General features: G+C 36.4%; 7 protein-coding genes, 1 long non-coding RNA gene and 2 other non-coding genes across 32 annotated transcripts; 6 read left to right on the forward strand and 4 right to left on the reverse strand.

Moving 5' to 3' along the window:
• Positions 1–47,694: 47,694 nt before the first annotated feature.
• On the reverse strand, positions 47,695–247,610 carry LOC123529306 (DNA repair protein RAD52 homolog). 9 transcript variants are annotated; one of them, XM_045309585.2, is made up of 11 exons: positions 247,487–247,610; positions 232,604–232,705; positions 183,424–183,517; positions 174,390–174,457; positions 141,931–142,049; positions 129,758–129,833; positions 110,970–111,409; positions 96,812–96,924; positions 63,123–63,272; positions 55,087–55,188; positions 47,695–54,334 (listed from the first exon to the last, which is right to left on the reverse strand). In XM_045309585.2, exons 1-11 carry the CDS (start codon positions 247,523–247,525, stop codon positions 54,291–54,293), a joined length of 1,347 nt encoding a protein of 448 aa, XP_045165520.1. In that variant the 5' UTR covers positions 247,526–247,610; the 3' UTR covers positions 47,695–54,290. The 9 variants fall into 9 exon arrangements, 7 of the variants coding, with proteins under 7 accessions (XP_045165520.1, XP_045165518.1, XP_053377336.1 ...); XM_045309583.2 differs by having other exon boundaries at positions 55,015–55,188; XM_053521361.1 differs by lacking the exon at positions 174,390–174,457 and adding an exon at positions 174,525–174,592 and having other exon boundaries at positions 55,015–55,188.
• On the forward strand, positions 79,177–82,414 carry LOC128547853 (uncharacterized). The gene is made up of 3 exons (XR_008366700.1): positions 79,177–79,526; positions 79,747–79,826; positions 80,096–82,414. It is a non-coding gene; the product is annotated as an uncharacterized LOC128547853 (long non-coding RNA).
• LOC123529307 (uncharacterized) lies at positions 92,131–93,527 on the reverse strand. The gene is made up of 3 exons (XM_045309592.2): positions 93,231–93,527; positions 92,771–93,022; positions 92,131–92,538 (listed from the first exon to the last, which is right to left on the reverse strand). The coding sequence occupies exons 1-3, from the start codon at positions 93,393–93,395 to the stop codon at positions 92,437–92,439; spliced, it is 519 nt and encodes a 172-aa protein (XP_045165527.2). The 5' UTR covers positions 93,396–93,527; the 3' UTR covers positions 92,131–92,436.
• LOC123529310 (ELKS/Rab6-interacting/CAST family member 1-like) lies at positions 247,607–670,984 on the forward strand. Of its 9 annotated transcripts, XM_053521350.1 has the most exons (17): positions 247,737–247,864; positions 258,120–258,265; positions 258,745–259,835; positions 275,093–275,473; positions 301,331–301,429; positions 311,547–311,690; positions 331,087–331,254; positions 368,962–369,129; positions 393,550–393,695; positions 442,107–442,230; positions 477,742–477,882; positions 521,337–521,527; positions 533,471–533,606; positions 565,041–565,172; positions 608,808–608,968; positions 641,497–641,644; positions 670,343–670,984. In XM_053521350.1, the coding sequence occupies exons 3-17, from the start codon at positions 258,849–258,851 to the stop codon at positions 670,529–670,531; spliced, it is 3,315 nt and encodes a 1,104-aa protein (XP_053377325.1). In that variant the 5' UTR covers positions 247,737–247,864; positions 258,120–258,265; positions 258,745–258,848; the 3' UTR covers positions 670,532–670,984. The 9 variants fall into 9 exon arrangements, with proteins under 9 accessions (XP_053377327.1, XP_053377328.1, XP_053377329.1 ...); XM_053521352.1 differs by lacking the exon at positions 258,120–258,265 and having other exon boundaries at positions 247,607–247,742; XM_053521353.1 differs by lacking the exon at positions 258,120–258,265 and having other exon boundaries at positions 247,618–247,749.
• A 184,663-nt stretch (positions 670,985–855,647) lies between these two features.
• LOC123529269 (RNA-binding protein spenito-like) lies at positions 855,648–882,268 on the forward strand. 3 transcript variants are annotated; one of them, XM_053521365.1, is made up of 3 exons: positions 855,648–875,192; positions 875,492–878,900; positions 881,198–882,268. In XM_053521365.1, the coding sequence occupies exon 1, from the start codon at positions 855,751–855,753 to the stop codon at positions 857,935–857,937; it is 2,187 nt and encodes a 728-aa protein (XP_053377340.1). In that variant the 5' UTR covers positions 855,648–855,750; the 3' UTR covers positions 857,938–875,192; positions 875,492–878,900; positions 881,198–882,268. The 3 variants fall into 3 exon arrangements, with proteins under 3 accessions (XP_053377340.1, XP_053377339.1, XP_053377338.1); XM_053521364.1 differs by having other exon boundaries at positions 855,648–869,941; positions 872,330–878,900; XM_053521363.1 differs by having other exon boundaries at positions 855,648–878,900.
• Positions 882,269–907,209: 24,941 nt separating this feature from the next.
• On the forward strand, positions 907,210–909,580 carry LOC123529264 (uncharacterized). Its single transcript, XM_045309519.2, has one exon. It carries the CDS (start codon positions 907,210–907,212, stop codon positions 909,499–909,501), a length of 2,292 nt encoding a protein of 763 aa, XP_045165454.2. The 3' UTR covers positions 909,502–909,580.
• Positions 909,581–953,238: 43,658 nt separating this feature from the next.
• On the reverse strand, positions 953,239–953,311 carry Trnaa-ugc (transfer RNA alanine (anticodon UGC)). The gene has a single exon. It is a non-coding gene; the product is annotated as a tRNA-Ala (tRNA).
• A 180-nt stretch (positions 953,312–953,491) lies between these two features.
• On the reverse strand, positions 953,492–953,564 carry Trnaa-ugc (transfer RNA alanine (anticodon UGC)). Its single transcript has one exon. It is a non-coding gene; the product is annotated as a tRNA-Ala (tRNA).
• Positions 953,565–957,241: 3,677 nt separating this feature from the next.
• On the forward strand, positions 957,242–961,046 carry LOC128547701 (zinc finger SWIM domain-containing protein 3-like). The gene is made up of 2 exons (XM_053520792.1): positions 957,242–957,492; positions 959,195–961,046. The coding sequence occupies exons 1-2, from the start codon at positions 957,242–957,244 to the stop codon at positions 961,044–961,046; spliced, it is 2,103 nt and encodes a 700-aa protein (XP_053376767.1).
• Positions 961,047–962,182: 1,136 nt separating this feature from the next.
• LOC123529257 (RPII140-upstream gene protein-like) lies at positions 962,183–1,120,042 on the forward strand. Of its 5 annotated transcripts, XM_045309506.2 has the most exons (9): positions 963,300–963,356; positions 983,654–983,830; positions 1,029,324–1,029,737; positions 1,041,817–1,041,985; positions 1,044,737–1,044,825; positions 1,053,549–1,053,616; positions 1,068,485–1,068,563; positions 1,107,486–1,107,587; positions 1,119,906–1,120,042. In XM_045309506.2, the coding sequence occupies exons 3-9, from the start codon at positions 1,029,463–1,029,465 to the stop codon at positions 1,119,970–1,119,972; spliced, it is 849 nt and encodes a 282-aa protein (XP_045165441.2). In that variant the 5' UTR covers positions 963,300–963,356; positions 983,654–983,830; positions 1,029,324–1,029,462; the 3' UTR covers positions 1,119,973–1,120,042. The 5 variants fall into 5 exon arrangements, with proteins under 5 accessions (XP_053377342.1, XP_045165442.2, XP_045165445.1 ...); XM_053521367.1 differs by lacking the exons at positions 963,300–963,356; positions 983,654–983,830 and adding an exon at positions 962,183–962,911; XM_045309507.2 differs by lacking the exon at positions 983,654–983,830 and having other exon boundaries at positions 963,235–963,356.
• The last annotated feature ends 33,391 nt before the right edge of the window (positions 1,120,043–1,153,433 follow it).

The raw sequence follows: 1,153,433 nt of genomic DNA on the forward strand, positions 1-1,153,433 counted from the left end.
GAACCATGCTCAGTGAAGTTGAAGATTAATCAAAAGTCCACACTTTTAACTTCCATATTCATAATATCATTAACAGTTGTGCGGCTAAAAAGTATTTTGTAAATTAATAAAAAGCAAGTTCTTCATTCATGACAATTATTTCTTTTTCCCTAATTCTTGATATTTCTTCTCTGATTCCCCTGATGTGTTTGGAAATAAGATTAAACCTTTTGTATTATCCCTGTAGCCATGTTACAATTTTTATGTAGAATATGCTCACAAAATTGAAAAAGAAATGTTGCACTGGACACATATTTTCCAGAAGAGTACACCTTTCTTAACTTCCATATGCATTATGCAATTATCAATTGTTAGATTTCAATGTACTTTGCAAATTATTCTTAGGCAGTTCTTCATACATGATGCATACTTTTCTTTCTCTCTAATACTTGATATTTCTATTTCTCTGATTCTGGAAATATGGTAGTACATTCTGCACATGTATGATCCATCAAATAGTTCAGTTTTTGTTGACCAGTGCTTTAAACAATTGTGGCCCTTCAGATGATCATCTGAAATGGAAAAAATTAGTCATTTTTACACTAGTATAAACTTTACATGTTTTATATGTTCATAAAAACACAAAATTTTAGAATGTAAAATCTTACAATTATAATATTATCAGTCTGACAGACATTATCAAGAAAATGTCATTAAGAAGTGGAAAAAAGTAATAAAGACTAAGAAATACAGCTTTGAATTCAAACAGATGATATATATTTGTCTGTATGTCTTCATGCATTCCATTTTCAACTAACACTATATATAGGCACATGATCACTTCATGTCCATAATGTATACTAAATTTCTTACGAATAGTTTGAAACTGTGAGTAGGCATACACAATGTACAAGTGTATTTGTGATATTTTAAAGGACATCACTCAATAAAAAGTAACCTGAAATGAAGTCTTGCAATATGTGCATGCCTACTTCCTCTTGATAATTTCATATCAACTTACTTTTGCACTGTGACACAGTATGAAAACTGTAGGAGGAGATGAAATATAATTCTTATAATATAAAAAGGGGCATAACACTCAAAATTTAGATTTTAGGCTAAAATAGATAAAGACCTTTACATTTAAGGTAAAAGTGTATTACAAGTTTCAAGGGCATTGGATAGAAAGTGGAGGAGGAGCTGAGTACATAAAGAACAAAAAACTGTAACTGTTTCATTTAATTCAAGATTCTAAAAGGACCATAACTTTAGAAAACTGTCATCAGATGTAAAATCCACTATAGTATGTGTATAATTCTGCTGCTTAGCCATGACGTATACCATGATCCATTTGAATATGATGGAATCTGCAGAAAGAGAGTTTTAATGCAAAAGGTATGAAGGAAGCTATGATATGACAATTTGAAAAAGAAAATGACATAATAACTGAAGAAACAAATAATCAAATTTGATTGTTCTGACAATATGTGCCTGTCCACTTCATGCTGATGTGCCAAGTTTCATCTGAACTGATAAATAGTAATTACATAACAAGATTTAATAAATGCAGCTCTAAAGTATCCTGTACCTTTTGATGTGTACTGTTCATAGCCTAGCCAAAGCTCCAGAACTGGCTGCATTGAGAGCTTTTTGTTCACCATATCATTCTGTAACTAAAAAAAAAGCCCAACATGTACATTTATATATACATAATTTTTTCTTTCACAATTAACTGTGATTTCTCTATAAATTTCCATTGCTGACACTTCACATTAAAAACAATTTAAAAGTACAATGAACATAATTCTAGAATCAGTTATTATAGTTTGTAAGATAAGTGCTGAATGCCATATCTATTTTCAAAACACTTTTAAACACCTACCTGTATAAAATGGTGTGTAAATTGGCAGTCTTCTTCTTGGCAATTTTAGCATTCATTGTCCCATTATTTCTTTGAATAAATTTATATCTTCATCTGAAATAAGTACATGTATAGTATAGTATAAAAAAACTATGAGGAAACATATTGGTGGTTTTCAAAATAATGAAGCAAGAGTGTGACATAGGGGTTGGAAATTCAAACCTATTTCTTTTGGTGGTCACCTATTTTTTATGATAGCAAATAATTCAAGTTTCAAGGAAATATACAACTTTTGGAAAGTGTTGAGAAATACCAATCAGATAATATTTTGATAATATTTATTTCAGTTCATAAGTTCAGAGAATTTCCAGTATTAAAGATGGGTGATAAATATTGCAGTGTTTTATGACAAGGAAATATGTATAACAGTAAATGTTTTTCAACATATATGAATAGGTGTTTGTGTATAGTTTGAAACTTATTTAATAAATGTTTCTGGACTTTGGTTTTTAAAATCACCCTTTCTGCACAAATCTGACATAAAAATAAAATTTTACCTAGAAAAGTTGTTGCTGAATGAAAAATAATTAACATATTATTATAAAACCTATTTTTTTCTCACATTTTGCAGGTTTATAAACCACATTCCAAATTTCAAAAATGTCTGGAGATTTTAATTTCTAAAATTGTCAACTTAAAATTGAGTTATTTAAGAGATGCCCAGGGGACACATACTAAAAATCAGTGTAATATTCATTAAGTATTAGTTTTTCTGTTCAAAACAAGATTAATGGTGATCATCTTAAAAACAAAAGTCTATTGAACAATTAGTTTAGGCCACAAAATAACTACAAAACTAAACTGAAAATATTCACAACACAAACATGAAAATTCAGCAGCATGTAATGCTTTAAATGAAAAATAACTGACTTTAGCCACAATTAACACATTGAAATCATTTAGTTTACATGCACAGCTTAATCAGAGTAGAAAAATGACAAAATGCCATGCATGGTAAAATGGAATGGTAAAATTCATACATACTTTATAATGATACTAATTTTAAGAAGATGCACAGGGGACAAATGGCAGCAAAATAAATATTCATGGAATATGTTCATAGTAAGTAAAATTCTTTCAACTACACAATACTCCCTACTGAATATTTACATACGTAGGTAAACTTTAATTAAAATTGATGTTTCCCCTTTTAAACCTGAAAATTGCCAACTTGAGAAAAATGCAAAAAATAAAATTTAAATTGTCCTGGGATTCTTATATAATGCTTAATTATCAAGTAATGCCTGCATTTAACTTACACACTGCTAAAAATATAGAATTGCCACAACATATTACAGTATAAATGCTATGATAACTGATGAATGTCAAAAAATGGTGCACAGGGGACATCACTTTGGCTTAATATGTGAAGCTGAAAGCTGCTTTTGTAACTTCCATTTAGAGGGAAATAAAGTAAAAACCCATATTATTTAAAGAATACTTACAAGCGACATTTTTGGGTGTATAGACATATATATGAAGATTCTGAGAAAGTTGATTTGTAAAACAATAAAATCATAAGGTGTCTTCAAAGCTGTGAGGATAATGATCTTAGAAAATCATTACGACTTAAGAAAAGTAATGGGGTTATTAAATTTGTAGCGCTCAACTTTTAAATTTATCACTATTTTTTATGAAGGGGCTTCCATCACAAGACATGAACTATTGGTAAGAATAAAATGTAGTTAATGAAAAGAAGTATTTTGTTTTAAATGTGCAGAGATTACATAAGAAAAGCCAAAGCTGTGACAATTAAGTTTGGTTTGAAAAAGTAAAACACAGTTGAAAACTATCCTTCATGCAAAATGTCACACCTTTGGTGCAGAGGGGACAAAATTAGCTATATAATTTAACATAACTTTAAAAATGCTTGAGCCATTCATCTGAAATTGCACACATGTCTTGAATACATTGATTTGGATATGATATGAAAGTTTTGAGGTATGGTTCAAAATATTTAATTCATATAAAGCAAGTAGACAGACATACAAATAAACAAAAATCGCCAGCAGAACATTTAAAATAATGTTTCAATATAAAACATATGTATTATGAAAGGGTTTACTGGGGAACAAGCAACCCTTTCACTTGTGTCCGTGTGGGATGCAAGAAGTAGACAGATTTGTGTTGATCTTCTTTTATTTATCACTATGTCCACAGGAAATCCTGATTCTTTATAAACATAACATACAGTTCTAAACACTATAAGGAGGAAGTCCTCAATAAATCACTTGTAATCCACAATTCTTAGATCACTTTCTGGATGTCCAGAATATATACGATTTTTAAGGTATAGCTTGAGACTTTGGAAATCCAAAATTATCTTAATTTGTACTTAAATTGTATGTGTTGATTCGTTGGAGGTCCAACATTAACTATTTTTAGATGTAAACTCTCTGGAGGTCCAGAATAAAACTCTTTAATAATAGAGTTCCACAACTAAAACTTAAAAAAAAACCTAAATAACCAATCAAAATGTTACTTATCATTTTCAAAGATGATTGGTTCATTAAAACAAAGAGTTAAATATTATTGGTCTGATTTAATCCCATAGTACCGTACAGAGTGGGAGGTGCCACAGAATTTGAGAACTTCTTGGTTTGAAAGTATTTACACCAATTTAACTTAATACCTAACAAGGCGAAAACTTATCAACTTATAAAAACTGAAAGCCTATTCTAAATAAACACCTTTAAACAGAACAAAAGGTCAAAGGGAACCATAAATATAAAAACTTTCCGGATTAAAAAGCTCCTTTACAACCGACAATTTTTAAAAAAAATAAAAAGAATTTTTTTGATTTTAAGATCTTTGGAACAAATTTTCAAAATTGAAATTAAAATTAGAAAACAAATCCTGATTTCAAACTCCTTGTACATTTGGCAAAATAAAATTTTTTAACATATTTTTTTTATTGACTACTTTTTTTTTTATTTTTATTATGACACAACATAATTTATTAGAAAAAAAAAGCACATAATATATGCAACAAAACTCCCTTAATTAGGGTTTTTTTTTAGAAAACATTGCTTTAAAGAAAAAACTTTACTAGACATCACTTCAGGGGAAGCAAAACGATGCTTTTCCTAACCTAATTGGATTTTAATTTTGTTTAAAATTCAAATCTTACAACCCTTTTAGATTTTATTGCAGTTTTCACATCACTCCCCCTTGTGATAATAACGAAAAAAATGAAGCCTTCCTAAAATTCAAACTATTTTAAAGGGGAAAAAAATGGAAAGGGTCGGTACTCTTCAAAAGTTTTCGCCTTAACGAAAGGTCCCGGGTTTTCAATCCGGTCCCGCTTTACATTTTTCCCCCCAGTGACATATCCCCCGGGGGCCCCAAAAGCCTTTAAAACAGGCAAAAAACAGGGTATATAAATTTTTTTTTTGGGGCAACATACATAAAAATGGCTGCTTAATATTTGACATATAATGAAGATAGGCTCAAAATTTCCCTTTCTAAACATGCCCCTTTTAAAAATTTTAGGGCAAAATAAAGGTATACCAAAATTTAAATTTGGCAGAATTTGATCATTTTTGCACATTTTTTTCTACAAACTTATTTTACTTTTTTAAAATTACTTAAGCCATGCACCCACGTTGTCGGGTCAAGCAAGATTTTTATCAAAAATACAAAAAAAAGGGCCCCAAACTGATTCAGGTCCGGTAAAAACAACAGCAAAGGGTTTCTCAATACTATGATAACCAGCCCCCAACTTTTTTCATGTTTGTGTAACAACATTAAGCATGGGTGTATAAGTACTATAGAACAAGGCCCAACTTTTTGTCAGGTTGTTAAAAAGGCAAAGCGGGTCTGAATTAGTACTAAATCCCAACCCCAAAACTTTTCTTATGGTTTTTACAACACTAAGCCGTCTTTTCGGGACAAAAATAAACATCGGGGCGTTTTTCATTGACCGGTAACAACACTAAGCTGGTCTGTTCGTACATAGATGACCGGGCCCCCAACTTTTTTCATGGTTGTGTTACAACGCGGAGATAGTAAAATCATACAATAGATAAAATGCCCACGTTGCATGTTTCGGTTACAACAATAGAGCAGGGTTTGTATCATACATAAAACAAGCCCCCAACTTTTTCAGGGTTTTGGTAACAACACAGAGCATGATCTGATCTGTCAAAATATCCCCGGGTCCCAAACTGTTTTTCATGTTGTTTTACAACAGCCAACTTGCTTACAAAATTTTTAGATAACCAGCCCAAATTTTTGTCATTTTTGTTTTCAGCACTACTCATGGTCTTTACATACTTTAGATACCCAGACCCCAATTTGTCATATTTATTACAACGGGTCAGAATGGCTCATCTTACTTTAGATAACCGCCCCCAACTTTTGTCATGGTTGTTTACAACAAACCAGGGCCCTTATCAGTACTTAGAACCCGCCCCAATTTTTTTGTCATGGTTGAGTTACAACATACAGCATGTCTCATCTTTACTTTAATAACCAGACCCCAACTGTTGTCAGGGTTGTTTTAAAAAAGCACAGCAGGGTCGTATCATATATAGATAATAAACCCCAACGTGTCATGATGTGTAAAACATTGGGGTATGGTCTGTACATACACATTAAACAGTCTACTGTGGCCAGGGCCGTAACAATACCGGGAAATAACTTATTAGAAACAAACGAAACCGGGCCCCCCAACTGTTGTCAGGTTGTGTTACACACTAGAGCATGCTTATATCAAATATAACCCTGCTCCGCTTTTTCCCTTTGCCTAGAAACAGCAGACAATCTTCAATTAAAATAATCACATGTTGCACGTTTCATTGACCGGTAAAACCAGAGCAGGTCTTTTACATACTATGATAATCGACCCCAACGTTTCATTGTTTTTTAAAACCGGATATGGTAAAATATACAAAAATACACATGCCCACTGTTTTCAGGGTCCGACAAAAAACAAGACATGGTCTGTATCAGTGCAAAGATAAAACCCGGCGTTGCATGGACTGGAAACAACAATAGAAAATATCTTAATAGTACTAAAATAACGGGCCCCCAACTTTTTTCATGGTTGTGAAAACAACAACTGAGCATTGTCTGATTATACATGATGAACATGCCCGGCTGTTCCAGGGCCGGGTTACAACAGCACCATACGTATCAGTAATGTAAAAGGGCCCAAATTCTCTGGTTGTAACAACGCTAAGAAAAGTCTCATTGTACAAAATCCCAATCCCCAACTTTCTCAGGGTTTGGGTTTACAACAGCTAGAGCAGGTCGAAAATGGGAAAATAGAAAACCTTTCGGGCTTTTTTCATTGCCCCGTAGCAATAGCTAAACATATCTTACATTCCAATAGTTTTAATACTGCGGCTGTTGTCATTGACCTAAAAACACTAAGTAGTCTGTATTATTACAATAAATCGGGCTACACTGGTCTCTCTTTTTTAAAAACCCAAACCCAAATTTTGTCAGGTTTTTTCAACCTGCAGCATGTCGCTCATACTATAGAAAACAAACCCCAACTGTTGTCAGGGTTTGGGTAACAACGTTAGAGCATGTTCTTAAAATACAATAAAACCCTACTGGGGTCGGTCTGGACCAACGCGGAGCAAAGTGTTCAGACAATGATAACCTCCCCAACATTCAGGGTTTTTAACAACCTAACATGTCAAATTAGATATAGATAAAAACGGGCCCCAAAAATTGGTAAAGGATGCTTACAACACGGACTAATAATATCATATATACCTAAACATGCTCCGCGTTGTTATATCCGAACAACACTGGAGCAGGCTGTACATAATAAAACCTCCGACGTTGTCATATCTGAAACAACAGCTAAGAGGGGCTAACGTGCAAAAAAAAAAATGCTCCGTTTTTTTTGTTATGGATCGTAAAAACAGATACAGGGTCGTATTATACTATGAAAAACACCCCCAAAACTGTTGTCCGGGTGTAAAACACGGAGCATGGTCTGTAACAGTACTATAGATGAACATGCTCTGTCTGTTTCGGGGGCCGGGGCAACATTACAGCAGGGTCTGTATCAGTAATGTAATAAAAAGGGGCCCAAACATTCCAGGGTTGTGTTACACAGCTGGACATTGTCTGATATATTTTAGAAAACCATCCCCCAAAATTTGCCGTTTTGTTCAACCTACATCAGGGTCTGTACATATTTTAATACCCCCCCCAAATTTATTGTCATTTTTTGGGTTAAAACGGTTTAAATGGTCTGCTCATTACTTTAGATAACCAACCCCAACTGTTTCTGGTTGTTTTAAAAAAGCACGCATGGTTTTACATAATATTAAACAGGCCTAACTGGGGGCCAGGGTCCTTAAAATACCGGGAGAATAATCTGTATTAGTACTAATGATACCGGCCCCAAACTTTGTCAGGGTTGTGTAAAAACACTAACATGGATCAGTACTATAGTAATCAGACTGTTTCAGTTGGAAAAAACAGTTGGGGCATGCCTTACATACACTGTAACAGCTCAACGGCCGGGTCCGTTGAAAATAGCCGGAAAAAAACCTGAAATAGTACAAATGAAACCGGCCCCCAACTGTTGTCATGGTTGTTTTACAACAGCTAAGCATGGCTTATCATCAGAAAAAAACCCTGCCCGGGCTGTTGATTGCCCGGGTAGAAACAGCTAGAGCAATCTTATATTACAATAGATCACTTTTGCACTGTTGTCATTCCCTGTTACAATGTCTTTTCAGTATTTTTAAAAACCAGACCCCAAATTTTTCATGTTGTGTTAAAACACTGGATATGTATAAATCATACAATAATACACATCTCCACTGTTTCATGGTCCGGAAGCAACCTAACATGGCTGACAGTGAAAAAGATACAATCCCGGTTTGTCAGGGACTATTTACAACGCTACAGCAGGGTCTGTATCAAAGAATAACAAGCCCAACTTTTCTCAGGTTGTGAACAACACAAGCATGATTTTACGTACAAATAAAACCCGGGCCCCAAATTTTTAAAGGGGGTTTACAACAGCGGAGCATTGTCTGTATCAAAATTTTAAAAACCCATGCCCAAACTTTGTCAGGGTTTGTGTTAAAACAGGTACGCGGGTTTGCATCATTACTTTAAAAACCAGCCAAATTTTTTTTGTCATGTTGTGTTAAAAAACACAGCTGTCTGTATCATACAAGATAATAAACCCCAACTGTTGCATGATTAACAACATTAGGCATCGTACAGTACAAAATTAAACAGGCTCTACTGTGGCCAGGCCCGGGTAACAATAGGGAGAATAATCTTTTTAGTACTTACGATAACCGGGCCCCCACTGTTGTCTGTTTTTTACAACACTAGAGCAGGGTCTGTTTAACTAAAAAAACAGCTAGGGCTTTGCAAGTCGCCAACAACACTACATGGTTCTGCATCATTTCTTAGAAAACCGGGCCCAAAATTCCATTTGTAACAACAAAAGCATGGCTGTATTAGTACTACAATCCAGGACCCAACATGTCATGGTTTTTTACCAGCAACATGGCCTGTATTATTACAAATATAAACTTTCCGCGTTGTCAGGGTCCGGTAGCAACAGCAGAACATGTTAATCTGAAAAAGATACAATGTTGGGCTGTTGTCATGGACCGGTAAAAACAGAGGGGAGCATGGTCGTAATACTATAAATACACAGGCCCAACGGTTGTCGGGTTTGTAACAACAAGGGACATGGTCTTATTATACTATAATAACAGCCCCGGGCTGTTGTCATGGTCCTTACAACCTAAAGCGGGTCTGTTCAGTACTATAGAAAATCAAATTGTTGCCCTGTTGGTAAAAACATTGGGGCAGGCTGTACAGTACTTATGTAAACGCTCGACTGGGGCCCATGGTCCGGTAACAATAGCCGAAAATAATCGATATATAACAATAACCGGGCCCCCCAAATGTTGCATGGTTTGACAAACCTAGAGCATGGTCTGTATCAGTCTATAATAAAAGGCCCCAACTTTTTTTCATGTTGTGTAAAACAGCAAGACATTGTCTATACTTTAAAATGAAAATAGCTGGGGCGTTGCTTTGACCGTAACAACACTAAGCATGCTAATCATACTAATAAACCGGCCCCAACGTTTTCATGGTTTTTTTTACACCAGCGGGATTTTATAAATCATACTATTTTTTAAAAATTCCAGCTTTTTCATGATTGGGTAAAACAGAAGAGCATTTTTTGTATCATATATAATAAACCTCACTTTAAAGGAACTCGATAAAAGGAAACACTCGGTTATAAACTTTTCAATCCCCACAATCTAATTCCTTCTTTTCAATAAAAAATCCCTTTAAAGGGGAACCCGGGTATAAGGAACCTCTTATAAGGGAACACATTTTTCTATCCCAAAGTCCAAATTAAATAAAAAACCCCTCTTTTATCAACGACAAAAATAAAAAAAATTTAAAAAAAAAGAAATTACAGGGGAATCGCTGAGACCCCCACATCACGCACATAACACAAAATTTTTTCATTTTTTATGACTTTATTTTTTAACCAGAAAACGATAAAAAATTATAATACACATTAACCTTTTCCAAAAACAATGATTTTTACTGCTTTTTCTTTGAAGCACACTTTGTGTTTTTTATTTTATATCCCTACTGTGAAGAAACCCCAAAAAGGATTATAACCCAAAATAACAAAAAATCAACCTAACTGCGTATTTGGGCACATACTTTTGAAAAAAGGGCGCTAAAAATCCCAAACGGTTCCTCGGGACGTTTTTTTTTTTTGGCCATATGCGTGCTTCTCAAATAATTACTAAATGAAAACAGTTGCCCGTCAAAAAGGCGAGTTTACGATGACCCTTTAGATCTTGGGCCAAACAGAGTCCAATTTTTCCAAACATGTCGTTAAATCTATTTTGTTTTACGTAATCTAACAACACGACAAAATATTTTGATTTATTTTCTAATTTTTCCCCGATAATTTTTAATTCACCCCCTAATCACGATAAATTGGGTTAAAATGAGAAATGACTCACGACTTAATTTGTTCTTTCATACCTTCCCCAAACAATTAAACACAATTGGCTCACATTGTTTTCAAAAAGGTCGATATAATATATTCCCTTGGTTGGGTTTGTTATCAAATTTTTAAAAAATTTTTTTCCTTGCAAGATAAATATAAAAAAAGACAGAACTCGTCTTTCTTACTAAAATTCATGTCGGCCCGGGGTGGAACCATACCCTTTTTAAACGCAGTTAAAAAGTTTTGCTATATACAAATTGTGTACGTTATACAAACCTCGGGTTTCAAGGGAAATTTTCCTATAGGAAAGGAACCTCGGTTATAAGGGAAAAATTTTTAGGTCCCAACGTTTCCCTTTTAAGCAGTTTTTAAATGTAGAAAACAAGGGCTCAACTGTTGTCAGGTTTTGAACAACAGCTAAAGCTGATTTGTATCTTACAAATAAAACCAGGGCCCCAAAGTCGTCTTATCAGTACTTTTTGATAAACATGCCCAAACTTTTGTTTTGGGGTTTTTTTACAACAGCACATATGGCTGTACATACTTTAAACCCTGGCCCACGTTGTCTGGTTTTTTACAACAGCTGGGGCAGTTCTGTACAATACTTTGAAACAAAGGGCCCCCAAATATCCATTTGTGTTTTGTTTTTTTTGGTTTAAAAGCCGTTTTTCAACTATTCATCATTAAAGGGGGGATTAAACCCAAACCCGATTCCCGGGTTTTGAACCAGTACAAACCTTTTTCCCCCAAGTAACTGCCAACTTCCCCCCCAATTAAACAAGGGGGAGGATAATGATTTCAGACACAATGTCTTTACAAATAGTCACGAAACAACCCCCCCCGAGGGTCGAACTCGCACCCCGAATCCTAACCAACGCTCTTACCTACTGGCTAAGGGCGGGCGCCATGGGTTTGTGACAACTGTTTTGTTGGCTGTATCAGTACTCTAGATACGGGCCCCAAAGTTGTCAGGCTGTTTCAACAGCTACATTATATCTGCTCATTTCTTTGATAACCGACCCCAAAAAGTCAGGTTGTTTACAACACTGAAGCATTGTCTATAATTCTATAGATACAAGACCCCAAAAGTTTTTCATTGGGGTAACAACGTTGAGATGTTTTTTATAAGTATATAGTAAAAATGCTCTGCTGTGGGCATGGGCTGGACCCAAAGTCGGGCATAATCTGTTACCTAAGATAACCGGGGCCCCAACTATTTATGGGGTGTAAAACAGCTCAGCATGGTCGTATTATACAAGATAAAAGGGCCCCACCAATTGTCAAGGTTTCGTTACAAAAGCGGAGATATATTATCATATTAAAGATAAACATCCCACTTTGTCATGATCCGGGAAAAAACCCTCGGAGCATGGGGCTTTCAGTACTATTATGAAAAGCTCCCTGTTGTCTGTCCGTTTCAACAGCTAAGCATGGTCTTATTATATGTGATACCAGACCGCCTTAAAACCCCAGGCTGTTTACAACAGCCAAATGGGCCGTATCATACTATAACCCTACGCGTTTTCAAGGTTTCGTTTCAACACTGGGGCAGATATTTCAACTATAGATAAAAATCTCTGGCTTTGTCCCTTCCGAAACAACACTGGAGCATGGGCTGTTTAGTACTATAATGAAAATGCCCCAAATTTGCATGGTTATGTTACAACAGCTAAGCGGTCTGTATTTGAACGTAATACTAGGCCCCAACTTCCCCCATGTTGTGTTTCAACAGCCAGAGGGTGGGCCTATCCCAAAAAAACCGGGTACGGCTGTTGTCAGGGCCGGAGCAACAGCTTTAGCAAGGTCTATATCTACAATAGATAAAGATGCTCCGACTGTTGTCATGGACTGGGAAAAACAGACAGAGATTTTTGACAACATGATAACCAGCCCTAAATTTTTCATGGGTGGTAAAAACAGCTAGCGCATGTTTGTATCGCATAAAGAACCAGGCCCAACTGTTTTCATTTTCTTTACAACAGCTGGAGCATCTTCTATACCAGCCTATAATAAAAGGCCCCCAAATGGTGTCATGGTTTGCTACACAGGTGGAGCATTTTTGCATCAACCTTTAGATAAAAAGGGCCCCAACGGGGTCATGGTTTGTACAAAAGTAAGAGCATGTTCGAGTGGGTTTTTAGCCAACTGGGGGGTTTAATTCTTCATTGAGGAAACCACAAGCTGCTTACGGGAAGGGCGTGGTTCTACCCCCGGTCCCCGCTCTGTGAAATAAGCGCGGAGGTCACCTTGGGGCTTCCCCACCTCAAATGGAAAGTCGCCAAGGGCCTAAATTGTGTCATGCGACGTTAAACCAAACAAAATAAGTAAAATAAAGTAGGGGCATCACTTATCCGTCATAGGGGTTACTGCTCCACTGTTTCATGGGCCGGGAACCCAAAAACAGCATGGTCTGTATCTTTTCTTAAGTAACCTGCCCCCAAATGTTCCATGGGTTTTGTAAAACAGTAAGCTGGCGTATTAGTACATAGATAAAAACCCAAACAATTTTTAAGGGGGGCTTACAAAACGGGGCTGGTATTATCAACTATATTAAACATTCTCTGGGTTTTTCATGGGTTCGGTAACAACGCTACAGCATGATCTTACACATTGTAATAACCGGCCCCCTATTGTCGTGGTTGTGTAACACACTAAGCTGTTTGTATCAGACAATAAACCTGCTATGGCTGTTGTCAGGGGCCCGGGAGCAAAAACAGAGCATTTCGTATCAGTACAATGAAAACCTCCGCCCGTTGTCATTTACCGTAACAACAGATAGAGCATGGTTTCCTTCAGTACTAAAAAAACCAGGCCCCAAAATTTTTGTCGTGGTTTTTGTAAAAACACAGACATGGTTTTTTACCAGGATATAGACAACCCAGGCCCAAATGTTATCATGGTTTTTTTACAACACTGAATCGCTAATTAGTACTCAATAAACAGGGGCCCCAACTGTTATCATTTTGTGTAACAACACTAATACGTCTGATCAGTACAAGATCCGGGCCCAACTATTCTCATGGTGTTAACAAAATTAATCATTTTTTGACAGTACTATAAAAACACTCGGGGGTTTTTCATGGTCCTACCAACAGCCCGAGCACTGTTTCAGTACTAAAAAAAAATTAGCACCAACGTTGTCATGGTTGTGTTACAAACAGTGAGCATTGTCTGTAAAATCATAACACTGCAGATGCTATTACCGGGCTATTTTCAAAGACGGAGCAGGTTATTTTTGTACTCATTATCCATGGTAGATTTTTCCGAACCATTGTAAAAGTGGGGCTGGTTTTCGTATATCCAAAACCATGCCCACGTTTTACCGAACCCCAAAAACACCAAACTGTTTTTTCTGTAAACTGATATCGGGGGTTTTAAAACCAGAAGATTAGTCCATTTTTTAAATAATGGAGAGAAAAAACAAAAAGTTTTTTAGACACATAAAACTTTTTTTTGAATGGAAATTTAGGTATTTTAGTTATATTATATCAACAATGTTGTTTTTAAAAAAGGGAAACATAAAAAACTTTTCCCCAAATTAAATAGTTTTTTTAGTTAAAATTTTTACTTAACTCAATCGGCAACAACAAAATCAAAAAATTTCAAAAGGGTTTAAAATTAAATTTTTAAATGCCTTAGTACTCAAAAAAATTCAAAAAGTTTTTTTTAATGGTCCATACTGTCACAGGTGCACTTAAACAAAAATATCAAACCCATGACATGATTTTTCAAAAACAAGGAAAAATGTCACTTTTTACAAATGAAATGTTTTATAAAAGGTGTATCAGTAAACCTCGCTTATAAGGAAAAGCTTGGGGCCTTTTTAAAAATTTTTCCTTAAACCGAGGGCCTTATTCCGTATACGAACTAGTTTCCCTTTTAACCGAGGTTTTGGGATAACAACACAATTTGTAACGAAAGCTATTGAATGAGGTTTAAAAAGGGAAAGTTTTAACTCTCTCATGAATCTTTAGGAAATTTCGGGGCCTTCCATTTTCAAGGAAATTCTATACTTAAAATGACCAAACAATTCAGCCAAGGGAATATATTTCGTATCGTATCCATTTTGAAAAAAATGTGAGCCAATTATTGTTTACTTGATTCGGGAATGGCTACGAAAAACAACACAATCAAGTCCTGTGACTGTCCTGTAAACGTTCTAAATTTAATCATCATTTAATCCAATTATCGCGATTAACGGTAAATTCAAAACTCAAGTACGCCACGTGTTAAAAACCAAATTATTTGTTACATAATCAGAGTGGTTTGTCGCGTGTTGATTAGATTACGTAAACACACAATACTACATGTACCTTAACTGGCCATTCACCTATTAGAAAACATTGATCTCTGATTGGCCAGGAGCAAAAAAGAGTCGCCGTAAACTCCGCCTTTTGACTAACAGGCGCATCTGTTTTATTATTGTCTTTATTGTGTATTGAGCAAGCATGCGCATGGCAAAAATATGCGCTCCGGGGAATCGCGTTTGGGATTTTCTAGCGTCCTTTTTCAAAAAGTATGCGTCCAAATTTTTGTGAGTCTCTACAAATGTAGATATATAAATTAAACAGCACAAGTGTGTTATCTACGAGTATATAGACTGAAGCATAATACATAATCGTCTAGTATTTGGTAAATGTTAAAGATGATATTATATTTTTTCATTTTATCGTATCCGTGAATTAACAAACTATAGATCATAGTAATGAAATAATTTGTGTTTATTTGAGTGAAAGTGCCGACGTTACTCTGACGTTTTTCCTGTTTATTTCCGGTTTTTAATAATTTTTATTCGTTCCCTATAACCGAGGATTTTTACATTGAATAAAGAAGGAATAAAATCGGGGAATTGAAAACTGTTCCTTATAACCGAGTGTTCCTTATATCCGAGTTCCTTATAAGTGAGGTTTACTGTAAAACTACAGATTATGTTTAAACTTGTATAACAATTACACCACACAAAGTTTCAACAATCCATTCTAGATATTAGTAAACGAATGTTTTCCCATCTGTTTCTAGTATACAGTACCTCTTAAAACAAAACAACTCTTTTGTACTTTTAACAACTATTCAATATCAGAGTTATCACTTACTTCCAACATGTCTGGTTCTGATAGGCAGTCTCTGGCTGCTTTTTCAGAATGAATATTCTTGAAGTACTGATGGAATTCTGAAGATATTGTTCCATCAGAACAAAGCTAGAGAAGGTCCTTCCTTTTTCATATATTAAATGGAAAGTTTTGCATTGTAGATCGGCAGTAAATCAGATTTTATAGAAGCTCCTTTCCTTGATGATTTCAGTTTTATACAGTGGAAATGTAGGTCAGAGAAACATATTCATTTCAAGGTTTACCTTCTGTAAATTTTAACCTTTTAGTTTTTTCCACTTTTCTGTCCCTTTTAATCTTAGCATTTTTGGAATTCATACGTTGTAATGCTCTTTATTGAAAGAAAAACTCTTACAGATAAATGTGCTACAACAACAGCCAGAACAAGGTTATTTGTAATACCGATTTATACCGTGCTCTTCCTAGTCATTTAAAACCATGACAACAGTTGGGGCATGGTTATCTATAGTACTCATATTTACCTTGATCCAGCAGATGTTATCAAACCACAACAACAGCCAGAACATGGTCATTTGTAATACTGATATAAACCATGCTCTTCCTGTTGTTACCAAACCATGACAACAGTTAGAGCATGGTTATCTATATAACTCATATATACCGTACTCAATCTTTTGCTACCGAACCACCGCTACAGTTTGGTCATGTTTAACTATAGTACTGATAAATACTAATCTCTTCCTATAGTACTCATATATCATGTTACAGTTGCAGCTACCGGACCATAACTACAGCACGGCTGTTGTTATCAAACCACGAAAAGAGTCAGTGCATGGTTATTTATATTACTCTTGTGTACCATGTTCCAGCTGTTGCGACTGGTGGTCATGGTAAACTATAGTACCGATATATACAATGCTCCAGCTGTTGTCATCAAACTTTGACAATAGTTAGAGCATTGTTTTCAATAGAACTCATACATATCGAACCACAACAACAGCCAAAACATATTCATCTGTAATACTGATATAAACCATGCTCTTCCTGTTGTTACCAAACCATGACAACAGTTAGGGCATGCTTATCTATAGTACTCATATTGACCGTGATCCAGCAGTTGTTACAGAACCACAACAGCCAGAACATGGTCATCTGTAATACTGATATAAACCATGCTCTTCCTGTTGTTACCAAACCATGACAATAGTTGGGGCAAGGTTATCTATACTTCTCATATTCACCATGCTCCCACTGTTGTTATTGAATCACAAAAACAGCAAGAACATGGTTATCTGTAATACTGATATATACCATGCTCTTCCTGTTGTTACCAAACCATGACAACAGTTAGGGCATGCTTATCTATAGTACTCATATTGACCGTGATCCAGCAGTTGTTATAGAACCACAACAACAGCCAGAACATGGTCATCTGTAATACTGATATATACCATGCTCTTCCTGTTGTTACCAAACCATGACAACAGTTGGGGCATGGTTATCTATTAGTATTTACCATGCCCCACTGTTGTTACTGGCACAACAAAGCCAGATATGGTCATCGTAATACGATATACATGCTTCTGTTGTTACCAATCATGACAACAGTTAGGCATCTTATCTATAGTACTCAATTGCTGTGATCCAGCAGTTGTTATGACCAACAACGCCAGAACATGGTCATCTGTAAAACTGATATATACCATGATCTTCCTGTTGTTACCAAACCATGACAACAGTTGGGGCATTGGTAATCTATAGTAATCATATTTACCATGCTCCTACTGTTGTTACTGAACCATAACAATAGCCAGAACATGGTCATCTATAATACTGATATATACCTTGCTCTTCCTGTTGTTACCAAACCATGACAACAGTTGGGGCCTGGTTATCTATATTACTCATATTCACCATGCTCCCACTGTTGTTACTGGACCACAAAAACAGCAGAACATGGTTATCTGTAAAACTGATATATACCATGTCTTCCTGTTGTTACCAAACCATGACAACAGTTGGGCATTGGCTAATCTATATAACTCATATTTACCGTGATCCAGCAGTTGTTACTAGAACACAACAACATGCCAGAACATGGTCATCTGTAATACTGATATCTAACTTGCTCTTCCTGTTGTACCAAACCATGACAACAGTTGGGGCCATGGTTATCTATATTACTCATATTTACCTGATCCACGTTGTTATAGAACCACAAAACAGCCAGAACATGGTTAATTGTAATACTGATATATACCATGCTCTTCCTGTTGTTACCAAACCATGACAATAGTTGGGGCATGGTTATCTATACTTCTCATATTCACCATGTTCCCACTGTTGTTATAGAACCACAAAACAGCAAGAACATGGTTATCTGTAATACTGATATATACATGCTCTTCTGTTGTTACCAAACCATGACAACAGTTGGGCATGCTTATCTATAGTACTCATATTGACCGTGATCCAGCAGTTGTTATAGAACCACAACACGCAGAACATGGTCATCTGTAATACTGATATATACCATGCTCTTCCTGTTGTTACCAAACCATGACAACAGTTAGGGCATGCTTATTTATAGTACTCATATTACCTGTTCCCACTGTTGTTATATGAACCACAAAAACAGCCAGAACATGGTCATCTGTAATACGATATATACCATGCTCTTCCTGTTGTTACCAAACCATGACAACAGCTGGGGCATGGTTATCTATTGTACTCATATTTGACCTGATCCCACGTTGTTATGAACCACAACAACAGCCAGAACATGGTCATCTGTAATACTGATATATACCATGCTCTTCCTGTTGTTACCAAACCATGACAACAGTTGGGCATGGTCATTCTATATACTCATATTTACCTGCTCCACATGTTATTACGAACCATAACAACAGCCAGAACATTGTCATCTGTAATACTGATATTTGCCATGCTCTTCCTGTTGATACCAAACCATGACATCAGCTGGGGCATGGATATCTATAGTACTTATATTTACCATGCTTCCACTGTTGTTACTGAACAATAACAACAGCCAGAACATGGTCATCTGTAATACTGATATATACCATGCTCTTCCTGTTGTTACCAAACCATGACAACAGTAAGGGCATGGTTATCTATAGTACTCATATTTACCATGCTCCTACTGTTGTTACTGAACCATAACAAAGCCAGAACATTGGTCATCTTAATACTGATATTACCATTGCTCTTCCTGTTGTTACCAAACCATGACACAGTGGGGCCTGGTACTTATATATTACTATTTACCATGCTCCACTGTTGTTACTGAACACAAAAACAGCCAGAACATGGTTATCTGTAATACTGATATATACCATGCTCTTCCTGTTGTTACCAAACCATACTTATATTTACCATGCTTCCACTGTTGTTACTGAACAAAACCAACAGCCAGAACATGGTCATCTGTAATACTGATATATACCATGCTCTTCCTGTTGTTACCAAACCATGACAACAGTTAGGGCATGCTTATCTATAGTACTCATATTTACCGTGATCCAGCAGTTGTTATAGAACCACAACAACAGCCAGAACATGGTCATCTGTAATACTAATCTATACCATGCTCTTCCTGTTGTTACCAAACCATGACAACAGTTGAGGCATGGTTATCTAAAGCACTCATATTTACCATGCTCCCACTGTTGTTACTGAACCATAACAACAGCCAGAACATGGTCATCTGTAATACTGATATTTACCATGCTCTTCCTGTTGTTACCAAACCATGACAACAGATGAGTCATGGTTATCTATAGTACGCATATATACTGTGCTCCTGCTGTTCCTACCAAACCACGACAAAGGTCAAATTATGGTTAACTAGAGTACTGATATATATCATGCTCCAGCTGTTGTTACCATACCGTGACAATAGTTGGGGCATGGTTATTTTTAGTACGCATATATACCCTGACTTAAGCTGTTGCAAATTACAGTTGGGTCATAGTAAACTATAGTACTGATATATACAATGCTTCGTTTTTACAAAACCAAGAGAAAAGTTAGGGTTTAGTACTCATATATACCGTACTTAATCTGTTGCTACCGAACCATAACTACAGTTGGGTCATACTTAACTATATTGCTGATAAATACTATGTTCTACCTGCTGTTACTAAACCATGATAACAGTATTGGCATGGTTATTTATAGAACTTACATGGACCGTGCACAAGCTGTTGCTACAGAACCATCACTACAGTTTTGGCATGGATAACTATAGTTCTGATATTTTACAAGCCCCAGCTGATGCAACAGAAACACGACAATGGTTGGAGCATGGTGAACTATAGTAATGACATCTGGAAGTAGCTAGGGGCCCGGTTACCTGACAGCTAGAACCAGAGTCAGGACATGCTAGAGGTCTGGTAATCAATATGAATACTGAGAATTACAAAGAGCAACATATATTTTATCTATATAAATGGTTGACGATTTTAAAAGTGTGTTCTCGTATTTTTCTCATTGCTTTGATGTTTAGATGTATGGTAACTCACAGGAAACAGAAGCATTTATAATTCTTTAATCCCGGAGAAAAATACGATTGCAGATTCGGCAAATAATTAGTAGTAACTTGTACGCCGAGATCGGAAGCTTTTGTTATTGTTCTCTTGTTGTTTTTTTCTTCTCGGGACTGATGAATAAAAATGATAAACTGCATACCTTTTCTTCAGTATTTAAAACATTTTGCTCGATAGTTGTTGAATTCGTTTTACTGTTTGAGTAAATGAATAACAGTGACTACCGAAAATCAATGTTAAAATTTCATATCCATCATATGCGTCGAACCTGAGTGAGCTGATTATATACTCAGCGTCACTGAAAAGTTACCACGTAATATATACCTCTTTACTATTTTATACAATATCGACTACAATTATGTTCGGGACATCTCCACTTTTTTATCAACATTTATACTCGGTCTATCAGTATTCGGATTGATTTACAGCAGGGATTTCTAGCTGCCTCTAACGGGTTATCTAGAAGGATGCGGTTTACTGGATCCTTAGTCACACTTCACAATGATTTTAATTTACCATGTCCCCAGCTGTTGTTATCTAACCATGCGACATCAGTCCAGATGCATGAGTTATCGATCTGACAATACTTACACTGTGATACCAGCTGTCAAGCTAGTCTGTTATATCTTTTAAGCACAAGTATGCGAGAATATACTATGGTACTTTCAACTGATACCATAATCTCCATGCATATGCTATCAAACTTACGAGAACACTTAAGTGTTCATGTTTACAGTACTGATACACAAACATCTTGTCGTGCATATAATTAAGGCCTCGGTAGATTTCTAGTTGTACAACCATATTATCTCAAATGTATGTTCAATTTTAATAAAATTGTTACATTTTATTATTATCAGACAGTATTCCACTTCCAGTATTCAATGAACACTGAGTGTTACGGTTATAATAGTGAACATATGATATGTCCTTTCAAGTCTATATGCCAATTTGATTAAAGACAACGTTAGTGAATCAACATACTCAGAACTGCACGATGCTGTTTGGAAACATCTGTGTTTGTTTTCTCACGTCCATGCCGCCGTGCACAAATCATTTAAGCTTTTTACGTGATCAACCTTTTTCCTTATGCATTGAAGGCCTTTTAGTTCTAGATTGGGAAATTATTTCTGGAAATTTAATCAATTGCCTACTTATTCAATAACTAATTATAAAAGTTTACCATTAATAGTGAATGTTCTTTCAAGTCAATAGGTTGTGTGGTACGTAAGACTCTCAACATTTACGACTAATAGTAACATGGGATTATTTTATTAATTCAAGTCTACTTATTATTACAAGTGTCGTACTATACTTATAACTATTAATAGACTATAAAGGATTAGTATGAAATCAAGGAATAGCATTGTACATTTGGCTGTACATGTTAAATTTTATTGTTAAAATTTAAAGGATTTAATTTAAATGTTAAATTAACAAAAACCTACCGTCTGTTGAGGGCTTTACTGTTTCTGAATAGTTCTGAAAACAGTCGGTGAAAGTTTACTCTACTAATTGTTATATAAAATGTTATATAGCAGTTTCATTTCAATTCACTATTGCAGTTAAAACCACTTATCAACATACTTCATTACTTGTGCGGCTTCGGGTCTGAAACTATACTAGTGAACATTGCACTCTAACAATAATTTCTTTACCTTCTAGACAAAACTGTCCGAACTGTTTACTGGATCTTGTTTCTGAAAATGATGTGCACGTTGAATATTCAAAGTCATCAATGACATTTTTTGCTTGCTCTATTGATAAAACTGAACCATAATATGAATCTCTCTTCCAAAAGAATTCCTCATCCCATTCCATGATGATCGAAATGGGAAACGGACAAGTTATCTAAAAATATTTCTAATGGGATCCTACATGTACGGACTAATTTTAGATGGGCTATTTTTACACGACAATTGCACATGCGCACTTTGCAACCATGCGCGGCCTGTTGTCGTTATCCCTCTCCCGCATTTATCTTATCTTATGCTGTCGTCCAATCGAAGCGTATGCCGTATAGTAGGTTATTCTGCTATTACTCAAACACTTACGCCTTACAGTTTAACTCGTCCTTTCAGTGAAAATCTGGGAAAGCATGTTGAAAACAAAAGTTCTGCCAAGTTCTGCCATGAAATTATTGCCTGCATCTGTTTTTAAATGGAAAATATCTACATTTATGTTACTTTTCGCCCTGTGAAAATGGCTAAATCTAGACTTGTCTTACCCAGAGAGAAAGATGTCGTTTTTTACATGATATTTGCCTTGTTGATTCAGAGTATTTAGAACAAAAAAATTAGGACATATTTTAATGAAAATAGCAAGTCAAAACTGTAAACTGTTGCCTAAAAATATTTGTTTATGATATTGCTCTGTTCTTCATCCTTTAAATGCATGTTAAACCTAGATGATTTTCTGCAGTTTTATCTAAAAGTTCGGAATACTAAATGTAACTTCATTGTCGACCTTTTTTAAAAAAAATATTGTTATCTTAATTCAAATACATTGTATTTTTCACACATCAGTTTTAAGATTAAATTTATTAAACTAATTTTTGGAGTTTAAACAACAATTTCGTTTGAAACATTCCCTACGTTCAAGAAGAATGTTTGTTTCTGTATGTAGAAATCTGACATTATAAACAATAATTATAATTATGGCTCTACAAGATTCAAGAAAAGTGTCAGCTTTCTGTTATTTTCCATTTTTTTATTCAAATCCAACAAAAATCGGCCCTTTGATAAAGGTTTTGAAGTTACGTGGTAAAATATTTCTTCAGGGAAGTGAGCTCGAGTTAATTCATAATAATTTAGCATATCACCACATGCAGTTGCATGCTGTTTTTGCTTCAGAATCCCGTTAGATCAATCTCTGATCATCTAATTATCGCCACTTAACATGTGACTGGTAAACCCTTTGAACAATAAGTGTTATGGCTCCATGATTAACATGAGGTAATATGCTAATTACACGCTAATCGATAGTGGCGAAAAACAAAATATCGATCGCTAACGACAGCTTAATACAGATAAATGTATTGATTTATACGGAGTTTCTACTCCCCGTATTAGACCTTCCTGCTAAGGCCAAGTGAAAAATTTGTCAAGTAAAACAACAACAACAAACTTCATTAAAAAAACAACACTGATGAGAAGTACTATATTGTTCACTGATAAAGGTTATGAAAAATATTGTCTATTATAATACCTAACCCATCAGAGAACAAGTGAATGAAGTATTGCCATGCAATACAAAGTCCCCTACTGGAAGGCACCTTATTTTCTCTTCTGCAGTATAACATAATGAACTGATATCTGTCAATGATGTATAAACAATATTGTACTATATATACAATGTTATAACAACACACTTGGATTAAAATGTGCATATATAAATACCCACAGTTGTTTTCATATTGAATTGTTTTGGCTGATTATAAAAATGTTATCATATAAGTTATTTATACTAACAACAAAGGGAAATTAATCTTAAAAAAAAAAAAAAAATCTATATAATATAAGTCCACAAGAAACTCTTTACCAGGTAGAGATAGGTCAAAATACACCTAAATATTGGATGTAACATGCATGTTGTACTACAGAAAAGTGGTCTCGATTTTTCTCTACCGCCAGTAATAAAGAAGTTACAATAAAATCTATTTATAGTAAAAACAAAGGGACATAATTCTAAAAACAAGGGTGCCTCATGGTGGTGAACATTTGGTCCAAGTTACATCAAAGTCCCTCCATGCATGAAGAAGAAATGCTCCATACAAAGTCATTCTTGAATTTGACCTTTAACCTCTAAATATGACCTTGACCTTAGACCTAGGGACCTGGTTCTTGCGCATGACAATCCGTCTTATGTTGGTGAACATTTGTGCCAAGTTACATCACAATCCCTCCATGCATGAAGAAGAAATGCTCCAGACAAAGTCATTCTTGTATCTGTCCTTTGGTCTCTAAGTGTGACCTTGACATTAGACCTTGGGCAAGGGTTTTGCACTAGACAGGTTGTCTCATCCAGGGGAATATTTGTGCCAACTGATATCTAAATCCTGTTTAGTATGACAAAGTTATAGACCCGACAGGAAAAAAATCCTCTTGACCTTTGATCTCAAAGTGTGACCTTGACCTTTAAGCTAGGGTACTGGGTGTTGCACATGACAAGTTGTCTCATCATGGGGAACATTTATGCCGAGTAATATTGTAATCTCTTCATGGATGGCAGAGTTATGGACGGGACAGGAAAAAAACTCTGTTGACCTTTGACCTCCAATTGTGATCTTGACCTTTGAGCTAAGGGTCTGGGGGCTTTGCGCATGACACGTTGTCTCATTGGGTGGACGGATAGCTCAGTGGTTTGCACGCTGGCCTTCCAATCCTGAGGTCGGGGTTCGATCCCCGGCAGCTACTCGGGAATTTTCAGAAACGCTTTTCAGTGTTTCCCACCCAACTAGAGGTGTACTGGTCAGGAACCCAGGCAATCCTTGCGTGTATCAGTGCTATACACTGGGCACGTTAAAGAACCAGGCTGTCTATTCGAAACGAGCTAGGCTAAGTTAGCCGGATAAGCCTGTATCTGATTTCTGAATTCTCTGTCGTGGGGGCTTTGTCTCACTCTGTCCCTCTGGTCAGATCGCTCTGTGTCTGTACTAGTAGAGGATGAATTATGCGCCCTGTGTGGCTGCATTTGAACTATGTAAAGCGCCTTTGGCGCTATATAAATCTGGTATAATTTAATGTACAACGCCGGTGAATATACTATGTGTAAAATTAGGCGTTTAATCAAATAAAGCAGTTTCAGTTTCAGTTTCTCATCATGGGGAACATTTGTGCCAGGTGATATTAAAATCCCTTAATGAATGTCAGAGTTATGGACCGGACACGAAACAGACCCTGTTCATGCTATGTTAACATATGACTGCTAAGTGTGACCTTGACCTTTGAGATAGGGGTCTGAAAGTTGTGCAAGACACATCGTCTTATTATGAGGTACATTTGTGCCAAGTAATATTAAAATCCCTTCATGGATGGGAGAGTTATGGACCAGACAGAAAAAAAGCCTTGTTGACCTTTGACCTCGAATTGTGACCATGACCTATAAGCTAGGCATCCAGGTTTTACGTATGACATGTCGTCTCATCATGGGGAACATTTTTGCCAAGTTATATCAAAATCCCTTCATGGATGGGAGAGTTATGGACCGGACAGGAAAAAAGCCCTGTTGCCCTTTGACCTCCAATTGTGACCTTGACCTTTGAGCTAGGGGTCCGGGATTTGCGCATGACACGTCACCTCATCATGGGGAACATTTCTGCCAAGTAATACCAAAATCCCTTCAAGGATTGGAGAGTTATGGACCGGACAGGAAAAAAGCCTTGTTGATCTTTGACCTCCAATTGTGACCTTGACCTTTGAGCAAGGGGTCCGGGTTTTGCGCAGGACACATTGTCTCATCATGGGGAACATTTGTGCCAAGTAATATTAAAATCCTTTCATGGATAACAGAGTTATGGACCGGACACGTAATTGCGGACGGATGGACTGACGGAATGATGGAAAAGCGCATTCCTATAGTCCCCGAAACTAATAAATGAAGTAGTAATTAGAACATGCTTCTACATAACTGAAGAAGCTTTCGTGTGTATGGGCCCTCTGTAAGGATTTTAATTTACCCAACATACAAAACTTTTTCACCTAAATAAAAATACAGTTCGGCAACAAATGGAGGTTTTAAATGAGGTCGTAGAAATTGAGCAGTGTGCCGTAACCATGGAAACGGCTTCTGAATCTGGTAATCGCGGAAACTAAAAATCTTTCTTCTGTCATATTTCAAAATGTAATTGTATTAGAAACTTGATTTTTTCATATTTTCATTAAGTTCTGAATACCTATTGTTTGCAGTGATTATATTCTAAATACCTTACTAAATTTCTTAATTGTCGTCAGCAAGTGCAATTTTAGTAATTAGTATGTGCATTCAGCTGTGAACCAACGAGGTGCCCTTTTTAATCAGAAAATGTTTTTTTAGACTTAGTTACAACTATAGCTGAATTTTGGCTTGAAAGTATTATATAATACGCATGCAATTTTAAATTCTAAAAATTTTGATACGTCAGTTTAACACCATTTCATATATTAATGCAGCGGATTGCATGCCATATACGTTATTCATTCACTTCCTTTTTCAATACACATAGGCAATGAAGTTAAGGAATAACTCATTGAATCTCGGCTTGGAATATTTAACATAATTATATAATATGAAAAAAATTGTTTATTAAATTAATTGTTGAAAAAAATGTGAATATTTTTTTTTTTATGACATTGTTACATGTCAGTATTGTATAGATACGCTTGACATATAATGCATGCATAAAATTGTTCTCAATTTCGTTGATATTTTTACTATTACTGTTACAGATTCAAGTATTTTAAATTTCATACTTCTATCACTTGAATAATTAATCATATTACTGGACTTCTCTCCATAATTCAGCGGTACAATAATGAAACTATCCCTAGAGTAAAGACTTCCAACTTGTGTGTAGAGCGGTTCTACCAAAGTGATGCTACTTTTATGTTTATATGAAAACCTGGTGCGCCATGCTATTTGTCAATTGCGAAATATCAGATATCAATGCTTAATGCCAAACACCTTATGCAAAATGTTTTGAAAACGAAATGACATTTATTAAATGCTATGGAAGGTTATAAAAAGCCGGTGTGCCATGCTAATTGTCAAATGCTGAATGACAAACAGCTATTGCAAAATGCTATTTGCTATATGCTTAATGTCAAATATTGCCTGTGAAATGGTTATTGTCAAACAATAAATGATAATTGTTAATTGCAAATACGAAACAATAAATGCCAAATGCGTATTGCTAAGTACTTATTCAGAATATATCAGTGTATAAATGCATCCTGTAAATAGTCATTGGCCTTTATAACATAACTTTGATTCTATAAAAAAATATTTCTTTAAAAACATTTTAGAGTGAAATGTTTCGATCATGTCATCTCATAACCTTTAGAACATGTTATTGCTTCAAATCAGACTGATAGAACTTCATATGTTTTCAAGTGATTAAAAGTAACAGTCATTAGTGTAAGTAAGGGATACAGATCATTAACTCACAAATTTAAAGCATTTGACGAGTAGCATTTGCCATTTGGCAATAATTATAGGCATTTAGCACAAAGGATATGGCATATGGCATTTGATATGTATTGAAAGCTGGTGCGCCATGAATATAGCCAAATGTTAAATGACAAATATTTAATGCTAAATGCCAATAACTTAATGCTAAACGCCAAATACTTAATGCTAAATGCCAATTACTTAATGCAAAATGCCAAACACTTTACATAAAATGCAACATACCAAATGCTATATGCCTAAGGAAGGCCATTGCGCAATGGTAACTGCAAAAATGTTAATGCAAAATGAAAAATGCTATTTACGAACTGCTTAATTTCAAATTGGCTTTCGAACTGTAATTCTCAATGATAAGTGTTTTTTTTTTTTCTAGTTTTTTTTTGTTAAAAAAAAATAAATGTCAAAATGTTCATTGCTAAGTTTTCATTGAAATAAAGAGGTGAACTTATCAATTATATAATCATTGCCCTTCATCACATAACTTTTTCTCTGTTACATATCTTAGTCTATTATATGATAAACACTTTACAGCAAAATGTTTCGGTTCCATATCCCCGTAACATCTGCAACGTTATTGCTTTAAATTAGGAAGGCAGAATATTTTTTTTTTTCAAATGAGTAAAAGCTACATTCATTAGTTGAAGAGATAAGATCATAAATATTGATAATTTGAGAATTACCATTTATTATTTGACAAAAAGAATTTGTTTTTATCTTCTTCTCGTTCGCAACTACACTGTCAGACCAGTAGCCTCGATGAAACTTGTGGTTTGCCGCAGATCCTCAAAGCCTCCATATAGTTCTTGGTGCATTGAGGTATCTATCGGCCAAGTCGCAGCTACTCATGGTCATGCCTTTTACATCTCTGAAGTATATGCTATGCAGCCTGATCTTCTTCACCACATGAACAAGTTGGCGATGGTGCCAGTCTGTATTTCGTTTCGTGTCAGCATTGAGCTTGTTGTGCCCTGAGCGGAGCCTGACCATCATCACTTGTTCAGACCGATCAAGGAGATGAAAAGCATCTTCCTCTATCCTTGGTCTCGTTAGTGCCTTGACGATGGTGACTTTCTCCTTGTAACTCACAGGTTTTGTTGGTTGTTCTGACTGAGCTTCTAGCTAAGCCAGTTTGTCTACCTCTTCAATGCCTGCAAGTGCTACTTTGCAGGTTATACCCAGGCTCTACATTCTCCTGGCTAGCTGCGGAGCTTTATTGTTGATCAGAACTTCCATAACAGACAGTGCATCTGTGAGAAAGAAGACTGAGGAGCTTTCTTCTGCCGAGTCTTCAACCATTGAGACGGCCTTCGTGAGTGCTTCAGTCTCTGCCGTAATTGCTGCAGTGTTTTCCTGTGGCTGCATGTAGAGTTGTAATGACATTTAACATTTTGTATACGGCATATAGTATTTTGTATGTAGCATTTAGCATTAAGTATGTGACATTAACACTAAGCTATTGACATTTAGCATTAACAACTTCTTATTTAGCATTTGGCAGTTAGTATAGCGCATCGGTCCCCACTAACTGCGCAGGGACAATGTTACGAAAAGAGAAGTTCGCCAAGCATTTAAGATGATGTTAGATGATATGTTTTTGCAATTGGAAATGTAGTTCCATCTTTTATATGATAAGGATGTGACAGTTATAGCTTTGGCTTAGCTGTATTGCTTATTGTATTGAGAAAAGATCTAGATTTTTTCACTGTGAATTTCCATGACTACATATATACGGGTTATCGCTAATTGTATTTTCTTTTGATTTTTCCATCCGGGCTATATACAAAATATTAAGTGTACTTGATAACATACCAATGGTGATGATATCTCTGGAAAGTTTATTGCATAACACGAGATTTCAACAGAGTAACAATAAGTGACCCACCCCCAAAATAAAAAAAAAATTGTCGTACATTCTTTCCATATGAACATTAGCATCACTTTGGTAGAACCGCTCTAAAAATATGGGAAGCCTTTACTCTATGCCTAGTTTACTCCCATTATGGTTCCGCTGAATTAAGGAGAGAAGTCCGGTAATATGATTAATTATTCAAGTGATAGAAGTATCAAATCTAAAATATTTGATTTCGTAACAGTAATAGTAAAAATATCAACAGAAAAGGGAACAATTCTATGCATGCATTATAATATGTTAAGCATATCTATACAATACTGACAGCTAACAAAAGGCAATGTCACAAAAACAATTTATCCATATCTTTTCCAACAATTAATTAAATCAACTTTGTTGTTTTTCATATAATATAATTAAATTTTAATAGACATTAAATGTTCCAAACCGATATTTAACGCGTTATCAATTAACTTCATTATCTATATGTATTGAAAAAGGAAGCAAATTAATAGCCTATATGGCATGCAATCCGCTGCATTAATATATAAGATGATGTTAAACTGACTTAACAAAATTTTTAAAATTTTAATTGCATGTGTATTATACAATATTTTCAAGCCCAAAATCAGCCGTAGTTGTAATTAAGTCCAAAAATCATTTTCTGATTAAAAGAGGCACCTTCTTGGTCCGCAACTGAATGCACATGCTAATTACTAAAATTGCACATGCTGACAACAATTAAGAAATTTAGTAAGATATTTAGAATATAATCATTGCAAACAATAGGTATTCATAACTTAATAAAAATATGAAACAAGAGGGCCATGAAGGCCCTGTATCGCTCACCTGACCTATTGACCTAAAGATCATCAAGATAGTTTCATTAAGATATGGTCATAAATGTGGCCTCTAAAGTGTTAACTAACTTTTCCTTTGATTTGACCTGGTGACCTAGTTTTTGACTCCATATGACCCAGATTCGAAATTAAACTAAAGATCATCAAGATTAACATTCTGACTAAGTTTCATGAAGATACCGTCATAAATGTGGCCTCTAGAGTGTTAACAAGCTTTTCCTTTGATTTGACCCGGTGACCTAGTTTTTGACCCCACATGCCCCAGATTTGAACATGACTTATAGATCATCAAGATTAACATTCTGACCAAGTTTCATTAAGATATGGTCATAAATGTGGCCTATAGAGTGTTAACTAGCTTTTCCTTTTATTTTACCTGGTGACCTAGTTTTTTTACCCCACCTGATCCAGATTTCAATAGGACTTAAAGATCATCAAGATTAACATTCTGACCAAGTTTCATTAAGTTATGGTCATAAATGTGGCCTACAGAGTGTTAAATAGCTTTTCCTTTGATTTGACCTGGTGACCTAGTTTTTGACCCTACATGACCCAGATTCAAACTGGACTTTAAGATCATCATGAGTAACATTCTGAACAAGTTTCATGAAGATACAGTCATAAATGTGGCCTCTACAGTGTTGACAAGCTTTTCCTCTGATTTGACCTGGTAACCTAGTTTTTGATCCCAGATGACCCAATATCGAACTCATCCAAGATTTTATTAAGGGTAACATTCTGACCAAGTTTCATTAAGATTGGGCCAAAATTGTGACCTCTAGAGTGTTAACAAGTTTTTCCTTTGATTTGACCTGGTGACCTAGTTTTTGACCCCAGATGACCCAATATTGAACTTATCCAAGATTTTATTGAGGGTAACATTCTGACCAAGTTTCATTAAGATTGGGCCAAAAATGTGACCTCTAGAGTGTTAACAAGCCTTTCCTTTGATTTGACTTGGTGACCTAGTTTTTGAACCAAGATGACCCAATATTGAATTCATCCAAGATTTTATTGAGGGTAACATTCTGACCAAGTTTCATTAAGATTGGGCCAAAATTGTGACCTCTAGAGGGTTAACAAGCTTTTCCTTTGATTTGACCTGGTGACCTAGTTTTTGACCCCAGATGACCCAATATCGAACTCGTCCAAGATTTTTATGAGGGTAACATTCTGACCAAGTTTCATTAAGATTAGGCCAAAATTGCGACCTCTAGAGTGTTAACAGTCAAATTGTTGACGGCGGACGATTGACGACAAACACAGGGCGATCACAAAAGCTCACCTTGAGCACTTTGTGCTCAGGTGAGCTAAAAATCAAGTTTCTAATACTATTATCTTTTGAAATATGACACAAGTTTTCTGAGTTTCCGCGACTGCCAGCTTCAGAAGCTGTTTCCATGGTTACGACACACCGCTATATTTCTACGACCGATCTTAAAAGTCAGTTCTTATTTTACTTAATTGTTTTATCATAGTAAAAAAGTTTTGTATGATGGGTAAATTAAGTGTGGCAGATATTTTGAAAGATTCCTCGTATAACAGGTGTTCAGTTGGAACTAAGTTTTGGAAACTTGGTTATTACTTTTTACCATTATTTTATACTGTAGTCTATTTGAATATGTTTCCATGGGTTGACCACCTTTTGATTTGTTTACAACTGTTCTCAAATAAATAAAATTGTATTTCATATCTATGTGATGCTTTAAAATCTTTTCATAAACAAAGAGAAAATATACTGATAATTAACAATTTGACCAAGACCACTGTTCTGTGTACCTACATTCAATGTAAACCAAAAGCATTATTATGTTGAATATAATTGATAAAACAAATTTGACTCCTCTCCACGACACCACTCCAAATTTGACTCCACTCCAATTTTGACTCCACTTCACTCCAAATTTGACTCCACTCCATGACTCCACTCCACTTCAAATTTGACTCCACTCCATGACTCCACTCCAATTTAGACTCCATTCCACGACTCCACTCCATCACTCCACTCCATGTTTTGTAGTATGCCTTCATAAACATGCCCAATTCTCCAGTTTAAAGAATATGTTTGACATATTGTGATGGTGCAAAGATGTTTAACAGCATTTGACAGTATCTGATATTAAAGTTTACCATGACATTACCAAGATTATTAAAATCAATTAAGAGAAAAGTTCATGAAAAACTGGCATTTAGACACCAGGAGCAGACATTCCGACATCCTACTTTCGATTTCAAAAACTTTAAGAAAAAGGTAAAGCCAACGTATTTTCTATCTTTAGTGATTTTTATTGATTAGAAATAAATATCTGTTGTCTGGATTTCAATATTTCAATTGTGTTTAACACGGACATTTGCCTCCGTCGGGAAACTCAACAAGCCATTTTCACATGCAAAGAAGGCGACAACACTGCGTTATTTGTATCATAGATTTGAAAATAGGACTTAAATAATTATGTTATGTTTGCAAGTGCATTTAATTAATATACATCAGAATTTTTTTTCAAGTGTCAAACTACTTGATTCTATGCATTTTGTATGTTTAAGGTCGAAGACTGATGTCATCATTATCGGTTCCACGGGCACAGCTCTTAGCACGTGCTCAGTAGCAAGAATGACAGATTGATTGTTTTCTTTAAAGACGCCGGTTGTACTTTGACAGAGCTAAATATTTGGATTTACGCCAATAAGCTGAACTGAGATAAATATGTCTTCTCTTTACTTATAAATAAAACTTAACAAACTCTATTTCGCCCTTGTAGCTGTGCACTCTGGCTATAAACTGTAACTCAAAGACAAAACTTTCCTGCTATACTCCGAAACGCGGGAAAGTAAAAATTATTTGTGTGTAGATTTTTTTCTTACAGGGTACAATCAGCCATCAGAAAAAATGACTTACTATCACATTATAAGTAAGATTAAAATTTATGACATGAAGTTAATTTTTTTCATATATAAATCAAAAAGAGTTTAATATATAGATCTACAAGCAATTCAAAGACACAGCAACAAACACTAGAATTAGCAATACAATAGTCTGACTAAGGTCCTTTCACTGCCACTGGAGTTCTTTAGAAAGTGGAATTGTCATAATTATGTTAAACAAGAATTTGTAACAGAGTTACCAACATCCCCCACCTAGGGAAATTTTTCACAAAATATATTGTGTGCCAATACACCTAGTCTGTTTTCAGACCTAATGTTTTGTTCATAGGAGAGAACTCTTGAGGCTATTCAAATTCTGTATAATTATGTCCCTTTTCTTCTCAAAACATTATGTTATGTTAGATAATCAGAGCCAGGACTGATGAAGTCATAATTATTTACAGATTTTTTTTCTAAAAAAAAAAAAAAAGATTATCTAGTCGGTAGCCAGACTACAATACACCATATTCTAAGTAATAGGGCAACATACTAACAATGTACATAAGTCAAAACTATGTATCATATAATTCATGAAGACATTATGCATACACGAGATAAGTTCAGAATCTGGAGGTTTGCTATTTTTCAGCTGGAGTTGGGGTCTCAAAACTGGAGGTTTTTTATCAACATAAATCAAGGGCCTGAACACACAACTTTGAGATAAAATCCAAAATTTTATGTTATTTTCTATTCCAGCTTCTTTTAAATATATACACTTCAAAAACCTATGAGGATACAATATTTTATTTTAGCAGCAAATTAATTTTCAAGTTTTACTGGTAGACAGTCAAATAAATTACAAATTTAAAGTATCCACTAATAAAATTGAGAGAACCTTTTTTTCATATTTTTCTAAGTGGCTGATTCCCGACAGTCCTTGCAAAAATAGATTAACTTTTAATTTGTCATAACTTTTATTTAAACTTTTGTTTACACTTACTTAGAATGTTTTCACCAAAATTACAACTCTATTGTCCAAAAAATAGAGAGTGTGTGTGTGTGTATGTGTTCCAGTGAAAAAATCGGGTTGTGAAAATATGTGACAGTTGATTTTAATGGTGTAAGACCTATCTGTCAACAAGGTTTTGGTACTTTATTCAACAAATGTCAATGTATTTATGTGTTTTGAGAGGTTTTTACATACAAAAATTCATTTCAGATGGAGATTCTTTCATACAAGTGATAAGTTCAGAATCCCAAAACTGGAGGTTTGCTATTTTTCACCTGATTTGGGGTCTCAAAACTGGAGGTTTTTTATCGACATAAATTAAGCACGCGACAAACAACTTGGAGACAATATCCAGAGCGATACAATATTGTATTTTATCACCTTTTAACAAGTAGCACATTAACTTTTCAAGTTTTATTGGTAGACATTGAAATGAATGATAAATTTAAAATATCCCCTAAAATTTAGAGAATTTAATTTTCAGGATTTTTTCTAAGTTGCTGATTGTTGACAGTCCTTGCAAAAATAGAATAACTCTTAATTTGTCATATTTAAACTTTTGTTTACACTTCTCTACAGTTACAAAATATATTGTCCAACAAGCAAATTCGATGAATTAATATCCCCTGCCGAGTGGGTTTGTGGTGAGGAATGGCAAAGAAATAGGGAGTGGCTGTTCTTACAGTCCCGTAGGAATAGCCTCGCAGGCTATTCTTAAGGCTCTCCCGTAAGAATAGTGAAAAGTCCGCAGGTGTCTATTCCTACGGCTCTCCGGAACGATTACTGAAAAGCCCGCAGGTGGTTATTCCTACGGCAGATTTGTGCTTTTCGTATTAAAATATCTTTTTAAAATGAATAACCGTTTTAAATGACATATAATTTTTTAATAGCGGCATAGTGATGTTCAAAACTTTTTAGAAAAACAGTGTAAGTTAAGCATTCATAATTAATCCATTTTATTTCGAAATAATAATTAAAAACAATTAATAAATTGCTTGTTTTATAACCTTTCCATTGATCAAAAAAATATTGATATAATTTGTGTTTTAAGAAAGTTAGGGACATTAGAAAAACATCACTGTTTACTAAAAACATGTACGTTAAATGGTTTCTGCCCATCCGATCAGTGGACTTTTCACTATTCTTACGGGAGAGCCGTAAGAATAGCCTGCGAGGCTATTCCTACGGGACCGTAAGAATAGCCACTTCCAAAGAAATATGTCCGGCAAAAAGTTAAGAATGTTACTAAGAAGCAAATAATTTCGTAAGAACAAATGTTTTAAGTGTACATAATAATATATGTTACGTTTTGATCCTGACTAATGAAATTATTTTGAATGGAATATATGTTTACTGTAATAAGCTTAGCTTTTAGAATTAAATGGAGTTATTTGAAATGTGAGCTTGAAGTGTAACTAGAACATAATATTGTATTCGAGTAGTTTGGCACCAAGTGTGGCTATTTAACATGTACATTTGTACATAAAAGAACAGATGTCTTTTAAAGAGAGCACAATCAAGTAAGAAATCTGGAACGTGGGTGGTGGCAGGGCTGAGGGGAGGGTGAGTGGGGGGTATGTAAATTTAAACAAAAAGGAATGAAAAAAAAATTTTTTTTGTGGGGGCGGGGATGGGGGTGAGGGGTACAGAACTTCACATGTTGATAATAAATATTGATGGAAAACAAACAAGAGATCACAGAGTGATCTTGGCGCCCACCAATGTGCCATTTTTGAGTGTTCCAAATTTCAAGACTTATTGACTAGCTCAAGGTCAAATTTCATTTCCGTACACAACACTGTGCATGTGGTCCAAATTCGCAAGCTGTAGCTTGAGAAATGTGAAAGTAGGTCACTAGATCAATTTCAATGACAAAGTTCTTTGTACACAAAACTATGCATGTGCATCAAGTTTGAAGGCTGTAGCTTAAGAAATTTGAAAGTAGGTCACTAGGTCAAAATCAAGGTCAAATTTTACTTCAGAACACAAATCTATGCATGTGGTCCAAATTTGAAGCCTGCACTTCAAAAATGTCAAGTTTATTTGGTACCAAAACTATGCAAGTGGTCCATTTTGAAGGGTGTAGTTTGAGAAATGTGAAAGTAGGTCACTAGGTCAAAATCAAGGTCAAATTTTACTTCAGAACACAAATCTATGCATGTGGTCCAAATTTGAAGCCTGCACCTTCAAAAATGTGAAAGTAGGTCACTAGGTCAATATCAAGGTCAAAGTTTGTTTCTGAACACAATCCTATGCATGTGGTCTAAATTTGAAGCCTGTAGCTACAGAACTGTGAAAGTAGGTCACTAGGTCAATTTTAAGGTCAAAGTTCATTTCAGTACACAAAACTATGCAAGTGGTCCAAATTTGAAGGCTGTAGCTTGAGAAATGTGAAAGTAGGTCACTAGGTCAATGTCAAGGTCCAAGTTTTTTTCAGTGCACAAAACTAAGCATGTGGTCCAAATTTGAAGGTTGTAGCTACAGAAATGTGAAAGTAGGTCACTAGGTCAAAATCAAGGTAAACTCATCTCAAGGTTCATCTTACCACTCAAAACCATACATGTGGTCCAAATTTGAATGTTGTAGGTTATTGACAAGAATTTTAAAAGCTTTCCCTGTATAATCTATATGAACCATGTGACCCCCAGGCGGGCATACTGACCCTAGGGGATAATTTAATAAACTTGGTAGAGAACCACTAGAAAGATCTCACATACAAATATCAAAGCCCTAGGCCCTGTGTTTTGGACAAAGGTTTTCAAGTTTTTCCCTATATAAGTCTATATAAACCATGTGACCCCCCAGGGCTGGGCCATATTAGACCCCAGGGAAATAATTTGAATCATCTTGGTAGAGGACCACTAGATGATGCTACATTAGAAATATCAAAGCCATAGGCTTTGTGGTTTGGACAAGCAGATTTTCAAAGTTTTTCCCTACATAAGTCTATGTAAACCATGTGACCCCCGGGGCGAGGCCATATTTGACCCTAGGGGGATAATTTGAACAATCTTAGTAGAAGACCACTTGATGATGTCACATACAAAATATCAAAGCCCTAGTATGTAGGGTTATGGACTGGAGGTTTTTCAAAGTTTTTCCCTATATAAGTCTATATAAACCATGTGACCCCCAGGGCGGGGCCATATTTGACCCCAGGGAAATAATTTGAATCATCTTCATAGAGGACCACTAGATGATGCTTCATACCAAATATCAAAGCCATAGGCTCTGTGGTTTTGGACAAGAAGATTTTCAAAGTTTTTCCCTATATAAATCTATGTAAATTATAGAAATAAACAAAGGGCCATAACTCACTAAAAAATTGTTGAACCAGTCTGATTTTCAGGGGGACACAACTAGGGTACCAATACATCATTCTGACAAAGTTTGGTCAAAATCCCCCCAGTAGTTTCTGAGGAGATGCAATAACGAGAAATTGTTAATGGACAGACGGTGGTCCAAATTTGAAAACTGTAGCTTGGGAAATGTGAAAGTAGGTCACTAGATCAATTTCAAGGACAAAGTTCTTTGTACACAAAATTATGCATGTGCATCAAACCTGAAGGCTGTTGTTTGAGAAATTTGAAAGTAGGTCACTAGGTCAATCTTAAGGTCAAAGTTTATTTTGGTACACAAAACTATGCAAGTGGTCCAAATTTGAAGGCTGTAGCTTGAGAAATGTGAAAGTAGGTCACCAGGTCAAAATCAAGGTAAAATTTCATTTTAGAACACAAATCTATGCATGTGGTCCAAATTTGAAGCCTGTACCTTCAACAGGAGATCACAGAGTGATCTTGGCGCCCACCAATGTGCCATTTTTGAGTGTTCCAAATTTCAAGAATTATTGACTAGCTCAAGGTCAAATTTCATTTCCGTACACAACACTGTGCATGTGGTCCAAATTCGAAAACTGTAGCTTGAGAAATTTGAAAGTAGGTCACTAGATCAATTTCAAGGACAAAGTTCTTTGTACACAAAACTATGCATTTGCATCAAGTTTGAAGGCTGTAGTTTGAGAAATATGAAAGTAGGTCACTAGGTCAATCTAAGGTCAAAGTTTATTTCGGTACACAAAACTATGCAAGTGGTCCAAATTTGAAGGCTGTAGCTTGAGAAATGTGAAAGTAGGTCCCTAGGTCAAAATCAAGATTAAATTACACTTTAGAACACAAATCTATGCATGTGGTCCAAATTTGAAGCCTGTAGCCACAGAAATGTGAAAGTAGGTCACTAGGTCAATCTTAAGGTCAAAGTTCATTTTGGTACACAAAACTACCGGTTGGCAAGTGTCCGAATTTGAAGGCTGTAGCTTGAGAAATGTGAAAGTAGGTCACTAGGTCAAAATCGAGGTCAAATTTTATTTCGGAATACAGAACTATGCATCTGGTCCAAATTTGAAGCCTGTACCTTAAAAAATGTGAAAGTAGGTCAATAGGTCAATGTCAAAGTCAAAGTTTGTTTTGGTACACAAAACTATGCTTGTGGTCCAAATTTGAAGGCTGTAGCTTGAGAAATGTGAAAGTAGGTCACTAGGTCAAAATCAAGGTCAAATTTCATTTCGGAACACAAAACTATGCATGTGGTCCCAATTTGAAGCATGTACCTTCAAAAATGTGAAAGTAGGTCACTAGGTCAATGTCAAGGTCAAAGTTTTTTTCGGTGCACAAAACTATGTATGTGGTCCAAACCTGAATGCTGTAGCTACAGAAATGTGAAAGTAGGTCACTAGGTCAAAATCAAGGTCAACTCATGTCAAAGTTCATCTTGCCACTCAAAACCATACATATGGTCCAAATTTGAATGTTGTAGGTTATTGACAAGAATATTTTTTAAAGCTTTTCCCTATACAAGTCTATATGAACCATGTGACCCCCAGGGCGGGGCCATATTTGACTCTAGAGGGATAATTTGAACAAACTTGGTAGAGAACCACTAGATAATGCTACATTACAAATATCAAAGCCCTAGGCTTTGTGGTTTGGACAAGAAGATTTTCAAAGTTTTTCCCTATATATATATAAGTCTGCGTAAACCATGTGACCCCCGGGGCGGGGCCATATTTGACCCTAGGGTGATAATTTGAACAATCTTAGTAGAAGACCACTAGATGATGTCAAATACAAAATATCAAAGCCCTAGGCCCTGTGGGTTTGGACAAGAGGTTTTTCAAAGTTTTTCCCTATATAAGTCTATATAAACCATGTGACCCCTTGGGCAGGGCCATATTAGACCCCAGGGAAATAATTTGAATCATCTTGGTAGAGGACCACTAGATGATGCTTCATACCAAATATCAAAGCCCTAGGCTTTGTGGTTTTGGACAAGAAGATTTTCAAAGTTTTTCCCTAAATAAATCTATGTAAATTATAGAAATAAACAAAGGGCCATAACTCACTAAACAATTGTTGAACCAGTCTGATTTTCAGGGGGACACAACTAGGGTACCAATACATCATTCTGACAAAGTTTGGTCAAAATCCCACCAGTAGTTTCTGAGGAGATGCAATAACGAGAAATTGTTAACGGACGGACGGACCCCCCATTGTTCTCTCTATTGTTCTAACAGTCACATAAACAGAACGGAATGAATGACATCAAAGAGAAAGTACCGTTATTCAGTCACTTAACCATCATTTTGCGTGCACGGATGGACTGATGGACGGACAGATGGACCACAGACGCAGAGTGATTTGAATAGCCTACCATCATGATGATGGTGAAAAAATTGGTCCAAATTTGAAGGCTGTAGCTTGAGAAATGTGAAAGTAGGTCCCTAGGTCAAAATCAAGGTTAAATTACACTTTAGAACACAAATCTATGCATGTGGTCCAAATTTGAAGCCTGTAGCTACAGAAATGTGAAAGTAGGTCACTAGGTCAATCTTAAGGTCAAAGTTCATTTTGGTACACAAAACTACCGGTTGGCAAGTGTCCAAATTTGAAGGCTGTAGCTTGAGAAATGTGAAAGTAGGTCACTAGGTCAAAATCGAGGTCAAATTTTATTTCGGAATACAGAACTATGCATCTGGTCCAAATTTGAAGCCTGTACCTTAAAAAATGTGAAAGTAGGTCAATAGGTCAATGTCAAAGTTTGTTTTGGTACACAAAACTATGCTTGTGGTCCAAATTTGAAGGCTGTAGCTTGAGAAATGTGAAAGTAGGTCACTAGGTCAAAATCAAGGTCAAATTTCATTTCGGAACACAAAACTATGCATGTGGTCCAAATTTGAAGCCTGTACCTTCAAAAATGTGAAAGTAGGTCACTAGGTCAATGTCAAGGTCAAAGTTTTTTTCAGTGCACAAAACTATGTATGTGGTCCAAATCTGAATGCTGTAGCTACAGAAATGTGAAAGTAGGTCACTAGGTCAAAATCAAGGTCAACTCATGTCAAAGTTCATCTTGCCACTCAAAACCATACATATGGTCCAAATTTGAATGTTGTAGGTTATTGACAAGAATATTTTTTAAAGCTTTTCCCTATACAAGTCTATATGAACCATGTGACCCCCAGGGCGGGGCCATATTTGACTCTAGAGGGATAATTTGAACAAACTTGGTAGAGAACCACTAGATAATGCTACATTACAAATATCAAAGCCCTAGGCTTTGTGGTTTGGACAAGAAGATTTTCAAAGTTTTTCCCTATATATATATAAGTCTGCGTAAACCATGTGACCCCCGGGGCGGGGCCATATTTGACCCTAGGGTGATATTTGAACAATCTTAGTAGAAGACCACTAGATGATGTCAAATACAAAATATCAAAGCCCTAGGCCCTGTGGGTTTGGACAAGAGGTTTTTCAAAGTTTTTCCCTATATAAGTCTATATAAACCATGTGACCCCTGGGGCGGGGCCATATTAGACCCCAGGGAAATAATTTGAATCATCTTGGTAGAGGACCACTAGATGATGCTTCATACCAAATATCAAAGCCCTAGGCTCTGTGGTTTTGGACAAGAAGATTTTCAAAGTTTTTCCCTATATAATTCTATGTAAATTATAGAAATAAACAAAGGGCCATAACTCACTCAAAAATTGTTGAACCAGTCTGATTTTCAGGGGGACACAACTAGGGTACCAATACATCATTCTGACAAAGTTTGGTCAAAATCCCCCCAGTAGTTTCTGAGGAGATGCAATAACGAGAAATTGTTAACGGACGGACGGTGGTCCAAATTTGAAAACTGTAGCTTGGGAAATGTGAAAGTAGGTCACTAGATCAATTTCAAGGACAAAGTTCTTTGTACACAAAATTATGCTTGTGCATCAAACCTGAAGGCTGTTGTTTGAGAAACTTGAAAGTAGGTCACTATGTCAATCTTAAAGGCAAAGAAAATCTCCTATATAAGTGACCCCCCCCCCAAATACCAGACTTTTTAATCCCCAATATACAAGATCCTGTCTGGTCCAGTCTGATAAGGGTCCATAAAACCCCTGCAGACTTGACATGTAGCCTAATTATTGTCAGAGATTCATAAATTTTATTGCCTACAGGTAAATTGGTTATTTCCTGTGTTTTGCATTTTATTAATTGAAATGATTTTGTTTTTTTAGTCTTTTTTCAGCATGTACACAAAATTATTTTAATTGATAAGATACTAATTTTGATTGCTCAGTCATGTTGAGTAATATCCTGGCCAATTAAATTATAACTCTTATAGCAAAGCGTTTCTCACTATAAAATAATTATTCAAAACTTAATAAGAGAAATTACAAGTTTGTTTATTCAATGATTATGATCTTTTTATCAAAAGTAACAAAATAAAAACAAAAAATAAAGATAATTGCTGGATTTTATTAGAAATTAAAGAAGCGTTCAGTTGCATTTTTAATAGATAAAGAAGGTATATAGACAGAAGGATGTTATATATTAAAAATGCTTAATTCCTCTTGTGTTGTCTAAATAATGTTAACTTTCTTTTATGTATAATAAAATCCAGCAATAAAGATATATCATTGTTCAAAATACACAATAATTTATTACTTTTAAAAGCTATGTGCCTGAATGCATTTTTTATATTTTTGATAATAAAAAAACAGCAATAATGAGATGTAATTGTTAAAAAACTTACTTTATTAAAAATATGATAAAACACTGTTGTATCTTATCGCTTTGTTTATTTAGCCCTAATTCAATCAAGCTTTCTAAACTCGTTATAAAGGTGAGAACTGATTTGCTATAAAGGTGAGAAATATCACCTGCAATTTATTTACTGCACAGTAGCTATACAGTAGCTTATTATGATAAACAGAAGCAAGTCTACCAATGGTCCTGACTTGTGTATTGGTCCTTATCGCCAATACGCAGACCTTATCATCTCCATAGGCCACATACCAGGCATACCAGAATCAGTGTCTTTAAGGTCAAAGTTTATTTTGGTACACAAAACTATGCAAGTGGTCCAAATTTGAAGGCTGTAGCTTGAGAAATGTGAAAGTAGGTCACCAGGTCAAAATCAAGGTAAAATTATATTTTAGAACACAAATCTATGCATGTGGTCCAAATTTGAAGCCTTTACCTTCAACAAGAGATAACAGAGTGATCTTGGCACCCACCAATGTGCCATTTTTGAGTGTTCCAAATTTCAAAAATTATTGACTAGCTCAACGTCAAATTTCATTTCCGTACACAACACTGTGCATGTGGTCCAAATTCGAAAGCTGTAGCTTGAGAAATGTGAAAGTAGGTCACTAGATCAATTTCAAGGACAAAGTTCTTTGTACACAAAACTATGCATTTGCATCAAGTTTGAAGGCTGTAGTTTGCGAAATCTGAAAGTAGGTCACTAGGTCAATCTTAAGGTCAAAGTTTATTTCGGTACACAAAACTATGCAAGTGGTCCAAATTTGAAGGCTGTAGCTTGAGAAATGAGAAAGTAGGTCCCTAGATCAAAATCAAGGTTAAATTACACTTTAGAACACAAATCTATGCATGTGGTCCAAATTTAAAGCCTGTACCTTCAAAAATGTGAAAGTAGGTCACTAGGTCAATGTCAAGGTCAAAGTTTGTTTCGGTACACAATCCTATGCATGTGGTCTAAATTTGAAGCCTGTAGCTACAGAAATGTGAAAGTAGGTCACTAGGTCAATCTTCAGGTCAATGTTCATTTCGGTACTCAAAACTATGCAAGTGGTCCAAATTTGAAGGCTGTAGCTTGAGAAATGTGAAAGTAGGTCACTAGGTCAAAATCAATGTCAAATTTTATTTCGGAATACAGAACTATGCATGTGGTCCAAATTTGAAGCCTGTACCTTCAAAAATGTGAAAGTAGGTCACTAGGTCAATGTAAAGGTCAAAGTTTGTTTCGGTACACAAAACTATGCATGTGGTCCAAATTTGAAGGCTGTAGCTTGAGAAATGTGAAAGTAGGTCACTAGGTCAAAATCAAGGTCAAATTTCATTTCGGAACACGAAACTATGCATGTGGTCCAAATTTGAAGCCTGTACCTTCAAAAATGTGAAAGTAGGTCACTAGGTCAATGTCAAGGTCAAAGTTTTTTTCAGTGCACAAAACTATGCATGTGGTCCAAATTTGAAGGCTGTAGCTACAGAAACGTGAAAGTAGGTCACTAGGTCAAAATCAAGGTCAACTCATGTCAAGGTTCATCTTGACACTCAAAACCATACATGTGGGCCAAATTTGAATGTTGTAGGTTATTGACAAGAAGATTTTAAAAGCTTTTCCCTATATAAGTCTATATGAACCATGTGACCCCCAGGGCGGGCCATATTTGACCCTAGGGAGATAATTTGAACAAACTTGGTAGAGAACCACTAGATGATGCTACATTACAAATGCCAAAGCCCTAGGCTTTGTGATTTGGACAAGAAGATTTTCAAAGTTTTTCCCTATATAAGTCTATGTAAACCATGTGACCCCCGGGGCGGGGCCATATTTGACCCTAGGGGGATAATTTGAACAACCTTAGTAGAAGCCCACTTGATGATGTCACATACAAAATATCAAAGCCCTAGGCCCTGTGGTTTTGAATAAGAGGTTTTTCAAAGTTTTTCCCTATATGTCTATATAAACCATGTGACCCCCGGGGCGGGGCCATATTAGACCCCAGGGAAAGAATTTGAATCATCTTGGTAGAGGACCACTAGATGATGCTTCATATCAAATATCAAAGCCATAGGCTCTGTGGTTTTGGACAAGAAGATTTTCAAAGTTTTTCCCTAAATAAATCTATGTAAATTATAGAAATAAACAAAGGGCCATAACTCACTCAAAAATTGTTAAACCAGTCTGATTTTCAGAGGGACACAACTAGGGTACCAATACATCATTCTGACAAAGTTTGGTCAAGATCCCCCTGGTAGTTTCTGAGGAGATGCGATAACGAGAAATTGTTAACGGACGGAAGGACGACGGACCACGGACGCAGAGTGATTTGAATAGCCCACCATCTTATGATAAGGGTGGGCTAAAAATGTGCCCCTAGGGTGTAAACAAGCTTATTCTTTGATTTGACCTGGTGACTTAGTTTTGACCCCACCTGACTTAGATAAAAATCATCCGAAATTTCATCATACATGCCATATCACCCACCGGGAGACTTTTTCTCCTGTATTTTCAGTATATCTCCTGGTCTCCCGCCGAGACATGAAAACCTCCCGTAAAAAAAATAAATTCAGAAAAAAAGTCCTCTGTCAAATTGTATCTCAGACCCAATGTAGACCTTTAGAAAGTACTTGAAATTCAATATCGAGTAGCCCGGAAATACTCTTCAAACATTTCATAGTTGTCTATAATCCCTAGCCTGTTTATCGAGAGATACACGCCTGAGGCATTAATTATCTTACCACCTACTGTCACCATCTGCAAACAATTAACCATTTAATCTTACCAGTAGGCAATTGTAAACATGTGCATGTGAGATTTTCGACTGATTCAATAACATCAAAGTCACTGATCCGTAGTTTTCAAAACAATATGCAAACCAGTCTTAAAATTACATCATTGTACCGCCACCTGCCAAAGTGTACTTCCGTTTTCACTGACCTCAATATTTATTGAGCCATCAGAGGATGAGACAGGTTAGTGCTAACACCAAGTTTATGCTTCTCAATTTAAATACTTGCACACATGCAAAAATCAACAACGACTTAACAAAATTGTTGTGTTAATATCAGGCTACACAAAATTTCGGACAAGTGAATTTTATGAAATAAATTGCAATTCATACTGCCCAAAGAATTGACTGCCATTCCTTTGTGATATTGTCATGTTGCAATAATTAACGGGAGAAGAATTCCAAGTTTAAATACATGTAGTTTTAATCTAAATATGGACAATCCAGCAATAGAAAGACTTTTTGTTTTAACAACTTCATTTCTGAAAAAAATGACTGCCCTTAAAAGACTGTTTGGACATGATATGTCTGCAGTCTTTTGAGTATTGTATGCTTAAACATGTCAAAAAGATCACTCTCTCCAGATGCAGAAGCATCAACACATAAAGCAAAAACAAAGTTCCTGGTTCAATCTTTCATGGAATTCTGAATTTCCTTGGATCAATTAAAGTTTTGTAAGTAATAATCATGCATTCTTTACACAACTGTTGGCTCCACTCATCAATTCAATGGTCCAAATTTGAAGCCTGTACCTTCAAAAATGTGAAAGTAGCTCAATAGGTCAATGTCAAGGTCAAAGTTTGTTTTGGTACACAAAACTATGCTTGTGGTCCAAATTTGAAGGCTGTAGCTTGAGAAATGTGAAAGTAGGTCACTAGGTCAAAATCAAGGTCAAATTTCATTTCGGAACACAAAACTATGCATGTGGTCCAAATTTGAAGCCTGTACCTTCAAAAATGTGAAAGTAGGTCACTAGGTCAATGTCAAGGTCAAAGTTTTTTTCAGTGCACAAAACTATGTATGTGGTCCAAATCTGAATGCTGTAGCTACAGAAATGTGAAAGTAGGTCACTAGGTCAAAATCAAGGTCAACTCATGTCAAAGTTCATCTTGCCACTCAAAACCATACATGTGGTCCAAATTTGAATGTTGTAGGTTATTGACAAGAATATTTTTTAAAGCTTTTCCCTATACAAGTCTATATGAACCATGTGACCCCCAGGGCGGGGCCATATTTGACTCTAGAGGGATAATTTGAACAAACTTGGTAGAGAACCACTAGATAATGCTACATTACAAATATCAAAGCCCTAGGCTTTGTGGTTTGGACAAGAAGATTTTCAAAGTTTTTCCCTATATATCTGTCTACGTAAACCATGTGACCCCCGGGGCGGGGCCATATTTGACCCTAGGGGGATAATTTGAACAATCTTAGTAGAAGACCACTAGATGATGTCACATACAAAATATCAAAGCCCTAGGACCTGTGGGTTTGGACAAGAGGTTTTTCAAATCTTTTCCCTATATAAGTCTATATAAACCATGTGACCCCTGGGGCGGGGCCATATTAGACCCCAGGGAAATAATTTGAATCATCTTGGTAGAGGACCACTAGATGATGCTTCATACCAAATATCAAAGCCCTAGGCTCTGTGGTTTTGGACAAGAAGATTTTCAAAGTTTTTCCCTATATAATTTTATGTAAATTATAGAAATAAACAAAGGGCCATAACTCACTCAAAAATTGTTGAACCAGTCTGATTTTCAGGGGGACACAACTAGGGTACCAATACATCATTCTGACAAAGTTTGGTCAAAATCCCCCTGGTAGTTTCTGAGGAGATGCGATAACGAGAAATTGTTAACGGACGGAAGGACGACGGACCACGGACGCAGAGTGATTTGAATAGCCCACAATCTGATGATGGTGGGCTAAAAATGTGCCCCTAGGGTGTAAACAAGCTTATTCTTTGATTTGACCTGGTGACTTAGTTTTGACCCCACCTGACCTAGATAAAAATCATCCGAAATTTCATCATACATGCCATATCACCCACCGGGAGACTTTTTCTCCTGTATTTTCAGTATATCTCCTGGTCTCCCGCTAAACATTGAAAACCTCCCGTAAAAAAAAATAAATTCAGAAAAAAAGTCCTCTGTCAAATCGTATCTCAGACCCAATGTAGACCTTTAAAAAGTACTTGAAATTCAATATCGAGTAGCCCGGAAATTCTCTTCAAACATTTCATAGTTGTCTATAATCCCTAGCTTGTTTATCGAGAGATACACGCCTGAGGCATTAATTATCTTACCACCTACTGTCACCATCTGCAAACAATTAACCATTTAATCCTACCAGTAGGCAATTGTAAACATGTGCATGTGAGATTTTCGACTGATTCAATCAGGGCTTAAGCTAGGCTTAAATTTTAGGGAGAAGTCACTTCTCCCTCAGGTAAGATTAGGGAGAAGTGGAGAGATTTTAGGGAGAAGTGGCGAGATTTTAGGGAAAGCGTGGAAAGATTTTAGCACCATGACATGGACATGCAAGCTGAAAAAGGAACTAAATATGCCTTTTATAACGTTACTATTTTTATTATTCCCTGTTTTTGTTTACAAAGTCTATTGATTTAAAGTAAATAACAAATTCACTGAAAATGTCAGTGATTCTGTTTTCTTATCATTTTTAACCTTGTGAATCTAATGTGATTAAACTGCAAATTCAAGTTTTTTTTTACTCTTGCAATGATTGTTCAAACCAAGAAAACCCTTTAAATATGAATACAATTAAAAAAGGTTAATTCCATACAATTAAAAAAGGTTTATTCCATATCAGCAAAAAAATAAAATAAATCAAGCTCCCAGTGCTAATGCACTCAGAGTCAGTTACTTTAAATAACAAGTATGTAAATTAAATACATGTCAATATAGCAGTGACATCACTATGACATCACACGGAATACACATTTTCTTTGATCTGCTGGTGTATCTTTGATACGCTGGTGTCGGCACACATTAAAAGAAACAGTTGTCAAACAGGTTTTACCCAGTTTCTGATGGCAGGTGTCAAAAATGTGCGTAAATTTCAGTTACGTTATTTCAGTCACAGAAAGTGTCAGTGATAATATTATGTTTTTAAAGTTTGGGTTTTGAAAAATACGAGTAAAATTAAGTGGATTTAAGGAAATTACTGGAGCCAAACACGGTAAGATACTTTCTAATGGTCAAAAAAGAATGTGTAAGCTTATGTAATATAAATCCCTACTGCTTTGTTTATCATCGATCAGTTTACAAAACAAGTGTCACCTTTGCACTTCTCCATAATCTGAAGTAGGCGGAGCTTAAATTATGCCATCGTGTATTCCAGTCAAGTGTCAACAGGCCGATAGTGTGGATAAAAAAATCGGGCGACTTGAATTTCGCTTTGATGTTAGATTAGAGCGAAGTGGGGAGCTACAAAGCAACTATTTCGCTCAAGTCGCTCCCTAGCTTAAGCCCTGATTCAATAACATCAAAGTCACTGATCCGTAGTTTTCAAAACAATATGCAAACCAGTCTTAAAATTAGTCATTTTACCGCCACCTGCCAAAGTGTACTTCCGTTTTCACTGACCTCAATATTTATTGAGCCATCAGAGGATGAGACAGGTTAGTGCTAACACCAAGTTTATGCTTCTCAATTTAAATACTTGCACACATGCAACAAATCAACAACGACTTAACAAAATTGGCGTGTTAATGTCAGGCTACACAGAATTTCGGACAAGTGAATTTTATGAAATAAATTGCAATTCATACTGCCCAAAGAATTGACTGCCATTCCTTTGTGATATTGTCATGTTGCAATAATTAAAGGGAGAAGAATTCCCAGTTTAAATACATGTAGTTTTAATCTAAATATGGACAATCCAGCAAAAGAACAACTTTCATTTTTGTTTTAACAACTTCATTTATGAAAAGAAACGACTGCCTTTAAAAGACTGTTTTGACATGATATCTCCACAATCTTTAGTATTGTATGCTTAAACATGTCAAAACGATCACTCTCTTTAGATGCAGAAGCATCAACACATAAAGCAAAAACAAAGTTCCTGGTTCAATCTTTCATGGAATTCTGAATTTCCTTGGATTAAGTAAAGTTCTATAAGTAATAATCATGCATTCTGTACACAACTGTTGGCTCCACTCATCAATTCAATGTAAACAAGAAGGTCATGATGACCCTGAATCGCTCACCTGAGTAATATGAGCTACATGTTTTAAATGTCAAACTGATGATAAAATATTAAGAAAGTCAGTAGGTCACATTCATGGTCAACATACATGCCATATCTCCCGAAGCCTTTTTCTCCCGTATTTTCATTATATCTCCCGGTCTCCTGCCGGGACAGGAAAACCTCCCGTAAAAAAATAAATTCAGAAAAAAAGTTCTCTGTCGAAAAATTGTATCTCGGACCCAATGTAGACCTTTAGAAAGTACTTGAAATTCAATATCGAGTAGCCCGGAAATACTCTTCAAACATAATTTTGACAGTTGTCTATAATCCCTAGCTTGTTTATGGAGAGATACACGCCTGAGGCATTCATTATCTTTCCACCTACTGTCACCATCTGCAAACAATTAACCATTTAATCTTACCCGTAGGCAATTGTAAACATGTGCATTCGAGATTTTAGACTGATTCAATAACATCAAACTCGCTGATCCGTAGTTTTCAAAACAATATGCAAACCAGTCTTAAAATTACGTCATTTTACCGCCACCTGCCAAAGTGTACTTTCGTTTTCGCTGACCTCAGTATTTATCGAGCAATCAGAAGATTAGACAGGTTAGTGCTAACACCCAGTTCATGCTTCTCAATTTAAATACTTGCACAACATGCAAAAAATCAACCACGATTTAACAAAAATTGGCGAGATAATGTCTGACTACACAGAATTTCAGACAAACATGAATTCGGATAAGTGAATTTTATGAAATAAATTGCAATTCATACTGCCCAAAGAATTGAATGCCATTCCTTTGTGATATTGTCATGTTGCAATAATTAACGGGAGAAGAATTCCCAGTTTAAATACATGTAGTTTTAATCTAAATATGGACAATCCAGCAATAGAACGACTTTCATTTTTGTTTTAACAACTTCATTTCTGAAAAAAAAAATGACTGCCCTTAAAAGACTGTTTGGACATGATATGTCTGCAGTCTTTTGAGTATTGTATGCTTAAACATGACAAAAAGATCACTCTCCAGATGCAGAAGCATCAACACATAAAGCAAAAACAAAGTTCCTGGTTCAATCTTTCATGGAATTCTGAATTTCCTTGGATCAATTAAAGTGCTGTAAGTAATAATCATGCATTCTTTACACAACTGTTGGCTCCACTCATCAATTCAATATAAAAACTTGATGATTTTTTCATGAAAACGGCTATTTAGTGCGTAAAAATTGAGCGAATAAAAGTCTCCCTTATTTTTACCCAAATCTCCCTTAAAAAAAGCCCTGTTGAGGCAAATCTCTCTTACTGACTGTCTGAAAATATGGCATGTATGGGTCAATGAAATTCAGTTTTACGATTTGTGAGCAAAACTGTGTATGTCATCAAAATTTCAAGGCTGTATCTTAAAAAACAAGAAAGTAGGTCAGTAGATCAAGGTCACAGTCAAGTGACATCATATTACTTGGGGTCATCAGGTAATTATAATTAAATAGTCTTGGAAATAGGATCAGATGATTTTTTAAGTATTTTTCCTAAATAACTCACATAATAACTAAGTGACCCCAGGGTGGGGCCTCTTTTAACCCCAGAGGCATAATTTGAACAATTTTGGTAGAGGACCATAAGACAATGCTACAAACCAAATATCAAAAGTGTTGTGGTTTCAGACAAGAAAATTTTTAAACTTTTTTTCCTATATAAGTCTATGTAAACTTGGGACCCCCGGGGTGGGGCCATATTTGACCCTAGGGGTATATTTGAACAATCTTGTTAGAGGACCACTAGATGATGCTACATACCAAATATCAAAGCCATAGGCCATGTGGTTTTTTTACAAGAAGATTTTCAAAGTTTTCCCTATAAAAGTCTATATAAACCATGTGACCCCCGGGGCGGGGCCATATTTGACCCTAGGGGGATAATTTGAACAATCTTGGTAGAAGACCACTAGATGATGCTACATACCAAATATCAAAGCCCTAGGCCATGTGGTTTTGTACAAGAAGATTTTCAAAATTTTCCCTATATAAGTCTATATAAACAGGGGCAGGGCCATATTTAGGCCTAGGGAGATAATTTGAACAATTTTGGTAGAGGACCACTAGATGATGCTACACACCAGATATCAAAGCCCTAGGCCCTGTGGTTTTGGACAAGAAGATTTTTAAAGTTTTTCCTTTCTGTATGGAATTCAATTTTTGAACAATTTTGAAAGGGGGCCACCCAAGGATCATTCCTGTGAAGTTTGGTGTAATTCTGCCCAGTGGTTTTCAAGAAGAAGATTTTTTTAGGAAATGTTGACGGACGGATGCCGGACGACGGACATTCAGCGGTCACAAAAGCTCACCGTGAGCTAAAAAAACTTAACGATTTCCTCATGAAAACGGCTATATAGTGCGTAAAAAATGAGCGAATAAAAGTCTCCCTTATTTTTACCCAAATCTCCCTTAAAAAAGGCCCTGCTGAGGCAAATCTCCCTTATTGACCGTCTGAAAATGTGGCATGTATGTTTCATGCAGATAAACATTCTGACCAAGTTTCATGCATATCAAAAGAAAAATGCAGCCCCTATTGCATGCACAAGGTTTTTAGTTGATTTTAACAGGTGACCTAGTTTTTGACCCCAGATGATCCAGATTCGATTTTGGGCTAAAGATCACCAAGATCATCATTTTGATCAAGTTTCATGAAGACTGGGTCATAAACATGGCCTCTTCAGTGTTAAGCTTTTCCTTTGATTTGACTGGATGACCTAATTTTTGACCCTACATGAACAAGATTCGAACCTGACCTAGAGGTCATCAAGACAAACATTCTGACCAATTCTTGTGAGTTTCAAACTTAAACTGTGGACTCAAGAGTGTTAACAAGATTTTCTTTGATCTGGCCTAGTGACCTAGATTTTGACCCCACATGACCCAGTTTCCAATCTGACCTGAAGATCATTAAGACAAATATTCTGACCAAGTTTCATAAAGATTGAGTCACAACTGCGGCCTCTAGAGTGTTCACAAGCTTTTCCTTAGATTTGACCGAGTGACTTAGTTTTTCTCCCTACATGACCCAATTTGAACTTGACCTAGAGGTAATCAAGACAAACATTCAGACCGATTCTCATGAGTCTGAAACTTAAATTGTGGTCTCTAGAATGTAAACAAGATTTTCCTTTGATCTGGCCTACTGACCTAGTTTTTGATCTTACATGACCCAGTTTCGAACTTGACCTAGTGATCATCAAGACAAACATTCTTACCAAGTTTCATAAAGACTGAGTCACAACTGTGGCCTCCAGAGTGTTCACAAGCTTCTCCTTTGATTTGACCATTTGAACCAATTTTTGAACCCACATGACCCATACTCAAACTACCTAGAGATCATCAAGACAAACATTCTGACCAAGTTTCATAAAGATTGAGTCACAACTGTGGCCTCTAGTGTTCAAAAGCTTTTCATATGATCTGGCCTACTGACCTAGTTTGTCACCCCACATGACCCAGTTTCGAACTTGACCTAGAGATAATCAAAACAAACATTCTGACCAAGTTTCATAACCAATGGTTCACAACTGTGGCCTCTATAGTGTCACAAGGCGAATGTTAACGGACGACGCACGCAGGACAATGGCCAGTCACAATACCTTACCTTGAGCACTTTGTGCTCAGGTGAGCTAAAAATCAATTGATCATATTACCTTGACTTTTTTAATTATAATTAACTGATGACCTTTAGTAATTAGGGGTAACTTGACTGTGACATTGGCCTACTGACCTACTTTCTTGTTATTTAAGGTACAGCCATGAAACTTGGACCACATATACAGTTTTGCACATGGATCTCAAAGCTGACTTTCATTGACCTTAAATGTGACTTACTGACCTACTTTCTTAATATTTCAGCATCAGCTTTGACATTTGAAATTGGGAACAGATTTCAATACTTACTTATATTTGACTGTTTGACCTAATTGATGCCATGTTAATAACTGGGTCATGTGTTGTCAAAACTAGGGAACCAAGTCAGATTTAAGGAAAGCTTGTGAACACTAGAGGCCACAGTTTGCATTTGAATTCATCACCTTTGGGGTACTCAGGTGAGCGATTAAGGGTCATCATGGCCCTCTTGTTTAAAAGACTTAAGAGAGGTTCCAGGTAAGATGGAACATGTCTCAACTTGTAGGATTTGTGATACATGAAAATACTTTCATGTAAATTTTGGTCCTTTCTGTAGAGTATTATGATATGGAACTGAAAATCTTTGCCCTACATAACTTTTGTGTGACTAATCTGACTAAGTGCATTGCCAATTTTTGTGTTCATACAAATTTTGTTAAGATTGCTCAAAGAACAAAATCTTTATCATGATTATGGGGAAACTCTTAATGGGACAAAGGGTGATCACAGTAGCTCACCTTGAGCCTACAGCTCTGGTGAGCTAAAACTTTAACAATGACTACTTTACGACATTTTTTAGTACCTTATAGAAATTCATCTTTTTTCATTGAGTTCTTGGTTTTATACTCTGCCTCTTCTGCATATTAGCTTGATGTTTAGAGTTTCATCTCTAATGAGGCTCAAACTTACAGTGAAAAATAGTAGCTGAGTCAAAGCCAACTAGCTTAACCATTATGTTACTGCAGTTATCCACTTTCTGTACTGATGGGGTGACAAATTATTTTGTCCATTAAATGCAACATATTTAGTGGTAAACATATAATTTGCACCAGCGAAGGGTTGTTTGGACTTTTGAGAATCTGAAAGTATACCACAACCATTTAATTGCAGACAATACTGGAATACCTGACTCCAACTCATTGTGTAAAAATATGTCATTCTGTAAATAGTAACATTATACTAAACACACTTTAATTCTATAGCATGTCAAAGTAAAGTTTTCTATTTCACTAAGGATTCTCTTTGATATCTTTGACATTTATGCAATGGCATATTTCACTGGTTATCAGTTCTCCTTCTTTTTCCAGCAAATACAACATCTGAAAAATAAAAATGTTTTAATTTAACAAGCGGCCAAATAGTCATGGAAAAGTCATCTAAAAATGCAAAGCTTTGTTGTTTGCAAACATTTGTTGGTTGACAGTATAGCTATAGACAAGGTTTGACAAAGATTCATTAAGTGGTTCATGAGAAATAGTCATTTAAATGTATTTCTTTTTACCCATGCAGCCCCTAAAAGGGACCAAACTTCCTTATTTTATCAAAACTGAAAGAAGAATTTGTACTGATACTAAGGATCATGTTTGATGAAGATCCATTAAGCAGTTAATGGAAGTATTCTACTTTTACCTCTTGTGGCTCAAAAAATGGGCAAAGTGTCCCAATTTGAACAAATTTGGGAGACAACCTTATAATGATGCTACAGAACAGATTTGAAGAAGATCCATCATGTGGTTTAGGAGAAGAAGTTGTTTAAACATGTTTTTCTATTTTTAGCTCTAGTGGCCCCTAAAAGGGGCCAAACACAACCATCTAAACACATCTGAGAGAGGACCTTTCTAGGATACTTTAGACCAAATTGTTTATGTAAACTGTGGCTCACACTGAAACTTTGTTTCATATAAACTTAAAATGTTGATGCAGGACAACAGTTACTGACAATGGATGCTGGGCCTTCAAACCTATACTCATAGCTTACAATTAGCTTAAACTACAATACCTTCTGGAACATTGAAGTAACCTTGATGTTCTAGTCTTTTCTCTGCCCGAATATTGGCAGGCTTTGCTTTACCTTGTTGGTGAACTGTGTAGGCTGTTGAACCATTCTGGACTGTGCCACAATGATTAAAATCTGGCTCCATGTCAATGGACTGGTTCCAAACTGACAGTTCATCTAAAATTATGAGGTACAAGCAAATTCGATGAATTGGTATCCCCCACTGAAAGGGTTTGTGATGAGGAATGGCAAAAAATATATCCGGCAAAAAGTTATGGATGTTTTTAAGAAGCAAATAATTTCATTAGTCAAAATCAATTTAACGGAAAATGAATGTTTTAAGTGTACAAAATAAATGTATGTTATGTTGATCCTGACTAATGAAATTATTATGAATGGAATATGTTTACCGTAATAAGCTTAGCTTTTAGAATTAAATAGAGTTATTTGAAATGTGAGCTTGAAGTGTAACTAGAACGAAATATTGTCTTCGAGTAGTTTGGCACCAAGTGTTGCTATTTAACATGTACATTTGAAAAAAAACAGAATGGAAATTTTTTATTTTTTTGGTGGGGGAGGGGGGAGGAGTCGGGGTACAAAACTTCACATGTTGATTATAAATATTGATGGAAAATTAAAAATGAAAAAAAAAATGTTGGGTTGGGGTGTGTGGAATGCATGATCGGGGTGATGGGCATGACTTAGTAGAGTAGCAAAGTGGGGGAACGGTACAACTTTGCATGTGTGGGGGAGGGGGCGTGACCAAGGCAAGGGGGTGACCAGGTATGGAAACACAACTTCACATGTTTATAATAAATGTTCATGGAAAAGAATGAAAGAAGTTTAATGAAATTCTACCAATTGGTTGGTTTGTTATGTACAAATCTGTGGATTTTTAGACAATTAAAGGGCAATAACTCTGAAGTTAGTAAAAGGATCTGGACGAAATTGCGTGTGCTCAACCACATTATGGTGATCTAAATTCAGTTTAAGTTTCATAGTTCTAGGTCAAATATATCACAAGTTATGAAGCAGAAATTGCCATATTTATAGTACCCTATATAGTTAATGCAAGAAACTTCTAAGGGCCATAACTCTGGTGTTACTTGGGCAATCTGACTGAAACTTGACGGGCGGCATAACTTTATAGTGGTGAACATGTATATGAAGTTTTATTTAAATATTCCCAACCACTTCCTAGATATGGCTCCGGATGGACGGACAATGCCAAAACTATATAAATAGTAGGCTGCTATATTACTTCATCTTTCATCTAAGCAGGACTATTGCAATCTGGTCATTTACAACAGCGTTATGATAGACATCACAATAAAAGTCCCCAGGCCTTCCAGCCAGTCATTACAAAAAAGCAGGAAAAAAATAGGAATAAATGTGGGAGAAAAGTAGGAAAAAATTAGGATATTTGATGAAACTAAAATGTGTCTGTAGGACACAGAGTGTGCCCCCCACTGGTACATTTGTCACAAATAAGGGGAAATAATTCAAATGTTTGCAGTCTTAATGGGGCATAGCCTCAACAAACATTTTATGAAAAGGATTCATTATTCTAGGCCATATACTTTTTGAGCTATGAGCATCACAAACAAAAAATCCACTAGTTTGGCTATTTCAAGGGCCATAACTTGGTAATAAATGCCAAGATTCTCAGGAAGAATGCCGAGTGTGCAAGGACACATAATGATAAAGACGGAAGCAAGGTTTCATTAATTTACATCAAATACTTTTTGAGCTAGGCACACAATTAGGTGAAAATGTGCATTTTTTTTACTATATCAGGGGCCATAACTTTAAAAATAGGGGGTGGAGCCAGCCAAAAAATAGAGGCGTGCAAGTTTATATCATGATAAAGACTTATGCAAGTTTTCAATCATTTATATTAAATACTTTTTGAAATAGGTGCATCACAAGGTGAAAATGTGCATTTTTGACTATTTCAGGGGCCATAACTCTGAAAAAAGGGGGCGGACCAAAATGAAAAATGGAGGTGTGCAAGTTCACATCATGATTAAGGCTCATGCAAGGTTTCATGAATCTAAATCAAACACTTTTTTAGCTAGGCGCGTCACAAAATGAAAATGTGCATTTTTTACTATATCAGGGGCCGTAACTCTGAAAATAGGGGGCGGAGCCAGACGAAAAATAGGAGGTGCTCAAGTTCATATCATGATAAAGTTTCATGCAAGGTTTCATCAATTTATATCAAATACTTTTTGAGCTAGGCACGACACAAGGTTTTTGACTATTTCAGGAGCCATAACTCAGAAAATAGGGGGTGGAGCCAGATGAAAAATAGGAGGTGCGCAAGTTCATATCATGATAAAGACTCATGCACGGTTTCATCAATTTATATCAAATACTTTTGGAGCTAGGTGCGTCACAAACTTTAGAAGGACGCACGCACGCACGGACGTACTCACGGTATGATATTTAAGTGACCTTACAATGTTAAATTTTAGCCACATAAACCCAAAAATAAGTCACATAAACCTAAACCCACTTTTGGACACTTTTTAAAGTGACTGTCATATAAACAAAGAGTCCAAACCCTAACCTGCTAGACACTCAAGTATCAATTCGTTAGCCCGGATGGACTGACAGACAGACAAGACCAAATCTATATGCACCCACCACTCAGTGGGGGTGGGGGGGGGAGGGGGCACAAAAAGTAGGAGTTTATGTAAGCTACAAACTTTGACAAAAAGAGCTTTTTGGACAAAAAAGGGCTTTTGCACTGGAATCAACAACATTTCACTGTTCACTATTGAATGCCCTATAGACGCATGCCTACTGAATCCAAAGTACTTTCATATACCACAGTATATACTTTTTTGAACATTGACAACAACACTCCAAGGTGTTGATTTACATTCATTTGGAGTAGGTGCGGGACAGGTGTCCGCCTTGCGGAGAAAATTTTGCCTCTGGGGGTCAAAAAAGGCATTTTTACTACTTTTGATATGAAAAAGTAGGAGTAATAGAATGTTTTATAGAAAAGTAGGAAAAAAATAGGAGCACTTTCAAAAAAGTAGGAAAAAGTCTGAAAAGTAGGAAAAAGAAGGAACACTGGAAAGCCTGAGTCCACTATCAAAAGAGGTGTAAATATGTACAAGTGTAGTAAAATATGTTTACCATAGCAAAGTAAAAATTGGTCATAGCAATGTTACAATTTACAAGAGGCCCAAATGGGCCAAAGTCGCTCACCTTAAGAAAACCTTAACCATCTGACTTTGCTTCTAACTAGGTTTGGTGAAAATCCTTTTAACTGTTCATTAAAACAAAAGTTATTTGAAGGTTTTTTCTATATTTTGCTGGATTACACCAAAATGGCATAGCCATCAGAAGAAAACATTTAAAGGTATTTCTATTTTAACTCTAGCCCATATGCTCACATTTGAACAAGTTTGGCATAAGACCCAATAAAGATGTTACAGACCATGTTTGATGAAAATCCATCAAGCAGTTCATAAGAAGTAATTCAATGTGTATTTTAAGCTCCAGTGACCCCTAGAAAGGGTCAAGTGCCCTGAAATTGAACAAACAAGGACCTTATAAAGATGCTCCGAACAAGGTTTGATGTTGACCAATCTGTTCATGAGAAGGAGTCATTTAAAAGCATTTCTATTGTTAACTTTATCAGCCACTACAAGAGGCTAAGTACCCTCCCCCTACCCCCATTGAAAAAATTTTGAAGAGGACTTAATAATGATGCTACAGACAAAGTTTGATGAAGATCTATTGAGCAGTTTATGAGAAGTAGCGATTACAAGTTTTTTTCATTTTTAGCAATAGAGGCCCCTAAAAGGGGCCCCCATTTGAATAAATTTTTGTGAGAACTTCATAATGATCCTACAGATAAAGTTTGATGAAGATCCATCTAGCTGTTCAGGAGAAGAAGTCATTTTAAAGGTATTTTTAATTTCAGCTGAAGGACTTATAATGATGTCACAAAGCAAGTTTGATGAAGATCCATCAAGTGGTTTATAAGAAGGAGGCATTTCTAATTTAAGCTATTGTAGCCCATAAAAGGGGCCAATCATCCACATTTCAACGAAATTGGGAGAGGACCTTAATGATGCTACAGACAAAGTTTGATGAAGATCCATATTGAGCGGTTCAGAAGAAATAATAAAAAGCTGTTTTATTTTTAGACCTAGCAGTCCCTACAATGGAGACCAACTGCCCCCATTTGAACAAATTGGGAAAGTACATTATAATGATGCTACAAACCATGTTTGATGAAGATCCATCTTGCAGTTAAAGAGATGTAATTTAAAGGTATTTCTATTTTAGTTCTAGCAGCCCCTAAAAGTAGCCTATAGTCACATTTGAACAAATTGGGTAGAGGACATTATAATGAAGCTACAAACCATGTTTGATGAAGATCCATCCAGCAGTTCATGAAAAGAAGCCATTTAAAGGTATTTCTAATTTTAGCTCTAGCAGCCCCTTAAAGGGGCAAAGTACCCCATTTGTACAAAATTGGGAGAGGATCTTATAATAATGCTACAGACCAAGTTTGATGAAGATTCATTGTGCAGTTTGATGAAGATTCATTGAGCGGTTCATGAGAAGTCTTTTAAAAGGTATTTCTATTTTTGGCTCTTAGTGTCCCCTGAAAGGGTTAAAGTACCCCATTTGTAAACAAGAGGGGTACTGACTGTAAAGTGCTCACCTGTGTACAAGGCTTCAAGTGTGTTTATGTAACATACTGGTACAAGTACAAAGTTAGATTTCTTCTATGTTAGCCTAACAAAAGTATATTATATACATGTCACACACATTTTTGAACTTAGGGCAATAATTTGAACAATTATGGTAGACAGTACAACTCTGATATCACACACCAAATATCAAGACTCTACCTATTATTGATTCAGAGAAGAAGATTTTCAAAGTTTCTTATATATAAGCCTACAGTAAGTACATGTCACGCACAGGGGCATGGACATTTTTTACCTTAGGGCAATAATTTGGACAATTATGGTAGAGAGTCACACCCTTATATCACATGCCAAATATCAAAGCTCTAGAGAGAAAGATTTTTAAAGTCTGATAGCTGAAAACCTATTTCTAACCAAAAAGACCCATAATGTTCAATGAACCAGAACCATTTGAACAACTTTAAAAGAGAGCTACCCAGAAATAATTTGTGTAAAGTTTCACTGAAATCCATTCAGTGGTTTTGGAGGAGATGTGTTGATGAAAAGTGACCACGCCCTCTGGCGGCCATGTTTTTTTAATAATCAAAAAATTTTGAACACTATTTGTAGAAGGTCACACAAGGACCATTTTGTGTAGAATTACTTTAAAATTGGGCTAACAGTTTTATACAAGAAGTTTTCACTATATACATATAGGAAAAATTGCCCCCTGGCAGCCATGTTTTTTGACGAATCAGAATAATTTCAATAATCTTGGGAAAGGGTCACACAAGGACCATTTGTATAAAACTATTTTAAAATCGGGCCAGCAGTTTCACACAAGAAGATTTTTAATGTTTCTACTATATACATATACAGGGAAAAGTAACCACAACCTCTGACACCTAAGTTATTTGACGAATCAAAATAATTTGAATAATCTTGGTAGAAGGTCACACAAGGACCATTTGTGTAAAATTATTTTAAAATTGGGCCAGCAGTTTCATACAAGAAGATATTTAAAATTACTACTATATACATATAGGGAAAAGTGACCACGCCCCCTTGGCAGCCATGTTTTTTGACGAATCGGTATAATTTCAACAATCTTGGAAAAAGTGTCACACTTGGACCATTTGTGCAAAATTATTTTAAAATCAGGCCAGCAGTTTCACACAAGAAGATTTTTCCACTATATATATATAGGGAAAAATGACCACGCCCGCTGGCTGCCATGTTTTTTGATGAATCCGAATAATTTGAATAATCTTAGTAGAGGGTCACACAAAGACCATTTTTGTTAAATTATTTTAAAATCGGGCCAGCAGTTTCACAACAGATATTTAATTTTAATCAATAAAAATCACTAAAGATAGAAAACATGACATTACCTCTTGTTAAAATGAATTAAGAGTAAAGTTCATGGAAAATTGGCATTTAGACATCGCGAGCAGACATTCTGACAACCTACTTTCGATTTCAAAAACTGAAAAAAAAAAGGTAAAGCCAACGTATTTTCTATCTTTATTTGATTGTTAGTGATTTTTATTGAATAGAATTAAATATCTGTTGTCTGTATTTCAATATTTCAATTGTGTTTAACGCAGACATTTGCCTCCGTTGGGAACAAGGACCATTTTTGAAATTATTTTCAAATCAGGCCAGCAGTTTCACACAAGGAAATATTTAGTTACTACTATATTGATATAGACAAAAGTGTCCATACCCACTGGCGCCCACATATTTTGACAATTGGGAATAATTTGAACAATCTAAGTAGAGGGTCACACAAGGCCCATTTGTGTGAAATTAAGATAAAATCAGGCCAGCAGTTGCATACAAGATTTTTTTTTTTTTTTAAGTTTAAGCTATATACATACAGGAAAAAATGACTATGGCCCCTGGTGGCCATGTTTTTTGACCAATAAGAATAATTTGAATAATCTTTGTATAGACCAAGTTTGACGAATCAAGTGGTTTGTGAGAAGTGTGTAAGATTTATTTCTATTAACTGAATCAGCCCCTAATAGGGTATTGTATGCACCAATTTGAACAAAATTGAGAGACAGCCTTATGATGATGCCAGAGACTAAGTTGGATGAAGATCCATTGAATGAGAACAAGATGTTTATAGGTTTTTCTATTTTTAACCCTGGCACCCATAAAAGGTACCAACTACATGGTAGAAAATGAGAAACATGAAGCAAAGACACAATATCAATATTACACTTATGCATCTTTTTTACATTTCTTATCATCGTATCGTTGCATTATTGCCCCTTGATCTAAGGGTAAAATTATGACACTGCAATGCAAAAATAGGATGTGAAAAAGCAAAACTATGATGAAGAAGTGTGATATTAACATGAAACTACTATACTTTCATAATTTTGCCAATAAGTAGAGTCATAAAACTATGTGAAAACACAAAGCTAAAATACTATGTTAGTATTGCATCTATACATTGTAATTTCACTTTTTGGTATTGAATTATCACTCCTTAACATTGTACTTTTTCATCATTGCATTGTATCATAGCATACCTTTTCAGTCTACAGGGAACAATGGTCCTAATGTAACACTGTATTTACTTGTTACAAGGGAGATAATCTAATCAGGAAAACATAATATTATTCACAAACATTGTCTCCTGTTAAAAACAAGACAGTCTGAAAGACAGCTAAATCCCCCGCCACTGCTATGGATAGTGACAGGGTAAACCTTTGATTTTAGCTGTGACCTTGACCTTGAACTGACATGGCTGACTCATAATTTCTGCACATCGTTCTTATGAGGTAATCATTTGACCCAAGTTTTGTAAAATTCCTTCAAGGGGTTTAGGAGATATAGAGCAGACACGAAATGGAAGGCTCAAACCTTTGACCCCAAGTTGTGACCTTGACCTTGAGCTGGCATGGCTGACTCATGGGTTCTGCACATCGTCTTGATGAGGTGATCATTTGACCCAAGTTTTATAAAATTCCTTCAAGGGGTTTAGGAGATATAGAGCGGACACAAAATGGCAGGCTCAAACCTTTGACCTTGAGTTGTGACCTTGACCTTGAACCGACAAGGATGACTCATGGGTTCTGCACATCGTCTTGATGAGGTGATCATTTGACCCAAGTTTCATGAAAATCCTTTAAGGGGTTTAGGAGATATGGACCGGACACGATTTTGTTACGGACGGAAGGACGGACGTTCTAACGAAACGGTATTCATGTGACACCCCCATTGTTCTCTCTATTGTTCTATCAGTCACATAAAAAGAAAAAGGTCACATAAACAGAACGGAATGAATGACATCAAAGAGAAAGTACCGTTATGAAGTCACTTAACCATCATTTGGCGGGCACGGACGGACGGAAGGACGGACACAGACCATTCCTATAACCCCTCAGCCACGGCGGGGGATTAATAAAGAAGACTTATGAAAAATTGTCTTCTCACCAAAATTGTCCTCTGCAACAAGTCCTTCATCCTGATATTTGTTAATGGATTGAACTCCAGAAAAACCAGCACTAAACCTTTGATCATTTGAGGCTGAACTAGACATCTGAGGAGGATTGAATGCTGGAGTAGATGTTGCTACAGGCATACCTGACATAAAGATATTTCATGATAGAAACCTCTTTTCAACTGCAGCATGATAAAAATACCTCAAACTAAAAAGAAAGATAGTATTTCCTTTTTAATTAACAAGATGAAACAAGAGACCCATGGGGAAAGTACTGCTCATTTCTTCTATTTTGTAAAATTAACTGGATTTTCAGGCCCTTAGGTATCTGCACAAAGTTTATATGCTATGTGCCAGGCAAATCTTTTTGAATTCCATTTGTAATTCTGGAAAAATTGTCTGAAGCCAGTTGATATACTGCCATCATGTGTAATGCCGAAAAATAAGATGGATGTTATAAGCAATATTGCACTACTTATTATGTCCAAAGAAGTATAAAATACACAGAATGGCAACAGGAGATAATCTCGCCACGTTATCCTATTGAAGTGTTTGCTGACTTGATCATTTGTGATCAAATCAACAGACGCTTATTAATGTATTATACTGGCGCATACATGTCAAGTTCCCAGGACAATTTTCCAGGAGATATCAGTTGAAAATCCAGGAGATTTGATGAAAATCCAGGAGTTTTATCGACCAGCATTTTTTAGGAAATTTAAGGTCGAACATATAACTGTAAAACAAATTAGATCTAAACCATATCCTTTCTGACTTGATTAATTGATTTGGGCAATGGTTTCAGAGGTTGTAATTTGCATTTTATCCTTATCATGCTGGACACTATTAATTCTGCCTTTGCGAACAGAGCAGATCATAATCAGCCTGCACATACCTGAAGTCTGATCATGATCTGCACTGTATGCCATTCAGTCAGTCACCTCTTTTAACAGTTAATGGTACTGTCCAAATTGAAAGATGGGCAAGTTCATTATAGAAATTTAGCAGGGTAAGGGTTTAAACATTTTTTTTCAAAAAAGTATTGATTTAAATTTATTCAATTATTATCTTTTAATAAGCAGAGGATAATAGTATACCCAGTGAATAATCTGCAGGTCTTTTTGACATTCCTAGAATTTTAACCCATGAGCAGTAGCTAAAATAGATTGAAAATGAATCTGTTTCACCATTTTGACTTCATATAGTTTTAAAAAATTAGAGTTAGTGTTTTTACTCAATAAAAATGAAAATAAAAATACAGAATCATAGCTGTTAAAAAATGTTTAAACCTATTTCAAGTTGTTGACACTTCTGCCATTGGTGGTAATGATTCCCATCACTCCAATTTATCTACTCAATTTCAAATATATTCAAATATTTTCCCATCTAAAATTTCCATTATCATGACATTATGTAAACTCGCCAATTAACACAATCTAAAAATAGCCCATACATACACCTGTCTACTGATGTCATCAGAGCCTGATCTTGTTAAACTTTTATGGATAGAGTGATAAATTAGTCAGCCACAGTGTGTAATTAGCGATTTAATATTTGATGCTTGGAATTTTGGCCACTGGAATGTAAAAAGTGTCTGGTTAAGGCTGGCATCTGTCCAAAATTACACTAAAGGTATGTTTATTATGGCAAAATGATTTTCAGGGAGATATCTAAGTTTTCCGTATGTCCGGGAAATTGGGTCTGAATCCGGGAAACTCCCGGACTATCCGGGAAACTTGACATGTATGCTGGCAATACGGCCGGAACGTAATTAATAAACTGAATCAGGTCCAATTTGCGAACGACAACTGTTGATTTCTCAGACTTCCAATCATAAATTTATTCCTTGATCTTGGTGCCCACCATTGAACCATTTTTGAATGTTCCAAATTTCAAGACTAGAGTAGGTAACTATGTCAGAAGGTGAAAATGTACATTTCTGACTATTTCAGGGGCAATAACTCTGAAAATAGGGGGCGGAGCCAGATTAAAAATAGAAGGTGCACAAGTTCGTGTCATGATCAAGACTCATGCAAGGTTTCATCAAGTTATATTAAATACTTTTTGAGGTAGGTGCGTCACAAGGTGAAAATGTGCATTTTTGACCATTTCAGGGGCAAAAACTCTGAAAATAGGGGGCAGAACCAGTCTAAAACTAGAAAATGCTTTTGTAAAAAAGCGCATGTCTCCCCCAATGCAAAGTCCTAATGGCAAGAAGTCAATAGGGGTCAGGAGCGAAAGTCAAAGAGACACTGATGGTTGGCTGCAATAGGGATCATCTACTTGGCATGTCCAGTCATCCCGCTAAATTTCAACACTCGTGGCCTAGTGGTTCTCAAGTCACTGTTCAGGCTCCTGTGACCTTGACCACTGATCAAGTCACCTCAAAATAAATAGGGGTCATCTACTCTGCATGTCCAATCATCCTATTAAGTTTCAACATTGTAGGTCAAGTGGTTCTCAAGTTATTTCCAAAAAATGATTTTAAATGAACAGGCCACTGTGACCTTGACCTTTAATAGACTGACCCCATAATCAATAGGGGTCATCTACTCTGCATGTTCAATCATCCTATGAAGTTTCAACGTTCTGGGTCAAGTGGTTCTCAAGTTATTGATCGGAACTGGTTATCAATGTTCAGGCCACTGTGACCTTGACCTTTAACGGAGTGACCCCAAAAACAATAGGGGTCATTTACTCTGCATGAACAATCATCCTATGAAGTTTAAACATTCTGGGTCGAGAGGTTCTCAAGTTATTGATCGGAAATGGTTTTCCATGTTCAGGCCCCTGTGGCCTTGACCTTTAACAGAGTGACCCTAAAATCGTTAGGGGTCATCTACTCTGCATGACCAATCATCCTATGAAGTTTCAACATTCTGAGTCAAGTGGTTCTCAAGTTACTGACCGGAAATGGTTTTCAATGTTCAGGCCCCTGTGACCTTGACCTTTCACAGAGTGACCCAAAAATCGTTAGGGGTCATCTACTCTGCATGATCAATCATCCTATTAAGTTTCAACATTCTGGGTCAAGTGGTTCTCAAGTTACTGACTGGAAATGGTTTTCAATGTTCAGGCCCCTGTGACCTTGACCTTTAATGGAGTGACCCCAAAATCGATAGGGGTCATACTTTGCATGCACAATCATCCTATGAAGTTTAAACATTCTGGGTCAAGTGGTTCTCTAGTTATTGATTGGAAATGGTTTTCCATGTTCAGGCCCCTGTGACCTTGACCTTTGATGGAGTGACCCCAAAATCAATAGGGGTCATCTACTCTTCATGATCAATCATCCTATGAAGTTTCAACATTCTGGGTCAAGTGGTTCTCTAGTTATTGATCGGAAATGGTTTTCAATGTTCAGGCCCCTGTGACCTTGACCTTTGACGGAGTGACCCCAAAATCAATAGGGGTCATCTACTCTTCATGATCAATCATCCTATGAAGTTTCAACATTCTGGGTCAAGTGGTTCTCTAGTTATTGATCGGAAATGGTTTTCAATGTTCAGGCCCCTGTGACCTTGACCTTTGACAGAGTGACCCCAAAAACAATAGGGGTCGTCTACTCCAGCAGCCCTACAACCCTATGAAGTTTAAAGGTTCTAGGTCAAATGGTTCTCTAGTTATTGCTCGGAAATGAAGTGTGACGGACGGACAGACGGACGGACAGGGCAAAAACAATTTGTCTCCTGGGGGAGACATAAATAGGAGGTGCCCAAGTTCATGTTATGATAAAGACTTATGCAAGGTTTCATCAAGATATATTAAATAATACTTGAGCTAGGCGCGTCCATTTCGGCACACAAAACTGTGCATGCAGTAGAATGCATGTGGTCTGAATTAGAAAGCTGTAGCTTGAGAAATGTGAAAGTAGGTCACTAGATAAATTTCAAGGTCAAAGTTCATTTCTGTACACAAAACTATGCATGTGCTTCAAATTTGAAGGCTGTAGCTTGAGAAATGTGAAAGTAGGTACCAAGTAAAAATCAAGGTCAAATTTCAATTCAGAACACAAAACTACGCATGAGGTCCAAATTTGAAGCCTGTAGCTTGAGAAATGTGAAAGTAGGTCACTAGGTCAAACTCAAGATCAAAGTTCATTTCAGTACACAAAACTATGCATGTGGTCTAAATTTGAAGGCTGTAGCTTGAGAAATGTGAAAGTAGATCGCTAGGTCAAGATCAAGCTCAGTTCATTTCGGTATACAAAACTATGCACGTGGTCCTAATTTGGAGGCTGTAACTTGAGAAATGTGAAAGTAGGTCACTAGGTCAAAATCCAGGACAAATTGCATTTCGGAACATAAAACCATGCATGTTGTCCAAATTTGAAGCCTGTACCTTCAAAAATGTGGAAGTAGGTCACTAGGTCAATGTCAAAGATGATCCTTATTGCAGCCAACCATCAGTGTTTGTTTGACTTTTGTTCCTGTCCCCTATTGACTTTTTGCCTATACGACTATGCATTGGGGGAGACATGCGCTTTTCTACAAAAGCATCTTCTAAGTATATTATGTTGAGAGCAAATATATTTTCAAGACAGCAGGTTTCTAAGGGAATAGATTTGAATTCCCAAGAAGAAATATGTGGTTTTCCTCTAAAACACTAGAAAATTTTAATACTTTTTTTTCTAATTTCTATTTTTTCTAATTGTTATATTGTATAGATATTCATGTGAAAACTGTTGGTTGTTCTACTTTAAAGTGTATGGTTTTCGACTGAAGATTTTGGACATAACAAACATACATGCCATATTTTCAGACGGTCAATAAGGCCACACCAAATTGATAAGTTGTTCATCGGATTTTTTTCTGAAAAATTTGAGACGGCGAGCGAAAAAATAATTTAAATATTTTTTTTTTGGTTTTTGAGAAAATCAGGAGCGAGCGAAGAGCGAAGAAATATATTTGTCTTCATTTGGCTCTTGACTGACTAATAAAAACCTTAAAATAGAATGTATAGCCCTTTTAAATTAAAAAGTAAGTCCCCAGGGATTGAGAAAATCTAACCTGCAGATGCACAACAAAGCGAACTCCTGAAAAAAGGTAATAACATTGTCATACAGTACAAGATGTAATCAAATATCGAATCGAGTATTTACTGCTATGAAAATGTAGCATTCTTAGCTGACTTTAAAAAGTTTTTGATACATCAAATATCTATGTGAGTGTTGCTAGATCTATTAAAGCTTCTGATTTGAAACTTAGAACAGTTATTTACTGTCAAAGTCTACACCAGGAGAAACAATACTCTTAAGTCTGAATCTAGACAGAGTTATGCCCCTTTTTAACATAGAATATTTTTAACCCTTAGCCTGCTGCAGGCGAATTAAACAGCCTTTGCAAACAGCTTGGAACCAGATCAGACGCCGATTAAATCGGCGTCTGATCAGGTTCCAAGCTGTTTGCTACTCTGACAATATTTCTTCCAATTTTGGAGCAAATTGAATGAACTTTACAATTTTAGCAGACGACATTTCCAGCAGACCACAATTTATCTAGCATGCTAAAGGTTAATTAAGTTTTATATAATGACCAATAGCTCTGTACTTTGATAGCTTCTGACTATTATGCCCCTTTACTGGCAAAGCTCTGATTTAGAAAAGTCGAGCATGATGTCTTATGTACAGCTCTTTTTTCTAACTTTAAACTTTCATAACATATTAAATTTGTTGAAACAAAGTCTCAATTAAAGTCTGAAATGGAGATTAACGTGCATTAACATTAGTCTACTAAATGATTGGAAAATTTGAAAATCAAAACTGTCCTGAAAACAACTCGTAATGTAAATTCCTTACCCCACCAACTTTCGTATACAAATGCTGATCATTTGGAAAGGAAAAAAACAGAAAACAGATAAGTGACATGCATCAATAAGTATTTATCCTTACCAAAATAATGTAGATTGATGTTATCAAACAAATTAGTATGTTTTTCTTCATCCAGTTTTCAATAAATCGATTTTTGTAGTATGATTTGAAGAAAATGGTGTAACTGCATAAAGGGGAAATAACTTTAATGCAACTAAATATAAGTATTATGATTTATTATAGACGATGTGTGCGTAGTATGTATTTATTTTGATTAAAATCCATTTGAGAACAATCTGGGACTAGAAGTATAAGCATTTATACACTTTTACGTCCGTAAAAAGTAGCGCCACAAAAAATTTTGGATTGATTTTTTTCAATGGGGCGAGCGCAAGCCAAAAACAAAAAAAAATATTTTTTTGGTTATTAATAAAACCCGGACCGGCCCGGCCCGGCCCAAACCACGGAAATAGCCGATTCCGATTGTACGGAAACCACCGAAAATTTACGGACGGAAGGCTAATATAATTACGAATGGTAATACCGTCATCTTAATAAAGGCAAATTTATGTATATTTTATTTTATTATTATAAAAGTAGAAGCAAAGTATTTTATATTGATGATACGTATGTTTGATGAAGTATTGCACTTGACATAAGCAAAGACCTAAAATAACAAGATATTTGAATCACATTCAATCAAAGAAGTAATACGTTCGGCAGTCGGTACCGTACAGACACGAGATAGCAGTTTGCAGGATACTTTCACTCAACAGAACTGGACAGGCTAGTTAATGGTGCGTCGTTATTTCACACCTAACGATGTGACACTAGGTTGTGTAGTACAGCGAAAGGGTCTATACCGTGCACTGGAAGTATTTATGAAATTTGGTTGCCCGACCAAGATAGCGTTTTAGCATATTAAGTATTAATTTAATAAAAATATATTGCCTTAGGGAACATATGAATATAAACACTCTCATTTTAAGGTTGTCAAAGATTTGCATTGATAAGTACACATTTTGCGAAAATTAATTAGAAATGTAAGTTTATGAAATTATTATTATACTCCTTTTGCCTATCTCGGACCAAGACAGATCGAAAATAGATGAACTTCGAAGCTATGCGCTGTTTTCATACTTGCCATTTGTTTCAGGTTGTTGAAGTATTCAAATTTGAATATAAAACTATAAATTATATCAAAGCTAAAAAAATAGTCCACTTTTTACATTTTTTCATATTAAAGGGAGACATTTACAAAATTTCATAAAAGTATCAAGTAAACATTTCCGAAGAGTATAACTCTATGAAAAGTCTTGTTCCTGATTACAGAAACTGAAAAAAAATCATAAAATTTCTCAAATGATAATCTATGATTTACTTTAAAAAACCGGTATATGTAGGAGATGATACCGGAGTTACAGTAATTGTAGAATGAATGAACTTGAGTATAAAATATAAAATCGTCGCAAATTTTCAACCCGACCCCCCCATCATGCCTCAGTCTGTTTAAAACAAACAATAAAAAAAGTAAATATGTATATGGAAATGGAGCGTATGATAGAATAACTTCGTGTTTAACAATTTACTGCTAACGTTTTTCTTTGTTTTAGATTATTTAACTTTTGATTTCTTTCTTTTATATTTGAAATAATACTAGCATATCTTTTTAACACAGAATTAAAAAGAAAACCCGGTCTGGTCGGACTACGAACTATTTCAGCCTATGCTTATACAACTATTCACATATTGTTAACTTTTTGTTTTTTAAAATAAACATTTCAATGCATGGATTACAAATGTGTGCAATTCAGATGTTAAAGTATTATACCCCACACAATGTCCAATGCAATTTTCCCATTAGTTTAACTTGAATAATATATCTTATTTACAAGCGTTTTTATATCTCGTGCGCAAAACAATTTCTGCGCATGTGATATTATACAATAATTGCCTTTTGGTGAGGTCGATATGAGCCGCGCCATGAGAAAACCAACATCCGCGCAGTCTGGTCAGGATCCATGCTGTTTGCTAACGGTTTCTCTAATCGCAATAGACAATGTTGGTTTTCTCATGGCGTGGCTCATATGTGGATTTATCGGCCTGATAAAAGCAACATCAACCTCGGGCGAATTTATCGACTTGATATCGCTTTAACAGGCCGATAAATTCACATCATTTTCTTTCTTTTTTTGACATAAAAATAATTTCTGTAAAGTCTCATTGAACAAAAAAGTATCATAAAAAAAAACCTGCCTATTTACTAACTATTTTTAGGCATGTTACCGGACACAAAGAATTATTTAGGCTTTGGGAATGCACAGGGGAAACAAAAACTCTTTGAGGCCCGAGAGGATATCCTTTCTTCGAAATATAACAATTTTTTGGACAAAACGTAATTATAAAATAGTATATAATGATAACGATACAAAATATCGGGAACTAATTAGAAGGCTCGTCAAAACAACGCTATGTATAACGACTTCCTGTGTACAAGTTTACAAATTATATTAAGACGTTTTTGCAACCAGAAAGAACACAGTCTTAACCCATTCATCAAAGAAGTTCCTCGCGGGCATCATAAAGTTCAGTGTTTTTTTTTTTAACTAAATTCTAAATATGTAAGTCGATATGGACACGATATCATTCGTAATTATATTAGCCTTCCGTCCGTAAGTTTCCGGTGGTTTCCGTACAATCGGAATCGGCTATTTCCGTGGTTTGGGCCGGGCCGGGCCGGGTTTTATTAATAACCTATTTTTTTTGTGTTTCTGAAAATATACGAGCGGCAAATCCGATGAACAACTTTTTAATTTGTTGAGGCCTAAGGGAGATTTGCCTAAACAGGGCTTTTTTTAAGGGAGATTTGGGTAAAAATAAGGGAGACTTTTATTCCCTCATTTTTAAGTGCTAAATAGCCATTTTCTTGAAAAAATCATCAAGTTTTCTATATTGAATTGATGAGTGGAACCAACAGTTGTGTACAGAATGCATGATTATTACTTACAGCACTTTAATTAATCCAAGGAAATTCAGAATTCCATGAAAGATTGAACCAGGAACTTCGTTTTTGCTTTATGTGTTGATGCTTCTGCATCTGGAGAGAGTGATCTTTTTGACATGTTTAAGCATACAATACTCAAAAGATTGCGGAGATATCATGTCAAAACAGTCTTTTAAGGGCAGTTCAGAAATGAAGTTGTTAAAACAAAAATAAAAGTCGTTCTATTGCTGGATTGTCCATATTTAGATTAAAACTACATTGCAACATGACAATATCACAAAGGAATGGCAGCCAATTCTTTGGGCAGTATGAATTGCAATTTATTTCATAAAATTCACTTATCCGAATTCATGTTTGACCGAAATTCTGTGTAGTCTGACATTAACTCGCCAATTTTTGTTAAATCGTGGTTGATTTTTTGCATGTTGTGCAAGTATTTAAATTGAGAAGCATGAACTCGGTGTTAGCACTAACCTGTTTCATCTTCTGATGGCTTGATAAATATTGAGGTCAGCGAAAACGAAAATACACTTTGGCAGGTGGCGGTAAAATGACGTAATTTTAAGACTGGTTTACATATTGTTTTGAAAACTACGGATCAGCGACTTTGATGTTATTGAATCAGTCTAAAATTTTGAATGCACATGTTTACAAGTGCCTATGGGCAAGATTAAATGGTTAATTGTTTGCAGATGGTGACAGTAGGCATGTATCTCTCAGTAAACAAGCTAGGGATTATAGACAACTATCAAAATTATGTTTGAAGAGTATTTCCAGGCTACTCGATATTGAATTTCAAGTATTTTCTAAAGGTCTACATTGGGTCCGAGATACGATTTTTCGACAGAGGACTTTTTTTCTGAATTTATTTTTTTACGGGAGGTTTTCATGCCCCGGTGGGAGACCGGGAGATATACTGAAAATACGGGAGAAAAAGTCTCCCGGCGGGAGATATGGCATCTGAAAATACGGGAGAAAAAGTCTCACGGCATGAGATATGGCATGTATGAACAAAGAGCTAAAAAAATAGTGAGTGAGTGAGTTGGGTTTTACGGCGAATCAACACAAAATGGTCTTATATCGCTATAAAAATAAATAGATCGGCAACTTGAAAGGCATATAGAGCAAATATCACCAGCATCACGTGGGAACTGATGTATGAAACAGACAGCAGAAGGATAAAAATTTGTGTCATGAAAAACTTTTTTTTCAGATCGTTTGTTTATAATGATAATGGTGTTTTTAGCCTATTAGGCTATTCAAATCACTCTGTGTCAGTAGTCTGTCGTCCTTCCGTCTGTACACAATTTCTCATCACATCACCTTTTTAAATCAATATTCTAAGTAAATGTAAGATACAGCTGCAAATTTCATAAAAATATACCAGAAATTAAATAATAGAATAATCTGTTTAATTCTATTTAACTGAAGGAATAATTAAATAAGTAACTAATGAGTTGATCTAATTGTCAAGCAAGTATACCCAAATATAGACTGAAAATGTTTCACTTTGTGACCAAGTTTCTTACTGTAATTATCAAAGAGAAAGCGTTTTATAAACAGATACTCTTTCATTTATTTTGATGACCTTATCATCTTCTTGGAGACTTATGAAGAACATCTAGAAAGAATTGACCTGATACTTACTCGATTGAAGGAAAATAACCTGAAAGGTGAAGGACTTACTTGAGAAACTGAATGCCAGAATCGACAAGATAGAGAAAGAGAAGAATGAATTACAGGAGCAACTTAATCAACAACAATATCAAAGATCACCAAGGCACTACAGTTTCAACAGAGGAGCCAAAGCATATAGAGCCTGGACAAGTATTTAGAGGTAGAGGGAACAGACCATATAGAGGTCAAGGACGTGGAACTGAACAGTATGAACCTCAACGTCCAGTAGCCACCAACATTTTATCACCTCGTCGTTGTTTTAATTGTAATCAGACTGGACATCTTATGAGAAACTGCCTAAAAGAGTAGGTGCTTTTGTTGCAGGATCAAACAAAAGCACCATTAATATGGACAATAAAGTTTTGTTTGTTTGTTTTGGGTTTAACGCCGTTTTTCAACAGTATTTCAGTCATGTAACGGCGGGCAGTTAACTTAACCAGTGTTCCTGGATTCTGTACCAGTACAAACCTGTTCTCTGCAAGTAACTGCCAACTTCCCCACATGAATCAGAGGTGGAGGACTAATGATTTCAGACACAATGTCGTTTATCAAATAGTCACGGAGAACATACGCCCAGCCCGAGGATCGAACTCACGACCCCGCGATCCGTAGACCAATGCTCTTACCTACTGAGCTAAGCGGGCAGGCAATAAAGTTAAGAGATCCTAAATTAGTAGGAGACACAAACGAAGTTCAAATTGATTTAGCAGGTGTCATCACTTCAGCACTCATAGATACTGGAAGTTGCATCAGCGCCATATCAAAATCTTTCTATGAGGAACAGTTTAGCAACATAGAAATAAAACCGCTTTCAGATATTTTACATGTAGAATGTGCTGATGGAAACAAACTACCTTATGAAGGATATATAGAGATTGACATGACAGTGACTCAGGGTTTACCCAATGCATCTACACATACTTGTTTATTTCTAGTTACACTGTATAGCAAGTATTCATTTAAAACTCCAGTAATTATTGGGACAAATATTTTGACAGAATTACTTGAAGAATGTAAGCAGAGTTTTGGAGAACAGTATTTACAGAAGGCCAAATTACACACACCATGGTACCTTTCATTTAGATGCATATCAATGAGAGAGAAAGAACTTAAGAACACAAGAACAGGATAGCACTCATAAGATGTGCGGAAATCAACAAGATAATACTAGGCCCAAATGAGTCCAAGGACATATTGACAGAAACAGACAAAGAGTTGGAATATGGTAGAGCAACAGCCATCATACATGAATCTGAAGATAGCACATTACCAGAGTACATAGACATAACACCAGGAATAGTCAACTACAATGGCGGAAAGAACAGACAACACTACGTTACCCTATCCAATTTAACAACAAATAGTGTAGTTATCTCTCCAAGAGCAACTATTTGCAAGTTACAGCCCATTAAAATAGAGCAAGACTTGACGGATGAGATAGAGAAACAGAATGCTGAAAAGAATATCTTAGATAAGATCACAATAGATGACAAAAACAACTTGACTGAACAACAAAATAAACAAATAAGAGATCTGCTTCAGAAACACATCGATTCATTTTCAAACTAGAAATGTGTCCATGGGACACAGATGCCCCCACTGCATGACATTAAAATGACAATTTTTTCCCAGGTCAGGGGCCATAACTCCTACAATACTGAATGAATCCGGATGCAAAACCCCAGGTGCACAACTACACATGCTGACCAACATTCCTGTAAACTTTGGTGACTCCAGGTCAAATACATTTGGAGCTACGCGCAACACAACATTAAAATGACCAATTTTTCACTAAGTCAGGGGCCATAACTCCTACACAACTGAATGAATCCGGAAGCAAAACCGCAAGTGCACAACTGCACATGCTGACCAACATTCCTGTAAACTTTGGTGACTCTAGGTCAAATACTTTTGGAGCTATGCACGACACAACATTAAAATGACCAATTTTTAACTAAGTCAGGGGCTATAACTCCTACAATACTGAATGAATCCGGATGCGAAACCCCAGGTACACAACTGCACATGCTGACCAACATTCCTGTAAACTTTGGTGACTCTAGGTCAAATACTTTTGGAGCTATGCATGACACAACATTAAAATGACCAATTTTTTACTAAATCAGGGGCAATAACTCCTACAAGACTGGATGAATCCGGACGCAAAACCCCAGGTGCACAACTACACATGCTGACCAACATTCCTGTAAAGTTTTGTGACTCTATGTCATACACTTTTGGAGCTAGGCGCGACACAACATTAAAATGACCAATTTTTACAAAGTCAGGGGCCATAACTTCTAGAAGTCTGAATGAATCCGGACGTGAAACCCCAGGTGCACAACTACACATGCTGACCAACATTCCTGTAAAGTTTTTTGACTCTATGTCTCCAGTCGTTCTTTGACAAAGTCGGAAAAGAATTACTCCGCATTCAAGTTGGAATTTCTCGCCTTGAAGTGGGCTGTGACTGAGAAATTTAAAGTCTACCTAGCTGTTCAACACTTTACAGTGCTAACGGATAACAATCCATTAACATATATACTTACGTCAGCAAGGCTAGACGCAACAGGACACAGATGGGCCTCTGCATTAGGTGAATATAACTTTGACATTAAGTACAGAGCAGGCCACAAAAACACAGATGCTGATGTAATGAGCAGACTACCAAGCATAGATACAAAAGATGGTGACATTTGCTTTATGGACAATTCTACAGTAAAAGCCATCTGCAACTCCATGACTTGCAATCTATACATAGACATCATACCAGTTTGCAACATACAGTAGAAGTGACTGAAGAACCAAGAGTACCCTTAGTCCAGATTGAATATAGAGAAATAAGAAGACTACAGAGAGCAGATCTTTTGATAGAGAGATGGCGCAGGGCAGTAATAGATACATTTTTACCAGATAGGTGTCAGTGCCACACAAAGGAAGATTTTTATATGAGGAAACATTTTGACTCATTCATTATGAAGAGCGGAGTTCTGTACAGAGAATTGAAGATGGAGAAGGAAACCTCATACTACAGAACAGATGTTCTTACTGGTCTACACAATCATATTGGGCATCCAGGATGCAATCGGACATTGTCGCTATTAAGGGAGCCTTACTTTTGGCCAGGTATGGCAAAAGATGTAGAAAAGTGGGTCTCATAATGTGAGAGATGTCAAAGAAGAAAATCAAGTACCAACAGCAAATCAGAACTTGTCAACATTGTATCAACATACCCTTTAGAACTTGTCTCCATGGATTATCTAACTTATGAACCATCAAAAGGATACGGAAACATCTTAGTGATAACAGATCATTTTACAAAGTAAGCCCTTGCGATACCAACAAAAAATCAGACGGCTAAAACAACTGCCAATGCTCTATATAAAAATTTCATCGTCCACTATGGAATCCCAACAAAGCTACACAGTGACCAAGGAGCCAATTTCGAGTCAGAGCTTATAAAAGAACTTTGTCAAATCATGGGCGTAAAGAAAACTAGAACTACTCTGTACCATGCTATGGGTAATGGTTGCACAGAGAGATGGAACAAAACTTTACTTAACATGCTAGGGACATTGGAACCAAATCAGAAACCAAACTGGAAAGATTACATACCATCCCTGACATATGCATACAATTGTACTAAACACGAAAGTACAAAGATGTTACCGTTCGAATTGATGTTTGGTAGGGCTCCGAAACTTCCAATAGATTCAACATTTGAATCGATACTAGATGAATCGGATATAACCAACAAGACCGCAAGAGAATATTTGGAAGACTTAAAGAAACAGATGAAAGAAACCCAAGAAATAGCACAGAAATATACAGAGAAAACAAGAAGCAAGCAGAAAACCCAATATGACAAGAAGGCAAAAGCTTCAAAGATATCAGAGGGCGACACAGTACTAGTCAGGATTTTTAAGCATGATGGGAAGCACAAGATAGCTGACAAGTATGAAGACCAACCATATGTTGTATTGCAGCAGATAAGATCAGATATTCCAGTTTTCAGAATCAAATCCAAAGATGGAATAGAAAAGGTAATACATAGGAACCACCTATTACTGATCAACACTAAAGAAGTTGATGGAAGTACCATAGATTGGACACCAGTACCAAAACCACGAAAACACATACCAAAGAAGGAAATTGATGGGACAACAAAACCAGTGCAGGAGAAGAAGATTGTGGATGAAGGGAAAGATGATAAAGATTCATCAGACAATGAAGATTCAGAAGATGACTATGTTGTACATACATATCATCGTGGGGACACCCCCATGAAGAGTGGAAACAAAGATTTGCAAGTAAAGAAAGATGCACATCTGATGGAAACAGGAAGAAGTAAGGCGATGGCAGAAAAAGTCATTAGACCAGGTGATCAGATTGATAACCAGAAGGTCAAAGACAACAAGGTAGAAGTACATAAGGAAGCATGTACTGATGGCACAGAAGCGGATGTGGTACTAGGTGTATCTGAAACAGAGGAAATATCTGAAGATCATATGGAAGAAGTGGGTGGTGCAGAAACTGACATAGTAGAAGATGAAGAAACGCCTACCATCATAGAGGATGAACCTGACATCATAGATTCAAATGATACAGAGGTCAATGTTACTGAGAAAAAGAAGTCCGAGGACAAAGCTGAAAAACCTAAAGGAAAAGCGGTAAGACCTGAAGAAACAGTGGCAGTAGATGTCGAAATACACAGAGAGAAAGAGTCAAAGACAAAAGGACCTACCAGAAACAAACTTCCAGGGAAATATAAAGATTTTCATATGTATCAAATGACATTGGAAACACGACCGAGGGACAAGAAATTAGAAACCCTTAACGTCTTGATGAACTCTGGAATATTTACAAGTTTAGACACAGAAGTTGTCCATAAGATTATACAATCTATTATGGAATAGCATATTTTATGTTGTTTTAAAATATCCATGAATTGTGTAAATATCTTAGTGCAATGTGTTGAAAATATGTGATGTGAAATGTACCAGTAAATGACAGTATTTTATATAATATAAAAAAAAACAACAACAACATTTCACATAACATACATGCCAATACTATCTCAACATGCGGTTACGTCAATATATGTTATGTCACCAAATAATGATATTGTGATCAAAATTGTAAATATTTTGTTGAGATTCATTGTGAATATGAATTGTGTAGTATATAATATTGTCAAGCTTAGATGGTTTAGATGTCCTATATTGCATTAGGTACTAGTGCGATTCATATTTTTGTTGCGTCTTAATGCAATTTAATTCAACATATTTTGCTTACTTCACAATTTGATAGATAATATTGTGTTGACTTGATGTAATTATGTTCTTTTGTGATTTTTATTATTAGTAGTAGTATCATATATGTGTTTTTATTGTGAGGTCACAATTTTTTTGGAGGGAGGTAGGAAAGAGAATAAAATTTTATCTCAAAATTAATCACAATCACCTTTAAGTATACAGTACTCATTGCAGGGATGAAATTATAACTTTTGAGTTGTAGAAATGTATGTACTTAATACATACTATGTAGTTATTGAAAATAGGAGTAGTTAATGCTAGTCATATGAGTAGAAGTACTAGTGTATGTTTAATCTAAGACAACGGACGAATGACGAGACATCATTTCCCACAGAGGGGGAGTGTGTGACAGGGTGATAATTTAGGGTTCTGATACCATCAGTTGTGTGAGACCTCTCAGTTGCTGTTATGTGAGACCTCCATTCCATTTTTTACCTTTGACATTGTTGACCTTATTTGAACTCTATTTTTACTGGTCCTCGTGATCAGCTGTCTCGGGGAAGAGCGCCGTTTTCAGTTTGATAAAGCAGACATGTTGGTTACTCTGTCGAGTTCTTAAAAAAGTAACTTAAATAATGGAATTATTTAATAGGTATTGTATTTATTTCAAATGTTTCTGTTTGCGGGTCACTTCATTCTAGACGAAGAGTTGTTTATTATCTAAGTAAAAGATTTATATTTGGCATAACTTCCGTATACATGAGTAATGTACATGTTCAAAATGGCAGTAGAAATTCTAACCTCGTAACTTGTTTTTAACCATATCACTACCATGAAAAACCTTTGCACATGTTGTTCTTTTAAATTTGCAGTTTAATACAGTAAAGCACTCACGGGAGACAGGCGAATATGTGTTGTGTAAGGTAGCTAGTGTGATCAAGTCCATAATTTGGTGAGTTTATGTAAACTGTTTTGTGTAGTGCTTTATTGAGTAAATATATTTTTTTATGCAGTGTGTGAGACGAGGATTTCATGTGTATTACATATGATACAGGATTTTATTTAAGTATTTACCGACCACTGAACACACAGATTTATGTATTTTTACTAATTGTAAATGTACATGTATAACGTTACATAAGAACTTTAGATACATGTATGTTTTTAGGTATAAGCTTCTACTGTTACATCCTATTTACTATTACTAATTGTGTATTTCAGGTCACCGTGTTTCGATCACAGTTTTGACTAGGAAAATGTCATTTACAATATAACAGACTGTTTAGTGTCTAAGACAATATAAAGATGTGATACAAAATGTGATACAATTTATAAATAACAAGAAACGCGGCAATGCCACGAAACCAGGTTTTCAACAATTTTCATAAGAATAAACAAGAGTGCCAGAATGTCACAATATACGCCCGTCACAGCAAATTTTTTTGCTCTAGCACCTGTATTTGCAGATGTAATTTTAATTTTGTGGTTGTTTAGTAATCATTGTAATTCTTTTGTTTTTCTAAGTCCACAAAAAAACTCCTTACCAGGTAGAGATACCTTAAAATACACCTAAAATTAGAAAGTAACAACTATGTTGTACCACAGAAAAGTGGTCTTGGTTTTTCCCTACGGTCAGTTATAAAAAAGTTACAATATAAGTAATTTATAGTAACAACTAAGGGAAGTTAATCTTAAAAAAAAAAAAAAAATACAAAAAAAAAAATTGTAAGTCCACACAGAAATCCTTACCAGGTAGAGATTGGTCAAAATACACCTCAAAATTGGATGTAACATGCATGTTGTACTACAGAAAAGTGGTCTCGATTTTTCCCTACGTCTAGTAATGAAAAAGTTACAATATAAGCTATTTATAGTAACAACAAAGGGAAGTAATTCTAAAGAAGGGAACTGCGCAAGACACTTCGTCTCATGATGGTGTATAATTGTGCCAAGTTACATCAAAATCCCTCTATGCATGAAGAAGATATGCTCCGGACAAAGTTTTCATTCTTGTATCCTTTGACCTCTAAGTGTGACCTTGACCTAAGACCTAGGGACCTGGTTCTTGGGCATGACACTCCGTCTCATGATGATGAACAATTGTGCCAACTTTCATCAAAATCCCTCCATGCATGTAGAAGATATGCTAACCCTAACCCTAACCTAACCATAACCCTATTTTTAGTAACAATGACCTTGACCTTGATCCCAGAAACCCCAAAATCAATCCATAGCTACAACTTTATATAAGTTTTCTATACACCAAGTTTCATCACGATAGCTCATTCCTAAGTTAAGTTATTGACCGGAAACCCTTTTTCTATTTTAAGTAACAGTGACCTTGACCCCAGAAACCCCAAAATCAGTCCCAGCCTTTGTCTTGATATAAGCTACATACATACCAAGTTTTATTCAAATATCTTTACCGAAACAAAAGTTATTGACTGGAAACCCTTTTTCTATTTTAAGTAACAGTGACCTTGACCTTGACCCCAGAAACCCCAAAATCAATCCCAGCCTTTGTCTTGATATAAGCTACATACGTACCAAGTTTTATTCAAATATCTTTACCGAAACAAAAGTTATTGACCGGAAACCCTTTTTCTATTTTAAGTAACAGTGACCTTGACCTTGACCCCAGAAACCCCAAAATCAATCCCAGCCTTTGTCTTGATATAAGCTACATACATACCAAGTTTATTCAAATATCTTTACCGAAACAAAAGTTATTGACCGGAAACACCAGTTTGACGCCTCCACCGCCGCCCGCCCGCCCGCCCGACATCTTGAAAACCTGGTTAATAAAAAGGACATTTCAAACCATGCAAACAACATTGGTTATTCTTTTATAAAGTAGTTAACTCGAACTACCATATAGAAAATAAGCCATAGTTACAATAGTATTGAAAGTACAAAGCCTGTATGAGGTAAAAATCTACATGGGGGCACTATGCTAGTTTAAAATACATTTTAAAGTGTATTTATTTAATGGTACTGAAAATTACAAAACCAGATACGTTACTATCAAGATCTTTTTAATATAGGACATTGTTCTGAGTATTATTATTATTATTATACCAGATTTATAGTATCATCTATAAATGAAATAAAACATTTTATTTGTCATATTCAGATTTCTTAATTAAACTAAACTGTGTATGCATATCTTACTTTTTTCATTTCCAGCTAAGCTTATGTTTACTAAGCTCTCAGGTTAAAGGAAGAAATAAAATTGAAGCCTACAGCAGGTCAAATAAGTTTGACAGCCTGACATTTAATATAGTATCCTAAACACAAGTAGCAGCATAAACATCATTATATAGTATTATCAATATCACAGTTCAAATTCAGTTATACCTGATGTGATATTTGTGCACTATGAGTGCATGCATCGTCGTAGTGCATGCATTGATACATGAGGTATTTAGTAACGTATCTGACACTATTTAAAACAGATAAACTTACTGCATAAAAATGTTCAGAATTAACAAGAGGGCCAAGATGGCCGTAGGTCATTCACCTGTGTAACACACCATAACAGTGTAAACATGTTTTACCTAGTGATTTCATGGAGACAAATATTCTGACCAATTTTCATTAAGATTGGAAAAAAAAAACGTGGCCTCTTAAGTGTAAACAAACATTTTCTTTGATTTGACCTAGTGACCTATTTCTTAACCCCACATGACCCAGATTCGAACTTTACCAAAATTTCATGAAACATATTGACAATGTTTCGGGAAGATTGGAGCAAAAAAGTGGACTCTAGAGTGTATAAAGCTTTTCCTATAATTTGATCTAGTGACCTAGTTTTTGACCCCATGTGACCCACACTTGAAATCGTCAAAGACTTCATGATAACAAACAGTTTGACGAAAATTTATGAAGAGAGAATAAAAAATGCGTCCCCTAGGGTGTAAACAAGCTTATTCTTTGATTTGACCTTGTGAACTAGTTTTTGACCCTACATGACTCAGATAAAATTCATAAGATATTTCATGCAGACAAACATTCTGACCAAGTTTCATGCATGCACATCAAAATGAACAAGAGTGTTAACAAGCTTTTCCTTTGATTTGACTGGGTGACCTAGATTTTGACCCCATATGACCCAGTTTCAAACTTGGCCTAAGAATCATCAAGATAAACATTCTGACCAAGTTTCATGAAGATAGGGTCATAAATGTGGCCTGAAGAGTGTTAACAAGCATTCCCTTTGATTTGACCTGATGACCTAGTTTCTGACCCCTTATGACCCAGTTTCAAATCTGGCCTAGAATTCATCAAGATAAACATTCTGACCAAGATTCATGAAGATAGAGCCATAAATGTGGCCTCTAGGTTTTTAACAAGCTTTTCCTTCGATTTGACCAGTCTGACCTCGTTTTTGACCCGACATGACCCAGTTTCGATCCAGGCCTAAAGATCATCAAAATAACCATTCTGTGCAATTTGTATCAAATCAAAGTATAAATGAAACCTCTATATGGCTGAAAGGGAAAAATTGAAAATTTCACAAGCCAAAATCAGCAAATTTTGGCTCTTTGAGGGACCATAATTCTGGAACCCATGATGAGATCTGGCCAGTTTTCGAAAGGAACTGTGATATTATGCCAATACAACTTGTGTGCAAGTTTGATTAAAGTTGATTGCAAAATGTTGTCTCTATCGTGTTCACAAGCCAAAAATAGTAAATTTTGGCCCTTTACTGGGCCATAACTCTGGAACCCATGAAGGGATCTGGCCAGTTTTTGAAAGGAACCGAGATATTATGCCAATACAAATTGTGTGCAAGATTGATTAAAATTGATTGTAAACTGTGGTCTGTATCGTGTTCACAAGAAATTGTTAACGGATGACAGATGATGGACGACGGACGAAGGGCGATCACAAAAGGTCACCTTGTCACTACGTGACAGGTGAGTTAAAAATGAAACCATCCATGATCTCTAAATATAAAAATTAAATGCCTCAACGATTAATTTATACAAAGTTTTGGTTACAGATTTCGATATAAGATCCAAAGTTAACGTATCTGATTATTTTTAAGAACATTATAAGTGGTGTCAATTTGTGCATTTACAACCATACATGATGTCTAAGATCTCTCAGTTGGTATAGGCTGATCAGCAGCTGTGATTACACTATGTTTTACAGAGGTCTCACAAAGGTCAAACTCAGATAGTGACAATTTGTTTGAGTTGTACTCCCCATTTCTAAAACGCAGAATTATTTGACATTCTGAATTTAAAATATCTGTAACATATCTGTTCATCATGTATCTGGTTAAACCACCTAAATTCTTTGTCCTTTTCAATTCCATATACATACAGATACAGTATTTCATGTTAGTGAAATGCGTATCAGCAATTCTTCTGTTCCATGAGGGAAAATATAATAATCAATTGCCGATTGTGAAATCATGCATCAATCATTCAATAATGTATGTGGTTTTTGTTATAGTAACAAACTGTTTATCAAAATTTAATCATATAAATTGTGTCTGTAATGGGTGCACATTACTAATAAAGATAAGATTTTCACATTTGTTTCACTTCATAGTAAACTAGAAAATGCTTTTGTAAAAAAGCGCATGTCTCCCCCAATGCAAAGTCCTATAGGCAAGAAGTCAATAGGGGTCAGGAGCGAAAGTCAAAGAGACACTGATGGTTGGCTGCAATAGGGATCATCTACTTGGCATGTCCAGTCATCCCGCTAAATTTCAACACTCTTGGCCTAGTGGTTCTCAAGTCAGTGTTCAGGCTCCTGTGACCTTGACCTTTGATCAAGTGACCCCAAAATAAATAGGGGTCATCTACTCTGCATGTCCAATCATCCTATTAAGTTTCAACATTGTAGGTCAAGTGGTTCTCAAGTTATTTCCAAAAAATGATTTTACATGAACAGGCCACTGTGACCTTGACCTTTAATAGACTGACCCCAAAATCAATATGGGGTCATCTACTCTGCATGTTCAATCATCCTATGAAGTTTCAACATTCTGGGTGAAGTGGTTCTCAAGTTATTGATCGGAAATGGTTATCAATGTTCAGGCCTCTGTGACCTTGACCTTTAACAGAGTGACCCCAAAAACAATAGGGGTAATTTACTCTGCATGAACAATCATCCTATGAAGTTTCAACATTCTGGGTCGAGAGGTTCTCAAGTTATTGATTGGAAATGGTTTTCCATGTTCAGGCCCCTGTGGCCTTGACCTTTAACAGAGTGACCCTAAAATCGTTAGGGGTCATCTACTCTGCATGACCAATCATCCTATGAAGTTTCATCACTCTGGGTCAAGTGGTTCTCAAGTTACTGACCGGAAAAGGTTTTCAATGTTCAGGCTCCTGTGACCTTGACCTTTCACAGAGTGACCCCAAAACCGTTAGGGGTCATCTACTCCGCATGACCAATCATCCTATTAAGTTTCAACATTCTGGGTCAAGTGGTTCTCAAGTTACTGACCGTAAATGGTTTTCAATGTTCAGACCCCTGTGACCTTGACCTTTAATGGAGTGACCCCAAAATCGATAGGGGTCATCTACTTTGCATGTACAATCATCCTATGAAGTTTCAACATTCTGGGTCAAGTGGTTCTCTAGTTATTGATCGGAAATGGTTTTCCATGTTCAGGCCCCTGTGACCTTGACCTTTGATGGAGTGACCCCAAAATCAAAAGGGGTCATTTACTCTGCATGACCAATCATCCTATGAAGTTTCAACATTCTGGGTCAAGTGGTTCTCTAGTTATTGATCGGAAATGGTTTTCAATGTTCAGGCCCCTGTGACCTTGACCTTTGACGGAGTGACCCAAAAATCAATAGGGGTCATCTACTCTTCATGACCAATCATCCTATGAAGTTTCAACATTCTGGGTCAAGTGGTTCTCTAGTTATTGATCGGAAATGGTTTTCAATGTTCAGGCCCCTGTGACCTTGACCTTTAATGGAGTGACCCCAAAATCGATAGGGGTCATCTACTTTGCATGTACAATCATCCTATGAAGTTTCAACATTCTGGGTCAAGTGGTTCTCTAGTTATTGATCGGAAGTGGTTTTCCATGTTCAGGCCCCTGTGACCTTGACCTTTAATGGAGTGACCCCAAAATCTATAGGGGTCATCTACTCTTCATGACCAATCATCCTATGAAGTTTCAACATTCTGGGTCAAGTGGTTCTCTAGTTATTGATCGGAAATGGTTTTCAATGTTCAGGCCCCTCTGACCTTGACCTCTGACGGAGTGACCCCAAAAACAATAGGGGTCGTCTACTCCAGCAGCCCTACAACCCTATGAAGTTTGAAGGTTCTAGGTCAAATGGTTCTCCAGTTATTGCTCGGAAATGAAGTGTGACGTACGGACGGACGGACAGGGCAAAAACAATATGTCTCCTGGGGGAGACATAATTAACAGATGAAGGTAACATATCTGATTAATGCTTTTGCAACAATATATATATGAATGCACAGTCAATGAAAATTATGGGCCAATGATGATGACATTTGGTAGGTCATGCATGAACACAGTTTCAAAATGATACCAAAAGATTCCAAATACAATGTACAATAGGTTTAGTCAAGATTGTTGAGCGACACAAAATTAGGCAATTTAACACTCTTATGTGGTTCATTTACTTTTCTATAAATGCAGAAGGTCTCCTTGAAAATGGTACAAAATGTCAAGTATAGGTCCACAATGATGTAAAAACAGGAACTAGCTTACAGAAAAAAAATGAAAATGACACTTTATCTTATCTTTAGCCATTATGTGACACGCCCGAAAGTCAGGGTGGCGACTACCCGCCCGGGAAAACCCGGGTTGGGCAATACTCCTAAAAATGAATGAAGTGGGCAATACTGGGCAATAAGAAGTTTTTCTATTTCTTTTTTAACAAAACAATTGATTTTCTATGTTATAAAATCAGGGTGGCCAACCCACGTGACTTTTGGATATCGAACACGCGAGAAAACGTCTCGATTCAGGTAATATTTTTGCCTATATTTTCCTTATTACTTGACGGATTTTTATAAAATAAAGAGCGTCGAAGACAGCAAAATGAGTGCTTTCTTCCGCACAAAGCCTCTGCCGTCAGTTCTCTGTACTTTTCTCAAACACTTCGCCCAACTGCTTTTTCGTAGAAAAACTGTGTAGATAACGTACACACTTTCTTCCAAAACGATCAGTTTTTTCAAGATCAACAAACTTCAGTAGAAATCTATAGCAGAAATATTATAGCGCATGATTTAATTTAACCGTATATAATAAAACCTACAAGATTGGATGAAACACTAGTTGTTTAATGAGAAATCTTGCGAATTGGATATCGTACACACATATTTAATGTATGATATCGTTCACACTGATTTCATGAATTAACTAGGATAATGTTAGAATTACATTGATTTTTCTAAGTTTTATGTTCAAGTAAAGAACTTTAATATAACTGTTTCAGTGAATTCTATTTTATGTAATAATCCCTCACATATCTTTTCTATTCATAAAAAAGGTACACCAAAAGTAATAAAATTGAAGATGCAATTATTATAAATAGTGTTTATTCTCTTTTGAACAAGAATGTGGGTCTTATTTTACATGTACTTTGACTGTCCGTTGTCATATTTGTATAAAATATAAAACTTCTTATTCGAAATTATGTATTTTTATGGGTTCAGGCTACTTGTGTGACTAACATATTTATTTTACGTACTCCAAGTAGTGAACATCAATATTGAAATATGGCCGTGTTTTCGTAATGTTGGCAGTTCTATTTTCCCTTTCATTTTGCAATTTGTTTGTAAAGAGCATATTTTGTAACATGTTCAACACCCTTACTTCCTAACTGAATATATCTACATACATGGTAATCATAATCATAATGACCATTTAAGTGTGAGAAATATATTCTGTACGAAACTGACCAAGTAAGCAGAAATGTACTTCCAAACAAGATTCATTGAACATTTCAAAAAGTATTTCCTACTCAACATGATTGTGTATAGTGATAAAATGGTCTTTAAGGTATAAATTTCCAAAATTAAAAATCACACAAGGCGGATATCTAAACACTTTTTCTGAACTTTGTGTGTTTTCCTAAAAAAACAAACAACATTATGGCGAACAGTAATATACAATTTATAAATCTGCATCTTTTTCAGAAATGAGTGAAATCCCTAAAGAATGCTGAAGCACTACAACAGCACGAAAAGAGACACAACAATAGTGCGCCTTACATATGCTGTGGGTAAAAGCGTCTTTTGAAAGCCAACTTGAAGAGACATGAATACGATGTTCACGGAGAGGTTAAGTCAAATCTGTGTATAGATTGTAGAAAAGCTTTTGTGACAAGATGTAACATAAAAATTATGTGGTTTTACCTAGGAGGATAACAGTAAACTTAAAGCCCATATATCAAAGCACAACGAGTTGAGGGTACATAGATGTAGTAGGTGCAACCTGACTTGTAGGTACTGTAAGCAGCAGTCTCAGTCGACACATAAAGAAAAAACACAAGTGATATTTTAACATTTACATTTGATTACTGTATTTCGTAAAACAAGTTTCCGTGAATCGGTTAGGACTCAGAAGGCAGATAACGTTTTAGCTGCCATCATTATAATATATTAAAAACTTGACATTGACTGATTATTGTTGATATCAGTTTGCAAAATAGCAAAGTAATATATTTTTCAAATGTTACTAGATTTCCAAACTATATCTATCCCGAGAATTTTAGTCCCCTACTTGTCGAAAACCATTTTCGGAGACTGTAGGATTGCGCTTTTCCGTCTGTATGTCATTCTGTCATTCCGTCCGTCCTCAATATATTGCCCGGTCCGGTCTGTCATTTAATACAACTTGGCAAAATATTTTTCATGAGACAATGTGCCGCGCGCAAACCTCGGATCCCTAGCTTAAAGGTCAAGGTCACACTTGGAGGTCAAACGGTAACATTACATGAACAGGTTTTGTTTCGTATCCGATAATGAGACAATTTGTCAAGCATGACATTCATACCACTAGCTTATAGGTCAACGTCACAATTGGTAGTCAAAAGTTAACATTGCCTGAACAGGGTCTGTTTCGTATCCGGTCCAGACCTCTGTCATTCATTTAGGGAATTACAGTATTACTTCGATAATCAGACAGTTTGCCATGCGCAAAGCCAGGTCTCTAGCTCAAATGTCAAACTTTGAGATCAAAGGTCAATAGAGTTTTTCCCTGTCGAGTCCATTTCTCTGTCATCCATTCAGGGACTTTAATATTACGTAGCACTCATGTTTCCAATAATGGGACAACTTGTCACGAAGAACACCCAAACCCTAGCTCAAAGGTCAGAGTCACACTTGAAGGTCAAATTCAAAACTGATCTTTTCCTATCCAGTCTTGAAAATATTTTAACAGAAGCGCATGTGTCATATGGGCCGAATTCAAATATTGTTGGTGCAAGTTTTTTGGTTTTTTTTTTCAGAGGTACTTCCGTTAAATACGAGTATGTTGCTTTTCTAAGTTTCTTTTTCTCATATTTTCATGGAATTTGATTAAAGTTGAAATTAAAAGCTTTTTTTAATTTGTAGATGTTATAAGCAATAAACAACTGTATCTTTTTTATATATGCAAATTTTAATCCAAACGATGTCTGCTTTAACATATTATGTATACAGTACAATATTGCATGTTCTAGTATATCATTGACAGAGGTTATGCTGTAGTTGAGATAATTAGTCACCTTCCAGTAGGGGATTTCGTATTGCTGTTTCGTATTGCTGGGCAATTTACACTTCTTTGAATTATCTTCCTTTTTGTGAATTATTTCCAATTAAATAATATATTTGATGACTACACTGAAGGTTGTTTTACTGTATTTAAGCAAGTTTTAAACAGTCAAACTTTTGTCCGAAAAGGGGTACAAATCATATTTTGGGATAGCTTTAGTTTGATGAACTGTGATTTTTACTTAACTGTACTGTGATTTAAAGCTGTGATTGTATTTCGTCACTTTGATAATACCAATAAAACATATTAATGGAATAAACAAATCAAAATATTGAATACACTGTCTTGTTGTTTTAATGGGAATCAGTGCATAAACATATACATGTATGTACATTGTCTGATATGAAGGTTTTGCATTGTAATGTATGAATTGTTCTTATTGTATCTACAGAATATACATTTTCACACTCCTGTACCAATCTGAGCTCACATAACTAATTACATACACTTGGTTATCTAATTTCGTTAATCCTTGATGCAGCTTTTGGCCATCGAATGTTAAACAGCAAGATTTTCCTTCCATTGCTTCAGACAAAGATTAATTGCGTTCTCGCTTACAATTTGTTCAGAGCTTTTGTACTCAGACATAAAATGAATGAATCTGCCTCCAAATGTTCTATATCCGAATTTCCAGAACTTTTTTTATCCTCCGAGTAACGCATAATACTGGTACTTTCACAGCTATGAAATCCAGAGCAAAAACGCTAGATTTGATAATGGAAATCTTTCGAAAGAATTCTAAAAGCATCTCGTCTAATCCTTCCTCAGCAAGATTGTCCAGCACTTTTGGAAGAAGTTGACCCATTTCTTTCTCTGGACCTTTTTTCTCTTTCTTAGACGGCTTAAATTCAGAAGAGGCTTCTTTCGTGTCATCGTGCTGGAAGAAGAAAGTTATCAAAGAGATAGGAAATTGGAATTTTAACAAATTTCTAGCATTTTTTTTTTACATTAAATCAATATTCAGCTTTACCATGGGAAATGACACTGAACTAAAACAGTAAGGATAATGTTTTTCACATTGTTTTATGTAATTGTATTTTAGTACGCTTGCATGTTGTTAAACACAAATGATCACATGTCAACGCACAGATGTTATTATAGATACTGTACAGTGTGAACGATATCCAAACACAAAATATGTGTACGATATCCAATTCGCAAGATTTCTCATTAAACAACTAGTGTTTCATCCAATCTTGTAGGTTTTATTATATACGGTTAAATTAAATCATGCGCTATAATATTTCTGCTATAGATTTCTACTGAAGTTTGTTGATCTTGAAAAAACTGATCGTTTTGGAAGAAAGTGTGTACGTTATCTACACAGTTTTTCTACGAAAAAGCAGTTGGGCGAAGTGTTTGAGAAAAGTACAGAGAACTGACGGCAGAGGCTTTGTGCGGAAGAAAACACTCATTTTGCTGTCTTCGACGCTCTTTATTTTATAAAAATCCGTCAAGTAATAAGGAAAATATAGGCAAAAATATTACCTGAATCGAGACGTTTTCTCGCGTGTTCGATATCCAAAAGTCACGTGGGTTGGCCACCCTGAAAATGTGAGCTAATTCTTACAGTCAATTTTACTTACTTTGAAACCATTGGTGAAGTGATAGTTAGCTGACAGAACAGTTTCATTAACAAAATTCTGGTTTTTTACACAACAAAATATTTTTTATGTGGAAGTAAACACCTTTCAACATTTCTAGTTAGATCTTGCAAGGTCACAACTAGATTTTGCTTATTAATAACATATATGATAGTCTACCAGTCTAGTTCTTTATCATAAAGCATTCTGTAACTGAGTACAAGTTTTGCAGTTTTTTTGATCCCAAGTTTGTTTCTGAGTTTTGTTGGAATAATACCAAAATTTGAAAACACCCTTTCAATTTAATAACACAGTATAACATTTCAGTCTATGACCTTTCACACTCTGCAATCTTCTTCTATTTATTTATTTATTTTGTTGGGTTTAACGTCGCACCGACACAATTTTATGTCATACAGCGACTTTCCAGCTTTAATGGTGGAGGAAGACCCCAGGTGCACCTCCGTGCACTATTTCATCACGAGCGGGCACCTGGGTAGAACCACCGACCTTTCGTAAGCCAGCTGGATGGCTTCCTCACATGAAGAATTCTACCAATCTTTTTTTAGTCATCTACAGTAACATTAGAACAATACCACACAGGGTACTTGGGTTTTATGGTTATATGATAGAAATGACTATGTGGTAACTGATTTTCATGAGTATAATGACTGGATATAAGTTGTTCACACTTCTAACTTTAATCCCCTAATTTTGCTCAATAATTGCACAATCATCATCATAATATTGTTCATTCAATAAATTTTTACAGATATTATAGGACTAGGCATGCAGGAGTCACTGCTATCACTATATGGGCTGTTAGTCAACTAATGTTGAAATATATATTGGCAGGGGGTATCATAATCCCTTCTGTGATTTTTACAGGGCTATCATAATCCCCTTGATGAAAATGTTAGGGCTATCATAATCCCCTACATGAAAATTACAGGGCTATCAAAATCGCTTCCATGACGTTTGGTTAGAAGACACTTCGTCTAAATTAAAATTAGGTCTAAATGACAATTACGTCAACTGTGACATTAGGCCAACGATGTTAATTAGTCTAAATTATTTTTTCGTCGAAACATGGTCAAAAATGGACACAACAATGTATCATACTACTTTCACTTTATTGAGATGATGCTGCATTCGATTTATGATTACGAACAGTTATGAAATCGATCATTGTATGAACAGTCTATGACTCAATATTTAATATTATATGAAAGTCCTTTCAGAAAATCAATAGGGGGCATCTTGTCAAATTCCTGGACGATCAAATGCACTTTCTCATTGGTTTTCTTCACCTGAAATAATAAAAAATATGAGTGTTAGATATGAATCAAAATTGAAAACGTGTATACGTCGCACTGTTCTGAAATAAAAAAAGATGTGTGAACAAAATTGAAAATTTGAGTGTACTTCGCAGTGATCGCCTGAAATCAAATATATATATATATATATATATATATATATATATATATATATATATATATATATATATATATATATATATATATATATGAAACAAAAACTTGCCTTTTGTCTAGATTCTCCTGGCTTCTGTCCTGCAATTAATGACTCAATCAATGTCTCTGTGCGAGCTTGTTCGCCTTTCAGTTTCTCACGAAAGAGGTAGATGTTTGGGTGATTTTCCTCTACAACTGTCTTGAAGCAACGGTGCCATCCCTCCAACTGGTTGTTGGTCCTGGGTTCACCTTCAAGGGTGCGCTTGTACACATTCCATAAGTGCGGTGGATACATTGGATCTCTCCACTGACGCTTAAACACCTGCAAACAAATTTAAAGACTAGGTAAAGATTAATTAAAGTTAAAGATCAAGTAATTAATGAGTAATGGATAATAAGCAATAATTATGCAGTACAGACCGTGGATATAAAAATTGTGATATTTCTATGTTTTGGACTCCTATGTTTTTATTACGGAACATATTTATTACATATAATATATGCATGTATATGATGTAATGTGTTTTTACCATGTGACCATCAGGTTTTGTTTTACTCTGGAATCGCCATGATCCTATGTAGGTGTCCTCCATGTATGGAATGAACTCCTGGACTACCTGTGGCACGTACTCACATAGCTGCACAAAGACGTCGTAAACTCTGTCCATGGGTACAAATGCCAATGCTGTGAACATCCTTAATGATAAGGCAAGATTCTCGTCCTCTATATAGCTACCACGAAGACCAAGATCAGCGATCTTTCGCCAGTGGGCTTGAGACAGATGAAAAAAGCAGCACTCCACAGTAGAACCAGTGAAAACCTCAACAAAGGCCTGAAAATTATAAAGTATTTCCATCACTGCTCATGAACAGGCACACTCCAATCAAGTCTTGCTTGTTCTCAGTGCTTGGAATTATAATAACGTTTTAAGTCTGCAGTTTGCTTGTTCTCAGTACTTTAGAAGGAACTCTTTATTTATAAAAAGTATTGCAAAAATATAAGATAACAACTCAGCTTTATGCATGTGTCTTCAAAGTCACAACGAAACTCTTTCACCATAAGCTGGATATGCCTCTGCTCTGCATTTGATTTTATCGCATTGAACATTACTCCGTAATGTGGTTTACTCTTTCGAGTCAACAAGCAGAAAGCCAGGGGCAGTAACTGGCCCATGACAACTCCATGTAGAGTATACAATTGATAGAAAAAGTGGGGAGCCACACTAATTGTCCCGTCCCCATACCAAACATGGCTGTAGCACAGGTATTGTAAATTTCATTCTGTGCAAAAAATCAGAATTTGTTCATCACTTTCAATCTCTATGTCACATAAGAGAAACTGTTCCCCATTACTGTTTCGCTGCCACTGCTCCGTAATAAATAGTTCCTTAAGCGACAACAGGATTGCTGGCAATACTTTCCGCCTTTGTCTTTGAATTTTCCTCTTAACAGTGGCCTCTTTTGGCCAGTAAGCACGAAATTCCGAAGGGCAATCAGATGCCAACTCTTTGTTAACAATTTTGGCGGGCTCATCCTGTGATGACTCTCGCCATAGACATCTGTACGGCAATCTGAGGAAAATCAGGTCCGTGGAGATCATGGTCAGACTCTTTTGTCACAGTGTCATCGGCTGAGGTAATCAGTCGTCCCTTACATTTTCTATTTTTGCATCTCAAGTATGTTTTGCCTGTTTTTGTATCCAAACGATCTTTAGAGTAAGAAAATCCATTGAAACTTGCTTTTTTCCCACCCCTTGAACTAAGAAAAAATTCCGGCTTTGTTGTCATGATGGGTATCGAAACTAATGAAAACAACCCGAAGAAACGGCTCAAATTCACTCAAAAACATAATATACTCACCTAAGGCAAATCTAAAAAACGAGCAAAAATGGGTGAACATCGCTAAATGAAATAAGTATAACTGGTAACATAATTGGTCAAAATGGGATGAATATCGTTCGCCGATACAAGCTTATAATCAATCGCACCTCCTTATAGGGTAAACAAAAGGCCTAACTAAACTAAAGGCACCAGCGTGGGAGCCATCTGGTCTAGTCGCGTAATGGCTGCCAGGTATTTGAAGCACTGATATCTATATATCTATAAGGTTGGTTATAATACCTTTATGATAGCCCTAACATTTTCATGAAGGGGATTATGATAGCCCTGTAAAATCATAGAGGGGATTATGATACCCCCTGCATATATGTGAAAGGGATTTTGTAAAAGCCTTAAAATGACATAATATGACCATTCAGACATGAATCCCTGGAACATTGTAGAAAACACACATAAACATTTACAAGTCGCATGTGAAGCAAAGTACATAATTGTGGTGCATCTTCAGTCGATTTCTACCAACAACAAACCTGTTTAAATGCATAAAATGTGTTTTTTTTTTATTTTGGACTCAATGTGACCACACAATTTCAAGAGAAAAATCAACGCTTCGAAAATCTCTGCAGGGTAAATGGAAGAACGGCAACACTCACATAGCAAAATAATACATTGTTGGAACCGGAAAGTTGTTGGCTGGAACATGGTCTGTCAAATATATTCAAATATGATGAAATATTGCAGAAAAATACAAAAAACCTTCCAGTACATGGGGGCAGCCGTTAAGGTGGACACAATGTGATCATAAACAAAAATCACGTGATCACCCACCCTGTAGGTTCTAACATGTGGTTTAGTAAAATCAATGCCAGTGATACCTCGTGTTCTGATCCAAAAAATGTTCTCCAACACTAGTAAGGGCTACCTTGCATGAAGAAGAGACAAGGAACAGATCAATGTGTGAGTTGATATTTCAGTGAAATGTGTGGGTTCTTGTATTGTTTCAGTCATGTTATACTGTGAGGTTATATTTGATACCTTTGCTGAAGTGAGAGGTTTAAGCATGTCAAGATTAAAGTCACCGACCACAACTATGTCTGAGATGTTGGTACCAAATGCGAGTCCAATAGTTTTCTATCTGAGTAAAAACCTAGGGAGCAGCATTAGGAGGACGATAGAAAGTTCCATAGAGAAGCTTTTTCGTTTTAAGTTGAAGTTCAATCCATATACTTCCAGATCTGGTCTTCTTATGGCTGGTATTTGATTGTTCACATAGACGAGGAAACCACCATGATTATCAATACCCGTCTTTACGAAAGGGTGGTGAGTAGTTTTGAAACAGTAGAGCATCAGAGTCCATAGTAGCAGCTAGCCAGGTTTCCATGAGAGATATGAGATCAAAGAGATCCAGTTCACCTTCTAGGATGTCCTTTTTTCTCAGAAAGCTTTGGACATTATAAGTGGACAAAGGACAAAGTTTTTGAAAAGTCATTTATCATTGTGGCAGAGGAGTCAGAAGAAGAAGTAGAGCTTTCGAAATTAGGGCCAGGATTTTTATGTATATCACCTCCAAGGAGAAGAATCATAGCCATCCAGGATACGAGTTCAAAGCTATTGAACCGTTTGATTCCTTTCATTTTATGCTGGACTGGACACAACAATCCCACTGTCACCCTGTATAAGTGTATGTCAATTGACATTATGTTATAGCAGTCTGAAAACAGTGTAAGGGTGAGGTAACCCGTGACCCTAAGCAACCAAAAAGACAAAGATATAGTTCAAGATGAGAGTGAAAGTAGAAAGAAAAGACAAAGTGAGAGATTTCTTTTAGCCCCATATGGAGATTAACAAAATTTTCTCCATACGAGATAGTGCCATGTTGTTGTTAAACTGTTTATATAACATATTTTTTAAACTAGAGAATAAAGCAATTCCATTTACAAGTTACAATATCTGGAAATAAGATTTTGGATTCTATAAATTTTTATCAATAAAAATGTTTGAGTAGAAAGCCCCGGCGGGTATGAGAATCTAACAGTTAATTTTCTATTGCTTTAAACAGTGCTTCAAGACATTTTCAAACACTCTTGTTTTAAAAAAAATCTTCTTAAACACAAACAACCCTTTCCCCCCCCCCTCCCACCCCATACACACACATGTATACCTGTGTTTGCACACAGGTAAGGGTGTGTGGGTGTTGGGTAAGGTGGTGTTGGGGTTTGGCGCGCAGTGCTTTATTTGCAAACAAAGTTCTATAATATCAGAAATAATATTACCTAAGTCTTCTTGACCTGAATCTTGTTTTTGTTTCTCTACAAGTCTTTGAAATTCCATCTGTTTCATCTTTTGTTTCATAATCCTTTCCTGCTTTGACATATTTTCTGATTCCCTGCACAATAAAAAGCATTTCAACTGGTACTAGTATTTTAACAAAAACTGTCTAATGACAGCATGCTCAATTATTTGAAACTCTTCCACCTAATACTAACTGACTTAAAAAAGCATTAGCAAGATTTTCTCATTTGGAAGATGGAGATAATTTTGCTAAAAAGCCAAAGTTATGAAACTTGTGGTAAGAGGTCATCCCATAATGCAAAGATGGGTGACATTTGGTCAGGCAATTCCTGAGGAACATGCTTACATGCAAAAACTTTCACAAAATTTCCATGTTAAATCCCCTCAGTCAAAACCCCCTCGGCTGAAAAATGACATGGTGGTCAAAAACCCCTCAGCAGAAATAAGAAGGTGTTCATAATCCCCTCAATGGATAGTCAAAACCCCCTTGGCAAAAATGATGGGGTGATCAAAACCCCCGCCACTGCTACGGATAGTGAAAGGGTAAACCTTTGACCTTTAGCTGTGACCTTGATCTTGATCTGACATGGCTGACTCATGAATTCTGCACAATGTCTTGATGAGGTGATCAATTGACCCAAGTTTCATGAAAATCCTTAAAGGGGTTTAGGAGATACAGAGCTCAAACCTTTGACCTTGAGTTGTGACCTTGACCTTGAATTGACATGACTGACTCATGAGTTCTTGATGAGGTGATCATTTGATCTAAGTTTGATGAAAATCCTTCAAGGCGTTTACGAGATACAGAGTGGACACAAAATGGAAGGCTCAAACCTTTGACCCTAAGTTGTGACCTTGACCTTGAGCTGGCATGGCTGACTTATAATTTCTGCACATCATTTAGATGAGGTGATCATTTGACCTAAGTTTTATAAAATTCCTTCAAAGGATTTAGGAGATATTGAGCAGACACAAAATGGAAGGCTAAAACATTTGACCCTAAGCTGTGACCTTGAACTTGAGCCAGCATGACAGACTTATAATTTCTACACATCATTTAGATGAGGTGATCATTTGACCTAAGTTTTATAAAATTCCTTCAAAGGGTTTAGGAGATATAGAGCAGACACAAAATGGAAGGCTAAAACGTTTGACCTTGAGTTGTGACCTTGAACTTGAGCAAGCATGGCTGACTCATGAGTTCTGCACATCGCCTTGATGAGGTGATCATTTGACCCAAGTTTCATATAAATCCTTCAAGGGAATTAGGACATACTGAGCAGACACAAAATGGAAGGCTCAAACCTTTGACCCTCAGTTGTGACCTTGACCTTGAGCCGGCATGGCTGACTCGTAAGTTCTGCACATTGCCTTGATGAGGTGATCATTTGACCCAAGTTTTATAAAATTCCTTCAAAGGGTTTAGGAGAAATAGAGCGGACAAAATATGGAAGGCTCGAACCTTTGACCTTAATTGTGACCTTGACCTTGAGCCGACAAGGCTGACTCATGGGTTCTGCACATCGTCTTGATGAGGTGATCATTTGATCAAAGTTTCATGAAAATCCTTCAAGAGGCTTAGGACATATGGAGCGGACACGAAAGTGTTATGGACAGACGGAAGGATGGATGGACGGAAGGATGGAGACCATTCCTATAACCCCCCACCATTTGTGGTGGGGGATTAAAAAGCAGTTAGTTTGAGTAGGAGAAAAGAGTAGCTTTTCACAATAAAGCAGACCTTTTTTTCAACAAGAGGGTCATGATGACCCTGGATCGCTCACCTGAGTAATATCAGCCACATGTTTTAAATGGCAAGCTGATGCTAAAATATTAAGAAGGTAGGTCAGTAGGTCACATTCATGCTAACTGAAAGTCAGTTTTAAGATTGGTGTGTAAAACTGTACATGTCATCCAAATTTCAAGGCTGTATCTTAAGAAACAAGAAAGTAGGTCAGTAGGTCAAGGTCACAGTCAAGTGACATCATATTACTTGGGGTCATCAGGTAATTATAATTAAACAGTCTTGGAAATAGGATCAGATGATTTTTAAAGTATTTTTCCTATATAACTCACATAATAACTAAGTGACCCCAGGGCGGGGCCTCTTTTAATCCCAGGGGCACAATTTGAAAAATTTTGGTAGAGGACTACTAGACAATGCATCATACCAAATATCAAAAGCCTAGGTCGTATGGTTTCAGACAAGAAAATTTTTAAAGCTTTTTCCTATTTAAGTCTATATAAAACTTGGGACCCCCAGGGCAGGGCCTCTTTTCACCCAAGGGGTACAATTTGAACAATTTTGGTTGAGGATCATAAGACAATGCTACAAACCAAATATCAGAGGTCTAAGTGTTGTGGTTTCAGACAAGAAGATTTTCAAACTTTTTTCCTATATAAGTCTATGTAAAACTTGGGACCCTCGGGGCAGGGCCACATTTGACCCTAGGGGGATAATTTGAACAATCTTGGTAGAGGACCACTAGATGATGCTACATAGTAAATATCAAAGCCCTAGGCCATGTGGTTTTGTACAAGAAGATTTTCAGTTTTCCCTATGTAAGTCTATATAAACCATGTGACCCCAAGGGCGGGGCCATATTTGACCCTATTGGGATAATTTGAACAATTTTGGTAGAGGACCACTAGATCATGCTACACACCAGATATCAAAGCCCTAGGCCCTGTGGTTTTGGACAAGTAGAATTTTAAAGTTTTTCCTTTCTTGCCATTGCAACCAGAGTTCTGCATGGAATTCAATTCTTTGAACAATTTTGAAAGATGGCCACCCAAGGATCATTCCTGTCAAGTTTGGTGTAATTCTGCCCAGTGGTTTTCAAGAAGATTTTTTTAGAAATTGTTGACGCACGACGGACATCAAGCGGTCACAATAGCTCACCTTGTCACTTCGTGACAGGTGAGCTAAAACATTTATTGACCCAGGTGAGAGGTGTCAGAAGCATAACTTTTATAAAGAAAAAATTAAAAGACAAACAAATGTACATGTCTATATAATTTAATTCAAGCCATCCTTCTGTTATTCTTTTTGGAGTTTGGCATTAGCTTTTTCATGATAATATTACCATAGATACACATCATGTATAATGCGCAGTTTTTTTACCCCTGGGACCACCCCCGAATCATGAGTGCGCATAATACACAGGTATAGACAATTTTCCAACTTCAAAACAAGTTTGTTACCGATGTTCGTCATTTTGTTAAAGGGAAACTACTCCCCGCGCTTACTGTCACCGCTAAAATCTAAGATTGCCTTTACGTTCTGTAAAAGATCGAATGATTTATTTTTCTTTCAAACAAAATTAATTTCATATAAATTTAAAAGTATTTTGATGAAAGAAATGTATATAAATCACAAAAATTATGATACTTATTAAAGATTGAGAATTATCTTTAACCGAGATCAAACTGTGAACAACATAACTGACACGAGGAGACACGTTAATTGCCAGTAATTACTGGCTATTTGATTGTGACAAAAAGACATTTCTTAACACTGAACACGATGTGTGTCGTCAAGAGCCACAGTTGTTTTGACATTGTACAGTTACCTTGAGAAATTTCGTCCTGGTTTAAGGAATGACAGAGGGACCGACGGAAGGACAAAATGATTCCTATATAAACCCCCAAGCACTATTTGTTAGGGGTATAATACATGTTATAGTAGCTGGTAGATATACACTTCGGGTGGCTGACAATTTATCGGTGTTTAATAAATCTTGATAACTTTTACAACCTAGATGACCCAATATCGAACTTGTCCAAGATTTTATTGAGGGTAACATTCTGATTAAGACTGGGCCAAAAATGTGACCTCTAGTGTGTTAACAAGCTTTTCCTTTGATTTGACCTGGTGACCTAGTTTTTAACCCCAGATGAGCCAATATTGAATTCGTCCAAGATTTTATTGAGGGTAACATTCTGACCAAGTTTCATTAAGACTGGGCAAAAATTGTGACCTCTAGAGTGTTAACAAGCTTTTCCTTTGATTTGACCTGGTGACCTAGTTTTTGACCCCAGATGACCCAATATCTAACTCATCCAAGATATTATTGAGGGTAACATTCTGACCAAGTTTCATCAAGTTTGGGCCAAAATTGTGACATCTAGAGTGTTAACAGTCCAATTGTTGACAAAGGACGACTGACGGACGACAAAGGACAACGGACGCAGGGCGATCACAAAAGCTCACCTTTGAGCATTTCGCTAAAAATGTGAATCCAATTGCAAGTTTGAAAATATGGTCAACAAGAGTGCCAGAATGTCACAATATACGCCCGTCACAGCAAATTTCTTTACTCTAGCACCTGTATTTGCAAATGGAATTTTAATTTTGTGGTTGTTTAGTAATCATTGTAAGTCATTTGTTTTTCTAAGTCCACAAAAAAAACTCCTTACCAGGTAGAGATACCTTAAAATACACCTAAAATTTGAAAGTAACATCTATGTTGTACCACAGAAAAGTGGTCTTGTTTTTTCCCTAAGGTCAATTATAAAAAAGTTACAATATAAGATATTTATAGTAACAACTAAGGGAAGATAATCTTAAAAAAAAAAAAAAAAAAAAAAAAAATCCAAATATTTTTTTTTAAGTCCACACAAAAATCTTTACCAGGTAGAGATTGGTCAAAATACACCTCATAATTGGATGTAGCATGCATGTTGTACTACAGAAAAGTGGTCTCGATTTTTCCCTACGACTAGTAATGAAAAAGTTACAATATAAGCTATTTATAGTAACAACAAAGGGAAGTAATTCTAAAGAAGGGAACTGTGCATGACACTTCGTCTCATGATGGTGTATAATTGTGCCAAGTTACATCAAAATCCCTCCATGCATGAAGAAGAAATGCTTCGGACAAAGTCATTCTTGTATCTGACCTTTGGCCTCTAAGTGTGACCTTGACCTTTGACCTAGGGACCTGGTTCTTGCGCATGACACTCCGCCTTGTGGTGGTGAACATTTGTGCAAAGTTATATCAAAATCCCTCTATGCATGAAAAAGAAATGCTCCGGACAAGGTTTTCATTCTTGTATCCTTTGACCTCTAAGTGTGACCTTGACCTTAGACCTAGGGACCTGGTTCTTGCGCATGACACTCCGCCTCGTGGTGGTGAACATTTGTGCCAAGTAATATCAAAATCCCTCCATGCATGAAGAAGATATGCTCCGGACAAATTCATTCTTGAATTTGACCTTTGACCTCTTAAGTGTGACCTTGACCTTAGACCTAGGGATCTGGTTTTTGCGCATGACACTCCGTCTCATGATGGTGAATAACTGTGCCAAGTTTCATCAAAATCTTGAACTAAACTGTCCAGTAACGTTCACAGTGATGGCATTAAGCAATGCGTTGAGACATTCTAGAATAATTTTGAATAAATGCCAAGTAGAGTTATGGGACCTACATAGTGCATGTCAGATCATGACAGTGAACAAGTGTGTGAAGTTTCAATCCATTCCAATTAGTGGATACTGAGATACCAGCTTACATACAAAAACTTAACCAGAAACTGCTTAGTCGAAAAAGGGGCATAATTTTGAAAAATGCAAAGTAGAGTTATGGGACCTGCAAAGAGCATGTCAGATCATGACAGTGAACAAGTGTGTGAAGTTTCAATCCATTCCCATTAGTGGGTACTGAGATACCAGCTTACATATAAAAACTTAACCAAATCGGGACGCCGACGCAGATGCCGATGCACAGGTGAGTCCAATAGCTCTACTATTCTTTGAATAGTCCAGCTAAAAAGGGATCTGCCAAATAAAAACAAGAGCACTGCAATGCAGAGCAATATACACAAAGCAAAGTCATATATGACCTTTGAGCCCAAAAGTGTGACCTTGACCTTGAAGTGAGTCATCCGAAACATGTGCTTTGCACGTCGTCTCAGTGTAGTGAACATTTGTGCCAAGTTTCTTTGAAATCCTTCAAGCAGTTCAAGAGTTACAGAGCGGACACAAAACAAACTGATATGACCTTTAACCCCTAAGTGTGACCTTGTGTGTGTGTGTTTGGGTTTAACATCTTTTTCAACAATTTTTCAGTCATATAAACGACGGTGACTACTTGTAGCAGTGAGCACAATGCCAAACTTTATAGTGCTGCCTCACTGGAATATCACGCCATAGACAAAGGTATGATACCTCACCCAGTCACATTATACTGACACCGGGCTGACCAGTCCTAGCACTATCCCCTTAATGCTGAGCACCAAGCAAGGAAGCTGCTAGTACCAATTTTTTACGTCTTTGGTATGAAGTATGACCTTGACCTTGAAGCTAGACATCCAAAACATGTGCTCTGCACGTCGTCTCGGTGTGGTGAACATTTGTGTCAAGTTTCTTTGAAAACCTTCAAGGGGTTCAAGAGTTACAGAGCGGACACCAAATTGCTAACGGATGGACACTGGGGGTATAACATAATATGTCCCTTTGGGCGTATAAAAACTGTTCCTTGATTGGTCCAAGTGTCTTTTTACTCTTAAATAGTCCTAACTTATGGACATACTGCAAAATACAGACAAAACATTGACAACAAGAGCTGTCCGTAAGACAGTTAAATGAATATATGTCTGAATAAGAGACCTCTACTATAAAAGGAAGATACACCAAGGAGCATAATTCCATCAAATACACAAATCAGAGTTATTAGGATTGGTACAACAAATGCAGATGATGATGGTAAAGATATATTTTGAGTTTCCTGTCATCATCTTATATAGTACAAAAGTTATGTCCAGAAAACAAAGTTTGTTAAAAAAATTTAAGTATAAAAGGGGCATAATTTGGTCAAAAATACAAATCAGAGTTATGGTGACTGTTACCACACAAGCAGATAACCTTAAAAATAACCTAAGTATAAGACCTTGGTGACCTTGACCTTAGATAAAATGGGCCCAGTCCCTGTACATACTTTGATTGCACACTGATATAAACAATATTAACAAAGGTATGGCAGAAAAACAAAGGCTGCCAAAAAACTTTAACCTTAAAAATACCTAAGTATAACAGCTTGGTGACCTTGACCTTGGGTATAATGTGCTCAGCCCCTACACATACATTGTTTGTATACTGGACAATGTTTATGTGAAGTGACAGTAAGATATAAGCAATAGTAACAAAGATATGACAGAAAAACAAAGGTTGCCGAAAAAATTAACCAGGAAGGGTCACACCGACGCCGACTTCGGGGCGAGTAGTATAGCCCCCCTATTCTCCGAATAGTGGAGCTAAAAAACATGGACATAGAGCAAAGTACATATGCTCAAATTCTATTTCTATGACGTCAATACATAAAAGCAAAGGCTTGAAAGATAGCGCAAAGTAAGGCTAACTGAATGGTGCATTTACCTCGTTTTTTGTAACACTTTAGGACACTTTTAGGGTAAGGCGATGAACTGTCTTACATCCCTCTGCAATACTGGACATCATGCCTGAATTTTATTTTGTATTATATATATATTATAAAATGTGACCTCTAGTGTGTTAACAAGCTTTTCCTTTGATTTGACCTGGTGACCTAGTTTTTGACCCCAGGTTACCCAATATTGAACTCATCCAAGATTTTATTGAGGGTAACATTCTGACCAAGTTTCATTAAGATTGGGCCAAAATTGTGACCTGTAGTGTTAACAAGCTTTTCCTTTGATTTGACATGGTGACCTAGTTTTTGACCCTAGATGATCCAATATCGAACTCATCCAAGATTTTATTGAGGGTAACATTCTGACCAAGTTTCATTAAGATTCGGCTAGAATTGTGACCTCTAGAGTGTAAACAGTCAAATTGTTGACAACAGACGATGACAGACACAGGGCGATCACAAAAGCTCACCTTGAGCACTTTGTGCTCAGGTGAGCTAAAAAAGAGAAAAAATAAAATTAGTAATATAATTATGTTAGTTATGCTCGCCCATATGGGGTTACCTGGTGGCGAGGGTAAATAAACGCAAACACACACACTAATGTTTTCTCTTGTTTTTTAAAGCCACAAAATGAAAATCAATGTCATGTAGAAGCTATTATTAATTTGATCAATTTAGATGTTTATCATTCAATTTGATAGATTAATTAATTGGCTCTGACAAACAATTCCCATTATTTGTTTGTATACTGAGCAAAACTTCCAACTAGACACTTGAAGAATGTAGATATATTTTTTTATCTTAAAAGGTAAGCTAATGAATTCTAAACCTCGTTTTATTGAACTTAATGCCTACACAAATATCGGTAAATTAATTTTTACTTTTGCAAAAATCCCTAGCTTGGCTGTGCACATGCAAATCGTGATTTTGTCATTTGTATTCTTAAAATTTGGTTGAATTTTATTTTTGTTGCTTGTCTCAAAAAGCCTGGCGTTTTGTGTAAGCAAAAAAAAAACAGAAACATCTGACACTAGAGTTGTCACAGGAGTGACGCACTATACCCCAACAATATGGCCTTGTCACAAAACTAAGCCAATGACAAAGCCGAACCTGCTTGACCTTTGACCTACTGGCCTCAAAATCAATAGAGGTCATGCATCGAGGGGGTTTTGACTACAAATCGAGGGTTTTTTGACTACCCCATCATTATGAACACCATGACCACCATGCCATTTTTTAGCTGAGTGGGTTTTGACTCAGGGGATTTTGATATAAAAGTGCATCATAAATTTTGATAAAACAAGAGGACACTGAAGGCCAGGTATTGCTCACTTGACCTAGATCTTAATAGTTCTGGCATATGATGAACAAGAGCTGTCACAGGAGACAGGGCGCTCGACTATTTCGATGCTGGATAGTGAAACTGGGCACATCTGAGGAAACTGGAGCTGTCACTGGAGAGTTTAACTAGAAAATGCTTTTGTAAAAAAAGCGCATGTCTCCCCCAATGCAAAGTCCTATAGGCAAGAAGTCAATAGGGGTCAGGAGGGAAAGTCAAAGAGACACTGATGGTTGGCTGCAATAGGGATCATCTACTTGGCATGTCCAGTCATCCCGCTAAATTTCAACACTCGTGGCCTAGTGGTTCTCAAGTCACTGTTCAGGCTCCTGTGACCCTGACCTTTGATCAAGTGACCTCAAAATAAATAGGGGTCATGTACTCTGCATGTCCAATCATCCTATTAAGTTTCAACATTGTAGGTCAAGTGGTTCTCAAGTTATTTCCAAAAAATGATTTTACATGAACAGGCCACTGTGACCTTGACCTTTAATAGACTGACCCCAAAGTCAATCTACTGTGCATGTTCAATCATCCTATGAAGTTTCAACATTCTGGGTCAAGTGGTTCTCAAGTTATTGATCGGAACTGGTTATCAATGTTCAGGCCCCTGTGACCTTGACCTTTCACAGAGTGACCCCAAAATCGTTAGGGGTCATCTACTCTTTATGACCAATCATCCTATTAAGTTTCAACATTCTGGGTCAAGTGGTTCTCAAGTTACTGACCGGAAATGGTTTTCAATGTTCAGGCCCCTGTGACCTTGACCTTTAATGGAGTGACCCAAAAATCGATAGGGGTCATCTACTGTGCATGTACAATCATCCTATGAAGTTTCAACATTCTGGGTCAGGTGGTTCTCTAGTTATTGATTGGAAATGGTTTTCAATGTTCAGGCCCCTGTGACCTTGACCTTTGACAGAGTGACCCCAAAATCAATAGGGGTCATCTACTCTTCATGATCAATCATCCTATGAAGTTTCAACATTCTGGGTCAAGTGGTTCTCTAGTTATTGATCTGAAATGGTTTTCAATGTTCAGGCCCCTGTGACCTTGACCTTTGACGGAGTGACCCCAAAATCAATAGGAGTCATCTACTCTTCATGACCAATCATCCTATGAAGTTTCAACATTCTGGGTCAGGTGGTTCTCTAGTTATTGATCGGAAATGGTTTTCAATGTTCAGGCCCCTGTGACCTTGACCTTTGACGGAGTGACCCCAAAATCAATAGGGGTCATCTACTTTTCATGACCAATCACCCTATGAAGTTTCAACATTCTGGGTCAAGTGGTTCTCTAGTTATTGATCGGAAATGGTTTTCAATGTTCAGGCCCCTGTGAAATTGACCTTTGATGGAGTGACCCCAAAAACAATAGGGGTCGTCTACTCCAGCAGCCCTACAACCCTATGAAGTTTGAAGGTTCTAGGTCAAATGGTTCTCCAGTTATTGCTCGGAAATGAAGTGTGACGTACGGACGGACGGACAGGGCAAAAACAATATGTCTCCTGGGGGAGACATAATTACTCCAATGATGGATGAAGATAATGCACAATAGCTAGAGTCTGTGTCAAAAATATCAAGTAATAAGACAGGTAAATATAAAGTGTATCAAAACATTATATAACTATAATTCTAAACAAAAAGGGAGCATAATTCATAAAATATTGGTGCAGGAGTTATGCACCTTGTGTCATATGATGAGGATGATGATGTGAAACAAGTTCTTCAAGTATGAATCAAATCCATTCAGTAATAACTGAGATATAGTGAAAATAAATTAAAATTAACCTTAAATTCTAAGTAAAAAGGGGGAATAATTTATGAAACATTGGTGCTAGAGTTATGAACCTTGTGTCATATTATGTGGGTGATCATGTTGAACAACTAATTCAAGTATGAATCAAATCCATTCAGTAATAACAGAAATAGAGTAAAAGTGCATCAAAACTTTAACCTGATATTCTAAGTAAAAAGGGGGAATAATTCATGAAACATTGGTGCTAGAGTTATGCACCATGTGTCATAGGATGTGGCTGATCATGTTGAACAACTAATTCAAGTATGAATCAAATACATTCAGTAATAACAGAGATAGAGTGAAAGTGCATCAAAACTTTAACCTTAAATTCAAAGTAAAAAAGGGAAATAATTCATTAAAAATTTGTGCCAGAATTATGCACCTTGTGTCATATGATGTGGGTGATGATGTTGAACTATTATTTTAAGTTAGAATCAAATCCATTCAGTAATTACAGAGATAGGGTGAAAGTGCATCAAAACTTTAACCTGAAAATCTAAGTGAAAAGGAGGAATAAATCATGAAATATTGGTGCAAGAGTTATGACCCTCATGTCAGATGATGTGGGTGATGATGAGGAATAACTATTTTAAGTCTGAATCAAATCCATCAAGTAATTACTGAGATATGATGAAAAAAGAGAAAGTGAAAAAAAACTTTAACCAAGGTGAGGACGCAGAAAGACGCCGACGCCAGGTCGAGTAGGATAGCTCTCCTTATACTTTGTATAGTCGAGCTAAAAAACTGTGCTACCATATTTACTCGCTTCAGACAGGGTCCCCGAGTTTGCGCCAAAATCAGCAGTATTTAACTAAGACCCTCTTATAAGACAGGTTCATTTTTTTTTTAATTTGTGGGAACTTCCATCAGAAAACTCAGCCAAAATTAAAGGTGCTCGCTACAGTTTTTCAGGATGGGTCGATGTTTACCCCAAAACCGTGCCAATTTGGTTTCGTTTCTAATCGATGTAGCTCATTGCAGAGTTGGAGTGGTCTTCTGCGCATGCCCGGAAGTGATTATCTAATGTCGCAGACGGTAAAAATTTGCAAATTATTGTATGTTCGCATACTTTTAATGTATAATATACTGACTAGAGGTTAGGGTAAGTATCACCATGGTTACAAAATATATGCATTTAAAGCACTTTCAGTTCAAATTGCTTCAATCCGACATATACTGGAGTCTGTAATTTATACCTGCGCTCCAACTCTAAATTGAGTCACAGCTGTTTCTAATTCCGTACCGTACCCATACCGGACATCCGTATTCGTAAACTTTAGGTTTTGTTTGGAGAAAGGCAGAAACTTTCATCGTTCTATGACATCAAAATGCCTCAGAAACACCTTAAAATCCGCTTATTAAGAAATCTGCCGATAAAGCGCTAATCTCCCTGTCACCAATTAACTTTCAAATCGTGATAACTATTACAGAACTACTGTGTAGCAGTTGACAATCGTAAAATAATTTACACATAATATATTTTCTATTTTTCATGAATGGGTTTTCGTATTTTTAAATGTCCGTTTTCAAATCCTGATTATTATTACAGAACTTTTTTTTTTTTGATTTAACGTCGCACCGACACATGATAGGTCATATGGCGACTTTCCAGCTTTAATGGTGGAGGAAGACCCCTGGTGCCCCTCCGTGCATTATTTCACCACGAGCGGGCACCTGGGTAGAACCACCGACCTTCCGTAAGCCAGCTGGATGGCTTCCTCACATGAAGAATTCAACGCCCCGAGTGAGGCTCGAACCCACATCGATGAGGGGCAAGTGATTTGAAGTCTGCGACATTAACCACTCTGCCACGGAGGCCCCTATTACAGAACTATTGTGTAGCAGATGACAATCGTAAAATAATTTACAAAATGAATAACAACATTTTTTTAGACGAGTAGGCGACTTTGGACACAAAAAAGTTCTATTAAGCGATTTTTGTATTAAAAGACCGGTCAAAATCCCTCCTAAACATTTTCAGTACATAAATTCATTCCATTAAATGGCTTTTTTATTAAAGGACTAGCGACCACATTAATGTAGTCGCAACAGGTAAAATATTCGACAAAAGTGTGTATGTGTTTGGGTTTAACATCTTTTTCAACAATTTTTCAGTCATGTAAACGACGGTCGACAAAAGTATCTATTAAGCAACCGGTTACCAAATTCAAGCCGGGCATTTCTTCACCTGTGTAATTAGCGAGTACGTTTTGCATCTGCCTGAATGCAATTAACCTTTGTAACAGTCAAACTGACGAACAATCCAGCTACAATCTTCACAGTTTGTGAAATATATATACATATATGTATGTTCATAATAAATACAGTTACAATTAACAGTTAAAAATAACTTTTCTCTTCACCTGACTGAAATTCATTAAGAGACCATTCCATTAAGAGACTACTTTTTAGCAGTCCCTTGCGCGGTCTCTTAATACAATGTTGACTTTATTAAACTGAAAATGTAGCCTCTACAGTGTTAAAAGGTTTTTCTATGATTTGATCTAGTGACCTAGATTTTGACTTCAGGTAAACAAGGTTCTGTACTTGACCTTGCTTAAAAAAGAAAAAGACAAAAATTCTGACAAATCATCATGAAGATCAGACAGAAAATGTGGTCTCTAGAAGATAAATAATGTCTGTCTATGATTTAACCTAGTGACCTAGTTTTAGACCTCTTGTAACCTAACTGACAAACATTCTTACAAAGTATTAAGATCAAACAATAAATGTGTGGTCAAGAGTGTTAACAAGGTTTATCTTTGATCTGATGTAGTGAACTAGTTATTGACTTTAGGTAACTCAGTTTTTAACCTGTCCTAGACTTCATAGAGACAAACATTCTGACAAAGTTTCATAAAGATAAGATAGAAAATGTGGCCTCTACAGCGTTTATGACGTTTCCCTATTAATTGACCTAGTGACCTTGTGCTCAGGGGAGCTAACAACAAAAGCCTGGAATCTATTCAGACAAGTATGTTAAATCAATATTTGCACAAAAAACGGTTTACAAGTAAAAATATTTATGAAGGTGATTGATAATCACTTTAATTCATTTTTTTCATAAATGGCAGCCATATTATCATTTTAAGGAAAATAACTTAACAAATAATTAAAGAAAGCTAGATAAGGACACTGGAATTATCAACTCAGTTTTTTGCAACCATTATAAAAACATTGAATTAAAATAAATTATTTGGCACTTTTTTCATGATAACAAAAGTATATATACATGTAAAAAAGATTTAAAAAAAATAAAATTAAAATAACAGAAGTTGGTTTTATTATCAATTCAATTTGTTCAAAATTATACTATAACATTCTTTAGTATAATCTCCATACCATATTTTTGCATTGTTATGGAACCATAACATAGCCAAAATGTCCAGGCCAAATAGTCCGTGGCCAAAACGTCTGTCCACCGTGATAGACAAAGTGATAACTATAGGAAAGGGTGAACAGCCTGATGTGACAAACAAATTGACAATTTTATCAAAGCTTGTACTGACTGATGTACAGACAGACATAGTGACAATTATATGAAAGAATAGACAAACTGATGAAAAGATCAACCTTTCCCTAGCAATTTCTATAATTATAAAGCAAAGCATACCCAAGTTTATCCAATCCTGAACTTCCTTGATTCGATGTTTTGTTAATTTTCATATTTCCAGCCACAGATGTCAATTTTTTTGGATGATTACTGCCACCAGTTTGTACAAAGCCTTCTTCATCTTGCTCATTTAAGTTTCCAGTTCTTTCAATATCATATGTCATACTTTTTGAATTTTGCTGCAAATGTCTAACTGAGGTTCCAGAGAATTTTATATTTCCACAATTCCCTGAAGCAGTTTCTGCTGTGTCATTATAAGTTTCAACCTGTACATGTGCACACTGTTGTTTCGAAACATCTTCTAACTTTGAATTTGAATCACAAACTTTAACAATGTTCCGTACTTTATCTGCAGATTCAAGTCCAGCTCTCCTGGCCTTTTCAATTGCTGGGTCTAATACAGAATGCTTCATTTCATCTAGGTTATACTGCTCAGGTGGCTGAAAAGCAAGAAAAGATTTTTCCAAAATCATGTTTTTATTGATGTACTAAATCTAACTAAAGCTGTTGCTATGCTGGGTTTAAATGAATATCTTTTTTGGTTAAATTTCTAACCAGGAGGATTTGCTTTTAAATCATTATAAAGAGATCTGTTCAGACTTCTTTGCAAAACGTTTTCTTCTCAAAAGCCGATACAATGACTGCAGTGAAAATGTGCAGTAGAACAAACTTACTGACATACCGATTTTGCAAGGTATTCTAATGAATTACCGACATATTGTGCATAAGGAAGTAAACCAATGTAATCCTTCTGAAACAATGGAGAAAATAAACATTCTTCTCGCTTAATACCAGTATCTAACACTTATTTTCACTCACATAATCATTTCTACAGTGTAATATAATATGCATTAAGCCAAACTTGGTGGAAATGAACATGTTGAAAAGTTTCATCCCAACTGCAAGCAAGTAGTTTTAAACAGAACAAGGCAAAATGTGTGGACAAAGGATTTACTGTGGTCTAACCAGAAGGATTTGATCATTGGACAGCTACTAATGTGACCCTGGTGATGGTTGGGGAAAAGCTAATGTTGTGGGCTGCCAGTTACAGTTTTAGTCGTGGGTTGGACGGGACAATAGAAGAGGAACACCTAATCTTTGTTGTGATATGTACAGTCCGTGTATGATAACTTCGGAGTGACGTCACGTTTGTTTGTTTTCTGGACTTATAAAACTAACAAAATAGGTAAAGCAGCTTACATAAACAATAATATTGGGTATATTTTATTGCAACACGTCTGTCAGTCCCAATAGCTCAGTGGTTAAGCATTGGTGTTTGAAATGTCGAATATTGCGGGCCGTAGGTTCGAATCAAGGAAAGTGATTTTTGTTTGTTTGTTTGTTTGTTTCTCTTTCAGGGTAACCACCATAATCATTCCTGGAATAAAGTTAAATAGAAATATTATTGAATTAATTTCTGTTTAAAGGGGACCAGGCATCAGCTCTGTGTAAACACATCGTATTATGAATGCATAGTCACGAAAACACTCGGAAATTTCGTGCAGGTTAAATTCCTCTTTGGTATATTGCCAGTATTAGTGTAGTCAACATGTCCGAGGTGTCCACGTCTTTTTTGCAAATAGAAACACTGTTCAGTATAAGAATGATGCTTAATGCATACTACAAACTATTCTGAAGGTTATTTCAAGCATCATCATTTTTCCATATTTCAGTTCGTTACTGTATACCATAGTGCTGTTTTACTGCATTTTGAATATTTTCAATTGTCTTTGAAAAAAAATGTAATTAAAACATAGATAAAAAGCAAAGATTTAAAAAAAAGTATAAATCACGGTGGGATTCGAACCAACGCGACAATGGAAATATAAAAGAATCGCACATATAAGGCTAACGCTCTACGACCGGTACTAATTTCCTACTTTAAAGTAAGCGTTCCAGTTAGTAGTATAATATAAAAGTGTGTACTTAGATAGTGATAATTATCGATTACCCTACTGATTTGGACTCGTCCAAAACGTCACTCTCAAGTTATCATACACGGACTGTATTGTTTCAAACCAATATATAAACAAACTGAAATTCATGAAAAACAATACCATACTTAATAAACAGCTAATGATACATACAAGTGCTGTATTGGGCAATACATGAAACATATTGACAAGAAATAACAGAATCGCGATGAATGCCTTTTACAGGGACAACTGGAATAATGTCAACAATTTATCGGATCATTGCTACAATTACCAATACATCAATCAGCAAATAATTACATGTTGTAATAGATAACAAGAGTGCCAGAATGTCACAATATATGCCCGTCACAGCAACTTTCTTTACTCTAGCACCTGTATTTGCAAATGGAATTTTAATTTTGTGATTGTTTAGTAATCATTGTAAGTCTTTTGTTTTTCTAAGTCCATAAAAAAACTCCTTACCAGGTAGAGATACCTTAAAATACAACTAAAATTGGAAAGTAACATCTATGTTGTACCACAGAAAAGTGGTCTTGTTTTTTCCCTACGGTCAATTATAAAAATGTTACAATATAAGTTATTTATAGTAACAACTAAGGGAAGTTAATCTTAAAAAAAAAAAATAAAAAAAAATAAATTGTAAGTCCACATAAAAATCTTTACCAGGTAGAGATTGGTCAAAATACACCTCAAAATTGGATGTAGCATGCATGTTGTACTACAGAAAAGTGGTCTCGATTTTTCCCTACGACTAGTAATGAAAAAATTACAATAAAAGCTTTTTAAAGTAACAACAAAGGGAAGTAATTCTAAAGAATGGAACTGCACATGACACTTCGTCTCATGATGGTGTATAATTGTGCCAAGTTACATCAAAATCCCTCCATGCATGAAGAAGAAATACTTCGGACAAAGTCATTCTTGTATCTGACCTTTGGCCTCTAAGTGTGACCTTGACCTTAGACCTAGGGACCTGGATCTTGTGCAAGACACTCCGTCTCGTGGTGGTGAACATTTGTGCCAAGTTCTATCAAAATCCCTCTAGGCATGAAGAAGAAATGGTCCAGACAAGGTTTTCATTCTTGTATCCTTTGACCTCTAAGTGTGACCTTGACCTTAGACCTAGGGACCTGGATCTTGCGCATAACACTCCGTCTCGTGGTGGTGAACATTTGTGCCAAGTTATATCAAAATCCCTCTATGCATGAAGAAGAAATGCTCCAGACAAAATTTTTTAAGAAAATATGATAAAGGGAAATAACTCAAAAAATAGGCAAGGTAGAGTTATTGTTCTTGCACATTGCACTTCCTCCCAATGTGTTCTACCATCATAAACATGTCTGATTTGTTAGAGTTAGAGGTTGCTCCGTATTTGGGATGGTACCATCAGTCATCGGTTATCCTCATAAATATTAGGGGTAATCTTTGTCTTTCATTACTATGATACACTCCAAATATGGAAGGGTACCTGCTTTTGTATATAAACCTAGGTCAGAACTAGGGAGAGGAATTCTTTACTTTTGGCTCGGACTTTGAAAATCACAGATCATAGAAACAAGAAATGAAATATTTTACAGTTATAACTAGAACTGTCACAGGAGTGACTCATACCCCCACCATACGGTCTTGTCACAGAAGAATGGCAACCATAAGGAATCTTAAAAATACTTTGAAGTACTTCATCCTGGGCTTCCACATATAAGTAATACTAGTATAATACTAGTATAGTAATACTAGTAAATATATTAAATCTCTAATATTAGAGATACACTAAAAGTGAATACAAAAAAGTGTCTTACCGACCCATGTTACCACAGAAAAATGTTTTTACTTTTTACATAGGACTTATAATACAAGAGGACCAAGATGGTCCTGAATCGCTCACCTCTTCCCACATGACCCAGTTTTGAGTATGACGTTGTTTTTTTCTATTATTTGACATAGTGACCTAGTTTTTGAGCTCATGTGACCCAGTTTTGAACCTGACCTAGGTATTATCAAGATAAAAATTCTGACCAATTTTCATGAAGATCCATTGAAAAATATGGTCTCTACAGAGGTCACAAGGTTTTTCTATTATTTGACCTATTGACCTAGTTTTCGAAGGTACGTGACCCTGTTTTGAACTTTACCTAGATATCATCAATGTGAACATTCTCACTAATTTTCATGAAGATCTCATGAAAAATATGGCCTCTAGACAGGTCACAAGGTTTTTCTATTTTAATACCTACTGGCCTAGTTTTTGACCGCATGTGACCCAGTTTCGAAACTGACCTAGATATCATCAAAGTGAACATTCAGATCAATTTTCATGAAGATCCATTGAAAAATATGGCCTCTAGAGAGGTCAAAAGATTTTAATAATTTTAGACCTACTGACCTAGTTTTTGACCGCAGTTGACCCAGTTTCAAACTTGACCTAGATATCATCAAGATGAACATTCAGACCAACTTTCATACAGATCCCATGAAAAGTATGGCCTCTAGAGAGGTCACAAAGTTTTTTTATTATTTGACCTACTGACCTAGTTTTTAAGGCACGTGACCCAGTTTCAAACTTGACCTAGATATCACCAAGGTGAACATTCTGACCAATTTTTATGGAGATCCATTCACAAGTATGGCCTCTAGAGAGGTCACAAGGTTTTTCTATTTTTAGACCTACTGACCTAGTTTTTGTCTGCACATGACCCTGTTTCGAAATTGACCTAGATATCATCAAGATGAACATTCAGACCAATATTCATACAGATCCCATGAAAAATATGGCCTCTAGAGAGGTCACAAGGTTTTTTTATTATTTGACCTACTGACCTAGTTTTTGATGGCACGTCACCCACTTTCGAACTTGACCTAGATATCATCAAGATAAACATTCAGACCAACTTTCATTCAGATCCCATGAAAAATATGGCCTCTAGAGAGGTCACAAGGTTTTTCTATTATTTGACCTACTGACCTAGTTTTTGAAGGCACGTGACCCACTTTCGAACTTGACCTAGATATCATCAAGGTGAACATTCTGACCAATTTTCATGAAGATCTCATGAAATATATGGCCTCTAGAGAGGTCACAAGGTTTTTCTATTTTTAGACCTACTGACCTAGTTTTTGACCACACGTGACCCAGTTTCGAACTTGACCTAGATATCATCAAGATAAACATTCTGACCAATTTTCATACAGATCCCATGAAAAATATGGCCTTTAGAGAGGTCACAAGGTTTTTCTATTATTTGCCCTACTGACCTAGTTTTTGACCACACGTGACCCAGTTTCGAACCCGACCTAGATATCATCAAGGTAAACGTTCTGACCAATTTTCATGAAGATCTTGTGAAATATATGGCCTCTAGAGAGGTCACAAGGTTTTTCTATTTTTAGACCTACAGACCTTGTTGTTGATGGCACGTGACCCAGTTTCAAACTTGACCTAGATATCATCAAGGTGAACATTCTGACCAATTTTCATGAAGATCTTGTGAAATATATGACCTCTAGAGAGGTCACAAGGTTTTTCTATTTTTAGACCTACTGACCTAGTTTTTGATGGCACGTGACCCAGTTTCAAACTTGACCTAGATATCATCCAGATGAACATTCTGACCAACTTTCATACAGATCCCATGAAAAATATGGCCTTTAGAGAGGTCACAAGGTTTTTCTATTATTTGACCTACTGACCTAGTTTTTGATGGCACGTGACCCAGTTTCGAACTCGACCTAGATATCATCAAGGTGAACGTTCTGACCAATTTTCATGAAGATCTTGTGAAATATATGGCCTCTAGAGAGGTCACAAGGTTTTTCTATTTTTAGACCTACTGACCTAGTTTTTGATGGCAAGTGACCCAGTTTCGAACTTGACCTAGATATCATCAAGGTGAACATTCTGATCAATTTTCCTGAAGATCTTGTGAAATATATGACCTCTAGAGAGGTCACAAGGTTTTTCTATTTTTAGACCTACTGACCTAGTTTTTGATGGCATGTGACCCAGTTTCGAACTTGACATAGATATCATCAAGATAAACATTCTGACCAACTTTCATAAAGATCCCATGAAAAATGTGACCTCTAGAGTGGTCACAAGCAAAAGTTTACGGACGGACGCACGCACGCACGCACGGACTGACGGACAGACGACGGACACCGCGCGATCACAAAAGCTCACCTTGTCACTTTGTGACAGGTGAGCTAAAAAAAGTTAGAAAAATACCTAAAATATTGAAAATCTAAAAATAGGATTTCTAAAAATAGACTAATTCCTGGAATTTAAGGGGAAAAACTCAGTACAAAGGTTAAAAAAAGGTTACTTCCCTTTGGCACTAAGCCAATCAGAATGAGATATAGTGAAAGTACATCAAAATTAACCTTAAATTCTAGGTAAAAGGGGACACAATTCAAGAAAAATAGTGTCAGAGTTATGCACCTTGTGTCACATGATGTGGGTGATGAGGTGGAACATCTATTTTAAGTCTGAATGAAATCCATTCAGTAGTAATTGAGATATAGTGAAAATACAACAAAATTAACCATAAATTCTAAGTAAAAAGGGGCATAATTCATGAAAAATTGGTGTCAGAGTTATGCACCTTGTGTCACATGATGTGGGTGATGAGGTGGAACATCTATTTTAAGATTGAATCAAATCCATTTTGTAATAATTGAGATATAGTGAAAATACATCAAAATCAACCTTAAATTTAAAGTAAAAGGGGACATAATCCATAAAAAATTTATGTCAGAGTTAAGCACCTTATGTCACATCATCTGGGTGATGAGGTGGAACAACTATTTTAAGTTTGAATCAAATCCATTTAGTAATAACTGAGATATAGTGAAAATACAACAAAATTAACCTTAAATTCTAAGTAAACGGGGACATAATTCATGAAAACTTGGTGTCAGAGTTATGCACCTTGTGTCACATGATGTGGGCACATGATGTGGGTGATGAGGTGGAACATCTATTTTAAGTTTGAATCAAATCCATTCAGTAGTAACTGAGATAAAGTGAAAATACATCAAAATCAACCTTACATTCTATGTAAAAAGGAGCATAATTCATAAAAAAAATGGTGTCAGAGTTATGCACCTTATGTCACATGATGTGGGTGATGAGGTGGAACATCTATTTTAAGTTTGAATCGAATCCATTTAGTAATAATTGAGATATAGTGAAAATACAACAAAATTAACCTTAAATTCTAAGTAAAAGGGGACATAATTCATGAAAACTTGGTGTCAAGAGTTATGCACCTTGTGTCACATGATGTGGGTGATAAGGTGGAACATGTATTTTAAGTTTGAATCAAATCCATTTGGTAATAACTGAGATAATAGATTTCGGGACGCGACGGGACGCGACAACAAAACTGACTCCTATATACCCCCCTCAAACATGTTTGGTGGGGGTATAATTATAAGTGACTTTAGACCAGAGGAATGAGAGAATTATAATTATGACGACTTTATTTCCATCTTAGACAAAATCTCATAATAAACTAACATTGAAAACTGGATTTGAAGTGTATTTTATCAATGGAGTATAAACTCCCACACCCGAAGCTACGTTTTTCAACAATATCAAGGCAATCATTTTGACTTAATTTCAGGAAAATCAATTGAAAAATAAAGCCTCTATCGCATACACAATGTTTTTCTTTGATTTGACAAAGTGACCTAATTTTTGACCCCAGATGACCCATATTCGAATGACCTAGATTTCATCAATGTAATCATTCTGACCAAATTCTGTGAAGATCAATTGAAAACTAGAGATGCTTTTGAGAAAAGCGCATGTCTCCCACAACTGCCTAATCATCTAAATAATAAGTCAGTCTTTATATACTGTTTAATGAATCCACATGTGCATGCGTTTCTTGACACCAAAAGGACCCCTATACTACTAGTAGTATAGGGGTCGGTTTGGAGGTAAAACTAAGCAAGAAATCTGAGTGGTTTTGGTAATTCAAGGGCCATAATTCCGAAGTGCCTAGGCCGATTTGGCTAGTTATCGAACTTGGCAGAGCACTTATTGGCAGACACATTTTGTTGAAAATTGGTGAAGATCGGATGAGAAATGTCCGACTTAGAGTGCGGACAAGCTTTGTGACAGACAGACACACAGACTGGAGTAAATCAATATGTCTCCCACACCACTGTGTGGTGGGAGACATAAATACAGCCTCTATGGCATATACAAGCTTTTCTCTTGATTTGACCTAGTGACTTACTTTTTGACCCCAGATGATCCATATTCAAACTTGACCTAGATTTCACCAAGGCAATCATTCTGACTAAAATTCATGAAGATTAATTGAACAACAGCTGTCTGTAAGACAGCCAAGCTCGATTATTCGAAATATTGTCCCAGAAGCAGGAAAATATTACCCAAAAAGGTTAAATATCAAAAGAGTTTTAAGTTCAAAAGGGGACATAATTTGACCAAAATGCATATCAGAGTTATGGGACTTGCTGCTATCAACTAGTTTTATAACCCCGAAGGCACATGTAAAGTTTCAATTCAATATCTGCATTAGTTTTGGAGATAGTAACTTGCTTGTAAAACTTTAACCAGAATTTTCTAAGTCCAAAAGGGGCATAATTTGCCCAAACTACATGTCAGAGTTATGGGACTTGACCCAATGAGGTTAGTAATTGACCTAGAAAAGGAAAAATTAAGTTTCAAATCTATATGCCTTTTAGTATTAGCTGTATGTACTTGCATGCAAAACTTTGACCAGAATTTTCTAAGTCCAAAAGGGGGCATAATTTTGCCAAAATGAAGGTCAGAGTTATGGGACTTGCTGCTATCAACTAGTTTTATAACCCCAAAGACACATGTGAAGTTTCAATTCAATATCTGCATTAGTTTTGGAGATAGTAACTTGCATGTATAACTTTATAACCAGAATTTTGTAAGTCCAAAAGGGGGCATAATTTGCTCAAAATACATGTCAGAGTTATGGGACTTGACCCAGTGAGATTGGTAATTGACCTAGAAAAAGAAAAAATAAGTTGCAATGCTATATGCCTTTAAATGATAGCTGTATGCACTTGCATGCAAAAACTTAACCAAGGTGTGACGCCGACGCCAGGGTGAGTAGAGTAAAAACACAGCTTTTTCTTTGATTTGACCTAGTGACCTAGTTTTTGATCCCAGATAACCCTTTTTCGAACTCGGCCTAGATTTCATCAAGGTAATCATTCTGACCAAAATTCATGAAGATTAATTGAAAAACACAGCTTCTATCGCATACACAAGGTTTTTCTTTGATTTGACCTAGTGACCTAGTTTTTGAACCCAGATGATCCATTTTCAAATTTGGCCTAGATTTCATCAAGGTAATCATTCTGACCAAAATTCATGAAGATTAATTGAAAAAATACAGCCTCTATCGCATACACAAGGTTTTTCTTTGATTTGACCTAGTGACCTAGTTTTTGACCCCAGATGATCCATTATCAAATTCGGCCTAGATTTCATCAAGGTAATCATTCTGACCAAATTTCATGAAGATCAGTTGAAAAATACAGCCTCTATCGCATACACAAATTAAATGTTGACAGACAGACAGACAGACAGACAGACAGACAAACAGACAGACAGTCAACAGATGCCGGACATCGGGCGATCAGAAAAACTCAGCTAAAAACAAGAAAGTAGGTCAGTAGGTCAAGGTCACAGTCAGGTGACATCATATTACTTGGGGTCATCAGGTAATTACAAGAGCCATGTTAGACATGGCTAATCCCCCCGCCGGGCATATTATAATTGAAGGCTAAAGTTCCTGGCAAGTTAGTGTCTGAAAGTATTAATTTTGGGGAAAGCTTTGAAGAACCATTCAGTTGTGGTCCGCATCAGGGGTTTTAAAGATGTGGAAGAAAGAATAAGTCAGTGGTGAGGTGGTTTACTGCTAAATTTTATTAATTTTCATAAACAGTATAGCTATGATGTTTTTCTATATGGCTACTGTAACAAGAGATCACAGAGTGATCTTGGCGCACACCAATGTGCCATTTTTGAGTGTTCCAAATTTCAAGACTTACTGACTAGCTCAAGGTCAAATTTCATTTTTGTACACAACACTGTGCATGTGGTTCAAATTCGAAAGCTGTAGCTTGAGAAATGTGAAAGTAGGTCACTAGATCAATTTCAAGGACAAAGTTCTTTGTACACAAAACTATGCATGTGCATCAAGTTTAAAGGCTGTAGCTTGAGAAATTTGAAAGTAGGTCACTAGGTCAATCTTAAGGTCAAAGTTTAATTCGGTACACAAAACTATGCAAGTGGTCCAAATTTGAAGGCTGTAGCTTGAGAAATGTGTAAGTAGGTCACTAGGTCAAAATCAAGGTCAAATTTCGCTTCAGAAGACAAATATATGCAGTTGTCCAAATTTGAAGCCTGTAGCTACAGAAATGTGAAGTAGGTCACTAGGTCAACTTAGGTCAAAGTTAATTTCGTACACAAATAAAATATGCATGTTGTCCAAATTTGAAGCCCTGTAGCTTGAGAAATGTAAAGTAGGTCACTAGGTCAATTAAAGGTCAAATTTTATTTTGGATGAACAAATATGCATGTGGTCCAAATTTGAAGCTGTACCTTCAAAAATGTGAAAGTAGGTCACTATCAATGTAAAGGTCAAAGTTTGTTTCGGTACAAAAAATTATGCATGTGGTCCAAATTTGAAGGCTGTAGCTTGAGAAATGTGAAAGTAGGTCACTAGGTCAAAATCAATGACAAATTTCATTTCAAAACACAGAACTATGCATACGGGCCAAATTTGACGCCTGTACCTTCAAAAATGTGAAAGTAGGTCACTAGGTCAAAATCAAGGTCAAAGTTTTTTCTGGTGCACAGAACTATGCATGTGGTCCAAATTTGAAGGCTGTAGCTACAGAAATGTGGAAGTAGGTCACTAGGCCAAAATCAAGGTCAACTCCTGTCAAGGTTCATCTTGCCACTCAAAAATATACATATGGTCCAAATTTGAATGTTGTAGTTATTGACAAGAAGATTTTAAAGCTTTTCTCTACATAAGTCAATATGAACATGTGACCCGGGGCGGGGCCATATTTGACCCTAGGGGAAAAATAATTTGAAAAAATTGGTAGAGAACCACTAGATGATGGCTACATTACAAATATCAAAGCCCTAGGCTTTGTGGTTTGGACAAGAAGATTTTCAAAGCTTTTCCCTATATAAGTCTATGTAAACCATATGACCCCCAGGGCAGGGCCATATTTGACCCTAGGGGGATAATTTGAACAATCTTAGTAGAAGACCACTAGATGATATCACATACAAAATATCAAAGCCCTAGGCCCTGTGGTTTTGAACAAGAGGTTTTCCCTATATAAGTCTATATAAACCATGTGACCCCTGGGGCGGGGCCATATTTGACCCCAGGGAAATAATTTGAATCATACTGAGGACAACTAGATGATGCTTCATATCAAATATCAAAGCCCTAGGCTCTGTGGTTTTGGACAAGAAGGTTTTCAAAGTTTTTCCCTATATAAATCTATGTAAATTATAGAAATAAACAAAGGGCCATAACTCACTCTTAAATTGTTGAACCAGTCTGATTTTCAGGGGGGGCACAACTAGGGTACCAATACATCATTCTGACAAAGTTTGGTCAAAATCCCCTCAGTAGTTTCTGAGGAGATGCGATAACGAGAAATTGTTAACAGACGGATGGACGGAATGACGGATGGACGGACCACAGACGCATAGTGATTTCATCAGAAAGTGGGCTAAAAAGAAGAAATGGAAAGCTAACAGGGAACAAGAGTGCCAAAATGTCACAATATACGCCCGTCACAGCAAATTTCTTTACTCTAGCACCTGTATTTGCAAATGGAATTTTAATTTTGTGGTTGTTTAGTAATCATTGTAAGTCTTTTGTTTTTCTAAGTCCACAAAAAAACTCCTTACCAGGTAGAGATACCTTAAATTTATTTATTTATTTTGTTGGGTTTAACGTCGCACCGACACAATTTTAGGTCATATGGCGACTTTCCAGCTTTAATGGTGGAGGAAGACCCCAGGTGCCCCTCCTTGCACTATTTCATCACGAGCGGGCACCTGGGTAGAACCACCGACCTTCCGTAAGCCAGCTGGATGGCTTGAGATACCTTAAAATACACCTAAAATTGGAAAGTAACATCTATGTTGTACCACAGAAAAGTGGTCTTGTTTTTTCCCTACGGTCAATTATAAAAATGTTACAATATAAGTTATTTATAGTAACAACTAAGGGAAGTTAATCTTAAAAAAAAACAAGAGGGCCAAAATGGCCCTATATCGCTCACCTGTTATCATTGCGCTATAGGACAAGAAGGTAAAAAAATCATAATCAAGATCAATCAAAAGAATTATGAGAAAATATAGATATGTATAGGTATAGATATGTCAAAATACACCTAAACATTGGAGGTACCATCCATGTTGTACCACAGAAAAGTGGTCTCGGTTTTTCCCTACGGGCAATAATAAAAAAGTTACTAAAAATAAGCTATTTATAGTAACATAAAAGGGAAGTAATTAAAAAACAAGAGCTGTCTCCATAGGATGACACATGCCCCCAATGGCACTTTGAATGAATAGTTATGGCCGATGTTAGAGTTTAGGACCTTTGACCTATGGACCTGGATCTTGCGCGCGACACGTCGTCTTACTGTGGTACACATTCATGCCAAGTTATTTGTAAATCCATCCATGGATGACAAAGATATGGACCGGACACGCCCATCATTGCACTATCCTTTAACGTCTAAGTGTGACCTTGACCTTTGAGCTACAGACCTGGGTCTTGCGCGCGACAAGTCGTCTTACTGTGGTACACATTCATGCCAAGTTATTTGAAAATCCATCCATCGATGACAAAGATATGGACCGGACACGCCCATCAATGCAATATCTTTTAACGCTTAAGTGTGACCTTGACCTTTGAGCTACGGACCTGGGTCTTGCGCGCGACACGCCGTCTTACTGTGGTACACATTCATGCCAAGTTATTTGAAAATCCATCCATCGATGACAAAGATATGGACCGGACACGCCCATCAATGCACTATCCTTTAATGTCTAAGTGTGACCTTGACCTTTGAGCTACGGACCTGGGTCTTGCGCGCAACACGTCGTCTTACTGTGGTACACATTCATGCCAAGTTATTTGAAAATCCATCCATCGATGACAAAGATATGGACCGGACACGAAAATTGTGGACAGACTGACAGACTGACAGACTGACGGACAGACAGACGGTTCAAAAACTATATGCCTCCCTTCGGGGGCATAAAAATATTGTAAGTGAACAAAAGAAGGATCTGGCAAATAAATTTGTTGACATAAATGAAATTTCAGATCAGTATCTTCATTAGTTATGGAGATATACCAATTTTAATTTGAAATAAAGGGAGGTAATTTGACATACAATCAGTCCATAGTTATCTGCCCTGATTGTCTCAGTCCAACTAATAACAATAATGAAATTTCAAATAAGTCCTATAAGTACTTACTGATATAAATCCATTTTGATTACAATCAGGGGAGGTAATCAGATATAAACTAGAAAATGCTTTTGTAAAAAAGCGCATGTCTCCCCCAATGCAAAGTCCTATAGGCACGAAGTCAATAGGGGTCAGGAGCGAAAGTCAAAGAGACACTGATGGTTGGCTGCAATAGGGATCATCTACTTGGCATGTCCAGTCATCCCGCTAAATTTCAACACTAGTGGCCTAGTGGTTCTCAAGTCACTGTTCAGGCTCCTGTGACCTTGACCTTCGATCAAGTGACCTCAAAATAAATAGGGGTCATCTACTCTGCATGTCCAATCATCCTATTAAGTTTCAACATTGTAGGTCAAGTGGTTCTCAAGTTATTTCCAAAAAATGATTTTACATGAACAGGCCACTGTGACCTTGACCTTTATTAGACTGACCCCAAAATCAATAGGGGTCATCTACTCTGCATGTTCAATCATCCTATGAAGTTTCAACATTCTGGATCAAGTGGTTCTCAAGTTATTGATCGAAACTGGTTATCAATGTTCAGGCCCCTGTGACCTTGACCTTTAATGGAGTGATCCCAAAAACAATAAGGGTCATTAACTCTGCATGAACAATCATCTTATGAAGTTTCAACATTCTGGGTCGAGAGGTTCTCAAGTTATTGATTGGAAATGGTTTTCAATGTTCAGGACCCTGTGGCCTTGACCTTTAACAGAGTGACCCTAAAATCGTTAGGGTTCATCTACTCTGCATGACCAATTATCCTATGAAGTTTCATCATTCTGGGTCAAATGGTTCTCAAGTTACTGACCGGAAATGGTTTTCAATGTTTGGGCCCCTGTGACCTTGACCTTTCACAGAGTGACCCTAAAATCGTTAGGGTTCATCTACTCTGCATGACCAATCATCCTATGAAGTTTCATCATTCTGGGTCAAGTGGTTCTCAAGTTACTGACCGGAAATGGTTTTCAATGTTCGGGCCCCTGTGCCCTTGACCTTTCACAGAGTGACCCCAAAATCGTTAGGGGTCATCTACTCTTTATGACCAATTACCCTATTAAGTTTCAACATTCTGGGTCAAGTGGTTCTCAAGTTACTGACTGGAAATGGTTTTCAATGTTCAGGCCCCTGTGACCTTGACCTTTAATGGAGTGACCCCAAAATCGATACGGTCATCTACTTTGCATGTACAATCATCCTATGAAGATTCAACATTCTGGGTCAAGTGGTTCTCTAGTTATTGATCAGAAATGGTTTTCAACGTTCAGGCCCCTGTGACCTTGACCTTTGACGGAGTGACCCCAAAAACAATAGGGGTTGTCTACTCTTTATGACCAATCATCCTATCAAGTTTCAACATTCTGGGTCAGGTGGTTCTCTAGTTATTGATTGGAAATGGTTTTTTAATGTTCAGGCCCCTGTGACCTTGACCTTTGACGGCGTGACCCCAAAAACAATAGGGGTCGTCTATTCTTTATGACCAATCATCCTATAAAGTTTCAACATTCTGGGTCAGGTGGTTCTCTAGTTATTGATTGGAAATGGTTTTCAATGTTCAGGCCCCTGTGACCTTGACCTTTGACAAAGTGACCCCAAAATCAATAGGGGTCATCTACTCTTCATGACCAATCATCCTATGAAGTTTCAACATTCTGGGTCAAGTGGTTCTCTAGTTATTGATCGGAAATGGTTTTCAATGTTCAGGCCCTTGTGACCTTGACCTTTGACGGAGTGACCCCAAAATCAATAGGGGTCATCTACTCTTCATGACCAATCATCCTATGAAGTTTCAACATTCTGGGTCAAGTGGTTCTCTAGTTATTGATCGGAAATGGTTTTCAATTTTCAGGCCCCTGTGACCTTGACCTTTGATGAAGTGACCCCAAAAACAATAGGGGTCATCTACTCCAGCAGCCCTACAACCCTATGAAGTTTGAAGGTTCTAGGTCAAATGGTTCTCCAGCTATTGCTCGGAAATGAAGTGTGACGTACGGACGGACAGAGCAAAAACCATATGTCTCCTGGGGGAGACATAAATAACTCTGGAACCTACGATTGGATCTGATTTGTCATGGAATCCAAGATTTATTGTTGTTGAAGATATTTTGGAAGTTTGTATCAAATTAAAACCATAAATGAAGTCTCTATATGGCTGCAAAAGCCAAAATAGCCAATTTTGGACCTTTAAGGGGCCATACCTCTGGAACCCATGAAGGAATCTCGCCAGTTCAAGAAAGGAAGCAAGATCTTGTGGTGATACAAGTTGTGTGCAAGTTTGGTTAAAATCAAATCATAAATGAAGTTGCTATTGTGCAGACAAGGTCAAAATAGCTAATTTTGGCCCTTTCAGATACCATAACTCTGGAACCCATTATGGGATCTGGCCGGTTCAAGTAAGGAAGCGAGATCTTATGGTGACACAAGTTTTGTGCAAGTTTGATTAAATTCAAATCATAAATGAAGTTGCTATTGTGCAGACAAGGTCAAAATAACTAATTTTGGCCGTATCAGGGGCCATAACTCTGGAACCCATAAAGGAATATCGCCAGTTCAAGAAAGGAACCAAGATCTTACGGTGATACAAGTTGTGTGCAAGTTTGGTTAAAATAAAATCATAAATGAAGTTGCTATAGTGCAGACAAGGTCCAAATAGCTAATTCTGTCCCTTTCAGGAGCCATAACTCTGGAACCCATAATGGAATCTGGCCAGTTCAAAAAAGGAACCAAGATCTTATGGTGATACAAGTTGTGTGCAAGTTTGGTTAAAATCAAATCATAAATAAAGCTGCTATTGTGCAGACAAGGTCAAAATAGCTAATTTTGGCCCTTTCAGGGGCCATAACTCTGGAACCCATAAAGGGATCTGGCCAGTTCAAGAAAGGAACCGAGATCTTATGGTGATACAAGTTGTGTGCAAGTTTGGTTGAAATAAAATCATAAATGAAACCACTATCGCGCAGACAAGAAATTGTTGACGGACGCACGGACGGACTGACGACGGACGAAGGGTGATCACAAAAGCTCACCTTGTCATTATGTGACAGGTGAGCTAAAAAAAAAAAAAAAAAAAAAAAAAAAAAAAAAAAAAATTGTAAGTCCACACAAAAATCTTTACCAGGTAGAGATTGGTCAAAATACACCTCAAAATTGGATGTAGCATGCATGTTGTACTATAGAAAAGTGGTCTCGAATGAAAAAGTTACAATAAAAGCTTTTTAAAGTAACAACAAAGGGAAGTAATTCTAAAGAAGGGAACTGCCCATGACACTTCGTCTCATGATGGTGTATAATTGTGCCAAGTTACATCAAAATCCCTCCATGCATGAAGAAGAAATGCTTCGGACAAAGTCATTCTTGTATCTGACCTTTGGCCTCTAAGTGTGACCTTGACCTTAGACCTAGGGACCTGGATCTTGCGCATGACACTCCGTCTCGTGGTGGTGAACATTTGTGCCAAGTTATATCAAAATCCCTCTATGCATGAAGAAGAAATGCTCCGGACAAATTTTTTAAGAAAATATGATAAAGGGAAATAACTCAAAAAATAGGCAAGGTAGAGTTATTGTTCTTGCACACTGCACTTCCTCCCAATGTGTTCTATCAGTGTATGAAGTTTGAAAAAAATCCCTCAGGTACTTTTAGAGTTATGCTCTGGACAAATTTTTTAAAGAAAATATGATAAAGGGGAATAACTAAAAAAAAAGGCAAGGTAGAGTTATTGTTTTTGCACACTGCACTTCCTCCAAATGTGTTCTATCAGTGTATGAAGTTTGAAGAAAATCCCTCCAGTACTTTTGGAGTTATGCTCCGGACAAAGATCGTTGCAGACACACGGACAGACGGAGAGCATTTCTAATATCCCCCTAAAGGGGAATAACTCAAAAAATAGGCAAGGTAGAGTTATTGTTCTTGCACACTGCACTTCCTCCCAATGTGTTCTATCAGTGTATGAAGTTTGAAGAAAATCCCTCCAGTACTTTTGGAGTTATGCTCCGGACAAAGATCGTTGCAGACACACGGACGGACGGAGAGCATTTCTTTTATCCCCCTTCGCCTTTGGCGGGGGGATAAATAATTAAACAGTCTTGGAAATAGGATCAGATGATTTTTAAGTATTTTTCCTATATAACTCACATTATAACTAAGTGACCCTAGGGTGCTCTCTTTTAACCCCAGGGGCATAATTTGAATAATTTTGGTAGAGGACTACTAGACAATGCATCATACCAAATATCAAAAGCCTATGTCATATGGTTTCAGACAAGAAGATTTTTAAAGCTTTTTCCTATATAAGTCTATATAAAACTTGGGACCCCAGGGCAGGGCCTCTTTTCACCCAAGGGGTACAATTTGAACAATTTTGGCTGAGGACCATAAGACAATGCTTCAAACCAAATACCAAAGGTCTAAGTGTTGTGGTTTCAGACAAGAAGATTTTTAATCTTTCTTTCCTATATAAGTCTATGTAAACCTTGGGACCCCCGGGGCGGGACCATATTTGACCCTAGGGGGATAATTGAACATTCTTCGTAGAGGACCACTAGATGATGCTACATACCAAATATCAAAGCCCTAGGCCATGTGGTTTTGTACAAGAAGATTTTCAAAACTTTCCCTATGTAAGTCTATATAAACCATGTGACCCCTGGGTGGGGCCATATTTGAACCTAGGGGAATAATTTGAATAATTTTGGTAGAGGACCACTAGATGATGCTACATACCAAATATCAAAGCCCTAGGCCATGTGGTTTTGTACAAGAAGATTTTCAAAGTTTTCCCTATATAAGTCTATATAAACCATGTGACCCCTGGGGCGGGGCCATATTTGACCCCTGGGGGATAATTTGAACAATTTTGTTAGAGGACCATTAGATGATGCTACACACCAGATACCAAAGCCCTAGGCCCTGTGGTTTTGGACAAGAAGATTTTTTAAGTTTTTCCTTTTGGTTGCCATGGCAACCAGAGTTCTGCATGCAATTCAATTCTTTGAACAATTTTGAAAGGGGGCCACCCAAGGATCATTCCTGTGAAGTTTGGTGTAATTCTGCCCAGTGGTTTTCAAGAAGAAGATTTTTTTAGAAATTGTTGACGGACGACACACTATGCACGACGGACATCAAGAGGTCAAAATAGCTCACCTTGTCACTTCATGACAGGTGAGCTAAAAAGACAGTAAAAGAAATAGACAGTTGACAAAAATGTTGACGCAGGACCCAGGATGATGAATGCCTGACCGTCTACCTATAATAAAAGCTCACCCTGAACAAACAGCAGCTACAAAAATATAGTTTATTTAACTGTAACATTTCATTAAACCTACTTTTTTTGAAGCTCTGTTGATACTTTTCAGGTAGTCTTTATCTCCAAGACAGTTCCCCATAGCATTTCCAAAACTTCTGGAACAGAAGATGAATTTCAATATAATTTCACAACATCATTTGAAATTTTAGGAAACAAAGCATGACAAGGACCAAATATTTTCGACAAAGACAAAGGCCATAACTCTGGTCTTGCTGTGTGAAATCAAAACAAGAAGGTCATTGACCCTAAAGTGCTCACCTGTGTACAAGGCTTCAAGTATGTTTGTATAAGTACAGAGTTAAGTTTCTTCTATGTTAGCCTATATCATATACATGTCACACACATTTTTGAACCTAGGGCAATAATTTGAACAATTACAGTAGACATTACAAATCTGATATTGCACCCAAATATCAAGGCTCTAGCTATTATTGATTCAGAGAAATTTTTTTTCTTATCTATAAGCCTACAGTAAGTATGTGTCAGACACAAGGGTATGGCCATTTTCTTTACCTTTGGGCAAAAATTTGGACAAGTATGGTGGAGATTCAAACCCTTATACTATCACATGCCAAATATCAAAGCTCTAGAGAAAAGGACTTTTAAAGTCTGATAGTTGAAAACATAGTTTTAACCAAAAAGACTTGATGTTCGATGGAACTGGAACCTTTGAATAACTTTGAAAGAGAGCTACCCAGAGATTATTTGTATAAAATTTCATCAAAATCCATTCAATGGTTTTATTTGTTTGTTTGTTTTGGGTTTTACGCCGTTTTCAACAGTACTTCAGTTATGTAATGGCGGGCATTTAACCTAACCAGTCTTCCTGGATTCTGTATCAGTACAAACCTGTTCTCTGCAAGTAACTGCCAACTTTCCCACATAAATTATCAGAGGTGGGGGATGAATGATTTCAGACACAATGTCTTTTATCGTATCATCACGGAGAACATACGCCCCGCATGGGGATCGAACTTGCGACCCCGTGATCTGTAGACCAACGCTCTCCCTACTGAGCTAAGCGGGCAAGATGTTGTTTAAAGAAATTGTTGATGAAAAGGACCACGCCCTCTGGCGGCCATGTTTTTTGACAAATCAGAAAAATTTGAACAGTATTTGTAGGTCACACAAGGACAATTTGGGAGAAATTATTTTAAAATCGGACCAGCAGTTTCACACAAGATTTTTTTAATTTCCACTATATACATATTGGGAAAAGTCACCACACCCTCTGGCAGCCAAGTTTTTTTTGAAGAATCAAAATAATTTGAATAATCTTGGTAGAGGGTCACATAAGGACCATCTGTGTAAAAAAATTTAAAATCAGGCCAGCCGTTTCACACAAGAAGATTTTTTTAATTTCCACTATATACATACAGCGAAAAGTGACCATGCGGCCATGTTTTTTATGAATCGATATGATCTGAACAATCTTGGTAGAGGTGACATAAGGACCATTTTTGTGAAATTATTTCAAAATTGGACCATCGGTTTAGGAGGAGATGTCGGTTGAAGATTTTCCTATTTTTTAGCTCTGGCAGCCACTATATGTAACCAAGCGGCACCGTTTGAAAAATTTTGTTAGAGGACCATCCAAGGTATACCCATGCCAAGTTTCATCAAAATCCATTCAGTGGTTTTGGAAGAGATGTCTTTTAAACACAATTGTTGAAGGCAGACAAACGGACGCATGCATGACGGACACAGCCTGATCACAATAGCTCGCCATGAGCATTGCCCAGTTGAGCTTAAACAAGCAGCTAATGCCTGACGACATTTAGGCCGGGTTTTCCGAATTAGGTGAAAATGAGTTAAAGTTCTAATAATGGCATACAACAAATAACCCCTAAATTAATAAGCAATATAGAAGGAAAAAGAGAAACAAGAGGGCCATGATGGCCCTATATCGCTCACCTGTTATCATTGCACTTGAGGACAAGAAGGTCCTCAGAAAAAATATCTAAATCCAAAGAACAGGAACAACAAAGGGAAGAATTTAAACAAAAAGAAAGAAAAAATTCTTACAAGGTATAATTGTGTCAAAATACACGTAAAAGTTGGAGGTACCATCCATGTTGTACCACAGAAAAGTGGTCTCGGTTTTTCCCTATGGTCAATAATTAAAAAGTTACTAAAAATAAGCTATTTATAGTAACAAAAAAAGGGAAGTAATTAAAAAAAAAATATTGTAAGTGAACAAAAGAAAGATCTGCCAAATAAATCTGTTGACATAAATGAAATTTCAGATCAGTATCTTTATTAGTTACGGAGATATACCCATTTTAATTTGAAATAAAGGGAGGTAATCTGACATAAAATCAGTCCATAGTTATCTACCCTGATTGTCTCACTCAAACTAATAGCAATAATGAAATTTCAAATACGTCCTATAAGTACTTATTGATATTAATCCATTTTGATTACAATCAGGAGAGGTAATCAGATATAAAATAACTCTGGAACCTACGATTGGATCTGATTTGTCATGGAATCCATGATTTATTGTTGTTGAAGACATTTTGGAAGTTTGTATCAAATAAAACCATAAATGAAGTCTCTATATGGCTGCAAAGGCCAAAACAGCCAATTTTGGACCTTTAAGGGGCCATAACTCTTGAACCCATGAGGGAATCTGGCCAGTTCAAGAAAAGAAGCAAGATCTTGTGGTGATACAAGTTGTGTGCAAGTTTGGTTAAAATCAAATTATAAATGAAGCTGCTATTGTGCAGACGAGGTCAAAATAGCTAATTTTGGCCCTTTCAGGGGCCATAACTCTGGAACCCATTATGGGATCTGGCCGGTTCAAGAAAGGAACCGAGATCTTATGGTGACACAAGTTTTGTGCAAGTTCATGGTTCATACAGACCTTCCCAAAAAAAATTCAAGTAGTTTTCAAGGAGTTTTCAAGTAGTTTTCCTCCATTTTCAAGGACTATAATGGACGCAATGTCACTGTTGCTGAGACATGAAATAACCAATTTAAATCCAATTTAGGACAAAATTAAACGATTTTGGCACAGTTTTCACAGTAGGTGGGGGCGGGGGCGGTATTGTCAAGTCGTTATTATTTATATCCTGTGTTGACTCTCTTACATGCTTAGGAGCGAAGGCATCAATTGTTTCAGTCAACTTCTCATGGCAGAGCTGTTTTTATGTTTTTCGCTTTTGGAATGTGATTTTAAAATTTAATGCACTTTCTCCCATAGCAGCGATGTCGATTATCTTGTCACAAAAAACACAAAGGCATTTTCGTTTTTCGCCTTTGAATTCCCGTAGCCAATGTTTATAATTGTCATCAGTAAGCCACTTTTGCGAAAAGACACAATTGTACTTTTAAGAACTCATGTTTTTCTTCCTGGAAAAATGACCTCGCATCGCGGATAAATTACATAGTGTGAAAATTACTTGAAAGAGCATAAAACCCGTAAAGTACAGTACCGTACTGTACTATCGCCGACTCCGTGGCAGGCCCTAATGGCGGTAACGGTTGTTTTTTTTCGTTGTTTTTTTTTTAGTTTATTTGGTCCGTTTATAATGTTTGTCCGTTTTCACTTCGCACCCGACGAATTTAAGGACTATTTGCCATCTTTTGTACGTTTTTTCCTAAATTCAAGTAGTTTTCAAGTAGTTTCTGACTGTTACAAAATTCAAGTAGTTTTCAAGGAGTAGGCGTCAAATTCAAGGACTTTTCATGGCCTGTGCGAACCATGAAGTTTGATTAAATTCAAATCATAAATGAAGCTGCTATTGTGCAGACAAGGTCAAAATAGCTAATTCTGGCCCTTTCAGGGGCCATAACTCTGGAACCCATGATGGAATCTCAACAGTTCAAGAAAGGAACCAAGATCTTATGGTGATACAAGTTGTGTGCAAGTTTGGTTAAAATAAAATCATAAATGAAGTTGCTATTGTGCAGACAAGGTCAAAATAGCTAATTCTGGCCCTTTCAGGGGCCATAACTCTGGAACCCATGATGGAATCTCGCCAGTTCAAGAAAGGAACCAAGATCTTATGGTGATACAAGTTGTGTGCCAGTTTGATAAAAATCAAATCATAAATAAAGCTGCTATTGTGCAGACAAGGTCAAAATAGCTAATTTTGGCCCTTTCAGGGGCCATAACTCTGGAACCCATAAAGGGATCTGGCCAGTTCAAGAAAGGAACCGTGATCTTATGGTGATACAAGTTGTGTTCAAGTCTGGTTAAAATAAAATCATAAATGAAACCACTATCGTGCAGACAAGAAATTGTTGACGGACGCATGCACAGACGGACTGACGACGGACGAAGGGTGATCACAAAAGCTCACCTTGTCACTATGTGACAGGTGAGCTAAAAAGGTATGGACAGGTAGAAAATGAAATTAAAGAAATAAATTGGCGTAAAAAAAAAAAAAAAAAAAAGTAAAAAAACAACATTTTCAATGTTTATATCCCTGTGACCTTGACCTTTGACCCTGAAATCAATGGGGGTCAAGTACACATCAAGACCAACAAACCTATGAATTTTCAAGGTCCTAGGTGAAATACTTGTCCAGGTATTGAGCGGAAACCATTTTCAATGTTCAGGTCCCTGTGACCTTGACCTTTGATCCAGTGACTCCAAAATCAATAGGGGTCATGTACACATCAAGACCAACATACCTATAAAGTTTCAAGGTCCTAGGTGAAATACTTGTCCAGATATTGAGTGAACAAAAAGGTTAACATGTTCAGGTCCCTGTGACCTTGACCTTTGACCCAGTGACTCTGAAATCAATTGGGGTCATATACACATCAAGACCAACATACCTATGAAGATTCAAGGTCCTAGGTGAAATACTTGTCTAGATATTAAGCGGAAACCATTTTCAATGTTCAGGTCCCTGTGACATTGACCTTTGACCCAATGACCCTGAAATCAATAGGGGTCATGTACACACCACCAACATATGTATGAAGTTTCAAGGTCTTAGGTGAAATACTTGTCCAGATATTGAGTGAACAAAAAGGATAACATGTTCAGGTCCCTGTGACCTTGACCTTTGACCCAGTGACCCTGAGATCGATAGGATTCATGTACACATCAAGACCAACATACCTATGAAGTTTCAAGGTATTAGGTGAAATACTTGTCCAAATATCGTGCAGAAACCATTTTCAAATGTTCAGGTCAATATGACCTTGTCTTTGACCCAGTGACCCTGAAACCAATAGGGGTCATGTACACATCAAAACCAACATACCTGTGAAGTTTCAAGGTCCTAGGGGAAATACTTATCCAGATATTGAATGAACAACAAGAGGCCCATGAAGGCCCTGTATCGCTCACCTGACCTATTGACCTAAAGATCATCAAGATAGTTTCATTAAGATATGGTCGTAAATGTGGCTCCTAAAGTGTTAACTAACTTTTCCTTTGATTTGACCTGGTGACCTAGTTTTTGACCCCATATGACCCAGATTCAAACTTGACCTAAAGATCATCAAGATTAACATTCTGACTAAGTTTCATGAAGATACAGACATAAATGTGGCCTCTAGTGTAAACAAGTGAATGAAGTATTGCCATGCAATACAAAGTCCCCTACTGGAAGGCACCTAATTTTTTCTACTGCAGTATAACATAATGAACTGATATCTGTCAATGATGTATAAACAATATTGTACTACATATACAATATGTTATAACATTATAACAACACACTTGGATTAAAATGTGCATATATAAAAACCCACAGTTGTTTTCATATTGAATTTTTTTGGCTGATTATAAAAATGGTATCATGTAAGTTATTTATAGTAACAACAAAGGGAAATTAATCTTTAAAAAAAAAAAAAAAAAAAAAATAATAATAATATAAGTCCACAAGAAACTCTTTACCAGGTAGAGATAGGTCAAAATACACCTAAAAATTGGATGTAACATGCATGCTGTACCACAGAAAAGTGGTCTCGATTTTTCTCTACTGCCAGTAATAAAAAAGTTACAATAAAATCTATTCATAGTAACAACAAAGGGATATAATTCTAAAAACAAGGGTGCCTCATGGTGGTGAACATTTGGTCCAAGTTACATCAAAATCCCTCCATGCATGAAGAAGAAATGTTCCATACAAAGTCATTCTTGAATTTGACCTTTGACTTCTAAATATGACCTTGACCTTAGACCTAGGGACCTGGTTCTTGCGCATGACATGTTGTCTCATCCAGGGGAATATTTGTGCCAAATGATATCTAAATCCTGCTTTGTAAGACAAAGTTATAGACCGGACATGAAAAAAATCCTCTTGACCTTTGATCTCAAAGTGTGACCTTGACCTTTAAGCTAGGGTACTGGGTGTTGCGCATGACATGTCGTCTCATCATGGGAAACATTTGTGCCAAGTAATATTAAAATCCCTTCATGGATGGCAGAGTTATGGACGGGACAGGAAAAAAACTCTGTTGACCTTTGACCCCCAATTGTGACCTTGACCTTTGAGCTAGGGGTCCGGGATTTGCGCATGACACGTCGTCTCATCATGGGGAACACTTGTGCTAAGTAATATTAAAATCCCTTAATGAATGTTAGAGTTATGGACCGGACACGAAACAGACCCTGTTCATGCTATGTTAACATTTGACTGCTAAGTGTGACCTTGACCTTTGAGCTAGGGGTCTGAAAGTTGTGCATGACATATCGTCTTATTATGAGGTACATTTGTGCCAAGTAATATTAAAATCCCTTCATAGATGGGAGAGTTATGGACCAGACAGGATAAAAACCTTGTTGACCTTTGACCTCCAATTGTGACCTTGACCTTTAAGCTAGGGGTCCAGGTTTTGCGCATGACACGTCGTCTCCTCATGGGGAACATTTGTGCCAAGTAATATTAAAATCTCTTCATGGATGGGAGAGTTATGGACCGGACAGGAAAAAAGCCCTGTTGACCTTTGACCTCCAATTGTGACCTTGACCTTTGAGCTAGGGGTCCGGGATTTGCGCACGACACATCATCTCATCATGGGGAACATTTGTGCCTAGTAATACTAAAATCCCTTCAAGGATGGGAGAGTTGTGGACCGGACAGGAAAAAAGCCCTGTTGACCTTTGACCTCCTATTGTGGCCTTGACCTTTGAGCTAGGGGTCTGGGTTTTGCGCATGACACGTCGTCTCATCATGGGGAACATTTGTGCCAAGTAATATTAAAATCCCTTCATGGATGACAGAGTTATGGACCAGACACGAAATTGCGGACGGACGGAATGACGGAATGACAGAATGACGGAATGACGGAATGACGGAAAGACGGAATGACGGAAAAGAGCATTCCTATAGTCCCCAAAACTGGTTTTCAACCAGTAGGGGACTAACAAGCTTTTCCTTTGATTTGACCTGGTGACCTAGTTTTTGACCCCACATGACCCAGATTCGAAAAAGACCTGAAGATCATCAAGATTAACATTCTGACTAAGTTTCATGAAGATGCAGTCATAAATGTGGCCTCTAGAGTGTTAACAAGCTTTTCCTTTGATCTGACCCAGTAACCTAGTTTTTGACCCCACCTGACCCAGATTTAAACACGACCTATAGATCATCAAGATTAACATTCTATCTAAGTTTCATTAAGGTATGGTTAAAAATGTGGCCTCTAGAGTGTTAACTAACTTTTCCTTTGATTTGACCTGGTGAGCTAGTTTTTACTCTGATTCGAACTTGACCTAAAGATCATCAAGATTAACATTCTGACTAAGTTTCATGAAGATACAGTCATAAATGTGGCCTCTAGAGTGTTAACAAGCTTTTCCTTTGATTTGACCTGGTGTCCTAGTTTTTGACCCCACCTGACCCAGATTTGAACATGACCTATAGATCATCAAGATTAACATTCTGACCAAATTTCATTAAGACATGGTCATAAATGTGGCCTCTAGAGTGTTAACTAGCTTTTCCTTTGATTTGACCCGGTGACCTAGTTTTTGACCCTACATGACCCAGATTCAAACTGGACTTTGAGATTATCATTAGTAACATTCTGACCAAGTTTCATGAAGATACAGTCATAAATGTGGCCTCTACAGTGTTAACAAGCTTTTCCTTTGATTTGACCCGGTGACCTAGTTTCTGAAGATACAGTCATAAATGTGGCCTCTACAGTGTTAACAAGCTTTTCCTTTGATTTGACCCGGTGACCTAGTTTCTGACCCCAGATGACCTAATATCGAACTCATCCAAGATTTTATTAAGGGTAACATTCTGACCAAGTTTCATTAAGATTAGGCCAAAATTGTGACCTCTGTTGACGACGGACGGATGACTGACAACGGACATAGGGCGATCACAAAGTTCACCTTGCTCAGGTGAGCTAAAAAAGGGTCAGCGCTCCCATAAACCAGAAAATAAAACAAGAGGGTCATGATGACCCTGAATCGCTCACCTGAGTATACTGAACCACATGTTTCAAATGGCAAACTGATGCTAAAATATTTGAAAGTAGATCAGTAGGTCATATTTATGGTCACTGAAAGACAGTTTAAAGATTGGTGTGACCCAGTTTCGAACTTGACCTAGATATCATCAAGATGAATGTTCAGACCAACTTTCATACAGATCCCATGAAAAATATCGCCTCTAGAGAGGTCACAAGGTTTTTCTTTTATTTGACCTACTGACCTAGTTTTTGAAGGCACGTCAACCAGTTTCGAACTTGAACTAGATATCATCAAAGTGAACATTCTAACCAATTTTCATGAAGATCCATTGAAAAGTATGGACTCTAGAGAGGTCACAAGGTTTTTCTATTGTTAGACCTACTGACCTTGTTTTTGACAACACATGACCCAGTTTCGAACTTGACCTAAATATCATCAATGTGAACATTATGACCAATTTTCATGAAGGTCCATTGAAAAATATGACCTCTAGGGAGGTCACAAGGTTTTTCTATTTTTAGACCTACTGATCTAGTTTTTCACCGCAGTTGATCCAGTTTCGAACTTGACCTAGATATCATCAAGATAAAGATTCAGACTAACTTTCATAAAGATTCCATGAAAAATGTGACCTCTAGAGTGGTCACAAGCAAAAGTTTACAGACACACGGACGGAAGCACAGACGACGGACGCCACGTAATCAAAAAAGCTCACCTTGTAACTTTGTGACAGGTGAGCTAAAAATGCTGGCCCTATGTGCCTTTAAGTAATAGCCATATTATGTACTTGCACGCAAAATTTTAACCAGGATTTTCTAAGTCCAAAAGGGGGCATAATTTGGCTAAAATGCAAGTCAGTTATGGGACTTGGTGCTATCACCTAGTGTTATAACCCTGAAGACACATGTGAAGTTTCAATTTAATATCTGCATTAGTTTTTGAGATAGTAACTTCATGTAGAACTTTAACCAAGATTTTCTAAGTCCAGAAGGGGGCATAATTTGCCCAAAATACATGTCAGAGTTATGGGACTTGACCCAGTGAGGTTGGTAATTGACCTAGAAACAGACAAAAATAAGTTTCAAAGCTATATGCCTTTAAATGATAGCCTTTTGGACTTGCATGCAAAACTTTAATCAAGGTGCGACGCTGACGCCAGGGTGAGTAGAATAGCTAGAGTCAAGCTAAAAATTCTGTGTGGTTAACCTTTGAAAGATGAATTATGTTCAACAAACAGAGCAAAAACGCAGAGAGACAACAAAACTTTTCATAAGTTCTCTTCAACCATTCAAACTGTGAGTATCTAGTTGTATTGCAGTAAAATGGATAAAATCTGTTAAGTAAAGCTGGAATCAACATGTCAGTATTCACTGCTCACACAGGGCATCTACAAGTGCGCTTACTAACAGAGTGCCAATTGATACTATCCTAAGAACTGCTGGTTGGAAAAGAGATTGCATTTTCAGAAAGTTTTATAAATAGGACATAACAAACAATAGTGACTTTCAGTAATGGGATCCTAAAGCTAAATCAGGAAAAGGGTTGATGAATTATTGTGCGATAAAACAGTTGTGTGAGGACATGATAACTAAATTCATGATGTACATAATAATTGCATAATAGTTCCACTAGTCAGATATTTATAACAATTTGCTAGTCAAAATTTTTGATAAATTCTAGTCGTATAATTTTCATAATAGTTCACGAGTTGTTATAGTTTATAGTTGTGAACCTTATTTTCTTACATGTATACAACTGTTACACATGCTTCGATTTTTACAAACACACATATATATTCTGTTTACAACACTTGCATAATGTGTGATATGTTTATGTTTGTCAATAGTGTAAATAACGTTTTATTTCATATAAAAATTGGTCATTCCTTCACCCAGTTACAATTTCAAGACAAGAGGGACACGATGGCCCTATATTGCTCACCTGAGTTAAGTTGCTTCTTGAACAAATTTCTTTGCTAAAGCTTATAAAACAAGAAATTAGGTCAGTAGGTCAAATTCATGGTCAATGAAAGTCAGTTTTAAGATTGGTGTGCAAAACTGTACATGTCATCCAAATTTCAAGACTGTACCTTAAAAAACAAGAAAGTAGGTCAGTAGGTCAAGGTCACAGTCGTGTGACCCCTCATCACTTGGGGTCATCTGGTAAATATAATTAAACAGTCTAGGGAATATGATCTAATAAATTTTGAAGTATTTTTCCTACATAACACATATATCAAGTGACCCCTGGGGCGGGGCCTCTTGTTAGAGATCAACTAGGCAATGATACATAAAAAATATCAAAGGCAATGCCGTAGGCCTTGAACTTTCTGACAAGAAGATTTTTAAAGTTTTTCCTATATAAGTCTATGTAAAACTTGGGACCCCCAGGGCAGGGCCTCTTGCACCCCAGGGGCATAATTTGAACAATTTTTGTAGTAGACCACAAGGCAATGCAACATACCAAATATCAAAAGCACAGGCCTTGCAGTTTCAGGCAAGAGTATTTTTAAGGTTTTTTCCGATATAAGTCTATGTAAAACTTGGGAACCCGTGGGTGGGGCCTCTTTTCAAATCGGGGGTATAATTTGAATAATCTTGGTAGAGTACCACTAGGCAATGCAACATACCAAATATCAAAAGCCTATGCCTTGCAATTTCAGACAAGAAGATTTTTAATGTTTTTTCCTATATATGTCTATGTAAAACTAGGGACCCCCATGGAAGGGCCTCTTTTCACCACAGGGCAATGCTACATACAAAATATCAAAAGCCTAGAGCTTGTGGTTTCAGACAAGAAGATTTTTAAAGTTTTGTTCCCATACAAGTCTATATAAACCATGTGACCCCCCCCCTGGGCGGGGCCATATTTCATCCTAGGGGGATCATTTGAACAATCTTGGTAGAGGCCCACTATATATATGCTACATACCAAATATCAAAGCCCTAGGCCCTTTTGTTTTTGACAAGAAGATTTTCAGTTTGTCCCTATGTAAGTCTATAGAAACAATGTGACCCCCCAGGGCGGGGCCATATTATATCCTAGGGGGATAATTTGAAAATCTTGGTAGAGGCCTACTAGATGATGCTACATACTAAATATCAATGCCCTATGGTTTGGGACAAGAAGATTTTCAAAGTTTTTCCCTATATTAGTCTATATAAACCATGTGACCCCCGGGATGGGGCCATATTTGACTCCAGGGGGATAATTGGAACAATCTTGGTAGAGGCCTACTAGATGATGCTACATACCAAATATCAAGGCCCTAGGCCTTGTGGTTTTGGACAAAAAGACTTTTAAAGTTTTTCTTTGAACAAATTTTAAAGAAGACCATCCAAGGATCATCCCTGTGAAGTTTCATCAAAATTGGTTTGGTGGTTTAGGAGATGTTGTTTAAAGGAAACTGTGGACGGACAGACGCCTGACGGACGCCGGACGGTGAGCGATCACAATAGCTCACTCTGAGCCTTTGGCTCAGGTGAGCTAATAAAGACAGAATCACCATGAGCATGGACTCTAAAAACTCCAGTGATTCTGATAGGTAGATTAGGATAACAAATTGACAAATTAAAGGAAACTTACCGCAAGTATCAGAGACCCACCCTATTCACCCACCCTATTATGACCTGGGATTCTTCCATGCTTCATGGTGATACCTCTCTCAAGTCTGAATTTGCGTGTCACGTGACCACGTTCACTCCTGTGATTCTTTGTAGATTAAGACTAACAAAATTAACGTCAAACATCAACTTATGGTAAGTTTCGTTTAATTTGTCAATTAAACAGTATATTCATACTTCAGTGCCCTCTTCAATCCATCTGTCACAGCCTCTTTTCTTGCCTTCTCTAGGGACAATGCTTTTGATTTCATTCCTTCACTAACACCATAGCCAATATCCTCATGGTATATTCCATCCTTAAAAAATCCAAAAACATTTGTTATCGCAATTTGTTTGTATTGTTTAAAGTCACACCAAATAAACACTACTGCTTTGATGGAGGAAGACCCCAGATGAAAAGTTGCTGGAGCACATAGAGAAATGCATTTTTGAGAATGTTCAAGAGATAAAAAAAATCTTGTATTTTTTTTTTTAGTTTTTAGTCATATATCTTACATATATTACAAATGATAATATATAATTATACTCAGCTAGCTAGCAACTAGCAGATTAATTAATTCCCAGCCACAATATCAGTATGGTTAAAGTATTATAAGAACTCTTCTGGAGTACCAAGTGAGCATTACTGAAGTGCAGGCTTCAAATGTATTTCAGCTCTATGGCAATAACTAGTGTTAGCAAATTTATAGGAAGAAGTACCATTTAAGTTTCGTCTAAACAAGAGCTCGTACTTGATACATTAAGTAATTGCACAAGAAATAGAAATTATTTGCTCACTGTAAACAAAAGTTCTACTGTTCTGGTTCAATGTGACCTTGACTTTTGACCTATTAACCTCCAATTCAACAGGGGCCATCTGCTGGTCATAATCAACCTCCCTATTAAGTTTTGTGATCAAGACCCAAGCGTTCTCAAGTTATCGTCCGGAAAGTGTTTAACTGTTCCAGGTCAATGTGACCTTGACCTTTGGCCTACTGACCTGAAAATCTATAGGGGTCATCTACTGGTCATGACAAACCTCTCTATCAAGTTTCATGATCCTAGGCCCAAGCGTTTTCAAGTTATCGTCCAGAAATTGTTTAACTGTTCCGGGTCACTGTAACCTTGACCTTTTACCTACTAACCTCAAAATCAATAGGGGTCATTTGCTGGTCATGATTAACCTGTCCATGAACTTTCATGATCTTAGGCCCAATAATTCTTCAGTTAACGTCCGGAAACCGTTTAACTGTTCCTGGCCAATGTGACCTTGAACTTTGACTTAATGACCTCAAATTCAATAAGGGTCATCTGCTGGTCATGACCAACCTCCCTATCACAAATAAACAACATAAAGGCAAACTAAATTAACCTACTTGAAACCTGGAAGACTGGATGTGGTAATCAGACTCAGATGGAGGTATAATTACAGTGGCCACATCACTTTGTATTTTTTACCGATAATCGGATTACATCGCATTGTAGGAAAGGAAATGTGTATTAGTTTTTTTTTTTAAATGGCTGCATGTTTTTCTGCATCATTTAGTAATTTTTGAAGCAAAAATGAAAATAAACAAGAGCTGATAGTGGACAGCGCGCTCGACTATTCTCAGTGCTTGATAGTATAATATAAGCAATGAGTAAAACTTTAACATTACAATAAGCATATTCTAAGTCAAAAAGGGGCCATAATTCAGTCAAAATGCTTGATAGAGTTGCCTCCTCCTTTTTGCAGACTGGGGTCATGATGGTAAACAAGTATGCCAAATATGAAAGCAATATCTCAATGGACTTTGCAAATATTTGGGGTGGTACGCAACTTTAACATTTATTCTAAGTCGAAAAGGGGCCATAGTTCAGTCAAAATGCTTGATAGAGTTGCCTCCTCCTTTTTGCAGTCTGGGGTCATGATGGTAAACAAGTATACAAAATATGAAAGCAATATATCAGTTGACTACCTGCGTTTGATGCAAGCTTTTCTGAAATTGGCAGTAAACTATGCCTCAAAAGTACTGCGTTCAGGGCAGTAGCTTTGAATCTTCACACGTAGCACAACTGAAGTCCCACAATCAGAATCTATACCCGAAAGTACAAAAAGGGCCATAATTCTGACAAAATGCAGGTTAGAGTTATGGTTCTTGACCTAAATTGTCCCCTAATGATGATAAATAAGTGTGCAAAGTTTAAAAGCTGTATCTTTTATAGTTTTTGAAAAAAGGTGGACCTAAACAAAAATTTTAACCAATGTCAGCAATGGCGATCTAGTGACGACAATACCTCGTAGATTTTTTTCAAAAATCAGACGAGCTAAAAATGTAAACAAATTAGCCTGGAGTGAAAATAATAGAAGAGAAGTTCCCAACATAGTCGTATACTGTGAAATCATTATTATTCGTGGGAGATTAATTTTCATGGATTTTGTGGTTCAGCTCAACAAAGGTTGCCGAAAAACTTTAACCAAGAAAACTCACGGTGACGCCGGGGCGAGTAGAATAGCACCCCTATTCTCCAAATAGTGGAGCTAAAAACAAAGGTTACTGCAAAACTTTAACCAAGAAAGCTCATGCCGAAGCCAGGGCCAGCCGAATAGCACTCCTATTCTCCGAACAGTGGCGCTAAACAAGAGCTGTCACAAGTTTGAATCAAATCCATTCAGTAATAACAGAGATAGAGTTGGAAGTGCATCAAAACTTTAACCTGAAATTCTAAGTAAAAAGGGGGAATAATTCATGAAAAAATTGTGCCAGAGTTATGCACTTTGTGTAATATGATGTGGGTGATGATGTTGAAAAAACAGTTTGAATCAAATCCATTCAGTAATAACAGAGATAGAGTGAAAGTGCATCAAAACTTTAACCTGAAATTGTAAGTCAAAAGGGTGAGTAATTCATGAAAAAGGACCATGTATGATAAGGGGTGTTTTGGGCCCCCAATTCAATTTTGTTTTTAAATGCATCATTAGACTATAAAATATGTCTATTTTCTTTATTTAGTTGCCAAATATCTAAATAAAGTCAGTATTTTTTGAAAAATACTGATTTATATATACATGCGTCCAAGTGTGTGAATATTTGCTTTATAAGGGGGTATGCTTTAAAAAAGTGTCATATTGAAGTTATTACTTAACTTAAATTAGAAATTTACTTGATCATTCATTGCTAATATAGTGTGAAATTTATTCTGACATTTAATATCCATTATAATACTTGGATAAGAAAGGAAATATAAAGGGAGATAACTCTTCTTCACTCAAAACAACTGGAAATTAAGGTAAAAATTAACTAAAATGCACATTTTTCAAATTTCCACCATAAAGACACATCATGAAATGTTAATTGTTTTATACCTATTTAATCTTATTTTGTAAGTTTAGAAATTGTCATGGTTACAAATCTAATGACTTGTTACCATCGTTACAGATTGATTTCATACGCATTTTTTAACAAGGCATCCATTATTTCTCCTCAATTACTCAAGTTTGGTTTGAGATGTTAAAAAAAAGAAAGTCTATAGGTTAACTATAGTAAAACAAATGTGTTGGTGTCATATGGAGTCTGTGGTGTTAAAATAAAAACAAGAGGACTATAAAGATCCCAGATTGCTCACCTGAATTACACTGCTTGCTTGAACAATATTGGTAGATGGCCATGCAAGGAAAATATTTGTCAAATTATTTTGAAATAGGGCATGTCTGTTCTGAGAAGATGGTTATAAAAGTTTCCACTAAATAAATATGGACAGGTATGGTGTAGAGGATAACATATGATAGAGACAATATAAATTTTTTAAAAAACTTGACGGGGTGGTTTTTAGCTCTACTTTTCGAAGAAAAAATAGAGCTATTGCACTCTCCCCGGCGTCGGCGTCACCGTTGGTTAATTTTTTTGATTAAGACAAATATCTCTGTTACTATCAAAGCTTTTGAGTTGAAACTTTAAATACTTATTTACAATTAAAGTCTAAACCAGGAGAAACAATCCCAATTACTCTGATCTGATTTGAATTTTGACAGAATTATGCCCCTTCTTTACTTACAAGTTTTGGTTCAAGTTTTTGATAAAGTCAACTATCTCTATTACTATTAAAGCTTTTGACTTGAAACTTGAAACTGTTGACAGACGGACCACTGAAAACGGATGACAGACAATGAGCGATCACAAAAGTTCACCAAAAGCCTTTGGCTAAGGTGAGCTAAGAAAGAGCCAAAATTCATGAAATACTGGTGCAAAAGTGATGTACCTTGTGTCATATGATGTGGGTGATGATGTGAAACAACTACTTTAAGTTTGAATCAAATCTATTTGATAATAAGTGCAATAGAGTGAAATGCACCAAACATTAACCCGAGTGTCTAAGTAAAAAAGGCAGATAATCCATGAAATCCTGGTGCAAGAGTTATGGTTCTAGTATCTTAGAAGTGAGTGATGTTATGGAACAACTATTTTAAGTTTGAATCAAAACCTCTTTGTAATAACAGAGATATAGTGAAAATGCATCGAAATGAACCTTAAATTCTAAGTAAAAGGGAAACATAATTCATGAAGTATTGCTGCTAGAATTATGAACCTTGAGCCATATCATGTGGGTGATGATGTGGAACAAGTTTGAATCAAATCCATTTAGAAACAAGGCAGTCTGAAAGACAGCTAAATCCCCTACCACTGCTATGGATAGTGAAAGGGTAAACCTTTGACCTTAAGCAGTGACCTTGACCTTGAACTGACATGCCTGACTCATGAATTCTGCACAACGTCTTGATGAGGTGATCATTTGACCCAAGTTTGATGAAAATCCTTCAAGGGGTTTAGGAGATACAGAGTGGACAGGCTCAAACCTTTGACCCTCAGTTGTGACCTTGACCTTGAGTCGGCATGGCTGACTCAAAGTTCTGCACATCGTCTTGATGAGGTGATCATTTGACCCAAGTTTTATAGAATTCCTTCAAGGGTTTTAGGAGATATAGAGCGGACACAAAATGGAAGGCTCAAACCTTTGACCTTGAGTTGACAAGGCAGACTCGTGAGTTCTGCACATCGTCTTGATGAGATGATCATTTGACCCGAGTTTCATGAAAATCCTTCAAGGGGTTTAGGAGATATGGAGCGAACATAAAGGTGTTAAGGAAGGACAGATGGAGACCATTCCTATAACACCCCCACCACTTGTGGCCGGGGATTAATAAGTGAGACAGAATGAAAGTGCATCAAAACTTCAAACTGAAATTCTAAGTAAAAGGGGAGATAATTCATGAAATATTGGTGATGGAGTTACGATCCTTGTGTCATATGATGTGGGTAAAGATGACGAATAACTATTTTAAGTTTGAAACAAAGTCTTCGAGTAATTACTGAGATAAAGAGAAAGTTCATCAAAACTTTAACCAAGGTGACGCAGAAAGACGCCGAGGCCAAGTAGGACAGCACTCCATACTTCGTATATCTGAGCTAACAAACTTAAATGTTTCTGTGTAACATTGACCTTTGAATCACTGCATCAAATCTTGCATGCAACAAGTTGGCTGAATAATACTGATAATAGAGTATCAATCCAGAAAGAAAAGAATTATGTACAGTCCTCAATGAATTGCACTCTTTGGACCTTCAAATGTCACCATGTTTTTGGAAAAGAGTAGTTGAAATCGTGCAAGCAGTCCATCACCTTGTTAAAAGTTTTCTTTGCAAGAATAACTGAAAATGATGCTATATTTTATTTCAAATATAATTTCTGGACAAGGATCTGACAGACTGGACCAGCCGACAGATGGAATAGCAGAATCCTGTATGTATACAGAAAACTCACTTTCAAACGTAAGGGGTCTAATAACAACACATTTAACTAATACCAGTAAAATATCAGTCCTGTAATTATTTCAAAATAGCTTATAATGATGAGTACTTGACACACTGTAAAGAGTTATTAGATAATATATTCTATCAATGATAAGTAATGTAACAAAACTGACAAAGTTTGATAAAACAACTAATATATTATACAACAGATGCTAGTTTGTTTATTCTGTTGAGTTCAACATTATTTTAGTTAGGTATGAAAGTCTGTATTTACACATCCTATTTATATTTTAGAGCATTGTCAATAACTTGTGTGATGAATTAAAAACAAATCACTCCTTGACATACTAAATCAAATCCTTGAAATTAAAATCCTATTTTCCGCAGTTTTCACACACTGTTGACACAAAAACATTCAATTCTAAATCCTGAATCAACTTTGTTTGCTTTCTTTCCTGATGTAGTTTACTTGGGTATGTCTTTGAGGACTAGTTATAAGAAATAAGATAAAGCAAGTTCTTTCTTTGTGGTATGAGTTCCATCATGGAAATAAGCCATTCTCATAGTCTCAAACAATGTGTAGTTTCAGTAGTCTGAAAGTGTTTGTCTCCATGTGTTATCCATTTCTGTAACACCAATTCATTCCTGAAATAAAGAGTGAAAAGATAAACTGAAGTGTACATTATCATTTAAATAGTTGTTTAATTAAAACAGTTAATTGCAGAAGAAAAAAATATCCAAGAAAAAGTTGTATTTTTTTACTCTGCACCACTTTACACTGGTTCCATTGAAGTGTATAATTATATATATCATTCAGTAGTAGCAAAAATAATATCCAGAAAAGTGTCATTGACCCTAAAGTGCTCACCTGTGTTCAAAGCTTCAAGTGTGTTTGTGTAATGGTACCAGTACAGATTTGGGCTTCTTCTATGTTAGCCTATATTGTACAATTTATTTGACCTGTCAAAACATGTTCCGGGCTTTCATTATATTCTGTTCATGCCTTAACATGGGTATGGCCTTTTTGGCCTTAAGGCAATAATCTGGAGAATTATGGTAGACAGTCAAACCCTTATATCACATGCCGAATATCAAAGCTGTAGAGATAAAGAATTCAAAATCAGACTGGCAGTTTTTGTGATGAAAATTTTTGAAGTATTTTTTTTTTCTTTTTGGCTGCAATGGAAACCAGAACTCTGCATGGATAACTTAGATTTGAAGTACAATAAGCCCCCTTAACTAGAGGCCCACAGGAAACATGTCGGGCCCACCCTTTGACCTCTGTGACCTTGACCTTTGAGATAGGAACCTTGGGTTTGCAAAATTTTAATGCGCTCTGTCTTATTGAGATCAACATTCATGCCAAATATAAACATGATTACTTCATGCATGTCAAATTTATGGCTGAAAGATTCAAATCTAGACAGACGGACGGACACACATACACAGCACAGCCATTTGTGCTTGACAAAAATATATGTAAAGTAATATAAAATATTGTCATAAAAATCTTACTGTTTAATGAAGGTTGTAATGCTGACTGCAGTATCTTTATTTGCTCAACGTCATTATACAATGTAGCATACAGGTTGCTGAAAACAAAAAGTTAATATGCATGTTTTTTTCTGAGAAATGAATATACAGCTCAGTAAACTGCTTTTAAATTTCAAGGTATTTAAGTAACTTTTCAATTTTTACCTTTTTTATGTAACAGGTTATTAAATAAATTTGCTCCCTTCAGCTGAAATCTGTTAGAATAACTACAAGGTGCTTTTGTCACAAAAACATATGTCTCCCCCCTATGTATACCTTAAGCTCTGTCAGCCATTTTATGCAGCGGGGCGGAACGTGTTCGCCATATGCAAAACTAGGCTTGGTTTTGATCACTGATTCACTCCTGTGAAGTTTCTTCGAAATCCAGCCAGCAGTTTGACCTAAGAAAGCCGACCAAGCTTAATCAGGATAGACGGACGGAAAGACAGATGGCAAAGGCAGAAACAGTATATCTCCGCCATGTGACACAATCATTTTTAATGTAAGCTTCATTAACTTGTAAATGAAAAAAGAGCTATATGATCAAATGACTATAATGTTAATTAAAGGAATGTTCAATATTTAAGTTTTCAACCGGTTCTTGCGGATTAATCAGAAAGAGAATTTATGATACCCTTTGAAACAAAATTCATAACTCACACAATTCAATGTGAAGATCAATTAAGCAGATCATGAGAAAAAGTTGTTTAGTTTCTTTTCTAGCTTTAGCTCTGGCAGCTCTTGAATGCAATCAAACTTTCTCACAATGTCTGGTCCTCTGAAAAAGAAATATTTATATCATGAATAAATTTAGAAACATAATACTATGCATTCTTTCTGTAACATCCGAGAAGATATTACACTGAACTCTCTCTAGGAAATATGTACCTACACACTGATTTGTGGGAAGCTACATCCCCAACTGCTGGAATGTATTCTACAAGAAATGTGATGGTTTTCATGTATCCGACAATTTTTCATATCGAAACTGAGAGTAGGCATTAAATTTTAAGGTAGCAGACCACTACTGACCAGCATTTCAAATAGGAACTATTCAACTCCCTGTTTTCTTTCTACATTATTTATTTATTGTTGTCAATTAATGACTGTGGAACTTTCTTGAAAAGCATGTGTACCAGGAAGAAGAGACGTTACCTAAAGATACATATAAAATGTCTTAAATGTTTATAGATTATATGTCATGAAGCAATGAAAGATTTTAAGTCGTGATCTTTAACCTGTATAGTATTCTGAAACTGGGTTTTATGGAATATCCAGACAACAAATTCATAAAAATATTTCTAGCAAATGTATACACTCACACAATTTGGTAAGCTGAAGTTTCTGTGGTTCATGAAAAAGTTGTTGAAATACTTTTTTCAGGATTTCATACACAATCTGGCAGCTCCAAAGTAATCAGACTATCTCACAATAACCTGTTCACTAAAAAAGAAATGTATACTTATCTATTAAAGTATTGTGAAAGTGTAACGAAATAATAATATGAGCCACGCCACGAGAAAACCAACATAGAGCATTTGCAACCAGCATGGATCCAGACCGGCCTGCGCATCTGTGCAGTCTGGTCAGGATCCATACTGTTCACTTTCAAAGCCTATTGCAATTAGAGAAACCGTTAGCGAACAGCATGGATCCTGACCAGACTGCACATAAGCTGGTCGCAAAGCCACTATGTGGGTTTTCTCATGGCATGGCTCATATTTTGCCACAGATCATATCTAATGACATTTTATATAAAAAAAAACAAAAACAAATTTGTACTTTTGTGCTCACGTCATAAGCATGCTTAAAGCGGATCTTATCAAAATTCTAATTATTTTCTGTGAATCAAATCTTCAAACACAATTAACTCTTAATCGTTACATTAAAAATGTATCATTCAATCTTATATTGGACAAAATTAGTAAAACAACAACAAAAACATAACTGGGACCCTTTTAAACAATGACAATTACAATTTCATAAGAAGCTCTTTTCCTAACATAAAATATCAATCACATGTAACCAGATGATGAAAAAAAACACTTAAGGATGTGCTAGATACATCTGGTTACCTCACAGCTAGATCTCTGGCTTAGGCATTGGTTACAAGACAGCTAGACATTTCCATATTCTAACATGACATGGTTTACTTAATAATGTCCTGTCGAAAAACTGTACAAGCAATTATGACACAGTCACGTTTGTGTGCTATAAAATGTATACTGTTACAAACATTAAAGTAAGTGTCTAGCCGTCTGGTAATTGGACTTCTAGCCGGGTACCGGACGACTAGAAAATCCTGACCTCAGGGTATTTTCTAGCCTGAATAAGTAATGATTTTATATATATAGTTTCAACTGTTATTTCCTTAAGATATCAATACTTATCAGTGTAAACAAAATACATGTATTGTGTGAAATTCTAACACGATCCGATTTATTTTCCTATTAAACACAGAAGGCAGAAAACAGTGAATTATTATACAACAAATCACTGTTCTGACATCACAATTATTACGTCATGGCATCAAACGGCATAGCAGCGCGCTGGAAAAGAAACCGATTGAAAATGGGCAAATACTTAATGACTGTCGTCAAGGATGTAGGTAAAAATCCTTGGTATCGTGTTAGAATCGAAATAATATATATCTCATTTAGTGATTTGCTCTTGAATAAATCATTGTTTGTCATTATTATATAATAAGATGGGTATTATTATATCACTCGTGATATAATTCCTTCACAACTTTACTCCAAACAATGATTTATTCAACAACAAATCACTGGATGAGATATATTATTTCTTAAACAAACCAAAGTATTTTCATCGACTAGAAGTCGATATTAACGAATGAGAGCGTGTTTGTATACAAATCCGTTGATATTCTAATTTTGTAAATGATAAATCAGCCAAATTCTTTCATAAAATTTTATGAAAGAATTTGGCTGATCTAATAGCCTGGTAACACATCACTGATCGCCAAACGTCCATGTTATTTTGTAAAAAGTGATGTTATTCTAACGGCCTAAACTTTAATTCTTAAAACACAAATTTATAAAATAAATTGATGAATGGAAACCAGTTCATTAATTTTGACTTTTATTTCAAAATAAAATGGGTTAATTATGAATGCTTAACTACTGTTTTTCTAAAAGTTTTGATATACTAAAATATGAAACCTGTAAGTATTTTAAAACTGTTCTATTTTTGAAAATCCAGTGAAAAAGTTGTTAAAATTTAAAAATTCCGATCCCACAAAGCATTATTTTTCCCACCACCAGATGAACAGATTTTAATAATGAGTGATGACACTGCCATCATTGATTTCGGCATTACATGAATAATGCATTGATTTATTCGAGACAATTAAAACTAAATCTTTAGTATGTATGCACACATTATTTTTGTTTAAAGATAAGTATTGATATCTTTAGTAAATGACAGGTATCATTACTTATTCATTAGGAAATCTATTACCGGACTGCTAGAAAATCCCCCGAGTATTTTATAGCTGACCAGACTGCTAGAATGCAGGCTAGGTATCCAGTTACTGGACGGCTAGACACTTCCAACATTAAAACAAGGTCTGAGAAGAATGTGCAACCAATCTTGGCTGGGACTCGAAGATAAACCTTGAATAAACGGACCATTTCAGAAATTCAAATACCCCACCCCACCCCCGGAAGTAGTTCTTTAGAAAAAAGAACCCATCTTCTCGAAAACATATTTTTTTACCCTTCTACAACCCGCTTAACTCAAAATACCCCCACCCACTTCCCCGACAATACCCCTACTGGGTAATTCCAATTTCCAAAGACCCCCAATTTTGATTTATTTGTAAAATGCCCCCTCCCTCTTCTTTAGAACTGCTTCCACATTACACAAACAAAATGCACCCCCCTCTTTCCCTCTAGAAACCTCCCTGTAAATGCTGTAAATTACCCCCCACCCCCACCCCCCTCTTCCACAACACAAAGGGGAATGTTCTGGAATAGCCAATTCTGATTAAATAGCATGCCTTACACAAGTTCCTCTATTGTGTGACCAAGTTAGTACCGTGATATTTAGATCTGGTTCTTATTACGCGTATTTAGTATAATATTTTACAGAATCTAAAAATCTTTGACGAGTTTGACCAAAGTCAAGATTTTCGCCGACTGATCAAGTAATAATAACGTAATTTTTGTATGACACGCTAACCGCATTGAAATAAATCGAGGATTATATGTTAATGATAATGAGAACTTCATAAAATGCTATGCAAATACTATCAAAAGGTCTAATTTACATGTAATTTGACAAAAATCCATTTTTCAAGCAACCGATATCACTTCCGCATTACGTCACAACATGTTTTTATTTACCTTCACGCCAAGCTCTTCAAGGAGATCAAGAGTTTCGTCCCTTTACATGGCTATTTTTAGAGTAGAATTTTCCGACGAAAATACCGTATTTGTTCAAAATTTACTACGAGCGCACTTTAGAACAATTTTCTCTCATGTATCATTCTTCGTGTTTTTGCAATTCTCAAAACATATCCAAAAATTAAAATTGTTCTCCCCTGCGCTCGTATCGTATTTTGGTGATAAAGTGCACGAAAATGTCTAAAAATGTACAAAATCTGTGTTGATGGCATGAAACTAGACCATGTATCATGACTTTTTATGCAAAACTGTTGCATTTTTTCTTTATAAAATGCAAGATTAATCCTTTATCTTTCAAATAATTCATATCGTTGAGATGTAGTTTTAATTTCATTTTCTTCAAAATTTGGGGGCTAAAACAGTGCCTTATCATACATGGTCCTTTGTGCCAGAGTTATGCACCTTGTGTCATATGATGTGGGTGATGATGTTGAACAATTACATACATGAGAACCCTCACCGATTTAGGCAGGAGTCTCCCGATTTGGACTGTAAAACCCAACTATCACGATCATGAAATACAATCTCCCTATTTTTAACATTTTTCATCTACAGGATTTTTTTAACGTGAGATAATCAACTGTAACACCAGTTCAGATCACGCGTGACTGACTGGTTTACATAATTTGCCGATTGTTTCAGACTGGAAATTGGGATATCGGGAAAAATGAACCAGTTTGTGTTCAATCGACCATGGCAAAACATCAACTGTGACATAGCGTGTATTGTAACTTGTGTTTTTAACACATACATGTATTAAGTTGGTCATTAGCAATTATCATGAATGACACGGGTGCTCTTGAAGATCAAAGAATCAATTGATTTGAAAAGTCACCAAGATGGTAAGCAATTATGAGACTGTCAAATTGAGATAACTCAGTTAGTAAATTTATGAAAACTTTCATCTAGGAAATCACAACTTTTTAAAACATCAAGATGAGACAAACAAACCATAATTATCATTAATTTTTTAACATAAAACTTCAGCAATATTTCCATTTCTGTCTCTGTCAGGTGTTTTTTCAAGTATATGACATGTGACTGATGGCAAAATAAACAAGAGGGCCATGATGGCCCTATATCGCTCACCAGAATTGATCTGGTCTACAGCACAGCTACTAAACGCTAGCGCCACCACCAAATTGTGGTGATAAGGAAAAGAGCTATTGACATTTCCGTGGTGCAGCTATCGCCCGTTTCTGCTTGTAAACACATGTATATTTTATTTTATATTTTTATTGATATAACTTTTTTCGAAAATTGGAGAATGTAGTTCTGTGTAACAACACTTTTACTACAGGTTGGCTGTAATTTCATTAAAATATTATGCAAATTGTGGTGCCAGGAGCTTTTCTCCCGGATCTGACAGTGGCATATTTTCATATCGGCCAGTATTCGAACACCATTCCGATGAATAGACACACTGTAAGAACATACCTGCGCATGCAAATGGTGTAGAAATGAATTACACGTATTCACATACACCAAAGAATTACGAAAAACACAGTAAAAAGTTAAAACACGACTATTTTTGGAAGTGGTGGCACTATAACTCTAGTGGTGGTGCTATACAGAAGTGGTGGCGCTATTGTATATGATTAGTGGCTAATATATTCAAATTTAATATATGAAAATGTCTGTCTGCAAGCCACGGAAATTTCTACAATAATCCATGTTATCAACCTATCCCACACTATACCCTAGTCCTCATATCACTTTATAAGTTCATTTTAATTGATATTTTACATTTTTTATTTTCCATGTTATGTCAGGTCTTAACGTTGAACTGAAATAACGTATAGCACAAAATCGCTTCAGATTTGAATTTTGATCTGAAGGTTTTTTAACGACTTTCTGGCAAAAATGACTGAAACTTTCACATTGAGTATGAAGAATAATCATAAATGTGCTTTATGGCAGCAATTAAAAGTTATATTTTACCTTATTTGTTATTAAATAACCGATTAATTAATCCAGTATCCAATCCATTAAAGTTTTAAATAGCGGCACGGTAATAACCGAGGGTGTTCCGGATGTAAACATGATTTGCATATTAGGATCATTTCTTGAACAAAAGTTACCTTTTCTCTTATTCATACAGAGAAACTATAAATGTCAACTACAAGATGCTTTTGCAAAAAAGCGCATGTCTCCCCCAATGCAAAGTGTTATAGGCAAGAAGTCAATAGGGGTCAGGAGCGAAAGTCAAAGAGACACTGATGGTTGGCTGCAGTAGGGATCATCTACTTGGCATGTCCAGTCATCCCGCTAAGTTTCAACACTCTTGGCCTAGTGGTTCTCAAATCACTGTTCAGGCTCCTGTGACCTTGACCTTTGATCAAGTGACCCCAAAATAAATAGGGGTCATCTACTCTGCACGTCCAATCATCCTATTAAGTTTCAACATTATAGGTCAAGTGGTTCTCAAGTTATTTTCCGGAAATGATTTCACATGACTAGGCCCCTGTGACCTTGACCTTTAATAGACTGACCCAAAAATCAATAGGGGTCATATACTCTGCATGTTCAATTATCCTATGAAGTTTCAACATTCTGGATCAAGAGGTTCTCAAGTTACTGATCGGAAATGGTTATCAATGTTCAGGCCCCTGTGACCTTGACCTTTAACCGAGTGACCCCAAAATCGATAGAGGTCATCTACTCTGCACGAGCAATCATCCTATGAAGTTTCAACATTCTGGATAGAGTGGTTCTCAAGTAACTGACTGGAAATTGTTTTCCATGTTCAGGCCGCTGTGACCTTGACCTTTAATAGTGACCAAAAAATTAACTGGGGTCATTTACTCTGCATGTCCAATTATCCTATAAAGTTTTAACATTCTGGGTCAAGAGGTTCTCAAGTTATTGAACCTTTAACCTTTAACAGAGTGATCCCAAAATCGATAGGGGTCTTCCACTCTGCATGACCAATCATCCTATTAAGTTTCAACATTCTGGGTCAAGTTGTTCTCAAGTTACTGACCGGAAATGTTTTTCAATGTTCAGGCCCCTGTGACCTTGACCTTTAACAGAATGACCCAAAATCGATAGGGGTCATCTACTCTGCATGTACAATCATCCTATGAAGTTTCAACATTCTGGGTCAAGTGGTTCTCTAGTTACTGATCAGAAATGGTTTTCAATGTTCAGGCCCCTGTGACCTTGACCTTTGATGGAGTGACCCCAAAATCAATAGGGGTCATCTACTCTTCATGACCAATCATCCTATTAAGTTTCAACATTCTGGGTCAAGTGGTTCTCTAGTGATTGATTGGAAATCGTTTTCAATGTTCAGACCCTGTGACCTTGACCTTGACCTTTGATGGAGTGACCCCAAAATAAATAGGGGTCATCTACTCTTCATGACCAATCATCCTATTAAGTTTCAACATTCTGGGTCGAGTGGTTCTCTAGTTATTGATCGGAAATTGTTTTCAATGTTCAGGCCCCTGTGACCTTGACCTTTGACAGAGTGACCCCAAAAACAATAGGGGTCGTCTACTCCAGCAGCCCTACAACCCTATGAAGTTTGAAAGTTCTAGGTCAAATGGTTCTCCAGTTATTGCTCGGAAATGAAGTGTGACGTACGGACGGACGGGCGGGCGGACGGACAGACGGAAGGTTTCTATTTCCAGAAGAGACATTTAAAATTTATAAGGATAAAAATAGAAAATATACATTTATGATGAAAAAAAATCAAAATTACAATGAATATATTTGGCAGGAAATATTTTTTCGTCTACCGCCAATCAAATTTAATTGGTACTTTCAATTTCGAAACAAGATGGTGGCATGTCAAATATAAACATTCAATATCAAAAAGATGAAGCGTCATTTCGTGGATAATAATGGATTGTAAATCATTTTAACCTTGCAGAATTGAAGCAAAGGTATTTTTGTTCCTATTAGGTACAAAGTTTACCGACTTTATAATGTTTTAGAAATTGAATTTATGCTACACTTCTTTCATACTTAGCGTTTAGACGTCAAAAAAGGCTTGATAGTAAAAATGTAAAATGTCAGAATATTGACTGTTGAACGTCAAATGACAACTTTTTTGCGTCTAATTATTTGGACTACACTATACCCAAATTACGTTACTCAACAAAATACATGTAGTAACCTCTACATGATCGCAAAGTAATCTACATGTATATGGATTCAGATTGTATATCTAAGCTCTATTGATAAATCATATTTAATCGATTGGAATTGAAAATGTACTGTACTCACTTTCAGAAAAACAAGAGCTGTCCGTAAGACAGCCAAGCTCGACTATTCGAAATATTGTCACAGAAGCAGGAAATTATTACCCAAAATGTTAAATATCAAAAGAGTTTTAAGTTCGAAAGGGGACATAATTTGACCAAAATACATATCAGAGTTATGGGACTTGATGTTATCAACTAGTTTTATAACCCCGAAGAAACATGTTAAGTTTCAATTCAATATCTGCATTAGTTTTGGGGATAGTAACTTGCATGTTAAACTTTAACCACAATTTTCTAAGTCCAAAAGGGGGCATAATTTGCTCAAAATACATGTTAAGAGTTATGGAACTTGACCCAGCGAGGTTGGTTATTGACCTTGAAAAAGAATAAATAAGTTTCAAAGCTATATGCCTTTTGGTAATAGCTGTATGTACTTGCACGCAAAACTTTAACCAGGATTTTCTAAGTCCAAAAGGGGGCATAATTTGGCCAAAATACATGTCAGAGTTATGGGACTTGGTGCTATCAACTAGTTTAATAACCCCGAAGACACATGTGAAGTTTCAATTTAATATCTGTAGTAGTTTTGGAGATAGTTACTTGCATGTAAAACTTTAACCAGAATTTTCTAAGTCCAAAAGGGGGTATAATTTGCCCAAAATACGTGTCAGAGTTATGGGACTTGACCCAGTGAGGTAGGTAATTGATCTAGAAAAAGAAAAAATAAGTTTCAAATCTATATGCCTTTTAGTAATAGCTGTATGTACTTGCACGCAAAACTTTAACCAGAATTTTCTAAGTCCAAAAGGGGGCATAATTTGGCCAAAATGAAGGTCAGAGTTATGGGACTTGGTGCTATCAACTAGTTTTATAACCCCGAAGACACATGTGAAGTTTCAATTCAATATCTGCATTAGTTTGGAGATAGTAACTTGCATGTAAAACTTTAACCAGAATTTTCTAAGTCCAAAAGGGGGCATAATTTGCTCAAAATACATGTCAGAGTTATGGGACTTGACCCAGTGAGGTAGGTAATTGATCTAGAAAAAGAAAAAATAAGTTTCAAATCTATATGCCTTTTAGTAATAGCTGTATGTACTTGCACGCAAAACTTTAACCAGAATTTCCTAAGTCCAAAAGGGGGCATAATTTGGCCAAAATGAAGGTCAGAGTTATGGGACTTGGTGCTATCAACTAGTTTTATAACCCCGAAGACACATGTGAAGTTTCAATTCAATATCTGCATTAGTTTTGGAGATAGTAACTTGCATGTAAAACTTTAACCAAAATTTTCTAAGTCCAAAAGGGGGCATAATTTGCTCAAAATACATGTCAGAGTTATGGGACTTGACCCAGAGAGGTTGGTAATTGACCTAGAAAAAGAATAAATAAGTTTCAAAGCTATATGCCTTTAAATGATAGCTGTATGTACTTGCATGCAAAAACTTAACCAAGGTGTGACGCCGACGCCCACGCCGACGCCAGGGTGAGTAGAATAGCTAGACTATTCTTCGAATAGTCGAGCTAAAAAATTGAAAGTAAGGTCTTTTGTTTACAATGACATGCAAACGACGTATAAAAACAACGGGAAGTAACTTTCCGAATCTTAGTTTAAAAAAATAAATTCTACACTATCTTCAAATTATTTCCTGGACACAAATCTTTGTTTGAAATAAATGTATTACTACTATTTTTCTTGACCTGAATTTAAAGTACACTTACTTATGTATTTAAGTAGAATATTTAAAGGTAAGAAATAATTCTACATTAACATTTTAAACAAAGGAAAATATTTTATTTGACTACAAGAGTCCCAGGGGTCTGTGAGTATTTTGTCCTTTTTTTTCTTGGATAGAGAATATTTCATAAAGGTAAATAAACTATGATCGTCTTTTTCTTTCTTTAATAAAATAATTCCTTGCAGGAAAATTATCAATTAGAGAATATTGGTGTTTGTTTTGTTCTGGATGCGTCAGCAGTGCCGTAACAGCGCCACCACTACTGTATAGCGCCATCACTAGAGTTATAGCGCCACCACTTTTAAAAATCCTTGTATATTTCTTCTAACCCGAGATTCTATTATTCATGGTGTGTGCGTATATAATCATTTATCATTTCTACACCATTTGCATGCGCAGGTATGTTTTTACAGTGTGTCTATTCATCGGAATGGTGTTCGAATACTGGCTGATATGAAAATGTGCCACTGTCAGATCCGGGAGAAAAGCTCCTGACACCACAATTTGCATATTATTTTAATGAAATTACAGCAAACCTGTAGTAAAAGTGTTGTTACACAGAACTACATTCTCCGATTTTCGAAAAAAGTTCTATCATAAAAAATATAAGATAAAATATAAATTTTACTCACATGTTTACAAGTAGAAACGGGCGATTGCTGCACCACGGAAATGTCGATAGCTCTTTTCCTTATCACCACAATTTGGTGGTGGCGCTAGTGTTTAGTAGCCGTGTACTGACCTAGTTTTTGAGCCCACATAAGCCAATTTCAAATTTAACCTAGAGATCATCAAGAAAAACATTCTGACCAAGTTTCATAAAGATTGAGTCACAACTGTAGCCTTTAAAGTGTTCACAAACTTTCCTTTAATTTGACCATGTGACCTAGTTTTTGACCCCAAATGACCCAGATTCAAACTTGACCTAGAAAACATCAAGACAAACATTCTGACCCAATTTCATAAAGATTGCATCACAGCTGTGGCCTTTAGAGTGTTCAAACGCTTTTCCTTTGATTTGACTGAGTGACCTAGTTTTTGACCCCACATGACCCAGATTATATCTTGACCTAGAGATCATCAAGACAAACATTCTGATCAAATTTCATAAAGACTGAGTCAAAACTTTGGCCTCTAGTGTTCACAAGCTAATCCTTTGATCTAGCCTAGTAACCTAGTTTTGGCCTCACATGACCCAGTTTCAATCTTTATCTAGAAATCATCAAGACTAACATTCTGACCCAGTGTCATAAAGTTTGGGTCAAAAATGTGGCCTCTAAAGTGTTAACAAGCTTTTCTTTTGATTTGGCCGGGTGACCTAGTTTCTGACCCCACATGACCCAGATTCGAACTTGACCTAGAAATCATCATGACAAACATTCTGACCAAATTTCATAAAGATTGGGTCACAACTGAGGCCTCTAGTGTGTTCACAAGCTTTTGGTGACCTAGTTTTTGAACCAACATGACCCAGATTCGAACTTGACCTAGAGATCATCAAGACGAACATTCTGACCAAAATTCATAAAGATTGGGTCAAAAATGTGGCCTCTAGAGTGTTCACAAGCTTTTCCTTTGATTTGCTGGGTGACCTAGCTTTTGACCCCACATGACCCAGTTTTGAACTTGACCTAGAGATCATCAAGACAAACGTTCTGATCAAAGTTCAAAAAGAATGAATCACAACTGTGGCCTCTAGGGTGTTCACAAGCTTTTCCTTTGATCTAGCCTACGGACGACGCACGCCGGACGCCAGACAATGACTGGTCACAATAGTTCACATTGAGCACTTTGTGATCTGGTGAGCTAAAAATCAATGAGTTTTGCTACACCAAAAATATTTTCACAAAAATAAAACAATTAACAATAGGGCCATGATGGCCCTATATTGCTCACCTGAGTACCATTGCTCTTAATGATCAGATCAGTTTTGACATAGATCACATAGGCATACACATTAAATATCATCGGGATAAATATTTTCTTGTAACGTCCCTTTTGACCTATGGGTCACATACTAGTCGGGGCCCAAATTTGGGCCATCCCAAGTTTGAGGGTCCTAGGCTCAAATGCTGCATTTTGTACTAGCATGATATTCCTTCCCTTGAAGCTTAAATAACATTTAAAACCCCAATTCATTAAAGATGCTGCTGAAGGTATATTCATTTACACAAGAGGGCCCATGATGGCCTATATGGCTCACCTGAGTACCATTAGCTCTTAATGCAAGATCAAGTTTTGAATAGATCACATAGGCATACATATTAAATATCATCATATAAATATTTTCTTGTACTAGTCCCTTTTGAGCTATGGGTCACATACTAATCAGGACCAGTCTCCATACCAAGTTTGAGGGCCTTAGGCTCAAATGCTGCATTTTTGTACTACTATTTCTTACCCTAAAAGACTTAAATAACATTTAAAACCAATCTGATTAGATGCTGCTGAGGTATATTCATTTACATAAAATAAATAGAGGTAATTTGTCATAAATTCAGTCAAAAGTTATCTACCCTTATTGTCCGAGTCCATCTGATGGCATAAAATGATGGCAAAAATTTCAAATCAGTATCTTCATTGGTTACTGAGATACACCCATTTTAATTTGAACCAAAGGCAGGTAATTTGACATAAAATCAGTCAATAGTTCTCTACCCAGTCCTGATTGTCTCAGTCTAACTAATGAAATTTCAAATGAGTCCTATAAATACTTACTGAGATAAATCCATTTTTACTGAAATCAGGGTAGGTAATCATACATTGGTATTTGCATGTAGAAGATACAGAGTACAAGCCTTTACAACAATATATTAGAAAAGTATTCATATCGATAAACGTTCAATCAAGAATTATCTAACACGATTATTTCTTACCATGGAAGACATAAATAACGTTTCAAACCAATCTCATTAAATGCTGTATATTCATTTACATGTAAAAATAAAGGGAGGTAATTTGTCATAAATTCAGTCAATATGTATCTTCACTGATTGTCCAAGTCATTCTGATGGCATAAATGAAATTTCAGATCAGTATCTTCATTAGTTATGGAGATATACTCACTTTAATTTTAAATAAAGGGGGGTAATTTGACATAAAATCAGTCCATAGTTATCTATCCTGATTGTCTCAGTCCAACTACCAGTAATGACAATAATGAAATTTCAAATGAGTTCTATATGTACTTACTGATATAAATCAATTTTGATTAAAATCAGGGGAGGTAATCAGATATAAAATAACTCCGGAACCTAAGACTGGTTCTGACAGATTCATCATGTTGAAGCTATTTTGCAAGTTTGTATCAAATCAAACCATAAATGAAGTTTCTATATGGCTGCAAAAGCCAAATTAGCAAATTTTGGACCTTTAAGGGGCCATAACTCTGGAACCCATGAAGGGATCTGGCCAGTTTTCGAAAGGAACCAAGATATTATGCCAATACAAGTTGTGTGCAAGTTTGATTAAAGTTGATTGCAAAATGTGGTCTCTATCATGTTCACAAGCCAAAATTAGTAAATTTTGGCCCTTTAAGGGGACATAACTCTGGAACTCATGACGGGATCTGGCCAGTTTTTAAAAGGAATCGAGATATTATGCCAATACAAGTTGTGTGCAAGTATGATTAAAGCTGATTGCAAAATGTGGTCTCTATCCTGTTCACAAGCTAAAAATAGCAAATTTTGGCACTTTAAGGGGCCATAACTCTGGAACCCATGATTGGATCTGGCCAGTTTTTGAAAGGAAATGAGATATTATACCAATACAAGTTGTGTGCAAGTTTGATTAAAATTGATTGCAAACTGTGGTCTCTATCGTGTTCACAAGAAATTGTGAACAGACGACGGATGGACGAAGGGATATCACAAAAGCTCCCCTTGTCACTACGTGACAGGTGAGCTAAAAAAAATGTATATGGTATACAATGTATTGTTTAGTTTCATAGAATGTTAAATGTAATTAAAAAATTATGTTTCTTTCATTCAAAATTGTATTTTCCAGCGACAGAGATATCGAGCGGAGCCAGTGCATTTGCACTGGCTATGGATCAGATAATGCCAGTGTGATGTTGGGTCGTAACAAGTCGGTGCTATCTAGGGTCAGACAGAAAAAGTAAAGTGATACTGCTACATGATGATTGATTCAATACCAGTGAACTATGTGTGTCAGTGAAACTGATGATGGACAATATGTTTTGTTGTTTAACTGTATTTAAAACAAATATTACGAAATAATATATTTATTATAGTAATATAAATAATTAGATAAAGTGCAAAATTAACTTAAATTGTATATTGTTCACTGAAATTGAAGTGTTTTTATGTACTCCGTTTGCTCCGTTCAAAATCTCCCCTTTTCCACCTAAAATCTCCCACTTTTGAAATGCCAAACTCCCACTTTGCTGTCTAAAAAGGTTCCCATGTATGCAATTATTTTAAGTTTGAATCAAATCCATTCAGTAATAACAGAGATAGAGCGAAAGTGCATCAAAACTTTAACCTGAAAATCTAAGTGAAATGAAATATTGGTGCCAGAGTTATGGCCCTTATGTCAGGTGATATGGGTGATGATGAGGAATAACTATTTCAAGTTTGAATCAAATCCATCAAGTAATTACAGAGATAAGTAGAAAAAAGAGAAAGTGTAAAAAAAACTTTAACCAAGGTGGGGACGCGGAAAGACGTCGACGCCGGCTCGAGTAGGATAGCTCTCCTCATATTTCGTATAGTCGAGCTAAAAAACCTATTGACCCTTGACCTCTAAGTGTGACTCTGACCTTTGAGATAGGGGTCTTGGTGTTGGGCATGACACATCATCTCATTACGGGGAATATTTCTGCCAAGCAATATTCAAATCCCTTTATGAACTGTTGAGTTTTAGACCAAACAGGAAAAAAGTCCTCTTGCCTACAAGTGTGACCTTGACCTTTGAGCAAGAGTCTGGGTTTTGTCCATGACATGTCTTCTGATCCAAGGAAATATTCTGTCCTAAATAATTTTTAAATCCTGTTTTGCATGACAAAGTTATGGACCAAACAGGAAAAAAACCCTATTGACATTTGACCTCCAAACGTGAACTTGACCTTAGAGCTAGGGATCTGAGTTTTGCACACTACATGTGGTCTCATCATGGGGAACATTTATGCCAAGTAATATAACAAGAGCTGTCCATAAGACAGCATGCTCCACTATTCAGGGATTTGACAGTAAAATGAATATATGTCTCAATAATAATAATAATAATAATAATAAAGACTTTATTTATAGAGGCAACACAGTTAGGTCTAGCCCAATCTTCACTGTGAGCCTCATACAAAACTACGGTACAAAATTAAACAAAACAGAGCTTGATAATGACAATCACATGGTATTTACATGTAAACAATCTTATTAAAGAGAGACCAAAAACAAGCTTTATAATAGATGAAGAGATGCTTCATGACAAATTTTTAAACAAAGGAAATAGATATAAACATAACATCTCACAATTTCGATGACTGTACAAAACAACAACATAATAAAGTCATCAATGACAAAATTTGGAATAATTACTTTACAAAAATTTGAATATGACACTTTAATATTATTGCTTATGAACTTTGACCTATAGAAGACATTCTCCAATGACTTATGTATTTACTTTAAAGCTTGCAAGACTTTCTGCCTGACGGACATCATTTGGCAGTGTATTCCAGATTTTTGCTCCAGAGTATTCAAAGCTTTTTCGAAAAAATTCTAATCTTGGTTTAGGGGGATACAAGTTAAGTTCTGAGTCAGTTGATCTTAGACTACGTTTTTGAATAGTATGGGTGTGAGTAAATTTATCTTGTAGGTATTGAGGGCATAAATTGTTGACAGACTTATAAACCATAATTGACTGTTTGTATTTGACTCGCTCTGGGTATTTCATCCAGTTTAGTTTCATAAACAGTTCCTCAGAGGGTGCATCAAATTTTGTGTCCAGGATAATCCTAGCCGCTCTCTTCTGAAATTTGAGAATGGAATCAGCCTGTTCTGAGTTACAGTTTCCCCAGACAGAACAGCAATAATCTAAATGAGGTAATATATACGCATTGAAAAACAGTTTTCTAATAGGAATGTCTAAGAAGTATTTTATTCTTTTGAGGAGATAAAGTTTTGAATTACATTTTTTTAGAACATTATCAATATGATCTTTCCAATTTAAATTTCTGTCAGCTTGCACACCTAGTAGTCTTTCAGAACTAGAGAAGTCAATGGGTGCACTGCCAAGGTGCAGGGTGTTACAGTCACTTGAATTGTGCCTGTTTGTCGGACAAACAGTCATAGCCTTTGATTTTTTGGCATTTAATGACATGGAGTTATTTTGACACCACAGATGAACACTGTCAAGCGCATTCTGCAGTGCTGTTTGTACTTCATGATATGTGTTTCCAGTGGCAGTTAGAGTAGTATCATCAGCAAATAGATCAGTAAAGATTTCTTTTATTGCCTGTGGGAGGTCATTAATATAAAGAATGAATAGTAGAGGCCCTAACACAGATCCTTGCGGAACACCTGATTTAATATGACCAGCCTCTGACAGTTTTCCGGAGACACATACCTTTTGGTATCTGTCAGACAAATAAGATTTAAACCATTGCAGAGAGTTCTGACTAATGTTAAATGATTTTAATTTTTCTAGTAGAACTGAGTGATTCACTAAATCAAATGCCTTTGAAAGGTCTAAGAATACAGTTCCTATACATTTACCTTCATTTATAGCATTTATCCATCTGCCTACTATTGAAATTAAAGCTGTTTCACCTGAGTGATTTTCCCTGAAGCCCTGAAGCCAGATTGGTAATTGTATACAGAGTTATTTGCCTCAAGATGCTTTTTCAAATGAACTGAGACATGATTTTAGACAAAATTGGGAGTAGAGAAATGGGTCTATAATTATTTATGTCACACTTTGAACCTTTTTTGTGGATGGGTGTGATTTTTGCAATTTTAAACTGATCTGGAAAGATATGTTTAGAAATGCTTAGATTAATGATATATGTGACAGGTTTTGATATAATATCTGTTGTCATTTTCAGAAATTTGGCCCCAAGACCATCCAACCCTGTGGCTTTATTAACATCAAGATTAAGTAGTTGTGCTCTTACATATTCTTTGGCTATAGGAGGAATTTCAAACTCAGAAGCATTGGTTTGGTGATTTTGTTGAGCTGGTACAGTTTCTGAAAAATTCTCCTGTACTGCCTGAAACACATTTACAAACAAGAGGGCCAAGATGGCCCTAGGTCGCTCACCTAAGAAACACTCCGTAACAGTGTAAAACATGTTTGACCTAGTGATTTCATGGAAACAAATATTCTGACCAATTTTCATTAAGATTGGACCAAAAAATTGGTCTCTTGCGATAAAACAAGCATTTTCTTAGATATGACCTAGTTTTTGACCCTAGATGACCCATGTTCAAATCAGACCTAGATTTTATCAAGGCAATCATTCTGACCAAAATTCATGAAGATCAACTGAAAAATACAGCCTCTATCACATACCTAAGTTTTTTCTTTGATTTGACCAAGTGACCTAGTTTTTTGACCTCAGATGACCCATATTCAAATTCGACCTAGATTTCATTAAGGCATCAACCTTACTGAATTTCATAAAAATCAATTGAAAAAAACAGTCTCTACCGCATACACAAATTTTTTCTTTAATTTGACCTAGTGACCTAGTTTTTGACCTCAGATAACCCATATTCAAAATCGACCTAGATTTCATCAACGCAATCACTCTGACCAAATTTCATGAAGATCAATTGAAAAATACTTCCTCTATTGCATACACAATGTTTTTCTTCGATTTGACCTAGTGACCTAGTTTTTGACCCCAGATGACCCATTTTCGAACTCTGACTAGATTTTATCAAGGTAATCATTCTGGCTAAATTTAATGAAGATCAGTTGAAAAATACGCCCTTATTGCATACACAAGGTTTTTCTTTGATTTGACCTAGTGACCTAGTTTTTGACCCCAGATGACCTATTTTCGAACTTGGTCTAAATTTCATCAGGGTATCATTCGACCAAAATTCATGAAGATCAATTGAAAAATACAGCCTCTATCGCATACACAAGGTTTTTACGTGATATGACCTAGTGACCTAGTTTTTGACCCCAGATGACCCATTTTCGAACTCGGCCTAGATTTCATCAAGGTAATCATTCTGACCAAAATTCTTGAAGATAAATTGAAAAATACCGCCTCTATCGCATACACAAGGTTTTTCTTTGATTTGACCTAGTGACCTAGTTTTTGACCCCAGATGACCCATTTTTGAACTCGGCCTAGATTTCATCAAGGCAATCATTCTGACCAAAATTCATGAAGATGAATTGAAAAATACAGCCTCTATCGCATACACAAGGTTTTTCTTTGATTTGACCTAGTGACCTAGTTTTTGACCCGAGATGACCCATTTTCGAACTCGGCCTAGATTTCATCAAGGTTATCATTCTGACCAATATTCATGAAGAAGAATTGAAAAATACAGCCTCTATCACATACACAAGGTTTTTCTTTGATTTGACCTAGTGACCTAGTTTTTGACCCGAGATGACCCATTTTCGAACTCGGCTTAGATTTCATCAAGGTTATCATTCTGACCAACATTCATGAAGATTCATTGAAAAATACCGCCTCTATGGCATACACAAGGTTTTTCTTTGATTTGACCTAGTGACCTAGTTTTTGACCCGAGATGACCCATTTTCGAACTCTGCCTAGAATTCATCAAAGTTATCATTCTGACCAATACTCATGAAGATTAAATGAACAAGAGGGCCAAGATGGCCCTAGGTCGCTCACCTAAGAAACACACCATAACAGTGTAAAACATGTTTGACCTAGTGATTTCATGGAAACAAATATTCTGACCAATTTTCATTAAGACTGGACCAAAAAATTGGTCTCTTGCGATAAAACAAGCATTTTCTTAGATATGACCTAGTTTTTGACCCTAGATGACCCATGTTCAAACTCGACCTAGACTTCATCAAGGCAATCATTCTGACCAAACTTTATGAAGATCAATTGAAAAATACAGCCTCTATCACATACACAAGTTTTTTCTTTGATTTGACCAAGTGACCTAGTTTTTGACCTCAGATGACCCATATTCAAATTCGACCTAGATTTCATCAAGGCAATCATCCTGACCAAATTTCATAAAAATCAATTGAAAAAAACAGTCTCTATCGCATACACAAGATTTTTCTTTAATTTGACCTAGTGACCTAGTTTTTGACCTCAGATAACCCATATTCAAACTCGACCTAGATTTCATCAAGGCAATCACTCTGACAAAATTTCATGAAGATCAATTGAAAAATACATCCTCTATTGCATACACAATGTTTTTCTTCGATTTGACCTAGTGACCTAGTTTTTGACCCCAGATGACCCATTTTCGAACTCGTCCTATATTTTATCAAGGTAATCATTCTGGCTAAATTTCATGAAGATCAGTTGAAAAATACAGCCTCTATTGCATACACAAGGTTTTTCTTTGATTTGACCTAGTGACCTAGTTTTTCACCCGAGATGACCCGTTTTCGAACTTGGTCTAAATTTCATCAAGGTAATCATTCTGACTAAAATTCATGAAGATCAATTGAAAAATACAGCCTCTATCGCATACACAAGGTTTTTCCTTGATCTGACCTAGTGACCTAGTTTTTGACCCCAGATGACCCATTTTCGAACTCGGCCTAGATTTTATCAAGGTAATCATTCTGACCAAAATTCATGAAGATCAATTGAAAAATACCACCTCTATCGCATACACAAGGTTTTTCTTTGATTTGGCCTAGTGACCTAGTTTTTGACCCGAGATGACCCATTTTCGAACTCGGCCTAGATTTCATCAAGGCAATCATTCTGACCAATACTCATGAAAATCAATTGAAAAGTACAGCCTCTAGCGCATACACAAGGTTTTTCTTTGATTTGACCTAGTGACCTAGTTTTTGACCCGAGATGACCCATTTTCGAACTCGGCCTAGATTTCATCAAGGTTATCATTCTGACCAATATTCATGAAGATCAATTGAAAAATACAGCCTCTAGCGCATACACAAGGTTTTTCTTTGATTTGACCTAGTGACCTAGTTTTTCACCCGAGATGACCCATTTTCGGATTCAGCCTAGATTTCATCAAGGTTATCATTCTGACCAATATTCATGAAGATTAATTGAAAAATACAGCCTCTATCGCATACACAAGGTTTTTCTTTGATTTGACCTAGTGACCTAGTTTTTGACCCAAGATGACCCATTTTCGAACTCGGCCTAGATTTCATCAAGGCAATCATTCTGACCAATATTCATGAAGATCAATTGAAAAATACAGCCTCTATCGCATACACAAGGTTTTTCTTTGATTTGACCTAGTGACCTAGTTTTTCACCCGAGATGACCCATTTTCGAACTCAGCCTAGATTTCATCAAGGTTATCATTCTGACCAATATTCATGAAGATGAATTGAAAAATTCAGCCTCTATCGCATACACAAGGTTTTTCTTTGATTTGACCTAGTGACCTAGTTTTTCACCCGAGATGACCCATTTTCGAACTCAGCCTAGATTTCATCAAGGTTATCATTCTGACCAATATTCATGAAGATGAATTGAAAAATTCAGCCTCTATCGCATACACAAGGTTTTTCTTTGATTTGACCTAGTGACCTAGTTTTTGACCCGAGATGACCCATTTTCGAACTCGGCCTAGATTTCATCAAGGTTATCATTCTGACCAATATTCATGAAGATTAATTGAAAAATACAGCCTCTATCGCATACACAAGCTAAATGTTGACAGACAGACGACAGACAGACGACAGACGGACGACAGACGACGGACGCCGGACATTGAGCGATCAGAAAAACTCACCTGAGCATTGCTCAGGTGAGCTAAAAATACAGCCTCTATTGCATACACAAGGTTTTTCTTTGATTTGACCTAGTGACCTAGTTTTTGACCCGAGATGACCCATTTTCGAACTCAGCCTAGATTTCATCAAGGTTATCATTCTGACCAATATTCATGAAGATTAATTGAAAAATACAGCCTCTATCGCATACACAAGCTAAATGTTGACAGACGACGGACGACAGACACCAGACGACAGACGACGGACGCCGGACATCGAGCGATCAGAAAAAATCACCTGAGCACTACTTTAAAAGGAAGATACACCAAGGGGCATAATTCTGTTAAGAACACAAATTAGAGTTATTGGGATTGTTACCACACATGCAGATGATGATGGTAAAGATATATTTTGAGTTTCAAGTCAATATCTTATGTAGTACCAAAGTTATGTCCAGAAAATTAAGTTTGTTATAAAATTTAAGTATGAAAGGGGCATAATTTGGTCAAAAATACAAATCAGAGTTATGGGGAATGTTACCACACATGCAGATGATGATGTAAAGATACATTTTAAGTTTCAAGTCTTTATCTTATATTGCATTAAAGTTATATCCAGAAAGCGAAGATTGCAAAAAAAAAAACAACACTTTAAGTACAAATGCGGCATAATTCTGTCAAAAATACAATTAGAGTTATGGGGTTTGTAACCACACATGCAGATGATGATTATAAAGAAATATTTTTAATTTCAAGTCATTATCTTTTAAAGTACCAAAGATATGTCTATAAACGAAGCTTGCGGAAAAATTTAACAAGAAAATAATTCCAAGTATAACAACTTTGTGACTTGACCTTGGGTATAATGGGCCCAGTCCCTGCATATACTGTGAAATCATTTTTATTCGCGTACGACGAATTTTCGTGTATTTCGCGCTAGGACCGATGCGTGAATTTAAGACCGCGCTATTATTATTATTTTTTTTTTTCCTTTCTAAAATTGAAAATACGCGAATTGAAGCCCGCGCGAAACAGTCCTTTTTCACGTTTTCGTGAAACTTCATGCCAGCGAATTTAAATGATTTCACAGTACTTTGTTTGTACGCTGGACAATGTTTATGCAAAGTTACAGTAAGATATAAGCAATAGTAACAAAGATATGACAGAAAAACAAACGTTGCCGAAAAACTTTAACCTTAACTAGAATGTGTCTGTAGGACACAGGGTGTGCCCCCCACTGGTACATTTGTCACAAATAAGGGGAAATCATTCAAATGTTTGCAGTCTTAACAGGGTATAGCCTCAAAAAAAAATTTATGAAATGGATTCATTATTCTATACCATATATTTTTTGAGCTATGAGCATCACAAACAAAAAATCCACTACTTTGGCTATTTCAAGGGCCATAACTCTGTAATAAATGCTAAAATTCTCAAGAAGAATGCCAAGTGTGCAAGGTCACATTATGATAAAGACTCAAGCAAAGTTTCATGAATTTACATTAAATACTTCTCGAGTGAGGCACATAGTTAAGTGAAAATGTGCATTTTTTGACTATTTCAGGGGCCATAACTCTGGAAATAGAGGGTGGACCCAGATGAAAAATAGGAGGTGCACAAGTTCATATCATGATAAAGATTCATGCAAGGTTTCATCAATTTATATCAAAAACTTTTTGAGCTAGGCGTGTCACAAGATGAAAATGTGCATTTTTGACTATTTCAGGGGCCATAACTCTAGAAATAGGGGGCGGACCCAGATGAAAAATAGGAGATGCGCAAGTTCATATCATGATTAAGACTCGTGCAAGGTTTCATGAATCTATATCAAATACTTTTTGAGCTAGACGTGTCACAAGGTGAAAATGTGCATTTTTGACTATTTCAGGGGCCATAACTCTAAAATTGGCAGAGCCAGACGAAAAATAGAAGGTGCGCAAGTTTATATCATGATAAAGACTCATGCAAGGTTTCATTAATTTATATCAAACACTTTTTGAGCTAGGCATGTCACGAACTTCGGACGGACGGACAAGAGCAAATCTATATGCCCCCACCACTCATGGGGGGGCATAAAAATAACCTAGTATAACACCTTGGTGACCTTGATCTTGGGTATAAAGGGCTCAGCCCCTACACACACTTTGTTTGTATACTGGACAATGTTTATGTGAAGTTACAGTAAGATATAAGCAATAGTAACAAAGATATGACAGAACAAGAAGCTGCGTTCAATAAACACTTGATGCCCCCAGTGGCATCATTGTCGATACGAAGCAACCTAAGTCCAGAACGAGGTCAAGTTCAAGGTCAAACTGAGGTCAGGTGATGTCTGAAGATGAGGAATGGTCACAGGTTACATCTGCATTAGTATCAAGTCAGTCTAGAAAGGGGTATTGATGCTAGACGAAACGGTCCCATTTGGTTACCTCATACGGACAGACGAATGAACGGATGGACAGGACAATCACTATATGACTCCCGCATCAGTAGATGCCGGGACATAATAAAACATGAATTATGAAAATTCTAAACATCAGCAAACAGTCACCTGACTACTTCTGATTGTTTGGGATCATGCAGTCAATTCCATGCTACTGTACAATAGAGTTTTGCTTATAAGCAGGTGCTAATGGTTGCTAGGTGTTGCACATTTTCATTACCACTCATGAACAGTCTTGATCAAATCTACTCTTTTAATGACACAGAAAGTTAATCTTTTATAACCAATGAAACATCAGATTTTTGAGATCTAACATAAATGTTTTCAGCTAAATGGACACAGTTCATGGTTTTAAATACACAGAATAAAACAAGAAATACAAGTAGAAACAAGGAACAACAAACGCTTGATGCCACCGGTGGCATCCTTGTTGATACAAAGCAACCTAAGACCAAAACGAGGTCAAGTTCAAGGTCAAGGTCAAACTGAGGTCAGGTGATGTCTGAAGATGAGGAATGGTCACAGGTTACATCTGCATTACTATCAAGTCATTCTAGTTAGGGGTATTGATGCCAGACGAAATGGTCCCATTTGGTTAACCTCGTACGGATGGATAGATGAACAGGCAGGACAATCAATATATGCCTCCCGCAACAGTAGATGCCGGGGGCATAAAAACAAAGGTTGCCAAAAAACTTTAACCTTAAAAATAACCTAAGTATAACACCTTGGTGACCTTGACCTTGGGTAAAATGGGCTCAGACCCTACAAATACTTTGTTGATACTGGACAATGTTTATGTGAAGTTACAGTAAGATATAAGCAATAGTAACAGAGATAAGACAGAAAAACAAAGGCTGACGAAAAACTTTAACCAAGAAAGCGTCACGCTGACACCGACGCCAGGGCGAGTAGAATAGCCCCCCTATTCTCTGAATAGTGGAGCTAAAAATCCCTTGATGAATGACAGAGTTATGGACCGTACAGGAAATTGCAGACAGATGGACGGATGGATGGATGGAATGACGGAAAAGCGTAATCCAATAGTCCCCGAAACTTGTTTTCAACCAGTAGTGGACTAATAATATGAATAAACTAGGTAGAAGGACCACTTGTGTGAAATTATTTTGAAATATGACAAGTGGATTAGCAGAAGATGCCGTCTGAAGGCTTTTCTTTTTATAGCTCTGGCGGCCCCTATGTGCAAACAAGCGAAACTGTTTGAACAGATTTGGAAGAAGACAACCAAAGGAACATCCAGGCCAAGTTTCATAAACTTCCACCTGACACTCTACAAAGTGTTGATGGACAGATGAATGTTTGATGGACAGAATGTGAGTGACCACAAAATGCTCAGGGTGAGCTAATAAAAGAAACATAGATCAAACATAAACCATATCCAGCATTAATATTTTTTTTTTATAAAACAGACTTTTAAAAAAAAAACAACAACACATGTCCAAAGTTTACAGACTGTAAACAAAGTTGGGAAGGATGAACAAACTAAAGGCAGATGGATGGACACTGTGATAACTATAATTATGCCATCCCCAAAATATACAGAAGAAATACAGGTTATATATTTGAAAGTGGAGTACAGAAATTACTAACCTTCAATACAACTTTGACAAAAGCACTAACCCCAACATAATATTTGCCATTGTGATGGTCCACAAAATCTGCAAAATAATAGGACTCTTGAAATACAGGTTATATATTCGAAACTGGAGGACAGAAATTACTAACCTTCAATACAACTTTGACAAAAGCACTTATCCCAACATAATATTTGCCATTGTGATGGTCCACAAAATCTGCAAAATAATAGGACTCTTTTTTTTTTTTATCATACGTTTTTCTCAAAATTTATTTCTTACCATTTTTGGTTCTTTATCTTCAATTACCTCCTTTAATACAAAATACATATACATGTATATAAAATATGTATATCGGCTACTGGCAAGCAACCCTACCTGACACAGCACTCCTTTCAGACTGTTCCTAGTTTTCCAGCTAGGAAATGCTTAAATCAATCATGTCATGAAAAAGGAGGGTGGTGTGGGGGGAGAGGGTTCAATATGTGTGTGGGAGGGGGTGGTAAGAATGTAGGTTGTTGAACTCCTTCAAACATCTCATAACCAACCATTTATATCTAGCATTTAAAGCAGCATGCCTCCAGATTTGGCTAAAAAATAATCTTTCTTTCAAACTGAAGTTTGGTCATATTATGAACATTAGAATATGAATTTTTGTTTCTAAAATATTTTAAAAGTTCCAAATCAAGCAAAAAAGATGGCCACGTTGGGAATCGTACCCCAAACCGCCGCAGCAATAAAGACATTTTCCCATCATCGTAACCAATATTGCTACAGCTGAAGTAGTGAATAATGACTTCAAAATAGTAAAAGCGTGACACTTTTCGATTTTCATCGTAAAAAGTAATAAAACATAAAGTTTGTCAGTAATTAAGTTTTAAAGCCTTCTTAAGAAATATAGCATTTATTTTAAGATATCTAAAAAGAAATTTTTATTTTTTTTGTCAAGCGATCTGGAGGCATGAACAGGTTTGAAGTTGTGTTCTGGGCACAAAATACAGATTTGACATTTGAATTAATTTGGGACCTTGATCTTTGCCCTAAAACCAAGTTCATGTGATCTACATATCTTCTCATAGCAACCTTCCTATATTCTAAGTTTAAATGTCAATAGCTTGAACAGTTAAGTCATGCTCCAGAGAAAAAAAACAATAGACCTTACCTAACCCTGACTTTTGACCTACTGACCTGGTTCATGTGCTTAAATACTAAGGCAAAAGGCAAAAAAAATATGGTAATATAGAAGTAATGGGGATTGTTGCACTCCTCTAATTACCTCATCACAAACCACCTATATTCAAAGTTGGATAATTTTGAATTAATCCTCTGGACATAAAATTTCACTTTGCTATGACCTTCACCTTTAGCCTACATACCTTGTTCATGCACTCTGCACATCAACTCATCACCACGTACAATTATTCCAAGACCACAGCAGGGTTCCAACCAGATTTTTTTGTGTGTTTTTTTTTTCATACCCCCTGTCATCAAACTGGGGGTGTAACTTCAAAAGTAGGGGGTTTTAACATTTCAAACTTTAATTTTTACTTAGTATATATACTAATTTACTTTAGCTTGACTGTGATGAAAGCTTCAAGCTTATTTGAACCACTCTCAAGTCTGCTTCCTGGAAAAACCAGTACTGGTGTCATAAGAGAAAGCGTGGTCATGACCCCAGTGGGGCTCGAAAGTTCCAGGGTTGTTAATAATTACTTGCAAAAGTAATGCATTAAATTAGCATTACTTAGAAAAAATCAGCATTAAATTAGCATTAGCATTACTCATTTTTGTCAAAATAATGCATTAAATTAGTATTACATAGGGTGCATTAGCATTAGCATTACCTTTTGTGAACCATTACATGTTATAATCACTTACACTATTTGTTTGTTTTTCATTTAATCATTTTAGTTGTTTATTTCATAGCAGCAACACATGAATTTATTACATTTATCATTTGTAATGAATCAAATCTACCAACTAGGGATTATATATAATTTGTATGAAATACTTGGAATGATCCAACATCACCATAAGAAACACAGCATTTAAATTCTTCAGTATTTTTGTATCTGTCTATGTCTCCAGTGCTTGATATTGTTAATGTATTATAGTTTATCACTGTTGTAATTATGAACATGAACTGCTCAAAGATTTGAGCATTTAGTCAGCATTAAAGTATTTACCTAGATAATCTTTAGTTAAATACATGTATGACTTCCTTGTATTATATCTGAATTTTTCTTTTACCATTACCATTACTTTATAAAAAACACATATGTTGAAACTCAAGTACCTGTTTAATGGCTCCCTAACAGCCTATTTGACATGACATGTAAAAGCTAGCTGCCTTAAGGTCTTTAACATCACTATCAGTGACATACTGTTAATTGATAAAAAGGTGTCAAAAGATAACAATGATTCTGTTTGATATTTTGGTTAACAAAACTAATTATGTCACATTTTAATGGTTATTATAAATTTGCACTTTTGAGCTAGCCCAGGTTTTAAATGTATGGTTTAATGCATTAATTTGCATTAGATACACTGTGAATGTTTTTGAATATTTCACTGGTTACAGACAAATAGTGCTAGTGTTTTAAGTAAAACTGTGTTCAAAAATGTTTCATAACCAGATGACCCATAATCATATGATTTAAATTTTATCAGTATTCAGGCATAATATTGTGCATACCTGAACATTTGGATTGTGTTTTATGTCCTTCTGTTTGAGATTTGTGGTATATCTCTGGATGTGATCTGGTTCACACCAAGTTAACTTGAACCAGGGATTTCCAGTGATACAGAAAATAATGCCGACACCTTAATCTTTACACCACTGCTCCCCATTTTACTCGTTTTGATAATACCTAAGTCCTTGCCAGTGAAGTGTATCAATGTACAACTCAGAGTGTCCTTTATCTAAGATTTCATCCAACACATAACTCCCTAATGGGGCCTCACAGAGAGATGACGCAGCCAGCAGCAGGAACTCATCAGAACGAGGCTTCAGCTAGGGCCTATCAGTTGTATAGAAAAATTTTGAACAAAAATTGTGTTAATTTAAATTTCATTGGAATCACAACATTCAAAATCGGACAGGAATATATTTATTCATTTTTTGGATATCCACCGACACTTAAGGTAAGACTATTTTTCCGATTTTCACAGGATTTATGCATTTGCATCGTCTTGCAAATTATTATTCTTGTTTGGTTTCGTCATGAAGTTCCTCTCGAATTGTAAAATACTGCGACATTATGCTATCATTCTTGCAGTAGATCGGCGAGCTATCTTGCGCAGTTATGGATCAAATTGCTATCAATTAAAGTAGAATTATCAACCTTATTGGAGCATTTGCTATCAAATGTTCGTTGCCAAACTGTCGAGCCACGTGACCGAGCATCAAGTCTGCTTCGATGTTCCGGGACGGAATTTGGCCGATACGTAATGAGACTAATCGAGGTCAAGGCAGCATAAGAAACTTTCTGTAATTATAAATAATACAGTTAACGGGTTTGGCAACGTTTCGCAGAGATTTGCCATCAAACTCCGGAGACAGTTTCCACGATAAATCTAAAAATAGATTTTCGTGTGGAAAGGGGAAATTATTGTACCGATGGCCAAATCATGACGCTACCGTCGTCGGCTCAAAAACGTATGAGAAAATTTATTTATTTGCTTTTAAGACGTACGATTGTTTGAGATGATCTTTTTGAGAAAGTTGGTAAACACGTGGATATTAATTTTCAGACGTCACGTGATGGAGTTGGCCGATGGCCAGGGCGGAGGCGAGAGTTCCAGTGCGCATGCGCCTAATAAAGTGGACAAAGTTGTTGAGGCCCTCGAAAGGCAATTAAGCACTTTTTCGCAAGCTAGTAGCAGCATAAAAACGTTTGCGGAGGCCGTAGCAGGCATACGTAAGGATGTAGATAGCCTGAAAAGAAAAAATGAGGAAGAAAACGATGACGAACCGGCCACAAAACGGGGAAAATCTTCCGGCAATAAATCGGCCGTGAAAAAGACGAAATCTACCGGTGACGAATCGGCCGCAAAAGGGGCGAAATCTACCGGAAATGAATCGGCCGCGGTTGGCGAATCGGCCGCAAAAGGGACTAAATCTACTGGAAATGAATCGGCGGCGGTTGAGGAAAAAATCTACAGGAGATGAATCGACATCGAAACAATCAAAATCTACCGCCGATGTTCATTTAATTTCGGCGTCTGGCGAGTCTGCCGACGACGACGAGACCGATACGGACGATGAGTTGTAGAAATTTATGGCCGACTCGGGAGCACCTGGCACTTCAGATATGTTAGTCAAACTTGCCGAATTTTTTAAGGAACAAGAACAGACCGGGGACGCCGTAGGCGAGCACAAAGCTTCAATAACAAACAAAGCTTTACGGGGACTCAAAGACAAACGGGATGAGGAGAAACTCCAACAACTGAAAGAAAAATACAAACGCCCTAGAAATGTGGACAATCTACAGGTGCCTAAAATCAACAAAGTTTTCTGGCGTGATTTGGATAGAGATAGCAGAATAAAGGACTTTACACTCCAACAGTCTCTGTCAAATTATGCCTTGGCTTTGGTTCCCGTCATGAAGGCACTTGGGATTCTAAAATCAGATAGAAATGCTGCTGCAACTGAATGCATCATGGACGCTTTCAAAATTCTCTGTTTAAATGTTAAAATTACAAATGCTACCAGAGCAGACAGGGAAAGACAGGAGGTACTCCCCAAATACAGGGCAGCATGTGACAATGCCCCATCTGCAACACTTCTCTTCGGAGACGACGTGTCGGACATCATCAAAAAACTTGAAGGACCAAAGACTCAAACCACCACTTCACGCCAAAAGCCTTTTTTATTCCGAAAGGGGAGCAGGCCCTACCAACATCAGCGCCAATCAACACATCGTTTTGTCAATCAGAAACCTGCTCCCCCTCATCTTCAACGACAACAACATCAACAGAGGAGGAAGAAGATGCAAGGGCAAGCCAAAAGACGTCCATACCAACACACGAGGATGTGATTACAGTAGGTACCTTCGGGTTCAAATTAATTAATACACCGGAAAACTTTGTGGCTGGCAAAACAGAACTTTACAAAGCAAATTGGCATAGGCTGACACGCGATAACTGGATTTTACAAACAATTAAAGGCTATAATGTAGAACTAGACAGTGAGCCTAGACAGAGACACATTCCAAGACCACTGAATTTCTCATTCGAAGAGCAGCAAAAAATTAACACAGAACTGGAACGATTTTTACGATGCAAGATAATTGAAAAAGTCTTTGACACTGACCCGGGAGAGTTCATTTCAAACATATTTATACGACCAAAAAAGGACAATGGAGTACGGGTCATCTTGAATCTAAAACATTTCAATGAGTATCACATGCAACATACACATTTCAAAATGGAAACCCTTCAGTCAGCTATTAATGCCATAAGACCTGCATGTTATTTTGGTTCGGTTGACCTCTCAGAAGCATTCTACTCAATTCCTATCGAACAAGCAGATAGAAAATATTTTAGATTTTTTCACGGGGACCAGAAATACCAATTCACTGCTTTGGTTATAGGCTTAACGACATCACCTCGGGTTTTCACTAAAATATTAAAACCTGTATTTGCTTCTTTGCGAGAATCTGGTCATATCAGCTCATCTTATATTGATGACAGCTGCCTGCAAGGTGCAACATATGATACTTGTCTGCAAAACATAACAGATACCGTTTTGCTTATGGACTCATTGGGGCTTACAGTCCACCCTATCAAATCTGTGCTAAGACCTTGTCAGCAAATAGTGTTTCTGGGGTTTCTATTATGTTCAATCACTATGACAATTAGGCTTACTCCTGAGAAATGTCAGGAGGTAATAGAGTTATGCAAAAGTCTGCTCTCTCAGAGAAGAATCACCATTCGAAAATTCTCCAAGTTAATAGGGAAACTGGTAGCTACCGAACCAGGAGTACAGTATGCCCCGTTGTATTACAAATCCCTTGAAAAGGTGAAAGAAATCCAGTTAGGAAAACACAAAGGGAATTATGACAGCTTCTTTACTATTCCACATTCTCTTCATAGCTCTTTAGAATGGTGGATTTCCAACCTCCCCCTCTGCTATAAGAAAGTGTCACAAGGTCCACCCAAACTTGTCCTTTATTCTGATGCTTCGAAACTTGGATGGGGGGCATATAACAAAAATGACAATGTCCGTACTGGCGGAGAGTGGTCTATTGTGGAACAGTCCTTACACATAAACATTTTAGAGCTGAAAGCTTTTCAATTTACAATCCTGACCTTCTGTAAAGATATTTCAGACAAACATGTCAGAGTATTTACAGACAATACCACTACTTGCTCCTACGTGAACTGCCTAGGGGGGAAAAAGCATGAACTGAATGCTTTAGCTAGAGACATTTGGTTTTAGTGCATAGCACGAAATATTCACATTTCTGCGGCACACGTGCCAGGCGAACAAAATTCTGAGGCAGATGAACAATCGCGAACAGTTAATGATGACCTGGAATGGGCGCTGAAACCTGAAATTTTTCAATCAATTGAAATTAGGTTTCCGGGCATTTCGATAGATTTGTTTGCTTCTAGGTTAAATCACAAAACACCGCAATATGTTTCACGAAAGCCTGACCCAAACGCACTAGCCATTGATGCTTTTGCATTAACCTGGACAGATCACTTGTACTATATTTTTCCTCCTTTCAGTCTCATCCCACGAATTCTGCAAAAAATAGAGGAGGACGAGGCGGAAGCAGTTCTTGTGGCGCCAATATGGCCAACGCCATGTTGGTGGCCCAATCTGTTGCGCATCATCATGGATCAACCTATTCGGCTCCCAAATCCACAGAGGATTCTGTTCCTTCCACACATGCCAGACAGAATACACCCTCTGAAAAAACTCAAATTAGGAGTTTTTCATGTATCAGGACGATCCTTCGCAGAAGGGGTGTCCGAAAATGGCGCGCAAACTCATACTCCAATCCTGGAGGGACAGTACCAAAAGGCAGTATGACACATATCTCAAAAAATGGATTAAATTTTGTGGATCTAACATAAACCCACTGCAACCCCATGTTAACCATATTTTAGAGTTTTTATCAGGTTTATATGCTGATGGGCTGCAGTACAGGTCACTTGGTCTAGCCAGATCAGCAATAAGTAGTTTCCTCAAGATTTGTAGCAACATAGATATCAATAGCTTTGAGGAGATCACAAGGTTCATGAAGGGAGGCTTTGTAAACCGTCCAGCCTTGCCAAAATATACCGCTACATGGGATGTCAGCAATGTTTTACAATATCTAAAGTCAATGGATGTTTCAACTCTACTGCATTTAACATGTAAATTATGTATGCTTTTTCTTTTATTGTTGGCACAGAGATGCCAAACTCTACATTTAATTGAAGTAAATGATATCAAGATATCACATGATAAGATTACCATCCTGCCAAATCATCTGCTTAAACAGTCTAAACCGGGCACACACCTCGCTCCAATGCAATTCAAGGCATATACGCAGGACACTAACTTATGTATTGTCAGTACATTGGGTGAATATCTACAGAGAACTGAAACTCTAAGGTCTGATAAAAAACTGTTGATTGCAACAATAAAGTCCTTTGGACCTGTGTCCAAAAGCACGGTTTCTCGTTGGGTGAAACAGGTAATGCTTAAAGCTGGAATAGACAATTCGTTCGGGCCTCATAGCACCCGATCAGCATCAACATCTTGTGCAAAGTTGCGAGGCGTACCACTGCAGACTATTATCAATACGGCAGGTTGGTCTAATGCAAAGGTGTTTGGACGGTATTATAACAAGCCAATTGAGCAGACAGAGTTTTCTGTCCAAGATGCAATTCTAGGACAATAGACTTATTTCCTACAGGTGTACTACATGTAGTTATATATCAGAGAGACATAAGTTCTGTGCATTAACATACCATCAGGTTGAATTATAAATGATTACAAATTTCATTGTGTAGTTATTATTGATTCGAAATTTATTATTATGAAGAACATCTCTAAAGTCTCTGTGAGGCCCATTAGGAGTATGTTTGGATGAAATGAAAATTTAAACGAGACTTACCTAGTACGGTGAAGTTTAGTTGTATTTCATCCAACACAAACTCCCTAAGGGGTCACACACCCTCCCAACCATCCCACATCTATGATCTTCATAAAAATACCAAAGGTGAAGATGTGTCGTTTACACGTTAACATCTTCACTGCTACTCTAAAGACTGATGAGTCCGCGCTGCTGCGTCACTCTCTGTGTGACCTTAGGAGTTTGTGTTGATGAAATTACAACTAAACTTCACCTTACTAGGTAAGTCTCGTTTAATTTTTCACTATATTCTAAGACTCAAGGGTTTGGTGCAAAACTAGTTTATATCATACTTTATTAGTTTTACTAATAAGTTTTGCACAAAGCTCTCAAATTTAATTGTGACTTGTATTATTAAAATACAATAAAACTATCAGAAAATTAAAATACAATAAAACTATCAGAAATATTTTCTTACTTTTATTTCGGCTTTGATGCCGACTAATTTTCAGGCTATGATTAGGATTCAGACGTAACCCTTACACCTTTCAGCCCATCGGATAGTCCAAAATAATAGGACGTTTGGGGACAGCGTGATAACTTCTGACTGTTGCTGTCCTGTTAGCGGGATGACAATATCAGATCGCAAAATAAGTCATCCCAATAAGACAAATGAGTAAGGCTAACCATCGGCATGATTGGAGGCTGTTGACACCGCCTGCCCCCGCTGTTTATTGAACAAGTCCATCAGTGTTTTCTCATGAAGACTGCAATACAGCAATTATTGATAACGTCAACCCCCACCCCCCAAAAAAAAGCACGTGTTAGACTACGTCTAACAACGTCTAACAGTCATCTTGCATGAGGGTGCCACTTGGCTTTTGCCGGCATGGGTAAATTCACTGGAAAACCCAGTCCAGTGTGCAAGAATACATGTATTTAGCATAGGACACAAAGTTATAGAAAATTGATACATACCAATAGTCTGATGGGTAACAGAGTGAGACCAACCATTGAATCCAAACATTTCATTAGCTAAATTCACAAGGCGCCAACCTTCTATGTAAGCCAGCTGAAAGTTCATTTCAAAATCATCATATTAAAGACGTAAATATGGTGGATGGCCAGTAGATAAGCAAAAACAAAAGGGCCACAATGGCCCTCTATCACTCACCTAAGTACCATAATGCTCTTATAGACAAGGTCAAAAAGGCCCGACTCAAGTGCACCACAATCAAACATCCAGATATGAACTAAATACTTTGTAACAAAAGTTTGTAGAACCCCTTGATGCATTCAGTAATTGCACTTGGAACAGAAATTATTTGCTTACTGTAAACAAAAGTTCTACTGTTCTAGTTCAATGTGACCTTGAACTTTGACCTATTGACCTCAAAATCAACAGGGGTCATCTGCTGGTCATGATCAACCTTCCTATTAAGTTTTGTGATCCTAGGCCCAAGCGTTCTCAAGGTATCATCTGGAAAAGTTTAACTGTTTTGGGTCAATGTGACCTTGACCTTTGGCCTACTGACCTCAAAATCTATAGGGGTCATCTACTGGCCATGACCAATCTCCCTATCAAGTTTTGTGATACTAGGCCCAAGCGTTCTCAATTAATCGTCTGGAAACTGTTCAACTGTTCCGGGTCACTGTTACCTAGACCTTTGACCTACTGACCTCAAAATCAATAGGGGTCATCTGCTGGTCATGATTAACCTCTCTATCAATTTTCATGATCCTTGGACCAAGTGTTCCTGAGTTATCGCCCAGAAACCGCTTCACTGTTCCTGGCCAATGTGACCTTGAACTTTGAACTAATGACCTTAAAATTAATAGGGGCCATCCTGCTGGTCATGACCAACCTCCCTATCAACTTTCCTGATCCTAGACCCAAGCATTCTTGAGTTATCACCCGGAAACCATTTAACTGTTCCGGGTCACTGTGACCTTGACCTTTGACCTACTGACCTCAAAATCAATAGGGGTCATCTGCTGGTCATGATCAACCTCCCTATCAACTTTCATGATCCTAGGCCAAAGCATTCTTGAGTTATCATCCGGAAACCATTTAACTGTTCAGGATCACTGTGACCTTGACCTTTGACATACTGATCTCAAAATCAACAGGGGTCATCTCCTGGTCATGATCAACTTCCCTATCAACTTTCATAACCTTTGGCTCAAGCTTTCTTGAGCTATCATCCGGAAACGGATTGGTCTACATACCGACAGACCGATAGACGGATCGACCGACTGACTGACACCTGCAAAACAAAATACCCCTCCTTCTTCGAAGGGGGGGCATAACAACAAGGTCATATTGGTTCCATTTGACACTGAATATATGTATAACAAATGGAATCATTAACGGTAACAACTGCTGCCATATGAACAAATCTGAGAGGTCTTTACATGATTGTTACAAAGTTTGGTGGAAACTCATCCAGCAGTGCCTGAGAAAATGTCATTTAAAGTTATTCCTATTTCACACTCCAAAAAAGGGACATGGTGTCCCCATTTAAACAAAATAACGGACCTCATAGTGCCCTTGCTACTAAACTAGAGTTGGAAATATTAAAAATTCAATGCAGTTTTCTAAGAAATCATTCAAATAAATTCCACAAAACTCACACAATTTCTTTGGAATAGTTTGGAATTTTAGTATGGGAAATGTTTGGAAAACTTTGCTGGTATCGGTCAAAATTTTCAAAGAAATCCAAACTTTTCTAACTCCTGTGTATAGTCTGAACAAGAGTGCCAGAATGTCACAATATACGCCCGTCACAGCAAATTTCTTTACACTAGCACAAGTCCACAAAAAAACTCCTTACCAGGTAGAGATACCTTAAAATACACCTAAAATTTGAAAGTAACATCTATGTTGTACCACAGAAAAGTGGTCTTGGTTTTTCCCTACGGTCAATTATAAAAAAAGTTACAAAGTTACAATATCATTTATTTATAGTAACAACTAAGGGAAGTTAATCTTAAAAAAAAAAAAAAAAAAAAAAATCCAAAAACAAAAAAGGGTAAGTCCACACAAAAATCCTTACCAGGTAGAGATAGGTCAAAATAAATCTCAAAGCATGTTGTACTACAGAAAAGTGGTCGCGATTTTTCCCCATGACTTGTAATGAAAAGTTACAATATAAGCTATTTATAGTAATAACACAAAGAGAAGTAATTCTAAAGAAGGGACCTACGCATGACACTCCATCTCATGATGGTGTGCAATTGTACCAAGTTACATCAAAATCCTCCATGCATGAAGAAGCTCCGGACAAAGTCATTCTTGTATCTGACCTTTGGTCTCTAGGTGTGACCTTGACCTTAGACCTAGGGACCTGGTTCTTGCACAGGACACTCAGTCTCCTGGTGGTGAACATTTGTGCCAAGTTATATCAAAATCCCTCCATGCATGAAGAAGAAATGCTCCGGACAAAGTCATTCTTGAATTTGACCTTTGACCTCTAAGTGTGACCTTGACCTTAGACCTAGGGATGTGGTTCTTGTGCACCACACTCCGTCTCATGATGGTGAACAATTGTGCCAAGTTTCATCAAAATCCCTCCATGCATGAAGAAGATATGCTCCGGACAAAGTCTGTGGATGCCGCCCGCCTGGCTGCCATCCCGCCCGCCTGGGGCGTTCCCATAATACGGGCGTATAAAAATGGAACATGAAACAGTTTGAAATACCTTGGACTATACCAGTATACCAAACTGGGAAAATAATAAGAGTACTTCGGACTAACCGGAATACCAAAGAACTCCAAAGAATTCAAAGCATTATGAAAATGTGGAAGTTCTTGTTAATTCCAAAGAATGCCAAAGAATTCCAAACAAAAGTATTAAGCAATGTCCGAAGTATTCCAAACAAATCCAAACAATAATAATTATAAACTTTTTTTAAACAAGAGGGCCATGATGGCCCTATATATCGCTCATCAGAGTTGATCTGGCCTACTGACCTAATTTTTGACCCCACATGACCAAGAGTTGAACTTGACCTAAAGATCATCAAGACAAACATTCTGATTAAATTTCATAAGATTTGGTTACAACTGTGGCCTCTAGAGATTTCACATGCTTTTCCTTTGATTTGACCAGGTTACCTAGTTTTTGACCCCACATGACCCAGATTCGCACTAGACCTACAGATTATCAAAACAAACATTCTGACTAATTCTCATGAGTTTTAAACTTAAATTGTGGTCTTTAGAGTGTTCACAAGCTTTTCCTTTGATTTGACAAGGTGACCTAGTTTTTGATCCAACATGACCCGGTTTCGAACTTGACCTAGAGATCATCAAGACTAACACTCTGATCAAGTTTCATAAAGATTGGGTCACAAATGTGGTCCCTAGAGTGTCACAAGGTTTTCCATTGATCTGACCTACTGACCTAGTTTTTGACCCCACATGACCCAGTTTTTAACTTGATCTAGAAATCATCAAGACTAACATTTTTACAAAGTTTCATAAAGATTGGGTCACAAATGTGGTCCCTAGAGTGTTCACAAGCTTTTCCTTTGATCTGACCTACTGACCAAGTTTTTTACTCCATATGACCCAGTTTCAACCTTGACCTAGAGATCATCAAGACTAACCATCTTACCAAGTTTCATAAGATTTGGTCAAAAATGTGGTCTCTAGTGTTCACAAGGTTTTCCTTTGATCTGACCTATTGACCTGTTTTTTTACCCCTCATGAGACAGTTTCAAACTTGACCTAGATATCATCAAGACTAACATTCTGATCAAGTTTCATAAAGATTGGGTCACAAACATGGTCTCTTAGAGTGTTCACAAATCTTTCCTTTGATCTGACCTACTGACCTAGTTTTTGACCCCACATGACCCAGTTTCAAATCTGAACTAGAGATCATCAAGACTAATATTCTGACCAAGTTTCATAAAGATTGGGTCACAAATGTGGTCTCTAGAGTGTTCACAAGCTTTTCCTTTGATCTGACCTACTGACCTAGTTTTTGATCCAACATGACCAAGTTTCGATCTTGACCTAGAGATCATTAAGACTAACATTCTGACCAAGTTTCATAAAGATCGGGTCACAAATGTGGTCTCTTGAGTGTTCACAAGCTTCTCCTTTGATCTGACCTACTGACCTAGTTTTTGACCCCACATGACCTAGTTTCGAATCTGACCTAGAGATTATCAAGACTAACATTCTGACCAAGTTTCATAAAGATTGGGTCACAAATGTGGCCTCTAGAGTGTTCACAAGGCATATGTTGACGGACGACGAACAACGCATGCCGACAGAGGCCAGACAATGATCAGACAAAATAGATCACCTTGAGCACTTTGTGCTCTGGTGAGCTGAAAAAAAACCCAACTTTTTAATATTATCCATTTTAATATTCTTTTAAAGGTGGATAATCAGATTTTGGCCATGTAAAGGATTTGTTCCTAACTTTAGCATCTGATCATTTACACTCATTTATGTTCACTTAACACTTAATACAAATTAGATTTTCACTGGAGGTATTTTTAAAATTTCATTTTCCTATCCTGGTTGCCCAACCAAGATAGAATTATTTTATCATAAGTATGAATTTGATAAACATACTTTGCCTAAGGAAATGTATAAATATTAGACATATTGTAATATATTTGTAAAATATTTGCATTAAAAATTATGTATTTAGATGGAATTCATTAGAAACGCAAGTTTGAAAAATTATTACCTCCCTTTGCCTATCTTTGTTGCGCAACCAAGATAGATTGGAAATAAATGAATTCAGAAGCTACACACAGCTTTAAAACTTGCATTTTGGTTCAGATTGTTCAATAGTTGATATGTCTATCAAATGCAAATGTAAAACTAGACATTGTATCGAAATAAAAAGAAATACCTAGCTTTTTATATACTTTCATATTAAAGGGGAGTAATTACAAAATTTTATAAAAATAATAAAATATACATTTCAAATAGGAATCTAACTCTATGTAATCGGTCTTTTTGTTCCTTAAATAATTCTCTTACAGAATATACAAAAAGTAAAAAATGTCATTAAATGTTGATTAAATGTGATTGACCACCTTTAAATGACATTCTGAACTGAAAGTTTCTTTACATCTTTACAGAGCTCGTAGAACACGAAATACCCCCATAATGCATTCAGTAATTGCACAAGGAACAGAAATTCTTTGGTCACTGTGCACTGGACTTTTGACGTACTGACCTCAAATCAACAAGAGCTCATAGAACACGAAATGCACCCCTTGATGCATTCAGTAACTGCACAAGGAACAGAATTTGTTTTGTCCCAGTGCACTGGACATTTGACATACTGACCTCAAATCAATAATTATGGGCCATTTACCAGTCATAAGTGACCTCTGTATCAAATGTGATCTTAAACCAAAGCATTATCTAGTTATTTGGCAAAAAAAGTTCTACTATTCTGGGTCAATGTGACCTTGACCTACTGACTTCAAAATCAATAGGTGTCATCTGCTTGTCATGATCAACCTCCATATTAAATTTCATGATCCTAGGCCCAAGCATTCTCAAGTTATTCTCCAGAAACTGTTAAACTGTCCCAGGTCAATGTGAGCTTGACCTTTGATATACTGACCTAAAAATCAATAGGGGTCATCTGCTGGTCATGATCAACCTCCCTATCAAGTTTCGTGATCCTAGACCAAAGAGTTCTCAAGTTATCGTCCTGAAACCATTTAACTGTTCCAGGTCACTGTGACCTTGACCTGACATACTGACCTGAAAAGCAATACGGATCATCTGTTGGTCATGATCAACAACCATATCAACTTTCATGATCCTAGACCCAAGCGTTCTTGAGTTATCATCCAGAAACCTTAAACCTACTCATCTCAAAATCAATAGGATTCCTCTGCTGGTCTTGACCAACCTCCCTATCAATTTTCATGTTCCTTGGCCCAAGCGTTCTAAAGTTATCCTCCTGAAATGGGTTAACTGTTATGGGTCATGGTGACCTTGACCTTTGACCTACTGAACTCAAAATCAATAGGGGTCATCTGCTTGTCATGACTAACCTCCCTATCAATTTCCATGATCCTAGACCCAAGCGTTCTTGAGTTATCACCCAGAAACCGATTGGTCTACATACCAACCAACATACAGACCGACATACCCCTCCTTCTTTGAAGAGGGGCATAATACTTACCAGTCATAAGTGACCTCTGTATCAAATGTGATCTTAGACCAAAGCATTCTCTATTTTTTTTTGGCAAAAAAAGTTCTACCGTCATGGTTCATTAAGAACATCTGAGACAAAAATTCAAGTACTTTTCAAGGACTTTTTACAATTTTTCAAGGACAATTTTTTCCAAAACCACAACCTAATCTAATCAGAATAACTTTCATTGTGTTCATCATGTAATGCAAAAGTAAAACAACATTCAAAATGGTATCAGCAAATACTCATCACTTGTAAGACCAAATGTATGGCTTTATACTTGAGGCTACTACATAAAAACATGTGTAAATAAAAGTAAGAGCACAAAAAAACAAGAGCTGTCACAGGAGACAGCGCGCTCAACTATTTCAATATTGAATAGTGAAACTGGGCACATCTGAGGAAGCTGGAGCTGTCACTAGTGTTTAATGACTCCAATAAGAATGAAGGTATTGGATAATAGCTCGAGTCTGTGTCAAAAGTATTAAGTAATAAGAGAGATAAAGAACAATAAATAAGTATAATTCTAAGCAAAAAGGGGGATAATTCATGAAATATTGGTGCAAGAGTGATTTTTGCACCTTGTGTCATATGATGTGGGTGATGATGTGGAATAACAACTTCAAGTTTGAATCAAATCCATTTAGTAATAACTGAGATATAGTGAAAATGCATCAAAATTAACCTGAAAGTCTAAGTAAAAGGGGGGCATAATTCATGTAATACTGGTACCAGAGATATGGATCTTGGGTCATATGATGTGGTTGATAAGGTGGAACAACTATTTAAATTTGAATCAAATCAATTTAGTAACAAGAGCTCGTCGAACACGAAATGCCCCCCTTGATGCATTCAGTAATTGCACAAGGAACAGAAATTATTTGCTCACTGTAAACAAAAGTTCTACCATTCTGGTTTAATCTGACCTTGACCTTTAACCTAACAAGAGATTACAGAGTGATCTTGGCGCCATCCACTGAGCCATTTTTGAATGTTCCAAATTTCAAGACTAGTTCAAGGTCAAAATCAATGTAAAATTTCATTTCGGTACAAAACAATGTGTATGTGGTCCAGATTTCAAAGCTGTGGCTTGAGAAATGTGAAAGCAGGTCACTAGATCCATTTCAAGGTCAAAGTTCATTTCGGTAGACAGAACTATGCATATGCTTCAAATTTGAAGGCTGTACGTAGCTTGAGAAATGTGAAAGTAGGTAATAGGTGAAAATCGATGTCAAATTTCAATTCAGAACACAAAACTATGCATGCGGTCCAAATTTGAAGCCTGTAGCTTCGGAAATGTGAAAGTAGGTCACTATGTCAATCTCAAGATCAAAGTTCATTTCGGTACACAAAACTATGCATTATTTCGGAACACAAAAGTATGCAAGTGGTCCAAATTTGAAGCCTGTACCTTCAGAAATGTGAAAGTAGGTCACTAGGTCAATCTCAAGATCAAAGTTATTACAGTACACAAAACTATGCTTGTGGTTCAAACTTGAAGGCTGTAGCTTGAGAAATGTGTAAATAGGTCACTAGGTCAAAATCAAGGTCAAATTTTATTTTGGAACAAAAAACTATGCATGTGGTCCAAATTTGAAGCCTGTACCTTCAAACATGTGAAAGTAGGTCACTAGGTCAATAACAAGGTCAAAGTTTTTTTCGGTACACAAACCTATGCATGTGGTCCAAATTTGAAGGCTGTAGCTACAGAAATGTGAAAGTAGGTCACTAGGTCAAGATCAAGGTCACCTCATGTCAAGGTTCATCTTGCCACTCAAAACTATACATGTGGTCCAAATTTGAATGATGTAAGTTATGGACATGAAGGTTCTAAGTTTTTCCCTATATAAGTCTATATGAACCATATGACCCCTGGGGTGGGGCCATATTTGACCCTAGAGGGATAATTTGAACAAACATGGTAAAGAACCACTAAATGATGCTACATACAAAATATCAAAGCCATAATCTTTGTGGTTTGGACAAGAAGATTTTCCAAGTTTTTCCCTATATAAGTCTATGTAAACCATGTGAACCCCAGGGCGGAGCCATATTTGACCCTATGAGAATAATTTGAACAATCTTAGTAGAGGACCACTAGATGATGTCATATACAAAATATCAAAGCCCTAGGCACTGTGGTTTTGGGCAAGAGGTTTTTCAAAGTTTTTTCCTATATAAGTCTATATAAACCATGTGACCCCGGGATGGGGCCATATTTGACCCCAGGGAAATAATCTGAACAATCTTGGTAGAGGACCATTAGATTTTGCTACATACCAAATATCAAAGCCCTAGGCTCTATGGTTTTGGACAAGAAGATCAGAAACCGTTTTAACTGTTCCTGGCCAATGTGACCTTGACCTTTGACCTAATGACCTCAAAATCAATAGGGGTCATCTGCTGGTCATGGCCAACCTAACTAATAATTTTCCTGAAACTAGGCCCAAGAGTTCTAGAGTTATTGCCTGGAAACCATTTTACTGTTCCTGGTCACTGTGACCTTGACCTTTGACATACTGACCTCAAAATCAATAGGGGTCATCTGCTGGTCATGACCAACCTCCCTATCAACTTTCGTGACCCTAGGCCTAAGCGTTCTTGAGTTATCATCCGGAAACTGTTTTACTGTTCAGGGTCACTGTGACCTTGACCTTTAACATACTGATCTCAAAATCAATAGTGGTCATCTGCTGGTCATTACCAACCTCCCTATCAACTTTCATGATCCTAGGCCCAAGTGTTCTTGAGTTATCATCCGGAAACCGTTTTACTATTCAGGGTCACTGTGACCTTGACCTTTGACATACAGACTTCAAAATCAATAGGGGTCATCTGCTGGTGATGACCAACCTCCCTATCAACTTTCATGATCCTAGGCCCAAGCGTTCTTGAGTTATCATCCGGAAACGGATTGGTCTACATTCCGACCGACCGACCGACTGACCGACAGACCTACCGACCGACATCTGCAAAACAATATACCCCTCCTTCTTCGAAGGGGGGCATAATAACTGAGAAAAGAGTGAAAGTGCATCAAAACTTTAACCTGAAATTCTAAGTAAAAGGGGGGCATAATTCATGAAATATTGGTACCAAAGTTATGGACTTTGTGTCATATGATGTGGGTGATAAGGTGGAACAATTATTTTAAGTTTGAATCAAATCCATTTAGAAATAACTGAGACAGAGTGGAAGTGCATAAAAACTTAAACTTCTAAGTAAAAGAGGATATAATTCATAAAATGTTGGTGTGAGAGTTATGGCCCTTGTGCCATATGATGTGGGTGATGATGAGGAATAACTAGTTTAAGTTTAAAGCAAATCCATCAAGTAATTACAGAGATAAAGTGAAAGAGCATCAAAACTTTAACCAATGTGCGGACGTGGAAGGACGCCGACGCTGGGTCGAGTAGGACAGCTCTCCATACTACGTATAGTTGAGCTAACAAAAGCACTGTTTTCATAACTATTTTGCTGGTGTTTAACACTTTTCATGAGGCTTTTAAGCCATTCTTTCCCGATTGATGATACCCTGAAATCCCGAAAATAAGCCGATTTTGAAATAAGCCATTCTCGAAAATAAGCCACCATTTTCACTACAGGCAAAACGGGCTCATAAATTAGCCGCACTCAAAAGTAAGCGATGCATTGTTTTGTATCTGTTATAGTATCACAATGACTTTGTTAGATAGCAAAAGTTGCCAACGTGTACATAGCAGATTTATTTCCACATGTTACGATGTATTAGCAATAATGCATACTTCGCAATAAAAAAAAAAAACTCACTTAAAACAATGCAAGTTGTGCTGATTTTTAAAACCCTGGACAAATTAACACTTTAAAAGCAATAAAATTCCTGTCTCAAACACTTCTTGTCACGTCAGTTCTGCTAATTAACATAACCTATCTTTATAACACAATGCAGTGTTTAACACCTATTGTGTACCGTAATTGGCCGAATATAGGTCGCACTCGTGTATAAGACACAGTGAAAAAATATCAACAGAATTCTGGAAAAATGCTTATACCCACTTATCACTTATCCGAATTCATGTTTGTCCGAAATTCGCTATAGTTTCTACGAACTCGCCGGTTTTTGCTTAATCATTGTCGATGATTCTGGATGTTGTGGCAAGTATTTAAATTGAAAAGCATAAAATGTGTAAGCACTAAACTGCTGCATCCTCTAACCACTCCATGAATATTGACGCCAGTGAAAACAAAAGTACACTTTGGCACGTGGTGGTAAAATGACGTAATTTTAAGACTCACACTGGTTATTCGGGTACTTACTCGAGTGAGCGATACCGCCCTTGTGTGATTTATATACATGTAGGTTGTATAGGGTATATAAAAACTAGAACTGTCACAGGAGTGACTCATACCCCCACCATACGGTCTTGTCACAGAAGAATGGCAACCATAAGAAATCTTAAAAATACTTAGTCTCTGGAGTACTTCATCCTGGGCTTCCACATATAAGTAATACTACTATAATACTAGTATAGTAATACTAGTAAATATATTAAATCTCTAATATTAGAGATACACTAAAAGTGAATACAAAAAAGTGTCTTACCGACCCATGTTACCACAGAAAAATGTATTTACTTTTTACATAGGACTTATAATAAAAAAGTTATAAAATACCTAAAATATTGAAAATCTAAAAATAGGATTTCTAAAAATAGACTAATTCCTGGAATTTAAGGGGAAGAAACTCAGTACAAAAGATAAAAAAAGGTTACTTCCCTTTGGCTCTAAGCCAATCAGAATGAGATATAGTGAAAATACATCAAAATTAACCTTAAATTCTAGGTAAAAGGGGACACAATTCAAGAAAAAATAGTGTCAGAGTTATGCACCTTGTGTCACATGATGTGGGTGATGAGGTGGAACATCTATTTTAAGTCTGAATCAAATCCATTCAGTAGTAACTGAGATATAGTGAAAATACATCAAAATTAACCTTAAATTCTAAGTAAAAAGGGGCATAATTCATGAAAAATTGGTGTCAGAGTTATGCACCTTGTGTCACATGATGTGGGTGATGAGGTGGAACATCTTTTTTAAGTTTGCATCAAATTCATTTTGTAATAACTGAGATAGAGTGAAAATACATCAAAATCAACCTAAATTTAATGTAAAAGGGGACATAATTCATAAAAAAATTATGTCAGAGTTAAGCACCTTATGTCACATGATCTGGGTGATGAGGTGGAACAACTATTTTAAGTTTGAATCAAATCCATTTAGTAATAACTGAGATATAGTGAAAATACAACAAAATTAACCTTAAATTCTAAGTAAAAGGGGACATAATTCATGAAAACTTGGTGTCAGAGTTATGCAACTTGTGTCACATGATGTGGGCACATGATGTGGGTGATGAAGTGGAACATCTATTTTAAGTTTGAATCAAATCCATTCAGTAGTAACTGAGATATAGTGAAAATACATCAAAATCAACCTTAAATTCTAAGTAAAAAGGGGCATAATTCATAAAAAAATTGGTGTCAAAGTTATGTACCTTGTGTCACATGATGTGGGTGATGAGGTGGAACATCTATTTTAAGTTTGAATCAAATCCACTTAGTAATAACTGAGATATAGTGAAAATACAACAAAATTAACCTTAAATTCTAAGTAAAAGGGGACATAATTCATGAAAACTTGGTGTCAAGAGTTATGCACCTTGTGTCAAATGATGTGGATGATTAGGTGGAACATGTATTTTAAGTTTGAATCAAATCCATTTGGTAATAAATGAGATAATAGATTTCGGGATGCGACGGGACGGGACGGGACGGGACGCGACGGGACGCGACAAAACTGACTCCTATATACCCCCCTCAAACATGTTTGGTGGGGGTATAACAATACCAACGTATGACACATATTTAAGCATGTTGAACATTTTAAAGACAGAATCGTCCGAGAAAATGCATTAATTCGCACTGGTGAAAATATCAGTCCTCAATAATATTGATATGACTACAAAATTTGAAGAAATGTAATGAAATTCATGTAATTTGACGTTTGCAGACGCATTTTTCTTTGTTCAAAGATGAGATAACTGAATTTGGCACTCTCCCTGGTAAAACTATGCATACTAAACTACAAAACGAATGGATCGTGTACCTGGAAGTTATTTTTGTTGATAAAATTTCAATTATATGCATCCTGTTGCTGTTTCTGATGGTACCTCTGACGATGGATGAAAATAAATAATGATACCTACCCGTTTGCACATGGGTACAGTCCTCGTTATGTCAATGAACATTTATAGTAAATGAACGCAATTAAAGGTAATCGCTTTGAGGATCTGGAAATAAGAACTGGAAATGTGAAACCCGACCTTTAGTAATCTATTTGATTAGAATGTTAACTTTAAAAATGTAAAGAAGTGAGTTAGCAGTATTTCACCAATATCAAATCTTCCCTCACACCCACCCTCTATTCTACACATTCTATCATCTTGCCTACTTGGAGTTTTTCTTTTTCTCCTTCAGTCTCATTATGAAAGCGACCAAACGTGTCGTCGCACTGTGCAAAAGTGCTTATGTTAAGACTGACCTTCTTCTTCCTGAAAGGGAAATCGGACCCTCACTGGGCATGTATTCGTATAGGGAGAGGCTGCGGCTTCATAAATCTGCCTTTTATCGTATCTTGTAATTATAGGTGCACCCTCCATTAAGTTCGTGCTAATTATGCGACTTATTTACAAGTGCATACAATATACACAACTGTATAAGTGTTTTACAGGTGACTAACTGAAGAAAAAGAAGCAGATATGGAAGTCTGGTTATCAGATCCAATCTCTTTTTAATGTTTGTTCACACACTCCTCACAGCGGTTGTAAACGTTAAATGTACGTCAAGGGAGGAAATCTGTGAGATTCAAGATTTCAAGATTTTATTTATAACTGAACCCATACGGGCATCCGTATTATAATAACAACAAATTTAATTAAACAAACACTTAAAGGGCCTACATAAAATAAAACAGTAGTTTTACGGTCATAATAGATCTGATACAAATATTTTGTAAGCTAAAAGATAAAAGACAGTGTACATTTAGAATTAACCAGGTTTGAAAACAGTGTTTTAACTGGCCAGCAAATAACTGCCAGTGACAAAAGCCTATTCCTCCCAAAAAATTTGAAGTATTTTCTGTACAAACAATGCTAACTTAAAAAGAAGAGTACTATCATTACTATGAAATAAACATTGAAATGACATTACATTTGACTGTTGAAAGTCATTTGGTATATATTTTACTCTGTCTAAATTTAAGTACGGACATTCTATAATGTAATGAAATTCATCTCCTACAGATGTATTATCACACAGATAACAAGTCCTGTTATTGAGCTCAGTATTCAAAATATTCCTCTTTCAACTTGTAACAGATTGTTCCTACATCGGAAATGACAAATGGATATTGCAAGATTTGTTGGTAAAACTTTAAAATAATTTTCAAGCTCAAAGGTTGTTATAAATATTCTGTAACACAAAACATTTTCTGGAAATTTGCAAAGTTTTTTTCATTCCAAAATTGAATAAACTGGCCTTCAACCTCTGTTGTACAATATTGTGGAAATACACTGGTGAAAATACTGATTGATTCAACCAGTATTCAGCAAATCCAAGTTGCTCTAAAAGTTCTTTTACATATGAAATCCAAGAACAATAATTTACATTTTCTGATGGAGTCTCTACATGAACCTGTAAAGTATACAGTTTATCTTTTTTTTTTGTTTACCATTAATAATTGTACACCAGTAGTTCAATATTCTATTTCTAATTATAACATCTATTGGTAATACACCAAGCTCGCCAAAAAAAAACATGACATTAGGTGTTGACTTTTTAACCTTCAGTACCATTTTAAAAAATATTTAAGCTGAAAACTTTTAACAATGCTAATATCACCACAACCCCATACCTCTGATCCATATTGGATGAACCACAGACTCAAATAAACGTAATTGTAAATCAATATTAAGCTGCAACTTCCTACATTTTTTTCAACAGAGCATACGTATTTTTTCTAGCTTGGTCAACCAAATACATTTTAGTTTTATTGAAGTAACCATTGTTGTTAAATTAAATTCCTAGATAACTGAAATCATCTACTACTTCAAGTGCCACATTATTATAATAAAGGTAGGCTTATTTCGCATTTTTACACGTGAAAAAATAACAACCTTAGTTTTATTGGAATAAACTGTAAGTTTCCAAATATAACAATATATATCAAATCGGTTTTATGCTATTTTGGTCCTCGTGCAAAATACTTTGTGAAATATGTTAATTTACTACAGTTAATACATCTATCTCGTCCTCGTGCAAAATACTTTGTGAAATATGTTAATTTACTACAGGTAATACATCTATCTCGTCCTCGTGCAAAATACTTTGTGAAATATGTTAATTTACTACAGGTAATACATCTATCTCATCCTCGTGCAAAATACTTTGCGAAATATGTTAATTTACTACAGGTAATACATCTATCTCGTAAACAGATATGTTCTGCATAAAACCCACTATTGCAAAATATGCATGAATATAGGCCATAAGGTCGTGCTTTATTTATTCACAAAACTCTACATATATCAAATCAGTTTTTATGCTAACTTGGTCCTCGTGCAAAATACTTTGCTTGTATGTGAACTTGCAAAACCTCGTGATGCTGGATAATGTTTATGTGAACTTGCAAAAGTAACAAAGATATGACAGAAAAACAAAGGTTGCTGGACATGTGGAAAGTAACAAAGATATGACACAATGAATTCCTATTGCTGTCTATTTAAAAGTTAACATACAGTAAAATATTTGCGAGAAATTTATGCTTATTGACTGTATTGGTGAAAAAACAAGAATACTCACGAAAGTGCTGTTACTGTTGTAAATTGGCATGACCTTGAAATGGGCTCAGCCTCACTTTATGTTTACAGTAAGATTGAACATAATCGGTTTTATGCTATTTTGATCCTCGTGCAAAATGCTTTGCTTGTATGCTGGTTAATGTTTATGTGAACTTGCAAAAGTAACAAAGATATGACAGAAAAACAAAGGTTGCATATTAGTAACTCGTGCAAAATGCTTTGCTCGTATGCTGGTTAATGTTTATGTGAACTTGCAAAAATAACAAAGATAAACGCAGGTTGCACATTAGTAACCTTGACCTTGGGCTCAGCCTCACTTTGTTTGCGTACCGGACAATGTTTACAGTATACGAAAAAAAACTTGAACCTACTCACACACATCTTGGAAAAAAAAAATACTCAGCAAGCGGTACAAGATCCTCTGCGGATCAAGGCCTTGGTATAGCGTACCGGACAATGTTAAGTTACAAAGATACGAAAGAAGGTTTTTTAAATAACCTGCTCTCTCACACACCCACACACAAGCAAAATCACTATGTTTCTGGCATTATTTATGTCTTGTTTTTTTTATATTCTGATATGCATTTTAGGAAAGATGAAGTTTACATTTATGACTTGGAAATGTTACATTGCCACACTAATATGCCCTATAGGGAATTATTTTTCAATTTTTGTTGTCATTTCATTTCGCTCAACGATAAACAGTATGCTGGATAATGTAAAGTTACAAAGATATGACAGAAGGTTTTTTTTTAATAACCTGCTCACACACGGATATTGTTTAGCAACATTTTACAGCAGGCACTTTAGAGAATAATAATTCTCAAACTAGGCATTTCGCGCTAATCTCAGATTAAAAAATAAAAAACAATAACACCATTTGTTTTTTTTTAGTTTCTTAGATTTATCTAGTAATAAATGTCTGCAAAAATCGATTGTGATTCCGACACATTTTTTGTTCTCAAAATCAGTTTAGGCTACCATTGTCGATTTGCGTAGTGGTTTTATGCTATTTTGGTCCAGCCTGGTGACCTTGACCTTGGGTATAAATGAGCTCAGACCCTCCCTGCACTTACTTTGTTTTGGACAATAAAGTGATAGTAACAAAGATACGACAGAAAAACAAAGGTTGTTTAACCTTAAACTGCTCACACACATCAGATAATACTCAGCATCCGCCGCAGGTTTACAAGAAAGCAAACAGTCAGTATTTTCAACAAGTTGCCCTTGTTTTGTAGGTATGCATGTGCCATATATATATAAGAAAAACAGTGTTAAATTTTTTACACTAAATAAGTCATCACAGTTTTGTTGTATTCAATTGTAGTAATATTTCCTTATATAACACCCGTCATAAAATGCGCAGCTGACACTAATGTAAGGCATTTCGCTCTTTACAAGAAAAAAGTACAAAGATTGGAAAAGTAAAACAAAAAAAAAACATTTGTTCAAAGTTTTTCAGTTTCTTAGATTCTGCAAAATAACACGAAGTCTGCCGACTCTAGTCACGAAAATTGTCGATTTGCGTGGTGATCACATAACATAGTCAGAATGTTGATCGGTTCGACTTCATCATCATCATCATCCTTCATTTTGGGTTCCGTACTGATGTCACACTCGCAAAACGAACTGGGTCGCAAAGCGTGTTCACACCACTCGAGTTCGATGTCGGGATGATATTTACTCATGTATTTTTAGAGCATGTATATCCATGTAGTGAAACTTACACCCAATTTCGTCCTTACTTTTGTTAGGTCCTCGTACTTGACGCAGAGACACTTCTCCGCTTGCAGAAAATCGAACAATGCAACTTTCATATCTACCAAAAAATTCACCGGCAAATTATTCCACATGTCAACGTACGAATTACCGGTGTGCATGATGGAGAAGTCAACTTTTAAATCCGGCCTCTCTTTTCTTACATAGGCTTTGAGTAAGCTTTCAAAAGTGTCTGACGAAAAGCCGAGCCATACTTTACTGTGATCCGCTTTATATACTTTATGATGTAGCGACACGGAGCTATTTTCCATGCCGAATGGAAACACTCCTTTACCGATTGATGCGTGAATACCCTCTATCATTTCAATATTTTCCCAGACACCCATAACAAACTTTTGTCGTGAGTTGCCTTATATCACCGTAAAAAAAAAAAAATATTCTGCAACACTGCTTTGTAATAAAAAAAAATCATATCAGCGGAGATGATCTTCAGTTTCAAAAAAAAAGAATAAACGAGATGAAGACTATACTCGCCGTTGTCTTAACCCTGGTGGCTTTAGGATTAACTATTGCCGCAGTGGCTATCCCGACCTGGTGGAACTTTTCGTCGAGGATCACGATTGGACTGTTTCGATCTTGTATTCTAAACATATGCACCTATAATACAGATCCGACGATACAACTTTCTGACAGATTAGAGGCGGCTAAATGGCTAGTCGTTGCAGCCTCCTCGCTTCTAGGAATCGCTTTCCTGATCGGATTTTCGCTTCTCTGTCTTAAAAATGTGTGTCTAGCAATCTGCGCATGCGTACTCTATGTAGTAGCTGGTAAGTACTTGACATTCAAATGATCAGAATGCTCTTGAGGCTGCTGAACGTTTTTTTACGATTTTTTTTTTTTATTTCTTTCCAGGGGCATGTATCCTAGCTACTGTCACTATCTCTGTAGAAGAAACGCGGAAAGCGGCAGAAGTTATGACTTTAGAATACGGTATTGCCTTCCATTTAGCTTGTGTGGCTCTTGCTCTGGCCATTATTGCCGGAGTGATCTTCGCAATTTCCACGCTGAAAAAGAGAAGCGATGCAGAGCTCACCTAAAAAGGGTGTTGTTTCAACCTGACAAAAGTGATATCACTGCCTTTAATTTGTGAAGCAATTGTATTACATTTTAATGAACAGATGACAAAAATGATATCAGTATTTTACTGCCTTTAATTTGCGAATCAGTAAGCAATTGTATTACATTTTAATGAAATGAACAGAATAAAGACATGCAAATATGTACAATATACGAGGTTACACTTTCGGGGTCTCATAATAATCTACTAGTATAACTTAAACGAATATGAAATACAAAAACAGTAACGTTTTGATTTTTCAGCCCATTAATAATCGTCGATATCAAAATCGATCATTTTATTCTTTTCGAGCATCTTCAGAGTCTCGGTCAGTATTTTATCTTCAAAATCGTATACTAAGTCGTCGTCTAGGCAGTGATCCCAAAATCTGTACAATTCTTTATCACCCTTAGCGTTCAGTAATAAATTAGTGCTAAGGGGAGGACACTCTGTGTAAACGCACTCGTCAGAACAGCAAAACTCTACGCCATTCGCTCCCAGATAGTACGCTTCGCGCAAAGCCTCTTCATCGCATTGTATTTTATCTAACGCCTCTTTCACATAGTCGTAATTCATCGTCCATCTTAACAAATTCGACTTATATCCTCCCACCAGTCTTCAAATTCTTTTTCGGTGTAGAAGTTCTGCTGTTCGCGCAGCATTTCTACCGCCCTATTAGCGTAATCTATTACGTCTTGATCCATGGTGATTTGAAATAATTTATGTCTGCCTTGCACAATGTTTCGGAATGTCATACAGCTAATAATAAAATTATAAAGTTTTTTGTCATTTATGTACTTATAGAATTACGTTAACACATCAAATTACGAAAAGTGCCTATTTTAATGATACGGCATAATGTTGCCACCAACCATTCCAGCTTTTCTTTCATCGTTTGACATATAAATATACGTTTATAGTAATCAAATTGGAATTCGGAAATATCCCGAACGTTTTTGGTATTGGAAGTTCCGAATCAAACACTAGAGTAATGGCTTCTACTTCAGCCCTGATATAGAATCTGTATTCATCTCTGTCCATTACTATCGATAGTATACATTGTATTTTCAACCAAGACTCTTCGTCTCGCAAACTCTTAGCCGAAATGTGCACTATGAGTTCGTCTTCCGGTTCACGACCTAAAAGCTCTTTGATTTCTTTTTCCGTACTTAGATGTGTCCATGTATAGACTGAATTTCGTTTGGAAAATGCATCCGAATATATGTAAGTAGACATGATTTTTGTTTGTTTTTTTTTTTTTTTAATGTCCGTCTCTTATACGTTTATATTAGATAATTTTTAAACAGAATTCAAAAACTCAACTACAAAAATTACTACCGCTATAACCCTATCAAGAGCCTTGTGTTTAGTCCACAAAATTTGACCCTGAATCAGGCAATCCTGAATACCGCACAGACAATTCAGATGATTGCTTGTTGCACGTAAGTGAAAAGTTTAAATGATAGTTGCGCGATAATGCCTTCATATATAAAGTTTTAAAATAATGGAGGAAAGTATTTGCTACCTTTATATCTATTGTGGCCGGCAGGGGTTCCTCATCGTGCGGGACGTGTGTCCTTACACGGATGAACGTACATAATAATGCAATTATGTGTTCCTCATTCCCTAATTTCATGACATGATATTTCCTTATTTTTGTACAAACTATTATTTTAAGTTACACATCAATCTTCTGTCATTCTGGTATAAATGTTCTTAATTATGTGTGTTTCTTTATTGTCTTGTGAAATATATATTTAAAAGCGAAATATGCATTTCTTTCTGAACATGTTGCCTACAAGTAAGATATAAGTAAGATACAAAGTAAGTCTTCTCAGAATAAAATTGATGAAATTATCAGTATTCAGCTAAATTTTATCAAAAATAAAACAAAATGTATATTTTTTTTGCTCTGTAGTATGTATTCATCGTATTTTTAATAGAGTTTGAAAACTCCATTGCGGACTACTGCTTTATATCCTTCAATTGTGGCCAGTAGGGGTTCCTCATCGTGCGGGACGTGATAATATCTGTCCGTGCACGGATGAACGTACATTACGATGCACGGAACATCGACTTTTCCACTCATTATAGCACTCAAGTACTTATAGTTATTCATATACCGCTCCGCTATTTTATTAACTACGTTCTTTAAATCCGTCGCCTCTTCTAGCGAAAGATTTCCGCTTTCGTACTGCTCCTTTTTGTCATCATAAGGAAATACGATCTCGTGATCGCGTAAATCGAAATCTTTTTGACACACCGTATTGATAATTTCACTTTGTAGCTGTTGTTCCTCAGTCCATATGACAAAATGCAGCTTCTCTTTATTTGCCGGCCTATATGCGGCAAAAACGTGCACAAACTTTGGAGTGGCGGATGCGATCTTCTCACAAATAGTTTTACATAACTCTCCGACTACATCAGATTTTCTACCTAAACGTCCAACAATATCCGAGAGTTCGCGCTCGTTAGGAATTACTTCTTCACCGATTAATGCGCGAGCATCCTCTATCGTTTAAACATTTTAACAAAATTATAAAGTTTTTTGTATGTCTTGTCATTTATATACCATTCCAATTTAAGTCAACTTTGGTTACAAGTCAGTTCTGATAAAGTGACTTTATTGGCCCTCGAAAAAATTACTACAGCTGACGTCATTCTGGTAAAAAATTATTTTAATAAACATTTAAAGCAACACCGTACTACAACGGTACCAATGGATGATCTATTTACCGATGAATGTCCTATCAGGATGAGTCCTGTTGATGACATTGTTAAGCGAAGGAACTTTGAAAGGGAAGTGCGTTATTTTAATAAACGTTTAATTAGTAAACGATACTACAACGGCGCCACTAAGACGACAATGGATGAGTTATTTACAGATGATGATACTTTGCGAGAATGTCCTCTGCAACATGCAAGTATGATTGAAAAACAGCACTGTAGTTTTTGCTCAGGATCTTGCTGTTCATCCATGAGTCCTGTAAAGGGTGATATCTATGACATTGTTAAGCAAAGGAACTTTGAAAAGGAAGTGCGAGATGAACAGCAAAAAATATTTCAAATGGATGTACCCCAAACGCTGGAATCAATGGACATACTTAATTTAAACACAAATGAGGATTCTATGTTTCTTCATACGAATGATCAATTGTGTAACACAACAAAAGAGTATCGGACTTGTGAAGATGATACTTTTACGAAAATGGAGGAAGAAAACGGACAAACTAAAAGAAAAATTGAGGAAGAACATTATTTTAGCAGAAAAGGTACCATTTTACGAGATTAGACGTGAAAAGAAAGCATGCGGTTTCGCAATAAAAAAAAAGCCGTAAATATCTTCGCAAATGTTAGTAATATCAGCTGTTTTTGCGACTCATATAAGACTGTATATTAATCACATTGAATGCAAATTAATTGATTTTGTCTATTAAAGAATTTATCAAATAAATGTATTACACTAGTCACCCGTTTATAGTATACCAACCTCCTTTTTTTTTTCAAAGTCATAGGACTGTGTAAATTCCCGGCTGGACAAAGTGTATAAACAGACAGATCATCCAGGCGGATCATTCCAATTTTGCTTATAATATTTCCAGCATTTATTGAAATACAAGTTAATTTGTTTCTGACTGTTTTATACAGAAGTTGTTACAATGTGACTTAAGGAATATTCAAAACAATCCAAGATTTGCGGCTCAAGGTCATTTTAGAGGTCATAAAGTACTGATTTTGTTTTAACCGAGTCCTTTGCATCAGCAGTACAGTGCAGGTAGTGAAATAATGTTGTCAAGCCACTACTAATATTCAAATTCCCTCCTCGAGATTTTTACACACCTTCCTCGAAATATCTGTAATCGAAATACGCTCCTTTCTCTATTAACTCCTTCACGATCCCCAGATTATTTCTCCAGAATGCCATATACAGCGCAGATTCGCCTTTGTACATCTCGCGATCTACTTTGATATCCGAATGCGTCAGCAAGAAACGAACCATTTCTATATCGTTCTTCTCGACGGCGTAATGTAACGCCATTCTTCCGCTTTTACCATCGCCAATGTTGACGTCAGCGCCTCTGCAAAACAAAAGACCTAAAATGAAGAATTCTCTTCGCATGGACGCCACGTGAACGCACGTTAACCCTTCGCAATTTCGAATTTGCGAAATGTCACTGATAGATCGAACAAGAGCGTCTACGGAATACCTGTCGCCTTTCTCACACGCGATATGTAAAGGCGTATTTCCCTTGTGGTCGCGAAGAGTCGCAATAGCTCCTTTGCTCAGCAAAGCTCGAACTATATCGATCTGACCAGTTAATACAGCGAGATGCAACGGAGTCTGAAGAAGATAGTTCTGAATATTCAACCAGCTTTTATCGATGAGTGTCAGAGCATTGTCGTTCATATAGCATATTATTGCCACATGAAGAATGGTATCTCTGTCCTTATCCGCATCATTTCCGATATGTAAACTATCGAACATATTAACTAGTTCCATTTTTAACATGCAACACACATACCCCCCCCCCCCTTTATATGGGGGGGGGTCTTTTCTATAATGTTTTACCTTTATTTTCTAATTAAAAATCGATTTTCAAACACATACCCTCTACCAGAAGTCTTCGTTCAAAATCATCGAGAAAAAAAATTCGTTTTAGTAATATTCTGACATAACATTTAATGCCGTTTGTAAATCATTTTCAGATTCTGCAAATAACACTGCATCGTCTGCATAAAGTAACAAAAATAACATTTCTGAAATATCATCATTTAGCAGGTCCTTTACATTGTTTGATAATTCCACTAGTCCTAAAAAAAAATAGGCATACGTGAGACTAAATCATTCAAGAAAACAGAAAATAAGATTGGTGATAAATTTTCACCTTGTCGTACACCAGTTGAGCTATAATGAAGAAATTTGATAGACCTTGGCTACTCTTTACACAAGATTTGGCTTTATCATATATTGCATATTTAGCCTCAAAGACTTTGTCATCAATGTTATGCTGCAGCACTCATTCCATAAACACATACGATCGACAGAATCAAACGCTTTCTTGTAATCTACAAAGGTACAATACAAAGGCACAATATAAGAGCAGATTGGTTTGTTTATACTTTAACTTACTCCCCTTAGATTCATAATCACCATTTGCAATACAGAATTAGCAACAGACGATAAGACAGATAAGATGATATTTTGTTAAAGTTAAAGTATCAGAGGAGCTGTAATAACTTTGAAATGATGTACAAAAAGTTACCCAGAGCAAGCATAGGGTGGACCCAGTCCACCAAAATTTCTCGTCGTTTTTTTTTTTTTTTTTCATTTCCCATCCTTTTAGCTCCGATTTTCAACATTTTGATGATAAGCAAATTTCTCGATGCTTGAATTGTTCGACAAGCCTGCAAACCTACTAAACTTTATGTCCTCTTTACCTATCTTAATCAAGCGCGTATCTATCTTTACGCAAATACGCAGCTGCGTAGTGAAAATCTGGCAACCATACACAATTAATTGGCTAGTGTCATGCAACGGAGATGGCTTCATACACTATCATTGCTTACTTCATATTATGTTCGAAGTACAGTAAACTCCGGTTTTAGCGAACTCATCAGGACAAGCAAGTGCGTTTTTGTTATAATCTGAGTTTGTAATAAAAATAAAGCGAACCTGTTTCTTATAGACATTATTTGTATAGCAAATTGATTTATATGATTAGTTGATTTAACGTGCTTTGAAATTCACCAATTGTCTTTGTAGTTTTATAACAATTTAGGTACAGTTTTGCAATTTATCTCATAATCCTACTATCTGATTGCTTATTTTGTAATAATCCTGACCATGTGAAATATTACAATCACACGCTGTCTACATGGTCTAGGAGGAAATTTCTATAACAAAATTATAATACAGTGTTAACAATTAATAAAATGTTGGTTGAGAAATCGGAAAAAATTACATTTTTAAGGCTAAAAGCTTTTGAATATGACTTTTGTATACCACTGCAGACGTAATTTGTCTCCCATAATATTTACTTTATCTTGAGCTGAGCACGAAACTATTGTAACAGTATATAAATAAAAAAATAAGATATAATAGCTTCACGCTCAGCCTTTTGGCGTGGTCACACTACACGTAGTTAATCGTAGTAAGGAATGATCGTAGTTGATCGTAGTTGATCGTACTAAGCGTAGTTACACGTAGATAATCGTAGTCAAACGTAGTGATGATCGTAGTTCGAACTTATGATTTGTCCGTAGTAAGCAAATAATTTTTCGACATGTTCAAAATCTGACTACGATTAACTACGATGTTTTGACCCTACTGTGACCGTAGTTTGAACGTAGTTGATCTTAGTTAAACGTACTTGATCGTACTTAACAGTAGTGTGTATCGTTTTTGATCGTAGTACAAGAAAAACACATCGACAGTACGGTTCAACTACGATCAACTAGGGCTCCACTACGGCTAAACTAAACTAGGACTCCACTACGGCTAAACGCTTTTCCGTAGCTCAATGTAGTTGATCGCAATTTGTCGTAGTTGTTCGTACTTCGATCGTAATATACACGTAGTGTAACGTAGTAACTCGTGGTAAGACGTAGTGATACCCTAGTTAACCCTACCCGATTTACTCGTAGTTGAACGTAGTTGTTCGTACTTACACGTACTTCAACGTACGACAAACAACGTTTAAAATGAATTACGACCAACTACGTGCGTGAACGTAAATGTGACCATTGCTTTTGATATCATAGATATATGTTATAATTGTACTTAAGTGTATGAAATTATCAACTATTATTCCATAGAAAACAAGTGAATGAAGTATTGCCATGCAATACAAAGTCCCCTACTGGAAGGCACCTAATTTTCTCTACTGCAGTATAACATAATGAACTGATATCTGTCAATGATGTATAAACAATATTGTACTATATATACAATATGTTATAACAAAACACTTGGATTAAAATTTATATATATAAAAACCTACAGTTGTTTTCATATTGAATTTTTTTGGCTGATTATAAAAATGTTTTCATGTAAGTTATTTATAGTAAAAACAAAGGGAAATTAATCTTTAAAAAAAAAAAAAAAAAAAAAAAAAATCTATATAATATAAGTCCACAAGAAACTCTTTACCAGGTAGAGATAGGTCAAAATACACCTAAAAATTGGATGTAACATGCATGCTGTACCACAGAAAAGTGGTCTCGATTTTTCTCTACCGCCAGTAATAAAAAAGTTACAATAAAATCTATTTATAGTAACAACAAAGGGACGTAATTCTTAAAACAAGGGTGCCTCATGGTGGTGAACATTTGGTCCAAGTTACATCAAAATCCCTCCATGCATGAAGAAGAAATGTTCCATACAAAGTCATTCTTGAATTTGACCTTTGACCTCTAAATATGACCTTGACCTTAGACCTAGGGACCTGGTTCTTGCGCATGACATGTTGTCTCATCCAGGGGAATATTTGTGCCAACTGATATCTAAATCCTGCTTTGCATGACAAAGTTATAGACCGGACAGGAAAAAAATCCTCTTGACCTTTGATCTCAAAGTGTGACCTTGACCTTTAAGCTAGGGTACTGGGTGTTGCGCATGACACGTCGTCTCATCATGGGAAACATTTATGCCAAGTAATATTGTAATCCCTAGATGGATGACAGAGTTCTGGATCGGACAGGGAAAAAACCTTATTGACCTTTGACCTCCAATTGTGACCTTGACCTTTGAGCTAAGGGTCTGGGCTTTGCGCATGACATGTTGTCTCATCATGGGGAACATTTGTGCCAAGTAATATTAAAATCCCTTCATGGATGGCAGAGTTATAGATGGGACAGGAAAACAACTCTGTTGACCTTTGACCCCCAATTGTGACCTTGACCTTTGAGCTAGGGGTCTGGGATTTGTGCATGACACGTCGTCTCATCATGGGGAACACTTGTGCTAAGTGATATTAAAATTCCTTAATGAATGTCAGAATTATGGACCGGACACGAAACAGACCCTGTTCATGCTATGTTAACATTTGACTGCTAAGTGTGACCTTGACCTTTGAGCTAGGGGTTTGAAAGTTGTGCATGACATCGTCTTATTATGAGGTACATTTGTGCCAAGTAATATTAAAATCCCTTCATAGATGGGAGAGTTATGGACCAGACAGGAAAAAAGCCTTGTTGACCTCTGACCTCCAATTGTGACCTTGACCTTTAAGCTAGGGGTCCAGGTTTTGCGCATGACACGTCGTCTCCTCATGGGGAACATTTGTGCCAAGTAATATTAAAATCTCTTCATGGATGGGAGAGTTATGGACCGGACAGGAAAAAAGCCCTGTTGACCTTTAACCTCCAATTGTGACCTTGACCTTTGAGCTAGGGGTCCGGGATTTGCGCATGACACATCATCTCATCATGGGGAACATTTGTGCCAAGTAATACTAAAATCCCTTCAAGGATGGGAGAGTTGTGGACCGGACAGGAAAAAAGCCTTGTTGTCCTTTGACCTCCAACTGTGACCTTGACCTTTGAGCTAGGGGTCCGGGTTTTGCGCATGACACGTCGTCTCATCATGGGGAACATTTGTGCCAAGTAATATTAAAATCCCTTCATGGATGACAGAGTTATGGACCGGACACGAAATTGCAGACGGACGGACGGAATGACGGAAAAGTGCATTCCTATAGTCCCCGAAACTGGTTTTCAACCAGTAGGGGACTAATAAAATGCAATAGAAATCCATTCATAATACACCTAGTTAAATCTTAAGCTACTGACACCAGTACAAGTCATACGATATTACATTATTTGACAACCAATTCACAGTGAGATAAATATGCTCTTTCTATATAATTGGTGATTTAATATTTTCAATGCGTATTACGTAACTAAATCATATGTATAATATTTCGAAAGACCTTAAACAACATTTTTAAAAATCATCAAAACAAGATTTCAGTGTAATACTTGGTTTTAGATGTCGTGTAGATAATATTATATCAACAATCCCGCTACATTTAAATACTTGTTTTATGATTCAATGTTATTGGTATGAAATCTGCCCAATACTAATGTTAAAGCCTGAAATTTTCATAGTTTCACACTTCGCCATTGTGATCTTGTGCTTTGTCTTTCACGCTTCTCTGTCATGGGAAGGCGATACCCGAAGCGCAAGATCAAAATGACAAAGCACGAAATGGATATTGTTTTCTCGAAATTTTTCGCTTCACCATCGTGATTTTGCACTTCACGCTTCACAATACGCGAAGTGTTCACAGCGCGAAATCACGATGGCTTCACTATGGCTATCTCGCGCTTTACAGCACGCCAGAGAAAGAGATGCATGAAGACCTAAGCGCAAGATCACGATGGCAAACTGCAAAATAATTTAAAAGGAGTAAGAAACATTTTGCAGAATACTGTTTTAGTTGAAGAAAAGATAATAATACATTTTAACAAAGTTGACATAATGCAGACGTCGATGACATTCGCCGAAATATTTTCCCTATGCAAGGCATCAGTTTCTTATTTGGTACATTTGTAACAATATCATGAAACTTAGCATGTCTTTGTTGACTAGTATTCAGTTTGGAGTTATGGCAAAATTCCTTTTAACAACTCTCGAATATATACTTATACAAACATCTCTTGTTATCCAATCATAATGTTGTTTTGAAAGTGTGTTACCACCAACCATCTGTTTTGAATACTGCACACATATAACATGGATCAATGAACCACAAATTGCACGTGCAATATTACACGCATACCTAGTAAAATAATACATTTTATATAAAAGATTAAGAATGAATAAGGTTTTCGAGCAATGTTTAGCTTCAAATACACGCCAAAATGCACCATTTGCGGTTCTAAGATGAAAAAACAAGAGCTGTCGGAGGACAGCAACGCTCGACTATTCAACAGCCTTGTCAATTGAATGAATACAAAAGTTGAAAAAGGGGCATAACTTTGTAAAATGCAAAGTAGAGGTATTGAACCTCTGTACTGCATGTCATATCATGACAGTGAACAAGTGTGTGAAGTTTCAATCCTTTCCAATTTGTGGATACTGAGATACCAGCTTACATACAAAAACTTAACAAAAAACTGCTAAGTCAAAGGGGCATAATTTTGTAAAAATGCCAAGTAGAGTTATGGGACCTTCACAGTGCATGTTAGATCATGACAGTGAACAAGTGTGTGAAGTTTCAATCCATTCCAATTAGTGGATACTGAGATTTCAGATTACATACAAAAATTTAACCAAAAACTGCTAAGTCGAAAAAGGGGCATAATTTTGAAAAAAAAGAGAGTAGAGTTATGGGACTTGCTTAGTGCATGTCAGATCATGATAGTGAACAAGTATGTGAAGTTTCAATCCATTCCCATTAGTAAGTACTGAGATACCAGCTTACATACAAGACGTTAACCAAAAATGTCTAAGTCGAAAAAGGGGCATAATTTTGTAAAAAAGCAAAATAGAGTTATGGAACCTGTGCAATGTAGATCAGTTCATCACAGTGAATAAGTGTGTGAAGTTTCAATCCATTCCCACAAGTGGTTACTGAGTTACCAGCTTACATACAAAACCTTAACCAAAAATTTCTAAGTCGAAAAAGGGGCATAATTTTGTAAACAAGAGGGCCATGAAGGCCCTGTATCGCTCATCTGACCTACAAACCTAAAGATCATTAAGATTAACATTCTGACCAAGTTTCATTAAGATATGGTCATAAATGTGGCCTCTAAAGTGTTAACTAGCCATTCCTTTGAAATGACCCCGTGACCTAGTTTTTGACCCGATATGACCCAGATTCGAACTTGACCTAAAGATCATCAAGTTTAACATTCTGACTAAGTTTCATGAATATACAGTCATAAATGTGGCCTCTAGAGTGTTAACAAGGTTTTCCTTTGATATGACCTAGTGACCTAGTTTTTGACCCCAACTGACCCAGATTTAAACTTGATCTAAAGATCATCAAGATTAATATTCTGACAAAGTTTCATTAAGATATGGTCATAACTGTGGCCTCTAAAGTGTTAACTAGCTTTTCCTTTGATTTGACCTGGTGACCTAGTTTTTGATCCGACATGACCCAGATTCAAACCTGCCCTAAAGATCATCAAGTTTAACATTCTGACTAAGTTTCATGAAGATATAGTCATAAATATGGCCTCTACAGTGTTAACAAGCTTTTCCTTTGATCTGACCTAGTGACCTAGTTTTTGACCCCACCTGACCCAGATTTACAACTGACCTTAAGATCATCAAGATTTACATTCTGACCAAGTTTCATTATGATATGGTCATAAATGTGGTCTCTACAGTGTAAACTAGCTTTTCCTTTGATTTGACCTGGTGACCTAGTTTTTGATCCTACATGACCCAGATTCAAACTGGACCTTAAGATCATCAAGATTAACATTCTGGTCAAGTTTCATTAAGATTGGGCCAAAATTGTGACCTCTAGAGTGTTAACAAGCTTTTCCTTTGATTTGACCTGGTGACCTAGTTTTTGAACCCAGATGACCCAATATCGAACTCGTCCAAGATTTTATTGAGGGTAACATTCTGACCAAGTTTCATTAAGATTGGGCCAAAAATGTGACCTCTAGAGTGTTAACAAGCTTTTCCTTTGATTTGACCTGATGACCTAGTTTTTGATCCCAGATGACCCAATATCGAACTCGTCCAAGATTTTATTGAGGGTAACATTCTGACCAAGTTTCATTAAGATTGGGCCAAAAATGTGACCTCTAGAGTGTTAACAAGCTTTTCCTTTGATTTGACCTGATGACCTAGTTTTTGATCCCAGATGACCCAATATCGAACTCGTCCAAGATTTTATTGAGGGTAACATTCTGACCAAGTTTCATTAAGATTGGGCCAAAAATGTGACCTCTAGAGTGTTAACAGTCAAATTGTTGACGACGGACGGACGGACGGACGGACGGACGACGGACGACGACGGACGACGGACACAGGGCGATCACTAAAGCTCACCTTTGAGCACTTCGTGCTCAGGTGAGCTAAAAAGCAAAATTGAGTTATGGAACCTGTGCAATGTAAGTCAGTTTGTCACAGTGAATAAGTGTGTGAAGTTTCAATCCATTCCCACAAGTGGTTACTGAGATACCAGCTTACATACAAAACCTTAACCAAAATCGGGATGCGGACGCGGACGCCGACGCCGACGCATGGGCGAGTGCAATAGCTCACTATTCTATGAATAGTCGAGCTAAAAAATCATGGGGAGGATACCAAGACCCCTACGCATTACCTCTGCCTACTATGAAGAATGCCCTAGCTTCGTGCCTGTGCCTGTTAATAGAACATCACTTTTTCCAACACCTATTTTTCATGAAAGTTCTATCATAACTGAAAGTAACGATGAAAATAAAGAGGGAGTAGAATGCCAGTCAGTTGTGGTCTGCTACCCTAAAATATGCTCATGTCCGCACAATAAACCCCTACGTTTCGATCCGCAAAACTTGCAGTGTGGAGTGTAAGCCTATAAACATAATCTCATTTCCTGCATCAGGCCCGGATCCAGGGCCAGGCCGAGGGGGCCCGTGCCTCCCCAGTTGGCCGAGAAGTGACATACTCATCAAAGATGCACCCTACTATTTTGGCAAAGGAATAATTATTTCTCAAAATTTAGACCCAGAAACATACCAGAGGCTACCATTTCATACCTGTATTTCAACATTTTCCAGGGGAGAGCCCCTTGACCCCACTATCAAGAGGGAAGTATTGTACCCCTCCAATACTTCAAAATTTAGACCTAAAATACACCAGAGGACACCATTTTCTGCCAGTATTTCAAAAATTTCTAGGAATCCCCCTGACCCCGGAACCCCTGCCTAACGTCTAACATGGGCAAAGGCACCCCCTCCAATACCTTACAGTGTTGCACCTCGGCAGTGATGTCTTCGTTCAAGACTGGTGCCCCCCCACCCCAGTTAAAAAATTTCTGGATCCGGCCCTGTGCATGATGTATTCTTGCAGTAAAATGTGTGATTAAAGCACTTGTTCCATACGAATTTTTCGAAAAACAAAACATGGAGAAATAAGGATCTGTTTACTTACTGGCTTCTTTCGACTACTCTTGACGAAGCACATTTTCGACCGAATTACTGGCTTTATTCCTCAAAACGAAGCTTAGAAACATGGGTCGATCGCAATAAAATATTTGACAAAAATCATAAAATTTCTGAACAAATTTAATTTTGTTTTTGCTATGAACATTTTATACCCCGCAACAACTTAAATAACAAGACCAAATGTACGGAAGCAATATTCAATTGAAAATACACATAAGAATGTGTCTCTGTAGATGGATTTTGATACCAAGTTGATAGCGAATTTGAAGTGATGTGAGAAGTTTTTCTCCGGATAGGCTGCTTCCAGTAGCTGGAGGGCATAAAAGACCAAAGTTTTATCTTTATCTTGGCTGGCCATTGCATGTTATCGCTAAATTAGAAAATGGGTCTGCCTCAATGTAATGCTCATTTCAATAACGAGGACGGTATCTGCTCGATTGACAGAAACAACGAGGATGGTACCATGGTACATCGTCAGAGGTATCTTTTTTATCTACACACTGTCTTCGAAAAAACCGATCTAATTTTACTGTGATTCCAGTTTTTGTGAAATGAAACTAACGGCTAACACATAGAATGACTGCTTTTCATTTTCCTAACAAAAATTTCCTCATATAATCCGAAATAATACCATCAATCGTGAAAATATATACCATCGCCTTAAAACATCTTCATTTTCGCAGCAAAAAAAAACGTATTTTTTTCACAGTTATTCAGATTATATTAGATATATATTTAACATGAATATAGTTAAGGTATGATATCAAAGAAGTACAAAATACATTTATTTTTATAACTCTTTGCTGATATGGAGTTTCAAGTATTTTAACGCAAAATGTGTGAAAACAATACCATCAATCGTGAAAATATATACCATCGCCTTAAAACATCTTCATTTTCGTAGCAAAAAAAAACCATATTTTTTTCACAGTTATTCAGATTATATTAGATATATATTTAACATGGATATCGTTAAGGTATGATCTTACACATTCAATATTAAAACTTTTCAAATCTTCAGTTAAATACGGTATAATAACCTGTTAAAGGTGTGAATTTCCTGTTCACCAACATGTACATAAATCACACGAGGGCGGTATCGCTCACACGAGTAGGTACCCCAATAACCAGTGTGAGACTGGTTTTGCAAATTGTTTTGAACATTACGGATCAGCGACTATGATCATATTGTTTCAGTCTAAAATCTCGCATGCACATGTTTACAATTGCCTCCGGGTATGATTAAAGGATGAATTGTTTGCAGATTGTGACAGTAGGTGTAAGATAAGTAATACCTCGGGCGTGAATTTCTCGATGAACAAGAGGATTATAGACAACAGAACTATCAAAATTATGTTTGAAGATTAGATAATTGATTTCCGGTCTACCTGATATCAAAGAAGTACAAAATACATTTATTTTTATAACTCTTTGCTGATATGGAGTTTCAAGTATTTTAATGCAAAATGTGTGAAAACACGCCGGGGAAGTTTTACGTGTATAGGTCTTGTTAAAAACTTAATGATCATTTACAGAAATGCGTTGTAAAATATAATTTAATGTAAAACAGCATTTATTTATCTTTTTCACGCGAGCTCTAAATTTTACACTTTATACAAAAGTAATTTAAGACGCCGGGTCCTGATACCGGCTTTTAGCTATGCCCGACTCATTGGTATTTACTCCCCTTGAATTCTCTTCAATATAAAGGTACGCGGGATAAACAAAGATCGATTTTCTTAATTTTTGAGTTGGAGGAAATGTTTGGTCTTTTTCTATCCCCATATATAGGACGCATTGGTCCTTCGAGACCAGAATTTCGTAAAAAAATGTGCGTCTTATATTCGTAGGAAGATGGTAAGTTCCTCATAACCGTTGGTCAATTAAACCATAGGTGTATTTGCTTGTTAGACCAAACTAAACTGTTTAATGGGTAATTATCTATTAGCTTCAGATTATTCTCATACAGAAATTGTAACAAAATAGGTATTTCAGATGTATAAGTTTTTACCGACGTCGATCTTTTTACTAACAAGAGCTGTCTCCATAGGATGACACATGCCCCCGATGGCACTTTGAATGAATAGTTATGGCCGATGTTAGAGTTTAGGACCTTTGACCTATGGACCTGGGTCTTGCGCGCGACACGTCGTCTTACTGTGCCACACATTCATGCGTAGTTATTTTAAAATCCATGCATGAATGACAAAGATATGGACCGGACATGCCCATCATTGCACTATCATGAAATATGACCTTTAACGTCTAAGTGCGACCTTGACTTTTGAGCTACGGACCTGGGTCTTGCTCGCGACACATCGTCTTACTGTGGTACACATTGATGCCCAATGATTTTAAAATCCATGCATGAATGACAAAGATATGGACCGGACACGCCCATCAATGCACTATCATGAAATATGACCTTTAATGTCTAAATGTGACCTTGACCTTTAAGCTACAGACCGGGGTCTTGCGCGCGACACGTCGTCTTACAGTGCCACACATTTAGGCTGTAGCTTGAGAAATGTGAAAGTAGGTACTAGGTAAAAATCAATGTCAAATTTCAGTTCAGAACACAAAAATATGCATGCGGTCCAAATTTGAAGCCTGTAGCTTCAGAAATGTGAAAGTAGGTCACTAGGTCAATGTTAAGGTCAAAGTTTTTTTCGGTAAACAAAACTATGCATGTGGTCCAAATTTGAAGGCTGTACCTTCAGAAATGTGAAAGTAGGTCACTAGGTCAATCTCAAGGTCAAAGTTTTTTCCGGGTCACAAAACTATGCATGAGGTCCAAATTTGAAGGCTGTAGCTTGAAAAAATGTAAAAGTAGGTCACTAGGTCAAAATCAAGGTCAAATTTCATTACTGAACATAAAACTATGCACGTGGTCCAAATTTGAAGCCTGTACCTTCAAAAATGTAAAAGTAGGTCACTATGTCAATGTCAAGGTCAAAGTTTTTTTCCAGTGCACAAAACTATGCATGTGGTCCAAATTTGAAGGCTGTAGCTTGAGAAATGTGAAGGTAGGTCACTAGGTCAAAATCAAGGTCAAATTTTATTTCGGAACACAAAACTATGCATGTGGTCCAAATTTGACAAGAGATCAGAGTGATCTTGGTGCCCACTATTGAGCCATTTTTGATTGTTCCAAATTTCAAGACTAGCTCAAGGTCCAAATCAAGGTCAAATTTCATTTCAGTACACATCACTGTGCATGTGGTCTAAATCTGAAAGCTGTAGCTTGAGAAATGTGAAAGTAGGTCACAAGATCAATTTCAAGGTCAAAATTCATTTCGATATACAAAACTATGCATGTGCTTCAAATTTGGAGGCTGCAGCTTGAGAAATGTGAAAGTAGGTACTAGATAAAAATCAATGTCAAATTTCAATTCAGAACACAAAAATATGCATGTGGTCCAAATCTGAAGCATGTAGCTTGAAAAATGTGAAAGTAGGTCACTAGGTCAATCTCAAGATCAAAGTTCATTTCGGTACACAAAACTATGCATGTGGTCCAAATTTGAAGGCTGTAGATTGAGAAATGTGAAAGTAGGTCACTAGGTCAAAATCAATGTCAAATTTCATTTCTGAACACAAAACTATGCCTGTGGTCCAAATTTGAAGCCTGTACCTTCAAAAATGTGAAAGTAGGTCACTATGTCAGTGTCAAGGTCAAAGTTTTTTTTCCGGAGCACAAAACTATTCATGTGGTCCAAATTTGAAGGCTGTAGCTACAGAAATGTGAAAGTAGGTCACTAGGTCAAAATCAAGGTGAATTCATGTCAATGTTCATCTTGCCACTCAAAACTATACATGTGGTCCAAATTTGAATGTTGTAGGTTATTGACAAGAAGATTTTAAAAGCTTTTCCCTATACAAGTCTTTACGAACTATGTGACACCCCGGGCCGGGCCATATTTGACCCTAGGGGGATAATCTGAACAAACTTGGTAGAGAACCACGAGATGATGCTACATAACAAATATCAAAGCCCTAGGCTTTGTAGTTTGGACAAGAAGATTTTCAAAGTTTTTCCCTATATAAGTCTATGTAAACCATGTGACCCCCAGGACGGGGCCATATTTGACCCTAGGGGGTATAATTTGAACAAACTTAGTAGAAGACTACTAGATGATGTCACATGCAAAATATCAAAGCCCTAGGTCCTGTGGTTTTGGACAAGAGGTTTTTCAAAGTTTTTCACTATATAAGTCTACATAAACCATGTGACCCCAAAGGCGGGCCATATTTGACCCTCAGTTGATAATTTTAAAAATCTTAGTAGAAGACCACTAGATGATGTCACATGCAAAATATCAACGCCCTAGACCCTGTGGTTTTGGACAAGAGGTTTTTCAAAGTTTTTCCCTATATAAGTCTATATAAACCATGTGACCCCAGGGATATAATTTGAATCATCTTGGTAGAGGACCACTAGATGATATTACATACTAAATATCAAAGTCCTAGGCCCTGTGGTTTCGGACATGAAGATTTTCAAAAAATTTCCCTATATAAATCTATGTAAATTATAAAAAAAAAAACAAAGGGCCATAACTCACTCAAAAATTCTTGAACCAGTCTGATTTTCAGGGGGACACAACTAGGGTAAAATACATCATTCTGACAAAGTTTGGTCAAATTCCCCCCAGTAGTTTCTGAGGAGATGCGATAACGATAAATTGTTAACTGACGGACGAATGCACAGACGGAATGACAGATGGACGGACCACGGACGCAGAGTAATTTGAATACCCCACCATGATGATGGTGGGCTAAAAATGTGAAAGTAGGTCACTAGGTCAATGTCAAGGTCAAATTTTTTTTCGGTACACAAAACTATGCATGAGGTCCAAATTTCAAGGCTGTAGCTTGAAAAATGTAAAAGTAGGTCACTAGGTCAAAATCAAGGTCAAATTTCATTACTGAACATAAAACTATGCACATGGTCCAAATTTGAAGCCTGTACCTTCAAAAATGTGAAAGTAGGTCACTATGTCAATGTCAAGGTCAAAGTTTTTTTCCAGTGCACAAAACTATGCATGTGGTCCAAATTTGAAGGCTGTAGCTTGAGAAATGTGAAGGTAGGTCACTAGGTCAAAATCAAGGTCAAATTTTATTTCGGAACACAAAACTATGCATGTGGTCCAAATTTGACAAGAGATCAGAGTGATCTTGGTGCCCACTATTGAGCCATTTTTGATTGTTCCAAATTTCAAGACTAGCTCAAGGTCCAAATCAAGGTCAAATTTCATTTCAGTACACATCACTGTGCATGTGGTCTAAATCTGAAAGCTGTAGCTTGAGAAATGTGAAAGTAGGTCACAAGATCAATTTCAAGGTCAAAGTTCATTTCGGTATACAAAACTATGCATGTGCTTCAAATTTGGAGGCTGCAGCTTGAGAAATGTGAAAGTAGGTACTAGATAAAAATCAATGTCAAATTTCAATTCAGAACACAAAAATATGCATGTGGTCCAAATCTGAAGCATGTAGCTTGAAAAATGTGAAAGTAGGTCACTAGGTCAATCTCAAGATCAAAGTTCATTTCGGTACACAAAACTATGCATGTGGTCCAAATTTGAAGGCTGTAGATTGAGAAATGTGAAAGTAGGTCACTAGGTCAAAATCAAGGTCAAATTTCATTTCTGAACACAAAACTATGCCTGTGGTCCAAATTTGAAGCCTGTACCTTCAAAAATGTGAAAGTAGGTCACTATGTCAGTGTCAAGGTCAAAGTTTTTTTTCCGGAGCACAAAACTATGCATGTGGTCCAAATTTGAAGGCTGTAGCTACAGAAATGTGAAAGTAGGTCACTAGGTCAAAATCAAGGTGAATTCATGTCAATGTTCATCTTGCCACTCAAAACTATACATGTGGTCCAAATTTGAATGTTGTAGGTTATTGACAAGAAGATTTTAAAAGCTTTTCCCTATACAAGTCTATACGAACCATGTGACACCCCGGGCCGGGCCATATTTGACCCTAGGGGGATAATCTGAACAAACTTGGTAGAGAACCACGAGATGATGCTACATAACAAATATCAAAGCCCTAGGCTTTGTAGTTTGGACAAGAAGATTTTCAAAGTTTTTCCCTATATAAGTCTATGTAAACCATGTGACCCCCAGGACGGGGCCATATTTGACCCTAGGGGGATAATTTGAACAAACTTAGTAGAAGACTACTAGATGATGTCACATGCAAAATATAAAAGCCCTAGGTCCTGTGGTTTTGGACAAGAGGTTTTTCAAAGTTTTTCACTATATAAGTCTACATAAACCATGTGACCCCAAAGGCGGGGCCATATTTGACCCTAAGTTGATAATTTTAAAAGTCTTAGTAGAAGACCACTAAAGAAGTCACATGCAAAATATCAACGCCCTAGACCCTGTGGTTTTGGACAAGAGGTTTTTCAAAATTTTTCCCTATATAAGTCTATATAAACCATGTGACCCCAGGGATATAATTTGAATCATCTTGGTAGAGGACCACTAGATGATATTACATACTAAATATCAAAGCCCTAGGCCCTGTGGTTTTGGACATGAAGATTTTCAAAAAATTTCCCTATATAAATCTATGTAAATTATAAAAAAAAAAACAAAGGGCCATAACTCACTCAAAAATTCTTGAACCAGTCTGATTTTCAGGGGGACACAACTAAGGTAAAATACATCATTCTGACAAAGTTTGGTCAAATTCCCCCCAGTAGTTTCTGAGGAGATGCGATAAAGATAAATTGTTAACTGACGGACGAATGCACGGACGGAATGACGGATGGACGGACCACGGACGCAGAGTGATTTGAATAGCCCACCATGATGATGGTGGGCTAAAAATGTGAAAGTAGGTCACTAGGTCAATGTCAAGGTCAAATTTTTTTTCGGTACACCAAACTATGCATGTGGTCCAAATTTGAAAGGCTGTAGCTACAGAAATGTGAAAGTAGGTCGCTAGGTCAAGATCAAGGTCAACTCATGTCAAGATTTTAAAAGCTTTTACCTATATAATTTAAGTCTATGTGAACCATGTGACCCCCGGGGTGGGGCCATATTTGACCCTAGGGGGATAATTTGAACAAATTTGGTAAAGACTAGGGATGGGAACGAATACTGAAATCAATATTCGAATATTCGATTTGCCATATTCGAATATATTCGCATATTCGGTTTGTTTTAATGGAAGCTTTAAATTCTTATTAAGTGATTTGCATATACACAACGTATTCATTTTTTTAAAGCGTGGATCATCGTACGTTATAAGGCCAAAAAATGTTTGTTTCGGGTAACCCGATCCTACCTAGCAAAACCCGCCAATCCTAGCGTTTTATTTCACGATTCTGTCAGTATAACCATGAACAGATTTAACTAATTCAGTGTTTTAGCTTCAAAATGATACAAAAAATCAAAACGATTATAATTTAGACTGTCGCAATTTTATCTAAAAAATAGCAGGTCGTCCCATTTAAACAAGTGACGCGTTGTTGTATTACCGCCGCTATTTTGAAAATTTTCAATCGGCGTGTAAAAATCGTCGTGTAAAAAGCAAGTAAGGCAGACTTAAACCTCCTTCAACATGAACTTATGCATCAATCATATGTTATTTCTTGACTTTATTATAAAGTACTTCAAAATTTAATTCGAATACGGCCGATGGCGGATGAAAACCGATTCTGCGGATGGTCTGAGACGTCGTACAAAATATTGTGAAAAGATCGACAATATCTACAAGTTTGGTATTGTTTTCAAAAAAAAAATCTACAACTTGTTACATAAAACAGGCGCCAATAAAAATGAACAAAAGATAAAAAGATATCACATTTAAGCCAATTACAAACTGTTAATCCGTAGCGATGACCCCAGATAATTATGCATTGCAATTTTCTTGTTAACTGGACATCTTTTGACATGCATCTGACACACGGACGCCTGTTGCAAACTGTTAAACCGTAACGATGGCCCCTGCCAATTATGCATTGCTATTTTCTTGTTAATTGGACATCATTTGATACGCAATAAACAAACATGACATGGTTTTATTCTGTAGAATTAGCACGCTCATATTGCCCAAAATCAGTGATACTTATTTTGAAAAAAAAAAAAAATAATACAATAATTTACGAATATTCGAATTTGATTTTCATATTCGAATATTCGACCGATTTTCGAATATTCAAATATTCGTTCCCATCCCTAGTAAAGATGCACTAGATGATGCTACATTACAAATATCAAAGCCCTAAGCTTTGTGGTTTGGACAGGAAAATTTTCAAAGTTTTTCCCTATATAAGTCTATGTAAACCATGTGACCCCCAGGGTGGGGCCATATTTGACCCTAGGGGAATAATTTGAACAATTTTAGTAGAGGACCACTAGATGATGTCACATACAAAATACCAAAGCCCTAGGCCCTGTGGTTTTGGACAAGAGGTTTTTCAAAGTTTTTTCCTACATAAGTCTATATAAACTATGTGACCCCCGGGGCGGGGCCATATTTGACCCCAGGGAAATAATTTGATAATCTTGGTAGAGGACCATTAGATGATGCTACATACTAAATATCAAAGCTCTACAGTAAACCTCGCTTATAAGGAACAGCTTTGGACTTCTAAAAATGGTTCCTTATAACCGAGGTTCCTTATATCCGTATAGGGAACTAGTTCCTTGTAACCGAGGTTTGTATACCGAACACAATTTGTATAGTAAACACTATTTGACTGACGTCTGAAAGGGGCTATGTGTTCACACTCCGGGCCGACCATGAATCTTTATGTGAGAATGTTGCGAGTCAAGTAGTAATACCGGTATTTTCCTGAAGAAATGGTAAGTAAACTGCCTGCATGTATATGACTGAAATAGTGTTGTAACACGGCGTTAAACCTAAACTAAGACAAAATGTACGTCGGTAAGAATGACTATGACTATATCATATGTTGCAGTTTCTCCCCTTAAATTTTTCGAGAATAGATATCAATACTAATATAAAATAAATGTTCAGATTTTTATTTTGCGAACATTGTCATGTACATACATTGTCATGTACATGTACAAGGGAAATTTCATACAGAACTCAAATCTTCGAAAAGAGAAACCTTCATTAATATAGCAAAATCAAAACAATACATACAGATTAAAGTGTAAATTATACCAACATAGTTATGCTATTGTCCATATTTAGCACCTGCTATAATGTTTACAATTGAAAATTTGGTAAACTGGACTGTTTGCTATTGTTAATTACACGTAATTAGTATATTTATTTAGAATCTTTTGAGACAATAATGACCAATATTAATATCCCAAGGTTTGGTGACCGTTACTGATTTTCGTTCACCTACCTAATACAAGTAGCTCTCGAACATAATCTTGAGTAAATATAAGTCTACTATCGTCTAGTATTTGGTAAATGTTAGTGATGATTTTTATCATATCCGTGAATTAACAAATTAAAGATGATAGTTCTAAATAAAATATGTGTTTATTCATGTGCATGAAAGCGCGTGTAAGTGCCGACGTTACTCCGACGCCACCAGCGATTCTCCTAATTATTTCCGATTTCCAATATTTTTTTAATTCTTTATGTCTGTTCGCTATAACCGAGGGGTTTTTCAATTGAATTTCGTACTTTGGGACTGGAAAAAGTGTTCCTTATAACCGAGTGTTCCTTATAACCGAGTTCCCTATAACCGAGGATTTTTATATTGAACAAAGAAGGAATTAGATCGGCGAACTGAAAGCTGTTCCTCATAACTGAGTGTTCCTTATATCCGAGTTCCTTATAAGTGAGGTTTACTGTATAAATCTATGTAAATTATAAAAATAAACAAAGGGCCATAACTCACTCAAATTTTTTTGAACCAGTCTGATCTTCAGGGGGACACAACTAGGGTACCAATACATCATTCTGACAAAGTTTGGTCAAAAGCCCCCCAGTAGTTTCTGAGGAGATGTGATAACGAGAAATTGTTAACAGACAGATGGACGGATGGATCACGAACGCAGAGTATTTTGAATAGCCCATCATCTGAGATGGTGGGCTAAAAAAGTAGGTCAGTAGGTCAAGGTCACAGTCAAGTGACCCCTAATTACTTGGGGTCATCAGGTAATTATAACTGAATAATCTAGGAAATATGATCAGATCATTTTTGAAGTATTTTTGCCTATATAACTCATATACAAGTGACCCCTAGGGCGGGGCCTCTTTTCACCCCAGGGGCGTAATTTGAACAATCTTGTTAGAGAACCACTAGCCATTGCTACATACCAAATATCAAAGGCTTAAGCCTTGAACTTTTGACAGTAAGATTTTTTTAAAAAATTTCCTATATAAGTCTATGTAAAACTTTGGGCCCTCGGGCCAGGGCCTCTTTTCACCCCAGGGGCATAATTTGAACAATTATGGTAGAGGACCACTAGGAAATGCAACATACCAAATATCAAAAGCCTAGGCCTTGCAGTTTCAGGAAGAAGATTTTTGAAGTTTTACCTATATAAGTGTTTGTGAAACTTCGTACCCCCAGGGCGGGGCCTCTTTTCACCTGAGGGGCATAATTTGAACAATCTTGGTAGAGGACCACAAGCCAATGCTACATACCAAATACCAAAGGCCTAGGTCTTGTAGTTTCAGACAAGAAGATTTTTAAAGTTTTTTCCTATATCAGTCTATATTAACCATGTGAGCCCCGGGGCGGAGCCATATTTGACCCTAGGGGGATAATTTGAAAATTCTTGGTAGAGGGCCACTATATGATGCTACATACTAAATATCAAAGCCCTAGGCCCTGTGGTTTTGGACAAAGAAGATTTTTAAAGTTTTTCCTTTCGGTTGCCATGGCAACCAGAGTTCTGTATGGAATTCATTTCTTTGACTAATTTTTAATGCGGATCATGCAAGGAACATTCCTGTGAAGTTTCATCAAAATTGGACTGGTGGTTTAGGCTAGGTGTTGACAGACACCGGCCGGACGCTGGCCGGACGAATGGCGGACAATTATTGACCACAAAAGCTCACCCTTGAGCACTTTGCGTGAGCTAACAAAGTGAAATATAGCAAATTTTGTCAATCAAGGGCATATAACTCTGGACCTACTGATCTGATCTAGCCCATAATCGAACTCACCCGAGGTCTTGTGACCAAAAACATTGTAACCAAGTTTGATTAAGATTGCTTAAAAATTGTGGATGCTTGAGTGTAAACAAACTAAATGTGAATGGACGGATGATGGACGGCCGGACGGATGCCCGATGGTGAGCGATCACAATAGCTCACACTGAGCACTTTGTGCTCAGGTGAGCTAAAAAGCTTTGAATTTTCAATCCCTATGTCACACTTTTGCTTCAATATTTTGAAAACCACCCATAGAAGTTATAAAACATGTGCAGTGTAAGTTAGTTTATCAAAGTGAATAAGTGTGTGAAGTTTTAATTCATTCTCACAAGGTTACTGAGATACCAGCTTACACAGACTAGATGCCTACGGGCAACATGTCAAACCCGCCAGCTGTCAAAAGGACTGGGAGTTGCACACAACACTCTGTCTCACTGTGCCAAATAAAAACAAGAGGGCCCTGAAGGCCCTGTATCGCTTACCTGACCTAATTCTAAGGCCACATTTAAAAAAAGTTGTTGTTTGCTGTCTCCCGACCCTACTTTTTAAGTTGGGTAGGAAGGTAGGCAATTCTTTCTTTTTTCTTATTTTTGGTGGGCAGATTATACTTTTACAAGTAGATATATGATTATTTCTTACAGAATATTTCTTCTGTGAAAATAAGACAGATCTGTATATGTTGTATAAAAGGATGATATTAAATAATACAATTCAAAGTTTCTTACTTACTAATTTGCCTACTTGAAATGTATCCAGCACTTGTCATATTGCAACTTAAAAACAAGGAGCTGCGTTCAATAAGCGCTTGATGCCCCCGGTGGCATCCTTGTCGGTAGATTTTGCACCTAAGTCCAAAACGAGGTCAAGGTCAAACTGAGGTCAGGTGATGTTTGAAGATGAGGAATGGTCACAGTTTACATCTGTATTAGTATCAATTCATTCTTGTAAGGGGTACTGATGCTAGACGAAACGGTCCCATTTGGTTAACCAAGAGATGGCCCATATAAAGCAACCTAAGTCCAAAATGAGGTCAAGGTCAAGGTCAAACAGAGGTCAGGTGATGTCTGAAGATGAGGAATGGTCACAGGTTACATCTGCATTAGTATCAAGTCATTCTAGTAAGGGGTATTGATGCTAGACGAAACGGACGAACGGACAGGACAATCACTATATTCCTCCCGCATCAGTAGATTCCGGGGGCATAAAAAAATGACCAGCATTGTCCAATAAAAACTTTTGGGGCGCAGCTGTTAAAGTGGGTAGGTAGGGAGACGGCAAACAAACACAATTTTAATTTTGGCCTAACCCTTGATAAGTTAATTTGGCCTTGATTTCATAGACAAACATTTTGACAAAGTTTTATAAACATCAAATAGAAAAGTCCACATGACCTAGATTCAAACTTGACCTAAAGATCATCAAGAATAACATTCTGACCAAGTTTCATGAAGATATGGTCATAAATGTGGCCTCCAGAGTGTTAACAAGCTTTTCATTTGATCTGACGTGGTGACCTAGTTTTTCACCCATCATGATCTAGATTCAAACTTGACCTAAAGTTCATCAAGAATAACATTCTTACCAAGTTCCGTGAAGATATGGTCATAAATGTGGCCTCTAGAGTGTTAACAAGCTTTTCATTTGATTTGAACTGGTGACCTAGGTTTTCAACCCCACATGACCCAGATTCGATTTTGACCTAGAGGTCATCAAGACAAACATTCTGATCAATTCTCATGAGTTTTTAACTTTAACATAGGTCTCTAGAGTAATAACAAGCTTTACCTTTGATTTGAACAGGTAACCTAGTTTTTGACCCCACCTGACCCAGATTGGAACTTGACCTAAGATCATTAAGATTAACATTCTGACCAAGTTTCATTAAGATATGGTCATAAATGTGGTCTCTAGAGTGTTAACTAGCTTTTCCTTTGATTTGACGTGGTGACCTAGTTTTTGATCCATCACAAGCTAGATTCAAACTTGACCTAAAGTTCATAAAGAATAACATTCTGACCAAGTTCCGTTAAGATATGGTCATAAATGTTGCCTCTAAAACCATGTTCACACTAGCAGATTGGTTTTATTTTTATCAGGTGCTAACTGGCTATAATTGGTATTTGACATTTAAAAACCCATCAAAATATAATCTAGTTTGCTTCCACACTAGGCAAAGAAATGTGGTTTAACTAGAACTGTCACAGGAGTGACTCATACCCCCACCATACGGTCTTGTCACAGAAGAATGGCAACCATAAGGAATCTTAAAAATACTTTGGAGTACTTCATCCTGGGCTTCCACATATAAGTAATACTAGTATAATACTAGTATAGTAATACTAGTAAATATATTAAATCTCTAATATTAGAGATACACTAAAAGTGAATACAAAAAAGTGTTTTACCGACCCATGTTACCACGGAAAAATGTTTTTATTTTTTACATAGGACTTATAATAAAAAAGTTAGAAAAATACCTAAAATATTGAAAATCTAAAAATAGGATTTCTAAAAATAGACTAATTCCTGGAATTTAAGGGGAAGAAACTCAGTACAAAGGTTAAAAAAAGGTTACTTCCCTTTGGCTCTAAGCCAATCAGAATGAGATATAGTGAAAATACATCAAAATTAACCTTAAATTCTAGGTAAAAGGGGACACAATTCAAGAAAAATAGTGTCAGAGTTATGCACCTTGTGTCACATGATGTGGGTGATGAGGTGGAACATCTATTTTAAGTCTGAATCAAATCCATTCAGTAGTAATTGAGATATAGTGAAAATACATCAAAATTAACCTTAAATTCTAAGTAAAAAGGGGCATAATTCATGAAAAATTGGTGTCAGAGTTATGCACCTTGTGTCACATGATGTGGGTGATGAGGTGGAACATCTATTTTTAGTTTGAATCAAATCCATTTTGTAATAATTGAGATATAGTGAAAATACATCAAAATCAACCTTAAATTTAAAGTAAAAGGGGACAAAATTCAAAAAAATTTATGTCAGAGTTAAGCACCTTATGTCACATCATCTAGGTGATGAGGTGGAACAACTATTTTAAGTTTGAATCAAATCCATTTAGTAATAACTGAGATATAGTGAAAATACAACAAAATTAACCTTAAATTCTAAGTAAAAGGGGACATAATTCATGAAAACTTGGTGTAAGAGTTATGCACCTTGTGTCACATGACGTGGGCACATGATGTGGGTGATGAGGTGGAACATCTATTTTAAGTTTGAATCAAATCCATTCAGTAGTAACTGAGATAAAGTGAAAATACTCAAAATCAACCTTAAATTCTAAGTAAAAAGGGGCATAATTCATAAAAAAAATGGTGTCAGAGTTATGCACCTTATGTCACATGATGTGGGTGATGAGGTGGAACATCTATTTTAAGTTTGAATCAAATCCATTTAGTAATAACTGAGATATAGTGAAAATACAACAAATTAACCTTAAATTCTAAGTAAAAGGGGACATAATTCATGAAAACTTGGTGTCAAGAGTTATGCACCTTGTGTCACATGATGTGGGTGATAAGGTGGAACATGTATTTTAAGTTTGAATCAAATCCATTTGGTAATAACTGAGATAATAGATTTCGGGACGCGATGGGACGGGACGGGACGCGACGGGACGTGACAAAACTGACTCCTATATACCCCCCTCAAACATGTTTGGTGGGGGTATAAATATATACCTGCAATGTTACAAGTAAACAAATATTTTGCAATAAGCAAAAAAAGGTTACAAAGAAGGAGGCTGACAGAAACAAGAAGGAGTCATCAATGTTTAAACTTCTGTGTTCATCTAAGAATTTCTGTCCATCCATCTATAGTTCATTTTGAGCATCAGCATGACTCCATATCGCAATTTAATGTTTTTGTTTCGTCAACACTCCAATTACTTTTGCCAGCCATAGCATCAATTGTTTGATACAAAAAAGAAACACATGGTATTCTTCCGCCAAAAGGTAAAATCTGGGAATATAGGATTGTTAAACCAGTTATAACTCCCATTTGCATTCACACTTGTAAAATAATGTAATATTAATTTTTAATATAGTATTAAAACCACCTCCCGAGGTAGTTTTAATGCTATATTACAGAAACCACTTGACATTTACATAATTCACATTTTACACCACATATAGTGTGGACGCAAACAAGTTTAAACAAGAGGGCCATGAAGGTCCTGTATCGCTCACCTGACCTATTGACCTAAAGATCATCAAGATTAACATTCTGACCAAGTTTCATCAAGGTATGTTCATAAATGTGGCCTCTACAGTGTTAACTAGCTTTTCTTTTCATTTGACCCCGTGACCTAGTTTTTGACCCAACATGACCCAGATTCGAACTTGACCTAAAGATCATCAAGTTTAACATTCTGACTAAGTTTCATGAAGTTACAGTCATAAATGTGGCCTCTAGAGTGTTAACAAGCTTTTCCTTTGATTTGCCCCCATGACCTAATTCTTGACCCAACATGACCCAGATTCAAACTTGACCTAAAGATCATCAAGTTTAATATTCTGACTAAGTTTTATGAAGATATAGTCATAAATGTGGCCTCTAGAGTGTTAACAAGCTTTTCCTTTGATTTAATCTAGTGACCTAGTTTTTGACCCCAGCTGACCCAGATTTAAACTCGACCTAAAGAGCATCAAGATAAACATTCTGACCAAGTTTCATTAAGATATGGTCATAAATGTGGCCTCTACAGTGTTAACTAGCTTTTCCTTTGATTTGACCCGGTGACCTAGTTTTTAATCCTACATGACCCAGATTCAAACTGGACCTTAAGATCATCAATATTAACATTCTGACCAAGTTTCATGAAGATATAGTCATAAATGCGGCCTCTACAGTGTAAACAAGCTTTTCCTTTGATTTGACCTGGTGACCTAGTTTTTGACCCCAGATGACCCAATATCAAACTCGTCCAAGACTTTTTTTAAGGATAACATTCTGACTAAGTTTCATTAAGATTGGGCCAAAATTGTGACCTCTAGAGTGTTAACAAGCTTTTCCTTTGATTTGACCTGTTGACCTAGTTTTTGACCTCAGGTGACCCAATATCGAACTAGTCCAAGATTTTATTAAGGGTAACATTCTGACCAAGTTTCATTAAGATTGGGCCAAAAATGTGACCTCTAGAGTGTTAACAAGCTTTTCCTTTGATTTGACCTGGTGACCTAGTTTTTGACCCCAGATGACTCAATATCGAACTCGTCCAAGACTTTATGGAGGGTAACATTCTGACCAAGTTTCATTAAGATTGGGTCAAAATTGTGACCTCTAGAGTGTTAACAAGCTTTTCCTTTGATTTGACCTGGTGACCTAGTATTTGACCCTAGATGACCCAATATCGAACTCGTCCAAGATTTTATGGAGGGTAACATTCTGACCAAGTTTCATTAAGATTGGGCCAAAAATGTGACCTCTAGAGTGTTAACAGTGAAATTGTTGACGACGGACGGACGGACAGACGGACGACGGACGACGACGGACGCCGGACACAGGGTGATCACTAAAGCTCACCTTTGAGCACTTCGTGCTCAGGTGAGCTAAAAATAAACCCAAGTTAATATAGGATTAAAAACGTAGTCTGAACATGGTATAAGTGTAAACAAGCTTTTCCTTTGATTTGACCTGGTGACCTCGTTTTAGAACCCAACATGACCAAGTTTCGAACTCGACCAAGAGGTCATCAAGGCAACAGTCTGATCAATTTTCATGAGTTTCAAACTTATAATTAGGTCTCTAGAGTGTTAACAAGCTTTACCTTTGATTTGACCTGGTGACCTAGTTTTTGACCCCTTCTGACCCAGATTGGAACTTCATCTAAAGATCTTTAAGATTAACATTCTGACCGAGTTTCATCAAGATATGGTCATAAATGTGGCCTCTAGTGTGTTAACTAGCTTTTCCTTTGATTTGACCTGGTGACCTAATTTTTGACCCAACATGACTCACATTCAAATTTGGCCTAAATATCATCAAGGTTAACATTCTGACCAAGTTTCATGAAGATACAGTCATAAATGTGGCCTCTAGAGTGTTAACAAGCTTTTACTTTGATTTTTTTGTCCTGGTGACCTAGTTCTTTACCCCACTTGATCCAGATTTAAAGCTGACCTAAAGATCATCAAGAATAACATTCTGACCAAGTTTCATAGAGATATTGTCATAAATGTGGCCTCTAGAGTGTTAACAAGCTATTTATAGTAACATCAAAGGGAAGTAATTCTAGGTTCTTGCGCATGACACTCTGTCTCATGATGGTGAACAACTGTGCCAAGTTACATCGAAATCCATATATGCATGAAAAAGAAATGCTCCGGACAAAGTCATTCTTGTATCTGACCTTTGACCTCTAAGTGTGACCTTGACCTTAGACCTAGGGATCTGGTTCTTGCGCAAGACACTCTGTCTCATGGTGGTGAACAGTTGTGCCAAGTTACATCAAAATCCCTTCATGCATGAAGAAGAAATGCTCTAGACAAGTTATCATTCTTGTATCTTTTGACCTATAAGAGTGACCTTGATCTCAGACCTAGAGACCTGATTCTTGGGCATGACACTCCATCTCATGATGGTGAACAATTGTACCAAGTTACATTAAAATTCCTCCATGCAAGAAGAAATGCTCCGAAAGTCATTATTGAATTTGATCTTTGACCTCTAAGTGTGACCTTGACCTTTGAGATAGGAACCTGGGGTTTGCGCATGACACTCCGTCTCACTGAGGTTAACATTCATGCCAAATATAAACAAGTTTGCTCCATGCATGTCAAAGTTATGGTCCGGACAAACAGATCCGGATGGACTCACGCACGTCAGGATGCACGGATGAACGCACGTCCACTGAACAGCCATTTGGACGACTAAGTCTTTCTTCCGCAAGCGGGCTCAATAAAAATCTTACCTAAATCAGGATGCCAACGCATGGGTGAGTCCAATAGCTCTACCTATTCTTCGAACAGTTGAGCTAAAAATGACCTTTTGCCCTCCTGCTCCTGCCCTCTGACTTATAAATTCCTGTCCTAATCTCTGCCTGAGTGCTGTTTGTATACTTTTGTGTTCTTCTGCAGTGAAATCATTCTAGAAAAAAAAAATAAAAACAACAAAAAAAACAAGTCAAAGAAGAATTTCCATGCAATACAAAGTCTCCTACTGGAAGGTGACTATAATCTGTCAATGACGTATATATACAACATTGTGCATAAAGGTATTGAACAATATCATCGCACTTTGAAATGTAAACAAACAAGAGGGCCATGATGGCTCTATATCACTCACCTGAGTTTAGTTGCTTGCTTGGACAAATACAAAAACAAACAAAATGCTCAACTATTCGAATTGTTGTCCTAGAAGTAGGAATATTAACTTAAATGTCGAAATATCTAGAGTTTCAATCCAGTATCTGCATTAGTTTTGGAGATAGTAACTTGCATGTAAAATTTAAACAGGATGTTCTAAGTCCAAAAGGGAGCATAATTTGGCCAAAATGGATGTCAGAGTTATGGGACTTGATGCTATCATTAGTTTTATAACCCTGAAGACACATATAAAGTTTCAATTCAATATCTGCATTAGTTTTGGAGATAGTAACTTGCACACAAAACTTTAACCAGTCCAAAAGGGGGCATAATTTGCTCAAAATACATGTCAGAGTTATGGGACCTGATCTTTTGAGGCCGAAAATTGACCTAGAACTAGAATGTGTCTGTAGGACACAGGGTGTGCCCCCAACTGATACATTTGTCACAAATAAGGGGAAATCATTCAAATGTTTGCAGTCTTAATGGGGTATAGCCTCAAAAAAAAATTATGAATGGATTCATTATTATATACCATACACTTTTTGAGCTATGAGTATCCCAAACAAAAAATCCACTATTTTGGCTATTTCAATGGCCATAACTCTGTAATAAACGCTAAAGTTCTCAAGAAGAATGCCAAGTGTGCAAGGTCACATTATGATAAAGACTCGAGCAAGCTTTCATGAATTTACATTATATACTTTTTGAGTGAGGCACTTAAATAGGTGAAAATGTGCCTTTTTTGACTATTTCAGGGGCCATAACTCTGGGAATAGGGGGCGGACCCAGATGAAAAATAGAAGGTGCGCAAGTTCATATCATGATAAAGATTCATGCAAGGTTTCATCAATTTATATCAAACACTTTTTGAGGTAGGCGTGTCACGAGGTGAAAATGTGCATTTTTGATTATTTCAGGGGCCATAACTCTAGAAATAGGGGGCGGACCCAGATGAAAAATAGGAGGTGCACAAGTTCATATCATGATTAAGACTCATGCAAGGTTTCATGAATCTATATCAAATACTTTTTGAGCTAGGCGTGTCACACGGTGAAAATGTGCATTTTTGACTATTTCAGGGGCCATAACTCTAAAAATAGGGGGCGGAGCCAGATGAAAAATAGGAGGTGCGCAAGTTCATATCATGATAAAGACTCATGCAAGGTTTCATCAATTTATATAAAATACTTTTTGAGCTAGGCTAGTCACAAACTTCGGATGTACGTACGGACAAGACCAAATCTATATGCCCTCACCACTCATTGGGGGGGGGGGGGCAAAAAACTGACAAATTTAATCATTGAGCTCAATTTATGACCTCGACCTTTGACCTACAGACCCAGTTCATGTGCAAGGTTTCATGAATCTATATCAAATACTTTTTGAGCTAGGCGTGTCACAAGGTGAAAATGTGCATTTTTTACTATTTCAGGGGCCATAACTCTAAAATTAGGAGGCGGAGCTAGACGAAAAATAGAAGGTGCGCAAGTTCATATCATGATAAAGACTCATGCAAGGTTTCATTAATTTATATCAAATACTGTTTGAGCTAGCATGTCACAAACTTCGGACGGACGGACAGATGTCCGGACGGACGGACGAAGGGTGATCACAAAAGCTCACCTTGTCACTATGTGACAGGTGAGCTAATAAAACCAAAGTGTTATCAAAATTATCACTTTACACGGGTTCAGGCACATCACGGCCTGCTAGCATTAAAATCGTAAACATGTGCCAACCAAACAAATGATGAAAGATCAGGGCTTTTTCAAAGATATGTTTTATTTCCTGTAATTTTCTGATATTCTAACCTTTAAACAACCGAATTGTATGCACAGAAATAACGAAGAATTTATGCAACATAGCTTTTAGTTTAAATTTTGGACCTATCTTTTTCCAGCCCAACAACAGACATGTACAGTACGTCCAAAATGAAAAGTTCCAATGGACACCCATCACCATGATACCAGACTAGCGTGTTCAAAGAAATTTGACCACCCAGCTGGGTGATTTCATCGCAAATCGCGGTGAACAGCATGTCCAGACACGATGCTCACCGAACGTGTTGTTTCGCGCTGAAATCGCGGTGAATTGCTATGTTCATGATATTGTTTTAAAATATGCTATTTTTCATTTTATTTTAACCAAAAATCAAAAGATATATTTATGTGTATGTTAACACAAAATATCTTCGTAATTTTTCAGTTTCAATGTTCGTCTGCAAGGTAATTTCGGAAACTTTTCGTATTTTGCAGGTACAGCACTTGACACGAAGTGTATACGATGAGACAGTGCTTAATAAACAATAAAACTTGTAAATTCAGTTGTTTTATTTAGAGTTCACTTTTGCAGTTTTGTATGTTTGTTGCAAACTTCTGTTGTTATACTAACAATTAATTTAATACGATTACGTTATTTAAAACCCTAACGAATAATCTTCGTTCACAGTTTGGCATTGAGTTTGATAATTATTTAAGAGGTAAGTTACCAGTTAAAATTAATAGTTTTTGAATAACTTGTTAATTTGTAACGAATTTATTTGCTTTTGTAAATATCAAAAAAGAATTTGAAATTTAATTTTAATACAACATAGAATATCGGCATTAAAGTTTTCGCTCAGGAAAAAAACCATTGGTATTATTTAAAGTAAGATGCATGTCTACATGTTTGAAACAACAAATTAATCGAATTATATCACATGACATTTCAAATTTCAGGAAACTATTAATGTATAACATACAGCTGTTAAAAATTATGTTTTATCTGCTATTTTTTTCAGGGCAAGATTACGAAAAATAGTGCTGAATAAGAGCCTTGGAAGCAACAACTTACAATTTAATATATATTTTTTTTTTTGTAAACATAATTTTATTAGCATTAAATGTCATATATGTTTATAGCCTCATATAAAACAAAAACCTGTGTATCGATAATGCTTACAGAAATCATTTTGTGTTTATTATATAATTCATATTATGTATTCACTACTGACAAAAATTGTTTATTCTCCATTCTGTATTATTTTCGGCAAGATTAAGATACTTTCATATTCGTAATATTTGCATATTCGTAATAACGTATATGATATTTTTCATAAAATTTTGTCCGTGTAATAGACTAAAGGGAACAGAAACAAAATATGAAATAGAATTATACTGTTTAGTTTTAACAACTGCACGTGTATTTGTCAAGTTATGTGTGTGATTATTACATAATGATTTATAGAATATGTCTGTCCATCTGTATTTTGTGTAAATAATCTTCGATTGTTGGTATCGTTTGTATCTATGTACATGTTATGAATAAGAAATAAAATCAAATGGAAGCATTATATGAGAACGCAACATAGCAAAATATTTTTTTCTTTCTAGTGTAAATCATTCTTGGCTTTATTTGTTTGAATTGTTTGTGCTTCCCAATAAATATTATATTCCGTTAAAGGGGGGTCCCAGTTAGGTGTCTGCGCAAAATGTTTTTTGATTTTATTTATACTTTGTGGTAATATACCTACATGTATTAAGTTTCATTAACACGTGTTACTGTTACCAGTTTTGACTTACTTTTATAGATATTCACATTTAAAGTGGGTGGGGTAATCTGACATGTGACCAGCCAGAAACACAATTTCTGATATTTTTTTTAAATGGTTCAATCTATATACCTGAAACTTTCATGATAAAATAATTATGCAATGGACATTCACACAACATGTTGCATTTTAAATTGTACTGAATACTTTTTTCAGCACAGAGCCACAAAGTGGTCTAATCAAATTTACTGATTTTCAATGGACGAACTTTACCAAAAAGCTAAAACATTTTTCATTAGTTGAGATATTAAGGTGTTATTTTCAGCAGATATTGTATACTAAATAAACATTAAAATGACAGTATATCAGTATACTCTGATTAATGTTGGAAGAGTGGTACACTCTCAAACTGGGAAAAAGTGGGTGGGGTAAATAAATATTCGAAGCAACACTACAAAAATTGTGCAGTTGTTAAGAAATGGCCTCAGATTGTCTATTACTATCTTAATTTTATTAAATACAGCATTGATTGATAAATTTTAACAAAAAAATTCCCACTTTATACATGTGTGCCATGGAAAAAGCATGGACCTTGAACATGACATGTAGACAAACCAAATTAACCGTGAAAGCTCAAAGTATTTAACAAAAGGTTTTGCCTGAGGCAGTGTATTTTGAAGAAAGCTATTGTTCAAATTAACATTAAATTTTCTGCATTGATTTTTCCATGGCACACATGTATAAAGTCTTATTAAAGAGATTTTTTTGTTGTTAAAATTTAACAACCAAGTCTGTATTTAATAAAACTAGAATGTGTCTGTAGGACACAGGGTGTGACCCCCCCCCCCCCACCCCCCGGTACATTTGTCACAAATAAGGGGAAATAATTCAAATGTTTGCAGTCTTAATGGGGTATAGCCTCAAAAAAATATGAAAAGGATTCATTATTCTATACCATATACTTTTTGAGCTATGAGCATCACAAACAAAAAATCCACTATTTTGGCTATTTCAAGGGCCATAACTCTGTAATAAATGCTAAAATTCTCAAGAAGAATGCCATGTGTGCAAAGGTCACATTATGATAAAGACTCAAGCAAGGTTTTATGAATTTACATTTAAATACTTCTGAGTAAGGCACCGTGAATACTTCTGAATAAGGCACATAATTAGGTAAAAATGTGCATTTTGTTACTATTTAAGGGGCCATAACTCTGGAAATAGGTAGCAGACCCAGATAAAAAATAGTAGGTGCACAAGTTCATATCATGATAAACACTCAATATCAAATACTTTTTGAGCTAGGCGTGTCACAAGGTGAAAATGTGCATTTTTTACTATTTCAGGGGCCATAACTCTAGAAATAGGGCGCGAACCCAGATTAAAAGTAGTAGGTGCACAAGTTCATATCATGATTAAGACTAATGCAAGGTTTCATGAATCTATATCAAATACGTTTGAGCTAGGCGTGTTACAAGGTGAAAATGTGCATTTTTTACTATTTCAGGGGCCATAACTCTAGAAACAGGGGGCGGAGCCAGACGAAAAATAGGAGGAGTGCAAGTTCATATCAATATAAAGACTCATGCAAGATTTCATCAATTTATATCAAATACTTTTTGAGCTATTTTTGTAGTGTTGCTTCGAATATTTATTTACCCCACCCACTTTTACCCAGTTTGAGAGTGTACCACTCTTCCAATATTAATCAGAGTATACTGATATACTGTCATTTTTATGTTTATTTAGTTTACAATATCTTCTGAAAATAACACCTTAATATCTCAACTAATGAAAAATGTTTTAGCTTTTTGGTAAAGTTCGTCCATTGAAAATCAGTAAATTTGATTAGACCACTTTGTGGCTCTGTGCTGAAAAAAGTATTCAGTACAATTTAAAATGCAACACGTTGTGTGAATGTCCATTGCATAGTTATTTTATCATGAAAGTTTCTGGTAAAAAGTTAGAACCATTTTTAAACAAGAGCACCGCCTTGCGGGTGCTGACGCTCATCTGATTTTTTTTGTATAATAGAAATATTGTCCTACCCATGATTTTCTAAGTCTAAAAAGGGCCATCACTCTTGCAAAAAGCAGGATAGAGTTATGTTTCTTGATGTACAGTGTCCACTTATGATGGTGAAAAACTGTTGCAAGTTTTAAAGCAATAGCTTTGATAGTTTATGAGAAAAGTTGACTTAAACATAATATTCAACCAAGAAAATGATTTTTCTAAGTCCAAAAGGTGCAATAATTATCGCAAAAAGCAGGATGGAGTTATGTTGCTTGCTGTATAGGGTCAGCTTATGATGGTGAACAAGAGTTGCAAGTTTTAAAGCAATAGCTTTGATAGTTTAAGAGAAAAAGTTGACCTAAACATAAAACTTAACCAAGAAATCTGATATTTTCTAAGTCCAAAAGGGGCCATAAATCTTGCAAAATGCAGGATGGAGTTATGTTTCTTGCTGTACAGGGTCAGCTTATGATGGTGAACAAGTGTTGCAAGTTTTAAAGGAATAGCTTTGATAGTTTAGGATAAAAGCTGACCTAAACATAAAACTTAACCAAGAAAACTGATTTTCTAAGTCCAAACGGGCAATAATTCTTGCAAAAAGCAAGATGGAGTTATGTTTCTTGATGTACAGGGTCTGCTTATGATGGTGAACAAGTATTCCAAGTTTCAAAGCAATAGCTTTGATAGTTTAGGAGAAAAGCTGACCTAAACATAAAACTTAACCAGGCAACGCCGACGCAGACGCTGACGCCAACGCCGACGCCGACGCCAACAACCGCTCAAGTGATGACAATAACTCATCATTTTTTTTCAAAAAATCAGATGAGCTAAAAAATAACAGAAATTGTGTTCCTGGCTGGTCAGATGTCAGATTACCCCACCCACTTTAAATGTGAATATCTATAAAAGTAAGTCAAAACTGGTAACAGTAACACGTGTTAATGAAACTTAATACATGTAGGTATATTACCACAAATTATAAATAAAATCAAAAAACATTTTGCGCAGACACCTAACTGGGACCCCCCCTTTCGTATAGAAAAAAAAAGTGAATTAATAAAAGATACAGAAGCCTGATTTTCGTTTTCTGCTTCTTCCATCCTCTGGTGTGCTGTAATTTTCACTCTTGTTGAAAGTTTCTACAAGTACCCGTAAGTATAGATAACAACTACTTTACGCTTTAATTATTTATTATAAACCATATGGAAATGATACATATTTATTAGTGGCTTTAAAACATCCTGTAGTGAACGGTCCCGTACGACGGCCAAAAATCTAGTCGTATGTTATTATCACTACTCTTGTAGTCAAAGCAAGACTGTCTAGCTGAACGTGCCTCACGTATGACTAGCTTTAGGACCGTGCGGGACCGTATTACTAGCCACAACCGGGTCTTGCTCCGAAACTTCACTTCTGTTTAACTTCAAGTCATGAAAATTGTTCGATGTTTAAATCAATATCATTTTCACATGTATATGTAGTCTCGTTTATTTTCAATTTGCAATGATTTATTATCGTAAAATTTACAATGAAACAAGGGATAAATCAAAAGTTACGAAGCAATTGTTTTATACTTCAGGTACACACCATCTACTAGTATATAAAAAATAGAAAAAAAAAACAGAAGTGAAGTTTCGGAGCAAGACGCAGTTGTGGCTAGTAATACGGTCCCGCACGGTCCTAAAGCTAGTCAAACTGCATTTTATAGAAAGAAGTTTTACTCGAAAACTGTATAAAATTTAAATGCCCTTTATTGATGTCGACAACTATCTAATTAGCACTTGTTATACCAACATGAACTTATTAATCATAAGTAACTTACCAAATAATTTCGCAACATGTGAAAATGGGCAAACATGCTAAACGAAAGAAAGACTTAGGCAGTTTAATTGCAACAGAGGTAAGTAAAACATTTATTCCAACATGAATATCATTGAGAACAGCTTTTTCATTGTCTCGATGAATTTTACGCAGTTTGCGACCACCTTTCCTTGCAGCACTTAACAGCTCCATTCTCTCACTCGATTTCATATCCCGCAGCCAACGGAACATGGCATCTCTGTTACGTTTCAACAGCTGAATGCTGGAATGATGGTGCATTGTAGCACTTGGGCGCCTCCGCTGACTGCTGTCTAGGTCTCCAAAATGATGTTCGCAGCGGAGATTTGTGACCATTGCAAAATTTGTCCTTTTTATTTCCTTTTCGTCTTGAAGACCGAAGTATTTCCCTCCTTCGAGAAAATCAGTCAGCTGTTTTCGGATAACTTTGAATATAGCTCCAGCCACTGTCTGAATGCATTTTAATAGGACATTCTTATTCTCCACATCTGGACTTGACAAGCAGCCAGTGTATCTGTTGTGATAAGCAACTTTTTGACAGTCAAGCATATCTGATTCCAGCCAGTGTTCATCACTTAAAAGAATGGATGGGGTTTTGCTGCATTCTTCTATGAATATTTTCAACCTCAGTATGTGGGGGGACAATTCAAGGTAAGGGACACTTCCACCTGTTATCATGTTCCAGAAAGGGCCAGTCACTTTAACATAAAACAAGCCATAACACTGTAGTAATGCTGCTACAATGTCTGACTTGAGGTCACACATTACACTCATCAGCTTTTTGTTGGGATTGTCGATCATTTCAAGCACTTCTATGAATGAATCTTGATGACTGGAAATCTGTGCTGCTGTTTCGAATATCGCATTATATCTATTATCTCTATACTTTCCAATCCCAGATTTTATTCCGCTGGCTGCACAGTACGAGTCCCATTTGTCGCGAACCCCAACTTCAGAAGTTGTGCGGACAACTCTTTCAACCACAGTTTCATTTGATCTCCATGACTTAAATTGAGGTAATGTGTTTCTTCCAATTGGACCATGTTCACTGGATAATTCATTTTCAAGTTCTTTCATGTCTGCTGATGAGTAGTTGTGAAAACCTAACAATACATGTGCCATACAGTAGAATTTATGTACTATATCAGCGTCGCCCGAATGTTCTTCCAACACCTTATCTCTCCATTCATCAAGCAACTTGTTCGCCTTTTTTTCATTACTGACCCTATCGCTCATTGTGAACGCCAGTTTTCCAGCGACCTTGCAACATATTCCCCATCCTCTGTGTCTGCATGCAGATTTTGATGAAGCTTTTCTAGTTCATTGAGATTGCTTTGTGTAATCTTATTTATTGTCACTGCATTTTCTGTAGCATCTTATCTAAGGCATGTGCACAAAAATGACAAATTTTGCCGACACCTGGAAATTGTGAACATGAATCATTTTTGTAGAACTACATTAAAAACAGCTAATTTCGCAACAGACATAACACATGGTTTTATGCTGACGAGTAGGCTCTAAGTTTTCAGATTTCATAACTCGAGCTATAAAAAGTAAAACAAACAATAATCTTTATTGTTCAGTAGATTATACAAACGCTGGCTAATTGTTTCGGGAAACAATATAAGATATAGCCTCATTAATGATGTTTATTTATTTATTCGCTGCTGCCTTCTTTTTTTGACATGGTACCATTTTCTACCATCTGAACAGCGGAAGCAAGTTTTGACGGAGAGTAGCTGCAACATTTCGCATGAATTTGTCTCGACATTTTAATCTGATAGAAGGGTTTTTGTTACCGAAATATGTGGAGTACTCGGCTATGATTGTTTTAAATAACGATCGATGATATGTTCTTATTGTATGCTATTCAGTATATTACCCTTTGCATGAATTTTTATTGTCTATTGATAATTAATTGTCATATATTCATATTGGTCCCAAGTGTAATTATGTGCAAGCTAATTAAATGTACAGGTGCTTTTTAATGATGTAATTAGCGACGTCAGCTCAAGTTACATACTCTAAGAATCTGTGTGGTCAAAATTAGGAAAGCGTGGATTCGTAAAAAAATGCTTAAACCACTTGTATACTGTAAATATCCTTTAAAGGAGATATAAGCGAATAATTTTGAATAGTATGACGAATTTGCACGACAATGTTATATTTTGTCTTGCAAATTCGTCACCCCCCTAGCCAAGGTCATGCTTGGAAACATGGGATACTATTTGTTTCTAAACATCAACATAAAAAATATATCGGACGACGATTCATTTAATTCGTCACTTCATGAATTACGTGACTTCTTTTTAGACAGAAATTATCTTAAATCTGTGATAGATGCAGCTTTTGAAAAAGTATCACATATTACACAAAGTGACGCACTAAATTCCTCAACCAGAGACAAGAAAAATGTACTCCCATTCACAGTGGTATATAATCCGTCGTTACCAAATATTGGCCGTTCAATTAATAAATACTGGGATCTTTTGAAGTTATCAAATAACAAAGGTGTTAATTTTGTGCATAATACGTACAAACCTACTGTAGCATATAATCGGCCTAAGAATCTGCAAGACTTTTTGATAAGCTCAAAGTTTACGACTAACAGTACGAACATTTGCGCATCTGAAAGTTGTAAAAGAAACCGTTGTTCACATTGCCCGCGTATTAATACTGGGACATCATTTACGAGTCACGTTACAAAGGAGACATTCAATTTACGTCACAACATGAACTGTCAAACTAAAAACGTAGTGTACTTAATAACATGCAAAAAGTGCAACATGCAGTATGTTGGACAAACTATGCAACCTGTTTCCAAACGTATGAACAGCCACAAATTTGATATATGTAATTTCATTGACTCTGCATTCTCTTCCAATGTTGCTACTCACTTTAATGCAAATAATCATTGTATGAATGACTTCTCATTTATGCCGATTGATATTGTGAAAAATAATATTGACCGTCTCTGTAAAGAAACTTTCTGGATCCATAAACTAAAAACAAAAAGTCCGGAAGGATTAAATTCAAAACTGCTATTTACAATAGATTAAATTCATGAATATTATGCATGTGCAGTTGTGCATTTACACATATACTCTGGGTACTATTCCGTTTTTTCCTATCGCCGCTTTTTTATGTAATCTTACTATAGGAAATTTTTGGTATTTTCATATCCGGGATAGTACCCTGTACTAATTATATGTATCTAATTATATGTATTTGCATTTTGATATTTTGATTAACGTTTTCCCGCCATTTGACGTTACGTTATCAGTTTTACGTCACGTCCGTTGTTTATATTTGTATGTGTATTATCCTGATGTAGGCGTTAGCCGAAACGTTGATGAGATAAAAAAAACTATACATAATACGTGTTGTTGTTGAAATACCTATCGCATAAACATCAACATCAAATATACAGTCGAAACTCGGTATCTCGAATTTCAAGGGACCATGCTTTTTATTTCGAGATAACCGAAATTCGAGTTAAGAGGAGGGACATGTAAGGACGAAATGATGGAAAAAAAGTTGCCATTATTAATCTGCTGCTATTGGGCACACTAAAAATATAATATACTTTGCAATAAATCTTTTAAAACGCAACACAAAATTATTATAAAGTTAAAGTACATTTTGTTTTTTTATTTCCACATAAACATAATCATAAATACACAATACATACATACATGTACGACAAGTAACATCTCCGGTATATGCGCATCAGTCATCATGAAAACCTTACACATCAATATTCAGTACATGTGATAAATATTATTACAGCACATCTGATAAATGAATGACACACGATTGAAGAATAACGTTCGATATGAACGCCAAAGTGGGCAAAAACGAAAGTAGAATTCCGGAAACCGGAAGTCGACATATTCAGGCCTCGACCTTAGCGGTGGACCGTTGGACCGACGCAACCAAAATATCGGCAGGTCCACTAACTATCAAAAGTTGGGTAGACCGACGGTCAACCAATTTTCAGTCACGGTCTGCAAATAAAATAAAACCCTTAAAAGTAAACAAATAGGGGGGAAAATCGTACCCATATCGGCGAATTCACAAAACGAAAGTTGATTTTGCCTTAAGTACGGCATTCTACCGTTGTAAGCATTGGCGAGTTAAAGTCAGGAGAGCACGAATGGACTACTCCACCGATCGGGCGAGTGGTTTTTACGTGGTATTTACCAAATTGAGAAATTACATCAGGCAAAATTACCTGGACTGACTGGAATTTACCCGCGAATCGTAAAAATATCAAAACGTCATGCTGGTAATTTTCCATTCCACAAGCATGTGCGCCCTATTGTAATGTCTAATTTACATCGCGGTTACTTTGACACAAAAAACGCGCGTAGTGCATTCATTTTTTTAATATAATCGCTTTAAATTTTCAACACCGCTTGAGAACTAACACAGTTTGAATTCTATAACAATTTTAATAAGATATCGACAGGAATGTAGGCAAAATTCTTTAAAAACGATCAAATTTTCATATAATGTTTTGTAAAATTTCAAACAGCGTGATCTTGATTATTTATTTCTTTCTTAAAGTAAATAAACGGTACATACTATGGTAATAAAATTCAGACTTTTGACCAGAAAGTACAAAAAACACAATATAATGAAAAAGCGGCAGCAATTTAAATACATGGAGTAAAACAATTTTTGGCAAACAGATTTGTTAGCGTGGCAGAATAGGTTCTGTGACCTAATGAACGTAAATAGAAATGTGGTTTTAAAAAAAAGCAGTATGATGTCGTTGCGGTTTTTAATAAGTTTTAAATGATTCTTTGTACATGTATTTTTTGACACAACACTTTGTTAGATATTCTTCTCAAACAATAATGTAAATTTCTTGAGGGCAAATAGGTCACAGAGGTAGGACATCCACTATCATCGTTCACGGTTTGACACATTTACATGTCAGTTTATTCGGGATATTGCACATTCGCTTTTAAAAAATTAAAGAAAAAACTTTTTTACTGATTTCTTCTCAACAATTAAAGGAATCGAGAAAGTACGATCAGACAGTGATGTGTCACATGGCGCGAAAACATGACGTAATGCCATGACAATCTCGGGGAAACTATACCGCTTTGATCTCCGCTTCAGATGCCACGAATAACGACACACTTCTTTTAGCTCTTTGAGAGGGTGTTAATTGAAGATGAAAACAAGGTCAATTAGCTAAGTTTATCATCAGAATAATTACCGATAATTAATTGTTGATGTTTTCTTTTTTCACTTTCAACACGGGTCGGGAGGATGATGATTATTGTGTCCATATTTTGGGACACTTTTCAAAATAATTATTTTTTGGGATAACAGATTGCTACAGTCTTCCATTTTTAATTATTTTAGAAATAAGTCCTGTTGCTTTGAGTCACATGAAGTTATGACGTCTACAGCATCACAATTTATGTGATAGAATTGGAGGTCCACTAAAGTCTGAGCAGGTCTACTAGATTTTAGCAATTGGTGGACCTGCTGGCAACTGCTGACAAAAGTTAAGGTCGAGGCCTGCATATTTCTTCATTTAAACAAACATTATCAAACTAAACCAAACTAAACCAAAACATGTTTCATGTTACATATAGAATGATTCATTACTTAACGTAACTGTGATTTTCTAACACCTGTCAGAATTACACGTGTCTACTTTCTTAAAGAAATGTGTAAGACTTGTCTGCTTCGTAAACTGTTTGTGTAAATGGGCATTTGTAACAAAGTTATTGACCTTAGCAATGGCAGCAATCACACTTTCTGCATTGTCACAAGTTTCCAGGAATTGAGAGAGAACATCACACGCATTCAATGCAGACTCCAGATTTGGTCGCGGCTGTACCACCTCCGTGGTTTCCTCTTCGTCGTCGCTCATTTCTCTGTTACGTGCAGAAATAATGTCACTTATTATTGAATTGTCACTTTCTTCTTCACATGTTGGTACCTGAATATCAACATCCACGTACTGTTCCATAGTAGCACCCCTTATCAAACGCGACAACTGGGCTAAGGATATATCGTCGTCAATTTCCTCAGAATCTGTTTCCGGTAACGGCACAGGTACGGGATCCTGTTCCTCACCAGCTTTGAAGCCCGCACGCCGGTAACAGTTCGCGATAGTTGCCTGGGCCACACACCCCCAGGCTTGGTGTAACATGCGTAACGCGTCCAAGACATTGATACACATATCAGTCCCATTATCCAAGGCGCGAATCTTATTTGTAATCACTTGTTTCCTGTAATGCACTTTAAAGTTCCTTATAACACCTTGATCCATTTGATATTCGCCGCACCTTTGATATGTCGGCATCACGGGTTTCTGGTTAGGCAATATAGATGTACATGTGTTAAAAACCAAACACATTCACAATGACATGTGTGAAATTTTATCGCATATTTTTCTCACTTCGACTTACCGAGTTAACAATGCACTTGAAATTTATTGACGGGACTGAAAATCCATTTCGACACATCCGGAGTCTCGGTAAGTCAAATTTTGACGTAACCGGAGTTGAATTACATATATAAAGAAGGAAAATTGACGGGACTTGAAAATTTCTTCGACTTAAACGGAATTTCGAGGTAAGCGAGTTTGAGATACCGAGTTTCGACTGTAATTCTGTTTATATTTCGGTTAAATAAAGTCAAAATGCAATTGTACGAATAGTTTTACATACCTTAGCTTCGCTGACCATTCTTACAGAAAACTGTAACTGCGGTTTTCGTTCAAAATGAATTTGACTGTCGAAGTTACCCGATGAGCGTATCGGAAAAGGAAAGAACACCTGTGTGATCAAAATGTTCTCATGATGTCATACATAAATATGACGTCATAAAAATTACCTAAGAAGAATTATTCTAGGACATTATATGGGTTTTTCCACACGGATATTAATTCAAGGTGTCGAATATACACGACTGTCGAATTTATCCGAAGTTACTCTACATGGAAATAGAAAAATAGCTCTCAGCTCACTTACACACGTATAGTTCAGCTTTATTATGTATGTTATAGTTAATTCATAATTTCAAAATAGCATACTGTACTCAGTATATAGTCCTTAGTTCGCGAAATTTCAATGCTGAGCTGAATCATTCTCTCGACCAATGAGCTGGCACTCATTATTTGTCATCAGCTGAACTTCAAGAACATCTTACCTGTCCAAATTTAACTGCTTTGGTGCCATCTGTAGACATTATTTGCAAGTCTAGATTTACTTCGAAATAAGTTGTATATAATAACTTCCACCAGCTGAGTGATGTTCACAGAAACATGTTCTTACGGTAAACAGGAAATGGACGTCTAATTTATGATTCTGAGACTGTCACGTTTCGTTTATTATCCAAAATCAACTTCTCTCATTAGTTTCGCACGAACCAGATTGGAAATTCAGCGTCAAAACTTCGTATAGCTGTAGAGTGTAGTAGTCTAACTACTTTGACGCGATCCTAGGATTTTTTCATATGGGCAATATCTCCACTCGCGTCAAACACTGGAAAGACCAAAATAGTGGAACATTTTCATCGCTGCTATAGGTTTTACTTTAAATGCCTTTTATGTCACGAATTTGCCATAAATTCAAATTAAACTTATGATTATCCTAGAGTCATTAGTTTTGATGTCCTTAAGCAGTCTAACATGTATTTCATTAGTAATCTAGATCTATTATATACAAATAAATATTATTGTTATAAATTACAGCATGTCTCCCTTTACTTTATTCCTTTTTTGTGGATTTTATCATCATTTTTTATGTGCTAAAATATGTCAATATTTGTATTATTGCTGACTGACCATCGAGTCATCCAAAGGTGTTGAGTGAGGCTCATGAGAAATGACGTCTTTTGATTTGCTGGCTTTCTTAACATAAACTCACGTTTTGTAGCCTGTATGGCCAAAAATCTTATCTGGCTGTTATGTGAATGCAGTCAAGACCTGAAACTTAAAAGGACAATGAACAAGTTGAGAATAATCTTTTTCAGGGGCAGGTTTATAACCCGGAAAAGTTTTGTTGTATAATGTTGTATTTTGGTGAGAAAAACATCTACCCAGTGTAGGATTCGAACCTACGACCCTCTACTTGCAAGTCAGGTGCTCTACCAACTGAGCTTACTGGGCTCCTGGTTTACCAGAAGCCTCGAATCACAACAGTTTTGACGGAAAAACCTGGAAAATATTTAAATGATTGTAACTTTAAAGCAATATGTGTTACAACTTTTAAATTTGGTACATACATATTACATCCTACATTAAATAACATACTACAATATTGAATTTACAGGATATATTCCTAGGGTGCTATAGAATCCTGAAATTGTCCGTTTACCAAAGTACCGAAAACCCGGAAAACATTTAAATGGTTATGAATTTAAATTTAAGTGTTAAAACTTTGAAATTTGGTACATATATACTACACCCTATACTTAATAACATCAAACAATATTGACTTGATTTGGTAATTTCCTAGGGTGCCATTGAATCCTAAAATTGTACATTTTTAGCTCACCTGTCACAAAGTGACAAGGTGAGCTTTTGTGATCGCGCGGCATCCGTTGTCCATGCGTGCGTGCGTGCGTAAACTTTTGCTTGTGACCACTCTAGAGGTCACATTTTTCATGGGATCTTTATGAAAGTTGGTCTGAATGTTCATCTTGATGGTATCTAGATCAGGTTCGAAACTGGGTCACATGCGGTCCAAAACTAGGTCAGTAGGTCTAAAAATAGAGAAACCTTGTGACCTCTCTAGAGGCCATATTTTTCATGGATCTTCATGAAATTGGTCAGAATGTTACCTTAATGATATCTAGGTCAAGTTCGAAACTAGGTCACTGTCAAAACAAGGTCAGTATGTCTAAAAATAGAAAACCTTTGACTCCTAGAGCCATATTTTCATGGATTTATGAAGTTGGTCTGAATGTTCATCTGATGATACTAGGTCAGTTCAAACTGGTCACTGCTCAAAAACTAGGTCAGTAGGTCTAAAAATAGAAAAACCTTTTGACCTTGCTAGAGGCCATATTTTTCAATGGATCTTCATGAAAATTGGTCTGAATGTTCATCTTGATGAATATAAATCAAGTTCGAAACTGGGTCACGTGTGGTCAAAAACTAGGTCAGTAGGTCTAAAAATAGAAAAATCTTGTGACCTCTCTAGAGGCCATATTTTTCATGAGATCTTCATGAAAATTGCTGTGAATGTTCATCTAGATGATTTCTAGGTCAGGTTCAAAACTGGGTCACGTGCCTTCAAAAACTAGGTCATTAGGTCAGATAATAGAAAAACCTTGTGACCTCTCTAGAGGCCATATTTTTCGATGGATCTTCATGAAAATTGGTCTGAATGTTCACCTTGATGATATCTAGTTAAAGTTCGAAACTGGGTCACATGCCATCAAAAACTAAGTCAGTAGGTCAAATAATAGAAAAACCTTGTGACCTCTCTAGAAGCAATATTTTATGGTATCTAGGTCAAGTTCGAAACTGGGTCACATGCAGTCCAAAACTAGGTCAGTAGGTCTAAAAATAGAGAAACTTTGTGACCTCTCTAGAGGCCATATTTTTCAATGGATCTTCATAAAAAATTGGTCAGAATGTTTACCTTAATGATATCCAGGTCAAGTTTGAAACTAGGTCACATGCGGTCAAAAACTAGGTCAGTATGTTTAAAAATAGAAAAACCTTATGACCTCTCTAGAGGCCATTTTTTTCATGGGATCTGTATGAAAGTTGGTCTGAATGTTCATCTTGATAATATCTAGGTCAGGTTCAAAACTGGGTCAACTGCTTCAAAAACTAGGTCAGTAGGTCTAAAAATAGAAAAACCTTTTGACCTTGCTAGAGGCCATATTTTTCAATGGATCTTCATGAAAATTGGTCTGAATGTTCATCTTGATGAATATAGATCAAGTTAGAAACTGGGTCACGTGCGGTCAAAAACTAGGTCATAGGTCTAAAAATAGAAAAATCTTGTGACCTCTCTAGAGGCCATTTTTTTCAATGGATCTTCATGAAAATTGGTCTGATTGTTCACCTTGATGATATCTAGTTCAAGTTCGAAACTGGGTCACATGCTATCAAAAACTAAGTCAGTAGGTCAGATAATAGAAAAACCTTGTGACCTCTCTAGAGGCAACATTTTTCATGGGATCTGTATGAAAGTTGGTCTGAATATTCATCTTGATGATATCTAGGTCAAGTTCGAAACTGGGTCATGTGCGGTCCAAAACTAGGTCAGTAGGTCTAAAAATAGAAAAACCTTGTGACCTCCCTAGAGGCCATACTTTTCAATGGATCTTCATGAAAATTGGTCAGAATTTTCACCTTGATGATATCTAGTTCAAGTTCGAAACTGGGTCAACTGTGATCCAAAACTAGGTCAGTAGGTCTAAAAATCGAAAAACCTTGTGACCTCCCTAGAGGCCATATCTTTTAATGGATCTTCATGAAAATTGGTCAGAATGTTCACCTTGATGATATCTAGGCCAAGTTCCCAAGAGGTTACTCTGTTTTAGCCAACCATCTACAGATGGTGGACTAGTCAGATCACCTTTTGTCCATGGTCTGGCCTTCCGTCTGTTAACAATTTTTGTTATGGCATCTCTACTCTGAAACTACTTGGTGGTTTTCAATGAAACTTAGCCACAATGAACTTGGTTGCGTGTGGACAGGTGAGCGATTCAGGACCAACATGGTCCTCTTGTTTTCAAGTCCGAAATACCAAATTTCAGAAAACCCGGAAGACTTCTAAATTTATATTTATTTAAAACTATGTGTGTTATAGCTTGGAAAATTTATACAGACATACTACACCCTTGGTTTAAAAACATGTTACGGAACAGAATTAATTAGATAATTTTCAAAGGCGCTATAGAATCATGATCATGTGACCAGTTAAAGGTTACTTTAATTAAATGGGGATACAAAAGAGAAGTAAGGATTTTTCAATATTTTAATTTTCTTATAATATACATTGCTTTATTTAAGAAATAATAAATATGTGCCTATATTTTATCAGTTAATAAAATATGGGCAGGAGTTCGGATGCGTAATAATTAAATCACAAGTGCGTAGCACGAGTGATTTAATATTCGCATCCGAAAGACTGCCCATATTTTATTAACTGATAAAATTATTGGAACATATTTATTATTTCGATTCTAACCATGCAAATCTTCGCATTTTACAGCACTACATTTTAGCACGATATGTCATTCGGCTGGCCATATGCTATTATAAAAACCTCCCCACGAATAGAAAGCGTTGCATCAAACGGAATTTTCCGATATTCAGTAAATTTTAATTAAAGTGTTAAGTAGGTATTGCCGTGAAAATGTTATTTTTTAAATAACATCTAAGGTCGGATATAGATATCAGAGGTAAATACTGAATTCAAAGTTTATATATGCAGTTTCTAAAAATAGTACACGTCACCTACATGATGGCACTGAAACATACACGCCAGAACATTGCGGCGGCATATAAACAGGTAAACACTTGAGTCTGGAAGATTGGAACATGAATTCTGATTTATTTACTGTCAAAGTAGAATCTAGTTGACATTTGTGGTGCCTTCAACGCAGAAATTGTAAACTACACACACAACCAGACATAGATGCACTGGTGTTGAAATTGAAACTTACCGGGCTGAAACATTTTCTTACGGTAAAAATATAAACAAATAAATTCATCAGTTAGAAATTGTTTGTTTCAGAAAATTTGATGTACTTTTTATTACTACTAGCACTGAAAAAGTCGAATATTTAGTTGGTATTATACTGTATATAACGGGTCGAGGCAGAGTAAATCTCACAGTCAGTTACAATCGTAGGGCGGAATGGAAGAGCTATATTTTATTGTAGATTAATGTATAGGCGATTTCGCTATATGTTTATATATCAGATGCTGCGGATCGTGTTAGAATACTAAAATTGTTCATAACAAGTATTTATAATAAGGCATAAAATAGAATATACGTGCAATGTAAGATAGGTAAGATAGTAACCAAAACCTCCATTCAGTTATTTAATTCAATTCAATCATTTTATATCTAAATTACTAACTCAATAATCAACATAATCTACATGTACAATCAACAAAATTCTTAACAAAGTACCGGTTGAAATCTGTATCCTATATCACAACATTATGCCGTATTACCATTATAATTGTTTACAAAGCCATTTCAGTCCTCTTACAGTTTCTACATAGCTAACACACATTTTATGGTACCGCTTTATTTTACAGAATTTGTTGTCACACTTGACCATATCACCAACAACGTCAGGTAATTTACAGATACAGTATATTCGGACAGTTTGTACTCTGTGTTCTTTACATGGCATTTAATTGTAGGCATCTTTTGTATTTTAGGAAATGGGGTGAATGAACTATTTTCTACACAATTGTACAAATGAGATCTCATATGAGGTATATCAAGCCCCACTGACAATAACCGCAACCTGGGAACAGTAAATAAAATTTATTTATAATAATATGTTGAGTTTCAAGGAAACCTTTTTTTATAACTGATAAAATGGTAACATCCTGAAAACTATACATAAGTTGATAAATTATACTTATTTTATTATATTCACTTTTAAGAACGGAAAATATTATATTTAGATGATAAAATTGAATGTTGGGCTTTAATAACGAGCTGTGGCAGTAATTACTTGATTAACACTTTCATAAAACACTTGGGGTAATATTTTGAACAGGTAAACACGTGCCAGCCTGATTGAATTAACGCATACCCGCTTCCCAATATACAGGATCGTCCAATACATGGACTCCCTCTGATTAGATTGTGCAATATACAGACCCCTGCTGCTGGTAAAATAAGGGTTGAACAGTAGCTGATAAGCTAATTATTTATTAATTAATATTTATCATTATATACTGAGCAAAACTTCCAACTAGACCCTTGAAGCATGCAGATATATTTTTAGCTCACAAGAGCACATAGTGCTCAAGGTGAGCTATTGTGACTGGTCATTGTCCGGCATCCGTCGGCGTGCGGTGTGCATCGTCCGCCAATATTTGCCATGTGAACACTCTAGAGGCCACAATTGTGGCCCAATCTTTATGAAACTTGGTCAGAATGTTATTCTTGGTGATCTCTAGGTCAAGTTCGAAACTGGGTCATTTTGGGTAAAAAACTAGGTCAGTAGGCCAGATCAAAGGAAAAGCTTGTGAACACTCTAGAGGCCACATTTATGACCCAATCTTTATTAAACTTGGTCAGAGTGTTAATCTTGATGATCTCTAGGTCAAGTTCGAAACTGGGTCATGTGGGGTCAAAAGCTAGGTCAGTAGGCCAGATCAAAGAAAAATCTTGTGAACACTCTAGAGGCCACATTTGTGACCCGATCTTTATGAAACTTGGTCAGAATGTTTGTCTTGATGATCTCAAGATCAAGTTCTAAACTGGGTCATGTGCGATCAAAAACTAGGTCAGTAGGCCAGATCAAAGGAATAGCTTGTGAACACTCTAGAGGCCACATTTGTGACCCAATCTTTCTGAAACTTGGTCAAAATGTAAGTCTTGATGATCTTTAGGTCAAGGTTGAAACTTGGTCATGTGGAGTCAAAACCTAGGTCAGTAGGCCAGATCAGAGGAAAAAATTGTGAACACTCTAGAGGCCACATTTGTGACCCAATTTTTATGAAACTTGGTCAGAATGTTTGTTTGATGATCTCTAGGTCAAGTTTGAAACTGGGTCATGTGGGGTCAAAAACTAGGTCAGTAGGCCAAATCAAAGGGAAAGCTTGTGAACACTCTAGAGGCCAGATCAACTCTGGTGAGCGATGTATATGGCTATCGTGGCCCTCTTGTTTATTTTAAAAGGTAAGCTTATGATTTTTAAACATCGTTTTATTGACCTGAATGCCTTTGTAACACATATCAGTAAAATAATTTTTAATTTCACGAAAATCCCGTGCTTGGCTGTGCACATGCAGATCATGATTTTGTCATTTGTATTTTTAGCTCACATGTCACAAAGTGACAGTGTGAGCTTTTGTGATCGCGCAGCGTCCGTCGTCCGTGCGTCCGTGCGTAAACTTTTGCTTGTGACCTCTCTAGAGGTCACATTTTTCATGGGATCTTTATGAAAGTTGGTCAGAATGTTCATCTTGATGATATCTAGGTCAAGTTCGAAACTGGGTCACGTGCCGTCAAAAACTAGGTCAGTAGATCTAAAAATAGAAAAACCTTGTGACCGCTCTAGAGGCCATATTTTTCAAAAGATCTTCATGAAAATTGGTCAGAATGTTCATCTTGATGATATCTAGGTCAAGTTCGAAACTGGGTCACGTGCGGTCAAAAACTAGGTCAGTAGGTCTAAAAATAGAAAAACCTTGTGACCGCTCTAGAGGCCATATTTTTCAAAAGATCTTCATGAAAATTGGTCAGAATGTTCATCTTGATGATATCTAGGTCAAGTTCGAAACTGGGTCACGTGCCTTCAAAAACTAGGTCAGTAGGTGAAATAATAGAAAAACCTTGTAACCTCTCTAGAGGCCTATTTTTCATGGGATCTGTATGAAAGTTGGTCTGAATGTTCATCTTGATGATATCTAGGTCAAGTTCGAAACTGGGTCAGCTGCGGTCAAAAACTAGGTCATTAGGTCTAAAAATAGAAAAACCTTGTGACCTCTCTAGAGGTCATACTTTTGAATGGATCTTCATGAAAATTGGTCAGAATGTTCACCTTGATGATATCTAGGTCAAGTTTGAAACTGGGTCACGTGCCGTCAATAACTAGGTCAGTAGGTCAAATAATAAAAAAACCTTGTGACCTCTCTAGAAGCCATATTTTTCATGGGAACTATATGAAGGTTGGTCTGAATGTTCATCTTGATGATATCTAGGCCAAGTTCGAAACTGGGTCAACTGTGGTTAAAAACTAGGTCAGTAGGTCTAAAAATAGAAAAACCTTGTGACCTCTCTAGAGGCCATATTTTTCACAAGATCTTCATGAAAACTGGTCAGAATGTTCACGTTGATGATATCTAGTTCAAGTTTGAAACTGGGTCATGTGCCTTCAAAAACTAGGTCAGTAGGTCAAATAATAGAAAAACCTTGTGACCTCTCTAGAGGCCATATTTTTCATGGGATCTGTATGAAAGTTGGTCTGAATGTTCATCTTGATGATATCTAGAATAATTTCGAAACTGGGTCAGCTGCGATCAAAAACTAGGTCATTAGGTCTAAAAATAGAAAAAGCTTGTGACCTTCTAGAGGCCATACTTTTGAATGGATCTTCATGAAAATTGGTCAGAATGTTCATCTTGATGATATCTAGGTCAAATTTGAAACTGGGTCACGTGCCGTCAATAACTAGGTCAGTAGGTCAAATAATGTAAAAGCCTTGTGACCTCTCTAGAGGCCATATTTTTCATGGGATCTGTATGAAAGTTGGTCTGAATGTTCATCTTGATGATATCTAGGTCAGGTTCAAAACTGGGTCACATGAGCTCAAAAACTAGGTCACTATGTCAAATAATAGAAAAAAATGACGTCATACTCAGTTCAAAACTGGGTCATGTTGGGACAGGTGAGCGATTCAGGAACATCATGGTCCTCTTGTTAAAATTTGATTTAAGGATTACATGGTGTAATAGCCATATTTCGTATCTTGTAACTGGATGGTAATATCTAAATGAAATTTGGTCACTTTAAAGACAGTCAAAATTAAAAACGTTTCACCGAGAGATTTTTCGAATTTTATCATTTTTAGGGGAGATAATCGGTATTGAAGTTAACATTGATGGGAATCTGAGCTTGAGTTTCGAGAAAATTTTGCGGTAGAAAGCTGCATTATATAATTCTGATACAAATATAAAAAAGAAATGGAAAATTCACCGTAGGGAAAACGAGAAAATTATTTTTTCTAGTTTTCAGGGGAGATAATTCATGAAAAACCAAAATTATCAGGGGAGGTAATCTAAAGGAAATTTTTGAGAACTTCTGACACTATATAACTTGTCAATATGCACCTTATTTCTTTCGTTTGACATTTTCAAAGCTTACATTATCAAGTTGTATGTACACTTTTGGTGAAATTGAGGCCTATTACGGGTAGTCATCCTTAATTTTTGTTGTGTGTCTCAAGAAGCCTGGCGTTTCATGTAAGCAAAAAGCAGAAAACATGTTATCACGTAAGATAAGCTTTGTTATTCATATTACAGTTGTCAATATTCTTTGAAAGAATGTTCTCTAATATCATTACAAAAGAAAACAATTATTCAGAAGTGACCTTCAGTATGTTTCCTGCTTTATTCCAGGTGGACAGGATCATAGACAGGCATGTGTCAGCCATTCCTGCTTCCAACATTCCTATAGCATGCGATCTTTCATCGAGTCGCATCCGAATCATATTCGGTTTATTTCAGATGTTTTCTGCTTTTTGCTTGTACAAAACGCCAGGCTTCTTGAGACACACAACAAAAATTAGATTCAACCATGTTGATTGACATATTAATTTTCTTTACAAATCTGTTGTTACACCTTAAAGAGGGGTAATAGTTATTTACTGGAATATGATGGAAATATTTTCAAGTAAAGTATAAATCACTTCAGATACGAGCCACCGTCTAAGTATTGCTTGATTGAGCTAAACAAGGTCATTAAAATTACCTATCAATAATTTAATTAATTGATTTATACCATCCCATTTATAAATTAGTAGTTCTCAAAATTAGTTCCAGACACCATCATAAATACGCGTGAACATTGATCAAACAGAGTAACAGAATTTTTCTTCTTTGGTGGCTGAACATGCGATAAATCATAAATCGTTGGCAAAGATTAATCAATGGGACCAGATGGGACCATTGTACAATTCACATTTTTTATTTGAAAACAAAACCAACAAACAAACAGAAATTATTAAATGTTTGTAATTATATGATTTATTGGTGGGGAATGGGGGGGGGGGGGGGGGGGGGAACGCTGATCTTCAACAAATAAATTTCAGGATTCAGTTAATATTTTGTCAGTATGTTTTTTACAATTTTGAAAGGTTTTAGATATAGATACGTTATAAACACATTTTAAAAGTTACGAACATAGGCCTAAATGTATTGTCCTGGATTTCAGAGATAGGAATATTTTGGTCTTTAAGAACGGTTAAATTCAAGACTCTGTAAGGCCCTTGAAATTTATCTAATTAATTCAGATTTGTAATATGTTTTTGAATGTAGGGTGAAGTATTTCTGCAACAAATTTCAAAGCTCTAGCACACATAGTTTTAAATTTAGAACGAATTAAATGTTTTCCAGGTTTTGCTATTAAAATTCAAATCGGTATTTTGGTCTTGAAAAAAACGGACAATTTCAGGATTCTATAGCGCCCTAGGAATTTATCAAATTAATTCAGTATTTTAATATAATATTTAATATACAAAGTAGAGTGTAGTAAATATGTACCAAATTTCAAAGTTTTAGCACACATAGTTTTAAGGTTATAATCATTTAAATGTTTTCCAGGTTTTCCGTCAATACTTTTCCGGGGTTTAAACATTCCCGTAAAAATTTTTTAAGTCACTTTGCATATTTTTTAATAGCAGTCATTCATTATCAAAACAGCGAGGACACAGAAATATATAAACCTTTCTTACAGCTCTAACTTCCAGTGAAAACCTATTAGAAACATGACATTCATTATTTACAAGGTTTGACAAAGAGCAGCAAAACCATATTCAGTTAAAATAAATTAACGTTTTTAAATGATACAAGGTGTTTAGCCTACAGCAGAGTGAAAAATCTAAAGTTTATTCAAAATTTCAGTCTCCGGATTGTCTTGTGAATTTGAAAAATAGCTGAGGGAAAGAGACAACCAAGATCTGAATTCTTGAACAGTTGCTTCTGTAAGAATTAGGTTTTTAAAGGATTGGAGATTTTGCATTATTAAAAAGACAAAAAAATACACCAAAGTAAGAAAAAAATAATATAATCTTACTGCATATCTGATGAATGCATTTATGTTTTATTTGAGCAAAGTAAAATATTGCCTGCTTTGCAAACTATTGTAATTTGGCATAATAAAATGTCACTTATAACTATTTGACAGCAAAATAAAAATGGGAGTATAAACTCATGAGCATCAAAACAGATGATCAAACGTATACATATATCAAAAGGGGATTCAGTTCCTCATTAATTTATGTAAAAATTATCAAATAATTTCCAAAACTACGAATTTTCTGGTGATTTAAACCTATGTATGTGCTGTACACGATTAACGTTTACTGTATCTACACAGCATTATGCGCAAGCGATAAAATCAATAACTTTACATGATTTATCCTCCATTATTTTGGTCCTTTGAAGTTTTGACGTTTAGATTGCCCCGTCACAAATATAATCTAAATGTCAAATTATTTTGACTATAGAGTGTAGTACAATATTTCAGATATTATTACGGATGCGTAAGAGATGATAGAAAGAAAGTGCTATTTTAAATGTTTATATTTCAATAATTCTGACGCTTGTAGCCTTACAAAATAAAACTGCAACATGTTTAAAAAAAAGAAAAAATCCCCAAGTGCTAAGGATATAAGTGCAATGACAAAAAAGTCAGAAAAAACAAATGTATCGTCTCAAAGCTATTCATCATTGCCTAAAAGTATGTATTCAGGCAATGATAAGCAACAAAGTAAGACTAGTACCCCATCAAGATCAATATCTGGATCAGGAACATTAAATCTAGTTTGTTCAACAAGTTCGCAAGAAATACGTGCACATAGTCCACAAAGTCCGCTTGATTTGCCAATGGAAACTTTACAATCTATAAGTGATGCATACAATCTTGGGAAAGGCCTAAATGTAGAAAGTAGCAATACTGCTGTCAAATTACAGGGTAGGAGTCCTTACCAAAGTCCAGTTCATTCTTCCTTTTTGTCAAGTCAAGCCAGCAGTAAACCTTCTACACGTCATAGGTCTTTAGAGAAAAGTGAATTTTCAGGATTGTTTTCTGGAGAATCATCTCTAGAACGGCAGTTTGAAAGGTTGCAGATGCTGCTGCCAACATCTGATCAGCACCATGCAGAAGTAAACACTTCTAATACAATGCCAGTATCAAAAGTGGAGCGAAGAACTGCATCAATGAACTACAGAGAGCGATCACAAGAAAGAGAGCAATATCCACACATGGGGGCTAGGTCTTTAGAAAGAGAACATCTTTATCACATCAATAATCGATCTAGGTCAAGAGAAAGACCTGACTTTACCTCGCAGCTACAGCAGACTCAGGAACAGTTTAGAAATCTAAGTCGTGATTCATTGATATTAGAACTACAATCTCAAATTACTGATTTAAATAAAGAATGTGCCAAAATGCAACAAGATTTAGACTCTACCAAAGATAAGTTAAGCTCGACTATGAATAGTATTAAAACATTCTGGAGTCCAGAATTGAAAAAAGAAAGATCACTAAGAAAAGAGGAGAGTGCCAAATACAGCCTTTTAAATGAACAGTACAAGGCTACACATGCTGAATTAAAGGTATTGATTGTTATAAGTGTCACCAAATGTTTCTCCCAAATACTAGTTTGCATGTTAATTCATAGAATTGAACCTATAGACCATAGACAAGATCAGTTAGTCCTCATTCTACAAGTACATTGAGCATTTCATGACTATATTGAAATCATGTATGTAATAGATATCTACCAAAGTAGAGGCATGCATCACTATACTAACTTGTGCGTGTAATATGTGAATACCGAGCTGCAAAGTGGCAAGGTATTTAGGTGGTTTTCAAAATAATGAGGTTTTTTCCTCTTTCACCTTTCTTTAATTCAGTTCAGTTTCAGAAAGTGTTTTTGGGCAATTTATTGCAAAATATAGAAAAAAATATACAGCAAAATGTAGAAAAAAAGTTTTAAATAACTTCTGTTTTAATGAACAGCTTAAAGGATTTTCACTAAACCTAGTTAGAAGCAAAGTCAGATGGTTGAGGTTTTCTTCAGGAGTGTGATTTAGGGCAATTTGGGCCTTTTGTTTTTATTAGCTCACAGTGAGCTTTTGTGGTCATCCGTCCATCCATTGTCGTAGTTTGAAATTTTGCATATGCTGTTCTTAGGGTAGAATGTTGTATTTTGAAGAAGTATACGCATGAAATGTGGTAACTTATTGCTGTAGCATGCTCATTGCAATGTATTATACACATAGTCAGTACCAGATGTTCCTGAAACACAGTACCAGATGTTCCTGAAACATTTTTTCAAACGGGTAAATGTCTATATCTTTAATATTCATCGCACTTTTAACAGAATTTAACTGTTTTGGTTTGTTTCAGTTTTTAGCTCGACTATACAAAGTATTGAGAGCTATCCTACTTGACCTGGCGTCGGCATCTTTCCGCGTCCGCACTTTGGTTAAAGTTTTGATGCACTTTCTATTTATCTTTGTTATTATTGGATGGATTTACTTCAAACTTAAAATAGTTGTTCAACATCATCACCCACATCATATGGCACAAGGATAATAACTCTGGCACCAATATTTCATGAATTATCCCCCTTTTTTTACGTAGAATTTTAGGTTAAAGTTTTGGTGCACTTTCACTTTATCTCAGTTATTACAGAATGGATTTGATTCAAACTTAAAGTAGTTGTTCAGCATCATCACTCACATCATATGACACAAGGGCCATAACTCTTGCACCATTATGTTGTGAATTATCCCCATTTTTAGCCCACCATCATTAGATGGTGGCCTATTCAAATCACTCTGGTCCGTCGTCCTTCCGTCCGTTAACAATTTCTCGTTATCGCATCTCCTCAGAAACTACCAGGGAATTTTGACCAAACTTTGTCAGAATGATGTATTGGTACCCTAGTTGTGTCCTCCTGAAATTCAGACTGGTTCAACAATGTGAGTTATGGCCCTTTGTTTATTTCTATAATTTACATAGATTTATGTAGGGAAAAGTTTTGATAATCTTCTTGTTCAAAACCACAGAGCCTAGGGCTTTGATATTTGGTATGAAGCATCATCTAGTGGTCCTCTACCAAGATGATTCAAATTATTTCCCTGGGGTCTAATATGGCCCCTCCCGGGGATCACATGGTTTATATAGATTTATATAGGGAAAAACTTTGAAAAACCTTTTGTTCAAAACCACAGGGCCTAGGGCTTTGATATTTTGTATGTGACATCATCTAGTGGTCTTCTACTAAGATTGTTCAAATTATCCCCCTAGGGTCAAATATGGCCCCGCCCCGGGGGTCACATGGTTTACATAGACTTATATAGGGAAAAATTTTGAAAATCTTCTTGTCCAAACCACAAAGCCTAGGGCTTTGGCATTTGTAATGTAGCATCATCTAGTGGTTCTCTACCAAGTTTGTTCAAATTATCCCCCTAGGGTCAAATATGGCCCCGCCCTGGGGGTCACATGGTTCATATAGACTTATATAGGGAAAAGCTTTTAAAATCTTCTTGTCAATAACCTACAACATTCAAATTTGGACCACATGTATGGTTTTGAGTGGCAAGATGAACCTTGACATGAGTTGACCTTGATTTTGACCTAGTGACCTACTTTCACATTTCTGTAGCTACAGCCTTCAAATTTGGACCACATGCACAGTTTTGTGCACTGAAAAAAACTTTGACCTTGACATTGACCTAGTGACCTACTTTCACATATTTGAAGGTACAGGCTTCAAATTTGGACCACATGCATAGTTTCGTGTTCCGAAATGAAATTTGACCTTGATTTTTACCTAGTGACCAACTTTCACATTTCTCAAGCTACAGCCTTCAAATTTGGACCACATGCATAGTTTTGTGTACCGAAACAAACTTTGACCTTTACATTGACCTAGTGACCTACTTTCACATTCTTAGCCCACCATCATCAGATGGTGGGCTATTAAAATCACTCTGCGTCCGTGGTCCGTCCGTCCGTCATTCCGTCCGTCCGTCCGTCCGTCCGTTAACAATTTCTCGTTATCGCATCTCCTCAGAAACTACTGGGGGGATTTTGACCAAACTTTGTCAGAATGATGTGTTGGTACCCTAGTTGTGTCCCCCTGAAAATCAGACTGGTTCAACAATTTATGAGTGAGTTATGGCACTTTGTTTATTTCTATAATTTACATAGATTTATATAGGGAAAAACTTTGAAAACCTTCTTGTCCAAAACCACAGGGCCTAGGGCTTTGATATTTGGTATGAAGCATCATCTAGTGGTCCTCTACCAAAATGATTCAAATTATTTCTCTGGGGTCAAATGTGGTCCCGCCCTGGGGGCCACATGGTTTATATAGACTTATATAGGGAAAAACTTTGAAAAACCTCTTGTCCAAAACCACAGGACCTAGGGCTTTGATATTTTGTATGTGACATCATCTAGTGGTCTTCAACTAAGATTGTTCAAATTATACTCCTAGGGTCAAATATGGCCCGCCCAGGGGGTCATATGGTTTACATAGACTTATATAGGGAAAAACTTTGAAAATCTTTTTGTCCAAACCACAAAGCCTAGGGCTTTGATATTTGTAATGTAGCATCATCTAGTGGTTCTCTACCAAGTTTGTTCAAATTATCCCCCTAGGGTCAAATATGGCCCCGCCCCGGGGGTCACATGCTTCATATAGACTTATATAGGGAAAAGCTTTTAAAATCTTCTTGTCAATAACTACAACATTCAAACTTGGACCACATGTATATTTTTGAGTGGCAGATGAACCTTGACATGAGTTGACCTTGATTTTGACCTAGTGACCTACTTCCACATTTCTGTAGCTACAGCCTTCAAATTTGGACCACACGCATAGTTTTGTGCACCGGAAAAAACTTTGACCTTGATTTTGACCTAGTGACCTACTTTCACATTTTTGAAGGTACAGGCTTCAAATTTGGACCATATGCAAAGTTCCGTGTTTCAAAATGAAATTTGACATTGATTTTGACCTAGTGCCCTACTTTCACATTTCTCAAGCTACAGCCTTCAAATTTGGACAACCTGCATAGTTTTGTGTACCGAAAAAACTTTGACCTTGACATTGACCTGGTGACCTACTTTCACATTTTTGAAGGAACAGTCTTCAAATTTGGACCACATGCATAATTTTGGTTTCGAAATGAAATTTGACCTTGATTTTGACCACCATATGCATAGTTTTGTGTATCGAAAAAACTTTGACCTTGACATTGACCTAGTGACCTACTTCCACATTTTGAAGGTACAGGCTTCAAATTCGGACCACATGCATAGTTTTGTGTTCGGAAATGAAATTTGACCTTGATTTTGACCCAGTGACCTACTTTCACATTTCTCAAGCTACAGCCTTCAAATTTGGACCACATGCATGGTTTTATGTACCGAAACAAACTTTGACCTTTACATTGACCTAGTGACCTACTTTCACATTTTTGGAGGTACAAGCTTCAAATTTGGACCACATGCATAGTTCTGTATTCTGAAATAAAATTTGACCTTGAGATTGACATAGTGACCTACTTTCACATTTCTCAAGCTACAGCCTTCAAATTTGGACCACATGCATAGTTTTGTGTACCGAAATGAACTTTGACCTTAAGATTGACCTGGTGACCTACTTTCACATTTCTGTAGCTACAGGCTTCAAATTTAGACCACATGCGTAGGATTGTGTACCGAAACAAACTTTGACCTTGACATAGACCTAGTGACCTACTTTCACATTTTTGAAGGTACAGGCTTCAAATTTGCACCACTTGCATAGTTTTGTGTACCAAATTAAACTTTGACCTTAAGATTGACCTAGTGACCTACTTTCAAATTTCTCAAGCTACAGCCTTCAAACTTGATGCACATGCATAGTTTTATGTACAAAGAACTTTGACCTTGAAATTGATCTAGTGACCTACCTTCTTTCACATTTCTCAAGCTACAGCTTTCGAATTTGAACCACATGCACAGTGTTGTGTACGGAAATGAAATTTGACTTTGAGCTTGTCAATAAGTCTTGAAATTTGGAACACTCAAAAATGGCACATTGGTGGGTGCCAAGATCACTCTGTGATCTCTTGTTGGAGATATAGGCTTCAAATTTGGACCACATGCATAGTTCTGTGTTCCGAAATAAAATTTGACCTTGATTTTGACCTAGTGACCTACTTCCACATTTCTTGAGCTACAGCCTTCAAATTTGGACCACTTGCATAGTTTTGTTTACCGAAATGAACTTTGACCTTAAGATTGACCTAGTGACCTGCTTTCACATTTCTGTAGCTACAAGCTTCAAATTTAGACCCCTTGCATAGGATTGTGTACCGAAACAAACTTTGACCTTGACATTGACCTAGTGACCTACTTTCACATTTTTGAAGGTACAGGCTTTAAATTTGGACCACATGCATAGATTTGTAGTCTGAAGTGTAATTTGACCTTGATTTTGACCTAGTGACCTACTTTCACATTTCTCAAACTACAGCCTTCAAACTTGATGCACATGCATAGTTTTGTGTACAAAGAACTTTGTCCTTAAAACTGATCTAGTGACCTACTTTCACATTTCTCAAGCTACAGCTTTCGAATTTGGACCACATGCACAGTGTTGTGTACGGAAATGAAATTTGACCTTGAGCTAGTCAATAAGTCTTGAAATTTGGAACACTTTAAAATGGCACATTGGTGGGCGCCAAGATCACTCTGTGATCTCTTGTTACTAATAATTTCAGGTTAAAGTTTTGATGCACTTTCACTCCAAATTAGTTTTTTCTGAATGGATTTGATTCAAACTTAAAATAGTTGTTCCACCTTATCACCCACATCATATGACACAAGGTCAATAACTCTGTCACCAATTTTTCATAAATTATGCCCCTTTTAATTAGAATTAAAGTTAAATTTTGATGCATTTTCATTATATCTCAGTTATTTCAAAATGGAATTGATTCAACACGACACAAGGTGCATCATGCTTGCATCAATATTTAATGAATTATGCGCCCTTTTTGCTAAGAATTATACTTATTTGATACACTTGATCCTTCCTTATCTCTCTAAATACTTTTGACACAGACTCAAGCTATTATCTAATATTTCATCCACATTGGAGTCATTAAACACTCAAGTGACAGCTCCAGCTTCGTCAAATGTGCTTAGTTTCACTATCCAGCATCGAAATAGTCGAGCGCACTGTCTCCTGTGACAGCTCTTATTAGCACCACTATTTGGAGAATAAGGGGCTATTCTACTCGCCTCGGCAACCTTTGTTTTTCTGTCATATCTTTGTTACTATTGCTTATATCTTATTGTAACTTCACATAGACATTGTCCAGTATACAAACAATTTATGTGTAGGGGCTGAGCCCATTATACCCAAGGTCAAGTTCACCAAGCTGTTATACTTGTGTTATTTTTAAGGTTAAAGTTTTTCGGCAACCTTCGTTTTTCTGTAATATCTATGTTAATATTACTTATATCTTACTATAACTTCACATAAACATTGTCCAGTATACAAACAAAGTATATTTAGGGGCTGAATCCATTATACCCAAGGTCAAGGTCACCAAGAAGTTATACTTAGGTTAGTTTTAAGGTTGAAGTTTTTCGGCAACCTTTGTTTTTCTGTCTTATATCTATGTACTTTATATGGAATATGGAAACCGTAGGGTAAAATGGGACAGCGGGGAAAAATAATACTTATACACATGTGTACTTGATACCAGGAAGGTGCAAATTGTACGCTGTGCCTGTTACCAGTATAAGAAAATGTTAAAAGTTTCATACCATCATGTTGTTACAAAGTAATTTACAAAAACATGTTCACACACACAAAACTGGTCAATCTGTAATGGGATGTCAATGAAAAGAAATCAATGTCGGCTATTATCCACTTTCAAAGACAATGCATGTAGGGTATTATCCATGGTCATTTTCGGCATTATCCATTTTTCACACAAGGATCAATATAAATGGTTTTGTCATAAAAACGGCAGAAGTAAACAACTTACTTGAAACTATGTCAGATAGTAAAATGGTAGAGCCGTAAATACAGTGAATTACAAGCATAAAAAACCACTCTGAATATTTTTTATGAATTTTCAAACTTAACTTATATTATTTTCGTAAATTATTTAACATACTGTGTATTGTATTCACAAAATTACAGTTAAATAGTTTGAATTCCATGGAAACAAATCACTAGTCGTTTTTTTGCAAAATCTGGTGGTTAAAGTCTCTTATCAAGCCGCAGCAACTTAACGAAAAACCTGAAATTTTCAAAATCGCTGATCGGCCATTTTGTAGCATTTTGGAATTATCACAGCATTTCGTATTATCTGGATAACAAGGGTGTTGATGATAACAGTAACTATCTCAACTGGATTTAATTCTCATGTACATAATTACTTCAGTCAACTTTGTCATCAGGTGTAAAGGCAGAGCTAAATAATTTTGCTGATAAAATATGTCAGGCATTCTACATCCAAAACTCTCATTGGTTTATCCACACTGGATAACCGGCTATCTTAATGCCCGCTGGAAATGTAACCCAGCTGGAAATCTGTAGGTGAAGTTTTTCATTTATTTTTATTGAAACGAAGTTAATTCTTGCAAATCAACTTGACAGTTTTGTCAAGGAATGAACATGGCTTACATTTACAATTTATGGACCATAAACGATTGTTATGTTTTTAGATATTCGCTAACAGTTTCTTCAGTTTGAAAAATCGAGCAAAAATCCAAAGTTTTGCGCAAATTGTTTTGTTTATGAACAATCTGTGAAAACTTTTATCATCTGGTTTAACGGATGTGTCCTTTCGGAACACCTGTGATAAGTTTCCGGGTTCTACGTTATTCCTGAAAAAATATATTAGCTCTTAAAGAGAATTCCTATAGTTTTTTTCCTTTCATAGAATTTTTTTAAATTCACATATATGATAGGAAAATTTGTGCTGAAAACAATGAACAAATAAAAACAATAGGTCACCAGGCTTGTTTTTGTGAAAAATTGTTTTGAACACACCCACTGTTGCTGAAACTGCCAGCGATTTTTCAACATTTTCATAATTTTCTGCTTTTTTATAAATACCAACCAAAATATACATCAAGACAGCACAATACGGTTTTTTTCTTTTTACATATTTTATTATATACTTATTTGATATCATAGTCATATTTGTAATACTCTATCCTAATACAATAATGGGTACAAATGAAACAAAAATACAGTTTCATATTCACTTTTGGGAACTTTTTTCATTGAAAAATACCCATAGTGAAGAATATTTTTTTAAATTTTGAAAAAACTCTTTCATAGAATTTTTTCCTGTTTTTCTTGTGTATAGATAATTGTATTGTGAGCATAAAAATGGCTTAAAATGTATGGGTCACCAGGCTAAATTTTATGTTAACTGCTAGAATACAACACCTGTTCGGACGGAAAATGGCGCGAACCTGGCCAAATTGATTACATGTATGTCTGCTAGAAGTTAAAAAAAAGTTTTAAAAATTCTTAATTCTTTCTATAATTGAATACTTAATAATCTGAAAGGTGATATTGTCTTATCAGTACTAAGTCAATTATCTTACATTATATGAACAACACTGTCTTTGTACTAAAATGCGATGTGAAAACACAACCACAAAAATAGCAAGATACCTGTTAGGCATGATACTTGTCAATATAACATAAACCAGTATCAACATTTGATTACTGATAACTTTATCAAAAATGTTATTTCATTCAAGATTCCTCATATTTAAGATTGTCTGTAACATGTTTCAACAGATGTTGACTTCAGTTCAGTTTTCCATAGAAAGTGTAGGCTGCGCAGAAAGATGCGCATAAAAAACTATAGGAATTCCCTTTAAATAGACATGGTCGAAAAAAAAAAAGACTGTCGAAAACAGCCGCAGTATTTGCAATAGGCAGCTGTATAAAAGTAAAAAAACTGTCTTGTAGACATGTTATATGCCCTGTAGTGTATCTTCTTCATGTATATTTTGTATCTGTTTAATCTGCCTGTGTTTTTGCGATTTCTTTTGTCTCATTTGTGTAAAATGTGTATACTTGCAGTCAGTAAGCAGTTTCTATAATATTATACTTATGTATGGTCCTTATTACCATGTCGAGTAATTCTGGTTGATTTCATTATCATTTCCTTTTGGTTTAGAGTCTAAAAGTTGCTTAATTCCTTTCGTCTTGTCCGGGCTCTGATTCTACATGCATGAACTGATCTTTAAGCACTGATTTTTAACCTTCAAACATGTGTTACCAATGATACAAGTATATGTAAGGCCCAGTCTCGAATGACCACCTCCAATGTCAGTATCACAAAAAATCTTTAACACAGAGCTATATTTAAGTATTTTGTGTCGGACTGGCAATTTCTACATACATAGACCAATTTTGAAATATATTTATGTTTTTCATAGGTTTATAAAGCAATATTTCTTGTGCGGCGTATGACTTTATTATTCCTCGAGAGATTTTGAAATATGTTACACAAACGTTAACTACAGCCAAATGATCTTAGACATGCAAGAGTCATTACCCTTACTTGAACATTAAGGTTGCACTTTCGGGTCTGGTCTCTAAAATATTTATTTCTTATACAAAAGGACTTTAAGTATGTGAAACAATGCACAGTACCTAGCGATGTACAAAATAACAGTGTAAGATCTTGTTGACAGAAAGAGCAAATGCGTGAACTGCACAAAAGGGGAGTAACTCTTGTGTCTGGGATCCGGGATCGTAAACAAGCAAAGAAGAGTTCCGATCTACCTTGTTATATGTTGATTAAAGCTACATATGGCTGGCAGGTTAGAAATAAGTGATTTGATAAATGAACACTATTCTTTAAAACAGTCATGTGAGATTTTGCAAAGTTCTGCTTATTTAGATTTGAAACAATCGCTCACAACCGTTTGCCTGTATACATCAACAACTTGCAGTTATAGACCATGAATAAACTGCTATTTGTTGAAAAGGTATTTGTGAATAAAACAAAATAGCAGATTAACATAAGGAGCAATTAAATAATTATGTATGAGCAAAAAAGATTATACACGTATCTAGCACTGCACTAAGAACACTTTTCAAAACAAAAATGGGCATTTGAGATTCATTAAAGATACTGAATTCTTCAAACGAAATTCAAAGGACTGACGACCATTTGCACTTGCAAAACCCGAGGTGAAATTACTTTTTGTAGTAGCCCAGAGGCACCTGTAGTGGTTTTCCTCCACCATCAAAAGCTGGCAAAGTGGCAGTATGTACTGTATTGTTTGGTGTAACTGCAAAAAACTATATGGTTGGCTTTCGCACGGCTGAAAAAGGCAAGAACGTGTGAACTAGGTTAAAGCCCCAGGGTTTACTTTATTGTACATAGGGAAATCTTCATAAATTTGCTTAAAATAAACCAGAAGGCCTAGATCTTAGATATTCGATATGTAACATTGCCTAGTCGACTTCTACAAACTTTGTTCAAATCATGACCCCCGGGGTAAAATTGGCCCCGCCCCAGGGGTTACTTGATTGTACATCAGAAAATTTTCCAAAAAATTTCTAAAAATCATCAGTTTGACATTTGAAACATATTACTCTGGTGAGCGATCCAGGGTCATCATGACCCTCTTGTAATATAATTACGTTTCTGTCAAATCACTGCCGGTAATACTTTTTACATACAAAAGTATTCAAAACCATCGGAGTTAATGGATAGTCTATAAATGTGAACATCCGAGTACAGCGACAGCACTAGCAGCTGTTTTTGACAGTCTTTTTTTTCAACCAGGCCTGTTTAACAGCTAATATTTTCTTCAGGAATAATGTAGAACCCGGAAACTTCACACAGGTGTTCCGTAAGGACACATCCGTTAAGGCTTAAAATAAAATTAAGTTTGTTTGACCTTTACCGACCGACCCGAAAAAATTGCCGCGACTCAAATAATTTTATTGCATTCCAGAGAAAAAAAATATTTTTATTTTTTTATCAAAGGGAAAAACTTATTTTGGTGCTTGAAACTGGCGATTATTTTATTTAACAAATGCGTACATAATTATGGCAAGTGAGAAAGTAACCCGCGGTCGGCTAGAAATCGATAAAGCGGACTGTTAATCATCTCGTGTATTCCGAAAACGTATCAACTATGCCGATAACGTTGCCTAAGGCCATAGGATGCAGACGACAATCAAACCGCTTATAACCGGAAGGCAATCTGACGAAAGGACATAATTTTACAAATCTAGTATCTAATTTACCCGCTAAACGTAAAGAAACCAAAACGTCATGCCGTTACTTTTCCATTCCACGAGCACGTGCGAGCTATCGTAATATCTAATTTCCATCACTCGACGTTACTTTTGTTTACACATACACAAAAAAACGCGCGTAGTGCATTCATTTTTTGTTATTATCGCATCAATACTTTTTTAGCACCGCTTAAGAAGTAATATAGTTTGAATTCTATAACGATTTTAATAAGATATCGACAGGAATGTAGGCAAAATTCTATAAAAACGGTCAAATTTAAATTTAGTTCTTTGTAAAATTTCAAACAGTGCGATCTTAAAATTACTTCTTTCTTTCTAAGTGTAAATAAATGATAAATTCTATGGGCATAAAGTTCAGACTTTTGACCAGAAGGTACAAAAAACAAAACAAAAACAAAAACAGAATAAAAAAATCTTAAATAATGAAAAAGCGTCAGCAATTTAAATACATGGCGTAAAACGACTTTTGGCAAACAGATTTTTGTTAGTGCGGCAAAATAGCTCACAGAGGTAGGATATCCACAATTATCGTTTGACACATTTACCTGTCAGTTTATACAGGATATTGAATTCGCTTTAAGAAATTAAAGGCAAAGAAAATCTCCTATATAAGTGACCCCCCCCCCCAAATACCAGACTTTTTAATCCCCAATATACAAGATCCTGTCTGGTCCAGTCTGATAAGGGTCCATAAAACCCCTGTAGACTTGACATGTAGCGTAATTATTGTCAGAGAATCATAAATTTTATTGCCTACAGGTAAATTGGTTATTTCCTGTGTTTTGCATTTTATTATTGAAATGCTGTTGTTTTTTTAGTCTTTTTTCAGCATGTACACAAAATTATTTTAATTGATAAGATACTAATTTTGATTGCTCAGTCATGTTGAGTAATGTCCTGGCCAATTAAATTGTAACTCTTATAGCAAAGCATTTCTCACTATAAAATGATTATTCAAAACTTAATAAGAGAAATTACAAGTTTGTTTATTCAATGATTATGATCTTTTAATCAAAAGTAACAAAATAAAAACGAAAAAAAAAGATAATTGCTGGATTTTATTAGAAATTAAAGAAGCGTTCAGTTGCATTTTTAATAGATAAAGAAGGTATATAGACAGAAGGATGTTATATATTAAAAATGCTTAATTCCTCTTGTGTTGTCTAAATAATGTTAACTTTCTTTTATGTATAATAAAATCCAGCAATAAAGATATATCATTGTTCAAAATACACAATAATTTATTACTTCTAAAAGCTATGTGCCGGAACCGATTTTTTATATTTTTGATAATAAAAAACAGCAATAATGAGATGTAATTGTTAAAAAACTTACTTTATTAAAAATATGATAAAACACTGTTGTATCTTATCACTTTGTTTATTTAGTCCTAATTCAATCAAGCTTTCTAAACTCGTTATAAAGGTGAGAACTGATTTGCTATAAAGGTGAGAAATATCACCTGCAATTTATTTACTGCACAGTAGCTAAACAGTAGCTTATTATGTTAAACAGAAGCAAGTCTACCAATGGTCCTGACTTGTGTATTGGCCCTTATCGCCAATACGCAGACCTTATCATCTCCATAGGCCACATACCAGGCATACCAGAATCAGTGTCTTTAAAGAAGAAACTTCTTTATTGATTAATTCAAAGAACCGAGGCGGTACGATCAAACAGTGATGTGTTATATGGCGCGAAAACATGACGTAATTCCATGACAATCTCGGGCAACTGTAACGCTTTGATCTCCACTTCAGATGCCATGATACCTACACACTTCTTTTAGCTCTTTGAGGGGGGTGTTAATTGATGATGAAAACAATGACAAGGACTAAGTTTATCAACAGAATAATTACCGATAATCGTTTACGCTTTTTATTACGCTTTCAACATTGGGTGGATTATGATTATTGTGTCCATATTTTTGGGACACTTTACAAAATAATCATTTTTCGGGAAATAAGTCTTGAGAAAGTGAAAATAACTAGTCCTAACATTTTTGGGAAATACGGTAAGGGCTAGACTGTGATTATTTTTACTATCGATGCAGTTATTATGGAGAGCAACTAGGTGGTGGTGATTACTAAAATACCCTGAAAGAAAAATGTCTGCTGTGAAAACGAAATTTAAGAAGAACAAATACGATTGATTACAAAGGAAACGTAATGTACATGAGATTATTATTTGTCTACTATGTGTTATATTTGAAATTTGCTTGTACATAATACTGCTTTCATAACAGTGACAGTATCACGGCAATTGACAGGCGAGTGGTGGGAAATTTGATTATCTGTGAAAATATATTATGAACTGACTTAATTGTTGATTTCAAAATGTCTTTAATCAGAGATCGTTTTGAAATGCATTTGTTCGAAGTGAGAAAATCTCAGTTTCCGAATTTCAAGAATTTGACACGAACGTAAATGTTTTGAAATATGACAAGCTAGATAGTTTTAATATTTTAATTTTGTAATGCCAGAACAAAGAGGTATAAAAATCTTATACTTCTTTTGCCAGGACAATGTCATAATAAATGGCTGATGTCGGGGAAACCCAATCTTGTTTCTGTTCTTAGTAACATGACCAATACGTGAAAGTAGCTTGAAGCTAAAAAATCATTACTTTTGCTTGCATACTGCCATAACCGTTGTAAAAACCTTCTAAAACTCATAAAAAGTTATTATCTATTGAATTAAGCATCAAACACTTGTTGAAAATAAGCTGTAATTCAGTAGTGTGTTTAGATGCCAAATATTTTCGCGACTATATCGTTTTGTACTTTTAAGCGCAGATGTAGTAAATACATTTTTGATATATATATAAAGAAAAAGTATAGACATGAAAGATACTCAAAGACTTGGTCAACTTTGCCTTATGTGCAAATTAAGTCTGTGCCCATATTGTGTGTGCATGAATAGGGCTAGGGGTTTATTACAAGCATACATTTAACAGAGCATCTTCCGAGATTATCTACAAGCAATAGGTATTAATAAATAGACTTTAATTTTTATTATTACTGAGACAACAAACATTAAAAAAAACTAAAATATAATAAAATTATTTACCTACCTACCTACCCACTGTAAAAATACTGGGTCGGTAAAGGTCAAACAAACTTAATTTTAATTAAGGCCTAAACCAGATGATAAAATTTTCACAGGTTGTTCATAAACAAAACAATTAGCGCAAAACTTTGGATTTTTGCTCGATTTTTCAAACTGAAGAAATTACTTGCGAATATCTGAAAACACAACGATCGTTTTTGGCCCAGAAATTGTAAATGTAAGCCATGTTCATTCCTTGACAAAACTGTCAAGTTGATTTGCAAGAACTGGCTTCGTTTTATTAGAATTAAATGAAAAAACTTAACCTACCGATTTACAGCTGGGTTACATTTCCAGCAGGCATCAGGATAGCCGGTTATCCAGTGTGTTATCGCATGTTTAAACTAAAGACAAAGATCGAGAGGCAGGTGGCAGCGTTTGAATACGCTATCGGTTTATGACATGCAATTAAAGGTGGTTAATCAGATTTTGGTGAACCAATAGATTTGTTCAAAACTCAACCAGCTGATTATTTACAGGTATATGTGTTCACCTAGTTCTTAGCAACCATCAGATTTTTACCGAAAGTATGTTTATAAAAGAATTTTAAACAACTGTTTTACTAAGATTGGTCAGATTATTCTGATATGTCAAAAAACATGGCCATAGAACTAAATATAAAATACAACATCTACTAAACCGTTGATCTGATCAGTTTTCAAAGTAAAGTAATTTGTCAGAAATGTTTCTTATTATACCCATCTGAACTGTGAAAATCTGATGAGGGATATAGGGCCATCATGGCCATCTTGTTATAGATGACTATCAAATTTTGACAATCTTCTTGTCAGAGAATGCTGGCTTGATTTAAAAATATTTTAACACATGTTCCTTGGGTGACGCTTTACCAAATTCATTTATATCAGAATTATGCTTTTTGAAAAAAGATTACCAGTAGGCAGGGTGAACTTTGAATCTTCTTTTAATCTTCTTTTTGGAATTGCTGGCATTATTTGAAAATAATAAATTATTTTAATGAAACTTTCCTTTGAAATAACATGGCTACCAGAGCTAAAAATTGATAAATCTTCATATGTCATTATGTCATAAACTGATGGTCTGACTTTGAAATAATTTCACAGAAATGTTTCTGTTACTTTGTACAGTTTAGTGGTTCCTATACTACATATATATCCTGGAAAAGTCTTCTGTTGACTGTACTAAATCAGTTTCAAAAGCAAATATTTTTCTTATGTGGCCCTCGTCAAAAATTTAAGCCACCTGTCAAACTCGGGTGAATAAACTTGGGACATCATGGCACTCTTGTTAAAAATCTGTTTCAGAAGTTAAAGATCAATCTGTATCAAGAAAATTTGCAATTATCAAGGTCATGGTCCAAGACCTAGTCTTGAAAACATACCCACATAAAACAGCTCCTTTATTAAAAGATATTGGTTTTCTGCTGAAGATTAGCTGAATGTTATTCTGTTTTCAGAAGTATGCCAGTAATATTAGAGAACTTGAGTCAAAAATTCCATCTGGCAATGAATTTTATAGTGCAGTTCCGAAAGACGAACATGAAAGTCTTAAACATAGCCATAAAGGACAAACTAAAGAAGTTAAAATTTTACGAAAGTCTGTTGATGAAATGGAGTTACGTTTAGAGACACAGAAACAGACATTAGCTGCACGAGATGAAAGTATAAAGAAATTACTAGAAATGCTGCAAAGTAAAGGTGTGGCTGTGGATACAATTGAGGAATCACAAAGAGAGCTTGAGAAATGCCGAGTGCAGAAGGTGGAGGACTCACTAAAGTTGGAAGAATTAAGGCGTGACATGGGAAGAAAAGACAATGAAGTTGGTCAGCTTATTGAAGTAAGTACACAAAGTTACATATGTAATAGTATCATGTGGCCTAGTACAACTAAGTTATGACAAGAAAGAAGAAATAGCATACTCCAAGTTTGTAATCACATCTCAGTAAAAACCATATTTTCAAATGCCTTTTTATATGCCATTTTATGGAAAAACAGGATGTATTATGAGATTGCACGTACATCTGTCTGTCTGTCCATTATAATTTGTGGAGCATAACTTTATAACCATCAAAGGTATTAACTTTAAACTTGGCATATACTGTAAATCCGGTATTATAGGCGGTGTTTTAGTTATCGCTATTTTTTTGCAAATCGGGTGCATCGCGAATTCATAAAGCAGTGTAAATTTCCTTCCATAACATACAGACGTATCCGCAAATTTTTTTTTGAAATACGGTCAAGTTCAGCAATGAATACTAGCCACCTGTACACGATGTTTATTGAATGAACTTCAGTTTATATCAATATATTATGAATAAGTATCATAAAAATCTTCGAAACTACATTTCTTGTGTAGAATATACTGCTTAAAGACAGAATTAACTCTAAGGTATAGAGGTTGGATTTACATGCAGCTGGCAGGGATGTATATAACATGGTAACTTTGTTTTTAGCTTGACAATATGAAGTATGGAGAGCTGTCCTACTCGACCCGGCGTCGGCATCGGCGTCCTCTCGCGTCTGCACCTTGGTTAAAGTTATGATGCACTTTCCTATTACTTGATGGATTTGTTTCAAACTTTAATAGTTATTCCTGTTCATCACCTTCATCATATGGCACCAGAGCCATAACTCTCACACCAATATTTCATGAATTATCCCCCTTTTTTACTTAGAATTTCAAGTTAAAGTTTTGATGCATTCACTCTATCTCAGTTATTATGTCTCCCCCAGGAGACATATTGTTTTTGCCCTGTCCGTCTGTCCGTCCGTCCGTCCGTCCATCCGTCCGTACGTCACACTTCATTTCCGAGCAATAACTGGAGAACCATTTCACCTAGAACCTTCAAACTTCATAGGGTTGTAGGGCTGCTGGAGTAGACGACCCCTATTGTTTTTTGGGTCACTCCGTCAAAGGTCAAGGTCACAGGGGCCTGAACATTGAAAACCATTTCCGATCAATAACTAGAGAACCACTTGACCCAGAATGTTGAAACTTCATAGGATGATTGGTCATGAAGAGTAGATGACCCCTATTGATTTTGGGGTCACTCCGTCAAAGGTCAAGGTCACAGGGGCCTGAACATTGAAAACCATTTCCGATCAATAACTAGAGAACCACTTGACCCAGAATGTTGAAACTTCATAGGATGATTGGTCATGCAGAGTAGATGACCCCTATTGATTTTGAGGTCACTCCGTCAAAGGTCAAGGTCACAGGGGCCTGAACATTGAAAACCATTTTTGATCAATAACTAGAGAACCACTTGACCCAGAACGTTGAAACTTCATAGGATGATTGGTCATGAAGAGTAGATGACCCCTATTGATTTTGGGGTCACTCCGTCAAAGGTCAAGGTCACAGGAGCCTGAACATTGAAAACCATTTCTGATCAATAACTTGAGAACCACTTGACCCAGAATGATGAAACTTCATAGGATAATTGGTCATGCAGAGTAGATGACCCCTATCGATTTTGGGGTCACTCCATTAAAGGTCAAGGTCACAGGAGCCTGAACATGGAAAACCATTTCCGGTCAGTAACTTGAGAACCACTTGACCCAGAATGATGAAACTTCATAGGATGATTGGACATGCAGAGTAGATGACCCCTATTTATTTTGAGGTCACTTCATCAAAGGTCAAGGTCACAGGAGCCTGAACAGTGACTTGAGAACCACTAGGCCAAGAGTGTTGAAATTTAGCAGGATGACTGGACATGCCAAGTAGATGATCCCTATTGCAGCCAACCATCAGTGTCTCTTTGACTTTCGCTCCTGACCCCTATTGACTTCTTGCCTATAGGACTTTGCATTGGGGGAGACATGCGCTTTTTTACAAAAGCATTTTCTAGTTCCTTAATAGATTTGATTCAAACTGAAAGTAGTTGTTCCACATCATCTCCCACATCATATGACACAAGGTCCATAACTCTGGTACCAATATTTATTGCATTATTCCCCCTTTTACTTAGAATTTCAGGTTAAAGTTTTGATGCACTTTCACTCTATCTCAGTTATTACTAAATGGATTTGATTCAAACTTAAAATAGTTGTTCAACATCATCACTCACATCATATGACACAAGGGCCATAACTCTTGCACCAATATTTCATGAATCATGCGTCGTCAGTTGTTGGGCGTGCGTTAACATTTGCCTTGTTAACACTCTAGAGGCCACAGTTATGATCCAATCTTTATGAAACTTGGTCAGAATATTTGTCTTGATGATCTTTAGTCATTTCGAACTGGTAAGTGGTTCAAAAACAGGTCAGTAGCCAAAAAAGAAAAGCTTGTTAACACTCTAGAGGCCACATTTATGACCCTATATGTTTGAAACTTTGTCAGAATGTTTATCTTGATGATCTTTAGGCCAATTTCGAATCTGGGTCATGTAGGTTCAAAAACTAGATCATTAGGCCAGATCAGAGAAAAATCTTGTAAACACTCTAGAGACCACATTTTAAGTTTGAAACTCGTGACAATTGGTCAGAATGTTTGTCTAGATGGTCAAATTTGGCCCGCCGTGGAGGTCACATGGTTTACAGTGTGTTGGTGCGACGTCAAATCCAAAAAAAAAAAAAGAAAACTTTGAAAATCTTCTTGTCCAAAACCACAAGGCATAGAGCCTAGCCTTAATATTTGGCATCATCTAATAATCCTCTATAAAGGTTGTTCAAATTATGCCCCTGGGGTGAAAAGAGGCCCTGCCTCGGTGGTCCCAAGTTTTACATAGACTTATATAGGAAAAATCTTAAAAAATCTTCTTGTCTGAAACCATAAGACCTAGGCCTTTGATATTTGGTATGTAGTTTTGCTATTTTGGCTTTTGCAGCCATATAGAGACTTCATTATGTCTCCCTCCCACAGGGGGAGACATTGTTTTTGCCCAGTCTGCCTGTCTGTACACCACACTTCATTTCTGGTCAATAACTGGAGAACCATTTGACCTAGAACCTTCAAACTTCATAGGATGGTAGGGCTTATGGAGTAGATGGCTGCTATTGTTTTTGGGGACACTCCTTTAAAGGTCAAGGTCACAGGGCCCTGAACATGTAAAACCATTTCCGATCAATAACTTGAGAACCATTTGACCCAGAATGTTAAAAGTTAATAGGATGATTGGTCATGCTGAGTAGATGACCCCTATTGTTTTTGGGGTCACTTTGTTAAAGGTCAAGGTCACTGGGGCCGGAACATTGAAAAACCATTTCCGATCAATAAAATGAGAACCACTTTAACCAGAATGTAAAAACTTCATAGGATGATTGGACATGCAGAGTAGATGACCCCTATTGATTTTGGGATCACTCTATAAAAGGTCAAGGACACAGCGGACAGAACATGGAAATCCATTTTCGGTCAATAATTTGAGAACTATTTGAACCTTCAAACTTCATAGGGTGATAGTACTTTCAGAGTAGATAACCCCTAATGTTTTTGGGGTCACTCCATCAAAGGTCAAGGTCACAGGAGGCTGAACATAGAAAACTCTTTTAAATCAATAAGATGAGAACCAGTTGACCCAGAATGTTCAAACTTAATAGGATGATTGGACATGCAGAGTAGATAACCCCTATTGATTTTGGGGTCACTGTGTTAAAGGTCAAGGTCACAGGGCCTTGAACATGGAAAACCATTTCCGATCAATAACTTGATAACCACTTGACCCAGAATGTTAAAACTTCATAGGATGATTGTACATGCAGATTAGAGGACCCCAAATGATTTTGGGGTCACTTTAATAAGGGTCAAGGTCACAGCAGACAGAACATGGAAATCCATTTCTGGTCAATAGCTTGAGAACTATTTGACCTAGAACCTTCAAACTTCATAGGTTGATAGGACTTACAAAGTAGATGACCCTTAATGTCTTTGGGGTCACTCCATCGAAGGTCAAGGCCACAGAGGGCTGAATGTAGAAAACTCTTTCCAATCAATAACTTGAGAACCACTTGACCCAGAATGTTGAAACTTATTAGAATGATTGGACATGCAGGTAGATGACCGCTACTGATTTTGGGGTCACTTGATCAAAAGTCAAGGTCACAGGGGTCTGAACATGGAAAACTGTATCCAATTCATAACTGGAGAAACACCAGGCCCAAAATGTTGAAACTTAGTGGTTTGATTGGACATGCCAAGTAGATGATCCCTATTGCAGCCAGCCATCAGTGTCTCTTTGACTTTCGCTATTGTCCCCTTATGACTTCTTGCCTATACGACTATGCATTGGGGGAGACATGCACTTTTGAACCTGGGTCAAGTAGGGTCAACAACTAGGTCACCAGGTTAAATCAAAGGAAAAGCTTGTTAACACCTTAGAGGCCACATTTATGATCCTGTCTTCATGAAACTTGGTCAGAATGTTTATCTTGATGATTCATAGGCCAAGTTCAAAACTGGATCATGTGGGGTCACCACCACACAAATCAAAGGAAAAGCTTGTTAACACTGTAGAGGCCACATTTATGACTTTATCTTCATGAAACTTGGTCAGAATGTTTATCTTGATGATTCATATGGCCAAGTTTAACAGGTGAGCGATATAGGGTCATCATGACCCACTTGTTTCTTGTCAAGAGCATAAGGTATTAGCCATTCAAGGTATTGACTTCAAACTTGGAGATGTAGGTAGATGGTGGTGACACGATGTGCATAGTGCATGAACCAGGTCAAAGGTCAAAGTAACAAATTTAGCTCAAAGGTCAAATCTGTCTGTCATATTAAGTGTCCGGAGCATAACTTGTTAACTATTCAAGGTATTAATTTCAAAATTGGGATGTAGGTAGGTGGTGGTGACACGATGTACAGAGCGCATGAACCAGGGTTAAAGGTCAAGGTCAAAGCAAGGTCACATCAGTCTACCATATTTCGTGTTCATAACTTAAAAACTTAGGCAGATGGTGAAGATACAGGCAGGTGGTGATGATACAATGTGCGGACACATACAATACCATTCCCCCTTCCCACCTAACACATCCTACAGAAAAAAATTTTCGTTTTGCTTTAAATATTGCTTCTGTCCTCTTCAGATATGACTCTTCCAGCGCATATTGCCCCGCTTGGCAGAGCTCTTGTCGAGCGTAACTTATTAACCATTTAATGTATTGACTTCAAACTTTGCATGTAGGCAGGTAGTGATGAGATGATGTTCAGAGCACATGAACTGGGTCTGTAGGTCAAAGGTCGAGGTCATAAATTGAGCTGAATGATTAAATTTGTCAGTTTTTACCCCCCAAATGAGTGGTGAGGGCATATAGATTTGGTCTTGTCCGTACATACATCCGAAGTTTGTGACTAGTCTAGCTCAAAAAGTGTTTTATATAGATTGATGAAACCTTGCATGAGTCTTAATCATGATATGAACTTGTGCACCTCCTATTTTTCAACTGGCTTAACCCCCTATTTCCAGAGTTATGGCCCTTGAAATAGTCAAAAATGCACATTTTCACCTTGTGACACACCTAGTTCAAAAAGTATTCCATATAAATTGATGAAACTTTGCATGAGTCTTTATCGTGATATGAACTTGTGCACCTCCTATTTTTCATCTGGCTATAATGGAAATAATAAAAAATGCACATTTTCACCTTGTGACGCGCCTAGCTCAAAAGTATTTCATATAAATTGATTAAACCTTTCATAATTTTTTATCATGATATGAACTTGCGCACCTCCTATTTTTGAGTCGGCTAAAGGCTGAAAGCCTTTTGACGAGTCCTTGCTATCCAACGATTCTCTAAATGGACCAAATAACACAGTGAAGGGATGTAGTTCCATTAGATTTCTCAAACTTCAAACAGTTCACTGCATGAATGAAGTTAAGTTGTGTCAATTCCCTTTGCTATGACCAATATACGATGTAATCTGTCATATTTATGACTTGTAATTGTGCAATTCTCGAATGTAACTCATTAAGCATAAATGTGCATTTTAAGAATTGCGCAGGCTTACAAAGCTTGGGTAACATCCAGCGAAAGACAAAAAATAGTTCCACAGGGCTCCAGATAAGATGCGTATTAGGATAAATTACATATAGAAATAATGCAAATACGCATGTCTAATAATTTCTAAGATTATAAAAACGTATATGAAATTACAGAAACGCACACAATTCTTTTTTAAAAACAAAATCTGAATCGTCTGGATGCGTTAGGTAACATAGCCGATCAGCCTTAATTCTCCTACATTGAACGTAAACACGCATCGTATGATTTCTTTAAACTTTGCGTGGGTTGAATTTTGCAGTCAGTAAACGGATAAATTGTCGGAAGAAGAAGCTCTTACTGGTATGTTTAGTAAATACTGATATTAAAAATGATTTTAATTCTTATTTTTCGAGAAATAAACAAATGGGCGAAACATTTAATTGTATTTTCTTGTAGTTTTTGAAATCGAAAGTAGATCGTCTATGTTTGGCTGCTTTCACGAAACGAAATAACTTTTTTATGAAAAGATTTAAATAAGAGGTAATTTAACCATAAACTTCAATGTCAGATACTGCCAGTTGCTGCTAAATGTCTTCGTAACATCACAATTTGTAAAATATATTGTTCAAACTGGAGAAAAGTGTAATCGTATCCGGATATAATATTTTGGGTAAATATTGAGCTGTGTTATGAAATTTTAAGAAAAAAACTAAAAACAAACTGAAACTGGTAGACTATACTGTCAGTACATCAATCATTAGCCGACTCAGGCCATTCAGGCCTTTGATTTTGTCTGGCTCAGCCCCCTGTTTATAGAGTTATGGCCCATGAAATAGTAAATAATGCACATTTTCACCTTGTGACACGCCTAGCTCAAAAAGTATTTGATATAAATTGATGAAAACTTGCATGAGTCTTTACTGTGATATAACCTTGCCCTCCTCTTACATTTCGTCTGGCTCCACCCCTATTTTTAAAGTTATGACCCCTGAAATAGTCAAAAATGCACATTTTTAGCTCGACTATTTGAAGAATAGTCTAGCTATTCTACTCACCCTGGCGTCAGCATCGGCGTCGGCGTCACACCTTGGTTAAAGTTTTGCATGCAAGTACATACAGCTATCATTTAAAGGCATATAGCTTTGAAACTTGTTTCTTCTTTTTCTAGGTCAATTACCAACCTCACTGGGTCAATTTCCATAACTCTGACATGTATTTTGAGCAAATTATGCCCCCTATTGGACTTAGAAAATCCTGGTTAAAGTTTTACATGCAATCTACTATCTCCAAAACTAATGCAGATATTGAATTGAAACTTCACATGTGTCTTCGGGGTTATAAAGCTAGTTAATAACATCAAGTCCCATAACTCTGATCTGCACTTTGGCCAAATTATGCACCCTTTTGGACTTAGAAATTCCTGGTTAAAGTTTTGCATGCAAGTACATACAGCTATTACTTAAAGGCATATAGATTTGAAACTTATTTTTTCTTTTTCTAGATCAATTACCAACCTCACTTGATCAAGTCCCATAACTCTGACATGTATTTTCGGCAAATTATGCCCCCTCTTGGACTTAGAAAATTCTGGTTAAAGTTTTGCGTGCAAGTTACTATCTGCAGAACAAATGCAGATATTAAGTTGAAACTTCACATGTGCCTTCGGGGTTATAAAACTAGTTGATAGCATCAAGTCCCATAACTCTGACATGCATTTTGGTCAAATTATGTCACTTTTGAACTGAAAACTCTTTTGATGTTTTAACATTTTAGGTAATATTTTCCTGCTTTTGGGACAATATTTCGAATAGTCAAACATTGGCTGTCTTACGGACAGCTCTTGTTCACCTAATGATGTGCCTAGCTCAAAAAGTATTTGATGTAAATTCAACCTGTAATGTAAATGAAACCTTGCATGAGTCTTAATCGTGATGTGACCGTGCACACTTGGCATTCTTTTTGAGAATCTTAGTGCATATTACAGAGTTATGACACTTGAAATAGCCAAAATAGTGGTTTTGTTTTGTTTGTGATGCTCATAGCTCATAAAGTATATGGCCTAGAATAATGAATCCTTTATATAAAATGTTTGTTTAAGCTATACCCCCTTAAGACTGCAAACATTTGAATTATTGCCCCTTATTTGTGACAAAGTACCAGTGGGAGCACACCCTGTGTCCTACAGACACATTCTAGTTTATTTCTTGTCCAGAGCATAAGTTATTAACCATTCAAGGTTTTGACTTCAAACTTGAGATGTAAGTAGGTGATGGTGACGCAGTGTGCAGAGTGCATGAACCAGGCTGGTAGGTCAAAGGTCAAAGTCACAGATTGAGCTCAAAGGTCAAAGTAGTGTCAGGAACATAACTTAGGCAGGTGGTGATGATACAATGTGCAGACACATACAATCCCAGCTTACCACACCCCCTCCCCACCTAACAGTTACACATCCTACAAAATTTAAAAAACAAAACAAAAAAAAACAACAAAAAATCTTTAAATTTTCTTTTTGCTTTAAATTTTCCTTCTGTCCTCCTCAAATATGACTCTTCCAGTGCATATTGTAGAGATGGTACCTAAAATTTTAAATTGCATCTGATATTATTTTCTGTCGAAAATTTGATACCGGAGTACCTCAATTAATGTTCCTTCTCAAGGGAAGGAACACTTACGGTGAACATGTCACACTTGACTGAGCAGGTAATGGATACAAGGGTATCATCAAAGCCATCCGAATTCCAGTTGGGTGCCGCCATCTTGGATTCATGCATATTCATTACAAATAGCGTCTTTGCCAATGTGTGTTTATGCATCTTTAAGTCAATCTTTAGTGAAATACAACTACGTAATAAAAGACCTACAAGAAACAATGATATAGATTAAATCATATAGCTCCTAAATCTAACATGTCATAATGTAGAATCGAGATTAATTAAATGAATATGCATCATCTAAAAATAGATTCCCGCCCAAAAATATCATCTGCTATTATTCTTGGTTGCATTCTTTGCTTCCAAAAGATCTTTTTACAGATTTTTTTCATGTCAACTGTATTATTTTGACGTTAAGTATCACCATCAAAACATACTGTACTTATAAATTAATTCGAGATTTTTTCGCTTGTCCGTTAATGCTATTTGCATGCTATGCACCATCACCGTATTACAACATTTCCATTATTTCCCTTGCTTTTATCCAGAACTGTATAATGCATTTTTAGCTCACCTGAGCACGAAGTGCTCAAAGGTTAGCTTTTGTGATCACCCTGTGTCCGTCTGTCCGTCCGTCCGTCCGTACGTCGTCCATCATCAACAATTTGTCTGTTAACACTCTAGAGGTCACATTTTTGGCCCAATCTTAATGAAACTTGGTCAGAATGTAACCCTGAATAAAATCTTGGATGATTTCGACATTGGGTCATCTGGGCTCAAAAACTAGGTCACCAGGTCAAATCAAAAGAAAAGCTTGTTAACACTCTAGAGGTCACAATTTTGGCCCAATCTTAATGAAACTTGGTCAGAATGTTATCCTCAATAAAATCTTGGACCAATTTGATATTAGGTTATCTGGGGTTAAAAACTAGGTCACCAGGTCAAATCAAAGGAAAAGCTTGTTAACACTCTAGAGGTCACATTTTTGGCCCAATCTTATTAAACCTTGGTCAGAATGTTACCCTTAATAAAATCTTGGACAGATTTGATATTGGGTCATCTGGAGTCAAAAACTAGGTCACTAGGTCAAATCAAAGGAAAAGCTTGTTAACACTCTAGAGGTCACAATTTTGGCCCAATCTTAATGAAACTTGGTCAGAGTGTTATCCTCAATAAAGTCTTGGATGAATTTGATACTGGGTCATCTGGGCACCAGGTCAAATCAAAGGAAAAGCTTGTTAGCACTGTAGAGGCTGCATTTATGACTATATCTTCTTGAAACTTGGTCAGAATGTTAATGTTGATGATCTTAAGGTTCAATTTGAATCTGGGTCATGTAGGATCAAAAACTAGGTCACCCAGTCAAAGCAAAGGAAAAGCTAGTTTACACTGTATAGGCCACATTTATGACCATATCTTAATGAAACTTGGTCAAAATGTTAATCTTGATGATCTATAGGTCAAGCTCAAATCTGGGTCAGGTTTGGTCAAAAACTAGGTCACTAGGTCAAATCAAATGAAAAGCTTGTTAACACTCTAGAGGCCACATTTATGACTGTTTCTTCATGAAACTTAGTCAGAATGTTAAACTTGATCATCTTTAGGTCAAGTTTGAATCTAAGTCATGTCGGTCAGAAACTCTCCCATCCATGAAGAGATTTAAATAGTACTTGGCATAAATGTTCCCCATGAGGAGATGACGTGTCATGTGCAAAACCTGGACCCCTAGCTTAAAGGTCAAGGTCACAATTGGAGGTCAAAGGTCAACGAGGCTTTTTCCTGTCCGGTCCATAACTCTCCCATCTATGAAGGCTTTTAATATTACTTGGCACAAATGTACCTCATAATAGGACGATGTGTCATGCACAACTTTCACAACCTTAGCTCAAAGGTCAAGGTCACAATTGGAGGTCAAAGGTCAATAAGGTTTTTTCCCTGTCCGATCCAGAACTCTGTCATCCATCAAGGGATTACAATATTACTTGGCATAAATGTTTCCGATGATGAGACGACATGTCATGCGTAACACCCAGTACCCTAGCTTAAAGGTCAAGGTCACACTTTGAGATCAAAGGTCAAGAGGATTTTTTTCCTGTCTGGTCTATAACTTTGTCATGCAAAGCAGGATTTAGATATCAGTTGGCACAAATATTCCCCTGGATGAGACAACATGTCATGCGCAAGAACCAGATCCCTAGGTCTAAGGTCAAGGTCATATTTAGAGGTCAAAGGTCAAATTCAAGATTGACTTTGTACGGAACATTTCTTCTTAATCCATGGAGGGATTTTGATGTAACTTGGACCAAATGTTCACCACCATGAGGCACCCTTGTTTTTAGAATTACGTCCCTTTGTTTTACTATAAATAGATTTTATTGTTACTTTTTTATTACTGGCGGTAGAGAAAAATCGAGACCACTTTTCTGTGGTACAGCATGCATGTTACATCCAATTTTTAGGTGTATTTTGACCTATCTCTACCTGGTAAAGAGTTTCTTGTGGACTTATATTATATAGATTTTTTTTTTTTTTTTTTTTTTTTTAAAGATTAATTTCTCTTTGTTGTTACTATAAATAAATTACATGATAACATTTTTATAATCAGCCAAAAAAAATCAGTATGAAAACAACTGTGGGTTTTTATATATGCACATTTTAATCCAAGTGTGTTGTTATAACATATTGTATATGTAGTACAATATTGTTTATACATCATTTACAGATATCAGTTCATTATGTTATACTGCAGTAGAGGAAATTAGGTGCCTTCCAGTAGGGGACTTTGTATTGCATGGCAATACTTCATTCACTTGTTTTAACCAAGCTTGCACACAATTTGTATCACCATAAGATCTTGGTTCCTTTCTTCATCTGGCGAAATTCCATTATGGGTTCCAGAGTTATGGCCCCTGAAAAGGCCAGAATTAGCTATTTTGACATTGTCTGCACAATAGCAGCTTCATTTATGGTTTGAATTTAATCAAACTTGCACAAAACTTGTGTCACCATAAGATCTCGATTCCTTTTTTAAACCAACCAGATCCCTTTATGGGTTCCAGAGTTATGGCCCCTGAAAGGGCCAAAATTAGCTATTTTGACCTTGTCTGCACAATAGAAGCTTCACTTATGATTTGATTTTAACCAGACTTGCACACAACTTGTATTACCACAAGATCTTGGTTCCTTTCTTGAACTGGGGAGATTCCATCATGGGTTCCAGAGTTATGGCCCCTTAAAGGTCCAAAATTGGCTATTTTTGCTTTTGCAGCCATTTAGATACTTCATTTATGGTTTTATTTGATACAAACTTCCAAAATATCTTCAACAACAATAAATCTTGGATTCCATGACAAATCAGATCCAATGGTAGGTTCCAGAGTTATTTTATATCTGATTACCTCCCCTGATTGTAATCAAAATGGATTTATATCAGTAAGTACTTATAGGACTTATTTGAAATTTCATTATTGTCATTAGTTGGACTGAGCCAATCAGGGTAGATAACTATGGACTCTTCTTTTGTTCACTTACAATATTTTTTTTTAATTACTTCCCTTTTAAGTTACTATAAATAGCTTATTTTTAGTAACATTTTTATTATTGGCCGTAGGGAAAAACCGAGACCACTTTTCTGTGGTACAACATGGATGGTACCTCCAATTTTTAGGTTTATTTTGACATATCTGTACCTTGTAAGAATTTTTTTTTCTTTTTGGTTAAATTTCTACCCTTTGTTGTTCCTGTCCTTTGGACTTAGATATTTTTTCTGAGGACCTTCTTGTCCTCAAGTGCAATGATAACAGGTGAGCGATATAGGGCCATCATGGCCCTCTTGTTTCACTTTATTGAGCTATGAAGTGTTTCGAACTTTGTAATTTTATGCCTTTTGATAAGCTGTTTTGTAAGACTCAAGCTGTGAACTTTTTGTACGCATTTTTAGCTCATCTGATTTTTTGAAAAAAAATGATGAGTTATTGTCATCACTTGAGCGGTTGTCGGCGTCGGCGTCGGCGTTGCCTGGTTAAGTTTTATGTTTAGGTCAGCTTTTCTCCTAAACTATCAAAGCTATTGCTTTGAAACTTGGAATACTTGTTCACCATCATAAGCTGACCCTGTATAGCAAGAAACATAACTCCATCTTGCTTTTTGCAAGATTTATGGCCCCTTTTGTACTTAGAAAATATCAGATTTCTTGGTTAAGTTTTATGTTTAGGTCAACTTTTCTCCTAAACTATCAAAGCTTTTGCTTTGAAACTTGGAATACTTGTTCACCATCATAAGCAGACCCTGTACATCAAGAAACATAACTCCATCTTGCTTTTTGCAAGAATTATTGCCCCTTTTGGACTTAGAAAATCAGTTTTCTTGGTTAAGTTTTATGTTTAGGTCAGCTTTTATCCTAAACTATCAAAGCTATTCCTTTAAAACTTGCAACACTTGTTCACCATCATAAGTGGACCCAGTACAGCAAGAAACATAACTCCATCCTGCTTTTTGCAAATTTATGGCCCCTTTTGGACTTAGAAAATATCAGATTTCTTGGTTAAGTTTTATGTTTAGGTCAACTTTTTCTCTTAAACTATCAAAGCTATTGCTTTGAAACTTGCAACTCTTGTTCACCATCATAAGCTGACCCTGTACAGCAAGCAACATAACTCCATCCTGCTCTTTGCAATAATTATTGCCCCTTTTGGACTTAGAAAAATCATTTTCTTGGTTGAATATTATGTTTAAGTCAACTTTTCTCATAAACTATCAAAGCTATTGCTTTAAAACTTGCAACAGTTTTTCACCATCATAAGTGGACACTGTACATCAAGAAACATAACTCTATCCTGCTTTTTGCAAGAGTGATGGCCCTTTTTAGACTTAGAAAATCATGGGTAGGACAATATTTCTATTATACAAAAAAAATCAGATGAGCGTCAGCACCCGCAAGGCAGTGCTCTTGTTTTCAAACCCATTAGATTGTTGGTGCCGACTCATATTTAAGCCCTTTTTGTCCTGGCTTAACTTTCATGTCCGAGTGCTTGCCTTTCCACCCAGACTTTTACTTTCGGACTTCAGTACTTTAGGTTTCATTTGCCGCTGTACTTACAGTCACATTTTTGCAACAAAATCCATTTTCTTTGGACAAAATCTCTCTGGAAATTGCAGAGAGGTAATCAGTACCCCTATATTCGAACATAAATCACACTTTAAGAACATGAAAGGGGACATGTTCGCTGTCTATACTCTACGTGGCATTTCTATGCTTCATTGTGTCTGAAAGGGCAGATGGACCCTTATTAAACTTTAACACTGACTGACTGGCTGAACTTTTATGCGGACTATACTCTACGTGGCATCTTTATGCTTCATTGTGTCCAAAAGGGCGGATGAACCGCTATTAATCTTAAACACTGACTGACTGCTTAACTTTTACTACAGAGGTAGGATTTCCACTATTATCATTTGAGACATTTACTTGTCAGTTTATATGCGATATTGCACATTCGCTTTTAATAACAAATTAAGGAAGAAACTTTTTTATTGATTTCTGCTTCTCATCAGTTTACAGAATCAAGGTGGTACGATCAGACAGTGATGTGTCACATGGCGCGAAAACTGTAATATGACGTAATGCCATGACAATCTCGTGCAACAATACCGCTTTGATCTCCACTTCAGATGTCATGATACTTCTTTTAGCTCTTTGAGAGGATGTTAACTGATGATGAAAACAAGGCCAATTACTTAGTTTATCAACAGAATAATTACCGATGATTGTCAACTTTTTAGCTCACCTGAGTGATCGCCCTGTGTCCTCCATCCGTCGTCCGTCTGTCCATCCGTCATCAACAATTTGACTGTTAACACTCTAGAGGTCACATTTTTGGCCCAATCTTAATGACACTTGGTCAGAATGTTACCCTCAATAAAATCATGGACGAGTTCGATATTGGGTCATCTGGGGTTAAAAACTAGGTCACCAGGTCAAATCAAAGGAAAAGCTTGTTAACACTCTAGAGGTCACAATTTTGGCCGAATCTTAATGAAACTTGGTCAGAATGTTACCCTCAATAAAATCTTGGACGAATCCGATATTGGGTCATCTGGGATCAAAAACTAGGTCACCAGGTCAAATCAAAGGGAAAGCTTGTTAACACTCTAGAGGTCACATTTTTGGCCCAATCTCAATGAAACTTGGTCAGAATGTTACCCTTAATAAAATCTTGGACAAGTTCAATATTGGGTCATCTGGGGTCAAAAACTAGGTCACCAGGTCAAATCAAAGGAAAAGCTTGTTAACACTCTAGAGGTCACAATTTTGGCCCAATCTTAATGAAACTTGATCAGAGTGTTATCCTCAATGTTCGATATTGGGTCTTCTTGGGTCAAAAACTAGGTCACCAGGTCAAAGCAAAGGAAAAGCTTGTTAACACTGTAGAGGCTGCATTTATGACTGTATCTTTATAAAACTTGGTCAGAATGTTAATATTGATGATCTTAAGGTCCGGTTTGAATCTGGGTCATGTAGGATAAACAACTAGGTCACCCGGTCAAATTAAAGGAAAAGCTAGTTTGCCCTGTAGAGGCCACATTGATGACCATATCTTAATGAAACTTGCTAATCTTGATGATCTATAGCTCAAGTTTAAATCTGGGTTAGGTGGGGTCAAAAACTAGGTCACCAGGTCAGATCAAAGGAAAAGCTTGTTAACACTCTAGAGGCCATATTTATGACTGTATCTTCATGAAACTTAGTCAGAATGTTAAACATGATGATCTTTAGGATAAGTTCAAATCTGGGTCATGTTGGTTCAAAAACTAGGTCACCAGGTCAAATCAAAGGAAAAGCTAGTTAACACTTTAGAGGCCACATTTATGACCATATCTTAATGAAACATGGTCAGAATGTTAATCTTGATGATCTTTAGGTCAAATTTAAATCTGGGTCAGGTGGGCTCAAAAACTAGGTCACTAGGTCATATCAAAGTAAAAGCTTGTTAACACTCTAGAGGTCACATTTATGACTCTATCTTCATGAAACTTTAAAGTCAGAATGTTAAACTTGATGATCTCTAGGTCAGTTTCGAATCTGGGTCATGTCGGGTCAAAAACTAGGCCACGGGGTCAAATCAAAGGAATAGCTAGTTTACACTTTAGAGGCCACATTTAAGACCATATCTTAATGAAACTTGGTCAGAATGTTATCTTGATGATCTTTAGGTCAGTAGGTCAGGTGAGCAATACAGGGCCTTCATGGCCCTCTTGTTTACAAAAAATTTTGAGCTAAAGAACTTTATTTTGCGACAAACAGATAACATGTCATTCCAATATAATTCAGAATACACACAGAATGATGATATTTCATTCTTATACCATTTGGAATCTTGCATAAAACCTTCGTTTTTTTTTACCGATTTTGGGCATGCACATACAAACAGAGAGATTCTTGTGAGCACACGCTGATGGTAAATGTTTTGGATATGCTGTTGCGAGTCAAATGTAAGCAAGTTAGGGATCCTGAATCATTTTTGGCCGAAGTCGAAAGGTCCGAGATTTATAATATCTTTTCATCCGCCTATTATATTTTTTCAATTTATTTGTAGATCTTATTAACTATGTTTGGGTTTAATCTAATCTGAGTTGCTAATATTGATGTTGGTAAATTCAAATCTGTGATCGAGACGGGGCGGGTTGAAAAGCAAACTTTTTTTAAGTTGATTTAAAAAAGTATAAAAAGGCGTAGATATTTCATTAAGGGAATACTTATGAAGGTTGTGAGTGTCGATTTCCATCATACAATAATGTTAACGTTTAAAAAAAGTGCAAAGGACCGAATGAACCACACAGCACCTATCGGTACGAATATATTGTGTAAGGATGCCGTACATATATTGCCGAGTATTAAAGCTAGGGTTTTCATTATAGATCTATACCGAATATCGAAGAACGCGGGACTTACTCTTAGTTTCCATAAATATGAAAAGGAATTACCACGTCAAAAAATGCTAGATCTACATATGTAAATGTCTGCTGGACATGTTAAAATATACAAAGTAACTGTTGCCCTGGAAAGGCATAAATAAAACACGTGCCCGGTCGACTTCGATGTAGTTGTCTTTGTTATTTACAGCACTTGTATTTTATGCAAGAATAGTGCATGTTTCATTTGTTAAACAACATCTGCAGAATCCCTCGGGCCTATAGCTTGGCTTGTACGTGTCATCATACAGATTGTTTCGACTGCAAGGCAGACCAATTTCGCAGACTGACATTTACCGTATATCTTTATATTTTTAGCCCACCATCATCAGATGGTGGGCTATTCAAATCACTCTGCGTCCGTGGTCCATCTGTCATTCCGTCCGTCCGCCCGTCCGTCCGTCCGTTAACAATTTCTCGTTATCGCATCTCCTCAGAAACTACTGGGGGGATTTTGACCAAACTTTGTCAGAATGATGTATTGGTACTCTAGTTTTGTTCCCCTGAAAATCAGACAGGTTCAGCAATTATTGAGTGAGTTATGGCCCTTTGTTTATTTTTATAATTTACATAGATTTATATAGGGAAAAATTTTGAAAATCTTCTTGTCCAAAACCACAGAGCCTAGGGTTTTGATATTTGGTATGAAGCATCATCTAGTGGTCCTCTACCAAGATAGTTCAAGTTATATCCCTGGGGTCAAATATGGCCCTGCCCCGGGGGTCACATGGTTTATATAGACTTATATAGGGAAAAGCTTTGAAAAACCTCTTGTCCAAAACCACAGGGCCTAGGGCTTTGATATTTTGCATGTGACATCATCTAGTGATCTTCTACTAAGATTGTTCAAATTATCCCCCTAGGGTCAAATATGCCCCGCCCTGGGGATCACATGGTTTACATAGACTTATATAGGGAAAAACTTTGAAAATCTTCTTGTCCAAACCACAAAGCCTATAGCATCATCTAGTGGTTCTCTACCAAGTTTGTTCAAATTATCCCCCTAGGGTCAAATATGACCCCGCACTGGGGTTCACATGGTTCATATAGACTTATATAGGGAAAAGCTTTTAAAATCTTCTTGTCAATAACCTACAACATTCAAATTTGGACCACGTGTATGGTTTTGAGTGGCAAGATGAACCTTGACATGAGTTGACCTTGATTTTGACCTAGTGACCTACTTTCACATTTCTGTAGCTACAGCCTTCAAATTTGGACCACATGCATAGTTTTGTGTACCGAAACAAACTTTGACCTTTACATTGACCTAGTGGCCTACTTTCACATTTTTGAAGGTACAGGCTTCAAATTTGGACCACATGCATAGTTCTGTGTACTGAAACAAACTTTGACCTTGACATTGACCTAGTGACCTACTTTCCCATTTTTGAAGGTACAGGCTTTAAATTTGGACCACATGCATAGATTTGTGTTCTGAAGTGTAATTTGACCAAGTGACCTACTTTCACATTTTTCAAGCTACAGCCTTCAAATTTGGACCACTTGCATAGTGTTGTGTACCGAAATAAACTTTGACCTTAAGATTGACCTAGTCACCTACTTTCAAATTTCTCAAACTACAGCCTTCAAACTTGATGCACATGCATAGTTTTGTGTACAAAGAACTTTGTCCTTGAAATTGATCTAGTGACCTCCTTTCACATTTCTCAAGCTACAGCTTTCGAATTGGACCACATGCACAGTGTTGTGTACGGAAATGAAATTTGACCTAGAGCTAGTCAATAAGTCTTGAAATTTGGAACACTCAAAAATGGCACATTGGTGGGCGCTAAGATCACTCTGTGATCTCTTGTTTATGTACATTATCATATAGTTTATTGGCATTATCAGCATGTAAATGTAATCAAACCTGTTACGAAACTTGAAATACAGTCTGGAGTCGATAAATGTTACAATGTATAAATAGTGTAACGTAATTGACCCTGCTATTACTGTTAATTATACCGAGATAATTGGATATTTCAGTCATGTTTATCAATCAACTTTCTATTTTTGGAATAACTTTTCATAAGTAACTTCAGAAACAGAAAATAATAATACATATGATTGTCAAAAGTTTCACACCCTCCTTACTTGTGACAATAATTTTCGACCAAATTTTTTCAAATCTCTCCTGGCAGCAAAACTTGGCCGATAGACAAATTCCGCGAAGAGATATGATGACGTCATAAACTGCCTCACAATCTGTTTTACTACATGTGACAAAATATGCAGATATGAAGGAGAACTCTAGAAGGGGTCGATATATGAAGGGGGTCGACATTAGATCATCAAACATTCAATATTTACAGTATAACCTCCTCTTTCAAGTGAGGGCAATTAAATTTCAAATTAGAAGATGCCCGTGTCTCCCTAGTCCCCCCAATGCATAGTCGTAATAGGCAAGAAGTCAATAGAGATAGGAGCGAAAGACAGACACTAATGTTTGGCTGCAATAGAGATCATCTACTTGGCATGTCCATTCACCCTATGAAGTTACAAAATTTTGGGTCAAATGGTTCTCAAGTAAACCGTGTTCCATGTGCAGGCCCCTATGACCTTGATCTTTGATCAGGTGAGTTCAAAATCTATAGGGGTCATCTAGTCTGCATGTCCAATCATCCTATGAAGTTTCAATATTCTGGGTCAAGTGATTCTCAAGTTATTGATCCAGAAAGAGTTTTTCCATCTTCATTCCTCTGTGACCTTTCCCTTAAGTCAAGTGACCCCAGAACATTTAAGGGTCATCAACTTTGTAATTCCTATCATCTTGATTGAAGGTTCTGGGTCAAATGATTCTAAAGTTATTGGTTGGAAACTGTTTTCAAAGTTCTGGTTCCTGTGACCTTAATTTTTGATCAAGTGATTCAAAAATCAATAGGGGTCATCTACTCTACATGTCCAATCATCCTATGAAGTTTCAACATTCTGGGTCAAGTGGTCCTCAAGTTATTGATCACAAACGGGTTTCCATGTTCAGGCCCCTGTGACATTGACAGGTAATTTTTTATTTATTCTTTTAAAATGAGATCTCATCTTGGTAAAAGCAGACTATGAATATATTAGGCCTAAAAAAAAAATTGTTTGTTTCCGGTATCCCGACCTACCCTAAATTTTTGGCCCGACTCTAAATGTTTTTATGGCCTTAGAGAATATTTTTTTCAACTTTTTAACAAAAAATTGCGAAACTGCACTTTTTATGCTTTAAACATGTTCAGTGATGTTAGAAATCAAGTTACTGATGCTCTAAAGGCATAACCACCTTGTTTGTTTTCATTTTTTGACACAAAAATATTTTCTGAAAAGTCTCCCTTAATAAAAAAAATCCCCCCCCCCACCAAAAAAAGGAAAAACTTCTGACCTACCTACCCCCTAATTTTTTTTTAGCATGTTACCGGGAACGAAGAATTATTTTTTTTAGACCTTATACATAACTTACATAGATAAAAGACACTTCAGAATAGTTCTTAAACTAAAAGCAACCATGAAAGAATATTTACAATGAAATTAAATGTTTCATTCAATTTTAAAACAACCAATACAACTACTACTATCTACAATATCAGCACACATCATGATCTTCGGGTTGCATATAGTCATTTTTCAGCTGTAGATTAATATAACATGCCTTATAATCATGCATGTTTTAGTGTTGTTAAATTTCTTGTCCTTTGGGATCATGGAGTCCATTCAACATATGTGTAATACAGTTCTGCTTAAGACCGCGCTAGGGGGCACATTTCATTACCTCTCATGAACATACTGAATCAAACCGAGTCTGCTTTTCTTCTTTGTTGCATTCTATGCTTCCAAAGGATCTTTTTACGAATATTGTTGTTCAAATTCAACTTAGTTTGAATGATATAAAATGATTCCATTGCAGTCTTCTGAATCTCGCCATTGTATAATTATCCGAGAAGAAATCGTACACCAGAACGTGAATATTTGGGGTGAATGGCAGTGGCTAAGATTACGGTACCGTAATCCTAGCCTCTGATTCTAGGATTACGGAAGTTCCGTATTCCTAGACAACCCTATTAGGATAGGCTAGAATTACGGAAGTATTTAAGAGGCATCAAATGTATGTTAGGACATGCATAAATGATGTTGTAAATTTACTTATTTCACTAAATAAAGCGATTTTTCATGCCTGCCTTATGATTTTGTGTTATTGACCCACCATTTTGGGTTAGTTTAATCTTAACAAACGATTTTTATGGCGGCATACGGAAATATTATAGAATTATCTATGCTTCATATATACATGTACCTGCAATGTTTTCAAAACTGTACAAAATTCTTACTAACATACCATTCCCTGTTGTGTTTGTAGTAGCAACGGAAGTTGGTATTAATGCACACTCTGCAATTTTGCGTATGCACACGCATCAAGTCAACACAAGTAGTCCAGCTTAATAGGATATGGTTATAGTCGACATGTAAAAAGAAAAAATATGTGGTTGCCTGTGATATGTTTCATGTGTATATGATCTATGTTAATTGGCATTTAAGTACACATTTATAAAGACTTCAAGTGTATTTTAGTAGGACTTTTCTTCTACATAGCTTTATATTACGGACGCATAAATAGATGCAAAATGGCGGATCGAACAATAAATAATACGACAGGCATGATAATTCACTATTTTAAGTGAAAAAAGTAAGTTTACAACATCATTTATGCATGTCCTTACATATATTTGATGCCACTTAAATACTTCCATAATCCTAGCTTATCCTCATAGGGTTGTCTAGGAATACTGAACTTCCGTAATCCTAGAATTGGAGGATATTATTACGGTACCGTAATTGTAGCCACTGCCGGGACGAAAACACCACAAATTTACTGGTGATTAAAAGGCTAATTTGTTAAAAATGATCTTTCTTTCGAATTAATTATACCCTTTAATGATATAACAATCACAAACATCAGCTGGAATGTAATATTAAATCAAACCGAAGTGCATACGTTCGTATTTTCGGGAAATAGGTATGAATTTTTCGCCCCCTCCGTCACTGCTGCTTTTATTTTCCTAAGTTGTGCAAATGAAAATTATTTACGTAAATATTATGAAAGGATCGTATCTTTCTCTATGTAAAATAAATAGGATAACACCTCTTCTGCTGATTTCATGCAATATATCTTTTCATAAACCCATTTCTATGCTACAAAGTTCAACGGATACACGTGTGCAATTTTATCCGAAAATAGAATGCACGCCATGCTAGTTAGATGTTTTCTGATCATGTGACCCAAACAAGCTCTTTAGTGTTGTTATAATAATAAAATTTCGATTTACTTTTCTAGCAGGAGCTGAGTTTTAATTCAAAACGTTTACAAAAGACACAAGTTGGTTTTAATACCGATTATAGAATTTTTATAGGTTATTTATAGTTTATTTTGGTCACATGATGAAGAATTGTTTTGGTCATGTGATCAAAGCAAACATGCTCATTTTCATACGCGTTTTTGTTATTAAATATAGATTACGACAAATTTGTACTTAAGCAGTGTATTTTTTGATAAAGTTTAATCTCAGAAGCTTTCTGAAAGTTAAACAGACTTGAATTACGTAAAATTTATGGAGGACATGGAACTACTTGTTCTTTGGTTTCTGATAGAATTTTGACGGTAAATTTATGGTATGGTAAATCTGTGGTCACGCTTTGCTGCCCACAAAAACATGAGGTATGGAATCAAAATTTGCATACCTGCTGGAATCACAGAGTTACAGCAAAACCAAGTGTTAAGACCCTATTAGTCGCCTTTTACAATCATGCAAGGGTAAGGCAGTGGTTCCAATTCTTTTCATATATAGATCTTCCCAGAACCACATGGGGCTAACAATTCATGTATAGTGCAAAAGTGTAATAAAGTTGCACAGAACACGATCAGAAAAGCATTGTCATTAGGGTAAATACACATTATACAAAGGTCAATTTTCAAACACTGTCACATACAACACTGTCTATGAATAAGGATTCCTTCATCTAACAATGACCAAGTACTGCACTGGTAAGATTTATATTCCTGTTTAAATTGTTACACGAACGGTAGTAGAACTTATAAAAATTCTTACCATTTTTCCAATCAGCAGTTTTCAGTATACGATCTAGAGAACAACCTCTATCATAAGCTGCTAAGAAGACACTGATCTAAAAGAATGAGCCTTGAAGATACTAGTATTAATACCGGACAACATCAAAACTGTTTTTAGTTCATCTGATTTTTTGAAAAAAAATGATGAGTTATTGTCATCACTTGAGCGGTTGTCGGCGTCGGCGTCGGCGTTGCCTGGTTAAGTTTTATGTTTAGGTCAGCTTTTCTCCTAAACTATCAAAGCTATTGCTTTGAAACTTGGAATACTTGTTCACCATCATAAGCTGACCCTGTATAGCAAGAAACATAACTCCATCTTGCTTTTTGCAAGATTTATGGCCCCTTTTGTACTTAGAAATATCAGATTTCTTGGTTAAGTTTTATGTTTAGGTCAACTTTTCTCCTAAACTATCAAAGCTTTTGCTTTGAAACTTGGAATACTTGTTCACCATCATAAGCAGACCCTGTACATCAAGAAACATAACTCCATCTTGCTTTTTGCAAGAATTATTGCCCCTTTTGGACTTAGAAAATCAATTTTCTTGGTTAAGTTTTATGTTTAGGTCAGCTTTTATCCTAAACTATCAAAGCTATTCCTTTAAATCTTGCAACACTTGTTCACCATCATAAGCTGACCCTGTACAGCAAGAAACATAACTCCATCCTGCTTTTTGCAAGATTTGTGGCCCCTTTTGGACTTAGAAAATATCAGATTTCTTGGTTAAGTTTTATGTTTAGGTCAACTTTTTCTCCTAAACTATCAAAGCTATTGCTTTAAAACTTGCAACTCTTGTTCGCCATCATAAGCTGACCCTGTACAGCAAGCAACATAACTCCATCCTGCTTTTTGCAATAATTATTGCCCCTTTTGGACTTAGAAAAATCATTTTCTTGGTTGAATATTATGTTTAAGTCAACTTTTCTCATAAACTATCAAAGCTATTGCTTTAAAACTTGCAACAGTTTTTCACCATCATAAGTGGACACTGTACATCAAGAAACATAACTCTATCCTGCTTTTTGCAAGAGTGATGGCCCTTTTTAGACTTAGAAAATCATGGGTAGGACAATATTTCTATTATACAAAAAAAATCAGATGAGCGTCAGCACCCGCAAGGCGGTGCTCTTGTTTAACCATCTGGCTATTGTACTAGTACTTACTGACTTAAACGTTTAATACAAATTTGAACTTTGTAAGTTTTACGAACTCTTTTGGTTCCCTTCAAAAAGAAAAGGAGAGTATGCATAGGACATAATGCTTCGTCAGTATAGTGTTCAATACACAGTTCATGTCTTTTACCCACACTAGAAGTTTTTAATAAATTCGGGAAAGCAAAGATGATGTTATTTTTCTGTACTTTCATGAACTTAATACTCAAAGATTGCAATGCTTGTGCTCAGGGTTTCCATACCTCATGTTTTTATTTTGATGTAAATGAGATGTGGAACCAAATTTGTAGTCCTGTTTGGCGCCATATAACCTATACTGTGTTGGTGCGCCATAAAACTAGGACTGGGACGATTACTCGGTTAATCGGATCCGATTCGATTACTACGTAAAACTGGTTTCAATTTTGCAAAACCGCTAATTGGTCTCAAACATTTAACACCACAAATTGTACTTTATCTTTATGCATTTCTTTGTCCAGCACATATTACCGCGAAAACACATCAACTTGAACATAATCAGTAGTCCCGGATTTGCTTGTCATATATCTAAAATAAAATACAACAAAATATGACTTATTAATAACCACACTGCTTCCAAACGATAAGGTCTATAAGTTACTAATGAAGTCAGTTGCTGAAAGTGCCTTTATACGGTCGTCAGGAAAGAAAATAGCATTTCAAATATGGCAGCCGATTAACCGGTTCGATTCGATTTAATACAAATGATTAACCGGTTTCAAAATTTTGAAATCGTCCCAGCCCTACGTAAAACCAAAATAAATAAAGGAATTGTGTCCAATAAATTTAGTACATTGTGTATAAAGCAAGTAATTCTAATCTTCTACATAATAATAATTCTTTTTAAGTGTTTCGTGTTGCAATTAATTAAGGGTATATAGAGGTTTCATTTTTGCTTTGATTTGAAACAAACTTGCGTAGAATGATTATCTTGATGATTTCTAGGCCTGGATCGAAACTGGGTCATGTCGGGTCAAAAACTAGGTCATCAGGTCAAATCAAAGGAAAAGCTTGTTAACAACCTAGAGGGCACATTTATGACCCTACTTTCATGAAACATGGTCAGAATGTTTATCTTGATGATTTCTAGGCCAATTCGAAACTGGGTCGTACGGGGTCAAAAACTAGGTCACCCGGTCAGATCAAAGGAAAAGCTTGTTAACATTCTTGAGGCCACATTTATGACCCTATCTTTATGAAACTTGGTCAGAATGTTTATCTTGATGATTCCTAGGCTAAGTTTGAAACTGGGTCATATGGGGTCAAAAACTAGGTCACCAGGTCAAATCAAAGGAAAAGCTTGTTAACAACCTAGAGGGCACATTTATGACCCTACTTTCATGAAACTTCGTCAGAATGTTTATCTTGATGATTTCTAGGCCAAGTTCGAAACTGGGTCATACGGGGACAAAAACTAGGTCACCCGGTCAGATCAAAGGAAAAGCTTGTTAACACTCTTTTTCATTTGATGTGCATGAAACTTGTCAGAATGTTTATGTCCAATAAATATCGAATGAATTTTTATCTGGGTCATGTAGGGTCAAAAACTAGGTCACCAGCTCAAATAAAAAAAAAAAGCTTGTTTACACTCAAGAGGCCATGTTTTTTGGTCCAATCTTAATGAAAATTGTTCAGAATATTTGTCTCCATGAAATCACTAGGTAAAACATGTTTACACTGTTATTGTGTGTTACTCAGGTGAGCGACTTAGGGCCATCTTGGCCCTCTTGTTGTTGAATGTGTCTTAATTTGTTCCCTAAATAAATCTCTTGTAGAATAAACAAGAAGTTCAAATGCTTACTTATCATTGACTACCTTTAATGTTAATGCTAGTTAATTTATATTTTAGACCAATAAAAAGTTGATGGAGCAACTTGAACAATGTCAGCTTCAGTTGAAACAGCAACCAGCTAGTACTCACACAATGCAGGCAATAATGGAGGCTAAGGTACAATTATATTCATACCATACAAGTTAATTTTTTATCCCCCGCCGCTGAAATCGGGAGGGTGGTATTGAAATGGCGTTGTCCGTCCGTCCGCAGCCATTTCTCAGTAACTAGCAGGTAGAATTTCATAAAACTTGAATAAACATGAACCAACAAACTGCGATGATGCCCGTCAAGTTTTTTTGATTGGTCAATTTCCCTTAGAGTTATTGCTCTCGATTTAATGAAAAATCCATGCCTGCAGTCATTTCTCAGTAACAAGCTGGTAGAATTTCATGAAACTTGAAATAAATATGAACCAACATACTTTGACGATGTCCATCATTTTGAAGTGCTCAAGGTGAGCTTTTGTGATCGCCCTGTGTCCATCGTCTGCCGTCAGTCGTCCGTTGTCAACAATTTGACTGTTAACACTCTAGAAGCCACAATTTTGGCCTAATCTTAATAAAACTTGGTCAGAATGTTACTCTCAATAAAGTGTTGGACGAGTTAGATATTGGGTCATCTGGGAAGAAAAACTAGGTCACCAGGTCAAATCAAAGGGAAAGCTTGTTAACACTCTAGAGGTCACAATTTTCCCCCAATCTTAATAAAACTTGGTCAGAATGTTACTCTCAATAAAGTCTTGGACGAGTTTGATATTCGATTATCTGGGTTCAAAAACTAGGTCACTGGGTCAAATCAAAGGAAAAGCTTGTTAACACTCTAGAGGTCACAATTTTGACTTAATGGATCTTTGTCAGAATGTTACCCGCAGTAAAATCTTGGACAAGTTTGATATTTGGTCATCTGAGGTTACAAACTAGGTCACCAGGTCAAATAAAAGGAAAAACTTGTTAACACTCTAGAGGTCACAATTTTGGCCAAATCTTAATGAAACTTGGTCAAACTGTTACCCTCAATGAAATCTTAGACAGTTTCAATATTGGGTCATCTGGGGTCAAAAACTAGGTCTCCAGGTGAAATCAAAGGAAAAGCTTGTTAACTTTGTAGAGGCCACATTTATGACTGTATCTTCATGAAACTTGTTCAGAATGTTAATCATGATGATTTCAAAGTCCAGTTTGAATCTGGGTCATGTAGGGTTAAAAACTAGGTCACCAATTCAAATCAGAGGAAAAGCTTGTGAACACTAGAGGCCACATTTATGACCATATCTTAATGAAACTTGGTCAGAATGTTAATCTTGATGATCTATAGGTCAAGTTCAAATCTGGGTCAGGTGGGGTCAAAAACTAGGTCATCAGGTCAAATCAAAGGAAAAGCTTTTTAACACTCTACTAGAGGCCACATTTATGACTGTATCTTCATGAAACTTGGTCAGAATGTTAATCTTGATGATCTTTAGGTCAAGTTCGAATCTGGGTCATATGGGGTCAAAAACTAGGTCACCAGGTCAAATAAAGGAAAAGTTAGTTAACACTTTAGAGGCCACATTTATGACCATTTCTTAACCCTTTCGCTGCTGAGGACCCGATAACGTTATGTACACTGTATTTGCCAAGGCACTTTCCTGGAAATCACCTTAGTTTTGACAGAATAGTTTGGAGGCTTTATTGTTCACAGAAAGTATATAAAACCTATAATTTTTAGAAAGAAAAATAATAAATGCATACAGATGAACAGATCTATTCTTAAAGAAATCTTGTTATACCCCCACAAAACGAAGTTTGGGGAGGTATAAAGGAGTGAGCTTGGCGGTCGGTTGGTCGGTCGGTCGGTCCGTTGGTTTTGCGTGGTTTCTGGATGATAACTCAAGAAAGGCTTGACCAATTTAAATAATTTTTGGTACGCAGGTGTAACATCAGAAAATACAGGTCAAGTTCGAATTTGGGGTCAGTAGGTCAAAGGTCAAGGTCACAGTGACCCTGAACAGTTAAACGGTTTCCAGATGATAACTTGAAAACGCTTGGGCCTAGGATCATAAATTTTGGTGCACAGGTGTAACATCATGAAATGCAGGTCAAGTTCGACTTTGAGGTCTGTTGGTCAAAGGTCAAGGTCACAGGGACTCTGAACAGTTAAATGGTTTCCGGTGGGAGGTATATAGGAGGGAGCTTGGCGGTCGGTTGGTCGGTCCGTCCGTCCGTTGGTTTTGCATGGTTTCCGGATGATAACTCAAGAAAGGCTTGATCCAATTTAAATAATTTTTGGTACACAGGTGAAACATCAGAAAATACAGGTCAAGTTCGACTTTGGGGTCAGTAGGTCAAAGGTCAATGTCACAGTGACCCTGAACAGTTAAACGGTTTCAGGATGATAACTTAGAACGCTTGGGCCTAGGATCATAAATTTTGGTGCACAGGTGTAACATCAGAATGAAGTCAATTCGACTTGGCTAGGTCAAGTAAGGTAAGCTCGAACGTTAAATGTTCAGGATAACTGGACTTGGCCAGGATCATAATTGGTACACAGGTGTCATCATGAAGCGGCATCGATTTGATCGAGCAAGTCAGTCACACGACTGGAACGTTAATTTCCAGATGATAACTTGAGAACGCTTGGGCCTAGGATCATAAATTTTGGTACACAGGTGTAACATCATGAAATACAGGTCAAGTTTTACTTTGAGGTCAGTAGGTCAAAGGTCAAGGTCACAGTGACTTGGAACAGTTAAACGGTTTCCGGATGATAACTTGAGAATGCTTAGGCCTAGGATCATGAAAATTGATAAGGAGGTTGATTATGACTAGCAGATGACCCCTAATGATTGTGAGGTCAGTAGGTCACAGGTCAAGGTCACAGTGACCTGGAACATTTAAACAGTTTCCGGACAATAACTTGAGAATGCTTGGGACTAGGATCAGGAAACTTAATCTGGAGGTTGGTCATGTCAAGCAGATGACCCATATTGGATTTGAGTTCCAAAGGTCATTTAAACCTTTTTTACGGACAATAACTTGAGAACGCTTGGGCGGAGGATCATGAAACTTCATAGGGAGGTTGATCATGACTAGCAGATGACCTCTATTGATTTTATGGTCAGTAGGTCAAAGTTCAAGCAAGTTCAGCTTTGACATTGGCTTAGTTCTGTGACAAGGCCATATTGTGGGGGTATAATTCGTCACTCCTGTGACAACTCTAGTTTTACCTTGAAATACGCTGACGTAAATGTGAGACGGGTATACCAGTCATACATGTAGACAGCGAAAGGGCCTTGATGGGGAAGAATCACCATAAACAGCTATAAATGTGCTTAGTTTGTAAATCTTTATTTAGAAAACAATGCAATATGAAGTACCTAATCTTCTTATCGTATCTTCGGTGTTTAGAGGGAATATTGCAGTTGCTTTGTCTACTATACCCTGCAGCTTAATTGCCGTCCACCATTTTGAAATGTGGAAATTTACCAGTCACTTAGGTCATTGTGGGCTTTCCTATGTACAGTATTCTAAAAATACTACAGCAAACACAGATGGAAAACATTCTTTTAATATGATTGGTTGCTCTGGGATGAATTCATGTGACGTCATTTGAATTGTTTACATGTTAGAATGTTAGGAAATCCCAAGACTGGTAAACCCGTCTTGTAGGCAAATAGGCTGACATAGAAGTGGGACGGGTATACCCGTCCTGTAGGCAGCGAAAGGGTTAATGAAACTATCTTGATGATCTTTAGGTCAGTAGGTCATGTGTGCGATACAGGGCCTTCATGGCCCTCTTGTTTTTTTAATTGGTCAATTTTCCTTAGAGTTATTGCCCTTTAATTGTTTAAAAATTCACAGATTTGTACATAACAAACCAACCAATTGGTAAAATTTCATTAAACTTCTTTCATTCTTTTCCATGAACATTTATTATAAACATGTGAGGTTGTGTACCCACACCTGGTCACCACCTTGCCTTGTTAACACTCTAGAGGTCACAATTTTGGCCCAATCTTAATGAAACTTGGTCAGAATGTTGCCCTCAATAAAATCTTGGACGAGGCTGATATTGGGTTATCTTGGGACAAAAACTAGGTCACTAGGTCATATCAAAGGAAGAGCTTGTTAACACTCCACAGGTCACAATTTTGGCCCAATCTTAATGAAACTTGGTCAGAATGTTACCCTCAATAAAATCTTGGGCGAGTTTGATATTGGGTCATCTGGGGTCAAAAACTAGGTCACTAGGTCTAATCAAAGGAAAAGCTTGTTAACATTGTAGAGGCCACATTTATGACTGCACCTTCATGAATCTTGGTCAGAATGTTAATCTTGATAGTTTCAAGCTCCAATTTGATTCGGGGTCATGTAGGATCAAAACTAGGTCACCAGGTCAAATCAAAGGAAAAGCTAGTTAACACTGTAGAGGCCGCATTTATGACAATATCTTAATGAAACTTGGCCAGAATGTTTATCTTGATGATCTATAGGTCAAGTTCAAATCTGGGTCAGGTGGGCTCAAAAATGAGGTCATTAGGTCAAATCAAAGGAAAAGCTTGTTAATACTCTAGAGGCAACATTTAAAACTGTATTTTCATGAAACTTAGTCAGAATGTTAAACTTGATGATCTTTAGGTCAAGTTGGACTCTTGGTCAGATGGGGTCAAAAACTAGGTCACCAGGTCAAATCAAAGGAAAAGCTAGTTAAGGTTGAGTATTAGGCCTTGAGAAACAAAACTCAAACAACACCAAATCATAGAAAGAAAGAGTTGTTTGACATGAAAATTGAACAGCATGTAAAACATGTATATTACTTTACGAAACAAGTGTTAGTATACTGATATAAACATTGAATTCCGGAAAAGGACTGCCTAAAGGGACTCCACTTCTGGACAGTTAAACGCCTTTAAAAACCCACCATTTTCAATGAACAGTTACATATATTCGTTTTGATGCATTTGCAATAGCGTGCGAGTGGAGAAATTTCGCATAACTAGGTGGAACACAGTTTTCAGCAATTGTTTATCTTTAATTCTTTACAAAATTTAATGGTATTCATTTTCAAAGAGAGACAACTTTTTCCGATTATTTTAAGTACAAATGGCATTCATTTTCAAAGGGGGACCACTTTTTCTGATTATTTTAAGTAATTGTCGAGAAAAAGTTGTTTCCCTTTGAAAATGAATGCCATTTGTAAAGAAATAAAGATACTATCTCGGACAAATTCCATACCCAGCTGGATAGTCACAGCCACTCTTGTGTTATGACCCTTGAATTATTTCAAATGTGAAAATTGACTGTGTCAGCAGTACTTACAGGCCTTCCGACGCTCCTACTTTTTCCTACATTTTCCTACTTTATCCTACTTTTTAGCTCAACAATATGAAGTATATGGAGAGCTATCCTACTCACCCCGGCGTCGGCCTCTTTCCGCGTCCCCATCTTGGTTAAAGTTTTTAGCTTGACTATACAAAGTATGAAGAGCTATCCTGGCGTCAGTGTCCTTCCGCGTCCACACTTTGGTTAAAGTTTGATACACTTTCTCTTTATCTTTGTTATTACTTGATGGATTTACTTCAAACTTAAAGTAGTTGTTCCTCATCATTATCCACATCATATGGCACAAGGGTCATAACTCTGGCACCAATATTTCATGAATTATCCCCCTTTTTCACTTAGAATTTCAGGTTAAAGTTTTGGTGTCACTTTCACATTATCTTAGTCATATGACTTAAGGGCCATAACTTTTGTACCAGTATTTCATGAACTATTTCCCCTTTTTACTTAGAATTTCAGGTTAAAGTTTTGGTGCACTTTCACTCTATCTCAGTTATTACTAAATGGATTTGATTCAAACTGAAAGTAGTTGTGCCACATCATATGACACAAGGTCCATAGCTGTGGTACCAATATTTAATGAATTATCCCCCATTTTACTTAAAATTTCTGGTTAAAGTTTTGTTGCACTTTCACTCTCAGTTTTTATGCCCCCGAAGGGAGGCATATAGTTTTTGAACCATCTGTCAGTCTGTTGGTCTGTCAGTCTGTGCGCAATTTTCGTGTCCGGTCCATATCTTTGTCATCCATGGATGGATTTTCAAATAACTTGGCATGAATGTGTACCACAGTAAGACGACGTGTCGTGCGCAAGAACCAGGTCCGTAGCTCAAAGGTCAAGGTCACACTTAGACGTTAAAGGTCATTTTTCATGATAGTGCATTCGTGTCCGGTCCATATCTTTGTCATGCATGGATGGATTTTCAAATAACTTGGCATGAATGTGTACCACAGTAAGACGACATGTTGCGCGCAAGACCCAGGTCCGTAGCTCAAAGGTCAAGGTCACACTTAGACATTAAAGGTCATATTTCATGATAGTGCATTGATGGGCGTGTCCGGTCCATATCTTTGTCATTCATGCATGGATTTTAAAATTATTGGGCATGAATGTGTACCACAGTAAGACGACATGTCGCGCGCAAGACCCAGGTCCGGAGGTCAAAGGTCCTAAACTCTAACATCGGCCATAACTATTCATTCAAAGTGCCATAGGGGGCATGTGTCATCCTGTGGAGACAGCTCTTGTTACTACATGGATTTGATTGAAACTTAAAATATTTGTTCAACATCATCACTCACATCAAATGACACAAGGGCCATAATTCTTGCACCATTATTCAATGAATTATCCCCCCTTTTTACTTATAATTTCAGGTTAAAGTTTTTATGCACTTTCACGCTAACCCCTTTTACTTAGAAAAGGTAATTTGATTTCAATACTTTACAAATGTGTTCTACCTTATCACCCACATCAATATGACACAAGGTCCATAACTCTGGCACCAATTTTTCATGAATTATGCCCCCTTTTACTTAGAATTAAAGGTTAATTTTGATGCATTTTCACTATAGCTCAGTTATCACAAAATGGACTTGATTCAACATGACACAAGGTGCATCACTCTTGCACCAATATTACATGAATTATACCCCCTTTTTGCTAAGAATTATATTTAAAATTTAATGTTTTGATACGCTTGATCCTTATCTATCTTATTTCTTTATACTGTGACAGCTCTTGTTTTACACTTTCACTTTTTTCTCCTTATCTCTGTAATTACTTGATAGATTTGTTTTAAACTTAAAATTGTTATTCCTCATCATCACCCACATCATCTGGCACAAGGGCCATAACTCTCATGCCAATATTTCATGAATTATCCCCCCTTTTTACTTAGAAATTCAGGTTAAAGTTTTGATGCACTTTCACCCTATCTCAAATATTACTAAATGCATTTGATTCAAACTGAAAGTAGTTGTTCCTTATCATCTCCCACATCATATGACACAAGGTTCATAACTCTGGTACGAATATTTAATGAATTATCCCCCACTTTTACTTAGAATTTCTGGTTAAAGTGTTGATGCACTTTCACCGTATCTCAGTTACTACTAAATGGATTTGATTCAAACTTAAAACAGTTGTTCAACATCATCCTTCACATCATATGACACAAGAGTCATAACTCTTGCACCAGTATTTCATGAATTATCTGCCCTTTTCACTTAGAATTTCAATTTACCCTTTAAACTTGATCAAAAGCAAGGTCTAAAAGCAACAATCTTCCTCAGACTTAGGCCAGTTTGGACCTATTGTTCATACATGTATTCAAGGTCATTTTATAGTCAAGGTAAAGTGAGCGACCTAGGGCCACAATGGCCCTCTGGTTTTTGCATAGATGGATACCGGTACACACTAAACTTGCATGAATATTTGGTATTAAAAGACAAAGTGTCCTCTCCAAGATCCTGATCCCAAGATCAAATGTCATGGTCATAGGGATCTTTTAAGCTCATCTGAACCGAAGGTTTAGGATGAGCTATTAGTATAGTGGATGGTCCGTTGTGCGTCATCCAGCATCCACATTTTTACTTAAACATCTTCTCCTCTGAAACTACTGGTCAGAATAACACCAAATTTGGTCTGTAGCATCCTGGTGAGGTCCTCTATCAAGTTTGTTCAAATGGAGGCATTTGGCCCCTTTTAGGGGCCACTAGAGCTAAAAATAGAAAAACCTTTAAACAACTACTACTCATGAACCCCTTAATGGATCTTCATCAAACTTGGTCTGTAGCATCATTATAAGGTCCTCGCGTGTTCAAATGGGAGCACTAGATACCTTTAAACGACTTCTTCTCATGAACTGCTTGATGGATCTTCATCACACTTGGTCTGTAGCATTGTTAGATGTTCCTCTCCCAAGTTTATTCAAATGGGGGCACTTGGTCCCTTTCAGGGGTAGCTAGAGCTAAAAATAGAAATACGTTTAAACGACTTCTTATCATGAACCGCTTGATTGAACCTCATCAAACTTGGTCTGTAGCAGCATTATAAATATTATGGTCCTCTCCAAAGTTAATTCAAATGGGGGCATATGGCCCTTTTTAGGGGCTGATAGAGCTAAAAATAGAAATATCTTTAAACGACCTCTTCTCATGAATTGTTTGATGGATTTTCATCAAACTAGGTTTGTAGCATCATTATAAGGTCCTTTCTAGGGGCTGTTGGGGCAAAAAATAGAAATACCTTGAAACAACTTCTTCTCATGAACTGCTTGATGGATCTTCATCAAACTTGGTCTGAAGCATCATTATATGGTCCTCTCCCAAGTTTGTTCAAATGTGGACACTTGGCCCCTTTCAGGGGCCGCTAGAGCTAAAAAGCGAAATACTTTAAAAAGTCTTTTTAGCTCACCTGAGCCAAAGGCTCATGGTGAGCTTTTGTGACCGCTCAATGTCCGTTGTCCGTCCGTCAACAATTTTCTAAAAAAATCTTCTTCTTGAAAACCACTGGGCAGAATTACGCCAAACTTCGCAGGAATGATCCTTGGGTGGCTCCCTTTCAAAATTGTTCAAAGAATTGAATTCCATGCCATGGCAACAGAAAGGAAAAACTTAAAAAATCTTCTTATCCAAGACTGCAAGTCCTAGAGCCTTGATATTTCGCATGTGACATCATCTAATGATCCTCTATAAAATTGTTCAAATTATGCCCCTGGGGTGAAAAAAGGCCCCGCCCGGGGGTCCCAAGTTTTGCATAGACTTATATAGAAAAAAACTTTAAAAATCTTCTTGTCTAAAACCACAAGACCTAGGCCTTACATATTTGGTATGTAGCATTGCCTTGTGGTCCTCTACCAAATTTGTTCAAATCATTACCCTGGAATGAAAAGAGGCCCTGTCCTGGGGGGTCTCAAGTTTTATATAGACTTATATAGGCAATTTTCAAAAAAATCTTCTTGTCTGAAACTGCAAGGCCTAGGCTTTTGATATTTTGTATGTTGCATTACCAAAATTGTACAAATTATTACCCTGGGATGAAAAGAGGCCCTGCCCTGGGGGGTCTCAGGTATTTATTTTTGATTAAAAAATCGTCTTGTCCTAAAGTTCAAGGCCTAGGCCTTTGATATTTGGTGTGTAGCATTGCCTAGTGGATCTCTTACAAGATTGTTCAAATAATACCCCTGGGATGAAAAGAGCCCCCACCCTTGGGGTCACTGTTATACGAGTTAAATAGGAAAAAATACTTAAAAATTATTAGATCATAGTTCCTAGACTGTTTAGTTATAATTACCTGATGATCCCAAGTGATTAGGGGTCACCTGACTGTGACCTTGACCTACTGACCTACTTTCTTGTTTTTTAAGATACAACCTTGAAATTTGGGTGACATGTACAGTTCAGCACACAGATCTTAAAACTGACTTTCAGTGACCATGAATGTGACCTACTGACCTACTTTCTTTATATTTTAGGATCAGTTTGTCATTTGAATCATGTAGCTCATATTACTCAGGTGAGCGATTCAGGGTCATCATGACCCTCTTGTTTAATTTAAAAGTTAAAAAAAAAAAATTAATTCTTTTTTAAATTTAATACTTTGTCACAAGCAAGATCTAATTAGGTGAAAGTCAGCCTCAGATGAGCGACTTAGGCCCACTTGGGCCTCATGTTTGTTATACACCCTGTAATTAAAGCTTAGTATGGTGTGTTTATTATTTATCTTTGATTATGACAGAACACACTGAATCATGTTTGCAAATAAATATCTTAAATTTTCTTAACAAATATTTATATCTTTTTAGAAGAATTGCCAGAAAAAGTAGTAAAACCTTAGTTTGAGTCAGTATATTTTCAAACAAAAGTATTTTAATAGTAATCTGTACATTGTGTCACATTGAAACTTTTAGGATTCCAGAATATTAGCATTGGAGAAAGAACTTGAAAGTTTAGAAGATAATTTACATCGTCTTGGTGAAGAGGGAGGTCAGGACAAAGAAACAAGCCTCAAGAAAGAGATGTTACCCACCAAGGAAAAGGCTCTGAAATCTGAAGTATTGCTTTTTTAGTTTGTCGGAAAATTTTCTTCTTTTTGCTCAATGAAGACCTGTTCAGAGGTATGAAGAAAGAAAATTTCCAAAAGTGGGTTAAGGGATTTAATGAAACATAATTATGCATCATCAATAAAATACTTGTACAATTGCACAACAGCATACAATAAAAAACTTAATGCAGTATTAGGATGATCTCAAGCATTGTTACAATATAAGGGTTGCTACAAATATTACATTTGCGGGAACTGATTTGTGGAGTTATTCCCCATGATTATCTTAAGTTGTTTCCTTCAGAAACTGTGTTGTCTCAATAATGTCTCTATAAGGTAGGTCTGCACATATATAATTATATAGATGTTTTCTTTAATGTAGTATTTGATTAAACCCTGATTTTTCAAAAGTTTAGAACATACTAAAAAATTTTGGCAAATAATCGGATCTTATGCTTGATTTTTTAGCTCACCTGAGCACGAAGTGCTCAAGATGAGCTTTTGTGATCGCCCTGTGTCTGTCATCAGTCGTCCGTCCGTCATCCGTCGTCAACAATTTGACTGTTAACACTCTAGAGGTCACAATTTTGGCCTAATCTTAATGAAACTTGGTCAGAATATTACCCTCATAAAAATCTTGGACAAGTTCGATATTGGGTCACCTGGGGTCAAAAACTAGGTCACCAGGTAAAATCAAAGGAAAAGCTTGTTAACACTCTAGAGGTCACAATTTTGGCCCAATCTTAATGAAACTTGGTCAGAATGTTACCCTCAATAAAATCTTGGATGAATTTGATATTGGGTCATCTGGGGTCAAAAACTAGGTCACCGGGTCAAATCAAAAGAAAAGCTTGTTAACACTCTAGAGGTCACAATTTTGGCCCAATCTTAATGAAACTTGGTCAGAATGTTACCCTTAATAAAATGTTGGATGAGTTCAATATTGGGTCATCTGGGTTCAAAAACTAGGTCACCAGGTCAAATCAAAGGAAAAGCTTGTTAACACTGTAGAGGCCATTTTTAGCTCATCTGATTTTTTGAAAAAAAATGATGAGTTATTGTCATCACTTGAGCGGTTGTCGGCGTCGGCGTCGGCGTCTGCGTCGGCGTTGCCTGGTTAAGTTTTATGTTTAGGTCAGCTTTTCTCCTAAACTATCAAAGCTATTGCTTTGAAACTTGGAATACTTGTTCACCATCATAAGCTGACCCTGTACATCAAGAAACATAACTCCATCTTGCTTTTTGCAAGATTTATGGCCCCTTTTGGACTTAGAAAATATCAGATTTCTTGGTTAAGTTTTATGTTTAGGTCAACTTTTCTCCTAAACTAACAAAGCTATTGCTTTGAAACTTGGAATACTTGTTCACCATCATAAGCAGACCCTGTACATCAAGAAACATAACTCCATCTTGCTTTTTGCAAGATTTATTGCCCCTTTTGGACTTAGAAAATCAGTTTTCTTGGTTAAGTTTTATGTTTAGGTCAGCTTTTATCCTAAACTATCAAAGCTATTGCTTTAAAACTTGCAACACTTGTTCACCATCAAAAGTTGACCCTGTACAGCAAGAAACATAACTCCATCCTGCTTTTTGCAAGATTTATGGCCCCTTTTGGACTTACAAAATATCAGATTTCTTGGTTAAGTTTTATGTTTAGGTCAACTTTTTCTTTTAAACTATCAAAACAATATTTCTATTACACAAAAAAAATCAGATGAGTGTCAGCACCCGCAAGGCGGTGCTCTTGTTATAACTGTATCTTCATGAAACCTGGTCAGAATGTTACTCATGATGATCTCAAAGTCCACTTTGAATCTGGGTCATGTAAGGTCAAAACCTAGGTCACCAGGTCAAATCAAAGGAAAAGCTAGTTAACTTTCTAGAGGCCACATTTATGACCATATCTTAATGAAACTTGGTCAGAATGTTAGTTTTGATGATCTATAGGTCAAATACACAAATCTGGGTCAGGTGGGGTCAGAAACTAGGTCACCGGGTCAAATCAAACGAAAAGCTTGTTAACACTCTAGAGGCCACATTTATGACTATATCTTTATGAAACTTAGAATGTTAATCTTGATGATCTTTAGGTCAAGTTCGAATCTGGGTCATGTGGGATCAAAAACTAGGTCACCGGGTCAAATCAAAACAAAAGCTTTTCAACCCTGTAGAGGCCACATTTATGATAGTATCTTCATGAAACATGGTCAGAATGTTACTAATGATGATCTGAAAGTCCAGTTTGAATCAGGGTCATGTAGGGTCAAAAACTAGGTCACCAGGTCAAATCAAAGGAAAAGCTAGTTAACACTCTAGAGGCCACATTTATGACCGTATCTTTATGAAACTTGGTCAGAATGTTAATCTTGATGATCTATAGGTCATATTCAAATCTGGGTAAGGTGGGGTCAAAAACAAGGACACCGGGTCAAATCAAAGGATAAGCTTGTTAACACTCTAGAGGCCACATTTATGACTGTATCTTTATGAAACTTGGTCAGAATGTTAATCTTGATGATCTTTAGGTCAAGTTCGAATCTGGGTCATGTGGGGTCAAGAACTAGGTCACCGGGTCAAATCAAAGGAAAAGGTTGTTAACACTCTAGAGGCCACATTTATGACTATATCTTCATGAAACTTGGTCAGAATGTTAATCTTGATGATCTTTAGGACCTTTTCAAATCTGGGTCATGTAGGGTCAAAAACTAGGTCACCGGGTCAAATCAAAGGAAAAGCATGTTAACACTGTAGAGGCCACATTTATGACTATATGTTCATGAAACTTGGTCAGAATGTTACTCATGATGACCTTTAAGTCTAGTTTGAATTGGGTCATATAGGGTCAAAAACTAGGTCACCAGGTCAAATCAATGGAAAAGCTAGTTAACACTCTAGAGGCCTCATTTATGACCATATCTTAATGAAACATGGTCAGATTGTTAATCTTGATGATGTATAGGTCAAGTTTGAATCTGGGTCATATGGGTTCAAAAACTAGGTCACCAGGTCAAATCAAAGGAAAAGCTAGTTAACACTTTAGAGGCCACATTTATGACCATATCTTAATGAAACTTGGTCAGCATGTTAATCTTGCTGATCTTTAGGACAAATTCTAATCTGGATCAGGTGGGGTCAAAAACTAGGTCACCAGGCCAAATCAAAGGATATCTCTATGAAACTTAAGCAGAATGTTTGTCTTGATGAACTCAATCTTAATTAAACTTGGTCAGAATGTTACTCTCAATAAAATCTTGGACAAGTTAGATATTGAATCATCTTAGGTCAAAAACTAGGTCACCAGGTCAAATCAAAGGAAGAGCTTGTTAACGCTATAGAGGCCACATTCATGGCTATATCTCTATGAAACAGAATGTTTGTCTTGAAGACCTCTAGGTCAGCTTCGAATCTGGATCATGTGGGATCAAAAACAAGGTGACCAGGTCAAAAAATCAAAGAAAAAACTTGTTAACACTCTAGAGGTCACATTTATGATTGTATCTTCATGAATCTTGATGATCTTTAGGTCAAGTTCGAAACTAGGTCACTAAGTCAAATCAAAGGAAAAGCTAGTTAACTCTCTAGAGACCACAATTATGACCGTATCTTAATGAAACTGGGTCAGAATGTTGATCTTAATGACCTAAAGGTCAAGTTCCAGTCTGGGTCAATTGGGGTCAAAAACTAGGTCACCAGGTCAAATCAAAGGTAAAGTTTGTTAACATTCTAGAGGCCACATTTATGATTGTATCTTCATGAAACTTTTTCAGAATGTTAATCTTTATGATCTTTATGTCAAGTTTGAATCTGGGTTATATGGGGTCAAAAACTGGGTCACTAGGTCAAATCAAAGGAAAAGCTAGTTAACACTTTAGAGGCCACATTTATGACCATATCTTAATGAAACTTGGTCAGCATGTTAATCTTGCTGATCTGATCTTTAGGTCCATAGGTCAGGTGAGCGATGTTTTTAGAATTACGTCCCTTTGTTGTTACTATAAATAGATTATATTGTAACTTAATTATTACTGGCGGTAGGGGAAATCAAGACCAGTTTTCTGTGGTACAACATGCATGTTACACCCAATTTTCAGGAGCATTTTGACCTATCTCTTCCTGGTAAAGAGTTTCTTGAGGACTTATTATATAGGTTTTTTGTTTCTTTTTTTTTAATGATTAATTTCCCTTTCTTGTTACTATAAATAACTTCTGACACCTTTTTTGATAATCAGCCAAAAAATGTCATATGAAAACAACTGTAGGGTTTTATATATATAAATTTTAATCCAAGTGTTTTGTTATAACATATTGTATATAGTACAATATTGTTTATACATCATTGATAGATATCAGTTCATTATGTTATACTGCAATAGATAAAATAAGGTGCCTTCCAGTAGAGGACTTTGTATTGCATGACAATACTTCATTCACTTGTTATAACAGTCTCTATCTGTAGACAAGAGTACATAACTCTGTCAAGTATCTTGGCTGAATTATTACCCTTATTGGACTTGGAAATTGATTCAGTTTTCGCACAAGTGCATGTTTTGTCAAAACCATTTGACATGTGGCTTTGAAACTTTGGACACTAGTTCATTTCATGATCTTCATCTGTTATTAAGGTATATAACTATGTGAAAGATATTTGGCTGAATTTTGGCCCTTTTTATAAGCCCGTCTCTGAAAGAGTGGGGTGTATTATGTGAACACTCGTGGCAGGCGGGTGGGCAGCGGTCGTGTCCAAAAGCATGTCCGCTCTGTAAGTTGGACAGTTTTCATCTGATCTTCACCAGACTTGCTGACAATGTTTGTGGGCATAATATCTCGGCCAAGTTCGATAACCAGCCAAGTCACCCCAGGCACTCTTGGGTAATGGCCATTGAATTACTAGAAAAACTGCAAATTTAGCCTTGTCTGCTCTTTAAGTTGAACAGTTTTCATCTGATCTTCACCAAACTTGCTGACAATGTTTGTGGGCATAATATATTGGCCAAGGTCGATAACAAGTCAATCGCCCCAGGCACTCTTGGATTATGGCCCTTGATTTATTTAGATGGGGGTATTTTGTGACAGTCTGGCACTTTTATTATGTCTCCTACCACACAGTGGTGTGGCAGACATACTGATTTACTGCTGTAAGTGTGTGTTTCTGTCTGTGTGTCTGTCTGTCACAAATCTTGTCCGCACTCTAAGTTGAACAGTTTTCATACGATCTTCACCAAACTTGAACAAAATGTGTTTGACCATAAATCCTCAGCTAAGTTTGATAAATAGCCAGATCGGCCTAGGCACTTCGGAATTATGGCCCATGAATTACCAAAAATCGGCCTTTTTACTCTTGTCTGTGCTCTAAGTCGAATATTTCTCATTTGATCTTCAGCAAACTTGAACAAAATGTGTTTGACCATAAGTCCTCAGCCAAGTTTGATAACTAGCCAAATCGGCCCAGGCACTTCGGAATTATGGCCCTTGAATTACTGAAAATCAGCCTTTTTACTTTTGTCCGTGCTCTAAGTCAAACAGTTCTCATCCGCTCTTCACCAGACTTGAACAAAATTTGTTTGACCATAAGTCCTTGGCCAAGTTCAATAACTAGCCAAATCAGCACAGGCACTTCCGAATTATGGCCCTTGAATTACCAAATTCGGCCTTTTTAGCCCACCATCATTCAAATCACTCTGCATCTGTGGTCCGTCGTCCTTCCATCTGTCCTTCCGTCCGTTTACAATTTCTCGTTATCGCATCTCCTCAGAAACTACTGGGCAGATTTTGACCAAACTTTGTCAGAATGATGTATTAGTACCCTAGTTGTGTCCCCCAGAAAATCAGACTGGTTCAACAATTTTTGAGTGAGTTATGGCCCTTTGTTAGCCCACCATCATCAGATGGTAGGCTTTTAAAATCACTCTGCGTCCGTGGTCCGTCCGTCTGTCATTCCGTCCGTCCGTTAACAATTTCTCGTTATCGCATCTCCGCAGAAACTACAGGGGGGATTTTGACCAAACTTAGTCAGAATGATGTATTGGTACCCTAGTTGTGTCCCCCTGAAAATCAGACTGGTTCAACAATTGTTTAGTGAGTTATGGTCTGTGATCTCTTGTTTATTTTTATAATTTATATAGGGAAAAACTTTGAAAATCTTCTTGTCCAAAATCACAGAGCCTAGGGCTTTGATATTTGGTATGTAGCATCATCTAGTGGTCCTCTACCAAGATAATTCAAATTATTTCCCTGGGGTCAAATATGGCCCCGCCCCGGGGGTCACATAGTTTATATAGACATATATAGGGGAAAACTTTGAAAAACCTCTTGTCTTGTCCAAAACCACAGTGCCTAGGGCTTTAATATTTTGTATGTGACATCATCTAGTGGTCTTCTACTAAGATTGTTCAAATTATTCCCCTAGGGACAAATATTGCCCCGCCCTGGGTGTCACATGGTTTACATAGAATTATATAGGGAAAAACTTTGAAAATCTTCTTGTCCAAACCACAAAGCCTAGGGCTTTGATATTTGTAATGTAGCATCATCTAGTGGTTCTCTACCAAGCTTGTTCAAATTGTCCCCCTAGGGTCAAATATGGCCCCGCCCCGGGGGTCACATGGTTCATATAGACTTATATAGGGAAAAGCTTTTAAAATCTTCTTGTCAATTACCTTCAACATTCAAATTTGGACCACATGTATATTTTTGAGTGGCAAGATGAACCTTGACATGAGTTGACCTTGATTTTGACCTCATGACCTACTTTCACATTTCTGTAGCTGCAGCCTTCAAATTTCGACCACATTCATAGTTTTGTGCACCGAAAAAATCTTTGACCTTGACATTGACCTAGTGACCTACTTTCACATTTTTGAAGGTACAGGCTTCAAATTTAGACTACATGCATAGTTTTGTGTTCAGAAATGAAATTTGACCTTGATTTTGACCTAGTGACCTACTTTCACATTTCTCAAGCTACAGCCTTCAAATTTGGACCACATGCATAGTTTTGTGCACTGAAAAAAACTTTGACCTTGACATTGACCTAGTGACCTATTTCACATTTTTGAAGGTACAAGCTTCAAATTTGGACCACATGCATAGTTTTGTGTTCCAAAATGAAATTTGACCTTGATTTTGACCTGGTGACCTATTTTCACATTTATCAAGCTACAGCCTTCAAATTTGGACCACATGCATAGTTTTGTATACCGAAATGAAGTTTGATCTTGAGATAGACCTAGTGACCTACTTTCAAATTTCTGAACCTACATGCTTCAAATTTGGACCACATGCATATTTTTTATGCCCCCCCCCCCCCCCCCCCCCCCCCCCCCATGAGTGGTGGGGGCATATAGATTTGGTCTTATCCGTGCGTCCGTCCGTGTGTCGGAACGCTCATACGATTGGTACCTTAGGTGGTAGGAGGTGTGGCCTAGGACAATAGAAATCCTGTGTATTCATTCCGTAACCACTTAATTCTTTTGTTCCTTAAGTGGTCATTCTGTTGTTTTCAAACAATGGAATGACCACCTAATACATGAATTGTATGGCCATCGTATGGCCATCCGCACCTCCTATTTTTCATCTGGCTCCGCCCCCTATTTTCATAGTTATGGCCCCTGAAATAGTCAAAAATGCACATTTTCACCTTGTGACAGGCCTAGCTCGAAAAGTGTTTGATATAGATTCATGAAACCTTGCATGAGTCTTAATCATGATATGAACTTGTGCACTTCCTATTTTTCATCTGGCTCCGCCCCCAATTTTCAGAGTTATGGCCCCTGAAATAGTCAAAAATGCACATGTTCACCTTGTGACATGCCTAGCTCAAAAAGTATTTGATATAGATTCATGAAACCCTGCTTGAGTCTTAATCATGATATGAACTTGCACACATCCTATTTTTCATTTGCGCCCGTTCCCTATTTTTAGAGTTATGGCCCCTGAAATAGTCAAAAATGCACATTTTCACCTTGTGTTGCACCTGGCTCATAAAGTATTTAATATAAATGTTTGAAAACTTGCATAAGTCTTTATCATGATATAAACTTGCACACCTCTAATTTTTTGGCTGGCTCCACCCCCTATTTTTAGCTCACCTGTGCACGAAGTGCTCAAAGGTGAGCTTTTGTGACCGCCCTGAAACAGTGTCTGTCATCCGTTGTCAACAATTTGACACTCTAGAGGTCACAATTTTGGCCCAATCTTAATGAAACTGGGTCAGAATGTTACCCTCAATAAAATCTTGGACGAATTCGATATTGGGTCATCTGGGGTCAAAAACTAGGGCACCAGGTCAAATCAAAGGAAAAGCTTGTTAACACTCTAGAGGTCACAATTTTGGTCCAGTCTTAATGAAACTTGGTCAGAATGTTACCCTCAATAAAATCTTGGATGATTTCTATATTGGGTCATCTGGGGTCAAAAACTAGGTCACCAGGTCAAATCAAAGGAAAAGCTTGTTAACACTCTAGAGGTCACAATTTTCGCCCAATCTTATTAGCTCGACTATTCGAAGAATGGTCTAGCTATTCTACTCACCCTGGCGTCGGCGTCGGCGTCACACCTTGGTTAAGTTTTTGCATGCAAGTACATACAGCTATCATTTAAAGGCATATAGCTTTGAAACTTATTTATTCTTTTTCTAGGTCAATTACCAACCTCACTGGGTCAAGTTCCATAACTCTAACATGTATTTTGAGTAAATTATGCCCCCTTTTGGACTTAGAAAATTTTGGTTAAAGTTTTACATGCAAGTTACTATCTCCAAAACTAATGCAGATATTGAATTGAAACTTCACGTGTCTTCGGGGTTATAAAACTAGTTGATAGCACCAAGTCCCATAACTCTGACCTTCATTTTGGCCAAATTATGCCCCCTTTTGGACTTAGAAAATTCTGGTTAAAGTTTTGCGTGCAAGTACATACAGTTATTACTAAAAGGCATATAGATTTGAAACTTATTTTTTCTTTTTCTAGATCAATTACCTACCTCACTGGGTCAGGTCCCATAACTCTGACATGTATTTTGGCCAAATTATGCCCCCTTTTGGACTTAGAAAATTTTGGTTAAAGTTTTGCGTGCAAGTACATACAGTTATTACTAAAAGGCATATAGATTTGAAACTTATTTTTTCTTTTTCTAGATCAATTACCTACCTCACTGGGTCAAGTCCCATAACTCTGACATGTATTTTGGCCAAATTATGCCCCCTTTTGGACTTAGAAAATTTTGGTTAAAGTTTTGCGTGCAAGTACATACAGTTATTACTAAAAGGCATATAGATTTGAAACTTATTTTTTCTTTTTCTAGATCAATTACCTACCTCACTGGGTCAAGTCCCATAACTCTGACATGTATTTTGGCCAAATTATGCCCCCTTTTGGACTTAGAAAATTCTGGTTGAAGTTTTGCGTGCAAGTACATACAGCTATTACTAAAAGGCATATAGCTTTTAAACTTATTTTTTCTTTTTCTAGATCAATTACCTACCTCACTGGGTGAAGTCCCATAACTCTGACATGTATTTTGAGCAAATTATGCCCCCTTTTGGACTTAGAAAATCCTGGTTAAAGTTTTACATGCAAGTTACTATCTCAAAAAATAATGCAGATATTAAATTGAAACTTCACATGTGTCTTCGGGGTTATAAAACTAGTTGATAGAATCAAGTCCCATAACTCTGACATGTATTTTGGGCAAATTATGCCCCCTTTTGGACTTAGAAAATCCTGGTTAAAGTTTTGCGTGCAAGTACATACAGCTATTACCAAAAGGCATATAGCTTTGAAACTTCTTTGTTCTTTTTCTAGGTCAGTTACCAACCTCACTGGGTCAAGTTCCATAACTCTTAACATGTATTTTGAGCAAATTATGCCCCCTTTTGGACTTAGAAAATTCTGGTTAAAGTTTTACGTGCAAGTTACTGTCTCCAAAACTTATGCAGATATGGAATTGAAACTTAACATGTTTCTTCGGGGTTATAAAACTAGTTGATAGCATCAAGTCCCATAACTCTGATATGCATTTGGTTAAATTATGTCCCGTTTCGAACTTAAAACTCTTGATATTTAACATTTTGGGTAATAATTTCCTGCTTCTGTGACAATATTTCGAATAGTCGAGCTTGGCTGTCTTACGGACAGCTCTTGTTTTTATTTAGTGAACAGCAAAAAAACTTGATTTTAATGTAACTTATATTAAATAAAAGCATTTTTTTTTTTGTGTTTAAGTTATAAGACTTAGTAAAATCTTTTATTATGACTTCAAATGTTGGTAAAGAAGCCAAATACTTTTTCATGTGTACCTTACTGCAGTTCGAAAAAAATTATGGAATTTTGTCCTTTTTTGCAATTGAAATGAAAAGTAGTAATTATTTATTATGTATCTAACACAGCTTATTCTTTATGTATGAAAATCAGCATGAAATACTATATTACAAACCTAAGGTTTCAATGTTTGATTGTATCATCTTACACATACAAAGAATATCCAAGAATCTATATGTCTTACACGATCTGTTCACTTAATGTCAAAGGTCTTGCAGATAAGAAGAAAAGAAAAGAGGTTTTTTGTTGGTTAAAAGAAAAGAAATTTACAATTGCTATGCTGCAGGAAACACATTTAACTGAAGATAAAATTGATCAGTTTAGAAAAGATTTGCAGGGTGAAATGTTCCTAAGTGGCATTAACTCAAATAGTCAAGGTGTAGCCATATTAATAAATCCAGATGATTCTTACCAAGTTACAGTTACAGAATCTACAAATATAGTCAAAGGGCGACTGTTAGCACTTGATATTAAAATAAATGAGGAAGAATATACTCTTATTAACATATATGGCCCAAATAAGGATAATTTATTTACTTTTTCATAATTAGAAACATACCTAGTATTAAATAATGATAAAAAAAGTCATAATCAGCAGAGATTTTAATACAGTTTTAGATAATAATCTTGATAAAAGAAATGGACTTTCAAATACCCACACAAGATGCAGAACTAAATTAATGAGTATACTCAAAGAATTCCACTTAATAGACATTTGGAGACTATCAAACCCACAAAAACTTCAATATACATGGATTTCAAATAGTAAACCACCCATATTCTGCAGACTAGATTATTTCTTGGTAACTGACACCTTTCGGAGCATAATTAAATGTAGTAAAATACAACAAGGATATAAAAGTGACCATTCATTAATTTCATTGACTATAAATCCTATAGTTCAAAAAAGAGGCCCTGGTTATTTTAAAATAAATAATAGTTTAATACTGGATGAAGTTTACTCTGCAAATATAATAAACTATATAAACAACACAGTGAATTTCAACAAGGATGCAAGTGCTGATGTATTGTGGGAGCTTATTAAAAGCAGCATAAGAAATGTAACCATCAAATATGCAACAAGTAAGAAAAAGAAAGAAAGGGAGCAAGAAGAAAAACTACAAAATGAAATTTATACTCTAGAAACTTTAATCTTTAATTCACCAAATGTACTCCAATACTCACAAGAACTGAATGAAAAGAAAAATGAATTACAAACACGTTATGACAAAAAAATAAATGGTATTATGCTAAGATCAAAAGCTATACACGTAGAAATGAATGAAAAAAATACAAAATACTTTGCAAATTTAGAAAAAAGACATGCTGAAAGGAAAAATATTCAAAAGCTCCAAATAAACAACAAAACAATCACAGAAGCAACAGAAATTTTAAAAGAAACAACATCTTTTTATAAAAGACTATATGATATGAAGACACAAGAAAATTCAAACATAGACTTTCTTGATTCTTCCATGAGTAAATTAAGCAAAGAAGACTCTGATCAATGCGAGGGATTATTAACCGAATATGAATGTAAAATTGCATTGTCTAAAATGAAAAATGATAAGAGCCCTGGCTCTGATGGATTAACAGCCGAATTTTATAAACATTATTGGGAATATTTGAAAGTATTTTATATCAATGCAATTAATAACTGTTATCATAAAGTCGAACTTTCAGATCTTCAAAAACAAAGCATTATTACTCTTCTGCCAAAACCAGATAAAGATCCTACAAATTTGTCAAACTGGAGACCCATAAGTCTATTAAATGTAGACTATAAAATTGCAACAAAGGCTATAGCCGGTAGGTTAAAGAAAATGCTTACAAAACTAATAAACCCAAATCAAACTGGTTTTATGAAAGGACGGTACATTGGAGAAAATGTTAGACTAATTTTTGAAGTTATCGATTACATTGAAAACAACAATTTGAAAGGGTTATTATTATTTTCTGATTATGAAAAGGCTTTCGATACATTAAATCACAATTTTATAATAACATGCCTAAAACATTTAAATTTTGGAGATAGCTTAATCAGATGGATTGAAACCTTTTACAAATATATTACAGCAGTCATAATTAATAATGGATATTTATCTGAAGAAATATGTATTAAGAGAGGTGTACGACAAGGATGTCCCCTTTCTACTTCATTATTTATTCTCTGTATGGAAATATTATCAAATAAAATCTCTAATGATGGTAGTATTAAAGGAATCACTGTAAATGGTACAGAAATAAAACAAACTCTTTTCGCCGATGATGCAACTTATGTTAACAATGGTGAAAAAGAATCTTTTGAAAATCTTGTTACTGTAGTTACAGAATTTAGGAAAATATCAGGATTGCAGTTAAATTTAAAGAAATCGGTAGTATTAAGACTAGGAACTTAAAAAAGAAAGTAACTTAAAATTTTGTGTAGATATACATCTCTTATGGACCTCAGAAAGTGCAAAAACTCTGGGATTTACATTTACTGCAAATCACCTAAAACATTTAGAATTGAATTTAATGCCAAAGATTGATCAATTTAAAAATTGTCTCAAACAGTGGCAGCATAGAAAATTGACGCTATTAGGCAAAGTTACTGTTTTAAAAACCTTCGCATTACCAAAACTCATATACCCCCTAACAGTCTTGCCCAACCCATCAGAAATAATTCTAAATGATATAAATAAAAGCATTTATAACTTTCTTTGGGATGGAAAACCAGACAAAATTAAACGAAAATTACTTCCGAAATCTTACGAAAATGGAGGGATTAAATTGACAGATATTTATGCCTTTTTAAATTTATTAAAAGCTTGCTGGGTTAGAAAAATCATTGATGAAAACAATCAAGGTTAATGGAAACTCTTTTACAATCAGTATTTGGAAAAATATGGTGGAAAATTTATTTTTGATTGCAATTTAACAACGAAAGATATAAAAACGATATGTGTCAAAAATCTGTTCCTAGAAGACATTCTTATATCTTGGTTCAATATCCAGAATATGAACTATGAAAACAGCATTCCCATAAACTGTCTTATTACATGACTGTATTCTATCGTTTCTCTGATTGGCTGAAAACGGTTCGAAAAGTAATGAGTACATATCATATCAATTTATCTTGGGTTATAAATAGTACGATATAAAAATAGATCGAAGTAGGTGCTTTGAAAGCCAATATCAACCTTATTTGGTCTAAAAATAGGCGGCAATCTTTCGAATTTCAATTGTCCAATAAAATGAAGATACAATTGTAATAACAAGACTGACTATACATCTGTCCATGTAATAAAACAATTATTGACTTTTTCATAGGTTGATATCAGGATTTATCAACCCTCAAAAAGTTATATTCACAGTTGATATCAGGATTTATCAACCTATGAAAAAGTCGATAATAGTATAATATTATATGGAACAATTCAAATATAAGAAGTAGAAATGAAACAGTATTTTTAAAAGAATGGTATGATAAAGGAAGCAAATATGTTGAACAATTATATGACTTTAGGTCAAACAATTTCTTTTCTTTTGAAAAGGCACGGCAAATGTACAATTTTTCTACACATAGTTTCTTGAATTATCATAAGATTATTCATGCCATATCTGCTTTCAAGACATTAAAGTTAAGAGAAGAAATAATAACACAAAATAGTGATGAAACTTTAATGGAAAAGGTTAAAAAAATGAAAAGTCCAAATAAAATATTATATAATATACAAATAAAAAATATGAAAGAAGAAACAATCACTCCACTAAGAAAATGGGAAAGACTTATCGATAAAGAAAGTAAACAAAAATGGAAAAAAATATTTTCAACTCCTTTTGTGTCAACAATTGATACTATACTGAGAAATTTCCAATACAAATTCCTAATGAGATTAATTCCAACAAATACATACCTTTATAAATGTCAACTAACATCATCAAGACTATGTGATTTTTGCAATATGCATGATGAAACATTAGAACACTTTTTCTGGGAATGCTCAGTTGCACAAAATATGTGGAATAAACTTAGCGATTACTTAAAAACAAAAAGCATCGATATAAAATTCAATCTTCGGAAAATTTGTTTTGGTATACAAGAACAAGGTTTAACAAATGCCGCTGTAAATTTTATAATTATTCTGTGCAAGTTTTATTTTCTGCAAATGAAAAATTGTAAAACAGTTCCAAAAATAGAAAGCTTTATTAAGATCATAGAAAACAGAATCTTACTGGAAAAAGAAATAGCCTTTAGAAAGGAAAAATTAGACCTCTTCAAACAAAAATGTCAAAGATTCCTTTGACATCTTCATTACTTTTTTATCTCTCAATTGTTCAATCTTTTAAACATCTACAACAGTGTAAAAGATGATACAATCATACCTTCCCCACCCACTTTTTTGGTCTTTTGTTATTCCTTTTAACGTAGTCCTTTTCATGTTATTTCATTTCTCAACTCTTCTATTAAGTGGGCTAGCAACAAAAATACCATTATTTTTCTTTACATTTCATATTATTAAATACATGATATTTAAACCTAAATTGGAATATAAGACTATGTTAACCATAATATTGTCAAGTTTGTGTATATATATGAATTGTATGTTTAAGTATCATGTATAAAAATAAACGGGGTTATCCGCAAGGGGCCTCAAATGAAAAAAAAACAAACAAAAAAACCTAGGTCACCGGGTCAAATCATATGAAAATCTTGTTAACACTCTAGAGGTCACAATTTTGGCCCAATCTTAATGAAACTTGGTCAGAATATTACCCTCAATAAAATCTTCGACGAGTTCGATATTGGGTCATCTGGGGTCAAAAGCTAGGTCACCAGGTCAAATCAAAGGAAAAGCTTGTTAACACTCTAGAGGTCACAATTTTGGCCGAATCTTAATGAAACTTGGTCAGAATATTACTCTCAATGAAATCTTGGACGAGTTTGATATTGGGTCATCTGGGGTCAAAAACTAGGTCACCAGGTCAGATCAAACTGTAGAGACCACATTTATGACTGTATCTTCATGAAAATTGGTCAGAATGTTAATCTTGATGGTCTCAAGGTCCAGGCTGAATCTGGGTCATGTAGGATCAAAAACTTGGTCACCAGGTCAAATCAAAGGAAAAGCTAGTTAACACTGTAGAGGCCACATTTATGACCATATCTTAATGAAACTTGGTCAGAATGTTGATCTTGATGATCTATAGGTCAAGTTCAAATCTGGGTCAGGTGGGGTTAAAAAGTAGGTTACAAGATCAGATCAAAGGAAAAGCTTGTTAACACTCTAGAGGCCACATTTATGACTGTATCTTCATGAAACTTGGTCAGAATGTTTATTTTGATGATCTTTAGGTCAAGTTCGAATCTGGGTCATGTGGGGTCAAAAACTAGGGCACCAGGTCAGATCAAAGGAAAAGTTAGTTAACACTTTAGAGATCGCATTTATGACCATATCTTTATGAAGCTTGGTCAGAATGTTAATCTTGATGATCTTTAGATCAATAGGTCAGGTAAGCGATACAGGGCCTTTATGGCCCTCTTGTTAAAGTTATTGCCCCTGAAATAGTAAAAAAAATGCACTTTTTCACCTAATTATGTGCCTAGCTCAAGAAGTATTAGATGAAAATTCAGGAAACCTTGCTGGAGTCTTTATCGTGATGTGACCTTAAGGTGCACACTTAGCATTTTTCTTCATAATCTTAGCCCTTATTACAGAGTTATGGCCCTTGAAATAGCCAAAATAGTGGATTTTTTGTTTGTGATGCTCATAGCTCAAAAAGTATAGGGCCAAGAATAATGAATCCTTTCATAAAATGTTTGTTGAGGCTATATCTCATTAAGACTGCAAACATTTGAATTATTGCCCCTTATTTGTGACAAATGTACCAGTGGGGGACACACCCTGTGTCCTACAGACACATTCTAGTGTGTTCTGAATTGAAATTTGACATTGATTTTTACCTAGTACCTACTTTCACATTTCTCAAGCTACAGCCACCAAATTTGAAGCACATGCATAGTTTTATATACCGAAATGAACTTTGACCTTGAAATTGATCTAGTGACCTACTTTCACATTTCTCAAGCTACAGCTTTCAAATTTGGACCACATGCATGGACCACATGCACAGTGTTGTGTACCGAAATAAAATTTGACCTTGATTTTGACCTTGAGCTAGTCTTGAAACATTCAAAAATGGCTCAGTGGTGGGCGCCAAGATCACTCTGTGATCCCTTGTTCGAATAGTCAAGCACGCTGTCAACAGACAGCTCTTGTTTTAAAATTCATAAATTTCCATATAGCAAAGTAACCTATTGATGGATCTTGATAAAATTTGATACAGATCACTGTAGGACAGTTGTGCACAAGCAACTTTTTTACAAACTTTAGAGTTATTTCGCTTGAGTTGTTTTAAAATTCTTAAATTCCAACATAAACCAAGTAGCCATTAATATGATATCATTACTTAAAGTATTCATTGATGAAACTTTAGCATGGTGTCATGGCAGTTCACTTAATTGGTTTGTTTGAATTTATCTTGTCAGTTCAGAAACTTCACATGCGAAATGCTTCCCTTCATCAGAAAAACATTATTAGACACTCAGTGATAGCTCTTGTTTCCTCAGATATGTCCTATAATTTCACTACACAACATTAAAATAATCCGGTATGCTGACAGCTCTAACAACTTACATCTTGCAAATGGTTACAGATGTGCCATTTTAGTTACTATTTTTCTCCTTGGTTACATATGAGTCCTGTAGTTAAATATGTGACATTTTGCATTTGAAAGGGGCCTCTGTGGCCGAGTGGTAAAGGTCGCTGACTTCAGATCACTTGCCCGTCATCGATATGGGTTAGAGCCTGACTCGGGGCATTGAACTCTTCATGTGAGGAAGCCTACGGAAGGTCGGTGGTTCTACCCAGGTGCCCGCTCATGATGAAATAATGCACGAAGGGGTACCTGGGGTCTTCCTCCACCATCAAAGCTGGAAAGTCGCCATTTGACCTATAATTGTGTCGGTGCGACGTTAAACTTAACAACAAACAAACAAAATTGCATTTGAAACTTCATTCTGAAGGCAACAGTTTAAGCTATTTCAACCCTCACAAAAGAAAACAGTCAACATTTGTGTAGAACATTAGTTATTAAAAGATATTAACATCTTTTTTTAGCTCACCTGTCACAAAGTGACAAGGTGAGCTTTTGTGACTGCGATGTCCGTCGTCCATCGTCCGTCCGTGCGTGCGTCCGTAAACTTTTGCTTGTGACCACTCTAGAGGTCACATTTTTCATGGGATCTTTATGAAAGTTGGTCAGAATGTTCATCTTGATGATATCTAGGTCAAGTTCAAAACTGGGTCACGTGCCTTCAAAAACTAGGTCAGTAGGTCTAAAAATAGAAAAACCTTGTGACCTCTCTAGAGGCCATATATTTCACAAGATCTTCATGAAAATTGGTCAGAATGTTCACCTTGATGATATCTAGGTCAAGTTCGAAACTGGGTCATATGCCGTCAAAAACTAGGTCAGTAGGTCTAAAAATAGAAAAACCTTGTGACCTCTCTAGAGGCCATATATTTCACAAGATCTTCATGAAAATTGGTCAGAACGTTCATCTTGATGATATCTAGGTCAAGTTCGAAACTGGGTCACGTGCCGTCAAAAACTAGGTCAGTAGGTCAAATAATAGAAAAACCTTTTGACCTCTCTAAAGGCCACATTTTTCATGGGATCTATATGAAAGTTGGTCTGAATGTTCATCTTGATGATATCTAGGTCAAGTTCGAAACTGGGTCACGTGCGGTCAAAAACTAGGTCAGTAGGTCTAAAAATAGAAAAACCTTGTGACCTCTCTAGAGGCCATATATTTCATGAGATCTTCATGAAAATTGGTCAGAATGTTCACCTTGATGATATCTAGGGCAAGTTCGAAAGTGGGTCATGTTCCATCAAAAACTAGGTCAGTAGGTCAAATAATAGAAAAACCTTGTGACCTCTCTAGAGGCCATATTTTTCATGGGATCTGTATGCAAGTTGGTCTGAATGTTCATCTTGATGATATCTAGGTCAGTTTCGAAAGTGGGTCACGTGCCTTCAAAAACTAGGTCAGTAGGTCAGATAATAGAAAAACCTTGTGACCTGTCTAAAGGCCATATTTTTCATGGGATCTGTATGAAATTTGGTCTGAATGTTCATCTTGATGATATCTAGGTCAAGTTCGAAACAGGGTCATATGCGGTCAAAAACTAGGTCAGTAGGTCTAAAAATAGAAAAACCTTGTGACCTCTCTAGAGGCCATACTTGTGAATGGATCTCCATAAAAATTGGTCAGAATGTTCACCTTGATGATATCTAGGTCAAGTTTGAAACTGGGTCACGTGCCTTAAAAAACTAGGTCAGTAGGTCAAATAATAAAAAAACCTTGTGACCTCTCTAGAGGCCATACTTTTCATGGGATCTGTATGAAAGTTGGTCTGAATGTTCATCTTGATGATATCTAGGTCAAGTTTGAAACTGGGTCAACTGCGGTCAAAAACTAGGTCAGTAGGTCTAAAATTATTTAAATCGTTTGACCTCTCTAGAGGCCATATTTTTCAAAGGATCTTCATGAAAATTGATCTGAATGTTCACCTTGATGATATCTAGGTCAGTTTCTAAACTGGGTCACGTGCAGTCAAAAACTAGGTCAGTAGGTATAAAAATAGAAAAACCTTGTGACCTCTCTAGAGGCCATATTTTTCATGAGATCTTCATGAAAATTAGTTAGAATGTTCACCTTGATGATATCTAGGTAAAATTCAAAACAGGGTCACGTACCTTCGAAAACTAGGTCAATAGGTCAAATAATAGAAAAACCTTGTGACCTCTCTAGAGACCATATTTTTCAATGGATCTTGTAGATAGTTGGTCAGAATTTTTTTCTTGATAATATCTAGGTCAAGTACAAAACTGGGTCACATGAGCTCAAAAACTAGGTCACTATGTCAAATAATAGAAAAAACGAAGTCATACTCAAAACTGGGTCATGTGGGAAGAGATGAGCGATTCAGGACCATTATGGTCCTCTTGTTTGCAAAATGCCATTATGTAAATTTCAGATTGAAAATTTAAAGACAGATGTATCAACACGAGACAATGAGATTATTGGCTTAAAGATGAAAGTAGACACATTGACCAATCAGGAGAGTGAACATCAACACTATATTAATGTCCTCAAGGACCAAATCAGATCTAAAGAAGAGCAACTGTCTATGTTTAATGCAGACGTAAGTAGTTTAATCTGCATCTTAATTACATCCATGTAAATATGGCATCAATAGATTTTGTAAACTCAGCAGATTGATATAGTTTTGGCAATGTTCATATGTTATTCTGTCTGTTATCACACTTGAAGCAAAGTCCAAAGTATCAGTGAAACTCAGAATAAAGATAGATGGAAATAGGAGAAAGTGCAGAGAACAAGAACAATAACACTATCTTAAATATTTTGAAACTGCAGTCCAACTTTGAAATAATTCAGAGTTGATAAAATCCTTGATTAATCCAGAAATCCAGATTAGAAGGCTCCCAGACTCAGTTTTGAAATTGATGTATATTTGTTGAGTTTTCATTTAGAAGAGGAGGGAGGTTGATAATATCAAGTGCACACAACTGCAAGTTGTGTGAAGGTCATTAGAAAGTCCAGAAATTAATAGACAACATCTTGTTTTTTTTCATTGTAATTGGTTCACACCATATTACCAGCAACAGTGATGACAGATCACTGCCTGGATGACAGACATCAGATTTTGCAGACCGTTAATATGTAGGTTAGTTGTTTAGTTGTGATTACGGTATAGTTAAAGCAAGGGCATTTTCGTATTCAAGAACCTGTTGTTCATTAACCCGATCATTAGATAGTTTTGGACTCGATTTTCCGATAATTATTATAATTACGACGAGTTTAATATCACAGTTTTGATCCAGATGGTGAAAATATTTGTTTTCGCTTCAAAATATCTTTTGAGTGAATGAACTTGAGTAATTTTAAATTATACATAAACACATTCATCCCTCAGGAGCATGTACCACAAGTATAAACTATACACGTCTTTTCTGGAAAAATTTGCTAAAAAGTCAACATGAGCGGTACATAAGGCAAAACTTATGAAATAGAACATGTCCTTATCTGTAAGTCAAGACTTACGGTAGTTCTGCACGTTTGATAAACCGGAAGTGATGGCGTAACGTCATTTATCCGGAAAACGTAGAATAATGCCTGGATTCGGCGTACGGGAACGAAAATCAATTTATGAATTAAGGGCAACCTGTGGGTAAATGTGTTAAAATGGCACTGTTACTATCTTTCTAAAGCTAAAATATGATATTAAAACATCTTACACGTTAAATAATTCAAAATAATGTCTTAAAATTAGACTGATATAGAGGGTTCACTTTAATGATAACCAAATATCTCAAAAATAAGCACACAGACCTATACATTTTATGTCACCATATTATATGCCATATGTTTGTTTACGACTGAGAAGTTTTATTAAAATCTACATTGTAGAAAATTTATATTCGCGAAAATGTTATGAAAGTTGCGTTTTTCCCATAGACTCCCATTAGGCCAGTATTTTTTTATTATTAGTTTTACCGATTTTTTTGGAAAAAAGATAGGGTCGGCGGCGGGAAATTTTTTTTTTTTAAAATCCTCGATTGTAAAGTATTTTTGCAAAATCTCGACCTAAACTGAAACTACTAATAAGACAACACTCTTACCAAATTATTTGATGATTATTGAATCAAACTTGTGAAACAAGTTGGCAGATAATGTTAAAGACAGTCGCAATGGACACCCAGCGTGTCCAGACACGGTGCTCGCCAACCACGCTGTTTCGCCGTGAAATCGCAGTGAATCGCAGATTTCAAGATTGTTTTAAAATATGCTATTTTCCATTTTATTTTATCCAAAAATGAAAGGAAATATATATATGTATGATAACATTAAATAACATCGTAATTTTTCAGTTTCAATGTTAGTCTGCTAGTTGATTTTGGAGACTTTTCGTATTTTGCAGGTAGAGCACTTGACAAGAAGCATATACGATGAGACTGTGCTTAATAAACAATAAAACCTGTGAATTCAGTTGTTTTATTTAGAGTTCACTTTTCAGTTTTGTATATTCGTTGCAAACTTCTGTTGTTATACTAACAAAAATTTTAATACGATAACGTTATTTAACACCCTAACAATTAATCTTCGTTCACAGTTTGCATGGAATTTGATAATTATTTAAGAGGTAAGTTACCAGTTAAAATCAATAATTTTTAAATAACTTGTTAATTTGTTACGAATTTATTTGCTAATGTAACTGTCAAAAAGAATTTTGAAATATAATTTTAGTACAATATAGAATATCAGAATTAAAAGTTTTTGCTCAGGAAACAGTAGTATTCACTTTTATATAAACAAAGCAATCATCCATTTAAACATTTCGATGCATGTCTACATGTCTGAAATAACATTAATCGAATTCTATCACATGACATGTCAAATTTCAAGAAACTATTAATGTGTAACATACATCTCTATTAAAAATATAAATTTTATCTGCTTTTTTTTCAGGGCAAGAAAAAAGCTGTACACGAGCCTTGGAAGCAAGAACTTACAATTTAATGTTTGTTTTGTTAATAACATAATTTTATTAGCATTAAATGTCATAATATATCTATAGCATCATATAATACAAAGACCTGTGTATTGATAGTGCTAACAGATTATTTTGTGTTCATCATATAATTCATATATGACAAAAATTGTTTATTCTCCATTTTGTATTATTTTCGGCAAAATTAAGATATTTGCATATTTGTAAAAAACATACTTATGTGATCTTTTTCATAAAGTTTGGTCTGTGTAATAGGCTAAGGGGAACAGCAGCAAAAAATAAATACAATACACTGTTTTGTTTTATCACATGACGGTTTATAGAATATGTATGCCTGTCTGTCTGTATTTTATATAAATAAACTTCAATTGTTGGTATCGTTTAAATCTATGTACATCTTATGAATAAGAAATAAAGAAATAAAATTAAATGGAAGCATTATAATTTTTATGAGAACGCAACATAACAACTGTTTTTCTGTCTATTGCAAAGCATTCTTGGCTTTTTTTGTTTAAATTGTTTGTGCTTCCTAATAAATGTTATATTCCGTTAAATTTTGTATAGAATGAAAGGGAAATAAAAAAGATATAGAAGACCGTTTTTTGTTTTCTGCTCCTTCCCTCCTCTGTTGTTGTGCTGTAATTTTCACTCTTGTTGAAAGTTTCTTCCCGTAAGCATAGATAACAACTATTTTATGCTTTCATTATTTATTATACACCATGTGGAAATAATACATATTTATAAGTGGCTTTAAAACATCCTTTAGTGAACGGTCCCGCACGACGGCCAAAAATCTAGTAGCATGTGATTATCACTGTTTGAAAATACACTTCTTTTTATACAGTTATTTGAAATCAAAAGCATTATCAAAACTACTCATATAGTCCAAACACGACGGTCTAGCTGAACGTGCCTCACGTATGACTAGCTTTAGTACCCGGCGGGACCGTATTACTAGCCACTAACGCGTCATGCTCCGAAACTTTACTTCTTGTTTTTTTCTAATTTTATGTACTAGTTTGTGACTGTACCTGAAATAGAAAACAATGATTGCTTCGTTACATTTCATTTATCCCTTAATTCATTGTAAACATTGCGATAATAATAATACAGTACCGTAATATTAGCCACTGCCTTACGATAATAAATCAGTGCAAAATAAAAATAAATGGGGCTACAAGTAAAAATGAAATTGATTTAAATATCGAACAACTTTTACGAGTTGAAGTTAATATTAACTGTTTTGAAACTGCAAATAAGTTTTTACTCGAAAACAGTCAAAGATTTAATTACTCTTTATTGATAACAAACGTATGGGCCATATTGAACGGGCACCGACAAATTATTATCTAATTAGCACTTATTTACCAACATGAACTTATTAATTATAAGTAACTTACCAAATAGTTTTGCAACATGTGAAAATTGGCAAACATGCTAAACGAAAGAAAGAATTAGGCAGTTTAATTGCAACGGAGATGAGTAAAACATTTATTCCAACATGTAATGTTAGTAGTAATTGTTAGTGGAGGTTTTAACAATTTTACATAGAATTATAAACATAAACAAAGGAAACTAAAAGGTTTATAATTACACATCTTATAAGCTTGGTATTTACCTGAAAACAGAAAATAAAATATGGGAGCAAAAATTATCTTTCTACAACGAAAAACGGGGTTAATTTAATTAGGCGTTATATACACAGAGAATCACCGCGATTGCACACCACGACACAACATGTCCGCCGATCGCTGAGCACGGATAAATGGACACGGTGTTCGTATCGATGTGCTTTTTGTTGCACGAAAAATTGACATCTCATTTTGGACGTACTGTTGGTATAAAAGCCGCACGTTTAACGTTCAGGTACCGTTTTAATTATGGTCAGTTGGCGGATCACTCGTGTGTGCATCATTTTTTGACACTTCGATTTTTCTCTGAAATCTTTTTTTTTTTTTCACTTTCCCAAATTTTAGGGTCGTCGGGTCGGTAAAACTAAAGATAAAAAAATACTGGCCTTATGAAAAATTGCGTGAGGTCGAAATTTTTTTAATCAATCTAGCAAAAAATCAAGCACACGGCTCTATCTTTTTTATTTGCAGAATTTTCTTAGTATATTCTGAAGTTTTGAAAAATCAAAGAGTTTACCATAATAATTCTATTTATAGCCTATGCTCTAATAAATGCCCAGTCCCGACTTTTCGTTAAAAAAAACAGCCTTTTTTCAGAAAAAAATCAAAAATACAGTGTTATCTGATAAGCACCCATCCTATGAATCTTAGAAAATAATCCTACCTTTTATCAGTTTAACAGCGAGTTTTCTTATTTCCCTTCTAATGTAAGATCCTACATCACTTTTCTTGTCTTTAATTCCAAATATTTTATATGTACAAGGTATTTCAATGCCCCCTCCTTGCACAAACAATAGCACTATCACTGTGCTCATTTTCAGGTTCTAATATGCATGTCATTATAGTTCCGAAAGGATGATTATTTTTATAAACATGATAACCTTTCATGGCTGCTTTAACTGAAACTAACACACAGCCTGCCATATCATATATACATGTAATGTGTATTGACCCAGGTAAACATGTGCTTATGCAAATGTGTACGCTTTTCGTAATTACATCACATCACTAGTCTGCCATTTCGAGACAGGGGGCCAGCTAGGGAAATTTAATCAATATTGGATTCAAGGGGCTTTGATCTAAAACAATAGGGTGTTGTTTAAAGTTGCTTGAAATTGACAGAATCACGAACAAAAATACTTAATACTATATTCATGACACAATAAATTAAATTTTAGTCATGTTTTTTGTGAGTTTAGCTTGGCCTGTTATTGTTCCGATCTGGTACGGCCGTAACCGATTTTTGTACGACTTTCACATCATTACTTTCTTATAGTCACAGGTATGTTTGAAAATAAATATACATTAAGATTTTGAATGTTTGTTGGTGATTTGTCTCTAATATTCGCCCATCCCTAACTTTTGAGCTGACCGTATTTCTAATAAACGCCCGGGCTATAAATAGAATTATTACGGTAATTAAATTCTACATCATAGAAAAAAATTCATCCTGATATGCAGATCTACCTTGAGATTTAGGAAATCAAGGAATAGCATTGTACATGTAATAGTATTTGGCTGTACATCTTACATTTAATTGGTGTTGTAAAACTAAATCCTACCATTTGTTGAGGTCTTTATTTGACAGAAACACTCAGAGAATGGATAATGATTTGACAGACAATACAAAATCACTCTTTCATTGATTTCTCTGTTTTTACATTCTTTGAAGAGCCAGACTATCATTTGTTACATTTTCTGCAGATAGAAAGTATATTACTGCATGATTTACATTGAAATGTGTTTCTTTGACAATTTGTTCATACAATTAAATATTTAAGGTATATGTTGTAAATTCTAATTAATAGACTTCAAAGCTTAGAAGTCCCTGTTTATAAGTAATAGTTTTTAATTCCCAAGTCATTGTATATTCTAAACCAAATATTGAAAGCTCTATAATATAGTATAATATAATATTATGTAAACATGTTTTTCTGTATTACAGATAACTATGAAGAATTATTATGCCCCCACCAAACATGTTTGGGGGTGCTATATAGGAGTCAGTTTTGTCGCGTCCCATCCCGTCGCGTCGTGAAATCTATTATCTCAGTTACTACTAAATGGATTTGATTCAAACTTAAAATAGATGTATCACCTTATCATCCACATCATGTGACACAAGGTGCATAACTCTGACACCAATGTTTCATGAATTATGCCCCCTTTTATTTAGAATTTAAGGTTAATTTTGATGCATTTTCACTATATCTCAGTTATTTCTAAATGGTTTTGATTCAAACTTAAAATAGATGTTCCACCTCATTACCCACATCATGTGACACAAGATGCATAACTCTGGCACCAATTTTTCATGAATTATGCCCCCTTTTACTTAGAATTTAAGGCTAATTTTGATGCATTTTCACTATATATCATTCTGATTGGCTTAGAGCCAAAGGGAAGTTACCTTTTTTTTTAACTTTTGTACTGAGTTACTTCCCCTTAAATTCCAAGAATTTGTCTGTTTTTAGAAATTCTATTTTCAGATTTTCAATATTTTAGGTATTTTTCTAACTTTTTTATTATTAGTCCTGTGTAAAAAAGTAAAAACATTTTTCTGTGGTAACATGTGTCGGTTAGACATTTTTTTGTACTCATTTTTAGTGTATCTTTTATATTAGAGAATTTTATATTTACCTCATCCCTCATCCTGGGCACATATACTAGTATTACTTATATGTGCCGAGGAAGCCCAGGATGAAGTACTTCAAAGATGAGTAAAATTTTGTTTTAAGTATTAAGTTTTTTTTACGTTTTATATTATTCCAAGTATTTTTAAAATTTCTTATGGTTGATGGTTGCCATTCTTCTGTGACAAGACCGTATGGTGGGGGTATAAGTCACTCCAGTGACAGTTCTAGTTAATACTGTTATTGCGAGTCTGCCTTCAGTCTGCTTAAAGGTGATGTAGACCACCTTATAGAGTGCAGTAATACATTCAAACTTAAATACAAGGATTTTTTGGAACAGAATGAGGAATCTTGACAGAGAGGTCAATATCTCCCACTAATTTACCCTTTATCTAGTTAATTTCTTTCCATCAGCTCCAATGAACTTATATGTATATAGTAGAAACTTCTTTTATAAAACTGTTAACCTTATTTTGAAATAATTTCACACAAATGGTCCTCGTGTGACCTTCTACAAATAGTGTTCAAATTTTTTTGATTCGTCAAAAAGCATGGCCACCAGAGGGCGTAGTCTCTTTTCATCAACAATTTCTTTAAACAACATCTCCTCCAAAACCACTGAATGGATTTTGATGAAAGTTTACACAAATGATCTCTAGGTAGCCCTCTTTTAAAGTTGTTCATATGGATCCGTTCATTGAACATATGGATCGTTTTGGTTAAAAATAGGTATTCAGCTGTCAGACTTTAAGAATCTTTTTCTCTAGAGCTTTGATAGTTGGCATGTGATTTAAGGGTGTGACTACCATAATTGTCCAAAGTTTTGCCCTCAGGTCAAAAATGGCCATACCCCTTTGTGCGACAAATACTTACTGTAGGCTTTTATATAAGAATCTTTGAAAATCTTCTTCTCTGAATCAATATGATATGTACTGTCTACCATATTTGTTCAAATTATTGTCTTAGGTTCAAAAATGTGTGTGACATGAATTTAATGTAGGCTTACATAGAAGAAACCTAACTCTGCACTTGTACCATTAAGTGATACAAATGCACTTGAAGCTTTGTACAGGTGAGCGCTTTAGTAATGACTTTAGAATTAAAAAGCTATTACAGTAGATTCTCTCTATTTAGGGCACCCAGTGGTCTGACCAAAAGTGGCCTTAATAGTGGCCTGGCCTTAATAGTGAATAAATTTGAGATTTTGCATGTTACTGACTAGTCAACAACCATTGTACTATGAGGTCATAATGATGTTTCTAGATATAACCATGCAGTGTCATACTTAAATCCCTCATTTATATGTTTGATTTGGATTTGGAGTTTGATCTTATTCAATGTTTTGAGTCAATTATGTACATGTAGAGTATCATAATTTTCTATGTTCAATAAAGTCAATTAGGCCTACAAGCAAGAACAAAAATCCCCTGCATAATTTACACAATTATCGTATCATTCAATACAATTATTTTCTTCTTTGAGATCAAAAAGGTTAAAATGATACTTACATGAGGGTAACTGCTGCTAATTGCTCAACAATTAAAGTTTTCACAACAAAATTGACAAAATAATTTCAGCATTTCATCATGGATCTGTAAATGCTTGAATTTGCTCTTACATTTGTGTAACAGGCATCCAGGCAATACCGATTAAGTGTACCTGATTGAAATACACATGTATTGATCGATGTACCTTGTTGTAAATTGCTCGAGGCAGGGGATCATTTACACTCTGTTGAATAAACAAGGTAAATGTGTTAAATAAACAAAGGATGTCTGGGTCCATATTTTTGTCTGCCTGTAATTATGGTCAGTTAGCACATAGTAAATAAGCAATTTGTTCCACAAAAAGTGGCCGCAATGCCGCATTAGCGATGTGCCCATTGTACTGGCCAATATTTATAATGAATAATGAACAAATTTATTTTGTACTTTGAAAAAGTGGCCACAATTTCAGCGTGCCCGTTGTTTTGGCGTGCCCGTTAGTTGGAAATCTACTGTACTTCTAAATAGGAACTTCTAGGCTTAAAATTCTGTAAATTAGAATTTACAACATATACCTTAAATATTGTGTTGTATAAACAAATTGTCAAAGAAACACATTTTCGATTTTCGAGTTATATACTTACTATCCAAAGAAAATATAACAAATTATAGTCCTTATAAAAGAATGTAAAAACTGAGAAAGGGCGATTTTGTATTTTCTGTCAAATTGTTAGCCGCTCTCTTAGCATTTCTTCCATATGAGGCAGCCTTTAAAAAACATTTCTGCTAATGAAGGCAGCAATTTTTCTTTACCTGGACTAGTTTGGAAGCCTATAGTTTTTCCCAGAAAAGATGTGTATAGCTTATATTTGGTGTACATGATCCTGAGGGATGAATGTGTTCGTGTATAATCTAAAATTACTGGAGTTCGTTCACTCAAAAGATATTTTCACCTTCTGGATCAAAACTATGATATTTAACTCGTCATAGTTATTTTAATAATTAGAAAATCGAATCCAGAACTACACTCTAAACCCGTTATAACACCACTCGATATACCGCGGTATTCGTTACAGCTCGATATGCTCTTGGCTCCCAAATTTTCTTGGGTGAAAAAAAAACAAAACGAGTCCGCGGATGTTATTTAATTTGATCACCTGTGTACTTTAACACCTTTGTCATGACAACTGTGACAATCAAAGCACTGAGAGTACTGATGGGGCGGTGCATTTCAGCTGTTTTTTGTAACTTTCTTACATGAAAGTCAAATATTGAGATAGGAACCTGTGGTTTGCGCAAGAGACTTCGTCTGACTGGGGATGACATTCATGCCAAATATAAAATAGATTGCATGATAAAATGTGAAACACCAACCCCCATCCCTAGCACCGGCATAAGCACAACTTTTATAGGCGACGTCGGTCAAATTGACTTGTTTATATAGCAGAAGAAAGTTGAATTTTTGGTGTTTCGACAAGAAAGGCTAACATGTTATAAAAAGAATTCATCTTACATTTGTGACTATCCACATTGAATTTATTACACTATAAATGACGTTGATGTCAAAGCTTTATTACACTAGTGTAGTATCGCTTTTATTTAATGGCTGTATTACATTCCTGCAACGTCAAACATGTAATAAATAGAGAATATAAGGTTACTGTCATATAAATTTTAATTTATTAAGTGGGTCAGTGAAAATATAAACAAGAGGGCCATGAAGGCCCTGTATCGCTCACCTGACCTAAAGATCATCAAGATTAACATTCCGACCAAGTTTCATTAAGATATGGTCATAAATGTGGCCTATAAAGTGTAAACTAACTTTTCCTTTGATTTGACCCGGTGACCCAGTTTTTGACCCGACATGACCCAGGTTCAAACTTGACCTAAAGATCATCCAGATTAACATTCTGGCCAAGTTTCGTGAAGATATGGTCATAAATGTAGCCTCTGCTGTGTAAACTAGCTTTTCCTTTGATTTGACCTGGTGACCTAGTTTTTTAACTTACATGACCCAGATTCAGATTGGACCTTGAGATCATTAAGATTAACATTCTGACCAAGTTTCATGAAGATACATTCATAGATGTGGCCTCTACAGTGTTAATAAGCTTTTCCTTTAATTTGACTTGCTGACCTAGTTTTTGACCTAAGATGACCCAATATCAAACTCGTCCAAGACTTTATTGAGGGTAACATTCCGACCAAGTTTCATTAAGATATGGTCATAAATGTGGCCTCTAAAGTGTAAACTAGCTTTTCCTTTGATTTGACCCGGTGACCCAGTTTTTGACCCAACATGACCCAGGTTCGAACTTGACCTAAAGATCATCAAGATTAACATTCTGGCCAAGTTTCGTGAAGATACAGTCATAAACGTGGCCTCTACAGTGTTAACAAGCTTTTCCTTTAATTTGACTTGCTGACCTAGTTTTTGACCTAAGATGACCCAATATCAAACTGTCCAAGACTTTATTGAGGGTAACATTCTGGCCAAGTTTCATTAAAATTTGGCCCAAATTGTGACCTCTGGAGTGTAAACAAGCTTTTCCTTTGATTTGCCCTGGTGACCTAGTTTTTGACTCCAGATAACCCAATGTCAATCTCATCCAAGATTTAATTGATGGTTCCATTCTGACCAAGTTTCATTAAGATTGGGCCAAAATTTTGACTTCTAGAGTGTTAACAAGCTTTTCCTTTAGTTTGACCTGGTGACCTAGTTTTTATTCCCATATGACCCAATATCGAACTTGTCCAAGATGTTATTGAGGTTAATATTCTGACCAAGTTTCATTAAGATTGGGCAAAAATTGTGATCTCTAGAGTGTTTACAAGCTTTTCCTTTGATTTGACCTGGTGACCTAGTTTTTGACCCAAGATGACCTAATCTCGAACTCTTCAAAAAAAATATTGAGGGTAACATTCTGACCAAGTTTATTGAGATTGGCTCAAAATTGTGACCTCTAGAGTGTTAACAGTCAAATTGTTGACAACGACGACGGACACAGGGCAATCACAAAAGCTCAATTTGAGCACTTCGTGCTCAGGTGAGCTAGAAGTGAGGCTCAAAAATATTTTTTATTACATTCAAACTTTACAACCAAGTTGATCCGAGTCTGCCTTGCATATAGTTCTGTATACCATAACTTTTAGAATAAGGTCTTTTATGTACTGACGGTGATCTTTTAGTTATGGAATTGTCCTCTTTCAAAATCAACTCTGTGTGTGATCAGCACATAAAATGCGAGTTCACTGTTAGAATATTGCAAAAAAAGTAATGTCTACATATAATTGTAATATTATTCAAATGTTTTGTCGAAAGAATTTTGATACTTAACCCACATGTAACGATTTTATGCTGAAAATTGCATTATTTCCCAGGGCTTTTCACCAGCAAATTGGGAAGACGCCTAGGCCTTTAAAATCGGGAATTTTCTGCGCACGACAACTGTCCAGATTGGGAAAAAATGCTATTTATGGAAAGATGGTGTTAGTTTAAAAATTTAAACAGTAATAAATATTTTAAACTCAAATTTAATTTTTACTGTTATAGACTAGACTACTGCACTTTATTTTTCAGGCTTCCAAGTTTCACAAATCTAATCACAGGCCGTGTCTTCGGTGTTATTATTACCTGGTAAACCTAGAATTTACACTAATTTACCCCAAAGTCGAACCATGACTTCTGATTTCTTTTGATATCGCCACGCATTTGATTGATTTGCAGTAATATTTCCCGTCATATGACATTTTGTTGGGAGAATACTCCACTGGAAGTAAACAGGGAAAGATGAATTAAATTTATCTCCCCTGAAGCACAGACTAAAATCTAAAATCCGGGACAAGGAACATAACAGACTGGTACTGCACAACACGCAGTACATGCAGCTCTATAGTAAGACAAAAAATCGATACCCGACAACCGCTTCCCCTGATAAAACTAAAATGTAAACAAAATTAAACCATTTGTTGGTACGTGTGATTTTGGGAAATGTTACCTTGCATTTTGGGAAGTGTCTCTGTCACAGTGCTGTTTTTTGAAAATCCTTGATTAAAATAGAATAGGCTAAGTTAAAAATAGACTGCATCAACATCACTAGTCCCAATCCGTGACTCTAGTTACCTCCCCTGATGGTCCGTCAGCAGAGTCACAAGCAGCCACTATTAAAAATTGGCGTAATTTAGGTACTTGAACTTCAGTCTTTCAGACATGGTTGCAAGCATAATGATGATTTAATCGCGAAAAGAAAAATATTTCAAATAGCAAATTTATTCTTGTGTTCGTCTTGTAAAATACACGATATGTCATGTCCTGAGCACTTTGTAGTTCCTGAAGAAAGTCACCCGCTGACCTACATTATCGATTTGTTTTTCACCATAGGTAATGTCACAGCTTTATTACGTTACTATTGGCGCATTTCATCATAGTCAGGTACCGGTACTGGATGAGCTCAACGTCTTAGGCTCAGATTCTAAATGTATTAGCGCAATATTATTAGTATATTTACCTCGGTCTAAAGGTGAATTACAAAATTTGAAGACAAAACAAATATTGGGAGAAAACTATTCACATATACATTGTATTCTCATGTGCTTGTTCCTTCACGAACACCCAGAATAAACTTTGGTGAACAAATCAAGTACAACTTCACATTGTGCTAAATGCTGTACGTTCATGCATGTATATTTGATAACTGTTTTTCTATACTTTTTTATGCAGAATATGTCAAATAACATTTCTGTTCAAGAGATAAATGTATTACCTACAGCAAATTAAAACATTTCGTTCGTTTTTCATACTATGAAGCTTATAATTCATGTTCATATTTTAATCACTAATGATTACCCCTGTGTTCGGCCGTGGCTGAGTTGGACGTAATATCAGACTGAAATGAAATGAAAGTGATAATTACGCCACGAGTTGGACTACAACATCACCAAATACACAGTTTAAAATGTGTTCATGGAAAATGTTGATTTATTTATTAACCCTTAGCCTGCTGCAGGCGAATTTAACAGCCTTTGCAAACAGCTTGGAACCAGATCAGACGCCGATTAAATCGGCGTCTGATCAGGTTCCAAGCTGTTTGCTACTCTGACAATATTTCTTCCAATTTTGGAGCAAATTGAATGAACTTTTCAATTTTAGTAGATGACATTTCCAGCAGACGACAATTTATCTAGCATGCTAAGGGTTAATTAAGATTTAATAGGGGAGATCATGTTTGTATACAAATCCGTTGTATATTCTATTTATAGAACTGATAAGAAAAGATTGGATGGGCATGTTTTTGGTTAACCGTGATGTTTTTCTTACGGCTTATATTTTCTAAAAACACAAATGATATCAATATTTTTTTGATCAATGGAAAGGATATAAAATAAGCATTTATTGATAACTTTTAATAATTATTTAGAAATAAAACGGATTTATTATGAACACTTAGCTTACAGTGTTTTTTCTAAAACTTGAGGGCATCTACGGCGCAATTTAAATAGTATGTCATTTAAAATGGTTATTCATTTTCAAAAGATATTTGAATAACAAAACATGAATATTGTAAGCATTTTGAAACTTCTAGATTTTTTAAAATCCATAAATGAACGAAAAAGTTATTAAGAATTAAAAATTCTGATGCCATACACAATGTAAAATTATTTGTTTTGCCCACCACCAGATAAACACTGTTTATAACACCTGTGTTTAAAAACAGGTTTTGATGCGTGACGTCGGGGCGATCTCTCCTATTAGATAAGGAAAAACTTGGGCTACAAACAAAAGTTGATTTCTTTCTTAATTAAGATTTAATTCGACATGGAAAAGGTTGGGAAACTAAAAAACAGTCACATGGTTTACGGAATACCTCAGTTATTGTCAATTCCGAAAATGGCAAAGCGGACGGAAAAACAGTTAATTGGAGTGGTATTTTATTGTACAAACATTTTGTTTTTCAGTCTACACTAATAGAATGTGGTCCAATTGATGGGATACCAATTTGTAAAAAGTGTGCATTTTGTAATAAAACGGAAACAGGCTGATTTGGACCGTGGCTGATTTGGACCAAATATTTTGGCTGATTTGGACCACATATTTTGAATAAAAGTAGATAAACGGAAACAGGCTGATTTGGACCGTGGCTGATTCGGACCATATATTTTGGCTGATTCAGACCACAAACTTTTATTTAACAGTCAATAATGACCATAAAATTTGGATGGTTCAGAATTTTCAAAAAATAATGTTGATTATAGCTTATATAGAGGTTTAACTTGAAGTAAAGACATAAAATATACACTGTACAAGCAGGTAAGAAGTTTTGACAAACTAAAATGCATCTAAGTAAGGACTTTAATTATTCTTTGCATCAGACATTAAACTTAATACTCATAAATTTTATTTTTACTCATAACATTAGTGTCAGGAAAACTTAAACAATTTGGGCCAAATAAGCCAAGTAAATTTGGTCCGAATCAGCCATGGTCCGAGTCAGCCTGTATTCAATAAAACGAATGCAACTACTTTGGATGGACAGTAGAAAACACAAATAGCTGTACAGAGCATTTTAACCAAAAATATTATAAAATAAGAGCTGAAAAACAAACGCTAACCTTGTTTAGCATTGTGCCCGACCTCTCTGTTCTGCTTAACATTTTTGGATAATTTTGATTTGCTGCGAAGTAAAATTTTGTCTGAAGTTCAGTTGCATTCCGGGTTACCCATCCTCACCAAGCAAACGAATGACGGGACTTATACACAAACCATAACACTGCTTGACAGAACAAATAGACAACCCGTATCCTCGATGATTTTATTGAATAACATTCCCTTCCAGAATCAACATCTTCCTAGATTGAATTGCAGAAAGCTAAAGTCCTGAACAAATTACATGAGTCACTTTCCGTTTCCTCAAGCGTTTCCGTTATAAAAACTTTTATGTAGTAATTGCAAATACAGTAAGCATACACTATACATTTGTACCATGGTCTCACGAACATAATAAAAGCCCAGTTAATAATAATAATCTTATAGATATGTCTTTTTGCAGTTATTCTCAAGAACAAGATGGTGTCGATTTAAGAAAAAATTAAAAAAGTAGTCCGCCAAGCTTTACAAGTCACTGACCTAATAAAGCAAAATTATTTGACCCCTTGATTTTTGCAACTAATTTGCATGAAGGTAGGATAAATATGTATACATATATAGACAATTCTGATTAAAAACAAGTTGGGTTTCAGTAATAAGTCCAGTAATTTTCCCTCATGACGTCAGAGTGTAAAAATAGCCGTAATATAGGTCATATTCATGCGCTTTGTTGTAGATGCTCTTATTTATGAGAGGATGTAGAAAGTGGATGCGCTTTGCCGTTTTGCACTAGGAAGTGACGGGCTTTCATTTTCCCGTCTTAATTCCATTGGAGGTGGAGCTTACACACCGCCCCAAAAATCAATAATTGTCTGCAAGCTTACTTGTTTGTGTATCGCCTTTGTTAAAGTTCGAATACATGTAGACATGTGACAATAAGGCAATCAGTACCGTGTCAAATTAGATTGTTTGCATAACAGTCATGTAACATTGGTCAGTCAACTATCAAACCGTTTAAGTTTGCACCAATTAAGCGGATGACACGAAGATTTGAGTGAATGAAGAATCAAACAACAGGCCCAGTTTTGTAATAAGTTGCAGCCTTTTTTCGTACATCACATTCATTACATCGGAATTAACGAAATGCCGGTGATTTAATAATTGTCTTTTTTATTATGTCTCCCCGAGGAGACATATTGTTTTTGCCCTGTCCGTCCGTCCGTCCGTACGTCACACTTCATTTCCGAGCAATAACTGGAGAACCATTTGACCTAGAACCTTCAAACTTCATAAGGTTGTAGGGCTGCTGGAGTAGACGATCCCTATTGTTTTTGGGGTCACTCCATCAAAGGTCAAGGTCACAGGGGCCTGAACATTGAAAACTATTTCCGATCAATAACTAGAGAACCACTTGACCCAGAATGTTGAAACTTCATAGGATGATTGGTCATGAAGAGTAGATGACCCCTATTGTTTTTGGGGTCACTCCGTCAAAGGTCAAGGTCACAGGGGCCTGAACATTGAAAACCATTTCCAATCAATAACTAGAGAACCACCTGACCCAGAATGTTGAAACTTGATAGGATGATTGGTCATAAAGAGTAGATGACCCTTATTGATTATGGGATCACTCCGTCAAAGGTCAAGGTCACAGGGGCCTGAACATTGAAAACCATTTCTGATCAATAACTAGAGAACCACTTGACCCAGAGTGTTGAAACTTCATAGGATGAGTGTACATGCAAAGTAGATGACCCCTATCTATTTTGGGGTCACTCCATTAAAGGTCAAGGTCACAGGGGCCTGAACATTGAAAACCATTTCCGGTCAGTAACTTGAGAACCACTTGACCCAGAATGTTGAAACCTGATAGGATGATTGGTCATAAAGAGTAGATGACCCATAACGATTTTGGGGTCACTCTGTGAAAGGTCAAGGTCACAGGGGCCCGAACATTGAAAACCATTTCCGGTCAGTAACTTGAGAACCACTTGACCCAGAATGATGAAACTTCATAGGATGATTGGTCATGCAGAGCAGATGAACCCTAACGATTTTAGGGTCACTCTGTTAAAGGTCAAGGCCACAGGGGCCTGAACATGGAAAACCATTTCCAGTCAATAACTTGAGAACCTCTCGACCCAGAATGTTGAAACTTCATAGGATGATTGTTCATGCAGAGTAAATGACCCTTATTGTTTTTGGGGTCACTCCGTTAAAGGTCAAGGTCACAGGGGTCTGAACATTGATAACCATTTCCGATCAATAACTTGAGAACCACTTGACCCAGGCTGTTGAAACTTCATAGGATGATTGAACATGCAGAGTAGATGACCCCCTATTGATTTTTGGGTCAGTCTATTAAAGTTCAAGGTCACAGTGGCCTGTTCATGTTTTTTGGAAATAACTTGAGAACCACTTGACCTACAATGTTGAAACTTAATAGGATGATTGGACATGCAGAGTAGATGACCCCTATTTATTTTGAGGTCACTTGATCAAAGGTCAAGGTCACAGGAGTCTGAACAGTGACTAGAGAACCACTAGGCCACGAGTGTTGAAATTTAGCGGGATGACTGGACATGCCAAGTAGATGATCCCTATTGCAGCCAACCATCAGTGTCTCTTTGACTTTCGCTTCTGACCCCTATTGACTTCTTGCCTATAGGACTTTGCATTGGGGGAGACATGCGCTTTTTTACAAAAGCATTTTCTAGTTTTATCCGTTTTCTACATGTATTCAAAATTATTTTTTAAGACTGTCCGCGTTTTTATGCCCCCACTTCGCGGGGTGCATATAGATTTGCCCTTGTCCGTCTGTCCGTCCGTCCGAAGTTCGTGACGCCCCTAGCTCAAAGTATTAGATATAAATTGATGAAACCTTGCATGAGTCTTTATCATGATATGAACTTGCGCACCTCCTATTTTTCGTCTGGCTCCGTCCCCTATTTTTATGGGTTTTTTTTTTAGTTATGGCCCCTGAAATAGTCAAATATGCAAATTTTCACCTTGTGACATGCCTAGCTCAAAAAGTATTTGATATAGATTCATGAAACCTTGCGTGAGTCTTAATCATGATGTGAACTTCGCACCTCCTATTTTTCATTTGGGTCCGCCCCCTGTTTTTAGCTCACCTGTCACAAAGTGACAAGGTGAGCTTTTGTGATCGCGAGGCATCCGTCGTCTGTCCGTCTGTGCGTGCGTGCGTCCGTAAACTTCTGCTTGTGACCATCTAGAGGTCACATTTTTTGTGGGATCTTTATGAAAGTTGGTCAGAATGTTCATCTTGATGATATCTAGGTCAAGTTTGAAACTGGGTCATGTGCCGTCAAAAACTAGGTCAGTAGGTCTAAAAATAGAAAAACCTTGTGACATCTCTAGAGGCCATATATTTCACAAGATCTTCTTGAAAATTGGTCAGAACGTTCACCTTGATGATATCTAGGTCAAGTTCGAAACTGGGTCACGTACCATCAAAAACTAGGTCAGTAGGTCAAAAAATAGAAAAACTTTGTGACCTTTCTAAGGGCCATATTTTTCATGGGGTCTGTATGAAAGTTGGTCTGAATGTTTATCTTGATGATATCTAGGTCAAGTTCGAAACTGGGTCACGTGCGGTCAAAAACTAGGTCATTAGGTCTAAAAATAGAAAAACTTGTGATCTCTCTAGAGGCCATACTTGTGAATGGATCTTCATGAAAATTGGTCAGAATGTTCATCTTGATGATATCTAGACCAAGTTTGAAACTGGGAGATGTGCCTTCAAAAACTAGGTCAGTAGGTCTAAAAATATAAAAAACGTTGTGACCTCTCTAGAGGCCATATATTTCCCAAGATCTTCATGAAAATTGGTCAGAATGTTCACCTTGATGGTATCTAGGTCAAGTTTGAAACTAGGTCACGTGCCTTCAAAAACTAGGTCAGTAAGTCTAAAAATAGAAAAACCTTGTGACCTCTCTAGAGGCCATATATTTCACAAGATCTTCATGAAAATTGGTCAGAACGTTCACTTGATGATATCTAGGTAAAGTTTGAAACTGGGTCACGTGCCTTCAAAAACTAGGTCAGTAGGTCAAATAATAGAAAAACCTTGTGACCTTTCTAAAGGCCATATTTTTCATGGGATCAGTATGAAAGTTGGTCTGAATGTTCATCTTGATGATATCTAGGTCAAGGTCGAAACTGGGTCACGTGCGGTCGAAAACTAGGTCAGTAGGTCTAAAAATAGAAAAACCTTGTGACCTCTCTAGAGGCCATACTTGTGAATGGATCTTCATAAAAATTGGTCAGTATGTTCATCTTGATGATATCTAGGTCAAGTTCGAAAGTGGGTCACGTGTCATCAAAAAGTAGGTCAGTAGGTCATATAATGAAAAAACTTTGTGACCTCTCTAGAGGTCATATTTTTCATGGGATCTGTATGAAAGTTAGTCTGAATGTTTATCTTGATGATATATAGGTTAAGTTTGAAACTGGGTCAACTGCGATCAAAAACTAGGTCAGTAGGTCTTAAAGTAGAAAAACCTTGTGACCTCTCTAGAGGCCATACCCTTGAATGGATCTTCATGAAAATTGGTCAAAATGTTCACCTTGATGATATCTAGGTCGAGTTTGAAACTGGGTCAACTGCGGTCAAAAACTAGGTCAGTAGGTCTAAAATTAAAAAAAACCTTTGGACCTCTCTAGAGGCCATATTATTCAATGGATCTTCATGAAAATTGGTCAGAAATTTTATCTGGATGATATCTAGGTCAAGTTCAAAACTGGGTCACATGAGCTCAGAAACTAGGTCACTATGTCAAATAATAGAAAAAACGACGTCATACTCAAAGCTGGGTCATGTGGGAACAGGTGAGCGATTCAGGACCATCATGGTCCTCTTGTTAGAGTTATGGCCCCTGAAATAGTCAAAAATGCACATTTTCACCTTGTGACACGCCTGGCTCAAAAAGCATTTGATATAGATTCATGAAACCTTGCGTGAGTCTTAATCATGATGTGAACTTGCACACCTCCTATTTTTCATTTGAGCCCGCCCCCTATTTTCAGAGTTATGGCCCTTGAAATAGTCAAAAATGCACATTTTCACCTTGTGACACACCTAGTTAAAAAAGTATTTGATTTGGATTCATGAAAACTTGCATCAGTCTTTATCATGATGTGAATTTGCGCACTTCCTATGTTTTGTCTGGCTCCGCACCCCTATTTATAGAGTTACGGCCCCTAAAGTAGTAAAAATGCACATTTTCACCTTGGGACGAGCCTAGCTCAAAAAGTATGTCATGTAAATTGATAAAACCTTGTATGAGTCTTTATCATGATATGAATTTGCACACTTTCTATTTTTCGTCTATGTCTGCCCCTTATTTTCAGAGTTATGGCCCCTGAAATAGTCAAAAATGCACATTTTCACCTTGTGACAGGCCGAGCTTAAAAAGTATTTGATATAGATTCATGAAACCTTGCATAGGTCTTAATCATGATATAAACTTGTGCACCTCATATTTTTCATTTGGGTCTGCCGCCTATTTTCAGAGTTATGGCCCCTGAAATAGTCAGAAATGCACATTTTGACCGTGTGACACAAGTAGCTCAAAAAGCATTTAATATAAATGGTTGAAAACTTGCATAAGTCTTTATCATGAAATAAACTTGCACATCTCTTATTTTCTTGGCTGGCTCTACCTCCTATTTTTAAAGTTATAGCCCATAAAATTGTAAAAAATGCACATTTTTACTTAATTATGTGCCCAGCTCAAAAAATATTTGATGTAAATTCATGAAACCTTGCTCGAGTCTTTATCATGATGTGACCTTGCACACTTGGCATTCTTCTTGAGAATCTTAGTGCTAATAACAGAGTTATAGCCCTTGAAATAGCCAAAATAGTTGATTTTTTGTTTATGATGCTCATAGCTCAAAAAGTATATGGCTTAGAATAACAATCCTTTTCATAAAATGTTTGTTGAGGCTGAACCCCATTAAGACTGCAAACATTTGAATTATTGCCCCTTATTTGTGACAAATGTACCAGTGGGGGGCACACCTGTGTCCTACAGACACATTCTATTTAATCTAGGTCATTAGGTCACATCATATAAAAACCTTGTTGACAGTCATTAAGGAAACATTTGGTAACTGATCTTCATAAACCTTTGTTGGAAGGTTTGTCTCTATGAAATCTAGGTCAGGTTTGAAATTTGTAACTAGGTCATTCTCGAGGAAACTAGGTCATTAGAAAAACTTTGTTAACACTGTAAGGGCCACTCCCGTGCAGAAATATTTTCCTGTTCTCAGGAAACCTATAATCCTGGGATATCCTGGGATTCTTTTAGCAAGGCTGCAAAAAAGTCCTGATAACAGGAGTTTAACACTAACAGACAGGACTTTTGATAGAAAAATTGTCCTGTTCACAGGAAAAAGACAGGACTTTTTCTAAAAGATACAGATTGAAAGATGGTAATTAATTTGAAACATGATCTTGTAATGGTGTAATAAGTTAATTACATCCTGGTGTTGAAGACCCATGTTTTGGGAGAAACTGTATCATAAAGTACTTCTGATTGTGGTGTTGTCAGTGTAACAGGAATATATTCTATAAATTTGTGGTAAGTTAGCAAATTATTTCTGTATAAACTTTTAGAAATAATACTAAATGTACTCCTTGATTTAATGATTTTACAAAACAATAAGGTATTTAGAAAAGTAGTTTACTCACTCTATGTCGTGAGTAAATCAATTATTCACTAATTTCATGTTCCTAACTACAAAAACAAGATGACCATGATGGTCCTGAATCGCTCACCTCTTCCCATATGACCCAGTTTTGAGTATGACGTCACTTTTTCTATTATCTGACATAGTGACCTAGTTTTTGAGCTCATGTGACCCAGTTTTGAACTTGACCTAGATATTATCAAGATAAAAATTCTGACCAATTTTCATGAAGATCCATTGAAAAATATGGTCTCTAGAGAGGTCAAAAGATTTTAATAATTTTAGACCTACTGACCTAGTTTTTGACCGCAGTTGACCCAGTTTCAAATTTGACTAAGATATCATCAAGATGAACATTCAGACCAACTTTCATACAGATCCCATGAAAAGTATGGCCTCTAGAGAGGTCACAAGGTTTTTTTATTATTTGACCTACTGACCTAGTTTTTTATGGCATGTGACCCAGTTTCAAACTTGACCTAGATATCATCAAGATGAACATTCTGACCAATTTTTATGGAGATCCATTCACAAGTATGGTCTCTAGAGAGGTCACAAGGTTTTTCTATTTTTAGACCTAATGACCTAGTTTTTGATCGCACATGACCCTGTTTCGAACTGGACCTAGATATCATCAAAATGAACATTCAGACCAATTTTCATACAGATCCCATGAAAAATATGGCCTTTAGAGAGGTCACAAGGTTTTTCTATTATTTGACCTACTGACCTAGTTTTTGACCGCACATGACCCACTTTCGAACTTGGCCTAGATATCATCAAGGTGAACATTCTGACCAATTTTCATGAAGATCTCATGAAATATATGGCCTCTAGAGAGGTCACAAGGTTTTTCTATTTTTAGACCTACTGACCTAGTTTTTGATCGCACATGACCCAGTTTCAAACTTGACCTAGATATCATCAAGATGAATATTCAGACCAACTTTCATACATATCCCATGAAAAATAAGGCCTCTAGAGAGGTCACAAGGTTTTTCTATTATTTGGCCTACTGACCTAGTTTTTGATGGCACGTGACCCAGTTTCGAATTTTACCTAGATATTATCAAGGTGAACGTTCTCACTAATTTTCATGAAGATCTTATGAAATATATTGCCTCTAGAGAGGTCACAAGGTTTTTCTATTTTTAGACCTACTGACCTAGTTTTTGATGGCACGTGACCCAGTTTCAAACTTGACCTAGATATCATCAAGGTGAACATTCTGACCAAGTTTTATGAAGATCTTGTGAAATATATGGCCTCTAGAGAGGTCACAAGGTTTTTCTATTTTTAGACCTACTGACCTAGTTTTTGAAGGCACGTGACCCAGTTTTGAACTTGACCTAGATATCATCAAGATGAACATTCTGACCAACTTTCATAAAGATCCCATGAAAAATGTGACCTCCTGAGTGGTCACAAGCAAAAGTTTACGGACGGACGCACGCACGCACGCACGGACGGACGGACGACGGACACCGCGCGATCACAAAAGCTCACCTTGTCACTTTGTGACAGGTGAGCTAACAACAAACAAAAATATAGGATACAGGTCTTAGTATTTGACAGCATTGCAGTGTCGAAAAAAATATGAATATATTTGTCTTGCAAATGTCAGATGGTACGATGTTGTGCGATGTGGTGATGATCGACCAGTAGAAGTGGGGTAAATGTGGTTATCTGTATCTTTGTGCACCACTCAGCCTGAAAACATACTATCAAAACTTAAGGCAAACATACAATCAGATGTACATGAAAATCTAAACTGTAAAAATTCGTTTTCTTTTAGGTCCCGAATGAAACAAATGTAATAACTCGAACTCAACTAATCTGGAATAGTTAAACAGCATATAAGATGGCCATTCTGGTCTCTCTCAGCTTCGTTGAACAATCACAAAATAAGAAAAATGTGCAGTGTGTAAAACATAACATTCTTTCTAGGTAAAATCAAAATAAAATGAAAACTAGCTCAAAAGAGGATAAAGGCAATTTCCATTTGATAACGAAAGAATAATATTGCATGGGGAAAAACAGCATAAAATATATTTATATAGAATTAAATGCAGTCTTGTGAATGTTACTTTTCTAAATGTGGATACCGAGTCTGGCATGATGAATTCAAATGTTCTCATATAATGTTAAATGTATATCTGCCTTTAAAGTTCTAGTTATACATGAATACTCAACAGTAATAATTATCAAGAAATATAAGGTACGTAACTGTGAACCTTATTTTCTATCAGAACATAAAAGAGACGTAATGTCTGGCCTGAGGAATCTCTCTAGAACTAAATGATTACTCTTATTTAAATCACAGTCAAAAAATCAAGTCTGCCTTTGATATTCGAATACTGCTACAAGCCATTAGCAATAACTATTAAGAAACTTGAAATGTCTGTAAGGGTGGGTGGGAGGGAATAAACAAATAATCAAAATACTTGTTATGCTGTCAAATATTCAACCTCCAGTGAAGAATTATCAGTTAACAATCACTTAGACCACGATAATCCGTAAATAGCCAATCTCAAAGCAGACTTGTACCCGTCTATATTTCATATACAACAGTAGCGTTGTATATATATCGGGGGAAACTTGGGCAAAAAACGCATGAATTTCGTGTCAATTTACCATCTAACAATACAGGCTAACGCCGGAGTTAAATGACCTTGCAATATTCTCACCAGTTATCAATGGGATAAAGAATAAGATTGACCTGAAGGTAAATTCAGTTAACAATGTCTAAATAATAATATCGTAAAAATGACCCCATGTTATTGGATATCAATAAAAGGGTTCACATGACTGAAATACAAGACAGGAATAACTATATAAAAATCAAATTGAATTACAAGAAACTCCGTATGTGTAGTGTAGAACCAACTGGGTAAATACGTAATTTACACATTCACTGAAACGTTTCCAACAGTTGTAACTTTTTATGTTCACTTGTTATAAAATAGACATGTCAGCATGATCCTTACATTTGCAAACAACTGGATCCAGTTGTTCGAAACTTTAACAGGTGATTGAGCTAATGGTCGATTAACTTTATTAGTATATTTCGACAGTTTAGAAAACTTAAAAAAACAAATGTACTTGTTAAGGATTATAAACACTAAATCATCTTTACAGTAAAATTAAAACATCATACTAGTGTTTCCCACCCACCAAGACTAGTATCCTGAATAGAAATTTAACAGGCGGTTAGTTTAACAGCTTAATGCAGGGGTCGTGGGTTCGAGCATCATTGGGGCCACGACCATGACTTCTCATATGACACCAGTACTGGTTTTCCCAGGAAGCGGACTCGAGAGAGGTTACAATAAGCTTAAAGCTTTCATCACAATCGAGCTAAAACAAATTAGTATAATCTAAACTAAACTAAACTAACAGCCCGTTAAAGTTTCGAACACTGGGCCCTGTTAGAAAGTACAACAACTACATCATTCTTACAAGAAAGGCATGATATAGTAAAAACTGTTCGTAGTCCTACGAGCATCTACGCATTAACTACCTTAGATACCCATGTATAATGCGCACCCGTGTATAATGTGCACCCCCGATTTTGGCCCAAAATCCTGGGAAAAAAACATTTTTGGTCAATTTTGAGGTGGATGGAAAACGAAAGTAGAGTTTACATCGACACTGGTAATAAATTTTATTTCCGCGGCGGAGAGCAGCATCGGTCTCGCGGTACTATCGATTTTTGTTTTCTCGAAAATAAAACCAGTAAATATTGTTTTATTTGTTGTTTTACCTTTTTAATTAACTATTTTGAATAAATAAACAGCAGCTGATTCAATATTTCGGAATGGTATCTTTCAAAATGACATGAGCTTCTCAATTCAAACCAATAACAAAAGGTGTGATAGTCTTTTTGTCACGATAAAATAGCCAGTAATTACCGGCAATTAACGTGTCACCTCGTGTCAATTATGTTGTTCACAGTTTGATCTCGGTTAAAGATAATTCTCGATCTTTAATTAGTATCATAATTTTTGTGATTTATTAACATTTCTTTCATCAAAATACTTTTAGATGTATGTGAAATTAATTTTGTTTGAAAGAAAAATAAACCATTCGATCTTTTATGGAACGTAACGGCAATCTTAGATTTTAGCGGTGACAGTAAGCACGGGGAGTAGTTTCCCTTTACCAAAATGGCAAACATCGGTAACAAACTTGTTGTACCCCCCGACAACAAAGTTGTAAGGGGGGGTATACTGGTTTCTGGTTGTCTGTCTGTATGTCCGTCTGTCCGTAGATGCAGTCTTGTGCGCACCATCTCTCCTTATCCCCTTGACAGAATTTAATGAAACTTCACACAAGTGATCAGTACCAACAGTAGTTGTGCATGGGGCATGTTACGTTCTTTTAGAAAAAAAAATTGCAGAGTTATGGGACTTTGTTTTTTTGTTACTATACTATATACATAGACACAATCTTGTGCGCACCATCTCTCCTCATCCCCTTGACACAATTTAATGAAACTTCACACAAGTGATCAGTACCAACAGTAGTTGTGCACGGGGCATGTTAGGTTCTTTTAGAAAAAAAATTTGCAGAGTTATGGGACTTTGTTTTTTTTGTTGCTATACTATATACATAGACACAATCTTGTGCGCACCATCTCTCCTCATCCCCTTGACACAATTTAATGAAACTTCACACAAGTGATCAGTAACAACAGTAGTTGTGCATGGGGCATGTTAGGTTCTTTCAGCGACAAAAATTGCAGAGTTATGGGACTTTGTTTCTTGTTAACATACTATGTACATACAGTCTGCATATGCAATCTTGTGCGTGCCTAATCTACCAAACCCTTGCACACAATTTAATGAAACTTCACACAAGTGATCAGTACCAACCCTAGTTGTGCATGGTACATATTACATTCTTTTAGATAAATATTCTACATAGTTATGGGACTTTGTTTTTTGTTACTATACTGTATACATACAGTCTATATACATACAGTCCACATAATTATGCAATCTTGTGTGCGTCAAATTGCAATGTACTGTGTCAGTGCATGCGGAGGGTACATTCATCACCTTTAGTGATAGCTCTAGTTTTGAAGTTGGAAAATTGTCTATACCTGTGTATTATGCGCACCCACGATTTGGGGGTGGTCCCGGGGGTAAAAAAACTGCGCATTATACATGGGTATCTATGGTATATCGTGATAAACAAAATAAATAAATAAATAAACACCGACACTGGTTCCTGTTTTTATAAGAACAAAAAATGAATATAAGCATAATTATTTTGTCACTTTATACCGATTGTTGAAATGTGATTTCTAATAGAATCTGATAACTTGTATGTGATTATGTATATTACCAGTACGCACTAGTCCAAACTTAAAATACCAGATTACTTCAAACAACAGTAATTTTTTTTTTATCCAACATGTTTACCTCCGATTTGCTGTCAGCCTTTTTTGTAGTTTCGGAACCTGGCTATCTTCTTGAATCAACATGCAAACTCCTCACAAAAACTAATTGTTCAGCAGTTTAATTTTTAGTATTTTTGAGAAATCCTTATCTAACTGTTTAGCATTTGCGATTGCAAATGACTCAAAGTGTTAATGAACGTCAGATTTTAGTAAATCCGGTATTTGAGTAAAACTGAATTTATACAAAATAACCTGCATTCTTTCATATGCCCTACTGACAAATAAGCGCTAACGGTACAAAGATAATATCACTCTTATAAAAACACCTTAATCCTAATTTCTATAGAACGCGTGGGACAGTTTTCAATAATTGCAGTTTTTATGTCACATGGTCTAAGTCGGATAGACAACTCGTGCCGTTGTCTAAGGGATATATACAACTCACTTTGCTCGTTGTATATATCCCGTAGACAACGGCACTCGTTGTCTATCCTATACTTATATAGTGCACTGAAAACATGAGAAAATCGTGAATTGCAAGCAGAAAACGCGGTAAAATAACTACCGGGAACTGGAGACAAAAATAGTTAGCAGACGATGAAAAACTTAAATAATTTAATTTTCTTTAAAATCAGTCAGAGTATTAAAAAGTGAAATGTGTTACTACAGTTCAGGTTATCTGTACATGCATGCTTGATCAAAGACAGTTTCACTGTAGTGAACAGATCATAGAATGATAAGATCTTTTTGCTCAGTATGAAGCTCTTAATTTGATGGTTCTAGACTAAATAGTAGTATTTGTCCCCCCCCCCGACAACAAAGTTGTAAGGGGGGGTATACTGGTTTCAGGTTGTCTGTCTGTCTGTCTGTCCGTCTGTCCGTAGACGCAATCTTGTGCACACCATCTCTCCTTATCCCCTTGACAGAATTTAATGAAACTTCACACAAATGATCAGTACCAACAGTAGTTGTGCATGGGGCATGTTAGGTTCTTTTAGAAAAAAAAATTGCAGAGTTATGGGACTTTGTTTTTTTGTTACTATACTATATACATAGACACAATCTTGTGCACACCATCTCTCCTCATCCCCTTGACACAATTTAATGAAACTTCACACAAGTGATCAGTACCAACAGTAGTTGTGCATGGGGCATGTTAGGTTCTTTTAGAAAAAAAAATTGCAGAGTTATGGGACTTTGTTTTTTTGTTACTATACTATACACATAGACACAATCTTGTGCGCACCATCTCTCCTCATCCCCTTGACACAATTTAATGAAACTTCACACAAGTGATCAGTAACAACAGTAGTTGTGCACGGGCCATGTTAGGTTCTTTCAGAAAAAAAATTTGCAGAGTTATGGGACTTTGTTTTTTTGTTACTATACTATATACATAGACACAATCTTGTGCGCACCATCTCTCCTCATCCCCTTGACACAATTTAATGAAACTTCACACAAGTGATCAGTAACAACAGTAGTTGTGCATGGGGCATGTTAGGTTCTTTCAGCGACAAAAATTGCAGAGTTATGAGACTTTGTTTCTTGTTAACATACTATGTGCATACAGTCTGCATATGCAGTCTTATGCGTGCCTAATCTACCAAACCCTTACACACAATTTAATGAAACTTCACACAAGTGATCAGTACCAACCCTAGTTGTGCATGGTGCATGTTACATTCTTTTAGATAAATATTCTGCATAGTTATGGGACTTTGTTTTTTGTTACTATACTGTATACATACAGTCTATATACATACAGTCCACATAATTATGCATTCTTGTGTGCGTCAAATTGCAGTGTACTGTGTCAGTGCTTGCGGGGGGTACATTCATCACCTTTAGTGATAGCTCTAGTTTCACCTAGATTTTTTTTTTGCCATGAGTGCACATATTTGAGCTGATTTAAGATGTGCCAAGAAATTAATATTTCTGCTATGACAGGTTGTATTGTTTCAATGTACATGATGTATGCCTTTTAACTACAAAATATTTTTTAATATTAGGAAATGATAATCCTTATATTCTTACTGTAAATACTATTGAACTTTAACAGTCAGTTTGTTAACTGTATTTCCAGCTAAAGAGAATTTCAAATCATGTTTACAAGGTATTCAATTACATGCTCTGGGGTTTCCTGAAGATAGGACAATTGTCCTGAGATTTCATGTCATCAGGAATTCCTGGGATTTCCTGAAGACAGGACAATTGTCCTGGGATATCCTGACTTCAAGAATTCCTGGGATTTCCTGAGAACAGGACAATATTATACTTTTATCTCCTGTCTTCAGGAAATCTCAGGACATTCCTGGGAATTTCATTTTCAGGATAGCAGGATTGGATTTCTCAGATGTCCTGTTTTTTTCCTGTTTATAGGAAAATCTTCGGTTTGTCCCATTCCCATTTAACGGCGTGAAAAGTCCCAGGACTATCCCGGGAATTCCTGAGATATTTTCAGGACATTATCCCAGGATAGTCCTGGGACTTCGAGGGATAATCTCAGGATTTCCTGTTGCATTTTTGCAAGGGCAAAAAATTTTCAACCTGATCATCAAAAATATTTGTCAGAATGTTTGTCTGCAAGTTTAAAAGTGGAGTAAATGAGGTAAAAACTATTATTCCCAACCTCCGATAGTTTACATAGGAACTAGAAAACAAGAATCACTTGTGTTTTTGGTATAAGCCGTAGGGAACCGACAGACCGACTGTTTTAATTTTACCAACACAACATCTTATACACTTTTCCCACATTATTTCAAGGTTAACATAAACCATTATTTATACATGACAAAGCTCAGCATAATCAAGAAATTACAACAAAAAATTAATATCAAATGTATCAGATTCATATTGAAGGTAACATATTTTTCAGCCCTAATGACTTAAAAACAAACGTCTGTCATGTTCTGTTCCCAAGGCAGAATGGGAAAAACCTCTCACTCTGAAAACTTCATGCAGAAAACAAACCGACAGCTATCAGAGTTACTGGACAAAGGGAAATAAATTTTCATCTGATTCATCAATTCAGACAACGAAAATTGCATACCAGGTCAAAGAATTGAAAAACTTGGTTAATGATCTACCTGATTTACTTAAAACATGGTCAGATGTTTGTCTGTAGGCCAAATTAACTTGTGAAAACTAGGCAAGGAGAGTTATACTGGGCCTTCAGAGTCATTTCAGGGGAGTACATGTTAAATGTTTTTATACGCCTGTTTAAAAAATGGGACGTATTATGGGAATGCCTTGGGCGGATGGGCGGGCGGCGTCCACAAACTTTGTCCAGAGCATATCTTCTTCATGCATGGAGGGATTTTGATGAATCTTGGCACAATTGTTCACCGTCATGAGACGGAGTGTCATTTGTCCGGAGCATATCTTCTTCATGCTTGGAGGGATTTTGATGTAACTTTGCATAATAGTTCACCATCATGAGACAGAGTGTCGTGCGCAAGAACCAGGTCCCTAGGTCTAAGGTCAAGGTCACACTTAGAGGTCAAAGGATACAAGAATGAAAACTTTGTACGGAGCATTTCTTCTTCATGCATGGAGGGATTTTGATATAACTTGGCACAAATGTTCACCACCATGAGAAGGAGTGTCATGCGCAAGAGTGAGGTCCCTAGGTCTAAGGTCAAGGTCACAGAGGCCAAAGATCAGATACAAGAATGACTTTTTTTGGAGCATTTCTTCTTCATGCATGGAGGGATTTTGATGTAACTTGGCACAATTGTACACCATCATGAGACGGAGTGTCATGCACAGGTCTCTTCTTTAGAATTACTTCCCTTTGTTGTTACTATATATAGCTTATATTTTTACTTTTTCATTACTAGTCATAGGGAAAAATTGAGACCACTTTTCTGTAGTACAACATGCATGTTACGTCCAATTTTGAGGTGTATTTTGACCTATGGTAAGAATTTTTGTGTGGACTTACAATTTTTAGCTCAACTTTTCGAAGAAAAAGTAGAGCTATTGCACTCGCCCCGGTGTTGGCGTGGGCGTCGCCGTTGGTTAAAGTTTTTGATAAAGTCAAATATCTATGTTACTATCAATGCTATTGACTTGAAACTAAAAATAGTTATTAACTAGCAAAGTCTACACCAGGAGAAACAGTCCCTATAACTCTGATTTGAATTTTGACAGAATTATGACCCTTTTTAACTTAGAATTTTTGGTTCAAGTTTTTGATAAAGTCAAATATCTCTGTTACTATCAAAGCTATTGACTTGAAACTTAAAATACTTATTTGCCATCAAAGTCTACACCAGGAGAAACAGTCCCCATAACTCTGATTTGAATTTTGACAGAATTATGCCCCTTTTTAACTTAGAGTTTTTTGTTAAAATTTTTGATAAAGTCAAATCACTGTTACTATTAAAGCTTTTGACTTGAAATGCAAAAAGTTATTCATTATCAAAGTCTACACAAGGAGACACAATTCCCAGAACTCTGATTTGAATTTTGAGAGAATTATGTCCCTTTTTAACGTAGAATTTTTTGTTAAAATGTTTGATAAAGTCAAATATCTCTAATACTATCAAAGCTTTTGACTTGAAACTCAAAATACCTATTTACCATCAAAGTCTACACCAGGAGAAACATTCCCCATAACTCTGATTTGAATTTTGATATAATTTTGTCTCTTTTTTTGATAAAGTTTTGTTAAAATTTTTGATAAAGTCAAATATCACTGTTACTATTAAAGCTTTTGATTTGAAACTCAAAATGGTTATTTACTATCAAAGTCTACACCAGGAGACACAATTCCCATAACTCTGGTTTGAATTTTGACAGAGTTATGTTCCTTTTTAACTTGTAATTTTTTTATTGGCAAAGCTCTAATTCAGTCAAGCACTGAGAAAAGTCGAGCGCACTGTCTTACGGACAGCTCTTGTTTTTTTTGGGAGAGTGGGGGGGGGGGGGGGGGGGGGGGGGGTTCAAGATTAACTTCCCTTAGTTGTTACTGTAAATAACTTATATTGTAACTTTTTTATAATTGACCATAGGGAAAAACCAAGACCACTTTTCTGTGGTACAACATAGATGTTACTTTCAAATTTTAAGGTATCTCTACCTGGTAAGGAGTTTTTTTGTGGACTTAGAAAAACAAAAGAATTACAATAATTACTAAACAACCACAAAATTAAAATTCCATTTGCAAATACAGATGCTATTTGCTAATTTGCTATTATTATTATTATTATCTTTATTTCCTCCATAACTGAAGAGCATTTACATGATAAATATATAAGTACAGGAAAGGAACACATTATAAACACAATATAAATACGAACATTTGTCATAAATAACTATAAATGTAACGTAGTATTATAGTTACAATATATATACAAGTGCATTTGTCATGAGAAACAACAATATGGATATCAATATAATATATATAACCGATTAAAACCAAACAGATGAAAAAAAAAAAAAAGTAGCACACAGAATAAGACAGCCTTAATCGAAACGAAACATTAAGAGGACTTGGATGTGCAATGAAATTTAATCTCAAAAGTAGTTGATGATAACATCGCAGTCTTACGTATGATACGAAAGTGTAAGATCGCTAATGTTTCATGCTTAATGCAAAAAGTAAGATAAAAAATGGTATATTTTAGTGACATATTAAATTATAAGAATAACCATCAACACAGTCACATAGCAAACATGTAATATAATTTGAGTAAAAATCAGATTGCGGTGTGAACAGCTATACAATAATCTACAACGGATATTGGTCTATAAAGAACAGAACTTCTCATAGACATGTATAGTTTTTACTTCAAATTGTTTTACCCCTAATAGCTTTGATAGGTTTACCCATAATACTGCTCTTGAACTGTCTTTTTTCTCGCAGAATAATGCAATATGCAGAGCAATGGTTTCTGTAAGTAAGTCACAATTTACGCACTTTACTTCGTAATTTCTAGAAAAAAACTTACAAAGCAGTTTAAATGCTGAGGCACATTGTATCTGATATGATTTGAACTGGCGACTAAACCTCCATAGAATACATGACTCATATTTCGAATGTACTTGGAAAAAACCTGACACTCAGACTGGCATGGCATAAAATTCTATGTCGCCAGTTGAATTCCACGGTTTTATGAACGGCTGATTTGACAATTGTTTTCCACGCATGAGATGATGGAATAATTTTCCGGTGTGCATATAGTTTCTCAAGTAAGTGCTTAATCTGTAGCGCCCTAGTATCCTATATATGTCTAGGACAAAGCCCGACACTTTTCTTGGTTCCAACATATAGGACGTTAGTCTCGAGGCAAATACTTGTTTTATCTTAAATTTTGTATTTAGGCGACACAACAAACCAAAGAAAAGAAGTTTCCTCTTATCAATAATTGTGCTAATCGGGTATATGCCGAGACTACTTAAGATAATATCGGTTCTTGAACTTGTCGGTACGCTTTGAATATATTTGATGCATTGGCAATGGGTCCGTTCCAAGGGAGCTAATTGTGTATCTGTAATGTCACTCCATAATTCGCTCCCATACAATGCCCGCGGTAATACAACCGTTTCATATATTTTCTTAGATGTTAGTGGGTTTAGTCCATGTTTTTGTATCCCACAATCCGCAGTGCTATAGAAAGTTTTACGAAGTTTTGTACAACTTTCGTCTATGTTTTCGTTTAAAGATAGCGATTTATTACACAACACTCCCAGATGTAAATAACGCTCAGTTTCATTAATTTCACTGTTTCCAAGTTTCCATACACGCGATATTTTACTTTTATCATTGAAAACAACAACTTTGCACTTGTCTGTATTGTATAAATAACGTTCATTTTGTGAGTTCTTATAACATAAGTCAAGAAGGTTGTCCAGACTGTGTTTTACGTAAGATATAATCACCATGTCATCAGCCGAAGTTGGACAGCCGCAACGTATATCGTTCAACGTGAAGCAGTATTCACTATTTTCAATTTCATTCATTAAGTGGTCAATGAATACAAGGTAGAGATACAGACTGAGGCATTGGCCTTGTCGAGTTCCTTGCAAAATTGGGAACCAGTCAGATGTATAACCTTGAGATTTTACACAGCTGAAGCAATCTGTAAAAAAGGACACCACTGATTTGAATATTGTTATATCGATGCCGGTATTGTATAATTTAATAAGCGTTAAGGAAATCCAGGTTCTGTCAAACGCTTGTTTTGCATCTAAGAAACATGTGTACATTGGGGAGTTGTTTTCCGTGACATAGTAAATACATTCACGCATCATATATGATGTCATAAGGCAGTTCACATTTTTTGGAAACCCTCCCTGCGATGAGTTAAAATTCAGCTTTCCATCCTTTTCAGTAAATTGCATTAGCACTTTTTCATACAGTTTTAGGACACAAGAACACAATGAAATTGCCAGATAGCTATTCGGGTCAGTTTTCTTTTTGTTTCCTCCTTTGAAAAGTGTTGTGATTATTCCTTTTTTCAAGTCGACAGGTGTGTGTGAAAAGGTAAGCATATCGTTAAAAAATTTTACTAATACGCTCCATAATAGGGGTCCACCATGTATATTTTCATAAAATATTTTATCATTTCCACAGGCCTTGCCCCTTTTGCAAGATTTTAGAGCATTCAAAATCATTTCTTCGTTCACTTTATGCTGTTTTCCACACTTATGCGTTAATGATGCTTTTAATGATTTCAGTTCATTTTCGACTTCAATTTTATACGTCGGATTGAAGGATGCGTCATGTGTGGGCGAATAAAGTTCACTGAAATAGTTTTTCCACCCGGTATTAATTTGCTTAGGATCGTTTAACATTTTGCCATTAAAGTTCATTTCAAATCAGGTGTTAAATGATTTCTTTTTCCATCGCTTATTTATCAATTTCCAGAATTCATTATTATCGTATTCTGCAGCAGTATCAATTTCCTCTTCCTGGTTCTGTAGATAGCGGAATACGGTCTCCCTGTGAGAACTCCTAAAGAATCGCTTAGCCTTTTTATAGTTGCTATAGGAGAACGTCTCTTTAGACTGGTTTTCATTTAACCATATTTGCCTTTTTTCTTTCATATCATTATGGAGTGACGTCATATAATATAGGGCTTAAAGCGTACTTTAGGTATATGTAAGTCTGTCGCTAGATTGATTATAAGAAGTATTGCTGAGTATAGGTCATCTATTTCCTGAGTATTGCTTATTTTAAGTTTCAGGGCACACTTTAACACGTCACTATCGTCTAAGAATGCTCTGTATGCATCTAAATTTTCCTGCTTGACATTTCGCCAATTTATCACATTATAACGGGTACTCGTGTGCTCTGTTTCTACCTCCGCATGTATATAATAAGTACAAACAATAGGTCGATGTGTGGAAACATTAAGCGCATCGTCATATAAAATTTGACAATCAATTACATTTTGTAAAAATGTATCCTCAACAATAATATGATCTATAAGTGTTTGTCTATCACTGTTATAAGGTACATTGCTGAACTTCAATCCGTGGCACGCATCAAGTGTATTAATTGATTTAAGATCAAATTTTGCTATAAGTTTTGATAGCATTTTGCTTCTAGAATCTATATTGATCGTGGTTTGAGTGCGATTTGATTCCAGTTCAGCATTGTAATCACCCATGATAAACAATGCGCCTTTATTTTGATATGTACATATAATATTTTCTAACTCTTCAAGGTATTGCTTAAACAATAGTATAGAATGATTTTTACAAGGAAAGTACACTTGTACTATAAATATATAACAGCCTGGTGTTGTCATAATTTGAATACCGATGAAAGTTTCACAGTTTAGTTCTAGTGTGGTTACTGCTGAGTTTAAGTTTCTATGCCATAGAAGAGCAAGGCCTCCTTTGCCTACTTCCAATGTTTCAAAAAAGATATAGCAACATGCAAGACAAAGTGTTAAAGACACATGAGGCAGTTTCTTGTACGAGAGATGGGGCAAAAATTTCCCAGTAATAGAATTTGTTCAAACTGTGTATATGAACACAGTTTCATGTTAGAAACAGAAAAAATGCAAACACAATCATAGGTCACCATGCTTGTTTAGGAGTTACCTGCCCTTAAAACTGGGTTTTTGTCAAGCCCGCTTGCAGTGAGCTCGATATAGTGGCCACTTTTGGTGGTTCGGTGTATGTGCGTGTGTCTGTCCGATTTTGTCTGGACCATAACTTTGACATGCATGGACCAATCTTGTTTATATTTGGCACAAATCTTTACATCAATGAGAAGGCATGTCAAGTGCAAACCCCATTTTCCTATCTCAAAGGTCAAGGTCACAGTTGGAGGTCAAAGGTCAAATTGAAGTTTGTCCGGAGCATTTCTTCATGCATGGTGGGATATTGCTGTAACTTGGCATGAATGTTCACCATTATGAGACCAAGTGTCATGGACATCTCCTCCATAACCACTGAAAGGATTTTGATGAAACTTGACATGGATGTTCCTTGGATGGTCCCCTACCAAAATTTTTCAAACGGTTCTGCTTGGTTGCACACAGAGGCCGCCAGAGCTAAAAATAGAAAAATCTTCAAAAGACATCTCCTCCTAAACCGATGGTCTGATTTCACACAAATGGTCCTTATGTCACCCTCTGCCAAGATTCAAAATATATTGATTCGTCAAAAAACATGGCCACCAGAGCTAAAAATAGAAAAATCTTCAAATGACATCTCTTCCTAAACTGATGGTCCTTGTTTTTGAAATGATTTCACCCAAGTGGTCCTTATGTCACCCTCTACCAAGATTGTTCAAATTATATTGATTTGTCAAAAAACATGGTCGCCAGTGGGCATGGTCACTTTTCCCTATATGTATATATTGGAAACTTTAAAAATTTTCTTGTGTGAAACTACTGGCCCGATTTTAGAATAATTGTACACAAATGGTGCTTGTGTGACCCTCTACCAAGATTATTCAAATTATTTTGATTTGTCAAAAAACATTGCCGCCAGAGGGCATGGTCACTTTTCCCTATATGTATATAGTGGAAACTTTAAAAATCTTCTTGTTTGAAACTACTGGCCTGATTTTAGAATAATTTTACACAAATAGTCCTTATGTCACTCTCTACCAAGATTGTTCATATGTATATAGTGGAAACTTTAAAAATCTTCTTGTGTGAAACTGCTAGCCGGATTTTAGAATAATTTTACACAAATGGTCCTTGTGTGAACCTCTACCAAGATTGTTTAAATTATTTTAAATTGTCAAAAAACATGGCTACCAGAGGGTGTCGTCACTTTTCCCTGTATGTATATAGTGGAAACTTTAAAAATCTTCTTGTGTGAAACTGCTAGCCCGATTTTAAAATGCTTCTTGTGTGACCCTCTACCAAGATTATTCAGATTATTCAGATTTGTCAAAAAACATGGCTGCCAGGGGGCGTGGTCACTTTTCTCTTTATGTATACCATACTTGTCCAAATTATTGCCCTAAGGTCAAAAGATAGCCAACCCCTGTGTCTGAAATGTACATACTATAGGCTTTTATATTAGAAACTTTGAAAATCTTCTCTGAATCAATAATAGCTAGAGCCTTGATATTTGGCGTGTGATATCAGATTTGCAATGTCTACCTTAATTTTTCAAATTATTGCCCTAGGTTCAAAAGTGTGTGTGACATGTATGTTATATAGGTTAACATAGAAGAAACCTAACTTTTTACTTATATAAGCACACTTGAAGCCATGTACACAGGTAAGTGCTTTAGGGTCTTGTTTCATAATTCTGTTTCTAACATGACACTTATATAATGTTCATATACAAAGTTTGAACAAATTATTGGGAAATTTTTTACCCAAAACTACTGCATACGCCTGAAAATATTTATACTGAAAATAGAAATTTTGAATATTTTTAGATTGATGATCTTAGAGAAAGATTAAAAGAAAAGGATAACATTATTGATAAGAAGGCTGAAAATGCACAGACACTGTCAGTTGATAAACGCAAAGTAGAACTAGAGTGTGCTGAACTCAAAGACAACCTTAATATCAAGGAACGGAAAGTGAATGTTCTTCAGCGCAAAGTTAGTATGCTACTTTTTTTTAAAAGCTCACCTGAGCACAAACTGCTCATGGTGAGCTATTGTGATCACACTGTCTGTGGTAAGTCAATCCGGTCATACATCTGTCGTCAACAATTTTTATGCCCCCAAAGGGAGGCATATTAGTTTTCAACTGTCTGTCCGTCCGTTCATTCGTCACAACCTTAACTTTTTGCATGAAGGCCAACGTTAACTTTTGCATGAAGACACTTTACTCGTGAACCACTGCACCCAGGACCTTCAAACTTTACACGCTGATAGTACTTATTGAGTACACGACCCGTACTGACTCTGGGGTCACTAGGACAAAGGTCAAGGTCACAGGGGCCAATGTTAACTTTTTGCATGAAGGCACTTTACTCGCGAACCACTGCACCCAGGACCTTCAAGCTTCACATGCTGATAGTACTTATTGAGTACACGACCCCTACTGGCTTTGGGGTCACCAGTTAGGTCAAGGCACAGAGGCCAATGTTAACTTTTTGTATGAAGGCACTTTACTCGCGAACTACTGCACCCAAGACCTTTAAACTTCACATGCTGATAGTACTTATTGAGTACACGACCCCTATTGACTTTGGGGTCACCAGGTCAAAGGTCAAGGTGCTGCGGGGGGCATTTGTTGCTATTAGTGACAGCTCTTGTTTTAAATGACATCTCCTCCAAAACCACTGAATGGATTTTGATAAAACTTGGCCTGAATGTTCCTTGAGTATTTCTCTACCAAAGTTGTTCAAAGAGTTCTGCTTGATAGCACATAGGGGCCTCAAGAGCTTGAAATAGACAAATTTTCAAACAACATCTCCTTCTAAACTGCTGGTCTGATTTTGACCTATTAATTTTACACAAATCGTCCTAATGTAACCTTCTACCAAGACTGTTCAAATTATTCAATTGTATATAACATAGCCGCTAGAGGGCGTGGTCACTTTTTCCTATATGTCAATAGTAGAAACTTAAAAAGTGTTCTTGTATGAAACTGCTGGCCTGATTTTAAAATAATTTCACACAAATGTAGAGATGGTACCTAAAAATTCAAATTGCATCTGATATTACTTTCTGTTGAAAATTTAATACCGGAGTACCTCAATTATATAATGGTTTAACTTTCATACTTCATTTTTCATGCTGAAAGGCAATATTTCATCCGAAAAATTTGGTCCTGCTTGGAAAAGTGGAACCAGTGACAGATAACTCTTCTATGACTATTTAGTTATCTGAACAAAGTATGCATAGATTCGGATGTGTTTCCCAAAAATATAGTTTACTTCAAGATCTATGAATAATCATTCAAACAAAAAAGTTTAGAATCATCTTTCATTTTCACACAAACTAATTCAAAGACGATTTTTGTGCCCCCACCCCACCCCCATGACTGGTGGGGGCATATAGATTTGGTCTTCTCCGTGCGTCCATCCGTCCGTCCGAAGTTCGTGATGCGTCTAGCTCAGAAAGTATTTGATATAAATTGATGAAACCTTGTATGAGTCTTTATCATGATATGAACTTGCGAACCTCCTATTTTACGTCTGGCTCCGCCCACTATTTCCAGTTATGGCCTCTGAAATAGTTAAACATGCACATTTTCACCTAGCTCAAAAAGTCTTTGATGTAGATTCATGAAGCCTTGCATGAGTCTTAATCATGATATGAACTTGCGCACCTCCTAGTTTTCATCTGGGTCCGCTCCCTATTTCCAGAGTTACGGGCCCTGAAATAGTCAAAAATGCACATTTTCACCTTGTGACGCGCCTAGCTCAAAAAGTGTTTAATATAAATCTATTAAACCTTGCATGAGTCTTTATTAGCCCACCATCATCAGATGGTGGGCTATTCAGATCACTCTGCGTCCATGGTCTGTCATCCTTCCGTCCTTCTGACCTTGATTTTGACCTTGATCTAGTCTCGAAATTTGGAACATTCAAAAATGGCTCAATGGTGGGTGCCAAGATCACTCTGTGATCTCTTGTCATGATATGAATTTGCGTATCTCCTATTTTTCATCTGGGTCCGCCCCCTATTTATTAGCCCACCATCATCAGATGGTGGGCTATTTAAATCACTCTGCATCCGTGGTCCGTCGTCCTTTCATCCGTCCGTTAACAATTTCTCGTTATCGCATCTCCTCAGAAACTACTAGGGGGATTTTGACCAAACTTTGTCAGAATGATGTATTGGTACCCTAATTGTGTCCCCCTGAAAATCAGACTGGTTCAACAATTTTTTAGTGAGTTATGGCCCTTTGTTTATTTCTATAATTTACATAGATTTATATAGGGAAAAACTTTGAAAATCTTCTTGTCCAAAACCACAGAGCCTAGGGCTTTGATATTTGGTATGAAGCATCATCTAGTGGTCCTCTACCAAGATGATTCAAATTATTTCCCTGGGGTCTAATATGGCCCCGTCCCGGGGGTCACATGGTTTATATAGACTTATATAGGGAAAAACTTTGAAAATCTTCTTGTCCAAACCACAAAGCCTAGGGCTTTGGCATTTGTAATGTAGCATCATCTAGTGGTTCTGTACCAAGTTTGTTCAAATTATCCCCCTAGGGTCAAATATGGCCCCGCCCTGGGGGTCACATGGTTCATATAGACTTATATAGGGAAAAGCTTTTAAAATCTTCCTGTCAATAACCTACAACATTCAAATTTGGACCACATGTGTAATTTTGAGTGGCAAGATAAACCTTGACATGAGTTGACCTTGATTTTGACCTAGTGACCTTCTTTCACATTTCTGTAGCTACAGCCTTCAAATTTGGACCACATGCATAGTTTTGTGCACTGAAAAAAAACTTTGACCTTGACATTGACCTAGTGACCTACTTTCACATTTTTGAAGGTACAGGCTTCAAATTTGGACCACATGCATAGTTCTGTGTTCCGAAATAAAATTTGACCTTGATTTTGACCTAGTGACCTACTTTCACATTTCTCGAAATACAGCCTTCAAATTTGGACCACTTGCATAGTTTTGTGTACCGAAATGAACTATGACCTTAAGATTGACCTAGTGACCTACTTTCACATTTCTGTAGCTACAGGCTTCAAATTTAGACCACATGCATAGGATTATGTACGGAAACAAACTTTGACCTTGACATTGACCTAGTGACCTACTTTCACATTTTTGAAGGTACAGGCTTTAAATTTGGACCACATGCATAGATTTGTGTTCTGAAGTGTAATTTGACCTTGATTTTGACCTAGTGACCTACTTTCACATTTCTCAAGCTACAGCCTTCAAATTTGGACCACTTGCATAGTTTTATGTACTGAAATAAACTTTGACCTTAAGATTGACCTAGTGACATACTTTCAAATTTCTCAAACTACAGCCTTCAAACTTGATGCACATGCATAGTTTTGTGTACAAAGAACTTTGTCCTTGAAATTGATCTAGTGACCTACTTTCACATTTTTCAAGCTACAGCTTTTGAATTTGGACCACATGCGCAGTGTTGTGTACAGAAATGATATTTGACCTTGAGCAAGTCAATAAGTCTTGAAATCTGGAACACTCAAAAATGGCACATTGGTGGGCGCCAAGATCACTCTGTGATCTCTTGTATAGTTATGGCCCCTGAAATAGTCAAAAGTGCACATTTTCACCATGTGACGCGCCTAACTCAAAAAGTATTACATATAAATTGATTAAACCTTGCATGAGTCTTAATCATGATATGAACTTGCTCACCTCCTATTTTTTGCTTGACTATTTGAAGAATAAGTAGAGCTATCCTACTCACCATGGCGTCGGTGTCGGTGTGGGCATCGGCGTCACACCTTGGTTAAGTTTTTCATACCAGTCCACTTTTTGACAAAATCTTTTGAGTTAAAGCTTTGAAACTTTCAACACTTGTTTACCATCACCATGTCCAGTTTTAGGCAAGAGTACATAACTCCATCATGTAATTTGGCTGAGTTATGGCCCCTTTTAACTTAGAAATCTTGGTTAAGTTTTTCATACCAGTTCACATTTTGTGTAAAGTGTTTGACATATGGCTTTTAACCTTTTATCACTTGTTTAATATAACAGTCTCTATCTGTAGACAAGAGTACATAACTCTGTCAACTATTTTGGCTGAATTATGGCCCTTTTTGAACTTGGAAATAGGTATAATTTTTGTACAAGTCCATGTTTTGTCAAAACTTTTTGACATAAGGCTTTGAAACTTTGTACACTTGTTTATTATCATGATTTCCATCTGTAGGCAAAAGTACATACTCTGCCAACTATTTTGGCTGAATTATGGCCCTTTTTTGACTTGGAAATTGGTTCAGTTTCATACAAGTCAACGTTTTGTCAAAGCTATTTGACATGTGGCTTTGAAACTTTGAACACTTGTTTATCATCCTGATTCCAATCTGTAGGCAAGAGTACATAACTCTGTCAACTATTTTGGCTAAACTATGGCCCTTTTTGAACTTGGAAATCAGTTAAGATTTCATACCAGTCTGTATTTTGCCTTACCTATTTGTCATAAGGCTTTGAAACTTTTACCACTTGTTTACCTTCATAGTCTACTTACCTAGGACAAGGACTTTAGCTCAGTTGTGGCCCATATTTGGACATAGAAATTAGTTAGGTTTCGCATACCATTTGATATTTGGTCTATTAACTGTTTGATATATGGCTTTGTCACACATTGCCATATAGTGCAAGACTTACCCAATTCCACAAATGCAAGTACATTGTTTGTCTTATCTGTTCCTTTTCTTTTGTCTGAAAATCTCAGGTAATATTTTGACCCTAGTAATAATACTTCTATCAATGCTTCGAATAGTCGAGCGTGCTGTCAACAGACAGCTCTTGTTTGTCTGCCTCCGCCCCCTATTTTAGCCCACCATCATCAGATGGTGGGCTATTCAAATCACTCTGCGTCCGTGGTCCGTCGTCCTTCCGTCCCTCTGTTAACAATGTCTCGTTATCACATCTCCTCAAAAACTACTGGCGGGATTTTTACCAAACTTTGTCAGAATGATGTATTAGTACCCTAGTTGTGTCCCCCTGAAAATCAAACTGGTTCAACAATTTTTGAGTGAGTTATGGCCCTTTGTTTATTTTCATAATTTACATAGATTTATATAGGGAAAAACTTTGAAAATCTTTTTGTCCAAAACCACAGAGCCTAGGGCTTTGATATTTGGTATGTAGCATCATCTAGTGGTCCTCTACCAAGATGATTCAAATTTTATCCCTGGGGTCAAATATGGCCCCACCCCGGGGGTCACATGGTTTATATAGACTTATATAGGGAAGTACTTTGAAAAACCTCTTGTCCAAAACCACAGGGCCTAGGACTTTGATATCTTGTATGTGACATCATCTAGTGGTCTTCTACGAAGATTGAACAAATTATTCCCAAAGGGTCAAATGTTGCCCCGCCCTGGGGGTCACATGCATTACATAGACTTATATAGGAAAAAACTTTAAAAATCTTCTTGTCCAAAACCACAAAGCTTTGATATTTGTAATGTAGCATCATCTAGTGGTTCTCTACCAAGTTTGTTCAAATTATCCCCCTAGTATCAAATATGGCCCCGCCCCGGGGGTCACATGGTTCATATAGACTTATATAGGGAAAAGCTTTTAAAATCTTCTTGTCAAAAACCTACAACATTCAAATTTGGACAACGTGTATATTTTTGAGTGGCAAGATAAACCTTGACATGAGTTGACCTTGATTTTGACCTAATGACCGTCTTTCACTTTTCTGTAGCTGCAGCCTTCAAATTTGGACCACATGCATAGTTTTGTGCACTGAAAAAAAATTTTGACCTTGACATTGACCTAGTGACCTACTTGTACATGTTTGAAGGTACAGGCTTCAAATTTGGACCACATGCATAGTTTTGTGTTCAGAAATGAAATTTGACCTTGATTTTGACCTAGTGACCTACTTCCACGTTTCTCAAGCTACAGCCTTCAAATTTGGACCACATGGATAGTTTTGTACACCGAAAAAAAACTTTGACCTTGAGATTGACCTAGTGACCTACTTTCACATTTTTGAAGGTACAGGCTTCAAATTTGGACCACATGTATAGTTTTGTGTTCTGAAATGAAATTTGACCTAGTGACCTACTTTCACATTTCTCAAGCTACAGCCTTCAAATTTGGACAACATGCTAAGTATTGTGTACCGAAATGAACTTTGATCTTGAGATTAACCTAGTGACCTACTTCTACATTTCTCAAGCTACATGCTTCAAATTTGGACCACATGCATATTTTTTGTGTTCTGAATTGAAATTTGACATTGATTTTTACCTGGTACCTACTTTCACATTTCTCAAGCTTCAGCCTCCAAATTTGAAGCACATTCATAGTTTTGTATACCGAAATGAACTTTGACCTTGAAATTGATCTAGTGACCTACTTTCACATTTATCAAGCTACAGCTTTATAATTTGGACCACATGCATGGACCACATGCACAGTGTTGTGTACCGAAATGAAATTTGACCTTGATTTTGACCTTTAGCTAGTCTTGAAATTTGGAACATTCAAAAACGGCTCAATGGTTGGCGCCAAGATCACTCTGTGATCTCCTGTCAGAGTTATGGCCCCTGACATAGTAAAAAATGCACCTTTTTACCTTGTGACTCACCTACCTCAAAAGGTATATGAAATGAATGGATGAAAACTTGCATGAGTCTTTATCATGATATAAACTTGTACACCTCTTATTTTTTGGCTGACTCAACCCCCTATTTTTAAAGTTATGGCCCCTGCAATAGTCAAAAAATGCACATTTTCACCTAATTATGTGCCTGGCTCAAAAAATATTGGATGTAAATTCATGAAACATTGCTTGAGTCTTTATCATGATGTGACCTTGCACACTTGGCATTCTTTTTAAGAATCTTAGCCCTTAGTACAGAGTTATGGCCCTTGAAATAGCCAAAATAGTGGATTTTTTGTTTGTGATGCTCATAGCTCAAAAAGTATATGGCCTAGAATAATGAATCTTTTTTATAAAATGTTTGTTGAGGCTATACCCCATTAAGACTGCAAACATTTGAATTATTTCCCCTTATTTGTGACAAATGTACCAGTGGGGGCACACCCTGTGTCCTACAGACACATTCTAGTTGTTATTTATTATACCCCCACCAAACATGTTTGGGGGGCTATATAGGAGTCAGTTTTGTTGCGTCCCATCCCGTCGCGCGGCATCCCATCGCATCCCGAAATCTATTATCTCAGTTATTCTAGGGTGAAATTTCAAAAACAACAACATACCAATTTTCAATACTTTACTTATTATAAATTTGTAAAATTTTTCGCAAAGCTTCAAATAATTAGCTTCTTAGAAACATAATATATTGTTTTCAATTTTTTAGCTCACCTGAGCAATGCTCAGGTGAGTTTTTCTGATCACTCGATGTCCGGCGTCCGTCGTCTGTCTGTCTGTCTGTCTGTTGTCTGTCGTCTGTCAACATTTAGCTTGTGTATGCGATAGAGGCTGTATTTTTCAATTAATCTTCATGAATATTGGTCAGAATGATAACCTTGATGAAATCTAGGCCGAGTTCGAAAATGGGTCATCTCGGGTCAAAAACTAGGTCACTAGGTCAAATCAAAGAAAAACCTTGTGTATGCAATAGAGGCTGTATTTTTCAATTATTCTTCATGAATATTGGTCAGAATGATTGCCTTGATGAAATCTAGGCCGAGTTCAAAAATGGGTCATCTCGGGTCAAAAACTAGGTCACTAGGTCAAATCAAAGAAAACACTGTGTATGCGATAGAGGCTGTATTTTTCAATTGATCTTCATGAATATTGGTCAGAATGATTGCCTTGATGAAATCTAAGAGGAGTTCAAAAATGGGTCATCTCGGGTACTTACTCGACTTGTACTTACTAAGCCAAACTTCTAAAGATTGGATATTTATAGGTGAATGTGCTACTTTAAAATGGACATCATGGCAAGGTAAGTTATTACTTCCTGTTTGAACCCCTGGAGCCCCGATACTGGTTGAATCCATGACCACGCCAGGATCCACGCCCTCGAAAAAAGTTTTTTCGGCCAATTTGTTGAAAATTACCCCCTGTGTTTTCTGGCAATGTTTTGTACCGGTAAAACAATTCATCAAGCTATGTGAACGGCCACAATGATAACACGCGTGCCGAAACTTGCAGTATGACCAGTTACACGTGCCTTTATTAAAAGGAATACATATGTCTACTGGCTTTTGCTTTTTGGTTCATTACTACCTAACATTGTATAATTGTCGGTAGTGTTAGCATAACAATTTGAGCCATCATTTTGGTTTACAACGTCCGCGTTTTGCGCAGTCAATACCGGACATTCACCTTGAGTGTTGTTTTGTTCTGAGTCAGGATTATTACTACTTGAAAATAAATTATTAGACTCAAAATCATTATTGAAAGTTTGAGTTTCTCTACTTTGAATGCCATGTACAACCTCATAATCTCGAATTATCTCTTCAAAATCAATAATTGGTGTATTTTGCCTACCTCTGTCTGGACCTGTGCCGTCATCAATTGCTGGCCTTGCTCGTTTAGCCTCGGCTGCCCTTGTTGTCGGGCCACGTTTATCCGTGTCCCTTCTCTTCACGCCCCTTCCACGACCTGGCATGCTAAAATTGCTGACTTAATTTACTCTGATTTTTTAAATGTACGACGCTGAATTTACGGACTGAAAGATAGAACGTGGCGGTCACATGACTTTTATACTCGGCGAAGTTACGAACGATCTGGCGAGAATTACCATGGTTACACTACGCGGCGTTTTGCAACGCTAATTTCCAGTAGATAAGCGAGAAATTTACACCAGAATAAACTAGATTAATATCTAAAATTAATCTCTCTTATTACTACATGGATTTCATTCAAACTTAAAATAGATGTTCCACCTTATCACCCTCATCATATGACACAAGGTGCATAACTCTGAACACCGATTTTTCATGAATTATGTCCCCATTTACTTAGAATTTAATGTTAATTTTGATGCATTTTCACTATATCTCAGTGATGACTAAATGGAATTGATTCAAACTTAAAATAGATGTTCCACCTTATCACCCACATCATGTGACACAAGTTGAATAACTTACACCAACTTTTCATGAATTATGCCCCCTGTTAGTAGTTAGTACTAAATGGATTTGATTCAAACTTAAATTAGATGTTCCACCTTATCACCCGCATCATGTGACACAAGGTGCATAACTCTGACACCATTTTTTAGCTCACCAGAGCACAACGTACTCAAGGTGAGCTATTGTGACCGGTCATTGTCCGGCGTCCGTCGACGTGCATCAAGCATTGTCCGTCAACATTTGCCTTGTGAACACTCTAGAGGCTACATTTGTGACCCAATCTTTATGAAACTTGGTCAGAATGTTAGTCTTGATAATCTTTAGGTCAAGTTCAAAACTGGGTCATGTGAGGTCAAAAACTAGGTCAGTAGGTCAGATCTAAGGAAAAGCTTGTGAACACTCTAAAGACCACATTTTTGACCCAATCTTTATGAAACTTGGTCAGAATGTTTCTCTTGATGATCTCTAGGCCTAGATCGAAACTGGATTATTTTGGGTCGAAAACTAGGTCAGTAGGTCAGATCAAAGAAATAGATTGTGAACACTCTAGAGACCACATTTGTGACCCAATCTTTATGAAACCTGGTCAGAATGTTAATCTTGATGATCTCTAGGTCAAGTTTGGAACAGGGTCATGTTGGATCAAAAACTAGGTCAGTAGATCAGATCAATGGAAAAGCTTGTGAACACTCTAGTGACCACATTTGTGACCCAATCTTTATGAAATAATCTCTAGGTCAAGTTTGAAACAGGGTCATGTTGGGTCAGAAACTAGGTCAGTAGGTCAGATCAATGGAAAAGGTTGTGAACACTCTAGAGACCACATTTTTGACCCGATCATTATGAAATTGGTCAGAATGTTTGTCTTGATGATCTCTAGGTCAGGTTTGAAACTGGGTGATGTGGGGTCAAAAACTAGGTCAGTAGGCCAGATCAAAGGACAAGCTTGTGAACACTCTAGAGACCACATTTGTGACTCAATCTTTATGAAACTTGGTCAGAATGCTAGTCTTGATGATATCTAGGTCAGACTTGAAACTGGGTCATGTGGGATCAAAAACTAGGTCAGTAGGACAGATAAAAGGAAAAACTTGTGAACACTCTAAAGACCACATTTTTTACCCAATCTTTATGAAACTTGGTCAGAATGTTTGTCTTGATGATCTCTAGGTCATGTTTGATATTGGGTCATCTGGGTTCAAAAACTAGGTCAGTACTTGAGATCAAAGGAAACGCTTGTGAAGGCTCTAGAGACCACATTTGTGATCCAGTCTTTATGAAACCTTGTCAGAACTTTAGTCTTGGTGATTTCTAGGTCAAATTTGAAACTGGGTCATGTGGGGTCAGAAAAAGGTCAGTAGGTCAGATCAAAGGAAAAGCTTGTGAACACTGTAGAGACCGCATTTGTGACCCAATCTTTATGAAACTTGGTCAGAATGTTAGTCTTGATGATCTCTAGGTCCAGTTTGAAACAGGGTCATGTTGGGTCAAAAACTAGGTCAGTAGGTCAGATCAAGGGAAAAGCTTGTGAACACTTTGGAGACCACATTTGTGACCCAATCTTTCAGTAGGCCAAATCAACTCTGGTGAGTGATATATAGGGCCATCATGGCCCTCTTGTTTATGAATTATGCCCCCTTTTACTTAGAATTTAAGGTTAATTTTGATGCATTTCACTATGTATCATTCTGATTGGCTTAGAGCCAAAGGGAAGTAGCCTTTTTTAAACTTTTGTACTGAGTTAGTTCCCCTTAAATTCCAAGAATTAGTCTATTTTTATAAATTCTATTTTTAGATTTTCAATATTTTGATATTTTTCTTACTTTTTTTATTAGTATTTCTATGTAAAGAATAAAGACATTTTTCTGTGGACACATGTGTTGGTAAGACATATTTTTGTATTCCTTTTTAGTGTATCTCTAATATTAGAGATTTTTATATTTACCTCATCCCTCTTCCTGGGCACATATACTAGTATTACTTATATGTGAGTCAGTCCGTAAACTTTTGCTTGTGACCACTCTAGAGGTCACATTTTTAGCTCACCTGTCACAAAGTGACAAGGTGAGCTTTTGTGATCGTGTGGCGTCCATCGTCCGTCCGTCTGTAAACTTTTGCTTGTGACCACTCTAGAGGTCACATTTTTCATGGGATCTTTATGAAAGTTGGTAAGAATGTTCATCTTGATGATATCTAGGTCAAGTTCGAAACTGGGTCAGGTGCGGTCAAAAACTAGGTCAGTAGATCTAAAAATAGAAAAACCTTGTGACCTCTCTAGAGGCCATATTTTTCATGAGATCTTCATGAAAATTGGTCAGAATGTTCACCTTGATGATATCTAGGTCAAGTTCGAAACTGGGTCACGTGGGGTCAAAAACTAGGTCAGTAGGTCTAAAAATAGAAAAACCTTGTGACCTCTCTAGAGGCCATATTTTTCATGAGATCTTCATGAATATTGGTCAGAATGTTCACCTTGATGATACCTAGGTCAAGTTCGAAACTGGGTCACGTGGGGTCAAAAACTAGGTCACTAGGTCTAAAAATAGAAAACCTTGTGACCTCTCTAGAGACCATATTTTTCATGAGATCTTCATGAATATTGGTCAGAATGTTCACCTTGATGATACCTAGGTCAAGTTCGAAACTGGCTCACGTGGGGTCAAAAACTAGGTCAGTAGGTCTAAAAATAGAAAAACCTTGTGACCTCTCTAGAGGCCATATTTCTCAATGGATCTTCATGAAAAATGGTCAGAATGTTCACCTTGATGATATCTAGGTCAAGTTTGAAACTGGGTCACGTACGGTCAAAAACTAGGTCAGTAGGTCTGAAAATAGAAAAACTTTGTGACCTCTCTAGAGGCCATATTTTTCATGAGATCTTTATGAAAATTTGGGCAGAATGTTCATCTTGATGATATCTAGGTCAAGTTCGAAACTGGGTCACGTGCGGTCAATAACTAGGTCAGTTGATCTAAAAATAGAAAAACCTTGTGGGCCTCTTTAGAGGCCATATTTTTCAAGAGATCTTCATGAAAATTGGTCAGAATGTTGACCTTGATGATATCTAGGTCAAGTTCGAAACTGGGTTACGTGCGGTCAAAAACTAGGTCAGTAGGTCTAAAATAGAAAAATCTTGTGATGTCTCTAGAGGCCATATTTCTCAATGGATCTTCATGAAAATTGGTGAGAATGTTCAGCTTGATGATATCTAGGTCAAGTTCGTAACTGGGTCATGTGCGGTCAAAAACTAGGTCAGTAGGTCTAAAAATAGAAAAACCTTGTGACCTCTCTAGAGGCCATATTTTTCACGAGATCTTCATGAAAATTGGTAAGAATGTTCACCTTGATGATATCTAGGTCAAGTTTAAAGGTGGGTCACATGCCTTTAAAAACTAGGTCATTAGGTCAAATAATAGAAAAACCTTGTGACCTCTCTAGAGGTCATATTTTTCAATGGATCTTCATGAAAATTGGTCAGAATTTTTTATCTTCATGATATCTAGGTCACATGTGCTCAAAAACTAGGTCACTTTGTCAAATAATAGAAATAACTAGGTCATACTCAGTTCAACACTGGGTCATGTGGGGATAGGTGAGCGATTCAGGACCATCATGGTCCTCTTGTTCATGGGATCTTTATGAAAGTTGGTCAGAATGTTCATCTTGATGATATCTAGGTCAAGTTCGAAACTGGGTCACGTGCCTTCAAAAACTAGGTCAGTAGGTCTAAAAATAGAAAAACCTTATGACCTCTCTAGAGGCCATATATTACACAAGATCTTCATGAAAAATGGTCAGAATGTTCACCTTGATGATATCTAGGTCAAGTTCGAAACTGGGTCACATGCCATCAAAAACTAGGTCAGTAGGTCTAAAAATAGAAAAACCTTGTGACCTCTCTAGAGGCCATATATTTCAAAAGATCTTCATGAAAATTGGTTAGAATGTTCACCTTGATGATATCTAGTTCAAGTTCGAAACTTGGTCACGTGCCATCAAAAACTAGGTCAGTAGGTCAGATAATAGAAAAACCTTGTGACCTCTCTAAAGGCCATATTTTTCATGGGATCTGTATGAAAGTTGGTCTGAATGTTCATCTTGATGATATCTAGGTCAAGTTCAAAACTGGGTCACGTGTGGTCAAAAACTAGGTCAGTAGGTCAAATAATGGAAAAACCTTGTGACCTCTCTGAAGGCCATATTTTTCATGGGATCTGTATGAAAGTTGGTCTGATTGTTCATCTTGATGATATCTAGGTCATGTTTGAAACTGGGTCACGTGCGGTCAAAAACTAGGTCAGTAGGTCTAAAAATAGAAAAACCTTGTGACCTCTCTAGAGGCCATATATTTCATGAGATCTTCATGAAAATTGGTCAGAATGTTCACCTTGATGATATCTAGTTCAAGTTCGAAAGTGGGTCACATGCCTTTAAAAACTAGGTCAGTAGGTCAAATAATAAAAAAACCTTGTGACCTCTCTAGAGGCCATATTTTTCATGGGATCTGTATGAAAGTTGCCCTGAATGTTCATCTTGATGATATCTAGGTCAAGTTCGAAAGTGGGTCACGTGCCCGCAAAAACTAGGTCAGTAGGTCAAATAATTGAAAAACCTTGTGACCTCTCTAAAGGCCATATTTTTCATGGGATCTGTATGGAAGTTGGTCTGAATGCTTATCTTGATGATATCTAGGTCAAGTTTGAAACAGAGTCATGTGCGGTCAAAAACTAAGTCAGTAGGTCTAAAAATAGAAAAACCTTGTGACCTCTCTAGAGGCCATACCCTTGAATGGATCTTCATGAAAATTGGTCAGAATGTTCACCTTGATGATATCTAGGTCAGATTTGGAATTGGGTCACGTGCCTTTAAAAATCTAGGTCAGTAGGTCAAATAATAAAAAATACCTTGTGACCTCTCTAGAGGCCATACTTTTCATGAGATCTGTATGAAAGTTGGTCTGAATGTTCATCTTGATGATATCTAGGTCCAGTTTGAAACTGGGTCAACTGCGGTAGAAAACTAGGTCAGTAGGTCTAAAATTAGAAAAAATCTTTCGACCTCTCTATAGGCCATATTTTTCAATGGATCTTCATGAAAATTGATCTGAATGTTCACCTTGATGATATTTAGGTCAGTTCGAAACTGGGTCATGTACAGTCAAAAACTAGGCCAGTAGATAAAAAAATAGAAAAACCTTGTGACCTCTCTAGAGGCCATATTTTTCATGAGATCTTCATGAAAATTAGTGAGAATGTTCATCTTGATGATATCTAATTAAAATTCAAAACAGGGTCACGTACCTTCGAAAACTAGGTCAATATATCAAATAATAGAAAAACCTTGTGACCTCTCTAGAGACCATATTTTTCAATGGATCTTCATGAAAATTGGTCAGAATTTTTATCTTGATAATATCTAGGTCAAGTTCAAAACTGGGTCACATGAGCTCAAAAACAAGGTCACTTTGTCAAATAATAGAAAAAACGACGTCATACTCAAAACTGGGTCATGTGGGAAGAGGTGAGTGATTCAGGACCATCATGGTCCTCTTGTTAGCTCACCAGTCACAAAGTGACAAGGTGAGCTTTCATGATCGCGCGGTGTCCGTCGTCCGTCTGTGCGTGCGTCCGTGCATGCGTCAGTCTGTAAACTTTTTCTTCTGACCACTCTAGAGGTCACATTTATCATGGGATCTTTATGAAAGTTGATCAGAATGTTCATCTTGATGATATCTAGGTCAAGTTCGAAACTGGGTCACGTGGCATCAAAAACTAGGTCAGTAGGTCTAAAAATAGAAAAACCTTGTGACCTCTCTAGAGGCCATATATTTCATAAGATCTTCATGAAACTTGGTCAGAATGTTCACCTTGATGATATCTAGGTCAAGTTCGAAACTGGGTCACGTGCCGTCAAAAGTTAGGTCAGTAGGTCTAAAAATAGAAAAACCTTGTGACCTCTCTAGAGGCCATATATTTCACAAGATCTTCATGAAAATTGGTCAGAATGTTCAACTTGATAATATCTAGGTCAAGTTCGAAACTGGGTCACGTGCCTTCTAAAAGCTAGGTCAGTAGGTCAAATAATAGAAAAACCTTGTGACCTCTCTAGAGGCCATATTTTTCATGGGATCTGTATGAAAGTTGGTCTGAGTGTTTATCTTGATGATATCTAGGTCAAGTTCGAAACTGGGTCATGTGCGGTCAAAAACTAGGTCAGTAGGTCTAAGAATAGAAAACCTTGTGACCTCTCTAGAGGCCATATATTTCATGAGATCTTCATGAAAATTGGTCAGAATGTTCACCTTGATGATATCTAGGTCAAGTTCGAAAGTGGGTCACGTGCGGTCAAAAACTAGGTCAGTAGGTCAAATAATAGAAAAACCTTGTGACCTGTCTAGAGGCCATATTTTTCATGGGATCTGTATGAAAATTGGTCTGAATATTCATCTTTTTGATATCTAGGTCAAATTTGAAAGTGGGTCACGTGCCATCAAAAACTAGGTCAGTAGGTCAAATAATAGAAAAACCTTGTGACCTCTCTAAAGGCCATATTTTTCATGGGATCTGTATGAAAATTGGTCTGAATGTTCATCTTGATGATATCTAGGTCAAGTTCGAAACAGGGTCATGTGCGGTCAAAAACTAGGTCATTAGGTCTAAAAATAGAAAAACCTTGTGACCTCTCTAGAGACCATACTTGTGAATGGATCTCCATAGAAATTGGTCAGAATGTTCACCTTGATGATATCTAGGTCAAGTTTGAAACTGGGTCACGTGCCTTAAAAAACTAGGTCAGTAGGTCAAATAATAAAAAAACCTTGTGACCTCTCTAGAGGCCATACTTTTCATGGGATCTGTATGAAAGTTGGTCTGAATGTTCATCTTGATGATATCTAGGTCAAGTTTGAAACTTGGTCAACTGCGGTCAAAAACTAGGTCAGTAGGTCTAAAATTATTAAAATCTTTTGACCTCTCTAGAGACCATATTTTTCAATGGATCTTCATGAAAATTGGTCAGAATTTTTATCTATGTAATATCTAGGTCAAGTTCAAAACTGGGTCACATGAGCTCAAAAACTAGGTCACTATGTCAAATAATAGAAAAAACGACGTCATACTCAAAACTGGGTCATGTGGAAAGAGGTGAGCGATTCAGGACCATCATGGTCCTCTTGTATTATTCTAAGTAGTTTTAAGATTTCTTATGGTTGCCATTCTTCTGTGACAAGACGGTATGGTGGGGGTATATGTTACTCCTGTGATTTATAGGTATGGGGTATGATCATAGGAAAGAAAACATTATTCATGAGAAAAATATAAATAGACTATAATTATGAATTTTACAACATCGAATCCCTCAATATTTTACAAAATTCGTTTGCCAAGAATAATCAAGGCCTCAAAATGTTTGAGTTAAAAACTGAGCGATATAAAAATGTATCTTCTATCTGATGGCCACTCCAAAACCATACCAAAAACTGTGCCGAAAGAAGTTATTTCACTTTTTCAAATCACTCTGCGTCCGTGGTCCGTCGTCTGTCCTTCCGTCCGTCCATTAACAATTTCCCATTATTGCATCTCCTCAGAAACTATTGGGAGGATTTTGACCAAACTTTGTCAGAATGATGTATTTATACCCTTGTTGTGTCCCCTGAAAATCAGACTGGTTCAACAATTTTTGAGTGAGTTATGGCCCTTTGTTTATTTTTATAATTTACATAGATTTATATAGGAAAAAACTTTGAAAATCTTCTTGTCAAAAACCACAGGGCCTAGGGCTTTGATATTTGGTATGTAGCATCATCTAGTGGTTCTCTACCAATTTTATTCAAATTATCCCCCTAGGTTCAAATATGGCGCCAGCCTTGGGGTCACATGGCTCATATAGACTTATATAGGGAAAAACTTTTAAAATCTTATTGTCCATAACCTACAACATTCAAATTTGGACCACATGTATAGTTTTGAGTGGCAAGATGAACATGGCGCCCTTGACACGAGTTGACCTTGATTTTGACGTCATGACCTACTTTCACATTTTTGAAGGTACAGGCTTCAAATTTGGACCACATGCATAGTTTTGTGCAACGAAGAAAATGTTGACCTTGACATTGACTCGGTGACCTACTTTCACATTTTTGAAGGTACAGGCTTCAGATTTGGACCACATGCATACTTCTGTGTTCAGAAATGAAATTTGACCTTGATTTTGACCTAGTGACCTATTTTCACATTTCTCAAGCTACAGCCTTTAAATTTGGACCACATGCACAGTTTTGTGCATCAAAAAAAAACTTTGACCTAGTGACCTACTTTCACATTTTTGAAGGTACAGACTTCAGATTTGGACCACATGCATAGTTTTGTGTTCCGAAATGAAATTTGACCTTGAATTTGACCTAGTGACCTACTTTCACATTTCTCAAGCTACAGCTTTCAAATTTGGATGGCATGCATAGTATTGTGTACCGAAATGAACTTTGATTTTGAGATTGACCTAGTGACCTACTTCCACATTTCTCAAGCTACATGCTTCAAATTTGGATCTCATGCATATTTTTGTGTTCTGAATTGAAATTTGACATTGATTTTTACCTAGTACCTACTTACACATTCCTCAAGCTACAGCCTCCAGATTTGAAGCACATGCATAGTTTTGTATACCGAAATGAACTTTGACCTTGAAATTGATCTAGTGACCTTCTTTCACATTTCTAAAGGTACAGCTTTCAAATTTGGACCATATGCATTGACCACATTCACAGTGTTGTGTACTAAAATGAAATTTGACCTTGATTTTGACCTTGAGCTAGTCTTGAAATTTGGAACATTCAAAAATGGCCCAATGGTGGGCGCCAAGATCACTCTGTGATCTCTTGTTTATAACACGCACCTTGTGTTTACAAATGTACTTAATTTGCATAGAGATATGCACTTTGGTTTTGCACTTGATTTGTTGTTGTTGTCGTTGAATACGTAGCCTTAGGTACCATTTCTAACAAATGGTCCTTGGGTGACTTTCTAACATAATTGTTCATATTATTTTGATCAAAAAGACATGGTCGCTTGTCACATTGTTGTGTGACCTTCTGCAAAAGTTGTTCAAATTATTCTGATTCATTAAAAAACATGGCCACCTGATGGCTGGTCACTTTTCCCAATATGTGTATAGTAGAAACTTAAAAAGTCTTTTTGTATGAAACTTTTGGCCTGATTTTAAAATAATTTTAAGCAAATGATCCTTTGGAGACTTTCTAACAAGATTGTTCAAATTATTTTGATCCGTGAAAAAGACATGGATGCCTGAGGGCATGGCCACGTTTCCCTTTATATTTATAATAGAAACTTAAAAACTCTTCTTGTATAAAACTGCTGGCCCGATTTTGAAATAATTTCGCTCAAATGAGTGACTTTCTACAAAGATAGTTCGAATTATTCTGATTCCACAAAAAACATGGCAGCCAGTTGGCGAGGTCACTTTTCATTACTGCTGATCAAATTTTGAAATAATTTCACACAAATGGTCCTTTTTTGACCTTCTACCAAGATTGTTATGCCCCCCTTCGAAGAAGAGGGGTATATTGTTTTGCAGATGTCGGTCGTACGGGCGGTCGGTATGTAGACAAATCTGTTTCCAGATGATAACTCAAGAACGCTTGGGCTTAGGATTATGGAAGTTGATAGGGCAGTTGATCATAACCAGCAGATGACCCCTATTGATTTTGAGGTCAGTAGGTCAAAGGTCAAGGTCACAGTGACAAGGAACAGTTTAATGGTTTCCAGATGATTACTCAAGAAAGGTTGGGCCTAGGATCATGATAGTTGATAGGGATGTTGGCCATGACCAGCAGATAACCCCTATTGATTTTGAGTTCAGTAGATCAAAGGTCAAGGACACAGTGACCTGGAACAGTAAAACCATTTCCAGAAGATAACTTGAGAACGCTTTGAGCCTAGGATCACAATGATTTTTAGGTTAGTAGTTCAAAGGTCAAGGTCACAGTGAACTGGAACAGTTAAAAAATGTCCAGACGGTAACTTGAAAATGCTTTGGCCTAGGATCACGAAACTTAATAGGGAGGTTAATCATGACCAGCAGATGACCCCTATTAATTTTGAGGTCATAGGTCAAGGTCACTTTGACCAAGAACAGTAGAACTTTTGTGTACAGTGACCAAAGAATTTCTGTTCCTTGTGCAATTACTGAATTCATCAAGGGGGCATTTCATGTTCTACGAACTCTTGTTCAAATCATTTTGATTTGTTAAAATCATGGCAGTCAGATGGCGTGGTCACAACCCTATATGTATAAAGTAGAAATGGTCCTTGTTTGACCTTTTCTACCAAGATTGTTCAAATTATTCTGATTCCGCATCATTATAAGGTCACTCCCAATTTTGTTCAAAGGGGAAGATTGGCCCCTTTTAGGGGCTACCAGAACTAAAATTAGAAATTTTGGTATGTAGCATTATCCTGGGGTCAATATATGCCAGGCACGGGGGTCCCTTGTTTTAGATTGACTTATGTAGGAAAAATCTTTTTTAACCCTTACCCCGCTAAATTTCTATAATCAACTTGTCGGTCTTTCAATTTGGACAGTACCATTAACTGTCAAAAGGGGTGCTTACCAAAAAGATACTGACTGAATGGCGAACAGTGCAGATCATAATCAGACTGCATGGATGTGCAGGCTGATCATGATCTACCCTGGTCGCAAAGGCAGACTCACTCATGCCCAGCATGATAAAGGTTAAAAAATATTCTTATATAGAAACATAAGACCCAGACCTTAGATATTTATGTCTCCCCAAATTGGGGGAGACATATTGTTTCTGCTCTGTCCGTCCGTCTGATTCATTTCATTTAATTTCCAATTCATTTCAGACCAATAACTGGAGAATCATTTGACCTAGAACCTATGAACTTCATAGGGTGGTAGGGCTTATGGAGCAGATGACCCCTTTTGGGGTCACTCCTTTAAAGGTCAAGGTCACAGGGGCCTGAACATGGAAAACCATTTCGGTCAATAACTTGAGATCCACTTGACTCAGAATGTTGAAACTTCATAGGATGATTGGACATGCAGAGTAGACAACCCCTATTGATTTTGAAGTCACTCTGTTAAAGGTCAAGGTCACAGGGGCGTGAACTTGTAAAACCATTCCTGATCAATTATTTGAGAACCACTTGACCCAGAATGTTGAAACTTCATAGGATGATTGGACACGCAAAATAGATGACCCCAAGGTCACAGCAGCCAAAATATGGAAATCCATTTCCTGACAGAAACTTGAGAACCATTTGACCTAGAACGTTCAAACTTCATAGGGTGATAGGACTTACAGAATGACCCCTATTGTTTTTTGGGTCACTCCTTCAAAGGTCAAGGTCACAGGGGCCATCTCTCAGTCACACTTAATTTTTTATCAATAAATTGAGAACCATTTGACCTAGAACCTTAAAACTTTATAGGGTAATAGGGTTACAGAGTAAATGACCCATAAAATTTTTAGGGTACTAGATCAAAGGTCAAGGTCATAGGGGCCTGAACTTCGATGAGAAAGCTTGTCATGCCCAAAATCCGGACCCTTAACTGAAAGGTTAAGGTCACGACAAAAGGACTTTTTTCATGTCCTGTCTGTAACTCAACAATCCTTAAAGGGACTTTAATATTACTTGGCACAAAGATTCACCTCCATGAGATGAAGTGTCATGTGCAAGAACCAGGTCCCTAGGTCTAAGGTCACACTTAGAGGCCAAAGGTCAGATACAAGAATGATTTTGTCCAGAGCATTTCTTCTTCATGCATGGAGGGATTTTGATGTAACTTGGCACAAACTTCATAGGGTGATAGGACTTACAGAATGACCCCTATTGTTTTTTGGGTCACTCCTTCAAAGGTCAAGGTCACAGGGGCCATCTCTCAGTCACACTTAATTTTTTATCAATAAATGGAGAACCATTTGACCTAGATCCTTAAACCTTTATAGGGTAATAGGGTTACAGAGTAAATGACCCATAAAATTTTTAGGGTACTAGATCAAAGGTCAAGGTCATAGGGGCCTGAACATAGAAAACCATTCTGATCAATAGCTTGAGAACCACCTGACCAAGAATGTTGAAACTACTATGATTGGACATGATAAGTAGATGACAGCTATTGATTTTTTGGTCATTTGATCAAAAGTCAAGGTCACAGGGACCAGAACATGGAAAACAAGTTCTGATCAATAATTTGAGAACAATTCGACCTAGAACCTTAAAACTTCATAAGATGATAGGACTTAAAAGAGTAGATGACCCTTAATGTTTTTGGCGTCACTTGAGCTAAGGTCAAGGTCACAGGGATCTGAACATAGAAAATGGTTTCCTATCAGTAACTTGAGAACAACTTGGCCCAGATCGTTGAAACTTCATAGGATGATTGGACATGCAGAGTAGATGACCGTTATTAGTTCCCTACTGATTGAAAACCAGTTTCGGGGACTATAGGAATGCGCTTTTCCATCAGTCCATCATTCCGTCCATCCATCTGTCCGTCGGTCCGCAATTTCAAGTCCGGTCCATAACTCTGTCATCCATGAAGGGATTTTAAAAATACTTGGCACAAAAGTTTCCCATGATGAGACGACTTGTCATGCACAAATCCTGGACACCTAGCTTAAAGGTCAAAGTCACAATTGGAGGTCAGAGGTCAATAGGGTTTTTTCCTGTCCGGTCCAGAACTCTGTCATCCATCAAGGGATTGCAATATTACTTGGTATAAATGTTCCCCATGATGAGATTATGTATCATGCACAATGCCCAGAACTGTAGCTTAAAGGTGAAAATCACACTTGGAGATCAAAGGTCAATACGATTTTTTTTCCTGTCCAGTCTATAACTTTGTCATGCAAAACAGGATTTAAATATCAGTTTGCACAAATATTCCCTTCGATGAGAAAGCTTGTCATGCCCAAAATCCGGACCCTTAACTGAAAGGTTAAGGTCACGACAAAAGGACCTTTTTCATGTCCTGTCTGTAACTCAACAATCCTTAAAGGGACTTTAATATTATTTGGCACAAAGATTCACCTCCATGAGATGAAGTGTCATGTGCAAGAACCAGGTCCCTAGGTCTAAGGTCACACTTAGAGGCCAAAGGTCAGATACAAGAATGACTTTGTCCAGAGCATTTCTTCTTCATGCATGGAGGGATTTTGATGTAACTTGGCACAAATGTTCATCACCATGAGATGGATTGGACTGCACAAGAATCAGGTCCCTAGGTCCAGTCTGTAACTCAGCAATCCTTAAAGGGACTTTAATATTACTTGGCACAAAGATTCACCTCCATGAGATGAAGTGTCATGTGCAAGAACCAGGTCCCTAGGTCTAAGGTCACACTTAGAGGTCAATGGTCAAATTCAAGAATGATTTTGTCCAGAGCATTTCTTCTTCATGCATGGAGGGATTTTGATGTGTTTGGCACAGATATTCACCACCATGAGTTTCTTGTGGACTTATATAGATTTTTAGCTCACCTGCGCACAAAGTGCTCAAGGTGAGCTTTTGTGATCGCCCTATGTCCGTCGTCCGTCCGTTCGTCGTCAACAATTGGACTGTTAACACTCTAGAGGTCACAATTTTGGCCCAATCTTAATAAAACTTGTTCAGAATGTTACACTCAATAAAATCTTGAACGAGTTCTATATTGGGTCATCTGGGGTCAAAAACTAGGTCACCAGGTCAAATCAAAGGAAAAGCTTGTTAACACTCTAGAGGTCACAATTTTGGCCCAATCTTAATGAAACTTGGTCAGAATGTTACCCTCAATAAAATCTTGGACAAGTTCAATATTAGGTCATCTGTGGTAAAAAACTAGGTCACCAGGTCAAATCAAAGGAAAAGCTTGTTAACACTCTTGAGGTCACAATTTTGGCCCAATCTTAATGGAACTTGGCCAGAATATTACCCTCAATAAAATCTTGGACGAGTTAGATATTATGTTATCTGGGGTCAAAAACTAGGTCACCAGGTCAAATCAAAGGAAAAGCTTGTTAACACTCTGGAGGTCTCAATTTTGGCCCAATCTTAATGGAACTTGGTCAGAATATTACCCTCAATAAAATCTTGGACAAGTTTTTTATTGAGTCATCTGGGGTCAAAAACTAGGTCACCTAGTCAAACCAAAGGAAAAGCTTGTTAACACTGTAGAGGCCACATTTATGACTGTATTTTCATGAAACTTGGTCAGAATGTTAATCTTGATGATCTCAAGGTCCAGTTTGAATCTGCATCATGTGGGATCAAAAACTTGGTCACTAGGTCAAATCAAAGGAAAAGCTAGTTGACACTGTAGAGGCCACATTTATGACCATATCTTAATGAAACTTAATCAGAATGTTAATCTTGATGATCTATAGGTCACATTTAAATCTGGGTCAGGTGGGATTAAAAACTAGGTCACTAGGTCAAATCAAAGGAAAAGCTTGTTAACACTCTAGAGGCCACATTTATGACTGTATCTTCATGAATCTTAGTCAGAATGATAATCTTGATGATCATAAGGTCCAGTTTGAATCTGGGTCATGTGGGGTCAAAAACTAGGTCACCAGGTCAGATCAAAGGAAAAACTAGTTAACACTGTAGAGGCCACATTTGTGACCATATCTTAATGAAACTTGATCAGAATGTTAATCTTGATGATCTATTGTCAAGTTCAAATCTGGGTCAGGTTGGGTCAGAAACTAGGTCACTAGGTCAAATCAAAGGAAAAGCTTGTTAACACTCTAGAGACCACATTTGACTTTATCTTCATGAAACTTAGTCGGAATGTTAATCTTGATGATCTTTTCATTTGGAGTAAAAAACTAGGTCACCGGGTCAAATCAAAGGAAAAGCTAGTTAACACTTTAAAGGCCACATTTATGACCATATTTTAATGAATCTTGGTCAGAATGTTACTCTTGATGATCTTTAGGTCAATAGGTCAGTAGAGCGATACAAGGCCTTCATGGCCCTCTTGTTTGTTTGTTTCTGAAGCATTAGCAAAGAAATTTGTTCAACCAAGCAATTAAACTCAGATGAGCGATATAGTGCCATCATGGCCCTCTTGTGTTAGTAAAGAATTTTGTTTAAGCAAGCAACTTAACTATTACTGGTCGTAGGGAAAAATCAAGATGACTTTTCTGTAGTACAACATGCATGTTACATCCAATATTTAGGTGTATTTTGACCTATCTCTACTGGTAAGGATTTTTATGCAGATTTAATTTTTTTTTTAAAAGATTCATTCCCTTTGTGTTATGGGAACATGAAAACAGTATCATATAAATTACAGGTTGGCAACTTGGAAGATCTTTTGGCAGAAAAGGAAGATCAGTTAACCCAAATAAAGACCCAGTCGAGTAATTGTATTGAGTCTTCAGACAGTGCTATCTCAGCCATGGAGGAATCTATCTCAGAAAAAGACAAACAGATTGAAAGGTATTTATACAAAATCTTTCAGTAACAATGGATCCCTAGAAGGGATGCAAGATAATAAATGTTTATACATGTATAGAATTAAGGAAATAAACTTTCATTGAAACACTGTTAAAACATTTTCAGATAAAAGGATGCCAAAATTAAAACTGAAAGTTATTGTTATTATTAGCTCACCTGAGCCAAAGGCTCATGGTGAGCTTTTGTGACCGCTCAATGTCCGTCGTCAGTCGTCCGTTGTGCGTCCATCAACATTTTCTAAAAAAATCTTCTTCTTGAAAACCACTTGGCAGAATTACTCCAAACTTCACAGGAATGATCATTAGGTGGCCCCCTTTCAAAATTGTTCAAAGAATTGAATTCCATGCAGAACTAACTTTAAAAATCTTGTCTAAAACCGCAAGGCATAGAGCATTGATATTTGGCATGTGACATCATCTAATGGTCCTCTATGAAGATTGTTCAAATTGTGCCCCTGGGGTGAAAAAGTGCCCCACCTTGGCGGTCCCAAGTTTTACTATACTTATATAGGAAAAAACTTTGAAAATCTTCTTGTTTGAAACCACTAGTCCTAGGCCTTATATATTTGGTATGTAGCATTGCCTTGTAGTCCTCTACCAAGATTGTTCAAATTGTACCCCTGGGATGAAAAGGGGCCCTGCCCTGGGGATCCCAAGTTTTGCATAGACTTAATAGGAAAAAAGTTAAAAAATCTTTAATATTTGGTATGTAGCATTGCCTTGTGGTCCTCTACCAAGATTGTTCAAATTGTGCCCCTGGAGTGAAAGAGGTCCCTTCCCGGGGATCCCAAGTTTAACATATACTTGTATAGGAAAAAAGTTTAAAAATCTTCTTGTCTGAAACCACAAGACGTAGGCCTTTGATATTTGGTATGTTGCATTGCCTAGTGGTCCTCTACCAAGATTATTCAAATTATGCCCCTGAGTTGAAAAGAGGCCCCATCCTGGGGGTCCCAAGTTTTACATAGACTTCATAGCAAAAAACTTTAGAAGTCTTCTTGCCCGAAACTGCAAGACATAGGCTTTTGATATTTGGTATGTAGCATTGCCTAGTGTTCCTCTACCAAAATTGTTCAAATTATGCCCCTGGGATGAGAAGAGGCCCTGTCCTAGGGGTCCAAAGTTTAACATTGACTAATATAGGAAAAAAATTTAAGATCTTATCGTCTGAAAGTTCAAGGCCTTGGCCTGTAGCATTGCCTAGTGGATCTTTAACAATATTGTTCAAATTTGCCCCCGGGGTGAAAAGAGGTCCCTTCCCGGGGATCCCAAGTTTAACATATACTTGTATAGGAAAAAAGTTTAAAAATCTTCTTGTCTGAAACCACAAGACATAGGCCTTTGATATTTGGTATGTTGCATTGCCTAGTGGTCCTCTACCAAGTTTATTCAAATTATGCCCCTGAGTTGAAAAGAGGCCCTGCCCTAGGGGTCCAAAGTTTAACATTGACTTATATAGGAAAAAAATTTAAGATCTTATTGTCTGAAAGTTCAAGGCCTTGGCCTGTAGCATTGCCTAGTGGATCTTTAACAATATTGTTCAAATTTGCCCCCCGGGTTGAAAAGAGACCCCTTCCTGGGGGTCTTTTGTTATGTGAGTTATATAGGAAAAACTACTTCAAAAATTATCAGATGATATTTCCTAGACTAGTTAATTATAATTACCTGATGACCCAAAGTGATTAGGGGTCACCTGACTGTGACCTAGACCTACTGACCTTTGGATGACATGTGCAGTTTTGCACACCAACCTTAAAATTGACTTTCAGTGACCATGAAAGTGACCAACTGACATACTTTCTGAATATTTTAGCATCAGTTTGACATTTGAAACATGTATCTCATATTACTCAGGTTATGAACCAGGGTCATCATGACCCTCTTGTTTACAAGACAGTATCAGTTCATGAAGAAAGAAAAGCGGAAACTATCATATATTTTGGAAAGAGAAACTGCTCCCATCGGTTCTGTGCAAATTGTGCAGGATTTTCTACAAGGGTCCTGCTAAAAGTTCTGTCATAAGGTTCGGATTTCTTAAGTGCAGTGTTACATCAAAATTATTGTCCTCCTCATAGAAAAAAAAGGGGGACATAGAAGTAGGCTGAATCCTTCTGCTGTCCGTCCTTCCGGCCATCCTTCCTTCCTTCCGTCCATCACACTTCGTGTCTGGTCCATAATTCTGCCATCCATGAAGGAATTTTGAAATAACTGGGCATAAATGTTCCCCATAATGAGATGACGTGTCGTGTGCAAGACCCAGACCCATTGCTCCAAGGTCAAGGTCACACTTAGAGGTCATAAGTTAACAGAGTCTGTTTCATGTCTGGTCCATAGCTCTGCCATCCTTGGAGGGATTTTGAAATAACTTTGCAAAAATGTTAACCATAGTGAGACATGTCATGCACAAGACCCAGACCCCTATCTCTAAAGTCAAGGTCACACTTAGAGGTCAAAGGTCAGATACAAGAATGACTTTGTCCGGAGCATTTCTTCTTCATGCATGGAGGGATTTTGATGTAACTTGGCACAATTGTTCACCATCATGAGACGGAGTGTCATGTGCAAGAACCAGGTCCATAATTTAGAATCACTGCCCTTTGTTGTTACTATAAATAGCTTATATTGTAACCTTTTTATTACTGGCCATAGGGAAAAATCGAGATCACTTTTCTGTAGTACAATATGCATGTGATCGCCCTGTTTCTGTCGACAACAATTTGGCTGTTAACACTCTAGAGGCCACAATTTTGGCCCAATCTTAATGAAACTTAGTCAGAAGGTTAATCTTGATGATCTTTAAGGCCAAGTTTGAATCTGGGTCATGTGGGGTCAAAAATTAGGTCACCAGGTCAAATCAAAGAAATAGCTAGTTAACACTCTGGAGGCCACTTTTATGACCATATCTTAATGCAACTTGGTCAGAATATTAATCTTGAAGATCTTTAGGTCAAGTTTCATTCTGGGTCAGGTGGGGTCAAGAATTAGGTCACCAGGTCAAATCAAAGGTAAAGCTAGTTAACACTCTAGAAACCTAATTTTAAGTTTGAATCTCATGGGAATTGATCAGAATGTTTGTCTTGATGACCTTAAGTCAGGTTCGAATCTGCGTCATGTGGGGTCAAAAAAAGGTCACCGGGTCAAATCAAAGGAAAAGCTTGTTAACAATCTAGAGGTCAAATTTATGACTGTATCTTCATGAAACTTAGTCAGAATGTTAATTTTGATGATCTTTAGGCCAAGTTGGAATCTGGCTCATGTGGGTTCAAAAACTAGGTCACTTGGTCATATCAAAGGAAAAGCTGGTGAACACTTTAGAGACCACATTTGTGACCTTATCTTTATGAAACTTTGTGAGAATGTTGATCTTGATGATCTTAAGGTTAAGTTCCAATCTGGGTCAGGTGGGCTCAAAATCTAGGTTGCCAGGTCAAATCAAAAGTAAAGTAAATCTTGATGATCTTTAGGTCAAATTCGAATCTGGGGCATGTGGGGTCAAAAACTAGGTCACTAGGTCAAACCAAAGGAAAAGCTAGTTAACACTCTAGAGGCCACATTTATGACCTTATCTTAATGAAACTTGGTCAGAATGTTAATCTTGATGATCTTTAGGTCAGTAGGTGAGCGATACAGGGCCTTCATGGCCCTCTTGTTAGGTGTATTTTGACCTATCGCTACCTTGTAAGGATTTTTGTGTGAACATAGGATTTCTTTTGTGTCTAGCTCACCAGAGCACGAAGTGCTCAAGGTGAGCTATTGTGACCGGTCTTTGTCTGGCATCAAAAAGTAGGTGACTAGGCCAGATCAAAGGAAAATCTTGTTAACAGTCTAGAGTGCACAGTTTTAGTTTGAAACTCATGAGAATTTGTCAGAATGTTTGTCTTGATGAACTCGAGGTCAAGTTCGAATCTGGGTCATGTGGGCTCAGAAAACTAGGTCAGCAGGTCAAATCAAAGTAAAAGCTTGTTTACACTCTAGAGGCCACATTTATGATTCTGTTTTCATAAAACTGGTCAGAATGTTTGTCTTGATGATCTCTAGGTCATGTTTGAAATTTGGTAATGTAGGGTCACTAGGCCAGATTAAAGGAAAATCTTGTTAACACTCTAGAAACCACATTTTAAGTTTGAAACTCATGAGAATTGGTCAGAGTGTTTGCCTTAGGTTAGGTTTGAATCTGGGCCATATGGAGTCAAAAACTAGGTCATTCAACCAAATCAAGTGAAAAGCTTATTAACACTCTAGAGGCCACATTTATGACCCTATCTTCATGAAACTTAGTCAGAAAGCCAATATATTTTTTGTCTAAATTTGATTTTGATTGAAATTAAATATCTGTTGTCTGGATTTCAATTTCAGTTGTGACACATTAATCAACGCCTGGCTAATTGTTGAAAAAATGTCATGCAATAAACAACAAGGCAGTCTGAAAGACAGCTAAATCCCCCGCCACTGCTATGGATAGTGAAAGGGTAAACCTTTGACCTTTAGCTGTGACCTTGACCTTGAACTGACATGGCTGACTCATGAATTCTGCACACTGTCTTGATGAGGTGATCATTTGACCCAAGTTTCATAAAAATCCGTCAAGGGGTTTAGGAGATACAGAGCTCAAACCTTTGACCTTGAGTTGTGACCTTGACCTTGAGTTGACATGGCTGACTCATGAGTTCTTGATAAGGTGATCATTTGACCCAAGCTTGATGAAAATCCTTCAAGGCGTTTAGGAGATACAGATCGGACACAAAATGGAAAGCTCAAACCTTTGACCGTAAGTTATGACCTTGACCTTGAGCCAGCATGGCTGACTCATAATTTCTGCACATCGTTTTGATGAGGTGATCATTTGACCCAAGTTTTATAAAATTCCTTAAAGGGGTTTAGGAGATATAGAGCGGACACAAAATTGAAGGCTCAAACCTTTGACCCTGAGTTGTGACCTTGACCTTGAGCGGACAAGGCTGACTCATGGATTCTGCACATCGTCTTGATGAGGTGATCATTTGATTCAAGTTTCATGAAAATCCTTCAAGGGGTTTAGGAGATATGAAGCGGACACGAAAGTGTTACGGACAGACGGACGGAAGGACAGAAGGAAGGACAGACATAGACCATTCCTATAACCCCCAACCACTTGTGGTGCGGGATTAACAATCAGCAGGGGTAGATAGGTATGAAAATATCCGAAAACTGTTATTTACAGACTCGTTATTAGCGATATCAGAGTAATGTAAAGGAGTGTATAAATTTTTTTTTTAAGCTCACCTGAGCATGAAGTGGCCAAGGTTAGCTTTTTGTGATCCCCATGTGTCCGTCGTCGTCATCGTCCGAGGTCAACAATTTGACTGTTAACACTCTAGAGGTCACAATTTTGGCCCAATCTTAATGAAACTTGGTCAGAATGTTACCCTCAATAAAATCTTGGAAGAGTTCGATATTGGGTCATCTGGGGTCAAGAACTAGGTCACCAGGTCAAATCAAAGCAAAAGTTTGTTAACACTCTAGAAGCCATATTTATGATAATATCTCTGTGATTCTTGGTCAGAATAGTAATCTTGATGGTCTTTAGGTCAAGTTCAGATCTGGGTCAGGTGGGGTCAAAAACTAGGTCACCAGGTGAAATCAAAGATAAAGTTAGTTAACACTCTATAAGCCACATTTATGACTGTATCTTAATGAAACTTGGTTAGAATGTTAGTCTTGATGATCTTTAAATCAAGTTCAAATCTGGGTCAGGTAGGTTCGAAAACTAGGTCACCTGGTCAAGTCAAAGGAAAAGCTAGTTAACACTCTATAAGCAACATTTATGACCGTATCTTAATGAAACTTGGTTAGATATTTAAGCTTGATGATCTTTAGGTCAAGTTTAAATCTCGGTCAGGTGGGGTCAAAAACTAGGTAACCTGGTGAAATCAAAGGAAAAGCTTGTTAACACTCTAAAGGCCACATTTATGACTGTATCTTCATGAAACTTGGTCAGAATGTTAACCTTGATTCTTTTGTGGTCAGTTTGAAATCTTGGTCATGTGGGATCAAAAACTAGGTCACCAGGTCAAATCAGAGGAAAAGCTAGTTGACACTATTTATGACTCTATCTTAGTCAGAATGTTAATCTTGATGATCTTTAGGTCAAGTTCGAATCTGGGTCATGTGGAGTAAAAAACTAGGTCACCGCGTCAAATCAAAGGAGAAGCTTGTTAACACTTTAGAGACCACATTTATGACCATATCTTAATGAAACTTGGTCAGAATGTTAATCTTGGTGATCTTTAGGTCAGTAGGTCAGGTGAGCGATACAGGACCTTCATGGCCCTCTTGTTTGTTTGTTTAAGAAGCATTAGCAAAGAAATTTGTCCAACCAAGCAGTTAAACTCAGGAGAGCAATATAGTGCCATCCTGGCCACTGTGTTAGTAAAGAATTTTGTTTAAGCAAGCAACTAAACTCAGGGGAGCGATATAGGGTGATCATGCATGTACCTACATGTCTGAATAATACACAGTATAGGTCATCTAGGTCATATGTCATCCTGGTCATCTAGAATACAAATTAATGCACATGTTTAAAATAGAGTTTCGCGCATGGGAGTAAACATGGATTGACAGCCCCTTTAATCTAAGCGACTCGCAGGATTATGCGCTCCTTTGCCATTAAACTGCCTTGATGCATTGGTTTTTGAAAATCAACGCCATAACTGTACCGGAGACACAAAGACAAACAACAATGACTCTTTTTTTGTTCCCTTTTTATTCCCACCTGATTACTTCGCGTCACTGAACCTGTTCCACTGCACAAGTACACATTGATAAAAAAAACCTGTATAACAATATGTCCTGAAAATACACAACATGTTAACGACGTAAAGTTATAAAAACACAACATGACTGAGTCAGTCAACCAGTTTCTTAAAGATAGATTTCTGTATCTTAGTAGTCCACCGCGGTTGACTGTCGCCCTTGTACGGCTTCAGTTTGGCGTGGTGCACAACTCTTTTGTATCCTTCCTTGTCGAGTTGCACGACAAAGGTGACTTGAGACAGCTTTGCCGTAACCACAAATGGACCTCTATAACTTCTCTCAAGTTTTGGCTCAGCACCTGGCTTTTTAGCTCACCTGAGCCAAAGGCTCATGGTGAGCTTTTGTGACTGCTCAATTTTGCGTCCGTCTTGGGTTGTGCGTCCGTCAACAATTTCTAAAAAAAATCTTCTTCTTTAAAATCACTGGGCAGAATTACACCAAACTTCATAGGAATGATCCTTGGGTGGCCCCCTTTCAAAATTATTCAAAGAATTGAATTCCATGCAGAACTCTGGTTGCCATGGCAACTGAAAGGAAAAACTTTAAAAATCTTCTTGTCCAAAACCACAGGGCCTAGGGCTTTGATATCTGGTGTGTAGCATCATCTAGTGGTCTTCTACCAAAATTGTTCAAATTATCCCCCTAGGGTCAAATATGGCCCACGCCCCGGGGATCACATGGTTTATATAGACTTATATAGGGAAAACTTTGAAAATCTTCTTGTACAAGGCCTAGGGCTTTGATATTTGGTATGTAGCATCATCTAGTGGTCCTCTACCATGATTGTTCAAATTACCCCCCTAGGGTCAAATATGGCCCTGCCCCGGGGGTCACATGGTTTATATAGACTTATATAGGGAAAACTTTGAAAATCTTCTTGTACAAAACCACATGGCCTAGGGCTTTGATATTTGGTATGTTACATCATCTAGTGGTCCTCTACCAAGATTGTTCAAATTATCCCCCTAGGGTCAAATATGGCCCTGCCCCGGGGGTCCCAAGTTTTACATAGACTTATATAGGAAAAAAAGTTTAAAAATCTTCTTGTCTGAAACCAGAACACTTAGACCTTTGATATTTGGTTTGTAGCATTGTCTTATGGTTCTCAACCAAAATTATTCAAATTGTACCCCTTGGGTGAAAAGAGGCCCTGCCCTAGGGGTCCCAAGTTTTATATAGACTTATATAAGAAAAGCTTTAAAAATCTTCTTGTCTGAAACCATATGACCTAGGCTTTTAACATTTGGTATGATGCATTGTCTAGTAGTCCAAAATTGTTCAAATTATGCCCCTGGGGTGAAAAGAGGCCCCACCCTGGGGTCACTTAGTTATTATGTGAGTTATATAGGAAAAATACTTAAAAAATCATCTGATCCTATTTCAAAGACTGTTTAATTATAATTACCTGATGACCCCAAGTAATATGATGTCACTTGACTGTGACCTTGACCTACTGACCTACTTTCTTGTTTTTAGCCCACCATCATCAGATGGTGGGCTATTCAAATCACTCTGCGTCCGTGGTCCGACGTCCGTCCTTCCGTCCTTCCGTTAACAATTTCTCGTTATCGCATCTCCTCAGAAACTACCAGGGGGATTTTGACCAAACTTTGTCAGAATGATTTATTGGTACCCTAGTTGTGTCCCCCTGAAAATCAGACTGGTTCAACAATTCTTTAGTGAGTTATGGCCCTTTGTTTATTTCTATAATTTACATAGATTTATATAGGGAAAAACTTGAAAATCTTCTTGTCCAAAATCACAGAGCCTAGGGCTTTGATATTTGGTATGAAGCATCATCTAGTGGTCCTCTACCAAAATGATTCAAATTATTTCCCTGGGGTCTAATATGGCCCCGCCCCGGGGGTCACATGGTTTATATAGACTTATATAGGGAAAAACTTTGAAAAACCTCTTATTCAAAAACACAGGGCCTAGGGCTTTGATATTTTGTATGCGACATTATCTAGTGGTCTTCTACTAAGATTGTTCAAATTATTCCCCTAGGGTCAAATATGGCCCCGCCCCGGGGGTCACATGGTTTACATAGACTTATATAGGGAAAAACTTTGGAAATCTTCTTGTCCAAACCACAAAGCCTAGGGCTTTGGCATTTGTAATGTAGCATCATCTAGTGGTTCTCTACCAAGTTTGTTCAAATCATCCCCTAGGGTCAATTATGGCCCCACCCTGGGGGTCACATGGTTCATATAGACTTATATAGGGAAAAGCTTTTAAAATCGTCTTGTCAATAACCTACAACATTCAAGGTTGGACCACCTGTATGGTTTTGAGTGGCAAGATGAACCTTGACATGAGTTGACCTTGATTTTGACCTAGTGACCTACTTTCACATTTCTGTAGCTACAGCCTTCAGATTTAGACCACATGCATAGTTTTGTGCACTGAAAAAAACTTTGACCTTGATATTGACCTAGTGACCTACTTTCACATTTTTGAAGGTACAGAGGCTTCAAATTTGGACCACATGCATAGTTCTGTGTTCCGAAATAAAATTTGACCTTGATTTTGACCTAGTGACCTACTTTCACATTTCTCAAGCTACAGCCTTCAAATTTGGACCACTTGCATAGTTCTGTGTTCCGAAATAAAATTTGACCTTCATTTTGACCTAGTGACCTACTTTCACATTTCTGAAGCTACAGCCTTCAAATTTGGACCACAGGCATAATTTTATGTACCGAAACAAACTTTGACCTTTACATTGACCTAGTGACCTACTTTCACATTATTGAAGGTACAGGCCTCAAATTTGGACCACATGCATAGTTCTGTGTTCCAAAATAAAATTTGACCTTGATTTTGACCTAGTTACCTGCTTTCACATTTCTCAAGCTACAGCCTTCAAATTTGGACCACATGTATAGTTTTGTGTTCCGAAATAAAATTTGACCTTCATTTTGACCTAGCCCGCCCGCTTAGCTCAGTAGGTAAGAGCGTTGGTCTACGGATCTCAGGGTCGCGAGTTCGATCCTCGGGCGGGGCTTATGTTCTCCGTGACTATTTGATAAACGACATTGTGTCTGAAATCATTAGTCCTCCACCTCTGATTCATGTGGGGAAGTTGGCAGTTACTTGCGGAGAACAGGTTTGTACTGGTATAGAATCCAGGAATACTGGTTGGGTTAACTGCCCGCCGTTACATGACTGAAATACTGTTCAAAAACGGCGCTAAACCCAAAACAAACAAACAAAAATTCATTTTGACCTAATGACCTACTTTCACATTTTTCAAGCTACAGCCTTCAAATTTGGACCACATGCATAATTTTGTGTACCGAAACAAATTTTGACCTTTACATTGACCTAGTGACCTACTTTCACATTTTTGAATATACAGGCTTTGAATTTGGACCACATGTATAGATTTGTATTCTGAAGTGTAATTTGACCTTGATTTTGACCTAGTGACCTACTTTCACATTTCTAAAGCTACAGCCTTCAAATTTGGACCACTTGCATAGTTTTGTGTACCAAAATAAACTTTGACCTTAAGATTGACCTAGTGACCTACTTTCAAATTTATTAAACTACAGCCTTCAAACTTGATGCACATGCATAGCTTTGTGTACAAAGAACTTTGTCCTTGAAATTGATATAGTGACCTACTTTCACATTTCGCAAGCTACAGGTTTTGAATTTTGACCACATGCACAGTGTTTTGTACGGAAATGAAATTTGACCTTGAGCTAGTCAGTAAGTCTTAAAATTTGGAATTCTCAAAAATGGCACATTGGTGGGCGCCAAGATCACTCTGTGATCTCTTGTTTAAGATACAGTCTTGAAATTTACATACACAGTTTTGCACACAAATCGGTAAACTGAATTTCATTGACCATGAATGCGACCTACTGACTTTCTTAATATTTTATCATCATTTTGACATTTGAAACATGTAGCTCATATTACTGAGGTGAGTGATCCAGGGTCATCATAACCCTCTTGTTTATTTCATGAAGAAGGCACACTAGGTCCCCTTCCTTGTACTTGTTTGTTCATATTTTGACATTGTATAGCTCCTTGCTTCATTCAGCTGCCTTCTTCAGGTGTCTTCGTGCAACTGCATGAGCCTTCTGTACCTTCTCTTTTAGCTCATCAACGTATAGCCCATAGCTTGTTATGTTCTCTTTTCTTGCTCGTGATGAAATAATGCACGGAGGGGCACCTGGGGTCTTCCTTTACCATTAAAGCTGGAAAGTCTCCATATGACCTATCATGTGTTGGTGCGACCTTAAATAAAAAAAAATAAATAAATAAATAAAAAATTCTTGGACGGTGCTTTTAAAAACGAGTTCAGAAGGTAGCCTGATTTCATGTCCCATTACTAATAAATTTGGCGTCATCTTGGTTGTCTCATGAGGGGTTGCCCTGTATGCTCCCGCTACGCACCCCAGGTACAAATCCCACTCAGTATGATTGCTGATATATGCTTTGAGCATCTTGATGAGTGACTGGTTCCACCTTCCTACCTGACCATTGCATTTTGGGTTCCGTGCCCTTGTCCGGGTCTTCCTGACTTCGAGCATCTGGCACATTTCTTGAAATACCTTGCCCTCACAATTCCTTACTTGAATGGTTAGCGGACATCCCCACCTGGGCACGAAATCTGACACCATGTAATAGGCGGTCTATTCGGGTAATGCTACCACTTCCACATATTTAGAGAACAGGTCTGTCAACACCAAGGCATAGTGGTTCCCTCTCGAAGTGACTGGAAGCGGGCCGATATAATCCATGGCCAGGATGTCCCAAGATGCTCCAGTTTGGATGGTGCCAAGAGGACCTCGTGGGATCCGCATGGGTTTCTTGTCTGCCGCACACACATCACATCTTCTGATGTAGAGTGAAACATCTGCTTTCAGCTGGTACCAGTAGAATTGTTGAAGAAGCTTTTCTTTGGTCTTCTTGACTCCCATATGACCGGCCATTGGAGCATCATGCATCTGGTGGAGTACGTGCTTCTTCATCTTCTGTGGTACTACCAACTGACTGTGTTGTCCTGTGCCATCAAGATTCTTAAATATTTTCACCAGAATGCCTTCCACCACTTCCAAGGCATCCCAGAGCAAGAAGTAATGTCTCCCGGCAGGGCTCACTGCTGCTATATCTTTGTCCGGTTGCTTTGTGCCTTCTGTCTTCGCTTCCACAAGCACCTTGATATCAAGGTCTTCTTTCTGTGCCTCTCTAATTTCTTTCACTGTGTAGCCGGTCAAAATCCCACACAGACAATGTTGTGGCTTGCTTTTTATGCCCCCGAAGGGAGGCATATAGTTTTTGAACCGTCTGTCGGTCCGTCGGTCTGTCAGTCTGTCCGCAATTTTCGTGTCCGCAGGCTGTCTAGCGTCCCTAAAATTCCTACTTTTTCCTATTTTTTTTCAATTTGGCTAAAATTCCTATTTTTTTTTAAAAAATCAAAGGAAATTCCTAAAAAGGCCCTATTTTTTCACAAAGATTCCTAATTTTTTAACTTTTTTGCAATGATCAAAAAGAGAAAATGTTTTAAATGTTGTTTAAAAGTTCTTCTAATTCAGAAAAAAACAATTTAGCACAGTTCAAAACGGTGGAAAGCTAGGAGACGTCTTTTCTGTAAATAAAGCACTATTTGTGAGTTACTTTTATGTCAATTACATAAAGGTAAGCACATTACAATCATGGTCTTTAAAGTCCGTATTTTGATTTGAAAATTCCTAAATTTAGCCCTAAAATTTCCTTAAAATTGTACCAAATTCCTAATTTTAGCCCTATTTTTTTGTACAAATTGCCCTAAAATTAGCCCTAATTTTTTGTCGGGGTATGCTAGACAGCCTGTGTCCGGTCCATATCTTTGTCATCAATGGATGGATTTTCAAATAACTTGGCATGAATGTGAACCACAGTAAGACGACGTGTCGCGCGCAAGACCCAGGTCCGTAGCTCAAAGGTCAAGGTCACACTTAGACATTAAAGGATAGTGCATTGATGGGCGTGTCCGGTCCATATCTTTGTCATCCATGGATGGATTTTCAAATAACTTGGCATGAATGTGTACTACAGTAAGACGACGTGTCGCGCGTAAGACCCAGGTCCGTAGCTCAAAGGTCAAGGTCACACTTAGACTTTAAAGGATAGTGCATTGATGGGCGTGTCCGGTCCATATCTTTGTCATCCATGGATGGATTTTCAAATAACTTGGCATGAATGTGTACCACAGTAAGACGACGTGTCGCGCGCAAGACCCAGGTCCGTAGCTCAAAGGTCAAGGTCACACTTAGACGTTAAAGGATAGTGCATTGATGGGCATGTCCGGTCCATATCTTTGTCATCCATGGATGGATTTTCAAATAACTTGGCATGAATGTGTACCACAGTAAGACGACGTGTCATGCGTAAGACCCAGGTCCGTAGCTCAAAGGTCAAGGTCACACTTAGACGTTAAAGGTCATTTTTCATAATAGTGCATTGATGGGCGTGTCCGGTCCATATCTTTGTCATTCATGCATGGATTTTAAAATAACTACGCATGAATGTGTGACACAGTAAGACGACGTGTCGCGCGCAAGATCCAGCTCTGTAGGTCAAAGGTCCTAAACTCTAACATCGGCCATAACTATTCATTCAAAGTGCCATCGGGGGCATGTGTCATCCTATGGAGACAGCTCTTGTTTCTTCTGTTCCATCTCTTCCTGCTGCACCTGAATCACCCTCGACTTGCGCACTCCGCACAGCTCCATTTTCATCTAGATTGACTTTGTCAACATTTACTCCTGATTCAGGTTGTTGCAGTGTGATACCTGCCCATGGTCCGTCAAGTACCATGTTCTCTGCCCTCCTTTGGCACTTTTGGCATGGTCCACATTTAAGGGGCTCCTCGGTATCGTCGTCCGCACACTGACAATCTTTTGGAGTTTCGCACCTTGATAAAGCGTCGCAATGTCCTTGTTTGTTCCCTGGTCGGTACTCAGTTAAAAAATCGTACTGCGTCAAGATCTCCAGCCATCTGGCATTTTTTCCCCAAGGCTCCTTTAACTTGAAGAGGTACACTAGAGCTCGGTGGCCACTATGAACCCGGAACCTTCATCCTAATAAGTACTGCCGGTAGTATTCAACAAAATAGCGTATTGCAAGGAGTTCCTTCTCGGTAATACAATAATTTTTCTCTGCCTTATTCAGCGCTGGACTGGCATATCCAATAACTCGTTCACGCCCTTCTTGAATTTGGGACAACACTCCTCCTAATCCTACATCTGATGCATCCACATCTAAGATGAATTCACCTCCTTCGTTCTATGGGTACCAATCATGTCAGCACTTACTAATGCAGCTTTGATGTCCTGGAATGATTTTTTGCATTCGTCAGACCATTCAAATTTTTAGCTCACCTGTCACAAAGTGACAAGGTGAGCTTTTGTGATCGCGCGGCATCCGTGCGTCCGTGAACTTTTGCTTGTGACCACTCTAGAGGTCACATTTTTCATGGGATCTTTATGAAAGTTGATCGGAATGTTCATCTTGATGATATCTAGGTCAAGTTCGAAAATGGGTCATATGCGGTCCAAAACTAGGTCAGTAGGTCTAAAAAAAGAAAATCCTTGTGATCTCCCTAAAGGCCATATTTTTTAATGGATCTTCATAAAAATTAGTCAGAATGTTCACTTTGATGATATCTAGGTCAAATTCGAAACTGGGTCAACTAGGTCAGTAGGTCTAAAAATAGAAAAACCTTGTGACCACTCTAGAGTCCATACTTTTCAATGGATCTTCATGAAAATTGGTCAGAATGTTCATCTTGATGATATCTAGGTCAAGTTCAAAACTGGGTCACGTGCAGTCATAAACAGGTCAGAAGGTCTAAAAATAGAGAAACCTTGTGACCTCTCTAGAGGCCATACTTTTCAATGGATCTTCATAAAAATTGGTCAGAATGTTCACCTTGATGATATCCAGTTCAGATTCAAAACTGGGTCATGTGCCATCAAAAACTAAGTCATTAGGTCAAATAATAGAAAAACCTTGTGACCTCTCTAGAGGCGATATTTATCATGGGATCTGTATGAATGTTGGTCTGAATATTCATCTTGACGATATATAGGTCAAGTTCGAAACTGGGTCAACTGCGGTCAAAAACTAGGTCAGTAGGTTTAAAAATAGAAAAACCTTTTGACCTCCCTAGAGGCCATATTTTCCAATGGATCTTCATGAAAATTAGTCAGAATGTTCACCTTGATGATATATAGGTCAAATTCAAAACTGGGTCACATGCGGTCAAAAACTAGGTCAGTAGGTCTAAAAATACAGAAGCCTTGTGACCTCTCTAGAGTCCATACTTTTCAATGGATTTTCATGAAAATTGGTCAGAGTGTTCACTTGGATGATATCTAGTTCAAGTTCAAAACTGGGTCAATTGCCATCAAAAACTAGGTCAGTAGGTCAAATAATAGAAAAACCTTGTGACCTCTTGAGAGGCTATAATTTTCATGGGATCTGTATGAAAGTTGGTCTGAATATTCATCTTGATGATGTCTAGGTCATGTTCGAAACTGGGTCAACTGCAGTCAAAAACTAGGTCAGGAGGCCAAGTTTTCCACGAATTTCCTGTAATAGCTTCCAAGGGCTACGAATTGTTTCACTTGTGTCTTGGCCAGTTCACAACTTTGTCTATGTTCGAAGGGTTGGGTCTCACTCCATCTCTTGACACCACATGTCGAAGAAAGGTAACTTCCTTCTGCAACATCTCACATTTTTTAGGTTTAAGTTTGAGTCCAGCTTCACTGAGTCTCTGTAATACTTGATCTACTTCATTAATATGGTTGTCTATATCTTTTCTAAAGACTGTGACGTCATCAATGTAGATTAGGCACGTCTCCCACTGCAACCCATGCAATGCTATTTCCATCGTCCTCTGGAACGTACTTGCAGCGTTGTTTAGTCCGAAGTGCATTCTAATCATTTCAAATTGACTGTATTTGCACACAAAGGCACTTTTCTTGATATCTACCTCCTTCAGTGGAATCTGAAAATAGCCGCTGGTGAGGTCGAAGGTGCTGAAGAGGGTCTATCCTGCAACAGCATCCAGACAGTCTTGTACGCGAGGCATGGGAAAGCCGTCAGGTTTCACCAATTCATTCAACTTCCTGTAATCGACACATGGCCTAATAGAACCATTCTTCTTCTGCACGAGTACCAGAGGGGATGCTTTCCCTTATCAAGCCCTTTGCTTTCAGGTCCTCAATCGCATCCTTTTCCTCACTAGCGAAGGCTAAAGTCACCTTTTTTGGTCTCTGTTTTATTGGCGGCACGTCACCAGTGTCAATACTGTGTTCTGTGATGTTTGTGAGTCCTATGTCCCATTCGTTCCTCAAGAAGACATCCTGATGGCGCACCAGTAATTCTGCTATCTTAGCCCGTTCGGTTTCTGAAAGTCCCTTGCAAGCAGACTCATAAAGGTTCTGTAAATGTTCTGGAACTTTGTCCTGTGATAAGCCAACCCCTACACCTTGGTCATTTACTTCCTGTTTCTGTGTCAGGATCTGTATCCTCCTCACTGAGAAATTATTTCCATCTTCATTATCAGACTCGTGTACTCAATACCTTCACTTCTCCTCCAATTCTTTCTGCACAGCCCAGTACAGCATCTTGTCTTATAGTGATTGGAGTTGGGTATGAGTTTAACAACCTAACCGTATTGGTAGCACCTTTGTTGATGTCTACTAGTAATGTTGCTGCCATTAGTAGAAGCTAGTTTGAAATGAAATGATCTGTTGGTTCTATCAAGAAATGAGAGTCCTGTATCAAGTCATCAGTATCGTTACGTTATATGGTGACCTCAATTAAAGTTTCACTATAACCAGGTATATCTTGTGTGTCTGTTGCTGTAACCTTCCTAACATGGCCAGACATGCCTGTCTGTGTGCATGGGATCTCATGACCCTGGAGTTTTATAACTCCTTTGCTTAACATCATGTCTGCCAGTCCATTGTCATTCTGCAGTACATCTATCCCCAACAGACAATCATCCTCTATGTCCGCGATAACCATCTCTTGCTGCGAAATTAAAGAGCCCATTTTAAGTGAGAAGGTCCCTTTTCCTAACTCGTTCAGTGGAGCTCCTCCTGCCCCTTTTAGAAGGTTTGATACCTCCAACTCAGGTCTGTTTTCTTCCGAATCGGCGATATATGACCATTTTGTGTCGATTCCCCGTAAAACCCAACTCACTCACTCACTCGTCGAGTCGGTTGGAAAATCTCACCGACAGCACAGTTTTCGACGCTCCAGTATCTGATGTGAGCACCGCAGGTGTGCCTTGAATACTCCCCCTTATGTAAATGCCATCACATAATCCAGCCTTCCTTCTAAGGGCAGTCGGCCTCAAAGTATCTCTTACTTCTGGTCTTTGTTGGCCAATGTTTTGGACCTCCCTCTGGCCTGGAGGGTAGGTCCTTTCTAGTTTAAAGGACCGTTCTATGAAGCTGTATTGTTTAGTCGATGTCCGTAACCTCTGTCTCCTCTATCTCTGTCTATATCTCTTCTTTGTCCATCTAGACTATCCCTTCTCCCATAAGCTGGTCTTCGCTCTGGGCACTCCCTCGAGTAGTTTCCCTTCTGTTTACAGCTGAAACACGTGACAACCATTTTGCTGTTTCTTTTATTGTCTTGGCCTTTTACAGCTTCTATAATTTCATTTAGGCTTTCTTCGATATGTCCCACTCGTTTCTCTATGACATCTGATTCGCTTCTGTTGTTATCCCCCGCCGATGAAATCGGGAGTGGGGTATTGAAATGGTGTTGTCCGTCTGTCTGTCCGCAGCCATATCTAAGTAACTAGCTGGTAGAATTTCATGAAACTTGAAATAAACATGAACCAACATACTGTGATGATGCCTGTCAAGTTTTTTTTTTTGATTGGTCAATTTTCCTTAGAGTTATTGCCCTTGATTTAATGAAAAATGTCAGTCCGCAGCCATTTCTCAGTAACTATCATGTAGAATTTCATAAAACTTGAACTAAACATGCACCAACATACTGCGATGATGCCCGTCAAGTTTTTTTTTTAATTGGTTAATTTCCCTTTGAGTTATTGCCCTTGATTTAATAAAAAATCCACATCTGCAGCAATTTCTCAGTAACAAGCTGGTAGAATTCAATCATGAAACTTGAAATAAATATGAACCAACATACTTCGATGATGCCTGTCATTTTTTGTTTTAATTGGTCAATTTTCCTTAGAGTTATTGCCCTTTAATTGTTTAAAAATCTACAGATTTGTACATAACAAACCAACCAATTGGTAGAATTTCATTAAACGTTTTTCATTCTTTTCCATGAACATTTATTATAAACATGTGAAGTTGTGTACCCACACCTGGTCACCACCTTGCCTTGGTCACCGCCCCCCCCCCCCCCCCCCCCTCCCTCACCAAATAAAAGATTATTTTTCATTCCTTTTTATTTTTTTTTCAAACCTTCCATGAATATTTATCAACATGCAAAGTTGTACCATTCCCCCCCACCTCACTCCTCCACCCAGTCATGCCCACCACCCCAAGCATGCATCACCCCGCCCCGTTCCCCTCCCCCCCCCCCCCCCCCCCCCATTTGGTCTATTCAAATCACTCTGCGTCCGTGGTCCTTCCGTCCGTCCATCCTTCCATTAACAATTTCTCGTTATCGCATCTCCTCAGAAACTACCAATGGGATTTTGACCAAACTTTGTCAGAATGATGTATTGGTACCATAGTTGTGTCCCTCTGAAAATCAGACTGGTTCAACAATTTTTTAGTAAGTTATGGCCCTTTGTTTATTTCTATAATTTACATAGATTTATATAGGGAAAAACTTTGAAAATCTTCTTGTTCAAAACCACAGAGCCTAGGGCTTTGATATTTGGTATAAAGCATCATCTAGTGGTCCTCTACCAAGATTGTTCAAATTATCCCCCCTCGGGTCTAATATGGCCCCGCCCCGGGGTCACATGGTTTACATAGACTTATATAGGGAAAAACTTTGAAAATCTTCTTGTCCAAACCACAAAGCCTAGGGCTTTGATATTTGTAATGTAGCATCATCTAGTGGTTCTCTACCAAGTTTGTTAAAATTATCCCCCTAGGGTCAAATATGGCCCTGCCCTGGGGATCACATGGTTTACATAGACTTATATAGGGAAAACTTTGAAAATCTTCTTGTCCAAATCCACAGGTCCTAGGGCTTTGATATTTGGTATGTAGCATCATCTAGTGATCCTCTACCAAGATTGTTCAAAATGCCCCTGTAGCCTTAGAAATGAAAAAACTTTAAAAAATATTTTTGTCTGAAACCAGTGTCAAAACTAGGCCTTTGATATTTGGTATGTAACACTGCCTGGTGGTCCTCTACTAAGATTGTTCAAATTATTACACTGGGGTGAAAAGACGCCCTATCCCAAGTTTTACATAGACATATAGGGGGAAAAAACTTTGCCCTGGGGGTCACATGGTTCATATAGACTTATATAGGGAAAAGCTTTTAAAAACTTCTTGTCAATAACCTACAACATTCAAATTTGGACCACACATATGGTTTTGAGTAGCAAGATGAACCTTGACATGAGTTGACCTTGATTTTGACCTAGTGACCTACTTTTACATTTCTGTAGCTACAACCTTCAAATTCGGACCACATGCATAGTTTTGTATGCATAGTTTTGTTCACTGAAAAAAACTTTGACCTTGACATTGACTTAGTGACCTACTTTCACATTTTTGAAGGTACAGGCTTCAAATTTTGACCACATGCATAGTTTCGTGTTCCGAAATGAAATTTGACCTTGATTTTGACCCAGTGATCTACTTTCACATTTCTCAAGCTACAGCCTTCAAATTTGGACCACATGCATGGTTTTTTGTACCGAAACAAACTTTGACCTTTACATTGACCTAGTGACCTACTTTTACATTTTTGAAGGTACAGGCTTCAAATTTGGACCACATGCATAGTTTTGTATTCCGAAATAAAATTTGACCTTGATTTTGACCTAGTGACATACTTTCACATTTCTCAAGCTACAGCCTTCAAATTTGAACCACTTGCATAGTTTTGTTTACCGAAATGAACTTTGACCTTAAGATTGACCTAGTGACCTACTTTCACACTTCTGTAGCTACAGGCTTCAAATTTAGACCACATGCATAGGATTGTGTACCGAAACAAACTTTGACCTTGACATTGATCTAGTGACCTACTTTCACATTTTTGAAGGTACAGGCTTCAAATTTGGACCACGTGCATAGATTTGTGTTCTGAAGTGAAATTTGACCTTGATTTTGACCTAGTGACCTACTTTCACATTTCTCAAGCTACAGCCTTCAAATTTGGACCATTTGCATAGTTTTGTATACCGAATTAAACTTTGACCTTAAGATTGACCTAGTGACCTACTTTCAAATTTCTCAAACTACAGCCTTCAAACTTGATGCACATGCATAGTTTTGTCCTTGAAATTGATCTAGTGACCTACTTTCACATTTCTCAAGCTACATCTTTCAAATTTGGACCAGATGCACAGTGTTGTGTACGGAAATGAAATTTGACCTTGAGCTAGTCAGTAAATCTTGAAATTTGGAACACTCAAAAATGGCACATTGGTGGGCGCCAAGATCACTCTGTGATCTGTTGTTTTTTTTTTTCTCCATTTTTAATTTTCCATCAATATTTATAATCAACATACGTTTTGTACCCTCACCCAGTCAGCCAAGCTGCCCCCCCCACCCCACTCCTCCTCCACCAAAAAATAGCATTCATTTTCTTTTAAATAGATTTTGACTAATGAAATTATTTGCCTCTTATTAACATCCTTAACTTTTTGCTGGATATACTGTATTGCCATTCCCTCACCACAAACCCTTTCGGCGGAAGATACCAATTCATCGAATTTGCTTGTTAAGCTCTTGTGTCAGTTCCCCATAGTCACAATGTACGCTACTTTGTAGCTGTGTAAGGACATATTCAGCTGCTGACCCTTGAAGTCTAGGGAGAAGCTGGTCCAGATGTTTCTCTTCATCCCATTTATATCTGGCTGCTAGGGCTTCAAAAAGGCAGAACCATACCTTCCATTCCTCCTTCCCAGTGAATGCCAGTATGTTAATCTGATTTGACAGCACTACTGCCGGGTTAGCATCATAGTTGGGCTTCAAGTGGTCTTAACCGTAGCCTGTACTACTTTTATATTGGGCAGTTGGTCTCGCATCTTGGGTATGTCTCTGATCGTTCTTCTGTGAATGTCTTGTCGTCACGCACTCTTCTTGCCGTCCATACCTGTGGCTGTCGTGCTGCATTTTACCCCGGTCGCTAGTACAAACTCTTGGAGTTCTCATGTGGGGTGATCTGCTTCAGTCGTGCCACGGTCTGTAGTGTGCGCTATCTGTCAAAGATTCTCTGTGGTCTGTCCTAAGCATTGGTCTGTGCTGGTAATCTCTGATTATGTCCTCATTATCATCCTGTATATACCTATGATTATTTACATTCCCAGCTTCTGATCCTCTATGGGTGTATGGCAGGGTGCTGTTATGGTACCCCCATGTATGCTGGATTCTCTTTCTTGCAGAGCTTCATGATCATATTGTCTATCTTGGCTGTATTCCTGCATTGTTTTTCTGCCGCTAGCGTCCCGTCTGCAAGAATCAAGTCTACCACTTAACGTGTCGTTATAGTCGGTATTTCTCGATGACCGCATTTCCTGATAGGGTGACCTGTCCCTATTCTGTATATGTACTGTGTCTGTCCCTGACCTATACTCCATGGTAGTCTCCCTTTGGCAACTTTGTCTGTCTGTTACCCTTCCACCAGTGTCTTCACTATTCTTTTGTCTTTCAAAGTTGTCGTCTGACCTTTCACAATGGTTGTTGGTGCTTGTCCATGTTGGTGTCCTCTTATGTGGTGATCTATCCCTGTCATCTCTGTTTTCTGTGTCGGGCCTCTTCCTTGGGATGTTTTCTCTGTGTTTGTTCTGTTTGTCCCTTCTGTTCAATGTCTTGGTCGCATTAACTGCATCCCTGTTGAGCTGCCGATTGTCTCTTGACTGCCTAACCTGAAATGTTTCAAACACATTTGTCATATTTGCAACAATTTTTCCTGCTGTTCAGCTTGTTGTTGTAACATACAGCTGATTTTTGTAAGAGAGTCATCCTCTCTGCCAATACCAGAGCTCTGCGCGGCTAGATCTTGGGTGCTGGTTCCACACTCACCCTCGTTTTGGTTGTCCCCTTCTATGTCATGGTCACTGTCCTCTGCTTCAGAATGTCTGTCATCTGCCACACCACCTTGATCCTCTGTTCTGTGCTCATCTTCGCTATCGCTAAGATCTGTTGCTCTACCGTGTGACTCTTCACCGCCGTGTCTCACCTGGGCTGGTCCATTTTGTGAGTCATCATACTCTCTTTCTCCTTCATCTTCGGGCTCACTCTCTACGAGCAGTTGCTGTCGCACCTCCTCTATCTTCTGTCCTCTAGTTATGGGTCTCATGGCTCTAATGTTCAACTCTCCACTTTTAGTCCAAAATCTTCACCAAGGACCGCACCGCTGTCACCACAAAATATGTTACGAGCCAGAGTACACTAATGTCTTGGTAGCATTTTAAGTACACGGTATCTTACTACAACTGGAGCTCAGTGATGTAGAAGGGGCTACTTGGCAAGTCAACAGACAATGATAAATGATAAATATTGCGAACGTTTGTTAACTTGCCAGTGCCCAGCTGTAATGTCTTCATGGTCTACAGCATTCTCGGGATTAGGGTTTGACTTCCACAAATTAAGATAACCAAGTAAAACTTACCAATGAAAAAATAAATTAAATAAATAAACAAGATGTTCTAAAAATTTACAGCCTTTATTGTACCCCCCGACAACAAAGTTGTAAGGGGGGGGTATACTGGTTTCAGGTTGTCTGTCTGTCTGTCTGTCTGTCTGTCCGTCTGTCTGTCTGTCCATCTGTCCGTAGACGTAATCTTGTGCGCACCATCTCTCCTTATCCCCTTGACAGAATTTAATGAAACTTCACACAAGTGATCAGTACCAACAGTAGTTGTGCATGGGGCATGTTAGGTTCTTTTAGAAAAAAAAATTTGCAGAGTTATGGAACTTTGTTTTTTTGTTACTATACTATATACATAGACACAGTCTTGTGCGCACCATCTCTCCTCATCCCCTTGACACAATTTAATGAAACTTCACACAAGTGATCAGTAACAACAGTAGTTGTGCATGGGGCATGTTAGGTTCTTTTAGAAAAAAAATTTGCAGAGTTATGGGACTTTGTTTTTTTGTTACTATACTATATACATAGACACAATCTTGTGCGCACCATCTCTCCTCATCCCCTTGACAAAATTTAATGAAACTTCACACAAGTGATCAGTTACAACAGTAGTTGTGCATGGGGCATGTTAGATTATTTCAGAAAAAAAATTTGCAGAGTTATGGGACTTTGTTTTTTTTGTTACTATACTATATACATAGACACAATCTTGTGGGCACCATCTCTCCTCATCCCCTTGACACAATTTAATGAAACTTCACACAAGTGATCAGTAACAACAGTAGTTGTGCATGGGGCATGTTAGGTTCTTTCAGGGACAAAAATTGCAGAGTTATGGGACTTTGTTTCTTGTTAACATACTATGTACATACAGTCTGCATATGCAATCTTATGCGTGCCTAATCTACCATCCCTTGCACACAATTTAATGAAACTTCACACAAGTGATCAGTACCAACCCTAGTTGTGCATGGTGCATGTTACATTCTTTTAGATAAATATTCTGCATAGTTATGGGACTTTGTTTTTTGTTACTATACTGTATACATACAGTCTATATACATACAGTCCACATAATTATGCAATCTTGTGTGCGTCAAATTGCAATGTACTGTGTCAGTGCATGCGGGGGGTACATTCATCACCTTTAGTGATAGCTCTAATTTTTAATAGCCCTAACAATAACAGCTTGAAAACATGAAACAAAAATAAACAGCGATAAAACAAAAAACTGTGAGATCTGTTTGACTAAAACCCCAAAGTGATAAATTTCTAATAAAACACACGAAAGGGGCTGCCTATGACCGACCTGAAAAATTACAGTTGCCGAAAATAAAGCTACTTATATAAAGATATAACACTTAAGAAATGCCAAGAAAAATTATTATGTATGATCTATTTACTCTAAATACTTGATATGGTAGCAAAAATTTAAGTACGTAAAATTCTTAAATAAACGCTGCTAAAATCTATCAAAAGCAGCACAAACGTATTAAATAAAATATCTGTACCTTTACTGAAGGCTTCTTGAACTTATAAGTAATTTAATGATTAAATTAAATATGAAAATTATTTGGAACAGAATAACATCTGGTAACTTTTTGTAAACAAGGTTGAAGTGCCGAATAACGGCCGGTCAAGGCCTTTTATATGCCAACAATTCCAACAAATCCCACATTACTCAGATGCTAGTTGGAAGGGGCGCCTAAAGGAGACCCTTCACTGTTGGAAACTTCTCACCGGGTCGTATCAACAATACAACAAAGTATTACATTACAAGATGGCACACGGACATTATAATAAAAAAAACTACATGTCATTCCTATAAAAAAAATCTAAAAGTAACGACGACAAAAGCCTAAATAACAATTTACTACAATTCAGATTTTAGCGCCAAACAAACTTAATATGAAAATAGTGCCTCGCACACTTGCTTAAAGAGCGTGACTTCTTACGAAATAAAACGAGAACTGGAACAAGATGTCCGCTAGAAAAAACAAGGAAGTGAAGTTTAAGACTGATATAATTGACAAAAATTTACTATTAAGCAATGCCAAAATGATTTTAAGTTAACAGAGACGTCAGAGCTAATGAAACATTTGAAATGCAATATGATTTGTATAAATAGCAATGCATGAAAAACGTACAGCAGTGGAAATACATACGGCACTATGCAAAAAGATGGGTGGGGTACCCGCTTACTGCAGTATTTTTAGTTCTAACATGTATTGCCCTTAGTTCAGCATTTTTGTTGATCAGTTTATCTGATGAGATTGCTAGGGCTAACATATTTGTGTCTTTCCCCCCTCCCCGACACTGGGGGAGACATATTGTTTTGTCCATCTGTCCGTCCTTCCGTTCGTCCATCACACTTCATTTGCGATCAATAACTGGAGAACCATTTGACTTAGAACCCTCAAACTTCATAGGTTGGCAGGGCTTATGTCGTAGACAACCTATATTGTTTTTGGGGTCACTCCAACAAAGGACAAGGTCACAGATGCCTGAACATGGAAAACCATTTCCGATCAATAACTGGAGAACCACTTGACCCGGAATGGGATGATTAGTCATGCAGAGTAGTTGACCCCTATTGATTTTGGGGTCACTCTGTTAAATGTCATGGTCACAGGGTCCCAAAAATGGAAAACTTGAGAACCACTTGACCCAGAATGTTAAAACTTAGGATGATTGGACATGCAGAGTATATGACCCCTATTGATTTTGGGGTCACTATTAAAGGTAAAGGTCACAGGGGCCTGAACATGGAAAACCGTTTCCGGTGAGTAACTCGAAAACCACTTGACCCAGAATGTTGAAACTTCATACGATGATTGGACATGCAGAGTAGATGACCCCTATTGATTTTAGGATCACTCTATTAAAGGTCAAGGTCACAGGGGTCTGAACAAGAAAAAAAACATTTCTGGTCAGTAACTTGAGAACCACTTGACCCAGAATGTTGCAACTTCATAGGATTATTGGACATACAGAGTAGATGACCCCTATTGTTTTTTGGATCATTCTATTAAAGGTCAAGGTTGCAATGGACAGAACATGGAAATCAATCGGACAATAACTTGAGAACCATTTGACCTAGAACTTTCAAACTTCAAAGGGTGATAGGACTTAAAGTGTAGATACACTTTATCGTTTTTGGGGTCACTTGAGCTAAGGTCAAGGTTACATTGGCCTGAACATAGAAAACTCTTTCCAATCAATAACTTAAAGGTGCAAAATAAAGACAAATGAATAGATATAAATCTTAAAAAAACACTACACATTTTGTAAAATAGTACTAAACATTATGATAGCCGTGCAATATTCCCTTGAAATCAACACAAGAACAGAGAAACAAATGATTGTTTCTTTATTTTCTTAGACTGACATGGGGGGTCATTTTGTCCTACTTTCATGTTTATCGTTTTTCCGTAATCGGTCGGAAATTCTTCGGGATCACGTGATTTTAAAATTGTTTCAAACGAATATCCATTTAAAGACGCGCGACAAAATAACTGTATTTCCATGATGGTAATTATACACAACTTGCACACGAAAAATATGAAATGTACAAAATTTATGTTTGAAATTGACAGTGACATTTATTAGGCCAAGACAATGTGTTTAATGTCTAAACTCTTATTAAATTAATATAGCCATATGTACATAAATCAGTGTATTTAGGTAAATTTCAATCACATTTTGTTTCGGCAGTGTAAGACAGTTATTCATTTATATTCTTAAAACTATACTGAAAAGAGATTACCTGAAAAAGTTTGCAGACGTTGTAAAAACACTTTATTCGGGAAGGGCCTGAATTGTCCTCCCGCAAACTTGTAGTATAGCTGTTTATTACCTGTATTATAAGAATGATTTTCATGAAGGTTTTGTGAGTTACAAAATTGTTGAATTCCATGTGCTAAGTTTGTAAAAATCACGTTGTCGTTTGGGCATATAATATATTTTGCATCTATTTATAAATTATAGCCTCGTTTCGGAGGATTCTTCCCAAAAAATCCGAAGATGCTCAACGGGTTTGTAAGCAGTCGGAAAACATACTTTCGGTTTGACACAGGCAACATTTTTTGTTTATTTGTTAGTTATTCTTGAACATATTCGTGACTATTTGGTCAGATCCGATGCAGTGGGCCATATTTATAGTAAATTGGAAGTCTCAGCTACAAACTCTGGTTTTCATATAATACTCGTTTGGGTTTTAGTAATGGACCTTTAAGAACCACTTGACCCAGAATGTTGAAACTAGGATGATTGGACATGCAGAGTAGATGACCCCTACTGATTTTGGTGTCATTCGATCAAAGGTCAAGGTCACAGGGGCCTGAACATGGAAAACTGTTTCCAATTCATAACTTGAGAACCACTTTAAGGCCCAGAATGTTGAAACTTAGTGGGATGATTGGTAGGGGTGTCACGATACGCCTGAAGCATACCACGATATATTGCATTACATTATAGTCATGTTGCAATACATACCACAATATATTGCTTCTTGAACTAAAGCTGTGACCTAAAATTCTTTTACTACTATAAAACCTTTATACACCGCCATACTCTTTATATAAGTTGTAGAAAGTAAACATAAGCTATAACAAATATCACTCTCAAGGTTTTGAATAGAAATATAACTTATAAGTGTTTCATGACAAGAACTAGGATTTAGAAAAAAAAATTAACATAAGGAAATTCCTTATGGAATGTATATGTGTGCAAGTCAGTTACATTCTGAAAGTTATTGCATGTACTATACTGGACTGTTTCAACATGTTTAGTTCATGATTGTTTTCTACAACTTATTTTTAGAGTATGGACATGTGTCCTACTATTGGTTTCACTCTCGGAATCTACCGGCGGTTATGCATTTTAAAGTTAAATGCCCCACCTCTGTATTTTACGGTACCACTGCACAACCAACAGATAAGAACACCATTGACTATTTTCTTTGTCTGCTGGTTGAATTTCAACCCGAAATGAGACCTTAGATTTCTCTCTTTGCCTTTTAGTTTGCAATAATTCTAAGCCCAGACTAAGGCCTTTTAGTTCGCGTCATTTCTAAGCCCAGACTAAGGGCAGCACCTCTGTCTGCCATGTTGTTTATATTTAATCATTGTCATAGAAAGATTGGATTCATGTGGTAATCAACTGCTGTAAGCACCTGCATGACCCTGAACACTTATCTATTCAATTAAGTTTTTGGAATTTATATTTCAATCGAGCAGACCATGAAAAAAATGGCAATTCATGAAACACAACTGACAAAGAAAAAATGCGAGGAAATACCGTAGAAAACCGGTACGTTGGGTGCATATCGCGGTGCAATACAGTTTTGGAAACATATTGCAATATATTGGTATACCGGTTTATCGTGACACCCCTAATGATTGGACATGGGAAGTAGATGATCCCTATTGCAGTCAACCATCAGTGTCTCTTTGACTTTCGTCCAGCCCCCTATTGACTTCTTTCCTATATGACTAGGCATTGGGGGAGACATGCGCTTTTCTACAAAAGCATTTTCTAGTTTCATTTTTGTATACAGAAACTAAGGGCATTAAACTAACTGGTTAGCTTTTTCTCCCTTTTCTGTGTTCAAAAAGGTAAAGGGGAAAACAAACTAGGGGATTGGAAGGAAATAACCAGGGGCAGAAAAAAAAAACTGGCTAGTTTTTTAGCGCATCAAGTGCACAGGGTGAGCTGTCAAGTGTCCGACCACACTTTCCTTTAAACAACATCTCCTCCTAAACTACCTGGCCAATTTTGATGAAACTTCACAGGGATGTTCCTTGGATGGTCTTCTTTAAAAAAAATTTCAAAGAATTGAATTCCATATAGAACTCTTTTTGCCATAGCAACCGTCAAAGGAAAAACTTTAAATATCTTCTTGTCCAAAACCACAGGTCATAGGGCTTTTATATTTAGTATGTAGCATCATCTAGTGGTCCACTACCAAGATTGTTCAAATTATCCCCCTAGGGTCAAATATGGCCCTGCCCTGGGGATCACATGGCTTACATAGACTTATATAGGGAAAACTTTGAAAATCTTCTTGTCCAAAACCACAGGTCATAGGGCTTTTATATTTAGTATGTAGCATCATCTAGTGGTCCTCTACCAAGATGTTCAAATTATCCCCCTAGGGTCAAATATGGCCCTGCCCTTGGGATCACATGGTTTACATAGACTTATATAGGGAAAACTTTGAAAATCTTCTTGTCCAAATCCACAGGTCCTAGGGCTTTGATATTTGGTATGTAGCATCATCTAGTGATCTTCTACCAAGATTGTTCAAAATGCCCCTGTAGCCTTAGAAATGAAAAAAATCTTTTTGTCTGAAACCAGTGTCAAAACTAGGCCTTTGATATTTGGTATGTAACATTGCCTGGTGGTCCTCTACTAAGATTGTTCAAATTATTACACTGGGGTGAAAAGAGGCCCAATCCCAAGTTTTACATAGACTTATAGGGGGAAAAAACTTTAGAAATCTTCTTGTCTGAAAGTTCAAGGCCTAGGTCTTTGATATTTTGTATGTAGCATTGCCTAGTGGTTCTCTAACAAGATTATTCAAATTATGCCCCTGGTGTGAAAAAAGGCCCTGTTCCGGAGTCACTTGTTATAGGAGTTATATAGGAAAAATACTTAAAGAATTATCTGATCATATTTCCTAGACTGTTTAATTATAATAACCTGATGACCCAAAGTAATTAGCAGTCACTTGACTTTGACCTTGACCTACTGACCTACTTTTTTTGTTTTTTAAGATACAGCCTTGAAATTTGGATGACATGTACAGTTTTGCACACCAATCTTAAAACTGACTTTCATATCCATGAATGTGACCTACTGAGCTACTTTCTTAATATTTTAGCATCAGTTTGACATTTGAAACATGTAGCTCGTATTACTCAGGTGAACAATCCAGGGTCATCATGACCCTCTTGTTTCTCATTTTTTTGTGCACAGAAAGGTAAGAGGGAAAAACTGTGGTGAAAAAATAATCAGGGAGTAGAAAAAAAAGCAACTGGTTGGATTGTTCTCCCTTTTTGTGTACTAAAATGAAGGGGGGGGGGGGGGAAATAACCAGTGGGGGGAAAAACTGGACTGTAACACCAGGCACATTTAAGTTATTGTTTCTTTTGCTTCTCAGTGAGCAAATGAGGTACCCACCTAGTGCAGACATTTCTCGGTTCCAAATGCTCTTTAGCTAGACTTTCAAAGAAAAAGTAGAGCTATTGCACTTGCCCGGGCGTCACCATCGCTGTTCGTTAAAGTTTTTGTTAAAGTCAATTTTGAATTTTGACAGAGTTGTGCCTCTTTTTAACTTAGAATATTTTTGTTAAAGTTTTTGATAAAGTCAGATATCTCTGTTTCTATCAAAGCTTTTGACTTGAAACTTAAAATTGTATTTACTATCAAAGTCTATACCAGGAGAAACAATCCCAATAACTCAGGTTTAAATTTTGACTGAGTTATGCCTCTTTTTAACTTAGAATTTTTGGTGAAAGTTTTATAAAGTTTTTACTTTGATTCAGAGTCAAGCACTGAGAAAAGTCGAGCATGCTGTCTTACGGACATCTCTTGTTCAGAATTGTTTGCACACTACCTTCTGATATGAGTAGTATAAGAAATACCGCTTTTGGGACACTTTTTTCAATTTTAATTAGCCGCCCTCTTTTTAGAAATCCAAAGCTGGCCAATTAAAAAAACCAGATTTTAACAAATTATTGTTAAAGCATTTAGTAAAATATGATTAAACGTTTATAAATTATTTTTATTGATAAAATGTACAAAGCCTCTGGTCTTTGATCTTATTTTGAATTAATAACTACATTATTAGTCTTTAAATAATTTTAAATACATTTGATATAGATGAGTTTACAAAATAAAATATATTGTTTGAAAGAAAGAAGATTTACTGATAATATAAATCCTCATTATGTTACAACAAAAAACGGGAGAAAAATGATAAGGGCTACTTGTTCATCTTGTGGAAAAATGAAATCAAAGTTTGTTAAAAGTACAGGGGGTAATTTAGATATTCACAAAGCAATGTACTTTATTACCTAAGAAAGGTTTAACACTTCCAGGATATAATTATTGTGGAACAGGAAATCCTTTAGATAATGGACTCCTGTCAACGAACTGGATGCAGTATGTATGGACCATGATTTTGCTATGACTCAGAACTAAGTAAAAGTGAATGTGACAAAAAAAATGCTTTCCAACTTAAATAAAACTAAATCAAAACATTTGGAGAAAAGATTGCAAAACATTAGTTGTAAAACACAGCTATCAAAACGAAATACAAACTTGGGTTGGGACAAAAATCAAAAAACGGGAAAGGGGTAGAGTATACCCCGAAATAAATTGGAGCGATGAATTAGCAGAAGAATTACACAAACCAATTAAAAGAAAATTTAGGAAACGAAGAGTGATAGTTAATGATATTGATGATACTTGGTCAGCTGATTTAGTTGACATGCAAGCTTTTTCAAATATAATAAAGGAGTAAAATACTTGTTAACCGTTATTGATATATTTAGTAAATATGCTTGGGTTATTCCATTAAAGAATAAAACTGGAGAATCTGTTACTGAAGCATTTGAAAAAATAATTTCTGAAGGACGATTACCAGTAAATTTATGGGTAGATGAAGGAAAAGAATTTTATAATAAAAAGTTTGAATCATTTTTGAATAAAAATAAAATTAATATGTACCATACATTAATGAAGGAAAGGCGTGTAATAGAAAGATTTAATAGAAGTTTAAAAAGAATAATGTGAATATTTTACAGCAAATATACTTATACTTATTTAAATAATTTGCAGGATATGGTTGATAGATATAACAAAACAAAACATTCTAGTATAAAAATGACACCAACCGAAGCTAGTAAAAACTTAAATAAAGGTACTGTTTACTTTAATTTATATGGTGATTTAAAGATACCAAAGAGTAAAGCAAATTTAAAATTGGTGATCGAGTTCGTTTAAGCAACTTAAAAGACATTTTGAAAAAGGATATACACCAAATTGGACAGAGGAAATATTTATAATTTATAAAATAATAATACAAATATCCCAGAACATACTCTATTAAAGATTTAAATAATGAAATAGTTCAAGGTTCATTTTACGGACAAGAACTTTTACCTACTACACAAGAAGTTTTTAGAATTGAAAAAGTTATTAGACGAGACTGTAAGAAAAAACAAGCTTTATTTAAAATGGAAGGGTTATAGCGAAAAATTTAATGTTGGGTACCATTTAGCGATCTTGAACAAATTTAATTTGAAATAAAAAGTTTAATTATATAATGAGCAATAAAAATCTAATTTCTAATAATAATGGAATAGAAACAATAGATCAATTAATTATTCACTTAACTTAAACTAGCTGCTGCTTACAGAAAAAGTTATAAATTTTGTGGGAGAGTAAGTACTGGGTTATATATTACAGCAGGTGTTTTTGGTTGTTCAGCTGCATTAGTACTTGTTCCAGCTATTCCTATATTTGTAGCAGTTGCTGGTGCTGTTCCATCAGTAATTACCATATTTACTAACAGACTAAAACTTGACGACAAGAAATTTATTTTAAAATCACATCATCGTAAAATAAAACAACTTATAACAAAAGCACGGATTGCAGCTATAGCTGTTCATGACCCTAATGATCCTGGAAAAGTAAATAAAGAAGATCCAAATAAAGTTATTCAGGATATTTTTACAATACTATTAGAAATGCAGAAAGAAAAAAATTATTCAACACCTCTTGAAATGCATATGAAGGAATTTAAACTTAACGGATATAAAGTAAAAAAGAAGAAGAGTTGTATAACTTTAATTAAAGATTTTTTCTATAAGTATTTTATATAATGAGAAAAATGTATCAGTTGAAGGTAATATTGCATCAGGAAAAAGTACGTTTTTAGATATTATTAAAGAATATAATCCTATTTTAATATAATTCCAGAACCAATTCACGAATGGCAAAATGTTATGGATCCAAGCGGAAATTCATATAACCTTTTTGAACTTGCTGCTCAAGAACCTTCCAAATATTTATTTCCTTTTCAGCTAACAACTTTAAATAGTCATATAAAAATGTTATCTTCTGCTAAACAGTTTGATGGTGTTTCTGTCCTTGAACGTTGTTATTTAACTAACAGTAACGTTTTTACAAACAACATCACGACAATGGTGTTATAAATGACCCCGAGTGGGCAGTATACAATCTTTTCTTAACTGATCATATTATAAACCATATGGAAAAAACCCAATTGATGGATTTGTTTATGTTAAAAACCGACCCAGAAATATGTTTTAAAAGACTTCAAAAAGAAACAGAACGGAAGAAAACAAAGTTGGTTTAGATTATTAGAAAAAACTACACAAATTACACGAAGAATGGTTAAACAGAATGTTTCAAGAAGGTATTAAAATTTTAACAGTTGATAACAATTTAGAAAAAATGACTTTTAAAATCTTATTCAAAAGATATAGATATATAAACAAATTTCTCAATCAATATAATTTCATTAGATGCGTTTTTAGAGATTTTTTTCTATAAGTATATTATATAGATGGTTAATAGAAAGGTAGATAGAATGATTATACCAAAATTATCTAGCACTTTAGGAGAAATAATGAATCCAGACAAAAATTCATAAAAAAAGTTCTTAAAAGAAGAAATGTTATTAAATCAAAACTTAATCAAATGTTAGCGATGAATATTAAAAATCATGTCATTGATAAATTACAAAATGTTATAGATCCTTATCTTCGTAAAAGAACTTTATTTGAATGGGACTGTGGTTGTCTATTAACTGAAGAAGAAAATGCTGAATGATTATGTGATTGTCCCAGACCAAATAATATTCGAAACAATCCTAAAAAAGTTATTGCAACCGATTGTGACACTAATGAAGAAAAAACATATAAAAGCACTTATGCAGCATCAAAGACCTTAATATTAATTCAGGGTTAATAAACAATGTGCTGCAAAGAAAAAACCAAGTTAAAAGTGGAATATCAAAAACCAGCGGAAAAAGATATAAATTTAAATATTTTAATTCATCTTAAGATAATTTAAAACTTTATTTATTTTATTATTTTTTTAATTATTTTTTTTAATTATTTTTTTAATCCTTTTTTCCTTAGTGATTTTTTTTTTCTAAATATAATATATAGATGGAAATCGAGAGATCTACAAAACAATATTATAAGAAATTTGAAATTAAAATTACATATAGACAAGATCCAAAAAATCAATTATATTTAACTATAAACGACTCTTATGAAATACTTAAATCTGAACTTAAAACTTTAAAAGGTATAAAATTAAACGTTGTTTTAAAAATAACTTTTGCAAAAATGGATAAAACTGATACAATATATAAATCAGCTTATTTTCAATCAAAGGCTTTAGAAATTATTAACACAAATGAAATAAAAAAAACTTTACATCAAGCTTTTGATGAAATAATAAATAGAATTGGTAATTGGATTTCTGAAGGAAGTGCTGGAGAATAGAGTCAGTTGATGCTCATTATATAATATAGATATAAGTATAGTCCGTTGGCTGCTTCAAGTTATTTAGAATTACCAAAACCATTACAACATCCAATGAAAGGATTAATAAATATAAAGAATGATGATAATGAATGTTTTAGATGGTGTCATTTAGCTTACAAATTTCCTGTAACAAAGCATTCTGAAAGAGTTTCAAATTATAAAAAACATATAAAACGATCTTGATTTAACTGGAATTAAATTTCCTGTTACATTAAATCAAATACCTAAAATAGAAGTTTTAAATGAAATATCATTTAATATATTTGGTTATGAAGAAAATAGTATTTATCCATTGTACATATCAAAATATCAATACGAAGAACACTGTGACATGTTGCTAATTACTAATGATAAAATAAACGGCGACTGTAAATCACCAGAGACCCCAGTCCAACATTATGTTTGGATAAAAGACTTTAATAGATTAATGTTTAATAAAACCAAAGATCAACATAAAAAACATTTTTGTAAATCATGTTTACAGAATTTTTCACAAGAAAGAATATTAAATGAACATATTCCAAATTGTTTAGCTATTAATGGTATCCAAGGTGTAAAAATGCCAAAAGAGGGAAGTAAAGTACAATTTTAAAATTATCATAAAGGTTTAGCAGTACCTTTTGTAATTTATGCTGATTTTGAATCAATAACTAAAAAAGTTTTAACTGCTTTACATCAACTGATCTTCATTTACTGAACCATATCAAAATCATATAGATTGTGGTTACGGCTATAAAGTTGTTTGTTGTTATGACGATAAATATACTAAACCAACCCAGATTTATAGAGGTCCTAATGCAGTTTGTAAGTTTATTGAAAAAATGTTTGAGGAAGTGGAATATTGTAAAAAAATATTTAAAGAACATTTCTACAAAGAACTAAGAATGTCTAAAAATGATTCAACCGAATTTAAAAAACAAAAGTTTTGTCATATCTGTGAAAAGAATATATAGAAGATTCAATCAAAGTACGTGATCACTGTCATATAACAGGAAAATTTAGAGGAAGTGCTCACTCAGAATGTAATATTAATTTTAGACTAACACACAAAATTCCTGTTATTTTTCATAATTTAAGAGATTATGACGGTCATTTTATTATGCAACAAATAGGAAAATTTAAAAAAGAAATTAATGTTATTCCTAACAATATGGAAAGATATATGGCATTTATGATTTCTGACTTGGTCTTTATTGATTCATTCCAGTTTATGTCTCAATCATTGGATAACCTAGTAAAAAATATTCCAGAATTTAAATACACATCAACTGAATTTAATTGTGAAAATGTTGAATTATTAAAAACAAAAGGTGTTTATCCATATGATTACATGGATTCATTTAAAAAATTCAAAGAAACAAAATTACCTCCTAAAGAAGATTTTTATTCAATTTTAAATGAAACACACATATCTGACAACGAATATGAGCATGCTAAAAATATCTGGAAAAAATTTAAAATAAAAACAATGGGAGAATATCATGATCTATATTTAAAAACTGACGTATTACTTTTAGCTGATGTATTCGAAAATTTTAGAAAACTATGTTTGGAGTACTACAAATTAGATCCTTGTCATTATTTTAGTAGTCCTGGGTTAGCTTGGGATGCAATGTTAAAAATGACTGGAATTAAGTTAGATTTAATAACTGATATTGATATGTATCTTTTTATTGAAAAGGGACTGAGAGGAGGAATAAGTTATATTTCAAACAGATACAGTAAAGCAAACAATAAATATATGAAAGATTATAATTCAAAAGAAGAAAGCAAATACATTATGTACCTTGACGCCAATAACCTTTACGGTTGGGCTATGTGTCAACCTTTACCCTCTGGAAACTTTAAATTTATATCCGAAAAACAATATAATAAATTAATTGCAAAAGGTAAAACTAACTTTATAGTTGAGTGTGATCTTGAATATCCAAAAGAATTACATAAAACCCATAATGATTATCCTTTAGCTCCTGAAAAAATTAAAATACCAGATCAATGGCTTTCTGATTATAGTAAAAATATTAAAACAGAATTTGAAATAGGAAAAAGTAATGTAAAGAAGTTAGTTCCAACTTTAATGAAAAACAAAATATGTAGTTCATTATAAAAATCTTGAACTATATACACAATTAGGGTTAAAAGTAACAAAAATACATAAAATATTAACTTTTGACGAAAAGTCCTTGGTTAAAAAGTATATTGATTTTAATACTCAAAAAGATCTAAAGCAAAAAATTCATTTGAAAAGGACTTTTTTAAGTTAATGAACAATTCTGTATTCGGTAAGACGATGGAGAATTTACGCAAGAGGGTTAATATTAAATTAACACATGATGAAATATTTTATTAAAATACATAGCCAAACCTTCATTTGTTAGTTCAACGATGTTTAACTCTAACCTTTTGGTATTCATAGAATAAAAGAAAGTTTGTTATTAAAACAGACCTTGTTATGTTGGAATGTGCATTCTAGATTTATCAAAATATTTAATGTATGATTTTCATTATAATTATATTAAGGAAAAGTACGAGGATAATTGTAAATTATTGTTTATGACACTGATTCATTATGTTATGAAATAAAAACCAAAGATGCCATATAAAGACTTTTATAAGGACAAAGATTTATTTGATAATAGTGATTACGATATTAATTCAAAATTTTATTTTGATTAATAATAAAAAAGTAATTGGAAAATTAAAGATGAAGCTGCCGGTGTAGTAATTGTTGAATTTGTCGGATTAAGAAGTAAAATGTATTCATATTTATTAGAAAACGAAGTTAACATTAAAAAATGTATAAGGAATTAAAAAACTTGTTGTTAAGAAAACAATAGTTCATAAAATTATAAAGATACTTTGTTTAATTCAACCCAAAGTAATCACACCTTTAAGTTATTCGTTCTGATAAACACAATCTTTCCAGTTATGTTATAAATAAACATCTTTATCATGTTATGATGATAAAAGATATATTCTTGATAATGGTATTGATAATTAGCTTATTCTTAAATTAATTAAGTTTTTATTAAAGTTTTTATTAAATTATAGAACCATAAATTGTTAACTGAATATTCGTAACGTTTAAAGAATTAATATAAAAAACATCATCCATTTTAAATTCATTTGCATAATTAATAGAAATAGATTCATTTTTTCTATTATTTTTTACATGATAACTTTGAAGATTACATTTTCTTTATTTTTTGAGTTGTATTTTGCTTCTCCTTTATCTAATTTAATTGCATCAACAAGAATAATTAAAATGCAATTTTGTTTAATTGCACATATTACACCCTTGAACTAAACCAGGACTAGCATTTACAGTTTTCCATTGAAATAATCCACCATCGGTTATCTTGGGTATAACTTGTTAAAAACAATGGAGGTTTTCTATTAATTGCCTTTCTATTTGTTTTTCTATTTTATTTACTTTTTCATTTATATTATTGAATATTCCCATTATATTAATTATTCCAGTTAAATTTCAGTTAAATAAATGTCCTTTTTTATTAAAATAATTTATAATAGTTTGTTCATTTACTCTTTGATTATGAATTTTTAGTATTTTATACAATAATCATACAACGGTACTTATCTTGTAACATTTTAATGAAAAATAAACAATAATAATCCACAAAGCTACTTGTTTTGTCTTGATATTGAACATTGTTGTATTTTACATTGGTATATACTGAATTACTTCTTTTGGTGGAGGAAGTCCAAATGGGTCAAAGTATATATTATTTAAGTAACAAACCCAATGTGTTCCAGGACCAATAGAGTCGTCCAAATTTATAATTCCACATTCAACCTTTTTTTTTAATTTTAATAAATTATTTCTACTAAATACACCCCTAAAGTTTTTAATTTTTAATTGTTTTACCCATTGTTCAATTTCAAAGTTAGAAATTGGTTTGTTTATAAATTTTATTTTTTTTTTACTATAGGAATTCGTCTGTAAGGTCTCCGTTGAGAATCAATCTGTAATCCTTTCCCACTTAACAAAGATGTAATCAAAGGTATTCCTAGACTAGCAGCCAACATACCTAAAAACCCACCGTCTTGTTTTTGTTTTTGTGTTAATTTAATCACTCCAGATCCTACTAGTTGCTTTCTTTGATTAGGTGTAAGATATGGTGATATCATATTTCTCTTATCATTAGCTACTGAAATTCTTCCCCATGGGAGAAGAGAGGACCCATTGGGTCCGATCATACCATTTCCAAGTATTTTACTAACACCAGTACTGGCTAGCCCAGACAAAGCACCAATGCCTAAAGGGGCTAATATTTTTGGAGCTATTTTTGCTGCCATTGGAAGAATTGTTTTCCTAACAAACCAGCCAAAGCTCCTAAAATCCACCATTTTGACCTTGACTGGACATTTGTTTTTTGAAATTTTAATTTCTAATCCTTTCTTATTTGCAACAGCTTTTTAATTTGATTAATTTGTGTTTTTGTTAAAAAGTAAAGGAAGTTTCCATGTAATTGTTCATGTTTTAATCTAAAAGTATGTGGAATTTTGTTGCTGTAGGCTCGGGCTAAATTTTCTTTTGTCCATCTGTAAGGTTAATTTTATATTCAATTATTATGAATTATATACTTATATTTATTTAATTTATTTTTTTAATTTATATTTATTTTATTTAAACAATAACAAGTTCATTTCCAATAGTATTTATTTCAACTGTTTCCTCATACAATACAATTGCATAAACACGGACATGTGCTGCCGGCCGAACATTTAATTTAGCTGTTAATGTAATGTGTTTAGGATCTTCTGTAGTTACTTCCTTTTTATATTCCAAGTTAAAATGAATAAATCCAAACAAACTTTGAAAATTTGATCTATTTAAGAGACTTCCAGTAGTCTTATTATTTTGTTTATAATAATAATTAATTACATCATCATATATTCTTGATATACTTGTGTATTCTGTTTCTGGATAAAAAACACCATTACCAACTTCAAGACGACAAGAGCTCAAAATACAAACATTATCATCTGCTGCATCACTTAAATGTATCTAATAAATGTGGATTCTGTCTTTGTGCATTACTTTTGTCAGGTCGTTGTAAATAAACAAATACATGTTGTGGTTTTGTTATACCAGCTGTTATTCTAAAAGTTATGTCCGTCTGTCGTGTATCAGTTGATTGCGTCATCATTTCCCTAAGGTATGACCATCTTGCTTTTTTATATCTTTCAGTAGTAATTAGATCAAACCCAAATTCATTGAAAATTAAACGTGGAACCCATAGAATTAATTTTGTTACAATTACTCTACCAGCATCAGCAGCATTAGCTCTAAAAATTAATTCATCATCATCTGTCAGTTGCAGTGTTATTTGAATTTGACTTGGAGGTAAAATATTAGTTTCTAAACCCTGAAAAAATGAATAATTATTTAATGGAATTTTAGCATTTACCTCATTACCACCTTGGATTAAATCCTTTCTAATAGCAAACCCCGAATTATATTTAACTTGATCCTTCCTGCTCTCAGCATTCTCATTTATATCTAAATAAATAAACTCATTTGTTCCAGTTGATTTTGCATAATCTTCAGATAGTTCAACTAAATTTTTTACATTTATTATTTTGTATAAATTATTACAATCATATACAATTTTTCCATTTTGTTTAACCACTAACTGATCAATTAATGAAGCTGCATTATTAATTAGAGCAATTTGATCTCCAACATCATAATTATTACCATCAGCAAGCTTATTTACTTTAAAAACTTACTTCAAAATAACCATTAAACCAATCACAAATATGAGCTTCTATCATTAATTGTAAAGTGATATCCGTTTTTTTTTGTGTTAACATTATTTCCCAAGACAGATATTAAAGCTGTATCTAATTGAATAGGAGTTATTCATATCTTTCACAATATCTTTGTTCTAAACATGTATTATTATATTTATTTTATTTTTTTTATTCTAGTTTTTATTTTAGTTTTTATTTTAGTTTTTATTTTTTATAAATTAATCTGTTAATACGTTTTTGTTGAGCTGAAGTTCCAACACGAGCTAAAGCTCCAGATCCTGACAATATTCTATTTATTCTCATATGAATATCCTCCTCATTATCATTATTTTTATTATTATTTTTATTATTATTTTTATTATTCTTTTCTTGTAATTCCTTAGCAATTAAATTACCAACTGCCAGAGCAGGTTTCTTTTTAAATTTTTCAACAATTTTAGCTGCAGCTAAATTTCCAGCTTCTGTTCCAACCTTTTTCGTTCCACTTTCAAGTGCTGCTTTTCCTGCTGTTTCCAAAGCTTTTTTTCCAGCTGTGCTAATTGAGGATTGAATTAATTTCGTTAAAGTGTCAAAGATACCTGAGCCATGTATATTTTCTTCTCCTGTGTGAGCATCAACATAAATAAATATTCCTTTATTTTTGTCATAAACTTTCTTGTACATTATATAAAACTAAAAGTTTTTAATTAATTTCTTTTAAAATTAGTGTAAAACTTGTTTCAACCTCATTAAAATTAATTATTCTACCAAATACATCTGTAATATATATTCTAATTGAATTTATAATATATTTATTAATTTCAGAATATCCAACTCTTTGTGGTTCTTTTGTAAATGGATAAGCTCTTGTTAAATCTGCAGTACTTAAAGCATAGATAATATCACTGAAATTACCATCAACAAGTGAATTATCAATAAGATCACAATGAATGTAAATTGTATCCACAGAGTTAGTTATATTTGGTGTTTTAGTTCCCCATTCAGTATTTTCCAATTTTTTTTTCTCAAATCCAAGCAATGTATGAAAATTTGATATTTCCAAATCCAACTTAAAATTATCTGTAATTGAAATCAAAATCTTAAAACTACTTAAATCAAATTCCAAACTTATTGGAGCAATTCTGATTTATCAAATCATAATCATCATTACTTATTAATGTTTCCCTAATATAATTATTAATATCTGTGTAACTGTAAGAACCATTGTAAATATAATATTTTCCAATCCATACCATTATGATAACGAATTCTTTATTGTCATATTCATCACTAATATTATGCCAAGAATAAGTCATAGTGTTAATACTATCCAAACCAACAACATAAGTTTTATTTTTATCTAAATTAAAGAACGACTAAATCTGATTGTAAAATATCACTCGGAGTATTTTTATTATCTTTAACTGTTTCAGAACTTAATACTATTTTTGTTCCATTTATATATAACTAAATTTAAATTCAAGAAAAATAATTTTTATATAAACATTTCATGTTGTTCTAGGTAAAAGGGAATTCATTTTTAATAGTTCATCAATTATTCTAATACCTTCATTTTTTAGTTCTTCATTATTATTTCCAGCATTAATTGAACCACAAATTAACTCTAAGTCATTAACCAATTCTTTTGGATTACATGGACATACGTCATAACCTTGTCCCCTAATTACTATTTTAAATTTCATAGATCTTTTATTGATAGGTAATCCTGACTTTTCTGTTAATTCTTTAAATATTTTTATTGAATGAATTGAATGCTTTTTCTTATTGTTATATCTTTTATTAATCAAATCAATTAAATCATCATCAACTTTAGTGTTAATTACTTCTTTTCCAGTTATTCTATCCTTAGCAATTAACTTATTTTGGCCATAAAGTTTATTTAAGTTAATAATTAAATGACCATATTGTCCATTTGGTGAAACTTGATATGGGTTATGATATCTTATTCCTTGTCCATATGTAGAAGACATACCAAGAATATGATTTAACCGTTCTTTGTACTTTAATAATTCGCCTTGTTCATATTTTAATTCTTTTGCTTCTTTTTGTTTATCTGAATCTTTTGATCTTGATTTGCCAGTTATTGGACCATTTAATTTTTTAATATCTTCAGTAACACCATTTATTATACCTTCAAGATCTTTTTTATCTATTTTATTAGGATCAAGTATATTTGCATTTAAAAGGTCAAACGTTTCAGACGGTTTGTAATATCCATATTGATTTAAAACATTATCATCCAGAAAAGCATCTAAATCTACTGTAGGTATTTTCTTTTCTTTTGGTCTTGCTCCCAATTCTTCTGATTCTTCAGTTGTATCATCAGTTGTTTCAGTTATTCCCATCTTTTTTCTTCCATAATCTTCTAATTCCCGAAATTCATCTCCCCAATCTATCGATGAAACCGGTTTTAAAACTTGTTGCTTTTTAGATTCATCTTGCATTCCTTTAGTTAATTCAGTAATACCTTGTGTCAGATCTTCTGATATACTTTTTGGAAGTAGCGCTAATTGCTCCTTAATTCCAGGTAATGCTTTTAACTGACTTGATAATTGTTCTTTTTGACTTTCTATTTTTTCAGTAATTGGCTTATAAATTTCAGTGTACATATCTCGATTTGTAGCTTTCTTAATTTTCTCTCTCATTATTTCTTCTCTAAGATCTCTCATCTTTTGCCCGACTAATTTTTTTCTTATTATCATTTCATTAAGTTTTGATTGCATTTATATAATAATGTAAGATAATGTAAAATAATGTAAGATAATGTAAGATAATGTAAAATAATGTAAGATAATGTAAAATAATGTATTATTATATAAATGGAAATTCCAAATTATGATAAAAAAATGATAAATCCAATAACTTTAAACAATTTTATCCTTTATGCCAGATTCATGTTTTAGAATGTTAATATGTGGATCGTCAGGATCTGGAAAAACAAATACACTAATGCATATACTTCGAAAACCTCTTATATATTATGATAAATTATACTTGTATGCTAAAAACTTAGAACAATCTAAATATCAAGATTTGATAAATCACTTAAATCAAATTGCAAAAAAAATTAAAGTAGATCCAAATGAAATACTTGAATATTCGGCTGATCCCGACCAAATTGAACCTTGTGAGAATCTTGAATCAGAAAAACAAAAAGTTGTAATATTTGATGATTTTGTATGTGAAGATAAAAAAGTTCAAAATGAAATAACAAAATACTTTATTCAAGGACGTCACAAAAAACTGTTGTGCTATTTATTTAAGTCAGTCTTACTATAAAACACCAAAGGATATTCGGATTAACTGTTCACATTATATTTTATTTGAAAGTCCAGGTAAAATGGAAAATATAGGATTTGTGATGAACAAATAAGATCGTGATACTTTTGCTAATGCAACAAATCAAAAATATGATTTCTTATATATTGACAAACCAAGGAAGTTTTTAAGAAAAAAACTTTACTGGTAATATATAATAATTATATAATGGGAGTTTTTAATGATGTAAAACAAATTAATCAACCTGACAGTATAAGTAAAGTTAAATTTGATATTGATTTAAGTGATTATGCTACTAAAAAACAATTCAAAAAGCTTAAAAAGGAAACGGAATCGTATCTTCACAGAAATAAGGAACTTGATAACACAATGAATAGAGCATTAGATATGGGAGGTAATGAAATAATCAACCTAGGAAATCCAGATAAACCCAATGATGCAGTTCCAAGACGGTTTGTGTATAAAAAAATTCAAAGTGTAATAGATGACTATAAACTTGAAGACATCAAAAGTATAAAACAAACACTAGAAGTAGAAGTAAAGAATATTGAAGAATTAACAAAAGATTTTAAAAAGAATTCATTATTAATTAATCAATTACAAGGTAAATTGAAGAAGAAATGAAAGCTATGACTGATTCTATTAAAGAACTTGAAGAGAAATCTGATTTGACAGATGACAACATAAAAGAAGTATTTCGAGTTAATTTAAAACATTTTATTCACTCAAGTTCAAGAATTAAAAGATAGTATGATTAAACATGAAGAACTAAAAGACAAGATTATTGAAGCTGAGAAAAAGTTACAAAATATGTATCAGTTAGAAATCAGAACAGAAATAAATAAACTAAATACTGAAATGGCAAAAGGGAATCAAGATTTACTCGATACATTTTCAAATAAATTTGCAGAATATAAATCTGAATTGGAAAAGGTAGCTTCACAAAGAGGTGATGATCATGATACAGCATTAGATAACCTTAAAAAAGAAATTAATTCTAAAATAGATGACTTTAAAAAACAAATTCGAAATTGGATTAGTATTGTTGACAACCGTCACAATTTAAAATATGCAGAATTAAGTAATATTACAAAAAAATTACAAGAAGATATTAATGAATTTAATGATAAAATTAAAAAAATAATAAATGATCTGGACTCTGTAGTTGAAAAATCAGCTAAACAAGAAGAAGCAATTAAGATAATTAATGATCAAATTAATGATAAAATTAAAAAAATAACAAATGATTTGGACTCTGTAGTTGAAATATCAGCTAAACAAGGAGAATCAATCACTGCTAATACCCAAGTAATTACTGCTAATACTAAAGCAATAACCGCTAATGTCGAAGAAATTACCACTAATACCCAAGAAATTACAAAAGTAAAAAATGTTTTCTTAAAACAAGAAACACAATTAGCTAGAACAAAAGGTGTTGTTGACAATTTATCTGCTTCTGAAGTTGCTACAACAAAACGAGTTGATGATTTAGCTGAAATAATTCTTAAACTTAAAAAGAAAAACAGGAAAATAGAAGAAAAACTAGAAAAAGTAAAACATGAAGTGTTTCTCTTGAATACTATAATAAAAATTTTTATGATTATGTAAAATGAAAAAGTATTTTAACCGTCATGGTGCCTGGATATATTCACATATAAAGATTTGGGCGGTCTGGGCTATTTAAATATATTTCAATTAAGACCTGGAATTATCGTAGATTATAAAGATTTTATAAACACAAACCAAGAATATAAAATAGATGTATAGATGTGACTTTGAAGGGTGTGTTTATAGCCGAAAAAAACTGGAATTTATATAATAGATATTAATATTTTATTAACGGGGGCCAGGCCCATAGGTGAACCAGATAAACCGATTAAAAGCCCAATATCACATTTTATATTTAGGTGGTGGAATGATAGGTTTCGGGACGGTATTGATGATCTATTTTTTGGTAAATTTAGCAGTAATATAATAAATATAGCAGCTGAGGCAGCTGAGGACTTTGACACTGATCAGTTAATATCTATGTATAAGAAAAAAATTAAAATTTATTTAACACAAGGGACAATGTTTGACATTCATCCTTATAACGATTCAACATCTACAGAAGTAACATTTTCACTTATGAGGGATAGTTACATTAGATTCTACATATCGGATGAATCTATACCGGATGGACGTGCCGATATAAGCAAACTTTTGAATTAAAAGCTTAATTAAAGTTTTAATTACTATGTGTACCCTGATAATATACTTACTAATTCAAAATAAGATCAAAGACCAGAGGCTTTGTACATTTTATCAATAAAAATAATTTATAAACGTTTAATCATATTTTACTAAATGCTTTAACAATAATTTGTTAAAATCTGGTTTTTTTAATTGGCCAGCTTTGGATTTCTAAAAAGAGGGCGGCTAATTAAAATTGAAAAAAGTGTCCCAAAAGCGGTATTTCTTATACTACTGATATGCCAGTACAACTGGCTATATCTTTCACCGACAATCGCGCATCCTGTTTGACCACAGCTTTTACAGCAATGATGTTTGCCTTGGTAACAGAGGTTTTAGGCCTATCAGATAATTTCCCAGCTTTAAAAGCTTTGACCACCTAAAAACTGTGCACATTGAAATGGCCTGAGGTCCATACATACCACAAGTTCATCAAATATCTGCTGTGAATCTATATCAAGCCTAATATGGCATTTGATGTAGAGATAGTACCTAAGTTTTTCAAATCACAGGTTTGAAGTTAAAAAGCTTTGAAATGAAGACAAAGGTCCATATATTTCTCAAAAACAGAAATATAGACAATATTTTAACCAGAAGTGTGGAGTTATGAGCATTTAATATTTTCATGTTAACGAAAATTTTGTGATCAAGGAAATGTAACTCTTCTTGAACATGGAGAGCATAAACATCAAAGGGACATAATATAGTCAATATTTTCTAATTGGGTGCATTTGATTTAACATTCAACTTTGATCTGGATTGCTAAATAATGATCCATGATACTGTGTGCTAAAAATTTAGAAACATCTGGAACAGTCTATAACAGCAAACAATGCTTTAGCAGAATCTAAATAGTTAAGCTCTAACTGGGACTCGAACCCAGGACCTCTCACACCTAAGGCAGACACTCTACCACTTCCCTATAACAGCAGTAGCTAATAGCTATGCAGTTTAATTGCTGGATTACATTGCCTGAACTGGATCAATAATTGGTGAACTCTGGATTATCGGCGTATTCGCTTTGTTACCTAACGGCAATTTTTGTGTAAAGAAAAAATATAATCTAATGCTGCCAACGTCATAATCGGTCAAATCTGCCCAAATTTCTCTGACGTGTTGTTCAGAGTATGAACTTACTAACTGGTAGTACCAGTGAAATATTACTTACACTGAATCTTTTATATTTGCCCTTTTTGCAGCTGTTGAACGGCAAAGACGGTGAGTTTTGGCCAAATATAAGTAATTATTTTCCCAGTTTTGAGAGGATTTCAATTGATGGGAAATTACAGTTACAAACTAAATACCTTTCTGCAACACATGGAGTCATTAGCATTCACTGTCAATCAGTATTATGACTAAGATCGACTGTCATTCATTCATTTCAAAGTTTCATAGACAGAGTCCGTTGTTTACATTTTTTTATCGTAACCGGTGCACTTGTAAAAATCACTTTAGTTTGAAAAATCAAAGTATGCAAAGAGCTATGGTACTGTCTCTATTTGATGTAGCTATGAATTTCAGTCTTTTCATCCATTTTACAATGTGGCAAGTAAATTGGTCAGTGTATATGACTTTGGAATAACTCGGTCTTTTGAAAAGCAGTGCAATGAAGCATTTTAAAAAATACCTGGGATAAAACTACGGAAGCCCATTAGCGACAGAACTTTTTGCAGGACCCTTGTATATTGTGATATACAATATACCAGTTTTTAACAAAGCTTTTATGCATCACATAATACAAGAACATGTCAGTACACATGTGCATAATCAGCATAATTAAGGTTTAAACCATTGTTGATATCCTATATTGAAAACCTGGATGTAGTTGTCACCTGTCTATAGTAGTCACTTTCAGTCAGTCCCTTTTATGACCACTATAAACAGGTGAAACTGTAAATAAAATACCAGTTTTGGCTGAATTTGCCTTCATCAGGAGTGTATTAACTGTATTTTACACTCAAAAGCTTTTTTGTGTGCACTTTGTATTATCCAAATTTGTATATAAATTCATATTTAATCACATCAGCACAAAATTTAGATAACTTCATTGAAATAAAGAAGCCCTTATCCACTTTTTGCACTGAGGTGACAAAGTATTCAGTAATAGTAATAACTTTTTTTCTTCAGAATATTTGCCTTAATGGAAATCTGAGACAATTTCCATACTGGGCCATCTTGGAACGAAAACTAAGACTCTTGGAACGAAAACTAGGACTCTTGGTCAAGTGATCAAAAAATTTCATAAACTAATGGATCTTACTAAACTTGGTCTTTAGCATCCATGGATGGACCTTTCTTAAGTTTGTTCAAGTGGTTCCACTTCACTACACTTTTGGGGTCACAAGATCTTAAATAAACAAACATAAAAATGTTCTCATTTCTTCTCTATATTGTGCATTTTAATTGACCTGGCAAGGCGGGATTTCGGGAGGGTCCACTGCATTATTGTGAAGGATATCTAGTATATTTGGCAACCTGATTTCTGATTCAGCGGCCATCTACCTTGTATTATAACCAATGTAGCGCTGGTTACGGAAATAAACAATTACATTGCTCTACCAATTTTAGTCCTTTTATGAGATTACCATTATTTGCATAAGTAAGAGATTAACTCCGCCCTGCCAGGTGGAATAAAACGAACAATACTAAAAAAAATATATATGAATGGATATTAACACTCACTATAAGGCTCAGACATCAAGGTTTTAGTCTAAATGGTCTCTCTTCAAATTGTTTTTTTACAGGACATTGCTGTGTCCAAACCTCAGAGTCGGGGTGGGGGTAGCATGAATGGATAGATGCCTAGGTCAGTTTAAAAACTCCAAGAACTAGTTTATGAATTTTGAACTTTGCTTTGTTGAGACTGTAATGGTTTCAAAAAAACTGTTTCTTTTAGGTTGTTTCTTTATTATTATTTAAGCATATTTTGCAATGAACAGATTAAAAGAGCAAAGAGATCTTCTAGAGTTAGAACATCAACAGGAATGTGAGAGACTTGAGACAAACAACCAGAAGCTGAAGTTAGAACTAGATACTCTTCAGCTTGAAGTTACAGACAAACAGGTAGGAACTAGATACCAGATATTCTTCATCTTGAAGTTGCCAGTAAGCAGGGATGATAAAAATCTGAGATCATTAAAAATCTGTTCCATATTGGGGAGCCTGGATTTTACCAAGTGCTTGCTTTTTTCATTGTGATGGATTATACAGTGTTAACTGTGTTTTTATGCACCCAAAGGTGGGCCTCTGCATTTACAACCACTGCCATATCAATGATGACCATGTTTTGACCATTGCCAGCAATTAAATGTACATGAATGGCCATGAGAAAAAATTGTGACCATGATATATCCATACTGTGACCATGTTTAAACGATTTCCATGTTATTGACAGTGGCAGTGACCTGGTCTGGTCAATGTCAAAACACTGTCTGTCAAAAAATACATCCATATCATGGGCAAATAACGTTTGTTGAAATGGCACTGTTTTTGGCAGTGGTAGATTTAATTATATTTTAAAGTTAAATAAATTATCTTTGATCTGTACTGAACCCATTTTGACCATGGTCTGATTAAGGTTAAAACATTCATTCAAAAAAATACATCCATATCATCGTCAATTAATGTTTGTTTAGATGACACTGTTTTGACAGTGTAAAATTTCAAAGTCATATCAAAACCATTTCATGAAGTTTATAATTTCTAAATGATCATGCACTGGACCTGTTTTGGCTTTGCTGAAATCAAGGTCAGAACTACCAAGACTAGAACAACATATTTCAATCCCTCCTCAGTGAAATCTATTTGTTTAAATGCTGTCTTTATTCTACATATTGTATGTCTATAATATATCTTCCAGTCAGTCTCAGTAAAAACATTAACCCACTCATACCTATTGTTCACTATAAAGGTCTTTGACAAACAATACAGTCTACCAAAATAAGATGCCTCAGTCCATTTTGTTTCTATTAATCAAATTCTGTTACAAAAGATTTCGAGGATATAAATATAATAATTTGCTATTAATCTGTTTTCAAATTCGGTCTGACTGCCCCTCTCGCCTTATTACAAAATTACTGCAAAAATGCTCCAAATTCCAACATTTTATACATTTAAAATGGAATATATTAATGTTTTTTGTTTTTATAAAATAGTCCATTTTCATATCAAAAGATGTCAGAACTCAGAGCACTTTTGCTGTAATTTGGGTAACATGATTACATTACTACGTAGGGGAAATAACGACCATGGATGACCAGTCACTATGGTTTTTATACGCCCAAAGGGACGTATTATGTAATGGTCCTGGTGTCCATCCATCCGTCCGTGTCCATCCGTCTGTAACTCTTGAACCTCTTGAAGGATTTCAAAGAAACTTGACACAAATGTTCACTACACCAAGACGACGTGCAGAGCGCATGTTTTGGATGTGTCAGTTCAAGGTCAAGGTCACACTTAGGGGTCAAAGGTCATACAAGTGTGTTTCGTGTCCGCTCTAACTCTTGAACTGCTTGAAGGATTTCAAAGAAACTTCGCATAAATGTTCACCACACTGAGACGACGTGCAGAGCGCTTGTTTCGGATGACTAGCTTCAAGTTCAAGGTCACACTTAGGAATAAAAGGTCATATGAGTGTGTTTCGTGTCTGCTCTGTAACTCTTGAACTGCTTGAATGATTTCAAAGAAACTTGGCACAAATGTTCACCACACTGAGATGACATGCAGAGCGCATGTTTTGGATGACTCGCTTCAAGGTCAAGGTCACAGGGGTCAAAGGTCATGTATGACTTTGCTTTGTGTATATTGCTCTGCATTGCAGTGCTCTTGTTTTTAGCTCGACTATTCAAAGAATAGTCTAGCTATTCTACTCACCCTGGCGCCGGTGTCGGCGTCGGCGTCACACCTTGGTTAAGTTTTTGCATGCAAGTACATACAGCTATCATTTAAAGGCATATAGCTTTGAAATTTATTTATTCTTTTTCTAGGTCAATTACCAACCTCACTGGGTCAAGTTCCATAACTCTAACATGTATTTTGAGCAAATTATGCCCCCTTTTGGACTTAGAAAATTCTGGTTAAAGTTTTACATGCAAGTTACTATCTCTAAAACTAATGCAGATATTGAATTGAAACTTCACATGTGTTTTCGGGGTTATAAAACTAGTTGATAGCACCAAGTCCCATGACTCTGACCTTCATTTTGGCCAAATTATGCCCCCTTTTGGACTTAGAAAATTCTGGTTAAAGTTTTGCGTGCAAGTACATACAGCTATTACTAAAAAGCATATAGATTTGAAACTTATTTTTTCTTTTTCTAGATCAATTACCTACCTCACTGGGTCAAGTCCCATAACTCTGACATGTATTTTGGCCAAATTATGCCCCCTTTTGGACTTAGAAAATCCTGGTTAAAGTTTTACATGCAAGTAAATATCTCCAAAACTACTACAGATATTAAATTGAAACTTCACATGTGTCTTCGGGGTTATAAAACTAGTTGATAGCACCAAGTCCCATAACTCTGACCTGTATTTTGGGCAAATTATGCCCCCTTTTGGACTTTGAAAATCCTGGTAAAAGTTTTGCGTGCAAGTACATACAGCTATTACCAAAAGGCATATAGCTTTGAAACTTATTTATTCTTTTTCTAGGTCAATATCCAACCTCACTGGGTCAAGTTCCATAACTCTTAACATGTATTTTGAGCAAATTATGCCCCCTTTTGGACTTACAAATTCTGGTTAAAGTTTTACATGCAAGTTACTATCCCCAAAACTAATGCAGATATTGAATTGAAACTTAACATGTTTCTTCGGGGTTATAAAACTAGTTGATAACATCAAGTCCCATAACTCTGATATGTATTTTGGTCAAATTATGTCCCCTTTCGAACTTAAAACTCTTTTGATATTTAACATTTTGGGTATTAATTTCCTGCTTCTGTGACAATATTTCGAATAGTCGAGCTTGGCTGTCTTATGGACAGCTCTTGTTATTTGGCAGATCCCTTTTTAGCTCGACTATTCATAGAATAGTAGAGCTATTGGACTCGCCCATGCGTCGGCGTCCGCATCCACATCCGCGTCCCGATTTGGTTAAGTTTTTGTATGTAAGCTGGTATCTCAGCAACCACTTTCGGGAATGGATTGAAACTTCACACACTTATTCACTGTGATAAACTGACTTACATTGCACAGGTTCCCTAACTCTATTTTGCTTTTTTACAAAATTATGCCCCTTTCTTGACATAGAAATTTTTGGTTAAGGTTTTGTATGTAAGCTGGTATCTCAGTAACCACTTGTGGGAATGGATTGAAACTTCACACACTTATTAACTGTGATAAACTGACTTACATTGCACAGGTTCCATAACTCTGTTTTGCTTTTTTACAAAATTATGCCCCTTTTTCGACTTAAAATGTTTTGGTTAACGTCTTGTATGTAAGCTGGTATCTCAGTACTCACTAATTGGAATGGATTGAAACTTCACACACTTGTTCACTGTCATGATCTGACATGCACAAAGCAGGTCCCATAACTTTATTTTGCTTTTTTACAAAATTATGCCCCTTTTTCAACATAGAAAATTTTGGTTAAGTTTTTGTATGTAAGCTGATATCTCAGTACCCACTAATGGGAAAGGATTGAAACTTCACACACTTGTTCCCTATCATGATATGACATGCAGTGCAAAGGGTCAATAACTCAACTTCGCATTTTACAAAATTATGCCCCTTTTTCAACTTAGGAGTTCTGGGTTAAATTCTTATATGTAAGCTGGTATCTCAGTACCCACTAATGGTCATGAGCTGATAAGCACTATGCAGGTTCCATAACCCTATTTTGCTTTGTTACTAAATTATGCCCCTTTTTCGACTTTCAGATTCATTCAATCGACAAGACTGTTGAATAGTCGAGCCTTGCTGTCCTCCGACAGCTCTTGTTGTTCTCTTACAATAATTCTTTTTTGTATTACTTCCCTTTTTTGTTACTATAAATAGCTTATTTTGAAACTTTTTTATTATTCGCCATAGGGAAAAACCTAGACCACTTTTCTGTGGTACAACATGGATGGTACATCCAATTTTTAGCTCGACTATTTGAAGAATAAGTAGAGCTGTCCTACTCACTACGGTGTCGGCGTCGGCGTCACACCATGGTTAAGTTTTTCGTACCAGTCCACATATTGACAAAGTCTTTTGAGATAAAGCTTTAAAACTTTCAACACTTGTTTACCATCACCATGTCCAGTTATATGCAAGAGTGCATAACTCTGTCAAGCATTTTGACTGAATTATGGCCCCTTTTGACTTAGAAATCTTGGTTAAGTTTTCTGTACCAGTTCATATTTTGACAAAGTCTTTTGAGATAAAGCTTTGAAACTTTCAACACTTGTTTACCATCACCATGTCCAGTTGTAGGCAAGAGTACATAACTCCATCAAGTATTTTGGTTGAATTATTGCCCCTTTTTGACTTAGAAATCTTGATTAAGTTTTTAATACCAGTCTACATTTTGACATAGTCTTTTGAGATAAAGCTTTGAAACTTTTATCACTTGTTTACCATCACCATGTGCAGTTGTAGGCAAGAGTACATAACTCCATCAAGCATTTTGGCTGAATTATGGCCCCTTCTGACTTAGAAATCTTGGTTAAGTTTTTCGTACCAGTTTATATTTTATGTAAAGTGTTTGACATATGGCTTTGAAACTTTTATATCTTGTTCAGTATTATAGTCTCTATCAATAGGCAAGAGTACATAACTCTGTCATCTTTTTTGGCTGAATTATGGCCCTTTTTGAACTTTGAAATTGGTTCTGTTTTCGTATATGTCCATGTTTTGTCAAGACTATTTGACATATGGCTTTAAAACTTTAAACACTTGTTTATCATTATGATTTCCATCTGTAGGCAAGAGTACATAACTCTGACGACTATTTTGGCTGAATTATGGCCCTTTTTGGACTTTGAAATTTTTGTCAAAACTGTTTGAACTGTGGCTTTGAAACTTTTAACACTAGTATATCAACATGATTTCCATCTGTAGGCAAGTGTACATAACTCTGTCAACTATTTTGACTGAATTATGACCCTTTTTGGACTTGGAAATTAGTTAAATTTTTAGCTCGACTATTCGAAGAATAAGTAGAGCTATCCTACTCACCACGGCGTCGGCGTCGGCGTCACACTCTGGTTAAGTTTTTCGTACCAGTCCACATTTTGTCAAAGTCTTTTGAGATAAAGCTTTGAAACTTTCAACACTTGTTTACCATCACCATGTCCAGTTATAGGCAAGAGTACATAACTCTGTCAAGCATTTTGACTGAATTATGGCCCCTTTTGACTTAGAAATCTTGGTTAAGTTTTTCGTACCAGTTCATATTTTGACAAAGTCTTTTGAGATAAAGCTTTGAAACTTTCAACACTTGTTTACCATCACCATGTCCAGTTGTAGGCAAGAGTACATAACTCCATCAAGTATTTTGGTTGAATTATTGCCCCTTTTTGACTTAGAATTCTTGGTTAAGTTTTTCGTACCAGTCTACATTTTGACAAAGTCTTTTGAGATAAAGCTTTGAAACTTTCAATATTGTTTACCATCACCATGTCCAGTTGTAGGCAAGAGTACATAACTCCATCAAGAATTTTGGCTGAATTATGGCCCCTTCTGACTTAGAAATCTTGGTTAAGTTTTTCGTACCAGTTTATATTTTGTGTAAAGTGTTTGACAAATGGCTTTGGAACTTTTATATCTTGTTCAGTATTATAGTCTCTATCAATAGGCAAGAGTACATAACTCTGTCATCTTTTTTGGCTGAATTATGGCCCTTTTTGAACTTGGAAATTGGTTCTGTTTTGGTATATGTCCATGTTTTGTCAAGACTATAAAATTATTTTGACATATGGCTTTTAAACTTTAAACATTTGTTTATCATTATGATTTCCATCTGTAGGCAAGAGTACATAACTCTGACAACTACTTTGGCTGAATTATGGCCCTTTTTTCGACTTCGAAATTTTTGTCAAAACTATTTGAACTGTGGCTTTGAAACTTTTAACACTAGTATATCAACATGATTTCCATCTGTAGGCAAGTGTACATAACTCTGTCAACTATTTTGACTGAATTATGACCCTTTTTGGACTTGGAAATTAGTTAAATTTTTCATACAAGTCCATATTTTGCCTAACATATAACTTAATAACATATTTGCCATCATGGTCACACATTGCCATTTAGTGCAAGACTAATCGAATTCCACAAATACAGGAACATTTTTTGCTGAATCCATTTTTTTCTTTTGTCTGAAAATCTATGGAAATATTTTGACCCCATTCTTCAATCAATTCTTCGAATAGTCGAGCGCGCTGTCATCCGACAGCTCTTGTTTATACAAGTCCATATTTTCCTAACATATAACTTAACATATTTGCCATCATGGTCACACATTGCCATTTAGTGCAAGACTAATAGAAATCTACAAATACAGAAACATTTTTTGTTTAATCCATTTTTTTCTTTTGTCTGAAAATCTATGGAAATATTTTGACCCCATTCTTCAATCAATTCTTCGATTAGTCGAGCGCGCTGTCATCCGACAGCTCTTGTTAGATGTATTTTGATATAACTTTACCTGGTAAGAATTTTTTTGTGGACTTAGAAATTTTTTTTTTGGAATTTCTTCTTTTTAGCTCGACTATACGAAGTATAAGGAGAGCTATCCTACTTGCCCCGGCGTCGGCGTCTTTCCGCGTCCCCACCTTGGTTAAAGTTTTGGTGCACTTTCTCTTTTTTCAACTTATCTCTGTAATTACTTGACGGATTTGATTCAAACTTGAAATACTTATTCCTCATCATCATCCACATCATCTGACATAAGGGCCATAACTCTGCCACCAATATTTCATGAATTATCCCCCCTTATCACATAGATTTTCAGGTTAAAGTTTTGATGCACTTTCACTCTATCTCTGTTATTACTGAATGGATTTGATTCAAACTTAAAATAGTTGTTCAACATCATCACCCACATCATATGACACAAGGTGCATAACTCTGGCACCATTTTTGCATGAATTATTCCCTCTTTTTACTTAGAATTTCAGGTTAAAGTTTTGGTGCACTTTCACTCTACCTCTGTTATTACTGAATGGATTTGATTCAAACTTAAAATAGTTGTTCAGCATCATCACCCACATCATATGACACAAGATGCTTAACTCTGGCACAATTTTTCATGAATTATTCCCCTTTTTACTTAGAATTTCAGGTTAAAGTTTTATGCACTTTCACTCTATCTCTGATGTTACTAAATGGGTCTGATCCAAACTTAAACAATTGTTCAACATCATTATGTCTCCCCCAGGAGACATATTGTTTTTGCCCGATCCGTCCTTCCGTCCATACGTCACACTTCATTTCCGAGCAATAACTGGAGAACCATTTGACTTAGAACCTTCAAACTTCATAGGGTTGTAGGGCTGCTGGAGTAGACGACCCCTATTGTTTTTGGGGTGACTCCATCAAAGGTCAAGGTCACAGGGGCCTGAACATTTAAAAACCATTTCCGATCAATAACTAGAGAACCACTTGACCCAGAATGTTGAAACTTCATAGGATGATTGGTCATGAAGAGTAGATGACCCCTATTGATTTTGGGGTCACTCCGTCAAAGGTCAAGGTCACAGGGGCCTGAACATTGAAAACCATTTCAGATCAATAACTAGAGAACCACTTGACCCAGAATGTTGAAACTTCATAGGATGATTGGTTATGAAGAGTAATTGACTCCTATTGATTTTGGGGTCACTCCATCAAAGGTCAAGGTCACAGGGGCCTGAACATGGAAAACCATTTCCAATCAATAACTAGAGAACCACTTGACCCAGAATGTTGAAACTTCATAGGATGATTGGTCATAAAGAGTAATTGACCCCTAAAGATTTTGGGGTCACTCCATCAAAGGTCAAGGTCACAAGGGCCTGAACATGGAAAACCATTTCTGATCAAAAACTAGAGAACCACTTGACCCAGAATGTTGAAACTTCATAGGATGATTGTACATGCAAAGTAGATGACCCCTATCTATTTTGGAGTCACTCCATTAAAGGTCAAGGTCACAGGGGCCTGAACATTGAAAACCATTTCCGGTCAATAACTTGAGAACCACTTGACCCAGAATGTTGAAACTTAATAGGATGATTGGTCGTGCAGAGTAGATGACCCCTAACGATTTTGGGGTCACTACGATTTTAGGGTCACTCTGTTAAAGGTCAAGGCCACAGGGGCCTGAACATGGAAAACCATTTCCAATCAATAACTTGAGAACCTCTCGACCCAGAATGTTGAAACTTCATAGGATGATTGTTCATGCAGAGTAAATGACCCCTATTGTTTTTGGGGTCACTCCGTTAAAGGTCAAGGTCACAGGGGCCTGAACATTGAGAACCACATCCGATCAATAACTTGAGAACCACTTGACCCAGAATGTTGAAACTTCATAGGATGATTGAACATGCCATGCAGAGTAGATGACTCCTATTGATTTTGGGGTCAGTCTATTAAAGGTCAAGGTCACAGTGGCCTGTTCATTTAAAATCATTTTTTGGAAATAACTTGAGAACCACTTGACCTACAAAGGTCAAGGTCACAGGGGCCTGAAAATGGAAAACCATTTCCGGTCAATAACTCAAGAATGACTTGACCTAGAATATTGAAACTTCATAGGATGATTGATCATGCAGAGTAGATGACCCCTATTGATTTTGGGGTCACTCCGTCAAAGGGTAAGGTCACAGGGGCCTGAACATGGAAAACCATTTCCGGTCAGTAACTCGAGAACGACTTGACCCAGAATGTTGAAACTTCATAGGATGATTGATCATGCACAGTAGATGACCCCTATTGACTTTGGGATCACTCCATTGAAGGTCAAGGTCACAGGGGCCTGAACATGGAAAACCATTTCAGGTCAGTAACTTGAGAACCACTTGACCCAGAATGTTGAAACTTCATAGGATGATTGGTCATGCAGAGTAGATGACCCCTATCGATTTTGGGGTCACTCTGTTAAAGGTCAAGGTCATAGGGGCCTGAACATCGAAAACCTTTTCCAATCAATAACTTGAGAATGGCTTGACCCAGAATGTTGAAACTTAATAGGATGATTGAACATGCAGAGTAGATGACCCCTATCGATTTTAGGGTCACTCTGTTAAAGGTCAAGGCCACAGGGGCCTGAACATGGAAAACCATTTCCAGTCAATAACTTGAGAACCTCTCGACCCAGAATGTTGAAACTTCATAGGATGATTGTTCATGCAGAGTAAATGACCCCTATTGTTTTTGGGGTCACTCGGTTAAAGGTCAAGGTCACAGGGGCCTGAACATTGAGAGCCACTTCCGATCAATAACTTGAGAACCACTTGACCCAGAATGTTGAAACTTCATAGGATGATTGAACATGCAGAGTAGATGACTCCTATTGATTTTGGGGTCAGTCTATTAAAGGTCAAGGTCACAGTGGCCTGTTCATGTAAAATCTTTTTTTGGAAATAACTTGAGAACCACTTGACCTACAAAGGTCAAGGTCACAGGGGCCTGAAAATGGAAAACCATTTCCGGTCAATAACTCAAGAATGACTTGACCTAGAATATTGAAACTTCATAGGATGATTGATCATGCAGAGTAGATGACCCCTATTGATTTTGGGGTCACTCCGTCAAAGGTCAAGGTCACAGGGGCCTGAACATGGAAAACCATTTCCGGTCAGTAACTCGAGAACGACTTGACCCAGAATGTTGAAACTTCATAGGATGATTGATCATGCACAGTAGATGACCCCTATTGACTTTGGGATCACTCCATTGAAGGTCAAGGTCACAGGGGCCTGAACATGGAAAACCATTTCAGGTCAGTAACTTGAGAACCACTTGACCCAGAATGTTGAAACTTCATAGGATGATTGGTCATGCAGAGTAGATGACCCCTATTGATTTTGGGGTCACTCTGTTAAAGGTCAAGGTCATAGGGGCCTGAACATCGAAAACCTTTTCCAATCAATAACTTGAGAATGGCTTGACCCAGAATGTTGAAACTTAATAGGATGATTGAACATGCAGAGTAGATGACCCCTATCGATTTTGGGGTCACTCCATTAAAGGTCAAGGTCACAGAAGCCTGAACATGGAAAACCATTTCCGATCAATAACTTAAGAACCACTTGACCCAGAATGTTAAACTTCATAGGATGATTGAACATGCAGAGCAGATGACCACTATTGGTTTTTGGGTCAGTCTATTAAAGGTCAAGGTCACAGAGGCCTGGTCATGTAAAATCATTTCTGGAAAGTAACTTGAGAACCACTTGACCTAGAATGTTGAAACTTAATAGAATGATTGGACATGCAGAGTAGATGACCCCTATTTATTTTGGGGTCACTTTATCAAAGGTCAAGGTCACAGGAGCCTGAACTGTGACTTGAGAACCACTAGGCCAAGAGTGTTGAAACTTAGTGGGATGACTGGACATGCCAAGTAGATGATCCCTATCGCAGCCAACCATCAGTGTCTCTTTGACTTTCACTCCTGACCCCTATTGACTTCTTGCCTATAGGACTTTGCATTGGGGGAGACATGCGCTTTTTTACAAAAGCAATTTCTAGTTTATGTTTGCTATGTGTCAAGTTTTTTTTCTATAATTGTAAGTTGAAGCATATTTCCAAGAATTGCTAAATTATGGTGATAAATTAGTAAATCAAAAGAATTATCGAGCGTATATTAGAAGGACATGAAAATAATATTGTAAAATCAGACGACTACAGGCAATGCACATCGTACAGTATCAGAATGCACTTACTGCAGGCACAACACACAGAAAAGTTCAACTCCAAACATTCAACACCTCAAAAGTTAAACTCCAAGATCATTCTCCAAGTAATCAGATCGCCAAGATTTTAAATTTGCTCACCTCCCATGACTGTTTGCTAGGTTTCAAGTTTTTTTTGGTAAAGTTGCTAAATTGTGAGGCTTTATAGATAAATTAAAGGAGAATTGTGATTTGTTCTAGCAAGATTGGCATATAAGTGAGAACTGTTCTAGAAAGGTTCAGAATTCAAAAGCTACACATGTATACCATCTTGGATGTACCTTTGCGTGTCGGTCTTTGGATTACAGTATGTTATAGCGTTTTGAAAACTAAAGAACAAATCTACAGTTGGCAGCAGGCAACAACAAATAATACACATTCTTGACCTTATCAGTACTACTTTCTATGTTCACCAGTCTATTGCACATATAATGTTTGAGTGAATGTTTTCTTGACAAATTGTTATGTATTAAAAAATAAGGCTACTTATTAAGAACAGCCATTTTGTCGACTTCCACAAATAAAAAACACAATTTTCAGATATATAGAATAATGTTTTGACAAATAAGAATCTTATTCTTAACTTAGTCTATAAGCTAGAAGACATACTTTAAAAAGTATTTCTATGTAGCTAAGGTTCAAAGTATCGAGTAGAATAGAAAAATCTAATTATTTTTCAAAATTTAACACGATATCACATAATACACCAACTTTCACAATTCTTGGAGCAAGGGTTGTATAATTTTACACATTTCTGCGAAATCAACTTCTTGTTTAGCCGACCCTAGAAATAAAATGTATTGACGTCACGACTTAAGTAATCGTGACACCAAAACATTAAAAATGTTGCAACCCTACTTCTTTAATTCATGGGTTGTTGTCTTTAAACTCCGCTACCTTGTTAAAAATGTTTGTACAAACGACCGACCCTGCTAAAAAAACAGTTGAAGTCAGTGGGGTCCACCAAGCTAGAAACTAGACCTGTATCTACCCCAAGATCCTGCTGTTTCGACTTCCATGCAGTTTTGAAATAAAAAAAAGAACTATACACATGAAAATCATTGGGAGAAGACGCAAATGCCCCATTGCTATGCTTTGATTCAATTTTGCTTAAATGAAATCAAACAGTTTCATTTATCGGGGACACATATGTAGGCCAACATCGAGAAACATGAGACAAATATATAAGTTAACCAGACGTGCACATGCAGCACGACCATTTGCTTAACCTTTAACGTGTAGCTTTCTGTGTTACAGTGTTTGTTTGTTTTGGGTTTAACGCCGTTTTTCAACAGTATTTCAGTCGTGTAACGGCGGGCAGTTAACCTAACCAGTGTTCCTGGATTCTGTACCAGTACAAACCTGTTCTCTGCAAGTAACTGCCAACTTCCCCACATGAATCAGAGGTGGAGGACTAATGATTTCAGACACAATGTCATTTATCAAATAGTCACAGAGAACATATGCCCCTCCCAAGGATCGAACTCGCGACCCCGCGATCCGTAGACCGATGCTCTACCTACTGAGCTAAGCGGGCGGGTCTACAGTGGAATATTATAGTAATTAATATACTACAGTTATAATTATTTATAAAAAGGAAATCTTAAACAAATATTTTGACTCAATTTTACATAAATCGTACAAAGATATTAAAACAATAAAATAAAATGTTAAATAATAAATAATATGAATCGATCATTATAAAAGCTGTACAAAAATAAGGATAAAATAAGAATAAAGGGAAGTAATTCAGTAATGAAATAAAGCAGTTTATCATTTAGCTTACTCCTACACAGTGATCTCCCTTGTCACTCGAATCAGGACAGGTAGAAAATAATTGCATGCAGATCTATATCCTATACAACTAGAAAAAAATGATTCAGATCATATGCTGTTTTATTACTGATGAGTGCATTAAGGCTAAACTAGAGAAATCTTTATTAAACCTGAGTTATTAGATTGGGGTAGATGTCGGTTGGGTGGGTGGGCGGCGGCGGCAGCGGCGTCAAACTGGTGTTTCCGGTCAATAACTTTTGTTTCGGTAAAGGTATTTGAATAAAACTTGGTCTGTATGTAGCTTATATCAAGACAAAGGCTGGGATTGATTTTGGGGTTTCTGGGGTCAAGGTCAAGGTCACTGTTACTTAAAATAGAAAAAGGGTTTCCAGTCAATAACTTTTGTTTCGGTAAAGATATTTGAATAAAACTTGGTATGTATGTAGCTTATATCAAGACGAAGGCTGGGATTGATTTTGGGGTTTCTGGGGTCAAGGTCAAGGTCACTGTTACTTAAAATAGAAAAAGGGTTTCCGGTCAATAACTTAACTTAGGAATGAGCTATCATGATGAAACTTGGTGTATAGAAAACTTATATAAAGTTGTAGCTTGGGATTGATTTAAGGGTTTCTGGGATCAAGGTCAAGGTCATTGTTACTAAAAATAGGGTTAGGTTAGGGTTAGGGTTAGCATATCTTCTACATGCATGGAGGGATTTTGATGAAAGTTGGCACAATTGTTCACCATCATGAGACGGAGTGTCATGCACAAGAACCAGATCCCTAGGTCTAAGGTCAAGGTCACACTTAGAGGTCAAAGGATACAAGAATGAAAAATTTGTCTGGAGCATATCTTCTTCATGCATAGAGGGATTTTGATGTAACTTGGCACAATTATACACCATCATCAGACGAATTGTCTTGCGCAGTTCCCTTCTTTAGAATTACTTCCCTTTGTTGTAACTATAAATAGCTTATATTGTAACTTTTTCATTACTAGACATAGGGAAAAATCGAGACCACTTTTCTGTAGTACAACATGCATGTTACATCCAATTTTGAGGTGTATTTTGACCAGTCTCTACCTGGTAAGGATTTCTGTGTGGACTTACAATTTTTTTTTTTTTGTATTTTTTTTTGTATTTTTTTTTTTTTTTTTTTTTAAGATTAACTTCCCTTAGTTGTTACTATCAATAACTTATATTGTAACTTTTTTATAATTGACCGTAGGGAAAAACCAAGACCACTTTTCTGTGGTACAACATAGTTGTTACTTTCTAATTTTAGGTGTATTTTAAGGTATCTCTACCTGGTAAGGAGTTTTTTTGTGGACTTAGAAAAACAAAAGAATTACAATGATTACTAAACAACCACAAAATTAAAATTACATCTGCAAATACAGGTGCTAGAGTAAAGAAATTTGCTGTGACTGGCGTATATTGTGACATTCTGGCACTCTTGTTTATTCTTATGAAAAGTGTTGAAAACCTTTTTTCGTGGCATTGCCGCGTTTCTTGTAATGAAATTTGATTAAAATGTTAACCTTGATGATCTATAGGTCAAGTTCAAATCTGGATCAGGTAGGGTCAAAAACTAGGTCACTAGGTCAAATCAAAGGAAAAGCCTGTTGACACTAGAGGCCACATTTATGACTGTATCTTCATTAAACTTGGTCAGAATGTTAAACTTGATCTTTAGGACAAGTTGGAATCTGGGTTATGTTGGGTCAAAAACTAGGTCACTGGGTCAAATCAATGGAAAAGCTACATGTAGTTAACACTTTAGAGGCCACATTTATGACCATATCTTAATGAAACTTGGTCAGAATGTTAATCTAGATGATCTTTAGGTCAAGTTTAAATCTGGGTCAGGTGGGGTCAAAAACTAGGTCACTAACTAGGTCACTAGGTCAGATCAAGGGAAAAGCTTGTTATATGTTTTGAACTATTTTTCACAGCATATTTTCATGCGCTTCGGTCACGTCTGGGGTTTTTCTGAAGTGTTTTAAAGGAATACACCTTCGCTTTTCAACTTAGCCATGCTCGATGGATCAACAGACTTAAAAACATAATTTTAATGCGAAATGACGCATTCTTTAACCTTATTGTATGTATGAAAATATCAACCGACTGTAGAACAATGTTCAGAAAACAGTTTATAATCAATAAGAGTATCTGTCGATTAGCCCGAAAAAATGGGCAAAAACCTTACAGCGGATTAATCTGTCTTTCAGTGAAAATGGTTAGTCTGATATTTTTGCAAGCTCTGGTATACGGTAATTATAGGTCTCAACCACTTAGTGGTTTCAACCTAAAAAACAAATTATTTAGAAAAACTCACCTTCTCCTGAAATGCAGCCATCTTTGTTGTTTAGGTAAGGTTCAGTGCGTTTCCCTACCTTGACATTCATCACTTAAGTTAAATCCCTGATCAGCCATGATCATACAGTTTCTTGGTATTTTGTCAAAAAATCCAAAACAAAAGTTATCTGAAACTTAACCTAAATAAGCAGGAGATACATCAAATTACCAAAAGGTTTGGGGAACAAGCCACTAGAATTTTCAGTGTATTGTGATGTTTATAGTAGCTCAAAGATTGGCTCTGTAGAAATAAGTCTTTTGGTGCCTCTATAAAAAGTTCTGTACAATCAATAATGGAATGTAAATCTGGCAGATCCCAGAACTGTTCAGGCTTAGAACTAATCAATGCCGCTTCCATCTGGAATATAGACAAGGGAACGCAAAACTAAGAAGGATGCACGCAGCTAGGCAAAAATACGTAAGGGCACAATGAATCAGAAATATTGAAATGTTTTGCTAAGTCCTTGTTAAAAAGACCAAGTCTTAATTTCATAAGCATCATCATGAATTTGCTTTTCGATGTTAGTTTATGCCCAGGTCCTAAACAAGTCTTTTGTCTAAGTTGCATACTTTTTTCACAACAGAAACTACTCAAATCCAACGCCTGTTGACCAATGGCAATATAGCAGAATGTAACTTATCAGATATACTCCTGCTTCCCAGACCAGTGTAAAAATTTACATCATTGTTAGTTTTCAATATTTTGTCTGTGAAGTTCTTTCTGAATTTTTTATTTTCACATTTAAGAATTTAAATTTCTGCTTGCAGTTTTGCGATTTTGTTGCTTTGTTCGTAAATGTAACTGAAAAGTCCAATAAACATAGCCAAAAGCATAAATATCCTGGAACTTCAGAAGGGTTTCTATCTCATGATGTGTTGATTCTGTTTCAATTCTTGCGTTTTCCATGTCAGGGTTCATTGAATCAGCTTCAAAATCCAAACATTTTTGTTTTGCGTTAGTAGATTCTTAAGCAAGTTGACAATTCCTTTTCTGCATGGCTTAATTGTTGCTTCAAAAAGAGCCATCCATTTAATAAGCATGCCCCTGTATACCCCAAATTCTCAGTTGGATTTTGCAGTATTGGTTTACCTTCAATAAAATGCTTGGAAAAGACGCGACTGTCCTTTGAAGGCTACCACAGCTTGCTTACCTCTTTCCTTCCGACCAGTTGTTTCCATTTCTGTCTCAACTCTGGCTTTCTTATCTTTGTTGCAAAAGGGAGCACCCTGAAATGATACAATTTTACCTCATTTAATTATGTCTCCCACCACACAGTGGTGTGGGAGACATATTGATTTACTCCTGTATGTGTGTGTCTGTCACAAATCTTGTCCGCACTCTAAGTCAAACATTTCTCATCCGATCTTCACCAAACTTGAACAAAATGTGTTTGCCAGTAAGTCCTGGCCAAGTTCGATAACTAGCCAAATCGGCCCAGGCACTTTGGAATTATTGCCCTTGAAACTTGTTTTAAGCTCACCTGAGTATTGCTCAGGTGAGTTTTTGTGATTGCTCGATGTCCGGCATCTGTCTGTCGTCTGAACGTCTGTTGTCTGTCTGTCTGTCAACATTTAGCTTGTGTATGCGATAGAGGCTGTATTTTTCAACTGATCTTCATGAAATTTTGTCAGAATGATTACCTTGATGAAATCTAGGCCAAGTTCGAAAATGGGTCATCTGGGTTCAAAAATAGGTCACTAGGTCAAATCAAAGAAAAACCTTGTGTATGCGATAGAGGCTGTATTTTTCAATTGATCTTCATGAATTTTGGTCAGAATGGTCACCTTGATCAAATCTAGGCAAATACCCATCTGGGGTCAAAAACTAGGTCACTAGGTCAAACCAAAGAAAAACCTTGTGTATGCAATAGAGGCTGTATTTTTCAACTTCCCGTCATGAATTTTGTCAGAATGATTACCTTGATGAAATCTAGGCCAAGTTCAAAAGTGGGTCATCTGGGGTGAAAAAGTAGGTCACTATGTCAAATCAAAGAAAAACCTTGTGTATGCGATAGAAGTTGTAGTTTTGTATGCGATAGAAGTTGTAGTTTTCAATTGATCTTCATGAATTTTGGTCAGAATGATTGCTTTGATGCAATCTAGGTCAAGTTTGAATATGGGTCATCTTGGGTCAAAAACCAGGTCACTAGGTCATATAAAAAAAAAAAAAAGCTTGTGTATGCAAATCTTCATGAAATTTGATCAGAATGATTCTCTGGAGCAAATCTAGGTCAGGTTTGAATGTGGGGTCATCTGGTGTCAAAAACTGGGTCACCTGGTGTAATTAAAGAAAAACCTTGTGTACAAAATAGGGGCTGCATTTTACACTGGATATTCATAAAATTTGGTCAGAATGAAAGCCTTGATGAAATCTAGGTCAAGGTCGAATTCGGGTCATCTGGGGTCAAAAACTTAGTCACTAGTTCAAATCAAAGAAAAACCTTGTGTATGCAATAGAGGCTGTATTTTTCAATTGATCTTCATGAATTTTGGTCAGAATGATTGCTTTGATGAAATCTAGGTCAAGTTTGAAAATGGGTCAACTGGGATCAAAAACTAGGTCACTAGGTCAAATCAAGGAAAAACCTTGTGTATTTAATAGGGGCTGCATTTTACACTGGATTTTCGTAAAATTTAGTCAGAATGGTTGCCTTGATGAAATCTAGGTCAAGTTTGAATATGGGTAATCTTGGGTCAAAACTAGGTCACTAGGTCAAATCAAAGAAAAACCTTGTGTATGCAATAGGGGCTGTATTTTTCAATTGATCTTCATGAAATTTGGTCAGAATGATAGCCTTGATGAAATCTAGGTCAAGTTCAAATATGGATCATATGGGGTCAAAAACTAGGTCACTCGGTCAGACCTAAGAAAATACTTGTTTATATGAAGATTTTTGCTCCAATTTTAATGAAATTGGTCAGAATATTTGTTTCCATGAAATCACTAGGTCAAACATGTTTACACTGTTATAGTATGTTTCTCAGGTGAGCGACCTAGTGCCATCTTGGCCCTCTTGTTTGATAATCAAAGCACTGAAAGTCTGATAAGGCAGTTGAGGTTTATGCATGGTTGACTCATATACTATTACTATTCAGATGATTAGGCGGTTGTGGGAGACATGCACTTTTCTCAAAAGCAGCTCTACTTTTATATGTTATACCAGAGACAACTAATAAGAATATACATGCAAAACCATGTTTACTGTACTTTACTTGTATTTATAGTGTATACCCTCAAGGGTAAGTATATAGATAATAACTGTCTAAAGAAAATTTTCATGGAACCTGTACTCACATGTCAGCGCTATTTGTTCAAGTTGCATACTATGACACTATATATTAAAAATAAGGCAATGATTTATTTCTGTTGATGAAAGATTAATAGGCATATGAAACACAAGATACATACCCTTAGATACTTCCTAAAAATGAACACTTCCAGTTTACCCCCCACTCCAAAATCTTGTACAGCATAAAGCAGATTGGCTGTCAAATATTGTAAACTTTAGTGCAATATATGTATTTCATATTAATTAGATGGTCTTCATTTGATCAAGGGAGCCCAACATGGTTTATACAAAAGAATAGCAAAAACACTTGTCTGAATTGAATTTCAATATTGCAAACAATAACGGCATTGTAAAGCATTAAGGTGCATTGAAACAGGGACAGAAACGTCCCATATTAATAAGATTTCAGTCTCAAGTATTCAACATTGTCAAAGAAAAAATGTGAAAAATACACTCCATAGAGATCGTGCTTGCTCAGTTGCACAGTATATTTAACCTTTCTTTCTATTCAAGCAATATCTTACCAAAATGGTGGCTCACATGACTCACACAGCTGAGATTTCCGTTTATTCAACCCAAATTACCCTTGAGAACAATAATTATTTATTGTTGACAGCACAAGTGAATGACATTTTGGATATGTTTACTCAAAGTCCAGTCGCGCAACTCTGTTTGGACTTTATTTAGGGCATGCGCAGTACCGCCACTGTAAACACGTGTATAAGTACTTTAAACTTGTTGAAATGGCTGCCATTTTGATAACGTCATAACTCTGCTCAGTTGCAGATGTGGAAAGAGATGTGAAAAAATTTGACTATAGGCATTATTATACAGTTTGGTGTAGGTGGCTGTGTGGAACACAAATTTTCACGCTTTTAACTTGAATATTACTTTTTAGCTCTAATATTTGGAGAATAGGGATGCTATTCTACTCGCCCCGGCATTGGCCTCATCATGAGCTTTCTTGGTTAAAGCTTTTTGGCAACCTTTGTTTTTAGCTCACCTGTCACATAGTGACGAGGTGAGTTTTTGTGATCACCCTTCGTCCGTCGTCAGTCTGTCCGTGCGTCAACAATTTCGTGTCTGCACGATAATGGTTTCGTTTATAATTTTATTTTAACCAAACTTGCATACAACTTGTATCACCATAAGATCTCGGTTCCTTTCTTGAACTGGCCAGATCCCATTATGGGATCCAGAGTTATGGCCCCTGAAAGGGCCAAAATTAGTTATTTTGACATTGTCTGCACAAAAGCAGCTTTATTTATGATTTGATTTTTAGCTCATCTGATTTTTTGAAAAAAAATGATGAGTTATTGTCATCACTTGAGCGGTTGTCGGCGTCGGCGTCGGCGTCGGCGTTGCCTGGTTAAGTTTTATGTTTAGGTCAGCTTTTCTCCTAAACTATCAAAGCTATTGCTTTGAAACTTGGAATACTTGTTCACCATCATAAGCTGACCCTGTATAGCAAGAAACATAACTCCATCTTGCTTTTTGCAAGATTTATGGCCCCTTTTGTACTTAGAAAATATCAGATTTCTTGGTTAAGTTTTATGTTTAGGTCAACTTTTCTCCTAAACTATCAAAGCTATTGCTTTGAAACTTGGAATACTTGTTCACCATCATAAGCAGACCCTGTACGTCAAGAATCATAACTCCATCTTGCTTTTTGCAAGATTTATTGCCCCTTTTGGACTTAGAAAATCAGTTTTCTTGATTAAGTTTTATGTTTAGGTCAGCTTTTATCCTAAACTATCAAAGCTATTGCTTTAAAACTTGCAACACTTGTTTACCATCATAAGTTGACCCTGTATAGCAAGAAACATAACTCCGTCCTGCTTTTTGCAAGATTTATGGCCCCTTTTTGACTTAGAAAATATCAGATTTCTTGGTTAAGTTTTATGTTTAGGTCAACTTTTTCTCTTAAACTATCAAAGCTATTGCTTTGAAACTTGCAACACTTGTTCACCATCATAAGCTGACCCTGTACAGCAAGCAACATAACTCCATCCTGCTTTTTGCAATAATTATTGCCCCTTTTGGACTTAGAAAATCATTTTCTTGGTTGAGTATTATGTTTAAGTCAACTTTTCTCATAAACTATTAAAGCTATTGCTTTAAAACTTGCAACAGTTTTTCACCATCATAAGTGGACACTATACATCAAGAAACATAACTCTATCCTGCTTTTTGCAAGAATGATGGCCCTTTTTAGACTTAGAAAATCATGGGTAGGACAATATTTCTATTACACAAAAAAAATCAGATGAGCGTCAGCACCCGCAAGGCGGTGCTCTTGTTACCAAACTGGCACACAACTTGTATCACCATAAGATCTTGGTTCCTTTCTTGAACTGGCCAGATTCCTTTATGGGTTCCAGAGTTATGGCCCCTGAAAAGGCCAGAATTAGCTATTTTGACCTTGTCTGCACAATAGCAGCTTTATTTATGATTTGAATTTAATCAAACTTGCACACAACTTGTGTCTTCATAAGATCTCGCTTCCTTTCTTGAACTGGCCAGATCCCTTAATTGGTTCCAAAGTTATGGCCCCTGAAAGGGCCAAAATTTGCTATTTTGGCCTTGTCTGCACAATAGCAGCTTCATTTATGATTTGATTTTAACCAAACTTGCACACAACTTGTATCTTCACAAGATCTTGATTCCTTATTTGAACTGGCCAGATTCCTTCATGGGTTCCAGAGTTATGGCCCCTTAAAGGTCCAGAATTGGCTATTTTGGCTTTTGCAGCCATATAGAGACTTCATTTATGGTTTTATTTGATACAAACTTCCAAAATATCTTCAACAACAATAAATCTTGGATTCCATGACAAATCAGATCCAGTCGTAGGTTCCAGAGTTATTTTGATTACCTCCCCTGATTGTAATCAAAATGGATTTATATCAGTAAGTACTTATAGGACTTATTTGAAATTTCATTATTGTCATTAGTTGGACTGAGCCAAACAGGGTAGATAACTATGGACTGATTTTATGTCAAATTACATCCCTTTATTTCAAATTAAAATGGGTATATCTCCGTAACTAATGAAGATACTGATCTGAAATTTCATTTATGTCAACAGATTTATTTGGCAGATCCTTCTTTTGTTCACTTACAATAATTTTTTTTAATTACTTCCCTTTTACATTACTATAAATAGCTTATTTTTAGTAACTTTTTTATTATTGGCTGTAGGGAAAAACCGAGACCACTTTCCTGTGGTACAACATGGATGGTACCTCCAATTTTTAGGCATATTTTGACATATCTGTACCTTGTAAGAATTTTTTTTTTCTTTTTGGTTAAATTTCTTCCCTTTGTTGTTCCTGTCCTTTGGACTTAGATATTTTTTCAGAGGACCTTCTTGTCCTCAAGTGCAATGATAACAGGTGAGCGATATAGGACCATCATGGCCCTCTTGTTCTTTGTTACTATAGCTTATATGTTACTGTAACTTCATATTAACATTGTTCAGCATGCAAACAAAGTATGTGCAGGGACTGGGCCCATTATACACAAGGTCAAGGTCACCAAGGTGTAATACTTAGGTTATTTTTAAGGTTAAAGTTTTTCGGCAACCTTTGTTTTTCTGTCATATCTTTGTTATTATTGCTTATATCTTACTATATCTTCACATAAACATTGTCCAGCATACAAACAAAGTATGTGCAGGTGCTGGTCCAATTATACTTAAGGTCAAGGTCACCAAGGTGTTATACTTAGGTTATAAGCTCACCTGAGCACGAAGTGCTCAAGAGTGAGCTTTTGTGGTCAGTGATTGTCCGGCATTGTCTGTCCGGCGTCTGTCCATACTTCCCAGCCTAAACCACCAGTCCAATTTTGATGAAACTTCACAGGAATGTTCCTTACATGATCCTCATTAAATTAGTCAAAGAAATGAATTTCATATGGAAGTCTGGTTGCCATGTATATAGGGAAAAACTTTGAAAATCTTCTTGTCCAAAACCACAGGGCCTAGGGCTTTGATATTTGGTATGTAGCATCATCTAGTGGTCCTCTACCAAGACTGTTCAAATTATTTCCCTAGGGTTAAATATGGCCCCGCCCCAGGGGTCACATAGTTTATATAGACTTACATAGGGAAAAACTTTGAAAATCTTCTTGTCCAAAACCACAGGGCCTAGGGCTTTGATATTTTGTATGTGACATCATATAGTAGTCTTCTAGTAAGATGGTTCAAATTATCCCCCTAGGGTCAAATATGGCCTGCCCGGGGGGGTCACATTGTTTACATAGACTTATTTAGGGAAAAAATTTGAAAATCTTCTTGTCCAAAACCTCAGGGCCTGGTGCTTTGATATTTGGTATGTAGCATCATTTAATAGTTGTCTACCAAGTTTGTTCAAATTATCCCACTAGGGTCAAATATGGCCCCGCCCTGGGGGTCACATGGTTAATATAGACTTATATAGGGAAAAACTTTGAAAATCTTCTTGTCTTAAATCAAAGGGCCTAGGGCATTGATATTTTGTATGTAGCATCATGTAGCGGTCCTCTACCAATATTCTTCAAAATATCCCCCTAGGGTCAAATATGGCCCCGCCCAGGCCCGGGTCACATGGTTTATATAGACTTGAATAGGAAAAACTTAAAAAATCTTCTTGTCTGAAACTGGAAGGCCCAGGCTTTTGATATTTGGTATGTTGCATTGCCTAGTGGTCCTCTACCAAGATCCCCTTAGTTGAAATGAGGCCCCACCCACGGGGTCCCAAGTTTTACATAGACTTATATAGGAACATTTTTTCTAAAAATCTTCTTGTCTTAATGTTCAATGCCTAGGCCTTTGATATTTGGTATTTGTCATTGCATAGTTGATCTCTAACAAGATTGTTCGAATTATGCCCTTGGAGTGAAATGAGGCCCGCCCTGGGGGTCACTTGTTATATGTATAATTCATAAGTTATTTAGGAAAAAAGTACTTAAAAATTATCATATTTCCTAGACTGTTTAATTATAATTACCTGATGATCCCAAGTAATTAGGGGTCACTTGACCTTGACTTACTGACTTACTTTCTTATTTTTAGCTCACCAGAGCCAAAGGCTCAGGGTGAGCTATTCTGATCACTGACTGTCCGGCGTCCGTCATCCGTCAGTAAACTTTTACTTTAAACAACATCTCCTCATAAACCGCTTTGCCAATTTCATCCAAACTTCACAGGAATGTTCCTTGGGTGAAACTCTACAAAAATTGTTTAAAGAATTGAATTCCATGCAGAACTCTGGTTGCCATGGCAACCAAAAGAAAAAACTTTAAAAATCTTCTTCTCAAAAACCAGAAGCCTAGAGCTTAGATATTTGGTGTGAAGCATTGCCTAGTGGACTTCTACCAAATTTGTTCAAATCATGACCCCTGGGTCAAAATTGACCCCACCCCTGGCGTCACTAGATTCTTTATAGGAAAATCTTTAAAAATCTTCTTCTCAAAAACCAGAAGCCCTAGAGCTTAGATATTTGACATGTACCATTGCCTAGTGGACCTCTACTAAAGTTGTTCAAATCATGACCCGGGGGTCATAATTGACCCTCCCCAGGGATCACTTGATTTTACATAGATTTTTATAGGCAAATTTTCAATTTTTTAAAAGAAATAAACCAGAGGGCCTAGAGCTTAGATATTTGACATGTAGCATTACCTAGTGGACCGCTACAAAAAATTTTCAAATCATGACCCCTGGGGTCAAAATTGACCCCGCCCCTGGGGTCACTTGATTTTACATAGGAAAATCTTCAAAAAATTTCTTAAAATAAACCAGAAGGCCTAGAGCTAAGATATTTCACATGTAGCATTGCCTAGTGGACCTCTACAAAATTTGTTCAAATAATGACCCCCAGGATCAAATTGACCCCGCCCCATTGGGGTTACTTGATTGTACATAGAAAAATCTTCAGAATTTTCTAAAAATAAACCAGAAGGCCTAGAGCTTAGATATTTGCATGTAGCATTACCTAGTGGACCTCTACAAAATTTGTTCAATCCTGACCAGCCCCAGGGGTTAACTTGCCCTTCTGTAAATTTGCCACCTTTTTCCACTGAAAAATCATTGGAAAACAGTGGAGTATTGGAACAAGCCTCTTTGAGTGGAAACTGATGGAAAACATTGAAAAAATAGAGGATGGAAAGGCCAGTCAAAATTTTCCACCATTTTCCATCAAATGCCAGTATCATTAGAGTATTGGAACATTTTTCACTATTTGCCATTAAAGTTTTCACTGTTTGCCACTGTCACATATTAATGTAAAAACTGCCATCATTTTCCATTGAATGCCACTATCAGTGGAGTATTGAAATATATTTCACAATTTGCCACTAAAATTTTCCACTATTTGCCACCATAATTGTTGTGGGAATCAGTGTAAAATATGCCACTGTTTTTCTCTAAATGCCACTGTTTGCCATGGATATTTCTCCACCATTCTCCACTAACCAGCATGAAGAATGCCACTGTTTTCCACCATTTGCCATCAAGTCTATGAGGTGGATACCATCACTGCATGTGTTTGAAACATGATATGAAATCAATAATGAAAGAAAGGAATATAATCATTAGAGCAGCTTATGTAATTTTTCCTTTTTAAACTGTCAATTAATTCACATCATTTTCATGATATTATTGAAGCACTTAATTCAACTTTGCTCATTAGACTTAAAAAATCTTGAAGTGAATATGCTTAGATGAAAGAAAATTGTTTTGTATTAAAGGTAGAAGTTTACTAGAACTGTTAATTAAAAAGATGTTACAAGAACATTCCTTACAATAAACACTGTTCAGTGAGTTTATGCTGGATTAAAGTACCTGCGGACATACTTACAAAAGTTTACACATCAATAGGGTTTCTCTGTGAGCACCATTCATTCTGCAGTGTGTAAATCACTGAAGCCTGAAAATGTCTCAGGCCTCATAATTTTATCCATGTGTGTTTTGGCATATGTCAGGTACTGCATATACACACATGATACTTTATCTGAAAAGTAATTATGATAAAAGAATTAAAATTATTTTAAGTTTATTATTGATTTAGTTTGTGTATAAACTGACAAGAGATGAATCACTGATGAGTAAATGTCATTTGAAAAGATTGAGTCAGCATTTAATTTACTCAAGTTTATTCTGAAGCTTCCATTCAGGAATAAAACATGTTTAAATAGAAAATAAGTAAATAGATGTACTTACCTAGTGTCCATTTAAAAGTTATTTTAGCAACATAAAATGTTTAAATTCCAGCTGCATGTGTAAAGGAATATCTCCAACAAAGAAGTTCCTGTTTACTTTTAAAACTTTTGATATTCTTGAGCAGCTTTCTATTTTGCTATCTTATATCTGCTAAAGAGAGAATGTTGCATTTGTCTATTTTTAAATATTTAAAAGGCCTTTGAAATAAAACAGGACTGTTGGGATTACTTTGTGTGTATATCTTTATTTTTTTATTTATAACACAGCAGCATTCCAAAGTTAACCCTTTATCTCTGCAGTGTGTTTACACTGTATTTTTATACAATGTACAGGTGTCAAGGTCATGCTGTGAGAGAACAGCCCCTATAATAAATAGTGCCAGTCAACAAATAGATTCTCAGTAACTTGAGTTAAAGATACAATGATGAAACAATATTATCTATCTATAAGTTTGATGTTTATTTCAATTGAGGCTTGTTACACAGTAGAAACAGCAAGTTTTAACAATAAACTACATGCTTAAGAGTGACTCAAAAAATAGTTCATCTTCATTATAATTATAAGCAAAAATTATGATTATGATTAAAATAATTATGTTTTACAAGAGGAACAATGTGACACGTCTTTACTTAAATCTTTGTTGTTTTTTTACTTAAATCTAATGTTTCAGCTCTATCACTACACAAATGATATCAGCACAGAAATTTCCAGTCTCAGAATGAGAGAAAAATTCTAAATATTTTCCACTGATTTACACTCATAAAAATGGCTAAGTTCAATTTTCCACTGATTTCCACTACATTTCTGTGGCATTTGGTGGAACTTGTGTTGTCATTTGGTGGCAAAAAGTGGCAATGTAAAGCAAAGGCAACAATTTTCCATCAAATATTGTCCATCATATTTTCCATCAGATGCCACTGAATGCCATACAAATGATGGAAATTGGTGGCATATTTACAGAAGGGAGATTGTACATAAGTAATCTTCATAAATTTGCTAAAAATAAACCAGAAGGCCTATTTCTTAGATATTTGATATGTAACATTGCCTAGTAGACTTCTACAAACTTTATTCAGATCATGACCCCCGGGGTAAAATTAGCCCTGCCCCAGGGGTCACTTGATTTTACATAGGAAAATCTTCAAAAATTTTCTAAAAATAAACCAGAAGGCCTGGAGCTTAGATATTTCACATGTAGCATTGCCTAGTGGACCTCTACAAAAAAATTTCAAATCATGATCCCCGGGGTCAAATTAACCCCGCCCCATAGGGTTACTTGATTGTACATAGAAAAATCTTCAAAATTTGCTAAAAATAAACCAGAAGGCCTATTTCTTAGATATTTGATATGTAACATTGCCTAGTAGACTTCTACAAACTTTATTCAGATCATGACCCCCGGTGTAAAATTAGCCCCACCCCAGGGGTCACTTGATTTTACATAGGAAAATCTTCAAAAATTTTCTAAAAATAAACCAGAAGGGTTGGAGCTTAGATATTTCTAGTCTTGCCTAGTGGACCTCTACAAAAAATTTTCAAATCATTATCCCCGGGGTCAAATTGACCCCACCCCATAGGGTTACTTGATTGTACATAGAAAAATCTTCAAAATTTTCTAAAAATAAACCAGAAGGCCTAGAGCTGTACAAAATTTGTTCAAATCATGACCTCCAGGGTCAAAATTGACCCTGCCCCAGGGGTCACTTGATTTTACATAGGAAAATCTTCAAAAAATTTCTAAAAATAAACCAGACGGCCTAGAGCTTAGATATTTGATATGTAGCATTGCCCCCCCCCCCCCGGGGTCACTTGATTTTACATAGGAAAATTTTCTAAAAATAAACCAGAAGGCCTAGAGGCATACAGACACTAAAAAGAAAAATGGCGCGAAAAAAAAATGGTAGTCGCATAATGGCAGATACAAATAGTCCTCAGTTGTTTTGCTCTGTAGAGCTATTTTCCTTATTTTCTTCGCAATTGTTTTGCTAAAATCACATGACAGATCTATGCTTGACATGTAGGTAGCATTTTCATAATGAAATAACAACATTACAAAAATTTTCATGGAAACGTAGATCATACACCACCAGTATAGTTTTGGGTCTCATTTTTTAGCTGATTTTGCTGTTTGTGTGTTTGACTGTTTTTGCCCTGTCCGTCCGTCCATCCGTCTGTCCCACTTCATTTCCGAGCAATAACTGGAGAACCATTTGACCTAGAACCTTCAAACTTTATAGGGTTGTAGGGCTGCTGGAGTAGACGACCCCTATTGATTTTGGGGTCACTCCGTCAAAGGTCAAGGTCACAGGGGCCTGAACATTGAAAACCATTTCCGATCAATAACTTGAGAACCACTTAACCCAGAATGTTGAAACTTCATAGGATGATTGGTCATGAAGAGTAGATGACCCCTATTGATTTTGGGGTCACTCCGTCAAAGGTCAAGGTCACAGGGGCCTGAATATTGAAAACCATTTCCGAGCAATAACAAGAGAACCACTTGACCCAGAATGTTGAAACTTCATAGGATGATTGGTCATGAAAAGTAGATGACCCCTAATGATTTTGGGGTCACTCCGTCAAAGGTCAAGGTCACAGGGACCTGAACATTGAAAACCATTTCTGATCAATAACTAGAGAACCACTTGACCCAGAATGTTGAAACTTCATAGGATGATTGATCATGAAGAGTAGATGACCCCTATTGATTTTAGGGTCACTCCATCAAAGGTCAAGGTCACAGGAGCCTGAACATGGAAAACCATTTCCGATCAATAACTGGAGAACCACTTGACCCAGAATGTTGAAACTTAATAGGATGATTGGTCATGCAGAGTAGATGACCCCTAACGATTTTGGGGTCACTCTGTGAAAGGTCAAGGCCACAGAGGCCTGAACATTGAAAACCATTTCCGGTCAGTAACTTGAGAACCACTTGACCCAGAATGATGAAACTTCATAGGATGATTGGTCATGCAGAGTAGATGACCCCTAACGATTTTGGGGTCACTATTAAAGGTCAAGGCCACAGGGGCCTGAACATGGAAAACCATTTCCAATCAATAACTTGAGAACCTCTCAACCCAGGATGTTGAAACTTCATAGGATGATTGTTCATACAGAGTAAATGACCCCTATTGTTTTGGGGTCACTCCGTTAAAGGTCAAGGTCACAGGGGCCTGAACATTGATAACCAGTTCCGATCAATAACTTGAGAACCACTTGACCCAGAATGTTGAAACTTCATAGGATGATTGAACATGCAGAGTAGATGACCGCTATTGATTTTGGAGTCAGTCAATTAAAAGTCAAGGTCACAGTGGCCTGTTCATGTAAAATCATTTTTTGGAAATAACTTGAGAACCACTTGACCTACAATGTTGAAACTTAATAGGATGATTGGACATTCAGAGTAGATGACCCCTATTTTTTTTTAGGTCACTTGATCAAAGGTCAAGGTCACAGGAGCCTGAACAGTGACTTGAGAACCACTAGGCCCAGAGTGTTGAAATTTTGCGGGATGACTGGACATGCCAAGTAAATGATCCCTATTGCAGCCAACCATCAGTGTCTCTTTGACTTTCGCTCCTGACCCCTCTTGACTTCTTGCCTATAGGACTTTGCATTTGGGGAGACATGCGCTTTTTTACAAAAGCATTTTCTAGTTTTTCTTGCATCAAACATGACCCCCACTTTTCTTTTGATTTTTAGTTAGTACTGACAATATTCTTCAAGAAAATGTAGGTTACAGAAATTTAAAATGGGTCCTGATGTGTGCTTCGGTCATTGGAATTAGGTCAATTTTATATAGAATAAAGAACAACAACTATTTAGTGTGTTATAACCTAGATCTTAGATATTTTACATGTAAAAATCTTGACCCCCACCCCCCAGGGTCAAATTGACCCAGCCCCAGGGGTCACTTGATTGTACATAGGGAAATCTTCATAAATTTGCTAAAAATAAACCAGAAGGCCTAGATTTTAAATATTTGATATGTAACATTGCCTAGTAGACTTCTACAAACTTTGTTCAGATCATGACCCCCAGGGGTTACTTGATTGTACATCGGAAAATCTTCCAAAAAATTTCTAAAAATCATCAGTTTGACATTTGAAACATGTAGCTCATATTTCTCAGGTGAGCGATCCAGAGTCATCATGACCCTCTTGTTTCAGATACAGCCTTGAAATTTGGATGACATGTACAGTTTTGCACAAAGATCTTTACACTGACTTTCAGTGACCATGAATATGACCTACTGACATATTTTCTTGTTAGCTCATCTGAGCCAAAGGCTCAGGGTGAGCTATTGTGATCGCTGACCGTCTGGCATCCGTCCACACTTTCCTTTAAACAGCATCTTCTCCTAAACCACCAAGCCAGTTTTGATGATTTTAAAAATTGTTAAAAGAATTGAGTTCCACACACAGCTGTGGTTGCCATGGCAACCGAAAGGAAAAACTTAGAAAATCTTCATGTCCAAAACCATAAGGCCTAGGGCTTTGATATTTAGTATGTAGCATCATCTAGTGGGCCACTACCAAGATTGTTCAAATTATCCCCTAGGATATAATATGGCCCCACCCTGAGGGTCACATTGTTTCTATAGACTTATATAAGGAAAAACTTTGAAAATCTTCTTGTCAAAAACAAAATGGCCTAGGGCTTTGATATTTGGTATGTAGCATCATATAGTAGGCCTCTACATAGATTGTTCAAATGATCCCCCTAGGATGAAATATTGCCCCGCCCAGGGGGGTCACATGGTTTTTATAGACTTCTATAGGAAAAAACTTTAAAAAATCTTCTTGTCTGAAACCACAAGACCTAGACTTTTGATATTTAGTATGTAGCATTGCCTTTTAGTTCTCTACCAAGATTGTTCAAATTATTACCCTGAGGTGAAAAGAGGCCCTGCCACGGGGGTCCCTAGTTTTACATAGACATATATAGGAAAGTTTTTTAAAAGTCTTCTTGTCTGAAATTGCAAGGCATAGGCTTTTGATATTTGGTATGTGGCATTGCCTAGTGGTCCTCTACCAAGATTATTCAAATTATGCCCCCAAGTTGAAAAGAGGCCCCACCCAGGGGTCCCAAGTTTTACATAGACTTACATAGGAAAAACTTTAAAAATGTTCTTGCCTGAAATTGCAAGGCCTTAGAATGCTTTTGATATTTGGTATGTTGCATTGCCTAGTGGTCTACTACCAAAACTGTTCAAATTATGCCCCTTGGGTGCAAGAGGCCCTGCTATGGGGGGGGGGGGGGGGGGGGTAACAAGTTTTACATAGTCTTATATTGGAAAAACTTTAAAAATTTTCTTGTCTAAAAGTTCAAGGCCTACTCCTTTCATATTTTGTATGTATCATTGCCTAGTTGATCTCTAACAAGATTGTTCGAATTATGCCCCTGGGGTGAAAAGAGGCCCCGCCCCAGGGGTCACTTGATATACGAGTTATATAGGAAAAATACTTCAAAATTATCCGTTCATATTTTCTAGACTGTTTTATTATATTTACAGGATGACCCCATGTGATAAGGGGTCACCTGACTGTGACCTTAACCTACTGACCTACTTTCTTGTTAGCTCACCTGTCACTTTTGTGACAAGGTGAGCTATTGTGACCGCTTGATGTCCGTAGTTTGTCAACAATTTCTAAAAAATCTTATTCTTGAAAACCACTGGGCAGAATTACACCAAACTTCACAAGAATGATCCTTGGGTGGCCCCCTTTCAAAAATGGCAAGCGAAAGGAAAAACTTTAAAAATCTTCTTGTCCAAAACCACAGGGCTTTGATACCTGGTGTGTAGCATCATCTATAGGTCCTCTACAAAAATTGTTCAAATTATCCCCCTAGGGTCAAATATGGACCTGCCCTGGGGGTCACATGGTTTATATTGACTTAGGGAAAACTTTGAAAATCTTCTTGTACAAAACCACATGGCCTAGGGCTTTGATATTTGGTATGTAGCATCATCTAGTGGTCCTCTACCAAGGCTGTTCAAATTATCCCCCAAGGGTCAAATATGGCCCCGCTCCAGGGGTCACATGGTTTATACAGACTTATATAGGGAAATTTGAAAATCTTCTTGTACAAAACCACATGGCTTAGGGCTTTGATATTTGGTATGTAGCATCATCTAGTGGTCCTCTACCAAGATTGTTCAAATTATCCCCCTAGGGTCAAATGGCCCCGCCCTGGGGGTCCCAAGTTTTACATAGACTTATATAGGAAAAAAAGTTAAAAAATCTTCTTGAATGAAACCACAACACTTAGACCTTTGATATTTGGTTTGTAGCATTGTCTTATGGTCCTCAACCAAAATTGTTCAAATTGTACTCCTTGGGTGAAAAGAGGCCCTGCACTTGGGGTCCCAAGTTTTATATAGACTTATATAGGAAAAAGCTTTAAAAATCGTCTTGTCTGAAACAATAAACCAAGGCTTTTGATATTTGGTATGATGCATTGTCTAGTAGTCCTCTACCAAAATTGTTCAAATTATGCTCCTGGGGTTAAAGAGGCCCTGCCCTGGGGTCACTTAGTTATTATGTGAGTTATATAGGAAAAATACTTTAAAAATCATCTGATCCTATTTCCAAGACTGTTTAATTATAATTACCTGATGACCCCAAGTAATATGATGTCACTTGACTGTGACCTTGACCTGCTGACCTACTTTCTTGTTTATTAAGATACAGCCTTGAAATATTGATGACATACACAGTTTTGCAAACAAATCCTAAAACTAAATTTCATTGACCATGAAAGTGACCTACTGACTTTCTTAATATTTACCATCAGTTTGACATTTGAAACTTGTAGCTCATATTACCCAGGTGAGCGATCCAGGGTCATCATGACCCTCTTGTTTTTGTTGAGGTATTGTGATCACGCTGTGTCTGTGCGTGCGTTAAGTCGTCTGTCGTCAACATTTGTGTTTAAACGTCATTTCCAAAACCACTGAATGGATTTTGATGAAACTTGGGTATGATGTTCCTTGGGTGGTCCTCTAGCAAAGTTTTTCAAACAGTTCCGCTTGGTTGCACATAGGGGCTGCCATAGCTAAATATAGAAAAAACTTCAAACGACATCTCCTCCTAAACCGATGGTATGATTTTGAAATAATTTCACACAAATGGTCTTAATACCACCTTCTACCAAGATTGTTCAAATCATTTTGATTCGTCAATAAAGATGGGCGCCAGAGGGCCTGGTCACTTTTCCCTATATGTATATAGTGGAAACTTTAAAAATCTTCTTGTATGAAACTGCTTGCCCGATTTTAGAATAATTTTGCACAAATGGTCCTTGTGTGACCCTCTACTAAGATTGTTCAAATTATGTTGATTCGTTAAAAAACATGGCCGCCAGAGGGTGTGGTCACTTTTCCCTATATGTATTTAGTGGAAACTTTAAAAATCTTCTTGTATGAAAGTGATTGCCCGATTTTAGAATAATTTTACACAAATGGTCCTTGTGTGATCCTCTACCAAGATTGTTCAAATTACTCCAATTCTTTTAAAAAAAACATGGCCTCCAGAGGGCGTGGCCACTAATTTCCCTATATGTATATAGTGGAAACTTTAAAAATCTTCTTGTGTGAAACTGCAGGCCCGATTTTATTATAATTTTACACAAATGGTCGTTGTGTGACCCTCTACCAAGATTGCTCAAGTTATTCCGATTGATCAAAAAACATGGCTGCCAGAGGGCGTGGTCACTTTTCCCTATATGTATATAGTGGAAACTTTAAAAATCTTTTTGTGTGAAACTGCTGGCCTGATTTTAGAATTATTTTACATAAATGGTCCTTGTGTGACACTCTACCAAGATTGTTCAGATTATTTTGATTTGTCAAAAAACATGGCCACCAGGGGGCGTGGTCATTTTTCCCATTATGTATACCATACTTGTCCAAATTATTGCCCTAAGGTAAAAAAAATGGCCACGCCCCTGTGTCAGACATGTACTAACTATAGGTTTTTGTACTTTGCAAACACACTTGAAGCCTTGTACACAGGTGAGCGCTTTAGGGTCAATGACCCTCTTGTTTAAGATACAGCCTTGAAATTTGGATGACATGTACAGTTTTTCACACCAGTCTGAAAACTGATCTTCAGTGACCTTGAATTTGACCTACTGACCCACTTTCTTGTTTTTTAAGATACAGCTTTAAAATTTGGATGACATGTACAGTTTTGCACACAGATCTTAAAGGCCTAGATTCACTACTATATAAGTGTTCCCCCCCACTCCCCCCAAATCCAATATACAACTCCCATCTTGATAAGAGGGCAATTAGCACAGCAGGGACCCCAACTGATATTATGTAGATGATAATTATATCTATTACTTTAATGTCATAATAATGATAATAATAATAATAAAAATAACCATAATCATAATTATTATCATTATTATTATATTATTATTATATTATTATTATTATTATTATTATATTACATAATAGGATGATAAAAGATACAGTAATAATATTGAAAATAATAATGATAATAAAACACAAGTATAGTGAAAACTTCATGTGTTCTTTGTGCTGATAAACAATATTTTTCAAATTGGAAATTGATTTTCCTGTATTCATGTAATCAACAGTATTTGAATATAAAATGATTGTGTTCCATCTATACTCAATTTTCATTTTCAGTATGTTGCCAAAAGGGACTTTTTTCATGCTTTGCTTTGTAACTTTGAAATGCACATTCCGTTTTCAATTTAGACAAATGTTATAAGCTTTAGATGAGTGAAAGTCACATTTTTCAGAAATATCACAATTCTCCAGACAGAATTTGAAAAAATAAAAACTTGCATGTTTCTTTAAGTTTAAAATAAGTTTCTGATTATTTTATTATTGTGTTTGATCAACAAATATTTTTCTTTACATAGAAATGCCAAAAAATCTAGTATAACTTTAAAAATTATCAATTATTCATTAATTTAAAATAAATTACATTGTTTACCCTTCTCACTAATAGATACACTTGTAAGGTAGACTGACTCTCCAATAAACAATAACCCTTGTTTATTGGAGCCATACTGTGATGGTCATTAGCCCCCAACTGTGCTGGTGAAGACAAAAATCCCTTGGCCCACTGCCAAAATCTAGGCCTTTAAGACTGAGTTTCAGTGACAATGATTGTGACCTACTAACCTACTTTCTGATATTTTAGCATCGGTTTGCCATTTTAAACATGTGGCTCATATTACTCAGGTGAGCGATTCAGGGTCATCATGACCCTCTTGTTTTTAAGGTTAAAGTTTTTCAGCAACCTTTGTTTTTCTGTCATATCTTTGTTACTATATTGCTTATAACTTACTGTAACTTCACTTAAACATTGTCAAGCATACAAAGTATGTGCAGGGGCTGGGCCCATTATACAGAAGGTCAAGATCACCAAGGTGTTATACTTAGATTATTTTAGGTTAAGTGTTCGGACTTTTTTTTCTGTCATATCTTGTACTGTTGCTTATATCTTACTGTAACTTCACATAAACATTGTCAACATACAACAAAGTATGTGCAGGCTGAGCCATAATACTGAGTCAAGTCACCAAGTGTTACACTTAGGTTATTTTTTAAGGTTTATGTTTTTTGGCAGCCTTTGTTTTTCTGTCATATATTTGTTACTATTGCTTATATCTTACTGTATCTTCATATAAACTTTGTCCAGCATACAAACAAAGTATTTGCAGGGGCTTAGCCCATTATACCTAAGGTCAAGGTCACCAAGGTGTTATACTTGGGTTATTTTTAAGGTTAATGTTTTTTGGCAAGTTTTGTTTTACTGTCATACTTTGTTACTGTTGCTTATACCTTACTAACAAATTATGTGCAGGGGCTAGGCCCATTATACCCAATGTCAAGGTCACCAAGTTGTTATACTTGGAATTATTTTCATGTTACTGTCAAATCACCGAATAGTGGAACACGCTATCTTACGGACAACTCTTGTTCAATATGCACTTGCTTTTCATTTATGATTTTTTCAATAACTGCTGACCACATTGTAAGGCTTAAACTGTTATGAAATAAATGAAATGTATTGCATTACAGACAGAACTGTGTGAACTGCGTGAAGAAGTTTCAGAACTAAAAGCATCACGGTTCAAAGTTGAAACAAGACTGAGGCAGCTAGAACTAAGTATATGTGACAAAGATTCTGAAATCTCTAGGTGTAACCAAAAACTAGAGGAGGTATGCTTATTTTATTAGTCCCCTACTGGTTGAAAACCAGTTTTGGGGACTATAGGAATGCTCTTTTCCGTCATTCCGTCTTTCCGTCATTCCGTCATTCCGTCATTCTGTCATTCCGTCATTCCGTCCGTCCGCAATTTCGTGTCCGGTCCATAACTCTGTCATCCATGAAGGGATTTTAATATTACTTGGCACAAATGTTCCCCATGATAAGACGACGTGTCATGCGCAAAACCCAGACCCCTAGCTCAAAGGTCAAGGCCACAATAGGAGGTCAAAGGTCAACAGGGCTTTTTTCCTGTCCGGTCCACAACTCTCCCATCCTTGAAGGGATTTTAGTATTACTTGGCACAAATGTTCCCCATGATGAGATGATGTGTCTTGCGCAAATCCCGGACCCCTAGCTCCAAGGTCAAGGTCACAATTGGAGGTCAAAGGTCAACAGGGCTTTTTTCCTGTCCGGTCCATAACTCTCCCATCCATGAAGAGATTTTAATATTACTTGGCACAAATGTTCCCCATGAGGAGACGACGTGTCATGCGCAAAACCTGGACCCCTAGCTTAAAGGTCAAGGTCACAATTGGAGGTCAAAGGTCAACAAGGTTTTTTTCCTGTCCGGTCCATAACTCTCCCATCTATGAAGGGATTTTAATATTACTTGGCACAAATGTACCTCATAATAAGACGATATGTCATGCACAACTTTCAGACCCCTAGCTCAAAGGTCAAGGTCACACTTAGCAGTCAAATGTTAACATAGCATGAACAGGGTCTGTTTCGTGTCCGGTCCATAACTCTGACATTCATTAAGGGATTTTAATATTACTTAGCACAAGTGTTCCCCATGATGAGACGACGTGTCATGCGCAAATCCCGGACCCCTAGCTCAGTGGTCAAGGTCACAATTGGGGGTCAAAGGTCAACAGAGTTTTTTTCCTGTCCCGTCCATAACTGTGCCATCCATGAAGGGATTTTAATATTACTTGGCACAAATGTTTCCCATGATGAGACGACATGTCATGCGCAACACCCAGTACCCTAGCTTAAAGGTCAAGGTCACACTTTGAGATCAAAGGTCAAGAGGATTTTTTTCCTGTCCGGTCTATAACTTTGTCATGCAAAGCAGGATTTAGATATCAGTTGGCACAAATATTCCCCTGGATGAGACAACATGTCATGCGCAAGAACCAGGTCCCTAGGTCTAAGGTCAAGGTCATATTTAGAAGTCAAAGGTCAAATTCAAGAATGACTTTGTATGGAACATTTCTTCTTCATGCATGGAGGGATTTTGATGTAACTTGGACCAAATGTTCACCATCATGAGGCACCCTTGTTTTTAGAATTACATCCCTTTGTTGTTACTATAAATAGATTTTATTGTAACTTTTTTATTACTGGCAGTAGAGAAAAATCGAGACCACTTTTCTGTGGTACAGCATGCATGTTACATCCAATTTTTAGGTGTATTTTGACCTATCTCTACCTGGTAAAGAGTTTTTTGTGGACTTATATTATTAATTTTTTTTTTTTTTTTTTTTTTTTTTTTTTTTTTTTTTAAAGATTAATTTCCCTTTGTTGTTACTATAAATAACTTACATGATAACATTTTTATAATCAGCCAAAAAAATTCAATATGAAAACAACTGTGGGTTTTTATATATGCACATTTTAATCCAAGTGTGTTGTTATAATGTTATAACATATTGTATATGTAGTACAATATTGTTTATACATCATTGACAGATATCAGTTCATTATGTTATACTGCAGTAGAAAAAATTAGGTGCCTTCCAGTAGGGGACTTTGTATTGCATGGCAATACTTCATTCACTTGTTTTTTTTAGTTCACCTGAACCCTGTTTAGGGTGAACTGTTAGTGTAGGTGTATCCCGTGCAGAAACGTTTTCCTGTTCTCAGGAAATCCCAGGATTATCCCAGGATATCCTGAGATTCTTTTACCAAGGCTGCAAACTAAAAGACAGGACTTTTGATAGAAAACTTGTTCTGTTCACAGGAAAAAGACAGACTTTTTCTAAAAGATACAGGTTGAAAGATCTGGTAATAAATTTGAAACATGATCTTGTAATGGTCTAGTAAGTTAATTAATTACATCCTGTATTGAAGACCCAATGTTTTTTGAGAAACTCTTTCATTAAACACATGTGATTGTGGTGTTGCCAGTGTAAGAATATATTCTGTATTTCTAGTAAGTTAGCAAACTATTTCTGTATAATGCTATACAATCTCCTTCATTTAATGATTTATGAAACAATAAGTTGTTTAGAAAAGTATTTTTCTTTCAAATCAGTCAGAAATGTGTTACTACAGTTTAGGTTATCTGTACATGTCTGATCAAAGACAGTTTCAGTCTAGTGAACAGATCCTAAAATGAGCTTTTTGATATCCCTGTTGGCAAAGGCATGACATTGAAAGTGACAATCTAGAGACATTGTGGTTAGAAATTGAGCCAAATATGCAAAAATCTTTTTCATTGTGTTACACATACAGACCTCCTTCCTCAAACCAATCTTGGAATGAAGAATTTGAAATGGCACTAGATAAAGTATTTTCTGAAAACAAAGAACTGATATTACTCGGAGACTAATTATAATTAATTGAAAATAAAACAGTTAATAATGCATGGAACAATATAATAAATGCCCATAATTTTACACAATTAGTGGACAAACCCACCAGAGTAACACCTTTATCATCTACTATTATTGATCAATTATACACGAATCATCCTTTAAACATCATTAATGTGCAAATACCCCATCTTGCATTTAGAGACCACTTCACCTGAAAACTTGCTAATCAAACTAAAAATGGCCCTTTACATTCAACAGTTAAATACAAATCATATAAACATTTCAACGAAGAAATTTTCTTAAAGGATCTAGAAAGGCAACCATGGTCTGTACTGGATATATATTATGATCCAGATGATTTCTTTCTTAAAATCCTTCATGATGTCATGAATAATCATTTACCGAAAATGGTTTCCAATCATTAGCTTGAGAACCATTTGACCCAGAACCTTAAAACTTCATAGGATGATAGGACTTACAGAATAGATGACCCTTATTTTTTGGGGGTCACTTGTGCAAAGGTAAAGGTTACAGGGGCTTGAACATGGAAAACTTTCCTATCAATAACTTGAGAACCACTTGACCCAGAATGTTGAATCTTCAAAGGATGATTTGACATGCAGAGTAGATGACCCCTAGTGATTCTGGGGTCACTCTGCTAAGGTCACAGGAGCCTGAACATTGAAATCCATTTCCGACCAATAACTAGAGAACCACTTGACCCAATCAAATACTAGAGAACCACTTGACTCAGAATGTTGAAACTTCATTGGATGATTGGACATGCAGAGCAGATGACTCCTATTGATTGTGGGGTCACTCTGCTAAAGGTCAAGGTCACAGGGGCCTGAACATGGAAAACCATTTCCGATCAATAACGTGAGAACCACTTGACTAGAATCTTGAGACTTCATAGGATGATTGGACATGTAGAGTAGATGACCCCTATTAATTCTTTGGTCACTCTATTAAAGGTCAAGATCATATGGGCCAGAACATGGAAAACCATTTCCAATCCATAACTTGCTCCTGTCCCCTTTTGACTTCTTGCCTATTACAACTATGCATTGGGGGAGACGTGCGTTTTTCTACAAAGCATCTTCTAGTTTTTGTTTAGGTCACCTTTTCTCAAAAACGATAGGAGATACAGCTTTGAAATTTTGCACAATTGTTTATCATCATTAGGGGACAATGTAGGTCAAGAACCATAACTCTAACCTGCATATTGTTAGAAATATGACCCTTTTTATACAAGGTTTTGAGGGGTATATAGGAGTGAGCTTGTCTGTCGGTCCCTTGGTTTTCATGGTTTCCGGACAATAACTCAGGCAAGGCTTGACTTTTTTAAATAATTTTGTGTACACAGATGTAAGATCAGAAAATACAGGTGAAGTTCGACTTTGAGGTCGGTAAGTTTAAGGTCAAGGTCACAATGACCCTGAACAGTTAAACGGTTTCCGTATGATAACTTGAGAACACTTTGGCCTAGGATCATAAATTTTGGTACACATATGTAACATAATGAAATACAGGGCAAGTACGACATCGAGGTCTGAATGTCAAAGGTCAAGGTCACAATGACCTGAAACAGTTAAACGGTTTCCGGATGATAACTTGAGAGTGCTTGGGTCTCGGATCATAAATTTTGGTACATAGGTGTAACATGATAAAATACAGGATATAACAGACTTTGAGGTCAGTAGGTCAAAGGTCAAGGTCAAAATGACCCAAAACAATTAAACGGTTTCCTGATGATAACTTGAGAAGGCTTGGTCTAGGAGCATGAAAATTGATTGGGAGGTTGGCCATGACCATCAGATGACCCATACTGATTTTGAGGTTGCTAGGTCACAGGTCAATGTCACAGTGACACAGAACAGTTAATGGTTTTCAGATGATAACTTCAGAATGCTTGGACCTAGGGTCACCAAAATTAATAGGAGGTTTTTTCCATGGAGGGGGATGGGGGGGGTTGTGTCGTTACTCTAATTGGCGACTGGTGTTTTAAAATCTAGCACCAAGGATAAGTCTGAAATTTTAAATACACAATTTTGTTCTGTTTTCACAAATGATCCTGACCATTATCTACCAAACCTTGGACCTAGCCCTTTTACCAGCATGTCTGAGATAAACATAACAGAAAATTGTGTTAAGAAAATTCATATAGTGGGCCTCTACCAAGATTGTTCAAATTATCCCCCTAGGGTCAAATATGGCCCACCCCGGGGGTCACATGGTTTATATAGGGAAAAACTTTGCAAAATCTTCTTGTCCAAAACCATAAGGCTGGGCTTTGATATTTAGTATGTAGCATCATCTAGTGGGCCTCTACAAAGATTGTTCAAATTATGTCTACCACCCCCCCCCCCCCCCCGGGGGGGACATATTGTTTTTGCCCTGTCCGTCCTTCCGTCCGTACGTCACACTTCATTTCCGATCATTCCGATCATTAACTGGAGAACCATTTGATATAGAACCTTCAAACTTCATAGGGTTGTAGGGCTGCTGGAGTAGATGACCCCAATTGTTTTTGGGGTCACTCCTTCAAAGTTAAAGGTCACAGGGGCCTGAACATTGAAAACCATTTCCGATCAATAACTAGAGAACCACTTGACCCAGAATGTTGAAACTTCATAGGATGATTGGTCATGTAGAGTAGATGACCCCTATTGTTTTTGGGGTCACTCCGTCAAAGGTCAAGGTCACAGGGGCATAAACATTGAAAACCATTTCCGACCAATAACTAGAGAACCACTTGACCCAGATTGTTGAAACTTCATAGGATGATTGGTCATATAGATTAGATGACCCCTATTGTTTTTGGGTTCACTCCATCAAAAGTCAAGGTCACAGGGGCCTGAACATTGAAAACCATTTCCGATCAATAACTAGAGAACCACTTGACCCAGAATGTTGAAACTTCATAGGATGATTGGTCATGTAGAGTAGATGACCCTTAATGTTTTTGGGGTCACTCCGTCAAAGATCAAGGTCACAGGGGCCTAAACATTGAAAACCATTTCCGATCAATAACTTGAGTACCACTTGACCCAGAATGTTGAAACTTCATAGGATGATTGTACATGCAAAGTAGATGACCCCTATTGATTTTGGGGTCACTCTGTTAAAGGTCAAGGTCACAGGGGCCTGAACATTGAAAACCATTTCCGGTCAGTAACTTGAGAACCACTTGACCCAGAATGTTGAAACTTGTTAGGATGATTGTACATGCAAAGTAGATGACCCCTATTGATTTTGGGGTCACTCTGTTAAAGGTCAAGGTCACAGGGGCCTGAACATTGAAAACCATTTCCGGTCAGTAACTTGAGAACCACTTGACCCAGAATGTTGAAACTTGTTAGGATGATTGATCATGCAGAGTAGATGACCCCTATCGATTTTGGGGTCACTCTGTTAAAGGTCAAGGTCACAGGGGCCTGAACATGGAAAACCGTTTCCAATCAATAATTTGAGAACCTCTCGACCTAGAATGTTGAAACTTCACAGGATGATTGTTCATGCAGAGTAAATGACCCCTATGTTTTTGGGGTCACTCCGTTAAAGTTCAAGGTCACAGGGGCCTGAACATTGATTACCATTTCTGATCAATAGATTAAGAACCTCTCGACCCAGAATGTTGAAACTTCATAGGATGATTGTTCATGCAGAGTAAATGACCCCTATTGTTTTTGGGGTCACTCCGTTAAAGGTCAAGGTCACAGGGGCCTGAACATTGATAACAATTTCCGATCAATAACTTGAGAACCACTTGACCAAGAATGTTGAAACTTCATAGGATGATTGAACATGCAGAGTAGATGACCCCTATTGATTTTTGCGTCAGTCTATCAAAGGTCAAGGTCACAGGGGCCTGGTCATGTAAAATCATTTCCGGAAAATAACTTGGGAACCACTTGACTTACAATGTTGAAACTTAATAGGATGATTGGACATGCAGAGTAGATGACTCCTATTTATTTTGGGGTCACTTTATCAAAGGTCAAGGTCACAGGAGCCTGAACAGTGACTTGAGAACCACTAGGCCAAGAGTGTTGAAACTTAGCGAGATGACTGGACATGCCAAGTAGATGATCCCTATTGCAGCCAACCATCAGTGTCTCTTTGACTTTCGCTCTTGGCCCATATTGACTTCTTTCCTATAAGACTTTGCATTGGGGGAGACATGCGCTTTTTTACAAAAGCAATTTCTAGTTATCCCCCTAGGATAAAATATGGTCCCACCCTGGGGGATCACATTGTTTCTATAGACTTATATAGGGAAAAACTTTGAAAATCTTCTTGTCAAAAACAAAAGGGCCTAGGGCTTTGATATTTAGTATGTAGCATTGCCTTGTGGTTCTCTACCAAGATCATTCAAATTGTTCCCCTGGGGTGAAAGGAGGCCCTGCCACGTGGTTCCCTAGTTTTACATAGACATATATAGGGAAAAACTTTAAAAAATCTTCTTGACTGAAACTGAAAAGCCTATGCTTTTGATATTTGGTGTGTTGCATTGCCTAATGGTCTACTACCAAAATTGTTCAAATTATGCCGCTGGGTTGAAAGAGGCCCTGCCCTGGTGGTCCCAAGTTTTACATAGACTTATATAGGAAAAAACTTTAAAATTCTTCTTGTCTGAAAGTTGAAAGCCTATGCCTTTGATATTTTGTATGTATCGTTGCCTAGTTATGTTTCCCACCACACTGGTGTGGGAGCCATATTAATTTACTCCAGTCTGTGTGTGTGTGTGTCTGTCAAACATTTCTCATCCAGTCTTCACCAAATTTGAAAGAAATGTGTTTGCCAAGAAGTGCTCGGCCAAACTTGATAACTGGCCAAATCGGCCCAGGCACTTCAGAATTATGGCCCTTGAATTACCAAAAAACACTCAGATTTTCTTGCGCATTTTTACCTTCAAACTGGCACCTATACTATTTTTAAAAGTAGTATAGGGGTCCTTTTGGTGTCAAAAAAGCGCATGCACATGTGCTTTAAGTAAGCAGTATATAAAGACTGACTTACTATTTAGATGATTAGGCAGTTGTGGGAGACATGCGCTTTTCTCAAAAGCATCTCTAGTTGATCTGTAACAAGATTGTTCAAATTATGCCAGTGGGGTGAAAAGACGCCCCGCCCCAAGGATCACTTGATATATGGGATCACTTGATATATGAGTTATATAGGGAAATAATACTTCAAAAGTTATCAGATCATATTTCCTAGACTGTTTAATTATTTTTACCTGATGACCCAAGTGATAAGGGTCACCCGACTGTTACCTTGACCTTCTGACCTACTTTCTTGTTTTTGTGCCCCCCCTCCTCCCATGAGTGATGGGGGCATATAGATTTGCTCTTGTCTGTGCGTCCGTCTGAAGTTCGTGACACGCCTAACTCGAAAAGTATTTGATATAATTTAATGAAACCTTGCATGAGACTTTATCATGATATGAACTTGCGCACCTTCTATTTTTCGTCTGGCTCCGCCCCCTAATTTTAGAACTTACAGGCCCTAAACTAGTAAAAAATGCACATTTTCACCTTGTGACACGCCTAGCTCAAAAAGTATTTGATATAGATTCATGAAACCTTGCATGAGTCTTAATCATGATATGAACTTGCCCACCTTCTATTTTTCATCTGGGTCCGCCCCCTATTTCTAGAGTTATGGCCCCTGAAATAGTCAAAAATGCACATTTTTACCTTGTGACACACCTAGCTCAAGAAGTATTTGATATAAATTGGTGAAACCTTGCATGAGTCTTTGTTATGGTATGAACTTGTGCACCTCCTATTTTTGTCTGGCTCTGCTCCCTATTTTTAGCTCACCAGAGCACAAAGTGCTCAGGGTGAGCTTTTGTGATCGCTCACCGTCCGGCGTCCGGCCATCCGGCCGTCGACACTTTATTTTAAACAACATCTCCTCCTAAACCAGCAGGCCAATTTTGATGAAACTTCACAGGGATGTTCCTTGGATGGTCTTCTTTAAAAATTTTTCAAAGAATTGAATTCCATGCAGAACTCTGGTTGCCATGGCAACAGAAAGGAAAAACTTTAAAAATCTTCTTCTCAAAAACCAGAAGCACTAGAGCTTAGATATATGATGTGAAGCATTGCCTAGTGGACCTCTACCAAGTTTGTTCAAGTCATGACCCCGGGGACAAAATTGACCCCGCCCTAGGGGTCACTTTATTTTACATAGGAAAATCTTTAAAAAATCTTCTTCTCAAAAACCAGAAGCCCTAGAGCTTAGATATTTGACATGTAGCATTGTCTAGAGGACCTCTACTAAAGTTGTTCAAATCATGACCCCGGGGTCAAAATTGACCCCGCCCCAGGGGTCACTTGATTTTACATAGGAAAATCTTCAAAAATTTTCTAAAAATAAACAGAAGGCCTAGAGCTGAGATATTTCATGTGTAGCATTGCCTAGTGGACCTCTACAAAATTTGTTCAAATCATGACCCCCAGGGTCAAAATTGACCCCGCCCCAGAGGTCACTTGATTTTACATAGGAAAATCTTCAAAAATTTTCTAAAAATAAACCAGAAGGCCTAGGTCTTAGATATTTGACGTGTAGCATTGCCTAGTAGACTTCTACAAAATTTGTTCAAATCATGACCTCCGGGATCAAATTGACCCTGCCCAATGGGGTTACTTGATTGTACATAGAAAAATCTTCAAATTTTTCTAAAAATAAACCAGAAGGCCTACAGCTTAGATATTTCACATGTAGCATTGCCTAGTGGACCTCTACAAAATTTGTTCAAATCATGACCCCCGGGGTCAAAATTGACCCCGTCCCAGGGGTCACTTGATTTTACATAGGAAAATCTTCAAAAATTTTCTAAAAATAAACCAAAAGGCCTATATCTTAGATATATGACGTGTAGCATTGCCTAGTAGACTTCTATAAAAAAATTTCAAATCATGACCCCCGGGATCAAATTGACCCCGCCCCATGGGGTCACTTGATTTTACATAGGAAAATCTTCAAAAGTTTTCTAAAAATAAACCAGAAGGCCTAGATCTTAGATATTTGACATGTAGCATTGCCTAGTAGACTTATACAAAAAAAATTCAAATCTGGACCCCCCAGGTTCAAATTTACCCAGCCCCAGGGGTTACTTGATTGTATATAGGGAAATCTTCATAAATTTGCTAAAAATAAACCAGAAGGCCTAGATCTTAGATATTTGATATGTTACATTGCCTAGTAGACTTCTACAAACTCTGTTCCATTCAATACCCCCGGGGTAAACTTGGCCCCGCCCCAGGGGTTACTTGATTGTACATCAGAAAATCTTCCAAAAAAATTCTAAAAATCATCAGTTTGACATTTGAAACATGTAGCTCATATTACTCTGGTGAGCGATCCAGGGTCATCATGACCCTCTTGTAAGAGTTATGGCCCCTGAAATAGTCAAAAATGCACATTTTCACCTTGTGACACGCCTAGCTCAAGAAGTATTTGATAAGGATTCATGAAACCTTGCATGAGTCTTAATCATGATATGAACTTGCGCACCTCCTACTTTTCATCTGGGTCCAGCCCCTATTTCTAGAGTTACGGCTTCTGAAATAGTCAAAAATGCACATTTTCACCTTGTGACACGCCTAGCTCAGAAAGTATATGATATAAATTGATGAAACCTTGCATGAATCTTTATCATGATATGAACTTGTGCACCTCGTATTTTTCAATTGGGTCTGCCCCCTATTTCCAGAGTTATGGCCCCTGAAATAGTAAAAAAATGCACATTTTCGCCTCACTCAAAAAGTATTTAATGTAAATTCATGAAACCTTGCTTGAGTCTTTATCATAATGTGACCTTGCACACTTGGCATTCTTCTTGAGAATTTTAGCATTTATTACAGAGTTATGGCCCTTGAAATAGCCAAAATAGTGGATTTTTTGTTTGTGATGCTCATAGCTCAAAAAGTAGATGGTATAGAATAATGAATCCATTTCATAAAATTTTTTTTTGAGGCTATACCCCATTAAGACTGCAAACATTTGAATGATTTCCCCTTATTTGTGACAAGTGTACCAGTTGGGGGCACACCCTGTGTCCTACAGACACATTCTAGTTTAAGATATAGCCTTGACATGTACGGTTTTGCAAACCGATCTTAAAACTGACTTTCAGCTTGTGACCATGAATGTGACCTACTGACCTACTTCCTTGTTTTTTAAGATACAGCTTTGAAATTTGGATGACATGTACAGTTTTGCACACTAATCTTAAAACTGACTTTCAGTGGCTATGAATATGACCTACTGACCTACTTTCTTGTTTTTGAAGCTTTGGCATAGAAATTTGTTCAAGTAGGCAACTTAACTCAGGTGAGCGATATAGGGCCATCATGGCCCTCTTGTTTTAAGAAAGGAGAAAAAGTTTAAGCTTCAAATTATAGACCATGGCAGTGTCTTTAACCTGTATAGCTTGTAAGATCTTAGTGCTCGTAGTACTTAGTAATATTTTAGATCATTTAGATAAATTTAATATCCTTGCAGACAATCAGCATGGTTTTTGAGTGCTTAGGTCTTGCAAAACCCAGCTAGTGGGTTTTATTCATGATTTCACTCAGTAAGTACAGCGAAGCCAAGTTAATGTTGCCATCATGGATTTCTCCAAAGCCTTTGATGGAATCCACCATGGCAGTCTGCTCTTAAAATTAACCCATTACGGCATTAGGGGCTCTACTCATTCTTGGATAAAAGCATTTCATTATGGGAGCAGAAATGGAAGATTAAGATCTAAGGTCTTTCAATGTAAACAAATGCCACACATTGTAACTATGTCTTAAGGTCCAGAAAACCTGTAAATACAGTCTACACATTGCATAATCAGCCTCTGTCTGTTGTCAGTCAAGCCGCCTATTCAGGTGTGGAAGTAACATCAAATTTGTCTTGCTCTCCACATGTAAATAAAATTTCTAATAAACTAGTCGGGGCTTAGGTTTCTCAAAATGTAACATACATTCTTCTAAAAGTTCTACCAAGGCAGCTGATTATAATACTATTATAAGACCAACTCAGAATACTGTTCTAGTGTATGGGATCCTTACCATCAGAAGGATACAGATAAACTAGAAAACAAAGACAAGCTGCAAGATTTGTAACAAACAATTATGGCAAGGCCCCGGGCACAGTCTCAAATATCATACAAGACTTAAACTGGAATACATTGTAATTAAGAAGACAATATAGTAGACTAATTTTATTTCACAAAATGGCTTATTATCATGTAAATGTTGATCCTAAACAATATGTTATACCTTACACAAGACAGTCTAGAAACTACAGTCATCTGGCATTTTAGATTCCGTCTGCTACAGCTGAATATTATAAAAATTCATTTTTTCCTAGAACAGTTGTTCAGTGAAATACATTACCATCCCATGTAGTTAATGTTGAAACAGTCTCCAGATTCAAATCAACTCTAGCTACATTGATGTTTACACCATTCTTTGTGCTTTTATCCTGTTTTTAGCTCACCTGTCACAAAGTGACAAGGTGAGCTATTGTGACCGCTTGATGTCCGTCGTCCGTCAAAAATATCTAAAAAAATCTTCTTCTTGAAAACCACTTGGCAGAATTACACAAAACTTCATAGGAATGATCCTTGGGTGGCTCCCTTTTAAAATTGTTCAAAGAATTGAATTTCATGCAGAACTCTGGTTGCGATGGCAACCGAAAGGAAAAACTTTAAAAATCTTCTTATCCAAAACCACAGGGCCTAGGGCTTTGATATTTGGTGTGTAGCATCATCTAGTGGTCCTCTATTAAAATTATTCAAATTATCCTCCTAGGGTCAAATATGGCCCCGCCCCGTGGGTCACATGGTTTATGTAGACTTATATAGGGAAAACTTTGAAAGTCTTCTTGTACAAAACCACATGGCCGAGGGCTTTGATATTTGGTATGTAGCATCATCTAGTGGTCCTCTACCAAGATTGTTCAAATTATCCCCCTAGGGTCAAATATGGCCCCGCCCCGGGGGTCACATTGTTTATATAGACTTATATAGGGAAAACTTTGAAAATCCTCTTGTACAAAACCACATGGCCTAGGGCTTTGATATTTGGTATGTAGCATCATCTAGTGATTCTCTACCAAGATTGAACAAATTATCCCCCTATGGTCAAATTTGGCCCGCCCCGGGTGTCCCAAGTTTTACATAGACTTATATAGGAAAAAAGTTTAAAAATCTTCTTGTCTGAAACCACAACACTTAGACCTTTGATATTTGGTTTGTAGTATTGTCTTATGGTCCACAACCAAAATTGTTCAAATTGTACCCCTTGGGTGAAAAGAGGCCCTGCACTGGGGGTCCCAGGTTTTATATAGACTTATATAGGAAAAAGCTTTAAAAATCTTCTTGTCTGAAACAATACGACCTAGGCTTTTGATATTTGGTATGATGCATTGTCTAGTAGTCCTCTACCAAAATTATTCAAATTATGCCCCAGGGGTTAAAAGAGGCCCTGCCCTGGGGTCACTTAGTTATTATGTGAGTTATATAGGAAAAATACTTAAAAAAACATCTGATCGAATTTCCAAGACTGTTTAATTATAATTTCCTGATGACCCCGAGTAATATGATGTCACTTGACTGTGACCTTGACTTACTGACCTACTTTCTTGTTTTTTAAGATACAGTCTTGAAATTTTTATGACATACACAGTTTTGCACACAAATGGTTAAACTGAATTTCATTGACCATGAATGTGACCTACTGACTTTCTTAATATTTTATCATCAGTTTGACATTTGAAACATGTAGCTCATGTTACTCAGGTGAGCAATCCAGGGTCATCATGACCCTTTTGTTAACCTTACTAGTGTCTTCCTTTCTACACAACAGTTTATATGTATATATATTTTGCAGTAAAGGGAATTAAGGTTTAAGCTGTTAGGTTTTTGCACATTTTTATCACAACTGTTAGGAAGCACTAGTTGGACTGAGTAGCCTAAGAAACCTGACAGTTTTTTACTTTCTCTAACTTCTCACGCATGGCCATAATGTATCAGTATTGAACGTTTGCCATTACTGTAAATGATGAAAAGAAACTTTGAATATCTTCTCTGAATCCATAATAGCTAGGGCTTTGATATTTATATAATCTTAACTCTGTACTTGTACCATTACATTATACAAACACACTTGAAGCCTTTTACAGAGGTGAGTGCTTTAGGGTCAATGACTGTCTTGTTGTCTTTTAGGTTTGAGATATAAATGGGTGGAAAGATTGGTGTATAAGAAGTGTATTTCAAGTAAGAGAGAAATACCTGTTCTAAGAAATATATTGAGATATAACTGAGAAGAATTCCCCTGTCAAATGTTTATTCATACTTAACTCATGAAGTACTCATGAAGCATTCATGACTTCTTCATGAGGAGACTTCATGAAGTCTTCATGACAAAAACATGAAGTGCAAATGAGACAAATGCATCAGCAGCTCATGAAAACAGATTCTTGAATTATTCATGAAGTGTTAAATGCATTAAAAATGCTTGAAATTAAGCATAGCTTGTGTTCATGAAGGATTCATGAAGTTTGTATTTATTAATCTTCATGAAGGATTCAAGAAAATATTCCTGAAAAAATACTTCATGAAGAATTCATGCATTTTTGTTCTTTATTTCAATGTCTCATTTGCACTTTTTTCCCCTGAACACTTCAAGAATAAATATTCTTATAACTTCATGAAGACATTTGTGCTTTTCTTGAATATTTCATGAACAATAAAAAACATTATAAAAGGACTTCTTTGCCTTAAATGGTACAGTAATCCATCAGATTTTCAGTTACTAAATAATACCTGTACCAATTAAGTAGTATCCATGCACTTGTTATTAAGAGCTGAGATAATGTATTGAAATTCATGAAACATAAATTTTGATTTTCATGAACATTTATTTATGAACTATTTTTGTAAAAAAAAAAAGACAACATGGTAGGAGTGTAACACTATGAAACCTGAGAGATCTGCATGTAATGGAATTCTTCGAACAATATGGTATAGCTTGATGCAAGAAAAGTTCCTGTAGATCAAAGTGTTGTTCAGTTAGTGGCTAGAGATTGTTTTAGTCTCTGCTGAGTCACTGTGACAACGACATTTTCTACCCTCAACAAATGACAAAACAAGAAACTAGAGTGGGATTGGGAGCATAATAAGAAGTAAACAATTGCTGCATAAAATACAAAACATTAAGTTAAACAATGTATAATTTACTTTAATCTCAAGATTGAAATTCAGATACTAGCTTTGCTTCAGGGTCGTGAAAACTTGTGACATTTTAAAAGGATTTTATATTTTTTTAAATAAATGATTTATGACAACACCATAATTACTTATTTGATATTCAGTATACTCATGTTCCTTTTAAACCATTCCTAACTGTAGTATGATTAATATTTCCTTCTCATTTGCTGCACAAACTTCTCAAAAATTGCTGAATCACATGTGCAAAATTTCCCAGCATGCAACAAAATAATGGAAACTGATCATGTGACATTATGAATTTAATGTTCATGAACATTCATGAACTTATGCATTTATTGTAAAAGGTAAACCTAAGTTTTATGTTTAATGAATGAACAGTTCAGAAACTCACATTTGGGTTCAAGAACTGGTACTGATCTAGAAAAAGGTTCTGAATTTTAGTACTTTTAATGAATCATAGATATACTCATTAAATATTCATGACTTTTTCTTAAGAACACATCAAGAATGTTTTAAGAATTTAATATTCTTAAACTGCTCATAAAATGTACATCATTTTTTTTCAAGAATTTTTCTTGAATTCTATAGGTATATTGACATTCATGAAAAAATCTTGATTCATTCTTAAACTAGTTCATGAATATTTCAAGGATTTTATGAATCTGTCAATGATGCTTGATATTTTCATGAAGTAGATCAAATGACACTTCATGCATAAAACTTCATGAAGTCAGATTAAGAAATGATCCAGAACAGTTCATGAATAATTCATAATGGTGATGAAAAACTCATGATTTCATGAATTCCATTTCGACGGAATGCCATAAAATGTTAACCAAAACAGTTATAAAATCTGACCTCAGTAACTTTGATCTTTGAGGTACCTGGCCTTTTTAGCTCGACTATTCAAAGAATAGGGGAGCTATCCTACTCGCCCCGGCATCGGCGTGAGCGTCACACAAATGTAAAAGTTTGCGTACCACCCCAAATATTTTCAAAGTCCATTGAAATTTTGCTTTGATATTTTGCATACTTGTTTACCATCATGACTCCAGTCTGTAAAAAGGAGGAGGCAACTATATCAAGCATTTTGACTGAATTATGGCCCCTTTTTGACTTAGAATAAATGTTAAAGTTTGCGTACCACCCCAAATATTTTCAAAGTCCATTGAGATATTGCTTTGATATTTTGCATACTTGTTTACCATCATGACCCCAGTCTGTAAAAAGGAGGAGGCAACTCTATCAAGCATTTTGACTGAATTATGGCCTCTTTTCGACTTAGAATAAATGTTAAAGTTTGCGTACCACCCCAAATATTTTCAAAGTCCATTGAGATATTGCTTTCATATTTTGCATACTTGTTAACCATCATGACCCCAGTCTGTAAAAAGGAGAAGGCAACTCTATCAAGCATTTTGACTGAATTATGGCCCCTTTTTGACTTAGAATAAATGTTAAAGTCTGCGTACCACCCCAAATATTTTCAAAGTCCATTGAGATATTGCTTTGATATTTTGCATACTTGTTTACCATCATGACCCCAATCTGTAAAAAGGAGGAGGCAACTCTTATCAAGCATTTTGACTGAATTATGGCCCCTTTTCGACTTAGAATATGCTTATTGTAATGTTATAGTTTTACTCATAGCTTATATTATACTATCAAGCACTGAGAATAGTCGAGCGCGCTGTTCACTGACAGCTCTTGTTTATAAAAGACGTCTGCTCCTTATTAAAGATCAATCCTTAAGTGAGATTTGATAATTATAGGGCAGTAGTTAAGAAGATACGGTGAAATTGGGAAGCTTCCAGTAAAACTTTAACCAGCACTATGACATTTGACACAAGTGACCTTGACCTTTAGGATAATTGACCATAAACTACTAGATTCCTGCCTCTTAAAAAATCAACCCTTAGATAAAGTTTGATGGTAATAGGGGCAGTAGTTAAGAAGATATAGTGAATTTGAGACTTGAACTTGAATGCAATGGAGATGTGGACACCAAGGCAAGTACAATAGCCCTCCTTATTCTTCAATTAGTCCAGCTAAAAATGAGAAAAATTAAGTTCAGGAAGGGTGGTAATTCTCAAATCATTCAAGATATTGTTGTGCACAGCAATTCATGTCAATGCAATCTATTTTTATGTTGCCCCAAGGGAGACATATTGTTTTTGCCCTGTCCATTCGTCATACTACATTTCTGATCAATAACTGGGGAACCATTTGACCTAGAACCTTCAAACTTCATAGGGTGATAAGCAGGGCTTCGGAAATTAGCCGGTTTGTCGGTTTTGGACCAATTTTTGACTTTTCAGACCGATTCGTGAAGTGAAAAAACGAAAAAAATCGGTCCCGTAAAAAATGGAGAAAAGTATAAATTTCGGTCTGATATCTCAATACACTATCACCTGCCAAGCAGGAAATTGTTGGTCGCACCTTCAGATAATCAATAAACGTGTCAATCGGTCTGATTGTCACTTTGATAATCGGTCCGTAATTAGCGCATGACGCAATCAGTGCTCGCGCGGCACATCCTTTAATGTTTGCAGACAGCCGACTGCAGTGTATTAAACATTTTTGACTGGTTTCCTAACGTTTCTGACTGGATCCAAATCATTTCGACGGGGATCCACTTCTTTTATTTAGAATCCGACGGATGGTTTATTTCAAAAGGCTATGTTTGATCACGGTAACAAACAAATGGCCGCTGCATTTAATCAAAGGAATTTAATTTTAATCAAAGAGCTATAATTGTACATTATAGGTCTTTGATTTAATGAGACATCACACGGAAAACCGATAAAAATAATTTTTATAATTACTTGATTTGAAAAAATTACATGATTCATTTGTTGGGGCTCCAGTTGAAACAAATGCAGAAAATCGTCTTTGCAACCCGACTGTACAAAAAAGAAAAAAATGGACGGGCAACCACGAATGATAAAGAAAACCGGGGTGGCACTGTCTATTACATCAGAAGAGAACATATAACTTTATAAAATGTAGTTGCTTATTGAAGTACAACGTAAGTGAAATGAAATATTCGTGGCCAACCCGCGTGACATTTTGGTACTATACATGCGGGAAATTCGATCCCAGCGTTCAAATAACGTACACATTCGGTCGGCGGCAGAGTATTCTTTAAATACTGAGGCTGTTTAGCAGAGAATATGTGTCGTGTAACTCACTTTGACGCATTGTATTTTATAGAATTCCGTCAAAGAATGAGGAAACATCACAAAGTATCTGCCGTGTATTCGGTATCGAAGTCATGTGCATTGGCTTTTAGACTAGTTACGCACGCGGTGTCAATGCCTCGTATTATCTCGGAAAAACATCGAAATTTAAACAAAGTAACGATCACACATAACACTGAATAACTTGTCTTCATTGTATGGTAACGCGCGGTGACTGGTAACTCAGTTTTAATGCATGACATGCTTATTTCTTTACCCTATCACGTTTTACAAAATATGTAATATTGGGAATGCGGTGGGTGGGGTAGCGCCGATGTCAGGATTTTCGTTTCGGACCGATTGAGTTATCAAAATTTCCGGAGCCCTGGTGATAAGGATACGGAGTAGATGACCCCTATTGTTTTTGAGGTCACTTGATCGTCGGTCCAGTCAATAACTTGAGAAGCACTTGACCCAGTATGTTGAAACTTCATAAGATGATTGGACATGCAGAGCAGATGATTCCTATTGATTTTGGGGTCACTGAATCTAAGGTCAAGGTCACGGGGGCCAGAACATGGAAAACTGTTTCTGATCAATAACTGGAGAACCATATGACCTAGAACCTTCAAACTTCATAGGGTGATAGGGCTTAATTACAGGATAGATGACTACTCACTCGATCAAAGGTCAAGATCACAGGGGCCTGATTAATAACTTGAGAACCACATGACCCAGAATGTTGAAACTTCATAGGATGATTCGGTATGCTGAGTAGATGACCCTTATTGATCTTGGGCCATTCTTTCAGAGATCAAGGCCACAGGAACCAGAACATGGAAAACTGTTTCTGGTACATAACTTGAGAACCACTTCACCCAGAACACTGAAACTTCAAGGGATGATTACACATGCCAAGTAGATGATCCCTATTGCATTTCAGTCACTATCCATCAGTATCTCTTTGACTTTTACTTCTGTCCTCTATTGAAAAAATCTTTACTTTTACTACTATGCTTTTGGGGACACAAATAAAAAAACAACTTTAAGCATCTTCTAGTTATTAATATTTACTGGTACCATCAGATAGCCCACATGAACATTTATACATACTTGAATCCCACATAGCTGACTAGGTATCTGCAGAAAAATTATGATTTTTATGAGTTGTAGGTAGTGATATGCTGATGTATCCCAGTGCCAAAATCACAAACATCCATACTATGATTTTCATTGAAAAGTCAACAACAAAATAGTCAACGACAAAACTCAATCTAGTGATATAAAACTGTTTGGTTGGCAACTTGTAACAGTTAAAAGTGTTTGTTCAGTGATTTACAATGGTTTTTAGCTCATCTGATTTTTTGAAAAAAAATGATGAGTTATTGTCATCACTTGAGCGGTTGTCGGCGTCGGCGTCGGCGTCGGCGTCTGCGTCGCGTCTGCGTCGGCGTTGCTGTTAAGTTTTAAGTAGTCAGCTTTTCTCCTGAAAACTATATCAAAGCTATGCTTGAACAACATTGGAATACTTGTCACCATTATGAACGCCGTGCGGGAACTCAGTTTAAGCAAGAAACATATCTACCATCATGTTTTAGCAAGATTTATTGGGCTGCGGTTGGTACTAGATATCAGATTTCGTTGTTAAGTTTGATGTTATCAAATTTCCGCTTGGATAAGAACGATAATGCCTATTGCTTTGACACTTGAATACTGTTCACCCATAATGAAGCAACTTGACCATAGGAAAACTATCTGCATGATTTGGCACAGATTATTCCTTTGATTTGGAAATCTAAGGTTCAGGTTACGGTGTCATGAAATGGAAGGTACTGCTTTTACCCATAACTGAAAGCATTGCTAAACCTTCAAACTTTAGGGTACGCATATAAGTGAGTATAGATGAACACTAACTCGATCAAAGTCAAGATTAATGGGCCTTTATAACTTAGAAAATGACCAGAATGTTAAATTATAGGTCAATTGTCTCTAACTATAGATGCTATTGAAACTTGGGCACACTTTGATCAACCACATACAGAACGGGACATGTCTGTAACAACTGAAACACTCACCCACACTGCTTCTTTTGCAAAGTTAGTGCCCCTTTTGACATTTAGTAACCCATTATTCTTGGTTTAGTACTTATGTTTTACTTCAATCTTTGACTCAATAAAAAACAATAAGCATTTGTTTAAATACTCCCTGCAACAGAATTTTCATACAATCCAAAGTGGACTGTACACAGAAAAATATCTATTCTTTTGCAATGAAGTGATGGCCTTGTTAGCTAAAAATCAAGTCATACTATGATTTTCATTAAGTCACAACAAAAAGTCAAGCAAATATGACGTTGTGCACCTGCTAAGGTTTGCAGTGATCATGTTTTTGACAGAGTGATGGGCCTTTTGGTTAATAATGACTGAAAATGTTATGTCTGACTTTTGTCATAATTCATTAACCATTGGGTTTATTTTTAACTTATGAATTAACCGACAGGTTCAACTGATTCTGAAAGCTTAGGTTGTAGATAGCTTCTGAGACTGACTGTTCAAATTTGTTGGGAATGACTAGGACAAAGTTTCCTGAAATAGCACCAAGAGAAACATCAGGGTCCATATTCATTATGTTGGTGGAGACATATTGTTTTTGCCCTGTCTGTTCGTCTGTCACATTTCATTTCCGATAAAAACTGGAGAACCATTTGGCCTAGGACGTTCAAACTTCATAGGATGATAGGGCTTACTGAGTAGAAGGCCCTCCTATATTTTTTGAGTCACTTGATCAGAGGTCAAGGTCACAGGGGCCTGAACATAGAAAACAATTTCCGATCAGTAACTAGAGAACCACCTGACCCAGAATGTTGAAATTTTATAGGATGATTGGACATGCATAGCAGATAATTATGTCTCCCACCACACATAGTGTGCCAATATCTTAGGAAAATGTGACTTCTGTAATGCTTGGATATTAGTATAAAAGTGGTCGTTAGGACCAAACATGAAATTTAAAAGGGGCTGTCGCCTTCTAGGGTTACTCATTACAATAAAATGGGGTTACAAAGGTCAAATGAGTGCATTTACAAATATACCATGCTGCTGTGCACTCGTTTTTAGCCCACCATATGATGATGGCGGGCTATTCAAATCACTCTGCATCCGTGGTCCGTCGTCCGTCCGTCCGTTAACAATTTCTCGTTATCCCATCTCCTCAGGAACTACTGGGGGAATTTTGACCAAACTTTGTCAGAATGATGTATTGGTACTCTAGTTGTGTCCCCCTGAAAATCAGACTGGTTCAACAACAGGGTGAGTTATGGCCCTTTGTTTAATTTTTATAATTTACATAGATTTATATAGGGAAAAACTTTGAAAACCTTCTTGTCCAAAACCACAGAGCCTAGGGCTTTGCTATTTGGTATGTAGCATCATCTAGTGGTCCTCTACCAAGATGATTCAAATTTCCCTGGGGTCAAATATGGCCCCACTCGGGGGTCACATGGTTTATATAGACTTATTTAGGGAAAAAATCTCTTGTCCAAATTCACAGGGCCAAGGGCTTTGATATTTTGTATGTGACATCATCTAGTGGTCTTCTACTAAGATTGTTCAAATTATTCCCCTAGGGTCAAATATGGCCCCGCCCTGGGGGTTACGTAGACTTATATAGGGAAAAACTTTGAAAATCTTCTTGTCCAAACCACAAAGCCTAGGGCTTTGATATTTGTAATGTAGCATCATCTAGTGGTTTTCTACCAAGTTTATTCAAATTATCCCCCTAGGGTCAAATATGGCCCCGCCCCGGGGGTCACATGGTTCATATAGACTTATATAGGGAAAAGCTTTTTAAAATCTTCTGGTCAATAACCTACAACATTCAAATTTGGACCACATGTATAGTTTTGAGCGGCAAGATGAACCTTGACATGAGTTGACCTTGATTTTGACCTAGTGACCTACTTTCACATTTCTGTAGCTACAGCCTTCAAATTTGGACCACATGCATAGTTTTGTGCATCGAAAAAAAACTTTGACCTTGACATTGATCTAGTGACCTACTTTCACATTTTTGAAGGTACAGGCTTCAAATTTAGACCACATGCATAGTTTTGTGTACCGAAATGAACTTTGATCTTGAGATTGACCTAGTGACCTACTTTCACATTTCTCAAGCTGCAGGCTTCAAATTTGGACCACATGCATATTTTTGTGTTCTGAATTGAAATTTGACATTGATTTTTACCTAGTACCTACTTTCACATTTCTCAAGCTACAGCCTCCAAATTTGAAGCACATGCATAGTTTCGTATACCGAAATGAACTCTGACCTTGAAATTGATCTAGTGACCTACTTTCACATTTCTCAAGCTACAGCTTTCAAATTTGGACCACATGCACAGTGTTGTGTACCAAATTGAAATTTGACCTTGATTTTGACCTTGAGCTAGTCTTGAAATTTGGCACAATCAAAAATGGCTCAATGGGGGGCGTTAAGATCACTCTGTGATCTCTTGTATTTTCATATAACCACCTAAAATTGGTTTAAATATTGTGTCTCGATGGCCTTTAGTATTTTGTAAATAAAATTGGTAACAATATGAAATTTTTTTTATATATAGATTATATTATATAGAATTATATATATATATCTGGGAAAAGTGGTATGTGATAGTAAAGTGTGTTATACTTGACATGTTTGCTAATCTTTATATTTGGATCAGCTGCTGAAATATTTTTGGTACTGTCACATCCAAGGGTTTAGTTTTTGGTACCAGTCCACATTTTGACGAATCAAAGTCTTTTGAAACTTTCAACACTTGTTTACCATCACCATGTCCAGTTTTAGGTAAGAGTACATCAAAGATTTTGGCAGAATTATGCCCCTTTTAACTTACAAATCTTGGTTAAGTTTTTCGTACCAGTTCATATCTTGTGTAAAGTCTTTGACATATGGTTTTGAAACTTTTATCACTTGTTTATTATAACAGTCTCTATCTGTAGGCAAAATTACATAACTCTGTCAACTATTTTGGCTGAATTATGGCCCTTTTTGGACTTGGAAATTGGTACAATTTTCGTACAAATCGGCGTTTTGTCGAAACTGTTGCTTTGAAACTTTGAACGCTTGTTTATCATCATGATTTCCATTTATAGGCAAGAGCTCATAACTCAACTATTTTGGCTGAATTATGACCCTTTTTGGACTTAGAAATCGGTTGTATTTTTCATTCCAGTCAATATTTTGCCTAACTTGTTTGTCATATGGCTTTGAAACTTTGACCACTTGTTTACCATCATAGTCTACATATGTAGGCAAGACTAAATAACTACAACAAGGACTTTAGCTCAGTAATGGCCCTTTTTAGCCCACCAACATCAGATGGTGGGCTATTCAAATCACTCTGCGTCCGTGGTCCATCGTCCGTCCGTTAAAATTTCTCGTTATCGTATCTTCTCAGAAACTACTGGGGGGATTTTGACCAAACTTTGTTAGAATGATGTATTTGTACCCTAGTTGTGTCCCCCTGAAAATCAGACTGATTCAACAATTTTAGCTCGACTATACGAAGTATAAGGAGAGATATCCTACTCGACCCAGCATCGGCGTCTTTCAGCGTCTCCACCTTGGTTAAAGTTTTTTTTACACTTTCTCTTTTTTCTACTTATCTCTGTAATTACTTAGTAGATTTGATTCAAACTTAAAATAGTTATTCCTCATCATCACCCACATCATTTGACCTAAGTGCCATAACTCTGGTACCAATATTTTATGATTTATCCCCCCTTTTCATTTAGATTTTCAGATTAAAGTTTTGATGCACTTTCACTCTATCTCTGTTATTACTGAATTGATTTGATTCAAACTAAAAATAGTTGTTTACTGAATTGATTTGATTCAAACTTAAAGTAGTTGTTCAACATCATCACCCTCATCATATGAAGCAAGGTGCATAACTCTGGCACAATTTTTCATGAATTATTCCCAATTTTTACTTAGAATTTCAGGTTAAAGTTTTGATGCTATTCCACTCTGTCTCTTTTATTACTGAATTAATTTGATTCAAACTTAAAATAGTTGTTCAACATCATCACCCACATCATATGATACAAGGTGCATAACTCTGACTCAAATTTTTCATGAATTTCACCCTTTTTACTTAGAAATTCAGGTCAAAGTTTTGATGCACTTTCACTCTATCTCTGTTATTACTGAATGGATCTGATTCAAGCTTAAAATAATTGTTCAACATCATCACCCACATCATATGACACAAGGTGCATAACTCTGGCACAATTTTTTTCATGAATTAAGCCCCCTTTTACTTAGAATTTAGAGTCTTTAAAGTCCTATGCATTTTTAGCTCACCTGTCACATAGTGACAGGATGAGCTTTTGTGATCACACTTCGTCCGTCCGTCCGTCGTCCGTCCACAATTTCTTGTCTGCACGATAGTGGTTTCATTTATGATTTTATTTTAACCAAACTTGCACACAACTTGTATCACCATAAGATCTTGGTTCCTTTCTTGAACTGGCCAGATCCCCTTATGGGTTTCAGAGTTATGGCCCCTGAAAGGGCCAAAATTAGCTATTTTGACCTTGTCTGCACAATAGCAGCTTTATTTATGATTTGATTTTTACCAAACTTGCACACAACTTGTATCACCATAAGATCTTGGTTCCTTTCTTGAACTGGCCAGATCCCATGATTGGTTCCAGAGTTATGGCCCCTAAAAGGGCCAAAATTAGCTATTTTGACCTTGTCTGCACAATAGCAGCTTTATTAATGATTTGATTTTTACCAAACTTGCACACAACTTGTATCACCATAAGATCTTGGTTCCTTTCTTGAACTGGCCAGATCCCATGATGGGTTCCAGAGTTATGGCCCCTGAAAGGGCCAAAATTAGCTATTTTGACCTTGTCTGCACAATAGCAGCTTCATTTATGATTTGAATTTGATCAAACTTGCACATAACTTGTGTCACCATAAGATCTTGGTTCCTTTCTTGAACTTGCCATATCCCATAATGGGTTTCAGAGTTATGGCCCCTGAAAGGGCCAAAATTAGCTATTTTGACCTTGTCTGCGCAATAGCAGCTTCATTTATGATTTGATTTTAACCAAACTTGCACACAACTTGTATCACCGCAAGATCTTGATTCCTTTCTTGAACTGGCCAGATTCTATCATGTTTTCCAGAGTTATGGCCCCTTAAAGGTCCAAAATTTGATATTTTGGGTTTTGCAGCCATATAGAGACATCATTTATGGTTTGATTTGAATACAAACTGCCAAAATATCTTCAACAACGATAAGTCTTGGATTCCATGACGGATCTGTCAGATCCAGTCAGAGGTTCCAGAGTTATTTTATATCTGATTACCTCCCCTGATTGTAATCAAAATGGATTTATATCAGTAAGTACTTGTAGGACTTATTTGAAATTTCATTATTGTCATTAGTTGGACTGAGACAATCAGGGTTGAAAATTATGGATTGATTTTATGTCAAATTACCCCCCTTTATTTAAAATTAAAGTGAGTATATCTCCATAACTAATGAAGATACTGATCTGAAATTTCATTTATGCCATCAGAATGACTTGGACAATCAGTGAAGATACATATTGACTGAATTTATGACAAATTACCTCCCTTTATTTTTTATCTAAATGAATACACCTTAGCAGCTTCTAATGAGATTGGTTTGAAACATTATTTATGTCTTCCATGGTAAGAAATAGTCATATTAGATAACTCTTTATTGAACATTTATCGATATGAATACTTTACTTATATATTGTTGTATAGACTTGTACTCTGTATCTTCTACATGCATTATACCAATGCATGATTACCTCCCCTGATTTTAATAAAAATGAATTTATCTCAGTAAATATTTATAGAACTCATTTGAAATTTCATTATTGTCTTTAGTTGGACTGAGGCAATCAGGGTAGATAGCTATGGACTGATTTTATGTCAAATTACCTCCCTTGGTTTCAAATTAAAATGGGTGTATCTCAGAAACCAATGAAGATACTGATTTGAAATGTCATTTGTGCCATCAGATTGACTCGGACAATCAGGGTAGATAACTTTTGAAAGAATTAATGACAAAATTCTTCCCTTTATTTTATGTAAACGAATATATATCAGCAGCATCTAATGAGATTGGTTTTAAATGTTATTTAAGTCTTCCAGGGTAAGGAATAGTCATGTTAGTACAAAAATGCAGCATTTGAGCCAAGGACCCTCAAACTTGGTATGGAAATTGGCCCTGACTAGGTCAAAAGGGACTGTTACAAGAAGATGTTTATCCTGATGATATATAATGTGTATGCCTATGTGCTCTATGTTAAAACTTGATCATATCATTTTGAGCAATGGTACTCAGGTGAGCGAAACAGGGCCATCATGGCCCTCTTGTTCATTTGATGTGCATGAAACTTGATCAGAATGTTTGTTATCATGAAGTCTTGGATGGTTACGAATTTTGGTCATGTGGGGTCAAAATCTAGGTTACTTCGTATAATTAAAGGAAAATCTTGTTATACCCCCACAAAACGAAGTTTGAGGGGTATATAGGAGTGAGCTTGGCGGTCGGTCGGTCCGTTGGTTTTGCATGGTTTCTGGATGATAACTCAAGAAAGGCTTGACCAATTTAAATAATTTTTGGTACACAGGTGTAAGGTCAAGTTCGAATTTGGGGTCAGTAGGTCAAAGGTCAAGGTCACAGTGCCCCAGAACAGTTAAACGGTTTCTGGATGATAACTTGAGAACACTTGGGCCTAGGATTATAAATTTTGGTACACAGGTGTAACATCATGAAATACAGGTCAAGTTCGACTTTGAGGTCTGTAGGTCAAAGGTCAAGGTCACAGTGACTCGGAACAGTTAAATGGTTTCTGGATGATAACTTGAGAACGCTTGGGCCTAGGATCATAGATGTTGGTACACAGGTGTAACATCATGAAATGCAGGTCAGGTTCGACATTGAGGTCTGTAGGTCAAAGGTCAAGGTCACAGTGACTCGGAACAGTTAAATGGTTTCCGGATGATAACTTGAAAATGCTTGGGCCTAGGATCATAAATTTTGGTACACAGGTGTAACATCATGAAATGCAGGTCAAGTTCAACTTTGAGGTCTGTAGGTCAAAGGTCAAGGTCACAGTGACTCAGAACATTTAAATAGTTTCCGGCCGATAACTCGAGATTGCTTGGGCCTAGGATCATAAATTTTGGTACACTGATGTAACATCATGAAATACAGGTCAGGTTCTACTTTAAGGTCAGAAGGTCAAAGGTCAAGGTCACAGTGACTCGGAACAGTTAAACGGTTTCCGGATGATAACTTGAGAATGCTTGGGACAAGGATCAGGAAACTTAATCTGGAGGTTGGTCATGTCAAGCAGATGACTCATATTGATTTTGAGTTCCAAAGGTCAAAGGTCATTTAAACCTTTTACGGACAATAACTTGTGAACGCTTGGGCGGAGGATCATGAAACTTCATAGGGAGGTTAATCATGACTAGCAGATGACCTCTATTGATTTTGTGGTCAGTAGGTCAAAGGTCAAGCAAGTTTGGCTTTGACATTGGCTTAGTTCTGTGACAAGGCCATATTGTGGGGGTATAATTCGTCACTCCTGTGACATCTCTAGTTTACACTCTAGAGGCCACTTTTTTGCTCCAATCTTTCAGAAACTTTATCAGAATGTTTGTTTTCATGAAATCTTGTTCTAGACAAGTTCTAATCTGGATCATGTGGGTTCAGAAACTAGGTCATTAGGTCAGATCAAAGAAAATGTTTGTTTATACTAAAGAGGCCACATTTTTGGTCCAATCTTAATGAAAATTGGTCAGAATATTTGTCTCCATGAAATCACTAGGTCAAACATGTTTACACTGTTATGATGCTTTACTCAGGTGAGCCACATAGGGCCATCTTGGCCCTCTTGTTATTTTTGGGTTACCTTATTTGAACTGTCATGGCTCATTGAATGTACTTACAATTGATATCACTGTTATGTTTATTTAACTGAACTTGTTGTTAAAAAATGTGTCCAATTTTGTTACTATTTAAGCTATTGACTTGAAACTTAAACTAGTTATTTACTATCAAAGGCTACACCATAAGAAACAATCCCCATAACTCTGATTAGAATTTTGACAGATTTATGCCCCTTTACTGGCAAAGCTCTAATTCAGAGTCAAACACTGAGAACAGTCGAGCGTGCTGTCTTACAGACAGCTGTTGTTTATATAAGGGTAAGAAGTCATTCTGGCATTCTGCACTGAATTTAATGGACAATAGATTTATTTTTACACATTTTAGGCTACAATAGCATTAGTGCACATTTGTTTCATTTTATAACATCAGTAGATTCCTTCGTGATACACTGATGTGTTCGCTCTGCCCAGTTCTGTCACCAGCCAATCACTCAGGATTCTGAAGGTGTTGTAACAGGAAAACAAACATACTGGTATGTTACCCCTATATTCACAGTCATAAAGATCATGCCATCAGAATTTGATATACTATAAAACACAGCTATTAAGCATTTTTAGCTCCACTATTTGGAGAAAAGGGGTGCTATTCTACTCGCCCTGGTGCCGGCGTGTCACTTTCATGGTTTAAGTTTTCGGCAACCTTTGTTTTTCTGTCATATTTTTTTTTACTATTGCTTATATCTTACTGTAACTTCACATAAACATTGTCCAGCATACAAACAAAGTATATGCAGGGGCTGGGCCCATTATACCTAAGGTCAAGGTCATCAAGGTGTTATACCCCCACCAAACATGTTTGGGGGGGGCTATATAGAAGTCAGTTTTGTTGCGTCACGTCCGGTCGCATCGCGTCCCATCCCATTGCGTCCCGAAATCTATATCTCAGTTATTAAGAAATGGATTTGATTCAAACTTAAAATTAATGTTTCACCTTTTCAACCACATCATGTGACACAAGATGCATAACTGATTCCAATTTTTCATGAATTATTCCCCCTTTTACTTAGAATTTAAGGATAATTTTGATGCATTTTCACTATATCTCAGTTATTATGCCCCCCTTCGAAGAAGGAGGGGTATATTGTTTTGCAGATGTCTGTCGGTATGTAGGTTTCCGGATGATAACTCAAGAACGCTTGAGCCTATGATCATGAAAGTTGATAGGGAGGTTGATCATGACCAGCAGATGACCTCTATTGATTTTGAGGTCTGTCGGTCAAAGGTCGAGGTCACAGTGACCTGGAAAGGTTAAACAGTTTCCGGATAACTCAAGAACGCTTGGGCCTAAGGTCATGAAAGTTGATAGGGAGGTTGATCATAACAAGCAGATGACCCCTATTGATTTTGAGGCCATTAGGTCAAAGGTCAAGGTCACAGTGACCCGCAACAGTTAAACAGTTTCCAGATGATAACTCAAGAATGCTTGGGCCTAGGATCATGAAACTTAATATGGAGGTTGGTCATGACCAGCAGATAACCCCTATTGATTTTGAGGTCAGTAGGTCAAAGGTCAAGGTCACAGCAACTTGGAGCCCGCCCGCTTAGCTCAGTAGGTAAGAGCGTTGGTCTACGAATCGCGGGGTCGTGAGTTCGATCCTCGGACGGGGCGTATGTTCTCCGTGACTATTTGATAAACGACATTGTGTCTGAAATCATTTGTCCTCCACCTTTGATTCATGTGGGGAAGTTGGCAGTTACTTGCGGAGAACAGGTTTGTACTGGTACAGAATCCAGGAACACTGGTTAAGTTAACTGCCCGCCGTTACATGACTGAAATACTGTTGAAAAATGGCGTTAAACCCAAACAAACAAACAAACACAGCAACTTGGAACAGTTAAAGGATTGCCGGATGATAACTCAAGAATGCTTGGGTCTAGGATCATGAATATTGATAGGGAGGATGATCATGACTAGCAGATGACCCCTATTGATTTTGAGGTCAGTAGGTCAAAGGTCAAGGTCAAAGTGACCCAGAACAGTTAAACTGTTTCTGTACAATAACTTGAGAATGCTTGGGCCTAGGATCATGAAACTTGATAGGGAGGACTGGCAGATGAGTCCTATTGATTTTAAGGGCAGTAGGTCAAAGGTCAAGGTCAAAGTGACCCTGAACAGTCAAACCGTTTCCGGACGATAACTTGAGAATGCTTGGGCTTAGGATCAAAAAACTTAATAGGAAGGTTGATCATGATCAGCAGATGACCCCTATTGATTTTGAGGTCAGTAGTTCACTTCATTGTACACTGACCAAATAATTTCTGTTCCTTGTGCAATTACTGAATGCATCAAGGGGGGCATTTCATGTTCTACGAGCTCTTGTTACTTAATTGATTTGATTCAGACTTAAAATAGATGTTCCACCTTATCACCCGCATCATGTGACACAAGGTGCATAACTCTGACACCAATTTTTCATGAATTATGCCCCCTTTTACTTAGAATTTAAGGTTAATTTTGATGCATTTTCTCTATATTTCAGTTATTACGAAATGGATTTGATTCAAACTTAAAATAGATGTTCCACCTTATCACCTACATTATGTGACGCAAGGTGCATAACTCTGAAACCAATTTTTCATGAATTATGCCCCCTTTTACTTTAAGAATTTAAGGTTAATTTTGGATGCATTTTCACTATATCTCAGTTATTATGAAATGCATTTGTTTCAAACTTGAAGTAGTTGTTCCACATCATCACCCACATCATATGACACAATGTGCATAACTCTTGCACCAATATTTTCTGAATTATGCCCCCTTTTTGCTTAGAATTATACTTGTACAGTGTTTTGATACACTTTATCTGTACCTCTCTTATTATTTGATATTTTTAAGATAGACTCAAGCTATTGTGCAATATTCATCCATCATTGGAGTCATTAAACACTCCAGTGACAATTCTTGACAGATTTACCGTATTTTCCCAAATTAAGGCCCCCCCTCTAATTAACGTTCCCCACCCATTTTGGAGGGGGGGAAAAGTCAACAAGAACGGGAAAAAATCACCTACCTCATTTTTATAAGTCCACATAATAAGTAATTTACAGTACTAAAGTCCAATGTATTAAAAATTAAACACACTTTTAAACAGTCCATGTACCGTAAGTCCAAAACATTTGCACTAAGTACGGTACGTAACAGAAAATTAAACGGTAAATACATTTTTGATTTGTTTTTACACCACTCGCGCACACGCTTCCTGCCGACTTTAAACAAACTTGCAGCAATGTGTTTACGATATACCCTTTTCTTCGGCAGTTTTAAGAACTTTTAATTTAAAAGCAGGCACAGCAGCGTGTCGAACCATTGACATTGTGTATTGCGCTATTAGCTACCCGCATGTACTAAAGAAAATGTTATCGGAGTACACAGCTGTTTGGGTCATGACGTAATGTGTAGTGTCGCGAGCGCGTCAAAAAGCCAGACATGGAATACACGAGGTACCGTATTTAAATGCATAAAAGACACACTGCATTAAATTTGATGCCAAATAATTACGATTTACGGGGATTAAACAACACAGAAACACTTTACAGCTAGTTTGAACGATGTTTTTAAGTTTTGTAAAAATTTTCATTTTTTATTTTTTTACCTCAAATAAACGCCCCCTCTTTGGAAAATGTAACGCCCCCGGGGGCGTTAATACGGGAAAATACGGTAAATGTTTTTGGCACACAGGTGTGACATCATAAATTACAGGTAAAGTTGGACTTTGTCTACAAATCACCAATTTTATATGTAATTATGGCCCCCACAAAGACTTAAAATTTGTCAAACTCATGGTTGCTGGACAATAACTCACGAAAGGCTTTACAGATTTAGATAAATTTTGGTACACAGGTGTAACATCATAAAATACAGGTCAAGTTCGATTTAAATTGCACCTTCTTGTGGCCATGTCTTTCTTATGGTTGCCATTCTTCTGTAACAAGACCGTATTGTGACAGTTCTAGTAATACTTGGAATTATTTTCATGTTAAATTTTTTCGAAAGCTTTGTTTATAGACATATCTTTGGTACTGACTTGAAATTAAAAATATTTCTTTTTAGCCCACCATCATCAGATGGTGGGCTATTAAAATCACTCTGCGTCCGTGGTCCGTCCGTCCGTCATTCCGTCCATCCGTCCGTCCGTCCGTCCGTTAACAATTTCTCTTTATCGCATCTCCTCAGAAACTACTGGGGGGATTTTGACCAAACTTTGTCAGAATGATGTTTTGGTACGCTAGTTGTGTCCCCCTGAAAATCAGACTGGTTCAACAATTTATGAGTGAGTTATGGCCCTTTGTTTATTTCTATATTTTACATAGATTTATATAGGGAAAAACTTTGAAAACCTTCTTATCCAAAACCGCAGAGCCTAGGGCTTTGATATTTGGTTTGAAGCATCATCTAGTGGTTCTCTACCAAGATGATTCAAATTATTTCTCTGGGGTCAAATATGGCCCCGCCCTGGGGGTCACATAGTTTATAATGACTTATATAGGGAAAAACTTTGAATAACCCCTTGTCCAAAACCACTGGGCCTAGGGCTTTGATATTTTGTATGTGACATCATCTAGTGGTCTTCAACTAAGATTGTTCATATTTTACTCCTAGGGTCAAATATGGCCCCGCCCTGGGGGTCATATGGTTTACATAGACTTATATAAGGAAAAACTTTGAAAATCTTCTTGTCCAAACCACAAAGCCTAAGGCTTTGATACTTGTAATGTAGAAGTTTGTTCAAATTATCGCCCTAGGGTCAAAAATGGCCCCGCCCCGGGGGTCACATGGTTCATATAGACTTATATAGGGAAAAGCTTTTAAAATGTTCTTGTCAATAACTACAACATTCAAATTTGGACCACATGTATATTTTTGAGTGGCAAGATGAACCTTGACATGAGTTGACCTTGATTTTGACCTAGTGACCTACTTTCACATTTCTGTAGCTACAGCCATCAAATTTGAACCACATGTATATTTTTGAGTGGCAAGATGAACCTTGACATGAGTTGACCTTGATTTTGACCTAGTGACCTACTTTCACATTTCTGTAGCTACAGCCTTCAAATTTGGACCACATGCATAGTTTTGTGCACTGGAAAAAACTTTGACCTTGAATTTGACCTAGTGACCTACTTTCACATTTTTGAAGGTACAGGCGTCAAATTTGAACCATATGCATAGTACCGTGTTTCAAAGTGAAATTTGACATTGATTTTGACCTAGTGACCTACTTTCACATTTCTCAAGCTACAGCCTTCAAATTTGGACCACATGCATAGTTTTGTGTACCGAAAAAAAGTTTGACCTTCAAAATTGACCTAGTGACCTACTTTCACATTTTTAAGGTAAAGGCTTCAAATTTGGACCACATGCATAGTTTTGTATTCCGAAATAGAATTTGACCATGATTTTGACCTAGTGACCTACTTTTACATTTCTCAAGCTACAGCCTTCAAATTTGGACCACTTGCATAGTTTTTTGTACCAAAATGAACTTTGACCTTTACAGTGACCTAGTGACCTACTTTCACATATTGAAGGTAAAGGCTTCAAATTTGGACCGCATGCATAGTTTTGTATTACGAAATAGAATTTGACCTTGATTTTGACCTAGTGACCTACTTTTACATTTCGCAAGCTACAGCCTTCGAATTTGGACCACTTGCATAGTTTTGTGTACCAAAATGAACTTTGACCCTAAGATTTACCTAGTGACCTTCTTTCACATTTCTGTAGCTACAGGCTTCAAATTTAGACCACATGCATAGGATTGTGTACCGAAACAAACTTTGACCTTGACATTGACCGGGTGATCTACTTTCACATTTCTCAAGCTACAGCTTTCGAATTTGGACCACATGCACAGTGTTGTGTACGGAAATGAAATTTGACCTTGAGGTAGTCAGTAAGTCTTAAAATTTGGAACACTCAAAAATGGCACATTGGTGGGTGCCAAGATCACTCTGTGATCTCTTGTTAATCATCATCTGCGTGTGTGGTTACAATTCCTTATAACTCTAATTGCATGTTTTGACAGTATTATGCCCCTTTCATACTTAGTTTTTTGGCAATCGTAACTTTCTGGATATAACTTTAGTACAATATAAGATAATGACTTGAAACTTAAAATGTATCTTTATCATCATCATCTGCATGTGTGGTAACAATCCCCATAACTCTGATTTGTATTTTTGACCAAATTATGCCCCTTTCCTACTTAATTCATTTCATTGTCAAATTGCCGAATAGTAGAGCACACTGTCTTACGGACAGCTCTTGTTGAAGTTATGACGTCCATACAACCAACATTAACAATTAGTTACAAAATTGTAGATGTTAAAAACTCTTGAAGAGCAGTTACCATAATAGCCTAATGTTAATGTGCAAAGAAAAAAATTAGCTGATTTAAAAATCTGAAGAGTATCATTTTCATACTAATGGAATGAAAAAAAAATATAACATTTGCAGTTATCTAATATCTACATTTAAACTTTGATATTGCTTGATTTGTTGTACATAGATAGTATTTCTAAACGCCCTAACATTCCTGAAATTACTACAGCACATTCGTTAACCACTGGATTAGAGATTTAATTGACAGCAAAGGCCATTTTTGTTTATGCTTGAGAGAATTTGTGCCGGGACCTGACGATGAGTTCGAGCCAAGAGGAGTACGAGCAGTTACGGAGTTTGAATGTACTAGTCTTTGTAAAATATGTGCCATAGATTTTTAGCTCGACTATTAGAAGAATAGGGGAGCTATCCTACTCGCCCCGGCGTTGGCATGAGCGTGAGTGTCACACAAATGTTAAAGTTTGCGTACCACCCCAAATATTTTCAAAATCCATTGAGATATTGCTTTCATATTTTGCATACTTGTTTACCATCATGACCCCAGTCTGTAAAAAGGAGGAGGCAACTCTATCAAGCATTTTGACTGAATTATGGCCCCTTTTCGACTTAGAATAAACGTTTAAGTTTGCGTACCACCCCAAATATTTTCAAAGTCCATTGAGATATTGCTTTCATATTTTGCATACATGTTTACCATCATGACCCCAGTCTGTAAATAGGAGGAGGCAACTCTATCAAGCATTTTGACTGAACTATGGCCCCTTTTCGACTTAGAATAAATGTTAAAGTTTGCGTACCACCCCAAATATTTTCAAAGTCCATTGAGATATTGCTTTCATAGTTTGCATACTTGTTTATCATCATGACCCCAGTCTGTAAAAAGGAGGAGGCAACTCTATCAAGCATTTTGACTGAATTATGGCCCCTTTTTGACTTAGAATATGCTTATTGTAATGTTAAATTTTACTCATAGCTTATACTATACTATCAAGCACTGAAAATAGTCGAGCGCGCTGTCAACTGACAGCTCTTGTTTTCACCAACCAGTCTTTTTCAAAATTGTTAGTCTGAAAACGAACATTTTAGAAACGTGAGAAAGAAGCTTTCGTAAATGAACGTGCGATAAGTTTAGCTCATTCTATTGAAATGACTTAAATCTTTTTGAATTTTGCCAGTCTTAAATTTAATAAATCTACACAACATCATTTATTTTACTTCTCAATTTCATAATTATCACCAAAAAATTACAAGTTTATATTAAAATGAAGCAAAAATGGTGAAAATCTGACGTTTATAATATTATGCACTTATTGACCTTTGACCTTGTGCTGTGACCTACGACTCTAAGAAGGCGACAGCCCCCCTGAAACTTTTCCATTTTTAGCTCACCTGAGTTTTTCTGATCGCTTGATGTCCGGCGTCCGGCGTCCGTCGTCTGTCGTCTGTCAACATTTAGCTTGTGTATGCGATAGAGGCTGTATTTTTCAATTAATCTTCATGAATATTGGTCAGAATGATAACCTTGATGAAATCTAGGCCGAGTTCGAAAATGGGTCATCTCGGGTCAAAAACTAGGTCACTAGGTCAAATCAAAGAAAAACCTTGTGTATGCGATAGAGGCTGTATTTTTCAATTGATCTTCATGAATATTGGTCAGAATGATTGCCTTGATGAAATCTAGGCCGAGTTCGAAAGAGATTATCTAGGTCAAAAACTAGGTCACTAGGTCAAATCAAAGAAAAACCTTGTGTATGCGATAGAGGCTGTATTTTTCAATTGATCTTCATGAATATTGGTCAGAATGATTGCCTTGATGAAATCTAGGCCGAGTTCGAAAATGGGTCATCTAGGGTCAAAAACTAGGTCACTAGGTCAAATCAAAGAAAAAACCTTGTTTATGCGATAGAGGCTGTATTTTTTAATTATTCTTCATGAATATTGGTCAGAATGATAACCTTGATGAAATCTAGGCCGAGTTCGAAATTGGGTCATCTCGGGTCAAAAACTAGGTCACTAGGTCAAATCAAAGAAAAACCTTGTGTATGCGATAGAGGCTGTATTTTTTAATTGATCTTCATGATTATTGGTCAGAATGATTGCCTTGATGAAAGCTAGGCTGAGTTCGAAAATGGGTCATCTCGGGTCAAAAACTAGGTCACTAGATCAAATCAAAGAAAAACCTTGTGTATGCGATAGAGGCGGTATTTTTCAATTGATCTTCATGAATATTGGTCAGAATGATTACCTTGATGAAATCTAGGCCGAGTTCGAAAATGGGTCATCTGGGGTCAAAAACTAGGTCACTAGGTCAAATCAAGGAAAAACCTTGTGTATGCGATAGAGGCTGTATTTTTCAACTGATCTTCATGAAATTTAGCCAGAATGATTACCTTGATAAAATCTAGGCCAAGTTTGAAAATGGGTCATCTGGGATCAAAAACTAGGTCACTAGGTCAAATCGAAGAAAAACATTGTGTATGCAATAGAGGATGTAGTTTTCAATTGATCTACATGAAATTTGGTCAGAGTGATTGCCTTGATGAAATCTAGGTCGAGTTTGAATATGGGTTATCTGAGGTCAAAAACTAGGTCACTAGGTCAAGTTAAAGAAAAATCTTGTGTATGCGATAGAGACTGTTTTTTTCAATTGATTTTTATGAAATTTGGTCAGGATGATTGCCTTAATGAAATCTAGGTCGAATTTGAATATGGGTCATCTGAGGTCAAAAACTAGGTCACTTAGTCAAATCAAAGAAAAAACTTGTGTATGTGATAGAGGCTGTATTTTTCAATTGATCTTCATGAATTTTGGTCAGAATGATTGCCTTGATAAAATCTAGATCGAGTTTGAACATGGGTCATCTAGGGTCAAAAACTAGGTCATATCTAAGAAAATGCTTGTTTTATCGCAAGAGACCAATTTTTTGGTCCAATCTTAATGAAAATTGTTCAGAATATTTGTTTCCATGAAATCACTAGGTCAAACATGTTTTACACTGTTATGGTTTGTTTCTTAGGTGAGCGACCTAGGGCCATCTTGACCCTCTTGTTAACTATAGTGATCATGCTGTGTCTGGCATTTGTCATGCGTCAGTACTTGCGTCAAGTCGTCCATCCGTCCTCAACATTTGTGTTTAAACGACATCTCCTCCAAAACCAATGAATGGATTTTGATGAAACTTGGCCATGATGTTTCTTGGGTGGTCCTCTACCAAAGTTGTTCAAACGGTTCCGCTTGGTTGCACATAAGGGCTGCCAGAGCTAAAAATAGAAAAAACTTCAAACGACATCTCCTCCTTAACCAATTTGAAATAAATTCGCACAAATGGTCCTTATGTCACCCTCTACCAAGGTTGTTCAAATTATACTGATTTGTTAAAAAACATGGCTGCCAGAGGGCGTGGTCACTTTTCCCTATATGTATATAGTGGAAACTTTAAAAATCTTCTTGTATGAAACTGCTTGCCTGATTTTAGAATAATTTTACACAAATGGTCCTTGTGTGACCCTCTACCAAGATTGTTCAAATTATTTTGATTCATCAAAAAACATGGCCGCCAGAGGGTATGGTCACTTTTCCCTATATGTATATAGTGGAAACTTTAAAAATCTTCTTGTGTGAAACTGCTAGCCCGATTTTAGAATAATTTTACACAAATAGTCCTTGTGTGACCCTCTACCAAAATTGTTCAGATTATTTTGATTTGTCAAAAAACATGGCTGCCAGAGGGCTTGGTCACTTTCCCCTATGTGTATATAGTGGGAATTTTAAAAATCTTCTTGTTTGAAACTGCAAGCCCAATTTTAAAATAATTCTACACAAATGGTTCTTGTGTGACCCTCTATCAAGATTGTTTTAATTATTCCGATTTGTCAAAAAACATGGCTGCCAAGGGACGTGGTCACTTTTCTTCTCTGAATCAATAATAGCCAGAGCCTTGATATTTGGTGTGTGATATCAGATTTGTAATGTCTACCATAATTGTTCAAATTATTGCCCTAGGTTCAAAAGTGTGTGTGACATGTATATAATATAAGCTAACATAGAAGAAACCTAACTCTGTACTTATACAAACACACATGAAGCCTTGTACACAGGTGAGTGCTTTAGGGTCAGTGACCCTCTTGTTTATAAAGTTAACAATGAACATGGCTGTCCGGCACAAAAAATGCCATCAGAGGCAATTTCTAGGCCTGTTTTTTTGCCCCCGAAGGGAGGCATATTAGTTTTCAACTGTCTGTCCGTTCATTCGTCACAACGTTAACTTTTTGTATAAAGGCACTTTACTCGCAAACCACTGCACCCAGGACCTTCAAACTTCACATGCTGATAGTACTTATTGAGTACACGACCCCTACTGACTTTGGGGTCACCAGGTCAAAGATCAAGGTCACCAGGTCAAAGGTCAAGGCGCTGCGGGGGCATTTGTCCCCATTAGTGACAGCTCTTGTTCGGATATATAGGCAGACTAACAGTGGTGTGGGAGACACTGTGCATGTGTGTGTGTGTCTGTCTGTCACAAATCTGATCCGCACTCTTAAGTCAAACATTTCTCATCAGATCTTCACCAGACTTGAACAAAATGTGTTAGCCATCAAGTCCTTGGCCAAGTTATATAACTAGCCAGATCTGCCCAGGCACTTCAGAATTATGGCCTTTGAATTACCAAAAATCACTCTGTACACACTTGTCCGCGCTCTAAGTCGAACATTTCTCATCAGGTCTTCACCAAACTTGAACAAAATGTGTTTGCCAATAAGTCCTTGGCCAAGTTCGATAAATAGCCAAATTGGCGGAGGCACTTAAGAATTATGGCCCTTGAATTATCGAAAATCACTCTGTACACAGATGCCAGTGATACATGTATTGGTGCATGGTTGACTCAGATACATAACTATTCAGATGATTAGGCAGTTGTGGGAGACATGTGCTTTTCTCAAAAGCAGCTCTAGTCTCTTTTGATTTTAGGGACACTCAATATAAGGTCAGGGACACAGGGGCCAGATCATGGAAAACCATTTCTGATCAGTAACTTGAGAACCACTTGACCCAGTACATTGAAACTTCGTAGGATAATTCCACCTGCAGAGTAGATGACCCTATTGATTTTGGGGTCAGTAGGTCAAAGGTCAAGGCCACAGGGCCAGAACATGGAAAGCCTTTTTCGATCAATAGCTTGAGACTTATTTGACCTATTTGGCCCAGAACCTTCAAACTTCATAGGGTGATAGGGCCTATGGAGTGGATAACCCCTACTGTTTTTAGGGTCATTCCCTCAAAGGTCAAGGTCACTAGGCCTGAGCATGGAAAACTGTCACAGAGCAAAAACTTGAGAACCACTTGAACAAGAATGTTGATACTTACTGGGATGATTGGACATGCAGAGTAGATGACCCCTGTTGATCTTGGTGTCAGTAGGTCAGTAGTCAAGGTCACAGGATCAAGAACATGCAAAACCATTTCTAATCAGTAACTCGAGAATCACTTGAGCCAGGACCTTGAAACTTCATGGGATAATTGCACATTCAAAGTATAGATTTTGGAGTCACTTGGTCAAACGTCAAGGTCGCAGGGGCTAAGAAAATGGCAGATGTTTCTGATCAATAATTTCAGAATTACTCTACCTAGAATGTTGAAACTTCATGCCAAGTAGATGGCCCCTATAGGGTTAGGGGGCACTTGGTTGACAGTCAAGGTCACAGGGGTCAGAACATGGAAAACCAATTCTGATTAATTACACTGGGACCCCTTTATAACGCTGTCGTTGGGATCCAAAATTTGAGACCCGGGGATGTAGCGGGGTTAAATTTATAACACGAGTAGGCCATATATGCAATACCCCACCTACCTGTAATGCATTTTGAACGTTGCTTCCTGTTATATGAGGAATTCTAAGCGTATAAACAGGACATTTATTTACCATATATGCTACTGGAGAATATGAAAAAAAGATTACAACACTTTGTCAGCTTCCCATTTCGTCGTGATTCTAAAAGAAAGTTGAAATTGTGTATCCCGGAAATAAACATATAAACTGTGCGAGAAAATTACAATCATTGCAGTAGCATAGCTGAAGGGGTTTTAAACTTGTGGAATAATAGAAATATTAGAAGAGAAAAAACGCAGACAGTTTTAAAAATTGTTGAAATAGAAAGTGGATAAAATAAACAATCTCAATATGGCTTTCAGTGCATCAAATCTTCGTTAGTTCCAATGTACTGAATGGGATGATTACGAAAAACGGCTGCATTTTCTTAGAAAAATGGGCATGTTTTTTATCCCCCACCGAAGGCAGAGGGATATAGTTTTGGTGTTGTCCGTCTGTCCGGTGCCATATCTAGGACGTGGTTGGGAATATTTAAATAAAAATTGATGCACCTGTTTACCACTATGAGGTTATGCGGCCTGTCAAGTTTCAGTCAGATTTTCCAAGTAACACCAGAGTTATGGCCCTTAGAAGTTTCTAGTGTTAACTATATAGGGTATTATAAATATGGCAATATCTGCTTCATAACTTGTGATATATTTATGCCCCCCTTCAAAGAAGGAGAGGTATATTGTTTTGCAGATGTCGGTATGTCGGTCAGTCGGTATGTAGACCAATCTGTTCCCGGATGATAACTCAAGAACGCTTGGGCCTAGGATTATGAAAGTTCATAGGGAGATTGGTCATAACCAGCAGATGACCACTATTGATTTTCAGATCAGTAGGTCAAAGGTCAAGGTCATAGTGACCTAGAACAGTTAAATGGTTTCCAGATGATAACTCAAGAACACTTAAGCCTAGGATCATGAAAATTTACAGGAAGGTTGGTCATGACCAGCAGATGACCCCTTTTGATTTTGAGATCAATAGATCAAAGGTCAAGGTCACAGTGACACAGAACAGTTAAACGGTTTCCGGATGATAACTCAAGATTGCTCTGGCCTAGGATCATGAAAGTTGACAGGCAGATTGGTCATGTCCAGCAGATGACCCCTACTGATTTTAAGTTAACTAGGTCAGATGTCAAGGTCACAGTGACCCTGAACAGTTAAACAGTTTCTGAATGATAACTCAAGAACGCTTGGGCCTAGGATCATGAAAATAGATGGGGAGGTTGATCATGACCAGCAGATGACCCCTATTGATTTTGATATCAGTAGGTCAAAGGTCACAGTGACCCAGAACAGTTATATGGTTTCCGGAAATTAACTTGAGAATGCTTGGGCCTAGGATAATGAAACTTGATAGAGAGGTTGATCATGATCAGCAGATGACCCCTATTAGTGTTGAGGTTAGTAGGTCAAAGATCAAGGTCACATTGACCCAGAACAGTAAAACGGTTTCTGGATGATAACTCAAGAACGCTTGGGCCTAGGATCATGAAACCTAATAGGGAGGTTGATCATGACCAGCAGATGACCTCTGTTTATTTTAAGGTCAATAGGTCAAAGGTCAAGGTCACATTGACCCAGAACAGTAGAACTTTTTTATACAATAACCAAATAATTTCTGTTCCTTGTGCAATTAATGATTGCATCAAAGGGTGGGGGGGAGCATTTCGTGTTCTACGAGCTCTTGTTGACCTAGAACTATGAAACTTAAATTGAATTTAGATCACCATAATGTTGTTGTGCACACACAATTTCGTCAGGATCTCTTTACTAACTTCAGAGTTATTGCCCTTTAATTGTTTAAAAATCCACAGATTTGTACATAACAAACCAACCAATTGGTTTAATTTCATTAAACTTCTTTCATTCTTTTCCATGAACATTTATTATAAACATTGTGTACCCACACCTGGTGGTCACCACCTTGCCTTGGTCACACACGCTCCCCCTCCCATAGCATAATTACAAATGTATGTATTGTTTCATTGGTCATTTATGTAAACAAACTTACTTGAGCAATTTCTAGAATCCTCAATATTAACTTTGAACTGAATTACCTCACACAATAAAGTTTCACAAATTTTTACACAACTTGTTAACATAGACTTCCAGTTACACATTTTGAAAATTCCTCTGTAAGATCAGTTCATCTAATTGGCTGAGCTTGATCACATGGTATTCCCAGTCTGATGCTAGTTGTTTTCTGATGTGTTTAAAATCCCTTAGAAAATGACAGAGTTATTTTCCAGAGTTAAATGACCAAAATTTGTTCAAAGTCCTACATTTCCGCAGTTTCGGTTAATATTCCATGAACATTTTGATAGATGTCCAGAGTAATTTCAAGAGATGTCCGAGGAAAACATTTGCAATCACTCTGGACATGTTATATAACAGGTGACTTTTCCGGACCATTCCATGAAAAGTACCTACATTCCATGGAAGTTTTGCATTTGTCCGCAATTTTTCCACAGTTACTCTGGAATATGTACAGCCGGGTCAAATGAATATTTATCAACATGCAAAGTTATAACGTTCCCCCACCTCACTCCTCCACCCAGTCATGCCCACCACCCAACATGATCCCTCCCCAACCCCACATTTTTTATTTAATGCATGATTGTACCGCTGCCCCCCCCCCCCCCCCCCCAAAAAAAAAAAGCATACATTTTCTGTTATATTCATTTTGACTAATGAAATTATTTGCGCCGCCCCCCCCCCCCCCCCCCCCCCCAAAAAAAAAAAAAAGCATACATTTTCTGTTATATTCATTTTGACTAATGAAATTATTTGCGCCTTAGTAACATCCTTAACTTTTTGCCGGATATAATTTTTTGCCATTCCTCACCACAAACCCTTTCGGCGGGGGATACCAATTCATCGAATTTCTTGTTTACCTAGTACCTACTTTCACATTTCTCAAGCTACAGCCTTCAGACTTGAAGCACATGCATAGTTTTATGTACCAAAATGAACTTTGACCTTGACATTGATCTAGTGACCTACTTTCACATTTCTCAAGCTACAGCTTTCAAATTTCGACCACATGCACAGTGTTGTGTACAGGAATGAAATTGACCTTGAGCTAGTCATGAAATTTGGAACATTAAAAAGTGGCTCATTGGTGGGTGCCAAGATCACTCTGTGATCTCTTGTTACTAGAGTTTTCTGTTTTTCTGTAATAAACAACCACTAGTTTAATGTTTGTTTCAGTTGAAAGTGTCAAAGACAGCATCAAAAGTTGAAGCAACAGAAGAACAGTTGGCCAGTCTCAGTAAGACAATTGAACAGTGTAAGACAGAGATGAAATCAGCACAGTCGGAAGTGGATAGGTTACTGGAGATCCTTAAAGAAACTGAAAATGAAAAGAATGAAAAGGATAATCAGATAAAGGAACTACAAGAGTATGTAGATTTTGAATTAAGGATGTTAAATAATCTCACAATGAAATTAAAATGATCCTCTTACAGACTGCAAATTTATAGAGTTAGAGAGTATCAAACTTGTCTTTGTTTACAAACAATAAGTTTCATATACCAAAATATTTGCAAGGGTCTGTAGTGAAAACTCAGTTGGTCGGAAACAAATCATACTACACTTCGGCTGGCACTACCTTATCCACCATATTTATACATAGCACTATATTTGTAAAATGTGATACAGTAAAGAAATTAATGTGTCATGCATTAGAAATTATTTGCTAGTCACTGTCAGTAGTCAAACAATGTTAAAGGTTGAAAACATGTTTCACTGTATGTCAAGGAAAGCACCATATTCTTGCCTTTGATGCTTTTCATCTTATTAAAATGAGTCAAATGTTAAGAAAATTATAGCAAAAATGTTAACTTTTCTGTTTGTACGGTACCAAAAAATCACATGGGTTTGCCACTCTGATTGTTGTATCGAGCTGTATGCATTCATTTCATTTCTCTTACACTGTGCTGCAGTGAGCAGCTTTAACAACTTTTTGTGCACCCACATGAGTGGCGGGGGCATATAGATTTGCTCTTGTTCGTCCATCTGTCCGCAATTTCGTGTCCAGTCCATAACTCTGTCATCCTTGAAGGGATTTTAATATTACTTGGCACAAATGTTCCCCATGAGGAGACGACATGTCGTGCACAAAACCTGGACCCCTAGGTTAAAGGTCAAGGTCACAATTGGAGGTCAAAGCTCAACAGGGCTTTTTTCCTGTCTGGTCCATAACTCTCCCATCCATGAAGGGATTTTAATATTACTTGGCACAAATGTACCTCATAATAAGACGATATGTCGTGCACAACTTTCAGACCCTTAGCTCAATGGTCAAGGTCACAGTTAGCAAGTCAAATGTTAACATAGCATGAACAGAGTCTGTTTCGTTTCCGGTCCATAACTCTGACATTCATTAAGGGATTTTAATATCACTTGGCACAAGTGTTCCCCATGATGAGATGAAGTGTCATGCACAAATCCCGGACCCCTAGCTCAGTGGTCAAGGTCATAATTTAGGTCAAAAATCAACAGAGTTTTTTTCCTGTCCCGTCCATAACTCTGCCATCCATGAAGGGATTTTAATATTACTTGGCACAAATGTTCCCCATGATGAGACAACATGTGATGTGCAAAGTCCAGACCCTTAGCTCAAAGGTCAAGGTCACAATTGGAGGTCAAAGGTCAATAAGGTTTTTTTCATGTTCGATCCAGAACTCTGTCATCCATTAAGGGATTACAATATTGCTTGGCATAAATGTTCCCCATGAAGAGACGACGTGTCATGCGCAACACCCAGTACCCTAGCTTAAAGGTCAGGGTCACACTTTGAGATCAGAGGTCAAGAGGATTTTTTACCTGTCCGGTCTATAACTTTGTCATGCAAAACAGATTTAGATATCAGTAGGCACAAATATTCCCCTGGATGAGACAACATGTCATGCGCAAAACCCAGGCGCAAGGTCTAATGTCAAGGTCACACTTAGAGACCAAAGGTCAGACACAAGAATGACTTTGTCTGTAGCATTTCTTCTTCATGCATGGAGGGATTGTGATGTAACTTGGCACAAATGTTCACCAAAATAAGATGGATTGTCATGCGCAGGAACCAGGTCCCTAGGTCTAAGGTCAAGGCCATATTTAGAGGTCAAAGGTCAAATTCAAGAATGACTTTGTACGGAGCATTTCTTCTTCATGCATGGAGGGATTTTGAACTTGGACCAAATGTTCACCGCCATGAGGCACCCTTGGTTTTTAGAATTACATCCCTTTGTTGTTACTTTAAATAGATTTTATTATAACTTTTTTATTACTGGCGGCAGAGAAAAATCGAGACCACTTTTCTGTGGTACAGCATGCATGTTACATCCAATTTTTAGGTGTATTTTGACCTATCTCTACCTGGTAAAGAGTTTCTTGTGGACTTATATAGATTTTTTTCTTAAGATTAATTTCCCTTTGTTGTTACTATAAATAACTTATATGATAACTTTTTTATAATCGGCCAAAACAATTCAATATGAAAACAACTGTGGGTTTTTATATATGCACATTTTAATCCAATGTGTTGTTATAGCATATTGTATATATAGTACAATATTGTTTATACATCATTGACAGATATCAGTTCATTTTGTTATACTGCAGTAGAGAAAATTAGGTGCCTTCCAGTAGGGGACTTCGTATTCTTTCACTTTTTATTCAAGTTTGTAACTAAACTCAGGTGAGCAATATAGGGCCATTATGGCCCTCTTGTTTTTATTCCAAGATCTGAGAATTTTGGACTGGGCAGGTTTGTAAAACGACACATAAAAAAAATCTTGCTGAATGATATATTATAGTATATTAAATGGTACTGGGATCCATCATGACTGTAATAAACCCCATTGATCATTATGTAACTAAATTGTTAGCTCACATGAGCACAAAGTGCTCAAGGGTGAGTTATTGTGGTCTGTGGTTGTCTGTCATCCATTAACATTTTCCTTTAAACAACATCTCCTCCTAAACCACCAAGCCAGTTTTGATGAAACTTCACAGGGATGTTCCTTGGATGGTCCTCTTTAAAAAAATTTCAAATGAATTCCATAGAGAACTCTGGGTTGCCATGACAACCAAAATGAAAAACTTTTAAAAAAATCTTCTTGTCCAAAACCATAGGGCTTAGGGCTTTGATATTTGGTATTTAGCATTGCCTTGACGTCCTCTGCCAAGTTTGTTGAAATTATCCCCCTAGGGTCAAATATGGCCCCGCCCCGGGGTCACATGGTTTATATAAGGAAAAGCTTTGAAAATCTTCTTGTCCAAAAGCACAGAGAATAGGGGAGCTATCCTACGTGCCCCGGCGTCGGGGTGAGCATCACACAAATGTTAAAGTTTGTGTACCACCCCAAATATTTTCAAAGTCCACTGAGATATTGTTTTCATATTTTGCATACTTGTTTACCATCATGACCCCAGTCTGTAAAAAGGAGGAGGCAACTCTATCAAGCATTTTGACTGAATTATGGCCCCTTTTCGACTTAGAATAAATGTTAAAGTTTGCGTACCACCCCAAATATTTTCAAAGTCGATTAAGATATTGCTTTGATATTTTGCATACTTGTTTACCATCATGACACCAGTCTGTAAAAAGGAGGAGGGAACTCTATCAAGCATTTTGACTGAATTATGGCCCCTTTTCGACTTAGAATATGCTTATTGTAATGTTAAAGTTTTACTCATTGCTTATATTATACTATCAAGCACTGAGAATAGTCGAGCGCACTGTCCACTAACAGCTCTTGTTAATTATCTCCCTTTAATGGTCATTTTCACTAAATAGATGTTTTTAAAACATGAATATTTATCTCTTTATTCTTTTAACTTTTTATTTCAAAATTTATTTAGTCATTAATCCAAAACAGTGTTGTTTTATAATATTTTATTACTTTTGAAAAGCTTTTTAAAATGCTTAAGTTTCATTAAATATATTTCTAAATTTCTATTTTGTTTCATACATTTTTAAAATGCTTACGTTTCATTATATATATTTCTAAATTTCTATTTCGTTTCATACATGTAGGGACCTCCGTGGCTGAGTGGTTAAGCAACGTTGTCAAAATGTAGGAGATAAACAGATTAGAAATGAAATTCAACAGATCAGCCGGGGGTCAAGGGGGCCACTCAGGCCCCCTTGTAGGTCTAGGACGAAGCCCTGGTGGGGGGACCAGGGGGGCAAAGCCCCCCGGAAACTCCTGCATTTTAGAGACTTTGACAACACATTTTTGCATTACAAAATACCTTTCTTTTTTCTTTCTATCATCTATGTTTGGTAGCTTTAAACTGACAAATGTGGCTATTTTCCAAATTCTGAGGCTAACAATTTCCATTTTTCACTCAGAAAGTTTAATAGATGTTAAATAGTTGGAAAAGTAAAGAAAACTTCTAGAAATTGCCATTTAATTTGCCAAATTTCTGTTTAAAAAGCCGTTTTCATATCCAAACCTGTGTTTTTTTCAGATACGTCAAACCTGTACCTTATTCCGTATAAGTTTGGTTTATTATAAAATTATATGAAGTTTCCATCCTCTTTTAAACGAATAAAAATTAACATTTTGTTTTTTTTCTCGGTAGGAATGAGTTGACTCCTGTATGAATTTAATTGAAGTTGAAATGAAAACTGCGCTGATGCATGCAAAAAACACTTCACAGTAGGTTGACTGACCTTCGTAAATACATTAGAAATTCGACCATTACCTCGATCTACTGTAAAACCGAAGCTCAACAGGCCTGGACTTCGTTTTTTCTTGTTTTCCTTCCCTTTTTCGGCCATTTGCATTGCATGTTTTGGGCGCACTCGATTACAATTCTGGTGGAAACTGGAACGGTGTACCGTACGTAGACATGACTATGGCCCCGGTCAAATGAATCGTCAGAACAGTGTTCGATTGCATGTTCCCATATGAATCAAGCACACACCTTGTGAAAAAAAACATCCGGTATGAAAGGTCATTGCAGATGAAATTTGAACCGATATTTTGGCGATTTGAAACGATAGTTTGCATCGGCAATCGGCTTATTTTGACAACCCTGGTTAAGGTCGCTGACTTCAAATCACTTGCCCCTCATCGATGTGGGTACAAGCCTCACTCGGGGCGTTGAATTCTTCATGTGAGGAAGCCATCCAGCTGGCTTATGGAAGGTCGGTGGTTCTACCTAGGTGCTTGCTCGTGATGAAATAATGCACGGAGGGGCACCTGGGGTCTTCCTCCACCATCAAAGCTGGAAAGTCGCCATATGACCTAAAATGTGTTGGTACGACGTTAAACCCAACCAGTCGTTTCATACATATTAATGTATAGCGAAAATACCACATACAGGTATTATTAGCACTTTGTTTTGAAGCTCTGGGGTTGAGCTTTTTGAAATTATCCGGTGTATCAATGCTGTGTATCAATGCTTTACGTTGGGCACGTAAAAGAACCAAAAGAACTTGCTTTAGTTCATTTGTATCTCAAAAATTCTTCTACTGAAATTTTATGACTGCGACTGAAATTTATGAACGCATAGATTTATTTAACATTGATATTTTACGCTTGCACAAAATTTATCTATTTACAATCGGATAATATGCGTATCTTTTGATTGCGCTTCGATGTGTCATTATTTCTGGCATTTTCTCGGTCTTGATTACTTCGGCGGATTGGATCTTCATTAAAAATAACCTGCAAATTTATCTCGCGTCTTTGGCATCAATAAAAATGGGAGGTGCATTAGACGAAGCATGCAGCTAATATTTCGTTTCATTATACCCCCACAATACGAAGTTTGGTGGGGTATATAGGAGTGAGCTTGGCGGTCGGTTGGTCCGTTGGTTTTGCATGGTTTCCGGATGATAACTCATGAAAGGCTTGACCAATTTTAATATTTTTTGGTACACAGGTGTAACATCAGAAAACACAGGTCAAGTTCGAATTTGGGGTCAGTAGGTCAAAGGTCAAGGTCACAGTGACCCTGAACAGTTAAACGGTTTCCGGATGATAACTTGAGAACGCTTGGGCCTAGGATCATAAATTTTGGTACACAGGTGTAACATAATGAAATGCAGGGTAAATTCGACTTTGAGGTCTGTAGGTCAAAGGTCAAAGTCACAATGACTCGGAACAGTTAAATGGTTTCCGGATGATAACTAGAGAACGCTTGGGCCTAGGATCATAAATTTTGGTACACAGGTGTAACATCATGAAATGCAGGTCAAGTTCTACTATTAGGTCTGTAGGTCAAAGGTCAAGGTCACAATGACTCGGAACAGTTAAATGGTTTCTGGATGATAACTAGAGAACGCTTGGGCCTAGGATCATAAGTTTTGGTACACAGGTGTAACATCATGAAATGCAGGTCAAGTTCGACTTTGAGGTCCGTAGGTCAAAGGTCAAGGTCACAGTGACTCGGAACAGTTATATGGTTTCTGGATGATAACTTGAGAACGCTTGGGCCTAGGATCATAAATGTTGGGACACAGGTGGAACATCGTGAAATGCAGGTCAGATTCGACTTTGAGGTCTGTAGGTCAAAGATCAAGGTCACAATGACTCGGAACAGTTAAATGGTTTCCGGATGATATCTTGAGAACGCTTGGGCCTAGGATCATAAATTTTGGTACACAGGTGTAACATCATGAAATGCAGGTCAAGTTCTACTATGAGGTCTGTAGGTCAAAGGTCAAGGTCACAATGACTCGGAACAGTTAAATGGTTTCCGGATGATAACTAGAGAACACTTGGGCCTAGGATCATAAATTTTGGTACACAGGTGTAACATCATGAAATGCAGGGCAAGTTCGACTTTGAGGTCTGTAGGTCAAAGGTCAAGGTCACAGTGACTCGGAATAGTTATATGGTTTCAGGATGATAACATGAGAACGCTTGGGCCTAGGATCATAAATTTTGGTACACAGGTGTAACATCATGAAATACAGGTCAAGTTCTACTTTGAGGTCAGTAGGTCAAAGGTCAAGGTCACAGTGACTTGGAACAGTTAAATGGTTTCTGGATGATAACTTGAGAATGCTTGGGCCTAGGATCATGAAAATTGATAGAGAGGTTGGTTATGACTAGCAGATGACCCTTAATGATTTTGAGGTCAGTAGGTCACAGGTCAAGGTCACAGTGACCCGGAACATTTAAACAGTTTTCGGACAAAAACTTGAGAATGCTTGGGACTAGGATCAGGAAACTTAATCTGGAGGTTGGTAATGTCAAGCAGATGACCCATATTGATTTTGATTTCCAAAGGTCAAAGGTCATTTAAACCTTTTACGGACAATAACTTGAGAACACTTGGGCGGAGGATCATGAAACTTCATAGGGAGGTTGATCATGACTAGCAGATGACCTCTATTGATTTTGTGGTCAGTAGGTCAAAGGTCAAGCAAGTTCGGCTTTGACATTGGCTTAGTTCTGTGACAAGGCCATATTGTGGGGGTATAATTCGTCACTCCTGTGACATCTCTAGTTTGCTTTCGTAGAAGAAGGCGGGGCTAAATTTGGCAAATCAGATTGACTGATAATGGTTCTTGCGTGGAGGAACACACCAGTGACTGGGCGAAGTTTTAGATTATGCCCCGAGGTGTAAATCGATATTGACACATTGTGTATTGTCTTCATGTAGTGATAAATATGTGATAATCTGTTACTGCGTCCTTGAGAAAGATCAGAAGATCAGATCGATGATTATCTTGTAGGGGCCAAAGAAATTTGCCAATTGAAGATTTTTAGCACCAGAATTTACATTTTGTCGCATTTGGCGCCATTGGCGACCGACAGTGGGAACCCTGGATCACATGGTTTATATTGACTTATATAGGAAAAACTTCTTGCACAAAACCACATGGCCTAGGGCTTTGATGTTTAATATGTAGCATTATATAGTAGTCCTTTACCAAGATGTTCAAATTATCTCCCTGGGGTCAAATATGGCCCTGCCCTTAGGGGTCACATGGTTTATATAGATTTCTATAGGGAAAACTTTGATAATCTTCTTGCACAAAACCACATACTGCCTGGGGCTTTGATATGATGAAGCATTGTATAGTAGTCCTATAGTACCAAGATTGTTCCCTTGGGTTAAATCTGGCCCTGCCGGTAGTCTTAATCATGACCTAAGCCCGCCCTCTTAGCTCAGTAGGGAGAGGGTTGGTCTACGGATCGCAGGGTCGTGAGTTCGATCCCCAGGCAGGGCGTATGTTCTCCGTGACGATTTGATAAAAGACATTGTGTCTGAAATCATTCGTCCTCCACCTCTGATAATTCATGTGGGGAAGTTGGCTGTTACTTGCGGTGAACAGGTTTGTACTGGTACAGAATCCAGGAACACTGGTTAGGTTAACTGCCCGCCGTTACATGACTGAAATACTGTTGAAAAACGGCGTTAAACCAAAAAAAAAAAAAAATCATGACCTACTGACCCACTTTCTTGTTTTTGAAGGTAAACTATAGAAATTTGGACCATGTTTATAACTTTTGATACAGATTTCAGTACTCATCTTGAATAGTCTTAATCTTGATCTACTTACCTATTTTCTTGTTTTTGAAGTTACAGCAAAGTCATTTGGAGCACGTGTATAATTTTTGATACAAATTTCAATACTCATCTTGAATAGTCTTAATTGTGCCCTACTGACCTACTTTCTTGTTTTCGAAGTTACAGCATAGAAATTTGGACCACATGTATAATTTTTGATAAAGATTTCAATACTCATCTTTAATATTCTTACCCCTGACCTACTGACATACTTTCTTGTTATCCCCCGACGAAAGTCGGAGGGATATAGTTTTGGCGTTGTCTGTCCGTCCGTCCGTCCTTCCTTCCTTCCTTCCGTCCGTCCGTCTTTCCGTCCGTCCGTCCGGAGCTATATCTAGGAAATGGTTGGGAATATTTATTTAAAACTTCATATACATGTTCACCACTACGAGTTCTCGCGGCCCGTGAAGTTTCAGTCAGATTGCCCAAGTAACACCAGAGTTAGGGCCCTTAGAAGTTTCTAGTGTTAACTATATAGGGTACTATAAATATGGCAATTTCTGCATCATTACTTTTGATATATTTGACCTAGAACTATGAAACTTAAACAGAATTTAGATCACTATAATGTGGTTGTGTACACACAATTTCATTCGGATTTATTTGTAAATTAAGAGTTATTGCCCTTTAATTGTATAAAAATCCACATATTTGTACATAAGAAACTTACCATTTGGTAAATTTCTTTCATTCTTTTCCATGAACATTTATTGTAAACATGTGAAGTTGTGTACCCACACCTGGTCACCCCCTTACCTTGATCATACACCTCCCACCCTATCCCCTGACACCCCCCCTATCCCCCCCCCCCCCCCCCCCCCCCCCCCCCCCCCCCCCAAAAAAGAAAAAATCATTCCTTATTTTAGATTTTTTTCAAACAAAGTTCATATACATGTTCACCACTATGAGGTTATGGGGCCCATCAAGTTTCAGACAGATTGCCCAAGTAACACCAGAGTTATGGCCCTTAGAAGTTTCTAGTGTTAACTATATTGGGTACTATAGATATGGCAATTTCTGCATCATAACTTTTGATATATTTGACCTAGAACTATGAAACTTTAACAGAATTTAGAGCACTATAATGTGGTTGTGCACAGACAATTTTATACGGATTTCTTTTGCAACTTCAGAGTTATTGCCCTTTAATTGTCTAAAAATCCACATATTTGTACATAACAAACTTACCATTTGGCAGAATTTCATTAAATTTCTTTCATTCTTTTCTGTGAACATTTATTATAAACATGTGAAGTTGCGCACCCACACCTGGTCACCCACTTGCCTTGGTCACACCCCTTCCCCCCCCCAACCCCCCCCCCAACCCCCCCCCCCCCCCCCCCCCCCCCCCCCCCCCCCCCCAAAAAAAAAAAGTTCATTTCTTATTTTAGATTTTTTTCAAACCTTCCATGTTGTACCATTCCCCCACCTCACTTCTCTTCCTCTCCCGTTCCCCTGCACCCCCACCCCCTAAAAAAATAAATATATTCATATATCTATATATATAGATATATATATTTCCATTCCTTTTTTTTTTTTTTTTTTTAAAATGTTCAAACCTTCAACATGTTAAGTTGTGACTGCACAAACCTTGCCCTCAGCCATGTTCAAGATATCTTACCTGTGTTCTTTTAAGTTCAAATGTACATGTTAAACAGCAACACCTGGTGCCAAACCACTCAAAGACAATATTTCGTTCCAGTTAAACTTCAAGCGCACATTTCAATTAACTGCATTTAATTTTAAAAGCTAAGCTTATTACAGTAAGCATATCCCATTCAAAATAAATTCTTCAGTCAGGATCAGAGTATCATACATTTATTATGTACTCTTTAATTAAACATTTGTGTTCTGTTAAATTGATTTTGACTAATGAAATTATTTGCTTCTTATTAACATCCTTAACTTTTTGCTGGATACATCTTTTTGCCATTCCTCACCACAAACCCTTTCGGCGGAGGATACCAATTCATCGAATTTGCTTGTTTTTTAATCTACAACGAAGAGATTTGGGCCACCTGTATAATTTTTCATACAGATTTCAGAAGTTATCTTGAATTATCTTTATCGCCACCTACTCATCTACCTTTTTATGCCCCCGAAGGGAGGCATATTAGTTTTCAACTGTCCGTCCGTTCGTTAGTTAGTTAGTTAGTTCGTCACAATGTTAACTTTTTGCATGAAGGCACTTTACTCGCGAACCACTGCACCCAGGACCTTCAAACTTCACATGCTGATAGTACTTATTGAGTATACCACCCCTACTGACTTTGGGGTCACCAGGTCAAAGGTCAAGGTCACAGGGGCCAACATTAACTTTTTGCGTGAAGGCACTTTACTCGCGAACCACTGCACCCAGGACCTTCAAACTTCACATGCTTTTAGTACCTATTGAGTACACCACCCCTGCTGACTTTGGGGTTACCAGGTCAAAGGTCAAGGTCACAGGGGCCAACGTTAACTTTTTGCATGAAGGCACTTTACTCGCGAACCACTTCACCCAGGACCTTCAAACTTTACATGCTGATAGTACTTTATGAGTACACCAACCCTACTGACTTTGGTGTCACCAGGTCGAAGGACAAGGTCACAGGGGCCAACGTTAACTTTTTGCATGAAGGCACTTTACTCGCGAACCACTTCACCCAGGACCTTCAAACTTCACATGCTGATAGTACTTATTGAGTACACCACCCCTACTGACTTTGGGATCACCAGGTCAAAGGTCAAGGTGCTGCGGGGGCATTTGTCACCATTGGTGACAGCTCTTGTTTTTTTTTTTAAGCTTTAGCAAAGAAATTTGAGCCACATGTATAATTTTTCAAGATTTATCTTGAATAGTCTAGTTAGAATTACACCAAATGTGGTCAGTAGCATCCTGGCATAGATCATTTTCAAGTTTGTTCAAATGGTTTGCACATTTATTTAATAGAAACAATTACACCAAATGTGGTCAGTAGCATCCTGGCATAGATAATTTTCAAGTTTGTTCAAATGGTTTGCACATTTATTTAATAGAAACTTTTAACTGTTCAAGCAGGCAACTAAACTCAGGTGAGCGGTGTAGGGCCATCATGGCCTTCTTGTATTATTTTATACAGCAATCTTTTTGCTTTATCCTGTTTTTAATCCTAACGTCTTCCTTTCTGCACATCAGTTTATGTGTATACATGTATCTATTAGCAGTTAAGGGAATTAGGTCAGGTGTTGTATACATGTATCTATTTGCAGTGAAGGGAATTAGGTCAGGTGTTGTATACATGTATCTATTTGCAGTTAAGGGAATTAGGTCAGGTGTTAGGTTTTTGCACACAACTCTTAGGAAGCACTAGGTGGATTGAGAAGCCTAGGAAACCTGACAGTCTTCTACTTTCTCATGCATGGCCATTAATGTATCATTATTGAATGTTAGCCATTACTATAGAAGAAGAAGTAGAAGAAGAGCTGTTTAACTACAATTATAGTAAAAATAAAATATAAATGGAATTGAGCAATAGTTGTGCCTATACATCAAAAGAACAAATTATTCTGACAAAAACTAGCATCCATTTTTAATGTTATCAAAATGACTTGCAGTGTGTGCAGCCTAGGTCATTTGGTCTAAGGTTAAGCCACTTTTGAATATCAAAGGTCATGATCACAACATTATACTTTTCTCTGTATCAAAGCCTCATCTGGGGGTATTAATCACCTTTTAAAGGTGATAACTCTTGTTGTTTTCAGTATTCAAAAAGTTAAATGTTAACTTCATATTGCACATCTTTGTCTGTGTAAATGTAAAAAGTGCTCATTTTTACCTGAATATATTTCAGCACTGTAAGCCAGTACAAACAGAAATTCGGTACATTGAAGAGACAACATCAGAAAGACAAACAAAAGAATGCACATCTTCTTGAGGAGGCTCGCAGAAGGGAGGAAGATATTGGTACAGATGCTGAACATCTCAAGGTAGTAAATAATGCATTCATAAGAGAAATTTCTGTAATTTTGCACCTGGCCAGGCTTTCGTTTAAATCCAGGTTTAACAGAAAGTATTTTAGAAATTTAATCTTTTTGGTTTTAAGTAAGCTCACCTGAAATTTGATCAGATGCAGGTATTTGTACAGTGGATGATCCATCAAGCTGTGTCCTGTTTCCTGCTTCAACATTCTTACTTTAACATCTTTTCCACTGAAACTATTGGTCAGCATTACACCAAACTTGGTCAGTAGCAAACTTTTTTTTTTTATTCCTTGCATGGTCCTTTATCAGTTACGTTCAAGTGTTTCAGCTCGGGCCCCTTTTAGGTGCCCCCACAGCTATGAATAAAAGACTTCTTCTCCTGGACCGCTTCATGGATCTTCATCAAACTTGGTCTGTAGCATCATTATAAGGTCCTCCCCCAAGTATATTCAAATGGGAGTGGCTGGAGCTAAAACAGAAAAAACCTTTAAAACTACTTCTCATTAACTGCTGGGTGGATGTTCATCAAACTTGGTTTGTAGCATCATAAGGTCCTTTACAATATTTTTTAGCTCACCAGGGCACAAAGTGCTCAAGGTGAGTCATTGTCCGGCATCCAGCGCCATCCCTCGTGCGTCAACATTTACCTTGTTAACACTCTATAGAGGCCACATTTGTGACTCAATCTTTATGAAACTTGGTCAGAATGTTTATCTTGATGATCTCTAGGTCAAGTTTGAAACTGGATCATGTGGGGTTAAAGATTAGGTCACTAGGGCAGGTCAAAGGAAAATCTTGCTAACACTCTAGAGTCCACAGTTTAAGTTTGAAACTTATGAGAATTGGTCAGAATGTTTGTCTTGATGACCTCTAGGTCAAGTTCGAATCCGGGTCATGTGGGGTCAAAAACTAGGTCACCCGGTCAAATCAAAGGAAAAGCTTGTTAACACGCTAGAGGCCAGATTTATGACCCTACCTTCATGAAACTTAGTCAGAATGTTTATCTCAATGATCTCTAGGCAAAGGACAAAGTTCACTTAAGCCTTATATGGACTAAGCAATTTTGAAAATTTTCAAATTGGCTAAATTTGAAAAACTATATATTGTTTTCTACCAGAATGTTTATCTACTGTAAGGAATTAAGTTTTTTATGAACAGATCACAGGTCACATAGGAATATTTTTAATAGTGAGCACACTCAAGGACCACAAAAATATTTTGACCATAGGTCCAGCTTCCTTCACAGAATTATGTCTCCCACTACACAGTGGTGTGGGAGACATACTGATTTACTCCAGTCTGTGTGTCTGTCACAAAGCTTGTCCGCACTCTAAGTCGAACATTTCTCATCCAATTTTCACCAAACTTGAACAAAATGTGTTTGACCATAAGACCTCGGCCAAGTTTAATAACTAGCCAAATAGGTCCAGGCGTCTTGGAGTTATGGCCCTTGAATTACCAAAAATCGGTCTTTTTACTCTTGTCCGCACTCTAATTCGAATATTTCTCATCCAATCTTCACCAAACTTAAACAAAATGTGTTTGACCATGAGACCTCGGCCAAGTTCGATAACTAGCCAAATCGGTCCAGGCATTTTGGAGTTACGGCCCTTGAATTATCGAAAAATTGGCCTTTGTACTCATGTCCGCACTCTTAATCAAACATTTCTCATCCGATCTTCACCAAACTTGAACAAAATGTGTTTGACCATGAGACCTTGGCCAAGTTCGGTAACTAGCCAAATCGGTCCAGGCATTTTGGAGTTACGGCCCTTGAATTATCGAAAAATTGGCCTTTTTACTCTTGTCCGCACTCTTAATCGAACATTTCTCATCCGATCTTCACCAAATTTGAACAAAATGTGTTTGACCATGAGACCTCGGCCAGGTTAGATAACTAGCCAAATCGGTCCAGGCATTTTAGAGTTATGGCCCTTGAATTACCGAAAAAATCTGTCTGTTTACTCTTGTCCGCTCTTGACCTTACCCAAGTTCGATAACTAGCCAAATTTGATATTTTGTATGTGACATCAGATGGTGGGCTATTAAAATCACTCTGCGACCGTGGTCCGTCCGTCCGTCATTCCGTCCGTCCATCCATCCGTTAACAGTTTTTCGTTACCAGTTGGTCTTCAACTAAGATGGTTCAAATTATACCCCTAGGGTCAAATATGGCCCCGCCCTGGGGGTCATATGGTTTACATAGACTTATATAAGGAAATACTTTGAAAATCTTCTTGTCCAAACCACGAAGCCTAAGGCTTTGATACTTGTAATGTAGCATCATCTAGTGGTTCTCTACCAAGTTTGTTCAAATTATCCCCCTAGGGTCAAAAATGGCCCCGCCCCGGGGGTCACATGGTTCATATAGACTTATATAGGGAAAAGTTTTTAAAATGTTCTTGTCAATAACTACAACATTCAAATTTGAACCACATGTAAATTTTTGAGTGGCAAGATGAACCTTGACATGAGTTGACCTTGATTTTGACCTAGTGACTTACTTTCACATTTCTGTAGCTACAGCCTGCAAATTTGGACCACATGCATAGTTTTGTGCACTGGAAAAAACTTTGACCTTGATTTTGACCTAGTGACCTACTTTCACATTTTTGAAGGTACAGGCGTCAAATTTGGACCATATGCGTAGTTCCGTGTTTCAAAATGAAATTTGACATTGATTTTGACCTAGTGACCTACTTTCCAATTTCTCAAGCTAGAGCCTTCAAATTTGGACCACATGCATAGTTTTGTGTACCGAAAAAAACTTTGACCTTCACATTGACCTTGTGACCTACTTTCACATTTTTGAATGTACAGGCTTCAAATTTGGACCACATGCATAGGTTTGTATTCCGAAATAAAATTTGACCTTGATTTTGACCTAGTGACCTACTTTTACATTTCTGAAGCTATAGTCGTCAAAATTGAACCACATGCATAGTTTCGTGTACCGAAATGAACTTTGACCTTTACATTGACCTAGTGACCTACTTTCACATTTTTGAAGGTACAGGCTTCAAATTTGAACCACATTCATAGTTTTGTATTCTGAAATAAAATTTGACCTTGATTTTGACCTAGTGACCCACTTTTACATTTCTCAAGCTACAGCCTTCAAATTTGGACCACTTGCATAGTTTTGTGTACCGAAATGAACTTTGACCTTAAGATTGATCTAGTGACCTACTTTCACATTTCTGTAGCTACAGGCTTCAAATTTAGACCACATGCATAGGATTGTGTACCGAAACAAACTTTGACCTTGACATTGACCTAGTGACCTACTTTCACATTTCTCAAGCTACAGCTTTCGAATTTGGACCACATGCACAGTGTTGTGTACGGAAATGAAATTTGACCTTGAGCTAGTCAATAAGTCTTGAAATTTGGAACACTCAAAAATGGCACATTGGTGGGCGCCAAGATCACTCTGTGATCTCTTGTATGAGATACAGCCTTGAAATTTGGATGACATGTACAGGTTTGTACACTGATCTTAAATCTGACTTTCAGTGACCATGAATGTGACCTACTGACCTACTTTGTAATATTTTAGCATCAGTTAGCCACTTTAAACATGTGGCTCTTATTACTCAGGTGAGCGATTCAGGGTCATCATGACCCTCTTGTTCAACTTAGCAGTTTTTGGTTTAATTCTTATATGTAAGCTGGTATCTCAGTACCCATAAGTGGGAATGGATTGAAACTTCACACACTTGTTCACTGGCATGAGCTGTTGAGCACTGTGCAGGTTCCATAACCCAGTTTTGCATTTTTACAAGATTATACCCCTTTTTCAACTTTTGTCTTTATTCAGTTGACAAGGCTGTTAAATAGTCGAGCGTTGCTGTCCTCCGACAGCTCTTGTTGGTAATTATACTCCCACAAAACAAAGTTTAGGGGGTGGGGCTATACAGGAGTGAGCTTTCTAGTCGGTCGGTCTGTTGGTCCATTAGTTTTCATGGTTTTCGGACAATATCTCATGAAAGGTTTGACAGATTTAAATAATGTTTGGTACACAGGTGTAACATCATAAAATATAGGTCAAAATTGACATTGAGGTCAAAGGTCAAGGTCACAGTGACCCAGAACAGTTAAACGGTTTCCAGATGATAACTTGAGAACGCTTGGGCCTAGGATCATAAATTTTGGTACACAGGTGTAACATGATAAAATACAGGTAAAGTTTGACTTTGAGGTCAAGAAGTCAAAGGTCAAGGTCACAATAACCCGAAACAGTTGAATGGTTTCTGAATGATAACTTGAGAACGCTTGGGCGTAGGATCATGACAATTGATAGGTAGGTTGGTCGTGACCAGCAGATGACCCCTAATGATTTTGAGGTCAGTAGGTCACAGGTCAATAACTTCAGAACGTTTGGGGCTAGGATCACAAAACTTAATAGGGAGGTTGGTCACCAGACTCATGAACAGCAGATGACCCCTATTGATTTAGAGTTCAAAAGGTCAGAGTGACTTGAAACATTTAAACTGTTTCCGGAAAATAACTGGAAAACGCTTTGGCCAAGGATTATGAAACTTCTTAGGAGGTTGATCATGACCAGGAGATGACCCCTATTGATTTCGAAGTCAGCAGGTCAAAGGCCAAGCAAGTTCGGCTTTGACATAAGCTTAGTTCTGTGACAAGGCCGTATTGTGGGGGTATAATTCGTCACTCCTGTGACAACTTTTTACATCTACTGATGCGGGAGGCATATAGTGATTGTCCTGTCCGCCCGTTCGTTCGTTCGTTCGTTCGTCCGTCCATCCGTCAGTACAATGTTAACCAAATGGGACCATTTCATCTAGCATCTACCCCTTACTAGAATGACTTGATAGTAATGCAGATGTAACCTGTGACCATTCCTCATCTTCAGACATCACCTGACCTCAGTTTGACCTTGACCTCATTTTGGACTTAGGTTGCTTTTTATGGGCCATCTCTTGGTTAACCAAATGGGACCGTTTCGTCTAGCATCAGTACCACTTACAAGAATGAACTGATACTAATACAGATGTAACCAGTGACCATTCCTCATCTTCAAACATCACCTGACCTCAGTTTGACCTTGACCGCATTTTGGACTTAGGTTGCTTTGTATCGACAAGGATGCCACCGGGGGCATCAAGCGTTTATTGAACGCAGCTCCTTGTTTTAGTCTGGTTTGTAACTTTTTTATGCATTGTTGTATAGTCCAATAACTTGGCATAAATATTCACCATTGTGCAATGTGCAGAGGTTAAGGTCACAGCCACCCAAGATTACTTTCTTTTTAGCTCACCTGTCACATAGTGTCACCTTTCGTCCGTCCGTGTGTCCGTCCGTGCGTGCGTCAACAATTTCTTGTCTGCACGATAGTGGTTTCATTTATGATTTTATTTTAACCAAACTTGCACACAACTTGTATCACCATAAGATCTTGGTTCCTTTCTTGAACTGGCCAGATCCCATTATGGGTTCCAGAGTTATTCCAGAGAATTAGCTATTTTGACCTTGTCTGCACAATAGCAGATTTATTCATGATTTGTTTTTTTACCAAACTTGCACACAACTTGTATCACCATAGGATCTTTGTTCCGTTCTTGAACTGGCCAGATTCCATTATGGGTTCCAGAATGATGGCCCCTGAAAGGGCCAGAATTAGCTATTTTGACCTTGTCTGCACAGTAGCAGCTTCATTTATGATTTTATTTTAACCAAACTTGCACACAACTTTGTCACCATAAGATCTTGGTTCCTTTCTTGAACTGGCCAGATTCCATTATGGCTTCCAGAGTGATCGCCCCTGAAAGGGCCAGAATTAGCTATTTTGACCTTGTCTTTTTTATTATTCGCCGTAGGGAAAAACCGAGACCAGTTTTTAGCTCACCTGAGCACAAAGTGCTCAAAGGTGAGCTTTTGTGATCGCCGTGTCCGTCCTCCATCATAGTCCGTCGTCAGTCTTCCGTCATCAACAGTTTGACTGTTAACACTCTAGAGGTCACAGTTTTAGCCCAATCTTAATGAAACTTGGTCAGAATGTTACCCTTAATAAAATCCTGGACGAGTTTAATATTGGGTCATCTGGGGTCAAAAACTAGATCACCAGGTCAAATCAAAGAAGAAGCTTGTTAACACTCTAGAGGTCACAATTTTGGCCCAATCTTAATGAAACTTGGTCAGAATGTTACTCTCAATAAAATCTTGGACGAGTTTGATATTAGGTCATCTAGGGTCAAAAACTAGGTCACCAGGTCAAATCAAACGAAAAGCTTGTTAACACTGTAGAGTTCACAATTTTGACCCAATCTAAATGAAACTTGGTCAGAATGTTACCTTCAATAAAATACTGGACGAGATTGATATTGGGTCATCTCGGGTGAAAAACTAGGTCACCAGGTCAAATCAAAGGAAAAGCTTGTTAACACTTTAGAGGTCACAATTTTGGCCCAATCTTAATGAAACTTAGTCAGAGTGTTACCCTCAATAAAATCTTGGATGAGTTTGATATTGGGTCATTTGGGATCAAAAACTAGGTCACCAGGTCAAATCAAAGGAAAAGCTTGTTAACACTGTATCTTCATGAATCTTGGTCAGAATGTTAATATTGATGGTCTCAGGGTCCAGTTTGAATCTGGGTCATGTAGGATCAAAAATTATGTCACCAGGTCAAATCAAAGGAAAAGCTAGTTAACACTGTAGAGGCCACATTTATGACCATATCTTAATGAAACTTGGTTAGAATGTTGATCCTGATGATCTATAGGTCAAGTTCAGATCTGGGTCAGGTGGGGTCAAAATCTACGTCAGTAGGTTAAATCAAAGGAAAAGCTTGTTAACACTCTAGAGGTCACATTTATGACTGTATCTTCATGAAACTTAGTCAGAATGTTAATCTTGATGATCTTTAGGTCAAGTTCGAACCTGGGTCTTGTGGGATCAAAAACTAGGTCAGTAGGTCAAATCAAAGGAAAAGCTAGTTAACACTTCACCACATTTATGACCATGTCTTAATGAAACCTGGTCAGAATGTTAATCTTGATGATCTTTAGGTCAGTAGGTCAGGTGAGCGATACAGGGCCTTCATGGCCCTCTTGTTTTGTGGTACAACATGGATGGTATCTTTTAGATAATTTTTACATGTTTTTTGATATATCTGTACCTTGTAAGAATTTTTTTTCTTTTTGGTTAAATTTCTTCCCTTTGTTGTTACTGTCCTTTGGACTTAGATATTTTTTCTGATAAGTTTATCTTCATGAAACTTAGTCAGAATGTAAATCTTGATGATCTTTAAGTCAAGTTCAAATCTGGGTCATGTGGAGTCAAAAACTAGGTCACCGGGTCAAATCAGAGAAAAAGCTAGTTAACACTGTAGAAGCCACATTTGTGACCATATCTTAATGAATCTTGATGATCTTTAGGTCAATAGGTCAGGTGAGCGATACAGGGCCTTTATGGCCCCCTTGTTTTAACTACTAAGTTACTTCCCCTTAAATTCTAAGAATAAGCTATTTTTACACGAAGTGCTCAAAGGTGAGCTTTTGTGATCGCCCTGTGTCTGTCGTCCATCGTCCGTCCATCCGTCTTCGTCAACAATTTGACTGTTAACACTCTAGAGGTCACAGTTTTGGCCCAATCTTAATGAAACTTGGTCAGAATGTTTCTCTCAGTTAAATCTTGGATAAGATCGATATTAGGTCATCTCGGTTCAAGAACTAGGTCACCAGGTCAAATCAAATGAAAAGCTTGTTAACACTCTAGAGGTCACAATTTTGGCCCAATCTTAAAGAAGCTTGGTCAGAATGTTACCCTCAATAAAATCTTGGACGAGTTTGATATTTGGTCATCTGGGGTCAAAAACTAGGTCACCAGTTCAAATCAAAGGAAAAGCTAGTTAACACTCTAGAGGCCACATGTATGACCTTATCTTAATGAAACTAAGTCAGAATGTTAATCTTGATGATCTTTAGTTCATGTTCAAATCTAGGTCAGGTGGGTTAAAAAACTAGGTCACTAGGTCAAATCAAAGGAAAAGCTTGTTAACACCCTAGAGGCCACATTTATGACTATATCTTCATGAAACTTAGTCAGAATGTTAATCTTGATGATCTTTAGGCCAAATGCGAATCTGGGTCATGCGGGTCAAAAATCTAGGTCACCGGGTCAAATCAAAGGAAAAGCTTATTTACAGCCTAGAGGCCACATTTATGACTGTATCTTCATGAAACTTAGTCAGAATGTTAATCTTGATGATCTCAAGGTCAAGTTCAAATCTGGGTCATGTGGAGTAAAAAACTAGGTTACCAGGTCAAATCAAAGGAAAAGCTATTTAACACTTTAGAGGCCACATTTATGACCATATCTTAATGAAACTTGGGCAGAATGTTAATCTTGATGATCTCAAGGTCCAGTTTGAATCTGGGTCATGTAGGATCAAAAACTAGATCACCAGGTCAAATCAAAGGAAAAGCTAGTTAACACTGTAGAGGCCACAATTTTGACCCAATCTAAATGAAACTTGGTCAGAATGTTACCTTCAATAAAATACTGGACGAGATTGATATTGGGTCATCTCGGGTGAAAAACTAGGTCACCAGGTCAAATCAAAGGAAAAGCTTGTTAACACTTTAGAGGTCACAATTTTGGCCCAATCTTAATGAAACTTAGTCAGAATGTTACCCTCAATAAAGTCTTGGATGAGTTTGATATTGGGTCATTTGGGATCAAAAACTAGGTCACCAGGTCAAATCAAAGGAAAAGCTTGTTAACACTGTATCTTCATGAATCTTGGTCAGAATGTTAATATTGATGGTCTCAGGGTCCAGTTTGAATCTGGGTCATGTAGGATCAAAAATTATGTCACCAGGTCAAATCAAAGGAAAAGCTAGTTAACACTGTAGAGGCCACATTTATGACCATATCTTAATGAAACTTGGTTAGAATGTTGATCTTGATGATCTATAGGTCAAGTTCAGATCTGGGTCAGGTGGGGTCAAAATCTACGTCAGTAGGTTAAATCAAAGGAAAAGCTTGTTAACACTCTAGAGGTCACATTTATGACTGTATCTTCATGAAACTTAGTCAGAATGTTAATCTTGATGATCTTTAGGTCAAGTTCGAACCTGGGTCTTGTGGGATCAAAAACTAGGTCAGTAGGTCAAATCAAAGGAAAAGCTAGTTAACACTTCACCACATTTATGACCATGTCTTAATGAAACCTGGTCAGAATGTTAATCTTGATGATCTTTAGGTCAGTAGGTCAGGTGAGCGATACAGGGCCTTCATGGCCCTCTTGTTTTGTGGTACAACATGGATGGTATCTTTTAGATAATTTTTACATGTTTTTTGATATATCTGTACCTTGTAAGAATTTTTTTTCTTTTTGGTTAAATTTCTTCCCTTTGTTGTTACTGTCCTTTGGACTTAGATATTTTTTCTGATAAGTTTATCTTCATGAAACTTAGTCAGAATGTAAATCTTGATGATCTTTAAGTCAAGTTCAAATCTGGGTCATGTGGAGTCAAAAACTAGGTCACCGGGTCAAATCAGAGAAAAAGCTAGTTAACACTGTAGAAGCCACATTTGTGACCATATCTTAATGAATCTTGATGATCTTTAGGTCAATAGGTCAGGTGAGCGATACAGGACCTTTATGGCCCCCTTGTTTTAACTACTAAGTTACTTCCCCTTAAATTCTAAGAATAAGCTATTTTTACACGAAGTGCTCAAAGGTGAGCTTTTGTGATCGCCCTGTGTCTGTCGTCCATCGTCCGTCCATCCGTCTTCGTCAACAATTTGACTGTTAACACTCTAGAGGTCACAGTTTTGGCCCAATCTTAATGAAACTTGGTCAGAATGTTTCTCTCAGTTAAATCTGGATAAGATCGATATTAGGTCATCTCGGTTTCAAGAACTAGGTCACCAGGTCAAATCAAATGAAAAGCTTGTTAACACTCTAGAGGTCACAATTTTGGCCCAATCTTAAAGAGCTTGGTCAGAATGTTACCCTCAATAAAATCTTGGACGAGTTGATATTTGGTCATCTGGGTCAAAAACTAGGTCACCAGTTCAAATCAAAGGAAAAGCTAGTTAACACTCTAGAGGCCACATGTATGACCTTATCTTAATGAAACTAAGTCAGAATTTTAATCTTGATGATCTTTAGTTCATGTTCAAATCTAGGTCAGGTGGGTTAAAAAACTAGGTCACTAGGTCAAATCAAAGGAAAAGCTTGTTAACACCCTAGAGGCCACATTTATGACTATATCTTCATGAAACTTAGTCAGAATGTTAATCTTGATGATCTTTAGGCCAAATGCGAATCTGGGTCATGCGGGTCAAAAATCTAGGTCACCGGGTCAAATCAAAGGAAAAGCTTATTTACAGCCTAGAGGCCACATTTATGACTGTATCTTCATGAAACTAAGTCAGAATGTTAATCTTGATGATCTCAAGGTCAAGTTCAAATCTGGGTCATGTGGAGTAAAAAACTAGGTTACCAGGTCAAATCAAAGGAAAAGCTATTTAACACTTTAGAGGCCACATTTATGACCATATCTTAATGAAACTTGGGCAGAATGTTAATCTTGATGATCTCAAGGTCCAGTTTGAATCTGGGTCATGTAGGATCAAAAACTAGATCACCAGGTCAAATCAAAGGAAAAGCTAGTTAACACTGTAGAGGCCACATGTATGACCTTTTCTTAATGAAACTAAGTCAGAATGTTAACCTTGGTGATCAATAGTTCATGTTCAAATCTAGGTCAGGTGGGGTAAAAAACTAGGTCACTAAGTCAATTCAAAGGAAAAGCTTGTTAACACTAGAGGCCACATTTATGACTTATCTTCATGAAACTTGGTCAGAATGTTAACCTTGATGATCTTTAGGTCAAGTTCGAATGTGGGTCATGTGTGGTCAAAATCTAGGTCACCGGGTCATATCAAAGGAAAAGCTTGTTAACAGTCTAGAGGCCATATTTATGACTGTATCTTCATTAAACTTAGTCAGAATGTTAATCTTGATTATCTTTAGATCAAGTTCAAATGTGTGTCATGTGGGGTAAAACACTAGGTCACCGGGTCAAATCAAAGGAAGAGCTAGTTAACACTTTAGAGGCCAAATTTATGACCATATCTAAATAAAACTTGGACAGAATGTTAATCTTGATGATCTTTAGGTCAGTAGGTCAGGTGAGCGAAACAGGGCCTTCATGGCCCTCATGTTTATTATAAGTCCTATGTAAAAAGTGAATACATTTATGGTAACATGTGTCGGTAAGACACTTTTTTGTATTCATTTTTAGTGTATCTCTAATATTTGAGATTTTTGTGCCCCCCTTCAAAGAAGGAGGGGTATATTGTTGTCGAGCCCGCTTGCCAATGCGAAGACATAGTTGTCCAAATGACTGTTCGGTGTATGTGCGTGAGTCTGTCAGTGCGTGTGTCCGTGCGTCAGTCCGGATTTGTTTTTCCGGACCATAACTTTGACATTCATGGTGCAATCTTGTTTATATCTGGCATGAATGTTTACCTCAGTGGGATGGAGTGGGACGGAGTGTCATGCGCAAACCTCACATTCCTATCTCGAAGGTCAAGGTCACACTTACAGGTCAAAGATCAAATTCAAAAATGACTGTCCGGAGCATTTCTTCTTCATGCATAGAGGGACTTTGATGTAACTTGGCACAATTGTTCATTATCATGAGACTGAGTGTCGTGCGCAAGAACCAGGTCCCTAGGTCTAAGGTCAAGGTCACACTTAGAGGTCAAAGGATACAAGAATGACAACTTTGTCTGGAGCATTTCTTCTTCATGCATGGAAGGATTTTGATGTAACTTGGCACAAATGTTTACCAATATGAGACGGAGTGTCATGCACAAGAACCAGGTCCCTGGGTCTAAGGTCAAGGTCACACTTAGAGGTCAAAAGTCAGATTCAGGAATGACTGTCTGGAGCATTTCTTTTTGATGCTTAGAGGGATTTAGATGTAACTTGGCACAATTGTTCATCATCACGAGACGGAGTGTCACGCGCAAGATCCTAGAATTACTTCCCTTTGTTGTTACTATAAATAGCTTATATTCGTAACTTTTTTATTACTGGTCGTAGGGAAAAATCAATACCACTTTTCTGTAGTACAACATGCATGTTACATCCAATTTTCAGGTGAATTTTGACCTATTTCTACTGGTGAGGATTTTTGTGTGGACTTTTTTTTTTTCAAGATTTACGTCCCTTTGTTGTAACTTTAAATAACCTATATTGTAACTTTTTGCAATCTCTTTTTTATTTGGCATAAATGTTTGCCTCAATGAGACAGGGAGTATCATGTGCAACTCCCAGTCCTTTTGACAGCTGGCGGGCTCGACATGTTGCCCACGGGGCATCTAGTTTTGCAGATGTCGGTAGGTCCATCTGTCGGTCGGTATGTAGACTGATCTGTTTCCGGTGAACTCAAGAACACTTGAGCCTAGGATCATGAAAGTTGATAGGGAGGTTGGTAGAGGTGCGCGGTATTACCGGTTTACCGGTAACCGTGGTACCATCTTCCCGTGGTACGATACCGCGGTACCATCGGGGAATACCGGTATTTTATCAACATTATCCCTACTTCTGTTTATTTTTAATTTACATTGTCTATGTAGCCTTCCGTAACAGCAGTTGACACCATGCATGATTTTCCGATTTATATCTCTGGAATTCCCATGCTACTATTATAAGTTTCAAAAAAATAACCACCTAATGGTGCAATTGAACATGTATGATCGACCGCGTGATCCCCAATCAAAACCTTCGAAAACCTCCAGATTATTCCGTATAGATGGATGACGTCATGGGCGCACTTGTTTTTACTTTGGTAAATTCGGCAAGTCCCAACTTCTTGTTTAAATGATGATAGTTTAAAATATCCTGGTATGTATTTGCGTGTATTAAAAAAGAAATAAATAGTATGGAAAATGTCGAGTCGGAATTTATTATTTTTGTTTGAAAACGATTTGATGAAGCCTTCGTAGTATTTGTAAACGTTACTGGTTTATCAAACGGGTGCACGAATCAAACTTCAAACAAGCACGACCTATATACATGTGACCCAGTGCTAGTCTTCGTTGTTGCTCATAATAAATTAATTATTTCTGAGAGTTTTTCAATATTTTTATGACCACTACCATAGCTGTAAGTCTTACGATAAATATGGTAGTTTACTGTGGTAAATACCAGGGTAATTAGGAAAAAACCGTGCAATTACTGAATGCATCAAGGGGGGCATTTCGTGTTCTATGAGCTCTTGTTATATTTTCTAATCCCGGGCACTTATACTTGTAATACTTACATGTGCCGCGGAAGCCCAGGATTAATATACTCCAGAGATGAGAATTTTTTTTTTTTTTTAAGTATTAAGGTATTAGGCCCTTAATAGTAATGTTTAAAAAATGGCATTTGCTTGGTATATTCTTACAGTTGACCGTGCTTCGCACTTACATGCAAATTTTTAAAAACTTTTACCGTGCCCTTTTTTATAAATTTTGTGTACTTTAAGGTATTTCCTAAAGCTCAAGTAGAGACAAATTTCAAAGTGGTTGCCTTTATCCAAAACGTTTCCAGAGAATTCATTATTCCATTATTTTTTATGAAACATCAAACTATTGGTAAACAATCATAAAACTTAAAATAAAAACTGTCAGTATCATTTTTTTCTAGGGTGCCTTGAGTAAACTGATCTAATCAGACAGAATTCCAACTCCAAAATTGAAAAATTATGGTTGAATCCTGCGTGTCTGTTTTGAATTTTGCTCACTTCATTCAAAAATAACCTTGGGGCAGAAGTAAAACCTACCTACATTTCTTCCACAATATGTAATCTAAAGAATGAAGGCAAAATAGAGAACTTTTACCACATATAACTCAGTATTTTTAAAGATGTCTAAAGGCCCATCTAGACGGTACTCCTTGCTACATCAAAGTTTACTGTGTAGATGGGGTCTACTACACTGTTCTATAAACCTCTCTGGGAGTATACAGCAAGTTCTTAGGAAAGAGCATTCTATTTCTGTAAACCTATGCTGTGCCGATTTTGTTTATTTTACCAATTACATCAAATTAAAGCAAATTAAAGTGTTGATGTATGACATTCCAGAAGTATTAAGAGTATGAAAGTGTACAATTTATGAATTTATTTGTGATTATATACAAAAATGTCGGCTGGTTGGAGGATCGCAGACACAGAAAAAATAATTGAATATTATTATTGGGAAGAAGAATTATGGAATATAAGAAATCCTAATTATTCCAAGAAAGACTGCAGACAAAGAGCACTTCTGATAAGGGGTGTGACTAATTCCAACAGTTCAAGAAAGAAATGTCTGTCCATGCATATAAAGTTTTTAAATGATGTCGGATCTTCAGCATCAAGTTCATGTAACAGTGCATTATAAGCACTAAATTTATCCCTCCTGGCTATCCATGACCTCACCCATTGTCTTCCTATCAAATTATCCCTTCTAATTTGCTTAACAGTAACACAAATTATTACTAAACAAACACACAACAAAAGGTCTTCTTCAGGCATTTACATTGTGCAGAAGGAATGTTGGAGGGAAATTAAATAAAGGATAATGAGTTGCATAAATCATGATTTGCCGTGTAGATGTACAAGGTGCACTCCTTAAAAAAATGTACACCTCAGGTTTATACATCAAGGAGTACCGTCGTCTAGATGGGCGTTGAATCACTCTACCCCTTCTGTTTTAGAGGTAGATTCACTTTGAACATCAAGAAATCACATATATAATGATTTGTTTTTCCACTTTTGTACAATAAATCAATAATAACTCTTGAAAGAAGTAAAAACTTACTAGAAAAAAAGGAAAACAAGGGAAAAAAATTTGGTCCCAGTAGGGCTTGAACCTACGCCCTCTGAAAATTGCTGTCAGAGTAGGTTTATGGTAGGAATTGAATACTCTTCAAAAAGGAGGTACTCTATTATGGGCCTAATACCTTAAGTTTTATTTTACATTTTAGATTTTTCTAAGTATTTTTAAAATTGTTATGGTTGCTATTTCTTCTGTGACAAGACCTATTGTGGGGGTATAAGTCACTCCTGTGACAGTTCTAGTTTTTGCCCTCTCCGTCCATCCGTCTGTCACACTTCATTTCGGATCAATAACTGGAGAACCATTTGACCTAGAACCTTCAGACTTCATAGGGTGGCAGGGCTTATGGAGTAGATGACCCCTATTGTTTTTTTGGGTCACTCCATAAAAGGTCAAGGTCACAGGGGCCTGAACATGGAAAACCATTTCCGATCAATAACTTGAGAACCACTTGACCCAGAATGTGAAACTTAAGAGGATGATTGGTCATGCAGAGTAGATGACACCTATTGATCACTCTATTAAAGGTCAAGGTTACAGGGGCCTGAACATGGAAAACCATTTCTGATCAATAACATGAGAACCACTTGACCCAGAATGTTAAACTTCATAGAGTGATTGGACATGCAGAGTAGATGACCCCTATTGATTTTGGGGTCACTCTATTAAAGGTCAAGGTCACAGGAGCCTGAACATTGAAAACCATTTCTGTTCAGTAGCTTGAGAACCACTTGACCCAGAATGTTGAAACTTCATAGGATGATTGGACATGCAGAGTAGATAATCCCTATAGATTTTGGGTTGGTTTTTTTTAAGGTCAAGGTCACAGCGAACAGAACATGGAAATCCATTTCTGGTCAGTAACTTGAGAACCACTTGAACCAGAATGTTGAAAATTCATAGGGTGATAGGACTTACAGAGTAGATGACCCCTATTGTTTTGGGGTCACTCTGTTAAAGGTCAAGGTCGCAGCAAGCAGAACACTGAAATCCATTTCCAGTCAATAACTTGAGAACCATTTTACATAGAACCTTTAAATTTCATAGGGTGGCAGGACTTACAGAGTAGATGACCCCTGTTGTTTTTGGGGTCACTCCATCAAAGGTCAACGGTTGACTTCTTGCCTATACGACTATGCATTGGGGGAGACATGTGCTTTTCTACAAAAGCATCTTTTAGTTTAAAAATGAAATTGTGTTGTATAAAGTAAAATGATTGGTATTGATAGATATAAAAAGCTATTAATTATTGTAACGCTGGCCATAACTTTATCAGATCAAATGGTTCCAACGTTGTTTGAGCGGTGAATTTTACACAGAACAGACGGAGAAATATGGCCGATTGTATAAATTACCAGTCATGTAAATGTGATTTAAAGGAATTTCTACCCGTTACATAACAAATTGAATGAAAAAGATGGGTGCAGCTGGAGCACAAACGTCTCTGTTTCTTAGTATTGCTGTGTCCATTTAGCTGAGATTTGTGCCGTTGATTCAAACACTGCTGTACAGTCTGGCAGGGAAAGGAAATTTTTGTCAGTTTTTGACAATATCGCATCATATATAGCACTTATCGGGAACAAGTAATTATTAAAACACTTCTTATCTAAAGGGCTACCTCCTAAATCAAAGCATGTGTATTTTCATAGAAATTTTCAGGTTTGTTTCAGACAAATCAGCCGAAAACCTTACACAATGCAAAAGTCCCCGTTCGTGTTGGTCGCTATGCAATGCAGTCAAGTGGATATTGTTCCGTGTTTTACTTGCAAAGTCTTATCTGTCATAAAAAGACCTTAGAACCTCACACAGAATAACTTTAGAACATTTTATATCATTATACTGATCCCGTCATTTCTAATATATTGCACTTTTACATTTTTATGTTCGCTTAACATTTGACATATTTTTTCGGACATTGTCAAAAAAAACAACTACAACTTCAATCAACTAAATATTAGTTAATACTAAAACTGACAAAATTTCCTTCATCCTCCAGACTGTACAGAAGTGTTTGAATAAACGGCACAAACGCAGCTAAATGGACAACTTTGCTAAGAAACGGGGACATTTGTGCTCAAGGTGCACCCATTGTTTTCATTCAGTTCTTTATATTTTATGCCAAAATATGTAACGTCATTTAGTGACATCGTTTTGGCAACATAACATGACGTCATTTCCTGTATATTTATGTTGTTACTGATGAAGGCATTGAGCTAAAACATGTCTAACAAATAGATATAAATAGAAATATTACTGTTAGTTCTGTTTGGATTATTTAAATAATTATATAACGGGAAGAAATTCCTATAAATTATACTTACAAGACCGGAAATTGATACAATCGGCCATATTTCTCCATCTGTTCTGCGTAAAATTCACCGCTTAAACAACGTTCGAACCACTTTATCTGATAAAGTTATGGCCAGTGTGAGTGAAGACTTGTAGAATGCAAACCCAGGCACATTAGCTATAACTAAATGGTATATATAGGTAAATGTAGCATTAAGGGGACGCATACTTTGAAATTAGAAAAAAGTGGGTGGGGTATTATAAAATTTACCTGCAAAAAAGTTCAAGGTTTTGGTAAATGAAATGAATACTGTTTCAACTGTTATAAGTACACAAAGGATTGCTCACTAAAATAAAAATGAGAAAAACTGAAACAAGAAAGTTATTGTTGAATTACATAAGACTTCTTGTGTACATTCAAAGTCAACAATTAAGACTTTTTGGTGCGAAAATAATAGTTCTTCGCTTTGTCCAAACATTTATCAATGTCCTACAGATTCTAATTTAAAGAAAGAATGTGAAATAAGTTCACTGTCTTGCTTTTCATTTGGCATATGTGAGCTAAAACACAATATTTAGTTTGTTTACAAAGTAGTGCATAAGAAAAGATACGGTGGTCAAGGAATGCCACATTCCAAAACTAAAAGAGTATATTCCCCTTAATACATTAAACATTTATCGTTACAGAAGTCTAGTGGCTTACAATAAAGGCCTAGAAATGTTGCCATTATTAATTTTTAACTTGGTATTCATGAACTACAATGCACTTAAATATCAAAACACATTCAAGAAACTTTTGAAAATGTATCTTCTTAAAAATCCCTAAAATAAGGTATGAAATTTGGTTGAGAGGTCCAATCAATGTGTATATGTGCAAAAGCAACATTCTATTCTTGTTCACAAAAGTTACTAATACACAGCAGGAATGTCAATGATCAAAACTGGACGACTATACAGTTATCCTCACTTTAATGTCATTTATAATTTGTCCTTGAATTCTCCACCATACTTTTCATAACTCTGTTTGCACGAGTTGCACGAGAATGCTGTCATTCACGTTAAAAAAACGGGGTCAAATAAGTTGTAAATGCAGTATCACCTAAACGTAATTAATGGATTATGCAGTTCAAGACAAACTTTATCTCATAACGTAACGAACATGTATTATGTTGTAACAACAACTTTACTTACACCGATTTAAAGTAGCAGTCGGTTTATAAGTGACGTTATTGATTCATTTTGTGTTTTGTTATTGTTATCAAAAAGTATAACGGAAGTGCCTCACAACTGAAGCGGAAACCAGTTTGATGCGCAAAGTAGTCCACTGTAAGTAATATTTTTTGACAAATGTCCACAGAAATTAATAATTTTCTAATATTATAGACGAATATCTGAATAGGATTCATTATTTGATAAGAAATTATAATCATCGACATGTTTTTTTAAAAATCGTACACGTGCTGACACCTAAGTTGTCTCCCGTTGTTTATTAGAGTTACCTTTCGTCCGGCGCAGTAATACATTTGCAGTGAATCGCCGAGAAGTCGTGGGAAAATTAAAAACCATGTAAACAAACTAAAATTAACCACCTTTTCAAGATGAATTTCAAGTGATCGACATTCTGCATTTAACCAGCCTGACCTGTGTAGCATCTTAGATATCAGTTCTAAGGTATTCATTGTGTAGAATGTCATGTTATGCCCTTGCAATGCTAATCCCACTCTGATTTTTTAGCTCACCTGAGCAATGCTCAGGTGAGTTTTTCTGATCGCTCGATGTCCGGCGTCCATCGTCTGTCGTCTGTCGTCTGTCATCCGTCGTCTGTCAACATTTAGCTTGTGTATGTGATAGAGGCTATATTTTTCAATTAATCTTCATGAATATTGGTCAGAATGATAACCTTGATGAAATCTAGGCCGAGTTCGAAAATGGGTCATCTCGGGTCAAAAACTAGGTCACTAGGTCAAGTCAAAGAAAAACCTTGTGTATGCGATAGAGGCTGTATTTTTCATCTAATCTTCATGAATATTGGTCAGAATGATAACTTTGATGAAATCTAGGCCGAGTTCGAAAATTGGTCATCTCGGGTCAAAAACTAGGTCACTAGGTCAAATCAAAGATAAACCTTGTGTATGCGATAGAGGCTTTATTTTTCAATTCTTCTTCATGAATATTGGTCAGAATGATAACCTTGATGAAATCTAGGCCGAGTTCGAAAATCGGTCATCTCGGGTCAAAAACTAGGTCACTAGGTCAAATCAAAGAAAAACCTTGTGTATGCGATAGAGGCTGTATTTTTCAATTGATCTTCATGAATTTTGGTCAGAATGATTGCCTTGATGAAATCTAGGCCGAGTTCGAAAATGGGTCATCTCGGGTCAAAAACTAGGTCACTAGGTCAAATCAAAGAAAAAACTTGTATATGCGATAGAGGCGGTATTTTTCAATTGATCTTCATGAATTTTGGTCAGAATGATTACCTTGATGAAATCTAGGCCGAGTTCGAAAATGGGTCATCTGGGGTCAAAAACTAGGTCACTAGGTCATATCACGTAAAAACCTTGTGTATTCATTAGAGGCTGTATTTTTCAATTGATCTTCATGAATTTTGGTCAGAATGATTACCTTGATGAAATTTAGACCAAGTTCGAAAATGGGTCATCTGGGGTCAAAAACTAGGTCACTAGGTCAAATCAAAGAAAAACCTTGTGTATGCAATGGAGGCTGTATTATTCAACTGATCTTCATGAAATGTAGCCAGAATGATTACCTTGATAAAATCTAGGCCGAGTTCGAAAATGGGTCATCTGGGGTCAAAAACTAGGTCACTAGGTCAAATCGAAGAAAAACATTGTGTATGCAATAGAGGATGTATTTTTCAATTGATCTTCATGAAATTTGGTCAGAGTGATTGCTTTGATGAAATCTAGGTCGAGTTTGAATATGGGTTATCTAAGGTCAAAAACTAGGTCACTAGGTCAAATTAAAGAAAAATCTCGTGTATGCGATAGAGACTGTTTTTTTTCAATTGATTTTTATGAAATTTAGTCAGGTTGATTGCCTTAATGAAATCTAGGTCGAATTTGAATATGGGTCATCTGAGGTCAAAAACTAGGTCACTTGGTCAAATCAAAGAAAAAACTTCTGTATGTGATAGAGGCTGTATTTTTCAGTTGATATTCATGAATTTTGGTCAGAATGATTGCCTTGATAAAATCTAGGTCGAGTTTGAACGTGGGTCATCTAGGGTCAAAAACTAGGTCATATCTAAGAAAATGCTTGTTTTATCGCAAGAGACCAATTTTTTGGTCCAATCTTAATGAAAATTGGTCAGAATATTTGTTTCCATGAAATCACTAGGTCAAACATGTTTTACACTGTTATGGAGTGTTTCTTAGGTGAGCGACCTAGGGCCATCTTGGCCCTCTTGTTTGTTTACATTTTTTATCAATGAGAAATATGGCGTCCATCCCGAGATGAACTGACGTGGCGTTAAATTTTTACATGTTTAAGCAAACCTGGTGTGTTAGAAAGAAAATCTTATCCCTTCAACATTATTTGGAACACTGTTATTGTGGAAAACCTGTTTTTTCCTTATACAAAAGCGTAATATTTTGTGTTGAATGTACTTTCACAAAGACCTCTGTTTTCCTATTACATTCATAGTACCACATCCTTATCCACAAAATACTGAATATTACAGGTGTCCATCAGTATTATATCAGTTTAGGAATATGTTTTTTATTTTCCCACCATTGATTTCTTGAATATGCACCCCTTCCGCATTGCTGTATGAACTGTGAATGTAGCAATATGCGTCCCCTTAATATGATTGCAAAACATTAGGTTGATATGTAGTGCAGCTCTGCATTGACCAACAGTAGAATTAACTTTTTCTGGTGTGTAATTTGATAACATGATTTTTTCATGCATTTCATTTGTTTATTAATTACCTCCCTTTAATATGATGAAATATTTCATTATATTTTTAGCTCCACTATTCGGAGTATAGGGGTGTTATTCTACTCGCCCTTTCCCCCAAGCATATACTTGACTTTTAAGATGGGGGAATAAATTGACCAGTCAGTTCTTTCCCCACTAGCCAGTACTTGACCTGTCGGGTGGGGAGAGGAATTGACTGGTCAGTTCTTTCTCCTCAGCATATACTTGACCTATCAGTGGAGTAAAAATTGACCGTTTAGTTCTTTCCCCCTTAGCAAGAACTTGACCTGTCAGGTTGGGGAAGAAATTGACCGGTCAGGTTCCCCCCTGGCCAGTATTTGACCTGTCAGTTGGAGGAAGAAATTGACCGATCAGGTTCCACCCTGGCCAGTACTTGACCTGTCAGATGGGGGAAGAAATTGACCAGTCAGTTCTTTCCCCACTAGCAAGTACTTGACATGTCAGGTGGGGGAAGAAATTGACCAGTCAGTTCTTTCCCCCTAGCCAGTACTTGACATGTCAGGAGGAGGAAGAAATTGACCGTTCAGTTCTTTCCCCCTTAGCCAGTACTTGACCTGTCAGGTGGAGGAAGAAATTGACCGGTCAGGTTCCACCCTGGCCAGTATTTGACCTGTCAGTTGGAGGAAGAAATTGACCGATCAGGTTCCCCCCTGGCCAGTACTTGACCTGTCAGATGGGGGAAGAAATTTACCAGTCAGTTCTTTCCCCACTAGCAGTACTTGACATGTCAGGTGGGGGAAGAAATTGACCAGTCAGTTGTTTCCCTCTAGCCAGTACTTGACATGTCAGGTGGAGGAAGAAATTGACCATTCAGTTCTTTCCCCCTTAGCCAGTACTTGACCTGTCAGGTGGGGGAAGAAATTGACCGGTCAGGTTCCCCCCTGGCAAGTACTTGACCTGTCAGGTGGAGGAAGAATTGATTGATCTGTTCTTTCCCTCCTAGCCAGTACTTGAGTTGTACTTAACATGTGTAAGTGTATGTGTGTCAGGATCGTCTTTGTAATTTAAGCCCCATGTGGTTCTCGGAGGATCTGTGTATGAAAAGAATTGGAACCACTGCCTTACCCTTGCGTGATCGTAAAAGACTACTAATAGGGTCTTAACAATTGGTTTTGCTGTAACTCTGTGATTCTAGCAGGTATGCAAATTTTGATTCCATACCTCATGCTTTTATCTGGATGTAAATGAGATGTGGAGCCAAAATTTGTAGTCCTGTTTGGCGCCATATAACCTCTACTGTGTTAGTGCGCCGTAAAACCCAAATAAATAAATAAATTGTAATTTAAACTACTGGAAATATTTTGAAATAACTCGGTACAGTTGTTTACAATATCAAGCCAATGTGCAAACTAAATGCTTTGTATACCTCACTTTAATTAAAGTTATAATACTGGTAAAAATCACCGTTAAAATAAAGCAAATAACTTTGTAGATTTGTAGAAGACAGCCTAATGAACAAATTCTCCCGTTAGTTAGACTTGGATGGCCAGATATTGTTGAGATACGAATGGATATAAAACCATGAAATATTTAATGACCAGCTTTACACTAATTCACTCGCCAGGCTTCGCCGAATTCCGTAAACCAACGAAGACAGTGTCACGTGACAAAAATTTAAATACGTCGAAAACAACAATGGCTGGTCGGCTGTGATAGGATTTTGTGTAAAGACGGCGGATAAATGCAGAAATTTACAAATATTTTGCTTTTCGATGCCATTTCTACAAAAAATGCATTAATGTTATAAAATTTAGCCTGTTTTTAAATAAAAGAAAAGGCAGTTTACCAGAAAATGCGATACGAATGTGCTAGACATGTTGTTGTTTTGTTTCTTAAAATAGATTAGCGTGGCTCTTTAGTACGAACAATCATTTAGCGTGCAGCCTACTTTCACAATATGTCTACATCGCACAGGTCCGCGATTTTCAACCAAAATCGGTATTCAAATCAAATATAATGTCAAAACTACAATTCCCTGTGTCTCAATGTAAAGAACTATTCCCCTGAACAACGCCGTAGATCACTCATTAATGCAAATCCAAAAATTTTTATTTGTTGACCAGTCCTTACTACAAAATGAACATTGACGTATGTGTTATACAAACTTTTTTTTCAAAGCAAACGCAACAGTCCTGTGTTTACAACAGTCAGAGTATCAGTAATTCTATGAATGACTTCCTGTTTTCTTTTTAACTGACTTAAATAGTTTTACTGTTCTTTGAGATGCACATAATTTCTGTATCTTATTATTTTAACAGCTATCCCTGACAAAACATCTGCTAGTTATAATCGATAACGATTATCAAGCAATATAACATAGACATAATATGCTGTTACAGATCTCTGAGTTAAAATGAATCCCGTACTGACACCTAACCAGGAATCGTTCCAGAAGTCTGTCATGCTATAATTTATCAAATGCAATGGGCTCACCTTTTACTATACAATATTTCTAATCAATTTTCCTTTTGATCTGGCATAAATAATCCATGCAACATAATTTGAACACAACTTCAAGTTTCAAATTGGTACCCCTGTATGCAATATTTTGTCCGTCATTGCAGTTGTCACCTGATCAGGATACTCTTCATTTTGAAAAGCCAAATTATTGGCTGTAGGGAATCGTTATTTATTGACATTTTCTGAGAAATTGTATGTTGTTCTATAGATTTTATGTGATTAAATTTAATTCAAAAATAGGTAAAATTTTGATACTGATTTTCAAGAATAACCACGTGCTCTGAACTGTTGCATGACATCATGAGTTTCATGAGAGACTATGCGAGATGTTGCGGTTTGATACTGGTTAGTTAAACAAATGGGGTTTCACCTTAACTAAATGAATGCGACCATCAGAAAATAAAAAACACTGTCAGTTAAGTTATGTTAGCCAGAACTAGATAGTCCCCATTGTCAATGACTAACTGTGACTGGGAGGCGACTGTCTGGTCGACATTGATGATTAAGTCTTAATTGAAAACACAAATTAGTGTGCAATATTAAAATCAGCACTATTATATTATAAGTTACAGGTTAAAAGATGATAAAACAGATACTTCAGGTTTGAACAATCTACACCACTCCTGAACTCATTAAGAGTAGCACTAGATTTAACATGATGTATCCGCCTCCATCGGTGTAATCTGTCAATTTACAGGTAAATATATCCATTCAATGTCTTAGTGAACGGATGTTTTATGTGTTGCTGTAGAAAAATGACCTTCCAAAATAATTTCGCTACGTAATCTTCGCTGGCCAGTATTATAACTTTAAGGGAGTCAAATGTCATTTTTAGCTCACCTGAGCACGAAGTGCTCAAGGTGTGGTATTGTGACCGGTCATTGTCTGGCGTCTGTCATGCGTGGTCTGTCAACATTTGCCTTGTGAACACTCTAGAGGCTACAGTTGTGACCAAGTTTTTATGAATCTTGGTCAGAATGTTTGTCTTGATGATCTCTAGGTCAAGTTTCGGGCATGTTGGGTCAAAAACTAGGTCAGTAGGCCAGATCATAGGAAAAGCTTGTGAACACTCTAGAGGCCACAGTTGTCACCCAATCTTTATTGAAACTTAGTCAGAATGTTTGTCTTGATGATCTCAAGGTCAAGTTCGAAACTGGGTCATGTGGGGTGAAAATCTAGGTCAGTAGGCCAGATCATAGGAAAAGCTTGTGAACACTCTAGAGACCATTTGAGTGGAGATCAGAATTTTCAGGAGGCAGGGGATTGATTACAGGGGGTTCATTTCATGACACTTTTAACCCACTTTTAGCTCGGCTATAGGAAGTATATGGAGAGCTAACCTACTCACGTTGGTGTCGGCGTCTTTCCGTGTCCCCACCTTGGTTAAAGTTTTTTTACTTTCTCTTTTTTCTCCTTATCTCTGTAATTGCTTGATGGATTTGCTTTAAACTTAAAACAGTAATTCCTCATCATTGGTATGTAGCATCATCTAGTGGGCCTCTACCAAGATTATTCAAATTATCCCCCTAGGGTCAAATATGGCCCCACCCCGTGGGTCACATGGTATATATAAACTTACATAGGGAAAAACTTTGAAAATCTTCTTGCCCAAAACCATAAGGCCTAGGGCTTTGATCTTTGATATTTAGCATGTAGCATCATCTAGATGGCCTCTACCAAGATTGTTCAAATTATCCCCCTAGGATCACATTGTTTCTATAGACTTACATAGGGAAAAACTTTGAAAATCTTCTTGTCAAAAAAAAAGGGCCTAGGGGTATGATATTTGGTATGTAGCATCATATAGTGGGCCTCTACCAAGATTGTTCAAATGATCCTCCTAGGGTGAAATATGGCCCCGCCCTGGGGGTCACATGGTTTATATAGACTTATATAGGAAAAAGTTTTAAAAATCTTCTTGTCTGAAACCACAAGACCTAGGCCTTTGATATTTGATATGTAGCATTGGCTTGTGGCTTATTCAATTATGCCCCTAGGGTGAAAAGAGGCCCCGCCCTGGGGGTACCAAGTTTTACATAGATTTATAGAGGAAAACTTTAAAAATCTTTGTCTGAAATTGAAAGGCATAGGCTTTTGATATTTGATATGTAGCATTGCCTGGTGGTCCTTTACCAAGATTATTCAAACTATGCCCCTGAGGTGAAAAGAGGCCCCTGCCAGGGGTCCCAAGTTTTACTTAGACTTATATAGGAAAAAAACTTTAAAAATCTTCTTGCCTGAAACTGCAAGGCCTATGCTTTTGATATTTGGTATGCTGCATTGCCTATTGGTCCTCGACCATAATTATTCAAATTATGCACCTGGGGTGAAAAGAGGCTATGCCCTGGGGGCCCCAAGTTTTACATAGACTTATATAGGATTTTTTTTTTAAAATCTTCTTGTCTGAAAGTTCAAGGCTTAAGCCTTTGATATTTGGTATATAGCATTGCCTAGTGGTTCTCTGACAAGATTGTTCAAATTATGCCCCTGGAGTGAAAAGAGGCCCTGCCTCGGGGGTAACTTGTATATGAGTTATATTGGAAAAAATACTTCAAAAATCATGTAATAATCTGATCATATTTCCTAGACTGTTTAATTGTAATTACCTAATGACCTCAAGTAAAAAGGGGTCATTTGACTATGACCTTGACCTACTGACCTACTTTTTTTGTTTTTTAAGATACAGCATTGAAATTTAGATGACATTTAAAGTCTTGCACACCGACCTTAACAGCATAGAAATTTGGACCATGTCAGTAACTTTTGATAAAGATTTCAATACAGTAGATTTCCCCCTAATGGGCACGCCGAAATTGCGGCCACTTTTTCAAAGTACAAAATAAGTTTGTTCTTTATTCATTATAAATATTGACCAGTACAGCGGGCACGTCGCTAATGCGGCATTGCGGCCACTTTTTGCCGAACAAATTGCTAATTTACTATCTACTAACTGACCATAATTACGGGCAGACAAAAGGATGGACCCAGACATCCTTTGTTTATTTAACACATTGACCTTGTTTATTTAAACAGAGTGATCCCCAGCCTTGGGCAATTTACAACAAATTACATCGATCGATACATGTGTATTTCAATCAGGTACACTTAATCGGTATTGCATGGACGCTTGTTATACAAATGTAAGATCAAGTTCAAGTGTTTACAGATCCATGATGAATGCTGAAATTATTTTGTCAATTTTGTTGTGAAAACTTTAATTGTTGAGCAATTAGGAGAAGTTATCCCCATGTAAGTATCATTTTGACCTTTTTGATCTCAAAAGAAGAAAATAATTGTATTGAATGATACGATAATTGTGTCAATTATGTAGGGGATTTTTGTTCTTTAATTTAGTTTGTAGGCCTAATTGACTTTATTGAACATAGAAAATTATGACAGTTTGCACACAATCTTCAGAACATCATAGATATTGATTCCTTTTGGTCTTTTGTTGAAATACCTAACCTTGAGTAAGTCCAATTAATTTGCTGATTAAATGCATGCAGATTTTGGTTTCATTCTGCATTTTACATTTTTACAAAATAGTCAGTTACATATGATATTATTCTCTGTCTGAAATCATGGCAAATAAACAATGTATATAATGACCAAAAGACAAATTCAGTCAGAAATACTCAGTATGTATCTAGACAACTAAATACAATCTATATGTACATAATTGACCCAAAACATGGATTAAGATCAAACTCCACATCCAAATCAAGCATATAAATGAGGGATTTTAAGCATGACACTACATGGTTATATCTAGAAACATCATTATGACCTCATAGTACAATGGTTGTTGACTGGTCAGTAACACTTGACATCTCAAATTCACTATTAAGGCCAGACCACTATTAAGGCCACTTTTGGTCAGACCGATGGATGCTCTTAATAGAGAGAATCTACTGTACTCATCTTTAATGTTCTTAGCCCTGACCTACTGACCTACTTTCTTGTTTTTGAAGCTACAGCAAAAAGATTTGGACCACATGTATAATGTTTGATACAGATTTCAATACTCATCTCGAATAATCTGAATTGTGATCTACTGAACTACTTTTTCATTTTTGAAGTTACAGTATAGAAATTTGTACCACATGTAGAACTTTTGATACAGATTTCAATACTCATCTTAAATATTATTAACCCTGACCTACTGACCTACTTTCTTGTTTTTGAAGCTACAGCAAAGAGATTTGGAGCACATAGTGACAGTGTGAGCTTTTGTGATCGCATTTTGTCCGTCGTCAATGCGTCTGTCGTCCGTTCACAATTTCTTGTGAACAGGATAGAGACCACATTTTGCAGTCAATTTGAATCAAACTTGCACACAACTTGTATTGGCATAATATCTCGGTTCTTTGCGAAAACTGGCCAGATCCCATTATGGGTTCCAGAGTTATGGCCCCTTAAAGGGCCAGAATTTGCTATTTTTGACTTGTGAACACGATAGAGACGACATTTTGCAATCAACTTTAATCAAACTTGCACACAACTTGTATTGGCGTAATATCTCGGTTCCTTTTGAAAACTAGCCAGATCCCTTCATGGGTTCCAGAGTTATGTCCCCTTAACCCTTTCCCACATCGATATGTTTATCACCGTATCTATCGATTACCAAACAGAAACGTATTGACCCGAGTCTATCGGTTCCCCGATAGAAACGTATTATACCGATTAACGGCCATTTGAACAGAATCGTTTTATCCCGTGTTTCATAATCAATCGCTTTATTTTCGTTCTTTTCCTAAAGAAACAAATTCCGGATGTTTACTAACTCAAAATATGGGATTTCGTCATCATTATTTACGTACAAGATCATGTGGTTACTATTTAAATTTATCGAGTACTTTGCAAAGAAAGACACCGGGGTTTTTTCCTACATGTGCACGACGCTACGTCATGGAAAATTACTGAGAAAACTGCTTGCAACTGGCTGGTTCGTGGGCTTTCCTCGTTCTAAAAATAACAATCATTTAACATCAAAGTATTTTTAATGTGTTAGGTCATGAAGGTCACGCATGATACATGCAGATTTCCCCTAAACAACAATTTGTGTATACGATGGCTTGGAATTTATGGCCTTACATAACGGGAAGTGTTAATCAAAACAGAAGGACCGCGGCTTTCAAATATTTTATGACACCCCAAGAGTTAATTGCAGCGGAAGTCACCCGTGATGTACCGACGTTTGATCATCAAAATATTACGTAATATTATCTTAAAGATATTTTAATTTTTAGCACAAGAATACTGTAGTCGGTTACGAGTCTCGATCTCAGCGATCTTTTTGCACTTTCAGAAATTTTACGATCCGTTATTTTTGTAGTGTTATTCAGTTTGATGGTTGTTTTTTTTATATAAATACTTACAGATTCCGATTCGGAAGATAAGTCTATTAACTATAAATCAAACTTTCAAATATCAAAATGAAATTGTATATGAATTTCAATGTGAAAGTAATCCAAAACAGAATTTTATGCCTAAAAATATATATTCCCGTACTTTAACACTTTATATATTCGAAACTCAAAGAGAAACTACAATAAACTTTGTATCATCGGAAAGAGAATTTAAATTGCTATAAACTTTATATTGACAAAAATAATGTCAAACTTACAGAAAATATTAAAATAATGACATTTTTAACAGAAGTGTGTGTAATCACAAAATAATGCCAGCACCTCTGTTCAGATAAGACAGTCACCTTTATCTGCCATATACCGATTATTGATTATTGATTATCACTTATCAGTGTTATGTAAAAGGTTACTTTGGCTTCTGCTCTGTGTGGTAAAGGGTTAAAGGGCCAAAATTTGCTATTTTTAGCTTTTGAACACGATAGAGACAACATTTTGCAACCAACTTTAATCAGACTTGCACACAACTTATATTGGTATAATATCTCGGTTACTTTCGTAAACTGGCCAGGTCCCTTCATGGGTTCCAGAGTTATGACCCCTTAAAGTGCCAAAATTTGATATTTTGGCTTTTGCAGCCATATAGAGACTTCATTTATGGTTTGATTTGATACAAACTTGCAAAATATCTTCAACAACAATAAATCTTTGATTCCATGATGAATCTTTCAGATCCAATCATAGGTTCTGGAGTTACGGCCCTTGATTGACCCATAAAAGAGACAAAATTTGTTAATTTTTACCTTTTGAACACGATAGAAGTGGCTATTTATATTTGATTTTAACCACACTTACATACAACTGAAGTCTCAATAAGATCTCAGTTCCTTTCGAAAACCGGCTAGATTCCTTCACGGATTCTGGAGTTACTGCCCCTGAAAGGTGCAAAATTTTCTAATAGAAGTTTCATTTATGCTTTTATTTGATACAAACTTGCACAGAATGATTATCTTGATGATTTCAAGGCCTGGATCGAAACTAGGTCATGTCGGGTCAAAAACTTGGTCATTAGGTCAAATCAAAGGAAAAGCTTGTAAACAACCTAGAGGCCACATTAATAACCCTATCTTCATGAAACTTGGTCAGAATGTTTATCTTGATGATTCTTAGGCTAAATGCGAAACTGGGTCATATTGGATCAAAAACTAGGTCACCCTTTCAAATCAAAGGAAAAGCTTGTTAACACTCCTGTTCATTTGATGTGCATGAAACTTAGTCAGAATGTTTGTGTGCATAAATATCGTATGAATTTTTATCTGGTTCATGTAGGTTTAAAAACTAGGTCACCAGGTCAAATCAAAGAATAAGCTTGTTTACACTCAAGATGCCATGTTTTTTGGTCTAATCTTAATGAAAATTTGTCAGAATATTTGTCTCCATGAAATCATTAGATAAACATGTTTACACTGTTATTGTGTGTTACTCAGGTGAGCGACTTAGAGCCATCTTGGCCCTCTTGTTAACAGATTTCATTACTTATCTTGAAGAATCTTTACCATGACCTTCTCACTTTTTGTTCTGTTTTATAAGCTTTGGCAAAGAAATTTGTTCAAGCAAGCAATTAAACTCAGGTGAGCGATATAGGGCCATCATGGCCCTCTTGTTGAAGATACAGCCTCGAAATTTGGATGACATGTACAGTTTTGCACACCAATCTTAAAACTGACTTTCAGTGACCATGAATATGACCTACTGACCTACTTTCTTGTTTTTTAAGCTTTAGCAAAGAAATTTGTTCATGCAAGCAACTTGACTCAGGTGAGCGATATAGGGCCATCATGTCCCTCTTGTTTGTAGAAATGGCAGAGAAAAGCAAAATATTTGTAAATTTCTGAATTTATCCGCCATCTTTACACAAAATCCTATCACGGCCAATCAGCCATTGTAGTTTTCAACGTATTTAAACTTTTGTGACATGACACTGTCTTAGTTGATTTACAGAAATCGGCGAAGCCTGGCGAGTTAATTAGGGACCAGCGGGTCATTAAATATTTTATGGTTTTATATCCATTCTATCTCAACAATATTTAGCCATCCAAATCTAACTAATGTGCGAATTTGTTCATTAGACTGTTTTCTACAAATCTACAAAGTTATTTGCTTTCTTTTAACAGTGATTTTGAACAGGATTATAACTTTAATAAACAGCATTTGTGTTCAGGGTGAGCTATGAGTGTAGGTGGATAGTCCATTGTCTGTTGTCCATTGTCCAGCATCAACATTTTTTTCTTAAACATCTTTTTCTCTGAAACTGCTGGTCAGAATTACACCAAACTTGGTCAGTAGGATCCTGGCATGGACCTCTATTAAATTTGTTCAAATTGTTCACCATTGCATTTGTTCCATAAGAATTCAGGATGGGAAGCTTAAAATGTAGAAAACTTACAAGATTATAGTTGCTATTAGAATTAAATACATTAGCATTCAGAGTCTTTTATTTATTATGCAGGGATCTATGAAAGAAAAAGAAGGTCGCATTGAAGAACTGGAGGAAGCATTGAGGGAGAGTGTAAAAATCACTGCAGAAAGGGAAATGTTACTTATGGAACAGAAGATGCAAATTGATTCAAGTCAGAATAAAGTAAGATTATAATTTATCTGTTCTGTTAACATGGCTTCTGTGGCTGACTGGGTAAAGGCATTGGATAGAAACAATTACAGGTTACTGCAGTTGAGGCTGATATATCTAGCCTTGGAAGAGATGGGGCTTGAACTGTTATTCTGTTTATCATGTAACTCATATAAACTGCCTATAACAACATATTTCCTTATAATATTTTTTAATAATTGATTTCTGAAGCAAAATAGGGGGGTTCGGGTCTAGTCGGCAGTAACTGGCCATTGCGCAGAAACACTAGTTACTATGCTATTGTGATCGTTACTATGCTGTTGTGAAGCCAATTTGCGCAAATATGGAAGCTTTCAGCCCGCCATTTTTAAAAATTTGAAAATCAAGGATCTTCAATAGGTTTTCAGTATTTTAGCAACAGATTTAATTTTAGCAGCAGAAACTTACCTATATTAAACATTTGACATGTATGATTTATTAAAATTTCAAGGTCGAACAAAATAATGTAGTTTTGAGGAATCGAGTTTACAGTCTTATAAATCGATATCATGTAATCTATGTTCATAGACGCTTGAGGGAGGCTGAAGCTGATGCGAAAAAAGTACCTAATAATTCTAAATATTATAATGATATCTATGATAAAATATAGTATATCGATATATATTTATAATTGTTTTAAAGACATTGCAATAAGTTGCACTCTGTATAGCTCAATGGGGAGCAGTGTTGATTATTATCTTGGGGGTCTGGTTCCAAACCCCTAACTGCTACATTTTTATGCCCCGGAAGGGAGGCATATAGTTTTTGATCGGTCTGTCAGTCTGTCGGTCTGTCCGCAATTTTCATGTCCGGTCCATATCTTTGTCATCCATGAATGGATTTTCAAATAACTTGGCATGAATGTGTACCACAGTAAGACGACATGTCGCGCGCAAGACCCAGGTTTGTAGCTCAAAGGTCAAGGTCACACTTAGACGTTAAAGGTCATTTTTCATGATAGTGCATTGATGGGCGTGTCCGGTCCATATCTTTGTCATCCATGGATGGATTTTCAAATAACTTGGCATGAATGTGTACCACAGTAAGACGACGTGTCCTGCGCAAGACCCAGGTCCGTAGCTCAAAGGTCAAGGTCACACTTAGACATTAAAGGTCATTTTTCATGATAGTGCATTGATGGGCGTGTCCGGTCCATATCTTTGTCATTCATGCATGGATTTTAAAATTATTGGGCATGAATGTGAACCACAGTAAGACGACGTGTCGCTCGCAAGACCCAATTCTGTAGCTCAAAGGTCAAGGTCAAACTTAGACGTTAAAGGTCATTTTTCATGATAGTGCATTGATGGGTGTGTCCGATCCATATCTTTGTCATCCATGGATGGATTTTCAAATAACTTGGCATGAATGTGAACCACAGTAAGACAACGTGTCGCGCGCAAGACCCAGGTCTGTAGCTCAAAGGTCAAGGTCACACTTAGACGTTAAAGGTCATATTTCATGATAGTGCATTGATGGGCGTGTCCGGTCCATATCTTTGTCATTCATGCATGGATTTTAAAATAACTATGTATGAATGTGTGGCACAGTAAGACGACGTGTCGCGCGCAAGACTCAGGTCCATAGGTCAAAGGTTCTAAACTCTAACATCAGCCATAACTATTCATTCAAAGTGCCATCGGAGGCATATGTCATCCTTTGGAGACAGCTCTTGTTTCCTTTAATATGAGTAATATACATTTTTCTTCTGCTCAGATATGAACAGAACATGTCATTACGTCTACTTTGTGTCATTTGATACGTAAATGTACACAAATGAGTGGCCTTGATGTAATAATTCCATTTTGAACAACGTGGGCCTATCGCATTTGTCTTTGGGACACCTCTAATTCTATAAAAAATTCATAGTTTTTCTGTCTTTTTGATATGAGTCAGCATTTAGGTAGTAACCGGTGTTTTTTTACCGGGCATGTGTTGCATATTTGGAATTAAATGAGGAACAAGTAGCAGCATTTGTGTTTGAGTTTGACTTTTGTTGATAAAATTTAGGATAGTGACCATGCTCTGTGTAAAACTACGTTCTTTCATGTGTTACTTTGTCTACATTCTTAAATTTTGAAATCGATTCATTAAAGGATTTACGTCATGTGACATGTACTACATGTATTAATGTTCGTTCTTCCGAATTTACAACGTAGGTATGTTTCAAATGAATTTTAAGTGCTTAATTTAATTCATTAAAGAATTATATTATGTTTTTATCAAAACAGCATTGTTTTTAGCTCACCTGTCACAAAGTGACAAGGTGAGCTTTTGTGATCGTGCGGCGTCCGTCGTCCGTCCGTCCGTCCGTGCGTCCGTGCGTAAACTTTTGCTTGTGACCACTCTAGAGGTCACAATTTTCATGGGATCTTTATGAAAGTTGGTCAGAATGTTCACCTTGATGATATCTAGGTCAAGTTCGAAACTGGGTCACGTGCCTTCAAAAACTAGGTCAGTAGGTCTAAAAATAGAAAAACCTTGTGACCTCTCTATAGGCCATATATTTCACAAGATCTTCATGAAAATTGGTCAGAATGTTCACCTTGATGATATCTAGGTCAAGTTCGAAACTGGGTCACGTGCCGTCAAAAACTAGGTCAGTAGGTCTAAAAATAGAAAAACCTTGTGACCTCTCTAGAGGCCATTACACAAGATCTTCATGAAAATTGGTCAGAATGTTCACCTTGATGATATCTAGGTCAAGTTCGAAACTGGGTCACGTGCCGTCAAAAACTAGGTCAGTAGGTCTAAAAATAGAAAAACCTTGTGACCTCTCTAGAGGCCATATATTACACAAGATCTTCATGAAAATTAGTCAGAACGTTCAACTTGATGATATCTAGGTCAAGTTCGAAAAGGGGTCACGTGCCATCAAAAACTAGGTCAGTAGGTCTAAAAATAAAAAAACCTTGTGACCTCTCTAGAGGCCGTACTTTTCAATGGATCTTCATAAAAATTGGTCAGAATGTTCACCTTGATGATATCTAGGTCAGGTTCGATACTGGGTCATGTGCCTTCAAAAACTAGGTCAGTAGGTCAAATAATAGAAAAACCTTGTGACCTCTCTAGAGGCCATATTTTTCACGGGATCTGTATGGAAGTTAGTCAGAATGTTCATCTTGATGAAATCTAGGTCAAGTTCGAAACTGGGTCAACTGCGGTCAAAAACTAGGTCAGTAGGTCAAATAATAGAAAAACCTTGTGACCTCTCTAGAGGCCATATTTTTCATGGGATCTGTATGAAAGTTGGTTTGAATGTTCATCTTGATGATATCTAGGTCAAGTTCGAAACTGGGTCATCTGCGGTCTAAAACTAGGTCAGTAGGTCTAAAAATAGAAAAACCTTGTGACCTCTCTAGAGGCCATATTTTTGATGGGATCTGTATGAAAGTTGGTCTGAATGTTCATCTTGATGATATCTAGGTCAAGTTCGAAACTGGGTCAACTGCAGTCAAAAACTAGGCCAGTAGGTCTAAAAATAGAAAAACCTTGTGACCTCTCTAGAGGCCATATTTTTCAATGAATCTTCATGAAAATTGGTCAGAATGTTCATCTTGATGATATCTAGGTCAAGTTCGAAACTGGGTCACGTGTAGTCATAAACTAGGTCAGTAGGTCAAATAATAAAAAAACCTTGTGACCTCTCTAGAGGCCATATTTCTCATGGGATCTGTATGAAAGTTGGTGTTAGTATTCATCTTGATGATATCTAGGTCAAGTTCGAAACTGGGTCAACTGCGGTCAAAAACTAGGTCAGTAGGTCTAAAAATAGAAAAACCTTTTGACCACTTTAGAGGCCATATTTTTCAATGGATCTTCATGAAAATTTGTCTGAATGTTCACCTTGATGATATCTACATAAAATTTGAAACTGGGTCACGTGTGGTCAAAACTAGGTCAGTAGGTATAAAAATAGAAAAACCTTGTGACCTCTCTAGAGGCCATACTCTTCATGAGATCTTCATGAAAATTGGTGAGAATGTTCACCTTGATAATATCTATGTCAAGTTCAAAACTGGGTCATGTGCCTTCAAAAACTAGGTCATTAGGTCAAATAAAAGAAAAACCTTGTGACCTCTCTAGAAGCCATATTTTTCAATGGATCTTCATGAAAATTGGGTCATGTGGAGAAGGTGAGCGATTCAGGACCATCATGGTCCTCTTGTTTTAAAAACTTTGACAAGGCCGGTGAAACCTGACAGTGTGGCCGAAAAGCATCGAAAACGGCCGACATGGGCTGACCAGACTTGACAGTAATTACCACGACTGGTTATCAATTCCTTCAGTGTTTTACCACAATTAACCCCTGAACATGTGTCCGACAGTCTAATCTATATTTAGACTCTGTAGAATACGAAATCAAAACTTATGATTTGTGCTATATCGTATTGCATTGCTTAAACAGCTGAATAATCCCGAACCCACTCTAAATAAATTCAAATTTTATGGATTTGAAAATTCATCCACTCCTGAAACATCTTACAATATAGCAGCGATGTTAACTTAGAAATATTTATTGTCTTTCTGATATTCTAACAATAAGATAAACTCCTGCCTGTGTAAAAATAAAATGCTCTGGAATTAAGCTTTGCTAGAGCCATTTGGCTTGTTTCAGTAGATTGAAGTACTCCCTAATTGCCCATCTGTGCCCCAAATGTAGCTCTGTGCAGCCCTTGGGGTCTTCTCCACCCTGAAAGCTTGGAAAGAACTTTTCTGACAAGCTGTAACATCATCTGTGAATAAAAATTTATAAAAGGATCAACTTTTGAGCTGTTGATAAATATAATGATCTGTTGTCAATCATTGGTTGTCCACAGTTTACTTAAACATTGCTGCTCACAAACTACTGGTCAGAGTTACACCAAACTTGGTTTGTAACAATCATGTTATAGACTTCTCTCAAGTTTGTTCCAATGGTTCTGCTTGACTGCACCAGGGACCAATAGAGGTAGAAAATTCTTAAACAATTTTTAAACAGGTTTTTTTAGCTCACCTGAGCACAAAGTGCTCATGGTGAGCTATTGTGATCATGCTGTGTCCATCGTGCCTGCGTGCTTCCGTCCGTCTGTCTGTACATCTGTCCACACTTTCTTTAAAATAACATCTTCTTCTAAACCACCAGGCTAATTTTGATGACACTTCACAGGGCTGTTCTTTGAATGGTGTTCTTTGAAAATTGTTCAAAGAATTGAATTCCATGCAGAACTCTGGTTGCCATGGCAACCAAAAGGAAAATCTTCTTGTCCAAAACCACAGGACCTAGGGCTTTGATATTTGGTTTGTAGCCTCATCTAGTCGCCCTCTACCAAGATTATTCAAATGAGCTACCTAGGGTCAAATATGACCCCGCCCTGTGGGTCACATGGTTTATAAAGACTTAGATAAGGAAAACTTTGAAAATCTTCTTGTCTAAAACCACAGGTCATAGGGCTTTGATATTTGGTATGTTGCATCATCTATTGGTCCTCTACCAAGAATGTTCAAATTATCCCCCCGGACAACGCATGACGATGGATGCCGGACAATTACCAGTCACAATAGCTCACCTTGAGCACTTCATGCTCTTGTGAGCTAAAAACACAGATGACTTTTAAGTTCTATTTAAAGGCAACATTATTTTTACTTAAGAAAAGGGAGGTAATAAAAATATTAAACGTAAAGATTTTTTAAGAAATATAAGTACAATAAAATGTTAATGATAACTTTTCTATAACATCTTAAGTCCCCATTGAAACGTGGTGTAATTTTATGAAAAGACAAAATATCAAAGACAACATTTTTTCAACCCACACTTCTTTATATAACACATGCAATTTTTGTGGGCAGCAAAATGTGAACACAGATTTACCATACCACAGATTTACAAACAATACGCTTATCCAAAACCGAAGAACAAGTAGTTCCATGTCCTCCATAAATTTTACGTAATTCAAGTCTGTTTTACTTTCAGAAAGCTTCTGAGATTCAACTTTATCAAAAAATGCATTGCTTAAGTACATATTTGTCATAATCTATATATTATAACAAAAACAAAGCATATAAAAATGAGCATGCTTGCTTAGATCACATGACCAAAACAATTCTTCATCACATGACCAAAATAAATTATAAATAACCTACAAAAATAGTACCATCCACATAATCTATAAGGCCAGATCTATAATCTATATTAAAACTTAAGTTGCGTCTTTTAAATTAAAACTCAGTTCCTGCTAGAAAAGTTAATCAAAATTTTATTATTATAACAACACCAAAGAGCTTGTTTTGGTCTCATGACATGATCAGAAAACATCTAACTTTCACAGCGTGGGTCTATTTTGATCCGATACTGAATGACAAAATTGCACCCATGTATCCGTCAGTTTGTAGCACAGAAATGGGTTTATGGAAAGATATATTGCATGAAATCAACAGAAGAGGTGTTATCTTATTTATTTTTCATAGAGAAAGATACGATCCTTTCATAATATTTACGTAAATAATTTTTATTTGCATGGCTTAGGAAAATAATTGCAGCCGTAACGGAGGGAGCGAAAAATTTGTACCAATTTCCTGAAAATACGAACATATGCACTTCAATTTGATTTAATGTTACATTCTAGCTGGTGTTTGTGATTGACATATCATTAAAGGGTATAATTATTCAAAAGAAACATTATTTTTAACAAGTTCACCTTTTAATCGCCGGTAAGTTTGAAAAATTTCCATTTTCAATATTTGCATTTTTAACAATAAATTTTGTAACAAGATCCTTTGGAAGCATAGAATGCAACCAAGAAGAATAATAGCAGACTTGGTTTGATTGAGTCTGTTCATGAGAGGCAATGAAATGTGCAACATCTCTTACATCCCCTAGCACCGGCTTAAGCGGAACTCTGTTACACATAATGTTGAATGGACTCCATGATTCCGAAGGACCAGAAAATATAACAACACTAAAACAAGCATGTTGTCATGATTATAAGGCATATTACATTAATCTAGTGTGTGCTGGGTTTAACATCTTTTTAAACAATTTTTCAGTCATAAACGACGATGTCTACTTGTGAGCACAATGCCCAACTTTATAGTGCTGCCTCACTGGAATATCATACCGTAGACATGTGGCATGATACCCCACCCAGTCTCATTATACTAACACCGGGCTGACCAGTCCTAGCACTATCCTCTTAATGCTGAACGCCAAGCAAGGAAGCTACTAGTATCATTTTTTACGTTTTTGGTATGATGCGGCCGGTTATCGAACCCACGACCTCCCGCACTCAAAGCTGACGCTAAACCACTAGGCTACCAAGGCGATATACAGCTGAAAAATGACTGAATCAACCTGAAGATCATTATATGCTGATATTGGAGACAGTAGTAATTGTTTTGGTTGTTTTAAAATTGAATGAAACATTTAATTTCATTGTAAATATTCTTTTATGGTTGCTTTTAATTTAAGAACTATTCTGAAGTGTCTTTTATCTATGTAAATTATGTATAATATATTCATAGCCTGCTTTTACCAAGATGAGATCTCATTTGAAAAAAATTAAAAAATCACCTGTCAAGGTCATAAGGGCTTGAACTTGGAAACCCATTTCTGATCAATAACTTGAGAACCACTTGACCCAGAATGTTGAAACTTTATAGGATGATTGGACATGTAGAGTAGATAACCCCTTTTGATTTTTGAATCACTTGATCAAAAGTTAAGGTCACAGGAACCAGAGCTTTGAAAACAGTTTGCAACCAAGAAGTTGAATAACTTTAGAATCATTAGACCCAGAACCTTCAATCAAAATGATAGGAATTACAGAGTAGATGACCCTTAATGTTTCTGGGGTCACTTGACTTAAGGGAAAGGTCATAGAGGCCTGAAGATGGAAAAACTCTTTCTGGATCAATAACTTGAGAATCACTTGACCCAGAATGTTGAAACTTTGTAGGATGATTGGACATGCAGAGTAGATGACCCCTGTCGATTTTGGGCTCACTCGATCAAAGATCAAGGTCACAGGGGCCTGAACATGGAAAACGGTTTACTTGAGAACCACTTGACGCAGAATTTTGAAACTTAATATGGTGATTGGACATGCCAAGTAGATGATCTCTATTGCAGCCAACCATTAGTGTCTCTTTGTCTTTCACTCCAATCCTCTATTGACTTCTTCCCTATTACGACTGTGCATTGGGGGAGACATGGCCATCTTCTAATTTGAAAATTAATTGCCCTCCTTCGAAGGAGGAGGGATATATTGTAAATATTATTGTTTGATGATGGATGTTGGTCGGTCTGTAGACCAATCAGTTTCCGGATGATAACTGGAGAACACTTGCGCCTAGGATCATGAGATTGGGAGATTTGTCATGACCAGCAGATGACCCCTATTGATTTTGAGTTCAGTAAGTCAAAGGTCAAGATCACATTGACAATAGAACTTTTTTGCCAGAAAATTAGATTATGCTTTGGTCTAAGATCACATTTGATACGGAGGTCATTTAAGACTGGTAAATGACCCATTATTAATTTAAGGTCAATACATTAAATTTCCAGTGGGCTGTGACCAGATAATTTCTGTTCCTTGCCAGTTACTTCATGCAAGTGTTCTACAAGCTCTTGTTATAATTAGAATCTCCAAACATCACATAATTATCAATTAGTCCATAACCTTTGCTCACATTTACTGTTATTCCCCTTGTTCCAGTAAAAGCAGTGTTTTCCCATTGATTTGTTAAAGAAATGCTTATAATTCAAAAAAGATTTTGAGTAAGATTATCCCCATGTGGTTCTGGAACGATCTACAGTCTAACCTGTCTTAAGCAGCCAGCCAAGGGAAGCAGACAATTTGGCCGCTTAAGCCAGGTGACCGCTGATCGGAGGTGCAGCCAGTATATGTATTTTTCAGACTTCTGACCAGTCTATAGCCTTTAGGCCCATTTCTTTTTGGGTTTTCTATTATTATTTTACCAGGATACAATGACGTGCATTTGCCTTCGCAATACGAATGGTATTCTTAGCAATCTAAAACTCCGGCGTGGTTTTTTTACTACAAAAATTGTTACAGACAATTTCCCAACTTCAAAACAAGTTTGTTTACAATTTTCGCCATTTTGGTAAGGGAAGCTACTCTCGGCGCTTATTGTCTACGTTAAATCTAAGATTGCCGTTACGTTCCGTAAAAGATAAGAGTGGTTTATATTTTTTTTTTTCAAACACAATTAATTTCGTATACATTTAATAGTATTTTGATGACAAAAGTATAAAAAATCACAAATATTATGCTACTAATTAGTTATCGAGTATTATCTTTAACCGAGGTCAAACTGTGAACAACAAATTTGACACGAGGTGACACGTTAATTGCCGATAATTACTGGCCATTTGATCATAACAAAAGGGGATTACACATTTGGTTATCAGTTTTAATTGAGAAGCTCATGTCATTTTGTCGTTCTTGTGGTGAAGTCACGCGAAACTTAGCAACCACGTGCTTCTCAAAATCGGGTATCTTCGGCGATTATTGCCTAAAAATAATTGGATCTGGAAGAAAAATGGCCGCTGAAAGGGGTTAGATACGGCGGTCGGGAGGCAATTTCGGTGGCCGCTGGCCGCGGACGGCAGGTGGCCGCTGAATAAAGTGATAAAATAGAGGAAAATCCGTCGGGGGCGTCATAAAATGGCCGCTGAACGGAGGTGACCGCTGATCGGAGGTGACCGTTAGTACAGGTTAGACTGTATGTATGAAAAGAATTGGAACCACTGCCTTACCCTTGCATGAACGTAAGAGGCGACTAATAGGGTCTTAACACTTGGTTTTGCAGTAACTCTGTGATTCCAGCAGGTATGCAAATTTTGATTCCATACCTCATGTTTTTATTTCGATGTAAATGAGATTTGGAACCAAAATTTGTAGTCGTGTTTTACCCCATATAACCTATACTGTGTTGGTGTGCTGTTAAACCTAAATAAATAAATAAATTTGAGTAAGATTAACCAAACCTCACAAAATTTATAATAAGCAGGCCTGGATCCAGGGCCGGGTCAAGGCTATCCACCCCCACCCCCCCTCAGTTGGCTGAGAACTGACCTATACTCATCAAAGATGCAACCTACTATTTTGGCAAAGGAGTAATTTTTTCTCAAAATTTAGACCCAGAAATGCACCAGAGGCCACCATTTCATACCTGTATTTCAAAATTTTCTGTTCAGCTCAATCAGTGTTAATTGCTGCTCATTAAGGCGGTATATTTCTGTATATATGTTTGTTTTGGACAGTTACTACTGCTGCACATGGCCTTAGCACAAAATGGTTGTAACTTACATGAAATAAAGAAGGAGTTACATTTATCTTGCATTAAGCCCGTGTGCTGCAGCAGTGCTAATCCGATTATAGCCTGAGGTCATCTGTAAACAAGGCAGGAAAACAGCTGATATTTATGATGAGTCACGTGTCATGCTGTATATTGTCAAAAATTTTAACACTATTTGAAAAGGGCAATATAGTAATTTGATGAAAAGGGCGCTATTAAAAAAGGCAGGGCACTGAGAAAAAGGGGAAGTGTGCCGCACCCCGCCATTTGACCTAGCTGGAACACTGTGTGACCTTGACCTTGGACCTAGGGGTCTGGGTCTTGCGCATGACATGTTGTCTCAATATGGGGAACATTATGACGAATGGCACAGTCGCAGACCATACAAGAAAGAGACCATGTTAACCTTTGACTTCTAAGTGTGACATTGACCTTGGAGCTAGGGGTCTTGGTCTTGAGCATGACATATCAACTGCCAAGTAACTTTAGAATCCCTTGATGAATAGCAGAGTTATGGACTGGACAAGAAACAGACCATTATAACCTATTACCTCTAAGTGTGACCATGACCTTAGCGTTAGGGATCTGAATCTTGCACATGACACATCATCTCATTATGGGGAACATTGATGCAAAATCATTTCTAAACCCCTTGTTGAATGGCAAAGTTATGGACCAGGCACAAAACAGACCCTGTTAACCTTTGACCTCTAAGTGTGACCTTGACCTTGGAGCTAGTGGTACGGGTCTTGGGCATGAAACGGTGTCTCATTATGGTGAACATTTATGCCAAGATAGTTCAAAATACCTTTATGAATGGCAGAGTTACAGCCTGTAAAAGAATTTACACAGACGCATGCATGGAAGGACAGTGCGATTTTAATGTGCCAACCTTCAGGGGCATAAAAATACAATGAAATGTTTTATCATATTAAAGGGAGGTAATTGATAAACAAGTGAAATGCATGACACTTACAAGGTACTAAAAAACTTGATTTTGAATTACACACCAGAAAATGTTAATTCTGCTGTTGGTCAAAGAAAAGCTGCATTACATATCAACCTAATCTACTGCAACCATAGTAGTTCGTTAGTGTTTAAGGTTTAAAATCCCTTGATGAGTGGCAGAGTTATGGACCGGACAAGAAACAGACCATGTTTACCTTTAACCTCTAAGTGTGACCTTGACCTTTGAGCTAGGGGTTTGGATCTTGTGCATGACACATCATCTCATTATGCAAAACATTGATGCCAAGTAATTTCAAAATCCCTTGTTGAATGGCAGTGTTATGGACTGGACATGAAACAAGACCCTATTAACCTTTGACCTCTAAGTGTGACCTTGACATTGGAGCTGGGTCTTGTGCATGACACGTTGTCTCATAATGGGGAACATTTAAGCCTAGTAATTTCAAAATGCCATCATGGATGGCAGAGTTATGGACTGGACACGAACTTTGACAGACGAAGGCTGCTAGGATTTCATGAATTAGTATAATGTAGGATTTGAATGTAAATGGATCAGTTTAGCATAAGTTGAGTGAGGATTGAGGTGTTAACAGTGTAAATATGAATGGATTTCAGGGGACAAAAATTCTACTCGTCCGCTCATATTTAGGATTAGGAACGGCCTGAGGACGCATACATGTGATCTTCCAGGCAGGATGGTCAAAAGCCAGATTTTTTTTACCTTGCCTCCCATCTCTGGACCAAAACCATAAGACTTTTCTGACTTTTTTCCTGGTGGCACTGTTAACTGGGTCGATAATTACTGATGACTGCAAAACATGTTTACATGGTATATTAAAGTGTCACAGACTGTTGTGTATTACACATGTGTGACACACATGCAGCTGTAGGAAAGAGTTGGCTTTTGATAACATGATTAATTTTTTTTTTATAAGGGATTAGACCAGCAGGGCTTTTTCCACCATCTCATGGAGCCAAATACCAGCCCAGTTTTGGACACATTGTGTAATGGGCCATTTCTTGAAAACACAATTTTTACCTCCCCTGAGGCCCTGTGACTCATTTACAGCAAAAAACAAAGGGCCATGGCCCCTTGTTTAAAAACGGCCCCCTAGTCACCTCTGGGCTACTAAAATGGCCCGTTATCCCAGTTTAGAGGCACGGACGTCCGTCTGTCCCTCTTTCCATTAGCAATTTCATGTCCGCTCTGTAACTCTTGAACGCTTGAAGGATTTCAAGGAAACTTCACACAAATGATCACCACACTGAGACGACGTGCAGAGTGCATGTTTTGGATGTCTCGCTTCAAGGTCAAGGTCACACTTAGGAGTCAAAGGTCATATCAGTTTGTTTCGTGTCTGCTGTGTAACTCTTGAACCCCTTGAAGGATTTCAAAGAAACTTGACACAAATGTTCACCACACCAAGACAACGTGCAGAGTGCATGTTCCGGATGACTCGCTTCAAAGTCAAAGTCACACTTAAGGGTCAAAAGTCATACCAGTTTGTTTTGTGTCCGCTCTGTAACTCTTCAACCGCTGGAAGGAATTCAAAGAAACTTGGCAGAAATGTTCACCACACTGAGACGATGTGCAGAGCGCATGTTCCGGATGACTTGCTTCAAGGTCAAGGTCACACAGGGTCATATATGACTTTGCTTTGTGTATATTGCTCTGCATTGCATTGCTCTTGTTAGCTCGACTATTCGAAAAATAGTCTAGCTATTCTACTTACCCTGGCTTCGGCGTCAGCGTCACACCTTGGTTAAGTTTTTGCATGCAAGTACATACAGCTATCATTTAAAGGCATATAGCTTTGAAACTTATTTTTTCTTTTTCTAGGTCAATTACCAACCTCACTGGGTCAAGTTCCATAACTCTGACATATATTTTGAGCAAATTATGCCCCCTTTTGGACTTAGAAAATTCTGGTTAAAGTTTTACATGCAAGTTACTTTCTCCAAAACTAATGCAGATATTGAATTGAAACTTCACATGTGTCTTCGGGGTTATAAAACTAGTTGATAGCAGCAAGTCCCATAACTCTTACCTTCATTTTGGCCAAATTATGCCCCCTTTTGGACTTAGAAAATTCTGGTTAAAGTTTTGTGTGTAAGTACATACAGCTGTTACTAAAAGGCATATAGATTTGAAACTTATTTTTTCTTTTTCTAGGTCAATTACCAACCTCACTGGGTCAAGTCCCATAACTCTGACATGTATTTTGGGTAAATTATGCCCCCTTTTGGACTTAGAAAATTCTGGTTAAGGTTTTACATGCAAGTTACTATCTCCAAAACAAATGCAGATATTGAATTGAAACTAAACATGTGTCTTTGGGGTTATAAAACTAGTTGAAAGCAGCAAGTCCCATAACTCTTACCTTCATTTTGGCCAAATTATGCCCCCTATTGGACTTAAAAAATTCTGGTTAAAGGTTTGCATGCAAGTACATTCAGCTATTACTAAAAGGCATATAGATTTGAAACTTATTTTTTCTTTTGCTAGGTCAATTACCAACTTCACTCGGTCAAGTCCCATAACTCTGACATGTATTTTGGGTAAATTATGCCCCCTGTTGGACTTAGAAAATTCTGGTTAAGGTTTTACATGCAAGTTACTATCTCCAAAACTAATAAGGATATTGAATTGAAACTTCACATGTGTCTTCGGGGTTATAAAACTAGTTGATAGCAGCAAGTCCCATAACTCTTACCTTCATTTTTGCCAAATTATGCCCCCTTTTGGACTTAGAAAATTCTGGTTAAAGTTTTGTGTGTAAGTACATACAGCTATTACTAAAAGGCATATAGATTTGAAACTTATTTTTTCTTTTTATAGGTCAATTACCAACCTCACTGGGTCAAGTCCCATAACTCTGACATGTATTTTGGGTAAATTATGCCCCCTTTTGGACTTAGAAAATTCTGGTTAAGGTTTTACATGCAAGTTACTATCACCAAAACTAATGCAGATATTGAATTGAAACTTCACGTGTCTTCGGGGTTATAAAACTAGTTGATAGCAGCAAGTCCCATAACTCTGATATGCATTTTGGCCAAATTATGTCCCCTTTTGAACTTAAAACTCTTTTGATATTTAACATTTTGGGTAATATTTTCCTGCTTCTGGGACAATATTTCGAATAGTCGAGCTTGGCTGTCTTACGGACAGCTCTTGTTTTTATTTGGCAGATCTCTTTTTTGTTCACTTACAGTAATTTTTTTTTTAATTACTTCCCTTTTATGCTACTATAAATAGCTTATTTTGAAACTTTTTGTACCCCCCGACAACAAAGTTGTAAGGGGGGTATACTGGTTTCAGGTTGTCTGTCCGTCTGTCAGTCTGTCCGTCCGTAGACACAATCTTGTGCGCACCATCTCTCCTCATCCCCTTGACACAATTTAATGAAACTTCACACAAGTGATCACTAACAACAGTAGTTGTTCATGGGACATGTTAGGTTCTTTCAGAAATTTTTTTTGCAGAGTTACGGGACAGTTTTTTGTTACTATACTATATACATAGACACAATCTTGTGCGCACCATCTCTCCTCATCCCCTTGACACAGTTTAATGAAAGTTCACACAAGTGATCAGTAACAACAGTAGTTGTGCATTGGACATGTTACGTTCTTTCAGGAAAAAAAAATTGCAGAATTAAGGGACTTTGTTTTTTGTTACTGTACTACAGTCGACATCGTACTTGCGACCACCTCTATTAAGCGATTTTTGTATTAAACGACCAGTCAAACTCCCTCCCGAACGTTTTCAGTATATAAATTCATTCCATTAAACGACTTTTTTATTAAACGACTAGCGACCACTGTAATGTAATCCCAACAGGTAATATATTTGACAAAAGTATCTATTAAGTGACCGGGTACCAAAATTCTACCGGGCATTTCTTCAATCTGTGTAATTAGCGAGTACGTTTTGCACGTGACTGAATGCAATTTACCTTTGTATCAGTCAAACTGACAAACAATCTAGCCATAATTTTCACGGATTGTGGACTTGGAAAAGTGTTCATGATCATGATGATGTTAAAACAGATTTTGAAACCATATATGTATGTTCATAATAAGTACAATTACATTAACAGTTAAAAATAACTTTCCTTTTCATCTGACTGAAATTCATTAAGAGACCATTTCATTAAGAGACCACTTCTTAGCAGTCCCTTGGGTGGTCTCTTAATACAATGTCGACTGTATATACATAGACACAATCTTGTGTGCACCATCTCTCCTCATCCCCTTGACACAATTTAATGAAACTTCACACAAGTGATTAGTAACAACAGTAGATTTTCATGGGACATGTTAGATTCTTTCAGAAAAAAATTTGCAGAGTTACGGGACAGTTTTTTGTTACTATACTATATACATAGACACAATCTTGTGCGCACCATCTCTCGTCATCCCCTTGACACAATTTAATGAAACTTCACACAAGTGATCAGTAACAACGGTAGTTGTGCATGGGCATGTTAGGTTCATTCAACGACAAAAATTGCAGAGTTATGGGACTTTGTTTTTTGTTAACATACTTTGTACATACAGTCTGCATATGCAGTCTTGTGCACGCCTAATCTTCCGAACCCTTGCACACAATTTAATGAAACTTCACACAAGTGATCAGTTCCAACCCTAGTTGTGCATGGTGCATGTTACGTTCTTTTAGATATATATTCTGCATAGTTATGGGACTTTGCTTTTTGTTACTATATTGTATACATATGTACAGTCTATATACATAGAGACCACATAATTATGCAATCTAATGTGCGTCAAATTGCAATGTACTGTGTCAGTGCATGCGGGTGGTACATTCATCACCTTTAGTGATAGCTCTAGTTTATTATTGGCCATAGGAAAAACCCGAGACCACTTTTCTGAGGTACAACATGGATGGTACCTGTAATTTTTAGGTGTATTTTTACATACCTGTACCTGATAAGATTTTTTTTTTTGTGGACTTTGAATATTTTTTGTTGTGGACTTAGATTTGTTTTTTGAAGTTTTCCTTTTGTTGTTCCACTCCTTTGGGCTAAAACAGTCAAGTTCTTTTAAATTTTGCTCCCATCCTATGATGTTATCCTTCGGGCGTATATTGCCCCGCTTGGCGGAGCTCTTGTTGATTATTCAAAGAAAAGTTTTGTTTGGTAATGAAATGACACAAATGAATTGTTGGAAAACCAAACCCGTTACTTTTTTTGGTACTTGACTGTCATCTGCACCTCGGTAAATATAAAATATATGATTCTGCCAGAAAATTATAGGTTTTGTTTGTGAAAACTTCTCAAAACACATCAACTTTTATTAAATAAAGACAAATTTTTCTTATTCCATTAAAATCCAATGTCACATATTTTCTCAACCCGCTTTTTTCACCCGAACACACACACACTCTACTTTTTGGATAACATAGTTTTAATAGTTGCGAAAACATTCAAGGTAAGTGGAGGACAAGTGAAATTTTCTGCTAGGTTGTCCTGCATGACGAGTGCATTTTCTTCTGGTAGACATCAGTAATGATTGTCAATTTTGCTCCATATTTACCAATTTAAAGCACGAAGAAAAAATTCCTATTTGAAATGAAAATTTTTGATTATGCAATTAGAATTCTTGCATTCTAATGAAATTTAATTTTTAAACAGATTTGAGTAGTTATCTTGAATAATCTTTACCATGTCTTCATCAGCTCACCTAGTTATAGCCCGCCCGCCCCCCCCCCCCCCCAAAAAAAAACATGTAGGAGTCAGTTTTGTCACGTCATGTCATGTCACGTCCCATCCGGAAATCAATATCTCAGTTATTACTAAATGGATTTGATTCAAACTTAAAATAGATGTTCCACCTTAGCACCCACATCATGTGACACAAGGTGCATAACTCTGACACCAATTTTACATGAATTATGCCCCCTTTTACTTAGAATTTAAGGTTAATTTTGATGCATTTTCACTATATCTCAGTTATTACAAAATGGATTTGATTCAAACTTAAAATAGATGTTGAACCTTACCACCCACATCATGTGACACAATGTGTATAACTCTGACACTAATTTTTCATGAATTATTCCCCCTTTTACTTAGAATTTAAGGTTAATTTTGATGCATTTTCACTATATCTCAGTTATTACTAAATGGATTTGATTCAAACTTAAAATAGATTTTCCACCTTATCACCCACATCATGTGACACAAGGTGCATAACTCTGAAACCAATTTTTCATGAATTATGCCCCCTTTTACTAAGAATTTAAGGTTAATTTTGATGCATTTTCACTATATCTCAGTTATTACGAAATGCATTTGTTTCAAACTTGAAGTAGTTGTTCCACATCATCACTCACATCATATGACACAAGGTGCATAAGTCTTGCACCAATATTTTCTGAATTATGCCCCCTTTTTGCTTAGAATTATACTTATATAGTGTTTTGATACACTTTATCTGTACCTCTCTTATTATTTGATATTTTTTTAACACAGACTCAAACTATTGTGCAATATTCATCCACCATTGGAGTCATTAAACACTCCAGTGACAGTTCTTGACAGATTCAAATGTTTTTGGTACACAGGTGTAACATCATAAAATACAGGTCAAGTTTGATTTAAATTGCACCTTCTTGTGGCCATGTCTTTCTTATGGTTGCCATTCTTCTGTGACAAGACAGTATTGTGGGAGGTATTCGTCACTCCTGTGACAGTTCTAGTTTGTGTTAGTGAAGCTTAAGCAGAGAAATTAGTTTAAGCAAGCAACTTACATCAGGTGAGTGATATAGGGCCATCAGGACCCTCTTGTTTAATAAAAAGGAAAACAATATTTGCAGCCAGGCAATTATTCAAAAATACCCGCGCCCCCCCCCCAGTACTTGAGGGATACCCTTTCCCACACCCACCCCAATTCACCGCTTTGCTGATTGAAGAGCCCTTTTTCTTACCTCCACCCTGCCCTTTTCAAATCCTAGCTGGAACATTGCACTTAGAGGTGAGCAATTGTGACTGGTCATTGTCTGGCGTTGTGCGTTGTCCGTTAACATTGACCTGTTAACACTCTAGAGGCCACAGTTGTGATCCAATCTTTATGAAACTTGGTCAGAATGTTTGTCTTGATGATCTCTAGGTCAAGATTGAAACTGGGTCATGTGGGGTCAAAAACTAGGTCAGTAGACCAGATCAAAGGAAAATCTTGTTAACACTCCAGAGACCACATTTTAAGCTTGAAACTCAGGAGAATTGGTCAGAATGTTTGTCTTGATAACCTCTATGTCAAGATAGAATCTGGGTCAAAAACTAAGTCATATGATCAAATAAAAAGAAAAGCTTTTTAACACTCTTCATGAGACTAGGTCAGAATGTTTGTCTTGATGACCTTTAGGTCAAGTTCATATCTGGGTCATGTCGGATCAAAAACTAGGTCATCTGGTTAAATCAAAGGAAAAGCTTGATAACACTCTAGAGGCCACGTTTATGAAGATATCTTCATGAAATTTGGTCAGAATGCTTCTCTTGATGATCTTTAGCCCAGTTTTTCAATCTGGGTCATCTGGGTTTAAAAACTAGGTCACCTGTTAAAATAAAAGAAAAACGTTGTCAGAACGTTTGTCTGCATGATATCTCTGATGAATTTTTAACTGGGTCACATGGGTTAAAAAACTTGGTCACCAGGTCAAATCAAAGAATAAGCTTGTTTACACTCTAGGGGCCACATTTTTTATTAGTCCCCTACTGGTTGAAAACCAGTTTCGGGGACTATAGGAATGCGCTTTTCCGTCCGTCATTCTGTCATTCCGAGCTCACATTTGCATGTAATGCGCAAAACCCGGACCCCTAGATCAAAGGTCAAGGTCACAATTGGAGGTCAAAGGTCTACAGGGCTTTTTTCCTGTCCGGTCCAGAACTCTGTCATCCATCAAGGGATTTTAATATTACTCGGCATAAATGTTCCCCATGATGAGACCCAGAACCCTAGCTTAAAGGTCAAGGTCACACTTGGAGATCAAAGGTTAATGGAACATTTTTCCTGTCCAGTGTATAACTTTGTCATGCAAAACAGGATTTGAATATTACTTGGCACAAATGTTCACTCTATGAAACGGAGTGTCATGCGCAAAAACCTGGTCCCTAGGTTGAAGGTCAAGGTCACACATAGAGGCCAAAGGTCAGATACAAGAATGTCTTTGTCTGGAACATTTCTTCTTAATACATGGAGGGATTTTGATGTAACTCAGCATAAATGTTCACTACCATGAGACAGATTGTCATGCGCAAGAACCAGGTCCCTAGGTCTAAGGTCAAGGTCACACTTAGGGGTCAAATGCCAAATTCAAGAATGACTGTCTGGAGAATTTCTTCTTCATGCATGGAGGGATTTTGATGTAACTTGGCACAATTGTACACCATCATGAGACAGAGTGTCAGGCGCAGGTCCCTTCTTTAGAATTACTTCCCTTTGTTGTTACTATAAATAGCTTATATTGTAACTTTTTCATTACTAGTCATAGGGAAAAATCGAGACCAGTTTTCTGTAGTACAACATCCATGTTACATCCAATTTTGGGGTGTATTTTGACCTTTCTACCTCAAGTAAGGATTTTTGTGTGAAGTTTTTTTTTTTTTTGGATTTTTTTTTTTTTAAGATTAACTTCCCATAGTTGTTACTATAAATAACTTATATTGTAACTTTTTTATAATTGATTGTAGGGAAAAACCAAAACCACTTTTCTGTGGTACAACATAGATGTTACTTTCAAATTTTAAGTGTATTTTAAGGTATCTCTGCCTGATAAGGAGTTTTTTTTGTGGATTCAGAAAAACAAAGGAATTACAATAATTACTACACAACCACAGAATTAAAATTCCATTTCCAGATACAGGTGCTAGTGTAAAGAAATTTGCTATGACGGGCGTATATTGTGAAATTCTGGCACTCTTCTTTTTTTTTGTTGTTGTTTTTTTATGCCCCCGAAGGGAGGCATATAGTTTTTGAACCGTCTGTCGGTCTGTCCGCAATTTTCGTGTCTGGTCCATATCTTTGTCATCCATGGATGGATTTTCAAATAACTTCGCATGAATGTGTACCACAGTAAGACGACATGTCGCGCGCAAGACCCAGGTCCGTAGCTCAAAGGTCAAGGTCACACTTAGACGTTAAAGGTCATTTTTCATGATAGCGCATTGATGGGCGTGTCCGGTCCATATCTTTGTCATCCATGGATGGATTTTCAAGTAACTATGCATAAATGTGTGGCACAGTAAGACGACGTGTCGCGCGCAAGACCCAGGTCTGTAGCTCAAAGGTCAAGGTCACACTTAGACGTTAAAGGTCATATTTCATGATAGTGCATCGATGGGCGTGTCCGGTCCATATCTTTGTCATTCATGCATGGATTTTAAAATTATTGGGCATGAATGTGTACCACAGTAAGACGACGTGTCGCGTGCAAGACCCAGGTCCATAGCTCAAAAGTCAAGGTCACACTTAGACCTTAAAGGTCATATTTCATGATAGTGCAATGATGGGCATGTCCGGTCCATATCTTTGTCATTCATGCATGGATTTTAAAATAACTACGCATGAATGTGTGGCACAGTAAGACAAAGTGTTGCGCGCAAGACCCAGGTCCGTAGGTCAAAGGTCCTAAACTCTAACATTGGCCATAACTATTCATTTAAAGTGCCATCGGGGGCATGTGTCATCCTATAGAGACAGCTCTTGTTTTTAGCTCACCTGTCACAAAGTGACAAGGTGAGCTTTTGTGATCGTGCGTTGTCCGTCGTTCGTCCGTGCGTGCGTCCGTGCGTGCGTGCGTCCGTCCGTAAACTTTTGCTTGTGACCACTCTAGAGGTCACATTTTTCATGGGATCTTTATGAAAGTTGGTCAGAATGTTCATCTTGATGATATCTAGGTCAGCTTCGAAACTGGGTCACGTGCCTTCAAAAACTAGGTCAGTAGGTCTAAAAATAGAAAAACCTTGTGACCTCTCTAGAGGCCATATATTTCACAAGATCTTCATGAAAATTGGTCAGAATGTTCACCTTGATGATATCTAGGTCAAGTTTGAAACTGGGTCACGTGCCATCAAAAACTAGGTCAGTAGGTCTAAAAATAGAAAAACCTTGTGACCTCTCTAGAGGCCATATATTTCACAGTATCTTCATGAAAATTGGTCAGAACGTTCACCTTGATGAAATCTAGGTCAAGTTCGAAACTGGGTCACGTGCCATCAAAAACTAGGTCAGTAGGTCAAATAATAGAAAAACCTTGTGACCTCTCTAAAGGCCACATTTTTCATGGGATCTGTATGAAAGTTGATCTGAATGTTCATCTTGATGATATCTAGGTCAGGTTCGAAACTGGGTCACGTGCCTTCAAAAACTAGGTCAGTAGATCTAAAAATAGAAAAACCTTGTGACCTCTCTAGAGGCCATATATTTCATGAGATCTTCATGAAAATCGGTCAGAATGTTCACCTTGATGATATCTAGGTCAAGTTCGAAAGTGGGTCACGTGCCATCAAAAACTAGGTCAGTAGGTCAAATAATAGGAACACCTTGTGACCTGTCTAGAGGCCATATTTTTCATGGGATATGTATGAAAGTTGGTCTGAATGTTCATCTTGTTGATATCTAGGTCAATTTCCAAAGTGGGTCACATGCCATCAAAAACTAGGTCAGTAGGTCAGATAATAGAAAAACCTTGTGACCTCTCTAAAGGCCATATTTTTCATGGAATCTGTATGAAAATTGGTCAGAACTTTTATCTTGATAATATCTAGGTCAAGTTCGAAACAGGGTCATGTGCGGTCAAAAACTAGGTCAGTAGGTCTAAAAATAGAGAAACCTTGTGACCTCTCTAGAGGCCATACTTGTGAATGGATCTCCATAAAAATTGGTCAGAATGTTCAACTTAATGATATCTAGGTCAAGTTTGAAACTGGGTCATGTGCCTTAAAAAACTAGGTCAGTAGGTCAAATAATAAAAAAACCTTGTGACCTCTCTAGAGGCCATACTTTTCATGGGATCTGTATGAAAGTTGGTCTGAATGTTCATCTTGATGTTGAAGTTTGAAACTGGGTCAACTGCGGTCATAAACTAGGTCAGTAGGTCTAAAATTATTAAAATCTTTTGACCTCTCTAGAGGCCATATTTTTCAATGGATCTTCATGAAAATTGATCTGAATGTTCACCTTGATGATATCTAGGTAAGTTTCGAAACTGGGTCACGTGCGGTCAAAAACTAGGTCAGTAGGTATAAAAATAGAAAAACCTTGTGACCTCTCTAAAGGCCATATTTTTCATGAGATCTTCATGAAAATTAGTGAGAATGTTCACCTTGATGATATCTAGGTAAAATTCAAAACAGGGTCACGTACCTTTGAAAACTAGGTCAATAGGTCAAATAATAGAAAAACCTTGTGACCTCTCTAGAGACCATATTTTTTAATGGATCTTCTTGAAAATTGGTCAGAACTTTTATCTTGATAATATCTAGGTCAAGTTTAAAACTGGGTCACATGAGCTCAAAGACTAGGTCACTATGTCAAATAATAGAAATAACGACGTCATACTCAAAACTGGGTCATGTGGGAAGAGGTGAGCGGTTCAGGACCATCATGGTCCTCTTGTTACTATAAATAACTTATATGATACCTTTTGGATAATCGGCTAAACAAATGCCATATGAAAACCACTATAGTTTTTTATACATACAAATTTCAGTCCAAGAGTTTTGTTATAACATATTGTATAGATAGTACAATATTGTTTATACATATATTGACAGATATCAGTTCATTATGTTATACTGCAGTAGAGAAAATTAGTGGCCTTCCAGTAGGGGACTTTGTATTGCATGGCAATACTTTGTTCACTTGTTCTACCTTTTTTAATGTTTTCTATCATAAAGCCTTGGATGATTTCGAATCTTGGTCATGTTGGGCCAAAAACTAGGTCACATGGTAAAATCAAAGGAAAAGCTTGTCACTCTAGAGACCACTCTTTTGCACCAATCTTCAAGAAATTTTTTCAGAAAGTTTATTATTGAATCTTGGACAAGCATGAATCTGGGTCATGTGGGGTCAAAAACTATGTCACTAATTCAGATCAAAGAAAATGCATGTTTACACTCAAGAGGCCACATTTTTGGTCCGATCTTAATGAAAATTGGTCAGATTATTTGTCTTCATGAAATCACTCGGTTAAACATGTTTACACTGTTATGGTGTGTTTCTCAGGTGAGCGACCTAGGGCCATCTTGGTCCTCTTGTTTATGATGCAACCTGCCCCTTTTAATATGCAACATGCCCCTTTTATGCTGCACTCTGCCCCTTTTATTCTGCACCCTGTCCCTTTTATGTTGCACCCTGCCCCCTTTATGCTGCACTCTGCCCCTTTTGTGCTTCACCCTGCCGATTTTATGCTGCACCATGACCCTTTTATGCAGTACTCTGCCACTTTTATGCAGCACCCTAATCCTTTTTATGCAGCACTCTGTCCCTTTTATGCAGCACCATTCCCCCTTAATGCTACAACATGCCCCTTTTATGCTGCACCCTGCCCCTTTAATGCTGCACCCTGCCCCTTTTATGCTGCACTCTGCCCCGTTTAATGCTGCACCCTGCCGATTTTATGCTGCACCATGCCCCTTTTATGCTGCACCATGCCCCTTTTACCCAGCTGACCATTTGATGCAGTACCCTGCCCCTTTTATGCTGCGCACCCAGCCCCCTTTTATGCAGCACTCTGTCCCTTTTATGCAGCACCATTCCCGCTTGATGCTACACCATGCCCCTTTTATGTAGCACCCTGCCACTTTTATGCTGCACAATGTGCTTTTTATGCAGCACCCTGCCCTGTTTTTGCCACACCAGGCCCCTTTTATGCAGCACCTTGTCCCTTTTATGTTGCATCCTGCCCCTTTTATGCAGCACCCTTCCCCCTTCTATGCAGCACCCTGCCCCTTTTATACAGCAATCTTCCCCCATTTTATGCAGTACCCTGTCCCTTTTATGCAGCACCCTTCCCCTTTTATGCAGCACCCTTCCCATTTTATGAAGCACCTTCCACATTTTTATGCTGCACTGCACCATGCCCATTTTATGCAGCACCCTGCCCCTTTTAAGCAGCACCCTACCCCTTTGTTGCAGCACCCTTCCCATTTTAAGCAGCGCCCTTCCCCCTGTTATGCAGCACCCTGCCCCTTTTATACAGCACTCTTCCCCCATTTTATGCAGCACCCTGCCCCTTTTATGCAGCACCCTTCCCCTTTTTATGCAGCACCCTTCCCATTTTATGCAGTACCCTGCCCCTTTTTATGCAGCACCCTACCCCTTTTCTGCAGCACCCTTCCCATTTTATGTAGCACCCTACTCATTTTTATGTTGCTCTGCACCAGGCCCATTTTATGCAGCACCCTACCCCCTTTTAAGCAGCACCCTACCCCTTTTATGCAGCACCTTTCCCATTTTATGCAGCACCCTTCCCATTTTTAGCTCACCTGTCACGTAGTTACAGGGTGAGCTTTTGTGATCGCCCTTCGTCCGTGGTCCGTCCACAATTTCGTGTCTGCACGATACTGGTTTCATTTATGATTTTATTTTAACCAAACTTGCACACAACTTGTATCACCATAAGATCTTTGTTCCTTTCTTGAACTGGCCAGATTCCATTATGGGTTCCAGAGTTATGGCCCCTGAAATGGCCAGAATTAGCTATTTTGACCTTGTCTGCACAATAGCAGCTTTATCTATGATTTGATTTTTACCAGACTTGCACACAACTTGTATCACCATAAGATCTCAGTTCCTTTCTTGAACCGGCCAGATCCCTTAATGGGTTTCAGAGTTATGGCCCCTGAAAGGGCCAAAATTAGCTATTTTGACCTTGTCTGCACAATAGCAGCTTCATTTATGATTTGATTTTAACCAAACTTGCACATAACTTGTATCACAACAAGATCTTGGTTCCTTTCTTGAACTGGCCAGATTCCATTATGGGTTCCAGAGTTATGGCCCCTGATAGGGCCAGAATTAGCTATTTTGACCATAATTGTCTGCACAATAGCAGCTTCATTTATGATTTGAATTTAATCAAACTTGCACAAAACTTGTGTCACCATAAGATCTTGGTTCCTTTCCTGAACTGGCCAGATCCCATAATATGTTCTAGAGTTATGGCCCCTTGAAAGGGCCGGAATTAGCTATTTTGACCTTGTCTGCACTATAGCAGCTTCGCTCTGTAGCTCTTGGACCCCGTGAAGGATTTCAAAGAAACCTGACACAAATGTTCACCTCATCGAAAGGATGTGCAGAGCGCATGTTTCGGATGGCTCACTTCAAGGTCAAGGTCACGCTTAGAGGTCAAAGGTCATTTTACTTTGTTTTGTGTGTATATTGCTCTGCATTTGCGTTGCATTGCAGTGCTCTTGTTTTTATTTGGCAGATCCTTCTTTTGTTCACATACAATTTTTTTTTAATTACTTCCCTTTTACGTTACTATAAATAGCTTATTTAGTAACTTTTTAGCCCACCATCATCAGATGGTGGGCTATTAAAATCACTCTGCGTCCGTGGTCCGTCCGTCCGTCATTCCGTCCGTCCGTCCGTCCGTTAACAATTTCTCGTTATCGCACCTCCTCAGAAACTACTGGGGGGATTTTGACCAAACTTTGTCGGAATGATGTATTGGTACCCTAGTTGTGTCCCCCTGAAAATCAGATTGGTTCAACAATTTATGAGTGAGTTATGGCCCTTTGTTTATTTCTATAATTTACATAGATTTATATAGGGAAAAACTTTGAAAACCTTTTGTCCAAAACCACAGAGCCTAGGGCTTTGATATTTGGTATGAAGCATTATCTAGTGGTCCTCTACCAAGATGATTCAAATTATTTCTCTGGGGTCAAATATGGCCCCGCCCTGGGGGTCACATGGTTTAAATAGACTTATATAGGGAAAAACTTTGAAAAACCTCTTGTCCAAAACCACAGGGCCTAGGGCTTTGATATTTTGTATGTGACATCATCTAGTGGTCTTCAACTAAGATCATTCAAATTATACCCCTAGGGTCAAATATGACCCCACCCTGGGGGTCATATGGTTTACATAGACTTATATAGGGAAAAACTTTGAAAATCTTCTTGTCCAAACCACAAAGCCTAGGGCTTTGATACTTGTAATGTAGCATCATCTAGTGGTTCTCTACCAAGTTTGTGCAAATTATCCCCTAGGGTCAAATGTGGCCCCGCCCCGTGGGTCACATGGTTCGTATAGACTTATATAGGGAAAAGCTTTTAAAATCTTCTTGTCAATAACTAAAACATTCAAATTTGGACCACATGTATATTTTTGAGTGGCAAGATGAACCTTGACATGAGTTGACCTTGATTTTGACCTAGTGACCTACTTTCACATTTCTGTAGCTACAGCCTTCAAATTTGGACCACATGCATAGTTTTGTGCACTTGAAAAAACTTTGACCTTGATTTTGACCTAGTGACCTACTCTCACATTCTTGAAGGTACAGGTATCAAATTTGGACCATATGCATAGTTCCGTGTTTCAAAATGAAATTTGACATTGGTTTTGACCTAGTGACCTACTTTCACATTTTTGAAGGTACAGTCTTCAAATTTGGACCACATGCATAGTTTTGTGTTCCGAAATTAAATTTGACCTTGATTTTGACCCAGTGACCTACTTTCTCATTTTTCAAGCTACAGCCTTCAAATTTGGACCACATGCATGGTTTTATGTACCGAAACAAACTTTGACCTTTACATTGACCTAGTGACCTACTTTCACATTTTTGAAGGTACAAGCTTCAAATTTGGACCACATGCATAGTTCTGTATTCTGAAATAAAACTTGACCTTGATTTTGACCTAGTGACCTACTTTCACATTTCTCAAGCTACAGCCTTCAAATTTGGACCACATGCATAGTTTTGTGTACCGAAATGAACTTTGACCTTAAGATTGACCTAGTGACCTACTTTCACATTTCTGTAGCTACAGGCCTCAAATTTAGACCACTTGCATAGGATTGTGTACCGAAACAAACTTTGACCTTGACATTGACCTAATGACCTACTTTCACATTTTTGAAGGTACAGGCTTCAGATTTGGACCACATGCATAGATTTGTGTTCTGAAGTGAAATTTGACCCTTGATATTGACCTAGTGACCTACTTACACATTTCTCAAGCTAAGCCTTCAAATTCGGACCACTTGCATAGTTTTGTGTACCGAATTAAACTTTGACCTTAAGATTGATCTAGTGACCTACTTTCACATTTCTCGAGCTACAGCTTTCGAATTTGGACCACATGCACAGTGTTGTGTACGGAAATGAAATTTGACCTTGAGCTAGTCAGTAAGTCTTGAAATTTGGAACACTCAAAAATGGCACTTGGTGGGCGCCAAGATCACTCTGTGATCTCTTGTTTATTATTGGCCGTAGGGAAAAGCCGAGACCACTTTTCTGTGGTACAACATGGATGGTACCTCCAATTTTTAGGTGCGTTTTGACATATTTGTACCTTTAAGAAAATTTCAACTATATTTTCTCATGATTCTTTTGATTGATCTTGATTATGATTTTTTGACCTTCTTGTCCTTAAGTGCAATGATAACAGGTGAGCGATATAGGGCCATTATGGCCCTTTTGTTTTGCAGTATCCTGCCCATTTTATGCTGCACTGCACCTTGCCTATTTTATGCAGCACCCTGCCCCTTTTATGCAGAACCCTACCCCTTTTATGCAGCACCCTTCCCATTTTTAGCTCATCTGAGCAATGCTCAGGTGAGTTTTTCTGATCGCTCAATGTCCGGCATCCATCATCTGTCGTCTGTCTGTCGTCTGTTGTCCGTCAACATTTAGCTTGTGTATGCAATAGAGGCTGTATTTTTCAATTAATCTTCATGAATTTTGGTCAGAATGATTACCTTGATGAAGTCTAGGCCGAGTTCGAAAATGGGTCACCTGGGATCAAAAACTAGGTCACTAGGTTAAATCAAAGAAAAATGTGTATGCGATAGAGGCTGTATTTTTCAGTAGATTTTCATGAAATTTTGTCAGAATGATGACGTTGATGAAATCTAGGCCAAGTTCAAAAATGGGTCACCTTGGGTCAAAAACTAGGTCACTAGGTCAAATCAAGGAAAAACCTTGTGTATGCGATAGAGGCTGTATTTTTCATTCATCTTCATGAATTTTGGTCAGAATGATTACCTTGATGAAATCTAGGCTGAGTTCGAAAATGGGTTATCTGGGATTAAAAAGTAGGTCACTAGGTCAAATCAAAGAAAAACCTTGTGGATGCGATAGAGGCTGTATTTTTCAGCTCATCTTCATGAAATTTTGTCAGAATGATTACCTTGATGAAATCTAGGATGATTTTGAAAATGGGTCATCTTGGGTCAAAAACTAAGTCACTAGGTGAAATGAAAGAAAAACCTTGTGTATGCGATAGAGGCTGTATTTTTCAATTGATCTTCGTGAATTTTGGTCAGAGTAATTGCCTTGATAAAATCTAGGAGAAGTTTGAATATGGGTCATCCGGGATCAAAAACTAGGTCACTAGATCAAAAAAAATAAAAACCTTGTGTAAGCAATAGGAGCTGCATTTTACACTGGATCTTCATGAAATTTAATCAGAATGTTTGTCTATATGAAATCTAGGTGGAGTTTGAATATGGGTCATCTATGGGCCAAAAACTAGGTCACCCGGTCAAATTAAAGAAAAACCTTGTGTACGCAATAGGGGCTGCATTTTACACTGGAAATTCATAAAATTTAGTCAGAATGATTGCCTTGACGAAATCTAGGTCAGGTTAGAATATGGGTCATTGTTGGTCAAAAAGTAGGTCACTAGATCAAATCAAAGAAAAACCTTGTGTATGCAATAGAGACTGTATTTTTCAATTGATCTAAATGAAATTTTGTCAGAATGCTAGCCTTGATGAAATTAAGGTCAAGTTTGGATATGGGTCATCTGGGGTCAAAAACTAGGTCACTAGGATTTATCAAAGAAAAACATTTTGTATGCGATAGAGGCTGTATTTTTCAATCGAGGTTGATGAAATTTAGTCAGAATGATTGCCTTGATCAAATCTAGGTCAAATTCGCATGTAGGTCATCATAGCTCAAAAACTAGGTCACTAGGTCAAATTGAAGAAAATGCTTGTTTACCCTTAAGAGACCACATTTTTGATCCAATCTTAATGAAAACTGGTCAGAATATTTGTTTCCATGAAATCACTATGTCAAACATGTTTACCCTGTTATGGTGTGTTTCTCAGGTGAAGGACCTAGGGCCATCTTGGCCCTCTTGTTAGCTCATCTGAGCAATGCTCAGGTGAGTTTTTCTGATCACTCGATGTTCGGCGTCTGTCTGTCGTCTGTCTGTCTGTCGTCTGTCAAAAAACCTTGTGTATGCGATAGAGGCTGTATTTTTCAATTAATCTTCATGAATATTGGTCAGAATGATAACCTTGATGAAATCTAGGCCGAGTTCGAAAGTGGGTCATCTGGGTTCAAAAACTAGGTCACTAGGTCAAATCAAAGAAAAACCTTGTGTATGCAATAGAGGCTTTATTTTTCAATTGATCTTGTTGTTGTTTTTTTTTTTTTTTTTTCCAGGTGCCCTCAAAAGGGGTTACCCCATTTATTTTCCCCGTTGATGGCGTGATAGGGGTCGGGGAGCTGCCTATCAGCCTTACAATAAATAAATCATTATCAATACACATACATAATAATGCAAGTAGAAAAATACATCATAAATAAAATGGAGCACATATAATTTCATATCTCCAAGAGAAATGTTTAAGTAATTCTGAAAAAAAAAAATGACATTGAAATGTAACAATTCAAAGCGTATCAGCTATATATAAAAAAAAAAAAACATCATTTCAACAAACACTATCAGTGGTCGCCTTTTAAATCATGCTTGTCCGAAAGCGAAAATGACAAGGTAGATAAGACGATTGAGACTTGAATAACTTCCCTTACATTATCTGAAAAAGTTTTAAAAATCGTGGAACGATGTTGTCCTCTTTATCAGAAAAGTTGAAATGAATTTGATCACAGATATTAGCAAAAAGTGTTCTATAAAAACTTGTTCTTGAATGTATCTTATTATTGAATTTGCAATTATTTCGGTATTTCCAAATAGCCCATTTCGTTTCAAAAATGACAGTGTTTATTAGTAGATTAAGGTTGGTATGAATATGTTCATATAATCCAAAAAGTACCGCGAGTTTAAAACAAGTGATATCAATATTTAACTGTATTAAGTTATTATTCAGCCTTTCTTCTATAAATTTCCAAACATTTTCTGCAAAGTTGCATTCCCACATTAAATGAACTAACGTTTCTTCATATAATTTACATATGCAACATTTTCCGTCGGACAGATTCATAAGAGAAAGTTTGTGTTCTGTAAAAACAATATTGTGAACGAATTTCCACTGGAATTGTTTGGCTTTATTAGATGCGAAAGAATTTGAAATTTGTGCCCAAACATTTTTCCACAGCAACGTGACGTTTAACTTATTTTCCCATTTATATTCTACCTTAAGTTTTGATTCTTTCTGGTTCCAAATATTGGAAATTAGTTTAACCTTAAAATGTTCCGGTTTTATAAAGTGTCCAGTCTTGGAAATTAGTTCAGTGCCATTTAGGTGCATAGGTAAAATATTCTCAATATTGAAGTCATTTTCCTTTAAAGCATTTATGTACATTTTGGGGATACTAGATTTGATAATTTGCCATTCAGCGATCTAGTTTCGTTTATTTTCTAACATATTTAACAACACGTCTGTACTAACGAAAGTATTGCGCTCAAAATCCCAAATATCTTTTAAAAACAATATGTTACTTTTTATGTAAGAACTAAAAAATAGGGGTTTATTTCGGTACTTGATTTCAGAATTACAAAATATGTATGTATTTTTAACATCAGATATCGACAGTGGTTTGAAACAGTTTCTAAAACGGACCCAATGTTCAAGAGCGATTTTGTAAAAGTTACTTATTTTTAATTTGTAAGGTAAGTTTTCAAAAGATGAACATTTGCAAAGAAAATAATTTTCATTCACTTTTCGATCAAAAAGGTGTAAGAAATATTTCCCTATAGCATTCCAATTTTGTTCCTTTGAGTGTATAACTTTATATAACATTTTAACGTTAAAACTAGCATACATATTTGATATATTGCACATATTAAGACCTCCGTCTAATTGAGTTAAAAGAATAGTGTTTTTGGACACTAATGGCCGTTTGTCGTCCCAAAGAAATTTGCTCATGATAGATTCAAGTTCTTCATTGTACTTTGTTGGAATCCCACGTGTTTCTATTTCAAAACTGATAATTGACATTACATATGTTTTTAATATAAGAAGCTTACCCTTAAATGTCAGTCCCCTAGATTTCCAAATTTGAAGGCAATTTTTTATTTTATTTATTTTTTCCATCCATATTTCATTTGTGTCAATATTATATCCGTGGCAAATACCTAATGTTTTAACGTGATTTTTTGTCCACTTAATATGTTTAAATTTTGGTGTTTTTCCTTTTGATTTACCGATAAAAATACCTGTTGTTTTATCTTTGTTCATTTTTGCTCCAGATGCTTTTTCATATATGCACAGATTATGAAATATTTCAGAAATTGACTTTTCAGTTTTACAAAAAAATTGCGTGTCGTCAACGAACTGATTTAATTTTGCTTCAAGTTTTAGGCCGTTTTGCGAGGGTAAAGTGATACCTTGTATATTAGTATCCTGCCTTATAGCACACGCCATAGGTTCAGCTTGTAAAATATATAGGAAGGGCGCGATCAGGCATCCTTGTTTTAAAGATCGAGATATTGAAAAGTAGTCTGCAATTAAACCGTTTGTTTGTATTGTTGTTTTCGATCCTATAAGGCACATTTGAAACCATTTTCTAAACTTTTCACCAATACCATATGCCTGCAAGCAAATATCTACCCATTCCCATTCCACTCTATCAAAAGCCTTAGTTTGATCCAGAAAATTAATAACTCCATCTTTATCTTTAAGATCAGTGTAATCTATTATATCCTGAATAAATCTATTTGCATCTGAAATTTGACATCCTTTAATAAAGCCTTTTTGATCATTATGTATCAGTTTAGATAACATAGGTTTAATTCTTTCTGCTAAACATTTTGCGATAATTTTATAGTCCACATTAAGGAGTGTTAATGGGTGCCAATTTTTTAGGGTTTCCCTATCTCCGCTCTTATACAGAAGCGACAAAACGCCTTTATATTGTGAGTCCGACAAACAAAAGGAATCGAGTATTTCCGAAATGACATCAAGAAAATCTGCTTTTATCAAATACCAGAATTTCTGGTACCATTCTGTGGTTAATCCGTCTTCCCCAGGTGATTTTAAGAGTTTAAATCCCATTATTACATTTTTCACTTCGTCTTCCCGGATGTCTGAATCTAATAAGATTTTTTCATTATGATTTATACTTGTATTTAAATTGGAAACAAGATTTTTCGCAGACAGAAAATCAATCCCTTCAGATGTGAATAGATGTTTATAGAAATTACATTGTTCATTTAAAATTGAATTGATGTCATGTTTTATCACACCTGATTCTGTTTTTATTTGTGTCCAGAGTTTTTGTTTTCCTCTTTTATTTTCTAAATCAAAAAAGTACTTTGACGAAGTTACACTTTCTGCGATATTTTTAGCTTTTGATCTGATTTGAGCCGCTGCGAGTTGTTTCTGGTAGTAGTGATTTAGTTCCTGTGATAATTTAATGATTTCAATGTCGGACCTATTGTCATTTAAATTTTTAAGTTGTTGAATTTTTTCTTCTAACAATTTAATTTGTTTATGTGGTTTTGACTTACTCGTTGAAAACTCTATTGAAATAGTTTTAATTTTATGTTTTGTCATGTCCCACCACTCCCGTTTTGACTTAAAATTATCTTTATTCTTTGACCAAGTTTTCCAAAACGATTCTATCATTTGCACATATAGGCCTGGGCCTCTCTGCACATTTTCTGTACTTAAAATAAATGAAACTACATCATGATCTGAATATAAAAGTGAGATATCTTTACATTACTTATTTCGTTATCTACAAGTTTTGAAGTAAGGAAATAATCAATACGTGACTTTGACTCATTACGCATAAAAGTAAACTGTTTTGATGACGGATTACGTTTTCGCCAAATATCTTCAAGGTCTAGTGCGATAATCAGTTGCGATAGTTCATTTAAGCCTTCGTCTGCCTTACATAGATTATTCAAGGTACTGTATTTTCTATCCATTTTTGAATCCAAAGTACAGTTATAGTCACCGCCGATAAGATGCGGATCATTAGAAGTTTTCAGTAAGCTCTCAACTGTGTTAAAGAATTTTTTCCGCAATATTCCATTGTTCGGAGCATATATATTTGTCAAATTATGTATTTTTTCGTCTGCATGCATTTTAACTGAGATAAAGCGGCCTTCATTATCCTCTATTTTAATTATACCGAGTCGTCAAAAAACATGGCCGCGAGAGAGCATGGTCACTTTTCCCTATATGTATATTGGAAACTTTAAAAATCTTCTTCTATGAAACTGCTTGTCCGATTTTAGAATAATTTTACACAAATGGTCCTTGTGTGACCCCTTACCAAGATTGTTCAAATTATATTGATTCGTCAAAAAACATGACCGCCAGAGGGCATGGTCATTTTTCCCTATATGTATATAGTGGAAACTTTGAAAATCTTCTTGTATGAAACTGCTTGTCTGATTTAAGAATAAATTTACACAAATGGTCCTTGTGTGACCCTCTACCAAGATTGTTCAACTTATTTTGATTCGTCAAAAACCATGGCCGCCAGAGGGCGTGGTCACTTTTCCCTGTATGTATATAATTTAAACTTTAAAAATCTTCTTGTATGAAACTGCTTGGCCGATTTAAGAATAATTTTACACAAATGGTCCTTGTGTGACCTTCTACCAAGATTGTTCAAATTATTTTGATTTGTCAAAAAACATGGCTGCCAGAGGGCGTGGTCACCTTTCCCTATATGTATACAGTCTAACCTGTCACCTCCGTTCAGTGGTCAGTTTTTGACGCCCCCCACAGTTTTTTCTCTATTTCATCACTTTATTCAGCGGCCACCTCCCGTCCGTAGCCAGCAGCCACCGAAATTGCCTCTCGACCGCCGTATTTTACCCCTTTCAGCGGCCGTGTTTCTCTCAAAACCAATTATTTTTAGGCGATAATCGCCAAAGATACCAAATTTTTGAGAAACATGTGATTGCTAAGTTTCGCATGACTTCACCACAAGAATGACAATATGACATGAGCTTCTCAATTAAAACTGATAATCAAAGGTGTGATCCTCTTTTTGTTAGATTGAATGGCCAGTTATTATCGGCAATTAGCGTGTCACCTCAGGTCAGTTTTGTTGTTCACAGTTTGATCTCTGTTAAAGATAATACTCGATATCTATAAATTAGTAGCATAATATTGTGATTGTTTTATATTTCTTTCATCAGAATACTATTAAATTTATCGTGTTTGAAAGAAATATTAACCTCTCGATCTTTTATCGGACGTAACAGCAATCGTAGATTTTAGCGTAGACAGTAAGCACAGGGGAGTAGCTTCCCTTACCAAAATGGTGAACATTGTAAACAAACTTGTTTTTAAGTTGGAAAATTGTCAGTAACAATTTTTGTTGTAAAAAAAAAATGCTGGCCGGAGTTTTAGATTGCTCAGAAGACCATTAATATTGCGATGGCAAATGCAGTGTAGTACGTCAATGTATCCTGTTAAAGTAATAATAGAAAACCGGAAAGAAGTGACCCTAAAGGCTAATTTGATCAGAAGTCTGAAAAATACATATACAGTGGAACCTCCCTAATCCTAATCAACAATTTCTTGTCTGCACGATAGTGGTTTCATTTATGATTTTATTTTAACCAAACTTGCACACAACTTGTATCATTTTTGTTCAAATGGGGGCACTTGGCCCCTTTTAGGGACTGCTAGGGCTAAAAATAGAAATACCTTTAAACAACTTCTTCTCATGAACCGCTTGATGGATCTTCATCAAACTTGTTCTGTAGCATCATTATATGGTCCTCTCCCAAATTTGTTCAAATGGGGGCACTTGGCCCCTTTTAGGGCCCACTAGAGCTAAAAATAGAAATACTTTTAAACAACTTCTTACTATGAACCGCTTGATGGATCTTCATTAAACTTGGTCTGTGGCATCATTATATGGTCCTATCCCATATTTGTTCAAATGGGGGCACTTTGCCCCTTTTAGGGGCCACTAGAGTTAAAAGTCTTTTTAAATTTAATTTTTAGCTCACCTGAGCAAGGCTGTGATTGCTCAATGTCGGGCGTCTGTCTGTCGTCTGTCAACATTTAGCTTGTGTTTGCGATAGAGGCTGTATTTTTCAATTGATTTTCATGAATTTTGGTCAGAATGATGGTCTTGATGAATTTTAGGTCGAGCTCGAATATGGGTCATCTGGGGTCAAAAACTAGGTCACTAGGTCAAATCATAGTGGTTTCATTTATGATTTTATTTTAACCAAACTTGCACACAACTTGTATCAGCATAAGATCTTGGTTCTTTTCTTGAACTGGCCAGATCCCATTGTGGGTTCCAGAGTTATGGCCCTTGAAAGGGCCAAAATTAGCTATTTTGACCTTGTCTGCACAGTAGCAGCTTCATTTATGATTTGAATTTAATCAAACTTGCACACAACTTGTATCACCATAAGATCTCGGTTCCTTACTTGAACCAGCCAGATCCCATAATGGGTTTCAGAGTTATGGCCCCTGAGTATCACCACAAGATCTTGATTCCTTTCTTGAACTGGCCAGATTCTGTTATGGGTGCCAGAGTTATGGCCCCTGATAGGGCAAGAATTATCTTTTTTGATCTTGGTTCTTTTCTTGAACTGGCCAGATCCCATTGTGGGTTCCAGAGTTATGGCCCTTGAAAGGGCCAAAATTAGCTATTTGGACCTTGTCTGCACAATAGCAGCTTCATTTATGATTTGAATTTAATCAGACTTGCACAAAAACTTGTGTCACCATAAGATCTTTCTTGAACTGGCCAGATCCCATAATGGGTTTCAGAGTTATGGCCCCTGAAAGGGCCAAAATTAGCTGTTTTGACCTTGTCTGCGCAATAGCAGCTTCATTTATAATTTGATTTTAACCAAACTTGCAATGAACTTGTATCACCACAAGATCTTGATTCCTTTCTTGAACTGGCCAGATTCTGTTATGGGTTCCAGAGTTATGGCCCCTGATAGGGCAAGAATTAGCTATTTTGACCTTGTCTGCACAATAGCAGCTTCATTTATGATTTGATTTTAACCAAACTTGCGCACAACTTGTATCACCACAAGATCTTGGTTTCTTTCTTGAACTGGCAAGATCCCATAATGGGTTTCAGAGTTATGGCCCCTGAAAGGGTCAAAATTAGCTATTTTGACCTTGTCTGCGCAATAGCAGCTTCATTTATGATTTGATTTTAACCAAACTTGCACACAACTTGTATCACCACAAGATCTTGATTCCTTTTTATACCCCAACCAAACATGTTTGAGGGGGGTATATAGGAGTCAGTTTTGTCGCGTCCCGTCGCGGCGCATCGCGTCGCGTCCCGTCCCGTCGCGTCCCGAAATCTATTATCTCAGTTATTACCAAATGGATTTGATTCAAACTTAAAATACATGTTCCACCTTATCACCCACATCATGTGACACAAGGTGCATAACTCTTGACACCAAGTTTACATGAATTATGTCCCCTTTTACTAAGAATTTAAGGTTAATTTTGTTGTATTTTCACTATATCTCAGTTATTACTAAATGGATTTGATTCAAACTTAAAATAGATGTTCCGCCTCATCACCCACATCATGTGACACAAGGGGCATAACTCTGACACCATTTTTTTTATGAATTATGCCCCTTTTTACTTAGAATTTAAGGTTGATTTTGATGTATTTTCACTATATCTCAGTTACTACTGAATGGATTTGATTCAAACTTAAAATAAATGTTCCACCTCATCACCCACATCATGTGCCCACATCATGTGACACAAGGTGCATAACTCTTACACTTAGTTTTCATGAATTATGTCCCCTTTTACTTAGAATTTAAGGTTAATTTTGTTGTATTTTCACTATATCTCAGTTATTACTAACAGGAACTGATTCAAACTTAAAATAGTTGTTCCACCTCATCACCCAGATGATGTGACATAAGGTGCTTAACTCTGACATATTTTTTTATGAATTATGTCCCCTTTTACTTTAAATTTAAGGTTGATTTTGATGTATTTTCACTATATCTCAATTATTACAAAATGGATTTGATTCAAACTTAAAATAGATGTTCCACCTCATCACCCACATCATGTGACACAAGGTGCATAACTCTGACACCAATTTTTCATGAATTATGCCCCTTTTTACTTAGAAATTAAGGTTAATTTTGATGTATTTTCACAATATCTCAGTTACTACTGAATGGATTTGATTCAGACTTAAAATAGATGTTCCACCTCATCACCCACATCATGTGACACAAGATGCATAACTCTGACACTAATTTTTCTTGAATTGTGTCCCCTTTTACCTAGAATTTAAGGTTAATTTTGATGTATTTTCACTTTATCTCATTCTGATTGGCTTAGAGCCAAAGAGAAGTAACTTTTTTTTAACTTTTGTACTGAGTTTCTTCCCCTTTAATTCCAGGAATTAGTCTATTTTTAGAAATCCTATTTTTAGATTTTCAATATTTTAGGTATTTTTCTAACTTTTTTATTGTAAGTCCTATGTAAAAAGTAAATACATTTTTCTGTGGTAACATGGGTCAGTAAGACATTTTTTTGTATTCACTTTTAGTGTGTCTCTAATATTAGAGATTTAATATATTTACTAGTATTACTATACTAGTATTATACTAGTATTACTTATATGTGGAAGCCCAGGATGAAGTACTCCAAAGTATTTTTAAGATTTCTTATGGTTGCCATTCTTCTGTGACAAGACCATATGGTGGGGGTATGAGTCACTCCTGTGACAGTTCTAGTTTGAACTGGCCAGATTCTATTATGGGTTCCAGAGTTATGGCCCCTGAAAGGGCCAAAATTAGCTATTTTGACCTTGTTTGCACAATAGCAGCTTCATTTTTAATTTGATTTTAACCAAACTTGCACACAACTTGTATCACCATAAGATCTCAATTCCTTTTTATACGCCCTAAGACACGTATTATGTTATCGCCTCGGTGTCCGTCTGTCTGTCTGTCTGTTGGTTAGCAATTTCCCTTCCGCTCTGTAACTCTTGAACCCCTTGAAGGATTTCAAAGAAACCTGACACAAATGTTCACCTCATCGAAACGATGTGCAGAGTGCATGTTTCGGATGGCTCACTTCAAGGTCAAGGTCACACTTAGGAGTCAAAGGTCATATGACATTTGTTTTGTGTGTATATTGCTCTGCATTTGCGTTGCATTGCAGTGCTCTTGTTTTTATTTGGCAGGTCCTTCTTTTGTTCACTTACAATGATTTTTTTTTTCATTACTTCCCTTTTATGTTACTATAAAAAGCTTATTTAGTAACTTTTTTATTATTGGCTGTAGGGAAAAACCGAGACCACTTTCCTGTGGTACAACATGGATGGTACCTCCAATTTATAGGTGTATTTTGACATATCTGTACCTTAAAGAAAATTTCAACTATATTTTCTCATGATTCTTTTGATTGATCTTAATAATGACTTTTTGACCTTCTTATCCTTAAGTGCAATGATGACAGGTGAGCGATATAGGACCATTATGGCCCTCTTGTTCAATTGATCTTCATGAAATTTGGTCAGAATGATTGCCTTGATGAAATCTAGGTCGAGTTTGAATATGGGTCATCTTGGGTCAAAAAGTAGGTCACTAGGTCAAATCAAAGAAAAACCTTGTGTATGCGTTAGAAGCAGTATTTTTCAATTAATCTTCATAAAGTTTTGTCAGAATGATTACGTTGATGATTTCAAAAAAGGGTTATCTGGGGTCAAAAACTAGGTCACTAGGTCAAATCAAAGAAAAACCTTGTGTATGCGATAAAAAGCTGTGTTTTTCAATTAATCTTCATGAAATTTGGTCAGAATGATTGCCTTGGTGAAATCTAGGTCAAATTTGAATATGGGTTATATGGGGTCAAAAAGTAGGTCACTAGGTCAAATCAAGAGAAAAGCTTGTATTTGCGATAGAGGCTGTATTTTTCAATTGATCTTCCTGAAATTAAGTCAAAGTGGTAACCTTATTGAAATCTAGATCGAGTTTGAAAATGGGTCATCTGGGGCAAAAAGTAGGTCACTAGGTCAAATCAAAGAAAATAGAGGCTGTATTTTTCAATTAATCTCCATGAAATTTGGTCGGAATGATTGCCTTGATGAAATCTAGGTCAAGTTGTAATATGGGTCATCTTGGGTCAAAAACTAGGTCACTAGGTCAAATCAAGGAAAAACCTTGTGTATGCAATAGGGGCTGCATTTTACACTGGATTTTCATAAAATTTTGTCAGAATGGTTGCCTTGATGAAATCTAGGTCAGTTCTGAATATAAGTAGTCTGGGGTCAAAAACTAGGTCACTAGGTCAAATCAAAGAAAAACCTTGTGTATGTGATAGAGACTGTATTTTTCAATTGATCTTAATCAAATATGGACAGAATGATAGCCTTGATGAAATCTAGGTCAAGTTCGAATATGGGTAGTCTGGGGTCAAAAACTAGGTCACTAGGTCAAATCAAAGAAAATACTTATTTATACTCAAGATTATTTGCTCCAGTTTTAATAATAATTGGTCAGAATATTTTTTTTCCATGAAATCACTGGGTCAAACATGTTTACACTGTTATGGTGTGTTTCTCAGGTGAGCGACCTAGGGCCATCTTGGCCCTCTTATAATGATAATTGGTCAGAATATTTTTTTTCCATGAAATCACTAGGTCAAACATGTTTACACTGTTATGGTGTGTTATGGTGTGTTTCTCAGGTGAGCGACCTAGGGCCATCTTGGCCCTCTTTCATACATGCCATAATTTTTCAGAACATTTCCGGGATTCTGAGTTAAAATTTCCGGGATTTTTACCTTTTGTCCGGGACATACATCGTGACATTGGTATTCTTCTGTTTCATGCAAAAATACCATAATATTACATGTAGTTTTGCGAGATAAACCTTGTTCACTCACTTACAATGTTTTAATTTGCTGCAAATGCCGTCTAGCTTTCCAAGGGAGGTAAATACGTGTACGGGTAATACACATCTATAGTTCGTCACATGAATTTATTGTGTTCCCGAGGTGAACAGAATTAGGAGACTTACTATATACGAAGATTCAACCTGGTCATCGTGATTTAGATTCTAGCTAATTTGGTATCATTCTAAAGCTTAAACATTTATCTAATAATTAAATTGAATCCTTAAAGGAATAAAATATATCTTGTAAATAAAATCGCCAATATAAAATATTTGGAGTCGGGTCAATTTCCATGGGTCGGTCGGCAAAGGCATTCAATATTTTAATTTAGAATATGTGTGACAATCGATCTTGATCTTAAATTATTACAACCTTTTAAAATAATTATCGTTTAATTGACCGTTTTCAATAATCTCTTCGATAAAGGCTACATGTAGCTTTACCACCAACATGCTAAAAACAAAGAGATTTACGACTATTGTTCCTAATTAAAGTACCATAAAACAGTTATTGATTGCATAATCCTGTCAGTTCTTAATCAGGGTCATCATAATAACTGACTGTAACTTAATCAGTGTCATCAAAAGATCGTCGCGTGATCAAAGCGGACTTAATCAACACGTGTCCCACTCGAGGGCATGAAACTGATTAGGAATAAACAATGTGACACCGGGGACTGTTTATTGTGTAAAATTCAACAACTTATAGACAAAAAAGTTTTTTGGGGGATTATTTTTATTTGTTCCTGTATTTTTATTTTTCCGGGACATTTCAAGACTGTCCGGGACACCGGGACGAGTATGTAATTTCCGGGACGTATCACATATATGCCCTCTTGTTTTGAAATAAGGACTTAAATTTGTTAAAGAAAGTTAAAAATAAAGTCACCATCTGTCTTTGTTTACATTTCTCGTGTAGTTCTGTTCATTAGCTCCGCCTCGGAAGTATCACTGGCTCTTTTTTCAACTCACCTACTGAAAGAGTGTGAGCCAGTGTTTACAGCCGTGTATAGTAACCTATACATTTAACCGATGACACAGTGGTGTAGTGGTAAGGTGTCTGACTTCCACGCATGTTATCATGGGTTCAAAATCACCTTATATAATTTTTAAAAGTAATGTTATCAGTACTGCGTTTATTATTACACTATTTTATGTATAACATTTCATGAAATTTAATTGTTTTCTCTTGTAGAATTTATTTTCTGGAAACGCTTGTGACAAGCAATTTTTCTTTTTATCAAAGATACATTTAAAACAATTTTATTCGACTTTTCAACAACGTTTTGATAACTTTCAATAAATGAACCAGAAAAATCACGTTAAGTTTGATCAGATAAGATAATAGGTAAGTCTGCATATAAAATTTGGAAAAAAAGATATTACCTGATATAGGACTCGAACCCACAACCCTGTGATTGACTGCTAAATGCTTTGTCCGCACATCTACCTGCACTTGCGATATAATTATATCAATTAAGAAATATATATGCAATAATTATATTTAGGTTCGGACACCAAAAATTAATTTATGGAAGTATATGGAATATTTTGAGTGCCAGGTCAATACTTACGGACAAAACATATAAATAGCTTTCTTGGAAACTGTTGAATGTTATGTTTTGTTCACTGAGGTCAAGGTCAAGGTAGCTGTTACAAAAAATAGAAAAACTGTTTTTGCTCAATAACTTCACTATTAAAATAGGATATTGCATCCATACTTGTAATTTAGGAAGCTTGCATGGAGACTAGGGTTTTAGATTATATTTTTGGTTGCTTAAGGATGTACGAGCGTTTTTTTCAGGACATCTGCCATTTTGAAAAATGTTTCTTCGAATATTGCTTTCTAACAAAAGTTTTGCCAAATATTAATGCTAAATGATTAAGATATGGCTAAAAATGTACCATTTAACCAAATATATTATGCTTTTTGCGAAAAAAAAAATTTCACCCTTATTTTCGGCTGGCATTTGCCTCAAATTAACGTAAGATTTACAATGGGGTAGGGGTAGGTAATTTCAAATATCTATTAAAGTAGATCAGGTTTGGTTTTGATATTTTTCTGACTGATACATATAATGTTAAGCTATAAATAAAATAAAAGTTTTCAAGATAGCACTTTATATTATCTAGAAAATATAAATTAAAACAAAAAGAACAAAAAATATCAAAATTCACCACTTTTTAGCAGTTTTTTCTTAATAAATCTCTTAGATGCACGATGACCCCAACTTTTTTTCTTTCCATTTTGAAGCATTTTTGTGTGTCTTTAATGATGCAAAATATTTTGAAAATCTTAACGTCAGAATTTTTTTTGTAGATCTAAATACGTTTTTTCCATTGAAAATAATGTGGGTGGGGTAATTATGTCAACATGTAAAAATTAAAGAGATTTGTTTGTGATATTTATGCTTATATAATACTGACATCACCATATATTCATATCAACCTGTAAGACCTGAAATCCCTATAAGTTTAAGTAGGATATTATATGTTTTATATAGTACCACCATTTTTCTAATTTTACAAAATTTCAGAAATGCTTAAGAAGTGGATGAAGAAAATGCCCTATAAAATTAAAACGAGTTCAGTGACCTATGTTTTTTCTGCTCTTGTTTGTCTTAGAAACTAATGTTCTTCAAGATCACAGGATATGAAAAAATTCTTAACGTTAGAAAAAATTCGCTCGTACATCCTTAAGTCAAGGTCAAGAATATTGCACTAAAAACACGATAACTTCAGTTAGGAATGAGGTAAGCAAACCAAACCTGGTAAACAGGTAACTTCTATTAAGACTAATTTTTTAGTTCATTTTAAGTAGCTTGGGTCAAGGTCATTGTTACTAAATATAGAAAAATGGTTTTTGATCAATAATTTAGAATGAGTAGCTTTCAAAAAGACTGAAATTCAGTTGCATTTAATTCTTCAAGGGTAAAACCTTTATCCCTTTTGCAGGGTGGGATATCAATTCACTGAATTTATGTTTGAAAATTGGCAAGATGTTGTATATGACAGTTCTGAATTAATATGAAAAGTTACGTTTTGTATTTAGATTGAGGAACTACAAGCAGACCTAGAGAAGGCAAAAGCTTCCACAAGAGAATACACCACTAAACTGTCATCATATGTAAAACAGTTGGAAGACAAAGATGTTAAACTGAAGAAACTAAATGCAGAAAGACATAAACATATGGAGGAAGTTTTTGAAATGAAGTAAGCTTCTTTTGTAACTAAGCATTGATATGAGTAAAATTATGTCTCTCACCACATTGTGGTGTTGGAGATGTATTGATTTACTGCTGTCTGTGCGTCCGTTGTGTGTCCGTCACACTGTCTGTCACAAATCTTGTCTGCGCTGAACAATTCTGATCTTCACCAAACTTTTAACAAAATGTGTTTACCAATGTCCTCGGCCAATAACAAGCCAAATCGCCCCCTGGCAGTTCAGAATTATGGCCCTTGAATTACTGAAAATTGACCTTTTTAGCTCATCTGATTTTGAAAAAAAATGATGAGTTATTGTCATCACTTGATCGGCGTTGGTGTTGCCTGGTTAAGTTTTATGTTTAGGTCAGCTTTACTCCTAAACTATCAAAGCTATTGCTTTGAAACTTGCAACATTTGTTCACCATCAAAAGCTGACTCTGAACAGCAAGAAACATAACTCCATCCTGCTCTTTGCAAGAATTATGGCCCCTTTTGGATTTAGAAAATCAGATTTCTTGGTTAAGTTTTGTGTTTAGGTCAGCTTTTCTTCTAAACTATCAAAGCTATTGCTTTAAAACTTGCAACACTTGTTCACCATCAAAAGCTGACTCTGTACAGCAAGAAACATAACTCAGTCCAGCTTTTTTCAGGAATTATGGCCCCTTTTGGACTTAGAAAGTATCATTATATTTTTTGGTTAAGTTTTGCGTTTAGGTCAACTTTTTTCCTTAACGGTCAAAGCTATTGCTTTAAAACTTTGAGCAGTTATTCGCCATTAAAAGCTGACTCTGCACAGCAAGTTCCGTAACTCTACATTGCATTTTGCAAGAATTATGGCCCCTTTTGGATTAAAAAAAAACATGGGTAGGACAATATTTCTATTATACAGAGACAAAAAAATCAGATGAGCATCTGCACCCGCAAGGCAGTGCACTTGTTACTCTTGTCCCCGCTCTAACTTGAAGAGTTCTCATCCAATCTTCACCAAACTTGAACAAAATGTGTTTACAAATAAGTCCTTGGCCATGTTCGATAACTGGTCAAATTGGCCCAGGACTTCAGAATTATGGCCCTTGTATTACCGAAAATCACTCTGTACACAGATGCCAGTGATACATGTATTGGTGCATGGTTGACCCAGATACATAACTATTCAGACATGTGCTTTTCTCGAAAGCAGCTCTAGTTTTGAAATAATTTCTCACGAATGTTCCTTGTTTGACCATTAGCTACCAAGATTGTTAGATATTCCGATTCATAAAAAAGCATGGTTAGAAGGGAATGTGGTCACTTTTCACTATATGTATATAGTGGAAACTTAAAAAATCATCTTGTCAGAAACTGCAAATTCAGTTTTAAAATAATTTCACACTAATGTTCCTTTGGTGACCCTCTATCCCCCACTGGGGGTTTTTGCCCTGCCTGTCCATCCGTCACACTTCATTTCCAATCAATAACTGGAGAACCATTTGACCTAGAACCTTCAAACTTCATAGGGTGGCTGGGCTTATGCAGTAGATGACCTATATTGTTTTTGGGGTTACTCCATCAAAGGATTAAGGTCACAGGGGCCTGAACATGGAAAACCATTTCTGATCAATAACTTGAGAACCACTTGACTCAGAATGTTGAAACTTTATAAGATGATTGGACATGCAGAGTGGATGACCCCTTTTGATTTTGGGTCACTCTGATAAAGGTCAAGGTCACAGGGGCCAGAACATGGAAATCCATTTCCAATTGATAACTTGAGAACCAGTTGACCCATAACCTTCAAACAACATAGAGTGATAGGACTTACAGAGTAGATGACCCCTATTGTTTTTGGGGTTACTCCATCAAAGGTCAAAGTCACAGGGGCCATCCGTCTGTCACACTTTATCTTCGATCAATAACTGGAGAGCCATTTGATGTAGAACCTTCAAACTTCATAGGGTGATAGGGCTTACAGAGTAGATGACCCTTATTCTTTTTGAGGTTACTAGATCAAAGGTCAAGGTCACAGGGGCCTGAACAGGGAAAACCGTTTCTAATCAATAACTTGAGAACCACTTGACTCAGAATGTTGAAACATCATAGGATGATTGGACATGTAAAGCAGATGACTGCTATTGATTTCTGGGTCACTTGATCAAGGGACCAGAACCTTGAAAACGGTTTCTGATCAATAACTGGAGAACTGTTTGACCTAGAACCTTGAAACTTCATAGAATTATAGGACTTACAGTGTAGAATACCCTTACTGTTTTTTTAAGTCACTTGAGCAAAGGTCAAGATCACATGGGCCTGAACATGGAAAACTCTTTCCCATCAATAACTTGAGAACCATTGACATAGAATGTTGAAACTTCATAGGATGATTGGGTATTCAGAGTTGATGACCCCTATTGATTTTGGGGTCACTCAACCAGAGGTCAAGGTCACAGGGACCAGAACATGAAAAACAGTTTCCAATCCATAACTTGAGAACCAGTAGGCCCAGAATGTTGAAGCTTTAAAAGATAATTGGACATGCCAAGTAGACGATCCATATTGCAGCCAACCAATTATCAGTGTCTCTTTGACATTTGCTCCTGTCCTCCATTGACTTCTTGCTTATTACTACTATGCATTTGGGGAGACATGCGCTTTTCTACAAAAGCATCTTCTAGTTTCACACTGATGTTCTTTTGATGACCATCTACCAGAATTGTTTAAATCACTCTGATACTTTAAAAAAACATTGGCATTGGCATTTTTATTCAAATCACTCTGCGTCTGTGGTCCGTCGTCCTTCCGTCCGTTAACAATTTCTCGTTATCGCATCTCCTCAAAAACTACCAGGGGGATTTTGACCAAACTTTGTCAGAATGATGTATTGGTACTCTAGTTGTGTCCCCCTGAAAATCAGACTGGTTCAACAATTTTTGAGTGAGTTATGGCCCTTTGTTTATTAGCCCACCATCATCAGATGGTGGGCTATTCAAATCACTCTGCGTCCGTGGTCCGTCGTCCTTCCGTCCGCCCGTCATTCCGTCCGTCCTTCCGTTAACAATTTCTCGTTATCGCATCTCCTCAGAAACTACAAGGGGGATTTTGACCAAACTTTGTCAGAATGATGTATTGGTACCCTAGTTGTGTCCCTCTGAAAATCAGACTGGTTCAACAATTTTTGAATGAATTATGGCCCTTTGTTTATTTCTATAATTTACATAGATTTATATAGGGAAAAACTTTGAAAATCTTCTTGTCCAAAACCACAGAGCCTAGGGCTTTGATATTTGGTATGAAGCATCATCTAGTGGTCCTCTACCAAGATGACCCGCCCGCTTAGCTCAGTAGGTAGAGCGTCGGTCTACGGATCGCGGGGTCGTGAGTTCGATCCTCGGGCTGGGCGTATGTTCTCCGTGACTATTTGATAAACGACACTGTGTCTGAAATCATTAGTCCTCCACCTCTGATTCATGTGGGGAAGTTGGCAGTTACTTGCGGAGAACAGGTTTGTACTGGTACAGAATCCAGGAACACTGGTTAGGTTAACTGCCCGCCGTTACATGACTGAAATACTGTTGAAAAACGGCGTTAAACCCAAAACAAACAAACAAACAAACAAAATCTACCAAGATGATTCAAATTATTTCCCTGGGGTCCTAATATGGCCCCGCCCCAGGGGGTCACATGATTTATATAGACTTATATACTGATATAGGGAAAAACCCCGCCCCGCCCCAGGGGGTCACATGATTTATATAGACTTATATACTGATATAGGGAAAAACTTTGAAAAACCTCTTGTTCAAAACCACAGGGCCTAGGGCTTTGATATTTTGTATGTGACATCATCTAGTGGTCTTCTACTAAGATTGTTCAAATTATCCCCCTGCGTGCGTGCGTGCGTCCGTAAACTTTTGCTTGTGACCACTCTAGAGGTCACATTTTTCATTGGATCTTTATGAAAGTTGGTCAGAATGTTCATCTTGATGATATCTAGGTCAAGTTCCAAACTGGGTCACATGCCTTTAAAAACTAGGTCAGTAGGTCTTAAAATAGAAAAACCTTGTGACCTCTCTAGAGGCCATATATTTCATAAGATCTTCATGAAAATTGGTCAGAATGTTCACCTTGATGATATCTAGGTCAAGTTCGAAACTGGGTCACGTGCCATCAAAAACTAGGTCATTAGGTCTAAAAATAGAAAAACCTTGTGACCTTTCTAGAGGCCATATATTTCACAAGATCTTCATGAAAATTGGTCAGAACGTTCACCTTGAAGATATCTAGGTCAAGTTGAAACTGGGTCAGGTGCCATCAAAAACTAGGTCAGTAGGTCAAATAATAGAAAAACCTTGTGACCTCTCTAAAGGCCATATTTTCATGGATCTGTATGAAAGTTGGTCTGAATGTTTATCTTGATATATCTAGGTCGTCGAAACTGGTCACGTGCGGTCAAAAACTAGGTCAGTAGATCTAAAAATAGAAAAACCTGTGACCTCTCTAGAGGCCATATATTTCACAAGATCTTCATGAAAATTGGTCAGAACGTTCACCTTGATGATATCTAGGTCAGATTTGAAACTGGGTCACGTGCCATCAAAAACTAGGTCAGTAGGTCAAATAATAGAAAAACCTTGTGACCTCTCTAAAGGCCATATTTTTCATGGGATCTGTATGAAAGTTGGTCTGAATGTTCATCTTGATGATATCTAGGTCAAGTTTGAAACTGGGTCATGTCCGGTCAAAAACTAGGTCAGTAGGTCTAAATATAGAAAAACCTTGTGACCTCTCTAGAGGCCATATATTTCATGAGATCTTCATGAAAATTGGTCAGAATGTTCACCTTGATGATATCAAGGTCAAGTTCGAAGTCAGATTTGAAACTGGGTCACATGTCTTCAAAAACTAAGTCAGTAGGTCAAATAATAGAAAAACCTTGTGACCTCTCTAGAGGCTATATTTTTCATTGGATCTGTATGAAAGTTGGTCTGAATGTTCATCTTGATGATATCTAGGTAAAGTTTGAAAGTGGATCACGTGCCATCAAAAACTAGGTCAGAACGTCAGATAATAGAAAAACCTTGTGACCTTTCTAAAGGCCATATTTTTCATGGGATCTGTATGAAAATTGGTCTGAATGTTCATCTTGATGATATCTAGGTCAAGTTTGAAACAGGGTCATGTGCGGACAAAAACTAGGTCAGTAGGTCTAAAAATAGAAAAATCTTGTGACCTCTCTAGAGGCCATACTTGTGAATGGATTTCCATTAAAATTGGTCAGAATGTTCACCTTGATGATATCTAGGTCAAGTTTGAAACTGGGTCATCTGCGGTCAAAAACTAGGTCAGTAGGTCTAAAATTATTAAAATCTTTTGACCTCTCTAGAGGCCGTATTTTTCAATGGATCTTCATGAAAATTGATCTGAATGTTCACCTTGATGATATCTAGGTCATTTTCGAAACTGGGTCACATGCGGTCAAAAACTAGGCCAGTAGGTATAAAAATAGAAAAGCCTTGTGACCTCTCTAGAGGCCATATTTTTCATGAGATCTTCATGAAAATTAGTGAGAATGTTCACATTGATGATATCTAGGTAAAGTTCAAAACAGGGTCACGTACCTTCGAAAACTAGGTCAATAGGTCAAATAATAGAAAAACCTTGTGACCTCTATAGAGACCATATTTTTCAATGGATCTTTATGAAAATTGGTCAGAATTTTTATCTTGATGATATCTAGGTCAAGTTCAAAACTGGGTCACATGAGCTCAAAAACTAGGTCACTATGTCAAATAATGACGTCATACTCAAAACTGGGTCATGTGTGAAGAGGTGAGCGATTCAGGACCATCATGGTCCTCTTGTTGAAGATACAGGCTTCAAATTTGGACCACATGCATAGTTTCGTGTTCCGAAATGAAATTTGACCTTGATTTTGACCTAGTGACCTACTTTCACATTTCTCAAGCTACAGCCTTCAAATTTGGACCACATGCATAGTTTTGTGTACTTAAACAAACTTTGACCTTGACATTGACCTAGTGACATACTTTCACATTTTTGAAGGTACAGGCTTCAAATTTGGACCACATGCATAGTTCTGTGTTCCGGAATAAAATTTGACCTTGATTTTTACCTAGTGACCTACTTTCACATTTCTCAAGCTACAGCCTTCAAATATGGACCACTTGCATAGTTTTGTGTACCGAAATGAACTTTGACCTTAAGATTTACCTAGTGACCTACTTTCACATTTCTGTAGCTACAGGCTTCAAATTTAGACCACACGCATAGGATTGTGTACCGAAACAAACTTTGACCTTGACATTGACCTAGTGACCTACTTTCACATTTTTGAAGGTACAGGATTCAAATTTGGACCACATGCATAGATTTGTGTTCTGAAATGAAATTTTACCTTGATTTTGACCTGGTGACCTACTTTCACATTTCTCAAGCTACAGCCTTCAAATTTGGACCACTTGCATAGTTTTGTGTACCAAAATAAACTTTGACCTTAAGATTGACCTAGTGACCTACTTTCAAATTTCTCAAGCTACAGCCTTCAAGTTTGATGCACATGCATAGTTTTGTGTACAAAGAACTTTGTCCTTGAAATTGATCTAGTGACCTACTTTCACATTTCTCAAGCAACAGCTTTCAAATTTGGACCACATGCATGGACCACATGCACAGTGTTATGTACTGAAATGGAATTTGACCTTGAGCTAGTCAGTAAGTCTTGAAATTTGGAACACTCAAAAATGGCACATTGGTGGGCGCCAAGATCACTCTGTGATCTCTTGTTATACTTCCGTCTCTGAAAGAGCGGGGCGTATTATGTGGACACCCGTGGTGGCGGCGCAGGGGGCGGGCGGGCGGTCTGCATCCAAGCATGTCTGCTCTCAAGTTTGATAACCAGCCAAATCATCCCTGGCACTCTTGGATTTATTATATGGCATTTGAATTACTCGAAAAAGAGCGATTTTAGCCGTGTCCGCTCTCTAAGTCCAACAGTTTTGATCCAATTTTCATCAAACTTGCTGACAATGTTTGTGGGCATGATATCTTGACCAGCCGGATAACTAGCCAAATCACCCCAGGCACTCCTGGATAATGGCCCTTGAATTACTAAATAAACTGTGAATTTAGCATTTTACGCACTCTTAAGTTGGACAATTTTCATCCGATCTTCACCAAACTTGCTGACAATGTTTGTTGGCATAATATCTCGGCCAAGTACGATAACTACCCAAATCACCCCAGGCACTCTTGGATTGTGGCCCTTGAATTAGGCCAAGTTCGATGACAGGCTTATTTTGTGACAGTCTGGCACTCTTGTTCTCTATATGTATATGGTGGAAACTTTAAAGATCTCCTTGTCAGAAACTGTTGGCCTGATTTTAAAATAATTTTACACAAATGTTTCATTGGTAACCCTTTACAAAGATTATACATAACCACCCAAATCACCCCAGGCACTCTTGGATTATGGCCCTTGAATTAGGCCAAGTTCGATGACAGGCGTATTTTGTGACAGTCTGGCACTCTTGTTCTCTATATGTATATGGTGGAAACTTTAAAGATCTCCTTGTCAGAAACTGTTGGCCTGATTTAAAAATAATTTTACACAAATGTTTCATTGGTAACCCTTTACAAAGATTATACAAGTTATTCTGTTTCTTCAAAAAAAAACATGGCTGTGAGAAGGTGTGGTCACTTTTCCCTATAAGCCCGCCCGCTTAGCTCAGTAGGTAAGAGCGTTGGTCTACGGATCGCGGGGTCGTGAGTTCGATCCTCAGCGGGGCGTATGTTCTCCGTGAGTATTTGATAAACGACATTGTGTCTGAAATCATTAGTCCTCCACCTCTGGTTCATGTGGGGAAGTTGGCAGTTACTTGCGAGAACAGGTTTGTACTGGTACAGAATCCAGGAACACTGGTTAGGTTAACTGCCCACCGTTACATGACTGAAATACTGTTGAAAAACGGCGTTAAACCCAAAACAAACAAAACTTTTCCCTATATGTATGTAGTGAAAACATTTAAAATCTTGTTTGATATTCTCTTTTTATCCTATGTCATCATTCCTCAACATTTTACCCACCCTCCAACACAAACATGTACACACACACACACACACATGCATGCACACACATACACACACATACATACTAGGGTCAGTCATCATGGCCCTTTAGTTTCAAACTGGGGCATTTGTGCCATTTAGGGGCCATTAGAGCAAAAAATGAGAAATGTTTCAACAACTTCTTCTCATGAATGGCTAAATGGATCTTGATCTTGATAAGACTTGGTCTGTGACATCATTGTAAGGTCCTCTACCAGTTTTATTCAGTTAGACCCTAGGCCTCTTTCAGGAAAACAGAAATATCTTTAAATTACTTTTTCTTATAAATGGCTCAATGGATCTCTGTAGTATCATTGTAAGGTTCTTTCCCAATTTTATTCAAATAGGGCACTTTGACCCCTTAAGGGCCACTACAGTAAGAAATAAAACATTTAAACAAACTGCTTGATGGATCTTCATCAAACTTGGTCAGTAGCGTCATTATAAAATCCTGTAACAACTACCAGTTTTGTTAAAATGGGGAAGTTTGACCTCTTTAAGGGGCCACTAGAGCTAGAAATATCTTTAAACGACCTCTTCTCATGAACCACACTTGGTATTAGTGGGGGTTATAAGACTGAAAATACGCACAAATTGTGGACTTTTTAGAAGAGTTTGGATCTTTATCTGATACATTACTATTATCTATAACGAAACATTTTAGATGTAGAACCCACCTCTACCCACCCTTTTATGGTAAATTATAATGGTCAGAGTTATGTCCCTTGAAATCATTTATAAAAGGCATTGGTATACAACACCCACCATATACTTATTTATGAAATACAAATGTCCCATCATTTTATGCGAAATGTATGTCGTAGGAAATTATTAATCAGTCTGGGTGCTCAGAAATGAAAAAAATGTGTGTGTGTGTGTGTATATATATATATATATATATATATATAAGAGTTATGGCCCTTGAATTTGTCAAATTATAGATAAATTTGACAACACTTATAATGGTACATTTAAAATTTGGTTTTTGAATAGTTGTTTTCAAAAATGATGTTATAAGTAGTAAAGGACATGCTCATGGGTTGTGAAACCATATTTTTATGCCCCACTTCGAAGAAGGAGGGGCATATAGTTTTGCAGATGTTGGTTGGTCTGTTGGTTGGTCAGTTGGTTTGTTGACCAATCAGTTTCCGGATGATAACTCAAGAACGCTTAGGCCTAGGATAATGAAGTTTGACAGGGCGGTTGCTCATAACAATTAGATAACCCGTAGGTTAATCAGTAGGTTAAAGATCAAGGTCACAGTGATCCGAAAGAGTTAAATGGTTTCCGGACAATAACTTGAGAATGCTAGAGTCTAGGATCACAAAACTTGATTTTGAAGTTGATCATGACCAGGAAATTACCCGTATTGATTTTGAGGTCAGTAGGTCAAAAGTCAAGGTCACATTGACCAAGAACAGGTCTACGGTTTCCAGATGATAACTCAGGAATGCTTGAGCCTAGGATCATGGACGTTGATAAGGAGATTGGTCATGACCATCAAATGACCCCTGTCAATTTTGAGATCAGTAGATCAAAGGTCAAGGTCACAGTAATCCAGAACAGTTAAATGGTTTCCGGACGATAAGTTGAGAATGCTTAGGCCTAGAATCACGAAACTGATAGGGTGGTTTATCATGACCAGCAAATGACTCCTGTTGATTTTGAGATCAGTAGGTCAAAGGTCAAGATCACAGTGACCCGGAACAGTTGAACTGTTTCTGGATGATAACTTGAGAACGCGTAGGCCTACAATCACGAAATTCACGAAACTTGATAGGGTGGTTGATCATGACCAGCAGATGACCCCGGTTGATTTTGAGATCAGTAGGTCAAAAGTCAAGGTCAAATTGACCCAGAACAGTAGAACATATTTTGCCAAATAACTAGAGAATGCTTAGGTCTAAAATCAGATTTGTTATAGAGGTCAGTCACTTATGACTGGTAAATGACCCCTAATTATTGATTTGAGGTCAGTACGTCAAACGTCCAGTGCACAATGACCAAATAATTTCTGTCTCTTGTGCAGTTACTGAATGCATCAAGGGGTGGGGGAATTTCGTGTTCTATGAGCTCTTGTTCAATATTTAAATTTGCATAAGTATCATTTCATTTGACAGTGCAGAAATATCCAACAGTTTTTCCTCAGGGTCAAGAATAGGTTTAAATCTTCAGATAAAGGTCAATAAATATTATAAAAATGTTATTTTATCAACCGCATATCCCTTTTGGGCCTCACACAGAGAGAGAAAGCTGGCTTATCAGTAACACTGGTCAGTGCAGATTTATCTATAACAAAGGGAAGTCTTCTTATTGAGTCAGACATAAAAAATAAAAATTTCAAGTGTAAATTGAATCGTAGGATGATAGAAATTTCAGATAAACTGGTAAGAATTTTTTGTTTGACAATTTTGTACTTTTCTTTCAGGTAAATGAGTGTTCCCTTTATGATTGGGAGCATTCTATACGGATTTTTCTCGGTAAATGGTGTCCTAGCTCATTTCAGGTGCCATTAATGATGTTGTGCAGAATTCTATACCGAAATTTCTCAGTAAATGGTGACCTCATGTTGTGCAGACAAAGGATGCAGAATTAGTATGTTTGCACTTTCCTTACCGGAAGTAACATGTGCTGCCTCAGGGTGAAATTGCTGTACGGCCGGTCGGATGATCTATGTATAAAACATACTACACTCTTTGGATAACATTTTATTGAGAGTTTGTAAATCAAGCAAAATATTGCATAACGCACAAACCATGTGTAAGAAAACAGAACCATGCTTCTATAGCTGATAATTAGCTAAGGTGATATATTTACATTTTAACAGAATGTTATGCAATCATTGTAGTCCACATTGTGCACAGAGTAAAAGTCACACTACTCTTGTTTGTTGAGATCTTGAGAATTTGTATTCTTCATTTGATCTCTTGATGATTATACTAGTTGGTTAAATAACAATATGACTAAAATTTGATTATATTTCCAGGTAGCCGTCACGAGTCAGGCCAGTAATTTTACTGATGGGCCAGAGTGGTTATTTTTAGCAATGGCCACAACAGGGTCGATATTAAGCCGAAATGGCAAAGACCTGATCAGGTCATGTATAAGCCGAAATTGCTAGGGTCAAAACCTGATAGCTAGGGTCAATTTTTAGTGGAAATGGCACAGACAAAATGGCCCAGGGTTGAGATTAAGTTAAACCCAGGCAGACATGAAAGGGTCATATTTATTATCATAAAATCAAAATGACATACCACATGGTACCGAAGACATTAATAACATGACCTTAAACTATATAACTTAAACAGAATTTAGAGCACTATAATGTGGTTGTGCACACACAATTTCTTACGGATTTCTTTTGTAACTTTAGAGTTATTGCCCTTTAATTGTCTAAAAATCCACATATTTGTACATAACAAACTTACCATTTGGCAAAATTTCATTAAATTTCTTTCATTCTTTTCCCTGAACATTGTAGGGATAATACACGTTTTTTTGTGTATTAACGTCTGCAGAAGCCCGCGGGATTGTTTGTGACCGAGACCGAAGGTCGAGGTCACAAACATATCCCAAGGGCTTCTGCAGGCATTAATACACAAAACAAACGTGTATTGTCGCTATTCTTGCATACAAAAAACATTATACGACGACTAATGCATTGTTTTCATGTGATGACTTGATGATTCCAGTACATTTTTTATTTACCATTCTTGTTGTTCTTGGAAACGGTAAACATGTTTTAAATATCCATAACCGGGGCACACATAACAACAACACTACTAAAAGCGTGATTTGAAGGTTTTTGAGCATCTTATTTTTAGCTCACCTGTCACAAAGTGACAAGGTGAGTTTTTGTGATCGCATGGCGTCCGTCGTGCGTGCATGCGTACGTGCGTAAACTTTTGCTTGTGACCACTCTAGAGGTCACATTTTTCGTGGGATCTTTATGAAAGTTGGTCAGAATGTTCATCTTGATGATATGTAGGTCAAGTTCGAAACTTGGTCACGTGCGGTTAAAAACTAGGTCAGTAGATCTGAAAATAGAAAAACCTTGTGACCTCTCTAGAGGCCATATTTTTCATGCGATCTTCATGAAAATTAGTCAGAATGTTCACCTTGATGATATCTAGGTCAAGTTTGAAACCGGGTCACGTTGGGTCAAAAACTAGGTCATTAGGTCTAAAAATAGAAAAACCTTGTGACCTCATTAGAGGCCATATTTCTCAATGGATCTTCAAGAAAATTAGTCAGAATGTTCAAATTGATGATATCTAGGTCAAGTTCGAAACTTGGTCACGTGGGGTCAAAAACTAGGTCAATAGATCTAAAAACAGAAAAACCTTCTGACCTCTCTAGAGGCCATATTTTTCATGAGATCTTCATGAAAATTTGTCAGAATGTTCACCTTGATGACATCTAGGTCGTGTTCGAAACTGGGTCATGTGGAGTCAAAAACTAGGTCAGTAGGTCTAAAAATAGAAAAACCTTGTGACCTCTCTAAGGCATATTTCTCAATGGTCAGGATGTTCATCTTGATGATATCTAGGTCAAGTTCGAAACTGGGTCACGTGGGGTCAAAAACTAGGTCAGTAGATCTAAAAATAGAAAAACCTTGTGACCTCTCTAGAGGTCATATTTTTCATGAGATCTTCATGAAAATTAGTCAGAATGTTCAGCTTGATGATATCTAGGTCTTGTTCGAAACTGGGTCAAGTGGGGTCAAAAACTAGGTCAGTAGGTCTAAAAATAGAAAAATCTTTTGACCTCTCTAGAGGCCATATTTTTCAATGGGTCTTCATGAAATTTGGTCAGAATGTTCACCTTGATGATATCTGGGTCGTTTGAAACTGGGTCACGTGCGGCCAAAAACTAGGTCAGTAGGTCTGAAAATAGAAAAACCTTGTGACCTCTCTAGAGGCCATATTTTTCATGGGATCTTTATAAAAATTGGTCAGAATGTTCACCTTGATGATATCTAGGTCAGGTTTAAAACTTGGTCACGTGCGTTCAATAATTATGTCAGTAGATCTAAAAATAGAAAAACCTTGTGACCTCTCTAGAGGTCATATTTTTCTAGAGATCTTCATGAAAATTGGTCAGAATGTTCATCTTCAGGATATCTAGGTCAAGTTTGAAACTGGGTCACATGCGGTCAAAAACTAGGTCAGTAGGTCTAAAAATAGAAAAACCTTGTGATGTCTCTAGAGGCCATATTTCTCAATGGATCTTCATGAAAATTGGTGAGAATGTTCAGCTTGATGATATCTAGGTCAAGTTTGTAACTGGGTCATGTGCAGTCAAAAACTAGGTCAGTAGGTCGAAAAATAGAAAAACCTTGTGACCTCTCTAGAGGTCATATTTTTCATGAGATCTTCATGAAAATTAGTCAGAATGTTCAGCTTGATGATATCTAGGTCTTGTTCGAAACTGGGTCAAGTGGGGTCAAAAACTAGGTCAGTAGGTCTTAAAATAGAAAAACCTTGTGACCTCTCTAGAGGCCATATTTTTCAATGGGTCTTCATGAAATTTGGTCAGAATGTTCACCTTGATGATATCTGGGTCGTTTGAAACTGGGTCACGTGCGGCCAAAAACTAGGTCAGTAGGTCTGAAAATAGAAAAACCTTGTGACCTCTCTAGAGGCCATATTTTTCATGGGATCTTTATAAAAATTGGTCAGAATGTTCACCTTGATGATATCTAGGTCAGGTTTAAAACTTGGTCACGTGCGTTCAATAATTAGGTCAGTAGATCTAAAAATAGAAAAACCTTGTGACCTCTCTAGAGGTCATATTTTTCTAGAGATCTTCATGAAAATTGGTCAGAATGTTCATCTTCATGATATCTAGGTCAAGTTTGAAACTGGGTCATGTGCGGTCAAAAACTAGGTCAGTAGGTCTAAAAATAGAAAAACCTTGTGATGTCTCTAGAGGCCATATTTCTCAATGGATCTTCATGAAAATTGGTGAGAATGTTCAGCTTGATGATATCTAGGTCAAGTTTGTAACTGGATCATGTGCAGTCAAAAACTAGGTCAGTAGGTCGAAAAATAGAAAAACCTTGTGACCTCTCTAGAGGCCATATTTTTCACGAGATCTTCATGAAAATTGGTGAGAATGTTCACCATGATGATATCTAGGTCAGGTTTAAAAGTGGGTCACGTGCCTTCAAAAGCTAGGTCATTAGGTCAAATAATAGAAAAACCTTGTGACCTCTCTAGAGGTCATATTTTTCAATGGATCTTCATGAAAATTGGTCAGAATTTTTTATCTTGATGATATCTAGGTCACATATGCTCAAAAACTAGGTCACTGTCAAATAATAGAAATAACGACGTCATACTCAGTTCAACACTGGGTCATGTGGGGAATGGTGAGCGATTCAGGACCATCATGGTCCTCTTGTTATTTTTAGTTATTACAAACGTTACATTACACATAATTTTGCATATAACTAAAACATTTGATAAACAGGAACACAATTATTTTAAGAATAACAACTTTACATTCGAATTATTTTGAGTACGAACAAACAGAGTACGGATGAGTATGAAGCTAGTGACTAGCTTTCGAGGTTCATTATATGAATTCTGTGGACAATCAGGTAAAAACAAACCGACTGATACTAACAACAATCATTAATATAATACCTAAAAACAGGCAATAGCACAAGTTACACGCGATACTTATTTATTCACAGTTATTTACAATAACTGAACAGATGCTTTGTAAAGGGAGTAAACTCTAAGAGAAGCTAGTGCGTACATTGATGGGGCCAGTACGTTTGGGGTTGGAAACTGATACAGCCAAACATACTATGGATTACATTGTATCTATAATGCTAGAAGAAGAGGTTATTATGGAAGAAACAAGATGCAGATGCCAAATATCAGTCTGCGCAGAAATACATACATACATCCCTGGCAAAGCATTTCAAAAATAAAAATCATGTATTAACAGCACATGAATTGCCTTGTTTGCACACGATTTTTCTCCCGTTTATACATGGGCGGATCCAGTGAAAAAAGTAGTTTTTATGCAAGAATTATTATTAACATGTGAAGTTGTTCATCCACACATGGTCACCCACTTGCCTTGGGCACACATCCTCCCCCTCCCAACCCCCCCCCCCCCCCCCCCACCCCTGCCTAAAAAATGCCTTATTTTAAAATTTTTTCAATCCTTCCATGAATATTTATCAACATGCAAGTTGTACAATTCCCCCACCTCGCTCCTCCACCCAGTCATGCCCACCACTGATCATGCATCCTCTGCCCACCGCCCCCCCCCCCCCCCCCCACCACTTCTTTTTTTAGCCCACCATCTGAACCATCATCAGATGGTGGGCTATTCAAATCACTCTGCGTCCGTGGTCCAACGTCCATCCTTCCGTTAACAATTTCTCGTTATCGCATCTCCTCAGAAACAACCAGGGGGATTTTGACCAAACTTTGTCAGAATGATGTATTGGTACCCTAGTTGTGTCCCCTTGAAAATCAGACTGGTTTAACAATTCTTTAGTGAGTTATGGCCCTTTGTTTATTTCTATATTTTACATAGATTTATATAGGGAAAAACTTGAAAATCTTCTTGTCCAAAACCACAGAGCCTAGAGCTTTGATATTTGGTATGAAGCATCATCTAGTGGTCCTCTACCAAAATGATTCAAATTATTTCCCTGGGCTCCTAATATGGCCCCGCCCCGGGGGTCACATGGTTTATATAGACTTATATAGGGAAAAACTTTGATAAACCTCTTATTCAAAAACACAGGGCCTAAGGCTTTGATATTTTGTATGCGACATTATCTAGTGGTCTTCTAATAAGATTGTTCAAATTATTCCCCTAGGGTCAAATATGGCCCCGCCCCGGGGGTCACATGCATTACATAGACTTATATAGGGAAAAACTTTGAAAATCTTCTTGTCCAAACCACAAAGCCTATGGCTTCGGCATTTGTAATGTAGCATCATCTAGTGGTTCTCTACCAAGTTTGTTCAAATCATTCCCTAGGGTCAATTATGGCCCCGCCCCCGGGGGTCACATGGTTCATATAGACTTATATAGGGAAAAGCTTTTAAAATCTTCTTGTCAATAACCTACAACATTCAAGTTTGGACCACCTGTATGGTTTTGAGTGGCAAGATGAACCTTGACATGAGTTGACCTTGATTTTGACCTAGTGACCTACTTTCACATTTCTGTAGCTACAGCCTTCAAATTTGGACCACATGCATAGTTTTGTGCACTGAAAAAAATTTTGACCTTGATATTGACCTAGTGACCTACTTTCACATTTTTTAAGGTACAGGCTTCAAATTTGGACCACATGCATAGTTCTGTGTTCCAAAATAAAATTTGACCTTGATTTTGACCTAGTGACCTACTTTCACATTTCTCGAGCTAAAGCCTTCAAATTTGGACCACAAGCATAGTTTTGTGTTCCGAAATGAAATTTGACCTTGATTTTGACCTAGTGACCTACTTTCACATTTCTCAAGCTACAGCCTTTAAATTTGGACCACATGCATAACTTTGTGTACCGAAACAAACTTTGACCTTTACACTGACCTAGTGACCTACTTTCACATTATTGAAGGTACAGGCCTCAAATTTGGACCACATGCATAGTTCTGTGTTCGAAACTAAAATTTGACCTTGATTTTGACCTAGTTACCTACTTTCATATTTCTCGAGCTACAGCCATCAAATTTGGACCTCTTGCATAGTTTTGTGTACCGAAATGAACTTTGACCTTAAGATTGACCTAGTGACCTACTTTCACATTTCTGTAGGTACAGGCTTCAAATTTAGACGTACATGCATAGGATTGTGTACCGAAGCAAACTTTGACCTTGACATTGACCTAGTGACCTACTTTCACATTTTTGAATATACAGGCTTTAAATTTGGACCACATGTATAGATTTGTTTTCTGAAGTGTAATTTGACCTTGATTTTGACCTAGTGACCTACTTTCACATTTCTAAAGCTACAGCCTTCAAATTTGGACCACTTGCATAGTTTTGTGTACCAAAATAAACTTTGACCTTAAGATTGACCTAGTGACCTACTTTCAAAGTTATCAAATTACAGCCTTCAAACTTGATGCACATGCATAGTTTTGTGTACAAAGAACTTTGTCCTTGAAATTGATATAGTGACCTACTTTCACATTTCTCAAGCTACAGGTTTCGAATTTTGACCACATGCACAGTGTTTTGTACGGAAATGAAATTTGACCTTGAGCTAGTCAATAAGTCTTAAAATTTTGGAATTCTCAAAAATGGCACATTGGTGGGTGCCAAGATCACTCTGTGATCTCTTGTTTTCAGTTTTAATTTTCCATCAATATTTATAATCAACATGTGAAATTTTGTTTCCTCACCCATTCCCCCCCACCCCCCAAAATAAATATATACATATATATATTTCCATTCCTTTTTCTTTTTAGCCCACCATCATCAGATGGTGGGCTATTCAAATCACTCTGTGTCCGTGGTCCATCAGTCCGTCTGTCTGTCCGTTAACAATTTCTCGTTATCGCATCTCCTCAGAAACTACTGGGGGGATTTTGACCAAACTTTGTCAGAATGATGTATTGGTACTTTAGTTGTGTCCCCCTGAAAATCAGACTGGTTCAACAATTATTGAGTGAGTTATGGCCCTTTGTTTATTTTTATAATTTACATAGATTTATATAGGGAAAAATTTTGAAAATCTTCTTGTCCAAAACAACAGAGCCTAGGGCTTTGATATTTGGTATGAAGCATCATCTAGTGGTCCTCTTCCAAGATAATTCAAATTATATCCCTGGGGTCAAATATGGCCCCGCCCCGGGGCCACGTGGTTTATATAGACTTATATAGGGAAAAGCTTTGAAAGACCTCTTGTCCAAAACCACAGGGCCTAGGGCTTTGATATTTTGCATGTTACATCATCTAGTGGTCTTCTACTAAGATTGTTCAAATTATCCCCCTAGGGTCAAATATGGCCCCGCCCTGGGAGTCACATGCTTTATATAGACTTACATAGGGAAAAACTTTGAAAATCTTCTTGTCCAAACCACAAAGCCTAGGGCTTTGATATTTGTTATATAGCATCATCGAGTGGTTCTCTACCAAGTTTGTTCAAATTATCCCCCTAGGGTCAAATATGGCCCCGCCCCTGGGGGTCACATAGTTCATATAGATTTATATAGGGAAAAGCTTTTAAAATCTTATTAATAACCTACAACATTCAAATTTGGACCACATGTATAGTTTTGAGTGGCAGGATGAACATTGACATGAGTTGACCTTGATTTTGACCTAGTGACCTACTTTCACATTTCTGTAGCTGCAGCCTTCAGATTTTGACCACATGCATAGTTTTGTGTACCAAAAAAACCTTTGACCTTGACATTGACCTAGTGACCTACTTTCACATTTTTGAAGGTACAGGCTTCAAATTTGGACTACATGCATAGTTTTGTGTTCCGAAATGAAATTTGACCTTGATTTTGACCTAGTGACCTACTTTCACATTTCTCAAGTTAAGCCTTCAAATTTGAACCACTTGCGTAGTTTTGTGTACCGAAATGAATTTTGATCTTGAGATTGACCTAGTGACCTACTTTCACATTTCTCAAGCTACAGGCTTCAAATTTGCAGCACATGCATAGTTTTGTATACCGAAATGAACTTTGACCTTGAAATTGATCTTGTGACCTACTTTCACATTTCTCGAGCTACAGCTTTCAAATTTGGACCACATGCATGGACCACATGCACAGTGATGTGTACTGAAATGAAATTTGACCTTGAGCTAGTCTTGAAATTTGGAACAATCAAAAAAGGCTCAATGGTGGGTGTCAAGATCACTCTGTGATCTCTTGTTTTTTAAATGCTCAAACCTTGAACATGTTACATTGTGACTGCACAAACCTTCCCCTCAGACATGTTCAAAATATCTTACTTGATTGTGTTCTCTTAAGGACATCTGTTCTTTTAAGTTCACGTGTTAAACAGCAACACCTGGTGCCAAACCACTCAAAGACAATATTTCGTTCCAGTTAAACTTCAAGCTCACATTTCAATTAACTGCATTTAATTTTAAAAGCTAAGCTTATTACAGTAAGCATATCCTATTCAAAATAAATTCTTCAGTCAGGATCAAAGTCTCATACATTTATTATGTACTCTTTAATTAAACATTTGTTTTCTGTTAAATTGATTTTGACTAATGATATTATTTGCTAATTAACATCCTTAACTTTTTGCCGGATATATTGTTTTGCCATTCCTCACCACAAACCCTTTCGGCGGGGGATACCAATTCATCGAATTTGCTTGTTCAATGTAAAAATCCTCGGTTATAGGGAACTCAGTTATAAGGAACACTCGGTTATAAGGAACACTTTTTCCAGTCCAATCAATGGAAAATCCCTCGGTTATAACGTACAGACATAATAAAAAATAAACAGCGATTCTGCACCAGGCTGTATAGAAGGAACCCTTTTTCAATCTAAAATAAAGAAGGCACCAAAAGATGCACTACCTGTAGCAACCAACAATAGAACCATGTACACAAACATTTCACACAGAGAAGGCATACAAGCAGTAAAACATGCCCTAGAGAAACACAACAAAAATAAACCAAAAACTTGGATCTGGTTAGTTTTAAGATTCCTACACTATATTATCAAAAAAACCTGCTTCCACTTTCATGGCAAAACATACGAACAAATCTCAGGCCCAACCATGGACATAATATGCACGCCAAGCTTAGCAATACTACCTTTATGTGAATTCGAAGAAAAACTTGAAGTAATACCCAATCTCACTGTTAGTATGGAACCGTTACATAAACGATATTTTTATAATATGGCTGCACTGTCGACAGGAATTGAATTCCTTCACTACAGCCTTGAACAGTCAGCATAAAACAATCAAGTTTACGACAGACATTAATGTAAACAAAATACACTTCTTAGATGTAACCAGAAAAAAAGACGAGAATGAATACCTAGAAATGACACTCTACACTAATCTATGGATGCACACATGTATCTACAATACGAATCACACAATGCAAAACACCAAAACAAGAGCATCAACAACAATAATACAACCATCTACCTTGACGAAAGAGAGAATTTCACAAACACTCGAGAAACGGAGATCTACATACATTCAGTCTATGATATTTTAAAAAAACAAACAAGTAAATAAATAAGACAGTTTTAAAAACTCTCGTGAACATTTATTGTTATATTTCTTAAAAATATACGTGTTTATATATACTATGACATCAACAGTAAAACTCTAACAATACTTCTATAAATAGATCAAGTCGCATGACACTAAAAACCGCAGAAATTATACTTCAGTCAACTAATTTTTCAAATCTGTACCCTGATGAAGACTATTGAATAGTCGAAATGTCGGTATTATAATAAAATTATTGAAACCTGACCCGTCTTGTCTGTGTGTTCCACTTACCTTATTCTCTTTTATAAAAAATAAATAGGAAAATCGCTGATGACTAAGATTAAAGTCGGCACTTTCACGTGCATAAACATAAATTATTTCATTTCTATGATCTATAGTTTGTTAATTGACAGATACGATAAAAGGAAAATATATGAAATCATCATTAACATTTACCAATTACTAGACGACTTCAAGTAGTATGCTTCAGTCTTTGAAATATACACAAAGATATCACACTTGTGTTGTTTAGTTTATATCCCTACATAAAAAGCGACCCACAAAAAGTAATAAACGTCATTGTGTCTGCAATCATTAGTCCTCCACCTCTGATAATTCATGTGGGGAAGTTGGCAGTTACTTGCAGAGGACAGGTTTGTACTGGCACAGAATCCAGGAACACTGGTTAGGTTAACCGCCCGCCGTTACATGACTGAAATACTGTTGAAAAACAGCGTTAAACCCAACACAAACGAAAACAAAAAGTATTATAATCAGTGTTACCAAATAATACAACATGCTTTATTCTGCGTATTTGGACACTTTTTTTTTTTTTCAAAAAACAAAGGACTCTAGAGAATCCAAAACGCGATTCCTCGGGATGCATATTTGTTGTCATACGCTTGCTAATGCATTGCATTAATGGAATCATCAAAAGGCAGAGTTTACGATGACTGTTTGTGCTCTCGGCCGATCAGAGATGTACCTTCTAATATGTGCATGGTTGCTTAAGGTAGTATTGTGTATTTACGTAAACTAATCAACACACGACAAACCACATTTTATTTATTGTTCTTGTTTATGTCACAAATAATTTTGTTTTTAACAGGCGGCATACTTAATATGCCGCTAGTCGCGATAATTGGATTAAATGATAATTGAAATTAGAATGTTTGCAGGACAGTCATAGGACTTTATTGTGATGTTCCCGAATTAATTGAACAATAATTTGCTCACATTGTTTTCAAAATTGGTGCAATACAAAATATATTCCCTTGGCTGGTATCGTTTGGTTATTAGCCCACCATCATCAGATGGTGGGCTATTAAAATCACTCTGCGTCCGTGGTCCGTCTGTCCATCATTCCGTCAGTCCGTCCGTCCGTCCGTTAACAATTTCTCATTATCGCATCTCCTCAGAAACTACTGGGGGGATTTTGATCAAACTTTGTCAGAATGATTTATTGGTACCCTAGTTGTGTCCCCCTGAAAATCAGACTGGTTCAACAATTTATGAGTGAGTTATGACCCTTTGTTTATTTCTATATTTTACATAGATTTATATAGGGAAAAACTTTGAAAACCTTCTTATCCAAAACCACAGAGCCTAGGGCTTTGATATTTGGTTTGAAGCACCATCTAGTTGTCCTCTACCAAGATGATTCAAATTATTTCTCAGGGGTCAAATATGGCCCCGCCCTGGGGGTCACATAGTTTATAATGACTTATATAGGGAAAAACTTTGAATAACCCCTTGTCCAAAACCACAGGGCCTAGGGCTTTGATATTTTGTATGTGACATCATCTAGTGGTATTCAACCTAGATTGTTCATATTATACCCCTAGGGTCAAATATGGCCCCGCCCTGGGGGTCATATGGTTTACATAGACTTACATAAGGAAAAACTTTGAAAATCTTCTTGTCCAAACCACAAAGCCTAAGGCTTTGATACTTGTAATGTAGCATCATCTAGTGGTTCTCTACCAAATTTGTTCAAATTATCGCCCTAGGGTCAAAAATGGCCCGGCCCCGGGGGTCACATGGTTCATATAGACTTATATAGGGAAAAGCTTTTAAAATGTTCTTGTCAATAACTACAACATTCAAATTTGGACCACATGTATATTTTTGAGTGGCAAGATGAACCTTGACATGAGTTGACCTTGATTTTGACCTAGTGACCTACTTTCACATTTCTGTAGCTACAGCCTTCAAATTTGGACCACATGTATATTTTTGAGTGGCAAGATGAACCTTGACATGAGTTGACCTTGATTTTGACCTAGTGACCAACTTTCACATTTCTGTAGGTACAGCCTTCAAATTTGGACCACTTGCATAGTTTTGTGTACCGAAATGAACTTTGACCTTAAGGTTGACCTAGTGACCTACTTTCACATTTCTGTAGCTACAGGCTTCACATTTAGACCACATGCATAGGATTGTGTACCGAAACAAACTTTGACCTTGACATTGACCTAGTGACCTACTTTCACATTTCTCAAGCTACAGCTTTCGAATTTGGACCACATGCAAAGTGTTGTGTACGGAAATGAAATTTGACCTTGAAGTAGTCGGTAAGTCTTGAAATTTGGAACACTTAAAAATGGCACTTTGGTGGGCGCCAAGATCACTCTGTCATCTCTTGTTTTAAGTATAGAATTTTCTTGTGCTAAATAAATATAAAAAAGGTACAGACATACGCAACTTTCTCACATAAAGATTCATTGTCGACACTGAGTGTGAACACATATAGTCCTTTTCAAACGTCAGTCAAATAGTGTTCGCTACACAAATTGTGTTCGTTATACAAACCTCGGTTACAAGGAACTAGTTCGCTATACGGATATAAGGAACCTCGGTTATAGGGAACAATTTTTAGATGTCCCAAGCTGTTCCTTATAAGCGAGGTTTACTGTCATTAACTTCTGTTTTGGATCATTTGGCCTCTAAGAGTAGCTTTATTCTTTATCCCATTCAGATATATCAGCAGAAAGTTACTTATACCTAAAAGTAATTATTAGCTATACATACATGCCATATTTTCAGACAGTAAGGGAGATTTGCCTCAACAGGGCTTTTTTTAAGGGAGATTTGGGTAAAAATAAGGGAGACTTTTATTCGCTTATTTTTACGTGCTAAATAGCTGTTTTCATGAAAAAATCTTCAAGTTTTCTATATTGAATTGATGAGTGCAGCCAACAGTTGTGTACAGAATGCATGATTATTACTTACAGCACTTAAATTAATCCAAGGAAATTCAGAATTCCATGAAAGATTGAACCAGGAACTTCGTTTTTGCTTTATGTGTTGATACTTCTGCATCTGGAGAGAGTGATCTTTTTGACATGTTTAAACATACAATACTCAAAAGATTGCGGAGATATCATGTCAAAACAGCCTTTTAAGGGCACTCATTTCTTTTCAGAAATGAATTTGTTAAAACAAAAATGACAGTCGTTCTATTGCTGGATTGTCCATATTTAGATTAAAACTACATGTATTTAAACTGGGAATTCTTCTCCCATTAATTATTGCAATATGACAATATCACAAAGGAATGGCAGTCAATTCTTTGGGCAGTATGAATTGCAATTTATCTCATGAAATTCACTTATCCGAATTCATGTTTGTCCGAAATTCTGTGTAGTCTGACATTAACTCGCCAATTTATGTTAAATTGTGGTTGATTTTTTGATTTTCATGTTGTGCAAGTATTTAAATTGAGAAGCATGAACTCGGTGTTAGCACTAACCTGTCTCATCTTCTGATGGCTCGATAAATATTGAGGTCAGCGAAAAGGAAAGTACACTTTGGCAGGTGGCGGTAAAATGACGTAATTTTAAGACTGGTTTACATATTGTTTTGAAAACTACGGATCAGCGACTTTGATGTTATTGAATCAGTCTAAAATCTCGAATGCACATGTTTACAATTGCCTACGGGTAAGATTAAATGGTTAATTGTTTGCAGATGGTGACAGTAGGTGGAAAGATAATTAATGCCTCAGGCGTGTATCTCTCGATAAACAAGCTAGGGATTATAGACAACTATCAAAATTATGTTTGAAGAGTATTTCCGGGCTACTCGATATTGAATTTCAAGTATTTTCTAAAGGTCTACATTGGGTCCGAGATACGATTTTTCGACTGAGGACTTTTTTTTCTGAATTTATTTTTAGCTCGACTATTCGAAGAATAGTCTAGCTATTCTACTCACCCTGGCGTCGGCGTCGGCGTCGGCGTCGGCGTCGGCGTCGGCGTCACACCTTGGTTAAGTTTTTGCATGCAAGTACATACAGCTATCATTTAAAGGCATATAGCTTTGAAACTTATTTATTCTTTTTCTAGGTCAATTACCAACCTCACTGGGTCAAGTTCCATAACTCTAACATGTATTTTGAGCAAATTATGCCCCCTTTTGGACTTAGAAAATTCTGGTTAAAGTTTTACATGCAAGTTACTATCTCCAAAACTAATGTAGATATTGAATTGAAACTTCACATGTGTCTTCCGGGTTATAAAACTAGTTCATAGCAGCAAGTCCCATAACTCTGACCTTGTTTTTGGCCAAATTATGCCCCCTTTTGGACTTAGAAAATTTTGGTTAAAGTTTTGCGTGCAAGTACATACAGCTATTACCAAAAGGCATATAGATTTGAAACTTATTTTTTCTTTTTCTAGATCAATTACCTACATCACTAGGTCAAGTCCAATAACTCTGACATGTATTTTGGCCAAATTATGCCCCCTTTTGGACTTAGAAAATTCTGGTTAAAGTTTTGCATGCAAGTACATACAGCTATTACTAAAAGGCATATGGATTTAAAACTTATTTTTTCTTTTTCTAGATCAATTACCTACCTCACTGGGTCAAGTCCCATAACTCTGACATGTATTTTGGGCAAATTATGCCCCCTTTTGGACTTAGAAAATTCTGGTTAAAGTTTTACATGCAAGTTACTATCTCCAAAACTAATGTAGATATTGAATTGAAACTTCACATGTGTCTTCGGGGTTATAAAACTAGTTCATAGCAGCAAGTCCCATAACTCTGACCTTCATTTTGGCCAAATTATGCCCCCTTTTGGACTTAGAAAATTTTGGTTAAAGTTTTGTGTGCAAGTACATACAGCTATTACCAAAAGGCATATAGATTTGAAACTTATTTTTTCTTTTTCTAGATCAATTACCTACATCACTAGGTCAAGTCCAATAACTCTGACATGTATTTTGGCCAAATTATGCCCCCTTTTGGACTTAGAAAATTCTGGTTAAAGTTTTGCATGCAAGTACATACAGCTATTACTAAAAGGCATATGGATTTAAAACTTATTTTTTCTTTTTCTAGATCAATTACCTACCTCACTGGGTCAAGTCCCATAACTCTGACATGTATTTTGGGCAAATTATGCCCCTTTTGGACTTAGAAAATTCTGGTTAAAGTTTTACATGCAAGTTACTGTCTCCAAAACTAATGCAGATATTAAATTGAAATTTCACATGTGTCTTCGGGGTTATAAAACTAGTTGACAGAATCAGGTCCATAACTCTGACATGTATTTTGGGCAAATTATGCCCCCTTTTGGACTTAGAAAATTCTGGTTAAAGTTTTACATTCAAGTTACTATCTCCAAAACTAATGCAGATATGGAATTGAAACTTAACATGTTTCTTCGGGGTTATAAAACTAGTTGATAGCATCAAGTCCCATAACTCTGATATGCATTTTGGTCAAATTATGTCCCCTTTCAAACTTAAAACTCTTTTGATATTTAACATTTTGGGTAATAATTTCCTGCTTCTGTGACAATATTTCGAATAGTCGAGCTTGGCTGTCTTACGGACAGCTCTTGTTTTACGGGAGGTTTTCATGTCCCTGCGGGAGACCGGGAGATATACTGAAAATACGGGAGAAAAAGTCTCCCGGCGGGAGATATGGCATGTATGGCTATAAGCTTTTCATCATTACAAAAGCTTTTAAAAATAAGATGTTTCCTTAATGTAAGCTTATCGTTTGCAGGACATGATTTTAATAAGATTTAACCATTAAATAAAACAATATTATACACATGACATTTCAAATTCAAGTAAATCAGGAGTCAAAGGCAAAAATAATCTTGTAGTATCTGCAAACACAAAGTCTAAAATGTCTTGTTATAAAAGAAGATACCTACATGCGTACAATGTTATCGTGTTGCTATGTTTGAAATATGATTTTACGGTTTCTTTGAGCCATCGTAACCCCATATTGTTGTTTCTACGTAAAAGGTCATGCCACCAAGTGAAAAAATGACACATTAGATACTTTTGTATAAAATAATTCTTATATCAACTATTTTAATATTCTATTAACTTTGTAGATGAACACAATGTTAGCGTTTCTTTTTGTCTACAGAATAAAGGTCAGTGTCATCTGAGAAGAACTGCATTTTGACATTCTTATTCCTTTTCACAAGTATTTAGCCAATTATTATTTTTATATAAAGAATGTGGTATCCTTTGTTCAGTTCTCATGGTATTACTTTACTTTGATTTCATATTGTTTTAACGCCAATTGTATATGCCACATTTGAAAATGAGACATATTTTGTCTGTCCGCCTCAAAACATGACTCCACATTTTGTCTCCATACATGCATATATTGAGCTAAATTTAAAAAAGAAGTGTCAGTGAGAATCTACAAAACAAGTTGTCAGGTGATTAGAGGGGCATTATGGCCCTTGCATTTATTCACATTTTCATGTTCTTCACATTTTAACGTCACTTATAAAAAACATGATACATTGCCGTGAAATTGTCAACTGATGTATACCTTTTTATTTAAAACTTGTCTTTTTGTATTCAGCCTGTTAAAACAATTTCATTTCTTCGATGATAACATCTGAAACTCGTCTTCAAATATTTTGCGTGATGTTTTAATTCTTATATACGTAATAATTTCAGCATGTCGTCAGGTGTAAATGCTGTTGTTGGTTTATCTTAGATGGCTAATTTAGGATGTTTCTTGATGTTGCGTTGACTTGCACACAGTTTATGCAACACGTTTCTTTGTGTCGTTCTGGCACACACGCCAACACACCATAACAAGATTTTGAAAGTTGTGTGTGTTGTTTTGGTATCCGCACCAACGAGACAAAACGAAACTGATATAGATACATAGAACGCGACAGAAGGATACATTTAATTTCGTATTTAACAGAGAGCTCAAGGAAAAACTTTCATACATTTGATGGATTCTAAAACGTTCACTGGAAGGCGCAGCTGTTGGCGAGAAAATGTTTTCTTTCCAGTGAAGAGAGAACGTCATCCAGTTGCTTAAGTTACTTATTAATTACTTATCAAAGTTTCCAGCTAGATGGAATTAACAAATAAGAAAAATCAACAACAACACGTGTAGCGTTTGTTCATAGATAATTATTAACTTCCAACGTTTCGGCGTTAAGCCTTCCTCAGGGAAGAATAACAATAAAAACAACGGACGTGACGTCGTTAAACAACGTCGCGTAAAAAAGCGGTAAAATGTATACAAAGTTTAGATCTACATTATTTACAATGTTAAATAAATTAAAAATAACGTTCCTTTAAACGGATTTAACAAACATACCGAGTAAATTGTCGGATAGTGTTTATACAAAATTTCCTATACTTATGTATATAAAAAACAGAAATAGGAAAAAACAACGATATACTCGGCATTACATATCTATATATGTAGATCAATACAATTAGTTGATTGGTCAATTAATATCAAATAAAACTTTAGAATTTAAACCATCTGGATAGAGCGTTTTCAGTTTATGTATCCACACTGTTTCTTTGCAGAGACGATCAATGTCATTTCTTACAACATCAATAGGCATAAAAGAAAAGTCCTTTAAGCAATGATCTGGTAAATTGAAATGTGATGCAACCATTGAGGAAAAAGTAGGGTCAGTAAAACTATTAATATCAAATCGGTGACTGTTCATGCGTTTTGATACAGGTTGCTTAGTTTGTCCCACATACTGTTTGTCACATTTTTGCAAGTAATCAAATAAATTACACAGTTACTTTTACAGTTTACGTTATGATGTAAACTGTATGCTTGACCAGTCATTTGACTGGTAAATTCTGAACCTGTTTCGATATTGGTACAATGCGAACATCGGCTACCATTACACCTCTGTGAGAGATAAAGTTTATCACTTTGCTTATTGAACTCTGAACTTATCAAATAGTCTTGTAAATTTTTCGGACGTCTATAGGCAACAACAGGTTTAGAGTTCTCATAAACGGATTTAGTTGTAAAGCTTTTTGATAGGTTCAAAATACTCCAGTATTTATTAATAGTGTTACCAATACGTGGAAGCGCTGGATCATACACAATAGTAAAAGGAATTACACTATTTTTGTCCCCAACTTGAGTCTGTAAAGCTTCTTGCTGAGATATATTGACTACTTTTTGGAAGGCACGGTCTAACACATCATGTGGGTAACCTCTGTCAACGAAGAATTCACGAAGCTGTGATAATGAATGTTTGAACTTGTCATCATCTGATATTATACGTCTATAACGTTTTGCTTGACTATACGGAATACCGTTCTTACATTGTTTGGGATGACATGATGTATAGTCCAGGTACTGGTGGTTATTAGTTTCTTTCACATATATGTTAGTTTCGACACATAAATTCTCTCCCTTGGATATATTTACATCTAGAAACGAGAGCGAATCTTGTGAAATAGTATGCGTAAACTTTATGTCAGGATGAAAACTGTTTAACTCTCTGATGAAAAGTTCTAGTTCTTCCAAGGAATGATCCCACACCATAAAAATATCATCCAGGAAACGCAGCCAAAGTGTCGGTTGTAGATCTCGATTTCTAAGGAAGTCTTGTTCAAATTTTCCCATAAATAACGATGCGTATGATGGTGCCATTGAGCTGCCCATCGCAGTACCCATTTTTTGGAGATAAAAATCTTCATCAAATTTGAAATAATTATTTTGCAGAACAAGTTTAATGAGCTTTGCGACATCGTCACTTTTCAATCTTCCGTGGCAATGCTCGTCCAAAAAATATTTACATGCGTCTATTCCGTCGCTGTGCGGTATGTTTGTGTATAGAGAAGAAACATCTAGTGTCACTAAATAAGTAGCCTTACTTTTGAATTTGAAACTTTTAATCTTTTCAATAAAGTCAGTTGTGTCTTTAATATAAGACGGTAAGTTTATCATATGCGGTTTGAGTATTTTTTTTTTTTTTTTTTTTTTTCAGCTAGATGGAAAAAATATAACTTTTTTTAAAGAAAAATTCTAGAAAGAAATTGGAAAAGCATGCCAGTAATATTCTTGAGCAAACGTGACGAATGGCAAACAACGTCACGGTGTAATCGGCTCTACAGAGGCATATCTAGTGAATTACTGTACAGAAATGTCAAAGGTTTAAAAATCATTACAATTTTGGTTACAATAAATTATTATTGTAAATAAGTCAATTGTCAGCAGTTTTGCAAAAGTTTGATAGAATGTTTATTATCTTACTTTTCTTATTTCTATTACTTTTCAACGAACAGCTGTAAGTATTCAAAAAGCCGTCAATTTCTGTAATAATGTCCCTGATGTGAAACCAAGGTGAGGGGCACACCTTAAAATCAGGACTAAGCCTAATTTTCGGAAAAAAGTATTAATTTTGTATTAAATATGAAAATGACAAACCATGATTTTTATGCCCCCTTTCGAAGGAGGGGTATATTGTTTTGCAGATGTCGGTCGGTCGGTCAGTCTGTATGTAGACCAATCTGTTTCCAGATGATAACTCAAGAACGCTTTGGCTTAGGATCATGAAAGTTGATAGGATGGTTGGTCATAACCAGCAGATGACCCCTATTGATTTTGAGATCGGAAGGTAAAAGGTCAAGGTCACAGTGACCTAGAACTGTTAAACAGTTTCCAGATGATAACTCAAGAACGCTTGGGCCTAGGATCATGAAAAACGATAAGGATGTTGGTCATGACCAGCAGATAAACCCCTATTGATTTTGAGGACACTGCTCAAAGTTCAAGGTCACAGTGACCAGGAACAGTTTAACAGTTTCCGGATGATAACTAAAGAACGCTTGTGCGTAGGATCACGAAAGTTGATAATGAGGTTGATCATGACCAGCAGATGACCCCTATTGATTTTGAGATCTGTAAGTCAAAGTTCAAGGTCACAGTGACACTGAACAGTTTAACGGTTCCCAGATGATAACTCGAGAATGCTTGGGCCTATGATCATGAAACTTAATAGGGAGCTTTATCATTTTCAGCAGATGACCCCTATTGATTTTGAGGTCAGTAGGTCAAAGGTCAAGGTCACGGTGAGTTTGACCAAGAACAGTAGAACTTCTGAGCACAGTGACCAAATAATTTCTGTTTCTTGTGCAATTACTGAATGCATCAAGGGGGGCATGTGGTGTTCTATGAGCTCTTGTCTTAAATTGTGTCCATAATAAAATTCAGATAAGAAAATACCAGTTTTACCTGGGTTAAAGAAATTTTCACAAAATGACAGTTTTTCTTTATAGGTTAGAATGTACTGCATGTCTCCGCTACATATTCAATGTAAAATGACAATGCATAGCATTTTCTTGTCAGCATTTCCAGCCTTTCACTTCTTGCGAGATAGTCCTGAATGTCTTGAAGGTCTGTCTATAGACAATCAATAAATAACAAAAAATATTGGGTTTTCCATAATGCAGTGAAACCATGGTCATGTGACTGAGATACATGATAAAAACGATAATATTGCGTAGGAAGACATCAGCAGGTACCTACATTCACTTTCATTCTACCCAGCAGATTCTACACAAACTTGGAACAATATAACATTACGTACGAAAACATTCTCCTTTACAATAAAGAATAACTACAGCTTATATCTGGCATGAAAATGACCTTTACTAGGCGGGAAAATAGCACTATATACTGACATAGAATACTTTCGGTGTGACCACAGAGCCATAATCAGTGAATTACTACCTTCGTTCCTTATTTGAATACTTTCTAGAATCTCCACTTTCTTTTGAGTAGTGAATAGTTTCGTTGTAACATCAAGCTTGCTTTGACACTTTGCCTAATTTCATATTAACGTCTGCCAGGGGGCGTGGTCACTTTTCTCTCTGAATCAATAATAGCTAGAGCCTTGATATTTGGTGTGTGATCAGATTTGTAATGTCTTCCATAATTCTTCAAATTATTGCCCTAGGTTCAAAAGTGTGTGTGACATGTATATAATATAGGCTAACATAGAAGAAACCAAACTCTGTACTTATAAAAACACACTTGAGGCCTTGTACACAGGTGAGTGCTTTAGGGTCAGTGACCCTCTTGTATCAATTCTAGTTGGCATGGCTCCAACATTGTTCTTTACATGCATTTTTAGCTCACCTGAGCACAAAGTGCTCATGGTGAGGTATTGTGATCATGCTGTGTCCGTCGTCCATCATACGTTCGTGCGTGCATCTAGTCGTCCATCATCAACATTCGTGTTTAAACGACATCTCCTCCAAAACCAATGAATGGATTTTGATGAAACTTGGCCTTGATGTTCCTTAGGTGGTCCTCTACCAAAGTTGTTCAAATGGTTCCACTTGGTTGCACATAGGGGCTGTCAGAGCTAAAAATAGAAAAAACTTCAAACAACATCTCCTCCTAAACCGATGGTCCGATTTATAAATGATTTCACACAAATGGTCCTTATGTCTCCCTCTACCAAGATTGTTCAAATTATACTGATTCTTCAAAAACATGGCCGCTAGAGGGCGTGGTCACTTTTCCCAATATGTATATAGTGGAAACTTTAAAAATCTTCTTGTATGAAACTGCTTGCTCGATTTTAGAACAATTTTACACAAATGGTCCTTGTGTGACCCTCTACCAAGATTGTTCAGATTATTTTGATTCAACAAAAAACATGGCGGCCAGAGGGCAGGGTCATTTTTCCCTATATGTATATAATGGAAACTTTAAAAATCTTCTTGTGTGAAATTGCTTGCCCGATTTTATAATAATTTTACACAAATGGTCCTTGTGTGACCCTCTACCAAGATTATTCAGATTATTTTGATTCATCAAAAAACATGGCCGCCGGAGAGCGTGGTCACTTTTCCCTGTATGAAAGCATTTACAATGACAGGAAGCGGGGACTCCAGTGTCCTATGGTCACATTATGTAGTTGATTGATGACTTTCTGTCAAACTATGAAGATATTTATTTTTTCAGACAGGAAGCATTACAGTCAACAATTACACAGATAGACAGTAACATTGGAATGCTGGAAATGACAAGTACAAGGAAACAAAACAATATACAAGAAATTGATGGGCTCAGTCGCAAAAAAGATGAACTAAAACAGCAGCTGAAAAAACTGGTATTTTTAAAAATCTCTTCCAAATGTTTTAGGGGGTGGGAGAGACATAGTATTTTTGGTCCAGTCATCCTACCATCTGTCTGCTCAGTATGGGCTTTTTAGCTCACCTGAGCACAAAGTGCTCAGGGTGAGGTATTGTGATCGCTCACCGTCCGGCGTACAGTCGTCCGTCGTCCGTCCGACTTCAAAAACTGGTTGCCTCATGGCTAAAGAAAATCGTTGGGAAAAAAATCTTGCAAGAAATGATATATTTCAGAATAATTATGTCTCCCACCACACAGTGGTGTGGGAGACATATTGATATTTACTCCTGTCTGTCTGTCTGTCACAAATCTTATCCACACTCTTAACTCGAACATTTCTCATCCGATCTTCACCAAACTTAAACAAAATGTGTTTGACCGTAAGACCTCGGCCAAGTTCGATAACTAGCCAAATCAGCCGAGGCTCTTAGGAATTATGGCCCTTGAATTATCGAAAATAGGCCTTTTTACTCTTGTCCGTGCTCTAAGTTGAACATTTCTCATCCGATCTTCACCAGACTTAAATAAAATGTGTTTGACCATAAGACCTCGGCCAAGGTCGATAACTAGCCAAATCGGCCGAGGCACTTTGGAATTATTGTCCTTGAATTACCCAAAATCAGCCTTTTTACTCTTCAAAGGTATATTTTTAGTAAGTAAACTGTAAAAAAAAGACTGACTTACTATTTAGATGATTAGGCAGTTGTGGGAGACATGTGCATTTCTCAAAAGCAGCTCTAGTTCAAAGTTGATTTTTCTATTTTGTAACATTATTTTGTTTTACATATTCATTCATTCATTCATTCATTCATTCATTCATTCATTCATTCATTCATTCATTATACCAGATTTATATAGCGCCCTTTTCATGATAAACACGTTCAAAGGCACTTTACATATAGCAGAGGCAGCCACACAGGGCGCGAAATTCACCCTCTACTAGTACAGACACAGAGCGATCTGACCAATGGGACAGAGTGAGATAAATCCCCCAGAACAGACAGAGAGAACGTTTTAGATACAGACATGTCCGCTAATTGAGCCTAGCTCATTCGAATGACAGTCTGGTTCTTTAACGTGCGGGTGTATAGCAAAGATACACGCGAAGCCGTCTTCCTGGGAAGAACCAGTACAGCCTCTAGTTAGGTGGAGACACTCAAGAGATCTCAGAAATTTCCAGTGCCTGGACCGGGATTCAAACCCGGACCTCTGGATTGACAGTCAAGCATCACATATGTTATTTTCCTGCTTAGACATGTCGGAAAGTTTACTTTATCACTTTCTAAGCAGTTAGATTATAAAACAGATTTTGCTTTTAGCACTTTACATATGGTAGTTATAGTACTAGAGATCATTCAGTAACACAAATAATAGTCCTACCTGCATTTAACTGTTCACCTGTATGACAAGTTACAAGGAACAATGAATTAACTATATGGTTTAAAACTTAATGATAAGTCATTTCATTGTAATGTCAATTTTCATGGTAAATACTGAACAGTTTTTCAGCTCACCTGTCACATAGTGACAAGGTGAGCTTTTGTGATCACCCTTCGTCCGTCGTCCGTGCATCAATAATTTCTTGTCTGCACAATAGTGGTTTCATTTATGATTTTATTTTAATCAAACTTGCACACAACTTGTATCACCATAAGATCTCGATTCCTTCCTTGAACTGGCCAGATCCCATAATGGGTTCCAGAGTTATGGCCCCTGAAAGAGCCAAAATTAGCTATTTTGACCTTGTCTGCACAATAGCAGCTTTATTTATAATTTAATTTTTATCAAACTTGCACACAACTTGTATCACCATAAGATCTTGGTTGCTTTTTTGAATTGGCCAGATTCCTTAATGGGTTCCAGAGTTATGGCCCCTGAAAGGGCCAGAATTAGCTGTTTTGACCTTGTCTGCACAATAGCAGCTTCATTTATGATTTGATTTTAACCAAACTTGCACACAACTTGTATCACCATAAGATCTTGGTTCCTTACCTGAACTGGCCAGATTCCTTTATGGGTTCTTGAGTGATGGCCCCTGAAAGGGCCAGAATTGTCTATTTTGATCTTGTCTGCGCAATAGCAGCTTCATTTATGATTTGAATTTAATCAAACTTGCACAAAACTTGTGTCACCATAACATCTCGGGTTCTTTTCTTGAACCGGCCAGATCCCATAATGTGTTCCAGAGTTATGGCCCCTGAAAGGGCCAAAATTAGCTGTATTGACCTTGTCTGCACAATAGCAGCTTCATTTATGATTTGAATTTAATCAAAAGTGCACAAAACTTGTGTCACCATAAGATCTCAATTCCTTTCTTGAACCGGCCAGATCCCTTAATGGGTTCCAGAGTTATGGCCCCTGAAAGAGCCAAAATTAGCTATTTTGACCTTGTCTGCACAATAGCAGCTTCATTTATGATTTGATTTTAACCAAACTTTCACACAACTTGTATCACCACAAGATCTCAGTTACTTATTTGAACTGGCCAGATTCCATTATGGGTTCCAGAGTTATGGCCCCTGATAGGGCCGGAATTAGCTTTGTTGACCTTTTCTGCACAAAAGCAGCTTCATTTATAGTTTGAATTTAATCAAACTTGCACAAAACTTGTGTCACCATAAGATCTTGGTTCCTTTCTTATACCAGCCAGATCCCATAATGAGTTCCAGAGTTATGGCCCCTGATAGGGCCAAAATTAGCTATTTTGACCTTGTCTGCACAATAGCAGCTTCATTTATGATTTGATTTTAACCAGACTTGTACACAACTTGTATCACCATAAGATCTCGATTCCTTTTTATACGCCCGAAGGGACGTATTTTGTAATTGCCTCGGTGTCTGTCTGTCTGTTGGTTAGCAATTTCCCTTCCGCTCTGTAACTCTTGAACCCCTTGAAGGATTTCAAAGAAACCTGACACAAATGTTCACCTCATCGAAAAGACGTGCAGAGCGCATGTTTCGGATTGCTCACTTCAAGGTCAAGGTCACACTTAGGGGTCAAAGGTCATATGACTTTGTTTTGTGTGTATATTGCTCTGCATTTGCATTGCATTGCAGTGCTCTTGTTTTTATTAGCTAACCTGTCACGTAGTGTGAGCTTTTGTGATCAACCGTCGTCCATCCACAATTTCTTGTCTGCACGATAGTGGTTTCAGTCATGATTTTATTTTAACCAAACTTGCACACAACTTGTATCACCATAAGATCTTGGTTCCTTTCTTGAACTGGCCAGATCCCATAATGGGTTCCAGAGTTATGGCCCCTGAAAGGGCAAAAAGTAGCTATTTTGACCTTGTCTGCACAATAGCAGCTTTATTTATGATTTGATTTTTACCAAACTTGCACACAACTTGTATCACCATAAGATCTTGGTTCCTTTCTTGAACTGGCCAGATCCCATTATGGATTCCAGAGTTATGGCCCCTAAAAGGGCCAAAATTAGCTATTTTGACCTTGTCTGCATAATAGCAGCTTCATTTATGATTTGAATTTAGTCAAACTTGCACAAAACTTGTGTCACCACAAGATCTCGGTTCCTTTCTTGAACCAGCTTGATCCCATAATGGGTTTCAGAGTTATGGCCCCTGAAAAGGCCAATATTACTTTTTTGACCTTGTCTGCGCAATAGCAGCTTCATTTATGATTTGATTTTAATCAAACTTGCACACAACTTGTATCACCACAAGGTCATGATTCTTTTCTTTAACTGGCCAGTTTCCTTTATGGTTTCCGGAGTTATGGCCCCTGATAGGGCCAGAATTAGCTATTTTGACCTTGTCTGCACAATAGCAGCTTCATTTATGATTTGAATTTAATCAAACTTGCATAAAAACTTGTGTCACCATAAGATCTTGGTTCCTTTCTTGAACTAACCAGATCCCATAATGGGTACCAGAGTTATGGCCCCTGAAAGGGCCAAAATTAGCCATTTTGACTTGTCTGCACAATAGTAGCTTCATTTATGATTTGATTTTAACCAAACTTGCACACAGCTTGTATCACCATAAGATCTCGATTCCTTTTTATACGCCCTAAGAGACGTATTATGTTATCGCCTCAGTGTCCGTCTGTCTGTCTGTCTGCTGGTTAGCAATTTCCCTTCCGCACTGTAACTCTTGAACCCCTTGAAGGATTTCAAAGAAACCTGACACAAATGTTCACCTCATGAAAACGATGTGCAGAGCGCATGTTTCGGATGGCTCACTTCAAGGTCAAGGTCACACTTAGGGGTCTAAGGTCATATGACTTTGTTTTGTGTGTGTATTGCTCTGCATTTGAGTTGCATTGCAGTGCTCTTGTTTTTATTTAGCAGATTCTTCTTTTGTTCACTTACAATAATTTTTTTTTTAATTACTTCCCTTTTATTTTACTATAAATAACTTATTTAGTAACTTTTTTATTATTGGCTGTAGGGAAAAACCGAGACCACTTTCCTGTGGTACAACATGGATGGTACCTCCAATTTATAGGTGTATTTTGACATATCTTTATTTTCTCATGATTCTTTTGATTGATCTTGATTATGATTTTTTGACCTTCTTGTCTTGAAGTGCAATGATGACAGGTGAGCGATGTAGGGCCATTATTGCCCTCATGTTTGGCAGATCCTTCTTTTGTTCACTTACAATAAAAAAAATTATGCCCCGGAAGGGAGGCATATTAGCCGTCAGTTCGTTCGTTTGTTCATCACAACATTAACTTTTTGCATGAAGGCACTTTACTCGCGAACCACTGCACCCAGGACCTTCAAACTTCACATGCTGATAGTACTTATTGAGTACACGACCTCTACTGACTTTGGGGTCACCAGGTCAAAGGTCAAGGTCACTAGGCCAAAGGTCAAGGTGCTGCGGGGGGCATTTGTCACCATTAGTCACAGCTCTTGTTTTAATTACTTCCCTTTTATGTTACTATAAATAGCTTATTTAGTAACTTTTTAGCTCACCTGAGCACAAAGTGCTCAAAGGTGAGCTTTTGTGATCGCCCTGTATACGTCGTCTATCATCCGTCCGTCCGTCGTCAACAATTTGACTGTTAACACTCTAGAGGTCACAATTTTGGCCAACACTTAATGAAACTTGGTCAGAAGGTTACTCTCAATAAAATCTTGGACGAGTTCGATATTGGGTCATCTGGGGTCAAAAACTAGGTCACCAGGTCAAATCAAAGGATCAGCTTGCTAGAGGTCACAATTTTGGCTCAGTCTTAATGAAACTTGGTCAGAATGTTACCCTCAATAAAATCTTGGACAAATTCGATATTGGGTCATCTGGGGTTAAAAACTAAGTCACTAGGTCAAATCAAAGGAAAAGCTTGTTAACACTCTAGAGGTCACAATTTGGGCCCAATCTTAATGAAACTTGGTCAGAATGTTATCCTCAATAAAATCTTGGATGAGTTTGATATTGGGTCAACCGGGGTCAAAAACTAGGTCACCAGGTCAAAAACTAGGTCACCAGGTCAAATCAAAGGAAAAGCTTGTTAACGCTGTAGAGGCCAGATTTATGTCTGTAAGCTTATGAAACTTGGTCAGAATGTTTATCTTTATGATCTATAGGCCAAGTTCAAATCTGGGTCAGGTGGGGTCAAAAACTAGGTCACTAGGTCAAATCAAAGGAAAAGCTTGTTAACACTCTAGAGGCCACATTCATGGCTGTATCTTCATGAAGCTTGGTCAGAATGTTAATCTTAATGATCTCAAGGTCCAGTTTGAATCTGGGTCATGTAGGATTAAAAACTAGGTCACCAGGTCAAATCAAAGGAAAAGCTAGTTTACACTGTAGAGGTCACATTTATGGCCATATCTTAATGAAACTTGGTCTGTATGTTAATCTTGAATATCTATAGGTCAAGTTCAAATCTGTGTCAGGTGGGTTCAAAAACTAGGTCACTAGTTCAAATCAAAGGAAAAGCTTGTTAACACTCTAGAGGTCACAATTTTGGCCCAATCTTAATGAAACTTGGTCAGAATGTTACCCTTAATAAAGTCTAGGATGAGTTTGATATTGGGTCAACGGGGGTCAAAAACTAGGTCACCAGGTCAGATCAAAGGAAAAGCTTGTTAACACTGTAGAGGCCAGATTTATGTCTGTATCTTCATGAAACTTGGTCAGAATGTTACTCTTGATGATCTGTAGGTCAAGTTCAAATCTGGGTCAGATGGGGTCAAAAACTAGGTCACTAAGTCAAATCAAAGGCAAAGCTTGTTAACACTCTAGATGCCACATTTAGGACTGTATCTTCATGAAACTTGGTCAGAATGTTAATCTTGATGATCTCAAGGTCCAGTTTGAATCTGGGTCATGTAGGATAAAAAACTAGGTCACCAGGTCAAATCAAAGGAAAAGCTAGTTTACACTGTAGAGGCCACATTTATGACCATATCTTAATGAAACTTGGTCTGTATGTTAATCTTGATTATCTATAGCTCAAGTTCAAATCTGTGTCAGGTGGGTTCAAAAAACTAGGTCACCAGGTCAAATCAAAGTCAAAGCTTGCTAACACTCTAGATGCCACATTTATGACTGTATCTTGATGAAACTTAGTCAGTATGTTAATCTTGATGATCTTTAGGTCAAGTTTGAATCTAGGTCATGTAGGGTCAGAAAGTAGGTCACCGGGTCAAATCAAAAGAAAAGCTATTTAACATTTAGAGGCCACATTTATGACCATATCTTAATGAAACTTGGTCAGAATGTTAATCTTGATGATCTTTAGGTCAATAGGTCAGGTGAGCGATATAGGGCCTTCATGGCCCTCTTGTTTATTATTGGCGATAGGGAAAAACCGAGACCACTTTTCTGTGGTACAACATGGATGGTACCTCCAATTTTTAGGTGAATTTTGACATATATGTACCTTGTAAGAATTTTTAGCTCACCTGAGCACAAAGTGCTCAAAGGTGAGCTTTAGTGATCGCCCTGTGTCCGTCGTCGTCCGTCCGTCCATCCGTCGTCAACAATTTGACTGTTAACACTCTAGAGGTCACATTTTTGGCCCAATCTTAATGAAACTTGGTCAGAATGTTACCCTCAATAAAATCTTGGACGAGTTCGATATTGGGTCTTCTGGGGTCAAAAACTAGGTCACCAGGTCAAGTCAAAGGAAAAGCTTGTTAACACTCTAGAAGTCACAATTTTGACCCAATCTTTATGAAACTTGGTCACAATGTTACCCTCAATAAAATCTTGGATGAGTTCGATATTGGGTCATCTGGGGTCAAAAACTAGGTAACAGAATCAAATCAAAGGAAAAGCTTGTTAACACTGTAGAGGTCACAATTTTGGCCCGAACTTAATGAAACTTGGTCAGAATGTTACCCTCAATAAAATGTTGGACGAGTTTGATACTGGGTCATCTGGGATCAAAAACTAGGTCACCAGGTCAAATCAAAGGAAAAGCTTGTTAACACTCTAGAGGTCACATTTTTGGCCTGATCTTAATGAAACTTGGTGAGAATGTTACCCTTAATAAAATCTTGAACGTGTTCGATATTGGGTTATCTGGGGTCAAAAACTAGGTCACCAGGTCAAATCAAAGGAAAAGCTTGTTAACACTGTAGAGGCCGCATTTATGACTGTATCTTCATGAAACTTGGTCAGAATGTTAATATTGATGATCTTAAGGTCCAATTTGAATCTCGGTCATGTAGGATAAAAAACTAGGTCACCAGGTCAAATCAAAGAAAAAGCTAGTTTACACAGTAGAGGCCACATTTATGACCTTATCTTAATGAAACTTGGTCAAAATGTTAATCTTGATGATCTATAGCTCAAGTTCAAATCTGGGTTAGGTGGGGTCAAAAAGTAGGTCACCAGGTCAAATCAAAGGAAAAGCTTGTTAACACTCTTGAGGCCATATTTATGACTAAATCTTCACGAAACTTAGTCAGAATGTTAAACTTGATGATCTTTAGGATAAATTTGAATCTGGGTCATGTCGGGTCAAAAACTAGGTCACCAGGTCAAATCAAAGGAAAAGCTAGTTAACACTGTAGAGGCCACATTTATGACCATATCTTAATGAAACTTGGTCAGAATGTTTATCTTGATGATCTTTAGGTCAAGTTTAAATCTGGGTTAGATGGGGTCAAAAACTAGGTCACTAGGTCATATCAAAGGAAAAGCTTGTTAACACTCTAGAGGCCACATTTATGACTGTATCTTCATGAAACTTAGTCAGAATGTTAATCTTGATGATCTTTAGGTCAAGTTTGAATCTGGGTCATGTCGGGTCAAAAACTAGGTCACGGGTTCAAATCAAATGAATAGCTAGTTAACACTTTAGAGGCCACATTTATGACCATATCTTAATGAAACTTGGTCAAAATGTTAATCTTGTTGATCTTTAGGTCAATAGGTCAGGTGAGCGATACAGGGCCTTCATGGCCCTCTTGTTTTTCTTTTTGGTTAAATTTCTTCCCTTTGTTGTTCCTGTCCTTTGGACTTAGATATTTTTTCTGAGGACAAAGGCTCATGGTGAGCTTTTGTGACCGCTCAATGTCCGTTGTGCGTCATGTGTCCGTCAACGTTTTCTAAAAAAATCTTCTTGAAATCCACTGGGCAGAATTACACCAAACTTCACAGGACTGGTCCTCAGGTGGCCCCCTTTCAAAATTGTTCAAAGAATTGAATTCCATGCAGAACTCTGGTTGCCATGCAACCGAAAGGAAAAACCTTAAAAATCTTCTTGTTCAAAACTGCAAGGCGTAGAGCCTTGATATTTGGCATGTGACATAATCTAATGGTCCTCTATGAAGATTGTTCCAATTGTGCCCCTGGGGTGAAAAGAGGCCCCGCCCTGGGGGGTCCCATGTTTTACATAGACTTGTATAGGAAAAAACTTTGAAAATCTTCTTGTCTGAAACCGCAAGACCTAGGCCTTTGATATTTAGTATAAAGCATTGCCTGGTGGTCCTCTACCAAGATTTTTAAAATTATGCCCCTGGGGTGAAAAGAGGCCCCACCCCGGGATGTCCCAAGTTTTACATAGACTTGTATAGGAAAAAACTTTGAAAATCTTCTTGTCTGAAACCGCAAGACCTAGGCCTTTGATATTTGGTATGAAGCATTGCCTTGTGGTCATTTACCAAGATTGTTAAAATTATGCCCCTGTGGTGAAAAGAGGCCCCGTCCTGGGGGTCTCAAGTTATACATAGACTTATATAAGAAAAAATTTAAAAATCTTCTTGTCTGAAATTTCAAGGCCAAATCCTTTGATATTTGGTATTTAGCATTGCCTAGTAGATCTCTAACAAGATTGTTCAAATTATGCCCCTGGTATAAAAAGAGGCCCCATAAAAAATCTTTCTTGAAGTTATGAATCAGCATCTGCCTAAGAAAGAGCATCGGGATAAGTATAAACAACAACCGGACTGGTTTAGCACAGAAATCAAGAATGCAATAAATTCAAAAACTCAAGCTAAGAGGTCAAAAAACAAAGGTGAATTCAAATTCTGGAGAGAAAAAAGTAAAATCTCTTACTAAAGAGGCAAAAAAGTCATTTTACTCACAAAATATCAACAACAGTAAGAAAGACACTAAGAAGTTATGGAAACATCTCCAAGACTTATCTGGTAAAAGTAAAAATTATCAAACCAATTACATTAATGACGATAATGGAAATCCAATAATAGATCCAAAGGCAACTGCTGAAGTATTTAACACTTTTTTTTTGCAAATGTTTTTAAAACTGTACCAAATCCACCAGAACATCTTACACCTGAAAGTGAAAAATTCATTAAAGAATTTGTTGAAAGTAAAGTTGAAAATAACTCATTTCAAATACAACCCATTACTGAAGAATTCATATTAAAGGAATTAAAATCACCAGATGAATCGAAGGCAACTGGGTTAGATGACATAGGCTCCAGAATATCAAAGATAAGTAATCAAATAATAGCTCAACCTCTCACAAAGATAATTAACCTAAGTTTAACACAATGCAAATTTCCAGGAAACAGCCAAAATAACACCAATTTATAAAAAGCATTCAAAATCTGACAAATCTAACTATAGACCAATATCAGTACTTCCAATATTATCTAAGCTTATTGAAAGGCATGTTTTGAATCAAATAAAGGATTTCTTGGAAACTTATCATCTTCTGCATTCCAAACAATGAGGCTTTCGAGCAAATCACTCCTGTGAGACTGCACTTAAAATATAATTGATGACTGGATTAATGCCATTAATAAAAACTCTTTTGTTGGCACTATATTTCTGGATCTAACGAAGCGTTTGACCTTGTAAACCAAGTCTTTGTTAATAGAAAAATTAAACCTGTATAAGTTCAGTGAAACCTCTGTTAAATGGTTATCATCGTATTTAGAGAACTGCTCTCAACAAGTATGTGTATCTGGACAGCTTTCTTCTCCCAAAGAAATTTCTGCGGGAGTTCCACAAGGCTCTGTTCTTGGGCCTATACTTTTTATACTATATATAAATGACCTTCCTTTACACACACATAAATCATCCGTTGACATGTTTGCTGATGATGCAACAATGTCTGCATTTGGTAAAACTGTGACTGAAGTACACAACACCCTGCAATCTGACATTAACAAAGTAGATGAATGGTGCAAAGAAAACTCAATGCTTCCAAACATATCTAAAACTAAAACTATGTATATCACAGCTCCTTATAACAACAATAAAATTAAAAATCACATCAGTTCTAATAGCATACAGATCCAGGGTCAGCCCCTATCATATTCATCTCATGAAAAGCTGTTAGGAGTACATGTTGATGAACATCTGAACTGGAAGTTCCTAGTTGAACATACTGTGAAAAAATGCGATTCCAATTTATATATACTTTTATGAATAAAATCTTACCTGAACCTACATTCAAGAAAACTATTTTTCAGTTCTTACATTTTACCCTGTCTTGATTATTGTTGTACTATATGGTGGAACTGTACTGATGAGCTTCTAGAAACTGTCTTAAAATTTCAAAAACCGCAAGAATCATACTTTACAAAGATTCTAACACGATCAGATTCATTTTCCTATTAAACAAAGAAGGCAGAAAACAGTGATTTATTATAAAACAAATCACTGTTCTGACGTCACAGTTATTACGTCATAACGTAAAACGACATAGCGGCGCGCTGGAAAAGAAACCAATTGCAAATGGGCAAATATTTAATGAAAGTCGTCAAGGATGTACTTAAAAATCCTTGGTAACGTGTTAGAATCGAAATAATATATCTCATTTAGTGATTTGCTCTTGAATAAATCATTGTTTGTCGTTCAGATGCGCCCTCGTGATATAATTCCTTCGCATCTGAATTCCAAACAATGATTTATTCAACGACAAATCACTGGATGAGATATATTATTTCTTAAATATAACGCTCCATCAGCTGAATTGTTTAAAGAATTAAAATGGATGACTTTTTCTGAAAGAATAAAGCATAAAAAGGCAATCCTTGTTTATAAATCCATTAAAGATCACTCTACTGAACACCTTGCTTCAAAATTTATTGAAAAACAAACAAGTGATCGCCAACTTAGATAAAATGAAAACAATGAAATTAAAGTACCAGAGCCAAAAATTGAATTCTTTCGTAAATCATTACAGTACTCTGGAGCTGTAATTTGGAACAACATTCCTATACATATACGCTCATTAGATACGTTAGAAAAATTCAAAAGATCATATCTTCAGTTGCATTTCTCTGAAATATATATAATTAGTATACAAAAGCAATATTAATAGTCTCATGTTGTCATATTTTGAGTTTTTCTTGACTTGGTATATCTTAAATGTTTATGTACATTTTTACATAAAATTGATTCATTGTCATTGCCTTTTGCTTCTTTCCATATTATAATGTTCTCCTTTCAGGTTTGTTATATCTGTATATAGTTTATTACATGTATGTTTGATGTTCTGTACATAGATATACATTGTATACAGTGGCCCATTTTGTTAATCAGTTTTGAAAAATGTTTCCAATGCCGTATATGTTATCCACTTTAAAGAAAGTCGTTACTTACTTACTTTCCTGTTCTATTTTCGCACAGGCAGCTTCAAATAAATCAGTTAGAAAATCTAGAATATCATTTAAAGAAACCTGCAAGTTATTAATTTTTCTTTGGTTACAGAACAGAAACCATTTTTTGATAACAGACGAGTACTTTTTTTGTGTGCTACATCTCCAAGACTGTAACAAGATGTCTAGAGATTTTCCCAAAATATTTCTGCTTTGGAGCGATTTCCTGATACTCTGCATACAATCAGCACTATTTTGTTGTGAAGAGGGTAGGCTTTCTCGCTGTGCGGAAGAGCTAGTGTACTGCTGTTCTGTAGAATGATTCTTGGAAAATCTGTTAACATTTCCATAAGGGTTGTCCACCAACATTGTGTTGTCTACAAGGGACAAACAAGAAAGCATTCTGCTCGATCTTGGTATATTTTCTGCAGGCACCTCATCAGTAAACTGAAAGGAGGAAATATGTATGCATAAAATGTAGACCAGTCAAGACTAAAAGCATTAATATGAAATGCCTCTGGGTCAGGATACCAAGCAACAAACTTTTAAAGCTGTTTGTTCAGACACGAAGCCATACATATGATAAGTTCAGAATCCCAAAACTGGAGGTTTGCCATTTTTCAGCTGGAGTTGGGGTCTCAAAACTGGAGGTTTTTTATCGACATAAATTAAGCGCACGGACACAAAACTTAGAGACAAAATCCAACATTTTAGGCCATACAATAACGTATATAAGTCTACACCAGAAGAAACAATCCTCATAACTCTTGATTTGAATTTTGACAAGAGTTATGCCACTATTTAACTTACATTTTTTGCTTAAGGTTTTATATAATGTCCAATATCTCTGATACATTCAAAGCTATTGACTATTATGCCCCTTTTACTGGCAAAGCTTTAATTCAGAGTCAATCACTGAGAAAAGTCGAGCATGCTGTCTTACAGAATCTCCCTCTTGTTCCAACTTTAAACTTTCTTAACAGATTAAATTTGTAGAAACAAAGTCTCAATTTAGGTCTGAAATGGTGGTGAACACGCATTAACATTCTATTCTACTCAAGGACTGAAAAAAAACGAAGCTCTAAATTGGTCTGAACACAACTCATAAATTATGTAAATTCCTTACCCCACCCACTTTTGTATAAAAATACTGATCATAAAATTAATGATTTTGACATGAAAAATAGAAAACAGAAATGCATCAACATGACTGTATTTACCCTTACCAAATTAATGTATATTGATGCAATGAGTGTGTTTTCATCCAATTTTCAATGAAATAAGTTCGATTTGGTAGCAAATTAATTTGGTAAACATTGGAAGAAAATGGCATATCTGCATAAGGGGAAATAACACTCATGTTCTAAAAATGGTAATGGGTTGGTTTTTCCAACAATTATTTATGTGATTTTATTACCGAACAAACTTTTCTTTGAAAAATCAAAAATTCATTTCAGCTGGGAATTATTTCTTATGACTGGGAGTTTTTTGCTTCAAACTGGTAAAAAATGGAGCCTCATGGGCATTGAGAATAGGCCGATATTCGGCCCCTTGAGACAGGTGGAAAAGGCCCTGCTTGTCTAACAAACAATTAATAATTCACCTGTGAAAAACAACTCTTTCCTCCAGCTACATGTGTGTCAAACATGTATAATACACAACAGTCGGTGACACTTGGATTTACTGTAAACATGTTTTGCACTCCTCGGTAGTTATTAACCCAGTCATACTGATTTTTTTAGCCCACCATCATCAGATGGTGGGCTATTAAAATCACTCTGCGTCCGTGGTCCGTCCGTCCGTCATTCCGTCCGTCCGTCCGTCCGTCATTCCGTCCGTCCGTCCGTCAACAATTTCTCGTTATCGCATCTCCTCAGAAACTACTGGGGGGATTTTGACCAAACTTTGTCAGAATGATGTATTGGTACACTAGTTGTGTCCCTCTGAAAATCAGACTGGTTCAACAATTTATGAGTGAGTTATGGCCCTTTGTTTATTTCTATATTTTACATAGATTTATATAGGGAAAAACTTTGAAAACCTTCTTATCCAAAACCACAGAGCCTAGGGCTTTGATATTTGGTATGAAGCATCATCTAGTGGTCCTCTACCAAGATGATTCAAATTATTTCTCTGGGGTCAAATATGGCCCCGCCCTGGGGGTCACATAGTTTATAATGACTTATATAGGGAAAAACTTTGAATAACCCCTTGTCCAAAACCACAGGGCCTAGGGCTTTGATATCTTGTATGTGACATCATCTAGTGGTCTTCAACTAAGATTGTTCATATTATACCCCTAGGGTCAAATATGGCCCCGCCCTGGGGGTCATATCGAGGGTTCAACGCAATAAGGGCGTAACTACATTTTTGAAAACTTTACAAGAGAAGAAAAAAACTACTTGTTTTCTTCTGTGTTCAGTCACATACAAATTTACCAAAGTTTTTCACTTAATATTAGACATGTTATATGAAACATTAAACAACATGAATGAAATTTGACAAAATAACAGTATATTTTAAAACATTTGACTTAAGCCCTTATTGCATGATTTTTCATGTAAATCTGGAGTAATTTTATATGCAAGATGGGCGTAAGTGGACTTACGCCTTTATTGCAGGAAATTTTCTGTTGAAGTTGGTAAAATTATGTCATGCAACAAGGCAGTATGTACAAAAAAGTAAATACAACTAAAGCATACTAGCACTTTTATACTCATTTTAAATGAAACATTTAAGAACATAATTGAAACTGAAGAATATAACAGCCTATTTTAAAGTATCAGACTTAACAGCAAGATTTTTTCATGTAAATCCGGAGAGATTGTATTTGCAAAATGGGCAAAAGTGTTCTTTTGCAGTAAAATTTCAATTAAAGTTTCTGATGAATTTAATATTTTTTTCACGTAAAATGGTATTACTATACAACAGAATACAATCATAAATTTACTAATTTATGTCTGCATTTTCTTTAATTAAACTGAATATTACACATCTCATTTTTTTCCCTCCAGACCTAAATGAATATCTTTCTATTTGGCACTATAATAAAGGGAAAACAACAACAACAAAAAAGACTTTAAAATAGCAAAGCAGTATATAGGGAGTCTATCAAATATAAAATAGGACAAATGAAATCTGTCAGTCACTCTATTTCTTAAATTTCAGTCTTGCAAGCTTTATCAAAGACAAATGACATTAATTGTATATCTGACAAAATGAAAACACCACAAAATACAGGACATGACACACAGGAGATGGCCTCAGTTACCACAGCACAGTAACAGCATCTTTGCTGCATGTTATAACATGGCAATTTCGCTCATTCATGGGTCGTGGGTTTGAGCCCCATGGGGTCACAACCATGACCTCTCATATGACACCAGTATTGGATTTTCCAGAAGCAGACACAAGAGTGGTTCCAAACTGAAAACTAGATGTGTGTATAAAGGACACAGGTGCCCCCACCTCCTGTCACTGCATGTACATAATTATTATAATTATACCAGATTTATATAGCGCCCTTTTCATGATCAATTTCACGTTCAAAGGCACTTTACATAGTTCAAATGCAACCACACAGGGCGCATAATTCATCCTCTACTAGTACAGACACAGAGTGATCTGACCAGAGGGACAGAGTGAGACAAAGCCCCCACGACAGAGAGATTTGAAATCAGATACAATCGTTGCAAATAGACAGCCTGGTTCTTTAGCGTGCCCAGTGTATAGCACTGATACACGTAAGGATTGCTTGGGTTCCTGACCAGTACACCTCTAGTTGGGTGGGAAACACTGAAAAGCGTTTCTGAAAATTCCAGAGTAGCTGCCGGAGATCGAACCCCCGACCTCAGGATTTGAAGGCCAGTGTGCAAACCACTGAGCTATCCGTCCACCTATACATCATGGTTTCATGACTCTGGGTGAAATATCTTAGATACATGCAACACAATTAAATGTTTCATCACTTTAATGTGTATTTTTCGCTAAGTCAAAGACCATAACTCCTGACTGGCTGAATGAAATCCCAAACAGAACACCCAAATGTACAAGTTCACATGTTATAACAATCCCCTGATATTTTGAAAATTTCTGACTCTAATTCAAATACTTCTTGAGATACAGGCAACACAAATTTGTTTGCACTTATGCATTATTTTTTTTACTTAATCAAGGCCCATAACACTAGTATGACCAAAAGAAATCCTGAATGAAACCTAGGGTGCACAAATTTACATGCTTAATAATATTCATCCTCTTTGACCCGTGGTCAGATACGTTTTAAGATAAAGTGTGACACAAACTTATATTCATTTTATGCATATTTTTTATTAAGTGAAGGGCCATAACTCTGGTCTGGCTGAATAAAATCACAAACAAAACCCAAGGGGGCAGGCACAGAACTGCTGAATAATAATCCTGTAATGACTTAAAATAAAATGTTGGTCAGCTGTGAGAGATCCAAATTGAAATACTAGCTAGGTGCACAATTTCACTCAACATGGAGCTTGATGACACTTTGTAAAATACCTTTTTTGAGATATGCACAACATAAATTTGGACGAAAATACAAGGGCAACTCAAAGTGCCTCCATCCAACCCTTGCTCACGAAATTTTGGATGGCTCAAAAATCACACAGTGACTGTAACAATGTTAATACCAAAAGAATCTGTATAGTTGCAGATTTAGCATGCCTATCATTTCCACCTGAGCACAATGCAAGAACCACAAATTGGTTTATAAGTAAATATAAGAAAATAAAAACGCCCAGGAAATTTGCTGAATGGCATAGAAAATATGTGGTAAGTACCGGTATACAAAACAAGAGCACAGCCTTGGGGGTGCAGACGCTCATCTGATTTTATTGTCTCTGTATAATAGAAATATTGTCTACCCATGATTTTCTAAGTTCAAAAGGGGCCATAATTCTTGCAAAAACAATTTAAAATTACGGTACTTGCTTTGCAGAGTCAGCTTTAATAGCGAATACCTTCACCAAGAATTAAAGCAATAGCTTTGACCTTTAAGGAGAAAAGTTGACCTAAATGCAAAATTTAACTAAAAAAAAATGATATTTTCCTATTCCGAAAAGGGGCCATGATTCTTGCAAAAAGCAGGATGGAGTTATGTTTCTTGCTGTACATAGTCAGTTACTGATGTTGACAAGTGTTGCAAGTTTTAAAGCATGCGAACACTGACGCAGACGTTGACGCCTATCAGGCGATGACAATAACTCATCAACTTTAAAAAATAAAAATAAAAAATCACATAAGCTAAAAAGCTTCGAATATTACCAAACTGGCTTCATGTATTATTATGTTACTGAATGATACAGTCACACTTACATTTCAAAGAATGTATGCTGTATGTCTTAGGCTGTGGCTGTTCACTGTAAACTATAGCCTGAAGTACTGGCTTTTGATGTATATGACACCTTTTTGATTTTCATTTTATTATTAAAGTAACTTAATTTTTAAAAAAAATGCACATTTCTACCTCATTTTGAATATTTTGTTTCTTTTGGTGCCTTACAACTAAAATTTTGGTACAGATTATTGAGTTTTTCCTAGGCCAGACGCCTTTCATGTATTATCACATTTCATTGCTGGACTTCCCCTTTTATATGTATATGGAGTTTCACCTACAGTTTTCGTGGACTATAATCCTTTTGCAATACTGTACCGAGTAAGCAGGCACAAGTGTAAAAATCTTCAAGTAATTGATACTGCAATTTATTTGTTTTCAAGAAAATCATTTTTTTAACTCCCTTACATTTTTCAAGGGCAGAAAAATATTTTTAAACCATGATACATCTTAAAAAGCCTGCAAGGATATAGAACATGGACTTACTTCGACCATGGTACGACTTTACAAAATTCAAGGAAATTGAAATATTTCCTACCATGATACACCGTTAACTATCTTTAAGAACAAGGATACACCTTTAAAAATCTTTAAGAACAGGATACACCTTTAAAAATCTTTAAGAATACAGAATATAGACTTACTTTAATCATGATACACCTTCTGAAGTCTTCAAGAATAGAGTATGTCTTTTTATAACCTAGCCCAATTAATATTTTTAAACTGTTAATTTTGGATAAAATGTTAATATATTCATTTTATTTTACCAGTATAGAAATCTTTCTATTTGGCAATAATTATTGTGGGGCAAGTATGGCTTTCACTTTGAAAGTATTGGGCTATTAGTGCATTAAGTAGCAGTAAGATGAATGGGGGTCTATCATTTAACTGTAGCTAAATTTGATATTAACATATCCATGCACACAGGATGAATCTACCATTTGTAAGTACTGACTCTCATAAGCATAAAAAAGCTTTTCTTGACTTCAATGTCATAAAATGTGACAATACTACATTTACTTTAAGGTTCATGCATCAGGATAATGCCCTTGATACCTTATGATGTCATCATTATGACATCACAGAAATTATCTGATTACACAAGCCTGTATTGCAGGATAGATATTAAGACTACTGGATACTTTTTTGCATGCAATAAGGCAGTAAGTCAACTTACTTCCATATTGCGCATAAAAATCAAGGCAATCTGAGATACGCCCTTATTGCAATATCAAAATAATGATATAAATAACTGAAACATCTGGTTTAAATTTTCACAGTATATAAATTAGGTCAAAATAAAGTGAAAAATCAAAAAAAGTGATTTTTGGTAAAATATGTAGATACGCCCCTATTGCGTTGAACCCTCGATATGGTTTACATAGACTTACATAAGGAAAAACTTTGAAAATCTTCTTGTCCAAACCACAAAGCCTAAGGCTTTGATACTTGTAATGTAGCATCATCTAGTGGTTCTCTACCAAGTTTGTTCAAATTATCGCCCTAGGGTCAAAAATGGCCCCGCCCCGGGGGTGACATGGTTCATATAGACTTATATAGGGAAAAGCTTTTAAAATGTTCTTGTCAATAACTAAAACATTCAAATTTGGACCACATGTATATTTTTGAGTGGCAAGATGAACCTTGACAAGAGTTGACCTTGTGACCTACTTTCACATTTCTATAGCTACAGCCTTCAAATTTGGACCACTTGTATATTTTTGAGTGGCAAGATGAACCTTGGCATGAGTTGACCTTGATTTTGACCTAGTGACCTACTTTCACATTTCTGTAGCTAGAGCCTTCAAATTTGGACCACATACATAGTTTTGTGCACTGGAAAAAACTTTGACCTTGATTTTGACCTAGTGACCTACTTTCACATTTTTGAAGGTACAGGCGTCAAATTTAGACCATATGCGTAGTTCCATGTTTCAAAATGAAATTTGACATTGATTTTGCCCTAGTGACCTACTTTCACATTTCTCAAGCTACAGCCTTCAAATTTGGACCACATGCATAGTTTTGTGTGCCAAAAAAAACTTTGACCTTCACATTGACCTAGTGACCTACTTTCACATTTTTAAGGTACAGGCTTCAAATTTGGACCACATGCATAGTTTTGTATTCCGAAATAAAATTTGACCATGATTTTGACCTAGTGACCTACTTTTACATTTCTCAAGCTACAGCCTTCAAATTTGGACCACTTGCATAGTTTTGTGTACCGAAATAAACTTTGACCTTTACATTGACCTAGTGACCTACTTTCACATTTTTGAAGGTACAGGCTTCAAATTTGGACCACATGCATAGTTTTGTATTCTGAAATAAAATTTGACCTTGATTTTGACCTAGTGACCTACTTTTACATTTCTCAAGCTACAGCCTTCAAATTTGGACCACTTGCATAGTTTTGTGTACCGAAATGAACTTTGACCTTTACATTGACCTAGTGACCTACTTTCACATTTTTAAGGTACAGGCTTCAAATTTGGACCACATGCATAGTTTTGTATTCTGAAATAAAACTTGACCTTGATTTTGACCTAGTGACCTACTTTTACATTTCTCAAGCTACAGCCTTCAAATTTGGACCACATGCATAGTTTTGTGTACCGAAATGAACTTTGACCTTTACATTGACCTAGTGACCTACTTTCACATTTTTGAAGGTACAGGCTTCAAATTTGGACCACATGCATAGTTTTGTATTCTGAAATAAAACTTGACCTTGATTTTGACCTAGTGACCTACTTTTACATTTCTCAAGCTACAGCCTTCAAATTTGGACCACATGCATAGTTTTGTGTACCGAAATGAACTTTGACCTTTACATTGACCTAGTGACCTACTTTCACATTTTTGAAGGTACAGGCTTCAGATTTGGACCACATGCATAGTTTTGTATTCCGAAATAGAATTTGACCTCGATTTTGACCTAGTGACCTACTTTTACATTTCTCAAGCTACAGCCTTCAAATTTGGACCACTTGCATAGTTTTGTGTACCGAAATGAACTTTGACCTTAAGATTGACCTAGTGACCTACTTTCACATTTCTGTAGCTACAGGCTTCAAATTTAGACCACATGCATAGGATTGTGTACTGAAACAAACTTTTACCTTGACATTGACCTGGTGACCTACTTTCACATTTCTCAAGCTACAGCTTTTGAATTTGGACCATATGCACAGTGTTGTGTACGGAAATGAAATTTGACCTTGAGGTAGGCAGTAAGTCTTGAAATTTGGAACACTCAAAAATGGCACATTGGTGGGCGCCAAGATCACTCTGTGATCTCCTGTTTTTTTTTTGAAAAGCGGGAGAATTATGGTTTTGGTCGGGAGACGGGAAGCAAGGTGAAAAAATCGGGATTTTGACCCTCCCGCGTTGGAGATCACATGTATGCAAAGCAAACATATCAACTTCAGGTTCTTCCCAATATTTAGAAAATTGTTGAAAAATGGACTTATTCAGCATCCATTCTATGTTCTCATTAAAAACTCTACTGTTTCTGTCAGCTTCATATAATTTCCCAGGTACATATGTTGCTGAGATCCAGATTTTTCTTTCAATGCACCACAACCAAATTTGCTTTGCAAGATCATTACAAGCGACAGACTTTATTCTTCCTAAATTATTTATATTGGACATAGCTTAAGTATTGTCTGTTCAAACTTGTACATGTCATATTTTGCTTATCTTTGCAAAAAGATTTGACAGCATAAAAAACAGCTAACAGTTCAAGATAATTGATATGCTGTTCAGATTCTGACAATGTCCAATGACCTCCTATCTCATTTGAACCAGATACTCCGCCCCACCCCTTTTTTGAAGCATCACTTGTTATGATAAAATCTGGATTATTGTGTAAAATATGACACTTTTGATCTGGTAAATTTTGAATCCACCATAACAGGTCTTGCTTCATTCCATCAGTAACATGCATTTTTGCATCAAAGTTGCCAAAATTTTCTTTCAATGCTTGACTTTTTCATTGCTCTATATTCCTATAAAATAAGGGGCCCAGTTCAACCGCAGAGAAACTGGAAACCATAAGGCCAAGAACTCTTGCAACCTGTCTTATTGGAACTATTAATTTCTCGTGAATGTGTTTACATTCTTGAATTATTCTGACAACCTTAGGTAAAGTAATATCATTTTCTCTGAATCAATACAATTACCCAAAAAGATAATTTTTGTGGATGGGACGAGCTGAGATTTTTCTTGATTTACATCAGATCCTGTATCAGTAACAATTTGTGAGCATGCCTTGAAGGAGTCACCAGAAAGAAGTGAATCATCTGTGTATGGTGAGTTTGAATGTCCCATTTGTCTGAGAGTTGAAAAAACAGGTTTCATTAATTATGTCTCCCACCACACAGTGGTGTGGGAGACATATTGATTTACTCCAGTCTGTGTGTATGTGTGTCTGTCACAAAGCTTGTCCGCACTCTAAGTCGAACATTTCTCATCCGATTTTCACCAAACTTAAGGTGGAATGCGCCACAAACTTTTTTGACGAATATTGTCATGAAATTTATACTGTACAAAATTCAAAATATATGCGATTGAGCTCCGGTTTTACTTTTACGCCATATTGTTTGTGATTTTTGCTATTGTGTCACAAACATGGCCCCTGACGTCACTTTTCGTGCAACGCCCAGTTCCGAGTGTTTTCGGCATTTTTCCTTTCCCGCGCTCTGAATGTCATATCAATGAAAAATACAAAATAATTGTCATTTTGCAAACAGAAAATGCTACTCAGTTGTATAAAATTCAGTAAAATGAAATAGACGCTTAGGACGTCAGTGACGATTTTGTGGCGTCAGAACGGAAAAATTCATATCAAGTTTTGCTAAAAATTTTGCCTTAAAATTCAGTTTATTAAAAATCGGCTCGATAAAAAAACGTGTGATTTTGGTATGTTGTTTCGCAATGTGTGTACATCTAGTAGACACATAAATACTTAGGGGTCACCGACTTTAATTTTTCGCAATATAACATAACTTTACCCTCACCCCCACATGGTTTGTGGCTATATGACGTTAGAGTAAAAAAGAATGTGTTTCAATTTACACAGCTCACGTTCGTGTTAAAAACGAGATGTCTTTATTATAAGAAATTTTCACGACATATTCGATCTCAACTTCAGATGAGCCCGCCCGCTTAGCTCAGTAGGTAGAGCGTCGGTCTACGGATCGCGGGGTCGTGAGTTCGATCCTCGGGCGGGGCGTATGTTCTCCGTGACTATTTGATAAACGACATTGTGTCTGAAATCATTAGTCCTCCACCTCTGATTCATGTGGGGAAGTTGGCAGTTACTTGCGGAGAACAGGTTTGTACTGGTACAGAATCCAGGAACACTGGTTAGGTTAACTGCCCGCCGTTACATGACTGAAATACTGTTGAAAAACGGCGTTAAACCCAAAACAAACAAACAAACAAACAACTTCAGATGCCATGTACTAGTGAAAGGAAACACCTTTGACAAAATGTATATCTTGTACATGTCCGTAAGTATTTGATCTGACACTCATCAATCTTCGCTAATATGTTCGGATGTTTTTGTTACTTTACGCAATATTGTATCCTGAAAAGATCTATAACTACACAAATATTCTTTATAGTTAACCGTCTCACTTCCACGCATGTTACAACAGGTACTGAATTACCGCAGACCATTTTTAAATCCAATATAGTGAAGTGTTACCGTATTTGCTTTTATTCTTACAATGTCTTTTGCAACGATTTTCACGAATTCTAATTGTTTTCTCTTGTAGTATCTATTTTCGGGAGTAATTTGTCTTTTTTATCTACGATACCTTTAAAGATTTTATTCGACACTTACTACAAAATATCTTGAATACAAGTATATTTCTTTCAATAAATGAACCATAAAAAATGAATAGGTAAGTGTATTAATTTTCCGTCCTGTAAATTTGGGAGATAAAATTTGAAAAAAAGATGTTAGACTGAGGCTCCGAGATTGATGGCTTATCGTTTTGTCCTCGCAGCTACTTGCACATGCGACATTTTTTAAATCATAAAGAATACTTACGCAGTAGTTATTTCTCTACTGAGGGTCAGGTCAATACTTATGGACAATATATCCACTGTTTACTATCCATCTGTTATTCCTACTGATGGTTTCAAAATGCAAATTCGAAGCTTTAAGAATAGATGTCTTCTCTGTTACTAATCTTCTCAGTCTAATGCAAAATGCTAACTTAGCTTTCTAAAAAAGCTAGTATGCGGTCAGTTGATGATTTGATTTCGTGAAAATAGGTACTTAAACATGTTTTAAACATTTAGAAATTTCGTTCATATGTAATTTTATGATCGAGGGTTTGCCTGATTTTACCAGAAATATTTATCGACGCATGTCGGACTGTTGCTCCATTTCACATGTATAATCAGCACGAAAACAATATTTATATATTTATACCAGATTCTATATCTGATATGAAATTAATATTTTTTACACGGATTAATTTATTGTGAATCATGAAACAAATCCTACCAATTTAGACATCAATCTCCACATCTCATTCGTGCGAGATTGTGTTGAGTGAAGAATCTGTTCTTAACGCATAATGCTGAGCAGTTGGTATCATTTTTTATATCCTTGGTAAACGACTAGCGATCAAAGTCCTGACCTTCCGCACCAGCGAGACAAAGAGACAAAGACAGTGAGGTCATAGTAAGGCAGAGTAGCTAGTCCAGCGAACAGACTTTATTCTTTAAAAAAAGATCTTCTGATGACTATTATTGCAGTTGGTCAGACGCAGAGAATTTATTCTTGAGACAGTGTCTTTTTATTACAATCAAGCACAACTGCTGGTCCGATGCAAATAATTTATTTCTTAGCGGGAACCTTCTGATCAAGTGAAGTTACAAGCTCTTAATAATGAATACCAGAAAATATTTCATAAAACCCTCAATAGTTGCGGCGTTCAGATTTAAGAAGTACGGAAAAAGTAAAAGCCATATCTGTTTCTCCGGATGCTCTGTATATAGATATAGAAATGTAGTTTCGTGTTCAAAATCTAAACACTTGAATTTGAATAATTATAAGTCATATCAAGGAATCAACACACATAATGCATGTTGATTAACCAATTATCAAAAGTATTTTGGATAATGCGAAATGTCGTTTACATAATTTACACCCTTAATCAAATAGCTCATTAAGATATTTCATATCTACAATTCTTCTTTTCGGAACAGGTCCGTGATCACCTGAATGTTATTACATGTTTTAAAAATTTCTACTTTTTCTTTAACACTTTCTTAGCAAATCTCACTAAATGTCTCTCAATACTTTCATGTCGATTCACTTCATCAATTCATTCCGAAACTGCTGTTAATACATGCAGCTTCACATATTCTTTAGATTATTTTGTTAAAAAAATGACGATTAAACGTGTCATTTCTTCATGGGGTAGGGGTAAAATAACTCAAATATTGAAAAAGTCGGTGACCCCTAAGTATTTATGTGTCTACTAGACGTACACACACTGTGTAACAACATACCAAAATTTTACGTTTTTTATCGAGTCGATTTTTTATAAACTGAATTTTAAGGCAAAATTTATAACAAAACTTGATGTGAGTTTTTCCGTTCTGACGTCACAATATCGTCTCTGATGTCCTATGCGTAAGTCCTAATTCGTTGAATTTTATACTATTAAGTAGCATTTTCTGAATGCAAAGTGACAATTATTTTGTATTTTTCATTGATATGACATTCAGAGCGCAGCAAAGGAAAAATGCCGAAAGCACCCGGAACTGGGCCTTGCACGAAAAGTGACGTCAGGGGCCATGTTTGTGACACAATAGCAAAAATCACGAACAATATGGCGATAAAGTAAAACAGGAGCTCAATCGCATATATCTTGAATTTTATACAGTATAACTTTCAGGACGAAATTCGGCAAAAAAATTTGGGGCGCATTCTACCTTAAACAAAATGTGTTTGACCATAAGACCTCGGCCAAGTTCGATAACTAACGAAATCGGTCCAGGCATCTTAGAGTTATGGCCCTTGAATTACCAAAAATCTGTCTTTACTCTTGTCCGCACTCTAATTCAAATATTTCTCATCCAATCTTCACCATACTTTAAAAAAATGTGTTTGACCATGAGACCTCGGCCAAGTTCGATAACTAGCCAAATCGGTCCAGGCATTTTGGAGTTACGGCCCTTGAATTAGCGAAAAAACGGCCTATTTACTCATGTCCGCACTCTTAGTCAAACATTTCTCATCCGATCTTCACCAAACTTGAACAAAATGTGTTTGACCATGAGACCTCAGCCAAGTACGATACGTAGCCAAATCGGTCCAGGCATTTTAGAGTTACGGCCCTTGAATTATCGAAAAATCGGCCTTTTTACTCCTGTCCGCACTTGTAAGTCGAACATTTCTCATCCGATCTTCACCAAACTTGAACAAAATATGTTTGACCATGAGACCTCGACCAAGTTCGATAAATAGCCAAATCGGTCCAGGCATTTTAGAGTTACGGCCCTTGAATTATCGAAAAATCGGCCTTTTTACTCTTGTCCGCTCTCTAAGTCGAACATTTCTCATCCGATCTTCACCAAACTTGAACAAAATGTGTTTGGCCATAAGACCTTACCCAGGTTCAATAACTAGCCAAATCCGCCCAGGCACTTTTGATTTATGGCCCTTGAATTACTGATTGGATCCACTCATCCAGACCATCTAATTGGATCCACTCGTCTAAAACATCTAGAGAAACTAACATTTTTCATTGGGGCAGTTGTGGGAGACATGCGCTTTTCTCAAAAGCATCTCTAGTTTAGTAAATAATCTCGATGCTGAACCGACACCGTGTGGGAGACAAGTGTACTGGAATACACGATTGCACCATACAAATCTCAGAAATTTTTGATGTTCTTTTGCTATTGGTATTGAATAATAACTGTTTCTAGGATCAACTGAAGCAAGATAATCAAAGTGATTTATCATTTTTATTGCAGTTTCAAAAGTTTGCATTTTGAAATGGTGATAAGTGACATAGTTATTTAAATGTTTCAAATTGAGAATCATACGATGTTCTCCATTCTTTTTTTGGACAGTAAATATCGGTGAAATAACCTCACCTTGTTCATGATTCACTTTAATTATGACTCCCATATGTAACAAGTTTTTTATTTCCCTGTTTATAACCACAATTTCAAGAGATGTTAATTTTGAGTGAATATATGGAGTCAGAGAACTTGACAGAAATTCTGGTTCAAATTCTAGATGACAGTGTTGGACAGTGTCAAGAAATTTTCTTCATTTATCAACATGATAATTTAACCAGCTATAAATGTACATGTACTAAATACTTACAAAGCATGTTTACTTCTTGGCATTCTGACCCACACCTGGGTTTTTTGTCTGGGAAGCTCCTCTTCCTCTGGGTCGTTGTTTATAGACTCAACCTCTGAAGGTGCCTCTGTAAAATGGTCTGGAACGACCATGACCTCCAGGATACTGGTAGACAGGCCAGTTTCTGATCTTGGAACCAATTCTATTTATGTCTTGGATTTCTTTGACATCTTTACCTACCTCATCACCATATAGATATTCTGTAAAACTTCATGTGGAAGAGCACAGACTGATGATGGTATTCAGTATTTAGTTCTTTTTTATGCATTTCATGCCTTCTTATGTTCAGATGTATGACCCAAATGTCCTAGCACATCTATGCCAGGTTCTAGCTCTGAACGGGATAATCGGTCACTTGCCTGATCGATTAATTTCACTATAACTGCGGCAGCTTTCACAATAGCCTCTTGGATTGTTTGCATTTTAATGTCATCGGAATGCATTTGAGGTGACAGTAAGTTCCAAATAACACTATTTACCTTGGTTTTTGTAAGAGCCGCACAGTCTGAAGGTCTACCAATGTCAGAGACAAGGGATTTGTAGTTTTCATCCGAAATGCCCTCTCTGAAGACTGAATTTGTCAGTGTTGCTAAATAATCTACCTCAGCATCCACACACTCTTGAATATTAATCTTAGATGTAATATCTTTGAAAACAGATTTTTCTGCATCACCTACTTTGGACGGCATACGGGGAGGTGAAGTACAAATAGACAACGTCTGTTTAGCAAGACACGTCTTACTCTATCGATGTACTGAGGTGCACTAATACTATTGGCAATCAGCGGCGTGCATCTCATTTGAAACAGGAAGTTTTATGACGTAATAGAATTTACATTAGCTTATATCCAGGGGCAGAGATGTCAATCTTTGTTTATTTAAACACACTGGAAACACAAAAGTTATCATGTCGCTCTAAATTAAACAGTTACATGGTTTGTTCTGTTCATCATAAAATTATACTAGCCTATATTATTACGGAAACACTAAACATAGCCAATTTTTGTAAATATGTCCATTTTCATTTGATATTTTTGGGAAGGTTTAATGGCTAATATTTATGCGAGGATTAATGTTTGCGAAGTTAGGTAACTCGCAAATACAGCAAAAACTAAACCCATATGAAAATTTTGCTTTTACAGTACACTGAAACACTTTAAAAACACACTTTTGAGGTTCCGTTAAAACGTTTCAAGATAACAAGGTTATTTAGGTACACTGAAACAATTTAAAAACACACTTTTTGAGATTCTGTTTAAACGTTTCAAGATAACAAGGTTATTTAGGTACACTGAAACAATTTAAAAACACACTTTTTGAGATTCTGTTAAATGCTTCAAGATAACAAGGTAATTTAGGTACACTGAAACATTTTAAAAACACACTTTTTGAGATTCTGTTAAAATGTTCTAGATAACAAGATAATTTGTTCATATTGCATACAATTATTATGCCTCCGACATGTAGTGGGGGAGAGATATTGGTTTAGTGCTGTTGGTTAGTCTGTCTGAAAATTGAAGAGGGTGATTTATTGATGAGTTAGACACATATATGAGGTATTAGTTTTTCCTCACCTGTTTCTATAAAAAACTATGGACAAGTGCACACCCCAGGTTATAAGGTCCAAGGTCACAAAGGTCAATGATCAAATAGCTTAACTTAGTGCCAGCCCCATATATTTTCTTAATCACTTGTAGGATTTTCATAAACTAGCAGTAATTGTTAACCTCATCAAGACCAGTTGTGGTCTACAACCAGGTCACTAGGTCAAGGTCACACTTGAAGGTCAAAGTCTTGACACATCATTTTATTTTCCCTTTATCAAAGCGTTATCTTGGGTATTAATCATCTTTAGTAATAGCTATAGTTGGAAACTTGCCTACATTGCTGACAATTTAATTTTTTAGATTCAAGACAGAGACAGGTATCTTCATGAAAGAAGTAGAGGAAAAAGATCAAAGTCAAGAATATCTGATCCAGAATCCATAAAACTTGATGAAAACAGGGCTACAGATTCAACTACCTTGGAACATACAGAAACAGATACACAGAATTCAGATGTCACCAGACAACTTGAAAATAAAGACCTTACATAATTTAGAAGCATAACATGCTATACAGTATTGTGATTAATTATGTCTCCCACCACACAGTGGTGTGGGAGACATACTGATTTACTCCAGTCTGTGTGTCTGTCTGTCACAAAGCTTGTCCGCACTCTAAGTCAAACATTTCTCACCCGATCTTCACCAAACTTGAACAAAATGTGTCTGACCATAAGACCTTGGCCAAGTTCGATAACTAGCCAAATCGGCCCAGGCACTTCGGAATTATGGCCCTTGAATTACCAGAAAATCCTCGGAGCGCATGCACTTTCGTACACCCAAACCGTACCGTATATTACTTTTATTCGTAGTTTAGGGTACGTTTTGGGTGCAAGAAAGAGCATGCGCAAGTAGTATAGGGTACATTTTTGTCCAAGAAAGCGCAGACTGACTTACTATTTAGATGATTAGGCAGTTGTGGGAGACATGCGCTTTTCTCAAAAGCATCTCGCGGGCTTAGCGCAAAACGGTTGTAACTGATATGAAATAAAGAAGGAGTTACAACCGTTTTGCGCTAAGCCCGCGATCTCTAGTTTATACCTGTGTTTTTGTCCCTTTTCTTTTTTTAAGAAAAAAAAAGGACAAAGAAATGGGTTGCATCTGCCTGTCCTTCAGTCCATCCATCTGTCTGTCTGTCCATTTGTCCATCACATTTGTTTCCATAACTGAAGAGATCATACATGCCATATTTTCAGAAGGTCAATAAGGGAGATTTGCCTCAGCAGGGCTTTTTTTAAGGGAGATTGGGTAAAAATAAGGGAGACTTTTATTCACTCATTTTTCACACTAAATAGCCATTTTCATGAAAAAATCTTCAAGTTTTCTATATTGAATTGATGAGTGCAGCCAACAGTTGTGTAAAGAATGCATGATTATTACTTACAGCACTTTAATTGATCCAAGGAAATTCAGAATTCCATGAAAGATTGAACCAGGAACTTTGTTTTTGCTTTATGTGTTGATGCTTCTTCATCTGGAGAGAGTGATCTTTTTGACATGTTTAAGCATACAATACTCAGAAGATTGCAGACATATCATGCCAAAACAGTCTTTTAAGGTCAGTCATTTCTTATCAGAAATGAAGTTGTTAAAACAAAAATGAAAGTCGTTCTATTGCTGGATTGTCCATATTTAGATTAAAACTACATGTATGTATTTAAACTGGGAATTCTTCTCCCGTTAATTATTGCAACATGACAATATCACAAAGGAATGGCAGGCAATTCTTTGGGCAGTATGAATTGCAATTTATTTCATAAAATTCACTTATCCAAATTCATATTTGTCCAAAATTCTGTGTAGTCCGACATTAACTTGCCAATTTTTGTTAAATCGTGGTTGAATTTTTGCATGTTGTGCAAGTATTTAAATTGAGAAGCATGAACTCGGTGTTAGCACTAACCTGTCTCATCTTCTGATGGCTCGATAAATATTGAGATCAGTGAAAAAGGAAGTACACTTTGGCAGGTAGCGGTAAAATGACGTAATTTTAAGACTGGTTTACATATTGTTTTGAAAACTACGGATCAGCGACTTTGATGTTATAGAATCAGTCTAAAATCTCGAATACACATGTTTACAATTGCCTACGGGTAAGATAAAATGGTTAATTGTTTGCAGATGGTGACAGTAGGTGGAAAGATAATTAATGACTCAGGCGTGTATCTTTCGATAAACAAGCTAGGGATTATAGACAACTATCAAAATTATGTTTGAAGAGTATTTCCACTGAATTTCAAGTATTTTCTTAAGGTCTGCATTGGGTCTGAGATACAATTTTTCGACAGAGAACTTTTTTTCTGAATTTATTTTTTTACGGGAGGTTTTCATGTCCAGGCGGGAGACCGGGAGATATACTGAAAATATGGGAGAAAAAGGCTCCTGGCGGGAGATATGGCATGTATGAGAGATTTTTAAATGATGTGTTGCATGCAAGATGCAGACCCAATTCTCAAAGGTCAAGTTCTCGCTTGGAGGTTAAAGGTGTACAGGTTCTGTTTCTTGTCCAGTCCATAACTCTGCCACCATGAAGAGATTTTGAAATTACTTGACACAAATTTTCCCAATAATGAGACATGTAGGACACAAGACATACATCCTCCAAGCTCAAAGTTACCCTTGAAAGTCAAGTTGAAAGTTAAAAGGGTCTGTTTTATGTCATGTCCATAACTATGCCATTCATCAAGGGAATTTGAAATTAGTTGACACAATGAGATGACATGTTGCACAGGAGACACAGACCCCTTGCTCCAAGTTCAAGGTCACATTTAGAGGTCACATGTTAGGAGTGTCAGTTTCATGTGTGTTCAATGACTCTACCATTGATCAGGGGAGGAAATTCAAAATCATTTGACACACAATGTCATGTTCCCAATAATGACACAGTGTGCAAGACCCAGGAAACTGTTTGAAAGGTTGAGGAAACACTAGGTCAAAGATAAATAGGTAATTTTTTATGTCTGGTCAATAACTTTACTTTGCATGGATGGATATTCAAATAACTTGACACAAAAAGTCACAATAACAAATTGATTTGTTGCATATAAGATCCAGGGCTTAAGGTCAATGTCACACTTTGAGATAAAACATTTTTGGTAATTTTTGTCTGGTCTGTAACTTTTTTATACAATTTAAATCGCTTCGCATAAATTTTAACCTTTACAAGGCAATGTTTCATGTGCAATACATAGACCCCACTCTCAAAGGTCAAGTTCACAGGCATCCAAGTTAACCTTTTTGTGCCCCCCATGAGTGATGGGGGCATATAGATTTGGTCTTGTTCGTGCATCCTTGCGTGTGTCCGTCAGTCCGAGCACACAATTGGTACCTTAGGTGGTAGGAGGTGTGGCCTAGGACAATAGAAATCCTTTGTATTCATTCCGTAACCCTTAATTCTTTTGTTCCTTAAGTGGTCATTCTGTTGTTTTCAAACAATGGAATGACCATCTGGTCGTTCGTCCGTCCGAAGTTCGTGACACGCCTAGCTCGAAAAGTATTTGATATAAATTGATGAAACCTTGCATGAGTCTTTATCATGATATGAACTTGCGCACCTCCTATTTTTTGTCTGGCTCCGCCCCCTATTTTCAGAGTTATGGGCCCTGAAATAGTCAAAAATGCACAATTTTACCTTGTGAAGCGCCTAGCTCAAAAAGTATTTGATATAGATTCATGAAACCTTGCATGGGTCTTAATCATGATATGAACTTGCGCACCTCCTAGTTTTCATCTGGCTCTGCCCCCTATTTTCAGAGTTATGGCCCCTGAAATAGTCAAAAATGCACATTTTCACCTTGTGACACGCCTAGCTCAAAAAGTATTTGATACAGATTCATGAAACCTTGCATGAGTCTTAATCATGATATGATCTTGCTCACCTTCTATTTTTCATTTGGGTCTGCCCCCTATTTTCAGAGTTATGGCCCCTAAAATTGTCAAAAATGCACATTTTCACCTTGTGACAAAAAGTATTTGATATAGATTCATGAAACCTTGCATGAGTCTTAATTATGGTATGAACTTGCACACCTCCTATTTTTCATTTGGGTCCGCCCCCTATTTTTAGAGTTATGGCCCCTGAAATAGTCAGAAATGTACATTTTCACCTTGTGATGCACCTAGCTCAAAAAGTATTAACTATAAATGGTTGAAAACTTGCATAAGTCTTTATCATGATATAACCTTGCACACCTCTAATTTTGTGGCTGGCTCCACCCCCTATTTTTCAAGTTATGGCCCCTGAAATAGTAAAAAATGCACTTTTTCTCCTAATTATGTGCCTAGCTCAAAAAGTATTAGATGTAAATTCAGGAAACCTTGCTTGAGTCTTTATCATGATGTGACCTTGCGCACTTGGCATTCTTCTTGAGAATCTTATCTCTTATTACAGAGTTATGGCCCTTGAAATAGCCAAATAGTGGGTTTTTTATTTGTGATGCTCATAGCTCAAAAAGTATATGGCCTAGAATAATGAATCCTTTTCATAAAATGTTTGTTGAGGCTATACCCCATTAAGACTTCAATAAGCCTACTGACTTCCAGTCCAATCCAGAATTTATGTATGTAAATAATCCTTTGAAATGTACATATTGGGAAATCAAATATGTTTAAACCAAGTCTGCAAACATTTGAATTATTGCCCCTTATTTGTGACAAATGTACCAGTGGGGGGCACACCCTGTGTCCTACAGCACACCCTGTGTCCTACAGACACATTCTAGTTTTTAAATGAATACATTCTCTTTCATATGATAAAGTGTATGTATGTAAAGTAAGATGATTGGTTACAACTGTAAATTTCCAGGTAACCCAGGCACAAGTTGTAACTTCATTGTATATATAGCTAATTACAGCATTATTCTGATTACTGTACATGAGATTGATATGCAGTGCTGTCACTGGCATGTAGTTGAAAAACAAAATTCATTAGTACTATATAAATGTTGGTCTCAAAAGTCATGCATTTTATTAGCACAAAGTGCTCAGGGTGAGCTATTGCTATTACTCACCATCCGTCCGTCTGTACGTCCTTTCACACTTTCCTAGAGCTTCGATATTTGGTATGTAGCATTGTGTAGTATCCTTTAGCAAGATTGCAAAAAATTATGGGGTTAGTGCACACGGTTTAGTCTTGTCTAGGGAAAAACCTTTAAAATCATTCTTGTCTCAAACCATCAGGCCCAGAGCTTAGATATTTAGTGTATGGCATGCTCTAGTGACCCTGAGCCTTCGTGATCGCTCACCGTCCGGCATACGGCGTCCACACTTTTCTTTAAACAACATCTCCTCCTAAACCATCAGTTCAATTTTGATGAAACTTCACAGGAATGATCCTTGGGTGGCCCCCTTTCAAAATTTTTCAAAGAATTGAATTCCATGCAGAACTTTGGTTGCCATGGCAACTGAAAGGAAAAACTTTAAAAATCTTCTTGTCAAAAACCACAAGGTGTAGAGCCTTGATATTTGGCATGTGACATCATCTTATGGTCCTTTATGAAGATTGTTCAAATTGTGCCCCTGGGGTGAAAAGAGGCCCCGTCCCAGGATGTCCCAAGTTTTACATAGACTTGTACACAAAAAAACTTCAAAAATCTTCTTGTCTGAAATCACAAGACCTAGGCCTTTGATATTTGGTATGAAGCATTGCCTTGTGATCCTCTACTAAGATTGTTCAAATTATTACCCTGGGGTGAAAAGAGGCCCTGCCCTGGGGGGGGGGGGGAGTGGTCTCTAGTTTTACATATACTTATATAGGAAAAAACATTAAAAATCTTCTTGCCTGAAACGGCAAGGCATAGGCTTTTGATATTTGGTATGTTACATTACCTTGTGTTCCTCTACCAAAATTGTACAAATTATGCCCCTGGAATGAAAATAGGCCCTCCCCTGGGGGTCCCAAGTTTAACATAGACTTATATAAGAATTTTTTTGTAAATCTTCTTGTCTGAAAGTCTAAGCCCTAGGCCTTTGATATTTGGTTTGTAGCATTGCCTAGTGGATCTCTACCAAGATTGTTTAAATTATTACCCTGGGATGAAAAGAGGCCCCGCCCTGGGGGTCACTTATTATATCAGCTATATAGGAAAAATTCTTCAAAATTTATCAGATATTTCCTAGACTGTTAAGTTATAATTACCTGATGACCCCAAGTGATTAGGGGTCACCTGACTGTGACCTTGACCTACTGACCTACTTTCTTGTTTTTTAAGATACAGCCTTGAAATTTGGATGACGTGTACAGTTTTGCACACCGATCTTAGGACTGACTTTCCGTTACCATGAATATGACCTACTGACCTACCTTCTTAATATTTTAGCATCAGTTTGCCATTTGAAACATGTGGCTCATATTACTCAGGTGAGCGATCCAGGGTCATCATGACCCTCTTGTTTTTGAAGGTACAGCATAGAAATTTGGACCACGTGTATAACTTTTGGTACAGATTTCAATACTCATCTTGAATATTCTTAACCCTGACCTACTGACCTACCTTCTTGTTTTTGAAGCTACAGCAAAGAGATTTTAGACCACCTGTATAATTTTTAACAGGTTTCAGTAGTTATCTTGAATAATCTTTACCATGACCTACTCACCTAGTGTTTTTGTTTTAAGCAGGAAATAACACATGCACAAGTTCAACAGCTTGTAATTTTAGATGCAGACATGCATCAATTTTGCAAAAAAACATTTGAATGAAAGTCTAGCTACCACTTAATAATAGTTTATGTAAGGATTACTATGGTTATGCTAGTACTACTGAATAAAAACAACAGCCATGTACAGAACTTTTTTCTTCATGATTCTAAACCATTTATGTTGTATCAATCTTGTGCAAAAACACATTTTTAGCAACATAAAATAGCACATGAGTAATTGACATACAAAATAACCATTTCTGAAAACAAAACGCTTAATAGGTGCTAATTTTAATTTAAGGTAGAGCATGGCAGGCTATTATGGACCCCTTAGAACACATAATTATGAAGCACTTCATTCATTTTGTTGACATGATACCTACCTTGAGAAGAAGTCCTACTTTCATTGGTTGTTTTAAGCCAATCAGAAAGCTTTTAACACTTAATGGGTCGAATCAGTCTAATGATGTCGAGCTGCTATTATTGACCTCTTTCTGCAATTATCGATCCCCTTCGTGGTTTTTAGCTCACCTGGTGAGCTATTGTGATCGCTCATGTCCAGTGTCCGTCTGTCCGTGCCTTTAAACAACATCTCCTCCTAACTACCAAGCCAATTTTGATGAAACTTCACAGAGATGTTCTTTGGATGGTCTTCTTTAAAAATTGTTGAAAGAAATGAATTCTATACAGAACTCTGGTTGCCATGGCAACCAAAAGGAAAATCTTTAAAAATCTTCTTGTCCAAAACCACAGGGCCTAGGGCTTTGATATTTGGTATATAGCATTATCTAGTGGTCTTCTACCAAGTTTGTTCGCATTATCCCCCTAGGGTCAAATATGACCCCGCCCTGGGGGGTCACATGGTTTATATAGACACATAGGGAAAAGCTCTGAAAATCTTCTTGTCCAAAACCACAGGGCCCAGGGCTTGGATATTTGGTATGTAGCATCATCTAGTGGTCCTCTTCCAAGATTGTTCAAATTATCCCCTAGGGTCAAATATGGCACCGCCCCGGGAGTCAGATGGTTTATATAGACTTATTAGTTCACTTGAGCACGAAGTGTTCAAGGGTGAGCTTTTGTGGTCAGTGATTGTCCGGCGTCTTTCATCGTCCGTTAACACCTCCCAACCTAAACCACCAGTCCAATTTTGATGAAACTTCACAGGAATGTTCCTTGCATGATCCTCATGGAAAATTAGTGAAAGAAATGAATTCCATACAGAACTCTGGTTGCCATGGCAACCAAAAGGAAAAACTTTAAAAATCTTCTTGTCCAAAACGACAGTAGCTAGGGCTTTGATATTTGGTATGTGGCATCATCTAATGGTCCTTTACCAAGTTTGTTCAAATTATCCCCCTAGGATCAAATATGGCCCTGCTCTGGGGGGTCACATGGTTTACATAGATTTATATTCGGAAAATCTTCGAAAATCTTCTTGTCCAAAACCACTGGGCCTAGGGCTTTGATATTTGGTATGTAACATCATCTAGTGGTCCTCTACCAAGAATTTCAAATTATCCCCCTAGGGTCAAATATGGCCATGCCTAGGGGGTCTCATGGTTTATATTGACTTATATAGGAAAAAACTTTGAAAATCTTCTTGTCAAAAACCACAGGGCATTAGGGCTTTGATATTTGGTATGTGACATCATCTAGTGGTCCTCTGCCAAGATTGTTCGAATTATGCCTCTAGGTTTAAAAGAGGCCCGACCCCGGGGCTCTCAAGTTTTACATAGACTTTTATAGGAAATAACTTTAAAAAACTTCTCGTCTTAAACCACAAGACATAGGCCTTTGATGTTTGGTATGTAGCATTGCCTGGTGGTCCTCTACCAAGATTGTTCAAACTATTACCCTGGGGTGAAAAGAGGCCCTGCCCCTGGGGTCCCAATTTTACATAGTCTTATATAGAAAAAAAACTTTAAAAATCTTCTTGTCTGAAACCACAAGACCTAGGCCTTTGATATTTGGTATGTAGCATTTCTTTATGGTCCTCTACCAAAATTGTTCAAAGTATTACCCAGAGGTGAAAAGTGGCCCCACCCTGGGGGTCCAAAGTTTTACATAGACTTACATAGGAATTTTTTTTTTAAATCTTCTTGTCTGAAAGTTCAAGGCCTAGGCCTTTGATACTTGGTGTGTAGCATTGCCTAGTGGTTCTCTAACTAGAATGTTCAAATTATTCCCCCCGGGTGAAAAGAGGCCCTGCCACGTTGGTCACTTGTTATATGAGTTATATCGGGTTCTCAACCAAAATTGTTCAAATCATGACCCTGGGGTCAATATAGGCCATGCCTGGGTGGTCCCTTGTTTTACATAGACTTGTTTGCAGCAGTGACAAAGAAATTTGGACCACAAGCATAATGTTTGATACAGATTTCAATATTCATCTTGAATTGTCTTAATCATGACCTACTGACCTACTTGCTTGTTTTTGAAGGTACAGGAAAGAAATTTGGACCACCAGTTTAATTTTTAAACAGATTTCAGTAGTTATCTTGAATAATCTTTGCTATGACCTACTCACCTAGTTTTTGTTAGTGAAGCTTAAGCAAAGAAATTTGTTCAAGCAAGCAACTAAACTCAGGTGAGCGATAAAGGGCCATCATGGTCCTCTTGTTTTATAAAAAAAGCAGTTGTTACAGTGCAACAAATAACAAGAATTACACTGAGCAAAATTTAAATAGAAATACATCGTCATGATTCGTTTTATATTCCATTATACTGCATTTAGACATATATCAAACTTCATTTCGATTACAGAACCCTGAACGGAATGGAACAGCATAATAATCAAATAATATAACAGCAAATGACAGTCATCCAATGAGTTGGAAAACAAAACCAGAATAAATATAAGTAATGTCTCACTTTGAGGATTTCTTTTTGAGCAGTTAATTTGCACAGATTCCTTACAACAACTCAACATTTATTACATTTAAATGGCACTTGCTGCAGCTCATTATGATCAAGACCTTGCAGATTCGGATTATAAGCAATGTGCCACCAACAAGCACAGTGGTCACAGCAGATCCAGTCATTTGGATCACCATAATTTAGATGCCATATATGATGTGACCCTGCCAGATCATCGCCAAAGGATTCATCTAATAAATCATCACTCTCATTGTCCATATATGGTATTTCAACATCCGAATCTGATGAGCTTTCACTTACAGTTCTCTCCTTAGATTTCTTTTTCAACTCTTTAAGTTTTTAGCTCACCTGTGACATAAGTGACAAGGTTAGCTTTTGTGATCACCCTTCCTCTGTCGTTTCACGGCAGCGTCTGTCGTCTGTCCACAATTTCTTATGAACACTATAGAGGCTACATTTTGCATTCGATTTTGATCAAACTTGCACACAACTTGTTTTGGCATAATATCTTGGTTCCTTTCGAAAACTGGCCAGATCCCTTCATGGGTTCCAGAGTAAAGGGCCAAAATTTGCTATTTTGGCTTGTGAACACTATAGAGACCACATTTTGCAATCAGTTTTTATCAAACTTGCACACAACTTGTATTGGCATAATATCTTGAATCCTTTCGAAAACTGGCCAGATCCCGTCATGGGTTCCAGAATGATGGCACCTTAAAGGGCCAAAATTGGCTATTTTGGCTTTTGCAGCCATATAGAGACTTAATTTATGGTTTGATTTGATACATACTTGCAAAATATCTTCAACAACAATAAATCTTTGATTCCATGATGAATCCATCAGATCCAATCATAGTTTCCAGAGTTATGGCCCCTGACTGAACCCTGAAAGGGCCAAAATGTGTTAATTTTTTCCTTGTGAACACGATAGAAGTGACATTTTACATTTGATTTTAACCACACTTAAACACAACTTAAATCACAATAAGGTCTTGGTTCCTTCCAAAAACGGGCTAGATTCCTTCATAGATTCTAGAGTTACTGCCTCTGAAAGGAGCAAATATTTTTATTTTGGCCCTTTCAGCCATATAGAAGTTTCATTTATGCTTTGATTTGATAGAAACTTGCACAGAATGTTTATTTTGATGATCTCTTGGCCCAGTTTGAAACTGGGTCACATGAGGTCAAAAACTAGGTCACCCGCTCAAATCAAAGGAAGAATTTGTTAACACTCTAGAGGCAATATTCTTGACCCTAACTTCATGAAACTTGGTAAGAATGTTTATCTTGATGATTCCTACTGGGTCACCTGGTCAAATCAAAGGAAAAGCTTGTTAACATTCTAGAGGCCATATTTATGACCCTGTCTTCTTGGAACTTGGTAAGATGTTTATCTTGATGATTCCTAGGCCAAGTTCGAAACTGGGTCATGTGGGGTCAAAAACTAGGTCATCACTCATATCAAAGGAAAAGCTTGTTAACACTGTAGAGGCCACATTTTTGGCCCTATCTTTATGAAACTTGGTCAGAATGTTTATCTCAATGATTCCTATGCCATGTTCCAAACTGGGTCATATGGGGTCATAAACAGATCACCTGGTCAAATCAAAGGAAAAGCTTGTTAAAACTCTAGAGGCCACATTTATTACCCTATCTTCATGAAAAATGGTCAGAATATTTATTTTGATGGTTCCTAGGCTAAGTTCGAAACTAGATGACCTAGTGACGTTGGCTCAAAAGCTAAGTCACCGCTCAGATCAAAGGAAAAACTTGTTAACACTATAGAGGCCACATTTATGACCCTACCTTCATGAAACTTGGTAAGAATATTTATCTTAATGATTCCATAGCCAGGTTTAACAGGTGAGCGATATATTGTCATCATGACCCTTTTGTTTACTTCGTTCTCTTTCCTTCCTCTTCCTTTCTTTTTCTTCCTCTTTGTTTCTTTTTCATTTCTTGTTTTTGCTTTCTCATCAGCTTAGCCTGTTCTTCCTCTTGCTTTTGTTTTTCTCTACCTTTAAGCATATGTAAGGCTGCTGAACCAGAGATTGCTTTTGGAAGTTTCTGGCGAAGTGTCTGCCATGGTTTTTAGCTCACCTGAGCACAAAGTGCTCATGGTTGGGTATTGTGATCACGCTGTGTCCGTCGTCTGTGCGTCTGCGTGTGAGTCAAGTCGTCCGTCGTCAACATTTGTGTTTAAACGACATCTCCTCCAAAACCACTAAATGGGTTTTGATGAAACTTGGCCATGATGATCCTTGGGTGGTCCTCTACCAAAGTTGTTCGAACGTTTCAGCTTAAATGCACATAGGGGCTGCCATAGCTAAAAATAGAAAAAACTTCAAACGACATCTCCTCCTAAACCGATGGTCCGATTTTGAAATAATTTCACACAAATGGTCTTTATATCACCCTCTACCAAGATTGTTCAAATTGTACTGATTCGTCAAAAAACATGGCCGCCAGGGGGCATTGTCACTTTTCCCTATATGTATATAGTGAAAACTTTAAAAGTCTTCTTGTGTGTAACTGCTAGCCCGATTTTCAAATAATTTTACACAAATTACCCTTGTATGACTGTCTACCAAGATTGTTCAAATTATTCTGATTTGTCAAAAAAAAAAAACATGGCCGCCAGAGGGTGTGGCCACTTTTCCCTATATGTATATAGTGAAAACTGAAAAAATCTTGTGTGAAACTGCCAGTCCGATTTTAAAATAATTTTGTACAAAATGGTCCTTGTGTGACCCTCTACCAAGATTTTTTAATTTATTCCGATTCGTCAAAAAACATGGCCGCCAGAGGGCGTGGCCATTTTTCCCTATATGTCTATAGGGAAAACCTTAAAATTCCTCTTTGTGTTTAACTGTTAGCCCAATTTTAAAATAATTTTAAGCAAATTGTTCTTGCATGACCGTCTATCAATATTGTTCAAATTATTTTGATTCGTCAAAACACATGGCTGCCAGAGGGCATGGTCACTTTTCCTAATATGTATATAGTGGAAACTTTAAAAATCTTTTTGTGTAAAACTGTTAGCCCAATTTTAAAATAATTTTACACAAATGGTTCTTGTGTGACCTTCTACCAAGATTGTTCAAACTTTTCTATTTCGTCAAACAAGAGGGCCAAGATGGCCCTAAGTCACTCACCTGAGTAACACACAATAACAGTGTAAACATGTTTTACGTAGTGATTTCATGGAGACAAATAATATGACCAATTTTCATTAAGATTTGACCAAAAAACGTGGCTTGAATGTAAACAAGCTTATTCTTTGATTTGACCAGATGACCTAGTTTTTGACCCTACATGACCCAGATAAAAATTCATACGATATTTCATGCACACAAACATTTTGCCAAGTTTCATGCACATCACATGAACAAGAATGTTTACAACTTTTCCCTTGAATTGACCGGTGACCTAGTATTACCCATATACCCAGTTTCGAATTTGCCTACAAATTATCAGATAACTTCTGACCAAGTTTCATGAAGATAGATCATAAATGTGGTTTTCCTTTGATTTGACCTGATGACCTAGTTTTTGACCCAACATGACCCAGTTTCGATCCAGGCCTAGAAATCATCAAGATATCATTCTGTGCAAGTTTGTATCAAATCAAAGCATAAATGAAACCTCTGTATGGCTGAAAGGGCCAAACTAGAAAATTTTGCCCCTTTCTGGGACAGTAATTCCAGAACCCATGATGGAATCTACCGTGTAACTCCGTATTAACGTCCCCCTTCTAATTAACGCCCCCCCCCCCCCCCCCCCCCCCCCCCCCCCCACGTTTTTTGAGGAAAATAAAAAAATCTTACCTTCAAAAATTGGTCCTAGATCCAACACAATAATATCTAGATAATAACAATTCCATAACAATACAAATGAATTTCAAAAAAAAAAACACACTTTATTAACACAAACTTTTAAACACGTCAACAGGCATGGCACAAATAAATCTACTGTGTGTAAGTACTGAATATGCCACGCTATAAACGCTACAGTATTGATCGAATTTAACTCGGATGATGTCACTCAGCGCGCGACTTTACACAGATTCCCAGTACGATTACGTATCGGGTTATGTCAGTGCATGAATTGGGATGAATAGGGGGGCGTTTATATGAGTTACTGACATTGTTTTGATCAAATTTTTCGTAAAATGCATCGCCCCCGGGGGCGTTTAAACGGGGTTATACGGTAGCTGGTTTTCGAAAGGAACTGAGATCTTTAATATTGTGACTTAAGTTGTGAGTAAGTGTGGTTAAAATCAAATATAACATGTCACTTCTATCGTGTTCACAAGGTAAAAATTAACAATTTTTGGCTCTTTCAGGGGTCAATCAGGGGCCGTAACTCTAGAACCTATGATTGGATCTGACAGATTCATCATGGAATCCAAGATTTATTGTTGTTGAAGATATTTTGCAAGTTTGTATCAAATCAAATCAAACCATAAATGAAGTCTCTATATGGCTGCAAAAGCCAAAATAGCAAATTTTGGCCCTTTAAGGGGCCATAACTCTGGAACCCATGAAGGGATATGGCCAGTTTTCGAACGGAGCTGAGATATTATGCCAATACAAGTTGCATGATTGTAAAATATCGTGTTCACAAGCCAAAAATAGCAAATTTTGGCCCTTTAAGGGCCCATAACTCTGGAACCCATGATGGAATCTGGCCAGTTTTCGAAAGGAACCGAGATATTATGCCAATACAAGTTGTACATGTGCAAGTTTGATTAAAGTTGATTGCAAAATTTGGTCTCTATCGTGTTCACAAGCCTAAAATAGCAAATTTTGGCCCTTTAAGGGCCCATAAATCTGGAACCCATGACGGGATCTGGCCAGTTTTCAAAAGGAACCGGGATATTATGCCTATACAAGTTGTGTGCAAGATTGATTAAAGCTGATATTGCAAAATGTGGTCGCTATCGTGTTCACAAGCCAAAAATAGCAAATGTTGGCCCTTTTAGGGGCCATAACTCTGGAACCCATGATGGGATCTGGCCAGTTTTTGAAAGGAACTGAGATATTATGCCAGTACAGGTTGTATGCAAATTTGATTAAAATTGATTGCAAAATGTGGTTTCTATCTTATTCATAAGAAATTGTAAACGGACGACGAACAAAATGTGCTCTCACTCTGTGACAGCTGAGCTAAAAGCATGGCTGCCAGAGAGCATGGTCACTTTTCAACATTTTTAGCTTGACTATACGAAGTATGGAGAGCTATCCTACTCGACCCGGCGTCGAAGTATTTTGTATATACAGTGAATTCAGATAATTCCCCCATAAACATAACAATCACATTAACAGAAAACAAGGAGCTGCGTTCAATAAACACTTGATGCCCCCAGTGGCATCCTTGTCGATAGATTTTGCACCTAAGTCCAAAATAAGGTCAATGTCAAGGTCAGACTGAGGTCAGGTGATGTTTGAAGATGAGGAATGGTCACAGTTTACATCTGTATTAGTATCAATTCATTCTTGTAAGGGGTATTGATGATAGACGAAATGGTCCCATTCTGTTAACCAAGAGATGGCCCATATAAAGCAACCTAAGTCCAAAATGAGGTCAAGGTCAAACTGAGGTCAGATGATGTCTGAAGATGAGGAATGGTCACAGGTTATACATCTGCATTAGTATCAAGTCATTCTAGTAAGGGGTATTGATGCTAGACGAAACGGTCCCATTTAGTTAACCTCGTATGGACGAACGGAAGAATGAACGCACGGACAGGACAATCACTATATGCCTCCCGCATCAGTAGAATGCTGGGGGCATAAAAATACTATTCAAATCCTCAGAACTATGAAATGTTGTTCCGTTCCGCAAAGTATCATTACCACATGAGCTATTTATACTTTGCGGAACGGAACGGAACAACATTTTACAGCTCTGAGGATTTGACTGGTAGGCGTATATTAAAGGCAATACTAATTTTCAACCATTATTATATATATCGGGTATGCATTTTCAATAACACAACCATATTCACATCAAGATATTAAATAAGTGAAACAATCTCAACAGTAAATGTGAAAATAATATGCTGTTTCATTGATTGCTAAAACGTACATGCTAAATTCATACTACATACAAGCACAAGTTACTTTTATAATAACCATTTTACATATCATAATACTGCACTCCTAAATGCGATCATTTTACATTCAGATATGAAATAATCGTATAGTGAAAAAATCCTTTGAAAAGAAAAAATAAGTCTTGTTCTGGAATACTCTTGTTTTCTTTAGTTTCCCTAATGGCCAACAACATTGAAGTTTAAGGTGCAATTATTCCTACATGTTATTAACAATTTATTGAGAGAGAAAACAAAAAGAAATTAAAAAAAAAACTCTTTGGATTAAAGAACTCGTTATAGACAAGTCTAATGCCAATTTATTCCCAAAGAGTTTATATATCAAGTTATTCCATGCAAGAAAAAGGAAAAATCTGTCTTTCGTGTACGATCTTTTCATAAATATTTCTTTCAATATTTTTTTTTTTTTTGCCATCTTGGAATTAATTTGATTTTGTTCTAGAATATTGAAAAAATGATATAGCTTTAATTCATATTATATAATTTCTATTACTTTTCAATTTATTCAATGAATTTCATTTGAATATTTAGTGTTGGAGTTACTTCCCTCTTAATGAATAAACTTATACATGTGTAAATAAGAACAAACATAGGGACGGGAGCCAGTCTAATAGGTTGCTATTTTGTTTATGCATCAGGAATAACTCTTTATGTATGCAGTAAATACAAGAAATATACCAGGATGAAAAGAATAGTATTGAAAAGAAAAAATGATAATTTGTTCCGTTTCGTTCCGCAAAGTATCATTATCGTAGGGGATATTTATACTTTGCGGAACGAAACGGAACAACCGTTAGAGTATCAAAGATTCCTTCACGTGAGTTTACTTTTTTTAATGTGTATGCATTTGATCATATAAAATGCGTATCAACAATGTCTAAACTACACCGCGGGAAAATGGACGATTAGAGATAAGAACTTCCGCTACGTCTTTGAATCAAGATTTGTTTAACACTTAGTTCTTCAAATTTAGTCCTAACATATTTACAGAATTAAAATTGCTTTTCAATTTTATTCAGTAAATTTCATTTGAAATGTTAAGTGTTTACGCAGTATAATACTTGAAATGAACCTTAAAATCTGGGGACAAGAGGACAGAAAAGTATGATGTAGTCCTGACACACTTTTGAACATTTTCAGTATTTCTGTAGGATACTCGCATACAGTTTCCATATTTCTGTATTTATATAAACGTTGCATGCAATATAAAAGCTCGGTCTTCACCGATGTTGATCCGTGGAGGGAAACTAAAACACAAGATATTTCACGTGCTATTTTGTTTTACGAAGCAGGAATAACTATATGTCATGATTAAGGGAATCACGTTGCAAAAAAGTAAATGATTAAGTGTTCCGTTCCGTTCCGCAAAGTATCATTATCCTGGGAGATATTTATACTTTGCGGAACGGAACAAAATTTTTAATTTTAAAGATTATATCTGTAGACGTATGTGTATATATAGTGTATGCATTTTACTAAACAGTTGGTTGACCATATTTACACTAAGATATGAAATAAATGTATCAAACTCACAAGCCGTAAGTGCAAAGGCTTGTATAATACGCAGTGTAGATAGAGGTTGTTATTACAAACCTTTTTTTATTGAAACGTGTGTTTGTGAATTATCCTTCCATGTTAAATTCAAACGAAGGTTGAAACCCAAATAGTTTATCTGTTTTTGTACTTTTATAAATAAGTTGCCATTAAATCTGTGACAAAAATTGTTCTAACTTCATAAAATCCTGCCATGTTAAGACATCTCTATGGAAGACCAGAAAATTAGAATAAAAAAAATTCACCTGGCCTGAAGACAATCCCTAAATGAGTTATCCCTTGTGCAGATCATCAACAGACAAAATACAGAAAGATTTTCCTAAACCGTTTGTCTGCAGTTAAGTAAGCGTGTTCTATCGGTAACATATTTTGGGATTTTCAAGTCCCAATAAAATCAGTATATCTTAATCTATAAATAGCAGTTTGTATTGGTGTATGATAAATTCCGAAGTTCAAGCCAGGCTTGGAACATTTTTTTTTTTCATATTTCATAAGCCTTGAAAAAAAATTAGAATAACTTTTATTTTCTTGTTCCGTTTCATTTTGCAAAGTATAATTACCATGTGGGATAGTTATACTTTGCGAAATTGAATGGAACAGTGTGGAAATTATGAATGAAAATATCGATTATGCAGAGATTATATTGCAACATGTACAGATACACTTTAAAAATATAAGACATGCTGATAAGATTTCCTGGACTGGGAAACGCAACAATATAAATCGTTTATTACATACTACATGGAATAAAATTCTATGCCCCGTGTGGTACCCCACTGTTTGTTCCATTCCATTTCATTCCGTTCCGCAAAGTATAAATTGCCTTCTTCGGTATAATAAATTATCCGAAATATGAGCTCAGACGGGGATGATGTCCTCAGTCTCGCTGGCACAGAAAGCGAAGAATTCTCAGATTTTGACGAAAATGATATTTCTGATGTTCCGGAGGTAGGTACTGTGGAAGTTGAAACCGCCACTTGGCCAAAAATCAAGTCCGTAATCAAATCAAAGCACTGAGAGGACTGATGTGGGCAGCGGTTGACAGCTTCTGGTAATGGGCATGAACAGTTAGCTTAAGTTTGGTGATACTAGTGAAACTACTTTTGATTAATAAGCATTTTCAACCTTTTTTTACCCAATTAAGGGGTAAAACTCTGCTTTTACTCTGTCAAGGGGGATAAAATAATATATCAGCAAAGCTCATGTACTTACTGAAAAAATTTTGAGGTTTGGTTAATCTTGCTTAAAATCTTTTTAGAATCACTCTGTGTCCGTGGTCCGCCCGTCATTCCGTCCGTCCTTTAACAATTTCTCGTTATCGCATCTCCTCAGAAACTACTGGGGGGATTTTGACCAAACTTTGTCAGAATGTTGTATTGATACCCTAGTTGTGTCCCCCTGAAAATCAGACTGGTTCAACGATTTATGAGTGAGTTATGGCCCTTTGTTTATTTCTGTATTTTACATAGATTTATATAGGGAAAACTTTGAAAACCTTCTTGTCCAAAACCACAGAGCCTAGGGCTTTGATATTTGGTTTGAAGCATCATCTAGTAGTCCTCTACCAAGATGATTCAAATTATTTCTCTGGGGTCAAATGTGGCCCCGCCCTGGGGGTCACATGGTTTATATTGACTTATATAGGAAAACCTTTGAATAACCTCTTGTCCAAAACCACAGAGCCTAGGGCTTTGATATTTTGTATGTGACATCATCTAGTGGTCTTCAACTAAGATTGTTCAAATTATACCCCTAGGGTCAAATATGGCCCCGCCCTGGGGGTCATATGGTTTACATAGACTTATATAAGGAAAAGCTTTGAAAATCTTCTTGTCCAAACCACAAAGCCTAAGGCTTTGATACTTGTAATGTAGCATCATCTAGTGGTTCTCTACCAAGTTTGTTCAGATTATCCCCCTAGGGTCAAAAATGGCCCCGCCCCGGCGGTCACGTGGTTCATATAGACTTATATAGGGAAAAGCTTTTAAAATGTTCTTGTCAATAACTACAACATTCAAATTTGGACCACGTATATTTTTGAGTGGCAAGATGAACCTTGACATGAGTTGACCTTGATTTTGACCTAGTGACCTACTTTCACATTTCTGTAGCTACAGCCTTCAAATTTGGACCACATGTATATTTTTGAGTGGCAAGATGAACCTTGACATGAGTTAACCTTGATTTTGACCTAGTGACCTACTTTCACATTTCTGTAGATACAGCCTTCAAATTTGGACCACATGTATATTTTTGAGTGGCAAGATGAACCTTGACATGAGTTGACCTTGATTTTGACCTAGTGACCTACTTTCATGTTTCTGTAGCTACAGCCTTCAAATTTGGACCACGTGCATAGTTTTGTGCACTGGAAAAAACTTTGACCTTGATTTTGACCTAGTGACCTACTTTCACATTTTCGAAGGTACAGGCTTCAAATTTGGACCATATGCATAGTTCCATGTTTCAAAATGAAATTTGACATTGATTTTGACCTAGTGACCTTCTTTCATATTTCTCAAGCTACAGCCTTCAAATTTGGACCACATGCATAGTTTTGTGTACCGAAAAAAAACTTTGACCTTCACATTGACCTAGTGACCTACTTTCACATTTTTGAAGGTACAGGCTTCAAATTTGGACCACATGCATAGTTTTGTACTCCGAAATAAAATTTGACCTTGATTTTGACCTAGTGACCTACTTTTACATTTCTCAAGCTACAGCCTTCAAATTTGGACCACTTGCGTAGTTTTTTGTACCGAAATGAACTTTGACCTTTACATTGACCTAGTGACCTACTTTCACATTTTTGAAGGTACAGGCTTCAAATTTGGACCACATGCATAGTTTTGTATTCCGAAATAGAATTTGACCTTGATTTTGACCTAGTGACCTACTTTTACATTTCTCAAGCTACAGCCTTCAAATTTGGACCACTCACATAGTTTTGTGTACCGAAATGAACTTTGACCTTAAGATTGACCTAGTTACCTACTTTCACATTTCTGTAGCTACAGGCTTCAAATTTAGACCACATGAATAGGATTGTGTACCGAAATAGAATTTGACCTTGATTTTGACCTAGTGACCTACTTTCACATTTCTCAAGCTACAGCTTTCGAATTTGGACCACATGCACAGTGTTGTGTACGGAAATGAAATTTGACCTTGAGCTAGTCAATAAGTCTTGAAATTTGGAACACTCAAAAATGGCACATTGGTGGGCGCCAAGATCACTCTGTGATCTCTTGTTTGAATTATAAGCATTTTTTTAACAAATCAGTGTGAAAACACTGCTTTTACTGGAACAGTAAATGTGAGCAAATGTCATGGACTAATTGATAATCATGTGATGTTTGGAGATTCTAGTTATAACAAGAGCTTGTAGAAGTAACTGACAAGGAACAGAAATTATTTGGTCACTGCGCACTGGACATTTGACGCATTGACCTTAAATCAATAATTATGGGTCATTTGTAATAGCAGTAAAATTTAGGCCATATTTTTAAACTGAAATATGCAAGAAATTAAAATTCAGAAATTTGTTTTAAGAAGGTATTTTTTATTTATTAAATTAAGAAGATTTTCAGTATATTTATTATGCAGATAATATGCAAACAAATGTGAAGCCAAGCTATATGATAACATATTGGCACTTTTATGTACAGATATGTGACATCTGGCATTACCTGTCCAGAACTTCTGATTGCAGTTATCATAAATTGGTGTGTCTGCTATCACCAGGTATCTTTGATAAGCTTGTTGTCATGTAGATATAATTTGAATATTGAATAATGGTATTAGTTTATGGCTTTAGATGTGAGAGGGTCATCCAGGCCCTTTCAAGCTTAAATTTGATTGGTTACTGATAAAAGAATATTTCTTTTGATTGGTTAATTTCTTTTATTTGCAAATGCTTCATCAGGCAGAATTTTGAGCTAATTGGGGAGTTAAGTTTTAGACACAAAGGTGTAAAGATGTTTTAAAAGTTCCTGGCATCTCTTGCCAGAAATAGAGGCATATCAATGAGTCGTTGATATTATCTGATGACAAAAACACCACGAATCTACCAACGATTAAAAGGCGAACTTGTTTAAAATAATGTTTCTTTCGAATTAATTATACCCTTAAATAATATGTCAGTCACTAACACAAGCTAGAATGTAAAATTGAAGTGCATATGTTCGTATTTTCGGGAAACAGGTACGAATTTGCCCCCTCTGTTTCGGCTACAATTATTTTCCTAAGTCATGCAAATAAAAATCATTTACGTAAATATTATGAAAGGATTGTATCTTTCTCTGTGAAAACTAAATAAGCTAGATAACACCTTTTCTGTTGATTTCATGCAATATATGTTTCAATAAAAAGGAAGAATATTCAACAGGGAAAGCTGGATTCTAAAAATGCAGCCTCCCCAAACACGCACACGATCAACACAGGCACACCACACACACAAAGCAAACACACAAGGACAAAAACAAACAAAGGAACACAGTGGGGCACTGCCTTGGAACGGTCAGTGGCAAAACCACCACTGGGGAGCTTAAACCGGTTGATGGTGCACCTAACCCATTTCTATAATACAAACTTCAAAAGATACATGGGTGTAATTTTATCATTCAGTATCGTATCGAAATAGAATGCACACTATGATAGTTAGATGTTTTCTGATCATGTGACCAAAACAAGCTCTTTGGTGTTGTTACAATAATAAAACTTAGTTTTAATTTAAAATGTTTACAAAAGATGCAACTTGGTTTTAATACCGATTATAGATCTACACAGATGGTGCTGAAGTACTATTTTTAGCTCACCTGTCACATGGTGACAGGGTGAGCTTTTGTGGTCGTCCGTCCACAATTTCTTGTCTGCATGATTGTGGTTTCATTTATGATTTTATTTTAACCAAACTTGCACACAACTTATATCACCATAAGATCTTGGTTCCTTTCTTGAACTGGCCAGATCCCATTATGGGTTCCAGAGTTATGGCCCCTGAAAGGGCCAAAATTAGCTATTTTGACCTTGTCTGCACAATAGCAGCTTTATTTATGATTTGATTTTTACCAAACTTGCACACTTGTATCATCATAAGATCTTGGTTCCTTTCTTGAACTGGCTAGATCTCATTATGGGTTCCAGAGTTATGGCCCCTGAAAGGACCAAAATTATCTATTTTGACCTTGTCTGCGCAATAGCAGCTTCATTTATGATTTGATTTTAACCAAACTTGCACACAACTTGTATCACCACAAGGTCTTGATTCCTTTCTTGAACTGGCCAGATTCTGTTATGGGTTCCAGAGTTATGGCCCCTGATAGGGCAAGAATTAGCTATTTTGACCTTGTCTGCACAATAGCAGCTTCATTTATGATTTGAATTTAATCAGACTTGCACAAAAACTTCTGTCACCATAAGATCTTGGTTATTTTCTTGAACTGGCCAGATCCCATAATGGGTTTCAGAGTTATGGCCCCTGAAAGGGCCAAAATCAGCTATTTTGACCTTGTCTGTGCAATAGCAGCTTCATTTATGATTTGATTTTAACCAAACTTGCACACAACTTGTATCACCACAAGATCTTGATTCCTTTCTTGAACTGGTCAGATTCTGTTATGGGTTCCAGAGTTATGGCCTCTGAAAGGGCCAAAATTAGCTATTTTGACCTTACTTGCACAATAGCAGCTTCATTTATGATTTGATTTTAACCAAACTTGCACACAACTTGTATAAGGTCACACTTAGGGGTCAAAGGTCATATGGCTTTGTTTTGTATGTATATTGCGCTGCATTTGCGTTGCATTGCAGTGCTCTTGTTTTTATTTGGCAGATCCTTCTTTTGTTCACTTACAATAAAAATTTTTTAATTACTTCCCTTTTATTGTAGGTTATTTATAGTTTATTTTGGTCACGTGATAAAGAATTGTTTTGGTCATGTGATCAAAGCCAGCGTGCTCATTTTCATATGCTTTGTTTTTGTTATAAAATATAGATTACGACAAATATATACTTTAAGACACTGATTCTGGTATGCCTGGTATGTGGCCTATGGAGATGATAAGGTCTGCGTATTGGCGATAAGGGCCAATACACAAGTCAGGACCATTGGTAGACTTGCTTCTGTTTATCATAATAAGCTACTGTATAGCTACTGTGCAGTAAATAAATTGCAGGTGATATTTCTCACCTTTATAGCAAATCAGTTCTCACCTTTATAAAGAATTTAGAAAGCTTGATTAAATTAGGGCTAAATAAACAAAGTGATAAGATACAACAGTGTTTTATCATATTTTTAATAAAGTAAGTTTTTTAACAATTACATCTCATTATTGCTGTTTTTTATTATCAAAAATATAAAAAATGCATTCAGGCACATAGCTTTTAGAAGTAATAAATTATTGTGTATTTTGAACAATGATATATCTTTATTGCTGGATTTTATTATACATAAAAGAAAGTTAACATTATTTAGACAACACAAGAGGAATTAAGCATTTTAATATATAACATCCTTCTGTCTATATACCTTCTTTATCTATTAAAAATGCAACTGAACGCTTTTTTAATTTCTAATAAAATCCAGCAATTATCTTTTTTTTCGTTTTTATTTTGTTACTTTTGATAAAAAGATCATAATCATTGAATAAACAAACTTGTAAATTCTCTTATTAAGTTTTGAATAATTATTTTATAGTGAGAAATGCATTGCTATAAGAGTTATAATTTAATTGGCCAGGACATTACTCAACATGACTGAGCAATCAAAATTAGTATCTTATCAATTAAAATAATTTTGTGTACATGCTGAAAAAAAGACTAAAAAAACAACAGAATTTCAATCAATAAAATGCAAAACACAGGAAATAACCAATTTACCTGTAGGCAATAAAATTTATGATTCTCTGACAATAATTAGGCTACATGTCAAGTCTACAGGGGTTTTATGGACCCTTATCAGACTGGACCAGACAGGATCTTGTATATTCGGGATTAAAAAGTCTAGTATTGGGGGGGGGGGGGGGGTCACTTATATAGGAGATTTTCTTTGCCTTTAAGCAATATATTTTTTGATAAAGTTGAATCTCAGAAGCTTTCTGAAAGTTAAACAGACTTGAATTACGTAAAATTTATGGAGGACATGGGACTACTTGTTCTTCGATTTCGGATAAGACATTGTCCGTAAATTTATGGTATGGTATATCTGTGGGCATGCTTTGCTGACCACAAAAAACGAGTAAAAAATCGACTATTAAGGTATAGGTCCATGTTTCGAAGAAAAAAGTTCGAACGTCATCAAATCATAGAAAGAAAGCATTGTTTTACATGAAAATTTAACAGGGTATAAAACATTTATATTATTCTACAAAACCATTGTCAATTTACTCATATATGTATTGAATTCCGGAAAGGGACTGCATGAAGGGGCCACACTTCTGGACAGTTCAGCGCCTTTAAAAACTCACCATTTTTTAAAAGCTGTTACATGTCTTCGTTTTGATGCATTTGCAACATCGTGCGAGTGTTTAAACTTTACATAACTAGGTAAAACATCGTCTTTGACAATTGTTTACATTTATTTCTTTACAAATGGCATTCTTATTTAAAGGGGGACAACTCATTTAGAATATTTTAAGTATCCAACTCTGTGGGACAGAACAGTAAAACATGTATCGGACAGATAAGTTGTGTGTCAAGATGCTGTTCATTTACTTAAAAAATCTGTTGTTTTGTGATATACTGCTAAACCTTAAAGTCCTGAAAATTAAGACAAAAAAGAATAAAAAGTAAAAAAAACATGATTGACTTAAACAATCTTACTGGTCATGATATTTCTTCGCTCAGGCGAGCATTTTTAGCTTGACTATTCGAAGAATAGGGGAGCTATCCTATTTGCTCCGGCATCGGCGTGAGCATTAGCGCGAGCGTCACACAAATGTTAAAGTTTGCGTACCACCCCAAATATTTTCAAAGTCCATTGGGATATTGCTTTCATATTTTGCATACTTGTTTACCATCATGACCCCATTCTGTAAAAAGGTGGAGGCAACTCTGAAAATATTTGGGGTGGTACGTAAACTTTAACATTTATTCTAAGTCGAAAAGGGGCCATAATTCAGTCAAAATGCTTGATAGAGTTGCCTCCTCCTTTTTACAGACTGGGGTCATGATGGTAAACAAGTATGCAAAATATGAAAGCAATATCTCAATGGACTTTGAAAATATTTGGGGTGGTACACAAACTTTAACATTTATTCTAAGTCGAAAAAGGGGCCATAATTCAGTCAAAATGCTTGATAGAGATATTGCTTTCATATTTTGCATACTTGTTTACCGTCATGACCCTTAGTCTGTAAAAAGGCGGAGGCAACTCTATCAAGCATTTTGACTGAATTATGGCCCCTTTTTCGACTTAGAATAAATGTTAAAGTTTGTGTACCACCCCAAATATTTTCAAAGTCCATTGAGATATTGCTTTCATATTTTGCATACTTGTTTACCATCATGACCCCAGTCTGTAAAAAGGAGGAGGCAACATTTTGACTGAATTATGCCCCCTTTTCGACTTAGAATAAATGTTAAAGTTTGCGTACCACCCCAAATATTTTCAAAGTCCATTGAGATATTGCTTTCATATTTTGCATACTTGTTTACCATCATGACCCCAGTCTGTAAAAAGGAGGAGGCAACTCTGTCCAGCATTTTGACTGAATTATGGCCCCTTTTTGACTTAGAATATGCTTATTGTAATATTAAAGTTTTACTCATTGCTTATATTATACTGTCAAGCACTGAGAGTAGTCGAGCATGCTGTCCGCTGACAGCTCTTGTTTTATTTTCTGGTTTACGGGAGATATTTCAAAAAATTTGGGTTGGTGGGGGAGGGGGGGGGGGGGACAAATAAAAATAAAACCCACAATTTTGAGCAGTCGACCAAATAAATAAAAATAAAACGTCCAAAAGGATACAATTTTTAGCTCGACTATTCAAAGAATAATAGAGCTAATGGACTCACCCATGCATCGGTGTCCGGGTCCGCCTCCCGATTTGGTTAAGGTTTTGTATGTAAGCTGGTATCTCAGTAACCACTTGTGGGAATGGATTGAAACTTCACACACTTATTCACTATGATAAACTGACCTACACTGCACAGGTTCCATAACTCTATTTTGCTTTTTTACAAAATTATGCCCCTTTTTCGACTTAGAAATTCTTGGTTAAGGTTTTGTATGTAAGCTGGTATCTCAGTAACCACTTGTGGGAATGGATTGAAACTTCACACACTTATTCACTGTAATAAACTGACCTACATTGGACAGGTTCCATAACTCTATTTTGCTTTTTTACAAAATTATGTCCCCTTTTCGACTTAGAAATTCTTGGTTAAGGTTTTGTATGTAAGCCCACTAATGGGAATGGATTGAAACTTCACACACTTGTTCACTGTCATGATCTGACATGCCCTGTGTAGGTCCCATAACTCTTCTTTGCATTTTTGTCAAAATTATGCCCCTTTTTCGACTTAGAAATTCTTGGTTAAGGTTTTGTATGTAAGCTGGTATCTCAGTACCCACTGATGGGAATGGATTGAAACTTCACACACTTGTTCACTGTCATGATCTGACATGCACTGTGTAGGTCCCATAACTCTACTTTGCAATTTTTTCAAAATTATGCCCCTTTTTCAACTTAGCAGCTTTTGGTTAAGTTTTTGTATGTAAGCTGGTATTTCAGTATCCACTTATGGGAAAGGATTGAAACTTCACGCAATTGTTCACTTTATGAGCTGATAAGCTCTGTGAAGGTTCCATAACCCCTTTTCCCATTTTTACAAAATTATGCCGGTTTTATCGACTTTTGTATTCATTCAATTGACAAGGCTGTTGAATAGTCGAACGTTGCTGTCCTCCGACAGCTCTTGTTTTATTTTTTGTACACCACAGAAAACAAAAGCTTGCAAGTTTAATTGCATACACACTCACAAATGAACTATTCTGAACTGGTTTATGTCTCATCATCTCAGTATATTGTTGTTTTCGTTATACATGTGTAGCTTGTATGCATAATGCCATTTTCAAAGTCACCAAGAATATGTATTATTTGATAAATTATACGATGCTTGCTGAAGTATGATTTCAATTTCATGAAATCACACTTAAGCACATAGGTGTCACATGTGAGATGGCTAGGTAGAGATCAAGGCTCAGGCTTCAACGCATATTGCTGGATGTCACAAAAATGTTTGTAGTTGAGACAATCTGCAAACATGGTATCCCACATATATATTTCATCATATACCCCATACATATATACCAACCTTAAGATTCTAGCATGTTGCTAATTTAATACTGGGTTTGGGATGGGTGGGCATGTGACACCTATGTGCTTAAGTGTGATTTCATGAAAATTTATCAATTTCATTTCCTCCCACTTAATCACATAGTGCCACATGTAAGACTTTTAGAGGACATCCAGCTAAAAAAATAATACAATAATGCTGTGACTAAACTACTTTTATTTCTTAATACAAAATGTTGACTATGATTACTATATTTTTCATGAAGTAATATTATGACGGTAATTGCTTATAAACATGAAACGTCTTATAATTCACTTTTCACAAATATAAAATAAAATGCTTGAACCTTTAAATATGACGCATTAGCCTTTATGGCCTCATTTCATTTCAATTACGGTGTTAATGTCAGAAATTATTTATTCAGTACAGCTTCAGCAAAAGAGGTATCATTTGTGATAAGCTTTTTAGACGATGGTGGGCTATTCAAATCACTCTGCGTCCGTGGTCCGTCATCCTTCCGTCCGTTAACAATTTCTCGTTATCGCATCTCCTCAGAAACTACTGGGGGGATTTTAACCAAACTTTGTCAGAATGATGTATTTGTACCTTAGTTATGTTCCTCTGAAAATCAGACTGGTTCAACAATTTTTGAGTGAGTTATGGCCCTTTGTTTATTTTAATAATTTACATAGATTTATATAGGGAAAAAGTTTGAAAATCTTCTTGTCCAAAACCACAGGGCCTAGGGCTTTAATATTTGGTATGTTGCATCATTTAGTGGTCCACAACCAAGAGTGTCCAAATTTTATCTGTAGGGTCAAATATGGCCCCGCCCCGGGGTTCACATACATGGTTTATATAGACTTGTATAGGGAAAAACTTTGAAAATCTTCTTGTCCGAAAACCACTGGGCCTAGGGCTTTGATATTTTGTATGTGACATCATCTAGTGGTCCTCTACTAAGATCATTCAAATTATTCCTCTAGGGTCATATATGGCCCCGTCCTGAGGGTCACTTTGTTTACATAGACTTATATAGGGAAAAACTTTGAAAATCTTCTTGTCCAAAACTGCAAAGCCAAGGGCTTTGATATTTGTAATGTAGCATCATCTAGTGGTTCTCTACCAAGTGTGTTCAAATTATTCCCCTAGGGTCAAATATGGCCCCGCCCCAGGGGATCACATGGTTTATATAGACTTATATCTAAAAATCTTCTTGTCCATAACCTACAACATTCAAATTTGGACCACATGTATAGTTTTGAGTGGCTAGATTAACCTTGACATGAGTTGACCTTGATGTTAACCTAGTGACCTACTTTCACATTTCTGTAGCTACAGCCTTCAAATTTGGACCAGGTGCGAAGGTTTGTGTACCGAAATAAACTTGGACCTTGACATTGACCTATTGACCTACTTTGTGTTCCGAAATGTAATTTGACCTTGATTTTGACCTAGTGACCTACTTTCACATTTCTCAAGCTACAGCCTTCAAATTTGGACCACATGCATAGTTTTGTGTACTGAAATGAACGTTGACCTTGATGTTGACCCAGTGACCTACTTCCACATTTCTGCAGCTACAGCCTTTAAATTTGGACCACATGCAAAGGTTTGTGTACCAAAATAAACTTTGAACTTGACTTTGACCTAGTGACCTACTTTCACATTTTTGAAGGTACAGGCTTCAAATTTGGACCACATGCATAGTTTTGTGTTCCAAAATGAAATTTGACCTTGATCGTGACCTAGTGACCTGCTTTCATATTTTTCAAGCTTCAGCCTTCAAATTTGGACCACATGCATAGTTTTGTGTACTGAATTGAACTTTGACCTTGAGCTAGTCTTGAAATTTGGAACATGCAAAATGGCTCAATGGTGGGCGCCAAGATCACTCTGTGATCTCTTGTTATAATATTTCCTAAATGTTGATTCTTTTGACCATCCTGCTGTCCTCATTATAGTACCTATGGGAACATTTTTTCGTGAAGCGTGAGATGTTGCTGCAGATCTCATGCTGTGAGATTTAAACAGATTAGTGTCAATTCCTGCACTATCTAGTATCTGTTCGATCCATCTTGCGATCATATCATTTGACACAGCTTTAAACAGTTTACTGTAACTGATAAACAACGATGTCTCATTATTTTCTCAAACCTCTTTTCTTTTCAAGATAAACTACACATAATGATTTTTCAGCATAATTGCTTTGAAATACACTTCGTTCAAATGGTTCCCTGGTCTTGATTGTTTCAGAAGGTCAGTGATTCGAATTTTCACTCCTCCGTCAGTGAATTCAATAATGTTAATATTAAGAAAATAAAGAGATAGAACCCTTTGAGCTGTCAGTAGTCCTAACAAACCTAAAACTTTATATGTCAACAGTTTCAAATTATTATCTTGTGGATTAATTTGCTTAAGATAGTTCAACACAATATGTACATCCCAAGTAAACTGATACCTCGGAAGAGCCGGTCTTAACAAAAAGACACCTCTCATAAATCTTTCACCATATAACTGTTCTCCAATGAAACAGAATCCTTTGACATGAAGCTTAGACATGAGTTTATAGCAGAACCATGGGTGGTTAACACGCAATCCAATTCCCACTGGGAATATGCTAAAAATGGGTTGCACGACTTCCGGTGCTGGTGTTGCGCATCAATATATACAAAATCGAGGTAGGTGGGTTTTTGTTTTTGTAAATAATGACACATTTACAAGTGTTTTCGAAAAAAAGCAAAATGCTATTCGACACAAAAATGAATAAAGATCATATATGTGAAATACCAACTTATTAATTTAAGAATCTGCTCTGTTATCACGAAAACTCTGCTGGCTCGAACTGTCAAAAAAGCATGGAGTCATGAAAAGTGCAAATTTTCTAACTCTTGTTCATTCTTTCTAGAAATGTGACGCTTCTAATGATCAAACACGTGTAAAACAGTCATGAATATTACATACACTTGAATGAAAATGTTGCTTTTGGGGGAAAGATTGGCAAAAAATAATCAGGAATGGGGCTGTGCCCCGGGAATGGAGCTGCACGTATACAGTATATACCTTATGATGTATATGAGCAACTCCATTCCCGGTGCGCAACCCCATTCCCGATGATTTTTTGTCAATTATGTCCCCGTAAGCAGGATTTGAAGCAAATAATTTTGATATTCGTTACTTTATAACCGTTGAGTTATCAAAAAAAGCATCAGATGTCCTCAGTTTAGGCATATGACGTCAGAAACTTCCATTTTTTGTTGATTTCATACTTTTTTCACACTTCGTGTCGCCTGAGTTTTTGTGATAATAGAGCCGAATCATAAATTACAAACCAGATATTTTACATATATGATGTATGTTAAAAAACGTAGTTTCGGGTGTGGGGGTTTATACTCCATTGATGAAATATAACACTTTAATTCCAGTTTTCTATGTTAGTTTATTATGTGATGGATGTATAGTCTAAGTGATGGAAACATAGACATCAAAATTATAATTCTCTCATTCCTCTGGTCTAAAGTCACTTATAATTATAACTGTAAAATATTTCATTTCTTGTTTCTATGATCTGTCATTTTCAAAGTCCTAGCCAAAAGTAAAGAATTTTCCTCACAAGTTCTGACCTAGGTTTATATACAGAAGTATGTACCCTCCCATATTTGGAGTGTATCATAGTGATGAAAGACAAGATTACCCCTAATATTTATGAAGATAACCGTTGACTGATGGTACCATCCCAAATACGGAGCCACCTCTAACTCTAACAAATCAGACATGTTTACGATGGTACATGATGACATATACCCTGATAAAATGATACACACTCCAGTCCCAAGCAATTTATGAGGGTAACTGGTGAATGACAACTCAAGTAGCAGAGGCCAAAGTTTCTCATCAGTAGAATCAATTAACAAATCAACTTTAATAAGACTGTTATATTTACAACACATATTTGTGTCGAATAGCATTTTGCTTTTTTCGAGAAAATTTATTCTTGTCTCATATTAAGCAAAATCATGACTTCACATACCTCAATTTCGTCTTTTTTTGAGCGCAACACCAGCACCGGACGTTGCGCAACCCATTTTAAGCATATTCCCAGCGGGAATTGGATTGCGCATTTACCACCTGTGAGAACGAGCTGAGTCCAGTGAACTGTAACTCAATCCTTTGTGATAGAGAGATGCTAGGAAATTTAAAACTTCTTTCACATTTGGTGAAAAGGAATCAATGAGCACATTTTCTAGTCAGTCACTGAGTCTATTTTTAGAATGACCTGATAAAACCCAGGTTTATGGTTAGAGGATTCGAACAAACATTGAGAGAGATGTGTGTTGTTTATATAGACTCAATGAATTGTGTGATGGTTGTATGATGAGTAAGATTTCAGATGTGTACTAGAATTCTGTAGAATGAATTACAGAAAACATTTACTTTACCTGATGTTATTATTAACATGTAGTAAACTGTTTTTACGCCATATTACTTATTAGATAATCTTATTCATGTACTATACTGAGAGCTATGACTTTACTTATAAGAAATAATAATTAGGGAAAACTTTAATAAAATCAAATCATATATTTTTAGCCCACCATCATCAGATGGTGGGCTTTTCAAATCACTCTGCGTCCGTGGTCTGTCGTCCTTCCGTTCGTTAACAATTTATCGTTATCGCATCTCCTCAAAAACTACCAGGGGGATTTTGACCAAACTTTGTCAGAATGGTGTATTGGTACCCTAGTTGTGTCCCCCTGAAAATCAGACTGGTTCAACAATTTTTTAGTGAGTTATGGCCCTTTGTTTATTTCTATAATTTACATAGATTTATATAGGGAAAAACTTTGAAAATCTTCTTGTCCAAAACCACAGAGCCTAGGGCTTTGATATTTGGTATGAAGCATCATCTAGTGGTCCTCTACCAAGATCATTCAAAGTATTTCCCTGGGGTCTAATATGGCCCCGCCCCGGGGATCACATGGTTTATATAGACTTATATAGGGAAAAACTTTGAAAAACATCTTGTTCAAAACCACAGGGCTTAGGGCTTTGATATTTTGTATGTGACATCATCTAGTGGTCTTCTACTAAGATTATTCAAATTATCCCCCTAGGGTCAAATATGGCCCCGCCCCGGGGTTCACATGGCTTACATAGACTTATATAGGGAAAAACTTTGAAAATCTTCTTGTCCAAACCACAAAGCCTAGGGCTTTGGCATTTGTAATGTAGCATCATCTAGTGGTTCTCTACCAAGTTTGTTCAAATTATCCCCCTAGGGTCAAATATGGCCTCGCCCTGAGGGTCACATGGTTCATATAGACTTATATAGGGAAAAGCTTTTAAAATCTTGTCAATAACCTACAACATTCAAATTTTGACCACATGTATGGTTTTGTGTGGCAAAATGAACCTTGACATGAGTTGACCTTGATTTTGACCTACTGACCTACTTTCACATTTCTGTAGCTACAGCCTTCAAATTTGGACCACATGCATAGTTTTGTGCACTGAAAAAAACTTTGACCTTGACATTGACCTAGTGACTTACTTTCACATTTTTGAAGGTACAGGCTTCAAATTTGGACCACATGCATAGTTTCGTGTTCCAAAATGAAATTCGACCTTGATTTTGACCTAGTGACCTACTTTCACATTTCTCAAGCTACAGCCTTCAAATTTGGACCACATGCATAGTTTTGTGTACCGTAACAAACTTTGACCTTTACATTGACCTAGTGACCTACTTTCACATTTTTGAAGGTACAGGCTTCAAATTTGGACCACATGCATAGTTCTGTGTTCGGAAATAAAATTAGGCCTTGATTTTGACCTAGTGACCTACTTTCACATTTCTGGAGCTGCAGCCTTCAAATTTAGACCACTTGCATAGTTTTGTGTACCGAAATGAACTTTGACCTTAAGATTGACCTAGTGACCTACTTTCACATTCCTGTAGCTACAGGCTTCAAATTTAGACCACATGCATAGATTTGTGTTCTGAAGTGTAATTTGACCTTGATTTTGACCTAGTGACCTACTTTCACATTTTTCAAGCTACAGCCTTCAAATTCGGACCACTTGCATAGTTTTGTTTACCGAAATAAACTTTGACCTTAAGATTGACCTAGTGACCTACTTTCAAATTTCTCAAACTACAGCCTTCAAACTTGATGCACATGCATAGTTTTGTGTACAAAGAACTTTGTCTTTGAAATTGATCTAGAGACCTACTTCCACATTTCTCAAGCTACAGCTTTCGAATTTGGACCACATGCACAGTGTTGTGTACGGAAATGAAATTTGACCTTGAGCTAGTCAATAAGTCTTGAAATTTGGAACACTCAAAAATGGCACATTGCTGGGCGCCAAGATCACTCTGTGATCGCTTGTTATGTATTATCACTGGTGAAAGTATACAAAAAATGACACTGATAGAAAAATAAAACATCTGTTTTTGAAGACTTAGATTGAAATCTATAGCAATCAAAAAGAAAACACATAGATGAAAGTTACATAATGTGATTTGTCAGTATAAAACAATTTTCCTTTTATCGAGAACCAACGTGGGGAGATCATGAACAACCGTTTTAATTTGTAAGAAAATTTACTGTTTAATTTAAACTAAAACATGATCAGTATTTGAGCCAAAACAGTGGGACCAATTAAGATGTTGCGAGTTCGATCTCAGTGACAATTTGACTAGAGAGAGTAAATCTGAAATAATTTGTTCTTTGCCGAAATTTTGTGGGGAAGTTTTATGACAGTTTACATAATTGCATCAGTTAATAGACTCACGATACAAAACCTAATTAGGATTAAAATGATAACATTGCCGTGTCAAACCATAAAGAAAAAGAACGAAAAAGGAAACAAGTAGAATCTGTCAGAATAAGTGTTACAAATTTAAATACATAACAAAAATGAAACAATATTTTTTCTTCATATTTTTACTATCATTCAAGACAATATAAATAATAATTATTATGTGTTACAGTTACTAAATTCAAATTTAATTGATCAAAATCCTTCTTTATCTTTTATCATTTTCATTTCCCGCCTTAAATAAAAACAGTTATTGTTACAAAATACAATTTATTATCATTAACAAATATCATCTAATAACATCTTGGAAAGTAATAGTTTAAAACACTCGGTACATGAATTAAGTAGCTTAAAATAGGCTATAAAATTACAACCCATTATTTTTTGAAGTTATACATTACTATCGTGTGTATATATAATTAATGCAGATGTTCTTATTTTAACTGCCTTTTTCTCAAATTGTTGAGACATTTTATAAGCCTTGTCTTTGTATACTAAGAATGTTGTCAAAAAGTATCATAATCATGTATATACATACATTATCAATTATAACATGTATATTTCATTCATGTTTATTAAAAAAAATAAACAAAATGCACCAAATATTCAACCATCTCAGTTGATATGCATTTTAGTGCTTTAAATATAAACAAATTTTGCAACACTGGCCAGGTATATTATTTACTGTGAGATAAGAATGTGCAAATGCAATCCTTACAGTATATAACTCTATGTGCTACAGCCCGCCCGCTTAGCTCAGTAGGTAGAGCGTTGGTCTACGGATCGCAGGGTCGTGAGTTCGATCCTCGGGCGGGGCGTATGTTCTCCGTGACTATTTGATAAACGACATTGTGTCTGAAATCATTAGTCCTCCACCTCTGATTCACGTGGGGAAGTTGGCAGTTACTTGCGGAGAACAAGTTTGTACTGGTACAGAATCCAGGAAAACTGGTTAGGTTAACGGCCCGCCGTTACATGACTGAAATACTGTTGAAAAACGGCGTTAAACCCAAAACAAACAAACAAACAAGAATTCTACTGTCCGAAAATCTCTCTGCCATGAATGATTGTTACTAATAACAGGGATAACCGCATTGAGTGTGATGTAGTGTTATCTGTAATCTGAATATGTGCTATTTCGTTCAGCACAAAAACAGTACCACTTTTCGAGATAACCCCTATATTGGATTTTTGTACTATTATAACCGGGGTCCATTTTTTTAGGGAAACTTACAAGTGGTAGAGTATTAGTCAATAATATTTTTCTTCAATAAATCCAGTTCATTACAATTCATGGTGTATAGTATCATTCTCTAAAGTTTCCAAAGTAATACCTTGTTTTCTTGCCTAAAATCTTAAAATATCAATTTTGACTAATTTTGACAGTCTGGTGCCTTAAACAAAATTCTAAATCTAACTGACTTCTTTCAACTTTCCCTCCAAACTGCAACATTTTCATTCACGCCCACTTCATACTTCAACCAATCACATCTAACACACCTCATACTTCAACCAATCATATCACACATGCATACATTAAAACCTGACCAGTACTTGTCTACTCCAGTGGCTTATTACTTTCTGACACTAATTAACGCTTACTAATTAAATTACTGGTATTACTATATCAAATTCTGTCTGGAATATCTTTTGAAGTAGCAGACCAATTCAAAATTAATGCACACATTATGTTAAGCTATAATTATTTCTAGATAAGTAATAAACTATAGGAAGGTATGGGCACTCTGATGAAATAATGACTTAATGTTATTTTAATGATTTTCAAAATAAAAATATATCTCAAATCTAGAACTGGTCACACTATCTTTCCATGATGACAAAATGATGTCGATAACGTCTTTTGAAAATCCTTCGATCTGTTTGTAAATTTTCCCTGATATGCGAAAGGCCGCAAGGTGTAGTCTGTGTAATAGTGGGTGAGGTGTTTCTTTCCCTGGTTGCGTCACTAGATCCTGCGATACAGGAAGAAATCGTGGACAGTCGTGGACAGTCTATCAACATCTGATGTACTCGTGGAAACCAGCCTTGTGTTGGCCATGTAGGTGCAACTAATATCACCCCCGCCCCCGCCCCCACCCCACTCCATCTGAATCTTTTGAAGAATTTGCGCTATTAAACTGAAAGGAGAAAATACATGGTTTGAGACCATGCAATTTTGTTTGAAAGCATCAATTGCTTTTGCATTTGGGTCTGGTTTCCAGGAATAATAGCAGTCATCTTGATTATTTAGACGTGATGCAAATAAATCTATATCAGGTACATGTGTACCATACAACTGTGTTATATCAATAAATATGTTTGGGTTTAACATCCATTCTTTATCACTGTGATCTTTACGAGATTCTGGAGATTCTGAGTTTCGGTCAAGTGCAAACTGCCGAATCACTCTAGTTTATTGATTAAATTCCCATTTGTTGGAGCCTTGTTTGTTTATATAAACAACAGTTACAGTGATATCAGATCTAATCCTGATATGTTGATCTCTCATTTCCTTACAAAATGACTGTAACCCAAACAACACTGCTTTCAGTTCAAGATAATTAATGTGGCACAGCTGTTCAATGATATTCCATTGACCCCCTGTAGATATGCCATTCATTACAGAGCCCCAGCCAATTGACTAAACGCCGGCAGTCAATCAAACCAATAAATCGATAAGCGGTCAACCAATCAATGCGCTTGATTCGACGCACACCTCTAGACGGTGTTAATGTAAATATTACCCTCCGACATTGCGATCTCGACACCGATAAAATCCACTGATAAATTCCTTTTGAAAAGGGTTATATATACAAGTAAAACTTATTAGAAATGGTTAAAAGGTGTCAGTTGGGACTTTGCAAGTCCGATAGTCGCTTTCCAGAACGCCTAGATTATCCCTTTTCCAAAACCTAAGTAAAGTTTTGAGAAAAGTCTTCGCTGGATTAAGACTTGGAACAATTGTGGACGTCCTCACAGACAATTGAAAGTAGATAAAATCGACGGAATCTACCACATATTTGTATATACAATGGTATTAATATATCTAAATGTGGCATTGTAGGTGGCTACGGGCTACGGTATATGTGTTCACATTAAATACGGGCATCGAGCCTTTTTTTTTTTTTTTTTCTTTTTTTTTACAAGCCGGGAGAAATTCGTACAGACGCTGCGCAGAGATTATACGGAAATCGTGCAATTTCAGTGCAGTCACCGCAAGCTTCCAATGGAAATCTTACGTGCTGGAGATGACCAATATATATAACGGAAATGATGTGGCCGCTGTAGGGTTACTGCATGATGATGGCTCAATATCCGTGCGATTTCATTCGGTACTGCTACAAGCAGAAACCTTGTCACACTGGCCATAGCTTTCGCAGAAGCGGTGGTTCCAACGCCGCAGCGGTGGAGGATTCGTCGCAGAAGCGGTGGAGAAATATGGCAGACTGACTACATCTATGCTGTCATCGGTACGTTTTCTAATGTCCTTTTTATGTTTGACTGAAAACAACCAGTGAGACAGGAGCCCATATGTGTACTCTTCCAACCAGAAACACTTTTTCAGTGCAATTCTTTGTCTTTAATGTAAACACTTCTGTACAGTTTGACGAGGTACTACCGTTTTTGTAGAATTCCCATTAAAAATGGTAAAATCTTGTACAAAACGACCCCTGAGCACGTTTGCAGCAAATCGTAAAACTACGGCCCTGTCAAGCAAATACTATTTCTTCGTAATAGGTGAATTTTCATTATAGGCATATAAAAAATCGACCAAAAATGATTCCAACGCAGTGTGCGATGGGTACAATTGCAACGCATTACGGTGGATCTTGTTTCTTTAATGTTCGTTATGGACTCTTAACTTAAGTAAACAGCATTTTCCTGGGATTTTAATTGGGGTAGGTCCATGAAATCACTTTGACATCAGACAGCAACAGAAACTTAAATAATGTTTAGTAACAATATACTGTTGATTTGCTATTCTGTTCTGTTCAATGCACACACGAAAAGCTTTATTTTAAACCATAATTATTTTACTAAATCAACTGCCAAATAATAACGCCATGTTCTTTCGTACTAAATACATCTCAATTATGATTATTGATATTAAAGCATGACGGTTTCTTTCATTTTCCTTTTCCCTTATTATATACAAAATATCAACTGACAGTATCGATTGTTTGATTAAATGCTTACCACATGCGACTTTTACATCATAGAACAGATAAACTTATCTAATATATAAACTGACAGGGTTTCTGCTGTCCCATTTTTTTGTTTGTTTTGGCGACATAATATCGAAGTCGGGTTCGCATTGGGGTGAGGGCGGGGGAGTATTCTCCAACACACTGCACATGCTGCAACCGTTTGTCATTTTATAGGTTTTTTAATCATGTTTTAGCATATTTAAATAGGTTCCCAGCTGTAATTTCTCTTCAGTTGTTATAATAAGAATAACTGAAATGAGTTGATTCCTTAATTGTCGTCCTCTTGGCAATAGAACAAGGAGTTAAAGGTCTCTTAATATGTTTGATTGGCGCTGTGACAGTTTTCATAGGAGAATGAAATTTTTGTCTTTCATTTATTGTAACATTTTTTTCTGCTTGTCTGTTGTTAAGTTGTTTGTACTCTGTTTCTCCGTTTATCTTTCAATGTTAAACTTAGCCTTAGAATAATCAAGATTAACATTACTGAAGATAAGGCCATGAATGTGGCGTATGGCGTTAACAGGCTTTTCCTTTGATTTGACCTGGTGACCTTGTTTTTGACCCCACATGACAAAGTTTCGAACTTGACCTAGAGATTATTTAGATAAAAATTCCATGCACAGTGTGCCTAATCACATGATCGCGTTACGTTATTTTGAGCTCGAAAGTCAAAGTAGAAAGGTAAACAAAAATTGAAAATCAGAGCGTAAGTTTTTAAGTCTATATAGTATTGTAAATTTAGCAGTCTTATTAAAGATGATTTATTAATTGATTCTACTGATGAGAAACTTTGGCCTCTGCTACTAGAGATGTCATTCACCAGTTACCCTCATAAATTGCTTGGGACTGGAGTGTGTATCATTTTATCAGGGTATGTTGTCATCATGTACCATCGTAAACATGTCTGATTTGTTAGAGTTAGAGGTGGCTCCGTATTTGGGATGGTACCATCATTCAACGGTTATCCTCATAAATATTAGGGGTAATCTTTGTCTTTCATTACTATGATACACACCAAATATGGGAGGGTACCTGCTATTGTATATAAACCTAGGTCAGAACTAGGGAGAGGGTTTTTCTTTACTTTTGGCTCGGACTTTGAAAATGACAGATCATAGAAACAAGAAATGAAATATTTTACAGTTATAATCATAAGTGACTTTAGACCAGAGGAATGAGAGAATTATAATTTTGTTGACTTTATTTCCATCACTAGACAAAATCTCATAATAAACTAACATTGAAAATTGGAACTGAAGTGTATTTTATCAACGGAGTATAAACCCCCTCACCAGAACTTACGTTTTTCAACAGTGGTGGCAGCGACGGAAATGGACTTATACACGTGCTTATAAGAAATTTGGACATATATTTCTATTCAATATATTTGTGATGACAATTAGTGACAACCATGGGACCTAAAAAGCAACAAGAAAAAGATTCTGGCACAATTGAAGATGATAGTCATGAACAATTGTTAGCTGAAGTTGAACTTTTGAGACAAAAACTTAAATCGGCAGAAGTTGATAACTTGACCTTAAGTGAGAGACTACGCAAGAATGAACTGGATTCTCAGGCGGCTTTGTTCATTGGGATGCAGGACCCAAAAACTATCGATCAGGCAAGAGGATTGTTCGACAATTATTCCAGCATCAGAGATGACGTGAGAGGGGCGAGAATTAGGAACATTGACACGGGCAGGGAACCTTATGTAACAGAAGCAAGACTGCAAGAATTTGGTAGGGATCTGAAATCCAACATAGGCAAAAAGATTGATCATCTCGCGAACCAGTTGAATGTTAAAAGTAGTAGATCAGCCTCGGATCGTAAAGTAAATCAGCGCCCAAGAAAAGATGTGCAGTGTTTTAGATGCCAACAGTTTGGTCACTATGGGGACGAGTGTAAGGCAAACCTTCAGGAAGGTAACAAGTCGGAAAACTAGCTTCGACCAAGCCTAACGGCCCAGACTTGGTCAATAACAGTGAAGTTGAAATCAGACTATTACGTGTAGGAGTGCTAATACAGATGGTGTTTCCATTATATTGCCTGTAAATATTTTTTAAACTGTGTGCGCGAACTTAGTCATAGATACACTGGTGCCTGTACTACGATTTTTTCTACTGCATTATATCATAGAATACCAGAGGATGTGCGACCTGAGTTGTGTAAAGTTGACCCTTCAATACGTCTTGAAGTTGCGGATGAAGGTTTATTAGCCATAGATGGACAATGTGAATTTTCATTTAGTGCATCGGGTCAAACTTTTAATTACACTGTATTAATTGCACATATTCATGAAGATGGACTAATTGGATTAGACTTCTTGTACGAAAATGATTACCAACTTAGTGCTAAAAAGGGATTAAAATTGAATGGGAAAAAATGTAGAACTCTAGTTGAAAAAGTTCCCTTGAGGGCTGTCAGAGTGACCACAAGGTCAAGAGTAACAATTCCAGCAAATTCAGAAGGCAGCCTGGAAAACCTGGGATGGGCTCGTGGGATGGGCTCATGGGATGGGATGGGATGGGCTGAAGGTCATGGGATCGTGGGCCCAAGGTCAAAGAAATATATAGTGAGAAACATGAATTAAAAGTTCAACTGGGCAATTAAGAGGTCAGCTAAGGATAACAGGGACACAGTCTGTAATTACAATTCCCACAGTGAGACTCACACTGTATTGGCTGCCAAGAAGGGAAACAAAGAAAGAAAATACCAACACTTAGTCTTCTAACTTGTTAGAATGTACTTCTACAGTTCCAATATAAGTGATGAAAAATTTATGGACTGTATTTTTTATCATAAGTAAAGCAAAAAAAAAAACAATTAATTTGAACAAAATATAATCATTTATTGTCCACTTGGTGTTAATGTAAACATCATTTATTATTATAAGTAAAGCAAAAATAAGCATTTATTTTGAACAAAATATAATCATTTATTGTCAACTTGGTGTTAATGTAAACATCTTTTTTGTGATAAGTAGAACTAAAAAGTAATTATTTGGAACAAAATATTGTCATTTATTGTCTACTTTGTGTTAATGTAAACATCAAATCTATTACCAATAATTGCCATATGTTTGAGAATCCCCCTTTACATGTGTTTTAATATGTCTAATATGTTAAATTCATTTCTGTCATCTTTTTATTCTGAAATTTGTCAATTATTGTTTTCTTTTTATTTTCATTAACTTTTTTTTCAGAATTGATTTATCATAAGTTCCATTTCATATTTTCTCTCAAAATTAATTTTCGTCAAACAAATTAATGTTGTAGGTTTATTCTCTGACTTTGGTTAGAGGTCAACTGCTGAATTCATCATTTTTCTCCCTGTGACATATATACATGTAATTCTACCCTTTATCTTCATAATTCTTCATTATACCAAATTGTTTTGTTTTGATATTCAAAAACATTTCTTCCACTATATAAGTCTACTTTTATTTCATAAAGGTATCACTTATAAATACACATACAAGAAGTATATATTTTTTAATTTTCATAATATTACTTTAAAATTATTACTGTTCTACGTGTTTTTATTTTTCACAATATTACTTTAAAATTATTACTGTTTTACTAAGTGTACTACTGACTGGATCAAGAGAATTAACAATAATAAAGATAACAATAATAAGAAAATGTAGTTACTGTTATTAGCCTATAGAATAAGATATTAACCCATTTTTGTTACTCTCGACCAGATCTTATTGACAGTATGGCATGAATTCCCAGGAGTATCATTTATTTTATAGAGAACTGTTCACCTGAAGAAACCTTCAAGAATCTGAGAAAATTTTAGGGGCAAATAAGTTCAGCCCATGGCCTTGAGCCCATCCCATCCCATCCCACCAGCCCAGCCCATGAGCCCATCCCAGGTTTTCCAGGATCCCAATTCAGAAACAGAAATACCTGGGGAGGCTATAAATTTCGGTGCAATTAATTCATCATTGGGCATCATTTACCCTTCAGAGAATAAACAACCGGCTAACAATGTTTTGATGGGAAGTGTGCTCATTGCTCCAAAGAGAATTCGGGATGGTTCAATTCCCATTAGACTGACAGAAAAGTGAAATTATCAAAAGGGTCATTATTGGGATATTTGCATGAAACTAAACAGGAGGATTTATTGAGAGAAAATGTTGATTTAAATGACTGTGAAATATTGGACAATAATATCAAAACAAGTGAAAATGACATTAAACATGACATGACAAAATAGAGTAGTGTGTTAAAGGACCTGTACCATAGATCCTCAGAAAATCTCAATGAGTCACAAAAAGAAGCATTGAAGTGTCTATTGGAGAAACACAAAGATGCTTTTTCCAGTTCCTCCACAGATTTAGGGCCTACTTCATTAGTGCAACATACAATTGAAGTGCCAGAAAATGTTCGACCTGTAAAAATACCACCTAGACGGGTGCCGAAAGCGTTCGAAGGCCAAGAAGAAAAAATTATTCAACAACAACTTGAAATGGGAATAATTGAAGAAAGTAAGAGTCCATGGTCTGCACCTTTATGCTTTGTAAGGAAAAAGGACCCACAGGCAGGAGTGCGCGTCGTTGTTGATTATAGGGGTTTAAATGATTTAAGTAAAAAAAGTGCCTATCCATTGCCAAGAATTGATAGTTGTTTAGAAAGTTTGGGAGGAAATAATTATTACAATCTTTTGTCAGGATTTTACCAAATAGAATTAGACGAGAGAGATCGTGAAAAGACTGCATTTGGCACCAGCAGGGGCGGTCTGTATCAATATGTTACTATGCCGCAGGGCCTTACAGGGGCTCCACATGCATTTCAGCGGTGTATGGAATTAGTGTTTAAGAACTTACAGAACTTACAGTGAAGGACAATGATTATTTACATGGATGATATTTGTACTTTTGCTGAAACTTTTGATCAGGCATTGTTTAGGTTGGGTGAAATTTTAACCAGATTGGAGAAAAATAACTTGAAATTAAAACCGAACAAGTGCAATCTACTCCAAAGGCGCATAAATATGTTGGGTCACACAATTGACAGTTCTGGAATACGTCCTTTAGAAGAGAAAGTTAAAGCTGTGAAAGAGTGGCCTGTGCCGCGGAATTTAACCGAACTCAGAAGTTTTTTAGGTTTTTTGTAGTTATTACAGACGTTTTATCAAGGGATTTAGTGCTAGGGCGCCACCACTTAATCGCTTAACAGAGGCCGGTCGAGCGTTTATCTGGGGACCAGAACAGGATAGTGCTTTTATGGACTTAAAAACTGCATTGACAGGCGAAGAAGTGTTAGCATATCCAAAAGAGGAAGGCTTATTCATAGTTGCTACTGATAGTAGTAATTTCTCGTGCGGGGATTGCTTGTCGCAAATGCAATGGTCAGATACAGCTCAGGATTATGTTGAAAAACCAATTATGTTTGCGAGTAAATCATTTGACAAAACACAGCGACGTTATTGTGCCACGAGAAGGGAGCTGTTGGGTGTAGTGACATTTATAACCCAGTTTAGACACTTCCTGTTAGGTAGAGAATTTTTATTAAGGACTGACTGTTCCAGTTTAAGGTGGTTAATGTCGTTTAAGTCACCTACTGATCAAATGGCGCGTTGGCTAGAGGTTTTGTCACAGTATAACTTTAAAATCGAACATCGTAGTGGGAAAAAGCATATCAATGCTGATAGCCTGTCCAGAATTCCATGTGAACCAGAGGAGTGTCAGTGCTATGATGGGAATACAATTCTTGAAAGTTTACCATGTAAGGGGTGTTGGACTTGTTTGAAGAAACACAATTCCTGGTCAGATTTTGCACAATTTAATGACGTTGTTCCATTATTTGATAAAAACATGAATATTGGGAATCAGAATAGGCCAGTCATATTACGAGTGAAGGCTCAAAATAGTGGGTTATGGAGCAGTATTTTTGTGCTCATGCAGCTGCAAATCATGAAGTTGATAGGTTGTTTCAATACACTTTACCATGGATTAAAACAGACTGGGAAGTACTTTCGAAATCGCGTTCAACGACTTCGATTCCATAATAGTCTGGATTTAAATGGTGTACAAAGTGGAAATAGCTACAGCTTTGGTGACAATAACGAGGAGGTGTTGAACAAGGACGTAAATTCTATACTGGATGAACATGTTGCATTATCCGAGGATGCAGCGCAAAAATCTAACTTAGGTTGTCTCAAACAGTTTAACACAGTTAATTGTTCACCTATCAAAATGGCCAAATTACAGAGAGCAGACCCAGATTTAGGAATTGTGATACAGTGGCTTGAAGAAAACAGACGACCCCTGAGAGATAAGGTGGCTGGGAATTCACCAAGTGTGCGGAATTATTGGCTAAATTATGACCTGTTAACTCTGATTGATGGAGTGTTATTAAAAAAGTACATTGTCAGTGCAAAGGACCACCGGCTTTTGTTGATAGTGCCTAGAGTACTATATAAAGAAATTTTGATATCTTGTCATGATTCAATTACTGGTACACATTTAGGAATTTCAAAGACATATTCCAAAGTACGACTGAAATTTCACTGGTATAAAATGAAGGAATACGACCAGTTGCATATCAAAAGTTATGAAAAGTGTGCATTCCGAAAAAGGCCGAAAGACATACCAAGGGCACCATTAACAGAGTATACAGTTGGCCATCCTATGGATCGTATAGAGACGGACATAATGGGGCCACTTAATGAGACAGAAAGCTTGACACTATGTCAAGAGACATACACCTCATAGCCCAGAATGTACAAGGGAAGGATGTTACCTCAGATCTACTTTCCGAGCTTGACTGTCTCCGGCAGAAAATTCTGGATTTAAAGAAATAAATTTGTATCAAGGTCACTTTTGGATTTAGTTCAAATTCCTTCTGGATTTTAAGTGCTAACTAATATTCATCCTGGATTATAAGTGTGTAATTATTAATTTCATTATTCTTTGTATGGATTTAATTAGTGGCTGCATTGGTAATAATAATCCCATTCAGCCTTAGTGTATTCAAATGGATTTATTATTCTTTGTATGGATTTAATTAGTGGCTGCATTGGTAATAATAATCCCATTCATCCTTGGTGTATTCAAATGGATTTATTTGTGGGTTTCATTTTCAGATAAGAAAATTTGTGCCATTTATTAAAATCATTTGTTGTACAATTAGATATTCTTGGCACACAGGACTTAAAACTTTGGTAGAGACGACTACCATAGCCATATAAATTAAACATTGTGCCTATTACTTTTTTTTTTCAAATTAATTTAAATAAATTAAAGGCACCAGGACTTACATTTGTAAATGGTAAAGACGACTACCATATCAATGAAATTAATCAAAATTGTGCCTATTTCTATCATCATACTGTGCTAATGTTAAAATAAACAAGGCAGTCTGAAAGACAGCTAAATCCCCCGCCACTGCTATGGATAGTGAAAGGGTAAACCTTTGATTTTAGCTGTGACCTTGACTTTGAACTGACATGGCTGACTCATGAATTCTGCACAACGTCTTGATGAGGTGATCATTTGACCCAAGTTTCATGAAAATCATTCAAGGGGTTTAGGAGATACAGAGCTGAATCCTTTGACCTTCAGTTGTGACCTTGACCTTGAGTTGACATGGCTGACTCATGAGTTCTTGATGAGGTGATCATTTGACCCAAGTTTGATGAATATCCTTCAAGGGGTTTAGGAGATACAGAGTGGACACGAAATGGAAAGCTCAAACCTTCGACCCATAGTTGTGACCTTGACCTTGAGCTGGCATGGTTGACTCATAATTTCTGCACATCGTTTTGATGAGGTAATCATTTTACCCAAGTTTTATAAAATTCCTTCAAGGGGTTTAGGAGATATAGAGAGGACACGAAATGGAAGGCTCAAACCTTTGACCTTCAGTTGTGACCTTGACCTTGAGCCGACATGGCTGACTCATAAGTTCTGCACATTGCCTTGATGACGTGATCGTTTGACCCAAGTTTGATGAAAATCCTTCAAGGAGTTTAGAAGATATAGAGCGGACACAAAATGGAAGGCTCAAATCTTTGACCCTAAGTTGTGACCTTGACCCTGAGCCGGCATGACTGACTCATGGGTTCTGCACATCATCTTGATGAGGTGATCATTTGACCCAAGTTTGATAAAATTCCTTCAAGGGGTTTAGGAGATATAGAGCGGACACTAAATGGAAGGCTCAAACTTTTGACCTTGAGTTGTGACCTTGACCTTGAGCCGACAAGGCTGACCCATGGGTTCTGCACATCGTCTTGATGAGGTGATCATTTGACCCAAGTTTTATAAAATTCCTTCAAGGGGTTTATGAGATATAGAGCGGACACAAAATGGCAGGCTCAAACCTTTTACCTTGAGTTGTGACCTTGACCTTGAACCGACAAGGCTGACTCATGGGTTCTGCACATCGTCTTGATGAGGTGATCATTTGACTTAAGTTTCATGAAAATCCTTCAAGGGGTTTAGGAGATATGGACCGGACACGATTTTGTTACGGACGGACGGACGGACAGACGGAAGGACGGACGGACGGACGGACGCAGACCATTCCTATAATCCCTCCGCCACGGCGGGGGATTAATAAAGGCACCAGGACTTAGTGTGAGAGAAATATATAAACATTGTGTGAAAGTGCTTACAAGTATATATACACACCTTATTAGATGAACTGAATTCAACACTGGATCTTATTATTACATGTGTTTTACTATGACAGCTTGTGAAATTTTTTTACGCTTTTAATGTTTCGTACACACATTAGTATAATAGTCATTTTACATGTATACTATTTTGAGAAGTATTTAGTCACGTAGTTCTTCCGAACTATAATAATCATGAGTTTTATTAAAACATAGAGTATAGCATGTTTGCTACTATTCATGACACTTAATCATTTATATTGAGGAGCAGTTTCAATGATATAATACTTTAGGTACATTCATATACTTATGTATCTTCATAGTATTTGAGAGCAAGAGTCTGGCTCAGTAGTCATTTATATTTTAATGTTTAAACTTAATTGAGGACAATTAAGAAGCTAAGGGTGGGGGAATGTTGTAAATTTAGCAGCTAGTCTTACTAAAGTTGATTTATTAATTGATTCTACTGATGAGAAACTTTGGCCTCTGCTACTTGAGTTGTCATTCACCAGTTACCCTCATAAATTGCTTGGGACTGGAGTGTGTATCATTTTATCAGGGTATATGTCATCATGTACCATCGTAAACATATCTGATTTGTTAGGTGGCTCCGTATTTGGGATGGTACCATCAGTCAACGGTTATCCTCATAAATATTAGGGGTAATCTTGTCTTTCATCACTATGATACACTCCAAATATGGGAGGGTACATACTTCTGTATATAAACCTAGGTCAGAACTTGTGAGGAAAATTCTTTACTTTTGGCTCGGACTTTGAAAATGACAGATCATAGAAACAAGAAATGAAATATTTTACAGTTATAATTATAAGTGACTTTAGACCAAAGGAATGAGAGAATTATAATTTTGATGTCTATATTTCCATCACTTAGACTATACACCCATCACATAATAAACTAACATAGAAAACTGGAATCAAAGTGTTATTTCATCAATGGAATATAAACCCCCACACCCGAAACTACGTTTTTCAACATACATCATATATGTAAAATATCTGGTTTGTAATTTATGATTCGGCTCTATTATCACAAAAACTCAGGCGACACGAAGTGTGAAAAAAGTAAGAAATCAACAAAAAATGGAAGTTTCTGACCTCATATGCCTAAACTGAGGACATCTGATGCTTTTTTGATAACTCAACGGTTATAAAGTAACGAATATCAAAATTATTTGCTTCAAATCCTGCTTACGGGGACATAATTGACAAAAAATCATCGGGAATGCGGTTGCGCATCGGGAATGGAGTTGCTCGTATACATCATAATGTATATACTGTATACGTGCAGCTCCATTCCCGGGGCACAGCCCTATTCCCGATTATTTTTTGCCAATCTTTCCCCCAAAAGCAACATTTTCATTCAAGTGTATGTAATATTCATGACTGTTTTACACGTGTTTGATCATTAGAAGCGTCACATTTCTAGAAAGAATGAACAAGAGTTAGAAAATTTGCGCTTTTCATGACTCCATGCTTTTTTGACAGTTCGAGCAAGCAGAGTTTTCGTGATAATAGAGCAGATTCTTAAATTAATAAGTTGGTATTTCACATATATGATCTTTATTCATTTTTGTGTCGAATAGCATTTTGCTTTTTTTCGAAAACACTCGTAAATGTGTCATTATTTACAAAAACAAAAACCCACCTACCTCGATTTTGTATATATTGATGCGCAACACCAGCACCGGAAGTCGTGCAACCCATTTTTAGCATATTCCCAGTGGGAATTGGATTGCGCGTTTACCACCCGTGGTTCTGCTATAAACTCATGTCTAAGCTTCATGTCAAAGGATTCTGTTTCATTGGAGAACAGTTATATGGTGAAAGATTTATGAGAGGTGTCTTTTTGTTAAGACCGGCTCTTCCGATGTATCAGTTTTCTTGGGATGTACATATTGTTTTGAACTATCTTAAGCAAATTAATCCACAAGATAATAATTTGAAACTGTTGACATATAAAGTTTTAGGTTTGTTAGGACTACTGACAGCTCAAAGGGTTCTATCTCTTTATTTTCTTAATATTAACATTATTGAATTCACTGACGGAGGAGTGAAAATTCGAATCACTGACCTTTTGAAACAATCAAGACCAGGGAACCATTTGAACGAAGTGTATTTCAAAGCAATTATGCTGAAAAATCATTATGTGTTGTTTATCTTGAAAAGAAAAGATGTTTGAGAAAATAATGAGACATCGTTGTTTATCAGTTACAGTAAACTGTTTAAAGCTGTGTCAAAAGATATGATCGCAAGATGGATCGAACAGATACTAGATAGTGCAGGAATTGACACTAATCTGTTTAAATCTCACAGCATGAGATCTGCAGCAACATCTCACAGGTACTATAATGAGAACAGCAGGATGGTGAAAAGAATCAACATTTAGGAAGTATTATAACAAGAGATCACAGGGTGATCTTAGCGCCCACCGTTGAGCCATTTTGCATGTTCCAAATTTCAAGACTAGCTCAAGGTCAAAGTTCAATTCAGTACACAAAACTATGCATGTGGTCCAAATTTGAAGGCTGAAGCTTGAAAAATATGAAAGCATGTCACTAGGTCAGATCATCAATTCATTTGGAACACAAAACTATGCATGTGGTCCAAATTTGAAGCCTGTACCTTCAAAAATGTGAAAGTAGGTCACTAGGTCAAAGTCAAGTTCAAAGTTAATTTTGGTACACAAACCTTTGCATGTGGTCCGAATTTGAAGGCTGTAGCTGCAGAAATGTGGAAGTAGGTCACTGGGTCAACATCAAGGTCAACGTTCATTTCAGTACACAAAACTATGCATGTGGTCAAATTTCATTTTGGAACACAAAACTATGCATGTGGTCCAAATTTGAAGCCTGTACCTTCAAAAATGTGAAAGTAGGTCACTAGGTCAAAGTCAAGTTCAAAGTTAATTTTGGTACACAAACCTTTGCATGTGGTCCGAATTTGAAGGCTGTAGCTTGAGAAATGTGAAAGTAGGTCACTAGGTCAAAATCAAGGTCAAATTACATTTCGGAACACAAAGTAGGTCAATAGGTCAATGTCAAGGTCCAAGTTTATTTCGGTACACAAACCTTCGCACCTGGTCCAAATTTGAAGGCTGTAGCTACAGAAATGTGAAAATAGGTCACTAGGTTAACATCCAGGTCAACTCATGTCAAGGTTAATCTAGCCACTCAAAACCATACATGTGGTCCAAATTTGAATGTTGTAGGTTATGGACAAGAAGAATTTTAGATATAAGTCTATATAAACCATGTGAGCCCCTGGGGTGGGGCCATATTTGACCCTAGGGGAATAATTTGAACACACTTGGTAGAGAACCACTAGATGATGCTACATTACAAATATCAAAGCCCTAGGCTTTGCAGTTTTGGACAAGAAGATTTTCAAAGTTTTTCCCTATATAAGTCTATGTTAACAAAGTGACCCTCAGGGCGGGGCCATATTTGACCCTAGAGGAATAATTTGAATGATCTTAGTAGAGGACCACTAGATGATGTCACATACAAAATATCAAAGCCCTAGGCCCAGTGGTTTTCGGACAAGAAGATTTTCAAAGTTTTTCCCTATACAAGTCTATATAAACCATGTATGTGATCCCCGGGGCGGGGCCATATTTGACCCTACAGATAAAATTTGGACACTCTTGGTAGTGGACCACTAGATGATGCTACATACCAAATATCAAAGCCCTAGGCCCTGTGGTTTTGGACAAGAAGATTTTTAAACTTTTTCCCTATATAAATCTATGTAAATTATTAAAATAAACAAAGGGCCATAACTCACTCAAAAATTGTTGAATCAGAGGAACATAACTAGGGTACGAATACATCATTCTGACAAAGTTTGGTTAAAATCCCCCCAGTAGTTTCTGAGGAGATGTGATAACGAGAAATTGTTAACGGACGGAAGGATGACGGACCACGGACGCAGAGTGATTTGAATAGCCCACCATCAGACGATGGTGGGCTATAAAGCTTATCACAAATGATACCTCTTTTGCTGAAGCTGTACTGAATAAATAATTTCTGATATTAACACCGTAATTGAAATGAAATGAGGCCATAAAGGCTAATGCGTCATATTTAAAGGTTCAAGCATTTTATTTTATATTTGTGAAAAGTGAATTATAAGATGTTTCATGTTTATAAGCAAGTATGCAAAATATGAAAGCAATATCTCTATCAAGCATTCTGACTGAATTATGGCCCCTTTTTCGACTTAGAATAAATGTTAAAGTTTGTGTACCACCCCAAATATTTTCAAAGTCCATTGAGATATTGCTTTCATATTTTGCATACTTGTTTACCATCATGACCCCAGTCTGTAAAAAGGAGGAGGCAACTCTATCAAGCATTTTGACTGAATTATGGCCCCTTTTCGACTTAGAATAAATGTTAAAGTTTACGTACCACCCAAAATATTTTCAGAGTTGCCTCCACCTTTTTACAGAATGGGGTCATGATGGTAAACAAGTATGCAAAATATGAAAGCAATATCCCAATGGACTTTGAAAATATTTGGGGTGGTACGCAAACTTTAACATTTGTGTGACGCTCACGCTCACGCTAATGCTCACGCCGATGCCGGAGCAAGTAGGATAGCTCCCCTATTCTTCGAATAGTCTAGCTAAAAATGCTCGCCTGAGCGAAGAAATATCATGACCAGTAAGATTGTTTAAGTCAATCATGTTTTTTGACTTTTTATTCTTTTTTGTCTTAATTTTCAGGACTTTAATAGTCGATTTTTTACTCGTTTTTTGTGGTCAGCAAAGCATGCCCACAGATATACCATACCATAAATTTACGGACAATGTCTTATCCGAAATCGAAGAACAAGTAGTCCCATGTCCTCCATAAATTTTACGTAATTCAGGTCTGTTTAACTTTCAGAAAGCTTCTGAGATTCAACTTTATCAAAAAATATATTGCTTAAAGGCAAAGAAAATCTCCTATATATAAGTGACCCCCCCCCCCCCCCCCCCCCCCCCCCCCCCCCCCCCCCAAATACCAGACTTTTTAATCCCCAATATACAAGATCCTGTCTGGTCCAGTCTGATAAGGGTCCATAAAACCCCTGTAGACTTGACATGTAGCCTAATTATTGTCAGAGAATCATAAATTTTATTGCCTACAGGTAAATTGGTTATTTCCTGTGTTTTGCATTTTATTGATTGAAATTCTGTTGTTTTTTTAGTCTTTTTTTCAGCATGTACACAAAATTATTTTAATTGATAAGATACTAATTTTGATTGCTCAGTCATGTTGAGTAATGTCCTGGCCAATTAAATTATAACTCTTATAGCAATGCATTTCTCACTATAAAATAATTATTCAAAACTTAATAAGAGAAATTACAAGTTTGTTTATTCAATGATTATGATCTTTTTATCAAAAGTAACAAAATAAAAACGAAAAAAAAAGATAATTGCTGGATTTTATTAGAAATTAAAAAAGCGTTCAGTTGCATTTTTAATAGATAAAGAAGGTATATAGACAGAAGGATGTTATATATTAAAAATGCTTAATTCCTCTTGTGTTGTCTAAATAATGTTAACTTTCTTTTATGTATAATAAAATCCAGCAATAAAGATATATCATTGTTCAAAATACACAATAATTTATTACTTCTAAAAGCTATTTGCCTGAATGCATTTTTTATATTTTTGATAATAAAAAACAGCAATAATGAGATGTAATTGTTAAAAAACTTACTTTATTAAAAATATGATAAAACACTGTTGTATCTTATCACTTTGTTTATTTAGTCCTAATTTAATCAAGTTTTCTAAATTCGTTATAAAGGTGAGAACTGATTTGCTATAAAGGTGAGAAATATCACCTGCAATTTATTTACTGCACAGTAGCTATACAGTAGCTTATTATGATAAACAGAAGCAAGTCTACCAATGGTCCTGACTTGTGTATTGGTCCTTATCGCCAATACGCAGACCTTATCATCTCCATAGGCCACATACCAGGCATACCAGAATCAGTGTCTTTAAGTATATATTTGTCGTAATCTATATTTTATAACAAAAACAAAGCATATGAAAATGAGCACGCTGGCTTTGATCACAGGACCAAAACAATTCTTTATCACGTGACCAAAATAAACTATAAATAACCTACAATAAAAGGGAAGTAATTAAAAAAATTTTATTGTAAGTGAACAAAAGAAGGATCTGCCAAATAAAAACAAGAGCACTGCAATGCAACGCAAATGCAGCGCAATATACATACAAAACAAAGTCATATGACCTTTGACCCCTAAGTGTGACCTTATACAAGTTGTGTGCAAGTTTGGTTAAAATCAAATCATAAATGAAGCTGCTATTGTGCAAGTAAGGTCAAAATAGCTAATTTTGGCCCTTTCAGGGGCCATAACTCTGGAACCCATAACAGAATCTGGCCAGTTCAAGAAAGGAATCAAGATCTTGTGGTGATACAAGTTGTGTGCAAGTTTGGTTAAAATCAAATCATAAATGAAGCTGCTATTGCACAGACAAGGTCAAAATAGCTGATTTTGGCCCTTTCAGGGGCCATAACTCTGAAACCCATTATGGGATCTGGCCAGTTCAAGAAAGGAACCAAGATCTTATGGTGACACAAGTTTTTGTGCAAGTCTGATTAAATTCAAATCATAAATGAAGCTGCTATTGTGCAGACAAGGTCAAAATAGCTAATTCTTGCCCTATCAGGGGCCATAACTCTGGAACCCATGATAGAATCTGGCCAGTTCAAGAAAGGAATCAAGACCTTGTGGTGATACAAGTTGTGTGCAAGTTTGGTTAAAATCAAATCATAAATGAAGCTGCTATTGCGCAGACAAGGTCAAAATAGTTATTTTGGTCCTTTCAGGGCCATAACTCTGAACCCTAATGAGATCTAGCCAGTTCAAGAAAGAACCAGATCTTATGATGATACAGTGGAAGTTGTAAAAATCAATCATAATAAAGTGCTATGTGCAGACAAGGTCAAATAGCTATTTTGGCCTTTCAGGGGCATACTCTGGAACCATAATGGATCTGGCCATTCAAGAAAGGAACCAAGATCTTATGGTGATATAAGTTGTGTGCAAGTTTGGTTGAAATAAAATCATAAATGAAACCCAATCATGCAGACAGAATTGTGGACGGACGACCACAAAGCTCACCTGTCACCTGTGACAGGTGAGTAAATAGTACTTCAGCACCATCCGTGTAGATCTATAATCGGTATTAAAACCAAGTTGCATCTTTTGTAAACATTTAAATCAAAACTCAGTTCCTGCTAGAAAAGTTAATCGAAATTTTATTATTGTAACAACACCAAAGAGCTTGTTTTGGTCACATGATCAGAAAACATCTAACTATCATAGTGTGCATTCTATTTCGATACGATACTGAATGATAAAATTGCACCCGTGTATCTTTTGAAGTTTGTATTATAGAAATGGGTTAGGTGCACCATCAACCGGTTTAAGCTCCCCAGTGGTGGTTTTGCCACTGACCGTTCTAAGGCAATGCCCCACTGTGTTCCTTTGTTTGTTTTTGTCCTTGTGTTTGCTTTGTGTGTGTGGTGTGCGTGTGTTGATCGTGTGCGCGTTTGGGGAGGCTGCGTTTTTAGAACGCAGCTTTCCCTGTTGAATATTCTTCCTTTTTATTGAAACATATATTGCATGAAATCAACAGAAGAGGTGTTATCTAGCTTATTTATTTTTCACAGAGAAAGATACAATCCTTTCATAATATTTACGTAAATGATTTTTATTTGCATGACTTAGGAAAATAATTGCAGCCGAAACAGAGGGGGCGAAAAATTCGTACCTGTTTCCCGAAAATACGAACATATGCACTTCAGTTTTACATTCTAGCTTGTGTTAGCGACTGACATATTATTTAAGGGTATAATAATTCGAAAGAAACATTATTTTAAACAAGTTCGCCTTTTAATCGCCGGTAGATTCGCGGTGTTTTTGTCATCAGATAATATCAACGACTCATTGATATGCCTCTATTTCTGGCAAGAGATGCCAGGAACTTTTAAAACATCTTTTCACCTTTGTGTCTAAAACTTAACTCCCCAATTAGCTCAAAATTCTGCCTGATGAAGCATTTGCAAATAAAAGAAATTAACCAATCAAAAGAAATATTCTTTTATCAGTAACCAATCAAATTTAAGCTTGTAAGGGCCTGGGTGATCCTCTCACATCTAAAGCCATAAACTAATACCATTATTCAATATTCAAATTATATCTACATGACAACAAGCTTATCAAAGATACCTGGTGATAGCAGACACACCAATTTATGATAACTGCAATCAGAAGTTCTGGACAGGTAATGCCAGATGTCACATATCTGTACATAAAAGTGCCAATATGTTATTATATAGCTTGGCTTCACATTTTTTTTGCATATTATCTGCATAATAAATATACTGAAAATCTTCTTAATTTAATAAATGAATAATCTTTAAAAAAATACCTTCTTAAAACAAATTTCTGAATTTTAATTTCTTGCATATTTCAGTTTAAAAATATGGCCTAAATTTTACTGCTATTACAAATGACCCATAATTATTGATTTAAGGTCAATGCGTCAAATGTCCAGTGCCCAGTGACCAAATATTTTCTGTTCCTTGTCAATTACTTCTACAAGCTCTTGTTATAACTAGAATCTCCAAACATCACATGATTATCAATTAGTCCATGACATTTGCTCACATTTACTGTTCCAGTAAAAGCAGTGTTTTCCCATTGATTTGTTAAAAAAATGCTTATAATTCAAACAAGAGATCACAGAGTGATCTTGGCGCCCATCAATGTGCCATTTTTGAGTGTTCCAAATTTCAAGACTTATTGACTAGCTCAAGGTCAAATTTCATTTCGGTACACAACACTGTGCATGTGGTCCAAATTCGAAAGCTGTAGAAATGTGAAAGAAGGTCACTAGGTCAAAATCAAGGTCAAATTTTATTTCGGTACACAATCCTATTCATGTGGTCTAAATTTGAAGCCTGTAGCTACAGAAATGTGAAAGTAGGTCACTAGGTCAATCTTAAGGTCAAATTTCATTTCGGTACACAAAACTATGCGAGTGGTCCAAATTTGAAGGCTGTAGCTTGAGAAATGTAAAAGTAGGTCACTAGGTCAAAATCAAGGTCAAAAAGTTTTTCCTTATATAAGTCTATGTAAACCATATGACCCCCAGGGCGGGGCCATATTTGACCCTAGGGGTATAATTTGAACAATCTTAGTTGAAGACCACTAGATGATGTCACATACAAAATATCAAAGCCCTAGGCTCTGTGGTTTTGGACAAGAGGTTATTCAAAGTTTTTCCTATATAAGTCAATATAAACCATGTGACCCCCAGGGCGGGGCCACATTTGACCCCAGAGAAATAATTTGAATCATCTTGGTAGAGGACTACTAGATGATGCTTCAAACCAAATATAAAAGCCCTAGGCTCTGTGGTTTTGGACAAGAAGGTTTTCAAAGTTTTCCCTATATAAATCTATGTAAAATACAGAAATAAACAAAGGGCCATAACTCACTCATAAATTGTTGAACCAGTTTGATTTTCAGGGGGACACAACTAGGGTACCAATACAACATTCTGACAAAGTTTGGTCAAAATCCCCCCAGTAGTTTCTGAGGAGATGCGATAACGAGAAATTGTTAACGGACGAACGGACGGAATGACGGACGGACGGACCACGGACGCAGAGTGATTTTAATAGCCCACCATCTGATGATGGTGGGCTAAAAAGATTTTCAGCAAGATTAACCAAACCTCAAAATTTTTTCAGTAAGTACATGAGCTTTGCTTATATATTATTTTATCCCCTTTGACATAGTAAAAGCAGAGTTTTACCCCTTAATTTGGTTAAAAAAGGTTGAAAATGCTTATTAATCAAAAGTAGTTTCACTAGTATCACCAAACTTAAGCTAACTGTTCATGCCCATTACCAGAAGCTGTCAACCGCTGCCCACATCAGTCCTCTCAGTTCTTTGATTTGATTACCGACTTGATTTTTGGCCAAGTGGCGGTTTCAACTTCCACAGTACCTACCTCCGGAACATCAGAAATATCATTTTCGTCAAAATCTGAGAATTCTTCGCTTTCTGTGCCAGCGAGACTGAGGACATCGTCCCCGTCTGAGCTCATATTTCGGATAATTTATTATACCGAAGAAGGCAATTTATACATTGCGGAACGGAATGAAACGGAATGGAACAAACAGTGGGGTACCACACGGGGCATAGAACTTTATTCCATGTAGTATGTAATAAACTATTTGGGTTTCAACCTTCGTTTGAATTTAACATGGAAGGATAATTCACAAACACATGTTTCAATAAAGAAAGGTTTGTAATAACAACCTCTATCCGACTTGCCTTTGCACTTACGGCTTGTGAGTTTGATACATTTATTTCATATCTTAGTGTAAATATGGTCAACCAACTGTTTAGTAAAATGCATGCACTATATATACACATACGTGTACAGATATAATCTTTAAAATTAAAAATTTTGTTCCGTTCCGTTCCGCAAAGTATAAATATCTCCCAGGATAATGATACTTTGCGGAACGGAACGGAACACTTAATCATTTACTTTTTTGCAACGTGATTCCCTTAATCATGACATATAGTTATTCCTGCTTCGTAAAACAAAATAGCACATGAAATATCTTGTGTTTTAGTTTCCCTTCACGGATCAACATCGGTGAAGACCGAGCTTTTATATTGCATGCAACGTTTATATAAATACAAAAATATAGAAACTGTATGCGAGTATCATACAGAAATACTGAAAATGTTCAAAAGTGTGTCAGAACTACATCCTACTTTTCTGTCCTCTTGTCCCCAGATTTTAAGGTTCATTTCAAGTATTATACTGCGTAAACACAACATTTCAAATGAAATTTACTGAATAAAATTGAAAAGCAATTTTAATTCTGTAAATATGTTAGGACTAAATTTGAAGAACTAAGTGTTAAACAAATCTTGATTCAAAGACGTAGCGGAAGTTCTTATCTCTAATCGTCCATTTTCCCGCGGTGTAGTTTGTTGATACGCATTTTATATAATCAAATGCATACACATTAAAAAAAAGTAAACTCACGTAAACAAATCGAGTCTTTGATACTCCAACGGTTGTTCCGTTTCGTTCCGCAAAGTATAAATATCCCCTACGATAATGATACTTTGCGGAACGGAACGGAACAAATTATCATTTTTTCTTTTCAATACTATTCTTTGCATCCTGGTATATTTCTTGTATTTACTGCATACATAAAAAGTTATTCCTGATGCATAAACAAAATAGCAACCTATTAGACTGGCTCCCGTCCCTATGTTTGTTCTTATTTACACATGTATAAGTTTATTCATTAAGAGGGAAGTAACTCCAGCAGGTTGTTTCTACATTGACATTTTTTATTGCCCCTGGCTCCGGTTCAGCCATCAGATAAAATGTGCTATTTTAGAGGCTTAAGATTTTCTTATTTTGCTTGCAGTATTTATATAAAAAAAAAATAACCATGCACCCAGGGAGCCAGGATAGTGACCTATCTTTTTCTTTTTTTTTTTTTTCTTTTTTTTTGTTTAGTTTTCCTCTACAGACCAACATCGATGAAGGCTCAGAAATCATTTTTTTTTTTACTTTGTATTTACTGGCAACCTACAGATAAAAATATGGAACTCTGCAACAATGTATCAGCACGATATCATATGTCCTCATGTCCCTAGATTTTATGGTTTATTTCAAGTACGATATTGCATAAACACTAAACATTCAAATGAAATTCATTGAATAAATTGAAAAGTAATAGAAATTATATAATATGAATTAAAGCTATATCATTTTTTCAATATTCTAGAACAAAATCAAATTAATTCCAAGACGGCAAAAAAAAAAAAAAATATTGAAAGAAATATTTATGAAAAGATCGTACACGAAAGACAGATTTTTCCTTTTTCTTGCATGGAATAACTTGATATATAAACTCTTTGGGAATAAATTGGCATTAGACTTGTCTATAACGAGTTCTTTTATCCAAACAGTTTTTTTTTATTTCTTTTTGTTTTCTCTCTCAATAAATTGTTAATAACATGTAGGAATAATTGCACATTAAACTTCAAAGTTGTTGGCCATTAGGGAAACTAAAGAAAACAAGAGTATTCCAGAACAAGACTTATTTTTTCTTTTCAAAGGATTTTTTCACTATACGATTATTTCATATCTGAATGTAAAATGATCGCATTTAGGAGCGCAGTATTATGATATGTAAAATGGTTATTATAAAGTAACTTGTGCTTGTATGTAGTATGAATTTAGCATGTACGTTTTAGCAATCAATGAAACAGCATATTATTTTCACATTTACTGTTGAGATTGTTTCACTTATTTAATATCTTGATGTGAATATGGTTGTGTTATTGAAAATGCATACCCGATATATATAATAATGGTTGAAAATTAGTATTGCCTTTAATATACGCCTACCAATCAAATCCTCAGAGCTGTAAAATGTTGTTCCGTTCCGTTCCGCAAAGTATAAATAGCTCGTGTGGTAATGATACTTTGCGGAACGGAACAACATTTCATAGTTCTGAGGATTTGAATAGTATTTTTATGCCCCCAGCATCTTCTGATGCGGGAGGCATATAGTGATTGTCCTGTCCGTGCGTTCATTCTTCCGTTCGTCCATACGAGGTTAACCAAATGGGACCGTTTCGTCTAGCATCAATACCCCTTACTAGAATGACTTGATACTAATGCAGATGTAACCTGTGACCATTCCTCATCTTCAGACATCAACTGACCTCAGTTTGACCTTGACCTCATTTTGGACTTAGGTTGCTTTATATGGACCATCTCTTGGTTAACCGAATAGGACCGTTTCGTCTAGCATCAATACCCCTTACAAGAATGAATTGATACTAATACAGATGTAAACTGTGACCATTCCTCATCTTCAAACATCACCTGACCTCAGTTTGACCTTGACATTGACCTTGTTTTGGACTTAGGTGCAAAATCTATCGACAAGGATGCCACTGGGGGCATCAAGTGTTTATTGAACGCAGCTCCTTGTTTCCTGTTAATGTGATTGTTATGTTTGTGGGGAATTATCTGAATTCACTGTATACACAAAATACTTTGACGCCGGGTCGAGTAGGATAGCTCTCCATACTTCGTATAGTCAAGCTAAAAATGTTGAAAAGTGACCATGCTCTCTGGCAGCCATGCTTTTAGCTCAGCTGTCACAGAGTGAGAGCACATTTTGTTCGTCGTCCGTTTACAATTTCTTGTGAATAAGATAGAAACCACATTTTGCAATCAATTTTAATCAAATTTGCATACAACCTGTACTGGCATAATATCTCGATTCCTTTCAAAAACTGGCCAGATCCCATCATGAGTTCCAGAGTTATGGCCCCTAAAAGGGCCAACATTTGCTATTTTTGGCTTGTGAACACGATAGCGACCACATTTTGCAATATCAGCTTTAATCAATCTTGCACACAACTTGTATTGGCATAATATCCCGGTTCCTTTTGAAAACTGGCCAGATCCCGTCATGAGTTCCAGATTTATGGGCCCTTAAAGGGCCAAAATTTGCTATTTTAGGCTTGTGAACACGATAGAGACCAAATTTTGCAATCAACTTTAATCAAACTTGTACATGTACAACTTGTATTGGCATAATATCTCGGTTCCTTTCGAAAACTTGCTAGATTCCATCATGGGTTCCAGAGTTATGGGCGCTTAAAGGGCCAAAATTTGCTATTTTTGGCTTGTGAACACGATATTTTACAATCACGCAACTTGTATTGGCATAATATCTCAGCTCCATTCGAAAACTGGCCATATCCCATCATGGGTTCCAGAGGTATGGCCCCTTAAAGGGCCAAAATTTGCTATTTTGGCTTTTGCAGCCATATAGAGACTTCATTTATGGTTAGATTTGATTTGATACAAACTTGCAAAACATCTTCAACAACAATAAATCTTTGATTCCATGATGAATCTGTCAGATCCAATCATAGGTTCCAGAGTTACGGCCCCTGATTGATCCCTGAAAGAGTCGAAAATTGTTAAGTTTTACCTTGTGAACACGACAGAAATGACATGTTATATTTGATTTTAACCACACTTACTCACAACTTAAGTCACAATATTAAAGATCTCAGTTCCTTTAAAAATTGATCCAAACAATTTGATCAGTAACTCGTATAAACGCCCCCCTATTCATCCCAATTCATGCACTGACATAACCCGATACGTCATCGTACTGGGAATCTGTGTAAAGTCGCGCGCTGAGTGACATCATCCGAGTTAAATTCGATCAATACTGTAGCGTTTATAGCGTGGCATATTCAGTACTTACACACAGTAGATTTATGTGTGCCATGCCTGTTGACGTGTTTAAAAGTTTGTGTTAATAAAGTGTGTGTTTTTTTTTTAATTCATTTGTATTGTTATGGAATTGTTATTATCTGGATATTATTGTGTTGGATCTAGGACCAATTTTTGAAGGTAAGATTTTTTTATTTTCCCCAAAAAACGTGGGGGGGGGGGGTGGCGTTAATTAGAGGGGGGACGTTAATACGGAGTTATACGGTAGATTCCATCATGGGTTCTGGAATTACTGCCCCAGAAAGGGGCAAAATTTTCTAGTTTGGCCCTTTCAGCCATATAGAGGTTTCATTTATGCTTTGATTTGATACAAACTTGCTGGATGAAATTGAAATTACTATATACTAAATTTTCAACTTGAAATTTCTGTAGCTCCATAAATTCTTAAACTGACACCTGCCTTATATTAAAACTCTTTTTTTCTTTAATGTCAAGTTTATATCTTTCGGTGAAATACTGAAATATACCTGATCAGGTCACTTGGAAATTATTTGATTTTAGTGGACATGAAATTTCACTGCTTCAGTTCATACGGCTATTTTGTAAAGACAAGACTTGCAGGATTTCGACTTTCAAAGATAAAAAGTATAGGAGATCTGCTTGTTTGGAATTATGTCGGTTGGCACTATCATTAAATATCAATGAACAGAAACGATTTCAGGTCAGAGACCACCAATTCAAAAAAGTACAGGGAACTTACTGGGAATGAGGTAAGTGTATACCTGGGAATAAGGTAACGTCTGTGCGTTCTGATTGGTTGAGTGACTTAGGGCCATCTTGGCCCTCTTGTTTGACGAAATAGAAAAGTTTGAACAATCTTGGTAGAAGGTCACACAAGAACCATTTGTGTAAAATTATTTTAAAATTGGGCTAACAGTTTTACACAAAAAGATTTTTAAAGTTTCCACTATATACATATTAGGAAAAGTGACCATGCCCTCTGGCAGCCATGTGTTTTGACGAATTAAAATAATTTGAACAATATTGATAGACGGACATGCAAGAACAATTTGCTTAAAATTATTTTAAAATTGGGCTAACAGTTAAACACAAAGAGGAATTATAAGGTTTTCCCTATAGACGTAAAGGGAAAAATGGCCACGCCCTCTGGCGGCCATGTTTTTTGACGAATCGGAATAAATTAAACAATCTTGGTAGAGGGTCACACAAGGACCATTTGTACAAAATTATTTTAAAATCGGACTGGCAGTTTCACACAAGAAGATTTTTTCAGTTTTCACTATATACATATAGGGAAAAATGGCCACACCCTCTGGCGGCCATGTTTTTTTTTTTTGACAAATCAGAATAATTTGAACAATCTTGGTAGACAGTCATACAAGGACAATTTGTGTAAAATTATTTGAAAATCGGGCTAGCAGTTGCACACAAGAAGACTTTTAAAGTTTTCACTATATACATATAGGGAAAAGTGACAACGCCCCCTGGCGGCCATGTTTTTTGACGAATCAGTACAATTCGAACAATCTTGGTAGAGGGTGATATAAAGACCATTTGTGTGAAATTATTTGAAAATCGGACTATCGGTTTAGGAGGAGATGTCGTTTGAAGTTTTTTCTATTTTTAGCTATGGCAGCCCCTATGTGCATTTAAGCTGAAACGTTCGAACAACTTTGGTAGAGGACCACCCAAGGATCATCATGGCCAAGTTTCATCAAAACCCATTCAGTGGTTTTGGAGGAGATATCGTTTAAACACAAATGTTGACGACGGACGACTTGACTCACGCGCAGACGCACAGACGACGGACACAGCGTGATCACAATACCTAACCATGAGCACTTTGTGCTCAGGTGAGCTAAAAACCATGGCAGGCACTTCGCCAGAAACTTCCAAAAGCAATCTCTGGTTCAGCAGCCTTACATATGCTTAAAGGTAGAGAAAAACAAAAGCAAGAGGAAGAACAGGCTAAGCTGATGAGAAAGCAAACACAAGAAATGAAAAAGAAACAAAGAGGAAGAAAAAGAAAGGAAGAGGAAGATAGGGTAATAAATGTGGCCTCTAGAGTTTTAACAAGCTTTTCCTTTGATTTGACCAGGTGATCCAGTTTATGACCCCATATGACTCAGTTTGAAACATGGCATAGGAATCATTGAGATAAACATTCTGACCAAGTTTCATAAAGATAGGGCCAAAAATGTGGCCTCTACAGTGTTAACAAGCTTTTCCTTTGATATGAGTGATGACCTAGTTTTTGACCCCACATGACCCAGTTTCGAACCTGGCCTAGGAATCATCAAGATAAACATCTTACCAAGCTCCAAGAAGATAGGGTCATAAATATGGCCTCTAGAATGTTAACAAGCTTGTCCTTTGATTAGACCAGGTGACCCAGTAGGAATCATCAAGATAAACATTCTTACCAAGTTTCATGAAGTTAGGGTCAAGAATATGGCCTCTAGAGTGTTAACAAATTTTTCCTTTGATTTGAGCGGGTGACCTAGTTTTTGACCTCAAATGACCCAGTTTCAAACTGGGCCAAGAGATCATCAAAATAAACATTCTGTGCAAGTTTCTATCAAATCAAAGCATAAATGAAACTTCTATATGGCTGAAAGGGCCAAAATAGAAATATTTGCTCCTTTCAGAGGCAGTAAATCTAGAATCTATGAAGGAATCTAGCCCGTTTTCAGAAGGAACCAAGATCTTATTGTGATTTAAGTTGTGTTTAAGTGTGGTTAAAATCAAATGTAAAATGTCACTTCTATCGTGTTCACAAGGTAAAAATTAACACATTTTGGCCCTTTAAGGGTTCAATAAGGGGCCATAACTCTGGAAACTATGATTGGATCTGATGGATTCATCATGGAATCAAAGATTTATTGTTGTTGAAGATATTTTGCAAGTATGTATCAAATCAAACCATAAATGAAGTCTCTATATGGCTACAAAAGCCAAAATAGCCAATTTTGGCCCTTTAAGGTGCCATCACTCTGGAACCCATGATGGGATCTGGCCAGTTTTCGAAAGGATTCAAGCTATTATGCCAATACAAGTTGTGTGCAAGTTTGATTAAAACTGATTGCAAAATGTAGCCTCTATAGTGTTCATAAGAAATTGTGGACAGACGACAGACGCTGCCGTGAAACGACAGAGGAAGGGTGATCACAAAAGCTAAAAGCTAAAATAGCAAATTTTGGCCCATTACTCTGGAACCCATGAAGGGATCTGGTCAGTTTTCGAAAGGAACCAAGATATTATGCCAAAACAAATTGTGTGCAAGTTTGATCAAAATCGGATGCAAAATGTAGCCTCTATAGTGTTCATAAGAAATTGTGGACAGACGACAGACTCTGCCGTGAAACGACAGAGGAAGGGTGATCACAAAAGCTAACCTTGTCACTACGTCACAGGTGAGCTAAAATCTTAAAGAGTTGAAAAAGAAATCTAAGGAGAGAACTGTAAGTGAAAGCTCATCAGATTCGGATGTTGAAATACCATATATGGACAATGAGAGTGATGATTTATTAGATGAATCCTTTGATGATGATCTGGCAGGGTCACGTCATATATGGCATCTAAATTCTGGTGATCCAAATGACTGGATCTGCTGTGACCGCTGTGCTTGTTGGTGGCACATTGCTTATAATCCGAATCTGCAAGGTCTTGATCATAATGAGCTGCAGCAAGTGCCATTTAAATGTAATAAATGTTGAGTTGTTGTAAGGAATCAGTGCAAATTAACTGCTCAAAAAGAAATCCTCAAAGTGAGACATTACTTATATTTATTCTGGTTTTGTTTTCCAACTCATTGGATGACTGTCATTTGCTGTTATATTATTTGATTATTATGCTGTTCCATTCCGTTCAGGGTTCTGTAATCGAAATGAAGTTTGATATATATGTCTAAATGCAGTATAATGGAATATAAAACGAATCATGACGATGTATTTCTATTTAAATTTTGCTCAGTGTAATTCTTGTTATTTGTTGCACTGTAACAACTGCTTTTTTATAAAACAAGAGGACCATGATGGCCCTTTATCGCTCACCTGAGTTTAGTTGCTTGCTTGAACAATTTCTTTGCTTAAGCTTCACTAACAAAAACTAGGTGAGTAGGTCATGGCAAAGATTATTCAAGATAACTACTGAAATCTGTTTAAAAATTAAACTGGTGGTCCAAATTTCTTTCCTGTACCTTCAAAAATAAGCAAGTAGGTCAGTAGGTCATGATTAAGACAATTCAAGATGAAGATTGAAATCTGTATCAAACATTATGCTTGTGGTCCAAATTTCTTTGTCACTGCTGCAAACAAGTCTATGTAAAAAACAAGGGACCACCCAGGCATGGCCTATATTGACCCCAGGGTCATGATTTGAACAATTTTCGTAGAGAACATATAACAAGTGACCAACGTGGCAGGGCCTCTTTTCACCCGGGGGAATAATTTGATCATTCTAGTTAGAGAACCACTAGGCAATGCTACACACCAAGTATCAAAGGCCTAGGCCTTGAACTCTCAGACAAAAAGATTAAAAAAAAAAATTCCTATGTAAGTCTATGTAAAACTTTGGACCCCCAGGGTGGGGCCACTTTTCACCTCTGGGTAATACTTTGAACAATTTTGGTAGAGGACCATAAAGAAATGCTACATACCAAATATCAAAGGCCTAGGTCTTGTGGTTTCAGACAAGAAGATTTTTAAAGTTTTTTTTCTATATAAGTCTATGTAAAATTGGGACCCCAGGGGCAGGGCCTCTTTTCACCCCAGGGTAATAGTTTGAACAATCTTGGTAGAGGACCACCAGGCAATGCTACATACCAAACATCAAAGGCCTATGTCTTGTGGTTTAAGACGAGAAGTTTTTTAAAGTTATTTCCTATAAAAGTCTATGTAAAACTTGAGAGCCCCGGGGTCGGGCCTCTTTTAAACCTAGAGGCATACTTCGAACAATCTTGGCAGAGGACCACTAGAAGATGTCACATACCAAATATCAAAGCCCTATAATGCCCTGTGGTTTTTGACAAGAAGATTTTCAAAGTTTTTTCCTATATAAGTCAATATAAACCATGAGACCCCTAGGCATGGCCATATTTGACCCTAGGGGGATAATTTGAAATTCTTGGTAGAGGACCACTAGATGATGTTACATACCAAATATCAAAGCCCTAGGCCCAGTGGTTTTGGACAAGAAGATTTTCAGAGCTTTTCCCTATGTGTCTATATAAACCATGTGACCCCCCAAGGCGGGGTCATATTTGACCCTAGGGGGATAATGCGAACAAACTTGGTAGAAGACCACTAGATAATGCTATATACCAAATATCAAAGCCCTAGGCCCTGTGGTTTTGGACAAGAAGATTTTTAAAGATTTTTCTTTTGGTTGCCATGGCAACCAGAGTTCTGTATAGAATTCAATTCTTTCAACAATTATTAAAGAAGACCATCCAAAGAACATCTCTGTGAAGTTTCATCAAAATTGGCTTGGTAGTTAGGAGGAGATGTTGTTTAAAGGCACGGACAGACGGACACTGGACATGAGCGATCACAATAGCTCACCAGGTGAGCTAAAAACCACGAAGGGGATCGATAATTGCAGAAAGAGGTCAATAATAGCAGCTCGACATCATTAGACTGATTCGACCCATTAAGTGTTAAAAGCTTTCTGATTGGCTTAAAACAACCAATGAAAGTAGGACTTCTTCTCAAGGTAGGTATCATGTCAACAAACTGAAAGAAGTGCTCCATAATTATGTGTGCTAAGGGGTCCATAATAGCCTGCCATGCTCTACCTTAAATTAAAATTAGCGCCTATTAAGCGTTTTGTTTTCAGAAATGGTTATTTTGTATGTCAATTACTCACGTGCTATTTTATGTTGCTAAAAATGTGTTTTTGCACAAGATTGATACAACATAAATGGTTTAGAATCATGAAGAAAAAAGTTCTGTACATGGCTGTTGTTTTTATTCAGTAGTACTAGCATAACCATAGTAATCCTTACATAAACTATTATTAACTGGTAGCTAGACTTTCATCCAAATGTTTTTTTTTGCAAAATTGATGCACGTCTGCATCTAAAATTACAAGCTGTTGAACTTGTGCATGTGTTATTTCCTGCTTAAAACAAAAACACTAGGTGAGTAGGTCATGGTAAAGATTATTCAAGATAACTACTGAAACCCGTTAAAAATTATACAGGTGGTCCAAAATCTCTTTGCTGTAGCTTCAAAAACAAGAAGGTAGGTCAGTAGGTCAGGGTTAAGAATATTCAAGATGAGTATTGAAATCTGTACCAAAAGTTATACACGTGGTCCAAATTTCTATGCTGTACCTTCAAAAACAAGAGGGTCATGATGACCCTGGATCGCTCACCTGAGTAATATGAGCCACATGTTTCAAATGGCAAACTGATGCTAAAATATTAAGAAGGTAGGTCAGTAGGTCATATTCATGGTAACTGAAAGTCAGTCCTAAGATCGGTGTGCAAAACTGTACATGTCATCCAAAGGGGGGGTCCCAGTTAGGTGTCTGCGCAAAATGTTTTTTGATTTTATTTATACTTTGTGGTAATATACCTACATGTATTAAGTTTCATTAACAAGTATTACTGTTACCAGTTTTGACTTACTTTTATAGATATTCACATTTAAAGTGGGTGGGGTAATCTGACATGTGACCAGCCGGGAACACAATTTCTGTTATTTTTTTAAAATTGGTTCTAACCTTTTACCTGAAACTTTCATGATAAAATAACTATGCAATGGACATTCACACAATATGTTGCATTTTAAATTGTACTGAATACTTTTTTCATCACAGAGCCACAAAGTGGTCTAATCAAATTTACTGATTTTCAATGGACGAACTTTACCAAAAAGCTAAAACATTTTTTATTAGTTGAGATATTAAGGTGTTATTTTCAGCAGATATTGTAAACTAAATAAACATTAAAATGAGAGTATATCAGTATACTCTGATTAATATTGGAAGAGTGGTACACTCTCAAACTGGGAAAAAGTGGGTGGGGTAAATAAATATTCGAAGCAACACTACAAAAATTGTGCAGTTGTTACGAAATGACCTCAGATTGTCTATTGCTATCTTAATTGTGCCCCCCATGAGTGGTGGGGGCATATAGATTTGCTCTTGTCCGTCCGTCCATCCGTCCGTGCGTCCGTCCGAAGTTCGTGACGCGCCTAGCTCAAAAAGTATTTGATATAAATTGATGAAACCTTACAAGAGTCTTTATCATGATATGAACTTGCGCAATTTCTATTTTTCGTCTGACTCCGCCCCCTAATTTTAGAGTTACTGCCCCTGAAATAGTAAAAAATGCACATTTTCACCTTGTGACACGCCTAGCCCAAAAAGTATTTGATATAAATTGATGAAATCTTGCATGAGTCTTTATAATGATATGAACTTGCAAACCTCCTATTTTTCGTTTGGTTCCGCCCCCTATTTCTAGAGTTATGGCCCCTGAAATAGTAAAAAATGCACATTTTCACCTTGTGACACGCCTAGCTCAAAAAGTACTTGATATAGATTCATGAAACCTTGCCTTAGTCTTAATCATGATATGAATTTGCGCATCTCCTATTTTTAATCTGGGTCCGCGCCCTATTTCTAGAGTAATGGCCCCTGAAATAGTCAAAAATGCACATTTTCACCTTGTGACACGCCTAGCTCAAAAAGTATTTGATATAAATTGATGAGTGTTTATCATGATATGAACTTGCGCACCTACTATTTTTTATCAGGGTCTGCCCCCTATTTCCAGAGTTATGGCCCCTGAAATAGTAAAAATATTCACACCCTGTGTCCTACAGACACATTCTAGTTTTATTAAATACAGACTTGGTCGATAATTTTTAACAAAACGTTTTTCTCTTTAATAAGACTTTATACATGTGTGCCATGGAAAAATCAATGCAGAAAATTTAATGTTAATTTGAACAATAGCTTTCCTCAAAATATACTGCCTCAGGCAAAACCTTTTGTTAAATACTTTGAGCTTTCATGGTTAATTTGGTTTGTCTAAATGTCATGTTCAAGGTCCATGCTTTTTCGATGACACACATGTATAAAGTGGGAATTTTTTTTGTTAAAATTTATCAATCAATGCTGTATTTAATAAAATTAAGATAGTAATAGACAATATGAGGCCATTGCTTAACAACTCCACAATTTTTGTAGTGTTGCTTCGAATATTTATTTACCCCACCCACTTTTTCCCAGTTTGAGAGTGTACCACTCTTCCAATATTAATCAGAGTATACTGATATACTCTCATTTTAATGTTTATTTAGTTTATAATATCTGCTGAAAATAACACCTTAATATCTCAACTAATGAAAAATGTTTTAGCTTTTGGGTAAATTTTGTCCATTGAAAATCAGTAAATTTGATTAGACCACTTTGTGGCTCTGTGATGAAAAAAGTGTTCAGTACAATTTAAAATGCGACATATTGTGTGAATGCCAATTGCATAGTTATTTTATCATGAAAGTTTCAGGTAAAAGGTTTGAACCATTTTTAAAAAAATAACAGAAATTGTGTTCCCGGCTGGTCACATGTCAGATTACCCCACCCACTTTAAATGTGAATATATATAAAAGTAGGTCAAAACTGGTAACAGTAACACTTGTTAATGAAACTTAATACATGTAGGTATATTACCACAAAGTATAAATAAAATCAAAAAACATTTTGCGCAGACACCTAACTGGGACCCCCCCCCCCCTTTCAAGGCTGTATCTTAAAAAACAAGAAAGTAGGTCAATAGGTCAAGGTCACAGTCAGGTGACCCCTAATCACTTGGGGTCATCATGTAATTATAACTTAACAGTCTAAGAAATATGATCTGATAAATTTTGAAGAATTTTTCCTATATAGCTGATATAACAAGTGACCCCAAGGGCGGGCCTCTTTTCATCCCAGGGTAATAATTTAAACAATCTTGGTAGAGATCCACTAGGCAATGCTACAAACCAAATATCAAAGGCCTAGGGCTTAGACTTTCAGACAAGAAGATTTAAAAAAAAATCCTATATAAGTCTATGTTAAACTTGGGACCCCCAGGGGAGGGCCTCTTTTCATTCCAGGGGCAAAATTTGTAACATTTTGGTAGGGGAACACTAGGTAATGTAACATACCGAATATCAAAAGCCTATGCCTTGCCGTTTCAGGCAAGAAGACTTTTAATGTTTTTTCCTATATAAGTATATGTAAAACTAGAGACCACTCCCCCCCCCCCCCCCCCCCCCCCCAGGGCAGGGCCTCTTTTCACCCCAGAGTAATAATTTGAACAGTCTTGGTAGAGGATCACAAGGCAATGCTTCATACCAAATATCAAAGGCCTATTTCTTGTGATTTCAGACAAGAAGATTTTTAAAGTTTTTTCGTGTACAAGTCTATGTAAAACTTCAGTTATGGAAACAAATGTGATGGACAAATGGACAGACAGACAGATGGATGGACTGAAGGACAGGCAGATGCAACCCATTTCTTTGTCCTTTTTTCATAAAAAAAGAAAAGGGACAAAAACACAGGTATAAACTAGAGATGCTTTTGAGAAAAGCGCATGTCTCCCACAACTGCCTAATCATCTAAATAGTAAGTCAGTCTGCGCTTTCTTGGACCAAAATGTACCCTATATTACTTGCGCATGCTCTTTTTTGCATCCAAAACGTACCCTATACTACTAATAAAAGTAGTATAGGGTACGGTTTGGGTGTACGAAAGTGCATGCGCTCCGACGATTTTCCGGTTATTCAAGGGCCATAATTCCGAAGTGACTGGGCTGATTTGGCTAGTTATCGAACTTGGCCAAGGACTTATGGTCAGACACATTTTGTTCAAGTTTGGTGAAGATCGGTTGAGAAATGTTTGACTTAGAGTGCGGACAATCTTTGTGACAGACAGACACACAGACTGGAGTAAATCAATATGTCTCCAACACCACTATATATATGCATATGTTCGAAACGGTACTCGACTAAAAAGGCTTTGTCAATAATGATAAAAGGCTAGTCTCGACTACTAAGCTGGTTGTATCAGATGACCACACAGAATTGGCCAGATGGTGCCATTGGGGGTGACTAAGTCAAAATTTTATTTTGTTGACAATTCTATGCATGTACTGGCCATAAAACATTTTGGAATATGATCGAAACTTTGACCTTGGACGCGTCCCATGCCCTTTGTTCACAAAACAATTTTCGGTCTCAGCTGGGTTTTAAATTGAAATTTTTACAGCAAGTTTTAACGGTACTTAAAGATTAAATTCCAGCTGAGACATGACAATCCTTACGGAATAGTTACTTGAAAATAGTCATGAATTTAAAACTTAAATTAACATGCAATTTTGATATCAATGAAAATGTTCCATTATCGAAAGTATGACTCAAAATGTCAAAATGAAAATGTCTTTGCGTGACCTCAGTCATCAAGACCGAGCCTGTCTTGATCATTTTTCAAAATCTGATATCAGATTATGTTAATACAAACATGCTGATACATAACTGATTCAGGATGTTGTCGCTAAATTATGGTAATGTGTCAGATCTCGTTTCGACGGGGATGAAAGATACATGTATGAGAACTTCCTGTATGTGTAGACAAAATGTTGAACGAAATCATTCAAGTTATTTCATTAAATCTTCTATCTTATGGAACATTCTACAATTATCAAAAGTAATGAAAGACAATGACTTTTTCCATACAGAAGTCTACCAGAACATTGTATTTATACTATGCAACAAAAATAAAACGAACTTTCATTTTATTCAGAATGTTTAATTATTGTTTTCACAATAATATTTTGTACTGCTTTTTTTCTTATCTTGTTGCTAGGAAAACAAGTCTAGTAAGGCAAGTAAAATGCGACTGAGTATTTAGATGACACCTGAAATTTGCGATTACGTGTGTTAAATGTAGCCTGTTCACTATTGATATATTTTCAAACGCATGTATTGTATAATTATATCACAATATACTAATTTCTATAGTGAAGACATATAGGTAAAAGAAACATATATATCATAAGTATGCTTTCTTTCTTGCGAACCTTTGAATATTTTGAGAAAACCCTTACTGTAAGTACGCAGTCCGCTGTCCACAGTCTGCGTCGAAGTAAGTTGAAAATTTCTAGTAGCAGTAGTAGAAGTAGAAGACAATCTGTAGTTTTAGCTGAAAAACTTTTCTCAAGGAAGTCCAAGTATTTATTATCAGCATGTTGAACACAATTAAGTTGCTTGTTATTTCTATATCCTACCCTCTGTTAGTTCGCTTAAATAGGCGAATCTAAGCTGTTGTTGTCAGAATTTGTTTGAAGCTCTGTGAGTGCAGATCCTATAGAACATAGGCTGAATTATTATCTGGGACTTTGGATAAATAACTATTCTTTCCTGACTCGTGTTTTCTATAGTGTATAGCGCTACAAAAAGAGTAACAGGAAAAATAGAAAGACTGTGTTGCAGATTAACATAGAGACTACAGGACAGAGACCCAGGTCTACAGACGTAGGTTCTGGACACTTATTGAATATAAGGAATATAGGATAAAAGATCAGGGATACAGAAATTCAAACTACTCAATATAGATAATATAGGATAGAGACCTATACCATAGACCTTATATTATTTTATTATATGTCATTTAATTCATTGTAATTGATATCCTTCTAATTATTGGTTCGGAAACCCATGCAAAATTAGTATAAGCGTTTTTGAAGTTAAATACTGTAGGCCACAGACAAATTGATATACCATAATTCTAGCTAATTTATTACATATATTTAACATGTCTTGAATCATTGGTTGACCAAAATCAAGATAGCGAAGAAGCTAGAGGAAAATTTATATATGTTAGAAAGAGATCGCCCGATACACGTTACAAATTTGGTGGCAGCGGTGGGATAAGATAGCTAACATCACCATTATCTTCGACTCAAAATTGAGATGTACAATGGCTGAAGGTGTGACCCACACCTATGACGACGAGCTATCATTATTGCATGAGCAATTTAGAGTATTGCTGCAGAACGAAATGCCATTGTTAGAAAGAGAGATTGACTATATGCAGATGTCATTTCAACACCAGCTTCAAGGCTTGAAAGCAATGAGGAAGATCAAGCGCCTCTATCCTCAACACCTAAAATTATGAAGAGAAAGTTTGCAACACCACTTGATGAGAGACGACGTAGGTTTCTTTCGCCAACACCTGTATTAAATGCAAGTTTGAAAGATGTTTAAACAGAGATATTCAAAACACCAGAAGAAAGAAATATTAAATATGCATCGCCATTAAATTTCAATACAAATATGAGTCCCCGAGGCAAATTCGTTATATTTCGAAATCGAAAGCCTACGCAACCGTCTGAGCATAATACGACTACACATCAAATCAAAGTACTGAAAGTACAGAAAGGCTGGCTACCACAAAACACTGGATGAAAACTGTGCGGGAAAGATGTTTGCAAAATCCTAGATATTATGGGTTTTCGATATCAAAGTAAGGCGAGCATAGGGTACTGTTGTGATGAATCATCTTGATTAACTTGAGAAGGTAGTGTAAGGATATTTGGAATCTGAAAGACGAAAGAGAAACGTACGTGCGGTATGGCTTTTATCATGAGTCGCAAATAGCCTAAAACAGAACATAGAAAAACCTTAATAATATTAGGAAATATAAAAATAGATGTCTGAAGAAAACTCCATTACTTGAAAAAAGGGATATAAAATGACATCGTTTTAATGTCTGTCAGGGTTTTAATGTATCTTCAAGATCAAAGCACTGATGGGGCGATTTTCTTGTCGCTATGAGGGAAATTTTGAGCTCGAACCCTGCTTCAAACCGGACTGTTAATGATTATGGTCTAGTCCTGTTCCTTCCCTAATACGATGGCTAGGAAAATTGACGGACCCGTTATAGTGTATCCCCTTTGTTTTTGAAGAGTATTCAATTCCTACCATAGGACTACTTTAACTAATTATTTAGGAGGGCGTAGGTTCAAACCCCACTAGGACCAAACCTTCTTTTCAGTATATTTCTTTTATCTAGTAAGATAAACTGTTTTTTCAAGCGGAAATGTTTCATTTGATTAGGAATGTCTTGCTGTTTAAAGTGAATTGAACCTCTGATACAGAAGGGTGAAGGTTTAGACATCTTTTAAAATACTTAGTTACATGTTGTAAAAGTTATTGATTTTGCATAGTTTACAAATTTAGGAAGAAATGTTGGTAGGTTTTACTTCTGCCATATGCAGTGTGCCGAATCATGTGATCGCGCTACGTCATTTTGAGCGGAAATTTATAAATTTTTGTTTACCTTTCCACTTTCACTTTCGAGCTCAAAATGTCGTAGCGCGATCACGTGATTGGGCACACTGCTATAATGGTTCTTTTTAAAATCAGAGAGCAAAGCCATAATTTTTCAGTGTTGGAGCTTAATGTCTGTCCGATTAAATCCTTTTACTTGAGGCTCCCCAGAAAAATTTCTTATCGACAGTTTTATTTTGTGTTTTATAATTGTTACGCAATACTTTGAGGTTTCTTTTAGCAAAATATTTGGTATAATGAATTCTCTGCAATCATTTTGCGCAGTGGTTATCACTTTGAAATTTGTCTTGAGGAAATAATGTAAATTATACAAAATTAAAAAAAAAAACAACGACACGGTAAAATTGTTTAAACATGGAACACAGTTCGAAAAAATGCTAACTTCAAGACTGTATAACGTTAATGCAATTGTTAAACATTACCATTACGGGTCCACTATCTTAATATAACCTGAAATACAGTTGAAAACGTGTGTTTAAACAAAAATCGCTTACACCTACGCCCCCACCCCCTTAAGCAAATTTGGAGACAAAGCACTTTTTTACAATTTTACTTTCAGCATTCGTCAGAATGTTTCTAAAACGAATTTGTTTAGTATTGAAATAGCCAAAAAAAAAAAAAGGTACAACAAATAAACTGCCGTTAAATCAGATAATATTTTAGTTTTTATTGTAAATGTAAACATTATTTCAGTAGCAAAACATAACATGTACGCTGTTTCGGTATACAAATCGTAGAATGTTGTCATTTGTTTCTTCTCACGTTACCGTGGCAATTCCACGCAGCGATTACGTCCTGTAGAACCTAAAGCAACTGATCTGGAAGAATTGATTATTAAAACTTATGCTTCCCTTTTACATTATACATATTTTCTGCTCAGTATTTATTGTATTATATGCAAAATCATACCAATTAAAACGCAATACTTTTGTTAAACATTTAATTTATAATGCGCAGTATAATTCATATCGACATTTGTTATGAATGAAACTGTGCTCGGAACCAGTTTGTTTAATGAGCTATTTATAACCGAGGTCATAATCTATAACGAAGTGGTCGCTGGAATTCCGTTTCCATTTAAACAACATAAACATTATCTCGATAAAATTTTAATTCAATGTGTTGTATACCTTTGTTAAATACGTTTTACATTTCGCATGATTTATCAGCTTTATCTCTGCATATTACAGTGTGTGTATTATTTCATTGAGATCTACATTACCAAAGACGAAAAAGTTCCATTCATACGGACATTTCATTTATGCGGGGCGCATTTATTTACCTTCATTATGTAATATTTTCTAATTTTATCTAAGAGGATAACAGAGAGATGCATGACATAATCATTTACAGAATCAAACAAAATGGTTAAAAATGTTTTTATTGAAACAGATGAGTTTAACAATCTTTGAACAAATCAGTGGTAAAACTGATATACATGACGGAACTATTTGAATTGCGCATGAAATGATTTATGTTGTCAGTCTCAGCACTCGGTTGATCTTTGTGACTTTCGATTTGTGGTAATAATAGTTTGGCGAACAAATTCGCCAGCCTAAAAACCAGAAATGTGGACAATTTTTGAGAAGATCTGTTGAATTTTTCTTTTCATTTAATTTTGTCAGATTAATCCTTGTTGCTACCCATTTCAACATTTAAAACAATTGCAAATACTGGCAAAATATTTTTTGGAAACAACATTATACATACCAATTTCGTTATATAGTGAGTGCATACATTCATTATACCTGTGTGACAACTAGAATAACATTAAATATACGATTCTTTTTTCTACCATCTTACTGATTCAGAAACAATAAAAAAAATGTTTAACAGAACATATTTACCACAGACATACATTTTTGTCAGATTTTTTCATTTTAAAATGTGTATGTTTAAAAAATCTCTGTTTTACACCATTTTCTAAATATCTTATTTTGAAGTTGAACTGCGGATGGCAAATTAATGTTTCAATACAGGACAATACATTTAATTACAGGTATTATGACATCACTTTATAAATAATCCAAAATTGGAATTTAGAAGAAGTAAAATACACGTTGGGACAAAAACAAATGGTGTTTGGTAACGTAGTTCACCATTCTATAGTTTGCAGACTAAAAATGTGACGTTGCCGTTACTTTATGCTACATAGTTTTTCATAACCAAAGCCAAATACTTTCTTGACAATTTTATATTGCAATACAGTAATTTTATACATCTTATATATTCACAAAATTCTTATTTTACAGTATTTTAAGAAAAGTGGATTATGAAATTTATGAGTTCACTTTATTAGACTAGCTATGCTGTAAAGAAACCTGCCATATTTATTCAGAATAGACATATAGTCACCACAGTTAACGAATATTGACTAGGGATCTCAATAAAAACAGGAATGTATGGGGGCATAGGTAATGCTGACTAATCATTATATAACTAGTAAGAAGTGTAACCAACATTTATGTATAAGGATTTCAGTTGAGAATGTTTTAAACAACTATGCGCTAAGTGTTGCTTTACGTTTGATATTACAAATAAAAGTAGTCACAGTTAACGTAAAAGAATGTGACTAGATGTAACTCAATTAAAAGAAAAAGGAACGAAAAGGACATGACTAGTACATGTATTTGGTAACGTAGTTCACAAAAATGTTTATTTGTTAGAACTATATCCTTGCTTATGATAGAAATACAAGTTAAACATGTGACATAATGTTTAAGTCTATGAAACAACAATACAGCGCCATTTTCTGAAATGAAAAAAAAATCTGATCACAAATAAAGTTATATGAACTACGTTACCATATTGTGAACTACGTTACAATCTCCAGCATTCTCTCCATGTATTATACATATGTTTGCATTTAATGTAGCAGTAACACACCACAGAGTCATCATATTACCACCAGAAAATGTAGAAAAGTAATATATATCAGTTGGTTAACTTACTTGATCTGTTACTAAACGACGACTGGTTAAAATCTGATTGTTTTAGTTACTTTTATTTGATGAAATCATACATGGAACGCACCATCTTTGTTTACCCAGAACATCATGAAGTGTAGTCAGTGCCTATGTGTATTGCTCCCCAAGAAATTAGTCCAAGGATTAAATATTAGACATTTTGCTAATTTGATAATAACGTAGTTCATGGTAACGTAGTTCAACAAAAATAGGTTAGGTTTGTCTGACTTGATAAAACATGATGCACAGTAAAATTTCTTTGCTTTAATATAATACTGTTTACTAATATGTTTGTAGTGAAAAATAAGCATACCTTTTGCATATAGCAGTAGTGTATGGTAACGTAGTATGAAATAATTTCATACTGTACCTTTTCTATGTTTTCGCTGTCTTCGAGACTGTTCATAGTACATATCTATACACGCATTAATTTTTAAATGTTCAGCTCAAAATGGTAACGTAGTTCACAGAGATTTCTGTGACAAGACAATATCGCTAAAAAAGTTATGTTTCTAAACTGCTCAAATAATTTTGCTAACTTGTCCTTGTACATGTCATCTACACGATGACATGCAAAAACTGCATATAAAAAGCATCTTTCTGGCAGAGTTTGTAGACCAAAGTAAGCTACCCAGAGTTGTGACAGGGTATTTTTGCCAGTTTCGGACCATAAAACGTACCATAATATTATAAAAGTACCATTGTCAGTGGCCAAACATTTTTTAAAAAGTAGATAATGACCATAGCCTTAAATCAAAGCAAACGTATTATACATTCTACTCTTAAATATGGAAGAATATGCTTGAAACTGCAGTTTTACGTAATTGTCCACTTTTCCGGTTTTTTAATGTACAACGAATAATGTAACTACAGAAAATCAATGCCAGACAGACAATATGAATGGCGAATATGGCTCAACATCGAAAAAAAAACTGTCATGATGAAGCCAGCTACATATGATGGAACTAACTCTTGGATATATTATAAAGCACATTTTGAGGCATGTTCGGAAATGGACAGAAGAAGAAAAAGGACTATTTATCAGTTTCGCTTAGAGGCCAAGCACAGGGCGTTTTTGGCAACTTAACAAACAAAACACCAAATTATGAGGAGCTAGAATCCGCCCTACAGGGGAGGTTTTCACCACCCAATCACACTGAGTTATATAGAGCTCAGTTACGAGAACGTAGGCAAAAAAGCTACAGAATCGTTATCAGAAATGGGACAGGACATTAGGAGAATAACAAATTTAGCATACCCGTCAGCGCCGTCGGATGTAAAGGAAACTTTAGCCAAAGAACAATTTACAGATTCTCTAATAAGCTCCGATATGAGACTCAGAATTAAACAGGCTCGTCCAACTAGCTTAAACGATGCCGTAAGACACGCCTTTGAGTTAGAGGCTTTTAACAAAGCAGAAAGGAAGACATTAGATGGACAGGGATACTTGCGATCGTTCAAACATATAGATGATAGTCAGTCCATATTAAAACAAGCTGTGGAAAGATTACAAAAAGCAATGTTTCAGATAGAGAAATCATTATGGGAAGGTAAGATGAAAACCGTTTACAACAGAAAAGATTTTCCTAGAACAGGTCCTCGAAATAGAGAAGGGCATGAACAAGGTAGAACCTTTAGAAATTCAAGTCGTGCGATAGGTCATGACAGACGTCAAAATAATAATTACACAGAAAGAAGGGCTTAGAAAACATGCTACGAATGCGGTAAATATGGACATATCAAATTCAATTGTACTAAACGACAAACCCAAAACCCTGTTACTTCTGACAAACATAATGTAAGGTCATCAGCTAAAATAGGCTCCGGGCTTGATGTAAATGCAAATGTTAATGGTTTCCTGGCTTCTTGTTTAGTCGTCACAAGTGCCACATTAACTGTGATTTCTGGCAAATTATTTGATTCTGATATTGTAACAGCTTCTGGGGCACCAGTTAATATTAGACGACGAACATGCGTAACTATTGAAATTGAAGGGATAAAAACTTTGATAGGAGTTATAGTTTTGGACATAGACGTAGATGCAATAATAGGATTGGACTTCATAAAATCAACAAATGCTTCTATCAGTATTGCAGACAATACAATGATACTGAATGGAAAAATCTGCCATCTAAATTGTTCAGGTCAAATGGGTTGTTACAGAATTGTTGTTTTTGAAAGGACCGTTATCCCGGCATATGCAGAAAAATTAACTGAAGTCAAAATATCATACATAATCATATTCCTACAGGTTGCGCCCGTCCAGCCAATAAGAAGGTTACCGGAGCATATGAAACCAGGAAGTTAAAAGACAGGTACAAGAGATAGAAAGAAATATCATCCAGCCATCTTCATTTTTTTTTTTTTGGATTTAACGTCGCACCGACACATGATAGGTCATATGGCGACTTTCCAGCTTTAATGGTGGGGGAAGACCCCAGGTGCCCATTCGTGCATTATTTCATCACGAGCGGGCACCTGGGTAGAACTACCGACCTTCCGTAACCAGCCATCTTAAAGTCCATGGTCAAGTGGAGTGGTGCTTGTACAGAAAAAAGGTGGGACACGTCGTTTCTGTATTGATTACGGAAAGCTCAACAACGTCACGACAAAAGACGCATACCCAATCCCTAGGGTAGATGAGTCACTAGACCAGCTATCTGGATCAAAATGGTTCTCCTGTCTTGATCTAAACTCAGGATATTGGCAGGTAGAACCCAATTCTGAAGATCAAAAGAAGACTGCGTTCATGACAAGGCAAGGTTTTTTTCGAATTCCGTGTTATGCCTTTTGGACTATGCAATGCCCCAGCAACCTTTCAGAAGTTGATGGAAGTTATTTTAGCTAATTTACACTGGTCCATTTGTTTAATATACCTTGATGACATTATAATCACAGGAAAAAAAACTTTGAAGATATGTTCGGCAATCCCGATCAAGTTTATTGGACGCAAGCCTAAAGTTAAAATTGAGAAAATGTAGTTTGTTTGCTAAAAAGTTGCGTTCTTAGGACATATAGTGTCGGAAGAAGGTATCCAAACTGATCCTAAAAAGGTTGATTGCATTCAGAATTGGCCAGATCTAGAAAATGTGCATGAACTGAAATCCTTTTTAGGCATTTGTGGTTATTAAAGGAAATTCGTATTTAATTTTTCAGATATAGCTAAACCCCTACATAGACTTACAGAAAAGGGAAAATGTTTTATATGGACTGAAGAATGTTCAGAAGCGTTTGCAACTTTGAGACGAATGTTAACAGAAACACTAATATTGTCCCATACCGACCTACCAAACTATTTATTCTAGACACAGATGGAAGTGACATAGCAATTGGAGCCGTTTTATCACAGAAGATTGAAGGCCAAGAACGTTTAATAGAATGCGCAAGTCATACATTTACAAAATCTGAACGTCAATATTGCGTTTCAAGAAAGGAAATGTTGGCCTTAGTTCTTTTCGTTAGATATTTTAGACATCATTTGTGAAGGAAAAGGTTCGCAATAAGAACAGATCATGGCTCATTACGTTGGTTATTAAATTTTAAAAAATCCCGAAGGACAGGTAGCCAGATGGCTTGAGAAACTTCCATCCTATGATATGAAAATAGAGCACACACCTGGCAAATTGCATAAAAATGTTGATGCTGTAAGTAGGATTCTATATAGACAATGTGGTCTTAATGGCCATCCAATTCAAAACAAATCCACAAATTAGCAACTATTCAGTTGACTGAAACAAATGAAGGATCGTTGTTATACGCTCAATAGAAGAATACAATCATTCAGACTGTTAAGAAATGGCTTGAAGAAGGACTTGGACCGGCTACAGAGACGCAGGCAGTGAAAGTTATTATCTAAATTCACTATGGACACAGTTGTCACGATTGGACATAAAAGACGAACTATTGGTCAGACACTGGGAAGAACTAGACACTGGTACTAATGGCAAACAATTGAACCATTAAGTTATAGACTTAAGGTTTTAAAATATTCCCGTGACATAAAAGCATCCGGCCATCGTATAAAGAAAACTTTAAGTAAAATAAAGCAAATGTACTATTGGTCAGGACTGCAAAATGATGTAAAAATGTTGTGAGGCTTGTTTAAAACGAAAAAGTCCAATACCAATGAAGAAAGCACCCATACAAGTTGTACGATCAGGGTATCCAATGGAAAGAATTGAAATAGACATATGGGGAGAACTGCCAAAGACGGAAAGGGGAAACAAATATATTGTAGTTGTAGCAGATTATTTCACAAAATGGACAGCGGCTTTCGTATGGAAGCCAGCACTGTTGCAAGAATATTGGTTGAAGAAATAATAACAAGGTTCGGAATACCGAATATTATACACTCAGATCAGGGTAGACAATTTGAAAGTGCACTGTTCCAACAAATGTGTGAACTTTTGCAAATAGAGAAAATAAGAACTACCGCCTACCACCCACAGTCCGATGGGGTGATAGGAAAATTCAATAAAACTTTAGCCAGTATTGTTCGTTGAAAACAACCATCGCGATTGGGTTGAACAATTGCCCTGTCATGATGGCATATAGAGCCTAAGAAAATGAAACAACTGACATGACACCAAACACTTTAATGTTAGGTAGAGAAACATCAACACCCTTAAATCTTGCCTTTGAAATGCCTCCTGTTATAAAATCAATACCTTGTTCACATTGTGTGTGGGAAATACAAGAAAAATTAGAAAATGCCCACAAGGTGATTCGAGAAAATACAGGTCGTTCAATTAAAAGTCAGAAAATGTATCAATGACAACAAATTGTCCTTTACGAACTTTAACATAGATGATAACGTATATGTTTTCTTTCCAGTTAAAAAGATAGGTTGTGCCTCAAAGTTCACATCGCTCTGGCGAGGACCATTCAAGGTAGTTGACAAAATATCTGAAGTCTTGTTCAAAGTAAATTGTGAGTATCTCGAATCTGTACAGGTTATACATGTATTATTTCAGAGGGAGACGAAATCTGTCTATCCGATAAACAACCTGTAAGAACAAAGTTATATAGAAAAATAGTAAAGCCTTCTTACTTAAAAGAACTATGCTTGTTCTATTTTCAGTATGGCTAGAACAAAACAGACAGCAAGAAATCCTGTATGTCCAGTCTGCCGAGGGTATACGAAATCCACAGAATTCTTAACACATGGTAGAAAAGCACTCCTGCACAAAATGTGACAAAATGTTCAAGAAAACTGCATATCTCAAAAAGCATATGTCAAGAGTGCACTCTGAAATAAAGACACCCGCCGAAACAATTCAGATTGACAAAACAAAGAAGACACTGGACACATTGACCAAGAACAAATCATCAGAGAAGAATAAGTCAGAGAAACGAAGTACATCAAAGGACGAGTCCTCGGATGGTGATTACGTTTATATGGATTTTGCGCCAGACATAGAGAGAGGACAGAAAAAGCACAGATGAAAATTTGGAGTCAGCTGATAAATCTGAGAATGAAACAACTGAAAAAGCAGAGGTGAATAGACAAGAACACAAGGGAACATAGTTAATCATACCAGAAGAAAAACTATCTGAAGTAGGGTCAAAGGACCAGGAAGAAGAAAAGGTGTCCGAAGAGAATGAACCCAAAGAAGATAACAGAGTGTTGCAAGACATACGAACAGGCAGAATCTTCAGAAAACAGACAAGACCTAGTTCAGTACTGACACCAAAAAGGAAAGCTGATCCGAAGATAGAGAATGACCAGTCAAAGAGAATAAAAACCACAGAAACACACACAGAAGAAATTTCAAAGGTATCACTTTAAATCCACTGAAACACAGACTGAAGATTCAGAAATATCTAAAGAGGAACACAAGAGTAAAAGAAGAAGATAAGATCGAAGTTAAAGAATGAATGCTGCTATTGCCAAATATATTTCAAGGATTCTGTCTTACTAAATCTTCACATGGGTATTCACACTGTGAATGAGCCATTTAAATGTAATAGATGCGGCCTTAGCACAAGTGGTCGATTTGAGTTTTACTCTCACATAATGTGGGGACATGGCAATTAAAAGTTCGAGAATAAATACTGGAGAAAAAATATTTGAATGACAAATATATACAACCGGCGATAAATGGCCTTTTTCTGACGGTTCGCCGTAAAACCCAACTCACTCAATCAAATATATACCTTTAGTTTTATTTTAACATTTAAAAAGTCATAAAATAATGACAAAAATGACTGAAATACTGTGGAAAAACGGCGTTAAACCAAAAACAAACATGCCTGGTGACATGCCGGGGGTCCGTACTCTTAATTAATGAAAGCTATGTTGTGCCCTTACGGGCGGATGAACCCTAATTACACATAAATAGACAGTCAGAATTTGTTTGAAGCTCTTGGAGTGCATATCGTATAGAACACAGGCTGAATTAATATCTGGGACTTTGGATAAATAACTGTTCTTTCCTGACTCATGTTTTCTATAGTGTATAGCGCTACAGAAAGAGTAACAGGAAAAATAGAAAGACCGTGTCGCAGATTATCATAGAGACTATAGGACAGAGACCCAGGTCTACAGACGTAGGTTCTGGACACTTATTGAATATAAGGAATATAGGATAAAAGATCAGGGATACAGAAATTCAAACGATATAGGATAGAGACCTATACCATAGACCTTTATATTATTTTATTATATGCCATTTAATTCACTGTAATTTATATCCCTCTAATTATTGTAGAAATTACTTGTCTCAATTCATTGGGGTTCGGAAACCCATGCAAAATTAGTATAAGCGTTTTTGAAGTTAAATACTCATGTAATGTAGGCCACAGACAAATTGATAAACCATAGTTCTGGCTGATTTATTACATATATTTAACATTTCTTGAATCAATTGCTTAACCAAAATCAAAATAGCAAAGAAGCTAGAGGAAAATCTATATATCTTAGAAAGAGATCGCTCGATACACTTTAGTTACAAAAGAGCCTTATGTTAGAATTGATTTAAATATCATATATAACATAACACTTTTGATTAAATCAATGATGATTTGATATAATAAATAAAAAGTATTATGAAAATAAACGAGAATTTTAGAATATAATTACTTTAATAAATGTTAACGCCGTTTTCGTGTCACACACATAGATATAACTTACTATCGTATGGGTCTTTAACAAATTTCATATGTATGTTAAAAGTTCTAATACACACCAATACCTACGACTATGAAAAAAAGTAAAACACGTAAAAAATCTGCCGTTTAATTTATTCAATATAACTATATTTCATGATTTATTAAAATTATAATATAATTATTATCATTAGGCATGAAGGTAGTAATTTGCCGGATATGCCTCCGAATGTAGTCCATATCAATATTTAGTGCAATTTTCCCGCCTAGAAAATGCCATTTTCATGGCAGATATGAGCTTTATCGATGCTTGATTGCGAATGGGAATGTCTTCAGATGATTTTAAGCTACGTTATATGCTTCAAAAATTGAGTCGAAGCTGTTTTGTAAAATGAAAGTGAAAGTAGGTATTTCCTGATGTCTACCTACGCAATATTAGCGTTTTCATCACGTGTCTTAGTCACGTGATAATGGTTCCACTGCATTATGGTCAACCAAATATTTTTTGGTATTTGTAGATTGCCTAAAGACAGACCTTCAAGACAAAGAATAGTCTCGCAGGAAGTGAAAGACTAGAAATGCTGATAGAAATATGTTATAATTTGTTATATTTACATAGAAAATAATAGCGGAAGCATTTAACCTCGTCTAACCATAATGACCGCGAAATTTTTTTTTTAAAAATAGACTACGGTTTCCGTACTTTTCCGCCATTCTCCGTACAAAACCGATTGTTCCCAAATATGGATGTAGGGACGGGTACGGTACGGGGATTTAGGAACAACTTCCGACGTACGCTGTTATTTATGAATAGAATACCATGAACCGGTAACAATCCAAAAGTTCCATTTCCAGGATTTATCCAGAGGTAGAAGTATATCAGAGTAACTTTTCCAAGCGTCACCATATAACATTTTACAGTACCTGGAAGTTCCTTCAACTGTTTTTCTGTAACGGAATGTCCGTTCATAACTTCCTTGGATATGTTTGTAATTGGATATTTGAGACTTCATATATAGTGTTGCACTACCAGCTCACTGACAACCTCAATAAATGCCATATAAGAAGTACCCTCAAAGTTTAATAGCAAAAGTAACAAATCTGATACAAAGTTCTCCTGTATGCTGAAACAAACATGTGTTTCAGGTTTTTTACCAAAATATATTAACCAGTAGCAACTATAGGGTTTTGGCGGGAGGGTAAGTTTATCTTTACTGAACGACGTGCAGAAGAACAGTGAGAAATCTGCACGGGCTTTTTGCTTTTATATCGAACAATTGGCTGTGTTCTCGGCTCGCTAAACATACACAACAGTTAACTCACAACTAGCTAAACATGACAAAACGAGAACCAGTTTAACTCAAGGATAAAAGCCGATTAATCCCGAATCCTTAGCAATGGACAATCTTTATTTCTCGAAGAAATAAAATTATTTTAAAGAAATAATTCATATCATTTTCTTTTAAAAGATAAAACATTGGAAAGAAATTAGAAAATATTGTCATAAATAATCTTAAATCCAGTACGAGAACGCGGCGAATAGGAAATGACGTCACCGTGACACCAGCTTCCCGGAAAATTTGTGAAGTATGATATTTGCTGTAATAGATATGATGACACCAAGTGTAAACTTTTTCAAGTGAATAGGTTCTAGCGAATTTTCATTTTCTTTCGAGTAGTGAATAGTTTCATTGTAATATATTTTTTAAAAGTTAAACCTAATTTTTATGAGCCCGCTTTGAGGCATTGCCTTATTTCATATTAACCATTTTTCGCTTGGTTGAATAAAATATAAATATGGCCCTTATTTGATGTTGAAATTTGCATGCAGAAGAATACTAAGTCATTTTTCCCTATTTTACACACCATAACCAAATACCATTTTGTTTTTTGGCCATAACTATTATTTTAGTATACAGCTGAATGAGAACATAGTTTTATCTTTATACAATTTATTTGTCCAATGTCCTGATAAAATCTATATCATTTTTTTATCTTCACCACTCCATTTCTCCAATTCTATTAAATGACTGGAATGAAACTGCTGTTATCTATCTATCATTCTAAACATTATTTTAAGACAGAAATTAATATTGATGATCCAAAATGAAGAATTCAGTTTATATACGACATGTTTATTCATTATCATGTATGATGAATTCAGTACATTAAACAAAGTTCATATAAAACAATATTGAAATACATCTTACAGAGACAAAGGTCACAGAGGGATTAGCATATCCCTATTTGCTGATGAAAATTCTGCGCGACAGACCCATGACGCTACAAGCAGCTATAACAATAGCTACCACCGAGTCTAATTTGAGACTGATAGTTCATTATGTACGGTTACAATTATCATACAACCAATTTTACTCGACAAAATGAACATGGACCAATGCAGATAGACTACTCAAGAACCTTGGGATGTTACAAATGTAATAAAAAAGGTCATAGAGCAATAGACTGTAGGAATGTGACACAGATTGAATAGCGCGTAATACGATGTTTTGCTTGTGGCCGGGAAGGTCATATTGCTAAGTACTGTACGTATCATCGAGATAGACAAAGACCCATTGGACATGGTCGAAGCTTTACAAGACTTGAAAACATACACCAATAGTCAGTTGGTCATGGTCGTAGTTCAGACTTACAAAAAACCCTTTTAGATTCTGTGCATACTGAGATCGATGGACATACTTTAATACACAACATATCCGAACAACCACAGCAGTTTAAAATAAATGTTTCAGGCAATCCAAATTATTTTATTTTAAAGATAGGAAAACAAATATATAGAACACATGTTTGACACTGGAGCTGCGGTTTCATTAATGCATCGTCGTGTTTATGAGTCATAAAAAGCTAGACCAAAATTGTCTAAACAATTTGTTCATTTGCAGTCTGCAAATGGAAGCTCATTAAAGGTTGGCGGCTTCATTAATGTTACTTTCACAGGGGCTCTTTGCTGTGGATGACTTAAATAGAATTTTGATATTGGGTTTGGATTGGCTTTATTTTGACCTTGAACGTATGCAAATTTATGGAAATATTTATGTTAGGCTTAATGAAGATATCCACATAGCATCTACAGTTAGAATGAAAAAGAACAGTGGTAATTAAACCTAACACTGCACAGGTACAATCCACACAAGCATAACAAATTATAGACATGACTGAATGGCTAAAGTTTTATTAACAAAGAATGATGATTTCAAAACAAATAATGTTATATATAAATCCCTGCCTCATGACGAAACCTCAGCTCTTTCTCAACTGACCATACCCAGTGAACACAGACAAGAAATAGTAAAACGTATCATAAAGCATAGATACTTATTTGCCAACAAAGATACTGAATTAGGATGTACAGACACAGCTAAAATGAGAATTGACACTGGAGATCATCCTCCAATAAAATTGAGATCATACAGAACTCCACTACAAAGTAGAGATTTAATTGATAAAGCTGTTGATGAAATGTTTGAGGCTAAAGTTATTAGTAGGTCAATGTCTCCTTGGCTTTTCCTGTTGTGATTGTTGTTAAAAAGATGGCTCTAAACGCTTTTGCATTTATTTCCGCAAACTGAACCAAATCACCAAGAAAAATTCATATCCTTTACTTTTAATAGATGATGTACTAGCTCTGCTTGAGGGCGAAGTATTTTACTTCATTAGATTTAAAAAAAAAATAGCTACTGGCAAGTTACTTTAGATGAGAAAGATAAAGAAAAGACCGCATTCACATGTCATCGTGGACTTTTTGAGTTCTGTGGCATGCCATTTGGTCTCTCTAATGCCCCTGTAATTCTTAAAGAATTGATGTCCTTAGTTTAAGCTGGTTATGGGCACTTCACAGTGGCATATCTGGATGATATTTTGATTTTCAGTCACACTTTTAAAGAATTCATGAAATATCTAAATTTGATATTTTATATCAAATATTAGACGAGCATAACTTAACATTGAAATTAAAAATAAATGGTCACTCAATATTTCAAGTCACAATTGGAAAATAGACCAACAAACACATGTGCGAATTTATTGTCTCGTCATCCGAAAGAAAGTAACAGAAAAGGATGTAATACCTGATCAAGAAACTGTAGATATCAATGACAACACTTTTCAAGTAAATGTCCTTGATTCATCTCAATTTGATCCAAAACAATATGCAAGCGCAAATATGGAAAAAGAAGATAATTTACAACTGCCAGACTTCGAGGAGATTTCGCAAGGTCAATTAGACATGAAATTAGAACAGATAAACGATGACGAAATGAAAGAAATAATAAAGTTTGTAACTACTGTACAGGGAAATAAAGATATAGAAAAACATCATTTATTGCCAAGACAAGAAACTGATTTTCCTCCTTACGCCATGGCTTAAATTAGTTTAGATTTAAGTGGACCATACCCTAGAACCATGTCTAGCAATAAATATATTGTTGCTTTTGTGGATTGGTGTAGTGGTTAGCCAGAAGACTTTAGTGTCCCAGATAAAACAGCTGATACCATAGCAAATTTGACCATTGAGGAAATATTCCCTAGATATGGTAGTCCTCTTCAAATTGTTAGTGATAATGGCACTGAAAATGTAAATAAGGTCATGAAAGAAACCATAAAATAGATAATATTAAAACGAGTGCACATTGTCCTCAAAGTAATTCGCATGTAGAAAGATTAAATAGAACACTACATGACGTCTTATCAAAAAAGTAAAAATCAAGAAAACAAAACTCATGGGATCTTCATCTTAGCTGCTATAAGGTTTAATATTAATGAGTCAGCAAAATACTCAACTTTCTTTCTCCTAAAAGAGACTTAGTGTTACCTGTAGACAATTTGCTCAAAACAAGACGAAAATATTTAGGAGAAGATATGCATAAAATAGCACTACAGGAACAACACAGATCCTTCATCAGGGTCAAAAATCATATGAAAACCTCAGAAGAGACAGACTAAATATGCACATTAAGCTCCAAAGTAGGTGATCCTGTTTATTACAGAAATCATCAAAAGAAAGGAAAATTATACTCAAAATGGAAATAGATAGGGGCCAAAAACGTCTACTATGCATCTTCCCCCCGCCCCCCCCCCCCTTCCACCACGAGACTTTTTTCATAGGTACCAAATTGTTTGACAGGACCAACTCTTCCAAAATAAAAAACGTTCCTATGAAAAAACTCTTTTGAACTATATATGATTTCACGTTTTCCATGACAAGCTTTCATTTTTGGAAAGAACAACCATATAGATGATAATCAGTCAGTGTTAGAGATAAAATAATAAAAATGGTGTCAAAATGGAGCTGAGACATTGGCCTTTCAAAAATAGTATTTTATTTTAATGAACTACTGGGCATGTTTAATGAGAATCTTATAAAATGACAAAATGTTGTGAGAAAATAACATTTTCTAAGTTTTAATTCAATTTAAATGTACCAAACAGTTTTGATCTGGTCTTAAAGTCTCTCAGTATAGTTCCATGCTTTTCAAGAAGTGAGATTTTTTCCGTAATGGCGCTTTAAACTACGTTACCGCTGTATTTTGTCGTATGTAGAAACATGTAGGAAGAAATTTAAATCAATATTATCAATATTATGGTATCATTGATTTGTTTATACTTTAAAGTATTAATTCTAACATTTTTTCTTTTCTTTTGTCAACCAAGATATGATCTGAAACATTTATTCCACAATCAATGTTCCTTTTTCATTTTGAATTAAAGTACAGGTATCAGTTTAGCTATACTAATGTCAGTTTCTTAATTATGTTGTTTTGTATTTGATGGTTTCATTATTGTTGTCAACAATTAAGTTTTACATCGATTATGTATTTTATGCATTGTCATAGCACCAAAACCGAAATCCCCGGATGAAGTATGAATCTGTGTTGATATACGAAAAGTGAATCAGGCTTATACGGACGCAAAAACAAGTAACTCCGACAATTGATGACATTATTCACAGGCTTGAATGGTTCTACCGTGTACTCAAAAGTCGATATGACAGAAGCATTACACCAATTAGAGCTTGCACAGGAGTCTAGAAATCTGACAATGTTTGCAACACATGTAGGATTGAAACAAGCGTTTAAATTTCGGTGTATCTTCAGCAACGCAGATATTTCAATCGGAAATACGCCTTTAACTCCTTGGGGCCGAAATGCGACTAAAGGCGCTATATTTTCTACCCCTGTAGCGTCGATATCCGACTATACGCGCTTTATCAGGACTCCCCAGGACGGCGATTGACGAGTATAGTCGCGGCACCGAGATCATGCTGATTGCGTCACATACTTGTTAATGTTTGATAATCCTGATAAAAGCAAAATTATTTTGCATACCGGCTATTATTTCTTAGATGTTATAATTATTAATTATGCTAATAATTAGTTTCCTTGTTAAAATAAATGTTTGTAAATTTTCGGTATTAAAAGGAAATAAAAAAGACGAACACCGCTGTGTTTCGTTCATACTGTATTTCTAAAGATTAAAATAATGTCGGCTGCCCGAGAATTTTCTTAAATTGCTGATTTTGACGTATCAGTCCGTCGGATGATGATTCCGACGATGAAATTTCATTATCAGAGAAATGAATGGTCAGAAAATGTTAACTTTTAGAAAGCTGAAATATCCGTACACTTACATCGCATTAAATTTAAATGAATAAAAATAACACAGCAAAAAAAGGTTTCATACATAAAAATGTGTGTAAATAAACGCTTTTTGTAAATTTAATAATTCTTCAAAGATAGGTGCAAATATTACAACTTAAATGTCTCAGTGCGTGTCACACAACGTTTGTGTACATGTTTAGAAATAAATTATACATCAAAATAAACCATCGATATTCACTCAAAAATGGATGTTAATTCTGAGTAATGCTGATGTAAATACTCTGTGTTAATAATGTATTTCTATTTATTGGAATCTAATGTGTTTACATTTTAAAAAGTAATAAAATCGGAAATGTCCAAATATTTATTAAACGCAATAGGTGTGTAAAAATGATGAATGTTTCGAAGTGAAATTATAATTCTATTTGGATATAACTTACGGACGAAAGTGGATAAATATAAATATTTGTTCAAACTTCGAAGATTTTATAATTATAGTTTAATTTACACCCATGTTAATAATATTTTCATGCATGATTTCAATTGAGTGCCTGCGAGTGTGATTATGAGAAAATCAGATTATGTTCTTCGACGTCAGGTAGTAATTCTTATCTCGCCGCAGCATGTATATTATGATATCGGCCCCAGGGAGTTTATAAAGGTTTGTTCAATATAGCTGATGATATAGTCGTGCACGGGAAGTCGCGTACAGAACATAATGGAAATCTCCGCGCTTTGCTCCAACGTCTCAGCGAGTATAATCTGACTCTGAACAAGCATCAGTGCAATTTTCGGTCAGTCAAAAATATCATTCTATGGTTATGTGTATTTGGAATCAGGCGTTTCTCCAGACCATGAGAAAATTGAAACAATCAAAAATGTTGAAAGGCCGAAAAATGCATCCGAGCTATAAGATCGTTCTTAGGGCTTACTCAAAATCGCAGCCGGTTCATAGACAATTATGCCACAATATAAACAGATCCACTCAGACAACTGATAAAAAAGACACAAAATTTGTGTGGATATTCTCAAGACTCAAGTTTCAATCAGTTACGTGATGCACTATCGAGTGATCAAGTCATGACATATTTCGACCCTCAGAAAAACTCAGAACTGTGGGTTGACGGCAGTCCCGTCGGATTGTCAGCGATCTTACTTCAGGACCGTAAGGTTGTAGCTTACGGTAGTCGTGCGTTATCAGACGTTAAACAACGGGACTCTCAGACAGAACGTGAGGCACTGAGCGTACAATTTGGAATATTGCATTATCATCTTTATATTTTTTGCAAAGAATTTGCAGTCATTTCAGACTGTTGCAGTCATTTCAGACTGTAGAGGTTTAGAAAGTGTTTTCAATAATACGAAAAATATTCAATCAGCACGACTGGAACGCATACGCATGAAATTAGTGACTTATCAGTTCAAAGTGGAATAAACATATCGGACTACATAAGTAGACATCCGTACGCCAGGCACGCGACCTACAACATTCAAGAAGATTATGTGAGATTTATTGCTAACAGCGCGCTACCAGAAGCATTAAAGTATGTCGCATGTAGTAGAAGCTACAGCAGGTTGTTTTATTTTACAGTGTGTCATAAATGCGATACAGAAACATGCGTGGACAAAACAAAATTGTAGCAGTGATAACTATTTCAGGTATTACGAACAAATAGCAGACGAATTATGTGTTGTAGAACATGAAAATGGATCTATCGTATTACGAGGACTCTGGGTGTCTACAGCAGCGTTACGTAGACACTGCGCCTGAAGAGCATATGGGTCGTTCAAAGTGCAAAGCTTTCTTGAGAGAAACATGCTATTTTCCATACATGAATAGACTTGTGGACAATACCGTGACACCAGACCCAATCAAAACGGTGATTATTTTCTATTAATCATCTGTGATTACACACGCTATTGGCGAACGATTGACCACGACATCTGCAAATACCCAGACTTGAGTCCGTGTTTGGTATTCCAGAAATTCTTCGGTCAGACTCTGGTCCTCCATTTAATGGACATTTATTTTCGGAATTTGCACAGAAAATGGGATTTAAACACAGGAGAGTTACGCCATTACACCCTCAAGCAAACGGCGCCACTGAGAGAATGATGGCATCGCTGTCCAAGGCTATCCGTACTGCTCACGTCTCTGGAGGAAATTATAGAACTGAAGTAAATGAATTCCTCATGAATTATAGAAACATGCCACACCCATCAAAAATGTCATAAAAAAAATGTCAGTCCAGCGGAATTGATGTTTGGAAGGAAGTTAAAGACCAAACTTCCACAATTTACTGTAGAATAAGACTAAGAGACACAGAAACCAAACTAAGGAACAAACAATATACTGGTTAAAAGAGAAGAGCGAAAAACAGTTCCCTGAAAGGAGATAAAGTTCTGATACGTCGGGATAAAAGACAAAATAAGCTCCAAACAGCGTATCATCCTGTCTCAGGACGTGTCATCAAAAGAAAGGGGTCTATAAAAACCGTAAATCAACAGGGAAAGTTTATAACGAGAGACATATCAGGCGTTCTACTAGATCAACAAGAAGGCCAGCAAAATATAAAGATCATACATGAATGGAATTAGTTCAAATCAGTGGAAATTGAAGTGTATATAAATTGCAAATCATAAATGGTACAGTTTCAAAATGTTTAAATCAGGCCATAATAATGCCGGTACAATTCAAAGAAAAAGTGATTCTGTTCAACTGAAAAATCAAAAGTGACTGAAAAAAGTGATACACAAATAATTGAAGTGAGTGTTGTTTTTCAACAACACGTGTTTATTTGTTAGACCTCCATGGATGTAAATATTTCTACATTCCACATTTTGCTAGATATGTTTATCTGTTAAAGCTATTAAATTCACAACGTTACTTGATATTTGTTTACCATTGTAGTCTGACAGTGTTTCCATTGAAAGGAGAGAATGCATTAATTTCTATTATCATAAACATATAACTTTCAAGAGTTAAGTATAGGTAAGAGGTTCTGATAACCGGGCAAAGCCCGGTTATCAGAACGTCTTACCTACTTATTGGCAAATATGTGGGGGTGAAGAAATCTGACCTTCCTAATTAACCATGAAATTGCTGTTGTCAAACAAATTTGTGTCTTCAGAGGTAAGCTGAGTGTGAATTCCGTCATTTACTTTTGTCTGTAATTTGGAGCCAAAACAGATGTGAATGTCTAGCAAAATGACGGACTGTTTTCAGTTTGTTTCAAAGGATTATGTTGAGCAAAGAATTAAAAGAGTCATTTGTTCCCTAGCTAGCTCTTATAGTGAAATGTTTAATTAAATATTTTCACACTTCATAATATCAGTATGCCACTGCATTCCTGTAAAGTACACCACAAATAAATGAGACTGATAAATAAATTGCCTTTATCACTTGATTGTGGTCTTATCATGGCCTTCCCAATTAAACCTGTCAGTTAAAAATTATGAAATAAGAACCGGGTTCTTACTGAATTTTTGGGGAAACATGAAGAACGCACCATTAAGAAGCAGTTTCCAATAATTGGATGTTAACAGAGCATGAGACTATGTAAAGGTAAGAGGTTCTGATAACCGGGCAAAGCCCGGTTATCAGAACGTCTTACCTACTTATTGGCAAATATGTGGGGGTGAAGAAATCTGACATTCCTAATTAACCATGAAATTGCTGTTGTCAAACAAATTTGTGTCTTCAGAGGTAAGCTGAGTGCGAATTACATAATTTATTTTGTCTGTAATTTGGAGCCAAAACAGATGTGAATGTCTAGCAAAATGACGGACTGTTTTCAGTTTGTTTCAAAGGATTATGTTGATCAAAGAATTAAAAGAGTCATTTGTTCCACAGCTAGCTCTTATAGTGAAATGTTTAATTAAATATTTTCACACTTCATAACATCAGTATGTCACTGCATTCCTGTAAAGTACACCACAAATAAATGAGTCTGATAAATAAATTGCCTTTATCACTTGATTGTGGTCTTATCATGACCTTCCCACTTAAACCTGTCAGTTAAAAATTATGAAATAAGAACCGGGTTCTTACTGGATTTTTGGGGAAACATGAAGACGCACCATTAAGAAGCAGTTTGCCAATAAAGTCTTGTAAATTGTTCATGTAATCAGACAGTTTTATCCTGCTTCTTTAAAAACAATTAAAATGTAATTTTCTGTAAATCATTGAGATTAAACCAGTGTGAAATTTTTATGGAGCTTTCAGGACTAGGTGAACTTGAGATGTTATGATTAAAGTTAGTTAAAGAGAATTCCTATAGTTTTTTTTCCTTTCTAGATAGATTTTTTTTTTCAAATTCACATATATGAAAAGGAAAATTTATCCTGAAAACAATGAACAAATAAAAACGGTTTGTTTTTGTGAAAAATTGTTTTGAACATACCCACTGTTGCTGAAATTCCTAGCGTTTTTTTTACTTTTTCATAATTTTCTGCTTTTTTTATAAATACCAACAAAACATGAATCAAGACAGCACAAAGGGTTTATTCTTTTTACAGATTTTATTACATGTGTATACTTATTTCATATCGTAGTCATATTTGTAATATTATATCATTACAATGATGGGTAAAAATGAAAAAAAAATCTTGTTTCACATTCACTTTTGGGAACTTTTAGCAATGAAAAATACTCATAGTAAAGAAAAAAAAATTTTGAAACAAAAAACTGTTTGATAGATTTTTTTCCTGTTTTCATTGTGTATAGATAATTGTATTGTGAACATAAAAATGGCCAAAAATGTATGGGTCACCAGGCTAAATTGTATGTTAAGACCGCTTGAATACAACACCTGTTCGGACGAAAAAATGGCGCGAACCTGTCCAAATTGATTATATCTGCTAGAAGTTAAAAAAAAAGTTTTAAAAAATCTTAATCCTTTCTATAATTGAATACTAAATGATCTGAAAGGAGATATTGTCTTATCAATACAAAGTTAATTGTCTAACAATATATGCACAATACTGTCTTTGTACTAGAATGCACTGTCAAAACATAGCCACAAATGGCAAGGTGCATGGTACATGTCAGGCATGATACATGTCAATACAACATAAACCAGTATCAGCATTTGATTACTGATAAAACTTATTGAAAAATGTTATTTTATACAAAATTCCTCATTAAATTTAAGATTGTCTGTCACATGTTTCAACAAATGTTGGCTTCACTTCAATTTTCCAAAGATAGAATCGGCTGCGCAGAAAGATGCGCATGAAAAACTATAGGAATTCCCTTTAAAACTTTATAAATGAATTTCTGAATATAAGGTACTTTTCAGTCAGAAGAATCTGGGGGATGTAGTAGAGACATTATAACTTCGCCTACTTCATTATAATATCCAGTCAGAGAGAGAGAGTGTGTTGCATTTCTGTATGTGTATGTCAGAATAATTTGTATATTTGATGTATTGATAACGTTACACATGAGCACAGATAGTGCTTGACTCCCATTTCATGCTACCATTGCTATAATTATATTTGAATTGCTGTAAATAATAGGATTTGGGTCATTGATGGCTGATTTATAAGATACAAGTTCTATAAATAGCACCAATCAAAGCTTACGTAAAGTATAAATAGGTAGATGGAGGACAGAGAGATCATTTTGTATCAAGCGATTGAAAAAGACACATGATTCAACTAATAATTTATCCCAGTACCTTGATGAGGAAGTTATTGCAACTACACTGTCAGGGCGGATAAATTATTAAAAAGATGACCTTTGAAGTTCATAGACTAAAGAAGAGTTGCAGAATTTCAACAAGGTTTCGAGCTATAGGGCCAGCGCATAGGAGTTTTATCTTAAGGGTAGTTGAATGCTATAGACGATAGCAAATATAGGTTGAGCATCGGAAAGCTGAGACAGAGACATAGGTTTTGGTGATCTAATGAGAAAGTAGGAAAGTTCCAGCTTATAGACGAGGTTCAGCGTTTTTGGCGAAGTACAGCCAAGCCATCAATGTTATACCTATATGGTAGTTGAATGCTATAATTGATAGCATATAGGCGCTGAGCATCCAGGAGTCCAGGCAATCTTACTGAGTTGCAGCCTTTAATTAAGAGAAAATAGGCTGAATATCTATGCGTATAGAGCTTGTACGTTGTTGTTCAAAGACATTGTCTGACGGGAACTTCGACACAAATACCAGTCAAAAATAGTAAGCCTATAGGAGTTTAAGCTGCTGATTTTGAGTTTCAGCTTGAAACATTGAATGATTTTTGCCTGATCCCTGAAATTATCTAGCTCATAAATAAAATCATTTACGAGTCATTGGTACACAAATCATTTAGGCAAGGTAGCCAGAGGAAAATTTTATATACGAGATATTTGGTCTCACCAGCTATACGTTTTAACAAAGGACATTCTACATTTTGTCAGCTAGTCTAAGACATAGTCACCTTAGCGATTGGACCCATTTCATTGTTCAAGATACTAAAGGCGAAGGCACTTCCCTGGGTCATATAACTGGTATCCTGACAGTATATATGTATGTATTATAGAGGATGTTGACATATATTTGAGATTGGGCAGTTAGTGTTAAAGTAAATAAAAGATATATATAACCAATTTTCTTATGGTCAGTTATCTTAGAACATCAAATATTACAATTAGTGCAAGTGATACGACCTATGATATTAATGTTACAGTGCATGAACTGATTATTGACTACTACTGACCGCTAACTATGTGACAACAAATAGTTTCTAATACAATACGTTCCTGAAAGTATAAAATCGGTAAATAATATTTGAGACATGTTTCATGTAAATAATATTATTTGCGTCCTATGACAAGAAGATCCTTTGGAAGCCAAGAACGCAACCAAACAAATAAATAGCAGACTCAGTTGGATCAAGTCTGTTTATGAGAGGCAATGAAAAGTGAAACACCCCTTACACCCCTAAGCGGAATTCTGTTATAGTAAAAAAGAAAAAGTGGAAACTCCACAGGTCGCTCAACACGACAAAAACGAAAATGTTGCAGGCTCGGTATAAAGTTGATTGGACTCAATGATCCCAAAGGACCAGAAAATCTAACAATACTGAATCCGAGTATGAGGAGACTTTTTACAACCATCACATGGCACTAATAAGACTTGTTGTGATAATAAAGAATTTTTTAAGATGATCCTTCCAAGCAAAATGATAGCTAATTGGATTGTGTATGTTCATTAGATGTAGTGAAATGTGAAACTATCATCACATCCCCAGACATTAGGTTAAGCAGCTTAAACAGTTTTCTTTTAAAGTAAAATTGAATGGATTGGTTAAAATTTTAATCTTTAAAATTATGATGAAATGTCTGAAAAATATGAACTACACACAATTTGAGGCAGCAGTGTTACAAGAATAACATTTTGCACGTATTGATTAAGTTGTGACTTACGAAATGTTCACTTTAATACTACCTATTTGCTGTCTTGTTGGTTAGCTGTTATGAATTGTGTTTTGCATTATATCATATTATTTTATAACCTATCCACAAATTACTTTGTGAATGACATTTCATTACACTTTAGTTCAATCTGACTGAAGTATCTCCATTTAACGCTACACATTGGATCTTCGTTTAGAAGATCAAGTACTTTAGTCAGATTGCACTTTGGTTCTGAAGCAATTTGTATCATTTTATTACAAATGCTCTCAAGTCTCTTGTACAATTTAGACTTTTGACAAAAAGAGGTCATGCCTTTAGCATAGTCTTTGATACCTAATTTTAATTGGTATTCAAACTTTATTTGTTACGACTGATGCACAGATTTTCTCAGTGTTTCTCTTAATGTTCCAGTATATTCGAAATATTCCACAACATAGTACATTTTAGACTTTGTCTATACAATTTGAAATATTAAAAAATATTTTGTACATTCTGTTATTCTTGTAAATGTTTCAAAAGCATACAATATTTTATTATTATTATTATTATTATTTTATTGTTATTATACCAGATTTATATAGTGCCCTTTTCATGATAAGCACCTTCAAAGGCGGTTTACATATACGAAACGCAGCCACATAGGGCGCGAAATTCATCCTCTACTTGTACAGACACAGAGCGATCCGACCAGAGGGACAGATTGAGATAAAGCCACAGAACAGAAAGAGAGAAATCATTTTAGATACAGGTCTGTCCGGCTAACTTACCCTAGCTCTTTGCGAATAGACAGTCTGTGGATCCTGAACCAGAACTAATCAGTTCTCTACAAATAAGTGCTTAGTTCTCCATATGAAACAGGTGGAAGTCGAAATGGCTTCAGTGACGAGTTCTTTATCAAATCGGATGGAGACCAAAGACCTCATCCAGATATCTGACTCAAGACCCTATGATTCATAGATATGTGATCTTCCTATTGAGCTTACTAGGTTTATTTTGTATATTTCCTTATAACGTTACTATTTCTGAAATTCAGAAGTACTTTTTATAAAACCTGGTTCTTACTCACAGAAATGACTGCACATATTAAGCTTATAAATACACAGATTGATAGTATTATGTGTTTTATTGAAATTCCATCAAAAACAATAGTTACATGGATGGGATAGTGTAATATATAAGTGCTTTTTGCGAAAAGACTGCGAGAACGATTGGATCCTAAACGCTCAGTCCATGGGCAGCACCACTTCCTTGAATTTGAAGGTTTGTTTCATTTCTCTAGCTGATTCGACAGTATTTTAGGAATATTTCTCGACTGGTCGTTGTTGTTTTTATAATAATTGTTTATAGGATTCACATTCTTGTGACCAGAAATTTGCATGATTTGGTTGGCAGGGACCCCTGCATCATTTAGAGTTTGAACCAGATGTTTTCTGGACCTGAAATAAAAAATGATGAATGGAATTTTTATAACGTTGACCTGTAAAATTATTTGAAGGCGTAAATTATTCTGTAGAAGCGCATTTCCTTTTCTTGCATACCAGGATCTTCTTGAAGATTTTATTAGTTGTTTCCGGTAACGGCTCAGAATAGAAAATAGAGTGGGTACGCGGGCATAAGTTTTTTTTTCCAAGTTGGCTGACACTGCAGGGCTCCAGATAAGCATCATTTTATCGTTAAAACGAAATGATTTTCATCAAAAACAGATTAATTCCAAAACCTGTCGTTCAAAAAAAAAAATTTCAATCGTTTCAATTTAAACCTTAAAATCGCCAAAAAACGATCGTTAATGTTTACACTGATATAATTTGTCAGGGTGTTAAATTACGATTACATCGCTAATGCAAGTCAGCGATAAAATCTTAACCGTGCCAAATTTTATCAGCGTGCTAGAATGATCTCCCCTTCTAAGAAATCGACAGTAAGAAAGCGAGGACGAGCAAAGAAACAAACTGACAGCGCATGTCCTTCTATGATTAATTTTGTGACAAGAACGGAAAAAAATCTAATGAAGAAATCGCATGTGGAATTGTACCAGATATCATAACAAATGTCATCCATTCCGGTCAGAAAAAGCCCGTGATGGATAGCGGAATAAACGTAAGGAAAAATTACTTCAGTCATGGAAAACGGACCATTGGTAAAACACGCGTTATTAAATAAATGCTAAAAACGTTTCCTCCGACAAAAGAAAAACTGAAAAAGGTAAAACTTTTGCGATGAAAACTAATTGAATTTGGTAGTGAAAAAACTAATCGCGGAAAAATAAAGAAGTGAAAAACTAATTGCATGAAAAATTATCTGGAGCCCTGGGCTGACGGGCTGATAATTATTTGAAGACTCTTGTAATCTGACAGACTACTTTAAATATGCTGAATTTATGCAAGTATGGCTATGGTAAAGGTGTTTCAAAAGTAGATATTTTACACTTTTAGGGTGTTTTTTTTTTTCAGAAATGAATTTGAAAAGGAATGAAAAAATCAATATGTTAGATTTGATTGTTTTTTGTTTTGATTATCGGTAAAAAAAGGTGTCCATATGAAGGCTAATAATTTATGTATTTGGCATTCTAGTCTTTTAAAGCTCTGAATTGGAAATTTTTGCAGGAAAATTGGGGAAAAATATTTTTAGTTTTTGCAGGAAAATTGGGGAAAAATATTTTTAGTTTAGACTCAGAACACTATCAGCTATAAAATTAGGCTACAGTCTCCGACAAAAGGTTTAACAGTTATGTACAGGGCAATTATACTCTTATCAATTAAATGCTAAGATTTAGTGGTCAGCCTCTCACAGCATGGGAGCAATAAATCTCCTATTAGTGTTTCATCCAAGATGCTTATCAGCCAGTATTATTCTACAAGAAATATTTGAATTGTGAAGATCTCACAGATCATAGTAGTAGAAAGATACTTCACAAAACAGAAAAATATGAACTATGTAAAAAGGTATGACAATTTTATTTTACATGTTCTAAAATGAATTAATTAATTTTGAATTTTGACCAGCGAAGACCACGATTGATATACACTGGCTGATCATGGTCTGCATTGTTTGCAGAAAGCAGATTTATTTATCTCTTTATATAATAGTCTGAACTTAAAATCTACAAAATGCAGATCTTCAAAATGCAATTTTGTCTTTATTCATAGTTGAGCCACACCATGAGAAAACCTACACAATTAACTGCATTTGCATGGAACTAGATCAGCCTGTAAATGCCTGCAGTTGATCAGGATCCATAGTTCACTAACAGTTTATCTTACTCGAATACGGTTTGAAAGCAATTTGTATGGAATGAGCAGACTGATCAAGATCCAGACTAGTCGCAAATACAGTATGCTGGTTTTCTCATGGTGCGGCTCAATTATTAATTTAATTATTTTGCTGAATTTATGGCCAGTTTTTCAACTATTAAGTAATGACTTAAGCTCTGACTTAAGCCGTGTCGGATATATTTACAACGATTAAGTCAGCACGTGAATAACGGGACTCGACAAAAGTAAAACCTTCGATTGGATTTTTCTACTTGGAGCGGTGTCAGCAATGGCTTATCTTTCTATTGTTATTTTAAACCTGGGACATAGGTGGTTTAAGAAAAGATGGAGGCGGAATATTTAGACATGGATTTAAATTTCCAGCATGAAGTTAAAGCAGAAATGTTGAGGAGGGAGGGAATGATACGGGACTGAGCAAACCCTTTCGTTATGTACGACGATTTGGACTTTTGGATAGATTTCGTCTCAGTAAAGCTAGTATTACAGATGTTTTGCTTTATAAAAAAAAAGACTTAAACCAACAGCGACTCCGACGCTAGCTCATTTTTTATTCGAAAAGTCGAGTTAAAATGTAACAGATTCAACTCTTCAGTTTTAACTTTACTAAATTCGCTACGTTTGTACAAGTTTCAAAATATACGTGCAAGCATAAATATATAAGTGCATGCATTTAATAATAAGTACATGTAACGTACAAATATGTAGTTGAACATATATATATATGGATATGCACGTCTGTGTATATACGTCTCCTTTCAATGACGTGTGGATTTTGAAATTCATGCGTTTGCAAGTGCAATTTGGGTACCTATACTATAAATTCAAATTTACAAATGCATTCCTAATTACAAATGCATATTGCACGTGTTATGTACATGAAATTGGAACATTTAGGAATAATGAAAACAATAAGGCAATGAGCAAACATAGGAATGCTTGTAGTCTTACCTTGAAATAAATTCACCTTTTTTCCCAGCAATTTTTTTTTTCATTCATTATACGGGCGCTATAGTGCTTCTATGTTTTCTATGAGAATTTCTGTTTCGAAAGTAGTAAATCACCAAAGTAAAACGTTTTATATATGAAAAAATAAGTGAAACGGTCCGATGACTGTATCTACATGTTCATAGTGTGTAACAAAGGCTTAACTAATACATCGCAAATATACCCGACGAGTATTAGTAAAATCCGTTGGAAAACAAGGTTGAGCGATGGCTTAACTAATACTGGTTTGAGCCTTTTATTGAAAAACGTAAGTTCGGGTGTGGGGGTTTATACTCCATTGATAAAATACACTTTAATTCCAGTTTTCTATGTTAATTTATTATGTGATGGATGTATAGTCTTAGTGATGGAAATATAGACATCAAAATTATAATTCTCTCATTCCTCTGGTCTAAAGTCACTTATAATTTTAACTGTAAAGTATTTCATTTCTTGTTTCTATGATCTGTCATTTTCAAAGTCCGAGCCAAAAGTAAAAGAATCCCTCCCTAGTTCTGACCTAGGTTTATATACAAAAGCAGGTACCCTTCCATATTTGGAGTGTATCATAGTACCATCCCAAATACGGAGCCACCTCTAACTCTAACAAATCAGTATTAACACAGTATGATGATAGAAATAGGCACAATTTTGATTAATTTCATTGATATGGATTAATTTCATTGATATGGTAGTCGTCTTTACCATTTACTAATGTAAGTCCTGGTGCCTTTTCATTTCTGATTTTGGTTATTTTCCTCGGACTTCACCATGTTTGATTGCCAATGGGTCATTTTATTTCCATGAAACGGTTTCAATCTGTCATGATGCACTATTCTTGATTTGCCATTTATCTCATACAAAAGGTCTGTGATCTTCCTTGTAATAACATAAGGCCCCTTCCAAATATTAGGGTCAATTTTCTTGCTGATTCCTTTATGTCTTGACTTCTCTAAACACAAAACTAACTGTCCTTTACTAAAATGTGTTTTTGAAATCCGGGTGTCATAATCACGCTTCTGTCTGACAGCATTCTTTTGCAAATTAGTTCGTGCTATCTGATGCGCCTCTGTCAGCTTCTCTTGTAGTTGAATGGCATAGTCCACTGAACTTATCTTGTTCTCTGTAATGCAGCCAAGTGAAATGTCAACCGGGATAAAAGCTTCACGTCCCATCATTAAATAATTTGGCGTGAATCCGGTCGCCTGGTGGACACATCCTCTGTATGCGGAGGTGATTAAATTAAGATTTTCGTCCCAGTTTGTTTGATTGGAGTTTACATAAGTAGATATCATATTTTGCAAAACTTGATTGAATCTCTCTGGCCCACCATTTGCCATTGGCCTATATCCACTAGTCCTAGTTTGATTAATTTCCAAAATCCGACAGACTTCACTGAACAGCTTGGATTGGTAATTTGTCCCTTGATCAGAATGTATGTCCAAACACATACCGTATCTGGACAAAAATTCATATACAATCTTATGAGCAACGGTACTTGCTAGCTGATCTCTGGTTGCGTAACACTCAGCCCACTTGGTAAATCCATCAATCACCACGATAATGTACCGATTTCCGGATTCTGTCTCATTAAGTGGCCCCATTATGTCCGTTTGTATACGATCCATAGGATGGCCAACTGTGTACTCTGTTAATGGTGCCCTCGGTATGTTTTTCGGCCTTTTTCGGAATGCACACTTTTCACAACTTTTGATATGCAACTGGACGTATTCCTTCATTTTATACCGGTGATATTTGAGATGTAATTTTGAATATGTCTTTGAAATTCCTAAATGTGCTCAAGTAATTGAATCATGACAATATATCAAAAGTTCCTTATATAGTACTCTAGGCACTATCAACAAAAGCCGATGGTCCTTTGCACTGCCAATGTACTTTTTAAACAACACTCCATCAATCAGAGTTAACAGGTCATAATTTAGCCAATAATTCCGCACACTTGGTGAATTCCCAGCCACCTTATCTCTCAGGGGTCGTCTGTTTTCTTCAAGCCACTGTATCACAATTCCTAAATCTGGGTCTGCCCTCTGTAGGTTGGCCATTTTGACAGGTGAACAATTAACTGTGTTAAACTGTTTGAGACAACCTAAGTTAGATGTTTGCGCTGCATCCTCCGATAATGCAACATGTTCATCCAGTATAGAATTTACGTCCTTGTTCAACACCTCCTCGTTATTGTCACCAAAGCTGAAGCTATTTCGACTTTGTACACCATTTAAATCCAGACTATTATGGAATCGAAGTCGTTGAACGCGATTTCGGAAGTACTTCCCAGTCTGTTTAAATCCATGGTAAAGTGTATTGAAACATCCTATCAACTTCATGATTTGCAGCTGCATGAGCACAAAAATACTGCTCCATAACCCACTATTTTGAGCCTTCACTCATTATATGACTGGCCTATTCTGATTCCCAATATTCAAGTTTTTATCAAATAATGGAACAACGTCACTGAATTGTGCAAAATCTGACCAGGAATCGTGTTTCTTCAAACAAGTCTGACACCCCTTACACGGTAAACTTTCAAGTATTGTATTCCCATCATAGCACTGACACTCCTCTGGTTCACATGGAATTCTGGACAGGCTATCAGCATTGATATGCTTTCTCCCACTTCGATGTTCGATTTTAAAGTTATACTGTGACAAAACCTCTAGCCAACGCGCCATTTGATCAGTAGGTGACTTAAACGACATTAACCACCTTAAACTGGAACAGTCAGTCCTTAATAAAAATTCTCTACCTAACAGAAAGTGTCTAAACTGGGTTATAAATGTCACTACACCCAACAGCTCCCTTCTTGTGGCACAATAACGTCGCTGTGTTTTGTCAAATGATTTACTCGCAAACATAATTGGTTTTTCAACATAATCCTGAGCTGTATCTGACCATTGCATTTGCGGCAAGCAACCCCCGCACGAGAAATTGCTACTATCAGTATCCACTATGAATAAGCCTTCCTCTTTTGGATATGCTAACACTTCTTCGCCTGTCAATGCAGATTTTAAATCCATAAAAGCACTATTCTGTTCTGGTCCCCAGATAAACGCTCGACCGGCCTCTGTTAAGCGATTAAGTGGTGGCGCTCTAGCACTAAATCCCTTGATAAAACGTCTGTAATAACTACAAAGCCTAAAAAGCTTCTGAGTTCAGTTAAATTCCGCGGTACAGCCACTCTTTCACAGCTTTAACTTTCTCTTCTGAAGGACGTATTCCAGGACTGTCAATTGTGTGACCCAATATATTTATGCGCCTTTGGAGTAGATTGCACTTGCTTGGTTTTAATTTCAAGTTGTTTTTCTCCAATCTGGTTAAAATTTCATCTAACCTAATCAATGCCTGATCAAAAGTTTCAGCAAAAGTACAAATATCATCCATGTAAATAATCATTGTCCTCCACTGTAAGTTCTTAAACACTAATTCCATACACCGCTGAAATGTATGTGGAGCCCCTGTAAGGCCCTGCGGCATAGTAACATATTGATACAGACCGCCCCTACTGGTGTCAAATGCAGTCTTTTCACGATCTCTCTCGTCTTATTCTATTTGGTAAAATCCTGACAAAAGATCTAATGAGCTGTAATAATTATTTCCTCCCAAACTTTCTAAACAACTGTCAATTCTTGGCAATGGATAGGCACATTTTTTACTTATATCATTTAAACCCCTATAATCAACAACGACGCGCACTCCTCCCTGTGGGTCCTTTTTCCTTACGAAGCATAAAGGTGCAGACTATGGACTCTTACTCTCTTCAATTATTCCCATTTCAAGTTGTTGTTGAATAATTTTTTCTTCTTGGCCTTCGAACGCTTTCGGCACCCGTCTAGGTGGTATTTTTACAGGTCGAACATTTTCTGGCACTTCAATCGTATGTCGCACTAATGAAGTACGCCCTAAATCTGTGGAGGAACTGGAAAAAGCATCTTTATGTTTCTCCAACAGACACTTCAATGCTTCTTTTTGTGACTCATTGAGATTTTCTGAGGATCTATGGTACAGGTCCTTTAACCCACTACTCCATGTAGTCATGTCATACTTAATGTCATTTTCACTTGTTTTGATATTATTGTCCAATATTTCACAGTCATTTAAATCTACATTTTCTCTCAATAAATCCTCCTGTTTAGTTTCATGTAAATATCCCAATAATGACCCCTTTAATAATTTCACTTTTCGGTTAGAGGTGTTAACTAGTCTAATGGGAATTGAATCACCCTGAATTCTCTTTGGAGCAATGAGCACACTTTCCATCAAAACATTGTTAGCCGGTTGTTTATTCTCTGAAGGATAAATGATGCCCAATGATGAATTAATTGCATCGAAATTTATAGCCTCCCCAGGTATTACTGTTTCTGAATTCCCTGGAATTGTTACTCTTGACCTTGTGGTCACTCTGACTGCCCTCAAGGGAACTTTTTCAACTAAAGTTCTACATTTTCCCATTCAATTTTAATCCCTTTTTAGCACTAATTTGATAATCATTTTCATACAAGAAGTTTAATCCAATTAGTCCATCTTCATGAATAGGTGCAATTAATATAGTGTAATTAAAAGTTTGACCCGATGCACTAAATGAAAATTCACATTGTCCATCTATGGCTAATAAACCGTCATCCGCAACTTCAAGACGTATTGAAGGGTCAACTTTACACAACTCAGGTCGCACATCCTCTGGTATTCTATGATATAATGCAGTAGAAAAAATCGTAGTACAGGCACCAGTATCTATGACTAAGTTCGCGCGCACAGTTTGAAAAATATTTACAGGCAATATAATGGAAACACCATCTGTATTAGCACTCCTACACTTTATAGTCTTAAATTCAACTTCACTATTATTGACCAAGTCTGGGCCGTTAGGCTTGGTCGAAGCTAGTTTTCCGACTTGTTACCTTCCTGAAGGTTTGCCTTACACTCGTCCGCATAGTGACCAAACTGCTGGCATCTAAAACACTGCACATCTTTTCTTGGGCGCTGATTTACTTTACGATTCGAGGCTGATCTACTACTTTTAACATTCAAATGGTTCGCAAGATGATCAATCTTTTTGCCTATGTTGGATTTCAGATCCCTACCAAATTCTTGCAGTCTTGCTTCTGTTACATAAGGTTCCCTGCCCGTGTCAATGTTCCTAATTATCGCCCCTCTCACGTCTTCTCTGATGCTGGAATAGTTGTCGAGCAATTCTCTTGCCTGATCGATAGTTTTTGGGTCCTGCATCCCAATGAACAAAGCCGCCTGAGAATCCTGAAGTCCTTTAAGAAAGTGCCGAAGGTTTATCGTTTCCCTCGTCTCGTTGTTCGCTGTGGGGTAACCTTTTATTACCAACCTCTTAATCTCTGCCACATATTCAGCCAATGATTCTTTTTCCCTGTTGTATTTTCTGTTTTCTAACTCAGCCAGATAGGAGGAAGTAGAGCGCTTTTCCTGAAATCGTGTCGCCAAAGATGATTTTATCTTCGCATAACTTAACAATTCGTCAGCTCCCAGCTGCTTGAAAGCGTATTCCGCAGCATCACCGCGTAAACTGTTCTTAAGGCGAAACAAACGTTCCCTGTTGTCCCACTTGCACGCATCAACCATAGCTTCAAACGGGTGAATGAAACTCTCCCAGGATTATTTGCCATCAAAGATAATTTGCCTTGGTAGAGGAACCTCGTATTTATCACGGCCTCTCATTTGTTGATTTTGCTGCCTTGATGTATTGCTGTTTTCATTCGAAGCTGTGTCCTTTTCATTGACTAAATTTCTTATCTGATTGTCTTTTTCCATAGAAATGTCATTGATTCGTTGTTGGTAACTGCGTACTAATTCATCTCTTTGTAAAGTACTTTCCTGTTCATTCTTGCGTAGTCTCTCACTTAAGGTCAAATTATCAACTTCTGCCGATATAAGTTTTTGTCTCAAATGTTCAACTTTAGCTAATAATTGTTCATGACTATCATCATCTTCAATTGTGACAGAATCTTTTTCTTGTTGCTTTTTAGGTCCCATGGTTGTCACTAATTGTCACCACAAATATATTGAATAGAAATATATGTCCAAATTTCTTATAAGCACGTGTATAAGTCCATTTCCGTCGCTGCCACCAGTGTTGAAAAACGTAAGTTCGGGTGTTGGGGTTTATACTCCATTGATAAAATACACTTTAATTCCAGTTTTCTATGTTAGTTTATTATGTGATGGATGTATAGTCTAAGTGATGGAAATATAGACATCAAAATTATAATACTCTCATTCCTCTGGTCTAAAGTCACTTATAATTATAACTGTAAAGTATTTCATTTCTTGTTTCTATGATCTGTCATTTTCAAAAGCAGGTACCCTCCCATATTTGGAGTGTATCATAGTAATGAAAGACAAAGATTACCCCTAATATTAATGAGGATAACCGTTGACTGATGGTACCATCCCAAATACGGAGCCACCTCTAACTCTAACAAATCAGACATGTTTACGATGGTACATGATGACAACATACCCTGATAAAATGATACATACTCCAGTCCCGAGCAATTTATGAGGGTTACTGGTGAATGACATCTCTAGTAGCAGAGGCCAAAGTTTCTCATCAGTAGAATCAATTAATAAATCAACTTTAATAAGACTGCTAAATTTACAACACTTTCTTAGTGCTAGAGTTGAAAAACCGGCCATAAGTGGCACATTAAAATGTTGCAAACTATAATTTTGCAAATTTCTATGTTTATGTTTCTTTTCTTCATTTCTTGCATGCTGGACAGGATTTTCACGTGCTTTTCGGGTGCTAGAAAAAAACTCATCTTCCAGGGGTGTAAGATGACTCACATGCAGACACATGATTCATGATTGAATTTAAGCAAAATAAAACAGTGGCACCAGCTTATCATTTAACCTGGCCCTAAACTAACATTTCTATGCCCCCACTTTGTGGAGTGGGAGGCATATAGATTTGCCCTTGTCCGTCCGTCCTTACGAGAATGTTGTTTCACGCCTAGCTCCATAGGTATTTGATGTACATTACTTTACAGGAATGTTGGTCAGCATGTGTAAATTGGTCATTTTAGTGTTGTCGCGCCTAGCTCCAAAACTATTTGACGTAGAGTCACAAAACTTTACAGGAATGTTGGTCAGCATGTGTAGTTGTTCACATGGGGTTTAGCGTCCAGATTCATTTAGTCTTGTAGGAGTTATGGCCCCCGACTTAGGAAAAAAATGTCATTTTAATGTTTTGTCGCGCGTAGCTCCAAAAATATTCTACCTACAGTAAAGCATATATGTTTATATGTACATTACTTATGGTTATGTTTTGCTTTTTGTTTAATTAGCAACATATTGTTTTCCCAAAGTTGATCTGAGTCCTTTTTCATGTAGTGGGGGCATCTGTGTCCCATGGATACATTTCTAGTGTATGTTATTTTGCCTTATTTGCTGCTCTTTAGCAAGTCTTTTATCTGACTGCAATAAAACTGCCCCAGCGTAACATGCAAAAACCATACATGTGAAATATAGTCTAAAAATAGCGCATGAATAAATTTGAAAACAGTATATATAAGACTAGTAATTAGTGTACATAGTTAAATTTCCATTGAGTAGGAAAAGTCATATTTGCAACGTACATGTACACATCCCTGAAACATAACATATTTTTTTTCAGATTGTTTTCAATATTGGAGTATGAAGTTTTCAAAATTATTTAAAATCTTCAAAGAAGACAGTACAGATAACAACTATGCTTGTATAGAAGATGTGCACAGTGTTTTATCACAAAGAGAAAAGCTAATTAAATATGATCTAAAACGGTCATTACAACATTTTCAAGGAGGTGCAAAAATAATAGAAGGAAATTAAGGAATGTGCAACCGCAAAATCGCTTCTTAAATATTTGTTCCACCATTCCGGTACCTCTGAAACATGCAATGAAATCGTTTCTTACATAGAAAAAGAGCTGTTGTACAAGGAGCACACTGGATAACCGGCTATCTTGACGCCCGCTGGAAATGTAACTCAGCTGGAAATGTAACGCAGCTGTAAATAGGTAGGTAAAGTTTTTCATTTATTTCTATTAAAACGAAGCCAATTCTTGCAAATCAACTTGACAGTTTTATCAAGGAATGACCATTGCTTACATTTACAATTTCTGGGCCAAAAACGATCGTTATGTTTTGAGATATTCGCTAACAATTTCTTCACTTTGAAAAATCGAGCAAAAATCCAAAGTTTTGCGCAAATTGTTTTGTTTATGAACAACCTGTGAAAAATTTTATCATCTGGTTGAACAGATGTGTCCTTTCGGAACACCTGTGTGAAGTTTCCGGGTTCTACGTTATTCCTGAAAAAGTATATTAGCCGTTGAATAGGCATGGTCGAAAAAAAAAAGACTGTCGAAAACGGCCGCTAGTGCTGTCGTTGAACTCAGATGTTAGCATTTATAGACTATCCATTAACTCCGATGATTTTGAATACTTTTGTAAGTAAAAAGTATTACTGGCAGTGATTTGACGGAAACGTAATTATTTTTAAAATTGGCACTTTCATTTCAAGAGGCTTTAGGACTATATTCCTTCACACCCGGGCTGAATTTAAACGTAGTTCACGCGTTCTTGCCATTTTTCCAGCATGCGAAAGCCAACCATATATTTTTTTGCAGTTACACCGAAGCAATATAGTACATATTGCAATTTTGCCAGCTTTTGATGGTGGAGGAAAACCACTACAGGTGCCTCCGGGCTACTACAGAAAGTAATTTCACCTCGGGTTTTGCAAGTGCAAATGATTGCTTCTGGCCGTCAGTCCTTGATGGTGCTAGATGGTGTATAATAGTATTTGCTCATACATAATTATTTAATTGCTCCTAATGTAAATCTGCTATTTTGTTTTATTCATAAATACCCTTTCAACAAATACCAGTTTATTCATGGTCTAAAACTGCAAGTTGTTGATGTATAGAGGCAAACGATTGAAAACGATTGTTTCAAATCTAAATAAGCAGTACTTTGCAAAATCTCACATGAATGTTAATTAGTTATTTCTTAGCATGGCAGCCACATGTAGCTTTAATCAACATATAACAAGGTAGATCGGAACTGTTCTTTGCTTGTTTACGATCTTACGATAACGGATCCCAGAATTTGTCACAAGAGTTATCCCCCTTTTGTGCAGTTTACGCATTTGCTCTTTCTGTCTTACACTGTTATTTTGTACAACGCTAGGTATTGTATATTGTTTCACATACATAATGTCTTTTTGTTTAAAAATAAAAGTTTTACGCATACACAGTATTATGTGTATAATGTCTCTGTACACCTCATACACCGCTGAACAATAGTAACAGATGTACATCATTCTGAAATCAAATGTAAACTATATACATTATCGAGAAACGACTGGCAACTTAATAAATAAGTACATGCATGATCCATAAACAATATAACAATGAATTGAATTGAATTTTGAAATTATAAATCATGTATTACGTGAAAAAAAGAAATAAACCCATTATATCATTGCCTACCAACTGTAAATCAGCTATTTCATCCAGCATATTTTTCTATTGAAAAAAGGTAAGGAAAAGGACTATTGAAACAAGTTAAATTGCCCTGCAAACATAGTTTGCAATCAAATAAAACCCATGCAAATAAAGTTATATATAACGACAAAGTTCATTCTATTTAATGTCATTTAAAACAGTACCTCCATGTTTAGTGTATCATATATAAAATTATTCAAAATACCCAATGATAGATAACGTGATTGATGCTCCGCCAAATGTCGGAGCACCTACTCAAAAATCAGACTTATTTTACGATGGTACAGGATGACAACATACCCTGATAAAATGATACATTCTCCTAGTACCGACAATTTAAGAGTTACTGGTGAATGACAATCTCTATAGCAGAGCCAAAGTTTCTATCATAAATCTATTAAAAATCAATTAATAGACTGCTAATTTGCAACACTTTCTGTGCTAGAGTAGAAAACTGCCATAGTGGCACATAAAATTTGCAACTATATTTTGCAGATTCTTGTTATGTTTTTTTTGTTCATTCTTGACATGGGACGGTAGGCATTAAGTGCTTTCGGGCTAGAAAAAACTCATCTTCGGTGTAGCATGGTCACATCAGACACATGATTCTGATTGAAGTTTAAAAAATAAAACATGACACAAGCTATCATTTAATGGCCTAAAAAATCATGCCCCTTGGAGTGTGAGGAATAGATTTGCCTGTCGCAGTCACTTACGGAATGTTGTCACGCTACCATAGGATTATGTACATACTACAGGAATTGTCAGCAGTTAAATGTCATTTTAGGTTGTCGCGCTACCCAAAACAATTGAGTAAAGTCACAAAACTTTACTAGAAGTCATGGTCACATGTAGTTTTCACATGGTTTAGCGTCCAGATTCATTTAGTCTTGTAGTTAGCCCCACTTAGGAAAAAAATCGTCATTAAAATTTGTCGCGCGTAGCTCAAAACAATAATTACTACAGAAGAACTTACGGGTATTACATGTACTACTTAGGTTTTTTTGCTTTTGTATAGCAACATATTTTATCCAAGTTGATTCGAGTCCTTTTCAGATGGGCACTGGCCATGATATTTCAGTATGTTATTTTGCCTTTTTGTCGTTACAATGCTTTTTAACGGCAATAAAACTGCTCAGGTAAATGCAAAACCATCATTGAAATATATCTAAACAGGGCCTGAAAAATTGAAAACAGTTAACAGATGATAAATTTTTACATGTTAATTTCATTGAAGAAAAGCAATTTGCACGACAAGTAACATTCTGAAAATAACATTTGTTTTCAGATTTTTCAATGAGTTGAAGTTTCAAATTGTTTAAAATCTTCAAAGAAACAGTACAGATACAACTTTTGGCTGAAATTAGAATGTGCAAGTGTTTATCACTAAGAAAAACTAATTAAGTTGATTTAAACGCATTAGCACATTTTCAAGAGTGAAAAATAATAGAGGAAAAGAATTGCAACCAATCGCTTTTAATACTGTTCCACATTCCGAGTTACTCTGACATGCAAGGAAGCGTTCTAATAGAAGGTTTTGTAAGGAGGAAAGGAAAATATGTGTACAGTCATCTTTGGAGTTATACAAATATTGCAAAGACACAAATAGAAAGACCACAGAGTTTGTTTCACAAGTTAGAAATTACGGACACTATAATTGATTTGACTCTTAAAGATACATTTTTGTGCACTGGACTCTTTTTTTTTTATTTTATTTTATTTTTTTTATTTTGACAGATAATGTCACTTAACATGTATAGTATCTTTAAAAATGGTCAAAAATGGGAAAAAAAATCATGGTTTTTGCAGATAAATTTTGAAATTTAGTGGGTTTTTTCCTTTTCTTTTTTTGTTGTTGTTGTTTTTTCCTTTTTTGCTAGCAGGGTTCGTTTTTTACCACAGGCTGACTGTAAATCAAATTCCAAGTGTGTTTTTTTTATATAATTGATATGTATACAGGCATTTTATAATAAGAAAATAAAGAGTACAAATATATTTTTTGTAAAATGTTCAATTGTCTATTATAAACATATGCTCTACAGACAATATCTATACTTCATTAATTTTATCAAGTATTATTATATGTTTTATTATATGACGTTTAGTAGATAGTAAATATTTAATTTAAATCTTTTTTTCATTTTTTTATTTTCCTGATTCATTTTAAAATCTTAGAACAATTATTGCCAATTTTTTGATTTCAAGTTACAAATGTGTTTATTTAATTCTCCAGGTAATACAGGAACATCTGGCCTACATCATAATTAAGCAATCGTGAGGAAACATGGGTGTCAGGTCAATTAATGAATATCATGCGTTGGTGCTAACAGCTTGTACGTACCTTCTCCAGCGAATTTTGGGAACTAATCTGTCATAAAAGCAGGATGTACTGAGCTAATAAATTACACTGTCTATTATTACAGTGATAATAGTCAGCGAGGTGTTATAATAGCAGAGGCTGTGAATCATGGGAAGCTGTTATTTTTAAGAAGTAGATTACATAGTTATAAACAAGGTTGTACACTCTGATAAGCATAATTGAGATATTGATTCACTTGGCTCAGCTCTCATAAATTGTAATTTATTTATTCCAAGTGAGGATTCTGATCATCCATGATATTTCTTTCTGTTTTGATTTCAGAAAAAGGCTGTATATTGCTAATTTGCGTTTCGTTTCTACTCTGTAAACTTGTACAGATGTACAGATTCTCCTTGTTTGTATCATGTGAAAGCCTACTGGGATTTATGGTACTTTCTTGAATTAATGAAATTTAACTGTATACATATTAAACAACAGTTGTGCATTTACAAATATCATGACGACGTCTGTTACAAGTGAAGTCAGCCTGGGTTCGTATCCCAGTTTGATAGCTTTTCCTGTTCTACTATACTAGTATTTTCACATATATAAAACAGTCTGTGCAATCTAAGATAGCATAAATAAAGATTGTCCTGAACGCAAGCACTAAAATGGTATTTTCTTTTGTTCACAATTGAATTCTGTATTCACTCCCACTGAATATTTTATTTCTGCTTTATTTCATGAAAAGTTATATTGTAATTGGTTTTTTCGTATATCACTTAAATATCTTGAAATTGGCACCAAGAGTTCCTTTTTTTAGATAGTGGAGCTACATAAATAAAGATTTAGTGAGTGTTTCAATGAATTATTAATTAACGAGTTTAAAACTATAAATGCGAGCTCTGTCAAGCATTTTATCAATTTTTATTAAGTTAATAATTCAATGCGGGTGTCAATTTTTTTTATAATCAATTTTGAGCAATTTCTGCCGAAAGCATCAAAAGATACTATTTTTGACTCATTAACAATGTTCCGTTTCCATACTGATAAACGACGTCGACGGTAAGCTTTGATAATTTACTAGTGATTTCCAGTAGTTTATTAATGGATTAATTCACTCGCACCGTCAAACGTTGATATTCCGAAAACATAAAATAATAGAGGATAATTGTTGGTTTCGGTGTAATATCACGTTATAATTTCACCGAGTGGGCACCAGAAGTGATATTTTCACGAGTGGCGCAGCCACGAGTGAAAATAACAACTTTTGGTGTTCACGAGTGAAATTACCGTGATATTACATCGATACCAACAATTTTTCTGTTTATTTTATGTCTAAAACTCTACTTTTTTTGTTTTTATTTCAATAAAATGTCGAAATTTGCGGGAAATTTTATCAGGAAGCATCGCAAAGATGACGTCATTTTAACGACGTCATCGTCATATTGTTTCCGGCTTTCAGTACGCTCGGTAAACTTTTTGACGTTAATACGGGTATCAGATTTGATAATTTTCACTGAGTGGCCAGTGAGTTTATCAGGATATAATTCACCGTTATATTTCGATAAACCACCGAAAAACATAAAATAAAACAGAACATTTATTTGTTTTGGTGGCACTGTAACCTTTTATGGGATGAAGGAGATTTGTTTGATGCTTTTTTTAGAGAGTAAGTAGGTACTTTCTCTATAGGCTGAAACCTTCAAACCCACAAAAAAGTACTGGACTTAGTCTGGTAATTTTTTGCCCACGGTGGGCTATTTAAATCACTCTGCGTCCGTGGTCCGTCATCCGTCCGTCCTTCCGTCCGTTAACAGTTTCTCGTTATCGCATCTCCTCAGAAACTACTTGGGGGATTTTGACCAGACTTTGATATCTGGTATGTAGCATCATCTAGCAGTTCTCTACCAAGATTGTCCAAATTATTTCCCTAGGGTCAAATATGGCCCGCCCCGGGAGTCAGGTGGTTTATATAGACTTATATAGGGAAAAACTTTCAAAATCTTCTTGTCATAACCTTATGTATAGTCCTGAGTGGCTAGATGACTCTTGACATGAGTTGACCTTGATCTTCACCTAGTGACCTACTTTCATATTTCTGTACCTACAGCCTTCAAATTTGGACCACATGCATAGGTTTGTGTACAGAAATAAACTTTCACCTTGACATTGACCTAGTGACCTACTTTCACATTTAATTTTGACCACATGCATAGTTTTGTGTACCGAAATGAAATTTGACCTTGATTTTGAACTAGTGACCTACTTTCAAATTTCTGTAGCTACAGCCTTCAAATTTGGATCACATGCATAGGTTTGTGTACGGAAATAAACTTTCACCTTGACATTGACCTACTTTCACATTTTAAGGTACCGGCTTCATAATTTGGACCACATGTATAGTTTTGTGTTCCAAAATGAAATTTGACCTTGATGTTGACCTAGTGACCTACTTTCACATATTTGTAGCTACAGCCTTCAAATTTGGACCACATGCATAGGTTTGTGTACAGAAATAAACTTTCACCTTGACATTAACCTACTTTCACATTTTAAGGTACCGGCTTCATAATTTGGACCACATGTATAGTTTTGTGTTCCAAAATGAAATTTGACCTTGATTTTGACCTAGTGACCTACTTTCACAATTCTCAAGCTACAGCCTTCAAATTTGGACCATATGCATAGCTTTGTGTACAGAAATAAACTTTCACCTTGACAGTGAGATAGTGACCTACTTTCACATTTTTAAGGTACAGGCTTCAAATTTGGACCACATGTATAGTTTTGTGTTCCAAAATGAAATTTGACCTTGATTTTGACCTAGTGACCTACTTTATGCTACAGCCTTCAAATCTGGACCACATGCATAGTTTTGTGTACAGAAATAAACTTTGACCTTGACATTGACCTAGTGACCTACTTTCACACTTTTTAAGGTACAGGCTTCAAATTTGGACCACATGCATAGTTTTCTGTTTCAAAATGAAATTTGACCTTGAGATTGACCTAGTGACCTACTTTCACAATTCTTAAGCTACAAGCCTTTAAATTTGGACCACATGCAGTTTTGTGTACCGAAATGAACTTTGACCTTGAGATTGACCTAGTGACCTACTTTCACATTTCTCAAGCTACAGGCTTCAAATTTGGACCAAATACAATGTACATAGTTTTGTGTTCCAAAATGAAATTTGACCTTGACATTGACCTAGTGACCTACTTTCCCAATTCTTAAGCTACAGCCTTTAAATTTGGACCACATGCAGTTTTGTGTACCGAAATGAACTTTGACCTTGAGATTGCCCTAGTGACCTACTTTCACATTTCCCAGGCTTCAAATTTGGACCGTATGCATAGTTTTGTGTTCTGAATTGAAATCTGACCTTGATTTTTATCTAGTACCTACTTTCACATTTCTCAAGCTACATCCTTCAAATTTGAAGCACAAGCATAGTTTTGTGTATAGAAATTAACTTTGACCTTGAAATAGATCTAGTGACCTACTTTCACATATCTCAAGCTACAGCTTCATATTTGGACCACATGCATTGACCACATGCACAGTTTTGTATGCCAAAATGAACGTTGACCTTGATTTTGACCTTAATCTAGTCTTTAAATTTCGAACATTCGAAAATTGCTAAATGGTGGGCGCCAAGATCACTCTCTGATTTTTTGTTTAATCTATAACAGCAAAAGAATTGTAATGATAACGACAAACAACAAATCAGCTATCCAAACTGGGATTCGAACCCAGGCCTGCTGCTACTTAGTAACAGCCGTCCTTCCGCTGGACTATTTGAATGCACAACTGTTGTATGTTGCTACAATCACAATTACGATTTAGAGTTTCAGACTTGCATTTTTTCTGTAAAAGTTCTGTCAAAAGTTTACAGACTCTAATAAAGATAAATGTTTTAATAATGTATAACAGTGTAAATTTCACTACTTCAGAGGTACAAAATCCAAAGCCTATGCGACTGATGACGTACAGAGAGATCCTGTACATCTGTACGAGCCGTCAGCCCAGGGCTCCAGATAATTTTTTATGTACGTTTTTCATCGCAAAAGTTTAACCGTTTTTAGTTGTTTTTGTTTTGTCGGAGGGAGCGTTTTTATCATTTATTTAATAACGCATGTTTTACCAATGGTCCGTTTTCCATGACTGAGGTAATTTTTCCGTTACGTTTATTCCGCTGTCCATCACGAGCTTTTTTTTACCAGAATGGATGACCTGGTACTATTCCACATGCGATTTCTTCATTAGATTTTTTTCCATTCTGTTCGTCCTCGCTTTCTTACTGCCGACGCCATATTCGCAATTTCTTAGAAAGATTCAAGCACGCTAATAAATTTCACTGTTCAGATTTTATCGCTGTCCTGCATTAGCGATGTAATCGTAATTTAACACCCTGACAAATTATATCAGTGTAAACATAAACGAATCGTTTTTGGCGATATTAAGGGTTTAAATTGAAACGATTGAAATTTAATTTTCTTTTGAACAACAGGTTTTGGAATTTAATTTGTTTTTGATGAAAATCATTTCGTTTTAACGATAAAACGATGCTTATCTGGAGTCCTGCAGTGTCAGCCTTATACCCGCGTACCCACTGGAAACAACTAATAAAATCTTTCAGAGCGTCCTGGTATGCAAGGAAAGGAAATGCGCTTCTATAAAATAATTTATGCTTTCAAATAATTTCACAGGTCAATGATAAAAATTTCCATTCATTTTTTATTTCAGGTCAAAAAAAAAAGGGTTCAAACTCTAAATGATGCAGGGGTCCCTGCCAACCAAATCATGCAATTTTCTGGTCACAACAATGTGAATTCTATAAACAATTATAGTAAAATCAACAACGACCAGTCGAGAAATATTTCTAAAATACTGCCGAATCAGAGAAATGAAACCCACATTCAAATTCAAGGGAGTGGTGCGTTCATCAATGTCCCGGAACCATGGACTGGGCGTTTAGGATCCAATCTTTCTATTAGTCTTTTCGCAAATAGCACTTTCCACGGCCCTGTGACTTTCAATTTCCAAATTACATCTGTGTCGGAAACACTGTCGCAGATGTCCACAGTTAACGTAGCCCAAAGGAAGGCAACTGCTGAAGAGTCCGTTTCTGACATGCCCGATTCTCCAGTTGCCAGACCATTCAAACGAATAAGAATGATTCCAGAAAGTGACAGCGACTAACTGTAATACTCACGACAAGAGAGCTTACCTATAAGTCCATTTAGAATACGACCGTTACAGTATTTTTATTGTTTCTACAATTATTCGTTCATAGCCTGCTGACTGAAGTAAAACAAAATGGCGGACTTGAGTTTTGACAGGCGCTAGTGCGCGTATGAATTTCATTCGATTTTATAGAAGAAACCACTAAGAAAGCATGAAATAAAGAGAAAATTTGTTTGTTTCGGTAAAAGATCGAAATTTATTTCATCTCGTGAACATCACATGTAAATATTCATGTGTTGTTCACTCGATGGAATAAAGCTTCGATCTTACACCGAAACAAACAAATATCCTCTATAACTTTCACAGAAAACAAAACAAAACAACACTTATAATATATGAATTAAATTACTAAATTGCAATTGAAACGTACCTAATGTCCCGAGGATTTGAGCCAGATCTCCTTTTGTCACTGTCTCTTGATCATATATAAGATACTCCTCTCCAGAAGTTTCATCCATTCTAAGATGAATATCTCCCGAGCAGAGACCACGGTATTCTTTGCCTGTCCGCATTCCAAAATGGTTTGTCCCTCCCTGGCCTTTCAGCTGTTGCTGTTTTCTTGAAAGGCCAGTTCTTGTTTTGGAAAGTTCTCTGTCCTTGAATATTGGCAACATTGCTGCCACTTGCTATTAAATATCTGTCAATAGAGCTTATGAAGCCCCGCAAAGTTGTAGTCTCATATTCCCTGCCGTCTTTCTTGGTAACACCCATGATAAATTCACACAGTAAAGAATTAAGCTGATCTGGGGGAATGTATTCTGGTTTTCTCATTTCATTTTTTGACATCAAAAAAAAAAAAAAAAAAAAAAGAATAACTTCTTGTCACTCTCTGTCTTCTTTTGGGTTGATTTTCAGTTTCTTTAAGAAACTGGTCAGGATCTACTGTTTTAAAGTTCCTGTCTGCTACCTGAAAGTCTCCATATTCCTCCTGGTCAAAGAAATTTGTGAAAATATCTTCAAGACCTCTGGATCCAGTTAGTTCTTTTAAAGACATCATGATTGTAGGCTAAAGCAGACGTCAGATTTGACAGGTGTTGTTGTTGTTATTGTTATACAAACATGTAAACAACGAGAAGCTACTACAACTAACCTGTCAGCTCGTATATATACATGTACATAGAGAGGTGTCCAAGTGGGTCACAATGAAAATTATATTTTGATAAATATCACTGTGGGTTTACCAGGATATAATATCAGTGTGGGGAATCACGTGACTTACAAAGGCAGCTTACACGGAAAAATGGTCGATAATTTCTACGATTCGTCAGGAAAATCAAGGTATTTCTATTGATAAACCTTTATTTTATATGTTCTAATGTATCCTATCATATGCCCCTTACCTTCCGATTTCCTCCGGTACCTATACTTTGTTCCATTCACCTACATTTTCCGAGAACACTTGGGAAGTTTGAATACATTCGCAGCAAAACCCGTAACCATCAGACATCTCAAGGCTTTGATTATAAATGTATTTGTATTTCTATACATACAAGATATATGTAAGCTTTAATTTGAGAAAAGTGAACGGCTATGAAAATTTGTTTACGTTATATAATTATTGTATCAAAGGATAAGATCGCATTTTCTATATAACAAGTAAATATACCAAAGTTCATGTATGTACGGCACTGAAGCAGACATGCTCTATTTGTTCGCATAATTTAATTCTGAACCTTCATGAAAGAACACGCAATCGAAAATAAAAAGAAAACTTTTTTACAAAGTCTTCATAGGTTAACTGCATTTTTACCCCCTTATATTACATAAACGCGGTATTTAGAGATGATGACGCTGCGAAATCAAATTACATTCTGTTATTAGACATCACGGAGACACTGACAAAGCTTCCTATAGGCACTTTAGACATGTTACTACACAGAAAAACATCGAAAATGCTAAAAATGCAATAAAAATACATATATTTCCTAGTTTCTGTAAATTTATATGTCCGGGTACAAGAGGCTTCGTTTATCGAAGAGACGAAGTATATTGTGCCAACTGCGTTCTGTTTTAGTGCATTGGCGGTAGGGAGAAAACATTTTTTCCATCTGGCTCAAAAGACGTTATAAGGAATCCTGGCATCTGTCGTAAAAGGAAATTATGCGACTATCAAGTCAGGTAAAATATTCGATCAACAAGAAACTATCTGAATCAACAAAGAATTCAGTACAAAAAGACATAGACACATACTAAGGGAAGTAATAAAAGTCACTGCTGTTTGTACGGAGCAGAATATAGCAACACACAGCCATACGGAAGAGGGTAGCAACTCCATGACAATGTTAAACACATTTGCGCAGGATAGTTATATTTTAAGAGAGCACATGGGCAAAGCACAGTGTAATTAAAAATACACATCTCCTTGACAATACACATATAGAGAACTAATTCAAAATACGTATATCCTGACATTCAAAATGAGATAATAGGAACTTGCTCTAATCAAATAAGAGAAAAGTTGTAAGCGGACTGTATAAATGCTCCTTTCTCTGCCATCATTGTTGACGAAGCAACTGACAAATCAACCAATGAACAACTCTCGCTTTGCGTTAGGATTAGGCCTACTGATGATACATGTGCCTCTGTAAAGAGTTCCTATTAGGATTTATTGAGTGCAAAGGTGTTGAAACTACTTTTCTTGCACGAAGCTGGTCTAGATATTTTAAAGATAAGAGCACAGTGCTATGATGGTGCATCAAACATAAAAATACCGTGGTATGCACACGCTTAAAAGAGAACAATCTCAACGTGCAATCATTTGGCTCATTGAATCTAGCCTTAGTACACAGCTCTAAAATCCCATGTCCGCTTGTGATGGCAAGTGTGCAAGACAAGCTTTCTGTTCGATTACTCAGATAAATGATCGGCAGCGTTTACCGAGGAACAGTTATCAACAGAGATAATGGAGCAACGCACTAAAATGCAAACCCTTATGAGACTTGGTGAAGTCGAGCTGATGCCCTCTGTACAAGAGCACGTTTCCAGTGGTAACCGATGATCTGGAAACACTGCGTGAAGAAATAGATGAGAGGGCAGGCCAGTATCTTTCTGCAGTTCTTAGATTTGACTTTATCAGTTCTGCTGTATCTGAAAATGTGTTGAGTATCATCGTAGGGCTGAGGAGCCTTTTGCAGAAGGAAGATATGGACTTTCTAAATGCCATTACAGAGACAAAGATACTTGTTCTCTCGAATGAGCGAAATGACTCTGCAGTGTGGCTTGCCCGATACGAAAAGGCAATGCTTATGATCAGAGACTTCGGCACTAAAACATCTAAACCAAGGCGTGCTGGAAGGCAAATGCATAGAGACAACCATGATGCAGAATCTGTCTTGGATTACTGGCAGTTTACGGTATACAATGTGTTTGTCGATCATTTTGTCTAGAAATGGCAACTCACATTCTACAAAATGAAGACCTTTTTGCCGCCGAAAATCTACTGAAAACCAGTCAGAAGTGCCAGTGCCTATTTACACCGCATATGCACCAGATTTTCACGGCACATTTCAGATATTTGAAACAAAGTAGAAAGTAAACTGTAATATTGTCAGTCAGATACCACGTACTTCAGCCCACTCTTATACCTCCCAGCAAGTTTTTCACCTTCAAATCTACGAAATATATTATTAGAGATACAATTAAAATATGAGACTTCCTACAGATCCAAAGATTTGATATATGACACTATTACAAAATATTATCATGCATAGCATACGTAGAACACCGCGAAATCCGCATCGTAATGAAAATACCACTATTAGATACAAAAGAAATATTTCACATTTTTAAGATGCACAATCTACCTATGCCGTTTGTTAATTTCACATATAAACAAATGGGTAAATATACGGCTAAATACGCACTAAAAGGTCAACCCCTTATGATATCAGAAGACAGAACCAAATTTACATACTTGACACAAAATGAATTCCAAATATGTTAAAATAGCGATATAAACTTTTGTATGCCTAAAAAGCATTTTATACTACTAGTTAACCTAAGGTTTTTCCGTCTATAGATAATGTGTACGTGTATATATGTCAAAGTAAACCTATATACCGTTCAACTTGGGAATATGTTCTATACCTTCACCGGTTGTCCTGTCTATCCCATAATTCCCGGAACTGCTGACGACATTCGACAAAATAAAGTTTCTTACGAACAACAGCAGACAAATTATTCTTATTCTGTCGTATTTTAACGAGTTGAAAAATCGCGGTATTAGATGAAATCGGTCTTATTCGGGTCTCTATGTAACGTTTTTTTTTTTTGATGATTCAAGCGTCCCGCTTATAGTTTCCAATATTGAATAAAAATGTGCATTATAGTAGTGTTTGAAAAACAAAAATCATCGCCAGTTTAATTTTTAATGTAGAAAAGCAAGTAATTACAAAAAAATGCCAATGTAAAACAAAACCAGACACACTGGCGTTACAAAATTTATTTATATACACAATTTTATGCCGTTAAATGTCATAGTCCTCTTTGGTCCAGTGGTTAGCATTGCATAGCATGCATGCGCGAGGTCCGGAGTTCGAATCCCCGAATATGCCTTTTTTTTGCTATAAGCCCAGTATATTTGTCACAAATTTTGTAGCAGAAATCATTAATGTGTATTGTTTACCAATGTAAATTTTGAACAAAACTTGAGATTCAAATTCAAAGGCAGGGAAGAGCATGTGTTGCTTATCTCCCTTTCACAGCCCTAGACTTTTATGAGTTTGGTAAACTAAATTGGGTTTTGACCAACAGTTTGTGTTCTTGATAAAATTCTGGTCAAGAACTTCTTAGAATGAATTTGGAATAAGAATTTATCATGTCAGTTGTTGTTTGTCATTCTCCCACACAAGGGGACAAAATTTGTCCTAAAAGATGTCATTTGACAATATAAATGACATTTAAAAGAATCGCAATAGTCTGTGGTTATGATAACAGGTTTATATAAGTTCAAAAGTTTATTTGTTGGAAGAACATTAGATATCTACATTAAAAATTTATATCACTATTTTCTAATATCCAGCTGAAAAGAGACAAATTTCTATTTAACTGGTTTCTATGATCATAACTAATATGATTAACAACTGATACATAGTATTAGACCTTCCTGGATTAACCGTATAACAGAAATATTTTAGTTATATAATACATTCAGGAATTATGGATTATCATTAATGCAAACAATTGACATTAATATAATAACTTAATAGAACATCAAACTTCATACAAAGAATCTGTAATCATGTTAACACAACTTCTTTTATTTTAATGGGCCACTGAACTCTGCCTTTTAGATAGCAACTAAATTCACGCTAGCTTTTTATTAATTGTGATGTCCATTTTCTCCTTACAAAGATAAGTTTTAAAGGATTTTTTTTAAGTTTGCTATTAAGTATAAATAGACATTTCTAACGTAAACGTAATTACGAAACGGAATGCTGAATTCGTAAAATTTTAGGCTAATTTGTGGTCTAGGGGAGACAATTTCATCCAATAGTAATGCAATAGTATCTCCCTTACACCATTATTTGAAAATAATATTTACGAATTCTGTATTCCGTTTCCGATTTACGTTTACGTTAGAAAGGTCTAATACTGTCACGTCTGACTTGATGTTGCACCCACATAATCTAAATGCGCTGATAACATGAATGTGACGTTACACAGGATTAATATGCATTTCTAAAACTATTTGTTACGTGTACATGAACTGAAAAGAAACTTTGCATTCCCGGATTCAGACAATTGTATTAGAGAAACGAATTGACAGCAAAGGCATGATCATTGGGGCCAATAGCGCCGACTGTATATACTGGACTAGTGGCCTCTGATGCATTTTGGGACTAGATTCTGTGCACCCAACGATTTTTCCGTCGTCAAGTCTAGTCTTGACACATTTGAAGAAATGATTTGATTTTGTTCATTTATTCCAAACATTTAAAAGCATTTGCATTTGTTCATAATTTACATAACAAAAGGCTGAAGAGCAAAACCGTCAGGCTTACTGTCAAAACTGAAAATATCAAAAAGAAAAATGAATGCAGAAATAAGATTCTGGATGACTAGGTTTTCCCGTCAGATAGGCAGCGCCTAATTTTATATTAGTTAACATTGTAGTGTAGCTGAGATATAGGAGCATGAAAAGAATAAAGAACTTTTGTAACAAGGTCATTTCAAGTAATGGTAAAACGTTTTCAGCAAGTATCTTCCTAGAAGTTTTGAATAGTATTAAGGAGGTAGGTTACCTTAACATCTTTATGTGCGCATGCCCAATCGGAAGCTTAAGTCGTGACGATTTACGACGACGTTTACGACAAACTATATGTTTTTGTATATCTATTCTTTTGAAAAATAATCATGTACCTGTCTCCGATCTGATGCTTAATGGTTTAATAATGCAGAAATAGTGAAAAAATTGCCGCAGAAACGCTTCAAAATATTGTTGCCTTAAAATGACGTCATTGACATCATGACGTTACATGTCAGTTAATATTTATAGGTATTATTTTGAAAGTACGTAATTCCATATAGGAAAATTAGACCTATCGTGAAAATCACCATAAAAGCCGATAATAAGTTTGGCCAGGTAAATCTGCTGTCGAGACTGTTCGGTAGTTTAGGCCGATTGTCTTGCAAGTAATCCCTTCTTCGCCAATGTACCGTTACATAATATTGCCAAGTCTAATTTACAGTGATTGCAAAGATAAATCAGAAAATAAATTGGAACTAATCGGAACCTAAACGGTATTTGGTGGATTAATCAGAATACCTGTATAACGGTATTCTCAACAAACATAATATTATAAAACAGAACAATCATTTTGCAAAAATAATTTCTACTATCTTACAATCAGATGGAAGCTCGCTTTTATAATACTTTGTTTGATGATCATGATTATGAAATAAAGGTTTTAAATAGTTTTTTGTGTAATCAAATAACTGCACATTTATTGTTATGTCGTGAATTCTTTTAAAGTCAGATATCGAGCAAGCAATTATATATAGTGTCGAGCAAGCTCGAAAATAGTACTTCAAATTTTGAAAAACTGAATTTCAATATAATACTGAAACTGCGATCTGCTCAAGATCATAATTCAAAGATTAACATGGTAATGAGTCAAGAAGATTCAAAAGCAGTACAAAATAGTTGAATGGCCTAATGGTTTAACTATCCGATTCCCCCTTCCTCAATAATAAAATAAGCATGTTATCGTTACAAATACAGCCGTCGTGTTTACTACCTGTCAAGATTTATCGCTATTTCTCATGTTAGAAATAATTTACATTTGATAGTGATAACGCACACACGCCGGGAATCTGTCCTTGCGGATTTGGTCGTTTTCATTGCTATGCCTTGCTCAATTCACTTCCGTTGTTTTAAAAATGGCGTGGGTTGTACCTCGTCTTTGTTTTAGTATGATCGGCAAATTCCGACATTTATATCGAAAGCTATATGTTATTTGGTAAGTATAAATGGATGAAAAATGATTATCAAATCGCAGCGGGTAGTCGTGAGTAGGCATTAGAGATATTGCCATATTTATGGAAGATAGAGAGTTAACAGGCTTTTCCTTTATTTTTATCTGGTGACCTAGTTTTTGACCCCACTTAACTCAGATTTAAAGTCACCTATAGATTATCAAGATTAATATTAAGTTTCATTACGATATGGTCATAGATGTGGCCTCTAGAGTGTTAACTTGCTTTTCCTTTGATTTGACTTGGTCACCAAGTTTTTGACCCATCTGACCCAGATTTGAACTCGACCAAAAACACATTTTGAAAAAAGTTTCATTAATAAATGGTCATAAATGTGGCCTCTAGAGTGTTAACTAGGTTTTCCTTTGATTTGACCTGGTGACCTAGTTTTTGAGCCCAGATGACCCAATATCGAACTCGTCCAAGATGCTATTGAGGGTAACATTCTGACCAAGTTTCATTAGGATTAGGCCCAGAAGTGTGACCTCTCATTGTTAACAGTCAAATTGTTGACGACGGACGACAACGACGGACACAGGGTGAACACAAAAGCTCACCTTGAGCACTTCTTGCTCAGGTGAGGTAATAAACCCTCATTTTTTCCTCTAATGGCACGTCTGCTCGTAAAATGGGGACTAATTTCATTCGCAGAATGCATTTTCAGTAAAATAAGACAAGTTTCATGTTAAAGTTCATGTGTTTTTATAAAAATAAAAAGACAAAACTAAAATAGAGCTATTTACTGTGCGACGCTGTCAAGAAAGCGATCCACAAAGGATTAGTGGATTCAATCTGGCACCGTTTCACTCCAAAATCACCCCATTTACTGTTCATATTTTCACACCTTATTAATTGCAATTGCGATTATATATTGGTTTCAATGGTTTAAAATTCAAGAAAATATAGTCTTGTATGCGACACGTCGTCGCATTACGGTCTCATGATGGTGAACATTTGTGCCAAGTTATTTCAAAATCCCTTAATGCATAAAGAAGTTATGGCACTGACACGAAAAACAGACCATGTTTCACCTTTAAAAAGAAAAAGGAAAATAATAAGATGGACATTAACTACATATGGCCGATGTTTGTATGTAAACTTTGAGAGAGGTAGGGGCAATAGCATTGAAGTAATTGCTTGACCAAATATATGAGGACACATATACAAACAGACCGAACAGACAGACCGCATTGGTGACTGTTTTATACCACCCTCCTCCAAACATTGATTGCGGGTTTTAAATATGAAGAAATACTACAGGAGCATAGGAAACGCCGATATTTCATAAAGAAGTCACTCACAAACAGGCATACAGTCTTTTTCTTTTTACCAAACTCGCAAACACTTGTACAGTAATTAAGCAAGCGTGCATACAGTCAGGAAATAACACAGAATCTTCTTTCATTTACGGTTATAAACAAATTGGAGAATTTATCAATGATTTTATTTTACAAACTAGTATTGTTTCTTTATCCATGAAACAGTGGAATTTACATTGTAGGTCATTCTTCAAGCAAGAAAATAAGTACTTTTGATGCCGACAATGTACAATTTTGGACAAAATCAGTGATCAATCGAGTTTTTTGCTATAATTCTACCTGTCATCAGACTAACACATTATATACAGAAACAAATCATGTTTAGCTTCCAATGAAATGTAAATATATATACTTTCAAAGCAAATCAGTCACTTTAAAATGCTGTTTTTCAACTTTTAGCTGTCAGTTTATTGTTTTGATCACTCGCAAGAGGAAGAAGTGGAATACAGTCGTTTATAGGCTGAACACCATCAAATCCAGCTGTTCTTTATTTCATATAAAATCCACTTACTTCGTAACGGTTTTTCGACATTTTCTAGCATATCAGATGTTCAGAGACTTATATTCCCATAAACTACAGTTCGTTAAATACAACCCGCTGAATTTACTACTTTTTGCTTCCTTCAATTTCTATTTTAGAGACATTATATTCTTACGCCGCCATTTTTACCTAACATGCGATAGGAATATGCCGATTTCAATAGAATGCGAAGTGATGCATACCGAAACGCGGTAGTTTCTAAAGTATGTTGCTGTCGAGAAAATGCACTAGGAACCGAAAAAAGATTAGTACTACTTATATTTGGACTACTTGTGACTAGACCAGCGGAGGCTTACATTCTATTTGGTAGTGATCAGCCATATAGGGTGTGAGATTAGTACTTACAAGATAAATAATTAACATTCCTTGCAAATCTTGAGAGTTTTTAAAATAGAATCAAAGCAGTACATAACGAGATTTATAGTCGGTTAAAAATCTCATCAGAGGGCCTATTCAAGAAATGCGTGCGTGCGTGCGTGCGTGCGTGCGTGCGTGTATGTGTGTGTGTGTGTGTGTGTGTGTGTGTGTGGTATTTATCACGTGACCGTGTAGTGATTTCCAGGTGAAAATCAAGAATTTTTTAATTGTTTTCAGACGAATAACCCAGAAGTTTATATCTAATATAATATATAACCTACACCTGACATGTATGTACGTAGATGTCACAGTAATTTTACATAGTAAATGTGATGTGTAAATATGTGTTGCCGTTAGTTTTGGTGTGTTAAAGAAGTAGTAATGTTTTCGTGTGTGTGTCGTATTTATCACATGACCATGTAGTGATTTTCAGGTAAAAATCAATACTTCTGTCTGCTGATTGTTTTCAGACGAATAACCCACAAGGTTACATCTAAATGCTTAAATCATGGTATTTTGAAATTTTGTATATATCTAAGTTGATCAGAAAGTATTGTAGTCATTTCCCTGGTTTAAATTGGTGTAGTGACTTTGCCCCATCTTGAATGTGTGTGTGTGCGTGCATGCGTGCGTGCTGCGCGCTGGCTGCGTGCGTGCGTGCGTGCGTGCGTGCGTGATAATATTAATCAAATAACTGGAAAACATATCACATTTTACTTTTGATTTACATGTCTTGTGTATTTGATATATCGTCTGTTGAAAACCAGAGAGTGGTATCTACCAAATTTTCTGAAATTTGGGTTTTCGTATTTTCTGTGTTTGACATTTGAAATACATACTGTGTCAAAATTTGAGCGCTAGATCTTTATTATTTTTGTGGGCAGCGAAGCGTGACCACAGATTTACCATACTACAAATTTACAGTCGATACGCTTATCCGAAACCGAAGAACAAGTAGTTCCGTGTCCTCCATAAATTTTACGTAATTGAAGTCTGTTTAACTTTCAGAAAGCTTCTGAGATTCAACTTTATCAAAAAATGCACTGCTTAAAAACATATTTGTCGTAATCTGTATTTTTTAACAACGCGTATGAAAATGAGCATGCTTTGCTTTGATCACATGACCAAAACAGTTCTTCATCACATGACCAAAATAAACTATAAATAACCTACAAAAAATAACACAGTACTTCAGCACCACCCGCGTAGATCTATAATCGGTATTAAAACCAAGTTGCATCTTTTGTAAACATTTTAAATTAAACTCAGTTTCTTAGAAAAGTTAATCGAAATTTTATTATTATAACAACACCAAAGAGCTTGTTTAGGTCACATGATCAGAAAACATCTAACTAGTATGGAAATGTGTTTATGGAAAGATATATTGCATGAAATCAACAGAAGATGTAGATCCTATGAATTTTCTCAGTTTATGTGGCAAAATATCATGCCAGACTGTATCATTTACCCATATAATGTTTTGGCTTTCATTAACATCTAAGTATATGGTATATACATTTAAATCAGAACATATCATTTGGTAGTAATATCTGGAGATGCAAAATGTTTACTAGTAAAATATTGCCACGTTTCATCTGCCAAACTGTGATATCTAGGGCTAGGTGCAAATTGGTGTTGATAACATCACGGTGGGGAAACGGACACCGGATATAGCTCAGAAAGTGATAAGTAAACAGGCAATTGTGCAGTTGTTTTTCTTCACCAGAGGTAAGATCTTGCTGTATTAACGCTTATCTACCGTATCAACAAATGAAACCAGTGTTTGAACTAATAGCTGAATGCTAAATTTGGACTATGGTGTATTATATAATGCTTCTGAGATGATCACCTTCAAATTCACAGAATTTCGAGAAATATTGTTATTTTAAAGAAATATTTCGAATCAATTAAAATTCTGAATCGTACGATTTTACAAGCATAAGCTAAACTATTCTTATTGTAAGAATTGGCAATGTAACTTTTAAACTGTTAAAGATATGCCCTTAGAAATGTTAACAATACTGTACTAGGGATAGCCGTATTATGTACTGAGGATAGTTTCCAAGTAGAATCAAAGCACTGAGAGTACTGATGGGGCGGTGCATTTCAGCTGTTTTTGTAACATTCTTAGATGAAAGTCAAATATTGAGATAGGAACATGTGGTTTGCGCAAGAGACTTTGTCTGACTGAGGATGACAATCATGCAAAATATAAGATACATTGCATGATAAAATGTGAAACAACACAATAAATTCAATGTGGATAGTCACAAATGTAAGATGAATTCTTTTTATCACATGTTAGGCTTATATTTTCTGGTCCTTCGGGATCATTGATTTCAACTCATTTAGATTTGAAGATTGAATACTGCTTAAGCCGGTGCTAGGGGGCGTGGGCAGTGTTGCATTTTCCATTACTGCTCATGAACAGACTCAATCAAACCGAGTCTGCAATTTTTGTTTGCCTTGTTCTCGGTGCTTCCGAGGGATCTACTTTCCAGATTTTATTTCTTGTCGAAATACCAAATATTCGACTTTCTTCTGCTATATAAGCAAGTCAATTTGACCGACGTCGCCTATACTATAAATGGCGTCAATGTCAAAGCTTTATTACAATAGTGTAGTATCGTTTTTATTTAATGGCTGTAACGTCAAATATGTAATAAATAGAGAATATTAGGTTACTGTCATATAAATTTAAATTTATTAAGTGAGTCAGAGAAAATATAAACAAGAGGGCCATGAAGGCCCTATATCGCTCCCCTGAGCTATTGACCTAAAGATCATCAAAATTAACATTCTGAACAAGTTTCATTAAGATATGGTCATAAATGTGGTCTCTAAAGTGTAAACTAGATTTTCCTTTGATTTGACCCGGTGACCCAGTTTTTGACCCGACATGACCCAAGTTCGAGCTTGACCTAAAGATTATCAAGATTAACATTCGACCAAGTTTAATGAAGATACAGTCATAAATGTGGCCTCAACAAGCTTTTCCTTTGATTTGACCTAGTGACCGAGTTTTTTACTTAACCTGACCCAAATTTGCACTTGACATAAAGATCATCAAAATTAATATTCTGACCAAGTTTCATTAAGATATCATCATAAATGTGGCCTCTACAGTGTACATTAGCTTTTCCTTTGATTTGACCTGGTGATCTAGTTTTTTTTATTCTAGATGACCTAGATTCAAACTGGACCTTACGATCATTAAGATCAACATTCTGATCAAGTTTCATGAATATATAGTCATAGATGTAGCCTCTACAGTGTTAACAAGTTTTTCCTTTAATTTGAACTGGTGACCTAGTTTTGACGCAAGATAACCCAATATCAAACTCGTCAAAGACTTTATTGAGGGTAACATACTGGCCAAGTTTCATTAAGATTGGGCCCAAATTGTGACCTCTGGAGTGTAAACAAGCTTTTCCTTTAATTTGAACTGGTGACCTAGATTTTGAACCCAGATGACCCAATGTCAAACTCTTCCAAGATTTTATTAAGGGTTCCATTCTGACCAAGTTTTATTAAGATTGGGCCAAACATTTGACCTCTAGAGTGTTTACAAGCTTTTCCTTTGATTTGACCTGGTGACCTAGTTTTAGAGCTAAGATGACCCAATCAAGAACTCATCAAAAATTTTATTAAGGGTAACATTCTGACTAAGTTTCATTGAGACTTGCTCAAAAGTGTGAACTCTAGAGTGCTAACAGTCAAATTGTTGACAACGACGACAAACGACCGACACAGGGCGATCACAAAAGCACACCTTTGAGCACTTTGTGCTCAGGTGAGCTAAAAATGAGGCTTAAAAATCATTTTTTACTACATTCAATTTGATCCGAGTCTGCCTTGCATATAAGTGGTTTTATTGATTTTTATGATAGGTAGATCTGTCCCGCTTTATCGGTTTAAAGATGTTACTAAAAGTTGGTAATGATTCTGATTGATAGTAACCCTGTTCATGTATAGCGGACGCAACTTGACCCCGATGGTTGACCTTTGCATTATAATACATAATTAGGCACAACCTATTATTGAAAAGGAGTGTACGTAAAACACGAGCTGCACGAGAAAAAGGAAATATAATTTTATGTAAATATAAATTAGTGTATTGGAAAGTTTTAATTGATCAAATGAAAGTAAATATACTTTGATACTGCACTGTATACAAACTAATTCCATATAAATATACACGGCTACCCTAAACACCCTTGATTTCTATAATGAAATAACCGATATGAATAATCAGCCTAAGGTCAACCATCGCGGTCAAGTTGCGTATGTCTTTTTCAAATTTCTTCGTTTATTCCAGCCTTTAGAAATATTTACCATACGTACGTCTAACACTAGTATCCAAATGGTGTTACTAGAGGCGGATAGAGTCAGGGCAACAACCTTTAATGTCAACTTTGTCACCAATTATTCGACTGATCACTAGGTTTACCACAATGAGATGATAATTAAAACATGGATCTATATAACGATCCAATATATTGCCGACTGCAACTGTTTGATCTGTGTATAATTTTTCTGTGAATTTTGGATCAACATATCAACTACACGTTATCTTGAGGGGCCTCCGTGGTCGAGTGGTTAAGGTCGCCGACTCCAAATCACTTGCCCCCTTCGATATGGGTTCGAGCCTCACTCGGGGCATTGAATTCTTCATGAGGGGAAGCCATCCAGCTAGATTACGGAAGGCCGGTGGTTCTACCCAAGTGCCCGCTTGTGATGAAACAATGCAACGGAGGAGCACCTAGTGTCTTCTTCCACCATCAAAGCTGGAAAGTCGCGGCACCTATAACTGTATTTCTAATTTAGTCTATGTAACAATGAATTTGATCCATGCTCTTCAAAATCAACGTCTATATAGACAAGCTGCTTAAATATTAAGATTGGTCGCAATATTTAGTTTCTCTCTGTAGTTAACACGCAGAGACCAGTTTTTCTGTTCTAAGTAACAAGAGACCAAAACGCACAGCACGGTCTTAGAAAAAGCGTCAAGTGTACCAAATTAGATCACAATCTCATTCCTAACTGATAACTTCTGTGTGCAAAACGTGCCTACGTAATTTACAAGGCTATACCATACACATGTATAGCAAACATCACGTCAATTCTAAGGCAATATGTTTTGGTCAGTATATAGTACACTCAATACGTACGTACATCCAATAGGGGCGGTTTAATGTTGACACCATATTCAAATATTTGCGACTCGAACGTTGAGGCTTGTGAAAATACACACTATGATTAATACTCGTGAACTCAATATTGTTTACCAATTCTTAACTGATTTGAAAAAAAAAGATACTTATTTTTGTGGACAAAATCTATTTAGATTGAATTGCAAATTGCACATTAGAAACTAAGGAAAGTAACTGAACCCCATCTGTGAATGCAATATCACCAACCATTGCAAGTATTGCTCCGAAAGGCCGAACAGTTAGACAAGTGGACGAAAAGACAGACAGCATACAGAGAGGTCAAAGTGAAACTGTTTTAAAAGAAAAAAAAAACACTTTTGCTCTCATCCCTCGATATGGACAATAGTGAAATCATATCCCCATGACTTAACGTAGCGGTAAAAGGCCGAAATCATGATCGCAGTCTCATTATTCAAAATACATCGTTACTCTCCTCCGTCCACTTAATAGCTATCCCCTGTGCAGTTATTTGTTTGATTCGTTTATCCCCAGGTCATCAAAAAGTATAAATATCTCCGTAACAACAAAACATATCGTATTGATATCTTACACAATACTGAACGATATAATTATAATAAAATCGCTCGATTCAGTTTTTATTCTTATTTTCTATTTGTTATATATAAAACATTTGAAATCCTACTAGCTTACTGAACATTTATGAGCGATCATGCAACTTTCAGCGAGAATTGTGTCATTATACAAGAATGGAGACACATTTCCATCATAGTTGTATATTACATATGATCAAGCTATTCGAAACTCTTCGATTTTGATAAATATATCACCATAAAATACCAAAAATGGAAAAAAGCTTACCGTGTGTCAAAATAAAACGTTTACCGATTGAACACTTTCTTGGCTATATCCGGTGTCCGTTTCCCCACAGTGAACATGGTACGTCAAATTTTAGGGGGGTGTGGGGGTGTGTTTTGTTTTCAAAAATGATATGATCTGATATTATCTGGTCATTGTTTTTTGTTAATAAGGGTATAAAATGTTGTAAAAATAACCAGGGAAAAGAAAAGGTATGTTTTATATTTCATATTTATATTACAAATATAAAAGTACATACATATTGTAGATGAAATACTAAAATCTATGAAATCCATTTAAATAAATAGCACAATTTGTAAATGAAGAGATGGTAAATTTTATTTACAAAATGTACTATACAATTAGATTTTGAAAGACATTCACTTAATGCATTTACCGCTCTGTAAATGAGTTGATTTTATAATACTTTGACAGTTATTAATAAAAAAATACCTTAAAATATCATATGATATATATATATATATATATATATATATAAATGTTTTATGCTTTATATTATCTGATGTGGACAGATGATGATAATGAATACCTCAGCTATGCAAGTATTAATACAAAAAAAGTCTGTAGAAGATATTTTGAGCAGGTGGCAATCATAGAAAATGTAACAGAGAACGACATTTTAAATGTTGAAAAAATAAATGTTACAGTGAAACACAAGATATTTGAAGTGAATATATAATTAAGGATTTTAACAAAGAAACCTGAACGCACAGCATGAGTGTTTCATGTGTAATGACAATAAAGCAAACATGAATTGAAACTATAAGGGGAATGGCCAGTAGGAAACGAAATAATCGAAAGCGTAAACTAACAAGAAAAAAGTTTATAACCAGTTCTGGCGAAAGATAATATGTAAAGGTAGACTTCTCAGAAGCACAGAGTGTTAAAAATACAGCTCCAGAGCCATGCATTTGCAAAGTAGGCCCACAACAAAAAGAAGCTGTAATGGAAAAATATTTCAGACGGGTTGTTTCAAACATCCAAACAAGTACATATTAATTTATGCTAAATATAGAAGGAGGGGATGGAAATGGTAAGTGGCAAAGTTGGGGTTGGTGTGGGAAAGGAACACGAAGGTGAAAGTTGAACAAGGACGCATAAGCAAAGGGAAAAGGGAAAGTCACGTTCCTTAGATAACAGTCAATACTACAACATAAACCACAATAGCATAAACACTCATGTACCAAAGATAAACACACAAACACACCCAACTAAATAACATAGAAAAACGAACAAGCAACACAAAGAAAACAGTAGGGCACCGTTTTAGACTCACCAAGCACACAAATGCACCCACACAAGTAGGAAAAAAACAGATAGATTCCGGCAGCAAAAACAAAGGGGGGACACGAACACATTCCACTAAGTATGTGTATGCGGGCTAATACTTTCAACACGATAACAGCGACAGAGACAAGACGTATATGCCTAAACCGAAAGATTTAAATTCTAAAGACACAGAATATTATTTCCAGTTGCCAGATTCAATAACAAGCGTTATAAAAGGAAAAGCTGGTGAAGAAAACATGGAAGGAAACTGTGAATAAATTAACGTGGAAGAAATTATCGCACACAACCAGGAAACAGCGCAAAGAAGTATCAAGTATTCAGCATCATTGTTACAGAGAGGCAGACGTAGAGCACTTGAAAACTTTGAGATATAATAAAGAAATAATGAGACAAACGTTAATAGCTGCAAACGAAGGATGTTTAGGCCGATTCTTAAACGGCGAAGGACTTAAATGGGATAATGCTCCTGTGCATAGAATTTTTTTTCCAAGCAGCATGCTATTAGTGAGTAGGTTATAGGAAAAAGATGTTTCCTTTTGTGAAGAAAGCACCAAACTTTGTATGTTACTATTTTGAAGTATGCTAAATCCATAAAAAGGAGGAGACACGCTGTTCGCTAACCTCAATTAGCTTAAGATGAGGCCCCAAAAAGGGACCTATATTTTATTTATTTTAATCATATATTTTTGTAAGCAATGTCCAAAAGGTTAATTTATAACCTAGATAAGTAACTATAATTGACATAATATTTATTTTGTTACATTTTATACATATATAATATATAGGACACTGACAAATGACATAGATGAGGCCCTAAAAAGGGGAAAATTGTTTAAAAATTTCATTTACAGGATGACTTTAGTTTTAAGTGTGAGTATTATATCCCTCAGGTAAACAAAACTAATTTTAGTATTTAATTATATCAAAATATTATTTAAACATTTTTTACATTTTGAGGTTCATTAAGGGTATTTTATAAAACAAGTTCACATATAGGTACATACTGTAATACTTTACATGGAGTACCGATAGTTCGATTTCCCTATGAATATTATCAAGCATTCAAACGAGTAGCTAAAGAAGGGTGTCATTTTGTGTTTTTCTTCTAAATTCAATAACTAATGTAAATTCATGTAAAACATATTATACAAAACAAATTTCTGTTTTTTTTTCAAGACAAATAATGACTTCAAGCTAAAGCATACGATCATCCTAATACTTTCTTTACAACAAAAGAAGATGGAATGTGAACTAAATTTATTGTTGTATTTATTATTGCTATTTATACTATATTCAATGATACTAATTTATTTGAATTTGATTATGATTACAAGTTTTAGAATCAGTCTAAATTCCGCTTTCTTAAAAATAGCACTGGTATTGTATGATAGATTAACCTTTCTACGGTTTAAACCAACAACCTTCCTATTTATCTGACAACACCTTTACCACTAGACGGTCTCTCTCACTGAACCACTCCACAGAGCAGTGATTTCCAGCACACACCCCAAGACTGCAAATAGTCACATATAAAAATATGTTTAAGATGAAAATATGATACAGACATAAAAAAGTCGTACCAACTTGGAGAAAGATGTAAATTTTTAAAGGTAAAGATTAATCAATTAGTTTATAAAAAATGTCTCCTTAAAATATACTGAGCTACAGTTATCTTGCATATTAAACCTTTTAATAAATAACGAAATAGTGTATTTTCTGTCTTAGGTTCAAGATCGGCCCATATAATAATACCATGTATCTGATAAACTTACAAAAGTTGAAAGAAAAGTTACGATCAGGTTACCCTAACAAACAACATTTTCATTTTGTGCATAACAACCCTTTCAATATTTAACTAAGCAATTTGTCAGTATTTCACTCTCTAGCACACATGTTTTCAAAATATCTAAGTTCACAGGATTGACTTGATGCATTTATATCTTACTTTGTATGTATTCTTGTAGTTACATTGATGAATTCCCTCCAAGTTATAGCAGCCGATTAAGAAGCATATTGCATAATTAAAGCCAAGTACAAGTTCTTTTGACCATTTCCAGCTGACGTGATTAGCAATGTCAATGTATGTTATAAATGCCTGTCTACAACCTGCTTGATACAATGTTATTTGCTACATACGTGAATATCTCTTATGGAGTTGCTTTCACTACGTTCAACTGCTTAAGAAAATATATTCTCTGGCTTCATTTTGATTTTTCTTTGCATGATAGAACAACCTATCCTTCCAGTTGTCATGTGCACTTCTTGAATCTTTTAAAACGGCATAGCAATAAGTACAGATATCCTATGCTTTGCAAACGTATTGAGACAGTATCACAACAAGATAATGCATTATAAAGAATGTTAGCTTTAAGCCTACGTTCTTGGATGTGTCTTTTCCTGTTGGAATTTTGTCCTTGTTTTTATGCCAAAAGGACAGCTTACTACGGAATTAGTGCACGACATGATGTGACTTCAACGTTTAGAACAATACCATGATGGTCATGTTATAAACAAAGCTATCAAGCTGTAAGTCAGTAAATGGTGCCAGATACCATTCTAGTTCCAAAAGGAAACAGACAGCATGAAAACATCTAAATTACCTGATGTTCACATTTCTAATATTTATATACGAAGCCATGTTTGTGGAGAGACATTAAGGTATGAACATACTTAATAGCCGGCCTTCATTATTCCAGATAAAATTGACAAATTCCAAATGGTTACAGCACAGAGCAGGACCCGTTTTAAATATCTGTGGCTTACATTTTTACATTTTGTTAAAGAATATTGTCAGTGCTGAAAAAAAAACATCAAAAGAAAATTGGGGCTCATGTACTTCAGTCAAACAAACCAACTACAATATCACCTAACGCTCATCTGATTTTTTTTGTATAATAGAAATATTGTCTTACCCATGATTTACTAAGTCTAAAAAGGGCCATCATTCTTGCAAAAAGCAGGATAGAGTTATGTTTCTTGATGTACAGTGTCCACTTATGATGGTGAAAAACTGTTGCAAGTTTTAAAGCAATAGCTTTGATAGTGTATGAGAAAAGTTGACTTAAACATAATATTCAACCAAGAAAATGATTTTTCTAAGTCCAAAAGGGGCAATAATTATTGCAAAAAGCAGGATGGAGTTATGTTGCTTGCTGTACAGGGTCAGCTTATGATGGTGAACAAGAGTTGCAAGTTTTAAAGCAATAGCTTTGATAGTCTAAGAGAAAAAGTTGACCTAAACATAAAACTTAACCAAGAAATCTGATATTTTCTAAGTCCAAAAGGGGCCATAAATCTTGCAAAAAGCAGGATGTAGTTATGTTTCTTGCTGTACAGGGTCAGCTTATGATGGTGAACAAGTGTTGCAAGTTTTAAAGGAATAGCTTTGATAGTTTAGGATAAAAGCTGACCTAAACATAAAACTTAACCAAGAAATCTGATACTTTCTAAGTACAAAAGGGGCCATAAATCTTGCAAAAAGCAAGATGGAGTTATGTTTCTTGCTATACAGGGTCAGCTTATAATGGTGAACAAGTATTGCAAGTTTCAAAGCAATAGCTTTGATAGTTTAGGAGAAAAGCTGACCTAAACATAAAACTTAACCAGGCAACGCCGACGCAGACGCCGACGCCGACAACCGCTCAAGTGATGACAATAACTCATCATTTTTTTTCAAAAAATCAGATGAGCTAAAAATGATCACCCAAATTGTATGACGTACATTTCCATAATAAATTTGTCATGTTATCATATTATTGCGAAAATGCTTCCTTTATGTCAAGGATAGATCTATTTTGTGATTTCAGCAAAAAAAAATGTAAAAAAGGAAGGAAAAAAGCTCTACAGAGCAATGCAGGAGAACTTTTTGATTGCGCCATTTTGCGACTACAATGATTTTTTCCGCGCCAGTTTTCTATCTAGTTTCTGTATACCTTAATTGTGACCCTTGCATTGCTTAATTCTGTTGAATCTGGATTGACTAATAATGACACTTGACTTTCATTACTGTGTACACTTCATAGAACCAATCAAATGCCAGTGCAATAACACATTCATGTAAATATAAATTTGTCAAATAAATGTATTAGAGAAGTACTTGAAAACCTATTACAATTCTTAGAAATCTATTGAATGAGTGTAAATATAATTTTCTTTTATTTTATGGGTTTTTGGATAAGTCATTTGATTTGAAAACATAATTATTTCATATACTGTTATGTAACTTAAAAATAGTCCATTGAAAGGCCTCTCTTTTTTATTTAAATCTAAGGCCCTAATAAATCCAGATATATAGGTTACCTCATGGACCTAAACATGTGAATATTTTTACTTTTTTGATATTTTATATATAAGATCCATGAATTCTGTCTCTTTACTTATATTAAGTTCAGTAATATGACATTTTAACAAATGAAATGATAATTTGCCCTTAAAATGTGATTTTTAACAATCTTCTCTTGAAGAACCTCGTATTATTTTTCCTGAGTCATGTATATTGAATGCGTATAAAATCTAATTGAATAATTTTTTTTCAAAGATTATAATTGGTTAAGATAATGAATTAATATTTTTGAAATGGTTCTAGATATATTTGATTGAAATAAATGAAAGGTAGTTCCCCTTTGGGGCATCATGTTTTGGTCTATTCAAGCCAACAAATCATATATGTAGTCCATTTCTGATCCAGAATACTTTATAACACTTAAATACAAACTTTCATGCTTTCTTCATAAGAAACATCTTTTCACACGCAGTTTTGACATAAAACATACAGTAAAGTCTGATTACCTCCCTTTTTAGTATGTATCTTGAAAAAGAGTATTTTGTAGTAAACTTTGTATATTTGTCAATACCAAATGGTTGTTTGTCTATGCTAGTGATATGTTATCCATGCTTAGATCATATGAAACATTACTTTATAGATAAATTTCAATTTAAAGGAAAAAAGAACATTTTTTAAGACATTTTTACCTCCCTATTTTAAACTGATTTAAAAGGAGGTACCAGGGCAGATATAGCGTGTCTCCTCCTCTTGGAGGATTTGGGATACCTTAAAGTAATTTCATGCAAAATCTGGTGCTTTCTTCACAAACGACAACATCTTTGCCATTTTTTGTTCCATATCTTACTCGCTATATTGAAACCTTATATCAGAATCAGCTAAGAAAATAACTGTGTATCCACTTGGAAGAAAATACAGTGGAATATAATGGGTTTCTTATAGACAAGTATGGTCCCGAAAAAAGAAGAAAATATTGTTGCTGAATATTTGTTTGAAATTGAAAATACTAATAGCAAAGTAGCGGATCTTGACATTGGTACTTCCGAACTATTCATATATGATATACACCAGCAAACCGGATCAACAAAAGATTATTGTTGAGCCAACTTTAAAGGTAGATGACAATGATAATGAAAAAGAATTAGCATATATTTTAATTATCCCAAATATTCTGGACCATTATGATGCATGTATTAGTGTTGTGACTCGGAACAGTTTGCAGTTTGTACAGTTTGTAACCTCACCGTTGCCAACTGCAAGCGCTGACGTACCTGTTTCCAGTGTTTGCAGTGTTTCTGTGCATCGAACTCTATTTAGCTGCAGACTTCAAATCAGCAGAGAACAAAAGCAATTTCCAAGACTGAATGTGACTTAAAGCCGAGATGGAAACAAATGAAGTATATTGCGTTTTGTAAAGTCTAAAACAGAGATGTGCTATTTTAAGTACAATTTTGATGAGGCATAAGAATTTTAGAAAGTAAAGATTCTTGGAAGGAAGCGTCCAAATGAGCATATTCAACCTTTATACAAAGGGAAGCGCCAAATATCAAGTGCAAAGAAAAATGACTAAGCAAGGTGTAATTCCTACTGAATTTTATGATTATTACAAAAGATTATCGGCTAGACAGACTGTTATGGAACGTCTGCCTGAACCAGATACTAAGGAAACGGATGAGAGTACTGACATGGATTAAGAATAGCGTATGTTTATACATTTGAACTGTGGTACAAGGTGTAATTTGCTTTGAAGGTGTACAAGTAATATTTCATGTCATTACAATAAACTTAAAATATTTACAAACCTTGAAAAGCTCTTGTATTTTACATTATTACCTAGTTCTTATTAGCAGCTACAATCTCTTCTTATAACAGTAATATTTTTTTTTAAAAAACTGTTACAGAAATTTGTTGTAACAGAGCCGTCGGTTTTTGAAATAAACAAGGTTGCCACTTACCTTGAAAAGTCCGGGAAAATGATTTTTTGAGTCTGTGGATTGCCAGGGAAATCTTGACAATGGTTAGTAAACAATTAGATTTTAGAAAAATCAGAGGAAAAGAAATTCTGGGTCGATTTTTAAAATGTTCAGTGACCATGGCAGTTTTCAAGCAGGTAGTGTGTATAGGTATTTCCAAACACGTTTTGTGTATTTCCAAACACATTTTGTGTAATTGTGTTTAAACTGAGTTTAAATGTGTTTGAATCAATTTTGTTAATGAAAGTTTGTTATATCTGAGACAAAATAAATTTTAAATGGTGGATTGAACAGACCAAACAATATGATGGTATTGGTTAGTGAAAGTATAGTTTAGTCAGGGAGGTCAGGAAAAGGTCAGGGAATTTCATTCTCAACTGAGTGGCAACCCTGATAGAACTTAATGAACTCGGAAAAGAAAGCGTGTATTACTTTTTGACGAGATCTACATGGTTAAGATTTATATGAAATAGTAGAAATTTTAATGATTACTGACTGCATAATGTTTGAATTCAATAGTTTCTTTTAAATGACTAATTGCTACGTAAACACTATAAGATCTTCAGTAGGTACCATTGTCGTACAATGCTATTGTAACTTGTACAAAAAAAAAATGTTTTACCTTTTGACAAGATCTTCATGGTAACAGTTTACTAGTGAAGGCACCAAGTATCATAAAAATATTTCTTTGTAATGACTAAGGAATGCAAGAACTATGATTTGAATTATAATGACAACTGGCTGCAACATTTATACACAATGTCACTATAATAAAATTTACTTATTACTTAATTACTTACTTACTTACTTGTATCAATGCAATAGTACGTTTTAATGACTACTTGTGTGAATATCATAAGATCTGCAGCGGATACCATTGGCGTAAATTACTATTGTGTTTTACTTTAAGTAAAATATAAGTAATGTAATGACACATGCCTTTTTACTTATGACAATTTCAAATACAAGATTTAGAAATCTGTTATGAAATGTTTTTAAACTTGTTTGAAGGATTTCGACCAGTATACAGCGATAATAATATTTTTGTTTCAAGATAAGATGTTTTAGATCAAAGTGTTTAAAGTTTAAATTAATATTTATTACAACCAAAAACACTTTACGCCAAGTTACTCTGTTCTGTCCGAAACTCTATGAATTTTTGAAAATAAACTGCAGTGCCAAACCACTGTGTGTATAAACCCCTATTTTGACATTGTATTTATATTGTTTTGTTGATATCCTGTATTACAGGAGCGTATCTGTCCATGACAATCAAAATCTGTCGACCCATGTTGTTATCACTACCACTGAGCAGCCCGGCGACAGTAGCGGCCAACTTCACGTCAAAGCAGACAAGATACATCATGGATGAATACATAGCACATCAAGTGACTGAGATGTAGGATCATCCTACCACCGTAGGCAGTGTGTTTCAAACAGACATCTGATCAGTGACGGTTTCGTGAGTGCACTCGCTTTAAATTCATCATAAGGCAAGTATATGCGCAAACTTATTCACTAGTGTTCATACACAACAAACTATGCATCACTCCAGGAGCTGTCCAAAGGAACATTTCATTTTGAGGATCATCTCCAACTTCCAAGGAGACTGAACTGTGCAATGCCCATTGTAGAACTGAAAAATAAAAATAAATAAGTGTTTATAAGTAGTATAAATCGGGGCGGGGGGAATCTTCGGGTCCCGAAGATTTGCCCTTTGGGGCACCAAGATTCCTTAAAGTCTGCGAGTGTGGCACCAAGATTCCTGAAAGTCTGCGAGTGTGCCAGAAACAGTCGCAGACCAGTGCAATGGACTCGGGAGGGTCCCTAAATGCCAAAACTAGTCTTAACTCGATTGGCACCAAGATTCCTGGAAGTCTGCGAGTGTGCCAGAAACAGTCGCAGACCAGTGCAATGGACTCGGGAGGGTCCCTAAATGCCAAAACTAGTCTTAACTCGATTGGCACCAAGATTCCTGGAAGTCTGCGAATAAGTTCTAACGGTCGTCATTTTACTCCACTTATACTTTTAACAACATATTCTGAGACTTTAACAAACCCTGGGTAGTCTTGACATTTATGTTTCCAACGATGTCTTCAAGCAGTTCATTTGCATTTAGATTAAACTTGTTGCCAGCAATGTAAACGTGTATGAAACTATTAAACACTGGAGAACAGGAGGAGCACTTCCAGTTTCTCATAAGTGGTGGTGTTTAGATCCTCCTAGTTAGCTAGTAAAATAATCATAGGAAATAGTGCCAAGCATATTCTTGGTGAATATTATTTCAACGCAAAAAATCCTGCCGAGTACGCGGGTGCTCAGAAGTTGTTTCAAATTCTCGATAAGAAGTATCCTGGAGTATGTATTCACAATGACTTACATCAAACAATGGCTCAATGACCAGGACGCTTATTCACTGCAGAAGACGAGACGATATTTAAAAAGGCGAACGTGCGTGTCACCACTATTGGTGAGCAGCTGGACATAGATCTTCTGTCAATGTCTAACCTAGCTGAGGAAAATGATGGCGTTCGGTTCCTGCTTTGCGCTATCTAGAAAACTGCGGGTGAGACCCTGATAAACAAGACGGCTAAGGTAGTTTTGAGCGCTGTGAAAACATTTTCATTTATATAATTGAGGATTTTAACAAAGAAACCTGAACGCACAGCATGAGTGTTTCATGTGTAATGAGAATAAAGCAAACATGAATTGAAACTATTAGGGGAATGGCCAGTAGGAAACGAAATAATCGAAAGCGTAAACTAAGAAGAAAAAAGTTTATAACCAGTTCTGGCGAAAGATAATATGTAAAGGTAGACTTCTCAGAAGCACAGAGTGTTAAAAATACAGCTCCAGAGCCATGCATTTGCAAAGTAGGCCCACAACAAAAAGAAGCTGTAATGGAAAACTATTTCAGACGGGTTGTTTCAAACATCCAACAAGTACATATTAATTTATGCTAAATATAGAAGGAGGGGATGGAAATGGTAAGGGGCAAAGTTGGGGTTGGTGTGGGAAAGGAACACGAAGGTGAAAGTTGAACAAGGACGCATAAGCAAAGGGAAAAGGGAAAGTCACGTTCCTTAGACAACAGTCAATACTACAACGTAAAGCACAATAGCATAAACACTCATGTACCAAAGATAAACACACAACCACACCCAACTAAATAACATAGAAAAACGAACAAGCAACACAAAGAAAACAGTAGGGCACCGTTTTAGACTCACAAAGCACACAAATGCACCCACACAAGTAGGAAAAAAAACAGATAGATTCCGGCAGCAAAAACAAAGGGGGGACACGAACACATTCCACTAAGTATGTGTATGCGGGCTAATACTTTCAACACGGTAACAGCGACAGAGACAAGACGTATATGCCGAAACCGAAAGGTTTAAATTCTAAAGACACAGAATATTATTTCCAGTTGTCAGATTCAATAACAAGCGTTTATAAAAGGAAAAGCTGGTGGAGAAAAAATGGAAGGAAACTGTGAATAAATTAACGTGGAAGAAATTATCGCACACAACCAGGAAACAGCGCAAAGAAGTATCAAGTATTCAGCATCATTGTTACAGAGAGGCAGACGTAGAGCACTTGAAAACTTTGAGCTATAATAAAGAAATAATGAGACAAACGTTAATAGCTGCAAACGAAGGATGTTTAGGCCGATTCTTAAATGGCGAAGGACTTAAATGGGATAATGCTCCTGTGCATAGATGTTTTTTTCCAAGCAGCATGCCCTGAAAAACAAGACTGCTAAGGTAGTTTTGAGCGCTGTGAAAACATTTTCATTTAATTCGACAAATAACCGCAGCCAAGATAGATGCCATTGCAGAAATTATGAGGAGGTTAACAGCTCGATCTATTATCATTTACTAACCTGATGTTCATATCTTTGAAGACGAAAGACTCACTATGAGAACTATCTATAGCTTCCAGGCAAGTGAACAGATGAAGGAAAAAGAGAGCGTTACTTAGAAATCATGCACTGTTAGCTAGAATACTACGATCTCAGTACATTTATCAAACCATAGCTGCTGAAATAAGCGACACGATATACTTGGGAGTTGAATAAAGATAAATTATCAAAATAAAGTAGCTGAATAAACACGGATAACATCAAATACGTTTTGGAAAGCGCTCCATGAACACCATGGATAAATTTCTATATATCAAAAGTGATGAAAGTGATGCCTACTTTGCAGATAACCAAGTGTTTCGATTTAAAGTTCATTTGAATTTGTCGTTGACTCTAAAAGGTAAATGGACAGTCGCACTCACAGAGTTTCATGCTATAGACAATACTAGATCTAAAACGACTGGAGCTATTTACCTCTACACAGACCTTTGTTACGAAAGTACCGTTCACGGCGCGGAACAACCGCTCTTGAGACGGTTGGATAAAAGCATAGGGAGCGGATGGAATTACATGTTCAATACACCTTATTATCTACCCGTCAGAAGGAAAGAGCTGAGAGAATTTCAGATCTATATAAAATTGGGAGATGGCACTTTCCCGTCAGATTTGAAATCGCCATTGCACCTAACACTTCACTTAAAGCAGTATCCCTTTGATTAAAGGAAGAATGAAATTGTATGTTCCAAATCCACAAAAGTGGGTAGACTTTTTTGATAGAGTGAGCAGCGGTAGAACGACACTGAACCAAACCGGAGCTGGTAGACGTTTATCCATCATCCCTGTAGATGACTCAAAGGCAGCAGATGAGAAGCAGTTTCCGATCAAAGCAGTTTTGCCGGCGACGCAAACGACAGCGCAAGCAAAATCGGAACTAAAGAGGCAGGATATAAATCCAGCTAGTGTAGTAAATATGCTTCAGTCTTCCAGTGGACAGCGTCGACGCGAGACAAAACGCAAGAAAACAGATAATAAATCACATAAAGGAGCTAAACGTTATCGTGGGAACGGTAACAAAAACGCCAAATCAAAGAAGAAAACTTCTTGTAAGAGACAGAAAACGTCACGTGCTAAACAAGGAAAAGGATATCTTTGAAATCAACTAAGAATGTCGGTGTTTAATGAAGAGAAATTTAAAGAAGGACTGGTGTCGGAGTTGGCTTTGTTCGATCTTCCAAGCACACAGACTAATGTCACGGATGTGTATTATGATGAAATTAGACTTCTATCACAGGTGTCAGATGACAGTCCATTCGAGTTTAAGATAAGTGGGCAAAACTCAATGGACTATCTCGACTTGAGGAATTCGTAGATCTATGTCAGACTAAAAGTAGAAAAGGCGGACGGGTCGCCCCTCACCGATATCAAGCAAGAAAAAGTGGGACCCGCAAACTTGTATCTGCAAGCGCTGTTCTCAACGACAGAAGTGACTCTGCAAGACAAAGCCACGATCACTTGTAACTACAACCCCTACAGAGCTTACATTCAGACATAACAGATCAGTAGCTGTCACTAGCCAGCTGGATACGCAGCTCTTCATCAGGGACGACGTAGACAGTCCCAGAGTGACAAATCCTAACGGATCCAACAACGGGCTATTTCTGAGAGCAAATGCAATTGCCGCATCGACTTGCAAGGACCTATCTTTCACGATTTGTTTCCATGTCGAGATATCTGCTGAATCAGGTAGATGTGAAGATGTATAGAAGTCCTACCAACCTTTGTCCACTCACTGGTGATAATAGTGATTATAAAGTAAATATTGAAGATATCTACATCCTCGCTAGAAAGGCAGTCAACCCTGTCGTCATCTACGGTCATTCAAAAATACTGGAGAAGCAAAATGCTCTATACCCCTATGATAAGGTTGAAGTGAGATCAGTGAGCATATCAACGGGTTCAACTAGTTTCAACTGGGAGAACATGTTTCAGGGAAAACGACCAAACAAAATCATCTTAGGATTTGTAAAAAGTAAAGCAGTAAGCGGTGATTACAAGACCAACCCGTTCAATTTCGAGAGTTGTTCTATTCAGCAAATCGCCGTATATTGCGATGGATTGCCTGTTGGAGGAAATCCATTGAAACTGGATTTTGATGCGACTGGAGGTACGGCTATTATGCGCGCCTACACCAACTTGCTCGTATCAAGCGGAAAATGGAGACAAGATGAAGGGAATCTACTAGACAGAAATCACTATATAAAAATTATTCGTTTTCCAGTTGGAGCCAGACTTTTCCCATCACGGGGAATACCTTTCGTTGGTGAAAACGGGGAATTTGCGATTGGATGTCGTATTCAAGACACCTTTAGCAGGTAAACAAAAAACACTTTTAATTTATTCTACTAATTAAATTCTTACTTTTGAAAATATGCAGTTTTACATATTTATACAAGACATGTTTGTAAAAAATAGTATTTATTTTATTTTTAGAACCAATGAGCTGTATTGCCTGAAGCACTGGACCCGCATTTCTTGAAATCAATGGACTGAGAGATATCATCATTCCATAATGGATACGTCACAGCTGAAATGTATGATAGAATGCGATCCCGTTTTAAATCAACGAGTCATTGGCGTTTTTGCTGCCGACAAACTACCTAGTGAACTTCCGTGAACACCCTTTGGATTTATTGCTAACACAAACATTGAAACCAAACCCGGGAGACACTGGTGCGCTTTTTTTCAGCGATGCTCCAGGACATTTTGAATTTTTCGACTCTTATAGCAGAACACCGAATCAAAATAGCCGCCACTTCCAGCGCTGGTTAGAAATCAAATCAGACACGTTGCGGACCAATCACATTCAGATTCAAAGTGACACATTGTGTGGCTTGTATTGCATTTTGTTTCTTCGTCAAAGACTCAGTGGCTCTACATTCCAGGACTTTATACAGACATTTAATGACTCTGCATTACAGGCGAATGATAAGTACGTGGCTGACACGATGTTACACGCCTACTCTCAATGTGATGGAAATAATCTATATTATAACCAAATATATCACATATTTGACGTCGCTGGAGTGTAATAAAGCCATTAAATAAAAATGATAATACACTAGTGTAATAAAGCTTTGACGTCGACGTCGTTTATAGTATAGGAGACGTTGGTCAAATTGACTTGTTTATACAGTAAAAGAAAGTTAACTTTTTGATGTTTCGATAGGAAAGGCTGACATGTGATAAAAAGAATATTACATTTGTGACATTCCACACTGACTGTATTACACTCGTTGAATAAAATTGATAAAATGCTCGGCAGAGCCTCGCATTTTATTATTTTATTCAACTCGTTTAATAGATTCAATATGAAAAGACACTCATGTAATATCCTCTATTTATCACATGTTTGACGTCGCGGGAGTGTAATAAAGCCATTAAATAAAAATGATAATGCACTAGTTTATTTTATGTTTTTCGGTGGTTTATCGAAATATAACGGTGAATTATATCCTGATAAACTCACTGGCCACTCAGTGAAAATAATCAAATCTGATACCCGGATTAATGTCAAAAAGTTTACCGAGCGTACTGAAAGCCGGAAACAATATGACGATGACGTCGTTAAAATGACGTCATCTTTGCGATGCTTCCTGATAAATTTTCCCGCAAATTCGACATTTTATTGAAATAAACACAACAAAAGTAGAGTTTGAGACATAAAATAAACAGAAAAATTGTTGGTATCGATGTAATATCACGGTAATTTCACTCGTGAACACCAAAAGTTGTTATTTTCACTCGTGGCTGCGCCACTCGTGAAAATATCACTTCTGGTGCCCACTCGGTGAAATTATAACGTGATATTACACCGAAACCAACAATTATCCTCTATGTAATAAAGCTTTGACGTCGACGTCATTTATAGTATAGGCGACGTCGGTCAAATTGTCTTGTTTATATAGTAAAAGAAAGTCGATTTTTTGATGTTTCGACAAGAAAGGCTAACATGTGATAAAAAGAATATTACATTTGTGACTTTCCATATTGAATTTATTAAACGAGTTGAATAAAATTGATAAAATGCTCGGCAGAGCCTCGCATTTTATAATTTTATTCAACTCGTTTAATAAATTCAATATGAAAAGACACTCATGTAATATCCTCTATATATCTAAACTATAGTTTTATACTGATAAATGTTTACTTTTTTACACAAGGAGTGATTTTAAAATCACCCAGTAGGAAAGATTGTTCAAGTTTTTCCATCTCGGCACCGTACTCCTTGAAAGAGTCCTCTACTGTAGTAAAAGAACACGTTGCTTTATACCACTCTCTTCCACACTAGTGCCACAGTTTGTGTCATTAGCAATCTTATAGTGTCCGTACGCATAGCTCTCCACTTGCATTAATGAGGTATCTCTTGTCATCAAAGGCAGATAACCCCGTTTTCTGAATAGTTTCGCCGAAAAGTTCGTATTTGTGGCTTCTTAGCGACGACATGGAAGAGACCACACTTGTCTCATTGAAAAGTGTATTTTTGTAGAGCGCGTGCCTTTCATGTCTTTTTTTTACTGTGACTTTAGCGATACCCTTAGCACGTTTTTCTTCTTTGTTTTGGCATGCATACAAAGCTGTGCATTTTTTATCTGAGCCCTACAAATTCCAAAATAGGTTTTCCATTTGTTTCCTCCTTCATTTTTCCCAGTGCTATTTTATTGAGATCATTTTATTGAGATCACTGTAAAGGAAATTTCCTTTAGGGTAGTCAGACGTTTCAAAAAGCTCTAATATGCACATGCCACAGTACAAAGGTTTGAATAAGTCGACTTTGGTTCTATGCAGTTCCACCGCTACGAGGTCTTCATTGAAGATCGTCGTGTTTTTGTAAGTTGGCTTTTAAAAGTCTTTCTTCTGTGTGCACCAGCTCAATATTTTTATGACGTCTCACATTTTTCATGGTCTAAAATATAAGGCAATAACTGGAAGTAAATAAAATATTTCTTTTCTATTATAAAATTATATAACAACAGAACACAATAGTAACGTTATAAGTAATTTGAGAAAACAACCTACCTTTCCAAAAACGGAGACATTCATCAATTTGTAAAAGTACTTCTGAAAATTGGAGGTGGTTTTCTTTCGCATGTCCGTGTTGAAGTCGATGTAGGGCTTCATCTAGGCTGCTTGTCTAAATTTTAAAACTCTGTGGATAGCTTTAATTTCTATTCCTAGTTGTAAGTATAACTGTAAGTTCCTATAATGCAGGATGTATTGATCTTTGCCCTCTAAAGTAGAGAGCAACTTCCCTACTTGACCTCGTGTAGGTAGCGGATCAGTCTCCTTTAGACGATACATCTTTCTTAATAATTGCTGGGCGTATAGCGAGAGTATATCATTGGAGATGACTTTCTGTTCCGGTGCCAAAGGGAGGCAGTTGTGAAGGTCATGCAACCTGCGTGGATAATGAAGTGATACCTCCAGTATATATCCAAATTCTCCCTTTTCTGGAACAGACCTTGCATCAAAGTTTCCCATTTCCTCTTCTTTCATGAAAATAAAGTCTGAAACAAGGAGCGGCTGGACCATGGCCCAACCATAGAGATTTATTGGCATCTAAATATTACAAGTAGGTACTGGCTTTCGATGAGTCATACTCCTCCACGTAGGGATTGTTGGCTTTCTTGTATCGATGAGAAATCTGAGATAAACCTCCACGGATACCAGCCTCCACCATAAGTACTTTATCAATGTCATTGAGTAATTCAAGCTGAGCCCCCGTCTTCTTGAGTAAAGCCGACCACGATAAACCGGGTTGACGTGTAGAAATGGCATGGATCCAGCTCGTACTGCTTGAGACATACGTTTCTAAACGACTCCAATACATCACAGAGATGAGCACATCAGTTTTCAAATAGAGGTCGTGATATTGCCCTAGTGACGTCTTGCTCAGAAATAGATTCCTTTTTAATGGTGGAATAGAAGTCTTCTTTCGGGGGCTATGTTGATTCATTAAACTTGTCAAAGGAATCCATATAGTCGTAAGGATAGACGCCCTCACGAAGCAAGAGCTCGGCTTGCTCCTCAGAATCACATTCTGACAGAAGAGAGGGAAAGGCTTTCAATTCATCTTGTGCCAAATTGTCCACCAAACTTTCTTAGGCGGGAAGAAACTGGAAGCTATCAATAAATCGAAGGTCACCCAGAGAAAAACTCACACAGCGTTCTGAGCAATGCATCTTAATGGATAGTCTTTGAACTGGCCGAGGCTATCGCATAGAATATGCGCATCAAAGTTTCTCAAGTTGTGAAAAATCACGGGTATAAACTTGGCTTGTTGACAGTTAAGATTTGCACACGTTACAGAACAGTAATCTGTGTGCATCGTTTTTATCCTGGCTCGTTTGATCATTAGTTTCTTCATCACTGCTATCACTTGAACAATCTCTGCTGTGGCTTCTTTTCATGTTTATAAGTAATATACAAATGTATTCTATATACAAATCCAATAAAAGTCGCTAATATTTACGATTTAAACAGAAACTAAATGCTATAATATCCAAGTATATTTAATATAATATTTTCAAAACTTTAACTTTTTTCGACATGTTCATAGTACAAGTCGATTTAAAGAGTGAAAGGCCAGCATTTTTTTATTTTCTGGTTTACGGGAGATTTTTCAAAAAGTTTGGGTCGGGTGGGGGGGGGGACAAATAAAAATAAAAATAAAAATCCCAATTTTGAGCAGTCGACCAAATAAATAAAAATAAAACGTCTAAAAGGATACAATTTTTTTTATTTTTTGTACACCCCAGAAAACAAAAGCTTGCAAGCTTAAATTGCATACACACTCACAAATGAACTATTCTGAACTGGTTTATATCTCATCATCTCAGTATACTGTTGTTTTCTTTATGTGTAGCTTGTATGAATAATGCAATTTTCAAAGTCACCAAAGATATGTATTATTTGTGTTTTTGGAGGCTATTTTGTAGTAAAAATATACTTGTGGTTTTTCATAATAAAATATACAGATACCACAGTTGACATATCATAAGAACATTGCATAATGTTTATTATATAAACATGAATAAAAACTGCTATTAGAATGGGGATATGCAATGACTACTTTAGGTCTGCATCCTGCATACATGCATATTAATTGGCCTTAGATGCAAAGTCTTAAAAGACAGGCATTGTCATACTAGAAAGCCAAAATTACAAATTGATAAACTGGCTTTAAAATTAAATGGCTTTGGCTAAGTTTCAGTGGCTTGAATATTGTTTTATATTTTGCCGATTGTCAGTGCCACCTATATTGTACGACGAGTCAAAACAATCTGAATTTTGGTTCAGCTGAAATGTGTACAAAATAACAACAGTATCGGATATTTATAAGACTCTTCACTGAGATGGGACTTGGACTTAGTAAGTTATGAGTCCGAAAAAACATTTATTACTGGATATGTCATTATGTGTTCCTCTGTATCAAAGGCACATGTGACATATAGTGTCTGAATGTTTGTCCAAAACATACTTTCAAAGGGTCTTCTTACAGATTTTATCGGTATAAGTGAACAGGACTCATGAGAATATTGCTGAGAGTTTCATGTTTGATAATTATCTTTTGAGTTACAGTACCTGGCTAGAACTTTAGTCAAACTAATTTGACACGATCCTAGGAAATATTGAGATAATCTTTTCATATGAGCAATATCTCCACTCGGATTAGATTGCCTGTCAAAAATATTAAACAACCATTAATCTGACTGTCCAATTATTTTGACTACATGTAGTTTGAATTTTTTATCACATGTATCTTTATCAAGCATTTGCAGGGACATGTGTCATTTTACATTGAAATTGCACTTTGTTTTGAACAGAACTACTGAAAATTATGGTATTAGCAGAGCTACCGGCGCCGCAAAGCGGCGCCGACAGCGTCGCATTACGGTTAAACGTGTGAAAAAGAAAATAAATAAAACCGTGTACAGAATTACTATCGAGTTGAAAATTCGTGGTACTTTTTTGGAATCTGTGTTCTTCGGATTTCTTCCAGTACACAATGCTCATAATAATTAATCAGTAAGACGTCAGTAGACGCTTGCTGTTTACGGTTGACAAAAGCGTTTCGCCTACTGCTTTGAACATTGAATAAAAATGTAAATGAGCGTCTGATAATAAGAATTTAGTGCTAAATACATTTTCTACGAAGAAAAAAAAGATAAAATACAATATTTTCAATGGGAAACGATTTTCGTCACGCTGCCATAACTGAAATTTATTATGTATACTTATATTTGTAATGATGACGTCATACTTCCACATTTGTGCAGTGGTTACCGAGTTCGCGTTGTAAATCAAAGGTCGGGAGTTCGATCCTCACCGGATGCCTTTTTTTCTTAATTTCTTTTTTATTTCAGTGTCTGTTTTTTTCATGAGTTTTGAAAGCATTGTAAAAAATAAAGTCATTCATGTGAAATTTAACAAGTGTTTTGTTAGTGATGTCAGATTCCAATGTACTGTCTGTAGATAAAACTTATTTTTTAAAAAGGTTTAGGGAACAAAATATACAGGCATTGAACTGTGAAAAGCACATAATGCTCTTCTCCCCGTTCACATATATTTCATTAGACTGGCTCCCGTCCCTATGTTTGTTCTACATATATATGTTTATTCATTAAGAGGGAAGTAACTCCAGCAGGTTGTTTCTTCATTGACTTTTTTTATTGCCCTTGGCTTCGAACATAGGGACTGGTGAAAGTTGGCTTACAGTGTCTCACAAATTTGTGAGACAAATTCCCATTAATTTCTTTTAATGATAATCAGCTGCTATCACTGTGACATGTTATCTAAGGGTTTCATTTGCTAGCCACTATTAAATGAGCCGAAGCTAATTTACCGATTTATGGCCTGCCCTCAGCTTGTAATGGCTTATCAGGCAACAGGAATGTACTTTTATACAAAAGGGATGCATATTTAACAGAGGATTTGTGATCTATTAGTGTTCACATAGACAAATAATAAAATCTTCTTTGGAATTAATCAATCAATCACATTTTCATAATATACACAAAACTAACATTTATTGCTATTACTCTTTAAACTTAGAATTCATATAAAGACAGTTTTGTAAGTCCTATCTCTATTAAAAGACACAAAACGATCGCAATTTTCTGTATTTTCTGTTTTATGTAAGCATATTTAGTGCAGTTTAACTGGTTATAAAAGACATCCATGAGCATAATACAGCTTTTGTTTTTTTTTTAATTGGACTCCAATCAAATGAAAATAAAAGTCTCAAGTCCAAAAGAAAATCAGAAAAATTTGCAAGAATTAACTTCCAAGTTTTTCATGAACATGTATGTGTAGCATACAATGATAATACATAATGACAAATCAGAGTGAACTCATTATAAATATTATAAATCAAGATATAAATGAATTAAAAAAAAACAGAAATGTAGAGCAACATAACAAACTACATGACGGAGAATCACATAAAATGTCACCCATATTTAACATACAAGTAATGAATTTATACACGGAGGTTGTACCCCGCGTCGAAGCCAGACCCTTCCCACCAAAAAGTAGTTTTACTAATTTTGAGCTCGACTATTCGAAGAACAGTCTAGCTATTCTACTCACCCTGGCGTCGGCGTCACACCTTGGTTAAAGTTTTGCATGCAAGTACATACAGCTATCATTTAAAGGCATATAGCTTTGAGACTTTTTTTTCTAGGTCAGTTACCAACCTCACTGGGTCAAGTTCCATAACTCTGGCAGATTATGCCCCCTTTAGGACTTAGAAAATCCTGGTTAAAGTTTTACAAGTTACTATCTCCAAAACTAATGCAAATATTGAATTGAAACTTTACCTGTGTCTTCGGGGTTATGAAACTAGTTGATAGTATCAAGTCTCATAACTCTGACCTGCATTTTAGCCAAATTATGCCCCCTTTTGGACTTAGAAAAACCTGGTTAAAAGTTTTGCGTGCAAGTACATTACAGCAATTACTAAAAGGCTAAAAGGCATATAGCTTTGAAACTGTTTTTCTTTTTCTAGATCAAATACCAACCTCACTGGGCCAAGTCCCTTAACCTGACATGTATTTTGGGCAAATTATGCCCCCTTTAGATTTAGAAAAATCTGGTTAAAGTTTTGCGTGCAAGTTACTATCTGCAGAATAAATGCAGATATTAAATTGAACCTTCACATGTGCCTTCCGGGTTATAAAACTTGTTCATTGCATCACGTCCCATAACTTTGACATGCATTTTGGTCAAATTATGTCCCCTTTTGAACATAAAACTTCTGGTTAAAGTTTTGCATGCAAGTTACTATCTGCAGAATAAATGCAGATATTAAATTGAAACTTCACATGTGCCTGTCAAGCGCTGTCTTTCTTTTTCCGTTTTCTTTCTTTTCTGCACATAGAACACATTTGATTTTTTTTTGATGTAATGGTTAATTTTACCATAACACTTTCTTTAGTTAGAGATTCCCAAATTAACAATTAATAAAACCTTAAATTCATAAAAAAAGATCCTGAGTTTATGTTAATTCCAACTAATTATCCACATACAATATTTTCACACTTGCATTTACTATTAAACTTTTGAATCATGAATGGGCTCAATATTATACTTTTCCAGAAAATAACAACATCTTGGATGTTTTCTCAAATGACCCTTATCAAATTGGTAAGGAGAACTTGTCATTAGGTAGGATAGTTAATTGCCTTACAATTGATAGGGTTCTCAGTAGTTAACAGTTTACAGGGGTAATCAAGGGTTACATTGGCCAACTTTCACCAGGCTGTATGGTTCAGCCATCAGATAAAATGTGCTATTTTAGAGGCTAAAGATTTTCTTATTTTGCTTGCAGTATTTATATAAAAAAATAACCATGCAGCCAGGGAGCCAGGCTAATATTTCATCCACAAGCTTAAAAATCACTGACCAGAGTTTATTACTAGGAAAATAAAATAGGCTAAGAATTATCAATAAACATCAAAAAGGCTACTACCATTCCTATTCTATACCAGTAGAGCTAAAAGATTAACCATAAAATGTCACAGGTCGACTGTTAACTTAGCAGTTCAGTAAATAAAACAGGAGTTTTCGAGAATTTCGGCAAACAGTAATTTTCTCTGGGTAAAATTCTCATCACTAACTTTTAAAGATGGCTAGTCTTTTGGGGTTTAAACAAGCTTTGTACATGTAAATGATTTTCATTCCCCCATACCAGACGTCTATCATAGCAGTATTTTTGCCTTAAAGTTGGACACATTCTTCCTTCTAAAAAGAACCGTAACTTTCTTTAGTTTTTCAAGGGACACTGGTGATTTTTCAAGGGAGCTCTGCCTTCTAGGTAGCACCTAAGTTCATATTAGTTATTTTTTCTTCTCCAATCCCCAAGACTTCAAAGTAAAAAAAAAATATATTTAGCAACTTGATACTCACTTTTGCTCTTCCATTTTGCCATTTCTTTGGTTTCTTTCCTTTTTATCAAGTGTGGTATTTTTCTGACAGTCCCACATGAATTTGATCGTTGTCCAATTATAATATACAGACAACAAATCTCGTACATGAGATACGCCAGATTTTTCAACATCTGGACAGCGTTGATAGTGAAGGTCATTTGTGATTATTCCTAATGTTGAGCTTTAGGTTCTGTAATTTCTACTCAGATCCAATTTGCTTACAATACTTGTTATCTCTGCAAACTTATTCCATAGATTATTGTCTGTTAACTTGTATATTTTTTCTATTTAATTTCACACAGTTTACATTCATGTAGGCCGCCATTTTTCATGCGTCTGCTGATCTTGATTAAAAACCTCTACCTTACAGTTAAACTTTTTTTTTGGCAGCAGCAATTATGGACGGTCGGCGGATAAAATGAAAATAAAAGTACTGAAAATGACTTTTATTTTTATTTTGTTTTGTCAAAAAATAGGGTCGGCGCTCCCGTAAACCAGAAAATTAAAAAATGTTGGCCAAATGTTTTGGTTGTCAGTGACACTTTTTAACAAGTATTTTCTCGTGAGAAATATTGAATATCATGTATAACATCAATATTTTAATTTTAAATCAGCGGGTGTATACCTTCCCATCTTTTCAAATACGGGAAATGGGTAATAGAAAGAGCATTGAAACTGGAGGGTAAACGATTTGTACGAGGGGGCGTAGCCCCCGAGTATAAATCGTTTACCCGAGAGTCTTAATGTTCTTTCTGTTTTGTATCATAGCCATCCATATATGGTAGTTGTAGGTGTTCCACATTGCCATATACAGCAGTTCAGTGAGTACTTAAAATCCTTGCTTTACAAATGTGTAAAGCCCAGGTAAAATAAACCAATGCTAGAGCAGAAAATCAATAAAGTACACCTCGTTGACTACTGTTCCAGACATGCTGGCATACCTCCCTATCCAACAGTGCGGTAACTAGCGTGCGGGTATTAAATACCTGCACACTTTTAGTTACCGCACCCTGTACTCAGTGTATACGAATTACCTGCACCAAATTTGTTAAGAAAAAACACCGAGCTATGATACAAGTAATTAAACCTGTCAACGTTTCAATTGTGATATATGATGGATGAGGGTATGAACCACCACACTCGCATAAAATTTACATTTTAATGTAAAAATTCAGATTTATCTTTCAATTTCTTTTCAAGGCAGGAAATTGTTTTTTTTTTATTTATAGGGTCGTTTACCTTTACAAACCCATTTAAATGTAAATGAACATTCAAAAGTTTAATCTAAATGCAAATGAACTGCTTGAAGACATCGTGGGAAAAATAAATGTCAAGATTTCCCAGGGTATGTTAAAGTCTCAGAATATGTTGTTAAAAGTAAAAGTAGAGTAAAATGACAAGCGTTTCTGACATATTCGCTGACTTCCAGGAATCTTGGTACCAACCGAGTTAAAACTAGTTTTAGCATTTAGAGACCCTCCCGAGTGCATTGCCCAGGTCTGCGACTGTTTCTGACATACTCGCAGACTTCCAGTAATCATGGTGCCAATCGAGTTAAGTAAGACTAGTTTTGGCATTTTGGGACCCTTGCATAGGTCTGCGACTGTTTCTGGCACTCTCGCAGACTTTCATGAATCTTGGTGCCAACCGAGTTAAGACTAGTTTTGGCATTTTGGTACCCTCCTGAGTCCATTGCACTATCTGCGACTGTTTCTGACACTCTCGCAGACTTCCAAAATATTGGTGCCAATCGAGTTAAGACTAGTTTTGGCATCCAGGGACCCTCCCGAGTTCATTGCACTGGTCTGCGACTGTTTCTGACACACTCGCAGACTTCCAGAAATCTTGGTGCCAATCGAGTTAAGACTAGTTTTGGCATTTAGGGACCCTCCCGAGTCCATTGCACTGGTCTGCGACTGTTTCTGGCACACTCGCAGACTTTCAGGAATCTTGGTGCTACACTCGCAGACTTCCATTGCACTGGTCTGCGACTGTTTCTGGCACACTCACAGACTTTCAGGAATCTTGGTGCTACACTTCGCAGACTTTCAGGAATCTTGGTGCCCCAAAGGGCAAATCTTCGGGATTGTAAATAAGTTGAAATAAAAATTGCTATCACATTTGACAAATTTGGAGATATTTTATCTCCAAAATTTCCAAAACAAGTACTACATAGAAAGTATATGATGCTTTGAAAAGTTTCAAGGTTTCTTGAAACTGAAAACAAATCGCAGCTGCACCGCGCATCGTGATATTTAATTAACGCGTTTACTGAAAGAACAATTTTACAGGTAATTTGTAAAACACAGTTTTACAATATATCTGTAAAATTAAGCTTTATCGGTAGGTATTGATTTCTGTCTAGCTACGCACTAGCAACGTAAATAACGCTTCGCTGACCGCGGACAGTGGTAATTTTGACCACTATAAGAAAATAGCGTGTCGGTGTTAACAGTGACCGTAGCTTAGCGGATAGAGCGTTGGACACCAGTCGTATAGTTGCGGGTTCGATCCTCACTGTGAGCAGATTTTTTTTTCTTATTTTTTTATTTAAATGAAACTTATTTATACTTTGAAATACTGTATTAATTAAAGGTATATATTGAAAAGTGAAATACCACAAGATACTTTATAAAAAGTACTAGAATCGGGTACATGAAGCATATATATTACACAATTGAATTGAATGAAATTGTGAAATAATAGTATATACTCCAAAAAGGGGAAATTTATAAGAAAAGTTTGTGAGATAACCAGGCAGAACAGAATAACAAATTTAATAATAAATTAAAAGAACAGCATTGAAAGTGAAATACTACTTAACAAAATATACTTAATGCATTGGTAGTGCATAAATAAATGCAAAGAAAATAGTGTGAATTGTCTAGGTGGATATAAGAGTATAGTGAATATTTGAAATGATAGACTAATTTGAAGAATTCTTCATATGAAATGAAAGTGAGTTTGTGAAGTGAAGTACTGTGAAGTGTTGAACTATTACATTGAAAAATACTTCATTATTGAATGAATTGAGTGAATTGCTGAAGTGAATATAAGTGAATAAAAGTCAATTTGTTAATTGACATAGTGTGAAGTACTTCATTGAAAAATTCTTCAATTGTGAAAAGGGTGTGAATTTTTGAAATGAAAAGTGAATCGATGAAATTGATGAAGTGATATGATGTGAAGTGAGAATTTTCATATGTGAAAAGAGTGTGAATTGTTGAAATAAAAGTGATAAGAATATAAGTGAAAAGTGAATTGATAAAGTGATATACTGTGACGTGAGATACTTCATATGTGCAGAGTATGAATTGTTGAATTAGATGAAGTTAGTGAAGGAAGTACTGTGAAGTTTAGTACTAAATTCAAGAATTCTTCATATCTGAAGAGGAATACTGAAAGTGAATTCTTCATAGTTTGATATTGAAAAGTAACAACACAAGTAAATACAGTACAGTAATCAAAGCGCTCAAAGCGCTGATGGTGGCTGCTAATCAATGTGTAAAATATTACAAAGAAAGTGACATTTGAGGAATTCTTAATATAAACCAGAAGAACTTTTTTTTTGGGGGGGGGGGGGGGGGGGGGGGGGGGGGGGCAAAATATTCTGCTTATCGGATAACTTTGGTTTTCATGAAATTTTTGTGGAAGAAAACAGCACAAAACATGCACCACAAATGCACCTCAGAATTTCAATCATGCAGCCAGTGTATTTAAGAGGCGCATTGATTATCACTCCATCTGTTATACCGGTACTCAAAAGTCCGCTAGACATAACAGCAGGCTTCGCAAAAATGTTGGACATTTAAGTCAGACAAACTTACAACTTTAGTCAGACCGTGAAAAAAATCGAAAAATAAATTATGTAACTGGCGAAACGAAACCGTTTTAATTTTTTAAACATATTTGTATCAATCCAGATATTTTGAGCCGCACCATGAGAAATCCAACATAGTGCGTTTGCGACCAGCATGAGTCCAGACCAGCCTGTGCATCCGTGCAGTCTGGTCAGGATCCATGCTGTTCGCTTTCAAAGCCTATTGCAACTAGAGAAACCGTTAGCGAACAGCATGGACCAGACTGTGCGGACCCGCAGGTCCATGCTGGTCACAAATGCACTATGTTGGTTTACTCTTGGTGCGACTGAAGTGAGCAGAATCTGTCTTAAAAAAATATTCAATTTTTAAGTTGGTCAAATCTGTTATCCGATGGCTTGATAAACTCTGACATATTGTCGTTTCAAAAAGGCGAGTATTGATATCATCGCTGCGCCCGTTGATAATTCGTGTTTTGTTAGACGAAATTATACCGAATACATGTGTATCTATGCATTAATATAGTATCTTATGTTGTACACTTGCTGAAGGAAGATTATCCGTGAGGGAATATTATTTAGAAAACATACATGTCTTTGATTCTCATAGCAGGTCACATTGCAAACAATATTGAATGAATTTTAGCTGAATATTCTTTTGTTTTGTTCACTCTCGTATTGCAAAGCATGTTTAATTATATTTTGTTCTTAATATAACGATGAACTGTACATGTTTATTAAGGCGGTTTTTTGCCACCCAGTTATGTTTATTCGGGTCATTTTATATTACAATGTTAGGTTATGTATATAATTGTTATTTTACGTATTTTTATGGCATTTTGAATAAATGCCCATTTTTCATTCAAAACTTATATGAGTTGTTTTCCCTCTTCCCATACGAGTTCGACCTAGCTTGATCTTACACCCCAACATTGGACAATACATAAATTAAATTTTATGCGCACATAAAATATTTTATGTCATTGGACACAATCTTCTTCTGTACTTTTGTCCGGTACACAACGGGTTTTTATCTGCCAACATAAATTATGACGTTAACCAATCATCGTCAATAGTTTCATCACGTGATGTCTCTGGACCAATCGTGAGATGTCCGGCCATTATTGCTTATTTATTTGGCGTGGGCAGTCCCCTCGCCATTTCTAAATTTTAAACCACCTCCTCCAACTCCGCCTACCCAAAGTTTATAGTCCAAGGTCAGGGTCGTTTTAAAAAAAAAACTTTGATGTATTATTCTAAGTCATTATCAATAGTCACAAAGTGTTTCTCGCTCAATATAAATTAGTTTGTTTTCATGATTAAACCCAAAGGCCAGTACCTACCCTACAATCTTTACTATTATTTTGTATTTTATGTATTACATGTAGTTGTGTGGGTGGCGGTTTTTTGCCACCCAGTTATGTTTATTCGGGTCATTTTATATTACAATGTTAGGTTATGTATATAATTGTTATATTACGTATTTTTATGGCATTTTGAATAAATGCCCATTTTTCATTCAAAACTAATATGTGTTGTTTTCCCTCTTCCCATACGAGTTCGACCTAGCTTGATCTTACACCCCAACCTTGGACAATACATAAAAGTTATATTAGTAAATTACTGTCCTGTTCTGTTCTGTTCATAAATCATCTTACTAAATTAGTGCGCTAATTAGTGTTAATTGGCAGTAGCAACGCCTGAGGAAATCCGTATCACTGCTGATTATCGATTTTCTATAAATAGCCTAATTAACATGTGGTCATATTTTCGAGTGTTTGAAACGACAACGAGACAATACTGTCTAAAATTCGGTAACATTCTTAGATCACTAGGGTTGCATTAACATAATATCTTATATTTTGATAGCTATCAGTGTGCCCATACCACGTGACTTTGACGTCATTTTATGGCTAAGACGGCAAGCCGAATTCCGTCGATTCGATTCTTCAAAGTGGCGTAAGTTCTTTATTTCTTGATCAAATATGATCAAATAAAGTGCAGGCTAAGGAAAAAAGTGAGTACTTCACTCACAAGTAAACGGTTTTATCAACAGATGAACAGTTTTGGCCTGAAAACGGGAAAACTGTTTTGTTTAGAGAAAATGAGCATGGTAAGACGGCAAGCAAGAGCCCTTTTTGACAGAAAAACGGATGATTGTACACATCAGAGGTGTCGCACGTATTACCGATTCACAGGAATTTAATGCCGGCTCTGTGGGAGGCCTTAATTGACAAAAATGTAGCCGAATTATTTAAAAACTTTTTAAAAATCCAAAATATGCTAAGACGGCAAGTCCGCTAAGACGGCAAGTCATTTTAATTAGATATACCTGGTTGCACCAACCTACGTAATTCAACACTTCCGTGGTTACAGGCCGTCCATCCTTCTATCAATCCGTCCGTCAATAACATTTTGACTATGTTTTATCAATGCTTGTGAAATAAAATAGAGAAAAGTGGAAACTTTACAGATCGCCCAACACGACAAAAACGAAAATGATGCAGGCTCGGTTTGACTGAGCCTGTTCATGGACGGCAGTGGAAATGCATGCTACCGTCCACGCCCTCTAGCCCCGGGTTGAGCAGAACTCAACATTTACACATGCTAAAAGTACAAAAAGCAATTTAGAGACATCCACAGGTGTATTCAAACGGCGGTGAACATGGAACCTTCAATGAACACTTACATAAAAGTTCAGTGACATTCATTGATCATCTTTCATCTTCTCCTTAAATCACTAGTGCTGGGCAAAAGAGATATGAACGGTTTATCCTCACTGTTTTCTCATTAAGGTAAAACAATTATTTTAATTAACTTTGGACCATACACCGTTTTGGTGGAATTACACACTATCATTGAAATTACCATCTGCATCGCCGGATGAATACATCATCGGATGTTGCTAAATTGATTTTTAGGTTGAACCCACGAAGTGGTTGAGACCTATAATATACCGTATTCCAGAACTTGCAAAAATATCAGCCTAACCATTTTCACTGAAAGACAGATTAATCCGCAGTAAGGTTTTTGCCCGTTTTTTCGGGCTAATCGACAGATATTCTTATTGATGTTTTCTGAACATTGTTCTACAGTCGGTTGATATTTTCATACATATGTAAATACAATAAGGTTAAAGAATGCGTCATTTCGTATTAAAATTATGTTTTTAAGTCTGTTGATCCATCGAGCACGACTAAGTTGAAAAGCGAAGGTGTATTCCTTTAAAACAATTCAGAAAAACCTCAGACGTGACCGAAGCGCATAAAAATATGCCATGAAAAAAATAGTTCAAAACGTATAAGAAAGATTTCTCTAGTTTATCCTTAATACATAATGCACTCGTCAGTAATAAAACAGCATAATTTTGATCTGAATCATTTTTTTCTAGTTGTATAGGATATAGATCTGTATGCGATTTTTTCTACCTGTCCTGATTCGAATGACAAGGGAGATCACTGTGTATGAGTAAGTTAAATGATAAACTGCTTTATTTAATTTAAAAATAGATTTTCTTTCTGAATTACTTCCCTTTATTCTTATTTTACCCTTATTTTTGTACAGCTTTCATAACGACTGATTCATATTAGTTATTATTTAACATTTTGCTTTATCGTTTTAAAATCTCTGTAAGGCTGAGTCAAAATATTTGTTTAAGATTTCCTTTTTATAAATAATTATATATGTAGTATATTAATTGCTACAGTGCTCCACTGTTACATGGAAAGCTACACGTTACAGGTAAAAACCCTGCTCCGCGGCTATTCACATTCTTTTGTGTGTATGCAACCCATGATTACAATAGGTAACAGTTAACGGCCACGTGCCAACCTTTAGCACGCAAAACCACAGGTATTTCATATAGAATTTCATATACAATACACTCTATTTTGACAGACGTCACTGTTCATAGTCAGAATTTTCATGCTTTTTCAGTGACAATTCAGGTTAAAAGGTAGGGCGGGAGCAGGGCTTTAAGGAAAATGGTCGTGATGCAAGTACACGTTTGGTTAACTTACCTATTTGTCTCGATATTTAATGTAATAACCTATATTAATACTTAAAAGATAAATAACTGACATTCCTTGCAAATACTGAATACATTTAGATGTTAGGGGTACTTTACTATGACTTTTAACAACATTACATCAGTCCCGGATTATTATAATTGTTACTGAATTGAAAAATTTACATGAAAGTTGTCATTTTGATAAACGTTAATAAAACAGAGTAAAAGGTACAGAGTTTTTAAAATAGATTATGAAGCAAAATAGAATCATAACAGTACATAACGAGAATTCCTAGTCGGTTAAAAATCTCATCAGAGCTAATATTACTTGTAATTTGACTTTCCGACTCAATTAATAAATCTTATCTTAGTATATCAAATGTTGATGTTTGCCTGATGTGAAGTTTCTAAGTATGTGTGCCCGATAAATGAAACTGTTTGATTTCTTTTAAGCAAAATTGAAACAAAGCATATCAACGGGGCATTTGCGTCTTCTCCCGATGATTTTCATGTGTACGGTTCTTTTTCTTATCTCAAAACTGCACGGAAGTCGAAACAGCAGGATCTTGGGGTAGTTTCCAGTTTGGCGGACCCCACTGACTTCTACTGTTGTTGAAGCAGGGTCGGTCGTTTGTACAAACATTTTAACAAGGTAGTGGAGTTTAAAGACAACAACCCATGAATTAAAGAAGTAGGGTTGCAACATTTTTAATGTTTTGGTGTCAAGATTACTTAAAATAGAAAAAAGTGGAAACTTCACAGGTCGTTAAGTCGTGACATCAGTACATTTTATTTTATTAGGCTCGGCTAAACAAGTAGTTGATTTTGCAGAAATGTGTAGAATTATACAACCCTTTCTCCAAGAATTGTGAAAGTTGGTGTATTTGTGGGTGGTTCCAATACTCCCGCTTTCATAGCCTTGGGTATTGTTTAATCACCCCTTGGATATGGTGTCTGCTTTTTAATTTTGTCTTTTGACTGTTCCTGTGAAACGCAGGTCCCATAACCTCAGATCCCCTTCCTAAATTCTAGTTTTTTAGTTCTGCCCATTGTTTTCTCGTTTGGGGCAAACCCTTTATTTTATCTGGGGACCAAACGCCGCTCTTCATGGAATTACACGCCTCAACACGTGTATCACGTGAAGGTTCCATGTTCATCATCGTTTGAATACATCTGCGGATGTCTCTAAATTGCTTTTTGTACTTTTAGCATGTGTAAATGTTGAGCTCTGGTCAAGCCGGGGCTAGAGGGCGTGGACGGTAGCATGCATTTCCACTACCATCCACGAACAGGCTCAATCAAACCTAGCCTGCAACATTTTCGTTTTTGTTGTGTTGAGCGACCTGTGGAGTTTCCATTTCTATTTTAATATGTGATATCGTGTTAAATTTTGGGGAAAAAATAAGATTTCTCTTTTCTACTCAATACTTTGAACACAGCTACACAGAAATACTTTTTAAAGCATGTCTTCTAGCTTATAGACTGAGTTAAGCATAAGATTCTTATTTGTCAAAACATTATTCTATATATCTGAAAATTGTGTTTTTGATTTGTGGAAGTCGACAGAATGGCTGTTCTTAATAAGTAGCCTTATTTTTAATACGTAACGATTTGTCAAGAAAACATTCACTCAAACATATGTACAACAGACTTGTGAACATATAAAGTAGTATTGATTAGGTCAAAAATATGTATTATTTGTTGTTGCCTGCTGCATACTGTATATTTGTTCTTTAGTTTTCGAACCGCTTTAACATACTTTAATCTTAAAGACCGACACACAGAGGTACATCCAAGATGGTATACATGTGTAGCTTTTGAATTCTTAACCTTTCTAGAACAGTTCTCACTTATATGCCAATCCTGCTAGAGCAAATCATAATTCTCGTTTAATTTATCTATTAAGCCTCACAATTTAGCAACTGTACAAAAAAAAGGCATATAAGGTAGTTCAAAACATCATATGGCTTCACTTATATAACGGTTCTTTGATGTTTACCTATAGTTTTGACAAGAAGTAGAATGATCTACTGTTGGTAAACATCCAGTGACCGCTTATAGAGAAGTGCGACTCCATAGACGATATTACTATAAAAAATTACTTGCCGTCTTAGCGGACTTGCCGTCTTAGCATATTTTGGATTTTTAAAAAGTTTTTAAATAATTCGGCTATATTTTTGTCAATTAAGGCCTCCAACAGAGCCGGCATTAAATTCCTGTGAATCGGTAATACGTGCGACACCTCTGATGTGTACAATCATCCGTTTTTCTGTCAAAAAGGGCCCTTGCTTGCCGTTTTACCATGCTCATCTTCTCTAAACAAAACAGTTTTCCCGTTTTCAGGCCAAAACTGTTCATCTGTTGATAAAACCGTTTACTTGCGAGTGAAGTACTCACTTTTTTCCTTAGCCTGCGCTTTATTTGGTCATATTTGATCAAGAAATAAAGAACTTACGCTACTTTGAAGAATTGAATCGACGGAATTCGGCTTGCCGTCTTAGCTATAAAATGACGCCAAAGTCACGTGGTATGGGCACACTGGCTATGATTGACGAACATTTAAGTTTATTCTGACATACTTGAAAATTGTTACAACTTGCTGGAAAAGCTATGGTAGGTGCAAACTGGTATTGTCTATGGACCGGAAATGTTCGGAAACTTTTCCGTTGAAATTCCGTTTCTATTTTTAGCCGTGGATTATCTGTGGATTTATATAATCTGTAGATTATTGTTGCTATTAGAAGTCATCGTTCTTTATCAAATACAGTCTTATATTTCGGGAGTTATACATGTGACAATGCGGTTAGGAAACATGTTTGAACTGTCAGTCTGGATTCCTGGCTAAGTTTCAACTTTTTCTACGTTATAAGCTACGTGACCTCGGCCAGTACTATGCAATAGCTAATCAATATCATCGCTCAGTTCAGGTGACATGAGGTCAACGTTTATTCACGTGATCATAAATTTGCATATTTGTATTCATACACGTGGTTGTTTTAATTAAAACGTTGGCTTCAGTTTGTATTGATTTTAGTTGTCGAATTTACATTTAAAATGGTATTAAGGCATATATTGTAGCATTGCATATTCTGCACGTTGTGTAGATAATGATTTCCCTGGAAAGCCTGGAACTATTTTTGGTTGTTAGGATGGTCTTAAGAACTGACAAGATTTCTCAAACAGAGTATTCTTTTTAACACTGGTGGCAGCAGCCACCAAAAACATAGATTGAATATAACTCATTGAATTGAACAGAGAAATAAGAAAATACAACTTAGTCATGGGGTAGGACGTGGAGTGGTTGCACACTTGGTTCAAGCGAGCGAAATGGTTGCTAACTTACAAATTGGCGGATATTTTCTGAAATCATCGCGTGTTCGCTCAGGTAAGTGGGTTTCCATGGTATTTTGAACTCTACGGGTATGTGCATTAGTGATGGGCCGACAATCGGCGGCAATCGAATAATCGTCGGCGTTGCATTCATGAGCGCGATCGCCGACTTCACTTTTTCCTGACCGATTAATTACTTGGCACCCTAAACGGATAATTTACTTGTTTCTGACCTTTTTCTTTCTGGTATTTACGATTCTTTGGGGGCAAATACGCCAAGGGAAACTACTCTACGTAAAAATGGCTTCCTCCAAAGTCTCGGCAGAAACTGAGGTCATCTGTGATCACTCAGATTTTGGAAGATATATGGCTTTTACAAAATTAAGCCGGGGAAACCATCAACCTAAAATCTTGACATTAGTATGGCAGTATGCATAGCATGCCGTAAGACTTAGCAAGCATATTAGCAAGGGTATTTTCAATATTTTATTTTGTGGGATTGAAATCATTCCAGTTGTTATCTAAGAATTAATAAATCGTTAATACTTTTTGCTCCAAATAATTTTAATTTAATATCACAATATCACTGGATAAGTCCCTGGTGAAATTAAGACGAGTCCCTGATTTGAAGTTTACTATCTTCACAAATATTTTACTTTTACGCTGTTAACTTACTCGTGTTTATGAAGGGATACAATAGAAATAGGATATTTGATGTCTGTGTGGTTTATTTCTTAAGTAATGACATAAAACATACACTGTGAGGTGAACTTATAGATATGCAACTAGAGTAACCGATTATCCGATTATGCCCGATTAATCGAATCGGTTGGCTAGTCCGATTATGCCGATTAATCGCTAATGTGCATGCACTAATGTGCATGCACCAGTTCTATGTCTACGTCACACTCGGTTTTGCGTTTCAGCGTCGTAGATTTCGAATTCTCGAAGTTATTGAAGTTATAAAATGGTCATGTTCATGTTTCTTGCCTTTTTTACACCCTAATGATCAAACTAGCCTGTTTTGGGGCCCTTAAACGAGACAAAACAACTAATTGTGAAGAATTCTATAAACGTTTGACTCTGCATGTTTTAGGGATAGTGCTATACCCAAATAAATCTTGTTCAAGCTCTTTTTTGTTGCAAACTTGTACTTCAAGCAATTTCTGACTTTTTCTGGAAAGAAAGTGTCCAACTCTCGGAGAATGTTTATTGTGCAATTCGTGGTACATTTCTTTCCTGTCGTACATTTTTACAGCATCAAACGGCCCTTTGATATTTTAATATAACTGTTAATGAACAAAATCATATTTTCATGAAACCTGGTAGGATTAGGGTTAGTGTTCCTACATAATTTTAACACATTCCCTTTTTATAGATTTATCTGTCTAGATTGCAAGGAGAAATAAAACTATACATTCGGAGACATTGTCTCGGTACATTTTGTCTTTTGGATCTTGTCCAGCTATATGCACTATACAGACAACGACTTTAACATGCAGTTGTTTTCCTTCAGATCTTTTCAGGTCTAGTTGCTATGAACACCACACGCTATTATGACCCGAGAGCATGAACATGAATCCTCATTAGTCGAACAAATTACGCTAACACGTATATCAGAAATAACCGTTAGGTAAGTGTTATTGGTATCAAATACAATTTATAAAATATTCTAAGCCTATTCCTATTTTCTATTCCTATTTCAGCAGATACATTTTTTTTTTGCGTAATATTATAGTACACACAAGCAATGTTGGTTACCAACCAGTAATGCAAAGTAAATTAATTGCAGTGTAGTGCCATAATACAGAAGACGTATAAGTGACTGGCAAAGACAAACATTGAAATGCCGTTTACTCGCAAAATTTATTTTAATTGTTAGAAACAAAACAAAAGCTTCAAGTGCAACAGTGTATAATGTTTTCTGTTCAGTTCTTTATATTGTATTAATTTTGCATTACATTGCTGTGTATTACATATATTACCAGTGCTTCATTTTTATTGCAGAGATCATGAGTTTAACCGAAGGAAAGGAAGCGTAATAAAGTATGGAACATAAAGAAAATTGAATGATATACCAAAAGATGTTCAACCAGTAAGGTCACAATACAAAGTTGACGAGTCCACTAAGACTATATTTTGAGCGAACTCACAAAGTAAAATACAGCGCAACAGTTACGCTGTATTCAGTTGATAAACTATAACAAGAACATGTTCGACTGCGATTAAACCCGTCTTCTCTGAAAATGAACAAACATAATTATGATGTTTTCTGTTGATTGCCACCACAAGTTTAAATGCCAACTCTACTGTTTTCAATTTTTCCTTAATAAATTTGCCTGTGTCCAAGATTACATCTTTTTGGATACCAATTAAGCTATCCAATCAACAACAATTAAATGAAACATGTGATAAAATACGGGTACTTCGCTACCATCCTTTGAAACACTAGGGTTTTGCCTTTTCCGAAGTTGCATGTGGTACTTCTTCTTTCTGTTTAAATTTTTAAAACCATTCAATTATTCAATCAGAAACTTTAAACGACAAAAATTAAGCACGTGATAAAATGATGGGAACTACATTCATGTTTCTGCAGATGTTACACTGTAACTTAATTAGATGAGTTAAACATTTTATTTCAGTTTTACTCTCATTGTACAGATTCCATTTGTTTTAGTGTAAGATTTATTCATTGTTTTGATACACAGTACGTATGTCTTATAAGATATTCAAAGAAGATTTATGCTTCAGAAACGAAATATGAACTATGCCGCATGTCCGTAAAGGGGTATTTCACATGTATCTTATCACCAACTCTCAATAACCTTGTTTCGTGCCCATATTATGATCATGTAATATCGACACGATATTGCGCAGGTGGATAAACAACAACTATAACTTCTTAAGACTTGGGATATATTTTTGTACATGTATCATAGAAATGAAACATAACATATGCATTTATGTAATATTGTTATTACATCACTGTTGTATATAGATGTGTTGTTTTTTTTTCTATCAAAAGTACATGTACTAATTAAGAAATAATATATCATCCAGTGATTTGTCATTGAATAAATCATTGTTTGGAGTTCAGATGCGAAGGAATTATTATAATAATACGCATCTGAACGACAAACAATGATTTATTCAAGAGCAAATCACTAAATGAGATATATTATTTCGATTCTAACACGTTATCAAGGATTTTTAAATACATCCTTGACGACATTCATTAAATATTTGCCCGTTTTCAATCGGTTTCTTTTCCAGCGCGCCGTTATGCCATTTGACACCATGACGTAATAATTGTGACGTCAGAACAGTGATTCTGCCTTCTTTGTTTAATAGGAAAATGAATCGGACCGTGTAAGAATATTTTACAAAATAAAAACTGTCTTTTAAACGAATTAAGTTAATTTATTTTAAATTTTTCAGATATAAGTGTACAATTATTTTGACAAAAAAGAAAACAATAAAAAACAACAACAACAGCTTTTTATGAACATATCATGTATCCTGGTAGTTTGTTGTTTCATGTGACGACAAAATGACGTTGAAGCCCAAACCATGAACGGAATTTCTTTTCGCAAATACCACATTCCAGAGGAAAATTCACATAGCTGTCTCAGTCTTGCATTTTTGCCTGAAAAATAAATTGAACAAGAAAATACAATACTGTAGATTTATTGAAAATAAAACACAAGTTTGCTATCTATTAGTTCGATTATAATACTTCTTAATGTTAAATATTTTAACAAATTTTCTGTCAATTATAAATGCAAGGTCAAATGGAGATGGGAACGTAGAATTGGGACTAAGAATTAAGTCGAGAATTGCACGGTTTGCATTAAGTAATTTCCTTGGGCAAGACACACAAGGCTAATGCACACTATAGCAAAACATCGACCCTATCATTTCACTTATCTTCCAAAACACAAATAGCTAAAAATAAATCTCTGTTTTGTGCCCAAACGTCGTTATACGTGATTAGAAATAGAATTATGAAATTTCGCTGTCTGCTGCAATTTTGAGAAAATTCATGATTTGCCTCTTCAACCAGTTGCACAATAAAATTATCCGAGAGTTGGACACTATTTTTCCAGAAAAAGTTTGCGTCAGAAATTGCTTGAAGTACACGTTTGCAACAAAAAAGAGCTTGAACAAGATTTATTTGGGTAAAGCACTATCCCTAAAACATGCAGAGCCAAACGTTTATAGAAATCATCACAATTAGTTTTTTTTTTGTCTTGTTTAAGGGCCCTAAAACAGGCTAGTTTGATCATTAGAATGCAAAAAACGGCAAGAAACAACACCATTCAAATATTAAAACATGGACATGACAATTTTATAACTTCAATAACTTCGAGAATTCGAAATCTACATAGACAAGAAAGTGACAATAGAAGATTACAGTCAGTTGATAGACATTATCAAGAATATAGAATAATGGACAGTAGTACCGAACAAAATAGAAGAAAAAATAGCATTCCACAAGGCAATATGGAATCGAGAATTCCTGATGATGAAAATAGATACAGAGGAATAGTGCAAGGGAGAGTAAATATGAACACAAGAAGAGACTTTATCTTCAAACGGAAGGCTAGCAGCAAGGAGAAAAAGTGTATCATTTGAAATGGACACACAGAATGTCGGTGATGACCAAACAGATAGTATATTTCGAGATAGAATTCAGATACAGGACATTGATGATGACAGCATAGACTTGTCACGAGAAATAATGGATCTAGACAAAAAGCTGGATCTATTGAAAAAAGAAAATGCTGATTTGTTAAGCCAAAATAGCGTCTTCACAAGTAACAAGAACTTGGAAACAGGAATACATAGTGACTGTTCCAAGATAGGTTCGTCAAGAAATGACACAGATAAAGTAAAAAAGAAAGATGTTTTATATGAAGAGTGATTACCGTGAAAGTACTGGAAGTGGAGTGTAAAATAGAAACATAAACGAAAACACAAACTTGAAGAAAGTTTTAGATAGAACATGTATGTTTAATACAAGCAGTGCTACATATAAAGATGAAGTGTCAGATAGAGACAATAGATATGACAAAAGTAGATATAGTCAAAGCAATAGACAAAATACAAGCCAGTATGCTACAGCTGGAAATAGCTGTTATGAATTTGACATACACGATAGTGTGAAAGAGTATGATAGAAGAGATGGAAGGCAACAATACCATTATCGAGACGAAATTGGAAAAGGAAGTGGTGTCGATCATAGAGAACACAGGTATAGCAAAGTGAAAGACAATTTAAACAGTAAATCGTATTTTCGAGGAGATACTTATGTAAGTAATGAGAAAGGTACCACATACTATAGACAGAATAAAGAAGAAACTGTTGTCCCAGATTTAGTAGACATGCAAGGATACGGGAATGACTATACAAGAGATTACGGGGCTATCAAACTTGAGGATTACAGAGGGGATAGAAATGATGATGTTAAGCCCAAGATTGAAGGTCAATATAGTGACGCAACATATACCATGACTCCAAATGAATTTAGAAAATATGATATAGAGAACAACAAACAATGGAAGAAGAAAGAGTAAGGTTGGAGACAGAAAGAGAAATGATACTCTTACAAAGATTATACGAGCAAAACAAACAGACAGAGTACCAGAGAGAAATCAAAGAACAAGAAGAAAGACAGATAGCAGAAAGAGTTCGTAGATTGCAAATAGCAAAGGACGAATTAAACAGAAGAGAGTTGAATGAAAAAGACTTGAAAAGGAAATTCAGAAAAAGGTGGAGCTCGAAATGCTTAGAGCACAGAAGATTTTGTTACTAAAGAACCAGGAAGAAGAATTATCAGACAAACGTAGAGGAGATACAGACAGAAAAGAATATATTCAAGATAACACAGAGAGTCAAGTCAGACAAGTTCCAACATTAGACAAAAACATTAACCAAAGTGGGTTTGGAAAACCAAAAAATCCTCCATTTGATGGAAGTGACTTCAAAGTTTGGAAGATAGAGGTAGAATGCATCATTAGACCTTTACATCGGACACGGACAATGTACACGTACTATGTACTATGGTCAAAATCTGGGGGATTTCTCAAAACATAAAAATTGAAAAACATAACCGCAGAGATGCGTTTTATTTTCTAAGACACCAAATTCAAATGTTTTTGCCTAATTATCAAGACACAGCATATTTTTATAATTCTTGACAGTGTATACTCTGCTAGGAATAAGTATTGCCTGTGTAAGGAGAACACAAACGAACACACATATAATATCTACATTTTACGAAACATTACCGAGTTCAGTTTAATAAAATATCACTTTCCTTTAATTTTACTTGTTGCCTGCCATTTGATAAAATAGTCTTTTAGTTTTGTAAATTAACGACATTTAACTGGTCAGTCTGACAACAATCAACCCAATCAGTAAAACAAATTTTGAACAGTTGATCTTTTTCATCTTAGCGGCCAAAAATACATTCTTAAGGTGGTTTTAGCAATACACCAAGTCTGGTGACAATATGTCTCAATCAGAACTAAATTCATTTCCCGGTAGCTGTTTTTCTACGTAATAACCAAGTTTGGTGAAACTAGTTCAATCAAATTAGTATAGTAAATCGGTGAACAAGATTTATCGTTTTTGATACAACAACCTTGACCCAAGCAACCTGACATGAATCTTAAGCTGGAGTTTTTATAAGCATGTAATATCCCAAGATTAACCTCAAACGTTTGTCTCTATTTTAGTATCAAATAAGTTTAAAATTAGCTGCAGCTGCCAATATATCCCAGCCTTTTATGATTGGAACCATATACCCATTTAACTGAAATTCTGTTCCATGTTGTTACAGAAGTAGACTTTCTTTATAACTTAGCGCCACCTCGGAAGTATCATTAGCTCTTTCTTCGACTCAACTCACCTCGTTTGCCACCAAAAACAGGTGGAGCCAGTGTTTATGGGCCGTGTTACAGCTCATTTTGTTTCTAATTTTTCCTCCAACACACTGACACTTACACACTGATCACCAAAACATGAGACATTAAAATAGATAAAATTTGTATTATTCAAAACACCCAAACCCTAAACTCCCACAGCCCCATACCCCACCCAAGATACACTTCTACACCGACCCTCAGTTATTCATTGTAATTTCTATTCATATTCCTTTTTTTTATTCAATTATTTGTGTTTCTTTTTTTTTTATTGTTTCATTACAGCCTACCCTTTCCCACATAATAACAAATAGGTCAAAGATCTGTATTTTTTCTACGCATTGACTGCTTTCTGTAAAATAGAAAAAAGTGGAAACTCCACAGGTCGCTCATTAGCCTATACAACATGCTACTTTAATGGGCTAAACCTTTATCTCACTATGCGCTTTTATTTATAATCATATATATTCTTAATACAAGTTCCTAAAACATGTTTGAGAAAACCCCCCAAATTTGAACGAAGTACAGAGTACGTTTACATTTACATTCCCATGTCCGTGTCCGTGATAAAGGTCTATTAAGAGTAGGCTGTATCCGGAGTATTTGATCGCTCAGACAATGAGAAATTCGCTAAAGAGTCAGACTAGAAAAGTTCTTCTGACAATAGGTCCAATGGCTAATTCTACAGTAATAGTAAAGAAACTAGAAGATATATATGGCACCACACAGACTGAAGATTCAATCATGCAGGATTTCTATAATGCTAAGCAAGAAGAGAAAGAGACCACATCTGACTGGGCATTAAGACTAGAAACGATTATGCAGTTGGCAGTAGAGACCGGTGAAATACCTGAAAGAAAGAAGAATGCTAAAGATTTGGAAGGATTTAAAAAGTGAAAAGCTCCAAAATAATACAAGAGTAACATACGAATCTGACTCAACATTCGAAGTATTGCGGATGAAGGCTAGAGTTGAAGAAGATGTAATAAAACGAACGTCATCTAATTGCAAGAAGTGTGAAGTCAACACACAGAACACAGAACTAGATGCTAGCAAAGAAATACAAACTGGTCAGAAAGACGAGATACAATTACAACAGCAGAATATGAAAACTACTTCATATTACATGGACAAACAAATGAATATGATGCAATCACTTATGGATAAAATGAAAGAACTGGAAAAGGAGATATTAAACATGAAGAAAGAAATCAAAGAGCACGAAAGATCTGAGAAAACCGTCACGAGTAACCAAGACACTCAAAGAGGCTATTCGTATAGAGGAAGAGGAAGATATCAACAGGGATATAGACCATACTATAACCAGTACTATGGTCCACCAAGAAATAAATCCTACAGAGACTACTATGACAGTAAAGCCATAGATACAACGGTCCCTCCCAAAGAAAAGATGAAGAGTCCAATGATGCTTCAAAAGATGCCAAACAACCAAACCAATATCCAGAACCCAAGAACGACAATTTAAACAAATAGATGCTTCCATCGCAGGGCATGATGTGAGCAGTAAAGACCAAAACTGCCCTAAACGTACCATCTTCGAAAGATTGTTGGGTCATCGAATGAAACAAGAATCCAAATTGAAGGCGTAACATCAAAAGCACTAATCAACAGTGGTTCCATGGTCAGTTCCATTTCAAAAATATTTTATGACAAATTACCCAACAAACCTATTCTATACAGTTTAAAAGACTTCGAATTGGAGGTTAAAACCGCAAATGGAACACTTGTAAATTATCTTGGGTATATTGAAGCTACAATAGAAAGCCAAACAGTTTCCCATGGCTCTGTTACAACTCTGTTTCTGCTAGTACCTACAACTGAATACCATTATAATGTCCCTGTGTTGATAGGAACAAACGTTATACGGGAACTCAAAGAAAACAATATTGAAGATACACCGGACGTATGGAAGTTAGACTTTATGTCAGTTGGTTCTGCATCAGTTGGTATCGTTACATCGACGCAGCCAGTTACACTCAAGTCTATGGAAAGTAGAACAATAAGTGGTTTTGTATGCAAAACACAAAATGTTGATACAGCCGACACTGAACCTATAAAAGACAACTTTCAACAGAAGTCCTTAGTCTGTCCTCGTGTTGTACAACTTACAAACTCAGGAAAGACCGCACGAGTTCCAGTCAAAATATGTAACATATCAGCAAAGGTTCTGAAAATTCCAGCTAGATCTGAAATTTGTCAACTTAATGAAGTAAAAGTTATTAGACACACAGACATCGGCGGTGGTACATCAGTACCTGAAAAAGAAAACGAAAGCAACATTAGTGAAAACTACTTACCTGATCTCACAGACTATCCAGTGTCACACCAACAGACTGTACCTGAAAATGAAAAAGAAAACACATTAAACAAAGAATACAATATCAAACAAGCTTATGGTGCAGACAAACAAGAATCTGAACTTTCAACTCAACAAAAACGAAAGGTTTACAATCTCTTCAATAAATGGAAATCAGTATTTCCGAAAGGTCCGCATAATCTTGGACAATACTACAGCTGTCCGTCACAAAATCGAGCTAACAGAAAATACCCCATTCAAGGAACCTTATAGACGAATCCCACCAGCAATTTACAATGAAGTTCGAGAACGTCTTCAAGAAATGTTGAAAATCGGTGCAATACAAGAGTCAAATAGTCCTTGGTCCTCGAACGTATTAATCGTCAAAAAGAAAGATAGAACCATCCGCTTTTGTATTGACTACGGAAAAATTAATTCTCGAACTAAGAAAGACGCATATCCTATTCCCAGAGTTGACGATACACTACATCTTTTGGCAGGCTCACAATACTTTTCAAAACTCGATTTTAAAATCTGGATACTGGCAAGTAGAAATGGAAGAGTCAGATAAAGGGAAGACCGCCTTTCAAGTTTGGGGATTTGGATTCTATGTATGCAATAGAATGCCATTCGGGCTCTGTAACGCCCCAGCTACATTCAAACGCCTCATGGAACGATGCATGGGTGGCTTAAACTTGAGAGACTGCCTAATCTACCTGGACGACATCGTCATTTTCTCCAAGAACATAGACACACACATCAATCGCCTCGATGCCGTATTTCAACGCTTGTCAACCAACAACCTGACAATAAATCCTAAGAAATGTCAATTCTTTAAGGACAGAATTACTTACCTGGGTCATGTAGTTTCAAAACAAGGCATACAGACAGATCCAGAAAAGACTAAAGTCGTCGAAAATTGCCTAACACCAAAATCTGTGAAAGAAGTGAGAAAAGTTTTAGGATTCATTGGATATTTTAGAAGATGCATCAAGGGATTCGCTGCCTTGCTCGACCATTGAATAACTTGTTGATAGGACATTCACTGAAATCTGATAAACCATCTAAAAAGAAAACCAAAAAACAACCATTTATATGGGGAAAAGAACAACAGTCTGCATTTGAAGAACTAAAAGCCAAACTGATCAATCCACCAATCCTTGTGTATGCCGGTTACGATCTCCCATTTAAGCTTCATGCAGATGCCTCATCGAAAGGTCTTGGAGCAGTCTTGTACCAGCGTCAAGAGGGAATCGATCGTGTCATCGCCAATGCTAGCAGAAGCCTCAAACCATCAGAGAAGAACTACCCTGCACACAAACTGGAATATCTTGCTTTAAATGGCCTGTCACCGAAAAGTTTCACGACTATCTTTATGGCGCTGTATTCGAGGTTGTTACAGACAATAATCCTTTGACGTATGTAATCACCTCAGCTAAATTGGATGCAACAGGACATAGATGGCTGGCAGCATTGTCCAATTACAACTTCAAAACGACATTCAGATCAGGAAATAACAATGCAGACGCAGATGGCGTTTCAAAAATTACACAGAGTGAGCCAAATGAAAAGGCCATTGATTTTAAAGTCATATCAGCAATGTATTGACATAGCAGCAACTTCTCCACCATCTGAAACGCCACTTGCTTTCTCTGTCATCCATCTAGATTCAATAGAGAGTCTAAGAAGCACGTCATGTGAAGCAGCCATTTCATATTAAGACAATCATGGCATCCAATCAGAGACGAATGGGTAGTCGGTCTGTCAATTTCATACTCGTTAGAAAACAGAACCAACAACCGTCTGGAGTCTATAAACCAGAAACTGAAGCAAGTCATTTCAAGGCATTCGAAACTGAACGAATTCGCCGTTCGCCTTCTTAGGCACACACAGGACTGAGATAAATGGGAAAATGTCCAAGACTGCGTCAAAAGTTCCAGTACGTTTAACTGAAGATGGCGGCTGGACAATGTACAGAAAGGTTTTGACACCATATGTGTTTGGATTAGTAGAGAAACAAATTTCTCAGTCTGCGGAAGAAAATGCTGAAACGTACACTGCTGATGATTTCCATCACACTGTCACAACAGAAACATGTACATGTGCTTTTCGACAACAGTACCTACTCCCATGTAAACATATATTCGCACTACATAGGCAAATTGTGACACATTGTTTGAACAATCTCTGATACTCGACAGATGGACAAAATCGTACAATCTGGATGGCATTGTTGATGACAACCAAGAACTCGAGGTTGACAAGCAGTATTAGCCACTGCTTTAAAGGCATTTTTTCAAACATGATAACAAATTATAAATGAAGTTTTCTATATCAAATTTTCCTGAAACACAAACAAGAGAATTGAAATAAAATACATTATGTTAAAAACAACAAACAACTGAATTAAAATATATGAATTATGTCTAAACAAATAAATAATAAGTCCATTGCGCACTTTATCTCCGCGTGATTTAATCAGTTGGCATAGGTGTGATAATCTGATAATCCAATTATATACCTTAATCAGTCGGCAGCTTATTTTGAAATAGGACAGTAAAAGTTTGTATATTTCTAACATAATTTATATCCATTTTTTGTTATTTCCGTTAAAGAGAAATATTATATTAAACTGCCTTTATGACTTTTAGCATGTCGTAATAATAAGTTTCAAATGTATTAAATTAATGTGTTTTTATATATGTTTCCAACATAATTTATATCATTTTTAAAAATACGTTTAAACTTAACAGATATATAAAAAAAATAAATGTAAGAATATCTAATATTTGTGTTTCCATTTTATCTATTATCATTTGATTGCCATTCCAATCACATTTCCTTTTAATAGATAATCGTTCCTAAAAAAAATTGAGTCCACTGCGCACTTTACCTCCATTGAACACCATTGCGCACTTTACCTCCATTGCGCTCTTTAGGCATACCGGTGTTCAGGCATACAGACACTAAATAGAAAAATGGCGCGAAAAAAAAATAGTAGCGCATAATGGCGGATACAAATAGTTCTCAGTTTTTTTTGCTCTGTAGAGCTATTTTCCTTACTTTCTTTGCAATTTTTTATTTGCTAAAATCACATGACAGATCTATGCTTGACGTGTAAGTAGCATTTTCATAATGAAATAACAACATGACAAAATTTTTCATGGAAACTTAGATCATACACCACCAGTGTTATTTGGTATGGCGTGTAATGTGTTGCAATATTATATCTTCTATAATTATTGTGTATCTTTATATATTCATTCAATGGTTTAAAATATTTATTGCAAAACAGAAATATTTTTTCAATGTTTTATATATTTTTTCTATCTTTTGAAATATTTATTGTTAAACTTAAAAAAAAAATGCAATGTGACAAAATATTTATTCAATGTTTTCAACTATTTGTTCAATCCTACAAATAATTTATTTGATGCAACGATAATAAATGTGTGTAAAACATAAATATTCATTCTATCTGCTTAAAATATTTGTTCGAAAGAATTCTGGCTAAATTGCTATTTTGCGGACATCCCTATTCTGTGGTCATGCGGCCAAATCTTATTACCTTAATGATAAACCAATTACATGTATTTTATGCTTAAGGGCAAGAAGCTAAATGAAAAAAGGGGAAAAAAGAGAATAAAAATAAATGATGGGGCATGGCATTGGTGGGACAGGGGTGATGGTACAATGTAGATGGGGGTGGGGGTGTAAATGAAAATAAAGATGTTGTTGTTTTTTTTTGGGCCGGCGGATATATATGCTCTGGACATGAGCAATGATGGGGAGATTTGACCTTGTTGTGACATTGACCTTTGACCATCCACTCTAGTATCAGCACTCTGCACATCGTCTCATCACCACATACCTACACCTCAAGTTTGAAGTTGACACCTTGAATGGTTAATTAGTTTTTTTTCCGGACATGAAATTAAACTTAAAATATCATCTTTGAGCTCAATTTGTGACCTTGACATTTGATCTTCAGAGCCGGTTTAAGTGCTCTGTATATTGTCTCATCGCCACCTAAGAACATGCCAAATTTAAAGTCAATACCTTGCATGGTTATATAGCTATGCTCCGGACACGAAATATTATGGTCAGTTTTGACCTTTTAGCTCAGTTTGTGGCCTTGACCTTTAACTTACAGAGCTGATTTAAGTGCTCTATACATTGTCTCATCGCCATCTACCTATATGCCAAGTTTAAAGTCAATGTTTGTAAAGTTATGCTCAGGACACAAATTATGATGGACGGACAGACAGACGGATGAAGAGACAGACGCACGCACCAGCACATAGGCTAATATGTCCGTTTTTTTCCAAAAAGGGCAAATTTATAAAATGCTCCACAGTTTTCCGCAGATTGTCTGCAATATAGAATTTACCCAGAATTCTTGCGAACAAATATTTTAAGCAGATACAATAAATACTTACGTTTTATACAAAATTATTACTGTTGCATCGGACAAAAATTTTGTAAGATTGAATAAAAATTTGAAATTTAGAATAAATATTTTGTGATATACAATAAATGCTTTTATTTAATTTGCAAAAAAATATTTTGTAGGATCCAATAAATAAATTGAAAACATTGAATAAATATTTTGTCGCATTGCAGACTATTTTTAGTTTTACAATAATTATTTCAAAACATAGAAAAAAAATGAAAACACTGAAAACATATTCCTGTTTTACAATAAATATTTTAAGAAATTAAATAAATATATAAAGATGGACAATAATTATAGAAGATATAATATTGCAACACATTACACGCCATAATTTGGGGTCTCATGTTTTAGCTGATTTTGCAGTTTGTGTGTTTGACTGAAATTATTTTTCTTGCATCAAACATGACCCCCACTTTTATTTTGATTTATATATAGCATTGACAAAAATCTTCAAGAAAATGTAGGTTACAGACACTTAAAATGGGTCCTGATGTGTGCTGCAGCCATTGGAAATAGGTCAATTTTATATAGAATAAAGAACAATAACTAACTATTTAGTGTGTTATAACCTATAAGATGACATTGGTAAAAATTGAAATCTGGCCAGATGAAGGGGGAAATGGGCTACATTGGTTAGAATTTGATAGAAAATGACAAAATTATTGCAATTTTGTTGAAAATGAGGATAAAACCAAAAAATATCACATTTTCACTGTTTTGAGTATATTTTTTTCAAAAACTGCCTATTTATAGCCTACTGATTGCTAATTTCTAGCCATCAGAGGTAAAGTGAACATATTTAACAGTTTAAATGTGTAGTTTGTATGCAGATCAGAGTAGAAAATGTCAAAACAGGGCAAACAAAGCTGCATTAAGGGTAACTGCTTCAAAATTATGTTGCGACAGCTATTTTTGACAAAATCTTATGCTTTGTCCTATGGTACTGAAAATGCCATAAAACCTTAGAAACTGTTGATATCAAGCTAAAACCTTGTATTTTTTCATGTATTTAGGTTTCTTGTACATTTCAAATTAAACTGGCACAGTGTCAGAGAAAAAAGTTTTTCTTATAGGCATACAGACACTAAATAGAAAAATGGTACGAAAAAAAATGGTAGTTGCATAATGGCTGATACAAATAGTTCTCAGTTTTTTTGCTCTGTAGAGCTATTTTCCTTATTTTCTTTGCACTTTTTTTGCTAAAACCACATGACAGATCTTTGCTTGACGTGTAGGTAGCATTTTCATAATGAAATAACAACATGACAAAATTTTTCATGGAAACTTAGATTATACACCACCAGTGTTATTTGGGGTCTCATTTTTTAGCTGATTTTGCAGATTGTGTGTTTGACTGAAATTATTTTTCTTGCATCAAACATGACCCCCACTTTTCTTTTGATTTTAATTAGCACTGACAATATTCTTCAAGAAAATGTAAGTTACAGAAATTTAAAATGGGTCCTGATGTGTGCTGCGGTCATTGGAAATAGGTCAATTTTATATAGAATAAAGAACAACAACTATTTAGTGTGTTATAACCTAAAGAACAATAACTATTTAGTGTGTTATAACCTGTTCAACCTATTGTGAAATGGATTCCATTTCGCACGTTATCACCGCGGACTATTTCTTGGCGTCATATCTGTCAAAAATAGTTCTTATTTATCTTTCAACATCATGCTTTTACTTAAAATTAATTTATCTAAAGGTATGCATATTTGATTTCCTCCACATTGTGCAAATTGTTGTCGAAGAGAAAAAGCATAACTATTATAAATATCTGTTTATATGGCGGAGGAATATTTTGAGGTATATGCAAATTATTAATATTATGGCGATAAGGGTAAGCAGCGAATGCTAAAGCGGAAAAAACTCAGTTTTTTTTTGGTGTTTTGCAAATTATGAAGCGATCACAAAGCAGGGATGGTTCGCCTATTAGCAAACGATCCCGATCCGGTTATCCTGGTCTAGAGCATGATAACAGAAGGGACAGACTGACACCAGAAATGGATAGGCGTGGTGGCAGTCGAATAAAACCCTACCGAGATTTTGACGATGAGATGGATCGCCCGCGTGCTAAGTACAGGGACGATAGATTTGAACCCGATTATCTACCTCCCCCAATTCCAAGAACGGAGAACAGAAATCCAGAGTATAGATCATTGTGTGTAAGTGGTGTTTCAAGCAAGGTTCCTGATAGAATTCTAAAAGACCAAATGTATAGAGAATTTGAGAAGTATGGAGAAATGAATGTGAATATAACATATAATGCAGATCAAAGAGTTGCATACATAAATTTCAAATACCCCGAAGATGCTAGAGCAGCAAAGCATGACAAGTATGGAAAACTTGTGGTGTTTGACAGACCTGTGAGAATTGAATCGGTGTATAATAAAATACGGAGCTCTAGTCCTCCTCCCCCAAGTGGTGGATATCATGAACGAAATCATTTTCCAGGTGGTCGTGGTTACCATCATGAACCTATCGGCAGAGGATATCCAGGCCCTCCAGGTCCCCCACACCCAGGACTCGGTAGAGATTTCCATGGTCCTCCACCCCCCTTTCGTGACTTTCATGGACCTCCAGAGCGCCCCTTTCATGGCCCACCAAGAGAAGGAGGATTTGTGCCAAAACGAGCCCCAGGAAGTGAAAAGTTTCCTCATCATTTGGACCATGTTGCCCCTGAAGATGATCCAAACGCAACAAGAACATTGTTTATCGGAAATTTAGATTATAATATATCAGAGCCTGAAATTCGTAGTATTTTTGAAGCATTTGGGCCTATTGATGAAATTGACATCAAACGGCCGCAGAGAGGTCAAGGCAATGCTTATGCATTTTTGAAATATTACAACCTGGATATGGCTCACAGAGCAAAAGTTGAAATGTCTGGCAAATATATTGGCAGATTTCAGTGTAAAATTGGCTATGGAAAAATTAATCCATCAAGTTGTTTGTGGGTAGGTGGCTTAGGGCCGTGGGTGAATCATCAAACACTTGAAAGTGAATTTGACAGATTTGGTGTTATTCATAGAATAGAGTGGCCACATGGCAAAAACTATGCTTATGTTGTGTATGACAATGTTGATGCAGCTCAAGCAGCAATAAATGAAATGAGGGGTTTTTGTTTAGGTGGGAAAGATAAAAAGATACGTGTTGATTTTGCTGATCCAAGTCACGTTGGCCAAAACATTGCTGATGCACCACCACCTAGAAAAGACTATGGACAGTATGATAAACCAAGATATGATGGGCCACCAAGGGAAAACTGGCCACCAAGAGATTCTTATGGAGGTGGTGACAGAAGAAGAGATGATTGGGATCGCCATGATGAGCAAGGCAATGGATACAGACAACCAGATGGTCCAAGGGGTGACTACGATGACTACAGACATTCTCCAGGACAACGTAGGATGTCAAGGTCACCTGGAAGAAGTTATGATCGTGATCATTATGAGAGAGACCGTAGACGTGATGACTATTCACCACCAAGGGACAACTACCGCCGAAGGTCTAGATCACCTGACGATATGTTACCTCTTGATAATGTTGTATCGCTCTCAGATTTAGCTAAACGTCTTCCGGTGGCATGGAATGGTGCATTAATACTAAAATCAAGTGCATTTCCAGCAAGAATGCATGTTGTAAGTGGTAATGTGACCATTGTTGATACTCTTATGAGGGATCCAACCAGTACAGAAACACCAGCTTTAACCATAAAACAGCGGCTTCGGCTTGATCCTAGTAAAACTGATGATGTTCAGAAACGTGTTGTTCAGGCTGGTCCAAGAAATCATTGTGTTCTGATAGCATTTCCAAGTACCTTGGATAATTTCGATGACCCTGGAAGGAGCATTCAGCAGAGGCCGTTAAAGAATCTTGTGTCATACCTGAAACAAAAAGAAGCAGCAGGTGTCATCAGTTTACCACCTTACCCTACCAAGGATAAAGACAATGTTGGCTTGCTGCATGCCTTTCCGCCATGCCAATTTGGTTATGAATACCTACTTCAGAGAGCTCCAAAATTGCCAGCAGACTGCATGCTTGATGACTACATTGTTGTAGTAGTTGTCCGTGGTGCAGCTTAAAAAATCTTGTAAGATTAGTTTTAGTACCATAGAATTAGTACTATTTAGTACCATATTGCAACAGTGTAAATTTTGTTAATTGTTGATCAAAGGAGATTGTTCTGTTAATGATACCTTAACTGAATGGAACAGAAAAAGTATTTTCTTCTATTATGCATTGACAAAAGATGTTCTGCACACTTTGGTGTAAATAAATTTGAATGATGGATGGTTCATTGCATATTGCAACCAGCCATATGAAGAAACTTAACTGATATCCAATTAAAATATTTGCAAACAAACATTAATAAATGGTCTCAAAGTTTGCAGGCATATGCATGAATTATTTTGAGAAGAAAAATTTCATATATTTAATAAGCAAAGCAATGCTTGTGCTCAAATTTAACATGCTTACAAACAACAGAAAACATATTTATAGCAACCCTAAACATGTTTATTGCAACACAAAACATGCTTATGGCAACACTAAACATGCTTATGCCAACAGGATAATATACTTATAACAACACTAAACATGAATGCTTATGGCAACGTAGAGTTAAGGCATGTTGAAGAAAAATTTGAGACACCAATGGCGGCAAAGTGAAGAGCGCAAGAGGTGCTTGCCTTCCTCCTGAAGGGCGTATAGGGGCCTTTCCTAGAATTATTTTGGATATGACTCTTTCTGCACATTTTAGTGTAGTTTAAAATGGAAAATTGTGTACAAAAATATTAGGGCTGTCATCGATAGAAACAATATCGATGTATCAACGATATTTTTTTGTCGATCGATTATTGATTCCCATTTTCAAAAATCGATATTTTACAGAGAGAAAAAACTATCCAGATAAATACTCAGACCCTCAAAAACTATTAAGTTCACAAAGTTGTAAATTTGGATAAATGCAAAAGAGAAGTGAAGGCAAAATAAAAATGAAAGATTTTATTAATTTTTATTTATTTCTTTTATTTCATAAATACATATACAACACAATGAAACAGTAATATGAAAAATAGGCAATAAAACTAAAAATAGCATTTACAGGAAGGTATATAGTATGCATACGAACAAATAGATTGTTAATCTAACTTAATAATCAATATATCGTCGATATTTGTCTTCTGATATATTGGTATCGTCGATATGCCTAAGACCCAATCAATGACAGCCCTAAAGAATATACAAATATTTTAAGAATCTTTAATAAAAATGGTAGTTTTAAAGCTATTTGCTCGCAGTTTGGGTGAAATTTTACATATGCTCATTTCCACCAAGTTTGGCATAAAATTATATATATATATTATATGAGACACTTAAAAATGATAAAGTGGGTGAAAATAAAACTTAGATATTGGTAAAAATGCAAGAAGAGTGTAATTTTTCTGCAATTTTCAAAAACGAAACGGTTTTACTAACTTCAGCATAATGACCAAAATTAAATGGAAACTGGGAACACGAAAATATGTGACAAATAAAAAAAGGCAATCAGAGCTAGCATTATTTATGAAATGACAATTTCTAACTTATTTTCTGTGACCAGAGTTAAGTTTTGATTTCAGCTTGTTTATGGCAGTTTAACTTTTTCATTGGGATTCGCCAAAATAAATCTATGATCATGGTTTAAAAATTCTTGAAAATAATTGAGGATGGCCCAGTAATCTTTTAACTGCTAATCTTTCATTCTGAAGTATTTACTACAAAATATAACTTTAAAAGAATTGTTTTCATGGTTCTGCTTGTAAAAACGTTTAAATTAGATTTATACATGAGAAAAACATTTTTGCATTTTATAATTGATAACTGATGTGTATTTTTAGCTCACCAGAGCAGAGTGCTCAAGGTGAGCTATTGTGACCAGTCATTGTCCGGCGTGCGTTGTCCGTCAACATTTGCCTTGTGAACACTGAGGCCACATTGTGGTCCAATCTTTATGAAACTTGGTCAGAATGTTAGGCTTGATGATCTCCAGGTCAGGTTTGAAGCTGGGTCATGTTGGGTCAAAAACTAGGTCAGTAGGCCAGATCAAAGAAAAAGCTTGTGAACACTCTAGAGGCCACATTTGTGACCCAATCTTAATGAAACTTGGTCAGAATGTTTGTCTTGATGATCTCCAGGTCAGGTTAGAAACTGGGTCATGTGGGATCAGAAACTAGGTCAGTAGGCCAGATCTAAGGAAAAGCTTGTGAACATTCCAGAGGCCACATTTGTGACCCAATCTTTAAAAAACTTGGTCAGAATGTTTGTCCTGATGATGTATATGTCAATTTCGAATCTGGGTCATGTGGAGTCAAAATTAGGTCAGTAGACCAGATCAAAGGAAAAGCTTGTGAACACTGCAGGCCACATTTGTGGTCCAATCTTTATGAAACTTGGTCAGAATGTTTGTCTTGATGATCTCTAGGTCAAGTTCGAAACTGGGGCATGTTGGGTCAAAAACAAGGTCAGTAGGCCAGATCAAAGGAAAAGCTTGTGAACACTTTTGAGGCCACATTTGTGACCCAATCTTTATGAAACTTGGTCAGAATGTTTGTCTTGATGATCTCTAGATCAAGTTCGAAACTGGGTCATGTGGAGTCAAAAACTAGGTCAGTAGGCCAGATCAAAGGAAAAGCTTGTGAACACTCATGAGGCCACATTTGTGACCCAATCTTTATGAAACTTGGTCAGAATGTTTGTCTTGATGATCTCTAGGTCATATTTTAAACAGGGCCATGTGGGATCAAAAACTAGGTCAGTAGGCCAGATCAAAGGAAAAGCTTGTGAACACTAGAGGCCACATTTGTGACCCAATCTTTATGAAACTTGGTTAGAATGTTAGTCTTGATGATCTCTAGGTCAAGTTCTAAAAAGGGTCATGTGCTAGGTCAGTAGGCCAGATACAAGGAAAAGCTTGTGAACACTCTAAAGGTCACATTTGTGACCCAATCTTTATGAAACTTGGTCAGAATGTTAGTCTTGATGATCTCTAGGTCAAGTTCTAAACAGGGTCATGTGGGTTCAAAAACCAGGTCAGTAGGCCAGATCAAAGGAAAAGTTTGTGAACACTCTAGAGGCCACATTTGTGCCCCAATCTTTATGAAACTTGGTCAGAATGTTTGTCTTGATGATCTCTAGGTCAAAATTGAAACTGGGTTATGTTGGGTCAAAAACTAGATCAATAGGCCAGATCAAAAAAAAATCTTGTCAACACTCCAGAGACCACAATTCAAGTTTGAAACTCATTAGTGTTAGTCAAAATGTTTGTCTTGATTATCTATAGGTCAAGTTCAAATCTGGGGTATGTGGGGTCAAAAACTAGGTCACCAGGTGAAATCAAAGGAAAAGCTTGTGAACACACTAGAGGCAAATGTTTTGCCTCAATCTTTATGAAGTTTGGTCAGAATGTTTGTCTTGATGATTGTCTTTAAGGTCAAGTTTGAATTTGGGTCATGTGGGGGCAAAAACTAGGTCAGTAGGCCAGATCAAAGGAAAAGCTTGTGAACACTCTAGAGGCCAATGTTTTGACTCAATCTTTATGAAATTTGGTCAGAATATTTGTCTTGACAGGGGTGTGGAATTCCTTTGTCCGACTAGGGACTTTTTGACGGCTGACAAGTGAGTTTTTGCATTCCGTTTGTCCGCGGACAAGCACAAATTTTCTGGTTTGAAATGAAAAAAGGAAAGAATAATTTAGAAACGCTGAACAGTGCTTCAGGTTTATGGAGTTTATAAAAGAATCTGAGGTACGAAATGGATGTTTCACCCGCCGAGGGCCTCTCGATTTCTCCAATTTTGGAAAAACCATACTGTGTCTAAATTTAGCATCTCTTTCTATGCGTTCTGACTGGTTCCCTGTCTCGATCTCGTGTGATTTTTGTACATGATAACTCAGCAAATGGAAACTGAAAACGTAAACAATTATCACAAAGTTTTTGACAAATTCGTTGTTACCACTTCGTCTGCCAACAAAAATGGAAGTCAACAGTCAAAGCACAAACAGCTCGCTAGTATGTACGAGTCAGAAAGTTTCATGCTTTCTCACATGGCTTCGCATGGCATGATGGGTATTTTTGTTAAATGCTTGATGTCATGTTGGGTCAAAAACTAGGTCAGTAGGCCAGATCAAAGAAAAAGATTGTGAACACTCTAGAGGCCACAGTTGTGACTCAATCTTTATGAAACTTGGTCAAAATGTTTGTCTTGAGGATCTCAAGGTCAGATTCAGAACTGGCTCATGTGGGGTAAAAAACCAGGTCAGTAGGCCAGATCAACCCTGGTGAGCGATATATAGGGCCATCATGGCCCTCTTGTTTATTTAATACCTGATTTTGCCTTTTAATTAAGTCTGTGAAAAGATGATTTTTTTTTTAGCTTGACTACTTGAGGAATAGTCCGAGCTATTCTACTCACTCTAGCATCAACGTCGGGGTCGCACATTGGTAAAAGTTTTGCATGCAAGTTACTATCTCCAAAACTAATGCAGATACTGGATTGTAACGCTACCAATATCATAACATTTAGGGTAATATTCCTGCTTCTGGGACAACGGTACGAATAGTTGAGCAATGGCTGTCTTGTGGACAACTCTTGTTTCTTTGGCGATAATAGTAAACATCTTGTGTTTTCATTTTTAGCTCAACTATACGAAGTATAGAGAGCTATCCTACTCAACCAGGCGTCGGTGTCCTTCCGCATCCGCACTTTGGTTAAAGTTTGATGCACTTTTATCTTTGTTATTACTTAATGGATTTTCTTCAAACTTAAAATAGTTGTTCCTCATCATCATCCACATCATATGGCACAAGGGTCATAACTCTGGCACCAGTATTTCATCTCAATTAATACTAAATGGATTTGATTCAAACTTAGAATAGTTGTTCAGTATTATCACTCACATCATATGACACAAGGGCCATAACTCTTGCACCAGTATTTCATGAATTATTCCCCCTTTTTACTTACAATTTCAGGTTAAAGTTTTCGTGCATTTTCACTTTATCTCAGATAATACTAAATGGATTTGATTCAAACTGAAGGTACTTGTTCCACATCATCTCCCACATCATATGAAACAAGGTCCATAACTCTGGTATCAATATTTAATGAATTTAAATGAACTCCCTTTTACTTAGAGTTTTGGGTTAAAGTTTGGATGCACTTTAACTCTATCTCAGTTATTACTAAATCAATTTGATTCAAACTTAAAATAGGTGTTCAACTTCATCATTCACATCATATGACACAAGGGCCTTAACTCTTGTGCCAGTATTTCATGAATTATCCCCCCTTTTTACTTACAATTTCAGGTTAAAGTTTTGGTGCACTCACTTTCTCTCGGTTATTACAAAATTGATTTGATTCAAATTGAAAGTAGTTGTTCCACATCATCTCCCACATCATATGGCACAAGGGCCATAACTCTTGCACCAATATTTCATGAATTATCCCCGTTGTTACTTAGAATTTCAAATTAAAGTTTTGATGCACTTTCACTCTATCTCAGTTGTTACTGAATGGATTTTATTCAAACTTAAAACAGTTGTTCCACATTATCAACCACATCATATGACACAAGGTCCATAACTCTGGCAGCATGAATTATGCCCCCTTTTACTTAGAATTTAATACTTTTGACACAGGCTCAAGCTATTATCCAATATCTTCATCCTCATTGGAGTCATTAAACACTCCATTGACACCTTCATTTTCATCAAATGTGCCCAGTTTCACTATCCAGCATCGAAATAGTCGAGCGCGCAGTCTCCTGTGACAGCTCTTGTTATGTACATAATTACTTCAGTCGAGGATTACGTATGTCATCGGGAGTAAAGGTGGAGCTAAATAATTGTACCAATTAAATATGTCACTTTGTCTATATCCAAAGCTGTCATTGGTTTATGATCTATTGTTTTATCTGACGTCAAAGGTCGAGAGTGGCAGTGTTTGAAAACACTATTAAACTAATTGGCGTGTTTAATTAGGTTGCTTTTATGACGTGTCGCTTCAGCAATTAAGGGATGGCAAGAATAGTAAGGGGTGTCTAATATACAGCTCAAAGCCTGAAGGCGACACCAGACATGCGATAATAGCCTGGTGAGCAACCTGACTAAACATGCTTATGTACGGCAAAACTATAGTTGCTTATGCAGACACAAAACATGCTTATCCACATGGCAACACTTGACATGCTTGTATGCAGACACAAAACATGCTTATCTATATGGCAACACTTGACATGATTATGCAGGCACAAAACATGCTTATTTACATGGCAACACTTAAAACATGATTATGCAGACACAAAACATGCTTATCTACATGGCAACACTTAAAATATGCTTATGCAGACACAAAACTTGCTTGTGCTACATGGCAACACTTCACATGCTTGTGGCAACACAAAACATGCTTGCGCTACATGTAATACTAAATACATGTCAACACTAAACATGGTTGTGCTGTATAAACTGAAAGGCACTGACCTCCAGATTTTGGCTAAAAAATGATCTTTCTTTCAAATTGAAGTTTGGTCGTATTATGAACATTAGAATATGAGTTGTTGTTTCTAAACTATTTTTAAAATGCTAAATCACGAAAAAGAGATGACCGCATCAGGAATCGAACCCGGATTGCCGCGGCAATAAAATAGATTTCCCCTGTCATTACCAATAGCGCTATGAAGGATTTAATGTTAAATATAGATATCTATAATTGAGGCAGTTTATCCCTAGTAAAGCATTTCTAACACTTCTAGATTTTCATTGTAAAAAAGAAAAAAAACTGCTTATTATCATGTGTTTCCATAATGTATATAGTCTGCCAGTAATTAAGTTTCAAAGCATTCTTAAGAAATATAGCATTAATTTACAGATATCTAAAAAAAAATGTTTGTTGTCGAACGATCTGGAGGCCAGTGCCTTTAACATGCTCATTGCTTTATGCTTGTGCTATATGTTAGACTAAACATGTTCATGCGAACACTAAACATGCATGTAAGTATCAGTGGTTAAATAGTGATGCTTGAGATCTTCTTATGCATACACTAGCTATATTCATGGATAATTATTGGACAGTTAGTTTACCCCTAGTAAAGCATTTCTAACACTTTTAGATTTTCATCGTAAAAAAGAAAAAAAAACTGCTTATTATCATGTGTTTCCGTAACGTATATAGTCTGCCAGTAATTAAGTTTGAAAGCATTCTTAAGAAATATAGCATTAATTTACAGATAACTAAAAAAAAATTTTTGTTGACGAACGATCTGGAGGCCAGTGCCTTTAACATGCTTATTGCTTTATGCTTGTGCTATATGTTAGACTAAACATGTTCATGCCAACACTAAACATGCATGTAAGTATCAGTGGTTAAATAGTGATGCATGAGATCTTATGCATACACTAGCTACATGGATAATTATTGGACAGTTTGTTAATGTTTTATAAATTTAAGAAGAAATGGAATTGGAATTGCTATAGTAGTTTATTAAATGGCTAATCAATTTAAAGCCTCTTCCAGTTTCCAAAGTGTGCAGAACTGATTTGCCAAGTATACCACACTGAACAAAATTGCTGAGTACTCTGCTAAAACAAAGCCACCATTTTTGGTTGCGGGTTTACCCACTACCTAAGTTGAGCTTAATTCTGACAATCATATAGCATCTTTATTTGATTCCAAATCACATCCAAAGAATGTTCATGTGCTACACAAAATAGTCCCATTCATGAACAATGCGGATTAATTATCAATGATCAAGCAGTTCTGATTCAATCTGTATCTATTCATAGATTGTTTAAGATTATATAAGATTTATCAATGATAAGGTTTCCCAGCCCATAGTTACATCACAAGCTAGGTCAGGTCAGACAGAGTTCATCTTAGATATGAGGCACACTTGTATTTGTTTTTCATTCATGTATATTTATAGATTGCTATTTAAACAGAAAATAAATCTAACAAAACCTGCAACCACCAGACATCTCAAGGCTTTGATTTAAACTTGATGAAATTGGAAAACACACTGAGGTGCTTCCAAATTTACTAAGAATGTTTTAACAATATTTTTAGAACTATTACATAATGTGCCTTAAAATAATAACTTGAATATGTGTCATCCGATACGACTTACCTTCAGAGACAGGTTTATTATTATTTCTTTGAACTAGATTTTTGTCAAATTCATGCAGAAATGTTATAAATCATATTAGAAATTTAAAAGAAACTCTAACATAAGGCCAGAGAAAATAAATCTTTAGATTCTCATCCAGATTTTAGAAAATTATGGGGCAGGGGGGAACTTTGTATTTTTAGCTCGACTTTGAAGATCAGGTAGAGCTAATGGTCTTACCTCGATGTCGGCGTCCCAATTTGATAAAGGTTTTGTATGTAATCTGTGGTGTCTCAGTAACCACTTATGGGAATCACACACTTCTTCACAATGGTGAAATAACTTATATTGCATAGGTTCAATCACTCTAGTTTGCTTTTTAAAAAGCTCACCTGAACTTTGTTCAAGGGGAGCTATAAGTATAGGTGGATGATCTGTCATCCTCCGTCCTGCATCAGCATTTTTAGCTCGACTATGCAAAGAATAGGTAGAGCTATTGGATTCACCCCGATTTGGTAAAGTCTTTGTATGTAAGCTGGTATTTCAGTAACCACTTGTGGGAAAGGATTGTAACTTCACACACTTATTCACTGTGATAAACTGACTTACATTGCACATGTTCAGTAATTTTATTTTACTTACTGTAACTTCACATAAACATTGTCCAGCATACAAGCATAGTATGTGCAGGGGCTGAGCCCATTATACACAATGTCAAGGTCACTAAGGTGTTATACTTAGGTTATTTTTAAAAGGCAAGGAATGCATGTAAATAAGTTAATTTGACATGAAAGCCATCCTCGAGTCTTTCATAACGCTGAAAGAATTCTTAAAATCAGACCACTATTTGGTTATTTTTAAGGTTAAAGTTTTTCGGCAACCTTTGTTTTTCTGTCATATCTTTGTTACTTTTGCTTATATCTTACTGTAACCTCGCATAAACATTGTCCAGCATACAAACAAAGTATGTGCAGGGGCTGAGCCCATTATACCCAAGGTCAAGGTCACCAAGTTGTTCTACTTTGAATCATTTTCATGTTAAATTTTTTCGAAAGCTTTGTTTATAGACATATCTTTGTTACTTTAAAAGATAATGACTTGAAATTAAAAATATTTCTTTATAATCATCATCTGCATGTGTGGGTACAATCCCCACAACTCTAATTGTACCTTAAACAGAATACTCTAAGTTTTTTGGCAATCCTTGATTTCTGGATATAACTTTAGTACAATATAAGATAATGACTTGAAACTTAAAATGTATCTTTATCATCATCATCTGCATGTGTGGTAACAATCCCCATAACCCTGATTTGTATTTTTGACCAAATTATGCCCCGTTCATACTTAAATTTTTTTTTAAATTGAGACATAAATTCATTTTACTGTCAAATTGCCGAATAGTGGAGGGTGCTGTCTTACGGACAACTCTTGTTTACTAAATAATGCCACTTTTTCTACTTAGTTTACTTCTACCTGTCAATCAGTATCCTTAAACATCAAAGGGAAACACACTGACAGTGTTCTGCTTTGATCTTTCACATGAATGGACCGCTGATGTGCTGCACTATTCTTTTGATCTCTCTGCAGATGATGTGACATTAGGCACAGTTTGAAAAGAAAACTTACCATATGTTTCGTATGTTTCGGTAGTTCTACAAGCACTAACATGATTCTTGGGGATATATGTGACAACAGCTTGTGTGTTTTTAGCTCACCTGAGCCAAAGGCTCATGGTGAGCTATTGTGACCGCTCAATGTCTGTCGTGTGTCGTGCGTCCGTCAACATTTTCTAAAAAAATCTTCTTCTTGAAAACCACTGGGCAGAATTACACCAAACTTCACAGGAATGATCCTTGGGTGGCCCCCTTTCAAAATTATTCAAAGAACTGAATTCCATGCAAAACTCTGGTTGCCATGGAACCGAAAGGAAAAACTTTAAAAATCTTCTTGTCCAAAACCACAGGGCCTAGGGCTTTGATATCTAGTGTGTAGCATCATCTAGTGGTCCTCTACCAAAATTGTTCCAACTGTCCCCCTAGGGTCAAATATGGCCCCGCCCCAGGGGTCACATGGTTTATATAGACTTATATAGGGAAAACTTTGAAAATCTTCTTGTACAAAACCACACGGCCTAGGGCTTTGATATTTGGTATGTAGCATCATCTAGTGGTCCTCTACCAAAATTATTCAAATTATCCCCCTAGGGTCAAATGTGGCCCCGCCCCGGGGGTCACATGGTCTATATAGACTTATATAGGGAAAACTTTGAAAATCTTCTTGTACAAAACCACACGGCCTAGGGCTTTGATATTTGGTATGTAGCATCATCTAGTGGTCCGCTACCAAGATTGTTCAAATTATCCCTCTAGGGTAAAAAAAAATCATTTGATCCTATTTCCAAGACTGTTTAATTATAGTTACCTGATGACCCCAAGTAATATGATGTCACTTGACTGTGACTTTGACCTACTGACCTACTTTCTTGTTTTTTAGCTCACCTGAGCAGGAAGTGCTCAAAGGTGAGCTTTAGTGATCTCCCTGTGTCTGTCGTCAGTCGTCCGTCCATCTTTAGTCGTCCGTCGTCAACAGTTTGACTGTTAACACTCTAGAGGTCACAATTTTGGCCCAAACTTAATGAAATTTGGTCAGAATGTTACCCTCAATAAAATCTTGGAAGAGTTCGATATTGGGTCATCAGGGGTCAAAAACTAGGTCACCAGGTCAAATCAAAGGAAAAGCTTGTTAACATTCTAGAGGTCACAATTTTGGCCCAATCTTAATGAAACTTGGTCAGAATGTTACCCTCAGTAAAATCTTGGACAAGTTCGATATTGGGTCATCTGGGGTCAAAAACTAGGTGACACCAGGTCAAATCGAGGGAAGAGCTTGTTAACACTCTAGAGGTCACTTTTTTGGCCCAATCTTAATGAAACTTGGTCAGAATGTTAGTCTTGATGATCTCTAGGTCAAGTTCTAAACAGGGTCATGTGGGGTCAAAATCTAGGTCAGTAGGCCAGATACAAGGAAAAGAGTGAAAAGAGGCCCAACCCTGGTGGTCACTTGTTATATGAGTTACATAGGAAAAAATACTTCAAAAATTATCAGATCATATTTCCTAGACTGTTTAATTATGTTTACCTGTTGTACCCAAGTGATTAAGTGTCACCTTACTGTAACCTTGACCTACTGACCTACTTTCTTGTTTTTTGAGATACAGCCTTAAAATTTGGATGACATGTACAGTTTTGCATACCGATCTTTAAACTGACTTTCAGTTACCATGGATGTGACCTACTGACCTACTTTCTAAAATTATAGCATCAGTTTTCCATTTGAAACATGTGGCTCATATTACTCAGGTGAGCGATTTAGGGTCATCATGACCCTCTTGTTTAAATCAAGTCTTGGGACAGTAAAAAAATAATTATTTTTTTGTGTCCAAACTATTCGGGAAAATATGGTATGTTTAAATGACTTCTTTTCACGAACAGCTAGATGGATATTCATCAAACTTGCTCTGTAATATAAGGTCCTCTCCTAAAATTTTTTAAATGGGGTGCTTGGCTAAAATTAGAAATAACTTGGCACAAATGTTAAAAGATAAAATCTTGGACAAGTTTGATATTGGGTCATCTGGGGTCAAAAACTAGGTCACCAGGTCAAATCAAAGTTAAAGCTTGTTAACACTGTAGAGGCCACATTTATGATGTATCTTCATGAAACTTGGTCAGAATGTTAATCTTGATGATCTTAAGGTCCAGTTTGAATCTGGGTCAAGTAAGGTCAAAAACTAGGTCACCAGGTCAAATCAAAGGAAAAGCTAGTTAACACTCCAGAGGCCAATTTAAGACCATATCTTCATGAAACTTCATCAGAATGTTAATCTTGATGATCTTAAGGTCCAATTGGAATCTGGGTCATGTAGGGTCAAAAACTAGGTCACCAGGTCAAATAAAGAAAAACCTTGTGTATGCGATAGAGGCTGTATTTTTCAACTGATCTTCATGAAATTTTGTCTGAATGATAACATTGGTGAAATCTAGGTCAAGTTCGAAAATGGTTTATCTGAGTTCAAAAACTAGGTCATTAGGTCAAATCAAAGAAAAACCTTGTGTATGCCTTGCGTCATCTGTTGTCTGTCTGTCAACATTTAGCTTGTGTATGCGATAGAGGCTGTATTTTTCAATTAATCTTCATGAATGTTGGTCAGAATGATAACCTTGATGAAATCTAGGTTGAGTTCGAAAATGGGTCATCTCGGGTCAAAAACTAGGTCACTAGGTCAAATCAAAGAAAAACCTTGTGTATGCGATAGAGGCTGTATTTTTCGATTGATCTTCATGAATTTTGGTCAGAATGATTACCTTGATGAAATCTAGGCCGAGTTCGAAAATGGGTCATCTGGGATCAAAAACTAGGTCACTAGGTCAAATCAAGGAAAAACCTTGTGTATGCAATAGAGGCTGTATTTTTCAATTGATCTTCCTGAATTTTGGTCAGAATGATCACTTTGATGAAATTTAGACCAAGTTCGAAAATGGGTCATCTGGGGTCAAAAACTAGGTCACTAGGTCAAATCAAAGAAAAACCTTGTGTATGCAATAGAGGCTGTATTTTTCAACGGATCTTCATGAAATTTAGCCAGAATGATTACCTTGATAAAATCTAGACCGAGTTCGAAAATGGGTCATCTGGGGTCAAAAACTAGGTCACTAGGTCAAATCGAAGAAAAACATTGTGTAGGCAATAGAGGATGTATTTTTCAATTGAACTTCATGAAATTTGGTCAGAGTGATTGCCTTGATGAAATCTAGGTCGAGTTTGAATATGGGTTATCTGAGGTCAAAAACTAGGTCACTAGGTCAAATTAAAGAAGAATCTTGTGTATGCGATAGACACTGTTTTTTTTCAATTGACTTTTATGAAATTTAGTCAGGATGATTGCCTTAATGAAATCTAGGTCGAATTTGAATATGGGTCATCTGAGGTCAAAAACTAGGTCCCTTGGTCAAATCAAAGAAAAAACTTGTGTATGTGATAGAGGCTGTATTTTTCAATTGATCTTCATGAATTTTGGTCAAAATGATTGCCTTGATAAAATCTAGGTTGAGTTTGAACATGGGTCATCTAAAGTCAAAAACTAGGTCATATCTAAGAAAATGCTTGTTTTATCTCAAGAGACCAATTTTTTGGTCCAATCTTAATGAAAATTGGTCAGAATATTTGTTTCCATGAAATCACTAGGTCAAACATGTTTTACACTGTTATGGTGTGTTTCTTAGGTGAGCGACCTAGGGCCATCTTGGCCCTCTTGTATTCATTAGAATAGATGTATAATTTGTTATTGTCTTTAGAAAATTATTATTTGTATGTAGCTGTAATGAACTTGTTACATTTTTCTGAAAGCTGTTGTACTGTTGGTTATGACATGTTCTGAAGAAAAGAAAAATAACATTATCATTATTGTAAATAGCGGTATAGCAACCAGATCCCGGAGAAATATTGAATGTTTATTCATTCAATCAATCATGTTAGATATGTATATTCTTATAAGTTTTAATAACTTTTTTTTGTACAGAATGAGATTTATTTGTGTACTAGTAGTAACCACTTGATACATTTTTAGCTCACCTGAACCAAGAGCTTAGCTTCAAGGTGAGATGTAAGTATACAAGATGATCCAGCATCTGTCTTCATTGTCCATTGTTCACAGTTACTCTGTCAGTTCGTTAGAAATCACAAACTTTGTCAGACTTTTTATCACAATATTTTTTCTGCCAAATTTCATACTGGGTCAATGTGTTTACCACAAAGTCTCTGACAAGTTTGATACTGGGTCAATATGTTTACCACAAAGTCTCTGACAAGTTTGATACTGGGTCAGTATGTTTACCACAAAGTCTCTGACAAGTTTGATACTGGGTCAGTGTGTTTACCACAAAGTCTCTGACAAATTTCATACAGGGTCAATGTGTTTACCACAAAGTCTCTGACAAGATTGATATTTGGTAAGAGTGTTTAGCACAAAGTCTCTGACAAGTTTGGTTCTTGGTCAGAGTGTTTGCCACAAAGTCTCTGACAAGTTTGATACTGGGTCACTAAGCCAAGTCATTCAAAACTTGAGTAACATGCTACATGTCACAGTTTTTCTGATCGCACGATGTCAGGTGTCCATCGTCTGTCTGTCGTCTGTCTGTCAACATCTAGCTTGTGTATGCGATAGAGGCTGTATTTTTCAACTGATCTTCATGAATATTGGTCAGAATGATAACTTTGATAAAATCTAGGCCGAGTTCGAAAATGGGTCATCTGGGATCAAAAACTAGGTCACCAGGTCAAATCAAAGAAAAACCTTGTGTATGCGATAGAGGCTGTATTTTTCAATTAATCTTCATCAATTTTGGTCAGAATGATTACCTTGATGAAATCTAGGCTGAATTCGAAAATGGGTCATCTGGGATCAAAAACTAGGTCACTAGGTCAAATCAAAGAAAAACCTTGTGTATGCGATAGAGGCTGTATTTTTCAATTAATCTACATGAATTTTCGTCAGAATGATTACCTTGATGACATCTAGGTCAAGTTCAAAAGTGGGTCATCTGGGGTCAAAAACTAGGTCACTAGGTCAAATCAAAGAAAAACCTTGTGTATGCGATAGAGGCTGTGTTTTTCAATTAATCTTCATGAATTTTGGTCAGAATGATTGCCTTGATGAAATCTAGGTCAGGTTAGGATATGGGTTATCTGGGGTCAAAAACTAGGTCACTAGGTCAAATCAAAGGAAAATCTTGTATATGCAATAGAGGCTGTATTTTTCAATTGATTTTCCTGAAATTAAGTTAAAATGATAACCTTAATGAAATCTAGGTCGAATTTGAACATGGGTTATCTTGGGTCAAAAAGTAGGTCACTAGGTCAAATGAAAGAAAAACCTTGTGTATGCAATAGAGGTTGTATTTTTCAATTAATCTTTATGAATTTTGGTCAGAATGATTACCTTGATAAAATCTAGGTCAGATTAGAATATGGGTTATCTTGGGTCAAAAACTAGGTCACTAGGTCAATTCAAAGGAAAAGCTTGTATATGCGATAGAGGCTGTATTTTCAATTGATTTTCCTGAAATTAAGTCAAAATGATAACCTTAATTAAATCTAGGCTGAATTTGAAAATGGGTCATCTGGGGTCAAAAACTAGGTCACTACGTCAAATCAAAGAAAAAACTTGTGTATGCGATAGAGGCTGCATTTTTTCAATTGATCTTCATGAAATTTGGTCCGAACAATTGCATTGATGGAATCTAGGTCAGATTAGAATATGGGTCATCTAGGAATAAAAATTAGGTCACTAGGTAAAATCGAAGAAAAACTTTGTGTAGGCGATAGAGGCTACATTTTTCAGTTGATCTTCCTGAAATTAAGTCAGAATGGTTGCCTTGATGAAATCTAGGTCAAGTTTGAATATGGGTCATCTTGGGTAAAAAAGTAGGTCACTAGGTCAAATCAAAGAAAAACCTTGTGTATGCAATAGAGGCTGTATGTTTCAATTGGTCTTCATGAAATTTGGTCAAAATGATTACCTTGACAAAATCTAGGTCAAGTTCGAATATGGGTTATCTGGGGTCAAAAACTAGGTCACTAGGTCAAATCAAAGAAAATACTTACCTATACTCAAGATTTTTGCTCCAATTTTAATGATAATTGATCAGGACATTTTTTTCCATGAAATCACTAGGTCAAACATGTTTACACTGTTTAATATGTTGTTTTATGGTGTGTTTCTCAGGTGAGCGACCTAGGGCCATCTTGACCCTCTTGTCTAAAACCCCATGAAACCTGGTCAGAGTGTTAGGACTATCAAAGCCATAACTAAGTCACATGGGGTTGAAAACGAGGTAATTAGATCAAATCATGCATAGTAAAATTTGTTGATACTCTAAAGGCAACTTTTTACATGATCTTTATGAAACTTTCTTGTTTGTGAAATCCAAGTCCAATTTGAAACTTGGCCATCTGTTGTCAAAAACTAGGTCACGACATCAGGTCATAGCAAAACTAACATCTTAAAGACCTAATTCCCTAACAGATCTACATGAAACCTGGTCAGAATGTTTGTCTTTATGAAATCTAGGTTTAGTTTAAAAATGGTCCTCTTTCTTGCATGGATTGATGGCCAGACATGGCCACAGACACTCAGACTATTCCTTGTTTCCAATTCAGTTTCATTGTTGCCCCCTATTTCGAAATTCTCTGTGTCTGCTGAAGACTCCCCCCCCCCCCCCCCCCCCCCCCACCCCCCACACACAAACCCAAAAAAAACAAGCTTTTTCTGGTGAAAAACAAATTATGATAAAGCATTAAGTTAGAGTTGATAACTTTTGACTGACATCCTCTTGAAGGTTGTTTTTTTTTTTTCGACTAAGTTAGAATGTTGTTTGTTTAGTCTTTGTGATTTTTACCTTGTTACAAAGAGCAATGGTACTCTTTTATTATTATTAGAATTGTTAGTTTTGTAGCAGTTTTAAATCAAAAGATAATGAACCTTTCATACTTAGAATTTTATGTGTTTTCACAGACTGTTATCTCCACTTCTGAGGAGATAATTTTTTGAGGTTATCATGTATCAATTGCTGAAAAGTGTGTTTTGGAAGTTACAACTATTCAGTAACAATACATAAGCAATGCACTTGTGCGTGCACATGATGTTTAATAATAGAAAATTTGCAATAAATACATGTACATGCATTCAATGATCATCCTTGTATGATTAGTACGAGATATAGAAACTAGCTAAGAAAGTATGTAAATTAGTAGAAAATGGAAAGTAACAATGTTATCACAAAATTGTTCCTTTTTATACGCCCGTTTGAAAAACGGGACGTATTATGGGAACGCCCCTGGCGGGCGGGCGGGCGGGCGGGCGGCGTCCACAGACCTTGTCCGGAGCATATCTTCTACATGCATGAAGGGATTTTGATGAAACTTGGCACAGTTGTTCACCATCATGAGACGGAGTGTCATGCGCAAGAACCAGGTCCCTAGGTCTAAGGTCAAGGTCACACTTAGAGGTCAAAGGTCAAATTCAAGAATGACTTTGTCCGGAGCATATCTTCTTCATGCATAGAGGGATTTTGATGAAAGTTGGCACAATTGTTCATCATCATGAGAAGGAGTGTCATGCGCAAGAACCAGGTCAAGGTCACACTTAGAGGTCAAAGGATACCAGAATGAAAACTTTGTCCGGAGCATTTCTTCTTCATGCATAGAGGGATTTTGATATAACTTGGCACAAATGTTCACCACCATGAGGCGGAGTGTCATGCGCAAGAACCAGGTCTCTAGGTCTAAGGTCAAGGTCACACTTAGAGGTCAAAGGGTACAAGAATGAAAACCTTGTCCGGAGCATGTCTTCTTCATGCATAGAGGGATTTTGATATAACTTGGCACAAATGTTCACCACCACGAGACGTAGTGTCATGCGCAAGAACCAGGTCCCTAGGTCTAAGGTCAAGGTCACACTTAGAGGCCAAAGGTCAGATACAAGAATGACTTTGTCCGAAGCATTTCTTCTTCATGCATGGAGGGATTTTGATGTAACTTGACACAATTATACACCATCATAAGACGAAGTGTCATGCGCAGTTCTCTTCTTTCGAATTACTTCCCTTTGTTGTTACTATAAATAGCTTATATTGTAACTTTTTCATTACTAGTCATAGGGAAAAATCGAGACCACTTTTCTGTAGTACAATATGCATGCTACATCCAATTTTGAGGTTTATTTTGACCAGTCTCTACCTGGTAAAGATTTTTGTGAGGACTTACAATTTTTTTTTTTTTTTTTTTTTTTTTTTTTTAAGATTAACTTCCCTTAGTTGTTACTATAAATAACTTATATAGTAACTTTTTTATAATTGACCGTAGGGAAAAACCAAGACCACTTATCTGTGGTACAACATAGATGTTACTTTCCAATTTTAGGTGTATTTTAAGGTATCTCTACCTGGTAAGGAGTTTTTTTTGTGGACTTAGAAAAACAAAACACTTAGTTATTACTAAACAACCACAAAGTTAAAACTCCATTTGCAAATACAGGTGCTAGAGTAAAGAAATTTGCTGTGACGGGCGTATATTGTGACATTCTTGCACTCTTGTTCCTCTTGTAATTACAACAATGTAAAAGCCGGTTTGTTTTTTGATTTTGCCATTCAATATTCATTCCATAATCAGCAGAACTGGTTTCTTGAGTTGTGTTTGTTAAAAAAAATAATTCATTATGGATCTTCACCAATATTGGTCTGTAGCATCCTTGTATGGGCCATTCTAAAGTTATTCTGTGGTTCTGCTTGGCTTCTTTAGGAGGCTGCCAGAGCTGAAAATAAATAATGAACAGAGGTAAAAATAGTAATACCTTTAAACAGCCTTTTCACATAAGTTTGTAAATGGATCTTCACCAAACCTGGTCTGTAGTATTTCTCTCAAGTTTGTTTAGATAGTTCTGACTGCCTCTTTACTTGCTTAGGTCAAATCTCTAATATTTTGTTGAGTTTTCGATACTAAGCAAAATTGTTGCTTTTAATGATAAAGTTTATTATGCCATATATTTAATGTGAAAAGGTCAAGGTCTCGATTTATTTAATATTTACTACAGTAACTTGATACTGAAGGGAATATAATGAAAGTTGAACGAATGATTGATGACAGGAAGTTTTTAACTCTGACTGTAATTATCTTGAATAGTTTTAGAATTTTTCTTCCCCTTCTGAACAAATTTTTTAACTTGCTTTATACTGAAGACAATACTTTGCCTCCACTGATGGAACTAATATGAATTGATTAGGCAGGTAATGTTTTGATCAAAGGAACTGTTAACATTAAATAATGTTTGAATCATCTCCCATTTTGTACTAAATGTTTTATTTTTCAGCTCACCTGAGCAGGAAGTGCTCAAGGTGAGCTATTGTGACCAGTCATCGTCTGTTGTCATATATCGTATGTCAACATTTGCCTTGTTAACACTCTGGAGGCCACAGTTTTGGTCCAATATTTATGAATCTTGGTCAAAATGTTTGTCTTGATACACTCTGAGACAAATTCGAAACTGGGTCATATGGGAATAAAAAACTAGGTCAGTAGGCCAGATCAAAGGAAAATCTTGTTAACACCCTAGAGTCCACAGTTTAAGTTTGAAACTCATGAGAAATGGTCAGAATAATTGTCTGGATGACTTATAGATCAAGTTCGAAACAGTCATGTGGGGTCAAAAACTAGGTCACCCAGTCAAATCAAAGGAAAAGCTTGTTAACACTCTAGAGGCCACATTTATGACCCTCTCTTCATGAAACTTAGTCAGGATGCTTATCTTGATGATCTTTAGGCCAAGTAAGAATCTGGGTCATGTGGGGTAAAAAACAAGATCACTAGGCCAGATCAAAGGAAAATCTTGTTAATACACTACAGATCACATTTTAAGTTTGAAACTCATGAGAATGGCTCAGAATGTTTGTCTTGATGAAATCTAGGTCAGGTTTGAATGTAGGTCATTTAGGGTCAAAACTAAATCACTGGGTCAAATCAAAGAAAAATGTGTGTGTGCAATAGGTGCTGCAGTTTTGGCTGGATATTCGTGAAATTTGATCAGAATGATTTTCTTGATGAAATCTAAGTCAAGTTCAAATCTGGATCATCTGGGGTCAAAAACTAGGTCGCCTGGTCCCATCAAAGAAAGACCTTGTGTATGCAATAGGGGTTGCATTTTTCATTTGATGTGCATGAAACTTGGTTAAAATTTTTGTTTAGGTCTAGCTTTTCTCAAAAACTTATCATAAGAGCTGCAGCTTTGAAACTTTGCACACTTGTTTGTCATCATTAAAGGACTTAGTAGGCCAAGAACCATAACTCAGATATGCATATTGTCAAAGTTATGGCCCTTTTTGTACTTAGAAAATTTGAGTTTCTTGGTTAAAATTTTTGTTTAGGTCCACCTTTTCTCAAAAAAAAAGAGCTACAGCTTTGAAACTTTGCACAGTTGTTCATCATCATTAGTTGCCTGTGTAGGCCAAGAACCTTAACTCTGATTTGCATTTTGTCAGAATTATGGCCCTTATTACACTTAGAAAATTTGAATTTCTTGGTTAAAATTTTTGTTTAGGACCACCTTTACATGCTTGTTTATCATCATTAGATGACTATGTAGGCCAAGAACCATAACTAACCTACATTTCGTGGCACCTGTAGGCGGTGCTCTTAATTAAAATTAAGAAAGGTAACCACTATAACTCTGCTGAAGGGAGCTTAATGTATTGCAGTAAAAGAAAGAAATTCTTTCAGGCAAACTTTGTTTCAAAGAAGCCTGATGTGGCTATGAATCACCTTAAGTTACTGTATAGACTGAGTCATGATAGTATGTTGTTATTAATGTAACATAATATTATATTAATGATATGTGAAATTGGTCTATTGTACATAATTTTATATTTTTGCGGAATGATATTGTAACAGCAATTAAGTTGTTAATGAATATGTAATCAGTGGAATGATATTGTAACGGTAATTAAGTTGTTTATGAATATGTTATCAGTGGAATGATATTGTAACAGCAATTAAGTTGTTAATGAAAATGTTATCAGTGGAATGATATTGTAACAGCAATTAAGTTGTTAATGAAATGTTATCAGTGGAATGATATTGTAACAGCAATTAAGTTGTTAATGAAAATGTAATTTAGAGATTTGTTGAGGGCTGTATCAAAACCTTTCACTTGTTTGTTGGTTTAGCTTCTTTCCTTCTAGCAGACGAGTGAGATGGCCTTGGGATTATTGTTGCAACTGTTGAAGTATTCATCAGGTGGAGACACATTAAGGAAGTGTTTGGTTGTTGGATGTTGACTTTTAACACCTGGTAATTCTTAGCTTGATTATACGAAGTATATGGAAAGCTATCCTACTCAATCTGGTATCTGCGTCCATTCTGTGTCCACACATTGGTTAAAGATTTGACTTTCTCTTTATTTCAGTAATTAGGGGAGTTATGGCCCTTGACTTGGTCAAAAATATGCATAAAAAGGCCGTTAGTTTGTATCGCATGTATCTCAAAAAGTATTTTACCTGGTATTATGAAACATTACAGGAATATTATTCAGCATGTGAAGTTGTGCATCTTTGGTTTTGTTAGAGATATCACACAGTCAGACCAGAGTCATGGCCCTTGATTGTCAAAAATATGGATAAATTGGATACAAGTTTGTGTCACATGTATCTTAAGAAGTATTTGACTTAAAGTCATAAAACAACAGGGGAATGTTATATAGCATGTTAAGTTGCACACCAGGTGTTCTGTTTGGGATTTTACTCAGCCAGGTTTGAGTTATGGTCGTTGACTTAGTGAAAAGTACACAAACATTCACCTGCAGTCATGAAACCATTTAGCACTACAGTCATGAAACCATTTAGCAATATTATCCTGCTTGTGAATTTGTGCACCTGAGTTTTTAGCTCACCTTAGCAATGCTCATGGTGAGCTGTTATGATCACGCTGTGTCTGTGGTCCATAGTCTGTAGTGTGCGCGTTCATAAAATTATGTTTAAAAGACATCTTCCAAAACCACTGAATGGATTTTGATGAAACTTGGCAAGGATGTTCCTTGGATGGTCCTGTACCAAAGTTGTTCAAACAGTTCCGCTTTGTTGCAATTACTGATTGGATCCACTTGTCCAGACCATCTAATTGGATCCACTCGTCTAGAACATCCAGAGAAACTAGACATTTTTCATAGGGGCAGTTGTAGGAGACATGCGCTTTTTTCAAAAGCATCTCTAGTTTTACCAGTTGTTTTCTTTTGAAACAAAGTGTTATTTTTGAAAGAAAGAAAAAACGAGATAAATTATTAAAATGTTAATTGTATACTTTTTATCTGCACTGCTTTTGTCTACCTAAAATTTATAATTGATAGTGAGTTATGGACCACAACAGATGGATATTTCTGCTAACTTAAAATAAAGTTGTTGTGTCTGGAAAAGGCATTTTTCAGGCCTGGTAATTTGCATATTTCTGGGAGCTTCCGGGGCATCAGGCCTTCTGGACCCCTACCCAAGGCTTTGCCCTGGACCCAACGGGAGCCCTTGCAGCCCCCAGCAGAAATGTTAAGGTTTTTCTGAATTTTTACCTAACCTGAGCAGTGCTCAGGTGAGTTTTTGTGATCACTCGATGTCTGTCGTCTGTCTGTCAACATTTAGCTTGTGTATGTGATAGAGGCTGTATTTTTCAACTGATCTTCATGAAATTTTGTCAGAATGATGACCTTGATGAAATCTAGGCCGAGTTTGAAAATGGGTTATCTGGGGTCAAAAACTAGGTCACTAGGTCAAATCAAAGAAAAACCTTGTGTATGTGATAGAGGCTGTATTTTTCAATTTATTTTATGAATTTTGGTCAGAATAATTACCTTGATGAAGTCTAGGTCAAGGTCAAAAATGAGTCATATGGGGTCAAAAACTAAGTCACTAGGTCAAATCAAAGAAAAACCTTGTGTATGCAATAGAGGCTGTATTTTAAGCTCACCTGAGCCATCATGGCCCTCTTGTTTTTTATGAAACTTGGTCAGAATGTTTGTCTTGATGAGATCTAGGTCAGTTTCGAAACTCGGTCATGTGGGGTTCAAAAACTTGGTCAGTAGGCCAGATCAAAAGAAAAGCTTAAACACTCTAGAGGCCACAGTTGTGACTCAATCTTTATGAAACCTGGTCAGAATGTTTGTCTTGATGATCTCTAGATCAAGTTCGAATCTGGGTCATGTGGGGTAAAAAAACTAGGTCACTAGGTCAAATCAAAGAAAATGCTTGTTTACACTCAAGAGGTCACATTTTTGCTCCAATCTTAATGAAAATTGGTCAGAATATTTGTCTCCATGAAGTCACTAGGTAAAACACGATTACACTGTTATGGTATGTTACTCAGGTGAGCGACCTAGGGCCATCTTGGCCCGCTTGTTTTTAATGTGTTCTGTATTATTACTTCAAAGATAAATTATAGAATGACAAATGTGGTCTGCATTATTACTTCGAAGATAAATTATAGAATGACAAATGTGGTCTGCGTTATTACTTCGAAGATAAATTATAGAATGACAGATGTGTTCTGCATTATTAGAATGATCTTAATTTTGGAGTTTGAGTTAAAATATTTCATTTTTATTCCAGGGTTACCATTACCTGATACCTGGAATTGGTCACAATTGATGAAAATGAAGATTGGTGTTATTGTATTCTATCAGTAAAAGGAACAGTGTACTGCATAGAGAATTGGAAAAGCTGTGGTTTCTAAAAATCACATTCTTGGAAGAAAAATTCTACTGGAATCCTGTAATTTTCTTTTTGTGTTAAAAATGATCTTGCAGGCCCTCAAATATGATGGAACTTGTATTCTGTGTGTGTTTTAAGGAACATTACTGAAATGAAAAGAGGATGGAAGGAGAAGTTTTGGAACATGTTTTAAGATGTGTATTTAATCATCATTGTTGTGTGCATAGTTTTAATTTGGAAATTTAATGTGCTTATTCATTGTGTGTAATATAATCGTGTTGACCACTGCATTATACTTCTGCAGCAAGATGGTGGAAATTCTTAGCAAGTTTTCACATCTGTTTGAAAAGAATCATGTTGTGCAAAAAAGAGAAGTGACAGTAAAAGTGTTTTGAAATGAAATGTGTTTGTAAATTTAGGGGGAATATAGTTGAGTTATTGATTCTTGTGTTTTTATCTGCTGCTAAATGAAATTCTTTTGGCATCTTTTCAAGTTTGATGACCTATTTGTTCATGTGCAGGAAACAATCATTTAACAGGTGGAAATATTCTTTTGTTGTGTCACTATGGTTCTTAATTTCATAACTAGGAAATAGTGTGATTTTTATTTGTGACATTTTTTCTAAAAAGTGTTTTTTAAAGATTTTAAGTGGTGTAATGCTGTGAGTCATATTTGAAAATTATTTTAGTCGCCTTATTAACCTTTATACTGTCCTCTAAGAGCTTCAGTTTTGTAACATGTGCTGCTTTACAGTGATTCAATGGAATGAATATTAAATTAGAATAGCTGACAAATAAACCCTTGAAAAAGTTTGTAGAGATTGTCAATTAGAGTGTCATTTTACAAAGTAACAGTTATCTCATCTACAACAGCCTTTACAATTTATTCATTGTGGGGGAAATATGCAACATGTGCCAAATTTATTCTTTACCGCAATGTGATATGTGCAAAAAATTTACTGAATTCTTCATGAATTTATTATTACTGGAAGAAAAAGTGATTAGTTGTGTAAAATGGTCATTGTTTTGGTGAATTTAAGTGATGCACGATTCATAGCTGAAGCAGTAGTGTATTGCGGCTCAGAAGGCAGTCTCTTGTACTGATTTACACATCCAACTCTCGTTTAAAATATCTTGTTCACTTACTAGAAATGTAAAAACATGAGTTGATTTATCCCTGTGAATGTGTTCGGAGGCATAAGCTCCTGTAAGTGATGTGATATATCCATCTGTGTTTAAAGCTAGCTTGTTGGCTCATTACAAAGGTTCAGATTGTACAGGTGCATTGAAGAGCCTGGAAAACAATGAATAAGCAATCTGTAGATAATATTTTAAAGTGTTCGGAATCTTCAAACTACCAGAAATTGTGTACCAACAAGTGTTCAGTTGCTAATGTCGTAAATTGATAAAATGATCTCAACACTTGATGTTTACAGAAACTCTAAGGTTATGTATTTGTCAAAATGGCTGTTTGCGGTATGCATCAGAATTTGTTCGGACAATAGCTTTGACATGCATGGAGAAATCTTCTTCATATCTGCATAAATGTTTACCTCAATGAGATAGCCTTTTGCGCCACCTTAGGTCCTTTCTTTAAGGTCAAACAACTTGTTAGATCTTCATTAAGTATTAACTAAAATATGCATGGAACAACCTTTTATTTGGCAGAAATGCTTGTCTAGAAAATATTGGACAGAGTGTTGTGTGCCCATACCTCAAAAGTCAAGGTCAGACTTGTGGGTCAAAGCCCATTTTAGTGCTGTCCGGGCTGTAACTTGACCCCTACTGCAGCTCCCATCCAAGTTAAATGAAATGTGATTTACTTAGTTTATATAAAATGGACATGTGCATATTTTCAGGGCTTCATCTATTATTATCAGCCGAAGGCTGAGGCTTAGTTTGGTGTTGTCCATCCATCTTTCCCTCATGTACATCTCCTACATGGTTGGAAGGATTTCAATAAAACATGCTAGAAATGTTAACGGCTTAAATGCAATGCGGCCCTGCAAGTTCCATTTAGATTGGTTGAGGAAGACGAGATTAATGGCCCTTTACCAATGTGGGTTCCAGCCTCACTCGAGACACAGAATTCTTCATGTGAGGAAGCCATCCAGCTGGTTTGTGGAAGGAGGGTGGGTGTACCCTAAGGTGCCTGCCCATGATGAAATGATATATGGAGGAGCACCTTGAGTCTTCTTCAATCATCAAAGCTGGAAAGTTGCCATATGACCTATAATTATGTTGGTGCGACGTTAACCCCCCTCCCCCTCCAAAAAAAATGTTTATAAAAAATTCAAACGTCTGTAGCATTATTATAAGGTCCCCTCTTTACTTTGTTCAAAATTGGGCAAATGGTTTCTTTTAGAGGCCACTAGAACTGAAAACAGAAATACTTTTAATTGACCTTCTCCTCATCGATCTTTGTCAGTAGCATCATTATAAGGTCCTCTCCCATAGTTGCTAGAGTTAAAAAATGGAAAAAACCGAAGGTCCTTTCCCAAATTTGTTCCAATGGGGGCACTACAGCAAACAGTAGAAAAAAAACAGTAAGAAACTTCTTCTTTTGAACACAATTAAATGGTTCATCACAAAATTAAAATGTCTCTAGATAATCCTAATTAAGGTCCTCTTAGTTTTTGTTAATTATATTTGAAAATTACATAGTGTAGTTCTTTTAACAGGTTTCAAACTTAAATACCTGAGTTAATTATAAATTGGTGAGTTAGATGGGTGAGCGGGGCGGGCGGGCAGCTGCGGTGGCGGGTCAAACTGGTGTTTGCGGTCAATAACTTTTGTTTCGGTAAAGATATTTGAATAAAACTTGGTGTGTATGTAGCTTATATCAAGACAAAGGCTGGGATTGATTTTGGGGTTTCTGGGGTCAAGGTCAAGGTCACTGTTACTTAAAATAGAAAAAGGGTTTCCGGTCAATAACTTAACTTAGGAATGAGCTATCATGATGAAACTTGGTGTATAGAAAAGTTATATAAAGTTGTAGCTTGGGATTGATTTTGGGGTTTCTGGGATCAAGGTCAAGGTCATTGTTACTAAAAATAGGGTTAGGGTTAGCATATCTTCTACATGCATGGAGGGATTTTGATGAAAGTTGGCACAGTTGTTCACCATCATGAGACGGAGTGTCGTGCACAAGAACCAGGTCCCTAGGTCTAAGGTCAAGGTCACACTTAGAGGTCAAAGGATACAAGAATGAAAACTTTGTCCGGAGCACATCTTCTTCATGCATAGAGGGATTTTGATGTAACTTGGCACAATTATACACCATCATGAGACGAAGTGTCTTGCGCAGTTCACTTCTTTAGAATTACTTCCCTTCGTTGTTACTATAAATAGCTTATATTGTAACTTTTTCATTACTAGACGTAGGGAAAAATCTAGACCACTTTTCTGTAGTACAACATGCATGTTACATCCAATTTTGAGGTGTATTTTGACCAATCTCTACCTGGTAAGGATTTCTGTGTGGACTTACAATTTTTTTTTTGTATTTTTGTATTTTTTTTTTTTTTTAAAGATTAACTTCCCTTAGTTGTTACTATAAATAACTTATATTGTAACTTTTTTATAGTTGACCGTAGGGGAAAACCAAGACCACTTTTCTGTGGTACAACATAGTTGTTATGCCCCCCTTTGAAAAAGGAGGGGTATATTGTTTTGCAGATGTCGGTCGGTCGGTCGGTCGGTCGGAATGTAGACCAATCCGTTTCCGGATGATAACTCAAGAACGCTTGGGCCTAGGATCATGAAAGTTGATAGGGAGGTTGGTCATCACCAGCAGATGACCCCTATTGATTTTGAGGTCTGTATGTCAAAGGTCAAGGTCACAGTGACCCTGAATAGTAAAACGGTTTCCGGATGATAACTCAAGAACACTTGGGCCTAGGATCATGAAAGTTGATAGGGAGGTTGGTAATGACCAGCAGATGACCCCTATTGATTTTGAGGTCAGTATGTTAAAGGTCAAGGTCACAGTGACCCTGAACAGTAAAACGGTTTCCGGATGATAACTCAAGAACACTTGGGCCTAGGATCATGAAAGTTGATAGGGAGGTTGGTAATGACCAGCAGATGACCCCTATTGATTTTGAGGTCAGTATGTTAAAGGTCAAGGTCACAGTGACCCTGAACAGTAAAACAGTTTCCGGATGATAACTCAAGAACACTTGGGCCTAGGATCATGAAAGTTGATAGGGAGGTTGGTAATGACCAGCAGATGACCCCTATTGATTTTAAGGTCAGTATGTTAAAGGTCAAGGTCACAGTGACCCTGAACAGTAAAACGGTTTCCGGATGATAACTCAAGAACGCTTAGGCATAGGGTCATGAAAGTTGATAGGGAGGTTGGTAATGACCAGCAGATGACCCCTATTGATTTTGAGGTCAGTATGTCACAGGTCAAGGTCACAGTGACCAGGAACAGTAAAATGGTTTTCAGGCAGTAACTCAAGAACGCTTGGGCCTAGTGTCAGGAAAATTGATAGTTAGGTTGGTCATGACCAGCAGATGACCCCTATTGATTTTGAGGTCATTAGGTCAAAGGTCAAGGTTACATTGGCCAGGAACAGTTAAATGGTTTCTGATCTTCTTGTCCAAAACCATAGGGCCTAGGGCTTTGATATTTGGTTTGTAGCAAAATCTAGTGGTCCTCTACCAAGATTGTTCAGATTATTTCCCTAGGGTCAAATATGGCCCCACCCCTAGGGTCACATGGTTTATATAGACTTATATAGGAAAAAACTTTGAAAAACCTCTTGTCCAAAACCACATGGCCTAGGGCTTTGATATTTTGTATATGACATCATCTAGTGGTCCTCTACTAAGATTTTTCAAATTATTCCCCTAAGGTCAAATATGGCTCCGCCGTGGGGGTCACATGGTTTACATATGCTTATATAGGGAAAAACTTTGAAAATCTTCTTGTCCAAACCACAAAGACTATGGCTTTGGTAATTTGTAATGTAGCATCATTTAGTGGTTCTCTACCAAGTTTGTTCAAGTTATCCCTCTCGGGTCAAATATATCCCCGCCCCAGAGGTCATATGGTTCATATAGACTTATACAGGGAAAAACTTAGAATCTTCATGTCCATAACTTACATCATTCAAATTTGGACCACATGTATAGTTTTGAGTGGCAAGATGAACCTTGACATGAGTTGACTTTGATCTTGACCTAGTGACCTACTTTCATATTTCTGTACCTACAGCCTTCAAATTTGGATCACATGCATAGGTTTGTGTACTGAAAAAAACTTTGACCTTGTTATTGACCTAGTGACCTACTTTCACATTTTTGAAGGTACAGGCTTCAAATTTGGACCACATGCATAGTTTTTTGTTCCAAAAAAAAATTTGACCTTGATTTTGACCTAGTGATCTACTTTCACATTTTTCAAGCTACAGCCTTCAAATTTGAACCACAAGCATAGTTTTGTGTACTGAAATGAACTTTGATCTTGAGATTGACCTAGTGACCTACTTTCACATTTCTGAAGGTACAGGCTTCAAATTTGGACCACTTGCATAGTTTTGTGTTCCGAAATGGAATTTGTGTTTACAGTGAGCAGATAATTTCTGTTCCTTGTGCAATTACTGAATGCATCAAGGGGGGCATTTCGTGTTCGACGAGCTCTTGTTACTTTCTAATTTTAGGTGTATTTTAAGGTATCTCTACCTGGTAAGGAGTTTTTTTGTGGACTTAGAAAAACAAAAGAATTACAATGATTACTAAACAACCACAAAATTAATACAGGTGCTAGAGTAAGGAAATTTGCTGTGACGGGCGTATATTGTGACATTCTGGCACTCTTGTTTATTCTTCTGAAAAGTGTTGAAAACCTGGTTTCGTGGCATTGCCGCGTTTCTTGTTTTAATTATAGATTGATGTCTGACAGATAAAAACTGGCCCCCAAAAATTAATAACTTCAAGAAGATTCTGCTTTTTGCCTAAGTACCTCACTAAGCACAAAGCCCTCAGGGTGAGCAGTTGTGGTCATTCAGTGTCTGTCCAAACACACACAAATGACATCTCCTGAAATGGTGTGGTGGAAGTTGATGAAACTAGGCTTGGATGTGCCCTGCATGACCTTTTTCCAGAGTTGTTCTTTGTTGCACAATCATGGGGGCTGCCAGAACTAAAAGTAGAAAATTCTTCAAGCAACATCTCCTAAACTACAAGTTTGACTTTGAAATAATTTCATACAAATAGTTCTTGCGTGACCTCCCAAGATTGTTAAAATTATTCTGATTCATCAAAAAAGATGAGGTCTTGGTCACTTTTCCCTATAATTTTATGTATACAATGGAATTTTGAAACTGCTGGCCCAGTTTTAAAACAATTTCACTCAAATGGTCCTTTTGTAACCGTCTACCAAGATAATTTAAAATAATTCTTTTCAGTAAAAAACATGGCCAACATAGGGCATGGTAACTTTTTGTGATCACTCACCGTCCCGGGTCCGTCCGTCCACACTTCCCTTTAAACAACATCTCCTCCTAAGCCACAAAGCCAGTTTTGATGTAGCTTCACAGAGATGGTCCTCTTTAAAAATTGTTCAAAGAATTGAATTCCATACTGAACTCTGGTTGCCATGGCAACCGAACGTAAAAACTTTAAAAATCTTCTTGTCCAAAACCACAGATCATAGGGCTTTAATATTTGGCATGTAGCATCATCTAGTTGTCCTCTACCAAGATTGTTAAAATTATCCTCCTAGGGTCAAATATGGTCCGGCCCTGGGGGTCACATGGTTTACATTGACTTATATAGGGAAAATTTTGAAAATCTTCTTGTCCAAAACCACAAAGCGTAGAGCCTCAATATTTGGCATGTAACATAATCTAATGGTCCTCTGTGAAGTGTATTCAAATTATGCCCCTGGGGTGAAAAGAGGCCCTGCCCTGGGGGTCCCAAATTTCATATAGTTATATAAAAAAAGATTTAAAAAAATCTTCTCTTCTGAAACCGCAAGATCGAGGCCTTTGATATTTGGCATGTAGCATTACCTTGTGGTCGTCTACCAAGATTGTTCAAATTATTACCCTGGGGTGAAAAGAGGCCCCACCCCAAGGTCCCAAGTTTTACATAGACTTGAATAGGAAAAAACTTTAAAAATCTTCTTGTCTGAAACTACAAGGCCTAGGCTTTTGATATTTGGTATGTTGCATTGGCTAGAAATCCTCTACCAAGATTATTCAAATTATCACCCTAGGATGAAAAGAGGCCCCACCCAGGGGGTCCCAAGTTTTACATAGACTTATATAGGAAAAAACTTTAAAAATCTTCTTGTCCGAAAGTTCAAGGCTTAAGCCTTTGATATTTGGTATGTTGTAGCATTGCCTAGTGGTTCTCTAACAAGATTGCTCAAATTATGCCCCTGGGGTGAAAAGAAGCCCCACCCCGGGGGTCACTTGTACGAGTTATATAGGAAAAAATACTTTAAAGATTACCTGATCATATTTCTAGACTGTTTAATTATAATTGCCTGATGACCCCAAGTAATTAGGGTTCACTTGACTGTGACTTTGACCTACTGAAATCGTGACCTACTGACCTACTTTTTTGTTTTTGAAGTTACAGTGTAGAAATTTGGACCACCATATATTTTTTTATACAGATTTCAATACTCGTCTTGAATAGTCTTAATCGTGACCTTCTGACCTACTTTCTTGTTTTTGAAGATACAGCTTGGAAATTTGGACCACATGTAGAACTTTTGGTACAGATTTCAATACTGATCTTAAATATTATTAACCCTGACCTACTGACCTACTTTCTTGTTTTTGAAGCTACAGCAAAGAGATTTGGACCACCTGTATAATTTTTTAACAGATTTCAGTACATATCTTGAAGAATCTTAACCATGACCTTCTCATCTATTTTTTGTTTGTTTTTGAAGCATTTAAACTTTATGTCAAACTGATATTTACCTCATGTGAAAAAAAAAATATTGCGACAAAGTACAAACAGATTCTGAAAAAAAAAACATTCCCAGAAAAATTAAAATCCAGCAATTACAGGGTGTGCTGTTCCGTCATTTCATATCATTTCTTTACTCTTTATACGTTTTACCAAATAATCCAATGAATTACAAAAAAAAAGAACTGCTTTCATTAAACGCCTTTTCTTGTGTTCTTGATTTCAGTTATCAATAAGCTCTTTTCTGTTTGTAACATTGCTAAAAATAATTTCCATGTGAACCTGTGATGCAGTTTGTCAAAGCATCTCCTTATTAAACAATGCCCGGTAAGGGAATGCAGTTTTTCGAGAGATAATAAGTAATCCATGAGAACTACTTCTGCCTAGATTGTCGTATGATTTAGAAAACGTTAAACACAGTTATGTGCGGATACTATATGAAAAATTAATTAACGCATTCTTGATGAAGTTTTCAAATACAAACAATCAGTTGTTGCTCGAATAGTTGACATTTTTTTATCTCAGGGAGGTGTTGTAATGAAATGAAACTAACAATTCAAAGACTACAATACTGCATCGCTTGGGATTATTTTAATTTGTTTTACACTTTCAAGTTTATTTACTGGAGTTTTTCTCTATTCAGATGGGGATGTTCCCATACAATCTTCTGCAATATATCAGCTTAGATAACTATCTGTTACTAGATACGTAGTTTGTCACAATCAGCTGTAGGTCATGTTGTTTGTGGGTTATATGCGACGTTTAATAAATACACTTTCCTTAACTTAATTTTCATATATTTGCAAGAGCGACTTTCAAGAATTCAGTGAACGTTATCAATACTAGTATGTCCTTTTGCAGATATACTGCTATTAACAAGTGCAAGAACATTCTACTAAATTTCACGATTGTAATTCAGACTTGTGTGGGTTATTGTTTAAGGTTTAATAGCAATTTATAAAAACACTTCTTTTACTATGTGTATCAAAACAGTAGTTATTTATCAATTTCAATGAAAATGTTCACAAATGATGAAATGTTTTATCATACGCTGTTCTGACTCATATTTGGAGATATGTTACGTATTCGGTGTTCATTCTAATGTTAGCTGGATGCTACACCTTCCTCTTTGATCGTGGCCAACGAAAGAGGTGGACCACGCCATGACTGGTGGTTCTTAAAGGGCATTGGGACTGAGCTGTTTATGATATATTTCTACTTTCCTGATTTGTCGGATCCTTAATAATGTTCTGCTGGTATTCTGCTTTCTGTAACGCATGGAGAACATGCGCAAATGATTTGTTAAAAGCTTTAAGAAGATCCCTTGAAAGTTTAGAACGCAAATAATCAGATAATAGAAGACTTGGTTTGACTAAGTTTGTTCCTGAGAGGTTAGAAAGATGAAAAAATCTCATGCCCTTTTGCACCAGCTTAAGCTGAATTATATTATAATGATATTTAACGAACTTCATAATACCAAAGGACCAGAGGCTATTTACATATTTAATGTAGATATTTACTTGATAATGTTTGTGTTTCAATTAACAGCGTGCCCTCAGTTTCCCTTGCGTGAATAAGACACTCAGCAGTCGGGGGATTAAGTTTACGTATGATGTTCTACAACATTGGAATATGGTGAAGATATAGAGTGTGAGCATTATTGCTAAACTACTGTTTAAGCACGCCAGCATTGTTTTGCAACTGACCGTTCCAAGGCTTTGCCGCACTACGTTCCTTTATTTTACGTTTTAAGCTCTCTGTCTATTGGCTTTTCTTAGTTCATGTATTTATCATGTTCTAACCTATACATGCAAGGCTGCAGAGTTTCATGGTTCAAAGGTGCATTGCATTAACATGAATCAGCTCTGTTGAGAAATATTTTCAGTTTCAGAGAAAGAATGATGAAAGAAAGAAAATGAAATGATTATCCCTTGCCCCTAATGCATCTCCTGCAATTAGCTATTTACGGAAAACCCATAATAAACGTTTAAATGCATTTGATAAATACCGTATAACCCTGTTTAAACGCCCCAGGGGGCGATGCATTTTACGAAAAAATTTGATCCAAACAATGTCAGTAACTCGTATAAACGCCCCCCTATTCATCCCAGTTCATGCACTGACATAACCCGATACGTAATCGTACTGAGAATCTGTGTAAAGTCGCGCGCTGAGTGACATCATCCGAGTTAAATTCAATCAATACTATAGCGTTTATAGCGTGGCATATTCAGTACTTACACACAGTAGATTTATTTGTGCCATGCCTGTTGACGTGTTTAAAAGTTTGTGTTAATAAAGTGTGGGTTTTTTTTTAAATTCATTTGTATTGTTGTGGAATTGTTATTATCTGGATATTATTGTGTTGGATCTAGGACCAGTTTTTGAAGGTAATTTTTTGTTATTTTCCCCAAAAACGTGGAGGGGGGGGGGGCGTTAATTAGAGGGGGGGGCGTTAATACGGAGTTATACGGTAATATTGTTTATAGATACTTTTGTTATCGCGGAGCTGAAGACGAATTATATAAAACGCTTTCAGTGTTAATGTCAAGTTTGAATGCATATGATTCTCCAGTAATTCTGAGTTAATAAGTCGTCTATTATGAATCTAACTTTAAGAAAATATCTGTTAAATTAGTCGTCTTGATCATACTTAAATCTTGTTTAAATAAAATTGCAAACAATGCATGTAATATGCACATTTTCTAATGATAACAACATAGACAATTACTTGTGCCGACATTGATTTGTATTGCATTTTCGACAAAATCCTTTCCTTCTAGGTACCGATTAAAACCAGATATTAAGGTTTAGCAGTATATCACAAAACAACAGATTTTTTTAATGAATGAACAGCATCTTGACACACAACTTATCTGTCCAATACATGTTTTACTGTTCTATCCTACAGAGTTGGATACTTAAAATATTCTTAATGAGTTGTCCCCCTTAAAATAAGAATGCCATTTGTAAAGAAATAAATGTAAACAATTGTAAAAAACGATGTTTTACCTAGTTATGTAAAGTTTAAACACTCACACGATGTTGCAAATGCATCAAAACGAAGACGTGTAACAGCTTTTAAAAAATGGTGAGTTTTTAAAGGCGCTGAACTGTCCAGAAGTGTGGCCCCTTCATGCAGTCCCTTTCAAGAATTCAATACATATATCAGTAAATTGACAATGGTTTTGTAGAATAATATAAATGTTTTATACGCTGTTAAATTTTCAAGTAAAACAATGCTTTCTTTCTATGATTTGATGACGTTCGAACTTTTTTCTCCGGAACATGGACCTATACCTTAATAACGTATTTTCCTTTATTGTATGCTATATTTCTCTTAACGTTTGGAAATAATCTTATTTCAGATTCAACACTATAAGATTAGTCGAATTTTTATTTCGAGAGGTAGAAGCGATATGTAAAAATGCATTGCAAATTAGGTGGGTGGGGTACAAAATACACAATTAAAATAACTTAAATATACTTTCTACTGAGAAAGTGCCAATATAATATATTTGATATGTCCAATTGGCTTGTTTAATAATATCATATCCGATATTATAGGCAATTTTACTAATATTTTCAATCATCATTCAGCAGTATTATTTTCGTAAACGGTCGCCATATTGATGACGTCATTTCTGGATCCATTCGCGGTCCCCAGAAGAGATACATACATATTATTTTTGTCTTGGACCAAGGAACAATTTGGTATATGTGGCTATATTTCTCAACTACTTTCGAGCAGGATTACGAATGGCCGTAGACTAGCTGGCTTGATTTTAAAATAAATAATTTTAAACAAATGGTCCTTGTTTGACCCTCACAAGATTGTTTAAATGTCTGTCAGTCGGTATGTAGATTAATCAGTTTCCTGATGATGACTCTAGAATGCTTGGGCCTAGGATCATGAAAGTTGATGGGGATAGAAAAATCGGGGAAAAATGAAATTCTGGGTCAATGTTTAAAATGTTCATATCCACACTCTTAAGTATCTTGCACTGTTTAGAAAAATCTAAGCCATTTTTCTTTTAAATCTGACGTGTTACGATGTATACAGTAAAAGTGATAAGTTTTTCTGCATTCTGTGTGTCATTTGTTATTTTGTTTCGGATGACAGTATTTGTGTATTTTCACGACATACATTTAATGATGTCAATTTGAAAATATCGTTGCAATCTGTAGGGCGTATTTAGTAGAGCAGAATCCACATGAATAGGATCGTGTTACTTTTTCGAGAATGATCACATCTTCCCGCTGTTATTTTTTGCTTTATATAATTTGCAAATACTTGTCATTTGATGAACTTTGCATTTTCAATAAACTTATTGTTTTTAGCTCACCTGTCACAAAGTGACAAGGTGAGCTTTTGTGATCGCGCAGTGTCCGTCGTCCGTCGTCCGTCCGTGCGTCCGTGCGTCCGTGCGTCCGTAAACTTTTTGCTTGTGACCACTCTAGAGGTCACATTTTTCATGGGATCTTTATGAAAATTGGTCAGAATGTTCATCTTGATGATATCTAGGTCAAGTTCGAAACTGGGTCACGTGCGGTCAAAAACTAGGTCAGTAGGTCTAAAAATAGAAAAACCTTGTGACCACTCTAGAGGTCACATTTTTCATGTGATCTTCATGAAAATTGGTCAGAATGTTCATCTTGATGATATCTAGGTCAAGTTCGAAACTGGGTCACGTGAAGTCAAAAACTAGGTCAGTAGGTCTAAAAATAGAAAAACCTTGTGACCACTCTAGAGGTCACATTTTTCATGGGATCTTCATGAAAGTTGGTCAGAATGTTCATCTTGATGATATCTAGGTCAGGTTCGAAACTGGGTCACGTGCAGTCAAAAACTAGGTCAGTAGGTCTAAAAATAGAAAAACCTTGTGACCACTCTAGAGGTCACATTTTTCATGGGATCTTCATGAAAGTTGGTCAGAATGTTCATCTTGATGATATCTAGGTCAAGTTCGAAACTGGGTCACGTGCGTTGAAAAACTAGGTCAGTAGGTCTAAAAATAGAAAAACCTTGTGACCACTCTAGAGGTCACATTTTTCATGGGATCTTCATGAAAGTTGGTCAGATTGTTCATCTTGATGATATCTAGGTCAGGTTCGAAAACTGGGTCACGTGTGGTCAAAAACTAGGTCAGTAGGTCTAAAAATAGAAAAACCTGTGACCACTCTAGAGGTCACATTTTTCATGGGATCTTCATGAAAGTTGGTCAGAATGTTCCTCTTGATGATATCTAGGTCAAGTTCGAAACTGGGTCACGTGGAGTCAAAAACTAGGTCAGTAGGTCTAAAATAGAAAAACCTTGTGACCACTCTAGAGGTCACATTTTTCATGGGATCTTTATGAAAGTTGGTCAGAATGTTCATCTTGATGATATCTAGGTCAAGTTCGAAACTGGGTCACGTGCCTTCAGAAACTAGGTCAGTAGGTCTAAAAATAGAAAAACCTTGTGACCACTCTAGAGGTCACATTTTTCATGGGATCTTCATGAAAGTGGTCAGAATGTTCATCTTGATGAATCTAGGTCAAGTTCGAAACTGGGTCACGTGCGGTCAAAAACTAGGTCAGTAGTTAAAAATAGAAAAACCTTGTGACCACTCAGAGGTCACATTTTTCATGGGATCTTCATGAAAAATGGTCAGATGTTCATCTTGATGATATCTAGGTCAAGTTCGAAACGGGTGACGTGCGTCAAAAACTAGTCAGTAGTCTAAAATAGAAAACCTTGTGACCACTCTAGAGGTCAATTTTTCATGGGATCTTCATGAAAAATGTCAGAATGTCATCTTGATATATCTAGGTCAAGTGCGAAACTGGGTTACGTGCCTTCAAAAACTGGTTCAGTAGTCTAAAAATAGAAAAACCTTGTGACCACTCTAGAGGTCACATTTTTCTTGGGATCTTCATGAAATGTTTCAGAATGTTCTCTGATGATTTCTAGGTCAAGTTCGAAACTGGGTCACGTGCGGTCAAAAACTAGGTCAGTAGGTCTAAAAATAGAAAAACCTTGTGACCACTCTAGAGGTCACATTTTTCATGGATCTTTATGAAAGTTGGTCAGAATGTTCATCTTGATGATATCTAGGTCAAGTTCGAAACTGGTCACGTGCCTTCAAAACTAGGTCAGTAGTCTAAAAATAGAAAAACCTGTGACCACCTAGAGGTCACTATTTTTCATGGATCCTTCATGAAAGTTGTCAAAACGATTCATACTCAAAACTGGGTCATGTGGAAGAGGTGACGATTCAGGACCATATGGTCCTCTTGTTTAACTTTTATTTGTTGGTTTTGGGTTTAACACAGTATTTCAGTCATGTAACGGCGGGCAGTTCACCTAAACAGTGTTCCCGGATTCTGTACCAGTAAAAACAGTTCTCCGCAAGTGACTGTCAACTTCCCCACATGAATCAGAGGTGGAGTCTAATGATTCCAGACACAATGGCGTTTGTCAAATAGTCAAGGAAAACATACGCCACGCCCGAGGATCGAACTCACGACCCCGTGATCCGTAGACCGACACTCTACCTACTGAGCTAAGAGGGCGGGCTTTGAAACTTTTTTAAAGCTCCATAGACCTACACCAGTGACAAGTTGACAGCCTAATAGGAGACCATAATATTTTCGATGGCTGAAATCACAAAGAATGACTCCGCAGCCCTTACAGAAGCAAGCCTCTGTGGCATACATGCTGCGTATTTGCTGTGTATATGCCGCGAACACAGTAGTACACCAGAGGAGTACATTTTACATACACCGCATGCCGCATACATGCCGCCTACTATTTCGACGAGTACACAGCATGTACGCAGGAGGTCACTAGTACACTTCAAGTACGCAGCACAGACTCTGAAAATTTAAGAAGTACACTGCATGTACGCAGGAGGGACTTGTACAAGAAAATAGTACACTGCATGTACACCGCAGATACTTTGAAATTTGTGCAGTACACTTCATATACGCAGGAAAGACTTGTACAATTTCTTTTGGCATTTATACTTAGTTTTTTTTTTGTAAGTTAAAGTCTGAAGTAAACTTCATATACGCGGGAGAGACTTGTTCATTTTCTTTTGGTGTTTATACTTTGAATTTTTTTTAGGTAAAAGTCTGATGTACACTTCATGCAGGAAGGATTTGTACATTTTTTTTTTTTTTTTGGAAGCAAGAACTTGATTTCCGAGTAACTTTTATCTTAATAGCATAGAATAGTTCAGATTACCGGTATTCTGAACAATGAAAATTTGCCAAACTATTTGCAATGTTCATTTGTGAAGCTTACATCTTAGTGATTTCTGAGCTGCACCTTGCATGCAGTGTAAAAATATATTCTTTTTCATTTTGAATTAATCCTGGAGCTTTCTAACTTGGATAATTGAAAAGCCTTATTTGAACTTCGTTGCATTACATTTTGTGATACATGAAATAATTACCAAGATAATGCCTCAACAGTGCCCGAATGAGAAGAATTAATAGCTCTCACTGTTATTTGAATACTCTTAAGCAAAACACCAGTCTATCATGTTTTATAAAGGCTTTAATGCTCATTATGTTAACTCATTAAGGCCTCACCAAATTAAAAAGTTGTTTATCGGATTTGCCGCTCGTATATTTTCAGAACGTTTTTGGCTAATTGCGCTCGCCCCATTGGAAAAAATCAATCCAAAATTTTTTGGTGCGCTACTTTTTACGGATGTAAAAGTGTATAAGTGTTTATATAATTCCAGTCATAGATTGTTCTCAGATGGATTTTAATCAGAATAAATACATACTACGCACACATCGTCTATAATAAATCATAACACTTATATTTAGTTGCATTAAAGTTGTTTCCCCTTGATGCAGTTACGCCATTTTCTTCAAATGTTTACCAAACTACATGCTATAAAAATTGATTTATTTCATTGAAAAGTGGATGAAGAAAAGCATACTAATTTATTTGATAACATCAATCTACATTATTTTGGTAAGGGTAAATACTTATTGATGCATGTCACTTATTCTTTTTTCTGTTTTTTTCTGTCCAAATGATCAGCATTTGCATATGAAAGTTGGTGGGGTAAGGAATTTACATTATCACAGCAGTTTTGCCACAAGAGTACACAGCATGTACGCAGCAGGAGTACACAGCATGTACGCCGCAGGACTCGGGCCAGGAGTGCACAGCATGTACGTCGCAGGAGTACACAGCATGTATGCCGCAGGAGTACAAAGCATGTACGCCGCAGGGGTAGTACACCGCAGGCTCATTTGCATGTGAAAAGTGTATGTGCCGCGTACATGCTGCGTACTATTTCCCGCATACTAAATTCCTCCAGCGTACATCCTGTGTACTATGTAGTCCACAGCATGTACGCAGCAAGTAGTACGCGGCAGAGCTCATTTGCATGTCAAAAGTGTACTACAAACGTATTATCGGTGTATGTGCGGTGTATATCCTGCGTACTATTTAAAGCCCTTGATTTCAGTACACATCATGTACGCATCATATACGCTGTATGTACACAGCAAGAGTACGCAGCAGGCCTTTTTCTTTTGTAAGGGAGCTCTTGTTATAAATTACATAGATTTATATAGGGAATAAAATTTGAAAATCTTCTTGTCCAAAACCACAGGGCCAAGGGCTTTGATATTTAGTATGTAGCATCATCTAGTGGTCCTCTGCTAAGACTGTATAAATTATTCCCTTAGGGTCAAATATGGCCCCACCCTGGTAATATAGACATATATAGGGAAAAACTTTGAAAATCTCCTCATCCAAAACCACAAAGCCTAGGGCTTTGATATTTGTAATCTAGCATCATCTAGTGGTTCTCTACCAAGTTTGTTCAAATTATCCCCAAAGGGTCAAATATGGCCCAGCCCTGGGGGTCACATGGTTTATGTAGGGAAAACCTTTAAAAATCTCTTGTCCATAACCTACAACATTCAAATTTGGACCACATGTATAGTTTTGAGCCAGGCTAGATGAACCTGACACCAGTTGACCTTGATCTTGACCTAGTGACCTACTTTAACATTTCTGTAGCTACAGCCTTCAAATTTGAACCACATGCATAGGTTTGTGCACCGAAATAAACTTTGACCATGACATTGACCTACTTTCACATTTTTGAAGGTACAGGCTTCAAATTTGGACCACGTGCATAGATTTGTGTTCCGAAATGAAATTTGACCTTGATTTTGACCTAGTGACCTACTTTCACATTTCTCAAGCTACAAGCCTTCAAATTTGGACCACATGCATAGTTTTGTGTTCCGAAATGAAATTTGACCTTGATTTTTACCTATTACCTACTTTCACATTTCTCAAGCTACAGCCTTCAAATTTGAAGCAAAGTATAGTTTTGTGTACCGAAATGAACTTTGAACTTGAAATTTATCTAGTGACCTACTTTCATATTCTCAAGCTACAGCTTTCAAATTTGGACCATATGCAGCACAGTTTTGTGTACCAAAATGAACTTTGATCTTGATTTGGCCTTAGCTAATCTTGAAATTTGAAACATTCAAAAATGGCTCAATGGTGGGCGCCAAGATCACTCTGTGGTCTCTTGTTCATGTGAAGAGGCCCAGAAGATGGGTAGTACTACCCATATGCCCGCTCATGACAAAATGCTTGGACAGGCATGCATAGTCTGTGACTAATATGTAACGTTATCAATATATCAAATATACAAATTATTCTGACAATAGCCCCGTTCTCAAGAAAATACTTTAAAGTTTTTCAAAAACTTAAGGAATAATTTGCATACAAAATCTCCTTTTCTTTTTACTATTTCTCGAATTTTACAAATCATCATGTACAAATGTACCACTGCTATCAATAACATACATTCAGTCATATACTGCTTAAATTAGTATCAAAGATTAAAAATCTTTAAAACACTCAACATAAAGTACAAGCTCTTAAGTTCGCGAGTGATCTTGGGGACATTAACTTTAAGGCATCGACGGGATGGCTTGCTTCGTTCTTGAAACGTAATAACATTGTGTGAAATTCAGCTGATTTTATCGAAGTAAAACACACACTTTATTACACTTTAAAGTTTTATAGATGTATGTAAATATTTCATGCATATGTTAATCTTTATTCTGAAACACTTGCATAAAATAAAGAGAATTTCAAACTATTAAATTGATATGAATAACATGTATTTTATCTGCATCTTTACCCAATATGTCTCTTACATACACCACGTGAAAACCAAAACTTAAGTCCAATATATTATGCCCAGTTTCCGTACTTTGTCCTAAGAGACCGTTGTCTTAGGAGACCACTTTTTGCCTGTCCCTTGGGTGGTCTCTTAAGAACTATGCTATTTTGAAATTATGAATTAGGTGGGTGGGGTACATGATACGATTTCTGACGAATTTCGAAGTTACTGTAAAACAAACTTTTTTCCAATGTGACAATACATTAAAACCATGAACTGCTGAATGAACTCTTACTTTAATTAAAAGACTAAAGTGGGAAAAGTTATCAGTATGTTCATGTCACAATTTTCGGTGACAGCTATAATTCTACGCATAACTGCAAAAAACTATAACATACATAATAAAGCTGAACTATCCGTGTAAATGAGCTGAGAGCTATTTTTCTATTTCCATTTATTACATTTCTAAAAAACACATTACAATTTACAAGGTGTTGGTAAAATTTGTCATTTTAGACACATGCCTTTACACATTAAAGAAGTCCGAACTATAGGTATGGTTTGCGGGAAGGGCCCGAGCACTTACGTAGTGCGCATTTACAGCGATTGTACTGCTCAGACAGATATATATAACTTTATGATAAGTCCGCAAAGTGCAACAAAAGAAATATCAGTATTAATTATGTAATAATATTATTTATTTACACGGTATGTCTGACAAATGACATTGAGAATTCTTACTGACCTTTCAGAAAACTGATATTTTCCACTTTGGTTAAAAAAGCATTTTTATGCCCCCGAAGGGAGGCATATAGTTTTTGAACCGTCTCAATTTTCGTGTCCGGTCCATATCTTTGTCATCCGTGGATGGATTTTCAAATAACTTGGCATGAATGTGTACCACAGTAAGACGACGTGTCGCGCGCAAGACCCAGGTCCGTAGCTCAATGGTCAAGGTCACACTTAGACGTTAAAGGTCATATTTCATGATAGTGCATTGATGGGCGTGTCCAGTCCATATCTTTGTCATTCATGCATGGATTTTAAAATTATTGGGCATGAATGTGTACCACAGTAAGACGACATGTCACGCGCAAGACCCAGGTCCTAGCTCAAAAGTCAAAGTCATACTTAGACGTTAAAGGTCATATTTCATGATGGTGCAATGATGGGCATGTCCGGTCCATATCTTTGTCATTCATGTATGGATTTTAAAATAACTATGCATGAATGTGTGGCACAGTAAGACGACGTGTCACGCACAAGACCCAGCTCCGTAGGTCAAAGGTCCTAAACTCTAACATCGGCCATAACTATTCATTCAAAGTGCCATCGGGGGCATGTGTCATCCTATGGAGACAGCTCTTGTTACAATAAATAACTGACTACAGAAGGTAATAAAAATACCCTTGATCTAGAGAATGCTACAACCTACTAAATTTCAAAGTTTAAAATTATATTGAACATGTTTGCTTTAATTTAAGGTATTAGATCACTGATGGTAATGTTTTCAAAATGGCCTTTGCTTGGTATATTCTGAAAGGTAACCGTGTTTCACACTACTTTGCAATTTTTAAGCAACATGTGGCGTTTTTTATAAATTTTGTGTAACTTATGGTATCTCCTCAAGCTCCAGTAGAGACAAATTTCAAAGTGATGGCCACTAACCAAAACGTTTGCAGAGAACTCATTTTACCATTAATTTTAATAAAAGAAACATTAGACTATTGGTAAACAATTATAAAACACAAAATAAAAATGTCAATATCATTTTTTCTATGGTGCCTCAAGTAAATGGATTTAATGAGACAGAATTCATATTTCAACATTGAAAAATTAAGGTTGAATGCTGTGTTTCTGTTTTGAATTTTGCTTACTTCATTTAAAAATAACCTTGGGGCAGACGTAAAACCTACCTAAATTTCTTCCACAATATATAATCTAAGAGTAAAAGCAAAATAGAGAACTTTCACCGCGTGTAACTCAATATTTTTAAAGATGTGTAACTCTATCCCTTCTGTTTAAGTAGTAAATTCACTTTGAACACCAAGAAATCGCTTATCAAATATATCTTTTTCCATTTTTGTACAAGAAATCAATAATAAGTCTTGAAAGAAGTAAAAACTTACTAGAAAAAAAGGAAAATAAAGAAAAAAAAATTTGGTCCCAGTAGGGCTTGAACCTACGCCCCCCTAAGAATTGCAGTAAAAGTAGGTTTATTGTAGGAATTGAATACTCTTCAAAAAGGAGGTACTCTGTTAGTGATCTAATACCTTAAGGTGAAAATTAAACTAGAATTTTATGATAAAAATCGAATAGATCATTTCGGACATGTTAGACAGTGAAAGCAAACATATCGTACGTATTTAAATTAATATGGATGATTTGCACTGTGAATACATACTATTTACACTTAACATAAATTTCACGTGTACATACTCATATACATATAAATGGGGGTATTTGTCATGGGATTCGATCCGATAAGGCCGGTTCTTGAGCTGTGAGCTGAATGAATGGTTACCGACTTCTATCCGCATGGCGCCTGGCACTGTGGTAGGAGTTGGGAGGTAATTGGAAAGCACAATATCTTGTAAGTATCTCATAAGCCAAATTGGCTGGCCCGTTCAATAAAAGTGGCACTCTAATAAACAAGACCTTTACTTTTACCTCTTAAACACTAGGAATATGTTTGTTTTATATATAAGATCAAAGCATTAACACTCGTGAAAATATAATGCATGTGACGTTCACTATTGATATATAATTGTAATTATATATTTTCACATTACACTGAAACAAAAAATACACTTTTGCATATTCATTTATAAACAAACAAACCAAAACGGGAATAATTTTTATTTTGTGTAGCGATCTTATTAAGAACCTAGTGATTATTTTATGAACGTCAAATGACGGAATTTAGTTCCTCTTGATGGTCATAGTTATGCCCCTTTATTAGTAAAACGCCATTTGTACAACCTGACGTAAACAAACTTTAACAGCAATATCAGGTAAGTTAGCCTGTAACTTGTCATTGTCTTTGTAACAGATTAAGATATTGAATCAAACCAAACCGTTTAGAGTAATCAGTTTAGTCAGGTAAGGGGTATATTATTTTAAAGTTTCATTAACCATTTTGATAAGAGATTGTTTATTTTGCTTAGAGATTAAATCCAGCAGAGGGCGCTGTGAACGACAGAGGGCGCTGTGAGCAGTAGGTATAAAAGCTGGATGCAGCTGTTTTGTTAATTAATCTGTCACTTGGTCTAGAAGAGTGCACATCGGAAAGCTGAGACGAAGTCTAAAACTGGAACTTTGGGACACATATAAACCTATATAGTAAAGTCTCCTACGAAGCCCAGCTTCCTGGAGATGAACTAAGAATAGGTTATTAATATAGCTCGGGTTGCAGCTAGATAAGGTCAGCTTATAGTCCAACCATTGTAAAGTTATATGGAATGATCACCTATAGCTCATAGAAGACCAACTTCTTTGAGACATTAGGTGAACTATAAGGTTTTGGTCAGCTTATACTCTTTTAAGAGTTGAGGAATAGTAGAGTTGAGATAACAATAAGCTGAATTTATATAATTTGTTCATATCATGTAATTAACGTTTGATTAAGTTGAGCTACAAAATAATAGCAATAATAATCATTTCTTTATATCAATCTTAAGCTCCGTGCCAGTAGGTAGAGCGTTGGTCACGACGCAGGTCGCGAGTAGACCCAAGCGGTATTTCTCTGAATTGATAAAGCATTGTGTCTGAAATCATTAGTCTCCACTCTGATAATCTGTGGGAAGTGGCAGTTACTTCGAGAACGTTTGTACGGTACAGACCAGAACCTGTTAGGTTAACTGCCACTTAATGATGAATACTTGAAACGGCGTTAACCAAACAACACAATCATCTATCCAACATTGTCAACAACAAGAGAAATATATTCAATCAGCTAACATAGGTGAAGCAACTGAGGAAAATTATATAAGTGACGTATGTAATTATACAAAGACTCAGCATACAGCATCATACGGAGAGAAATACACGCTCGAGTACGTTACAGATTTTTGGTGGCAGCGGTGGGATAATTGATAGAATAACTGCTATCACTGACTCACGACTTCAAGCATGGCACATGCATTATTACCAGAAGATTACAAAGAGTTGCAAGAGCAAATGTTGGAACTACGGCGAGAAAAAGAAAGGCTTAGAATTGAAAAGGAAATATGCGAGTTAGAATTACAGATATCTCAGCTACATCGAAGTTCAACTCCAAAGGATACGACAGATGATAGCTTCAGTACTAGTTTGACACATAAGAGGAAGCCTTTAAGACGAAGACTATTACCACAAACGCCGTTATGTTCTGTAGTGTTCAACTTACCCTCGGATCGGGCAGATAAGAGTACAGGGATATTAGATGAGAATGATGACCTTTCGCCAAATCCGGAGCGTTTTGTAACGTTTAGAAACAAGAAAATGGGTGATAAATTAGCTGATGATGTTTCGGTAAAAACACATAAGAAATTAGTTACCCCAGCAACTTACGATGGTTCAAGCTCATGGACCGACTATCAAGCACATTTTGAAACATGCGCTGAAATAAATGGATGGAGTGAAGCTGAGAAAGGTCTTTATCTAGCAGTATCACTAAGGGGACAAGCACAGGGTGTTTATGGCAATCTAGCGGTCAAGTCACACAATTTTGAAGAGCTAGTGACTGCTTTAAAAGAGAGATTTGCACCACCTAACCAGACTGAATTATATAGAGTTCAACTAAGGGAAAGAAGGCAGAAAGCAAGTGAAACATTGTCAGAGCTTGCCCAGGACATTAGGAGGTTAACTAATTTAGCCTATCCTACAGCACCTAATGATGTCAGAGAAACCTTAGCAAAGGAACAATTTATCGACTCACTAGTAAGCTCTGATATGCAGCTGAGGATCAAACAAGCACGACCTTCCAATTTAAATGATGCTGTCCGCCATGCCGTAGAATTAGAGGCATTTAATCGAGCTGAAAGAAAACATCAAGAAGGACAAGGGTACCTATTGTCAACAAGTAAAACAGAAACCTCAGACAATAAAGAAATACTAGAGCTTAGGAAAATGGTCGATGATATGAGAAAAAGCTTAGAACTTTTAGCTAAAAACCCACATAAAGGAAGACAGAACTATCAGAGGCAAAACATTTCAACAAACGTTGAGAGTAGGAGGAAAGGTTCATTTAGAGATCAAATACCTTCGAACAATACACAAAATCAAAAGCGAAAATGTTATGAATGTGGGTCAGACAGTCATCTTAAGTACGATTGCCCACAGCAAAAGTTTAAATCAAAAACTTACAGTTATAAGAATTATAATGTAAATGTTTCAAATAAGCAAGAGGCAGGACTTTTTGTGGAAGCATTGGTAAATGGCATATTAGCTGATTGTCTTGTTGATACTGGTGCTACACTGTCTATATTATCAATAAGTGTTTGGGAACGTATCTGCAATATGCAAGTACTTGAAAGCTATTATGGGAACATTATGTCAGCTTCAGGAAAGTCTTTAGACGTCAAAGGAAAAACAAAGGTCATAATAGAAATAAATGGAATACAAAGTAAAATGGATGTCATAGTAGCAGATATTGTAGATGGAGATGTAATCCTTGGCTTAGATTTCATGAAAGCTAATAACGTCTCTATTAATGTGTATAGTAACAAAATGACTATACAAGGCAAAGATTGCAACCTTAGTTGTGTTGGAAGATTAGGCTGCTATCGCGTCATAGTAAGAGAAAATACAGTCATACCAGCAAGATCAGAGGCTGTGATACAGGGGAAATTAAATACCAAAGTACATAACTTCAGACAATTGTTCATAGCTGAACCAACATCTAACATAATGAAAAATGAAAAAGGATTCGTTGCAAAATCTTTGCTATACCCAAAAGAAAATATACCTTTGAGAGTAATGAATGTTTCAGACGAACCGCAAGTCTTTTATGCTGGTACTAATATTGCGACCTTGAGTCCAGTGATATGTGTTGATGAAAACAAATTATCAAAACACACAACAAATAACATTGCACCTCATATGAAAGATTTATATGACAGAACAGTTAGTGGTTTGACTCCTACACAATGTAAGGATGTTGCAAAAATATTAACCAAATATTCATCGATATTCTCAGAAAATGACAATGATTTAGGACGAACTGGTATAGTCAAACATAAGATCCCAACAGGCGATGCTCACCCTATTAAACAAAGACTGCGCAGAGCTCCTGTTCACATGAATGCAGAAATCGATAGACAAATAGATGATATGCTAGAAAAGGGTATAATACAACAGTCATCTAGTCCATGGGCCAGTGGCATAGTCATGGTACAGAAACGAGATGGAAGGAAACGTTTTTGCATAGACTATAGAAAATTAAATGATGCCACTATAAAGGATGCGTATCCTTTACCGAGAATAGACGACACATTAGATCAAATGTCTGGAGCTCAGTGGTTTTCTTGCATGGACTTGAGTTCTGGGTACTGGCAGGTAGAAGTAGAGGATGAAGATAAAGAAAAGACGGCTTTTATTTCAAGACAAGGATTGTTCGAGTTCCGGGTAATGCCATTCGGACTGTGCAACGCGCCTGCAACATTTGAGCGATTGATAGAGACAGTTTTAGCAGGTCTCAACTGGCAAATATGTTTAATATACTTAGACGACATAATAGTTCATGGTAAAATCTTCAATGAAATGTTGGAAAATCTAGAAACGGTATTTAGTAGGTTACAGGATGCAGGTCTTAAACTAAAACCTAGGAAATGCCATTTGTTTTGTAAAGAAGTAGAATATCTTGGCCATATCATATCGGCTGAAGGCATTAGAACAGACCCTAAGAAAACACAAGCGATTAAGGATTGGCCTGTGCCAACAAATACTACCGATTTAAGAGCTTTCTTAGGACTATGCAGCTACTATAGAAAATTCATTTTTGAGTTTTCAGAGGTAGCAAAGCCATTACATCGACTAACAGAGAAAGATAGGCAATTTATTTGGACCAAAGAATGTGATCAGGCTTTCGCCAAACTTAAGCAAAAGCTGGTAAAAGCACCAATACTTAGTTATCCTGATTTTACCCAACCATTTATATTAGACGTAGATGCGAGTGAAATTGCAATAGGGGCTATACTTTCACAGAAGATAAATGACACAGAAAAAGTTATAGCATATGCCAGCCGAACATTGACTAAATCAGAGAAGCGATTTTGTACAACAAGGAAAGAATTCTTAGCTTTAGTACACTTTGTAAAATATTTTAAACATTATCTTTATGGAAAAAGATTTACTGTGAGAACTGACCACGGATCTTTGAGGTGGTTAATGCAATTTAAAAATCCAGAGGGACAAGTGGCAAGATGGCTGGAAATTCTATCTGGATTTCAAATGGACATTGTTCATCGACCTGAAAAGATACATAGAAATGCAGATGGAATGAGCAGAATACGTGGAGATAAACAAACAACAGACTGTGATGATATAGTATTATCAGATATAAATCTGATAGATGATGAACAGAAAGCATGCCATATAAAAGCTCGTGCTAATGCAGATAGTGATGATATAAAAAACATTCAAGATCAAGATAATGACATTTCAAAGGTTAAACATTGGGTTAAACTTGGGAAAATGCCCGACAAAATAGTAGTATCAAAGGAAAGTCCTTTTGTGAAATCATTATTAAGTCAATGGCAGAGATTATCTATTCGAGATAATATTCTAGTACGAAAATGTGATGTGCTGGAAACAAATATAATACATTGGCAATGGCAGTGCCATTAGGTCATAGACGAACTGTTTTAACATACTGTCATGATATCAAAGCTTCTGGTCATCTAGGCTTTAAGAAAACTTTGAATAAAATTCGCCAAAAATACTATTGGCCAGGTTTGAAAAATGATGTAAAAATTTACATTGCAGGATGCGAAAAATGTCTTCAACGTAAAGACCCAAACAAAACTCAGAAGGCTCCAATGAAAATAGTCAGGTCAAGTTACCCTATGGAAAGAATTGCAATAGATATATTAGGTGAACTGCCAAAAACAGAACAAGGCATTAAGTATATACTTGTAATAGGTGATTATTTTACAAAATGGACAGAATGCCACGCAATGCCAAACATGGAAGCAAAAACAATAGCACAAATATTAATTGGAGAAGTTATTGCAAGATTCGGTATACCGAACTATATACATTCTGATCAAGGAAGGCAGTTTGAAAGTCAACTATTTAGTGAAATGTGTCAACTTTTACAGATAAATAAAACACGGACGACACCATATCACCCGCAATCAGACGGGATGGTCGAAAGATTCAATAGAACACTTGTCACCATGCTAAGTGCATATGTTAATGATCACCATACAAATTGGGATGAACTATTGCCATATGTTATGATGGCCTATAGGTCTTGTGAACATGAAACAACAGGGTTATCTCCAAATTTATGCATGTTAGGCAGAGAAACTACATGTCCTCTAGATATAATGTTTAGGCCTAGTATTAAGCCAATCCCAACACACCAATGGGTTTGGGAGCTAAGAGAAAATCTTGAGTCCGCACATACTATGGAAAGACAAAATACAGGTAAGGCTATGAGCAGACAGAAAAAGAATCATGACCAGAAATTATCTTATGTAGTTTTCAAGGTAGGTGATAAAGTTTATGTATACTTTCCTGTAAAGAAGGTAGGGCGTTCATCAAAACTATTGTCTTATTGGAGAGGGCCATATCAGGTAATAGAGAAACTATCAGACGTAATCTATAAAGTAGATTGTGGAAGATCAAAGACACCGCAAGTGATACATTGTGACAGAATGCGAAAAGCAAAGGATCAGCTATTGACTGGGGAAGAACCAAATACGAACAATGATAACATAGAAAATGAATCAGAAATGGTGTTAGAGAGCTCAGAAGCTGAAAATGTAGTTGCAGAAGATGAAATTGAAGAAGAGGTAAGTGAAGGTAAAAGAACCAGAAGAAAACCTGTTTGGATGAACGATTATGTTCTTTCTATTTTCAGAAACAACATGGTTAAGACCAAGATGACAAAAAGACTACCGGTAATTTGCCCATTATGCAATGACATGGTGACAGCAAACGAGGATTGCAATCATCATTTGTTGATGTGTGCTGGGAAGGGATTCCGTTGTGAAACATGCGGGGTAAGCTTCAAGAAAAACCAATATCTAAAGCAGCACATACGTCGTAAGCATGAGATGAAATCTGTGAACAAAGCAGACGCAACTCCACAGAAAAAGGAGTCAACAAATGACGAACCCGAATCAAGTAAAGAGGTAATTACAGATACAGTTATGATGGAATCAGATACTCATGAAAATGAAAGTAGTGACCGTGAGTGGGATGTCGATCCTGACATTGAACTACTTGGCAAAAGTGAAGGCAAAGAAGTCACTGAAGATAATAGGTTAGTGAATGACATTAGAATAGGTAGAATATATAGAAAACAAACAAATCCTATTCCCGTGATAACTCCTAAAAAGAGGAAGATCTCTGAAAAGACAGAGGAAAGTTCATTGCCGAAGAAAAAGAAATTAAGTTCACCGGGAAACACTGATGAAATTAACATGGAGGGTTACACAGGGTCAGCTAACATAATTCCCAGTGAAATAACAGAGAAAAAGAATGACAGTAAAGATGAAAATCTAGAAAGGCATGAAAAGTCAGTAAGTACCAGAGACACTGATGTTAAAGTAAAAGATGATATCGTAGATAGCCATACTATTGAGAAGAAATCCGATAGTTCAGTTCAAAAAGAAAATGCTTGTAACACGACAAAGAGTGATCTTGTTCAACAGATTCAGGCATTACGTTGTGAACATTGTACCATTATATTTGAGGACGATGTTATCCATTCACTGCATATGGGATGTCATAGTTTAGAAGACCCATTTAAATGCAACATTTGTGGTAACATATACAACAACAAGTATGGATTTTATACCCACTTTATTAGAGGTCATAAGAAGATAGACTTAGTTAGAACATTAAGACAGAGTGAATATTATTTTACATTTATACGTGCAGATACACGTTAAGCCGTTCAGTTTTTAAATTCGAGGTATATGTTTATACTCTATGCAGCTAATCGTGAACATAGTAAAAGATATAAGGGAGTTTTCTTGTTTATCTGTTTTGTTAACCATGCGAGACGCATAAACCCGGAGGCGTGGGTAATGTAGCGATCTTATTAAGAACCTGGTGATTATTTTATGAACGTCAAATGACGGAATTTAGTTCCTCTTGATGGTCATAGTTATGCCCCTTTATTAGTAAAACGCCATTTGTACAACCTGACGTAAACAAACTTTAACAGCAATATCGGGTAAGTTAGCCTGTAACTTTCATCATTTGTCATTGTCTTTGTAACAGATTAAGATATTGAATCAAACCAAACCGTTTAGAGTAATCAGTTTAGTCAGGTAAGGGGTATATTATTGTAAAGTTTCATTAACCATTTTGATTAGAGATTGTTAATTTTGCTTAGAGATTAAATCCAGCAGAGGGCGCTGTGAACGACAGAGGGCGCTGTGAGCAGTAGGTATAAAAGCTGGATGCAGCTGTTTTGTTAATTAATCTGTCACTTGGACTAGAAGAGTGCACATCGGAAAGCTGAGACGAAGTCTAAAACTGGAACTTTGGGACACATATAAACCTATATAGTAAAGTCTCCTACGAAGCCCAGCTTCCTTGAGATGAACTAAGAATAGGTTATTAAAATAGCTCGGGTTGCAGCTAGATAAGGTCAGCTTATAGTCCAACCATTGTAAAGTTATATGGAATGATCACCTATAGCTCATAGAAGACCAACTTCTTTGAGACATTAGGTGAACTATAAGGTTTTGGTCAGCTTATACTCTTTTAAGAGTTGAGGAATAGTAGAGTTGAGATAACAATAAGCTGAATTTATATAATTTGTTCATACCATGTAATTAACGTTTGATTAAGTTGAGCTACAAAATAATAGCAATAATAATCATTTCTTTATATCAATCTATTGCCAATCATTGGTCATCAAGCTAATCAACAACCTTGAGGAAAATTATATTATGAAGATGAACGTATGGTAACTTATACATAAAAGACGTTCAGCATATAGCATTTCATACTGGAGAGAAATACAACCGCTCGGAGATACGTTACATTTGTATGTTGAGAGTAACACCGAAATGACAATGAACTTTTCCCAGGTTTTGTTGGTGGGGAAAGACTCCAAGTGCCCCTCCAGACATGTTTTGGGGCTTAGACTAGTACCTAGATCGAGACACTAACCTCAGCTGGATGGCTTCCTTACGTGAAAAGTTTTACACATCATGTGAGGGTTCCATCCCACGTCGGTAATGGGCGGGGAATTCGAAGCCAGCGACTATGACCATCACGTTTTTTTGCAAGTATAAAACTTAAATATTCAATTTCAATTAAATTTCGTGAACATAAATGAAACTCAAAATGATATTTACGGTCAGAAATTACAAATGGTTTGCCGATACACCATACTTTTAATTACAAAAGTTTACACACCACGTGGGTAGGAAAGCACGAAATTCACGTTCTTGAACGTATATGTGAATCATGTTTTAAATGTAAACAAAGGAATAAAAGTTACTGTTTTCATGTTCGAGGAAAAGATCAAACTGTGATTGTCAATGTTCCCGATACGGAATATATATGAATGTATAAACATGAGCCGTTTCATCTTACTTTATTGTATTCATGTTCTAGTAACCTTTGACATTTTACTCGAGGACAAACCGGATTTGTGACATATACATGTCTGTTGTTGGGCTGGAAAAAGATAGGTCCAAAATTTAAACTAAAAGCTATATTGCATAAATTCCTCGTTATTTTTGTGCATACTATCCGATTGTTTAAAGGTTAGAATATCAGAAAATTGCAGAAAATAAAACATATCTTTGAAAAAGTCCCGATCTTTCATCATTTGTTTGGTTGGCTCCCCTTACGGAAGAAAATGGTCTCCCGCGTACTATTCCAGTGAAATTTGGCATATACTATAGGTTTATTGCCCGTTAACAAAATTAGATGTTCGCCACTCATACACTTGATATACACGAAACATATGCCAATAGTACACTTTTCAGAAAATTGATGGTTTGCCGCATACATTTCTTCCCGTGGATATTTTAGTTTGCAAAAGGTACCCCACAGAAAATATACACAGCATGTACACCACAGATGTACACGGAGTACTACACCGCAGAAATGTATGCAGCATGTACGCTGACAATCCACTTTTCAGAATGTACGCAGCAGGCAATGTACGCAGAATGTTCACAGCAGGATTTGTATGCGTACTCTACACTGCAAGATTCCACTTGCAGAATGTAAACAGCAGGCAATGTACGCAGAATGTTCACGGTAGGTTTTGTAGTACACATACTGTACACGGCAACATAATGCATGGTGATAGATATATATATGTATACATCACAAATGGTTACATTATTACACCCTTATTAAATCTATACAAAAATTGTATAGAATATAAGTACTCGCAAAAATGTCAGCAGACAGAAATTTTATGGTTCTGCAATACTTTTATTGCAGTCAAATAAAATCATGTATGTAAAATAGAGGAAGTATGCTCAAACACAACTAATAAGATGTACTTCAATACTATTTTTATTTTACTTGATGCCAAAAGCCAATATTTTAAGGTTTTTATTTAGTTATACCATGAAAGAATAATAAAATCTAAATATACGCGGCGTCACTGAAAAGTTACCACTCTAATGGCCCTTATATTTTATAAATTGCACTGGACTGTGTTAAAAGCATAACACGACTTTGACGCAACTGAGACGTCACTGGTGTAAAGATTTGTCAGATTCGATTAACTCCATTTGAGGCATGGGCTGCACGTGCAAAATGACTTTTTCCAGCAACGTCGACATGTACGAAAATTCTATCGCAAATCATTCATCGCACTTGAAAGTTAGTCGACAGACTAAAAGGAATACGTTAAAAAATTCAGAATATCCTTGCTAAAAATGCCACGTTTAAGGCACGATCAACGCCATCAGGCCATTAATTGGCATGGTTGCCGCCGAACTTTCGAACTTTCATGTCATGAAATTGCATGTCGTATGTGCTGTTCTCACCTGACAGTCATGAAATGGGTTAGGAGACATGATTAGACAGGGTCTATGAGTAATAGAACGCGCACAGGCCATGAAAAAGTCGATTTTGTATAAACAAGTAAAGATGTATATACTAAGTGGTAACTTTTCAATGACGCCAAGTATAAATCAGTTTTCACTTCCACAGGTCATTTAAAGCTGCTTGTGCTCAAATGTTGGTGAAGTTTCAGATTATACTTTTATGTTAAAAAGTATTGAATCTTTAATGTCACCATATAGATTTGAACTTGTGTTTGTATATTTGCATACACACGTTGACCTTATGACATTTTTTTTAAATCCAGATACTTGTTTGAATATAGGAAGATAATTATATTCTTACAAAGTTCCATGAAAAAATAAATTGATACATGCACAAAGTAGTTTTTCATTTTTCCATGATTTAAATGGCTCACATTGAGCTACATATGAACAATATATATTTATATATATATATATATGTTTTAGATCTACTATTAGTTACAGGTAATCTAGATAACTGTTGGAAAATGAATAAATAATATATTGACTCACCATTTGTATTCTTTTCATTACTCTTAAATTCCATGCTAAATATAAACTGCACATTGTAAATAAAGAGCCATATAAATAAACTTCTTTGTAGTAAAATAACTCCATCCTGCTCTCAAAGAACTTCCTGTTTATTATAGATTTGAAATTTTGATATTCTTGGGCAAATGTGTCATTTACAGTCAGCTAACGAAGGATACATCTAGGATGTTAAAACTATTTCTGTACTAGAGTAAGATTTCAATCCATTTAGATACTCATAGATTTTAAAGATTACTCTGATAAAAAAACAAAACAGTAAAGGATTTTTTTTGTGGTACATGCACAGCCCCCAGAAGTAGTTCACTGGCTTTATTTTCATTGGCTGACCTCTTGGTAGAGTTTCTAAACATAAAGCAGGCAAGATCTTATCAGTCTGTGGTAATCTCCTGTTGTGAGACAAGCAACATGTACACTGCAGTATAGACTTACAAAGTTTGTTGAGATCAAATAATCTGTAAAAATATTAGTTTCTCCATACTTGACACTGATATTTTCTCAGAAAAAGATTTTCTCTCTAGGCTCATCACAACAGACTTATAGTTATATAACATCATGAAGAGCCATTAACTACTAGTAGCACCTGTCAATAGCCAACTCCAACTGACCCGCAGCAAGTTTAATTGAATGAACTATTTCAAATGACCTGTACCAGATGTTTGGTTTTTCTCTGGAATTGAAAGAAAGTAAAGCCTTTTTCCTGTAGAAGTAATTGGTTAGGCATTTATAGTTGCTGAATAGCTGCTGCTGAACTTTATTTTAACATTAATTTTTATCACCGAAACCTCCTTTTCAATGATAACTCTTGCCGGACTTACGTATAAACCCTTGTCATTTGTCTCCATGACTTCTTATGCTCAGATTTATTTGAGCCACGGTCTTTATAACCCCTGTCATCTCGTCTGTAAATATCTCTATTTTACCCTTTCTGTTATGAAAACATGATCCTCTGTTCATGTACTTGATAGATGACCTCTTATGATTTTGGTTCCATTCTCTATCTTCTTCTTTTCGTACGCGACTACACTGTCAGACCAGTAGCCTCGACGAAACTTGTGGTTTGCCGCAGATCCTCAATGCCTCCATATACAGTTTCTGGTGGATTGAGGTATCTATCGGCCAAGTCGCAGCTTGCTCCTGGTCATGCCTTTTACATCTCTGAAGTATATGCTCCGCAGTCCGATCTTCCTCACCACATGGACATGTTGGCGATGATGCCAGTCTGTATTTCTTGTACATGTGAGCATTGAGCTTGTTGTGCCCTGAGCGGAGCCTGACCATCATCACTTGTTCAGACCGATCAAGGATGAAAAGCATCTTCCTCCATCCTTGGTCTCGTTAGTGCCTTGATGATGGTGACTTTCTCCTTGTAACTCACAGGCTCTGTTGGTTGGTCAGACTGAGATCCTAGCTTAGCCAGTTTGTCTGCCTCTTCAGTGCCTGCAAGTCCACAATGGGATGGAATCCATGGAAGTGCTACTTTGCAGGTTATACTCAGGCTCTGCATTATCCTGGCTAGCTGCGGAGCTTTATTGTTGATCAGAGCTTCCATGACAGACAGTGCATCTGTGAGAAAGACAACTGAGGAGCTTTCTTCTGCCGAGTCTCCAACCATTGAGACGGCCTTCATGAGTGCTTCAGTCTCTGCCTTGTAATTGCTGCAGTGTTTTCCTGTGGCTGCATGTAGTGTTTCTCTCTTGCCAGATGGGTATGGAATGAAAACTCCTGCTCCTCCATCTTTGACGACGCATGTGGCTGATCTGTCTGTATAGACATGAGTCCATGATTCCGGAGGATAGTCTTCATTAATCATAGCAAGTGTGAGGCTCTTCTGAATGCCTTCATCCTCTTGCTTTCCGTGGTCAAGATGAGGAACAGCAAGTCTCACAGTCACTGAGGACATATCATTTGCTAGTGGGTTTATAATGTCTTCACTACCTAGGGGAGTCGTTGGTATGTTCAGCTCAGTTTTGAACTCTCGATTGAGTTTCTTTGCCTCATGAACGAAGCTGCTATGTTTGAGCTGATTTTTGGTGTAGCCAACTAGCTTGGCTTTCATGGGATGGTCTTGAAAAGACCTGAACTTCTCTATCATCACAATAGTGTGACTCTGGTCTGAAATCAGATTGTTCCAGTTTCTTTCTGTTCTATCTGGATGTTCATATTCTTGTGAACCATTTCTAATGTTATTACGTTTCGATGCCAAGTCAGTCTTAACTTTCTGGCATACATCGCATGACTGGCAAAACCTTGTTATATCAGGCCAGTGAAAACTGGTTCGTATTTCATCAACCGTCTTTAGCTGATAAGTGTCCACTGACTTGACTTATGAGCTAATGTCATAACATTTCTCCTGAACTGTGTCGGGACTACTATCTGTTTAACAACACTGCCATTTTTCTCCTCGAATATTCTATATAATACGTTTTTCCTCACTTCATGCTGAAACTTGAAACCAATTTCGTTTTCAATTTCGTTCTATCTGAAGCATAAGTCCAAAGTTTCTTTATCGTCTCATCACCTTTCTGTGCATTTTTCATTTGCTCAACATTAAACGTTTGCACTTTGACTTTGCAAACCTCAGAAGGTTCCGTAATTTCTACATTTATTGCATGATGGGTTTCCGACATCCCAGTTGCAGCAACATCTTCGCTGGATGAAGACTGTCTTTCGTCTCGAGTTTTCCAGGATATGCCTGGCCTATCTGAAACTCCTTTTATATTACCGATTATTAAACTGCATATCGTGTTCGGCACAACCATTGCCTCATTTTCACCTGTAAAATATGGTGTATTAACCTGTATCTTTGCTACAGGAACGGTCCTTGAACGTCCATCAGCCACAACCATAACATACCTCTTATCTAACATTTGATTCTCTGACACAAGACCTTTACTGACAGCTGCCAACTCACACCATGTAGCTCTCAAAATCTGAACTTCTTTATCACCTATAAATACTTTCTTCAATACCAAGTTCCTTTCATCTGTTGTTGAACCAATGTGGCTTGCTATGACCGAAATGGATTTTCCATGTGGTAACATAAGCCGTCCATCTTCTGTGTAGTCTTTTAAATGTTCGTCATCTAACGATATTTCTATAACTGAGGCTGCAACTTTCCTGTCATCAGACTGTCTGTCTTTCTGCGCTTGGCCTCCTTTCTCCAGTGTTTGGGTGTAGAATCTTGCATGCCATGCCTATTTCTCTGTCTTTCCTCATAGGATCCCCTACTAGCTAAAGCAGCACCTCTTATTTTTCTCTTGGATAGGTCTCTGCATTCTCTAGCTATATGACCTTCCTCATTACATATAAAACATACAGGCTTTTTAAAAGCTGGCCTTTCTCTTTGTGTGGGCCGAGACACTGGCTGAACCTCGGTCGAAGGCTGCGGCTCTTTGCTGCATGAAAATTATTTTTATTCATCTGGTTAGATGTGATAAGGCCACCATGAGCTTCAATATATTGTTCTGCCAACTGTGTAATCTCAGCTCTCGACTTTGCAACTCTTTCCTTTAAGAATAAAGCAAGGCCCTTGGAATAAGTTTGGATGAACTGTTCTCTGATCATAAGGTCTTTCAGCATTTCAAATGTATTGTCAACTGCCATCTCCGTCCATCGACTAAAATACCTGTCTAGCCTTGCCATGAATTGAAAAACAGTTTCATCTACATTCCCTGAACTTCGATCTGAATCCTTCCTCTGTTAACGCTTCAAAACTGCTTTCTTCAATGCATGATTGTCATTGACTTGGTCTGGAGGCATGCTTGTCTATACGCCCAGGCCTTTTCCTGTGAGTAACAGCCAAGGTTTCTTCTTTCCATTTCTGGCTCTTTGCAACTCGCTCAAATCGTTCGAGGTATGCATCCATATCATCTTCACTTTCTTCGAACTTCGGTAGCCTTGGCCATAATGTTTTACTACTCAGGTGCTCAGTACCTTTATCTGCTTCCAAAGCTCTGGCTTCAGTCTTTCATTTTTAGCCCACCATCATCAGATGGTGGGCTATTCAAATCACTCTGTGTCCGTGGTCCGTGGTCCGTCCTTCCGTCCGTTAACAATTTCAATTCGTTATCGCATCTCCTCAGAAACTACCAGGGGGATTTTGACCAAACTTTGTCAGAATGATGTATTGGTACCCTAGTTGTGTCCCCCTGAAAGTCAGACTGGTTCAACAATTTTTAGTGAGTTATGGCCCTTTGTTTATTTCTATAATTTACATAGATTTATATAGGGAAAAACTTTGAAAATGTTCTTGTCCAAAACCACAGAGCCTAGGGCTTTGATATTTGGTATGAAGCATCATCTAGTGGTCCTCTACCAAGATGATTTAAATTATTTCCCTGGGGTCTAATATGGCCCCGCCCCGGGGGTCATATGGTTTATATAGACTTATATAGGGAAAAACTTTGAAAACCTCTTGTTCAAAACCACAGGGCCTAGGGCTTTGTATGTGACATCATCTAGTGGTCTTCTACTAAGATTGTTCAAATTATTCCCCTAGGATCAAATATGGCCCCGCCTCAGGGGTCACATGGTTTACATAGACTTATATAGGGAAAAACTTTGAAACTCTTGCGTCCAAACCACAAAGCCTAGCTAGGGCTTCGGCATTTGTAATGAAGCATCATCTAGTGGTTCTCTACAAAGTTTGTTCAAATTATCCCCTAGGGTCAAATATTGCCCCGCCCTGGGGGTCACATGGTTCATATAGACTTATATAGGGAAAAGCTCTTAAAATCTTCTTGTCAATAACCTACAACATTCAAATTTGGACCACATGTATGGTTTTGAGTGGTAAGATGAACCTTGACATGAGTTGACATTGATTTTGACCTGGTGACCTACTTCCACATTTCTGTAACTACAGCCTTCAGATTTGGACCACATGCATAGTTTTGTGCACTGAAAAAACCTTTGACCTTGACATTGATCTAGTGACCTACTTTCACATTTTTAAAGGTACAGGCTTCAAATTTGGACCACATGCATAGTTTCATGTTCCGAAATGAAATTTGACCTTGATTTTGACCTAGTGACCTACTTTCACATTTCTCAAGCTACAGCCTTCAAATTTGGACCACATGCATAGTTTTGTGTACCGAAACAAACTTTGACCTTTACATTGACCTAGTGACCTTCTTTCACATTTATGAAGGTAAAGGCTTCAAAATTGGACCACATGCATAGTTATGTGTTCTGAAATAAAATTTGACCTTGATTTTGACCTAGTGACCTACTTTCACATTTCTCGAGCTACAGCCTTCAAATTTGGACCACTTGCATAGTTTTGTGTACCGAAATGAACTTTGGCCTTAAGATTGATCTAGTGACCTTCTTTCACATTTCTGTACCTACAGGCTTCAAATTTAGATCACATGCATAGGATTGTGTACCGAAACAAACTTTGACCTTGACATTGACCTAGTGACCTACTTTCACATTTTTGAAGGTACAGGCTTTAAATTTGGACCACATGCATAGATTTATGTTCTGAAGTGTAATTTGACCTTGATTTTGACCTAGTGACCTACTTTCACATTTCTCAAGCTCAGCCTTCAAATTTGGACCACTTGCATAGTTTTTGTGTTCCGAAATAAACTTTGACCTTAAGATTGACCTAGTGACCTACTTTCAAATTTCTCAATCTACAGCCTTCAAACTTGATGCACATGCATAGTTTTGTGTACAAAGAACTTTGTCCTTGAGATTGACCTAGTGACCTACTTTCACATTTCTCAAGCTACAGCTTTCGAATTTGGACCACATACACAGTGTTGTGTACGGAAATGAAATTTGGCTTTGAGCTTGTCAATAAGTCTTGAAATTTGGAGCACTCAAAAATGGCACATTGGTGGGCGCCAAGATCACTCTGTGATCTCTTGTAGCATTTCAAACTCCTGCTCTTTCAAAACTCGTTCTTCCTCTTTTAAAGTTCTTTCCTTTTCCAAACGTTCCAACTCAAACAATCTTTTCTTTTACAGCCTGCTCAAGCTCAGTCGTTTCTTCTCAGTTTCTTGAGCCTCAAACCTCCGCATGTCTTCATCCCGTCTCAGCATACATTCCTCACGTTCAGTATTTTCCTTCTCTTTTCTATCTACATAATCGCTCAGCTCCGTACCCGAAAAGCCCATTCTTTCACCCATTGCTACCCATTTATCGTACCCTTGAACCCTTAAGCTGGAACTATCTCTAAAACTCAACTATATGTAGCTCAGACTACCTTCAGTCACAGCGCCTTCTGGTACACCAACAGAAAGTTAAAACCACTAGTCTCTGTACCTCCTTGGATATAGAACCCGGACGAGCCCCCAAATTGTCAGGATACGAGTTATATGACCCAGGGAAGTACCTACGCCTTCAGTATCTTGAACAATGAAATGGGTCCAATCGCTAAGGTGACTATGTCTTAGACTAGCTCACAAACGATATAGAATGCCCGTTGTTACCCCGCTATCATAAGATGGTGGGCTATTCAAATCACTCTGCGTCCGTGGTCCGTCGTTCGTCCTTCCGTCCGTTAACAATTTCTCGTTATCGCATTTCCTCAGAATCTACTGGGCGGATTTTAACCAAACTTTGTCAGAATGATGTATTGGTACCCTAGGTGTGTCCCCCTGAAAAATCAGACTGGTTCAACAATTTTTGAGTTAGTTATGGCCCTTTGTTTATTTTGATTTCTAATATAATTTTATATCCAGTGTATTGGTAGTATCAAGTAGTTAAATTGTTTTTATGGCCTTAACTGTAGAAGGGTTATAAAGTCTGCAGACACTAATGAGATAAGGATTCAAATTGTTCATTATTTTCCTATTACACTTCAGCATTGAATGGACTACCCTAGTAGATTGATGATTAATTTCTTTAGTACTCAAATTTCTGGGTTTAATCATTAGTTATAATATAACTATAATAACTTATATTAGTAATTATATGTGCATTCTCTGTTTCCGTAATAAGAAAAAAATTGCATATAACTCATTAATAGTGTCATCTCTCTTGTTTAGGGTCAAGGTCACTTATTTTGATCTAGTTACCTACATTTTTGTTTTTAACCCACAACATTCAAATTTGGACCACATGTGTAGTTTTGAGTGGCTAGGTGAACCTTGACATGAATTGACCTTGATCTTGACCTAGTGACCAACTTTCACATTTCTGTAGCTACAGCCTTCAAATTTGGACCACATGCATAGGTTTGTGTACCGAAATAAACTTTTACCTTGACTTTGACCTAGTGACCTACTTACACATTTTTGAAGGTACAGGCTTCAAATTTGGACCACATGCATAGTTTTGTGTTCCGAAATGAAATTTGACCTTGATTTTGACCTAGTGAACTTCTTTCACATTTTTGAAGCTACAGCCTTCAAATTTGGACCGCATGCATAGTTTTTGTGTACCGAAATGAACTTTGACCTTGATTTTGACCAAGTGACCTACTTTCACATTTCTCAAACTACAGGCTTCAAATTTGGACCACATGCATAGTTTTGTGTTCTGAATTGAAATTTGACCTTGATTTTTACCTAGTACCTACTTTCACATTTCTCAAGCTACATCCTTCAAATTTGAAGCACATGCACAGTTTTGTGTACCGAAATGAACTTTGACCTTGATTTTGACCTAGTGACATATTTGTGCTTTGCTCATAGCACATTCATATATTGATCAATATCTTTGATATATGGTATGTAAGTACCTTGTAGCCAAAATTACCAGTTGGTATAAGAGGTTACTGGATCCAAGGACTGTGATGACCTTGATTCTGACATAGTTACCTACTTTTAGGATTTTGAGCTAGTCTTGACATTTGGAACATTCAAAAATGACTCAATAGCTGGCGCCAAGATCACTCTGTGATCTCTTGTTAAAACGTATAACTGGTGAGACCAAATATCTCTTACATAAATTTTCCTCTGGCTACCTTACCTAAATGATTCGTGTACCATGATTCGTGTACCAATGATTCGTAAATGATTCCATTCCATATTTAAGTTTAATAAGGGTCCATCCGCCCTTTCAGGCACAGTATAGCTTTCGCTACGTAGAGTATAGATTCCCGCATGTCGTTAAAGATGCTTTTTGAAGCCAAAGTGGTGAAAATTTACCTCTACGCAATTTCCGTAGAGTATATGTCCTCAAAGCGAAACTAGTCAATGTGTATTCGAATGAGAATAATAGTTTCGCGTGCCACGTATGCCAATAAGTAATTTGATGCCAAAAGTGGGTCACTGTCGCGGCCAATGACTAAATGACAGCCCCTATGGTAGCCATAGACATATGCAGAAGGTGTGGCAGCTTCCCTAAAAGGCGGTTGGGCCGTGGTGCAAGGTTTCCGGTGTAGCCCCTCCCCACTCGCCCCTCACGTTGAGCGTGAAGTTTGAGAGTAGTAGATTTTATACCAGTAAATCAATACAAAAACACACAGGTCTCCTTGATCTTATTTCTTCCTGTTAATTTTCATTTACTAGCTATAATAATTATATTTAACGAAGATTCAATACTAACATAAATAATAGATACAGTTTTTCAAATAAACAATTCAGATACTTCATTGCTTAATTACTTCCCTTTATTCTTTTTTTTTTAATAAGAGTTTTCTTGTGGAAACCTATAACTATCTATAAGTAGTGCATGTTTTTTAAAAACCTGCCCCAGTTCTACCTTTTAACCTTAAATTGTCACAGAAAAATCATGAAAATCCTGAATGAACAGTGACGCCTGTTACAATAGAGTCTATTTTGTATAAAATTCTAAATAAAATACATGTGTTTTGCGTGCTAACGTGCGGCGCGTGGCCGTTAGCTGTTACCATTTGTAATCATGGGTCGCATACACACAATAGAATTTGAGTAGCCAGGGAGCAGGGCTTTAAGTAGAAAGTATGTACCCTAATTATGACGAGTTTACGTCGATTGTATTGTTTTAGTAAACGTCACTTCCGTGATTGCATATAACGTTACTTATAATGTATTTGTTAGCCCGAATAATTGCAAAATATGTAGTCTAAGAATTGTATATGTGTCTTGATAAAGGCCATGGGCCGAAGCGTTGTCGCAATTAGTGATAATAAAAATTAAGAATAATGATTCCCAAAGCATTGGTTAAACTAATTGACTAATATATAGTATCAATTAAGATAAGACAATAGAAAAGTTTAAAAATTAGCATAGATTAACTTTAAAAAGCAGTAATCCGGAATTTCGTTAGAATGAAAGCTCTATACCTCCTATCATAGATAATTTATGTGGCAAAAAACAATATCACCAATATAATAAATCCATATTTGAAATAAAATAGAAAGTTCAATTATTACATACGAAAAGGGAAACCTTCTTTCTGGCACATTCATCAAACTGAAAACGGAAGGAATTTCCAAAGTGATGTCCGACACAAATTGCTTTCTTTTCCGCACTTTGATTTCTTTCCTGCTTCTTTATTCTTGTGAAATGTATTTTTCCCGTTTGCGTTGTTAAATCTGATTCCATTTATATCGGCCAGAGCAGACATTTAAATAAAAAATTGAAATTTTGCAAATCGAAAGGAAAAAATCTTCATTTACGACATACACTGCCCACTGCACTCAAATAAAGCCATCACAAATACTCCGCGCCTGTGGGCACGGAGAATAATTTCAGATATCATCACTAAATGTTTCAAACTAACAATCTTCAATTAATAAGCTCAAACTCATATAGGCTGGAGATTCTAGACTTGACTGGTCTTTTTGTTGAAGTTCCCGTCAGACAATGTCTTTGAATCAACAACATACGGGTCCTATCGCATAGTTGCTCGGCCTCTGTCCTCTTAATTGAAGTTGCAACTCTAAATGATTGCCATGACTCCTGGATGCTCAGCGCCTATATGCTATCATATGTAGAATTCAACTACCATATAGGTATATCCCCGATGCTTTGGCTGTACTTTGCCAATAACGCTGAACCATCTATAAGCTGGAACTCTCCTACTATCTCAGTAGATTACCAAACTCTGGGTCTCTGTCTCGGCTTTCCGATGCTCAGCCTATATTTGCTATCGTCTATAGCATTCAGCTACCGTTCAGGCCCCGTGTTCACAAAACATTTTCAGTCTCAGCTGAGTTTGATAATGAAACTTAATTTCTCATTTATATCAAAATAGCATGTTTAACACAAAATTTTAAGTTGATAAGCATTTTAAAGTGATTATTCGGTATTGATGGTCAGTCTCATTTGGAATTTAAGCTTGAAGTTTTAGTAAAACTGATATTAAAATTTCAAACTCAAACTCAGCTGAGATCGAAAAATGTTTTGTGAACACGGGGCCAGGTAAAACACCTATGCGCTGGCCCTATAGCTCGAAACCTTGAAATTCTGCAACAAACGTCTTCTTTTTAGCTCACCTGTTACGTAGTGACAGAGTGAGATTTTGTGATCGCATTTTGTCCGTCGTCTGTCCGTCCGTCCGTCGTCCGTTCACAATTTCTTGTGAACATGATAAGAGACCACATTTTGCAATCAACTTTAATCAAACTTGCACACAACTTGTATTGGCATAATATCTCGATTCCGTTTGAAAACTGGCCAGATCCCATCATGGGTTCCAGAGTTATGGTCTTTAACACCGTTTTGACTGTAGTTTCTTTTTTGTAATTTGTTAACATAAACTCGTATATCATTGCACAAAAAATGAAAATATGACCGCATGCATGCCCTACAAACGTGTCACTATTTTTTTACACGACACAAGAAACATTATGACGCCCAACAACGCACAAGAAATATGATTACGTTCATCTTTGCACAAGAAATGTAACTAAAATCTTTTGTTTGCAAACAAGACCATGTGCACCATTGTACAATAGATTAGTTGCTGAAAATTTGACGCCTTTTTTATTTTTGTTGCCTTTTTTCCAATATTACTATGCGTGTATCCCCAGCAAACAAAATACGTCTTTTTTTTTTTGGTTGTTATGACGTCTTTTTGAGGCGTCTTTATGACGTCTTTTTGGTTGTTTTGAAAGGTGCGATCACGCCTTTTAAAGACGTCTTATTTGGAGACATCTTTTACGTCTTTTTGAGAGTTGTTTTTTTTTTTGAATCCTTAGCACTCTTAAAAGACATCTTGTCGTGCACTATAATGATGTCTTTATGAAAGAAAAAATAAGACATCATCTTTTTGAAATGTGAATTCCAACCATGATCCAACGGATAAAGAACTAGTATTTCAGGCATTGATTTTTTTTGCTTATCTAGCACTTGTAATCAGCATGTATTTTCTGATCTTTATTTCATAGATCTGTGATCGTATTTTATCTAAGTAACATAGTAAGTCCAATGGGTAATCCAGTAAGTGAGTCGCAGTTTAATAGCTAAGTTCTCAAAATTTTCATCACGGCAAAACAATTGGACCTGGTACCACCTGAAATATATTAAATTCAAATATTTTATAATTATCATTCATCATTTCCCCCCTAAATTAAATTAAAATGCAAAGACAGTTTTGATAAATAAAGTACTGATAAAACAGTTAATGGAAGCATTTAAACTATTATCAACATTTTTTGATTGAAATATCCTCTCTGACTTCGTATGTATCAGGTATTTTTAAGAAAAATGCAGATTTAAAAAAAAAGCTAATGATGTTAAAATAGATATTTTATAAATACGTCAGTCTTTTAAATATAATATTATTGACGAATATAATTATTATGTTATAATAATGTTTAAAGTATTGCACTCACATTGTCTGCATCACTCTTCTGTATATGATGAATAAACTTGTTCTGCCCTTAACTGAATAGTGTGTAAACCATTACCAGGATACAGGCGTGACAATAGATAACATGTGTAGAGAGAGACGGACCCTTACCCAGCAAACAAAAGACGTCTTGAAAACGTCTTTATTTGGTTGTTTTATGGTCACAACGTCTGTGACCAGAAAAAGACGTCTTTATTTTGTGCTAACTAATGAAATACTACGTGTATTCTATCAGTTAAATATTTTCATATCTCATCTCTCACACTGTGAAAATATGAAATCTATATTTTCACACTGTGAGAGATATAGCTCCGCCCCCTCATACATTGTGTATGAATTTTAAATTATTTGCTTAGAACAGGATGAAAATTGTTGTCGCACTTTGTCTTTATAGTATATTTCTCGATTCAAATCATTTTACTTAATGAGAATTTCATAACGTTATGCAGGAGAAAATGAAATAAAATGGCACTTTATGTTGTCACGGTGCGTCTTTCTAACGTCTAAATAATTTAAAATTCGTACACACAGTATGAGGGGGCGGAACTATATCTCTAACAGTGTGAATAATAAAATATAGATTTCATATTTTCAGTGTGAGTGATGAGATATAAAAATATTTAACTAATAGAATACAGTATCTCATTAGTTTTCTCCGGGATTATTTTGTGTTTTTTTTCGGAAAAAACATTGTGCTTGGATAAATTTTATATTAAACTGGATCTAAAGTGTTAAGTATTAATGTCACAGGAAAAACATTTAACTAAACGCCAAAGAAAACTACAAAAAAGGGCTGAAAAGAGAAAGGCTAGTAGTTCACCAGGTACGGATATCGGCCATTACACACCTGGACATATATTATTGAGCTCATCAGGCGGAACGTTAGCGGGTAGTTTAGCGGGTAGTTTTGTGGACAGTACGGATTATATACAATCTGTGATGCAATCCAACTCCCCAGTTATGAGTATGAACAGTCAATACCCGGTCGGTGTCCCGGGCATGATGAATGTGCAAGGAATGCATGTGCCTCCGTCGCCGCAATCACAGGGGGTATTTACACATAGTACTTTTATACCTCCGAGTTGGGCCGTGTCCCTTATAGAGGATGTTAAACAAATCAAGGCCGCGCTTCCAAAAAAATTGATTAGATCGAGCAGGCTGTCAAACTAATTAACCTCAAAATATCAGAAATAGAAACAAAGATGTCAAACTTAGAAACTAAAACCGTTGAAACTGACCAGTCATTAACATTTATGAACAATGAACATGAGGCACAGAGAAAGGATCTAAAAAAAATCTCAGAAAGACATTAATAAATTACAATCCATGTGTTCTGAGCTAGAATCTGATATAATATATAATTACCAGGAACGTGAAGAAAAAATCCAGGATAAACTACTGGACCTTGAAGCAAGGTCGATGCGGGAAAATCTTATCTTTTATGGTCTTAGTGAGCCGGAAAAGCCAAAGGGAGATGAAGATCCCCAACCAGATAACTGTGAAAGTCTAGTGCGTGACGCCATTAAAGATACTTTGAAGATTGACCATACAGGTATGGAGTTCGACAGAGTACATAGGCTTGGTGGAGAGCGAGCCAAAAAACCTAGACCGATAGTGGTAAAATTTCAGAACTACAGAGATCGAGGAACGGTAAGACACAAATCTTGTGACGAGGAAATAAAAAGGTTATTAAAAGAGAAGAAGCAGGGCGTTGGTGTGCAATCACCCCAACCATACAGGGATGCTAGAAAAGCGTTTAGCGATTACATCAAACAGGAGAAACTTGATGCAGATTCTACCAGAATAGTAGGTAACAAGTTATTTGTGAAACACAAAGCTACCAAAAAATTCGTAGATGGGAGAATTATTGACCGGCTTGTGAATTAGGGCTGTCAGGAGGATATTACTATACTCAGTTGGAACATTAACGGGCTAACACGTAAAATACATGACCCAGATTTCATTGATGTTATTACAAGCTATGATTTAATATTGCTGTCAGAGACATGGTTGTCTAAAAGTAACAATTTAAACCTTGAAATACAAGGTTAGGACAGTGTACATTTATTTGGTAATAAAACTCGTAATGTGCGTAGAGGGAGATTTAGTGGAGGAATAACCCTCTACTATAAACATTCGCTTCATAAATATATCAGTATCGTAGAGACAAATCAAAATGGTTTATTATGGATAAAAATATCTAAAGATTTATTTGATTTCGATGAACATGTATTTTGTGCTGTGTTTATATACCGCCTTATAATTCTACTGTAATTAATACAGAAAATATTGAATCAGGTATCGAAAAGTATAAACCAAATGGCAAATGCTTTATTTTTGGTGATTTTAATAGTCGCACCTCAAATGTATCTGATATTTTAGAATACGACCAATATATTGATCATGTTTCTTATCTGTCAGATCTGTCAAACTTGTCAAACTATGTAAATATACCGGCACGTGTTTCTCGTGATAAAGTCATTGATAATTCGGGTAAACGCTTGGTCGAGCTTTGTCAATCCACGTTGTTTTTTATAGGTAACTCTAGATTATACAATGACCTTGGTATAGGTGAAATGACCTATCATTCATTGAATGGAGCTAGCGTTGTCGATTATTTATTGTTACATGTAAATGATTTTGATTGCATATCTCATTTTGAAATTGTTTCGCCGAATGAGTTTTCTGATCATAGTGGGATACATTTTAACCTCCCGAGTAAAAGAAATACGCCATTCTCTTCTGCAAAAAAGTACGAGAATAGATTTATATGGGATGATACAAAAAGTAACCAATTTCAACAACTTCTAGCAAGAAAAAGAGATGACATTAAAAATCTCCATGATAAAATTAATCAAGGCGAAAACATTAATTATATATCTGAATCGTTTTTAAGTATACTACACGATTGTTCTTCTGATGTGTTCGGTAAAACCTACACACCGAGTAAAAATGCAGGAAAGAAAAAATAAATAAAAAACCTTGGTTTATCGAAGAATGCTATTCTGCTAGAGTAAAGTTCAAAAAAGCTAGAAATAAATTAGTTAAAAATAAAAAACAATGATGAATACCGCAGAGAATATGTGACTATAAAAAACCAATATAATAAAATAAAACGTATACAAAAGAAAAAATATAGTTATCAAGAAAGAAATGATCTCAATAAAATGAGTAAATCCCAACCTAGAAAATTTTGGAATAAAATTAGACGCCAATATGCAAAAAATTCAAAACAAGCTGAAACGCTAACAGCAAATGATTTGTACGAACATTTTAAAACATTGTACGACACGGAAGCTGCCGATGTAAATACAGAATATGATCAAAATATAATTGATGATGACTTAGATAAAGAAATCTCCATGACAGAACTAAGGAAAGCAATTTTTTTCACAGAATAACAATAAAAGTAGTGGTATCGATGACATAGTTGCAGAGATTTATAATTGTTCATTCGATGAAATATCTCATTTTATAATAGCTCTTTTTATGCCCCCGAAGGGAGGCATATAGTTTTTGAACCGTCTGTCAGTCTGTCGGTCTGTCAGTCTGTCCGCAATTTTCGTGTCCGGTCCATATCTTTGTCGTCGATGGATGGATTTTCAAATAACTTGGCATGAATGTGTACCACAGTAAGACGACGTGTCGCGTGCAAGACCCAGGTCTGTAGCTCAAAGGTCAAGGTCACACTTAGACGTTAAAGGATAGTGCATTGATGGGCGTGTCCGGTCCATATCTTTGTCATCCATGGATGGATTTTCAAATAACTTGGCATGAATGTGTACCACAGTAAGACGACATGTCGCGCGCAAGACCCAGGTCCGTAGCGTAAAGGTCAAGGTCACACTTAGATGTTAAAGGATAGTGCATTGATGGGCGTGTCCGGTCCATATCTTTGTCATTCATGGATGGATTTTCAAATAACTTGGCATGAATGTGTATCACAGTAAGACGACGTGTCGCGTGCAAGAGCCAGGTCCGTAGCTCAAAGGTCAAGGTCACACTTAGACGTTAAAGGTCATTTTTCATGATAGTGCATTGATGGGCATGTCCGGTCCATATCTTTGTCATTCATGCATGGATTTTATAATAACTACGCACGAATGTGTGGCACAGTAAGACGACGTGTCGCGCGCAAGACCCAGCTCCGTAGGTCAAAGGTCCTAAACTCTAACATCGGCCATAACTATTCATTCAAAGTGCCATCGGGGGCATGTGTCATCCTATGGAGACAGCTCTTGTTAATAGAATATTTCTCAAAGGTGATTATCCAATTGCGTGGGGTGCAGGAATAATTGTCCCGATTTTTAAAGGGGGAGATGTGGAAGAAGCTAAAAACTACAGAGGCATAACTTTAATTAATATCATTGCAAAAATTTATTCACAGGTTTTACTAAATCATCTGACAGAATGGTCAGTAAAACACAAAAAGATAATAGATAACCAGTACGGTTTTCAAAAAGGAAAATCAACTATAGATTGTATCTTTATATTACACTCAATAATTGCAAAAACACTTTCAAACAATATGAAGTTATACGTTGCTTTTATAGATTTTGAAAAGTGTTTTGATAAATTAGAACGTTCCTTTATGTTCCATAAATTGATTCAAGAAAATGTGAGCACTAAGTTTGTAAAAGCCATACAAAACATGTACAGCTGTGTTAAAGCTGCAGTAAGGTATAACAATCAATTTTCACCCAAATATTCAAATATTGGTGCAAAACAGGGAGATCCTAGCTCTAGCCTTTTACTTTTATTCTTTGTGAATGATTTAATCAATAATATTAACGGAAATATCGAAAATATATTTAATATAGATGATTTGAAATTATATATGCTTTTATTTGCAGATGATACGGTTTAATTTGCACATAAACCAGAAGCCCTACAGTCATTGCTTAATGATCTGTCTGCTTATTGCGACACTTGGAAACTAAAAGTAAATACCACTAAAACAAAAATTATGATATTTGAACAAGGTAGACACACAACTTATAACTTCAATTTTAATGGACAAATTTTAGACATTGTCAACTCCTTTAAATATCTAGGAATATATTTCTTCAAAAATGGTCACTGGTTTCGAACACAAAATCATCTGGCTAAGCATTCTTTATTTGCATTGCATAACTTATTTATAGTATTTAATCAAGTAGAATTAGAAGTACAAGATCAATGTAAATTATTTGATACCTTGGTTGGTTCAATACTTAACTATGGCGCGGAAATTCATGGATATGGTGAAGGAAAGTGTATTGAGAAAGTCCACTGTAAATTTCTGAGGAAAATACTCTGTGTTATAAGATCCACCAACTTAGACGGTTTATATGGAGACTTAGGTAGATATCCGATGAAAATACACCGAAAAATAATAATGATTAAATATTGGATAAAAATATTAAAATCAGATGAAAATTGTATTTTAAAGAAAATCTACACCATGTTACAGGAAGATGCAAACAATAACCTTTCATACAACGGTAAAAATTGGGCGTATATGGTCAAATCCGTATTAAACGAAATAGGAATGATCAATATATGGCTAAACCAAGATAATATGTGTGTTAACTTACAAGTTATAAAACAAAGAATACTTGACATATACAAACAAAGCTGGTACTCAAACATAAATAATTCGAGCAGGTTGTCATCATATAGCTTGTTTAAACATGAATTTGAACAAGAAAAATATTTAAATACTATAAATATCAATAAATATAGAGTAGCGCTAAGTAAATTCCGTTTGTCATCTCATAATTTGGAAATAGAAAAAGGTAGGCATGAAAATGTCCAAAGAGAAGAAAGAAAGTGCCGAAACTGTTCTATGAATTAGATAGAGGACGAATACCACTTTTTATTAGTATGTCCAAAATACTGTCAGTTGCGTCGAAAAATTTTCAAGCCATATTTTTGTAGGTGGCCTACGCTACAGAAATTTGAAACCCTCATGTCCGCTACAAATAAAGTACTGATCAATCTAGCAAAATATTTGTACCATGCATTAAAAGAAAGATTGTGATTTTGCATTTTCATTGCGAATCCATTTTATATATTCTATGCAATTGCCATTTTTGAATAAGTATATGTTTTGCCTATTCATTCATTTACTTATTGTTCAAAACAATTTTTATGCAATGTACTTTTTTTCAACATTGTCACCACATTTATTTCCTAGTAGCGCTGTATCCGAGGTAAATGTGTCTCAAATATTGATATTCGTTCATTTATTCATTTTTCAAAACATTTTTTACACAATGTACGTTTCTTTTTCTGCATTGTCATTACACTTACTAGTAGCGTTTTATACGAGACAAATGTGTCTCAAATATTGATACTTCTAATAATGTTTTATTGACGGCTATTAGAATAATGTCACATTTTTCACACTTTGTACTTGTTCACACTGGTTATTCGAGTACCTACTCAAGTGAGCGATACCGCCCTCGTGTGATTTATATACATGTAGGTTGCATAGAGTATATAAAAACAATACCAACGTATGACACATATTTAAGCATGTTGAACATTTTAAAGACAGAATCGTCCTAGGAAATGCATTAATTCGCACTAGTGAAAATATCAGTCCTCAATAATATTGATATGACTACAAAATTTAAAGAACTGTAACGAAATTCATGTAACTTGACGTTTTGAGACGTATTTTTCTGTGTTCGAAGTTGAGATAACTGAATTTGGCACTATCCTTGGTAAAATTATGCATACTCAACTACAAAACAAATGGATCGTGTACCTGCAAGTTATTTTTGTTGATAAAATTTCAATTATATGCATCCTGTCACTGTTTTTGATGGTACCTCTGACGATGGATGAAAATAAACAATGATACCTACCCGTTTGCACATGGGTACCGTCCTCGTTATGTCAATGAACATTTATAAAACTCCCCGCAGCGATTACTTCCGCAATACGGTACAGTTAAATGAACGCAATTAAGGTAATCGCTTTAAGGATCTGGAAATAAGAACTGGAAATGTGAAACCCGACCTTTAGTAGATCTATTTGATTAGAATGATAACTTTAAAAGTGTAAAGAAATGAATTAGCAGTATTTCACCAATATCAAATCTTCCCTCACACCCACCCTCTATTCTACACATTCTATCATCTTGCCTGCTTGGAGTTTTTCTTTTTCTCCTTCAGTCTCATTATGAAAGCGGCCAAACCGTTGTCGTCGCACCGTGCAAAAGTGCTTATGTTAAGACTGACCTTCTCTTTCTTCCTGAACGGGGAATCGGACCCTCTCTCTGGGCATGTATTCGTATAGGGAGAGGCTACGGCTTCAAAAATCTGCCTTTTATCGTATCTTGTAATTATAGGTGCACCCTCCATTAAGTTCGTGCTAATTATGAGACTTATTTACAAGAACATACAATATACACTACTGTATTAGTGTCTTACGGGTGACTAACGGAAGAAAAATAAGCAGATATGGAAGTCTGGTTATCAGATCAAGTGTCTTTTTATGTTTGTTCACACACTCCTCACAGCGGTTGTAAACGTTAAATGTACGTCAAGGGAGGAAATCTGTGTGATTTAAGAGTTCAAGATTTTATTTCAAAAGCTTACATTTATCAGTTATGGATACTTCTAGCTGATTAAATACTATAAATAGATTATGCAATGCAAATAATGAATGCTGGGCTAATTTCTTTTGTGTACGATGCCAGTGTCCATTTTTGAATAAGTTTATTCCGAGGTATTTAAAAGATGTCACGTTTTCTAGGATAGTATCACCGTATGTAAAGTTGTATTGAGTATGTCGTCCTAGCTCGAATATCATGACTTTCGTTTTATTTGTGTTTACTTTTAGGCCCCAAGTTTCGCAATAAATCTTTAGGTCATTCAGCATTGACTGAAGAGCTGTAGGTGTATGTGCAAATAGCACGGCATCGTCTGCAAACAATAACATGAATACCTTTATGTCATCAATGGTAAAAAGACCTGCATTCTTTCACTCTTATAAAAAACACGTTAATCCTAATTTCTATAAAACGCGTGGGACAGTTTTCAATAATTGCAGTTTTTATCTCACGTGGTCTAAGTCGGATAGACAAACTCGTGCCGTTGTCTACGGGATATATACAACTCGCTTTGCTCGTTGTATATATCCCGTAGACAACGGCACTCGTTGTCTATCCTATACTGGTACACTGGCCTTTCATAATGCAACGTACCAAATGCTATATACATGTGCCTGTGAAAGGCCGATGCGCCGTTCTAATTGGCAAATCGTTAATGAAAAATGTTTTTTACCAAATGCTTGAATCATATATTGGCTGTCAAACGGTAATTGTCAATGGTAAATGCTAATTGTTGAAACAATAAACGCTAAATGCTTATTGCTGAGTAAATACATGTAGCTGAAAATATCAGTGGATGAATGCATTCTTTATATAGTATATATTCATTGTTCATCGCTCTATGTGATATTTTAGTAAGCATTTTACAGCAAAAACGTACGGTTCCATGTCCCCATAATAGGTGCAACATATTATTGCTTCAAATCAGTCAGGTAGATTTTTTTCAAAGGAGTAAAGTGACATTCATTAGTTGAAAAAAAAGCAGCAGTAGTAGTAGTAGTAGCAGTAGCAGCAGCAGAGTAGTAGCAGTATTAACAGTAGCAGCAGCAGCAGCAGCAGCAGCAGCAGCAGAGCAGTAGCAGCAACAGCAGCAGCAGCAGAGTAGTAGCAGTATTAGCAGTAGCAGCAGCAGCAGCAGCAGCAGAGCAGCAGAGTAGTAGCAGTAGTAGTAACAGTAGTAGCAGTAGCAACAGCAGCAGTAGCAGTACTAGCAGTAGTAGTAGCAGCAGTAGCAGAAGAGAAGTACCAGTAGTAGTAGTAGCAGTAGCAGCAGCAGCAGCAGCAATAGTAGTAACAGTAGCAGTAGCAGTAGCAGTAGTAGTAGCAGCGGCAGCAGCAGCAGAGTAGTAGCAGTAGTAGCAGTAGCAGTAACAGAGTAGTACCAGTAGTAGCAGTAGCAGTAGTAGCAGTAGCAGCAGCAGCAGCAGTAGCAGAGTAGTACCAGTAGCAGTAGCAGTAGTAGCAGTAGCAGCAGCAGCAGCAGCAGCAGAGTAGTACCAGTAGCAGTAGCAGTAGTAGCAGTAGCAGCAGCAGCAGCAGCAGCAGAGTAGTAGCAGTAGTAGCAGTAGCTGTAGCAGCAGCAGTAGCAGAGTAGTACCAGTAGTAGCAGTAGCAGTAGCAGCAGCAGTAGCAGAGTAGTATCAGTAGTAGCAGTAGCTGTAGCAGCAGCAGCAGCAGAGTAGTACCAGTAGTAGCAGTAGCAGTAGCAGCAGCAGTAGCAGAGTAGTATCAGTAGTAGCAGTAGCAGTAGCAGCAGCAGCAGCAGCAGCAGCAGAGTAGTAGTAGCAGTAGCAGTAGCAGCAGCAGCAGCAGTAACAGAGTAGTACCAGTAGCAGTAGTAGCAGTAGCAGAGTAGTAGCAGTAGCAGAAGTAGCAGTAGCAGTAGCAGCAGCAGCAGCAGCAGCAGCAGTAGCAGAGTAGTAGCAGTAGTAGAAGTAGCAGTAGCACTAGCACTAGCAGTAGCAATAACAGTAGCAGCAGTAGTAGTAGAAGTAGCTGTAGCAGTAGTAGTAGTAGCAGTAGTAGCAGCAGCAGCAGTAGTGATAATAGTAGTAGTAGTAGCAGTAGCAGTAGCAGTAGCAGTAGCAGTAGCAGTAGCAGAAGCAGCAGCAGCAGCAGTAGAAGCAGCAGCAGTAGCAGAGTAGTAACAGCGGTAGCAGTAGAAGTAGTAGCAGTAGCAGTAGTAACAGCAGCAGCAGCAGCAGCAGTAGCAGAGTAGTAGCAGTAGCAGTAGTACTAGCAGTAACAGTAGCAGCTGTAGTAGTAAAAGTAGCAGCAGTAGTAGTAGTAGTAGTAGTAATAGTAGAAGCAGTAGCAGTAGTAGTAGCAGCAGCAGCAGCAGTAGCAGAGTAGTGGTAGTAGTAGTAGTAGTAGTAGTAGTAGTAGTAGTAGTAGTAGTAGTAGAAGTATTGATCGTACACTGAGTCCTCTCCCTGGAAAGACCAGTACTGGTGAATTATGATTATGCTCGATCGTGACCTCAGTTGGACTCGAATCTTCGACTCCCGGGTTAAGCGGCTATCGACATTTTCAAAAGCTATAACAATACAAATTAAGTTTTCTAATTAATTAAAGGGTGATTTCAGCACAAATATAGTATTGAAGGTAATTTAGTAACTTTTACAAGCCCTTATTACTGAACAAAAACTGGAATTTCAAACTTATGATGTGCTGTTTTGGCTGTAACTGTTGGATATTCGTTATTCTCAACTTTAAAGAGAGTTTATTTGATATGTGTGTATTTCCGGCAAAACGTTTGTGTGTCGGTTGCGAAAATGACGTGCCTGGCTCCATCTACGGTCAAATCACAGCGAAGATACCCACCTGGAAAGGCTTCCTCTACAAGCTGGAAGTCTTCTCTATGATGCTCTGGAGGTCTTGTCTTCTGGCGATGAAGGTTTGCTCGTTCAAGAAGACCATCATCTGGAAGGTTGAAATCATCGGCACGAAGATCCTTGTAGGCATCCTCAACAACTGCCTTTGCTGACACGAACGGTTGCTGCTTGGCATCTGTTTTCAGTTAAATGCAAAAACTATAATGGTTGTGCTGCAGAGAGTAAAACGAAGTCATACTATGAATCTTACCTAAGCTTTCCCATTTTTAAGATCAGCTGGAATCTAAGTATTTAAAAGTATCAAAAGAATGTCCTGTTTTCCAAACACGTTGCATTTATTTAACAATTATATTTATGTGGGACATACCGTTTTGGTAAGAAGAGTCTTATGTCGGAGACCAAGGTCAGCTGGATGGTCGTGTCTGTGTAGGCCTCCTCGGAAGTTATCATCACGTTGAATCCCCGTAGCCGGACATCTCCTGGTCTTGGTACATTGTGTACACCACCAATACACAATAATACCCCTCTGTCTCTAGAAAGACAAGAAATAAAATTGTGTCTGTTTAGATTTAATTCAATATCATTCATTCATTTCCTTATTTATTTATAGAATTTATTTCTTTTTCTTTTTCTTTATTTATTTATTTATTTATTTATTTATTTATCTGTACTTATTTCTCTATCTATCTATCTATCTATCTGTAAATGATTGCAATAATATTTCCAGGAAACCTTCTACTATTGAGAAAATCTTTTAAGAAAACTTCGCTTTATCAAGATAAATTTTTGAAGTATCGCGATAGCTACCTAGCTATCTCATGGCAGAAATATGCCACCATAGACCTTCAACCTTATAACTACATTCTCCATATCGACATTTTAGGATATATCCAGTTTTCCGGTATCAGCAGCCAATAAATACCCGTTTCCTGTTTTACGGTGGGGGGTTTAGGAAAATTCTTTTTTTCTCGCAAAGAAAATACTATTTTACGACCTCAACAACAAAATCTTTGTACAAATAATTTACCTCCCTTGAAAAATGCGAATAATTTCACACCAACGCTATCGAGCTACGGAAGCGGCAGTGTAACATAAAAGATAAGATTTCAAAAAATAAAGAAAACTTTAGGGATATTTTTTGCTGCTACAACAATGTTTTACAATAATCTGCAATATTTTTTATACATTTTCTTGTAGTGCGTGATCCAATCTTACAAAATTAGAGGAAATTCAGTTTGAACAATGCGTGTAAGTAATTAATTATTCTTAACTAATTTTAAAATAAAAATAAATGCAGTCATACCGCTCGCATACTGAACATTTTAAAATATTTAAAGTGTGAATAATTTTGTATTGTAATATTGACTAGCATAACCTCTTTTTGCCTATATAATGAGTGATTAAAACTGACTTTTTTACTGTTCAACGAAGAAACTAATTTGCATCAAAGTCTTTGATTGCATTCATTAGATGGACATAATTAAATCAGTGAATGATGCAGTATAAAGTCATTAAGATGATGGTCACGTGATACGGGGCGAAACGGTGTTTTTAACGCGGGATAATAAAATAGTAAATTTTGGGTAAATACGGCAATATTTTGGATTCTTTTTGTTTGCGAATATACCTAGAATGCTTCTTTGAGTGTTTACTTATGGGAAAAAGTAAAAGAAAATGTCGGAGTAGTAGTGATAGTGACACAAACATTCATAATTGTAAACAACCAAACAAAGAGGCCCGTCAGCGGACGATGACACTACACTCAGTGATTTGCTAAACAAAGCCAGTGCTGTGCTTTATGGAACTGATGATAATAATACCAGTGTGTTTACGGATGAACCTTGAAATATTCGGGTGATATGGCGGAGTCTGGAGGTGAGTCTGGAGGTGAGCCTACCACTAGAGACATTATGAACTGCTTAAATGCAATTAAATGTAGGTTAGATAACGTTGATAAAAGACTCTTTTCTATTGATTAACTCGAGGAGAGAATCTCTGTTTTTGAGAAAGACATTAAAGACATTAAAGCTATGTGTTTAGTCTTTGACACTCGAGTCAAGCATGTTGAAAAGCGCGTTGAGCGACTGCAACACGTTGCAGATGGGTCGGACGTCGCTATCGTCCAGGTGACGAGTTGGGTGGAGCATTTGGAGAAGGAGCGCGATAACTTCTTGGACGATATGGCATATTTGAAATCCTAATCAATGAGAAATAACCTCATTTTTACCGGCGTACCGGAAGCTGGAGGCGAGACACCGGAAGTCACGGAAAGTAAGCTCCGGACGCACCTTCATGAGGCCCTGAAGATCGCAAAAGAGGTTGCGGATAGCATGCAGTTTGAACGGGTACATCGTTCACCGGGTTAACCTACCCCAGGCAGGACCCGATGTATCGCAGCAAAGTTCGCCTTCTTCAAGGACCGCGAGACTGTACAACGGCAGTGGCAGAATTTGAACGGTACCAACTTAAATGTTTTTGAAAAAAGTAGTATTGGGGCCTCTTTGGGGCCAGCTCTGTGCATGCTCGAATGACGTCACTACGGCGGCCCTCCTAGATGGTCTTTGTAAATTAACAACCAAGTTCATCCAATACTACATCTTTTACATTATACCTATCTCAACGTGTTCTTAAGATCATCGCAAGAAAAAAACACGGTATTCAGTCAGCTCTATTTTGAGATGCTTTGAAAATCAAATAAATGCAATTATTAATTTATCAATGCATATCGGCATTTTATTACACCCCTCATAAATGACAGGACTAGTAGTCCGGCTGAAATCAGCCATAATTTAAACTAGTTATTAAACCATCATAAATGACAGAACCTCGCAGAAAAAGCGCGTTATTCAGTTAGCTCCATTTTGAGATGCTTTAAAAAGCAAATAAAAATGTACACAGTGGCAAATAAGGCAATGTTTGCACTTTTTTCAAGAATAAATAATCTAGATCTTCCCGTGGATCTTCAGTTAAAGCTGTTTGATCACACCATCTTACCAATACTAACTTACGGATGCGAAGTGTGGGGCTATAGTAATCTAGACATGATAGAAAATGTCCATTGTACTTTTTTACGTAAAATAGGAAAATGTAGGAGCAGTACCCCTAGGTATATGCTGTATGCAGAATTTGGGCGATACCCAATTGATATTATCATTAAAGCTAGAATGATAAAGTTTTGGAATAAAATACTCTTATCCAAGCATTCTAAAATTGTTTATATTTGTTATCAGAACATGATACAGTCTGTACACGCTTTTAAATGGTCATCTTGTATTAAGAGCATTCTAGACAATACTGGCTATTCCTGTTACTGGCTTAATCAGGCGACATTAAATTGTAAAGGTATCGATATTTTGGTTAAAAGGGTTCTAACAGACCAATTTAACCAGCAGTGGTCAACTTCCCTAACTGGATCATCAAAAGGTACAGGCTATAGCCTATTTAAAGATAACCTTCAGATGGAAAGCTATTTGTTGTCGTTGCCTTGCTCGCTCCGACTAAGTCTCCTGCATTTCAGAACAGGAAACCATCGACTTCCAGTTGAAACCGGGCGCTGGCGACAATCTCACGTTGCACATGAGGAGAGAAAGTGCCCACGGTGCCCACTTAACGATATTGGGGATGAAATGCATTACCTCTTAATTTGTCCTTTCTTTACAGCTCTTAGGAATAAATATATTCCTCATAGATTTTCCCGTAGACCAAATATCCTGAAATACAAAGAACTGATGACGTGCAAAAATGAAACAATTATTCATAATTTATGCTTATTTGTTAAACATGTATTGCGAGAATTTAAGTAATTTCCTATCTGTATACACACCTTTCTTAAACAGTGTTTACTATGTACCAAATGATTTAATAAGATTTAACAAACCAATGTAAGTCCATGCATTACGAATTCTTGTTCGTTTGTATTTCAGTCAAGAAAGAAAATAAAGTACCTTCGTGTAAGTCCACGCATTCCGAAATCTTAATCCATTTTGATATCAGCATAAGGAAAATGTACTTTCGGACTTATTTTGTTATTACAATTTAAGATAAACTCTCGATAGTAGCCTCCATTCATAAACTGTACACGTGGATTCCGTGATCTTCGCGCGCCCTGCGAACTCGTCCAATCAAAACAGAGTATATGCAAACCTAGCTACTTCTATATTACACAACAAAAATAACGTGCCATATAATTTGAAAGCAATGTTTGTTTTTTGTTGTTTTATTTTTCAACTTCTATTTTTGCTTTTGTCTCTTATTTCTACTTGTTATTTAAATCTGACATTATGTTATTGATATTTTTCATCGTATAGTATCAATTTTTTCTATTTAAAGTGTCTTCTTGATTTGATCACTTCCCCTTCAGAAATTACCACTCCCGTATGAACTTTATCAGTTATGTGTATTTATTTGTTCACATGTATTTACACCATGTAAACTGTGACTCTGAATAAAAGTATTGACTTGACTTGAATAATTTATCCATACATTCGCGCGCAAACCCATCTGTATTTTATTACATGTCATTAAACTGGACGAAAAATCAATGAACCTATCACTAACACAGCATTGAGAGCCATTACTATCAAATCAATTCTTAGTCTTTCTCAGTCTAACGTATTGCAAGCTTACAATTAACACTTGTAAACACATAAATATAAACTTTTTTTTACAGAGCGCTAAAGTATTGACATCTATCATCTAAATGCTATTTACCTAATGACAATGAATCAATCTCATAAAATCTTCTGAAATCAGCCGTAGTTTTAACTAGTAATTAATAAATGACAGGACCGTCGCCTCAAAAAGCGTTATTCAGTCAGCTCTAATTTGGAGATGCATTTAAATTGTAATTAAAACCGAATAAATATATACTATCGCCCAAAAGTTTCAATCCAAATGTGACCTATATAATGTCAGCTCCATCGCAGTTGTCATACTATATAAAAGTACGCCAACACACGAAAGAAAATCACAGATCAGGGCTTTCAAAAATGTCCAACCCAAGTAAGTTCTATTGCTACTTTAATAATGTTTACTTGAAATAATGTCTTACCAAAATTTTATGAATAGTGATATTTTCAATTCTTAATCAAGTACCAATATACATTATTTATTATTATTTCAGGGAAATGGCTAAATTGTAAAAGAAAAGAGGTCGAAGTGAAACCACTGAAGGTGAAAAAGAGGTAAAAAATACTCTTAATTAAAATAAGAAATGTACTTGAGAATGTTTCACATCTTTTTAACCAATAACAATTATGGAAATAGAGTTTCAATTCGATATTTTCTGTGAATATTAAGTATGCACTACATATTCAAGCACGATAAGTGTTACCACGTAGTAAAATATTATAAACTATGAACAGATCATGGTTATTATCAGCATTTTTTATTACGTACCATATGTTTTTTTAACAGGTAATTGACCTCACACTCGACGAAAGTGAAGAAACAGAAACAAAATCAAAATATGAGCAACAAATACAGGTATTTACTTTTCAACTGATCATTTAACAAGACATCAAAATAAGTAAATATTAGCTAAAACTATCTATCACTTGAAAACTTTTAAGAAGTCTGTGGTACGCAACCGTAATTGTTTTAAATGATATTATTCTTTCTTTTTAAGTTGCCTAACCCTGTAAAAAAGAAAGTCAAAAGTTTCCAAATGTAATTTACAACATTATATTTATTTTACAGGAAAGTGGCATGTTGGAAAGCCAAAGCATAAATGAACTCATTACAAAAGAGGTAATTTTTACTGTTTTTCAATAATAATCATAAGATAGTGTAATTTATTAAAAGGTCTATTAAAACACAGTTGCAGTTGCAATTTATCGCAAGCCCATTGGCATTCTATTACATGTCATTTAATTAGATGAAAACCTATCGCAAATATGCAGTATGTTTTATTTTCATTATACATTTTTGTTTTTCAGGTGGTCACAAAGTATGGCATACCCTACATCTTACATTTAACAAAAGGAACGTGCTTCCTAGATTCATACTTAGTGTTTTTATTTTTAATATCTACAGGAAGAGGAAATTTTATAATAGAAAATTTAAAACTGGTTATAAATCTGCCAAAACGGCAGAAGTTGTTCTATACCTAAAAGAATTTTTAAAAAAAGGGAGCTAAAACTACCCTCAAAATTGTACAAAATAAAGTATGCGTATGCTGATGAAACAGTATTTATACCAAAATCATGCACTATCAGTACTGTGTAAACTGTTTAAATTATTGCTTCATGTTTGACACATAGTAAATATTTTATTAGATCAAAGATCCACAGAATTTTCTGTCAACGACTTTAATTCAAAGTGGCTCGGTTTGACAGATTTTAAATGCGAAAGCAATACTGTAGTCATAAAAAAAAATTCTGAAAAATGTAAATGTATAGAAGAAATCATTTTAGTGCTTTTGCACGAATTCTCGCATATGCTCACCGGCCCCTTAGAAAGGGATCATAACTTTCGCTGCTCTTTTGACCGTGTTTCTACATAACCAAGAAATGCCATTTTTTAAACAAAAACATTTTAAATTCATTTCAAATAGCAACCGTAAAGAAATGACTTAACTATTCACAAAGCAAATGTCATAAATCTTTCTTATATACTTTTGGAATATCATAGAAATCTTTTCTTTCTTTTTTTGGACGAAAAGGTAAACTTGAAGTCCTCGTTGAACCGTAAGGTTACTAGGAATATGTCAGTGTGTAGATTCAAATCTAATATTACAAGAAATTTAGCAAGCATAATAACCCACTGCCAAAGTGTAGAAAATGTTTTAATGAAAATCTTTTTTTTTTAAGTTAGACAGGAATGAACAGATACAAAAACAAACTATCTATAAAAGTAAAGAAAAAAGAAAAAAAAAGAAACAAGTAACAAGATATAATACAACCAGAGCAACTGACTAGTCATATAAAATTAATGAAAATATAAATTCAACAGGGAAATCTATTTGAAAGTCACTGATGCTTTGATTAGTTATGGTCCCATGGCATTTGATATTTTGATCTAACCATATTTTAAAGAAGTATTAAACTGTCACTGACAAATTCAGCCAAATGATGGCCCTTTATTGCACACCTTAGTTGACAGTGAATATCTGTAAACAATAAGTATTTGACACATAAGCAAAAACATAAGTCAAAGGTTAGAATCAAGATGAGTTTATAAAATATTTAGAAATATTCTGACCAGTTGTACATGTGGTCACAAATGGAAAACTCTATGCTTCAAAGTTAAGGTAACCATAACAATTATATAAATATACAACTGCAAAAGGAATCTGTTATAAATGTGCACATTCTGAAATTACATCACTGTACCTATACATGAACGCTCCCTTGTCCGCAATAGACCTCACGCGTTGCAGTATGGTATATCTGCGGTGTGTTCTATTTATAGAAAATTAGATAGGTTAAGTAGGTCATGCTAAGGTTAGAAATAGAAAACTTGACTTACAAAGTAACCTCCCTTATCAATAAATCGGATCAACATTTTGACGAAATTATAAATTAAAAAAAATATTTTCTGCTCTACAAATAAAGAGAGAAAAGACAGATAACATTGTTTTATATCACATAATAAGTTGCATTACATACATTTCTTATGTTTTTGCCATTTCTTTTTGTTTATTCACTAAAATCTATTGTGCAATATCATGGGTTCTTTTACAAACTATTCACTGTGTTCAGTTTATCATTCCGAAACTATTCATTACCATCTTTACAGGGTCCAAAATAAAAGTGTATCCCATATGTTTTACCATTTTATGTGGTATAGAAGGTAAATTATTAAGAATTATAAAAAATATGTACCAAATTGTTACGTCATGTTTTAAGCATTGTTCATCATACTCAGATTATTTTAGCTACGCTGTAGGTTTTATTTAATTATTGCAATTGTTGGGGACTAAAAGTAGGCCTAAATACAAATAAAACTAAAATAATGGTATTTCGCAAACGTGGTAGCCTATTAACCGTCTGAAAAAATGGACATATTATGGTCAGCAAATAGAGGTAGTGAACGACTTTAACTATTTGGGAACTGTCTTTAATTATACAGGAAATTTCAATTTAAATCAAGAACATTTATGTGGCAAAGCATTAAAGTCGATGAATATTTTATTTAACAAATGTAAAATGTTTGATCTTAAGCCCATTATACAATGTCAACTGTTCGATGCCTTTGTTTGTTCTATTTTGAATTACGCATTTGAGGTATGGGGTAATACAATCTCAAAAGAATTGGAAAGGGTACATTTAAAGTTTTGTAAACGTTTGTTGAATGTTAAACAAAATGTTTGTAATGCTTTAGTTTATGGCGAGCTAGGTAGATACCCACTTTTTATTAATCGATATATAAGAATAATTAAATATTGGTTTAAAGTCATCCAAACTGAAAATATTATCTTAAAATCTGTATACATGCAAGCCTTACAGGATTGCTACAATGGACGTACCAACTGGGTTTCGAATGTTAAAAGACTGTTAGACACACGTACATGGTTTTTCGTATGTGTTTGATAATCCAGGTTCAGTCGATGTTAATACATTTATAGTTTACTTTAAAAACGTTGTAATTGATACATATAAACAGGAGTGGTCTCAATGTGTTGCTAATAGTTCTGTATTAGATATGTATCGTGTATTTAAGCCTGTTTTTAATTACGAACATTATTTAGATTTAGTACCTAAAAAACTAAAACCGTATGTCACCAAGCTTAGAACTTCAGTTTTGCCACTAAGAATTCAAACTGGAAGATATGCTGGTCAGAATATCCCAAGAAATGAACAATATTGTCTTTGTTGCAATGAATTAGATACTGAAGATGAATATCACTCTGTTTGTAAATGTTCTTCCTACGCTTATATTAGGCGAAAATATTTAAAGCGATGCTATTACAGCCGACCTTCTGTTTACAAATTCCACCAATTGTTAAATACAACTAATAGATCCGAACTTATTAAATTAGCAAACTTTGTTAAAGAAGCATTAATTTTAAGAAATAATTGTCTTAATATTGTAACAAAAATATAAGTAATTATCCTCCATAGAAATTATTGATGTGTATAATAATTGTTTATCTTAACATTTCATTACAATTCTAGGCATACGACTGTGTTTATATGATACCTGTTATTATTATCAGTGCGGGGAATCACGTGATTCCATATGATGTTAAGCACGAGACAATGGCGTCGAATCCTTCCCGATTCAGCAAATTAGCCGTTAAATCAGGTATTATTCTTTTATTATTGCATTTCTCAACTTGCGACCTAGCCAACCACCTGGCCCTTCGGACGCGCTTTCCGATGCTGTATGGAACAACTATCAAAAGCTCCTGGATTATTTGAACACTTGATCGGCCTGCATTGGGCGAAGGTGTTTTACATGAACGTAACACTTGTTTTAACGAAGTCTCCTCTGTATGACAACCAAGCTGAGGTAAAACACCATCGGTATCGTTTTTGTTGTTTGATATTAGCCTACGAGACCGTGACACTTTCCAATTTTGACCATTTTCTGTTTTTATGACGGTTTTGGCCTAGTGGTGTTATTCATGAACGAGAATTGGACGTGATGTTATTCACGAACAAAATAATTAAATGACTATTTGATGTATTTAATATTTTTCCTACTATTACCTATTTTTATGTAAAGCATAGTCTAATAAAGTTTCGTTACATTAACATCCAGCTTTTGTTTTCTTCAAATAAAATAAGGTAACTTTATATTGTTGACATTTTTTTTGCAGGAAATTCTCTTACAACACATGTCGGTCAACAGTATACAATCTTGCGGAGAAAGCAGAACCGGAGCATACAGGAGACGTTGGGATAAGCACTAGTAACACGACGCAAAATGACTTGCCAGACAACATCACGCTAAAGTAAGGAAAAACATGTTCTTTAAAAGATCTTTAGAAAATTAATACCACATGCATAAACACTGAAGGGTAACTGTTTTCCGTTAGGACACCCCACTCTACAAACAAAGATGATATCATCATATGACGAACTTCAGTAATGTAATAGACAACTATTTATTAAAATTTATCAATTATTCTATACGTCGTTTATACAAAGGGGTAAATGAACATCCCATTACCTACCAATGAATACTGTTATTTATGTATTCTGCACTTTCATTTACACATATTACACTGCAATAAGCTTTTAATAGTGATCGACAGGTTGCTAGTTAACCATCTATTTGTTACTTGCGGCCTGGAGGCCGCAGGTATATTGGAATGCAACAAGTAGTAAAGCACATGGAGACTAGGCGATTTCACGTGATATTTTACCGATTTGCGATTGGCTTAATCGCATTTATGGAACGCCGTTATTGCAATAAAGCTGGCACTCTGTATGATATATATAGAGAAAGTCTTGTGACCTGAATTCCTTATTTATTATTTCATATAACTTATTCAAACTTTCAGCGGTGATCAATATTGATACTTAGTTGTGCATAAGGGATTTTTAAGATTCCTCTTTGTTTAATTTCATGGATTATGGTCTTGAGTTTGTTTATTTTTTGTTGTTGTTTTTTTTTTTGCTCTATATGTCAATTAAGTCCAAGTGAAGGCATGAATCACATTTGTAATAGTTCTAGTAAAGTATATCAATAGTCAAGGAATGTGGCCTGTTAATTATTGGTAATAATTTGTCTGGAAACTTGCTAAAACAGTATGTGCTCAGATATGACACAAATGTAAATAAAATAATGAGCGAAATGAGGAAAAAACTAAGTATATACATTTGTATTTAAAATTTCGCTACACCTTTCTTGGTCACAACAATCAGTTACATATACGCTCGTAGATACATGTAGCATCAAACCACAAACTATGTAGTATCAAACCGTAAACTCATTTAGAATCTACTTAAGGACAAAAATTGCCTCCATACATAAAAAGATAAGAAACACGTTAAACAAAAGAAACAATTGTCCCCATTAAATCTTTACAATAAAATCTTATATAAAATCACAAAAGAATCAGTTAGATATATACTCAGAGATACATGTAGTATCTAACCAAAAAGTTCAAATCAGCTAGCTGAAAGACAAAATTTTGACACCTCATATAAAGAAGAAAGCTGTAACAATCAAGTTTTTAATATTTTTACATAAAACAACAGGGCCATAATGGCACTAATCGGTTAACCGCTAAGGTCCAAGTACTACTCATATATTGCCATGTTTTGACGGTTTAAGCTAGAGAGCATCAAGTCAAACATGCTGACAAATGCATACTGCATTAAAAGCGTGGCGTGACCTAGTTTCTGATCGCATATTACCCAGTTTTAAACTTGATCTAGAGATCATCAAGACAAGCTTTCTGATCATGTCTCGTGATAATTGCTCAGCGTTTTCTTTTAATTTGATGGCGTGACCTAGTTTCTAATTTATCTAGAGATCATCAAGACTGTTTTCCTTTTGATAAGGCCAAGTGAACTAATTTATGACCCAGTTTCAACTTGACATAGACTGACAAAAATTTCCCGAGTTTCAAACATAAAATGCGACCACTACAGTTTTCCTTAAATGTGGTCTTCTGGTTTCAGACCCCACCTGACCTAGTTTCAAATTTGACCTATAGATAATCAAGACAAATAATCAAAGATATGGTTACAAGTTTGGCCTATAGAGTATTAACCTGTCACAAGTTGACTGAAGACGCATAATGGCGACACCGGACAAACAGAGGTAATAATAACTAAAATTGAGCACTTTGTTATTAAAGAAGACAGTACCTCTGTCTAATATAAATTCAGTGTATTATAACCAAAAGCAACATGACACTGTAAATAAAAATAACTAGATCTAGCAATTCTTAAAAAAATAGAAAAAGTGGAAACTCCACAGGTCGCTCAACACAACAAAAACGAAAATGTTGCAGGCTCGGTTTGATTGAGCCTGTTCATGGACGGTAGTGGAAATGCATGCTACCGTCCACGCCCTCTAGCCCCGGGTTGAGCAGAACTCAACATTTACACATGCTAAAAGCACAAAAACAATTTAGAGACATCCGTTTGATTGAGCCTGTTCATGGACGGTAGTGGAAATGCATGCTACCGTCCACGCCCTCTAGCCCCGGGTTGAGCAGAACTCAACATTTACACATGCTAAAAGCACAAAAACAATTTAGAGACATCCGCAGATGTGTTCATACGGCGGTGCACATGGAACCTTCAATGCTGCACTAGAGTGTAATTCCATGAAAAGCGGCCTATGGTCCCCAGATAAAATAACGGGTTTGCCCTAAACGAGAAAACAATGAGCAAAACTAAACAAACTGGAATTTAGAAAGGGGATCTGAGGTTATGGAGCCTGCATATCACAGGAACTGCCAAAAGACAAAATTAAAAAGCAGGCACCATATCCAAGGGGTGATTAAACAATACCCAAAGCTATGAAAGCGGGAGTATTGGGACCACCCAGGCCGAAATGTTCATGCTGAGAAACTAAACAGTACCAGTAACACGACATAAAAGTCGTGCTGAACGATCTGAGAAGATCGAAATATAACAGCCCTGATTGAATGTACGGGGAGACTTTTTACGGCCGCCACACGGCACAAACAACGCTGCTGTGATAATAAAATAGAAAAAGTGGAAACTCCACAGGTCGCTCAACACAACAAAAACGAAAATGTTGCAGGCTCGGTTTGATTGAGCCTGTTCATGGACGGTAGTGGAAATGCATGCTACCGTCCACGCCCTCTAGCCCCGGGTTGAGCAGAACTCAACATTTGCACATGCTAAAAGCACAAAACCAATTTAGAGACATCCGCAGATGTGTTCATACGGCGGTGCACATGGAACCTTCAATGCTACACTAGAGCGTAATTCCATGAAAAGCGGCCTATGGTCCCCAGATAAAATAACGGGTTTGCCCTAAACGAGAAAACAATGAGCAGAACTAAACAAACTGGAATTTAGAAAGGGGATCTGAGGTTATGGAGCCTGCATATCACAGGAACTGCCAAAAGACAAAATTAAAAAGCAGGCACCATATCCAAGAGGTGATTAAACAATACCCAAAGCTATGAAAGCGGGAGTATTGGAACCACCCAGGCCGAAATATTCATGCTGAGAAACTTAAAAACCGAACTTAAAATACAATGTCATTTCACAGGACGTCCCGAAATAACAGTTCACTTGCATGATGCCTTATGTCTTTATAAATTAGAGTTGTACGTTTTCCCACATTTACAGCTATACTTCCTTACACTCTCATGTGCAGCCACGTGGTCTTAAAATCTATGCCGGTACTATCTCCTCTCCACAAATGTTGCATTCGAACGCAGGCTGCTCAAGGGACCGTTCGTGCCTTTTCATGTCAGACTCTATGGCAAAAGTTTTGTCGCATTTCTTACATACGAACTGTTTTACTTCATTATGCACAGCGCATCTGAAAATAAGAGAACATTTTTCAGGACGTTTCTATTTCATTTGATCTTAAAAAGAAACGTGAATTTAAAGAATGCTGCCAAACCAAAAAAAAAAAAAAAAAAAAAAAAAAAAAAGGAGATCTGTTTACTATAGACCCCTTGGATCTTTAATAATTTCGTAAAATATACTCAGTTTCTTTTATTTCAAACTCGAAGGTTTACCAGCAAATATATCTATAATAATAAATGACAAATACGTTTTTCTTATGATTTAGACAATCTCTTGTAAACATCTCAGTATAACGTTTACATTTTGTTTTTGACTTTTACGGTCGTATCCAACTATTTCAGTTATATCAAGCGGAAAGTTTACTTGACCATCGTTCCTGGGAATTACCAGTATTTACCTAAGAAACTGCCACTTTCTCACATTGAGACACTTTGTCCATAGCAGGGATCGAACCACATGAGCATAAAACGATAGTGTGGTACTTTACATGGCCATTGCTCTTTAAACCGGTACTGTTTGTTCAAAGTTTTGGCATTACATAATCAGCTGTGCATGCATGTGTCTTAAAGATTTACAAAACCTGATGGATAAGATTTAAAGCATACCTGTGTCTCATTACATTTGCCCTGCTGTAGATTTTGTGGCCACATCCTCTGTAAGGAGCTTGGTCATTGTGTCTGTTTTCGTGGTTTGAAAGGCCTGATTTACTTTTAAATTGGCGGCCACAGTAACGGCACATCAATCCGTCTTCGGACTTCTCCATTTTTCTGAAATAAATGTTCGCAATCTACTACACGTACTTGATACTTTTTCATATTACCATTAACACTCGGTATACAGTGTTTAAGCCTAGAGTACAACGTTACTTTTAGCTTGCGTCGTAATAATTCCAATGCACTTAAAGAATACAAGAATAAAATAGGTAATAGTAGGTAGAAGTATCAAATAGTCATTTAATTATTTTGTTCGTGAATTACATCACGTCCAGTTCTCGTTCATGAATAACACCACTAGTCAAAAGGCAAAAACCGTCATAAAAACAGAAATTGGTCAAAATTGGAAAGTGTCACGGTCCCGTAGGCTAATATCAAACAACAAAACGATACCTATGGTGTTTTACCTCAGCTTGACGGTCATACAGAGGAGATTTTGTTAAAAAAAAGTGTTACGTTCATGTAAAACACCATCGCCCAATTCAGGCCGATCAAAAGTTTGATCGAAGTGTTCTAATAATCCAGGAGCTTTTGATAATTGTTCCATACAGCATCGGAAAACGTGTCCGAAGGGCCAGGTTGTTGGCTAGGTCGCAAGTGGAGAAATGCAATAATAAAAACAATAATACCTGATTTAACGGCTAAATTTCGCTGAATCGGGAAGGATTCGACGCCATTTTCTCGTGCTTAACATCAAATGGAATCACGTGATTCCCCGCACTGATTATATATTCATTATTTTGAGACCAAATATATGTAAAACTTTCATACATGGGTTTAGACGATGAACGACAAAGTGACGGAATTCCCAACAACTAAAAAGACTTGAAGTGTTCGTCGGAAAAACAAAAACAGCAGAAAAAAATTTCTATAGAAATTTAATGTACATGTATTTGCAATTTACCCGCCTGCTTAGATCAAGTCCAGTGTGACAAATGTTCACGTTGGTACCAAAACCACTGCGTGGAGGCACCAGTTGATGTATCACATGTCGACTTTGAATTTGTTTGTTCTGCTTGCATTTAAAAAATGTTTCATCAGAATGAATAACAGCATCAGTGATCATCACTATAATGTCGTGTCTATTGTATATATTTTTTTTCATATATTACTGTGTTGTTTATTCGTGTGAGTGATTTAGATGATGAACCATATTGAAGTTTAATTTAGATCTATATGTTTGCCATATCGTAATAATTATTGTATTTACTCTTTAGAAATATGAGTAAATATTTACCAGTATACTTGAACTTCAAATAAAATTGCAATAATTACAGAGATCTGTGTTAATATTAAATATATTGTGTTATTTCTGTCGATATGATACAAAATTGATTAATATATATTTTCTGATAGAATATAACGTCGATGGGGGTATTATCGGACAGAATTCGTAAAATTAAAGTTTAACACTACTTACCGTAAACAAGATTCAGAAATCCTCTCTCACTTTACAGCTGCATGTGTACTTTCCATTTGTCAAAAATAGATTAGCCGGTATTACGTCATATGACTTGTTACGTATAAAATCATTTTGAGGTGTTCAAATGGGGTATTATCGGTCATGCCGGGGTATTACCGGACAAGTATTTATGACACTATAGCCATACACCATCAGTTTGAGTTTGGCATATTCAGTAGGAAATATTTTGTGGAGTAATGCATTTCTATGCAATATTCAACCCTATATCATGAAATATAGATCTACTCTACACTCTTTTCAAATTTAGCTAATCGATGTGATAGTATTCATAGGCGTAGCAAAGGATTTCCTGGAAAGGGGTGTGGATACGAGACAAATGGTGGAAGGTGCATGAGGGGGTTTCTTTTTGGTCTGTGACTCCACCAACCCCTTCAGCAATTATAATCAAAGTTTTGCGAACAACAAGCAGAAAGTTTGGACTTTTTAAAATTTATTATTAATGAGGTTAATGTAGTCCCACATTTTTTAAAACAAGTGTCCGAAAATACCCCTTGACGGGCCTCCATGGAGAGTAAAGCGTTTCTGTCATACAGAGTACATTTGTACCTTGCATTGTTTGTTTATCAAACCGACTGTATACACTGGTGCCAATCACCACTTGAGCACATCTTTGTACGTGTTTTCAAAGAAATATTCCAACAAATGTTTCATTGGAATGTAAGTATTTGTAACAGGAAGTGGATTTATTCTGCATAGGTGATTTTTTTGTTTGCATTTTGTTACCTTTTATCGATGTTGCTTCTGTATTCGTTTGAAATCAGGCGGCAAAGAACTTTTAAAAACAGGTGACCGGTGTAATAATGCATTTTTATGATTATATCTTTTAAAATAACCGATGTTCATTGGTTTGTCCGATAATACCCCCATGTCCAATAATACCCCGATCGACGTTACATATGCATTGTCTTATGTTTGCAACACAATGTACACATTTTTAATTTGAATAACATAATATATGTTCCATATGTATGAAATTTTATGTGTTTTGATATTACATATATTAATTAAAGAACGCTAGCTAATTCATTAATAATTTATCTTAAGGTAGTTCTGCACGTTTGATAAACCGGAAGTAATGGCGTAACGTCATTTATCCGGAAAACGTAGAATAATGCCTGGATTCGGGGTACGGAAACGAAAATCATTTTATGAATTAATGGCAACCAGTGAGTAAGTTTATTGTAATGGCACTGTTACTTTCTTCATAAAGTTAAAATATGATATTAAAACATCTGACACTTAAATAACTCAAAATAATGTCTTAAAATTAGCTTAAAATAGGCGGTTCACTTTAATCATAGCCAAATATCTCAAAAATAAGCACACGGACCTATACATTTTATTTCACCATATTATAGGCCATATATTTATTTACAACTGTGAGAAGTTTTATTAAAATCTACATTGTAGAAAAATTTCTATTCGCGAAAATGTTATGAAAGTTGCGATTTCCCCATAGACTCCCATTACGGAAACTTGCATGAGGTCGAAATTTTTCAAATCAGTCTAGCAAAAAAGCAAGCACACGACCCTATCTTTTTTATTTGCTGAATTTTCTTAGTATATTCTGAAGTTTTGTAAAATAAGAGTTTAATCAAATTCTACATTGTAGAAAAAATTTCGATCGTAACGTGCAGAACTACCTTAAGGCATCGCCACAGTCACAACTCAGTATCAGTTCATATTTTCAGGCAGAGTATTTTTCTCTTGAAAATTGCACTAAAGCCTTAACAGCTGGTCAAATTATCATCAACATAAGAAGCATATGATGATTTATAGTACATATGCCATTTGTAAAATGTTAGAGTCTCCTTTAGACCGAAAGTTTACCCCAAAATATTGAAATTTTATGTGCAGTCAAACTACAATATAAAAATATTACAAAGACAAAATTTAGTTAATTTCATAGTACAATATGTATACTGCAAACTCTTATGGATTTTTGTCGAAATTGTTCCTGGTTATTGTATTAGACACAAAAAGACAACCCCATGTAAATTTAATTTAGAATGTTGTTTGTACATGCATTACTGACCACAGGTATCCAGGTAAACCTATACATAATCCTATAATATCACTTGTTTATATACATGTAAATTATGTGTGAACAGATAACACTAATTGGATAAATTGATGGTGTTGGGATTTTTGTGTATAATTCAGTAATCGGGTAAAATTTCAAAATAATTTCTGAAGACTATCTTCTTCACAGTCTGCTTTACAATTGGCTGTAATTATCTTTGAAATGTATTGAATATGTAATAGGAGCGGAAAAATGTGCAGCCCGATACAGGACTCGAACCTGCGACCTTCTGCTTGCAAGTCAGATGCTCTACCAACTGAGCTAATCGGACAATCGATATCATAGACAAATTATATACATTATATACACACTGCTACATTCCTCCCTCCTTTTTTCAAAGACAAACTCAGATTCTTTTGACTAACCCAGCCATTGCTTCACCCTAGCTCTAGGATTCCAAGGCTAGCCACCACACTCACGGCACCAATGTAATAGGAGCGGAAAAATGTGCAGCCCGATACAGGACTCGAACCTGCGACCTTCTGCTTGCAAGTCAGATGCTCTACCAACTGAGCTAATCGGACAATCGATATCATAGACAAATTATATACATTATATACACACTGCTACAAATATATATTGAGTTTGACTGCACGTAAAATTGCAAAATTTTGTCATAGAAAAATATCGAATAAAGGCATAATACAGGTAGTGAAATGCACATCCTTTTACTTGCATATGTTCACATAGCTATTTAAAACATAATTATGACAAAATTATTGACTTTGTTGTTACCACTTAGTCATCTTTTATTTTTATGAAAATTTGTATGTAAAATTTTGAGTCAAATGCCCGCCTCTGTAGGCGATGCCTTAAACATTGATTTTTGTTGTCATTTACTTTCACTTCATATAATAAGAAAATATTAAACTTTCACACTTGTTTTATGTTGTAAAATGCCCTAAAGGCAATCTCAATGTGGATCGATTTTCCTTCTTTATCTATATGGTCAAGAGTTCCAATAATTCTTCTTTACCTATGTGGTCAGCAGTTTCCTATATAGGCATATAGACACTAAATAGAAAAATGGCGCGAAAAAAAATGGCGGACACAAATAGTCCTCATTTTTTTTTTGCTCTGTAGAGCTATTTTCCTTATTTTCTTTGCATTTTTTTGGCTAAAATCACATGACAGACCTATGCTTGACATGTACGTAGCATTTTCATAATGAAATAACAACATGACAATTTTTTTCATGGAAACTTAGATCATACACCACCAGTATAATTTGGGGTCTCATTATTTAGCTGATTTTGCAGTTTGTGTTTGTCTAGGGGTACGGATCCGTACCTCTAGAATCTGGGTCTAGAGGTACGGATCCGTACCCCTAGACAACACTGTATAGGATTGTCTACGGGTACGGACCTCCCGTTTACCAGGTATTTTGGGTTGTTTTTGTCTTTATTTTTATTTAAATGTAATTAATAATGTAGCTTTAAAGAAATTTCACAATATTATTGCACTTACATGGTTTATTTTGCAGTATTTTACCGATTGTTTACATTCATCTCCGGTAAGGATAAAAACCGAGAACTTCCGAATGAGCGGTGTGTGGTATAATGTATTTTTATCGTTGTCATCTTATTGAAAAAGAGCGTGACTGTGTGAAAATAGCCGTGAAAATAACAGTATATTTTCAAGTTGGAAAATGTAGCATGTATATTTCATATTTATTTGTCTTTTAACTGAACAGTTTAGGTTCCAACCTTTTACAGATCGAATGATGGACGAGTATGAGGAGTTACAGATGGAAGAATCTGAGTTAAAGCAATAATAATATGCTTCAATGAAATACAGAGAAGAAAAGATAGTTCAACAGTTTATTTTACATATATACACATAGATGTATAAATACACATGAAAATATTGTTATGAATTTATAGTCTTTCTGTAACATCGATATACCGCAGCACGAAAAACTTTCATCCCACCTTCTCGATCTCCTGGATGGACCATATCTCGGTCATAGTGTCTTGGGAATCTTAATTTTTTTCCAACATCCACGTAATGTTCCTTAAATTTGACACTAAGTTTGCAATTGATACTTCTTCTCACCTTATTAAACATGTTACTATTACATCCAGTCCAAGATAAGAATGATCCTCTCTCCAGGATACTCGCAACAAAAACGTGTTCCACACCAGCGTTCTTCAACTGCTTCACAATTGTCACAATATTTTCAAAAATCTGTTGAGGATTACAACTCGAATTTATGTCGTTTCCACCGAGATTTACGAATACGAATCTGAAATGATAATAATACTTGCGTAAATAAATTGGAGAAAAAAACACAATATATTAAAAAATATCATAATGATAATTAATTATCATGATCATTTCAAGTTATCTCAGTTATGATATGTACTATACTTACTTTGGTTTATCTGCCAGCATTATTTGAAATTTATCATGGAACTTCCTCACAGTGGACATTCCTGGAACACCATAGAATTTTACTTCGCTATCATTAAGATCAAATGGGTGGTTCTTTACATATTTCTCCAGCCTTGAAACATAACTGTCTCCAAATACAACAAATGCCATGGTCAACAGACATACGACGTTGAAGGAATGCATACAAAAGTCTACTTGATCAACGTATATATTCGGTTTTTGAGTGAATTATTTCAACTCCAGTGTAATTAATCATTCGCTGTGATTTCTCCAAGCTGTAAAATATTTAACGCACAAACAAATTTTATTAAATTCGAGTTTGCTACCCAGAGTCAATTGCAAAGTCATCTTAACAAAAGTGCTAATTGAATTAGTTTGTTCATATGTTTGTATGTTTTATAAGTATATTCTCGTAAACAATTTATCAGCAATAATTTCTTCCAAATCCATCGATAATTGATTGTTGAACGGAAAAAAAGGGCCAAAAAACATTTGAGTTTAACTATTATCATATACGGTGGCACAGAGATGACATGGATGTTTCTTTTTTCTACTTTATATGCGGTGATGTTCATTATACTAATACGTGCGCACGTGTGAGTCACAAAGTGCGTACGTATCTGTATAAAAACATCTATGCCACCTTTGTGCCACCGTAGCTATATTATGAGTATGGTTTCGTCTCTATTTAGACCTGTATGATACGAATGTATTTTTTTTTCACTGGTTTAATATGTTTACTGATATGCACTTAATTGGCACATGTGTATGTGTCCTTGATGTAAAACTGAGAAAAACCGGCACGGATAGAACAAATATTGTTTTCCACGATCACTTAATAGCGACCGCCGTGCTTGTCATCTTGAAATTAATTGTGTTGTAATTGCTTTTTAATAAGACCGATAATTACATTATAGACAATATGTACAACATAAGTGGATTTCGGGGAATTTTAATCAAAGACTACTTTAAAATGAGTAAAATAAGAGTACATACCAACGGATAGTATTTAAGTTCATTTTAACATGAACAATATGTCACTTCTCCGACCTCCTTGGTGCGTGCACGTCGCGGAGAGGGCACATATGGCGCTAACTGGGTCAGCGCCCTAACTAGGTCAACGCTTGATCTAGTTAGCGTCACATGACTAAAACCAGGGAGTGTGGCCTTAAAAGGGGGATCGTCTAGTCTGCTTACCATCGTGTTGGACCTCTCTTCTGCAACCGGGGTGCCGGGTCTGGTTGATCCCGGCCAACTCGATGCCGGATTACCATCTCTGAGGGATCGCTTTCCCGATACTTCAGCTGGTTCATCGACGAGGCTGATGTCGGCTCGGAGCCCCCGACTCGATGCCGGATTACCATCTCTGGGGATGTTTGATTGTTTTACTCCAGCTGGTTCATCGACAAGGTGGGATATCTAAACCAGGCTTCCGGATGCGGCACTTCGGACAAGACAGTTGGTGGAGGCGACGTGCAACGTGGTGGCGAGAACCTTTAGACTGGAGATCAGACCGTTTAAAATGTAGACGTAATAACAACGTTGTCAACAACACTTAAGAAGAATCACACAACAGATGTCACAGAAACACAACGACATACATAATAGATGACACATAACTATGAAGACATATAACTACGATATAACATAATTGATGTTCAATAACGGGAGTGAAGAAAAGACGATGTGACGAAGGAGGAGGGAATAATTGCAGCAACAGTCGCCCATATGGTTTTAACCGGTGGCGACTATAAAGAAACTCAACACACACACACAATATGTCATTTGAGAAAAATCACATTCAATAATGGCTTCTGTGTCTTTCCAAATTGGGGAAAAATTCCCTACTTTCTTAAGTCTGCAAACCAAAATAGAACAGTATCAAAGTGCTAATAATGTTCAGTTGTACAGACGTAGTTCTCGCTCTCTGTCAGCTGCCAAAAGTAGGTGTCCAAACAAAGTGTTCAATGATGATATTAAATTTTGGGAATTATCATACAGTTGTATTCATGGAGGGAAGCAGTTCAAAGCACGTGGATCGGGTGCGCGTAACCAGAGGTAAGACTGTTATTATCAAATATTGCTTGATTTGCTAATTCCCTGCCGTTGGAGAGGAAATATAAAGTTTAAAAACCAACAGATTTAATTGAAACTACATACACAACTGATAAAAGGGTTTTTTTTTAAGTCTTTTTTTTTTTTTTTCGTTTTTTTTATTATTTTCTGTCTGATACTAACTGAAAATATATAGCTGTCGAAAAAGTTGTACCGAATCACAATTCAATTGTGCTGAATACTGCTGAGGATTCCACCTCTCTGTATATCTCCGACTCACCCTATTACTATTGCTGCTATTTATCTCAGACTTCCTGCATCAAAACGGGGTGTCCTGCACTGGTAGTTCATTAAACTGAAGTATGTTACATATACTTACTATTTTGATAGTAATGCGTGTATACTTCCGAAATTTCAAAAACCGACTTCTAAATAGGTACTGCAGCTGATAATGTGCACGTGCAAATTATGCTTTTTAGGTCAAAACGGATAATGCGGTAACGTCCGTCATGAGTCTGCAAGAAATGAACAAAAAAATTACGCTGTAATATCCTTTCAAATGTCGGTATGTGAAATTTCTTGTATACATGCATGCCAAGTGTACTGTTGCTTTTCTCTTGGCGCGGCTTATATAATAGATAGAAGTTCTGTCATTTCTGAACATAATTATGTGCATCTGTATTGCTTTTCTCATGGCGCGGCCCATGTAATAGATGGAATTTCTGTCATTTCAAATTACCATGAATTTAACTGTTCGTATATTATGAACATAATTATGTGCATCTGTCTGTCTGTCTTTACCGTCCGTCCGTCCGTCCGTCTGCCTGTCTGTGAAATTTCTTGTATACATGCACGCCCGCTGTATTGAATTTAACTGTTCGTATATTATGAACATAATTATGTGCATCTGTCAGTCTGTCTGTCCGTCCGTCGGTCTGTGTGTGAAATTTCTTGTGTACATGCACGCCCGCTGTATTGAATTTAACTGTTCGTATATTATGAACATAATTATGTGCATCTGTCAGTCTGTCTGTCCGTCCGTCGGTCTGTGTGTGAAATTTCTTGTATACATGCACGCCCGCTGTATTGACTTTCTCTTGGCGCGGCTCATATAATAGATGGAAGTTCAGTCAAGTCAAATTACCATGAATTTAACTGTTCGTATATTATGAACATAATTATGTGCATCTGTCAGTCTGTCTGTCCGTCCGTCGGTCTGTGTGTGAAATTTCTTGTATACATGCACGCCCGCTGTATTGACTTTCTCTTGGCGCGGCTCATATAATAGATGGAAGTTCAGTCAAGTCAAATTACCATGAATTTAACTGTTCGTATATTATGAACATAATTATGTGCATCTGTCAGTCTGTCTGTCCGTCCGTCGGTCTGTGTGTGAAATTTCTTGTATACATGCACGCCCGCTGTATTGATTTTCTCTTGGCGCGGCTCATATACACGTGCACGTGCCTATCTCTCTGTCTGTCTGTCCGTCCGTCAGTCCGTCTGTCTGTCGATCTGCATGTTATGAGGTTAAGCTACATTAATGGTCAGTTTATACTTTGGAAAGTATTCAACATGAAATGAAAATCTCCTGGAATAGTAGTAGATCGTTTTATTAACCCAAACCTTACTAAATTAATTAAATTCTGTTTCTTGTGCCAAAAAGAATGTTTTCTTTGGGAAAAAAAGGAAATGCGTGATTTATCTTAAGAAGTTTCTACAGTTTTTTTCAGTTATTCTGTTTGTTGTGCCTAAACGCTATTTATTGTGTTTTTAGCACATTCAGAATGGGCTGCAAGGCAGAAGTAAGACTACATGCATCGGCTGACGGTCAGACCCTTGAAGTGAAATATGTCAATGAAATACATAATCATGATGTGAACAAAACTATGTTCCGCAATCTTTTCCAACAACGCCGTTTGTGTGCAGAAGACAAGGAAAATATAACTTCCATGTTAGACGTAAAAGCGAACAAAAAAATGATCCAACAAAAAGTCATGTCGGAATCTGGGAAAGTGATTACATTGAAAGATATCCATAATATCAAAGCCTCCTCGAAATCTAACGTGTCCGATTTGACAGTGCTACAGCGCGCCGTAGAACACCTCAGTACAAATCTGGGTGCCTTTGTTAAGGTTATTTCCAACGATGAAAATGAAATGCGCGGACTGTATTTCCAAGACCAACGAATGAGGCAGACATTTGAGTCTTACCCAGAATTCATTTGTGTAGACGCAACTTATAAGGTCAATGATCTCCGCATGCCACTTTACATACTTCTGGTAGAAAATGGCAATGGCCAAAGTGAGGTAGTTGGAATATGGCTTGTAGCTGACGAGACTGAAGACATGATTACACAAATGGTATCAATGTTCAAAGAACAAAATCCCGCTTGGTCACAGGTGAAAACTGTAATGTCAGATAAAGATTTCGTCGAGCGTGAAGTCTTTAGTAAAGAGTTCCCAGATGCCTCGCTTAGAGTCTGTCTATTCCATGTATTGCGCACGTTTCGTAGGGAAGTCACTTCAGAAAAAATGGGCGTGAATAGAGCTCAGAGAGACAGTGTCTTACAAATTCTCCAGAAGATAGCGTACTCGAACTCTTTGTCAGAATATAAGGACAACAAAGAATTGCTTGAAGGTACAAACATTCAGCCTGCAATCGCTTACTTCAGTCAACATTGGGACTCAATAAAAGATCAATGGGTAGTGGGTCTGTCTAGCTCTTACTCTTTAGGAAATAAAACAAATAACAGACTAGAAAGTATTAACCAAAAAATCAAGCAAGTAGTGGACAAAAACGCAAAATTTGATTCATTTGCGGCGGACATGTGTACTTTCCTTGAAACGCATCGCACTGAAATTGATGGAAAAGTTTGCCAAGCCAGTTCGAAGGTGCCAGTTACATATGTAGGCGATGAAACAAATGTGAAAACAATCTTGAGGCAGAATCTCACCCCATATGCATTCAATATTCTTGATAAAGAACTGAACAGATATGAAAATGTTGATTTAATGCCGCACGCAGCTGACTCATTCAAGGTGAACAACACAGCAATAATCGCAACAAGTGAGTCGTGTTCATGTACTTTTAACAGTCAGTTTATATTGCCGTGCAGACACATATTCGCAGTAAGAGCCAAACTGGAACAACCAATTTATGATGAAACTTTGATTCCCCGAAGGTGGACGCGAAAACACTATCTTCACTCATTACATATCACACAGACGGACAATATCATGTCAACTGACCGGCAGCAAAAAACGGCTAAACCAACGTCTCAGCAACAGCGCTACAGAGCGGCTTTTCACATCTCTCAACGTCTGGCTTCATGTGCCGCGGAAGAAACTGGCGGCGTCTTTGACTTACGTCTACAGCAATTAAGTACTCTTCTGCAAGCATGGGAGAGAGGTAAAGATGTTGTCATTGAGGCATCAACGGATTCAGCAACGGAGATTGAAACCAATCAACCAGAATTGATTTTAGCGGAAACGGAAAATGACTGTAATGGTACTGAAACTGCGTTAATGACACTCCTGTTGAAGTTCAACAAATAACAGTTACTGAGGACAACAACGATCTCGAAATTGATCCTCCGCGTATTGAAGAAATTCCTACTGAGGAAATAAATGCTCATGAACATGTTCTCGATGATTTCAGAAACATCCAATTACCCCAAACATTAAAAAACGTGGACGCCCGAAAGGTTCAGAACTCACAGTGATCGGTTTGCCTAAGAAAAAACTTAAGCTAAAACGTCCTTTGAGGCCATTTGACCAGCTCACAGAGAAAGAAAAGTGCACAAAGATGTTGAGTTGGTTCGTCAATGACGACGTTACTGCCGAATGCCTAAATAATGGTACTCTAATTAAGATAGATAATGTTGTTTCTACAGCTGACACACTCCATCTTGCGGCAACAGAACAAAATCTTGAGCCTATAAGAAGCAGATTTGAAGATAATGCTTGGGATTATGTTAGTGAACTTATATTACACGCTAAAAAGAGAGACTGGCAGTGTAAAGTTTGCGATGAACCTTTGGAAACTAGATGCATAGGCTGTGATCTTTGTCTGGCATGGCTACATTATCATTGCGCTGCGCTCTCTGTTGCTCCAAAGAGAAAATACTGGTTCTGCGTTGACTGCGCTACGTTTTAGACACCGGTATAGGGTGGTTCACTTTGGATCACACCTGGCGTTCGCGCACCGGTATATAATGTATGTTGTATAAATATTCGTTGTATATGCAAGTTACTACAGAATTAGATATCATGCATAAATACCAAATAATGCTTTGTCTTTCAATTGTCTTTATTATGTGTATTTTTAATCTTATCTATATTCATGTGCAGCATTGAGCTACCGAGAACAATTTAATGATTATCAAAGAAAACTGGAAGCATTTTATCTGAAACTTTTCAGGTTAGAAATAATGACACAAAAGGAAACAAATTAATCTTGATTTTTTGCATTGTGCTCGGTGACTGAATGCCATATAAAAAAAAAGAAAAAAAAAAAGAAAAGAAAAAACAGAAAAAAAAAACAAAGAAAAAAAAAGCAAAAAAAACAAGAAAGAAAAAAAAATATGAAAAAAAAACAAAGAAAGAAAGATAGAAATGAATTAAAAGACGAAAAAAGAGAACAAGCATTTATAGGACGTGCCTCCAGATGTACATTTCACTATCTTATTCTGCAATGTTAAGACAAATTACTAAATTCTTTTCAAGATACCCTACATGTCTCATTTTAATTCATCTTCTCGTTATAAAATTAGTTCATGTACAGCACTATAATAAATTTTACATCTTCTGTATTTGTCTAGAGGCGCGTTCCTATATCAGTATCAAATAATGTAACATTTCCTATGTATATGTTTTTGTTTGCAATACATTATTGTTAAGTGCAGATAATTACATTTTATATGAATTATGTTTTTGTTTGCAATACATTGTTTAAGTGCATATAATTGTATCAACAAAAGAAACAAAAGAAATATTGTACAGTATATTAATGTCTTTTATTTGGCAAACTTATGAAACAAAAATGTCAAAAAAGTCAGTTTATAGATGTCTAGAAAATTTCGATGAAAATAAAATGATTTAACATTTTTCAAAATTTTTCCATTTCGGAGTACTACTTCAAAACCAGATTAAAAAAAAAATGGGCCATGAACAAGAGCGCCTCCTCGTGGTGTGGCCTGGATGTAGTCTGGCTTGATTACTTCATCATCTTTAATATGCTCTTTATCAATTTTCAAATACAGTATGTGGTCACTGCCAGGCTATAACTGAACGCTCTTTTCAATAAGATGACAACGATAAACATTATATTATACCACACACCGCTCATTCGGAAGTTCTCGGTTTTTATCCTTACCGGAGATGAATGTAAACAATCGGTAAAATACTGCAAAATAAACCATGTAAGTGCAATAATATTGTGAAATTTCTTTAAAGCTACATTATTAATTACATTTAAACAAAAATAAAGACGAAAACAAGCCAAAATACCTGGTAAACGGGAGGTCCGTACCCGTAGACAATCCTATACAGTGTTGTCTAGGGGTACGGATCCGTACCTCTAGAATCTGGGTCACCATTAAGATTATACTATTTTTCTTGCATCAAACATGACCCCCACTTTTCATTTGATTTTTAGTTAACACTGACAATACTTCTTCAAGAAAATGTAAGTTACAGAAATTTAAAATAGGTCAATTTTATATAGAATAAGGAACAACAACAAAGTGTGTTATAACCTATATATTCTATATCGTCAGCTAAGTCGTCAGCAGTTTAGTGCGACCCATCCTACCATGTATCATGTGTTTTCGCGTCATTCCTGTCGTAATTTGAAGGGTTGTAGAGGTGGGTTTTATTCATGACTTAGCTAAATCAGTACAGCGAAGCCAAGTTGATGTTGCCATCATGGACTTTAGTAAAGCATATGATGTAGTTCATCATGGCCTGCTATTATTAAAGGCAGTGGCTACGATTACGGTACCGTAATCCTAGCCTCCGGTTCTAGGATTACGGAAGTTCCGTATTCCTAGACAACCCTATGAGGATAGGCTAGGATTACGGAAGTATTTAAGAGACATCAAAAATATGTTAGGATATGCTTAAATGATGTTGTAAACTTCTTATTTCACTTTATTAAAATAGCGATTTTTGATGCCTGCCTTATTATTCCGTGTTACCTATCCGCCATTTTGGGTTAGTATAATCTTAAACGCTATATTAATGGCGGCCCGCGGAAATATAGAAATATGAGGGTAAAAGTTAGGTTTAAAAAAATATTCTATACTTTGATTTTTTTTATTTATAACCATATTGTATGTTATTAAAGACCATTTGTGTTGATTTGATGACAAAAATTGCAGGTATATATGAAACATAGATAAATCTATAATATTTCCGCGTGCCACCATTAAGATTATACTAACCCAAAACAGCGGATCGATAGCAGGAAATAATAGTGAAATAAGTAATTTTACAACGTCATTTATGCATGTCCTAACATATATTTGATGCCTCTTAAATACTTCCGTAATCCTAGCCTATCCTCATAGGGTTGTCTAGGAATACGGAACTTCCGTAATACTAGAACCAGAGGCTAGGATTACGGTACCGTAATCGTAGCCACTGCCATTATTAAAATTAGACTATTATGCATGTTATCAGGCTGGTCACATTGCGGGCGTCACATTGCCCGATCGGGCTTTAGACATAAAAACTAATGTTTCTTGAAAAATAATGAAGATATTTCTTTCAAACTTGGTCAATTAATTAAGCATAACATATGACGCATACTGTGGTAGAAATAACATTGTTGCCTTCAGTTTTTTTAGAATTATTTCCCTTTTTCAGAATTTTATGATGCATAATTTTTGAAGTCCAAAAAAACTATGTTTTAATGAAATGTTTGAAACAGAAAAGGGATCAGTGGGTTTCTATTGCTCAAAACTTGTGCGCCAATACCTTTATTCTATGTATTTAAGGTTAAAACTTTGTTTCTAGTGCAGATGTATGAACAATTTTTTTACAACTAACATTTTTCTATAATGTTGTTAGTGAAAGCACAGTAAAATGTATACATTCATGTACTAGCGCAATAATTAAGAGCATTAGAAAGCCATTGAACCCTTTTTTGTTTTAAACTTAGCATTAGAACATGTCTTTTTTGGACTTCAAAAATTATGCATCATAAAAATCTGTAAAGGGGAAATAATTCTACCAAAACTGAAGGCAACCAAGTTATTTTCATTTTAATTTGTGTCATATGAAATGCTTAATAAATGGACCAAGTTTGAAAGAAATATCTTTACTATTTTTCAAGAAATATTAGTTTTTATGTCGAAAGCCCGATTGGGCAATGTTACCAGCCTGGTTATGGCATCACTAGTCGAACTAATCCGACGTATACAGTTTGTTTTATATTGTGACGGTCAAACTGTAACGTCGCGGTGGCTGCAAAAGTCAGAAATTAAAAAGCAGCCACTCAGCGACAGTAAGCTTGTCTGTGGCATCACTGGATCAAAGCTTTCCTAGGACATAGTCGTACCTTGATACCTTGATCTTCGGGCCGTAATATTAGCTGTGCTGTCCTGGCCCGTCTTGTGAAGAATCTTCTGCGTAAATCTCAAAACTAATTGTTACTTAAGTTTCTTTAATGAACTCTTGAGTGCGCACTTTATAGCCATACTAAAGTCAATAACAACTTGGCACAAATTTCTTTGCATTCCAATTATCATTGTTCAGCAGCGACTTAAACTCATTTACTGACTCAGCATTTACAGTTTTTGCATTCCATTAAAAAACTGGATCTTTGACTAAATGAGTTACGGTAACTTGACATGGACAACCAAGATGGCATCACGAAATTGGGGTTGGTCACATTATTTACACGTATAGACGATATGCTGCTACAGAGATCTGAAAATCAAATGTTCTGAAACTCACCATGAAAACTGGTCAATTTTTGTGCACATTTTGCGGAAAAGTAATGTATCCAAACTGAAAATAATTTATATCCTCCTATCTTTGAATATGTCCTTCAGGTGCTCCACCTATGAACAAAAGAACTTATCCACTGAGTTTTATGCTATTTGCTCTGTAATTTCCTAAGTAAATTATAAATTTCAATATTTTGTTGCAAATAAATTCAGTAACAAGGGGCTATGCAATTCCAAAAGTATGTTTATCGTAAAACTCACCCAGTCCTATTAACAGAAAGTGAACCCAAACATAGCTGATTTAGGTATATTACATTGTGTTTTATGACCCTTGCATGTTCAAATGCAGAAATCCTCATCTAAACTGGCTCTATATTTTTTGGGGGCAACAGAAAATCAAGAAAAATGTACTAATCAATTACATTAAACATACATTAATTTAGTATGGCCTAAGACCCATGCTTTCCATGAGATTTCCATGCAAGTCAGTGAAGTTTTGAAATTGAGGGTTATTCAAACAGTAGCAAGCACATTTGAATTAGGACACAGATTGAAAAGATTGTAAACGTTTTCAGGGACTGCGTTTTAGGCGAAGTTGAGTGATAACTTCGCTTTAAAATATTTCACTTCGCCCTTCCAGTTCTAGTCGCCCTAAAAATGGATGAAAGGAAAACATAATTGGCAATAAAGTGCGCCGAGATTATACATCTCGGTTATGTAAAGTCTGTAAACACAATACGCAATACACAGGATGTCACCGGGAGGCACGCGCAGCGAAACGTGTCCATGACAACAAAAAATCACTCGATTTCAGATTGACGCCGCAGGATAAGCTGCTGATTGTTTGCATTTAATGTGATTGCAGTAAACAATAATTAAAGAATGAAAGAGTAATAATAAAAGTTGACCGAAATTGGAGATCAGAGAGCCCGAAAACTTCGTAAAAGAGCGATAATTAACTTCCGAATTACAAACCTAATTACGTATCAGTCGGCGCGTGGCGTGATTGACATCTGTCAGTAGCTAATTAACATACGACGCTCCGCCTACTGTCATACTTCCATTTGTGGTGGCGAACAACATTGAAATTGAAATTCACCGAGATTTTGATTGACAACACAGAACTTTCGAACTCGAGACGCATATCATGGATCGAGCCGATGCACGGGACACTTTTTTGTGCGGGTCAGAATCAAGCTTTTCTTGATTTTCACGCGTCAAAACACGGAACCTCGGGTCAACCACACGCCCTCAGTACTTTATAAGGAGATGTCTTATCTAGTAGTTCATGGTTTCGGATAAAAATCGTTTCGAAATTTTTATTGCCATCACAATATAGACTACCCGTTACTCCCGACGTTTATTTTTCAATCGGGATCTGCTTACTAATCATTTTAATCTGCATTTCTCTTTCATTAAAAAGTTAAATATAAGGCCCTTGACAAACTATTAAATTTGTTGTTTGATAAAAATAGCAGACAACTGTTTTAGTACATTTTGAAATGTGTTAAAGGGAGGTAATACATTTAACCAATTTTTAGGTTTTTTATGTCAAAATACGTAGTTTTAAAAAATACTGCCCCTGATTTTTAAGTCTTTTATCTACTGATCAATATAAATAATATTTCATTGTAAGTTGGAGAGTTTTTGGGGCGGTGTGTAAGCTCCACCTCCAATGGAATTAAGACGGGAAAATGAAAGCCTGTCACTTCTTAGTGCAGAACGGCAAAGCGCATCCACTTTCTACATCCTCTCATAAATAAGAGCACCCACAACAAGAGCACCCACAACAAAGCGCATGAATATGACCTATATTACGGCTATTTTTACACTCTGATGTCATGAGGGAAAATTACTGAACTTATTATCGATACTGAAACCCCACTTGTTTTTAATCAGAATTGTCTTAAATATATATATTTATTTATATTTATACATATTTATCCTACCTTCATGCAAATTAAAGGCAAAAATCAAGGGGTCAAATAATTTGCTTTATCAGGTCAGCGACTTGTAAAGCTTGGCGGACTACTTTTTTATTTTTTTCTTAAAACGATGCCATCTTGTTCTTGAGAATAACTGAAAAAAGACATATCTATGCGACTATTATTATTAACTGGGCTTTTATTAGGTTCGTTAGACCATGGTACAAATGTGTAGTGTATGCATACCGTATTTGCAATTACTACATAAAAGTTTTATAACGGAAACGCTTGAGGAAACGGAAAGTGACTCATGTTAGCATAGCTTTCTGCAATTCAATCTAGGAAGATGTTGCATCTGGAATGGAGTGTTATTGAATAAAATCATCGAGGATACGGGTTGCCTATTTGTTCTATCAGACGGCGTTATGGCGTGTGCTTAAGTCACGTCATTCGTTTGCTTGGTGAGGATGGGTAAATTCCGGTTTGCAACTGAACTTCGGACAAAACATTATGAAAATTTCGGTCAGTGTAAACACCCAGGGATACATTAAATACTTCAGAAAACCATTAATTTAATTGTTAATGGGTAGATACATATTACTCCTTCCCATTAATTGCTGCAATCTATGGAGTCACTGATAACATTTTCATGTCTTTGATATGCCGCGGCCGAGGATCGATCACATGACCTCCCACACTTGAATTACTGTTCTCGAAACGATGGATCAGGCGTCCCGGGGTTTGTGTTGTGAGTCTGCTATTTTGGATACACCTATAAATATGGGAAAAACGAGAAATTTATTCAAAGCTTTTCATTAGAAATAAAGGTACATAACTGAACGCTTTTATACGTGAAGAATAATCAAGCGTCCCGGGGTTCGTATTACGAGTTATACCGGTAATCATGCTCGATTTACTGTTTACAAGCATAAAATCTACCCATTAACAATTAAATCAATGGTTTTCTAAAGTAATTAATGTATCCCGGGGTGTCCCGGGGTAATTACACCGACCCTGAAAATTTTACTTGGCAGCAAATCAAAACTATTCAATAATGTTAAGCAGAACAGAGAGGTCAGGCACAAAGCTAAAGGTTAGCGTTTGTTTTTTCAGCTCTTATTTTATAATATTTTTTATTTAAACAGGCTCTATTCAGCTGTTCAGCTATTTGTGTATTCTACTGTCCATTCTACTTTTAAATTTCTTGTACAGGCGCGCAGCTGCACATAATACTCTTGAAGAGGGGTGATGCAATATAAATAATTGTAGTGAGAGTAGGTTTATAGGCCACTTCCAACAGCCTTGCTGTTAGGTTAACCCTTTAGCGATATGGTTGAATGTCCGCCTACAGATCTCGAGGTCCGGGGTTCGAGTCCCAGTAGGGACCTTGGTATTTTCTCTCCCAGGGTTTACTTTAATGGTGTCAGAAGTGTTTGACAGAATCATGCAATGGGCATGGAGTGTCATTCTGGAGAGCTGGTAAGCTCTGAAAAGTAAAGGGGGAGAAATGTAGTGAGAGTAGGTTTATAGGCCACTTCCAACAGCCTTGCTGTTGGGTTGTTAACCCTTTAGCGACATGGTTGAATGTCCGCCTACAGATCTCGAGGTCCGGGGTTCGAGCCCCAGTAGGAACTTGGTATTTTCACTCCCAGGGTTTACTTTCTAATTTTCAGATTTCTATGCAAGTTAGTCGAAGGTCTTTGATGATGATCATGCGCATTTACATTTCATTTCGTCGTCAAATCCAGTTGTTCTTTGAAAGTCAACAGGTGTACGACTCCAAAGTAGTCGCAATCGTTTTATTACAAAACGCACATTTTAAAAAAAATTGGTATCCCATCAATTGGACCACATTCTATTAGGGTACACTGAAAAACAAAATGTTTGTGCAATAAATACCACTCCAATTAACTGTTTTTTCCCGTCAATTTATCCAGGGTTTTTCATCAGGAAATTGGGAAGAGGCCTTGGCCTTTCAAATTGGGAAATTTCTGCGCGATAATGGTCCATTTTGGGAAAAAAGTTCAACCGGAAGTAAACACCGAAAGATGAATAAAACTTATCTCCTCTGAAACACAGATTAAAATCAAGGCCGTAGAACATAACGGATTAGACTCACTGGTAATTAATGCTTCACATGTGGTTCTGTGCGCTGTTAGGCTATAGTGCGACAAAAAATCGATGCCAGACAAACGCTTCCTCCGGATTTACTAAAATATACAAGCAAAATCTTAACCATCTGTTGCATGATTTTGGGAAATCTTACCTGCATTTTGGGAAATATCTCTGCCACAGTTGGGAAAAAATAGTATATTTTTGGTTTGGGAAGAGGCCTTTTATAGGCCTCTGTTATATAAGGATGAAAAGCCCTGTTGCCATTTTCGGAATCGACAATATCTGAAGTATTCTGTAAACCACGTGACTGATTTTTGGTTTCCCAACCTTTTCCATGTCGAATTAAATCTTAATTAAGAAAGAAATCAACTGTTGTTTGTAGCCCAAGTTTTTTCTTATCGAATATGAGAGATCGAAGTGACATCACACATCAACACCTGTTTATCTGGTGGTGGGCAAAACAAATAATTTTACATTGTGTATGAGATCAGAATTTTTAATTCTTAATAACTTTTACGTTCATTTATGGATTTTTAAAAATCTAAAAGTTTCGAAATGCTTATGATATTCATGTTTTATTATTCAAATATCAGGGCTTTCGGTAGGTTCTGAAACTCAAGAGTCATTAACTCTTCAGCCTAAATTTTCAAGGGTCAAAATCAGATTTTCAAGAGTCAAGATCAGCTTTTCAGGGGTCAAGCTACATGTATACTGTTATTAATGCAACTCCCACAGACTTTATCTAAAACAAGTACATTAGTCATAACAGATTTTCTTAAGCAATTTATATTTTTGTCTTATTTTGCACATTGCCTAAAAGTGGGTGGGGTTCGGTGCTTTGCATGATTTTATTCTCAGCAAATTCTTCTAAATAAGAGCTGCTTTGGCAACAGTGATAATATTTTTCTTAAATGCAGACGTTTTATTGGCCTTTTACATAGATCTAGATTGTACTAGAAAAATCTTGTAAGAAATGATAAAAATTTTCGAAAATGGCGGTCTCGAAAACGAGTGACAAATACGGAAAACGAAAGTAAACATTTGAAATTCTTGAAAAAAGTAACTGTTTTAAATTTCATTCTCTCATCATACCACGTATAATTTCTGCTTATTTAATTTATTTTGGCCTAAACAAAGCCTCGGCAATGATAATAAATTTGCTATAGACCGTCATGGCCGACCGGCTCATGTAATCGTATCAAGCACACAAAATAATTAACAAGTGGTACAAACACGATAATCTAAGGCTGCATTGTTTATCAATTAACTTTTACACATTGATCAATAAACACCTTTGATAATGACAAGGCATATTGTACTAAATACAAACCACGAGATAATCACGTGTCATTTGGCGCGTGGCGTGACTGACATCTGTCGGTAGCTAATTAACATACGACGCTCCGCCTACTGCCATATTTCCGCTTGTGCCAGAGAACAATATTGAAATTCACTGGGATTTTGATTGACAAGGGGCAGAACTTTCGAACTTGAGACCATCAAAGTAAATTTTCGCGAGTCAAGCCGACGCACGTGGCGTAATTTATGCGGGTCAAATACGAGTTTTTCTCGATTTTCGCGGGTCAGAACCCAGGACCTCGGGTCAACCGAACGCCCTGAATATCTGTTGAAAATGAATAACTGTTTTAAATGACATACGGTTTAAATAGCGCTATAGATGCCTTCAACTTTTAGGAAAAACACTGTAAGTTAATCGTTCATAATAAGTCCGTTTTATTTCGAAATAATAATTAAAAGTTATCAATAAATGCTTATTTTATATCCTTTCCATTGATCAAAAAATTGAGATCATTTGTGGTTTAAGAAAATATAAGCCATTAGAAAAACATATCACTGTTAACTAAAAACATGGACACTCGGCGTCTGCCCATCCGATCTTTTCTTATCAGTTGTATAAATAGAATATAGAATGGATTCGTATACAAACATGATCTCCTCTATTAAATCTTAATTGATAAATAAATCAACATTTTCCATGAACACATTTTTAGCCCACCATCATCAGATGGTGGGCTATTCAAATCACTCTGCGTCCGTCGTCCTTCCGTCCATCCTTCCATCCGTTAACAAATTTCTCGTTATCGCATCTCCTCAGAAACTACCAGGGGGATTTTGACCAAACTTTGTCAGAATGATGTATTGATACCATAGTTGTGTCCCTCTGACAATCAGACTGGTTTAACAATTTTTAGCGAGTTATGGCCCTTTGTTTATTTCCATAATTTACATAGATTTATATCACGGGTGGTAAACGCGCAATCCAATTCCCACTGGGAATACGCTAAAAATGGGTTGCGCGACTTCCGGTGCTGGTGTTGCGCATCAATATATACAAAATCGAGGTAGGTGGGTTTTTGTTTTTGTAAATAATGACACATTTACGAGTGCTTTCGAAAAAAAGCAGAATGCTATTCGACACAAAAATGAATAAAGATCATATGTGTGAAATACCAACTTATTAATTTAAGAATCAGCTCTGTTATCACGAAAACTCTGCTGGCTCGAGCTGTCAAAAAAGCATGGAATCATGAAAAATGCAAATTTTCTAACTCTTGTGCCTTCTTTCTGGAAATGTGATGCTTCTAATGATCAAACACGTGTAAAACAGTCATGAATATTACATACACTTGAATGAAATGTTGCTTTTGGGGGAAAGATTGGCAAAAAGTAATCGGGAATGGGGTTGCGCCCCGGGAATGGAGTTGCGCGTATACATTATATACATTATGATGTATACGAGCAACTCCATTCGCGGTGCGCAACCCCATTCCCGATGATTTTTTTGTCCATTATGTCCCCGTAAGCAGGATTTGAAGCAAATAATTTTGATATTCGTTACTTCAAAACAGTTTAGTTATCATAAAAAGCATCAGATGTCCTCAGATTAGGCATATGAGGTCAGAAACTTCCATTTTTGTTGATTTCATACTTTTTTCACGCTTCTTGTCGCCTGAGTTTTCGTGATAATAGAGTCGAATCATAAATTACAAACCAGATATTTTACACATATGATGTATTATCATATTTGTGTCGAATAGCATTTTGCTTTTTTCGAGAAAATTTATTCTTGTCTCATACTAAGCAAAAACATTACTTCACATATCTCAATTTCGTATTTTTTTACGCGCAACACCAGCACCGGACGTTGCGCAACCCATTTTAAGCGTATTCCCGGCGGGAATTGGATTGCGCGTTTACCACCCGTGTATATAGGGAAAAACTTTGAAAATCTTTTTGTCCAAAACCACAGAGCCTAGGGCTTTGATATTTGGTATGAAGCATCATCTAGTGGTCCTCTACCAATATGATTCAAATTATTTCCCTGGGGTCTAATATGGCCCCGCCCTGGGGGTCACATGGTTTATATAGACTTATATAGGGAAAAACTTTGAAAAACCTCTTGTTCAAAACCACAGGGCCTAGGGCTTTGATATTTTGTATGTGACATCATCTAGTGGTCTTCTACTAAGATTGTTCAAATTATCCCCCTAGAGTCAAATATGGCCCCGCCCCGGGGGTCACATGGTTTACATAGACTTATATAGGGAAAAACTTTGAAAATCTTCTTGTCCAAACCACAAAGCCTAGGGCTTTGGCATCTGTAATGTAGCATCATCTAGTGGTTCTCTACCAAATTTGTTCAAATTATCCCTCTAGGGTCAAATATGGCCCTGCCCTGGGGGTCACATGGTTCATATGTCAATAACCTACAACATTCAAATTTAGACAACATGTATGGTTTTGAGTGGCAATATGAACCTTGACCTGAGTTGACCTTGATTTTGACCTAGTGACTTACTTTCACATTTCTGTAGCTACAGCCTTCAAATTTGGACCACATGCATAGTTTTGTGCACTGAAAAAAACTTTGACCTTGACATTGACCTAGTGACCTACTTTCACATTTTTGAAGGTACAGGCTTCAAATTTGGACCACATGCATAGTTTCCTGTTCCGAAATGAAATTTGACCTTGATTTTGACCTAGTGACCTACTTTTACATTTCTCAAGCTACAGCCTTCAAATTTGGACCACATGCATAGTTTTGTGTACCGAAACAAAATTTGACCTTTACATTGACCAAGTGACCTACTTTCACATTTTTGAAGGTATAGGCTTCAAATTTGGACCACGTGCATAGTTCTGTGTTCCGAAATTAAATTTGACCTTGATTTTGACCTAGTGACCTACTTTCACATTTCTCTAGCTACAGCCTTCAAATTTGGACCACTTGCATAGTTTTGTGTACCGAAATGAACTTTGACCTTAAGATTGACCTAGTGACCTACTTTCACATTTCTGTAGCTACAGGCTTCAAAATTAGACCACATGCATAGGATTGTGTACCGAAACAAACTTTGACCTTGACATTGACCTAGTGACTTACTTTTACATTTTTGAAGGTACAGGCTTTAAATTTGGACCACATTCATAGATTTGCGTTCTGAAGTGTAATTTGACCTTGATTTTGACCTAGTGACCTACTTTCACATTTCTCAAGCTAAGCCTTCAAATTTGGACCACTTGCATAGTTTTGTGTACCGAAATGAACTTTGACCTTAAGATTGACCTAGTGACCTACTTTCAAATTTCTCAAACTACAGCCTTCAGGGGGATTTTTTTTTTTTTTTTTAAGATTAACTTACCTTAGTTGTTAATATAAATAACTTATATTGTAACTTTTTTGTAATTGAGGGGAAAAACCAAGACCACTTTTCTGTGGTACAACATAGATGTTACTTTCAGACTTTAGGTGTATTTTAAGGTATCTCTACCTGGTAAGGAGTTTTTATGTGGATTTAGAAAAACAAAATAATTACAATAATTACTAAACAACCACAAAATTAAAATTCCATTTGCAAATACAGGTGCTAGAGTAAATAAATTTGCTGTGACGGGCATATATTGTGACATTCTGGCACTCTTGTTCATGAATATATTTATCGGGAACTGCCCATATGAGCTGGAATTATGAAAAAGACAAATGATATTTTATATCACTGTAAAAAGATCACAAGTTGGCGTCATATTTATTTGTCCCAGCCACACGGAAATTGTGACAACAGAAAATAGAATAATTATGCTTAAGTTACAGATATCTGGACAATTATGTAGTGCTATAACACCTCTTTAATATTTTGGCAAATTAGTATTGTTGCCACAAAGAAAATAACTTTTCTTGTTGAAAGTTGATGTATCGTCTGCTAGTCGTGAAGTAAAAGCCTTAATTTTACAACCCTCCAGAGGGGCTTCTCCTGCGCATGCGCATTAAAAACGGAAACTTGGTCAGAATGGAACCCACAATAAATTCTTTAACAAGTTTGACATTGGGTCATCTGGGGTCAAAAACTAGGTCATCAGGTCAGATCAAAGGAAAAGCTTGTTTACACTCCAGAGGTCAAAATTTGGGCCCAGTCTTAATGAAACTTGGCCAGAATGTTACCCTCAATAATGTCTTGGATGAGTTTGATATTGGGTCATCTTGGGTCAAAAAGTAGTCTTCAGGTCAGATTAAAGGAAAAGCTTGTTAACACTGTAGAGGCCACATCTATGATTGTATCTTCATGAAACTTGGTCAGAATGTTCATCTTGATGATTTCAAGGTCCAATTTGAATCTTGGTCATGTAGGGTAAAAAACTAGGTCACCAGGTCAAATAAAAGGAAACGCTAATTTACACTGTAGAGGCCACATTTATGACCGTATCTTAATGAAACTTGGTCAGAATATTAATCTTGATGATCTATAGGTCAGGTTCAAATCTGGGTCAGGTGGGGTGAAAACTAGGTCACTGGGTCAAATCAAAGGAAAAGCTTGTTAACACTCTAAGAGGCCACATTTATGACTGTATCTTCATGAAACTTGGCCAGAATGTTAATCTTGATGATCTTTAGGTCAAGTTCGAACCTGGGTCATGTCATTTCAAAAACTGGGTCACTGGGTCAAATCAAAGGAAAAGCTAGTTTACACTTTAGAGGCCACATTTATGACCATATCTTAATGAAACTTGGTCAGAATGTTAATCTTGATGATCTTTAGGTCCATAGGTCAGATGAGCGATACAGGGCTTTCATGGCTCTCTTGTTTATATTTTCCATGACTCACTTGATTAATTTAAATTTATATGACAGTAACCTAATATTCTCTATTTATTACATGTTTGACGTTGCAGGAGTGTAATACAGCCATTAAATAACGATACAACACTAGTGAAATAAAGCTTTGACATCAGTGTCATTTATAGTATAGGCGAAGTTGGTCAAATTGACTTGTTTATATAGCAGAAGAAAATCGAATTTTTGGTGTTTCGACAAGGAAGGCTAACATGTGATAAAAAGAATTCATCTTACATTTGTGACTATCCACATTGAATTTATTAAACTCGTTGAATAAAATTGATAAAATGCTTGGCTGTGAATTCAACACACGGGTAATAAAGTTCTGCTTATGGTTGTGCTAGGGATGGGGGTTGGTGTTTCACATTTTATCATGCAATCTATTTTATTATGTCTCCCACCACACAGTGGTGTGGGAGACATATTGATTTACTCCAGTCTGTGTGTGTGTCTGTCACAAAGCTTGTCCGCACTCTAAGTGGAACATTTCTCATCCGATTTTCACCAAACTTGAACAAAATATGTTTGACCATAAGACCTTGGCCAGGTTTGATAACTAGCCAAATCGGTCCAGGCGTCTTGGAGTTATGGCCCTTGAATTACAAAAAATCGGTCTTTTTACTCTTGTCCGCACTCTAATTCGAAATATTTCTCATCCAATCTTCACCAAACTTAAACAAAATGTGTTTGACCATGAGACCTTGGGCAAGTTCGATAACTAGCCAAATCGGTCCAGGCATTTTGGAGTTACGCTCCTTGAATTATCGAAAAATTGGCCTTTTTACTCATGTCCGCACTCTTAATCAAACATTTCTCATTCGATCTTCACCAGACTTGAACAAAATGTGTTTGACCATGAGACCTCGGCCAGGTTTGATAACTAGCCAAATCGGTCTAGGCATTTTGGAGTTACGGCCCTTGAATTATCAAAAAATCGGCCTTTTTACTCTTGTCCGCACTAAGTCGAACATTTCTCATCCGATCTTCACCAAACTTGAACAAAATGTGTTTGACCATGAGACCTCGGCCAAGTTCGATAACCTGCCAAATCGGTCCAGGCATTTTAGAGTTACGGCCCTTGAATTACCAAAAAAATCCGTCTGTTTACTCTTGTCTGCTCTCTAAGTCGAACATTTCTCATCCGATCTTCACCAAACTTGAACAAAATGTGTTTGGCCATAAGACCTTACCCAAGTTCGATAACTAGCCAAATCCGCCCAGGCACTTTTGATTTATGGCCCTTGAATTACTGATTAGATCCACTCATCCAGACCATCTAATTGGATCCACTCGTCTAAAACATCTACAGAAACTAACATTTTTCATAGGGGCAGTTGTGGGAGACATGCGCTTTTCTCAAAAGTGCAAATATGTACTGTATTGTTGAAACATTGCACCATTTTTGTGCCCCCCCCCCCCCCCCCCCCCCATGAGTGGTGGGGGCATATAGATTTGCTCTTGCCCATGCGTCCATCCGTCCGCACGCATGATTGGTACCTTAGGTGGTAGGAGGTGTGGCCTAAGACAATAGAAATTCTTTGTATTCATTCCGTAACCACTTAATTCTTTTGTTCCTTAAGTGGTCATTCTATTGTTTTCAAACAATGGAATGACCACCTAATACCTAAATCATATGGGTGTGTGTCTGTCCGAAGTTCATGACACGCCCAGCTCAAAAAGTATTTGATATAAATTGCACCTTCTATTTTTCGTCTGGCTCCGCCCCCTAATTTTAGAGTTATGGCCCCTGAAATAGTCAAAAATGCACATTTTCACCTTGTGACACGCCTAGCTCGAAAAGTATTTGATATAATTTATATTCTTGAAACCTTGCGTGAGTCTTAATCATGATATGAACTTGCGCACCTCAAATTTTTCATCTGGGTCTGCCCCCTGTTTCTAGAGTTATGGCCCCTGATATAGTCAGAAATGCACATTTTCACCTTTTGACACGCCTAGCTCAAAAAGTATTTGATATAAATTGATGAAACCTTGCATGAGTCTTTATCATGGTATGAACTTGCGCACCTCCTATTTTTCGTATGGCTCCGCCCCCTATTTCTAGAGTTATGGCCCCTGAAATAGTCAAAAATGCACATTTTCACCTTGTGACACGCCTAGCTCAAAAAGTATTTGATAGAGATTCATGAAACCTTGCATGAGTCTTAATCATGATATGAACTTGCGCACCTCCTATTTTTCATCTGGGTCCGCCCCCTTTTTCTAGAGTTATGGCCCCTGAAATAGTCAAAAATGCACATTTTCACCTTGTGACACGCCTAGCTCAAAAAGCATTTGATATAAATTGATGAAACCTTGCATGAATCTTTATCATGATATGAACTTGCGCACCTCCTATTTTTCATCTGTGTTCGCCCCCTATTTCCAGAGTTATGGCCCCTGAAGTAGTCAAAAAATGCACATTTTCACCTAATTATGTGCCTCACTCAAGAAGTATTTAATGTAAATTCATGAATCCTTGCTTGAGTCTTTACCATAATGAGACCTTGCACACTTGGCATTCTTCTTGAGAATTTTGGCGTTTATTACAGAGTTATGGCCCTTGAAATAGCCAAAATAGTGGATTTTTTTGTTTGTGATGCTCATAGCTCAAAAAGTATATGGTATAGAATAATGAATCCATTTCATAATTTTTTTTTTGAGGCTATACCCCATTAAGACTGCAAACATTTGAATGATTCCCCTTATTTGTGACAAATGTACCAATGGGGGGCACACCCTGTGTCCTACAGACACATTCTAGTTATTTATTTCATAAAAAGATAATACTACAAATGGAACTGAATAAACATTATTATTGTTATATTAATGCATGGAAGCAATGTCCTGTCTCACGTTTGCTGAACTTCTCCCAAAATTTCAAAACTTCTCCCTATTTCCCCAGGAGGGAGAAGTCACTTCTCCCTGATTTTGCAGGCTAAGGTAGTCCCTGGTTTTATGAAATTAAAATACAATGTAGAATTACTAAAAAATGAACACAGCACTCAAAACTCTAAATATGTGAGAATGTAAAGTCTCCGAAATAAGGACAAAGTAAACTTACATGTACTTTGAATTTTTTTAATGACCCTCATACTGCAGGCAGGTTTCATTTTTTTAGGGTGTAAAATATAGAAATTTATAATTTACCAACAAAATTACAGAGCAAATAGCATAAAACTCAGTGGATAAGTTCATTTGTTCATAGGTGGAGCACCTGAAGGACATATTCAACGATAGGAGGATATGAAGGACATATTCAAAGATCGGAGGATATAAATTATTTTCAGTTTGGATACATACATGTAACTTTTCCGCAAAATGTGCACAAAAATTGACTAGTTTTCATGGTTAGTTTTAGAACATTTGATTTTTTAATTTTATAAATCAAATGCATTTTTACAATTGTATATGTGTGTATTAAATGATTAAAATGCATCTTCAGACCTCTGTAGCAGCATATCGTCTATACGAGTAAATAATGTGACCAAATTCAACTTCGTGACGCCATCTTGGTTGTCCATGTCAAGTTACCTTAAGCCTAATGTTATGGCGGCACTTTTTCTTCATGAATATTAAATGATGTCCTCGAAGACCATCCACAGATAAAGTGAACATTCTGTCCCAATTCATATCGTCAAATTTATGAACTGATTTAAATATCTGTATAACGTCAGCTCGATCACGTCTATATTCTTATGTTACAAGACCCAGATTCCTCAACCTCTGTTCATACGACAAATGTGAAATATCATAAACCAACTTGGTTGCTTTGCGTTGTACGTCTTCAGTTTTTCTAATATCTTTTTTCAAAAATGGTCACACTGGATCCATATTCTAAAACTGGTCTAACTAGAGGTTTGTATAATGTGAGAAACATGTCCCTGTCCAAATACTCAAATGACCTATGTATAATCCCATGGGTTCTTTGTGCTTTATTAGTAATGTTGATAATATGTTGTTCAAAGTTCAAGCCCTCATCAAAAATTACACCTAAATCTTTCTCAGATTGTACTGGATCTACATACACATAATTTCCATCAGTATCAGGCATTGTGTATCTGTAATGCTCATTACTATTTAAATATGCAGAACTTTGCACTTCTTTGCATTAAACGAAAGTTTCCATTCCAAACTCCAATTACATAGGCTTTCAAAATCATAGATGACAAAGGGTGGTGGTAGTGATGGGGCAGCATCTGTTTGACTCCTGTTATATCAGGCGTCCCTCAGTGGTCCATCTTGGGACCTCTACTATTCACACTGGATAACCGGCTATCTTGACGCCTGCTGGAAATGTAACTCAGCTGGAAATGTAACGCAGCTGTAAATAGGTAGGTAAAGTTTTTCATTTATTTCTATTAAAACGAAGCCAATTCTTGCAAATCAACTTGACAGTTCTGTCAAGGAATGACCATTGCTTACATTTACAATTTCTGGGCCAAAAACGATCGTTATGTTTTGTGATATTCGCTAACAATTTCTTCACTTTGAAAAATCGAGCAAAAATCCAAAGTTTTACGCAAATTGTTTTGTTTATGAACAACCTGTGAAAAATTTTATCATCTGGTTGAACAGATGTGTCCTTTCGGAACACCTGTGTGAAGTTTCCGGGTTCTACGTTATTCCTGAAAAAGTATATTAGCCGTTAAATAGGCATGGTCGAAAAAAAAAGACTGTCGAAAACGGCCGCTGTATTTGCAATAGGCAGTCGTTGAAGTCAGCTGTCGGCTATCGAGAATACAGCTGTATCAAAGTAAAAAAAATGTCTTGTAGACATGTTATATGCCCCGTAGAGTCTCTTCTTTATGTATATTTTGGATCTGTTCTGTCTGTGTTTTTGCGACTTCTTTCGTCTTTAATTTGTGTAAAATGTGTATACTTGCAGTCCGTAAACAGTTTGAATATACTTATGTATGGTCCTTATTGCCTTGTCGAGTAATTCTGGTTGATTTCATTATCATTGTCCGTTTGGTTTAGGGTCTAAAAGTTGCTTAGTTCCTTTCGTCTGTCTGTTCGTCCGCCCGCAGTGTCTTGTCCGGAATCTTATTCTACATGCATGGACTAATTTTTAACAAAGACCTATAATACTTCTTTGTTTTTAAGTATTAATTTTTAAACTTCAAACATGTGTTACCAATGATACAAATATTGCTGAGGCCCATTCATTAATGGCCACCTCCAATGTCAGTATAACAAAAAAAAATAACACAGACCTATATATAAGTATTTTGTGTCAGACTGGCAATTTCTACATGCATAGACAAAATTTCAACTATATGGTATTAATTCCATTTTTTCCATAGGTTTATAAAGCAACATTTTGTTTTGTCTGGCGTATGACTTTATCATTCATCGAGAGATTTTGAAATATGTTACGCAAATGTTTACTACAGCCAAATTATCTTAGACATGCAAGAGTCGTCATCCTTCCTTGAAAATTCTGGTCGCAGTTTCGAATCCGGTCTCCAAGCAACAATTCTTTATACACGTGGGTACATTTTCAATATGTACCCGCAGGTATAATTTTATTACTACCTGTGGCATCTGGAAACTTTCAACCCAAACGGTACGCCATACAACACACGCACACAATAGACCCTCTCCCTACTCACTTTCATGTGTGTTAGTAAAAATTCTACAATATTTACTCCGCACTATTGCCCCATTTTGCGGACCTTTTGTTTTATATATAATTGTAAATCATTGTTTGATATAAAACGGTAAATATTTTCTACAGGCATCGAAAGGACAAACTTGAACCTTGTCTGGATTTGCCGCCGGTTCATGCAAAGCTGCATGGTCTGTCAAATGAGCCTTCCTGCTGAAAGTCTTTCCACATGTGATACACAAGAAACTTGTTGAATGCTTTAATTGTTTATGGACGATTTATTCATGTTCAGTTGTAAAGAACAGTGTACAACAAGTACATGAAAACTTGTACTTATCGTCGTGTACTTTCAAGTGCCACTTCAGATTATCTTTTGTTTTGTAAGATTTACTGCATATCCCACAATCAAATACTTCATTATCAACTTCTTCCTCTATTGAGATATCAAGCAAAGACCCATCCAGAGGCTCATTTGCTTCTAATTCGAAATTATTCTCTCCATCCATTTCTGAAAGTAAAAATTAGAAAGGAGGTGTAAATATGTTTCATTTTTTTTTGCAAATTGTTTTAGTCACTAAATCAAATCTGATGAATGTATCTTTTGAACTGAGTAGATCTATGTGTGTAATGAAAGGGTGAGAGGGTAATGAAAACAGCAAAACTTAATATGGCCGCCTGTAGCGCGTATGTTGATCATGATAATACACCTGACCTGAATTCATAGAATCTAAATTAATAAATCCTGACAGGTGCAGGTAAGCTGCAGAGACATAATAAGTGGAAGAGGATTTGGGTACAATACCCAGTACACGTGAACAATTTCCTCATGTGCAGAACCTGAACTTGTCCTCTAACTGATTTTTGGATCTAAGATATCCAAATGACCTCTATCATGTTTTGAAGTACGGGATTGGCAATACTAATCAGTAGGCTATCATTGTACCTCTGAGTCACATTTATACACAAATCTTAGTAGATAAGATCTATACACGAATACACTATAAGTCTGTGTTTTATGGCAGCTTATTTATGGCTTATAATACTGTGTATGCGTAAAACTTTTATTTTTAAACAAAAAGACATTATGTATGTGAAACAATATACAATACCTAGCGTTGTACAAAATAACAGTGTAAGACAGAAAGAGCAAATGCGTAAACTGCACAAAAGGGGGATAACTCTTGTGACATAAATTCTGGGATCCGTTATCGTAAGATCGTAAATAAGCAAAGAACAGTTCCGATCTACCTTGTTATATGTTGATTGAAGCTACATGTGGCTGACATGCTAAGAAATAACTAATTAACATTCATGTGAGATTTTGCAAAGTACTGCTTATTTAGATTTGAAACAATCGTTTTCAGTCGTTTGCCTCTATACATCAACAACTTGCAGTTTTAGACCATGAATAAACTGGTATTTGTTGAAAGGGTATTTATGAATAAAACAAAATAGCAGATTTACATTAGGAGCAATTAAATAATTATGTATGAGCAAATAATATTATACACCATCTAGCACCATCAAGGACTGACGGCCAGAAGCAATCATTTGCACTTGCAAAACCCGAGGTGAAATTACTTTCTGTAGTAGCCCGGAGGCACCTGTAGTGGTTTTCCTCCACCATCAAAAGCTGGCAAAATTGCAATATGTACTATATTGCTTCGGTGTAACTGCAAAAAAATATATGGTTGGCTTTCGCATGCTGGAAAAATGGCAAGAACGCGTGAACTATGTTTAAATTCAGCCCGGGTGTGAAGGAATATAGTCCTAAAGCCTCTTGAAATGAAAGTGCCAATTTTAAAAATAATTACGTTTCCGTCAAATCACTGCCAGTAATACTTTTTACTTACAAAAGTATTCAAAATCATCGGAGTTAATGGATAGTCTATAAATGCTAACATCTGAGTTCAACGACAGCACTAGCGGCCGTTTTTGACAGTCTTTTTTTTTCGACCATGCCTATTTAACGGCTAATATACTTTTTCAGGAATAACGTAGAACCAGTAAACTTCACACAGGTTTTCCGAAAGGACACATCTGTTCAATCAGATGATAAAATTTTTCACAGGTTGTTCATAAACAAAACAATTTGCGTAAAACTTTGGATTTTTGCTCGATTTTTCAAAGTGAAGAAATTGTTAGCGAATATCTCAAAACATAACGATCGTTTTTGGCCCAGAAATTGTAAATGTAAGCAATGGTCATTCCTTGACAGAACTGTCAAGTTGATTTGCAAGAATTGGCTTCGTTTTAATAGAAATAAATGAAAAACTTTACCTACCTATTTACAGCTGCGTTACATTTCCCAGCTGAGTTACATTTCCAGCGGGCGTCAAGATAGCCGGTTATCCAGTGTGCTATTCCTGCTCTACATAAATGACCAACCAGGTTCTGTATCTTCCGATGTGCGTTTTTTGCAGATGACAGTTATCTACAGAACAAAGTCACAGGCAGCTCAGCTGCAATGGGACCTTAACAGTCTGTCATTCTGGGAGCAGAAATGGAAGATTGTCATATCATGCATGTTTCTAGATCCAGAAAACCAGTGAATACTGTCTATACCTTACATGATCAGCCACTGTCTGTTGTCAGTCAAGGTATTTACCTAGGTGTAGAAGAAACATCTAACTTATCTTGGTCCCCTTATATAAAAAAAACATCTTGTAAAGCAAGTTCTTAAAATGTAATATACATTCTGTCAAGAGTGGTACCAAAACAGCTGCCTATAACATCATTGTTAGACCAACGTTAGAGTATTGTTCCAGTGTTTGGGATCCTTATCATCAGAAGGATATAGATAAATAAGAAAACATTCAGAGGCAAGTTGCGATATTTGTAGTAAATAATTATAGCAAGACCCTGGGCACAGTCACAAATATCCTGACAAATTTAAGTTGGAATTCCCTCCAATCCAGAAGGAAATCTAGTAGCAGAGCTCCAGATAAGCTGCATATTTACACAATTAAAGTTGCAGAAAACCCAATTGAATTCATACAGTGTGCGTACTGAGACGCAATTAGAATTCCTAATACCCAATTCATTAAAAATCACTTACTTATCTCATTTTCCATATTATAGAACAGGTACGAGACTTTAACACTAAACAACAGACTGGTTATACAATACCGCAAAACAGGTATCTGTTTATCGGAAAAATCACCATTCAGTCTGATCAGTGTTATTTGGACGCTTTGTGAACAAAAAACTTGTGCCTTCGCAGAAAAACATTGTTGCAACACAAAAACAAAACAGAAGGATATTTTGTTTTTCAGCAAAAACAGTTTATCTGTTTGTGATAATAAAGTGCCACCGATACTGGCCGACATCTTAAGGTGGAGCAGTGACCATATTGCGATGAATACATCATTCGGAATATTCATCATATTGTGGATTAATTTATCTCCGACTGCATTTAAAGTACCAAAAATACGATGGAATGAAAGTTCCCCAGAAAACATTGAATGATTGGAGAAAAAATATCATTTGTTAAAATAACACATAATTAGAGCTATAAATTAAAATACACATGTTTACCTTCCTTACTGGCATGTAGAAAAATAGTCAAATCTGTTTAATGATATATGCATGTTTCATCTAGTACAATTTAGCCACAAGAAAAAAAATGCTCAATTGTTTGCGCGAGATTGGTGAAATACCCAACTGGTTTTAGCAAATACCCAATTACTTTCGAAAAGCCTTGGTAATAATATTATTTTACCCAATTCAGATTTCTAATAGCCAATTCAGACAGAAAGTGATATGTAAATACCCAATTCCACCAAAAGCTTATCTGGAGCTCTAATAGTAGGTTGGTTTTATTTATAAAATGGTTCACAATCATGTTGATGTCGATCCTAAACAATATCTTGCTCCAATGACAAGACAATCTAGACATTATCATCACTCAGCTTTGCAAATACCTTATACTACAGATGACTACTACAAATACTCATTCTTTCCCAGAATTGTGGTAGAGTGGAACATCTTGCCATCTCATGTAGTCAGTGCTGAAACAATCTTCCGATTCAAATCAGCACTGGCTGCATTGATGTTCCAACCATAATTACTATATATACTTGCTTTTATCCTGTTTTTAACCCTACTAATATATCTCTTTTCCTGCACAACAGCTTATGTTTGTACATGTTTTACATTTAGACCTAAAAAAAAAATATGTCTGTTTCCTGTAACCTGACCGACCGTAAGTTTTTACCGCACACCGCAATTTTTAGCTCGACTATTCATAGAATAGTGAGCTATTGCACTCGCCCATGCGTCGGCGTCCGCGTCGGCGTCGGCGTCCGCGTCCGCGTCCGCGTCCCGATTTTGGTTAAGGTTTTGTATGTAAGCTGGTATCTCAGTAACCACTTGTGGGAATGGATTGAAACTTCACACACTTATTCACTGTGACAAACTGACTTACATTGCACAGGTTCCATAACTCTATTTTGCTTTTTTACAAAATTATGCCCCTTTTTCGACTTAGAAGTTTTTGGTTAAGGTTTTGTATGTAAGCTGGTATCTCAGTACTTACTAATGGGAATGGATTGAAACTTCACATACTTGTTCACTATCATGATCTGACATGCACTAAGCAAGTCCCATAACTCTGCTCTCTTTTTTTTTCAAAATTATGCCCCTTTTTTGACTTAGCAGTTTTTGGTTAAATTTTTGTATGTAATCTGATATCTCAGTATCCACTAATTGGAATGGATTGAAACTTCACACACTTGTTCACTGTCATGATCTAACATGCACTGTGAAGGTCCCATAACTCTACTTGGCATTTTTAGCCCACCATCATCAGATGGTGGGCTATTAAAATCACTCTGCGTCCGTGGTCCGTCCGTCCGTCATTCCGTCCGTCCGTCCGTCCGTTAACAATTTCTCGTTAACGCATCTCCTCAGAAACTACCAGGGGGATTTTGACCAAACTTTGTCAGAATCATGTATTGGTACCCTAGTTGTGTCCCCCTGAAAATCAGACTGGTTCAACAATTTATGAGTGAGTTATGGCCCTTTGTTTATTTCTATAATTTACATAGATTTATATAGGGAAAAACTTTGAAAACCTTCTTGTCCAAAACCACAGAGCCTAGGGCTTTGATATTTGGTATGAAGCATTATCTAGTGGTCCTCTACCAAGATGATTCAAATTATTTCTCTGGGGTCAAATATGGCCCCGCCCTGGGGGTCACATGGTTTATATAGACTTATATAGGGAAAAACTTTGAAAAACCTCTTGTCCAAACCACAGGGCCTAGGGCTTTGATATTTTGTATGTGACATCATCTAGTGGTCTTCAACTAAGATCGTTCAAATTATACCCCTAGGGTCAAATATGGCCCCACCCTGGGGGTCATATGGTTTACATAGACTTATATAGGGAAAAACTTTGAAAATCTTCTTGTCCAAACCACAAAGCCTAGGGCTTTGATACTTGTAATGTAGCATCATCTAGTGGTTCTCTACCAAGTTGTTCAAATTATCCCTCTAGGGTCAAATATGGCCCCGCCCCGTGGGTCACATGGTTCAAATAGACTTATATAGGGAAAAGCTTTTAAAATCTTCTTGTCAATAACTACAACATTCAAATTTGGACCACATGTATATTTTTGAGTGGCAAGATGAACCTTGACATGAGTTGACCTTGATTTTGACCTAGTGACCTACTTTCACATTTCTGTAGCTACAACCTTCAAATTTGGACCACATGCATAGTTTTGTGCACTTGAAAAAACTTTGACCTTGATTTTGACCTAGTGACCTACTTTCACATTTTTGAAGGTACAGGTATCAAATTTGGACCATATGCATAGTTCCGTGTTTCAAAATGAAATTTGACATTGATTTTGACCTAGTGACCTACTTTCACATTTTTGAAGGTACTGTCTTCAAATTTGGACCACATGCATAGTTTTGTGTTCCGAAATTAAATTTGACCTTGATTTTGACCCAGTGACCTACTTTCTCATTTCTCAAGCTACAGCCTTCAAATTTGGACCACATGCATGGTTTTATGTACCGAAACAAACTTTGACCTTTACATTGACCTAGTGACCTACTTTCACATTTTTGAAGGTACAAGCTTCAAATTTGGACCACATGCATAGTTCTGTATTCTGAAATAAAACTTGACCTTGATTTTGACCTAGTGACCTACTTTCACATTTCTCAAGCTACAGCCTTCAAATTTGGACCACATGCATATTTTTGTGTACGGAAATGAACTTTGACCTTAAGATTGACCTAGTGACCACCTTTCACATTTCTGTAGCTACAGGCCTCAAATTTAGACCACTTGCGTAGGATTGTGTACCGAAACAAACTTTGACCCTGACATTGACCTAGTGACCTACTTTCACATTTTTGAAGGTACAGGCTTCAGATTTGGACCACATGCATAGATTTGTGTTCTGAAGTGAAATTTGACCCTTGATTTTGACCTAGTGACCTACTTACACATTTCTCAAGCTAAGCCTTCAAATTCGGACCACTTGCATAGTTTTGTGTACCGAATTAAACTTTGACCTTAAGATTGATCTAGTGACCTACTTTCACATTTCTCGAGCTACAGCTTTCGAGTTTGGACCACATGCACAGTGTTGTGTACGGAAATGAAATTTGACCTTGAGCTAGTCAGTAAGTCTTGAAATTTGGAACACTCAAAAATGGCACTTGGTGGGCGCCAAGATCACTCTGTGATCTCTTGTATAGGGAAAAACTTTGAAAACCCTCTTGTCCAAAACCACAGGGCCTAGGGCTTTGATATTTTGTATGTGACATCATCTAGTGGTTTTCAACTAAGATTGTTCAAATTATACCCCCAAGGGTCAAATATGGCCCCGCCCAGGGGGTCATATGGTTTACATAGACTTATATAAGGAAAAACTTTGAAAAATCTTCTTGTCCAAACCACAAAGCCTAGGGCTTTGATATTTCTAATGTATTATCATCTAGTGGTTCTCTACCAAGTTTGTTCAAATTATCCCCCTAGGGTCAAATATGGCCCCGCCCCGGGGGTCACATGGTTCGTATAGACTTACATAGGGAAAAGCTTTTAAATCTTCTTGTCAATAACTACAACATTCAAACTTGGACCATTTGTATATATTTGAGTGGCAACATGAACCTTGACATGAGTTGACCTTGATTTTGACCTAGTGACCTACTTTCACATTTCTGTAGCTACAGCCTTCAAATTTGGACCACATGCATAGTTTTGTGCACCGGAAAAAACTTTGACCTTGGTTTTGACCTAGTGACCTACTTTCACATTTTTGAAGGTACAGGCTTCAAATTTGGACCACATGCTTAGTTTTGTGTTCCGAAATGAAATTTAACCTTCATTTTGACCCAGTGACCTACTTTCACATTTCTCAAGCTACAGCCTTTAAATTTGGACCACATGCATGGTTTTATGTACCGAAACAAACTTTGACCTTTACATTGACCTAGTGACCTACTTTCACATTTTTGAAGGTACAAGCTTCAAATTTGGACCACATGCATAGTTCTGTATTCTGAAATAAAAATTGACCTTGATTTTGGCCTAGTGACCTACTTTCACATTTCTCAAGCTACAGCCTTCAAATTTGGACAACATGCATAGTTTTGTGTACTGAAATGAATTTTGACTTAAAGATTGACCTAGTGACCTACTTTCACATTTCTGTAGCTACAGGCTTCAAATTTAGACCACATGCATAGGATTGTGTACCGAAACAAACTTTGACCTTGATATTGACCTAGTGACCTACTTTCACATTTTTGAAGGTACAGGCTTCAATTTTGGACCACATGCATAGATTTGTGCTCTGAAGTGAAATTTGACCTTGATTTTGACCTAGTGACCTACTTACACATTTCTCAAGCTACAGCCTTCAAATTTGGACCACTTGCATAGTTTTGTATACTAAATTAAACTTTGACCTTAAGATTGACCTAGTGACCTACTTTCAAATTTCTCAAGCTACAGCCTTCAAACTTGATTCACATGCATAGTTTTGTGTACAAATAACTTTGTCCTTGAAATTGATCTAGTGACCTACTTTCACATTTCTCAAGCTACAGCTTTCGAATTCGGACCACATGCACAGTGTTGTGTACGGAAATGAAATTTGACCTTGAGCTAGTCAATAAGTCTTGAAATTTGGAACACTTAAAAATGGCACATTGGTGGGCGCCAAGATCACTCTGTGATCTCTTGTTACAAAATTATGCCCCTTTGACTTAGCAGTTTTTTGTTAAGTTTTTGTATGTAAGCTGGTATCTCAGTATCTACAAATCGGAAAGGATTGAAACTTCACACACTTGTTCACTGTCATGATATGACATGCAGTACAGAGGTTCAATACCTCTACTTTGCATTTTACAAAATTATGCCCCTTTTTCAACATTTGTATTCATTCAATTGACAAGGCTGTTGAATAGTCGAGCGTTGCTGTCCTCCGACAGCTCTTGTTTTATTGGCCGAAATTCAAGATTCTGATCATATTTTTATTGATCATAGGGATAATTTAGTTGTACCTGACCTCATCGCGCATAGTAACGAACATTCCTGGTTCTGTCGACATGAAACAACATGGCAAAAAGCCTATTTGTCGGTAGACTCGATTAACAATTCGTAGAAGAGCAGCCTATAATTATGTTTGTACCACTTGTTCAGGGGTCACGCTGTCGGTTGCACTTGGGCCATTTGCGACAAGATTAATTGTGGCCCCGAAAATCTCTAATTGGCAAAAACGGCTACGTCTGTCTGCAAAACTATGAACTTTGCCTGTTACACAATGTTTACTGTACAAAAGGAATCAGTGTAGAAAAAAACTTGTATGAACAACATCTGTTATTGAAAAGCGGGAGCAAATTTTCAACAATTTTATTTGATTAATAATAATAATTATCAGGCCTCGACCTTAGCGGTGGACCGTTGGACCGACGCAACCAAGATATCGGCAGGTCCACTATCAAAAGTTGGGTAGACCGACGGTCAACCAATTTTCAGTCACGGTCTGCAAATAAAATAAAAATAGGGGGGGGAAATCATACCCATATCGGCGAATCCACAAAACGAAAGTTGATTTTGCCTGAGTACGGCATTCTATACAGTTATAAGCATTGGCGAGTTAAAGTCAGGATAGCACGAATGGACTACTCCACCGATCGGGCGAGTGGTTTTTACGTGGTAACTTTACCAAATTGAGTAATTACATCAGGCAAAATTACCTGGATTGACTGGAATTTACCCGCAAATCGTAAAAATATCAAAACGTCATGCTGGTAATTTTCCATTCCACAAGCACGTGCGCCCTATCGTAATACTTAATTTACATCGCATACTTTTGACACAAAAAACGCGCGTAGTGCATTCATTTTTTAATATAATCGCTTCAGATTTTCAACACTGCTTGAGAACTAATACAGTTTGAATTCTATAACAATTTTAATAAGATATCGACAGGAATGTAGGCAAAATTCTTTAAAAACAATCAAATTTTCATAAAATGTTTTGTAAAATGTCAAACAGCGCGATCGTGATTATTTATTTCCTTTCTAAAGTAAATAAACGGTACATACTATGGTAATAAAATTCAGACTTTTGACCAGAAAGTACAAAAACACAATTAAAAAATCTTAAATAATGAAAAAGCGGCAGCAATTTAAATACATGGAGTAAAACGTTTTTTTGGCAAACAGATTTCTGTTAGCACGGCAGAATAGGTTACGTGACCTCATGAACGTAAATAGAAAATAGAAAAGGTATGATGTCGTTGCGATTTTTAATAAGTTTTCAATGATTCTTCGTACATATATTTTGTTAGATATTCTTCTCAAACAATAATGTAAATTTCTTGAGGGCAAATAGGTCATCATCGTTCACGGTCTGACACATTTACATGTCAGTTTATTCTGGATATTGCACATTCGCTTTTAAAAAAATAAAGAAAAAACTTTTTTTATTGATTTCTTCTCAACAATTAAAGGAATCGAGAAAGTACGATCAGACAGTGATGTGTCACATGGCGCGAAAACATGACGTAATGCAATGACAATCTCGGGGAAACTATACCGCTTTGATCTCCACTGCAGATGCCACAATAACCCACACACATCTTTTAGCTCTTTGAGGGGGTGTTAATTGATGATGAAAACGAGGCCAATTACTTAGTTTATCATCAGAATGATTACCGATAATTGTTGATGTTTTTTTTTTTCACTTTCAACACTGGTCGAAGGATGATGATTGTGTCCATATTTTGGGACACTTTTCAAAATAAGTATTTTTCGGGATAACAGATTGTCTTCCATTTTTAATTATTTTAGAAATAAGTCCTGTTTCTTTGAGTCATATGAAGTTATGACGTCTACAGCATCACAATTTATGAGATAGAATTGGAGGTCCATTAAAGTCTGAGCAGGTCTACTAGATTTTAGCAGTTGGTGAACCTGCTGGCAACTGCTGAAAAAAGTTAAGGTCGAGGCCTGATTAGGCAGTTAATTGGCGATAATAAGGTTACTAAACTCTGAAATGTTCTGACACCTACTAAAAAAAAATTAAAAAAAAAAAAAAAATTCCTACCTACCGACCCCCATTTTTAGCTCATCTGATTTTTTGAAAAAAAATGATGAGTTATTGTCATCACTTGAGCGGTTGTCGGCGTCGGCGTTGGCGTCTGCGTCGGCATCTGCGTGGGTGTTGCCTGGTTAAGTTTTATGTTTAGGTCAGCTTTTCTCCTAAACTATCAAAGCTATTGCTTTGAAACTTGGAATACTTGTTCACCATCATAAGCTGACCCTGTATAGCAAGAAACATAACTCCATCTTGCTTTTTGCAAGATTTATGGCCCCTTTTGTACTTAGAAAATATCAGATTTCTTGGTTAAGTTTTATGTTTAGGTCAACTTTTCTCCTAAACTATCAAAGCTTTTGCTTTGAAACTTGGAATACTTGTTCACCATCATAAGCAGACCCTGTACATCAAGAAACATAACTCCATCTTGCTTTTTGCAAGAATTATTGCCCCTTTTGGACTTAGAAAATCAGTTTTCTTGGTTAAGTTTTATGTTTAGGTCAGCTTTTATCCTAAACTATAAAAGCTATTCCTTTAAAACTTGCAACACTTGTTCACCATCATAAGCTGACCCTGTATAGCAAGAAACATAACTCCATCCTGCTTTTTGCAAGATTTATGGCCCCTTTTGGACTTAGAAAATATCAGATTTTTTGGTTAAGTTTTATGTTTAGGTCAACTTTTTCTCTTAAACTATCAAAGCTATTGCTTTAAAACTTGCAACTCTTGTTCACCATCATAAGCTGACCCTGTACAGCAAGCAACATAACTCCATCCTGCTTTTTGCAATAATTATTGCCCCTTTTGGACTTAGAAAAATCATTTTCTTGGTTGAATATTATGTTTAAGTCAACTTTTCTGATAAACTATCAAAGCTATTGCTTTAAAACTTGCAACAGTTTTTCACAATCATAAGTGGACACTGTACATCAAGAAACATAACTCTATCCTGCTTTTTGCAAGAGTGATGGCCCTTTTTAGACTTAGAAAATCATGGGTAGGACAATATTTCTATTATACAAAAAAAATCAGATGAGCGTCAGCACCCGCAAGGCGGTGCTCTTGTTTTCAGCATGTTACAGGAAACAAACATATTTTCTTTTTAGGCCTTAGGGCTATAAGGTGTTAGGTTTTGCTCCTTATCACCAACTGTCAGGGGGTACTAGGAGGACTGAGTAGCTTGGGAAACCTGATAGTTTTTCACTTTTTTACCCCCAATGCATGGCCAGAATGTATCAGTAATTGAACGATGCTGTTATCGTTAAAGAAAAAGAAGAAGAAGAAGAGGTTCGATAATCAATGTGCAGTATAATACATGTACTACTATGTACAGTCCGTATATATTACCAGTGTAAAAGGTAATTGCTGGTAAAAGTTATGATTAGTTGTCATAAAAGTGCCATTATTTAGATTTTTTGGTGGCATTGTCAATGATTATGAAATTATATCAGCAATTTCCGGTATTCACCATATTTATTTACTCTAGATCAAAAGGGGATTCAATTCTTCATTTATTTGTGTAAAATTAATATGAAATTAAGTGCTACCTAAAAGGCAGAGCTCCCTTGAACAGAGCTCCAGATAAGCTTTTGGTGCAATTGGGTATTTACCCATCTCTTTTTGTCTGAATTGGGTATTGGAAATTTGAATTGGGTAAAAATAATATCATTACCCAGCCTTTTCAGAAGTAATTGGGTATTTGCTAAAACCAATTGGGTATTTTACCAATCTCGCACTAACAATTGAGTATTTTTGCTTACAGTATACATGGTATATATCATTAGACAGGGTTGACTAAGTACCTAAGTACTTTAATGGCGCCCTTCAATTTTTAATACAAAAATGTATTTAAAACTGTAATAAATGTTCCATACTGTTGTTTTCTTTTTCACTATTAATGCAGTCAGAGATCAGTTCATCCACAGTATCCCGAACGATGTGGTCACCGCAATATGCATTCTCCCAAAAGATGTCATCCAGTATTGGTGATGTTGAGCGCAAATAACCAATCTGCGCTATTTACCAAACGCGCAGCGCATATAACAAATTTTTGTACGTTGGTTATATGCGCAACGATTTACCAATCGTTGCGCAGGATAAATTTAACCTGCGCGATTTACCAAATGCGCAGCGCAAATAACAAATGTAACTGTATATATCAGAAATTTGCATTTCGTGTTTGATAAGTCATGCAGTTGGTCAATTTATTAATAAATATAGATGTCAAATGCTGAATATCTTGGTATTTAAATTATGTGTCATAAATTTGTTTCTACATCAGTAGATTCACGGCAGTCGGTCACCAGGTTTCAATACCTCTGATCTTATACAAGATGTAATAAAACCCAAACATGCGTGAAGGTGTGATTTCCTCCAGCTTGCACACGTCGCCCTCTGTATGTTTTAGGCTATTTTTATAATTTTCTGCTTCACCCGAGCACACACTTAGCAAAATATCGTTTTTATTATATTGAAATAGCTTGAAATTTCACAATAATATTCTTTTTACCAACGGGAGCATATCTCTCAACATGTCTAAGATAAAAGATGAAATAAAAAAGTCACAGAATTAAAAGAAAATTCTTACAGATCTTATCTATATTATTATTATTATTATTATTTTGTAGTACAAAATCGATTGAATAAAGAATAGGCCTAATTTTCATCAAAACGTGAACGAAATTTTATATTTTGTAGCTGTGCAAGATATCTGTTCGGTGCCCTGCGCTAAAGGAAAATCTGGAAATTACTCTGATAACTTGAATATCTTTTATAAATCATATTAACTTTTACTTAGATTTACGATTACAGACTAAAACTTTAGTGTTTTTTTTTACAAATCTAAATGGATCTATAATGTTACACCTGTAACTTGCGTGGGAGGGAGGTCAAATCAAATGAATACTGTAGAAAAAAAAATGATTAGAAAAAGAGTGATTTCTGTCATAACGAGAACGAAATATTACATTTTTTATCTGCGCAAGATGTGTGTCTGCGCTAATAATAAATCTGGAAATTACTTTGATAACTTGAATATCTTTTATACGGTAAATCATATTAACTTTTACTTTGATTTACGATTACAGACTAAAACTATAGTTTTTTTTTCAAATCTAAATGGATCTATAATGTTACACCTGTAACTTGCATGGGAGGTCGGTCCTGCGCTAATAGCAAAGTTTGAAATTATACTGTATTTCAAATATATTTCATTCATAAAACATACTATTTATGTAACTTTCAAATGAATACTGTAAAAAATGAATAGAAAAAGAGTGATTTCTGCCATAACGAGAACGAAATATTACATTTTTTATCTGCGCAAGATGTGTGTCTGCGCTAATAATAAATCTGGACATTACTTTGATAACTGGAATATCTTTTATAAATCATATTAACTTTTACTTAGATTTACGATTACAGACTAAAACTATAGTTTTTTTTTTACAAATCTAAATGGACCTATAATGTTACACCTGTAACTTGCGTGGGAGGTCGGTCCTGCGCTAATAGCAAAGTTTGAAATTACACTGTATTTCAAATATATTTCTTTCATAAAACATACTATTTATGTAACTTTCAAATGCATACTGTAAAAAATGAAAAGAAAAAGAGTGATTTCTGCCATAACGAGAACGAAATATTACATTTTTTATCTGCGCAAGATGTGTGTCTGCGCTAATAATAAATCTGGAAATTACTCTGATAACTTGAATATCTTTTATAAATAATATTAACTTTTACTTTGATTTACGATTACAGACTAAAACTATAGTTTTTTCTAAATGGATCTATATAATGTTACACCTGTAACTTGCGTGGGAGGTCGGTCCTGCGCTAATAGCAAAGTTTGAAATTACACTGTATTTCAAATATATTTCATTCATAAAACATACTATTAATGTAACTTTCCAATGAATACTGTAAAAAATGAAAGAAAAAGAGTGATTTCTGCCATAACGAGAACGAAATATTACATTTTTTATTCTGCGCAAGATGTGTGTCTGCGCTAATAATAAATCTGGAAATTACTCTGATAACTTGAATATCTTTTATAAATCATATTACCTTTTACTTTGATTTACGATTACAGACTAAAACTATAGTTTTTTTACAAATCTAAATGGATCTATAACGTTACACGTGAAACTTGCGTGGGAGGTCGGTCCTGCGCTAATAGCAAAGTTTGAAATTACACTGTATTTCAAATATATTTCTTTCATAAAACATACTATTTATGTAACTTTCAAATGCATACTGTAAAAAAATGATTAGAAAAAGAGTGATTTCTGTCATAATGAGAACGAAATATTAAATTTTTTTTATCTGCGCAAGATGTGTGTGTGCGCGCTAATAATAAATCTGGAAATTACTCCGATAACTTGAATGTTTCTCATAAACTATGTTAACTTAAACTCTGTTTTATGATTACAGACTAAAATTGTAGCTTTTGCAAATCTGAATATAATGTGGGATGTCGGTCCTGCGCTAATTAATAGCAAATCCTGAAATGACACCGATATTTCCAAAAAAAACTTTATTTCTTAAACTTACTATTTATGTATCTCTAAAAATTAAAGATATGTTTAATAGAAAATAAATAGAAAAAAGTCATTTCCGTCGTAACGAGAACGAAAATTTTACATTTGTTATCTGCGCAGATGTAAGTCCTGCACTAATTGTACATCTGCAAATTACTCCGATTACTTGAAATCTCTGATAAACTATGCTAAACTTAAACTCTGTTGTATGATTACAGACTAAAATTGTAGCTTTTGCAAAGACGAATGAAATGTTAAATTTGTACCATGCGCGGGATGTCACAGCAAATCCTGAAATGACACCGATATTTCAAATATATTTCATTTTTAATACATACCATCTATGCAACGTTTCTTTTGTTTATTGTAAAAAAAAGTTTTAAGAGTAGGAAATAAATAAATAAATAAATAAATAAATAAATACAAAAAAAATAATTTTTGTCATAACGAGAACGAAATATTACATTTGTTTTCTTACTTTGATCAAAGCAACAAAGGAAATGATAAAATTGGATATTTCTCAGATTGGTTTCTTTCTTAATTGAGTGATTAAATTAAATTGAGCCACGTCATGAGAAAACCAACATAGCGCATTTTCGACCAGGATGGATCCGGACCAGCCTGTGCTTCCACGCACTCTGGTCAGGATCCATGCTGTTCGCTTTCAAAGCCTGATCGAACAGAATGGATCCTGACCAGACTGTGCGGATGTGCAGGCTGTTCTGGATCAATGCTGGTCGCAAACGCACTATGTTGGTTTTCTCATGGCGCGCCTCAATTCTCTTCAACGATCATAGTTAAACCAAAAAAAGGTTACTAGTTCAATATTTAAAATATAAATTACTTCATATTGAATGTAGCGGTACCTAATTAGTTTTAATGTAAGTCAAAGAAGCATTCCTGAATTTGTGATTTCATGATCATGATATTTAGTTAAAATAATTTTTAGCAAAAGCATGTTTTATCACTGTTTATGCACGACGGGCGGTTATACGTCGGGCGTAATAATATCATGAGGGCGCATCCCGAGTGATTTTTTTTGTACGACGTATGAACGCCCGAGTGTATAAAGAGTGTTAAAACATTCTTTTGCTATAAATTATTTCGATTCCAATACTAGTATGCCCTTAATCTAAAACAGTAGATAAATATACAAGCGCTTTTTCTTTGTCGCAACAAAATCTTTGACCCCAACGCACGTTAACGTGACGTCATTCTATCGTGAGAGTGTTTTAACAGAGGCAGGCATATTAGAATGAAACATATAAAGTGACAAAAATTTGCACAAATAACACACCCTGATATAGTACAGTTGATTTCCATGTTTACTTGTTTACTATCACTGCTTGAAAATATTAAACTTACAGACTTAAGCATACCGGTATTGCATTTAGAAGCAACTTTCATCTGGATTGTAATGAGATGCATTATCAGTTGTACAGGTTACTGAATATATTCAACAAAACAGGAATATTTCTTTGTTATCTGGTCATTTGGGGCTACAATAGAAAAACGTAAAAGTGATCGTTTCTAAACTTTATTCTATCTACTATTTTTCACAACTATCAAATGTATTGCCTAATGCTTTAATTTAGCATGGTTTATGAAAGATATTCAAGTAATCAGGATCATTTCCAGATTTTTTATTAGCGCAGGGCCGACATCCCGCACAAGATACAGATATAACAAAATATTCATTTGGCAAAAGCTACAATTTCAGCCTGCAATCACAAAACAATGATAAAGTTAGCATGGTTTATGAAAGATGTCCAAGTTATCAGGATTATTTCCAGATTTTTTATTAGCGCAGGGCAAACACATCTTGCGCAGATAATAAATGTAATATTTTGTTCTCGTTATGACGGAAATCACGCTTCTTACTATTTTTTTCTACTCCGAAAACATTTTTTATGAAGTTACATAAATAGTATCTTTTAGAATTGAAATATGTTTGAAATATCGGCGTCAGTTCAGAATTTGCTATTAGCGCAGGAACAACATCCCGCGCAGGCTGCGGATGAAATATTATATTCAGATTTTCAAAAGCTATGTTTTTACATTGTAATCGAAAAACGAAGTAAAAGTTAAAATGGTTTATAAAAGATATTCAAGTTATTGGAGTAATTTTCAGAGTTCTATTAGCGCAGGACACACAGCTTGCGCACCTACAAAATGTAAAATTTCGTTCTCATTTTGACGAAACTTATTAGTTATTCTATCTATCTCACTATAGAACATTAAAAAATGATATAAGTATAAAAGATCTGTAAGAATCGTCTTTTAATTCTGCTTATTTTTGTTTTATTTTTAATCTTGGCCATGTGAAGAGATATGCTCACGTTGGTAAAAAAGAATTGCGCTTTTTCAATATGATGAAAAAAAAAGCGATATGGTGAAATGTGGTAAGTGTGTGGCAATTCAGTCTTTTATGTAAGTCTCCTTTATGTTCTATATCCGGTATAAAATGACTGCGTGTGATCGAATGAAGTAAAAATACTTTAGTTATAAAAAGAATAGAGAGGACGATGTGGCTATCCGAAGGAAATCACACCTTCACGCATGCTTGAGTTTTATTGCATATTGTATCATACAGCAGATATTGAAACCTGGTGACCGACTTCCATGATGTTGAAATAAATTAAGACACATTTTTAAAACCAAGATTTGCAATATCAGTCTGTAATTGTTAAACCATGTAAAAGTTAGCATGGTTTATGGCAGTTATTCATATTATCAGAGTAATTTCCAGATTTTCTATTAGCGCAGGACACATCTTGCGCAGCAACAAAAATTTGTTCACATTCTGAAGAAAATTACTCTTGTACTACAAAACATTAAAAAAAATCAATACGATCAGTAAGAAATGATCAATATATATTTGAAATATCGATGTCATTTCACGATTTGATATTAGCGCTGGACCGACATCCCGCACAGGCTACGGCGTTTAAAAGTAAAAAAAAAAAAAATTGTGTTATTAAATATACTTTGGATATTTAGTATCATTTTAAAGTTTTTTTAACACCTATGACAAATGACTCTTGATACCGTCGTCAACTGAAATTTTTAGTCCATAAACTACCAGGGACGTGAGCGTCTAATTAAAATTACCGCATAAATACGCTCATTTACTTTAAGAAAAATGTTTTTCTTGTTCTTTACAAATTAGGCACAGTCAATTCACACCTTTACGCGTGCCTGATCACCGTCAGTTTTAAAATTAAACAATTTTATGTAGGCATACAAGTCTAACCCTCTAATGATATTCTATTTTATCGGGAGATATCATCCATATGTTAAAAGCGCAGACTCATTTACCAAACGCGCAAGACAGTTACCTTGCGCATATAAGAAATATATAAGGTTGCCCGATTTACAAATCGTTGCGCAGATAACAAATTGGTTATTTGCGCTGCGCGATTTACCAAATGCGCAGATTGGCTATATGCGCGTAACAGTGACACTACATCGTCACAAACAGATAACTGTCATTGTTGAACAGCAAAATATCCCACTAATTTGTTTGTTTGTGCTGCAACAATGTTTTTTCTGCGACCTCTTTTACATTTTATCGGCGTAAAAATAGTTTACAAAGCGTCCAGATAACACCGATCAGTCAATTGAATGGTCCTGTGATTTTTCCGATAAATTGCAACCTGTTCTGCGGTAACGTATAAGCAGTCAGTTAAATCTAGCGTTAAAGTCTCGTACCCGTTCTAGAAATAAGGAAAATGCGATACGCAAGCGATTTTTTACGAATTGGGTATTAGGAATTTAACTTGCGTTTCAGTACGCATACTGTATGAATTCAATTGTGTTTTCTGCAATTTTAATTGCGTAAATACGCAAATAGCAGCTTATCTGGAGCTCTGCTTGAAAAATCACCAGTGTCCCATAAAAAACTAAAGAAGTGGTGTTATTGCAATGGCTGCAGCATAGTCCAAATAATAGGATGTTTTGGACAGCGTGATAATTTTTGACTGTCACTGTCCCGTGGGATGACAACTATAAAATAACAAACCATAAAATAAGTCATCCCAATAAGCCAAATAAGTAAGGCTACAAAGAGCTATAAGATAATATGTATTTCATACTTCTTTGGCTGCTAATATCTCAAATTATGGATCCATTTTAGGAAGTTTATTACTGTACAGTGTTCTAGCGCGGAATAGAAGGATGTGGCACCCTGCCCCTTTCTCAAAGCGCCCTGCCGTTTTTATTAGCGCCCTTTGCCCTTTTGAGTCCAGTAAATATATGCCTTAGTGTAAAAAAGCCCCATGTGTCCTGTTTATTGTCCTCTTCCATTATGCAATATACAACATCACTTTATTACACCTGTCACCAATCTTCAAGGTCGCTTCCGTATACACGTGACCGCCTTTTAGGTCTGCCACACATGTATATCAAACCAATTTAGTGAATCGTGGCAATTTCAAGGCATCATTTTGTTTTACATCTGTCAAGCTAGACGCAGCGAGGGCGGGACTGTGCATGGCTACACTTCTGTCAACTTGTGAAGTTCATAATTAACTCAAAATATTTTCAGGATCATTTTTGAGCGTCACTTTCGTAATTATCGTTATTAGAGGCAATTAAAACTTTTGATTTAGCAGTCGTTATCTAGATGTAAGTATACTAATCTAACAAAGGTGAGACTTAGTCTTTGAAAATATGTCGGCAGCTTTTCACAAATGTTACAAACAAATAACACAATTAAACTTTGAAAATATTTGAATGCACGTAAAGAATCCCAAAACATTTTCACGACTTGAAATACAGATGGTAAACAAAAATCCTGAACTCTGTATTATATTTTGGTGGGAAAATAAGACATGTGCCTTTCATGTCGTCGAATAATTCATCATTAAATGTGTGCATATTTTCCTTGTAACATATACGAATAGATTTCAACATTTAGAGGCTTATGTAAATTACTTTAAGTAAAGATTCTGAAATGTAGATTGTCTTTGCACACAGTATTTATGGAAGGAAAGGTTTAGATCGACATCCGGAGATTGGGAGTATGACCTTTTTAGGTGAATCCTTTTAATTAAACCACATTACCATGGATCCGTAGCCTCATCAGATATCACTCTCTCCCCCTATATTAAGTTTGTCTGATAAAAAAACCCAATGAAAAAATTAAATTATCAGAGAAAAACAAAAAAATAAACCCTACGGAATTGAAATACGTTTTACACCACCACACATCCTACCCAGACCGAGGTCCACCTCTCCCACATAAAATGACAACAACAATTTAGAATTTTGATACCATGGTCCATGATGGAGGCTGCAAAAAACCCAGAAGTCCAGGACATATATGACAACAACCACATACACCAATGAAACTGTAGTTTCATACTGCAGGTTATTATGTTTGTCCATGACACACAATGATTCCAGTCAAAACAGGATCACATAAAAGACAATAGTTCATGCTGAAAATGCATCTGAGGTCTTCTCTAGCCTTCTGTTTTTCAAAATTTCTTGGGGGAGATCCCCCAACCCTCCCCTTCCTGTGGGAGGGAATACCCCCCCCTCCCGCACTCTCCCCCTGCTCGTCACTTTGCGACTCACAAGTGCCCTTTCGGCCAGTAGCACCCTGCCCTTTTCGAATCCTGGCTGGAACACTGTTACAGTTAACTGTATTAATGATAATCCATAATTTCTGAATGCAATACGTGATGTATATAGAGGATATTTGTTTGTTTTGAGTGAATATTGTTTTATGCTTAATTATGTTGAAATATGCATTTTGCAACAAATTTTAATCTCAGCGCGGGAAACAGACGCGCGTAAACGAACATGACGTCAGACGTGTTGTGACATTAGAAAGACGCACAGGACATAAAAAACAAAGACAAATATCAAACAGGGAATGTCACGCACCAAAAACGCAGCCTCCCCAAAACGAAACCCACAGCACGCAAACGTGCACACCACAAACACACACGCACGCACACACACACACCACAAAGCTAACACATGAGGACAAAACGAACAAACAAAGGAACACAGTGTGGCACCGCCTTGGAACGGTCAGTGGCAAAAACATCACTGGGGAGCTTAAACCGGTTTATGGTGCGCACCCAACCTCACTCTTACCCCCACCATGTTCCAAAGACACGGGACAGTGTAAATAAAAGTAATCCCCTCCAGGTGAATCTCTAACACACGTAATGGAAACAAAAAGGCATGGCATGTAAAACACAAAAATGCTCGTGTATAAATATATAAAAAGCAAACCTTAAGAACCAAAAACGTATGTACTCAGTGCCTTTTCAGAAGACAGAGCAACAAGAGAAACACCCTTAATGGCCCGACGAAACAGACCAGAAGACAGATATCAAAACAGTTCAGTCCTGGTAGGATTTAAAAACTGCTTATCATAGAGTCCTCCCCCTCTTCCGTCTTTATAATAAAGTTCCATTTTATTTTATTTCTTGCTACATAATGTTATGAAATTCTCATTAAGTAAAACAATTTGAATCAAGAAAAATACTACAGTTGAATATCGTTACCTCGATATCGGTTAGCTCGATACTCCGGTTAGCACGATGTGTTTGAGTCGGTCCCGGTTTTTCCCTATTTATCTTAATGTAATTATTTATCATTACCTCGATATGATAAGCTCGATATTTTGTTTAGCTCGATGAGATTTTTCAGTCCCCTCAACTAACCTGTACTGTTTTTACGCCTGGTTTCTTCGATATCACAGCTTGTCAAAAAATATCCATGTTATTTGTAAGGTGTGAAAATCAGCCTATTGTTGTCCGGCGATGTATTAATTATACTCAGGCTAGTTTGTGTTTTTTTGTTTGTTATTTAGTCTTTATTCCAATTTAAATGTTAGCGAGTTTGCATTTAATTCTCAATAATTAGTCTTATAAAATAATGTGCAAGCAGCAAAGCTGTTTTCCAATATAACAACTCATTTGGATGAAACTTTTTTTGTTTGACGGAGTAAAAATCTGCCATTTAGGATTGAGTAACAATTGCAAATTTTCGGTATCGAAGCACAGACAAAATGACTACTCAACTAGGAACATTACCGTTGCATTCAGACTTGTTTCGGGAAGGAATAAAAATGCTAATGTTTAAATGTATATTTTGAAAAATTAAAAAAGTTGTATGTGTGTATTTAATTAAGATGATTTATTTGTCAATAAAATTAAAATTGTATTTACGTTTTATATTATTTCTTGCCCCTTTCAAACCCTCAGAAACAAAGCATTGGATATAATGACAATACAGACGTCCGACACAAGTACAAAGTAGTCCAAGATAGTCGATATCGTTACGTTGAACTTGGATACGTCGATGCAATTTTAACAGTCCCTTGAATATCGAGGTAACGGTATTATACATAATGTACAAGTAAATTGGCAAAGCTATATCATTTACAGTGAGTGATATGCAGTGAGTGATATGGATTATATCTCACTGATAAAACACAATATTTCATCAGTTAGCATAAAATAAAAGCTTGTTATGTCTTAGGCTGCATTAAAATTAAATCTTAGGCGTAAAAAAAAAAATTGTTTGTTTCCGGTATCCCACCCTACCCTAAATTTTTGGCCCGACCCTAAATGTTTTTATGGCCTTAGAGAATTTTTTTTTCAACTTTTTAACAAAAAGTTGCAAAACTGCACTTTTTATGCTTTAAACATGGCCAGTGATGTTAGAAATCAACTTACTGATGCTCTAAAGGCATAACCCCCTTATTTGTATTCATTTTTTGACACAAAAATAATTTCCGAAAAGTCTCCCTTAATAAAAAAAAATTTCCGACCTACCTACCCTAATATTTTTGAGCATGTTACCGGAAACAAAGAATTTTTTTTTTTTAGGCCTTAAGATGTGAACACGTACTTGACAAATATCCTAAACAATAGAAAGTATGGTATTGACATATATCTGCACCAAGATGAAGAGAAAAACGTATTTGAATAATTTCTGTTTTTCATATTGAAACATACTGTATCAACAATTTTAGTATTTTTACATAAATTATTATCACAGTTCTAAACCAATCACTAATAATAAATGCTTCCTGAATGTTTTTAACCTAATAGAATCTCGTTAGGCCTATAAGCTAATTAAAGAAATTGTGTCTCTTTTCGGATGACTGTTTGGAAGTGAAGACGTGATATCAATATTTGATGTTCCAATTCCAACGTTTATAGAAATCAGAATTAACGTAATCCTGGGATCATAGACAATGACTAATGTAATTCTTTTTAATGTCATTATTGTCAAATTATGTTCTTTTCACAAGGAAGAATGGGATTAAATTTCTGCTAAAAATTCTGCTATGGTAGCTGTCTGGTATGGGAGAATGACAAACATCTATTTACATGTACAATGTTTGTTAACCAGGTTTTCGTCGAAAACCAGTTATTAGATTGGGGTATGTTGTCGGCCGAGTGGGCGTCAAACTTGGTGTCTGCACAATAACTTTAGTTTGGAACAAGCTATAGACACCAAACTTGGCCTGTAAATAGATGATAAGGAGACAAAGGTTGGGATTGCATTTGGAGTCATTTGGGTCAAGGTCAAGGTCACTGTTGCTAAAAATAGAAAAATTGGTTTCTGCACAATAACTTTAGTTTGCATTGATGTATTGAAATTAAACTTGGCTTATAGGTAGCTAATAGAAAAACCAAGGTTGGGATTGTATATAGGGTCATTGGGGTCAAGTTCAAAGTCAGGATAACTTATTTAATCTTCAAACTTAGAAAATTCCACGGTGGCTCAGTCAGGGGGTCGAAGGTGTTTGGGTATGTTGAAATTTTAAGCGAGAGCAGAAGGGAAGTTATCACAAAATGGCGGATATAGGCACGTAAACAAGATACAAGGTCAGTATTTAAAAAAAAAGAAGATCTTATTTCAACATTATTGTGGTTATTTAAACTGTGCATCGAGTGGACAAATGTTTCAGCTGTGTAATGTTGTTTCTTCAAGGAAGAAATATTTCGTATATAAAAAGTTTTTTAGTGTAAACTGACAACTTTTGCTTTCTCGCCAACTAAATGTTTATCAAAAAAGTCCATCAATTTGGATCTATTTTGGTCAGGTAACCTTTGCTTTTTATATTTTACAACATGTAATACTTAACTGGAAGTGTGTGAACTTATTATTCCCCTACTGGTTGAAAACCAGTTTCGGGGACTACAGGAATGCGCTTTTCCGTCAGTCATTCCGTCCGTCCGCAATTTCGTGTCCGTGTTTCGTGTTCACCACCACAGTTTTTAGCTCATCTGATTTTTCAAAAAAAAATGATGAGTTATTGTCATCACTTGAGCGGTTGTCGGCGTCGGCGTTGCCTGGTTAAGTTTTATGTTTAGGTCAGCTTTTCTCCTAAACTATCAAAGCTATTGCTTTGAAACTTGGAATACTTGTTCACCATCATAAGCTGACCCTGTATAGCAAGAAACATAACTCCATCTTGCTTTTTTGCAAGATTTATGGCCCCTTTTGTACTTAGAAAATATCAGATTTCTTGGTTAAGTTTTATGTTTAGGTCAACTTTTCTCCTAAACTATCAAAGCTATTGCTTTGAAACTTGGAATACTTGTTCACCATCATAAGCAGACCCTGTACATCAAGAAACATAACTCCATCTTGCTTTTTGCAAGAATTATTGCCCCTTTTGGACTTAGAAAATCAGTTTTCTTGGTTAAGTTTTATGTTTAGGTCAGCTTTTATCCTAAACTATTAAAACTATTGCTTTAAAACTTGCAACACTTGTTCACCATCATAAGTTGACCCTGTATAGCAAGAAACATAACTCCATCCTGTTTTTTGCAAGATTTATGGCCCCTTTTGGACTTAGAAAATATCAGATTTCTTGGTTAAGTTTTATGTTTAGGTCAACTGTTTCTCTTAAACTATCAAAGCTATTGCTTTGAAACTTGCAACACTTGTTCACCATCATAGGCTGACCCTGTACAGCAAGCAACATAACTCCATCCTGCTTTTTGCAATAATTATTGCCCCTTTTGGACTTAGAAAATCATTTTCTTGGTTGAATATTATGTTTAAGTCAACTTTTCTCATAAACTATCAAAGCTATTGCTTTAAAACTTGCAACAGGTTTTCACCATCATAAGTGGACACTGTACATCAAGAAACATAACTCTATCCTGCTTTTTGCAAGAATGATAGCCCTTTTTAGACTTAGAAAATCATGGGTAGGACAATATTTCTATTACACAAAAAAAATCAGATGAGCGTCAGCACCCGCAAGGCGGTGCTCTTGTTTAGAGTTATTTCCCTTTGGTGTTACTATAAATAGCTTATATTGTAACTTACTTATTACAGGCTATAGGGAAAAATCGAGACCAGTTTTCTGTGGTACAACATGCATGTTACATCCAATTTTTAGGCGTATTTTGACCTATCTCTACCTGATAAAGAGGTTTGTGTGGATTTATATGGATTTTTTTTTTTTATACGCCCGTTTGAAAAACGGGACGTATTATGGGAATGCCCCTGGCGGGCGGGCGGGCAGGCGGGTTGGTTGGCGGGTGGGCGGGCGGGCGGTGTCCACAGACCTTGTCCGGAGCATATCTTCTACATGCATGAAGGGATTTTGATGAAACTTGGCACAGTTGTTCACCATCATGAGACGGAGTGTCATGCGCAAGAACCAGGTCCCTAGGTCTAAGGTCAAGGTCACACTTAGAGGTCAAATGTCAAATTCAAGAATGACTTTGTCCGGAGCATATCTTCTTCATGCATAGAGGGATTTTGATGAAAGTTGGCACAATTGTTCATCATCATGAGAAGGAGTGTCATGCGCAAGAACCTGGTCCCTAGGTCTAAGGTCAAGGTCACACTTAGAGGTCAAAGGATACAAGAATGAAAACTTTGTCCGGAGCATTTCTTCTTCATCCATAGAGGGATTTTGATATAACTTGGCACAAATGTTCACCACCATGAGGCGGAGTGTCATGCGCAAGAACCAGGTCCCTAGGTCTAAGGTCAAGGTCACACTTAGAGGTCAAAGGATACAAGAATGAAAGCCTTGTCCGGAGCATTTCTTCTTCATGCATAGAGGGATTTTGATATAACTTGGCACAAATGTTCACCACCACGAGACGTAGTGTCATGCGCAAGAACCAGGTCCCTAGGTCTAAGGTCAAGGTCACACTTAGAGGCCAAAGGTCAGATACAAGAATGACTTTGTCCGAAGCATTTCTTCTTCATGCATGGAGGGATTTTGATGTAACTTGACACAATTATACACCATCATGAGACGAAGTGTCATGCGCAGTTCCCTTCTTTCGAATTACTTCCCTTTGTTGTTACTATAAATAGCTTATATTGTAACTTTTTCATTACTAGTCATAGGGAAAAATCGAGACCACTTTTCTGTAGTACAATATGCATGCTACATCCAATTTTGAGGTGTATTTTGACCAGTCTCTACCTGGTAAAGATTTTTGTGAGGACTTACAATTTTTTTTTTATTTTTTTTTTTTTTTTTTTTAAGATTAACTTCCCTTAGTTGTTACTATAAATAACTTATATTTTAACTTTTTTATAATTGACCGTAGGGAAAAACCAAGACCACTTTTCTGTGGTACAACATAGATGTTACTTTCCAATTTTAGTTGTATTTCAAGGTATCTACCTGGTAAGGAGTTTTTTTGTGGACTTAGAAAAACAAAACACTTAGTTATTACTAAACAACCACAAAGTTAAAATTCCATTTGCAAATACAGGTGCTAGAGTAAAGAAATTTGCTGTGACGGGCGTATATTGTGACATTCTTGCACTCTTGTTTTTTTTTTTTTTACCATAAATAACGTTACCTTTTTGATAATCGGCCAGATATGCTATATGAAAACAACTATAGGGTTTTATATATGCAAATTTTAATCCAAGTCTTGTTTATAGCATACTGTATATATAGTACAATATTGTTTATACATCATTGACAGATATCAGTTCATTATGCTATACTGCAGTAGAGAAAATTAGGTGCCTTCCAGTAGGGGACTTTGTATTGCATGGCAATACTTCATTCACTTGTTTTATTAGTCATACTGATGCATTAAGCAGCCGCATTGCCAAAAAAATGTGGTGTATGAATGTAAAAAAGTTGGTTAAACTTAATGTTAGCTCAAAATGGTTGGTTTTAGATTAATTGTGTACATATATTTTGCACTACCGGGGTTATTTTTCGTATTGAGAATATAATATTTGTTGAGACTCAGGGGATTTCAAAGCATATATTGGAAATTGAATGATACCACAGTCCATTTAAATTGCATCAGCTTTAATTATGTTCCTTTGTTACATGTATTCCATTCTGTTTTAGTTTTGCCTTTTACTTTATTTGTAATTTATTTTGTATGTTTTTTTCAATTCAAATATCCCACGTTACAAGAAAAATCTATATTCACGCTTTACTTGAAAGCTTCACCTTCAAAAACTTTGTTTGCATGCTGAACAATATTAATATGAAGTTGCAGTAAGATATAAGCAATAGTAACAAAGAAAAACAAAGGTTGCCGAAAAATTTAAACCAAGAAAGCTCACGCCGACGCTGGGGCAAGTGGAATAGCACTCCTATTCTCCAAGTAGTGGAGCTACTAGGTATAACTGCACGAGTGCTAAATATCATGTCGACGTGATGTCAGCATATTATCATTGTGATTATTTAAGCATTTCTGGTCATACTAGAACTTTATCACATGTTTGATGTCGCGGGAGTTTAATAAAGCTGTTACATAACAAGAGCTCGTAGAACACGAAATCCCCCCAATCTTGGTCAATGTGACCTACTGACCTAAAAATCAACATGTGTCATGTTCAAGTTGCATATTAAATGGCATGATCCTACACCCAAGCGTTTTCAAGTTATCATAAAACCGTTTAAGTGTTCCGGGTCACTGTTACCTTGACCTTTGACCTACTGTCCTCAAAATCAATAGGGATCATCTGCTAGTCATGTAAAACATACCTATGAACTTCCATGATCCTAGGGCCAAACGTTCTTCATTTGTCATCCGGAAACCGTTTAACTGTTCTGGATCACTGTGATCTTGAGCTTTGACCTACTGCCCTCAAAATCAATAGGAGTCATTTGCTGGTCATGTTCAAGTTGCCTATTAAATGGCATGATCCTAGACCCAAGCGTTTTCAAGTTATTATCATGAAACCGTTTAAGTGCTCTGGGTCACTGTGACCTTGACCTTTGACCTATTGTCCTCAAAATCAATAGGGATCATCTGTTGGTCATGTAAAACATACCTATGAACTTCCATGATCCTAGGGCCAAACGTTCTTCATTTGTCATCCGGAAACCATTTAACTGTTCTGGATCACTGTGATCTTGAGCTTTGACCTACTGCCCTCAAAATCAGAAGGGGTCATTTGCTGGTCATGTTCAAGTTGCCTATTAAATGGCATGATCCTAGACCCAAGTGTTTTCAAGTTATTATCATGAAACCGTTTAAGTGTTCTAGGTCACTGTGACCTTGACCTTTGACCTACTGTCCTCAAAATCAATAGGGATCATCTGCTAGTCATGTAAAACATACCTATGAACTTCCATGATCTAGGGCCAAACGTTCTTCAGTTGTCATCTGGAAACCGTTTAACTGTTCTGGATCACTGTGATCTTGACCTCTGACCTACTAACCTCAAAATAAATAGGGGTCATTTGCTGGTCATGACCAACTTACCTATCAACTTTCATGATCTATGCCCAAGCGTTCTTCAGTTATCTTGCAGAAACTGTTTAACCGTTCCAGGCCACTGTGACCTTGATCTTTGACCTATTAATCTCAAAATCAACTTCTGGTCATGACCAGTCTTCATATCAACTTTCATGATCCTAGGCTAAAGAGTTCTTGAGTAATCTTCCAGAAACCGATAAAGTCTATATACCGACCGACATACCGACCGACCGGCAGACATCTGCAAAACAAAATACCCCACCTTCTTCGAAGGGTTGGGGGGGCATAAAAATGATAATACACTACGTAATAAACCTTTCACGTCAACATCGTTTAAAGTATATGAAACGATGGTCAAAATTGACTTGATTTAAATAGCTAAAGAAAGAAGTGTTGTTTTTAGCTCACCTGTCACAAAGTGACAAGGTGAGCTTTTGTGATCGCGCAATGTCCGTCGTCCGTCCGTCCGTAAACTTTTGCTGACCACTCTAGAGGTCACATTTTTCATAGGATCTTTATGAAAGTTGGTCAGAATGTTCACCTTGATGATATCTAGGTCAAGTTCGAAACTGGGTCACGTGCCGTCAAAAACTAGGTCAGTAGGTCTAAAAATAGAAAAACCTTGTGACCTCTCTAAAGGCCATAATTTTTAATGGATCTTCATGAAAATTGGTCGGAATGTTCACCTTGATGATATCTAGGTCAAGTTCGAAACTAGGTCATGTGCTTTCAAAAACTAGGTCAGTAGGTCTAAAAATAGAAAAACCTTGTGACCTCTCTAGAGGCCATATATTTCACAAGATCTTAATGAAAATTGGTCAGAACGTTCACCTTGATGATATCTAGGTCAAGTTCGAAAGTGGGTCACGTGCCATCAAAAACTAGGTCAGTAGGTCAAATAATAGAAAGACCTTGTGACCTCTCTAAAGGCCATATTTTTCATGGGATCTGTATGAAAGTTGGTCCGAATGTTCATCTTGATGATATCTAGATCAAGTTCGAAACTGGGTCACGTTCGATCAAAAACTAGGTCAGTAGGTCTAAAAATAGAAAAACATTGTGATCTCTCTAGAGGCCAAATATTTCATGAAATCTTCATGAACATTGGTCAGAATGTTCACCTTGATGATATCTAGGTCAGTTTTGAAAGTTGGTCACGTGCTGTCAAAAACTAGGTCAGTAGGTCAAATAATAGAAAAACCTTGTGACCTCTCTAGAGACCATATATTCCATGGGATCTGTATGAAAGTTGGTCTGAATGTTCATCTTGATGATATCTAGGTCAAGTTCGAAAGTGGGTCACGTGCCTTCAAAAACTAGGTCAGTAGGTCAAATAATAGAAAAACCTTGTGACCTCTTTAAAGGCCATATTTTTCAATGGGTCTTCATGAACGTTGGTCTGAATGTTCATCTTGATGATATCTAGGTCAAATTCGAAACAGGGTCATGTGCGGCCAAAAACTAGGTCAGTAGGTCTAAAAATAGAAAAACCTTGTGACCTCTCTAGAGGCCATACTTATGAGTGAATCTTCATAAAAATTGGTCAGAATGTTCATCTTGATGATATCTAGGTCAAGTTCGAAAGTGGGTCACATGCCATCAAAAAGTAGGTCAGTAGGTCAAATAATGAAAAAACATTGTGACCTCTCTAGAGGCCATATTTTTCATGGCATCTGTATGAAAGTTGGTCTGAATGTTTATCTTGATGATATCTAGGTCAAGTTTGAAACTGGGTCAACTGCGATCAAAAACTAGGTCAGTAGGTCTTGAAATAGAAAAACGTTGTGACCTCTCTAGAGGCCATACCCTTGAATGGATCTTTATGAAAACTGGTCAGAATGTTCACCTTGATGATATCTAGGTCAAGTTTGAAACTGGGTCACGTGCCTTAAAAAACTAGGTCAATAAGTCAAATAATAGAAAAACCTTGTGACCTCTCTAGAGACCATATTTTTCAATGGATCTGTATGAAAATTGGTCAGAATTTTTATCTTGATAATATCTAGGTCAAGTTCAAAACTGGGTCACATGAGCTCAAAAACTAGGTCACTATGTCAAATAATGGAAAATACGACGTCATACTCAAAACTGGATCATGTGGGAAGAGGTGAGTGATTCAGGACCATGATGGTCCTCTTGTTTTTTTCGGCAGGAAAAAAACTAACATGTGATAAAAAGAAAATTACACTTGTGACTTTCCGCATTGAATTTGTTTTACTTGTTGAATAAAACTGATAAAATGCTAGGCAGAGTCTCACATTTTATTCAACTTGTGAAAAAATCAGTATGAAAAGACATGTAATATCCTCTATATAATTAATTGTAATGCAGAAATGGTATATTGTTAAAAAACTGTCACTTTTTTTAGTGTGAGTGCACACTTATCCTTTTTTTAGCTCACCTGTCACATAGTGACAAAGTGAGCTTTTGTGATCACCCTTCGTCCGTCGTCCGTCGTCAGTCCGTGCGTCAACAATTTATTGTCTGCACGATAGTGGTTTCATTTATGATTTTATTTTAACCAAACTTGCACACAACTTGTATCACCATAAGGTCTCGGTTCCTTTCTTGAACTGGCCTATCCCATTATGGGTTCCAGAGTTATGGCCCCTGAAAGGGCCAAAAACTAGCTATTTTGACCTCGTCTGCACAATAGCAGATTTATTTATGATTTGATTTTTACCAAACTGGTACACAACTTGTATCACCATAAGATCTTGGTTCCTTTCTTGAACTGGCCAGATTCCTTTAAGGGTTCCAGAGTTATGGCCCCTGAAAAGGCCAGAATTAGCTATTTTGACCTTGTCTGCACAATAGCAGCTTCATTTATGTTTTATTATACCCGCACCAAACATGTTTGAGGGGGGTATATAGGAGTCAGTTTTTGTCGCGTCCCGTCCCGTCCCGTCCCGTCGCGTCCCGAAATCTATTATCTCAGTTATTACCAAATGGATTTGATTCAAACTTAAAATACATGTTCCACCTTATCACCCACATCATGTGACACAAGGTGCATAACTCTTGACACCAAGTTTTCATGAATTATGTCCCATTTTACTTAGAATTTAAGGTTAATTTTGTTGTATTTTCACTATATCTCAGTTATTACCGAATGGATTTGATTCAAACTTAAAAAAGATGTTCCACCTCATCACCCACATCATGTGACACAAGGCGCATAACTCTGACACCATTTTTTTATGAATTATGCCCCTTTTTACTTAGAATTTAAGGTTGATTTTGATGTATTTTCACTATATCTCAGCTACTACTGAATGGATTTGATTCAAACTTAAAATAGATGTTCCACCTCATCACCCACATCATGTGCCCACATCATGTGACACAAGGTGCATAACTCTGACACCAAGTTTTCATGAATTATGTCCCCTTTAACTTAGAATTTAAGGTTAATTTTGTTGTATTTTCACTATATCTCAGTTACTACTGAATGGATTTGATTCAGACTTAAAATTGATGTTCCACCTCATCACCCACATCATGTGACACAAGGTGCATAACTCTGACACTAATTTTTCTTGAATTGTGTCCCCTTTTACCTAGAATTTAAGGTCAATTTTGAAGTATTTTCACTATATCTCATTCTGATTGGCTTAGAGCCAAAGGGAAGTAACCTTTTTTAGCTCGACTATTCATAGAATAGTAGAGCTATTGGACTCGCCCATGCGTCGGCATCCGCGTCCGCGTCCCGATTTGGTTAAGTTTTTGTATGTAAGCTGGTATCTCAGCAACCACTTGTGGGAATGGATTGAAACTTCACACACTTATTCACTGTGATAAACTGACCTACATTGCACAGGTTACATAACTCTATTATGCTTTTTTACAAAATTATGCCCCTTTTTCGACTTAGAAATTTTTGGTTTAGGTTTTGTATGTAAGCTGGTATCTCAGTAACCACTTGTGGGAATGGATTGAAACTTCACAAACTTATTTACTGTGATAAACTGACTTACATTGCACAGGTTCCATAACTCTATTTTGCTTTTTTACAAAATTATGCCCCTTTTTCGACTTAGAATTTTTTGGTTTAGGTTTTGTATGTAAGCTGCTATCTCAGTACTCACTAATTGGAATGGATTGAAACTTTACATACTTGTTCACTGTCATGATCTGACATGCACAAAGCAGGTCCCATGACTTTATTTTGCTTTTTTTCAAAATTATGCCCCTTTTTCCACTTAGAAATTTTTGGTTAAGTTTTTGTATGTAAGCTGGTATCTCAGTATCCACTAATAGGAAAGGATTGAAATTGCACACACTTGTTCACTGTCATGATATGACTTGCAATGCAAAGGGTCAATAACTCAACTTCGCATTTTACAAAATTATGCCCCTTTTTCGACTTAGGAGTTTTTGGTTAAATTCCTATTATGTAAGCTGGTATCTTAGTACCCACTAATGGGAATGGATTGAAACTTCACACACTTGTCCACTGTCCTGAGCTGATAAGCACTATGCAGGTTCCATAACCCTATTTTGCTTTTTTACTAAATTATGTCCCTTTTTCGACTCGTATTTATTCAATCGACAAGGCTTTTGAATAGTCGAACGTTGCTGTCCTCCGACAGCTCTTGTATAACTTTTGTTCTGAGTTTCTTACCCTTAAATTCCAGAAATTAGTCTATTTTTAGAAATCCTATTTTTAGATTTTCAATATTTTAGGTATTTTTCTAACTGTTTTATTATAAGTCCTATGTAAAAAGTAAAAACATTTTTCTGTGGTAACATGTGTTGGTAAGACACTTTTTTGTATTCACTTTTAGTGTATCTCTAATATTAGAGATTAAATATATTTACTAGTATTACTATACTAGTATTATACTAGTATTACTTAAATGTGGAAGCCCAGGATGAAGTACTCCAAAGTAAATTTAAGATTCCTTATGGTTGCCATTCTTCTGTGACAAGATCGTATGGTGGGGGTATGAGACACTCCTGTGACAGTTCTAGTTTTAACCAAACTTGCACACAACTTGTATCACCATAAGATCTTGGTTCCTCTCTTAAACTGGCAAGATTTCATTATGGGTTCCAGAGTGATGGCCCCAGAAAGGGCCAGAATTAGCTATTTTGACCTTGTCTGCACAATAGCAGCTTCATTTATGATTTGAATTTAATCAAACTTGCACAAAACTTGGGTCACCATAAGATCTCGTTTCGTTTCTAAAACCGGCCAGATCCCTTAATGAGTTCCAGAGTTATGGCCCCTGAAAGGGCCAAAATTAGCTATTTTGACCTTGTCTGCACAATAGCAGCTTCATTAGCTCATCTGATTTTTTGAAAAAAAATGATGAGTTATTGTCATCACTTGAGCGGTTGTCGGCGTCGGCGTCGGCGTTGCCTGGTTAAGTTTTATGTTTAGGTCAGCTTTTCTCCTAAACTATCAAAGCTATTGCTTTGAAACTTTGAATACTTGTTCACCATCATAAGCTGACCCTGTATAGCAAGAAACATAACTCCATCTTGCTTTTTGCAAGATTTATGGCCCCTTTTGTACTTAGAAAATATCAGATTTCTTGGTTAAGTTTTATGTTTAGGTCAACTTTTCTCCTAAACTATCAAAGCTATTGCTTTGAAACTTGGAATACTTGTTTACCATCATAAGCAGACCCTGTACATCAAGAAACATAACTCCATCTTGCTTTTTGCAAGAATTATTGCCCCTTTTGGACTTAGAAAATCAGTTTTCTTGGTTAAGTTTTATGTTTAGGTCAGCTTTAATCCTAAACTATCAAAGCTATTGCTTTAAAACTTGCAACACTTGTTCACCATCATAAGCTGACCCTGTACAGCAAGAAACATAACTCCATCCTGCTTTTTTCAAGATTTATGGCCCCTTTTGGACTTAGAAAATATCAGATTTCTTGGTTAAGTTTTATGTTTCGGTGAACTTTTTCTCTTAAACTATCAAAGCTATTGCTTTGAAACTTGCAACACTTGTTCACCATCATAAGCTGACCCTGTACAGCAAGCAACACTACTCCATCCTGCTTTTTGCAATAATTATTACCCCTTTTGGACTTAGAAAATAATTTTCTTGGTTGAGTATTATGTTTAAGTATACTTTTCTCATAAACTATCAAAGCTATTGCTTTAAAACTTGCAACAGTTTTTCACCATCATAAGTGGACACTGTACATCAAGAAACATAACTCTATCCTGCTTTTTGCAAGAATGATGGCCCTTTTCATACTTAGAAAATCATGGGTAGGACAATAGTTCTATTATACAAAAAAAATCAGATGAGCGTCAGCACCCGCACGGCGGTGCTCTTGTTTTTTATTTGATTTTAATGAAAGTTGCACACAACTTGTATCACCACAAGATCTTGCTTCCTTTCTTCAACTGGCCAGATTCCTCATATTGACCTTGTCTGCACAATAGCAGCTTTATTTATGATTTGATTTTTACCAAACTGGCACACAACTTGTATCACCATAAGGTCTTGGTTCCTTTCTTGAACTGGCCAGATTCCATTATGGGTTCCAGAGTTATGGTCCCTGAAAGGACCAGAATTAGCTATTTTGACCTTGTCTGCACAATAGCAGCTTCATTTATGATTTTATTTTAACCAAACTTGCACACAACTTGTATCGCTATAAGATCTTGGTTCCTTTCTTGAACTGGCTAGATTCCATTATGGGTTCCAGAGTTATGGCCCCTGAATGGGCCAGAATTAGCTATTTTGACCTTTTCTGCACAATAGCAGCTTCATTTATGATTTAAATTTAATCAAACTTGCACAAAACTTGTGTTGCCATAAGATCTCAGTTCCTTTTTTGAACCGGCCAGATCCCCTATTGGGTTCCAGAGTTATGGCCCCTGAAAGGACCAAAATTAGCTATTTTGACCTTGTCTGCACAATACCAACTTCATTTATGATTTGATTTTAACCAAACTTGCACACAACTTGTATCACCACAAGATCTTGGTTCCTTTCTTGAACTGGCCAGATTCCATCATGGGTTCCAGAGTTATGGCCCCTTAAAGGTCCAAAATTGGCTATTTTGGCTTTTGCAGCCATATAGAGACTGCATTTATGGTTTTATTTGATACAGACTTCCAAAATATCTTCAACAACAATAAATCCTGGATTCCATGACAAATCATATTCAGTCGTAGTTTCCAGAGTTATTTTATGTCTGATTATCTCCCCTGATTGTAGTCAAAATGGATTTATATCAGTAAGTACTTATAGGACTTATTTGAAATTTCATTATTGTCATTAGTTGGACCGAGCCAATCAGGGTAGATAACTATGGACTGATTTTATGTCAAATTACCTCCATTTATTTCAAATTAAAATGGGTATATTTCTGTAACTAATGAAGATACTGATCTGAAATTTCATTTATGTCAACAGATTTATTTGGCAGATCCTTCTTTTGTTCACTTACAATAATTTTCTTTTTGATTACTTCCCTTTTACGTTACTATAAATAGCTTATTTTTAGTAACATTTTTATTATTGGCCGTAGGGAAAACCCGAGACCACTTTTCAGATGTACAACATGGATGGTACCTCCAATTTTTAGGTGTATTTTGACATATCTGTACCTTGTAAGAATTTTGTTTTTCTGTTTGGTTAAATTTCTTACTTTGTTGTTCCTGTCCTTTGGACTTATTTATATTTTTATATATATATTATATTTTTTCTGAGGACCTTCTTGCCCTCAAGTGCAATGATAACAGGTGAGCGATATAGGGCCATCATGGCCCTCTTGTTTTTGCTATATAGATTTTCTACTAAACTATTAATACATATAAACTACATAAGCATTATGTAGTGATTTTCCATATTTTCAGATATGTAATTTGAATCTAGTATACCTTTAAAAGCAGATAATAATATTTCCAAAACCAACTGACCTTTTAGGAAAAATTTGAACCCAAAATTAACACAAATGACAAAACGATTCAGGCCTTAAAATTACAAACGAATTGAATACATTAAATTTACCAACAATTTTGACCATTTGTATTATCAATGTTAAGGTAAGAGAGTAAGCATATAAATTAAAATTCCAAAATGCACAGCACCAAAAATACCATTTTAGTTTGAAAAGCCTGCCGAGTGTGAGGACATAAAATATAAAGAATAGATATGATTGCAGTCCAATTGGTATATAATCATATAAATATATGCAACAGTTTGGCGGGCTGATAACCTAACCAGTGTTCCTGGATTCTGTAATTCCTTTTCGTGGCACGTAACTGTTAAGAAAGTTTAGGCCGTTAGCAAAACATCACTGTTTACAAAAAACATTGACGTTTGGCGTCTGCCCACCCTGTCACTGTCTTATCAGTTCTAAACATAGAAAATGCAATTGATTTGTATACAAACACGATCTCTCCTATTAATAGAACATATATCAGTTATACCATAATGCAATGCGCGAATTGCTTTCTATGTACATGTATCACTCTCAGTAAATTTTGAAGAGAGATGCTGCCTGACGCACTTGTTAACGGAATAAATAACATGCGGAAACAATAACTAGTTAAATAAATATATTGGAACAGACGTAGAAAATATACAAAATTAATTATACAGATTATTTTAAGTAGACCAGAGTCTTTTCAAACAGCGTAAGCAAATAAAAAAGAAACTTTTAAAAAGTAAAAGAACAGTTTTAGTCTTGGTATTAATAAAGCACAATATTTTTGGATTTGAAACGCCGAAAAAAAGCAATTGCAGTTAACACATTTAGTGCAAAAAACTTTTGATTCACAACTTTCAAGCATAGATCTATATCAGCACAGTGACAATCATAACTTCTATTTCATTTTAAACAACTGATTCTCACAACAACAGATGATTGCTAATGAGGTGGTTGGGATGTCAGCTGTGGTCAGGGTCCGTCAAACATTTCCTTATTGGGAATTCATAATTGTGCATGATTTGATAGAAAAGTATGGTGTTCTATAACATTAGCAACAACATCTAAAAATTATTACCGAAAGTCAAATATATCTACATGTCACACTAAGGTTTCATTTGTAACAAGAGATCACAGAGTGATCTTGGTGCCCATCATTGAGCCATTTTTGAATGTTCCAAATTTCAAGACTAGCTCAAGATCAAAATTAAGGTCAAAGTTCATTTCGATAAACAAAACTGTGCATGTGGTCCAAATTTGAAAGTTGTAGCTTGAGAAATATGAAAGTAGGTCGCTAGATCAATTTCAAGATCAAAGTTCATTTCGTTACACAAAACTTTGCATGTGGGCTGTAGCTTGAGAAATGTGAAAGACTTAGTAGGTCACTAGGTCAAATCGAGGTCAAATTTCATTTTGTAACATAAAACTAAGCATGTGGTCTAAATTTGAAGCCTGTACCTTCAAAAATTTGAAAGTAGGTCACTAGGTCAATGTCAAGGTCAAAGTTCATTTCGGTACATAAAACCAAGCATGTTATCCAAATTTGAAGGCTGTAGGTTGAGAAATGTGGAAGTAGGTCACTAGGTCAAAATCAAGGTCAAAGTTCATTTCGGAACACAAAACTATGCATGTGGTCCAAATTTGAAGCCTGTACCTTCAAAAATGTGAAAGTAGGTCACTAGGTCAAGGTCAAAATTTATTTCTGTACACAAAACTATGCATGTGGTCCAAATTTGAAGACTGTAGCTACAAAAATGTGAAAGTAGGTCACTAGGTCAATGTCAAGGTCAAAGTTTATTTCGGTGCACAAACCTGTGCATGTGGTCCAAATTTGAAAGCTGTAGCTACAGAAAGGTCAAAGTAGGTACAGTGAAACACCGCTCGCTCGAGCATCGATGACTCGAGCACCCGGGCTCGCTCGAGCAATTCATGTGGTCCCGGCCGATTTCCTTCTGTTTTCTATGTGAAAGTACCATGGCTGGGTCGAGCATCGATAACTCGATCGCTCGAGCATGACACCTGGTCCCTGTGTATTAATTTATTCTTAGTTTCGTCTGGCAAACTCGAGCAGAGGTGTCAAATTTTTCACACCTTCGGCGGTCAGAATGTATCGGTTAATCAAACATTTTCACACACCGTGAGAATTGCGTAGTCTACTCCCCAACTATCTTATATGTTTGTTTGTCGGTATATTTCATCTTATAAAGAGAGTAATTATAGATAAAATGTTGAAGACAAGTTTTATTGATCAAATTTCGATCAGTTACTGATTACTGAAAACATCTTTTCTTCAGGATCGAGAAGATAGTTATGATATATTAGTATTTTAATCAGCAGTTGTTTGCATGCAAAAGAAGGAAATAGTAAAGACTTTTCATAAAATTGAGACGATAATTCTGATATGCACTTGTTGATAAATAAAGATAAAAGTCTTAGTTGTTTCTTCACATGTGCCATTTACAAATTACGTTTATCATAGATAACGTTTGTTATACGTTTTTTTTTAAATGTCACAAGTATGTTATTATTACGCATCACCGTTTACTCTGCAAATGGTCCCGATGACAACATTGGTAAAGCAAACTTCAGTTTTCTTCGTATGTTGGTCAATATATGGGTTGCTCGAAACCACGGATAACTCGAGCATTTTGCTCATCCCGTTGCGACCTCGAGCGAGCGGTATTTTACTGTAACTAGGTTAATCTCAAGGTCAAAATTCATTTCGGTACACAAAACTATGCATGTGGTCCATATTTGAAGGCTGTAACTAGAGGAATGTGAAAGTAGGTCACTAGGTCAAAATCAAAGTCAAATTTCATTTCGGAATACAAAACTATGCGTGTGGTCCAAATTTGAAGCCTGTACCTTCAAAAATGTGAAAGTAGGTCACTAGGTCAAGGTCAAGGTCAGTGTTTATTTTGGTACACAAACCTATGCATGTGGTCCAAATATGAAGGCTGTAGCTACAGAAATGTGAAAGTAGGTCACTAGGTCAAGATCAAGGTCAACTCATGCCAAGGTTCATCCAGCCACTCAAATGGTGCAAATTTGAATGTTGTAGGTTATAGACAAAAAGATTTTTAAAGCTTTTCCCTATATAAGTCTATATGAACCATGTGACCCCTGGGGCGGGGCCATATTTGGCCCAAGGGGGATAATTTGAACAAACTTTGTAGAGAACCACTAGATGATGCTACATTACAAATATCAAAGCCCTAGGCTTTGTGGTTTGGACAAGAAGATTTTCAAAGTTTTTCCCTATATAAGTCAATGTAAACAATGTGACCCCCGGGGCGGGGTCATATTTAACAAGGGAAGTAATTTGAAAGATCTTGGTAGAGGACCAATAGATGATGCTACATACCAAATATCAAAGCCCTAGGCCCTGTGGTTTTGGACAATAAGATTTTTAGCCCACCATCATCAGATGGTGGGCTATTCAAATCACGCTGCGTCCGTGGTCCATCCTTCCGTTTGTTAACAATTTCTCGTTATTGCATCTCCTCAGAAAGTACCAGGGGGATTTTGACCAAACTTTGTCAGAATGATGTATTGGTACCCTAGTTGTGTCCCCCTGAAAATCAGACTGGTTCAACAATTTTTTAGTGAGTTATGGCCCTTTGTTTATTTCTATAATTTACATAGATTTATATAGGAAAAAACTTTGAAAATCTTCTTGTCCAAAACCACAGAGCCTAGGGCTTTGATATTTGGTATGAAGCATCATCTAGTGGTCCTCTACCAAGATGATTCAAATTATTTCCCTGGGGTGTAATATGGCCCCGCCCCGGGGGTCACATGGTTTATATAGACATATATAGGGAAAAACTTTGAAAAACCTCTTGTCCAAAACCACTGTGCCTAGGGCTTAGATATTTTGTATGTGACATCATCTTGTGGTCGTCTACTAAGATTGTTCAAATTATCCCCCTAGGGTAAAATATGGCCCAGCCCCGGGGGTCACATGGTTTACATAGACTTATATAGGGAAAAACTTTGAAAATCTTCTTGTCCAAACCACAAAGCCTAGGGCTTTGATATTTGTAATGTAGCATCATCTAGTGGTTCTCTTCCAAGTTTGTTCAAATTATCCCCCTAGGGTCAAATATGGCCCACCCTGGGGGTCACATGGTTCATATAGACTTATATCGGGAAAAGCTTTTAAAATCTTCTTGTCAATAACTTACAACATTCAAATTTGGACCACATGTATGGTTTTGAATGGCAAGATGAACCTTGACATGAGTTGACCTTGATTTTGACCTGGTGACCTACTTTCACATTTCTGTAGCTACAGCCTTCAAAAATGTGAAAGTAGGTCACTAGGTCAATGTCAAGGTCAAAGTTCATTTCGGAACACAAAACTATGCATGTGGTCCAAATCTGAAGCCTGTACCTTCAAAAATGTGAAAGTAGGTCACTAGGTCAAGGTCAAAATTTATTTCTGTACACAAAACTATGCATGTGGTCCAAATTTGAAGGCTGTAGCTACAAAAATGTGAAAGTAGGTCACTAGGTCAATGTCAAGGTCAAAGTTTATTTCGGTGCACAAACCTGTGCATGTGGTCCAAATTTGAAAGCTGTAGCTACAGAAAGGTCAAAGTAGGTCACTAGGTTAATCTCAAGGTCAAAATTCATTTTGGTACACAAAACTATGCATGTGGTCCATATTTGAAGGCTGTAACTAGAGGAATGTGAAAGTAGGTCACTAGGTCAAAATCAAAGTCAAATTTCATTTCGGAATACAAAACTATGCGTGTGGTCCAAATTTGAAGCCTGTACCTTCAAAAATGTGAAAGTAGGTCACTAGGTCAAGGTCAAGGTCAGTGTTTATTTTGGTACACAAACCTATGCATGTGGTCCAAATATGAAGGCTGTAGCTACAGAAATGTGAAAGTAGGTCACTAGGTCAAGATCAAGGTCAACTCATGCCAAGGTTCATCCAGCCACTCAAATGGTGCAAATTTGAATGTTGTAGGTTATAGACAAAAAGATTTTTAAAGCTTTTCCCTATATAAGTCTATTATAAACCATGTGACCCCTGGGGCGGGGCCATATTTGGCCCAAGGGGGATAATTTGAACAAACTTTGTAGAGAACCACTAGATGATGCTACATTACAAATATCAAAGCCCTAGGCTTTGTGGTTTGGACAAGAAGATTTTCAAAGTTTTTCCCTATATAAGTCAATGTAAACAATGTGACCCCCAGGGCGGGGTCATATTTAACAAGGGAAATAATTTGAAAGATCTTGGTAGAGGACCAATAGATGATGCTACATACCAAATATCAAAGCCCTAGGCCCTGTGGTTTTGGACAATAATATTTTTAGCCCACCATCATCAGATGGTGGGCTATTCAAATCACGCTGCGTCCGTGGTCCATCCTTCCGTTTGTTAACAATTTCTCGTTATTGCATCTCCTCAGAAAGTACCAGGGGGATTTTGACCAAACTTTGTCAGAATGATGTATTGGTACCCTAGTTGTGTCCCCCTGAAAATCAGACTGGTTCAACAATTTTTTAGTGAGTTATGGCCCTTTGTTTATTTCTATAATTTACATAGATTTATATAGGGAAAAACTTTGAAAATCTTCTTGTCCAAAACCACAGAGCCTAGGGCTTTGATATTTGGTATGAAGCATCATCTAGTGGTCCTCTACCAAGATGATTCAAATTATTTCCCTGGGGTCTAATATGGCCCCGCCCCGGGGGTCACATGGTTTATATAGACATATATAGGGAAAAACTTTGAAAAACCTCTTGTCCAAAACCACTGTGCCTAGGGCTTTGATATTTTGTATGTGACATCATCTAGTGGTTGTCTACTAAGATTGTTCAAATTATCCCCCTAGGGTAAAATATGGCCCAGCCCCGGGGGTCACATGGTTTACATAGACTTATATAGGGAAAAACTTTGAAAATCTTCTTGTCCAAACCACAAAGCCTAGGGCTTTGATATTTGTAATGAAGCATCATCTAGTGGTTCTCTTCCAAGTTTGTTCAAATTATCCCCCTAGGGTCAAATATGGCCCGCCCTGGGGGTCACATGGTTCATATAGACTTATATCGGGAAAAGCTTTTAAAATCTTCTTGTCAATAACTTACAACATTCAAATTTGGACCACATGTATGGTTTTGAATGGCAAGATGAACCTTGACATGAGTTGACCTTGATTTTGACCTGGTGACCTACTTTCACATTTCTGTAGCTACAGCCTTCAAAAATGTGAAAGTAGGTCACTAGGTCAATGTCAAGGTCAAAGTTTGTTTTGGTACACAAAACTATGCATATGGTCCAAATTTGAAGCTTGTAGCTTGAGAAATGTGAAAGTAGGTCACTAGGTCAAAATCAAGGTCAAAGTTTATTTCGGAACACAGAACTATGCATGTGGTCCAAATTTGAGGCCTGTACCTTCAAAAATATGACAGTAGGTCACTAGGTCAATGTCAAGGTCTCGGTGCACAAAACTATATGCATGTGGTCCAAATTTGAAGGCTGTAGCTAAAAGTTTTTCCCTATATAAGTCTATTATAAACCATGTGACCCCGGGGCGGGGCCATATTTGACCCTAAGGGGATAATTTGAACAAACTTGGTAGAGAACCACTAGATGATGCTTCATTACAAATATCAAAGCCCTAGGCTTTGTGGTTTTGGACAAGAAGATTTTCAAAGATTTTCCTTATATAGGTCCATGTAAACCATGTGACCCCCAGGGCGGGCTATATTTGACCCTAGGATCACATGCATAGTTCTGTGTTCCGAAATAAAATTTGACCTTGATTTTGACCTAGTGACCTACTTTCACATTTCTCAAGCTACAGCCTTCAAATTTGGACCACTTGCATAGTTTTGTGTACTGAAATGAACTTTGACCTTGAGATTGACCTAGTGACCTACTTTCACATTTTTGAAGGTACAGGCTTCAAATTTAGACCACATGCATAAGATTGTGTACCGAATAAAACTTTGACCTTGACATTGACCTAGTGACCTACTTTCACATTTTTGAAGGTACAGCCTTCAAATTTAGACCACTTGCATGGTTTTGTTTACCGAAATAAAACTTTGAGCTTAAGATTGACCTAGAGACCTACTTTCAAATTTCTCAAACTACAGCCTTCAAACTTGATGCACATGCATAGTTTTGTGTACAAAGAACTTTGTTCTTGAAATTGATCTAGTGACCTGCTTTCACATTTCTCAAGCTACAGCTTTCAAATTTGGACCACATGCATGGACTACATGCACAGTGTTGTGTATGGAAATGAAATTTGACCTTGAGCTAGTCAGTAAGTCTTGAAATTTGGAACACTCAAAAATGGCACATTGGTGGGTGCCAAGATCACTCTGTGATCTCTTGTCAAAGTTTTTCCTTATATAAATCTATGTAAATTATAAAAATAAACAACCCAGAAATACTAGAGTACTAAACAAATTTATCATCAATCCACAAGGCTAGTCCATCCACTGCTGAGGGGTAATAGGAAAATAAAGAACAACTTGAATCATTATCTCATTAGTGTCTGCAGACTTTATGACCCGTCTACAGGTAAGGCCATAAAAAAACCAATTAACTACTTGAGGGCCACTGGATATAAAATTATATTAGAAATCAAAATAAACAAAGGGTGATAACTCACTCAAAAATTGTTGAACCAGTCTGATTTTCAGGGAGACACAACTAGGGTACCAGTACATCATTCTGACAAAGTTTAGTCAAAATCCGCCAAGTAGTTTCTGAGGAGATGCGACGGACGGACCACGAATGCAGAGTGATTTGAATAGCCCACCATCTCATGATGGTGGGCTAATAAACAGATCATCTGTATATCTCAAAGGTGTTAATTATTTCAACGAAGAACTGAATATGTGACCGCAAAATAATTATGTATGACAGTGTATTTTGAAAGTATACATGTTGTTCAAGACGTTTAGAAATATTTCAATAAATTCAAATTATGCAATCATAAGAATTTATTTGCATTTTACAAAATTTATAAGCGTTAAATTCATAAACACGTACGGATGACACACATTACAAACAATAATGATGATATACAACGGTTACTAAGAAGAACAATTTGTTTTTAGTGATGATGGTGGGCTATTCAAATCACTCTGCGTCCGTGGTCTGTCGTCCTTCCGTTCGTCCGTCCGTCCTTCCATCCGTTAACAATTTCTCGTTGTCGCATCTCCTCAGAAACTACTGGGGGGATTTTTACCAAACTTTGTCAGAATGATGTATTGGTACCCTAGTTGTGTTCCCCTGAAAATCAGACTGGTTCAACAATTTTTGAGTGAGTTATGGCCCTTTGTTTATTTTTTATAATTTACATAGATTTATATAGGGAAAAACGTTGAAAATATTCTTGTCCAAAACCACAGGGCCTATGACTTTGATATTTTGTATGTGACATCATCTAGTGGTCCTCTACTGAGACTGTTCAAATTATTTCCGTAGGGTCAAATATGGTCCCGCCCTGGGGTCACATGGTTTACATGGACCTATATAAGGAAAATCTTTGAAAATCTTCTTGTCCAAAACCACAAAGCCTAGGGCTTTGATATTTGTAATGAAGCATCATCTAGTGGTTCTCTACCAAGTTTGTTCAAATTATCCCCTTAGGGTCAAATATGGCCCCGCCCCGGGGTCACATGGTTTATAATAGACTAGGGAAAAACTTTTAAAATCTTGTCCATAACCTACAACATTCAAATTTGGACCACATGTATAGTTTTGAGTGGCTAGATGAACCTTGACATGAGTTGACCTTGATCTTGACCTAGTGACCTACTTTCACATTTCTGTAGCTACAGCCATCAAATTTGGACCACATGCAAAGGTTTGTGTACCAAAATAAACTTTGACATTGACCTAGTGACCTACTTTCACATTTTAAGCCCACCATCATCAGATGATGGGCTATTCAATCACTCTGTGTCCGTGGTCGTCGTCCGTTAACAATTCTGGTTATCGCATTTCTAGAAAACGGGGGGATTTTGACCAAACTTTGTCAGAATGATGTATTGGTACTCTAATTGTGTCCCCCTGAAAATCAGACTGGTTCAACAATTTTTGAGTGAGTTATGACCTTTTGTTTATTTGATTTATAATTTAATTCTATATCCAGATGCCTCAAGGTTAAGGCCTTTACCTGTAGAGGGTCATAAGTCTGCAACACTAATGAGATAATGATTCAAGTTGTTCATTATTTTCTATTACACTCCAGCAGTGAATGGACTACATAGCAGATTGATGATTAATTGTTTAGTACTCATTTTCTGGGTTTATTATTAGTTATATATAAGTAATTATATGTGCATTCTTTGTATCATAATAAGAAAATAATAATAATTGCATATAAATCATTAATGGTGTCATCTCTCTTGTTTAGGGTATGGGTTTAATTATTAGTTATTAGCCCACCATCATCAGATTGTGGACTATTCAAATCACTCTGCGTCCGTGGTCTGTCGTCCTTCCGTCCGTCCGTCATTCCGTCCGTACTTCCGTTAACAATTTCTCGTTATCGCATCTCTTCAGAAACTACCAGGGGGATTTTGACCAAACTTTGTCAGAATGATGTATTGGTACCTAGTTGTGTCCCCCTGAAAATCAGACTGGTTCAACAATTTTTTAGTGAGTTATGGCCCTTTGTTTATTTCTATAATTTACATAGATTTATATAGGGAAAAACTTTGAAAATCTTCTTGTCCAAAACCACAGAGCCTAGGGCTTTGATATTTGGTATGAAGCATCATTTAGTGGTCCTCTACCAAGATGATTCAAATTATTTCCCTGGGGTGTAATATGGCCCCGCCCCGGGGGTCACATGGTTTATATAGACTTATATAGGGAAAAACTTTGAAAAACCTCTTGTTCAAAACACAGGGCCTAGGGCTTTGATATTTTGTATGTGACACCATCTAGTGGTCTTCTACTAAGATTGTTCAAATTATTCCCCTAGGGTCAAATATGGCCCCGCCCCGGGGGTCACATGGTTTACATAGACTTATATAGGGATAAACCTTGAAAATCTTCTTGTCCAAACCACAAAGCCTAGGGCTTTGGCATTTGTAATGTAGCATCATCTAGTGGTTCTCTACCAAGTTTGTTCAAATTATCCCCCAAGGGTCAAATATGGCCCCGCCCTGGGGGTCACATGGTTCATATAGACTTGTATAGGGAAAAGCTTTTAAAATTTTCTTGTCAATAACCTACAACATTCAGATTTGGACCACATGTATGGTTTTGAGTGGCAAGATGAACCTTGATATGAGTTGACCTTGATTTTGACCTAGTGACCTACTTTTACATTTCTGTAGCTACAGCCTTCAAATTTGGACCACATGCATAGTTTTGTGCACTGAAAAAGACTTTGACCTTGACGTTGACCTAGTGACTTACTTTCACATTTTTGAAGGTACAGGCTTCAAATTTGGACCACATGCATAGTTTCATGTTCTGAAATGAAATTTGACCTTGACTTTGACCTAGTGACCTTATTTCACATATCTCAAGCTACAGCCTTCAAATTTGGACCATATGCATAGTTTTGTGTACCGAAACAAACCTTGACCTTTACATTGATCACAACTGAAGGTCAAAGGTTTCAGCTCTGTATCTCCTAAACCCCTTGAAGGATTTTCATGAAACTTGGGTCAAATGATCACATCCTCAAGACGTTGTGCAGAATTCATGAGTCAGCCATGTCAGTTCAAGGTCAAGGTCACAGCTAAAATCAAAGGTTTACCCTTTCACTATCCATAGCAGTGGCGGGGGATTTAGCTGTCTTTCAGACTGCCTTGTTTTCTGTTAAATTGATCCTGACTAATCCAATTCACTTTGCTTGTTGATATTTGCATGTAATGCTCTGAACCATAATTGTTCAAGTTATTGCCCTAGGGTCAAAAATGGCTGTGCTCTTAGATGTTACATGTACAGTAAAAACTTTGAAAACCGGACCCTCCAAAAACTGGAATCCTCTGAAAATCGGACCAAGGTTTTCTCTTATAAATACAATTAGAAAAACACTCTTAATTCTGAAAAGACCACAAGGGAATATTATGCATACTAAATCCTTTGAAAACTGGACAGCAAGTGACAAACTTTCATACATGTCTTGTCACTTGGACGTCCAACGTCCAGTGCACAGTGACTAAGTAAGTTATGTTCCTTGCGCAGTTACTGAATGCATCATGGTGGTGGTGTGGTGGGGGGTAGGCATTTGTGTTCTATGAGCCTATGAACTCTTGTTTTATTGGGACATGTTCACCAGAAGTGTAAGATGTATACATAGAGTCTTAGTCAGCCTGTCACTACATACAATTAGCTGTTTTAAGGATTCAAGAAATATTAGGTTTTTATTTTATTGTAGGTCTGGCCGGTAGAGATTCTTAACTCCCAACATTCATACAGCACCCCTTAGATGAAAACATCAAGAAAATAACCTACATACAGATACCTGGCTAAATGACTTTAGTAGTTTATCATCTTTTAGTAAAAGATTATATGATATGAAGTCTGAAGATGTAAGTTACAATTCGAATAAAATTACATTTATGAGACCATTTAGAATTCCTGAGATGACATGGTTGGTATACAAACAGTTAGTTAATAAGATGCAAGCAAGGAAACTGTCATGTATGGCACCAGTCAGTGAAGTGGTCAATACAGGTACATTGGATATAAAGGCAAAGATGAAGGAAATGCAGCAATTAGAGGCAGATATTCAACAATTCATCACCAGTGAAACACCCATACAAAGATTGAAAAGAACATTCACATTTGAGTATGTACAGATTTTGTGTTTTCAAAACTAGTCTATGTAAGTTATATTTTTTGTTCACCTTAATTAATGAAGTACTCTGTCTTGAGCTAGTGTGATTGCTCACCATTCGTCTGTCAGTCCGAATATGTGTCGTGCATATCCCAAAAAGCGTTTGACACAGAGTCGTCAAACCTCATAGGATTTTCATTCAGCATTTGAAGTGGTGCTTCTGGTGTTTTAACTAAAATAGGCTAATGAAAGTTATGGCCCTGGACTTATTAAAAATATGCATAAAAGGGCCTAAAAATTGTGTCATGTGTATCTCAAAAAGTATTGACCTGGGATTATGAAACATCCTTGAAATATTAAGGATTAACATGTAAGGTTGTGTACCTGGGTTTTCGATGTCCAGAGTTATAGAGAGCATAAAAGTTTGTGTTACATATATCTTAAAAACATAAATTTGGCCATGGTCACGAAACTTAATAGATTAGACTAAATGATTTAGTCAAAAATATGCATCATTGGCATACAAGTTTGTATGGCATGTATCTCTCTGTATGACTCTGAGTTATAAAACATTAGAGAATTGTTAAATAGCAAGGGAAGTTGTGTACCTGATGTTTTGTTTGGGAGTTCCTGCTGTCAGACCAGAGGTATGGTCCTTGAGTTAGTGAAAAATACATAGTAAGTTTGTGTTGCATATATATCATTAGCAACATTTGAACTAGAGTCATGAAACCATGTAGGAATATTATTCAGTGTATGAATTTATGCATCTGAGTTTTTTCAGCTCACTTGAGCACAAAGTGCTCAGGGTGATCTATTGTGATCACTCACCGTCTGTCCGACGCGTCCGTCTGGCAACACTTTACTTTAAACAACATCTGCTCCTAAACCACTTGGCCAGTTTTGATCATCAGATTCATCAGATATCACTCTCTCCTCCTACATAAGTATGTCTGTTAAAAAATCATGAACAAAATTAAATTATCAAAAAAAAACAAAAAAACTAAACCCTACGGAAATGAAATACATTTTACACCACTACTGCCCACACATCCTACCCAGACTGAGGTCCACCTCTCCCACATAAAATAATAACTACAATTTAGAATTTTAGTTATTGTAGAAGAGCAGAAAGAAGCTTAATTGTGTCATTTAAAATTTAGATTTTTTTTGCAAATATTCGCAAAAGTATCACTATCAACAAATCAGATATAAAATGACATTAGATATCTTTTTATATTTTATTCATTTATCTTCATGAGAAATATAAAATAATTAGTTATTTGTAGCACTGGAATAAAACAAATAATTTGCCTACCTACCGATCCGACTTCACAGAGTAGGCTCGGGAGACAGCATACAAAGACTTCTTTAAATGTGACCCTGCTGTTCTATTTTTGATTTAGCACAGCTGGAACTTAGTTATGGTCCTTGACTTAGTTGAAAATACACATAAAAGGCTTAAAAGTTTATGTTGAATATATATATATCTTAAAAATATTTCACTTATAGTCATGAACGACCTGTCAATCAAACCAATAATATTGACCAATGAGATAATGTGTTATCTTTCTATCTGTTATCTTTGTTGCTAAGGCCCATTGTGTTTCGCAAGCTTACGGTTGTAACGGTCAGTTTTTTTTCCCCAGTCAGCTTTTTCCCCGGGGAAAAAAACAAACGGTTGATTTCTTTCCCGGGGAAAAAACAAAACAGTTGATTCTTTCCCTCAACTGGTTGGTTTTTTTCCACCATAGTTTGGAAAACACTAAACATTACGCATTTCTTGTCGTGTCACGTATCTTTGTCGTGTCACATATCGCCGGTATAAAATGGCGGATAATGAATATTCATATCTCTATGACTGACAGTGAAATGAGATGGTGTGTTCCGTGTTTCCGTGGTGTTTTCACTCGAAGAATCTAACATCCATTATAGTTTTAAGTGATGAGAAAAAGACAAAATTAGGTCTTAAACTGATAAATTCTTAAATAATCATTCCCTGTGCAATATAAACGTAAAGAATTTATCTTTGTAAAAGTTACAGATACATGTAACGTTCGATCTTCTGTTTTGACGCTCATGAGTTGTGAAGCCCATTTTTATTTTGCTGTCAAATAGTTATAAGTGACCTTTTAAGATGTTAAATTACACTAGTTTGCAAGCAGGCAATATTTTACTTTGCTCAAATAAAACACATATGCATTTAGTATTCTTTTAGTAAGATTATATTTTTTTTTCTTATTTTGGTGTATTTATATGTCTTTTTAATAATGCAAAAATCTCCAATTCTTTAAAAACGTATTTCTTACAGAAGCAATTGTTGAAGAATTCAATCTTGCAATGATTGTCTCGTTCCCTCAGCTTTTTCATAGTCACAAGACACTCCTTTGACTGAATTTTTGAATAAATTCTAGATTTTTTACTCTGCTGTAGACTATATACCTTGTATCATTTAAAAACGTTAATTTATTATGTCTCCCCGTCCGTCCGTCCTTCTGTCCGGTCATCCGCCCGTCAGTCCGTACGTCACACTTCATTTCCGAGCAATAACTGGAAAACCATTTGACCTAGAACCTTCAAACTTCATAGGGTTGTAGGGCTGCTGGAGTAGACGACCACTATTGTTTTTGGGGTCACTCTGTCAAAGGTCAAGGTCACAGGGGCCTGGACATTGAAAATCATTTCCGATCAATAACTAGAGAACCACTTGACCCAGAATGTTGAAACATAATAAGATGATTGGTCATGAAGAGTAGATGACCCCTATTGATTTTGGGGTCACTCCATCAAAGGTCAAGGTCACAGGGGCCTGAACATTGAAAACCATTTCCGATCAATAATTAGAGAACCACTTGATCCAGAATGTTGAAACTTTATAGGATGATTGGTCATTAAGAGTAAATGACCCTAATGATTTTGGGGTCACTCCCTCAAAGGTCAAGGTCACAGGGGCCTGAACATTGAAAACCATTTCCGATCAATAACTAGAGAACCACTTGACCCAGAATGTTGAAACTTCATAGGATGATTGGTCATGAAGAGTTAGATGACCCGTATTGTTTTTGGGGTCACTCCGTCAAAGGTCAAGGTCACAGGGGCCTGAATATTGAAAACCATTTCCGATCAATAACTAGAGAACCACTTGACCCAGAATGTTGAAACTTCATAGGATGATTGGTCATGTAGAGTAGATGACCCCTATTGTTTTTGGGGTAACTCTGTCAAAGGTCACAGGCGCCTGAACATTGAAAACCATTTCCGATCAATAACTTTAGTACCACTTGACCCAGAATGTTGAAACTTCATACGGTGATTGTACATGCAAAGTAGATGACCCCTATCGATTTTGGAGTCACTCCGTTAAAGGTCAAGGTCACAGGGGCCTGAACATTGAAAACCATTTCCTGTCAGTAACTTGAGAACCACTCGACCCAGAATGTTGAAACTTCATAGGATGATTGTTTATGCAGAATAAATGACCTTTATTGTTTTTGGGTTCACTCTGTTAAAGGTCATGGTCACAGGGGCCTGAACATTGATAACCATTTCCGATCAATAACTTCAGAACCTCTTTATCCAGAATGTTGAAACTTCATAGGATGATTGAACATGCAGAGTAGATGACCCCTATCGATTTTGGGGTCAGTCTATTAAAGGTCAAGGTCACATTGCCATATTTATAGTACCCTATATAGTTAACACTAGAAACTTCTAAGGGCCATAACTCTGGTGTTACTTGGGCAATCTGACTGAAACTTGAGGGGCCGCAAGAACTTATAGTGGTGAACATGTATATGAAGTTTTAAATAAATATTCCCAACCATTTCCTAGATATGGCTCCGTACGGATGGACGGAAGGGAGGACGCACGGAAGGACGGACAGACGCACAACGCCAAAACTATATCCCTCCGACTTTCGTCGGGGGATAATAATAATGTTGAAAATTCACCAGGTTTCAACTAAGATTATTATAAATAACCAATCAGTTATCCTATGCTAATATTTAAGGATAACTGCCGACATTGCTCTAACAGAAAGACAAACCAGCAACTATTAACTATAACAAAATTTTATTCATGAAATTAAGTAACAATACAAATACCTTCAAAAATGTCAAAGAGCCGTAAAATCCAATGATATGTAGAAATAGTCCAACTCCTGTCCAGGTCAAATTTAAATCCAAACGGAATAAATTCCACAATATTTCACACAGTTCAAATTAAATTTAGTATCCAAAAAGTATAATTCCTCTCTTCAAAGATAGCTTTTTATATCCACAAATTTTTAGTAAATCCTTCAAATAATCCTTCAAAATATGAAATATCTAAATGGTAATATTTTGTTATTAAGAAATACAGGAAAGTTTCATCAATATCTACAATCTAAGTTCTATATTCTAAGTTCTGTAAAGTTCTTTACTGTAGGTTCTACTCTTATGTCAGACTACATCCTATTTAATATATCATGGAAGGTTCCAGATCTTTCATGTAACTCTAAGAATAGAAAGAACATTCTGGAAAAACCAAGGACAATTCTTCCTAAAAATAATTGTTACACACTGTTTATCAGAACTGTTGTAGAACATTCTGGAATACAGTAGAATTTTATAGTAAATACAGGATGTCCTAAAACAAGGTGAGTAGACAATAATTTGCCTCAGAGAAAAATGACCTATACATAACAAGCATTATCTACTGGGCCTCTACTAAGATTGTCCAAATTATCTCCCTAGGGTCAAATATGGCCCCGCCCAGAAGGTCCCAAGTTTTACATAGCCTTATATAGGAAAAAACTTTAAAAATCTTCTTGCCTGAAACTGCCAGGCCTAGGGTTTTGAAATTTCGTATCTTGCATTGCCTAGTAGTCCTCTACCAAAAGTATTCAAATTTTGCCCCTGGGATGAAGAGGCCCTGCACTGGGGGTCCCAAGTTTTGCATAGACTTATCTTCTTATCTGAAAGTTCAAGGCCTAGTCCTTTGATATTTGATATAGCATTGACTAGTGAATCTCAAACAAGATTGTTCAAATTATGCCCCTGGGGTGAAAAGAGGCACTTGTTATATGAGTTATATAGGGAAAATACTTCAAAAATTATTTGATCATATTTCCTATAGACTGTTTAATTATAATTGCCTGATGACCCCAAGTAATTAGGGGTCATGTGACCTTGACCTACTGACCTATTTTCTTGTTTTTTAAGAAACAGCCTTTGAATTTGAATGACATACACGGTCTTAAAACTGACTTTTGATGACAATGAATGTGACCTACTGACCTACTTTCTTAATATTTTAGCATCAGTTTGACATTTGATACATATAGCTCATATTACTCAGTTGAGCAATTCAGGATCATCATGACCCTCTTGATATCATAAGGGGTCTGTGTAGGCTAAGAACCACAACTCTGATATGCAAAGAAAATTTGAGTTTCTTGGTTGAAATTTTTGTTTAGGTCCGCCTTTCCTCAAAAACTATAAAAGCTACAGCTTTGACACTGCACATTTGTTTATCATCATTAGATGACTATGTAGGCCAAGAACCATAACTCTGTTTGCATTTTGTCAGAATTTTGGCCTTTTTTGTTTTAGAAAATTTTAGTTTCTTGGTTAATTTTTGTATTTAGGTCACCTTTCCAAAAAAGCTATAAAAGCTACAGCTTTGAAACTTTGCACACTTGTTTATCATTATTAGATGACTATGTAGGCCAAGAACGAACCATAACTCTTACCTGCATTTTATCAGAATTATGGCCGTTTTTATACTAAAAATCTGAACTATAACTCTTTTTAGCCCATCATCATCAGATAGTGGGCTATTCAAATCACTCTGTGTCCATGGTCCGTTGTCCTTTCGTCCGTTAACAATTTCTCGTTATCGCATCTCCTCAGAAACTACTGGGCGGATTTTGACCAAACTTTGTCAGAATGATGTATTGATACCCTAGTTGTGTCCCCCTGAAAATCAGACTGGTTCAACAATTTTGAGTGAGTTATTGCACTTTATTTTGATTTCTAATATAATTTTTTATCCAGTGGCCCTCCAAGTAGTTAAGTGGTTTTTTATGGCCTTACCTATAGAAGGGTCATAAAGTCTGCAAACACTAATGAGATAATGATTCAAGTTGTTCATTATTTTCCTATTACACCTCAGCAGTGAATTGACTACCCTTGTGGATTGATGATTAATTTGTTTAGCACTCAGATTTCTGGGTTTAATTATTAGTTATAATATAAGTAATTATATGTGCATTCTTTGTTTCCATAATAAGAAAAAAATAATAATTGCATATAAATCATTAATGGTGTCATCTCTCTTGTTTAGGGTATGGGTTTAATTATTAGTTATAATATAAGTAATTATATGTGCATTCTCTGTTTCCGTAATAAGGAAAAAAAATGCATATAACTCATTAATGGTGTCATCTCTCTTGTTTAGGGTCAAGGTCACTTATTTTGATCTAGTGACCTACTTTTTTGTTTTTAACCTACAACATTCAAATTTGGACCCCATGTATAGTTTTGAGTGGCTAGATGAACCTTGACAGGAGTTGACCTTGATCTTGACCTAGTGACCTACTTTCACATTTCTGTAGCTACAGCCTTCAGATTTGGACCACATGTATAGGTTTGTGCACCAAAATAAACTTTGACCTTGACATTGACCTAGTGACCTACTTTCACATTTTGTAGCTACAGCCTTCAAATTCGGACCACATGCATAGTTTTGTGTTCAGAAATAAACTTTGACCTTGACCTACCTTTACATTTTTGAAGGTAGAGGCTTCAAATTTGGACCACATGCATAGTTTTGTGTTCCGAAATGAACTTTGACCTTGATTTTGACCTAGTGACCTACTTTCACATTTCTGTAGCTACAGCCTTCAAATTTGGACCACATGCATAGGTTTGTGTGCCGAAATAAACTTTGACCTTGACATTGACCTAGTGACCTACTTTCACATTTTTGAAGATTCAGGCTTCAAATTTGGACCACATGCATAGTTTTGTGTTCTGAAATAAAATTTGACCTTGATTTTGACCTAGTGACCTACTTCCACATTTCTCAAGCTACAGCCTTCAAATTTGAAGCACATGCATAGTTTTGTGTGCCGAAATGAACTTTGACCTTGAAATTGATCTAGTGACCTACTTTCACATTTCTCAAGCTACAGCTTTCAAATTTGGACCACATGCATGGACCACATGCACAGTTTTGTGTACCGAAATGAACTTTGACCTTGATTTTAACCTAGTGACATATTTGTGCTTTGCTCATAGCACATTCATATATTGACCAATCTCTTTGATATTTGGTATGTAAGTACCTTGTTTGGAGCCAAAATTACCAATTGGTATTAGAGATCACTGGATCCAAGGACTGTGATGACCTGGATTCTGACATAGTTACCTACTTTTAGGATTTTGATCTAGTCTTGAAATTTGGAACATTCAAAAATTACTCAGTGGTGGGCGCCAAGATCACTCTGTGATCTCTTGTCTTACATATTGTCAAGCACTTGCAGATGAACGATGGCACCCATAGGTGGTGCTCTTAATTTTTAACTTGACTATATGAAGTATGGAGAGCTATCCTACTCAACCCAGCGTCGGCATCGGCGTCCTTCCACGTCCGCACTTTGGTTTAAAATTTTGATGCACTTTCTCTTTATCTTTGTTATTACTTGTTGGATTTGCTTCAAACTTAAAATGGTTGTTCCTCATCATCACTCACATCATATGGCACAAGGGTCATAACTCTGGCACCAATATTTCATGAATTGTCCCCCTTTTTTACTAATAATTTAAGGTTTTTCTCTTTATTTTTGTTATTACTTAATGGATTTGCTTCAAACTTAAAATAGTTGTTTCTCATCATCACCCACATCATATGGCACAAGGATCAAAATTCTGGCACCAATATTTTAGGAATTATCCCCCCTTTTTACTAAGAATTTCAGTTTGGACCGGCCCACTTAGCTCAATAGGGAGAGTGTCATCTACAGATCGCGGGGTCGCGAGTTCAATCCTCAGATGGGGCGTATGTTCTCCGTGGTGTTTTGATAAAAAACATTGTGTCTGAAATCATTTTCTTCCACCTCTGATGTGGGGAAGTTGGCAGTTACTTGCGGAGAACAGGTTTGTAATGGTACTGAATCCAGGAACACTGTTTAGGTTAACTGCATGGCGTTACACGACTGAAATACTGTTGAAAAAGGGCGTTAAACCCAAAACAAAACAAAAAGAACAAAAAACAGGTTAAAGTTTTGGTGCACTTTCACTTTATCTCAGTTATTACTGAATGGATTTGATTCAAACTTAAAACAATTGTTCCACATCATCACCCACATCATATGACACGAGGTCCATAACTCTGGCACCAAACTTTTAGCTCACCAGAGCACAAAGTGCTCAAGTGAGCTATTGTGACCGGTCATTGTCTGGCGTCTGTTGGCGTCCGTTGTCAGTCATCTGCGGTGCGTCAACATTTGCCTTGTTAACACTCTAGAGGCTACAGCTATGACCCAATCTTCATGAAATTTGGTCAGAATTTTTGTCTTGATGGTCTCTAGGTCAGATTCAAAACTGGGTCATGTCTGTTCAAAAACTATGTCAGTAGGCCAGATCAAAGGAAAATTTTGTTAACACTCTAGAGGCCACATTTATGACTGTATCTTCTTGAAAGTTTGTCAGATTGTTTATCTTGATGATCTTCAGGCCAAGTTCGAATCTGGGTCACGTAGGGTCAAAAACTAGGTCACCTGGTCAAATCAAAGGAAAAGCTTGTTAACGCTCTAGAGGCCACATTTATGATCCTATATTCATAAAACCAGGTCAGATTATCTTTGTGATCTTTAGGCCAAGTTCGAAACTGGGTCATGTGGGGCCAAAACTATGTCACCCGGTCAAATTAAAGGAAAATCTTTTTAACACTCTACTGACCACATTTATGACCGTATCTTAATAAAACTTGGTCAGGATGTTTATCTTGATGATCTTTAGGCCAAGTTTGAATCGGAGTCATGTGGGGTAAAAAACTAGGTCACTTGGCCAGATCAAAGGAAAAACTTGTTAACACTCTAGAACCACATTTTACGTTTGAAACTCATGAGAACTGGTCAAAATGTTTGTCTTGATAAAATCTAGATAAAGGTTGAATATGGGTCATGTGGGGTCAAAAACTAGGTCAAATCAAAGAAAAACTATGGGTGTGCAATAGAGGCTGCATTTTTCAATGGATATTCGTGAAATTTGATCAGAGTGATCTTCTTGTTGAAATCTAAGTCAGTTGCGATTATGGGTCATCTGGGGTCAAAGACTAGGTCACCTGGTCAAATCAAAGATAAACCTTGTTTATGCAATAGGGGCTGCATTTCTCACCGGATATGCATGAAAGTTGGTCAGAATGTTTGTCTTTGTTTTCATGATATCATGGACGGGTTCTAATCAGGGTCATGTTGGGTCAAAAACTAGGTCACTAGGTCAAATCAAAGAAAATGCTTGTTTACACTCGGGCCACATTTTTGGTCCAATCTTAATAAAAATTGGTCAGAATATCTGTCTCCATAAAGTTTCAGACGGGTTAAAAATTGGGTCCAGTTGGGTAAAAAAATAGGTCACTAGGCCAAATACATGTAGAAGAAAAATCTTGTTTACACTCTAGAGGCCACATTTTTGCTCCAATCTTCATGAAACTTCGTCAGAATGTTTGTCTCCTTGAAAACTTGGATGAGTTTGAAACTGGGTCATGTGGTGTCAAAAACTGGGTCACTAGGACAAACATATTTACACTGTTATGGTGTGTTACTCTGATGAGCGACCTAGGGCCATCTTGGCCCTCTTGTTCATGAATTATTGCTCAGGTGAGTTATTGTGATCACTCAATGTCCGGCTTCTTTCATCTGTCTGTCAACATTTAACTTGTGTATGCGATAGAGGCTGTATTTTTCAATGATCGTCATAAAATTCGGTCAGAATGATTGCCTTGATGAAATCTAAGTCAAGTTAGAATATGGGTCATCAGAGGTCAAAAACTAGGTCACTAAGTCAAATCAGAGATTAAAACCTTGTGTACGCATTACACTGGATATTCATAAAGTTTAGTCAGAATGGCTTGATCAAGTCTAGGTCAAGGTCAGATATGGGTCATATGGGGTCAAAAAGTAGGTCACCTGGTCAAATCAAAGAATAACGTTGTACAACGTATGCAATAGGGGCTGCATTTTTCACTGGATCTTCATGAAATTTGATCAGAATGTTTGTTTTAATGAAATCTAGGTCAAGTTCAAATAGGGGTCATCTGGGGTCAAGAACTAGGTCACCCATTAAAATCAAAGAAACACTATGAATGCAATAGGGGCTACATTTAAGGCAGGGTGTTCATGAAATGTAATGAAAATGTTTGCTTTGATAAAATTTAGGTCAAGTTCAAATATGGGTCATGTTGGGTTAAAAACTAGGTCACCTGGTCAAATCAAAGAATAACCTTGTGTATGCAATAGGGGCTGCATTTTTAAGTGGATCTTCATGAAATTTGATCAGAATGTTTGTCTTGATGAAAGCTAGGTCGAGTTCAAATATGGGTCATTTTGGGTCAGAAACTAGGTCACCTGGTCAATTCAAGAAATACCTTGCCTATGCAAAAGGGGTCGCATTTTAAGCAGGATATTCATTAAATTTGATCAAGCTGTTCTTAGTTGAGCAACCTAGGACCATCTGGTCCTCTTGTTACTGAGAATTCTGTGTTAGTTTTGATGCAATTTCACTATATCTCTGTTATTTCACAAGGGATTTAATTCATACTTAAAATAATTTTGCATCATCACCACCTTCAGCATTTGACACAAGGGCCATAACTGTGACACCTGTATTTTGAGTTATCCCCCTTTTGTACTTAAAATTTCAGGTTAAAGTTTTTATGCACTTTCACTTTATCTCTGTTATTACCAAATGGATTTGATTCAAACTTAGAATAGTTGTACTTCATCATCTTCCAGATCATATGATACAAGGCCGTAACTCTTGCTCCAATATTTCATGAATTATGCCCCCTTTTTACTTAGAATTTCAGGTTAATTGTGGTGCACTTTCACTAGATCTTTGTGATTACTTAATGAATTTGATTAAAACTTAAATAAGTTTTTCCAGATCATCATCATCATCATATGGCACAAGGTCAGTCACTTTGGCACAAATGTTTTATGAGTTATATCCCCTTTTTACTTAGATTTAGTTTAATTTTGATGGTTTTTATATCTCTGCTGTTACTAAATGGATGTAATCAAACTTAAAATGATTGTTCCAGATCATCACTCACATCATACAACACAAGTTCGATAATGCCACCACCAGTATGTTCTGAGTTATGCCCTCTTTTTACTAAAAGAATTTCCGGTTCAAGTTGTGATGCACTTTTGCTGTATCTCCAGTATTACTAAATAGATTTGATAAAAACTTAAAATAGCTGTTCCGAATTATTAGCCGCATGATGTGACACATGGTGCATTACTTTTGCAGAAGTTTTCCATGAATTATGTTACTTTTGCACTGATTTAATTTTTTGAGACTTAAGCTATTGTCTAATATCTTCATCCACATTTGAATCATTAAACACTCCAGTGACAGCTCCAGCTTCCTAAGATGCACCCAATTTCACTATCCAGCATTGAAATTGTCGAGCCCGCTTTGTCCTGTGACAGCTCTTGTTGTTTTGCTCACACTTGTTTCCATTATGAAGATTTATAAGGGATATAATAAAAATATTATTGAAGACAGTTATGGTTCTTGTGCTACGTTTTCCACTCAGTGTCAGTTACAGTGACAAGTTTGTTTCGGTTCCCTTCGGTATATGAAATTTCATTTCATTCTCCATTAGTTGTTTTAAAGTTGCCACCAGTAAAAGAAATAGTTCTTGTGCCTGCACTTTCTCTCATAGACATCTTCCCAGTCTATTCCCTTTTGTTTTTACAGTTATTGTCCAGACAAAATATTGGGATGGAGGGGCAGATGGACAGACATTGTGGGAGGGGACGAAAAGAGAACTGCTTTCCTAATTGTGATAGGCTACAGCTTTGATGTCCTTTACTTTTCAGTGTAAATACAGGAAAGAGCTCTGTACAAGCTGCACGTTTTGAAATGGTGGTTAAAACAGCTGTTTTTGGATTGTTTGGTTTTGGTTGTTTGAAAGGCTACTATGAAGGTCGAGAGGAATTCATGAGAGCAAACAAAGTTACTATGTTTGCTTCAAGGGGAGCCGCCCATGTAAGTATTTACCTTCCTATTATAGTGGCAGTTAAGCCACTACAGGTGTAGATATGAGATATGAAAGAATATACTATGAAATGACCAGTTGGATCCGTGAGACAGGTAATTATTGCATACTGGCCGGGATTTCTGGTGTCGGAAAACTCCATTTTTAGCTCATCTGATTTTTTGAAAAAAAATGATGAGTTATTGTCATCACTTGAGTGGTTGTCGGCGTCGGCGTCGGCGTCTGCATCGGCGTTGCCTGGTTAAGTTTTATGTTTAGGTCAGCTTTTCTCCTAAACTATCAAAGCTATTGCTTTGAAACTTGGAATACTTGTTCACTATCATAAGCTGACCCTGTATAGCAAGAAACATAACTCCATCTTGCTTTTTGCAAGATTTATGGCCCCTTTTGTACTTAGAAAATATCAGATTTCTTGGTTAAGTTTTATGTTTAGGTCAACTTTTCTCCTAAACTAACAAAGCTATTGCTTTGAAACTTGGAATACTTGTTCACCATCATAAGCAGACCCTGTACATCAAGAAACATAACTCCATCTTGCTTTTTGCAAGATTTATTGCCCCTTTTGGACTTAGAAAATCAGTTTTTAGCTCACCTGTCACAAAGTGACAAGGTGAGCTTTTGTGATCGCGTGGCGTCCGTCGTCCGTCCGTGCGTGCGTGCGTGCGTTCGTGCGTGCGTAAACTTTTGCTTATGACCACTCTAGAGGTCACATTTTTCATCGGATCTTTATGAAAGTTGGTCAGAATGTTCATCTTGATGATATCTAGGTCAAGTTCGAAACTGGGTCACGTGGGGTCAAAAACTAGGTCAGTAGGTCTAAAAATAGAAAAACCTTGTGACCTCTCTAGAGGCCATATTTCTCAATGGATCTTCATGAAAATTAGTCAGAATGTTTACCTTGATGATATCTAGGTCAAGTTCGAAACTGGGTCAACTGCGGTCAAAAACTAGGTCAGTAGGTCTAAAAATAGAAAAACCTTGTGACCTCTCTAGAGGCCATATTTCTCAATGGATCTTCATGAAAATTGGTCAGAATGTTCACCTTGATGATATCTAGGTCAAGTTCGAAATTGGGTCATGTGGGGTCAAAAACTAGGTCAGTAGGTCTAAAAATAGAAAAACCTTGTGATCTCTTTAGAGGCCATATTTCTCAATGGATCTTCATGAAAATTGGTCAGAATGTTCACCTTGATGATATCTAGGTCAAGTTCGAAACTGGGTCACGTGGGGTCAAAAACTAGGTCAGTAGGTCTAAAAATAGAAAAACCTTGTGACCTCTCTAGAGGCCATATTTCTCAATGGCTCTTCATGAAAATTGGTGAGAATGTTCACCTTGATGATATCTAGGTTAGGTTTGAAACTGGGTTACGTGCGGTCAAAAACTAGGTCAGTAGGTCGAAAAATAGAAAAACCTTGTGACGTCTCTAGAGGCCATGTTTCTCAATGGATCTTCATGAAAATTGATCAGAATGTTCCTCTTGATGATATCTAGGCCAAGTTCGAAACTGGGTCACGTGCGGTCAAAAACTAGGTCAGTAGGTCGAAAAATAGAAAAACCTTGTGACCTCTCTAGTGGCCATATTTTTCATGAGATCTTCATGAAAATTGGTGAGAATGTTCACCTTGATGATATCTAGGTCGGATTCAGAAGTGGGTCACTTGCCTTCAAAAACTAGGTCATTAGGTCAAATAATAGAAAAACCTTGTGACCTCTCTAGAGGTCATATTTTTCAATGGATCTTCATGAAAATTGGTCAGAATTTTTTATCTTGATGATATCTAGGTCACATGTGCTCAAAAACTAGGTCACTATGTCAAATAATAGAAATAACGACGTCGTACTCAGTTCAACACTGGGTCATGTGGGGATAGGTGAGCGATTCAGGACCATCATGGTCCTCTTGTCTTGGTTAAGTTTTATGTTTAGGTCAGCTTTTATCCTAAACTATCAAAGCTGTTGCTTTAAAACTTGCAACACTTGTTCACCATCATAAGTTGACCCTGTATAGCAAGAAACATAACTCCGTCCTGCTTTTTGCAAGATTTATGTCCCCTTTTTGACTTAGAAAATATCAGATTTCTTGGTTGAGTATTATGTTTAAGTCAACTTTTCTCATAAACTATCAAAGCTATTGCTTTAAAACTTGCAACAGTTTTTCACCATCATAAGTGGACACTGTACATCAAGAAACATAACTCTATACTGCTTTTTGCAAGAATGATGGCCCTTTTTAGACTTAGAAAATCATGGGTAGGACAATATTTCTATTACACAAAAAAAATCAGATGAGCGTCAGCACCCGCAAGGCGGTGCTCTTGTTACCCGTGGGTGTAAGATGACTCTCATGCTGTAAACTACATCTATGTAGAAGATTTATGCAGTAATTTATTTCTTAATATACAAGTTGGATAAAATTCAAATAGTTCCTCTTTGTTCCTTGATTCAAATATAATATTTTATGAAATATACTTAATATTTCGCTGCAGTGATTAAACAAAACCAAAACTAAACATTATTACTTACTTTTGATTGGTAATGATGATTTCCTGTTATGGATGTTTGTTTAAACACATTACAGTAAGAAACTAGTCCTATAAAGAATGACATTCATTTGATATTTGTTCACTATTATTTGTTGAATATGACATGCAAGAAAAGGATTCTATGATGTCACTAGCTGTATATGTGGATGAGAATATCAGGCCTTCTGGTAACTGTTTACATGACATTGTTATTGCAGAAACGGAGATCTAATCACATTATGAGATGTGTACTACGCTGTGGATCACTGCTTGCTTGGAAAGGAGGCTTGTGTTGTTCTTCAGTTTTGTAAGTACTACTTCATATGAAGATCAGCTTTTTATGCCCCTGATGTAGAAGACCACAGGTGTAACAGCCCAGCTTTTCCCCCAGTTTTTTCCCCACGGAAAAAATCCCCAGGGAAAATCTCATCTAGATGGTTTTTACCCCTAAACATCCCCCCCTTCTTTTTTGTACACAAAAAGGGAGAAAAAACCAGTCCCCCCCCTTTAAGGTTAAAGTTTTTCGGCAACCTGTTTTTCTGTCATATCTTTGTTACTATTGCTTATATCTTCCTGTAACTTCACATTAACATTGTCCAGCATACAAACAAAGTATGTGTAGGTGCTGGTCCCATTATACCTAAGGTCAAGGTCACCAAGGTGTTATACTTTGGTTATTTTTAGCCCACCATCATCAGACCACCCCATTGATTATAAGGATTTTGCCATCGACACCAAGAACCATAATGTAATATCCGAAAAGTGTTGCCACATACGCTAGTATATATATATATAGCTTTCTTCACCTTCTTTGCAGAGCTTGAGGACACATTGCTTTGGAACATGCAGCAGTAATAAGGGTTACGCCATAAACGTATTAAAACAACAGTACCATAGAGATAGTGCCTAAATTTTTAGATTATAAAAAACAATTAAAAAATAATGCTGGTTGCTGATATGTAACATTTAACACTGAATGTAACATTTAAGTATTGATTTGATAATTTTGAAGCATATTATTTAAGATTTTCTAAAACTATTGATTTAATTTTCATGTAGCTGCTCTTGCAGTCCTATTATTGTGGGAAGAACTTATCTCAATGCAAAGAAAGTTGTCAAATACATGATTATTGTGTGTTGTCAGAAATTGTTTTAAGTTTAATAAAATGAATTCAGAATGCATTATTAAAGCTGAAATTTAGATATAATGTTATTTGTAACATATAAAACATCAAATATAAAAACAAGAAAAAACTCTTTAGTAATTACCATGAAAATTGACATTACAATGAAATGACTTATCACTAAGTTTTTAGCTCGACTATTCTAGCTATTCTACTCACCCTGGCGTCGGCGTCACACCTTGGTTAAGTTTTTGCATGCAAGTACATACAGCTATCTTTTAAAGGCATATAGCTTTAAAACTTATTTATTCTTTTTCTAGGTCAATTACCAACCTCACTGGGTCAAGTTCCATAACTCTAACATGTATTTTGAGCAAATTGTGCCCCCTTTTGGACTTAGAAAATTCTGGTTAAAGTTTTACATGCAAGTTACTATCTCCAAAACTAATGCAGATATTGAATTGAAACTTCACATGTGTCTTCGGGGTTATAAAACTAGTTGATAGCACCAAGTCCCATAACTCTGACCTTCATTTTGGCCAAATTATGCCCCCTTTTAGACTTAGAAAATTCTGGTTAAAGTTTTGCGTGAAAGTACATACAGCTATTACTAAAAGGCATATAGATTTGAAACTTATTTTTTCTTTTTCTAGATCAATTACCTACCTCACTGGGTCAAGTCCCATAACTCTGACATGTATTTTGGCCAAATTATGCCCTCTTTTGGACTTAGAAAATCCTGGTTAAAGTTTGTCATGCAAGTAACTATCTCCAAAACTACTACAGATATTAAATTGAAACTTCACATGTGTCTTCGGGGTTATAAAACTAGTTGATAGCACCAAGTCCTATAACTCTGACATGTATTTTGGGATGGTAAAATTCAACAACAACACGTGAATATTTATCTTTTATCAACGTTTCGGCGCTTACGCCTTCATCAGGATAAATACATAATAAAACAACGGACGTGACGTCATGAAGTAAACGTTACGTTGAATGGCGGAAAAACGTATAGATCTACTGTTTTTTTAAAATATTACATAAATTAATGTGAATAATAAATAGCAAGTTTAGTACATTACGGATATAAGAATACAGGATTTCCTATAGCAGTATATATAACAAACCATAAATAGGAAAAAACGCAATAGTACTAAACAAACACATATCATGTAAAATTCATTACACATTAAACAATGTTTTTGAATTAAGTCCATCAGGATTGAGTGTTTTTAACTTATGAATCCAGAATGTTTCCTTGCATAACCGGTTAATTTGATTATTTACCACATCAATAGGCATAAATGTGAAGTCATCAATACTATGGTCATCTTGATTAAAATGACCAGCAACCAACGTGGAATATGCAGGATCTGTAAAATTAGATATGTCAAATTTATGGCTATTCATACGCCGTGAAACCTGTTGCATAGTCTGCCCAACATATTGCATATTGCATCTTTTACACGTTATTAAGTATACAACATCTTTAGATTGACAGTTTGTATCATATCGTAAAGAAAATGTTTCTCCTGTAACTGTACTGCTAAATGAGGATCCAGAGTTGATTTTTATGCCCCCGAAGGGAGGCATATAGTTTTTGAACCGTCTGTCAGTCTGTCCGCAATTTTCGTGTCCGGTCCATATCTTTGTCATCGATGGATGGATTTTCAAATAACTTGGCATGAATGTGTACCACAGTAAGACGACGTGTCGCGCGCAAGACCCAGGTCCGTAGCTCAAAGGTCAAGGTCACACTTAGACATTAAAGGATAGTGCATTGATGGGCGTGTCCGGTCCATATCTTTGTCATCGATGGATGGATTTTCAAATAACTTGGCATGAATGTGTACCACAGTAAGACGACGTGTCGCGCGCAAGACCCAGGTCCGTAGCTCAAAGGTCAAGGTCACACTTAGACATTAAAGGATAGTGCATTGATGGGCGTGTCCGGTCCATATCTTTGTCATTGATGGATGGATTTTCAAATAACTTGGCATGAATGTGTACCACAGTAAGACGACGTGTCGCGCGCAAGACCCAGGTCCGTAGCTCAAAGGTCAAGGTCACACTTAGACATTAAAGGATAGTGCATTGATGGGCGTGTCCGGTCCATATCTTTGTCAACCATGTATGGATTTTCAAATAACTTGGCATGAATGTGTACCACTGTAAGACGACGTGTCGCGCGCAAGACCCAGGTCCGTAGCTCAAAGGTCAAGGTCACACTTAGACGTTAAAGGTCATTTTTCATGATAGTGCATTGATGGGCGTGTCCGGTCCATATCTTTGTCATTCATGCATGGATTTTAAAATAACTACGCATGAATGTGTGGCACAGTAAGACGACGTGTCGCGCGCAAGACCCAGCTCTGTAGGTCAAAGGTCCTAAACTCTAACATCGGCCATAACTACTCATTCAAAGTGCCATCGGGGGCATATGTCATCCTATGGAGACAGCTCTTGTTTTTTTTATGTATTTTGGGCAAATTATGCCCCCTTTTGGCCTTAGAAAATCCTGGTTAAAGTTTTGCATGCAAGTACATACAGCTATTACCAAAAGGCATATAGCTTTGAAACTTATTTATTCTTTTTCTAGGTCATTACCAACCTCACTGGGTCAAGTTCCATAACTCTTAACATGTATTTTGAGCAAATTGTGCCCCCTTTTGGACTTAGAAAATTCTGGTTAAAGTTTTACATGCAAGTTACTATCTCCAAAACTACTACAGATATTAAATTGAAACTTCACATGTGTCTTAGGGGTTATAAAACTAGTTGATAGCACCAAGTCCTATAACTCTGACATGTATTTTGGGCAAATTATGCCCCCTTTTGGCCTTAGAAAATCCAGGTTAAAGTTTTGCGTGCAAGTACATAAAGCTATTACCAAAAGGCATATAGCTTTGAAACTTATTTACTCTTTTTCTAGGTCAATTACCAACCTCACTGGGTGAAGTTCCATAACTCTTAACATGTATTTTGAGCAAATTGTGCCCCCTTTTGGACTTAGAAAATTCTGGTTAAAGTTTTACATGCAAGTTACTGTCCCTAAAACTAATGCAGATATTGAATTGAAACTTAATATGTTTCTTCGGGGTTATAAAACTAGTTGATAGCACCAAGTCCCATAACTCTGATATGTATTTTTGGTCAAATTATGTCCCCTTTCGAACTTAAAACTCTTTTGATATTTAACATTTTGGGTAATAATTTCCTGCTTCTGTGACAATATTTCGAATAGTCGAGCTTGGCTGTCTTGTTAACCATACGTTTATTTCATTATTCCTATTAACTTATGTCATGCAGGTGGACAGGTAAGTAATAGGTACAGTACGAGTTTTTCTTCAAAAGTGTCCTCTTACAGACGTAAGAAGTCGTTTCGCTAGGACGAACACCAATATTGTCCGAGAAAGCCGTTTTGCTAGGACAAACACCAATATTGTCCGAGGCTTCTTACGTCTGTAAGAGGACACTTTTGAAGAAAAACGAGTAACTGTTTCTGACTTATACGACGATGAGTGTACTGAATATACTAATAAATGAATAAATAAATAAAAAGAAATATGTTTTTATTGCAAAAGATAAACATTAAATTATTATCATGTGCCTTTCTAAATATCTTGTATCAGCTAGTGATATTACCCGAAATTTTCGTGCATTCAAATATCAAATGGGTGGCTGTACATTTGTTTGTACATTGGTATACATCACTACATGATATACAAGTTGTAAAATGACAAATGCTTTTTAATGAGGAAACGAACGAACAAGACGGAATCCTAGACCTCTTAGTACCATCCCTTACTGTTTACATTGAGTCATCGGAGCTCCTTTGCTGGATGTGTCATTTTGTATTGTAGGTATTATATATTTTATCTGTTTATATATATTATATTTTAACAGTTTAATAGAGGTTTGTTGTAAATTTAATCTTGGACTTCTTAAAAGGTGTCTATAATATCTGTTAGCAATACACTCGCCTTAAATGTTTTAAAAACAGCCTGTTTAACGGAAAAAGGTCACAAGAGGTAAAGTGAACTATGTATGCTCACAAAAAGAATGGTTACTAAGCCTGAGCACATAATGCTCTTAAGGATCGATGAATGCCTGGTTCACCTTAACATTAAGTACACTCTAATGTCTCCCTTGCTTAATCATTGTGTATCTAACTTGAACACAATATTCAAACAAATATCACCAGGCGGAGTGTTATTTATAATCAAATAACAAATTGTTTACTTTGCACGTGAAGTACGACAGTATGATGAACTGTCACCATCATACTGTCACGCTTCGCCATCAGACTGTCGTGTCTTATCGCCATCATACTGTCGTGCTTTGCCTTCATAGGGAGCAGGCGCTGACCCTAACTGAACACCGTAGTTTTCACATGGCGTGGCCCACTTAATTTTTCATTTGTCAGGTATTGCAGATGTTCTATGCTGACTGTGGTATAAAGCTATCATTTCTGTTCTGTTTATAAGTGGAAATTAATATTCTATCTTGTGTTGTTTAAAAAGCTTTATTTACATTGCAATTCTAAAATATTGATACCTTCAACAGAAGATAGCCAAAAATTAATTCACCTTGAAAATGGACATTCTTCACATCAGGCACAGTTTATGACTTCGTTCACGAACTTCACGTGCAGGTAGTTAACTGTTATAACAATATTTTTAATGTTCATGTTGTTTGACTTATTTGCCCAGTTGTTAAAGCAAGAAAGGTAACTAATTTCATTCCAAGTTCTCTCAAGGACAGCTCACCTACATTTTTCTGTGAACTGAAAAATCTTAGCAAAATTGTAACATCCCAAGTAACGTTGTATTTTGGAAGTGTTGGGTCGCCTTTGTGAAATACCTTTCAATGTATTGTTTTACAATTATGTGATCCCCATAATGCACATTTGATGAAATATGTATTGCACTAGAAACTGCCAATTGTGCCGTATTGATAGCGCAGTAACGTAAACCTTTGTCGAATAATATTGTCAAAAACAGTACAAGTGTATTTACACATGGAAACAAGAGGGTCATTGACCCTAAAGCGCTCACCTGTGTACAAATAGTCGAGCTAAAAATGGTACAGGCCTATCTAGTAGGTGAACGCGAGGATTAGGATCTTAACCTTAGGTGTCTAGCTGGAGCATATAGGTCATCTCCAAATGAATCAACAGGCCTCACTCCTAACTTACTGTGCATGGGCCGCGAAATCAGAATGCCAGCTGACCTGGTGTTTGGACATTCTGATGCCATTAATTCAACTGCACCTAAGTATGGTGATTATGTTCAAGGTCTGCTTGACAAAATGCGTTAATAGAGTGACCCCAAAATCAATAGGGGTCATCTACCCAGCAAGTCCAAATATCCTATGAAGATTCAACATTCTGGGTCAACTGGTTGTCAAGTTATTTATCAGAAATGTTTTTCCATGATCAAGCCCCTGTGACCTTGACCTTTAATAAAGTAACCCTAAAATCTATAAGGGTCATCTACTCTGCATGACCAATTATCGTATTAAGTTTCAACATTCTGGGTCAAGTGGTTCTCAAGTTATTGATCGGAAATGGTTTTCCATGTTCAGGCCCCTGTGACCTTGACCTTTGATGGAGTGACCTCAAAAACTAAAAAATAGGGGTTGTCTACTCCAGATGCTCTGCCACCCTGTGAAGTTTGGAGGTTTTAGGTCAAATGGTTCTCCAGTTATTGATTGGAAATGAAGTGACAGACGGACAGGGCAAAAACAATAAGGTCAGTAGGTCCAGATTTGACTATTCAAGATGAGTATTTAAATCTGTATCAAAAATTATACACTTGGTCCAAATCTCTTTGCCGTAGCTTTAAAAACAAGAGAGTAGGTCAGTAGGTCATGGTTAGAATATTAAAGACCAGTATTGAAATTTTATCAAAAGTTATACACGTGGTCCAAATGTCTGTGCTGTACCTTCAAAAACAAGAAAGTAGGTCATGATAAAGACTTATTCAAGATGAGTTTTGAAATCCGTATCAACAATATACCTGTGGTCCAAATTTCTATGCTGTAACTTCAACAACAGGGTCATGATGACCTTGGATCGCTCGTCTGAGTAATATGAGCTACATAATTGTTTTAAATGTCTAACTGATGCTAAAATACTTGTATTAAGTAGGTCAGTAGGTCACATTCATGGTCACTGAAAGTCAGTTTTAAGATCGGTGTGCAAAACTGTATATTTCATTCAAATTTCAAGGCTGTATCTTGAACAAGGAGCTGCGTTCAATAAACGCTTGATGCCCCCAGTGGCATCCTTGTCGATACAAAGCAACCCAAGTCCAAAACGAGGTCAAGGTCAAACTGAGGTCAGGCGATGTTTGAAGATGAGGAATGGTCACAGGTTACATTTGTATTAGTATCAATTCATTCTTGTAAGCGGTATTGATGCTAGACGAAATGGTCCCATTTGGTTAACCAAGAGATGGCCCATATAAAGCAACCTAAGTCCAAAACGAGGTCAATGTCAAACTGAGGTCAGGTGATGTTTGAAGATGAGGAATGGTCACAGGTTACATCTGTATTAGTATCAATTCATTCTTGTAAGCGGTATTGATGCTAGACGAAACGGTCCCATTTGGTTAACCAAGAGATGGCCCATATAAAGCAACCCAAGTCCAAAATGAGGTCAAGGTTAAGGTCAAACTGAGGTCAGGTGATGTCTGTAGATGAGGAATGGTCACAGGTTACATCTGCATTAGTATCAAGTCATTCTAGTAAGGGGTATTGATGCTAGACGAAACGGTCCCATTTGGTTAACCTCGTACGGATTGGACGAATGAACGAATGGACGGACAGGACAATCACTATATGCCTCCCGCATCAGTAGATGCCGGGGGCATAAAAACAAGAAAGTAGGTCAGTAGGTCAAGGTCACAGTCAAGTGACCCCTAATTACTTGGGGTCATCAGGTAATTATAATTAAACAGTCTAGGAAATATGATCAGATTGTTTTTGAAGTATTTTTTCCTATATTACTAATATAAAAAGTAAGTTACCCTCTGGGCAGGGCCTCTTTTCACCCCAGGGCATAATTTGAACATTCTTGTTAGAGAACCACATGCATAGACCACATGCACAGTGTTGTGTACCGAAATGAAATTTGACCTTGATTTTGACATTGAGCTAGTCTTGAAATTGGAACACTCAAATATGGCTCAATGGTGGACTCCAAGATCACTCTGTGATCTCTTGTTAGTATCTACTTTTACTTTGATGACTATGTCATAAACAAACCACAGGTAAAATTAATGTCTTAATGAAATAGTCGGTTTTGTTCGACGCATACTTATGTTTAATCATTGATGTAGCCTCCATAAGCTACACGAAAGCTGCAGGTTAATACTGCTGCATGCACACAACTACGAACCAGATTGGATGGCTATGATGTCTTTGTTGGCGACATTGAGTACAATTTACATTATCGTGGGCATAATTTGTTTGTTGGGATTTAATTTCGTGGTAGAGTGGAACCACGAAATCCACGAAAATTAATCCCCCACGAATAATAATGATTTCACAGTACTCCTCTTTAATATTTCTAACCTTGAACTACTGACATATTTTGTTTTTGAAGGTATGTCATAGAAATTTGGATATTGTGTATAACTTTTGATAGAGATTTCAATACTCCTCTTTAATATTCTTAACCCTGAACTACTGACCAACTTTCTTGTTTTTGAAGCTACAGCAAAGAGATTTGTACCACCTGTATAATTTTTTATCAGATTTGAGTAGTTATCTTGAATAATCTTTACCATGACCTCACCTAGTTTTTTTCATACCTTAGCAAATAGATTTGTTCAAGCAAGCAACTAAACTCGGATGAGCAATATATGACCATCATGGCCCTCTTGTTTATTTATTTCAGTGGTTTATATCAGTGTATAGAGATTTACATGAACAAAACAACACCATGGTCCTTAACTTTTGCATTTGGTAAGTCTGTTATATTTTAAAAGCATACATTCTCGAAATCTCTATAGAAAGTCAGCAGCACAGATACGAAGTTGGTGAGTAGCTTGCTAAAGGAATCGCTTACATTGGAATCTTGATGGACTAAATTCTTCCAGGTTCCTCTTGGTCTGTGTCTGACAAAAATAATGCTGAAAAGTCATATATGATAGATGTTGTTTAGGCCATAATAAATTAATTCCTAATTTTGTTTAAGAAGGGTTGGGGGGGGGGGGGGATTTTATTTTTTATTTTTAAAACTGTATGCAGGGGTTCCATTTGACCCGGACTTGGGATTTTGACTCTTGAAATTAGCAAAAGTGTACATACAGACTCCTAGGATTTCGGATTTTCATCAACATGAGATATATTTCAGTTTAAACTCACAAAATCAAGCCTTATATATTCAAAATGATAGCTATTTATACATAAATTGAACCCCTGACTACAAGTCAAGACAAATGGCAAAAACAGAATATAGTAAAAAACGTGTAGACTTTCATTTTTAGCTCACCTGTCACAAAGTGACAAGGTGAGCTTTTGTGATCACGCAGTGTCCGTCGTGCGTGCGTGCGTGCGTAAACTTTTGCTTGTGACCACTCTAGAGGTCACATTTTTCATTGGATCTTTATGAAAGTTGGTCAGAATGTTCATCTTGATGATATCTAGGTCAAGTTCGAAACTGGGACACGTGCCTTCAAAAACTAGGTCATTAGGTCTAAAAATAGAAAAAACCTTGTGACCTCTCTAGAGGCAATATATTTCATGAGATCTTCATGAAAATTGGTCAGAATGTTCACCTTGATGATATCTAGGTCAGGTTCGAAAGTGGGTCACGTGCCTTCAAAAACTAGGTCAGTAGGTCAAATAATAGAAAAACCTTGTGACCTCTCTAGAGGCCATACTTTTGAATGGATCTCCATAAAAATTGGTCAGAATGTTCATCTTGATGATATCTAGATCAAGTTTGAAACTGGGTCACGTGCCTTAAAAAACTAGGTCAGTAGGTCAAATAATAAAAAAACCTTGTGACCTCCCTAGAGGCCATACTTTTCATGGGATCTGTATGAAAGTTGGTCTGAATGTTCATCTTGATGATATCTAGGTCAGGTTTGAAACTGGGTCAACTGCGGTCAAAAACTAGGTCAGTAGGTCTAAAATTATTAAAATCTTTTGACCTCTCTAGAGGCCATATTTTTCATTGGATCTTCATGAAAATTGATCTGAATGTTCACCTTGATGATATCTAGGTCAGTTTCGAAACTGGGTCACGTGCGGTCAAAAACTAGGCCAGTAGGTATAAAAATAGAAAAACCTTGTGACCTCTCTAGAGGCCATACTTGTGAATGGATCTTCATGAAAATTAGTGAGAATGTTCACCTTGATGATATCTAGGTAAAGTTCAAAACAGGGTCACGTACCTTCGAAAACTAGGTCAGTAGGTCAAATAATAGAAAAACCTTGTGACCTCTTTAGAGACCATATTTTTCAATGGATCTTCATGAAAATTGGTCAGAATTTTTATCTTGATAATATCTAGGTCAAGTTCAAAACTGGGTCACATGAGCTGAAAAACTAGGTCACTATGTCAAATAATAGAAAAAACGACGTCATACTCAAAACTGGGTCATGTGGGAAGAGGTGAGCGATTCAGGACCATCATGGTCCTCTTGTTGTTACGATCAAATAGCCATTAATTATTGGCAATTAGCTTGTCACCTTGTGTTAGTTTTGTTGTTCACAGTTTGATCTCAATTAAAATAATACCCATTTTTTTTATAAGTGTCCTAATATTTGTGATTTTTAATATTTCTTTCATCAAAATACTTTTTAAATTGATATGAAATTAATTTTGTTTGAAAGAAAAATAATTACTTGATCTTTTACGGAACGTAACGGCAATCTTTGATTTTAGCATAGACAGTAAGCGCGGAGAGTAGTTTCCCTTTACCAAAATGGCGAAAATTGGAAACAAAATTTGTTTTGAAGTTGGAAAATCGTGTATACCTGTGTATAATGCGCACTCACGATTCGGGGCTGGTCCCGGGGTTCAAAAAAACTGCGCATTATACATGGGTATCTATGGTATTTTGCGGCAGCATTAAAACAAATATACGGGACCATATCATGGTTCGTATATCGTAGCTACATTTTATTTTTTTCTGTAAGAGAGAAATAAAAAAGGTTGGGGCGGCATAAAAAAGTGGGGGTGGTCAGGAATGATAATCTAGGAATTAATTTATTATGGCCTTAAACTCAACAAATAAACAAATAAATGAGGGAAGTGCACAGGGTGTAACATTTAGAGATGGTGTATAAGGAGTAATTTGGCGGGTAAGTTGTATACAAGGAGTAATTAGGCGAGGTGGTATACAAGGAGTAATTAGGTGGTTTAATGGTAAACAAGAAGGTATTATATGGTATAAAAGGAGTAATTAGGTGGTTTAGTGGTATACAAGGAGTAATGTTGTGGTGTAGTGGTATACAAGGAGTAATGTGGTGGTTTAATGGTAAACAAGGAGTTATTATGTGGTATAAAAGGAGTAATTAGGTGGTTTAGTGGTATACAAGGAGTAATGTGGTGGTGTAGTGGTATATAAGGAGTAATTAGGTGAGGTGGTAATGCAAGGAGTAATTAGGTGGTTTAATGGTAAACAAGGAGTTATTATGTAGTATAAAAGGAGCAATGTGGTGGTGTAGTGGTATACAAGGAGTAATGTGGTGGTTTAGTGGTATGCTAGAAGTAATGTGGTGGTTTAGTGGTATGCTAGGAATAATGTGGTAGTTTAGTGGTATACAAGGAGTAATGTGGTGGTTTAGTGGTATACAATGAGTAATGTGATGGTTAAGTGGTATACTAGGAGCAATGTGGTGGTTTAGTGGTATACTAGGAGCAATGTTGTGGTTTAGTGGTATACTAGGAATAATATGATGGTTTAGTGGTATACAATGATTAATGTGATGGTTTAGTGGTATACAATGAGTAATGTGATGGTTTAGTGGTATACTAGGAGTAATGTGGTGGTTTAGTGGTATACAATGAGTAATGTGATGGTTTAGTGGTATACAATGAGTAATGTGATGGTTTAGTGGTATACTAGGAGTAATGTGGTGGTTTAGTGGTATACTAGGAGTAATGTGGTGGTTTAGTGGTATACTAGGAGCAATGTGGTGGTTTAGTGGTATACTAGGAGCTATGTGGTGGTTTAGTGGTATACAATGAGTAATGTGATGGTTTAGTGGTATACAATGAGTAATGTGATGGTTTAGTGGTATACTAGGAGTAATGTGGTGGTTTAGTGGTATACAAGGAGCAATACATCCCCAACTTTGAGTGTGAAATATATGAGAACCGCAACTCTTGTCGGTATTGATTTTTTGCCTTGTGCGCCGTTGTAGTTGTTTCCCTTTACACTAAAATATCGATAAACCTGCTGTTTGGCATTTATAGGTAAACTCGGCTCTACATTTTTAAGTAAAATGTACGATTTTACAGTAAAACTACTTGTTTATCATGCGTATGTAATGTTGATTTTCTGTCCTGTATATGCTGATATAAGTTTCGTTGAATGCATGGACCGAAAATATAAAAATAAAGAATGCCACTTTTCAGTGGTAAAGGATATACATAAAACATCACACAAAATGATTCCTTTTCTTTCAAATCCCTTTTGAAAGCCTTTCCCCTTTTTGCTGTGAAACGTAATGTTGTAAAATTATGTTCTTGAGTTATTTTTCTTTTTAAATTTATCGCCCTGAAAATTTCGATTTTGACAATTACTGCATATTGACTGTAAGTGTTTTAGGCGCGATGTTTTATGGACCTTTGCGAATACACCGGATGGAGACAAGATAAACACCCCAGGCTATGCCAATAAAAATCATCAACTGAGATAAAAAGTAGAGATGTTCTGCCATATATATCTTCTTATAGCTTTAAAACGATAAAACAGATATTTATTTATTAAATTATTTATCGGCAAATTGATCATAGATGTACTTTGTTTTACTTATACTTTTTTGCATAAAATTTTAGATGGGTGTAGAAAATTATAAAAGAAATTAAGGTGACGGTTAAGCAGTTTGTTTCAGAATAGTTCCTAACAGCTGGACAAAACAACCTAAACTGAATTAAACACATATATAAATTTTGGCAATTTCTAGTGTCCTGCGTGTTTTTAAATGCCTAGATCCACTACTATATAAGTTCAACATTTCATTTGAGTCATCTTTGTGCACATTTATATTATACATACGTTTGTTAAAAAAAAAAACAACACATTTTATAATTGTCTAAAACACATACTATCTTACATTTTACAATTAACCTAAAGTATCTATTTGCTATTAAAAATTATTGTATTACAATAAAACTTCACTGTTTCACAATATTCGCAGTAAGACCATAAAACATTTGTGAAGAGGTGTCCTACACGATAAACCAATCTAAAACCCCCGTCTTATCTGCAGCTTATTAGCGATTATGTAATAGTCGCTTATTGATGGTCAATTTTGCACAACAGGGGTCCCCGTGGACCATGAAGATTTGTGGAGTAGGAATTAATTTTCCTTTATGGAATGTAGAATAATAATATAGTTATAAAAATGTCTTTGTATTCATAAAAGATTTCTGCCAATATCATGATAATGAAAAAGGTCATATATCGGTGAAAGTGGTTATTGTATTTGATAAATATATACTTGTTGGTTTTTTTTGTACCTTTTTCATCGAAATGCATGCACCGGTAAATAAATCAAATTATCACCACAGTTAATATGACCATCATTCATTAATTTGTAATTTATACTTTTACGTTCACGCAGTTATCAGTGAACGTAACGAAGTCATGGTTGTATGTAATATTTTAGGCCCATACATAACAAAATTTTCGCGAAATGTTTCAATTATTGAACAGTTTATTGCAATATCGTCAAAAATTATACCGGCACACAGTTTGTAAAGCAATTACACACGGGGGAGGAAGTGTCACACGAAGGATGGAGTTCTTCTGATAACCTGTCATGTTTTCTTCTGATAACTGTTACGGAGTTCCTGGAAAACGTTACAGAGTTCTTCTGATGTCTGAATGACGAGCCAAGGAATCGGTGGATAAAATGGTAATTATTTATCTTTAAATAGAGAGAATGAGGTGTAAAACTAAAGTTTGAAGATCAAAGTTGCCTGATGTCTTGTGCTATGCGTCAGAAAAAACTGTTTAGTCTAATAATCAGTGCCACTTCTTTGAAATGAGGAAATTTTGAGTAAAATATCGAAATCGTATGCTTATTCATACATATTATTCTACTTATTCACGTTCTTCATCCTCACCACAAGCAATAGAATAATTTTAGCACAAAGTTGCAAACATAAACCATTTTCTAACAATTTTATGCCCGATTTTTCAAATGTTACGGAATTCAGGTGATAACTCTGAAGATGTCACAGAGTTCTTATGATAACTTTTATTACTGCGAGGGTGTTTCTTGAGCTATGTTAAGATACTTTTTAGCTAATTTAATTATTTACAAAGGGTGTTAATGATGTTCTAACGTAATATATTTATCCAATGCACAGTATTGTGGTTATATAATGTACGGTATGAGTCTTTTGTAAAGTTTAAATCTATGTGCAGTATAATGACATATATAGTAAAATATGAATAGACAACAAATGCAGTAAATTGTATGTTTTCGTTCTATCAATGGATGTGCCAATGTTTGTGAACAACGGTTTATTGGTTTCCGTTTTGATTGATCACTGAATTGAAATCAAATCCGTTCATCTATTTGCTGCATTTGCAGAGGCTGTCTTTTTCTGAAGCGGTTTATCGGATTAAAATGTATGACTGCTGTTGCCATCGCATGCAATTCAATTGCTTGTCTAGTTATGCATATTCATATTATGACCTTTACGTTGAGTTAATATGTGGTAGGTTGAAAAGGCCAATATGCTAGGTAAAGCTTTAGATAGTTGTCCTATGTTTCAGGATGCGACAGTCAGATATAAATACTGTCACAAAAGATTCCTGACGTCTGAAGCAGTTGCTCATGTTGTAAATATTCATCCTGAAAGGAAAGTCGCAATTACAACATTAAGGCCATGTAGCAAATTTAAAACAACTGTTTATGCACATTCTTGGTTGGTGTATTTATTCTTTTTAATTTGTGTACAGGACTTTATGTAGAATCTTTCGTCAACACTTGTATCAAACCATCTTTTTGATTCCACACCTCATGTTGTTTTTTTTATTTCGATGTAAATGAGATGTGAAACCAAAATTTGTAGTCCTGTTTGGCGCCATATAACCTATAATGTGTTAGTGCACCGTAAAACCCAAATAAATAAATAAATAAATAAACATTTTTCATCATACGATATTTTTATTCGTCCTGTCCAATGTCTTCCCCCAAGTAAATCAAATGTCCATGTTTTAAGTTTGCCACAGTCATACATATTAATCCGATAAACCGCTTCAGAAAAAGACAGCCTCTGCAAATGCAGCAAATAGATGAACGGATTTGATTTCAATTCAGTGATCAATCAAAACGGAAACCAATAAACCGTTGTTCACGAACATTGGCACATCCATTGATAGAACGAAAAAATACAATTTACTACATTTGTTGTCTATTCATATTTTACTATATATGTCATTATACTGCACATAGTTTTAAACTTTACAAAAGACTCATACCGTACATAATATAACCACAACACTGTCCATTGGATAAATATATTACGTTAGAACATCATTAACACCCTTTGTAAATAATTAAATTAGCTAAAAAGTATCTTAACATAGTTCATGAAACACCCTGGCAGTAATAAAAGTTATCATAAGAACTCTGTGACATCTTCAGAGTTATCACCTGAATTCCGTAACATTTGAAAAGTCGGGCATAAAATTGTTAGAAAATAGTTTATGTTTGCAACTTTGTGCTAAAATTATTCTATTGCTTGTGGTGAGGATGAAGAACGTGAATAAGAAGAATAATATGTATGAATAAGCAAACGATTTCGATATTTTACTCAAAATTTCCTCATTTCAAAGAAGTGGCACTGATTATTAGACTAAACAGTTTTTTCTGACGCATAGCACAAGACATCAGGCAACTTTGATCATCAAACTTTAGTTTTACACCTCATTCTTTCTATTTAAAGATAAATAATTACCATTTTATCCACCGATTCCTTGGCTCGTCATTCAGACATCAGAAGAACTCTGTAACGTTTTCCAGGAACTCCGTAACAGTTATCAGAAGAAAACATGACAGGTTATCAGAAGAACTCCATCCTTCGTGTGACACTTCCTCCCCCGTGTTACATAGAATATTAATTCTAAGTGCCTTTTTAATTTAATGCGGGCATTTTAAGACCAATTTATTTCCAATTAAAGATGTGACTTAAAGTTTGCCAATTCAAAAAAGTTTTACTTTTATTCATAATATATAAATAAATAAATAAATAAAATGCTCGAACAGATATGCAACACATTAATAAGCATTGCCTTGTGCCGTCGTACCGTCAAGTAAATATTTGTGAAAAGCGTGCTCAAGATTGCGATTACTTCATTTTCAAATTAAAATTGAAGCAATTTGTCATAATTCAATTTTAGAATAAAAAATACCCAGACAATGTTCAGTCAATGGAGAATACTTCACGAGGTTATAAAATAATGTCATTTTGATAGAAAATGTTTTTATAGCCTTTTAAAACCTGACATAACCGATCTTTTCAAAATTTCTATATAGAAATACATAGAAACCATAGTCATCAACTTCAAACAAAAATGGAAGCAATAAGTTTTTGTATCACATCAATAAAAAATATATTGAAATAAAGGGCAAAAAATGAAGATTACTTCACGAGGTTATAATTTTTTGTTAAATAACGATAAAAATACGTTTTTAATGTTTGAAATATATTTTCCTATACAAATCCATAGTAAAACTGTTTATCGATAATGTTATCGGGTCCGCGATCCGTGTATATTCAAGGGAGACTACTTTTGCCGAAACTACTGGTCAATGTATTGGAATGTTGGCCATGTGGTGGTTTAGTGGTATACTAGGAGCTATGTGGTGGCTGTGTAATGGTAATGTGTGTATGTTAAGTGGTGTTAGTGGTATACTAGAATAATGTTGTGTGTCGGTTGTGTAGTGGTATACTGAGGAATGTGATGGTTGTGTATACTAGTGAATGTGGTGGTTTAGTGGTATATAGAATATGATGGTTAGTGGTATACAATGAGTATGGTGGTTTTAGTGGTATACAATGAGTTAATGTGGATGGTTTAGTGGTATATATAGGAGCAATGTTGTGGTGTTTAGTGGTATACTATGGATTTAATATGATGGTGTTTAGTGGTATACAATGAGTAATGTGATGGTTATAGTGTGGTATACTAGGAGTAATGTGGTGGTTTAGTGGTATACTATGAGCAATAGACCCGTCCGCTTAGCTCAGTAGGTAGAGCGTCGGGCTACGGATCTACAGTGAGTAATGTGAGGGTTTAATGGTATACTAGGAGTAATGTCATGGTTTAGTGGTATACTAGGAGCAATGTGGTGGTTTATTGGTATACAAGGAGTAATGTGGTGGTTTAGTGGTATACTAGGAGCAAATGGTGATGGTTTAGTGGTATACTAGGAGCAATGTGGTGATTTAGTGGTATACTAGGAGCAGTGTGGTGGTTAAGTGGTATACTAGGTGTAATGTGGTGGTTTAGTGGTATACAAGGAAGAATGTGGTGATTTAATGGTATACAAGGAGTAATGTGGTGGTTTAGTGGTATACAAGGAGTAATGTGGTGGTTTAGTGGTATACTAGGAGCAAATGGTGATGGTTTAGTGGTATGCTAGGAGCAATGTGGTGGTTTAGTGGTATACTAGGATCAGTGTGGTGGTTTAGTGGTATACTAGCAGTAATGTGGTGATTTGGTGGTATACAAGGAAGAATGTGGTGATTTAGTGATATACTAGGAATAATGTGATAGTTTAGTGGTATACAATGAGTAATGTGATGGTTTAGTGGTACACTAGGAGTAATGTTGTGGTTTAGTGGTATACTAGGAGCAGTGTGGTGGTTCAGTGGTATACTGGGAGTAATGTGGTGGTTTAGTGGTATACTAGGAGCAAATTGTGATGGTTTAGTGGTATACTAGGAAAAATGTGGTTGTTTAGTGGTATACTAGGAGAAATGTGGTGGTTTAGTGGTATACTAGGAGTAATGTGGTGGTTTAGTTATATACAAGGAAGAATGTGGTGATTTAATGGTATACAAGGAGTAATGTGGTGGTTTAGTGGTATACAAGGAGTAATGTGGTGGTTTAGTGGTATACAAGGAGTAATGTGATTGTTTAGTGGTATACTAGGAGTAATGTGGTGGTTTAGTGGTATACAAGTAGTAATGTGGTGGTTTAGTGGTATACAAGGAAAAATGTGGAGATTTAATGGTATACAAGGAGTAATGTGGTGGTTTAGTGGTATACAAGGATAATGTGATTGTTTAGTGGTATACTAGGAGTAATGTGGTGGTTTAGTGGTATACTAGGAATAATGTGATAGTTTAGTGGTATACAATGAGTAATGTGATAGTTTAGTGGTATACTAGGAGTAATGTGGTGGGTTAGTGGTATACAAGGAAGAATGTGGTGATTTAATGGTATACAAGGAGTAATGTGGTGGTTTAGTGGTATACAAAGAGTAATGTGGTGGTTTAGTGGTATACAAGGAGTAATGTGATTGTTTAGTGGTATACTGGGAGTAATGTGGTGGTTTAGTAGTATACTAGGAATAATGTGATGGTTTAGTTGTATACTTGGAGCATTGTGGGGGTTTAGTGGTATACTAGGAGCAATGTGGTGGTTTAGTGGTATATTAGGAATAGTGTGATGGTTTAGTGGTATACAATGAATAATGTGATGGTTTAGTGGTATACTAGGAGTAATGTGGTGGTTAATAGGAGCAATGTGATGGTTTAGTGGTATACTAGGAGTAATGTGGTGGTTTAGTGGTATACTAGGAGCAAATTGTGATGGTTTAGTGGTATACTAGGAGCAATGTGGTGGTTTAGTGGTATACTAGTAGCAATGTGGTGGTTTAGTGGTATACTAGGAGCAAATTGTGGTGGTTTAGTGGTATACTAGGAGCAATGTGGTGGTTTAGTGGTATACTAGGAGTAATTTAGTTATATACAAGGCAGAATGTGGTGATTTAATGGTATACAAGGAGTAATGTGGTGGTTTCGTGGTATACAAAGAGTAATGTGGTGGTTTAGTGGTATACAAGGAGTAATGTGATTGTTTAGTGGTATACTAGGAGTAATGTGGTGGTTTAGTGGTATACAAGGAGTAATGTGATAGTGTACTGGTAGTAAATAGGTGATTTAGCTTGCTGGTTGAAAGATGGTGGTATGCAACAAGTTAATAGTTTTTTAACCAGTTTTTTTTTAGAAAAAACAAACAAACTGGTTATTAGATTGGCAAATGACGTTGAATGGGTGAGCCAGCGGGCAGCATCAACATTTGGTTTCCACTCAATAACTTGAGATAGGAGTGACTGATTTAAATGAAATTTGTATGTATAAGTAGCTTGCATAGAGACAAAGGGATTGCATATGAAGTTGCTGGGTCAAGGTTAAGGTCACTGTTGCTAAAAATAGCAAAAATAGTTTCCGCTCAATAAGGCCAGAGAAAATAAATGTTTAGATTTTAATCAGAAGTTTGGGAAAATTGGGGCAGATGGGCACTTCTTTTAAAAAAAATTAATTGGAATAAAAGGAGACCTCTGGTTTTAAACATCACTGTATTGATAAATTTATTATTATTATTACTAGTGTATGTTGCTGTGTCTTTGAATAGCCTGTATATTCAAAAGTCTTTAAATAATGTAAAAAGAAATAAATTTCATGTCATAAGTATTAATTTTACTTATACGAGGATTGTCCCTGAAAATAGGAAACTTTTTGTACTATTTCGAAAATAAGCGATGCATCAAATAACTGTTTTAACTGTTGTTATTTCAATGTACAGTGAAACACCGCTCGCTCGAAGGACTCGCTTGAGCAATTCATGTAGTCCCGGCCGATTTCCTTCTATCTTCTATGCTAAATTACCATGGCTGGGTCGAGCATCGATAACTTGATCACTCGAGCATGACACCTGGTTCCTGTGTATCAATTTATTCTTTGTTTCTTCTGGCAATCTTGAGCAGAAGTGTCAAAATTTTTCACACCTTTGGCGGCCAGAATGTATCAGTTAATCAAAAGTTTTCACACACCATGAGAATTGCGTAGTCTATTCCCAGACTATCTTAAATATTTGTTTGTCGGTATATTTGATCTTATAATGAGATTAATTATTGATAAACGGTTAAAGAAAAGTTTTATTGATCAAATATCGATCAATTACTGATTACTTAAAACATCTTTTCTGCGGGATCAAGAAGATAGTTATGAGGTCTTAGTATTTTAATCAGCAGTAACTGTTGTTTCGATGCAAATGAAGGAAGTAATATAGCATTTTCATTAAATTGAGACGATAATTATGATATGCACTTGTTGATGAATATAAATAAAAAAGTCTTAGTTGTTTCTTCATATGTGCCATTTACAAATTACCTATTGAAAACGTCTATCATAGAAAACGTTTGTAATACGTTTCTTCTTTTAAAATGTCACCATTATGTTATTATTACGCATCACCGTTTACTCTGCAAACGGTCCCAATGAAAATCGGTAAAAGTAACTTCAATTTTCTTCGTATGTTGGTCAATGTTTGGGTCGCTCAAAACCATGGATAACTCGAGCATTTTTCTCATCCCCTTGCGACCTCGACCGAGCGGAGTTTTACTGTATACTCAACAGGATTATAGTTTAAGATAAATATTTGTCATTTTGTTTGAGTATTTTATAAATAATGGAGAGCAGTCATGCTTCTTTGCACAAGCTCAGTTTTCCCCCGACAAAAAGAAGCGTCTTCCTTTTAAATTCATGTAACTTACCTTGACCTTTATCAGAGTGACCCAACGGCTTCGTTTGTGGTGTAGTTATGTTGCGTCTTTGACGTCACTTATGTTAAGATAGTCAGATGCTTTTTCAGAAATGGCGAAGTAAAATAAGTTCCGGACACAGAAAGTATAAAACAAACTATTGTGTAGATCGCGGTATGACTCCTTCACAATAAAACGAGAAACGGAAAATTCAGGCAAATGTTAGCAGGACACTAAGTCTTGTCTTTACAAAATGTTTGTTCTCACATATAAAGTTTTCTGAGAAGGTGTTGACAGTTTGAGAAAGTGTCATATTCTCCGAGTATCTTTAAAAATTGATGACATTTTTGAGATTTCTGTAACCGTTTAAGCAACGAGTGTGATTTTCACGTAAAGTCATTATTACGCAAGCTGTAAATGGCGATTGTAAACAGAAATTCTTAGACTGATTTTCAATACATATTATATTCCAATGTATTATAATGTTTTCCAAATTTTGATGCAAGATCGGTGTGATAATATACATGCTAGCATATGTTTTGATGTTTATGGTATAATAATTGAATTGGTGCTACACCAAAAGTGAAAATATAAAATTCTTTGGAGTGTTACCATACATCATGTGATTGAAATAATTAATTGAGCCATCATGATAACAATTTGTTAGAAAAATAAGATACAGCATGAATGAACCAAAATGCATGTCTGTTAATGTGGGCATAGGCATTGCTGAACAGTATTAATGTCTACCCCTGAGACATATTGTTTTTGCCCTGTCTGTCCGTCCGTCACACTTCATTTCCGATCACTAACTAGAGAACCATTTGACCAAGAACCTTCAAACTTCATAGGATGGCAGGGCTTATTGAGTAGATGACCCCTATTGTTTTCGAGGGTCACTCCATCAAAGGTCAAGGTCACAGGGGCCTGAACATGGAAAACCATTTCCGATCAATGACTTGAGAACCACTTGACCCAGAATGTTAAAACTTAATAGGATGATTGGTCATGCAGAGTAGATGACCCCTATTGATTCTTGGGTCACTCTGATAAAGGTCAAGGTCACAGGGGCCTGAACATGGAAAACCATTTCCAATCAATAACTTGAGAGCCACTGAATGTTGAAACTTCACAGGATGATTGGTCATGCAGAGTAGATGACCCCTATTGTTTTTGGGTCACTTTATCAAAGGACAAGGTCACGGGCCTGAACATGGAAAACCATTTCTGATCAATAACCTGAGAACCACTTGACCCAGAATGTTGAAACTTCATAGGATGATTGGACATGCAGAATAAATGAACCGTATTGATTTTTGGGTCACTCTATAAAAGGTCAAGGTCACAGGGGCCTGAACATGGAAAACCATTTCCTGTCAGTAACTTGAGAACCACCTGACCCAGAATGTTGAAATTTCATAGGATGATTGGACATGCAGAGTAGATGACCCTATTGATTTTGAGGTCACTCTGATAAAGGTCAATGTCACAGGGACCTGAACATGGAAAACCATTTCCAATCAATAACTTGAGAACCACTTAATCCAGAATGTTGAAACTTTATTGGGTGATTGGACATGCAGAGAAGATGACCCCTATTAATTTTGGGGTCACTCTGATAGAGGTCAAGGTCACAGGGGCCTGAACATCGAAAACCATTTCCTGTCAGTAACTTGAGAACCACTTGACCCAGAATGTTGAAACTTCCTAGGATGATTGGACATGCAGAGTAAATGACCCGTATTGATTTTTGGATCACTCTATTAAAGGTCAAGGTCACAGGGGCCTGAACATGGAAAAACAATTCCGATCAGTAACTTGAGAACCACTTGACCCAGAATGTTAAAACTTCATAGAATGGTTGGTCATGCAGAGTAGATGACCCCTATTGATTTTGGGGTCACTCTGGTAAAGGTCAAGGTCACAGAGGCCTGAACATGGAAAACCATTTCTGATCAATAATTTGAGAACCACTTGACCCAGAATGTTGAAAGGATGATTGGATATGCAGAGTAAATGACCCATATTGAATTTTGGATCACTCTTTTAAAGGTCAAGGTCATAGGGGCCTGAACATGGAAAACCATTTCTGATCAATAACTTGAGAACCACTTGACCCAGAATGTTGAAATTTCATAGGATGATCGGACATGCAGAGTAGATAACCCTTATTGATTTTTGGGTCACTCTATTAAAGGTCAAGGTCGCAGTGGACAGAACATGGAAATCCATTTCCAGTTAATAAATTGAGAACCATTTGACCTAGAACCTTCAAATTTCATAGGGTGATAGGACTTACAGGGTAGATGTAGTCGTTTTGGGATCACTCTATCAAAGGTCAAGGACACAGGGGGCTGAAAGCTCTTTTTCAATCAATAACTTGAGAACCACTTTACCCGGAATGTTGAAACTTAAAAGGATGATTGGACATGCAGAGTAGATGAAAATGGAAAACTGTTTCCAGTTCATAACTTGAGAACCACTAGGCCCAGAATGAGGAAACCTAGTGGGATGATTGGACATGCAAAGTAAATGACCTCTATTGCAACCAGCCATCAGTGTCTCTTTGACTTTTGTTCCTGTCCACTATTGACTTTTTGCCTATATGACTATGCATTGGGGGAGACATGCGTTTTTTCTACAAAAGCATCTTCTAGTTAAAGCATCTCTTTCATTGCCACAATAAATTTGAAATGGTTGGAAGTGTGAAATATGTTACATATTTCAGGTCATTAGAAACTGTAAGAAATAGACCAGTCAGCTTCATGTGTGGAGGAAAATTTATCATTTAACATGGAGAATACAAATTTTGTTGCTTTTAAAAACCTTTATCATGCTTTAAATCATTATATCTTTCTTTAGGGGTTGGTGGAAGTTTAATGAAGATTGGTCTAGGTCCAAAAGGCATGTTTTCCGGTTTTGTTATAGCCTCATTTCTAGGGTAAGTACTCACAAGTTTATTGTTTGTTCTGCTGTCCTTCTGTCAGCGTTGTCTGTTGTGGCAGATTTTGTGAAGGAACTTCATAATGAGAACAAACACGTTGTCTCTTGAGTGGATGAAAAATGAATCTTTCTCAGATGCCATGGTAATCTTCAGTATTGTGAGACTTGGTGTCTCAGTGCCATAAAATCAGTAGTGTAATATTATGTTACCCAGTACTTTTCACCACAAAGTCAGTACTGTAACATTGTGTTTCAGTATTACACTATAACATCACTATGTCTCCACCCCTACTTGTTTTTGCCCTGTCCATCCGTCCGTCACACTTCATTTCCGATCATTAACTGGAGAACAATTTTACCTAGAACCTTCAAACTTCATAGGTTGGCAGGGCTTATGGAATAGACGATCCCTATTGTTTTTGGGGTCATTTGATCAATAACTAGAGAACTACTTGACCCAGAATGTTGAAACTTCATAGGATGATTGGACATGCAGCATAGATGTCTCCTATTGAGTTTAGGGTCACTCTGCTGAAGGTCAAGGTCACAGGGGCTTGAACATGGAAAGCCATTTCCAATCAATAACTGGAGAACCACTTGACCCAGAATCTTGGAACTTCATGGACATGCAGAGTAGATTACACTTATTGATTTTCAGGCCACTCGATTAAAGGTCAAGGTTACATGGGCCAGAACATGGAAATCCATTACCGATCAGTTACTTGAGAACCATTTGACCTAGAACCTTCAAACTTCATAGGGTAATAGGACTTTGAGAGTAGATGACCCTTATTGTTTTTATAACCCCACAAAACGAAGTTTGGGGGGGGGGGGGGCGGTATATAGGAGTGAGCTTGGCGGTCGGTCGGTCCGTTGGTTTTGCATGGTTTCCGGATGATATCTCAAGAAAGGATCAATTGAAATAATTTTTGGTACACAGGTGTAACATCAGAAAATACAGGTTAGGTTCGAATTTGGGGTCAGTAGGTCAAAGGTCAAGGTCACAGTGACCCTGAACAGTTAAACGGTTTCTGGATGGTAACTTGAGAACGCTTGGGCCTAGGATCATAAATTTTAGTACACAGGTGTAACATCATGAAATGCAGGTCAAGTTTGACTTTGAGATCTGTAGGTCAAAGGTCAAGGTCACAGGGACTCGGAACAGTTAAATGTTTTCCGGATGATAACTTGAGAACGCTTGGGCCTAGGATCATAAATTTTGGTACATAGGTGTAACATCATGAAATGCAGGTCAAGTTTGACTTTTAGGTCAGTAGGTCAAAGGTCAAGGTCACGTACCTGAAAGTAAGGTTCTGAGTAACTGAGATGCTGGGCCAAGGATCATAAATTTTAGTACACAGGTGTAACATCATGAAATACAGGTCAAGTTCTACTTTAGGTCAGTAGGTCAAAGGTCAAGGTCACAGTGACTTGGAACATTAAAGGTTTCCGGATGATAACTTGAGAATGCTTGGGCCAAGGATCATAAATTTTAAAATTGATAGGGAGGTTGGTTATGAATAGCAGATGACCCCTAATGATTTTGAGGTCAGTAGGTCACAGGTCAAGGTGACAGTGACCCGGAACATTTAAACAGTTTTCGGACAATAACTTGAGAATGCTTGGGACTAGGATCAGGAAACTTAATCTGGAGGTTGGTCATGTCAAGCAGATGACCCATATTGATTTTGAGTTCCAAAGGTCAAAGGTCATTTAAACCTTTTACGGACAATAACTTGTGAACGCCTTGGCGGAGGATCATGAAACTTCATAGATCATGACTAGTTCTGTGACAAGGCCATATTGTGGGGGTATAATTCGTCACTCTTGTGACAACTCTAGTTTGATCTACTAGATCAAAGGTCAAGGTCACATGGGCCTGAACATGGAAAACTGTTTCTAATCAATAACTTGAAAACCACTTGACCCAGAATGTTTAAACCTCATAGGATGATTAGACATGTAGAGTAGATGACCGCAACTGATTTTTGGGTCACTTGATCAAGGGTCAAGGTCACAGGTGCCATGCATTTGTCACACTTCATTTTCTATCAATAACTGGAGAACTGTTTGACCTAGAACCTTCAAACATCATAGGGTGGTAGGGTTTACAGAGTAGATGACCCCTTGACCTACCAGATCAGAGGTTAAGGTCACAGGGGCCTGAACATGGAAAACCCTTTCTGTCAAGAATCATTTGAACCAGAATGCTTAAACTTCAGATGATGATTAGACATGTAGAGAAGATGACCCCTACTGATTTTTGGGTCACTTGATCAAAGGTCAAGGTCACAGGGACCAAAACATAGAAAATGTTTTTCCCATCAATTACTTCAGAACCATTTGACCCAGAACCTTCAAACTTCATAGGATGATAGGACTTTAGAGTAGATGATCCTCATCCTTTTTTGGGTCATTTGAGCAAAGGTCAAGGTCACAGGGGACTGAACATGGAAAATTCTTTCCCATCAATAATTTGTGAACCACTTGACCCAGAATGTTGAAACTTCATAGGATGATTTGGACTTGCAGAGTAGATGACCCTGTGTGATTTTGGGATCACCTGCTAAAGGTCAAGGTCACAGGGGCCAGAACATGGAAAACTGTTTCCAATCCATAACTTGAGAACTATTAAGTGCAGAATGTTAACACATTGTATAATAATTAGTCAGAATGTTTGTCTTGATGACCTTGAGGTCAAGTTCAAATCTGGGTCATATGGAGTCAAAAACTAGGTCACCCGGTCAAATCTAAGGAAAGCTAGTTAACACTCTAGTGGCTACATTTATCTGTTCTGCTTTTAAAAAGACATCATTTACAATCTTGGTCTGTGACAAGTGTGCAAGAATCATAAATGGAATAAAAGACACACACATCAAAAATGAAACCACTGCTATCGTACTTTTACAATGTAAAACAGCACCCTGCTGTTTTTGAGAGCTAGAATAATACTCCTTTAAAACTCTAGAAGTCACATTTTCTACTTGATCTTCATAAAACTTTTTGAAAATGTTCGTCTATGAAATCAAGGCCAACTTAGATTCTAACTTATCAACTTATTAGGTGTTAGAATAAGGTCAGCTGAGTGTTACATGTAGGGCCTTCAGGGCCCTCTTGTTGTATTTTATTTTCTGTCAGTATATAAGTTAGTCTTTATTATCAACATGTGAAGTTTTGTACCCTCCCCCACCCCCCAAAAAAAACACCAAAAAACGTTATTTTTGTAATCCGGCAAACTGGTGATCTACTCAGAAGGTGTTATACAGGATAACAGTTTCTGATAACAGAGTAGGGAGGTTATAACTTTGGATTGTACATTCATCTGTGTCTAATTCAGAAGCATTTTTGCTTGACAGTTCGAAGAATAGCCTAGCTATTCTACTCATCCTGGCGTTGGTGTCGGCGTCATAACTTGGTTAAAGTTTTGCATGCAAGTACATACAGCTATCATTTAAAGGCATATAGCTTTGAAATTTATTTTTAGCTCACTCGATGTCCGGCGTCTGTCGTCTGTCTGTCAACATTTAGCTTGTGTATGCGATAGAGGCTGTATTTTTCAACTGATCTTCATGAAATTTGGTCAGAATGATTATCCTGATGAAATCTAGGATGAGTTCGAAAATGGGTCATCTGGGTTCAAAAACTAGGTCACTAGGTCAAATCAAAGAAAAACCTTGTGTATGCGATAGAGGCTGTATTTTTCAATTGATCTTTATGAAATTTTGTCAGAATGATTGCCTTGATAAAATCTAGGTTGATTTTGATTATTGGTCATCTGGGATCAAAAAGTAGGTCATTAGGTGAAATCAAAGAAAAACCTTGTGTATGCAATAGAAGCTGTATTTTTCAATTGATCTTCTTGAAATTTGGTCAGAATGATTGCCTTGATGAAATCTAGGTCAGGTTCGAATATGGGTCATTTGGGGTCAAAAACTAGGACACCAGGTCAAATCAAAGGAAAAGCTTGTTAACACTATAGAGGTCACAATTTTGGCCAATCTTAATGAAACTTGGTCAGAATGTTACTCTCAATAAAATCTTGGACAAGTTTGATATTGGGTCATCTGGGTTCAAAAACTAGGTCACCAGGTCAAATCAAAGGAAAAGCTTGTTAACACTAGAGGTCACAATTTTGGCTCAATCTTCATGAAACTTTGTCAGAATGTTACCCTCAATAAAATCTAGGATGAGTTTGCTATTGGATCATCTGGGGTCAAAAACTAGGTCACCCGGTCAAATGAAAGGAAAAGCTTGTTAACTCTCTAGAGGCCACATTTATGACTGTATCTTCATGAAACCTGGTCAGAATGTTAATCTTGATAATCTCAAGGTCTAGTTTGAATCTGGGTCATGTAGGGTCAAAAACTAGGTCACCAGGTCAAATCAAAGGAAAAGCTACCGTATTTTCCGGACAATAGGCCGCTGCACGGTATTGGCCGCAGCCGTATATTTTAACTATTTCAGAAATAAAATTTAACGTATAGGCTGCTCCAGCATATTGGCCGCGGCCTATACACCACAATGCGGCGAACATGACCATGTCGTATAAAGAATGTTCTCGATAAATAGTCATTGAAATCGATTGTATTCACAGGTAATTACATTGCTTATCATTCGAATGCAGTGAGCTGTTGAGTCCGAATGTACGTTTTCGTGAGATGTTTATAAAGGCCCTTTCGGCAAAATTGTCCATTCTGTACTCATTACATTTTACTTGATTCGATCGGATATTAAGCAAAATACGGCTACACCGACGAGAAAGAGAAAATTAATTAAAATCGACACTGGAATATCCAGTTGAATTTCAACAACTTTCAAAATGCAAGTGAAAAATTAAAACTGTTGTATAGGCCGCATGAAAGGCTTTTTTAGAAGAAATAAAATGACGTATAGGCCGCTTCGACGCATAGGCCGCACCCTTGAAAATTTCACTTTTTTTAACATATAGGCCGCGGCCTAATGTCCGGAAAATACGGTAGTTAACACTGTAGAGGCCACATGTATGACTGTATCTTAATGAAACTAAGTCAGAATGTTAATCTTGATGATCTTTAGGTCAAGTTCAAATCTTGGTCATGTGGGGTCAAAAACTAGGTCACTAGGTCAAATCAAAGGAAAAGCTTGTTAACAGTCTAGAGGCCACATTTATGACTGTATCTTCTTGAAACTTAGTCAGAATGTTATATGTGTGTTCGGGTTAACGTCTTTTTCAACAATTTTCACAATAAACCGTGTCTATGTGCAGTGAGACATCCCAAACTTAGTGCTGCTCACTGGAATCACGCCGGAAAATGGCTGATACCCAACACCAGTCACATTATACTGACACCGGGCTGACCAGTCCTAGCACTATCCCCTTAATGCTGAGCGCCAAGCGAAGAAGCTGCTAGTACCATTTTTTACGTCTTTGGTATGACGCGGCCGGGGATCGAACCCACGACCTCCCGCACTCGAAGCGGACGCTCTACCACTAGGCTACCGAGGCGGTAGTCAGAATGTTAATCTTGATGATCTTTAGGTCAAGTTTGAATCTGGATAATTGGGGTAAAATACTAGGTCACCTGGTCAAATCAAAGGAAAAGCTAGTTAACACTTTAGGGGCCACATTTATGACCAAATCTTAATGAAACTTGGTCAGAATGTTAATCCTGTTGATCTCAAAGTCCAGTTTGAATTTGGGTCATGTAGGGTAAAAAAAACTAGGTCACCAATTCAATTCAAAGGAAAAGCTATTTAACACTTTAGAGGCCACATTTGTGACTATATATCTTAATGAAACTTGGTCAGAATGTTAATTCTTTTATCAAAATACTATTAAATTTATGTGAAATTAAAATTGTTTAAGAAAGGAAAACCCACTTGATCTTTTACGGAACGTAACAACAATCTTAAATTTTAGCTTAGACACTTAGCGCGGAGAGTAGTTTCCCTTTACCAACATGGCGAAAGTCGTAAATTAACTTATTTTGAAGTTTGAAAAATCGTCTATAGCCGTGTATACTACGCACTCGGGGGTTGGTCCCGGGGGTCAGAAATCTGGAAAATGTCATTGTCACAGTGACTCAGCAGAAACTAAAACAGTCCCTAGCCACTAACTGAACAACACTTTGACCTGCAGGAATTTTTCTTGTATCAAGCTATACCTATATTGTTCAAAGAATTCCATTACATGCGGATCTCTCAGGTTTCATAGTGTTACACTCCTACCAGGTTACCTTGACCAGTTCATGAAATTTGATTTTTTTTTTACAAAAATAGTTCATGAATAAATATTCATGAAAATCAAAAATTTCAGTACATTATCTCAGCTCTTAAAAACAAGTGCATGGACACTACTTAATTGGTACAGGTATTATTTAGTAACTGAAAAAAAGATGGATTACTGTATCATTTAAGGCAAAGAAGTCCTTTTATAATGTTTTGTAGTGTTCATGAAATATTCAAGAAAAGCATTAATGTTTTCATGAAGTTATAAGAATATTTGTTCTTGAAGTGTTCATGGAAAAAACATGAAGTGCAAATGAGACATTGAAATAAAGAACAAAATAACGCAAGAATTCTTCATGAAGTATTTTTATGCCCCCGGCATCTACTGATGCAGGAGGCATATAGTGATTGTCCTGTCCGTCCATTTGTTCGTCCGTCCGTCTGTCCGTTCATTCGTTCGTTCATCCGTCCGTACGAGGTTAACCAAGTGGGACCGTTTCGTCTAGCATCAATACCCCTTATTAGAATGACTTGATACTAATGCAGATGAAACCTGTGACCATTCCTCATCTTCAGACATCACCTGACCTCAGTTTGACCTTGACCTTGAACTTGACCTCGTTTTAGATTTGGGTTGCTTTGTATCGACAAGGATGCCACCGGGGGCATCAAGCGTTTATTGAACGCAGCTCCTTGTTTTCAGGAATATTTTCATGAATTCTTCATGAAGATTAATAAATACAAAGTTCATGAATTCTTCATGAACACAGGCTATGCTTAATTTCATGCATTTTAGGCCAGAATTTTTTTATTTTTCGTTTTACCAACCCGCCGACCCTAGATTTTGCCCGATGGAAAAAAAAATAAAATCAAAAAATCAAAAAAAAAAATCCAGTTTAGCGACTTTTTAGGAATTTAACCGATACGTTATAGCCATAGTTTATCACTAGCATATCGTTGGTGAAGTTCGAGGAAACATGCTGAAAAGTTTATCAAATGTGAGGCAGATATGCCAGTTGATGGACATGAAATACATCCAGTGTAAAATGAAAACCCCACCCACTGAGACTGTCAGTAGTTCCAAGGATCAAGATGTAAAATCTGCATTTGATGTTCTAATGACAATGCGAGTTCGATCCTCGGGTGGGGCGTATGTTCTCCGTGACTATTTGATAAACGACATTGTGTCCGAAATCATTAGTCCTCCACCTCTGATTCATGTGGGGAAGTTGGCAGTTACTTGCGGAGAACAGGTTTGTACTGGTGTAGAATCCAGGAATACTGGTTAGGTTAACTGCCCGCCGTTACATGACTGAAATACTGTTGAAAAACGGCGTTAAACCCAAAACAGACAAACAAAGCGTCAAAATTATGCATTCCTACCAAAACCTAGGTATGATATCTAGCAGTACTATAAAAAAATTTGTTTGCGGCAGTTTAATGCTATACACGTATATATAAATCAAAAATTGGTAGTGCATGTATCTAAAATGTATGTATATCATACTATATGTTGAGACAATTATTAATAAAATGGTCTAAAGATGGTGACCTAAAGTAACCAAGGGGAAAAAATCCCTATGAACAGTCCAGACCGGGGATTGAACTGTCGGAAGTGCCTACTATCACTACACTCCTCCCCACTTTATCATTGAAGACTTGCACTGTACCGTGGAACTGCAGAGCAGAGTTTATACCTCTTCAAACTGTCTGCTCTGTAAACCTACCACTCAATGAAAGCCCTGATCTGTTCAATTTACCTCGTTGCCATTAAAGTAACCGAGGGAGAAAAAATCCTAAGTCCCAACTAGGGATTGAACCGTAGTTTTAATACCGGCTTCTTTCACAAAAGAGTGGCAGCCTTGACTATCCCAGAAAAGGTGCAAATAGGTGAACTGAAATATAAACAGATTCATTGAGTGAGCAATATTCAAGAACATTTTTTGTCGCGCACCCTCTCCCCCCTCCCCCCACCCCCACCCCCGCAACCCATGATATAATTCCTACGCATCTGAACTACTAACCGTGCTCTAAACAACAACAAAGCATGGCAAAGGATTTATTATTTCTCCGGTAAACTACCATAGAGAGGCATAGTGTTCATCATTCCATAAAGCCTGATGTTGAAATGCACATTTGTTAATAGGTCATCATATTATAAAACAACATTTTGCGTAACTTTCTTTTTCTCCTCCTACCTTACCCTTTTCCAAAAAAAATCTGTAAAAAAAAGTAATTGTGTAACTGTTTTTTAGCTCACCTGTCACATAGTGACAAGGTGAGCTTTTGTGATCACCCTTCGTCCGTCATCTGTCGTCCGTGCGTCAACAATTTCGTGTCTGCACGATAGTGGTTTCGTTTATGATTTTATTTTAACCAAACTTGCACACAACTTGTATCACCATAACATCACGGTTCCTTTCTTGAACTGGCCAGATCCCATTATGGATTGCAGAGTTATGGCCCCTGAAAGGGCCAAAACTAGCTATTTTGACCTTGTCTGCACAATAGCAGCTTAATTTATGATTTGATTTTTACCAAACTGGCACACAACTTGTATCACCATAAGATCTTGGTTCCTTTCTTGAACTGGCCAGATTCCTTTAAGGGTTCCAGAGTTATGGCCCCTGAAAAGGCCAGAATAAGCTATTTTGACCTTGTCTGCACAATAGCAGCATCATTTATGATTTTATTTTAACCAAACTTGCACACAACTTGTATCACCATAAGATCTCGGTTCCTTTCTTAAACTGGCAAGATTCCATTATGGGTTCCAGAGTGATGGCCCCAGAAAGGGCCAGAATTAGCTATTTTGACCTTGTCTGCACAATAGCAGCTTCATTTATGATTTGAATTTAATCAAACTTGCACAAAACTTGGGTCACCATAAGATCTCGTTTCGTTTCTAAAACCGGCCAGATCCCTTAATGAGTTCAAGAGTTATGGCCCCTGAAAGGGCCAAAATTAGCTATTTTGACCTTGTCTGCACAATAGCAGCTTCATTTTTAGCTCGACTATTCGAAGAATAAGTAGAGCTATCGTACTCACCACGGCGTCGGCGTCGGCGTCGGCGTCACACCTTGGTTAAGTTTTTCGTACCAGTCCACATTTTGACAAAGTCTTTTGAGATAAAGCTTTGAAACTTTCAACACTTGTTTACCATCATCATGGCCAGTTATAGGCAAGAGCACATAACTCCATCAAGGATTTTGGCTGAATTATGGCCCCTTTTGACTTAGAAATCATGGTTAAGTTTTTCGTACCAGTTCATATTTTGACAAAGTCTTTAAAGATAAAGCTTTGAAACTTTCAACACTTGTTTACCATCACCATGGCCAGTTATAGGCAAGAGTACATAACTCCATCAGGGATTTTGGCTGAATTATGGCCCCTTTCGACTTAGAAATCTTGGTTAAGTTTTTCGTACCAGTTCATATTTAGTCAAAGTCTTTTGAGATTAAGCGTTGAAACTTTCAACACTTGTTTACCATCACCATGTCCAGTTATAGGCAAGAGCACATAACTCCATTAAGGATTTTGGCTGAATTATGGCCCTTTTTGACTTAGAAATCTGGGTTAATATTTTCGTACCAGTTCATATTTTGACAAAGTCTTTTGAGATAAAGCTTTGAAACTTTCAACACCTGTTTACCATCACCATGTCCAATTATAGGCAAGAGTACATAACTCCATCAAGGTTTTTGGCTGAATTATGGCCCCTTTTGACTTAGAAATCTTGGTTAAGTTTTTCGTACCAGTTCATATTTTTTGTAAAGTGTTTGACATATGGCTTTGAAACTTTTATCACTTGTTTAGTATAATAGTCTCTATCTGTAGGAAAGAGAACGTAACTCTGTCATCTATTTTGGCTGAATTATGGTCCTTTTTGGACTTTGAAATTGGTTCTGTTTTCATACAAGTCCATGTTTTGTCAAAACTATTTGACATATGGCTTTTAAACTTCGAACACTTGTTTATCATTATGATTTCCATCTGTAGGCAAGAGTACATAACTATTTTGACTGAATTATGGCCCTTTTTGGACTTTAAAATTGGATCACATAGCCATTTAGTGCAAGACTTATCGAAATCAAAGTAATACAGGAACATTGTTTGTCTCATCTATTTATTTCTTTTGTCTGAATATCCGTGGAAATATTTTGACCCCATTCTTCAATCAATTCTTCGAATAGTCGAGCGCGCTGTCATCAGACAGCTCTTGTTTATTTGATTTTAACGAAAGTTGCACACAACTTGTATCACCACAAGATCTTGCTTCCTTGCTTCAACTGGCCAGATTCCTCATGGGTTCCAGAGTTATGGCCCCTTAAAGGACCAAAATTAGCTATTTTGGTTTTTGCAGCCATGTAGAGACTTCATTTATGGTTTCATTTGATACAAACTTCCAAAATATCTTCAACAACAATAAATCTTGGATTCCATGACAAATCAGATCCAATCGTAGTTATTTTATATCTGATTACCTCCCCTGATTGTGATCAAAATGGATTTATATTAGTAAGTACTTATAGGACTTATTTGAAATTTCATTATTGTTATTAGTTGGACTGAGACAATCAGGGTAGAAAACTATGAACTGATTTTATGTCAAATTACCCCCCTTTAATTTAAATTAAAATGGGTATATCTCCATAACTAATGAAGATACTGATCTGAAATTTCATTTATGTCAACAGATTTATTTGGCAGATCCTTCTTTTGTTCACTTACAATATTTGTTTTTTTTTTAATTACTTCCCTTTTACGTTACTATAAATTGCTTATTTTTAGTAACTTTTTTATTATTGGCCGTAGGGAAAAACCGAGACCACTTTTCTGATGTACAACATGGATGGTACCTCCAATTTTTAGGTGTTTTTTGACATATCTATACCTTGTAAGATTTTTTTTTCTTTTTGGTTAAATTTCTTCCCTTTGTTGTTCCTGTCCTTTGGACTTAGATATTTTTTCTGAGGACCTTCTTGCCCTCAAGTGCAATGATAACAGGTGAGCGATATAGGGCCATCATGGCCCTCTTGTTTTTAGCTCACCTGAGCACAAAGTGCTCAGGGTGAGGTATTGTGATCGCTCACCGTCCGGCGTCCGTCCGTCCGTCCGTCTGTCCGTCCGTCCGTCCGTCCGTCCGTCGTCCGTCCACACTTTCCTTTAAACAACATCTCCTCCTAAACCAACAGGCCAATTTTGATGAAACTTCACAGGGATGTTCCTTGGATGGTCTTCTTTAAAAATTGTTCAAAGAATTGAATTCCATACAGAATTCTGGTTGCCATGGCAACCAAAAGGAAAAACTTTAAAAATCTTCTTCTCAAAAACCAGAAGCCCTAGAGCTTAGATATTTGGTGTGAAGCATTGCCTAGTGGACCTCTACCAGTTTTGTTCAAATCATGACCCTGGGGTCAAAATTGACCCCGCCCCAGGGGTCACTTGATTTTATATAAGAAAATCTTAAAAAAATCTTCTTCTCATAAACAAGAAGTCCTAGAGCTTAGATATTTGACATGTAGCATTGCATAGTGGACCTCTACTAAAGTTGTTCAAATCATGACCCCGGGGTCAAAATTGACCCCACCCCAGGGTCACTTGATTTTACATATGAAAATCTTCAAAAAATTTCTAAAAATAAACTAGAAGGCCTAGAGCTTAGATATTTGACATGTAGCATTGCCTATTGGACCTCTACAAAATTTGTTTAAATCATGTCCCCCAGGGTCAAATTTGACCCCGCCCAGGGGTCACTTGATTTTACATAGGAAAATCTTAAAAAATCTTCTTCTCAAAAACCAAAAGCCCTAGAGCTTAGATATATGGTGTGAAGTATTGCCTAATGGACTTCTACCAAGTTTGTTCAAATCATGACCCCGGGGTCAAAATTGACCCCGCCCCAGGGTTTACTTGATTCTACATAGGAAAATCTTAAAAAATCTTCTTCTCAAAAAGCATAAGCCCTGGAGCTTTGATATTTGACAAGTGGCATTGCCTAGTGGACATCTACTACAGTTATTTCAAATCATGACCCAGGGGTCAAAATTGACCCCGCCCCAGGATCACTTGATTTTACATAGGAAAATCTTCAAAAAAAAAAATCTAAAAATAAACCAGAAGGCCTAGAGCTTAGATATTTGACGTGTAGCATTGCCTAGTGGACCTCTACTAAATTTGTTCAAATCATGACCCCGGGTCAAAATTGACCCCGCCCTAGGGGTCACTTGATTTTACATATGAAAATTTCTAAAAATAAACCAGAAGGCCTAGAGCTTAGATATTTGACATGACATTGTAGCATGGCCTAGTAGACTTCTACAAAAAAATTTCAAATCATGACCCCTGGGGTTAAATTGGCTCCACCCTATGGGGTTACTTGATTGTACATAGAAAAATCTTTAAAATTTTCTAAAAAAAACAAGAGAAGGCCTAGAGCTTAGATATTTGACATGTAGCATTGCCTAGTGGACCTCTACAAAAATTGTTCAAATCTTGACTCCCCCTCCCCCAACGCAGGGTCAAATTTACCCAGCCCCAGGGTTACTTGATTGTACATAGGGAAATCTTCATAAATTTGCTAAAAATAAACCAGAAGGCCTAGATCTTGTTCAAGTAAGCAACTCTACTCAGTTGAGCGATATAGGGCCATCATGGCCCTCTTGTTTTATTCCTTCCTCCTACCCTACCCTTTTCCAAAAAAAATCGGTAAAACGAAAAATTAAAAAATTCTGGCCTTCAGATGCATTTACCACTTTATGAATCTGTTTTCATGAGCTGCTGATGCATTTGTCTCATTTGCACTTCATGTTTTTAGCCCACCATCATCAAATGGTGGGCTATTCAAATCACTCTGCGTCCGTGATCCATCGGTCCGTCCCGTCCGTTAACAATTTCTCGTTATCGTATCTCCTCAGAAACTACTTGGGGGATTTTGACCAATCTTTGTCAGAATGATGTATTGGTACCCTAGTTGTGTCCACCTGAAAATCAGACTGATTCAACAATGTTTGAGTGAGTTATGGCCCTTTGTTTATTATTATAATTTACATAGAGAAAAACTTTGAAAATCTTCTTGTTCAAAACCACAGGGCCTAGGGCTTTGATATTTGGTATGTAGCATCATCTAGTGGTCCTTTACCAAGATTGTCCCATTTATTTCCCTAGGGTCAAATATGGTCCCACCCCAGGGGTCACATGTTTTATATAGACTTGTAAGGGGAACTTTGAAAATCTTCTTGTCCAAAACCAAAGGGCCTAGGGCTTTGATATTTTGTATGTGACATCATCTAGTGGTCCTCTACTAACATTGTTCAAATTATTCCCCTAGGGTCCAATATGGCCCCGCCCTTGGGCTCACATTGTTTACATAGATTTATACAGGGAAAAACTTTGAAAATCTTCTTGTCCAAACCACAAAGCCTAGGGCTTTGATATTTGTAATGTAGCATCATCTAGTGGTTCTCTACCAAGTTTGTTCAAATTATCCCCCTAGGGTCAAAAATGGCCCCGCCCCTGGGGTCACATGGTTTATATAGACTTATATAGGGAAAAACTTTAGAAATCATTTTGTCTATAACCTACAACATTCAACTTTGGACCACATGTATAGTTTTGAGTGGCTAGATGAACCTTGACATGAGTTGACCTTGATCTTGACCTAGTGACCTACTTTCACATTTCTGTAGCTAGAGCCTTCAAATTTGGACCACGTGCATAGGTTTGTGTACCGAAATAAACTTTGACCTTGACATTGACCTAGTGACCTACTTTTATATTTTTGAGGGTACAGGCTTCATATTTGGACCTTATGCATAGTTTTGTGTTCCGAAATGAAATGAGCTTTTGTGATCGCGCAGCGTCCGTCGTCCATCGTCCATCCGTCAGCCGTGCGTGTGTAAACTTTTGCTTGTGACCACTCTAGAGGTCACATTTTTCATGGGATCTTTATGAAAATTGGTCATAATGTTCCCCTTGATGATATCTAAGTCAAGTTCGAAACTGGGTCACGTGCGGTCAAAAACTAGGTCAGTAGGTCTAAAAATAGAAAAACCTTGTGACCTCTCTAGAGGCTATATATTTCACAAGATCTTCATGAAAATTGGTCAGAATGTTCACCTTGATGATATCTAGGTCAAGTTTGAAACTGGGTCACGTGGCATCAAAAACTAGGTCAGTAGGTCAAATAATAGAAAAACCTTGTGACCTCTCTAAAGGCCATATTTTTCATGGGATCTGTATGAAAGTTGGTCTGAATGTTCATCTTGATGATATCTAGGTCAAGTTCGAAACTGGGTCACGTGCGGTCAAAAACTAGGTCAGTAGGTCTAAAAATAGAAAAACCTTGTGACCTCTCTAGAGGCCATACTTGTGAATGGATCTTCATAAAAATTGGTCAGAATGTTCACCTTGATGATATCTAGGTCAAGTTCGAAACTGGGTCACGTGCGGTCAAAAACTAGGTCAGTAGTTTTAAAAATAGAAAAACCTTGTGACCTCTCTAGAAGCCATATATTTCATGAGATCTTCATGAAAATTTGTCAGAATGTTCACCTTGATGATATGTAGGTCAAGTTCGAAAGTGGGTCATGTGCCGTCAAAAACTAGGTCAGTAGATGAAATAATAGAAAAACGTGACCTCTCTAGAGGCCATATTTTTCATGGGATCTGTATGAAAGTTGGTCTGAATGTTCATCTTGATGATATTTAGGTCAAGTTTTAAAGTGGGTCACGTGCCTTCAAAAACTAGGTCAGTAGGTCAAATAATAGAAAAACCTTGTGACCTCTCTAGAGGCCATATTTTTCATGGGATCTGTATGAAAGTTGGTCTGAATGTTCATCTTGATGATATCTAGGTCAAGTTCGAAACAGGGTCATGTGCGGTCAAAAACTAGGTCAGTAGGTCTAAAAATAGAAAAACCTTGTGACCTCTCTAGAGGCCATACTTGTGAATGGATCTCCATAAAAATTGGTCAGACTGTTCATCTTCATGGTATCTAGGTCAAGTTCGAAAGTAGGTCATGTGCCATTAAAAAGTAGGTCAGTAGGTCAAATAATGAAAAAATGTTGTGACCTCTCTAGAGGCCATATTTTTCATGGGATCTGTATGAAAGTTGGTCTGAATGTTTATCTTGATGATATATAGGTCAAGTTTGAAATTGGTCAACTGCGATCAAAAACTAGGTCAGTAGGTCTTAAAATAGAAAACCCTTGTGACCTCTCTAGAGGCCATACCCTTGAATGGATCTTCATGAAAATTGGTCAGAATGTTCACCTTGATGATATCTAGGTCAAATTTGAAACTGGGTCACGTGCCTTAAAAAACTAGGTCAGTAGGTCAAATAATAAAAAAACGTTGTGACATCTTTAGAGGCCATACTTTTCATGGGATCTGTATGAAAGTTGGTCTGAATGTTCATCTTGATGATATCTAGGTCAGGTTTGAAACTGGGTCAACTGTGGTCAAAAACTAGGTCAGTAGGTCTAAAATTAGAAAAATCTTTTGACCTCTCTAGAGGCCATATTTTTCAATGGATCTTCATGAAAATTGATCTGAATGTTCACCTTGATGATATCTAGGTCAGTTACGAAACTGGGTCACGTGCGGTCAAAAACTAGGCCAGTAGGTATAAAAATAGAAAAACCTTGTGACCTCTCTAGAGGCCATATTTTTCATGAGATCTTCATGAAAATTAGTGAGAATGTTCACCTTGATGATATCTAGGTAAAGTTCAAAACCTGGTCACGTACCTTCGAAAACTAGGTCAATAGGTCAAATAATAGAAAAACCTTGTGGCCTCTCTAGAGACCATATTTTTCAATGGATCTTCATGAAAATTGGTCAGAATTTTTATCTTGATAATATCTAGGTCAAGTTCAAAACTGGGTCACATTAGCTCAAAAACTAGGTCACTATGTCAAATAATAGAAAAAACGAAGTCATACTCAAAACTTGATCATGTGGGAAGAGGTGAGCGATTCAGGACCATCATGGTTCTCTTGTTTTGACCTAGTGACCTACTTTCACATTTCTGTAGCTACAGCCTTAAAATTTGGACCACTTGCATAGGTTTGTTTACTGAAATAAACTTTGATCTTGACATTGACCTGGTGACCTACTTTCACATTTTTGAAGGTACAGGCTTCAAATTCGGACCAAATGCATAGTTTGGTGTTCCGAAATGAAAATATGTCTCCCCAAGGAGACATATTGTTTTTGCCCTGTCCGTCCGTCCGTACGTCACACTTCATTTCCGAGCAATAACTGGAGAACCATTTGACCTAGAATCTTCAAACTTCATAGGGTTGTAGGGCTGCTGGAGTAGACGACCCCTATTGTTTTTGGGGTCACTCCGTCAAAGGTCAAGGTCACGGGGGCCTGAACATTGAAAACCATTTCCGATCAATAACTAGAGAACCACTTGACCCAGAATTTTGAAACTTCATAGGATGATTGGCCATGAAGAGTAGATGACCCTATTGATTTTGGGGTCACTCCGTCAAAGGTCAAGGTCACGGGGGCCTGAACATTGAAAACCATTTCCGATCAATAACTAGAGAACCACTTGAACCAGAATGTTGAAACTTCATAGGATGATTTGTCATAAAGAGTAGATGACCCCTATTGATTTTGGGGTCACTCTGTCAAAGGTCAAGGTCACAGGGGCCTGAACATTGAAAACCATTTCCGATCAATAGCTAGAGAACCACTTGACCCAGAATGTTGAAACTTCATAGGATGATTGGTCATAAAGAGTAGATGACCCCTATTGATTTTGGGGTCACTCCATCAAAGGTCAAGGTCACAGGGGCCTGAACATGGAAAACCATTTCCGATCAATAACTAGAGAACCACTTGACCCAGAATGTTGAAACTTCATAGGATGATTGTACATGCATGGAATTTATTTCTTTGACTAATTTTTAATGAGGATCATGCAAGGAACATTCCTGTGAAGTTTCAGCAAAGTTGGACTGATGGTTTAGGCTGGGAGGTGTTGACGGACGACTGACGATGGACGACGCCGGACAATCACTGACCGCAAAAGCTCATCCTTGAGCACTTCGTGCTCAGGTGAGCTACAAATGTTTGTTGAGGCTATACCCCCATAAGACTGCAAACATTTGAACTATTGCCCCTTATTTGTGACATATGTTCCAGGGGCACACCCTGTGTCCTACAGACACATTCTAGTTTCAATAGGGGCACTTAGCCCCTTTTAGGGTCTACCAGAGCTAAAATTAAAAATGCCTTTAAGTGATTTCTTCTCTTAAACTGCTAGATGGATCTTCATCAAACCTGGTCTAGCGGATCATTATAAGATCCTTTCTCAAATTTACTGTTACTACTGGTCACCAAACTTGGTCAGAAGCATCCTGGCATGGACCTCTACCAAGTTTGTTCAAATATTTCACCTTGGCATCTTTTTGGGGCCACAAAGCTAAAAATAGATAAACCATTAAAGAACTTATTCTCATGAACTGCTGGATGGATCTTCATCAAAGTTGGTCTGTAGCATCATTATAAGGTCCTCCCAAAGTTTTTTTCAGTAGGGGCACTTGGCCCCTTTTAGGGTCTACCAGGGCTAAAATTAAAAATGCCTTTAAATGACATCTTCTCTTGAACTGCTTGATGGATCTTCATCAAACCTGGTCTAGAGGATCATTATAAGGTGCTTTCTCAAATTTGTTTGATTATTAGGGGCACTTGGCCACAATTAGGGGCTACTGAAGTTAAAAATAGAAATACCAACCTTCTCATAAACTGCTTGATGGATCTTCATCAAATATGATTGTAGCATCATTATAAGGTCCTCTCCCAATTTGTAAAAATGGGGATGATTGGCTCCTTTTAAGCACTACCAGAGCTAAAATAAGAAATGCCTTTAAATGACTTCCTGTCTTGAACTGCTGAATGGATCTTCATCAAACCAGGTCTAGATCATTATAAGGTCCTTTCTGAGAGGCACTTTGCTGCTTTTCTTTCGAGTGAACTTTTGTTTTTCTGTTTAATTCAAATGGACACCATTATAGTAAAAACAGAATAGTAAGTATAACTATATTTATGTCACCCCCCCCCCCCCCCCCCCCCACTGGGCGGAGACATATTGTTTTTGCCCCATCTGTCCATCCGTCCGTCCTTCCGTCACACTTCATTTCCGATCAATAACTGGAGAACCATTTAAGCTAGAACCTTCAAACTTCATAGGATGTTAGGGCTTATAGAGTAGACGACCCCTATAGTTTTTGGGGTCACTCTATCAAAGGTCAAGGTGGCCTGAACATGGAAAACCATTTTCGATCAATAAATTGAGAACCACTTGACCCAGAGTGTTGAAACTTCAAAGGTCAAGGTCTAGTTTAATCATATTTTATTGTATATAATATTACATATTCACACATGTATACATCACATTTAAAACAAGCATTAAATAAAATACATACAAATGGGTTGGGCCACAAGTTAAACCAACATTATCAAGGGCCCTCCGCAGGTCAAGGTCACAGGGGCCTGAACATGGAAAACCATTGAAACTTCATAGGATGATTGGTCATGCAGAGTAGATGACCCCTAACGATTTTGGGGTCACTCTGTGAAAGGTCAAGGTCACAGGGGCCTGAACATTGAAAACCATTTCCGGTCAGTAACTTGAGAACCACTTGACCCAGAATGATGAAACTTCATGGGATGATTGGTCATGCAGAGTAGATGACCCCTAATGATTTTAGGGTCACTCTGTTAAAGGTCAAGGCCACAGGGGCCTGAGCATGGAAAACCATTTCCAATCAAAAACGTAAAAACCTCTCGACCCAGAATGTTGAAACTTCATAGGATGATTGTTCATGCAGAGTAAATGACCCATATTGTTTTTGGGGTCACTCCGTTAAAGGTCAAGGTCACAGGGGCCTGAACATTGATAACCAGTTCCGATCAATAACTTGAGAACCACTTGACCCAGAATGTTGAAACTTCATAGGATGATTGAACATGCAGAGTAGATGACCCCTATTGATTTGTGGTCAGTCTATTAAAGGTCAAGGTCACAGTGGCCTGTTCATGTAAAATCATTTTATGGAAATAACTTGAGAACCACTTGACCTACAATGTTGAAATTTAATAGGATGATTGGACATGCAGAGTAGATGACCCCTATTTATTTTGAGATCACTTGATCAAAGGTCAAGGTCACAGGAGCCTGAACAGTGACTTGAGAACCATTAGGCCAAGAGTGTTGAAATTTAGCGGGATGACTGGACATGCCAAGTAGGTAATCCCTATTGCAGCCAACCATCAGTGTCTCTTTGACTTTGGCTCCTGACCCCTATTGACTTCTTGCCTATAGGACTTTGCATTGGGGGAGACATGCGCTTTTTTTACAAAAGCATTTTTTAGTTTGACCTTGATTTTGACCTAGTGACCTACTTTCACATTTCTCAAGCTACAGCCTTCAAATTTGGACCACATGCATACTTTTGTGTACCGAAATAAAATTTGATCCTGACATTGACCTAGTGACCTACTTTTACATTTTTAAAGATACAGGCTTCAAATTTGGACCACATGCATAGTTTTGTGTACCGAAATGAACATTGACCTTGATCTTGACCTAGTGACCTACTTTCAAATTTCTGTAGCTACAGCCTTCAAATTTGGACCACTTGCATAGGTTTGTTTACTGAAATAAACTTAGATCTTGATATTGACCAAGTGACCTACTTTCACATTTTTGAAGGTACAGGCTTCAAATTTGGACCACATGCATAATTTTGTGTTCCGAAATGAAATTTGACCTTGATTTTGACCTAGTGACCTACTTTCACATTTCTCAAGCTACAGCCTTCAAATTTGTACCACATGCATACTTTCGTGTACCGTAATGAACTTTGACCTTGAGATTGACCCAGCGACTTACTTTCACATTTCTGTAGCTACAGCCTTCAAATTTGGACCACATGCATAGGTGTATGGACCAAAATAAACTTTGACCCTGACATTGACCTAGTGACCTACTTTTACATTTTTGAACATACAGGCTTCAAATTTGGACCACATGCATAGTTTTGTGTTCTGAAATGAAATTTGACCTTGATTTTGATCTAGGGACCTACTTTCACATTTCTCAAGCAAAAGCCTCCAAATTTGGACCACATGCATAGTTTTGTGTACCAAAATGAACATTGACCCTTCTTTTGACCTTGAGCTAGTCTTGAAATTTGGAATATTCAAAAATGGCTCAGTTGTGGGCACGAACATCACTGTGATCTCTTGTTATTCGATGTCGCCACGCAAAATTCAGTAGTTTATTGGATGTTAATATGAAAATAGCTCAGAATCTCATGTTTTAAACCAAAAGCAAAATCCTGAACTGTCAGCACTAAAAATGAATTTATTGCTGATGCACTCTGTATTATATTTTGGCGGGAAAACAATACACGTTTTATGTTGTAAGTTTTTTTAACTCACCTGCTCAGGTGAGTTATTGTGATCGCTCGATGTCCGGCGTCTGTCTGTCTGTCGTCTGTCAACATTTAGCTTGTGTATGCGATAGAGGCTGTATTTTTCAACTGATCTTCATGAAATTTTGTCAGAATGATAACCTTGATGAAATCTAGGCCAAGTTTGAAAATGGGTCATCTGGGGTCAAAAACTAGGTCACTAGGTCAAATCAAAGAAAAACCTTGTGTATGCGATAGAGGCTGTATTTTTTTCAATTGATCTTCATGAATTTTGGTCAGAATCATTACCTTGATGAAATCTAGGTGAAGTTCAAAAATGGGTCATCTGGGGTCAAAAACTAGGTCATTAAGTCAAATCAAAGAAAAACCTTGTGTATGCGATAGAGGCTGTATTTTTCAATTGATCTTCATGAAATTTTGTCAGAATGATTACCTTGATGAAATATAGGCCGAATTCGAAAATGGGTCTTCTTGGGTCAAAAACTACGTCACTAGGTCAAGTCAAAGAAAAACCTTGTGTATGCGATAGAGGCTGTATTTTTCAATTGATCTTCATGAAATATGGTCAGAATGATTGCCTTGAAGTCTAGGCCAGTTACGAATATTGGTCATGTGGGGTTAAAAAAATAGGTCACTAGGTCAAATCCAAGAAAAACCTTGTGTATGCAATAGGGGCTGCATTTTACACCGGATCTTCATGAAATTTGATCAGAATGTTTATCTGGATGAAATCTAGGTCGAATTTGAATAGGAGTCATCTAGGGTCAAAAACTAGGTCACACGGTCAAATTAAAGAAAAACCTTGTGTACGCAATAGGGGCTGCATTTTACACTGGATATACATAAAATTTAGTCAGAATGATTGCCTTAATAAAATCTAGGTTAAGTCAGAATATGGGTCATCTGTGGTTAAAAACTAGGTCACTAGGTCAAATCAAAGATTAGCCTTGTGTATGCGATAGAGACTGTATTTTTAGCTCACCTGTCAAGTAGTGACAGGGTGAGCTTTTGTGATCGCCATTCATCCGTCGTCCGTCCGTCCACAATTTCTTGTGAACACGATAGAGACCACATTTTGCAAGCAATTTTAATCAAGCTTGTACATAACTTGTATTGGCATGATATCTAGGTTCCTTTCGAAAACTTGCCAGATCCCATCATGGGTTCTAGAGTTATTGCCCCTTAAAGGGCCAGAATTTGCGTGCGTGTGTCAACAATTTCTTGTCTGCACGATAGTGGTTTCATTTATGATTTTATTATGCCCCCGAAGGGAGGCATATTAGTTTTCAACTGTCTGTCCGTTCATTCGTTAGTTTGTCACAACATTAACTTTTTGCATGAAGGCACCTTACTCGCGAACAACTGCACCCAGGACCTTCAAACTTCACGTGCTGAGTACACGACCCCTACTGACTTTGGGGTCACCAGGTCAAGGTCACCAGGTCAAAGGTCAAGGCGCTGCGGTGGGCATTTGTCACCATTAGTGACAGCTCTTGTTTTTACCAAACTTGCACACAACTTGTATAACCATAAGATCTCGGTTCCTTTCTGGAACTGGCCAGATCCCATTATGGGTTCCAGAGTTATGGCCCCTGAAAGGACCAAAATTAGCTATTTTGACCTTGTCTGCACAATAGCAGCTTTATTTATGATTTGATTTTTTCCAGACTTGCACACAACTTGTATCACCGTGAGATCTTGATTCCTTTCTTGAACTTGCTAGATTCCTTTATGGGTTCCAGAGTTAAGGCCCCTTAAAGGTCCAAAATTTGCAATTTTTGCTTTTGCAGCCATATAGAAACTTCATTTATGGTTTGATTTGATACAAACTTCCAAAATATCTTGATCAACAATAAATCTTGGATTCCATGACAAATCTGTCAGATCCAGTCGTAGGTTCCAGAGTTATTTTATATCTGATTACATCCCCTGATTGTAATCAAAATATATTCATATCAGTAAGTATTTATAGGACTTATTTGAAATTTTATTATTGTCATTAGTTGGACTGAGACAATCATGGTAGATAACTATGGACTGATTTTATGCCAAATTACCTCCCTTTATTTCAAATTAAAATGGGTATATCTCTTTAACTAATGAAGATACCGATCTGAAATTTCATATATGTGAACAGATGGACTTGGACAATCAGTGAAGATACATATCGACTGAATTTATGACAAATTACCTCCCTTTATGTTTTATCTAAATGAATACACCTAAGCAGCTTCTAATGAGATTGGTTTGAAATGTTATTGATGTCTTCCATGGTAAGAAATAGTTATATTAGATAACTCTTGTTATAACATTTATCGATATGAATACTTTACTAATATATTGTTGTATAGGCTTGTACTCTTTATCTTCTACATGCATATATCAATGCATGATTACCTTCCTTGATTTTAATAAAAATAGATTTATCTCAATAATATTTATAGAACTCATTAGAAATTTCATTATTGTCATTAGTTGGACTGAGACAATCAGGGTAGATAGCTATGGACTAATTTTATGTCAAATTACCTCCCTTTGTTTCAAATTAAAATGGTTTTATCTCAGTAACCAATGAAGATACTGATTTGAAATGTCATTTTGTGCCGTCAGATGGACTCTGACAATCAGGGTAGATAACTTTTGACTGAATTTATGACAAATTACCTCCCTTTATTTTATTAGCTCACCTGTCACATAGTGACAAGGTGAGCTTTTGTGATCACCCTTCGTCTGTTGTCCGTTTTCAGTCCGTCCGTCGAAGCTCACATTTGCATATTTAGGTGGCTGTAGGAAGAATAGGTAACTGTACTTTTTCTTTGATGTCATTCATTCCGTAAGGCTTTTATGTGGCTATTTTTCTCTTACGTGGCTAAAAGAACAATAGAGAGAACAAAAGAGTAGCCACATAAGTATCCATATGTAGGAAAGTCCGTCCGTCCGTCCGTGCGTCAACAATTTCTTGTCTGCACGATAGTGGTTTCATTTTTGATTTTGTTTTAACTAAACTTGCACATAACTTGTATCACCATAAGATCTCGGTTCCTTTCTTAAACTAGCCAGATCCCATTATGGGTTCCAGAGTTATGGCCCCTGAAAGGGCCAAAATCAGCTATTTTGACCTTGTCTGCACAATAGCAGCTTTATTTATAATTGATTTTTACCAAACTGGCACACAACTTGTATCACCATAAGATCTTGGTTCCTTTGTTTAACTGGCCAGATTCCATTATGGGTTCCAGAGTTATGGCCCCTGAAAGGGCCAGAATTAGCTATTTTGACCTTGTCTGCACAATAGCAGCTTCATTTATGATTTTATTTTAACCAAACTTGCACAAAACTTGTATCACCATAAGATCTCAGTTCCTTTTTTAAACCAGCCAGATCCCTTAATGGGTTCCAGAGTTATGGCCCCTGAAAGGACCAAAATTAGCTATTTTGACCTTATCTGCACAATAGCAGCTTCATTTATGATTCGATTTTAACCAAACTTGCACACAACTGGTATTACCACAGGATCTTGGTTCCTTTCTTGAACTGGTCAGATTCCGTCATGGGTTCCATAGTTATGGCCCCTTAAAGGTCTAAAATTGGCTATTTTGGCTTTTGCAGCCAAATAGATACTTCCATTTTTGGTTTTAATTGATACAAACTTCCAAAATATCTTCAGCAACAATAAATCTTGGATTCCATGACAGATCAGATCCAATCGTAGGTTCCAGAGTTATTTTATATCTGATTACCTCCCCTGATTGTAATCAAAATGGATTTATATCAGTAAGTACTTATAGGACTTATTTGAAATTTCATTATTGTCATTAGTTGGACTGAGCCAATCAGGGTAGATAACTATGGACTGATTTTATGTCTAATTACCTCCCTTTATTTCAAATTAAAATGGGTATATCTCTGAACTAATGAAGATACTGATCAGAAATTTCAACAGATGTCAACAGATTTATTTGGCAGATCCTTCTTTTGTTCAGTTACAATAATTTTTTTTTTATTACTTCCCTTTTACGTTACTATAAATAGCTTATTTTTAGTAACTTTTTTATTATTGGCCGTAGGGAAAAACCGAGACCACTTTTCTGTGGTACAACATGGATGGTACCTCCAATTTTTAGGTGTATTTTGACATAACTGTACCTTGTAAGAATTTTTGTTTCTTTTTGGTTAAATTTCTTCCCTTTGTTGTTCCTGTCCTTTGGACTTAGATATTTTTTCTGAGGACCTTCTTGTCCTCAAGTGCAATGATAACAGGTGAGCGATATAGGGCCATCATGGCCCTCTTGTATAAAGAATATATCTCAGCAGCGTCTAATAAGATTGGTTTTAAATGTTATTTAAGTCTTCCAGGGTTAGGAATAGTCATGTTAGTACAAAAATGCAGCATTTGAGCCTAGGACCCTCAAGCTTGGTATGGAAATTGGTCCTGACTAGGTCAAAAGGGACTGTTACAAGAAAATGTTTATCCTGATGATTTAATGTGTATGCCTATGTGCTCTATGTCAAAACTTGATCATATCATTTTGAGCAATGGTACTCAGGTGAGCAATACAGGGCCATCATGGCCCTTTTGTTCAGTTGATCTTCATGAAATTTGGTCAGAATGATAGCCTTAATGAAATTAAGGTCAAGTTTGAATACGGGTCATCTGGGATCAAAAACTAGGTCACTGGGACAAGTCAAAGAAAAACGTTTTGTATGCGATAAAGGCTGTATTTTTCAATTGAGGTTCATGAAATTTAGTCAGAATGATTGCCTTGATCAAATCTAGGTCAAGTTCGAATGTAGGTTACCTTGTTTTAAAAACCAGGTCACTAGGTCAAATTGAAGAAAATACTTGATTACACTTCAAGAGACCACATTTTTGGTCCAATTTTAATGAAAACTGGTCAGAATATTTGTTTCCATGAAATCACTATGTCAAACATGTTTACACTGTTATGGTTTGTTTCTCAGGTGAGCAACCTAGGGCCATCTTGGCCCTCTTGTTTTGTATTAAATGTGTGCATATTTTCCACATAACATATGCAGATAGATTTCAACATTTAGAGGTTTATGTAAATTACTTTAAGTAAAGTTTCAAAAATGTAATTTGTCTTAGTATTTACGGAAGGAAATTTTTATGCCCCCGAAGGGAGGCATATAGTTTTTGAAACGTCTGTCCGCAATTTTCGTGTCTGGTCCATATCTTTGTCATCCATGGATGGATTTTCAAATAACTTGGCATGAATGTGTACCACAGTAAGATGACGTGTCGGGCGCAAGACCCAGGTCCGTAGCTCAAAGGTCAAGGTCACACTTAGACGTTAAAGGTCATGATAGTGCATTGATGGGCGTGTCTGGTCCATATCTTTGTCATCCATGGATAGATTTTCAAGTAACTACGCATAAATGTGTGGCACAGTAAGACATGTCGCGCGCAAGACCCAGGTCTGTAGCTTAAAGGTCAAGGTCACACTTAGACGTTAAAGGTCATATTTCATGATAGTGCATGTCCGGTCCATATATTTGACATTCATGCATGGATTTTAAAATTATTGGGCATGAATGTGTATCACAGTAAAACGACGTGTCGCGCGCAAGACCCAGGTCCGTAGGTCAAAGGTCCTAAACTCTAACATCGGCCATAACTATTCATTAAAAGTGCCATCGGGGGCATGTGTCATCCTATGGAGACAGCTCTTGTTAGATTATCGTCCGGAAACTGGAAGTGTGACTTTTTCAGTGAATCCTTTTAAACCACAATAACCATAGATCCATATCCTCATCATATATCACTCTCTCTCCAAACATTAAATGCATCTGTTAACATTAAAGTATCAAAAAACTAAACCCTACGGAAATGAAATACGTTTTACACCACCACACATCCTACCCAGACTGAGGTCCACCTCTACCACATAAAATGATAACAGCAATTTAGAGTTTAGAGTTCATTAACGGGACATATTTCTTACCTTGACTAAATGATTACAAGTAATCAAGACTATGTTTGTTTTGGACAATTACTGTTGCACGCGTGCTTAGCGCAAAATGGTTGTAACTTATTTGAAATAAAGGAGTTACAACTGTTTTGCGTTAAGCCCGCATGCAGCAGTGTTAATCCAGTTATAGCCCTAGGTCACCTGTAAACAAGGCAGGTAAATGGCTGATATTTACGACGAGTCACATGTCATGCTGTGTATTGTCAAAAATTTTAACACTATTTGAAAAAGGCATATAGAAATTTTATGAAAAGGGCAAAGGGTGCTATTAAAAAGGCAGGGCGCTGAGTAAAAGGGGCAGGGCGCCTAGCTGGGACACTGTGTATATAGAATATGGTCTAGGGACAAGTTCAGGCAACTAAGTGTGTCTTGCAAGGGACCTGAATAATCGGGGCGTTTGGTAGGTTCTGAATCTCAAGAGTCATTGACTATTCAGCCTAAATTTTCAAGAGTCAAGATCAGATTTCCAGAGGTCAAGCTATATTGTTATAAATGCAACTTCCACAGACTTTATCTAAAGTCACTAACATCATCATATAACCAAAGAGTTATTTTATATTTATATACAATTCATCATACTGTTAAAGAATCTCACAGGTTTCAAATGTCTTTCTAACCTGCATTTCAGTTAAACCCAAAATAAAATATACAGTCGAGACTGCCTTAACGACCCCCTGAATTTAGCGACTCCCTGTCATATGCGACCATATTTTATGCTCCGGACGCAATTTACTATTAAAAGAGTCTGAATTAAGCAACCCCCTGCCTTACGCGACAAGCGACTGTGAAATCAGGCTCCCGAATCGATATTTAGACCGTTTTCAGCGACTTTGAGACGCTCCCTCGCAAGATTTTACACGATAGAGTTACCGTTCTTTATCTCGCGTGAAGTTGTTTGAGACGAGAACTTATTGTTTACAAAAAAATGGCTGATGAAAAACATAAAAAAGAACTGTTTTGACATTAGAACAGCGTGTTAAGGCACTTGAATTGCTCGATTAGGGAAAACCAGCGTATAAAGTCACTGAAGAATTCGGAGTCAGTGCATAAATTAACTTTATTCCTGGTGAAACAAATATGGCAGTATTTAACAGGAAACGACGAAGTAAACACAGATTAAAGATGCAGTCAATAATCGAATAAATGTCAATGAACAATTAGTACACAATGGAATATTTTTATTTTACTGCTCTCCTTTATTTTCTTGCCAGATCCTTAGCTTAAATTTGTTTTATCAACATCATACGAATGATGCAAATTATTTGAAATTTATATTTTATCAATATGCAACAAAAGAAATAGTATTTAATCATTTTCCACTCCTACCTTAAAAGAGGTCAGTATATAAGTATCCGATATTCATGTACTTTAATTGGAAAAATATATGAAACCAGCGTCATCCTGTTAAGTGAGACTGTTTTAAGAGACTCCCTGTCATATGTGACCTTTTTCGCTGCTTCCCAAAGTCGGTCTCTTAAAACAGTCTCGACTGTACATAGAAAACTATGATAAAACTGATACGATATATATATTCATATTAATAAATTATGATCGATATTCGATATATCATGCAATATTCTTATTTGTTAAAGTATGCGTCATTTAGTTACACTTTTTCATAAGCTTTTTAATAACAACGTATTTTTCGATTAGTGATGAATTCCGATGACTTCGTTAGTTTTGCAGGCGGCATCATGTTAGATACCATCTCTTTTGAATCACAAGTAACTGTATAACACCATTATTAAAAAAAAAACAGCATATTCTGATTAGAACCTGCAGTCACTATAAATTGTTTCATTGACACAATTAATGAAACTGAAATGGAAGTAATCGGATCTCTGAGATTAACAAACAAATTCTACAAGTGTAAATGGTATTTTTCCTTTACGTAAATTAGATCACACATGCTTCCACAATGGAAAATTACCAGCATGACGTTTTGATTTATTTGGAAACTCGCGGGTAATTTCCCATCAGTGTTTGAATAAAAATAAATAACCAATGATAAATGGGTTTCCTAAAATTGCGTGCTTAATTACATATTATATTGTACTAGATACAAACCGTCAGATGACCATGTGTTAGTCGGTGCGTGGTGTGATTGACATCCGTCAGTATGTAGTTAATAGTTGACACTCTGCCTACTACCATACTTCTGCTGATGGTGGCGAACAATATTGAAATTCACCACTATTTTGATTGACAAGGGGTGGAACTTTCGAACTCGAAACTCATCAAAGAAAATTTCGGCAGGTCAAGCAGACACACTGGGCATTTTCTGTGTGGGTCAAATATGAGTTTTTAGCTCGACTATTCATAGAATTGTAAAGCTATTGGACTCGCCCATGTGTCTGCGTCCGTGTCCCGATTTGGTTACGTTTTTGTATGTAAGCTGGTATCTCAGCAACCACTTGTGGGAATGGATTGAAACTTCACACACTTATTCACTGTGATAAACTGACTTACACTGCACAGGTTCCATATCTCTATTTTGCTTTTTTTTTTTTTACAAAATTATGCCCCTTTTTGACTTAGAAAATTTTGGTTAAGGTTTTGTATGTAAGCTGGTATCTCAGTAACCGCTTGGTTGTGGGAATGGATTGAAACTTCACACACTTATTTACTTCTGCTGATGGTGGCAAACAATATTGAAATTCACCAGGATTTTGATTGACAAGGGGTAGAACTTTCGAACACGAAACTCATCAAAGAAAATTTTGGCAGGTCAAGCAGACACACTGGGCATTTTCTGTGTGGGTCAAATATGAGTTTTTAGCTCGGCTATTCATAGAATTGTAAAGCTATTGGACTCGCCCATGTGTCTGCGTCCGTGTCCCGATTACTGGCATTTTGTGTGTGGGTTCCAACATTGAGATTCTTACAGCTCACTATTCACTATAGATTACATCCAAGTCATATTGACTTTGCCAATTTGCCCTCGTTGCACGAATTTTGGTTAAGGTTTTTGTATGTAAGCTGGTATCTCAGCAACCAGCTTGTGGGAATGGATTGAAACTTCACACACTTTTCACTGTGATAAACTGACTTACATTGCACAGTTCCATACTCTATTTTGCTTTTTTTTACAAAATTATGCCCCTTTTTGACTTAGAAATTTTTGGTTAAGGTTTTGTATGTAAGCTGGTATCGCAGTAACCACTATTGGAATGGATTGAAACTTCACACACTTTTACTGTGTAAACTGACTTACATGCACAGCATCCATAACTTATTTTGCTTTTTTACAAAATTATGCCCCTTTTTTACATAGAATTTTTGGTTAACGTTTTGTATGTATGTACAGCTGGATAACTTCACACTTCAGTCATCGACGAAACTAATGGTAAAAGGATTTTTAAACTATCAGCACACTATGTGTCAACTTGTTCAATGTTATGACATGCAGCGCAAAGGGTCAATAACTCAACTTCGCATTTTACAAAATTATGTCCCTTTTTAGCTCACCTGTCACAAAGTGACAAGGTGAGCTTTTGTGATCACGCAGCGTCCGTCGTCCGTCCGTCTGTCCGTCCATCCGTGCGTGCGTGCGTAAACTTTTGCTTGTGACCACTCTAGAGGTCACATTTTTCATGGAATCTTTATGAATATTGGTCAGAATGTTCATCTTGATGATATCTAGGTCAAGTTCGAAACTGGGTCATGTGCAGTCCAAAACTAGGTCAGTAGGTCTAAAAATAGAAAATCCTTGTGACCTCCCTAGAGGCCATATTTTTCAATGGATCTTCATAAAAATTGGTGAGAATGTTCATCTTGATGATATCTAGATCAAGTTCGAAACTGGGTTACGTACCATCAAAAACTAGGTCAGTAGGTCAAATAATAGAAAATCCTTGTGACCTCTCTGGTGGTCATATTTTTCATGGGATCTGCATGAAAATTAGTCAGAATGTTCATCTTGATGAAATCTAGGTCAACTTCGAAACTGGGTCACGTCCGGTCCAAAACTAGGTCAGTAGGTCAAATAATAGAAAAACCTTGTGACCTCTGTAGAGGCCTTATTTTTCATTGGATCTGTATGAAAATTGATCAGAATGTTCATCTTGATGATATCTAGGTCAAGTTAGAAACCGGGTCAACTGCGGTCAAAAACTAGGTCATTGGGTCAAATAATAGAAAATCCTTGTGACCTCTCTAGAGGTCATATATTTCATGGGATCTGCATGAAAATTGGTCAGAATGTTCATCTTGATGATATTTAGGTCAGGTTCGAAACTGGGTCACGTCCGATCCAAAACTAGGTCAGTAGGTTAAATAATAGAAAAACCTTGTGACCTCTGTAGAGGCCATATTTTTCATGGGATCTGCATGAAAATTGGTCAGAATGTTCATCTTTGTGATTTCTAGCTCAAGTTCGAATTGGGTCAACTGCGGTCCAAAACTAGGTCAGTACGTCTAAAAATAGAAAATTCTTGTGACCTCCCTAGAGGCCATATTTTTCATGGGATCTTCATAAAAATTGGTCAGAATGTTCATCTTGATGATATCTAGGTCAAGTTCGAAACTGGGTCACGTACCATCAAAAACTAGGTCAGTAGGTCAAATAATAGAAAATCCTTGTGACCTCTCTGGAGGTCATATTTTTCATGGGATCTGCATGAAAATTGGTCAGAATGTTCATCTTGATGATATGTAGGTCAAGTTTGAAACTGGGTCACGTACAGTCAAAAACTAGGTCAGTAAGTCAAATAATAGAAAAACCCTGTGACCTCTGTAGAGGCCATATTTTTCATTGGATCTGCATGAAAATTGGTCAGAATGTTCATCTTGATGATATCTAGGTCAGGTTTGAAACTGGGTCACATGCAGACAAAAATTAGGTCAGTAGGTCAAATAATAGAAAAAACCTTGTGACCACTCTAGAGGCCATAGTTTTCATGGGATCTGTATGAAAGTTGGTCTGAATGTTCATCTTGATGATGTCTAGGTCAAGTTTGAAACTGGGTTACATGCGGTCAAAACTAGGTCAGTACGTCTAAAAATAGAAAAACATTGTGACCTCTCTGGAGGCCATATTTTTCATGAGGTCTTTATGAAAATTGGTGAGAATGTTCACCTTGATGATATCTAGGTCAAGTACAAAACTGGGTCACATGCCTTCAAAAACTAGGTTATTATGTCAGATAATAAAAAAACCTTGTGACCTCTCTAGAGGCCATATTTTTCAATGGATCTTTATGAAAATTGGTTAGAATTTTTATCTTGATGATATCTAGGTCAAGTTCAGAAGTAGATCACATGAGCTCAAAAACTAGGTCACAGTGTCAAATAATAGAAAAAATGACTTCATACTCAGTTCATGTGGGGGCAGGTGAGCGATTCAGGACCATCATGGTCCTCTTGTTCAACTTAGGAGTTTTGGGTTAAATTCTTATATGTAAGCTGGTATCTCAGTACCCACTAATGGGAATGGATTGAAACTTCACACACTTGTCCACTGTCATGAACTTATAAGCACTATGCAGGTTCCATAACCCTATTTTGCTTTTTTACTAAATTATGCCCCTTTTTCGACTTTTGTATTCATTCAGTCGACAAGGCTGTTGAATAGTCTAGCGTTGCTGTCCTCCAACAGCTCTTGTTCTCCAATATCGTGGGTCAAAACCGAAACCTCGGGTCAACGGAACGTCCTTCTGTAATTTTAGCATTTCGGTGTGACATACTTCAAGACTTAGTGTCCCCGGCAAATTTTATGCGTATATGAAGCAGGACGCAGACCTAAAATTATCACTGTACTTGTTTTCCATAATTAAACTTGGTTGTTCAAAATTGACCAGTGTTTTCAGCTCATCATATTTAGAGAACTGTTCCCAAAAAGTTTGTGTAGCAGGTCAGCTATCTTCTGCCCAAGATATTTCTGCTGGTGTACCCCAGGGCTCTGTTCTAGGGCCAGTACTGTTCATACTGTATATCAATGACCATCCACTACACACAGGCAAATCATCAATTGACATGTTTGCAGATGATACAACAATATCTGCCACTGGTAAATCAGTAACAGAAGTACACAATACACTACAGGCTGACATAAATACTGTTGAAAAATGGTGCACTGATAACTCAATGCTTCCTAATACATCTAAAACAAAAAGCTATGTACATTACTGCCTCATATAAAAACAATAAAATAACAAATCACACAACCTGTAATACTATTCAAATGCAGGGTCAAGCACTTTCATACTCATCCACTGAGAAACTTTTAGGAGTACATGTGGATAAACATCTAAACTGGAAGTATCAGGTTGAACAAACCATGAAAAAATGCAATACATATTTATATCTTCTGTTACGAATAAAACCTTTCCTGAACTTACATTCCCGAAAGCTGTTTTTCAATGCTTATATTTTGCCACATCTTGATTATTGCTGCACTATATGGGGAAACTGCAATGACGAGCTTCTAGAAACTGTTTTGAAATTCCAAAAACGTGCTGCAAGAATCATTCTTGGCAAAAATTTTTATGTCCCATCCGCTGAATTATTTACAGAATTGAAATGGATGACTTTTTCTGACCGAATTAAGTACAAAAAAGCAATCCTATTATATAAATCAACTAATGATCAATGTCCTAATTACCTTACTTCAAAATTTACTCAAAAGCAAACATCCGATCGTTAACTTCTGTCTAGACAAAATGATGAACTAGTAGTACTTATGTCAAAAAAGGATTTTTTTTCGCAAATCTTTGCACTACTCTGGACCAGTTATCTGGAATAACATTCCTAAACATATACGTTCTTCAGACACCCAGGAAGAATTCACAAGATCATACCTTCAGTGGCAATACTCTGACAGTACAATAATTCATAATTGCAATTAAATGTCAGGAAATACTGTCTCTACCATCTCTCACCATTTTCATTGTAAATACTCCAATTGTCAAATATAGTGTCTTGTATTGTATATATTTCATTCTCATATTATTTTTCTGATAACATATAACTCTGTGTTTAATATTGTCATAATTTTATTCATGTTCATTCTTTTTGTATATAGACATGTATATGTGGACCATATTGTAAATTGGCATAGCCAAATATGTTATCCACTATAAATAAAGTCGTTATTATTATTATTATTACCTGCTTAGGGTGAGCTATTATGATTGCTCACTGTCTGGAGTCTGTCTGTCCATCCACGCTTTCCTTTAAACAACATCTCCTCTGAAAGCATTTGGTGGAAACTTAACCTTGGTGGTCCTCTTCCAAAGTTGTTCAGACATTTTCACTTGGTTCCACATAGGGGCTGCAAGAACTAAAAACAACATCTCCTCCTAAACTGCTGGTCTGATTTTTAGCTCACCTGTCACGTAGTGACAGGGTGAGCTTTTGTGATCACCCTTCGTCCGTTGTCCGTCTGTCCACAATTTCTTGTGAACAAGATAGACACCAAATTTTGCAAGCCATTTTAATCAAACTTGTACAAAACTTGTATTGGCATGATATCTCAGTTCCTTTCGAAAACTGGCCAGATCCCTTCATGGGTTCTAGAGTTATTGCCCCTTAAAGGGCCAGAATTTGCTATTTTTGTGCGTCAACAATTTCTTGTCTGCACGATAGTGGTTTCATTTATGATTTTATTATTTATCCCACCACACAGTGGTGTGGGAGACATATTGATTTACTCCAGTCTGTGTGTGTGTCTGTCTGTCTGTGTGTCTGTCACAAAGCTTGTCCGCACTCTAAGTCAAACATTTCTCATCCGATTTTCACCAAACTTGAACAAAATGTGTTTGACCATAAGACCTCAGACAAGTTTGATAACTAGCCAAATCAGTCCAGGCATTTGGGAGTTACGGCCCTTGAATTATCGAAAAATTGGCCTTTTTACTCATGTCCGCACTCTTAATCAAACATTTCTCATCCGATCTTCACCAAACTTGAACAAAATGTGTTTGACCATGAGACCTCGATAAATCGGTCCAAGCATTTTGGAGTTACGGCCCTTGAATTATCGAAAAATCGGCCTTTTTACTCTTGTCAGCACTCTAAGTCGAACATTTCTCATCCGATCTTCACCAAACTTGAACAAAATGTGTTTGTCCATGTGACCTCGGCCAAGTTTGATAACTAGCAAAATCTGTCCAGGCATTTTAGAGTTATGGCCCTTGAATTACCGGAAAAATCCGTCTGATTACTCTTGTCCGCTCTCTAAGTCGAACATTTCTCTTCCGATCTTCACCAAACTTGAACAAAATGTGTTTGGCCATAAGACCTTACCCAAGTTCGATAACTAGCCAAATCCGCCCAGGCACTTTGGATTTATGGCCCTTGAATTACTGATTGGATCCACTCATCCAGACCATCTAATTGGATCCACTCATCTAAAACATCTAGAGAAACTAACATTTTTCATAGGGGCAGTTGTGGGAGACATGCGCTTTTCTCAAAAGCATCTCTAGTTTTAACCAAACTTGCACACAACTTGTATCACCATAAGATCTTGGTTCCTTTCTTGAACTGGCCAGATCCCATTATGGGTTCCAGAGTTATGGCCTCTGAAGGGCCAAAATTAGCTATTTTGACCTTGTCTGCACAATAGCAGCTTCATTTATGATTTGAATTTAACCAAACTTGCACACAACTTGTATCACCATAAGATCTTGGTTCCTTTGTTGAGCTGGCCAGATTCCCTCATGGGCTCCAGAGTTATGGCCCCTGAAAGGGCCAAAATTAGCTATTTTGACCTTGTCTGCTCAATAGCAGCTTCATTTATGATTTGAATTTAATTAAACTTGCACACAACTTGTGTCACCATAATATCTCAGTTCCTTTGTTGAACCGACCAGATCCCATAATAGGTTCTAGAGTTATGGCCCCTAAGAGGGCCAAAATTAGCTTTTTTGACCTTGTCTGCACAATAGCAGCTTCATTTATGATTTGATTTTAATCAAACTTGCACAAAACTTGTGTCATCATAAGATCTTGGTTCCTTTCTTGAACCGACCAGATCCAATAATGGGTTCGAGAGTTACGGCCCCTGAAAGGGCCAAAATTAGCTTTTTTGACCTTGTCTGCACAATAGCAGCTTCATTTATGATTTGATTTTAACCAAACTTACACACAACTTGTATCACCATAAGACCTTGGTTCCGTTTTTGAAATGGCCAGATTCAATGATGGGTTCTAGAGTTATGGCCCTTGATAGGGCCTGAATCAGCTGTTTTGACCTTGTCTGCACAATAGCAGCTTCATTTATGATTTGAATTTAATTAAACTTGCACAAAACTTGTGTCACAATAAGGTCTTGGTTCCTTTCTTGAACCGGCCAGATCCCATTACTGGTTCCAGAGTTATGACCCCTGAAAGGGCCAAACTTAGCTATTTTGACCTTGTCTGCACAATAGCAGCTTCATTTATGATTTGATTTTTTTAGATATTTTTTCTGAGGACTTTGTTTATTTATTTTGATTTATTTTTAATTTCTTCCCTTTGTTGTTCCTGTCCTTTGAGCTTCATCAGTCAAAATTTTGCTCCTATCCTCCTCTGATGTAATCCTTCGGGTATGAAACTACTGGCCTGATTTGAAAATAATTTTATTTGAAGCAACCTTTAAGAAAATTAACTATATTTTCTAATAATTCTTTTGATTGATCTTGATTATGATTTTTTGACCTTCTTGTCCTTAAGTGCAATGATAACAGGTGAGCGATATAGGTTCATTTTGGCCCTCTTGTTAAAAAGGGTGGATTGGACGGTTACGGAGGAGGAAGCCGAAAAAATATGGTGGTATTGGTCAGTGAAAGGTATGGTTTAGTCAGGAAATAGTCTGGGAATTTCATTTTCTCAACTAAGTGGCAACCCTGATTTAAAGAGTCTTCTTGTATGAAACTGCTGGCCTAATTTTACAATAATTTCACACAAATGGTCTTTGTGTGACCTTCTACCAAGATTATTTAAATTATTCAGATTCGTCAAAAATCATGGCCGCCAGGAGTGGTCACTTTTCCCTATAATTATGTTTTTATTGTAAATTTTAAGTCCTTTTGTCAGAAACAGCATACCCAATTTTAAAACGATTTTTAGCCCACCATCTGATGATGGTGGGCTATTCAAATCACTCTGCGTCCGTGGTCCGTCATCCTTCCGACCATCCTTCCGTTAACAATTTCTCGTTATCGCATCTCCTCAGAAACTACCAGGGGAATTTTGACCAAACTTTGTCAGAATGATGTATTTGTACCCTAGTCGTGTCCCCCTGAAAATCAGACTGGTTCAACAATTTTTGAGTGAGTTATGGCCCTTTGTTTATTTCTATAATTTACATAGATTTATATAGGGAAAAACTTTAAAAATCTTCTTGTTCAAAACAACAGGGCTTTGATATTTGGTATGAAGCATCATCTAGTGGTCCTCTACCAAGATTATTCTAATTATTTCCCTGGGGTCTAATATGGCCCCGCCCCGGGGGTCACATGGTTTATATAGACTTATATAGGGAAAAACTTTGAAAAACCTCTTGTCCAAAACCACAGGGCCTAGGGCTTTGATATTTTGTATGTGACATCATCTAGTGGTCTTCTACTAAGATTATTCAAATTATACCTCTAGGGTCAAATATGGCCCCACCCAGGGGGTCACATGGTTTATATAGGGGAAAAATTTGAAAATCTTCTTGTCCAAACCACAAAGCCTAGGGCTTTGATATTTGTAATGTAGCATCATCTAGTGGTTCTGTACCAAGTTTATTCAAATTATCCCCCTAGTGTCAAATATGGCCCCGCCCCAGGGGGTCACATGGTTCATATAGACTTATATCGGGAAAAGCTTTTAAAATCTTGTCAATAACCTACAACATTCAAATTTGGACATGTATGGTTTTGAGTGGCAAGATGAACCTTGACATGAGTTGACCTTGATTTTGACCTAGTAACCTACTTTCACATTTCTGTGGCTACAGGCTTCAAATTTGGACCACATGCATAGTTTTGTGCACTGAAAAAACTTTGACCTTGACATTGACCTAGTGACCTACTTTCACATTTTTGAAGGTACAGGCTTCAAATTTGGACCACATGCATAGTTTTGTGTTCCGAAATGAAATTTGGTCTTGATTTTGACCTATTGACCTACTTTCACATTTCTCAAGCTACAGCCTTCAATTTGGACCACTTGCATAGTTTTGTATACCGAAACAAACTTTGACCTTGACATTGACCTAGTGACCTACTTTCACATTTTTGAAGGTACAGGCTTCAAATTTGAAGCACATGCATAGTTCTGTGTTTCGAAATAAAATTTGACCTTGATTTTGACCTAGTGACCTACTTTCACATTTCTCAAGCTGCAACCTTCAAATTTGGACCACTTGCATAGTTTTGTTAACCGAAATGAACTTTGACCTTAAGATTGACCTAGTGACCTACTTTCACATTTCTGTAGCTACATGCTTCAAATTTAGACCACATGCATAGGATTGTGTACCGAAACAAACTTTGACCTTGACATTGACCTAGTGACCTACTTTCACATTTTTGAAGGTACAGGCTTCAAATTTGGCCCACATGCATAGATTTGAGTTCTGAAGTGAAATTTGACCTTGATTTTGACCTAGTGACCTTCTTTCACATTTCACAAGCTACAGCCTTCAAATTTGGACCACTTGCATAGTTTTGTGTACCGAAATAAACTTTGACCTTAAGATTGACCTAGTGACCTACTTTCAAATTTCTCAAACTACAGCCTTCAGACTTGATGCACATGCATAGTTTTGTGTACAAAGAACTTTGGCCTTGAAATTGATCTAGTGACCTACTTTCACATTTCTCAAGCTACAGCTTTCGAATTTGGACCACATGCACATAGTTGTGTACAGAAATGGAAATTTGACCTTGAGCTAGTCAATAAGTCTTGAAATTTGGAACACTGAAAAATGGCATATTGGTGGGCGCCAAGATCACTCTGTGATCTCTTGTACACAAATGTTCCTTCGGTGACCCTTTATGAAGATAGTTCAACTTATTCTGATTCGTCAAAAAACATGGCCATCAGGGGGTGTGATCACTTTTCCCTATATGCTTATAGTGGGACCTTAAAAAATCTCCTTGTCAGAAACTGCTGGCCCTCTATGAAGATTGTAGAAATATACTACTTCAAAATAATTTACAGACATTTTAATGGCATACAATAATTATCTTCCAAAACTGTTAATGCAAGCAGTGTAACTCAGGTGACTGATTTAAGGCCATCTTGGCCCTCTTGTTTTCAGCTTGTAACAATCATAGTTCTTTTGTTATTATAAGGTTAATTGGAGGTTTGGCAACCTGTGGTATGTTAAAAATGGTTGGAGAAACTCAAGAAGAACTCAATTACCAGGAAGTGAAAGCTAATTTTATTGCTAGAAGGTTAGTTTTTAAAGTTAAGAATCTTCACCAGTCATAATGTATAATTCTGTACATACTGTAAAATCATTTAATTTCGTGGGCATGAAATTTCATGGTTTTGGTCAAATCGGCAATTTTGTGGGAATATGAATTCGTGGATTTCAACTTTTGAACATAAAATGAATGGGAATTTTACTTGTTCACTGGGATTAAATTTTGTGGATTGACTCAACCACAAAAATTAGTCCCCCACGAATATTGATGATTTCACAGTATAAGCCATAAAAAGGTAAAAGTAAAGTGTAATTCTGGCAAAATTCTTTTTATTACATAATTAGTTTTATACCCCCACCAAACATGTTTGTGGGGGAGGGGGCTATATATGAGGCAGTTTTGTCCTGTCGCGTCCCGACGCAAAATCTTTTATTTCAGTCATAACTAAATGGTTTTGATTCAAACTTAAAATAGATGTTCTACCTTATCACCCACATCATGTGACACAAGGTGCATAACTCTGACACCAATTTTTCACGAATTATGCCCCCTTTTACTTAGAAGTTAAGGTTAATTTCGAAGCATTTTCACTATATCTCAGTTATTACTAAATGGATTTGATTCAAACTTAAAATAGATGTTCGACCTTATCACCTGCATCTTGTGACACAAGGTGCATATCTCTGTCACCAATTTTTTATGAATTATGCCCCTTTTACTTAGAATTTTAGGTTAATTTTGTTGGATTTTCACTATATCTCAGTTATTACTAAATGGAATTGATTCAAACTTAAAATAGATGTTCCACCTCATCACCCACATCATGTGACACAAGGTGCATAACTCTGACACAATTTTTCATGAATTATGCCCCCTTTTACTTAGAATTTAAGGTTAAATTTGATGCATTTTCGCTATATATCATTCTGATTGGCTTAGAGCCAAAGGAAAGTAACCTTTTTTTAACTTTTATACTTCCCCTTAAATTCCAAGATTTTTAGAACTTCTATTTTTAGATTTTCAATATTTTAGGTATTTTTCTAACTTTTTAGCTCACCTGTCACAAAGTGACAAGGTGAGCTTTTGTGATCGCGTGGCGTCCGTCGTCCGTGCGTCCGTCCGTAAACTTTTGCTTGTGACATTTTTCATGGGATCTTTATGAAAGTTGGTCAGAATGTTCATCTTGATGATATCTAGGTCAAGTTTGAAACTGGATCACGTGCAGTCCAAAACTAGGTCAGTAGGTCTAAAAATAGAAAAACCTTGTGACCTCTCTAGAGGCCATACTTTTCAATGGATCTTCATAAAAATTGGTCAGAATGTTCACCTTGATGATATCTAGGTCAGGTTGGAAACTGGGTCACGTGCCTCAAAAACTAGGTCAGTAGGTCAAATAATAGAAAAACATTGTGACCTCTCTAGAGGCCATATTTTTCATGGAATCTGTATGAAAGTTGGTCAGAATGTTCATCTTAATGATATCTAGGCCAAGTTTGAAACTAGGTCAACTGCAATTAAAAACTAGGTCAGTAGGTCTGAAAATAGAAAAACCTTGTGACCTCTCTAGAGGCCATACTTTTCAATGGATCTTCATGAAAATTAGCCAGAATGTTCACCTTGATGATATCTAGGTCAAGTTCGAAACTGGGTCACATGAGGTCAAAAACTAGGTCAGTAGGTCAAATAATAGAAAAACCTTTTGACCTCTCTAGAGGCCATATTTTTCATGGGATCTGTATGAAAGTTGGTCTGAATGTTCATCTTGATGATATCTAGGTCAAGTGCGAAACTGGGTCACGTGCGGTCCAAAACTAGGTCAGTAGGTCTAAAAATAGAAGAACCTTGTGACCTCTCTAGAGGCCATACTGTTCAATGGATCTTCATGAAAATTGGTCAGAGTGTTCACCTTGATGATATCTAGATCAAGTTCGAAACTGGGTCACGTGCCATCAAAAACTAGGTCAGTAGGCCAAATAATAGAAAAACCTTGTGACCTCTCTAGAGGCCATATTTTTCATGGGATCTGTATGAAAATCGGTCTGAATGTTCATCTTGATGATATCTAGGTCAGGTTCGAAACTGGGTCAACTGCGATCAGAAACTAGGTCAGTAGGTCTAAAAATAGAAAAACATTGTGACCTCTCTAGAGGCCATACTTTTCAATGGATCTTCATGAAAATTGGTCAGAATGTTCAACTTGATGATATCTAGGTCAAGTTCGAAACATGGTCACGTGCCATCAAAAACTAGGTCTCTTTTATGAAAGTCACAAACATTTGTGCAGTACTCAAGCAAACATGCATACAGTCAGGAATTCACACCGAATCTTCTTTCGTTGGCGGTTATAAACAAATTGGAGAGTTTAGCAATGATTTTATTTGATTTTACCAAACTAGTATTGTTCCTTTATCCATGAAATAGTGGGATTTACATGTAGATCATTCTTCAAGCACGCAAATATGTACTTTTGACGCCAACAATGTACAATTTCTGGACAAAATCAGTGATCAGTCGAGTTTTTTGCTGTAATTTACTGTAAGGTTCAAGGTCAAGGTCACAACTTAAGGTCAAACTTAAGGTCAAAGGTTTGAACCTTCCATTTTGTGTCCGCTCTATATCTCTTAAACCCTTGAAGGATTTTCATCAAACTTGGGTCAAATGATCACCTCATCAAGGCGATGTGCAGAACTTATGAGTCAGCCATGTCGGCTCAAGGTCAAGGTCACAATTGAAGGTCAAAGGTTTGAGCCTTCCATTTCGTGTCCGCTCTATATATCCTAAAACCCTTGAACAAATTTTATAAAACTTGGGTCAAATGATTACCTCATCAGAACAATGTGCAGAAATTATGTGTCAACCATGCCAGCTCAAGGTCAAGGTCACAACTAAGGGTCGAAGGTTTGAGCCTTCCATTTGTTGTCCACTCTGTATCTCCTTAACCCCTTGAAGGATTTTCATCAAACTTTGGTCAAATGATCACCTCATCAAGAACTCATGAGTCAGCCATGTCAACTCAAGGTCAAGGTCACAACTGAAGGTCAAAGGTTTCAGCTCTGTATCTCCTAAACCCCTTGAAGGATTTTCATGAAACTTTGGTCAAATGATCACCTCATCAAGACGTTGTGCAGAATTCATGAGTCAGCCATGTCAGTTCAAGGTCAAGGTCACAGTTAAAATCAAAGGTTTTACCCTTTCACTATCCATAGCAGTGGTGGGGGATTTAGCTGTCTTTCAGACTGCCTTGTTATTATTGCATCAATATTTTTAGCACCGCTTAAGAACTAATATAGTTTGAATTCTATAACGATTTTAATAAGATATCGACAGGAATGTAGGCAAAATTCTATAAAAACGGTCAAATTTAAATTTAGTTCTTTGTAAAATTTCAAACAGTGCGATCTTAATCACTTATTTCTTTCTAAGAGTAAATAAATGATAAACTCTATGGGCATACAGTTCAGACTTTTGACCAGAAAGTACAAAAATAACGAATAAAAAAACTTAAATAATGAAAAAGCGTCAGCAATTTAAATACATGGCGTAAAACGACTTTGGCAAACAGATTTATATTAGTGTGGCAAAATAGCTCACAGAGGTAGGATATCCACAGTTATCGTTTGACACATTTACCTGTCAGTTTATACAGGATATTGAATCCCCTTTAAAGAAGAAACTTTTTATTGATTAATTTAAGAACCGAGGCGGTACGATAAAAACAGTGATGTGTCATATGGCGCATAAACATGACGTAATTCCATGACAATCTCGGGCAACTATACCGCTTTGATCTCCACTTCAGATGCCATGATACCGACACACTTCTTTTAGCTCTTTGAGGGAGGTGTTAACTGATGATGAAAAAAAGGACAATGACTAAGTTTATCAACAGAATAATTACCGATAATCATTGGGTGGATAATGGTTATTGTGTCCATATTTTTGGGACACTTTACAAAATAATCATTTTTCGGGAAATAAGTCTTGAGAAAGTGAAAATAACTAGTCCTAACACTTTTGGAAAATACGGTAGGGGCTAGACTGTAATTATTAATACTATCGATGCAGTTGTTATGGAGAGCAACTAGGTGGTGGAGATTGCAAAAATACAGTGGAAAAAAATGTCTGCTGTGAAAAGGAAATTTAAGAAAAACAAATATGATTGATTACAAAGGAGACGTAGTGTACATGAGAATATTATTTGTCTACTATGTATTATATTTGAAATTTGCTTGTACATAATACTGCTTTCATAATAGCGACAGTATTACGGCAATTGACAGGCGAGTGGTGGGAAATTTAATTATCTGTGAAAATATATTATAAACTGACTTAATTGTTGATTTCAAAATGTCTTTAATCAGAGATCGTTTTGAAATGCATTTGTTCGAAGTGAGAAAATCTCAGTTTTCGAATTTCAAGAATTTGACAAGAACCTAAATGTGTTGAAATATTACAGTGTAGATAGTTTTAATATTTTAATGTTGTTATGCCAGAACAAAGAGCTATAAAACTCTTATACTTCTTTTGCCAGGACAATGGCATAATGGGTATAATAAATGTCTGATGTCCGGGAAACCCAATCTTGTTTCTGTTTTTAGTAACATGACCAATACGTGCAAGTAGCTTGAAGCTAAAAAAAATCATTACTTTTGCTTGCATACTGCCATAACCGTTGTAAAAGCCTTCTAAAACTAATAAAAAAGTTATTATCTATTGAATTAAGCATCAAACACTTGTTGAAAATAAGCTGTAATTCAATAGTGTGTTTAGATGCCAAATATCGCGTATTTTCGCGACTATATTGTTTTGTACTTTTAAGCGCACATGTAGTGAAAACACTTTTGATATATATATAAAGAAAAAGTATAGACATGAAAGATACTTAAAGACTTGGTGAACTTTGCCTTATGTGCAAATTAAGTCTGTGCCCATATTGTGTGTGCATGAATAGGGCTAGGGGTTTATTACAAGCATACATTTAACAGAGCATCTTCAGAGATTATCTACAAGCAATAGGTATTAATAAATGGACTTTATTACTGAGACAACAAACATTTAAAAAAACTAAAATATAATAAAATTATTTACCTACCTACCTACCCACTGAAAAAATACTGGGTCGGTAAAGGTCAAACAAACTTAATTTTAATTTAGGCCTCATCCATGGATGGATTTTCAAGTAACTATGCATAAATGTGTGGCACAGTAAGACGACGTGTCGCGCACAAGACCCAGGTCTGTAGCTCAAAGGTCAAGGTCACATTTAGACGTTAAAGGTCATATTTCATGATAGTGCATTGATGGGCGTGTCCAGTCCATATCTTTGTCATTCATGCATAGATTTTAAAATAACTACGCATGAATGTGTGGCACAGTAAGACGACATGTTGCGTGCAAGACCCAGGTCCGTAGGTCAAAGGTCCTAAACTCTAACACCGGCCATAATTATCCATTCAAAGTGCCATCGGGGGCATGTGTCATCCTATGGAGACAGCTCTTGTTCAACTTTTAGCTGTCAGTTTATTGTTTTGATCGGTCGCAACAGGAAGAGGGGGAATACAGTCGTTTATAGGGTGTGATATTACTTGGCATAAATATTCCCAATGATGAGACAACGTGTCATGTGCAACACCCAGACCCCTAGCTTAAAGGTCAAGGTCACACTTTGAGATCAACTTTCAAATACAAAAATGACTTTGTCCAGTGCATTTCTTCTTCATGCATGGAGGGATTTTGATGCAAATTGGCACAAATGTTCACCACCATGAGACGGATTGTCATGCGCAGGAATCAGGTCCCTAGGTCTAAGGTCAAGGTCATACTTAGAGGTCAAAGGTTGAATTTAAGAATGACTTTGTCCAGAGCATTTCTTCTTCATGCATGGAGGGATTTTGATGTAACTTGGCATAAATGTTAACCACCATGAGGCACCCTTGTTAGCTCACCTGTCACAAAGTGTAAAGGTGAGCTTTTGTGATCGCGCGGTGTCCGTCGTCTGTCGTCCGTCCGTGCGTGCGTCCGTAAACTTTTGCTTGTGACCACTCTAGAGGTCACATTTTTCATGGGATCTTTATGAAAGTTGGTCAGAATGTTCATCTTTATGATATCTAGGTCCAGTTCGAAACTGGGTCACGTGCCCTCAAAAACTAGGTCAGTATGTCTAAAACTAGAAAAACCTTGTGACCTCTCTAGAGGCCATGTATTTCAAAAGATCTTCATGAAAATTGGTCAAAATGTTCACCTTGATGATATCTAGGTCAAGATCGAAACTGGGTCACGTACCATCAAAAACTAGATCAGTAGGTCTAAAAATAGAAAAACCTTGTGACCTCTCTAGAGGTCATATATTTCACAAGATCTTCATGAAAATTGGTCAGAATGTTCACCTTGATGATATCTAGGTCAGGTTCGAAACTGGGTCATGTGCCATCAAAAACTAGGTCAGTAGGTCTAAAAATAGAAAAACCTTGTGACCTCTCTAGAGGCCATATTTTTCTCAAGATCTTCATGAAAATTGGTCAGAATGTTTACCTTGATGATATCTAGTTCAATTTCGAAACTGGGTCACGTGTCATCAAAATATAGGTCAGTAGGTCTAAAAATAGAAAAACCTTGTGACCTCTCTAGAGGCCATATATTTCACAAGATCTTCATGAAAATTGGTCAGAATGTTCACCTTGATGATATCTAGGTCAAATTTGAAACTGGGTCACGTGCCATTTAAAACTAGGTCAGTAGGTCAAATAATAGAAAAACTTTGTGACCTCTCTAAAGGCCATATTTTTCATGGGATCTGTATGAAAATTGGTCTGAATGTTCATCTTGATGATATCTAAATCAAGTTCGAAACAGGGTCATGTGCGGTCAAAAACTAGGTCAGTAGGTCTAAAAATAGAAAAACCTTGTGACCTCTCTAGAGGCCATACTTGTGAATGGATCTCCATAAAAATTGGTCAGAATGTTCACCTTGATGATATCTAGGCCAAATTTGAAACTGGGTCACGTGCCTTCAAAAACTAGGTCAGTAGGTCAAATAATAAAAAAAACCTTGTGACCTCTCTAGAGGCCATACTTTTCATGGGATCTGTATGAAAGTTGGTCTGATTGTTCATCTTAATGATATCTAGGTCAAGTTCGAAACTGGGTCAACTGTGTTCAAAAACTAGGTCAGTAGGTCTAAAATTATTAAAATCTTTTGACCTCTCTAGAGGCCATATGTTTCAATGGAACTTCATGAAAATTGATCTGAATGTTCACCTTGATGATATCTAGGTTAAGTTCGAAACTGGGTCACGTGCGGTTAAAAACTAGGCCAGTAGGTATAAAAATAGAAAAACCTTGTGACCTCTCCAGAGGCCATATTTTTCATGAGATCTTCATGAAAATTACTGAGAATGTTCACCTTGATGATATCTAGATAAAGTTCCAAACAGGGTCACGTACATTCGAAAACTAGGTCAATAGGTCAGATAATAGAAAAACCTTACAACCTCTCTAGAGACCATATTTTTCAATGGATTTTCATGAAAATTGGTCAGAATTTTTTATCTTGATAATATCTAGGTCAAGTTCAAAACTGGGTCACATGAGCTCAAAAACTAGGTCACTATGTCAAATAATAGAAAAAACGAAGTCATACTCAAAACTGGGAACTTGGAAAAAGCTTCAGTAAGCATTAATTTGCTTTCAGCTTAATCCTTGTCATTTTTTTTGTGTTCAATATGTTTTCATGTAGCTGTATATAGTCGAATAAAATATGTTTAAACCAAAACTGGGTCATGTGGGAAGAGGTGAGCGATTCAGGACCATCATGGTCCACTTGTTTTTAGAATTACGTCCCTTTGTTTTACTGTAAGTGTCCATCCGCCCTTTAGCAATTTCCTGTCCGCTCTTTAACTCTTGAACCCCTAGAAGGATTTCAAAGAAACTTGACATAAATGTTCCACATTGAAACAATGTGCAGAGCGCATGTTTTGGATGGCTCACTTCAAGGTCAAGGTCACACTTAGGGGTCAAAGGTCATATGACTTTGTTTTGTGTGTATATAGCTCTGCATTTGCATTGCATTGCAGTGCTCTTGTTTTTATTTGGCAGATCCTTCTTTTGTTCACTTACAATAATTTTTTTTAATTACTTCCCTTTTATGTTACTATAAATAGCTTATTTAGTAACTTTTTTATTCTTGGCCATAGGAAATAACCGAGACCACATTTCTTCTTCATGCATGGAGGGATTTTGATGTAACTTGGCATAAATGTTCACCACCATGAGGCACCCTTGTTTTTAGAATTATGTCCCTTTGTTTTACTATAAGTGTCCGTCCGCCCGTTAGCAATTTCCTGTCCGCTCTTTAACTCTTGAACCCCTAGAAGGATTTCAAAGAAACTTGACACAAATGTTCACTACACTGAGACGACGTGCAGAGCGCATGTTTTGGATGTCTCGCTTCAAGGTCAAGGTCACACTTAGGGGTCAAAGGTCTTATCAGTTTGTTTCATGTCCGCTCTGTTCCAGAGTTATGGGCCCTGATAGGGCCAGAATTAGCTATTTTGACCTTGTCTGCACAACAGCAGCTTCATTTATGACTTGAATTTAATTAAACTTGCACGCAACTTGTGTCACCATAAGATCTCGGTTCCTCTCTTGAACTGGCCAGATCCCATAATGGTTTCCAGAGTTATGGCCCCTGAAAGGGCCAAAATCAGCTATTTTGACCTTGTCTGCACAATAGCAGCTTCATTTATGATTTGATTTTAACCAAACTTGCACACAACTTGTATCACCATAAGATCTCGATTCCTTTTTATACGCCTGGAGGGATGTATTATGTTATCGCCTCGGTGGCCGTCTGTCTGTCTGGATGTTGGTTAGCAATTTCCCTTCCGCTCTATAACTCTTGAACCCCTTGAAGGATTTTAAAGAAACCTGGCACAAATGTTCCACATCGAAACAATGTGCAGAGCGCATGTTTCGGATGGCTCACTTCAAGGTCAAGGTCACACTTAGGGATCAAAGGTCATATGACTTTGTTTTGTGTGTATATAGCTCTGCATTTGCATTGCATTGCAGTGCTCTTGTTTTTATTTGGCAGATCCTTCATTTGTTCACTTACAATAATTTTTTCTAATTACTTCCCTCTTATGTTACTATAAATAGCTTATTTAGTAACTTTTTTATTATTGGCCATAGGGAAAAACCGAGACCACATTTCTTTTTCATGCATGGAGGGATTTTGATGTAACTTGGCATAAAAGTTCACCACCATGAGGCACCCTTGTTTTTAGAATTATGTCCCTTTGTTTTACTATAAGTGTCTGTCCGCCTGTTAGCAATTTCCTGTCCGCTCTTTAAATCTTGAACCCCTAGAAGGATTTCAAAGAAACTTGACACAAATGTTCACTACACTGAAACGACGTGCAGAGCACATGTTTTGGATGTCTTGCTTCAAGGTCAAGGTCACACTTAGGGGTCAACATGGATGGTACCTCCAATTTTTAGGTGTATTTTGACATATCTGTACCTTGTAAGAATCTTTTTTTTTTCTTTTTGGTTAAATTTTTTCCCTTTGGACTTAAATATTTTTTCTGAGGACTTAGATTTATTTTTAATTTCTTCCCTATGTTGTTCCTGTCATTTTGGCTTCATCAGTCAAAATTTTGCTCCTATCCTCCTCCTCCTCCTATCCTTCGGGCATGATTTGAAAATAATTTATTTGAAGTAACTTTAAGAAAATTTCAACTATATTTTCTCATGATTCTTTTGATTGATCTTGATTATGATTTTTTGACATTCTTGTCCTTAAGTGCAATGATAAAAGGTGAGCGATATAGGGCCATTATAGCGCTCTTGTTGTTATAACATATTGTATATGTAGTACAATATTGTTTATACATCATTGACAGATATCAGCTCATTATGTTATACTGCAGTAGAGAAAAGTAGGTGCCTTCCAGTAGTGGACTTAGTATTGCATGGCAAGACTTCATTCACTTGTTAGTCCCCTACTGGTTGAAAACCAGTTTTGGGGACTATAGGAATGCGCTTTTCCGTCATTCCATCCGTCCGTCTGAATTTCTTGTCCCGTCCATAACTCTGTCATCCATGAAGGAATTTAAATATTACTTGGCACAAATGTTCCCTATGATGAGACGACGTGTTGTGCGCAAGACCCGGACCCCTACCTCAAAGGTCAAGGTCACAATTTGAGGTCAAAGTTCAACAGGGCTTTTCTCCTTTCCGGTCCATAACTCTCCCATCCTTGAAGGGATTTTAATATTACTTGGCACAAATGTATCTCATAATGAGACGATGTGTCATGCCCAACTTTCAGACCCCTAGCTCAGAGGTCAAGGTCACACTTAGCAGTCAAATGTTAGTATGGCATGAACAGGGTCTGCTTCTTGTCCGGTCCAAAACTCTGTCATTCATTAAGGGATTTTAATATCAATTGGAACAAATATTCCCCATGAGGAGACGACGTGTCATGCCCAAGACCCAGATCCCTAGCTCAAAGGTCAAGGTCACAATTGGAGGTCAAAGGTCAACAGGGCTTTTCTCCTTTCCGGTCCATAACTCCCCTATCCATGAAGGGATTTTAATATTACTTAGCACAAATGTACCTCATAATAAGACGATGTGTCATGCCCAACTTTCAGACCCCTAGCTCAAAGGTCAAGGTCACACTTGGCAGACAAATGTTAGCATGGCATGAACAGGGTCTGCTTCGTGTCCGGTCCGTAACTCTGTCATTCATTAAGGGATTTTAATATCTCTTGGCACAAATGTTCCCATGAGGAGATGATATGTCATGTGCAAGACCCAGACCCCTAGCTCAAAGGTCAAGGTCACAGTTGGAGGTCAAATGTCAACAGGGCTTTTTTCCTGTCCGTTCCATAACTCTGCCATCCTTGAAGGGATTTTAATATTACTTGGCACAAATGTTCCCATGATGAGATGATGTGTCATGCGCAAAACCAGAACCCTGGCTTAAAGGTCAAGGTCACACTGAGATTAAAGATCAGTAGGATTTTTTTCCTGTCCGGTCTATAATTTTGTCATGCAAGGCAGGATTTAAATATCTGTTGGCACAAATATTTCCCTGGTGAGACAACATGTCATGTGCAAAACCCGGGCCCTAAATCTAAGGTCAAGGTCACACTTGGAGGCCAAAGGTCAGACACAAAAATGACTTTGTCAAGAGCATTTCTTCTTCATGCATGGAGGGATTTTGATGAAACTTGGCACAAATGTTCACCACTATGAGACAGATGTCATGCACAAGAACCAGGTCTAGGTTTAAGGTCAAGGTCATACTTAGAGGTCAAAGATTAAATTTAAAAATGACTTTGTCCAGAGCATTTCTTCTCCATGCATGGAGAGATTTTGATATAACTTGGCACAAATGTTCATTGCCATGAGGCACCCTTGTTTTAAGAATTACCTCCCTTTGTTATTACTATAATAGATTATTTCATTACTTTTTTATTACTGGCCGTAGGGAAAAATCGTGACCACTTTTCAGTGGTACAACATGCATGCTACATTGAATTTTTAGATGTATTTTGACCTATCTCTACCTGGTAAAGAGTTTTGTGTGGACTTGTAATATATTTTTCTAATAGATTGTTTTTATTAATTTCCCTTTGTTGTTACTATAGATAACTTATATAACTTTTTCATAATTGGCTAAAATAAATACATATGAAAGCAACTATAGGTTTTTATGTATGAAAAATTTTAATCCAAGTGTTTTGTTATAACATATTGTATATAAAGTACAATACTGTTTATACATTATTGACATATTATATCAATTCATTATGTTATACTGCAGTAGAAACAATAAGGTGCCTTCCAGTAGGGGACTTTGTATTGCATGGCAATACTTCATTCACTTGTTATATAGGAATAAATACATCAAAAATTATCAGATCATATTTCCTAGACTGTTTAATTATAATTACCTGATGACCCCACACGATTAGGGGTCACTTGACTGTGACCTTGACCTACTGACCTACTTTCTTGTTTTTTAAGAAATTTGGATGACTTGTACAGTTTTGCACACCGATCTTAAAACTGACTTTCAGTGACCTTGAATATGACCTACTTTCCAATACTTTAGCATTATTTTGCCATTTTAAACATCTGGCTCATATACTCAGGTGAGCGATTCAGGGTCAACATGACCCTCTTGTACATACCTTGAAATTTTGTACAATAAAAAAGTATGCAGAAGGCTATACTAGCAGGGAAGACCGTCAATCACTATTTTAAGTGAAGTGATGTTCCCATGGTCTTGACAAAAGTTTCCTATGGTCTTGACAAAATTCCTTTATTTTTCAGGAGATTCCAGAAGAAAGAATTGCATCCAGTTACAGAGTACCATGAAGAAGTCGATGACATAGAGTGACATATTTTGCTTTTGTTAGAAATGTTGAGTCTGTTTATCCAAAGCAAATTAAAAATACTTGCAAGTGAAAGTTGTTAGACTATCTAAATTGGCTGTTCTTACATTTTTAGCTCGACTGTATGAAATATATGGACAGCTATCCTACTCAACCTGGCGTCGGCGTCTTTCCACGTCCCTACTTTGGTTAAAGTTTTTTTTACACTTTCTCTTTTTGTGCCCCCCCATGAGTGGTGGGGGCATATAGATTTGCTCTTGTCCGTGCGTCCGTCCGAAGATCGTGACACGCCTAGCTCAAAAAGTATTTGATATAAATTAATGAAACCTTGCATGAGTCTTTATCATGATATGAACTTGCACACCTTCTATTTTTCGTCTGGCTCCGCCCCCTATTTCTAGAGTTATGGCCCCTGAAATGGTCAAAAATGCACATTTTCACCTTGTGACACGCCTAGCTCAAAAAATATTTGATATAAATTGATGAAACCTTGCATGAGTCTTTATCATGGTATGAACTTGCGCACCTCCTATTTTTTGTTTGGCTCCGCCCCTATTTTTAGAGTTATGGCCCCTGAAATAGTCAAAAATGCACATTTTCACCTTGTGACACACCTAGCTCAAAAAGTATTTGATATAGATTCATGAAACCTTGCAGGAGTCTTAATCATGATATGAACTTGCGCACCTCCTATTTTTCATTTGGGTCCTCCCCCTATTTCTAGAGTTTTGGCCCCTGAAATAGTCAAAAATGCACATTTTCACCTTGTGACACGCCTAGCTCAAAAAGTATTTGAAATAAATTGATGAAACCTTGCATGAATCTTTATCATGGTATGAACTTGCGCACCTCCTATTTTTTGTTTGGCTCCGCCCCTATTTTTAGAGTTATGGCCCCTGAAATAGTCAAAAATGCACATTTTCACCTTGTGACACACCTAGCTCAAAAAGTATTTGATATAGATTCATGAAACCTTGCAGGAGTCTTAATCATGATATGAACTTGCGCACCTCCTATTTTTCATCTGGATCTGCCACCTATTTCCAGAGTTATGGCCCCTGAAATAGTCAAACAAGAGGACCATGATGGTCCTGAATCGCTCAACTCTTCCCACATGACCCAGTTTTGAGTATGATGTCGTTTTTTCTATTATTTGACATAGTGACCTAGTTTTTGAGCTCATGTGACCCAGTTTTGAACTTGACCTAGATATTATCAAGATAAAAATTCTGACCAATTTTCATGAAGATCCATTGAAAAATATAGTCTCTAGATAGGTCACAAGGTTTTTCTATTTTTTGACCTATTGACCTAGTTTTCGAAGGTATGTGACCCTGTTTTGAATTTTACCTAGATAACATCAAGGTGAACATTCTCACTAACTTTCATGAAGATCTCATGAAAAATATGGCCTCTAGAGAGGTCACAAGGTTTTTCTATTTTTATACCTTTTTTTTGACCGCACGTGACCCTGTTTCGAAACTGACCTAGATATCATCAAGGTGAACATTCAGATCAATTTTCATGAAGATCCATTGAAAAATATGGCCTCTAGACAGGTCAAAAGATTTTAATAATTTTAGACCTACTGACCTAGTTTTGACCGCAGTTGACCCAGTTTCAAAGGGGGGGTCCCAGTTAGGTGTCTGCGCAAAATGTTTTTTAATTTTATTTATAATTTGTGGTAATATACCTACATGTATTAAGTTTCATTAACAAGTGTTACTGTTACCAGTTTTGACATACTTTTATAGATATTCACATTTAAAGTGGGTGGGGTAATCTGACATCTGACCAGCCAGGAACACAATTTCTGTTATTTTTTTAAAAATGGTTCTAACTTTTTACCTGAAACTTTCATGATAAAATAACTATGCAATGGACATTCACACAACGTGTTGCATTTTAAATTGTACTGAATACTTTTTTCAGCACAGAGCCACAAAGTGGTCTAATCAAATTTACTGATTTTCAATGGACGAACTTTACCAAAAAGCTAAAACATTTTTCATTAGTTGAGATATTAAGGTGTTATTTTCAGAAGATATTGTAAACTAAATAAACATAAAAATGACAGTATATCAGTATACTCTGATTAATATTGGAAGAGTGGTACACTCTCAAACTGGGTAAAAGTGGGTGGGGTAAATAAATATTCGAAGCAACACTACAAAAATTGTGCATTTGTTACGAAATGGCCTCAGATTTCTATTTCTATCTTAATTGTGCCCCACAAGAGTGGTGGGGGCATATAGATTTGCTCTTGTCCGTGCGTCCGTCCGTCCATCCGAAGTTCGTGACACGCCTAGCTCAAAAAGTATTTGATATAAATTGATGAAACCTTGCAAGAGTCTTTATCATTATGAACTTCCGCACCTTCTATTTTTGTCTGGTTCTGTCCCCTAATTTTAGAGTTACTGCCCCTGAAATAGTAAAAAATGCACATTTTCACCTTAACTCAAAAAGTATTTGATATAAATTGATGAAATCTTGCATGAGTCTTTATATTGATATGAACTTGCACTCCTCCTATTTTTCGTCTGGCTCGGCCCCCTATTTCTAGAGTTATGGCCCCTGAAATAGTAAAAAATGCACATTTTCACCTTGTAACACGCCTAGCTCAAAAAGTATTTGATATAGATTCATAAAACCCTTGCTTTAGTCTTAATCATGATATGAACTTGTGCACCTACTACTTTTAATCTGGGTCCGCGCCCTATTTCTAGAGTTAGGGCCCCCTGAAATAGTAAAAAAATGCACATTTTCACCTTTTGGGACACGCCTAGCAAAAAGTATTTGATATTGAGTGTTTATCATGATATGAACTTGTGCCCTACTATTTTTTATCTGGGTCTGCTACCTATTTCCAGAGTTATGGCCCTTAAATAGTAACAAAAAGCACTTTTTTTACCTAATTATGTGCCTTATTCAGAAGTATTCTCGGTGCCTTACTCAAAGTATTTAAATGTAAATTCAAAAAAACCTTGCTTGAGTCTTTATCATAATGTGACCTTTGCACACATGGCATTCTTTTGGGAGAATTTTAGCATTTATTACAGAGTTATGGCCCTTGAAGTACCCCAAAATAGTGGATTTTTTGTTTGTGATGCTCATAGCTCAAAAAGTTATGGTATAGAAATGAATCCTTTTCAATTTTTTTGAGGCTATACCCCATTAAGACTGAAAACATTTGAATTATTTCCCCTTATTTTTTTGACAAATGTACCTGGGGGGTGGGGGGGGGGGCCCAAACCTGTGTCCACAGACACATTCTAGTTTTTTTAAAAATACAGACTTGGTTGTTAAATTTAACAACAAAAAAATCTCTTAATAAGATTTTTATATATGTGTGCCAGGGAAAAAATCAATGCAGAAAATTTATTGTTAAATTTGAACAATAGCTTTCTTCAAAAATACACTGCCTCAGGCAAAACCTTTTGTTAAATACTTTGAGCTTTCAGGGTTTTAATTTGGTTTGTCTACATGTCATGTTCAAGGTCCATGCTTTTTCCATGGCACACATGTATAAAGTGGGAATTTTTTTTTAAAATTATCAATCAATGCTGTATTTTAATAAAATTAAGATAGTAATAGACAATCGAGGCCATTTCTTAAAAACTGCACAATTTTTGTAGTGTTGCTTCGAATATTTATTTACCCCACCCACTTTTTCCCAGTTTGAGAGTGTACCACTCTTCCAATATTAATCAGAGTGTATGATATACTGTCATTTTAATGTTTATTTAGTATACAATATCTGCTGATAATAACCCTTAATATCTCAACTAGTAAAAAAATGTTTTAGTTTTTAGTAAAGTTCGTCCATTGAAAATCAGTAATTTGATTAGACCACTTTGTGGCTCTGTGCTGAAAAAAGTATTCAGAAAATTTTAAAATGCAATATGTTGTGTGAATTCCATTCCCTAGTTATTTTATCATGAAAGTTTCAGGTATATAGATTGAACCTTTTAAAAAAAATAACAGAAATTGTGTTTCTGGCTGTCACATGTCAGATTACCCACCCACTTTAAATGTAATATCTATAAAAGTAAGTCAAAACTGGTAACAGTAACCACGTGTTAATGAAACTTAATACATGTAGGTTATATTACCACAAAGTATAAATAAAATCAAAAAACATTTTGCGCAGACACCTAACTGGGACCCCCCCTTTGACCTAGATATCATCAAGATGAACATTCAGACCAACTTTCATACAGATCCCTTGAAAAGTATGGCCGCTAGAGAGGTCACAAGGTTTTTTTATTATTTGACCTACTGACCTAGTTTTTTACGGCACGTGACCCAGTTTCAAACTTGACCTAGATATCATCAAGATGAATATTCTGACCAATTTGTATGGAGATCCTTTCATAAGTAGGCTTCTAGAGAAGTCACAAGTTTTCTATTTTCAAAACCTACTGACCTAGTTTTTGATGGCAAGTGACACCCACTTTCGAACTTGACCTAGATATCATCAAGATGAACATTCAGACAACTTTCATACAGACCCCATGAAAAATATGGCCTCTAGAGAGGTCACAAGGTTTTTCTATTATTTGACCTATGACCTAGTTTTTACGGCACGTGGACCCATTTTCGAATTTGACCTAGATATCATCAAGGTGAACATTCTGACCATTTTCATGAAGATCTCATGAAAATTAATGGCCTCTAGAGAGGTCACAGGTTTTTCTATTTTTAGACCTACTGACCTAGTTTTGACCGCACATGACCCAGTTTCAAACTTGACCTAGATTCATCAAGATGAACATTCAAACCAACTTTCTTTACAGATCCCATGAAAAATATGGCCTTTAGAGAGGTCAAAGGTTTTTCTTTTATTTGACCTACTGACCTTGTTTTTGATGGGACGTGACCCAGTTTCGAACTTGACCTAGATATCATCAAGGCGAATGTTCTGACCAATTTTCATGAAGATCCATTGAAATATATGGCCTCTAGAGAGGTCACAAGGTTTTTCTATTTTTAGACCTACTGACCTAGTTTTTGAGGGCACGTGACCCAGTTTCGAACTTGACCTAGATCTCATCAAGTTGAACATTCTGACCAATTTTCATGAAGATCTTGTGAAATATATGGCCTTTAGAGAGGTCACAAGGTTTTTCTATTTTTAGACCTACTGACCTAGTTTTTGATGGCACGTGACCCAGTTTCGAACTTGATCTAGATATCATCAAGATGAACATTCTGACCAACTTTCATAAAGATCCCACAAAAAATGTGACCTCTAAAGTGGTCACAAGCAAAAGTTTACGGACGCACGGACGATGGACGCTGCGTGATCACAAAAGCTTACCTTGTCACAGGTGAGCTAAAAATGCACATTTTCACCTAATTATGTGCCTCACTCAAAAAGTATTTAATGTAAATTCATGAAACCTTGCTTGAATCTTTATCATAATGTGACCTTGCACACTTGGCATTCTTCTTGAGAATTTTAGTGTTTATTACAGAGTTATGGCCCTTGAAATAGCCAAAATAGTGGATTTTTTTGTTTGCGATGCTCATAGCTCTAGAAGTATACGGTATAGAATAATGAATCCATTTCATAAATATTTTTTTGAGGCTATACCCCATTAAGACTGCAAACATTTCAATGATTTCCCGTTATTTGTGACAAATGTGCCAGTGGTGGGCACATCCTGTGTCCTACAGACACATTCTAGTTCTTCTTATCTCTGTAATTACTTGATGGATTTGTTTTAAATTAATATAGTCATCACACTTCATCCACATCATATGGCAAAAGGGGGCCTTTAACTCTCACACCAATATTCAGAATTACCCCCCTTTTTTTACTTAAAATTTCAGGTTAAAGTTTTGATCCCCCACTTTTCCCCCTTATATTTTCAGTTATTCTTATAAATTTTTGCCCCCCTTCAAAAGAAGGAGGGTATATTGTCCCCTTTTGTTTTGGTCTGTATGTCTTTTCGGTCAGGTGCCCCAATCATTTTCCGGATGGTACCTCAAGAACCTTGGGCCTAGAATCATAAAAGTTATGGGGGAGTTGGTCATCACCTTGCAGATAAACCCTATTGATTTTAGGCCGTTTGTCCAATTTCAAGGTACTGACCCTGAAGAAAAAACTTTTTCCGATGTAACTCAAGAACCCTTTGGGCCTAGGATAAAGAAAATGATGGGGAGTTGGTCATACCAGCAAATGACCCCTAGTTTCTATTGGAATTTTGGGAGGCCCAAGTTTGGTTTCAAAAAATAAGGGGTCAGAGGTGCCCCAATTGACCTTGGAAAGGGTTAAGGTTTTCCATGTCTAAGAGGCCTGAAACCAAGGTAGAATATGTAGGGGGGGTTGATTGGGCAGAAAAGCCCCAATTATTGAGGCGGTAGTAAAGGTCAAGGTAAAGTGGGCGAAAAGGTTTGGAAAAAAGGGGTAGAAGAAAAGGGAGGGGGGGGAAAGGGGGGGGGAAAATTTTTGGTTTAAGGGGGAAAGGAAAGGGGGAACAGTTAAATGGTTTTGACTTCTTGTCCAAAAAACCACTGGCTGGTTTTGATTTTTTGGTATGTGCAAAATTTTGGTGTCTCCCAAAGATTTTTCGTTTTTTTTCCCCGGGGGGTCAAAATGGCCCCCCCCGGGGGTCACATGGTTTAATAGACTACATGGGAAAAAAATTTTTAAAAAACCCCTCTTGTCCAAACTACGGGTCCTAGGGCTTTGATATTTTTTTATATGAAATCATTAGGGGCCCTCTACAAGATTATTAAAATTATTCCCCTAGGGTAAATATGGCCCGCCCCCGGGTGTCACATGGTTTACATAGACTTATATAGGGAAAAACTTTGAAAATCTTTCTGTCCAAACAACAAAGACTAGGGCTTTGATATTTGTAATGGGAGCATCATCTAGTGGTTCTTACCAAGTTTGTTCAAATTATCCCTCTAGGGTCAAATATGGCCCCACCCCGGGTCACATGGTTCATATAGACTTATATGGGGAAAAAAATTAGAATCTTTATATCTATAACCTACATCATTCAAATTTGGACCACATGTATTGTTTTAAAATGGCAAGATGATCCCTTTACATGAGTTGACCCTTTATCTTGACCTAGTGACCTACTTTCACATTTCTGTGCTACAGCCTTCAAATTTGAACCACATACTTAGGTTTGTGTACCGAAACAAACTTTGACCTTGTTATTGACCTAGTGACCTACTTTCACATTTTTGAAGGTACAGGCTTCAAATTTGGACCACATGCATAGCTTTGTGTACTGAAATGAACTTTGATCTTGAGATTGACCTAGTGACCTACTTTGACATTTCTGAAGCTACAGGCTTTAAGGCCTATGCTATTTTGAAATTATGAATTAGGTGGGTGGGGTACATGATATTATTTCTGATGAATTTCGAAGTTACTGTAAAACAAACGTTATTCCAATGTGGCAATACATCAAACCATGAAGTGCTGAACTCTTACTTTAATTTAAAAGTAAAGTGGGAAAAAGTATCAGTAAGTTCGTGTCACCCTTTTCGGGTAAGTATTCTATGTCTCGTGCATAACTGCGAAAAACTATAACATACATAATAAAACTAAACTATCCGTTTAAATGAGCTGAGAGCTATTTTTCTATTCAGTTTATTCTTTTCTAAAAAGCACATACAATTTTCCAGGTGTTGGCAAAATTTGTCATTTTTGTGCACAACCTTTACAGATGAAAAAATCCGAACTATAGGTTGGTGCGCGAGAGGGAATTTTATAGGTAGATAAAATTATTTATGTCATTGTTGTACATTTGGAGCAAATCGGTCCTATTTTGAAATATGTTAATTTATATACTACGGTAAAAGCGATCAATGAATTCCTTTTATACCGTTGAACCAATCGAGAAACGGCATCTCCTTCTTCGTCAGCATTCAAGAGTGAATAGCACGCTTCTTTCTTTAATTTTATTTTGGCTAATTTCTGGGTTTTTTCTTACTACAACATCCTATTCCGCCTCCTCTTTCAAGTGACAATTTTCTAATTTTGAAAGATTTTCTCTTAATATGCAAGTTCCCTCTACATTTCTTGATATGCTTTCGGCGATTATATCCGCCTAATATGTGAATACATGTATATATATTTGTTATAGTATTGGGCTGTAACTCCATTCAGATATGAGCACATTTACGTTTTTTTAAAGTATTGTTTTGCAAAAGCGGTATTTTTGCCCAGATATGTGAAAATTATATTTGGTTAAGCGGTATTTTTCGCCCAGTATGTGAAAATATATATTTGTTAAGGTTATTGTTCGGCAAAATAAATATTGCCCTTTTTTAGTCAACACTTAGTTCACTCTTATATTTTCCCATACATAGTCCTCAGGGTCAGTGCTTCGTTGTGAACAGATGCACATAAATAACTTTATCATAAATCCGCAAAGTGCAACAAAAGAAATAGCAGTATTAATTTGTAATAATATTATTTATTTACAAGGTATATCTGACAAATGACATTTGGGAATTCTAACTTTAGAAAGCTGCATTTTCAAGTACCTGGATTTTTCCACTTTGGGTTAAAAAGAGGGTTTTTTTTACAATAGATAATGAACTGACTATAGAACGTAATAAACTGAATGATTGTTAAATAGCGCATTTACATGATCATTTATATGAAACAAATGAAAGTTACACCAACATTTGTATCTATAATTAGTCCATTTTTATACAGAAACATTTTATTAACAAGAGCTGTCTGTAAAAACAGCGATCTCCACTATTCGGGGATTTGACAGTAAAATGGGAATTTAAAAATATTTTACCTTTACTCTTTTACAATAGGAATTGTTTCTTTTACCTGTAAGATTAAAGCATTAACCCCTCCCTGAAAAATAATGCATGTGGTGTTCACTGTTGATATCCCCTTTTGCAGGGCCCTTTAATTTTACTAAAACGTATTAGCGTCTGATGGCCCTTTCACGCTTCCGAAGAAACAACATTTATTACACGAAACTTATTTTGAAAATATTTCTGAAATGTCTAGGTCTGCAGCTCTCAAATAGGTTATATCTTACATCTGAGGCATATACTGACACTCAGACAACATCAAAAATGACATTTTGAGCGATTTGATGAAGTTCCAAAATTATCAATGTACCCTTGGTCCGTTACGGACCCCTGTGGGGTTTCTGTTTATCCCCGAGCTCAAATATTTTTTCATAGATTAAAAGCTGACATGCTGTACTAAAACCAGGTAATTTCAATTCGTAATAAAGTGCTGAAAATTGGCTCCCAATAGCAAAAAAAAAAAAAAAAAAAAAGTCCACGCGCATACATTTAGACGGGGTGACCCCTGCGCGTGACCCCTGACTATCTATGAATCGAAATGCGGCTTTCGTTTTCAAGTTTTGCATTTCTACTTTCATTTTATTTACTTCCGAAATAGTGAAGGTCGAGTGACGTTTACTTTCTGTGTTGTCAAAAAACATACATATGCCTGGCGAGATTGCATAAATATGTGTTGGCCCTCCTAAGGATATATATTGTAATATTATAAATTTTGACGTTACACCCGAAACAAACAAAACCCTTTTTTGCATATTCATTTATATAAAACAAACCAAACAAAAACGGGAACAATGTTTATTTTGTTTGATTTAGAGTAACACCGAAACGACACAATGAACTTTTCCCAGGTTTTATTGGTGGGGAAAGGTCCAGGGGTCTTTCCAGACATTTTTTTAGGCTCAACTAGTACCTAGATCGAGACACTAACCTCAGTACAAGATCACACCTCAAGTGGTTTTTGATCCCCCGTCGGGGATGGGCGAGGAATTCGAAGCCCGCGACCCTGACTATCAAGTTTTTCTTTTGCAAGTATAAAACATAAATATTCATAAATTTCGTAAACATAACTGAACTCTCAATGACTTTACCACGTCGGAAGTTACAAATGGTTTGCCGAATACACCATACTTTTAAATACAAAATTTTTACACACCATGTGGGTCGGAAAGCACGAAATTTACGTTCTTGAACGTATATGTGGATAGTTACTTTGAAATGAAAACAAAGGCATAAAAATAACTGTTTTCATGTTCGTGGTAAGGATTGACTTGTGATTGTCAATGTTCCCGATACGGAATATATATGAATGTATAAATACGAGCCGTTTCATCTTACAGGACTTACAAGAACATATAAGCAGTTGTTTATTTATTGTATTTATGTTCTAGTAACCTTTTACACTGATTTCGAGGACAGCCGGGGTTTTTGACATATACATGTCTGTTGTTGGGCTGAGAAAAGATAGATCCAAAAATTAAAATAAAAGCAATATTGCATAAATGTTTCGTTATTTCTGTGCATACAATTCGGTTGTTTGAAGGTTAGAATATCAGAAAATTACAGAAATAAAACATGTCTTTGAAAAAGTACCGATCTTTCATCATTTTTTTGGTTGGCGCATGATTATAAATTTAATGTTAGTAGGCGTGATGTCCATGAAGCCGTGTAAAGTGATTTAAATTTTTATGACACGTTGGTCTTATTTAGTAATTGTGTGTGATCGTTAAGTGATCAGAAAGATCGGACAGTGGGATGTTATAAAAAAGTGATGTTTTTTTAGATTAGAAAGCCAATCGTACTCTACAATAAAGGGAAAACTAAGGTAAAATACTCCTTTAAATTTTGGGTTTACTGAAGAAAACATGGCGGACCTATTTTTTTTAAAAGAGCGGTGCACGTGTGATTTGTGTAACATAGTTTAACGGCGTTTTCTTAAAAACTAACGCTCAGCTCATTTACACTGACATACCTTGATTGAAGAATATATACATTGTATATATATGAGAGACTTACGGACCAAATACTACCCCGAAATTTTTTTATGCATTTTCTTCTAGTGCACTGGGTTTGGGACATGTTTTTTGAGTGTCATTGATACTTTTTAATTTATTCGAGATACATTTTTTTATAATTATTAGTTTCTTTTTGATCCCCGTGCTTTCTCGCGTTCTTACGACAATCTCAGTTTTACATAGGAATTTTGCATTGTCGAAATAGCATAGTCCTTAAATTTGGACTGCATGCATATTTTTGTGTTCTGAATTGAAATTTGACATTGATTTTTACCTGAACATGAATCTGCATGTGGTCCAGATTTGAAGCCTGTAGCATGAGAAATGTCAAAGTATGTCACTAGGTCAATCTCAAGGTCAAAGTTCATTTCGGTATACAAAAACTATGCATGTGGTCCAAATTTGAAGGCTGTAGCTTGACAAATGTGGAAGTCGGTCACTAGGTCATAATTAAGGTCAAATTTCACTTCGAAACACAAAACTATGCATATGGTCCAAATTTGAAGCCTATACCTTCAAAAATGTGAAAGTAGGTCACTAGGTCAATCTCAAGGTCAAAGTTTATTTCAGTACAGAAACCTTTGCATGTGGTCCAAATTTGAAGGCTGTAGCTATAGAAATGTGAAAATAGGTCACTAGGTCAAAATCAAGGTCAAATGTCATTTTGGAACACAAAACTAAGCATGTGGTCCGAATTTGAAGCCTGTACCTTCAAAAATGTGAAAGTAGGTCAATGTCAAGGTCAAAGTTTATTTTGGTACACAAACGTATGCATGTTGTCCTAATTTGAAGGCTGTAGCTACAGAAATGTGAATGTAGGTCACTAGGTCAAGTCATGTCAAGGTTCATCTAGCCACTCAAAACTATACATGTGGTCTAAATTTGAATGTTGTAGATTATGGACAAGAAGATTTTTAAAGTTTTTCCCTATATAAGTCTATGCAAAACATGTGACCCAAGGGTGGGGCTAGATTTGACCCTAGGGGAGTAATTTGAACAATCTTAGTAGAAAACCACCAGATGATGTCACATATAAAATATCAAGACCCTAGGCCCTGTGGCTTTGGACAAGAAGATTTTCAAAGTTTTTCCCTATATAAGTCTATATAAACCATGTGACCCCTCAGGGTGGGCCATACTTGACCCTGGGGAAACAAGTGAATGAAGTATTGCCATGCAATACAAAGTCCCCTACTGGAAGGCACCTAATTTTCTCTACTGCAGTATAACATAATGAACTGATATTTGTCAATGATGTATAAACAATATTGTACTACATTTACAATATAATATAACAAAGCACTTGGATTAAAATTTGCATATATAAAAACGTACAGTTGTTTTCATTTGGAATTTTTTTGGCTGATTTTACAAAAAGTTATCATAAAAGTTATTTATAGTAACAACAAAGTGAAATTAATCCTAAAAAAAAAAAAAAAAAAAAAAAAACTATAAAATGTAAGTCCACAAGAAAATCTTTACCAGGAAGAGATAGACCAAAGTACACCTAAATATTGGATGCATGTTGTACCACAGAAAAGTGGTCTTGAATTTTCCCTAAGGCCAGTAATAACTAGAACTGTCACAGGAGTGACTCATACCCCCACCATACGGTCTTGTCACAGAAGAATGGCAACCATAAGAAATCTTAAAAATACTTTGGAGTACTTCATCCTGGGCTTCCACATATAAGTCATACTAGTATAATACTGTATAGTAATACTAGTAAATATATTAAATCTCTAATATTAGAGATACACTAAAAGTGAATTAAAAAAAAACAGAAAAATATTTTTACTTTTTACATAGGACTTATAATAAAAAAGTTAGAAAATACCTAAAATATTGAAAATCTAAAAATAGGATTTCTAAAAATAGACTAATTCCTGGAATTTAAGGGGAAGAAACTCAGTACAAAAGTTAAAAAAAGGTTACTTCCCTTTGGCTCTAAGTCAATCAGAATGAGATATAGTGAAAATACATTAAAATTAACCTTAAATTCTAGGTAAAAGGGGACACAATTCAAGAAAAATTAGTGTCAGAGTTATGCACCTTGTGTCACATGATGTGGGTGATGAGGTGGAACATCTATTTTAAGTCTGAATCAAATCCATTTAGTAGTAACTGAGATATAGTGAAAATACATCAAAATTAACCTTAAATTCTAAGTAAAAAGGGACATAATTCATGAAAAATTGGTGTCAGAGTTATGCACCTTGTGTCACATGATGTGGGTGATGAGGTGGAACATCTATTTTAAGTTTGAATCAAATCCATTTTGTAATGATTGAGATATAGTGAAAATACATCAAAATCAACCTTAAATTTAAAGTAAAAGGGGACATAATTCATAAAAAAAAATTTTGTCAGAGTTAAGCACCTTATGTCACATCATCTGGGTGATGAGGTGGAACAACTATTTTAAGTTTTAATCAAATCCATTTAGTAATAACTGAGATATAGTAAAAATACAACAAAATTAACCTTAAATTCTAAGTAAAAGGGGACATGATTCATGAAAACTTGGTGTCAGAGTTATGCACCTTGTGTCACATGATGTGGGCACATGATGTGGGTGATGAGGTGGAACATCTATTTTAAGTTTGAATCAAATCCATTCAGTAGTAACTGAGATATAGTGAAAATACATCAAAATCAACCTTAAATTCTAAGTAAAAAGGGGCATAATTCATAAAAAAATGGTATCAGAGTTATGCACCTTGTGTCACATGATGTGGGTGATGAGGTGAAACATATATATTAAGTTTGAATCAAATACATTTAGTAATAACTGAGATATAGTGAAAATACAACAAAATTAACCTTAAATTCTAAGTAAAAGGGGACATAATTCATGAAAACTTGGTGTCAAGAGTTATGCACCTTGTGTCACATGATGTGGGTGATAAGGTGGAACATGTATTTTAAGTTTGAATCAAATCCATTTGGTAATAACTGAGATAATAGATTTCGGGACGCGACGGGACGCGACGGGACGGGACGCGACAAAACTGACTCCTATATACCCCCCTCAAACATGTTTGGTGGGGGTATAAAAAAGTTACAATGTATTCTATTTATAGTAACAACAAAGGGACGTAATTCTAAAAAAGTGTGCCTCATGGTGGTGAACATTTGTGCCAAGTTACATCAAAATCTCTCCATGCATGAAGAAGAAATGCTCCAAACAAAGTCATTCTTGAATTTGACCTTTGACCTCTAAGTATGACCTTGACCTTAGACCTAGCGACCAGGTTCTGGCGCAAGACAATTTGTCTTATGGTGGTGAACATTTGTGCCAAGTTACATTAAAATCCCTCCATGCATAAAGAAGAAATGCTCCAGACAAAGTCCTTCTTGAATTAGACCTTTGACCTCTAAGTATGACCTTGACCTTTGAGAAAGGGCTCCGGGATTTGTGTATGACACGTTGTCTCATCATGGAGAACATCTGTGCCAAGTAATATTGAAATCCCTTAATGAATGACAGAGTTATGGACCAGACACGAAACAGACCCTGTTCATGCCATGTTAACATTTGACTACTAAGTGTGACCTTGACCTTTGAGCTAGGGGTCTGAAAGTTGTGCATGACACATCGTCTTAATATGACATACAATGTTGCCAATTGATATTAAAATCCCTTTATGGATGAGAGAGTTATGGACCGGACAGGAAAAAAGCCCTGTTGACCTTTGACCTCCAATTGTGACCTTGATCTTTGACCTTTGAGTTAGGGGTGCAGGTTTTGCGCAAGACACATCGTCACATCATGGGGAACATTTGTGTCAAGTAATATTAAAATCCCTTCATGGATGAAAGAGTTATGGACCGGACAGGAAAAAAGCCCTGTTGACCTTTGACCTCCAATTGTGACCTTGACCTTTGAGTCAGGGGTGCAGGTTTTGCGCATGACACATCGTCACATTATGGGGAACATTTGTGTCAAGTAATATTAAAATCCCTTCATGGATGAAAGAGTTATGGACCGGACACGAAACAGACCCTGCACATGCCATGTTAACATTTGACTACTAAGTGTGACCTTGACCTTTGAGGTAGGGGTCTGAAAGTTGTGCATGACACATCGTCTTATTATGAGGTACAATTGTGCCAAGTGATATTAAAATCCCTTCATGGATGGGAGAGTTATGGACCGGACAGGAAAAAAGCCCTGTTGACCTTTGACCTCCAATTGTGACCTTGACCTTTAAGCTAGGGGTCCGGGTTTTGCACATGACATGTCGTCTCATCATGGGGAACATTTGTGCCAAGTAATAATAAAATCCCTTCATGGATAAAAGAGTAATGGACCGGACACGAAACTGCGGATGGACAGAATGACAGAATGACGGAAAAGTGCATTCCTATAGTCCCCGAAACTGGTTTTCAACCAGTAGGGGACTAATAATTTGGACAATCTGGTTCAGAACCGCTAGATGATGCTACATACCAAATATCAAAGCCCTAGGCCCTGTGGTTTTGGACAAGATTTTCAAAGCTTTCCCTATACAGTCTAACCTGTCTTAAGCAGCCAGCCAGGGGAGGCAGACAATTTGGCCGCTTAAGCCAGGTGACCGCTGATCGGGGATGCAGCCAGTATATTTATTTTTCAGACTTCTGACCAGTTTAGCCTTAGGCCCATTTCTTTTCCGGTTTTCCATTATTATTTTACCAGGATACAATGACGTGCATTTGCCTTTGTAATACGAATGGTCTTGTTAGCAATCTAAACCTCCGGTGTGGTTTTCTTACAGCAAAAATTGTTACAGACAATTTTCCAACTTCAAAACAAGTTTGTTTACAATTTTCGCCATTTTGGTAAGGGAAGCTACTCTCCGCTCTTATTGTCTACGCTAAAATCTAAGATTGCCATTACGTTCCGTAAAAGATAGCGTGGTTTATATTTTTTTGCAAACAATTTATTTCGTATAAATTTAATTGTATTTTGATGACAGAATGTATGAAAAAAAATCACAAATATTATGCTACTAATTAGTTATCGAGTATTATCTTTGACTGAGATCAAACTGTGAACAACAAAAATGACACAAGGTGACACGCTAATTGCCGATAATTACTGGCCATTTGATCATAACAAAAAGGGGATTACACCTTTGGTTATAAGTTTTAATTGAGAAGCTCATGTCATTTTGTTGTTCTTATGGTGAAGTCACGCGTAACTTAGCAATCACGTGCTCCTCAAAACTCGGGTATCATCGCCAATTATCGCCTAAAAATAATTGGTTTTGGAAGAAAAATGGCCGCTGAAAGGGGTCAAATACGGCGGTCGGGAGGCTATTTCGGTGGCCTCTGAATAAAGTGATAAAATAGAGGAAAATCCGTCGGGGGCGTCATAAAATGACCGCTGAACGGAGGTGGCCGTTGATCGAAGGTGACCGTTAGTACAGGTTAGACTGTATAAATCTATGTAAATTATAAAAATAAAAAAAGGGCCATAACTCACTCAAAAATTGTTGAATCAGTCTGATTTTCAGGGGGACACAACTAGGGTACCAATACATCGTTCTGACAAAGTTTGGTCAAAATCCCCCCAGTAGTTTCTGAGGAGATGCGATGAGAAATTGTTAACGGATGGAAGGACGACGGATGCAGTGTGATTTGAATAGCCCACCCTCATTAGATGGTGGGCTAATAAAATAAAATTCACTTTTAGTTTCTTGCACCTTGGTATTTCATCATCGCTACTGCACATACACAAACAAGAGGGCCATGATGGCCCTGTATCGCTCACCTAAGTACCATTGCTCAAAATGATATGATCAATTTTTGACATAGAGCACATAGGCATACACATTAAATATCATCAGGATAAACATTTTCTTGTAACAGTCCCTTTTGACCTAGTCAGGGCCAATTTCCATACAAAGTTTTAGGCTCCTAGGCTCAAATGCTGCATTTTTGTAGTAACATGACTAATCCTTACCCTGGAAGACTTAAAAAACATTTAAAACCAATCTCATTAGATGCTGCTGATATATATTCGTTTACATAAGATAAAGTAAGGTAATTTGTCATAAATTCAGTCAAAAGTTATTTACCCTGATTGTCCGAGACCATCTGATGGCACAAATGACATTTCAAATATGTATCTTCATTGTTTATTGAGATACACCCATTTTAATTTGAAACAAAGGGAGGTAATTTGACATAAAATCAGTCCATAGTTATCTACCCTGATTGCCTCAGTCCAACTAAAGACATTAATGAAATTTCAAATGAGTTCTATAAATATTTACCGAGATAAATCCATTTTAATTAAAATCAGGGGAGGTAATCGTGCATTGGTATATGCATATACAGAGTACAAGCCTATACAACAATATATTAGTAAAGTATTCATATCGGTAAATGTTCAATCAAGAGTTATCTAATATGACTATTTCTTATCATGGAAGACATAAATAACGTTTCAAACCAATCTCATTAGAAGCTGCTAAGGTGTATTCATTTAGATAAAAAATAAAGGGAGGTAATTTGTCATAAATTCAGTCAATATGTATCTTCACTGATTGTTGACATAAATGAAATTTCACATCAGTATCTTCATTAGTTACAGAGATATACCCATTTTAATTTGAAATAAAGGGAGGTAATTTGACATAAAATCGGTCCATAGTTATCTACACTGATTGTCTCAGTCCAACTAATGACAATAATGAAATTTCAAACAAGTCCTATAGGACTTACTGATATAAATCAATTTTGATTACAATCAGGGGAGGTAATCGGATATAAAATAACTCTGGAACCTACTATTGGATCTGACAGATTCGTCATGGAATCCAAGATTTATTGTTGTTGAAGATATTTTGGAAGTTTGTATTAAATCAAACCATAAATGAAGTCTCTATATAGCTGCAAAAGCCAAAATAGCAAATTTTGGAACTTTAAAGCGCCATAAATCTGGAACCCATGATGGAATCTGGCCAGTTCAAGAAAGGAACCAAGATCTCACGATGATACAAGTTGTGTGCAAGTTTGGTTAAAATCAAATCATAAATGAAGCTGCTATTGTGCAGACAAGGTCAAAATAGCTAATTTTGGCCCTTTCAGGGCCCATAACTCTGGAACCCATTATGGGATTTGGCCAGTTCAAGAAAGGAACCGAGATCTTGTGATGACACAAATTTTGTGCAAGTTTGATTAAATTCAAATCATAAATGAAGCTGCTATTGTGAAGACAAGGTCAAAATAGCTAATTCTGGCCCTTTCAGTGGCCATAACTCTGTAACCCATAATGGAATCTGGCCAGTTCAAGAAAGGAACCAAGATCTTATGGTGATACAAGTTGTGTGCAAGATTGGTAAAAATCAAATCATAAATAAAGCTGCTATTGTGCAGACAAGGTCAAAATAGCTTATTTTGGCCCTTTCAGGGGCCATAACTCTGGAACCCATAATGGAATCTGGCCAGTTCAAGAAAAGATCCGAGATCTTATGGTGATACAAGTTGTGTGCAAGTTTGGTTAAAATAAAATCATAAATGAAACCACTATCGTGCAGAAAAGAAATTGTTGACAGACAGACGACGGGTGATCACAAAAGCTCACCTTGTCACTATGTGACAGGTGAGCTAAAAAACCATCACTCAGAATTACATACCCCATCCTCTAACACACACCAAAACATTTTGAGCTCAGGTGAGTTTTGGTGGTCATCCCGTGTCTTTCCGCCCCAACTTTTTACTTCAACATCTTCTCTGAAACCACTGGTCAGAATTACACCAAACTTGGTCTGTAACATCTTTATAAGATCCTCTCAGATTTGTTCAAATGGTTCCACTTGACTGATTTAAAGGCCTGCCAGAGCTAAAAATAAAACAAGAGGGCCATGATGGCCCTATATCGCTCACCTGCTATCATTGCACTTGAGGACAGGAAGGATCTAAGTCCAAAGGACAAGAACAACAAAGGGAAGAAATTTAACAAAAAAGAAAAAAAAATTCTTAGAAGGTTCAGATATGTCAAAATACACCTAAAAATTGGAGGTACCATCCATGTTGTACCACAGAAAAGTGGTCTCGGTTTTTCCCTACGACCAATAATAAGAAAGTTACTAAAAATAAGCTATTTATAGAAACGTAAAAGGGAAGTAATAAAAAAAAATTATTGTAAGTGAACAAAAGCAGGATCTGCCAAATAAATCTGTTGACATAAATGAAATTTCAGATCAGTATCTTCATTAGTTACGGAGATATACCCATTTTAATTTGAAATAAAGGGAGGTAATTTGACATAAAATCAGTCCATAGTTATCTACCCTGATTGGCTCAGTCCAACTAATGACAATAATGAAATTTCAAATAAGTCCTATAAGTACTTACTGATATAAATCCATTTTGATTACAATCAAGGGAGGTAATCAGATATAAAATAACTCTGGGACCTACGAATGGATCTGATTTGTCATGGAATCCAAGATTTATTGTTGCTGAAGATATTTTGGAAGTTTGTATCAAATAAAACCATAAATGAAGTATTTATATAGCTGCAAAAGCCAAAATAGCCAATTTTGGACCTTTAAGGGACCATTACTCTGGAACCCATGACGGAAACTGGCCAGTTCAAGAAAGGAACCAAGATCTTGTGGTAATACAAGTTGTGTGCAAGTTTGGTTAAAATCAAATCATAAACAAGAGCTCGTCGAACACGAAATGCACCCCTTGATGCATTCAGTAATTGCACAAGGAACAGAAATTATATGCTCACTGTAAACAAAAGTTCTACCATTCTGGTTTAATCTGACCTTGACCTTTAACCTATTAACCTAACAAGAGATTACAGAGTGATCTTCGCGCCATCCACCGAGCCATTTTGAATGTTCCAAATTTCAAGACTTGTTCAAGGTCAAAATCAAGGTCAAATTTCATTTCGGTACAAAACAATGTGTATGTGATCCAAATTCGAAAGCTGCGGCTTGAGAAATGTGAAAGTAGGTCACTAGGTCAATCTCAAGATCAAAGTTCATTTCGGTACACAAAACTATGCATGTGGTTCAAATTTGTAGGCTGTAGCTGGAGAAATGTGAAAGTAGGTCACTAGGTCAAAATCAAGATCAAATTTTATTTCGGAACACAAAACTATGCAAGTGGTCCAAATTTGAAGCCTGTACCTTCAGAAATGTGAAAGTAGGTCACTAGGTCAATCTCAAGATCAAAGTTCATTTCAGTACACAAAACTATGCTAAAGGTTCAAATTTGAAGGCTGTAGCTTGAGAAATGTGAAAGTAGGTCAGTAGGCCAAAATCAAGGTCAAATTTTATTTTGGAACAAAAAACTATGCATGTGGTCCAAATTTGAAGCCTGTACCTTCAGAAATGTGAAAGTAGGTCACTAGGTCAATAACAAGGTCAAAGTTTTTTCGGTGCACAAACCTATGCACGTGGTCCAAATTTGAAGGCTGTAGCTACAGAAATGTGAAAGTAGGTCACTAGGTCAAGATCAAGGTCAACTCATGTCAAGGTTCATCTTGCTACTCAAAACTATACATGTGGTCCAAATTTGAATGATGTAAGTTATGGACATGAAAATTCTAAGTTTTTCCCTATATAAGTCTATCTGAACCATATGACCCCTAGGGCGGGGCCATATTTGACCCTAGAGGGATAATTTGAACAAACTTGGTAGAGAACCACTAAATGATGCTACATAACAAAATATCAAAGCCATAGTCTTTGTGGTTTGGACAAGAAGATTTTCAAAGTTTTTCACTATATAAGTCTATGTAAACCATGTGACCCCCAGGGCGGAGCCATATTTGACCCTAAGGGAATAATTTGAACAATCTTAGTAGAGGACCACTGGATGATGTCATATACAAAATATCAAAGCCCTAGGCCCTGTGGTTTTGGACAAGAGGTTTTTCAAAGTTTTTTCCTATATAAGTCTATATAAACCATGTGACCCCCAGGGTGGGGCCATATTTCACCCCAGGGAAATAATCTGAATAATCTTGGTAGAGGACCACTAGATTATGCTACATACCAAATATCAAAGCCCTAGGCCCTATGGTTTTGGACAAGAAGACCAGAAACTGTTTAACTGTTCCTGGCCCATGTGACCTTGACCTTTGACCTAATGACCTCAAAATCAATAGGGGTCATCTGCTGGTCATGATCAACCTCACTATTAACTTTCGTGAACCTAGGCCTAAGCGTTCTTGAGTTATCATCCGGAAACCGTTTTACTGTTCAGGGTCACTGTGACCTTGACCTTTAACATACTGATCTCAAAATCAATAGGGGTCATCTGCTGGCCATTACCAACCTCCCTATCAACTTTCATGATCCTAGGCCCAAGTGTTCTTTAGTTATCATCCGGAAACCGTTTTATTATTCAGGGTCACTGTGACCTTGACCTTTGACATACAGACCTCAAAATCAATAGGGGTCATCTGCTGGTGATGACCAACCTTCCTATCAACTTTCATGATCCTAGGCCCAAGCGTTCTTGAGTTATCATCCGGAAACGGATTGGTCTACATTCCGACCGACCGACCGACAGACCTACCGACCGACATCTGCAAAACAATATACCCCTCCTTCTTCGAAGGGGGGCATAATGAAGCTGCTATTATGCAGACAAGGTCAAAATAGCTAATTTTGGCCCTTTCAGGGGCCATAACTCTGGAACCCATTAAGGGATCTGGCCGGTTTAAAAAAGGAATCGAGATCTTATGGTGACACAAGTTTTGTGCAAGTTTGATTAAATTCAAATCATAAATGAAGCTGCTATTGTGCAGACAAGGTCAAAATAGCTAATTCTGGCCCTTTCAGGGGCCATAACTCTGGAACCCATAATGGAATTTTGCAAGTTGCAGAAAGGAACCAAGATCTTATGGTGGATAACAAGTTTGGGTGTGCAAGTGATTTGGTTTAAAACAACAAAATTCATAAAAGAAGCTGCTAATGTCGTTGCAGACAAGGTCAAAATAGCTAATTTTGGCCCTTTCAGGGGCCATAACTCTGGAACCAATAATGGGATCTGGCCAGTTCAAGAAAGGAACCGAGATCTTATGGTGATACAAGTTGTGTGCAAGTTTGGTTAAAATAAAATCATAAATGAAACCACTATCATGCAGACAAGAAATTGTTGACGCACGCACGCACGGACGGACTGACAACGGACGAAGGGTGATCACAACAGCTCACCTGTCACATAGTGACAGATGAGCTAAAAACAAGAGGGTCATGATGGCCCTGTGTCGCTCACCTGAGTACTATTGCTCAAAATGATATGATCGTTTCAAACCAATCTCATTAGAAGCTGCTAAGGTGTATTCATTTAGATAAATAATAAAGGAGGTAATCTGTCATAAATTCAGTCAATATGTATCTTCACTGATTGTCCAAGTCCATCTGTTGACATAAATGAAATTTCAGATCAGTATCTTCATTAGTTCGGAGATATACCCATTTTAATTTGAAATAAAGGGAGGTAATTTGACATAAAATCAGTCCTTAGTTATCTACCCTGATGTTGTGTGCAAGTTGTCTCATCAAACTAATACAATAATAAATTCAAATAAGTCAGTAAGTACTTACGATAAAATCCATTTGTTACATCAGGGAGGTTATAGATTTTAAATAACTTGGACCATACATTGAATCGACAGTTCTCATGGAATCCAAGATCTTGTTGTTGAACTATTTTTGAATTTGTTTCAAATCAAACCATAATGAGATTCCATATGGCTGCAAAAGCCAAAATAGCCAATTTTGGACATTAGGTGCATAAACTCTGAACCCTGTGAATCTGGCCATTTTAAGAAAAAACCAAGACTTTGTATACCAAGTTTGGTCCTTTGTAAATAAACTTAGCTAGATTATTATGGGACCAATTATCTTGATTTACATGATTATTTAACCAAACTTGCCACACTTGTATCATCTGCACAACAGCAGCTTCATTTATGATTTGATTTTAATCAAACTTGCATAAAACTTGTGTCACCATAAGATCTTGGTTAGTTTCTTGAACCGGCCAGATCCCATAATGGGTTCCAGAGTTATGGCCCCTGAAAGGGCCAAATTAGCTATTTTGACCTTGTCTGCACAATAGCAGCTTCATTTATGATTTGATTTTAACCAATCTTGCACACAACTTGTATCACCACAAGATCTTGGTTCCTTTCTTGAACTGGCCAGATTCCGTTATGGGTTCCAGAGTTATGGCCCCTGATAGGGCCAGAATTAGCTATTTTGACATTGTCTGCACAATAGCAGCTTCATTTATGATTTGTATTTAATCAAACTTGCACAAAACTTGTGTCACCATAAGATCTTGGTTCCTTTCTTGAACTGGCCAGATCCCATAACGGGTTCCAGAGTTATGGCCCCTGAAAGGGCCAAAAATAGCTATTTTGACCTTGTCTGCACAATAGCAGCTTCATTTATGATTTGATTTTAACCAAACTTGGACACAACTTGTATCACCATAAGATCTCGATTCCTTTTTATATACGCCCGAAGGGACGTATTATGTTATCGCCTTGGTGTCAGTCTGTCTGTCTGTCTGTCTGTCTATTGGTTAGCAATTTCCCTTTCGCTCAGTAACTCTTGAACCTCTTGAAGGATTTCAAAGAAACCCGACACAAATGTTCACCTCATCGAAACGACGTGCTGAGCGCATGTTTCGGATGCCTCACTTCAAGGTCAAGGTCACACTTACTGGTCAAAGGTCATATGACTTTGTTTTGTGTGTATATTGCTCTGCATTTGCGTTGCATTGCAGTGCTCTTGTTTTTATTTGGCAGATCCTTCTTTTGGTCACTTACAATAATTTGTTTTTTAATTACTTCCCTTTTTCCTTACTATAAATAGCTTTGTTTTAGTAACTTTTTTATTACTGGCTGTAAGGAAAAACCGAGACCACTTTTCTGTGGTACAACATGGATGGTACCTCCAATTTTTAGGTGTATTTTGACATATCTGTACCTTGTAAGAATTTTTTTTTTCTTTTTGGTTAAATTTCTTCCCTTTGTTGTTCCTGTCCTTTGTAGAGGCCACATTTATGACCCTATCTCCATGAAACTTGGTCAGAATGTTTAATGATTCTGAGACCGTGTTTAACAGGTGAGCGATATAGGGCCATCATGGCCCTCTTGTTTTGTAAGGTCCTTCCTCAGATTTGTTAAATTGTTTCATTTGACTTATTTTAGGGACCAGCAAAGTGAAAATAGAAAACCCACCAACTGCCTTCCTCTAAAACCACTTGGAAGATCATCATCAAACTTGGTCTGTAACATCCTAGTAAGGTCCTCTCTATTTTGTTAAAATCTGAAAATGGTATACATAACATTATGAATTGAAAAATAGCTTCCATAAATTAATAAGTTTTTGACAAGTTTTGCATAATTTCCTGTTTTCATTTTTTCCCATTCAAATGTCTTGATTTTTCTTTAGATGCAGGACTGTTTACATGTATTACTCTATATTTTTCGAGCCAATAAATCTTGATAGTGCACTGAATTGAACTAGTACGTTCCGAAGGTTTGAGCTCTGTATATCCTAAACCCCTCGAAGGATTTTCATGAAACTAGGGTCAAATGATCACCTCATCAAGATGTTGTGCAAAACTCATGACCTAGTTTTTGACCCAAGATATCCAGATTCAAACTTGACTAGATTTAATCATGAAAATCATTCTGATCAAATTTCACGAATATCAAGTAAAAAATGAAACCCCTATTGCACATACAAAGTTTTTCTTTGATTTGACCAGGTGACCTAGTTTTTTTTACCTCAACTTTTTAATCAACCTTGACCTAGATTTCATCATGACAAACATTCTGACCAATTCTCATGAGTTTCAAACTTAAATTGTGGTCTCTAGGGTGTTAATAAGATTTTCCTCTGATCCATTCAAATTAAAACAAGTCAAATGGTTTATCGCGGCCAGAAATTTGTACAAACCGGACAGAAGTTGCGAAATTGTCATTTGTGCAGGAAAGAAGCGTTTACCATAATGTCCAGTACTGGACAGGTATAGTGACCATAAACGGACACAGCCAATTTTCTCAGAGGGGGTCCGATTCCCTGCTCCCCCCCCCCCCCCCCCCACCACCCTGGAAATTTTGAAATTTAGCACTTCATTTTTTGCATTCTGGGACAGTTTTAGGGACTAACCTGTTAAATCTGGGAAAATGATAAAATCAAGCTTTCTTGAAGGTAAAATTCTTAGTTTCATTTAGATAAATAATATGAATTATGTCGGAGTCGTATGTAGCAGCAGCCGCATATACTTTACATGCAGTCCTAATGTTGCCTTTTTCGAAAAACATTTTCCTTCCTTCTTGTCTTCTTTCCTTTTTTAAAGATTTTCCAGAGGGGGTCCGGACCCCCGGTCCCTGCCCCCCCCCTCTGGATCCGCGCGTGGTGGCATATCATGCTTTCTGTTTATGCAGGTAAACTTGTGTTTGGTTAAATTTCAACAGAGCACAATTATCTGAACAGTGTACAAACTCATTACTGTTTTTTCAGGCAAGGGTGGAAAAAAAGTGGTAGACAATGAAAGCAGTAACATTTTTATTAAAAAAAAATAACAATGAGACAAACATTTCCAACATCTTTGGACGGTTCAAAAATCCCATGTTAAACATACGATAAAGCCCGAAACGCGTGAAAATGTTCCGAATGTAAATCGGGTGAAGTAGGCGCTCTATGTATAGAGTTAGATTATGCGTCTAGATACTGTACCAGAGGGGTCGGTCAATTGTGGTTTATTGATTAAACTTGGCGAGTCTACTTACTTATTACTTGAGGATGAAAAAAAACGTGTTTTTTAAATGTTGCTCTTAAACAAGGGTGGCAGTTGAACTACTAAAAGTACAACAACAGTTAAAGGTCCATTACTAAGGGTAAACTGTGTTGGATTTATTTCAACAGGCACAATTTCTGAAGTTACAAATAAATTTAAGTTTCGGCAGGTAAAAAATTTACAGAAGCAGTACTTTTGAAACTCAAAGACAATACATGTTATTTGGTTCAAAAATCCCATTTAAACATCGATAAAGCCACCCATGTCCTTTTAAACTGTCCTCATATGTATAGAGTAATAATGTCTAGATACTGTCGAGTTAATTTGGAATTATTACTATCAACTTACTTATTACTTCCAATAACAAAATAGTCGTGCTTTTTTAAAGGATTAAAAGGTGGGTTAACTTCCTAAGTATGACACTTAATTCACAACAAATCGTACGGTATGTTTTATAATCAGTAGAAGTAGTCGTATTTATGCTTATGAGACCTGTTTCACCCATAAGTAAAGAATTCACAGGTCCATCATGAAATATTTTCCCCAGGGCACATATACTTTACCTATTCAATATGATCGCGGCCTCCCCGGCCGCGATCAATAAAGGTAGGTTATTTGTAAAAAATTCACTCCAGAGTTGTCTACAGTGATTGTTTGAGTCCACTTGATCACATAAATGAAATTTGGAACTAAGAAGAAATGAAGATGTTGCGAGTGTAAACATGGTTTAATAAAGCAAATTTTGTCAACCAAGGGCACATAACTCTGGGCCTACCAGCCTCAGATTTGGCTCATAATCAAACTCATTCAAGATCTTGAGGTCATATACATTCTTTATAAATATGATTAGAATTGGTGAAAAAATGAAAATGCTAGAGTGTAAACAAAGTGAAATATAACAAATTTTGTCAATCAAGGGCACATAACTCTGGACATACAGATCTGATCTAGCCCATAATCGAACTCGTCTGATGTCTTGTTCCCAAAAACATTGTGACCAAATTTGATTAAGATTGCTTCAAAATTGTGGCTGCTTGAGTGTAAATAAACTGAATGTGAATGGACGGACAACGGATACCCCAGATGACCCATAATCAACCTTGACCTAGATTTCATCAAGACAAACATTCGGACCAATTCTCACGAGTTTCAAACTTAAATTGTGGTCTCTAGAGTTTTAACAAGATTTTCCTCTGATCCATTCAAATTAAAATAAAGGTAGGTTATTTGTAAAAAAATCACTCCAGAGTTGTCTACAGTGATTGTTTGAGTCCACTTGACCACATAAATGAAATTTGAAACAAAGAAGAAATGAAGATGTTAGAGTGTAAACATGGTGAAATAAAGCAAATTTTGTCTTTAAGGGCACATAACTCTGGTCCTACCAGCCTGATTTGGGTCTTAAATCAAACTCATTCAAGATCTTGAGGTTGCCGGAATAATTTGTATATCTGATATAATATTGATAACGTAACACATAAGCACAGATAGTGCTTGGCTCCCTTTTCATGATGTCATTGCTATAATTATTGTTGAATTACTGTAAATAATAGGATTTGGGTCATTTGTGGCTGATTTGGGTTCATTATGTTGATAGCTGGATCCCAGCATCATACATTGTCGTATACAATAGTTAAAGGGAACCAGATATTTGATACAGCAAGTACACGTAAAATACAATGTATATATTTGGACCAATCAGAACACGTTCTATAAATAGCACCAATCAAAGCTCACCTCTGCTCTGGTAGAAATACGTAGATGGATGAAAGATTCATTCGGTATCCGGCAATTGAAAAAGACACATTGAGGATTCAACTAATAATTTATCCCAGTACCTTAATAAGGAAGTTATTGCAACTACACCGTCAGGGCTGATAAATTATTAAAAAGAAGACGTTTGAAGTTCATAGACTAAAGAAGAGTTGCAGAATTTCAAAAAGGTTTCAAGCTATAGGGCCAGCGCATAGGAGTTTTACCTATATGGTAGTTGAATGCTACATGTGATAGCATATAGGCGCTGAGCATTCCAGGAGTCAGGGCATTCATATAGACTTATAACTTCAATTAAGAGGGCAGAGGTCGAGCATCTATGCGATAGGACACAGAATAAGTTGTGAATGTGCAGATTTGACATCGGTTTCAGTCAGTAAGAACAGAATCATTGCTGTTGTATCTGAAAAAAAAATGCATTTTTGTCAAGCCTACTTAAAGAGAGCAAAGACATAGTTGCCTGCTGTTTGGTTATGTGCACTAAGTGCGTGCATCCGTTCAGTTTTTTTTACTTAGGGGTCAAAGGTCATATAAGATATAAGACCATAAGTTAGAATGCATTGATCAATCTTTTTTTTATTTGGCATATCCCTTTTTTATGGACTTAGATTTTTTCATAGAATTACTTTTCTTTGTTGTTACTATAAAAAATAAATAGCTTAACTGTCCATGAACAGGCTCTTAACCGTTAATTGTCAGATTTATCTTCTTGCATCATGGCAATAGGTTGCATTTCCACTACTGTCCAAGTTTTCTATTGATCTTTGCCAGACTTATGTCGACATGTGGGAACATATCCAGCACTGTGAGTTATCTGAAAAACAAATAAAATTTACAAAATCAGTGTTAAATAATAAAATTTCCTTAGAAAGCATTTTAACAAACAGAATAAGCCAGAAATTGCAGTTACAGGTAAGATCATCTTCAAGGTAAATTTAAACTAAATTTGTAAATTTCAATTGTGCGTAAAATTTTGAGAAAACTGGGGAAAAATACTCAAAATTTTGTAGGGGCTACAGCCTGTATTCAGATTTCAGAGGCAAATTCATTAGTAAACAAAATCAATGTGTGCTTAAAAAAGGAAACTAACAAATAAACATGATGGCCCTATATCGCTCACCTGTTATCATTGCACTTGAGGACAAGAAGGTCCTCAGAAAAAATATCTCAGTCCAAAGGGACAGTAACAACAAAGGGAAGAAATTTAACCAAAAGAAAAAAAAATTCACAAGGTACAGATATGTCAAAATACACCTAAAAATTGGAGGTACCATCCATGTTGTACCACAGAAAAGTGGTCTCGGTTTTTCCCTACGGCCAATAATAAAAAAGTTACTAAAAAATAAGCTATTTATAGCAATGTAAAAGGGAAGTAATTAAAAAAAAAGTTATTGTAAGTAAACAAAAGAAGGATCTGCCAAATAAATCTGTTGACATAAATGAAATTTCATATCAGTATCTTCATTAGTTACGGAGATATACCAATTTTAATTTGAAATAAAGGGAGGTAATTTGACATAAAATCAGTCCATAGTTATCTACCCTGATTGGCTCAGTCCAACTAATGACAATAATGAAATTTCAAATAAGTCCTATAAGTACTTACTGATATAAATCCATTTTGATTACAATCAGGGGAGGTAATCAGATATAAAATAACTCTGAACCTATGCTTGGATCTGATTTGTCATGGAATCCAAGAATTATTGTTGTTGAAGTTATTTTGGAAGTTTGTATCAAATAAAATCATAAATGAAGTCTCTATATGGCTGCAAAAGCCAAAATAGCCGATTTTGGACCTTTAAGGGGCCATAACTCTGGAACCCATGAAGAAATCTGGCCAGTTCAAGAAAGGAACCAAGATCTTGTGGTGATACAAGTTGTGTGCAAGTTTGGTTAAAATCGAATCATAAATGAAGCTGCTATTGTGCAGACAAGGTCAAAATAGCTAATTTTGGCCCTTTCAGGGGCCATAACTTTGGAACCCATTATGGGATCTGGCTGGTTCAACTAAGGAATCAAGATCTTATGGTGACACAAGTTCCGTGCAAGTTTGCTTAAATTCAAATCATAAATGAAGCTGCTATTGTGCAGACAAGGTCAAAATTGCTAATTCTGGCCCTTTCAGGGGCCATAACTCTGGAACCCATAAAGGAATCTTGCCAGTTCAAGAAAGGAACCAAGATCTTATGGTGATACAAGTTGTATATGCCAGTTTGGTTAAAATCAAATCATAAATGAAGCTGCTATTGTGCAGACAAGGTCAAAATAGCTAATTCTGGCCCTTTCAGGGGCCATAACTCTGGAACCCATATTGGAATCTGGCCAGTTCAAGAAAGGAACCAAGATCTTATGGTGATACAAGTTGTGTGCCAGTTTGGTAAAAATCAAATCATAAATAAAGCTGCTACTGTGCAGACAAGGTCAAAACAGCTAATTTTGACCCTTTCAGGGGTCATAACTCTGGAACCCATAATGGGATCTGGCCAGTTCAAGAAAGGAACCGAGATCTTATGGTGATACAAGTTGTGTGCAAGTTTGGTTAAAATAAAATCATAAATGAAACCACTATCGTGCAGACAAGAAATTGTTGACGCACGGACGGACGACGGACAACAGACGAAGGGTGATCACAAAAGCTCACCTTGTCACTATGTGACAGGTGAGCTAAAAAGAAAAACTGACTTAATTTATCATATTTTGATTTTTTCTTTTTTAAAAAAATACGTTTGAAAATGGGGACCGAAATGACCAATTTGAAATCATCAAGCGGGACGAAATGACCAAATCGGGGACGAGTTGACTAGGGAACGAGTTGACTGTAAATCGTTTGTTGTGGGGCTTTGTTTTTTTCCAAGAAGTCTACCCTTACCTATATTCTTTAGCTTCCGGAATTAAGTCGCAGGATTTCTCAACGATTGAATTGTTTGGTCAGCGTGGTATGCTACTACAGTACCACAATTTGGCACAACATTATATTATATATAAGTCACAGAAAAACATCTCACAAACTTTAAAGATGGTGCAAAAACTGCAACAGCTTTGGAAACCAATAGAAATACTCGAATCATTTGACCCTCGGTCTTACAATAACCAATCAAATATGCCAATACAAAATGGTCTCCTGCGATGGCCAACTTTTGAATAATGCGACCGGTAACCAGCAACTTCCTGTAAAAGCTGATTGGCTGAGGTATCTTCGGTAAATAAAAGCAGAGATTTATAATTAGATGTGCCCCAACATTTACTCCAAATGTTTTTAATATATCTTGTAATATCTAATTGATTTACAAAAAAAATGATCTGAAGAAATGTCAGATTGTATGCTTTATTAGATTTTTTTTAAGCGAAAACAAATCCAAAGTCAAACTTTTTTCTAGGGGCCTCCGTGGCCCGAGTGGTTAAGATCGCTCGGGCTTCAAATCACTTGCCCCTAGCTCATCGATGTGGGTTTGAGCCTCAACTCTTGGCGTTGAATTCTTCATGTGAGGAAGCCATCCAGCTGGCTTACGGAAGGTCGATGGTTCTACCCAGGTGCCCGCTTGTGATGAAATCAGAGTCAGAGTCAAGATTTCCACAACTGAAAATGTTTAAGTATAACTTCTTCACATCATGAAATAGAGTCAGAATTTCCGCAACTGAGAAATGTTTAAGTGTCATTATTCCGCATGTTCTCCGCATATCCGCAAATTCTCCGTAAAACAAAAATTCTTTTCTGCAGAGAATCTGTGGAAACTGAAGGTTTACGCAACTTTTCCACAACTTTTCCGCATTTTCTCCGCTTCTTAAAATGCAATGCGGAAATCTGAGGTAAGGGTGAGACTGTTACATTTGGAGGTTCTACTGACATTTTCACCCCTGGAGCCCATGCGGAGCTAAGCAGTTTGACTGGGATGTGCATCTGAATTCGGTTAACAGTTTGCGTCAGACATTGGCAAAGAGTGCCAATTATCTTGCAATAAGAGGGAAGATGTGTAGCGGTTCTCGTACTGGTCAGCCATTGTAGCTCAATTGGAACAGCGTAGGCATGGTAAGCTGAAGGATAGGTCCTGGTGTAACAGCCCAGTTTTTCCCCCAGTCAGTCCTTTCCCCGGGGAAAAAACTGACTAGTCAATTCTTTCCCCTGCGGAAAAAACTGACTAGTCAGTTTCTTCCCCCCCCCCCCCCCCCCCCCCCCCCCCCCCCCCCCCCCCCCAGTCAGTTTTTTCCCCCCTTGGAATTACAGTTTTCTGATAGGGGAAGAAACTGACTAGTTAGTCAGATTTTTCCCTGGGGAAAAAACTGACTAGTCAGTTCTTTCCCCCTAGTCAAGTTTTCCCTTCAAGTACTGGTTTCTTTTGATATTGTTATTAGGGATAAAAGTGTCTATTCATTTTCCATTTAAATTTCAGATGAAATAGGTATTGTTTTTCATTTGAATAAACCTATGTTTCTTTTTTTGTAACTTTAATCAATGTTTTTTTTTTGGCAAATCGAGTTTTTTAACTTCTGTTTGATTGCCATTACTATTTAATATCTGTCAGGTGCGGGGAAGAAATTGACGGTCTGTTCTTTCCCCCTAGCATATACTTGACCTTTTTTCTGACTGTTAAGTGGGAGAAGAATTGACTGGTCAGTTCTATCCCCTTGCATATATTGACCTATCAGGTGGGGAGAAAATTGACCAGTCAGTTCTTTCCCCCAGACAGTACTTGACCTGTCAGGTGAGGGCAGAAATTGGCCAGTCAGTTTTTTCCCCCTAGCCAGTACTTGCTCTGTTAGGTGGGGGAAGAAACTGACCGGTCAGTTCTTTCCCCCCTAGCATATACTTGACCTGTCAGGTGGGGGAAGAAATTGACTTGTCAGTTCTTTTCCCCCTAGCCAGTACTTGATCTGTCAGGTGGGGGAAGAAATTGACTTGTCAGTTCTTTTCCCTCTAGCCAGTACTTGATCTGTCAGGTGGGGGAAAAAAACTGACCGGTCATGTCTTTCCCCCCTAGCCAGCACTTGCTATGTTATGTGGGGGAAGAAATTGACCAGTCAGTTCTTCCCCCCCTAAGCCAGTACTTGACCTGTCAGGTGGGGGAAGAAATTGACCAGTCAGTTCTTTCCCTCCTAGCCAGTACTTGACCTATCAGGAGGGGGAAGAAATTGACCAGTCAGTTCTTTCCCCCCCTAGGCAGTACTTGACCTGTCAGGTAGGGGAAGAAATTGACCAGTCAGTTCTTTCCCCCTAGCCTATAACTGACCTGTCGTGTGGGGAGAAGAAATTGACCAGTCAGTTCTTTCCCCACTAGTCAGTACTTGACATGTCAGACCAGGAGAAGATATTGACCAGTCAGTTCTTTCCCCCAAGCATATACTTGACCAATCAGGTGGGGGAAGAAATTGACTAGTCAGTTCTTTTTTCCCCCCACCCTCCCCTCCCCCTCCCCCTCCCCCCCCCCCAGCTGTACTGCCTAGCGGGGAAATACTGACTAGTCAATTGCTTCCCCCTTCTGATAGGTCAAGTACTGGCTAGGGGGAAAGAACTGACTGGTCAATATCTTCCCCCACCTGACAGGTCATGTACTGGCTAGGGGGTAAAGAAATGACTGGCCAATTTCTTCCTCCACCTAACAGAGAAAGTACTGGCTAGCGGGGAAAGAACTGACTGGTCAATTTCTTCCCCCACCTGGCAAGTCAAGTACTGGCTAGGGGGTAAAGAAATGACCGGTCAATTTCTTCCCCCACCTAAAAGAGCAAGTACTGGCTAGGGGGATAAGAACTGACTGGTCAATTTCTTTCCCCACCTGATAGGTCAAGTTGGCTAGGGGGGAAAGAACTGACCAGTCAGTTTCTTCCCCCACCTTAGAGAGCAAGTACTGGCTAGTGGGGAAAGAACTGTTCAGTCAATTTCTTCCCCCACCTGACAGGTCAAGTATATGCTAGGGGGGAAAGAACTGACCAGTCAATTTCTTCTCTCCGCCCGACACGTCAAGTAATGGCTATGGGGGGAAAGAACTGACTGGTCAATTTCTTCCCCCACATAACATAGCAACTACTGGCTAGGGGGGAAAGAACTGACTAGTCAATTTCTTCCCCCACCTGATAGGTCAAGTATATGCTAGAGGGGA

This window comes from Mercenaria mercenaria, chromosome 13 (genome assembly GCF_021730395.1).
Source record: "Mercenaria mercenaria strain notata chromosome 13, MADL_Memer_1, whole genome shotgun sequence".
In the NCBI taxonomy this organism is placed as follows: domain Eukaryota; kingdom Metazoa; phylum Mollusca; class Bivalvia; order Venerida; family Veneridae; genus Mercenaria; species Mercenaria mercenaria.

Bases quoted from the DNA above. Each gene is read 5' to 3' on its own strand.
- LOC123529264 (XM_045309519.2), top strand. From the start codon at position 907,210: ATGGCAGTGCCATTAGGTCATAGACGAACTGTTTTAACATACTGTCAT.
- LOC123529307 (XM_045309592.2), bottom strand. From the start codon at position 93,395: ATGTTCACAGCATTGGCATTTGTACCCATGGACAGAGTTTACGACGTC. The intron at 93,023-93,230 runs GTAAAAACACAT...ATTTGTTTGCAG, and splicing joins CAAAACCTGATGGTCACATG to GTGTTTAAGCGTCAGTGGAG. The intron at 92,539-92,770 runs GCAAGTTTTTGT...TTATTATTTCAG, and splicing joins CAGGAGAATCTAGACAAAAG to GTGAAGAAAACCAATGAGAA.
- LOC123529269 (XM_053521363.1), top strand. From the start codon at position 855,751: ATGAAGCGATCACAAAGCAGGGATGGTTCGCCTATTAGCAAACGATCC.
- LOC128547701 (XM_053520792.1), top strand. From the start codon at position 957,242: ATGGCTTCTGTGTCTTTCCAAATTGGGGAAAAATTCCCTACTTTCTTA. The intron at 957,493-959,194 runs GTAAGACTGTTA...TGCGTGATTTAT, and splicing joins TCGGGTGCGCGTAACCAGAG to CTTAAGAAGTTTCTACAGTT.
- LOC123529306 (XM_045309583.2), bottom strand. From the start codon at position 247,525: ATGTCTACAGATGGCACCAAAGCAGTTAAATTTGGACAG. The intron at 232,706-247,486 runs GTAAGATGTTCT...TTTTTTTTCTAG, and splicing joins AAGCAGTTAAATTTGGACAG to AATGATTTCACTGCAGAAGA. The intron at 63,273-96,811 runs GTAATATTATTT...TCTTTATGTCAG, and splicing joins TTCAGGTCAAGAAGACTTAG to GTATGCCTGTAGCAACATCT.
- LOC123529257 (XM_053521367.1), top strand. From the start codon at position 1,029,463: ATGAAGTCTGAAGATGTAAGTTACAATTCGAATAAAATTACATTTATG. The intron at 1,044,826-1,053,548 runs GTAAGTACTACT...TATTTATTTCAG, and splicing joins TTGTGTTGTTCTTCAGTTTT to TGGTTTATATCAGTGTATAG. The intron at 1,068,564-1,107,485 runs GTAAGTACTCAC...TGTTATTATAAG, and splicing joins GTTATAGCCTCATTTCTAGG to GTTAATTGGAGGTTTGGCAA.
- LOC123529310 (XM_053521352.1), top strand. From the start codon at position 258,849: ATGTTTAAAAAAAAGAAAAAATCCCCAAGTGCTAAGGATATAAGTGCA. The intron at 477,883-521,336 runs GTATGCTTATTT...TGTTTGTTTCAG, and splicing joins GTAACCAAAAACTAGAGGAG to TTGAAAGTGTCAAAGACAGC. The intron at 521,528-533,470 runs GTATGTAGATTT...AATATATTTCAG, and splicing joins CAGATAAAGGAACTACAAGA to CACTGTAAGCCAGTACAAAC.